General features: G+C 43.2%; 9 protein-coding genes and 2 long non-coding RNA genes across 28 annotated transcripts; 6 read left to right on the forward strand and 5 right to left on the reverse strand.

Annotated features, from left to right (window-relative positions):
• Nucleotides 1-73,053: 73,053 nt before the first annotated feature.
• PTEN (phosphatase and tensin homolog) lies at nucleotides 73,054-121,574 on the reverse strand. Its single transcript, XM_013955762.2, has 9 exons — nucleotides 121,444-121,574; nucleotides 105,779-105,863; nucleotides 102,184-102,228; nucleotides 97,087-97,130; nucleotides 93,427-93,665; nucleotides 88,246-88,387; nucleotides 85,863-86,029; nucleotides 77,539-77,763; nucleotides 73,054-76,634 (listed from the first exon to the last, which is right to left on the reverse strand). Exons 1-9 carry the CDS (start codon nucleotides 121,520-121,522, stop codon nucleotides 76,449-76,451), a joined length of 1,212 nt encoding a protein of 403 aa, XP_013811216.1. The 5' UTR covers nucleotides 121,523-121,574; the 3' UTR covers nucleotides 73,054-76,448.
• Nucleotides 121,575-123,836: 2,262 nt separating this feature from the next.
• On the reverse strand, nucleotides 123,837-132,661 carry LOC136992448 (uncharacterized). Its single transcript, XR_010884682.1, has 2 exons — nucleotides 132,229-132,661; nucleotides 123,837-124,333 (listed from the first exon to the last, which is right to left on the reverse strand). It is a non-coding gene; the product is annotated as an uncharacterized lncRNA (long non-coding RNA).
• A 10-nt stretch (nucleotides 132,662-132,671) lies between these two features.
• On the forward strand, nucleotides 132,672-152,878 carry ATAD1 (ATPase family AAA domain containing 1). Of its 3 annotated transcripts, XM_067299649.1 has the most exons (11): nucleotides 132,672-132,760; nucleotides 133,866-133,894; nucleotides 135,929-136,104; nucleotides 137,814-137,912; nucleotides 138,221-138,341; nucleotides 139,928-140,128; nucleotides 141,277-141,383; nucleotides 144,709-144,798; nucleotides 146,893-146,943; nucleotides 149,881-150,017; nucleotides 150,570-152,878. In XM_067299649.1, exons 3-11 carry the CDS (start codon nucleotides 135,943-135,945, stop codon nucleotides 150,688-150,690), a joined length of 1,089 nt encoding a protein of 362 aa, XP_067155750.1. In that variant the 5' UTR covers nucleotides 132,672-132,760; nucleotides 133,866-133,894; nucleotides 135,929-135,942; the 3' UTR covers nucleotides 150,691-152,878. The 3 variants fall into 3 exon arrangements, with proteins under 3 accessions (XP_067155750.1, XP_067155749.1, XP_067155751.1); XM_067299648.1 differs by lacking the exon at nucleotides 133,866-133,894; XM_067299650.1 differs by lacking the exon at nucleotides 133,866-133,894 and having other exon boundaries at nucleotides 132,693-132,754.
• Nucleotides 152,879-154,437: 1,559 nt separating this feature from the next.
• PAPSS2 (3'-phosphoadenosine 5'-phosphosulfate synthase 2) lies at nucleotides 154,438-190,746 on the reverse strand. Its single transcript, XM_067299647.1, has 12 exons — nucleotides 190,668-190,746; nucleotides 171,966-172,071; nucleotides 169,514-169,749; nucleotides 168,640-168,778; nucleotides 168,247-168,365; nucleotides 168,012-168,125; nucleotides 167,447-167,558; nucleotides 162,884-163,089; nucleotides 161,220-161,355; nucleotides 158,568-158,836; nucleotides 157,253-157,482; nucleotides 154,438-156,693 (listed from the first exon to the last, which is right to left on the reverse strand). The coding sequence occupies exons 1-12, from the start codon at nucleotides 190,686-190,688 to the stop codon at nucleotides 156,552-156,554; spliced, it is 1,830 nt and encodes a 609-aa protein (XP_067155748.1). The 5' UTR covers nucleotides 190,689-190,746; the 3' UTR covers nucleotides 154,438-156,551.
• Nucleotides 190,747-204,790: 14,044 nt separating this feature from the next.
• Nucleotides 204,791-227,604, reverse strand: MINPP1 (multiple inositol-polyphosphate phosphatase 1). Its single transcript, XM_067299584.1, has 5 exons — nucleotides 227,061-227,604; nucleotides 226,558-226,746; nucleotides 225,560-225,657; nucleotides 223,597-223,730; nucleotides 204,791-208,765 (listed from the first exon to the last, which is right to left on the reverse strand). Exons 1-5 carry the CDS (start codon nucleotides 227,602-227,604, stop codon nucleotides 208,366-208,368), a joined length of 1,365 nt encoding a protein of 454 aa, XP_067155685.1. The 3' UTR covers nucleotides 204,791-208,365.
• A 29,346-nt stretch (nucleotides 227,605-256,950) lies between these two features.
• SGMS1 (sphingomyelin synthase 1) lies at nucleotides 256,951-352,622 on the forward strand. 15 transcript variants are annotated; one of them, XM_067299653.1, is made up of 8 exons: nucleotides 256,951-257,026; nucleotides 284,857-284,975; nucleotides 306,237-306,300; nucleotides 336,711-337,542; nucleotides 343,545-343,662; nucleotides 347,224-347,377; nucleotides 348,036-348,202; nucleotides 350,107-352,622. In XM_067299653.1, the coding sequence occupies exons 4-8, from the start codon at nucleotides 336,920-336,922 to the stop codon at nucleotides 350,284-350,286; spliced, it is 1,242 nt and encodes a 413-aa protein (XP_067155754.1). In that variant the 5' UTR covers nucleotides 256,951-257,026; nucleotides 284,857-284,975; nucleotides 306,237-306,300; nucleotides 336,711-336,919; the 3' UTR covers nucleotides 350,287-352,622. The 15 variants fall into 15 exon arrangements, with proteins under 15 accessions (XP_067155754.1, XP_013803679.1, XP_067155757.1 ...); XM_013948225.2 differs by lacking the exon at nucleotides 256,951-257,026 and adding an exon at nucleotides 282,425-282,504; XM_067299656.1 differs by lacking the exon at nucleotides 256,951-257,026 and adding an exon at nucleotides 312,115-312,210 and having other exon boundaries at nucleotides 284,585-284,975.
• Nucleotides 352,623-355,197: 2,575 nt separating this feature from the next.
• LOC106489061 (uncharacterized) lies at nucleotides 355,198-361,937 on the forward strand. The gene is made up of 3 exons (XR_001293333.2): nucleotides 355,198-355,234; nucleotides 358,258-358,336; nucleotides 361,911-361,937. It is a non-coding gene; the product is annotated as an uncharacterized lncRNA (long non-coding RNA).
• Nucleotides 361,938-364,319: 2,382 nt separating this feature from the next.
• Nucleotides 364,320-390,185, forward strand: LOC106489032 (putative neutral ceramidase C). The gene is made up of 21 exons (XM_067299489.1): nucleotides 364,320-364,507; nucleotides 366,062-366,208; nucleotides 368,927-369,036; nucleotides 369,560-369,709; nucleotides 370,271-370,447; nucleotides 370,896-371,023; nucleotides 371,627-371,704; nucleotides 373,997-374,117; nucleotides 375,589-375,714; nucleotides 376,100-376,186; nucleotides 377,823-377,927; nucleotides 378,074-378,155; nucleotides 378,664-378,779; nucleotides 380,510-380,604; nucleotides 381,382-381,421; nucleotides 382,194-382,289; nucleotides 383,242-383,337; nucleotides 383,998-384,147; nucleotides 385,098-385,157; nucleotides 385,914-386,002; nucleotides 389,743-390,185. Exons 2-21 carry the CDS (start codon nucleotides 366,076-366,078, stop codon nucleotides 389,930-389,932), a joined length of 2,229 nt encoding a protein of 742 aa, XP_067155590.1. The 5' UTR covers nucleotides 364,320-364,507; nucleotides 366,062-366,075; the 3' UTR covers nucleotides 389,933-390,185.
• A 6,614-nt stretch (nucleotides 390,186-396,799) lies between these two features.
• Nucleotides 396,800-430,733, reverse strand: A1CF (APOBEC1 complementation factor). The gene is made up of 12 exons (XM_013948207.2): nucleotides 430,655-430,733; nucleotides 422,808-422,951; nucleotides 418,994-419,128; nucleotides 417,755-417,885; nucleotides 416,071-416,309; nucleotides 412,893-413,057; nucleotides 409,572-409,669; nucleotides 408,398-408,668; nucleotides 405,946-406,154; nucleotides 403,141-403,277; nucleotides 402,267-402,400; nucleotides 396,800-399,857 (listed from the first exon to the last, which is right to left on the reverse strand). Exons 2-12 carry the CDS (start codon nucleotides 422,904-422,906, stop codon nucleotides 399,706-399,708), a joined length of 1,770 nt encoding a protein of 589 aa, XP_013803661.2. The 5' UTR covers nucleotides 422,907-422,951; nucleotides 430,655-430,733; the 3' UTR covers nucleotides 396,800-399,705.
• Nucleotides 430,734-465,615: 34,882 nt separating this feature from the next.
• On the forward strand, nucleotides 465,616-953,187 carry PRKG1 (protein kinase cGMP-dependent 1). 2 transcript variants are annotated; one of them, XM_067299666.1, is made up of 18 exons: nucleotides 465,616-465,899; nucleotides 534,306-534,472; nucleotides 647,935-648,048; nucleotides 747,716-747,821; nucleotides 782,178-782,241; nucleotides 812,994-813,071; nucleotides 818,373-818,467; nucleotides 862,791-862,856; nucleotides 873,905-873,979; nucleotides 915,011-915,107; nucleotides 931,021-931,160; nucleotides 934,981-935,070; nucleotides 937,850-937,991; nucleotides 941,164-941,327; nucleotides 942,354-942,476; nucleotides 942,575-942,637; nucleotides 943,730-943,796; nucleotides 948,639-953,187. In XM_067299666.1, the coding sequence occupies exons 1-18, from the start codon at nucleotides 465,634-465,636 to the stop codon at nucleotides 948,735-948,737; spliced, it is 2,016 nt and encodes a 671-aa protein (XP_067155767.1). In that variant the 5' UTR covers nucleotides 465,616-465,633; the 3' UTR covers nucleotides 948,738-953,187. The 2 variants fall into 2 exon arrangements, with proteins under 2 accessions (XP_067155767.1, XP_067155766.1); XM_067299665.1 differs by lacking the exon at nucleotides 465,616-465,899 and adding an exon at nucleotides 502,179-502,528.
• Nucleotides 953,188-955,199: 2,012 nt separating this feature from the next.
• DKK1 (dickkopf WNT signaling pathway inhibitor 1) lies at nucleotides 955,200-956,610 on the forward strand. The gene is made up of 4 exons (XM_067299490.1): nucleotides 955,200-955,397; nucleotides 955,496-955,655; nucleotides 955,741-955,851; nucleotides 955,969-956,610. The coding sequence occupies exons 1-4, from the start codon at nucleotides 955,200-955,202 to the stop codon at nucleotides 956,217-956,219; spliced, it is 720 nt and encodes a 239-aa protein (XP_067155591.1). The 3' UTR covers nucleotides 956,220-956,610.
• The last annotated feature ends 10,063 nt before the right edge of the window (nucleotides 956,611-966,673 follow it).

The raw sequence follows: 966,673 nt of genomic DNA on the forward strand, positions 1-966,673 counted from the left end.
TCTGGAGGTAATTTTTGTGGATGAAAATCCCAAGGCATGTTCATTGATGCAATGCAAACACAGAGGGCATCATGTTGGGCTGCTCCACCCTGGCCTAGCGCAACTAGTAATTTTTGAAGCAATATGATATTTAAATCATATACTAGTGAGAAAAACAAAGACGTAACACTGTACAGCACACACAGATTTTCTGCATGCGCCTGCAAGCACAGATGACCAAAATGTACATCTAAAACTCAAGAGCATTAAAGAAATCTCTTCTAGGAAAGGGATCAGAGGGTTAATTTTAGCTCTCTCTTGCTCACTTACTTTTTTCTTTGAATAATGAAATTAGTTGTTCCATAGTCTCTTGAAGACCGAGCTTAGTCTTCTTGCAGAACAATACACGCTGTGCTCTTGATGTGAATGCACTTATGGTGAACTTTGAGCTACACATCTGCTATAGAGAAGTAACTCTTATTCCCAGTTGACCATTTCTAGCAAAAGATTCAGGCTTCATCCATGCCTTAGCATATTTTTATTAGCTGTATTTTAGCCTGACAGGCAGAATGGATGGATAGAAACTATTTATAAACCTCATTAAAAAGCACCAGCAAACTTATTACTTTCACTGGATGAATGGGAACCGGAGATGAGCTTTGCAAAAAGTGAATGTTCGACTAATCTGCAGCCCATTATTAGCAAAGCCCCTTAAATCTGTGCATTAACTTCCCAGTCGTGGCTGCAGATGTGCAGAGAGGCTCCACAAGGCACTTCCTCAGGCTACTTTTGGTTTGTGTTTCTGCCTCGGCGCTGAATTCATGAGAAGGGCTGGGAGTCAATTGCCAGAAGTCATTGCTAGTGCTCTGTCTTTGGGGAACAACTTTTCCTTTCTGGGCTAGCTCCCTTGTGGGCACTGTGTTTTCTGGCTTCCTTCCAAATCCCTGCTCGAATTTTGCTGGAGCAGAGCGGTGGCTCGTGAGTCTGACGGGGGACTAGGATAGCGCTGTCTCACTGCCAATGTGACTTTTCTCTTCCCTACAGTCACACACACTCTAAGTTGATTTTAAGTGATTTGTGATAAAACCAATCCTGCAGATTCCCCTCAAGACAGCAGATTTGCACACTTCAAGATCCCATGTTCCTGGGGACGAATGCTTCCCAGGATGCGAGGAGATATTTACATTTCCTAGCTCCTAGCAGCAATGTCTTCAAACACCAACTGAAGGTTGAATGCAGCTAACAAGGAGCATCTGAATCAGAGCACATGTAGGGCTAGGAAAGCCTGTAGGCATTTCATTGCATCATAAAGCATCACAGAAGGGAAATTTGGGGGTCTGATTCTGCTACTCATGTGAATTCTTCCTAATCTCACTGTTAGACCCAGGATCACAGGATGAAACCCTTTGTGGGGACCAGTGCAAGGAAAAATACCTCCTGCCATGCACCCATCACTCTCCATAGGGACATAACTGTCACAGAAATAAATTCTGCCTATTTTTGCCCACAACTGATTTTGGACGGTTTAAATACAGCATAAAATTACCCCAACATGCAGGTTTCCCCCCCTTTGAAACTTCAGGTCCTTGAAGGACTGGCCTTTTGTAGAGTTAAACAAGCATGTTGCTGGAGGACCCTGGCCTGACTCCAGTCAGTATTTCCACAACAGGAGCGATGCTGTTTGTGCCATACTCACCCATGCAAACTGCTGAGGTGCCACACTGCTATTTACATCCTCCGCTTTAACGCTAGGCAGCGTCTGCTGCGCCCTGGCTGTGCTTTGCACCGTTGGCATCATCGGTGCTGTTTAGCAGCACCCCAATCCAGCACAGGGGTTCTGCCTTGCTCTGTGCCAGCACGGGAGCTTGTGAAGCACATGCAATCTCGGAGCACCCACAGCAACACACAGGGTCACAAGTCCAGACCCCGAGGTGAAGGAGGAGGGGGCCCTCTCCCTTTTTATTTCTTTTATTACAGCAGTTCGTCTAATCCCTCCTCAGTAACAGTCACATTGACAGATGGCTCTGCAGGCTGCTGAAATGAAACTGCGGGAGCAGTATCACCTCTCGGGCACTGCTGAGACTTCAGATGCTACATTTCCTCCCTTTATTGGTGGTTAGAAAACCAAAAGACATTAACATCCAAGGAAAGACACAAATGGCAACCGGATGCATTGGCCTAACCTTAGCCCATGGTTGACAGGGGCTACAGGCACTTTGGCAGTCCAGCGCTTTGTGAAGGAGTCCTTTGGAATAGAAACCAGACTCCAAAGCCATAGAAAGGAGCTTTATTTTGGGGGTAAAGTTGCATTTCTATCAGTTTCTCTATGCCCAAATCTCCAGAATTTTATAAATCAGCAATGCTGCAAAAGGTAGGACCAGGATATGGGAAGGGGGTTTCAAATGCAAAAGCCAAAGCTGATTTTTGTGATGGCATCTCACTGGAGATCCTAGCTCCAAAATGGACACATGGTTTGATAGTTATTTTAGGCAGCTTTGGTGACATCAGCTTAAAGCACCACTGATCTTATATGTTTGGTGACAAAGCCGGAAAAGTCCCACATCATGGATGCTGCGTCACTGTAGGAGTGCACGGTCTGCATGGCTGGTGCACCTTATCCTCACACCAATTGATGCACCACTTTTTGGCTTGTAAATGGATTTAGTAGCTCCTTGTATGCCACCTAGTCCAGCAGCGTGGGGGTAAGACAGTCTGATAACACACCAGTACGCATGCTAGATGGAGAGAAAAGTAATTGTCATTAAGGAAACAGATCCCACTTTCACGCTTCTGCAGGGCGATACATACTGACAGTGTGTGTAGGGATGGAGGGAAGACTGTAAAGGAAAAATCCTTCAAACCTATTGATCTCATGCATGTCAGTTTAAAGTATTTCTTCTACGTGTTTTGGGTGCTGGCCTGTGCAGAGCTGAGTCTTTCCTTCTGAAAGGTGGTGCATTATGTTATTTATGTTATCCATGTTATCCATCACTGAAGTGGCTGAAACTGAACCCCACTCTCCAGGCCAGAGGGCTGTCACAGAGCGTATGTACAACAACCACAAAGCTGCTATTATTAAAAGTGCACTATTACTATTATTACTATTACTATTATTAGTAGGAATAATAGCAGTGGAATAATTACTATTAATAATAGCATCATGGCCAGTGGGCCAGTGTGGTTGACTCAACAGACGGATGATCCATGGCCTCCAAATGTCCTCTGACAGGTTCTCAGTGGGGACCTTCCTTGCACACCCTTTAAAGTCACTGGAGAAATGTGGTATTTGTCTGGAACAATTTCTGGATAAAAGAAGACTTAAAAGAAGCCTAAAGAAGAGAAGTCTCAGAGGGATCTTATCGCTCAGGTGAACATGGCAAACCACATCTCAGGCTGTCCAAGAGGGAAGTTAAGGCCCTAATGGAGACCCATGGAAGCTGTCAAACTGATCGGGACCTGGAGCACCCAGCCCACAAATAAATGGGAGGGACCTGAGATGAGGTGAACCCCTCCCCAATAACTTTTCTTGTTGAAGCCCACCACGGAGAAACAAGAAGGGCCGGAACCTTCCCCAACCTGCTGAACAAGGCTGTTGCTGGCCCATACTCCTGTGAGTAGTGTTACTCTAATCTGTGTTAAGAACCAGGTTTACCCCTGTTGCAAAGGTCCTTCCTGTGGAGCAGCATGGTTGCTTCTCAGTGGGATCTGTTTGCAGGCTTAACTTCAAGGTTTTCCACTGTCTCTCCACTGCTAGGTGCATTTACAAACAAAAAGAAGGCAGAATCTTCATGTAAGACTCGGTGCAATATCCCCTGCAGGAGTAGGAGCAGTTTCCGGAATAACAAGAAGCCTCCCATAAACTTCAGTTGTTTTGGGGTAGTTCTTCAAAAAGAGCTGGTATCTCCTTCAATGCCAAGTAGCACTCAGATGTTCCACCCATCTCCTCCAGTCACTCAAAGATCCATGGCTTTTGCTTGTGTTTTGGACAAGGTAAGGTGCTTGTTTCAGTAAACCATATTCCTTGGAAGACAGTCTTATTTGCCACCTTGTCCCTGCTGACTTGCATTGCTCATTTAGCCCAGAAATATTCGAATATCTTCCACTTTCCTCAGCTTTTCTCTGACATGGACAGAACTCCTGATGAGACTGGGAAAGCCACATGAAATGAAATGTGGCCACAGCATCCCTTGTTGCTTTTTAAGGTCACAGCTGGAAGTAAGACATTCACTTTGAAAAACAAAAAGAAATATTTAAAATTGAAGGGAAACCAAGCATCCTGATCTAACTTTGAAGCTATCTTTGCTTTGAGCAAGGAGCTAGACTGGAGACCTCCAGAGATTCCTTCCAGACTAAATCTATCATCTGTGATACTATAAAGCTATTGCTTGCCCTAACCCTAATGCAAAATAGTACATTTAAGAGAAGACGAAGAGTGCTGGCCCCGCATAAGCTCTCCCAGCTTCACCACCATGCATGCTGTATTGCCTTCATTCTCATTCTTTTCTCTCATGAATAGCAGAGCTATTAGTTTCAAAAGCTGAAGAGACCGAGAAAGTAAAATGATACTGTAGGAGCTCATATCTGTTAGAAACTGAAAATGCTGATATCGGCTGCACAGCCACAGACACTCCATTACTCAGAAGTCAGTGACTGAGGGCTATAGGAGCCAGTCATGAAGCAAGGAGAGCAACCACACGATGAGCAAGATGATGCTTGCAGAGTACAGCAACTGTGCTGTACTGACCTCTCCCTTGTGCTCCAGCAGGATCTAGTTCTCAAGCCAGATTCTCTTCTCCCACCTGTTAAAAAGCTGGAAGGAGAGGGGGAAAAAAAAAAAACCAAAAAATCCTTAAGCTGATAATGGGTTTGTCTGATGTATTTTCACCCACATATTTTGGTTTGTTTCATTTATTTATATAATAATGACCTGATGTGCACACAGAGAAGATGTAGCCACACCAGCTTGGATATCAACAGTGGTCCAGCTCTCAGGGTTTACCTAAACATTAATTTTGTCTTGAATGGCAGTTCTCTGACCAAGGCCAATTACTGTCATTATATCAGGTGCTATACAAACCAGTTAGTCTGGGAGCATGTTGAAATGGTGTTAGCTATGTTAAGCCAACAGATGAGAGGTTTCAAAGCCAGCGAGACCATTAGATCATATGGTTTTTCATGCCATCTCACAACCTTTAACATGAAAATAGACAAATTCTCATTCTTTCTCCTCCTTCTTCACATTTAGAGTCTCTGTTTAGAGTCACTGCCTGGGACAAGCAGGGCAATCTTTGTGTTTTGTTCTGTATAGGGATTGCCCCAGAAATCATTTTCACCTCGCAAGCTTCAGTGAGAGCATTTTGACCACTGCACTTTCAATTGCTCTTCTTGATGCTGGCAGCACCTCCAGTCACATCAGCATCCATCAACTGCTGTGGGAGGTGTTGTGCACAAAACAAGAAGAGATCTTCTTCAAGAAGAAGCCAGAAAGGGTCCAAGACCCTCCAGTTCTCATCCAAGGACCTAAATTTGACTGCACTGCGTGGAAATTAGTGAAGAAAGCAGATACACAGTATATTTCACTGTGCCAGAGAGAATCATCAGTTTGGTCCTCTGAAATCACTGACCATTGTATTTGCCCCAGTTACAGCAAGATGAGTGGCTTGTGTTCCTACCAAAAAGGCTCCCAGGCTTGACCTGAGGATGCCAAGAAATGGTGAAACTATTTGGCTGTTTGCTTCAGTATTTGATTAATCCCTGGGCCTTTTTTCTAATGTGGCTGTCTGGCTTCAACTTGAACCAGCGTGACTTGATATGCCTTTTTCTATTGCTTTGAAGAGCCCGTTGGTATACAATAACTTCCTCTTTAACACATGGAAAGGAAACCATTTCATAATCTTCTTTTGAGGAACAAAATAAGCCAACTATCCTGATCCTTTCCTTTTTATCCTGGATCATTACAATGGTGCTGCACCTGCCAGCAGGTTCCTGTAATCCACTGGGCTTGCATGAAAGCATGCACACACTTCTTTGTGGGACTCAGCTCCACCCAAAATGTTGGGAGCTGTAGCATGTGCCCTCAAAGGGGGAGACCTGAATTTGAAGGTCCGGATCTAAAGTGATTTGAACCCGTATTCTGTCGCTCACCCACCATCTGGCTCCACCTTTCCAGTCAAAAAAAATAAGAATTCACTGGGCTAGAAAAAGCAGATGAGAGAGGACTGTGTTAGGTTGTGGGAAGGAGCAGTGTGAGCGTCTTTTAAAGATCAAAGCATGACAGCTTGCCCCCCTTGTGAAAGGAAACTTGCTTAATGTTCAAGTTCAGCCAAGCTAATCCTGAGTTTTTGCCCCAGAGTCCTGGCCCTGCTCCTTTCCCTCAGTCCCAGCCATGCATCCCTGTCCCCGCCTTTGTGCCATCCGCCCCCAGGAGCTAAAACAAGCTCTACAACAAACGGTCCCTGTAGGACCATCTGTAAAGGAGTAGGACCATCCCTTTGGCAGCAGATTAGATGAGGTTAGCCCAGCTGCAGTGTCAAAACGCACGTGTAGGCACTGAAACCCAGGCATGAATCCCAGGCTGACGTCAGCTCGTGGAGACCAGGAGAACCCAGGCGTATGGGGTGAAGTGCTGAGCCTCCTTGAGCAGCTCTAGTTTAAGCAAAGAGACCTAGAGGGTCTTTTTCTCTAGTGGAAAAACCGCTGAAGCTTGCTGCCATGGAGAAGTGGAGTTATCACCAAACACGGAAATGTTTCCTTAACTGTTTACTAATATTTGGTGCTCCTTTTTGGGCTGTGTTCAAACTGAAATCTAATCACACGCGTCAGCGACTTCCTGTCCTCCTCCCTACCATTCGCTCCTGCACCCAGGGGAAAAATCAAGGATGGGAAGAGCTGGTGAGAGGCTAAGAGGGAATATAATTGTTATTTTCCTCTAGCTAAAGGGATTACACAGACCACGGGGACAGTCTCTGCTCTGAGGGACACAGCGAAAGCACCGGAGGCCCCAGCCCAAACTGCAACATGGAAAATCCCAGCTGAAACTAAGGAAACAGTCCTTCTCCATGCATGTGGTGCCTACCTGGAATCTCCATCCTTGAAGATTGCCCAGACTCACCTGGACAGAGCCCTGAGCAACCTGCTGTACCTGTGATGTTGGCCCTGCTGTGAACTGGGGTTGGACCAGAGACCCACAGGATGCCTCCAAGCAATGAATTTATGAAGTCTGTGACAATTTCTTCTACATGAAATAAGGCCTGATGGTCTAATTTATGCAAGGGGGAGCAGTGACAGGGTCATGGTAGAAAGGAATAGATGGGCTTTCCTTGTCCAGCCTCCTCAGGCCACCTAAGTCTGCACTGGGCTGGTTCTTAATGGAAAATAAGTAGAATATTACAATTGTCTCATTATTATGGGGATGTTTACAGCTGTCCCAGCCTGTGGGGGAGGGACGGGAGAGCCAGCCAGTTTGCAACTTCCGAAAGGTCAATGCGGCACAGCGGCTACCGTAACTCTTGGACTATATCAGGCATTGAATGGTCTGATGATTAGTCATCTCCAGCTTAGATAAGAACATTAAGCTGAGATATACATAATATTCTTTGCTAATAGCAATCATTATACCAAAACCAGGGCTTTTTGCACAGGCTTCACAGTCACTCATTTTAGTTGTGGGTTCTTTGGGGTTTGAGGTTTCTTTGGGACTAGTTGTAAATTATTAACATTATCCTATTTGGTTATAAACCAACGGCATTTTACTTCCCTGCTCTGCATGTAATCACAGAGCTGTGTTTAAGGAAAGGCATGAGACAAGTTAGATGGGAGTGGGAACAGAAGCTGCATGGAAGAAAGCCCAAAGAAAGAAGTAGCATCATTCAAACAGGTTAAGAGCCAATTAAAACCAACCCAAGCCATTTCCTGAAATGCAAGGCAAACTTGAACCATAGATCACTGGGCAAGCTTTGCCACTGCCCTTCCTAATTTTGAGTCAGCCACCATGAGAAGGGCTGCTCCTCTTGGTCTGGGCTCACAAGGAAACGGGAAAGGCTACCAACTTCACACGAGGATCTGGATTGAAGTTCAGATTCACCTGGCCATAGTTCCTTGGTCTTAACTAAAGCTTGTTGTTACTATACCACAGGTTCTCGGAGAGGCAGCACAGAGGCAGGTGCTGTGACGTTCACAGAGGCAGTTGCCCTTCTTGGAGATGCTGGTTGCACCTGGCAGAGACACCCCAAGTTATACCCTCTCCACATGTTGAAAAAGAAAGACATTACTAATTACAAGCAGCTTTGTTCTCCAGGCAACACAGTGTCTTCCACCATGATGAGCCTTGGTTCTTTTCCCCCTCCACGAGTGTAGGACAAATGTCTCAGATGTGTCAACCTTGTCCAAACCAGATGGAGGTGTTGAAAAAGACAACTACTCTCAGGAGACATTTAGTTATCTAAAATCATCCTCAAAACTTGCAGAGCCCCCAACTCCCTCCTAAGAACTTTGGGAAATGCCTGCAAATCCTTGTGTGCATGTTTAAAGCTGACTTCAGACAAGAAAGCCTGGCTCAGAGGTGTCACAGACACCTCCCTCCTCTCCTGAATTTAAAGCTTCCTTGTATATATTTAGGGAGATCAGGGACCTCAGACTGGGGCCTCCAGAGAGCTCTCCCCAGCCACAAAATGATCATCACGGTCTCCTGCAGTCCTCCCAGCATGTATTTCCTTGTTTGTGCCGTGCAGAATGACTTAGGAGCAAAAGTCCATCTGAGTAAGGCTGTTTCCCAGAGCCCTTGGTTTACACCTGTACTTTCAGTTACTCAAAGAGTTGATTTCAGCTTAAGTGTCCCATATCCCAGCTAAGCGTTTAAGTTAAGTTAAGGCTGGTTCAGAGTTTGTTGGCTTTATCAGCCTGTTTTGAAAGGCAATGGAAGAGCAAAGAGCTTCTGCTAGGAGTTGGTTGTTAAACATCATGGGGAAATTAGCTGCTTCCACCAGGCAGAAATTAGGCAAATTTCCTAGAAGAAAACTACATACCAGGAATACCTAGAAGGCTCCTGGGTGGAGGGTAGAGGACTTGTATTTTAGACACAGACACCTAATTCCCTGGCAAATTTAGTCAAAAATTTTCCATGGAAAACCTACTTAGCAGAGCCAACGATCAGTTTTTTTGCATGGGCCTAGAGGTATTTCAGCTTATCAGCTATTTTAAAGTATTGTATGGGGAGAGAAGAGCAAGATTTTAGCTACTGGGTGACCATAGGAATCAGGAAATAGCCTCAGCAGCTCAATACGACAGGCCAGTAAAGTGGGCAATACTAGTCACACTAGCATGTTTGTGAGCTGAGCCATGGGCTACACAGGAGCATGTGTTTCTCAGCCAGTTGATGCTAAAGGGAGCAGGACAAATATGTATGTTTTCTGAGAGTTATTCCTGAGAAACCTTTATATCAAAATGCAGAAACAACTAGAGGCACTGACTGCTGGCTTATGTACAGCGAGCTTGGATTTGAGTCCTGAGTCCAGAGGAAAAAATGGCTCCAACAAAACAAGCAAAGTGAAATTAATTCTGTTCAGGCATTGTTAAATAACCACCAACAGTACCACAAAACACACAGCAGTTTTGTTATTCAGGACCTTCTTACTCTGATTTGGCACACAAAAGACTTGAGCCCAAAGTTGACTGAGACCTCAGCGAAATACAGTCTTTTGTCATGCATAAAGCCAGAAAACTAGTACACAGAGCTGAAAAGACACTCACTAACTGATTTTAAGACTTCCATGGTAAAGACTGCCCCTCACATCTTAACAACCTTGAAAGAGTGGGGTGTCCATAAATCTACACTTGGATATTTCTCATCAGACACCTTTGACATGGCAGCAGCATCCGAACTTGCACAACATACAGGCCGCACAAAGTCTGTGATGCTGTATGTTAGCAAAGTCATCAAGAAGGGAAGCAGCATCCTGGGCTGCAGTAGAGGGAGCATGGCCAGCAGAGTGAGGGGATGGTTTTCCCTCTGCTCATCACTAGGGAGGTTGCTCCATCCAGATGTGGCCCCTAGCTCAGGACATGGAGACCCTGGTGAGGCCCCGCAGAGGCTGGAGTACCCAACCCATGAGGAGATGGGAGGAAGCTGGGCTTGTCGGGTCTGGTCATGGGGAGTCTGCAAGCAGCCCTTGACTGCAGGACGGGCAGGGACAGAGGGGATGGATGGGGCCAAACCCTTCTCGACAGCAATGGGCAACGTAATGAGGGGCAACAGCCACAGATCGCAGCCCAGGGGGTTCAGGCTGGACATGAGGAAACACTTTTTCCCTCGAAAAGGAAGCCACCCTGAGACAAGCAAAAAGTCAAAACTGCTGATTTTTTTTTTAATTTTAATTTTTAATTTTTTTCTTTTTTAATTCTTCGGTCCCCCCCGCCCCAAGGAAATATCCTGCAATATTTCCTTTCTGAAATCCAGAAGCATGGTGTGAAATAGACACTGCGGGATCCTTTGGAGCTGCTGTCTGCGATGGATGGGACTCTTGCCAGGCTGCTCACCCTAGAGCAGCTGAGACCTCATTTTTCCAGACACCATGCCAGCTGGTTCCCCGGCCCTTTGGATCACCAATTTCTTCAGGTCTGCAAGCTGGGCCACACACACCACCTGCCTCTGACACTGGGGAGCTGGGGGTCCCCCCACCTCCAGGTTTCAGTGCACACAGCACAATGGCATTACAGAGCCAGAAGGGCTGCCATAGCACCTCCCATTAGGACCTTGGGTCAAAATCTGGAGGGCCTGGCAACCCCCTGCCATGGACTGCAGCTGAGTGGGGTACCCACAGTCTTCAGGGTCCCTCTCTCCTGCTGGGACCCCTGAGGGTGGTGTGGGATTTGGGGAGGATTCTGGTGGAGATCCACCTCGCAGGCTGGCTGTGAAGCCACTTGCCATTCTAACAGAAGATCTGTAGACACTTTTTCCTTTCCAAAAATTGTTCCAATTTCAGAAATTTGATATTTTTATTTTTATTTTTTTATTTTTTTTGCATGGAAAAAGCTTCCACTGGAAAATTCATGATCAGCCCTAAATAATACCCTGAAACCAAACTGTACTAACACTGCCTCTGCTTGACCCAAAAGGAGAAAAGCAAGCCAGGGAATCCAACTCTGGTCCTGTGATCTGCACCCCATGCTGTGAACTGGCTCTGGATGTGATTTAGTTTGTCATTTTTTTGGATATCTTTACGTTGGATGCCTTCACTTTGTTGTTTGGAGTTTTTCTTTCTCACTACCAGTGACACTTCAGTGACTGCTTTCAGTTTAAACCAGAGCTTGTGTTGGGCAAGTATGCTGTCTTGCATTTCAGAAATAGTCTCTCACAACTTGAAAAGGAAAATGAAAAAAATATGGAATAAATTAGTCAGGACATTAACTCAGAACGAGGTGCATGTTCAGCTGGACAACAAATTAGCTCATGTCTTATGGTGACTCTTTCAGAGCCAATATTAATTATTTTATCTTGAAAAGAGTAAGAGCAGAGGGAGTCTTTCCTTCTGATGCCATAAATGAAAACCCGTCACTTTGACCCAGCTAAACTGAGGGGGGTTTTTTTAGACAGGTCACAAAGATCACAAGACTTCTCTGTCCCAGTTTGGGGCACAGCTGTTGAGTCTCAAGGCCCAGGTGAGTGGGTGTAGCAGGCATTAGAGCACCATTTGTTTCTATCAAGGGGGAGATGAATCCCACAGGAGGACACCATCAGGAGGAGCTTGTACCATTGTGCACTGAACATCTCCCTACTGGGGACTGTCTGTGTAATGCCATTTGGACAATGCATATCTGAAGAGGTCAGTCTGAGTGTGGAGTGTGGAACCAACTGACTTCTTGTTCATCCTACTTCAATCTCTGACCAGCATACCACCTTTTAGGACTGGTTAGTTTAAATAATAAGGGTCCATATAAACCAGGTTCTCCATGGGTGGTGCTGGCAGATAAGTTCTGAGTTTCTGAACTTCACCTCCTGCAAGCCTTTCTTCTGATTCCAGCATCAGAAGCATCTGTTTATTATAGCAAAACTGTAAAGTATTGCAAACATTGCGGTCTTGGGATGGCAGAAAGTTAAACAAGTTCCATGGCACAGAATCAAACTATTAACTGGGAAGTGCCACATTAGATCAGAAAGAAGCCGTCAACCACAAGCAGCCAACACAATGATTGTTGCTTGCTTGGTATTTTACAGGCGCATTACATTCATCTACTGAAGGACCTGAACTTAGCACCAGGATTTCTTCACTAAAACCTCCAGAGACAGCTCTCTTTCCCATAAATTCTCCAGCAGGCATGTGGCACTTCACAAAAAGCACTTACAAAATTGGCAGTAGCTGGAACCTCAAATTCCCTAGGTTCTAATGTGTGAACTCACAAAGTGGCAGAGAGCAGATGCTGGGTCCAGAGGCTTCTGTGGGCCAACACATTGCAGTAGGCAAAAGACATGCATCGTCCCAAAAGTCTTGTCAAATAATCATAAACCTCTGATCACAATCCTAGATGACCTCTGGAGGTCTCTAGTCCAACCTATTGCCCAAAGCCAAGCTAATTTTGAAGTTAGATCAGGGACAGACAATGTCTGTTCCTGGAGAAGAACATTCAAAATGGTGAAACAGAAACATAAATAAATTGCAAGTTGCTTTATTGTATCTATAACAAAGGCTTTCTTACCTTTTCTCATCCTATTTTAACTAAACCACAGACCATTTTTCTCAATGAGGCAGGGGGGTTTTTTTGTATCGAGGTCCCAAGTGTTAATTTCCATTAGAGTTCAACATTAGGCCTGTCAAAAGCAGGTTACCATCGTTCAGCCCCAGGTAGTTAAATCCAAAGACCTCCCATTCATGATCACCTCTTTTCATCAGTCTGTAAGAACCCAAGAAGAAGGACATGAAGCCTGGAAGATTTCTCACGCAAGCTGAAATCTGACTTTGCAGGTTTTGCAGAAGGTGCTTTCTTTGTCTGGTAGATATATTTGCCACCCACATGCCACCGATGCTTTGGGCTGTGAGTTTGCAGAGTTACCTACATGTGCAGCTTAAGTAAGTTTTGAAATATAGAAGACATGCAAGTCCCTTCAGAATCCAGATCTTGGGCTTTTCTGCTTTGTTTTTAAGATTAAAATTTAAAATATTTATTTGATTAGTCAAGAGTTAGCCTTCAGTCACGCTGAATACTATCTAATTTGGCATTCGTAGACTCACTTTGATCTGGCAAGGACATCCTTTTCTAAGGACAATACTGTTGCACAGATCTGCATCACAACCATCATTTTATTGATACGACCAAAATGGAGAAACTCCAAGTTGGGCTTGATGGGGGTAGGTTGCAGAAATCCACAGCAAACACAGGAGGTTCAGACAGGAGGCCATAAACCTGTTCCTGGATGAAATTCAAATGGCATAAAAGTCACTGAAAAACAACCAGTATTCTCCAAAAAGAAGGTTTTTTGGAAAACTTGCTTTGCGCTTTCCATTTTGCAGTGTTAGAGAATCCCTCTAGTCATTACTTAGGATGTCTTCTCAGGACCTGTCCTGCATCACCAATGTGTCTCTGAACACACTGGGGAAGCCCGAGGGCAGAGTCTGGCCTGGCATGATCACGGTGCTAACTCTGGCACATAACCAATTTGACTGTATGCATTTATCAGTGTTACCTTAACCCAGACCGCCTTAAAAGCTTGTGGGTAACAACCTCAGAACCACTAAGAGCTGCTGGGGACTGTCCATGTTTTCAGACCTAGATACCCAGCTATGTAACTACCCACAAGATACCGACACAGCCTTACCAGAAACTTCACTCCCTATTTACACTCCTAAAAGTAGTTGGTGGTTCCAGGACTCATCTGAAAACCTGACCTGAAAGAGGGTCAGGAGGTAAGAAGCCTGTTTCAAGTTTCCTTTTTCTATTTTTTTAAATAGTTCAGGTCTATAACCATTGGGCAGGTTCCCTTCTCTGCCTGCAAGATGAGCAGAGAACTGCATTTTGCAAGAGAGAATCATTGTTCTATTGGCATCAATATTTTTACTACAGCTGCCAGTTTTGATGGTTTTAGGTCTCTGGTTTAATAGCTTACAGCTCACTGTGTGCATCTCATGTTCTTGTTTATTCCTGGCTGAAATTAGCACCGAGTTGCTACAGAAATTGTTTACTTTGCTGTTGTCGATAGAAACTAAAGGTCAAATAATCAGAACTGAGACTGTGCATAAAACTCAGTATCTGTTTATATTTTGTATTAATAAGAATACTTGTTTGGCCAAGGAGGCTCCACTGAACAAATGAAGGAGGCCATGTACTTGAAAACTAAAGAAAAATTAGCATTGAGCCTCCCCCAGCAGAGAGCACATGGACGGGAGAGGCTGTCCCCAGTGGTCCTACATGGGACACAGCCAGGTACCTTGGAAAAGCCAACACTTCCTTGCAAGAGCCTCTCTTCCTCCTCACTACCCACAAAGAGACGGCTCCAATGTTGATAAAGAGCAACATCCAGCGAAGATGAGCCTCACACCACCTCGGCTCAGCTTGGAGAGCTGTGGCCAGATGACTAGGAGGCTCCATCCATAAGGACAGCACAAAGAGCAGCTGTAATGTCCGCACTGTGACCTGGAAACTGGGACACCACAGTAGCACAGAGATGGCAACAGGAAGGTGTGGGGGTGGGGGGCAACAAGCCAGGATATCTCCCCATTTCCCAAAACTGCTGGAGTGCAGGAAGGAGCGCAACGTGCAGCCACCTCTGTTGCTCCTCTTTGTCTTCACCTGAAGACCAGTCTCTGGCTGCTTCACCAACAGGGAAGTGGACAATCTTCTCTCCCTCTGAACCATCCTCCAAACCAGGCTGAGGGTAAGACAACGCTGCAGTCAGGAAGTCTGTTTGCAGGCATCTAGCCACCTTCTCCAGCCTGAGCCTGAGTTGAGTGGCAGGAGCAGTGAAAGATACAACCCACGGACACAGCCAGGGCTTGCCGTGGACGTGTTCAACCCACCCTAAAGCCTTTTGTTTCCATTTTACTTCTGTTTATGCCTAAGACAACTGGAGGAAAACTCACAGGGACATGCCTACTTGTGCTGCCATCACACCTCCCTGTTGCAGGAGAGAAGCACCAGCCTGTGACACACCTTGGGGCTCAGCCTGCACCCCCCCAGAAGCAGCATTTGGCTTGGCAGGGAAGCCTCAGGTGGCTCCATAGCCATAGTCACCTCGTAAACTCAACTGCATTGAACTAGATCCCTCTGCGTATGTTCAGCTCCCAGCCCTGCAAGACTGAATCTAGATCAGAGACATCTCTTGCAAGAAGAATGCATTTGGGGGCTTTAAAAATAATCGCATTTGGCACAACAACAAATGTCTGGCTTCCAAACTTCCGCATTACAAGAGTTTTAGATATACGGAGGAAGAGGTGTTTTGGGTTTTTTTTCTCTCCCATGGCAGATTCTAGTTTTAGCAGAGGCACTGTGCTTATGCACAAGTAAAGGCAACTCTAACAGCAAATGCACATTCAGCTTCTACTGAAATTGTTCAAGATCACAGAAAGCTAACATCCAATTAGAATGGCTATAGGTATCCCAACACTGTAAAAGTCATGGCTAGATGGGTACATAAGGAAAAGACAAACTAAAAGCACACTGAGGAAAAAAAATGGTTTGTAGTTAGAGCAATTTAAACTTAACAATTTTCCACTACTTTGCCCTGCTGGAACCATATCTCATCAGTGAGGTTGCAATGCTATGACTTGTTTCCTCACGCACAACAGAGATCTGGTCTCAGCTCTCTGATTCAAGATTTCCTAGCCCTGGCAAAATGCAGAGATGAACAGACACCCCCGTGTTTCCTTTGAGTGTAAGGTCTCTTAGAGAGGTGTTTCTAATACTCTCGGGTTTAAACCCGAGTTAGTCACCAGCAACTGAATTCTTCTGCAGCAAGGTTGTCAAAAGTGGCTGCAGTTTCTAGTTGCGATTGTGGACACTAGCCAGGGAACTGAAAATTTACTTTGATTGCTGGCAGCACCTCAGTTCCCATCTCCCAGCAATAAATTCATGTCCTCATTTTCCACCCCTCTTCCTTGGGAAGGAGCTAGAGGCAGGGAAGGAGAAGCATCTGTAGAGACAGAAAAGTCAAAAGAGGGTCATATTTTTTAGAAGTTTGGGCAATATTGCCCTGGAGAAAACAATTTTTTTCCATTCCTCCCCTACTGTGTCCACTCTCCTCCAGCCTATACCCCAGGCCCCAAACACTGCCCACCAAAGCATCCTCACTCCTTTTATGAGTTGGATTAAAAAAGGGGGGCTCTGGTATTATGGAAAATTCTTTGTGGCTTTCTGTGATGCTTAGATACTGACAAATAGAACTATATAATCAATAATTAAAGCCCACTTGTCTCTTTAGAGTGAAGTGCAGAGATTGTTTTCCAGAGACTTCATTAGCACTGGCAATGAGCAAACCAATATGTCTAAGATAAGGTCTAGCACAAAACTGGAATGGAACTTCGATCAAGTTTGAAAAAAGAGTGGCAATGTCTCATTTCTAAGTCATCTGCACAGTACCTCTGTGGGTTCAAAGGGGGCAAGGCTGCAACATACTTCAATAGCGTTATACAACTTCCGAGTCATTTGTATGGGGTTGTGAGTAATTCTGAAACCATCACCCCTGAAGTTGAGCCAAGTTGCAGTAAGTGAATCACTCAGAAAACTAAGACCCTTTTCTGTTGGCGAATAAGCTGCAAACACATTGTAAATTGAATGCATTTCTTTGCTTATTCAGCATTTTGGTATAAGCGGCTTTTATCTTGTCAATATTGCTTACTGGTTCAGTCATGAATGATTGCACGTTAGATATCTAGTATTCTTTTACTCAGAAATCTAATAACACAAGTTTTCTGAAACAGAATGCGTTTTTACACTTTCACGCAAATATTTTTTTTTCCATCCATCAATTTCTGAACTCTGGGCTTCATCATTACATGCTTAACTTGAACCAGGATGTAAAGCAGAAATCACTCATGCATGATGCCTTGCGCATTACGTCCGTCTTCACAAGGGAATGTCTCTTTGATTTCCTGTGTCAGAAGAACCTGAAAATGGCTGTATTGGCTCAAATCCGCTAAGCCCAGGATCCTGTCTTGAACTGTGGCCAAAAACCCAGGGAAGGGCATGAGAATAACACACAGGGAAATTTCACCTGAATACTCTTATTGCTTCTGGTAGGTTGCTGGTCAGGCATCTTCCGAAGTTAGATTGTTTGGGAAGTGTTTAGCAACCTTTGAAAAGTTTCTCTTCCTTGAACTTGTTCTGGCACCCTTTAAAACCATGAAAACTTGCCACGTGCCCAACATCATGTATCAGGGAGCCCTACAGGTGAACTACGTGTCCTGTGAAGAATCCCATCATCTTGTCTGTTCTGAACCTACCTTCATATGATATTAGCTTAATCTGATATGCTCTAATTTTTATATCAGAAGAGATCACATAGAGCCAAACAGTCCTGCCCTATGCAGTCACTCCTACAAAAGCCATTCCAGACCTCCCTCCATACAATCACAGTCAGGCTCAGACTGGTGGCACCCCACGTGGAGGTCTCTGATTTGACCTATCTCACAGCAGGGTCAACATGACAGCTACAGCAGGTTGCTCAGGGCCGTGTCCAGGCAAGTCTGGGCAATCCCCAAAGATGGAGATCCCCCATCACTTGAAGACCTGTCGCAGCTGGCTCTGCTTGCATGGGGAAGGACTGTTTCCTGAGGTCCAGCTGGCATTTCCCATGTTGCAGCTTGTGCCATGGTCTCTGGTGCTTTTGCTGTGCCCCTCTGAGCAGAGTCTGGCTCTGTTGTCTCTGTAACATCTTTGGGCAGTGGAGGATGCAGTTGGATCCCCCTTCATCTTCTTGCCTCCTGGCTGAACAAGCCCAGCTCCCGCAGCCTCTCCTCCTACACCCTGCCCTCCAACCCCCCTCACTTAATTTTCTTTACCACTTTTGGTGAAAGATATTATCAAAATCTTTTTAGAAACCCAAGGCAGACTGTGTTAGCAAATTTGCTTTTACCTGCTTGCCCAATAAGCCTGTTGAAAAGCTGCACAAAGCTTAGGAGATAGGCTTGTCCTTTCTCTCAGGTACAACTTGTTGCCTCTAATTCTTGCATTTGTGACAGTTTGCACTCATTTCCCTGGTGCAGGCTTCAGATTATCAGACTGGTAACTTCCCAGCTGTCTCTGGAAGCATTAAAAAAATCAGCACCACATGTGCCAGGCTCCAGCTCTGCTGTAGGGTCACCTCCAAGCTCCTTCAGGACCCACAGGCACCCAACCTGTGAGGAGATGGGAGAGAGCTGGGCTTGTTGGGTCTGGACACAGGGAGGCTGAGGGGATCTGAGACCAGCACCCAACTGCAGGGACGGAGGGGATGGACAGGGCCAAACCCTTCTCGGCAACAACAGGCACTATAATGAGGGGCAATGGCCACAGATCACAGCCCAGCAGGTTCAGGTTGGATGTGGGGAAACACTTTTTCCCCGGGAGGGGGAACAGCCCTGGGACAGTGACCGGGGAGGTGGGGGATCTCCATCCTGGGGGTTTCAGGGCTCAGTTGGGCAAAGCCCTGAGCCACCTGCTCTGGCTGGGAGGTTGGGGCTGCTTAGAGGGAAAGGCTGGACTGATCGCCTCGAGCAGCAGCTCTGCAACTCTGTGACTCTTGGCTTCCTGGTCTTGTTACTGCCCACTTTCCCTATTTGTTATGACTACTTCTGTGGTTGCTTTGATTCGAGACAGATATCCTGATGATTCCCCACAAAGTTTATATAGTCTGCAGGGGTGAAAAAAGTTCATTTAATTTTCCTGAGATGGCCTTATCTTTTCTGAATGTTCTTATTACACCCTGATCATGTCAGCCACACAGACGTCTGCTCCCGCTGCATTCAAATAAAGATTTACTATCAGTTTTGAGACCTCTGCCAATGGCTCATCAGACTTAGTTTTGGTCAGTGCATGTGGCTAATAATTGCCATGGCTTCTGCAAGGATCACTTTCTTTCCCCCCCTCCACCTTCCCTGCTTCCTTCAGCTTTTTAGCAAACTTCCTCTTTCTCCTATAGCTCCCCTTTAGAAATTGGATGCTATGGGATGCTGAGATGCTATGATATCTGCTGCAAGGCAGCTGACGGTGACACTTTGCAGGTTCTGTATGTCACTTGGGACCAGGGCAAGCATTGCTTCTCCTCCCTTTGGGTCCTTATTCCAGGAAGAAGCAACTGATGACCTCTAAACATTAAGATTCTGCACAAATCCCCAGCATGACATCCACAAGGTAGGTGAAGTTTCCAACTATCATTGCATTTCCTGCCCTCACAGACTCTCTGATGACACTCTGCATAGTGGTCAGTCACCCTCCTGGTCAAACAGCTGGTAACACCCACCCACAAAGACAGCATGTCTATTTGGCCTGGAAGGTCAAGGCTCAGGGATGCTGCGGTACTCAGTGATGAAGTTACTTCATTGATCTGATTCAATTTTAGGCTTTCCTCAACATACAGAACTACTCCTTGAATAGCAAAGTATGTATGTATAGGTGTGTATGTGTACAACCATATATTGAACTATGAGTCTGGCTGGTCCTTGAGATCCACCTGCTCAGTAACTCTTCTAAAAATTATTCATTTGTTGAAACAACCTTTGGGGAAAAAGCCACTGTGTCTCCCTGAAGCAATGCTATGGACCCCCAGGGACTTATGACTTAACACCACCTCAGTATGGATATGGCATCCAACAGCAGAGATTTATAAGTGCTAGGTTTTGCAAGAGGCCGAGGAGTCCTTTAATCAGCTCCACAGCGGAACGGAGATGAAACTTTCAAGCAGGATGTTCGCATGACCTGCGGCATCCAGGACGGTGCCACACCATAAATGAAACATCAGCCCTTGGTCCTTCCTAGGGCTCCCGGTTTCCCTGGACACAGCGTGGTCTTTCCATGTCTGGAAGTGGAAATCAGGAACAGAACACCTTCATGATGAGCATCTCCAGTCATCTTTCAAACATTACTTAAGAACTAAGGAACAAGCCTGGAGCTCCTAAAATCTGCAACGACAAAGAAATAATTTGGTTATCCTTTTCACAGAGGCAGCAAGACAGAATTATACCCTAGTTAGTGAGCTAAAATGCAAATACGATAAATACACTCACTGGGGTAGGATACCTTCTATTTTACATCAGAAGCAGTTTTGTCTCAATTCCTCAGAAAGCTATAAACCTGCTAGGACTAAAATAACTGAAACAACATCAATCCAGGGAGATTAGGCCTGTATTTTATAGCTAGTAGGCTGAAGTGGATACATTTCACATTCTAGTATCCAATATTGGACAGTAAAGCGTTCGTTGTAGAGTATATGGGTTTAACCACTCTATTATTGTGCTTTTTTGGAAACATGCCTGGGAATATACTGAGGTTCAGCAAATGGAAACTGAAATTCTGATACGTTTTTATTTATTAGCCATTGCTTCATGTTTAATGAAAGACATTTTCTCAAAGAGCCTTTTTTAAAACCCAAGTAAAAGCAAAAACAACACAGGAGTACCTATTCAAGTCGAGCTCAGCTCAAAATTTTTGAGGTCCCAGGACTTCCTGATATCACCAGCACTTTCAACAAGGACTCAGCTAACTCTTCCGTCAGGACAGTCACCAGCCACGTGCTCCAGTTTAAGAAACCCTGTCCCTCTTGGTGGGGCTCCCGTTCATTTTGTGACATCCTCTTTCCCTGGCCATAGAATCCTGCCTCCAGTCCCACCTGTCCTGCCTCAGGGGCTTGTACAGCTGGAGGAAAAGGAAGGATTCAGCTGGCTGTTTGTACTTCAAAGAGCCATTACAAGGATTTCTTAATTAACCTTACACCCCACTTAAAAAATCTATAACAACGTAAAAGTGCCAAGACTGTTCCCCATTGAAGGACAGCTGGTTTCCATAAGATACTGTTGCTTTTTCATGTATGAACATATGGATTGTGTTAACATTTTGGCAAATGGCAAGAAGCTACTAAACATTTCTTTCTATCACCTCCTTCTACTGACGCCAAAGTTGAGGAGGGTTTCTATGGGTCTGTTACCTTGGATAAGGACTATTTGCAGGTTTAATACTGAAAGTCAGGGACCTTGGGCCTGCCAGCATATTTCACGGACCCAAATCCTGCACTTCCCCTCTTGCACCTCAGTGTGATGGGAGTGTGCTCCCTGGGGACCACCAGCTTCCCTGGGAATTTGGCACCGGGAATGCCCTGGCAGGCCAACCCCAGGAGGGAGAGGGGCATCTGGAAATGGGTACGTTTCGCTATGACAAGTGATGTCTGGGAAAAAAGTTAAGGCAGGGTCTTTGGAAAATCAGTCAAAGCAATGCTCCAATTTTCGAGCCCAACAGTTTGTTCTCTAGGCCATGGTCTTCAGCGAGCCCAACAAGCTGTCATAATAAGTTTAGTCTGAGGTTTGACTACACTTTCGGGGATCGTTAGCTCACAACAGTAACAGGACCTGTTGCAACTAACATTAACGAGGCAGAGCTTGGCCGTCTGCTCCAACCGTCTTCACAGTGACCCTCTCACATTGCAAAAGAAGGGCCCAGAGCTTCAGCAGGACCTGACTGTACTTCAGTCTGTGGATAGGACCTCCCCAGGATGCTTTAATTACTTTTTTTAAATAATGCTTTGATGCTTATGTTGTCAATAAGTGAATTTTCATTCAGTTATAAGCACAGATTCCTATAGCAGACATCAATATACAATGATTTAGAGAGAGGAGAGCATGCTCTGAAATGTCACCATAAATAAATCTGCAAAGTTGCATACATATAAAAACTCAAAGTACAGAAACTTCATGCAGGGACTAATACTGCATAAAATTTACAAAATGAATAAATAAATGCCTTTTAATTTTAAAATGTTTTTCAATTCATATTTAAAAATAATTTTAAATACCTTTTATTTGTCTCTGTCATTTACAGCCTCTAAGGTTTGACCTGTTTCAGACTTTTCACAGCTAGCATGAAGAGTCATTGAGTAAACAGGATCCAAAGGGCTTTAAGGGCTTTTACGTTTTACTACTTTTTTGAGATCTCAACAGACAACAAAGGGTTTGAAGGTTACAGTTTAAAAGGAAGATGTTTCCAAGATGTCTAAAGGTGAATCAATGTGAACTTACTGGTCTTACGTCTCCCACCACTTGTTAATTCTCCTGCCTTCAGCTGCTTCCAGTACTGTTATTCTGTTTAAAAAAAAAAAAAGAAAAAAAATTTCCATATTCCTGGGCCACTGTCCTTGAGCGCTACATTACTACACACCCTGAATGTGTGAATGGATGGGTGGATGCTGCTGCCCACCTGAAGATGTTGGGCACTAAACTTGTCCCCGTGCAGCTCCTGTAGATAGTTCACCTTGCTGGCCTGCAAAAAAAAAAAAAAAAAAAACAGACAAACTCCCAGCATAGTGTTTGTTCAACCGCAACAATCTTTCACCAGCTCTTTGCATTTGTCCCAGAGAGAAAGTCACTTTTGCACCCACTGGCCTCCAGAGCAAGCTCCCTTTAAGGACCATACCACTGCCATGCCTGGAAAGCACTGGCACAGCTTACTGGTGGAGAAGAATGATGTGGGGCTGGAAATCTCTCCCCCGATACCTGCCTCAAAACCGAAGAAATTCTGTCCCAAGCCATCTTTCACTTGGGCTGGACTATGGGTTTCCATCCAGATCCCCATGGATAGAAATTGCAGCAGAAAGTCCTCACCACAACATACCTTCTGCAAGCAGCAAAAAATTAGTTTATTGACCCAAACTATGCATCCTTCTAGTTCTTTCCCAAGGAAAGTTTCTAGGAGAATTGCAAAGGAGTGTAAATAAAGTGATTTCTGTCTTTGAAGAAATTTGCAGAAGAAAGAAGATTATTCTTCCGCCTGCTCACTCTAAGTTTTTTAAAAGGGATACGACATGAGAGGTGAATTTTACAGTCAAAGAAAGAATAAAATTTGCTGAAAAAGAAACTGATTGGGTAAAAGAAAGGGCCTAAACTGATATTAGCTTACCTGAGAGTAAACAGAAAGCCTCCCTTCGAGTCAGTAATACATCTCCCAAAGCTTGTATAGAAGCCATATGGGAATAAGAAACTATTAAGTCAGTAACATAACAAGATTTCCATGTCAACCTATACCCATGAAAATTATGACTACGCATCTTACATTTTCTTCTCATCTCCATGCCTCATGAGAATGGATGCATTCATATCTGCATGATGTTTTCAAGCAACTGCTACAGGTTTGGGGGAACTTGCCCTGGAAATTTCTCACTGTGTTCCTTTGCATCAAGTGAGCTTTAATAGGAGCAGCAGGATTTGAGCACATCTGAAAAATTTGTTTCTACAGGGTTTTCCTGAGGGCAAGTGGGATCTGACTCAATTTTTAAGACATCAACACATTATCTTTCAGAGTGAGGGCCATCCTTTTGCAGGAATCAATGTTTGCTCCCACGACCTCTGCCAAACTCACAGGAGCAGGAGACAGCCCCTCAGCTCTGATGAAGAAGCCAAGATCATTAGAGACAGTGACCATTGCCCAGATGCACACAGCCCCTCAGTATTAGATGCTCCTGCCATTCACCAGTCATCTAGGTAAGGAAGTAGCAAGATCATTTCGCACTGAAGATAATTACAACCTATTTCTATGATCTCCAGGATACACATGATCCCTCAGGCAACCCAAGCAGGAACGCAAACACTCAGCTGGTCAACAGCCAGTGATGACACTGATGGACATGTCAGTGGGATGCATGGAAGCAGGTCCTGCAGACTCAGGAACAAAAACCAGTCTCTCCTTCCAGAGCCACTGCACAAGCTGCACTCCAGTGTCACCAGGGAAGACATGAATTTGCAAATGCTGAGCATGACCCACAGCACTGCCGCCATGAAAGGGAGCCAAAAGATCTCCATGAGACAGCCATAGAGCCAAACAAAGGAGAGGAAGGATAAGAGCAGTTGCTTCTCTCTGTGACATTACAGGAGATGCCAATTGTATGTAGACTGTCCTGAATGTCACTTTCCAGCACTTTGTTTTAGGTTTGAACAGACAGATAGGCACCAAAGAGAACTTCTTTGCATGAAAAGAATAGCCCAAACAGCTGGGTGAGACTCCACAGCAGATCCTGGAGATAGCAGCTTTACAACACCCTCCAAAGATGGATGCCCCAAGGAAAGCTTTGAGATGATCTTCCCCAGGGTAAACTCACACCAGCAGTCTCCAAAGGGGCCAAAGCCAGCACCTTGTGATCAGTGCCAGCTCCACGGTTGGAGGAAGCCTTCACCAGCTGCTCGAGCAAGAAATGCCAAATCTCAGACCTCACACTTCATCCAAAGTTTGGACAAGAGGCAGAAGTAGAATTTCTCAGGTACACGGTCCTCTCCAAGGCAGTAGCCAAGCCTGGGTCAGAAGCTGACATCACCATCTGCATGAACAGCACAAAGTCCTCAGGGAAGGCAGAAGAGCCAGCTCAGCAGAGAAAAGTGCTACTCAGCACAAAAGACCAAGTGACAGAGCATCCTGATTCAACAGGGGAGGAAGAGGACCTGGAACAGTGGTCGGGAGACTGGGGTGGGGAGGGGGGGTTGTCTTTTTTTACACTCCACTCACTAAGCCAGAGGAGAGAGGCTAGACCGCAGCCTTTACCAATACAGCAAGAGAAAATATTCCAGTCTCGCGCAACTGTGCACAACAACACCTTCATGAGAATTGCCACAAGGCACCCCTTCAGCAAGACCTCATTGCTCTTTTAAGCATGCTGGACAAGGGCTGCTATAAGCTTTTGAAATACAAATCCTTAAAAACATTTTCAGTCTTGATGCTATTTAGTGTGGCCCTTATTGCATGATAAACTAAACTAGAGAGTGGCATAATACATGACAAATATATGTCAATGAGGCAAGGAAACATAGAAAACATTCTGCCACAAATGTATTGACATAAAACTGTTGACTCCAGTTGAGCCCTGCAGATTTACACAGAGCAATGGTTTGGCCTCCTACACATAACTGTTTGGTCTTCATGCTTTTAACAAGCTTTTTGCACAAAATGAAAACAGAATTAGACCCGCAACATTTGAATATCGAATGCAGGAGCTCAGAGACCACCTCCATACAAAGAAACAGCTTGTTTCAATGTCAGAACCCCCTTGACAGGTAGGCAATCCTGCTGCAGTCCAGAGGAAAGTACTTATCTAGTAATGAACATTTTTGCTTCTATCGTGCAATTATTCCACCATTAGATTTTTGCATTTGATCGGCTGCTTGTTTTAGACGGCTTCACACCACACTTCTGATTGCCTGCAGTGCTTTGCACATTGTGGTTTGCTCTGTTACTGCACTAATGGGGCTGAAAGGGGCAGAATCACCCTGAAGCTGCATGTTTCTCTCTGTGAAAACTATTTCTTTAATCAAACTGATTATCTAAATTGAGGTCATGAGGTAGGTATGTTTGAGAATTATTTTGTATAATCAGGGCTGGGGAAAAGAAAATTCAGGGCTTGCTAGATCAGCAAGCTGTGACCTTGCTTCCAAAGTCAGCAGGCCACAGAAAGAAATTAGGTCCATCATGCAAAGTTAAACAAAAGACTGTTCCATTTAGGCAAGAAAAAATGACTACGTAAAACTAAAACAATGAGTAATGGAAACAAAACTTAAGACTTGTTGTACACTCTTCAGGTTCCCACATTTTACTGCATAAAACACATACATGGGGTAACGGTTTATGAGAAGGAAGAAATGCTTTCCATCTTCTGCTATTTATTGTGGAGTATTTTAAATATGATTTATTAAGAATACCTTGAAATCAGTAGGCTCGGATCCAGTTTCTCCCACAAGTCTGCAGAGAGCTGGCTGTGGCCTCCACCTCACTGAGAGCTACCTCCCATTTGCCTTGTGATGCTCCGGGCATCCCGGAGAACTGGGAAACCCTGCTCATTCTGGGGTGACACCAGCACTGAGGGACTGACAGGCCATCAGAGCACCCTGGCCCTGCTGGGAAGGGAGCCCAGGCAGGCTGCAAGCCAAGACAAACCTCCCCAGTGCAGCCAGGACCCTCCTGGGTTTCACATGCTGCTGAAGTTGAGGCCATTTTTCAGCCTGACACCATCAAAGGTGGCAGGTTTTTTTATTATTTATAGAGATAACATGCATCCTGTACATCGGGCCTCACTCCAGTTTACTCTGCAGACTGTACATTCAACATAAGCACCCCTTTTCTTCCCCTGAATTTTCTTCAGCTGATGCCACATAGAGCTCTAGCTCTTTAGAACAAGAAGTCCCTTGGCTTATGGACATGTAGTCTTCTTGACAGGATTTTTTGCCTTTCTATATTCCCTTTGGATGTGGTATCTATCTATCTCTGGAACATGCAACAGATTAGGACAGACACTGTTGCCTGGGGCGGTTGCCCACACTCGGTTTCTAAGAGGTCATTTTTAATGAAGAAAGTTCCTTTTGGATAGTTCTTGAGTAGAAACCAGATCTATATTTACTGAAAACAGGATAATACTCAACATTTCAGCCACTCGGCTAAGCAACGTGACAAAAAATTCAGAGGATAACCTAAAAAAATAGGAAAGTGAATCACTTCCAAGAGTGAAAGGAACAGGATAGTCTTGTTTCTGCAGGCAAAACCAGAACATCAGCCTTTAAACAAGAAAAAAAGGGAAATGCACCATAGGTAAAACACTAATGGCATCTCGCTTTTAGTGCATGCAGCAAGAAAACACTAAAAATAACAGAGGAGGGGAACTGGTCGTGGTTCTTGCTAGCTGGGCCAGTGTGACTCATTCTGCAATAAGGGAGAAGTACAAAACAGGAGGTTGATTGGTCAAGGCGTAACATATCTGTACCCACAGAGATCATCCCAGTCAAAGCTACGCAGATGCCTTGGACCTACATCCAACTTACTGAGGCACACAGGAGCCACTCAACAAAGAGGCACACCAAGAACAACTGCGCCATCGGGAAGACGGAGTCCAGCCAGGCTCTAACATGTCTTCATAATTTGACAGCCCAGCAAAAACATTCTGCAGATGGTCTGCTGGCTTTCCACCTCCATGACGAAGCCTTCAACTGAGCAGCCAGTTTTCAGCAAGCCTGAGAGCCTGCAGCTCAGAAAGATTCGTGTTACACACTGGAAAGTCAATGATCTGCAGCAGCCCCCTCAAGGAGTGCTCTCATGCATAGTCACACACAAGGCGATGCTGCTTGGCTTACAACAGCAGTTCTCACCACAGAAAATATGATAGGGCTCAAAGCTGCCAGAAAGGGGGCAGGAACACCAAGCTTGGTAAGAAGAGCAGGGACTTGCCCATTAGTAGAGCTGCTGAAAGATAGTGAAGGTCAGCCATACAGCTTTCCTTAGGTGCAACTGTGCCTTTGCTTTGGAAAACAAAAATGCCCTTTTTATTAACTGCTGGTAATAGCATCTCCAGCTGTAGTTTAAACACAAATTTGCAGGCAAAGTCTCAGTGGTCTCAACAAGACAAATTACCTAGACTCTCAAACCTCCAGGATTTTCTTCTACCCTGAGTTGAAAGGGAGAGGTAATACCCACAGATTCACGCACAAGCTTCATCCTTTCAGATTCTGTGATCTTTCTTCTGTCCTGCCACCAAAACAATGCATGTTTTTCTATGATTTCTAGAGCAGGTGAAATCTGAGATGGCATATACTGATCTTGACACATGTCCACATGCCTGATGTGGCAAGCTTCACTCCAGCCAGCAAAGCTGATGTTAACGTTGATGATATGTTTCCAGCTGTTAGTCTTTCTTTATTCTTCTATCAGTCACTTTTAATGAAAAGTTTAGACTTTTTTCTCTCTCACAGAATTTGTGAATGCCTCATATGGTCAAGAAATTGAGATTCTTTATAACCATAAACACTACGTATAGTTTCTGCTTGTTATAACTCTGTCCAGATGCTGGTACTCTGTGTGCCCATGGAAATTGGGAACTCTTCTCTTTTCAGCCTCTCCAAGAACCTCAGCACTCTGACTTGCAGTGGAAAAAAAAAAAGAATGGAAAGAATGCAAAGCAACTGCATACAGCTCATAGTATTTTATTTGTTCTGGATCTAGTGAAATGGAACCAGAGCTTTGATACAGAAAACAATAGATGCCTATTAATGACGTTGAAATGTTATTTTTCCTTGAACAGCACTCAGATTTTCCTCCTCCTCTTGCTCTGAGCAAGCAGTAGCCTCTGCATTTGGTCCAAGCAACAGTTGTCTTGTGTGGGAGAAACCCAGAGAGCCAAACAAGTGAGAGTAGAAATAAAAGCCAAAGCTAAAGATTTCTTTGGAAATGAAAGAAATCTTTCTCCCGACTTCAGCTCCCAAAATTTTGCAGGAGATAAAACCACAAGAGGCAGGGTTGTCTCTTTCATCTTCTGAGGAGAACAGGAATGAACTGCAAGGGGCTATCTACAGTAGCACAAGCACACCCATCTCCAAAGGTCCATATTCCCATCCGCTCCTCACAGTTGTGAGGGAGGCAATGAGCCAACCCTATACATAAAAAAGGACTCTCAAAGTTTAGTCTTACTGATTTCTTCTAATCTCTTGTGAAAACTCTGGCATCCAGCCCTTTTCTGAGAGCTTGGGCTAACTTCAAAACTGATGCCATACCTACATTGCAGAAGAGCTACAGAGGCAAGCCCTCACCCTTGGATTTATATATATGGCTGAACTCCAAAAGTGACCCACTGCCATGATGTGTGGTGATTCCCCAAGCTAGATGATAAATATCCACTGGATGATGGACAGGAGAGTCTGTCTGGTCTTCCCTTGAGTTCAGGGATAGCTGTTGACTGCTATACACAGTCCAGCTTACAAACATGCTATGAGGAAATTTCAGGAAGGTAGAAAGGATCAACTTTCATGCACCAAAGTCCAAACACACAAGGAGAGGAGAAAGAGGAATCCCTACCTGGAAAAGATGGTTGGAGGAAGGCAAGGGGATGTTCTCATTTTTCCCAAGCAAAAAAGTCGTCTTGTGTCTTTCCCAGGTTGATTCCCTCCTTCCCACACCCCTCCACCAAATCTTTCTATAAACTGGATGTTTGGCAGGATAAATGAGCAACAAATGCAGTTAACAAGGGAAGAAGGATCTGACTGACATTCAGAGAACTAAATCCTAGTTGGTTCTCTTCTGCAGTAGAAAGCAAGCAGAGGTCAATGCATTTGGGACAGCCACCTCCAATCCTTTCTCCTATACCTCAGCACTTCCTATGCAGAAATCTGGATACACTAGTGTGAAGGCCCTGAGAAGGTGAGAACACACGGAAACAGTTCACAGTCACCAAAGTGGCTTGGACATCTGCTGGGAAATGATAAAGAAAGGTGCAACAGTAGGCCTCAAACCCTCAGTCTGTTCCTCTCTTAATATTGTCTCAGGCTCTCAAACAAAGCAAATACTCACCAAGGAACTCTCAGGGACTAAGACTGCAATCAAATGAAAGGAACTAGCCTTCTTGAACTGATATAACATAGCAGTCCACACTTCTGGCGAAAGAGAAGTCAATGACCACTTGGTTGAAGCACAGTTTGGCCCCTACCCTGCTACCCTGCTCTTCAAAGGTGGAGGGGGGGAAGAGTTGTGAGATGTCAGTGTAAACTACAAACCACATGCTGGGCATGGTGCGGGGACAAATCCATAACCCAGAGGAAGCTCACGGCAATGTCACTGCCTTGGATGCATCCTTGTAGGTCAAGCCCTCCCCCAAGGTTTGGCAGCCCGTGGGTCCCAAATTTGCTGAGGCCCTAGAAGAACTTGTACTCAACTGTTGATTGTGTCTGGGGTGTTTTTGGTTTATTTTTAACCTCTTGGATAGGAAAGAGGCAGTATCTGCAGTCCAGCCAAGTGCATGTACATGACTCCTTCAAACCATCTCGGAACTTGAGAAGAAAAACAGATGAACACCACTTCTCCATGCAGGGAGCTCCCACAATGAAAAGAGAGGGGCTGGAGGCTGGATGATTCACTTGTAAAGACACACTTAAGCAGGATATGCTTAAAACAGAAAGAGAGAGAAGCAGGGTAGAAAAAGGGCACAGCAAGTCCAGCAGCAATCAGCTGCAACACCATTGTCTGTTAGGCAGGGTGAGGGGAATGATCAAAAGGGGTTTCCAAGAACCACAAGTCAGAAGACAAGTGAGACTTAGCTGGTTTCAAAATACACTGTCTTTCTCCACAACATCATTATTTTAAACATCACTTAGACAGGCAGAAACCACAATCATCTCAAAGCGTTTGAAATCTTACCTTGTGATAAACGGTAAATGTGAGAGAACAGTGAGTTTCTTTGCAGTTAACCACATTTAGTGTGTCTGGCAGACACCAAGGCTCAGGCATGCACAAATAAGATGCCACCCTGAGAGATGATCACAACCGGTCCAGGAGGCATTGCTGAAACAGTACAGAGAGATTTGCATGATTATAATGAGAAGCCTGCCAAGCCCACAGTGTGTAAAACATCTCTAAGAGATCTCTAAAGCTCTTCTAAACTGCATGCAGCACTTGGGGAATACTGGCTTCATTGCTGGAAGGGAAAATTCTCCTTTGCATCCAAGAAAATCAAGCAATCAAAGACCTATGTACTTTAGTGAGATCCTCCTGGATGTCTTTGTTCTGGTATGCCTGGAACTAGTAAGTGCTGGCATAATGAGATGTGTATCTTTTCATTAGGTGAGTCCCCTACTGATCATGTGAAGCAGAAATGGAGGCAGTAGAAAGATTGCCAAAGATAATCTTCTACTAAGCTGGTCGGAGCCAGGAGCACCTGATCCAGGACGAGCTGGGAGGAAGCTGGTCTTGCTGGGTCTGGGCCACGGGGAGGCTGGGAGGGTCTGCAAGCAGCCCCCAACTGTGGGATGGGCAGGTACAGAGGGGTTCCAACAGGTCTTTGGCTAGAAGTGAATCTGGCAAAATCTTGGGACAAAGTAGACAGTCACCCAGTGGAGATTTCCCACTAGGAGAAGAAGAAAGGAATTTATTTAATGCTTCTCTTTACTATTATAAGTATTAACAGCAGATGCAATGGCTGGATACATGGTTCCAAGGTTTTAAAACCCCTGTGTTCCAGTGGCTTTTATGTTATAGGTATAAACTATGTTCCACTTGCACAAACTTTGCTGCATACATTAACAAACTAAAAAGTAAAGTAAAGTTGAATTTTGTTTGTTTTACAGCACAATTCTTTGAAACAAAGCAAGAGAAATGCCCTTATGTTTCAGAAAAACAGTACACTTGGGAATCTTTGCTGAGTTTTCTCAACAGCAGAATGTATCTTCACAGATTCATATCCACAGTTTTTCCAGGTTTTCTATGGCCTTTTTTATCTACATCATTCAATATCCACAATCTGCCCTGTTTTTCTCAGTCTTCCATATATTCACTCTCAAGTGTGTTTACAGCTAGAAACCTGACGTTAAGAGTGAACTTGAAGAGTTCCACCTGTGCATGCTCTCACCAGCTGAATATTCAATACCTACTATAAAAAAGAGCTTTCTGTCTAGGTCCTATGTATATAGAAATTTTGTGCACACTGGTATTCTAAGGGACAAAGGAGGGCCCTTACCATAAATGCATCCCTTCCGTCTCTTGATGAAACAATACCTAGGCTAAGTTTTTCCCAGCTACTCAAAAATGACAAGTGCAGAGGTATTCAAAAGACCATACTCCAGCAAAATATGCTGTGCTTTGCAAACGCCACTGTTGTCTCCTTTGACCAGGTGTGAACCTAGATCATCTAATTATGGCATCCTTTTGCTTCATGCAAAGGTCATGATGGGTTATAGATCATACCTATCATATTGCTAGGTTATAACCCAAGCCCTGTAAATCTAGAGTAGACTGCCAGGCACAAACTTGCTGGAGAAACACACACTAAAAAACTGGGATGCCAGGCTGGGAAGCTGGAAGAGATTTACCTCAAAAATCTGAAGAGCTGCCAAAGGATTCTCCCCAACAGCTGTGACTGTGCTTTTCCTCTATTAATATTGCTTAAGCTGAATTCAAGGCAATTATGTGCTTTGTTTTCCAGTAAGGAGTGACTTCCCTGGAAGCTGATAGTTGTTGTGTGGTCTTTATTCCGGAAATCCCAAACCATGAGCTGCAGACCCTTCATTACAGATGTAACTTACATTGGCACAAATCCCTAATGCAAGTATGCTACTAACTCATCAACTCCAGGAAAATTCCCAAACTTCAGCACTCTGCTGATAAGGAATTTTGGATCGAAGAGCCCAATTCTAAAAATCAAATAAAGATGAAAAATCTGTACCTTCTCCATAATACTTTGAATAAAATACAGCTTAGCACATGAGGGGAGCTTGACACTGCCACTGAGCCCAGTTACTGAATTCTTTGCATGCGCATTGGTCTGTCAAGCTGTGGTTGCTAATGAAAACATGTGGCTCCAGTCCTTACTTTCAGTCCCCAAACTTCCAAATATTTGATAACACAGACATTTGAAAGGCAGTGTTTGTGATTCACTTTTTCCTCTCGCTCCTTTTCTTTTTTCAAACAAGAATTCACTAGATAAATAAGTTATGTTTACCTTCAAGAACCACCTTTCCACTACCAAAAAAAGGGTTGATGGGCAAGAAAGCAACCAACACTTTTTCTCTGTGACCTCCATCCAAGACCTGCTGACAGGCCCCTCCTGCTCTTCAGTCCTCTTGGCTCTGGTCACAAGATCAGTTTGCAGAGTCAGTGCCCATATCTCCAAAGCAAATTAGTACAGCTGAAACATCTGCGCAGCAAGACTGCGATAATAGATACTTCCTAGTAAGCTCAACATGCATTTCTCTTGCTGATTTCAGCCAAATTGGGATTTCACCCAAAAGCTTTCATTTGAGCAGGCTAATTTAAGCGGCATTGGCGGCAACTTGCTTGCTCAGGTTAGGGAGCAATTTTTGTAAAAGAGCAATAGGGATCTTTTGCAAAAAAGAAAAAAGTTATCACTGGCACATTTTTGGTTTTGCCAGTGATGATAGTAAAAATCATTACTTTCCTACAGCAGAGTGCTCTCTGCTATGAAAACTGAGGCCAAGAATCTCTCTGGGTGTAGATCCAGCCCTCCAACAGCTGTACTGCCTGCCCACAAAACACAGGACGAGTGTAGCACAAGTCATGCAGGACATACTGTGTTGATCATTGGTGTGATGTGCATGTAACACACCGGGGCCAGAGGACAAGATGTGCGCTATAACCTTGAGGTGTTCAGCATCACCATATCTAGCCTGACTGCTCCGTGGACCTCTGGACATGATCACAAGTGCAAGATGACCTCACCAGAAAGGGACCTGAGTGTCTCTATAGGTAATATCAGTCCCCTATGCACATTATAGGGACCTGCCTAGGGAACAGGAGCACAGGATGAGTCAAAACTGCCCCTTTCCCACCATGGGCTACTGCGTGGGGTGTTCACCTTGAAGCCCAGGATTCACTTCCCATCTCAGCTTATGGGACTCAAACACACAGTTTGCTCTAGCTGAGGAAACTATCTTGAAGCTAGTTGGACAAAGCTAGCTGTTCTTCCTGTTGAAGTGAGACATGCGCAGAAAAGAAAGACAAGATGTGCAGGGCCAAGAAAACAGAGCCTGGTTCTGCCATCCAAAGAGAAATTCCCATTTCTGCTCCAGGGAAGCTGCTTGCACATTTTGCATTCCTTTATCTTTGAGGGGAAAGCACAAAAGGCTGTAGGTTTAAAGAACACAGGAGCACAGGAGAAAAGGCAATGAAGCTGACTGGAGGGTTCCTACAGACTCAAGTGCCAAGCTGTTCTCTGCCGAGCCAAAAGAAGAACAAATCCCATCCATAGCCACCAAGTTAGAGTTTGACTTCCAGGAGATTTGGCAATGGGGGTGGGGAGATCTTGAAGGAAGTTCTCCAAAACAGCTCTTCTCCCAGCCCCGCTGAGTGTGAATCAGGGCATGGGGCTAACACCTACATTCTGTTGTCCAGTTTTTCCTGTGCACCATCCCAAGCCTCCACCTCCAACAGCTCCTCCGAATTTTGTGCAAACATGGGCACATTTCCATCCATCTGCCACACTTCTCGCTGAAGGAGGACTTCCCAGGAAGATGCTGAAGAATGGAACAATCCCTGCAGCTCAAACCTGTATCCTTATCCTGCCTTCAGCAGCAGTCAGTAACAGATACTTATTACTGAAGAACAGAGCAAGCATGTAGCTATATATCCCCAGAAAGCTCTACCAGAATCCATAAACTTGGAGCTCAAGTACTTCACTGAATTAGAGGTGGTATCAGCATAATTAGCAGCTTCCTATGCAGATTTTTTTTTTCCTTTAGTATATTCCTAGCAGATCTTTCTTCCATGGCTTCCATGGCATCCCATCTCTTTTTGAGCCCGTGTAAACCTGTAGCACCTTTGGCATCCTCTGGCAGAGAGTTCCACAGATTTACTCCACGCACCAGCCATGCCCTCTGTCAGCGCTGATCCCACCACTTGCTAGCTGCATTGGAGTATCTCTTGTGTTGTGAGAGTTGGTGAACATTTGTTCCATTTTTTTTCTGGGCTGAAAAATCCAAGATGGTTTAATTGTTCCTCAGCTGGAAACTGTTCCAGACGTCATCACTCCAGTTTTTTGTAATGAGGAAGTTTCTCCTTATGTCCAACATAAATGTCTCAAGCCACACCTTTGTCTCTTGTTATATTGTCTGGCACTACTGAGAAGAGATGGCTCCACCACCTTGTAAGTGCCCTTCAAGTTGCTGCAAGCTGCTCTTGGATTTCCCCTTTCTTGAACAGGGATGCCCAAGACTGGACACAGTATCCAGATGTGACCTCCTCAGCGTTGAATAGAGGAGGAAATAATTTCTTTCAATCTACTGTCCACACTGCTCTTAACATAGCCCAGGATGTGGTTTGCCTTTTCTGCTGTGAGAGAAGACATTGGGTCATATTCAACACAGCGTCTGCTATAACCCCAAGGTCCTTTCCAGGAGAGCTGCTCAGCCAGTTGGTTTCCAGCCTGCATCTGTGCATGGGGTTATTCCACCCCCAATACAGGACTTTGCACATCTCTTTGCTGAACTTCAGGAAGTTTCTGTTGGCCCAATCCCCAAGTTTCTCAAGGTCCCTCTGGACTGAAGCTCTGCTATTCTCAGCATCTCAGCCACTCCCCCTAGTTTTGCATTGTCCACAGAGTTGCTGAGGGTGCGCTCTGTCAAAGGGCTTGCGTGGGAGGCAGGGGGAAGAAGGCACATGGAACGAAAAAAAGGCCAGGAAATATTCAAGAGTCGAATTTTGTGGTAGAGAAGTTAGAAGTGCGGGTAGCACTGCCCAATGGGGCTGAAAAGGAAGGAAGCTCCATCAGACGTTTTCAGGCAGTACAGATAAAAGCAGGGTGGAGCACTGAAGCCCTGGGAACGCTCGTAACGAGGGTGCGGAGGTCCCACGGGGCGCTCCCATCAGCAGTACAAAAAGCTATCAGCTTCATATAAACTGCAGCAGACAAGACGCACACATGAACACATCCACCCCAGAGCAGGAAGCTGTACAACTGAATCATTTCTAATGCCGTTTCTTAAGGACTTCAAGGGAGAAACTCACATGCCAGTCTTTGAAACTCAGTAGTTTACACCAGTAATTTTGCCAGGTGGCATATAACGGTGCTATACAGGAGTGGTGTCTGCGGTACACTGTGTACAAGGCTGTCAGCAGCAATAATCAGACACAGTGTACTCAAGAAAAGCTTTTGAATATCAGCCAAGCAGGATTTATTCCAAACTCCTCATGCACCACTTGTAACCCTTCAATATACGTTGCTGCAAGGAAAAGTAAATCTCTCTCTCAGAACCAAAAATGGAAAGAATTAACACTTTTGTCTCACAAAAGAAACACAACATTACTTTACCTTCAGAAAACAGGTTGTAGTCACTGGCTACCTCCTAGGAGATTATATGGCATGCCTTTGCCCAGTTTCACATTTTCTGATACGGAAGCCCACGCTAGCAGCAGAAGTTTTAATGGGAGTCCATTAATGAGTTTTAATGGGAATCCACCCCATGAGTTTTCTGAGCGCAGAGAGCCAGCACAGCAACTCTATCCCCAGAGGTTTCAGGAGGGCAAAGACAGCACCACTGGCAGTAGCAACTCTCAAGGCAGAGCAGGCAGTCTTGTGTCTGCAGATTTTGAGAGAAGAGCAGGAAGGCCCCAAGCGACCAAAATATCAAGCCTGAAACATGCAGAAGTAGGTTAAGTTTAGGGGTATGGTTCAAAAGGGCTCCAAGCTTCCATGCAAAAGCTTAGGATCTCGCTATCTGAAGAGTATAATTGACATGTCAGAAGAGGTAAAGTCTGGGATGTTTTGTAGTTAACTTAGATATTATAAGGCTCCAAAATCCCAAAGGAATGGCTACTAGCAACCCAAGTCTCTCCCAAAGCAATGCAACTACTGGAGATCACTGCCAGGATCCTGGAAAAGAAGCTAGGGTATCAGATGAACATGGTCCCTGTTCCCAAAGGGCATGCCGGGTTTCTAGGGTTCATTCCTTTCTTCATGTACATTTCCTATGTCTCTGTAAGACAGCAGTTCCCGAGGTCAGGGAGAAGTTGGGAGTGTGACCAAGGTTCAGTTGCAGATGTGACCTACGCAACCAGAAATGAAGATGTTAGCCCAACAGCAAAACCAGCAACGGGACTGGCAAGGAATGTTTTTCCCTTTTCATAGCTTGCTCTCTGTCCCACAGCTTTTGTTTTTTTTAAATGTCAGCCATTCCAAAGCATAACACGGAAGATCTTTCCCCCCATTTAAAAACCATCTGTAGCCCCACCTCCAGTGCAGAAAGTTAAAATTTGGCAGGGAAACTGAGATAAGTTCCTTGGAGTAGCTCTCTGTGAAAGATCTGAGACCTCAAAGTTACATACCAAGTATCCTCAGCACATTTTGTACCTATTTTGTTTTAATACGCCTATAAACAAACTGCTCAAGAAAGCTTCTCAGCAATTATCTGGCCAAGTTAACTGCAAGCTGCGAGACCTAAAACTTGTGTATGTGGGCACTGTTTGGGCAGAGAAATTCAGGGTTGCCAAATCTCTCTGGAAGGCGTTGTGAGGAGATACAAGTATCTGCACAAAGCAAGCTTGCACAGACATTTTAGAGTCTCGTGTCCTTAGTCATACCATCAGAAGCAGATACAGCTTGTAATTCATAAAGGCAGAAAGTACCCAAAGCAGAAGTTCTAGCCAATATTTTCAGCAAACCCGACAGCGTGAATGTGCTTGCAGCTGTGAAGAAATGGGGTTCTGGGGTCCTTTTGGTTTCATTTTGGGTTGTTGGGTGGGTTTTTTTCGCTGTTTTCGTGCTTGCCCATATATCTTGCACAATCCAAAATAGAATTGTAAATTCATCAGCTGTTTTGTTCTGTGCAAGTAATTCGTTCAGCTCTATTCACAGCTTGACCTCATCCTGCAGTTAAACTCACATGCTTTGGTATGTTACGCCAGCATAGTCTAATTCCAGGGATCATAAAAATAATATTCCAAGTTTAATCCCAAAGAAAGGATTACTGGGGATCAAATCCATTATTTCACAATAAATCCCTTTTATGTCCTTTTTTTTTTTCCACCAGTGATCAAAGACAGTGGATTTCAGTTCTAAAACACTGCTGCTACACAACAGAAGAGATCCTTGCCCAAGGCACAGGGCTCAACTTTTGCTTTCATTTTTTGCACAGTATCAAAGGAGATTTATTTTTTTCCCCCTTGCCAAAAATAAAGTCTAGTCTAGATTCTCAGCTGCAGCTGAGAGCTCTGGGGGAGAAAGTAGCTACAGCTTATTTTTGCAGCTTCCTAATCTTGTAGGATAGTGTCTAATGTACTCAGTTGTCCACAGTCTGCCACCACCATTTCTTTGTTTGAGAATCTGTACCAAAGAGACATGTTTCATCTTCAGCAAGGGAAGATTCAGAGACCACCAGAGGGTTTTTTCTCTAAATATAAGGCCAGACTTCACTCACCTTTCCAAGTTTTTCCTTCCCGGATATTTCTGTAGTTCGCGGTATGACGCTAACTGCATGATACAAAAGCCTTTCACATCCCGCTTTCCAGGGTTTGGACGTTACAGAACTAATCTCTTGCCTGCATGTTTTCCATAGTGTTATTACAACATGAATGTAGTCATAAACCACAGAGCCCTAGACCTGCTGACCTTGCTGAAGGGAATAACAATGTTCCCTTGGCCAGAGGCAGCAACAGACGGGAAGGCCCCAGAATGTGAGGACTAACATGATCTGTAGCATAGGGCCTCCACCATGTGCTCCCCCCGTAGCATAGTTTATGGAAGACATAAATGGAAGCAAAACTGATACCAGCCTTGACCATTTGCTACATATAAATAGTATGAACTTAACTGGGTGAAACAGATTGTGCATCATCATTACTGTGAAGTCAGGCTCTTTATGGTTCCTCTGCTAACCGGACCGTATTTTTAGTCCTAATCTCAATCTGTTAGAATTAGCTCTGCTAAAGCGAACAGAATGATACAGGTCAGATCAATTATTGTGAAAAATTCAATTATGATAGTGCCATATGCAGCACTATAAAAAGAACGCAGCTGTACATATGGCTGACGAAAGCGACAGCAGTTAGCGGCATGAACGTTCACGACATTGCGATGTCCTTTAGTCCCTCATCTCTTTCTACATGGGCCACATTGAGAAGAGGAAAATTGCCTACACTTGTCCTTTTCTGAAAACTGCACAAGCTTTCAAATGTCCTTACCAAAAAAAACAAGAGTCATCTCCTGATGGAGGTTGCATAGAGCATTGAAAGCTTCTTTCAGGAGGTGGAGTCAACCTCACTTGTGTTATGAGAATTTCCAACAAAAAAATCAGGTTTGTCTGGCATTTCTGAAACGTAAGAACTGCTTTATTTCCCTATGGATGCTTATAATGATGGGGCTCTAATTCCTTGTGCCTGAACAGTCTCTTAATTATCAGTGACAGAGCACCTTACAGGGGTTAAGTCAAATGTAGCCACGAGCAGGTGTGGGTCTGACACTTGAAGATCTGAGCATGCAACGTAAGAACAGCAATTACGCGTGCGTTGGATTCATCCCTTTTCCCAGGAAGGGAGATGACTTTCTGCCTATTGCAGAAGCAGCGCTGAAGCAAAGCCTGCCAAACAGGACCTGAAAAACCCAACGGAGCGACCAACTTCCCACTCCACCCCCTGGGCTTGCAGGAAACAAGGAGATCCCACGCTTCCTGAGAAATCTTGGGAGACAAGAAAGAACTTACTGTATGCCGGTTAAAGGCCCAGCTCGCTAACACCTGGCTCCTGGCTCCCCTGACATTTTGTTCGCCTAGAGAAGTCCCCATGCCCAGCAGCAGTTTCAGCCCAAAAACTCAGGAAAAGCAGCTGTTACAGCACTGCCCGCAGCAACGCCTGCAAGGCCAAGGGAAGAGCACAAGGGCAAGATCATCCATCACCCCCCCTGCACAAGAGAGGAAGCGCAACTGGCACTCATCAAAACAGTGAAACCAGCTATGCAAAGTGCTGTCCTGGTGACAGAGGAAACCAGCCAGGGAAACAAAACAAAAAAAAAAGAAAAAAAAGAAAAAACTCTTTTATTCACCCTCTGTTCTCCACAGAGATGGTTTTGGTACTAATCATAGCCCAGGAGGTAAGCTGCTTCTAGAGAGAAAGGCAATTTCCCAGTGCTCCCTTTCAGTCTCTAATGAAATAGGAAGTGACCAGCGCAATCAAACAAAGCAACATACTCTGAGACTTTCCCACTAATTGAACACAAAAAAAAAAAAAAAAAAAAAATCAGTGGATTGAGGAGTGTTCAAAAATGTATCCAAAGGATGTGCTTACATGTCAAATGGCACTGGCATACTCATTCTGTACAAGCTTCCAGATGGTCCATTTTTTTAGCCTCTCTTTTTTTTTTTTTTTTTTTTGAAGTGGACAGCCTGAGGCACAGCAGGACCTCTCATTGCTTTATTTTAAATCAGAGAATATAAAAAAAAAATCTCCTATCCAAAATAAATTATTTTTGTAAAAATATAAAACAATTTCTGCAAATTTGTTTTTATTTTTCTACTCCTCCCCCCCCCAACCTTTTAGATAACACAGCTCAGTAGAGAGTTAAATGAATCTCTTTATGGTTGATAACCCTTATATTATAGTCACTGATTCCAGGATCCAAAGAAAAAAAAAGACCTAGGGGAAAAATAACCCAAAACAGGAAAAGAGCATGCAGATACAGTAGACATTTAAATGCTTTTTACTATTTCTTTTTTCCTCTTTCAAAACGTTGCTAGTCCCACAGGAGCATCCTCATGAGAACAGCCCTTCCTGAAGCTGAGAGCTCAGAGCTGAACAGGTGCAGGAGCAGAAGGGATGGAAGGACCTCCCCAAAGGCACTGTCCCCCAGCCTGGTGTGGAGGAGAGTTTGCAGCCCAGGAGTACAGACCAAAGGGTTTTACCCACAGCTTCTCACACATCCCTGTGTTTAAGCATTAAGTGCATAGATGCTGTAATGGGTCAGGCAAAAGAGATAGGGCTGGGCAAGCAGCAAGCTGAAAGCAGCTCCGCTCCTGGGGATCTGAAACGGCTTCATCCATGTGGGTTGCAGTGGAGGATGCCGGAAGATGTAAAGTCCTCTCCAGACACCCCTACTCTAAGCCATACTCCAGATCCCAGCCGTGACATCTGGGTGGCTCTTTCTCATATGCTGGATGTCTGCTCCAAGCCTCATCTCACACCAAGAATATATGGTTTTTGCAGCCCTCCAAGAAGGCCTTATGCTCACATGATTACAGAAGCTGTTAGGATAGGAACCTAGCAGCAGGTTTATTCACACCTGATCCTAATCAATATATCTTCTTTGAAAAAACGTTATCATTCATTTTTTCAGTTGTGGGGTACCAGTCCTATTTCCGCACACTAGTCTTCATCAGTGAGGCCATTTCATTTTTAAGATGTGATTAAAAGTCTCTAAAGAATCTAACAATATATTTCTATTTTGAGGAAAAAAGACTTACATAAATCTTAATAACTTTAAAATCACAGAGTTAAGCTGGAAGGGACCCCTGGATGTCTCCTGTCTGACCCCAGCTCACAGCAGGGCCAATGTCACAGCAGGTTGCTCAGGGCTGTGTCCAGGCAAGTCTGGGCAATCCCCAAGGATGGAGATCCCCCACTGCTCAGGGACCTATCCCAAAAAGCACCACTTGCACGGGGAAGGACTGTTTCCTGAGGTCCAGCCGGCATTTCCCCTGTTGCAGTTTGTGCTAGTGCCTCTGGTGCTTTAACTGTGCCCTTCTGAGCAGAGTCTAACCCCATCATCTCTGTAACCCTTTTGGGCACTGGAAGAAGCAGCTGGATCCTCCTTCACCTTCTCGTCTTTTGGCTGAATAAGCCCAGCTCTTGCAGCCTCTCCTTGTACGCCCTGGCCTCCAGCCCCACCATTGCCATGGTCCTGCATTGGACTCGCTCCAGTTGGTGGATGTCTCTCTTGCCCTCACTGGCTGAGAACAAGGCACTGTGTCCAGATGCAGCCTCACCAGGGCTGAGGGAAATGAACATTCCCCTCAATTTGCTGGCCACACATACTGGGCTGCACTGGTGAACATGGTTAGCCTTCTCCCTTCTTTGGGAGCTCACTGATGGAAGATGCTAAAAGGAGCGATTTGAGTCAATCAGAAACACAAAGCTACTCAGTCTTAAAAAATACTTGGATTTGAGTCAAACTATACAAGTTCTGAAAATTATTTTAGACTAAATTCTTCCTCAGGACATGATCTCCAAGGGTGAAAGCTTGGCCCCACTGAGGCCAAGAGTAGAACTCCTGCAGACCTCAGCAGGGCCTGGATCCCACCCAAAGCAAACATTTCAAGCCTGAGCCAAACTTCTTCAGCTGCAGACATTCACTTCTGTTATTTTTGTAGCCTTTTTGTCTCACAAAAGGGAACCTTCTACAGTGGCCATCCATGAGCCGTTGACAAGATGGAAGAGATTTAATTTGCAATTGAAAAAAAGTCTAAAAATGATTGTCAGTTAAAAACAGTATGTCTGTAACATGGTCTCCAAGCATGTTGATGTCATCTGGCCCGTGGAGAACTCCTACATAACTTGAACCATTCAGGGACTGGGATTGTGTTCTGTTCTATTTCTGCATAGCACCTAACCCTACAGGACCCTGCATCTGTTACAGGAGCCTTCTAGGGACCACGCTAAAAGCAATTATAAATACAAGCATTTTGATTTTAGCCTTGTTGACTTTCCTTTTGCCAGTATTGTTTGTCATTCCCAGCAGGCCAAAGGCACTTTTCCTCATGGGGAAAAGTGCAGTAACAATGACGTTGAAGTGCTCTCCGGTTTTACATTTGGAACAACAGCAACAAGTAAAACATGAACTCTCAGCTTTACAACAAATTTTGCAACTTTTGATAATTTGTTTTAAAGTCTGCACTCCTGAAAACCTGTAGTTACATTAGTCTCAATCCTCCCCACTGTCAGAAGGAAACATCTGGTCCACATGGCTACAGGGTACAGCTCTGAAACACGATCCTGCGCACGTTGGTAAAGCTGGAAAACAAAGAATACTCCATGCTGTAATAGTCTGGGGTTTCTGAGATTGCAGTGGGTTAGCCAGTTCATCACACGGCTAGCAGTGGGTTACGTACCAGCTCCATGACACATTTTATGAACCTGATCACAAGAGCAGAAGTTACAGCGGTGCGTCTGTCAGAGGAAAGGTTGGAACAATCCCTCCCAGGAAATCACCTACACCAGTGCTCTTCTGGTCATAATTTTATGCCCATTTCTTTTGCTCCTTATGTTTAAATGCCAAGAAATTAGGCTACAAGAAGTTTTACTCACCTGACAGCCACAGGATTAAGTAGACCAGATTAGACCTGAGTTCAGATCTCAACTCTCTACTGATACCCAGAAATTTTCACCATATGTTTTTAATTATGAAACCATTCTGAGCAGCAAGAAACACAATACACTTTGAAAGAAAGAAAATAAACTGGGTCTTCATGCTACCTTCATTTGCTCTCCACACGCTTTGACATTTTTATGTAACTGGAACAGGGACGCACCCTTCTCATTTCTATATGCCAAGTTGGTGAGCTGCCATGTTATTAGAGCCCGCAAATCTCTGGCTCCATCCAAGAAAGGAAGTCAGGCTCCAGCAAAGGCAAGCTGCATAGAACTTGCTCAAACATGCATATTTCAAGCGCACTGTCTTCTCCCATAGCCCAAAGGACATTGCAACACCATCCAGATACAGAGTCTCAGTGTAACATGCCAAAGTGGTTGCTTATATTAAGGTTAAGTCCAAGCCATTGAAGGCAGATGCGAATTTTAGATCTCAAGAAGTGCGGGGCTACTTGAACCTCCGGGATCTCCAGAGCTTTTGCCCCAGGACACAGAGGAACTTGAGCATCCATGACGTATTCATTACTCGCATTTTTCACTTGCATGCACAGATTGCCCATCAACAGCTCAGTAATAAGGACATTGAGTTAAAATCATTCCACCAATATCGTCCTGAACCTTCGACTCTTCTGTTGCAGCATGCATGAGGTTACAAGCACGCTTAAATGTCTGGGCTAGTGACAACTAGTAAGGGCTTAAAATTGTATTTGATGCTGGATATGCACCATTTCAGCATTTCTTGAATCCATTCACCCATTCCAATCACATCAGGGCAGGAGAACAGGGGAGCTGCACCTCTGAAACAAGACAGAAATATATTAATGATTACAGGAATCTCAATCAGTTCTTCTGAAACTCTTCTGGTTCTCCAGAAGAGATGAAGGCAACTCAGAATGGGGCAAGCTAGAAGGTAAGGCTCCTGAAGGCCTAAGGTTGTTCCTGTAGAAACAAGTCTAGGATGATCTAGATGCACAAGCTAAATCCTAGACTTGGAAGAGTTTTGACAGCAGTTTGGCATACCAGAAAAGGTCTTTGGGTTGCATTCACACACACATCAGGAAGGGTCTGATTTTCAGGGTACGTTGGTCATCTTGTATTGCTTTGAGGCCTCCCTCCCTCATTTGTCTTTCACAAGTTTAGCAGAACTTCTGAGAATATTTTACTGTAATACTCAGCATTTCCAGAGGGAGAACTCTGCAGGCAAATGACTTCTACATCACCCTCAAAGAATTAGTCCAAAGAGCCATATGATTTCTCCTTCCTCTATCTGTTCACCTCAGATCAACCCCTCATAACATGTTTTAAGAATTGCAGTCATCTGAGTCATTCGCAGGATATACACTACCCATGTAGCCACCTGAATACAGGAGCACCACCAGAGCCAAGCTTTATGCTACAGGAAGAACACGCTGTTTGCTCCGCTGCACGCCTTGCTCTATTGGTGGCTGCCATAAAAGCAGTTCTTTCTCCTATGGACACAAAAAGAAAAGGATAGAAGTTTTGTTAAAAAAAAAAAAAAAGAGTTAAAAACAAATAAATGTACCAAATAAATAGGGAGCTTTTGTAGAGCTGGTGGCTCAAAGCTGATTTCATCTGGGACCAAAGCCAAAACCAGAGACTTCTAACACTACCCAACTGCATCCTAAGCAAATTCAGAAAATCCCCATTCTCCACTCAAAAGGAAAATAGGCAGCTCCCCCAATCTCTAAGCACTAAACTTTACTTTGTAGCAACATAGGTCCTTCTTATTTTAGATACTCTTTCTCAAGTTATTGGCAGCTCAGAAGCAGATGATGTTTCTGGTGTGCAGCCTTGATGTACATGCCTTGATGCAAGCTTGCACTGGATCACAAAATGAGCTTGAGAAACAATGATACCATGAAAATGCTAGATAGCATTCGTAGAGGGAGCTGTCATCATCTCCCCCCCCCAAAAAAAGCTGGAAGTATGAGAACATGGAGACCACACTTGTTGCTTATGAAACCCTCATGCTGACTAGGGCAAGAGCAGGTCATAAATCTCCACAGCAGCTCCACACAAACTAGGAGACCAGGCTCCCTTCAGGAATACAAGGCCCAGAAGACCTGTGTGGTCAGTGCGTGCTCATGCGCTAACAAACTCTCACATCTCAATGAGTCATCGAATGATTGTTAAAAAGTCTCACTACCCTGGAAATAATATACCCATTTTCTTAATAAGCCTGTGATTTCAGGTAATTTTGCAGATTTTTCACAACAAAATGCTTTTCCTGGAAAATTTGGATTTATTACAACTGAAACTTTTCATAGGAGCATATAAGAATAAGCAGCACCTTGGCGCTTAAAAACTCTCTGCGGAATAAGGACATACAGATGTAAATTCCTGCTAATGAATCTGGATTTTCCGCCTTCAGTTTATTGACTGTTTTGGGATATAGCTCTCTCCTTCTCCCAGACTGAGATCCCCCTTCTTGAGGCTTGCGGTTACCCTTAGTTTATTGGGATTGGCAAGGTAACGTGACCTGGTGGTTAAAACATTCACTTAGAGGGATTTGCACATCGTGAGAGCTCTCTGACCACCATCGCTGATCAGAGAGCAGACGTTCCCAAACCCTTTTCACTGGTGACCCTACTTCCAGTTTCACTTCCAAGCTTGTGACACCCCACTTCCGCAGTCTCTCAGGCTCTGTTTTCATCTGGGAAACCTTTCACTTGGGAAACCACTCACACTCAACTGTTCTCTCTCTGCTCTTCTTGCTCTTTCACAGCACATTTTTCCCCTGATGATGAGCTTCACCCTCCGCCAAATAGCAGCCAGGTCTGAAATTCATCAGTAATCAGTTCTCACCGAACCTAGATTATAAATCACAAAATACTGAGTGTCACTTCACCCACTACTATGCATTTCTGATTCCATCTATGTACTTTTGCATTGTTTCTCAGTGTGATATTTATATATCACACAGCAAATTCAGCACTGCATCCTTAACATCCTAAGTGAAGGGCTCAGGAGCTCTTATTTCCACTTTTTTTTGCCAGGGCACAAATTTAATTTCAGGGGCTGTCCTTGTTGTGGTTTGAGATAGGGTCTTCAGTATGTTACATATGCAGATAATACTCAAGCTGTTCTCCAGTAAAATATTTATATCGAACCATCTTTGCTATATTGCTGTAAATTTAGGAACACAATTTACCATAATTCCCAGTTCAAGGGTCATTCTAGAACTGCACATGACTTTCTAGAGATAAGGCAATAACAACATGTGTGACCATACAGTAGATACAAGCCTGTTCATTGCACTGCAGGATTTTGTTATAGCAGCTTTACTTAGTAAAAAGTTGGATTTTTGCAAGTCAGTTCTTTCCTTTGAAGAGGGAAAGTTTTATCTGCATGACTATCAAATACAGAAGCCAGTAAAGTCCACGGAACTCTCTCATCATTGCACATGTGTTTCACCACCTCGCTAGATCACAATCTTAACTCATCTCACCTCACATCTTCATGTGCATCTGTTTTTTGAGATTGCCTAGGAAGCACGTTAATCAACGTTAAAGCAATGAAATGTATGCTCTAGATAACACCTCAGATACGTATGGTTAGTCTGGAAATAATTTTGTTCTTACAGTGTGAAAGAACTGTAAGTGTCTCAAAAAGACTTAGGCTCATAGTGGAGCTTCTGCTCTGCTCTCTGGAATAGAGAAGATGCAATAGGAAAGCATGCTTTCATCCTTGCAGCAGATGTTGACAGCCTCATTCAAATAGCTTCTCCATCCATATGCAACATCAAGCTGCTGTAAGAACAACTGATGTTCCCCATGCTAACTCTGATGCTGGAGCAGGGGTTGTCCTGCCTGATGGCACTCTGTAGCTCCCACGCTATGTTTGTGCTGGCCTAGACACCAGGCCATTTGTTGTTTCCCTGCATCAACAGGCAAATGTCACCCTCTCCTACAGTTTGCTAATCCCATTCAGACGGATGACAGCAAATTCCAGCCTGAGAGCCCCACGATGCACTTGGGCAACCTCACCATCAAATGAGGTCTTTGGTCCTGCCCCAAGGTCTGCTGTTTGTGCTGACTCTCAAATGATCTCACACAGGTTTTTTTCCTCTAGCAGCTTCACATGTAGACGTTTGTCAGATTTCAGCTTTGCTCCATCGCAGGCTCTGCAGCTCTTGCAAAAATCCACCTCTGCTACCCAGTCTGGACTGCTTCCACTTTACTGTCATCTTCCATCTCAAAGAATTCCTCAGCAGCTTCTGACACAATGTTCTCAATGTGCCCCCAAAACTCCTCAAACCATGTGGAGCAGGACTATTGCCAATATTAGACCAGCATTTTCCAGCCAGCTGATGAAAGCCTCTCTGGAGGGAGATCTTCCCTCTCTGGTGGCCTCTCCCAGGGGTTATGTGGTCCGTGCCTACCTTTTTGCTTTCTCTGCATCAGCTAGGACAGTTCAAGGTCTTCACCAGAGCATTTGCTCATCAGGGTGCTGTAGCTCTGCGGCTGTTCTCCCTCTTCACCAAGAGGTGGAAGCAGAGCCTCCTTACCCTCCAGTGCACAGGGCTTGCACTCACGCACATTTATTAGCTCGTAATTAGGCTCTCTCCATTTATATGCAACTGCAAATAATGTTTATCCCAAGCCAAAATGCTCAGACAAGACTCTTCAAGTCCTGATTTCTGCCTAAGCAATGCTGATGATTTTCCCTTGGCACTTGGGTAAACGATATTCTGATATTCCGTAATAGGAAGCAGTTCAGCAGCAACGACACAGTCCTCATCGTTCAAGACCTAGCCACTTACCCGTCTGGGTGAGGGAGATCGCTTCTGCGGCCGTTCCTAATGGCACCGCGGCACCCGTGATTTGCTCAAGTCTTTCTGAACGATCCAGGCAACTGTGCTAGCGGCGCACGAATGCGTAACTTGACCCCGTTACAGAGCCTGGGCTTGAGATCTCGCGGTGTGCAGAGCAACACTGTGAGCAGAGGAACTGGGGGATCAGAGCCCTACTCCCAAATGTACAACTCTGCATACAGGAGCAGAGTCAGTAATGCCCTGGAAAACGCTAGCTGCAAATTGAAGACTGAAAACAGCAATGCTTTTATAGGGTGCTGTACATGTTCCTTCTTTTATTCTACTCGCGCTCTCCAAACAATGAAGCCCTTGACTGAAATTATGGGGATATGGCAAGGTTATTCCCTGAGCATTAACTAAAATACAGATCTAATCAACTTTTTTCTAATTTGATTTGCAATAAATGATCTTGAAATGAATGCCTGCCTACCACAGGTATTCATCTGAGATGTCTGAAATTGCCGGTCACCCAAATAAAACGGGTGAATTCAAGAATCAAAACGGGAGCAGATGTGGCTCTTATCTGTGCAGCTTTACTTCTTGTCATTGCTTCACATTTTCACTTTACGTGCTTCATTTAACCCCCCCCCCGCCCCAAGCCAATTCCCACGCTACACAGAGCTGTTTTTCAGAGCTTTTATCACCTATCAGAGGAAGAGAGTGGGTCTGTTTTACTCAGCCTAGGAATTAACAGCACGCTATTACTATAAGCCTGCACACACCGTGGAGGCTGCAAAGTACAATTTTAAAAAACTAGAAGCTGCACTGAACATTCAAGTTGCAAAAGTTTCAGTTATGCAAGCGTACATTTCCTGGGTGTGAACATCTGACCCACAGTAAATTAGGTGGAGAAGGAAGTTAATAAATGAGCACAAGCAGTACAGTCGGAAAGTAAGTGGATTTGAAACTTTCTAAATAAAATCAGTCATTCAAACTGCTGTGCTTTGAGTCAGTCCACAGTGTCTCAGCTTTGCAGCTGTGCACAAATGCTTGCAATCACCTCTAGATGACAAAAAAATAAAAAATAAAAGCATACAATTTCCCTAGATCTTCGTGGAAGAGAAACACTTGTTGCAGGGAGGATTTCCTTGGACTCATTTCAAAATTCGGTGTCTATCACCTTAAAAAGAAAAATTGCCACTTACTGAGCTCCTGCTCCTCCATCTCCACAGCCCTTCATGGGACTTGCTCCAGCTTGTTGGTATTCCCTCTTGTACTGAGGGCTCCAAAGCAGTCGCAGCACGGAGATGGGGTCTCCCTAGTGCCGAGCAGCGGGAATGAGCCCTTCATTTGCCCTGCTGGCTCTGCCCTGGCCAGCAGAGCCCATGGCTGTGAGGGTGCGCTGCTGGCTCTGGGCCAGCTCACCATCCCCTGGGACCCACAGAGCCCTTCCAGCATTGCCCTCTCCATCCGCCGCTTTCCCATCCCTTTATTCCGCTCAGTGCTGCTGCTCCTTTTTAAGTGCATCCCACACCTCAAATTTGTCTTATGAGGATTTTCCATCTTTGCTCCCTCTCCTACAAATTGCCAGCGAACCATCCAGGATGGCAAGAACATCACGGTTTATCTTTACCACTAGGTAGAGTTTTTTCTGCCAAAGGCAAACTCTTTTTGGAAACATCCCAGTCAGGTTTAGACCTGCTACCCAGCATCAGGTTGGCTCCTGAAGAGAAAAATCCCGTCCGCACCCATGGCATAACCAAAGAAAAGGGCTAAGTCACTATATTTTAGCAAGGAATGCAATAATTCTCCAAACGGTACAGCATTTAGTATGGATTTTCTGCACATTTTGTTTTTTTCTGTATGCTGCTGTTCTTTTTTTTTTTTTGTCCCCTATTACAGCTACATTTGAAAGCTAAGACCTTACTTCCCCAAAATTTCCTCTGTGAGAAAATTGTTCAGAAGCCTGTCGACTCAAGTGGCAAACCACACTGGTACTTTGAGTGACTCAGTTTGATCCCTGTTATCGAATCCAGAAAAGAAACCACAGATCTCCATGGCCAAACTCTCTCAAGAAAAACTAAAAACAACCCAAGTAATAGGAACTCAGCATCCAAAAATAACCACAGGTCCATCATTAGAGGTTTAGTTGTTCTCAGGGAATTGTGCTTCAGCAAGGTCATATTGTGTCACTTTATGGGCAGGATTCGATTTTCCAAAGGGAGATCAGATTGAAGAAAGACCTCTAGACTCTTTAATCTATACCATATAAACCATAAACTTAAGTGCTGACAGTTATGCTTGTTGGTGTATTACCTGGGTGTGTTAAGCATTACATAGGAAGGCATGTTCTTCCCATGCAACTGGTGCATCCCTGGGGCAGGACCCAGGGTGGTGGCCCAGGGTCCCAGGCCAGTGTTGCCCCTGCTGTAGATGCAACGTCAGCCTTAAGACCTCCAAGGGTGCCTCCCTGCCTAAGATTTTCTATCATTCTACATTAAACTGTGTGCAAGCTCATGTCTTGGTAGGTACTGCACTTTTTTCAGAACAGACACAATCATTAAAGCTATGCTCTATCCAGTAATGCCTGTTCAATATCCATTTAAAGTTTATATGCCAGTGGGGCTTTTGCCTAGGCAATTTCCATTTGTAAGGTCAGCTGAGGCCATCTGTCCCACCCTACGTTTTTTTCACTCCCCATCTTCAGTGCTAATTTCAATCGCAACCCCCAGAAGCAACGACTCTGTCTGCTCAGCCCACCTATGACATTTCTCTCTCCATAGGTGGCAGGACCCAGCGGGACACCACAGTTTGCGATCCAACAGATTTCTCGAGTCGAGACAAGAGGCAGCTGCAGGATCGTATGGTACCTGTGGACGGCGGAGGGTTGCAGCCTCTACTTTGGTTCCCTGCCTTGCTGCAAATGTCAGCAGGCAACTCTAAGGCTGCTAACAGCTGTTGAATTCTGGCATTTTTTTTCTTTTTTCCTCCTCTCCTTTAAGAATAGCATCTGGTTGGCCTGTTCCCAAGCCTACGATTCAGCTTCGCAGCAGGCCACAGTAGTGGCAGTAGAATGAACCAGGCGGCTTCAGCAGGATTTATCCAAGTTCTGGATTACTTGGCCTTTCCAAACTCCATTTTCATTTTGTGTGTGTGCAGCCTCCTATTTACATGTCAACTTCCGTAGAGCATTTTTAATCAGTCCTTCCAAAATAACTGTTTGGCAGAGTAAAATAGAAAAAAAAGACATACGCACACATCAGCGCTAGGACGTAGGAATAAGTTGCACATTCAAACTGGAAATCTGAGCAGCAGATGGGGTAGCAGTCGCGCAGCCATTGTACCATGCGGAGCTGAACACAGTTCGGCAAACACCGGCACTGTAACAAAATCGTATTTCTGACACGGGACTGTGGCCAGTACTGGGAAAACCCATAAGCATGTAAGTTCATAAAAGCATGAAAGCAATACTGATGGTGTTTTTTCCCCACAAAGCAGCACAGATGTGTAACACAGATATCCACTCCACTTTACTGAACAACTCAGCCAGGAGGTTTTGGTCCACTTCAGAACACGGTTGTTCTCAAAGCTCCATAATTTGGAGGCTAGATAAGGCATGACTGATACTCCTGTATTTGCAACTCTCCTGGCCTCTTTCACTGGAAAACTTTTAGCACAGACTTCATGTTTCATACTAGACCATCAAAAAAAATCTATTTTTTTTTTAACGTAAAATAACGCATCTCCGAGAATCAGTCCAGGCAAGACCCTAGCTATGAGAATCACACCCACCAATTATTTCCACTTAGACGGATGTTCAGACTCATCAGCCAGCCAGTTTTTAATCCCTTTAATGAGTTCCATGTACATTTTTAGTTATCTGCTATTTGGGCCATCTTGCAGGACCAAGTATAATACCTTTACAGAAGTCAAACATATTTCATCTACACCAGACTCAAGGTTTAAAACTTGCAAATCAGGAGCAGAAAAGGTTTCACTAGATATTTTCCTATGGCCACCCACTGAGCAGTATTAATTACTTTATCCTCTTCTCTTCTGCAGCAGCAGGGTCCCCTCTCACGGCTGCCGGGGGCCTGCACACGCATGAAGGCTCAGGTTGTCTTCCTTCGGCTTCTCTGGGACCTTGCCCTTCATTTCAGTGCTGGATTTTGGTGACTCTCAACAGCTCTGAGAGCTCCTCAGCCTAAAACTTCTTCAGTGCTCTCAGGTGCTACTTACTTAAAGGTGATCTAAAAGCAGCTAGGCTTTCTCCTGGCTGTTTTTCATTCAAACAGTAATGCAGGAGGATGTGATTCATCACCCCTCCTCTCCCACCCCAGCTATGCTTGCATAAAGTCCCAAGAGCAATTCTTCTGATTTTAAGAACCTCTAATACCTTCCTGGTCAATTTATCCTGATGTAATTCATCTTCTAGGGTCTAACCCTGACTACATCTTAATCCATTTAATCCTTTCCTCCATGAAACAACTACCTACCTGATGGCTCAGATCTCCAAATTATGACAACAGAGAAGGGGAGAAGGTGGCATTTATCTTCTGGTTTTAACTCTGCTGGCCAGAAATGTCTTCTCATTTACTTCCTTGTCAGTTTTGAACAGCTCCTAACATCTCATTCATATTCATGGCTGTCAGTTTACTATTTCCATTTCTCACAGATTGTTTTGAGGTTTGGTTTAGTCTTAAATAGCTCTCTTGACTTCCCCTCTATGCCAGCTTGGCTTTTTAACCGGTGCAGACTTTCTAACTGGGCTACAGGGTTTGAAGCATCTGGCAAAACATCCTTGAGCAAGTCATGATAAAAGGAGACCAAGCAACAGCTAATTCCTACTTCTATGCCCAGTTTCACTTTGTCAAGCCGACACTTAATAGATTTCCTTTGCACTGGGAGATTTTCCAAGGTGGAATTATCATCTATAATATTTAGCGATTCCAAGAATATTTTATAACTCTGACAGCCTGCATCACCCTTAAGTCTGCCATGGTAAACAATCTTTTCCCTTTTCCTCTATTGCAGATGGCAATTTAGGCAGTCAGAGAGGTTTTGTGTTTGTTCTCTAGCATGAGCCAAACACCATTATTCCATTTTTTTTTCCTGGAAGGATGTTGACCTGCAATTTTTCCCTTCCTCTCCACATTTTCAGCAGCTTGGTGACAGATACCATTTGCAACAGGAAGGATCCTGGAGGCCAAGTGCCTTTCTAACCAGATCATAATCAGCAGTCTGACATCCCAGCAAAGCCATCCTACCTGATTTCAGCAACGTCATTTGTAGGCAGAATTGAGAAGCATTAATATGATGTAACTTCACAGCTGGCTTGTCATTGAGCAAAGGGTTGGACTAGAGACATCCAAAAGGTTCTTCTGACCTAAATTGTTTTCTGATCCTAAACTCAATCCTCTCTCCTCCACTATATACACCACTAAATTATTCCTTCATGTTCTTCAGTGCTTTAGTTTGTCTGCATGTCATGATGCCAAACAGAGGCATGCCATCCTCTTAGTCTCCTCCTTTGGAGATAGTTTCATGCAGTCATGTCCCACAGAAACCAGCCCAACATGTTTTTTCAGTAGAAGAGGAACTAAAGTCCCACAAACCCAGGCTCTCCTAGGAATATCTCCTGCCACAGAAGCTGTTTGCTTCAGTGAAGGGTTTGTCTTCCTCATGAGACAGGAAGGGTGTCCTCACCTACATGTTCTTCTTGAACTCTTTAATTGTCTAAAATCTGAGCAATATTCTGCAACGCTGCCATTGTCCAGCCGATAACCACCACACTTGAGTTCTGCATGTTTTTCAAACCTCACATACCACCCCCATCTACTAGAAACTCTTGTTCTGAGGATGCAGTCTAACTTCTCGGGAGGGACCTGCTCCTGTTTTCCGTTGTTGTCTCACAAGGATCCTGCTTTCTGCTCCTGGCGGCATGCCAGTGACATATATATATATATATATATATACTTCTCCACTGGTGATGTTCACCTACACCGTGGCACCCAAAGACAGGGGAACTATGAGATGCTGATACAGCTGATGAAAACCCCTACCCCCCCATCATTTTTGCACAGGCATAGCTGCAGAGATGGCAAAAAAGCAGAGGTAACCACCAGCAGCTCTGCATTAGGGGTAGACAGGAGCTGAGCTATGCGACTATCTGGGTGGGAGGGAGCAAGGCCTCACCAGCTGTCTCCAGTGGGAAGGTCTCCAGAAGGGAGCGGGTGAGCAAGGACGGCATACCATACCCCAAGAGGTGGGAGAGGGGAAAAAGCATTCCCAGTATAGCATAAAAGCATTTCTGCACCACCTTCCAGCATTAAACCCCTCAGGGGACGTTCCTTAGCTTCAGCGTCCAAGAACATTTCATTTCCTCCAGCTTCCCTCAGTATCCTGCTTGGCTTTCCCCATCCCTTCTTCCACCCACTTGTGGCCTGTAGGCAGGAAGGCTCTTACAGCCTTGAGCAGGAAAGAGGGATAAGTCTCAGCCAGGGTCCCAGCTCTGGCCACGGGGCAACACCCACAGACCTGCACCCCTCCAGCGCTCATGGGGAGCACGCCAGGGCTCCGGGTACTGTCAGAGTCAAGCTTTGCAGTTGCAAGAGCTGCTGCAGACACAGTAGCTGTAACTCCACCTCCTGCCAAGCAACTCACCCACTGCAAACCCCAAGTCCTGTGGGAACCGGTGGAAATACCACAACGGGGCCAGGCTGCATCACTGCACCAGAGCTTCAGCGAGTTCTGAATCACTGTTGTTCATCTCTGGGTCATACTGGGAACCAGGGGTACCTGATAACCTGTAAATGACAAACGAAGGCAAAGTAGCAGCTTTTCCAGGGGCTGTCCCATCATTTTTTCTGGAAACAAGAAATATCATCGCACGTGCCACCATTGCACCACAGAGTTGGTATAAACTCAACATGGACAGGTTTTTGTTGGCTTCACAGCATAGGAAATAGTTCACAGCCTGCTGATTAAAAACGTTTAAATGCATCTGGTTTCCTAGAGCTTTAAAGGGCCAAAGATCAGGGGGGAGGGTGGTTTTAAGGTACAAGAGATCATTTATATAGAAATCGCTGTCACACTTCAACAGTAAAGACAGGTAAATGTTTTGTGAATGGTGGCACAGGTGTTAGCTTTCCATGGCAGGAGAAACCAGTGATATTTCCTGCAAAACACAAATAATACAATAAATAGAATTATTAATAATAATAAATTCAAAGACTGCAGAAGCAGCAGTTGTAACTTTTTAATCAGGTGATAAGCTACAAGATATTTTATATTTTTATTATCTCACTCCCTTGTAGTGTGTTAGCAGGGGCCCATCAACAGCACGTTGGCCTGTGGTAGGCTCCATTGACTCTTGCAAGAAAAGCATTGATTTTCACCTCTAAATGAAGCATCTGGTCTGAAAGGAGCCCTGTAGCAGACAGCACAGAAAGATCACATTCCTGCCAGAAAAACTCACCTGTGCAGGAAATGAGAAGCTACTGCATCTAGCTAAATAGATGGGTCATGAGCACTCATTTGCAAAATGTAATTAATGCCAGCTCCATGCCACGGCTTCAAATTAGCTGTAGGATTTATGGTTTTAGAAATAACTTTGGTCTACACCTCGGAACCAAATGGGAAGTTCTTCCAAGAGGTTTTGCATGGCAATGAGATAGTTTCAGGGAAGCAGAAGTAGGTGTTAAGCGACTGTGTTCAATGCTACAACTCCTGAAGTTGTATTAGAGGAAAGTAAGGCAAGTATCGCTTGAGAGAACTGGTCCTGGATTTACGACTCGGGGGTGGAGGGGCATTAAACAAGTTATGCATAGGGGCTCGAAGAGGAGCCGTCCGAAAGGCAATCCAAATTTCAAACCGAGCAGAAGCATTCCTGAAACATTTAGCGGAGCAACGGGTTTGTTCTATTTATACGCCTGGGCACACACACCCACACACACATTGAGGCTTCAAGACGACGAGCAGACTACAGTCCAATTTGGCATTCAGTGAACTTTCAGGTTTGGGAAGGAAATTGCTGCTAATCAATTGCAGCAAAGGCATTGGCTGGAGGCCAGGAGAGGAGAGTCACTCTAATGGGCAAAGCAGATGTTGCTAAAGTCATTGCAGAAGTCAGACAGGCCCAGGGCCAAGGGTTAGCATTAGCGATGCTGATCTGGCCCCATGAATGGGGAAAGCAGAGGCGCTCGGCAGCGGAGCGAGGTGGAACGGCTGCCGTGGCTGTAGGCGGCTTTGGTCGGACCCATCGTCGCATCCAGTCTGGAAGGACTCGCTTCTTGGCGCAAGCATCCAGAATATTAGCTAAATCCCACATCAGTAGTATTTATCGCTAACTTCGTAAAGCCAGATTCTCCTGCTGCTCTGGACTGGCCTAATTTTATGGCCTTCGGCAGAGCCCTGCAGGTTTGCAGCCTCTGCTGACCTGCTCCTGTGTTTACAGTCCAAGACTTCTTAGTGTTGGATTTTTTCCTAAAAGCTAACACAAAGCCAAAAGAGGAGGAGCAAGGAGGAATGAAAGAGCCCGGATGTCTCCCCCCGTCCATGATTAAACTAGTCATTCCTTTCAGTCCTATTGTGTGACCAACGTGGACGTTTTTCCCCATTTTAGGAACACACGCATCAAGCTAAGAGCGGTAGGCTGCCTGTATGCCAGGGCTTAACGTTGCTTCATGATCTGTTGCAGGACACCATCTGGAAAGCCCCTTTTCTTACTGAAGGCATCACCCGTCCTCCCGCGGTCGGCAAAATCGTTGCTTTTTAACTCCACAGCCAAACGCTGGCCTTACTTAAGATCAGCCTAACGTGGGCTGACTCTACCCGGGGGGAATGTGAGTAACAGCCCCGGTTTAGCCTAACGCTGTCGCACGCCAATTAGGCCGGAGCTGTTCTGCAAGTCTGAACTCAGGTCCCGGCGTAAAACGCTACCCCTGAGCAATCGCTGTTCTAGGAAAAGGTGCAGTCCTTTCTATTATGCTTATGACAAAGACTGTCACGCTGCCCAGAACAACGCAGTCACAGCAAAAAGCTGCTCTGTAATGCAGAAGGGCTTTGCACAAAGTCGCCTCTTCAGCCTTAATGCTCTATCTTTGTTTAACATTAAAGCCATTAGAAGGAAAGTAGCGCAATAGAGAGGCAATACTGTAATTTGCACACACACACACACACAATAATATCCATTTTTCCTTGGTTTCTTCTTTGTCTCGTGACACACAGATAAAATTCAAGCTTTGAAGTAGGACTAACAAGCAGGGCTTGAAGTATACTGCATGGAGACTCGAAAGCATTAGTCGTTCAAACAAAACAAAACAAAACAAAAAATCACACCAAACCTAACAAAACTAAGGTCATGAATAGTTTAAAGATCACACAAAAGACAAAAAAAAAAAAAAAACATAAAAGTAACAGCCACAGCAGGAAAAAAAGAAAGAAAAAATCAGAATTTAGAAAAGGCTTCTATTTCCTTCTGCAACAGAGCACATTGCCCCATTGCAGCCCTTAATTATCATTAGATTTATAAAGATTAGGTTTGTTGTGTGGATTCACATTGGTCAGCAGATATGAGGGGGGGTTTTCTCCAAGAGAGTGGGCCAACGGGGTCAAACTTCTGCCTTTGGGTTAAACAGAGATTCCCCACCAAGGTCAGACAGCTCCAACTTCTTCCCTGCAATGATTTTGTCTTAAAATATGCAAGGAAGTCATTTAAAGGCAAACAAGCCATGGAAAAAATTAGCCTGTTGGAGAACTTGAGAGAACGACAACCGAAAACAGAAGTGAGGAACAGGGAACTTCTAGACCATAGCTGCAACACCACATTATTAAGGGAATTTTATTTTATTTTTTAAACAAGGGCGATAAGCAGCAGGTCATGATTATAGTAACATTTAGACATTTTCTTTTCCCAAATCCCTGCACAGGCTAGTTTGAACTCCTTGGAAAAAGAGGAAAAAATATATATATAATGCCACGGCGGGGACACGCAGAGACGTTTCGGTACGGACAATGCAGACTTTCACAAGCATGCACTAAACCACGCTCTTACTGTTTGAGTCGTCTCCGAAGCAGCTGTTAAAACATGCTGTAAGATATCAAAGCAGTTCTAATTAACTTCCTGTTTTAGTAGTACTTCAAAGTCTTTCTGAGCGATCGCAAACCAGAGTTTTTGTAGGGCAGTTTCTAAAGGAAAGCAGTCTTGGGCGCCTTCATCTCAGACCCTGAACGCATTTCAACTACTCCAAACGCTGCTTTTAGTTAAAAAGGAGGGGAAAAGCCTATATCCGTAGAACATTTCTAACACATGGCATCATCCAGCGGAGGAAAAGGAACCAGATTAAACCAGAGTCAATCTAAGCCTTCTCCAAACCATCACCTAGAAACGTATGAGAGAGTTTAACCCTTCTTAGTAACATTATTTTTGGTGTCGAACTCCAACTTACCCGCAACGGTTAAAGTGGTTTAAAAGCACATATACTGGGGTTTGCAGTACACTCACCGCAGCTGAATTTTCAACTGAGCTGACCTAGTACATGCTGCTGGCAAAAAAAGCACTAGCCAAATGGAGACCTTTTTCCAAGACTGGTGTCCCTTTCAACTTGCCACTGGGGAGGCCACATCTGGTTGCTCTGTCCAGATGTGTCCCCCAGCTCAGGAGGAACGTGGAGACCCTAGTGAGGCCCCATGGAGGCTGCCAAGCTGCTCAGGGCCTGGAGGACCAACCCATGAGGAGACGGGAGGGAGCTGGGCTTGTTGGGTCTGGCCATGGGGAGGCCAGGGAGGTCTGCAAGCAGCTCCCAACAGTGAGATGGGCAGGGACAGAGGGGACAGATGGGTCCAAACCCTTCTCAGCAGTGACATAACGAGAGGCAACAGCCACAGATTGCAGCCCAGGGAGGTTCAGGTTGGACGTGAGGAAACACTTCTTGCCCCAAGAACATCTAACATGGAGCAACTCACAACGCCCTGCAATAACAAGAGACCGTTGCTCATTTGGGGAGCACGTAGCACCCCACCACATCCTAAAAGTGGGTGACCCCCACCAAGGTGACACCTCAATGGCCAGGTAGAAAGGCACGAGGAGCCCCACTGCCAGGAGAAATCATTCACAGGAACCAGAGCAAAGGCTCGAGCCACCTCTAGCCTCAAGCCGCCAGCCCAAAAATACTTTAGGAATCAGCCAGTTTGCTGGTCCTTTGCTCGCTTAGGGCTTCCTTGGGTTCCTGAAGGATACCGGTTTTTGATCCACAACATATCTTTTTCAGTCTCAAGACACATGCTTCTGTGTTTATTTATCCATTTGTTTTGATCTTTTCTGGTCAGAGACATTTTCCCACATATTCAAGTCTGCTTCCACTCCAACACGCTGGACTCTCCATGATCATCCACTTAATGATACATTTTCTTAGCCTTAAATTGCAAGTAGAACGTTAATAACTTCCTCATGTATCTGTCTGAATCTTATTTGTTAAACCTCTCACAATCCCCATTACACACTATTAAGACCTACACACACATGAACCCTTGCCATGCTTTGTTTAATACTTTTTTTTTCCCAGAAAAAAAGCTGTCATGGCCAAAAATAGAACATTTTTCCATTCTGAAGAACAAGAAACATTCCTGGGAATTCAGACAAGTAGCGTTGGTCAAAAGATTTCTAACAGACACCAGTACAGTCTGCAACATCCCAAATTTGCTCTGATGTCCTCCGAGGCAGGAAAGTGTTTGGTAGCCCAGTTCCACCACCGCACAGAATAAAATCAGAAGCGGCGAGCCACTTGCTATGTCTTTCTCCATGAGAAAGTGTTGCTGATCTCCAGGGGGATTTTTTTTTGTTTGTTTAAAGAGGAAATGTCTCCAGAATAAGTCTGATGTAGTTTAGAGCACAAGCCTTATCCTGCCATCGCTATCCACAATAATCAACACTGATATTTTTAGCAAGGCCTACATTTCAGATTTCCTATTAGAAAACATGCAGTATTTGACATGACCACATGTATAAAAGTAATATATAACAGTGAATACATACAACGAAATACGTACAGTTGAGGAAAGGTTTGTACAAGGGGGAAGTTCTGATGATTTTAAATTTATTTAGGAAATTTTTCAGAGATCCTAATACTGAGGCAACATTACAAGGTTAGAAACTAAACTTAGTAGGTTAGCAGCTAATACCTCTTGCAGCATGTCAGCATACACAGAATTAGTTGCAACCCACTGAATTTGAATTTCACCGGGAAATTGTCTCAGCTTAATTGAATCTGCTTAGAAACATGGATTTTGGTTACATTGATGCAAATGGGGAGCTCCATTTTTAAAGGCATCTAGAGTAATTTAGGAGCCTCCAGGCTCTTTTTTGAAAGCAAAAGGCAGGAAGAATCCCAAGTTGCATTGACCTTCGCATATATTTAAATCCCTGGTTACCTCGAACCAGACTTGGACACTTGGAAATGTTACTGATGATTTCATTAATCAAATAAGGGTCACAAAACCTGAGCCAGCAGCAAATACCACACTGACAACTCAAGTGATTTGTATTTGAAGCAAAAAAACTCTAGTCCTTTGTTTGGCAGAACATCATTAACAAATAGCACAAATACCGTCTTTAAGAAAGCAAAGGATTTCCTGACAGTCGCAGGGATAAATGAACACATCCCTCTAATCCAAGACAGGCAGGGCATATTCGAGAAGTCCCTGATGCCCAGTTTTGATCACTCTCAAGTCTCCGGAGAGCAAGCAGGGAGAGCAAACCACCAGCCTTAAACTGAACGCCGTGACCTCTGTGTCCATCAAGCAGACGCGCATGGATAAGTCCCTGCGACTTCAAGCACCATCAGCTCCCTCCTAGCTGCCACGTTCAATTTAATTCCGGGCTAAACTCTTACCACATTGGTTTCCACCCATTTGCCAATGGAAACATCATTACACCTGCTTGTTCTTCCTGGTCCCTTAACGTTTGAACGGAATTTGGAATAAAGCCAGGATTATTGCCTTTCATGCGGGATCTTTTGGAGAGGTGAAAATACCCTCTTGATCCAGTCATACGTGGGGAATGGGGGAAAAAATCATTTCCTAATTCTAATAAATATACTTGTAGCCAGATTTTACAGCAAAGCCTAGAAGCTCGCTGCTGTTTAATTGAACAGGTGAGAAATCTTTCCAGCTCATGGCTTTTTTTTCTTTCTTTTTTTTTAATTGGAAAAGCACCGACTTGGCAAAGTTTTTCATGGGAAAACATTCCTTCCAATTGGTGACTCGTCATGCAAGGATACTGCCCACGATGGCGTAGGAGGAGGAGGAGAGGACCAGCTGTCTGGTGGTCAAAGCACTACGCTGGTCTATGGAGGAGAAAGTCCAGTTTAAATCTCTGTTGCGCCCAACTCAAGTCCAGAATTTGAACTCAAGACACCTTTATCCCAAGCACTATCATGCACAGGACGCTGCAACCTTAGCATCCATGAAAGGATGCTAAAACGTGGAAACTTCTCATAGTTTTTGTGGATTGTCCCAACATCAAAAATGGTGGGAGTTTTTAATCCACTAATTTTTCCATAGGATTCATGGCTTATTTAGTGTCTTGCAAAAAAACCCCCCAAAGTTATGTGGGTGTTATATTGTAAGAGCAGAGTTGGCCTATTATCTCTTCAACCTGGAATGCCTTTCCTTCCACTTATGTTACAAGCTTTGATTCTCATAAACAGTTGATACATGAATCCAAAATAGAGCCCAAAATCAGAACAATATGTTTAATATTAAAAATACCAGCTTTAGTATATGAAGTAATGTTAACACATCCTGGTGCAAAAGAATGAACCACAAGCTTTGTATTTGGGCACATTACCGGGAATCGAGCTTAAAAATATGTGGGTATATATATATGTGTGTGTGTGTGTGTGTGTGTGTGTGTATGTATATATATAGGTATGTACGTAGACGGATACAAGGATAAGCTACAAGGAGGAAGACAAAAAAGCCAAGAGAAAACCACCCATGAAGAGTAAATTCCCAGGGCATGCTGGGAGAGTGCACCATGCAAGGGGAGGTGAGAACTTTTTAATAACAGCAATTTGAAGTGGTTTCATTATTTGGCCTCTGCTGCTGCACCAAAACTGAAAAACCTTGTGCTGAACGGCAGCGTTCGCTGAGGAGAACCAGACTGTTCGTACATACGTTACGGATCAGCATGTGGTTTGCACTGATGGAGGTCCACCAGTATTGAATAAAGCCTCATGTTTTAGTAGAAGCTCCCACAATAAAACCCCTTAGAGTGAAGCCGCACATCTGCCACCTCCAGGGTGGGATGGCCCAATATCAGTATATTTAGAATAGAAAATCTTTCAAGAGATGTCTCACCTCAACCTGCGGTTATGGGCAGAGGCAGAAATCATTTCTGTTGCAGAGGACGGCAGATTAAAGGGTTACGGTTGTTTTTTTCCAACTTTAAAGAGGTAAGGATCAATACAAAGAGCATAAGAGCAGCCGCTGGCACATACATTGCTTTTATTTCTGCAAAGAAGAAGAGAAAAAGGGGAAATAAAAACAGACTTATAACATCCCAGCTGTACTGCAGCAGCTTTCCCACCTGTAGAGCGCACGGTGGGTCCAAAGCACTGCACGGTTAAACAGAAATCAGAGCAGGCACCACATCAGCTAGTGGTGAAAGACCACAGATGAGATAAAAATCAGCCTTCGACAATCAATGGAGCAAAACCTAAGACTGAGCTGCAACTGTGGCAAGACCGAAGCGTCTCAAGGCTGTAGCGTGGCTACGCCGGCGTTCGACGGGCTCCGCAGCGCCTTAACAGACCCGGAGCAGCGCTCGCAGGCTGCCTGGAGCCGAAAGGATGCCGTGAAACCCCCGCTGGGGCTTCAATGGGGCGCCGACAGCCGAGAGTGCAACTGGCCTCATTTAAGCGCGCTTCTGGGAGCAGGCAGGATTAATCATTTCCCAGCTGGAGGCGATGGGACACAATGCCTTTCGGAGCCAGGACGGCCGCAAGGGTAAAGAAACAGCCAAGCATCGCACCAGCCGGAGAGGAGCTGCATCCTACGGTGGAGATTCCTTCCAAGGAACGACTCATTGGGAATGAAAGCCTGGGTTACCTCCCAGCTGCGGTAAAGGCTTGAGAAAGAGGACAGGTCAGCCCCAGGCCTAGAGCGAGATTAAACAAAAGCATTATCGAGCACAAGCACTGCTAAACCATCCGATTATTCAAAACACTTATTTGAGAGCAACGGTCTCCCATTTAAACTGCTTGATGGGCTTCAATAAAAAAAAAAAAAGGAAGCATACACTCAAGATAGAAACCGATGATGACACTCTCGTGGTTTTAAATTCAACACGCCATCCAAATAGAAAAGAAGAAAAAAAATAAGTACTTTCCCGACAATAATAGTGAACAGACTCTACTGTGTCACCTGCTTTATGATAGGCGGTCTGGGCACAGGCGGTAACCCGTGTACCTATGACGGCCGAACACGCAGGACTCCTGCCATGCAAACCCCACGGGGCAAACCTTCTGCGCTCATCTCCTTACCAAGCTGTCATTACTCAGCCGCTAACTACAGGCACGAAGAGGACGGCCCAAAACTGCGTGATCTCTTGGGAAATGCAAACTCTGCAGGGGTCCAGTAGCCCCAGCTGCACATTAAGTGACAAGGCAAAATACAGTTGCAATGTGAATAACTCCTCAGGGATGGTTTTGCCATTGCATAAAACTTATGAGGTTTTACTTTCAAAAAAAAGGGGGGGGGTTGTGTGTTTTGGGGGGAGGGTTTTTTGTTTTGTTTGAGTGAAGTTCAGACCCGAAGGCTTTGGCCTGGAGAAGAGATGCCTTTGCCAGAGATCTACAAAATCACAAGTGACAGAAAGGAAGAGGAAGGATCGACGATTCCCCATCTCTTCCAAAACAAACACTAGGAGTGATCAACCAAAATCCAGAGTAAAACTGATTAAGGAGGTGCTTCTTCATCCAAGAGGTAATAAGACCTGTGAAACCTCCTTGCCAAAAGATGCAGAAGATGCCAAGAGGTCATACATCAGTTTGACAGGAAACTGGACCAGTGCTTCAAATTTAGTCTATCTGAGGTTACTAAATAGACAAAGCACTTCAGGCTCAGGAAGTCCCTGGCCACCAACTGTTTTTGGTTTACAGGCTAGTCTCATATACGTGTAACCCTCCTCTTACTCATCCCTGAACACCCATCTACAGCCACAGAGACAGGCCACCAAGCTAGATAAACCAAAAACCCAAACGGTTGTATGGTTAACACAGTCAAAATCAGAACTGATATTCTTACATTTTAAGCTTTACAGCAAGACACGGATTAAAAAAAAAAAAAAAAGACTAAGCAAGAAGTCACCACTGGGTTATTCAACTCTTTATTTCAAGTTTACCTTCTTACCCTTGCTTTGCTTAAAAGACTTCATATTTTTCAGAGGAGCCAGACGGCATTAATCAAATGTGCTATTGTGCAACTTTTTCCATCATCAAGTCGCATTTAATCCCTAAGGTCTCTTAATTCTTCCCCATTAAAAAAAAAAAAAAAAAGTGCTCTACGTGGAAAGACGCGAGAGAGGAATTGGACAGCACTTCACAAGCTGTGCTCTACATAACCATGCATGATTTTAAATAAATCACTCTGGCCTGACAAACAGATGTGCAAACAAACCAAACACCAATGATTTTGTCAGGAGGAAGTGACAAGTAGCAGCAGGCCCACTTCTACCATGAGTCACTTTTACTAGCAGCTCTACAGAGAGAAATCACCCAAAGCTGAAGGCATCAAGTGAGAACAGAGCATCAGGATGGAAACATGGAAGAAAGAGCAGGCACTTTGACTACCAATTTCTGAGTCTGAAGTTGGGTAAGACATAACCAGATCATGTACAACTGTCGCAGGAAGTGGAATGAGTTATAAATAACAAGTTCAGATATAGCCATAGATCAGATGCACTGGGCACAGTGCTTCATGGAAAAAAGGTCACGAACTTAGAAAAATGCACTCTTCCAAAGGTGGTCAAGTATCAAACCAAGAACATCAAGTTGCTGCTTGCTAACACATCAAACTATACCTTAGACATCTTAATGCTAACAGAGGTTACTTGATTACGGAAAGCACTTTGTGGACAGCTCAGACAGACTGTTGCCTTGTCCTGCTTGAGCATCTATTTTATTTTTTATCATGGTTGCAAGGATTACTGGCCAGTTCTTTTCTCTTATTAATCACTTTGTTTTCTTTAAAAATTCCCCCTCATTCTTCTGTTTGCCACATTGGCACCTTCTAACAAATCATTCCTTCCTCTTATTACAAAATCTCCTGCAGCCACTCCTGGACTTCCAACCATCTCCAAAAATCAAAGACTTCAGACTTCACTTTATCAGCCCCTGGCTATAGCTCTACAATTCATTCAGTACCTACCTCCCCTTTTGAGTCCAGCAAGGACCGTCACAAATGCCCCCGTGCTTCCACTCTGATGACAGCAACTGAACCCAATCCAGCTCTGCTACTCTGGGTCTCAGTCCCACACATTCAGATGTTACTGCTTTCCATCTGATGTTAAAGGAGGGAGAAGGTTGTCCCCTTGTCTTAAATGTGAGTAATTGCAACCCTTTTCTGAGCTCTCTTACTCCATCTCCTCTTTCCACTTATAAAAGGGAGCTAGTTTCTTTGATAACTATTACTTAGATCAAATACCTGCAGTTTCCTTAGCTGAGCCTTCTACTTTGGCTATATTGTCATCCCTTGTGCTGGCCAGAACTGCATTTTCTCTCCAGTCACTGAGACATATATCATCTTACTTGAGAAACCCAATGATTAAACACTAAATTTAAGAAAAAACTATTGTCAAGTTTCTCCCATTCATGTAATTTGAGCTGTCAGCCAATCTACTTCTCTCCTAGTCCTGCTGTTACGCAGAATCTCTGCTGCAGCATCTAGGTGAAGGTATAACTGATGATGTACCTTCATCTAGATGAAAGTACAGGGTCCCAAACTGCTCTCAGAAGACTGTCTTCTGCTTACTAGATCCCAAACTAATTTCCTTTCCCAGGCATCTTACTTCATAGAGCCCCTCTCTGGCCAATAAAAGTGGCTCCAGGCCTTATCCATCTCCCTGTGACACATCTTTCTCATTCCTCACTGACATCCAGCTGTGTGAGCACCTAGCAAAATAACCATTGCCAGGGAATGCTAATGCACACAATTACATCCACCCGTCCACCTCCTGATTTAGGCGAGAAGTGTCAGATCCTTAACAAATGGGTCCGACCTCCCCAGAGGAGCCTGAAGTTGTGCTCTGGCACTGCTCTGAACCAAAGTAATCAAGATTTCCTACTCCTAAGTTTATTCAGAGCGGAAAGGATGACAAGCCTGTAATGTAGGACCTTGCCCATTAGCAAGCACTGTGGACACACTAAACCTGAGTTTTATGTTCTTTTGCTTGACATCTTGGCTTTCCTCAAAACTAAACCTACAACAGGCACATCAGTCTAGAAGGGATTCCTCAAGTCCCTGAACTTAGACCCTTTCCCACTATGGAAAATTGTGAAAGATGTCTGGTTTATCAGGAAAACTGTAAAACCTGCTTCATATGACAGCAAGGGCTATCCAGTCCACCTCTGACCAGCAGCAGTACCTACAGCACATGGCACAGGAGAGACCAAGGACAAAGGCAAAGCTGATGGACCTGCAACAGCAAGGAGCAAGTATCCCAAGATAATAGCAAGGGGCCAATCCCATGCAATACAAGGCAATCCCCCCACCAAGAGTATCTACCAGAAAACTTTCTTCAACCCAAAGCCATTTTGATATTTAGAATAAAACACATTTTGGTATGAGGGTAGAGCAGAACTGAGAGAGGTGAAGGGGGAGTGGGGATGGAAACATCTCAGTCTTCAGAGGTTATCAGGACTTAGCCAGGCAAAGCCATATATACCTTGATCTAGTATTGATATTAGTCCTGCTCCAAACAGGAGGTTGAACTACAGACCCCTAAAGAACCTATCTAAACAACATTTCTATGATGCTACGAAATATCCACCTACAGGAATGCCATATTTTCTGAGAGCATTACACATCCTGCTTCTAGCTGCAGTTATCCTATGTTTGAGAAGGCAGAAAAACCTCAAGGCCAAAAATTTAACTAGGACCTGCAACCTTGACTCTGGTAGTCAAGCCATGCTATGCAAAGTATGCACCTGAGCAAGCAACCCCAGTTAGCCCACAGCTAACTGCAATGCAATTACACTGCAATGACTCTGGGATGGAAAGAGCCCACAGTATTTCCCACTGTCTGCAATCAAGTCCATCATGGGTTGGGACCCTCACAGAAGGCACTAATTAACACACAGGTCCTGACTTCCTGGCATGCTGCAGTTTGCAGTCATCCACAGGAAGGCAGAGGAGCCAGGCAGATTAACTGCAGACACATTAACCGTGTTGACAGTGCCCTCCATTCACAGTCAGTCCTTCCTAGCAAAGCAATGAGAACATGCTTCTCCCTCCTTGGTTAACGTAGCAACCACGAGCCATGGGGTGAGTGTTACCAGCAGGCTGCAGTGACTGGCATAAAGTAGTCCATACTTTCATCATCAGCATCAAATCTTCCTCCTCATATTGGGCAAGAGACATTCTGCAAACCTAAGATTTTATCAAGTGAGTAGGATTTTATTCTATGTGACTTGAACATAGGTTTGCCAGATGGAGTTGGACAGATGAAGAAGGTAATGCTTGTTCCTTGCAGCTTCTTGCTTCTTTGCTTCAACCTTCGGGGGAAGCAAGGGTGACCTCTGGAGCGCCAAAGCACATACCCAACAAGAATAGGACACACTGACTTCATCCTTGGGTGCCATCCATTCACCTGCTTCACAGGAGTACAAGTCAAGAAGCTGGCAGCTGCCAAACAGCCTCTGCTGGAAGAGAAACCTTGGATGGACTCAGAGCAGGAGATCGTTCACAAACTTCAGAAGAAAGCAGAGGTAAGTCACAGAGGAACAGTACACAACACCTGAACTCTTGGTCTCAAAGCTCAGTGTCTCCAGCATCATGAGGAGCAGAAGTAAAGGAGAAGCAGCAAAGTGGAAAGACGACACCCCATGACAAAACCAGTATAGGGTGCACCACGGTCATGCAGGAGGAAGGTTGGGGAGCCAGCCTTCGGAAAGGGACTGCACGGCAACCTCATGGGCCCAGGACCAACATCAGTCTGGAGCCATGCCAGTTGCCAAGCGAGAAAGGCAGATACCTCTCTAGGAATGTCTTTGCTCAGGATAAATCCACATAAGAGATGCTGGGGGCTGAGCTGGTCACAGGGCCTGGAGGGCATCTTCTCAGCACACTCAAGCAACAAAATCCAGAGCTTAAGCTCTCATCTTGTTTAACACTTAGGAAATGGCCACAGATCTGGGGTACAGAGGTGTCTCTGAGGCGAGATGAACAGCAGGAGTGCCATTTGGAAGAGGATACAACTTTCACACGGAGCACGAAGTTCAAAAGGAGGCCTTTGAAGAAGGCATCAGAAGCAAATGGCAAAGAACAGCTAGCAACATATCAAGAAACAATCAAGCAGCAAAGCATTCCCACTCAACTCGCGGAAAGCAACTAGCCAGGCAGCAGGTATGATCCCTCTTACATGCCACATGCTTAACAGGAAGAGAGGAGGGGATCATCTTTGAGAGACTCTACAAGGAAAAGCTTTCCAGGTTCATAAGGCAGGGCACAAGTATATGAGATATCAGTATGAATTCTTGGACAAAGCTTTTCCTTCCCTTTCACACATAAGAGCTCCAGGATGCTAACAGGAGATGCTAACAGGATGGACAGCCCCTTTGTGGTTCAAGTAATCCCAGTCTGGCAGAAGCATCTCCCTTCTCTTTACTACTTTCTTCCTTTTTCTTCGTTCCTCTTTGCCTTTTATTATTACTTAATATTTCTTAACTCAGTATTTCTCACTTGCTTTCAGCTCCTTCATTTTCCAGTGTGACAGCAGAGTTTATCCACATAGCTATGAGGCCCTCAGCCCTCTCAAACATGTCTCTGCTGCAAATGCGTTTACTTCGATGGCCAAACTGTAATCAGATCCAAGCATTATCACCTTATTGAGCCTTTAGACACTGAAAAATCATGGACCCAGGCTACTTTACTTGAGTTGTTTATGTGGATCCACACACACATATGAAAAGAAGAGCCAAGTCTTTCTCTAGGGCTAATATTCCAAGAATGGAAATAACATCCACTCACAAGCAAAAAGGAGAATGATCAGTCTTCTTCCACTGCTTCATGATCTTTACACACCTTTAACACAAACGATCCCCAAGCCAGTATCTCAAATTCACCTCCTTTTTGAGCTCAGCTCACCAGATGCCTCTCAGACACCTCTCATCAGCTGTTTTACTACCGTCTTAGCAAAAGTTTAGCAGAACTCTCTAAATATGCTCCATCGCTCCTTTTCTCTCACAAGTTCCCCGACTCCACTCATAAGATTTTTCTCCCATTACCAAATCCTGCCTCACATCAAAGACTTTGCTTTCTTATCCTCTGAAATCATTAATTTCCATTAAAAGAAATGTTCACTCATGCACATATTTCCATTACAGAATCCTTCCTATTTTCATCTCTGTCATTTTCCTTTTTCTAACCCACAACTGTCATGAGGGAAGGGGAAACTTTCTTCTCTGCTAATAACTGTCCACTTGCTCAAATTTCTTAACGTTTCTCACCTGCTTTCAAGCCCCTTCATCTTCCAAGCCTATATTATCCCTAGTTTGTTGAAGGCCAAAAGCCCACCTTTAAACCCTTTTCTACTCTGCCATAAGGAGAAGTTCAAACCATACAGACAGATTTGGCACAGGAAAACGTAGGCCAGGCTAGACTGCATTTAACTAACACAATTTTTTGTGCAGGTTGTTCAACACGAGTACGTGCGCACATCATTCCCATTAGGCGGTACAAATGCATGCTGGCTCTGTGCAGTGCATCAGCAGCTCATTGAGGCAAACATCTGCTGAACTTGCACAACCCTGACACTTTTCAGAACCATTCTTTTAAGACAAGCAACCTAAAAGTACTTCTCCTTGCTATGTCTTTGGACCGAAGCTTTTGTATACAAAAAAAAATGAAATAGGGAACAGACAGAAAAGAATTATCTAGGTCTTTGCTGCAATGAAGATACCAGTGGCTAAAAAGTTTGAAGAAAAGCAGAAGTCAAGGAAAAAAAAAAAAAAGATAATGAAACACCAAAAAAGCTCAACCAGGAAAAAAAATCTCAGAACACAGAGCGAGATGCCAAAAAGGCAAAAAACAAGTATTGATTTTTATTCCAGCAGATCCATCAGTTCAAAATAAATGTATTTTCTTGCCTGCCTAGCACACGATGTATTCAATTGCATGAAATAAGGACTTGAATTACCAAAGGAGGACAGCGGTGGGAAGAGGGGGGTGAGAAGAATCACAAGAAAAAGGTGGAAGCAGAGCTAGCACGCAATTCAAATTACATTTTCAAGAAAACATCATCTTGTAAAAATTGAGCCAGTTAACTATTTTACCTTACCTCCTTTTGTATCAATAGCCTCAGCCCAATTTAAACTGATTCGAGTCTGGAGAAACAACTTTGCCTAGATTCTCTATCGCTTCTTCCCTCCCCCTTCACTGCGCACATCCACACATATGATCAAAAACAAATTGCAACATTGGAAATACGCTCGTTTTACTGGCATATGCTGCTCATAACATGGTTACTGTAATTTCAAGAAGGATGCTCCATCAAACTAGGGCTTTCTCTCCGTATTGGCCACAAAGAGGCCCAAAAATGCCCTGAAAGTATTTAAGTTTCTTGCCATTTCACTTAGCTAAGTCACATTTTAGTCCCATTAGGGATAAAATATCCAGGGGTTTCAAACATGTTCCCTTGGATGTTCCCTCTGTTTTTATTTCAGCATTATTCCCAATCTGCCTTGGCTGGCATCAGTGAAAACACGGGCACCTCACGTGTCACGCCTGACACTGAAGCAATCTTCGTGTCACGCCAATGTTCCTCCTGAAGCTGGAGGAACCGCTTTGCTTTTGTCCCCATGCTGAAAACCAAGGAAAATAAGCCAAACTGAGACAAAAATTATTTCAGAGCTCTGGAGTTTGAAAAATACAACACAGCAAGTGGAACTACTGAAAGCTGGCTTTGATGGCCACTCTGCAGAGAAACAAGTGGTGGCCCGTCTGGTCTACAGAAACATCCTGATTAGCGTATGCCATTACTCATTTCATAACAAAAATGCCAACCAACTTCAAAGAAGTCCTTCCATAGAGTCTGCTACCAACATAACTCCTCCTAAAAAGAGCATAATTTGTAACTAAGACCAGTTTAAACAAGTCAAGCTAGTTATTGACAATCACTTTATGGCATCTGCATAAACGGAGCTGCTGTTTGCTACTGCCACTGGAGAAGAGGTGCTCACAAAGCCACCAGCATCGAAGCTCTCAACAGGACAGTCAGTAAGAGAAGACCAGAGGAATCACAGATGTAGAGATGGAGCACACAAGCGCCCTCCACACGTCACCTACCATGATCCTAGAGAGCTCAATTAGCACATGCGTTACAAGAGTGTTCATGTGTACAGCCATAACTGGAAAAAAATAACGTTGGTATTTCTCATAGAGAAGCTGCTAGCCATTGGAAAGTACTGGAGCATGCAACTTTTAGCTTCAACAGGACAAGAATATAAATCAAATACAATATTCCATTCACGTAGTAACAGCACTTCAAAAATCAACAAGCTATATCCACGGCAAAGCGGTAACGCAGCAGCGGCGAAGGGCAAGCACCTAGCAGAGGTCCCTAATGTTCAGCAGAATACTTGAAAATACAAGTTGGGAAGACGGCATAACGCATCTCTAAACTTTCAGCTTGCCATCACGGCACCTGCTAAGGGTTTTGTTCTGCACAGAGAACTGGTCTGACAATACACACAAAGGGAAATGCACAGAAAGATTATCCCTCTCTTTACACTAGAATCCCTCATATATATATATATATATATATGCATATATATATATATACACACACACACATGTGAGGAGAGATATGTGTATATATATATATCTCTCTCTCTACATACACTTTTTTTTTCCTCAAAGTAGCTACTCAACACATACTGAATGCTGTCCAGACTTTTCCTTAAAACTTCCATCCTTCCTTTCTAAACCTGCCCACTCCGCTCCCATTTTCTACATAAAAATATGTACCAAAGAAGCGTGCATTAACAGCCTAATACTGTGTTATTAAACCAGTATTAAGCACTTATCATTCACATAAGAGGACCAGATACAGCAGGGAAAAATTCCAACGCCTATAAACAGCAAAAACACTTTTCACTTCTCTTACCACAAAGAGGAGAAAGGCTCACAGTACCAAACATCTACCCAATACGTGAGTTAAAAGGCAGGTGTGTTTTTGAAGACCTTCAGTCAGATGTCATATAGATCCGAGGTTAAAACAAGGGTAAGGAAGATATCAAAATGAGAGTTATCTAAACTATTCAGAGTTCTGCTAAGTGACTTCCAAACACCTTCCAGGAACTCAAAAGTGTAGAAGAGCACCCTACTTTATCTCCACTTTTTCCAGAATCCCGGGAAATGCAGACGCTCTCCACTAAGGTCGCTATCAGTCTTTTCTTTCCTACAGGCTCAAACGGTAACCCTAATGCAGAAGGGAAAGACAACCTATTTCTTAAGTGCTACTATGAAATCTATCTTGAAAATAGAAGAGGAACAAAAGCAAACAGCTCCCCAGCCCCCCTGCTCCACTCCTCCCCAAAAAACCCTGGTACTTAACATGTGCAAAGCATGTTATTCCACCAGGGAAAAAAAGATATCTCATTGTCAATTTAAAGCTACTGGAGTTTTGAGTTTCAGAAAAGCCTTCTCAGTTTGATTAGCATTTCATTTTGCTGGAAATGTACCAGATTATATAAAAAAGGTAGGCAAAACACACTTTGGCAGGAATTTTCTTACTTGGAGACTAAAAATAATTTAGTTCCCCAGGAAATCAGAGTGCTGTCACAGTTAAAAAAAAAAAAAAAAAAACTTTTCAGAAGTCACTGCACACAATCTGCACTTCTAATGCCTACATTTGTTTAAAGCTTCTGAATATAAAAGGGTTTTAAACCACAGTTCTCTTAAAATATGCTTGTTACATACAAGGAGCTCCTTCCAGAGAAGCGTCCTTTGCTCTAACCGTCATGCTCAAAATTGCATTGCCGAAAAGCAAGATCAGCATCTGACCACTTTATGCTCAAAAATACTTCAATAAAACACCCACACAGTGACAAGAATGAGACTTTAATCAGTTTTAAGTGGAGTTTTAACACTAAGAGATAAAGGGTTGTTAAACACAATAACAAACGGACATCTGATTTGTATGAGGCATTATCCTGTACATGTCATACTTGGTTTTTGTGTATCCTCAGTGCATAGCATTACACACAGAGCCACTGTTGCACAGCACAATAGTATTTGAAGAGGCTGAATCAGAGTAAGGCTGCTTAACAGACTGATTTTTTTTTTTTTTCCTTTTAGTATCTATATATATATATGCTATATGAAAACAGACTGAAAATTTGAACTGGCAGAGAAAGGCAGCTCTGCCGAACGCTGCAGTTGGAGCCCCTTTTAGTGCACAGTTCCACCCCATCCATCTGCATGCATGACACTTTCTAACAGTATTTAAAAGGTAAACGAGGCACTTCGTGGCAACCACAGGCATCGTTAACATATTGCACACATTTGCTATGACTAAACATGGAACTTGCACACTAGCATCCTATTTTTTTTTTATTTTATTTTTTTTTGAAAGCTGAAACATTCGATGCTGCATGTAAACTCCACTTCAGTTTACAATGTGTGCCACAGGAAGGAATCCGGATGCTATTTATACAATTGCCCTTTAATAGCTGTGGCAAATATTTTGAGTGGGGCTACCAATGACTAGGGATGCTTCAGGGCCTGAACAGTAAGCTCTTACAGAAGTGATGCCTTCAAGTAGTTTCAGACATGTAAGCTGTTGCACATCCAAAAGTTTAAGCATACAGTCCAGAAACTCAAGGAGAGATTACCTACAGAATGCAGTTCAAGCTAATTATGAATACTGTCATAAATAAAGTTTTAATAAGGACTCAAAAACCTTTCAGTCATAGTAATTCTTGTCAACTTCTATGGGGGTGGTAACTGAAATAAAGTATAGGAGAGTATGTATAATATATATTTATATATATAATATATATATATATATAATGCCATTTTTCCATTTCCAATGACTACACCATAAAATGTAAGCAAGGCTTCTCAAAAACATCGAAACATTCAAAATCAAAACCCTCATTCCAACCTTCACATTCCAAAGGAAAAATAACAGTGCAAAAGCCCATCACGTCATTATTTCCAATCCGGCCCTCAGTGTTACATACTGGAACCTCTCCAATCAAATTTTCTTATCATGAGTCCAAAAGCGGGACACAGAACAGTGTCAATATCCAAGGATTTTTAAAGCATGAACATTTTTGTTTATTAGCCAACAACTTTCAACTGTTAAAAACAGACAGGGTGAAACATGATTCAAAGGGTACGAGTTAAGTGTCACGTCTCAAGGTAACCAACCACCTCCTGCTCGGCAATAACAATGGGAATAATGAGTGCTGGAACCAGCGATCTTGATCCGATATTAAAGATATTAAAGTCTAATTAAACCTACAAGTCAGAAAATATTTACCAGCTTGGTTAGAAGTTAGAGTCATGAATTTCGTGAGCAAAACTGACCAACAGATACCCCAAAAAAGCACTTTATACCTTTATTTACCAAGAGTAGTTAATGGAAATCCTGCCTTGTCTTATTCAAAATCTTACCATTAATGCTGTTGTACAGGGCTCTTATTGATTCCATACGCAGTTGTTATCTAGGTGAGAACACAGCTAATGAACTTTGATGTCAGCACCAATAAGTTAATTAAATGGGGGGGTTTACATCCTAAAGAAGTGTAAATTTGGGGACAGCTATTCGTGGTGTTCTTCAGAGCAAACAATTTTGTCAGCTACTTCACATTTATATACAACAGTAGTTGTACTCTGTTAAGTCATCTGCAGTCTGGGCATGTCAATTATATACTGAAAGTGAATCTCAAATCCCTACTCCTGGCTATATCCCTAGGAACAAATGATACAATATTGCCATTTTAGAAATTTAATTTGTTTTTTTTTTAATAGCAAACAATATATTTGGGACAAGTTCTGGTTTTAAAAAGTACACATCCTCGTTTCTGTGCAGTGTTGAGAACTTACTGCAACACTGGTTTCCTCTACACCATGTGTGATGTCTCTTTTTAAAACATTGTAGGTACTGAGTATTCAAGTAAAATTCCCTAACAGTTAATGACATTTTTAAAAAAGTGTGCAAAACTGCAAAACTCATTGTAATAGAATGTGTAAGGTCAAAGGGGTGGAACGGCTGACAGAGGTTTGATTGAATAAATGCATCATAAATCTTCAAAATAAACACTAACCTGGAGAATCTCCAATTGAAGTTTCCTGTGCACCATTACAAAATATTTTTATATTAATGAGAAAAAGCTTGCAAGGCAGCACATGAAGTATTCACAGCAGGAATATGATTGAAAAACTAATAATATAAATGTAAGATGTTGACTGATGTATGTACTAATAGCATCTGACTTTTAGCACTGGCCTTGATTACACAGGAGATGGAGCAGCCATTACAATTCGGAAAAAACAATTAATAAATCATTGTCAAATTTTGTAACAATTTGTTTAAAGCCCGTATTTTAGTTGATAGCCTCCACATTTGTATGGTTAAGTCATTGTTGCTGTGTTTGTGGGTTTTTTTTCTGTGACCCCAATAATTTTTATCCCTTCATTTGTGGGTCTTTAGGATGTTGCGAAGGTTCATTCCTGTACCCCTATACAGAATCACTCCCTCTAGCTGCCTTTTCTAGCACCATTACACTTAAAAAAAATAAAATGCACAAACAACAAGCAGTGACAGCGGCCAACTCTTCAATTGTCCAGGATGAATTACGGTAGCATGCTAAAGAAAGGTGCATGTAAAGAGCTGGACATGGTACAGAGGCCAAGCTCCAGCAGACTATATTCCTTTCTGAGCATTACTTTCCATCCCCCATCCAAAATACATGCATTAGAATGTAGTAAAACCTTCTAGAAACTTCTCTGAGCCAACTGCAGACTTTTCTGTTGCCACATTAAGTGCAAAAAAAGGGGCAGGATGTGAACCTGTATATTTGTATTTTTTTGAAACTTTGTTTGGTGACAGAACACAAAAGGAAAAATTCCTACGTATACACATTAGGTCTGTCTCCACTTTTATAAAACTGGAATAAAATGGGAAAGTGCCATCTTTATAGTTCCTAATTGAAGTTTTAATGTCCTTTTGACACAAAAAGGTATATACATATCAGAGCTACGTAACCTTTTTTTTTTTTCTCCAACTGGACAAGTGTCAAACCCTGTATATTTATAGGGCAAAACAAGATTGGTCAGGAGAGAATTGTTCCTATAATTGGTAATCTGACACTATGTCCTATTGCCATTTAAAAAGGTCCTTTTTTCAGTTTATTCAAGTTTGTCACTCTTCGTATGTGTGTGTTGTTTTTGTTTTTGTTTTTTTTTTTTTTATCTCCGATAGAAAAAATATTCAGACTTTTGTAATCTGTGTATGCTGATCTTCATCAAAAGGTTCATTCTCTGGATCAGAGTCAGTGGTGTCAGAGTATCTATAATGATCAGGTTCATTGTCACTAACATCTGGTGTTACAGAAGTTGAACTGCTAGCCTCTGGATTTGATGGCTCTTCTACTGTTTTTGTGAAAAATAGCTTCACCTAGGAAAGGAAAAAACAACATTTAAAAAGGGAACCTCAACATTAACTGAGCAGAGGTAACAATGCAATTTTGAACAGCACAGCTCCTTTTGCTACACTGAATCACTCAAGTGCTCCTCTCTCTACTCAGGAAAGGAGGTGCTCTTCAAAGGGTAGCCGCCCCTCTCCTCCACTCCCCGCAAAATAAAGAACAAATTGCAAAATGGCAGTTTTTCTAGGCCCAGCCGAAAGATTTTTTGCATATTTGCATCAACCATTTGTACTCTGAGTTATAGCATGTGTGTTCAGGTAATTATGACCATTACCTTCAAAGGAAAGAATATGGAAAACCTGCAGCGCTGCTGTGGACAAATGATATTTTATGAACAACCCAAAATTCCTTCTTGGTTTTTACTTTTTTTTGAAGCAGCACTGGCAAGGGCTCACACTCCTCAAAGCTAAACCCAGAGGTTATAGGAGGCTAGCACTGGGCAGTCCTTTAAAGCAGGTACCTCTTCAAATCAGCTGAGGAATTACTGTGTAAAGCCCACGGGGCGAATGGCAAAGCTTCCTGAAAGGCAATGCAGCTGGTATAGGACTGCTGGTATAGAGACCGCTACCCAGGTCTCTGGGTTTCCTGCCACTGGTCTCTAACGACTTTGATTAAGACACTCCATGGAAAAAAACAAAGCCTCTACTCCCAGCTTTCCACCGTCTTAACATAAGCACTCCAATACCATGTACTGACTGCCTGAAAAGCAAATAAACTTCAAGAGGTAGAACCTTTGCTAAATGGTGGAAAACTCATGTGAATTCAGTTTCTCCATATACAGCAGTTTCAAATGGTTCCTCCACAAGGCAAGACAGACAAGTCAGACAACTGCATGCAGCTTTTCAGCTTGGTTTACACATAATATATACTGACCTTGAAGTTTGGAGAGAAATATCTGTTGGCTTTGTCTTTATTTGCTTTGTCTAGATCATTTTTTGTTAATGTAAGGATTAAATATTCCTTATCATTATCTGAGCGCTCTGTACTGAAAATACCATCAAGTTCCTGATCTGCAACTAGACTTCCATTTTCTACTTTGTCTGAATTTTCATCCAGTCCTATGAAGAATGTATTTACCCAAAAGTGAAACATTTTGTCCTGGGGAAGGAAAAAACACAAAGAACAAGGTTGCTTTAGTATTCACTAATGGCATATTAATTTGACCAATATATCATTTGGTGAAAAACAAATCAGCAATATCAAATGAAACGTTTTTGGACAACAGTACATCACTGGTTACATTGCATGCAAAGACATTTTCACCAATTCTCCAAGACAATACACACAACTCTGCATTGATCAGACTAAATTTTAACCCATTAATCTTTCAGAAGTCACTCCTTATTAAAAGGTGCTTTTAAAACAATCAGACCTACAAAAAAGCAGATGACAGTAAATCAAACAAGTGTTAAATAGTAATTACAAGGCATAAAGAGATTTTTCTTGCATGTATCTTCCAAGCAGTAGCCAAACCTAATAGACAACTTCACAAACGAGCTTGGATGAGTAACATTTAGAGAACATCTTTCTCCTTGGCTTCCTGTATAAAAGGATGCTTTTTTATTTTGATATAGAAATAGTATTGAGCAAACAACCCAAAACACAGATCTGCTATCTTAGTGGACTCCTTGGTCTACAGCAGCAATTTCTAATGGTCAGATGCTTGCTGACAATTAAGAGAAAGTCAGACTCTGAAATTGTCTGTTGTTCTTCCACACACAATTAATTAGAAGCTTAAGGATACTGGCATTGGCGGTTTAAGAATATTCTCCTTAAGCGGAACTTGACAAGAGACAGTCAATAGCTATCTGGAAAGGTACAAGTTAGCTTATCTAATATAATACTGCCACATGCAGCCACACACAAAAAGGCAAAATACATGTTTTTAAGAAGTCAGTGGAGTGCTAGCTGATACCAGCCCGTACATCACATCCTTCATGACCACAAGAACCACTGTTGAATACTGTTGTGGGTGGCTGTCTTCGTATGTGCTGCTGAACCAGGAGCAATAAATGTTTTGCTGTTGGCTAGGCAATGGCTGAAGATTAGATGCTCAGGAACTTCACCTGTAAGCTCTCAGGTAAATAGCTGCATAGTATGTACTAAAGGTTCTTGTAATACTTCTCTATCATTTGCCACACTTGTCAGTCAAGCGTAGATGTTTCCAAGATCAACTACTATTAATAGGTTGGGTCTTGACTAGCACATTGAACCTTCTGTATCCGAAACTCACAGCTATATTTACTTCCTCTTTACAAATAAAGGTTTCTGGTTTGAGCCATTTGAGTTTTATGGCAAAAGATCCAAAATGCAAATAGTCCGTCTTCCCACAATAGTCAGTATCTCTACATTTTCCCTAAAGCTGGCAGGGAGAGGATGACACAAAGCTAGTACATACCAGAATTTAACATCCCTTGATGTTATACAGGAACAGAATGTGGACCAAACTCCATCCAAGCTAATTTAGGTACTGCGCTTACAAGCCAGTCAGATCTAATTCCAACTTTCTTATTGGAAAACCCACGACCTATCCAATCTTCCTAGCTATAAACCTCTGCTGGCAATTGAGAATATCAGAGATAGCACCGAAGTGGTTCTAATGCATATCACATTAGGATCCCTCCCTCTTGGAGGCAATTTTGCACCAGCAAAACATCACAACATTTTCCTGGGGCGTCGGGGCGAAGGAAAGAGGAGGGAAGCAAAGAGAAGGACTATTGCTTAAGTTGCATTCTTTTCCTCACAAATTAATAGAAGTCTGTAAGCACACAGACATATAGGGAATTCAAAAGTGTCTGATGAAACAACTTCTATATGTCTTCTCCCCCAAAGTTTAGTAGTCCCATTTTCAGTATTTTATGAAAGCATACAAAATAGATTCCAGCTGGCGTGTACTTCTATAAACACTAAAGGGAGAGCAACCTTTAAAAAAGTCCAAGGGAAAAGAAGGAAGTTAAATATCTGTCAGAAATACTTACGGTAGTCAAGCAGTTACCCACTCCAACACAGGCCTCATCAGTACCTTTGTGAATCAACAGTTAGTTTACCAGAACATGCTGTAAATGCAGTTGTCTTGGAATGCTAACAGATGTTTGCCACTGCCACCAAGTCCCTTCAAGTCATCATATCTACAGGAATCACCAGACTTGTCAGGAACAACCTGCTCATACACCTAGCACTCTCTTCTTCACTAACACTGCCCCAGAAACAATCTAAAAATGCACATCCTTGGGATTTGGAGGTAGAGCCTGAATGTCCTGGGCAAGAGGATTTACTCTTCTGTAACACTCCAGCTCCAACAAGTCACCAGCCTGTCTGCCAGGTATGACTTTAAACTCTTGCCTGATGAAGAAAGTGCAAGTAGGCAAAATCCCCATGAAGGAGTCTCCAAGGTTCTCCTACGCCCAGGAGATGGAGCCCCTAAAGACATACAGTTCTCAGAAGAGATGAGGTGACTCCTCCTGCTCAAGACAGAAGAGATGCTCAGGTCAAAACAGAGAAACAATGAAGGACATCAACCCTTCAGCTACAGAACAGGAACAACATGGTTTCCAGGTGCAATCTGTGATAAACAGGGAGAGAAGGGAAGCCTGAGATTGGTGTTTCCAGCACTCAACAGTTCTGTAAGCAGGCAGACATATCACCTGTAGCCTCACCACTGGTGGAGAGGCCATCATTCCAGCAAGGATTCAGAGAAGAAACTGAATTTCAGATCCCACCTCTTGTACCTATGGTGATGGTACTACTGAAGTCTTGCATCTTCTTCAGTACCAAATTGCAAAAGTAGCAATGCACTTTGGTGCTAGTCCTTAGTACCACAAATGATGCCTCCAGCGATGTCAGCAGAAGAGAGGATGAAGCTGATGAACACGCTGCAGCAGATGATTGATGGAAAAAACTGCAAAATGGCTTATATCAATAGTGCTGAAACAGCTTTGCAGGAAAACAGTGCCAAAGCAAACAAGGTCACTGGATGCAAACCAGTGCCAGTGGAGGCAGAAAGCATGGTGTTGTCATGCCTCAGCTTAAGCTTGGTCAGGTGGAGCAGAACAAGGAAGGATTTACTTGGCACTTAAGGGCCAACCTGAACTGAAACTGCATGGACTCAGCTTTACCAATATTGTCTAGAGAAGACAAGAAAAATGATGAACTTCTCACCAGACATCTTTTAACCTGTTTCCCTTGGGATAAATTTGCAGAGCTCTCCAGGCCTTGGAGCCAAACAATACACCTCAGCTAAGCTGGCCACTTATGCTCTTATCACCTTCCAGCTTTCTAAAGCATCGAGTTATTTTTCTTCCTTTTCAGCTATGCTAACTTAATTAGGCTAAAAAATTACGTTCTTGGGTACTGGAACATGGCATGGTCACAAAAACTGAGAGAAGACTTAGTCACGTTTTTGGAATTAGCTCTTAAAGCTGGTAACTGTGTCACTGCTTCCACTGAAAAACAAAGCCCATTCTTCCAAGTGAGAATTCAATCAGCTTTACCAAGCTTCAGCAAAAATGGCAGGCTCCAAGATATTCCATAGGAGACGATGAAGAAAGCTCTAGTACGGGCCAATCAGAGGAATTTTAAAAACCAAGGCAAGAATTGTACTTAGTTTTTACATGGAAAACTACTGAAGACCAGAGTATTGGACCAAGTACTCACAGCAACGCTACTTAATGAATCAGCTTCTGAGAATTAGTATTAGCTGGTGGCTTTTTTCTTTTTTTGAATGTTTTGCTTCACTTCCGGTTACACAGTAATCTGCCTTAAAAATCACAGATATATTTCTTTTCATAACCAAATCTATATCATACGATCTACACTGCAGTATCAGACACCTGAAACAAAAGCTGATTTAATTGTATTGTTCTGACATATAATACTTATCCCTACCTTGTACAGTTTTTCAGTTCTCAGACTGACAAAACAAAACAAAACAAAAACCCTTCACTCCAGAGCTGATACCTGCCTCTGACTTCAGCCTGAGATCCAAAACCAAGATCAGTTAAGCCATCAGTTAGGAGTTCCCACGTGCTTCCGAGAGTTTAATTTTGCAGAGAAACCTACAGGCACTCAATCACTTTGGAGCAACATCTAAGGGTTTTCGTCATGCTATCCAGTAATCAGAAGATGGAGATCAAGTTTCAACCTGTTCCAGGCCAGCCTTACAGCCTTCCCGTCACTACAGCTAATGGAACTTATTGTACCATTTTTAGCTCAACAAGTTAAGGTCTTCTGTCATTTTCAGAGTAAGTTCAATATTTGCTAAGCAGCAATCACCCAAAGTACCATTTCCCTATATAGCATAATTTCTCTTCTCATCTATACAGACTCAGAGACAAAATGGTATACCCAGCTGTCAGCAATGCTGTCAGCACTGCCTATACTAGATTCTGGGTATAAAACAGCAATGACTATTACAGAAAACCCACAACAGTGTTTCTTTCATATCAATACTGGGAGGGCTCAGCACTGTAACCCTCCTGAAAAAGGTCTCCTCTACCCTAAGGCTCCACAGGTAGGATCCCCCCTGCATTATTATTATTAAACAGACTCTTGCTGAGGCAAGTGACTTCAGGATACTCTGAAATCTTTTAAGATTATCTTGTCAACATCAATAACCAGAAGAAAAAGGCTTCAAGATAGGTACATGGATGCAAAACCCACATCAAATTATCACATTCTATCCATCAGAAATTTGACACGAAACTAGTAACTGTACCTGATTCTCAAGCCATTTTGTTCTCATTTGAGCAAGCACACAGAGTGAAAGGAAGCAGCTACATCACACTGAAGGATGTGCTTGCTCAGAAGGCCCAAGAATACAGCGAACAAATTTATTAGACAAGAGAAGACCAAAAGCTGTGGACTTACCAGCTGCTGCCATGTGGCACAAATTATCAGCCCCTTACCAACATCTGCTCACCAGCACTAATCATCCCTTGATGGAAGTCAGCTCTCACCAGCCACTGAATTTGCTTAAAGTTCTGCTACTAAATAAAACAGGACACTTGACTGCTTTAAATTTTACAATAAGCACCTAGCATTGCAGTGTCAAAGTCACTTGGCCATTCAAGTTTGTTTCATCCAAACTAATTTTATCCAAGAAAAGCTTCGTCAAAGCTGAAGAGGATCCTCCGTACTAGAGAGCTCTGCAGGCAATGCTACTGTTGTTTAAAGGACTAAAGAGTCTGAAAGTGAATACAGAAGGTGAGCCAATCCAGAATGCTTCAGCTGAGTTCAGTGGTATCAAACACCAGAAAAGACCCAGCAAGAGGACAAGGAAGTTACCTTTATCTCTGGAGATAAGATATAGCCTTTCTCCAGCCTGATGCCCAGAAGGGATCAAAAATTACAGTTCAATGTTATTTTCTTAATTAGATTTCTTATAGAAAGTTAAAATGCTGAGTAGTAGATATGTGAGGCCTCAACATACGTGCAAGAAAGCTTGTTCAGCTACCTATAGATCTGCTAAGAGAAAACTTTGGAAGAGCAAGAATCAGCAACAGGCAACAGACATGTAGTTCCAGCTTCCATAAACGTGTGAATAAGCCAGAATCTCAGAAAAAATACTGTTACTCCTACTAAGCTACTCCTCATAGCTTAGATGGTCACCCCAGAGAGGTGATCATCTTTAAGATGTGAGAAACCTCCACGGTGGAAGGCACTCTCTGTGGGTTCTGATTAAAGATAGTGCAGAGTGAGGTTATCTAGAAAAGAAACAGAGTTCGCTATGTGAGTCAGAGGGGGCATCACAGATGTGAAACACCTGTACAGATAAATGTGTTCAAATTTATGCCAGGACAGGTTTTCTGCCACAAATATTCACCCTTTGCCCTTTTCTCATCTCAAGTCCCTTTATTTAACAGGTTGTCAAAAAGATGGTGTGGAAGAAGTATCTCTGGTGCCAAAGCAAGTTTTCAGAGATAGAGTATTTCACTAATTCTCAACATTAACAACTCGGTAGTGGGCTCATAAAATTAACAACTAAGATGCTTACACCTGACAGGACCACAGACCCAGTCCCAAACGCCCTAGAATTTGCGTGTTTGCATTGACACCAGTGCTCCCAGAAATATTCTTACTAGACTTGTGTAACACCATATACCTACCTACTTTTGGCAAGGTTGAAGGCAATTAGGAATTTGATCCAACAGATTTTTGAAGCAGATTATCTAGGTGGCTTCTCCTAGCCTCACAGAAGACAGTATTTTTCTGTCTGGAGAAGGGAAAGTTTTTATCTCTCAGAAAAGCTTGCAGTTGTGCAAAGCACAGCTTCCACCATCTCAGCATTTCCTAGCCCCAGCTGTCCAAAAAGACTGAGAAAAGGAGCATCTCCACAAGATCTGAAATCCACAGACCAAAATAATTAGGGTACTTGAAAAAAACTAGGAAAAAAGGGATAAAGAACCTCAGCGAGTAAAATTAGGTTCCTTAAGGAACAAAACCTTGGCTAATACAACACTATGAAATGAAACTTCAGCACATTTACATGCTTTCCACAGACAATTCTACACAAATTTTTTGAAGCATTCTTAAAGACAGAATATATACTGCAAAAAACATACGTAGTGACAAAGAGGATTTGTGACAAAGAGTTTGTGCTAGCCCTGGAACTCAATGCTCTCCACAGAGGTAAAACAAATACAGGAGTTCATTGCTGGTGTTAAAGGGCTGAGATCCAGCATCAGAAATCTGTATTGACACTCAGAGCTCACTGGGAGGAAGGGCAGCAGAAAATTTCCTATGAAGTCTGTTCATAAACCGTGTATTACTGAAGACAGTAAAGAAATGACAAAATATCCAGTTAAGATAGGACAGAGACAGGATAAAACAGGACCTTGTCTCAGATGTTTGGGTTTTGTTTCATCTCCTCCCTACATCCCTCATGTCTAGCCCACAGTACTTATCTGGATGCTCTTGTAAAAGTCATTTCTCAAAACTGACTCACGTGCATGGAAGTTCTAAATTTAAACGACTTTACTGTCGACTTAAACTAGAATTCCTATTTTAAAAATGCTGTTTTACAGTTCTGTGTATTGCATAGCTGTATTGATCAACTAAGACATCTGATTTAACAGGCAGAAGAAGAAAATATTCCCACTGAGAAACTGTTCAACTTTCACAAGCACCAGCACATGACAAATGCACGCAATGGAAGAGTACATTTTCAGCCTCTGAAAATTTATCATTAAACTAGTCAACAATTTTGTAACTGAACAGGCTCACAAACCAAAGAGTGGGTACATATATATAGACACACATCTAGCAGGTACAACCTGCACGCATGGTTATAACAGATTGTATGACCTTCTCAGACACTTAGGTTTCTGTCTCCTAATCCATTACAGTGTTTTGTTATTTTTATGGTTTGCCTGTGCAGAAGACTTGCTCAATGAATAAGTTTTATAACATCCATTAAGTAGTGAACAACTATTTGTAATGATCAGAATTAAGTGAGAAATACAAAGGTAACATGTAAGTCAACATGGCTTCATCCTCAGCCTTCATTTAGGTAGGTGTGAACTAGCTTCACAAGCACCAGAATTAATGAAACCCAACGATGAGGCACTCATCTTCAAGAACTGATTGACTCCGATGCCAAAGTAAGTTCCAGATTCATTTCTTCCCCCACAACCAGGACACTGATAGAAGTCTCACTTCTGAGCAGATTCTCTAACTGCCTGTCAAGGCATTCCAGCTGGGGGAAATGCTACAATACGAACCCAGGAGATGGCTGAATAGAGTGCAAAGACATTTTCACAAAGTGCGTAGGAACTCAATTATCTCCAAGATTCAACCAAATTTGACAGATGGATAGAAATCAGCCAACAGCACACAGACATCAAGATCTTATGTGCCTGCTAAAACTTTAAGAAAATGTAGTGAAGAAAACATCTGGAGTTAACTTGCTCAGTATGCAAGTCTATTTTTAGGATGAGAATGTTTCTTCCTCAATTAGATTACTCACTACTACCCTAACTACTGCAGTACATATCTAGTATAATTTTTATCCAACATTTATACTTAAACTCACTGAATCTCAAAATATCCAGCTTTCATTTTGTGGCAAATTGCCTACTTGGGAAAACTAGGCATCAAAGAATTAAATACTGCGATCACACATCACCGAACAAATAACCAACATCCCAGTCCTGCATCAGGGCTGGCTTTACAGTACTTTTGAGAAGAGTGAGAAAACCAACCTTTTTCAACATCTTGTTCTGTTTGTGGAAGAATTCCACTTTGATATCACCGCATACCGGCAAAGGTTGAGGGAATTCAAAGTACATATACTTGTCTTCACGTCTTGAGGGTCCTGAAGGGGAGGTGAATATCTTTACCTTTAGTTGGTACACCACAAACTGAGGATCTGCATGGCAAAACAGAGCGTCACTTCACAAGAAGTTTCTTAAACTGTCAAAAACATAATATTAGTTTCAGAATCATAACCATCAGCTACAATATTTTAAAAGGTTAAAAAAAGATATATTAAGCATTAAGCACTGCAATGCATCAAGAAAAACTTCACTTAATGTTACTGGAAACAACATCACAGATAGCTGTGCTTTGTAACAATACTCTCAGCCTACCACCAGATTCCTAAAAAGTTGCTGCATCTTTTTAATACAGCTATATTAAGAAAATGACTATATAAAGCAACACTTCTTGACTTTTCCTTGCGTATTCCTCTCATCTCTATGCTATGGACATAACTGAGGGGTTTTGTTCTCCCTTTCTTCTCTTCTTCGCATTGCAGTGGGCGATCACGTCAGAACAACCCGATTTCTCCTCTTACACAAACAGAACCATTACACAAACGAAACAAGAACAAAATTTAACATTAATATACAAACCAACACTGACAGACTACACAGACACAGCCCATAAGCCTGTCCTATAAACCTCTACCACCAGGAGGAAAGAAAAAAAAAAGCGCCAGCCACAGTGTAACTTTCAGAATTAAATCTTCCGGCGTAACAGCTCAAGTCGTGAGGGTTTTCGTTGCAGCTTAAGCAGATTTTTTTTTATTTTTTTTGGAAACTACCAACAGAAACTAGCACGAAAGCCAGAAATATTACAGTTGGTTTTTCAAACGAGCGACCGATTAAAAGAAATCTTTCCGCATTTACTCCTAATTTTTCAGGTCTAGATGACACCCGCTGAACTCTATGCTAGACTGCAAAGCCGCTTAGAAAACCACCGCAGCAGAGCTGTGGAAGTCGATACCTAGCATACCCATACCACGCCGCTGAACAGCCTGCTCTATAAAGCTGTTACGTATCCCTCACAAATCCTCGGAGCTGCGAACCCCTGTCATCCCTTCTCTTTGCCCGAGAGACACGACTGCTCAGCCAGGGACTTTAAAACAGAAGGAAGGCGACAAGGAAGTAAGATTTAAACACGTCGCGTTGGTAAATTTACTGCCGACGCAGTCGACGCGCGGCGACTGCAGGTTATAAGAGACCATTGGTTTTGCATTTGGAAAGTCACTGAAAATTCCACAGAAATGTCAAATGTTACAGTGCTTAAGTGCTGAGCCACTTGGTAGTTATTTGATAAGCATGTGAAAAGCTGTAATATCTGCCTGTCCTAACATCCTACAGCTAACATGCTAACAGCACAGTCCGGACACACAAGTCAACGCTCATGCGAGTTAAATTCATACAGCATGTAGCTCGATTTCGCAAGTATATCACAGTTTATCCAAAACATTAAATAAGTGTTAACTGCAGAAATCTGTAGCCTCCACACCTCTGCCCTGGGGGCAGAGGTTTTTTGGCAGAGGCTCCTCCCTTCCTCCGCCTGTAAATACAGCTAGCCTGACAAGGTGCTCGACTGTTTCTTGTGTGTGTGTGTTACATGTTCAGGTACTGCCTCACAAAAAAAAAAAAAAGTGCAATTTTAACCAAAGCCACAGGAGGCACCGGAATTAATTACACACTGCAGCAGCGCCCACAGCAAAACCATAAAAAGTATTTTTCCGCAATAATAGAAAATGAGCACGCAGCGCTAGGCAGTTACTGCTTTGTAATGCAGTCCACAGAAGGACAGAGGCAAATACTTACTTGCGCTAATAAATGAGTTTCGAGGAATTTGCTGTTCCTTGCTAATACGCTGTATCAGCAAATTAATCATGTACATGTGTATGTACTACTTTATAAGCCTCTATCTAAAGAGAAGTTTATTCCAGAGGTAATTATGTATGTACCCAGTGGAACTGACTTTTTTTTTTTTTGAACCATCATGGGAAGAATGTCGTTACTGCATTTGTAAGTAACAAATATCCAAAAATACATATGGCATCGTTATCTTCAAACCATTAAATATTTCCCCATTTAAAACCGTAGTGAAACAGGCCTCAAGCTACTACCCCGGAAGGATGCAAGGGGATAGACCATAGCAACCCAGCAGATTTGGGAACCTGAAGTGTTTAAATAGGATTTTCTGCTCTATGTGCAGTTATTCGCATTGGGCAACGACGCGCCGCTCCAGGCGCAAGCGGTGGCGTAACCAAACGCAGGTTCAGATGCCCAAAACATTTCACCGTGAGAGCGAGCAGAGCGCCCAACAGCGTTCGGTACTTACTGCAAGTTCCGCCGCTGAACATGGGAATTGTTTCAAACATCATCTTGTGAAACAGCAGCGCCACTGGTCTGTAATCCAGGTGATTCTTTAACAGGTAGCTATAGTAATACACGTAGCGTCTCTGACTGGGGATCGTTACTCCCTAAACAAAGGGGAAAACAAGCTTCAACAGCAATCAAAACCATTTATTAGCAGTCACTAACACAGCTTCCACCCGCTAGCTCAGAACGTAGCTTGGCACCTTATTTAAAAAGGTTTACACGCACCGTGTAAAACCAGGCAACTACCAACCACGTCCCGATGGTGCAACAAGCAGAACGCCGATTTTTCATTTATTTTTGCGCGCATTTCCTTGCATCCATCTTACAAGCGACGAGGCAAGGAATGCAGGCTTCTCTCTTCCATGTCTTAAATATAAAGACCTCGGAGGCTTTGAGGGTCACGCAGAAGATGGTATCATGATACTGCTTTTGAGGGGTGGGGAGGGCCAGGGAAGGGGGTCAGAATCCCTCCAGCAGCATTTTTAGCAGCAGACCCCTTGCACATATTGTAATATTAAAGCACCGATGCCGGAATTACGTTTCTACGACATCTGAAATCAAAAGATTCCAGTTCTGTTTGCTAATATCACTGTAGCCAAGTGATACACTATTTTATATTAAAATATATATATATATAATATATATATTTATATATATATACTTCTGAAGTATTTTACAAAAAAATCCAGAGTGGCAAGTTGCATTAACATGCAGTCTGATAGGCCAAATTGTTATATGAAGGGCTTTTCAACTGAATTACAACTCTGAAGTAAACACTTGCCTTGAGAACATATAACCAAAGAACATTTTTATTACTGATTTTAAACCAATTTAAACTTCAAGGGAAGGAACAGTTTTAAAGCTCTCATAGATAATATTTTTGGGAGAAAGTGACAAAGTCGAAAAAAATCATTTTATCCCCTAGAAAATACGTTATATGGTTTATAGCAGCTCGTGCAATATATTTGCAGAGACAGTAGGTATACTTTTACATTAAAACAAAGTGTGAAATGGCAATAAACTGGAGATAGTGAAAGGTTTTCATATATAAATCTACAAACATGTTGGTCGCAAATCTAGAACACAGTATTTCTGTAAACTCTGTTCTAATATCTGCTTCACCTTACAGCAGCCATAAGCCCCGAGTGGCCAGAACACTTTTAATTCAGTAAGTATCAATTCGATATATGAGGAAAAAAAATTTAGTTGGATACCTTCTTGCACTTATTAAAAAAATGCTGATAATCACGTCTCCTTACCACTTCAACTGCTTCTAAATTACACAGAAGACTTTTCCCTATACGACTTGTACAACCAATTTCTTAAGTAGCCCTCCATGCTGACATTTTTTGGTTCAGGTGTCATCTCAGTAGTTATCAGACCTGTTTCTTAAGGGAGCTTTAAAGTTTTCTTTATTGGAGTCTAACTTTCACAGCTGAGACAATCTCAACCTCAGAGCAAGCAATCAGCCAATGCTGCCACCCACGATAGTCATATGGGTAGAGCCACATAGGTAGAGAAAGCCATATAGGTATATAGTCATACAGGTAGAGAAAACACTCTTCTCTGCCCATAGTTTCTCCATTCCAGAATGGACGTGCCACACAGATAAACCCCAGCAAACCTTACCAAGGGAACCAGGGTTGGGACCAGAATGAAGGGAAAACATTCACTTATGTGGCTACATAAAGGGACAGATGATCTCCAAAGCACAGCCAAAAGGGCAATTTTATCCCTCCAGCCATATAGTTTTTACTCCCAGGAGACAGAGCCTTTACATGGCAATCCCAAGCAGCCAGCCACACTAAAGTGGAATAGAAAGTTCTTCATTCTTCAAAGGTCTGATTTCAACGACCTTTTATAACAAGGTAATGCACTCCAAGAGGTGCAATTGAATCCTGACTTTTATTCAAGGAAGTATAAAGAACCGGAAAACAGTACAAGTGGTATTATGAACAACAAACATTTTTGGAAGTAGCATTCCCACATTCATATTGTTGAAGTGCCCAACTGTGAGAGCAACGCTAAAGCTGCAGCCTCAGATTAAGTTTACGGCATCAGGTTTAACAGGGATCGTCATCTGAGGATGTCCACCAAACAGGGATCAAAACCCATCAGCTCTGACACACCAGACACTGGATTTTGACCCATTTTGAGACCTCCTTGCAGAAAATAATTGGTTTTCATTTCCTGTTCAGCTACAGTTAATTGCTGCTATCACCACTATTAGGGGCCATTTCTAAAATACAGCACCACAAAGGTCTCGAATGGATCATCTCCAACTCAAGGACTTGAACGGTTATTCCCAGCTGATACCTTTCTTTGAGAAGCAGACCACAAGACACATTTCTCCTTCCAAGACTAACCCTCCACCATAAACCAATTCAAGGCAGCAGTGGGTATAAAGACCTTCTCCAGCCATAGAAAGGTATGTTGCCAGTCTTCGTCATCACAGTAGTATTTCACAGTGCCCATCTTAAGGAAAAAATGGGTGATAGCTAGCAATTTCAAACAGTGGAAGGAGTGACTTTTTAGAAGACTTTGGGGTTTTACTTTTTTTGGATTTACCTTTCCCCCAGCTCTGAAAACTGACTGAACAATTACAATTCTATACCAAATTTGAGAAAACAGTTTGTCTCCCTCCATTCAAAGAGAAAACAGAAACAAGTCCTATTCTACTGATGTGGTGGTGACTGATACTCGCAATATTTTAGCCAATACCTTCTAATCTTTCCCAGTCCCTTCTTCTGAAAAAGATAAAGTACTTGCATCGTTTTTTTGAGGGTTCCTCCTGCCTCTGAGAGAGTTACAGAAGTTGAAAAGAGGCAGTCGGGGGGGGTGGAAAAATCACTTTTTGGTCAAAAACAGACTTCTAGTCTCAGTTTGGAGAATGTCTTATTCCCCCACTACCTTCCTCAGGACATAGACAGTCGTACATTAAAAAACTATCCAGGAACTGTCAAGCCTAACGTACAACAACTCTCACTCGATGTTGCAAAGGCCTCTTCTCCCATCAGGCATTTGAGAAGTGCTTGCTATAGAAGTAGTCGAGGTTGTTCTCTTGACCAATTAGTCATACTTCCCCTTGCAATTAGGCTCACACTTCCTGCCTGCCTGGACTAAATCCTCCCGAGAATCAATTTGCTACGCACGTTAATGGCAATAGCGACGGAGCAGAATGGGCGCTTTAGTCGCACTATTCTGAGCAGCTACTCACAAGCTGTGCACCTTGAGCTTGCTTTAAACAAAGAAAGTTTTGGGATCTACTTAAATCCAGTTATCCTTAATCATGCCCATCTTGATCCAGCAACAAAGGCATCTACTTGTCTCTGGGTGCCTCCTTTACTATGCTTTCAGGAAGTCAGTGATATAAAGGTGTGGTAAAGTCAAATCGGAGAGCAGCACTTGAGATATAATACTGAAATATGGGCCAAAAGGAAAGAAAAAAAAACTTCCAGGATCTACACTGGAATACCTGTTTATAAATATTACTTTTAAGATCGCATAAATCACATACTGTCCATTGTCCAAATAAAGACTAACCAGGTTAAGTGGAGATGGAAGAGTCAACTCTTAAAGAAGAGACATTGAAACCAAAACAAAGTTGCTGGTTACAGACAGTATTTACAGTGAAGCTAAACAAGGCTCTCACTATTCCCGTTTACTAAATCCTCCGTTACCCCAAACACGCCGGAGGTACCACTGGGGTATTAGTGAACACCTAACCGACCATATCCTCAAAACACTCATGCAAAGAAATACTACCATCTTTACAAAAGGGAAACTGAGGCACAGAATGCTTCACCACATATTTGTTACGTGATTTTTGTGACATCTTTTCTAGCCTTTTAGAGGCTTTTTAATTTTTATCAGTGGCAGTAATCTACACTGTTTATTCATCACATAGCTCATGCCTATTCACTATCATGCACTCTCACAAAAACCCACTAAGTTTTGGTGGGAAACCTTGACATTGTCTCCTTTCCCATATCACACCATAATTACCTTCTATGCAGTGTACGGAACAGCTCCATCCTATAAAGAGAGCAAACTAAGAATTTATTTACTCCTAATGAATCAACAGCCAAATTCTAAAATTCCTTATATGATACTTCTACTCTCAAGAGCCTTCAAACCCCAAACTCTACTTATTAGAGGTCTACACACTGTGAAATTAATACTTTATGCAAATATTACAGGAACTCAGAGTGCTCTGTACCTGAACAGGCTGAAACTGGTCCTTGGGGATGATCTCCCTAGGCTGCTATAACAACGTATACAAAGAACTGATGGAAGATGAGCAGGGAAGCTTGCTGAAATGACCTTGAAAGGGACACCTTAATACATCCAGAGAGGACTTGAAATAAGGAAGTTTGGCTCCCATTAACAAGGCTTAATTGTGCCCAAAAGGTTCAACCTATAGTTACTGCTAAGTCTGTCCTTACTACCGACAAGGTCTTAATTGAAAGTTCTTGTAGCCATTAGCATCATTTCTCTGAAATGAGATCTTCCCATTTCTTCTCATGAGATGCAAGCACAAGAAATTAAACAGCAGCATCTCAGGAATCAGGCTCTGAGGCAGCCAATGTATGGGCTTAACTACCCTTTTACTGAAAAGGGGAATCCCATGACAGACTGGATATACTCTTCTGGAAGGGATATTCAGCTGTAACAAGCACCTAAATGACTAAGCATCTTGTAACAACACCACAGAAGTTAGAGAACCTGAGGATCTGAACAGCTCCTCCATTCAGGCAAAACAAAGTAGAACAATCCTCTTATTTGGGCTGAAAATGCTGAATGAGAAAGTTCACTCATCAACCACCCATTTGATGCAAAACAAAGCAGAATGCCCTTTAAAAGGCAGACCAGCATTTCTGGCTACATAAACTGTCCAGACCTTCTTGAACACAATATGGGAAAACACACACAATTTCAGTATTGCGACTAATTGCTACTGCTGCTTAAGAAAGCTTTTCAGTTTAGAAAAACTGCACTGATCCAATAATGTTAAAGCTAAATCAAACCATATATCACAACTCATGAAAGCATTTCTTAACGGGTTTGACCATTCAAATTCACCTCAACTACGAAAAGCACAACGACAGAGGCAGGAGAATGGAAGAACAGAAATACTCACCTTCTTGTCTCTGGTCCTTACTTCCCCATAGAAATCTAGGGCTTCTTGAGCCTTTAAAAACTTGCCTCGATGTAACAAATATGCACATATCATTACACCAGTTCGTCCCTTTCCAGCTTTACAGTGGATTGCTGCAACATGATTGTCATCCTCACTTAGCCATTGGTCAAGATCTTCACAAAAAGGTTTGATAAGCTCTAGCTGTGGTGGGTTATGGTCTTCAAAAGGGTACTGTGCAACTGCAATGGGAAGAAACAGTTTATCAAAATCTCAGAAGAGTATTTCAGCAAGCTCAACTAGACAGGTCAACTTTCTGACAAGCATGCAAAAAATTAACATTCTAAATAAAACCCATCTTATATATAGATATGTAAATGCTTTGAATCCATGGTTATTCAGCAACGCACTGCATATTAAATGCATCACAGACATTTCTCTAGTAATAAATAAGCAAGCATGCTGCTACATGAAGAGACTATTTTACACAGTGGTACTGAGTGGCATATGCTCCAAATCTTACATCATGAGTTTCTTGGAATTTAAGGGTGTATTGGCACAAAGAAAAGCCTTGTGCAAATACATTACTCTAGCAGTAATTGAGCTACTTGCTCAGAGAAAACAGGGCTAGACCTCACTCACTGATCAGACAACAGGAATTTCTCCGCAAAAATTCTGAGCGCAGTTGGCTCTACAATGGGGACAAACTCTCAAAATTTTCTCAAAGAAGTTTTGAAAAGAAACAGTAAATTTCATATTTAAAAAAATGGTAATCAGAAAAAGAATCTCATGTAAAGCACCTGTAGCACCTATGGATTTTAAATGTCAAGCCACCTAATGAAGTTGTCTTTTATATATATGCGCACACACACACAGTTTCCATCTAGAGATGTAAAGAATTTCAAGTTAGTACGCAAGAAATAAAAGAAAAATTCAAAAAAGGCAAAAAATAAGCAATAAGCAGACAGAAGCACCCAAAAACAAACCTCTGCCTGATACATCAAATAAAGTGCCAGTTAATGCCATGCCGATTGACAGTATTACATAAAGTTATACTGGTCTGCTTAGGGGAATTGCACTACACAAAGTACACGCCCCAATTCTTGACTGACAGACTTGGGATCTTATAAGATCCAGAACTTTTAAGTCTGGTCCATTTAAATATTCTCAGCTAGAAACACCATTTCCTTTTCTGGTCTAAAAATGAATACATTTCATTTTTTGGCAAGTGTTTGTATTTGTTTTGTAAGTACTACTCTCTTGTCATACACGCAAGGCTCCTTTTGATGAATCCCCAAGGACTTAAAAGAGCAGAAGTGAGAGATGAAGTTATGGAACTGCTAAATCACTGTAGCAGAAGTCTGAAGCCTTCTGGAGGAAACTGCAAGGACAGTTTATTCACTCACAGTACAGACCGTCCGCTTCATCTTCTAGGAGACCAAAAAGGGAAGCCTGATAGAGTGAACAATCTTCGTTAAAGAAGAATCAAAGCTTAACGAATATGAATATACACTAATAAATTCTTCCACATGGAAGATCCTAGGACTCCCAAAAAAGATCACTGCATGTCAAGTTACACAGACTTCACATTTTGCAATAGATGTGGAGAAAGGTGGACTTTACTTAGAAACTGCTCAGAAAATAAACCATTCAGGAGGTGCTCCAAATTTGTCTCTACCAGTTTGATTCTACCTTAATTACATCCAACAAGGTTGCTGTGAAGAAGAGACACAAAGCAGTCCTGGAAGAACAGCCTGAAAAATTCCAAGTAGCAATAGCTTGTTGAAGATGCCCTCCAACTCAAACCTTGCAGGACTTTCTGCAAAGAGTAAATGAGCCTGTAAAACGGGTCCCCTGCGATGATGCAGAAGGATTAAAAGTCAGGAAGCAATCTTGGGAAACGTTAAGCTGCATAGTCTTAAGCTTAGAGGAGACAGGCACTCCATGGATTAAGGTTCCTAACACTGAAGCATACAGCAAGGGGGAACTGCTCTGACTCCACGCTCCAAGCACCTAGAAACAGCAAGAAAAATCTCAAAGCACATAAGGGAAAAAAAAAAAAATTGTAGCAAAGCAGAGGCCAATTTCCAGCATGGAAGTACTTCAGAAACTAAACAAGCCTTAGTCAGAAAGCTACTGTCCAAAGAGAATGAAGACCTTTCAGTGTCTGGTTTTGAATTTGATGCAAGAATCTCCAGTTGAATACTGAACTACTATGGGGTTTCATGTTAAGCATACAAATGAGAAGTACCCTGGAAATTAATTCACTTCAGAAGATTTTAAGTACAACTGTTCTTCTGCTAAGGAAAGAGAAGTTCTGAGTCACATATTTGGTTATCTAAGGTAACTAATTTGGGGATGAAAAGGAAAAACGAAATATGTAGCTTCCTACAACTGTGTTGTCTTACACAGAGGAACTGTGAAAGGTTCTGTCAAAGAAACAGCATTTTGGGATGCAATTGACAGTGAAGGAATCTGAGCACCTCCGTAATAGAAAGCATAAATTAAAGCAAGCATACATTGTGGACATGATGTTAGAGGCTTGTCCTTTTCATTTACACCTCTTCTCCTCTTACACAAAGAATTGCTCAAGTAGATCTTAAAATACTTTTTTCTGGCTTGTGTGTATTGAGCAGGATTTCAGGACACTGCCATTCAACATCATAAGAGCGTATGAGGAGCAAAGATGACTTCAAAAATGAAAATTTCAGCCCCTCTATATTCAGACATTAAAGCAACCAATTACATTTTGGTCATGTTCTAAACAACCTCTTCAAAACCAGAAGGACTTAAAGGAGGGGGAAAAAAGAAAAAAAAAAAAGCCAAGCCCTTGCTATCACCTAGTATTAACCGGTAAGGCCAAAATTCATTCATCTCCTGTAATTACTCCAGAGTGTACGCACAAGTACTCCTTATCTACCCACCCATTTTAAAGCACGATGTGAAGAGGAACTACAAGCTTCCTATGCACAGAGATGTTCCTCTGCACAAAGAATAAAGGTAAGTCTGTACTTATTACCTGGGGAGTTAATACTGACAAAACAGGTTCCTCAGTCTCCACTCACCAAGGGTCTGATCAAAAGTCTCTCATCCACTTGATGGTCAGACAATGCAAAAGGACTAATTTCTAGGAGGCCCTAAAGGTTTCCCCACAGGTTCTGGTAGCTTTGCAAAGTGTCCAAGAACCAACTTCTCTCAAAGAGGGAATTTTTTTTTTTTTTAAAGCAACTGAAGACTTGTTCCAGATCTTCAAAAAACTTATATGAACAGTGACAGTGGCTTAGCAGCGTTGTCCATCTTTATTCCAACTGATACTACTTCATTAAAAAAGGGCTTTCCTCTAAACTTCACAGCTGAATTTTACAATAAGTTTGCCCATCAAATTAAACAAAGACCTCCATATAACCCATTCTGCAACAATTCTTGAAATCAGTAGATTTTTATTTGATAACCCTATTAGGCCTTGATCTAGTTAACTGCCAGGATCATACTTTTTAGAAAGCATCAAGAACAGCGCAAGTTTCTCTAATGAATCAGAAGTTATTTCACACCATTCCTCACTCCCAACTCTCCTACATTACTATGTAGCAGCTTTACTTATTCCTTCATTCAGAAATTGAGAAATTTAGAGATGAAAACACACACTAGACAATGCAAACATACCTCTGCAGTTAAATTTGGCGGTGTCATAATGTCTTTCAGCACATCTAAAAAGAAAAAAAATCAGATGAGAGTTCAAGACAAGTCTCTTAGGCACTTCTAACATCTGTCACACCTTGAAACATACAGATCAACATAAAAAAAATTCCCCATATTCCCATCACCCTTATGATTTAAAACTATGGCTACGAGTTACAGGCAGAAATCAAACTATTTTGCTGCAGATGCATTAAGCAGCTCAATGAAATATCAGTGATCCTACCGGAAAACAATTACTTACCCTATGATAACTGTGGTCCATCAGTATGTTTTAGTCAGTGTGGATCTCAATGTAGACATTAATGCAATACAATATAATTTTTAACAGAATAGTGTTACTCCTGCTGCCCAAGCAGAGTTATGCTCCCACAAAAGCACATAAAGAGTAGATGGCTGTGACCTTCATCCAATTGACTCTGAGCTCAAACCACATGTCAAGAGACCTCAAAGACAACATGGATCCCTACAGGTAACTAACAGGCATCACTGAGTAATATAATGAAGAATATCACTTGTATCAAACAGCGATTGTGATATTGTTCTCTCCAACGTGGCATATGTTCTTGAAATTAGGTCAACTCAAAACAAAAAAGCAAACAAAAGAAAAAAATCGGGCCAGTCAGCATGTTTCCTCCACACAGATTCTGGGAACAGGCACACTGCTGAAGACTCCAGAGTTGCAAAGTCTATCTTGCCACCCCGTAAGAGACTCACCGTAGCTAGCTAACAGCAAAGCAAAACACACTGTATTACTCATGTACAAGCTTCAGTAACCAGGTATAAAGATCAGTAGGGCTCCAATACAGCCAAAATGGCATGCTTTAAGGAAAATACCTAAATCAGGTGCTGGGAAGGTAGGGGGAAAGAAGCCAGGAACAGGAGGGACTCTGCAATCTTTGAGTTGCTCTCTGCAGGAAAGATGATGTGTCCCTACATGATGCAAGTGAAAATGCAGTTCAGAAAGGAAAAAGAGAATAATTCTTCCTCAAAACAATAGGACTCTAAATTGGAACAAAATGATTGGAAATCATTTCAATAGACAAAACATGTCTAGGTCTTCTGGCCCAGTTATAACCTACAATTGTCATAGGGTTGAAATACCAACAACAGTTTCAGGACTGGTACCAAGTTATCTTTTCTTAATATAGTATGTTATGACCGCAGTCTTTGGGGCCGTATAGGGCTTACTTGACACTTTCAGACATGCAAGCTTTTAGAAGTCTACTTTCATGACTGTTCCACGTAACTGGAGCCACACTTGCATTGCATCCAGCTTTGTCCAGACTCATACACTGGGGAAAGAAGCCGATCCTCTAGGATTGCTCGTGCGCTTTGTGCTTTCCTTTCTCTGAACTTCAGAGCTATCTCCAGTCTAGCCTTTGCTATGAAAAAGTCTGGCCAGAGTCAGTCTCTATAGCTCTGATCACATCGCTGACAATTTTTGTGGATCAGAAGTGATACAGCACAGGTTGAGCTAGCAGATGGAACTCAAAAATACCCCAAAAGCCACAACAAAAAAAGTACTTGTGCTTGAGTCTTCAAGAAGAAAGATTAGATAGAGTGCATACGCCCAAGATGTAGTCACCACACCTGGAAAAGCCATCAGCCATGCTGGGCAAAGGACTGCTATAAGCTAGTCAGCATTTGAACTTTGGAAGTTGAGCTGCTAGGAAGCAAAGCAGTTAACACAAAGCATCTTATCCAACTGTGCTCTTCAACAAAGTTCCCTTCTTCCTTCTAAAGAAGCAAGCAGTTCAAAGGAATGGTAAGAGATGAAACTCCTCAAAGCATAAAAATTCACATATGGGCAAAACAGCCTACAAATTTTAAAGTTTGAGAGAATAGCAACTAGGATACCATAAAGGATAAAAAAATAATAATTTTGTTGATACCAGGGATAGAAACTGAGCACAGAACACAGCCATACCACCCTTTAGGCCCTCATATGGGATCTGTACGCAACATGGGGCAAATGCAGAGCCCCAGACATTGCTGTACAAAATAGACTTAAATACTCCCATCTCATTACATAAAACACATGTATGCCTACATTAGAGATCCCACTGACACACAACTTTGGGTGATAAGCGTTTCCCTCATTTAGCATTTGAAAAGCATTTGTAATACAATTAGAACTGTAATACAATTAGATCTCCAAATGAAACTTGAACTCCCCCTCCCCCCCTCCAAAATTCTTGTAACCTGTGAGCAGGAATTATGGTAGCAAGTTTAAAGCAACTCAGATCTTAACTGCTGCCAGCTGGACGCCTTTCCGATTATAACCACAGTCTCACTGCTGGCAGGACTAAAGGCTACGGACAAGACAGCAGCCTGTGCCAAAGCCCAACCACATATACACAGATATACAAAATAAGCACACAAGAAAATCCTCGCTGTTCATTACAGGTCCTTCCTTTAACTACCTGACTGCATGAAAGACAAAGAAGTATACTTGAGAAAAATGGAGAAGCAGCAACTACAGTGGAGAAGACCACAATCTGGGGATGTGAGAGTCAGAAGATGAAAGTGAAAGACTGTGTTAAAATATAGAATATAGAGGAAGAGCAAAGGGTTCAAGGCACACATGACAAGAACGTAAATGAGGAACAAAATGAGATTACGTGCTCAAACATTCACTAGGAAGTTAAACGCCAAGATGTTAGGCTAAGGTGTTATTGACATCACTTAGGCATCAGTTGAGCAAGAAATGTCTCCAAATCCTTTTAGATGAAACTGCTCAGTACACACATTATTAGAAACTTCATATAAAAATGTTCCCTTAAGGGAACTCAAACACCACGCCAGCGTTTGATACAGTTCTGAACAATATACTCACATAACCCCCGCCCCACAAACGCCTACCTCCTCCTTTTAAACACAGAGAAGAACTCGATTATTTGCAAAAGATCGGCTTAATCTAAAGAGCTGCTGTTCTCTGAAGTACCTCAAGGCTGTAATTTCTTCCCGTCTCATGAGCAAACATTGCACCAATTCACCTAATGGCATTTATTTACCTAATGTGTACAAATTTTGCACACGTAAGGATAAAGAGGTAGCCTGGGCTCTCTAGCTGGAGATACAAAGTTTACAAGTCATGCTTTCCAACCTATGGAGTAACGATTTGAATCTTCACTTTTGAGTAATCCTTGTTTTGGGGAAGAAAAAAAAAACCCCACGCTTGAAAAGTATGTTTTCTCTTGTGAAAGTTTTCATCTGTGGGTTAATACAGACATTTCGGGAAGTTCCTCTCAAGACTGTATTAAGTTAGCCACAAGCAAAACTGATGCTGTAGAAGAGGGTGTTGCTTGCACTAACAACTGGAAAGAATAAATTGAGACTTTTACATAAAGAACTTGAAGACAAAACGCTTTGATACACCTGAACAAGGTCTTTGCGCAGTTGAAAAAATGTGCATCAACAACGCAAATAAGAAAAGCATTTGTCACATCACAGCTCTTTTCATTTAAAAACCCCAGAGCTGTATTGAACTCTTACTTTCTGATGGAGTCCAGAAGTCAGCACACAGTAACCTATTTGTTTTTGCTTCCCTGTTTTTACCTGTCGCCTTCTGAGCCAATTTCAAACGACAAGCTCAGTATCAAGCAGTTCAGCAATCTCTGATCTTGTAAGCGATATCAGAATCATACTTCACTGAAACCGGAGGCTGAACCCAGCCCTAAGAAGCAGGCGGAAATTAAGTTTTATCTCTGCTATTCCACATTATTCTCCCTAATCCAAGAACCACCTATAGAGAGGCTTTAGGGAAGGACTAGGACCAACAACGTTAGGTGTTAGACATTGTGGCTCTCTATCAGTGAGCTCCAGAAGACCTTAGAGGCGAAAGATATCCAGAAAGTGTTCTCCCTCGAGCTGCACACATAGGCAAAAGCAACCATCAGCTATTCCAGGAAATATTACTCTTTCCACCCAGGAATGCCACCAAGATATCATTTATTGAAAAGCTATATTAAAGAGCTTTCTGGATAGCTTCTAGGCTGGAGAAGGTAATTTTGTTATTGAGCCATATCAAAGTTGTCTAATTGCTTAATTTGAATGAATATTTTGGTTACAAATCCTTGTCTGTCCCATCCCACTCCAGCCTTCACAGACAACTTTAAAAATTTAAAACCAGACATCCATTTCTCAGTTTCTAGTATCACTTCACTTCAGCATCAGAAAACAGATTTGCTGATGCATGATTCTTTAACTTAGAGGCATATTTAAATACTTTTTTTTTTTTAAATCACAGATTACAGTGCAATACATTTCTTGTATTTCCATACTACAGTAATTTTTCTATTAATTGAAGATATTTAGGAATTAATTTATTTAAAAAGCCTTAACAGTTCAGAGAATCAAAAAATCTTACACTTAAGACTTTTTTGCAAAATGAGGGGTTAAAATAAAAAAAAAAGCAGAACCTATTCTTCAATATCAGCTGACATCACCAAACCATTAGGTACAAAAGAAGTTAGGCCAAGAAAATATATTAAGGCAACCAACGAACAAAAAGAATTTCCCTTTTATTTAACAAGAACAGTTTTTTGCATAACTGAATTTGCAGAGGGAAACATGACACTTATAAAAGCGGGAAACCATAAAGCTACTCATTGGTGCAACAGCTTATTCAAAGCAACAAATGAGGACAGCACAGAACAGAAGCAAAGGACCTGGGTACTGATACAGTTCTACAAAAAAAAAAAAAAATTACAAAAGAAACAGAAAATACTCATTTGGCAATTTCTTCACTGAAGACATTAATACATTCACAGAAAGCCTGCTGTGAATTACTTTTCACTTTTTCATCACATGGTACAAGCTCTAGATGGGCTGGATGCCAAGTCATTTAAAGGCGTTCAAGTAACATGAATATACGCCAGCATTTCATTTAACCTTACTCAGCTTCACTAAATGAAGTAACAGCGCTCTCAATCAGGCTTAATTGTTTTAAGAAATCTGCAAAACATCTCTAACTCCGCTTCAGTACAGGACCAAGCCACTTTCACTCGTAAGCTATTTTTAGAATTATTGTGGAAAGTGCATCTATAAGAACATACTTACAGATTGTATATCTTGTAATGGTTTTTATGCTTTGAATCCAAAAACCTTAAAAAGAAAAAAGAGAAATGAATACATTAATACACATTGCACTAGCGACCTTAATTCGCAGCATCATTAAAACATCATCCAACATCGGCAGTTTTGCCTCCCAAGTTCCAGCTGGCCCTGCAGTACCTCAAAGTCAAGGAGGCATCACGCTGCAAACCTTGCTGCTACAGACACGCCATTAGCATGAATAAGACTACTTATGCAACTGAGGAGACCAAGATCTGATCTGCAATTGAGATATTTACCGTATGCACCAATCTGGGCTGCTTTTATAAGAGATCTGCGCATCAATATATGAAGCTGAGGCAGGGCTGTTTATTTTTACAGCAGAAGGTCATCAATTCCATGAAGTATCTGTAAACAGTTACTTCCAATTTAATCATCTGTGCAAAATATTTTACCGCAGTGGTATTTCCGATGGAAAAAACGCTGTTAAAATTACTTATATATAACAGCAGTCAGTTAAAACAGCCACATCCATTTACTTTTAAAAAGAGGTTTTTAAGAGAGCCATTATTAGCCACTGAAATCTAAGCACGGTGCCAAACGATATTCTGGGTTCAAAAAGAACGAGCGAGACCACTCCACTTTTTCACACTTGCACTCGTGTCGTTTTTATGCCAACTTTGCAACAAAAACTTCCCATACAGAAGCCTCCGAGAGCCAAACTGCAAACATGATTCATCAAAATTGCCATGATTATATATGATGTGTCACCTGGCAATGTTCAAGAAGAAATAACATACAAATGTTTACACTTAACATCATCAACAGTGTGTATCTGCACATCAGCCAGAAGGAATTTAATTAGCCATGACAGAACATGCTGTTCGAATTGAAAAGAAACACTAGCTGCTAAAATCCTGGAAAGCTCAAGCAAAAACAAGCTCTGGTTATCAGTCATAATATTCCAGAAGAACCTAGAAGAACTTTGTGGTTAAATTGATGCGTTAAAATAAGAACAGATGTGAACGCTCCTCCTGCAGCCCTGAACACGAGACTCCAATTTCATCTGCAAAACTATTTCACAGCTACCACTGGCGCCCCTGTTGGCAGACCGAGAGAGATTAAGGAGCACGGGGGACATGGCAATTTATCCCAGGAGAAGTCCCCCACTTGTTTAAAGCGCGTTGAAGAGCTTCTGCCAACGATATCCGCAAAGCTAAGTATGAATTTTCACGCAAGCATTTCTCCGAGGACTAAATTCCACGCAAAACCTTTCAAAGTACAAGCAACAGAAGACAACCAGCAGGCAAGATTATACTTCTGATACAATATTACCAGCAAATTCATCCAGATAGCAGCTATTCAGGAAAAGTTCGCTGGCATATCCCCATGGCTCGGAACCAACAGCTCCAGATTTCAAACGCACTGAATTTCCGCACAAAAACCTCTTTGAAAAATCCCAGGCCAACAATAAAAAGACTACAGAAGCAGACGAGGACCTGCTGATTACTACAAACAGGCAGAATGCTGCACAATTTTGTTTTGTGCATTTTGGGGTTTTAAAATATGGGACAACATTTACACCGTTTTAGCATCCAGATCCCTATAGCCACTTAATTTACACCTCTTCGTATGTTCATTTGGTTGATGACACTCTTAGGCTATTGCTCAGAAAGACAGACGTTTCTTTTGACCAACACTGTGTTTATGGACAACTTGAAAATAATGGGTAGTAGTTCCCTTTCAAAAGCCCAATTTACACATTATATCACACACTTGACCAGGAAAACCAAGAAAACGTGTTTTCTTTCATACACGAGCAACTGAAATCGATACTTTGAACTGAGAAGGACCTTCAAAGACTACTGCATGTTATTATTAATTTGGTTAGGCTGATATAATAAATTAAAATTTCCCATCCAGGGCAAATCACAGGCTCCCTGCTTGGATTCTTCTCCTCTGAAGCGAACCTAGAAATCATTCTTGTTCCAACTCTCGTTCCAACAACGATGGAGTCCATCGGGGACCAATAATAGCAAATAGCAAATGCAGTGTCCAGGTCATTAATTGGGGGGGGGGGGGGGGGGGGAAATCGCTCTGACAGCCAGTAAAGAAAGTTGGGTAGATAATCTGAGTTCGTGGAAGTTTATTTTGTGCATAACCTGTTTCCAATGATACCAACCTTGCAGTCAGAAAACACAAGTTCATGACCTCATTAGCAGAGTGCCTACATCTCCACTGGGGTTGTCACAGTATCTACAGATTGCTAGGCTGGAGCTCACCAAGATGACCAGCTCTGGAAGTGACTTCTCTTTCCTGCAGCGTGACAAGGTCACTGCTGCAAAAGTGGTCAAATCCAGACTCTGACATTTTCGGTACTATTCATGGATAGCAAGCTTCGTCACGACGGTTAAATATGCAAAAATGAAACCCTCTCAGATTCATCTGAATCTATCTGCAGCTGCCTAAGGAAGTCACAGCCTCCAGATTACTTATTCTCAGTCGAAGGTTACAATTCCTCAAACTGTGGGAACCGAAGAGCGGTCTTAACTCAGTTCAGTACAAAGCTGGACGAAACTAATTGCCAGTATAATACAAGCACAGCTAATTCTGCCTGACGATGATGAGAGGCAAGTCTTTGCGGCATCTCAAATCGGGGAGCAGCATCTCCTTGCCCAGCTACAGCTTCTTCTAACATTACCGCATAATCACACCCCGACTGCAGCATCCCTCCATCCCCAAAACCAAGTCTCTCCGAGAGCTACTGAAGTTAAGACCTCTGAACGGCCAAGCTCTCAAAAGCCTCACAAGTGACTTAAAAACACAAACCCAGAACTTAGGATCCTCAAAAACACTAGCACTTGGCAGCTGCTTCCTCTCAGTATTTAATTTTTAATGGAATCCCTCATGCTACACGTTCCAGGTAGGATGTTAAGTAAACAAATTAGAACTATGCTCTTAAATTGCTCAGCACACCGCCCAAAGTCGTATCGCGTATATCAGAGTAGATAATTTGAGGTTAAAAACAAAACTGCAGGTTTTGACAAAATGTACTATAAAATGCTGCCAGCAGGAAGGAATTTCAGCTGTTTTTTCTCCTTTCCACAGTTTTTAAAACACAGCCAGCTGCAAAAGCCTTTATCTTAAGCCCCCTTTGCTACTTTAAAACCCAATTAACTTATTCAAGCACTTCATTTATCAACTGAATAAGAAAGGATATGGGCAAACATATATTCTGAAATCAGCTATCTAAGGAAACTCTCAATACTGTATGGAGAAGAGAGCCTCAGATCCACATCTTTCTAAAACCTAAAAACCTGCTGTTATTCCAATGTAATTGGCTGAGGTCAAAGTTTCACCTGGAAAAGCAGATTATATGAATTTGAAATCAACACAAACAGCAGCTGGGTCTAAAATCCTTGAAAATGCTATTTCTGTTGCTTCTAACAAGATAATAAGGCTATAAGGAATCAACTTTGCCATTTCTAAGAGTCAGATCACATCTTTCTTGGCAGTATGTAAATGAGTGCAGAAAAAGCTACCTAAGATTTAAATAAATAAGTTAAGAAAAAGTTAAGAAAAAGAAAAAATAAAGCCTTACCTTACTACATCATCGATGTTGTTCCGGTATACTCCTTCAAGCCTCTCCGCCGGAAAACCCATAGCAATTATGTTTGGATAAATATCTGAATATGCAAGTTAGGGAAACATTTGTAAAATAGGTGGAATTACTACAATAGTATAAAATGGACATCAATAAGATATGTTTATATACTCCTGTTCCAAAGTCAGAGCAACAGCTCAGAGCAACTCCCATATGCACTCAATTCAGCTTTATATACGAAGTAATAAGGGGACTTTTCAATAAAAGTCGAGAAAAAACTTGGGAAAGCACATCAGTAGGGCAACTTCTCAAAAACCAGTATTTTGACCATGGCTACTGTAATAGAAACCTCCTTGCAATTCAGGAACAGATAAGTTATTAGAAGTGTGTACTGTTGGACAGTCGATGCTAACATCAGTTAGGAAGGCAATCCGCCAGAGAAGTAAAATCAAATAGTCCACTGCTTATCTGATAAATACTGGTCTTCATCTACAGTTTCTGAACGACACGTTAAATCCAATGGGAATGTATTTTATTAAAGCCTTGTGTGACTGAATTGCAAAATGTTCCAAAATAAAAAGCTATGGAAAAGCCCCAGATGATCCCAAAAATATGTATGCCACACACAACAGCAAAACAAACAACAGATCTGTATTTCAGGCATGCAAGCCTTGGCAACGCTACACAAACAATAATGCTTTTACCAGTTTCCATGATTTCTACATACTGGACCATGATAGCAGCTGCTAAGGTAGCTCTGAATGCCCGAATGTATGACACTTCACTAAATGGGAATTTAGAGACTCTGAAAAGGATTTTATTTCAAAATACCCCAATCCCCTATTTCTGGCCAAAATTTCTAATTATTTATTCTGAACTACCTGTATTTCACACACCATAAAGCAATATAACCTGAGGTAAAGAACTTAGCAAAAGCACCTCTTTGCAAAAAGAAAAAAAAGGCCAAATAAGAAAATTAAAAGTTCAAGTCCCGAGCAGACGTGGCAAAGAACGCACAATTAATTCCCGGGCAATGATTAGTATTTATTTTCCCAGCAGTGTCATGATATACTGATTTTTTTTTTTTCAACAGAGCTCCCAAGAAGAAAACACTCCGTTGTAAAGATTATTAGAAAAAGGCAGTGTAGTGAAGCAGCTTCGCTGAAAAGCAAAACAGAAATGAAACTAGCAGCTTGGAAACAGGCTGTGCCCAACCGCATTAACATACTCCTCCTCAGCCTAAGTTTAGAAAGAATAAGAACAAAAGCGCAGCAGCGAGGGTGAAGTCGGCCCCGCCGCGAACAAGGGGGTTGCAACAGGACACGGCCAGAGGCGCCTTTTCAACCTAAACACGGTACGATCCCAAGCACGATTTTTAGTTTTACGATGAAAATATCAGCAACGTAACTGCATGCAGAGAGGTAATCATTAGGCTAGAGGAAACTGCAGCAGCTTCCAAGAGAGGAATATTCAAGTTATTTGTACGCAAAGAAAAACGTGAAGCAGGGTACACGCTACACTAACTACTTTGCTGTCCCACTGCAGAATTCCCATCAATCCATCCAAGTACTTATATCAAAGCAGCACGGACTAAGTTCAAGACCTCTGTATTTATATAGTTCATTAGCCAAAAGACTTAAGAAGGCAAAAAGTTTTTAAGAATTGGCTACACAGAATTACATTTTCTACCTAAAAACTGAATCTAGCATTTACGGTGTAGTAAACTGAGCATTAAACCGAGTATTAATGGACATTACTCTATTTGGACTAACCGAAAGACAATTTAGGCAGACGGTAATTAGAACAAAAGCTTTTCAGACATCCAAATATATGTAGTCACCTTAAATACAAATACTGCAAGGGGTTTTATGACTGGTTTCCAATTTACTCTGAACTTGCCCAAACCCTAAAAAAAGCTTATCTTGGGGAAAAAAAAAAACCCATTAAGTTGCTTAACTTTCAGAGCTTGCGATAATTTCAGATACTATCAAACCACATAAATCTTAAACTTTGAACTTCATTCTGAACATATTTCACTCTGCAAGCAGCCCACACCTTTTTGTCAAATTAGTAAAAGGTGCCATATAATTAGCTATGTATTTACTATTTTATCAGTTATTACTTGCCATAAGCATAAGAAACCAGTTATAAATCATGTACACCTGCTCTATGCCTATCACTTAACAGTGCATTACCTGACTTGCAGCTATCGCTCCCCTGTTCCTGATTTCCAAAGCCTGCATCTACTGCCAGTTTCAGAGTATTTGCTCAAAGGTACCTCCATCTGCGTCCTGCGCTCAGCAGCAAGGCTATAAAATTACCATAGCAAAATAATCCAATCTATTAGCCTGTTTTACACAGCGCTTCTCCACAAAGGGCAGGCATTTACGCTAGCAACACGGGTAAAATAAATTCATTTCGACACACCACATCGAAACCCAAGCCTTTGCACCAAAACAAAATCCAATTTTAACTGTAATTTCACCCATGACGCAGATGCCCAACCTTCACAAAATTACCACCTAACTCGCTCAATTTTGTATTTACAACAGCGAGCTCTACTACGCATTTTCCTCGCATATTTGAGACGGCAGCTTACGTTAAGGTGCTTTCCTTGTGCTGTTCGCTTTTAGTCTAAGACAGGCTAAGGAATGAGACACTTTCCAGGATTCCCAGCTGGTACAAGATGGAAACGAGGCAGGCAAACACCAGGCTAAGGGAACAGAGCATCTTAGCAACGGTATTTCCAGTTCGCAGGCTAACAGATTGGTCCAAACACCGAAGCCTCAAACACACGGGCAGAGAGAAAAACTTCTAAAAGAACCAGCGCAGTCTCACGCTTTCGGAAAGCGTGATCCCCTTCTGGCTCCGGCATCTCTTGTGACCCCTCTGCCTTCCCTCCCTCCTCGAGGGCGATATGCTTGCAGGGCATGCAAGCTGCACATGCATTTACTCTTTTGCATGGAAAAAAAACCAGCAAAATCTAATGCTGGAGCTTACCTGTGTGTCAGAAGCACAAGTCAAGTTTTTAATTCGTACCTAGCACTGCAAGAGAAGTTCAGAAAGTGCCAGTGGTAAAGCCAACAATTTTCAACTGGAAAAAGAGAGTACATATCAATCATACTGATTCAATAAAAATACCGCGTGTTCTGAGGTTTTGGAAGTTGAAGAAAACACGATTGTTTTTAAAACAGGCCAAGCAATTTCTCCTCCACCGAAATAAAAGCGTCCTGAAGTACCTTCCTGTATTATCTCAAAGCATTGCACTGGAATGCAATTCGCATGCCCCTGCTGACTCACTCTTCTGTCTGCACCAAGTCGGGCGTTAGAGGACACGGGGCCGCTGCAAGCAAGCGGTCCTCTTGCACAGCACGCGCGTGAACCCGCGGGTTTCGCTTGCACGGGACAAAAGAAAGTGACAGCTCTAGCAAATGCCTTCATATTGCCGGGGAAAGATCACTTTACAGCTTGCGAACACGCGCTTCCGACGAGCACGCTGAAGCAGCTCGTTGCTTGGAAAAACTTTGTTGGTTCGAACAGCTGAAGAATGCTGCCTGCAGTACGAAGCGCTGTAAGACGGAAGAACGGAGTGGAAGAACTGTTCCTGTTTGCACAGATGATCTTAATCTGTGAGCAGAAATAGCAGTTTCATCATTTAATCGTAAAAAAAAAATTGCCCTATAAACCAAACTCTTCCACCCTTTCCCCTCCCCACAAGAGATGCCCAAAAAATCAAGTGCCACATCTGTACCAGCTTGTTTTTTCCTAATGTAATGGAACAAAACACTCCCCCCTAGACACAGCCTGCGATTACTGCATAGAAGAGCATCGAGCAGATTGAGTTACGGGAGCAAACGTCCATGGACCATCCTCTTTAACAAGTTCTCCTATGATCGGGCACGCTCAGTGGTTCAGGGATGTTGCCCTTCTCACCCGAAGAAATTAAAAATGGATTTCCAAAACTGAGATTAAGATACTGCTCTTCACTACCAAGGCAAGATTTCTTACAAGGGAGCTGGGAGACTGGGCTTATGTTCAAAGCAAGAATTCTGAGTCATCATGAAATTGGTAATGATACTGATAATTTTAGAAACCTGGAAGAACTGATGATTTATCTATGTAACAAGCTCATTATCAATTCCAGACCTCGCTGGTTTGTTTTTAGGGACAGGGAAATGAAAACGGATAAAGCCTCAGCCATTTACTGGAGCAGTTCTACAACACTTTCAGGTTAACACGCAAGACAAAGTTAACCAAATCGTCATAAAGTATCAGGAATTTGAAGCGGACTTTCTAAAAAAACCACCATTGTTAACTGCCAAATCAGCTCTTTCTAAAGAACCCCATTTGCAGAAATGGTTTCACTCGCTTTTAAAACACTCATTCCTTTCTCAACCTTGTAAACACGAAAGTTGAGATTTTAGTTAATGATTATAATTAAAAAAAAAAACCTAGGCGCATTGATTCATAATACACAACAGCTGAACACTTAAATGCTGTCCTTTACTCAAGTTCATACTTCTTACTAACTACAAAACAGCATATTCAGCTTTCAACCGAATAAAAACTACAGTACGCTATACCCAAAGAAACTTATAAGGAAAGCACTCAACAGTTTGCTGTTTTAACAATCAAACACCACAATGAAAAAAAAAAAAAGACGCTTCTTCAACATTTAAGACATACCCAAGCAAATAATCCATACGCCACTTTAAGAACATCTCGTCTGTAATCTTGTTTGTAGATTTAACAAGATACCGTTCTTAATCCCCGAAATCATTCCCACATGCTAAAGATGATATTCTTTAAAGTTGCGATGAGAAAAACCCTGGATATTATGCAAATCAGCATTTAGGATCATTTTCAAAAATAGTTGTCTAGATATTCACATTATGCCAAGATCAAATTAAAGGATGCGCAGTACACGCTAATTTTTACTTTAACATATTTATGTAAACAAATGACTATTGTGTTGGTCCTTTAGGATGACTGATTTTTCGCACAAATTCGCTCTTTTCCCTAACAACAGAAGCATGCCAAAAAAACCATACTGAAATATTTCCCAATTCTTAAGTTCTTGAACAGCCACAAGAAAGCTGCAAAAATATACAGCTAAAGCCTTTCCTGTAATGAACAACATTCTCAATTAAAATCTGGAACTGGAGTCAACAGAATTTCTAAGTAACTTTATAAAGTCCCATTTCAAACAAGTATGCATTTAATCCCTTACCCTCACTCCACTCATGAAGGCAGCTATAAGAAAATAACAGAAATCAAATGACCTAATCTTCCTATAAGCATGCAAGAGCATGCTCCGCATAAGAATTTACATATAGATTTGCTTTTTAAACCAACGCTGAAGAGATTTTAAATTAAAGCACAAATAAAAAAACAACTTTCAAACCACTACTCCAAAGGCCTTTATAATCAAAGGCTGCAGGAAGATCTACCAGTCATTAGACCTCAGTTTTCTTTAAAAAGGAAATTTAAAACAAGCTGAATGTTCCAGGACCAGTGAATGATAGCCACTGTTTGAGTTATACTTTGAAGCTAGGACTCCTTTCTGCAAAATCTGAACCTGTCCCCTTCAAACATAAGGACAACAGTCTCATTTTTGTGACCTTCACAGTTTCCAGCTTCTGAATATGAACCTCGTTTAACAAAGAGCCCAGTTCAACTGGTGAATCTACAGGCTGAAAAAAGCTCCGAAACCTGCCAGCAATGCAAATTTTGGTTCCAGTCTAAGCAAGCAAGGTATATACTTATTATAATCTGCTTCTACTTGGCCCATTCCTCCTTTTGTGTGAAAACTGCTGTCGGTTTTGCTCCACTACGTAAGCCTTCAAATTCTTCACCCATCACCAGCCTTGGAGGAAATCAGCCTCTAGCATGGGGTGGTCAAGTTGTCAACCACTACCTAAACCCCCACTTGAGAGCAACGATGAAGAGCGGAGGAACAACATGACTTTGAAGTCTCCGAAAGTTGCTTTGTTCTCTCAATTTGTCCTCAATTTTCAGGAACTTTGACTTCAGTAACCATGCAATGTGGTCTAGCAGCACATCTGTCCTTAACAGCTATGAAATGTTAGCATGCTAACCTCAACCCTTTTAACTCTAGCTTAAACTAGTCCGTATAGCAACGGCAAGAAAAAATTGTTCTAGCTGTTCAACAGCTTGACAGCCTGAAGCTACAGAGAGAGTGTTACTAAAAGTGTCCACACTCCATCCTCAAACAGATTTAAGTGTCCTGACAAATGGCCAAACTCTTATTAGTGCCATTTTCTTGACAGCATCCCTATAAAATAAAGAGACATAGGAAAATATGCCCAGCCAAATCTAGAAAAGTTTCCTAGAATATACACTATTAGCCTGTACACACACATAGCTTATTTAAATAGGCTGTATTTCCATTAGGCAAGATGAAACATAAAATAAGTTTACTATTTTTCTATGACTCTGGATAATCAGGAAGTATAAAGGAAACGAACAGGAAGAAAGTTCTTCAGAGTAAAGGAGGATTTCTTGTAGCCAGCCAGCTGCACTTGCCAACTCTACCATCTGTGCCTTGAAGAACAAGAAAAAGGACCAACTCAGATGCGGCTGAGAGAAACATTTTACGATTTAGAAGAAATGTATTTAACCCCTTCACGCTCAGTATTGCAAGTATAACTTTTTTTTTAATTTTTCGGCTTGTAACATAAATACAGCAAGGTGGGAAGAAGCAAACGGGAAGATGCTAGAAGATGCTATTGCCATGTTGTCTCAAAAACCGGCTATATCCTCAGCTCAGTCCCATCCCATAACGGGGCTGCTGGATCCAGGTAAGCTGACCATATTGCACTTGGGAATTATTCCCAGAGCAACCGTCTCTCCCTTCAGCTCTGTAAAGTATATGAAATGTGTTCTGGGGCTCTCAGCCATATGGAGGCTTTATTATACAGCTAACAGGGTCAAGAAGATTGAAAAAAACATGATCCACATAGTGGGTAGGCACCAAATAAATTTGCAAAACATGGTATCAGCCATCACATAAACTTCACAGCATAAATACAAAAAACGATCAATAGAGAGAGAAGCAGGGAAAAGAATGTTTACTCCACTGAAGAACTTGTTCTGACAAAGACTGAGAAAAAGATGCATTAAACTTCCATTTCAACATGGTTTTGAATCGCAAATAAAGATAGTAAGACTTGCAGATAGTAAAGAAAACAAGCGTGTTGTGAAGAGCTACAAATCCCTCTAAAATAGTTGATGATGTTACAGGACAGAAAAAGAGCTGCCCTCCGCATTAAGAAAAAGCCAAGAATAAACAGCAGTGTAAAAAAGATGCAACAGCGCATGGCATTATTCAAATAAAATATGACAGACAGAACTCTCCAGGGCAAAAACCAAAAAGAGGGCATTAACTTCTTTCTTAATTCCAAGTCAGGTTTACAGCAATGAAAGGAAACATGTAGCAAGTTGCTACAACAATTTCCAGAAGTGAAAACGTGCAGCAATCCACTGAAGAACACTTTTTTTTTTTTTTTTTAATTTCTGCTCACCCTTCTGAAGAGGCTGCATCCCATCTCTTCGTACATACCCTGGCATCCTAACTAGCTAGGGCAAGAAAGCCACAGGAGGCAGAGAGCTGCACCAGTGGCAAAGGACAACCATAGGCAGTAGGCTGAACAGCCAGCTGTCCTCCAGGTAACACCTCTGCTTAGCATATCTTCTCAGTGGGTAGGTAACGCATAAAAGCGGCTCGACTTTCACATCTCAATTTGAGATGTTTAAACTGGCAAATTTGCCTATTTTAACCTACGAAGCAAATTCAACACGAACTCATTCAAGACGAAATATGGAATCTCCCCGGTGCACGTTCTCAGAATGCTGCCACACTTTGCAACATCTCCTTTAGAGAGGCACTGGTGTGTACTTAAGCATATCCTAACCTCAAACACCCACAGAAAAAATACAAGAATTTTATTCAGTGAAAGAATTCAGCGCAGAGAGTCACTACTTTGATATTTACTGACAGGAAGTGAAAAATGGCTCCGTGTCAACTTTATGAAAGTCTGAAAGGACATCCAAAACTTTCAGAGACAAGGGAATTTAAAATAGCTATCAGTCTGGAGGACAAATACGTTGCAGCAAAAAGCTCTGTGAAATGTTAAGTTAAAAAAAAAAAAAAGGATTTATATGAATTTGTCACCAGTAGAAACCTTACCTTCTCCCCCTCCCCCCCCCAGGAGAATATAAAAACAAGCAGCAATACAAGGGAGAGCCATCCTAATAAACTGTTTCTCAATCAGCCAGCCTTGAGTGGATTATATTCATTTAATTCTAATGAGATCTATTGTTTTCCTCCTCTAAATGTTAACACAAAAAGAAAAAAAAAGGACATTACCTCTCTAAGTCACCCACTCAAGAAATTAAAGAATAGAAAACACAACCAGTTCAATTCTATCCGCATACGTATCCAGGCAAGGCAACGAAGTAAGCACAGGCCTCAAAAAATTAATCATGCAATTAAAAGCTATTATACTACATCTACACAAAGGCAGAATTAAGTTTGTAAAGACATTTCTTAAGCACTTCACTACAAAAACCAAATATTAAGCAGTTTTCATGTCGGGGCTGTGAAGCTGGGGCTTCATCTTGAAAGGGAACAACGCCAGCATTTGCAATAATCATCATCCCAAACACACAGCAGTTGAGTTTAAATTTTTAGCTGCACAGCCAATTACCATTTGAATCACAGAGCCCACTACTTTCGCTACATTGCCTAAAAAAATCTTTATTAAGATAACCTAGATTTATGCAGTACGATACAGGGCTTAATTGCATGATTACGTACTTCTACTCTACAGAACTTCTTTCTAATGGCTTCACGGGCGAGACAGTAAGCGAGGCAGATGACTGCAGGAGCAAAGAGGATGCTAGCCTGAATTAGAAACTGGAACTAGGATTTGTTTATATCTGAAATATCAATCTGGATTAACATACGTTGAAAAGCTAATAGCAATCTCTGAATCCAAAGTAGAGTCATCTACCCAGACGGCATTCCTGTTTCAGAAGGGATCGTGCTCTACAGGGCCATGTATGGACATTCCCATGTTCTAGGATAATCCCCCTTCCTACAGCCTAGGAATCACCATCCCAGCAACTCACACGGATGCACAAACTTGCACAGCTTTAAGCCCGAAAATCTTCATAAGAATGACAGACTAAAAAGATCCCACACGTCAGACACATCCTGCAATCACTATTCACAACCCCATACTATAGCCCATTTACACGCCTAAAAAAGCTACGCAATAATTTAATAATTAATCTTCAGTACCCCTCCTGCATTAGGCAAAGTAAATAAACACAAATCATATGCAGCTCCTACTTCAAGATTACTAGTTGGGTACCCAATCTAGAAAAGGAGGGCTTTTAAAGGGAGTTAGTTATGACTAAGGGCAGCACCTGGGTCTGTAACGTCACTAAGAGATTTGATAGCTCACCTTGTCTATTCCCTCCCTTTTTTCCCGTTTGTTAGAACACAGCTATTGTCCCTTAAATCATTATACAAGAACCATTTTCTTGTTGAAACATGTTGTAATGGAACGGTCCAGCCTAAGGCACCGGAATTATAATTTGTCAGTTTACACAGTGTTAATATGGCAACAACATTAATTCATTAAAAATATAATTTCTTTTAAGAAACTATTCAGAAATTCACAACTGGCAAAAGCAGCTTTGTAGCCAGAAACTTAGCATATAAAATTTCAACTTAGCAGTTATTTTATTACTTTCTGAAGTTTAGTTTCAACATGGCTTTACATTTTTCAGCGTAAGGGTTTTCAAAACACATTATTTCAATAATATTATTACTAATGAATATGGTATCAGTTGCTTCCACTACAGCAAAGAAGATTTAGGTATCCAAACCATCCCACAAGGAGAAAAAGGCAAGATACAATCCCTTTGCTTTGGGGGGGGGGGGAGGGGGGGATTAGAAAATTCTCTACTCTCCTACACAGTGTTTTAATGCATCATTTAGCAAATACTAGCTCTCTCCACAGCAGTCACTGTACCTCAAAACCTTTTGGTAATAAAAAAAAGTTCTTAAGAGCCAACTAATCTTTCTGCATGTATTACACTGTGGCAATAAAAGCCATTTCAAGTGTTGCGTAAGCTCCACACTCAAGGCTATATTCTTTCCCTAAATACACTGTAAGCATCTCACGAAGTCAGTGGAAGTCGCATGCAATTATCTTGAGGACAGAAAGGCCCTTAACGACTAGCACAAGTTCCTAGAAAGATTCACTTTCAAAATTCATCAACCTTCTTCAAGGCTGAAGTTTAACCCGGTGTCAACACACGGCCAAGCAACTGCACCGAGGGCTAAACAACGGGCTTAACACGTAGGATTTTCACAAGTGCTCAACACCGACCTAACTGTCCTCACCGAATTCGCTAACCAGCATCAAAGATGATTTTTCAAGGGCCTCAAGTGACAACGCATCGTCAATGTTACGGTAAAAGAGTTAACGAAGACGTACTTTGATTTCTCCTTGAAAATCAGGGCGCTCACAAGCGGTATCTGTTCTAGTAAAACCTGGTCATCCTCGCACTTTATACGGCATTACCCTTTTAACAACGTTTAAAAGAAAAGCTTTGGGCGTTCTAAAAATTATACACGTAACTAAGCTTACAAATAGATATTGATAAAGATCAGCTTCAGTTGTGCATTTTTGTTTTTTTTCTTAAGGCCACTATTTGAGAAAATTTTCATAGGGTAGTCGCATTATCCCTACTCATTTCTCTCCTCAACTGGAAAGGAACATTTAGCCATCCCTTAACAGCAGAGCAACGTGAAACAGAGAATTAGTTTGCAGCTTCTGTTGATTTAGAAGTGTGCACAAGCAGTTATTTTTTAACTTCATGTTTAGCTTGTGCAAACAGTCTCCAGCAACGCCGCACATGGATTAACATTTTCTGATGATGCAAGATCAAGTAGTTCATTATGAAGCCTGAACTATGCGTAAGAAAGCGCAAAGAGACGAGCTACAGTTTGTCAAACATCTTTAAGCCCTTCTTCCAGCAATTACAGGAGAAAAACAGGGCGGAAAGGGGTTGGAGTTTCTTTGAATGGATGCAGAGAGGGTTGCACAGCAGAGCACTTGCTAGTAGGCTTTTCTGTGTGTAGGCTTCAGCTGTCAAACAATGCAGTCCACAAATATGCATGTACTACGGCAATATGTCAACGTGCTTTTTTTAGGATGTGAGGAAAACTAAGGGATCACCTGACCAGCCAGTCTCTAACCTCGAGAGAGAAAATGCATGAAAACAGTTGCATCTATCGACACCTTGCTTTCTCTACCCGGACATTTCAAATATCTTGATCCTTGGTAAGTACAGAAAGACTGATTTTCTTCAGGGTCAGGATAGGTCTACAGCAAGCAGGTAATCGAATCAAACTCTGAGAAGTCCCCAGTCAGCACTGTTTTACTGCCATGTATTTAAATAGATTTCTTCAATGAGTTCAGAGGAAAAAACTGACACTAACCTTCTTGTCCAAAACCCAAGACCTTCCCAGTCTCCCCAAGCAAAACAAGCCTGTCAGGCTCTTAACGTCCCAAAGTAACAAGGTTTATGCCTGAACGAAAAAATATTTTTCTACCAATAAAAAGCGCTGCCAGTTGGTTTCTTCTAGCTCATTCTAAACCTTTACCAAGCCCTCACTGTGCGTGTGTGCAAGAAAACCTTCTCTTACAAAACATTTCACTTCAATTTTAAAATGAAACTATGTATTTTAAACAAATGGCATTCCCAGCTCTAGCTCTATTTTTAAACTCGGTATGTACCTCATGCCTCTAATTCATTTTTGTTCCTGGAAGCTGAGCCATTTTGAGTGAAGTCACATAATTTAAAATTTCATTAAAAATGCAAAAAGCTTTAGGACTGCAAATAGCATAAAGCAGTATGGTATTTTAAGAAACGTCTGCTCACAACTTAAGCTTTCTCTACCTTTCATTATAGGAGACAAACGTATGCAAGATTTTTAAATATAATAGCATCCAGCATCTGATCTTTAATGAATATTACTGCAGTTTATACGACTATATAGGTCATGAGATATCGTGCTCCAACTGAACATCAGGGTAGGCCTGCTCTACCCTCTGCTAAGGCTAGATGGCCATTTTCATGCATAACAGAAGACCTGGAAATACGAGAGAAAGTTTAACCAAAGTTATAACGAGCACAAGAAACGATTATATGAATTTTTTTTATTTCACTTTAAGTAGTTAAGCCTCGCTTGCTAAATTCAGTTATGTATGGACATAAGACACATGCAATCAATGTAAGACTTGCATGCAAGTGTTTTCTCTTTACTGCTCCCTGCAGTGAAATGATCTACAACTGAGCTGCCTAACTTCAGAAATACCAGTCAAAGATCATAGTGCCTCAAAAAAACATAACGGTCATTGCATCATAAAGAAATGCAGACGTCTTAAAAGAAAGCCATTAATCCAAATTTCTCCTCATCCATTTGCAACAAAAGGTATCTAACATCATAAAAACGAAAGAGAAAACCAAATAAATCAGGAATAAATACAGCATCTCAAATAAACTATCAAAAAGCTGATTTAGATATCTCTAGCTTCAGAACCCTTTCCTCTTCTAATTTCTCTCTTTTTTTTTTTTTTAAACCAAGAGGTGCATAAAAAACACTGTCAGAGGGAAGATTTGATTAGAAAAAACTAACATCAATACATTTTTTTTTGTGATTAGTATATACAAATATTTTTATGTTGTACAGGCAAATCTACTGATTTTAAGAAGTCAGAATTTCTCATTCCTAAAATTCTGCATCACCCATGTAAGAAGAATTCTTAGTCAAGTCTTTAGGAACTGCGAGTCCCGTTCAGGAAAGCACGACCTACTCTACCATACATGCATCTGTGCTAGTTTTAAAAAGATTTGACATGGCCCAAAAGAAGAAAAAGAGAGAGACGTTCCAGCCCAGGTCCTCAAAGGATACTTTGGCACTCCAGTACCTAACTTAGCCTGCACTTTGGTGCTCAGATATTCCCTAAAATGCCTTGGGAGAACCAGCCATGACTGAAACGTAAAGACTACAAGTCTTTGTCCCCCTGCAATTCCAAGACATGAACCCTCCCTCAAAGATAGGCGTAAGAAAAGGCAGATCACACATCCCAATTCAAAGAGGAGTTTGGTGATCAGATACCTCACCTGGATTCACATCCTTACTCTAGCAGATTCACAGTAGGATTTGACTCTGCATCTCCTACAGTCCGAGTAACCGTCACTTACTGTTTTGGAAATGCCGCTAACTCTGATCTACTCCGTATAAAAATATTTACTGGAAGAAGAAATTCACACTTCCGTTTCCCACACCCCAGCTAAAAGGCCAAATCACTGGGCTATACAGTTCTGTCAGACTTTCTCCTTGGACAGAAGCAACCACCCTGAAATAACTAGCAATCTCTAACAGAGGATGCTCTGACAGATATGGAAAGCCAGGGGAGCAAAGCTTCAACAACAAAAATCTAGATGCAAGCTTGATTCGGTCTTAGAACTGTAAACTCCAGCACACAGCAAGAAACTTCTCTGAGAAATTAAACACCAGTTCTCCTATCATACACCAAACACCTTCCCAAAGAGCTCATTTAGGTTTCAATCTTTTCCTCTTTCTTCATCTAACATTGCATGGCTGGAAAGCTCAGCTCCAAGCTCAGTCCTCTGTCTACACATATTAGAAATAAGCAGGCTATTTTCCAAGAATTAGGTAGTAACTATTCCATCAAAACCATGCGAAAAGAGCATCTCCATGAAAAGCCTGCACAAAATGATAAAATATTAAACTTCCACTACTGTAGCAATGATGGCCTTCCAGTACAGCCATTATATCATCATGCATGCAGTGTCTTCATTCATTAATTATCTGTCCGAAATGTGCATCTATGAATAAAGAACACCGAAAAACAGCACCCAATGTGAGCATAAGCTTCTTCCAAAGGTGTTTCTGCAAGCATTAAATACATTTTTTTCCCCATAAATTTCATTACAGAATTGCAGCCAGCTACTGCTTTTAGGAAAATCAGCCTAAGTCCAGTTTTCAGTGACCTACTTCTAAGGCAAAACTCTAAGAATAAAATTAATGAGACAAAAAAGTTGAAAAAAGAAAACAATAAATTCTATTTGGCATATCGTTAAAAGCCTTGAGCAAGAAAATCCAGGATCAACTAAAATTCAGCAACTTTTTTGGCCAAGAGGCAGATAATAAGTGCAAGCAGATTACCAGTTAAAAAGATCCGAAGACCTGTCTGTGTCAAAAATCCCTCCTGACCAACCGCACATTTGGGCAAAGATATCTGAAACACAGCTCCACAACTGAAAAGCCAAAAACTAATCACTTTGTCACCACTTAACACTTTTTTTTAAGCCAGAAGTTCCCAACAAGCACTTTACTCAGAGAATCAAAAACCTAGCTCAGACTTCTCTTTTTAAGTCAGCAATAAGCTAAGCGCTGCATCGACCTAGGTCAGCGTCACAACCGTCCAAATCGTGGGCCAAAAAAGCGACCAAGTGAAAACATTTAAAATACAAGCCGAAAAGTATATTTTATCAATACCACAAACAGAGCACAAGAATTACACAGGGCTGCTACTTTTAGGCAAGCTCAGCAGTCACCTGCTAATGTCAAAAAGCTTCCAAGCTATTTTAAAGCCCCCAAAATTTTAGGCCAAGTCTCAGAGCAACAGCAGGAGCTCTACACCAGTTACAGCAGTTATTTGTTTTCCTCCTTGCCCAAGAATCTGACTGTATTTGTAGCGTTTGCTATGACACAAATGTACTCGCTCTGAAAAACAGTAAAGCCTACCCTGACCCTGTTGCAGAGCAGAAAGCACTCTCATTCTGTAGAGGAACATAAGTCTAGCTCTGAATACTACTGTCAATATTCATTTTTCCTAACAGTTTTAACTTTTAGGTGAGACTATCAGGCTCTTCTCTCACTTAATAACCTCTCAAACACAATAACGATCTTCTCCACCATGAAGAACGGGTATAGCCACAGCACTGCCCCCACGTACTCTTACCTCTGCAAGGCATTCAAAGCTAAACATCTCTCTGCTGCTGCTGCTGCAGCACATCTGTTCAAAAGGCCACCAAAACTATCCACTTCTAATGCTGCTTTATGTTTTGACTCATTAGTTCTAACTGCATACGAATTACATATTCCAGAATTACACTCCTCACCATCCTCTTCAGCAAGCCCTGATGCATTCTCGCTTGCAATACATGCTCATGCTTACAGCATCTGAGATTAGGCCAAAGCGCGGTTTACGCCTCATTTTAGCTAGCCGGGGAAGTAATTTTTTTTCCATTTAGGCGAACACTGATGAGCGCCGCTTCCTGCACCCGAGCACCTGGCTACACCTCGGCCGCGGCCGAGCGCTAGCTGCACCTCGCCGAACGCTCGTCCTCGCCACCCGCTAACGCGCCCGGGGGCCCGGCCCGCTCCCGCCTCACCGACAAAAGGCGGCGGCGGCGGCGGAGCGGCACCGGGAGCGCGTTAGGTAACCGCCGCGCAGGGTCTGATGCAATAGCTGTACGCGCACCGCCGGCGCTCGGGTGCCGTCTCCCGCCGGGCCGGGCACGGATACAGGTCAGGTCCAAGTCGAAGCCATCCTCCTGGTAGCGCCTTTTGTTCCTGCTGACGATCTCTTTGATGATGGCGGTCATGTCTGGGAGCCGGGGGCCGCTCCGGGACAGCGCGCAGAGGCCCGGCGGCGGCGGCGGGGCGCGGGGCCGGGCGGCGGCGGCGGGCCGGCGGGCGCCGGGCGGCCCCGGGCGCGGGGCCTGCTGCTGCCGCGGCTCAGCCCGAGGCCCCGCGGCGGGCGCCGGGGGCGCAGGCGGGCCCGCCTCCCCCCGCGACGGCGGCGGCAGCGGCAGCTCCCGGCGGCGGCGGCTGCCCCCTCCTCCTCCTCCTGCCGCCGCTGCGCCGAGCGGGGCGAGAGCGGCGGCGGCGGCCGAGCGCGGAGGGTTCGGAGTCGGGCCGAGTCCCTGAGGGTGCCGCCGCCGCCGCCGTCTTTGAGGCGAGCGCGGCGGAGGCGGAGAGAGCAGCTCTCCGGCGCTCCGGGCCCCAGCAATGGTGACAGCGGCGCGGGGCGCCCCCCCGGCCCGGCCCCGCTCCGCCCCGCTCCCCGCCCGGGGCGGCGGCGGCGGCGGACCCGGAGCCGCGCGGTGGGGCCGCGCAGCCGGGCGGGCGGGCGGGCGGGCGTTTTCCGGCGGGCGGGCGGCGGCGGCGGGCGGCGCAGCTCAGGGCGTGCGGGGCTCCGGCCCGGCCTGGCTCATCTCCCCCGGCCTCGTCCGCGCCCAGCAGCGCCGCGCGAGCGCTAGACTCCCATCATGGCTGCAGCTTCCGAGAGGGGAGGAAGCTCCCGCCCCGCCCCCTCCGCCGCCGCCTCCGCCGGCCCGAGAAAGTAGTCCCGCCACATCGCCGCCGCCGCCGCCCGCGGCCCCCGCCCGCCGCCGCGCGCCGCCCCGCCGCGCGCCCCGCCGCCGCCGCGCCTCGCCCCGCCCCGCCGCGCCGCCGCCCGCGCCCCCCGCGGCCCCGCCGGGGCGACGCCGCGGCGGGCGGAGGGATACGGGCAGCGCGGTGAGCGGCGCCGCGCCGAGCGGCGGTGCTGCGACGGGTCACGTGGGCGGCCCGCTGCGCTCGCGGCGCCCCCCCCCCCCCTCCCGCGGGCGGAAGTGGCCCGGCCGCTGAGGTGAGGGAGCGGCGCGGCGGCGCAGCGCCTCCCGCCGCGGGGGGAGCCCGCTGTGGGGGCGGCCCGGCCCGGCGGCCCGCGCGGAGGGGGCAGCGACGGCCTCGGCCTGGCTTCCCCAGCAGGGAGGCAAGGAGTCGGGCCGCTCCCGGCGCAGGCGGGAGAGCCGCGGCGGCGGCGCCCTCGCCCTCTGCGGCGGGGGCCGGCGGGGACGAGCCTCCTCGGCCCCGGCCCTCGAGGCCGCGGCCCGCGCCGCGAGGCGGGAGCCGGCGGGCGCGAGCGGCGCGTTGGTGCGAGGGGGCCGCGCTCGGCCCCGGGGGGGGCCCCGCTCCGGGCCTGCGCTTGCATCACCGCCGCCGGGGAGGGGAGGCTCGAGACGGAGCCGCTGGCGCCCCCCGCTCGCGGTTCAGAGCCAGCGCGGAGCGCGAGGGGGCCGCGTCGCGCCGCGTGGGAGCCCCGGCCCGGCGCGGCGACCGCCGAAAAGACCCGTTTGCTCCTCTGCCTGCGGCCGGCGCTCCGTGTAACTTACTGTGACACTAAAGCATCCGAGCTTGCTCGGGAGCTGCTGGCCTCCACCCGCAGCGGTAGTATGTGAGCACCTACTGCCCCCTGCAGCCACCGAGGTCCCAGGGGAGACGTTTTTGGCCAAGTGGTCTCGGCCACCTGCTGCACTTCATGCGGGGCTCTCGCATCGGCCACAGCCGCTGGGAACAGAGATTGCCCTTCTGGGCCACGCCAGCGGTCCAGCTAACTCAGTGTTACTTCTCCAATAGTGGCAATGCTGTTTTGGAAGAGGACGCAAGCTGGGGTGCTTTCTGTGGTCTGTCCCCTCGTACCTCCTCTGCATTTGCAGTTGTTGAATTAGGGCTGCCAGAGGGGACATCCCTGCTTATTTCCCATAGTATCTATTTGTGGACATGTTGTCTGTGAATTTGTCTCATCCCTTTTTGATGCTGTTTGTCTCCACCACCTCCAATGGCAGCAAGTTCTAGAAGCTCACTCCCTGCTGCGTAGTTTCTTTTATCCGTTTTAAACTGATCTGTTAGTTTCATTACAAGGCCTCTAGTTCTAGTACTGCAGGATTTGGTGAGTAAGCTGAGTAATACATTCAGCTTATCCACTACCTTGATGATTGGGTAAACCTCACTTGTAAGCACCCCACACACCCTGGGTGAACAAAATCAATTATCCTGACAGGTGAAAAGTGCTATCTCTAAATCTCTAAACCAGCTTTCACTGGAATGGGAAAATTCCTTTGCAACTTTTACAGATAAACACCATCACATAAGTTTCTTCACACTCTGATCTGAAAACTGCTTTATTAAGGAAGTGAGAATTGCCCGTGTCAATGATTTGCAGAACAGCGACCATCGAGTTGCCCATCCCAAGCTGGACTTCTGAGTATGAAAGCTGGCTGGAGCCTCAGCTAACTATCAGTTTCTCTATCATAGTTTGATATGGCTATGGCTTTTTCTTTTGTGCAGACAGGTGAAATGTTAGCCTGTTGAGGTAATACAAAACAACATCCTGGAAGGCAACTTAGAAGGTATGTATGACTTCAGATGAAGCATCAGGAATGCAAACTGCTGGAGATGGGCATCTGCCCCAAATACTGAGGGAACAGAGGAGAGCCTGCCAGATAATACCTTTGAAGAAACAGGGTCACTAGGTAGAAGCAAATTTGCCTTTCTCAGAAACACTGTCTTCACAACATTCTTTTGGTGGACAGTAAGTAACTTGAGGGATATTCCATGCAGATCAAAGATAACATACCTTTGAAGAAAGCCTGTTTAAAAGGAAGGAGAAAGCAGTCGTTAGTTTTATAAAGGAGTGATGGACATCTCCGAAAATCCACATGGAATAAAAATAGAAGAGAAAACACTCCCAGTATAACTAGAAAAGAGACGTTTTGGAAAGAACCGGCCTAATGGGAAGAGGAGAACCTGTGCATTCCTTTCCCCTCTCTCTATGGAAAACAGATTGTGTAAGCCAGACAGAAATCTCCCTAAAGAACAGATCCTGGTTCTAATTCATACCTGTGAGTCAAATGTTTCTGAGGCTGGCGGTGAAAGACACCTTGCCTGAGAAAGTTTGTATCTTGCTGCAACCATCAGACCACAGTAAAGACAGCACTCCCAGGAACAGAAGCAGGAAACTTTTAGATGGTTCACTTAAGTGTATTATCTAGGGAATGGCTATCAAATACATTTGAGCAGGAAACTCAACTCATAACGCCTCTCTTACATATTGGTTAGATACTATGGAAAATTTGTTGATAAGCAACACTGTCAACTAGGAAAGACTGGATAAAAAATACTCTCTATATGTATAAAAAGACAATAAATATAAATGTTTATATACATGTTAGACAATACTTTCTAAAACTGTTTCCTTTCTGAGGAACAGCAAACAAGAATTCATGTTTCAAATACTCCAAAGGATATGATAAATTCATTGTCTTGTTCAATCTTTAAATGACTTTTAAGAGAGGTGCTGAAATCTAGTTGCAGATGGTTAGAACAGGTAGAGGAACTGAAGCATGAAATTTTATGCTGTGCCTTAACAGGGTCAAAATAAATTGGAATGTAAGGTAAAAGGATCTCCTGAGTCACTGCAGCCTCCAGCCTTTGCAAATGCTGTATTATATAATTCCTTTCACAAATGTATCAAGTTTCATCTTAAGATCTTTTGCCACCATAATTCCCACTGAGAAGCTGTTCCCAGAACGTTCTTCTGATTTTCATGCTAAATATATTTGTGACTGGTTTATATCCATTTGTTCTTGTGCCAGTGTTGGCCTTAAATAGCTCTTACTCCATCATATTTACCCTTTGTGCATTTACAGACAGAAATGTCCATCTTAGCCTTTGTCTGACTGGGCTAAGCTAGCTCAGCTTTCCTAACTTTCCATTCTCCCTCATCTCAGTAGTGGCCTTCTGCTCCAGTTTCAGTTTTATACATTTCTCTTCAATATACATGACCAGAATGGCATGCAGTGTTCTAAATGGTATCTTGCCAGAGCCAAGGACAATGGTATTAATCCCATCCAAACTCTGCTAGAAACATTGCTCCTAAGACGTCTTAGGGCCCTGTTTTCCTATTCTCATGAATAGGAACTCATAGTTATTTTGGGATCAACTAGTGTGCGCAGTCACATCATAATGTTCTTTTCCAACCTACAAATGTATGAAATGAACCCAAGAAAAGACTTGATGGCAGCACCTGCTTTTAGACCCCAGACTCAGAGGTTTATCCATAGGCAAATATACGTGTGCTTAGCAAATCAAGACCATCTTTTAAAACATTTCCAAAGGTCCCGCAAGTGTAAAGTCTGTCCCTCTTTTTCTAACGTTCAACTACATGCCGTGTTGCTAGGAAGCTGATATGGTTCAGTTGAAACTCCTCTGGCTAGCTTCCTGAGTCCAAGTCAGAACAAGACCAAAAAGCAATCTGAGCAGAAAATATCCTATCATTGGCCATTGTGTCAGCAAGTCCTGGGATAGATTTTCATCAAGCTATGCGGTGACAATCTTTGTAATGACAACTGTTGCTGAAATCCCATTATCCAAACTGCATGACTATGCCAGGAATTAGTAGGAAAGGGAGAGAGAAAATAATTATGTCCGTGTTTAAATTGATGCTATGCCTCCACCTTGAACTCTGTCTACAGTTCAGGTCCCATTTTCAAAAGTGTAGAGTACATCTGAAGAAGATTCAATGAAGGGAAGCATGGATGACCAAAGCTACGGAACAGCTTTTCAGTGAGGAACCATGAAGTTTGGAACTTTTCATCCTGGCAAAGTTAGCTAGAGATCTATAAACCATAAGTTACTGAAGAGGTTGGACAAAGACTGATTTCTTTGACATGTCTTCCATATAAAATGTAGGGACACCTGATGAAATTAGCTGGCAACAGGTTCAAAACAGCCAAGAGAGGTAGTTAGTGACATGACATAAAGTTAAACTGTGGGACTCCGCTACAAAATGTCACGGATGCTAAAAGTTTACATGGGTTCAAGGGGAGACTAGACAGATTCATGAAAGAATTGGCTATAAAATACAGTACAACTTCTGGCTCAGAAAGTCTTTCATCAGTTCATGTTGCCAATTTCTAGATCTGTCCTTAACTAGGAAGCATAATGTATGATGCAAGGTTTCAGGGTCAGGTGGAACATACCTATCACCTGTAGCTTGTCTCTCCAACACCTTTGCATTTCCCTGACCCTGCCACCTGGAGTGCAGTCGCCCATGCTCTACATCACATTTAACTGCACACAACTCAGCTGATTTATTCCAGTAGCCAAGGGACGCCAAATGCTTGGGGAACTCTGACTCACTTCTCCCAGAAGAACTCTGTCTCGAGTACTTCGATAGAAGATGCACTTCCTACTCGTTTTGCCTCTCATCTGGGGATTCTCTTTACATAAACGGAGTCCTCAGGAATCTTACATTTCCAATTTCCTACAAATTTCTGGCTGCCTTCTGAGTGATGCAGCCAGTGGCAGCACTTCCACAAAGTGAGCCTATGCAGCTAGGAAGCTGTACAACTTTGATGAAGCCACTGAATTCAGTGGAACTACTAACATAAGTAAACTTGACTAGACACAAGTCTGTAGTATTGGGGTCTGGGTGGGAATTGGGTATCAGACCCTTTGTCAGTCTTCTGAGGTGTGTCTTTCCTTTCCCAAAGATTTGTCTTCCTTTACTGCTGGAAATACGTTTTTCCTATTTCAGACATTGAGATCCACAGTACCTGTGATATAGGAACTCGGAAGCACGAGAAACTCATGGGCAAGGACAGCAGCTGCCACAAAGACCTTTTCTTTTCCATATAAGCCCACGATTTCCAGTACCTTTCTCTTCCAGACAGACACTTTTACTAGAAGATACGAATTGAAAACTAAGGCCCAAATTGCACTACCACTGGAAACAAGTACACAGTTTGCACAGTTTGCCTGTTAGACTCTGGTGGCTCAGCACCAGGCTACTATAGCTTCTGACCAGCACAGTGTGTGGACAGCACGAGCTCACGTGTGTCAGCAGTGATGGCAAAGCAGCCCCTCCCCATGGTTAGCTCTATGCAAACATGGAAAGCTCCAGTAAGACGACCGGTCTTTCCTCACGGAGACTCTAGCAGGATCAGGTTTTAGAATTAGTAAAGCCTATGTTGAGCCTTCAAGAATGTAAAGATTATGAAACTGGCTGTGTATTTAGGAAAACAGGATGAAATTGGTATTTCTTGCCATTTTTTAATAAATATTTGTTCAAGAAATAACCATATTTCAACACTGTGAGAAATTAAGATCCAGTTTAAGCTATGCATACTGCACAGTAAAAAAACAGAAGTGTCAGCCTTACCTTTAAACTGACCCTGTCTGGCTTCTGAAAAATTGCATCTATCATAAAAAATATTGTAAGTATTTTTTAGCAGTGGATTTTTTTTGAAGGTTACTGCCACAGCTGTCAAATAGCAGTAACAAAATGTAGGTTTAAAGTTTTTTATTATTTGTGTGTGTGCTTGCATTTATCCTTAATTGCAACAAAACAGATGTCTTTTTTTTTTTTAAGAGTGGGAGAAAAAACAGAAGGGTCCTAAATATTTTCCAACAGCATTGGTAATTCAAACACAATAGCATTTTCCTAGTGCATGAAATGCAGACAGTAAAATGAATGTTTATCCTTTTTCTGTTTCAGAGGGGCCATTACAAAAACTAGTATAAGCCTCAAATTAATAACAAAAGCTGTCAGCATCACTAATTATATCTTGTTCATTTTATAAAGCATCAAAGGGAAACTGTTGACACATTCTACATAGATTTTAAAAAATGCCTAAAAATTATAATTTTATTTACCAATAAAGATTGGAGGAGCAGTAGAAAAAAGGAAGGCCTTCTGTAAATCAATAGGTGTATTTAGACATTGAGACATACTTATTCTTTGATTAAATACATTTTTTATTTGGAAGAGCTTTAAAAGCACCTAGAAGAAAAAGGGGGAACCTGCAATACTGCTAAAGAAACTAAAGTCATTTCCAAACACTTCTAAGCTTTTTTTTTTTTTAAATGTAGGTTATATTAATCCAATAAATGGAACCAAACCAAAACTGCCAGTAGAGTACCTTGGTAAAATCATAATTTTGAGAACCTAAGTATTTCTTGTGCATGGATTTAATGACAAAAACACCATGTCACTGGATTGTCATGAGTAGATCACATCCTATTTGGATCACTGGAGAAACTGTCTGTATTTCAACGCGAGCTAGATCAGGTGTAAGAAGGAAATTTGGCATCTATTTTTTTCCTTGAGAAGTAATGTTTAGTGGAATAGGTACAGTGAAGAAACTATAGATCAGAAGCAGCAGATCTGTTCCACAAGTTACTGTATCCAATAGCTACAAAAATTCTCAGCTGACTCATCTGTAGGGGAAGCATCTCCTGCTTGTGTATTCAAGGGATGATGTTTAATAATGTCCCGTCCCATAGTAAAATTAATGTTGCATAAGAAGTTAACCGCTCTTGAAAAGCAGGTTCCCAAGTGAGCTGTTTGATTTTTTTTAATCAAGCCCCTGGACAATATATAAATAACAAGTAAGAATAAAATAAAGTCATAAGGCTCTGTCTCAGAGAAAAGCTAAGTCTAAAATGCTGTAAAAATTCAGTGACATTGATGCAAGAGCATAAGGGTTGAAGAAAACAGCAGACAAGTTGCCAAGACATCTGAGTAATTACGTTCATTAGAGAGAACCCCCATTTTAACCTTTTTTGGACAATTTTCTGTTTTATTATGTATTGTTTGAAGTTACTATTTTCTTTTACAATGTAAGTTGAAAGTCCATTACCTCAACATCTTTTAGGAAACTACTGATTAATTCTTAATTTTAGATGATTTTCCTTCTGATGGATCCCAGTAGCATCTCAAATCAGCCAATTATTGTATTTTCCAAACTTGCCTTATTAGCCTTTGAAATGCTGCTGCTTCTCAGCTGGAACTCAGTTTGTTTATTCTTCTACAGCAATCATTTAAGAAAAAAAACTAAAAATATATTATCACAGTTATTAAACTGTGAGGTGCAGAGTATTTCTAGTTATCTATTAAGACCTGGCCAGTCCCTTGATTGGGGTTGTTCTACTTGCATACAACTGCTAAGTTAAAGGAAAGAACAGCTAAGCTTGCATTCTACATGTCATATAAGCTGGACCAAGCTCTGTGCTGGTGTCAGTATTTCAGGTAGGTTACTTAGAGCAAGCAGCCCCAGGCTGCGGGATGGGCAGGGACAGAGGGGACAGATGAGGCCAAACCCTTCTCGGCAGCGACAGATGACATAACAAGGGGGCAAAGCCACAGATCACAGCCCGGGAGGTTCAGGTTGGATGTAAGGCAACACTCTTTTCCCCAGAGAGAGAGCAGCCCTGGGACAGGTCACCACAGAGATGGGAGATCTCAGTCCTGGCGGTGTCCAGACTCAGGGGGCCAAGCCACAACCCTGACCTAGCACTGGTGACTCCTGCTGTGAGTAGAAGGTGGAGCAGGGACCTCCCAAGGTCCCTTCCAACCAACATTCCTACAATATTAAGATATACCTTTGCTATGACAGTTTTAAGACATCAGTGACACATACATAGTTTTCTTTCAAAACAAGATTCTGCTCTGGCTGAGGTATTCTGCCAGGTCTATGGCAGGAGCTTAGACTGATCCTTTGGAAAGAATATTTCCAAGAGACAGAAAAAAAAGCAAGCACTGGAGAAAAAAGCCATTTGCCTAAAGTCAGAAAAGGCAAGGACAGCCACATACAAGAGGACACAAAGTAACACACGTAAAGGAAAGGAAAAAAATAATCAGGACATATTAAGGAAAAACAGAAAAAAAAGACATAGAAAGTAATTAACCTGGAACCAACTGGAAACATATTACCAGGAATAAAAGGGAAGATCTACCATTGTAGCTTCTTAATGGATGAATGACATTACAGCATCTAAAATGGTTAGGTTACTTTCTCTGAAGCAGGGCATATTAACCTGACTGGAGTTCACAATGCCACAGACTTCCTTGCATATCCAAACTACCATGTTTAAAGCTCTCTCAGATGTCTCTACCCTGCACTAAAATGTTCCTCTAGTGCTAAAATTCCTCAGCACTTACTATTTAACTAATAGATCAATAGCTCTCCATAACCATTTTTTTCCTTTTCTGTAGATACTTTGTACTTCCTGCTTATTCATTAGTCAGTTTGAAAGCTATTTTTTTTCTGAATGATTCTGAAATTAAGTTGAGCTTCATCTTACTATTTTCCAAATATCTTGAAGCCATTTTTTCCAGATACAAGTAGATCTCAGACTTCAGGTGGTTTATCTACAGTGAGATAGTTCCACATTACAGAGACAGAGAAAGTAAGAACAGTTCAAGAACTGACCTATTTAATGTCTCATCTATCATTTTGCTTTGATGGGAATTAAGAATTACTGTTTCAAAGCATATTTCTTTATATCATGACCTGAGCTCATAATACCATTCTTCTCCACAAAGTAGGTGGATATTTAAGATTTTATTAAAAAAATACACAATTTTTCATACACATGTAAAACTATATATACAATGTGAATGTACATCACCTACATTGCCTGAAAATGTAATAAATATATATATATATACATATCTTATAGATATAAAAACCATTTTGCTGCAAGCCCATGTTTTCACAGCTGTTTATTTTCCTTAAAATAGTTTGGCATTGATAAGTCTTGTAGTTCTTGGTAGAACCATACTATGGCTTGAAATTTTAAGGAAAACACTTTGTGACTGAGAAACAATAAAATAAGAGCTTTTGTCATTGTGTTCATGTAATTTCAACTACTAAAAACAGCTTTGTATTACCATTGAAATTGATTATGCAGGCAGTATTAAATATGCATTTAAACAACAGGAAATATTTCCAGAAGATAAACAGGACCTTTCAATATTCATATTGTTTTAAATATCTTTTGGCCATGCCAACTGTTATGTTTGTGCATATGTAGAACTGGTCACTTAACAGTCATACTATAATTATGTGTGCAATGGTCACAACTTATTGTGTTATAGCGTCTTGGTGATTTGACACCTGTTGTGTTATGTGGCTTGGCACGTTAGGAGTTTATAAAAAGTTATGCTTGAGAAAGAGAAGGCTGGAACAAGACATCAGTATGATGGAAGAAAGACGATTTCTACTGGGTAGTCATACTTACTTGACAAAACATTATACTATAGTTTTATCTAAGAAGCATGGCCATTTTTTACTTGAGGTAAGACCTACTCGATAGTTATTACTAATATAATAAACACGTGTATTAAATCCTTTAACTTTTATTCTGCTTAACCTTAGTACTTAACCTGCTGGTGCAGCAAATGGAAACCAGACATTTTTCTTGATTTAGTTATTTTCTTAAATTCCTCTACTCATATTTATTAAATTAAAAACTTGAAACAATGAGAAATTATAGTCAGGATACCAGGGTAAAAAGAGAAACCTTCCATGGCCCAAGCCCACTGCTGTGATGACCAAGACATCAACTTGGTATCATGTGGGCTTTGGGGTTGTTTTTAGCAGACAAATGACAGCACGACTAGTGTAAACTAAAGTTTGAGGTAAGTTAGTCTAGGCTGGAGAACAGGCTGAACAGTAAGTCCAGAGAGTATAATACTCACTGCAAGGCGCAGAAAGGAGACGTGCAGGAGCTTGTCAAGCGGACGCTTCAGGAATGCCGCGAGCTGCAAGCCTGGCCTCATTGAAAGCCCCCCGTTTGAAACAGTGAAGAAAGATTGGGAGGGCAGCGCCAGACCGCTTCCCGGTGCTCCCTCCTCCGCCAGCCACCGGCCGCTTCCCCGCGCCTCGCCGGCCACCGATCTCCGTCCCTCCCCTGGGCCCGAGGCAAACGCCGTCGCCCGCGCCTGCCTTCCCCCAGGCCGCCGCATGGGCCGCTCGCCCGCAGCTCCTAGGCCGGCAGCCGGCTCCGCGCACGGTGTAGGAGCCGCGGGCCGCGCCGCTGAGGGGCCGTTAACGGCGCCCCAACCCACTCCCCCTCGCGGGCGGAACCTTCGTGCTGGGCCGCGGAAGCCGGGCGGAGGACGGAAGCGAGGGACGCGGCCGCCGCTGAGCGAGGCGCCGAGGGGCCAAGCTGCCGCCGACCGCCGCCTTCCTCCCGTCCGGCCGCCGGGACCCGCCGGCTCGCGCGTCCGTGTGAGAGAGCGGGCGCGGAGGGGGGTGGGGAGCAGGAGCTAGTGTCCGCCCGCCGCCTACCGGCCCCGGCTCCCGCTCCGGCACCTGCCAGGCCGCGGGAAGGTCACGGGCGGCGGGGCCGGCCCAGGCCGGCGCCCGCTTTCGCTTTCGCATCGCCGGCCGCCGCCGCGCGGCCCTGGCGTGTCGCTACCCCCGGCCTGCCCTCTCCTGGCGCGCGACCCTCTCCTTCCCCTGCCTGTAACGGCGGCGGCGCGAGCTTCCCCCGCCCCCCGGGCTGTAACGGCCGCGGCGCGAGCTCCCCCCCACACCCCGCGCTGTAACGGCCGCGGCGCGAGCTCCCCCCCACACCCCGCGCTGTAACGGCCGCGGCGCGAGCTCCCCCCCACACCCCGCGCTGTAACGGCCGCGGCGCGAGCTCCCCCCCACACCCCGCGCTGTAACGGCCGCGGCGCGAGCTTCCCCCCCCCCCCCCCCGGCCCCCAAGACTGTAACGGCCGCGGCGCGAGCTCCCCCCGGCTGTAACGGTTGCGGCGAGGCCCTTCCCCCCTCCCACTCCCCCCCCCCCCAGCCGCGCCGCGCCGCCCGGGGCGGCCGCGCTTGTCTCCCCCTGCCCCGGCCGTGCGGTCTCCGCCACCTCTGCGCGTCCTTGGCGCCGGGCGCCCCTCATCTCGGCGGCGGCGCCAGGCCTGCTCATCCGGGCGCGGGGCGCCGGCGGGAAGCGCGCGGAGGGGCGGCAGAAGCCGGTTCCCGTCAAGGCCCGACAGCCTCCAGCTGGCTGCGAGGCCGTAGCCGAAAGGGGCGTTTGCTCTTCTGCCACCTTCCTGCCCCTGCCCTGGCACCTGGCCTCCAGCCCAGGCCCCGGCCTGGCAGGCTGCAGGCCAGAGAACCGCAGGCACGAAACACGGGGAGAGGACCAGCACGCACCCTTTGGCGAGAGCGCCCTGGGATGGCGGAAGCACCCTGTAGTGTTCGTAGGTGCCAAAAAGGGTGGTCCCTCTCCTGCCCCTTCCCTTTTATCAGTTTGGGTGCTCATCAGACCCTTGGTGGCGTGATTCGTCTCACCAACCTTGCAGAAAAGTAATCCTTTTCTGGCTTTTTCCGCTAGGCTGGGGAGCTGAACTGGCTTGCCAAAAGGTGAGGGAGCATATTAAACAAGCACCGGAGCTGGCACAAGGGAAGCAGCGGGGAGTGCACAGTAGCAGCAGGGGTAGGATAGGGACAGCAAATGTTGTATCAGTTCAGTTCTCTTCTCTGATTCCACCCTTGGGTACTCTATAGCTAATGGAAGGGCGAGTATTCCAACCAGGACTTTTTCAGCTATTATCTGTACTTACAGACTTGAAAATAAAGCATTTACTCTTGCTTTTAAGTGTTCAAGGAGAGCCAAGAAATTCTTACAAGTTACCTAACTTCCCTCTAGTCACACTACAGGAACAGAAGAGGAACCAGCACAGCTTCTCCATTTTTTGTTCGAAGTGTTGGTATGCAGACAAGCAGAACTATATGAAAACAGCAACAATGAGCTATTCTAATGTATGATGAAAATGTAGTGGTAGCTGTACAGAACTGTAGTTTGGCATTCAGTTAACTGTCTTTGCCATTATTTCAGTGATCTATGTAGAGAAGAATGCTAAAATTAATTCATTGTAAACAACTTCAAAACATGTAGAAAGGCTTAAGAGTCTCTCTCTTCTATTAAAGCTTTTCTTACAATTAGCATTCAGGGCAAGGTTTGCAAAAGAAGTTTTTTTGAAGCTGTTTTCGTCAGTGAATATTTATCCCTTTTATTTTAACCAGTCAATTTTAAAAGATTATGCTGAATCAACTAGTTCTGGTTGGTTGCTTGGGCGCCTAAACGGAAAATTTTAACAAATTTCCAAGTAGAAACATTCCACAGAAACATTCTTAATGTACAGAAACATTCTTAATTTGTAAATTTTAAATACAGAACCAAAACTGTTTTAGCAGTCAATGGTGGAATATCATAGCAAGCTCTTGAAGTCTTTTGACAAACATTTAATGGTGCTCCTTCTAATTCCAGTCTGCTGAATCCCTTTAAATCAAATCTATGGCATGGCATTACTATTGCATTTATCTGAATATAGGGTCAACATAATATGACTGCCAGGCGAGAGAGAGGGAATTCAAGGATATTTTGGCTGTGGGTAGTCCAGCGTTTCCCTGGCTGACAGCTCAGTTTGGAGATCAGCCAGGGAATGTCTGAAGCTGCCAAAGGAATTGTCGCTGATTTTGTCCTTGCCACAGAAAAATCTGGCAGTGAATGAGTAGGGCTTTTGCGATTCTCAGACGGAGATCCTACCAGTTCAGTAGAAAGTAGACCGTCAAAAGAGGACTTCCATTTTTAATTCATTTTTGTATGTTTTATAAAGAGTTTTTCTTCACGTCCAGCAAGCTCCCTTAATTTGAAGGAGCTATACTTTCTGGTTTTGGCTCCTACAGTAGTCGGAGTTTTCCCTTGATAGCTGTGTGCCACATCCAGCATTTTCAATTTTCCAGGGATATTAATAGCTCAAAAGACTAGAGATATATTCTCTTAGATGCAGATTCCAACTCTTAACCTTGTCATACCCCAAAACAAGTCATAAATCTTTTTTGAATGTGGCACTTGGGTGCTTTTCTTTTAGGTTTCCTCTTAGGGAAAAGAATTCCATATTTACATAATGTAGTTGTCTTTGTCTCCATGACTTAGCATTGTGAAGTCAATAATAGTCCTAAAATTTCAGCCTTAATGGGAATATAAACTTGGCACTGAAATAAAATAATCTTTCTTAGTAAGGTATTGTAGAGCTGAAAGGAATGTAGATTTCTTGAGGGAAGACTGAAATCAGGACCTTTTTGAATTTATTCAATCGCAGAAGTAAGGCCTCAAAATATTACTGCCATTTGCTTTCCGCTTAAGAAAAATGGAAATGAAAGCACATCATCATATACTCGCTGCTGTGCATTTTAATCTTATCCAGTTTAATATTTTGGCATTGTGCTACTGTTGAGATCCTTCATGGTAAACTTTATGCCCGCTTTCTGCATGGAAAATAAGTTTTTATAAAACGGAGTTTAAATATAAGGCAGACATTTTATCAGTTTTAATGACTTTTTCTTTCTTTCTTTCTTTCTTTCTTTCATTCCATCCTGCATTTTTACATTTAGGATTGAGAGGCAAAATGGTACATGCCGAAGCATTTTCACGTCCCCTGAGTCGGAACGAAGTGGTCGGTTTAATTTTTCGTTTAACAATATTTGGTGCCGTAACGTATTTTACCATTAAGTGGATGGTAGATGCCATTGATCCAACCAGAAAGCAAAAAGTAGAAGCTCAGAAACAGGTAGGGTTTTAGTCATAAATATTTCTGTAAAATGCTATCTCATTAATTACTCTTTATACACAGAAATTTGTTAACTGAAAACTGGACTTGGAATAACCAGCAAAGGAATCAACAAAAGCATGTGGATGTGGAGAAATCAAAAAATGAGAGAGAGATGTTTTTTAGTAAATGTCAGGATCTACGCTTATTAGCATTTTCAGTACTTACATTTTATAATAAGTTGAAATGTCTAGCTTGCAGTGGTGAAAAACTGCTCAACTGCAGTGTGATGTTGCCCTGAAGTATCTGCAGGTGTGTGGTCCCCGTGTCTCTTCTGCTTCTGACAGCTTTGCTAAGCAGCAGTAGCATTAAATAATGCTCTCAGCAGTCTCTTGGATGCGTTTTAAAACCTTGAGCAGAAGCAACTTAATTCTGTGCTGCTTTTTCACAATTAGAGGTTAATGGCAAAAGCAGAGACTGTAGTTACTCGTGACAAAGAGGAACACTACTTTCCAGTTTCCTTTTTAAGAGTAGCATGCACCTTGCCTGCACCTTCCCCAGTAGAGGTCAAAATGCCCTGGAAAGAGGAGGGAAAAAAGTGAAAAGCCTCATCCCTTATATTGAACTAGAATGATTCATGGGAGTTAATGCTTTGAGAAAAAAGATGGGTGCATTTCAGAAAAAATGTTAAGTGTTTCCTTTGGAAAATGTTGAAACATTGCAACTTTTTTTCTGTTTTCTGGCTGACACAAATCAAACTTGATAGATTCAAGCAGCAGTTTTGAGCAACCTAACTCTGTTTTGGGGCGGAGGGGAGTTGTTTTTTAAATGAAATCCTTAGTTAAAAATTTGGCCCAGCTTGAAAGGTCAACTTTCACAATCTGTGCTAATGCCAACAGTTATATAAGAGATTGCAATATCCCAAAAGCATGTCAGACTTAACCACAAAAGTGAGTGTAAAGAGAAACTGAATTGTGAAAGTGTGTTGACACAACAAATGACTTTTCCTTTTAAATGGAGAGAAAGAAAGCACTGAATGCAGAGGAAAAAACTAACTTCTATGCATTATATTTATTCTTTTTTTCTTAAAAATATATGGATCTCTCCTTGACACAGTCTTTTTTAGAATAACACAAATGGGATTTTCCTTAAAAATGTGTTTATGTTATTTGCAGGGTTGTGAATGAAGATAATATAGAAATGTGAAGGATCTCTAGAGTTAACTGTAATGACAAGGTCCAGGCTTTCCATCTGAATACTATACAAAGTTTGTAGGAACTAATTGGCTTTAAGCATAATATATCTGTATCAGCTTTAGAAACTCTCACACAGCTTATGGAAGTGGTTCTGTACCGGATTTACCTATATGTTAGCCCTGTTCTGGACAGCAAACTTAGTGTTTTAATGTTTGTTTTGATTGCTTTTCAGGTCACAATATTTGACTTGTAGATTTGGGGGGATGAGGGGAGTTGGTATGACACTTATTTGATGGGAACTTAGACATGTGACTTAGTTTCACTCAAGTGACTAGTAAGTCATTAGGAAATAGCAGAGCCTTCTACTTAAGAATGATTTAAGCTGTTTTCAAATGTGACTTACTGAGAAGCTTATGTTTCTAACTTTCAGACTCAAGATAGCAGCTCTTTAAAAGCTAATTTTTGAATTAGCTAACCAATTTCTTCTCCTAATTTTCTTGTTTTGTTTTGTTTTGTTTTGTTTTCTTCCTCCAGGCTGAAAAGCTAATGAAGCAGATTGGAGTGAAAAATGTCAAGCTTACTGAATATGAAATGAGCATTGCTGCACATCTCGTAGACCCACTTAGTATGCATGTAAGAGGCTGTTCTCTCTACAGTTGTCCCTGTTTCCTATAAGAGCACTTCAGGCATGGAAGATCTTGGTTTTGACTTTGGATGGTTTTATTTGTCATACATATGTATATGTGTGAAAATATACAGAAAGTATTTCTGTCATTTGATACTAAAATTGCATCATTACAAACAGAGTGGGTTTTTTTAATCACTTAATTTGAGGCTTTACACTACTTCGAAGCTTTTTATGAGGCCTCCTTAAAAATCTGTGTATTTTTTTATTGGCAGGGACTATAAAGATCATTTCTAATACTGCTTTTCCATATCAGGTAACCTGGAGTGATATTGCCGGCTTGGATGATGTTATTACAGATTTGAAAGACACAGTCATTTTGCCCATCAAGAAGAAATATTTGTTTGAGAATTCCAGACTCTTACAACCACCAAAAGGTAGGAAGGAAATGTTACGGAGTTATGTATTGGTATTAAAAGAAAAAAAGTTATGATTACCTTAAAAAAAAAGGAAATGGGTTAACAGTTATCCAAAGTAACAGGTAGGACTGATTGCAAGGGAAAATCCTCAAGGTCATGGTCCTCTTCCCTTGGTAAAAAAGTAAAATTCTAGTGAATAAGTTTCATCTTAATAATGAAGCAATAATTGTTCTTCAGTTATTGAAGTTACATTTTGTTTGTTGCATTAATCTATGTAGTCCATGTTTTTAACTGGATTTTAATATTGGACTTTTTTCTTTTTATACCTAATCTTGCCCTTTGGCTCAGGTGAGCTGTAACTCTGTTGTACAAATTAGAAATATTTGTACGCTTTGTTGGTATTTCTATTGTGTCATTGAAACAAAAGTCATAAATATGAGCGCTCACTGTCAGCTAATCTTGCAGATATCTCTCTGTTCTAGTCCTAGAAATTCCAGTTGTTCAGGCAGACAGGGATATCAGTTTTATTCTGGAGATCCTTTGGCTTTCTCTGGAGTTTAGCTGGACAGTACTGAGGCAGGAAGGAAACTGGAGGGTGACATTAACTTTCCAATAGTAAAACAGAAGTTGGAGTATCTCTACTGGAATGCCATGTTTGCTGTATGTCATTGAAAACAAGCAGAAATTGAACCTAAATTGTTGGACAAAATGCCAGAGTTTATTGTTTTGCTGTGATCTTTGGAATTTTGTCTTCTGAAAATCCTCTGAATACTGTTAGTTACTACCTGTATCTATGACCATCTCTTCTTTGTTTCATGTACTAAATCAAATAACTGAAGCACTTTTGTAGTTGCTTTAGTTTTTCCAGGCTACTTTCTGTTTAAGTCACAGATTGAAACTATCTGGAAAATTACTTTAATGTCATGATCTAATAAGCTGAAGGAAAAAAAATATTATTTATTCATTTATTTTTAACCAGACTTTCCATGCAGAGCAAGGTTCCCAGTTTTATTAGTGTCTTACATCATGTGTTAATAGAAAGTCACTTCAGAGAGATTGTGTTGTTTGTGGTCATCAGTCACATTAAGAGAAAAAAAACCTCTAGTAATTCTCTGTTTCTGTCTTGTTTGAATTTTTTTTTCTTTAAATTGTTTTCTTTACATCTGTTAGAAAAGAACTAGTGTAAATTGTTTCAGCATGACAAGTTTGAAAAGAATATGAGATGTCATACTTTAAAAGTGGGTGGTTTATTTATGTGGGCTCCCTCTTTTTTCCTCTGGGATGTATTTTTTTAGCAAAGTTGAAACCGACTATAAAAAAGGCCTATCAAATGCTCATAGAAAATAAATAGGGATTTTTTCAATTTTATCTGAAGTTTACAGTCACAGAAATAGAGCAGTCATCTTTCAAACAAATGTCTCTCTTCGATTTGACTCTATCCATTTTTAGATATTCTTATTTTTATCTTATGATAAGGGTATCTTAAAAAACTCACATTAATGTGTTTGATTTGATGGAACACTGTGTACTTGTTTTCACATCTTTATACCAAAGCGTGTTTTGTGTACTGTGATGAGAGATCGTTAACACCATTGCTTTTTCAGGAGTACTTCTCTATGGCCCTCCTGGTTGTGGTAAAACACTGATCGCCAAAGCTACAGCAAAGGAAGCAGGTTGTCGATTTATTAATCTGCAGCCTTCGACGCTGACTGACAAATGGTATGGGGAGTCTCAAAAACTGGCTGCTGCTGTCTTCTCCCTTGCTATAAAGCTCCAACCGTCCATCATTTTTATTGATGAAATAGGTAAAAATCTATCTGCTTTGTAAGTAACTGTAACAAAGTAACATTAAACTGTAAGCTCAAGTTGATGGGTGTATTTATCTAGTGCCACCTGTTCTTTAAAAAGAATGATAATAGAACCAGGTTTAGTCATATAAATAGTATAGAAAAGCAGTGATGACAAAATAGGAAAAATAGTGTACTGCTTTTTAGTGTCAATGGAGGAAATTACAGTAGAAAGGTTGCTGCTTATTTTTGGTTGGGCTAAGCTGGTTCTTGCAGAAAGCTCTTCTTCTTTAAAGGTAACTATCTATTCAGAAAATTCATCGCCAAATATACTTCAACACTGAGTAGTTTTTGCCAAGAGGGAACGTAACAGAGAACAAAATGCGGGATTAGGAGAGCTCAGGAATGATAGTCTAATAAGACTGAAGAAATAGCAGGAAAACTTCAGTTAGGAAGACAGCAAAGGTGCCAGTTGTTCAGTGCATTTAGACTTGTCACATTACTGTTTAAGTTGCTGTGAACTTCAGTGAAAATTGCTCGTTGTCCCTTAGCACTGGCACTTCTTAGAATTAGTCGTGCAGTTTGCAGAAATAGAATGTGTCGAGCTTTTACCCTCTCCCCATTTTCAGTTTATGAAAAGGTTATTTTCTTAAGATGCTTTTTTCTTTCATACAGATATGAGAAATGTGGGTTTTTGCTGGCTGTTGGAATTTCTTTAGGCAACCACTAGCAAAGTTAGAGCTCTGCATAAGAGTGTAGAGTCTGCTTTATGTCAGTCCTGTTCAGGAGAACAGCAAGGTGCTTTGGTGTCTTCTAACTTGCCTTACGCTGACTGTTCAAACTCCATGAGCAATTAAGGTGAAAGCTGAATTTTCGATGAATTCAGGAAAGTGAAAATTTGAAGCCCTTGCAATAAACACAAGATTTGGGACAATTTCTTGTGATAGGTACCTACTTAAGTAATGTGACTGAAAAAAGTGTTTCAAAATGTAGTAAGATTCCACTTCCTTATCCTTTGTCATATATTTTTCATTTGTTGACAGTGTTTATTAAAAAAGTATTCATAAGAGACAGAATAACATAGGTCTGCACATGAGAACTAAAACGGTGTACAGTTTCTATGGCTTGATTGAAAATAAACTTATTTACCGAATCCTTTAATACAGATTCCTTCTTACGAAGTCGCTCAAGTTCTGACCATGAAGCTACGGCTATGATGAAAGCTCAGTTCATGAGTCTCTGGGATGGTCTGGACACCGATTATAATTGTCAGGTGAGTAGAAAGGACGACATGAAAAGTAACGTAATTCTTTTTTCTACGTCAGCATGCACTGCAGCATTTGGGAAAGGGTAGCATATTGCGTGTAGTAATTGCCAAGAGTTTGTCTCCCTGTTAATGTTAGTGATTACCAATGTATTATGGGAACGAGATGAATTATTGGATATTGTATCAATGGATCTTTCTGCTCTTGAGACTGTTTTTGGGGGGGGGTTTCTTGGGTGTTTTTGCTTGCTTTTTAATTTAAGAGGTACTCTTTTCAGAAGTCTCTTAAGTCTGAAGAATACAGCTGTAAACTTTCAGCTGCCAAAATTAGGAATTTTAAACTCTGAAAAAAAATCTTGTCAACAATATTTTTTCCAGGTGAAGTGAATCCTTGATTTCAGGAAGGGTATTGAAAGACCTGAGTATGTATCCTAGTTGCAGGGTTTTTTTCTCTTCCGAAAAGCAGTAGACTAGCAAATTTCCTTTATTTCAGTTAATTTGAAAGGGTAGGAAAGCTGATTTTAGCAAAAGACAAATTCTGCTAAACGGAGCTGTGCTTCAGTTCTGTATTCCTCCCTCTGCTTATCTTCCCCTTTCATTACCTCAATGGCAGTATTATATTTTGTGGGGAAAAAAAAATAGCTGCTGATGCTTAATAAAAAAACTCCACGAATGAGGCAATTGACTCCAATCTAGGGTAGAACAAAAATACCTCTTGGTATGTTTCTGAGCTCTCACCTGAAGCAGTCTTTTCTAAGGCCTTTAAAAAGGGTGTTCATTCTCCAAATTTTAAGCTTTCAGCCTTTTTCTGCAAGTGTCAAGCAGAAGCATGTTTTGGGGGGAGGGGGTGTTTTTTCTGGTTTGGGGGTTTTGTTTGTTTGTTCGTTCGTTCTCCTTGATTTTAAAACTGGATGGTTGGTCATAGTTATTTCGTTTCTACCTAGTATCTGTGAATGACTGCTACAGTAGTCTCTGAATTAAATTTGGTACCTGAGAAGTAAAAATCTGTTTCTGTGAATGAGTTCAGATCCTCTGATGTACATCAGTTCTTTATAAAATTTGCTTTTCCTGCTCTCTTCAGCTTGTACTAAATACTTTTTTTCAGTTGATTTGGGGACCAATTAGAAGACATTCAAGATAGGTGCATAAGGGCTTTAAATCTGAATGTTTGCTTACTGTTATTAGGAAGCTAAGGGTATGAACGCTTAACTGGAAGTTAAGATGATCTTGCGAGCACACAGTCCTTCCAGGATTTGAATGTGTTATCTTTTTTCCAATATAGCGACAACTTCTTGGAGCAAGTCAAACTGTTCATTCCATGCAGTAAGATGATATGTGGTTTTATCCAGCTCTTGAGTTCAGTATACTAAGCCTGAACAAGTCGTTGTTGTCCCTTACTCATATGTCTCTGCATAGCAGGCGGTCACTGGAGTAAATAAAATACAATGCTAAGGGTTGGCTGAAGGCACTGTGGTTTATTCAGGTTTCTTGGAGCGGGGGGGTGTTCAGCTGAAGAACTGAAGCTGTTTTGTTCCAATACCATATTTTTAGGCTCCTCCCTTAGATGCCATTGCTCTTCAGGAAGTGTTTTTTAAACAGCGGTTTTGACGTTTCTGTATTGTCTCATTTTTGACAGGCAGCTCATTCGACTCTTCTGTTAATTACAAATGTTCACTCGGGAGCTTTGGGTTGCTTGTTTGATTCTTGCCAAACAAATTTCTTTTGACTCAGGATTAAATTTGGCTTTTGTTACTGTGACAAGAATTCCAAATGTTAAGAGGAAATTGTAAATAAGTGTCGTAATGGATGTTATTTGTTCCTGTGTTGATTGCACCTGAAAAGTGTGTTCAGCTCTGTTGTCTGTGGGTGGGCTAAACCTGCCAAGGACACAATTTTGAGTCCAGAAGGAACTTCAGGCACGGTGCCTGGCAAAAAAGGCTGCGCCGCTTTGAGGGCCTGTTCAAGTCTGGAAGCGGTATATAGCTACATTCATTCCTTGGGGAGCCTGGGTTAGCAGAACCTGCAGACCGAGCCAGTTCTGGGCGGATTTCTCCTGAGTTCTGGGAAGGCTCCTCAGTTCCAGCAGTACAGAGGAAAAACATTTTGGATCCAACCCTGGCCCTGACACAGACCTCGGGGAAGCACAATATGGGTATAGTGATGTCTCTTTGCAAGAGGCAGCTCCGGCTCGGCCAAATCATTAGCATGTGTTCAACACCAGTCATTTGAGGCCCCGCAGGGAGCTTCTTCAGTGCATCTGCTGTTCGCCCCGGTACCTGCCTAGTTCCTCTATCTCCTTTGCCTTCAGTAAGGAAAAAGGAGAAGTAGGCTGAACATAAAGATTTCTTTAACTTCCCCAGAGACTGGCCTGTTACCCAGTTGATTCAGCAATCAAGGGAGCGCGGATGCAGCTTCAAACCATCTTTGCTGTCCCCTGCTTGATCTGTTGCGTGCAAGAGCGAAGAACTTGTGTGCGTGACTGCAACCAGAAGGAGCCTTGGTGGATTGCGGAGCCCTGGCTAAAAATGAGCCTTTGGGCTTGTTTGTGAAGCAATTTGCCACCATATAATTAGGCCTCTAGGTGGCAGAGTCACTCTGATCCAGGAGATGCAACCTGGCTTGGGCACAGGCTGCTGAAGCTGCTAGAGCCGGTTGCGGAGCAGTGATCCGAAACAAAAGAACAGAAGTGTGTCAGGAAGCTGTATTGATAGGGTATTAATTTCTCTGGCATTATTCATTTTCTTGACTGATTATTTACACTGTACATAACTTAAAATAACAAATAAGAACACAAGGCTGATGTGTACTAGAAATAAATTTGTTCTTAAACTAACAACTGGAATCCAGTCAGGTGAGGTAAATACTCTCCTTGTATTGAATTTGGCTTACACACGTCTAGTGCACTGCTGTTAAATCGCATCTTTTTTTAATATAGCACAGAAATGCAAAGTTTTTTCATACCTTAGCAAAACGTTTCCCTTCAAGGTCGTCCCATACTCAGTTCTCCGTAGGAACTAAACGGACATCACCAACACCTGTATAAAAAAAGTTTTGGGTTACTGCTTGTTGCTTGAACTTTGAAATTAGGCTCAGAAGGCTTCAGACTCGTGTGGTCTCTACCTGGGTGGTACTCTGTGGTACCAATACTTTCTTAAGCTGTCTGTTTAAATCCAGTTGCCGAAATCAGTACCAAGAAGCCTTATGTAACTTCTTTAAATGTTAACGTGCTTGATAAAGTTTGGAAGAGTCACACGTTTGTTTTTGAAACTCCAGTACAGTGATGTTTTTAAAATCTGGTTTCAGGCTAACTAGTTCTCTCTGTTGCTATATACAGGTAATAGTGATGGGAGCTACCAACCGTCCTCAGGATCTTGACTCTGCAATCATGAGAAGAATGCCGACTCGGTTTCACATCAACCAACCTGTAAGTCAGGCCCCCGTTGCTTAAACAATTTGGCTAGAGGTTGAGCACCTTATCAACCAGGAAACGTATGTCTCTGTTTCTCAGAGAAATAGAGATGGGGTACCGTTTTGATCTGTGTATAGGTTTTTTAGAAGTTTTTTTAGTATCAGGACCAATTCCATAGCAGTGTTTTAGAAAACAGCATATTAAAAAACACAGAAATTTGGAGGTTGTGGCACTGTGAAATTAAGGGGCAGCTCACTTCTCGTAGTCTGTGTGGGTGTCTTGCTAGTTATTTCAGCCCTTTGCAACTCACCTTCCCCATCAGTGCGCTTAAGATACTTGCCTTTTAAAGAGAGCTTAGTTTTAACTTAAAAATAACCACAAAAGCACACTAATTAATGCACGTACTTGCTTGTTGGGGACCGTGACACCTAGGTTGGATAGTATCAAAAAGCAGGTTTGTATTGACTACTGTTTATAGTTCCTGGATACCCAATATTTAGTTTTGAAGAAGAAAAGAGGGGAATGACATCTGCATCCCAAAGCTTACATTCTGCTCAAGCCCTTCTACAGTCGGGCGCAACAGTCAGTCTGGAAGACTGTTCTTGTACCCTTCAGGACTTATGCCAAATAGGCAGCAATTAATGTCTTTATCAGTTATGCCAGCTGTCCCAATGTTACTCCTTCTATAAATTTTGCTATTGTCATCCTTGTCAAAGTATTTTAATAGCATTTGCACGCTTAGTGCTATCACAAGACATTTTTGTATCAGTATTGTAAATAGTTCGGTAGTGTTTGTCAGTGTTCCCTTCTAGCTACTGAAATAACCTTGATTATTCGTGTTTTGCATGTTTTACTCCTTCACTATTGATTGTGCAGAAGAGTAGTCATGTTCCCAAATCTGTCTTGTGAGAACCGGTTGTCAGTCCTCATGGGCAGATACTTCCTGAAACAGCGTTTAAAACCTAGTAACTGCTTTTTTGAGCTGCCTCTTCCTAGGGTTGCATAAACCTTAACTCACCTTCAAGTTTTCCTTGAATTAGTAAGGGCAACGGCAGTTTATTTTGATACCTTCTCACATCTTTCTATCAAGAGCCATGAGCAGAAGGATGAACGATCTCCAGATATTCCACAGAACGTTATCACAGGGGTTGGTTCTCGAGTGCTAGAATTAAAACTGAAAGCGTATTACTTAGGGCGTGGATGTGCAACTTTTTATTCTGCTGTAGCCAGCTTGTCTCTTGTTCTTGTCCGTAATACTTCGTGATACAACCAGGCTTTGTTATGTCTCTCTTATGGAGGGCTAAGATCATTTGTATGTGCTCTGGGCTGAAAGCGTGAACACTTAGTGGTGTTGTAGAGTGGCTAAAGCCTTGACTCAGTTAACTGCAAGGCACATGGAAACGACAGCTAGAAGTGGTTTTTTGAGATGGAATATAGAGTGTTCAGCTACAAAGTATTTCTGTGAGTCTTGGGTGGGGGGTTCTTCTTAGGGAAAGTGAATTTTGGACAAGTTTGGTATTGGGAGAAACAAACAAATCACTTCACTACCTGTGTTTTACTTTGTTAGTGAGGATATGCTTAGGACTTAGTTGTTTCTTTTAATAACCTCATTACTGAGTGTGATTAATATTGCTTAAAATGTCCCCAGAATGATCTGTTGAATTAAATTTATTTTTTTAAGCAGGGCAGTTTATCCTTGTCACCTGATTTTGCAGAATATGTATTGAAAGCACCCCCTAGATGTAGGGAGTCAATCCTCTGTTAAAGATGATTGGGAAATTTCAGACAAAAGCTGCTATTGCTTAGGGCAACGGGAGACTAAATGTGTCAGTGCATTTTTTTTTTCTTTTCCTATCATTAATATAAATGCATATGCTCAAATGTTTAGTTTCATGTGCTCCTGGAATCAGAGTATCCTAGATCTGTTTCTGCTGAGTGATTTGCCTCGTGTACAATCAGATAGCTTTCCGTAGTGTGTATCCTCGTCTCCCGTTTGAGGGATCAGTCTGTCACTGAAATTTGACTGAAGGTCCACTCAGGGCAAAGTTGAGATAAATGTTACGTATGTTTATTTTTGTTCTTTAATAATTTAAATCTCTTTTGTTTAAGGCTCTGAAACAGAGAGAAGCAATCTTGAAGCTAATTTTGAAAAATGAAAATGTAAGTAGACTTCTTTTAATGATTAATCTGCTGAATTGCTGTGGTCATGAACACAAACTCTGGAGTTGTGGAAAACATGTTTTATAATTGTCTTTCTTGGAGCAAGGCATATATTATCTACCAGAGTATTTCTGATTAGAATTTAGGAATCTTTTGTGGTTTTAGGTGTGGCTTCAAATTAAAGCAGTAGAATTGTGTACTGGCTTAAGCACAAGCCTTGTATTAGAGCAATAGTAGTCTCGGATTTCTTGGTGAAACACTGTCTCTGAGGAAAATTACTTAATTTCTCTGTCTCCATTTCCCTGTTATATAACAAGATAATATATTTATCTCCCTAAAGATGCCAAAGATAATCATGTTTGGAAATCCCTTTGATCAGTGAAAGAAATTTCAAGCCATCATGAAGCATTCATTCAGGAAGAAGAGATGCTGAATTTTTTGAACTCTGTAGTCTGTTGGCTCTAGTTAAGAAAGGAAGAATAACATTTTTTGACAGCGCTGCTTTTGCCATTTTGATTCAAAGTTTGTATTTTCTTTAGAGGAAAAGTCCTTCCATGGTTGTGGCTACTAGTATTAGATGGTGTTTATATCGCAGTCTGTATTCCAAGATGTGGGGAAGGAGTAGATATGTGTGCAAGTGGTAGTATCTGTTGGCAGAATATGGAGCTTGTCCGGTATTATTGGACTTTTTGGGACCCAAACCCTGAGCCACAGAGGATTCTGCGGCTGAAGTTGTACAAAACTTAGCTGGTAGCACTAATTCTCATTAAGTTAATGTTGTAAAGTATTTGTTGATTGAGGTCCATCCTAAAGGTAAATATCTTTTATTAGTAAAACCAAGTTAAACCTTTAAGAGGCTTCATGTGAGCTGATCGTTTGTGAATGGCCAAGATATTGAGGAAATGATTTGGCAAATGGCCGTTTTTGGATTGTTTAAATAGCATGACTGGCAAAATGCTGGACACGGTATCAATTCTGGTTCTGCATCTAAATGCCAAAGGCATCCTGCAGGAAATACTGGCTTCTTTGCAGAAGATTGCAAACAACCTAAAAGTCCTCTTGCAAATGGTGATTTTAATTTCTTTTCAGGAGTTGTTAGGGAGGTGAGCCAAGTGATAGACTTTTTTATTGGCTCCCTGAATATCTGCACACAGCCAGCCCTTGCATACAAGTGAACGCTGTGGCTCCTTTGCCTTGGCAGCTGGGCCTTTGAGTTGCAGCACCTGGGCTGTGTGGCCTTGAACGGAGACACAAATCAGCTCCTGAATAAGGACTTAAAAAAAATGTGAGGGTTATGAAGCATCCAGCAGTGAATCACAGCAGCACAAAGTAACCTGTTTTAAAAAACAAATTAGCCTATATTGGTTATCCGATAGGAGGAGGAGTTGGATCTCTCAAGCCCAGCTCATTTTCAGCCAGAGTAACAAACTTTCTGGGAGGCTCCTTCCCATGATGGGTGTAGTCATGCCCTTGGTTTTCGCTCCCTGTCTTAAGATCTTGTTTCTCCTTTTCGCTCCAGGGGAAATCCTGGTTAATGCTTCGTATCCAAAGTGCCTGTTTTCTATGTTTATTTTTAGCCAGCTACATTGCTCCATTCAGTTCCTGATGACCTTCAGCCCCAGATTAGGCAATTACATGCAGATCGACAGTTGACCATCACTGGCTTTGGTATTTGTGTGCAGAACCATGCCGGCGTTGTTATAGCAAAGCACATCGAGACAGCGAGCCTGTAGTGTCTGTAGGAGAACGCTTCGGAGTAAGCCAGGGGCCAATTTTGCATGAATTTCCACACCTGGGGACTCAGATGACAAGCACCGGTCCAAGATCTGAGCGAACGTGACAGTATCACTCTAACCGTTGCCTTTCAAGAAAAGTGGGAGGGAAGGTGGGGAATTTGAAGAGTCCTCAGTGGATGTCAGCGCGTTTTCAGGTTCTCCCTGGGAGTCCACTGCTTAATTGAACTGATAGTTAGAAGGAATATGGATTACATACGGGGCTTTGCCTTTAGCACCAGTTAGCGAATTTCATGGAATAGATCCCTCTTAGAAGAAGTTCCCCCTCGCTTTCATTAGACTAGTTTGGCTTTAACTTTTTAAAAAAGGAAATACAGATGCCTTGGAAAATATACTGGAAAGAAGTGGATAAATGTTGGGTCCTGACTGGAGGTGTAGGCTCTTCTGGCTGCTTGTCTGAGTTCTGTCTCTGATCCAACGCATGGAGTTAAACGTGTTATTCTGCCCCTGAGTTCCCCATGTCCTGGTCTTATAAAATAGGCACAGTTGTTCAGTAACTCAGCAAAAAACTGTTCGGAGTTCTTGTTTTGCGCTTGAAAGGTGGCAACAGCAAAATGTGAATGTGACAGGAACTTCTTCCAGTCTTACTGCGTTACTGGTCAAAATAAGTGTTTATGAAAATAAAATGTACTCTTTCAAATAACGTTATTATGAAAAAAGGCCGTGGCTGTGAAAGGAGGCCCAACGGGCAGTGTACGTTGTTTACAGATCTAAAGACGCACTAGGGTCTAAAAGCCCTTAGCCAAAAAACGTTGCTGTTGCAGGAAACTTGTGTAGGCATTTGGAGAACTGGGTCATTATTTCTGTGATCCAGTTGTCCATCTAGTAGACACCCAAAACCTCGCAGGAACTTTGTAAGTGACAATACACCGATATGACAGTTTGCTTTCAATTGCCCGCTCATTTTTATCAGCTACAGTTTTATTAAATGAAGCATCAGTTTCATTGAATGAAGTGAACTACCTGGAGAGGTCAAAACACAAGACGATTAAATAATTTCCTTTTAGCTTTCAAAAAAAGGCAAGACTGAAAAAAAGTCTTAAGGCAGGTAAAAATATTTAGAGGCGATTTATATGGTGTACTCTAGTAGAATAGTGTAAATGACTTTAAAGTTATCATGTTCTTACCTTTTGTTTTTTGACAGGTGGACCGGCATGTCGATCTCCTAGAAGTTGCTAAAGAAACCGATGGCTTCTCAGGAAGCGACCTGAAAGAAATGTGCCGGGATGCAGCACTCCTTTGTGTCAGGGAATACGTTAATTCTGCCTGTGAAGAAGAGAAGTAGGTGTTTTCTTCTCTGTGTTGTGGTAGCTGAACAACAACTGTGAATGCTTTAGGTGCTGTGTATCGTGCAAGTATGAGTTTGTATCTTTTGATTTGAATTGCAAATTTAGGGTTGTTTTAAACATTGTGATTCACAAGTAGGTTCTCTTTTTTTTCTTCAGAAATTGCCGCTGTACAACAGAATATCAATAAGTTACCTTTATTCGTTCTGACTATGAAAATAAGATTATTTGTTCCCAAGTGACAAGTTTGAGATGACATGAACTAACAAGAGAGTTGTATTACTGAATTATATTATCAAGCTTAGATGCTGGAAGCACTCTTGTATGCATGTAACTTTATTTGCTGTAATGTTTCTCTGATTATCTCCCATTCTTGAAGGTCAACCGTATGCATGGATAGAGGCATGTGTTTCCAGTAACGCTGGCTCTCCATCAGAGTTGCTGTTGTCAAGGATTGCTTTTCATTGAATAGTCGTTACGCAGCACCTGACTCACTATTTTTCTTTTTTTCTTTTTTTTCTTTTTCTTTTTTTTCCCTCTTTTAAAGCCATGACGAAGATGAAATCCGGCCCGTGCAGCAGCAGGATCTACACAGGGCGATTGAAAAGATGAGAAAATCAAAGGATGCCACACTTCAGAATGTTTTGATGCACGTTAGTTTGGATTAAGATTGAAAAGGGCGTTTGCAGTTTCTGATGTGATTTAGTTTGTTGACTTCTGTAATCAGTTAGTAAAAACAGCGTAAGGGGGTGGGAGCGGGGGTGTTCTTTGAACAAGGGAGTTATGTTTCTGGAATTGTTTTTATACAACAGATTCTAAGTTATTGAAATTTAGTAATGTGCTATTAGAAACGTAACAGTAGATCACGAAGTGGAACAATTAGAGCCCAGACCAAGAGCAGCTGCCTGTGTTTTGTCCCATAATTGATGCACTGTGTAGCCTTAAAGCAGGTTCTGATGTGGTGCGTGGGTTCAGTGGGTCACCCGTGTGGAGGGGAGATGATCCGTTACCAGTTTGTGTATATATGTACAAGCGTGTGTGTATGTATGAAATGTATATATCCACACATTTTTTTATATATAGACATAATCTGTAGATAACTTGAGTATGGAAAATCTTTTCTACTTGCTGAATCAAACCAAATCGGAAGATGTATAGATTAAAGATTCATCTGCATTCAATTCACATTTACTTCTTCCTTTTAGCAGCAAATATGAAGATAGAAACTCTGCTTCTAGAATAATTTTCAGGCAAAATTGAAAGTATTACTGATTTTTCTTTCACATTACCACTTGAAGTCTGGTGCCATTTAGCGAAGATAGTAAACTACTGTAAAAACGTTTGAATACTCTTCATTTTGTATGAATCCTGCTATTTGAGGATATTTAATGCCTTTAATGCTATTTTTATATTTTTTTCCCCCTCTGATATTAGCAATTATAGAGTAGAATCTTAACTGCTCTTTCATTAAGCCCCACATATTATAAGCTCTCTGAAAAATTGTGGCTTTCTGATCTATTATGCATTGTAACGAGGGCTTGCTGCTATTTAATCTTCTCTAGAAGACCCACTGCAGCACTGTGGCATCGTACCATGAAGCGTCATGTGTGTAGTTTTGACTGAGGCAAGAGGATATGTTTTGTGCTGTATTGCTTTGTCACGTGCTCTGATTTGCAAAACTGAAGGGAACGGGTCTTGGACTTAAAAATGTAATTTAGCAATGTTATGCTGTTCTTGCCGGAAACAGTTTAATAAATTTATGTAAAATTATGTGATAAAGGCAAAGGGTTTAAAAAAAATGTAAGTGGCAAAGGTTTTTGCTAATGTTAGTCAATAGGTTGCTAATGTTAGTCAATAGGTTTTTATAATTTTTCTTCTCAATGCTATGGATTGTGGACTAATTTAACATAAATATGTAACAAGGATTCTCAGACCCTTAGAGATGGGATGCTCTGTCACCAATATCTTAGCTATAGAAGAAAGGTAGGCGTTGCAAGCAAGATACGGTGTAAAATGGGACAAGGTGCAAAGTAAAATAAAGACATCTTGAGCCAGCCGTCACGCAGTATCAGGTTCTGATGCCGATTTCCGCTAAGCTTATAGCCACAGGATAACTTCATAACTGGAGCCCCTTCCGTTTGCACGCAAGTTGTGTAATGTCCCTTACACAACGCGTTAGTTTGACTCACTTTAATCTCTCTGAGTACTGAACATGTGGTGTTGGGGGGATTTTAGGGGGGGAGGAAGGTTGTTTTGTTTTTTGTTCTTGCTTTAGAATTTCCCCGTATCAAAAAGTGAAGTAATTACATAAAGTAAGTACATATTGGTCTAACACAAGAACATAGGAAATTAGGCACAGCAAAAAAATACTCGGTCTGGGATATGGAACGCTAATCCCACAAGTCATGTTCGTTATAGGGGGAAAAAAAAAGTTGCATAATACTGCAAGTGCTAATAATTTGTATTCTTTCAACAGGGAGGAAGGGAAGGTGATTGAGTCTGTACAAAAACAACTGAAAGTAGTGAGAGAGCTTGAGAGTTCCTAAAGGAGAAGGAGCAGTGCTTTATAAAGAATAACGATCAGCAAAGCTTAGCTGTCGTTATGGTAGTGAACGATGAAAACGCAGCAGTTTCGGTAAACTCTAGAACATGTTTCCCCATTCCCTTGGTCCTGCGTGAGAGGAAGCTTTATGCTGCTGCCGCCTTTTTCTTTTTCCCACAATCGAATTGAACGACACACTGTATGACTACCTGTTACCACTTCAGAAAGTCAAAGTCAGTGCTAGCTCCGTGAGTCTGATCGAGTTCAAGGACTCGCTTTGAAATTAAACATGTGAATAGTGCTGCTTATTTCAACTTGGTTTCTCGAAAACGTTTAAATTATGCACGTGCCAGCTTGAGTACTTCAGCTACTCGGTTCATTTCGGCAGTGACCCCTTTTTCAGTTGCGGGTTTGACGTTGAAGTTCTCCCAGCGCGTCTCAGTAGCTGTCACACCTGAAAAATCCCAAGCTGCCGACTGGTGTCTCCCTCCTTTCTCAGGACGCTTGCTGCTAGGTAGAGATCTGGTGTAGGCATTTGAAGAATACCAGCTTCCTTGTCAGTCAGAGGGTCTCTAAACATGGCTTTGAGCAGATCTGAATGTCAAGCTCAGCCTGATGCATGGGAATAGGAAAAGAACCTAACTGCAGGTGCCAGGGGCATCATCTAGCCACCAGCTGAGCACTGATCTTTTTTTTAATGATGTGTTTCTCTAAGAACTGGCTGTTTCCATACTAGCTGTATCTTGCCCTTTTGTTGTGCCTCTCACTATAAATGCATTACTGGAGGCCTAAGAGACAAATTTGACGCTGAAAAAGCATAAAGAATTATTTGTAATTGTAAAGTTACTGCAGCTAAAGTGTAATTTTCACTATTCCATACTTGCCTGCTGCTGCTGGGGCTTTGGCGAGTTCTTGTCAAAACGAGGATCCTTACTGCAGCTTTGCTAGCCAGGCTGAGGAAGCTGCACGATTTATCGTGCAAGAACTCCACTGCCACCCTTAACTTCATTTCTGTGTCAGCCTGGCCCCGGTTCCTCGCTGTCTGAGTCTGCATTTAGTTCGAGTGGGAAAGGCTTGTGCAGAGAAGCGGTGGTGAGCGGTTCGCTCTCCCACAGACTTTGAGCCCGTTGCTCAAACCTGGTATTACTTTCACAGGGGTGGGGTGAGGCTGGTTCCAGTCCCAAGACCTGAGCGCTGAGGTGTAATACGCAGGGTGAAAAGGAGCCTTGGCGGGGTTTAAAAGTCGACTCTCCTGGCAGGAAAAGGCACAGACATGCCCAGTAAGCAAAGACTTTGTTTAGGACCTATTCAGTTGTAGCACTGTTAGACAGCGTGTACAGTACAGCCGGTACCTAACTTGTCCTTGGGCTGTAAAGCAGCTAATCTTGCCAGTCCGATACTGCAGCGCAAACAGAAACCTTTGGAATAGTCTTAAGTAACAGCTAAATGAATGAAGCGTTTTCTCTTTGGTTTTTGTCACTCCGTTTCTGTCACCTTTACAAGTTGTGTCCACATTTGAACTCTGCAAAATGCAGGGGGGTTTAACAGTATGTGAAACTGGTTTGGGCAGGGGTGTCCCATTCCCACACCGCCCCCCCTTCCCTCCGCGGTGCTTGGGAAACTGGGGCTGCGACCGCTGGGCAGTGACGGTGCGCTCACGGCGTGGAGGTGCTGCCGTGACGGTCCCCCTTGGGAGGTGCCTGCACCTCCACTGGCCACCTTCTCCAGGGCCACCAGCCGCCCCGAGAGAGGACCCTGCCCACCCTGCCCGAGCTCCTTGGAGTCTCACCACCGAAGCCATCATCACCTTCAAAAATAAGTCTGCGGTGGTACGAGGTTGTGCTTTTCAACAAAATCACAAAGTAAGAACTAGTTATACGTATAAATATTTATTTGTACTAAAAGTGAGTGTTTCGTAGCAGAGCATCAAGTTCAGAATATATTAAATCATGAGATGCATCAGTTGAGGTACAAATTCCAGTCTCATGTCTTTAATAAATACCCATAAAAAAAACTAGTCGATGTACTGTTTTAATCGGAGGTAATCAGCATACTACACTATTTCGAAAGGATAATACAACATTTATGTTTTGCTGTAACCACTTGGATTTACTGCATTTTCTTGAACCATTTGATTATTTTAAGATGAGAGGCAACAGCACTATTTCACTACTTTAAAAAATGGCAAATTTTAAGTTGGAGTATTGCTTTTGTCTTTCAGGTCCCTGCCAGAGGGGCTGAATATAAAAGGCACTATCGCTAGTACGCTTTCAGCTACTAACATTGTCTCTGCAGCTTTTTTGAGGTATAATACAGCTTTGGGCTCTGAACACTTAAAAATTACCCAAAAAACCCAGATGACATCATTGAAAAAATAAAACTCTTTTTGCAAAAATATTTCCAATTGCTTGCATAGTTTTGGACGCGGTACCATGGCCACAGCAAAACAGTTTCACTTGAGATGTAGCTCACTAGACTAAATGCCAAGTGGAAGCATGATTGCTTTTTACTTAATGTAGATCCAATTGTAATTAAAATTGAAATATAAGGAGAGGAGAACACTATTTCCAGTTCATTTAAAACACATTCTGACCGGTTCCGGGGCTAAAACAAAAAATGACAAGTATAAAAATCATGAATTCTCATTGTTGCAATAACTAACAAGTGCATAGCTGTTTCCCCCCCCCCCAACCGAAATATTACACCCGAGCGTCGCGGCCGCGGCGGCAGCACACCCCAACCGTGGCCCTGGGGAAGCCGCTGCCGCCTGCGCGTGGCCCGCTGAGGCACGGGACTGGGAAAGCAGGCGGAGCTGGGCTTTTCGCTCGAATCCCCAAACCTTCAGCACCACCTGGAAACGCGCCGGCCACTAATAGGCCTCAGCGTGATGTGCTGGGAGTGAGGCTGGGGAAGGGAGGGTCCAATCCTGCCCTTAGGTCAAGCTCTTCCTGCCAGGTGGGAGGAAACAAGTGAAACCACATAACAAACACTGCAATTTTTACTCGCTCACCGCGTGTTCCTGAGCTTTCTCAGAGATATCCTGGTCTTTAAGATGCCTCCCAGGACAGATTCCCACCTGCCGGCATGTCCGCCACGCTGCGAGCACAGGGATTGTCCCAGCAGCGTTCCCAGACCCCTCGCAGCCTCCCTCTGGTGCTTGCTGGGGCTGCTCTGCCTCGCAGAAAGCTGAACGTGGAGCATCAGTAAAGCTCAGTTCAGTCTCTCGACCGAAGAGGTCAAGCAGAAGGAAGTAAGGAAGAACAGCGAGCAATCAACTCAGCGGCAAAGAACCGGCAACAGCCAAGGCTGCTAAAAAGATCCCGTTAAAAAAGGATATTAAAAAAAAAATCCTGCTGCTCGTTAGCAAAAACCGCCTGAGGCACGACCTTGCGAGCAGAGCCTGGATCCAAGTTTTGAGGACCTGCTCCCCTCTCCCACCCTGACAGTGGCATCACCACAGCTTTCCCAGGCTCCGCTGGCGGCAGCCTGCCTCTCCGCCACGAGCAGCGCTCCTCGCTTCGGCAGCTGCTCCCCGTCTCTTCCGGCCGGCAGCGGGGGCCACAGCCGTCGAGGGGTAACAGCAAGTCACTTCTTCATTTCTGCTTCACAAAACAGGGGGGGGGACCTACTTTTAATCCCGCTGACGAGGTCCCAGCTCTGCACCAGGGACCGGTGCACGGGCACGAAACAATCCAACCGGCCAATCTGAATCCCGTGCGGGGTAATCGCTTTCCGGAGCCACGCTGTGCTGGGAACGAAGGGCCTGCTCCCTTTCTCTTCCAGTGCTCCAGGGAAGCTTCTCAGCAAGTTCAAGGGGAGAAAGATCAGGCTCAAAATATTTTTGATTAGTAAAAAAAACCCACTCTGACCTTGTTTGGAAAATCCTACAGTCAGAATATGGAAAATGCCAAGTAACTGATCTGTATCACAGGAAATCAATCAATCATTGCTCACTCTTAATACACACATTTCTAGGGAGAAGTAGTGTTAATTCTTTTTTTCCAGCGACTGGTAGTACTCAGTTAGGATTTTCCAAGCTTTAGGGGCCATGAAGCCGTCTGGTGGATTTTCACCTTCCCGAGCAAGTTTTCTCATGCGTGTCCCGGAGATGAAGTCAAATTCGTCGTGCCTAAGGCAAAACAGAGACAGGGATGAAATCAGTGCAATCTGCCTCACGCGTACCGAACCGAGGCTTTGCAAACGCAGCTCTTCTGCCATGCCAAGAACGCAGTCTGAAAACTCCTGGCCCCATTTCAGCGTTAACTCTGCAGGCCTGGTGGCACCAGTCTGCGACTTCACGTGTGAATTTACGATCGGCACAAAGCAGCAATGGGATCCTCAAAAGGAGCTGCTCTTTCAGGAGCTGGATTATACATAAAACACTTCTCCAGCAGCGAGAGGCTGTATTTCTACTGCCACTTATTCCCCAAAGAGTGTTTCTTATCCTCTCTGTTGGCTAAGACGGCATATCTTTAGTGCCATGTGATCAATCCTTTATCTGGTGCCAAGTCTTGGAAGGGAAAGTGGATGGATTTCACAGATAAGACTTCTTCTCTGATTTCTCTCACAGCCATTTTACCAGGAATACTGATTTTCCCTTTCCTCAGGTAAGCTGCAAGTCAGAAGCGATCTTAAACCAACGGCACTGCGTAGGAGAAAAGAAAAGTAGATGCTGCTGTCTGGGTTACCTTTGTGGGTCATAAAAATCCATAGCCTTTTTTACTTTATTGTAAGCAGCAACCCGGAAGGGAATGATTTCCACAGAAGTCAGGCCTGGTGCCATGCCGAGGACCTTCCCTCCCTGCGTGGGCTCGTAGAGGTCTTTCTTGGTCTCTGGGTGAGGCATGCCTGCAGGATCTCGGCCCACTATGTAGAAATTGGCCCCAGCAATCATGCGAGCCCGACAGTGCCACTGCACCTGCGGAGGAGAGACACAAAGAGCGCCGTTCACGTGCTGAGCGACAGTAGATCCACCTGGTGTAGGCTACAAAAGAGATCCTGGCAAAGTCAGCGCTCTCAGGTACAAGAGGGAAGACTCCTGCACCTGAGACATCTTCCACTACTCAGACCGTGTGTAACGTTGCAATTCTGCTAAGGACACATATTTCAGTGGAAACGCCGGGGAAGGGAACCGATCTTGTTCCATTTTTACAGTGAACTGAGGCAGTGATTTGCTCTCTCTGTCTCTGAACACACAAAGACGGTGCCCATCAGCCATCGAACCCCACTCGTGCAAAGGCAGGGTAGAACCGCCCGCACATCCCTCTTTTCTTCTACAGCCTGACGTATTTCTGCTTGCACCCACGGCCTCTGCTCAGCTTCACTCCCTTCTCCTTTTATTTGCTGCTTGCGCTGTGGTGGAGCAGAAATGTAGACAGCCCGTCTGAGGCAAATAACTCGCAGTCACCAAATCTCCCACCCCACCCCTCTGAGACGCTGTGAGAATAACACTATCATCTGTAGAACGGCTGTTTGAGAAATCTAACTCTGCGCTAGCTCATCTCCTTAGATCACTTGTTGCCAAATGGACCTAACACCACGTTCAGTTTTTATCAGTCAGTGAATAGCTGCAGTGAAACGAAGTGGCAGCGATGGGCTTGGGCTGCTTGCAAGGGAGGTTCTGAGTCAACTACTTTTGTCCCACCGGTTTAGGGATAGAAGGGAAACCACTGGGAGTAACCAAACCGATGAGCGTTCCTGCCCCACAGAGCAAACGGTCACAGGGGTAAAAACCTCTCTTTCCAGTCCCCTTTTCCCCAGCTTTCTGCACAGCTCGCAAAAGCAGGGCAGCTCGCTGAGCTGAGGTCTGCTGGGAGACGGCCGCTGAAGGAATCGAGGAGAGAGCTAACGGCAAGGCAACGACTAGCGACTCCCCGGCCTGCTGCTTTCTGGAGTTGCCCTGGGAACCTGGCAGCGATCCTCCCTGCAGACTGACTTCACTCCTTGAAAGCAGAAAGGTTTGAGAAGTGCCATCACACGGCGAGCAGCCGGACGCTACGTTACCTCTGTGGGGCCGGCGTAGAGCATGGGAGAGGGGAAGATGGCAACGATGGTCGACTTGGGGTCCAGAACGTGCTCCTCTAGCACCGCCGCATGCTGCTTCATCCGCCACTCCAGCGGGACGTCGTCGTCTTTGGTCCATCCCCCCAGGGGGTGCAGGAGAAGCACGGGGTTTTTATAACCCCTCTCCAAAAGCCGCCGCCGCGTGTCCTGCATGAGCAGGGCGTGCCCATTGTGCACGGGGTTACGCAGCTGAAATGCAAAGACAGCATCTAAAAAGGAAAGATTCAGAAGGTCACGGGCTGGCTCAGAGATTTAGACACTGCACTGAATGACAGTAGCTTCATTTACATACCATATACATTTTGACACGGTCATATGGCAGCAGATCCCTTGCATATCTTATCTTCACACGAAAGGGACCTTAAATACCTTAGGTGAGTGTCTGATATACGTGTGATGTCTATTAATCGCTCTGCAAAGTTTATTTCCATTGCACAGCTCTTCTCTGGGGCTGACAGCAGTCCCATCAGCTCTCCTACAGACAACATTCTTCAGATGTTACTGAGGGCAAATCTAAACCTGTATCAAGCTCCCTGACTTCTGAAGTGAGCTGTGACTTCTCCAAGCTCAGTGAGGTCTCGGGAAGGCCAAAGCCTTCTCCCTAACGTTGAGATGAAATGACTGTTGAGAGTGCTAGCATCTTTGCTGCAGACAGGTTTTCCTGGAGTTTTCCAGTGAGTAACGAGGTGGAGCTCCAATCCAAGAACACTGCTCCTTAACCAAAATGGTGTCCTGTGGTGAGAAGTTCCCATCTTCCACAGGGAAGATAGTCTAAGCCCAGGCAGAGGCTAAAAGACACTCAATGCAGAACTGACCACCGTGAGAGTGGGGGGAAAAACAGGGAAGTCACCTGAACTGGCAAAGCTGTTTCAAAGTTCCTTTGAAACTGCTCAGGAAATGCCACAGATGTTTTTATGAGCCCAAGGCTGAGCTGTCTGAGTCATTTTGGTCATCAAAATAAGTGAGCCAAGTGCACAGAGATGTCACTGCACGAGAGGCCACGAGCTCTGCAGTCCCTGAACTGGCAAACAGCATGAAGCTGCTCGGGTGGGCCAGGCAGGATCTGCAACGGAAGAAGGAGACCTCCTCTGCGAAAGAAAATCACATCTAAAATTGCCACGTGTGCGCGCCCTTGAGAAAGGTGAACAAAATCCCACAGCAGCACCGCACGGCAACTGCTTCGGCCTCGGAGGTGAGGGCCGAAAGAGTTAATGTCACACTTACCCCATGAAACTTAATAAGCCTTAATGTGTTGATACTGCAGGAACACTACAAAGCCCACACGCTGGCCTGTGTGCGGAGGTGAGAACTGAGCCAGGTGGAGTTGTCACGTGTAGCGGGAGATTTACTGACTCTAATTACACACTCTGATTTATAGAATTAGAGCTCACCAGATTGCACTTGTTTATTTAAAACCCTATTTTGTAGAAGGGCCTTTTAGCCGACACCAGGGCAGCCAGAGCTGTTTCCAAAGAGGCCTCTGGTAATCAGAAACATCAATTCATAAATAAGTGATTGACTTAATGGGGTAAACCGCTGAGTGTCTTTCAGCCTGCTCACTAATTGCTTCACGAGCAGACTGAAGGCAGGTCACGTTTAGAAACTCTTCTCTGGGTTTTTTAAACTCCCGCTTCAGAACAGAAAAGCAGATGCTGTTTCATACAGCAACATCACGCACAAGATAGCGCAGCAAGAAAAGTAAAATAGGAAGTTATTTTTAGGGTTAGTGAAAAGCCATCATCAGGTCAACTCTTCGGTCATCAGCAAGGCTACGTCTAACAACTCAGCCAGGGGATTTCTAGTGACCACAAAAACCCCAGGCTGCAATTCCCCGCAAAAGGCACCACCACAATCCTCAGTCACCACAAGGAGCCAGGACCAGCCTGCAAGGAGAGCAGCTGTGACAGCAAATCCGAGAGGAATTTTCCTCTGTGCTGCCCGGCCTGGCTTGGCTCTTCACCTATATTTACTTTCATGCACAAAGGCCAAGCAGATAGTGCCTCTATTTTAAGTGCTCTAGGTGTGGAAAGAGAGGATCTGACTCATCAGAGAGGACAGATGAGTCAACCTTCTCTTGGTCCTGTGGTTGGAAAAGCCCATTTCGGAACAGTCCGTCACAGGCACTGTTCTTAACTTGGGAACACCAGTTTTTGCGTTGTGCCCTGCTTCACTGCTGCTGTGCTCTCCACCTGTGTATCGCCGGTTCAGGAGCATACAAAACCATTCTAGCAAGTGCTGAGGGTTTGAGAGCAAGCCATGGCACACCACACATATTTCCTGGTGTCAGGAAAGATGACGGGAGGGCAGATTTTATCTAACTAGAGAGGCACAGGAAGTAGGAGAATAGTTGGAAAGCTTCAGAAACGCAGCAAGTACATCAGTCTGTCAGACAAGGCTGTGACGCATCGTGTGGCTCTAATTATGTAGCACAAATCACAACCCAGTCTTCCCAGGAGTTTGCCTTCACACTGTGAAGACAGAGCTGCACGGTCACAAAATAAAGGCATCAGTGGTAAGGTTTTCTGGTAAGAAGAGAAGTGTCATTAGGTGCTAACCCAGCTGAACTTGGTAACACAAAGGTAAGACACTTACCAGCATTCATTTCTCTAAACTTCTGCTTGAGATTCAGTGGCGTCAGGCGGTATTGGTCCAGTCCGTCGTTCCATTTGATCCTCTCCAGCACAAGGAGATCTCCACCAACCAGCCAATCTCCACTTTCCATCACCATCTGCAAATTATACGCACGTGCATTAGCGAGGGAATATTTCAGGACAGCAAAAAAATCTCCTCTCAGCTCATCTTTAATTTCCCAGTCTCCTTTGAAAAGCACTTTATTTAGGCATGAGTCTGCTTCTATGGTTATCATCCTTCTAGTTCAGCACACTGTAGGTGGAAAACATTAAAATGACAACGTGAAATGTATGTCGTGAGCCGTGCAGCCTGGTGTTGGAGGTGAAAGCAGCAGTGGGGACTGCCCTCTACTCCAACAAAGTTCGAAGAGTGCATGGCACTATGCAAGGCATGTTGCTGGAGCAACCCAAAACACTGGGTTCAGAGGATCCCTTCAAATAGCCTCCTGCCAAGTAATGATGATGGGGCCCCCGTTAGATTGCAAAACTGAGAACGTGATGTCCTTAACCTGGTGTTGGCTGCTGCCGAAGTTAACCCCCAGCAGCACAACCAAATATATGCTACAACCAAACCAGATAAAAACCAGCTCTGCTTTGCAACTCCCAGGATGCCCAAAGTGGATTTCAGGCACTGAGTCTACAATCATATGAAGTAAGACATCAGCTAATGGGGAAGGACCTGTCTGCCACAGGACCCGTCTGCTGGGTGCTGGACTCCACTCTGGAAGCCGGGTGTCTAGAAGTTACAGCACAAATTCTTTCTTCATCTAACACTTAGCTCTTGCACAGCCTTTCCACACAGTAAGCACTGATCTGGTAGTGTGGCCACCGCTGTCATCTGTCCACCCTTTATCCCCTCCTATGCTGGTTTTTACCCTGTTCAGGACAAACTAGAGTCATTACTCTGCACTGACCAGCTCAGGATCTTACCACAAGGCTTTATATTATGTGTGACAGCACAGCAAAGCAAATTGGAAGACTTGTGACACACACAAGTAGTCCTTATGTTTTCTTCAACATCAATGGTAGCATCAAACTTTCATGACTCATAAAATTAGCTGTTTCAGGAGAGCAACCACTGTTGAGCAGTTATTTTTAAGACAGTTATTTTAAGGTGGGGAAAAAGAATTAATATGGCTTTGGCTTTTTTAAAGCAGCTAGTTCAAGTCATTCAGTCTAAGCTGCAGCACATAAGCCTTTCACTTAGCAAGAGAAGATGTCCTTTGTACTGCAATAGAGAATAAGTGGGAAAAGATAAGCTATAAAAAAAAAAACACCATAAAAACATTTGGACATTGGTACAGTGAAGATAAAATGAATGAAAGGAGCAGCTCCTCTGTAGCGTGCTTATTTTCCCCTTCATCCATTCGCATTGCATTCACCATCTGACCGATGCTCTTGTCAGACAGTAAATACAGTGTCAACAACTGCAAGCCAAAAAAGTCCACCTCTCCTGCACACTTTGGAAGTGGTGGTTCTCAAAGAGCAGTTCTCAGCACTGGGTTCTCAGAGCAGACAGGACACCCGAGGCACTTTCCTGAAGAAGGTTCAATTCCTCAACCCCCTGTGGACATTTCTAACCCTCACCAGGTTTCTGAGGGCAGAAGGTGGCATGGACAAACCTACTTTGACATGTGGGTGTTTCACACAGGTGGTCCCCCAGATCCGGGCACAGCGCTCCTCCTTCCTGTGTTCAAAGTACTCGGGATTCTTAAGGATCGCAATCTTCCGCCCTTTGTAGGTGAGCGTAAATGCATTACATCCATCAAGGCGCTCTTTATCCTCCGTGGAAATGGGCAACACAATGGGGACGCTCAAGTTGATAACGCCATCTGGTAAGAGAGGGCCAGATTTTAACCTTCTCTAAAGACCTAAAGCATTGGAAATAACAGAGGTAAACGGCACTTCTGAAAGCGTTCTGACACTATTTTGGCCTGACTGCAAGACAGAGGTGGAAAGGGTTGAATGGGGCAGGGCACAGAGCACAGCTGATGTATCAAACGGGGGTTTTCGGTAGCATAAAATCTTTCCTTGGGGAATAAGAGGCCAAATTTTCCATGATTAGTTCAGGGATTCACCAGTCACAAAGTTATTCACTGCCCAATTTTCTTCTCACCACTAACAAATAATGATGTTAGTGGAGTAAGAAAGCTCCACATCTTAGCCCCAGAGATGCTTCCAAGACACTTGGAATATTTCATTATTCTCTGGACTCATTGGTTGCTACTGTTTATCTCCCAGAAACATTTGTTCTTTCCAATTAGCTTTTCTTAAGGTCTCTTTGAAAAACTGAAAAGCACTTGGAAAATATAATCATGGATATAATCCTCATCTCTTCCTCCAAGACAATAATCTCTGTTAAAACCATTCTGGCTTGATTTTCACCAGTGACCTCTCCCACAACAGAGAATATTCACTGCACTTTCCTGTCTGCACTCCTGAATTGCCTCTTCCAACAGGGGAGTAACAGTCATGTTTTGCTTTGTTTTCTTTTTTTCCTTGATGTTTTTATACTGTTACTTTTCTTAGCTTATCTCTGTGGAGTCCATTTTTAATTTATTTTGTGTGTGTGTAGAGTGAGTCTATATTTGCATGTGTAGTTTCTTGTTTCAGTGTTCTCTTTAAAAACCTTGAAGTCATGTTGCTTTTATTCCCCCATTTCCCACCCTGTGACTAAGATCTTCCCATTTCTCCTTGGACATCCCAATATCAATATACAATAATCAGTTTCTCCTATGGGTTTCCGATCATAAGCAAGAATGAACAAATCACTGATTCATTTTGCTCTGATCTGACTGAAATCATTTTGGACCCTTGAGATTCTTAATTTGATGAGTTTACTGTGAGGCAGATTTTTCCATTTTTATTAAGATGTTTATATTTACTTCCAATTCATGACTAGGTATCACTCATCTGCAAGAGAGCAATTTTCAAGCACCTTTACGAATAATCAGATACCTATGAGTATAGTCACGTCTGAGCCAATCAGGTAAAATATTCCTTAATTTTACTCCATCTCATAGTGCATTAATTTTACAAAAGTGTCATGAATCAAATCACAAAGGTCAGAATGCAATCATTATCGACTTTATATATTTAAGTAATATTAACCAGTAATCAGTCAATAAAGTCAGCATGGAAAAACATAGATTGTGTAGCCAACAAATGATGCTGAAGCTGAGGATCTCCATATTCCATTTCCAAATGCAATATGCAGAGTAACAATCCCTTCAGTGAAGGTGAATAGTTACAGAATTACACTACGAGGATTATTGTGAAGACCGGTCAATAGGACATGGGGTTAACCGATTGAATCATAAACAGGCAGCAGTTGTTTCTACTCTTAGAATTTTCATTATTGAAAAATGGCAAAAAAATTACTGTAGAGGAAAATTTCTAATTGTAGTAATTTCCACACAACCTCGAAAACAGTTATATACATACCAGCTAGGGAGGGATTCTTTCCTGGGAGAATACAAACACAGTTAAGATAATTAATTCTTGCAAACAACATTGACAGTAACAGGTCCAAGAATCAAAGCTGTTCGTTTAACACCTCAAGCAAACACCGCACGCTTGGAGGCAGGGTGTCTCCTTGCATGCCCTCACAACACATCCCAAACGTGAACCTCCACAGGATTCAGTACTTTCTCCATAAGCAGGCTTCGACAAAGGTACATGTAGCAGATCTGACAGGAAAGCCCAGTGCCCTCAGCATCTGCTGAAGCACCCACCAAGGGTGGAGGTTGGAAGACGTCCCTGGGGGGGCAGTAGAGGTATCACAGCCAAAACTCCAGCTTTCTCTTGAAACGTTCAACCAGTTGAATCAGGACTCTTGTTTTCTGACATAACCTGATACTTTTGCAGCACCATACTTCTCAGGGAGAAAGCAGGGAAGACAGTAGCTACACAGCCTCTGTTTACTGAGGTTGAGGGAGCAGCCCTGGGAGAGGTCACCAGGGAGGTGGGGGATCTCCATCCTGAGGGGGTTCAGGGCTCGGCTGGGCCAAGCCACGGCTGCCCTGACCCAGTGAGCAGGAGGTGGAGTAGGGACCCCCCAAGGTCCCTTCCACCAGCGCTGCAGTGATGATGCTATACTTGTGAAGCACCAATAGATTCAGTCCTACCGTGGGTCATTTCTGTCTGTATATGACATAAACATCATACAACAGCACAGACATTTCTTCTCCATGTCCATCATATTGAAGCACCTCACTGTGGACAGGAAGATGCCCATAAGGATAATTTTTTTTAATGTTCTTGTACCTAGCCACCTAATAGCAATACCACTGTGCGATTTACTGCTGAGAGCATGGAAAACGTCCATTCACCATCAGGTGACAGGAATGCTAACTTGTATTACCACAAGTAGGAGCTGATAGGTGCACTGCTCCACCAAAATGGATTGCAACCGTTCCAGACGCAGCTTGTTCCTGCTGAACTGCCTAACATCATCCACATTACTGAGGCGGAACGACTGGCCCACCGCCTTTGGAAAGATCGGTGTCAAACTTCTCTTTGGCAATGGGTCTCCAACTCAGTACCCACACTCAAGGTAACAGATGACACCAAACAGAAACTCTTCATGCTTTTTTAAGAGATAGAGCTGGTAGCTTGTCAAAGTAAATGAGCTGTTCACTTCCTGCCCAACATCACCCTGTGGGCCTAACGAAGCAGATCCTGAGTCTGGGGAGCTCTGTGGAGACACTGTGTACCTGGGGTAGATGTCAATGCCCTCTGCAGCAAACATCCTGTTCTGGAGGGTTATTGCACCAAAAGCTGGGGCCTGAGCTTTGTCCCTGACCATGCAGAGCTCTACAAATACTGACCAGTGGTATGAAGTATAGCTGCAGATCTGAGAGGAGCTGTGCTCAGTGAGCCAACAGGTTTGGGGGTCGTTTTGGAGGATATTATGAAGGTGGGCATACTGCCACATCTAGGGGAAAGGCTCCTTTCTGACCAGCTGCTGCAGATGCAAGACCTTGTCCCCTCTGCTCCCGGTTCTTGCTGAGCTTGGCACAGTCCCAATCCTGGTGAGCCTGATCCCCTCCCAACATACACATTTAGGGATGAGCCTCCAACGCAGAGCATGGAGCTCTGGGGCAACAGTCACGATGGGGCACCTCTCAAACCTTATCAGGCACAACAGACAACTCAAAGATGATAGATCTGGGTCTGATAACAAGGAAATGGACTTTTGAACACTGTTTGGACACTGGGAAGGTGGTAAAAAGGCTACCGTGTGTCAGAGAGCGTAGAAGCACTACAGAACACCACATACGGACAGGGCTACAGTCCAACAGCAAGCACTCCTGAGCTAAGCACTAGCTTTACGCACACTGCATAGTGTCTGAGTCCTAAACAATAGCAGCGAGCTACTTCTCTGTGTGAACACAGCAGAATCAGGATCCTGTAAAAGGAAGACAAGACTCACCACAGGGAGTCATTCACCAAGATCCCAAACCCCGAAGATTAGATACTGCTCTTAGGTCTACAGAGACCAACACATGCGGCCTCACTGTGTGCATGGCTTCAAAGTCACAGCGTCAACATCTACATTTGAGAAACGGGACAGAAATATCTATTGTTCCAGTCTCAGTTGTTCACTGTCATTGCTTGAATACTGTTTGCCACGGCCAGGGATGAAGAGACCTTTATTAAGTTGCTAGTAAATCTCTAAATCTGATTTATTTCAAGTTATGGCAATAAGTAAGCAGAAAAATAGGGGAAAAAAATGTTAAATCAGCCTCTGCTCCTGTTTCCAAGGTACAATTCCCCTCTTCTCCCACCAGAAATTCAGTCTGGCATCTCCCTGGTTATTTGGCTTTGGTTTTGCATCTGTATTTACTCTGGTATAACTGGGCATGAAAAGAGTTACATAATGGCTGCTCAAATGTTTGAACTGCACTGTGGCGGATATCTAATCTGTGACACAGTGCCTGGCCACAGCACAATGAACTTTGTCACCCTTCATACTCTTTAAAGCATTTTGGAGCATGGCTTCCTTACTCCTTCGGTCCTTTATGAGGCCTTGTAGTTAACTTTCAAGAGGAAAGAAGGATTAAAAAAAGGGTTGAGCATTAACCTTTTCCATACAACTGACTGCTAGAGCACAGTGATTTAAACGTCATGTATCACAACGTTTGTGGGCTCCCTGCCAGCGTCAACACAAAGTGAAGGGAATCGTACCATTCAGCAAGGTGCCAAAATGGATCACTTGCAAGTACTCTGCCTCGCGCATGAAGCCGGTCAGCGGAGTGGCCCAGCCTTCGCTCAGCACTTGCACCCACTGCAGATCCAGCTGCAAAACAAACCCAGACGGCACTCCCGTTACTAGGTGACACCTCAGAGATTTTTTTTTCTTCCCTTCCATTACAACAGCAGTCACTAAGCTGTTTCTTTTTTGCTTTAAAAATAATGCATTCATAAAGGGGGGGGGGGGGAAAATGCTTTGTTTTGTTTTGTTTTTAAGCTGGATCAGCTCTGGATCCTTTCATAGCACAACTGTTTGTGGGGCCACACTAACACAAGCAGGGAGATGGCTTGCTACAGCACAGGGCAGAGACAAGGCAGGAGAAAAGGGCTGAAGATCAGGACAATACTTTAGCTCTTCATAACACGCAACCACAGCCGTACAAGGATACAGCAACCAGAGGAATGGGACACCCTTTAAAACTGCCTGTATTGGAGCTTCTGTCCTCCAAACAGCAAAACAGTTATTGAATCGCGGTGCAGTATTCGCATGCAATGATACCTTAGTGATCTCTACAGATGGTAGTGTGTCTGCTTCAGCTCGGACAAAATCAAGTTTATTTTCAGGTACAAACAGCTCGAGAACATCCTTAATCGACGACTGCGGGACAATGTTCTAAAGGAGGAAGACAGACAGCAATCATAAGTAACACACTGGTTTTTAAACATACACCAAAAAGTTAGTATCTGAAATTAGGTTTACAAGGTGCCAGCAGTGGTGGTAAAAAATGACCTACTTGTGTTTGCAGGAGCTCCACAACCTGCTGAATACATTCAGACACTGATGAAACATTCGTTTTCAATACTAGTTCAGGAGATTCAGGCTTCTCATACTCTGAGTCAATCCCCGTGAATCCTATGGACAATTAAATCCAAACTAAATTTATTTAATGTAATACTCAGTGTCCTAGAGCTGACAACACTGCACAAACAGCCAGGAAGCATTCAGTCATACTGAGTACTGTAAGTGACACTTGGGGCAGTAAGATTAGGGAAACAGGATATTTTTGTGTGGTACAAACAGCCTTTATTAATCCACCTTCAGAACTTTTCTACCTGCAGAGCTGCAAAGATAAGCTATCTAACGCTCCTGAAAGCAAAAGGCAAAATAAGAGTTCGCTCTTCCATACCTTTGATCTCTCCAGCTCTTGCCTTTTTGTACAGCCCCTTCACATCTCTGCTTTCACAAATATTTAGAGGAGCATCTACAAAGATCTCAAAGAAAGGAAGTCCAGCCGCTTCGTGAATTTTCCGTGCATTTTGACGATCCTGTTAGAAGAAAGAAGAGAAATTGTAAGGGATTCCACAGTTCACGGGGCTGCCTATCAGACTTTGACTTGCAGCTAGCACCTTCCTCCTGCATGACACCCCCTGGAATTCAACATAGGTAAATTCCTCTCTGGTACAGAATTAGTAAGTTTAAACTCATTCTAATAAGAGCTTTTATCTCCCATCTCCCTTTCTACAACTTTGATCTGTTTCAGCTTTTTCATCTGAAACAGCAATAAAACATCTTCATTGAGTAGGACAGCAGAACTTTAGAATGTGAATAATTATATATCCTGTGTTAAAAAAAGAAGTGTTTGCATTAGCTTGATAATAGCAGCTACCTGGTATTCTCAGGAAGCATAAAAACATAATCAATATTCTTCAAATGGAGCATTTAAAGCACTATGAAAAGATATTGCTTTTATGCCTCTTCTCTGCCTCCTAGAGAGCTAATGGTAGGAGGCTCTTTAGTGAGATTTTAAACTGCATTTAGTTTTCAACCAATTCTGAATTTTTAATACATTTGAAAACAACAAGGTGATGCCAAACTGCACTCCAGAAACTTGTCCTGATGGTGTTTAGTTCTGTACAGCTGTGGTATGTTACAAAAGAATAGAGAAAAATTAAAAGGAGGGTCTGATATATGAATTCCTCTACATAAATACCTCTTTCCTAGGAAAAGTCATGAGATTAAGGCTGCCCAAAAAAGGTAAAAATACGATGGCATGAGTTTACCCTTGTAAAAGGAGAAATAAAGCTAGTTATGCAGACGAGCCCAGCATCAGCGAACAGCCTGGCCACCTCCGCAATGCGGCGGATGTTCTCTTCGCGGTCCCCAGCCGAGAAACCCAGATTTTTATTCAAGCCATGTCGAACGTTATCACCATCCAGGGAATAGCAGGGGATGCCATGAGAGACCAAGTACTCTTCCAGAGCAAAGCCAATGGTTGTCTTACCAGCTCCAGAAAGGCCTGTTGGAGACAGAAAAGTGAGACTCAGGTTAGAGTCCAAAAGACTGAAAATGACACTGTGAACCTAATCCCTCAAGGGACACTTGTAACAAAACTCCTATCTTAAGTTTCTTTATGAAAGAATGAGGTAAGGAAGTTGGAGTCATCTTTTTAGTGTACAGTTACTGCCCCAGAGCTCTGACCAACCCTTCTTTACTCAAAGGGTGGCATTAATGCCTTGAGAAAAGCTGGTATATCCTAGAATCTGGAGGGGTTCAAGTGAGCAGTGTTGCAAAAGTACATCCTGCTGGGCCGTGGTGGGACCAATAGGCACCAGTAAGTGGTGGGGAGCCTGAGGGGAGGTTGTTGCTTGTAAGTCTCTCAGCATCTTCCCCTTCCTCCCTCTGTTCCCTCTAGAGACAGCCAACTCCCCACCCAGAGCTTCCTGCCACGACTGCTTGGGGTGAGACAGGCTCCAGCAGCAGCAGTTGCCCCTCTTCATCCATGGACACCTCTTTCTGCACCATCTGCACCCACAGGTCCGTGCAGGCAGAAACAGGAGGGTGGCAGAGGCTAACAAGACATCTTCAGCCACCTGCTTCCCCTGCAGTCAACCTGTCCAGTCCAGTCAGCCAGAAAGTCAACAATAATAAATGAGGTGGCTGCTTCCCACCCCAGTTCCGTCCGCTTGTATGAAAAAAAATTCCTACTGGCTGCGCTGGGGAGAGGCAAGTGCACCTGAGGCATCAAACTCCTTTCTTTTGGGTGGGGATCCATGTGTTGAAAACTCCTTGAGATACAAGAGGCTCTCGAGTTAGCAGAGACACCACCTCCAAACAGCCTCCAACCACCTCCTGCCCATCTCAGGAAACACTTAGTCCTGGAGAAAATCCTACGGAGGTATCATCCTCTGCTCATCTGTTTTTATACCCTTTCTTTGGCACCTACTATTGATCACTGATGGAGACAGGACCTTGAGTTTGATGGGCTTTTGGTCTGATGCAGAACAGCCACATTTGTGCTGGACAGGAAAGCTGGTCGGACACAGATGCCTGCTGCTGTGCCTTTGATTTTCATAGCACAACAGACTAACAGATAGCTTTCCTGAGCTGGCAATCTAGAGTGTCCTTCTGTTTAGTCCATATAGCCCACGAAATGAAATGTCCTTCCAAATAGTCTCTTAAAATTAAACAGACAGAAAGTTGGGAGACAACTGTTTATTTTAAAGAATAATTATCAGCAAGAGAAATTCAAACCTTTCATACACAGGATCTCTGAGTGATACTTGAAAGAGAAAGAAATTGGTCTGGATAGATTTTTGGCTTCAGAAATGATGCTGAAACAGATTAAATGTTGGTTTTCTTCTAGTAAATAGAGAGCAGATCAAAGGAGAACTGTATTTTAATTCACCATTTAGCACATAAGCTGATACGAAGACAAATCAGAATGGCTCTCCAAGCCTTTCCAAGCATGTCTTTCAACATTTTCTGGGAGTCAAAGAAAAGTTACCAGTGTTTAACAAGCAGAGAAACAACTGTTTAAATATCAGTGGAGCAAAGGAAATGCAGTTGCCATTTTCACGAGCCCCTAATCACCAAATAATGAGTTTGTCTTTCAAAGCAAAAGAAGGGCAACGCATCAGAACACGCATCAGATGAGAAATAACACAGAAAACCCACAATGGGTCTACGCAATAAAACACTTGCGGCGCGACTCACTGTGTGAGCGTGTTTATTCTTAAGACAAGAAGACTGCCTTGTTTAGCAGCGCGCAAGGTCATTTTAAACACAGTAAATGTAGGTGTCGCAATAAACTTCCCATTCATACAGAATGAAAGTATTTGTGTACTGTTCTGGGCAATCGTGGGCAAGTTTCTCTGCCAGGGAACTAGCAAGCTGGATTCGAGGCAAGGCTTCCTCAGCCACGCACCTGGGAATGACCCTCAGGGCTTTTCAAGTGCACAGCCAAAGGACCCAGCCACCTGGAAGCCCCAATAACAGCTAAAATGTTAAACAGCTAACTGTTAAAAATGTTAGTTACGGGCAGCAGCTGCCAGGGAGAATATTTTGTCTCATAAACACGACACATCAGTATTTCCCATGTGAAAAAAATATTGTAATTTCCAGTTCATAGGGAACATTCTGACATTTCCTGCAAACCCCGAATCTCCACATCTAAACTTCTCTCCTCATCTTACTCATTTACGCAAGTGGGTTTCCCGTGGTAAGTGACAGTACCTGTTAACCAAACTGTGCAGCCTCGAAATCCACCTCTGGTACCGACGACTTGTCCTCTCTTACTTCTGCTGACGTGATGGGCTTGGTAAATCACATTGGTTGCTCTCTGATGCAAATAAACAAAAACAAAACAAAAAACCCACTTCTGTTACTTTGTTGCACTCTATACAAAAGAAAATTTTAGCAAGGATTAATATAAGAGAGAGAAAAATTCATTCAAAAAGCTATCGACGCAAACCTTAGCAGCAAACGCTGGCAATTTGTTAGAAAAGGGAAAATAACAAAGAAAGAGATTTGCCTTTGGCGTTAGCTGGATTTATTTTTGCACAATATGTCTTCGGGTTATTTTCTGAAGGCAGTTTTCAACTTTGACCTTCTCTTCCCAGCTCAAAGCCCACGTTGCAAAAATGCCTTCGCAAATCTTGCTGCTGCTACAGGTAGAAGAGACTCTCCTGCGAGCTGACAGCAAAGGTGCCTTCGCTTTGCTGGAGGAGGAGTGCTGTCAGGTGACTGATACACCCGCAGGCACACAGGGCAGGACATATAATCCAAGCGGAGATATAGACAGCACACTCCCTGCCTTTTCTACATTTTAAAATACAGGTAGGCTTGCATATTGTTTTAACTGCACTTGCAAAACGAAAGCAACTTAAGCCGCCTAGTCACTTGCCATGTTGAACGTAACGTTGCTACTAAGAAATGCAACCGTGTTCTCCGGGGAGGAAAATTTCACCTCATTTGTCGATCCCACATAAACGAGAACTGGGAACACAAAGCACCCACTCTTGTCACCGAGAGCGAAGGAAGCGTGACCTCCCCAAGGCTGTTTCAGCAGTGTCTTCCAGCCTGCCGGGGTTGTGCCTTGACTCCCTCTCCAGCTCCAGCCCACCCGGCTCCAACAAACACGGCTCCTGCCGCAGCGAGCTGCTGGCTGCGCTGCGCGGAGGGGACGGCAAGGCCAGGCAGAGACACCTGTGAGGTCACCTCCACGTCCCTTCATCTCTGTTCTGCTTCTTTAAACTTGTAAGACACGGTTGTCTCAAAGCCACAGGTCAGAAATATGGACCAACTGGACACGAGGCGCTGATGGAGGGTGGAGGGGACAGCAGACCGGAAAAGGAGTTGGAAGAAGCTGGAGCTGGCGAGGAGCGGGGAATACGAAGTAGGAGAGGAGCCCCCAGAGTCGGCCCAGCTGCCAAGGAGATGCAGGTTACGGAGGGTAGAAGGGAGGCCGGGAATGGGAAAGGCTGGGGCAAGAAACAGGGAACTGGTAGGCGGCCAGGAGTCACGGCCTCAGCTGACCACAGGACGAATGATGCCAGGATCTGGTGGGAGAAGACGGCGGAACGGGAAGCCGAGAAAATAACATGCAACTTGCACTCCTGAACTTCCTGACACAGGCGGGGGCCCCGGCGTGAAGCTGGACCGGCAGTCTGAATTTCGGCGCTCCCTGACATCTAACTGCCGTGCTGGCACAGCAGCTCCCCGCTTTCCCTGCTGGCCAGCGAGACACTGATTAAAACAGGCTTCCTTTTCCCTTCAGCTTTGATAACGTTACTTTAATAAAGACTTTTGGCATGCGAAATATTTACACGTTCCTTCTTAAGCAGGATTCAGGGCTCCAGCATACATCTCCTAATTTACCAGCACCGTAATTCGTACCCTCTAGTAAGCCCAGAGAGAGTCCGTACTGTCAAGGAGGGCCTTGCTCCTCCTCGCTATAACTCACCTCGCTGCCAACGTGTTATCAGGTCTCACTCAACCAATTGCACAAGCTGGCCTCGGGCATCTTTACTACCTTATTTCTTATACAGGTTGCGTTTCCAACGGAGCCAGCCAAAGGAAAAGTCTCAGGAGGGAGCCGGAGCAGACATATTTTCTTCCCAGCCAGATTCTGCACCATCGTGGGTTTATCCGCTTCGTGTCGTTGATGCAAAAGGGGGGGGTCTGTGATTTCCTATCATCTCCACCTCTTGCTATATAAAAGTATTTCTACATCTAAAGTCAAAGCAGGGAAGCGATTGTATTTTATTTGTCCAAGATTTTTTTTTTTATATATATATATATATATATATATATATATATAAAGAGGAATGGGAAAGACAATAAAGTAAAAGGTCATTTTTAAGTGTGTTAGCAAAATAACCTGATTTTTTTTTCCTTTGCTTGCTGGGCCATTAACGTTTTTCGGATTCAGCAAAGGAACAAGCGTTCATTAGAGAACTGGTACTTTGTATGCAACGGAGGGCTCTGCCTGCCCAGAAATCTGGGTGAAAAATCATTCCCAAACAGAAGGAAAAAAAAAAAAAATTGCCTTTCCTCTCCTGCTTTTATTATCATCTTTCTTCAGAAAGGTCAGCATCCTAACAGAGACCAACCCCCCACTGCAGATTTAGCTATTATATTCAGAATTTCATGCCCATTTTCCATGCAATTTCAACTAAATCTTCCAAAACCAGCCTCTTCTTTTATGTCTGCAAGCAAGAGGTGTAATTTTCCATTTGCAATTGCTTGTGGGCACATTAAACAGAAAGCCATTTTAAGAATGTTTTAACACACTGGTAAGAATATCTGTGTCCAAAGAATCATTAGCATAAATCTTGCCTCCAAGATTCACTGTAAGCAAGCCTAAAAGTCAGTCCCACTATTGTGAAACTTAGGCTGAAAATGCTCTGGGATGGAAAAATAATTCCTCCAGAATTACCACAATGTGATTGATTCCCATCCTTGAACTTGTGTCATCATCTTATGACTTGATGGGAAGTCCCAGACTAAAAAGGGTTTTAGGGCTACTGTCTCACCCATCTCGGGCGACACATTTATTCACTCTGGGACTCTCAGTTCCCATTTTCACTGCTGCAGCCAGCAGAGTGGATCCTGGACTTTGCCTTCCCCTTCCACAGTCATTTCAAAGGATAAAATCAATGATCTGGGTTTTTCCTGGGTTGCTGCTACGCGGGTTCAGTAGTTCTGCTTCTTTTTCCCTTTTTCAGGCAGCTCTTCCCTGCTGCTCGGGAAGGAGACCGCAAACATCTCTATATGACAAGTCCCAACACATCCGTGCTTCTGTACGGCGAAGTCCCAGTGCCGAATGGTTTCCCACCCCCAGGAAACACCTTCCTTCCCCGGAATAAGCTCTCACCCAGCATCACCTCTCAGAACGTCAGTACCAACACAGTACCGCTTTTCTCCAGCGCAAAGAAAGAGCCCTTTATAGACCTGAAGCCATTAGCTGGACAGCTGAGACACTGTCTGAAATACAAGACCCCAGTGTACGCTAACAGCGCTTGTCAAATCTCGCCACCCTACTGTGAGTTTTGCAACGTGCTGCGGTTTCCCTAAAGCCTCCGCTCCTCGAATCAAACGATCAGGAAAGCATCCCAACCTTACCCTGCAGAAAAAAAAACCTCTCCAGGCCTGATCCTTAGAGGAAAGTGGAGATGTGACTGAGCCGAACGCATCACAATGACTCAGAAAACAAAAGGCAAAGATAAACAGCTCAAGGTTTGGGAGGGGGGAGCAAGGGGAAGGTCAAATGTGCTGTTTTAACTTGCTGAGCTTGCAAATCTGAGACAGCACCACCAGTTTAATCTTCAGTGGTCCCCAGAGAGTCAGCCTTAAGCATCTGAAGCAGGACTAAAGGAACACATGCGGAAGATACAGCAGCCAGAATGATCCTTGCTCCCAAGATACAAAGGTGTGTTTTGCATGTTTTTCTGCTGATTAAGATCTGGCACCGTTCTGAAATTACACATTGACTGGCCAACGACCGTCGACAGAGCACAAGTAGTAAATTACTGCCCCAACTCACCCCGTTCTTACAGTTTGCCACTACTCAGACCTGCAGCAAAATCACCCCGGTGCATGAGGCTCAGCCGGTAACGACACAGTCCTCAAGTGCAAACGCTCCTTTTCCAACACGAGGAGCACGTATTTTGCAACATGCTCGCAAACCACAAGAGACGAGGCAGGTATTTCCGCACGGAGAAACGAAAGGCGCTGCTTCATCCTTTTCCCCCTGCTTCAGTGCCACAGCACACTTACTTCTTCACGGGCAGCTTTCTCAAGCGTTAATCTGCTGGATCTATCCCGCGTAGTGTCGACCACGATAGCGTCTCTTCCTGAGCAAGATTCAGGAACTAGCACATTCCTAGGAGGCTGACGTAACAGGACTATTATGTTAGAAGTACATGTCGGCGTACCATAAATCTGCGCTGTGCAAGCATCTTGGAGCTTTTTTTTTTTTCCCCTCTCTCATACTGGGCTCCTCTGGAGCTCAGGAAAACACCACCGAACGCATTTTTGAAATCCTGCAGCACTTTGAGACCTCTCCTACCTGCAGGGAAGTCCAGCTGGATACTAAATCCTTATGATTTTTTTTTTTTCTGTGTTCTCAGTAATCTCACTGTTAAAGAGGCAACACTTTTGCTGCATCACATATCTGAAACTCTTCCTAACCCCCAGTGCAACAGTTTGACACACGCAGTCTCAATTTCTTGTGGTCAGATATGCAGAAAACAAAAAAGGCGAAGAGAAACACAAGCATTTTTGCTGATGGATGGGCTGACAGCTTGTTCCAAACAGAACAGTTTGTTCACCAGGAAATACTGACTTCCTACCTAATCCTTCACAATCTCAGAAGTGGCTTGGGAAGCCAGCTCTGTAACGGGAGCAAACCGAGCGAAGCCAAAACAGTTAGCACCAAAAATAATCACGGACGGCCTGAGAACAAACCTTGGAGAGATTTCATCTAGAAGGAGCATACACTGTAAGACCGTTGCGATGCAGAGATAAGTGGTGCATGGGGTTTAATCAGACTCAAGGCTCTCCTGCTCTCTCAGTTTTAATCTTTTAACTGTGAACCAAACACAGACCGAGCCTGGGGACAAAGACCTCAAAATACTTTTAAAAGATAAGGGCTTCCAATCCTCATCGCAACAGAATCACGCCTGAATTTCAAGTCTCGCAGAGGGACAATTTAGGGGCACTAGCAAGCATTTCTTGCAGTAATCTAGATCGCAGAAGTGAGGTTTGGGAGAGGAGCTTCTTACTTCAGATTCAGCATAGCCTAAGAACAAGAAGTAAGGGATCTCTGAGGACACGGGATTTACCTGCTCTTGTTTACAGCAAACACTCAGGTATCCAAATAGGATTGCAACGAACCAAATTAGTAATGGTACCGCAGCACAAGCCAAAGCAAAGCACACCGAGCCAGCTGTGACAGACCTTGTCCTAGCAGCACCAACATCTCCAAACATGGCGCTAGTCAAGACCACCCTAGCAGGACAAGATGCTCCCCTGATTTTTGAAAGCAGGGTGCAGGCAGAGATTAGAAGCTTCTCCTTGGTGCTCCTCTTGAATAAACAGACGGGGCCTGAGACAAGAGAGTCCATCACAGCACAGATCTATTGGGAATCAAGAACTATCAGTGTCCTCTGCTCCTAGAGCCACCACTTCTCAATTCATGAGGGCTAAAGAAGTAATCTCAGCTCTCCTTAAGTATTTGCTTGTGAAATGGAGCGGTTGTGCTTGTCCACATAAACAGAAGGTTGCATGAGACCATCCAAATGAGAGGTGTTATCAGGAACCATCTTCTCTTCTCACCTGATACTGCAGAACCATATCTATGGGACCTTTCCCAACCAGATTTAACATTTGTTAGGAGCTGAACGACTGCACAATTAACAGAAAATGCACTAGACAAACATCTGGTTCATCATCATCCCAACTAATTACATGGATGATTTGGCATCTTTCATTAGAAATTCAAATACATATCAATTTCAACGCCCTCAATTGCACTGGACAGTTATCTCTGGACACAAGGCAATATTTCTTCCTGCCCCCACCTACCCATTTCTACCCACTCCTTTAGCCAGCACCCAAGGGGCTATATAACAAGCAGGACCATGGTGAGAACTACCGGTGTGTGCCACATGCTATGGCTGGCACAGCAAAGGGGCTGGAAAGGAATGAGAAGAGATGCAAGGTGAGCAGGACTGCCCGTCTAGCAGCAGCCCTCATGGGAGACTCAAGGGATCACATAAGCGCAGACGACCTCCTCAGGCCAATATTTGCTGAGATGTCCAGAGAACATGGAGCTCTCCTCCACTGTGGAGGAAAGAGTTGTCATTAGAAAGCACTGTTGGTCTTTGCAAAGACCAATAAGGTCTAAAACAATGCTCTTACCGTTCCTTTTAATTCCCCTCCTTTCTCCCACTACCCTTCATTGCGGGAGTAACTCTGTCTGCTGTATCTGGCATATCTGGCACAGGCTTGGTCCTGGAAAAAGTCCAAGAGGTAAGAACCACAACTCATGGCAGACTGCAGGACAATCTGTTCCAAAGAGGAACTCCCTCATGAAAATATATTACAAATCTGCCGAAGAACTATGCCAACAAAGAAATATTCTTGTAGTGCAGTGTTATTAAGAGCACATTAGTCACACATTTAGCTCACTTAACAGAAGGCTCAACCTTGTAAGAATACAGTTAACATCTGACTGGTGGCTGGCAGCATTCACTGCTCTGGGGAAACTCTGACCCTACAGGAAGGGTAGAGTCAGGACTCCCCCAACCACATTTTTATTTATAGGATTATCTTCCATCACTAGGAATAAAAGCATTTGTTTTTTCCAGTTGAGCAGTTAATATATTGCCCTATTTTGGTACTCCAGTCTTAGCCCTTTCAAATAGGAATAAGAGAGGCTTCAAAACATTTTCAGCCAATTGTATTGACAAATGATAAAACAGACTTTTGAAATGATTAAGCAAGCTTTCAAGTTTAAAGTCAAACACATGCTTAAATCTCCACAGACTGATCTAATTTATCTTTTAAAATCCCCTCCGAAATCCTGGCATCTTACTAAAGAGAGTCTTTTGTCATATCAGTTGAACGGGATGCATAAAAACTAAGTTTATGGGACTTTCATAGAAAATAAGTTTCTTCTACTTGGGCAATTCCCATGGCTGGTCTCGAAAATGGGCAAGTTGCCATCTCTGAGAAGAGAAAGCGTCCGTCTCCAACACGGGGAAAAAAGCTTTCTGCAGAACAGTCATTCGCTGCAGAATATTAAATGTATTATACTCGGAAGAAAAGGAGGAAGACAGTAAAGAGGTGGGTTTATTGTGGAAGGTCAACTCTACATTCATAGTCAAGTATGATGGAGAAACCATCTCTGAAGTCTCTGAAGTCCCAGTTAAGTTCTCAAAACCCTAAGCTTATAGGCTTTTCCCAAACTTCAGTGTAATTAGTTGAATGGGCTAAGACCATAAGTGCTTCAAAATCAAGGCCAGGGAAAATCCCCAAAGAGATGAAGTTACCCTGGAAACTTTGCCCGCTCCACCACAACATGGAGTAGGGCTTGCTGGTCCAGATGGGGAACGAGGAACAGGACTTTTCAAGCACCCAGACTTTCTGGTATTTGTCAGGAAGTCTCAGTCACCTCAAGGCACTCACACAGAGAGGGTCGAGTTGTGCAGCACCGCAGCAGATCTTCCCGTTTCCCTTGCGATTCTCCCTTCTCCGTCCTGCAGGCAGGACTCTTCTCCTCTCCCACCATTTGTATGGGAGCAGAGATCACGTTTGGACCGCCTGACACAGCCCTCTCCTCCATTCCCTTCCTGAAGGAGGATGGGGAGACTTGTCCCTGCTGTAGGATGGATTCATGCTTTTTTTTTTTAATTGACTTAGCAGAGTAATACAGCGACGTGTCACAAAAAATCCTGCACAGCAACGGGTTTCCTGAGCTCAAGTTGCCAGCGTTTGCTCACACCAGGCAGACCGCTGAACTGGGATCCCTTTCTTCATTCAGTGCTCTGAATAAACCAAAGCAGACCACACTTGCTCCTTGGCACACGCTGACTTTTACGCTTGTTCATTTTGGCATTACTACATCAGCCTCTTTCCTCTGCCAGTAACGTAACACAGAAGATCTTAAGGAGACTAGCAGAGACATCCTAGTTACCTGAAACAAGCAGTCTTTCAGCTTGGAGACAGACGGTTGGAAATGCCAAAGATTACTAACACACAAGGTTTTCAAGGTGGGGTTAGCTAATTTTTTTTTTAAACCCATAGGAATTTTTGAGCTCTTAGCAAGACCCTAATTTCAAGTGTAGCTAAAATATTCTTTGTTTTGGTACAAGTTTGAGAGTTTCAGGTTCCCAGAATCAAGCTCAATACAACCCTGAAAAAAAACCCAAAAAACCCCAAGCTCAACGTACAAGCTCATGTTCCAGTAACCTTGCAAATCAAAGACACAGATTTCTAAAATCAATATACAACTTCAAACCAGCGGGTTAAAACTGGGCATTAAGAACTGTTTTCCTGAAGTCGCCCAAGTCAAGTTTTTCTTTTTCCTTTGGAAAGATGATGTCGCTACTCTAATTTAATTAACACAGTAAAACTAGTGAGTCATCCTGGGCGCCTACATTTTCATGATGAATTTGAAAGTCGGGACAGATGTTATTTTAGAAAAAAGATTATTCTGTCCTCTTTCCAAAAACCACAACGGACAGCTGCATGCGTAACAAATATTTGACAAACAGAGCATCTTGTCGGCTACTGACAAATGTAACAAACGTAACGAGAAACCCTTCCATGTTTCCCCCGTTTTTTCGCTCAAAGCAATTCTCCTAAATTACCTCCCATAAATGAATCCATTTTGACAGTTTGGCTCATGCTCGTTTTACAAACAATAGGTTTTACGCTGAAAAAGGAGAACCACGTTGCTTTTGACGTCTGGGATCTGTTCCAAGGCTGTTTTGGATCATGCCAACAGACACCTGATGGTGCCGCAGGACTACTGACAACGCAAAAAATGGTTATCTTGCAAAAAGGAGGAACATAAATCGTGTTCCCACTGCAGTACTGGAAAGCGTTTGGATTGAACATCCATAGAAAATTCATTGAGCACGTCTGTTTAATCCCTGATAAAAGAGAAACAAAAGGAATTATGCAACCAGAAGATTGGCAACTAATTGTTAAAAACATACAGACGGTGTAGCCTGGTTAACTGCCAGCAGATCCAGGTCTCAGGGGCGCAGAGACATGATCGATAGCCAGTCTAGCTGCTTTGCACACTGTAACTGCAGCAGCGTGGGAAACGCTTCACCAGAATAAAACAGCACACTCCTGCTCCCCTACCAGGAAAAAGCACCAAGAGCACATGGCCAGGTTTCCCTATCTTCTTTCAGAGAAAGATATCAGGTTGTGAAAAAAGCAAACGAGGTACCAATCCCCCAGGTTTCAGGGGAAAATGGAAAGGAGGTCAAGGTATGTATACTGACCACACAGTAACTTTGGTATCTAAAAATTTCCAGGGAGGAATGAACTTGCATGTAATCTTGTTTTTTTTTTTCTTGGATATGAGATTTAGGAATTTAACTAATGGGTTGTGGCTTTCTGAGGTAAACAAACCACTGTAGACATCCTATCTCTTACCATGACTACGCAGGCACCCCGTCCCTTAGAACAAGCAAGATGGGACAACCAGACCTTTACAAGATCCCTGCATCAAGTATCATGTAAATAACTTGCAATACAATGTTAGGAGAACAAAAATTGAGCTAAATTTAGTTCAGTTACAAAAGACAAAGATATGAATTCTGTTGTTTGCTGTGCTCTCTTCTAAGCTTTAACCTTTGTTTCATTGTAGCCATCCCCAAGCTGAATTTGTCCCACAGTGGAGCAAATCTGAATTTCACATTTGAAGCTTTATAGTTATCCAAAGATCTGAATGACAGTGTCCAGGCATAGTATTTTTTTTTTCAAAGTCGCCTTAATTCCTTTGTCATCTTCCATTTGCAAAATGCTCCACTATGAAGGCAGACTGAAATCACACATTTCTGAGCCCCTAGCAGGTTTTGATCCTATGGACATGTAGTGAATAAATGACCCTCTTAGGATTGTACTCTCTCATCCCACCCACCCAAGTCTCCTGTGGCAGATGGGCCAGATGTAACATCAAGAGGACCAGGCCTGATCATCAGGGAACTACAGCAAAACTCATCATCTGCTCACCCTGAGGGTAGTCTAGCAAAACACAGTGAGCTGACATGCCAGAGCAATATTCTATTTTATCAAAATCATTTACTTTAAGAGCTCAAGAAATCAGTTCAAGAAGCATAAGAAAACACAAAATGTAGCAAGGGCTTTGGACTGTGATTAACTTATCTTTAAAAGCTGAATCAACACATTAGCAATGCTGTAAACACAAAATACGGTGAGCCACGTTCAGCAGTTTTATGTCCCCATTAGCTTCTCTGAATTTGCAATAGGTTTTTCAACTTGGAGGCCAATGTCTAACTGTGCATAAGACCACGCAGGTGAAGCACCAACTCCATCTACTGCTAAAGAAGAAAGCAGATTCTTTTTCCTCTCCCCAGACTAACGCAGGTTGAATTGAGCCTGTCTCAGCCCATCCATGTTACCTTGCGAGTGGATACATAAAGCCGCTGTGTCTGGCTCTGGACAGCAGCCACTTCTCTGCTCTCCTGAAAAGCGCTTGAGTGTGCCTTCACAAACCCATGTTCTGCTCCACACAGATCAAAGACAACTCCAATTCATATGGGGACAGGATACCTGTTGTTAGCAGGTCCATCATATCCCAACAGGAAAGAAATTTCCTAACTTTTTTGAGAAGCTCTAGCAATTTCATAAGCAGTGGGAGCTACAGAGGATCTACACTTCAAGAAGCTTCATCAGGTTTTCAAATATACATTTCACTAAAAGAACTAATCCTCTTGCTTCACCTCTCTTCTACAGGACAATGCTGGCAGCCTGCTGAAAGAATAAACCCTGACAGTGTCAGGACCCAACCCCTACTGTCACCAAAGCAGGAGATATTGCACAGTCCTCTTGCAAACACAGCCCTCTTCTGTAAGTTCGGCCACCACCCACCTCCTGTCCTGGATGTGCGAACTGAACTAAAAAATGTTAGATTTGCAATCTCCTCTGCAACCAAAGTTCTGCTCCCAGACACAAACCCAAGAGCTCAGTGTTGCGATCACTCACTGCTGCTCCCTCTCTCATTCAGCATCCAGGCTGGATGCGCAGTCCTCAATCTGACGTTTTGCAACCTACAATGCACTTGACTTTGCAATGTTATTTTATTTTTCAAAAATTAGATTGCTGTTTCGAGGCCTCCATCCCATGTCAGCAGGCAACAGGGGCTCTTTGCACCTCAGTGAATTTTTAAGGCACACAAAGGGCAAAAACACCTACAGGAAAGACTGAGGGAAACTCAGCCAGGAATCTCTGCCCGACACATGGTTCAACTGTGGAGATCCTCGCCACAGGAGGCAGTGCAAGTGAAGGGTCCACTTGGCTTGAAAAAATCATTAGATTGAATTCATGGAAGAAAAGTCCAAAAAGGACTAGTAAGAACAAAGACATGGTCTCTGGTATCTCAAGTCACAATCGGTGGAAGCTAGGACAATACACTGAAGGACTACCATCACATGGTAGCCTTAAAGTCTTCCCTTGTCCCCACTCATGGTTGCTGCTGGAGAGAGCAGCCTAGGCAGAATGGACCTTCCTGCTCACTCAGTACCTCCACAATCCCCACAGTATTTTTTTGGCCAAACAATGGCTTATTTTCACTGCACTGCCATTAAACGCGTCGCACTACACAACGAACTGCATGAGCTGGATTCCAAGTCAATGACTCACCCCCCCCCCCCTCAAGTTCGGGGACGCCAGGGTGAAGGTTTCCTGCCCAAAGTGTCCGTGCACACAAACCATACAAGTTGCAATACAGGCTTTTAACTGTGAGCATACCTGGGGTTTTCTAGATCCTTGCCTAAGTCAACATGAAGAATGACAGATTCTTCCTAAACAAGCAGCTATTCAATCTTTCACTCGCTCCTCCCTAAACCAAGTGTTGCCACAGGCCTTATTTATTATATGCTACTCAAAGGCTGGTTGAAGGACAGTTACCCATTTCCCCTTGGTGATTATTATTACCTGGTGCCTCAAAAAACTCTGTGCAAATTCTCAGTATCTCTCTGAGGGTGGAATTACCACTTTTACAGCTACAGTGGAGAAGAAGAGAGTAAGGCAAAGAAGGGTAGATGAAGTCTTGCGCTCCCACAATATTTAAGCCTTATAAAAATTACACACCTTCAAAGAGCAGCTTCCCTTGACTTTAGGCTGAGACAACAACATTTCTGCGTATCCATCCCCATGGTATCGGACAGGGAATCGAGCGGGCCTTGCAAGGACGAAGGCAAACCCCCACCAAAGGTTAAGTGACTCGTCTAGCATCATGCACAAGGCTGCTGGAAGAAGCACACATGCAACACAGCCCCCTACAGCAGTGGGCACCTCCTCTGATATGAGGCTTGTTTCTCTTTCTAGAGCCTCTGGCCACAAAAACAACAGATCTTCCTATCAAAAGGGCTGGGTAGGCCTGAAAAATGAGTCATTTCCCTCCTTCCCCCCCCCATATGCACTTTTTTGCACCACAATGCAAAGCTGAAAAAATAGTTTGATATCAAATAAAACATTTTGTTCTGCCAGAGGCTTATTTGCTTCCGTGAGGATCTCTCCAGGTCAAAAAGTCTTGAAAATGTAGGTACAAACGGTCATTTGCCAAAGAAGCACAATCTGGCACGCAGATGGCAAAACCCCCACATCTCAACAAACTCCAAAGCTCTGCATCTCAAAATAAAAGCCACATTGAAAAAAAGAAAGAACAAAGAAAAGTTAAGCAAACCAGCATCTTTCTCAAGCTCTGCTCTCCAAATAGGCAAAAACATTTTGGCACCTACCCAGCAGATAAAACTTTTGACACAAATAGTTATAACTGAGCCAAGCTATAAGTAAACAAAAAAGGACTGCTGTGCTAGGAAACATGAGGCACTAATAACCAGCCACCAGCCCTTTGGGCAAAATCCTAATTTTCCAGCATCCTATTTAGTGATGCATATTCCCACTGAATGCTCTGAACAGCTTTTTTTGCATCCCTCCTGTTGTTAATGATATACTCCAGGTAGATTTTCAATTAGAAATGATTAAACTGTAAGGTCATTAAGGAACTATTTCTCACTTCCTACAACTGTGGTTCAGAGCTAAAGCAAAGATAATCGTTATTCACTACACTCATGATAATAGTGAATTAATAAATAATAACCTGAATTACATGCCATTCTCTTAATGGACTTTTAAGATACAGAACTGTGACCAAAGTACAAGTTCAAGGCAAAGCATATCATTAGAGGCATTAACATGGGCCCTAAATGCCACTTATCTTTTGTGGGTATGTATGGCTACAAGTTTATCAAGAAACATCTGATTTCAGATATGAAAAGTCTTTCCATTCTTAAAGGTTATTTAAAGAAACCTCCCAAGATCAATATTGGTCCAGTAAAAAATGCAAGCTTGCAAGTGCTTCTATTTCTCCTGAAAACCCTTAGGAAAAACAAAATCCCCGCGGCCTAAATCTGAATTACTGCTTCAGTGCATACGTCTAGATAGTTTGGGCTCTTCAAAGATCTGTCACTGTCTTGTCTAAAATCAATGGTGTCTAATTGTAAGGGCTACCCAAGAATACAGATAGAAATCCATGCCTGAGTTATGGGTTCTGGCTAGACATGCTACTGGCCAACAACTTTTCCATGACTTAATCGGTACCACCCGAAAAACAGTCAAGGCCAGAGGCTCGATTTATCCATGAGTCAAGCAGCAGAACAGGAAACAACTCCTGAAACATGCCAATTCAAAGTGCTTCAACTCCAGTCTGGAGAAAGGATGGTTCAGTTTTCATGCTTATCCCATCTCAGCTACCTGCCCAGGTCGCTCCCACAGCTCTGCCAATCGCCGTTATCAAGCCCAGTGTTCAACTGCACTCGTAAAACAGAGGACCGGTCCCCTATGAGATGAAGAAAAGTCCCAAAGAGCCACTAGCCCTGTGCGAATAAGAGATATAAAGCAAAAAAAAGCGATAGTAAGAAAATAATACAAAAGATACCAGAAACACCAAACATGCAACTAGCAAGCAATCACCTTTTACTATCATGGTGCAATGAGTAAGGCACTGTATTTCACAACCACAAAATAAATCACTGCTGTAAACCCAAGATTTTTGAAAAATCTGGTATATCATGAGAATAACGGTCCTGAGAATTCAGCTAAGATCAAAACATGCCGATTCACTAAAATAACGGTTTTGACAGCTGCCGCGCTGTCTTCTGTGCACGCTTCACTGTGATGAGCTATCCATAACTCTTTTGAATATAAACATCCCTAAAGATGCTTTCGTCTTTTTCCTTATATTCAACGCAATAACAAAAAAGAAGCATGCGAGAGAGATGAACACGGAGGATATTTTTTAAAAAAACTCACTCGTTTTTTTATTTTACGTTGCTTTGGAGTTAAAATAGTGAAACTCTATATAAGCTATTGCACAGCTTGCAATATCACAGTCCGTCTGAACTCTGCCCCGTGGCTGCAGCCTTTTTAACATGAGAATACTTGCTAGACAAAGAAATTAAGCCTCTTCATATTTCTTCAGCACTGTCCTCTAATGCTGCGTGTTGTTTCTTTTTTTAAATAAAAAATTAAACACATCCAAAATATTTTTGCATGTTGATTTATTTGCCTTTGAATAAGCTCAAACAATTTGTGACTGCGCACGTGTCAGTGCTACACAATCAAAACCAAAAAATCAGAATTCGCAGCTTTGTGATCTGCTGGCCTGCTGAAATGGTATCTCCACGAAACAGAATTGTCCAATGTGCCCCACCACCCGCTTTCCTGGAGATATTGTTAGAATAGCTGATAGATCAAAGCTGTAACTTAACCCGAGAGAGGCGATTTCAGCACTGGGCTTTCGTTCTGCCCTAAGCGTCTGAAAGTATATCCAGAGAGATACTCACTCCAAAGCGCCAGCGAGGCGGGCATCCACCCCTTGCCAGAGGCACGACTCTCGCAACCAGGTCTTCTCCTCCCATGTCCCAGATGAGCATCCTAACCACCAGACTGTATATGGTTGGGTCTCTCCCACAAAGAAACACTTGTCAAATATCTTGATTTCATGAAATACTTTGACTAAGCGGCATTTTTTTACTAACCCATGCTTTGTTAAAACATTCGCAAGCGAGGGCTAGAGGCAAGCCATGCCAGCGAGGGGCCCGTCATTTAAGAACAGGGCTGTACCTATAGGTTTGTGCACACTGTACCATCTGTATTCTTCTGCTTGTTAAAAAATAAAAAAGACTGCTTGATGCTGAGAGGTAATGACCTGAGGAAATGCCAGTGACACCTCAGGTGTACGGAGAACAAGCTTGTATTTTGACGGTGGTAAAAGAACTACTCAGTAATGAATGCTTCACTGTGCAATAGTCCACATAATAAACAAGGGCAGGCCCACAGCTACATGTTACTCACAGCAATTATTTTAAAGTGTGCTCACTCCTGAGAGTACGATTTCACCATATGGGCACAGAAGATTTATGGAAGGAATGTTAAGCGTTATGGTCATCACTAAAGAGCATTCTTCTTAAAAGTCAGTGCTGAACCGTGTCAGAAATAAATACTTTCTGCTTTCAATAAGGTCTTTGAACTGAACGAGACTGTCTTCCATATATTGGATTTCATGCCTCTTATAATGCCATAAGCAGAACTAAAGGGAATATTTCCATACTAACTAGTAAAAGAGAGATTTCTGCATATCAAGCCTTGTGTCTTATTCGGAATTAAGGTACATTTTTAATTGTTAAGGACAATACATGCAGAAGTCTAAAATCTTAAGTTTTCTTCTTCATGTCTTACCATAGTTTACATTAATAAATGAGTGTTAAGGGAAAATATCCTCAAACTAGAGCTTTAGGGAACATTCAGGCTGAATTTGAGTTTTAAATCCTGGGCTTATAATCAGAAGCATCATCAAATTATACAGCCAACCCATCTCCTAGCAAATAGCATTACTGCACCTTTCAAAAGAGGGCAATTCTTAGGTAATCAATGTCACATACAAAATCCATTTTTGACAAATTCTCTGACACTGAATATCCTTGGAAATGTCCATTCTCCTTCAGGAGTGCATCACGCAAGCTTCACAAAACGTCGTCTGAAGGAAAAAGATTAATGCATCACCCAAACCAGGAAGAAATGGCAGAAACCAAGATTTTATGAGCAACAAGGATTGATGTTACTGGGAAAATGAAAAAAGGGGAGTAAGCGAGAGGCAAAAGGGTGAATTACTGTCTGCATCTCATCTTCATTTTCCAACTGGACCTGTCTTAGCTGTTCTGCTTTCCAAAGACATCATGAAAAACTCATCACCGTGTTAAAACTCCTCTGAGTTGCAATATTTAGGCCACTAGTTGCCAGGGCACATTTTGCTGTTGCCTGTTCTTTGTTAGGCAAAGTCTCCGATAAACTACAACCATCTCCGCTTTCCTCAACCACACTAGGTAATTTCACTGAGACGGAATCCAATCTGCCATGTGCGTATGAAAATTATCGCAAGTTAGTACGTAACTCCTCCTATCTTTCGCTGATTAAGGGGCCTTTATCAACGTGAAATGCATTACCCTATACCTGTAATCAACTTGAGATGTTTGAAACCTAGGGGCCACCGAATCCATGTTATGAGCCTGAACTTCAGCTTGCGCTTTCACAACACCACGCTTGCCACAGCAATATACTGGGAAAATCACCAATGGGATAATATTGCAGTTTCAGCACAATGAGTGAATCTTATAACCAGAAGCCCGAGTGAAATTGTGGGGTTTTTCATTCTGTAACACGCCGGGCAGATAGCCAGGTAAAAATACACCTACTACTGTCAACTAGATACCATCTGTTTTGACAGACATGGTACAAGGGTCATTTACAATCTTGTTTATAAAGGCCATTTCTCCAGCACAGGGCAGAGGCAAAGCACAGGCATTATTCTGGAAAGTTTAGTAGCACCTCTCTCCTGTCACAGAAATGAGCAGAATTCCAATACACAACTCACAAATTTCACCTCCCCTCCCACATTCCCTGAAACAATCCATAAACCAAAGTTTTCCCGTTTTCCAAGAAAACACAGCTCGGTGGTTTTGGTTACATTCCTATCTGAACAGATTAGCAGTGTATTATAAATACACTAAACCCCTTTGAAAAATGCTGCATTTACAAAGAGGTAAAAATCGACATGCAAAAGAAAACCTAGGGACTTATACCAAGATTTTTTTATGGTTCGGATTTAAACTAGAAAAATGTATGTGCAGTCAGATCAACTCGGACCTCAAACCCCAATTCCCAGAAATAATGCAGTGCAGCTGGTAAGTAGAAAACGATTCCTGTCCATGACTGTGTTGTGTAATTTCACTTTCTAACTGAATTCTGCTTTTTTTTTTTATTATTATTATTTTTTTAACTTCATGGGTTTTTTTTTTCTTTCCCCAGAAAACTAGCTCTGCTGCAAGGCTGAGAGCGCGAAGCATCGGTGGCCGTTTCGCCGACTTCTCCCTCCACGTGCTGCAGGCGGGATGCGGGCAGGCAAAACCCCGAAAGATCGGAGCGAAACAGTTGCTCCATCTCGCCGACTTAACCTTTGGCCTCACCTCAGAAGCGGCCAGGACGGCAGTTCTTTACAAGGATCAGTACGATTAGCAGTAAAGTCGACAGTTTAGCCTCCGCGCGGCAGCTCGGCTTGCAGACCACGTATGGACAGCGTGTTTGCCAAGCGCCTGAAGGAGGACATACAGCAAGGCCCTTGCCCCTTGGGACACAAATTGGAGAGCCAGGCACGGAGCGCTTATGGGACAGGATTTAAAAAAAAAAAAACTCATTGTTTTTACCAATGTGAAACGTCTCAAGGAGGCGCAAGGCACTTCAGCGACAGCGTTCACCTTCTTTTTCAGCACCCAAAACGTAGTTGCTCTAACGCCTTCTGACGCGCCTGGAGCTCCCAAGCGCAAGGAGCAGAGGGTTTCCCGAGCGCCAGGGGCGAGGGTTTGGTTGCAATCGCTCCCCCCAGCGTCAGGTGCTCGCCCCCAGCATGCGTCTACCGGCCACCACGAATGAAACCCGCAGGCGCCACGGCAAAACCTAGCGAGCTCTCGTTCGTGAGAGCCCGAAACGCCTCCCCAGCGCTGCACTGGCTCCAGACTTCGCGCCGAGCCTCCCGGCGCCGGCTGCACAACCGTTCGTCTTACGCGTACCCACGCGTTTCCCCGCTCGGGGAAAGGGGAGCGCGAAACACGCTTTGACGACGCCGCCGCCGCGAACGCCCTCGGGATCTGCAGAGCGGGAAGGCGGTCGACGTCCGGTCCTTCGGGGCTCGGCTCACCGCGTAACCCCATCTCCCGCCGCTTTCCGAGCAGCCAAGCTCCGTTACGGACCGATCGCCGCAGCGTGGTCACTGTCCGCACATGGCCTGGGGGATGCGAGGCGGTGGCTGCCGCCCCAGCGGGCTCCCCGCACCCCGCGACACCTGCCGGCCCTCCGAGCACCCCCAAAACCCCCCCCCCGAGACCCAGCCCGGCCCACGGGAGGCATCTGGCGGCGCGGCCGCCCCCAAAGCGCAGCCCGGGGCGTCGAAACGGCCTGGCCCGAGGCGGCGCTGCGCAGCCCGGGGCGGCCGCCTCAGAGGAGAGGAGCCGCCCCAGGGCAGAGGGGCGGCCCGCGGGAGAGGAGCCGCCCCGAGGGAGAGGGGCGGCCCGGGCCGCCGAGCCCTGCCGCCGCGGGTCCCCCCGGATAGAGCCCTACCGTCCTCTCGCTGCTCGACATGGTGCTGCGGGGCGGCGGGGCGGGCGGGCAAGCGCGGCTCCGGGGTCGGCGGCGGCCGGCGAGGCGCTATAAGGGCTCCGGAGACACGTAGCACGTCCCCGGACCGGCCCCTCTCGCCCTGAGCCCTCCTCCGTCTCCTCCTCCGTCTCCTCCCGCCGCCCTCTCCGCCCCGCCGCCGCGGCACGGCGGCCCCGCAGCCAGCGGGCCCGGCCCGGGCGCTCGGGGGTCACGGCCCCCCCTCAGGGGCCGGCGCCGCCCCACAGCGCCGCCGGCTTTCGGCTTCCCCGCAGCCCCCCGTGCCCGGGGGTCCCGCCGTGGGCCCTGGCGCCCCTCAGGGGCCGGCCACCCCCTGCAGCCCCTTGGCCACGGGGCCTGGCCCCCCACCCGGTGCCCCAGCCCCCCCCCGTACCCCCCTTGGGAGCACCAGCCGCCGGCACCTCGCGTTTCTGCCCCCGGGGCTGGGGGCCCAGGGTGAGGCCCGGCCGCCTGCTCCAGGGGGACGCGGCGCGCGAGGACGCTCGTGCGACAACAAAGCCGCGATTGTATCGGCTCCACGGGGTCATACAGCCAGCGCCGAGGCCAGCCCCGTGGGCCTTTAGCACTCGTTCTCATCTCGGGACCGCAGGGCCTCGGTCGCCCATCACGAAAGAGGCATTGAAACCTAGTCTGAACTGTTCGCCTCAAAGTCTCTTTGCGCACACCTCCGTATTACCTCTCCCTCGCATTTCTGTGTGCGAGAGAAGAAAAAACAGCAAGACAGCACTGTACCGTGCTTTGCACAGCACCTCAGATAAGGGAGCCATGGGGGCAGAGCTGCTAGAAATGGAGCACACCAAACATCTCCCTTGGGTAGAAAGGTCTATGGCAAAGTACAAGTCAAAGGGGAGGCCCACCGCCAACAGTAGCAGTCTTGTCTGACAGTTTTTATGGGTGAACTGGACTCATTAAGAGCCGTATAACTTCCCATTGCCCATATAAAAATGATAAATTAATCAGTTAATAGGCTGGGAGCTTGTTCTTCATAGTGCACGATGGCCATGACCTAGCTCATGAACCTTGCAAATCAGTCGATTAAAATAATTTCATGTGAACCTATAGCTTTCTCTTTTACTTTCCATATAAAGCAGCTGGGCATTTCTACTGTTAGATGGGGAGTTAACATCAGCTTTCAGCTCAACAGTATTTGCTATAAGGCACTGAAGTAAAGCAATGAAATAAAGATCTTAGATTCAGACTAAGCAATAACTCAATTCTCTATCTTGCATGTCTGAAGAATGAGTCACGGCACAGAAAGAGCATTTCAGACTCCTTCGAGTATCTTGTGACAGATGATAAAAACTTGTACTGCTGCACAAAACATCTAAGTGCTCTGACTTGTGGCCTTTAACGTGAAGTTAAGATGCAAATCTGAAATTCCCTGAAGCCTAGTTATTTATAAACTCAGGTTGACTGTTTGGGCCTCAGCCTACTAGTTTTGGCTCCGTTCATCAAACCCAGCCTTCATACAAGGATCCGGTACACAGCCTGGCTTCTTTACTGACTTGTCAGAGAGTTGTAGCCAGGGCACAGAAACAAAAGACCTATTTCACTGAAAGACTGCTGCTGCCCAAATAGGTGGTTGGCCCAGCTGTGCCTCTAGGGTAAAATTCATCTCCCCTCAGCGACCTGTCCTCTCTAGTAACCATGCTTCCCGCTCCCATCCAGGAACAACATGTACATTCAAGAGCAGGGGAAGCCAATGAGAAGGAACAGGATTCTACACAAAAAAGGTCAGTAACAGAAAGATCACTTCTGAAGGATAACGATACTGCCAAAACCAAACAGCTCTGTAGGCTAGCCCTCAATTGTTTGGTGAATTTGCTCCAAAAATTCTAAGAAGGTTGGAAAGAAATACACAGTGTCTACCAGCACATAAAATTCATCAGATGACTTGCAGAGGAAAGACACTAATGCCTTTTGGCTTTTTACACAGAAACTAATGCCTTCTGGCTTTTCACAAAATCCAAAACCCATGGAATTTTCCACTAGTAGAAAAGTTAAATCCTAGGATTTTGCTGACCTGGCAGATGGACTGATAAATTGGCAGGAAAGCATAAAGCATCCTTAGGATGACTTATGAACGAGCTATGAAGGAAGAAATGCACCCCATGGGTGTGCAGCTCTGCCTGTCATGGTCAGGGGCTCTTATCTGCCTCTGCTGAAACACAGCTTGATCCAGCATTACACTTGTCCTCTGATCACATCCCCCCATTTTCTGATCCCACCCATCCATCCACAAACCTAGCTAACTGCTGTGAGGACAGCTATGCAAACATTGCTATTTCTCCCTTTGGAGGAGATAATTCACTTCTGATCATATCCAGAAGAGCAAGGACCCTCCCTAGGTCTAGCATGCAGAGCCTGCTTTGGCAGTGGGAGTTGTGGGCATCTCCTGGAATTTGTTCATCACACAATCAACAGCAGCTATTCGTGTCTTTCACTGTAAAATACTCATGTCATCTTTGCCTTTCTTTCCTGTGGAGCTTAAAATGCTGGCATCCTGAATGAAGCCCCTAGACAGAAAAGGAGAAAGATGGTGGGATTTTGCAGAGCTCCTGACATAAATGGGAGAAGGACCCTTACAACAGAAAATGGGAGACTCTGGGAGGGGATAAAAGGAGAGACAGTGGAAGAAAGAGTTCCTCAAATGAAGTTCTGTTGGAGGAGGAATGGGGGTCAGCGTGGGGAAGGAGCAGGTAAAACATGGAGGTAAGGGAACGGGGCTGGGGGTTGGAAGGGTGGAAGAATGCAAGTAGCACCTATTCAACCAACTCCTGAAGCCACACAGCTATTAGTGTGATCATATATCAGCTGAACTAATCCCTCGTGTAATTCCAATTAAATCCACAGTATTACATTTGGGATTAACCTGGGTAAATAACAGCAGGCTCACATTTTAGCATCTTCCCTGCACGCATTTCTTCAAGTTGGTTTTTCAATTGTCCAGTTGTAATTAAGTTCCTGACGTAAAAACAATATAACATGGTTGGAAGAACACACAAACAGGCATGAACACAATATCCTTTGGAAAAGCACATCCTGGTACAATGGCACTGTTAAAGGAACTCCCCTGCAACCACTGCCTAGCCAGAACACAAACTATTCCTCTTCCCACGGAGGACATTGGGAGCAGGACATTTTACATGATTGAAAGTCAGGGAGTGCACAGCAAAATGGCACACGCTGCTAAGTTTTCCCTCAAGCATGGTGACATCCAAACATTAACGAAGGTTGCTTGGTCTTTCTAGCTTGTGCTCAGAGACAGTTTTATGCCTTGCCTGAATCAGATATCCAGAGGCAGGATCTCGTCTTTTATTTACACGTGGATTTGAGTAAATTTGTTAATGTGAGAGCTTTAAAACTGATCAAATCAATGCTGACTTGGCAGCAAAAGCATGTGAAATTTAAGAGAAAACACAGACGATTACAGATTAACCATAGTTTCACTTGCATTTATTGCTCTGCTGTGGAAGAGGACAGAAGAGCCAGTTATGATCTCTGATGAATTAATTACACATCTTAATTTTGGTAAGAATTATTTTTTTGAGGTGATAGTCTTCCTTCAGGTGGTAAAAACATTATTTAATATTCACCTTCTGAATGATATTTTTAAAATACACATATTTGCAGTCCTACCATATTACCTGTCTTTCCTATCTGCCTTCAGTAAAGAAAGAGGGAGTCCAAATAGAGTCCAAAGCAAGTGGAGAAATACATTTACTAAAGAAAAAAGAGCAATAAGAAGGGTTCTGTGCATAAGAGAGGGCAGAAACAGGGAATTTCGAAGAAACGAATGGTGTCAGGGTAGGGAAGAATATGCATACACTCCCCCATCCTAAAAGAGGCAAACTGCCTGCAAAGGCAGCAACAACATAGATCCTAGCGGCCTGAACCATCCTATACATGGTTTGCTGGATTATTTCAGATTTCCAAAGTGCTTCTGCAGTCACAGAACTGTGTAAAACCATTTTGTCCTGATATGCAATTAGTTTTAATGGGGACATTTACTTGGAAAATAAACAAAAAAAACAAAAAAAACCAGCTCTTTCTGCTTAAAAATGAACAAGTAGATAAGTAGGAAGATAGAAAAGTTGTGTTAGCTCATTACAGAAAAAGTAGCATCAGGTGCATGTAATAACTCCATGTTTCCCCTAGATATCTATCAGGAGACAAAACAAATCAATGACATCTGCATTTCTTGCATCATTTTTCACTTGCTTCATCAAAGATATCTCCCTTCTAGGAATTAAGTTAACTGCTTATAACCTGCCTGAGAATTTGCGCACATAAGAATTATTTTGTGCAAAAAAGATTTAAAGTTCTTTTTTTCTCCTCCATTTGCCCAAGCACAATACAGAAAATGATATGAACTTCTTTAATATGAACTTCCAATAATTAAAAGTATTTGGCTAATGCTTCAAGTTTTAATTTATGTACGCCTTTTCAAGGAAATAATCAATGAAACAGAATCAGAATTTCTAAGCAAAAAAAAAAAAAGCTTACCTCAAGAGAGATTTCAATTAGCAACACTCTAATTAATCTTCCTTAAAGAACTTCTCGGGCTATTTAACAAGCTGTTAAGAGCTTCAGCCTACCACAGCTAGTGAAAGAACCAGCACCACAGCAATGCAGACGGGAGGTCAAAAATCTCTCCAGATGGAGAAAAGGGCACTTGAGCAGCCTCCCTGCTTGGCAAAAGGCAGCCTCATGAATGATTTGGCAACATTCAGACCCTGTTACATGGGCAGGCTAAAGTATTAAAGGGAACATTTATATTTGTGGGTTTTCTCACTGCTTCTGCTTACAGAATCAGAGACTTTTGTTGTTTTCCTTACTGGGAGTGACAGAAGAAAGTTATTTACTGGGTATCTATCCTTGTGAACACCGAATAGGGATTATTCGGCACTCCCTTGGAAAGTTTATATTGCCCTGACACTCTGATCTCAAAGCAGCAATAAATCTCTAGACAAAGAACTCTCCTAGGAGCCCGTTGTGCAACCTACTGTTACACTAACAGGACCCACAGAGAGGAAAATCTATATATAACCCTACAGAACAGGCCAGGTATGTGACTGCCGGAGAGGCATTTGCTCCAGCCGTCTTCCTACTCAAAAATCTGCTACAGTCATCTTCCAAGTTGAAGAGCATAACCCACGAAGTTAGCCAAAAGTGACAATACTTAAGGGAATGTTTGCTTGTTCTTAACAAGTCCAGCATGACTGTTTCTTTCCCGACGTCCACGAAGAGACGCAACCCACGTCGACATGCCTAGCATAACAGGTTCACCGACAAGAATGAAATGTTTTGTCACTCACAGCCCCTGCCCACCTCCAGAATGGCTGAGATGGTAATTAAGCAGGCTACATCCTTTCTGCTCGCAGGACTGTAGTAACCCTGTATGGACCACAACCTTCTGGCAAGAGGCATGGAAAGAGATGGGCCTCTTTTACAGTATTCTCCCATATAAAGGCTATAAAGGGGGTCACTGTCCTTGACTTTGCATAACTAACCATATACTCTTCATTCCTTGCGTGAGTTCCCTTACCTTGCTGATATCTGCTTGGAAAAGCCATGCCCAAATTAACACTGCAACCTTGGGGAAGATGCCCAAAGATCAGTTGCAATGTTACTACTGACACCATTCCCTCTGCTGTATCCTCATGTTCCTCACGACTGTTTTGTACATTTGTGAAAGCAGAAGCAAAGGGTCGAGAAAATAGAAAAGGATCGCCAAGCCTGAATTTGCCTGCCATGAAAGTCAAGCATCCCCACATGCAGTGGGTTACATTAGCCAAATGAGCGATTCTCCATGCATTCAAACTACTCTGCTATTAGACTGTCTCTTCCCTGTTTTATTTGCTTTCCTAACATCAGGGAACCTGCAGATTAAGGCCTCACTAATTCAGTGGTTTGCTTAGTTTTTTAGCTGGCAAAGACACAAAAAATTGTCGTAGTCAGCATCATTCCTTCTGGGCTTCTCTAGGTTTGTTTAGATGACATGTCCCCTATGTGCTTAGCGAAGTGTCTGCAGCTCCATGCTCCCCAGTGAAGAATTGCCATGCCATTCATAGACATTTAGTGCTACAGTCAACTTAAGGCAAACTGGGAGGAAAGCACAATAAGTACGGCCTCGGTGAGGTGGTTTTGGTACCTGGTGAGACCCGTTAGCCTGGAAGCAGCGAGGAAAAGATCATGCCAAAGACAAACAGCATAAAGACAACTCTCAGGAGGGAGCACACAGGGGAAATCACTGGAGAAATGCAGAAGAAAGGCAGACTCAGGCTCACCAGCTTTGGATCCAAGAAAGAATGCAGACAACGAGGTCCCAAGGGGGGCTTACCACCCCAATTAATGGAGCTTCGTTCCATCGCCAAGAGTGTAACAAATCCTGCTCTTCAAATACTGAATGCATTAGAATGGTACCTTTCAAAAATAACATCTCCCAAATTAACACGCGTAATACCTTTGGCATCAACCCCATGATTTGTCATGCCCTTAGAGATACCAGCTCCGATACTGAACTGCCCCAACAGGCCGTTCCTGCTCATCTACCTCACCTTTCACCCATGGCTTTTAATAGACAGATTTTAATCCCATATATAAGCCAAGCCTGGATTTGCAGCCCTAAACCTCACTCACGAAACATCAAATCAGAAACAGTTTTAAAAACTACAAAATCAAAGTATGTCAGAATCGTGATCATAGGTACAGGCTTGTATGGCACTAGCTGCTTTCATAAGTAATTAGATCTTTTAAAGAAAGGTGGAAATGCTATTTTTCCTCCTCTTGTTCTATAATTCAAAAATACAGAATCATTGCCAACTTTCAGAAAGTTTTTCAAGATAAACAAAAGCTCAAGAAGTTATGACAAATCAGTCACAGAAACTTCCAGCATTAGCAACACCCATTGCTACTAAGGACTGCTACAGAGAGGCAGAAATTATATATTCAAAACCAGTTTGCCAAGATTTCACAATGGGAGAAATAAGCCTGAGCCGGAAAGGAAGCTTTGCACTGATGTAGGCCTTTGTATCTTTAAAACTTCAAAGCTCAGTTTCAACAAAGCAGCTTCTGGGATTTCCAGGACGGTTTTGAATTGCTGCTCCCTGGTGATGCACCCACCAGTGCCTGATCATCACCCTCTTACTTTCCTACATACTCTTTGGCCTGTAATCGACAGCTCTGAAGGTTCCCAGCGCAACTGGTCCAGACGTTGGGATGCCATCCACACACGGCAAACTGTACGTGGGAAATCTCCCCAGTCATTACGGAAACGGTGATAAAGAAAAAGTGTAGAAACACACAGCTGCTTCTTCCTTCCTCCTTTTTAAAGCAGGTACAAATGTTAGCTTTGTCCTTCCAGCACTGTTCAATACCCAGATCTCCAAACTCAGTTTGGACAGGAGCCTTTGTTTCTTCACACTGACCTCTTTATTCCTATTTCTCTTTTTCCTCTGTCTGTTTAAAACCCACAATGCCTCGGAGATTGCTCTACCAGTCCTACAGAGGTGAGAGGATTGGGTGATATAACCACGCGAGCCAAGGATTTCACATGAAAGAGCAGGCAATTCAGAACGTGCATTAAAGACCCAAACCATCATCCAACCAGGCTCTGAACCAAGATCCCAATGGCTCAACTGCGTTGTGACCCCCGCCTATGATGTCCCAACTTGGGCACTGGGTGATGTAGCAAGAAGCTACTAGGCAAATGCAGAATGAGAACTGGCAAGACTTTTACTTACTGGGAGACTACTGGCATTGCCTCATCTTTAGATGGGGTCTCAGCAAGACAAATATATACCTACTGGAGCTAGCACAACAGTCTACAAGATAAGGGGTATTTGTCCACAAAACAGCTGCAGAAATAGTCAACAGTTTGTGTCTAACTGATTTTCTACAACTGGTCACCAGGGCAGACAGTAAATCCAACCATGGAGGAGTTCAGCTGTGGGAAGTCTTCACTGCTGCTGTTTGTTCTGCTCATAGGAGTATGTTGTTTTCTCACCTTGAACAGTGATTTAGTAACAATCAACTTTATAAATCCATCTGGAGGCACGGCAAGGGTTGGTATCATTCTCTGATGTGTCATACTGCAGTAAAGATTTTTTTATTGTGTGTAATTTTCTGCCTCAGATCCATTGCCTCTGCCCTGCATGATCTCTTGTCCCCATCACAGACCTTGGCCTGTACCCCTCCCCTTGTCCCCTCCACCATGCTGCAATAAAGATCTCAGTTCCCCAAATTACCCCAAAGGCTCATTTTCACAGGTTCATTTGCCCCACTGACTGCTGCAATCTGGGAGCTTAGGTGAGGACACTACAAGCCACATATGTCCTCTTCTAAAAGCAAGTTAACACAGAGAAAGGCACAAGAAAGTCAGGCTGATATCTCCAGGGATAAAACCGTCACCAAAGTAGTCATAATTGATGAAGAGTCAGAGAGAGAGCTTAAAGAAAGGCCAAGCAAACCCAGCCTTTCTAGGGCCAGCTAGTGTTACAGCTGGGCAAGCACAGGCAGGTCAACCCTTATCACAACATTTTGAAGTGTACATGGGTTACCAGGCAGTCTGTCTAGCCATGAAGGACATACCTTTTGTAAGTTGGTGGCAATGTAAGTGACCACTCCTACAGGACACCATCCTAAAGAAGGCTTCTAAATTATTCTTTTGTGAGCCTTCAGGTTTGGGGAGGTTTATCTTAAGTTTCTAATTTTTAGAACTATTTAGAATTATTTTAACATTCTCTTAGAAAAACAATTGTTAACTATAGGAGAAAAAACTTTAACTTAAGAAATCAGTGTTTGTTGGGAAACATATTTTGGGTACTTACTGAAAAATAGGTGTTCTTAAACCAAAACAGTTTTATCCAAATACACATAACACACGGATTTTCTACAAGATAATTAGTGTCTTTCAAAATGCATATGGCATACAAGGAAATACCTGAAAAGACTGTTTCTTTCTTTCTTAGCTTTCTGTTCTTCCCATATCAAGTCACTAAGAAAACACCCAAGCCCACACTGCCAGCTGTGTTGCAGGAGTCTGTTGGTAAAGGGACAACAAATGATATTTCATCCCATTAACTGCAAACATCAAATGAATCACTGGAACAAAGAGAAGACACAAGCAAAGAGCCATAAGAACAAGCACCTCTTCAGCACCTTTAACTCAATGGAGTTGACCAAACAACCACATTGCTTCTGGCAGCTGTCACACTGGAGAAAAGACACCCTGAATGCTTTTTTTTTGTAGTGGCCAAACCCAACAGAATCAATATTATAGCAGGAAATTGTGTAACAGACTGAAGGTATCTCCTGAGCACACTATTACCGATTAACTCACCCCGCATCCAGGTGGAACGCCGACCAGAATAGCAGTTTGGCAGTTCACATCAGCTCCATTCTCTAAACAGAACATGCTGGGGTAGCAGAGGGCTGCTGCAATTAGAAGTCTTGTCTAGCGTGGCCCTAGAGTGAGCCCATACCTCCTCAAGGTACGCTTCAGTGATCTGTTCTCATTCAAGTTCACCTTTAAAAAGGCATTATAAGTAAAAAGACTACAATGCACTGAACCAAAGCAAAAACTATGAGGCATGTTCTGCTTGCTGGAAGGAGACAAAGAGAGACTTGATTAAATAGCAGCTTTAGTGCTCTTTGAGTTCAGTTTTAGTTAGGCTTCAGTAGAGCACCTTGCATGGAGTTACACTGCTGAACCAGCTGCTTGAGCCCTGTCATCAGTATAAAACAGGGAGACAGAGAGGGAAGTTGTGTGTATTTAAACAAGACACAGCTCTGTTACCTCTGTTTTGTTGCGCCAACATTACCTCTTCTGCATCCCTGGTCTCCTTCTATCCGAATTTCAGTAGGCACACGTGCAGATGTCAGCTCAAACCTCACCCCTTCTCCATCCAAGGCAATGGGAAGTAGTGTAGGTCATGGTGGACACTTCCATTCTCTCCCTATGCAAAGTTCACCTTCTACCATGCTTTTATGAAACATCTACATCCAAGTGGCCACTCAGACTTGAAGAACCTTTTCCCCTCCAGCGACCTTCTCTCACCCTGACTCCAACAACGCACCCAGCCACTTGATTTGCACAGCAAGTCAGCTGAGGCCCATAGTTCTTCTGTACCCACCCTGAGCTACTGTTTTACACTGTCGCCAGAGAAAAACGAGTTGTCAGACACTGATGATGCCTGGTGCCTCCCAGGTAACCTGGTCAGTCAGACAGAACTGCTTAGGAAGAACTTCAGGAGTTAAAGAAAAGCCTCTTTTGCCAAAATGGGTTAACAGCCCTCGAAATTTCAGCAGGATCATCAAACATCTGTTGACATTCATGCTACAGCAAACTAAGTGGCCCCGTTGACCATGATACAGTTAAAAACGATCTGAAACTCTCTATTGTCATAGGAGACGGAAACAATTTCTCATTTACTACGAAAGCTGTCTCCTCCTGTTTAGTTTTCCTATCCAAAGGCTACACATGACACTTTGAGGAATAGGTCACATGAGCCTATGAGGTTAATTTTGTCTTGTCTCATTCAGCTGGAAGCCTGTAGTTCACAGAGTAACCTCCAGTTTGGATTTTACCTCTAACTTGAGTCCCATGCCAAGAGCTGGTTTGCATCAGCAGATGTAATACCTTCTGAAAAAAACTAGCACAGCAATAGAGAACTTTAACTGATCAAGAACTCATTTGATTTACCATCTCTTCCCTCATTTACCAGGGAAGTAGGCCACGAGGCCAGAGGCACATGGGCACAGGATAGTCATGTCACGTCACGCTGGAGGTAACTTTCACTACTGATATGGTATGGAGAGGTTCTACAAGGAGAAAGCAAACACACTACCCAGAGATGGAAAAGGGGGAGTGGGAGATCCGCTGCAAGGTAACACACAAGTATCCATCTCACCTGAACTCAGGTCCAAAAGAAGAATGGTGCAGGTGGAAAGCGATTACATTCCGATATTACTTCTTCGGATAGTAAAAAGATCCCTGCAGAGCTTGGCTGTAAACCCAAATGTCCACGCTGGTTGACTAGGCAGATAGCCTGCATAGACGGCAGAGGAAAGACTTGCCATTCAGTACCACACGAAGGCCAGCGAGAGCCCTGTAATTCAGGAGTACGTGTAATGAAATGTGAACCCCAAAGGCATTCCTGTGAAGCCAAACCACAGTAGGATTTTGCATCTGCTTCACGCTTGAGAGGCCCAGAGGCACAAGGCCCCAGGCACTGGGCTCCATCCAGCAGGTCCTGGATCATCAGTGGAGGGGACATGCAGGCAAACGGACACATTTCCAACTCACGCATGCAGAATGTAACCAGTAACACACTGCCTAGGAGAGGGGATGTGCAGTTCTACACAAACCCATGCACAAGAAATGGTCTGTGAGAACTAGTGAAAGTGTTATCTAGCAGAAGATGGGAGCCAAAGCACAAAACCTCTGTGGCACCACAAAAACAGGCCTCAACCAAACCAGCAAATATAAAAGCCTCACTCGCATAATGATTAACCTTCCCCATAGGGAAACTAAGGGAAATACCTCTGCCAACAAGTGGGCCATTTGTAAGTCCTCATCTGGAAAACTGAGCACAATTGTAGTAATTTATGTTCCAAAGAACTGAAGTGAAACAAGAGCCAGTACACAGAAGAATTAATAAATCAGTCAGGTGAGAGGAGAGACCAAGAGAGATTGACCTATTAAACCTGGCAAGCAAAGACTGAAATGGGATATAAGGGCTGCCTCCAAACACATCAGGCAGGCAGGTAAGTATACATTGGAAAACAGAATTGGTATACAAAGGCCAGGTATAAAGTTAGGCTGGGAACCAAGAGACAAAGGTTTACAAAACTGCCTTTTGGCAGATATTCCAGGAACTAGCAGCTTAGGGTGTTTTTGTTTTGTTTTGTTTAAATCAATAGGTGGATATGGTTATGAAAGACATTCTGTAAAATGGTGGCTGCAGAGGACACGTGACAGCCTACGGTATCTCCTCCTCTGCAGTGTCATGACAATTGGGCAGCGTCTTCCAGAACAGCATGTTGCCTGACTAAGAGCCATTATACATTTCTGAAAGTTAAACAGTAATGCTTCACAAACACACATTAAATAACTACACCTAATTAAAAGCATTGAAATAAGTGAGCGCAACAGACTGGTTGGAGAGGATTAAGAGCCAGTCATTTCGGCTGTGCTTTAGCCAGAAGTACCTAATGTAAGAAGAAACAGGGATTACAGATAGGGCAGCTTGATTTTAATTTCCAGAAAAATACCAGAACAATTTCTCAAGTTATTTGTAGGCATGAAGAAGCCAACGATGAGATGAGTAATAGCTTGTGTGGACTGCCCAACACGCATCGTGATGCAAACAAGCCAGTCTTGTACTGTGACAGAAAGACTCCTAGCAACATGACTGAATTTTCAGTCTAGCATATACATATATTTATATATATATATATGCTATAAAAAATAAAAAAAAAATCTCTCTTTATAGTATTAGACTAGTTTGAAAAAACCCTGATGCAGCTTAATACGTATATACAATCTTCATTTTCCACCTAGGGAAGCAAATAAGGGAGGGGGGAGGTAAAAAAAGCCATACTGCTTTTACAAAAACATCAACTTAAGTGAGATTTGGAAGCAGGATCTAGTTTAGACCTGGCATATATTCCACAGTCAACTAAAAAAAAAAAAAACCCTCTTCAAAGACTTTATCAACATCAGAAACAAAGCAATTTAGAAATAAAGTTTTCTACTTACTAGACCACAAATCCTCATAAGTCAGGCAAAAACCAGCACTCAAAAGCTAAAACTGATACACAAGATTTGCTGAGTCTTCATGATGAAGCCGAGTTTGAAGACAGCAGCATACTGAAAGGACAAAATGCACATGTGCCCTCTTGGCGCAAGAGGGTCAGATCTCCCCTTCTGCACTACTAGCGTACAAAGAGGCTCCAGCTAAACAGAATTCCCATCGGACAAAGCAAAACAAAACAAACCCCCCCAAACCAAACAGACAAGAAGTTTAAAACAAAGAAACCACTTCTACCCCATACATATATACAAACCTTGAACTCGCCATCACATGGGTGATGAAAACTCGGCTGGGCTCTAGATGACAAATCCATAGGAGAAGGAAAGGTGGGGAAGATCTCTCCAGAAATATATTAAAACAAGGTTACAAGCTTTCCCTGGCTCACTAGCTCCTGATGTGCCAATTGCTGGCACCATACTTTGGTGGACTTGCCACTGCATATCGTTTGCATGTTTTATACCTCTTGCTTATTATCCATGACTGATTACCCTTCAAGGATGACAGAGGGCAAGAGAGACCTTCATTCTGATCCAGCAAGGTCTGTTCTTAGGACGGCCACGTTTGAAAGGACTCTGAGAATCGGGGGGAATTGTGCTCATTTAAAGTGTGAGCAAGGAATTCAACAGCTCAAAGATAAACCATGGTATCTTAGAGACAGTTCCCTCCTTTTCCCATGACTGTACAGGTATTTTTAACGTAGCAGCATCAATCCTTTTCTGCTTTAATCTGTCTCGGAGACCAATATATCTGAAAATGAAACAGCCTGTCATCAAAGATGGTGTCAAACTAGTCACAGCAGGCTTCTGAAAGTGCTACCTCCTCGGCACATGAATATACTGCAGGCAAAGCTTAATTTTTAAGTACAGGTAGAGAACTAACAAACTAAAGGCAACCAAGTAATTATTGGATGCTCAATAATGAGGACATATTGCTAAACACCTACAAGAAATGATAGGTTAGAAAGTATTGCATTATGCATGTTCCTAATTCTTCTTTAGAAATCAAAAACTTGAATCTTATTGAGAAATTGATAATGTTCAAGAAAATACTATTGCAATAGATTCTGGATTGCTCAGAAAGGTGTGTGTACCATTTATTCTACTTCAAAATGCACATAATTTCTGGAGGTTTTGCATACTATTGTTAGAGCTGTTAAAAGCTTGTCAGACAATGACTACTGTTTTTAAAATCAAGGCTCCTGGAAACACGAGTAAATTTTCACTCACCTCAAAAAAGTGAAAGTCTTGACCCAGTCAAGGTATTTTATATTAATTATCAAGCAATTTGAGAATTTAAAATAATCAGAGACACCAGTGCAAGTAATGGCAAGCTACTAAATATATTTTGAAGCAGAACACAGCCGTGATACTAAAGATCATGTCATTATTACTGTTCACAACAGTGAGATGAAGAAAATGTGCAACTTCTCACATTTCACAGCACTAAAAATTCAAAACAAGTTCACAAAATTCATCCTGTTAGGATTGTACCGTCACAAATTTGTATCACGTACCGTGATTAGACAGCTTGACGCTGACCAGCATTACAGCAACAGCACCCAGGCAGAGGAAAAATTAATTTGCCAGAGAGATCAGTTAAGCTTCAGACATTTAACAAAACAAAATACATATCAAATGCATTTATTGCCAGCACCCAAGAACACTGTCAGTATTTTTCATTGATGAAAATTTCCAGTTGCAGAAAGATTACAAATGCAGTCTCCAGTGGATGACCGAGATGAGGCATTTTGTCCAGAGCCATATGAACAAAGAGGAAAACATCATTTTCTTTGCAGGACTTTTTCAGGATATGGTAGCTTGCAACACCATGAGATGCGGCCACCTGTCCAAGCGCTGCTCACTGAGCTAGTGCCCAACTTTATGGAAGTATTCCTGTCTGTTTTGGTTTTTCTTTCCAGTACATATACAAATATATATATATATATACTCTTTTTTTTTTGTAAACAAGCAAGTCATACTAAAGTCACCTCCCAAGTGGTATGAATTAGTCACATTAATAATGTAACGCATGCCTAACACATATACATGTGCAAACACTTCTGTTGCTACAACTGTGCAAAGTTTCCACGTTCAGCCTTTAATTATGCCAGCTGAGTGAATCAGTGCATCCTTTAAATACAGATCAGAAACCAAATAGCACATTTTTCTTAAGTTAATTGGTGGTAGCCACTGAAGATATAGCTGTCATGCTGGATATATGACCGAACTGTACTCCAAAGCAAAATATTAAACCATCTCTGAAGAATCATCCCTGAAGTTCACTGCACAGATTTTATTTATAATACAATCAACCTGGTAACACAGAAGTAAATGATGCTTCACTACAGAAAAATGAACTATTTGGTTCTTCCAGCTCATCTGGCACACGATCAAAAAAGCGGTTAAAGGCAACGGATTCCTCCATGCAGAAGGAGGCCGTATTTTTTAACAAAGAAGATGGGTAATATCGTAATCTCACTGACAAACAAAAATCTTTCATTCATTTCCAACAGAGTCAGGATTTCATCCCTTATGTTCAAATCATGATCTTGTGAATGCAAGGTGACTCATTCCCAGAAAAAAAAGTTATTTGCTCAAAGGTGAATTTTCACAACCTTAGGTTTGCTATTTAACAAACTTAACTGTCTTTAAGCAAAGGTTCACTTCTTCATAACTTGCCTCCACTATTGTCCTACACTAATTTCTGTGACAGATGCTTATTATGGACTTTATGATCGTTTGACTTCATTTCAAGATAGAATCATGCAAAAAAAGGACACTTTTTATCACACAAAGCTGATATAAAATAGCAGTAAAAGCCATACGCTAGTGCTGACAGTTATCCTGAACTTATTTTCCTGCATATGTTTCAGTATCGATACTCCTCTCTATCCGTTTCATCAGTTTCAGAAAAGATCGGCAGCAATAGTTAAGCATTTCACTAAGACATTAATGCTAAAATAACCACCAGTTTTGATCTGCCTCCATAGAAGAAACAGGTCTAACCCCATGAAGAGGGTCGTCACAAGGATTTCACGTCACAACGACACCCTAAAAACCCAGTTTTTTTCCATTTCTGCTCAACTTCCAGGTACACAGACCCAAAACGTTTGTTTTATACAAGCAGTGTTTAAAAAAACGAAGTGACGGAAGCCTAAGCCCTCAAGAAAAATCAATTAGAGACTCAGTTTTATTTCTCAGCTTCAAATTAGTCCAGGTCTCTCTTTCCTTTTTTTGTTTGTGCAGCAGTTACGTTGCCAGTCTAATCTGCCTGAAGGTGAGGCTACAAGAACAAGTTACCCTAAAGCAAACAAGGGTATAAATGTTTATAGTGCATCAGACACACAGTGTAAGTGCTTATACCAGTCTTTCACCCCCTTCCCAATAAATGGGGCCAACTACCCCTCACCTTACGGGGCGAGCGCCAGAGCACTCATTCCAGGGTGCAAGTACACACTTCAAGAGCCACCAACACCGTAAACCACACCCTCGTTTGCTTTGGGACAACTTTTTTCCATTCCCTTTGGGACAAGGGAGGATTTTCATTTGACTTCCTGTATTTCAGATGTTTTTTGACAATTATCTTCCTTCTTCCCTCTTCTGCTACACTGCAGCTCTCTCTAAAATACTTGCTGTCTTTTAGGGGCAAGAAAACCTACTTTAAGTGCAGTTGCTGTAAAACACCAGTACTTGTATGCAATACGTTTCTTTAATACCAGCTTTGTTTCAAGAACAAGCTAGCACATCAACAGTCTAAGGCCTATGCAAGCGATACTATGTTCAGTGCCTTAAAGCTAGCAGAAGTCTTAGCTGGACAGTTACTACGATCTGAAACCTACCCTCATTCCGGGTTGGCCATAATCCTGCTCCAAGCAGGAGGCTGGACTGGAGATCTGCAGAGGTCCCTTCCAACCAGTGCTTCCAGGAAAACTGTTAGCACTTTAAGAGGACAAAGATAGTCAAAGCCACAACACAGCCTAACCTGAGTGCCCTGGCCCAAACTGTTAACATAAGAAATTGATAGTATCAAGGGAAAAGACACACCAGATAGCTCAGAGAACCGCAGCAACTCCCAGAGCGCCTTAAAGGAAGAGTAGCTGGGTTTTTTATTTTTTATTTATTTTTATTAAAGAGAGTTTACTTACCTCAGTGACTAACTTGCTATGTTGGATGAGTTGATGCCTGTAAGAATTTTAACTCCTTGACCCCTTTCAGGCAGATAATGTACATAGAAACATTGCAACTCCTCCTGCTTTAAATGCCCGAGACAAGAGATGTTCATGCAGTGCTGTCCAGGCAGAAGATGGGTAGCTGTGGGGAAGGAATATGTACCCTCTCCCTCCTCGACACTCGGGAAAGGGAGCAAAATTTCTTGCTCACAAGTTTGGATTATTTCATGCCTGCCCTAGGAGAACAAAAGCAAGCAAAACAGCCAGTGCAAAGCAACACTGAATCAGTCCAATCAACTTCGGCTCTGATAAAATGCAAGTTGCCTCAGCTCCTAAATCCATCTACTGCACATTCATAAGAGGAATGACCTATGAAATTACTTATTCTCACATGTAAACATACAGGCACGCTTTATCTTGCATCACATATATGTTACAAAGCAACAACCCTGTTACCGCATTTGCTTTTGTAATTCTGCTTAGGTAATATGCAAACAGTGCGCTTAACTAACGGAGACAACCAGATAAGTCATGACCGTCAAATCTGAAAGTTTAGAAAGTCAACGCAGCAGCAGCAAATCAAAAGTGCTTGTTCACAACATCTTTTGAACAGAACTGAGATCTATTTGCACCAAACCCACTCTATTTCATTTCCTCAAAGTTCATCAGTAGCAGTATTATTATTTTTTGGTAATTCACATTCTTCTTTGAAGTGGCAGTTTTGAAGGATATCCTTATAATAGTCCTTGAGGTCTGCATAAACAGAGATGGTTTTATTTGAGTGATGAAACGGCAGCAACTTTTCATTCAACAGCATCTGCACTTGATACTCTTCTTTAGAGGTTTTCACTTGATCACAGTGATAAAGTACAAATACCAGGTTTGCTGCATAAGGCACAATCCGGCCACTGCGAAATTTCCGATGCGTTTGTTTGACGTAATTGTTTGCCCTGAGAGGCTCGTCATCTTTGAAGAAGCCCATAAGAGCGAGCAGTGGCTGAAGTGTCTCTGCATGTCCAATTTGTACAATCACAGGTGAAGAAATGGGCTTTGAACTAAAAAAGACAAGAGCAAAGGATCAGGAAGAGCCCATGCTTCAAAACCAGCATGCCAATGTACTGCACAGAGGTCAGTGGCGAAAGCTTAAAGTAGTAGATTTTGAACTTGTTTTACTCTGATGCCCTATAAAAGCCTGCTTGGGAATTTCAGTACGTAACAGGCTTTTTAAAAGCATCCAAGTTAAAGAATCTGTAATACATGTTGCAATAAATATAGCTAGATACAAAGGAATATGGTAAACGAAAGCAAAGACCAGATTCACAGTATGCACCCATATACCCCGTGCATCTCTCAGACTTCCTGCGTGAACCCAATTACTTGTACTAGTCTCAGTTATGGGAAGAGCCAATAAACATGTTACAATTAATATACTGGTTTGGGATTAAACATAACATTTTTAAAAAATAGCATTGCCTCCTCCCGTCAGGAATTAAGGGCAGCAAATCTCCAAGCCAGTTGCAAGGCTCTGTTAAAACACAAACCAAATCAAGGCCTTCATCTTACATGACTGGACTTCTCTTCTGTTGCCAGCATCTGGGAAGGCATCAGGACACCCTGATAACTCATAACTCCCATAACTCAGATCCATTGCAAATACATAGAGTTATTCTCCCATCACGGGCTGTGTTTGGAAAATTCCCCAAGATTTTTACCAAATACGCACTATATAGATTTGCTTAATACAGAGCTATGACTAAAATATAACATAGCTGTTCGCAGAATTCAGAGTTGCGTTTAATCCGAGTTATTAGAGTCAATCGTTTTTTTTGGTTATTCCCTAGCAAAAGCAAAAAGCATCCGAGTAACAGAGCATAATGAATGATTAAGGGAGCTCATTCAGGACACAATCCTCTTCACAAAGAAAAATGACTTAATATTAAAACACATTTTTTCTCTAGCCTCTCTAAATACTTCAAATGACTTAGAAATTTTTTAAGTCATCTTAATAAGTTTCTGCTTAAACTAATCCAAGGTGTGGTGAAGAGAAGACCACAAACTGTCACCTTCTTCAACCTGGGAAGTTTTAAAGTTTTCAGCATTAATTTTACTAAACTGAGGATTACAAACTTTTTTCAAATGCTGTAATAAAGGATGGGTGACAATTCAGTTTTAAGAGGTAAATTAAGTCTAACCACAAACTTACCAGCACGTTAACGAACTACAGTAAACACTGCTACCCTCTGACATAACCACAACCACATGATTACCTGCACAGCAAACAAACTGTTGATTTAACATGCAGACTGCTTCCCTCCCTGGCACACCACCACCAGTGGAGAATTTCAAGGAGAGTTTTTCTTGCCTATCCCTACGACCACCAATACCTTGAACTGCATATGGTGCTAAAACAAGAATCACGTTTTGACAACAAAATACTGCCAGTTATTATTTTGTTTTAATAACATGGTGCATCTGTTTGAAAAGTACATTAGCACTATGCTTTCATACCAAAGGCTAGACTGAAACCAGCAATCCACCCAGTGGAGAAAACAGCTTTCCCTCTACAAATTACTAGTTCAAGTTATAAACACGGCTACTGGTATCACTGACTTCCTCTAATTAAGCCAATGATTCACATTGCTAACATGGCTTAAAAGCCAGACAGTTTGTTGGACAATAGATTACACATTATTCAACCAAAGGAAAGGTAACAGTTGGCTTGCTGCACGAGGAAGCAGCAGCCAAGAGGAATATCTGCCCCTTGCTCTAGAGAAGGAGGATGGCTTCTTGGCACCATCTCCAGATGGCTCTCTCAGGTCACTCCAGGATGTGTAAATACACAGTTGGCTTTTCCTGAGACAAAAAGGTGACGTTTAGCAACACCCCTGCTCACCACGGGCCAGTCAAGTCCACCCACAGATGAGGAGCATCTTGATTGGTCTGAAAAGGAGGCGTCTCCTCTGCTTGAACCTAAAGTCTGAAGCAACTGAAAAATGGTTAACTGAGGGACTTGCCTGTAGATTAAGAACTTTGTTCAGATAAACAGTATTTTAGTACGAGCACATGATGGGTTCTGTAGTACTGGCTCCATACAGACACAGTGTTTGTGCAGTTTGAAATACACCTTGCACAATCCTGCTTCCTGGGGAGCCTATAGACTTTTGACTGTTCTCCTTTGACATGTATGTGCATATACACACATTTTGCCCTTAGGCAAAACATCACTTGCAAAAACAAAACAAAAAAACAAGAAAACCCACCCCTCAAAACCCCCAGGAACCTGCATCTGTTTCCTGTTCAAAAAAAGCCAAAAGTAGTGTTACAACCACCAAAAGGTTCTGTATGGAGGATGTTACGTTTTTTTCACCCCATACCTTTGCTGCACCGAGAGGTATGCATTTACATCAAATGCATCACACTTCAGCCCCTCTTCCAGCTCCTCCAAAGTCAGAGATTTTGGCTGCATCTCTCCCCTCCTATTTATAATCTCCCCGCTCCGATTCCCTCATTTTAAAGTTGTAAAGCTTTTGGAGCCTTTGACTCCTTTTCCTTTCCCCTCCAATCTTTGTTCTCTCCTTATTCTTTCGATTGAATTCATTCCTACTCCTCCTTCCCCCCCCCCCCAAAGTTTTGGGAAGTCTTTTTAGGTTTGAGGATACATTCACATCTCTCCTGTAAATCAACAAATAGGAATAGCAGGTAAAAACAGATGCCTAGAGAAGAAGAGAAGATGACAACTAGAATGAGATACTCTTCTGGCCACCTAGTTTCCAGCTCAGAGATCTCCTAGGTCACACGTGGCTTCTTTGTACGGAGGAACTCTCAATGAATCTTTCCTCCACAAATTTGCCAAATCTCCCCTTGAATCCACGTAAGCTTCTAGTATTCACAACATCCTGCGGCAAGGAGTTTCACAGCTTCACACATTGCTTTCTAGCTAGCTCTTAATTTTTCTGTTTGAAGAGGCCACCTACAGTTTGATCTTTTTTACTCATAACTTCACCGTCATCTTCTCTCCAAGTTGATAAATCCTAACTTAGTCATTTCACGACTTTGCCACCCTTTTCCAGCTCAACTATATCCTTTTTAAGATCAGAGTATGGGAAATGCACAGAAATCAAGTCATTAAGCTATCTCTCAAATCCATACTACATCCATGATGCTGTCTGTTGTTTTCTTAAGTCACAGCTTTTTATATCTTTTCTAGTTTGCCTATAGAAGTTATTTCCGGAGAACTAGCATAACCTCGAAATTTCATTCCTGAGCAGTAATAGTTATCTCTGATTTTACTTGACACACTAAGATCACTTTTCCCATGCACATCGCTTCACGGATGTGTCCATCTGCAATTTTCACGCTGAGTCTCATAAGGTCTTTCTACAATTCACCCCGGTTGGAAGAATTTCCTTATCTTATCTGCCCTGAATAAATATGCTGCATTTGCATTGCCATTTAACTGCTCACCTCTTTCCATCAGTTACAATATGCTGAGCAGCCCAGATCCTTGCAGATCACCACCGGTGACCTGCCTCTGCTAGGAAGAACAACCAGTCCCACCCTCCATTTCCTATCTTTTTGTTCACTGTTTACGCACCTGCTGACCTTCCCCCTTAACCCAGGGCTGCTCGATTTCTTTTCATAAGGAAACCTGCTGAAAAAGTTTTGGAAATCTAGCAGACCGTATTACCCCAGATCACGCTATTTGTATGCTTGCTGATCCTTCTCAAGAGCTCCAAGAGATGCTTCCCTTTAAAAGATCCATACTAGCACTACCCTGGTATATCACATTCACTTATAAACTCAGAAATCAAATATCTGGCACCGGTGAGAAACCAAGGAACTTATAAATGGTAGTCTGAATTATTATTTCCACTAGATTGGCTGGTACAGACAACAGGCACAGATTTACCAGCCCCCACAAGCTTCTTGATTAAAACCACCACACACCTGCCGTTATTTCAGCTATTTCACTCAAGTTATTTTAGCACTCCAAGGTGAACATCACCCAGCGCTAGCAACCTATTACTCTTCATTCGGACCCAACCGCCCTTAAATCAGCCCTTATACATAGGCTTGCTTTCAAATGGGGTGATATTTAATCTTATCGTTTACTAAACGGGGAGCTAATGTCAATGTGCCACTGGAGCCTCCAAAAGAAGTGTTACATAGCACATAAGCATTATTCACTCCGCAGCCAGGTAGATTACATCCCACAAAAGTAAAAACAAAAGATAAAGAGATGTAAAGGGAAAGAAAGGATTTAGTATTTTGGCCATCGGTGCTGACTTTACAGCAAGATTTGGCTTTATTTTCCAGTTGATGCTAGCAGAAATTTTAGAATGGAAGTAAATCACACACACAAAAAAAAGATTAACTTAGTTAAGAGAGCAGCAAAACACGTGTTTCTGGAACGGAAGACATGTTATAGCATATACACACACAAGCTCTAAAGAACAAGGAAAGAAAACCTGAGTTTATTTCATCTTCTTTAGTCTTCTGAAATCCTAATGCCAAGAGGTCAAACCACTTTGGAGAAGGAAGAATGAAATCTCTCCCACTCACAGCTATCCCACCGTACTGTTTTCACAAGGATTAAGACTGTTTCCTTATATGATACACAGCCGAGTTTTTGCTAGTCTCCTTAACGCACTATGCTTGAAAACCTGCTTCGTTTCTCACCGATGCCAGATATTTGATTTCTAAGACCATTGAAGCACCCTCTGCTCAGTCTCTGCCCTCATCACTCTAGATTAAAGTTTCACATCATACAGTAATGACCATAAAAATTACCATCAAGGTTAAAACAGCAATAGCACCACTTTTAATTATGGAGAATTCGAGAAAGATTGCCTCCGCTGGGCATGGGCACAGGCAAAGGTTATTGTTGCTCAGACAATGCTGATAATTTCAAACCGGGAGCACATAACACAATCAACAGAATACTGATAAATTCAGAACAGTAGCACAGGCTAATAAAATATTAAACCGAAGGCCTGAAACTTCCACACTCAATCTTCTTTATGAAAGATTCATGACTCAGCATCACATAAGAGTGTCAGACAAAGTTCTCGACACCCTACTTGAGCAACTGCTAATGATATTTCAATTAACCTTTTTTTGTAGTAGTAGTAAGTGGCTAGGGAAAGCATACTGATCACTAAAAAGAAACCTCATTTCCAACCTAAAAGTGAGATGAAGAGACCATGCATAGAACTTCACCATAAAATATTAGCCGCTTGTCTGAAAATGATTGCTGGCTATTGGTTTCATATTTGTTTTGTGGGACACTTGGAAATGAGCAGAAGTGGTTGCCACTAGACAGAACACGCAACAGCAACAGAGTTCATTCAAGAGACTTGTGCATTTCAGCTGTAACCTTCTAAGAAAATCTGACCACAGCTAAAAATGGGGAAGTTATTTTGAACATTTCTCAGCACAACCCCCCAAAATTAAGTCTCATTGCGCAAAAGCAGCACTACAGAGAAGTGCAAGTTCTAGTCCTCCCTGATCGCTGCAGACTTGGCTTTAACCCTGAACCTTCTGCACCAGCACACCCATCTTCAACAGGGGATTTGTTCCTACCTTTTTAGGACTACTGATATATCACCTCAGATACGGAAGAAATCCACTTTCTTTGAACCAAAGTTTATTTCCTAAGCACTAAAATGACTTTCAGCTAGAGATAACCAAAACCTCAAGAGATAATGGGATAAAAAGAAACATATCCTACAGCAACACTTAACTGGTGAACCTTCAAACAGCACCTTCTCACTTAAGGTAAAAATCCCTTTGAGAACTTCAAAGAGGAGAAGTTTAACAACTGTTAAACAAAGTTTAGATCACATTGTCCTTTCTCGCTCTGATACGAGAGCCAGAAGAGAGGACTTAAAAACCTCCATTTTCAGCCATGGAATGAATACTCCTTCCCTCCCACCTCTCCCAGTGAAATATTTCTGGGAAAATGGACAGAGGAACCCCAGATCTACAAGGAAAAAGCAGGGGTCAAGGAACATGGTGTTACGAGGTGGGACTCGGAGCACAGTAGAAATATTGAACAGTGTTGCTGCTCACAGTGTGTTACCAGTGAGAAGAAAATAAATCTGCCAAATGGTATTAAGAACTCATGTGTCAAAAATTCTGCCTTAAATGGTAGAACGACAGAACCCAGTTGTGCTGACTAGTTTCCAGAATCAGTACCAGCACAACAGTACATTCCTACAAATACCGATAAGAAAAACATTTTCTTGCTTTCCAAACAAGGACATGGTAAAGGTGGACTTGGAAAGGTGATAAGAACATGCAAAACTCATTTGAAACCCTGATTAAAAGGCCACAGCTCTTATCCAGTCCCATGAGTTAATCACCCAAAGATACCTATATTTCTCTTTGTTTAACTTCTCAGCTGCAGTTTCAAATGCTCCCTTATGAATGAACCAGCCTCTTACATTCTTACAGACTTCAGAGAATTAAATACATCATGGTAGCAGCTTGGGCGCTGTTACTGTCGCGTGAAGGGAGGACAAGGGGTAATCATCTTTGCCTGCCAGAGCCCTCCTCAAAAGGGCTTTCACTGAGTCAGGTTCACAAAGTTGATCAACATAGACAATTTATTAAAGCGACAGATCAACAGGTTCAGGATTGCCAGTGATAAATGCACTTACTGCAACAAATTCTACTTTTTCTGAGCTCAAACTGATAATTAAGCGCTTTCAACAATGGTATTTTTCCCGGGGTAACGTCCGACGTTGTCAGAGGCGCAAACCTTACCAAAAAGGCGTCCCTGTTTTGGGGAGGAGAGAGGTCCAGGCCCGTCGACCTGTCCGTAGGTTGGTGTTCTCATCCTCCAAATGGAGGACCGTTTATGCACTGAATTTATACTCTTGGCGAGGTGGGGCTGAGTCAAACACTGTGGGATGTTTGGTCCTTGCCGAGCTCAGTAGAGGGTGTCAATGGCTGCTGGCCTTTATTTCCTTTTGCCCCTATCAACAACACGAGGCTGCAAGACTCCTACCTCACCCCAGGTGTCATTTTGGGTAGAGCAGTGGCAAGTGGCAAGACTCCACCTCGCCCTGGGCGTTGTCTCACCCCTCACCGGCATGGGCATCAGACCGCAAATCACCCTTCATATTCACTGTTTACCCCACGGCAGGGAGGATCACAGATAATCACAGACCATTATCCCACAGGCGCTGATGCTAAATGTTGAGCCATTCTTATAAGCTAGAAACAAATCATACCAAGAAGATCACTGCACTTGATCACCGCATTTGCCAAGCCCTAACTGCCCCAGGTAAGGTTACATACTGGTTAGACCAGTTCATTGGTGTATGTTAGTTGTCTAGGTATTCTTTTGCTTGTTTTTTAAGTCTTTAGATAAAAGGATATTGACTCTATAAAAATTGCTGAGCTATCTTTTCAGAGCAATTCTAAGTAAGCAAGTATTAGGCAATTAAATTGAGATTAACTACATTCTGGGAGGTTTGAAGGGCACAGACAATAATTTAAATGTCAAGTTCTAGGCAAATGCATAAAAATACACACCGTTCCAGAGGAAACCCCCTAAACTGACTGCCCAGGTATGTGGCAGAAGTCAGCAAACACACATGCACACTTCAGAAATCCAGACCCAGTTGTGCCAGTGAACTGAACGTGCTGCAAGGACCTCTAGAGAGTCACTAATTCCATCTCTTGGCTCTACTTGGTTTCCTCCAAAGTACTCTTAAATCATGTCAGAAGGCCAATCCTTGAAAGATGGAGCTATCAAAACAAACGTACAATATGGTATAAAGAAGTTCCTAGGTCAAGCTGTCTGAGACGTTTAAGTTTTATCAGTGAAAGTCATCTCTTTTCTCTGATTATCTGGAAACAAAGACATGACCTGCGTATTTTTTTAAGTGTACAAAAACTAACTTTATGGTCTATTAAACTGTAGAGCTGGCACTTTGTTCTGTGAATACAGAAACATCTTATTAGAGAGATCAGTTTACCCATTAGATGCACGTGGCCTGTTCTCCTCTCTGAACAGATATACTGGAAGTCAAACAACTCATTATCTTGGTAAATTATATATCGCTATGCCATTAGCAGATTAGCTGACAATCATCCAGTCCAGAAGCTTTCACTGGAGGCTTTTCCAAAACCCCCAAAAGCAAGGGAACACAGTGAGGACACCCCTGAAGTGGACCCATACAAAGCCACGCAGAGTCACCTGCACCTGTATGCCCTCCAGGACAGGGACCCTTTGGGGAATGCAGTACAGACACTTCTGATCTGGTTCTGCAAGGGCAACTTCATACCTTAAAGTTACCCCCCATAATACAGATCTGGCTGTAAAGTGCTCTGCATTTCAAATAATGTAAATCACATTTGAAACATTATGTTTACATATGATAGCCCAGGGTCTCCTTTTGAGTCGCTTTGCTGGTCGGTGGTTTACAACTCCCAGAAAGTGTCTTGAACCCGCTGACGCACCCAGAGAGCCAAGAACCTGCACTGTGGAAACACAGAACCCCAGCATTAACCAAGAAGTTTCGATAAAATAAATGACCAGAGGATTTTGATCTGAGCAAAGGTTTTTGTACAGCAATTATATCATTTCCTCTGAATACGTGGAAACCTTTTTGCTCTGCTCCCTTTGTACTTATTATAACAGGAAAGTTTTGAACAGTTAATTGTTTCTCGATCATACATGACTTCTTGAATGCTGAATCATAGTTTTGAAAGGAACGATTAGGACACAGTATTTACTACTGAACAGCTACATAAAGTTTATCAATTGTGTTGTGAACTGAACTGCACAGAGGAAAGCAAATTATGTAAAATAATAAAAGATAGCAATAAATTGGGAAGGGAGAATGTTTAAATTATGGCTTAGCCTAGTACAACTACAAAGCTCACCTTCACTTGATCTTGGAGTAAGTTCAAGTACAATTAGTCCTTTTTTTTTTTCTTTTTTTTTTAAAGTACTTAGAACCTGCACACTTTCAGAGAAAACCACCAAGTATTTTGCAATATGTATATGCAGCTAGTTTTGTATTTTGAATCATTAAGCCAAGTACTTTAAATACTGAGATGACTGCACAAAGAGCACCATCTCAATCCATCTAGTAAACCATTTGGCCAGCACAAATGAAAACAGATATTTTCATGTTCTCTTTCAAGAGCAAAAAGGGCAGAAGTACTAGATATTTAAAGCTAGAAGTCTAAAGTAGCTTAATGAACAGCAGATATCCTTAAAGTATGCCACAAGCAATTTTCAAACCTGCCCTTGCCCGATTATAAAAATGTAGTAACATTAACAGCTACATAAGATGAGCATCTTCCTATTGCATTAACTACCAAAACACCATTTCTCATCAATACCCACAGCAGTCCCACACCACAAACTTAGGTTCACCACAGATCTCACAAAAATCTGAAGCTGCAAAATGATGCACACAATCTCTTCTCTGAACAGCATAAAATCTCTTCTATGAACAGCATTAAATTGTTTCCCTACAGACCGATGCTCTATGCTGCAGTAACAGTAGCTTCCTTCTATAACTTCAACGATTTCCCCCTTCCTCAGTGCTCCAACTCTCCCAACCAGGCAAGAAGCCAGCGAGCTACGGGGTCGAGCTGGCAGTCTCAGCAGTCCCCTGCAACGCACAGAATAGATACTTCACCTGAAGAGGGATGGGGGCAGTCCATCAAGCCCACGTTTCTTTCCTCTGCTTTGCTGCTGATTCACATGATCCGTAGGTGCTCACTCGCTCAGACCCTCTAAGCCTACTGTGATGTTTGGCCAACAGATTCACAATTGTTAGGGCAATCAAGGAAGAAGGGAAGACAAGATTCGGATTTGGCTGTGTTATTCCTACAGTCTAGACCATCAGCACTATTTGGGGTGGCGGAGAGGGGGGAAAAAAATCACAATAGGTTATGGTCACTAACTGTCCACAAATTGCACAGCTCATATTGAAGCGAAAAACACATCAAACCTTTGAGGAATGCTCCAAAGCAATAGCAAAAAATTACTTATCTCATAATTACTATTTTGATGCTCTCCATCTATTTTAACACTTGTGGGGCTCCAAACACTGCTCTTCACTGGTGCTTCTGGAAGCCTCTGGTTCCAGACAAGGTCAACATGGATAGACCTACTCCGTTACCTTCCCAGTGGGCAGCAGCAAGGACAGGAGACATGCTGTGGCACACGGACGTGTCTCAAAGAACTCAAGCTTCTTCTTAGGTAAGGTGCTATTCACTGGTCGCTCCTCTACATCCTGCCATAACTAGCACTGCTTTGGGAAACTGGACACTCTCTATCCATTTAAACAAATGCTGACTGGTAAGAGCGGCCTTTCAAGGGTTCTTCCCTATTAGCACGATGCCAAGTGGACATGCATGCATGCATGGTCTTCTGGCAGTTTTACCAGCAGGGATGATTTCAGTAAGGTCTAGGTTCCAGGGGAAGAAACATCGGTTTGGGGAAGATGAGCTCCTCGTTAGCTTCTTTGCAACATAGTTACACAGCTTCACTGTATTCTGCCCATAATCATGGATCCTATTCCATAATTGCAGATCTTCTTCCATAACAGGAAGACTTGGATAAAAGTCAATTGTTTTGTCTTCACAAAAATAAAGTGCTCTATGGACTCAGGCAACTGCCCCAGTATGCCATTTCAGTAAAACAAATCACCTGGTTTAACACGATATTAAACTCTTCTTGATACCTTTTTTTTCTTTCTTGTAATTAAGAAACTTTTTACGTATAAGACAGTCCTGCTAGTGCAGCCTATGAGGCCCCCATCTTTCCCTAGAAATGTGACCACTACATTTACCACCAGACAGGCAAGAAGGTAGGGAGGACAGTGGTCCTGGAAGGCTCACTGCAACTATCATGAGGTCCCAAGGAAGAGATGCTTTTTACTCGAGAATTAACCTTTACTAGACACTTACATTTTATTGCTGCAGTGGATGCAGAAAGACAGGGTCCATGAGTGGGTGTGCTAACAGTAAGAGGTCACTAATACAACTATCGGTAAACTCAACGTCAGGCCCAGGTTCCTGAATACTGATACCAATACCTTTCTGTTGGTTCTCTGGATGTGGACTGATGACAAAAGCAAGCACAAAGTGAAAAACCCTTTCATAGCCTTCAAAAGCATCTTGCTGTACCGCAAGATCTACGTAGAAGAGGCTATTGGTACTTTAAATTAGCTATTTCCATCGGAATTGGTATGACGAGAGAGCGTACAAACAGAAATGCTCCCCTTTCTGCTTTTGGATAGCCCAATCTAAACCTTCCAAAAAGAAAGGAGAACCTGGACCAAAAATAAGGTTCTGTAAGTAAACTGTCCTTCTCAAGTTTCCAGAACAAAGCAGCCAATAACAAATCAATGTTAAACACAGCTAAACTGAAGCAACATTCTACTAAAAGACATTCCATCATCACAAAGGTTGATTTTCTGAATAATGAACTGCTGCAGAAGCATTTTACCCATTTCCTTAAAGCTGTGCTACACCATTAAAAAAAGAAAAAAGACATGCATGTACACACAAACGCATGACCAAACATTTTCTAGTGTTATAAACACGGTACACTTTTCATCTGCATGGCTTCTCATTCTCAGCTGTACTCTTAAATTACCAAGAGATCCAGGAGAAGTCTCTCCATAGATGACAAAGCATTAGTTGCACCTCCACTCTCTAGATCACAGGAGACGCAAGCTGTTCTAATCGATCGGCAGTGGCAGATACATTTATTTTTAAAATGCACCAGGTTATCCAAGTCAGATTATGCTCAGTCTTTAGTGCTTTAAGACTGCCATCTTACGTTGTGGGATGGACTAGCATGCTCTTCTTGTACAAGGCAAAACACTTTACAAGCTTTCATTTACTGCTTAGGAAGACACACATGTGAACACACTGCTCATGCAGTTCCAAACTTTGCAAGGCTTTTAGTGTCCCCGTTCTTTCCATAGGTGTATAAACTTGTTACCTGCTTCCCTCTGCAACTTACGAGCCGGACTTCTAGGCCTGGAGCCAAAAGACAGGATGAAATTATCTTGGTCCTTCAGTACCTTGCCTCCAACATCTGCTCTTCGCCAAGGAGCCCGCTCCACCTTGTAACTTAAGGACTGCTGAGCTAGTTCTCAATAACTCAGAAGTACAGATATGGATTTTTTTCAACTACTGTATATTTCTATTAAACTTACAGGGATATCTTATACACAGCTAAGACCCACAGCTTTCTGGCTAGGCTATATAATATAGGGATTGAAACCTGCAAGTCTGTCACTGCTCAAGCAGTAAAGACTAAAAGCAAACAAATTTGAAAATATCATTGTCCTCACCTGAGTCAAGCTACATTAAGAAGTTATTTTTCAGATTTCAGAAGGACAGAGGGGTTTTATGGCTCTTGCTTGCCTCTTTTAACCTTTTATTTCTGTTCTCACTCCCAGTTCTTATTTTCTGTATTCATTTTACTTACGCAGAGATAGACACAGCATATGACAGGGGCAATCACAGCAGTGCGCTTGACAGTCTGTTCACAGTTCGGTGTTAATGACCTGTGGCCTGATGTATTTTTTATTTAGCTCCCTAGCAGGCTGAAGAAAGGATGTAGTGAAGACCTTTATTTAAAAGATGATCTAACATAACCACAGCTTTGACTCCGCCACTGCTGAAACGAGGGGGATCACAGAATCCCAGACTGCCTCAAATTTCCAAAAACCCGAGTGACCATTTCACAGCACCATTTCTTAAGCTAACTTGGCTGCAGGAGGGGTTCCTATCACCAGCCATTTCTTCCTGCCCGCCCTTCATTCACAGCAACTCCTCCCCAAAGCCAAACTCAGTGTTTGCAAACACCAACTTTTAACCCATTCATGGCAAAACAAGCAGAGCTGTCTTTGTGCCGGCTGGCAGATGACCCATCAGATTCAGAAAGACCAGCGAACAGTGTTGCCACGTAATGCAGCAGTCCCGTATGCTCCTATCCTCAGCTCTCATTTCCAACTCCGTATGGCTCCTTCTCCACTGGAGCTGGATCAAGGAGCCAGTCTGGATGAAAGCCTTGAGAACAGGGACTGGGAGACACACGCTAGGTTAGTGGTAACTCACATTACACTCCAGCCTGATGTCCCATGCAGTCACACTGGTATTTGCTCAAAGCCCAAGGCAAAAATCAATAAGCAGATATGACGGGCAGAAGCTTAAATGCATGAAAAATGGACAAATTGAACTCCCATTTCTCTTATTAGCCCATTTACTATGCAGTATTTTGGCAGAAGATTTCAGTAAATGTTGACAAACTCATCCCAACCGATTTTGTTCCAAGCTCCCTGTAAACCTCAAAGGGCAAAAATTAAATGCATTTAATTTTGCACATATTGAGTTGATACTGTCAAAATTAGACTCAGTCTGATTTTCCAGGTGAACCCCAAAGGTAATTTTAAGATACACAGTGCTTACACGAGTGTTTGAGAATTACATTTTAACTGACTTAATACTTAGTTCTTATATCGCTGTTAATGTCTAAGTTAGATCCTCCTCACTCAGCAAACATTTTAAGGAGCACAACTTCTTTGATGTCCTCTCTGCTGCAAATAGCTAAAAATCAACTTTATGAATTACTCCCCTGATCCAAAATATGAATGCTACTTCTAATTTTAGTCTGCCAACTAAAAGGAAAACACTGTTTTTAAGCAGGTTACCAAGTTTAAAATAGTCATTCTAAGCAGCCTGGAGCATGAGTCATACTTTTGTTCCTGAAATTTAAAAATCTGTTAATATCAGTCTGCTGAGTGTTATGTAGAGCCACTTTAATATACTGAATATAAAAGTGAAGTCCCAAGGATGCTAGGAATGCACAGAGATCCACCGCATATAACTGATGTTTACGTATTAACATCAAAGCTGAATTTGCTGGTTATAAGTTAGCTGTCACTTTGTCAGACCTTCAGCCTTGAAGACACTTGGTTAAGTTATCTTCCAGTCTACTAATAGTTACTTGTAAGCCCTAAGGTCTTCCTACTGCTACGTTGTTTCTAAAACTACATTTTTGCTGCAGAAGAATAAGAAGGTGAAACTCAATATCCTAGGCAGTGTTCTTAAATCGGCTGTTCCCGAATTACTGATTTTGGATTCATGTAACAAGGCACTTGCAACAATTTCTGAACTGAAGTCTCCACGGTCTCCAGTTTTTAAAGGGAACTGAGTAGAATCACCTGAAGTTTGCCCTTCCTTAGTTACAGTGAAGAAGGCTGGTTTGCAATTACAGCTCAGGCCTCCTGGATTCTGCAACACGTAGTTCAGGTCTAGAGTCGCTAAGCGTTTGGATTAATCTGGAATGATTATTTTTCCAGGATCTCATCTCAGCACCTTTAGTCTGAACAGAGAGCTATAATAATGCAACAGACTCCAAACGAACACATGCAGAAAGAAGGCAAGATTTCTACATTTAAGTAATCAGATAATAGAATGCATCATGGGTTTTTTTTCACCCCCGAGTCTTCTGTTTTATCACAGAAGTTTTTAAAACAAGGGCATTTTAAACAAAAAATTGTTTTAACCCAACTGTCTCTCCTCCGTCTGACCAGAAAAAGAAAACCATTATCAGACACAGCACCTGGCTGCCCCTTGAAGGCCTTTGTGGATCAATAGGTTAAAACAGGGGAACGAACTAGCTGGGCACAAGAGCATCAATGGAGGAAAAAACATGTTCTTTAGAGTAATATTGCTCTATCAAGGGTTGGAGTCTCTCTATCACAAACTCTTCTAACCGAGCTCAATCATTCAGTTATCTTTGGAAGCGAAATGCTTAACTTCTACTCACATTAAATCCAACTCAAGATCAACCACAGAAAGCTTCCAGCCAAAGCTCGAAAGCTTTTTTATTTACCTTTTGCTCTCTTCCACCGCTTTGTCCAACTGCTGGAAGATATCCTGGAATAAATTGCAGCTGGAGCGACTATTGATGTCATAGCCATATCCTCTCTTCCAGTACTGCTTCAGGTCATTCAGATATTCCAGTACCTACAGGTACACAGTTCACAAGTTTTTATTATTGCACAGAGGAAAAGAAAAACACAACCTGGAGCAAGGACACTACGGCATGAAATCAACAATTCTTCAACAAAAAAATAAAGGTTCCAGCTCAAACAGCTTCTGCTATGTGCTGCATAAAAACAGACAGAAAAGATCAGGCCAAAGATCCACCAAGTTCAGCATCTTGTCTCTAACCATGCTCATAACCAGGCCTAGAGAAGAAACAACACGCGCATTTTCCCAGGCCCCAACAATTTTCAGGTTAGGGCTTTGAGCCCCAAGGTAGTTTTCTACAAACTCAGTAGACCTCAGTGGATTCTTTCCAACAAATTCATCCAATCTGCTCTTTGAACTCATATCAAGTTTTAGCATTCATAAAATCCTGCAGCTTGGCTACACGCTGTGTAAAAAGCGATCTGTCTGCTTGTTGTGAACCTGTCTCCTGCTAGCTTCATTTGGTACCCATTAGTTACAGTACGTGACAAAAAAGAACGAAACGATCACTATCCACCACTTCTGTATCATTTCTGATTCCATAATTGAAAACATTTTTCAAGGTCCAAGATCCTTAGCTTAGTTAGTCATTCTTCAAATGGAAGCAATGCCATACTCTTAATCACATTTTTGTCAAACTAACCTTTCTGAGATGTGAGAGACCAAAACTGCACACATCTCAAAAAGATGGAAGTGTACCTTGGATTTATACAACAGCACAGTGATGCTCTCTTTGTTGTTCTCCTTTTCTAACAATTCCTAGCATTAAAGGTTTTTTTGTTGTTGGTTAATTTTACTGTAACTGAGCTGACATTTTCATGGATCAATAGCACCAAAAATCTCACTCTTAAGGGGCACAATGGATCTCAGAGCCCACCACTTCATATGTGAAGTTTCAACTTCTAATCTCATATGCATCGCTTTAGTTTCCTACCCTGAACATCATCTGTCATTGTATTGCTGGGTCATTCAATCTCATAAGGTCCTTCTGCAAAGCTCCTCAGTTGCCCCATATCCTTAATACTCTGCATAACTTCATATAATCAGCAAACTTCCCCACCTCACTGCTAACCCCTTCCCCAAGTTATTTATGAATACTGAACAGCACAGGTCTCAGAAGACCTCCATGGTGGCCCTCCAGCACTTTGACAGGAGACCTTTAACTCCAATACCTACTCTTTAGTCAACCAAGCTTCCATAAAAGCCTCTGAGAGGTCTCACTGAACACAGTTTGGGAAGCCAAATAAACGAAAACATCCTTAATCCCTATCTCTCTTGAACCCTTCAAAGAACTCCAAGAGGTAAGGTACTTTTTAAACAAAGGAGAATCCAGTTTTATCCAGGTTCTACTACTTCTATGAACAGACTAGTTTTATTAACAAGCTAAGAGATCTGTTGGGCCCTGGAGCCTTTTTTAAAAGGAAAAGGGGGGGGGGGAGGCCTTAGAGGGCCTAGAGGACCTCATCTGCCATCCTCTAATCCTCAGGAATCAAGGCATTTTATCATATGAGACTATTATATGTGAAACAGAGCTGTCCAGGGCACTTCAGAAGTTACAGGAAAAGAAAGCATTATATGAGTTAAGCACAACAGTAAAAGGCCATTTTAATCAGGACAAATCAAGGCTACAGCAGTATTTAATTCTCTTGCTGTTTGATTAATCCAGAGCTCTTTGGAGACCAGACAAAGTGCTTCATTAGTTTGAAGAGTAACAGGCACAGAACGTAATAATTATTATTTGCACAGTTGGAAGTTGTACCTGAACACTAAGCCACCTTTTGAGTGCTTCTCAAATATCTCTCCCCATAACATTCAGCACCTACCTTGGCATCCTCTTCATTGAAGAGCGAACACCATGGGGAGGTCATATTTTTTATTGCCAACTCATACGAGCAGGTGAGAAAAGCCACTTGAATGAGATCTGCAATAAATCCAAGAAGCGTGCAAAAGATAAACAACTGCTACAGAACTAAGAACTTTCTAAATACCTCTCATCTTAGGGGAAAGTGGGGAGAATCTAATGATGAAAACAACCAGCGTGATCCAATAAATAATTGCTTGTCCAAAGGCTAAGCACTAAAAATAAACAGTTTTCAACAGAATTAGTGTGCACAACCCAAATTTTGGATTGCAAGCTTTTCACATTACATTGGTGCACAGAAAAAGAAAAATCATATAAAATGCTATGTATCTGCTGATGTGTGTGCTATAGATACTGATTTTTAATGCGTTTTTATCACCATAAAAGGCAGAAGAGTCAGTACAACCAAGACGTGTCTGCTCAGCGCAGACTTGTCTTTGATTACCACTACTCAGCCTCCACATTAAAGGGTTGAATATGAATAGCAGCGTGCTGCAGCTTCAGCTTTGCATCTTTAAGGGAACGCTTGTAACCAGAATCAAGAGCAGCACCAATTTCTGTGTTCCCCAACCACTTAACCTCAAGGTCACACACAAACACAGGGAAACCTGGCACTTCTCTTCTGGACAAGTGAAGTTACAACAAGGACGCAAAAGCTACGCATACTCTCCAAGACAGAATTTAAGAGTAACTTATTTATATGCTTCAACACAAAGGCAGCGTCCACGTCACTACAGTAAGAAAGACTCTTTCAACGGTCAGAAGAAAAACACGTTTAAGTAACAAGTATTCGTTATCACAACACCAATATACGCTTGCAACCTCGCTCATTTAATACCTTATGATTGTTTCTCTAATTTACTGCGCATTTTAAATTAACTCCGCATACCTACAAAGCGTCGAGGAAACTGTCGTCACGCAGAGGCAGAACAGAAGTAACCCGAAAGAGGCCGTCTTTACCTGCGTTTAACTCGTCCGCCGGCAAACACAAAACGCTGGCTACTTTTTCCAAAACCCGCCTCATCTCCGGACCCTTCTTGAAGGCGTCCACTTGATGCGTGGCCGTCTTGTTCTCTTCCACCAGGGCCACGAACTTCTGGCAGTGCTCGAAAAACCTCATTAAGGAGTCGTTAACCTCGATCTCCATTTCTGAAAGGGAGAAGTAAAGAAGCAAGTAAATAAATAAGAATTCTCAGTGACAAACCCTGCTTGCAAGGTTAAAAATGAAGGGGGGAAAGGGGAGAAGAGGGCCGTGCGGGGCCGGGCGGGGAAGAGGAGCTGCAGGACGGAGCCCCAGCCGGGGGGGAAAGGGGGGATTTGACTCGTTCCCCGCTCGGGGGCCCCAGCGCGCACCCAGCGGAGGGATATTAGGGGGCGGCCGGGCCCCCCCCAACCCCAACCCCGGCTGGGCCCCGCCCGGGGGAGGGGGGGGGCGCAGCGGGGCCCCCCGCCCGCGCTCTCACCGCCGTCGTCGCGGGGCAGCGGCGGGCCGAGGCCGCGGCGGAAGGCGGCGCCGCTCTGCAGGCAGCGGTGCTTGGAGCTGCTGGCCAGGGCGAGGCGGCGGCGGGCGGCGAAGAGCGCCGGGAAGCGGGCGGCCAGGCGGCGCGCCAGGTGCTCCATGTCGCGCTGGCCCCGCGGCGCCAGCTGCCCGTCGAAGCTCTCCTCGTACCACATGTGCCAGGCGGCCAGCGCGGCGGCGGCGGGGCAGGAGGCGGCGGCGCGGCGCAGCCGGCCGTGCAGCTCGCCCAGGCAGCGGATCTGCTTGGCCGTCGGGTAGCGGGTGCCGTGGCGGAGCAGGGCGCGCAGCTGCAGCGGCGCGCAAGCGGCGGGCGCCCGCGCCGCCGCCGCCGCCGGCCCCAGCGACAGCGGGTCCTGCACCAGGTGCGGGTTCACCTCCTCGTAGCGGCACTTGGTGCCGAAGTAGCCGCTCAGCGCCGCGCTGGCCGCCAGCGGCAGCAGCAACAGCAGCAGCGGCGGCAGGAGCCGCCCGGCGGCCCGCAGCGCCATGGCGGCAACTGCGCGGCGGGGCAGGAAGGGGCGGGGCGGAGCGGAGCGGGGCGGCGGCGGCGGCGGCGGCGGCGGCGGCAGAGGCTCCCTCAGGCCGCGCCCCTGTGGCTCAATCCCGCCTTTGTGGCGGGAGGCCGCGGCCTCGCCTCGGCCTCGCCGGGCAGGATGGGGCCCGCCGGGCCCCCTCCGCCGCCGCGGGGCCACGCGGGCCTAAAACGGCGCCCACCGCCCTTGCTCGGGGCCCGAGTGCACGTAGTGGCCCTGTCGTAAGGACACTGCGGGCCGGGCAGAGCGGTGGCCGGAAAGGGATGTCCCGTAGAAAGCTGCGAGCGCCCAGCGGGCTACGGAGCACCTCGGGCGCGAGTGAAAATAGAGGCAAAAAGCGTCTCCCCGTAGGCCGCTAAGGAAAGTGAACGGTCCGTGACAAAGCCAAGGAGTGCGATCAACAAAAACACTTCAAGTCTCAGTCCAAAAAGGACGAGGGCTTAGCTTTTGGCCCAGCACATGTCCTGCTGTGACCTGTGTCTTATATGCCCAGAGCTCTGGTACTTTTACCCTCCTTACCTTGGTGTGGATGTTACTTACTGCAGTTGAGAATTTTCACTGGATAAATTGTTTTTTCATGGTATATTGAGTCAACCGGTGAAATTTTGTTGGGAAGCGTTTTTCTGACTTGTCCCCCTACCTCATGGATAAGTGAAACAAAGTGTTGACGTAGTGACACACGAAGGGACAAACGGCTGGGGCAGGCGAAGACTTTAAAACCCAGAGAGAAAGGGGCAAGCGAAGGATAGGAGTAAGGAAGCGTTTTAAGCGTCTGGGCTAAGTCATGGCCTCTCGGTGTCCAACTGGGGGGATGTTTCTCGGTGATGCCGTGCAGGGCCGCTCAGCATGTTTCTCGGTGGCTTTGGAAGAAGAACTAGTGTAGCGCTGCGGAGCAGATTGTCACGTTGAAGAATTTGGCTGGACCAAGACTGGGTGACCCCTTTAGAGTGAAAGATTACTTCTCACCGAGCGTAATGGAGACTTTTAGGGTATATAGCAAAAACAGTTGACAGCGAGGCTTGTGGTCTGTGAGTTTTGCAGAGACTCGTCTTCCGAGGGGTCGGATTTGTGGTCACTTAAAACCTAGCAGGAAGTATGTCAGCTGTCAACAAGTTAACCTCACTTGAGCAGTAACGCGCCTAGCTGTTCTGGCTGGGCCTCTGTGTCCACTGCGTCTCCGCTGTCGCTCACAATACTTCATGGCCTGTTCATGTGAGTCTCGCACCGTGTGCTGCTTTTCTTACGCTTACTCCTGTGCTACAGGAGCTGAAAGAAGGACAAGCAACCCGATGGTGATTCAGAAGAGCAGCTCCCCAGTAATGTGGAACACCCACTGTGCTTCATTTTAATTGCTAGCACATTAAGCAGATAAGCAGACTCTTAATGCTCACATACACATTTCGCTGGTCATGGAAGTGCATTGCAAAGTGCCCAGGTTAAACACAGCTTGTGTGAGAGGGTGAGGCATAAAGGTTGTTATTATTAAAAACAAAAAACAAAAAAACCACTGTCTACTACATAACAGTGGTAATTCAAAATCAGCAGGACAAACAAAAATGTTCCAATCATTTGTCTGGGACAGCTCATTTTGATGTAAATGGTTCCTCAAAAATTATTCCTGGGAGCTTTCCAGTTTTACAAAGCTGGTCCAAATTTGTAAGTGAGCGTTTCAAGACTAGTGCAGTAATGTGCATTTCAGTTTGGAAAGAAGTCCAGAGGGAGAAAAATGCAAATGCTCCGTCATCTTTTCAGATTATCTTGTTCAGTTTATATTATACCTGTTTAACCAAAAGTCATTTCCATCATATCATCTTCTGTTACAAAACCGGCATGAAGCTATATACGGTACACTTTTCAGAAAATACTCTCTGAGGTTATTTTGAAACCTATTGTGGATATTTTATAAAATACCGGAAAAAAGTATAAATTCTCTCTCCTGCATCACTCTCCAGTGTAACAAGTCTGTAATTGGTTTTAGCTGGGAAGTGACTTTGCATATTACAGTGGTGTGCGTGTGAATTTGTGCATGTGAAACAGAAAAGGAGAATTCACAGAGTTTTTCTCTACGGCTCGCTTTTCTATAGGCTTTAGATTTTCAAAGGTTGACAATACCAGGTGGGAATTTAAAAGGTAATTAAATAAAAACTGATTCGTGATGGCAGTTTCCTTTTTGGAAATGGAGTTCTGTGTCATGAATTCACAGCGAAGACAGTTACATCCCACTGTGATCCTTTACTTGCTCCTATCGCATCCTTCTGGGAATATCGCCTTAAAATGTTCAGTTGTATATTTTGGCTGGCTTTCACATAATTTTTTCTATGTTTATATCTGAGGAGTGTTTGTTTTGTATTTGAGGAGTAACCTGTAATTTTCTCCCCTTCTTACTATGTTTTTTAAAGCACTGAGAGAAAGACCTGCTGTTATAACATGTTGCATATTTGATGAAGTCGAAGTCCACAGAGGCCCATTCTATTCCCTGGCATAGGTCATGCAGCTCTCTTGAAAAGCTGCCCATGGGCTCCCGAAGGAAACATCTGAGTGCTGATCTCTGTTGAAAATGTTGCATTATTTAAACGGCTGAATGTGAAGCTGAGCTCTCTTTAGAACCTCTGTGCAAAAGATTGCCACCTTTAGAAATAAAGAAAGACCAGGTGACTTGGACACATAGCGCCTACACAGAGTAAGTCCAGGTATGGGAACGTCATTGCTCAGGTCGCTCCAGGATGTGTCAAACAAACAGGCCAAGCAAGTTGGAATTTGGGTAGACCAGTTGGTCAAGCGCAGCCTGAACGTGGGTGCTGAAAATACTGCTTTTTCCTCCTTCAAAGCTTCACCTCATGCTACTATCTCATAGAGCATTATCTTCTTTCCTGAGAACACCTGCAGGTCATACTCTCATACTCATACACTCTGGACAAAGTATTTATATAGCAACCAAATTACCATTTTTACCCTCCAAAATTACTGTGAAGTCCCCTTTTGGTCCATGTTTTGTCTCTTTTATGGTGAAATAAGAAGCAAAAAATTGCAGTCATGCTTGTCTCAGATGGTTTTATAACCATATCAAATTGTTATCTTTTTTCTTCTCCTTTAGCTTTCTCACAGTGTTTCATTTCAGGTAAAAGTATGGTGATGCTTGTGGTTAGTTGTGAGGGTGGTTAAAAAGAACTGTTCAGAATAATTTCCTTATTTTTGCTTATTTTGTGGATTTGCCTTAGAAGCACATCAGTTTTCAAAACCAAACTTTTTGAAATGCAACTTAGAAAGTTAGTGTATTAACCTCTTCTGAAAACACTTTTTTCTTAGAAAGGCTTCTTGTTCCTCACTTTGATGGCCTTTAATTGCCATTAGTGGCAACATATTTCTTTAGCAGCCAAAGAACAGATGAAACATCTTTTAAGATGATCCCATTTGAGTATACTGTATTAGCTGGTCTTTTCAGGAATGAAGAAACTGGTTCCCTTGCCACTCTGAGCGGTCCCTCCAGATAATACAGAATTCACTGCCTGCAGTAGAAGCTGTTGAAGAACAATTCTGAGTTTCAGCTCTCCTTAAAGTGTTTTTAAAACCAACAATATTAATTACACAGTCCAGGGCGGAAAAAATATTGGCCTCTGATTTTTTGTTCTGCTTTCTTTCTCATGCAACCTCTCCTTTCATTTTCATTAATTTAGAGGAATGGATTTCCAAGCAAGGATTTCTTCCTTCTGGCTGCCAACTATTCCTGTTTGTCAGATGGCTAAGCATGGATTTCAGAAAGAAGCCAAGAGAAGCTGTTGTCAACCTTTGAGCTCCACAGTCCCAAAGTAATGGGAATGTAAGAAACAGGAGCAGTGCAGTAAGGACATACTAGCATCACCAATGGGTGTCATCTTCAAAACGAGGTCTTCATAGGCTTCAGCACAGCAAACCTTGAGCTCAGAGCAGAAAGATCTCTATTCATTTGGCGTTTCTTTATTTTCTCTCCTTACTTGTTTAAGTAATTGAACCATTGCAACTTTTGAAGGATAAAAGCAAAACCAACAAGAACCAAAAGCACAAGATCCAAAGCATGCTGCAAACAATCAAATTCTGTCTTATTCAAACAGATGAACCCTGGGGATGTGTTGTGGCTGGCTTTTGGTAATGGCTGAAGGCTGCAGGCTGGGACCCAGCTTAGATGCCAAAGCAGAGAGGCAGCCCAAATATGAAGATTTATATGAGATGTGCCACAGTTCTGGCTCTTGGCCTTGGCAGGAGCAGGGCAGGGTAAGGGTGAGCTGATGGTGAGTTTGATGCAGTGTAAAGTGGGTCAGAAAGATGAAGCGGTATGGTGGAGATTTAGAGCAGGCAAGTGGTGATGGCTTGGAGCAACTCAACCTGCCTCTGGGTCACATCTTCACACTTAGAGATGCCACATTGGCACATCAGCTTTGGAAGCTCCTTGTGCACTCTGTACTGTCAATGACAACTGAGCTACTTCTCTTTCTGCCATGAGAAGGATGACCCTCTTCCCTGTGAACTTCTCTGGCTCACATGCAGGTGCTTGTGTTTGTGCTCATCAAGCAATGAGCAGCTCATCATTCTGCCACTGCTGAGCGAGCTGGAGGTGTCTGGAAATCTTGGCCACTGATCCTCTGTCCCTTGGCATCAGGTCTCTGCCCTCAGGCATGAAGCCATGTCCACAGAGCAGTGCTCAATTCAGATGCATGTTTCTGTACTCTAAGTGCTATAACATAACTGTAATTTGAGGGCACCGCCTGATCGCCTCTGCTTCCTTTTGAAGCGTTGGCTCTTCAGAGGCACTTTCTGTTCTTTTGGGGAGTCCTTTGTCTGCTGTGTATGTGAATAGGGAGCAGAAACATGTTTGTCACTCATGTGAAAACTGATGGGGTTTTTTTAGCTGATGCCACATTTTGGTTAGCAATCTGAGAACTGGAAAAGGAATGACGCATGCACTGATGTATTATTGTTTTTCACAGAAAGGGTCGAATTCTGATCGCATCTTTTCTACTGTAATAGAGAGAGAGGGACCATCTCCTCATACTTTGGTTTGCTATTTAACTTTCATGTCATATGGGACTCGTAGCACTGCAACTTGTCAACAGCTGTCAGTGGGATGGAGGTCTGTGACTGGGCTGCATGTTCTGGGCATCGCCTTTCCTGTCCCTCCCTCCAATTGCCAAGGGTGGCTATTTTAGAGCTGCTCCCAGTATGATCTCCTTGAAGTTGGGATCAAAGTGTTTTACCAGGGCTCCCCAAGCCTGCTTTTCCATTGGTCTAGCTCGTTTGAATGGCCTATAATTAGGGTGGAGCCACCATCCTTGACCTTCATTAACCTTAAGTAGGGCTACATCTCCATAACTTTGCCTATGTCTCTATTCTTGTGGCCTTTTGCCATTCTGCCCTTGCAGTTAGCTGCCCAGCAACTGGGGTATCAGCCCAGTAGGTATCATGTAGGGGGAACACGGAGCTCTTTGAAACTCTGAGTGCCTGGGGTCATGGCTCAGGTCTCTCCCTTCTGGCAGTATATTGTTTAAACAGCTCGATCAGCGTGACCACGTTGTAACATGGCTGTATGTCATATGGCTTGTTCTCCCAGAAAATGTAGAGACCTTTGGGATCTTAGGTGGTTTGACCTCTTTGCAAGTAGAGTTTCTTGTCTTACATTGTGGTTTCACCCTGTGTAGGCAACTATATCAGCGTTACAACCTCATAATTATGTGGCTTGTCTTTCTGGAATATGTCAAGCCCTTTCAGATCTTGAGCAGCATGATCCCATCCATCAAACACACATGCAGCTCATAAAAGGTATTGGAGTTTGGAAAATGTGGAGATAAATTCAGAAACCTTCAAAATCCAGCAGAGCTGGATCCAGCAGAGCGAAATCCAGAGCTGGATTTTGCAAAGGATGTCAAAATAAATCTTTTTCCATATACATAAGCGGGGAAGAGAAACTACACCATGTGGATGTGCGATCAGTAAATCGAAAAGGTAAATTTCTGGGTTGTGTTTTCACCAAAGCAAAGGCAGAAACAAAACTGAAAGATCTTAATGTGCTCAAGGCAAGGTACTAGTTAGAATACTGAATACTGAAAGAACTGGCAAGTGTAATAAATAATCGAATGGCAAAGGTTTTTAGTAATTCTCTCTGGTTTTGGCCTTGGATGGCTGAGGAATCCTAAAAATAAATAAATAAATAAAATCAAAGAGAAAAGTTGGCAGGGCCTGAGAAGACCTGTTCCTCTGTCCTCTACAGTGAGTTCTCTGGCAAATTCTGAAGCAAAGAATAATTAAAGTATTTGCAAACTGGAATAACACAAAAAATCATTTTATGTACTTTATAGTTTTTATATGGTACCATATACAGTAATTATTAGTTAGGAAGGAGAAAATGAGGCTGGGTACAGGAGGCAGATTTATTGCTAAAACGGTAATAGTAGCACAAAGTAATAATACTAGTGGATTTTTCAAGGACTGGTCTTTGACCTGACCATATGTAATAGTTCTGTTGATGACACCAGTCCAAAAACAAAAGAAGACCATAATAATGAAGTTTGCTGATGGCACAAAGCTTGGCAGTGACACAAGTACTGAGGACAAGACAGTTGGAGATGGGCTGAAGTTTAACAGTGAAAGACTGTACTCTTGGAAGCTGATGACAAGTATTTCTGCTATAAACTCAGCAGCTCAAAATGAGAGAGGAGGAGAAAGACTTGAACAGCCCAGGTGATCTTCAGGCAGCTGTGAGCCATCTGTGCAGTGTGGCCATGTAATGACTAATATGAGTTTAAGTTAGGCCAGAGGAGGTGTTAGTAGTATAGATAGGGAAAGATTAATGCTATCCACAGCGGATATTGCTGCGATCACATCTGGACATCTGTATACAGTGTTGGCCATCCACAGTCATATTCATGCGTGTTCAGAAGTTGCACAGAAGTACTGCTGGGAGTGGCACACGTCTTGTAAAAAGCCACTGGGCATGAATAAATGTGGTCTGGAAGTTAGGAGATTTCTAATTTGGAAACGGTGGCTTTGGGAACAGCCTTCTAGGAGTGAGTGGAAATGACCTAGCTAACCTCAGGATAAATTTATCAAGCTCTGTGAAAGGAATGAGATGATTTTCTTGCTTGGGATGGCAGGCACTGAGCTCAGTGAGACAAGATCCTTCAGTTCTGTGTCCTGGTCTCCTAGTCTGCTTCCTACCAGAGAGGAAGCGGCTGGTTCAAGCCCGCAGTGCACTTTTACGGACAAGCTTCTTGTCCAAAACAACCTGGATTTTATCCTGAGAACACTGATAGTGGGACCTCCTCTGACCAGTGTTAGTCAGCCCTTTATGAAAGGAGTGATGGAAAGGCTTTGGAAGAGCTTTAGAAAAATTCAGTGTCAGGAGTCAGTATGAAACAAGTCCAACTGTACCACATGGCGTTCAAAGCCAGATCTCATTAAATCATTCAGTATGAAGAACTGGAGACACGGCAGTTTGCCAGTTTATTCGGCAGATGTACAGTCAGGGCTGCTTAGCAGCTTTCTAAAATTAGAACAGTCTTCTGAAGGCACATTTTCTCCATCATCAGCCCAACTTTTTAGTAGACTCAGTAAATAAAATGTTGTCCAATAACATTTTCGCCAAACCCCTATGATGTTGCTTTTAAGTTCCTTGACCCCTGCATTTTCTAGTGCTTCTTGTAAACTATCTTTCCTTACAGAAATGTTGAACACTTACATCATCATGTGAAAAATGTATGCCACATTAACTTTTACTTGCCAGTGGATGTAAAAGACTGTTTTACAGACATTTCCCAAAGCCTCCAAGGTGTTTGGAGGAAATTTAAATTCCACTCAAAACTTCTTTCTAATCTGGACTAGTTAATTTAGTCAGCCCAAATCCCGTAGCTTTTTTTTCCCCACAAGGAAAGGTAATAACTCACAGCTGTCTCACATTTCTTCTTCTCTGTGTGCTCTCCACTACCCTAATTTGAACTGAAGTTTAGCTTGCTTCTCATCCAGATTTCAGAGGTGCCAAGGCATTAGGAAGCCTCAGTTTATTTACTTGTTGATACACTCACAGAAGAGGAGAAGCAGCAAATAACCAGCATTACTTCCTAGATCACTTCAGAGCGAAAATGAAGACAGATACTTGTTCTACCCTCCACAAGGTCTGCAGCAATGTCAGAAGTACATCATGGTCACAGTGGCAAGGGCAGTCAGTAGATGTTGTTGATAAATCTGGTGGATGGTCTAAAAATTAAATAGTCCGAGCACCTAAGTTCACTTTCTTCCAGAGACGACCACATTAACAGGAGCATAGCCAGCAGGTCTTACGAAGTGATTTTTCCCCTTTTCTAGATACTGGTGAGACCTCATTTGGATACTGTGCCCAGGTTTTGGCCCTCCCAGAGACCTCCACAAACTGGAGAGGGATCCGCGAAGGCCACTAAGACTGTGGGACTGGAGCCCAGGGTGTACTGGGAGAGGCTGCTGGAGCTGGTGAGAAGAGCTGCCCTCCTTGGGAACATGGCACATCTTTCCAGAATATTTTGGGTGGGCCTTGAGCAAGTGAGCTCCTTTGGGGAGACTGTACATACTCTGGGTACTTCAACCTTGTGGTTCCACTGAAAGAATTACAAAACAACCTGGGAATTGTCATATGTCTACACCATGGGCTGCAAGATTTGGTTGAGCAGGCCTGTGCTGTCTCATTTCCTCCATCTCAGCCCTCTGCAGCTGTAGCAAAGGGAACCCTTGGGACAACAGCTCACGTCACTACTGTCTGTGAGGCCAGACACACTCACCACTGTCCCCTTGCTATGTGGATGGTCCTGGTGGCAGCTTCAAGACATGGGACAGAGCACTGTATGTGACTCGGGTGTTAATATAGAGGTTTTCATCATATGCATATTAAAATTAATTAAATTCATCCTTAGATTATTTCCTGCTTTTTCTCTCCCTTGCTGAGACTCAGTTAAGGAGGGGCAGGAGGATAAATGAAGATACACAGACATAGTCATTCAGGATCTCACAGAAAGTGAGGAATCCCTTTCCTCTCTGATTTTTGATGTCCATTTTCAGGTGTTCATGACTCTCTTAACCTTCCTTGCTCTTGGAAGTCTGATTACTGATTCATTGCAATATGCTTTCTTACCTCTTTAGATCCAGCTGTGAGGAGTTCTGAGCCTGCAGATCCCTGTTTGTAAATGTGAAGGTAACACCCATTTTAAACAAGAAGCCATTCTTGGGAAAAGGCTCTTTTTCTTTTACATTCCCCTCTTAGTAAATGTGTTTTATTCTAATGATTTCTTATGAACAGCATTTTGCTAGACTTTATGCCACTGTTAGTTAGTCCTCCCAAAAGGAGGATGCATGATCTCTAGGTACGAGAAAATCATCCTCTGAATTGCTAGAAAGAGAACAGAATTTTTGGTATCTGGAGAATAATAAATACATCTGCTGTGAGTTTTCTAAAAGCTCAGTGGCTTTCAGATTAACATTTCATTTTCATACAATCAAATCCAGGCTGAGGCTGGAGGCACCCCTGAGGGTCTCTGGTCTGACCCCAACTCACAGCAGGGCCAACATCACAGCTACAGCAGGTTGCTCAGGGCCGTGTCCAGGTGAGTCTGCGCAATCCCTGAGGATGGAGATCCTCCATCGCTTGGAGACCTGTCCCATTTGGCTCTGCTCACATGGGGAAGGACTCTTTCTTTCGGACCAGCAAGGATTTCCCATGTTACGTCTTGTGCTGTGGTCTCTGGCGCTTTCGCTGTGCCACTCTGAGCAGAATCTGGCCCTGTCGTCTCTGTAACCCCTTTGGGCAGCAGAAGATGCAGTTGGATTCCCCTTTGCCTTCTCGTCTCCCAGCTGAACCAGCGCAGGTCCTGCAGCCTCTCCTTCTATGCCCTGGCCTCCAGCCCCACTATAGTTGTGGCCCTGCACTGGACTTGCTCCAGTTAGTGGATGTTTCTGTTGTACTGGGGGCTGTACCCCCAATAATCTGCACTGAAGTCCACTGAGATGAACTGAAGGATATCGTCGGATTTGGTGGGTCTCATATTCAAATCAAGATCTGAACTTTCCTGAAAATGTGGACAAGATCCTAGCCTGTTGTTAAGCTCACCCATAGAAACTATAAATCTGTTTTCCAAGTTTGTGGTTTGTTTAGGTTAGTTTTTGCGTATTTAGCTGTTTTGATGTTTCCAGCTAAGCATGGGTTGCAAACAAATCATATAATCCGTAAGCATTTTTGGAAATGCTTTGCTCCATCCAAAACCAGGCTTTCCTTGCAAAGGAAAGATGTTGATTTGCTTTGCAGCTTTTCCCAGAGCTCAGCTGATCCTGACTGTGTTTCGGAATGTGGATTTCAATAATGTGAATGAACCAGCGTGCTGGTCATCAGGGTCTCTTTTTACCACGGTTAGCAGTTGCAACACAAAAGGAAAATGAACAGCATGAGGCATTCACGTTTAGTTAGCTGAGTCTTAGTCTTTTGTCTAGAAAATCCTTAACTTCCCCATTGAAACCCACTGTAACAAATTAAAAACTTTTGTCTGCTTTCCCATCAGAATTAGTTCACGTCAGTAATGCTTGTAGTTTGTATGTAGAAAAAGGAGTCGAAGGCTGGATTTACCCTTCATTAAGCTAGATTCATTTACCAGTCATTATACAGGGTTGAAAACTGCAACACTGTACAATAACAGTGCCTGGAGCATGGGCTGAGAGAGAAGGAGAGTAGAGAAATAGGGCTAACATCTCCTATTAAAAGAATGCTTTTTGAGTCCTGTGCAGAAAGGGTAGGAAATATGAAAGTCGTCTTACTTTGTTTATACATTTCTAAGGAATCCACTTACACTCGAAAGAAAAAAAAGGAAAAATTAATCTGGAAAGTGCTTGGGATATTTTACCTTTCTTCAAGCTCCCGTCTGCTTGTAGGGCTCATTCAGTGTCTTCAATTGCAACAACCTGTGCTATTTTCTGATCACTGAATCCAGTCCAGGCCTGGAGCAGTTTCCACAGCACCTTTCCCCTTATCTCAAGTGCCCAGTCTCTCGTCCAGGTACTTCTCACTTCACTTGTGGATTTAGATACAGAGTCCTAAACTATGTTTTGTACTTTCTGATGAAGTATTTCTTAAAATTACTGGAAAGACAATTATAAAGAGATCAGAACCAAACTGCCAGTAGCAACAGGTCATATACCAAGGGGAAATCGGCACAGATCACAGCCTGGGGGGGGTTCAGGTTGCATGTGAGGAAACCCTCCTTCCCCCAAAGTGGGAGCAGCCCTGGAACAGGTCACCAGAGAGGTGGGGGATCTCCGTCCTGGGGAGTTTCAGGGCTTAGCTGGTCCAAACCATGGTTGGTGATAGTCCAGCTGTGAGCCAGATCTTGGACCACAGACCCCCAGATGGCTTCTTCTACCAGTGTGCTGTGATATCGTGATATTCTTGATAAAAGGATATTAATGATTTCAGAAATTTTGCAGGTCTAGGTTGCTCTCCAAAGTGCCCTGTTTTGGAAGGGACTGGTGGAGCACTCTATTAGAGCCAATGAAAGGCTCTACAACCCTGTTATCACGAATGTCTTGCTTAAAATCCTCACAAGGGACCCTTGCCTGTGTGTTCCAGGGGAAACAGTGCAGTTGGGCATTACATCATGGGCTAGTGAAACACTGGTAGCCTTAACAATTTCCCTTTTTTCAAGATAAATGTAAGAACAGTGAAAGCTTCTTTTGAAGTGAAACAGGGGAAATTATTACTCAAATGACTCCAATTGCACACAAGGCAAGAATAACAATCCAGGAAAGCTTTTCTTTGTTATTTTTAACGTGGTTGGAGTAATGGGTCTTTGTGCATGCTCTTGCAAGAGAAAACAAGCTTTAAGTGGTGGATGGCTGCTTGATAACATGGTCAAACTTAAACATTTTTCTTCATCTTTTCTTCAGAGGTCTATAAATATTTTTCAAAGGTCTATGTCGTATTTTAATTAAAGCCAGTGAACTTTTGCTGGTCTGTTCAAAGTCAGGCTTTAGAGTTTCATAAACAGCAGAGTCCTGTTTTCCTTGGATTGATGCAAAGGTATAGTTTTAAGTCATTGCTTTTATGACTGATGAAATAATACTGTACAGAACAGGAGTTCTTATTTCTTTTGGCTTTGTTCACATTTACTTTGACTGAATGTGTCTTTGATTCATTCACTCGTGTTAGCCTGAAATCTTTTCTGTATGGCAGATTTCCCTTACTGGAATTCACATTCAAATTCAACATGTCAACAGCTCATGGCTGCATATTGATTTTGCGAAACCTTTTATTTAAAATGCCAGGATAATAATTTACTCTGCTTAAATATTTGCCACTGGTTCTCCTTTTGCTAAGGCAACTGACTGCACTTCTTTCAATATGGCTACAAAAACAGAGCTGTTGAAATTTGGCTAGATCTGATCCATAACATGAGTTGTGCAAAGTCTTAGAGATTAATATTCGTACTGAAAACCATCATCTGGCAGGTTTCAATATCTTTACTAAATAATATGATGTTATATGCATTCACTCCATTAACACCTATACCTTTGGGTGTGGCAGACTGTTCTTCAATAGACCCACAATCTGCCACTATAGAATAAATTTACTTGTGAACTGATTTAGTGTAGAAGGAAGTCTTACAGACATTTATCATATTGAAAGGAATTCCTTAATTTTTATGAAGAGAACAACCACCTGCAGTTATCATTCAGTAGCTTAAAATGCCAGTTGCATCCCTTCCTGATGCAGAAAATATAGGTCTATACTCAAGGTAAAGATATTTAATAATCACATGCTGCATTAACAGGACAGGAAAATTAATCCCATCCAATGTAAGGGTATAAATATCGTCAGCTGAATCAAGATGAAGGTGACACTTCCTTGCAAACATTTCATTCAGAGAGTGAGTCTATTTTTGGGAAATCATGAGGTTGGAATAAGGTTGAAATAAAAAAATGTGAACTTGATTTTGTTGCTAGCTGTAAAATATTCCCTTCTCCACAGGTAAGGTTGCAACTCGTTCCTTTTATAAAAACTCTGTTTTAGCTTTCCTGTAATTTTGGCCTGAAAAATTCCACCTAAATCTTGAGGTCAAAGGAGAACATCCTACTACACACAGACCTCGCCTGTTCATGCAGTGAAAGTTCACAGAACCGTCTCGTTTGAAATGTTGACTTCTGCCTCACTTTCATCACTCTTTAACTCAAAAAGAACCTTTAAACCTCTGCAAGGTAAAATTCAACAACATCATGCTTGGGTTATATTTTAAAATAAGTCAGCTGTACTCAGGCAAAGCTGTTGAGTATCTTGTGGATAATTTTTTTAATCAATTTTCTCTCTCTGTTGTCAGTGTATTTTTGCTCCGAGTTAAGTAAAACAGAACAAAACACTTGTGGTGTATGTGTTTCGAGATGCTGCCCAGGCTTTTCTGGTTATAGCAAAGCTGTAGGTGACGGCCGGAATATACTTTTGTAGCAATTGTAGCCATCCTAAATCTTTCAGCTAATGCACAAGTATGTTCTCATAAGTTGTTTATTTAATACGGAAACATGATGATTGCATTTGAAACTATCATGCTGTTGTAAGACTGATTTTGAGCCTGCATGAATTTTGTGTAAAAAACCCACACACACTTTGCAAAAGCTTTGAATATGTCAGCCAGGGTTTGAAATGTCCTCTCGGATAATTTTGCAGTGTAGATAGGTTTTATTTTGTTTTCCCTTCTGAAATCATTCCACCTTTAGCATTTGACTCATAAATGTATATTGGCATTTGGCTCCTGAAGATGCTGTGAGCAGGGCAGGCAGAATCAAGGAGCCCATTAAAGTATGTGTGGTCTGAACAAGGGCTAATTCATTACTGAGGATAACTTTGAACTGACACAGAAAGTCAGCACTTCTTCTTGGCTTAGGAAAGCCAGTTAATTCTTTCAGGACCTTAGAGCACGTTATTTTTAGCTGAAAATAATCACGGGCTATTAAACACAAAGAGAACCTGAGACGCAGAGAGGCCCTGAGGCATCGAGCACGACACCAGGAAAGTCTCACTATAGCAGTTTTGTACTCCTTAGGCACTGGAGAGACGTATAAGACTTCATGTCTGGCTCCATATGGCCATTCTTACGCAAACTAGACACACTTGTGTCACCCAGGGAAGGCAAATTATCCCTTTTAATTACCTTTTTTCAAACTAGTTGGAAACAAAAAAGGGAGGTATTTCTCGAAACAGAAAGAAAACAGGAGTCAGCAAAATTGCTCCAGTTCATTCCCTGTTCTCCATAGAAATGGCTATCTTACCTATAAACAGCTCTAATTTCCAGAAGGAGGAAAAAAGAAAAAGAAAAAGAAAAAGAAAAGCAGTTTTCTAAAGGTTATATGTAAAGTTTGGTGGCGAGCCCAGAAATCGCTGAGGGCAGCTGGACACATGACTACAGGACTAGTGCTGAAGTCCTCATATTGAACTGAAGGCATCTGCAAAACAGACCAACCCTGAAAAATGTGTGGTCATTGAGGGAGGAAATATTGCAGTTATGAGCCACATTTTCCGAGGAGATGAACTAAGACTGAATTGGGTGACTCAGCTGAGAGGGAGAATCACAGGTAGGGTAGGCTGACTTAGACCCTCGCAGGAATGCCTGGTCAGGCACAGATCTTCCCAAATCAGGAGTGTGGCACAAGGATGGGGCCTGAAGGACAAGTGACAGTAAATAGACTGATTAATCTCGAGATGTCTTTGGTATCTTCAATGGCAAAAAGTGGCTCTGAGCCATGGAGGATGTTGGCCAGTGTGGCATGAGAGCTGCCTCCTCAGAGCACAGCTCGTGTCTCTGGCAGAGGAGGATACAGAAACTGGCTCAGATGACTTCTGAGAAAGGTTTCAAGAGGCAGCAAAAGAAAAGAAAATGCACATCAAGCACTTAGGGAGGCTTCCTACCAAAGGCAAGGAAAAGATGCAGTTTTATTTGTACATTGTTTTGAAGGAAATGTTTGCAACGGTGAACTCTGACTCTGAATTACAGCACTATTTTCTGCTACACCTCTTGCAGAACAGCCCCTAAACATGAAGATAATAAAGCTATTGACATCTCAAAATCAGTGAGGTTCAAAATCAGCTAGAGAAGTGCCTTTATAAGGAAAAGAAACAAGCTTTTAAGTTGACATTGAGCCACCAATTGACATTAAGTCGACCATGTGACATTAAGTTGTTGAGCCGCCACTAAGCCATACAATGTTTTCCAACAGGAGAAGAAGTGTCTTTTGCTTTGTTTCCTGCTACCAAGCTGGTCGGGGCCTGAAGCACCCAACCCACAAGGAGATGAGAGGGAGCTGGGCCTGTCAGGTCTGGAAATAGGCCAGGTGGGTCCGTGAGCAGCCCCTGACTGTGGGACGGGCAGGGACAGAGGGGATGCACCTGGAAGGGGAGCAGCCCTGGGACAGGTCACCAGGGAGGTGGGGGATCTCCATGCTGGGGCATTTCGGGGCTCAGCTGGGCGAAGCCACAGCCACCCTGACCTAGTGCTGGTGACTCCTGTGAGCGGGAGGTGGAGTAGGGACCTCTCAAGGCTGCGGTGATGCTGTGATGCTATGAAAGAGACTGTTACACACATGGCTCTGGTCCAAATTTTAAATAGTCTAGAACGAACTGTGTGCCATCCTTGGATATTCTGCATGAATGTAAGTAATGCCGCTGCGACTGCAGCACATGGCCTGTCGCAATGCAACTTCACAAAAGACAAACAAGTTCACTCCAAACAGTCATCCTGTTTTTGCAAGTGCTATATCAAAAATACTCTGCGGTGACAGCTTTTCTACCAGAACTTACTGCAAATTTAAGTTCACGACATTTTTGGTTTGGGATGGGAGAAGGCTAGTGGGGACAGCAGTGTTCCTGGTCTCAGGTACAGCCCTGCGGCTGTTGCTTCCCTCCCTCGCCCTTGCAGCTGGTTGCTGTTGCACTACTAGGTGTCACTATTTCTACAGCTCAGTAAAGGAAGGAGTGCGTGAGCACGGCCCACAGCCATGCAAAGGCAGCTACGTTAGCCTGAGCTGTCCTGGAGACTCGCTGGGTTAATAGAAAGCAGTTCCCAGCTGTGTATTACGTTAGTGCCTTCTTGTAATTGCTCAAAGAGAATTTTAATAGCAGGGCCAAGTCCTCCTATTTCCTCACGTTGGTGTCACAAGTACTCTTTGATGGTCAGCACGGCAAGAGTTTTGTTTTAAATGCAAAATGAGCGCGAACACTCCCGGTTCTGAGGATATTGTCTTATAGTGCTCTGTGCTTTTACCATGCTGGACACAGAAGAAGGAAGCGTGAGGGAATAACGTCGACTGTAGCTGCTCCGTCAGCACCATCACCCGTGTGGCTGGCGAGCGTGCATGCACTGCTGTCCAGAGCTCATTGGCATCAAGCCCTCCCAAAGTCACTCGGAAAGAGCAATCCGCACCACTCACGAGCTCTGTGCCAGCAGCATTCAGCATATTTATCCCGCAGGGGGTTTTATCGCATTAACTGTGCATTTTCACCCAGGGCTTTAGCCTCTGCCCTCTTAGTCCCATATGCAATTAAAAGGAGTTTGCTCAATCAGCACATCTGCATTGCTGTAATTTTCTCTTTAAAAGTAACAGCACAAAGACAGCATTTGGGTTTATGCCACAAGCAGTCGATTCCTACCCAAAAGAGCATATTGCTGCCAGACAAGGAGACTTCAGCTGGTTACCAGTGCAGAGGCAGCAGCACAGGAAGGACATGCCCAGACCTGGTACTGCCACTGGTCCTTAGCCTGGGCTCAGCGCTGTCCTTGTACCACTTCCAGGTCTGCAGCCAGGTCCATGCAGCCGGGACTCTCCATGCCGTGCTCCAGCAAGTGGTACAGACATACCTATGGACTAAAACCAGAAAGCTGACTTTTTTTTAAGCTTCCTAGCTAGTAGCTTATTCCCCTACTGCAATGATTGCTAATTTTCTTGCATAAGGTATTTTTACACACAGAATAGGCTTGGTCTTGCAAACTGACCTTAGTGAAGGTCAGGAGGCAAAACCACCTTTTCTCTTTTGACTAAGTGAGAAGAAAAAGTGCACAACAAACCAGAGGCAGGATTTGGCTCGCTGGTGTTTTTGCATATAGTCGTTAGCAGGTCTTATGTGAAGACAAATGCTCTTTAATCAGCATCTTTTACTTTATTGCAATTAACTCTGTTATGCTAATATGGTCTTACTGATTAAAGACCCTAAGCTTCCCTCTAATAGTCCTGAATTACTGCTAGGATAATGAGATTTCCATTTCTAAATGTCTTGTGTGTTCCACCCAAATCACATCTGTATTCATGTACATATCGAATATGAATTATTCTCACAAAATTTACATCAAACATCCTTCCTACTTCAAAAATACCATGCCACACTTTGTTAAAAATAGCTTTCCCATGTTTTAACACTCAGCTTAATATTATTTTTATTAGCACTGTGTTATTACTGCTGTTTATTTAAACAGGCGTTGAAGGACGTTCTCAACTTTTTCTATACAAGGTTGGACTCTAAGTCGTGCGGGACAGTGGGTGAAGCAGGATGAGCCATTCACTGGCTCTTATTCATTGTGAATAAAGGTGAATTGGGTGGAGGTTATGGATAACCACGTCTTTCAATGCATTTGTTCCCTCAGCAGTATTCAGAATATGTGCGCAGGATCTATACGCCCATTAATTCTCACGTAAGTCCTGTTTTGATAGAGATCTGCTGGCCCTTTGGCGCGGGAGCAGAGGAGTGGCATGCCCAGCTGTTCTCGTAGTAGTTGTTCATCCACACAACCTTGGTTTTCCCCGCTATGAAATTACCCAGCTGTCTTTAAGCAAATGGCAATCCCCGATGTATGAGAAAAGTCCGTTTCAGACAAGCCATCACAAATGCAGGCCTCGTCCCATTTTTCCAGCCAGGTGTGCAACTGCTTACAGATACAGTTCAGCCCAGTCCATACTGTCCTGCCTTTGCTTTTGGTGGATCACCCTTGGGAGAAAGATAGGGATGCAATTTCCGTCTTGTCTAGTAGTTATCTTTGGCCCTCAGAAAGGCATGGTCCAAGGAACAGGCCGGTTACTGGGATCCAGGAGATAACAGTCCTATGAGTCTCATCTTCTCCTCTCCTCCTTGCCTTTATAAAGGGAAGAAACCAGCAGGAGAAATCTTATTTTCTTTACAGAATGAATATGGCATCTGTACATTATGAATAGCAGAGGCTATGCTGTAAAACGCTAGAAAAAATCCTAATTTGGCATTTTAAAATGATGGGGTTTGGCCAATGGAAAAAGACTACTGCTCTGTGATTTGTGGTGTCTAATACACCAAGGAGGCAAATGCTGTAGGTCTGAGATATCGCATCTGGTGACACAGAAGCCCTGAAATCAAATTGCTGCTGCAGAGTAATTCTCCTAGATGGTGACTGCAGAGAGACTCGAATGTGTCATGACAGCAATGTCACCGCAAAGTGAGTGCAGCAAAGAAAATGTTTGCCATGAGGTCTGACAGCAAAGTACCTGCACTTTTAGTAGCATTTGTTACAGCCGTGTGACAGCCCATTGCTCCTCATCCGTTCCCCAGCAAACGGTGCCAAGCTGCACGCTGGCCTTCCGGAGACGGAGGTGGGCAGCCCATTTATCATGAAGCATTTAAGGCACTCGCAGCTTATTTTAGGACCGGGTTTACCTGTTGACCTGAAATTTGGATGCTCTGTCATGATGCCATCTCCATGATCTACATTTTTATCCAGGCTTGGCAAACTTTATTGCAGCCTCTCGCTTTGCTGGCTCTCGGGTTACCTGGGTGTCACAGCACCGCTCCTTTCGCTCCAGACACCTTTCAGGAGCAAACACTTGCTTTGGCTGGCTTGAGAGGCTTCAGATATAACTTTGTTCCTGCTGTCTTGTTCTGAATCAAGAGAAAAAATCTTGCTCACTATGATTTATGCTATATTAAATGTTAAAAAGATAGTGGCCGTTATTAATGAAATTGGAGTCTTTCCTATCTGTAAGTTACCATAAAATTGGATCTGAGCTAATGTAATTTCAAGGAAATGTCATACATTGAGATCTTAGAGACCAGCAAGGGGCCAAACATGATATGTATCCTCTTTTACGGTCGTCACAATGTTAGTCCAATTTGCAGAACAAACACATTCAACCTTCAGCCCTTGAGCCGCGACCCGTGAATAATATCGATAATAGGATTGACACATCTGACCTGCGCTCTGGGACAAAACTCCCATTGAATTCCCTGGGAGCTGCCTTGGTTCCTGCATTCTTCCAGCAAAACATCAGCCCTGTCAAGTCCTCCCGAGGCTCGGGGTTGGGGGAGGTCTGAGCCGCAATGATATTTGAACCGATCTAGCAAACAAATTTGCTTTTCTTGGTTGCCTTTTCTTTATTTAGCAGAGGCACAAGAAACACTTTTTACAGTGATAAATTTTGTGGCTGCCTCAAAAGGGATTAGGAACTCTGCCATGCTTGGCAATAGCTAGTGGTTTGAGATGTGTCTGAGTTTTATATGGTTTATATGATTTTCTGGTCCTCTTGAAGCAATGTATATTACCCACACTTGAATTTTGGTTGTAAATCTTCAAGTTGCCAAAATATGCCATTAAAATGAGAACCTAAACATCAGCTGTTCCCCTCGCGTCCTCATTTCTCCCATACATAACAGCAGTGTCAGGTTATTGTGTCTGGAGGTTTTTACAGTAAAGACTGTATTTGCAATCAGACTGGAATAAAGTTTGGTGCTTGTCCAAAGTGTCCTCATGTAGATAACCTGGTGTCCTATAGATGCTGATGCATGGATGTTCTTACTGTTATTAGAGCGGCATTCAGCAGGAACAGGAATTATCTGTTCAAATGCAGATATTTTTCCTCCCTTAGACTGGCTTCAAAGGCAAGTGCTGCCCCTACAGGGAAGACTGAGAAAATCCGGTTTGAGAAAGAAACTTCTGCCTTCTTTGAGTGCTAGAAACATGAGAAGACACAATCCCAAAGTCATTTTGAAATGGGAATTCCAAAAATTATATGAAGCGAGAAATAAATACAGAGTGAAACCAGAAAAAGCCTCCGGGATCTGATCCTGTAAATGAACAGCAACAAGACCTGTCATTATGAGACTGCAAAACATCTGGGCAGAGCAAAAAATAACACAGCAGCTTGACTAGGAAGGAATAAAGGAAGATAATTTTTGTGCACAGGAAGGAGGAAAACAAGCAATGGGCCTTGCATTACTTTTTAGTTACAAAAACCCAGGCAGAAGAAGTCACAACTTCCCCTGCGTAGCCAAAAGGGAGGCGAGGTGGGTGTGCGAAGGGTCTGGGTGCTGCGGAGGGAGCCCCCACAGTGCTTCAAGTTGAGAACAGGGATGATGCCTCCAGATCGTCTTCTTAGCTGATGGCTAAGATAGCCGGCCTTGAGGGTATGTGTGGAGCTGAAATGATATGGCGTAGTGTGCTCAGAAGGAGCTATTCCTTGTACGTGCATCCTGGGACTAGGAACTTAATGAATATGGTGGGATGAAGCAGAGACTTCATGGCTTGTGCATCCTCAAACCCTGAGCACTAGCACTTTGCAAACTGCTGAAGCACGGTCACGATTAGCGTTCCTTTAAAGTAACTGTTACACCGCTCTGGTTGAAGAAATCTCTAGCTCCTCGTGTCTCCTGCCATGCTGCAAATTCAGCCTTAAGCACGGCATAGAGGCTTCCTCCTGTCCTCCTAAGAGCTTGGCACGCTGCTCCGAGAATAAACCTGCCGGCAAAATGATTATTAGTAATATCTGCAGGGTAGTTTTGTGCTCTGTTGAAAGCCGGGAGAGAAATTGCCGAGACTGCCCTCACGACTCACTGAGTCATCGCAGAGATGTAACTGTGCAGCTTTGCCCCTGAAATTCCACCTTTATCGTTTTTTCCGTCTGATCCAGATTGGGTTTTGTGAACTATATGATCTCCGTGGAGCGTCAGCATTTGTGCGTGCAAACCAGAAGCCTGCCTGAGCTATTAGATGTGACCAGTACTTGCATATCCTGTGGAGCAGAGGAAAAGCATTTTGATTTTTGTACTCAACCGGGAAACCGCTTGGGCACTTAGAGTAACATTTTCTTCTTTTTACTCCTATCTGAAGCCTGACTGAGGTCATTTAGTTTTAACCATTCTGAAATTAGTATCTGTTAAGCTGATATAAAGCCGCACGCTGGCAGGACCTGCCTGAGCACGCAGCCACCGTCCGCAGGGAGGAGGACAGGGCAGAGTGGGTCGGCTCTGCCCCAGGCTCAGCTGAGGCGGGCGAGTGCATGAGCTTATGGAAAAACATGATTTGCCCTTTTTGGGATGATGACAGGGTTTTACAAGGAAAGGGACTTTTTCGAATTGGTTTGCCCTGCGCCATGCAACACAGCAATGTTTTAAATCCACCTTTACATTCGTTTATAGCTTTGACCCACTGGTGTTAGGGGTCCCTGTAAAAATGCTGTTTGAATGAGCAATGCTGGCACCGCTGGAAGAATAAAAGGCTCCAGCATGTGAAGTGCAGCCTCTGTAAGAGTTTCAAAGAAAATCAGATCAAAACTCCTACCATAGCCAGCAAGAGCATAAAGATAACTGGCCCTGTAGAGCCCCCATCGTAACGACGCTGTTCCTAAAAGCTTGGGAGCCTCCGTCCTCAGGAAACACAACCGCTGCCTGAGGATGAAACGTCTTTCCCTAACAAGAGCAGCAAACCCACTTAGCAATGATGGAAGTAACAACCTAAAAAAAGGAGAATAACCTCCCTTGGTCGTCTTGTGCTGCAGAGTGGCGGTCCCAACCCCCTGCGGTCTCGGGATGCAGCTCCAAGCGGATGGATGGATGGATGGAGGGTACGGAAAATGTTTTGTACAGATCGACTGAAGAGAAGATACAGTAGTGCCCTTGAGCTCTCGTACTTGCCTGCTCCCTAAGCCTGAGGACACGTCTGATTCCCAAGATCCCGGGGACAGCAGTGGCTCCAGGTCTGGTCCAGCCTGGATACTCCACTTGCAAAGGAACAGGTAATATTAAATACAACATTCAAAACAAACAGCAGAATAGGTTTGCTACCTTCTCCCCTGCTGAAGCCAAAACCTATTTTTACATCAGCCATTGATCTGAGCTGGGCTTAAAGTGAATAAAGCACCACTGGGAGTTATTTAGGGCTTTTTTTTTTGGTATTGGAGATAATTGTGATGACTCTTATGTCTTGGCTGGCCTCACCAGGGAGCAGAGTGATGGAGTATGTGGGTTTGTCGGTGGAAGTGTGGCAACTTCATGCTGACGCTTGATTTTCCATGTGCAGGGTCGAGTAGGGGGTCTTCCCAGGTGTGCCTTACATTTCAAATTTTGAAGCATTTTCCCCCAAAGACGCATGCTGTTTTTAATTAGTAGCAATCATCCACTGAAGCCAGATTAATTAAAAAAATGAGTTTGTATATTTTTTCTAATGATCTGAAACAAGCAGGGGGAAAAGTCTGTAATCTTCCACTTATAATGCTGTTTGTCTGTAACAGATCACTGGATAATACCACTGCTGATCTGAGATAATGACACCAGCTCACCATTAATCATTCGATAGAATGACAAAATCGCTGAATTGGAATCTATCGCATCCTTTGGAAACACATATTTTGCTGTGCTTTAGCATTTTTACGGCAGTAAGAGCTCGCGACTATTCTGCAGCATCTTATAACCGTGGCATGTGAATGCAACGTGCCCTTTGTTTGACGACATTAATGGTGTATTTAATTCCTGTTTGTCGCTCTGCCGCTGCTACTGTTGCCTTTAATAACGTTTCCCACATCAGGGGACGTGGAGTACCCTGTGGGATCGTGCTACCTGCTGTACAAATTCAGAGCAACGACCATGCCTGCCGCTTACGTTTCTAAGGACTTTTAAATCGTCACAGTCCGTGCAACCCTGTCTAACCTGATGGTTCGCCTGAAGTTACTAATAAATGATGTCATACGACATCAAGTGATATCAAAATGATACTGTGAAGTCTCTGAGTAAATGAGTCGTTTAATGGCAGATGATGCAATGTATAAAGTCATTAAATAAATGGTGCAACCTAAGTAAATGATGCAACCTGATATCAAGTGACATCATAAATAAAGTCAGTGAGTAAATAATGTCATATGGTATCAAATGATGTCGTAAATGATGACACCGGGTAAATGGTCCTTGTAATACTCAAAAATGTACCTATGGTGAATTTTGTGGGGTGAAAACAGTGCAATTCCTAGGGCCACTTGTATGAACTGAGCTTTTAAGTTTAGCAAATTCAAACAGTGTCATCAATTAAACGAACACTCTCTTGGCACAGCGGTGTCACCCGGGAGGCAGAAAATAACCACAGCATGGGTAGAGGCCGAGCTGGCCCTGGGGGGCCCCTCGGTGCTTTGCTTTGCCCTGCCAAAAAGCCTTTGCTTCGCTGCTCTGCGCCTCCATGGGAGGGATCTGCTGGCTTGCAGGGCTCGCTGGCGCTCTGCTGTCCTCTGTGTGCAGCTCATGCTCTTGGAAGTATACAACCCCCCACACCATTTTTACATTTGAGATTAAAAAAAAATAATAATAATTTTTAAAACTTCCTGGAGGACAACTTGGTTCCCCCAGGATTTTTCTGCTTCTGCTGCTTGTTCCCTACTGGCAATCTTCATCTGCTCTTTGTGTCGCTGGCGTTCACGATGACCCATGTTGTGACACCAGAGCTGGTGACAACTCAGACATCAATGTTGCCATGCCCAGGGGGGGCCTATGACCCAGAGGTATATCAAATCCCTGTATGGGTATAGACGAAAGCAGACCTGTCTTTGAATTATCCCTACATGTGACCCCATTTCTTTCCTCTTGCACACGCATACCTGGCAGGCATTTGAAAATAAGCTTCTGAAAGCGCGACAAACAGAAGAAAAGTTTTCCTTAGGATTTTATTCGATATGTTTTATCTAAGTAAAACATTATTTAGAATTTCAAACAAATGAACTCTTTCAAAATTGATAACCCACTTAGCATGCTGAAGCTCTCCTCTTGAGGGAGACTGTGAGCTCCTGTCACCGCTGGAAAGTGCAAATATTCAGATCTCTCCTGTTTTACGGTCTCTCAGGTGGATGGTCACCCGATGTCCATGAGTACACAGCGCTAATAATACCTGCATGGAACAATGCCTCCAACCTTTAATTATGGTTTAAATAGCTTTGCTGCTTCTCTCTTATCATCACTTAATGAATCAACACCTATTCCTACAATCCCAAATGGAGACTCGGAGCTAACACACACATCATCTGCCTCCTGGCACATGGAGACTGAGACCTGGGGCCAGCGCGGAGTTCAAAATGCAGGCAGGAGAGTGGCGAGTGAAGCAGGAGGTCATCTCCTTCTGCTCACACGAGTGGGCAAGAACATCTCCAGTCCTCAGAGAGCCCCCCCTGAAATGATGTTCCTTGGTGCACAGTCTGCTGTCAGTGCAATCTCTCAGCTTCTTTCTTGTTCTTGGTGCTTTGGGAATGGTTATAGCCCTTGCAGGACAGGTTGCTTTCAGAAACGAAAGGATCAGCAGGATTAAGACCAGGCAGCAGCCTGGGATAGCTATTTCTAAGCCTCTCAGATGGCGCTTTGTAACTCCCAATAGAGAGGTCAGGCTCCCCGGGAATCAATTTGCACAGCCCTCAGGTTCATATTATTTGCTGGAAAATGTCCATGCCAGGGGAACAGCCCCAGAAAGGGGGAGGTTATTATATGATTACCCTTGGGGGAAGTATCGGTTACAACATTAATCCTATTACATCATTAGTAGGAGAGGGTCAAAAGAAATGGTAGTCAACTAGAAAACAGTGTCCTGCCGAAAAGCAGAAACCCCAGATAAGAACATACATGGCTTGATAGCATCACAGTGGCACAATAGGAGCAAATAAAAAGACACATTGCAGTGGGGATTATGAAGTCCTCCATAGGCTCAACTATCACAAGGAGGACACACCAGCACTCCCAACATGTCTTATCATCTCTGGTGGCCAGGTGGGTACGTGGTGTTTTGAGTGATGGCATGCCTTGGCATTACTTCCAACAGGTCACCTCTGCCTTTGCTCTGAATCTTCTGTATTTTCCAAAGCAGGCAGGAACACTTCACAGTTTCTGAAGGACAGATAAGAGCATCCTTTTTTAATATAGAAGATTAGTAGGCTTCATCTGTGCTAACTGTAGCCCTCAAAGAGACTCTGGGAAAGGAAGCCCGCATGGCTGGGAGGAACCAGCAGCTGTCTGACGTGAGCCCATTCCCAAAGGATGCAACTGAGAGACAGTCCTGAGCACATAAAGCCACCGGGACCCCTTTGCATCCACAACCACCTTCTCTGGATAGCGACCATATTGATCAGCCTCTGAAATGGCTGAAATTAGTTTTCTCTCTGCAACATCCCATGAAACCACTGCTTTTGTATGTATTGAAGGAGAAGCACATGTACCAAGGACTAGGGGAAAACAAAGCATCCCCATCTAGAAGCAAACTGACGGAGAAGAGGGCCTTGATTTAACATGTGCCTGAGAATGGGGCTCTCCTTCACCAACAGTGCTGCAGCTTTTGTGTGAGCTCCTTTGTGAGCCTTGTTTTCAGATGACACACTGTACTCCAAGGTAAGTGTGCAAGAGAGACTAGGCATGACTTTTTCCTGGGCTCACAGGGGAACTTAGCAGCAGAAATCCAGACAGCAGGAGAGCTGAAACACAGTGGCAAATGGTAATACAGTGGTGGAGAAGACAGCTAATTGCATCCTGACGTCGCGTGGCAAAGCCCAGGCTAGACTGTGAATGGGGATGGTGAACAGACCCGTTCTCCTTTCCCTCACCCCTTGAGCTAGAGCTGCAGGCAGAGCAGTGAGCCCAGAAAATGCCGTTGTCACCTTTGAGATGACTGTGGCAGAAAACTCTTCCTAGCCCGATCACACTCATGCAAGCCAACTCTGCAAAGCCTCAGTAAGAATCAGATTTTAAGCCTGGTCAACCTGGGGGAAAACAAAACAAAACAAAAAAAACAGAACTGAGCAGACTGTATTAAATCTACTTTGAAAAAATCCCTTCTTTGGGATGACACTGGTCAACTCATATAAGCAGTAGACACGCGGGTTGTCTTCAGTGACAAAAGCCAAGACAGAGCTACTGTATTAAAAGCATGGAGACCTGGGCTTTGGCAGGTCACATCACCTCTGAGGACGAGCAAGGGAATATGGTGTGCCCTTCTCCTGACCAAAAGACACCAGGAAGCCTGGCTGGGAGACGGTCTGGTGTTACACTAATGAACACTAGACTAACGTTTCCCTAAATCCTACGCCACAAAGGGAAGGTCCTCCCAGAAGACCAAGCAAGCGTGCTGGGGTGGGGATGGAGGAAAGCTGCTGCTAACAGACAGATGGAGAAGGACGCGTGTGGGCAGCACTGCAGGCAGGAGGGAGCAGGCGCACAGCCGGGCATCTGAGCAGGCAGACTTCTCCAGAGACAAAAGAAGTACTTGCATTTCTCTCCCTGATTGACCATGATGACATCCAGGAGATGCCAAACGAAGTGATGAAATAATGGCCAATATAATGCTCAGACTCTATTTTCCTACTCGGTTGAAAAAGATACAGTTATAACTAGCCCATGAGTGGGGAGGCACAGATAACAGGGTAGAAAACAGCTCTTGCACAAAATGACCGCTGTAGCTACTGGGTTGTAAATTGTTTGCCTGGGAGAAAAGTCAAATGAAGTCTCATGCTGAAGGATCCTGAGCTCTCGGAGGAGCACTGGATTTCCCCAGCTCCTCCCTTTCCCCAGCGACCTTCTTTTAGTCATCCTCTTCCATCTGCGTTTCCCTTCCTAACCGCTGGATGGTTTGCACAGGGTGAAGGCGATTGCCTGGATCTTGAGGTTGAACAATAATCATTCGCTGTTAATCAGCAATGATGAAAAGGTTTAGAAAGCTTCAGGTCATGGCAGAGCTCAAAGTTATTTTTTCACACAGGCTGTAAATGTGAGTTTTCCCTCTGAACAGTTAAACTATATTGTAAGAAACTGCAATATTTGGCATTTCTTTACAGAGGAACAGGACACCAGGCGGAGAGAAGCTCAATGTGGAAAAGCTGGAAGAGAGGGAAAAAGCTTTTTCACCTGCCTGAGAACATAAAGCAGTATTTATCCACACTTTATTTTGATTTCATGTGGACAATGTCTGCAAATCCCTCATGAACTGGGATAAGGTATCGATTTTTTTTAGACTTTTATACGTTCCCTTGCCAAGATCAGCGAAAAATGCCTCTTGCTTGATGCTAATGTAACATGCTGGCACATCCAGTACCTCCCTGGCGTTTTCATCCTCCTACTGACTGGGAGAGGGGTAGAAGAATGTGATGCTGCTCCACTATCTATGCAATCTATTGGCCAACTTAACCACCTTTGACAGATAACAAATGCCTGAAGTACAGGAAAAGTAATCACAACTTGCAGATCTTCTGCATGAACATGCTGGGGAGCAAATCTGCAAGAAACTGGGTTTTACTCATTTTAGTGTTCTGTTTGCCTCTTTGGTCACTGCAAAATGGTTTTGATCTATCTTTTGTGCAGGAAAAAAAACACCCAAACCCTTCTTTGTCCTATTAGCAAGGAGCAATTTTTGAAGTACAAGATTTGAAATGGGGTGTGAAGTACTAGAGTTCATTAAACTATTTTTTTTTCTACCTGTTTTGGACTAGTTGACCTCCAGATGTCCCATCCAACCTAAAATATTCTGTGATTTTCTTTTACCTAAGATTTTTCTAGTAGCAGCTGACTTCTCACATCTTCCAAAGATCTTGTTATAATGAAAAAGGTGAGTGGAAGCCAACTGCCTAGGAACAGCCCCATGAGAGTGGAATAAAAGCGGGCTGCAGAGTTGGCTCCAATACCAAAGTGTCTGGTCTTGTAAGTGGCAAGAGGAGGAAGCTAGTGATGTGTCCTGTTCCCTGGTATCTGGATTGCATTTTCCCTGCTATAAGGCAAGATTTCCCATGCGGTGTGTTGCAGATCAGCATCACCTTCAAAAGAATGAACAAGTCCAGTCTGGTTAAGCTCTGTTGCAATTTCAGCAGGATTTACTAGTAAGGTGCCTGGCACATCCCAGTATGAGAATTTCTTTTCCCTCAACTGCCTGGAATAAATTATTTATGTTGATGTCTGGTGCTTTTTTTTTTTTGGCTACTTACTCTCAAAAAAGCTTCAAGATAGCTCAATAATTTTAAGAAAAATATTGTGCTTTGCCATGTTAAAAAAATGGATGCTGTGAGAAAAAGCCTCTCCATTGTGTAGAGCAAGGCAGGAGGGGTGTCTGCAATCCTGATGTCTCCATGTGGCCAGGTGCCCCTCACCCAGGGGTCTTATCTCAGCCACCTGCCCCTTGCCCAGGGGTGTCACCCCCCACCCAGTGTCATCCTCTCACCCAAGTGCCACCCCTTGCCTAGGTGGGTGTCAGGCCCACATGTCACCCCTCACCCAGGGGTGTCTCCTTGCCAACCAGGAGCCACTGCTTGCCCAGGTGTGTGTCATCCCCACCTCCAAGTGCCACCCCTTGCCCAGGTGTCCTACCCCCCACCCAAGTGATACCGCCATAGTGTCACCCCATGCCCAGGGGTGTCACCCCCCCAACCAAGTGCCACCCCATCACCCAGCTGTCCCAGCTCCTACCCAAGTGTCACCTCCATGCAAGCGTCACTCTTGTCCAGGGATGTCACCTTCCACCCAGCTGTGTCACCAAGTGCAACCCCTTGCCCAGACGTGTCACCCCCCCACCCAAATGTCACCCCTCACCCAGGTGTCCCACCCCCCACCCAAGTGTTACTGCCGTACAAGTGCCACCCCTTGCCCAGGGGTGTCCCCCCACACACACCAAGTGCCACCCCTCACCCAGGTGTGTCACCCCTTGCCCAGGGCTGTCACCTCCGCAACCAAGTGCCACCCCTCACCCAGGTGCGCCACCCCGTGCCCACGGATGCCACCTCCCCGACCAGGTGCCACCCCTCGCCCAGGTGTCCCAGCTCCTACCCGCCAGTGCCACCCCTCGCCCACAGCTCCCCCCCGCGGCCCCGGCGCGGCCCGCGGCGCGCAGAAGATGGCCGCGCAGGATGACACGGCGGTCACGTGGGCGCGCGGTGCCCTCCGCCCCGCTCCGCTCCGCTCCGCTCCGCGCCCCGCCCGCCGCCGCCGCCGCCGCCGCCGCACGGGACACGGGGCCGCCGCTGCCGCCGCCACCGCTGCCGCCGCCGCCGCCGCCGCCGCCCAGGGGGATCCGCCCGGCAGGCGGCCGCGCCGACCCGCCGCGGGCCTCCGCGCAGCGCAGCGCAGCGCAGCCCGGTGAGCAGCGAGCCCCCGCCGCCGCCTCAGCGCAGGGCCGGGCGGCGGGGCCGGGGCGCAGGCCCGGGGGGCTGGGCGGCGTGACGGGGCGGCGGGCTGACATGTCGCGGCGGAGCCTGCGGGTCCCGTCCCCCAGCGCGGCCGCGGTGCCCTCAGCCCCCGGCGGGGGACCGGTGCCCTCAGCCGCGGGTGGGGGGGGGGGATCCGGCGGGACCGGTGCCGTCAGCGCCGGGGGCCCCTTCCCCTCGGGGACCGAGGCCCTGGAGGGTCCGGTCCCCTCAGCTGCCGGCAGGGCCGGGGGCCTTCTCGGCCCCCATGGAGCTCTGGGGGGGGGTCCGCTCCCGTGCTCCCTGCGAGGGATTTGGGGGGGATCCACTCCCGTGCTCCCTGTGAGGGATTTTGGGGGGGATCCGCTCCCCTCCTCCCTGCAAGGGATTTGGGGGGGGAATCCGCTCCCGTCCTCCCTGCGAGGGATTTGGGGGGCCAAGTCCCATCCTCCCTGTGAGGGATTTGGGGGGGATCCGCTCCTGTCCTCCCTGTGAGGGATTTGGGGGGGGATCCGCTCCCGTCCTCCCTGCGAGGGATTTGGGGGGCCAAGTCCCGTCCTCCCTGTGAGGGATTTGGGGGGGATCTGCTCCCCTCCTCACTGCAAGGGATTTGGGGGGGGATCTGCTCCCCTCTTCCCTGTGAGGGATTTGGGGGGGATCCGCACCCCTCCTCCCTGCAAGGTATTTGGGTCACCGCCGGCCCGGGGCCCCCTTTCCCTCAGGGACTGTGGCCTTGGGGGGGTCCTGTCCCCTCAGTCCTGGGGGGGTCTGGTCCCCCCAACCCAGGGACCCCTTCTGCTCAGCCTGGCCATGGCCCTGCGGGGTCGGGGTCCCTCAGCTGCAGCAGAGCCTGGGGGCTCCCATCCCCTCAGTTCTGGGGGCTCCAGGGGGGCCAGTCAGGGGTGGCTTGCTGGGAGAGTCGCCCTTCACGAAATTATGGTCCAGACGACCACAACGGCCGTCCACCCGCAGCCCCGTGCCTACCAGGGACGGTGGGGGTGACTGTAGAAAACACGTGGCAGGACCTGCATCTGCAGATGTCCTTTCTCCTCTGCTGTCCCTCCTCTGCCGTAAAACAGGTTGATCTCTCTTTTACGCAAAGCTCTAGGTGTCCACTGCGCCTTACCGTGCACGCACGTGAGCGGGAAGGAGATCCCTCTTGTAGAAAACGCGCGTCGAAGTAGGTCGGACCCGGCGTTACCAGCCCCTCTGCATCGCGCCTAAGGGCGCTTCCCCGTCTGTGAAGGGTGTCCTGGGTGAAGGGATGAGCAGGTAAAACTTGGCTGCAGTGCTAGGCTTGGCGATGTTTTCCTGAACCGAACTGCAGCAAACTGTTTTTTTTTGTGTGTGTGTGTGTAGGGAAGACTCTACAGAGCTAGAGTCGCTCGTGGTACAGCGCTGAAGTGAGAGCTCTGGGAGAGCTGAGGTGATCTGGGTATCTTGCAAGGTCAAAACGGCGTAAGGTGGAAGCAGAGCTAGCACACGCGTCTGAGGCAGGAGAAATTGAGAGGAAAACAAAACAAAAGACTTCAAGATTTGGAGTGGTGGTGTCAAGGCTGTCTCAAAGCCGTGAATCTGAGGTTCACTGGGTGGTGACAGCCTAAATGCGTCAGGGACCGAGAGATTTAATGGCAGAACTAATGCTGAGAGGCCTTGCCTTCATCAGTACCTTGGCAGGTAAATACTCTCCTTGTTTACTTGTGAAATTGCTTGCTGATTGAAGGGCTGGATTGTTTGGATATATTTTTTGGGGTGTATAATGTATGTGGCTGTCTGATTACTACTGTGTGCCTGCTAGACGCCCTATTTTGATCTAGCTTTCTAATTTATTCAGTCTTGTGTGAAAACCTCATTAAAGAAGGCCTGGTGCCTTCAGGGGCTCTCACTGTAAGTAAGCGAGGCGAGGGTGGGAGGAAAAAGAAAAGACTATTATTTGTAAAAATGGAGCTCTGCCATATTGACATGGTGCCGATGAAGCTTGCAGACACTGATTCACGCAGTCTCCCTTAGCAGGGCGGGGAATGGGATGTCAATGTTTCAAACCCACTGAATGTCCTGTTGTCAAACGGACCGGTATCAGCATCAGCGTGTCGCCGCGTGACAACAGCTTTCATAGAGATTGCTTCAAAATCTGTTCGGCCACTTCGGTTCTGTGGGGATGAAAATGATTTGCGTTAGCCTTCTTGCCAGTTTGCAAACTAGTGTAAAATTCAGGCGTGACTCCTCATAATTCAAGCCCGTGGAAGCTCTACCATCGATCCGGCTGGGTTTGAGCTTGGCTATATTTGTTGGGGGAAGGTATTTTGGTTTGAAAGAGCGCATACTTTCTGTTTTATTTCGTTAGGCTTTTGGTGGGCATTGAAATTGCTTCAGCTTTGGGAGCTTGCTTAGAGTTTGCAATGAGAATGCCATCAGCCCTGTTTGGTTGCAGGTATAAGATAAATGCTAGTTTTAAAATAATGATAGAAAATTCCCTAAATCTAGAGAGATTGCATTGATTTTCTGGGTGCGTGTGTGTAGAACAGAATTAAATTCAGCTCAGATGTCTTTAAACTGTGTTTGTAACAAACTTTGGCTCCCAAATCATTTATCATGCTTCTTTCATCTTTCACATATCAACCTAGCAACAATATATCTCTATGCGTTTAATTATTTTTTTAAGGAAAACTTACAACACTTATAAATTAATAAATGGAAGTCCTCCAATAATTTTTAGGACTTGGAGGTACTAATGAATATTCTGACTACTCGGGATTAGTGGTATCTTCAAAAGGCAGTAACTTCTTAATAGCTCCTTCTGTATGACTGTTCTCCATGTATATCATTGTTTCTCTAAACACTCTGAAAACTTTAATAGATGCTGCTTTTAATTAAATAATTATTGAGTTCTCTTTAACTGAGCATTTTGAGGTTGACTGCATGCATTATTGGTGATAGCAACTTAAAAATTCTTTCAGTTTTCTGGTCACTACCATACTGTGTTGATGTTCAAGACCGGTTAATTGGTGTGCTAAATATGGGTGGCCTGGGACTTGCTCAGATTTAATAGCAATTTAAGTCTGGCCGTAAGGAACAGTCGCTGAATTAAGACTTTTTAATTGGGGCCGCTGTACATCGTGTAAAATGCTCAGACAGAAATAATCCAGAACCTTTTTCTCCAATGTGTCAGATAAGGCCTGTTTGGAGGTTAAAAAAAAAGAAAAATCTGTGTAAAATCATCTAAAAACTAATGAGGGTAGTTGCATGTGCTTGTGAACACTGGTTCTGTGGAATCTGGCATTAGATCCTTCTCTTTGAAAAGCGCTGTGTGGTTCCCAGAGACGCACGTTGTGCAGTAAGGATTTTCAAGGCTTCACAGCGGGGTAGTCCAAACTGTTCTTTGCTGAAATAGAGCAGAGCACCTGAATGCTATTTTAGTCATAATTCAAGTGTAATACATCAAAAACAACTGTATGTAGAGAAATGCTCTGAAGTAGAGGTGAGGCCCAAAATGAGCTCAAAAACCTGCGTTTCTGATTCGAGAGTTTGAGTCTCGTGACTGGGCCCGCCTGAAAGAAATGGCTTAACACTGAGCCTCATGTAAACCATGAGCGTTTTTCAAAAGATTTCGGTGTCGTTGTAGCTCTCTTACGCCCAGGAAACCAACTCACAGTTTGGGGCAGGTGGTCCTCCAAAGGCTGATGTTCTGCATGACTTTTGTGCTATCAGCTTGGAAACTAATGAACCCACGTACATTGAGAACATAAAGTTAATAATTATTAAGTCCTCTTCCTTCTTTTTCCCCACCCAAAGTCAGGGGGAAATGTAGAAGAGCCTTCAGAAAGCATGAAACCTACTGGCTTTTGGTGGAGCTTTCGTCCTAAGTCTGCTTTATGCTTTTGAAATGTATCGGAGACAGTGTTTGGTGCTGGTTATATGTGCTTGGCTTTTGTTGATAAAAAGAATATCCATGTTAATAAACTACTAAGTATAACTAGTTTCCCTATGCCACATATAGTTTGCTAAAATAAGTGAATATTTAAATGTTTTTAGAACACTAGTCCGTACCGTTTGTGGTTTTATCAAGCGTTAATGTAGTTGGGGAAGAAATTCGTGAAGGTACCACCCCAGTTTTGTTCTGATAGTTCTTGGCCAAGAGTATGTAAGATAAAAGAGAGTCTGATTTTAGGAATGTATTGCTTGGCTTTTGAAGAAATGCAGCTTTTTCTGTTAACTTAGTGTTTTTATTATTCGTTATTAGTGTTTTTTTACAGCTCACTCATCCAAGTCAATAGATTTCTGTCTTCAAAGGAAAACACTCGTAAGTCTTGAACGTGAAAGCGTTTTCACTCACGTTAGGTTTCACTCGTGCGAGTTTGCTTCGCTTTAAACAAAAAATTCTTCCACCGCTTAACCATGACCCGAAAGCTGTTTTCACTCTGGGACTTCCCAGGGTGGCGCGCCTTCTGCCTCTTTGATTTTTAATCTCTTTGCTTTCACAGAGCTCAACGCAAAGCGTATTGCCACTTGGAAAAAAAGTCTTAAAGGAATCCCCGAAAGGCTGAACTCGAGTAGCTTTGGGGTTTTTAAGATAGGAAACAGCTATGTGAAAACTGGCAGCTTTCTGACTGAATTGGATGAGGCGCAGGAGCGCGATTGGAAAGCGGGATAGCAGAATTCCTCAGGTGTGGTGGTTGGACTGGCTTATTTCAGTGCGATATGCAATATTTCATCATCGTCGGCCCCTGGGACGGGGCTTGTAAAATTTAGCGCTCCCGTGAATATCAGCCCGTGTTGGCCTCTTACCTCTGAGGAACAGCGGTGAATCGAGTAGTGTTGCCTAAGTCTTCACCAGGGAAGAGGCAGGAGAAAACAGAAGTATAAAATGGCAGGGGAGACTGCGATTCCTGCCCGAAGAGCTGGAACAACATTATCTGAGATATATTGCATGCAAAATCCAGCAGTCTGTAAGGAGAGCTCGCCAAATAAAGCAGCTGCTTTCCCTCTTTGCTCTCTTGTTACATGCGAATGTAGCTCTGCAGCGTACCTGAAGAGCTTCTGTGGCCTTAGCTTCAGAAAGGGTTTTCAATATCTGCCGTCTTCTCCTGGCTAGTGCATCCTACACCTTCAATTTCCTTGAGTGGAAAAGAGCGCAACATTTTGGAACGTCTTACTGTTTTCCTTGTTTGTCCATTAGCGTATTAGCTTAGTTCTGTGTGTGTTGAATACCATTAAATGTCATTTGCATAGTTAATGTTTGGAGTGCTGAGATTTGTACTAATTGAATTTAAAACCTTGTACGTGGCTTTATTAAAATGGCAGATTTAGGCGATTGAAATGCTTTAGTGGGAGAATGTGTAAGCATTTGCAAATTTGTTCTTGTAAGTGGATCTGCCACTCCATTTGTGGTAGGTTCAACGGGAGACCCTAAACAGACAGATCAGGTTTCGATGGGGCTTTGCTATCTCTTTTTTTATTACGATGTGGTGACAGCTGGCAAAATCCAGTATGTTGGAAGTGTTCATGCTTAACATCTGTTCAGGGTCATTGTTGACCCTGAAGTGACATTAAATGCTACTGTAAAAATGGTAAGTGGGGAATACAGAATACAGAGCCTTTCTTTTAGGTCAAAATAAATTTCTTCTCCTCCTGCAGCCATAATTCTGGGTACTAGCAGAGACAGGGTAACTGTTAGGGCTGTTAGTCCTTAAACTCTGTTGTGCTTTCTTAAATATTCTGTGGCTGGATCTGATTTATGTTTGTTTTATGATATAAGACCTTTTGCCTCGGTCTGATACCCGATGGTAGTTGTAGAGGACGGTCTGCGTAAAACTCTTGGGTTTAATACTTCATCTTTATTCTCAATTACAGCAAAAGAACCGAGGTTTAAACAGACATAGAAACAGACCTTACCACCTACAGGAGGCCCTACCACTGCGCTTTTCATAAGGTAGAGAGTTAAAAAATTACCTTTGACTGAAAAGAAGTCATAAAGATTGTGTTCACTGGGTTTTCCTAGTAGTATACATCTGTGCCTTTCTAGATAGCACAGTGTTTTTAAAAAGCTTGTCTTGAAATAATTCTGTAAAATCTCTTGATACCGCTCTTTGACCTTCTGCCACTGAGTTGGCATTTTCTATGTTCTTCTGGCATGAGTTCTCCTGCTACTTTCAAGTAAAAATCTACCACACATTGAAAAGTTTGACTCTGCAGTTGAGAACTGTGCCAAGCTATAAAAGCCTTATTTGTCCACAGAATGGATTTTTGCTTGCTAGGAAGGCTTGGATAGTGCTTCAATAACTGCTTAGGAATTGCTTTGAATCTACATACTAATGAAACAGCTCCATATAAATCGAGCTATCGTTTCTGTTCCGCTGTGAGGTCTGTAATTTGTCTTCATTGCGGCCTCTGCTCTTCCAGACAGAGTTTTATGTAGTCAAACTGGAAAACTTTGTCAGGAAAGTTAATTTAAAACTATTTGAAAGATTTAAAAATGACTTCTGTAATGAAAAAGACCTTGAAAGTGACTTGAGGGTGATTCTTGAGGGTGAAAGTAGGCAGGGCGACGCTGGGATAGATCATATGTCAGGGAGAAGAGAGTACGAAGAACTTTGAATAAAGCAGGAATGGGGAGAGAAGGGTGAATGCAAGCAAGTGAAGGCCCCTACTGAAATAGTTACTTGATGGAATACGTTGTTCTGTGTTTCCATCAATACTTCTGGGATGCCAGGATATAGGTTTGATGGAAATGTGATTTTATGCAGTTTCAGTCATGATAGGAGAAACTTGGATTTGCCAAAAGCAATACTTAGTAATGAGCTAGTTTTTCTTATCTTCATGAAACAGTGCAAAAGCCTTATTAGGTAGTGATGAGCAATTATCCACAAATTAAAAAAAAGTCAGATATTGACTTTGTTTTCATGAATTTCCTGTTTCAGTTTTTCTACCTTTCTGCCTGTAAATAGATAGTTTATCAAAGGACACTATTTTTTTTAATGAGGCCTAAATTGTATGTATCAAATGTGGATTACTTGTATTCTGATACTTTGTTCAGAATTTATTTGGGAACATTTGCAAGAGAATGAGTAGCTGAATTGAGAAGACACAGACCCATCTAGCCCTATATCTTTTCTCCACCTGTGGCCAAAAGCAGACATTAAGGGAGGGCCATAAAATAGAGCAAGTGTTTATGATTGCTTCCCAGCATTCAGCCAGTTTTCTTACCAGACACTTCTTGAACCAGCTCTGTCATCTTTGTATTCAGTAACTCTTGGTGGAGTCCTCTTCCGTAAACTTTTCCAGTTTACCCATGTAAATGTGTAGCATCTATAATGTCCTTGAGACGGAATCCCGGTTAAATGCACTTTTTGTGAGGGGTACTTAAGATTGCTACCTAGCATGAGATAACATACGAAATAGTCTGGGATAATCTGAAAAGATAAACAACCTACGACTGATTAATATTGTTATCTTAGTCTATGTCCAATTTAGCTGTAGATATGCTAAAAGGAAATGAGATGACTAGAAAATATTAGAGGGTGGAAAGATTAGCTAGGGTTTCTCAGTGACAGAAGCTAGAAAGCCAGCTTAGTCATTACAAACTGGTCGATAGTTTTTTTAATCTCCTGTACAGTTGAGTAGCTTTAAATTATCCTGGTCTGATGCAAGTAAATACATTTGCTAATTTAAGTGTAAGTGGGTATGATTATGCTTACGAAGATCACAAAATTGCGGGAAGATTTAGGTTGGGAGTCTCTAGCCTAACCTCCTAGAGCAAGGCTAACTTCACGTTTTTTGAAAATCTCCAAGGATGGAGATCTGTTATGGTAAGAATCTAATTTGGGATTTGGGGAGGGGGGTGACTTCTGTGCACCCTGAGGTTCCCATCTCACGCATAGAGACTGTCAGCCCGGCAGGTTTCATCTGGTGTTTCCCAGTTCTTGTACTGGAGGAAGCAGTGAACAGTCAACCTGTCTGTGCCAGCCTGTGATTTTATAGACCCATGTTAAAGGCCCCCCCACCCCCAGTTGGGTCTTTTGCAGAGTGAAGAGTTTCAGACTGTTTAGCTGTTCCTTATATGGAAGATATTTTGTGCTTTCGGTCATCTGTTGCCCTTCCCTGAACCTTTTCTTGTTCTGTTTTGTATTTTTTGAGATGGGAGTGGAGGAGAGGGAAGAACCTGAGCTGCAGATGGTATTCACAACACAGGTGCACCAGATTCACGCAATAGAAAATGCTGTCACCTGTTCCGTTCTCTGTGCCTGTCCGATTGAGCTGATGTTTTCAAGGAACTATCGGTTACTCCTTGAGGATCTTAGTTCTGAATAGTGTTGGTTTAATCTTGTATTGGCATTTTCTCATAAGCGTCGCTTTACACCTGTCTACAGTGAATTTTGTTTGCTGTTTTATTGAGTGGCCACCTATCTTTAAAATGCTTTTGTGATTCTTCGCATTAGATCCTTTTCTTTGCTAATATTACGCAAAGTACTCAAGACATTAAATGTTTGCAGTGTATTATCCACCCTTTCTCCAGGCTGATCATGTTGAACAGGGCAGATACCTGCAGATCTCCATTGGCAGAGGTCTTTCTACCAAGAAAACCGACCATTTGTTCTTTACTGTTCTGTAATCTTTTTATCAATCATTTTTCTGTGCAAGGATCTTCCTTCTTATCTGTGGCTGCTTAGCTTGTTTAGGAGCCTTTGGTGACAAACCTTGTCAAATGCCATGAAGAAATAAATCCAAGTAGACTGTGTTAACCGTATCTCCTTTATCTGTACCTTTTATCCTTTGACTCCTTTGAAGAATTCCAGTACACTTAGAGACAGGATTCCCTTTACAAAAGCCATGTCAGAGTCTCAGTTTGGGGTTTTATTCGGTAATAATCTGAGAATCTTGTTTTCATGTTCAGGACATATGTTAGTGGTAAGAACTCTTCATCTTTTCATCCTGAGTTGCCTAAAAGCAGAATATATACCAAAACCCATGCAAAATTGGTGAGCATCTTATATTTTTTAGGTGAAAAATCTCCTTTCCTAATGCCTGCTGCGTTTTGTTTTGAGTTTTCGGTTTGTTCTTTCAAGCAGCTCCTCTAACAGCTGCATGTTGAAATTCAGTCTGTAAGGTGCTATGCCATGCTTCTGGATTAATTACTTATTTTTATGTGCAGATTTGATGGTAACCTGGACAGTGTTTGGACCTTCTACCTGAAGCCTTGCAAAACCTATCAAATGAAGAGGGCTTTGCCTGCCTAAAGAGTCTTTGTCTAGCTGAATTGCTCTCCACGCTTAAATGACATGCGATATTGCGTATGATCTTTGTATTCCCATAAAGGTGTCCCAAGAGCATTTTGAACGGCATTGGGTGCATGTTCCCATTTTTACTTGTGGCATTGCTCTGCCGTTGTGGAATTCTGTACAAGAACTCGAGCTTCCTGGGCATGGGTTCCCTTTAGTGCAGTGTGCTCGTGCTACTCGTGGCAGTCGGTATTAGGAGGGAGAAAGAGTTGCGAGGACATTAAAGGTCTGGCTGTTTTAAGGTGAAGAGGTCCAACATCTGTTCTTAGTGGATGCGGCAAAACTCGTCATGGAGAATTAAAAAGCCAAAACAGCGTGGTAATTTTGGAATCACAGCGGTTATTTACATTTGTTCCCCTGATTTCAGGAAAAATAAATTCTATAGTTTGGCTTTGCTGATTATCAGTATCATTAATAAACTATATCTGGACGCTTTAATGCACAAATAGGTTTGTAGAGGCAACTGGCTTACTCCGGAAAACATGTTTTATATTGTAGGAGAAGGACTAATTTCCCGTGGGATCTTCATGCAGGTAAAGCCTTTATATCTTTCATGCGTAAGGTGCTACTCTTGTAATTTCTATGTGTTTCTAACTGCGTTCTGCGTAGCCGGACTTCACAGGGTAAAGTGTGATTTCAAAATAGCTGGGTATACAAATGTACAATCCAATAAGTATACCCTGCTCCTTTTTGAATGTCAGAAAAATAACTGTGTCTTGTAGTCTTGGTTAGTCACATGTGGCTGGGACACACAGTTCAGTTCCGTCTCCCGCATGAGCTCATCGCATCCAAGCGAGCTTTCTGGGCTAAACTCATTCATGGCTGTAGTAACGCTGATTTTTTATTTATTTTTTTTCCCCTCTTCTCTTCCTCTTCCCGTTTTACGGCGTTAAACTGAGTCCCAGTAGGTCACGGACGGATCTTGCCATATATTTGCTGCCCTCGCTAGTGTTTTTTATAAAGTAGTGGTCGACTTTGCTTCTTTTGAAGTCTGTGCCGTGCGGAAGGCTGCTGGTGATCTCGGCACCGCTGAAGTGGAATAACTTTTGCGGTGAGCAGTTTGTGTCTGTTTGATGTGTTGCTGATTTTTTTTTTTTAAAAAGAAAAAATTGCGAGGTAGTTGTGGGACCCTAAGGCCAGATGCCATAGAGCTATTTGTGGTGCCTGATCTTAGTGTTGTACAATTAAAATATTGGTGCTGTTACAGTGATACTGCCTCAGCCTTGACTAGTCCATCTTCTCGGAAGGGATTTCAGAACTTACAAAGCCGGTTCCCAGTATCTTAGACAAAGTGTATGTGTGTATATATGCTTGTATTTGATGTGTAAGCGTATCCAAGATACAATTAAGCAGGAAATCAGTCTGTGATTTAGGGTCGGAGCTTGCAGACTCAAGGGGTTTGTGTGTGGAGCTTTGTGCCTTTCTTCCGTCCTCTTGACATTCCTCTTAATGCTGCTAATTTTCACCAAAACAGAAAACACGGACTTCAGCTAGAAGGAAGGAAGAGGCCAGTTATCTCTGCAGACACTACAAAGTGAGACGTTTTCAGTATATGCTCGTTGAAATGAATACGCCGACCTTTCTGTGTTTATAGTGTTAAAAATGGGGGGAGAATTAAAAGAATAAGAGAGAGAAAGGCAATGCATTTGTGTGCTTCTCCGGGGTCAGTATTATCCCCATTGGATTTGGGGGTTTGTTTCCTTTCAAGGACTCTTTAAAAAAAAAAAAATTGCTTTTTTAAATCTTCTCTGAAGATGTTTGCTAAACCGTTTTCATAAAACAGAGGTGGTCATCTTAAACCAAAGAGTTAATCGTTTATTTAAATTGAATTGCTGTGTGTTTCATAACACACACAGCTTACTTGTACCTTCCTCTTAAAAAAGAAAGATCCCAAGTCAAGCCCTTAGAAGGCAGATTGTCTTGTACGGTGAATGTTCTGCTTTTTTAAAAAAATTATTATTTGGTATTTTTATTGCTATGATTTACATTCGCAGGGTGAGGGCAGCACTGTTCCTCCAGTGGTGGTCTGAAGTGAGACCTCTCCGTAGACAAACATTAAAGTTAACTGTGCCAGGGGAAAAAAGAGCAGAGCTGTTCCCTTATCTGGAGCCATTCGCGGGTACTTAAAGCTGCGTGTTTAATTCATTCCTCAAGTGTAAGGATTGATATGCAATATGCATGCGATACAGCAATAAGTTGCTAAACGGGGTGTTCGATATAAGTATTCTCAGTGCGACACTGAAAGTATTCCTGAATTAAACCTGCTAGTCAAGGGGCTACTTGTCATCAAAGTCAGTGGAGGCACGCGCGAGGCTGAGAGGCGAAGCTCGAGTTGTACGGTTTCAAGTCACCTTGTAGAGCAGAGTTTCTGCCCGTCCTGGATTGATCCTCACGCCATTCCTCCATGTCTTCCACCTCTTCATGTTCCTTCAAGCTTTCTCGAGGGCCCCTTTAGACCTCTGCTGCCACCGCCGTGGCCCTGGGCTCATAGGTGTTCCTGGAGCTGATGTTCTTTGACAGTGTTAAAACAGAAAACAAAGTCTGCATCAGAAATGTAGGGTTTGTATCAATTTTTCTTTTTTTTTATATTAGATTTTATATCCAGTTTCACAGACAATGAGTCACTTTGTTTCCCTTTTTTTTTCCTGATTGAACCGCTCTTGCAACACGTGTCGATCTATCCTTAATTGTCCGTAGAAAGACCCACACCTACGTCCGTGTAGAGCAGAATCAAGGCCTGCGAAGGGCTGCTTCTCCCAGGAAACTCAGCGCGGCGCAACCGGCAGTGAGCAGCCTTAATTCTTGGCGAGGGGAGGTTGCCCTGGCACTTTGGGAAGCGTGAGCGCGGGGTGCCTCAGATACCAGCATGCAGCAGTCGGGCTCGGAAACCTTGTGTGGTTTACCAGCAGCGTGGGGGAAGCAGCCTTGAGTGACGGTGTAGTTCAGAAGTACAACGGATCCGCTTGTGAAAGCACATCGGTTGAAATGATTCATTAAACAAACAAACAAAAAAAAACCATGCTGGGGTGGTGGTGTTGGGGTGGGGGGGATCAGTGCTGTGTGGGGAATAGGTAAGATTTGCTAAAGAATTTCCCCGGCTCTTGCCTCCTGCCTGTCTGTGGGAGGCTGGAGTCGGGGATGAGCATTCCCGCAGGGCAGGGGAGGGAGAACTGGCTGTAATTACTGCCTGTAGAGGAATCTCCTCCTCTCCCTCGCTCCGCTCCGGAGGAGCTGATCAGATTCCAGCAGTTAAGGAGAATTAGCAGTTCCTTGGCTAGGGTAAAGCCTTGCAGATAGCATCTTGTGCAAGGGGAGCAGAACAGATCCCGTCTGGGGAAAATCAGCTACTCTTGACCTCCAGGTGTAGCTCGTTTTGTGGCCTGTAGTTGGGGGAAGGTGGATCCAAAAAACATGCTTTTGCCAGCTTTAAGATCAACTGAGCTGTAAAATCTGCAGTAAAGGTGTCTGCTGCTTACAAGCAGAATATGTTGTACTACTGATATTTAGGAACTGGTTCTTGCCGACTCTTAAATTTCCATACTTACATAGGGAACCGAAAGAGGACAGCTCAGAATCAAATTCTTTAGGGCTGGAGTTCCTCATCGTTGGGCTCCAAAACGGAAATGGGCAGGAGCATCTCTTTTCAAATGGGATTACGTTTAATCATGTAGTGATTTTGGTGTTTGTGATGCCAGTGCTCTTGTGATATTGTTACCGTTCTCCCTTTTGAACAAGGCATCGTGGAGAAACTTCAGGGGTGGGGTACGTGCGTCTAGGTCCTCTCTACTGACGCTAAGTCCTTGCTCCCAAGCGCTGGTTTTCCCTGTAGTCCCAACAGCACGTTTCCCCTTTGAGGAAGATGCAGCTCAATTTCCTGATCTTTTTTTTCCAGTTTTTCAGCAAAAAATATTACTGTGTTCAACTGGAATTTGTGCATATATTTCTGGAGCTCTTTTTTTTGTTTTTTCCCTGCCAATTTAATGTTTTGGGCCCTTTCCTAAAGCATTTGATTAGCTGTTAAAATTGGAAGAGGCTGCTTGGTATTTATTAAGTTAACGGAAAACTTGAGTAACGGACGCATGCAGACATTGTAAGAGATGGCGTCTCAGAAAGGGAAGTAAGTAAAAGCCAAGGTAATGTTTTCATTATTGACAAAACGTGCTTGGAAAGGATTATTCGTCCCTCACATCTGTGTAAATGCTGGCTTTCAGAGTCCCAGCTATTAGTATTTTTAATAGGAATAGAACATAGCGGGGAATTCCCCCCTCGATCCCCCGTCCCATACTTTAGTTTCTTCAAGGAAGTTACTAGGATTCCTAAAAAGCAGGTAAAGTCGATGTGCTCATGCAGGTCAAAAATAGGCTGCTAGTATTTCTGGCTTCTGTGGCCCGAGGCTTTTAAAATATCATTCATTTTAGCTGCTTAGGTAGCGAGCCAGTAACATGACGACTCTTCAATCCAGGATCCGAGCTTGCTGCGTTAGCCCTGCAGTTGTGTATTAGTCAGCCCTGTAGACGCAGTTTAGGAATGAAATGCCTTTGGGGTCTTTTTCTCACGCAGCTTTTCTTTGGAAATAGTCAAAGTTAAATTCGAGTCTTAACGTTTTTTGTGCGTTTGGTTTCATTAGTGTCAATTCTTCGAATTGCATTTTGCTTCTCAGAAGCGCGGTCTGCTTCCGAATGGCTGACTTTCTGAGGAGCACCAAATATACCACGCGCGAGCTTTAAAGTGCATCTTTCCTCGGTTGCTTTGGTAGTGGCCCTGCAGGGTCTCCTGTCCCACAAGGCTTGGTTTTGCCTTAAAGGCCGCTTAACAAATTGAGCACTCTCAAAAATAAACTTTGAAAGTAGGCTTTTTTTTAGTAAGCGGTTTCTAAATAAATAATTTAGAATGAAGAATTGTTTCCCCGCAGTTTGCAAAGTAATCATCTCTTAAATGCACAGGAGGAATGCTGGAACCATGCACAGATGCTTTCCAATATGCAGAAGAAACAAGATTAAAAAACAGTGACTGAAACGTGGCAGGGGTGTGGTCCACTAAACTCTTTTGCCAAGCGGATGGATTTTAGGTCAAGACAGAGGATAGAAAACCCTAAGGATCTGAAATGAATTTCTGCTGCGAACTCTAGCAACCGTTGAAAGTCAGAATAACTTTTGTGGTTAGCTGTTTCGGATCTTTGTGGAGGGGCTTTCCTAGGACTGAGCTGCACTTAAAATTTGTTGCATGGGAACTTGAGTTAGTTTATTTGTGGACATGCTGCCCTCCAACAGAAGAGATGCCCACTGTCCACCTTCCCTCGTCCTCCGCCCCCAAAAAGTCATCTGCTTCTTGTTAATGCACGTGTGTTAAGCCCACTTAAGAAGCACTAAGATTTAGATATCAGGCATCAGACTGAGGATGTACTCATTTTTAACACAGAATAGCTGGTGCCCATCAACCACTCCTGTACGCTGCTTTGTAGACCGTTTAAAGCATCTGTGTGCCCTTCGCTGGGTCGTTCTCACCGTATCTTTTTCTAACTTTACATTTTATGTGCAGTGAATTGCTGTCCAGTGCAAACGCAGCTTGAATTCATTGCCCTCAGCGGGGAGGCACGTGTGCAGGTCTCTCACTTTTGGTCACTGCAACAAAAGAATAAATCTGTCTTCCCAGGAGGCTCAAGCCAGCGTCACAGGAGAAAAGAGTTTCTGCTAAGTTTAGCATGTGTGACAGATGACAGTAAAACATCTTCGGGCGTTCAAGGTCTGTGGCTCCTCTGAGCACTGCGTATTGTCAAGAAACCTTACTGCTGAACTGTTATATTTTACAGATGCGAGGGAATAAACCACTGCCAGCACGCTGACAGCAGAGCCTCTCTTTGCTTTGCCTCCAGAGACCCAAGAAACAGGCAAGATTTGTGAAATTTAGGAGCAGGCGGCACCTCAGCCTCGTTACCTGGCTCCATCGCAGACCCAGCTGTGGAATTTAATACTCCAGGAGAGCGAGCGTGTATTGAATTACTATGTCATTACTGATATGATGGTGCTCTGATGAACAGATCTGTCTCTAGCTTTCTCCTGCCTCCCATTCATAACTATGGCACCAAAAGAATTAGCAACAGGGAACATGGAAGACAATTTTAATGTAAGAGCAGATACGCTGTCTCAGTTTTGCTCCACTTAACTCACTAGCTTTCAGTCCGTATGAGAGATTTGTGAGATGCATTTAGTAAGTTAAAAAAAGAAAACGGTTCCCTGTAGAAGAGGGGAGGAATTGCAGCAGAGCTTCAGGCTGTCAGAGGCTCTGCTTGTCATTCTGGGTCTGCGTCCCCTCACCATGAGCTGGCTGTCTAAGCTCAAAATTAGCTCTCAAGAAAACCCGCTTCAGGAAAGTGAGTGCTTGATATTGGCCAATTCTCTTTTTTCTTTCTTCCTCAGGCTTCCTTTCTTCCCCCCATGCAGAGCTTGCTGCCCAAGTCTAGCTACGTAGCCCCATTCATACTCATCTCCCTTTGCCCCTGCCCGTGCTTGGATAGTGTTTCATGGGCCAAACCAGAGGAGGATGGTGGGTATCCTTAGCTTGATCCCAGGACACAGTTGCTTTCAATCCCTTGTGCATAGTACGAAAGAGTAGGTATGAAACATACTGGTGAAGCGTTTCAGAAGGTGCCGAGCTCTCGCTTTGATGTGTCCCTGCGATGTACACCTGCAGTGATGTGAGAAGAAAAGTCCATTGAATCGCAGGGCATCATCGTGTGTAAGAAGACACCAGGCCAGTCACAGAGGATAACTCTGTGTACGGAAAAGTCGTGTGAGTTTGAGATAGAGGTCTGATCATGTGTTGCATCCTCCTGTACCTTCATCTCTTTCTCTGACCTTCGGATTCTCCCCAAAGCTGAAGTTTTGCTACCATCTTTGGCCCGCTTGTAATTTTTGTTATAAAAGAGCTTTCCTAGCTTCTTTTCATTTCCCATAGATTTCCTTGCTGAACCAGCACTCAAAAGTCACTTTAGCTCTGACAAGATATGCATCAAGCAGATACCTGCTTGAAAGCCACAGTGTCTTCCTCTTTCATCCCCAACGCAGCTTATTGAATCGTATTATTCCCCTATTATGCAAGAGTTAAAAAAAAGTGACATTTGCTCTAGTTCATAAGTATGGTGACATGCTCTTTGTCAGCAGCTTGTGACTGAGGGAAGCCACGTGTGAAGGTGACATCAGTGTGGCAGTGTAAATCTTGCAAACGTGACTCCAGAAATGCTGGATGTGAATCGAAGGCGTGCTAATTTAACCAACTGCAAAATGAAAATGTCTCGTTCTTGGTGTGTCCAAGCTTGGTGTGTCCAAGCTTGGTGTCAGCTGCTGTTTCCATGCCCTTCCTTCCTTTTTTCGTCCTGCATCAGGTGTTGTAGCCTAAAACTAAAATGCGTTACGCGGAGGAACGGGAAACAAGATAGCATGACATTTCCATTTTCATTACTGTTGCGCCAGCGCTTGCACTGCCATGAGAGACTTTATTGTGGTCAGCGTCAGAGCTGTGCAGACAGTTCATCACGCTACACGAAGTGAGCTGATGTGCATCTGCGCTCCGGCCTGTGATTAATTCGGACCCCAAATGCAGAAAAGGCGTTCGAAGGATGCAGAAGGCTGCTATAATTTCTCTGGGGGTAGTAGAGATCTCTTATTTTTAAAGATTCCAGGTTTCGCATGCTGCGTTTAAGCAAGCCAACTAATTTGGCACTTAATATGGCTACATAACTGTTTTTGTCCCTGGTGTAAAAAAAAAAAAAGCTTGACAGATAAGTCTGTTTGGTTTTACTGATACGTGGTGGTTTTGATTTGGTCCTGGACTTGTTAAATACTAAGCGATAACACGCTCTTTGACTTTTTAGAGCGAGACTGAAGTTATTTTGACCCAGGGTGTGTTTTTGGATAAAAGATAGGGTAATTTCTTCTACTCAATGTCAGGGTTATCATCAGGAACCCATAATAAACCTGCAAGTTTTTGCTTAGGTTCTTGAGCTTAGTCTAGTTTTCTTATATTTAGGTGTCGCACAAGGCTTGTTTTGAGGAACTATCCTGTAGCGTTGTAAGGCTGAAGTTAACCTCATGAAGGGTAAGCACCAAGTTGACCAAAGCTTTCCCCGACTTACTCTCTTTTGTCTTTTTCATATATTGGCTTGTCTTGGTTTCACTTCTTGCAGTTCCTGTTTGTCTGAGGTCTCTCACCACACTAGACAAATTCTAGTTTTGAAGGTAGTGTGAGTTAAGATCTTACTGCAAAGGTCCGTGCAGTTTTTGGTACCTTACAAAGAAGTGGCTTGTCAAACTGTAGGGCTTATTTTTCAGCATGTGTATTTTTGGTGATGTCCAAACTTGCTGTTTCATTGTTCTAATGCTGTGTAGGATCTCCTAGTATTTTTTTAATATAAAAGTAGGAGTGCATGCAAGTACGTAGTAGTATTTTACAGCAAACCTGCATCTAATGAAGTTACCCGAAGAGCAGAAAGAAAACGTTCATATCTACCAGATCACTGTTTAAGAGATGAGCCTTTTTTTCTGTTTATATTTGCTTAATTCTACGTTTTGAATGTAGCTTGAGATAAGTTCATCGATTAGTTAGACGGCTTATGAAGTAATGAACTGGCATACAACCACCTCGGTTGAGAATTCCCTGACAGAGTCACATAAAGAAACCACAACCCACGTAAATCATGTACCTGGGGCTCCGGGATAGGGAGCCTGCGGAGCCAAATAAGGAGAGAAAGAGCAGGAGGTTGCTGTGTCATACCGAAAAAATGCATTAATCAATTAGTAGTAGGGAACCAGCGTGGTGAGGCTGGAGATAACACTGTCTCTTTTTTCTATGTAGGTATCTTGGTCTTAGCAAGAGGCAGCACCCCATCTGATTTATGCTGTTGCTGCTCTGCTCATCCTAAAGCAGAGATCAGGAATCGAGTATGTGGAGGGCACGGCTCTAAATGAGAAGAGTTTCAAGCTGGAAAAGGAGGTTCTTTCTTGCTGCTTTTGAACTATAACGTTCTTGATATTGCCGTCCTCCAGCTCTATAGCCTCAAGACACTTAAATGGGGTTGTGCCGAACTGAGTGTTAAGCTTGAAAATTTCCACTGACAAATGTCGTCTCTGGTGTGACCCATGTGGTTAATTCCTCTGCTCTTCAAAGACCAGCCCTGATAACATGCTTTGTGCAGAGCTTTGTTTTTAAGGTGGATATGAATGTTGTAGCACTTCAGTGTTAGCAGATGATCTGCTGGTTAGCTGGATTTCACTATTGTAATTTAAATTGGGGACTGGACTGCGGGGAAACTCCCTTTGCTTTCATAGCTGTCCTCTTTAGCCCACTTGCTAGGGAAGATCCCGTAGAGAAGGATTTGCTCTCCCTTGCTGCAGCATGTAGTTTTTTTCTACAGATTAATACAATGTGGTCTGCTCTGGACCAAGTGAGCAAGAGTGAAATGACACCCCAGCTTTGTCTTCTGCTTGTCCTCACCCTTGCTATAACAACCGTATTTTGCATATTATTAAGAGCGCTACACTTCTGCTTTGCTGTCGTTTTGTTTTTGCAAAAGAGCTCTTTACAGCGCTAACGCCCGAAGGAAGAAAGTTTCTCGCAGTATCTGTAGGAGTCGTAGTTCTTTGCTGTGCAAATGCTGAAATCTGTGTATTGCTTTAATGTTTCTGGGAGCTAAAATATTTTTGGGTAAACAAAGCGTTTCACATACTCTATAAACTGCTTGCAGGCAACCCTTAGCCTCGAACTGGAACGCAGCCATTGTGAGCATTGCAGTGTGAACAAGGAGCTCTAACGCCGTCGGGAGCCGGGAGTGGGAGGCAGTGGGGCAACATGGAATATCTAAATGTTAATTTTGATCAGTGTATCGGATTCCAAACCAGTTATTTCACGAAGAGCTACTGACACCCATCACCAGATTTTTTTTTTTTTTCTGCAACAATTTACGGTTGTATTTCTCCCCAAAATAGGCACTGAGTATTGCTGTACGCTGAATAGGAGCATTTATGCTACAAAATGTACTTGAAGAGTGCTGGCTTGAAAACAACTTTAGCAGGTTCCGCTGTAGAAATATAGCCTAGAAGTGATAGCAGAAATGAATTCGGTAAGGCGATCTGGCAAGTATGGTTTAGCACCAAATACTTGGAGATAGCAGATGTGCATTCCCCCGCTATTAGACGTAGCGGCATTGTCATTCTTCATTTCGGGCAGTGCTATGAACGGCTCTGTAATCTGTTGGCAATGTTGCTGCTTTGTCCTTTTATTCTATAGGCTGCTTAAATCCTAAAGGGCATATGAAGTCCGCGTGCTTGTTCATTTGTTGAACTCTTGCTAGCAGCGTTAGAGGCTAAGGTGATTGGCTTTTGGGGATATTGAGATACTTTTGCTTTTCCAGAGCTGGTGCCTCTCATTCTAGACTTTTAGAGTGTGTTCTCATGAAAGAAGGGGTGAAGGAACTTTCTCTAAAAATCAGTTGTTCTGCTACCTTTGACACTTGAAAAGCTTAGTACAAAATCTTAGGAATCAAGGAGGAGCCCGTTTAGATGAAGTTTATTTCTGGAAGAGTTTCTCTTACAGGGGAGAGTCACCTTTCTGGTATTTGTTATTTCATGGTAAGAAAAAGTTCCTGAAACATCTCTCTGTGTTATTATAAAGGGGAAGAAAGGCTTAAGTGTTCTCAACCTGTGGATTGTAACCTGGCTTGTTTCTGTAGAGAAATGAGTGAGGAAAGCCAACAGCCCGTGACAACTTAAAAACCAGAGTAGCAGCTTAAACGTACCTGCTTGAATCTGTAAGTAGCCTGATGCAACTCTGCAGACCCAAAAAAGAGGGATTTTTTTTTTTCCCCCACCCTGTCTGGATCGTAGCTGCCCCGCTCGGCACGGGGACGGACGGGTGGCACTCTTTCCAGATATTGCTGTGCACGCAAAGAGTTTAAGTGGGATCAAGAGGAGGCTGAAAACTATTTGGATGAGAGATTCGCTGAGGGTTACTCAATGCCGGCTCAGGAAACTCCTGGAGCCGAAAATAGTCACGGCCTCAGAGAGGAAGAACCTTGTGCCAGGGCACGCTATTTAGCTCCTCTTACGCCTTGATCCAACTGATGGGGAACCGTCATGAGATTTTCTGTTGCATAGGGATAGCACGGAAATAAAAGCACTGAAGCTTGGGGTGACTGGATTCAAGGTTAGTAATAGTAGAGGCAAATGCCAAACTCACTTTGTGCCTGATATAGCACTGAAAGAAATCCCTGCAAAAAATAGCCACTGATCTCGGGGGCATTGGCTTCAGCCCAGAGGGGTTGCGAGAATGATACCTAAGTGGTTTTTCTAAGCTCTAGATCGCCTCAGATGGGAACTGCTCAGGAGAAAGAATCCATTGATTCATGTGGCATCGGTGATTTCCATTTCACAGTTTTGTTTTGTTTTTTTCTTTTGATTAAGTTTTCCTGGTCAGCAAGGTGAATTGAAAAGGAGGTTAAAATGGGATAGCTGCCCAACCATTGTGTGCATGGCAGCGTTTGCTATTCTGATACTAGTACAATTTTCTTGTAAATCTACCTTGTAGAAGAAGTAATGAATCATATTTAAATGGCTAATCCTTTTTTTTTTTTAATGCACATTTTTGCATAATCAAAAGATATTTAACTTCTGCAATAGTTTAAGGAAAGATGCTTGGACACTTTCTTGGTATTTTTGTCAAATGAGTGGAGAATTTTTTTTTTTTTTCCTTTTCGCTTCGGCGGAGGTCTTGCTGTGCGTCATGAAGCAGGTTGTTCATTAGTTTACATACAAAGCGTGAGTGATAAATGCAAAAAAGGGTCCTCAGGGGAACAGCAAGGCCAACTGCTGCCTACCTGAGACACGGGGCAGCGGACAAAGGAGACATTCAGCCACCAGCGGAGGATCATGTTCCAGAAGCAAATCTGTGAGCTAAAGCTCTTAACCCTGCTGGAATCCAAAAACCGCATAACAAAGATCTGTTTTTGTGCCCCACTTACTTCGCTTAACCTCTTCCAGTTCCACAGCTTGTAAATGACCTTCTCTCTCCACTCTGCCCATGCTGCCTTTGAGATCTGCACGTAACTTCAACAGCTTCCACCCTGGTCTCCTGCCCTTCTTGCCCTGCCATCATCACCACAACCCTGCAAGCATCATATTGTCCAATTAGTTAAATATCAAACTCATAGTACCTGTTCTCTGGTTAAAAGTTGAAACATTTAAGTATGAGAAATACAAGTTTTCAACTCTCCAGTCAGCAAAGGGTGCAGCTCTTTTTGCCAAACCAGTTATACTGATTCCTCTCTTTGTAAATAAATCCTGAATAGTAGGTGTTGCCACAAAATTCAGTAGAAACATTTAGCCCCTCTGCTATTTGGAGGCAAAAATGGTGCTTCCCTGCTTTGTATCAACTGTTATTTTTTAAAGACACTTGCAAAGATGGAATATGCTTAAGGCCTGTTATTTAAAAACACCTGCAAAATGGGAAGAGCTAAGTGTAAGCTGATGTGGTTTGTTCCGGAGTCAGTAAGCAACTTGTTAGGAAAGGTTTTTGGTGTGAAGTCATGTATTTAATCTACGTACGGTGTGAATTTTAAGCATGATGCTGTTTGCGTGTCAAGGCAAATCATCTCTATCTCGATGCCTTTAGCAGACCACGCTTGCCACGGTCTCAACCTGCATCCCGTAAAGGCAAAATAGATACTGATCAGTGGAAAATGATCCAAATCGGATGCCAAACACAGGTATGATTGCTCACATTAACCAATATAATCTACAGGAGTTGTTATCAGGGAGGGAAGACAGTAAACTGTAGTTGTGGTGTGATCCATGCCAAGAGCAGCAGCAGCTCTGGTCATACCCTGCATTCCTTATCTTTAAAACAGTCGTCTAATGAGCCCACAAGGTATGTTGTTCAAAAGGTCATGGACTACAGAGAAGGTTTATAATTTCCTAGCCATTTTTCAGGAAGAGGCATTTGACCATTTCCGAGTAGGTTTACCGATCACAGGTGGAAGGAACCCCAGACAGATTTGTCGGTCAACAGGGAGCATTTATTTCGGAAGCCAGTGTTGCAGTGGGTGGCATTTCATTCAAAAAGGTGTTATTAATGGTGTACCTTGAGTTGCTTGTCAAAGCTGAGGTTTTTCAAGAAAGCCCATGTAATGTACATAGGCTGGATGGGACTGCAAGTGGGAGCTGTATGTAGTGGAAACTTTCTTCCAAATATTGATCCCCAAAATGTGATCTCTCCAAATAATTGGACTTTTTATAACCTGGGGTAATTTTCTAGAGAGGTCCAATATGAATAAAGCATGAAGAATATCCTGAAAATTACCTAATTATGAGGTAGTTAGAGATGTTTCATTCTTATCTTTATTCCAACCTAGTAATTAGCTTGTTTTATGAGAATTAATTAATCTTATTTTTCTATCTTCAAAGTATTCTCAGGTTGATCTGGTAAGCTTTGAGCATCCCACTAGGACAAGTGAAAATATCAGTGTGCACCAAGTGACTTCTTGGCGTCCTGTTATCCATGTAGTTTAGAGATTTCCAAGAGTCAGTGGAGCAGTTTGCACCCTGAATGATATGGAGGCTCATAACAACGTAGTGGCCAGATTTGTGGAGAGAAGTCCGCCCTGGAAAGTGTTATTTGGAGGTAGGAACGATTACGTCGGGAGCAGGGAAAAGGACCTTCGCCACAAAAGGATGCTTTGGTTTTGTTCGCAGCCCTCTGTTCAGGGGACTTGGATGCTGTAAGAGCTGAACCAAGGTAGTCCAATGAATAGTCTTGCTAACTCACATCATTGCATTGCTGTCCCCGGACGTGGGGGCACAGTAGGGATAACTCTACAGTACTTTTAAGTCCCGTCAGGCAGCATGTTAGCAGTTTTGCTAACTTCTTTCCATTCAAGAAAGATCAAGGGGACGTTTCCGGGCTGCCTCCCTTAACGCTCCGTTGAGTACTGATTAAAGTGCAGTGTGGGTGGGTGGGAATTGCATGTAAATCTTCCTAAAATGGAAACGGGAACCAAAATGTTTGTTTATGTTTGTATTACCTTTTACAATTAAAGACAAAATTTAAAATGGTAGTTAGCCTGAAGTATAAAAGCAAAAGCTGGGGGGGGGGGGAAAAACCCACCCTATTATTTAATGGAGTGTTCCTCCACTGCAGATCTGTCTACTAATAAAGCAAATAAAGATTCTTCTTTTCTTCCATACCCTTTTATTGTGGAATGAATGCTACATTAAGATTAGCTGTATGGATTTATTGTCTCCACAAAAAGTGCAAAGGCAAACAACTGTAGATTAGGAGCCATTTACAAAATAGTACAGTGCTTAGCGTGTCTTTGGAAATGTTTTCTGTGTAAGCATTGCATCACAAATTTTACTGGCCTCCCACATTCAAGGAGTAAACTATGAGGAGGATTTAAAGGACAGTTAAACATTCTCTCAAAATCCCTTCCCTTGCCTTTAAAGCGATCAATTTGACGACTTTAATCCAAAAACAAAGTGGGTTGATGAACCTGTGCACTGATCTGTTTAGGCTGAATTTCTCCTGTGTATTTTCAGGAGTACTTTAGTGCGTGTGTGACAAATGAGAAGCAAACGTACCAGTGAAATGTGGAAACATGCTTGTCTTCCTGCGCTAGGGTATAAAACGAAAATAATGCTTTTATCGTTGAGATTGCTTTTCTAAATAGCAGTTGGTGACTACCAAAATCCAGCCTTTGCAGACGTTCCTGATCCTTACTGTTTATGTTGGATAAGTAAGTAAGGAGACAGCCCACTCGTTCTCCTTTTGCAGCACTGCTGCTTGCATACGCTTGTTAAGTGGGCAGAAAAAGAGGGAGAGCAGAGCCTTGAACTCCAAAGCTTCATGTCTGTGCTTTGCAGCTCCGGCTGACGTACAGGACGAGCAGACTTTTAGGTGTGCGCCCTTAGGTGTGGGATAGCAGCATTCACCTGAAAAATAATTGAATGTTAATGAACAGAATTATTTGCCCTTTCTGGAAATCCTGTAGGCTTCAGTGAGCTATAATCTGTTTAAATGTATTAATCACAGATGCAGCTTCAACTCTAAGCCTGTCCTAAGCTGGGGGCTCTGCTGGTGGCAAGACGTTGGATCAGATGCTGTAACAGGGTGCATGTATTGTGAATAAGCTAGAGATGCTCTTTACAATCTGGAGTGACCTTGAGGATAAAGGCAAGAGACATTATTTGGTGCTATTGAAAATGACTGTTCTTAACTATCTTGCGGTATATAGAACCAGGCGGGCAAGTAACTTCAGAAATTAATCTTCATAGCATCAAAACCATCAGAATTGCTTCTCAGCTGATGCTTTTGCATTAAAGAGATACTGTGAACATTAAAGCAAGTGCTATCACGGAGCTGAATGTTGTCGTGTTATATGCTAAAATAGAAGTGGCTTCTCTCATGCCATTACGACTTGCTATTGCTTAGCAACTCCAGAAACTGAACTACTTCCATAAAGATATTAAAATGTAGCTTTAGGATTCTGGGCTCTGAACTTACCCGCCTGTAACTCAACAGACCAGAAACCGTTGCTGGGAAAACAGAGAACAGTAGTTCTCTGGGGGAAGGAGTAGAGGATGGAGGAGTTTGGCATACAGGCCAATCAATTTAGGTAAGATGGACCTTTTTTTCTGAAAAATATATTAAAAATGTTACAGGTTTTCAAAAAAATGCTGTGAAGTGCTGTGTGTGCCACAAGCAGGCAGAAATGTAGGGATGAACGCCCATCACATCTTATCCAAACAGTTCTGTTAGCAGTGTAACTTCAGCAGTAAATGAAGTTAATTGTCAGTGTGAATTATTTCTACTTTCTTCCAACTGGCTCAGCCATAATTCAATATGTGGCGGAGAAGGTTTTCTTATAGGATATGCATAGCTTTACATTTGAGATGGAGAGGCTACAACCGGACAGTATCAAGCACCCCTGGAGCGCTTGCGGCGCCCTACAGCACCTGCTGATCCATGACTTGCTCGTTGAAAATTTGCGTCTGCGGTTCGGCACCTGTTTATGCTGTACAGTCTGTTCGGTCAGGTGGGATCAACGCTTTCTAGAAGAGCGGGCACGCAGGATTTGTACCCGTCCCTGCATCCGGCCAGAGAGCTGCAACAGGTTGGTGCGAGGCTTCGTGGGGATTCTTGCTGGCGCTACTCTTAGCAGATGCGTGACTCTTTGGGCTTTATAAAACTTGGCTGCTGAGCGAACGCCCGCGAGCAGGGAGTATTATGGGTTTGGAGGGCGGCTGTTGTTATGAGATGAGTGCAGTGCCGTTACTCATGGAAACGGGGCCTTCTTCTTCACTGAAGAAGTGCTAGTGGGTGTCATGGGATGAGTAACTTGTCTTACATTTAGTAAACATTAGCTCTACGCTCTTATTACTACACTCACACACCAAACTGGGCATGACAGCAGGACTGCTACTCTGTAACCACATGGCCAGCAAGTACGTGGTAGCTCCATCCTGAAAGCATTTTGCAGGGATGGACGAAAGCCATTTCACTTCCAGCCTGTTACAAAGAGAAGTACTCTGGCGGCACATCCGTGTGGCTTGTCCTCGCTGCCTGAGGCTGGGCTGGTGGGTGTGCGGTGGGCTGAGTGGCTGATGTTAGATTGTCATCTTCCCTGAAGCGCTTTAATGAAATATGCTTGAAGATGAAACAAGAATGTGGTGTAAAATCCAGATATGAATTCCCAAGTAATTGCAAACGTAACAAGAAAGAAGTTAAAGTAGAAGGAGATTTGAAATTAGCATGCTGCAGAGGGTTTGCTTTTTGGCAGCAGGTTATTTGGATTTGGTTCTGCTTCAGAAGGTAGAATTTAATTTTTCCCCACTCATATTTGAATGGAAATGTATGAATTGCAATTTTCTAACTAATGTGAATGGAAGGGGGAGGCCATCTGTTTTTCCTTACCTGAAAGCTTCTTTGAAATAGCCCTACCTTCCTTTTTGTCTGGCCCTCTCTCGGGGAGTCATAGTGAGGGCAAGTCGAACGGGAGGTGGCTCTCTTGGGAATCGCTCTCTCTTTCTCGTCTACCTTGAAAGCTGGAGGGCTGGATGAGGAGTGTATTCTTTCCCCAGCCATGTCGTTGGGCGGTTTGTCCACTGTTGCTGGCACTAATGTTTGATGGCTGTGCGAAAGTTTAATAGCAGAGCGATTCAAAGAAAGAAGCTTTTTGTCGGTGTGCTGCCTCTTGAGGATTTTGATTGAGTGCCTCTCGATTTTGTTTTTGCTTCAGTGCAAGTGCTTCCGCTATTGTAAATGATCTTGACCATCTTGAGCACCAGCAGAGAAGACTTTCAGCCTTCCTTCTTCGCTCGCCTGTGTCTGTTTATTTGCCATCAACACCTGTTGTCCCATTTGCCCATTTCAGAGCCTGGATGACCTTATCAGCTCCCTTCAAAGAGTATTTGGAGACTTCTTTAGCGTGTGTGCTCCATTTGGCACTTAACACTGCTGGATGTGTATCCCAAGAGTTGTCCTTCCTGCTTGTTCTTCTAGTTATAAAAAATGTGCTCTGGGAACTGTTGGAATTGCTGGAATTGGGTATTGCGTTCCTGCAAATTGCACCACTGCTTACTGTAATGTGCAGCATCCAAACCCAATATTCAAAGCCAAACATGTGAAAAACACTGGTATTGATGGCCTTGGAGAGTTTCCTCCCATGCAAGTAGCTGTAGCTCTTTTCCTTCAAAGCAGTTTTAGTAGTCTTTCAAAGCTCTAGATCAAAAGTCACACCAGGAGCTTCCACCCTTAAGTGGATTGATTTGTACTAGTTGCGTTCAGGTCTTGGAAAGATGCAAGCATGGCTGTAAGAAGATCCTACGTGTTGTTTGTGTCCCAGTATAGGGGTTGCATAGACATAGATAAACCCGCCCACCAGTTGGATCTGTGCTGTGCCTGAATGCTGATGCTGGTAGTAAACAGCTTCTGGTCTATGGCCCAAGCAAGTGCTCCTGGACCAAATCACCTGGTCACTGGCCTGTTCCTGACAGCTCCGTTTCCTACCTTGAGCTGGATGAACTGTTCTTGTGGTGACAGTCTCATCCAAACTACTCTTTCGTGGCACGGGCTGGGAGCTAGCTGCAGATAAAACGAGTGTGCGTGCAAGATAAACGTCTGCAGGAAGGCAGATAAGGTAAACATGCGTGCAGGGAACGTCAGATCTGCTCTCCACAGAGTGCCACAAATGGGATGCTGAAGCACCCCACACTCCCTTCAGATCTGATGAAAGCTGCTAACAGACCTTGTCTAGAGACAGGGATCTTTATTCCGTATTTCAGATTCCTTTGGGACATACTAATATTTGAAACGTAGTTCTCCATGTTTGTGCAATGCTTTACTATATCTGCCTGCTATTAGTATATCTTGACTTTTTCTTCCCGTTGTAATAACTGTAATATTTAATAGGGGGACTAAACAGTTGCCTTGCTTCTCAATACATGACTTTTTTTTTTTTTAATAGTGACCCTTATGACTACTTCAGAAGCAGCCAGCAGCAGGTCTCCTGAGCTTTGATTCTCATGGTCGTATTGGGCTTCTAACCTGATGAATCGAGTGCTCTGGGTAGGAAAGCAATTTCAGGTAAGTAAATAAATTTTACATTTTGAAAGGTTCACATACTATGAAAGTAGAGTGCCCTGTTTTTCAGTACTTTTTAAGTTGGCTGTGAGCTGATATTAAATGTGACCCAAATTTGGATAAATTCTTGTTTTGAACATGCACTTGCTGATAATGATTTTTTCGCTTTGCACGCACAGTTTCCTGCGTGCGTGCCAATGGCAGCATTCAACACTGACAGCAGTCAGTGGTCCTCGCTTGGGTATGTGTAGCAAACATCTGACTTCATGTCCTGCAGCTGCAGGGCGCTGTTTGTTTTGGCATCTGTACTGGCTGGTTTCTTTTTCATTCACAAACATGGCTTACTAGAGAATATGATGATTCCCTCCATTTTCTGTTAGCTTAGACATGGCTTATGCCAGCGCGGCACTCTCTTCATGCAAGAAAAAACGGTGCGGATAATGAAGCTCCAGCAGTAAGTTGTATGATCTTAGGGAGAGTCAACTGAAACATCACTTAGATCGGTTCCCTTCTCCTTCTTCCAGTTAAGGATAGCTAAGAGCAGGACTTCAGAAAATGTAGATTAGGCTAATTGCTCCAAAAAGACTACTTATAAGGAAATCTTTGCCCTTCTAGCTGTTGAAACCAGAATGATATATTGGGTAGACAACCAGACTGGCAGTTGGAATACCTGCTTTTTCTTCCCGGTTTTAGCTTTGACATAGATGAATGACCTGCAAAGAGAAAATAAATTGGGTGCATGCCCTTTCTTGCTGCTTGTGGTTATGTTTTTTCTTTCAATAATCCTTTGAAGCTGTGCAAGGAGTTGCTGAAAGGCATCTCTTAAGCCTCTGTAATGGTTTTGTTGGGTTTGATCCATGCCGGAAAGCTCCATGACTGATTCAAGAGTTAGAGGGGGAGATGTAAGAACTGGGAAATGAAAGCAGAACTATTGCGCAAAGAGATTTTGAGAAATAATGTATTTTAAAAACAGTTAATGGATTTGTTTTTTAATGTGTAACCTGAGTGATTAGCATATCGTATGAAGCAAGTCTTCGGTGCCCTCAGCTCTTAGTTGGAAAAGCTGCTTCCTTTTTCTCTAGACACTCTTGAAAATTGGTGAGGCTGAACTGGATGCTTTGGAGTGATTTCAGTGAGGGACAAAGCAGAAAAGCAACTTTCAGTGGTAATTTTTCCTGTAGGTGCCCTGACCAAACTTGTTTTCAGAAAGGTCTGTGTTAGTCCCTCTCCTTCTCTGTTTCCCTTTTTTTTCCTTGTAAAGCAGATGTCACATTACTTCATGCTTCTGAATGTTGTACAATTAAGATGTTTAACAGTGCCTCCACAGATACTGCAAGAAATCTGGTCAGTACTCAGAAATAATGAGAAAAATACTGTGACTAAACAGCAGATCGACGTTGCTGAAATGCAGAGAATTGATGGTTTTCTTTGTGTCTCACATAAAGTGAATCGTTATGGGCAGGGGTTAATTTTGCAGTTACTACTTTCTGAAAGCAAGAAGCTGTATGATAGTTGTTATGGACGAAACCATAATACCCCTGGTCATGTTTTCATCAAATATTCTTGGAAAAATTCCTGCCATTTTTTTTTTCCAGCTATATAAATATTAAGAGTGGAAGATACTCTTTTACCAGGCAATAGGAACTCCTGTCGCTGTATTGATTCATCTTTTGTTTCCTCTGGGTCTTGTGCACAGATGCTAAGAATAATGTAGTAATCTGTTACTTAAAGTTAAATGCAGATTTAATAGGTTGAACCTAAACAGGTGTAGTGCAAGAGAGGCAAGGCTTTCTTTGCTTTGTGCTAAATAAAAAAGTTTCAAACCAAATTCCGTTGTGTATGTGGCCTATCTTGAAGTTTGTGCTAAGAAATGACGTGCAGACCCCTAGAAATCTGGAACCTGTGTACTTTTTGTGTGGTTGTCCCAATATATGGCAGCGTATGTTCCAAACTGGTGGGGTCACAAAACACGCGGGTGATTTTTATTTTCACTTGTTGTTTAAATCTAAAATAATCTAGATAGCCTTTCATTATATAAATATGCACATCTTTCAGCTCGGCGCTATACTTGCTTGATATAGCTGCTTCCTGAATTTTCTGTTAATTTTAAACTGCAGAGTCTTTGAAAGAGGAAACCCTCGGTTACTTTTATATACCACTTAATGGTTCTGACCGCGGCAGCTCTCTTGACTGAGAGCAAAGCAAATGCACTGATTGCTCTATAACGAGAATATAACAGTAACTATTTAAAGCAGACATTGCAGCGTAAAGCAGTGGTTTATGACTGGAACTAAATTTCTGTATCTCTTGATAATTTGTGTTTAAATGTATTAGTACTACCTATTACTGCTAGCTATGCTTATACCTATGAAATGTAACTCCATGGGAACAGAGCCTCAAGGTATAATCCATCTTACTGAAAATATTTTTCCATAAATTGCTTGTTTAGAAATAAGAATATGTATGAATACAGCAAGGGCTTAAAATGGTTAAAATTCAATTCTAATACAGACTACTCGGTAGTTTAACAGGCACTGAGATTTTCAGTTATCAAATTTCCCACTTAAATGGGCAACAATTGGGTAGAAGAGACGTTTAGGAAAAAAAAACACGTGAAATATCAAACGCATGAGAGAGAGTCTGCATTAAAAGTGCTGTTTCTGGGTGTTGCACACATAAAAGTACTTCTGGGAAAATCATTAATCGTGCATGTAACTGACTGCAAATTTAGTGGCATTTCTGTGTCCTCTGTAGGATATTAGTTTGTTGCGAAGCTGACTTAACTAATCACCTCGCTGCCAGAAATGACTGATCGTGAAGTTGCCTCCGAGTTGCGGCATGATGTGGCAGGTTAAAGCCCGGGAAATTCTGCGTGAGCATTGCATTTATTCATCCTCTGCACACCACAGGCAACACGTTTTACAGCACTGCCCGCCAGAGCTGCTGCTGTTTTGGTTTTTTGTTTCTATCCCCACTCTCCGGGAAAGTTTGGGGATTGTTCTCCACTTTCCTTTGTGTGAAACGTAGAAAAAGGAGCTGCCCATTGTGTAATAAAAGCTGAAAGTCAATCTGGGGCCTGCAATGAATACTGGTTTTGGTTAGGCTGTATATGGTTATGATTATACATTAGGCTTTCTGAAATTAAATCGACTTCCCCGCTAATGTCCTCCCCAACTTTTTCCAGGCACACGTCAAAAATGTCCTGCAGATGTAGGAATGGCAAGTGAGTTTTGCAGGATCTACCTAGCTGCTTTAGGCACAAACACGACAGTCCGCAGGTTTTTTTAAAGGCGAGGGGAAGCTGATGAGCAAATCCGTGCAATCCTCAGTACCCAGGAACATGTGAATCCAGTCCGTGGACTGATCTGCTGCTGCTGCCTCCTCCCGTGTCGATACAGCAGTCTTGTACCCGGCAGGAAGCGAGGAGTCCAAGGAGAAAAGCAGTTGCTTAGTATCTTGGGCACTAATCCAGAATCGAAGATTTAGCTGCATTTTGGAGCAGCTATTATGTATTCCCCGCGTTCAGTTTGTTCTGGATTGATCACATTTGACTATCATAGATTCCCTAGCCATTGCTGCTTATTAAATAGCTTGGCTGAGTCTTGGTGGATGAGTATCATAAGACAGAAGATGAAGCCACCATAAGCAGGTGGCCATCAATAGTTTCGCTGTCATCTCGCAGCTCATTTTCCCTCAGGTATAGAGCTGCCTCCTTGGGCTTCCGTAAAAGGGAGCAGGGAATGACTGCTGTTTATGAAAACAGGCTGTACCTCCTGCTGATTAATCCTTAATCCAAAGAGTAAAGCTTTTCTGTATGCGTTTGTCCACCAAATTAGCGAATGACTGCTCCTGTGTCCTGGGGCTCTCCCTGAATTACTCGGAGATTGAATCATAGCTTCCAGGCCCAAGTAATAGGATTTCCCATAAGGGCTTGCTCATGAATTCTTGCGCGTGTTTAAACAGAAAACGGGCCTTCCCTCTTGCTTTGTATCTGAAGCACAACATGAATTTGTTCTTGGTTTGGGGTGGTGTCTTCTTAACACAACTTTTTCGACTTCCTTTGAAGGCAGGACAAACTTGGGGCTGCAGTGGCCGACTGCCTTGGAGCCACGCTGTTAGAGCTTCAGCTCTTACGTTACTAACAGCCTCGTGAAAATGCTGTTTGGTGCTGAAGTCATGTTGGAAGGCATTCAAAATGTGTTGTTTATTTGGTTTCCTGAGGAAAACATCGTCTTGCCGTGCCGCAATCGTGTTTCACTCTCCAGCAATGCATCGGAAAGTTAAAGGCTGCGAGCTGAGCCTCTTTTGAGGGGGTTGCTCTGAGTTTACGTCTGGTTTAAAGAAGCCATTTAGAAAACTTGTATTCGGGTGGTGTCGAAGCATTTGAAGAGTCTACACATCCTCTTGGTCTATAATCCAGGAGATATCGACTCTGTGTCTCCGACGGTGATGCATCTGTCTTTTGTGCTTCTTGGCAAGTTATATTATTAATTGGCCGTTTTCTCCCAACTTCAGTCATTAAATGTATCCGAAGACTGTGTTCCCTTGTTGAATTAGACAGCATTAAATAGCTCTACTAGTGGATAAGTGTTGACTAGTTTGTTCGTTGTTACAATGATAGACGTAGTTGTTTTTAATTACTCCATGGTTTTGCGGTTTTATTATTCCACAGCCGATACGGTTCCTGGAATTCTTGCACAAGATGCTTTCTTTCCGTTCTTTTGTTAAATGTGTTTCTCTCTTCACATAGATTTGTGTTTTTCAAGATGCTTTAAAACAAAAGGGGTTTTGGTTTTTGTCCTGTGTTCCCTCTCCCTCTGCTTTTTTATTTATTTATTTTTTATTTCCAATGAACAGTGGAAAGGCTGTCAGTGACTGTTGCAACAGGAGACTTGCGTGTGGTTTTTAGGAAGACAAAATGTGGTATCTAACGTATTTTTCCTGATGGTGATAAACATGCAACCAAGCCTGGGTAGAATATTTGGGATTAAAGCGCTGAGGGAGTTGATGGTCCTTACTGAGGATGCCTGCTCCATCACAGGAGTCCTCTGTCCCAAATGGTTAAATCACGTGTGCATCCAAGCTAAATCAAGGCATACTTAAATATCCTCTCGTCTAGAGCGCACTCCTCCCTTTTAGGTTCCTCCCTGCCCTTCTCTGGGTTGTGGGGCTCTTCATTTCGACTGTCCCAGGCATTGATGCATTGCTAAATTCCCCAAGCTTTACTAATAGTTTCTTGGAAAGCTCAAGTAAATACAGCCTTGGGAGCTCCCGGGGTTATACTGCACCTCTTGAAGGGAGAGTGACGGAAGAGGTAAAGAACATGCTTTGCCCAGGTGCTGTTTTTATTATTTGGGTATGTTAACTGTGCTTTCAGGGTCACTTCAGATGTTTCGTGAAAGTTGTCCTCGATCCAAATTAGGCTGATGACCTCCTCGGCCTGATACACCTGCTGGATGGCTGCCCCTTGCCAAAGATTTTTATGGTCTAAATCCATCAGTGTAACGGCACTGGGTAGCCCTTCCACAGTCCTGGTGTGTCCACTCCTACCACTCCAAAAATAACAACGCCGCATGAAAAGCATTGAAACGAAGCCAGCAGCAGGTGTGGAAACGAGCACCATAAAAAAATAAAAACAGGCGGAGGTAGACTAGCAGGTCTGGGCAGAGCGGCGAACATGGAAAACGTGCGTCTCTCCTAAAAGCCATTGCGACGCTGGGCTTGCCGTTTCTCCCGTTGACGGCTTTTTCGGCGTTTTCGTCTTTTGTGAAGTTTCTCAGGGGAGGCAGCTGCCAACCAAGAACGTGGAGGCACTGGCGCCAGTTTTGCGTTGCTTTCCAGTTGTTACTGATCCTGTTTAAAGTCCCCAAACCTAGCACTGAACGGAGGATCGAGTTCCCGGGGAGCGTTGCGATCATAAGCGCTACCCTACGTCGCAGAAATGATTTGAAACCTGGTGTGTAGTCCTCAAGCTGCCAGTTGTCTTTCGGCATCCTCGTTGTGCTTTTTCGTCGTTAAACACTTATTGCAAAGCTCAGATAAACCTGCCTGTCAGCAGTTAGGAGAATGTCTATTCCTGTCTCCAGCCGTTCCTTAATCACAGCGGTACGTGGCAGTTTAAAAGCCGGTTTACAAAGGAGATAAGGCAAGTAGCTAGTTATAGCTGCAGAATTTCTCTAAGGGGTTTTTCTCACACGCCAGCAATATTCAGCGTGAGGTTGCGCTTGCGACTTGTGAGCGTGCCGGCTTGCTCAACGCCAGCGCGTGATCTCTCCGTTCATATTCACTAAAGGACTAGTGCCACGGGCAGCTCTGTCTTTAAATCAGCGCTGGCTCCAAAGCGTCACCTGCCAGTTAGATCTTGGACTTGTCAGCGAGGTGGGAACATCGTGGAGCTGAGTTGGGTCCTTAAAATGAATTGACTTGCTCTGCTTTTAAATTGGCCGCACAGGTAAATTGCACGCGGTATCCTACAGGTATTTAGTCGCAAAATCGCGACTTGTGCAGGAAATAACACGGCTTTCTGCCCATACCCTCCTTTCCCCCCCGTGAGATTTTTCCCAAAACATTGGGGCAGGAGACAGATCGTATAATGGGATAGATAGATCCCTCACCAAATTTTATTAATTTTAGTGCTGTGTTAACATTATGAAATATAGGAGTGTAGCACAAGAGTGAAGAGCTAAAACTTTGGGGGCTGTAACCTGGCTAAATTCTGTAGGACTTAGTTTTGCAGGATATGTATGAGTATCGAACGGTACTTTAGTTCATATCTTACAGAGCTGAAGCTGTAGTCAGGAAAGTGATTTAATTGTGCACGTAGGGAGAAGCGCATTTTGTGTGCTCAATGTCACAACCTGAACGCACCGCTATTTGCCCGCTGAATTGCCCGGCGAAAAGGCAAAGGGGAGCAGCGGAGGAGCAGGTCGGTGTTTGTATTTCTCCGCTGCAGCGCGGTTTCTGGCACAACAGCATTCCTTTTGCTCGCGGCGTTTTCTGCATGTTTGTTTGCTTATCGGCGGCACGGGGACACGGTCACGCCGTGCTGGCACTGCTTGGCCTCAGTCCCTTATCGCTGTAGGCAACAGGGAGCTGAGGCAGGGGGTTGGTTTGGTTCAGGTAGCCGTTCTTATGCCAGCTGGGATACTCTGAAATAGGAGAAATGAGTGTTAGCTAGAGAGTTTTCTTGCATCGTTACAAGAGCCAAGAAGTGGCCAGAAAGCATCCTTTTTTCTTGCCTTTTCTTTCTTCTGGGTCATCTGCTGTCCCTCTCTCTATGGAGTAAAGGAGAGAGAGAGTTTTCTGCAAATTTTTCTTCTGCTGTAGGAAAAAATAAGCGTGGCAGAACTGGTAGATTCTCCTAATCGTCTCCTTCAGTCTCTGTAATAGCAGCAGGGAGACCTAGAGGTTAAGATGAAAATGTGAGTTCAGTTGCACTTAGAATAGAAAGAGCGCACAGTAATTCAGGATAAAGGGAATTTTCAAGGAAGAGTATAGAGTAACATAATGCAGCAACACCCTGCTATCCACTGCTTTTCTATCCATCGGTTTAGAGAACCGTTGCTCATCGTTTAATAGCCAGCTTTGCAAACTGCCTGATTACTCTGTTTCCCTCTCCTTCGCCCTTGCTTGCCTTTTTTGATCTCGCTGAGAAGCGGGCATTGGAGGAAGATGCTGGTGATGGTGAACATGTTGCCATTCAGAAAGAGGCAGCAAAGGCACTTGGACAAAGCGATCCCTTGTTGTAAAGAGATGAGCAAAGTCAGATCTCAAGCCGGTAGGCATTTGTCTCTTGATTCTTACTTTAAAATGCAGTCAGCATGGCCAGACACTGAAAAGTCAGTATTTCCCAAGTCCTTCCATGCCTCCCCGCTCTATTATGTTCATTCTTCCGGGAGAAATTGTTTCGCTATCTATCAGATTTTTAGCTGTTGAACTTTTGGGGAATGCATCCTGGATGGATGGCAGGGTGTGTCCCCTTCTGCTTTGAAACCTGGACAAAGCAATGGTCTGGAAAGCAGTGGACCGAAAAAGAAGGGAAGAGAGTAGTCAACAACCCAAGTGAGGGAAAGGGGGTAAACACTTGGTGTGACTTGCCGGAGGAATTGCCTTGGGCCAGGCAGCCTTGTTTCAGAGACCACATTCACATAATTAGCATTTTAAAAGCAAAGACTCTTTGGAAACCTGAAATTCGAGAACACAAGGCGGACTAAGTTCCTCAACATGTTGATTTAAAGCTCTCATTCTTTCTCAAATTGAGGCATTGCATCCTTACTTGCGTGTGATAGCCACATTATCGCCACAGCCAAAACTAATCAGTCCTTCCTATGTATTCTAGACATTGTCCAAAGCTGTGCAATAGGGATACCAAGCAGGGTGTCCCAAGGAAGAGCTTTATTTTCACCCCACAGCTCTTACAAGGTTGATGGAAAAACTTAGGAAATTGTTTCTTTAAATGAGCATGTATAAACGCTCCAGTAATTTTTCTTCAGCATTCTGCTAATTCGTGTTGGTGCAAAAAACAGTCACTGCAAAATGTACGTTAAATCCAGAGTTCTTTCTCTGCACATTTGTAACTCCATTGTTCATCAGTAAAATGCCAGTTGAGGGTTTTTTCTAATGTTTCTGCACCAAGTGTCTAGTTTTAGCTGGAAAAAATGCTTCTGTTCCATCAGGACTTGCTTCTCTGTGTTAATTTGGGGTTAGTGAAAATAGACATCTTCGAACAAACCTGTTTTGTCCTCCTGTGTCGGGAGAAGTTTGCAGTTTGAGGTGCTGAAAACTGGCAAAAATATGCATGCTGGCAGGAGTTTCAGTATCCAGCTCTGTCCCCTCGTGTATTGTGATCGCTAATAGCACAAGAAGTATTGGGTGTGCTGTTTGCAGGTGAAAAGAGGAAGCGGTCATGCGTGGAGCGTAGATGAGGTAAAGAAGTTGGTATGCGGTACGAGGTTAGCGAAGCTATAAAGCAGCGAGCTGTTACTCGTCCACATGCGGAGGTTTTTCTGTGTGCCTCCGTAGAGGTCAGTTTGCCAGTTCTGTATCCGGAAATAATAAATACAGATGACCAAGATCTCTTTTTAGAGAACCAGAAACACAAGCGTCTTGAGGTACATGTTCTACTTATTTTGCATGGAGCCTGCGGGCTCCAAATTCCTGTGTGCCGAGGCTGAATGTGAGATTCACAGCTCTTCCCCTCTGCACCGTTCCTCCCTGCTTCTGAGCTCAGGCACCTGCAGGTGACCGGTGGCTTTGGTCCTTCTCCTCCAGGACTTGCCGGGATCAGCCGCCAGCAGACCTGCAGCTTGCTGAGCTGCTCTTCGTAGCAAGCGAGAGCAGCGGTTCAGCGTGACAGTTAATGATACGTACTCACGGGGGGTGTCTTCTCCAACAGCGGCTGGTATGATGGGTAGCGAAATCCCTGGATGCAGGAGGAGCATCAAGATGGTGAGAAGGGTGGATGCTGGTTTGTGTCCCTGAGCAGTAAAGTCAAAGAAGTAAATGAATGAATGCTAGGAGTTGTTAATGAAGAGGTAAAGAAAATACAATAAGGTGCTGTAAAAAAAAAATTGATGATTCCCCTGTTTCTTGAATGCCCATTGGTCTTCCATCTCAAAAAAGAAGGCGGCTCAGCGGAGGATGGTGAAGGCGATCAAAGGCACGAAGCAGCTTTTGTATAAGAAACCACTAAATAAACTTTGACTCTTTTGCTCGGAGAAGAAATGATTGTGAGCGGAGGAATGCGATAGGAGGAATCCTATGAAAAGAGTGAGTAGACGATGACTGTTCCCAGGACCTCCCCATGCAAAAAACAGTGTCAGATAAAATTCAGGAGTGGCAAGCTTAAAATAAGGGTTCCTTCAGGTGGCGTGCAGAAACGCTGCAGGGCGTTGCACATACTCAAAGTTTGCAGGGGTTGGAAGGAGGCTGGCTAAAATCGAGCTGTGGCTGTTAAAGGCAGCACTTCCTGGCCCAGGAAAAGGGGATGAAAACAGTATTTTAGAAGAGGGCCTTCTATATTAAACTTGCAGCAGGCGTGTGAAATCTAACATAATTTTGTTAAGTACGTAATAAATGATTCTAGCCTGCTTTGCTGTTTTAAAATACCGTGTTGGATGCGTTTGTAATAACACGGGGGCAACAAGTTGGGGCAGCAGATTAGATGCGGCTTGGCTTCTGCATTGAATTTTCTGGCAGGTAGGTTAATGGAAAACGTTTGCCCGGTGTCGTTTGTGGCAAGTGGTTCTGGTGATAAAAAGTCAGTGTTTAAGAGCAGATTATAGCGGTGGTTGTTGTGGATAATTTGCTGTGTTACTTGGCTGAAGTTTTGCAATCTGTCGCTATTAGGAAATAGCGCTAAGAGCCGGGTACATCGAGGTGGCCGCTGGTGCGCGGGGTAGTGACCACGTTAGCGTGGTGTGTTGGACACCAACCTTTGGGTAGAATTGACGCTCTTGGAGTCAACAGGGCAGTTTAGAGGGTGACACTTTCTTACGCATTACGCTGCTTTTTGCTACGGAGAGTTGCTTTGCTTAAAAATCGTATGAAACGATTTTTTGGAGGCTTTCTGCTCTCTGCAACGCGTGGGTTTTAGGAGGCTTTAGAAGGTGAAGGAGGACGGAGGTGGAAGAACGTGCCTCAAATCAGAGGCGTTTTGGCAAGCTTAGAGAGAAACCGACGGTTGTAAAAAGTCGGGGAACCGTCAGCTTGGAGCAGATGTTTAAAAAAAAAAAAAGGCAGTGAACTGAAATATAGATGAGCGGGTGGTCAGATGGGATCCCACGTTGTGGGCACAAGTGGCAGCTTGCCGTGGTGCATCACTGAACAGCAATATTTTGAAAGTGGAGGGGGAAAAAAACCCAAAACGTTGCCAGTTTGCTAAAAAAATTTTCACTTCTGAACAGGCTGTATCCAAAGGCATGGCTTTGGTGACCCGTGCGATAAATTGGAGAGCAAATTCAACGTAATTTATCCCTGCCCTGATCTCCTCTATCTCTTGAGGTCTCCAATCACGTCTGCTGGTGTGAAGTAGCTGCTTTTGTGTTCGCTAGCAAGGTGGAAACTACTCACCTTTTTTGCTTCCTGTAAAAAAGAAAACAACAAAAATGATAAGTCTTAAGATAGTAAGGAGAGTATTTCTGAATGTACTTTGACTAAATTTACCATAAGGAACTGAAAAAGTGTAGAAGATGACGGTTGGGAGGCCGATGCTTATTACATAGTTGCCAGTAGATTTCTAGATAGTTTGATTTATAGATAAAGCTATTGCTTGCCTGTATTTCCGTAGCCATAAGTGGTTAGCAAACGGGATTTAAAAGCTAAAACTTTGATATAATTTAGAGACCTTTTTACTTTTTTTAAATCCCATCTGTTAAGTTCGGCGCTCGTGGCTAACAAGTCACGTGGCACCGCAAGAGCCAAGAGAAGTGACGCATCTTGGTCTCCCATGGTAACTTCTCCCTTTCCTTCGTTTTTAGCTTGTTGCTTTGCTACCGGATAGACTAACCGGACGGGGGGCTTAGATTTCCTTTGCTCGCGAGGGATGACAGTTAAGTTGCAGTATTTTCGCCACCTATTTGCAGAACGGCAACCTGCACTGGCTTTTTAGAAAACCCAAAGCACCTGTTTCTCCCCCCCCAACCCCCCCAAAAATGCCGCCCCGCTTAATTTTTGAACGTGCAGGAGGTATTTGGTGGTGGCTTTTGCTGTCCATTTGCCGTTCGGAAGATTCAAGCTGAATCTGAGAAACTTTTCGAAACCCCGAGGATATATCCTGCAAGCATCTGTTGGGTTCAGGGGGAAAATTCTCACCAAGGCTAAATTTGCAATTCAGGTCTTAAAGTTCACACGGGCTTTGCTGCTGGAAACTTGTTAGATGAAATGCTTTCATTTTCCCCTTTTTTTTTTTTCCTCCGTAGACTATTTTTAATCTCGGAATTGTTATGTGCGGGTACTGACTGCACCTTTAATTAGAAAGATCTGACTTAAATGCCTTCAGAGAAAGCTCTTCCTTTTGCATTCGGACGCGTCGGTATTATTTAGAATTCTTTTGTTTAATATATCACTTAAACTGATTTTTCTATTCTATGCCTCAATATCCACAGCTAACTGTATTATATTAAAACAGCAGCGGTCACCCGAAAGCTCTAGACTGCAAATCTGGTAGTTCCTCGCCTAATTTAAATAGCGCGGATAGTCTTTGCAGTCGTACGCGCAAAACTTTGAACCGCTTTTTGCGCGCTTATTCCAAATTCTTCTGGAGCCTTTCTGTAAGCGCTCGCAAGCGTACCTGGTACAAACCCTGGTTAAAAAAAAAAAAGAAAAAAGGAAAAAATCTGGCTAAATACATTCCTTTGCCCTGCAAATCAGGGGTTTGGAGTTTGGGGGAGGGAACAGCTTTCAGCAACCCAGCCTATTTCTGGAACCGAAAGCAAGGGCTGGTTTTTTTTTTTTACTCGCCTGCAGTTCACAGTCGCCGGCGGAGACGGCGCGGCGAAGTTTTGCGGCGTGGCAGCATTCGCGTTTGCCGTCGCCTCGGCTGTAAGCGAGCTTCCGAAATTTCCCTTTCCTTAGCGGAGGAATGAAACAGCACTTTGCCGAGTTCAGATACGAGCAGGTACCTAAGGGTGACTCACGTCGGTGCGCCCGAGCGGTTGCTCTCGGCGCCTCGGGACGCGCCGCGACCGTGCGCCTGGCTGGGGCGTTGCTGGGAGGGGAGGGAGGTAGAGACGTAGCTGTCGTCGCGACCAATTTGGGACTTCCTCGATTCGGGGCAGCCGAGCCGCCTGGTTGTTTGCACTTCGCAGGCGGCGAAGCAGTTATTTGTCACATCTGATGCGCAGCGTGCGCGGAGGCGCTCGTCTCTTTGCAAGTATTACAAGACCGCTCCGGTAGGTACGGGCTCAGCCTTTTTTTTTGCAGACGTGCCAAAGTAGGGTACGCCTCATTTTCTGCATGCTCAGAGCAGGTTTTTAATCCGGAGCGCTGCTGGTATTGTAGCGGGGCTGAATTGCCCTCTGTTACATTTTATTTGCAGTCTGGCGTGCTGACGTTGAGCTGTGTGTTTGCATCCCAAGCGCCGCATGGTTAAATACAAACAATAGCCTACTTGTGGCGGTGGTGGTGGTGGGGAAAAACCCGCTTCTGTAATTCCAGGAAAAAGGCGAGTCTATTTACAGCGGGAGTCAGCGAGAGTTTATTAAGTCATGCTTGACTCTTTTCCTGCATAATTACGATGATTTAATCGTGAGTTGCTTAGGCAGAATAATAATTTGGCCGTTATTTTCGTTACTAATTGCAGCAGCTTTGACCTCAAGGTGTAAAGAAATGCTATACCTTTCCGAGCGTGAAAGCGTGTGCAAGAACCGCTTGTACTGAGCGTGCGTTTGTGCGTGTCTGTGAGCGTGTCCAGGGAGAGAACGCCTGCATTTCCAAAAGACTTGTAACAAAACGGGTAAAAGCAGGGATTCATTTAGTAGAAACCTCTGGCAGTAGACATTGCAGCTGAGCCGGTTCAAAAAAAGCCTACATGCTATACGTGGTTTTTGTTCTCTGATTTGGGTAATAGTGTTGACCTTGAAAACACTGGTTGGGAACTGAAAGGGTTAAGGAGCTCTTCCCAAGCAGACTAGGCTTTTAAGGCGCTAGGGGAGAAGGAATTGTGCTACGGGAAAAGATCTGAACTTGCAATACGGCGAGCAAGTAAAGAACGGTGCGATACAAGTATGATATGGAAAAGTGAGGCAATGCAAATGATACGAAGCATATGCAGCTGGTGACTGTGGGTACTAAATGGAAACAAAAAACAAATGTAAAAGGAAAGGCCAGAAGTTTAAAGTCCTCCAATAAAGATTATTGAAACAAATAATAGAAAGTTCTCCGGTGAGGACAGAAAAACATACATATTTTCAGAGGCAGGAGGGTTAAGATCGTCTGGAGATGGGAATACTTGTGCGGACCTGGGTTCAGTGCCAGAGGGGTGCGACCCTATTACCAGTTCTTTATTACTTAAATCATTTTAAGTGCAGGATATTGAATATGTGTAGAAGATAATTGGATTATATCGTAATCTCGATAAGATTAAAAACTGTATCTGAGCTACCTAGCAGTCATTTGTTTTTCTTTTTGCCCACTGAAAGTCTAACTCATCTGTGCATTTCACTTCCAGTATTTCCTGTTCCTCACACTTTTTATCAGCAGTGTTTCATCAGCTGCCTTCAATGATTACTTTTACACACTAAATTGCTGTTTCTAACTGGTTAACAATACACTATTTTATCTACATTATCTTGCGCAAAATACAACTAAAAGAGTTAGAGCTGTAGGAGAGAAACAAAGTTGCCACTCGAGGAAACCAAAGGTTGTAACTGTAGCGAGGACAGTTGGAGCTGGAGGAAGCAGGCCTGGGTGATATGTGGCAAATTGAGTAATATGAGGTCTTTAAGTGGAGAACTGAATCTGAAATTGAGTAATATGGAGTCTTTAAGTGGAGAACTGAATATGAAATGTCACGAGCCGGTGACGCTTTTTTTGAGAAATTGCTTTAACTTGTCAGGGAGGTAACTTTTAACCGGCATTAGGTCTAATGACCTAGCCCCTGGGCTCGTTTAAAATTTTTACTGTTGCACTTTGTTAGTGCTGTTGATGATACAATACTTAAATTTTTGCTTTGTTGTGAAGGTCTTTGTCGGCGGTAGCTTTTTTTTTATTTTTGGAGCTGTAGGTACGTAGGTTTATGGATTAACGAAAAGGAAGGAGGAACCTTCCAAACAAATGAAACTGTCCTCAGCAATGAGATTACAGGTCATGACACAGAGGGAAGATGAGGCCTTAACAACAGCATGGATAGGAAATGGCTAAGGAAATGAGAATCTCTAGCTGCTGAGTTAAGCCTGTGTTAACATACTCTCTCCAAGGAGATTTGCCATGGTCCCGTCCCTTGTTTAGAAAACAGTGGAGCAAAGGGAAGTCCCTAGAGCGAAGGGGTCAGCTCGGTTAGCCCCCAGCGTTAGCCTGGCGTGAGATGGTTTCTTACGGTAACACGCGTTGGGCTAAGGTACAGGCTCAGAGAAGGGCCTGCCTCTGTGGGCATCTGGTGCTTGGAGCAGTTGTGAAATTGGGAATACTGTCTGATGCCTTTGGGTTTTCAGGATGTCCGAGTCATGGGTATACCGCTGCATCCTACCAGCCATTGCCATAGACGTGCCTGGGAGTAAGTCTGCATCGCCATCGTAGCTCAGTCCACCTACGAAATGACCAAGTAGAGATCCCTTAAGTAGCTTGCTTTTCTATAACAGCATTAGCCAAAAAATCTCCTTGGGAGGAGAAGTTTGGTTTCAGGTACTGTTTGCTTGGAGGTGGGTGGAGGGGAGGACACCGGAAACACAAAGCCTCTTTTGACCTTGCTTGTTCCAGCAGCATGAAAGCCCAGAAGCAAAAATAATTAACTGGGAAATAGCTATAAAACTCAGAAACCTGACCAGTTAATAAAACACAGTATAACCACCTTGCTGGGAAAGCAATGTGTTGGCTAGGAAACCTTCCTGTCATGGTGTTACACATTATAGATGACTGGCAGAAGTCCGATGACTGAGTTGTTTCCGTAATATCACATGTATAGTTGTTTGTCAGGCAACATGCAGCCATACAGAAGGACTTCCTTGCAGACAAATATTGCGGGAGATAAGCGTGTGGGAATGCAGACCTTCTTGTACCACCATCTCTGCCCACGCTTCTCCTGAAGGCTCCCACATACATCCTGTGCTGTCCCTGTGCCATTCCCCTTGCTCTTCCCTGTGCCCAGTTCAGAAGGACCTTGTAGATGGTCAAGGAAGAGAGAGCACAGGAGCCTCTGAATGTGAAAGGTAAAGGGCTGCCGGTCACCTTTTAGGGTAGTGAGAGGAGGAGAGGATTCCTTTATATCCCAATAGGCAGGGATGGTTTCCCGAGAGAGCAGTCTTTCTGCATTGTAGATCAAGGGAAAGGTAAGCTTCCCCTTGCAGGAGCATCACCTGTGATTGCTTTGCCTTCATGACTTAGAATAGGGTAGTTTCTATTTTGCAAGAAAACGCCTGCTCATGTAGCAGGTAGAACAAAACCAGAGGCAGCTATTATAATAATGAGCATGTCTGGCTCAAAGTGAAGAGTCTGTTGGGTTAGGAAGTATACAAAGATGTGTCATTCAGTTTGTGGGACTCCATCAGTGTGTGTGCTCCCTGTGAGCTTGTAGGGGTGAAGACAGAAGCTAAATCAAGGGCAAGTCACTTGGACCAATGGTAATTTGGAAGAAATGAGAACTAGGCTTTAGTACAGCCAAGAGCGCCAAAATTTTGAGACCCAGGAATGCTGCATCTCATTGCTTCTTTGGGCACAGTTGGCCAAGGAGTAAAGGTACTTGCTGACGTGGTCGGAATTAGCGGGGAAAGCCTTTTGGCAACAGCACCATGCTATCCACAAGTGAAGCTTGTCCTTTTAGGCAGCTGCCTCTCAGAAGGATTGCGGTTTGTTTTTTTGTTTGTTTATTGTTTTTTTCCTATTGTCCTCATAGCTATTCAAAACACACTCCTAGATTTCTGGATTCTTTGGGTAACACCTAAAGAATTACCTCTATGGGAAGGATAATAAAGAAAAACAAATCCGTTGTCCGGTAGATTTTCATCTTGTTCTACAGGCAACTGTGCTTCCACTGAGAAATCTTTAAAGGCTTTAAGAGAAAAGCGGTTGAAAACCACTGGACAATTGTTTTGCTTCCCCAGCTTCGGTCTGTCCTTATAGGCCCTGGGAACATAAGTCTGTAACTTGAAGCTTATCTTAAATGATTTGGCTGCCATCGGCGGTGTTTCACAACATTACCAGACTGACTCTAGAGCAATAATCAGTGGCGGGATTGGGGAGATTAGCCTCTCTTCTTCTACTAGTTCTAGTCCATGGCAAGACCTCATGTACTACTGCAATGAACATCTGCAGATAATACCAGCTGTGTAAAGAGTCTGTCCTAAAGGTGCTTCCATGAAAGTTGGCCAGCCTTGTCTGTAGGGCTTGTGCAAACCTGCTAAGGTTTTTATGTTCTTTTTTTGCTGGTGGAATGGAAGCAATGGGCCCGAGCAGGAAAATTGTTGCTGAAGCACAATAATATAGCTGTCACTGATGCATGAGGATGAAATGCAGGCTGGAGGAGAAGTTTTTCAGCACCCCAGGAACATTTGTGGAGAGTTTGGATACATGAAACAGCTCTGCAGGGACTGAGGGAGCCCATATAAGCCTGAACATTTTTACTTGGAGAAGTTTAATCCAGAACTCCTGGTGGAAGTGGGGAACGTCTATGTATTTCTGGTGTCCCACAGCCTTTGCCTGGAAAGGCAAAGCAATAGGGGCTTCTGCTCCCCACTGGGGGTTGTATTAGTGGTGAAGGATATGTATAGGAACCTGTGATTTTCCATGGCAACCCATGTCTCCTTCCTTTCTTACAGGCTTGCTTTCTTGCACAGTCGGATCAGAGTTTGTACTGGAAGCAATAAATTGCACCACAAGAAGTTAAACAGTGATTTAAGAAAAAAAAAAAATCCATGAAACTCAGAGCAGCTTTTTAAAATAGCACAGGCAGGAGAGAAAATGTGTTTGGATTATTTGGTCTCTTGGGGTTTGGGTCTTTTTTTTTTATTGGCCCTAAAAATACCCAGAGGTTAAATTTAGAATGCTTTGCCCCTAATAAACATTTGTCAGTAAATGTTCAGCGGTCGGTTGTCCTTTAGAACTGAAAGCCCTGGAAAGCAGTGATCCATTTTGGACACCGAAGATAAATTGAGTGAGCACAACTCCTTAGCATGGCGGCTCGGAGTGCAACGAATCTGGTCAGGTATTTGCTCTTACCTAATATTTTGTTAGAGAGGGGTGACGGCTGCACTCAAGGCTGGTATAAATGTTTACCTACTTCTGTTTAGGGGAGTCTATCAGGACCACTCAGAAAATATGTATGGGGAGAGAGGTCGTGGCTGTCTCAGCTGGAGCCCTCTGATATCTTTGGGGCAGGAGAGAGTCCAGGCTCCCTGTTGGCTGCCTAACTGTTTCCCCGAGCGTTTGGTTCGATATACATATACATGTGTGTATCTATATTTCCTTATATCTTCTTATATCTGTATTTTTTCTCTAATATCCTACAACTTCAGCAAAACATGGGTCATTATTTTGTTAGCAGCGACACTAGGGGCTGCCTTCATGGGTGGATCTAACAAACCAGCAACCTGCTGGACATCCCTGTGCCACTCTTTTTGCTTTGCAAAGCAGCTGCTATGTCTGAATGTCACATCCAGGCTGCTGGCATGTCATGGCTTGGACGCTTATTGCTATGCGACTCTTGTAGAAAAGCTGCTCTATTACAGTGTAAGGCAACTGGCTTTGCAAGCAGGTTACTGTATACAAAACCACCAAAGACTTTCAAGAGGGGCCTGACAGTGTCTTCTTTAATCAGTAAATAGCCCTGGGACCTGTTACACGGGACTCTTTAGAAACAGTCTGAACTGCTCCTTCGTTAAATATAGTTGGAAGTGCCTCGTGTATCAAAAAGATGAAACATAAACACAGAAGCTCAGTATTACCAGCTTGCATGCGGTAAAATATACTTCTGTTCCTGAAATCAATTCGTGGCAGTATTGCATATAAATATCAGTCCCTTTCTGAGACTTCCCCTGGTTGCCTCAAGCCTGAATTGGATGGCTTTCTAGTGGTGGTGACCACTAATAGTGGCTTTAAACAGCAAACGAATTGACCAAGAGTAACCAAGAACCGCCTGGTTATGAAGGACAGACTGCGTTCACTCTTTCCCAGGGGAGATGGGCACAGCAGAGGGGTGCTAGCGAGGAGGCTCACCTGGTCTGCAGCACCTGGAGCAGCACGCTCTTATTTGAGGGTGCTGTTCAGCTCCTTTCAGGAGAACTGAAATCCCTGATTTCACAAAGCACCCGTGCTGATGTGCATTGTAAAGAAGCAGTTGATAATGCTTTTATGGCAGTGAGGAAATGAGTTAGGCTGTAATTAGCATCCTCTCTTTTCCCTTACAAGTCCGGAGAGAATGCCGTAGTTATTTCTGTGTTTAGCCGGTTCTGCTTTATTGGTTTTAATTCAGTATGAAACAGTAGATTATACCTCCCAAGAGGAAAGCGCCATGTAAATGGGCTTTTGTGCGTGTTGAGAGTGCTACAAGTGACAAGAAACTAACTCCTTAATCTCAGTAGGACGAGCTGCTTTGATGTTCTCAGATGCTGGTCTAATTTTCATGTTCACAACTATGGGATTTCTAAAGACAACATTTTAGTTTATCTGAGAATATGCACCATCCTTAAGACCAGGAGATCGGTGGAGTGAATGTATATTGCTTCAGGGCTTTCTCTTTTGGATTTCATGCACTGTACTAAAATCTATCTTGGCAGTTAACAGAGGGATAGTCTCTAAAAACCTTCCCTAGCTTCAGTAGGAAACATGGCATTGCTGACAGTGATAGGAAGGCCCTACCAGAAGATGCAGCTTTGATCCAGCTTCAGAGTCAGCCCCGCTTTGAGCAGGGGCTTGGGCTGGCTGACCTCCAGAAGCCCCTTGCAACCTGGAGCTCTCTGCAGTGGACTCAATGACACAAGGCTAACATTGCAAAATAGCAGGGGCAAAAAGCCAGACTCGTGAATGGGCTTTAAATCTCTGTGAATAAACACAAGCAGCAAGTCTGTTTAAAAACTGTAGTGGTTTTTTGCTGGGGGAAGAGTTGGGAAGGGATCACAAGCGCTTTGGCCACAAACGTGACAGCTGGCGTGGTGTATCTCAGCTGTGCTCTCCTTCCCAGCCCCCAAAGTGCTTGATCTATTTGCAAAGAGAGGGAAAGGAGAAGGAGGCGTGCTAAACTAAGATCCAGTAAAGACCAGTGCGCTAACATTTGGATAAAAACGTGCTTTATCTTGACGTTTTGTACAAAAAGCCTGAATTCCCTATAGAAAGTTCCCTGTTCCTGAACTTCTCTTTAGGGTGAGATCTCAGCAGACAGGATCCACTTTCTACTTCCCTCAGTTAGTGAAAACCCCCACTGGCCTTTTTTTTTGCCAGACTACTTCAAGTTGTAGGAACAGGAAATGCTGGAGATTTCAAATAATTACTGCTTTATTTTTATATTTATCTCTTGGCCTTAAAGGCAAAGTTTTAAGGACTTCTGTTCTCTTATACCAGCAAATGAAGATTTTCAATAGTAAACCGGAAGGGTGTCCACATCTGAATCTTCTTGCTTTGTTATGAAAGAGAAGAATCTTCCTCCAGCTTTGGGAGGCGACACCAAGAGCATTCGTGGAGCTGGGGGTATTTTAAGGCATGGGTGAGGAAGCACGTTCATCAAAAGGTGCAGTTCAAAAAAAGGAAACGGGAAAGACCTGAGGGAGATGGAGGCCGTGAGAGAGATGTAAGGAATCGGGCGATACTGTTCAGGCTGGAGAAACTTCTTCAGAGTGCTCCGTCTGCGTCCCCAGCGTCTGACCCCTGTGTCGCCAGAGGAGGAAAAGACATGTTGAAAAAGCAGAGTTTGAGCCAAACTGTAGCAGAGGTGAGCTAGCAAGTACCGGAAACTGAATCTCAAACCCGAGAATGAGCTACAGCGTGTTGTCTCCTGCCGAGCTGGTGTGTGATCTGTCCACACGAGGATATTGTGGGTTTCTGACATGGGTGGCAGCTTAGACAGGACTGAGGTGCTTCTTTTGAACTCTTGTTTTTATTTGAGCTGTCTCTTAAATGATACCTTGGATGGGCAAGTCAACCGGCAAAACAATTTTATCTTAGTGTTGCGAGTGAATTGGCTGTAGTTTTGTTGAACCCCAGTAAGCCGAACATGCAGAAATGAGTGTAAACTACAAGGGTGGCAGTGTGTGCCAAACAGAAATAGCACGTCTTCTGGCAAAGCCAGGAGTATGTAGAAGACTTCCTAATTGGATGAATGCGGTATTCATCTGGAAACGTTCAACCTGGCTCTATCATCTGAGTCAATGTTTTGCATATAGCTGTAGAAAAATACCGATTTTATTTCTGTCTCATGTTCTCCCCTGCTTACGTCTTTCCTAGTGTAACTGAATAGCTACGGAAGGGCTCTATTTCTTTCTCATTCTCCTCTGTGTGTGTGTGTCTATATATACCCTGTGACGTTGCAGGAGTGTTTGCTTTGGAAGAAATTGATCCATCTGAGCCAAACTGAAACCAAACGTGCAAGATAAAAGCATTCCTTTTTTCTTCTCCTCCTCTTAGAGAGAAGGGGGGCCCGAAGAGTCACAGAAGATTATCGCCTGGAAAGGACAGTAAGCCTGCGAAGGTAAATGGCCTCTCTCTGTTTAACTAATTAAGAAACCCCCCCATGAAACTGAACTTAAGGGATTGCATAGGGGGCTATTCCATTTTTTTTATTGTGCTCAGTATAAATCAAAATTATTAATTTAGGTGAAAACTCTATCACTGTATAGACTGAGAGTAGGTCGTAGGGAATTTCACAAAACTAGACAGTTCATGTCTGGTTTAGGTACAAGTATTTTGGTATGTCTTAAGCTGCATTTGCTCCCAATATACTTGTGAGCTGCAGAAGAAAGAAACTCATGCATCATGTCCCAAGATTTTGTAAACTCACTATGTGAAGCTAAATGTCTAAATGAATGTTTAGGTGCTACGTTTTTGCAGAAGTGCAGGTCACCAAGCATCTCCGTCTCTAGCAGTAATATATAAGTGGACAGGGCAAGAAAGTGAGTCCATCTCTCTGGAAGGCCCAAACACGTACCTTTACTCTTTTTTTACTGTGTTAGATATTATAAACTCATTATAGAATTACTTTTTTTGTGAACTGTAATTGTAGGGCTAAAAGCTTTGAAAGTGACTTTGTTCAGACAAGGCGTAGCTAGTTTAACAGTCAGCGGAAGGGCTGCGGAAATCTTGTTCTGGAATAGGGCTCCCTGGCGTCGGTAGGGAAAAGACTGATCTTTTCTTATTTAGGAAATCTTGCTGTGCAACACGATAATATCCAAGTAATGCCATCCTTTGAGAGTCGTTAAGAAAGATCCCTACCAAAAAATGTGCGTTTCCTATGACTCCAATTTCCGAGAGCAAGGGAAGGATGGCAGTGTCCAAAATTGTATATATAAATCTACCTGCCCAGTCTGCACGCAATCAGCTCCAGTATTTCTGTGCTTGGATAATCCACCTGGGAATAATTGAGAGGCTACAGTTTATCAAGGAGAAAGATTCCCCTCTTCCCTATTTTGATCGTATGGAACTTTCAAGATCAGTGTTGAGTGCAGAATGGCACAATGCTTTGCCCTGTGGAAATATATGTGATCTGGTAAATGTTCTGAAAAAACACCGGTAGTCTTTGCTTAGTGATTGGTGGTTTAAAAAAAAAAAAAGAAGCACAAGTGTGAACAGAATAAATGCCAGCTGAAATATATGTGACATTTGCCAGGTGAGGGGTTTTTGACCATGTTTGACCATGGCTTGATTTAGCAATTGCTGTTCTATGTATGCTATGGTGTAGTTATACTTAAGCTTTTTTTCGGTATTGAGAGAACTACTAGAGAAACTACTAGTAATGCTATATATAGACTACAGACATATTCTTGGTCATTAAAATTAATCATATCAGTAAGAAGTCAAAATATGTCTGCCACTTGAAGAGTATTTACTTGCAAATCAAATCTGTGCACATTCAACTTTCTAAAATACATGACTCCTGAGAAGTTGGTTTACATCAAACCTCAACGGGTGTGAATGGATACCACATTTAAGCAGAACTCAAGATTTGCTGAAAAATACAGGCTCCTGCTTCTGCCCGGGGTGCACAATACCTCTGTGGTCAAAGCTGATGAGACTTTACTTCAATGGGAGCAGGATGAAGTTCTTTAAGGTCCCTGTTGAGGTTGGTGCTAAGCGTTGTAGTCAAAGGGACAAATTCTGGTGCTTATAGCGAAGTGTACATTTAAGAATTATCATGAATTGGGATGTCAGTGAATGCTGAATTCTTTGGGGGATACTTATGCTAGGAAGCAGAGTTTTAATGGTCTTGGTGGATGGTAATTTTTAATGCTCAGACAGAACTGATGCTTGCTTTTCCTGTAGGAATAAATTGGACTAGAGGAAATGACTGCCCTATCTGTGAGTGTGTTCACCAGAGGGAAAACTAACTAATAAAGTTTCCATTAGGGTGAAAACTAAATAGGAGCAACCACAGGTAACAAGGATAGTTGGTTTAGGAATCAGTGTGGTATTAATGAGTGCCTTCCCCATAGTTTTAACAAGCGTTAAGCAACCAGACTGGAATAGAAGAAGTGCTGATGTTTTATCGTTTTTGATGTGGTCTCTAATATTTTCCATGTCTGTAGGTCGCCACGTTTTGCTTCCTGTGATTATATCCTTTGCTTCTGCAGCAAAAGTAATGCTTCCTGCAGGAAGCGTTATACACTTACCTTGTAAGAAAGCCAACCTCCTGGGTCAGGAGCCCAAAGGCTGTGCTGAATAGCAGGCGCTTTGATCTTTGTCCTTTCTTGTTTCTCGTGTGCATCTTGCTTATAATGGCCAAGGTTATAAAAACAAGATCTAACAGGCCAGCACAAAAGTAGGAACTGGGACCTCTTTTTATCTCACTTTGGTCATTGATAGAAACATAAGAACAGTCAGATTGGGTTATACCAAAAAGAAAAAAGAAAAAAAAGACTGTGTCATGCCCGTGGTAGCATTGCTGTATGTTTGCTCTTTTTGGGGGAGGAGCGTAGATAAAGGGGCATATAAACATACTTCCCCAATCAGCTCTTCAAGCCTTTAGTGATTAACGGCTCGGACTTCCTGAGCATGAGACTTTCTTCTTTATTGGTCTGAATTCATCTGATCGCCCTTTGAACCCCGGTAAACCTTTGACATTTGCAATGTGCTATGGGAGGAAGTTGCATGAGGAGGATATGTATCATGAGTATGGGGTCACGCCGCTCGCCCAGCTGTAAAACGGCGATAACACTGGCCGCGCTGACACAGGATATTGAGGATGTAACGCCATGCGGTCTTAACAAAGAGCTTTTTATCGCTTCTGTTTTATTAGTGCCCTTGCCTTTGGGATGGAGGAAGTGGATATTTGCAGTCTTAATTTGCAGTATTCATCCGCAACGTGTTTATTGATGAGTCAAAGCATTGGATGGGCAGATATGTCTGAGTCGGTGCAGCTTAACCTTTAAGTGTTTGCCAGTACTTTCAGTCACCTAGGAAAAAGAGGGAGCGGGAGGCAGTGATTAATTAATAGCCGACTTGTGTTTCACCTTCAGAGTCTCCAAGTGAGGTACAAACCGTTCTTGGTTTGGTACCTGTGTGTACATTAATCCTATGAGAGAGAAGATGCTCGTTGCATGTCTGAACAGCGGGTGCAGGTTATATATTTGGGATAGTTAAACCTATGTATTCCGTCCTGGTGACGTGCCGCAAAAAATACATTGCAAATTAAGGAGTTGGATTTCTCTGATTTGTATTCTGTGTGACCTTTTTTGCATACAAATACGCAGGATGTAGAGAATGAATTGGTTCATCTTTGGCAGGAACAAGCCCCCTCCGAGCCCGAATGACCTGTTGTTGGCCCTTAACACAAAACACAATGACATGTTAACTCTTTATTTGCATCTTTTTTAAGCTGTTAATTTCGCTTGTACTGGAAAGTGTCGACTCCTTTTAGGCCTTTCAGGTTAATAAGCAGCTCGGATTCTCCTTTGAACAGCAAGAGATAGAGTCAATGGAGCATAAAGTTGGTATTTGCAGAATGGTGCATTGCTGCTGCAAAAGAATAGAGGAGATCTGAGGAAATATTCAAGTCTTTTGTGTCTCTGCCTCTCCTTTGCATAGAGGTCAGCATGAAGACTATTTCAAATCTCACTGTTTTAAAACAGGGATTGCTCAGCAGGCCTACAAGCAGGCAGTTCTGTGCTTTAATGAAGCGTCCTTTCAATACAAACTCCTTTATTTTCTGAAAGGAAATGCATTTGACTTGCAGTGCTCCGCAGAAGCACAAGCGTGGACCTTTTGGCTTCATTTGCCCACCTTTATGCATAATGACTTGCTGTATGTGGTCAGCTATATTTTAAATCAGTGAGGATATTTTCCTGAAAGCTTCTTTATTGCTCCTTGGATGGGCAGCAGAATCCGACATTGATCATTACAACAGTGTTGTAGCAAGATTTAGGGCAAATAACAATGAAACTCTCTCTTCTGTGCAAAAAGCAACAGGGTTCCCAATCTGTGTGCATCATTGCAGTATTTGGCAAGGAAACCGTCTGTTGCCTGCCTATAAACAGAGGCCTTTGAGCTGAAATTTCGTTTTTTAGGAAGAAGTATAACAAAAGGGACATTCTTACAATGTAACTTCTTTACCTAGAGGGTTTTGACACACTTGAGTAAAGAGTCTTCTCAGAGAAAAAGCTAAGTGGGTAAAGAAGAGAAGGGGCACTTCAGAAGCTGAGGATGCTCTACCTGGACACAGGCTGAAGTCGCGTGTGAATAAGTCCTTGCAGTGTGAAAAACATTCCCATGGGTGAGATGATGAGTCGAAAAGGTTGTTTTGTTTAATGTCTCTTTTAATGTAAGCTTCACTTTTTCTGGATTAAAATGTGACCACAGCAATCATAAATACCTGTTTTGAACTGAGTATCTCAGTGCACATCTCATTTTTGAAAGTGAATTGTAATAATGTGGTGCTCTACCCCTTTTTTTCTTTACTCTCCTCTCTAAAGAAGTGCTGGGAGTTGCATTCCACGGTGGAATTTGAGCTTCTAATAGCAGAGCCACCACTGAGAAAATCAATGCGTTGAACTGATGATCTAAAAAGAAACTGCAATGTTTAACTAGAAACAGCAGAAGGATGTACACACCCTGCAGCCGAGGGAAATATGTGTGACAAGCAAATTGACCGGTTTTGCGCATAAAGATGATTGCAGTTAGATGAAAGCTCTTGAGATTTAAGCTGTTTACCTGGCTGGGGCAACGCAAACGGTGTAGTTCTTCATCTACAGTGAAAGATCTGGTGTTGTGGAGGCCCTCCGCGATGGGCAGAGATCCCACTGGTACTTCTGCCATCCTCTTCGCAGCTTTCAGACGCAGCTAGCACACACCAATGAGCTGGTGTTTGATTCCTCAGAGCTGTTGCAATTTAGTGGAGTCCCGTGACTGCATGCAGGCTCAGATAAAGAAGGGGAGTGAACTGGGAGCTGCCCAGGACAGATCCTGGAGCCAAACAAAGCATCGAGAGGTTGCAAAACCAACGTGAGGTCAAAGTACAAACACATGTTCAAATATGACAACACAGCAAATTTCTTAATTCACTTCTGAAGGAGGAACAGGGGGAGTTTTTCATCTCGATTTCCAGAAGATACCTGTTTGCTAGTAGGCTGAAAATCATCATCTTAGCTAGAGATTTAAAATACACATTCCCTCTAGCACACACGTTCAAGGAAGCGATGCTCTAATAACCCTTTTTTTTTCTTTTTTTTTTCTTGGAAGAGTTTTGCTCAGGTGATTTGGTTAAACTTAGAAGCGAGATAGGCTTTTTATAGGAAAAGAAAGAAAAGTGTGGTTTCCTCCGGACATTACTCCATGAGTCATACATTGTATGACACAGCATTCCTCTCTGGAAACTTAATTGCTAGAGCTGAAGAGTGTTTCACAGTATTCCAGCAACCTTAAGGTAATTTTAGTGAAACTTCTTCAGTTTCAAAAGCAACTGTCCACTCCTAACTCTTTTGCAAAGAAGGAGTTGTAATGGCTCTTAATGCTATAATGTAGGTGAACTATATTTCAGGGTTTTTCCCTTTAAGCCGCTCTATAGGAACAATCAGAGATTTATCTTTCTGTCCACTGCACTTTTTTTTTTTTTTTTAAACTAATGGCTTATTTAAGATCGTATTATATTGAAAAGAAGCATAAACCCCAAATCTGGAAAGACAGTGCAGATCAGTGATAACAGAACAGCTTTATTTCGGAGATGAGAGATTTTTTACATCATTAATAAAAAAAAAAAAGCTTCATTTATGGATCATAAAGCAAATATGCTGAAAGGTCTCTAATCAAAACTTAAGGATGTCCTCAATTTTTTATTTTCTTTACGACGGAATTGCAGCTTAGGAGAAGTGGTTTAAAAAGCAGCTTGGAGCTGGAAGAAGCAATAAGCTTGAGGACATGGGATTTGTTGCCTTCACAGCATCTCTGGATGTGTGTAAGTCTGCAGATTGCACGGTGAATTTACTGTAAACTAGATAACTTGTTTGGGGGGGAGGATGTTAAAAAGTTGAAACCACAACAATAAATAGCAATTTGGAAGTGGTTATGCAACTTATTGTGATTTTAACTGCTAAGTGGAATAGAGGGTTTGATGCTTTTCAAGCAGAATTAAGTGCGGTGGTTAATGCTTCCTTTCAAATGAGCAGTCACATTGGAGTTGAGATCAAATAGCCTCACTCTGAAGGGAATGGGCTATTTATTTCAAATCTTTTAAAAAGTTATCCTTGAGCTGTTGATGAACGTAGTGTTTTAAAGTATTTTCAAGCAAACAGAGATCTGATTAGCCTTTTTATAGTTCTGTAGTGCATTTATTTTGATATGTTATTGGCCAGAATCAGATGATCTGAAGGGGGAAAACAAAAAAACGACAGAAAACAAACAAACCTTAAAACGTTCTTGGGATACTTTCTCAATGGGATATGTTTTTTGACTGGCATGTGGTTAATGCATGGATTTATATCGCTCACGTATATCCAGTCTGGTAGAAACGAAGGTGTTGATCCTCTAAATAAGCAATGGGTCTTTGAACTCTTATGCTCTTTTGCCTTGTGGTGATACTTGTCCTCGGTAGCCAGCAACCAAGCCAGCACACTTACCTCTGTGCTAAGCCCTGTACAAACAATTCCTCGAAAAGCAAGACTATAGCTTTTTTATTAAAGCTGTACTTTGAAAGAAGTGCCATTTGGTAATTTAAGGGGAGAGGAGTGCATTGCTTAAAATCACCACTTTTCTATTTCATGACATGTTTCTTGCTCCTTAGCAGCAGAGAAGATAAAGCTACTTTGTCTGTACTATTTACTTTTTTAATTTTATTTTTACTTGTCGCTTCTTATGTGAGTCGGGCATCCCAGGCTTTCCTTCCTCTTTTAACATGAAAATATTTTCGTATAGTTCAGCTTTTTGTTTCTTTTCTGCAGCTCTGTTGGAAGTAGTGTAGTGGCATATGAATGCAATACCTCCCTAAGAGCTGTCGTGGCTGAAAATTCCATATATTTCCTGTTGTGCTGCTTAATGGAACCCAAAACTTTGTGCAGTGATGACCAAAAAGTTAATACTGGGTTGATGTTTTCCTTCGTCTGTGTTGTGGTGCTTGGGCCTCGGAGCTGAGTTAGCTCAGTGATGTGGAGATGGGTTGTGTTCTTAGGCGCACTAGACCTTCTTCCTACCTTCAGTGCTGGATTTCATCTGGCAGTATGTCTTTTCTTTATTGATGTAGAAGGAAAAAAGTGATGCGGCTAATATAATTTAGTTCCTCTGACATTTGTTTTTAACATTTAGGCAGATTTAAGCTGTCAAGGCAAGTAAGACCTTTCCCCAGCGAGGCTTCTGGAAGGATGTTCTCGAGCCAGTGTATGCGCTGTTTGAATTAAATTCACAAGGAAGCGTTTGTGCTGAAGCTAGGTGGTGGCTGTTTGTTTGTAGAGCTAGCAAGTGACCTGAAATTTAGTGTCCTGTCACATAGCTCATATCCTGATTAAGAAAGAAGTAGCTAGGCTCAGCCATCGTCTCTCCTCTTTAGGCGTTTTTATGGTAATTGTCGTGCTCGTACTCGAGCACAGTGTGGGAAGGTAGAGATGAAGCAGAGCAACAGCAATTTAACCAAAATCAGTGCTCCCAGATACTCAGCCCTATGGAAAGAAAATGATGTAACCACTACTCGCTCTCTTCTAACTCTTTGCCTAAATATGTCCTGGCTGAGGTGTGTCCAAAAAAACCCCTTGCAAATACTCTGGGAAAATTCATTAAGTGTATTTCTCTTTATTTGTTTAAGGCTGTATGTGGTATTTAGTTGTATCTGCCTGGACACACGCAGTATTTAAATGCATAATGATTAAACATGTCGAAAAGGTGTTTCCAAAGCTCACTTTTAAATTACCTGTAATACTAGTCGAACTGTCCTCTCTTCTCCCTTCTCGCCCCACCTCACTCATGGGAAAACAGGGTTGTCTTTGTTACTGCCTTGAGGTCATTGAATCCATCATGGATCACTGGGAAAAGGAGTTGCAAAGATAAGATCTACTGGAGCAATAAAGAGCATTTTTGTCAAATATGAAGACATGTGAATGTCAGAGGTGAATTAATAAGTTGGCCACTGTCCTCACCAACCACATTCTGCTATCCCATTAGATGCATATTGGCTGAAAGTAGACACGGGTGACATCTGTGTAGTGAGGAATTCATGGCCTGTGGTGTGTCCTGTAATTAATCCTCTAATTCCTCATCTTTATGCTTAATGGGCAGAACTGACAGAATTGGTATCGACAGAACGGCATCTAAGAAATTCTTTAGGTAATGAATAATTACCAGTTCTACTCCAGAATCTCCTCAAGAAAGCAGGACAAGATTTGGCAAATGGATCTTTCAAGTGTTTTGGAGGTAATTTAATCAAAGACAGCTGAAAGAAGGAAAAAAAAAAAAAAGAGCGAGCTTGCCAGTGGCTCACTGTTGATCCACACTTTTAGTCTGTCTTCAGACTTAAAATAAAATTAACCGAGTTGGACATGACTCTTTGGCCTGCTGAAGATACAGCCTCACTGTTAAAAACCTTTCTAAAAAGAAGTATGAAAAATGAGATCTGATAGTTAGTTCACTTGAGCCAGGGTCTGCCAGCTCCCATATTAAAGGTGATCTGCAAGAAAAGAGGAGTGAACTTGCACTTTTTCTTTAATTCTTAAGAGCAAAACTATTTGAGAAAGGGTGGGAAAGAATAATGTTTTTACAACTTCCGTGTTAAAATCTCACTGGGATTTTTTTAAGGACCATTTAAATGTAATGATTTTTTTGTTGATTTTTAAAACAAAACAAAAGACTTTATTTTATTAATTCAAAGCATGGGAATTGGCCGGGCTCACTAAGACATTAAGATACTCGCTCTGTTCTCCTTGAATTGGCACTTGCAGAAGTACTATTTGACGTTCAGCATCCTTCATCAGAACCAGGAAGAGATATGATATTCCTGAAAATTAACTGAAGAAGCAAGAATGAAAAATTGGAAAGCAGTCACACTGACACTGCCTTTATTACATTACAAAGCAGCTGAAGGCCACATGTGAGAATTTCTCCCCCCAAAGCTGGGAATCTGGCTGGGAAAAGCTGGGAAATCCAGCCCCAGCTCACAGCAGGGCCAATGTTGCAGCTACAGCAGGTTGCTCAGGGTTGTGTCCAGGTGCGTCTGGGCAATCCCCAAGGATGGAGATCCCCCACTGCTTGCAGTACAGACTTGCCCCAGGTTGGCACTGCACACACACGGAAGGACTGTTTCTTTAGGGCTAACTGGGATTTTCCATGTTGCAGCTTGTGGCAAGGGCTCCGGTGCTAAGCACAGTCCATCCCCGTTGTCTCTGTAACCCCTTTGGGCAGTGGAAGATGCAGTTGGATCCCCCTTTGTCGTCTTGTCTCTGGGCTGAACCAGCCCAGCTCCTGCAGCCTCTCCTCGTATGCCCTGGCCTCCAGCCCCACCATCACCGTGGCCCTACACTGGCCTTGCTCCAGTTTGCAAACATCTCTCTTACTGTTAGGACCCCAAACTGGACACAGTGTCTACATGTGGCGGGTAGGGGGAAAAAATTACTTCCCTTGACCTGCTGGTTACACTCCAGCTAATGCAGCCGAGGATGTGGTTTGATCTAGTTATTGACTTACGGCCAACTTGTTCCCCAGGACCCCCCTGGTCCTTTTCTACAGAGCTCCTTGCCAGCAAGTCAGTCGTGTTACATCGTTACAGAGTAACATGGTAAGCTTAAAAACTTTCAGAATCTATGAGTTATTCTTAATGCCTTCTCTCGGCCTCTCTCCTTCCAAATATTTGAAGGTTAGTGACAAACCTATGGACTCTTTTGGCCTCCTTACTTTGTGGAGGAGCAGATCATAAACACATTATAGCATTTGATACCTGGCTATCTGGCTGTCTACAGATCTGTCAGGAGCAAGGATTGGTGGGCCATGCCAGAGGCATATATCTATGAAAAATACTACTCTTACTAAAAAATATTACTCTCCAGTATGACAACGTTAGTATGAAGGGATTTCCGGATGCAGCTTCTGAAAGTACTTCTACTCTGTAGTTCTTCAATGTGGTTCTGCAGATTCCTAGGTATTACTGGCAACAAGCGCTGTCTCTGGGATTGAGTTCAAAAAACCTGATGGTGCTTTTAGTTAATGCTGCTGTCTATTTTTTTTCCACATTATTTCATCCATGAAGTGAAAGCAGGCCACTTAATATGGCTCTGAATTCACTTCTGGACAATATCCCTTAGCTTACAGCTGCCAGAAGGTTGTGCACACTCTGCTCTCACGTAAGTCTGGATGGACATGGAGAACATTCTGCCAGTGCTGTTGCTCCCCTCGGTGTCTCCAAGCTGTGGCCTTGGTCTGCTCTGTATTGCATTTTGCACTGACTTATATGGAGGTGACAAGTCAGACAAAGTCATGTACCAAAAGGGGAGGGGATTTTACCAGAATCAGAGTCAATTTTGCATGTTGAATATATGAATATCAGTATGTATCTTCTGAAATCGTAGCGTTGGGGTTCCCTTCCTTGTTAAAGAAGAGCTCCTTTCCTGCCCCTAACACACCGAGCAGCTCTGAGCTGGATCTCACCGCCTTCCTGCAGTGAGCTGGCCAGTAGACATCCTTCAGTCCCCCTCTCGTGCTCGTCAGGGAAGCTCCACGCCTTCCTCTGCTGTTCAGCTTTTCCACTCCATTTTTATTGGCAGGATGTCATTAATGCGATAGTAATGTACATATTTATGTGTTTAGGAGAGGCCAGCTCATCCAGGGCTATATGTATCTAGTCCCTGGTGTGTTGTCCGGGATGAAGGTTAGGGAGGACAACGGTCTTAGAAACTTGCTGCTGGTTGCAGCCGTTTGACTCGCCTGGCACCCTGTGGGCTATGAAGGCAATCAAGTAAACTCGTGCTGGGGCTTTGCAACCAAAAACTTCATTATTGTTTTTGTTTGTTTGTTTTTATGTGGTGAAATATGAGCACTTTTTTTTAAAGGCAGAATTTAAGCCCTGATACCCGTATATTGAAAAATGAATCCTTCCTCTCAGCACTAACTCTTCCATTTCGTAGCATAGCGCTTTCTCCGTTCTTTCAAAAGCGATAGCAACGTGAGGCTTTCCTTTAGGTTATTGGACTAAATGCCAAAGAATCGCTAGTCTTGAATTTTGCTACTATAAAACATATATATATATATATATATATTTTTACATGTATCAATTTTTATTTTGCTGTTAAAAACCGGAGCAAGCTTGAAAGGTCCCCCCCCCACTGTAGGAAACGGTGGCAAACCTCAAACCTCCCGGACAGTTGACAGCTCCGTGTTGTATTCCTGTCTGGGGGGGGGGGGGGGGGGGGCTGCGCGTGGTAGGACCTTCCCCTGCAGATCTCAAAACTGTTTATTTTAAAAAAGAAAAAAAAAAGGGAAAAAAAGCCCTGCTTGGGCTGACTCGTGGCGCACCACGGTGAGCACCCGCGGCCGCTCGGGGGACGTGCGGCGGCCCTCCCCGGCCTTCGCGCTCTCTCGTTGCACCCGGGGAAGTCGCAGGCCCCCCCTCCAGCTGAACTGGCTTTCCCGGTCTCTCTCTCTCCTCCTCCTCCTCCTCCTCCTCCTCCTCCTCCTCCTCCTTCTCCTCCTCGCGGCGGCTGACGTACTCGGCGGGTGGCGAGGTGAGCAAACGCAGCTGGGGAAGACGCGGCCGGTGAGCGGCAGCGGCGGCGGCTCGGTCGCGCATCGCGCCCCACTAACCTTTCGGCGGGTTGTTTTTTGGAGCTTCCCGAGAGGGTGAAACTCCTCTTCTGGGCTCAAAAAGAGCGGAAAAAGGGACCGTCAGCAAGCCGGGCTCCGGCGCTGATAGCCCGGAGGAAGTTGAAAGGCAACTTTTAATTTGAAGGAAGTTGGGCTGCGACGCGGGCGAACAGCTCGGGCTCCAAAAGCCACCTCGAGCTGGTTAAAGGCCTCGTCCCCATCTCGCCCTTTTCTTGCCTTAAGTGTCACGTCTGGCTTGCGGGCAACAACCGAAAGGATTAAACAGTCGGCTGCTAATACCTGCCGCCTGACTTTTCACGAGCGAGGAGCTCTCGGGGTCTGGAGGACGCTGTTTCGGTTAAAAAGCGTGTTTAGATTTGGGCCAAGGGCCAGCGTCTGTGTGCTGGAAGGGACCGGAACACAATGAGATCTAAAATGCGATTTTTTTTTTTCCTGCTTTGGGCTATGTTATTTATTTTTTTTTTTTTAAGGCAGCGCTCAAACTTGTGGTTAGCCACCAAATAAAAGCCAGCTAGGCTGCCAGCGATAGGAAACTGCAGTCATCGCTCGTGTGAAAACGCAGGAGCAGGGAAGCAGCGCTGTAGTTTTAGGCTCTTTTCCTGTGATTTTTTAGCGGCTGGAAAGAGGGCGAGCCAGCTCCGTGCGACGGCGGCGCGCTCCGGACGCCGCCGTGTCAACTGCCTCGCAAAACCCCTGGATCCTTCGGTTGTAAAGGAAGGAGGCGCTGGTTGCACGGGCAAGCGGCGAGTCACGGGGCTTTGCTCTGGGAAACCACAGAAATCCCCTCAGTGAGCCGAATAACCTTTGGAAGCAGGAATATAACTTCATCCCTAAGCTGGGTCTTAAACAGATACACAGCCGAGCCTTTCCAGGGCCTGTATGGGATCCTGTTTGTGTGGTTTCGGACATGATCGCTTTTCCTTCTCATCTTACACCTCTTTTTGAACTTAATACTTCCATCTGTAAGCTTTCTATTAGATTTATAGTGATGAATTTAACTAAAATGTCACTAGACTTTTGCATAAAAACAAAAAAACAGTGCCTGGAGTGGTTGGTTTTGTGTGCGTGTGTGTGTATATATATATAGTATATAATTAAAATGTGTGTGTGTGTATATAATACTTGTGTATATATTTTTACCAGGATGGGGAGAGCAAGCTTTGATGGAAAAAAAGAGGGTTTTTTTCCTTCTTCTTCTTCTTTTTTAATTTTAAGTTCCTTCAGGTAAAAGCTGATACCGTGCCTACCTCATTTGTCAATCGATTTGCTTAAGCAGACTGAGAAAGGGAGGCGGATCATAACAAAACAAGTCTCTATCAAACAGCTGCTTACAGGCATTACCGGATAAATCATTAACGCAAGGTCCTGGTGCTTGTAAAGGCTGTTCAGGAGAAGTCTCTCCCCTGAAACTGCCTTTTTTTTTCCGGGAGGTAAGGAGCAAAGTTATTTACAGATTTCTCTTTAGCGGGTGGGTGTTTGCTGCTGGCGTGGCTTTTCGTGCTGGTCGATAAAGTAATGTAGTCCAGTGGATTTAAGCTGAAGAGAAACCTCCTCCCCTCTTGCCATGAGCAAAGAATAAAGCACCTCCTAAGAGAGTGTCTCCAGGATTAGGGGACAAGGAAGAGGAGGGGGAACTACAGTGTGCCAGACTTCTCCGGGTTGGATTAGCTCATGCGTTGCCTATCATGCTGGAGGAGCAGCAGGTGGGTAATGCTTTTATTACCCATGAGCAAAAAAAGTTTGCTCTAAAGCTGTGCGGTTATGGTGGAGGGGGGTTGGAAATCGGTGTTTCTGGCCCCGTTTGTTGAACTGACTTGAGGCCAAGCAAGGTTTTGAAAAAAACGCAAGCTGAGATGCGTGGGTTATCCGCAATCAGATAAGGCCGACGTGCTGTTCTGGGCTGTTGCTGTTGGGTGTAGTAAGGAACAGGTTCTTACAGCTAGCTGGCTGAGCTGTGTTGGAAAGGGGTGGTTGTACTGTAAGGTAGACACCCTTGGCAACAGGAGTTGCGTAGTAATTGATAAATCTCATCAGCTGCCTGTAAATACTGTCACTCGTTCATGAAGCTTGATTTTAAATGTATTTACGTTGTTATCAGAGGCTTTGTTTTCTGGAATCCGGTTGGACTGTGAGTCCAACTTGTTAGTTTGGGCCGTAAAAATCTGCTGTGCGTGTTGCCATGCTTAAATCCGCCCCAGAGTTTGTCCGACTTCTGTTTCTGGAGGCCTTTAGGGAACTGATTTCTCTGATGCCTTTGATGCTTCTCATCTGTAGAGTCCTGCCTGCGTATTCTTTAAAATTCATTCATCGCATTTGCAATGAGCTTACCTTGTCCAAGTAATCTGCAGTGTAGAAAGTATTTAGAAGGCATGTAAAAATACTTTATACGGAGAATGGCAAAAGTTGCTTCATTTCTGATGTTCACATCAGTTGTTTAAACGACAGAAAAAGGGCCTAGATCAAGGACTTAAGCTATCCAGTTGCCCAAGTCCAGGAGCATGGCTCTGAATGTCCAGCTAAACTCTAAGACTCACCAAATCAGCAAGTCAATTCAATTAAAAATAAATAAAGCCTCAAAAACTTGCTTCATACTGTTGCACATGGCTAGACACCTTGCACAGCCCGTGCTCTGGGTCCTATGTTTTCTTCAGCCTGCGAAGATTCAAACTGCTCTTGCTGCTCAAGAAAGTGCATGTTACGTCTAATATCAAGTGCATCGGCCACTGCTCGGTGACGGGACTGGATTCGAGCCTTTCCCCGAAAGATGTGGGTTCTAGCAGTTTATGTCAAAGGAGATCTCCGAATCGATGGTGTCTGAGGGAGCACTCTCAACTGCTCTATCAAACAGTAACCTTGCTTCACAGAAGAAAGGAATGGTCCCCCCGCTTCAAGTTAGCCCATGGCTGTAGGTGGGACCTGCAGCCCTACGCACCACTTCTCTTATGAGTGATTCTCCCATGGGTTAGCATGAACAGGTTCCTTCTTAGCCTGCTGTGGGCCAACTTCGAACTCAAGGCTGTGGGTCCCCATGCGAGTTGCTTCCAGCCGGACTAAAGTCCTTTGATTCCCTCTTCCCCATGTGTTCGCCTGTTCCCCTGCGAACTGAATCTCTTGCACCTCTGAATTAAGAGCTGGGCTTCTCTCTTTTGCCATTTTAGGGACAGGAGGTGCTGACTGGGACTTCATCCTGTTTACGTGAGCCACAGCGGGAGGACAAGAGGACGGCAGTCCTTTTGATAACCAGGTAGCCACGTTTACAGTATTCAGTAAGAGCCGTCTCAGCCATGAGACATAGGGGACAGGAGGAAGGAAGGCAGCCTAGTTCCCCCTTATCTCTCTCGAGACGCGTGTTCGGGGCAGTGTTTGAGAGCCTATCTGCTGCCCCTTGTGTGCTTGCCGTGGGCCTGGAGATGACTTTTGCCAGGAAAATTGGTCCGATGGAGTTCTTGGTTGTCTCCAGCTGTTCTCTGCAGCTGTCTGCCCGACCAGAAATGGGGTGTGGGGGGAAATGACTCGAGTTAAAAATAGAAATAAAGATTAGGAAACTCGAGGTATGGTGTCAACATAGAGCTCAGCTGCTCTAACAACTCGTTGCTGCCACCGCAAGGGGAAGGACTCCCTTTGGCTTGTGTGACCGCGCAGTGAGCTGATTCAACGGAGAAGGTAGTTTTGCCCAACGCGCTCGGACAAGCCCACAAGAGGAGGTGGGGATATAAGCCAGGAAACAAGGAGTTCAGGGTGCCTCTGATAAAAGGACCGTTTAACTCTGCTTGAACAGGTAACCCAAGTCCAGGTGTGCCGGGGCTGGAGCTGAATGCAGGTTGGCAGCTCAGATGCTTTGCATTAGCGTCAGCTGTCCTGCAGGCTCGGCTCAGGTTTAAAATCAGAGCTATGCCACTTGTGCTGCTGCTTTAGTTGGAGCTAGCTAGTTCAGGTTAGTCAACCTAACTTAAAAAAAAACAAAAAAACAAAAAAACATGGTTGTTGTTGTTGTTTTTTAAGTGATTCTGCAACAAAATTATATTGGGAGAAAATATTCTCTTGAAACATCCCTCTTCTCTCAAGTGCTCTAAGGAGAAGGTTTACTTTGCTGTTCAGATTGTTCACATTCTCATAGTTTATGGCGAAGGTTTATATGGGTAGTTGAAAAAACACGTCAAAAGTACTGGGCCCTTAATTTACTAAGTATCTTGCTTGGTTATAATATACAGACGCCTTTAAATGCGTGAACTGTCAGAACGCTAGTCGTTAGGCTATCCAAGGGTAAATGTATCATGTGCCGTGTAAACTGCATACTTTCGAGGCATTGCTTTTAGGAAGTGGCTGTTATATAGTGTTTTGTCAGCAACTCTTCACTCTGTGTTTATCCCTAGTCCCTCTAATTATCATTAGTCCTTGTGAGTTTGCCTGAATAGATTCTTCTGTAGCCTTCCTTAAAAGGAGGCCAAAAGCCAGATAAAGAAATTGTAATTTTCTTTGTTGAACGGTTTGTTTTCTGATGCTTTTTTGTTTGTTTGGGGATTTTTTTTTTTCCTTTGTTAGTCTTAAAACAGCTTGATTTCTCAAGCTGCTCTTTGGTGCAGATGAGTTCCTGTTGTTATAGCACTTCCAGCCACCTTTCAATATCCAATTAAATGTCCTGTTAAGTGACAAACTAAGAAGAAAATAGTCAGGGGCAATTCCAGATATATTTGGGAAGCTGGTTCCTAAAAATCAGTAGATGTGCTGTACTCCCTATGCAGGACATAGAAGAAAAACAGCATTTAGTTCAAGACAACTAAATAATGTTTAGTTATGTAATATTTAGCTCAAAAAACCTGTAATGTAGCACTTTCCCTTGGCAGATGATTTGAAGACAAACATCATGTCTTTTGTTCAAGAGGCCTTTTACATGTGGCAGTAAATATAAGCTTATCTAGAATTAGGTGGAATTTTGTATCAAGTCAAATTTTGCCTCTTTGTTTGTGTATGCAAATTGATATTCCTCTGTGTTTAAAAGTAAATTTAAGAATTAAAGTTGTTTTTTCAGCCACCAGACAAGAATCCTGAAGACAAGCAGCTAGTTTTCTTACCAGTTAAGTTTTAAAATGCTTCAAGATGCACTCTCACTTGGTACAAGGCTTTTAACCAAGAGTAAAAGTGCTTTGGTTCCTTTGATATATATATATATAATAACATTTTCTTGTAAATTAAAAAGATCAGCTTTTTCTTACTGAACCTTTAGCAGCGAAGCAGATTTTTCATTTGTAAGAAAGAGGGTATTGTTATACTTAGTTAATGTTTAAAATAAAATGTAAAGTCTAAGTGAGTTGAACCCAGTTTACTTACGGTGAGGAAGCTGATGCTTTGGAATTGGTGGGTATTGAACATCCAGGATGAGGAAGGACTTGCTGGGAAGAAGACCAGCTTAGTTTCAGTTTAGCTTTGGTTTCAATTTCCTAGTCTTCCTAGTTTTCGGGGTTTTGTTTCCTTACTGATTCTGTTTCTGTGTTTTGAAATTCTCTTTTGAGCCCAATCGCGTGCTTTTCTTTGGGGACATTGGTTCTGAGCTAGTCGCGCCCTACCTAAATCCACAGCAAAATGCTGGCATTGTTCAGCCCTCTGCGGGTGTTTATATGTAGCACAAAAATAAAGATCAGACTTAAGCAAACTCAAGGAAATTTTATTTTGGATTAGTACTGTTAAACACTGAAACGATGAAGAGCAAGTATTGCAAATACAAAATGAGAAATGAAGGAAACCTTGCAGCTGTATTGGAGCAACTTTCTTTGTCTTCACCCTTCTCCTTGCCGTTCCATGAAACGTAAGCAGTTTGCTAGAGACCATATTTTAGAAGAATGAAAAAGCTCTTCTAGGCTGCTGGAATAATCCAGTAAAACACTTTGTCCCTGCTTTGATAAATAAACCTCTAGCATTAAATGATAAAAATCTCTTCCCCATACAATAAAATTTTAACTGTTTAGCAAAGGAACTATTTGCAAACTTTTTCCAAGGATGCAGTGGCCTAGTTTTTTCAGTTTGAGAAGGAAAGGAGGGAAAAGAGTTGATCCAATAATTCTGGGTTCCTTAAACTAAAAGCACGAGGTTACTGAATTAGATTTATATGGGAGAAAAGCACCACAGGCTTAGACTTTTGTTAATGTTTAATGTTCGGTCTTCACGGGAATAATTGAGCCATTAGCGCAGGAGTAATCCCCTCAGCAGAGTTTATTTTGAGTGATTACGGAGCCCGCCGCGGTTTTCATTTCAATGCAGCCTGCGCTAATTGTAGAACAGGGCCATAATTTATTTACAGTCCTCAAGATCCTTTCGGGTTGATTCTCCTCCTTTCAAAAAACCCTTGAAAGGGGAGCAAGGAGGAGAAGATTGGTGGGGTTCATTGAGAAACTTCGCGCTGGGCTGCAAACTGCAGTTGTCTAAAATACTCTGTTTTGTTTTGTTGTGCTTCGTTGTTTTTTTTTTTAGTGTTGTGATTTGGCACTGGCCTAGTTTTAGCAGCCTCCCCGTTTCGTTAGAAGTCAGTTGACCTTTAATCTGGAGCGTGCGCCGCTCGGTCGGGGAAGGTCTGACGTACGGAGCTGAAACGAGCTGCGGAGGGTGAGGGAAAAGGGGGAGGCAATAGGGAGTGGATGCTACCGCTGGTTAGATGAGAGAAAAACTAAAAAGAGCTAGAGAGGGGGGGGAAAAAACACCTGCAGTTGTTCTCTAGGTTTCAGCTTTGGATGAATACCATTTTTCTTCCTGATTTTTGTTAGGTTCCAGAGTAATCCAGTTCGTCTACAATAGCTGCAGTGGGGACCTGTTGAGCGTTACAGTCCTGTATGGTGGGAGAGAGTAGTAAAAAAGGTAATTGGGAAATATTTTGGAACGCATCCTAATTTAGAAGATTAAAGGCTCTTTCAAGAGTGTGGGGTTTTCAAGTAGATACACAGCTTAGCTTGCGTGGCTGAACTTCGATGTGCCAGCCACCACTGTTTCGAAAGCCACTACGCGCTGCTCTTTGAACCAAATTTTGCAAACGCAAGGAGGGAAACAAGTTGTGCATCGTAAACACGAGTACTACAATACTGTTCGTCAATCAGCTGCCTGGAATTATGAAATAAATAAATGAAAGAGAGAGAAGGATGACAGCAATTTGGGGCAAATCATCTGTATGTAGCTATTGCTCTTTTCCCCAGGAAAATTTGCCAAAATAATGCTTTCATGTAGACAGGACTAAGTGCTAACGCTTGAAAGAAAGATATTGTATTCCAGTTCGTGCGCGTGCCAAAGTATTGGAAAAGAGATGAAGCAGACCGGTTTCAATAGGACAACTGATGCCGCTTTCATCTCTTCAAGCAGCTTTGCAGAGGTATCTGATGGAAGGATTATTTCAGCCACTCTGGCTTAATTATCCGACTGGTGCATGTCCTGCCTCTCCCACAAAAGGTTTTATATTTGGTGGAGAGGTGGAATAAAATCAGCTGAAATTTAACTCGGGGCTTGATTCTGCCTTTTGCCCATCTGGACTGACTAAAGGAGGTAGGGAGCAAAAGGATTTTTGCAGTTTTTGGGCAGCGTGGAAGTGAACGCAGCTATAAATGCGACAGTCGTTAATATAAAACTTTGGTGCCTGCTAAATGTCCCTGAAGTGCGTGCCCTCCGTTAGGGGACATAAGTCCCATTTTAGTGAATTATTTATGCTGATTCTACAATAACAGGGCCTGTTGCTGATGAAAGTGTACACATTTTTATTTTACATCTCTGCCTGGCCTAAACGTTTTATCTAAAAAAGAAAAGAGTGCCAGAAAGATGGTTACTTGGCAAAACTTGTGGCCTCTGGGGAGGACAAGAAATCCCCGTGACCCAACCTAGACGGATGGGAACGTGATATACTTCTGGTCTGCTGTAGCCGCTACCTTTTTGTGGTCCAAAATTGGCAAACTCCCCTTGCGTCTTAATTCATACGGTGCCGTGCTTGGCAGCCTTGCATTTTTGCAAGGTGCATTTTGTGTTTAAGTGATGATGAGATAGGTTGCATTGTGTACGTACAGCCGCTGTGAGCGGACCGGTATGGTTGGTGTGCTTTTGTTGGCCTGTGCTCAATGGAAAATACTGAATTGTTCTTGGGCTGTTGCTCCAAAGTCTTCCACGGTGTGCAATTGTGCGCAGGTGTTTTGAAGAGGCAGCTCCGAAGTGCTGTGCTCCTGCTTCGGTGGTGAATTACCCTTTACTCTGCCCGCGGGATTGCTGCTGGGCTCTGCGCTCTTGTACCCCTGCGTGGTTTATAACTTAGCTGCCGAAGAATGATTCAGGCTAGCATAGGTTTTTCTCAGGATCAAATTAAATGAGGTCCTTATATTGCTTCATTAATGACATGGAATAAAACCTATACCAAAACTTTTTTTTTTCTTTTGATGGTGTTACGGTACCACTAAGGGTGATCTGCGTATTTCACCAGGATTTCTGCTGCAGTACTGTCACCCCCATCTCCATGAAATTTTTGTGAACATAGGTATTTTCAGACCAAATGAAGGTTCTGGAGTGCCTCAGGACAGATGATAATATACTTGCTTTTAAAAGCAGATTTCGTATGTCTTTACACTCTGCAAAACTTTACACTTTGCAAATGCAGCTCCACCCCCACAATACCCACCCAAAACAAACCAAAAAAACCACAAACATTACTGTGACTGTTTAATATCTTTTGGTATGAAAACTTTATGGTGCCTGATCTTATCACTTCCAAAATTAATAGGGTTTTTTTTCATTAGGTAAGTCCGATCAGCGTTTTAAAATGTCTGTACTGCTAGCATGAGAAATACTGACAGTGCCAGAGGACTACTTGTGAATTTTCAAGATCTTTCAAGATCTTTCTACATGGAAGAGCATTTTGTAAGATCCCTCATTTAAAATCCCTTATTTTATCAGGTCTGTAAGATCTGGTAGATGTTCTTCTCACACACTAGGCCTATCTCAAGGGAACAAGTCAGAGCGTGGTTCAAGGAGCAGTCCTGTAGAGCGAGCCCACCTGAACGAGGGATCGTTAGATGAAGTTACGACTCCGTCAGGCTGGCCCTAATTTACTTTGTCCTCTTAAGATGTTCTCCTGACTCATCTGCTTTAAAACAGTATATGGGTTTCTGCAGTACAGTAATGCCCTGACCGCTGCGCTGATCCTCTGTGTGTTAGAGCCATCACCGTAACTATTATTCCTTTATTTCGTTTGCTTACCCAGGGATGCAGCGGTGATGCTACATACTGCTGGACCTCTGGAGCGAATGCGGCTGATGATGATTTACCTAAGGGAAAGGCTCGTTCCCGGCGAACCTTTTATACCGCGGGTTGATTTATAGGAATATTGCTTTCTCCAACGCGGCTGCTGCTTCGTTATCGATGTTGCTCCTCGTCCTTTGGATCAAGCTGCCGAGCTTCTGCGGCCCTTTCCAACCATTCTCTGCTCCTCTCCCATTCCTACCTGGCGACTTCTTTTCCCTTCCTGCAAGCTGACAGACTGGCGGCTTCGCAGCCGTTGCTGCTTCTCTTTTTGAGCCGCGCCGCCTTGGCATTAGTGCCTTGCTAAGCTGGATTTTGCCCGGCTGCTTTTAGAAAGCCACGGCATCCGCGTGACCGTGGGTCTTAATCCTTCCTCCCCTGCCTCTCATCTCCTTCGCTGCATTTTATCTGGGTTTATGCTTCTGGGGATAAAAGAGTAGCTTCTCCGGATTTCTCCAGTTCTTTCTGCCGCTATAGCTATGCAAGTCTTGTCCTCTTTACTGTGCGTTTACCTACTAACGTGTAACAGGAGGTCCCTGAAGCCTAGCCTTGTTTTTGCAGGCAAACAGCTCCACGATCCTTTGGGAGTGACGGGCAGCCATTAATTGAGCAAATGGTTAATTCCCCTGTCTGTTGTCGCACAGCTGGGAAGGAACGCTGATTTTTATTTTTATTTTTTCCAAGGGTGGAAGCAGCTTTTTCGGTTTCTGAACCGACTGAAATTATTTTAGCAATTAGATTGGTTTGGCGAGAGCCCCGCAGAGAGGAAAAGACGCTGCACGGGGCCAGCCGCAGGCAGCTAGAGTTATTAGCTCGATAAAGTGCATATGCCGTGACGTAGGCTGTAGGCTTACGTTATTGTGGAAAAGACACTGTCCGGCGCTGCGTGACGAGCCGTTAACTCTTGCTTCTAAATATATATAACGAAGGGGATCGCACGGACTTTAGAGGGTTTTATCCTGCAGTTCCAAGCCGAAAGCTTGCCTTGCCTTTCTGCGGTTAGAAGCAAACATTTAGGCTTTTACTAGAGCCTGTACGCTCGTACATGCTAGCGGCTGTAAAAGCACGTGCTGGTTGTAGCAGACTGGATCCGGTCGCGTTATCTCCTCCTGCGGCGCGAGAGCAGTATCACATGAATTACCTTCTCGAGATAGGTATCTGCGTTAGGTATTTTTAATTATTTCTAGTTGTGGGGTGTGAACAAACAGCAGATTGAGCTCTGATACGCTTGGCTTTGAGATACTTTGCAACAGTTTTGTGGGCTTTTTTTTTTTTTTTAATTTGGTCATGTAAAATATTATAAATAGTGTTATTTAAGTGCTGTATTTTAGCATCGCTTAATTTCCAGGGAATGAATGCAAGCTAGTCGTGCTTACCCAGTACTTAGAGTTGCAATTCTCCCGTTTGACTGGCATGGCTTACTTTTTAAAAGGATTTGATTGAAGCACCCGAACGCTACCAGTTCAGCATGTGAATCGGTTACACCATCAGCACTATAGAAATAGAAAGCCACTCTGACATGTTTGGTGTGGCAGATAATGGAGTCCCAGCCTGCGGAAGAAAGGATGGCTGGGAAAAACCCTACGTGATGGACTTCTAACTGGAATTGCTGGATGGCTGCTGCATTTCTCCATAAAGACGTTAGGAAGAAGTGATAGAGCCACATTTCCTATACCTCGATGTGTCACTAGAGGAAGAAAAACAGCAAAAAGGAGAGGGGATCGGATGTGTGCAGGAAGAACTTTCTTCTGAGGCTTATTAAAGTGTTCATAATTTCCAGAACAGTTAGATAACAAGCTATGAGTCCTTTTATTACCCATCTTTATTTGTGAACATATTTGGTCGTAACTTTGAAAATAAGCTGAGAGAAATATTCCAAACACTAAGCGCATGCCACGCTTTGAACCCACCGTGCTGCTTGCAAATAATTCTGCATATGGCCTTGGAAATGGGTTTGCTGTTATCTAGTAGTACACAGAGTTGTCATCTCTGGCTGTGTGGAAGCATGTTTTTAATGTTCTTTTGTGTTCTGAAAATATCTGACATTTGAAAAATGTTGAAAGCCCTAGAAACGCTGGGAACGCTCGCTTGACACACTCGGGAGGAAGTTTGTGCATACCGTTTTTAGGGGGCTCAATGTTGAGTTGTCACTGGAAGCGAGATTTAAGCAGGATTTGGGGTATTACTGTATAATCACGGAAGGGATGGAAGTCATAACCTTGCGATAGTCTTCCTTGGATCAGGAGCAGTTGAGTATGGATAGTCGATGACGTTAAGATCTGGTGACCAAGACGGAGACAAAACTGCTCAGTGTGCAGGGGGGAAATATCTTGGAAAATAGGGACCCCTAAATCAGGGAATAGAGCCAGTCCGAGTTGCTGTCCCTTTCCAGCACTTTTTGCTTTCAGTGGAAGAGATGTTGGGATCACAGTGGGGAAGAGAGATGTTTTGTCTCTCCAGCAGCATTGACCAGCTGGTCTTACATACCAGAAATGATGTTGCGTATTTGTTGTCTTCTCTCTTTCAGACCAGGGATCAGTATGTGCTATACGAAAACAAATTAATAAAGACAAAACTAAGGATTCTTCTGTTTTACCAGATTAACAACGTTAAAAATTAATAATGTCGATGGTATGCTTTTTGGGTAGGTTTGTGAATAGTGACAGCTGAAATGCAGAAATGAGCATCTTCCATGAAGATATCTAGATGCTTATATTTAAACTCTGGGGACTTTGAGGCTTTTTTGATCTAGCTCTGCTGTGCTGGACTTCAAAAATATTTGAAATAAAATATTTACATTGCTAATGAAATATGAAAATATGTTGTTCTAGGCTGGGTTTCTAAGGGCATAAACTCAATTTTATGTTGTTTTACATATAACTCAAGGAAGGGCAGTTTGGAGGAAGTAACTGTTGTGGTCTGGATGCTATCTAATGTATCTTCAAGAAGAAAACCAAGTATTAAAAAGTAAGACAATTGATTTAAGCCTTCAGTGCAGGGAGGCTATGTATTCATTGTAGTTTCTCTTGGTATTCTTTTTCCAAATCTGCATGGCTGGTTTTGTAAAATATGCTGGAATATGCATTTTAAAACTACATTAAGATCAGTCACAAGACTGTTCTCAGTTTCCCTAGGCAAAACTTCCCTTTTTGCTTTGATATATATATTTTTATTCTTGCTTCTACTTAGATTTCCAGAGGCTCACCACAAATCTGGCTCTCTAGCAGTGAATGACTTTTAGGCATTTAAAGGAGGCGAAACCTCCCCCTCCAAACACCTCGGCTCCATTAACCAACTTAAAAGATGGAGCGTATCTCAAGCATTTTCCTCCTTTTTACCTTTGTGTTTCCATACGTGTGCCCTACCCCATCCTCTCCCCATTTCCACATCTCGTGGAAAAATAGGATTTTTTTTTTCTTTCTGCCTGTGTTTTATCTGTTTTCCTGCTGAGGTCTTCTCTTGTCTCCGTATAAACACAACGAGGTTTGGATAGTTTTAGGAGGAAGGGAAGTATCGTCTTGTGCATTTTAGCAGCACGGCTAGCTGAGAGGTTTTGCAAGGACACCGAGATCTATTTCTAGCTCTGCCCCGTCTCTGGCTGACCCAGATCCCAAATTATAACTACACAGCCGCTCAGAATGGAGGAAAAAAAACGTGTTGGAGATGACTGCTGGAACCTCGCTGCCTTCCAAGTGGAGAACTCGGAAATGCTTAGCTACTTCTGCCTGGAAAATAGATGTTCAAGTTTTGAACACGGTTTGCCTTGTGGTGTCCATGGTGGTTTTATGGTAGTAAAGAAGGGACTTCTTAGTGGCGTGAGCGCTGTTGTAGAAGTCTTTGCTGAAGACCTGAGGGTCCTGTGGTGAAACCTGATTACCCGTGTGTAAGAAGCAATATAATTGTCTGTGACAATCTGTTAATGTCCTTGCGGGCTGAAATAGTTCAAAGGCTTTTTTTTCCCTCAAGAACAGCATTGCAAAAGTGAGTTCTTAGAAGTTAAATGTAGTTTGGTTGGTTGTTTTTCCTCCTGTGCAAATGAATTTTTTCGGGTATTATTAGTCACATCTTCCTTGCACGGAACTGAAAGTGAAAGCGTGTTTTGGGTTGAAAGGTGGGTTTCCTATGGTAGCCATTCAAAACTAATCTAATGTTGCCCCCGTTTGCATCGCAGGCATTACATTACTTTAGGACTTCTCTTAGGCATCAGGTTTGTGGCATACAATATAAAATCAGATTTACGCTTGGATTTCCCTTGCAATAGGTGGAAAGCACCCAGCTATTCCTGCCTCCAAAAACGTGGTGGCTGAGCATCTCGCGCTTGATTCAGTCTCATTCATTTGAGACGACTTCTCTTACGCTCTGCTGTCCCAAATAGTTGTTCACAAACTTAAACCAAAGCCGAGACGTCCCCGCTGCCACCCTGCACCCCGTCCCCTCCACCCCCAGCGCATTCAAAGCAGTATTTCCGTAGCTACAAAACAACAACCCAGCTTAGCAACTGTTTGGGTAAGAAGGTCGCTGGTCAGGTGAAACTTTGTCATGAATGTTTGCTGGTTTCCATAACTGCTTTGGAGAAGTAGAAAGAAGAAAGGGGAGGAAGAAAGTAGATCAAGGAGACTTAGGGCTACAAAGAAGCTGAGGAATGAGGCTTCCTTTAATCAGGTTTGGATGCAAAAGATGGCACTAAGACCTCGTGCAGAGTGTGTGTATGTATGTGTGTATATGTACAAACAACATATATATGTATTTTTGTAACAGATTTTAAGGTATTTGCTTGCAGTGTTTCTCCTCTAAAGATAAGTCGTCCAGTTCTTCTGGTTTAATGCGAGTACTTTCATTTTGAAATCCTCGGCGCTTAAATCTGATTCTGTGCATGGCTGGTAAGCAGATTCCCCTGCCTGCGGGTGGATTCTCTTTTATTTTTTTAAATCAAGCTGGGAAATATGTTTCTTTTTTTTTCTTCCCTTGGAATAATTTAGCAAAAATGGACCGCTCGGGGATTTACGTTGCGTAGAGGTGATTTTTTTCTCTTTCCGAAGCTGTGTAAGTAGCTACTCAAGGTATGTCAGACCTGCTTCACATTGCTTTTAGTCTCTCTTTTCCAACATGAGCTTTATAGTAGTAATTCCCACTGCTCTGACTTTGCATCTGTGCTGCTCTCCGTCTGGGCCTGACCTTGGAAACGCAGCTCAGCGAAACTTGTGCATCCAGCCTCAGAATTTGTGCGTACAGCACAAAACCACCTTTACTGTAACGTTTGGAAATGTCAGTGGCCTTGCGCTTCCCTGTGGTGCAGCCTCTTGCAAGGGGCAATCCATGCTGCAGGGGTAAAGCTATATCTCGAAGGGAAGGAAATAATTCCGGGTGTCTGGTCACCGAGGTGTTGGAGCATTATTGTGAATTATGAGAAAATGCCAGTGGAGGAAGCGACTGTCGCTGTGACTCAGCCCCTGTTGCTATGAACAGTTTGTGTTGTGCTGTACAAATGCAGAAGAAGAAGTCTCTACTTTCACCCAGAATATATATATAGATAGATAGATATAAAAAAAATTTGGGGAATTAACTTGGGAGTTGTTTTCTAAGGCGTTAAGACTTCCATCGTTATTGCAGCTGACTTTCTCCTCCGTACTTGTGTACACATACACATGGTCAGTCTCCATCTCTGTGTGTGTTTTTTAAGGGAGACAATTTCCTCTATTTTATCTCCAAGCTGGGCTTGTGCCTGGACCTTGCTCACTTTAACAATATTTTTGCTGATGGTTTTATCATCTGAACTTCTCTGGAGTGTTTGGGAATGATATGTGGTTTTGCTACTAAAATATATTTACTACTTTAGAAATACCAGCGAGAGGATCTGAGTATCTCCCTGCCTCCTGGTGAAGAGCTAGTTGCGGTTTCTGAAATGGCTGGTTATTTTACTGATTTCTATAGTGACTGTTGCCTTGGCAGCAAAGGTCCTCACTTGGAGAATAAAAGCAGTGTATAAACAGAAGAAAGGCAGGATTTGGTTTGAGCAAGCTGTGGTCTGGCTTTTCCTTTTACAACACTGTCCCTGCCCTTTTGTAAATATTATTGTCCCCTTTTTCCTACCTACTTCCTGCTAGGGCTTGCTTCATTCAGGCTTCAAAGTGCTTTTCTTGCAGGAACATCTTGTCTTTTAACCAAAGTGGTAGGTGCCCTCAGGTTCGGTCCTCAGACCCATCAGCAGCTAGACCGTCATCCCCTCGGAGCGATGAAGAAGAAAACAGGTCTCGATACATGAAGTTTGCTAGTGCTCTCCCTCAAATCCTTGTCTAACCTGCTGGCAGAACCTCTCTGTGGGTTATGGTGTCACAACCCTTGTGTGGGCTGACTGAAGTGGTGAAGGCACATATTTCGCTTACCAGAAGTCCCTGTCATTGAAGTGGAAAAGGATCTGAAAGTTTCGAGTTAGCGCTTTGATGGTCACTGGGGAAAAAAAAGATTGTGTAAATGTGCAAGACTTTACGGGAGTCTTTGCTGATGGTATTTTATCTTGCTCAGTCTTGTAGTGGATATTGTTAGACACTGGTTTTACACTGCGTCATTACTATTATAGTGCAATTAGTATTATTATGATAATTGCATTGTTATTTATAATTGGTTAGCAGATACTGTGTCCTTAATGAAGCAGATGCCCTACCTGCACGTCCTCTCTTTGGCTTTCATGGAGAGGAGAAGATCTGTTGTGGAAGTAATGGGGACAGCGAGGGCTGTTAGCCTCCCAAATTGCTCTGAAAGGGTCTGCAAACCTCACCTGGTCAAGCTTATAGGACTAACAGCTTGGTTATCCTTAAGAGGATGCATCCTTAAGAGGATGCAGGTGAGAGGAAGCATCGCTTTCCTCTCACCCTCCTCCCGTGAGCGTCAACTACTAAGTCTTTACAAGAGGTGCTCGATGGTGACTGACTCACTCGTGTTGTGATAACGATGGGCTGGGCTTCCCCAGATGCCGTGCTTACGCTATGAGAAATGCCATCCCTGGGAGCTGAGGCTTTCCACCTGTTAACTTGTTGCTCCTTGCCAATTAGGCTGCCGTAACGGTGTGTTCATCCGCAGAGGACAGGACCTGGATTTCAGAGAGGGATGGAAGTGTGCGAGTATGTGTGTGATGGGATTTCTCATTTTTAAAACCGTCAAAGTCCCTTAGGAGGGCTGCTTTTATGCACCACAAAAACAGGACCCAAGAGCAATCTTTGTTCCTCTCTAGGGTACCTTTTAAAGGCATTATTGACGATGAGTTTAAAAAATAAAGCCCATCCAAGCTTCTGAATTGACTGCTTTTTTTTCCCATTAGCCGTATTGCCAACTCCTGTAGTTCTACTGCAAAACACATTTGCTGCTTCTCATAAAGCTGCCAGAACAGGTATCATTGGCCTACAGTAGGATATTATGGATTTTGTGCCCATATCAAAATAGTATTTGTGGCTGACAATAGACTTTGGGTTTTCACTGCTGTGATAGTAAGCTCCACTTAGAGCTGACCTTAAGATCTCCTGGCTCATAACAACCTTATCATAAGGTAAATGACACCAGCCTCAGAAGCAGCAAGCGCCTGGACCACTCTAGTTTCAGCGAACATTAGCGTCCATTGTTTCCATTAGCGTTAGTTATGAATTTGAGGCCGAGTGGATTCGGGTGCTGTGTTTCATGGATCCTGATTTTCAGCCCAAGGACAAATGGAAAAGCGTCTGTGCGCTTTGTGAAAGAGAGATTTCCTTGAAATAGATACCGGTTTCCCGAGATGTGAATTACTGTTACATCACTTGAGACTGAAATCTTGTGGACATCATAAAGGGGATGAGGGTTTCCATCTCTTTAGTCTTCAGCAGGAGAGCGCGGCCCCGGGCATCAGCAAGCCACCCTGCCTGCTCCTGGAGCAAGGAAGCTCAAGGACAAGGTAGCCCCTAATGCACAGATTGAGGCCAGATGAGGAGCTGGATGCAAAGCGTCTTTCCAGTAACCGGTGGTGACGCCGAAGGCTCCCCGGCACGCAGTAAGATCCGGGATACATGCTTGAGTTTTGTAGTGCAGCTGTTACAAGCTCCAGTATTTTGGGTGCCCTCTAATAACGTTGTGATGACAGTGAGCACAATGGAGACTAGGGTGTTGGAGACTCAAGATACTGGACTTTGGAGAAAGTCTTGTAGGAGTTTATAATGTGGGTTAACATGCATAATTCAATTGATCCCTTTTTCCATGTTCAGCTCTGTGTAACTAAATACCAATTTGCTGAACGCAACTGGAATAATGAAGTGATCTGTAGCTAAAAAGCTTCCTCGGTACAGATAATCCCACTGAGAGAGGGAAGGGGGAAAAAAAGAGACCTATATCTTCTCTTCTGCTGTTTTAAAATAGCACTGATATTCACAAGGAAGAATATTTATCTTCATCCCTGTTTGCTCTATGTACGTAAATACGTGTGCGTGCATAGGCTATGCAACCAGTCGGAAGCGATGCTGCTTGCTTCCTCTGGCCAGGGCACAAGGTGAATCTCAAAAATACCTTCAGTCCTTCGTTCAGAGCTTTTCTTTTATTAATCATGAGAGTTTTTTATTGGCGTTCTCTGCCGCAGGGTCGCTGCCTCACGCTGAGGCATTTGCTGCTGATGTCCTGAAGTGCAGTGGGAGGCTCTGCTGAGCAACATCTGTGCATGTCTAAAGTTTTCCTGTAATTTTTGTATTTTTAGGTAACCAGCTTTTGTAAGCTTGCTATTTCTGTAATTAATTGAATGTAGAAATTTGCTATCTGGTTCTTTTTTTGGTATCACTTTCTTTTTTTTTTTTCCTACAGTTTCATTTTATAGCTGACCACAGGCTTTTATTTGAATTGCAATGGTATAACATGGAAGCAATAAAATTTATCTTGAAATGAGGCTAAACATCTGCTAGAGTTCTGTAAACCTAAATGCTTTGGTTTATTATCAGGACAGCCTGTTTGGGCCTCCACATTGGCTTTTACTTCACCCAGAAAGCATAGCTTTGCTTATATACATCATTTTTGTGTGCTGCTGATCTCTAGAAAAGCGTTCGGGCTGGTATGTAAGATTTTTTTGCTGTGCAAAACGAAAGCCAAGCTGTTACCGCTCAATAATTAGGTGCAATGCATTCAGCTCATACACCGGAGTGGAGCTGCAGGGATGGGGAAGAAGGTTTGCAACATTAATAACATTAAACTCTTGCTCTGTAGATCCTTGAATCCATTAGTCTTATTATTGTAAGGAGTTTGGGTACCGCTTAAGGACCAGAATGGCGTAGCAATGGAGAGATACAGATACAGAACAGGAAGGATCCCTTCAACAGCTGTTGAAGTAATGTGAATTTTGAAGTAATGTGTGCTAAAGGCTGTCTTAATAATCGGCTTGTTGTTTTTTTTCTTTTTCCTCACTAGAAAGAAGAATGCAAGCACGAATATGAAGTGAAGCGTTTCCTATGCTTTCCCCAGCGTGCGGATGTTCGAGACAGGGACTCATCGTCGGGCAAACAGGTTCCTCTGACAAGATGAAAAAGCCACGGAGGAGCTTGCTGCTGCCCTGGTGTCACAGCGGCTGCTGCCCGGTTTAAAATCCATGCCAGACTGTGCCCGGGTTGCCTGACGTGATGAAAGAAGTGGTGTTCTGGTCGCCCGAGGAGGTGACGAATTGGCTAACGGAGAATGCCATGCCTGAGTATTGCGAGCCGCTGAAGAGCTTCACCGGGCAGGATTTGATCAATCTAACGGAGGAGGATTTTCAGAAGTCACCTCTGTCGCGGGTGTCTTCCGACAGCGGGCAGCGGCTCTTGCACATGATTGAGACGCTGAAAATGGCTCACCACATCGAGGCTCACAAAAACGGGCACGTCAACGGGCACATCCGTGTCGGCACAAGCGACACCGCGCGTGAAAATGGCTTCAGCAGCAAAATGAAACTGAACGGGATGCCAAATGGGTATAAGAAGGAGATGATAAAGATCCCCATGCCAGAGCCGGAGCGCTCGCAGTATCCCATGGAATGGGGGAAGACTTTCCTGGCTTTTATTTATGCACTTTTTTGTTTCGTCTTTACCACGGTGACTATCTCAGTCGTTCACGAACGAGTGCCTCCCAAGGAGGTGCAGCCTCCCCTACCAGATGCATTTTTTGATCGCTTTGATCGGGTGCAATGGGCCTTTTCTATTTGTGAAATCAACGGCATGATCCTTGTAGGACTGTGGTTTGTTCAGTGGCTGCTCTTAAAATACAAGTAAGTAAGACTGTTTGAAAACTGAGGGCTGAGTTACACTTGTGATGGCTTTTGGGGGCTTGGATACTGGTTTACACGTTCACATCCAAGTAAAACGGTGCTTCTTGTGATCTCCCTCGTTTTGGTATCCCAAATTGAAATAGATACTACACCCTGGGCTCTGCAATTTGTGTGTTTTGCTAAGGCAGAATGGGAAAGAAGTTCAGTTCAACTGCTGCATGAGAAACTAATAGCTGTGGACTTGTTTGCCTGCAGAACTGAGCCCTGTTTAGCCACAAAAACCCGTGAATGTTCTTAACTCAGTTGACTGTCCGGTCTGTACATAGTGAGCACAGTTCATGCTGGTGTAACTTATCAGCTGCTAACTGACTTGAGATACATTTAGTGTCTCTGTATAGGCTTAATATAAAGATCTAATGTACAGTTATAATACTTGGGGAAAAAAAAAATCGACAGGCTGTGGTTTAGTCCTTGCAGTCATTTAGTCCTTGCACCCAAGCAGCTTTGAGTGGAAAGATTTGAAGTATACTTTCTGCTTGACATGAGATGGGACAGGCGCTGACAAACACAGAGTATGGTTCTGTCAAAAGCTAATCATAAAATAAGTAAAAATGCAGCTATGCAGTGAGTTTAGAGGGTCTCAGGGCTGTCTGGGTACCTGCTTTCACTCAGTCAAAATGGCAAAGTAGAGTTTGCCCGCCAGTGGAAGTCCCCTACCTCATCTTCTGCCAAGCAGATGTGCGTGTGGATGCTTAATTTAGTGTATCTGATGTGCTGCAAATCCCCACCTCAGGCTGCCTTGCGGTGAGTGATCTGATATAAAATCTGCTGCTGCCAAGACTCAATGACTGAAGTATTCAAAGTCGAGTGGCTTTAAGCAGTATGAGACAAGTAGCATGTCTTCTTTCCTTTCAGAGAACAGGCACAAGTGTACTTCCAAGCCAGAAGCATGCTATTAAATGTCTAGAGCTGGTCTGGAAAAGAGGGGTTGGAATAGTATTCACCAACTTCCGGAGGTACAGTCGGCTTGAAAAGAGAGAATTGCTAAGCTCTGGCAGGATAAACTTGTGCAACGCAGTTGTGGATTTCTATACGAATCTGTCAAATAAATAATCCACGCGATGCTGTGAACTTTTCATTCCTGAGAGCTAAATGGAACATCCTGGAGAGTTGGTTTTTGCTCCACGTGTTCTCAGTAATGCATTTCTGATGAGCACTTCCCATGCAGCAGGGTAAATTTATCTATGAAAAAGAAAAAAAAAAACAACATTATTTTATGAAATATAAAGGTCATTAATACATAAAGTGAGCGCTGGAAAAATAAATCAGTTCTGAGACGATGGTTTTATCATCTTTCCTATTGCTTTATACTAGTTGATGTATTTTATTAGCTGAAATTTTAAAACCATTGTACACTTTTATGGAGGTTGCACTCCTTAAAGGCAGGTTTCTAGAATGGTTAAGTTATTCCATCATTTATTTTTATTGTAGGACTCAAACTGTGAAATTGATTTTTATTTATTTATTTATTGTGTACACACATGCATAGGAGGAGGAAATTACTCTGGCTTGGCCTCTTGTTTTGTTTAGGGCTATAGGCTTCAGTATTAGACTCCTATGTCAGTAGCTGCAGCGCTGAGTGGTTCCTGTCCCCACTGCTCCAACTTGCCTGTGGTGAACTAGAGGGAATATTAACTTACTTGGCCTCTCTGAGCATAAATAAATGTTTTTTTTAAGACCAAGGGAGGTATCCAGAGAAGGTGACATGGGATCACTTTCAAAAATGGAATGTCAGGTTAACAAGGCAGTACGAGGGATCCAAACACCCTGTGATGGAGCTGAGCAGGGTCTTCAAATGTATTATAGCAGCATCCATAAAGTCCTTGGAGATCTCAAAGCAGTGAGAGATGGGTTGACTTGACAACAAAGAATTTGGCATCACTGATAGATGTAGAGATTCCCCCCCATCGCTGTGCTTTGACATGTTCTTTCTTACTTGCTTCAGGAGGAGACCTCTTTCTGGTGTAAGTGAAAGATGTTAGAGAGGCTTATCCATGGCTTTCAATTCCCAATATCAGCCCTGGAATAGCTGTTCTGTACTGGTCAGTCTGTGTACTGGTCACATAATGCTCTTGCGACCTTTCTTCTTGCTTATCAATGAACAGGGCTATCATCTATGGTTAGATCCCCGACCATTTGTTGCTTTTTCTCAGTGGGCTTCCCAATCCAAACTGAGATGTTTCCAGCAGGAATAGGAAACATGGACAGTGGAGGCCCCAAGAAACTCCTCGGAGGTGTGGTCGTGACGCCAAGATTTGTGGTGTGGGAAATAACTTTTAAAGCCTTCCTAAACTGGATTGGTGAGACTCTGATCGTGAATGTGTTTGCAAGAGCAAGGTTTTAGAAGCTGCTACCTCTTGTGTGTGACAGCATGGGTCAGATCCATCTTGCTGTTTTTAGTACAGGTTCAATAATGGGGGGAAGCGGACAGATGTTAGATATTCTTCATCTTCAGGACACGGATAGAAAAGGACCATCAGAAGGTTTTGAGCCTTACATCTGTCTAAGTCTGGTAGCCCTGTAAGAAGCAGAAAGGGAAAAATGGGAGAGGTGTTCACTAGAACAAGAACTCAGGGCTGTGACTTATTTGTGGCTTTGGATGGTGAATGACTAAGTGTTATGAAAAAGTAGAATCACTTTTGTGTCATGGGGGTTATCACCTCCCTTTGAAACTAATGCAAGAATAAAGAGAGTAAACGAGGCCAGCTGGACTTCCCTCACTTTTCTAACCTCTGATGGCTTTGGGATGGTCCATTCAAGATGTGAAGATAAGAAGTGAAGCTGGGTGATTGCTGGCCAGGGTGAAACCATCTCCTAGCCTAGTCGGATGACAGAGATACTGTTCACAGATGTCTCCAAGTGAAAGTTCATGATCACTGATGAACCAGAAACATTGCGTCTGAGCTGAACTGTAACCAGTGGCTGGGTTGAGCCTTCAGTGAAAGCAGGCTGCTTCCTGATTTCAGACTTTTTGAAATACTTTTCTTTGCCCAGCAGTGAAACGTCTATTGCTTGTCATATCAGATATGCTATTTAGCAATAATCTGATTTCACCCAATCTTAGCCTGCTATTCTCAGAAGTGGTGACGGATGATAGAGGTGTGCGTCATTCACGTTGCTGATCCCTAAGGCCTTCGTTGTCTCACCACTTAGTCCAGGGATTGCATGGTGATGTTGAATAGGACCTACCTGTTTTCTGTGACGTTTCAAAGTTGTGGTCTAAACAGAAGAGGGTGTTGGGTGTGTCTGTCCACAAAAGGACCTCACAAACAACGGTACGATGTTTCCCTTGACCCCTGTTGAGTTGAGCCTGGAAGAGTTTTGTTCTGTGCTGAACGTTTCAGGGGGATCCAGAAGTGTACGAATGCCTCTCTTCATTTGTTGTTGCTCTGTTAGTTCTACCAGAGCAATTTCACTCACGTCCTGTGCAATCTAGACTGTAGATAGTTTAAGGTTATCTTCGGTAAGAGAATAAGGTTTATGTCCTACCTGCTCTGCGAGCTTCCTCAAGACTGAAAGCTTCAGTGCTCAGCAGTTGGCTGGATGTGATGCAAGGAGAAAGGTTCCCACTTTCTTTGGTGCTTTTGTTTTCCACGTGAAGCACTGTCCGTGGCATTTGCGGTAGGTTGAGTTGGTTGGTTTAGAAAGGAGGAGCAGGGTGGGTGTGCGGGTCTTGGTTGGAGCATCCTTTGGGCCGGCTGAGCCTTTTTCACGCGGGAACGTAGGGAACTTGAGGAATTCAGGCAAGCTGCTGATCTGCGAGTACTGCTGATGCGCAGCGAAGTTTTCTGGGAAGCATTCCCAGATGTTTTTGGAGAAATACGGTGGTGGTTCTTGGCCGCGCTTGACGTTTGATTCAGCCTGCACGCTCACGGGATTGAAAAAACCCCACCGAACCTGTTAGGTGAGGACTGGATAGTGGTTATAAAGCCTGGTAGGTTGCCCTGGCCAGTAAGAAGCTTTGAGGACGTAACTGTTAGCTGAGATTGTGTGGCGATGTTGAATGGGACCTCATAATTTCAAGAAAAAAATCCTATTTTGAACTGAAAATTTGTGGCTTTTTACATCTTTATATATTACCATACAGACAGCACTTTGACACAGACTTTTCTAAGCTAAGTACACCAAGTACAACCAAGTAGTTCTGTAGGTTATGTTAATAAAAAGTGGCTGAAATGTTCAGTGCTAGCTAAAACACTACTGCTCCTTAGGTGTGGTGCTTCTCAATCTTTAATCCCCAACTCCTCTGTTGTCTTTTACAGCAGGTTATAAAGAGAAGCAACTTCATATATGGTTATAAAAGCCAGGCGCAGGTGTGAAATCTTTAATGGCTCACCCTTCCAGCAGAAAAATTTCCCATATGAAAAACAGATGAAAACCACTTCCCCAGGGGCATAGTGCCTTCAACTCCTACGTTTCAGTTCATGGAGCTACACTAATAAAGCATGATTTTTTTTTAATTCCCAGTTGTGTCCCTGTTTGCCCTGGGAAGGAGGAAGAAAAAAACTAAAAAAAACCCTGCTGTGTTTCAATAGTCGTGAGCACTCTGAAGTGTAACAAAATATATTTACACCATTCGTATGCTTCACTGTAATATTTGAAGCTTTTCTGATAAATTAAGACACCCAAAGCTGGTATTGATCCAGTGCTGCAAAGTCATCCTCCCATAAGAATGGGAGCACGACGATTTAATAACCCTGTCAAAAGCTATTAAAAAAGAAGGCCAGTTCTGAGCTTCAAAAGAGCTTCGGCTTGGTCGAGGCTGTTGGAAATACTACTTTTTTTAGAAGCGAAAGTTTCAAAATAGCAACAAATGGATGCCAGGAGTTGTACCCTTTGATGGTAGGGTAATCCTTGTATGTCCAAATGATCATTATTTGTGAATAATGATGCTTTAAAATCGAACAAAACCGACAGGATTCGTAACCACCAGGACGCGGTCGCTTAAATTCGTGAACGGTTGTAATTGGATCTGCCCTTGCTTTGGTAATGCTCTCGCGTTGCAGCGACTCTCTTTACTGAAAGCTAGGCAAACCCGGATAAACAGAGCTCCCATCCTGACAGATGGACGTGCCAGGAAATGTTTCATTGCTGTATTTTTTTCTTTCGGTACGTAGCAGGGAAACTCGGTTTTGGGGCTGGCTGTCATTGCTGAGTTGAAGTCGAAGCTTGTGCAGTTGCTGGTTTTGCAAAACTCTGCTTTGCGGTACCCCAAACTTGTATCGGGCCTCTCAACCTATTTCAGTGATTTATTGGCAGCCCTGAATGGACAAATCTGCTTGAAACTATGGCAGTGGCTTCCCATGAAAACGTCATGTTCTGCATCTAACGCAGCTCTAAACTGGTGTTTCTGAAGTTTCAATGCTGATGTGACTTATTTGCTTTTTTAAAAGCTATTCAAGAAAGATATGCTCATTGGAAAGAGGAGCCACTGTTCATTTCTGCTGAAGTTTTCTATAGAAGTAGTGTTTGTTCTCATTTGGGTCCTATAGAGCTATTGCTTCTAAAACAGCCTTTCGTAATTAATAAATGTGTGTTTTATCTTATAATGAAAATATTGTAACTTTATCTCCTTCCTTTAATACAAAATTAGTGACCGTTCTAAGCTAACTGAGGGGTGTGGGCCGTGAAATCCCTTCTGGTGTCTTCAACGCTAAATTTGCACAGACTCTCGTGATATAATCATTAAGCTTCCTGGAATCAACTTCATGAGTAATCTTAGTTGAGTTCTTTGTGCGTTTCTGACCTGCAAAGCGTGGGAAAATTTGTCAAGTAATTTGGTGTTCTTAGGTGTAAACTGATACACATGAATACATCAGAAGTCCTGAGTTTCTAAAGCACCCATAAGAGAAAAGTTACTAGCTCATGTGTTTTATTTACTTCTGTATATTTTGTTTGCATTGAATGACCTCTTTTTTTTTTTTTTTTTTTTTTCCTTCTAGGTCTATTATTAGCAGAAGATTCTTCTGTATAGTTGGCACACTATACCTATATCGGTGTATTACAATGTATGTAACTACACTCCCAGTACCAGGCATGCATTTCAACTGCTCTCCGAAGGTAAACTGCTTGCTGCCATTCCGTACTGTAATCTGAATGTTCTTCTGTTGTCTCACCGTTGCCAAAAGCTCCGAGCAGCACTTTCACAATAATTGTTACTAATTTCAAAATATCAATGGGGCATGACGGGGGCGTCCTTCTGCAGATCATCTGCTTTGCCTCTTGGTTGAGGTGTTGATTGCTTTTAGGCAGTGCAAACGCTCCCACCCATTTTGAAGGCCTGATCTATGCAATTTCTGTAGCATTTTTGTGTGACCACCTCTTTTCCGTCTCCACCAAACCAGCCTGAAGCAGTGCAGCCTACGGAGATGCCATATGGGACTTCATTTATTTCTAAACAATTCAGCGTGTTAAATCAGAGTATGATTTGTATTTGAAAATGACCCAGAAAGACTTTCCTTTCAGACCAGTTCAGCGTGAAGCTTTTTGTCCCCTTTGTTGCTGTTTGCCCCTCAGAGGTTAAAGCTTGGCATCTTCATCCAGTCTCTAGACCTGACTTGATCTCCCATGAGAAACCCTATCGCAGTTCCCCTGTGTCCTGCAGGTCGGTCTGAGGAGCGTGCATTGCACTCACGAGGTGTGCCTGCATATATATATATTTTTTTTGGAATGATGTCAGGGCAAGAACTTGCCACCTCCTCACCTAACAAGCAGTGACTCCTGTTTGTCGCACCCATAAAATGGGCTTGTGAAAGCCATCGCTGAAATAAAGTCACTAAGGCAGAGATGGTTTAGGCAAGACCCTTTTAGTCACTGTTGAATGGTAATTCATGTGGTCAGGACGGGGATGGGATGGGGACAGCGTTCTTACATCCGTCTCATGTAACTCAAGCATTTGTGTAAGCTCCTTGCTGTAATGTGCTGTTTGCGGTGGGGAAATGCAATTTGATCCTGACTAGAACGTATGTGATACGACACAGTGTGCCTATACTTGATGCAAGCGCGCTTTCTCCACTGCAGTTCATCTCCTGGCCCCTCCTGGGATTATCTGCGCTAACGTGATTTAAGCAGGAGAGCAAAAACAAGCAATTTCCATGAAACATCTATTGCACACGTAGCCCATAGGCTTTGTGTGCACAGTCAGAGGTTAGATGACTGGTAGCAAAAGCATTAAATCAAACTCCTGATTTGGTTTGATATATGTACTGGCGCTGTTTTGATGAGTAGTGCTGGAACATATAAATCTGCAGTGCAAACAGAGTTGCAATGCTTCAGTTCCTAGGGGAAATGGAGCCAGCAAATGCTTGACAATTTGGAGCGTTTGCCAAGCCACATGTGGCTTCTTAAGAGACTTAAGTCTTTTGTAAGGAGAAGCGAGTGGGAGGGAAATCAACATTGTATTTGATCAGTCGGCCATTATGAAATTAAAAAAACCCAGCACAGATATTTATGAACCTAAATGAGTTAATCTGCAGTTTTGGGATATTTACAGTGTTGGCACGTTGGCCTCATTACTCAAAGTAAAGGCAAGCCTACGTTGCCCTCTTCTATTTCCGTGATAAGTTTCTGCTACTAATAATAGCAAGTTTTTTTTTTTTTCTCGAAAGATATAAATATATTGGTGGGAAAAAATAGCTTCTCATCACCTTATTGAACTATATATTATTCTAAAGAGTGGGCATTTGGGAGCAATTTAATGTTTGAGAAGGAACTGTTAGCAAGAAATATTTAATTACTGCAAAGGAGACCACATAGATCTGTCCAAAAAGTACAATTCATGTTACTTAATTAAGAATAAGCTTTAAAAGAAAGGAATAACGTGCCTATAATGACTGGCCGGGTGATCTTTGTTTCCTTCTTACCGTTAAATGGTTCCTGTGGATTGTAAAACTTCTTAAAATGAGCTAAAGCGGCAGCAGGGATGTAGCTGAGGGCATTGATCCATTAGTTCTTCTTTCAGCTCAAACAATGTCTGGCTTCCTTTTGGGTCCAGGAGGTGCTTGATACGTCCCAGTTGTGCTTGTCCTACAGTGCCCAATTTTTTTTTTTGGTGGATCCATCTAATGCGCGGGCTCGTGTTAGAGCTGGGAGCAGCGAGAGCAAGGTCCACGAGCATCAGAGAGGAGGCAGAGGAGAGTTGTCCCAAGGAGGACTCCAGTTTGGCTTTCCGAAGGCTTTCCAAAAGGCAAATTGGGGTCCTTCAAATATCCAAATTGGAGGTAGTCTGGATCAACCCCATCAGGTGTTCAGGAAGGTCCCTATTGCTCATGGGGACTGTTGGAATTAAAGCCAGTCTGCTCACGTGTGTGTTTGGCGCCATGCTTGTGGAAATGCTATTTGAGCTTCTTTTCAAATGCAAAGTGGAAAGAATTTCTTCTTTTTTTAAATTTTTTTAAAGACTTTCCAAGGTGGTGGAGGGGGGTCTTAGAGTTTTGGGTAAGACATTCTCTCTTGTGCGTTAAATCTGGGTTTAGGCAGCTGGACGTGTGGATTGGGTAGCTCACCCGCTTTTCTGTTGGATTATCATCTGTAGGGTCTGCACTGTTATGAGCTGAATTTAATTAAGCTTCATTTATTTAGAGTGTGTTGCTTCTCTAACAGAAGGGAAAAACAGATGTTTAGAGAACATGAAAAAGAATTCTAATTATAACTGGAAATATTTTTAATTACTATTTTTGTGGAGTTGGGTTTTTTTTGAGACTGATATTCTAGAATTGGGAGAAAAGCAGATTTATTTTTCTGACCTTCACTGTATATCCGTGGCTTATAAAAACATCCCTCAATACAAAGATATAATGAATAATAATAAAAAAAAGTCTGAGCCCATTACCTCTTCTTGAAGATTCCTACTAAAATCATCCTGCTGCACTGCCACAAACATTAGCAAAGGCTGCCAGCAAAAACCTCTGCGAAAAATTATGCCTTTAAATGGCACCAGCAGTAAGTACTTAGAAATACCAGAGAAAACAATTTTTGCTCTGCTACCTGTTCTTCTATAACCATAGCACTCTGCGTGTAGCTGTTGACAGTATTTTGATACCGTTGGAACCACTTTTTTAATTTGGTACCACACTGAAAAGATAGCATGTTTATTACTGCAACTAAGAGTTTACACATATGTACATATGTACCAACATGCACATACATCTATGCACATACATTTGTTTAAATAAAATTGCCTATTCTCCTTCAATCTGTTTTGTGATCATAGCAAAAGTCAGAAGTCCCTCGATGTATTGTATTCGTAGGGAAGTTTTAATAATTTCCTTGATTCCCTGCCTTGGGGATGCTTCAAACAAAATGATACTTTAGGCAGATGGATGTAGGAGAAAAGTCTCCTGCTGTATTCATATGAAGACTTATCGCTATAATACATGCAAAGGATCAATCAAAAATAACTCGTGTCTCATTTCCTGTCTTTTTTCCTCTAGAAACATGTTGCTAACTTTTGGGAAAACTCATGGGATTTTACTGATTAAATTCTAATGTTTCAATGCAAAAGAGAATAAACCATCTCTCCAGTGATAGCGAAAAGACAGAGCTGCTCGCTAATGCCGTGCTTTAAACTCTGAATGGTTGGCTCTGACTTGTTACCGTGATTTTGTTTTACTCTTCCACTAGCTTTTTGGAGACTGGGAATCTCATCTGCGAAGGATAATGAAGTTGATTGCTGGCGGAGGATTGTCCATCACAGGATCCCACAACATGTGTGGTGACTATCTGTACAGCGGTCACACTGTCATATTAACGCTTACATACTTATTTATCAAAGAGTGTAAGTTCATTGCTGTTCTTGCTGAATGTCCTGTTGTATAAATTCCCTTCTCGTTCAAGAATTAGTGTTGTGCTGATCCATAAATACAATTCAAGTAAAAATGCAAACTTTTTCAATTAAATTATTAGGAATTCATTGACATGGCTTATAGATACAGAAAAGTTTGGAGACAGAGTAAAACACTTTACCATGTAGATATTGGAATTCTGCATTTTATTTCAAAAATATTTTGTTTAGAGTATAGTTCAAACCTGTTTTCTACCCTACCTGATGGACATTATTTTAACTAAGTATCTCCTAGTCTAGCGAGATATGGATGTCCTGCGAAATGCAGTGTTGCTGATTTTACAAAGATCAGGCCTTAGCATATGCATTTCTGTTGCATGAAAGGAAAGAAGAATCGATTGCCCTCTATGTAGAATCAATATTGAAGTACAAAGCAGTTACTTTTACAGACCAAGATATATTAAATCTTTGTTGGGCTTTTAAGTTGTTCATTAAGAGAGCGATACTAATTTTGTAATCTCAGCATTCCTGCTCTAAATCTTAGTGCTGACGTCACTGGATTGCAGTCTCCGTCCTCTACTAATTATAGCAATGGTCTTGAGCATTCGTAACGTTATGCTTTGAAGTCATCGCTGCTTGTGCTTCTTTGCAGATTCTCCACGGCGACTCTGGTGGTATCACTGGCTTTGCTGGACACTCAGCATGGTTGGGATGTTCTGCATCCTCCTTGCTCATGACCACTACACTGTGGACGTGGTGGTGGCTTACTACATCACTACACGACTTTTCTGGTGGTATCACACAATGGCCAACCAGCAAGTGAGTTTCTCCTAGTCTTTGGATCTTTTTGGCTCCACGCTTCTTGCTGTAGCATGGCAGTGGGTGAATATGCACATCTTGCCCAGAGCCTTTCCGCAGGAGTAACAGTGGACTCGCCAGTGTCCTGTGGCATGTCCCTCTCTTACTCCCTCATGTTGTGTTTGCGGGAAGAAGAGGAGACATCCGTTGAGCTCATCTTGCCTTTTGACCGCAAAAAAAATATCTGAAGGCTTACTGACAGGCACGCCTCTCTCCTTTGGCTGTGTAACTGCAATTTTTGAAGTCCCTCTGACTTTTGGCCAGTTGGCCGTTTTTGTGGTATTAGAGCCAGGCATTTAGGTGTGGTGGTTTCTTGTTTTGTTTTCTTAACTGGCTTTTCCTTGTATTCTGTGGCTTACACCCTTTAATTAGGTGACAACTGTCTTGAAGAATAGCCAGGCTGTTCTCACTAGAAATGATCCATTTGCTCAGTGTTTCAAAAGGACAATAAGTTCCCCTAACAGAGATAAATGTTTTCATTTTGGAGGACAGCAGAGTAGAATAAGCTGCTTCTGTTCTAAGGCCTGTGTCCGGGAAGACATGAAAAATTGGGTGATGCAGGAAATACTGAGAACAAGGAGCTGCCCAGGAGGAAACACAGCACGTGATGGGAGGTAGCAAAGCATGGTTGTTACAGTGTTGAAATACTCGCCCAGAGAGCAGGGGTAAATGATTCAGAGGTCTGATGAGGAAGTCTAAGTGAGGTCTCTTGTGATTCTTTGTTCTTACTTTCCTGCCGGTGAACTAGATCAATAAAAGATGAGTTTACATTGCTGAGAAAATGCACAATTCCATTATGCATGAAAAAGACTAGTGAGGTAAAAGAAACTTAAGACAGGATAATTTCTCCTCAGTCTGTAACAACAGATCAGAGCCCAAAATATTTTCTATGCAAAATGGAGAAGGCTGTTTTGCTTATCAATTGCATATGACTCCAGTTAATTACGTTGATAAAGTTTGATAGGAAGTTTGCAATTCATATCGTAGTGGTGCAGATTTTTTTAGTTCTTATCAATGTCTTCTAGTGACAATGTCATGTATTATTGCAAGGATTTTGATGCTACTTGGAGCAGTACACCACAGTGAAGCCCTTGCATCACCTGGGTGCTGTTGTGTATATCTACCACCAAATACTTAACTGAGATTTCAGTTCAATGTTCAGTCACAGTTTGGGAATCATTGTGTTTGATAGCAATCCATGCCCAAACTTTGTAACTGTTGTGGCTGACTTTGCTCCTGTGCTCTGTCGAAATGACGGTACTGAGAGCCTGTGTTTTGAAGTTGGAAGTTACTAAGTCATACTTACCTTAAATGCTAATGAGGGCTTGCTTCAGAAAAGCTCTTTGCGTTGTTGTATGGAAACGCATCTGTTGTGCTGTATGATGTGACTCAGATAAGATGGCTCAGCATTGCCTCCCTAAACCAGTAAGGCATTGGGAAATCTTGAGAAATAACGATTCCTGGATCCTTCCCTGATGCACATTTGTGTTCAACACTGCTATTCTCCTTCCTTGTCCTGCTCCATGTGCAGAGGGAGAGAGGTATGGCTGTGGCTTGTGTGTGGTCTTAAAATTCAAAGCCGAAGTCCCCCAGGTTTAAAATAGATTTATTTTACATACAAGTTTCTAAATGTGGAAATAAAGCTTGGTGTGCAGACCCCTTTCTGGGGGTTTTCATGGGCTAACACGATGCTGCTCTGCTCTGGCATTGAAAAAAATCTAAGCATTTAGAGATTTTTGGAAATCGCCTTAAGCAACATGTGTGGTTTTGGAAAGCCACTTATGGTTGCAAGCGACGTGCAGTGAAGTCGTGCGAGTAAGTAACGTGCTCTTTCTTAATTATTTTCTCCAATTATCTCTGTGCAGGTGCTAAAAGAAGCTTCCCAAACTAACCTCCTTGCAAGGGTCTGGTGGTACAAGCCCTTCCAGTACTTTGAAAAGAATGTTCAAGGAATTGTACCTCGCTCCTACCACTGGCACTTCCCCTGGCCGGTGCTCCACCGGGGTAGGCAAGCTAAATACAGCAGATTGGTGAACGACACATAACAGCGTGTCGATAAGACAAAATGTGGGGGGAAAGGACCTGTCCCAAGTGCTAAGAACTCCATGCGAGAAGATGCCATAACAAATGAACTGCTCCCTAACCCTTTCTTTTAACGGTTACCTTGACTTAACCTATTCAGTTACCTGGTAAGCACTGTGATCTTTTTTTCTCTCCAAAGGATCTGCGTTGGACAACAATAAAGAAAATTTAACTTATCATGCACTGTTATACATTTCTTGTTAATGGATTTGGGATTTGCATTACCCATCACCATGTTCCTTTGTATATGATGCGACAGCATAGATGAAAGCTTTTATATCATAAGTTCTGGTCTTTCCAGTCACGTCTGGGAATAAAGCATATTATTTTCTTGGGAAAACATACTTTTCATATCTCTTGCCCCAAAGATTGGGCTGTAAGCCATTTTCTAGCAAATGACTATATGAAGGTTTCTAAATACCTGCCTTGGGTAAAATTGAGAAATCTTTCTACCTGTTGCACCGAGATACAAATGAGATGATAGACACAGGAAGGTTTGGTAATCTCGATTTTGTAGAATCTGCAGTGGCTGTGTCAAAAAGTGCAAAAATAGAAAAAAAGAAAAAAAAAAGATGTAAAGTGATTTTCTAAGTATTTCCTAACTTTATTTTTCAAAATGTGTATGAAAATTAAATTTAAAAAGATTTTTACATGTCAGAGAATAGAGAGTTAAAATTTAAAAAAATATGCTTCTTGGGAGAGAGAGAGATTTGTCTATGTTTCTAGTGCCTTTCTTGTCTTGATTGTATGGTCAGTAGGCAGTCTTAAATGTTTTTATTTAAAATAAAGTATTCCATGAAAGCAGAATTATATATACTGTATAATTACTAATTTTTGCATTTATAGCTAAATTAAACTGGAAATTTGCTTATAATGTTGAAATTGCCATGTGTAGGGAAAAACCAAATAAAAAGGGTCAGATCTTGTTCACACATTGTGGGCAGGTCATTCTAAAATATATCACTTTATTGTCTACTTGGTAGCTGTATTTTAAAAAGAAAAACAGCCATGAATTCCTGTTTTTTAAGAATTTTACAAATGATCACTGAGTGAACTACGAATGGTTTCTCCATCCCGTACTGAAATGTTGTTGAAAAACAACAAAGATAATCTATTTCTTTAAAATATTTGTGCAGAAACTGCATGTAATTATAAGTTTCACTCCTACCATACATACTGTATGTCTGGGGAAGTATTCTATCCTACGTGCAGAACATGCCAATGTGCAGAACAAAATAGTTTTTTTAAGAATGAAGAAGAGAAAATATATATATAAATATATATATATCCATTCTGTATTTTACGTGAAGCAGAGTTATCTTCTGTAGGGTTTTTGTGTATTCACAAGGTGATATTTGTATTGTAAAACAAAAATGGTGAAGGAAAATAAAAAGGCTTTTAAAAAATGTAGTTTCCTTTATCTTTTTAATATTAATTTTAAATTTAAAGCTAGGTTTATTCTTCCAAACCTTGTTTTTAATTTTATGTGTTATTGCACTGTAGGCCATCAAAATTGGACTGTATGGAAACTGCATTGCTTTTGAATTGCTGTTCACGATTTGGCAAATCAGTGCCTTATTTGAAATAAATGCTATGCAATAGTTTCTGATCTTTAGAGATCTGGGAGAGGATCTGAGAAGCCTTCCTTGGAACCATCAACCAGGGCTTGAAAAATCTACCCCAAAACTGCTGGGAAGGAGCACGTTGCAAGCTAAGCGTCCATAACCCTGCTATCTATCAGTCTTATGATTTAAACTACAAAACCTGTCAAATTTCTGTGAGTACTTTCACTGCAAAATATCTTCTTCTTTTTTTTTTCCTGATGAGCTAAGTGCATGTCTACTTCTCTGCCGTGTTCCCCAGCCTTGGCCTAGGACATCCTTGAAGAATTGATCCAGTGTTACTTTTGCTGCTTTGCCTTGCTGTTGCCTGGGATGCTAAATAAGATTTATCTGTTTCTTATTAGTTCCCTTTTCTCCCTGGGAGGGTTGGGTTTTCTTTGCTTCCCTTGTTTCTTGGCAAAACTCCTTGCAACAGCATTTGCAGAGCTATTTGCAAATTTTGGGGCTTAGCTCTGCACGTTTGACATTAAGTTCCTGTTGGCAATACTGTCTTTGCAACTATACGGTAAAAAGTTCATTTAAAAAAAACAAAAACACATCCCAAAATGATTTCTTGAAAGAATTCACACTCCCAGACGTAAACGAATGAGTAGATTTTTCAAGACCTGGATCACGCACATCAAAAACCATTGACATAAGTAAATGTATGAATATATGCACATGACATTAAATGGAATCTGCTGAATTCTGCATTGTAGTGTCTGACTTACTGCATGAATTTTGCTAAACATGGTTTCATTTTTCACGGTAGAGCTGTGCTTTGTTAAAGCATGCTGTCTTGAGAAACGCTCTCTGGGCAAGCAGGAACATGGAGCCCAGTAACGTGGCATGGCTCTGGTTGCAGCATAGTCTGGAGCAGGGGACCAAGGGAATAGATATGAGACAAAATTGTTTTGCATCGGTGTTAACTACAGGCTGTGTTACTTCTGCTGCCTTTTCCTTCTCGTTCCATGTAAGTATCTCCTTAGCAGCACCAGTTCTTTTAAGATGAGTGATGGCTTGCGGTGAAGTTCACGCTGCAGGGATAGGTATGCAAAACGCAACTGCTCCTTTTGTAGCGTTTCACTAATGAATTGGGGAATCCCAAATTTCCCGTTGTCGAACGCTTCAGCTATGTTTCCCAGAAATTATTCAGATATGGTACATCTGTTCTGATTAATCTGCCTTCATTTTCTGAAGAAGTGTAGCAAGGAGGTGATGGTGTTCTCCTGGAGATCTTGAACGTGTATGCCCACCTTTGGGGCTTTGTATTTCTGGGGTGAGATCCCTGGCAGCTTCCTGGGGCAAGCCTGTTCCTGACTGGAGGCTGCACCACCACGTACGTCATCCCTTTGCTGTGGGGCACTGGCACAACGATGCTTTGCATGCATCTACTTTGGACAATGAAACCTGCTTGGACTCGCATGGACCTTTACCACTGATTCCTGTCGGAGAGGAGAGCACAGCAAAACAGTGCCAGTGTGGAGCAAGGACTGAAGCGCGCACATCTTTGTCCCCTTCATTTTAGGCATCCTCCACGTAAGTCAGCAAAAGAGTTAAACTCCTGTGCTGTGCTGGCTTGATAGAAGCAGACCTAAATCTTAACATGTTGTCAAATGCAAATTCCAGGAAGCTGGAATTTGAAGGAAGGATCTGCACCGGAAAAGGCTGGGAAAGGACAGCTTGAGATGGAGAGGAACCCCGGTAATTGTCAGAGTCCTGGGGGAACAGAAATCAAGATCTTTCCCAGAGGATGGACTTGAAAAGATGAGTGCCTGTATTGCTAAGACACATCTCTGTTCAGCTTTTAGTCCTTCCAGATGGGGAAAGTTTAAGACCCTTAAAATACAGGGGAGGAGATGGCAGATTTTTGAGTAGCACAGACCAAGCAAGGACAGTGATCCCTTCCCTTCTCTGTACTCTTCTGAAAACAGTACTGTTTGAGAACAAACTTTTCTCGTCTGGTTCAGCAAGTGTTGCTGGCAGGGGCCTAAGGCAGACAGATTTGCTGTCTTTCATGGTGCATTTGCAGGAAGATTTGTACCTTCCTTTTGAGCCATTTGTTAAAGGCTGCTTCCAGAGACAAGCTACCGGAATAGATGAAACCTTCATCTGATGTAGCATGGCATTCCCGTGCATCTTCTCTCTGCACGTTGTCTCTAGGCACATCTCTAGCAAGCTTTGGGAGCCAAGCAGGAATCCCCCAACTTGATTTCGGAAGGCTTTTGCCAGCATCTCTGACCCTGACAGCTGTCACTCTGGGCTTGCTAGCAATCAGTTGGTGTAAGCGTGGGTGAACCTAGAGCAGCCCACCTGGTTTATTTTCTGCCCAATTATTGCCCAGCAGGGCTCTAGCTACCAGCAAAAGCCACTGGTGTTAACTTGGCAAGGATCTACCCAGTTCCTCCAGTTCTGTGTTGTCATTTTTCCATCTTCAGGCCCAGGGAGCAATGAGGGTTTTTTTCTCTTGTGCCACAGCTCTTCCACTCAGGTGCTACTTGACTGTTCCTCAGATCAGGTGCTCTCTTAGTGCTGTTGGCATTCCAGGTAAGTGTTGTGCCCATGGGGCTGTGTGGGCTGCTGCCGTGAATGGTGAATGCACGTTTGAGCAGAAGATCCCTCCAGGGCCCAGGAATGTCTCTGATAAACTCCGTTTTGGGTGGAAATGAGAATGCTATTATCACCGAAGTGTTTGGTTTTGACCAAATGCTTCCGAATGTATTTGGCTGCCTTGGAAAGTTGGTGAAGGGCTCGGGGTGGGAGGTTAGCTTGGGAGAATGTGCTTCAGTCAGAATAGAGGATGGGTTGAAGCCAAAATAAACTGCTTTAGGGTTTCTTCCGATGTCTCCTACATTTTTAAGTACCTAAAATGCTGCCAGATGCTTTGGGAAGTCCCTGCCTCTGACTCCTCCTTGCGCCCTAGTCCTTTCTAGCTCCTCCAGTCCACTTTCGGTTCTCAGGACAGCTTTAAGAGTTAATTTTTCTTTTCTTTTTTCTGTTTTTAACCTCCTGGTATGTTTGTATCTGCTTGTGGACACAAGAGGGGAAGGCAAATTGGGGATACCTCTACCCCTATCATGGCCATAAATCACAGCTCTTCTGAGTGCTGTCGTCCTTTGGATCAATGAGGCAGATTCCTTTCAACCTTGGCATATTTGCTGTGTTTAAATAGGTTGCTCGCAAGTCTGACCTGCTCAGATGGCACCTTGCAAGGGTCGCTTCCTCCCCCAGGTACAGCAGTCCCAGATGGAGGTTTAGCAGCCCTAGGAGCACCCTCACCTGGTGAGGAAGAGCGCCTGCCAGAGCATGGGTGAGTGGGGAGACAGGTCTCTGTAGTGTGTGTGGCTAGTCCTTCATCTGAGACACGTGGTGGTCACCTGTGCTAACCTTGCACCTTGTCTCTTAAGTATTTTTAATAACGGGAACAGCTTCTCTGAGATCTTTTGCTAAAGCTGAAGAACAGAGCCCAGGGAGATCTGCTGAACACAGCCCCACAGCCTTGAAATGATGGACAGAGGAAAGAGCCTGTTTCTCTGCTCTCCTTCCCCCACAGAGAGACCAGTTTGCCCCAGAAATCTCCTCTGAAAGGGCAGCTGGGTGCCTGGATCTCGTGAGCTACTAGACACAGTCTGCTTACGATGTATGCCCATGGTCTGCCAGTTGCCTTTTCATGTCTCAGCTAGGAGAGCTCTTGTTTTCCTCAGCTTCATCATCTGATCAGAAAAACTGAACCCCTGTAGTCCAGAAACTGTCAGAAATCTTTTAACCAATTTTACTCTTGAAAGACTCGAGTCTAAGCAAGGATGACTCTCTTGAATACCACCCTCTGAGGATGGGGTGGTTCCTCCCTCTGGTTAATGCAATGGGGTCCAACCAATCTGGGATTGGCTTTCAACCACTTTATCATGATGGCTTCAACTTGCTTCAAGTGCTTTACTACGAGGTACCTTAGACTCCTGTAAAAATCAAAGCAATTCATCCAAACCCTGCTTTTTTTAGCACTTAATGATTTATTGTATCCTTTCATTTCCCTTTCCAGACTTAGGAAAATAACTGTAGAGTCAAAGGATCTCTTCTCTGGATTTACGTGCATGTTTGATGCCCTGGGTTACTTTTGGTTGATGTACTCTTTAACTTAATTAATAATTGCTTCTGCTGAGGCTTTACCACTGGTTGCTGCAGACACTGGTCATAACAACATAACCTTGCAGAGCATCACAGCACACTCAAAGCACTAAAATGTTGTTCTGCAAGTCATTAAAATAGTGAGAAATAGATTTCACTGCCTTTTACTTGGAACGTGCGGTACAAGGTGCAGGTTACCTCTGCAAACCTGCCAGCTGGTATTTTGAAGCTTAGCGGGAATTACTGTAATTGCTGATTTTCCTTTTCCCTGGGGAGAAAGATATGCTACCAGAACCGCTGCTTGCACAACTGTTTGTTTTTAGTTAATTTTGGTTCATCTCAGCTTCTTCCATGCAGAGCGGGTTGGGCATGAGCAGTATGAGCTGAGTCTGTAGTGCCTGCAGCCCATAGCGGAGAAGAGATTCATCTTTGCTGCCTGGCAGATTGCTTTTAGGCAGCGAGATGAGCCGCAGAAATGGGACTGCTCATGCAGCCCTCTGCTGGGTGATTCAGTCTCTGCTGTCGCTCCAAGGTGATTTTTTTTTTTCTTTGCTCTTCCACTTTGTATTTGATAGGCTTTTAGGCAAATCAAGTTGCAAAGGATGTCAGGAGGCCATCTATTGCTCTGCACTGATCTTTCTCTCTTTGCCTAGAACGTGCGACTCTGTAGCTTTGAGAAGTGTCAGATACTGTGATATTTTATTGTATTGTATTTTATTTTTTAATTTTTTTTTAGCAAGGGTGCCTTGAAATGTGTTTCCATGCTTTGCGTTTTGAAAGAGTGACGGAAACGCACCTCATGATTTTACCTTGCAGCCAGATAACCTTTCCTGGATTAAATCCAGGATGAAATTTTGACAGATTTTAACACTTGACCCAGTGCCTTCCTGATGATCCGGTTTGCGCTGCTGTTCAGTACAACAACAACGTGGGTGGTTTTCCATGTGTGCTCATCTGGGCCACCCACTGGTGTCATCTATATGTGGAAGGTGCTGGCTTGTCCGTGCCTAGTGATGTGATCCCTTTATAGCTGGGCTTCATTCAGTGTTTTAGCTAATGGAAAATCTTAGCCAGGTGAGGGGGAAATCAAGCACGATGCTTGAGTGTCGAAAGTAATAAATGTTATGTATGAAATGGGGAACTGATGTTTGGCTTTTTGCTGTTGTTTTAAATAACATCTGGCAAAATATTTTTCGCTTGTATTTATGGTGGCATCTGAGCCTTTAACCCACTTGCATTTAATCCGCAAATAGATTTAAGTCATAAGATCTTGAGAAGTTTAGGGTGTTCCTCATGTCTGAAAATTAACCAAGTATTAGACAGCAGCAAAAAGTTTTCCAGAAGTGCAGGAGGGTTGTTACTTATTCTACTTTCCAGAATAACTTTTGGATAGTGGTTGGTAGGTACCGCTTGCTGCTTCAGTTCAGATGCGACTGAGGAATAATATTGTGATAGAGAATAAAAGCGTGTTTTGGAGCACTGACTGTACTACAGTGATTTAGGAGGAAATGATTTAGAGGTGCTTATTAATTATTTGGGCCAAAAATGTGGATTGTGGTGATATGTTGTGCACGACATCTGAGTTTAGAAATCGTAATCGTAGAAATCGTTTGAGCTTTGCCTGCCTTTTTGAAAGCCCTTCTCCCATTTCAGCCTGGAGGTTTCGAAACTTTCTGCGTGTGTTCTCGGCTGGGTTTTCCAGCAGGAATGTCGCTGTTTATTAACACAAACAGCTCTCATCCCATTGCTGGGAGCAGTTTTCAGCTAGGCCACAGACCTCTTGTGGCACCCCGAGGAAGCCGCTCTCACGGCGTTTCTCCAACACGGTGCGCTGTCTCTGAACGAACCGTTTGCAAACACGAAAACACCGTGTCATAAAGAGATGTTGGCATCCGTCCTGGAAAATAGCTTCACACCCTGACTGGCTATTTAGCACATATGCGAGGACAGGTGCTTAAGGCTCTTGAAGGACGTCACGGTCAGCCCAGCTAGTGCTGTGACTACAACAGGTTTTTGTTACAGAGCTCTTTGTAGGCCTCCTCTTCCTTTTTTTTTTTTGCGTTCCTTTCTCTGTCTGTTATCACTTCTGTTCTTCTTTTGCTTCCCTGCTGAAGTTTTAAGTTTCAAATTTACTTGCAGAAAGGGGTCCTGGGCTTCGCTGACATACCTAGAGATGGGTTTAGCCATGTTTCCTCCTATTTCTTACAGCGCTTCCTGGAGCAAAGGAGCTGAAACAGAAGTAGCAGCAGGCCTACAGCCAACACGTCTGAAGGGAGAGTGAGCAAAGGTATTTTGCTGTCTCTTGTTTTTCCTTGGGAGGGCAGCCCTGAGACGAGACTAGGGAGAAATGTTTGTACCAGGTATTGGGTGGAGAGCGTAGCCTGGGTCCTGAGAGCACCTGTAATTAGGGATGTGAGATCTTGATGCAATCATGCTTATCTGCAGCAAAAAGACTCCTGTTGATTTTATTTCCTAGCAAAACCCACCTGCACCCTACTTAAATTGCTCGAGTCCAAATTCAGATAGCTCTTGTGGCCAGAGAAAGGTATTTCCATAGCAGGTAACTCTAAGCTGATACTCCTGCCAAATGCAGATCTGACAGCTTCTCCCAGCTAAAGGGTGGCAGATTTGATTTTACCAGAAGAACTAGAGGTTTCACAAAGCGATTTAAGGCAGCTGCACTAATACCATCTTGAACTGGCAACTATGCTCAAGTTTTTCTTAGAAATAGTTGAGGAGGTTTAAACTCAACTCAGATCTTGGTGAAAAATCTGAATTGCAGCACATGCTCCTGGAAACAGAAGATGCTCCAAAAGGAAATCACTGCATTTCTCAGGTATTAGACTAGAGAGCCCGAAAAAGATCTCGTGTTACTGCTTAGTACTTCGGGGTCTGTCTGGAGTTAGCTACTGCTCTGTGCCAGCCCAGTTGCAGCAAAAAGATGGGAGGAAAGAGGCCACCTAAACTGGCAGAACAACCATGGGAACTGTTCAACTTTTGGTAACCTATACACTGGCATTTGGACAACTTATGGTGAGTTGGGCTAGTTATTGGATTAGCTGGGCTTACTGAACATGCTCTCGGAAGCTGAGGATTTAGCCACAGAACTTGACTCTTTCCTGGACAGGAAGAATCTGCTGTTAATGAGGGAACTGGCTCTTCTCTGAGACTTGTGAGAACATCAGTATCAAGATTATATCATGGAAAACCCGCAGCAGTGTTGATGAAGGGGCTCTGGGGTCCTCTGCTTGGAGCAGGACTACCACCAGCAGTAGGTCAAGGCAGTCGTCGCCTTCTCTCTCGAGCCTTGAAACACTACATCCAGCGTGGGAGCAGTTTTGGTGGTCAACAGAGCGCAGGCAGTGCTGTCGTGGTGGAAAGAGGCTCTCCTGTTCCTCAGGCATGAACATCAATCTAGAGCAGAAGGACACACATCTACCTGGGGTGAAGAAAAAATCATCCAGAAGATGGGAATAGGCTCAGATGCTTTTAGGATGGCTTTGAGATGCTGAGCATAACATCCTGTAAAAAGCAAAGACAATATTGCCACCTGCAAATGCATCTCTCTGTGTGTTTATGCCTGGATGGGGTTGGACAGGGTCTTTCCAGATGATCAGGAAAGCTGGAGCAAGAGTGAGGTGGTGAATCATAGGGCTATACTCAAGCCTGGCCATGATTTCCTCCCACCACGTCCCCCCCAAATCCTACCCCAAATCTTAGCCCTTCAGCCAACACAGTTAAGTACTGCTGCGCAGAGCAGGCATTTGAGTGTTTTCACTGGGAAAGGTGGTGAAGAAAAGCCATGTGCTGTGGTCTGATAAGTCACTTCACAGCGTGTGTCCTTGTCAAAGCCCGAGCAGTTTTTCTGCTGACTACTCTGTGCAGAAACGTTATCTCCTGTTGTCAGGATCCTTCCGTATTCACGCAAAAAGGACTTTGTTCATTCTTTAATAAACAACTTTATGTAAGAAGCTTCACAATCACTTCCTCCTCCTCGTAGTCAGGATCACAGGCTTTGGTGAATGTTTTGGGTCCATGTGAATAACATACCCATATTGAGAGCTGATGCTTGCTTCATTTTTCTACTACAGGAACTGACCAGGGTTGAGAAATAGGCTTGAATCGAAGTATCTGTCCTCCAAATGCCAAGGTCTGCAGTGCACTTGGACTCGCAGACTTCGTGCAGGAGTGCGCCTGCCAAAGGCCTGCTGGAGAAGTGCTCATCACTGCAGGGTATCTGCAGTGACTTCCCAGATAAAATGATTTACTCCAAGAAAAATGCAGGGTTGATGCAGCTGCTTTCAGCGGTTGCAGAAATTCAGCCAGAAGTTCTGGCTTTGTAGAAGGTGGCACAAAATGTTCCAGTCTGATAAAGAAAAGACTGAGCAATGTAGTGCTTTTTTGCAAAAAGAAAAAGTCTATTCATTCCCTGTCCATCCTTTTAATACGCCCCAGCTGAGGCAAACAAAAAGTCAGCCAGATTATGCAGCAGATCTGTCCTCTTCCTGGCTCTGTGTATGTGGTGAGTTATACCAGCTGGTGGGTCTCTTCCGTACTCTTTATTATGAATTTAATTAACACAAAGGCAGAAAAATCTGTGTGAAGCTGCAGGAGGGTGAGAACAGGGTGATAAAGAAGAGCTTTCTGAAGACATTCAAAACCCCACACTTTATCCAGCGAGATGCATGAAGGATCTGAATTTTGCATGCAGAAAGCAGTGGCTGCTTCACCTGAAACACGGGGCAGAAACTGTTGGTAGAAAATGAAGTTTTAATTACAGTGCAAATGCTTGTGTGTTTTGGCTTTGGGCCATTCAAGCTGAGATGTCTCTGGCCTCCAAACCAAAATTCAATCAGGCATGTAAAAATCATGCTGTCAGGGTACTGTCCTGATGATAATAAACCACGTCAGAACAGAAGTGATCCTCTGCAGAAGGCTTTTATCCTCCTAGCTAAGCTAAGGTGTTCATTCCTTCAGTCCTCAGCCTTTGAAGCATTATTGTATAGTGAGAATCCAACTCGGATTTTTAACATATGAAACCTTTTGTGGTGGTTACGCTTGGGTAGAATGTGATGATCACAGCCTATTTCTGGTGGGGCCAAATCGTATCCTGGCCGGCCCCCAGAAGCTGCATGTCTGTATATGGTTTGGCCAAAAATGATAGCTGTGAGGAGTGTTACAGCCGTAGATGAATGCCCATGGTGTGATGACGAGCTGAATTCAGGCTAAGCCGCTCTTAGCCGCTGCTTGGAAGGAGCTGAGATGAAAGCAGCTATTAAAGCTGTAACAAGCAGCACTATGAGGCCGTGTGAAGTGTTGTAACAGGAGTCTGGAAATGAAACGGGAAGAACGGAAAAATACCCCAGGGCTGAACTGCAGCTCCAAACACGTTTCACGTTTCTGATAGACTTTCCTCCATTAAAATCAGGGCTCTTTAGCCTTCCGCATTTCACTGTAATTTTGTCTTCTCCAATGCATTCAGGTAAAGCCACTGAAGGCTTTGACCTACAAATTCAGTAATCCCATATCTAATCATAAGCAAGTACATTCGTAAGAGAAGCGTTTTCTTAGAAACCCCAGGGACTGTAGTTTACTTTCATAACCTTCTCTGGTGATGGCCTAACTGAAACTTTGAAAATCAGGAATGAGATTTGTAGATGTTGAAATGTTCTGCCTTAATTACCCAGGTGCTCTTTATGCTTTACAGCTGGAAATTTCACGCACAATTACCGGGCTCTCCCACTAGATATTCCTGTAGTTTTGTGCTGCTTTTGAAGGGAAATGCAATGTTGGCATTGCTTGGGCGTATTGGTTGGTTTGTTTTTGCTTTACTGATAGTTTTTTGGCTATATCCCTTGCAGTGAAGCAGGCAATAGTGAAGCACCACTGATGGAGCATTATGTTCTTCCGCACTGCAGTCCGTGAGAAGGTCTATGCTATAATGGATTCAGGACTGAAGAGAGGATCAGCAGAAAAGAAAGGGAAGCAAAGGGACAGAATGGAAAAATAAGTACTCTGCTTGTTTAGTCTCTCTTAGGACTTGCTTCAATTTGAGTTTTCTATGGAAAGAACACCTGGAAGGTGTCCAGCATGTACCTTCCTTATGGCATAACCACGTTGAACAGTCTTTTATAAGATCTTCCCCAAAATGTGTTCTGAAGTGGCATCACCCCCTCCCCGCAACAACAACAACTGGGTTGTCTATTGGTCTTTTCCGGAGTTATGGAGCTGCAGTGAGGACTTTTCTTAAGGTTTTTATGTTTTGTGAGGTGAGACTGGAAGGCCGAGCCATATCTACGCGAATTGTTTAAAATTCATTTTCTTAAAGATTCATTATGACCTAGCAAATATGCCACCCTTAAAAAGAGTCCTTGCTCTTCTTGCCAACATACAACGCATTCCTGTGTCCCATTGGTTCATCTCTGGCCCGGGGACACTCGCCTATCAGCAGTGTGATAGTCTGCTCGTGGTTTTGTCGAACACAGCTCTTCAGTTACCTCCAGGGCTGGTGCAGAATTTGGGGCAACCTTGCCGTTTTCGCTATTCATACAAAACCCCTAAGCTGAGTGGTACTGCTCAGAGGTTGCCTGCAATGGAAGAAAGTCCAGGTAGGTAACTATTGCTCTTTGCAATGGCTGGTGTGCTCTCCTTGGGCAAGGGGAGGGAAAGCAACGCATGCAACACCCATCCTACCCTTTGAGTCTCATACCTTCATAGCGTCGTGGCTGGGTATGGCTGCGTGGTACTCTGCATCGGGGTGAATCATTCCAAACTAAATTACAGCTGTGTGTCCAGGGTGAAAATATAAGATGCTTGTTAAGAAAGAAGAGAAACTCAGATAAAGCATGCTGGCTCTCTGCAGGGACAGATCAAGGAAAACTGGTCTGGTTAGCACATGTGACTGTGATTTCACACCCAGGTCAGGTTCTGGAGCAATTCAGCCACACTTCTGCTGCTCTTTGCCTGAGCTATTTGCTCAGAGGACAGAAGCGATGCTCAGTCAAGAGTTGAGTCCTACCCACTTCACTGAGAGCACAGTCCAAGTATGAGTTCTTGCATGCACTTGGAACGGGTCCAAGGCTCTTCTTGCTACTTCTCTGTGCAGAGCTGTTGAAAGGTACTGGGCTGATAAATACACAGCCATGCTCAGGGGTCAGCTCACATCCAGCACTGTGCCTGAGCCAGAACATGCTCCCTGGGACAGGCACGACACGCAGCCTGACATGGATCGGTGGACCCTGGGCTGGATTTAATAAACCTTGCTGGTCTTGAGCTGGCCTGCTGCAGAGCCATCAGGGTCTCTCCTGGACTCCTGGGTCCAGGTGTTTCCCCTAAGTAGGATATTCCCAACAGCGCAGAACTCCCCAGGGGTATTTTTCATCCCCTAAGGCAAAACAGATTGGTTTCAGCCAGTGGAAGGGGCACTAAGTTTCTTCAGTATCGCAGCAAGAAGATAACATATCGGAAAGTCTTACTTATTCCCACCAGCCAGTCCAAGAATTGCTGAGTCAAAAGGAGATACTGAATACAGCCTTGAAACAATAACTCAAATTCCATGTACTTGATGCTAGCTGGGATATTAACCCTTGAGTTTGGGGGTGCAAGAGAAATGGTGGCAAAAAGAGGAAGACCAAATCTCCCGTGATGATTGGCTAATGGAAAGCTGAGCATGACAGAAAATGTTGGAGGTGATCCCATCCTTAAATTCTCCCTGAAACACATGGGAGTTTGAGAAGCTGGGGGAAGAAACAGCATAGTGCTCACGGGGTCTTTCACCACCTCCCTCCCTCCCCAAGCAACGGCAAACAGCTACCATCCCAGGGATGGGATGGAATGGGACCTTTGGGTTTGGGAAGAGCAAACCATCAAAGCTTTTTGGGCAAAGCATGCTTTAGCAGCTGGTGAATTCATGCCTGATAGAACCAGCCTGTGGCTTGGCCAGAAAGCCAATGGAAAAAGCAAACGAGCTTAAAACCTGAGGGTATGTTCCCACGTTCAAGTTCACTTTCTAAAAAAATTTGGCAATCCTGGAGACTGACCTTCCACAGAGATTAGGAGACCTGGCCAGATAGGAAGAAGAGGCCAGCCCAAAGGCAGGTCGAGCTATGCTGAAGCCAAGAAGAGGGAGGAAGCCTTATTCCCAAACTCCTTGTGCACCACAACTGACCAGTGCAATCCCAGAAAGGTTATTTTAGAGAGACAGGCACTGTTCATCATCTAAAATAAATGTGTTGAAAAATCCTACTTCCCTTTTTGATAAAAATTATTGATCTGTTTCTTCTTATCTTGTGCAGTGCCTGACTCACAGGGCTACAGCAGCAATAAAGTCAGTTTTCAAGCTATGAGAGGTCCTTTAGACCTTAGGACATGCAAGGAAGCTCAGCTACAAACAGAATTGAACGTACTGAAGCCATACATCGTCCAGAATACGGAAATTTCTAATAAGCTGTGCTACAAGGTAAGTTTGCATAGGATTTCTTAGTACTGCTCTGATCCCAGCTCGCTGCAGGCCAACACTGCAGCCACAGCAGGTTGTTCAGGGCTGTGCTCAGGCAAGTCCGGACAATCCCTGAGGGTGGAGACCCCCCATCTCTTTAAAACAAGAACCCAAACCTTTGGAGGATGACACATATGTGGTTCAGTCATGGGCAGCAGTGTGCAGAGAAGTGGGATCTGCAGTAAGCTTTAGCTACTAGCACATCTAAGGATGCATGAAAGTGGCCAAAGCTATTTTAAAGGCTTATTTCTAACTTGGACAGATGCATGCAAGAAGGGCGAAAGGCATATCTTTGATATAAGTGCCAGTCCCACCAGGGAAACCTGAAATCCTTGATGCAAATCTAGGATGCCAGAGCAGGACAAAGAGGAGGTCACTGTTGTTTTTTCATACAGGGTAAAATAGTGTATTTCCCCATAGTCTTACTTTGAATAATTTTTTTTGTTAATCTTTTAAAGAGCAATAAACCTGTGTCTGAGGTGGAAGAATGGTATGCAAAAATCTAATCCAAGGAGCTCAGTGTTTGATGAAAAAAAGTTAGCATCTAAAAGCAGGGTCTTATCATGGAAATCTGTGATGCCCTTTGATTATAAATGGTTGCATTGTTCACAGCATGGATCCTGGTGGGTCCTCCAGCAATCTGTCTCCAAGTGTTTGAGCAGATGCAATATGCCTAGGAGGGACGGGTGCCTTTCTCTGGGCGCTTTGCTCCCAGCGCTGCTATGGTCCGGGGGAAATCAGGGATCTCACTGGGAGAAGTGTTAGAGTTTGTGTTGTATCACAGGCAATCCTGAGGAAGGGAGAAACATGCTGTGTTCCTAAAATTCGTGGGTTTGGGTTTTTATTATAATGATGGGACAAAAAAACCACAACCACTGTTTTTTTCCAGCTGGGTATATGTTTGTTTTGCACTGTGTTTCCTAAATTAATATCACCATCATCATAATAATTGTTGTTTTGCAATATTGCTCCAAGCATGAGCAGCAGAAATGCTATCAAGTCTCAGGCTGCAATATCCCTCTCAGCTGCTGTACAGGATCTGGTGGAAGACTTGGCTTTATTTAAAAGATTTGTGGACTTTACTTGTGTTATTTTTATTTGGATTTATTTATTTTATTTGTGGAATTTATTGAAAAGATTTCTTCAAAAGATTCAAGCAAAGTGTTCTCAGAAGCTTGGGTCTGCTAGTTCAGGCATTCTCCCCGTCCTATCAGGCCTCGCGACAGGGAGACATCATAGCTCACTGGAGATATATTTTTACTGTCTTAAGCAGATTTAAAAAAAAAAAAAAATCACTGTCACTGCTTTTCATTCTTATCACTGCATGCTGGCTGTTCTGCCACCCGCCCTGGGCAGCTCAGAAGAACGGGATGGAAGGTGATGACGCAAACCAGAGCCCAGCGAGTGCATGGGGCTCTTCAAGGGTGTGATCTGCGACTGCTCTGGGTGTGACGTGCCCAACGCCAGGCGGTTGTCCCCGCTGCCTGTCATATGTCCTCCTTTCTCTTTTCACAGTGTGTGCTCCCACCATGTGTGGAAGGTCCAAGTGCTCCTTATCCCGCCTGGAGGTGGTGCTCATCATTTTCCTGACGCTGATGACGGCGGTCACCCTGGTGCTGCTTGTCCTCCACTTTCTCCCCAGGGAAGAAGCCTCTGCTGAAGGCAAGCTGGGATGTTTCAATCCCTCCATCGCATCCTGCTCCAGTTGCTTGAAATCTAGAGGGTTTGTTGGGGTGGAGGGTGCTGCACAAGGAGGGCTGTGGAGGAGTGGAAGTATCTGATTTCTTCTTAAAGCAGCAGCGGCCAGAAACCTTTTCTGGGGTCGGAGATCCCAGGCTGCTGTCCGCTGTGCAAAGGCACTGGCACAGAAAGCCCTGCCTCAGAGACCGTACAGATAAATCGATACAGCAGGTAAAGGATGGACAGACAAAAAAGCAGATTGCATTGAAATGAGTCTTCCCCTCCCGCTGCCGCAGAGCAGAGATGAAGCAAAATCTGTCCCTCAGGGTCAGGCAATGTCCATCACCTGAGGATAACCATCCTGTACTGCAATAACAGCCAGAGTGGTGTCTTGTTCCTGAATCTCTCGAGGATCTGAGGGTTTTAAAATCTGATCCTTTTTTGCAGGAGGCAGCAAGGTTTCTATGAATCTGAATGTCACCCCAGTTACTCACCCTGCCCCGCTCAAGGGTGATGTGACGTATACATGGCATGCCCATGGGCCCAGCAGCTAGACCTATTAGTCCATTTTCACCTGAAGCAGCTTGCTTTTTCAGAAAGCTTAAAAATGTGTTTAATAAAATCAAAACAGGTTATGAAGCTCCCATCTGCAACCCAGAGAAATGAGAGAGCTCTTACCTAAGGGGCAGTTCTGCACTTTCTGTTCATTTCTAGTTGCAAGCTCATGTTGTCCTTGAGCAATGTGCCCGGTGCAGTAATTTAAATTAATGGGCTACAGGTAGAGGGTTCCTGGGTAACTGCTGAGCATTTGTAGTCTTCTCTGTGGGTGTGATGTGTGTGATCCTCTCGCACAATCACAACCTGTTGCTTCTGCTGGCTCTCGCGGCAGGAGCATGGTGGCCAAACAAGAGCATCTCTCCAGGCTGCATTTTGGAGGCCCTGGTGCAGGGTGGGTTAGAGTGGTCGCAAGGATGTTTGCTACCTTCTTTCCCTCTCCCTGCTCTGCGGAAGGGGATCCAGAGAGCCCCTTGCTCCGGGTACGATACCAAGGAACTTCCTAGCAGTTGCAATACCATCACAGCCCACGTACACCTCCAACCCCCTCACCTGGCACAGGGAAGTTGGGTGTTTGGAGCATCTTGCCCAGAGTAACCCTCAGTTCACTTCTAGTATGCCCAGAGATAAAAGCTCAAGGGAAGTTTTAGCTGTTTCCACCTGATAAGAGCTCTTTCCCAGAGCAAGGGCTTTCCCTTTGGCTTCTCCCAATGGATGGGAAATCGCCTCACACATCAGGAATGGTAACTTCCAAGTTCTTGATTTTGAGCTCAAATTGGATAGAGTTCACACTTTCCTCACGTTTCTGTGTTGGAACACGTAAAAGTTTTGCACAAGTGATTCCCCTCTCAGCTGTGAAGGGAAGAAGGGGTGAAACAGCAGTTTTAACAGATAACCCTGTTCATTTATGCCTATTTAAGTGAGAGAAATACCTGGGGCTTGTATGATCAGTCCGCAGCATACGTGAGAATTTCAGCTCTCCTCTGTTTTAAATAACAGCCTAAGAAAGGCCGTACTGGGAAAACGGAGCATCCCATTATCCCACTACCCTGTCTCTAAAAGCAGCCAGCAACAGATGACTAGGGAAGACTATCAGAACAGACAAAGCACATACAAATATTTTCCCACAGTGTTATCTCAGCCTCCGTTAATTTGTGGCTCTGGGACTTCCTGAGACAGAGAGAATTCCTTTTTAATTTTTTTTTATTTAATATCCCTTGGTGATTTTTCATCCATGACTTTCTCCAGATGCTTTGCCCATCCTGTAGAAGGACTTCCACACTTTCCTGATGGGTGGGAGGAGACACGGTTTCCTCTGGGAGGCCTTGTCTTTGCTGTTTATATGGAAGTTGCCTGGGGGCTTAGCTTTGCCTATCTCTGAAGTTGCACCAGCTCTGCTGTGCCCTTTTTTGAGACGAGGGCACCAACGCTGCACACAGGAAGTGTTGGATGCCCGAGGGATTTATACCGTGACATAAGGATGTGCCCTACTTTGTTCTCTAGTCCTTTCCTGATAGTTCCTGACATGCTCCCCGCTTTCTTTCACTGCTCTAAGCTGAAGTTTTCATGAAAACAGCTATTACACCACAGGATTTGTTTCCTGCATGGTAGTGGTGAGCTCAGACAATTTCATCTTCTGCAAAGTTAAGCTCATCTTCTCCCTGCAGTGAATCACTGTGCATTTTACACAGCCCAGTGGCTCTGTCCTGTGAGCTCCCTCTGCAAGTCTTCACGGCTGGCTTTGCTACCCTGCATACCTTAGCAGTGTCAGCAAACTTTGTCACGTTGTTGTGCAGTTGCATAGTGAAGTCCCTTCTAGGTCATTTATGACTGCGCCAAAGGGCACAGGATGTAGAGCTCCCCGTGTGATCCCACTCACTGTGAGCCAGGATGGTCCCCTCCTCTCCTCCGTTTCTTGTCCCTTACTGGGTTGTTCATCCATCCCAGGCTTCCCTCCTAACCCATCCTGTGTAGCTTCTGTAAGAGCCTTTGACGAGGGCCATTTGGAAGGTAGGTGATATCAGCTGGATGCCCTTGTCTACAGGCTTGCTGCGTCCTCCAGTAGGTTTGTTAGGCATGCTTTGCTTTTAAAAAAGTCGTGTTGTTCTGCTTGTTCATGTATCCACTAATCTGTTCTTACTATAGATTCCAGTCGACCAACATCAACTCAGAACCCGTCAACTGATGGCTCGGGAAACTACTTAATAGGCGTAGGTCGAGCTGACTGCACAGGGCCCGTTGCAGAAATTCCTTTGGTACGTATGGGGAATTGAGCGTGGGGGTCTGTGAAATACTGGTTTTCATCTTTGCATATTCTTTGCAGAACTTCTGGCTTAAAGACTGCCTTACCAAATAGTTGTCTTTAACTACTAGGTGAACTTTCTTGCAATCATAGGGCAAGACAGTTGCACCTCTGAGTTCAGACACTGCTACTGAATGGCTCAACCATCTGTTCATTGAAAGAGGATGCCATTCTGAATCTGGCAGCTCTACTGCGGCTTGGGTCACAAATGATAAAGTGTTTGTATGAATCAATTGCTACACAAGAAAAATGATAAAATCGTGGAGTATTTCTGCAGGACTGCCTTGCACTTAGAGGTTGACTGGTTTCTGTATATATTAAAAGCTATTAAAAAAGAACTAGCCTATGACCACACTTTCAATGGTTGGATATAATTCCCTTGATCCGCTGCTAAATCTACGTAGAAATACATGTACAAGTGAATATGTAGCTCAGTATTTTGGCCATATGAGCCTGATGGACCTCTTCCCTTCCAGATGGGTTATGCCAACCCTGACCAGGTGGGTGGTGGGCTTCTCACACGACTCTACAGCCGAGCTTTCATTGTGGCAGAGCCTGATAACTCCAAACGAGTAGTGTTCGTCAGCGCTGACATAGGAATGGTATCTCAGAGACTGAGGTTGGAGGTATGTGAATGGAAACAAGCAATCTGCGCGGTCTGACTTTATTCTATGTTGTCACTGGTATTAACGGTAGTGCTGCAGTCATTGCTTAACAATAACAAACATGCTAGCACATTGCCCAGTTTGCTTTGGCATCTCCTCACTCCAGAGACTTGAAGATGTGCTATGTCTATGCTGAGGAACTGTCTCTGCTACTGAGGCTACACTTTGACTGTGCTTTTTTTACTAGAAACCTTATCATGAATGCACGCGGCACTCAGTACCTGTGTAATTCTGGATTTCTAGCACCACCGAGGGAGGGAGAGAGAATGGAAGAGAAGTGGGGACTCACTGGGTGATATGGGATTGGCCGTAAGTTGGCCATCGGGCTCTTCACTTACAAGATTCAATTATTGTAAGGCTGTTACCAACTTGATACCAAAATCCACTAGTGTGGGAGTATCGGGGAGAAAGAGAAGAGTGGGGAGTCAGATGAGAGATTGTTTTTTTTAGCAAGGGCTGATACAAACCTCTGCAATTTTGGGGCATGAAAGAGGATTTGTAGGATTACCTCCTTCTTCTTAGGTGCTCAAGGAATTGAAGAGCAAGTATGGTGAGCTGTACCAACAGGACAATGTCATTCTCAGTGGCACCCACACGCATTCAGGGCCTGCTGGCTATTTCCAGTACACCCTCTTCTGGTTGACTAGCAAAGGACTAATCAAACCGTCCCTTCAGGCCATTGTGAAGGGCATTGTAAAGGTAGGTGTTTCTGCTTCAATGAAATGAGATCCTGTAAACATGGGGAAAGGCAACGGGGAGATGTCTTCATGACTAATGGAGCTTTCTGGGATATTCATCATAGCATCTCCAAATGCTATGATTTTAAAACACACTTAGAGACAGGTTTGTATTTACCAATGAAATCAGGTCAGCAAACAAAAGCCTTAAGTATTTTCTTAGAAAATGATGGTTCTAATTTATTTCAAAATCTTGATTTTTATGCTCATCACTTTCTAGAATTTTAGACTGTTAAAAAAGAAAAAAAAAATCTCCAAAATTAACATGATAAGATTGGAAATTGGGATGGAGGGAGAGAGAGATGGGGAGAGAGGGAACAGGTAGTTGTTCCAGATGATCTCATGTAGGCCTTACAACTGATTCTCTTTTCCACGCATGGGCTAATATTCCCTGCCTTCCTGTTTTTCAGAGCATTGATATAGCACATCAGAACATGAAGAAAGGAAGGCTTTTTATAAACAGAGGCACTGTAGAAAACAGTCAGATCAACAGAAGCCCTTACTCTTACCTCCAGAATCCAGCGTCAGAACGAAGCAGGTAAAGGTTCTTCCAACGGCAAAGAAACAGAGTTCTGAAAGGGGCTCTCTGATCAGGTCTGTAACCCAGCTATCTCAGAGCAGGTGTTTCTGGTCATCCATAGGATGATTCAAAATGTGGACCGCAAGAGGATGACGCTGTCACCATCCTGGGTGCTTGAGTGTCTGCTCCCTGCTAAAACAGGTTGTACGAAGGGGCCTGAGAGTTGTGGCTGGGTGAGCCTCCGGCTTCCTCCAAGCACGGGAGAGCATTGGTTAAGGGTCTGACCTTGTGCTTCATTAAAAAACGGAAGAAGATGTCATTAGAAGATGTTAGCATTTGAGTCGGGTGGCATTAAAATGCTATCCTTTGTGCATGAGGTTGTATTCAGAGAGAGGTCCACTTTCCGTCATCCAGAGGAGCAGTGCTTGATGTTAATGAAAGCTGTAACTCTTCCCTTCTATTCTGCAGATATTTTCAGATGCTCCTCTCAGGTCTGACTGCACTTTAGTAATAGCCTCTCTGTTTTCTTCCTCAACCGGTGGAGATTTAATGCGTCTGAGCAACACAGAGCAGGACTGCAACTGTGGTGCTTAACGGGATTTCCCTGCTTCGTTGTCCCAGGTATTCATCCAACACGGATAAAGAAATGGTGATCCTGAAGATGGTAGCTGCAAATGGACAGGAGTTGGGCCTTATCAGGTACTGACTAAAGAAATAACATATTTTTTTTCCCCAAATCCTAATGAACCAAAATACCCCAGAAACCACAAGAGGCAGGACACTTGGGCAAGTGGCCCTCAGGCTGTCCTGGTAATAACACTTTTGGGCTGTTATTTAGAATCTGTGCAAAGATGATAGAATAATTCAGGTTGGAAGGGATGTCTGGGAGTTTCTGGTCCAACTCCCTTTCTACAGTTCCTTTCTATACAATCTCTCCTTTTCAACAATCATTCTTTCTCATTGCTCCCAGCTAGTCACCAGAGGGTCTCTGGATGAAGAATAAGTTTATGGTGAGAGTCTATGAGTGCATAAAACAGGACAGCGTTCTTCATCTGCTCTGGGAGCTATAGCAGCATCTGGTCCATCTCTAGCTTTCTGCCCACTCCTGGCACATCTGCATAGGCCTCAGCTTACAAAAGAGTCTGGGGAAGATGGTCATATTTGTTCTTCCTTTGTAGGGTTGTAAAACCCGCCCTACACAGCTGGATGTTGGACATCTAAATCTCTTCTTGCTCAACAGTGTGGAAAAGGGGAGGAGGATCACACAGTCATAGCCAGTCAGAGGCTGGAAGCACCCCGGGGCTCTCTGGTCTGACCCCAGCTCACAGCAGGGGCCAACATCACACCTACAGCAGGTTGCCCAGGGTTGTACCCAGGAGAGTCTGGGCAATCTCTGAGGATGGAGAGTCCCCACTCCTCCAAGTCCTTTTCCAGGGTGGCACCACTTGCCTGGGGAAGGACTGTTTCCTTAGGGCCAGCTGGGATTTCCCTTGTTGCAGCTTGTGCTGGTGCCTCTGGTGCTTTTGCTGTGCCCCTCTAAGCAGAGCCTGCCTCTCTGTAACCCCTTTGGGCAGCAAAAGGTGCAGCTGGATCCCTCTTTGACTTCTCTTCTCTTGATCTCTTGATTATTTTCTTTTAATGCCTCATCCTTCATGCAACGCATGCCATTCCTGGTGTTGAACACTGTGTGCTGAGTTACCTTGTCCAAGAGGTAACGTTTATGACGCCTATCCTATCAGGAGATCTGAGCCTGAGTGTTTGGCTGTTCAAAGTTTAGAGCTCAAGGCCAGGCAAATGAAGTAACTCACAGTAACGAAGTCAACATTTTGATTTCCTCATTTAGAAATCACAAGTGAGGGTTATGACTGTGTTAAGAGGAACAGAAAGGTTTTTCTATGTAACTGTTTTTTCTCCTGATGTCACAGCTAAGGAAGTAAGGAAAAAAGCCAAGGATCTCTCTTGAGGCATAAGTGCTGTGGAAGGGAGACACAGCTGCCTGCATTCAGAGGACATAAGGGGCCATTACAGCTCCTTCTTCTACCAGCTGTCACACACAGCAGTTAACCAAGTGCTGTTTGATAACCTCTGCCCTTTTAAGGGTTGAGCAATTGCTGAGCAGCTGAAAAGGCAGGTTTGCACATGGAGGCAAGACCTTTTCAAGCTGCAGTGAGCTTCAGAGCACAGCAGTAATCTAAAATAGACCCAGCTGTCTAGTTAGCATATAAAGCAGGGCAAGCTGGTTTCCTTTGGGGAAGGGGATGACTAGCTGTGCATAGTGCTGAAGAACTCAGTAGCTCTGGTGAGGCAATGGAGCTTTATTACGGTGCAACAGAAATAGTGGTATCAACACAATGTTTGTGATCTTGAAGGCTGAGCCATGGTGCACTGGACATCCACTGGGGGCTTTACTGGCTGCTATGAGCTCCATAGTTTGTTGGTTTGGCACCTTTTTGTAAGACTGAAAGTGTTTCTTATTTACCCTGCTGACTTTCTTGTTTCTCTGAAGCAAGAAAATAAGAAACCTTCCAAACTGTAATTTATTTCCAGTTACTTGTGTTTAGGATACTCACATTGCCATTTTTCTTGTAATTGCATCTCTTTGCACACAATAGAAAGGGGGTCTGATCACCTCTCCCCAGGAGTCTTGCCTGCTCCCTCTCTCTCACCTGCTGGTTTCTTAGGATTTCCATGCAGAGTGTGAGAATTGGGAAGAGGTTCATGGGGTGGAACTGCCATGAAACACTGAAATAGCTCTTGGTGGCCCTGATTACTGCAGTGCCAAGCTCTTGTGATCCCAAGACGTGGGCCATCCTAGTTATGAGCCTTCCCAATTGGGAAGGGAGAGGATGGGACAAACTCTGGCCTTGCTAATCCAACCTTGGGTATCCACAGTCTGGGTTTTAGTCCACAAAATAACATTCTCATTAGTCAGTTGCAAACATATAGATGGAATAATATATTTCCTATATGTATCTTCTGATTTTGCTTTAGCTGGTTTGCAATCCATCCAGTCAGCATGAACAATACCAACCACCTAGTGAACAGTGACAACGTGGGCTATGCATCTTACTTGTTTGAACAGGAGAAGAACAAGGGGATGCTTCCGGGAGAGGTGGGAGTATTTTAAGACTATTAAAAATAATGGGAAAGAACATGCACCAGAACAGGTTGATTGGTACCTTTTGTGCACCAAAACAGGTTCTTTCAAACAATGAAATAGGACAGCAGGATAAATACAGCAAAAGGAGACAAAGATGCACTCTTTGCCTTATTTACTTTTTTCTGCCTCTAGCAAAGAGAAATTACAAGGTGTACTCATGGCTTTCCAAAATAATAGCCAGCTACATTTATTTAGATTTTTAAGGCAAGCCCAACTTATTTTGATTCAACTACTGAAAATAATAAAAACATTAGAAAGGCATGTGTGGCATAGCTGAGCCAAAGGGAATGCAATACTGTGTCAGTGTTGTAGGATCAAGGCTGTGGTCAACTTTGTTTCTTGCAGTCTCCCAAACAGTTTTGCCTTCTGGTCTTCATTTGTCCTGGGGGCACTTCCATCCTTGGAGAGCAAACACTGCTTCTTTAAAAAGCTTTATTTCCCCTGAAATGTGAATGTGGATATGAACCAACCTCATGGACGCTTTGAATCATGAGCTGATTAAGAGAGTGGCCTCTGCGTATCTCCAGCTTGGAAACTATTGCCCATTCCCATTTTAATATTCTGGGCAGAGGACCACATGCCATTCACACCAAAGATGGAAACTAAAGAAAGTTTACTCATTTTCTACTTGCAAACATTTCTTTTTATGGCAGATTATCTAAAAGCTTTTAACAAAAGTAGTGCATAGTTATGGGTACAAGTCAGTGCGAGCTGACATACACACAAAGTTAAGTATGTGTGGAAGTGTTTGCAGGTGTCAGTATTTAGCTGTCTAGCCTGGTGGGCACATTGCATCTAACAGCCTTACAGGAGAATGGCTAAAGAGCTGATAATGTATTTAAATAGCTGGTGTTGACGCATGGTATCTCTAAAATGAGAGCATCATCTGAGAGAGATGAATTCAACTAACACTCGGTGTATGTAACCAGCCTTGCTTTATAAGTACCGCTTGATGTTAACTCCTGCAGTCAGATGCAGCGGCTCTCACCCTCTAAATCTGTCATGGTGAAAGCCCGGCAGAAGGAAAATCATGTGCAAGGTGCTATGTTGACCCATTAGCATCTGGTCAGTAACGTTAGGAATTATGGACAAGAGTGAATTGCTGCTGCTGAGCTGGAAGAGGTAGAAGAAACATTGTCCAGAGACTAAAATGGTGTAAAGATCCCCTTTTGCCACCTGCAATGGCAGTTGCATCCAGTGCATCCTCTTCTCCCTGGCTTTTCCCCTGGGGCACTCCTAAATCCCAGCATCAAACCTCCCAGGCACTTAAGAAGTAAATATCAGTGTCCCATGCCAATCAGCTGGCTATAATATCAGTCTTGGCATTATGTTGCACATTTGTAACCCTTAGGGAAAGATGTAGGTGATGTTTGCAATCACTGCAAGGCACTGAAACCCATCTGTCTATGTCTTTATTTGACAGGGCTCTTTTGTTGCTGCTTTTGCATCCTCTAACCTGGGAGATGTGTCTCCCAATACCAAAGGCCCATTCTGCATAAACACAGGGGATTCATGCGATAACCCACAGAGCACCTGTCCTGTAGGTGGGGTAAGTATATATTCTTGATCTACATTAAGTTTTATTAAGGAGCAAATTCATGCTGGAGGTGCAAATATGGAGCCAGGTGGCGGACGATTCTGCAAGAAGAGGACATGAATAAATCACTTGTTTCTTGGCTGATTCGGGATACCCATTTCAGGAACTCACCGTGCCTTTTCCTAGCACACCCAGCTTTCTGGTTGTTCACCCCAAGTCCAAATAAAATCAGAGGTTAACGTAGTGACTTGGTGCCCAAAATTTTAGACAGCTCACAAAAAGTAATTAGTTCCCACATTATGAAAATCACTTGTGCACTCATCCACTGCACAGTCACTCTGCAGTTATGTTCTTTGTGTTAACAGATAACTGGAATTAAAAAAAAATTTCTTAACAGGCAAAGATGTGCATGGCCATGGGTCCTGGTACTGACATGTTTGACAGTACAAGAATTATAGGGCAAAATATCTACTTGAAAGCAAAGGTAAGTGATGTTTTTGCCTTAAGAGTATGCACGGATGTGGCTATTAAAAAAAAGGCAAAATTCATTTGAGCAAATTTTTGCATCTATTTTTGTGAATGTTTGTAGGCTTAAAGTACACTAAAATCCATATTTATATGCTAAAGAAGTTGCCTGATTTTTCAAAAAACGTGCACTTTTATTCAGATGTATGATCATAGGCCTGCAACTTTAAAATGTTGGTTTGTGGTTTTAATCTCTCTGCTCCTTATTGGTATAGAATATGGATATTGCTCCCTTATAATTTCCCTCTTCCATGCATGTATGTCAAAAGAGTCATGGTGGGAAAAATCGCAGGTGCTGAAGACTCCTAGAAGAGCTCAGAGATGCCATCACATACCACTTGTTGGCTGAGTTTGACATCGCACTCCTAAACTAATGCAAGTGTGAGCTAAAATGTGTTAGCTTAAACACCCATGAAAGATATTCATCCTACCACACTTGACTTTGCATTTATTCAGCTGGTGTGCTCCAGCCCGCTGGCTCACCTACACTTCTTTGGTCCTTCAGCCCAAAATTCACCAGTTCCCCTTCTGTGGATCTGCGTTACTTGAGGGTTGTCAGCAAGAGGACGTGTCTGGCACAGTTTCAGGGACAGCAGCTTGTAAGAACTGGAAGAGATCCAGTAAAGGAATAAGAGCAGAAGGCTTGATGATGGCCATTTCCTTTTGGTTGCCGTTTATAGATGTTTGCCCTAAAATCAATCCAGACTGATGGTGACTTGCAAGTCAAAGCTTGTCCTAGGGAAACTCTTGTCGCAGTCGACATCTCTTGCATTTGTATCAAATGGAGAGTGAAAACATTGCTGCCGTTTTAACACTCCAGATGTTTGGCTTTCAAATGCGATGTCCTCTATTTCTTCCTACAGTTAAAGGAAATGTTGCAAAACCTGTATGACTTTTGGCAACACTTTCTATGTACCAATTCTAGATATGTGTGTCAGAAAAATCATTCACTGAACAGCTGATGACCAAATTAGAATGACTTGGCTGTCATCCACATAGTAAATACATAGTAAAATCTGTGTGTTTGGAAGCACCGAATGCAATGAAGTATGTGTTTTCCCATAGAAAACATTTGTTTTGGTCAGTCTAAGATGTGAGAAATGCAGATACTCTAACATCTCCTGTAGTAGAGACAGTGGCTTTTCCTTTCATTTGAGCCATGAGTAATATGGATGAGGTCAAAAGGTTTCAAACAGCAAAATGTTGTCATCAAAGTGGAATAGATGCATGTTTTCGCTGTGAAAAGAAAGACAGAACTGCTCGCCAAAGAGTATCCTCTGTATGTTACTTGGGCGAGGGAGAGCTTGCAGGAATTGGGGCATACAAGATTTAGAGACAAGATGATAGAAACAAAGAAGCTTGGGAAATATGCTCTTGCTTTAACACCTGGAAGATGTCACTAGAAGATGTCAACAGAATAAGGAAATAATTCATGCAGCTGAATTCGCAACAGGGAGATAATCTCAGGAGAACTGAGGGCCTGATCTCTTCTTCCTCAAGGGTTTACACCCATTACAGAGATTATTCTACATTGGCAAGCTGCATTGCTTTGGTTTGCTGACTTTGACACTGCTTACTGTATGTATGTGCTTTAGGAGATGTACGCAACCGCTTCCCAGGAGATCACAGGACCTCTCAGCTCAGCACACCAGTGGGTGAACATGAGTGATGTCTCGGTGGAGTTAAACGCCACGCACACAGTAAGGGCAGGAGCTCCCATGGACACAGGCCTGGGACGGCTCACCGAGGAAGAAATGTTGTATTCTTATAGCAGGACTTGGCGCACTGAAGAGAACTGATTTTAAAATCTCTCTCTCTCTTTTTTTTTTTTTCCTTTTTAATTAAGGTTAAAACATGTAAACCAGCCTTAGGACACAGCTTTGCTGCCGGTACTATTGATGGAGTGGGGGCTTTCAATTTTACACAAGGTAATTTAGGGAAGAGATGTCAATAGGATTTCATACAAATGGGAAAGACATGAGGCATCCCCCAAATAAATTCAAACCCTCAGAGTCATTTTGAGAACATCAACAGCTGCTTGAAACACAGTCTCCAAAGGGATGTTTTTAGAAAGGTGTGATCTTATGATGCCCTTGCAAGTTTGTCTGTATTTGCCAAAAGCCATATAGACAAGGAAATGACCATGCTCTGAAGGAAGAAGAGTGCTGAACGGGGAGTGGGGAGGAGAAAGAACTGGCCTTGAGGCAGTCTTGGCAGTATCTGAGTAGCAAGAACAAATTGCAAAGTGTGGAGCTGATGGCGTTCATGTGGGCTAAATCTCAGCATTTCAAACCACCCTAGAAAAGGGAGATACCCAGAATCTGCTGAGAAATATCCTATTCTAGATAAGGAGGGAGCGGTTAATAAAGAAGATTTCTGCCCAGTAACTGCTGCGGGAGCTGATGGATCAGTGGATGAAGACGTTTTTCCCTTCAGGTGCAGTAGAAGGGGATCCATTCTGGGACAGCATCCGGGACCAGCTGCTGGGAGAGCCATCCAACGAAACACAAGCATGCCACGAACCCAAGCCAATCCTCTTTAGCACTGGAGAGGTGAGGATACACTGCTATGTGCCCTGAAAAGCACAGAGATTGCTGATCTGGACAAATACCTAAGATCAGGGAAAGCAAACGGTGCATGGAGCTCAGCATTCCTTCCTCGTAGTCTCAGGCTTCAGGACATCCTCTGCTGGGGCTCATGTCTTTGTATTTAATAGCTCTGGAAGGGCTTTTCTTCCATCCTACCCACACTTTCCTATCTTAATCCATGAGAGGACCTTTTTTTTTGTTGTATAACATGTTGGGCTGTGTGAGATGAGGTAGCTTGTTGCTGCGCCTTTTGGAAACACCAGGGACGGTATCAACTTACCCACATTCTCAGTGGTGTCTTCAAAGACCTCCACCAGACTATGACTTCCTTCGAGAAATGCCCTGTTGACTTCTCTGCTTTTCTGTTTAATTATGCAAGTGTCTGCCAGTTCTGTGAATTCTAACATGTATTAAGGCCAGATTTATTCATCTACAGTTAGACTCACAGCCAGACTGAGGCTGGAGACACCACTGGCTGGGGATCTCTGGTCCGACCCCTGCTCACAGCAGGGCCAATATCGCAGCTGCAGCGGGTTGCTCAGGGCCGTGTCTAGGAGAGTCTGGGCAATCCCCAAGGGTGGAGATACCCCACCATTCAGGGCTCTTTTCCAGGGCAACACTGCTCACATGGGGACCAACTGTTTCCTTAGGGCCAGCTGGGATTTCCCATGCTGCAGCTTGTGCCATGGTCTCTGGTGCTTTTGCTGTGACCCTTTACTGCAGAGCTGCTCCTGCCAATCAGTCCCAGCCTGTCCCCGTGCATAGGGCTGCTTTTTCCTGGGGCAGGACATGGCATTTGTCCTTGCTGAACTTTCCCAAAGTCCTACTTAGAATCTTAAAATGAAACTGATGCCACGTTTTCCACCTGCTATTCCTTTGGCTTCGAGGCAAATGTAATGTACTGCAGAGGGTAGGGCAGCAGGATCATGTCCAAGGTCCTTTAGAGCACTTAGGGAATGTCATCTGGATGAGACATCTCATTGTTATTCCTTTCATCAGTCTCTTTAAAAGCTTTCCTAGTGCTGTTTCATTTTCAATTGATTCCTTGGCTCATCTCGCTAAAGAGATACTCCAGTGTAGAGCCTCCTCCCACCCCAGCTTCTCCATCGAAGCTGGTGTTATTGAGAATAAATTACACTTTATTCTTCTGGCTGTATCACCTTTGAGCATCCTTTTATAGATGTTCTGGCAGGCCTACCAGCTTCTAGTCTGTTTGACAAAGTTTTATCGTTCATTTTATGCCCCTAATAAGTTGCTCCTCAAAATCTTTCTGCCTTTCTGTACTAGGATTTTGCATTTTGTTTGCCCGAGCCATGTCACTCTTGAGTTGCTGGTGGTCTTAATTTCCTTTTATCATCTTCCCATGCAGGTGGGGAGTTTCTACTCAGGAAGTTTCTGTTCCTAGGTGCTACACTGACCTTATTCACCTATTTTGCTTTAAGGTGCCCCTCCACCAGCACAAATGGTTTTGCCGCACCCATTGTACTTACACTTGTCTCTCCTTAATCTGTGTGTGATGACCAAACAACTTCTTGTACATGCAATATAGGAGGTAAAATGCGTTCTGACATGGCTGACTACTATGCAAAGTAGTTTTATTTGTCTGATTTAAGACTATAGAAAGGAAAATGCTTCAGCTATTTATCTTGCTATTATTCTATAAAAGTCATATCTACTTTTTCTTTTCATCTTAGATGACTTGGCCTCACCCATGGCATCCTGACGTGGTAGATGTTCAGCTTGCTACCATTGGGTCACTGGCAATTGTTGCTGTTCCTGGAGAGCTTACGTATGTATTTTTGGTCTTGTTCTATATATCACCTCTGGCATGTTTTCATTCAAACCCCATGCAGTACTTTTGCGTGTGGGTGCATAATTCAGTGTAGAAGGGGGTTAGGGGAGGTTAGGCTAAAAATTGTCCCCAGTATATGGTAGCTCTGCAAGCACTACACGTATATGTCCACTGCATATGGTCTCTTGTACACTATCTCCTCTGGGTACCTGGAGTTTCCCACTTTCTTCCTCATTTTATAAACTAGCTATGGCCAATCTATGAGTGAGATTGAAACGAGCTTCCTAAGTAATTTTAACTCTTCACTGCAGAATGCAGTTTCATTGAAATGAAAGGAACACGTTAACTTTGATTCTTCATGCCACAAATACTGGAATGATGAATTGCATTGGTCTTAATTTTTCATTGATGATAAAATGGTAAAAATCTGGATAGGTTAATGATTTATTTCTATCATCTTTTTTCTATCATCCTGAGTTTTGATTTCATAAAAAGCAATTATTATGTTTTGATGTTGCCAAACTAAACGTGTATGATCAGGAGGCAAGTGTTTCGCTGGCTCCAAATAAAAGACTTCTGCTCTATGAAAAATATTAAAGTTTTGGCTTTCATTCTGAATGACAAACACAAATCAAGAACTTGATTGTAATATACCCCAAGAAAGACTCAGATAAATATCCAGACTTTTGGACTTAAAACAATTGATTCCTTCTTTAACACCCCCTGTGTTCTCTGCTTTACTGGAGATTGACATTATTCCCTTACTACCTCTAGGACCATGTCTGGACGTAGACTACGGGAAGCTGTTAGAAGTGTAAGTAGTTGAGGAAGAAGTTTCTCAAGAGAGCAGTGTGTCTGGAACTTCTCATTTCTTGATTGTGCTGTTTTTTCTCTTGCCTCCTCCCATCTGGGATCCTGGGTCTCACATCTTACAGAGGTTTCTTTCTCACAATTACTTCATGCATATTTGTGCATGCACTTACTGACATGCAAGAAAGATGAATATCCTCCCCAAAAGAAGCAAACCTATCAGATTTCAATCTGTTAAGTCAACACAAATGAAATCAACTGAAATCCTGGCATAACTGATGCTAACAGAAGTTTTGTCTCTGAAGCCTCTGTGGTGGTGGGGTTTAGCTCCTACAACATGAGAACAACTGGAAAAAAATGGCACGTATATATATATTTTTTCTATTCAGCAGATTGATTTTATCTTATTTTCAGCTGCAGTCTGAATACCTTCTTAATTTTACCTGCTGTCCCCATAACTCACTGAGGCTATCTCACAACATATCATAGTGCTGTGGTTTTTAGGAGAATACAGATATTAGACTTTGAAAGAAACTGTATTCAATTTGTTGCATTTTCTGGAGTATGACATCATTTACCCTCTTTCTCTGTGGGGAGTCTCTTTGCTCTTTGACACTGAATGGAAATCAAAATGTTAATACAGGGCAAATTACATTTGAGGGCTATTTTCCTGAACGTCCGCCTCCAGGAACTTTGCGTTCTGCCCTGGTAAATAATAATACATAATTGGGAATTAAGCAGTTATTGCAAGAAGAGTTATTTATTTCCTTTCTCAGGAATTTGAGTCTCAGGGAACATCAGGAATGAATGTTGTAATTGCAGGCCTGTGCAATGTCTACACCCATTACATCGCCACCTATGAAGAATACCAGGTAAACAATTAAAATTGTCTATTGAATATGCTTGGTTGGGTTCAGATTTTACTATATGGGATGATACTGATGTGTAATTATGCACATGTGCAGTAGTTTTTCTTTGCCGCAAAAAGCTGAAAAAAGTCATGAGAATCTTTGGTAGAAATCCTGACGCCTGCTTGTTTATTCTGGCCTAGATGAAATAGCAAGTGCCAAAGTGGTTTCCTGACCATTGCTAGGGAGTAGTTCTGGATAGCTCAGTACGGAAATGGTCAGATATACCGACGGGAGCTCTTCTGGGTTCAGGTCTTTTCAGTGTTTCTTCTGATGACCTGGATGAATTAGAAATGATCTTCACAAGTTGGAGAAGTTGCCAAAAGAAAGGTTTGGAGATGTAAGATCATGAGGTGACTGTGAATCAGCACTGTCAGGCTGCTGTAGAAAAGGCAGAAATATAGCTTGCAAAACCCATGAAGTAGTTTTAAAGGTCCCAAAAGGACGTGGTAGATGCTGTGCTGTAAGGAGGACACGGACCATTGGATGGATCCCAAAGGTTCAGAAATCCTAGCCTGGGAGGGAAGATTGGAAGAACCGGGGTTGTTCAACCCTAGAAGTAGGAGAAGAGAAGTCCTACCTCATTAAAAATTTAAGGAAATAAAAAGCTGTCAGAAATGTAGGGGTGATAACTTGTCTTCCTTTTTTGTGGCGGATAGGAGAATGAAGAATGACCTTGAATGGCAGCAGCAATACTTAGGTGAGCTGTTAGGCTGTCTTCCAGGCAGTAAAGGGGTTGAGGTACTGGAAATGAATCTCCAGGGAGGTGTACATCTCTGTCACAGATGACTTTCAGAACTCGTTAAATAACCCCCTGCAGGTACAGTGCTCGTCTCGTCTTTGGCGAGTAGAATGAGCCATATAAACTGTTCAAGACTCCTTCAAACCCTCCTTTTCCAATTTTGTCCTTTTCTAGGTTCAAAGATATGAGGCAGCATCGACTATTTATGGGCCACACACTCTTTCAGCTTATATTCAGCTCTACAGAGGACTGGCAAGGGCTATTGCTACGGTAAACAAAACTTTCTGTATGCCACATGCTGCTAAACACTTTCAAATCCTGTAAAAGGTGACGGCTATACTTGTTCTTCAGTGAGGTTATACTATTGGTACACTTCTATTTCTTTTAAGTAGCCCCTTTGAGACATTCTCATAGTGTATGAAAATAATTCCTATAACGAGAACCTCACACCACTCGAAGTTCTGCAAATTTTGGTACAAAGTTTGGAATATAGGTACCTACAATGGTTGAGGCTTCCACATCACTAAATTTTAGTATGGCCTGACATTGCTGCTTTTCCACCAAGAGGAAAAAATCTGCTGCATTTCTACTGTACATGACAATATTTGTTACCATTGCATCTGTGGACCATGTGAATATGCGCAGCTGGAACATACCTTTGAGTGGGAGCTGCCTGCCGTAGGATATTTTAGCAGGTCGATTTGGGGGATCTCAACAACAGGGTAGTTTGTGTCCGGCCGGGATTGTTTCTGAACACGGATCACAAGCAGGGATCTTCTCACTGTGCTTTTACATTCCCTTTATTGCTCTTGTTGTTAAAGTCTGTTTAAGCCACGTACTTTGTTAAAGAGCCATAGCACTGGTATGATTCGTCACAGAGGTAGTTGACATCTATAGTTTCGTATCGTAAGCGCATCTTTCTTCTCCCAGAATACAGTTCAGGATTTGCCGAGTGGTCCAGAGCCCCCACTTTTCAATATAACTAGCCTGACCTTGGTGCCTGCTGTCAGTGCTGATAAGGCTCCGACGAACAAGACATTTGGGGATGTGCTACAAGAAGTGAGACAACAGTATCGAGTGGTGAGAGCTTCAAGGATACTTGCTAACTCCTGTTTAGGAAAACTTCCTTAAATTCTAACTCATCTTCCTAAAGAGCCTGTTTTCTAAAGGACTGTGGGGATCTCAAATCAGAAAGATATCATTGCTCTTAGTGGACTTATATCATTGTTGAAAAGGCAGATTTTTACATATAGAAGATGGACTACTTTGTAAAACCCCTGATTGTCTTAACCACTCTGCTGTCTATGCATATGTTGTGTGCTTTGCTTTTGGTATTTTCCACACATGAATAAGGTCAAAGAGTCCTCTTCAATTTTAAAAACTGTTTCAAAATGCTTCTCTACTTCCTCACTTTTTAGTAGTGAATCAAACTTATCCCTTGAACGTGAAGCTTGTGGATGAACAAGATTTACCTCCGACATATGGATAACCACACTAGTGACTTGATGAAGCATCAGTACTCTAAAGGCTCTGTTTCCACATAAAACTACAGTTGATGATTAAATAGGCAAATATCATACAACGATTTCTTTACAAGCAGAAATCAGGTCACCTTTGATGACTCTGGTATAGAATGTAAATGAGATGAAATGTCAGAAAGAGTTCACTGTTCTCAATACTTAATAATTTAGATAAGGTGTTCAGAGCAAGGGCTTTCATCTCATTGGCCTATCTGCAGGAGACAGGTAAGAAGAAGGCAGGGAGGTCTTGTATTCTTAAAATGTCACTTATTTCCTTCCCTCCTTTACACAGAAATGTGATACCATGGAGGTCATCTTGCAAGTAGGACAAGTGGAATGGCATAGTACAGCATACAAATTCAGGATATAAATTGTCCGTTCCTACTGCAACAAGTGAAATTATTAAAAAAAACAAAAACCAAAAAACTCTTATCAATGGCTTCTTAAAAGCATGTTTTTAATGTGCAAAATACCACTCAGTCTTTAAAACAAATCTTAATATTCCCACAGGGAGAAGTTGCTGAAGTAACTTTTGTAAGCGCAAACCCAAGGAACTCTGCGGAGAATGTGGTAAATATAATGCAACAATGCTGGAATTGGGGCTTTTATGGACTGGTTAATATTTAGTTACTGCCTCAGCCTTACATGTTTTAGTCTTTGACGTTCAGGTTTCAAAAGGAGTAAAATCGTTTGTTTCTAGTTCTTTTTTCTTTGCTGGCTGTTCAGAAGTTTCTTCCTTAAGCATGTGCTCTGGCAATTCACACCACCACAATGTTTTTGAAGCAAAGTCCTAATTTTGGGCGAGTGTCCATTTGTTAGAGATCGCTTTGTCTTGTATTGGACATATCAAATGCACTACACTGAAGTCAGATATGGATCATTCATGATCTCTTTGCACTGTTCAAGTTGAAGTCACCTGTGTAATGCATCAGTCTAGATACCTTTTCTCAGTATCCAGTGCCCTTTCGTAGGAACAAGGGTGGGCTCTAGTCTCCATCCTATCAGCCTGGTATATGATTTTAAAGAAACAAAGACAACGAGAAAAGTACAAAATTCACCCCGTCAAGTCATCTTGGATAGAAACTGATGGCAAATGCCTTACTTGCCCATGCTCTATTTAATGACCAGGTTCTTTACATGTTCTCTGTTTCATTTATAAATGTAAAGTTGTGCTTTGCAGGAAATATAAACATTTTTGCCAGTAACTACTGAATTTGCCAGTAAAACACACAGACGCATAGCCTGTTCTCCAGCTGTAAATGAAACACTAGAAAAGGAACATGCCTGTCCCTTCAGAGCTAGTGACTTCTCTTATTTTTATTCCAGACGGAACACAACTTCCTGACGGTAGAGAGATACATCAACATTTCAGGGAGCTGGCATGTGGTACATAATGATGCCTCCTGGGAGACCAGGTGAGTGACTTACAGTGCCCTTACCAGATTTCACCCTTTCACAAACTCCATGGAGTAATTTGAGTCTACCGCAACGTGCTTTCTCTCAGATCTCCAAACTGAAGGTTGGTCTTGCCCCTGGAGATGATGCTCTTTGTGGGGACAGATCAGTCTGCTTTTGTGTGGTTACCATGTCCAGACCATAGCACTCAGCCTTCTCCTCAGAAATAACTTTGGGAAAGGTAGAAGGGAGAGCAAGAATTAGAGAAGAAGCCATTCTGCGCTCGGCTTATCAAGCTAGTTAAGACTACAAATGCAAAGATGTTGCGTAACTATGAGGGATCACCTTACTCAGCACCGAGGTAATGCTGCAGAGTTCAAGATGCGTTGGAAATTTATGCAAGACCGATGAGTATGGCTGCCTCTTTTTTGTAGAATAGAGTCCAGGTCTAATAATTTGTGATCAGATAATTCATTTTGCAATGTGTTGCTTGCAAAGTGACTTTTAGCAGGTTAAAGTTTGTCTCAAGTCTAGTCAGCAGATCACAAGAAGTAGGAAGTTAGACCTTCGGTACCTCACTCTGTGGAGACATTATAAGAGGCAATTCTTGTCTTTTGTAATGACCGAAAGGAGCCACAAGCGATCTCTGTTACAAATGGAGAGATAACTTATCCACCTCTGTGGTTGCTTGGTTGTGGAGCTGGGAACTGGCTAACCACAGTCTAATTTGTTCATAGCCTGCATCCAGGCAGTACTTTGCTGTACGTTATAAAGTCTGTACTTTGCTGTACGTTGTAAAGTAGAAATGCTAGATATTTTAAAAGAAGTTCAGAAAGAAACAAGTTTAAGATTGGAGATGTCCGGCATAAGGAAAAATGTCCACTAAGTGGCAAAGCTAACATCACCTTTTGGAGTTACATCAGAAGTCAGTATATGCCATAGGAATACAAAGGGATCTTTTGTCAAGCCGTTCTTTTAGAAGTTATTCCATTGTTTGAATAAAAATGGACATTCACCTATCTGTAAGAGAATGGCCCCCTGAAAAACGTCTGTTTGGGGAATCTCCTGACCTTGCAATGTTCCAGCGCAAACAGATATCCTCAAAGATCAGCGAGGCAATGTTCCTGCTAGCTCAGATTCATCAGGAAGGTCTTTTTTTCTGAATTTATGACTAGCATTTGGTAGGGCATAATTCTCTCTGCCCAGATGCAACCAATTGCTCTCTAAATCTATTCTGGTAGCTAGAACTCCAGCATAAATCCACCGTCTCCCGTTGACACGCTCTAATAATGTAACACAATTAAATGTGGTTCAAGCAGGCTGCCTGTCTCCGTGCAATAAAAGCCAATGTACTTCTCTTCTGCCCTGGACACATTCCTGGCCTGTCCTAATGCAGTAGATTTATTCCTACCTGTACTTGGAGCTTTGCCTGTCTAAGTGTTTGGCCTTTATTTAACACTAGCGCTGTTTTACCTTGTCACTTTAATTGCACGCTTTTTGTCAAGTTTCCTACTTAAATAAGGTAGCGCTGGCATTTTATCCTCTGTATTCACATACCATAAGCTATACTTAGCCCTGCCTACAAAGATTTTCCAAAATCTTGGACAGAAACACTGAAAATTTTTAATGAAATGCCTCTCAAAAAGCTGAAGAATATAGAAAAGGGCAAAACTTTAGGGATGTGCTGCCATAAAAAATCTAGACATCCTATTTTTCTTCCTGAGAAATGTTGGACTTTGGATCTAGCCTGCTCTGCAAAGATGCTCGAGTACTTCTGCTGATAAGAAAGAGGAATTATTTTGCCTTTTCCTGTCTGAAGGGACTTATCAGAGGGCAAAGAAATTGCAGATGGCAATTGTTTCCCTTCTTGGTGCTCCGTGAATGCAGAAAACAATACGAGAAAGGGGAAATAGTTTTGTAAATAATGAAAACAAGGAACACTGACTTTGCAATATCAGTAATCAAGGTGATAGGCACGGGGAGCATCAAACATCCCTACCAGACATTAGTGAAGTCAGACTGTGGTTTTTTTATATTAGAAAAACTAAAATTTGCTCCCATTGACTTTGGTGGCATTGCAATAGGAGAGCAACACAAGTGAAGGCCTTATTCATTAGTTTAGTGTTACAAAGTGTTAAATAGCTTATAGACACATTTGCAAAATGCATGTTTTCAGGGGTCAAAAGATAGGAAGGTTTACTGAAGGAGGAGCTGCTTTCAGGGAATGAGATCTCTGTTATCTGTGCTTTGTCTTGCGTTCACCACTGCAACAGTGATAAGCTCCATTCAGGTTCTACTTTTGCTGGATGCTCTTTTGATGCTTACAGGGAGAAGTGTTTGAACCATCTTGTGCCTGGGGTGGAGGCGTGGGATGTACTCTGTAATAGCTTTCTTGTGACTATTTAGGAGGATGAACCTAGCTAGAGGAGAAGAATTTGCCTGGCCTGCCTTTAGCAAACAATCAATAGAGATAATGTGGAGTTAAATCCCTGTGAGCTCATTTTGCATGAAGCCTCTTCCCAGGTGGGATCTGAGCTATGTTCCAGTTCCCAAATCCCAGAGCAGGGTTCTTAGTTCACTGAGCTCTCATTAAGATTTCTTGGACCATTTATTTTTATTTAGAAAAAGAAAGCAAATAATGATGTTTTCTAAATATGTTATGGTTTCCCATTTCCCACCACGGGCCATGAACTTAATGAATCACTGCTGAGCTCTACAGTTGCAGCTGCTGCTGTGAACCAGAAATGTGCAAAGTTACAGAGCAGCGGTAGCACCTACTGAATGTCTGGTCTGGGTACAATTAGGGCATATCAAACAGTGCCTTTCACTGGCAGCATCAAAAAAAAAAAGAGCAAGTTAATCTTTTTTATCATCCCAAGAGGTGCTCTATGATGGCTGGCTGAAAAATCCCTCACCACCAGATGCTGGGATGTTTTTGTCTTTCTGTCTATAGCCTTGAGGTTGAGTAGAAGTGTTTGATCCCTCTCTGACCTGACGTTCCTTTCTAAAGTGAAGAAGATTTCTAACAATTTTTGTCATTGAAATAAATAAATTCCCACAGTGTTGTTTCAACTGGTTCTGTCTTCCAATAGACCTGAATATCATTTGGGGCCTGCTGGGGTGGAGAGATGGTAGGAAGTGTGTGCTGCTGTTTGTTGACCTCTTCAGAAAGCATCTGCCTTAGGTTTTTTTGTTGTTGTTGTTTTGGGGGATTTTTTTGCTCTCAGGCACTTCAACTTCCCAAAAACTTACTTAAAAGTTACCCAACGAGCCTATAAAAGAAAGTGAGAGTTTGGTAGGAAGGAAATGGCTGAAAATTTTGAGCTAAAAATTGACAGATTTTTCAGCAACCTTCAGCTATTTACATAATCTCTTGGTTCACCACTTCCACTTTTCAGGGAAGACTAAACTGATGAATATTACTCATGGGATAATGTTGTCTGGAGTTTATGATATGGAGTTGGTAACATGAGAATGCTTTTGTAGAAATATTTTCAATCGATAGAAATGACCAATGACTTGTTGTACAGTGTTTCCAGATATGTCTCAACCCTCCTGTGTTTTGTGTTGGTTTGTTGATTGCTGCTCTAATAGCCTGAATATATGAGAAAAGGTTAAAAAAAAAAAGAGCTCTTAAAATATACTGAACTTGAGTTAATTCATCTTGTTCCACCTAGATTAGTCAGTCTGAGCTCCTGAGCGAATAAAACAAATGAAAGTGGATTTTCTTGTTGACTCTAGTTTTCCATTTTTCTGTTAGATTTTATTGGACCAAAGGATCGGGTGGTCGGAGCAACGCGACAGTTGAATGGCATATCCCTAGTGCCACAGAGCCGGGCACCTACAGAATACGATACTTTGGGCACTACAAGACAACACCACTTTTCAAGCCAGCTGTCTTTTATCCATTTGAAGGCACATCTTCAGCATTCGAAATCATAAGTCTATAGGTGATTTCCTCCAGTAAAGGAATTTTTTCCTTTGAACAGTTCATTTGATATCTGTGATGTTCAAATCCACACTTGCGAGTTGTTCTTACAGTGTTTGTGACTACATATGTCATTTTTGTCCCTCAAGTGCTGCTGGTTGTCTGTTGCTGTGCAGTGCAGCTCTACTTTCTGTAAAGTTTTGACTTGTTCCTGCAGTTCAGCCTAAGTAGTTTGATATACTTTCATTCGAGTTGTTCTCATCCTGGACTGTTCTCCTTGCAGTTGATTCTTATGGTAATAAAAGATTAACTATTTTATTTTAGTCCTTAAACAAATGTTTATTGACTGTGAAGTTTCTCTCACAGAGAGAATTAGTGAATAATGGGAGCTAATCCAGACCATAAAATAGTCGACAAAATTGAGTACAGCCCATAAAACTGAGAAGAGCTGCTGAAGTCAGAAGACATCAAAAGAGAAGACTCCACAGTCAAGTGACTGAAAGGGCTGATTTCCTAGGCTGGAGAGGGGAAAAATAGGATAGATACTCATCAAAAAAGTTTAAAGATTATTTCTTTGATTAGTCTGTTTTAGGATATTTGGAGGATTCATTCTCTCAGTTTAAAACCATCTCAATCAATAGGAGCGTGTGTGTGAAATAGTGTTATATGAAGTGAATTGTGCATAGTTTTGCACGGGTTGGAGGAGAGTACCTGGAAGGATTATATGTGCTCGCTCTGCTCTTATGGTCTTCCTGGAGCATCTACCAGTGGCATGGTCCAGAGGCAGGATGCTGGGTGAGAAGGATCTCAGGGCTGACTTTGGCCACTCTTGTATCCTTGTGCTCTGCTCCTGACCAGCACTCCTGCTGCAGCAAAGAGCCTGACCAGGTAGCAGATGCTGTTTTACCCTCTAACTATCACTTTGGGACACCTCAAAAAGAAGAAAAGCATGCTTACCTGTGACAAAGGATATTTCAATAGGAGGGTGTCATGGGACAACAGGGGCCATAAGTAGGAAGGGGAGTTTGGGAGCAATCTCTTTGTGAAGGAGAGCCTGCAGCTGGTAGTGAGAGGTGGCTGATGTCCAGCTGGAGCAGGGCTGGATTTCCTCACAATGAGAAGTTTGTTTCAGGTGCTTCAGATGGAAATTGGTAAAAGCTGAACTTAAAGAGTTAAAGCTGCTATTTCCCTTGCTGCTGAAGCAGCTCTGAACAGACCTCAGTCTGCTTCACTTTAGCACTGGGAAGGTTGCAAGGTGGGCAAGCTCTGGCTGGATGAAGGGCTTTCTGGAGCTGGCAGCCAAAGCCTGGAGGGGGCTGCGATCACTTGTGTGCAGGTCACAGGAAGGGCTTGCAGTGCCCCTCAAACCCATGGGAAGGACCAAGGGAGGGTTTCATTGAAGCAGAGCATGTAGGTACTGTCAAAGAGGCAGAAGGACAGTCCCAAAAGCCATCAGCTGAAAGGATTTTGAGATGGAAAGCAGGTCACCAGGGTGGTGGGGGATCTCCATCCTGGGAGGCTTCAGGACCTGCCTGGATGAAGTCATAGCCACCCAGCCACCAGCACAGCCACCGTTAGTGCTGTTGACAGGTCCCTTCAGAGGTCCCTCCCGAGCTCCCTTGCAGCAGTGCTGCGGTGAGGCTGTGGTAAGCAGGGTCAGCTCCCCAGTGTCCAAGTCCCTTGCAAGCTCAGTAAGTCATAGATTTGGCGGCCACAGCAAAAAGAAAATATGGTTGTCAGTTCTGCTTTTAGGATTCTCATAGTGTCTTATGGCTAAACAATCGTAAATGTTTAATAAGATCCAACAGTGTATATTAATTTTGTATGTGATCTCTAATTCTTCAGAGAATCATTAGTCAGATAATTTTGTCTCTCTTTAAAATCAGTAGGAGAGAATGAATTATTCATTTAAAACCATCTTCAATCAGTCGCAGAGATCCCTCTCCTCAGGAGCTCGAGCAATCTCAATATTGAGTCAGGAAAGAGAGAGCTTTGGAGGAACAATACCGGGAATTAAATCCCTGAAGATGCTCTTAATATCCTTTTCTAGTAACTCGCCAGGCCAGCCTGTCCTCTCCGCTTTCGGTTGCAAAATTGCTCTGCCGGCAGCGGTGTCTGCAAGATAAGGGCAATTTGGCAGGCCCCTGTGCCAGCGCCTCCAGCTGAGCCTGCCACAGTGTGCGATGGGTTTGGTAAGTGCAGCAACACTCCCGTTGCAAAGTTTCTTCCAAACTTTCTCCTTCTTTGTACATCAGCTTTGCTCGGCTGACGCCTTCACGTGGGAGCCTGCTGGGGAAACCGCCTGGTGAAACGTGTTGCAGTGCCCTTAAGCAGGGCCTGACCGTCTTTATGAGACACGGTAGCAGCTCCTGGATAAGATTTATCTCCTAAAACTTGAGCATTTGATCCTAAAAGAGAATTTTTAGAAAACTGGCTTTTCTCACATGAGAACAAAGGAGGTGGTGAGAGCCAGAATTAGGCTATCTGGAGAGTCCTACAGCACATATGTGCAGGACAGTGCTGTTCCCCTTGCGAAAAATCCTGCGACTTCATAGCATGGTGTCACTGTAAAGAAGTTTGAAATGTAGATGCTAAGAAATGAGTCCAACCCAATTGATGGATGTAAAATAATGCAGCCAGGGCAGCATCTCTCTTGGATCATGGTCCTTAGCAGATTCTTAAGGAAGAGTAGGAACCTCAACTTTTCCCTAGCTTACCCTTCCAGTCCCCCAGTTTACAGACTTATTTGTGTATTTGTCACTGCTGGGCATGGGCTTTTTCAGGTTTTTGGGGTGGGTGGGTGGAGTTTTTTTGGAACCCTTTGTAATTTTTGGCTTCCCTAAAATTCAGCGGCTCTGAGTGCCGCAGTTTGAGAAACGGTATTGAGAAAAGTACTTCTTATTTGTTGTTTAATAGCACGGTGGATTTCATCTACTTTTCGCATGCAGTGAGTCCTTCCCTGTTGGCTGCCTTCACATCAGCAGCATTTAGTAGGGTTCTGTGATTGAATTCAGCAGCCGCTAGGTGCCACTGCAGTTTTACAGCAGAACAAGGTTGTCACTAAATAGAGTGAAAGCTTATAAAAATTTTCAAGAATTTAGGCAACCTGCCAGGTGTTAAATTTAGAATTACTCATCACAGTTGTTCTTGTCTCTCTAGAGCTGCTCTCCTTCAATGTATAGACATTTGTGCATTGTGTACGTGCTCAGAGGGCGCATGTAGGCTCCACCTTTTTTGTCGTGGTACATAAACTAATATGAACTTTAGAAAGTTACTTGGGAGGTGCATGCTTCTGCAGGCTGATCTTGGCTCGGCTGAGACACCTTGCAGAGTTTCTTTCAACGAGCTGCGTCTGCTCTGCCAAACTTAACCACGCTACGATTTTCCTCCTGCGCAACATCTCATCTGTCCAAAATTGCCGATAGTATTTGGTGCTGCAGAAGAGAGGTGCTAAATTAGGATCTGACCCAAGGCACTGGGGTAAAGGGGAGAATCTCTCTGCTATCTCTGGGCTTTGATGTAGGCTTTTAGGAGCTGTCTGATCCTGTGGTTGTCTGGTGTTGTTTGCATGTGTCCCACCAAGGATCTTTGTGTGCACCCTGAATTAAATGCCTGTTGCTACCCTTGCATGTCCACGGGCAACTGTCTGCTTTTCAACATCTTCATGACTGGGACTATATAGGCACAACATGGCTCTGCATCCCGTGAATGTCATTCTTCCGATGTTTCTCTTAAACAGCCCCAAATCTGGATGGGGAGAAGATGTGCAGTCCCCTTCTCCAGCAGGTACCTGGGGCCAAGCCAGGGCAAGACTAATGATGCAGGTGAATGTTCAAGGTGGCAGGGCATCTCTGGAGAGATTGGCCTGCCCAAGTGCCCCTGCAGAGGGGCTGGTGAGCAGGGGTTGTCTTAGCTCACCAAGGGCAGCTGACAAGGGGGAGCTGAGGAGATCTTGCAATTTCAGCCAAGCCCAGAAGTTTGGAGGGTGAAATAATTTCCAGCCCTTGATAGGAAGGAGCATCCCACAAGATACTCCTACAGCTGATATGGGGGTGGTGTGGGATGGGCGTCAGGGGAGATCTCTGTACAGCTGTGATGTGCACATCTGTTCCTCTCCAACATACCTTCCTTCCCCCTTAAGAAATGGGAGTGGGAGTCAGAGAGTAAGTTTGATACTGAGGACATATCCCCAGAGAGGGAAAGATCCTAAAAGGTCGGTTAATAAATGCTCCTTTCCCAGAAGTCAGCAGTGCTCTAAGTTGCAACGTTAGCAGGCCCGGGGCCAGGCTGACCCACAGGCAGCTAATGAACAGCAGTGATTTGTGGTTCCTGGCCTGAACCGCATACAGCAGGACATATGGAAAGTCATTTTTACCTTAAGCAGTGTCCCCAGCCCAGAGAGCTGGAGACCTGGCTTCGGTGCCCACGTCATGAACCCACTTTGCCCCAAATTGCACAGCCCCTGCCCAGCAGAAAGTGAAGGTAGGGTGGACAGGAAGAGGGAGAGTGTGACTTAAAAAAAAAAAAAAGATAGGATGTGATTTTTTGAAAAAAGGCAAACCCAGGTATGTGAATTCTGGGAGAGGAGATCTGATGGTCTATGGAAACCTTAGCTGGGCTGGCAGGGAAAGGGGGGTGCACAATCTCAAATATAAAATGACTCTCCTTGAAAGTCACTGCATTTGTAAGCTGGAGCCCTTATCCCATAGGCTTACAACAGGGAATTTGGTGGGACACAGGAAATATTTTCAGGATGGGATGTTTCAGCATCTATCTGGCTCCAAAGGTAGAATCGGTGTGTGATCTTCAGACACATTTTGTTCTCTGCACCTCATATGTGAGGCCTTGTGCTACAGAAACTTCCAGGGAAGGGCTGGATGGAGGAAGGAAGCAGGAAAATGCGGTTTTTGTATTTCCTGTCCTGTGAGCAGACAAACGTGTGGCCATCTGCAGAGCTTCTGGGCCATTGACCTCCTCATTGTTTAAGGCTCTAACATGTCTTAGTCTTGTTCATGGAGAATGGATATGGTTTTTGGCTGTGTCTTGCTATCCACTAGTGTCCATGTGTCTTGCTCCATGGGGAGCACATGTCTTTAAAAAGAGGGGAATAATATTTTTGAAGTTGGGTCATGGGTTTTAGAGTTCTGAAAATCATTCTTGCTCTCCAAAGTTTATCAACCAGCTGCTCTTGAGAAAAGAGGAAATTTCAGGTCTCTGAGAAATTGGAAGGGAAATTTAAAAAAAGAAGAAGAAAAGTGAATTCTCCCATTGCCCTGCTTTCAAACAAAACAAAAACAGGACATAAGGTAAGCCTAATGAGGTAAAATAATAGAGGTGGCAAAGCTGTTGTTCTTGTTAAAGCCCAGAATACTGCTGACCTCCTTATAAATCTGTGAAAATAATGTCAGGCTATTTTGGGAAAATCTCTTTTGGCCTGGCAGAGGCGCCTTTTGTTGAATGCTATGTGATATCAGTAGCAAAACACTAGATCTTCCCTCATCTCTTGGGTTCGGGAACTCTCTAGAGAGAGAGGCGCCAAAGGTGCAGAACCAGAACTAGCAGTTACTGTTCCTGGTTTTAAGGGTGGAAGCTGGAATTGCTATTGCTCGATTATTTGGCTATGAAGGCGTTACAGGTAACAGGTAGTTCTTCTCTTCCAGCTTCCTCCCAACCTTCCTCATCCTCTTCAAGCGACCAGGATTGTAGCTAGTTTACCCACTGGCTACCTGGTGACAGGCTCTTCCCATGTTAGGACCAACACCTCCCAGCCCTAAATCCTGTATTGCCCCTTCTGCCCCATCAACCACCTTATTTTTGTGCGTTCCTTCCTTGTTAGCCATAGGCTCCGGCAGCCACTCTCCACCAAGATGTTTTCTTTGGGATCATGTAAGGAACAAATATTGTTCCTGTTGTTTAGCATTCAGCAGAGCAGGGGGGTGGAAAAACTGGTGCTTTCCTAAGTGTTCAAGGCTGGCTAGCTCCGAAGCAAATGCTGTTATCTGAAGCACCGTGATGACCTGGAGAGTAACAATTTCCCACTCTTCGCCCTGATGGATCCTGCATACAAAAGGTACGGACGCTTTGCTTCGATGAAATGTGAATTGCCCGCGATGTGACTGCCATAGGAGGCAAAGCTGAGCAAACGGGCAGGCTCTTCTGAGATTTCCCAGCCGCCTCCGGCTTGTTCTTAAAACAGTTTCTACACTTTTTTCTTCTCCTCGCCTGTTTTCTGCCTGTTCATCCTCTTCTTTTCCAATAATCATTGAGCTGCTGAGCTTTTCTGCAAAGGCACGTGGTGTCAGGAGGATGCGTTCCTTAAAATTCAGGATATCATCTAGCTCCAACTGCAGGCCTCTTGACACTGCTTTCTAAGTAATCCTTGGGGGTTTTCCTGAAACTTGTGTCATTTCTATTGCAGCTTACTGGGACGCCTTCTACATTATGGTGGCTTCAATTTATATATGTTTAGGTGGTTCACAATTGCTGCTGCTGGAACTTTGAGAGGTCATGTTTCTTTTCAATCTTTGTGGAAAACGTCTGGAAGTACCACACAAATGTTACTGCTATAATAAAGTTATAGCAAATTTAATTCCTGGGGAGTGACAGAGACGAAGATAAACATTGGCCAAAGAGGTGATGAAAAAACCCAAACCCTTGATTTTTGACTTATGAGTGCAAAAGCATAAAAGTGTGTATTTTCTGCCGCATATGAGTGCCAGGTGTCATCAGAGTGCATGTTCAAAACAGTTTCAGCATTACTGGGCAGTTTGTGAACTTGTCTGTATGACCCCAAATCAATGCCAGCAGAGCAAAGTGTGCTCTTATTTACCATGCACGGGATGACCTCTCTAGATAAAACTTAGGATGGAAAAGGACTGAGCCATTCATGTTGGTTTAAAAAGTTTTAATGATATTTCAAAGTCCAGTTAATGCCCTTTGATTATTCTAGAATTACAAACTTGCTTCACAGAATTTAATCCAGGTTATAATTTCCTTGTAATGGATGATTAAGATGCCATTTTGACTTCATTTCACCTAAGCATATATGATTGTCCTCCAGTAAATGGATGGTGTGATTTTTACTACACTTCATAGTGTTAAAACTCTATACAAATATTGTACTAAGCGTACAAAAATAAGTGCTTCATGCACACACTTTTTAATACTGTTTCTTGCCCTTTTCTTTGACATCCTTCCGAACTTATATAAATAGCTGAAAAAGCAGACTATAGTTACTGAACATTGAAAGCGAGAAACGTTTTCTACCAAGAGTAATTTTGTTGTTGTTGCTGTTTGAGAGAGAAGCATGGATGTATATTATTCATTGGCAGTTTTCTCAAACGTGGCTTAAAACACATAGGTAGAAGAGAAAATAGAGCCAGAATACCGATAACACTCTTGCAACCCTGCAATCAGGGTTGTCATTTTTTTTTCTTTGGTGAATCGAGGTGTGCTGAATAGCAATGACAGAGGACAATAATACCTTTTGGCTCACCTGAACAAGACAGTTTATAAATAGAAATAAACCTCCATTAGCAGCAGTTACAGAGGGTCTGAAGTATCTAATTGGAGGTTATGCTCCGGCTATCTTAAAGGGACACTGTCCAAGGGAGCGACTGCAAACGATTCCTGTGCCTAACTTTGATTCCAAGGTCATTTTCCGCAACCAATATTACCACCTGAGAGCACTAACAAACTTTAATGGAAGAAACGGGTTGTGATCAGGCAAATTTTTGCAGGACCTCTTCGAAAGCCCTGATCTGCACAGGTATCCAAGTATCTGCTCTCTGAGAGCCACCCTGGCTTGTCTTGCAAGCCGGCAGCAAACTCGAAGCAAGGCGAATGAAATCAGCTATGATGCCCAGCGTTGGAGGATGACACAGGTAGGCAACCTATGGCCACGCAAGTGGGGCGGGGGGAAAGACAGCCACGGGGTTGTCCTTAGTGTAGAAAAGTCCCCTGGTTTCTGCTGGGCTGTAGTAATGCCAGCATGAGACACGAGAGAGCTCGAGCAGATCACAGAAAGCGAGGTACTCAAAATAAACAGCCAGGACATTAAAAACAACAGCAAATACCTTGACAGTGTCCGTTTAAGTTTCTCGTACATACTCTATTTAAGGAGCATGTGTACATGAGTACATCTAGGCAGAGAGAGAGAGAGAGAGAGATGCTACTACAAAGCTACAAAACACCTTTAACATATGTGTCTAATAGTACCACAAACTATACAGCTTATATGGTTTTGTTCCATTCCTACCAAAATCAAGTCAGCTGAAGTATGAGAATACTTAGTTCCTACTGGTCAACACCTTTTCATCGATCATCTTTTTCTTTTTTTTTGCAAAGCTTTCGGTACATGTGATAAAGCTCCACTTACAATAGCAAAACAGCTTTCACAGTGTCACATTACCCCATCTAGACCTGCTAACAAATTCGGGTCCAGATCTGTTCAAATCAATGGGCATCAACATCTAAACACTGAGGGGAAGTTGCTCTCGTGACATGCGGGGAAGAGGCTTGTTTTTGCTCTCCGACAGAGGAAAATGTAGACCTGAAATAATGTCGTGGAAGCAACACATGGGGATTCAGCTGTTCGTCTTACAGGCTGTAAACTCTCCTGGTTAATAAGTCTGTGGGGGTTTTCAGATCCAGACTGAGCGGATTCAAGTTTTCTTAGAGTGCATGCTCTATACAATTAAAATGTGTGCCCTGTAGTCACTGAACATTGGATTTCTTCTGTATCTGTAGGGCAGGGTTACTCCTAGGTCAATCCGATGGCTAAAATATAAGGATAATTCCCTGCTGCTGTTAAGCAAAGGATACTTTCAGTATCCCAAAAGACTACGAACCCAACACCAGCTACCAGAGGCCAGTGCTCTTCAGAGCAAGACCATTTACTGTTGACGTATGTGAGTTACCCCGGGGAACTTTCACGGATGTGAGTTCTCATGGGCTAATTAAGTAAAGAATTGGCCATAATAAATAGTGTTTTTCTGGTTCTTAACCTTGAAAGTCCTGAAGATTTTCCTGTCTTTGACTAAAAATTGGATGGGAGGGGAGAACGCACCATCCTTTGTTGTTTGGTGACCTATAGGTGCAGCCGGGAAGTAGCAAAGTAAGAGAGAAAACTCTGCTGAATGCCTGCCTTCTACTTGAAAAATCAAATTTGCATTAAAGAGTGTACAAACTAGCCTGTTAGGTTGGACTGACACATTTACGATAAAACTGTTTTCTTCCTTGGCCGTGCCAGCGTGAATTTAAAAAAAAGACATTTGAGATGCCTAACTGAGCCTGAGCATGTCCCCGGAGCGCTTGTGGCGTGAGGTTTGCAAAGGCAGTAAAAGGCAAGCTGGATATCTATGCACCAAGGGCCAAAGGGGCAACCTTAAATTTCTCTATTTGGATAGAGATACAGGCGAACAGAGAGAGAGCGGCGAGTGGGGGATTGCTAGAAACACTGCTTTCCTCCCAGGCTCTCGAATCGCAACCTGAATGGGACCTGTTCTGTTTTCAGCGTGGATTGTTGCTTGTAAACACACACACACACAATGGTATATATACCTGAGAACCACTTATCTTCTGGGATAATATTCTGCTTTTTAGTACGAAAATCTGATTTTTACTGATTTTTCTTAATTTTTCTTTTTTTTCCCCCCTAATGTTCTGTTACGAAACTAACAAACTAAAAGAATAAAACTCTGACTAAAATCTCGTTTTAGATGACAGATTAGTTAAAAATCATGAGAATTTTCCTGCCCATGCTCAATTGAAGGAAACTATTGATACAACACAGTATTAAAATGCCCCATAACCATCACTGCGTGTAGCTACTGCGAAGGCAGGGTAGGCTTCATAGGCGGCATAAGTCGCTAGATCTTGTCCCATCGTCACTGCTTGTTTGAGCTGGGTGGCTGTGACGGTCGCAGCTGCATTAGCAATGGTGTATCCTGCAGGAGAAAAGAGATACCAAAATGTAGGTTAGTGAAAAGATGCTCAAAGGCCACCTGACAGTCGGTTTTCGATAGGAAGACTTGTTGTCAACGGGAATAATACAGGGAACGATGAATTTGTCAATGGGTAGATGGGAATAATCTAATTAGATTGAATATCTCACTTTGGGCATGTTTTCCCTCCATGTTACAGGTAGTAAAATTAACAGCTGCAGCTGGAAAATTAATGCATTTTCTCACCTATTATTTGTTAAATATGTTACTTAAAACAAACAAACAAACAAACAACTCTTTCTGGAGCTTTTTTCCTCAGGTTTGGATTATCTCTGAACTAAGAGGGTGGTACTGGTGTTCTGTATACTATCTCCCACACATGGCCTGAGGAGGACAAGAAAATGTAAGTAATACAGAGCAAAATCTGAGCAGGTTTCATAGACAAGATGTTTGTGCAGCCGGGGAATATATGGCTCTGAGACCCTGTACAGCCCAAGTATGTGCAATTCTGGACAGCCACGTTAGAGAGGAGAGAAATGCCTCCTATGCAACACTGGGGAGAAAATATTTAGTAAAATGGAATTTTTCCCATCAGTTTTTAATGGAAAATGTGGTTTCAACACTTCAAAAATTTCCATGGGAAAATGTTAGCTTTGCTGATTTAAAATGAATCATTGGGAAAACAAACATCATTTCAGGCTGGGTTGTCTGAAAGCAGAATATAGGCTCGACCACAACATTTTGTTGTGAAAGACTCAAGAACTGAGAGGAAGCCCAGATATGGGAAGTGTAGCTGGGGTACCCATCCGCATCGCTGAACCAAGCTCCGCTGCCAAACTACATCTCCCAGGATCCAACTTTGCCAACCGACCAGCCAGACGGCCAAGCATCTGGGCTAATCCAAAATCAATCAGATCTGCGTGCCTCTTTCGTGGAAAATGGAGATATTGGGCAACACAGAAAGTATATTGCCTTATTGAAGTTGTTACCATGGGAAAAATAGGAGAAATTTGCTCTAACTTGACTATGATCACTCAGAGTAAAATATCTTCTTCACGTCAGCAAACTGAGATGCATCTCTTCAAATCAGAATTGAGAAATTGGTCATTTAAAGTGTAATATTTGGCACTATCATAACAGAAATGAGCTGCTACCTGTGTATGGCCTGAGATGTGCTGGGTCTCAGCTAGTGTTGACCAAGGACCAGTGTGTCTTGCAGGCAGAACTTTAATGCATGTCTATTTGTTGAGATTCCAAGACAAATAAATAAGGGTGGATGAAAGAAAAAGGAGAGATTATAATTAAGCAGTAAGTGGGGGCTGGATTCAATAGTGTCTCCATTTGGTTTCCATGCCACGGAAGCTAGCACAAGCCCAGACAAATTGATTTTTCTGTGGCTTTTGCGGACTTCTGTGGCAGGAAGCCGGCTAGATATTTTTTTTTTTAATCCATCCCTGAGACACTCCAAACAATTCAGTAGTACTGACTAATGCATTCCTCATGTGCAGTTTGGCATAAATTGTTCCCACTACATCAGAATAACCGTTGTGCCGGAGAGCACAGTAAATGTGATGCCTACAAGCTGGATTCCTGCTCCTGTCTTAGGTTTTCCATAATTTCCCTAGCTGTTTTGGGTAACTATAGGAGCTGTTTGGGGCATGAACTCCCAAACTGGAAATATTAGCCTTCCGGGGGGGTGGGAGAGAACTTGAATCAGAATCTGTATGTCATGGTTGTGTCATTTGTCTGGCAGGTGAAATCAAAAGTGTTGATAGGAAAGGAGCTGGGGATGGCGGGGGACGACAAGGTGACCATGACTCGATCAGCTCGTGGTGAAGAAGGTCTGCACCATCCTGAGCTGCTCTGGCTGGAGCAAAACCAGCAGGTTGAGAGACAGGGTTATTCCATTTGCTTGTCACTGGAGAGCCCACATCTGGATCCAGTGTCCAGTTTGGGGCCCCCACTACAAGAGGCATCTACAAACTGGAGAGAGTCCAGGGAAGGTGAGTCCCTGGAGCAGGTTGCCAAGTGGTGGGAGATCTCCACCATTGGGGATTGCCCAGACTCGCCCGGACACAGCCCTGAGCAACCTGCTGTAGGTGCAACGTTGGCCCTGCTGTGAGCTGGGGTTGGACTGGAGACCCCCCCAACTGGGGGTGCCTCCAGCCTGAGTTATTCTATAAGTGCACCATACTTTGGGAAGTCCTGGTGTGATTTGTTACTGTATAGACAATAAAGATGCCATACCCAGAAATAATATCAGCCAAGGTAAAGGCATGCAGAGGAGCACAGCCAGATGCTGCCTGCATCCGCGTGCAGTGAACGTAAACTGGTGAATTCTTGACAAACACAGCAAAGCACATAGGGAAAACCAAATTCCAGGAGATTATTGCTGTGTAGACCTTCGCATACCTGGAAAAGCAGGTGCTGCGGGAGGCACCTCTGTTCCTTCCGTGGGAATCCCCAGCGTCTGAAGGGCATATTCTGCTGCGTAGGTTTTGGCTTCATCAATATATGCACTGAGCTTGGGAGGTGTGAAGGGATGTCTGTGGAGAAAAGAAAATAGTAGCTTGTTTTCTTTCTTTCTTTCTTTTTTTTTTTTTTTTCCTTCCAGGACTTTCCTGCAAGTTATTTTTATCCAGCAACGGTGGTTTAAATAGTCTAGTCACGTCAGCCTTTGCGTGTAGTCTGTACGGTTGGTACGATACCACACACCAAATGGAAACATGAGTTAACTGTGTTGATGCATTAACAAAAATAGTCTCCTCGTAGCGGTCCGGTTTGTTTGCCGAGTTTATCAGCCCTGGCCCTCGTTTTGGACAAAACATCCTTTCAGACCATGCTGCCAAATATTACCATGCTCCAAACTGCCTTCTTAGTCCAAAAGAAAGTCTGCTGGATCCTGGGTCTTTTGATAAAGTACATACCAAACTGTTTTAGATCAGAAGTGTTTAGGAGCATATTTGGATCTTAAATACAAGCATGTGCCTACAAGCTGCTTCGTTTTTCCTAAAAGAACTAGTGCCTGTTTTGCTTTCCTACTGAAAAATCACCCCTTTGCCTGCTTGTTTCTGGCTTTACGTAGATTTTTTTGGACCATCAGTGAGAGAGCACAAAGCACGGCAGCCCTTGCTATCGGTCTTCTTTAGTTTATGGCTGTTCTTCTCCCTAATATCCGAAATAACTAAAAATACGACTGCGTGGTTGTATTCTTGGAGAGATGCTAGCTAAAATGACCTTTAAAAAAATTCCTAAAACCCACAGAAAAAATCCAACAGTTACGTACATGGCAGGGTTCTGGCTGGCAAGGGCAGGAATCGTGATTTTATATAGGAACAGCTGCCTTTGATCTTGGCCAATTGCAGAATGAAGCTGGTAAACAGGCTGTCCCCAATTATTTTTCTGGCAGATTTCTTCTAAGATCTAGAAGGGGAAAAAGGGATTCGCTTTGGTTAATTGCCGCACAGTCGCGCTCTCACCCAGCTCCAGCCCCCTGCACCATGATGTCTCATTCCCTCCAAAGGCTTTTCGGAGGTGTATTGGCAGCTTCCTAGCTTCAGCTAAGCCAAAAACAAATGGAGGACCTGGTAATTCGGTCCACTCTGAAATATAAGATTCATCTAGACGTCTTATACCTTAAAACGCCGTTTAATGCCTGAAGGTAATTATCACCCTGTTAAATCTGATGCCTTGGTCCATTTTGTCAATTAGCTGTTTTATTCTGTTATCGGCAGGATTTTCTTTGAGTTCTCATCAGTAAATCTATGCACTCCTTTTCAACAGTGTTAAAGCACTATGGTTGCATTCATCTGTTCTCTCATGCCTCTCTCTCCTTAGTGGGATATAGGGTATGAACTGTCCAACCAGTCTTAAAAAAAAGCTCTGTTTCTGTCCAATTAATTATACAGGCTTCAACAGGCGATTTCGGCTCCTAGTTTGAAAGAGAAACGCTGAACCGTTTTGCCCTCGGCCTAAGAACGGCTTATTCAGTGCTAATTGGGAAACATTGTACGGAAATGCTTTTGCTTCATCTTCCTTTCTTAACTCACTGGGTAGCTGGTGTCCCAAGCGGATTCGAATGTAGCTTGACTTTCCCACACCTCCCTAGCAGCGATGCTCGGGCCAGCTATTTTTCTAAATAGCTCCACCAAACTTGACCTTCAGAAGTCGTTGGGTTTCCCCAAATATTTTTCGGTGCCATAATGATTTACATTACAGTGGCGCAGGAAATCAAATTAGCACCCCAAAGTCAGACGAAAGACAAAAAAATTCTGGTTATCTGCTGGAACTGAAACAGCCCAGAGTAACTTGCGGTAGCTGCGGTGTTGGCCCTGCTGTGAGCGGGGGCTCGGACCAGAGCCCTCAAAGGGCACCTCCAGCCCGAATCTTTTTTGTGGATTACTTTATTTAAAGTTTTGCAAATGCTGGTTTTAATTTTTTTAATTATATCTGCACGAAAACTCCAATTTAAGCTTATCACTTCATAGAGTATGCAAACGAGTTCGTTAAATGTTGCCATACTCGAGAAATCTGTCCCCTGCTGTTCCAACTGCATTATAAGGAGGCTGATTTTAAAATGTTACGTCAACACTTAAATCCTCCATAAGACAGATCTATTTATTAGCATTGAGCATCCTCGCTAGGCAACGGGAACAAAATTAGGAGGGGGTCCTTCAAAGATGCTGTTGAAATGGTCTCAGTTTAGTGGACAGGAGAGGCTGACCAAGTTAGCAGATGTTAACGAGGCCATCATATTAATGAGGCTGTCATGTTAACGAGGCTGTCTCTTATGCGGCCAGGCAGATGGTAGTGCGAACCAGGCTGTAGCTGTCTAAGACCAGTGGACGCTGGACTCCTAGGAAAGTTGCACGAGCCCCTGTTTGGGGTAGGTGGGAGGTTTCATGTGTGTTTTATACTCTTTTATAATCCCACAGATCATTTCTAAAGAGTGGGAAAATAGAAAAAAAACTGAATTTCACCTGCCCTAAAGTGCTGCAGCAGCACCATTTCACCCCTCAGGTGTGCTGCTAAAATAGAATAAAAGGTTTGAGAAGCTTTGCAGGGGAAGAAAAAGGCAAATTTCCAGTTTTCAGGGGTGGGGGGAAAAGAGGGTTTTTTTCCTGAACATTTGGCAAACAAGATACTATGGCAATTTAAGCGTTAATACACAGAGATGTAATTCAAAATGCAGGGTGAAGTTAATTTCTAACGTGGCTTTGGGTGATTCGGGGGAAAGGAATTGCCATAAGACACAGATCCTCAGAACCTTGGGGAATTTATTCTGGATTTGTTCTGTTCAGTCCTCGGTTATCTGTTTGGATCCATCACGTATGGTCAACCACATCAAAGGTCTCATTGCGGAATCAGAGTTTCTGCATTTGCATGGATTGTACATTTAATCAACACCTCTTTTCCCACAATTGATTTTAAGACATGTCTGTGATTTCAATTCTTAGCATTACTGTTTCACGTGAAGTTACGGTATCTGTGGAATTCTGCTTTCCAACCAGACATGTGGCTTGCACTGAAATTACGGGAGTCAGCGAGAGGTGACACACTCAGATCTGAGGAGATGCTTTATTCCATGTTTTTTCTTTATTTATACTGCTTTGGAGTGATTGAGTGGAGGCAGCAAAGCTCTGTGCACTACCATGACAGGCTCTGATTTGGAAAATGGGTGGTTTTTTTTCTAGCAAAACCACTATTATTTTTCTTTTTATGTGCACTTTTTCCTCAGCAAAGACCTATATGATGCATCCTATTTATCAAATCCGTTTGGGGTGAGAATTTCTGTATTCCACAATGCTCTTAAGGAGCTATAGCCATAGTTAGAAGGACTTCACGTCTGTGGGTGTCTATGGAAACTCTCCCTCAATGGAGAGTGGATGCAGGCTGTTCTCCAGCCAGGCAAGTGGGTATTTTAAGATGCAACTAGCAGTCTTTTTTTTTTTTTTTTTCTCCCACATCACTCAAGATTTATGAATGGATATACTCATCAGCATCAAATTCAAGCAGCGGCTGTTTTTCTGCAAGCATTTTAGGAGAAGACAAAGTCTGGCCAGAACGTTTAGTCGATTCTTCATGAACATACCTGAGGAGCAAGTTTGATCCCTTGGGGTTTTAAAGTGACGTGGTTCATCGGCGTGAGCTCCATTCCTGGCAAGAGGTCGTAGAGTTTATCCTCTCCCCTCTTTTCTCCTTTGACCTGGTATCCGCGCCCCAGGCCCGTGTAAGCCAGGTAGCCGCGACCTCCTAGTCCTCTAACTCCCGCAGCCCCTACAGGTACATTCATGTAAATTTCTAGGAATGTAAGAAGGCATTAAACTGAATCAAATCACCGGAAAAATTACCCTGATTCTCGCTGTAATGGAAAAGTTAGCCCCACTCACTGATTTTTGGGAAGAAGATGGGCAGGAGGGCCAGCGGGCTCAAGGCCACGACGCTTGCAGGCTCTGCCAGGTGCCGGAAAGGGGAGTTCCCGGGGGGAATTCCCAGCGCGCCGCTTTGTAGGAAAGTCTGATTTATAAGCACAGTGCACGATTCCCTGCTGCACAGATGGTTTCCCTTAGAAAACTCTCTGCAGGTTGCAAGAGGCAGCAAATCAGGGCATTACGGCCAGGTGCAGCAGTGGACTGAAAGATGAAGCTTCACCTCCTATTGTATCGCTTCAGTCTTTAGTCCTGGAAGTGCTGTTGCTGGAATGAGCCAGACTCAGCGTTGTCGTCTTTGGGCTGAAATGCTTTAATTTGTGGAGTTTAGGGGGAAGCCCTGCTTCTTTGTTACCCAGTTTCCATCTTCTCTGTTCTGCTCAGTCAAGGTGAGGCATAACTTTCCATTTAGTTCATGCACAAATCACTTCTGATTTCAGGACACCCTTCTAACTGGATTTGTAGTTGAAAGGCAGAAAGGGGACAACTGATATTACAATGATTCCTACCCACTGGCATAATTCCAGTTTCCTGAGAAACTCAGAGTTTATACTTATGGGAACCCCCCCAACCCTTATGTGAACCAAGGTCATTTTTTTACACATTACGTTTCCATTTTAATTTTCAGGAGCACCGCTTGGAGCTTGAGGAGACTGTGAAGCAAGAGAGGGCTGGTGGGTTATCACATCTGCAGCTTTCCCAATGTAATCATAACGTGAGCTAGCCTCATCCACGCATGCAAAAACATGGGGGGCAGCAAGGCGAATTTCTGCTCTCCAGTTCCCTTCCTTCTTTGGGAAGGAGTAAAAATTGTCTGGTCCAGTCCTCATCAGCCCTCCTGGTGTGCAAGACAGGATTCGGAGTTTGCTGAGGGACCTGGCCGTGGGCTGGGGACACGAGCTGACTTTGCAGCAGGCGTCAGCTTTGGAAGGAAGCTCGGGGACAGATTACTTTTTGCTAGCCCCCAAATTTACTTCCACCCAGATTTAACTTGAGTGTGGGGATATGATTTGGTCGCAGGTGCAGTCACCCGGGATTGAAGGCAGAGTTTCAGTAACTTGCAGAAATGCTGTTTATTTTTCATAGACTGCTTATTACTTGATTATTTGTCAAAAAAAAGAGTCCCTCTCTCAGAGCACACAAGCAATTTCTTGATTTCAGTTCTGGTTCCCATTTACCAGGCCCTGCATCAGGGGCTAGGACTGCTTCGAGATAGCTGCAAAGGTGACCTCCCCGGGAAACACCATGATTTGGGGCTCAGAAAACACCAGGACTGGTAAAACTTTCCCTGTGGGCCTTAAAGTAAGGAGGAAATACAGCTGTGGGCTGTGCCAGTGTCTGGTTGAGGAAGTTGGCTCTGAAGGGGGAGAAAAATTGTTTTAATTGTTTTTTTCCCTGTTGGGGCAAAACCAGGAGGATTCCTACTTTATTTACCCTGGAGGGAGGGTGATTTGAAAGCTGTTTTGAGACAGCCGTCCAGCTCGCTCCCAGGATATGGTTATTTCTTTCATGCCCTGCTTAGCGTACTGGAAGACCACTGCATTTTTGGAAAGGGCAGATGCTAAAAATTGTTTTTTGTCCCTCTCTTGAAGGGACCCAGAGTTCAGGGCAATGACGACCAACAGTAAGTTGGACGATATCCTGGGGTCTTCACTGTTGACTTGAGACAGTGGTGGCTGGAGGGGTGGGAAGCAGCTCTCATGAGCTGAAAAGCTTGGGAGCACAGTCAAGCTCTTGTGTTTTACAGTGACAGATCCTGGAAGGGTGTGGGACACTGACGGCTGCTGATCTTTGGTGATGGGAACATGAGAGGATGTTTGCATGACATCCCTCACCCCTAAGAAAACATGAGAAAATGAAGTTTGCAGTCACCCTTTGAGGGGGACATGCCTCAGCCTGTCCAGCCGTCATCAGAAGAGGTGGCTGATGGTGTCACGCCCCAGGTGCTATTTTTAAAAAAGCATTAGTACCAGCTGCAGCGTTATGAATGGATACACCGATAAAAGCGAGAGAGATTAGTTCACACGTTTGCCCTCAAAATGAGCGAGGAAGCAGTCATCTAAAACCTGGGAGGTGTATTTTGATAGATTCCAGTATTGCCGTGACTAGAGTTACCTCGGACGGACGGGGGTCGGATAATGCTCCTGTTGGTCAGCCCCTTGCTGGCTGGGAAATGAAGGTTAGGGATAGCCGCGTAGGCCTGGGGTGCGTAGAAGACGGGAGCGCCAAGGTAGGCCGTGGCAGGATCGTACACGTGGCCAAACGCGTAGGTGTATTCTCCTTGCAACATGGTACCTCTTCCCCCGGTGCCCCGGGTGTATCTGACATAACTGTCTTTGTCGACGGGTTTGGCTAATGTCACTTCAATGGGGGAACCATCCAGCACCTTCACACCAGCACGTCGGGGAAAGAACGCGAGAGAGGTACAAATGTAAGGAAGTCTCCCAAAACGCACAAGGATTATCCTGCCTAGGGAAGCAACTGCCCTTCGTAGTTTGCTAACCGGACAGGCATAGCTGAAAGATTGAGAAAACCACCCCCAAAAAGCCCAAATTCTCCAGCCTACAGGTGGAAAAATACACTGTCTGGGTGAAGGTTTAACATGCTGAAAGCATCCAGCCTTCAAAGCAGACAGGGAGAGCCTAGTTAACCTAGTTACTACAGCTGTGAAGCCTTTAGAAAGACTTCACTTCCCTACAAAGTAGCCTATAAATCTACGAGATTATATATACTCCTATATCGAATAGCAGTAACACTAAAAATAGGATCAGGGTTAACACCTCTTTGGGAAAAGCTCTTGCACTGAAGCACCATGAATTACATGCAGTGTGAGAAAAGCTAAATACAGCAACCTCCTTGCAAATCTGCATCTGAATTCGAAGCAGATGTTTTGGGTTGACCTTGTTTGTCCCTGTTTACCATTCACATGCTTCCCTGTAAATGTTTTTGTTGGCAGACACCATACAAGTATGTGAGCACGAGCCAAGGGGACTCATAGCCCTGCATTTTCTATTCCTCGTTTCAGCATTGTTCTGTTTCATTTTGAGTGGTGAACTACAATCTGATTTGGGCAAAACATTTAGCCTGAATGCAAGTAGCAAGAAGCCACAAAGTGAACAGTCTGCGACCACCACACTAGCTGAAAACTGAATTCAGGAATATAAAGGCAATCTGCAAACAGAGAATAGGGCTATCACCTTCAGGTTTTTGTAAATAATAAGCCACGCAGCTTTATTTCAGCAGTATGCTGCATATAGGCTCTATGAATTAGCATTTACACCAGCTTTACCTTCCCATTCAAGGCTTTCATAGCTTCTACCGCATCTTCTCTTTTATTAAAGTGCACGAAGGCGTAGTCTCTAATTTTCTTTACTCTCTCCACTGCACCTACAGGAAAGGTTGGAATATTAGTTTTGAAATGGAGCATTCAGCAAAACCCCGTTCTGAATGAGCAGCTGTGTTGTGCTGTAAGCCTTGGAGAGCAAAGGGCAAGAAGGCAAGGGGACAGTGCCCTCTCCCCTCTCAAGATGTCTACATCATGGGAAAGGAAATACAATGGCTATAGGATTTTGAGCAAGACTAGAAATGTTTGGGAGTTCTTCTTTTTCACATCCATCCTCTACAGTTTTCCGTTCCCCTTGTCAGCTCCTCTTCTGCTTCTTGGAATTGCGATACTCAGTGCCAATATGAACAAGTGAGTTTGGCTCCAAAATGACCACATGAGCTCCTATTCCCTGTGGTCACAGGTTTTAGATCCCGACCTTTATTTTCTTCTCTAATATTTCATCTTTCCCACTCCTGTTGGTTGGGGAAGTGCATTGTTAACCAGCCCCGCCACTGAGACTTCTAACATCTGCAGACACATCCCTTAAAAATACGGCTAATGAATGCTGAATTACTCTTCTGCTGTCTTCTCTCCCCTTCACCACTGAACAGGCAAATTGTCCTATTGCTGCAAAAAGTACTTACTTAAGTAACTACAGAAGAAAAAAATATTTCTTTGGAGTTAGGAGGGAGTCATTAGGAGCTCCAGTGTGGTAAATGAAGTCTGTCCCAGCCTATTACCCGAACAACCTGCACGTCTTCAAAATGACACTGAAACAGTAAGTAGCACTTTGTTTCCTAGTAGGACAAGAGGGTGATTTTCTAAGCCTAAAGTTATGGGAGTTACATACTGATCTCTTGTTTACAAGTCCAAGCTTTAATGAACTCTCTGTGTCTTGAAAATCCCCTTCCTGCCTTCCTGAGAGCATTCTGTCTTATTGATCCTTGCTCACGCCTCAGTCTTGCTCTCTCTCATTTGTGCCTCTGTTAGAACGAAGCAATGTACTACGGCTCTTAGGTCATCTCCATGGAGAAAATGGTTGTGCGACATTACTGGGGGAATATTGTCCTCCTTAGCTACGTATGGAGAGCACAACCTTCCTGCTATCGGAGCAGAGCACGTACTAGCTAAAATTACAGGAGATGTCTTTTACAGACTTGCCCATTTTTGATGCTCTCTTTCAGCATCATACTGCTTCAGCAGCAATGTCTGGAGCCTATTTAAATACGTGGAAATTGCCAGGGATGAGCATTACACCAAGAACTCTAGGGAAGGAGGGCAGTGTTTTTCGCTGACAGAAGCGATACATGAGTCTACAGAAGTCGTCTGAGGAGGGGATAAGCAGCATCAAATTTGGCAGCAGATCTTTTAAAGGATGTCACTTCTTGTGCTATAGTTATACATGGGATGCATAAACAGCTGTCCTACTAGTGTGGTTATGGAGACTCTGGTGGTTTGAGATCCTTTGGGGCAGTTGCTCCGTAACGGGTGCCTCTAGATTTTAACTCTTATTTGGATAATTTTTTATTGAATGATTTGTTATTGTCAAAACAGTTTCTAAATTCACTGGGTCAAACGTACACTCGAGGCAAGTGTCACTGAAACACAGCACAAAGAACAACACAGATAATCAAGGGAGGACATGAATCATTTCAGATCTTTGCTGACATTTTTGATTGTAATCTCACTATAACTTAAATTGCATTTATTCTCCCAAAAGCTCGGCTTTTGCTTGTCATATGCACATTTTTAGAGCTGTTCCATTCTTTAAAGCATGGCAGAGCTCTAAAAAAGGCATTCCTGATTTAATCCACAATAAATAAAGATGTCTAGGAAAAAAAAGAAAGAGAAAGAGAGAGAGAGATGACAGTTTCCAGCACGAGACTGAATACCTGTGTCAGAAGTAAAATGATAAAGTGACAAAAAGGAAAACTGAAGATGATGTGGTTTGAAATCTTCCACTGTTGTGCTGGAAAATTGTTTTTAGGAGCAAACCAGATGACTGTTACAAAACTTTCAGATGGTTTTTAATTGTGTTTCTGAGGAGTGCAAGAAGTTCAATGTTCAGGAGTGAAACTGAATAAATAAAGGAGGAAGCAGTTAATATAGTGGGATGAAACATATTTAACTGAGCGGTAAAATGGGATCGCTAACAGCTTGAGGGTTGCTACAAGTATTAGCTGATAATGTTAGAGGGATAAAAAAGACTCATAAAGATATTTCTAACAGATCTCTGCATTGCTGCCTACTACAAAAAAAGAAATATATGCAGCAGAAATGAAAAGTTAGTGATGGAAAAATGAAGCTCTGTAGTGTATTTTAAAAAATTAATAGAAGGAAGTTAATAGAAATGAGATGAAAGATGATTTCACTTTGCCAAGCATAAGTTACTAATGCCTAACGGATTGTGTGGCTTGGAGAGCTGCAGAAATGGGTTATTTTTATTTTGTTGTTTTTGGTACAATTTTCTAAAGCCTGTGCAACTCGGAAGTGAAATCTCCTTTGAAAGCCAGCAGGATTTTTATTCCCAGCAAACCTACTTGCTTTTTGAAAATCTCACACTAAGTGCATGTAATATATGCCATGAAGGAATACCATCATATTCTGGATTAAATGATAAACACTGATTATTCACACGTTGACAGTAGAGCTTTTTTGGTATGAAAATGATAGAAGTCAACATATAGATAGATTAGATAAAAGATAAATGTAAAAAAAAAGCCAAACAGCAAATAAACAAACAAAAAACCCAGGGTGGTATCTTGGTCTCTTTGGCGTGCTCATTTTATGGGGCTTTTTTTCTTAGAATATGCTTTTTTAAGGTGTGTCTAGGGAAATTAAACGCTTCTCAGGAGCAAAATGGAAGCATTTGTATGAAACCACTATTTCTAACATTATCCCTTTTCACAGGAGAAAAATGCTGAAATCGACTGGCTGTTTCACAAGCTCTCTCTCTTTTTAAGAAAGGTACAAATTCACAGGTGAGATCATTCTTATGATAGAGGCCTCCCCATGCAGCATTTTGGACCTCTTCCAGTTGCCAGCCATCTAAAAAAGGTTAGTAGTGTTGCTAACTGGAAATTAAGCAGATAGAGGGATGATGTGTTGTGCATGTAGGGTGGGAGCATTCACTTTAATGACAAGTTTTGTGGCATTACACGTGAACATTTTATGGCAGAAAAGCTGTTATTTTTGTCTCTTCCTTTGGCATTTTACAAATGAAGAAAGATTTTCATTTGCAGTAGGAATACTTGTTTAGGAGCTACCGTGTCAATGGGTTCCTACCTTGTTTGATGTTGTTGAATTCCTTTTCGATGGTCTCCTCAGTAGTCGATAGCATGAGGTTCCTCACATAGAGAATTTTTACTGATGACATGGTGTCTTCATCCACCTCGACTTCTGGCTCTGCCCAGTCAACAGCGATTGGGTGTCCCCATAACTGGATCCTTCCTTTAAAGGCATCGGCATCATCAGTGTCAAATATACTTTGGTTCTTTTCACTTCTGCTCAGAGATTATTTTATACAGAGTATGAACATGCTGCGGTATTAGAGCAGTAGAATAGATCAATTCCACAAAAGGGACCGATATAAACCTTTCTAGTGCAAAGCACTGGCGTTTAGTTAAAGTATTTCCAAAAGCAGACGGTCACACTTTCAGTGTGCTCCTGCTAATACCTTAGATGCCTGCAGAAATGCAGTGTCCAGAAAGAAAAGAGAGAAAATATGGTACGATTCACTAATGTCTGCATTCCCTGGAGTGCTCTGTGAAGGGAAATACTTTAATGAACACAGTTCTCTTGTAAAAATCCCTGTTGCTTGCAAATGTTTCATTCCCCCGATAATTGGAAATGCATCCAGAAGTCCCAGCTGGACAAAGGAAATAAGGATTTGTCTGTGTGGAGTTGTATGCTCCCACTGGATAAAGTTGCAATGGAAATAGTAGAAATAGGGGAAGCAAAGGGTAATGAGGCATATCACAGGCGCAGGTGTGGAGGAGAAGCATATGGGCTCCCTGTACAGTAGATCAAGCTGTTGAGGAGCAGAGAATAAAAAGAGTAAATAAAAAGGTAGTTAAAAGCGATGTTGTGGTCAGATTATCATGCTGGCATCCGTAATCATTTGCATTTAGTCAATTAATCCATTAGGTAATTGATCAGGGATTTATTCCAGTGATTTTTCAATATGTAATGAAAACTGACTGCCAAGAACTTGTCTCAAAGATGTGCAAATTGCAGCGATGAGAGCAGGATGGAGGGTAAAGCAGAGGTACCTCTATCTAGTGAATTTTTTCACCTCCTGTCTTCTCCAGATGGCAATGATAAGTGTGTCTTCCTGTTTTTCTTCCCTATCCCTTCTGCACATCTTGGAGGGAGATCTTTCTCCCCTTTCCCTTCAAGAGCAGCTGAAGTCTGGTCATCCACTAATACCTGGAGACCTAAATTTCATGTGCTCTCTCCTGCTATGCATTCACCCAGTGTTATCAGTGGCCAGATTTTTCTCTGGCTATTTTAATTAGTCCAGCAGATAGTGCTTTGGAGGTGCAGTATGGACGGCTTTCTGTCTAAACAGCATAGTAAATGCTAGATGTTTCCTCCGAATAATGAGATACAACATATCTCCCTCTTCAGCAAAGTTCCCTCAAAGAGTAAAAAACCCTTTTTTCAATAACAGAAGCGAAAAGTTAAAAAACAAAATGGAAAGGGGCTGCTTTCTGCTAGGAAGGCTTGTGAATGAGCTGTGACTTGTGGAGCTAGATTGGGTTGATGTTTAACTTTCAGCAGTGCCCAGTCTGATTTGAGCTGTTAATGAAAAGAAATAGAAAGATGGCAGTTAATGCCAGCCAATTGAAAGGAAAGACCATTTTCAGTTCAATAGTGGAAATAACGACCTGGTTTTACTTGTAGCGAGGAACAACCAATTGTGTTGCCTGTACTACCATCTTGCTGAAATCCAGGTATCCTCCATCCCAAAGGTATTCTCTTATTAAAACAGGAGGCCGGACAAAGTTGCTGTAAAAAGCATGTTCCTTTTTGAGCATTTCTGCCTCTTCTACAAAGCTCCCTCAAAGAGCAGCTAGGTTCAGAGTCAAGGATGAATCCTGATAATGATCTTCAGTTTCAGATTCATCCAATACATCATCCGAAGACACATTCAGTCCTGGCTTGAAACCTCTTTCATGTTCCTCCCTTATGATTGCAACATCATAAGACTCTTTCCTCCGGTTCAGGCCTTTGAAATTCCCCAAACTGTTTACTGAGTTGTCCCTAAATTGGAAGTCTCTAGCACATTGCACATGTCTGTTCAGGGCTATGTGTTCTTTCCCATCTGCCTCACTGTCTTTGCTCGGGATTTTAAAAGTGCTCTGCTCCCTCAAGGCTACTGTTGTTAGCTGTAGCTGTGCCTGCTCTGTTCCTTTATTCTTGATACGGAGCCATGAAAAAGTTATGCTGAAGCACAGATTAAAATGAATGTGCTCCTATAATTAGGGAGATGCGAAACTGATGCAGAATGTAGAAGATACAGAACAAAAGGAAAAACAGTCGATGTAAAATATCCCACAATGGCTAAGCATATTCAGATGCATATCAGTGCTCAAAATCATGCTCTTTTTTGGCAGTAAGTAAAAGGTATTTAAATGACTCGTGATTTTTCACAGGCTATCATATAGAAAGAGTCAAAGAAAATAGGTGGGATGATGCATAATGAACAAATCTCAAAACAGAAAGTCAACTGAATTCTTGCATTGGCAAGTGAGCTGAGTTCAACAAAGCGATGAGGGTAATGCTGAGCCTGAGAAAAATGGTGAAATCACTCCAAATTCACTTAATGGTGAGTGACTTTTTCATCTAATACCTATTAACTTCTCCTTCTTTGTAATGGCCCTTTAGCACCGTTCCCCAGTGCTAAATGACATAGAGTCATTCTTTATATTGTTCAAATCCTAATGCAATTCCTCTTTAGAAGTCTTCTTTCTACATGGAAAATATCACTTTTCAGGAAAGTCCTCAGCACATTCTTAAGGTTGAATATGTTCTTAAATGCTTTCCTGAGTGATGCTCTCCAATAGGCTATATATAAAGCTATATTTTATTTATAACCCAGAATAACCATAGGATAATATAAGTCCTAGAATAGAGCTGTACAGACACATACAGCTAGATCCATCTAGCTATATTTTTAATAAATTCTTGCTCCTTAATGAAGTGAGCAGATAATGAGCACGGTGATAAATCAGGATCTGCAGAGAAGTGCCCATCCCGAACCCCAGAGCCACGGCATCTCCATCACCCAGTCTGGTGTATTGGGGTCACTCCAAGCATATTGTTAGCAACTGAGAGAAAATCCAGCAGCGTTTGTTTCTTGGGTACGTGGTTCCACTGGAGACTTCTGTCACACCACAAGCTGTAAGCATGCGACTAGTAAGATGAAGCCATTCCTACCACCCCAGGTCTCTGTACTAACCTGGTAACAATTTTCTCCTTGCCATTGCTGCTGCCCGATGACTTTCGTATTCCACAAAAGCAAAACCCCGGTTTTTCGTCTTATCAGCCGCACTAGGGTACACAATGACGTCCACGACTCCATCCGTGACTTTCTTCATTTCTGCTAAGATTTCCTCCCTCTTCTTCGTTTTGGGGATCCCCCCCACAAACAGACGGCAGTTGTCCACACTGGCACAGACCCCAAGGAGACGCCCATTCCTGCATATAAACAACATTTCTGGTTGTTTGTCCCCACCTTGTCCCCCAAAAAAGGTTCAAACACAAGCCCTCCTACTCCAGTGGTATATGTTACTTGGGACACTCAGGTCATTTTGCTCAATGTAAGGTGCTCAATCCAACATGAAGGCTGCCACTTGGCCAAATTTGATATCAAAGTAAGGCAGCATAGTTGAAATGAGGGCCTGGAGATTTGGGAGAAACCAAAGCCAAATTTTGCTTTAGCTTCCTGGAATTCTCTCTTCTGCTCTTTCCAAAACCAGCTGCTACCACCCAGCTGTACCTACCACCCACGAACACAGCAGTGACTCTGCTGTTGCTGTTAGTGTATGCCAAGATTCTCTGTATCCACCAGTGACTTGTAGCATCCCAGTCACCAGTGGGCCTCATGATTGAGGTTCTGGGGAAAGAAAGTAAGTCCTTCCATTTCTTCTTATCATGAGGAGAGAACATTTTGGAGCTTACTAATGCCAGCTGTTCTGCAGACCCCAAAGTAAAATTTTCCTTTCACACACACTTCCCTCACCTCCTTATAGCCTGAGTACCTCTTGAGGGGTCTTGAGAAGTTAAAAACTTCTTTAGAAGGGTCTTTGGAACAAGACAAGTAAGCAGAGGAGGTGGAGGCCTCTGACACAAATCATGTTTCCCAGCCCTCCTCATGTGCCTTGTGACCTGCTCATCCTTGTGGTTGCTAGTAGAGCTTCCCTAGTTCACAACCTATCCTTTTTGTGAAAAATGAAAAGCTTAAACTTGCCAGAATGGTTTGTCGCCAAACACTTTTGAGCAAAGAAATATACTCATCCTACTTTTACTGAAAAAAAAACCACCCTGAATGTGGTTGAAATCCAAACAAAACATATCGATAGACTCGTATGTTGTTGATTACTGGTTGTTTTGTTCCCAATTTTTAGTTACAAACATGAGTTTTTTTTCTATCCCTACCCACTGGGGAAAGTCATTGATTTACCGTTTTGTTTCATCCCATTTTTTTGCAATCACACTGTCTTCCAGAACATATCTGCAGTATAGCTCGTGTGAGGCCACTCACATGGCTACGAATACATCAACAGAAAACAGCCCAAAGTGAAACATAAAATAAGGTGTCAGTTAATTTGACCCACAGCAAAATATTTTTTTCCAATGTTCTGATAGATTTTTTTGTAAGGAAGAAATTTCCTGTAAAAGATATTGATTCTGGTGAAATAGTGGTTTCTCTTGACTGCATTTCCAGAGAAACTAACCATAATACATATTTGCCTATGTAGTAAGGAATAAAGGAGTGATTGCACAGAGGGAGTGATTTCCTTTTCAGTTTTGGATATCTAAATAACCTTTCTCTAGGTAACGGGAAAATACGGTATGTATAACAAAACAGATTAATGCATCATATAATTTAAGGCTGATGTGAAGGTGTTTGCCATGCTTACCTAATTTCATAATTATTGAGTTGCTTTATTGCATTCTTCGCCTCCTGTTTATTAGAGAAGGTTACAAAGGCATAGCCCCTATTGTTTCCATTAAAATCCATCATCATTCTCATTTCATAGATTTTGCCAATCTGGAAGTGAAAAGAAAAGTCATTCTAAAGGAAAGGTTTGTCAGCAAGGTGGGAGATATTTAAACAAAACTGGGTACTTCCTTGACTATATCACATCAGAGCTCTTTGAATATTTCCATATACAAAATAATCATCCAGTGCCTATTCTACCTTCACGCTGCTTTCTGACTCATCAACAAAGTCAAAATAAACAGAGGCAGCACATGCTTAAGTTATAAGGCAGGCAGTTAACACTTTAGCAAAGAAATGTTCCTCATACTAGTAAATAGGAGTTTGGCCACTGACTTCAGAAGCATCAAGATTTTTGATCTCCCTGCCTGAAGGAGTCTGCGCTCCAGTTTTGGAGCTGATGCAGCACACAGCAAAAAAAGCAATAAAAAACAGGACAACTAGATGCAACAGTAGGATTGCATGGTCTTTAGTGTCTGAACAGGATTGCTAACCCATTTTTTTTTTTAATGATTTCTCTCTAGCTTGTGCAAAACCCCAGAGTGACTGCATGTCTGTGCCTATTTGCTAGGTTAAGGGAGGCGTATTTTGTAGAGCTGAAGAATAATTTAGGGAGGAAGGCACCACTGGGTGTTTCTAGCACGACTTCTCGCTCTGCATAGGGCCAACTCCAGTCTTAGATTAGCCCCAGTCATGGTGAATGGATGGTGCAGGAGCTGTGTGCACTAGGAGAGAAACCTATCACTGCTCATCCCAAAAGTCAGTAGAGGAAATGTCCTCTGAGTCTTTTCCCTCTCTTAGAGAGCCTGGAGGCACAGTCCTTGCTCTGTTCAGTCTCCTGTCTCCTTCACTTCCAGACAGCAACAACATACAGCTCCAATCTGGAGCAGAAAATGTGACCTGAAACCACATCAGGGCTTGGAGCCAAGATGAATGGTTTCTTGCTGGGGAGGTGGGGACTCCTGGGTGGATAAGGGAAGGGGGGTGGAGGGGCTTCCACTGAACCAAGGGTAGCTTTGTACCTGCTGACTAAGGAAGGAACTAGTGTTTCAATAGATGGCTTTCCCAGTCTGGGCCAAATCACCTCCAATTCAGCCTGGAAGTGTAGCTTTGATAATCAGTATCCTCTGCAAAATGACTACCAGCCATAAAGACTTACTTTTTCACACAATGGTATAAGTTCATCTTCAAAGAGGTCTCTGGGCAGTTTCCCAATGAAGATCTCACACCCCCTCTCTGGCGGAGGGCCGTCCCAGCCAGGTGGTGGGCCTCCGTATTTTCTTTGCCCATTTTCCTGTTGTGGAGAAAAATTAAAGGATGGCTTAAAATATGCGGATTTTAAACGTGGATGTAATCAGTCTCTTGGCAAGGAACCCAGACTTTTGTCCAACTTGACATGACATATTAGACATACACCATTACCAGTGTGCTACCAGGCAAGCACTCTCCTTTCCCCTGTGGAGTAACTCTTTACAGACTCAAAATAGATGATATAGTGTATATTGGCTGCCCCACTGATGTATCTATACTGAAAGACCTCGGTATCCCTTTCAGTAGGACTGGTGATGTACTGGAAAAGGATTTGATTTGTACCTAGATAAGTTTTACTACAGAACATGGCATCAGTGCATTGAACAGGATGTTGTTTCAGCAACTCAATTTCTACTTCAGATGTCCAAGACAGAGACAGTCAAATACCTCCTTGAGAAATGTGGGTCTTCTTGGCTATGGGAGGTGAACCCTTGTGGAATGTGTATTAGTTTTGGGATGTATAATATTGCACTGGCAAAAATGTACAAATTGATTCTTCATCCAATAATAACATTGATTAGCAATGATATGTCTCATATTTTAGTAACTGATGGAGAGCTTCCTTCTGTATAGACTAAAGAAAAGATACTGGAAGAATCATGTTTGAAAGCAGAAAGACTATGTAAAAGGAGAAGGCATCTGGACCTCAGGCAGAGCTAACATAGGGGGAAAAACAGGGATGGAGGTCACAGGGGAAGAAATTAGGAGAGAGATGTGGACAGAATGAAAAGTGGAGGGACAGTGAGAATGGATAGGAGCTGCCTTGCAGGCCAGCCAGGGAGCCTGAGGCTTCATCGGTGGTAAGTGATACTGGAAAGGAGCACAGGCTTCTCACCACACTTGGAAAATGATGTTTTCACCAGCAATTGGACTTAGCAAAGAGTCAGCAACACCTGGCACAAGGCCTGGTGAGGACCTGGGCCTGGGGATTGTCATGGAGGGATGGTGCAGGGGAAGTGATGGGGTTGGGCAAGAGCTTGGAAGTGACAGTAGGAGAGCGACGAGCCTCTGGATGCATAGTGCTGCTTTTTCTGTGTTTCTTCTCACTGCATGCATGCTTTCTTGCACAGCAGAGGAGACACGAAGGAGAGAGCACAAGGCATTCAGCGGGATGGAGGAGACAACACCTGGAGTAGGAAGGTTGTGCCAGAGTCCTGGTTTGCATCAGATCATGAGGAGGTGCTCAGCACCCAAAGAGCCACGCCAGGGAGTGCAGGTCCCAAACCCAGGGCTGTGGTGAAGCCCTTTCTCTACCCATCTGGGATTTGAGAGGGAGCTCAGGAGGTGACAAGGTACAGGAAGAGGAGAAAGAAACAGCCCCTTGGAGGGGAGGGAGGAGGGCCATCAATGGGAAGAGGCGAGGGGCAGGAGAGCTCTCCCAGCAGGGACTGTCTGGGGAGTCATCCGGGATGATTCCTGCCTCCCCAGGAGGGTAGGGAGAAAGTCTTGGCCCTGAATAATACCCAAAGATGTGAGAACCAGCCAATATTTCCACCTTTGCCTACATTTTTGCTAGATGGATTCTCTCTCTTCTCCTCTCCTATTTTTTATCAACTTTTCTGTCTTTTCTTGTTTTCTTCTCACATTTTCTCTCATCTTTCTCTCTTTCTCTACTTTTTCTTTCTCTCTCTTTGCCCTCTTTCTCTCTCTTCTTCCTATTTGTCTTTCTCTCTTTCTCTCTAGCCTTCCTTTTCCTGCTGCGATGCCATATGACCAGAGGAGCTGGGAGTTTGCTCGTTTTTCTGTTTCTGTCCCCCACCTTCTGTCATCATTTCCCACTCTGGGAATATTCCAGGCAAATGAACAACTGACTTAATGAATGCTTGAATGACTTAAGCCTATAGCAAAGGCAGATCCTTGCAGAAACTAAGACTATAGCAAGAGCACATTCAATTTTCTTAAGCCTATACCTGGCCCTGAGTTATCCATGCTCATTCTTCATGTTATAAATGCTTTCAGCATAATGTTGGAGTCATAGGAATATTTGAATTTATGAAGGAACCCTCACAGGAAATCAGACTGGAAGATCATGAAGTTTCAGACTATTTTTCTGCCCCTAGGTTGGCTGAACTGAGCACATCAGAAGTGTGAGGTTTTCTGGCTGCCCCAAGAATTGTCCAGATGTCTTTCGATCCATTTGTTAGGTGAAGACAAAATGTCACCGTTGCGTCATGTGTTGTTGCAGTCAACTGTAATCTTCATTGGCACGTCAGCTGGAGGAAGGAGCTGGTCATTGGAAGAAATGCTGATTTCACATTTAATGGGCTGAAAAGGGCTAGGGGAGATCTACCATTCCACTTGTAAACCAAGGAAGATAAAAATCAATCAGTTAATTTTTTCATTCTGTCAATGTATGTGGGAGCTTGTGTGTGAAGAGACTCAGCAAAAAATAAAATCTTCTTTCTCTCTGCAGTGGCTTCATATGTGGCCTGAAGGCAGCATCTAAATGGTCTCATCTTCACAATCTGGCTGGAGGGAAGGAGGATCTATGTCATCCTCTTTGCAAAGACGAGTGACCCTGGTACATGTTAAGCAAGGAGATGTTTGGCTCAGCAATAAGTAGGCTGGAAAGAAAGCACAGAGAGATGGAAAAGGGAAACGAGGAGGACAAAAGAGAAAATGGTAAACTTAAAAGAACAGGAAAAAGTGGGGAGAAAGAAGAAAATCATGGTGTGTTTGTGGGGAAATATGTGACTCAGAAATGAGCTATTGCCAGATGTAGGCGGCTCTGAAAAACAAGATAAAGAATGCCCCAGCAAATATAAGACATAGAGAAGATATATCATCTCCTGTGTAAAGAATGGCAGAAAGGGTCTCAAGGGCATAAACCCAGTTGCTGGCCTAGTCCAAGGGTGCGCACAGGTTTAAGGGCTATGTGAAAATACTTTTTCCCAGGAGTCTCAATTTTTGCTTTGGGCTGTTGTGCCCCCTAGTGCCACATAAAGAAAGGCAAAGTTCAAGACAAGACAACAGCCTTCCTAAAATTTATTGTTTTCAATCACTGCTTCTTAGAGAATGCAAGGGCGGTCATACTATTGCCTCGTGCTTTTGAAAGATTAACTTGTTTAGGCTGTGCTTAACTAAGAAACACTTACTGAGATGGCTTTGGAGGGATCTTCCTGTTCTCCATCTGCCCTGACCAGAGGAGGGTCTCCACTCAGAGACCTTGAAGACCAGCCTGGGAGCAAACCTTTGGCTATTGGGCAGGTAAAGTACCTTTCTCATGTGTATTTGTGTATGTGTGTGTGTGCAGTATGAAATGCAGACCTGGCAGTCACGCATCAGGCTTCTTATGGCCAAGATTGGACCCAAGGTCTTCAGAAACTCTGAAGTGTTTAATGAACTTTCTCCGCTATATATCACTGCTGCCGTGACTTCCACATAGCAATCTCAACCCTTCCCAAGATTAAGCTGTGCTCAGTTTTCATTTCCTGCTTATTATAATCGCAGTGAGCAAAGAATTCCTGGAGGAATACCATCTGCTTTATAAAAGACAGCATCTATTACACATTTTTGTGTCATACATAGAGAGAGAGAGAGGAGAATCAGTGAGAAGCAAAGTTTCATGCATAGAGATTTGCTGCTCAAGCTCCTGGTGCAATGTATCGATTCAAGACGAAACCAGACACTGTGCAAAAAAGGACATGACCATGAGTTCCTACCTGGATCAAATTATATCCCGTTCGCTGAATTAATGCACGGAGGGCGGCTTCTTTCTGTGTGCCGGTCAATCCATCCCCGGATTTGTGATTTGATTCCATTGTGAGTGATTATCAGCAAAAAATCAGGTTAATTAGGGGTGCTCACTGCAATCAAATTTAAGATAAATTAAATAAATTAATACGGCTAGGAGCAGAAAGTCCACCCTTCTGAGAAAGTTAACAGGATCATTCTTCCTAAATCAATAATTTTGAGATTAAAAAAACTAAAAAATCCCACAGACTCTGTGGAGAAAACAAAATTATCCCCCTCTTACCTGTTGCATGAAAATAAATAGCGTTTAAACCCATGATTCAGTTTTGTACAGCACTCTAGTGTGATGCAGAGGGATACTGTAACACGTTTGTCCTTGTGTCTAAGGAGGGAGACACAGGTAAGATATCCAGTCTTGCACCAGCTACATGAGGACGGACTCCTTCATGCCACAGCATCCAGCTAATGCTGGATAGGGAATCTGGCATGAGCCATGGAGGGCACATTAGAAGAGACGGGGTCTGATTCGATCTGTTTCCAAAAAAATCAAGAACATGGGAGAACTTCAGATCTGTATCTACAGTCCGGGCTGGGACAGTCTTGGGTTCAGACCTTTCGATTCAGAACTGTAGTTTTAGGTCATATTTAATTACAGAACTTTTTTAAGTTTAGTTTTGGGGCTGAAAAAGCTGTAAAGACAAAATCTGAATCTGAACTGGGTCTCACACGCAGTTTTTGCTGCATGCTGAGCTTTGTCTTGGTGCATGCAAGTAGCATTTGCATGAGTACATATAGAAGTAGGTCTGCAGGTACAAAGATGAGCTTGAGGACTTGTGAAACCATTACTGACTGATGCTGAATACCAGCAAGAGCAAAACTATTGCGTGCTCTGAGGGCTCCTGCCCAGTTCATCCATCGAATTGCTTGCTCGGGTGCTTGTAGTTGGGGCATGTGCTGTGGGCAAGTAGGACCAAGAAACAAGTTTGAAAACCTTAGCACTGATACGCGTCCATCCTATCCAAAGTCAAAAGAAGCCTGAAAGAGGTGGAAGGGAGAAGAGAAGGTTTCTCAGTGGCAGATCTAGCTAAGCGCACCAATTATAAATTAAAACAACATTGCAAATACGCACACTTAGAAACTCCACAATATCATGCAATGATCAGTTCAGCTATGTGATATTCCTTATTCAACATGCTCTGAAGACACAACTTCACAGGGTGATCAAACCCTGCTTGTTTCTTTTTCCCTTTTGACGTGCATGATGTCTATGGCCTTCCCACTGCTCCTACCTTCCTCCTCTGTGCAAGACCCACTCCCTGCCGAAAGCCGCTGCTGCCCCATGTGCCATGTCACCGTATTAAAATGCAACATATCCTTGCGAGAGCATCATTTGGGCAGAAAAGCCGCTTGGCTTGGCTTGACCATCCCAAGCTGGAGGCTGCAAATCAACTCCTAGGCTTCGTAGGAGGAAACTGCTAAATTGTACCATCCAAAATTGTTATTATTGCCTTCAGTCTGAACCTGAGCTGAACCCCTGGTGTCAAAAAGCTCACTCCCTCTGGAGAAAACGTGGAGGCAGCAAAAAGCAGCCATAACTCCCAGGATCGCTTAGAGAGCAAACAGGGCCAAAAGGAAGGGTCTTCCCCAGGACATGAGGGGAAGGGCAAGGGTGGGAGGAAGGGAAAATCCGAAAGAACAGAGGAGGGAGAAGGGAAGGTGCAAAGGAGGGGTGGATTGCTGCAGTTGTGCTGTGAGCTAATACCAAATTTGTGGGGAGAGGGCTCCCCTCAATCCCTCAGTACAGCAGGCTTTTTGGAGTATATAACATGAGTTTTTCACATAAAGAAAAGCAGCTTAAGAAGTGCAATGTGTCTGACTACGGCTTCCGAGCATGCGCTGGTGCTATGGAAATCACAGAAATAACCTTTCCTAAGGACTGCCTGTTTAACACCAAAATCTTTTATTACCACACGCTGCTTTTGGGGTGCATTGAGGAACAGCTAAGGTTTGAGGTTGGCCACTTTGTATTTGGACAGCTCTTGCTCTGTGCTTCTGCATCTACGCATCCCGTAAAGACTCAAGTAGGTGCTTAAATTTAAGTGGAAGGATTATTCACAACGCTGAAAGTCAGACATGCGCTTAGGTCCTTGTAGCGTCGGGGTGTAACTCGGACCCTGCTACACTGTGCTCTGGAGGCTGCAACATAAATATTTGGAAGCAGAGACATCCCCGTAATGCCGTATAATAGAGTTATTTATTGCTCAGGTTTGCGGGACTCTTCTGATTTTTTTTTTTCCGTTGTGTTCCCAGGCTCTCCAGTGTTTTAATTGCTACCAATGCGCAGTGGCTGGGAGACGGACTGAGCAATGCAATAGGTCTCTCCCAACTTTAATTGCAAAACAAGTGTTTTCTGCAGCAGCTGGAGCCCAATCATTGTTTTGGTTTATTTTTTATAGAATCAGATATATATTTAAGAAAGTTTGATTTTTTTTTTTCTCTTTTCACATCCTTTGAATTAGAATACAGCTGGCTTCGGGGGTTTGTTTAACATCTGGGAAAATGTGGAGTGAATCCATGAGGAAATATATAATGTGCTTTGTAAGGGAGACTTGGAGGTTGCTCCCTGGTTGGCATATATCCAGTGCATGACCCAACTACGTGTTTTTCATCTGCTGCACCGAGGTCAGCGGCCAAGCTGCATCAACGCTCGCAGCATGATGAGGACCAGGAGGGGTTTTGCGTCGCTCCCCCAGCAGCACATTTCTGCGCCTGCCGACTCATCCAGAGCTCGGGTTCGGCACAATACGGGACAGGATTAGCAAACTGACTTGGAAAACCAAATTGGACGTTTTCCCAGGCTAATTAAAAAAGAAAGAAAAAAAAAAAAAGCTTAAAAGAGTGTGTTATATGCATTTGCTCCAAATCAGCTGATCAGCGGTTTCTCAAAGACGACAATTAAAAACAAAATTGGCTTTGGATCCTTCGGTCCTTCAGCCACTTCTGACGGCTTTATAAACAAGAAAACTTTCTGAAAGACATGGTTTTGGCTACTTAAGCGCATAAGCAAATGGCAGCCATAGACTGAAGGCCGTGTCCGCTGAGGGGTGCTACACGTTCACGTTGTCCGCAGCGAGTCCCTGGGGCTGCAAGCGAGCGACTTTGCGTGGGACTGGGTCTCCCCAGCTCCATACAGAGGGATCCTATACGTGCCTTGTATAGGAAAGTGCTGGTGTTGAGAAGGGAATTGTTTGAAGGATCTTCCCTAGAAAAGTGATTCACGCTGGTAGCCCTGGCTCTCCCGTCCTGTAGCAACGCCGTCGTTCAGGGGATGCAAGAGGAAAGGCTCGGCGAGGTGTTAATACTATATCTCTTACCCAGGCGGGGCAAATTTGGCCCCTTACGGTTTGTTTCTGCTGCGTCCTGATTTCAGCAGCAGCTTGGGAGATCAACCTGCACCACGTGGGTCGCTGCAGGTTTGCTTGGGCCCCCGTGAGTCTCCGTTAGGTGCTTTTATCCAGACTCAAGCGTGTCCTTACGCACCAAGGCCAGCACGGCTGTGGGGTGGAAAGAGATGGCTGTGCTACACAGATACCCGTTATATTCACGGAATTAGGTTTCATTACAGCCGGGCAAGCGAGCCAGTAACATTCCCAGGAGGTCATTCAAAGCTTTGAGCTGTTCCAGCGGCAGGAGGCTATATCCTGTCTCCGGTGCCAGGGGACCGTGCATAAAGACTGTCTCCTCTGCCCTGTGGCAGATACGTCGATGTCGCAGGCACAGGAGCAAGGACAAGGGCAGTCAGCCCGCCGCGCTGCTGCAGCCGCCCTCTTCCCAACACCAAGGTTACCCCAGGTGTCGATATTGCCTCCGTAACCGGAGCGCAGACGTAGACGTGTCGCCAGCCGGCAGATCTGCCCGCCGCGGGTGTCGCGTCCTCGTGCCCAAACGGGTTTCCATAGCAGCTGAGGTTTTCAGGTTGCTGCCTGTCCCGAGCAGTGACCTAGATAGAAAACTAGTGTAAAAGCCCTTTTCTTCCCCCCGTCACGCTGACTGTTTCATGCCACGCTTTCTGACGAGCCAGCCGGCTTAGCAGGCTCCTTTGAATATATTTGCATGCAGCACCGTAAATGCTCCGTGCCTCCTCCTCCAGGGAGGAATATCATATGCATCTTGAATGAAGGCATCCAGGAAGCCACGTTATTTCTAGCCAACATTTCAGCTGAGGAGATTTGCTTCGTGTTGAACAGCGAGCACAAACTTGTGGGGGTCAGGCATAGATGTGGACCATGCTTTTCCCAGACAGATGCATTTACAGGCAAAACAATATTCCTCTTCAGCTTCTGCCTTATTAGATAAGACCAGACAAGCTCTGCTGGTCTCCCTTCTTGTAAGACATCCTGCAAATTTTAGGCTGTTTCAGACCAAAATGTCTAGACATCTGCGTGCACCGGTGGAGAAGACATGTTCAAGTAATCTGCTAGAAATAACAGAGCAAGAACATTCAAGGTTGTGCAAGGTATTAATCAGAGTCACTGTGGAATCCAATGCTGAAGATTTCCGTGGATTTTTTTAAAAGCACCAGAGAAATTGGTTGTGGTATTCTCAGGTGGTGTATTAATGAAGGCCTGGCCTTAATCCTCCATCCTTGGAGATACTCAAAAGCCATCTGGACCTGGTCCTGGGCAACGTGCTCTAGGTGACCTTGCTTGAGCAGGGGGTTGGACTATGATCTCCAGAGGTCCCTTCCAACCTCAACTGTTCTGTAGTTCTGTAATCTGCGCCTAGCACTTGTGTCACATCACCTGAAAACCAGCTTCCACTCTGAGGTCGTGGACTGCTTATCCTCCGAACGACATCTAGTTCTGAATTTTCTGCCAGCACTGGGTTTTGAGATAGCACTCTGATGGGTGGCAGCCCCACCTGCCAAGCACTGAGCCTACCTAAGTGTAATTAATGTGGTGCCCGTGTTGCAAATCGAGTGATGATACGGTTTCGCCACTTTATCAGAAAACACCTCGCTCGGGAGCTGAATAAATGGTTACGTTTCTGCGACGGAAGGGGCTGGGCAGACACACCGCTTTTCCCCCCGCCGCCTCCGAATTTCAGCCGGCCTTGGCAGGCCGGTGAATGAGTAACAGAAATTCCCCAAGCGCCCAGGGATTTTCTGGCAGCCTTGCCTCCCCGAAAGCTGCTGGCTCTTCTCTCCACCTCTCCACTTCCCTGGTCCAGCTATAACTTGCCTTCCTTGACCTGATGAGGTCTAAACATCTTCTTCTACAGGGCGCTATTAATTTCCCACCTCTATTGCCCCAAATCCACACGTCAACCAGTGCATCAGGCCGCTTCTGGTGTGCAGACCCCAAGCTGTGGTGGGAGCTTTTATTTCCTAGGCTTGGGGATTTCATCCCGTTCCTCTTCCTCCACTCATTAGCCTCAATCCTTGCACTGGTGCCTATGTGCTGAGCTAATTATTTTTTTTTTTTGCAAGGATAACAGAGGAGAGCTGCTGCCACGGGACCTGGGGAAACATGATTACTTTCTCTCCTTCTTTGTTCCCTGAGTCATTAATCAATTAGCAAATACCTACTGACATGGGAAGGGGGAAAAAACTCCCCTTTCGTACCTGTCACTGGAAACCGTCAACAACTGTGGCAAGTTAAGGCAGTATTTTTAGCCCTATTTAAAACCAAAATAACTCAGCAGAAGCAATTGTCCTGCAACCCAGTCATTTTCAGGGGCTTGGCCCTGAGGTTGCTTGCTATTAATAATGAGCTTGATGTAAATAATTAAAAAAAAAACTAGTTACATTTTATTCAGGAGAAGTGTATATTGAAATTAGGATCTTCAGCAGTGCTAACTGCGTGGGTGCATTTCCTATGTTATGTTCATTTTTGACCGAATTTGAAGCAATGCCACTTATTTATCACGGATGCAGAACCAAGAACACCGTGCTATTACAAATGGAAAGTATTGTTTTTATTTTAAATAAGAGCATTGTTTAATTTGATTTTTTCCTCTCTTCAGCGAATGCTATCATTTCTTTTTAGGTTTCTATTCAAGCTCTAAAATGCTGAGAAGAGTAAGCGTACTTTATGTGCAACAAACCCCATACTGACAAAAACACCAAAGTTGCTAGGATGTTGTTTCACTTCTCTGCAACTACTTTGCTATGTGGTTTTTCTTGCTAATGGTATCTACCGCACACGGACTTTGATGCTCTCCTCCGTCTAGCCTGGGGCGAGATGAATCCGGGAGCTTTTATTCCACAAACGCGGTGGTTTTTGCTTCGCTCTGGGGTATGTGCTTGCAAAAGGAGGAATGTTTCCCAAGCTAAGGGATGTCTCCTAGGCCAGGCTATCCGCCGGCACGGCAATACGCCTCGCGCTACGACCGCCGGCAAAGCGGCCACTAGTTTTGCAGAGCGTTTTTCCAGCCTAGCCCTGCTGCTCCCTGGCTGCTTTTGCGCTCTGAGCTTGCCCGTTCGCAGCGCGCTGCGGAGAAACCTGGTTACTGTTTCCAGGAGCGAGATAACGAAACCCTGTTTATCCTGTGAGGATCAATACGCTCTCGCGTCTGAATGCATTGAGTCACTCGGACGCAGCTAAGGAAGGCCGTTTGGCAAAAGTACCCTCACCCCGTGCAACCACTCCTGGTGAAGAATAACAGCCTTTGAAAAGAGCAAATAAGTATATTCACCCTTTACTCTTAATAAATCAAATATAATAACTAGAGAAACCATTTCGCTTTAGGCTATCAGCTAGCATTTCACTGGCTCTGTTCTTTTCTCCCCCTACAGGCTCCAAGCAAGGTTCCCCGGGGAAGTATTCGGTTTACTCTTCCTATTCTTCCCCAAAACAGACTCTTTTCAAGGTTTGCCAGCTTCTTCCCAAGCGCCGCGAGACGCGCCAGCAGCCGTCTGCAGCAAGCTGCTCTTTGCTCGGGGGAGAAGTGCGGCAGGACGGGGTCCGATTTAAGCAGCACAACGAGAAAGCGCAATTCCTCTGCCTTCCCACTGCATCGGTTTTTTTTCTCCGTTCCGCCGGTCCCGGGGAAAGTGGGAACTTGGAGATATTTGCAGGGAAGGGGGATGCATTGGCTCGGAGCAATTACCTCCATCGCTCCAAAGCGCCGCAGGTGCGCAGCGTTTGCAGCGCGCGAGCCCTTCAAAAATAATTTTGGTGCTAAACGGGCGACTTTCCCCCCCCCCCCCACCGCAGCTTCTTTTTCTTTGGAAGCGGCTTCTCGCCTCCAAACGGCTCTTTGCTTGCACGCAGCCATATTACCAAACGCACAAGCAGGCCACAAAGGTCCTCCTCGGGAGGAGAGATGCTTACGGCTGAACCCAGCCTCTGTCCCCCCCCACCCCGAAAGTGCAGATTTTCAGGAGCAGCCTTTGAAATGCAGACCGGCCTTTTGCAAAGCGAAGGAACGGCAAGAAAACGGCTGAACTAGGTGAAAAGATCGCTAACGATTAGCCGTAGGAAGTTGCGCTTTAACAAATCAAGACCGAATTATTGCAAGGTAAATGCCCCCCCCGCCACACACGCACACACACCCTTCCCTCCCTTGGCCGACTTCATTTTTTAGCAAATGCACAGGTCAGCGCTGCCCGGCGAAGCAAAGCGCCAAAAAAAAGCTTCTGCCCGGGCAGAGGTTACCCCGAGGCCTTCAAGAAACTCTTATCTGCCCATCGGGCTCCCGACGCTTGCCTCTCGCTGGGGAAAGGAGGGCGATTCGAGCCGCTCCTTCCCCCTCCCGGCGCCCGCATCGGAGCGAAAAGCGGCCCCGCGGAGAAAGCCGAGCGGCGGCACCGTACCTGAGCAATTTGCGGGGGGGAGATCACCGCCCGGAAAACTTCTCCTTGATTATGGAGAATTTGCGACGTGTCACTCCGGTTATTCTCTAATCATCATATCAAACTCCAAAGGTTCAGCAGCCCCAGGTTGGGTTTACAGTCCCTGCGGGTTAAACGTTAACTCGCTCTATCTCCCGGCTCCCTGCAGGCCTTTGACCAGATAGCTGGGTCACCGCAGCTCAGACAGTACCTACACAAGCTGATTTTTTGGTAAATAAATACAAAGGACCCAAGTCAGGTTGCTGCTTAAAGACAATTTTGAAACGGGTGATTTGCTTCAGTGCCAAACACTTTTCTGGGTGATTCTTGCTGGCTTTGCTCTGCTAATAGACCGCCGGCAGAGGTCTTGGGGGAAGGACTGCAGCCTGGTGTTGGTCCTGGCTTCGGTATTAATTTTTAGCTTTCCCGAGGAAGGCCAAAAGTGTTCCTTTCTGCCCTGTCTCCTAAGGACACATCTCTCCCACCAGTGGCTTTAGCGTCCATAACCTGCAAACCATAAATGCTGAGACAGTTTAAGTGACAATTTAGTCAAGGAGTCATTATGAAAACCGCAGTTCGTTCTACTAGACGTGGCTATGCTGCTCAGATCCTTCAGCGGCTGACGCCAATTTTGGGCCAAGTGCCTTCGTGAAAGGGAGACTCGATTATGGAGCATAGCTCCTTCACAGCTCTGCAATGGGAAGATTTCGTTTCCCTGAGCAAACCCCTCCCTCTCTTTTCCCCCCAGTCTTATTCCAAGGGATCATCTCTGGTGAGCACCATCAAGCGACCAAGGAGGAGAGCGGAGGCTCTCCTGCAGGGAATATGTTGGTTGTACTCTTCAAATACCACAACCTCCTAAACGAAGAAGAAATCAAGGTCCCTTGCTGCTTGCTACTGCTTCTCTGAGAGCAAACCCGTCAGAAAAGAGACGGGCTGAGACTCTGTAACACATAAGCGCACCGTCTGGTTTCCCTGGTCGCAGCAGCCATGGAGCCAGACGACAGCCTTTCCCTTCGGTGCAGATTCAATTTTGCTCTCCGCTGTGTCAGAGAGCTGGAACAGACAGTGCTCCAGATCAGTCAAGCAGATACCAAATACACTTGTAGCGTGGAAAGCCAGTACTGGGGGAGGCTGTTGTACCTGGAAGAGTCTTCAAATAAATGTGACAACCAGGAGTCTCCTGCTATGGGATGCTTCCAGGTGAGGCAACTTCTGCTCATCCAGCTATTGCGGTCCTCATGGTATCACATGCTGCTCACATCTATAGATGCAACTGCTGAACTGACCATTGGTCTCTGCTAAAGTCCTTCTAGCTCCTGATAGCAATGAAATGCCTACTGGAGTACTTCTAACACAACATTCAAGTTCAATATCCCAACGTAAGGATCCGTCCCCACAATTGCATCCTGCTGTGAATATCTCTTACCTTGGTGTTAGACCATAACTTTACAACCTGTAGTAACTGCCAGATTTAACCAGTCCTAAAGATGTTCCCCAACGAATAGACTTTGCCTACGTGGATACTGAACTGCATTTAAAACGGTCTCGGGCTCAGTTTCGAGGCATTTTAAATGAATTGTTTACAATTAGGTGTTGCTGACGCTTCAGAATTGGAAAAGTGCCATATCGTTGTTTGTTTAGCTTTAAAAGCATTAGCTATTTCTGTGCGGTGGTTAGATAAGAGGGAGCCTTGCTCAACGTGAGCTGCATCTCATTTCGCGTTCAGCCCGACCGCTGGGCTAACACGCCTGCTGTCTCGCAGAGGCACTGTTGCATTTACCCACTTTTTGGCCCCAAAACTAAACTGGTGTCAATTAATTTTGATACGTGGAAAAAAAGTGAGGGTAAACTAAGGCCAGCTGGAATTATACCTAAACCTGGGAGCTGGGCAATTCTGTCTCGGCCTACAAAATCGGACGTGAAGACACACATCACAGTGGTACTTAGTGCGTAACGAAATGGAGGCTGCTGTTTCAGGCTGTTTGCAGGCAGACAGGGATTGCGTCCTGACGCGGACATTACAAAAAAACGGGATTGCTCCCAGGAAGATGCCTGCCCTCTGTTATCCACCCGTGAAAAAGTGAGATGATCTGAAATAATTTTGTGATCATATAAATGCTGCTGCCCTGCGATAGAGAGAGCGGCAAATCAGCTGCAAGAAGAGGAAGACTCATGCATCTGCACGTGACCATCAATAACATGAAGTCATGAGAAGGTCTCTCTGGGAGAGAGAGGAAAAAGTTGCTGGAGAGAGCAATATGATTTGTTCCCTGATAGCAGGTTACTGATGAGACTGATGGTACATGAGCATCCCTGGGAAATGCAATATATATAGGTCTGTCTGTGAGCATGGCGGGAGAAATCTGATGCCTGCTAAAAGCAAACAGTCCCTTTACAGACTTGGAATCGCTGCTTTGGAAAGATTTTTTTTTTTTTTCTCTCTGTGTATTTCCCTGATGACAGGGTTGTCTAATGCAAGAAATATCACCCAGCCATGCATAGCTGGCACACTGGCTCTGCAGAGAAAAAGCCATCTGCTCATTAGATGAAATGCATATGACAAGTTGTGTTACGTGTGTAAATAGAGAAGTTTGGGATGCAAGGCTGATTGCTGAGCCGGTGTAAACCAGGCAAGCGCCGCAGAAGATGGCCGTGGCAGGGAAAACCAGAGATGGCCCCATGCTCTGTCCTTGAGGGCACTCCGTTCAGTTTTCAGACAGTTGGAATTCGGTAAGTCTGTCGAGTTATTTTAAGCTAGCACAGTGCAAGGGGAATGACGGGCTTCGGCTCAAGGAGTTTGGTTTTAACTCCTTCAGGGAATGGCAAAATCATCCCTTCATCTGGGATGCAGAAGGGGGAATTGGCTAGATGTTCCCAGGCCTCCACGTTGCCCATATGTCATTTTGGCTGCACAGGGAAGGGGGAAGAGATTTCTAGACAGGTGTGCTGGGAAGGTCTGCAGGGAGGGTCCCACAACCCAAAGGAGCAGGCAGTAGCTTGGGCTGTTTTGGGGGGGTTTGTTCCCCTTTTAGGGGCACAGGATCCAGAATTGCAGTTTGAAAGGGTTTCTTAACCCCATTTTGGAGCAAAAAATGGCTGTGCTTCCACCAATTTGACCTGCATGTTTGGGGAAAGTCGGGTGACACATACAGGTACGGGAGGAACCATGCAAAGGCATTGAGATGCCAAAGGAATTGTGATTTTAGCCTAATTTTTGAAGGCCCTCAAGGCTGTGTGGGAATGGCAGCTATGACGTTTCTCCCCTCTATGCAGCCACAAATCTTTCTCTCTCTGGGACAGAGTGTTGCTCAGAAGATGAGATGTGACCTGTGTTTATCTTTCCTTGAAAGTCTCTTGAGAGGCATATTTAAGAAGCTCTGACAGTGGTAAGACAAAATTGTTTCTTCTTCCATCATCAGAAGTCGGTTGCCTTTTTGAGAATTCCCCTCTGCCTGGTGGAATTAGATGAAAGTACTTCCAACTAGAGAAAAGCAACGCTTGAATGAACATCTTCCCTTGTGCTATTTACTTACTGCCACGAAAATCCTAACGCAAGTCAGATGCTCCCGCTTCCCATGGAAGCGACTCAAGAAATTCCCTGGGATGAACAGGGAGGGGTTAATGACAAAATTATCATCTCGGCCGCGATGAGTCCTGCTGGCTGTAGCTGCCCATTAGCATAGTAATGAAGCCATTAAAAAATCTTTGATTTCGCAAGGAGCAGGGGTGCTCCGGGCAGGACCTCGTGTCTAGTCTCCCATTGGTTTCCACTTGCTTGCCCCCTCCTCGCTTCTCCAGCCTCTCGGTCAGGCAGCCCAGTGCTCTGCCGCAAAGGTGACAAAATGTTTGCACCCGGTTTTGCTGGGGACCGAGCTACCTGCTTTACTGCAGGGAAGGCTGATTTTGTGCAGTTAATTTTCAGAGCAGAATGGGGAGAACGGTTACGATATGCAGAGAGCATCGCTACATATCCGCCCACTTGAGGAACTTTCTGTGAATCAGTTTTAATTTAATTTGCCAGTAACTCTTGTAACCGATGCTAGCAGACATGAGGCCCAAAAGCCCAAACCCCAGACAGGTGGAAATAACCAACCTGCTCAGCTCTCCAAGGGGGATGCAGTGTTTCTTGGTATGCCAGCAGAAAATATCTCACGAATTCACTTATGCCCAAGACTCTGGTGTGCTCTGTGGACTAAGCAAGAAGGTTGGGAATTAGTGAGAGGATTAGCAGCTTTAAACAGAATTTTCTAAAGGGCTCAGGGGCGTCTTCTGCTCGTTTGAGTTTGTTCCTGCATTGTTCATGGCAATGGCCCAGCTTAGGCTTGCTCCCAAGTAGCCCAGCTTCCTCCATATCCACCCATGAAGATTCATATCCTGAGACAGCTAGCAGCTGATGAAGGGATTTGGTTACTAAAGCTCACCCAAAGTAAGAACAGGAGTCACGTGACAGCCAGCGCACACAAGGGAGCAACACTCCACGTGGGCCCCATTTCTCGTTCTCCCCTCTGAGCATCTGCTGACGCCCACTGTTGGAAATGGGATACTGGCACAGCACTGGCAGAGAGGGTAGGAGTGCAGGACGGTGGTGGGTGAGGAGCATGGGTGGTGGGACAAGGCTCCCCAGGCTGGTATGTGTGGACAGGGAACAGGTTTGGAAGTAGGGAGGATTTTAATTTAGCATCAGGCTTTTCTTGAACATTGCTGGGGAGGCTAAGTGGAGTAGTGGGATGAGAACCCAGGGAAATGTTGTGTTGAAAACCATCATGGCTTGGGACATTTTCTGCCTCATTTAAAAATGTAAGGGCTTGACATGCCACAGCGGGTGCATAATCCTTCCTCAGTAGGTTACTTTGCTTGGGCACCTTTTGACATGTACAAAGAGACTCCACAAGAAGGATAGACACAACTTTAAAGGGATAAAGCAAACATTTACTGGTTAATACATGCAGTGGATAACTGTGACTTGGGAGCTCCTAGGCCAAGCCTTAAGGTGCTCACCACCTGAGAAGTGCTTGCTGGCCAGTCATCGGCCAGGTGGGAAGGGTTTAGCCTCCATTGCTCCCTGGAAGGGGACCTCAAATACATCTCCAGATCTCTGTTTTTTCTCTTAGGATTTTATAGCTTTCCATGCTGGAGCTTCTTCTTTTGAATCCTTAAGCTGTGAGTGGGCCCATCTCAACCATATTCCTTCTGTCAGCTGGTTTGCTTTTCTTAGCTTGCACAGTCAGAGTCTATGGACCTTCTCACAGCTCTCCCTCACGGTTTTCTCAGGTGTTTGAGCCAAGGTTATGCAGCTGGGCCAGATCCACTCAGGGCCTTGGATCACAGGAACTGGGCCCTTAGGAGCTGGGCAGGTGAGGTGATTGCCAGGTGAGACCAGGCAAGACCTAGCTGGAGAGCCACCTGAGGCAGATTTGGGAGAACTAGATGTGAAGTGGTGATAAGACAAGGTGCCAGACCTAGCTAAGGGGTTTATTAGCTTTGGTGCAGGACCTGTAGGAGGGTGACTGCTCTGTGGTTGGTGGGTGCAGCAGGAAGGGAAGCAGAAGTCCTCCTGAGATGAGAAGGGATGCTTTTCAGAGGGAGATGTTGGTATAGGTGAGCTTTCTGAGGGGCTGGTTTGGCTTGGGCTGTTAGGGCCATAGTGGAATTTGGGGCCTTTGTATGCCTGTATGCCCAGAGGAGTAGGATGGTGCTGGAGGTGGCCCAAAACTAGAAGGTTTTTATTCCTGGATGTTGAGTGTGTTTTTCAGGTAACACAGTAATTCTTGTGCAGCCCTTTGTTGAGGACTAGAGTTTGAGAACTGTGAGACTCGGTCTTTGCTTTTGGCATGTGGAGCTGTGAATGTTGGCTGAGACTTGTAATTTAATGATTTCCTTTTTTAAACCTTGGAAGCTGATGTCAAAAGCTACCAAGCAGCTCAAACCCCAGAGCTCTACTCATCTACTCATGAGAGCAGAGCACCTCTCGGCACATCAGAAATGCTCATCTCGGCACCAAAGCAGTTAAAAACTGAGTATTCAAAATATGTCGCACAGCCTAGTATCTCCTGCAGCTCTCTCCTTTGGCTGCACAAAGGAGTGGTTGATCTCAGGGAATGAATGCAGTGTTGGGGTCTGAGATTTTTTTTTTAAAAGAAATCATTGGTAATTGGAAGCCCTGAGTAGCTAGCAAGGGAGAACTATCTGATCTAAAAGTAGAAGCTGCTTCTACAAACTTGTATTGTAATATGTAGGATATGTGCTCCAGGGAGAGGGTGAAAGATATTGCCCTTGTATTATGCCATATACAAATTACACTGTGTATATTATTATAGCAATGGCAATGAGGCAGAGCCTTGATATCTCAGCTGTGATACATTACTCCTGCGATGCTCACACACCTCTCATGTTATGTAATGCTGGAAATCTCTCCTGAGTCCTTGGTTTGGTGCTGGCAGAGGGGACATCTGGGGTTAGCCTGACTGCATTGAGCTCCAGGTGGGAAGAAATCTGTGCTCAGCAGCCCCTGGTGGGTGGTGTGACCGCCACAGGGGAGCGGTCTGCTGGACACGCAAGAAGAAATGAGCTATTGCTAGGAGGGTTTTGCATTTTCCCAAGTGTCAAGTGGACCACGTGTTCAGTAGGGCATTAGCTGGGGAGCGTTATCTATGCGCGTCTCTTAAAACTGCAAGTTACAGACTATATTAAACATCATTATAACTCATTACAGCTATATAAACATCATTGCACTCCTTTCCCCAGACTAAATCTACATAGCGTAATGCTACTGCAGTCTGTAATTATAAACAATTAGATTCAAGTCTTAACGATTTCAAAAACGGAGCCTGCATTTCAGCAGCCTACAGCATGTCTTGCTAGATTGCTTCTAGACTGTGAAGGAGTTTATATTGGAGACAGGGGAACAAATTTACCTATATATATAAATATACATATATAAATTGATCCCAGTTGGCGTCAGGTGGAAAACAAACTCTTGGATTGTTAAGACATGCCAAGTTTTGGGTTCTTTGTTGGGGAAAAGCAAGGGGGGGTCTTGTTAAAATACCTGCTTGTCCATCCAAAATGGAATAGCTCACGACATTAGTGCTGAGTACCAGAGACTTGGGATCAAACTTTTGTTTAAAAACTGGTGTAAAAGGAACTTGTGTTGTCATTTCTTAGGCTGGGGGGTCTTTAGTCTCTTGTGTTGCCACTTGTCCCTTGTTCTGGCTGAGAAGTTCTGGGTTTTAGCTGTGCTGTAGGGACACAGCAGTGATTTGCCAAGAGCACTTGCAGTGCTGGGAAAGTGTCAAATCAGGCTGCTGCCAAACAAAATAGAGTAAGTTACAGAAGCTGTGCATACGTGTGGCTTCAGGATAGAGCTGTGGTCATGAGATCTCTTTGGCTGATGATATTTTGATAGGAGCTCCATTTGTGCAAAGACACTGTCTGGATATTGATTAAATACTGACACTATTCTGGTTCATAAATGTTCTCCTCCTATTCCTCTGCTCTCAGATTGACGTCTCCTGTAATGTGGCGCGTCTGCCTGCTGCGATTACATTTTTCTACAGTCTTATGGGTTTTATGTGAGTGTTACTGACAGGGATCGCAAGAGAAAAGTATCGATGACACTACTGTAATTATCTCCTTGTTTCCTGATGTGACGTTAGCGTGAATAATCATAACACAGAAGCCAAGTTTTATGCTTGAGCTCAGGTAACTATATACTGCTGAACACATGAAATGCTCTTTTTTTAATTTGTTTGCTGAATATTAGTCTCTAAAATCCATGTCAGAAAGTAACTACAAAAATAAGTTCATGATGATGTAAGTTCATGATTAAAATGGGAGCTGGTGGTAATATCGGTTACAAAGACATCCCTGTCTCCTCGTCTTCAGAAGAGCCTGCTGGTGATGTCTTTCCTTTTAGCAAATAATGCTTCAAAAGGTGTTACTAGACCTAAATCCTTGGGAATTTAATTCAAGTTGCACTTAGCCATTTTTAGTTATGCTGAAAGTTTCATGCAGTTTCTTGATACCATTGATATGACCTCAGTCATCTTTGTTTTGGAAAAGCACAGCTTTATCACATAAAGTATATGGCATTATTATGGGCGAGTAGTAAAAAGTAATGATATCTTTTTTCATAAAACAATATGACCTCCACTTATGTAGGAGGATGTGAAGACAGATCTAGAAATTGTAGGTTTTGAGTTTCACTTCATGTTAGGTTTAAAAAAGTTCCTTTCTACAGCAATGCAAAATATTATGGATAAGTTGTCCTTCAGACTAAAATGAAGTTGGCTAGTTCATCGCTCTTGATGGCCATGGTTCTTAGGAAACGGAAGGAAACAACATTTATTTGAAAATAAAGCTTCTGAATACATGTTTTGCAGCCCAAATAGAAGAGCTCTGACAATAAAAATGAATGTCTAGGTGAATATTTCCATACCATGGGAGAGTAAGTACAGTTTAAATGTGTCTGTTATTTCTTGGTTATTTTTCACTGTTTCTCCCAGAGTAAATTGATGATAAAATTACTTGATGTGTAAATGGTTTTCTCTGAGCTTTGATTTCCCAACAAGCTCTTATTTCACCTTTAAGTATGTTCTAAAGTAATAAGATATTTTAACAGTAATAGAGTAGTTTACATTAAACATAAGTGAAAAGTAATAATTGGATTTACTCTATGAATCACTGACAATAAGTAATCTAATACTGTTAGGTCTCGTTTAAATAAATGTCTTAATAATTTTTGGCATATGAAATATTTAAGGCTCACTGTTAACATTCCAGTCTATAAAAAATGTATATATTTTTGTAAAAATTCTCTCCTGGCTGAAACTGAAGCTCATGAAACAAATAATTAGACGGAAAGGCCAGACACGGTTATTTTGCAGGACTTTTTTGTGGCTTGTGTGTGTGGGAGAAAGGTTTACTTTTTTGGTTTGGGACAAGCAAGGAAAGTGGCATGGAAAAGACAGGACTTGCACATTTATTAGTCTGTTTATTTTGGAAGGACACCCTGTACAAGGTTGCATGAACTCAACATGTTGCAGCGTGCATGTGCAGCTACAGCATGTAACCTCTTTTGATGGAGGAGAGACTTTTTTCCTGTTTTTTTTTTTTTCCATTTTGGAGAGATCATGAAACATGCTTGATGAATTAATGCTCTTCAATAGTATATTTGCCTTCCAGGGTACCTATGCACCTCAGAGCTCAGGCTTGCTGGTCATGGTTACTTCTCTAACACAGGTGTAACTTCAGCATCCTGATAACTCCTTCAGGTGCTTGTCTTATTCTGGGGGCTCAAATGAGGGCTGATCAGCCAAATTAAACAAGATAGCTTAAAATGGAGATTGCCAGATGTTATGAGCTAGAGTGAAGGAATATAGTTTGGTGCCTCCAAAGGAGCAGAATGGCAAGCACCTCTAAAGAGGGGAAAAAACACTTTGGGGAGGGGGGAATGTGCCATTGTATGATGGATTGGCACCTTCACAGTATCCATAGGAGCAGAAGACTTCTTTTTGTCCTTAAGTCTTTGCAGCTGTCTCAGGTTCCTCCTGTGAGTCTGTGTGATGGAGTAGCACATCTTCAGGCACAAACCTGCAGGAATCAGCTGTTGGGCTGGGGAATTGGCAATATTAACATCAGTGCAAAGCCTCATCTGATAAGGAAAAGAGGGTGGTGAATGGGAAATCCCCCTGCAGTTATACACAGGTGTGAGGAAGACTGTTGATGATGCTGTTCCCTCTTTCTGAAGGGAGAAAATGGTGAATTATGCACAACTATACATAAATTTAAGAGGGGATAGGAGAAAGTGGTGTTGGTCTTGGGATATAAGGCTGTTGGTAAGAGATGGTAATGTTTTGCATAAAATAGTAGGGAAGTCTAGGTATGAGAGATGGGAGTGATGAGACTTTTACCTTTCTTTGACCTTGGCAGAGCTTACACTCTTCTGCTGGGAGACCAGGGAGGAAAATGAGGTTTTCTGGATATCAGGTTGGTTAGGTTTTGCTTACAAGATCCAGAGTCTCTTGTCTCTTCTGGGCTTTGGTCATTCTCAGTCTGAGATGCTGCTTCCTTCCGTGTGGCTTTTGCTTTTTCTCCAATTGCTTTGCTTCAGGGACCGCTTCCTAACTCCTGTGTCGATTAGGTGAATGCAAGCATGCTGAATGTTTCCAAATTTGCCTTTAAAATAGGAGTCACCTTACGAAACGGGTACCAAACCACTATCAGCAATCTGAGAATGAATTCACTACTGTGTTATGCTTTGGTGTCCTGATTTGGTTTTGTAAGTCATTGTTTTCTTAATTTCTTGAGAAATAAGAAGAAAGAAAAGCACCGAGGCCAAACTGAGGAAAAATAAGCAAAAGCAGTCAGGAGCAGCACTTAACCTGACAGTGTGTTGTCTTATAGTCAGGAGGTGTGAGCCTGGCCCAGGTATTTCCCTGCAGAGAGGGGAAAACTGTTTGCTTGGCTATGTATTGGATAATCCCCAGCAAATTATGGGTGAGCTTAACCTAAGCATCAAGGTCCGCATGGGTCCATTAGCTAACAACGGGGAAAAAGAAGCAAGAAAGAAATGCTATGGAGAATCAGGAAGTAAAGCTTCCTTTGCATTGACACAGCTGCTCTGCTGGTGTTTTGAGGACTGGCCAGTTGTAATATTGCAGCTTCCCAAGGTAACTGTCACCTTTCCATCTTCTCTTGTAACTGTTTTTCCTTATGGTAGAGAAAAACGGATCAAGGACAAATTCTGCCGGTCCTGTTCAGGCAGAGGTGCCACTGGAGTAAGTCAGGACTGCATGGTCTGGTCCTTGCTGGACATCTATAGCCTGCACTGAATGGCCTTGGGGATGGATGAGAAGGAGGGAAAGGGGGAAATGGCAAAATGAGGTAAAAATTCCTGACTCAAAAGATATGAGAATTAACAGGTGAGTGACACATAATATTGGCATGAATGCAGTGCTGTTTCCTCAAAGCGGTAGAGAACTGTTCAGTCAAACATAAACTTCAAGCTCCATAGCTACAGTAATAATTATTCAGCTAAACCAAAGAGGGATCTCAATTTTTCTTTCTGTACAGAGTGTTTTATAGGCAATAATAAATGTCCCTGAAGCCATTCGTATGCCACTGTAGGATGAATGAAGTTCTGCAGCACCAGCCCTGCCTCTATTTACGTGCATACCTGCACTGATTTTATGAAAAATGGGGGTGTCTGGATGTTCTCAAGCTTAGCTTTTTGTCTTGTCTCAGGGCTACAGGGTTGCATCCTCTTCTGTCTCAGTCTTTTTTTGTGCTAGGGGTGTTGTGTGTGGAAAGAGGAGAGAACTGCCAGGAGGGACTCCAGCACCTACCTACTTCCTTTTCCATCCTGATTGTCACAGGCCTTCAGAGAGGTGGTGGAGAGACCTCTGACCTCATCCCTCCAAACATAGACATCTCAGTGGTGGGGAGGTAGATACCTACCTATGGACCAGCAGTTTTAAAGTGCTGATAGCTGGAGCTAGCACTGGTCAAGAACTATTTAAAAGAGAAAAATCACTTCTTAGTCTTGTTCTTGTTTGTTTTTTCTGTTCTATCCCCAGTGATTTATCAATTGGTTTGTTGCTCTGGCTGGTTGGTTTTGATTTTGGGTAGCCTTTTGCCTGAAGATGAAGGGTCCTACGAGCAGACAGATGAACTGGAGTTGGCCTTTGGGGTAGAAGACCTTGTTTGAGTCTAGGTAGGAAGTGGGAAGGCTTGTGTCTTCTTCAGCGCTCCACAGGAGGCTACAAAAATCAGTCCTGGTCCTAGTGAGGAGTCTTGGACCTTCCACCTGGTCTAAATGTGAGCTTCCTTGAGGGTTTGGGTTTGGATCCAGCCTGCAGAGGGAGGGTGAAATCGCAGCACTGCTGTTCAGCTGGGAAGTCGAGCTTTCCCCCAGCTCAGGTGGGTGGTTGGACTGGCCTTCTGCATTAGGCCAAACTTGAACAAAAAGGGGTCTGTGATGCAAGGTAGCAGTGTTTATTTCTGGATGTGTGACTACTAACCGCTAACAGAGTAAATATTTAATATAATAGAATGGAAAAATAGACTAACCTGAGTAGTTTAGACAGGCCTGTGTCACTTCAACACACATGTAAGGGTTTTTCCTTTGAAACAATTTATTTTTTCTTTAAATGAATCTGAGGCCATGTTAGCCTTAGGGGTGTCACAGTTTGCTTTGCAGTTTAAAATGAACTCTGCCAGCACCCTCCGTGAGGCTGCCCTGCATAATGAGGTATGGGGAATATATTCATTTTGAAGTGGTGTCTTAAACAAACCCTTTTCAGCTGCAGCCAAGTTTAAATCCTCAAATGTTTCCATGCCTAGAGAAATGGTGTTACTTTTAAATAAATAAAAACTGACAGCGCTGCTCCAGAATCTATTGCTTCTAAGCTGTGACCGAGAAATGGCAACCAACATCAGCTCCAATTCGAGTTAACTTTATATAATGCAACTTTTTTGTCATGCACTGCATTTGGTGAGTGGCGAAGATGAGGTGGTTTTTGAAGTGGTTTGGAATTTGTGGGTTTCACTAAGGCTAGTGAATTCAGTGAGGTCTAATAGTATACCTGAATCCCTACCCCAAAAATGTACTTGTTAATCCAGACCTTGGCCTCTCCAAAGCAAATGGCGCATTTCCAGCTCTGTTTTCCTAAAGCCTCTCTGGCACTGATAAACAGCTATTTGCTCCTGCCAGTAGGAGCACCAGTCGGGCAGCTCCCACCAGGGTAAGCTGATGTTGAAGCACAGTAAGCAAAGCAGGCAGAAGCACTGTCATAGGCAATGCTGGAGACCAGTTCTTCCTCCTGAAGTGGTTTTGGGAGATGCAGGCTCCTTCTTCCACTATAACACTTGACATCACTTCAGATTCCCATGGTGGAGGCAATGGTGTGGGAGCCCAAGCGGAATACAGTCATACTAGAAAATAAGGCGGAAGTTGCTTTTATGTGCGTTCCTGGTAGCTAAGGAAGTGCCTGCTTGAGTGGATGACTCATTAGCAACAGTTGTACTAGAACCACAACTATCTCTGCTACTGGCAAATGCATTTCAATTGTACAAGCTTCATTCTGGAGGAACTTGGTCCGGATATGGCCCTCAACCTTGTGCCCGGGGTTAGGACTTGGGAGAAGGTATGCCAGCAGGGGGGAACAGCTCACCTGTCCCACCTCAGGGCCCAAGGGTGACTTGAGCTGCTGCAGAAGATGGGTCATGCCCTGCTGCCATCCCTGCTCCCAGGGTAGCATCCAGGAATGGAGCAAAGTGGCCAGCCCTCAGAGGGTGCATTTTGCAAGTGATGTGAAGCAAAGTCTCAGTTCCCTCTGAACTGGTACATGAAAAGGCTAATAACTTATTCTTTCTTAAATTCAAAGTCATCTTCAACCATCCTGTGTCTGTTTCTGACTTGTATTCTAGCTTGTTTAGGGATTTTTAAGAAGAGTGATGCTCTGACTTCCAAGTCCCCTATTAAAAGTGATGACAAATCAATTGGCAGTAAGATTTCTAAAACAAGAGCTGGCTGGAAGCCTGTAGTTTTTTCCCTTTTCTTGGTGGGAAGAAAAGCTTCCAAAATATTTCTCACCATTCATCATGATGAAACCAGACTTAGAAAAATGTTTTCAGAGGAGGCAACCACCAGCAGGGCCATGTCGCCTGGACCTGGTGCTGGGGAGACATGGGTTTGTGTTTCCAGCCTGAGCAGTGCTGAAGAGCAATGTGAATGTGGCTCTCCTTCAGCTGTGGTACAAGCCCTGGCCACTTCACTTCTGGCTAGTCTTGCTGTGACCGGAGATGCCAGTCTGGACCTATGAAATAGCCTCCTCTGAAGCTTTGACTTTTCTTTGAGGAAGTTTTGGCTCTGCAGATTGTCCCTCTTGTTTCCCTGGGCCCCATGCCAACAGAAAAGTGTCTTATCAGACAGCTCCAGACTGGCTTTCTACTGGAGCTATAGCAAATGAGGTGTCAGCTCTACATAGCTGAAAGTCATGAAATGTTCACAATTAAGGCATGTCTTCCCAAATTTGTGACCCATCAAAATTTTTTTGACTTTCCAGCCACTTCTGCCCATTGCAAATGTAATCGCTGTAGATCATGCAGCATGCAGCAGTACAGAAAGGAGACATCACCCTTTAACCTTCATTTGCCCTATGTTGTCTGCAACTAGAATACCACCCTTCTTGGCAAACCTTCCTAGAAACATTTATGTAATATGCTGCTTTATTCTTGTCCCTGTGAAAGCAGCCAAACTTGTCACAAAACTTCTTACAGCTAGTAATTGCTGAAGTCTTTCCAGTCTTCACTAACAAATTACAATTTCAGAGATAAAATATAGCCCTGGGCATTGGGTAAAAGTGGCATGCTCCAGATATTTTAATGACTAATTTGTATGTCTGGGGGGAAAAAAATGTTCAGCTACCATGCGACTAAGCTACATATGTAAATTCTGAATTGTAAACAAATATTCTCTGTGGGACTATAAATTTTTGGCAGTTTACAAAGAAAGAGCTAAGTTTAAACAGGGATTCATTCAGCTGCTCTAGAAAGCAATCAAAATACCTCAGATGTCACAAGGGGGTGGATTTAGCTGTTCGTCCTCCCCGGCAGAGTATTATTGTTACTACTTGTTTGGTATGGCCCCTTCCTAAGTACGGAGTAATGCAATATTCTTTAGTGCCTTTCCTATGCATACTGAAATCCTACAAGTGCACTATTTTGGGCTTTTTTTATTTTTGGTCTATCAAAAGCAAATGACTTGTTTGGCAGTGCCAGTGAGCAAACAGAGTGGGAGGCGAAGAGCAACCGGGCAGGCTGGGGAGCAAGCAGCCTCCCGAGGAAGCACCCCATTACAGAGTCTAATGAGGTTTTATTTGATCCTTGAAGTGATGGTGTTGGAAGGAACCTCTGGAAGTGATAGGAGCCAACCCCTGCATGAAGCAAATGCAAGGTTTTGTCCCTTTTTCGTCGTCTGCTTGAATCAATTCTGCTATGAAAAGATCATAAATGGATCAAAACCGTGTTTGTAGGCAATTTGGTTTCCTCTGTAACCTTTCCAGGGATTTCCTGCTGCCTAAGCAATGTGCCTTTGAACAGGGGTGCCTTGTTTCTTGGGAATGGTGAAAGCGTTGGTGATCGATACCATGTAGTGTGTATAGCATTACTTCATAGCCTCTTTACATTTCCACCCACAGCCTATTTAAATGAATGTGGTGATACTCTGTTCAGCTGGGATTACTTTTTTTAATCTGAGAATATCAACAATAATCAGTATGTAGCCATACAGATGAACAAGTAGCTTGAAGGCTAAGCATATATATTTGTAAAAATTATTTCAGAGAAGAGAAAATCCTATGAAACTAAAAGAAAAATGTCAAGAACTGTTGGGGGACTAAGGATTTCTCTCTCTAGACAGAGAGGAGGGATAGGCCTAGACTTCAAATCACCAGGATATGCTAATATATAGGGCAAAATAAAATGATCCATCCCTGGTAGATGGGGAGGGTAAGTATAAGGTGTCTTAATCTACTTCTAAGAGTCTGAGATTACACATTTGATTTCTCCCACACAAGTAGTTAAGTCCTGGGCAGGGTTGCTGAAAGCAGTTGTGGAGTTGCAGTTGGTGTATGACTTGTCTTGGAAACCTCCAGCATTGGGCAGGTTGGTCCAGGAATAGGTGGCTCCTCTTTCCATTGAGAATAACTAGATGGTGCTGCTCAGCCTCTGAGCCCCTGCCAGGAAAGTGTGCCTGGACCGCCACCATGGATACATGAGCTACCCTGAGGATGTTCATGAATAGGAGGAAGAGAAGCCTGGGCCTTTCACAAGGCTGGAAAGCACTGGAGGAGATCACCTCCAGAGGCCCTTTCCAGTCCTATGCTTTGTGATTTCCAGTGGAGTTACTGGGAAAAGCTGATTGATCTGGGTAGGCCTGGGTTAGCCTCAAAATCATTAGACCCTTTCTGGATCTGTAATCAGAAGTTCACTCAAATGTTGAATAGTTTCCAGCACACCTCCACTTCAAAGCAGTCGCTGGAGAATGTCAAAGGAGATCTTGGGCATTTGGATGCTATAGTCCCTTGCCGTGATATGTGGAATAACTTTAAATTCAAAGCGTGGTCGTGGCCAACTCCGCTGACTTCATCCCGAAGTGTATTAGGCTTTGTTGCTACTCCTGGTGACGCGCATACGCTTTTATAATGTGTTAGTGCAGAGCCAAGACAGCCAGCGGCGTGCTACCACTCTTCTGGTTTACTCATCATCAAAAGAATTTAACTTGGTTCCACTTGCAAAATCTTGCCCTCAGGGCTACAGCTCGAGGATAGAGCTGAGTGGAAAACTTTGCTTTTTTGGTTCAGCCAGCAAACTAAAAAATATGTACTTCGGGTCAACCGAAATAATTGTGCGTATGCTGCTACCCCCCTGCCTTGTGGAATGAAGAAACCTGAAATTCCTTTTGGATCGTCTCAACTATTGGGTCTACTTCAAGATGAAACATTGCACTCTTATTTATCTTTAAAGGTGTTAATCAAGTTTAGCCAATATCAATTAATTAAATTTTTCTCCAATCTTTTATGAAGGTCTCCATGATGTGTCGTGGTAACCCAGTTTAACTTTTTTTTAAATGGATTGTTTCTGTGTGTTTAACAGCAGCCCTACTGGTTTTGGGGGAGAGACATTTTTGTGTCCTTTTTTTTTCTTTTGACAAATGAATGCTAATATCTAAACCCCATTTAAAGATGTTACTGCCCTTGCAACTGCACCATCACCAGTCCAGGAGGAATCACAGAATGATTTCTGGATCCAGGAATGGAATATCAAATCTGAGCTAAAAATGGCTGTAAAGTCAGAGTTCAAACACTATTGTTTCATTTTTATTTTTTTGTCACATCTTGGATGCAAACGGCATGTTCCTGGTCATTTGGGCTTATGCTGAGTTATAACTTGACCCTGGAGTCATGTTTTAATATTCTTTGGTTTGGTTTTTCTTAGGCCTGACTTAAATCTCTGCTCTGTAGAAAAACACATGTGAATTTAACTATGAAATAACCTCTTACTGCTATGAATTTATTTCCCTAGGCATTATCACTGGGCCCGAATAAGCAAGGGTGTGCAGTATGTCTTCTGTGTGTGAGAGAACTAAAGATGTCCTCAGATTTGCTGTTGTTTTCTGGGACAACTATAATGTTACTTTTTCTACAGGCTGTAATGTACCATCCTGTAATTAGCCCATGGCCCAACAGAAAGATGCTGGTATGAAAATCCTACCAGAATATTCAAAATCAGTGCTATTCCAAAATTATATTTAACGTTTAGTTGCTGGGACACATTTCAACATCGTTTTCATGTAACTACTGCTAGGACAACCTTATACTTGCTAACTTTTTTTGCGTTGCATATGCCAACTTTTGAAGACCTCTTCATTGCAAACGGAAGTACAGCAAGGGCATTTATCATAACGTTATATCAGCCTAAGGTGTCTGCAAGTTCAACTTTAAGAAGTGCCCTTCTTGTAAGGACCTAGTGGAACCCCTGGGAACTGCTCTGATTATCCTGGGTACAGTGTTGCCAAAGCTTAGACCTCTCCTTTTATTCTTCTTTTATTTATTTCTTTATTTTTCTCTCACTCTCTCCCCACATGAGCTTTATTTTCCTTTAGGCTCTTTGAGCTCTACAGAGCCAGCTTCCCTTGGACAAAGGGAATGCGTTTCCCTTTGGGTTCGACTCTCTGTTCCTCTCGCTCAACAAGCCTTTTCCCTTTTTTATTACCTTTTCTGGAATCCAAAACTAGTTCTGTTCCAGAAATAGCACAGATTGTTTTTAAGCAAGCAGCCTAATTCAGTTAATATAGGATAAAACTTCTAAGCTGTTGAATATGAAGTATATAAGAGTACAAAAAATGAATGTGTTTGTCTTGAAACTGCAGGAGATCCCCAGGGTTTATAAAAGTGGTCCTGCAGGAATGTCCTGAACCATAAAACAGGGGAAAATATTCAAGGTATTCAGTAATTCTACCTATTATTTATCAGTACTGAAGCTCTGTTTCGGTTCTGATCCCTGACTTCAGAGGTCTGTCATGCTGTATTTAACACTAGTTTGGCTCCCCTCAGGCCCTATGGAGATGCAACTAGCCCTTAATCCAAAAAAGTCACAATATTAATTACAGAAATAGGAAATCATAAGTACGGACAGCAAAGCGTTGCCAGTAATCAGGGTATAATGGGTTGTGCCAGGTAAGGCTACTTCTTACTTTCTTTTAAAATGACCCATTTCTAGCTGCTTATAAATTTGCCAGACTTAGGCTGGATGTTTTCCACCTAGCCTTAGGCTGACTTTTTTTTTTTCCTCCCCCTCTCCTCTCCTCTCCTCTGGAAGGATTTGACTTGAAGGGAAAAAAGCTTGAGAGGAGAAACTTTGTCCACTGTCAGCTGTGCTTATTGCCCTTTCATTCAGGGGCTGCATAGCAGCTCTCAGCTCTGGAATGAGTGGGGTGTAGAGAGGGTAGCTGACTCCTTAAACCTTAAAGGCTGGACCACAAAATATCCCGGACCACTGATTCGACCAACTTCTTGTTGGCTGGCATATGTCAGTGCTAAGGAGCCTGCTGAGATTTGTGTGTCATGCTCCCTTGTCCACCTAAGCTCTCTTCTCAAGTCTTTAAAGTATCGCTAGGACAGATGTGCAAGATGTGCTCAACAGCTGGATGGGGAAGAACAAGCTGCTTTTCACATGTTGCTAAAGAATGAAGCTTTGAGATGTGTCTTTTTGCAGGGAAACCAAAAAGAGAAACTTTTGAACGGTATACATGTGGCTGAGATTATTTTTATTTTGAGTTAGAGGTGCATTTTGGGGGGCTTCTCTGGTTAAGGGCTCCAAACTAAGGTTGAGAAGAGATAGAAGATCAGTGTTTAGGTGTGGAAGAAGCTGTAAAAACTTGGTAAACTGAAGAACACAGTGAGAATTATAATGTGGGATCTGAGATGCTGGTGTTGACTATACTTGTGGTGGCCCAAGGATATAGGGTGAAGTACTGTCTGTCTTTGGCCAGCTGAAAACTTCAGTCTGAAACAGAAATGGCAGATTTCAAAGCTAAATACAAGCTAAGAACAACTGTGTGGTGTTTCAGGCCATCTCTGAGAGGAAAGGCTTTTCTCACCTGGGGACTGAAGGGATGGTGCTGATGAGTGTGGGTCTGGGGAAGCGGGGGGGATAGAGAGAAAGGAAGGAGTGATCAAGTGATAGTCCCTAAGGTGGGGAGAGATCAAGTAGTCTATAGCTTTTGGAGTGTGGAGAAGTTAGCAGGGTTAGAGCAGTATTATAAAATACTGAGGGAATAATCTCTGCTGCATTTGTATGTTTTGTGCACAAGCAGAATTATGACATTAGGTTTTCCTACATGGACTTTCAGCGTACCATTGGGAAAGCACTGTCTTGACAGGTTGTATTTTGAGTTGATCTTGATGCCTGGAGACTCTCATAAGCAGTAAAGCAGCTATCTGAAATGAAGGCGTCGCAAGGAAGATGTGTGGTCGTGCCAGCATGGTTGTCTATGGAGCAGTGCTGTGAACTGGATCAGCTTGGTAGCTTTTCCCACCCTGTGTCCTGGCCTTCAGCTTTCTGCACTATCCTGCAAGGAAGAGATGTGGCAGAGTCTTGCTGTTCACTCTGTTTTCTCCAGATTAGCTTGCTTTTGGGTGAATGCAGGCAGGCATTCATACCTACCATCTTCACCAGGATTTGGTCTAGGTTTCCAGCAACACGGAGCTCTGCTGGGCACTGTGGCTGGTAGAGCTGGTGGCAGCCAGGTCTCCCCTCGCATGCAGGAAGGACTACCTATGCCAAGCTGTCAGCCTGCAGTGATAGGAATCAAGGTTTATGTCCAATTACAGCATTCTGATGGATGACTGTAAGACTGATTGCCTTAAGCGTTTGGGACTATGGAAAATGCACCTGGATTGCAACTAAAATGAGAGGCTTTAGACTTTAAAGGAATTTCAGCTGCATGTAAAATACTTCGAAAATATTAGGCCTTATTAGACTCTTAGTACGCAGTATTCTTCAGGTGATTTAGAGCTGTAAATCCTTATATAGAAAGAGTCCCAAGCATCAAGTCAAAAATCCTGACTAGGTTGAGGATTTCTCAGATTTCTTTAGCACAAGTGCCACTTAGTAACAAATCTCTTACAGTGTCATGGTCAGACAAGGGAGTAGAATTAGTTTAATGGGAATGCCACATGTGGGTGATATGTGCCCTCTACCCCACACCTGCATTTATGGCTACCAGGAAATTGCATAGTGGGAGGAAAAGAATAAAATGCCTATGAAGTTCTAAGGCTGATGCAAAATATAGCTGCTACTTGGACATCTTCGAGTGCAGGTATGTCCGTATTATTGTTTAAGTTTCAAACTGATATGAGATGGAATTTGTTATAATGCAGCTGTTTCAAGTATAAGGTGCCTCATATAATATGCCCACAACACTCACGATCTCAACATGCAGAATGACTTGAACAAAGCAAATTTTGTAGCCTTCAGTGCAGAAGAGCTTTGTGGAGGCCTCGTTCCTGGTGACAGTTTCAGTATGTCCCACTAGCAATGTGTGGTTGCTGAACACCACGTGGCAACAAGAGTGAAAAGGAGCGGTGACAGGAGCCCTAAATGAAAGCCTAGAGCAGTTGCAATTTCTTCCATGGTTTAAAATATGGAAAATGCTTGCAAAAGAACTGAAGTTAACTTTAGGCCAGTTCACTTGATCTGAGAGAAATTAATCACAGCCTTGTGTCTAATAGGCCCTGACCTCTGTGGAGAGGGGAGGAACCACTTCTATAGCCAACCTTGAATAGTCATCCAAACCTGGCTATGAAACTCCTTCCTAGGTGGGTCACCACAATCTTCCCCTGATACCTGCGGGGCCAGGTTTGGTAGGATGCACCAGGGTTCAGTACCGGCCAGGGGCTATTTTGCTTCTGGGACTAAGCCATTTCGCAATCAAGCCTTCTTGACTTGAGCTGCTGAGAGGTGGTGCAGGGCATCTCCTTCCTGCTGGCGTTTTCTGGTAGGAAAACGCTTGAGAAGACTTTACTAGCCCAGTAGATGAAAGGTAGGTTGTTAGGCTTTGTGGCCATAGTGCAAGTGGAGGTGGTCTTCTGCCTCAGTGTTCCCAGCTCTGGAGGACCAGGGTTTCTGAATGGCCAGAGCCCAGTCCTCAGAGGGAAAATATATGGGTGCAGGTTGTCTGAGGATGACCCTTGCAGGCAAGCACATCTGGTGAGGGGAAAACACCATTTCTAAAATGATACAGCTGGTTCCATCACCTTGGGCGTTTTCCCCCTTAATATATGTAGAAACACCAGCTGATCTAGATAGTAAACAGTGACTCTGAATAGCAATTCTCTGCTGTCCCTTTACTTTGAAAAGCGGAAAACACCATCTCTTAGCTGTTGAATAAGGTGGTTCATGGGAGCAAAGCGTGCTTATCTAGTTATTTTCAGGCTCTGATATAGGAAGTAGCTGATGCATAAAATGCTTAAAGGAAAAACAAATTCACCAGAGGAAAAATATTAATTAATACAAAGTGTCTGGTTCAGTTGGTTTTTCTCACTGCACTGAGCCGGTTTGTAGTACAGCATGAGCGGATCAGATGCTTTCTTAGTGTTAGGTATGACTTGCTAAATTTCTGAGTTTGCACCTCTAACAAAAAGCATAAAAAGGAGGTTATAAAACAGACGACGATGCCTCTAAAGGCAGTTTCTGTCGAAAGTATATGCCCGCTAAATGTAAGATATTTCAGTAGCAGTCTGTAGCATTGATAATGTTCTTATTTTTTGCAAATATACTTGCTAGATTAAAAAAATCGGTTCCCAAACTCTAATGTATTCCTGATCCATTTGTACCTAATGAGATGAACCTTCATGAATTTTTGACCTGTTCTAGCTAAATGCTTTATATATTCCCACTAAACTCAGTGAAGACTGAACTTCTATGTACTATAGTGCCTTTGTAGTCAGTATTTCTCAGATTTTTTTTTTTTTCCCCCCCACCCCTGAGTCAGTAGGAACATTTGTGCTGTGTCGTGTTCGGTGTTAATTCTCAGTCAAAAACAGTTTAATCATAAAAGAGCCCGTTTCTCAGCAAGATTTGATGAAAACTTGTGTCGAAGGAGTTCACAGGCAGCTAAGCATCTTTGTTCTTCAAACAGTTGTCTGGCCAGCGGTCTCTAAAAGCAAAGTGGAGAGAAGCTGAATGTGCAGTTGCTTGGGATTTTTGAAATGAAAATGTAGTTAGAAAGCACAGAGCCCTGAAGGGAAATGAGTTGCAAAACTGAGCTGAAAAGGAAAATTGATATTTGCTGTATTAATTTCTCACGGTTATTGAGATTTGCATTAACAACCACACTAGAAAGTGACATTATTATTGTTAAAATGATGTTGAAATGCAGAGACTAGCCAGCTACAGGATGTTCTCTGAGAATGCTACTTTGCTAAAAGAAAGTAAAATAAACAGTTGGTCTCCAGCATCTAAATATTGATACAAAGATGTAAAAGTTTGAAAGGCTTTCTGTTTCATAAACCAAAATGTGATGGGGAATGTCACAAGGCAGTAGTCACTCTCATGGTGTGAAATATTCTCAGCATCTTCATGACGTAGTTGAAACTCATAGTTTCCTAGAACAGCAGGTTGAGACCCAAGTAATAGGAGTTAACTACATCATCCAAGAGTCAGTCTGTAGTACCAAAGCAAGGAATGGTATCTTCTGGAGTCTAGAAATCATTCACTAATTAAAAGTCCACTGGAAGAGCGTCCCTGGGATAGAGCCCCCAGCAGTGGGGGATCTCCATCCTCAGGGATTGCTCAGACTTACCTGGACACAGCTCTGAGCAATCCACTGTAGCTGCAACGTTGGCCCTGCTGCGGGCTGGGGTTGGACTGGAGACCCCCACCCAAGGGTGCCTCCATCCTCAGCCTGGCTGTAGTTCATTAGGGAGGCTGTATTCTCATAATAAGTATTCTGGCGTTTTATTTTAAATTCTTGCCAGGTTTCTTTTCCTCAAGAAACACTTTGCATCAGGAAAATACGTAAGGTTTAAGAGGGTTGAGTGTTGCAGCATTAATGAATGAATTAGTCGGAAATGAATATTAATGAAATGCAGTGATTCATTCATTTCAATGGAGTAAGTTGGTTTTACTTCACCAGCAACAATGAGTGACTGCAAAGTCAGAAAGCCTTTATCTAACAGCAGCTCTCCCCTTCTGGTCATACTGGTTTTCCTCTTCTAAATTAAATGGCTAATTGAGTGTTTCCTGGAATTGCCGCATGCACCATTATTCAGCAGGATTTGTCACTTTATTAATGATTCAAACTGTTGTTTTTCTCCCAGAGAATGCAAGTCCCTGTAGTGGCCGTATCTCCTCCACTTGCCCTGGCAAAATGTGCAGTCCAGTTCAGATTGCCTCCATGAGAGGAGGTCCCTGCTTAAGATGTATCGCCCCAGTGAACAGAACAGCTTGCAGCCAGCTCCTTTCAGCTAATGCTCAACAGGATTCCCCTTTTAAAATAACCTTCAATTAATCTCAGTTGTATTCTTCCCCCCCCGGTATGCTTCAGACAACTAACTTGTCAGTCCCAATTATAATTGCGTGTCAATACAGGAGAATGATCTGGCAAATACAGAGCAAGATGTGTGTGTGTGGTGGGTTTGGGTTTTTTTTTTTCTTCTCACTTTTCCGTTTTGGCCCTTTTTAAGCATTAAAACCTTCAGACTTGCCATTAAATTCAGATGAAGTCCTGGGTGAGGCCAGTGGAGGCCACAGGGATGGTGGGGCTGGAGGTCTGAGTGTAGGAGGAGAGGCAGCAGGAGCTGGGCTGGTTCAGCTTGGATCCAAGAAGGTGAAGGGGGATCCAACTGCATCTTCTGCTGCCCAAAGGGGCTACAGAGATGACTGGGATGGATCTGCTCAAAGCACCAGAGCCTGTGCCACAAGATGCAACATGGGGAAATCCTGGCTGGCAATAAGTAATAAATTCCCTGGGTGCATGGTGTGTCCCTAGGGCAGGCCCATAAGCAGTGGGAGATCTCCATCCCTTGGGATTGCCCAGATTCACCCGGACATAGGCCTGAGCAGCCTGCTGTAGTGGTGATGTTGGCCCTGCTTTGAGCTGGGGTAGACCAGAGACCCCCAGGGTGTCTTCAGCCAGAGCCTGGCTGTGATTCCTTGGTATTTTCATGGTGTGGGTGGGTGATGCCAAACCAGAATGACTGTACATGTTACCACTTCAGAAAAGAAACTCCTGTCATGTTTGCAAGGTCAGAATAGTTCAAGACAAGAGTCATTTGTGGGAAAATAAACATGGATTTCAAGGTCATGTATGTAGGTCATTGCCTCCCCTACAGTCACTGGTTAAAACTTGTATACAAACTCCATAGACTCATTTTTGGCATAGGACCAGCTCACATTTGGTCTTGCCACCGCTGAACATTCCCTTTTTAGCAAAACAGACAATAGTTATTTTCTAGCAGCTTTGTCACCTTCCTAATTTTAAAGAGCGGCTCTTGACATCTAAAGCGAGTGTCTTATTCCTGTTTAGGTTTCCGTCATCATCTCTAGTGCTGTGTTCAAATGCAAAGGATTAGCAGACCTCAGAAAGGAAAAGATGGATTATACCTCAAAGTAGATTTCCACAAATACTCTAAGCAATAATTCAGCCTGTTTTGAGAGCTGATCAAATATAAACTTTGAGTGGTGTTCAGGAAGAGCTGCTTTCTGCAGTCATGCCTGGTGTCATTTTCCCAAGATAACCGTCAGTTGTCACGCTAAGCACCCTGGTTTTATTTTGGCGCTTGAGCATAATTCTGAGGAGTAGAAGGCTTTTTAGATTTGTCACAGATGAGATGCTGAGCATTTTACAGAAACGCTTCGTTCTCCAAATAGACCTTCAGTGGCTTAATGTATTTGTGGTTGGCCAGGTGGTTGTTAGCAGCTGTGTTGTGCCGCTGCAAGCTGCAGTCTGGCACGGACGCTACGAGGCACAACATGACTCGAAAAGCAGAAAGGAGGAAGATGCTTTATTCCGTAATTGCTGGTGAACTGCAGCATACTGGGAAATGATAAAATCTGGGCTTGGTGGTTTGGAAAACGAAGCTGTGAGTGCTGTGGTACGAGGTTCCCGCAAGAGAGTAGGTGACTTTGGAGCAGAGCTCTGCTCCGTGTCACAGGGATTTGGGTTTGGAAGTCACTTCTGCTCCTTTTGAGCTGCAACCCATGGCATGGCTGTCTAACACTACGCAGCTGTATTGGAAATCCTGGGTTCCTCTGGTCAGCTGCTGCTTTTGTTGTCTATCATACAGGCAAAATAAAGATTTTTTTTTTCCATTCCTCTCGTGTATTTGAAGGAGTTTCACTCCCTCCTCTCCCTGGGTTTGTTTTGTGGTCAGAGAAATCCCTGATAGTTGCCTGGACCCCAATATAAGCAGTATCAGCCCTGCATTAGGTGGTGACAGGTTTGGCTGTGTAAGGGGACTTCCTCTCTCAGATCTATGCCACCTCTCCCTTCTTGAAGGAGTTGTTCTCTGGGGGAAATCATGGGGGTCAGGGCCTATTTCATGCGGGAGTAAGTCCCTTCCCCCCCTCCCATAGAAGTGGTGCCATGTGGAACAGGGCTGCAAGCACTGGGGGGTCTCCATCCTCAGCGATTGTCCAGACTCACCTGGACGTGGCCCTGAACAACCTGCTGTAGCTGTGACATTGGCCCTGCTGTGAGCAGGGGTCACAACCGGCGATCTCCGCCCAAGGGTGCCACCAGGCTGTGACTTTAAGATTAGCTGCCTGTACTAACTTCCCCCAAAAAACCTTCAGGGCCCCTGTCTCTCTTGGATGATGTACTAATGGAAGGCAGTGAAATGGTTTAGGAATGATAGCTGGGCCCCTAAACAATCTTTGGTAATCCTCATGCTGGCAAGCAAAGAGGCAAACGAGTTTCTCTGCCTGATGTCATTTATGACCTGTTGTTTCTTTGACCTCAGAGGTTTTGCTTCGAAGAGTCCCCGATGTATTTAACCTGAGTAGACTTCTAGTCTGTATTAACACTGCTTCAGAAAAGAGACAAGAATTAGTGTGAGTGACTCTTCCCATGGCAATGGTTGGGAAATGAGGAGCTGTTCCCTAGAAGTAAATCAGAGGGTTGCCCATTGGTCTTGCAGCTACTGCCTTCCGACAGAAGGAAATGGAAACATGTGAGATCTTGAGCTGCACCTTGCTGCGAAAGCTGCACGTTTTGTGCCTGTAGCTGCTTCTGTCCCCTTGTAAAGGAGGATGTCCCAGGCCCCTTCAGGAGTACAGCGGTGCATTGAAACTCGTGTCCAAGGTGAAAGTACTTCCCCTGTGGAAGTGCTTTGACAGGGAAGCAGGAACTTAGGACCAAACGGCCCTTTCCATAAAACATTAATGTGTGGAAAATGGCTCCAAGAGCTCATCCAGGAACCCCCTGGTTAGTTCAAGAGACATGAAGGACATCCTAATTGCTAGACACAGTAATGTATTACAGGAAGTCGAAAGAATTGGGTCAGTTGTGTCATTTCCCATTAGGCGGCTGGAACAGTCATTTTTATTAAGAACTCAATTCTTCTTAACATGTTTCTCTCTCTGTCTCTGAAGAATGAGTTATCGGGATTTGAATGCCTGACATCCATAACGAATAGCAGCCTGAATTAAATATTTTCCATGTGTCAGAACCCCATTTCGCAGTAATAATGCCATTAGCAGGCAATATTGCTCACCCTGGGGAAATGCAGCCATCAAATATGGCAGCTCTTTTTTGGAGGGGATCACTTGCTCCTCTGCCCCGAAAAATAATAATCATAAAGGCGCTTTCGTTCCTGTGGTTTTGCGAGAACTAGAAAGCGCGCTGATAGGTCTCCTAGTATATAAATGTAATATTCTCAATCTTGAATTCCTACAGATCCTGAAGTCATTCCCATTCACTCCTGATGTGGTAACTCCCCATGTGTTCAACAACTTCAGCTTTGCCAAGGTTTGTCAGCAAGCAGAGTTGTAAACATGCTGTTTTGCACGTCTCCGAAAACATTCCCTAACAGGCTTTGTTCTTTCTTCTGTGAACGGTCTATCAGTGTTTTTCTGAGACGGGCTGATCCAATTGCTTCCTTCAGGCTCTGAAGAAGTTGGGAGATATTTCAGAGGCATCAACCACCAGGCCAGGTGAGGCTCTCAGAAGAGCTGAAATGCTCTGGAGGACAAGTTTTATTCAGTGGCAAAGCACCGTTATAATAAAGGCACTTAAAGTATGGAAAAGTCTGTTTGTAATTAATGAGACAATGGAAGATGATAAAAGAGGTTTTTATTTGGCAATCATCTATTTTTGGGGAGAGGAAAAAAAAAACATTTCTGTCAAACTGATTTTTTTTGATTCAGTTATGACTGAAAGCTCTCAACTCTTCTGCATGTTCATTGGGTGCTGGATTCACGTAGCCCCAACAGGTTTCACTTGTGTGGTTTTAATTTTTTTGACACCTTCAATATTAAAAAGAAAAGCATTTCCAGAAGTCTGTATACTGGCTAAAACGTATTCAGGTTCACAGGGAGAGTGAACACAGAGGAAAACAAGGCAGCTGGACATCACAGGTGTCTGCAAATTGAAAGGGAACATGGGTGAGAGCCCATGCAGTTGTACATATGTGTACAGAGACGATAGTTAATATTATTTATGTAATAACATGCCAAAACACAGTTTTATCCTGGGGCATCTGATTGGATAAAGCTCGAATGAAATCCTGACTATCCTTGAAGTTCCTGGATTTCTTTTTCCATTAATCCCTGGGATGCTATCGAGCAGTTGCAATGAGAACTCAGCAATAAGAGCATGCATCCAGAATGATCATTTCAATTTATCCAAATAATTCTTTTGGCTTTCTACTTTTCTTTAAGTTACTGTATTAAATTATGACATTGTGATGGTGGTAGTGGCATTTTAATTTGTATTAATACAAGAAGAAATTAAAATTATGGGACCATATATAAGGCCATTGCTGTGGTTCTGTGAGCTGATGAAATTTTGTAAGCCAAAATCCTAGGTATCAATGATCAGAATAGTTTTCTCAACTCGTAATTACATTGATGCCTAAAACATCATTCTGCTGGAAGTTGTGATGGATTTTCCTTAATGGGGGGGGAAAAAAAATCAATCTAGTTCTATGGAAATATTTGAGCAGCATTGCTAGATGCTTTACACAATCCAAAGGAACGAGGTGGGTTTTTTTTGCAGACTTTGGTAGCTTCATGACTTACAGCTCTAAGACATGCAGTGCCTGTATACCCAGATGCTGCTTTATGCCCAAAGCAAACGTGGGGACACTTCTTAATGGTGTCAGGCAACCAGTAAGTTTTTAGGAAGATCTGTGAGGAGCTTGCTGTGCAGGCTGCTCTGCAGCATTAGTTACTCTGGGTTTTGAAGAATGCAAATTTTTAACATAAATGTCTTTTAGTATTTCCCCACGCAACAAAACTTTGTTCGGATCCTTTCTACTCCACACTTAGTGTGGTGAGAAAGCCTCGTAGCTGCCTTTAAAAACCAGACACTGAGAAGGTGACAGTTTATTATATTATCTATTTTAACGGGGACTAAAACCATATTCACTCTCTGTTCTTTTGGCAGTGGCAGAAATATTGGAGATGGAAATAGCGCAAAGTTAATTCATCCTTGTAATCTTAAAATGCAGTCCCATAACAAGTCATCTCCTGTGTGAGAAGGAAGTGATTTAAAAAAAGGCAAGTAGTTCCTGGACTCTGTCTTAATTGATATTTGATGTGGTACCATCCTGCTTCTGGTACCGCACCTTGTTCCAGGAAGTGATTTGCCAAATAAAGCTAAAACAGTCAAGGTAGAATAGAAGTGCATGAACCAAAATGGAGCTGGAAGCTGCTGTAATGAAATAATTCACCGCCAGTGGAGCTGCTGGAGGTGACGTGCCCGTTGGTACCTACTCAGTGAACCTGAGATTGCTGTCCAGCGGACCTCACTCATGCATCAGCTCCCTCAAGCCTGGGACGTGGGAAACTGCTCGAGGTGTCTTGAGCTTCATTCGGCACTGAGGTGAGAGCCTGATTTCCACCAGCATCACACCAGTATCTTATGGCACTGTGCTCGGCAAGTGCACCGTTGCAGAAGACCTACCTGTAGGACATGCAGCCAAGCCTCTCCTGTAATTGTGCTGTACCGATGTCTCCACAGAGAGATCCCGCAGATAGAAATACTGAAATATCCACTGTCCCCGTGCCCTTTTAAAACAAAAATTCCTTAATGAATTCTTTAGTGTGATTTCCGGGCTTTATTAATGCTTTCCACCTTTAAATGGAAGTGTCCTGCTCACCATCTTAAAGACCTATGTCGTGCCAGATCTGTGTTGTCTGGTCTGTAAGGCAGCTGCCCCCTTTAGGGGATTGCAGCAAAAGTTTAACTGAATTTTTTTTTAAAGTACACAGTTTTGTCATTATTTAAATAGGCCATAAATTCTGATTTAGCACGAGGGCAAATGCTAAGCATTACTGACTTCATACGGCTCTGCGCTCCTCCAAAACACATAGATCAAACTTGAGGTCATAACGCTATTGTTGCAGAGGTCCATCGCTTGCAAAAGTGAGTTTAAAAGAGAAATGGGGGGGGGGGCGTGTGCAGGGAATTAGAGGACTTGGAATAAAAGCTGGGGTATTGATTTTATAAAATCCAGCATCACCTTTGATACTCTGTTAAAGTTACACTAACGGATTACTGGCATGGTTTCCAGCAGGATAATTACAGCCGCAGTCTGAGTAATGTCTGCATGCTTTTGTCTTGCAAAGTGATCTGCCTTTATTGCGAAGAGTTTGAATGAAAAATGAAGGCGCCGATTTCTTCCTGGTTCAATATCTGGCATATTTTACATATCTACTTTCTGTAAACTCTTTCCGTAGTGCTTCATAACAGAGAAGCCGCTTAGCGCCAAGAATAAGTTCTGGCGATACTTGCCAAAGGCAACAGTGTTACTTCCAAAAGCATATTACGTTCTGCCTCTTTTGTAAATAAAATGTTGTTGCTCTTGTTGTTCACCCACGGTTTGGAGTTCGTGTTGGAAATGAAGGGACTCGCTCGTTTGGGCCGCTCTGGGATCAATGTTTCTGGCAAACTGTTATCTGTTCTTATAGTTGGTCGCATGTTTGCTCTTTGCACATATATTGCATATGTTATAGTCCCTTAGGGCCTCGGAAGCTACATTTTTAAGAGCGCCAACAGAAAGCACCAATAATTATGCTACTGTGAAGTTCTTTGCCAACTTTTGTAGGAGGTACCTTGGCTACAAATGTGTGGGATTTTCTTGGTTTTTGTTTATTCCCCTATGGTTACCATTGGAAATAGTTGCTATTGGCATTATCAGAAAAATCAAATGTTACTCTCTGCTCCTGCTCAGAATAAATGAGACCGGCTGGGGTGGTCTTGTAGCCTGTTGACTACTTGGTGAATTTGCAGCATGTGGGACGGCAAAAGCCCACTTTTGGGTTTCACCCTCCCCGGGAACAAGGGCAGGAAAGTATCTGAGCTGGGGCTGGTGGCTGAAGCGGTGGTGTGACTGGACACCTTCTACCTGGACCCTTCAGGGTTCTGCTGCTGTAGAGATGTTTGGGGCTATCTCCACGGAGAGGAACCAGATGAGAAACATCTTGATGGCTATCTACTGGTGAACTGTCCCTTTTCAGGGACTTGCTGTGCTGCCTGACTGATGCTTGGGGGTCTCCTTGCACCGTTTTCAAAGCAGTAGGGTTATGCTGACACCAAAGCAAGGGATAGGCACATAACACTTCTCCCTGGGAAGATGGGGATAATGCTAAATCCTCTCTTCCTGCAAGGCTGCTGGCTGCGTTGCGCCAATCCCACTTGCCCTGAAAGGTTTCCAGTTAGAAGCCTTCAGGGCTGTCTAATTCCCTCCTTGATTTTTATGTCCATATATACAGGATGTCTGGAAGACTTCAGAGGGTTAAAGCCAATTTAGATGTCTGACTGTACTCAGCCCTTTAATTCTTCTTACTGTTGCTTCATTATAGGCTGCTTTTCATCTCTGTGCTTGTCTAAAGTGTCTGAAGACGCTTGTCTTTAGATAAAATACAGTTGCTTTAGGCTAAATCTAGATACTGTGCTGGTCATGTTCCTGGAAGGGCAAATGGACACGGAGGGTAACTTTAGCTCGAGTGTAAGGACAGAGGTGAGACTGCGATTTAACGGGCTTTGTGAATTGTTCTCTCTGCGGGTGCCCATGCTGAAGGTTACTCTTATCTGGGCTCCCCCAGAAGCTGACCTTGAAGCCGCAGCAGTTGCTAGTTGTAAAATTGGTAATGCTCTCCTTCGGTGGCTTGCTGTGGCTGTCAGTAAGCTCCCAGATTCAGTTCAATGTCTGTTCTTAGTGGCATGTATGTATATATAGCCCTTAATCTAGATCCAAAGTAGACCACTGACAGTGTTTTCCCTCCTGTAACTCCAAAACAACCAAAGCCGGATGGGATATTAATAATGATCACATGCTGGACTACTCATATACTTAAAACTTCTACTGAGGTTGCACAGGCAAGAAGGCAGGTTAGGACCTGCTTTTTCTATCTTGGCCTCAGCTCCAGAGATGATTTTTTTTTTTTTTAAAGCAAAACTATATGTATCAAAATAGAGGAAAAAACATAGGTAGTGGCTGTATATAGGGTCCAGTAATATAGTGGTGAAGGCGCTCTCAGCCTGGAGAGCCTTTACAGTACGTGGTGGTGATGATGAGATATTAGCTGTTTTCATTTGCAGACTTGCTGATTTCCCCCTCCCCAGAAATCAGGGGTTTGGGGCAATGTGGGTGATCCCAGGCACGGTGGGAAGGACCTTCCTCCCTGCAGGATAGCATGCTATGCCTCTGCCTCCTCCCACCTCAAGGGGGTCATCTTGATCTTTCTGGAAATTGAGTACAAGCACTGGGTTTTCTGTATCTAAAGGGCTTGTAGAAGGACACTTCTTCTGGTCTCACTCATGTAAGCACAGTTTCTGGGAGGAGATTTTTCATTCTTTTCCAATGTCATGTTTTATACAGCTAAAAAAGGACAAGAGACCATTTTGCTTCTATTTTCGCTTCCAAGTTGGACTGGAGTTTTAAACTAAGGCCGCTTGACCGATCTTTGTATGGTGTTTAAAGAAACTTCATAAGATTTGGATGGCACGTGATGTCCAGCCTTCTAAGTGAGCTTGGATGATAAAGCAGATGGTATGTTGCCAAGTTCAGCAGAGCTCTAGAAGCAGTCCATCACAGTGCGGTTGGTACGTCCCATAATAACAACGGCCTTGAACCCTTGTCACTGAAAGCCCTGGCAAAGCACCTTGTGTCTTAACTTTTTGCATCTCTCTTGATTTTGGTAATTGGAGCTCAGTGCATATTGTGCAATGATGCACAGGTATTCTTCTGTGCGAGAAGTTGTATTCATAACAGTAAGCAGTGTCGAACAACAGCTGAAGAGTCTATTAAATATGAGATATTATGTTTTATTTCTATCTGCAAGGCCACGTCTTCTTCCATGCTGGAAATTTTGATCTGCCAACGTTGTTCCTTTTGGTTTGCTTTGATTATAAAACACTTGGGAACCTGCACGCGAGCTGACTTGGTTCATTTTAGAATGGGAAACTAGCAGTTTTTCTACAATATGTATCTACTGCTGTTTCAAATTAAAGCTGTAATACATCTGTAGACAGTTCTGGTATGAAGATCTGATACTCTCAGGTGCTGCCTGGTTATCCTTGCTCCTTATATCATGGTGGTTTCGGCATTTATCCTGACTCCTGCTCTCTATTTGGGAGGCCAGGGCTTGTAGACAGTCCTTGAATGTGAATAACAAACAATGAATTTAAAAAATGACCCTGAAAAGCATTGTTTGATATTGGCAAAATCTGAATGCTTGGTTAATCTATGCTTTATACAAAATGTATGCATGTTTTTCTGGTGTGTTTCTTCTTCTAATTCCTTGACGGAAGTTACTTTCACAAAGGCCTTGAGGAGTATGGGAACTGCGCTCCTGTTTTTATAAATGAAGCATTCCTTGAGGAACAGTATTTTATCAGCCTATTTTATATTTTAGCAATATATCTCAGAGGGCCAGAGCATCAGCGCGCGTGTTGTTTGTAACAAGTCGTTCGCTGCAGCGTCCTCAAAGTGGCTTTGGCTTTGCTGGAGTTGGAGATGCAGTGAGCACACGTGTGTGCACGCGTGTGTGTTTTTGCCTTGTGCTACACGATCTTTTCCTACACGAGATGGCGCTCTTTGCCTTCCAATAAGGCAAAATGAAACATTTTCAGTAGCTTGCCCCCATGCACACCTTCATCGTGCTAGTTCCCACTTGCCTCCTTAGCCAGCCAGCTCGTCTCCTCCAGGGCTGCTCCTTGGATGAGGATGGGAACTGGGAACAACTCCGACCCTGGAGGTTTTCAACTGTATGCGAAAAGCTGTAGGGACAGATGTGAGTGTGGGAAAACACACTGCCACCTCCGACTAATGAAAAGAGAGGCTGCTAAATGATTTTTTCCCTTAACTTTAAGATGCTTTTGATGCACTCTCATCCTCCAAGAACACCTCAGGTGCTTTTCTTCCCCTCCTCACCCTGCCTGGGGGCAGGTCTGCCAGAGTCATCCCCCCCTTCCCAGCCTGCAGCAAGGGGCCCCTGCTCTCCTTCCTGGAAGCAACGGTGGTTTCAGATGGAAATGCGATATGGGAGCGGATGGTGCCCTTTGCCAGCCAGCATTAAAAATGCATGTGCAAGATGGGCTCTTCCAAATAAGTCCAGGAAAGGTGAATTCCTGCCACTGGCAAGCACCCAGGCTCCCTGCCCTCCCCAGCCGGCAGCCAATTTTCCCCCCACTCAGGGTCAGGGGGACCTGGTGGGGTGGGACGCAAGCTGTCGGCACTCTGGGATGTGGGGTGCCCTGGTGTGTGTAGGGGGACCAGGGTGCCTCAGTGGGGAGGGCTGTGGGGTGAGATGTAGAGTGCCCCAGAAGGGAGGGATGCGGGGATGGGCATGGGGTGCTCCTGGAGGGAGGGATGCGGGGTGGGATGGTGAGTGCCCTGATGGGGAGAGATGCAGGGTGGGGATGTTGGGTGCCCTGGCGAGGAGGGAGGTGGTGTATGCCTTGGGGAGGGATGCAGGATGCCAAAGGGAGGCATGAGGGTGCCGCAGCAGGCAGGGAGGAGGGATGGGATGAAGGGTGCCCCAGTGGGGTGGGACGGGGGTGCTCTGGTGGGCAGCGATGCAGGGTGCTAGGGAGGGAGGGAGGCCGGGGCTGGGCTCGGACCGGGGCGCAGGGACGGGGCGGGCGGGGGCGGGTGGTGGCTCCACGTGGCTCATTAGCAGAAGGCAATTTAATATTTATGAAGCGCTCTTGTTTGAATCCCAAGTCTTCGGCTCCAGTTACAAGGAGCTGCGTCACCCTCCGATCACATGGTAATTGTTGCTATTTCCAGGATCCCAGCCTCGCGGAGTGGCACAAAAGCTTTCTCCCCCTTTTTTTTTTTCTTTCCTCTCTTTTTTTTCCCCTTCATTCTTTCTTTTTTTTCCCCCCCTCTCTCCCCTCATTTCCCCGCTCCCTCGCTCCTTGCGGGTCACTCGCGGCCGGGCAGCGCGCAGGGAGGATGGAGCTGCCGCCTTGACCCGGGGCGGGCAGGAGCCACCCCCCCCGGCACACACTCACACACGCACACACACACACACACACACACGCACCGCCTCTCTCTCCGCGGGAGCGGATCTGCTCGCGATCGCGGCGCCTCTAATTGGTTTCTCAATGAAAAGCTAATCAGCGCTGCCCGGCACCAGCGCCGCGCTGCCTGCGCGCAACGGGACAGCGGAGAGGCCGGGGGGGAGGGAAGGAAGGAAAGGGGGGGGGGAGCGCCCCCAAAATGAGCGAGCTGGAAGGCGACTTCACCAAGCTGCTGCTGCTCAAGGAAGAGCGCATCAAGGAGCTGGAGCGGCGCTTGGGCGAGAAGGACGAGGAGATCCAGGAGCTGCGGCGGCGGCTGCACAAATGCCAGTCGGTGCTGCCGGCGCCCAGCCCGCACATCGGGCCCCGCACCACGCGGGCGCAGGGCATCTCCGCCGAGCCGCAGACCTACCGCTCCTTCCACGACCTGCGCCAGGCTTTCCGCAAATTCACCAAGGCCGAGAGGTAGGGCCCCGGCACCCCCCCTCCACCCCCCCCCCTTCCCCAACCCGTTCCTCCAGCAGGAGCAAAAAAACCCTCCCAAAGTTTCTCCCCGGGTGGGGAGGGGGGAGGCAGCGGCGCCGGGACACGGTCCCCCCCACCCCCCCCCAAATCCCACGGCCGCCGCGGCCACCGGAGAAGCGCTATCGATCGGGCCCGGGCTGAAAGCCCCGGCGGCCCGGAGGGAGAGGAAGCGCATTAGGGGGCTTTTAGCCGCTGCGAGCTATCGGATAACCCATTAAAGGCGGCCTGGCCCCCCCCCCCCCCCCCCCGTGCCCCCGCTCCCCCGGGGGATGCCCGTGGGAGAGCGGCGCGGAGGGGGCGGCCCAGCGGCCCGCTCCGCCCCGGGGCCCCGCTCCGCCGGCGCCGCTCCGCGCTCCGGCCCCGGGGAAAAGTTTGCAACCGGCCCGGGAGAAAAGTTGGTTTGCAGCCACCTTGAGAGCGAGCCTGGGCTCGGCCGCTTTTTCTCTCTTTTCGGCTTATTTCCAAGGGGGGGGGCAGCGCTGCTCTGCGCCCCCGTTATAGTGCAGGTGCTGCCGGCACTGCTGTCCCCCCCCCCCCCCAAAAAAAAAAGCGCACCCGGGCACCGCTTTGCTGACCCCCATCCGTGCAAAAATCTCCGGCGGCTCCGAAAAAACTAAAGCCGCCGCTCCTCCACCCCCATACTTTATCCTGGTGCTTTGCATTGCGTTACCCAGCGTCGAGCAGACAGCACCCACGGAGATTTTTTTGGGGGGGGGGGGGGGACGTAATTATTTGCGGGATCCTGGGCGCGCTGCCGAGCCCGAGGATCTGGGCTCTTTGAGCGTTTTGGAGCGTGTGACTCTCTCGCCTGAGTATATTCTGGGAAAAAAGTGGAAAGCAGCGCGCCTCCGTTTCCGTGGGGATTTCCTAGTGCGACAGAAAAGTTGTTGTCTGCGTGCAACCGCTTTGTGCGAGTTCGTTGCAACTGCAGTTTGTGGAAGTAAATGTCAGGCTTGTTTCAACAGTCGCTGCGCCTCTGGCGCTCCCAGAATAGGAGATACCCGAAGGTCTGGTTTCTTCTGCACGTAGTTATTTATTTTGGCAAAAAACATTCATAAATAATCCTTCTTTGCGTTTGCCTTTGGATTTGCACCTCTCTCCTGAATCCCCTCCCAAAATACCGCTTGCTGTCGCTCAAACCGAACGCCCGCTCTTTCCTTGACCGCCGTCCCCTGCCTTTTGTTGAACAAGATTATTTTGCCTGTAAAGATTAATGAAGAGCTGTTGAGTTTTGTTTTGTTTTGTTTTAATTTTCCTTAATTATCTGGATCGATCTGATGACGTCAACTACCATGCCCGGCAAGTTGTGCGACCGCCGCAGAGCAATTCATCCCTCCCTGGGTTAGCACGTCCCTTCGCGTCCCTCCGGCCTCGGTGAAGGCCAAACGTCGCGGCAGGAGGAGAACCTCAGATCCGGCCTTTCCCTGCCCGCCCCGCTGCCAGCGCTCTTTCTAAGGCTACGGTCAGCCCAAGCCTCGACCACCGTCATCTTCCCTTGCACCGAAGGGGACCCGCTGTCCGGCGACGGCCGGGTGACAAGGGCAGGAGCGTGGTGTCCCTCGCTCTGCCAGCAGAGCCCTGCAGCGGAGCAGAGCTGCTAACGGTTTGAGTTAGCGTTGACCCGTTGCCCGTAGGGTATGGAGTAACAGCAAGGTTTTCGGTGGCCAGCACACCCCGTTTTCACTTAGGAGTTAATAAACACGCTCGCGGCTCCAGCAAGCTTTATTCCTGGGCTGGCAGCGAAGCGCCGGAAAAAGCTGCTTCCTCGTGACGTTGCAAAGGGAGAAGGACCTTCGTTACTTGTTCCTGCAGCAGATGCATGTGATGTTTCAGAGGGACCTACGTACCTTGATGCTACAGGGCGAGCCTGCATCTGGTTTAGCATTTGCCGTCACCCTTCGGTCTCTGCCTGTAGCATCGCTTCCCGCTTCTTCCTCAGGTTCCTTGTGCCTGTCCTGGATCATTCCCATCCCGCGGAGTTGTTCCAATTTAGGGGAAAAAACCCACAGCGGGGCCTGTTTCCCTTCCCGATTGCCCTCCAGGCTGGCGCTTAATTCCCCGTGCATCTCCCTGCTCTGCCCGTGATGCATCCCGTGCAGTTTATCCATGGTTAACAGTCACCGTACGGTTTCCCACAACCTTTCCCATACCCCGGCCCGGCTCTCGGTAGCCGTGCCGATGGTAACCAAGCCAATTCGGGATTGCTCCGAGCTTTTTGTTAAGGTCTGTTTAATCCTCCTCCTGTCTCGTTGCGTTACAGCCGGCTCCTGCCTTGCGGAGGGAGCTTCGATCGGTTCGTCTTCCAAATAGCCTCAGGCCTGTGCTTTAGCAACAGATAACCTTGTCTAAACTGTTTATCCCGCAGGTCTTCAGGTCCGGGAGTGGTTTGGGAAGCATAAAACAGCCCTTTTCTCGAAAACCCAGGGACAACTTTCGTATCGTAAAAACCCAGTACGATATTTCAGCCCGTTTAGTGCATTGTTTGCAAATTGGGGTCAATGGAAACCTTTTTATCTAGGTATGCGGGTCTGGATCAGACTTTAAATGCTTTTTTCCCCCCCTCCCAAAGATATATTTACAATTATCTGCAATGCGTTTAATTCTGTTTGCGGCCAACTTGCCTGCAGCATATACTAACGCTTTTAAAAATCTCAGGGAGTCGACACTAGTAAATGACACCACAGAAACCCAAAAAGTAGCTAAATCCCAGCTGAAGGCAGAAGCAGCAAATACAGTTTTGTCTCCACATTGGGTCTGGCAAAATGTTGTGCGTGTTGTAACCTGTTTCTGTAATGTGTACTACATACGTGTAACACGTGTAGTATGTAGTGTTGGAGCCCTAAAGGCTTGCTGAGATCTGGAGAAAGCCACATAAAAATTGAAAGGCTTTGAAAGACGTGTTACTTTTCGTCTGCAAGCATGTTTTTATTCAGTTATTCTTTCAGGGAACTTAAATTTAACAGAAGAAAGGAAAGCATGTGCACGTAGACGGCCGCAGCCCTACAGCTATTCCGATATATAAATCAAAGCCTTTCAAAAGCGTCAGGACGCTGCGGCTTCACCAAGTGCCGAACGCGCGTGTGTATTTCTCAAATTGATGCTCTTCCCTGTTGTTTTGCTAATATTTTACCGTCGGCGTGGAGCTGCGTCGAGGCAAATTGCGCTCCTGACGATCCTTTCGGCTGCGTTCGCTCCGTGAGCTGTCGGGCGCTCGCGTCTGAGCACGACCAGCGTTCCGGGGCGCGCGTGGGTTCGGTGCCAGCGGATGCCACGTCGGGCGGCTGCTCGTCAAAAGCGGCGAGAGCAAAACAAGTCGAGCTGTTGTTTTTTTTCCGAGCACGCTAGCAGCCATCCACGCAGGGAACTAGATGACGGAGTAATCTTTGCTAACGCCTCGGGAAGCAGTTCCTAGTAAAGGGATTCCTAGTTGCTAAGCAAAACCTTTGCCGCAGCGCAAGCACGGCGAACGATAAACGGTGCAAAGCGTAACCGCCGAGGTGCGCTCAGAGCTGGGACTAACAGCCGGATAAATACCCCGGGGATTTGCAAAAGTGCCGAATTCCCGTAGCGAGGTGCTGTCGAAAACCCGAGGGGGTGCTAATCTCTGGGTTTGCAGCGCCTAAGCGGGGTCTGCGCCGCGCGAATCGTCGGCACGCGTGATAATCCGCGGCGTCTAAGTCGGCCTCTCGGTGACTTGCGCAAAATACGCTATTTAATTCGGAGGCGCAATGCCTAATCGCGGCTTAACGCGGCTTGTTGGAGCCGACGAGCGTTATTCCAACCGACGGAGCGCTATATTACTTTGGAAACTGCTAAATGCCTTGAAATAATCAATAAACGCGAGCGTATAGATAAGTATTAATGCGCTGGAGCCACCACTAAAAGTAAGTTGCGGCTCTATAAGCTGCTTTACGTGTGCAATTAGCTCCTTAACTTGGCAAATTTCTTTTGGACGACCCTGTCTGTGCATTTTTTTCTGCATCGCTTTCTATCTAAGGCCACGCTAGGGATCCGGAGTTAGCATCTTCTGAGGCACAACTGATCCTTTCCCAGTGCGTTCCCGATAACTCGTCATTATTGGATACGGCAGCTGACCCGGTCCTCAACTTTTCGAAGGGTTTTTCCCCTCTTTCCCGCTGTTTCGGAAAGCATTTGCCACAAGATGGCAGTGGGGTCTAACGTTTGGCGCGAGGTATCGGGGTGTGTTTTTTTGGTTTCGGCTTAGCAGTCCTTTTCCCGCGCCCGGCTAGACGTTGGCCCTAACGAACACCCGGTGCCGATGGCTAATTTTCCCACCTTCCGCCTCGTCTAACGCATCCCCTTCACTCTTCGCGGGAAGGCTGGATGTGGCCCCCCCCTCCCGGTCCCTCTTCGGCGAGGCTTTTCCGGGAACTCGGCTCCCGCCGGAGCGGCTGAGGTGCGTTGATTTAGACATGAGCTCATCATCTGCCGGCCGCTGAGGGATTATCGATCCCCCGTTCAGCCGCCGCGTGGCCGATAAATAAAATAAAAGCAAGCCAACGGCTTCACTCAGCTTTACCCGTGGCTGTGATCTCCCAAGGCCAGGGAATAAGCATTTTTCCTTATCTTTGAATATCAGGGACAAGTGCATAATGTGCTGTAAGGGGCAAAAAGCGACACTTATGCATTGCTTATGTTAAGGAAGGCCTTTAAACTAACGAAAGGAAAGGATCATTTGGGACCCCGGGTCATTTAGCACTTGATATAGCAGAGCAGTTACGCCTTAAATAGTAAGGATGCTTTTTTTTCTTTTTTTTTCTTTTTTTTCTTTTTTTGTCTGATGGCAAAATCACTCGAGAATTTACAAAAGTCATCTCAGCCTCCCAAATTCATGAATATCGCTCAGGCCGGCCCAGATCTTAGGCAGAAATAGGGAGACGGCAGGCAAATTTTCTCCTTACCGGTGCAGCGACAACCCACTGGATGTATAGAACCGGCGCACGTTTAATCTTTAAACAATGCTAAAAAATGTCTCTGTTCGCTCGTTTGTCCGTCGCTGATCCGCTCCCATCCGCTTCCGAAGCGCTGGCACAGCACATTCCTTGGATGCTTCGTTCCTGGGTGATCGACACCTAAAGATCATCGGGATTCCTTTATATCAGCATATTTAGGAAGATTTAAACGCTAAAGCTCCAGGTGTTCTTGCTGCTTGGTTAGTGCCCTTAGTGCTGTCCCAAAGAGAGGAGAAAACGTGGAGGAGGCAAATTTCACCCAACATCATTTAATTTGCAAATTGCCGGAAACCACCGTAAGGGGAATGATTGAAATCGGAGCCTGATTATTTGCTCGGCTCATCCTTTATCTGATTATCCGGGTAGAGTAACTTAGTCCATCGGATAAAATGGTTAAGGATATTAAGCCAGGTTTGGAGACGAGTAGGTTGTTGTACGAAGAGAGACGGCAGGGGGTCCTCAGGTCCCTCGAGAAGTCAGAGGTCGGCAAAATAAGCGGAAGGGTTTTAGACGGTGAGAGAGAGCGAGCGAGAAGCAAAGGTTTATCGTTAATCAATTGAAACCATTTCCCTGCTTTTAATTTTTAATGGGCTGACGCTCCTGCTCCCCTTCCTGGGGCGTCGCTTTTCCGAGGCTCGCCATGAAGACCCGGGGGGACGAGCGAGCGGCAACGCGGGGAAGTCCTGTTCCCAGCGGAGGTGGGACGTGGGGTGGCATCTATCTGCTGTGAGGCACGAGCCTCGGGACCAAGCCTGCTGCCAGCGTCCTTTTCCACCTTATTGCTCGTTTTCCGCTCGGCGCCGGGTGCCACGTTTGCAGCGCGTTAAAGCCGTTGCAGCCGGGCTTCGCCCTCCACCTCCCGCAGAAATAACGCAAGAAGAAGAAAACGATCCCTGGCCGCAGGGCGAATGGACAGGCAGGACGGCGGAAAAGCAAACCGGGCGACGCCGGGGTTTTCCTTTGGCGCGTTCTTAATAATAAAGCCGAGTATTCGAGGTTTTATTTATTACAGTGGGTCGCCAGCTCGCGTGTCGCAGCTCGTAGGCGCCGTCCTGTCGACCCCACGCTTTGCAGGGAGCGTCCCCGTGGAGAAGCAGGGCGATGGGAAGAGATCCCGCTGCCCGTCCCCTGCTTGCGCCGCGTCGTTCCCGCCGGCGTCGTCTCAAATTCTTTATTCCGACTATTTTTAAGCGACTCGAGTCACAAGGCTTTCGCCGCCTCCCTCGGGGGAACTCGGCCCCGGCCAAAGAGACTTTGCTGAAGTTGAGAGATTACAGTGCAATGAACCTTCTGCCAGGGGAGAATTTGCCTGGTTGCGTTATGAATCCCTGAAACTGTGATTACATATAAACCTTAAAAGTAGAGCCGTGCTTCGGGGCAGCGGTATGATAAACTGCTTCTTGCTCTCAAATCTTTGATGTGAACTCATTTAAAAGATTGAAAAAGGAGATGGTATCTAGCAAATGCGGTGCATTATTTCTCCACAATAGCTTTTGGATATCACGGAAGTTCACTTTAAGTCTGGAGAAGAAGAAGGCGGCCGTGTGTCTTGCTCATGGTTGCATTTTTAAAAGCAGTGCATAGATTTAGGCATATATGGTATTGTAAACTACTCAGCCACAGTAGATTTTTTTTTTTGGCTTTTTTTCAGTCACAGCGAGTGTCATTTTTGTTAGAACTTCAGACTTTAGTGTCACAAAGGTAACTCTATAGCAAAAATCCTCAGGGCAATAAAGCGTATCAAAGCAAAATGAGATTGAAAGGACTAAAATAACACGGTGCATCCCTCTTTGCAGTTTTACTAATGAAAAACTTCGGAAAAAAAGCCTTCCCAAGATATTCGTTCAGTTGCCCGTGGAGTTGGTGCAGGTCCTGGAAAATATCTAGCATAGCTTGGCAAGGGAGTTCTTAAAGAGCTTTACCCTCCGTCGTGACCTCCTGGCTGGAAAAGATGAGGGCTGCTTCGCCCTTTTTTACAGGGTTTTTCAACGTTTTGCTTGGGGATGTTCCTTAAGCATAGTTGTTCCATTAGTAATAAAACCATGCAGTCACAAGCGAAGTATGTGCGTGTGAAGGAGATGCTAAAAAAGACGGTGGAATGAAGGCTGAGCTCAAGAGAGCGTGTGTTTTAGCAGAAGCTGGGATGTTTCGGACCTAACTGTTGGCCCATTGGGATTCATGAGCCCAAACGGTGATGCTTGTGTTTCGGATCGAATTCACGTTTTGGGCATAGCCCAAGCAAACTGGCTGGCAAACTGTGCAGGATACCATCGGAGAGGGGGAGCAACCTCTCCTGTAGTGCTACCAAGTGTCGCAGAGGTGTCCGACGCAGTGCTTTGGCTCAGGTCTTGAAAGGTGGAAAGAAGAGGTGGTAGTCACATACCTGACTGAGAAGGAGAATTTCTGAGTCAGTGCCCAAATCTCTCCAGCTGATGCCACGACTTGTGGACTCTCCATCCTCAGGGATTGCCTGGTCTTACCAGGACGTGGCCTGGAGCAACCTGCTGTAGCTGCAACGTTGGCCGTGCTGTGAGGTGGAGCCAGACTGGAGACCCTCCAACCTGATCTTCCTGGGATTTCTGAGATGCCTGCGGCTTAGTGCTCCCAGGTGATAAGCTTGAAGTCAAATCTGCCGGGAAGGTGGTTGTGGTTGTAAGAGGTGACCCAGAGCTCCTGGTAAGAGGGTTGACCAAGGCTGTGGGCGTTGGGGAGAGCAGACATGCCTTGCAGCAGCAAAGGAACAATCTTGTGCTCAGTACAGGCTTGAGTGACTTCCTGGGAGCCTCTAATCGGGATTAGGTTTGCTGTCCCCCAATACCCTCTGCTGTAGTGTCTCCACCCGATTCAATTTTGATCACCAGTCGATATGCGACTGCATTCACGAGGCCTTCGTAGCTACTGAATTGCTTCTTTCTCTCTGCTCAGGATGGCTTTGAATAAATCACACAAAACTTGTGTTGAGGGAAAGTGTTTCCCTGTAGCACAAATGAACTGATTTAAATAGGGTCGGGCTAAGTAAAAACATTCACTTGAATCCATGTCTGCTCGCTTGTTAAAACTAGCTGTATAATAAAGATGCCCGTTGGCTTTTTGGGGGCATTTCACGATGCAGTCTAATGGATTCAGTTCCAGTAGAGTGGGCTAGGTATAACTTTTCGTTTGGTTTAAATGTCGATTCGAACAAGAAGTTAGGTATAGTCTTAAAATTCAGCCCATGTCTTTCTTTAAAGACGATGTGCCTTGAAGGGCACACCAAAGCAGCTAGGTTTGTGTTGCGTTTCCCTTCCCAGGAGATGCTTCTGTATCTCTGAAAGACTGAGAGTAGCTGCAGTTGTCCATTAAAAATGACAGGAGTGTTGTGTACTGTCATATATATTGGAGCAGGGCTGTCTATTCTCTTTAGGACTCAGAAACCCTTATATATCTTGCAAGGCGAATATACAAAGTGGAGCTTTAACAGAGACGCGTTATCAGTAGCATATACCGGTACAACACTATATCTAAGTGTTCCTGACCCAGGGTGACGAATGATTTGAGTTGGAGTAGGTACAAAATAAGAGCCAAAGATGTAACTAAGCTTAATTATAAAGAAAGGTTTACCACCTGTTTAACTTTTTAAACAAATTAATTTTATTTTGCACTCTGTTGGCATTTGCTTTCTTCATGTGTTTGTGGGTTTGAGACGTGTTGGCACATAGAACAGTATAAAAACATATGCCTGCAAGGTCCTCACAGCAGCAAACTAAGTGTAAGTCGATCGTGCGACTGTAAGATTCAAGCAGCATAAATTGTTATGTCCCGTAAATATTTAACGGGCACTTACATGCATTTATTTCAATTATTTTGGCAAGGTGTATGGGTGTCTTCTAACAAGGCCACGGAGCTGAGGGAGATGCTCGGGTGATGTGGTTGGCCACGCAGGGGTGGGTAGGGAGTATCATTGCAGGTCTGGATTTCTTTTTTTCCCCCCCCCCCCAAACTGTTTAACGCAGAAGAGAGCCCAGAAATGAATGTGTGAGAAAGACCAACGGCATTTGACAGGAGAAAGGCCAGACTCAGGCAGGCAGAACCATCTTAAGGATGAAAAGTAGGGGTTTAATTACCTGTCCAGACACTTTAAGAGAAAACAAAATACTGATATGTGAGGCCCAGAAAGTAACTGCGCAGGTGGGAATTAGTTTCAGGGTGTCAGTGTCTTACTTGTTTGGTTTTTTTGATATATGGCTTGCAGTGATGAAGTACAGTACAAGGCTGTGATTGAATCTAGAGAGAGCAAAAGGATGGAAATTTTGAGTTCTTTTTGCTCGTGTTTTGCTCTTGGTTTGAAGTTCCTCTAAAATCCTCCAAGATAAAAGTCACTGCTGGTATTTGCAATGACAAATCAGCATATAATTTCCATCGTAAAAATTCTGTTCAGTTGTTTATGATGGCAGATTTGGTTCTGAAACTTGTAATTTTACTTTCTGTTCATGTGTATACCTCTGATGTTTTCCTTATTTGATTTCTTTGAACTTTTTAATGCTTTGCGTACTGAGGATCGGCACAAGATTTGACTCTGTCTAATTTATCCTGCTGTATAGGAGAGGTAGGAAGCATAACTGGAAATAATTTATTGAGCAGGAAATATTTTGTGATCCCAAACCCTCTAAAAATGGCTTAAAGTGCATGCAGAATTTTGACTGTATGGTAGCTATCTTAGAACAGGTGTAATTATTGAGCTAAAATGCAATTAAAACAACTGGAATCAATGGGTATATTAGGAAGTTGTGCCTTAAGAAATGCGTCCTGAAGCATGGTTTCCAGTTTGGCTATTTTTAATGGTTTGAAGAAGTGCTCAGAAATGAGTATAGCGCAGAGAAAGAGATTTTTATGGTGCTTCAACTAAGGCTGGAAGGGGAGTTGCTAGACGGTGTATTACTTAAGAATACGTCTATTAAAAGAAAAAAAGAAAGCTAGAAGGAGTAAATAAGTCAAAGCTACACTCTTGTTAAAGGCCATGGCTTTGGGAGGCGCTTTGAAGCGATTCGAGAAACGTGCCCCGTTGGTTTCAAAGCATACTGATTGCTATTGCAGGCACTCTCGAAAGTCGAAAGAAAATAAATCTATGTGCTGGGAGAAATACTGTGGAAATACAGCGAGCGTGAGGCGCAGACAGATTAGATTTTGGAGTAATTTGGAAAGGTGGCTCTGCGAAAAGCCGTGAAGGAGCAAACGGCTCTAAAAATGTGAGCGGCTTGGATGGCTAACTCTATTTTATAAGGTTGCTCTGCTGTTATCGGAGGGCGGTTTTGTCCTCTGTCTGTAGGAACGCACCCAGAAGTTCAGAGCTCATGATCACGCCTTTAATAACAAAAATACGTGGTATTTGGGAAGCGGCTCCCAGCTGGGGTGGGTTTGTTCCTCCAGGACCAACCAGGATGAAGCACAGGCTGCAGCGCGTCGGGGAGATTTTTTTTGGTAAAATAGCTGGAAAGTAGCTTTAGTCTGGCAGACGCACGAGACAACTTTGGCGAGAACAAGGCTGTGTCTCTGAGGGTACTCCGAGGCGTTTTTGCTTTTCATCTCCCAGCATTTATCACTGTAGGGCAGTGGTGTCTGAGAAGATGACTGGAAGGAGGAAAACATAGATAAGTAACACGGCATGGCTCCTGTGAGGCTAATTCTGCATATGCTCGAGACATTGAGCATGTAGTGAAGAGCTGTAGTTGGAGCCACGAGGATTTTATTACTTAAAGGTATTTCATTGCCTGGCATTACCTTAAAGTCACATCTTGTAACTGGGTGCCGTTGGGTACACCGTTCCTGTCTTTGCTGCTGCACCACGCAGCACCATGCTGACTGCATCAGCGATGCCCATTTTTTGGAAAATAAGAAAAATGAGGTGTTAAATGCATGTAATTTGGGTGGAAGGTGATAAGCGCAGGAGAGTGGGATGAGCCAGCCTTGATGAACCTTTGCGAAGACTGTGCCAGAAAAGCAGCAAGCTATACTTCAACATCTAGAAATGTGCTGCCCACAGGATGACTCCAACCCACATCTGTTTAATGTGTCTTCTGATGCAGCCCTGAAGCTGCTGGGCTCTCTGAGATTGCCCCATCGCAGGCACAGCTCTCACTTCCCGTCTTGCTGAAGGGTGTTTTGAGATCGGGACTTTGGTCAAACGCTGTCATTAGGCCTGAATTCGTCATGCTAGTCCTCCCCTTCCTTGTCAGTGCTGGTGGTAGTGTCTGTGCCTTGCCATTTTGCGCGGTTGATGAATGCTTGAAGAGCGAAGAGGAGGATGGAGCTTCTGCTGCTGCAGAAGTCCTTGGGACTGTGAGGAAAGCGGAGGGAGCACAGCAGCGCTGAGTCAAGGCCTGCTCAGGACAGACCTAGTTGATCCAGACCAATCCATGCCTGGAGTGTTGCCTGGACCAGTGGCCACCTGAGCATTAAGAAAACAGAGATGCCCTGAACGTTTCTCCCCCAGAACTCAGTCTCTGCATGCAAGATCTGGGCTTGCTCTCTGCAGTCAAGAGAGAAGGTGCTGATTTGTGTAATTTGGCCACAAGCGTTCAGCGTGGACCTACAGGCTTCCTCTGTTGAAGGTGTCGAAAGTGTCCCAATGCATCAGCTGGTGCTGGGATGCCTCACTTGGGAACGGGCTTCATAAATCTTGCAGTGCAGGTGAAATACATTGGGCTAACCTCAAGCAGATCCTTCAGAGACGAGTGCCACTAATGTCTCCTTTCCCCTTGTGGTATCGCTGTGGAGGGAGAAGAGAGAGGAGAGTGGAAACCTCTCGCTGCACAGCTCTGGCCTGGTTTCCGTTGTCTCCCAGAGCGACGTTTTTTCCCCCCTTCTTTCTGCAGCTCCTTTTCTATTCTGCTCAGATGGAGCTGCTCCCCAAAGAGTTACCTGATCACGGAGTCTATAAATAGACGGCCGCTCTGCCAATGTCGGAAAAAAACAAAAAAGGACTGACAAGGTGGATAAAGCGTAACATTTACATTCTGCTGCAGTAGCCACCTTTGCCATTTTTAGATGAGCGCTGGAGGGCACGGAGAAGACTAACAGTGGTTTCTCCATAGGCTACCGAAGTCTAAATCCGTTTCACCTTCTGAGGGTCCTCGGCAAACACGGAGAGCGGACGGATTACGTGGCTGACGCTGTTGGCTTCAACGCTCGCTGCTTTTCTGGTTTACTGCTACTGTCGCGAGCCGGCGCGCTGTGTCCGTACAAATCCCCAGGCGACGGGAGAGAGAAACTCCTTCACCCTTGACTGTAATTCGGAAGATCATATAGAGTTTTCTTTTCTTCAGAGCCTTTTTTTTTTTTTTAATATAGAAAACAGAATTAGATCCAAGCAGAGCGTCACGGTTCAGCTTTCTCAATAACAGGCTGAGGTTTCCACAGCTGAGCGTGCTGAACTCGATACACCCCGTGCCTGTGTTTTGGAGGGTGCAGCGCGCTGTGTAGTGTTCGGTGCCTGGTTAAAAAAATAATGAGCTATTTAATGAATCAGAGCTGAAATCTATCTCCTATTCGGATGCGGACAAAACACAATCCCCTTGCTCTGTTGCTTATTCAAGTGAAATCCATGGATACCAGGGAATCGTGATACCTTAATGAGATTTTTCTATGAAGGTGGCTAGCCATAAAATGGGCACTTGAAAACATGCAAATGGCTGTATATTTTCCTTTTTTCCTCTTTTTTTTTTTTTCCTCTTCTAATTTGGTCTTTTATTAAGAATGTAGCAGTCATCCCGGAATTATCAGATTATCAATTTTTTCTTTAAAAAAGCAAACACTTTACTATTTGTCAAATACCAAACTACTTTGTAAGGACAAGAAGAAATCTTGGACTTTAAAAAAAATCTGTAGACTTTTAATTTTAGTTTCCTGTAAAGATAATATTGAGCAACGGTTAGCTAGAGAAGCACATCGTATACCCACAGTTTTCTAACACGCTTGTCTGAAGTTAGATTCCTTCCAAGCGGCCAGAACTCACCTGTTGAATAATACCAGGAGATCTTTCCTTTACTAATGTATAGAAGAGGGTTTGAAATAAGGGTTAGAAAATGGGCAAAAAAACAAGCTTTATGCCTTTGAGGTATGTTATATTTACTTAACCAGATGTGATTTATATGAAGATTTCCCCCATAACAAGGAACAGAATGTAAGGTGTTACAGTTTTGGAGAAACTGCCCTTAAAGCTGTCCACAGTTTCTTGTTCCATTTTGCTGCGTCTCCTTTTAGACCGTTGAATTTAGCCTGGTGGTCTGCAAAAAATTCAGATAAACGCAATAGTCTTTTGAAGAAAAGCCACTGGGTCAGGAAAAAAAAAAGTACTTGTGCATTTGAAAAGATAGCTTTTTACCTGAGATCTCATTACTTACTAACACATGTGTTATTCCTGTCATCTGGAAATTATTAGCCCATATTGGCAGATACGGCACTCTCATGCATGCATCATACTTGCCAAAAATGAAAGAAATGAATTCGGAATAGAGTTGTGTTTATTGTATAATAGACTGTATAGCAAAACTCTCCCGGGCTGGCTGCTTTTGTACAGTTACTCTAAAATATACGTTTCCTCATTACCTTGGCATCTAAGGATTGAAAAACCCTTAGATCTCCACTGTGTTGTTCAAAATCTACCTAGCATGTGGCCCTGCAGACCAAAGCAAGTTAAGGTGGTTCTCCAGGTCCATAAAAAGGTCCCGTGAATCCGATGGGCGCAGGGACAGAGCCGTCCAGCTTGGGCAAAAGAAAACCGGCACCAGCAATGAATCACAGCAACATACATATGGGTAATGGAAGAGGATAGTGAATAAATAAACGTACGATGATTGGATTCATTATGGCAAGTGTCAATAACGGTATATACTGGCTGTGGCTGGCTGATGACTTGTTACTTCTAGTAAATGGGAAAGCCTCAGAGTATTAAAACCTAATGTGAGGAAAAGAATTGAAACGAGAATGAAATACAGATTGTAAATAAGGACAAATAAAGGCCGTTCTCTGCTGCGACACAGGAAAACAAAATTTACATTTCAGACAAAATCTGCATCTCGGTTTTACTTGCAGGTATGAAAAATGCCTGGGGATGCGGCACTCAGATGCAGTCTGGAGTTAGACGGGTATTTGGCTGGGGGAATAATCGGGACTGTGGTTTAGATGTACCATTGGCACATGGTCTGGTAGGAGGTTCTGATGGGATTTCAGCCTAAATGAGGAAAAAAAGTTCCTGAGCTGGCTTTTATACGGAGATTTTTGACAGCTCTCTGTAGAGCATCCCCATGCGTTAGAGTCCTTTATTTCAGTAGGTTTGAAGTGAGTCTCTTTAGTGAGTCTCTCATTTTACAGATGAGGAATATGAATAACTTACCCATGGTACTGTATTAGCTAGTAGGAGAGTCAGGAAGAGACCTGAGGTTCTCAATCTGAGCCTTGTGCTCAACCTTTTTATGGATATAAGTGGGAATGGGTGCATCCAAAGCAGATCAGCAACACAAAGCCGGACAGGAAGGGAGACCCGTTTTCACGCTTGTCATCTTTAGATGATATTTTCCTCCACCCTTCTTCCCTCAAATTCCCCAGCAGTGCTGACTCTAGCGCTGCTTCGGTTTTGGGAATGTTCATCAAAACCACGAAGAAAAGAAAGGAAAAACGTTATCCTGCCTCTGAAAAATGCCGGGGCAGCTGCATCGTGAGCAACTGGCTGCGGTGTGGTTTCTTCCCCTCGCAAGCTGAGAATTCCCCGCGCTGCTAAGAAACCAATTACAGGAATAAGACAATACTATTGCTTTATCACCACGGGCAGGGGTGTACACACCAAGGCGAGTGTTGATTGATTTTTCACGCTCCATTAAGAAATCTGTCTCAAGGTGAAGGGTGAAATCTATATATTTTTCCTTTTGCTGCATAATACGTGGCTGGTGCATTAACGTAAGGTTTGGGCAGTAAGGCTCTGCCTGCCGGTAGCATATTGCTTAGTTTGATCTGCGATTTCATTATTGGATGCCCAGCTGAGGTAAAGGACTGGATTGTCTTTTTGGAAATGCAGAACAGGATAATTGCTTTCCTTTGCAGAAACTCTTGGGTTTTGCAGACGCTCATACGCTTTGCGTCTTCTGTAGGACTCTCTTCTCCATATAACTCTGCCCTGGTGGAGGAGAGGAAGAGCTATTCGGTGCAATATTTATCATCTGCTTGAAGCAAACAGCATTTCCAGCATGTACGTGCAGCGCACCCGACTTCCTACAGAAGCAAAACTGTGCGTTTGGGGGCAGCAGAGGGAAAAGCGCGTGGGAAAGGAAAGTGGAAATGGTGTCACAGGTCAGCTGAAGTACAGCTTTACAGTAGTTTTGGTGTCTGAGTAATCTCTTCGGATTCTGTGCAGTACAATCTGTCATAAAGGATCAGTGTTTAATAATTCAGTGCTGTCCTGGAGAAGCGAGTAAACTTTGCAGGTGATGACTGGAAAGGGTGGAATTGAACATGCAATGCTGTTAGCTTTTATAAAGCCTGTTCCCCACTGTCGTTATACGTCTGTTCAGAAAGAGCTGCAGCGGACGCTATCTGTACTAGAAATAGCAAAATCTGTCCTTTTAATCTTTCTGGATTTGCCAATATTTTCAAAGCAAGGTACAGCAGCCAACACGTGAAGGTCTAAGGAAGGAAGATAATCAGCTCATTGAAGAGATTGTATTTGTTACTGAGAGCAACTCCATTAGGGAGTGTAAAAACCAGTGTAGAACACTGGTTTCCATGCTTTTGCCATATGTGCTTGATGTGCCGCATGTGTTTTTGGGAAGGAATCTGATGACATGGGCACTTGCTCCTTCAGCGCGCAAAAGTGTTGTGACTTGCCCAACTATGGCCTGTATTAGTAATGAAATAATTGCATAAGATTTTCATGGATTTCCTAATGTGATCTTTCATGACTGATACATGCAGGCCTTCTGGCTTTCATTTCATGTCCCTTACTCCATCGAGATGATCAAGACACACCTCAGAAGAAAAACAACTCACCCAGGCTAAGTGGCATCATGTCAAGGTCATCACCTTGCCATCTGGGTGCATCTTAGCCCCTCAGCATGACACCTAGGGGTGCTACTGCCCTCGGGCTCCTTACCAAGACCTTTTATCTGGGGTGACATTGAATTTAAAGGTATGAAGGGCCAGGAGCATAGGACTTGTGATAAAAGTGAAGTTTGCATCTACTGTGCAGTAAATCAAGACCAGTTTCATGTAATAATCTGGGTGGTTAAAGCAAGAATTGATTTCAAACAGCATCCAGAAGATATTGAATTGTTTGTGTCCGTTCCACCCGGCTCCTTCTGGTGTATCTCAGTATGAGCTCTTGTACCTTTTAACTGTGTTGACCTATAACGTGCCATTACTACTCTGATAGAAGAGAACAGGTAGAGCTAATTTCCACCCTCCCTTATGTCTTGACTTCTGTATCACGGAGGCTCAGATCGATTTTCTTCCTTCTCTTTCATTCTGTTGCTTCTTATTAAGCAGATTAAAAATTAACTGTCTCCAAGAGGTTTGAAATCAAATCTAAATAAAGTGTGAAAATAGCAAAAAAACCCTACAAACATATTAGTTACTGTCCATTTTAATTACGTCATTAATCTCCCCAGCTAGTATTTCTTGGATCGCTTTTGCCCGAGCAAGCGTGTGAAGCAGTCAATTTTAGCTGCTTTTTTTTCCCCCACAATGATTTTTCTTCTGACCCCCGTCCTGGGTCTGTGATTCATTAGGAACTGGAAGCAGCAGTATTTGCGTGGGCGTTGGATTTACTCGTCATGCAATCATTTTCGCATTGTGAGGCATAATGCGATGCTGATAAAGTCCGTACATCTGTATTCCGTGCGAATTCCCGGAACGAAAAGTCTGCAGGATGGCGGGCTGACAGCATTTGTAAATTCAGTGTGTAACTTTCTTTTATGGAAAGCAACGTTACAATTACACTTGTATTCGCTTTCGAGCCGTTTTACGGCGCCCAAATGATGTCAGACGGCACAAGAATGAATGAAAATTGCTTTAGTTTTCATAAAGGGATATGTTAAAAGGCCAGCAAGGCCGGCTGTGATCATCAAGACTGATTTGTAGGAGATGGGCCATTAGGCTTTTCTGAGGTTTTGTTTTCCACTACTATATTTATGTCTTTAAAAGAGAGAAAGAAAAAAAAGCCTTCGAGCATGGTTTAAAAATTGCTAGTGATTGAGAAAGCACCACGATCCCTTGTAAATGCTTAAAAGATTAATTGCTCTAATTGCTCTCCCTTAAACGTTTGCTCCACATTTCAAGCCTGAACTGGTCGAACTTCACGGTCCTGCTACTAAAGCCTTACAGCCTTGCTTGCTGGATTAGCTGTCTATTCTCAGGCTTTTCTCGAGCACTTTATCGATGGCAGCTCATCCCTCTTAGCCCTCCCTTCATTGAGATAAAAACAGTGAGTTTCTGGAATAGGAGACATGCTTAACAAGTTCAAGTTCATAAGTTATACAATTTAGAACCATCTAATTTCATTACATCAATGCTAATGCTTTTTCCACCCAATTTGCAACCTCCTTAACAAAAACCGCTAAGCTGGTTTCATGAGATCTATTTTCCATATAGCCATATAGATTGGCATTCATTATATTGCCTTGATTTCTTTAGCAATTACATTCAGAATCTCTCGTCCCAAAGGATGTCCAGGATCAATGTCAAGCTGGCATAATTTATCTGTGCTATTCTGTTTGCCTTCCAAAAAAATATCTGTGAAACGTTTGCTTTCCCCTGGCCCTCCAAGGTGTTGCTCAGTATTTCAAAACTCACTGAAAATCAACAGCAGAGAAAACTTAGTGGCTCCCGGGTCCACCTTTTTTGAAAATGTCTGGATTTGCAGGTTTAAAAATGCCTAACAGCCAAAGTTGTTGCTTAGCATCATCATTAGCGTGGAACACGAGGTGTTAATGGCTTTGCCTGTAACACTACGTTTCTTCCAAAATACAGAAAAAGCCTAGAAGAATACTTGTTAAAGGATCATCCCTTCTACCTAACGTGAGGTCTAGCATATTCTTCCTCGTGTTGCATATGATACCTTGCAGCTAGAAGACTCTCTAGTACTGTCCGGTAATATTTAGCGACGCAGATGCTCTTTTGATGCTTTCGAGACCTCTAGCACAGAGCAGTGGGATTGCAGAGGTCCATAATAGCATGGCTCTTTTCTTTCTCGGCACCGACAGTGCATAAAGGGCCGATCGCTCTGTTTTGCAGTGTTTTAGCTGTCCGTAGCGCATGTCCCCCTCTGTTTAATCTGTTAAGGGACCAATGCATAAGATCTTTCTTTTTTCTTCTGAGTTTCCAGCAACCTGCCAGGTAATGATGTTTTGCCTGCATGGTCCTTCCTAAGTAAGCCATGACCATTGGGTTTAACAAGCCAGACGTGTGAATCTTCCTGCCTGCTTCGATTAATGGGAGCTTACGTGGAATTTGTGCAATTCCGCAATGTGCAATTCCAGGGTTTCTATCCAGGGTCTACTCTTGGTGGACAGGAGCTTCTCTTCTCTGTGGCTTGTGGTGTCTTGGCTAAGCGGTGTTAAGATTTTGATTTTAGTCTACAGAAGTCCTCCTTTCTTTATTTTAGCTCGTATATATATAATAGGTAGATCTCCTGTTTATCTCTTTAAATACATTATTTGCAGTTGCCCCACTGAGAACATAAGGGTTGCTTCTAGCTTGTGTGACTTCTTTTTTGGTCCTCTTGTCTCTGGTGGTTGCCCTTTTGTGACCACTTCCTTCTCCCTCCAGCTGCTCACGTTAGTAGAAGTTAGTTTTAAGTAGCATAGTTTAAGGGAGCAGTTGAGACACTATTTCAGACTTTGTGATGGAAGAATTTTGTATGAGTGTCTGTTCCCATCAGAAGCTGCTTGATCCTCACACTCCGCTAATGAAACCATTGAGGTAATGATTTCACAGTGTGTAGGAAACATTTTCCACTGACGTTACCTCAGTCTGGCCTTCGGACCCACACAATGATAATAGGATAATTATGACTTGATTTTGTGTGCTTAGACGTTGTTTTCATCATAGACAAATGTTCCCGAGAAAGTGAAATGTCATCCTATTACCGCCTGATCTTTAAAACCTTTGGGAGGTCTCTCATTTTTGCCTTTACAAACATCATTCTCACTTGTATACATTGCATAAAATAATTGCTCTGTTTATCAATGTGATGAAGTAGGTCCTGGCACACTAAAATACATGACAGTTTACTGTTCTTTTGCAAATAAAACTGAGCAGGAGGTTAAACACAGGTTTTTCTTTGTAAGTGTACTCCTGGTTTAAGAGAACTGAATGAAAATGCAAGCTTTAAATGAGAAAAGACGCAGGTTCATTTGGGGCTTGCACCTCTGGAATAAGATCAAGTGCGTGTGGATGAGTGTGAAAGTGGTACCACCTCGGCAGCTCTGATGGATTCGCCTTTCAGGAAGCCCTTATATAGCTATTTATAGGCTTGAAGACTTGAAGCTGGTAGCCTTCATGAAATTGTAACACCCCTTCCAGGTTATTGTATGGCCACAGCTGATAAACAGAGAAGTAGAGCAAAAAGACAAAATTTAGAAATCCCGGTGAACAGAAATAGTACGCGGAAAAGGGTTGGTATTACGGATTTTGAGGAAGCTGTTCAGAAGCGTATCTCTAGCTCTAAAAATGGCACGGCTGAGCTGAAAATAGTGGCTCGGCAGGAATTTTTGCATTCAAACTACAAAACGCTCCGGCGTAAGGCTCTGGCTCTGCACCTGAATGAGAAAACACGCAGTCACACTGCTGAGTATCAGGAGACGGACAGGGACAGAGAAGAGCCTTGAATAGGGGCGGAGGGAAGAAAAGGGTCACTGTGCGTTTTCCTGGGTATAAAGGGAAATAACTTGAAAGGGAGTCCGCGCTCTGAAAACCCAAATGACTTGCGGACTGATAGTAAAAGGTCTGGCAAAGCCAGGCTGATCTGTTCTGTCTTTTTGCACAGACAGTCTCTGCTAAATTTCTATTGCTTTCAGCTCCGATGAGCTTGGTAGAATAGTCAGTAGGGCAAGGGAAAAAAAAAAGGGTTCGGTACCACTGTGCAGAAGAACAAGCAATGGATTGGGTCTGGATAGAGCTTTAATTTAATTCAGATTTAACCCTGGGATTGGGTAGATGCTTTGCCATCACCTTCCTGACTATGAAATGTTAAGGGAGGAAAAGGAAAAGAGAGGAAAAAGAACAGATATAGTGGATGATATGCAGCAATATGGCATAAGCAACAGGTATGGAAGTATATCAGTATTATCCAGAGTCTTTGGCTGCTGCAAAGGACAAGGGCATCACGTACATCAGGGGCTGCCAGGTCAGGTTGTATTCTTAGCGCACACGTTACACCTCCCATAAAGGATTAAACACTGCTGTAACTGAGCAAGTCCAGTAAAAACTCAGTGGCAGGCTGGGATAAGAAAGAATATTCAAGTTACAAGTGAAGTCCTGCCTCACTTTAGTCGTAAATCTCACCGCTGTATTAATCGCATTCCCCAAATGCCATGGGCCTGATTTTCCAGGATGTGCCCTGGTGCAGTGGTTATTTATTTCAGTGAGGAGGGAGTTATATTTGTCTTGCAGAGGGCGAGATTGCATCAGAAGAGCTGAATAACGTTGGAGGCGAGTGCTGTGACTGACACCTCTGACCGTGCGTGTGTAGCTGGGGGATGGTGATGAGGAGGGACCATGGGAGGTTTTTGGTACCTACTGCACAAGCATAGCGGGTGGGAGCATTTTGAAACTCAGGCTAGGGTTATCAGGCAAGCCTTGATTACCAGAGATTAAACACACGTGGATTACTTCAGTGTTATCTTCCATAGGACAGCAAATATTTCATGATCGAGGTAATGAGAGACCCACATTTAGTGGCCTTGACTTCAGGTTATACGTCCCTGGAGATAAGCAATGCGGATCCTGCTGAAGGAGGTGAAATGCAGAGAGCGCCTCTTAGCTTAACGCTGGGAAGTGGTTAAAAATGTCAAAAATCCAGTTGCCAGGGAAAGGAGGGAGGTTGTTTCAGAAGGAAAAGCTCGAGGGCTGCACAGACCCAAAGCTTTCCCAGGAATGAAACATGCTTTCAGATTTGGGTCCCCACCCTCTGCTCTCATAAAAGGAGTCATAGACCAGAAATCTTTAAACACATGGTTTGAATAAGGTAAAGTACATAGCCAACGGGCCAAGCTATGCCCTCAGGTACATCTGGGTAACCACATTGCCCCCAGAGGAGCTCTACAGATGCAACCAGAGGTAGCAATTGGCCTGGGGGGACCAAGCGAGGATGAAAGGCTGCAGTGTTCAGACCCTGGTATTTTTAACAGTTAAACTTTGGGGAAGGATTCCTGGGTCAAAGCTGCCAAACCCCCAAAAACAACTGTTAGGTCGGGAGAAGCGGCTCCTGTGTACGGGCACACACAACTTGGCCACGTGAAATATTTTCCCATCGCTGGCAGGAAGAGCACAGCTCTTCGCAGCGGCTATAAATGGAGGAGACATCTGGATGGCTGCAACGTTCCCGACAACAGCAGCAGCAGCAAGAAACCCCAAGACAGAGAGCGAGAGGGAAGATTTATGAACAAATGTCTGTTTGGGCAGAAAAGCAGTGGTTGTTTTGGGGCTTTTACAACATAAATCTACTCAGTTGGAGTGACGGCGGGCACCTCGGAGCACCTGTGGAGCACAGGAGAAGGTGGCTGAGGTGACACCGCAGACAGACCTCTGTCGTCTTGATTTGAAGGCAGAGATGTTTGATCTACCGCTTTGCTTCATAGCTTGTTCTCATGGTCATTTGCCCTTCATGTGCAAAATAGGTGCCTTCATGTTTGAATTTGCCTGTCCTCCGGTTCTGGCTAACTGGTTCTTGTAACACCTTTGCTGCTTCAAAAGTGCTATTTAATCCTGAGCGTTTCTTCTCTGTGAAGGTGTCTCTATATTATTTCTCCATTTTGTTAGTTGTTTTCTACTCTGAGCTCCTGTTGAGCCACTTCGCTCTTGAGCTTTGTTGCATCCCCTGTCGCCTAGCTGTGGCCTCTCTTCCTCGTTCCTTAACAGATCTCTCTGCGCTGGGCTGCATGAAAGCAGGAGGTTCAGAGGGGGCCAACGATCCAGGCTGCCTGTGCCACTGGGGACATCTTGTCCCTCTTGCCACCGGGCAGTGGCGAGGGACAGCTCTGAGTCAGAGCCCAGCGTAAGGGCAGTCCGTACTGCAGTGTGTAGGCCACCACCCACGCGAAGGAGGAAAGTGGAAAGGCTCTTCCGAGCAGGAGGAGATAGGTCTGTCTCTTATGAGACCAGCCACCATCACGGCTATTTTGTGTCCCTGATAACACTAACAGCATGGCTTTCGGGCCATGGGGCAGAGGACCTGCCACGGTCTCCTTTTGCTCTTTTTTCTGTTTCTCAATCCGGAGAATGCCCACCTGAACCCTTCCACCCACTGAGATTTCTCACCAGCAGCTTGCTCAGGATAGGGGGGATGAGGTGATGCCGTGGATCCCGCTGGTGGCCGAGGTATAGGGGGAGAGCTGAGGTACGGGGAGTTGTGTCTCCTGCATCTCTGGCTTTTCTGGCAGCTTGCAGAGGGCAGCCAGTGGGACAGGCCAGCAGAGATGGTTTTAGGTAGGGATGGCTGAAGGGCTGCAGACGTGAGGGCTCAGAAACGGTTGTAGACATCTGGTCGGAGCAGGTGGCCTCCATGGCATGGTCAGGAGAAGGTGCTGCTGCCTCCCTGAAAGCCTCTCGAAGGGAAGGTATGGGGTGATCAGTGGGGGAAGTGCTTCTCCAGCCAACGGCTACATGAGGATGGCCAGCCCCTGCTCAGAGGCAGAATTAAGAGTGGTATCTGAGTATTTTGAGGGCCATACATCACTCTGTGGAGTGACTTTTGAAGAAAAGCCAATGCGTGGGAGGATATGCCTTTCCCTGTGCCCTAAGACAAGATCCTCCAGGATTCTGCAGTCCTGCTGGAGCATCACAAATCCACACACTGGCCCTGAACGCCAGACCTTACATTTAAGCTGAAAGAGGAGTAGGTTTGCCGGCAGGTGGCTGCTTCCATACATATTGCATATTGCTTCTGCGAAGAGCAGCTCTGTTTCTTCTGGAAAAGATATGGGGGGAAGAACAGGTCCCAATTTGTCTTAGTGGGCTAAGAGAGACGAGAAATAGCTCACCATCCTCCTATGACCTAGCAAGGGTTTTAGAGCAAGGTCAGGGCAGGAAAAAAAGGATAAAGCCTGGGCAGATGATATTCAACGTAGACACTTGCTTAGATGCTTCTGAAGGCCATTTCATGGCTAGATGGTCTTTCCCTACCTGGAAACCAGCACTTTGAGTACACAGTTTTTTGGAGCCGTTTTCTGGAAGTGAAAAGGTTTACAAAGACTGGAGGGGGGTGGACAGACGATATCTGCTGGTTTGTAATCTTGTCCCTTAAAATATATTGACCAGCCAAAAAAGAAGAAGTGCTTAGCAGGGAGATTTTTTTTTTTTTAATTTCCTTTGAACTCACTAGTGTCATCTATAAATCAACCACTGGACACAGGGAGATTTAATGCATGATTCTTTCTGGTGGCTAAATGCAACCCTTCCCATTTTCCTTCTTTAACTGCTGGGATAAAGCAGGCATGACTGTGGAGTTTGCCCTCATGGGACAGTGCTTGGCTTTGTCTGCCAAGTCCAATAACTGGCGTTGCCTCCTAATAATGACTCCTTTAAAAGAAATCTGAAGTATAAATAATTAATGCCTGTTAAATTATTCAGACTGGAAATACGCTCCATGAATTTAGCAAGCTGACCATGATAAGAATGAGCAATTACATTAGTTAACCCATAAAGCATGCAGATCCGCAGTTAGTTCACGTTTGAGGCTGCTTTATGTTTTTAGGAACAAGCATGAGCCACACTGGTATAAACTAAAGCTACAGCTAAAAAAAAAAAAAAAAAAACGGGTTAAACGATGTGGTTTAAATGCTCAGCAAACAAACTATATTCAAATGCGATTGGATTTATTTTCAAATGGCAAAGTGGTGCTTTTTTCTTTTGGAAAAAAAAAGAAAAACAGTTTTTTTTGTTTTTTTTTTTAAGCTTTAATCACTGTTCTCTGCAAGAACTTGAAGCTGTTTCAGAATGCTGTTAGCAGCGCGATGAAAGAAGTTATCCTCTAGATGCTCTGTCCCGGTCTCTGCAAATTTCTCCTGGTCTTTCTCCACGTGCTGCCGAATAGGTAGCAGGATAGTTTAAAAAAAAAAAAAAAAGGATTTTTTTTAACCTATTAGCATCATGGAGGAAATCTAATAATAATGTACATACCGACGGTCCAGTTCTGTGAATGCATGCAAGTAACTGCACGCCAGTAAAACCTGCACGATTTATTTGGAGATTGAGAGGCGATTCAGGTTAACAACTCTGGGACAGTTACTGAGATGTGTCTGTACACTAAAAGCCTTTTCAAGTAAAAAAGGAACATAATTTATTAGACAAAAAGGAAAACCGTTGCCTTAATTTGAAGCTCTGAATGCAGAGCTAAGAAGTTGATTTTAGAACTCAAAATGGGCATTGTCCAAATGCTTTGTCTACCTTATACTCGCCTGAAGATGATAAGGTCTAGCCTCAAAAAAACGGATCTTTTTCCCAAGCTGTACGAACTAACCAGATAAGTGTTTTACACGGTTATTCTATAGACTTTCCTATGGAAGTATGGACTCTCTGACTCTTCCTACTGAGAAATATAAGCAGATATATACGGATTTGGTTCTCTTTGTGTTTTTTTTGTTTTTTTTTTTGTTTTTTGCATAAAACTAAAGGCATCATATTGAAAAATGTGTTTATGACTCCTTATTTACTTGAGGAAGCCGTTGCATACCATATGCAGACCATACCGTGCTGCAAAAGCACAAGTAGAGATGTTGGGTGGACACAAAATGCATCACCTCCCTCTACCAGCCTAAGCCGGGACATGGTCTAACTTAGTCTCAGCCAGAATCTGGGCTGACCTTACTTTGCCTCCAAAGAATTGGGTTCTGGACCATTTCAGCCTGCAGATCAGTTTATTTCCCTCAATCACCTAATCCGTTTGTGGTTTTGATTTGCCTTTTTAAAGCTTTATTTACCCTGCCTCCTAAGCGTTCCTACGAAAATATAAGCGTTAGGGTTAAAAAAAAAAATCTATCTAAATCTTTTATTCTAGTGGGTCACCTGTATTGATTCTTTCCCCGTATTTTAGACCTCTGCACTCAGCATTTCTTGTTCTGCCGCCCAATCAATATCAATTCCTCCTGGAAATTACATTAGTGTTTTTAAATACGAGTTCACTTGCGAAGTTTAACTTTTCCTGTACATCTGAGAAGCTTTGGGAAGTTTTTCTTCTTTTTTTTTGAGATGATGGATTAATTGCAGTTGTGTGTGTGTGTGTGTATATATATATATATGTGTGTGTGTGTGTGTATATATATAATGGTATTATATATATAATATATAACATATATATATAATGGTATTAGCATAAGCTATTTTAATTTACTTGACTTTTCTGAGAGTTTAGTAGAAAATATTAAAAATTGAAAGTAAAAAAGGTTCAGACTTCTGAAAATTGAATCATTTAAGCATCTAAAGAAATGAGAATAAAAAGAGATTTGTGATATATATAGAAAATGAAATTGTATTCCTTTTTCAGATTGTTTAACATGTTAGGTCATGTTTAACAATTGCATTCTCACCTTAACGTTAAGCAACAGTTTTGCAGGTTTATAAGTCCCTGATTTTTATGCACGCGCTCAGGGTGGTTGCACGTCACCTTAGCGGCAACGCGTATTGGGTTTTGAGCCGAGCGCCAGGAATTGGCGTGAATCAAGGGGTCTCCTAATGGTTCCCTTGTAACAGCCGTCCTTGGATCTATTAGCAAATCAAATCATTGACTCAAACGCTGAAAAAAAATCATTGAATCCCTCTGCGTCTCTTTGTGGGAAGCGTCCTGAACCGTAGGAGGATCGAATACCTCTTAGTTGTTCAAAGCAGTTCATAGACAGGCTGTCAGTCTCCGTTGTATAGATCCCTTCCAGAAGGAGATGACTTAATGCTATAAGATACGTTACTGCTGGTAGGATTAAATCCATTAAACAGAAGTCTTGAGGGGATTCGTTAACGGGTGTTTGCCCTGCCCTCTGCAAGGGCAGAAGCGCTCGGTGCTGTACGAACATCCAGGCGGAGGACGGAGATTTTAGTGGTGTTGCTGGGGTGCACAACGAACCCCCTGTATAGGGATTTATATAAATGTGCCCCTTCACATGCTATACGCTCACTCCTTTAGAGTTATAGCAGCTAACTCGAGAAAAACTTGTAATACTAATCCTACGTGCCTGCTGAGAAAGGCAATAGCATCAATATGTTGATGGGAGTTTCAAGCTGCGTTGGAGCAATACTCCTGGCCTCCGTGGTCCTTTTTTTTCTTTAAATGCATGCGTATTTTTGCTTCTATATTTCCTTTCGATCGATTTTTTTGGTCGGTGATTCAACAAGTATTCGGCACGTTTGCAGCCGTACGCCTCGACCAGGGAGAGCTGGTCAGTAGAGGGCGGCATTAGACCTTGTGTTTTGCGTTTTCTCCTCTTAAAAGAAATTAGAATTAAATAACGGGTGTGTGTGGGGGGGAAGAATGTGGAGAATGCTGTGCCTGCCAGAGCTGCAGGCCATGTAAGGGAATATAGTGGGGCCAAATACCCACCGAGCAGGGAGGGGGCACGCAACGCTTCAAGCGATGTCACGCTGACATCGGGAGCTGAAAAGGGTCGTTTTACTGATAGTCACGGCTTTTAAGCAAGGAAAAAAAAAGGAAAAAAAGAAAGAAAATAGAAAATAAAAGGGTGTTTTAAAAAAAAAAACAAAACAGATGTTTGTGTATCCGTGAAGGAGCAGTGGGATTTTTCAGAACTGGTTCCCGAATTGGTTGAAAGAGGAAAAATAGGAAATACGCTGGCTTTCCGCATGCCATAATGTAGGTTTTCATGCTGCAGACCAGGATCAATCCTTTCTCCTCCAGCACCATGAGAATCATTTGCCTCATGCCTGATGCTTTCAAGATGAGCTTGCATACCAAGCTTGGGGCGTATGGATTGCATATAGAAGGATATGACAAAATAGCACCGTTAAGGTTTTACCTGAAATCGGGTCTTGCATAGAAGTGGACTATAAAAGGCTGCAGACTTTAGCTAAACGGTGGTTCCTGGAGCTGGGAGAAGCAGCCCCAAAGCGCACGTTGCCTTTGTAGGTTGATCGCTTGCGAAGGACTTTTTCTTATCTAGCTTTGAAGAAGTTCCCGGGAGTGGAGCCCCGGTTTGCCTGGTGGTGGAATTCATGCTGTTCTCCACCTGCATCAAAGAGCAAGAGACGGCGGGGAAGCAGCGCATGGGTGAACCTTCCCAGCATGTTTTAATGCGTGGTTTAATCGTGCGCTGTGGAGAGGGCTCTGGGTCGGAGCAAAACCCAGTTGGAGATGGAGCCAGAAGAGGGACCGCAGTCTCCCACATTGCCCACGGCTGGTGCCGGGGAGGCGCAGGAGCTTGAGTTTCAGCATCGTGGTGCAGCAAGGATGAGGACGGAGCTCGCGGCGCCTGGGTTCAGCCGCTAAGCTGGAAGGGGGAATTTTGCAAAGGTGAGAATAAAAGCGTTGTCTGTCCCCCGATTCGCCCGACGCAGCAGGGCGGTCAGTCCAAAGACACCGGCACCGCTCCGGGAATGAGGAGAACGCTGGTCTCCAATGAGCAGAGCAATCTGTGACAGAGGAAAACCGGGAGCATGAACGTTTTTACACACTCAGAGAGCTCACTGGGATGAGGCTTTCCCAAGCACAAATAAGAAATCGCCATAGAAGTCAGTGGAGCGCTGCAAAACCTTTGCGAAAGCCGACATGAGCCCCAGTTTGCAGCTTCTGCCTGGACGGTTCATGGACGCTGGTGCCTTGACGCCGGGTCCTCCGCGGGACAGAGCCATTAATGGTCACGGAACTCAGCTCCGAGTGCAAAGGTTTTCCAAACTGTTTTTTGGAAAAGAGGCTTCAGCAATACTAGAATTGTGGACATCAAGATTTCTAGGTCCTTAAGTGAAAATCTGACATTGCAGTAAAATATTTCTAGTTGCGCAGGACGTGTAGCTGTTAGAAAAAGACTTCATAACCAAGTCCCTCATGAATCTGTTTCTAAAAAAAGGCAGGCAACTGGTGTTTATCTTTAAGAAACACCAGTCTGTTGCCTAGTCACATAAAATACAGGTTTAAAATATACGTTTAGCGTTCACCGTTATAAATATTTGAAACATTCAAATAATATTTTTTAATAAGCACAGGGATTAATCTGATTACATAAAGAGACAGCATACCTGTTTACAACGCATTCGTCATAAAACGATGTTCACGCACTGGTTATTTTTATATTGGTCGCATAATACGTGTTTATTACTAATCCGATTTCAAATATAAATGAGTTGTTTTGAAGGCTGGACAAATCAGCACAACAGACCAGGCTAATTATGGTAGTTGAGTGGTACATTATTGGCAAGAGGAGATAAGAAACACCGCAGGGTCCAAAAGGCGATGAGAAGGAGCACCCAGGATTGCAGATGCTTGGGGCCGACAAGAGGTCTGATGCCGTTAAACGCAGGAAGGAATGGCACCATGCAGCTCTGAAATCAGGCCGGAGGAGCGAGCCGCTATGGATTCGAATAATTTTTTGGGGAAAAATAAGTCTCTTGCTGTTTGCACCTTTCTGGGTACTTTACTTTCCACCTTTCGCAGCCGGAGAACTGATTTAAAAAAATCAGCATGTTGCAGATGGCAGCAGAGGTTTGCGAAAGAGAAGGATGTAACTATACGGTAAGAGAAGACAAACATCAGTTTTGATCAACGTGAGCTTTTACCAGCGCACTGCTGAAAACCTGTGCAAAAAACACTGCGCAAAAATGTGCCATTAGAAGCTATTACGGCCAGCTGGGGTCCAAAAGAGTCGATTAAAAGACAAACTCAGAAATGATCTCACCCGGAAAAGGCTAGCGGGTGCAGATGAAGTCAGAACCATATGCATCAAGATGGGATTTGACCCCAGATGTCCTGATACCCTGAGCGCCTGGATCATGTAACCCAATAACGTCAGATCTATATTCTGCCCAACGCCTCTCTTAAGCAACTTAATACAAAGATGATATATAGCGTGTGTTAGGCAGTCGTAAGGTTGCTGGCTGTGCGGATGTCGCACGAAAGCTGCTTGTCCCTTGTCTCTGAAAAGGAGGTTCGTGAGACCTTCAGTGTATGTTGACCATTCGGTCAGCAGATGACATGCAGGGCTCTATATGGCATTTGGATTTTGTCTCCGTTGCGTGACCAGGCTGGATTATTTGTGTCCTCTGGCAGTCGCCCTGTGCCACTCGCTGCATGGGTTGGATAATGGATGAGTCACAGCGCTCTCCCGTCTCTTTACTGCGACCCGGAGATATCATATAGCAGAAGGAGGACCATACGTGGAATAGTGAAGATAAAACAATCCCAGAGCACTGGCCGTCCTGAGCGGTTACGCTCCAATTCCTGGCAGGGAAAGGATTTCTCCTGGCGCGAGATGAGAAGCGTGAGGGAGCAGGCCTGGCCCTCCCAGCTGTCTGGGCGTGAAGATCAGCAGCCTCGGATCCAATGTGCAGGTCCCACGTTCCTTCAAAAGTTGCAGCTTTCCCCGATCTCGTAGCTTTATTTGTGCGAGCCAACATGTATCCTCAAGCCTCTCAACTTCTGTCTGTTTTTCCAACTGTGTCAGCTGAGTTCAGTTTTTCTGCAAACTTTACCTCCTTTATACCCTTTGAGCATCATGGTTTCCAGAGTAGATCTGCTTCCTTACATTTAGGATAACTGGTCCCTGGGTTCATTTGCCAGTAGCTTTTGGCCGAAAGCAAAAGAAAACTACATTTCCAGCGTTCTCCTTGTTTAAATGCTGCCTTTGCTCCGCATAGTCAGTGCCCTGGGACTGTTGAGAAAAGCAGGGGCATAGGCAGTGTCTAATTGTAGTAACTGGAAAACCGCACTAAGTACTTATTTTGGCAGTTTTCGGAACAAGTTGTTGCTTAGCAGGAACCCAAAGAGACTTCTTAAGGCAGTTGGATCATTTTGAAGCCGCTTCTGGCTTAATCCAGCTCACAGGAGGATGTGCCCAAGCTTTGCTCCGAGCTGACCTAGCTGGGCAGTTCAGCCCTCTTTGGCAGATGGGAAAAAATAAACCGGTCGCTTGAGGTGCGTATGGATGGGAAGGCTCAGGATCAGGGATCACGGACCTAGCTCCACTCTAGACCTACCTGGAGATCTGCTTCCTATCTGCAGCTCCTCTTCTGTCTAGGGGTGGCACGGAGAATGGGTTCACTCTCTCCTGAAGTAAGCCCAGCCCCGAAGGTTTGGTTTGGGTGGACGATAGGAGAACGTGCTACCAGCAAACCTGTGGTGTCCCCTCCTACCCCGCAGAGCACCAAACGGGCACCAAAAGCGAAGGGGTGGGGAGACCTTCTGCCACCATGCGTGATCATCAGATGGGACAAGCTGTTAAAATCCAACTGTTGTTGAGACAGTGGGAGAAAAGGCATGGCTTACAAAGAAACCTTTCAAGTGAAGTGTGTCAGATGCTTTTTGGACTGCAGAAGACCTGTGGTTTCTATAGACACATAGGCAGGTTAGCTATGAATAGGGTCTTATTAGCAAGGGAGCGAAGCCAGAGGGAACTCCTACGGCTTGCTCTAATGGAAGGAAAAAGTAATAGGCTCTTGACAGGCTTGTTGAATGCGCATTCAACTTCCCGTTTTACATAGATATTGAGAATAGTTTATTGTCGTGCCATTTATATGCAAAACTCATGTTCCTCTCGTAAAGATGTCTGGTGCTCTTCTACCCTTTTGGCTCTGCAGCCCTGGCAGCGGGAACCACAGGTAGAGGCTTTCCTCCGGTCTGAGAAATAAGGGGAGGGTTATCTTTCACATAAGGACCTTGTCAGTGCACTATGACCTTGGTGCCTTTAATTTTGATGGGCAAAGGGCCCTCGAAGGACTACGGGAAACTTGCATCTTAATGTGATTGTGGCACGTGCATGCGTGTATGCTGGGGGCGGAGGGACTGAAACCGCTGCGTTATATAGATAATCCGGTGCTATTACACTGTTGTAATGTCTTGTCATTTTGCCTTGCATGACACAAGCATTCATTTTTGTGTTATTATGTATGCTTCTAATGCGATATAAAAAGCTAAGCATATTACCAATTACAGTGCAGCCCGCTATTATTTTTTTCTCATCTCTGCAGTGAGCATTTTTTTGTCAGTTAATAGATCTTGGGGTATTTTTCCTCATACACTGTCTACTCGGAATGATCCTTTTACTGGGAGGATTTCCTAAGGCAGGCTGCAGCGGTTGCATGTTCTTCACCAGAGCTGCTTCTCAGTGTTTCTTAGTGATAATGGGGAAAAAGAAAAGAATCTACATACTAAAGAAAAACCTTGAGATAATCCAGCCGAGGTGTTGATTTGACTTCACTTAGGAATCAGTGGAGTTTAAGAGAGAGCACACGCTGCGTGAGTGTATCTCCATCCCTTCAGTGGGGAAGAATAAATGGGTCTCGGGTCTCATTTTTAATTGAGTCTACATTCATCAATGCTGGATGCTCCAGAAAGGCCCCAAATGAGGCAAGTCCAACGTCATGAACAAATAGGGCTTCTTTGTCGGAGAGAAACGGGGCTGAAGCACTCCCCAAATACTGCTGATTCCTGCTCCTTGGGCTTGGCGAGGCAGCTCTCCGCGACGCAGTAGTTCTAGCTGCAGCGGTATCCTTGGCGGCTGAATTATTTGAGGACAGAAGAGAGGTTTGTCTCGGCTGCGAGACCCCAAGGAAAAGTCAGATGTGTTGGTGTTTCAGTAGGTGGCACTCCGTCCTCTGCGTCAGCGTGAGGGACGAGGTAGCATCCCACAGATGAGACACGGCGACTCTCACGGACGCGCTGCAAATCCAGTCAGTTACGGCACGCTTTTTGCAAGAGGTCAGCTTCTGTGCGTGCCGCTTTTCTGCATGCCCTTCTGTATTTTTAGCCTTCTTCACATCGTAAAGGTGGTGCTGTGAATAAGTGCATAGGGAACGTATCCTGCTTTGCAAGTGGCTCCGGTCCCAGCAGTGGCTAAAGTCACATGGGCACTATACCTGCCAATTCTTCCCCAACCTGCCCAAAGCTAAGACCAGCAGGGAAATAGGCTGCAAACATCCAAACAGTTCAACTTTCGCTTTCTCCCGCAGGCTGATCTGCTCCCGGAGATATTTTGGGAAAGGACTAAGCAATGGATTGCAATGGATTAAGGCGGGGGGGGGGGGGAAGGAAAAAAGCACTTCCAGGAGGAGGGAGATGTTTATGTATGTACTCAGTCATGCATCTCTAGCTTCTCCTTCCTGGCTGACTCCAGCAAGGTGACATTTGCCTGTCAGCGATCCGGCTTGCCACCTGAGTTTTGATTGGCGAGCACCGCGCGATGTTTTCGGCATAGGGAGCTTTCAGATGGGTTTTTAGCTTTGAAGATGGCAGCTGAGTGGGTGCATTTGGTGACAGATGATCCTTGAAAGGTTTAGAAGCAGAGCTATTAAAACCCAGAAGCTGCGCGCAGAGGAAATATTGTGAGTGTATGGGAACCTGCGCGGGGAGAGGAGAAGAAACATTGATGTTTAGCGGGGAAGCCTGTGATTCCCATCAGCAAGCAAGCCCTGGTGGCGTTTTGGGGCAGAGGTAAATCCATCTGTAGGTGGTTTTTTGTTTTTTGGGTTTTTTTTCCCCATCAATTCGCTGCTTACTGACATCTGGGCCGGGTGAGGCACAGTATTGCAGTGGTCCGACCAGCAAAAGGCTTTGGGACCCAGAGAAAGTTTCGCTCGCTGACTCCCTTAACGAACTGCAAGCAGGCTTCGTTTTGCCTTCCCCAAAGCAAGTCCGCCGTTGCATTCCTGCCATTCTTCCACGCAAAGCTTTTTCTTCTCGTTCGCGCGCTCGAGAAGACAAAGCAGCTGCTCCGAAAACCGATTATTTTATTTTTTAGTTGTTTTTTTTTTCACTGGGAAATTTAAGCTGAAAAAATGGGGTCATAGGATTTATTTTGATGGGTTTGGGGCAGTGGGAGCTTCGTTCTGCTGAGGTTGCAAGGCAGCCGGTACCCCGAAAGCCTGAAGTACGAGCTGCACAGGCAGCTGCGGTCCCCAAACACCCCTTGGCTGATGGTTTCTTCAGAAGAGCAGTAAACAACCCAAAATAGGCAACTGTCTGCAGCCTTCACAAGGCAGGACTCAGCTGACAGGTTGTAAAGACCTTTGGGCTTCCTCGGCCTCATCCTGAAGGTTTACGGCTGTTCACCATAGCCACAAATCTAAAACCATGCCGTAAAAAATCTCTCTTTGGATCTTGTAGGTCTTACGAGACCAGGAGAATCTGCTTTCCACCTGTAAATAAATATTTTCTTTAGCTCTAGTTAGTTGAATTCCACTTTTATTTCCCATAAAGCCAGCAGCAGCAATCTCAGGGATACACTAAACAGCAGATATGTGACTTTCTATAACCAGTGGGGAGAAATCCTTGTATGAGAGCATCCTAAGTATATGATGCCTCATAAAACACGTCAGCCCTGACAGCCTACCCCTCTGCGGAGCAGCATTTCTAATGTTTTTCTCCGGATCCTTTCTAATAGAAACTAAGTAATGTGGCTTTACCGCTCGTTATTAAGAAATTAGGCACAACAGTTTCCCCCCCAGGGTTGTCGCTCTTTTGAAGCCTGGGGGACTTCACTTAACCACCTTGTGGTCTTACTTGCGCAGAAGTTAATATCACTTCCGCAGGGAAGAAACCAATAAAACTTTAAGCGTGTTCGCTGGATGCTATTAAAATAGTTTTTTACCATTGATTTCTAGCCTGTAGGCAGCAGGAGTGCATCTATTTAATGCCACATTGCTTTAAAATGGAAATGTTCAGAAGATATTTGGTCCTTTTGCCCCTAGTGAGTTATGTAAGATGTAAATGGAGGAAGTACATGGCAAAAAAATGCCGTCTGAACTTAAAACGTGTTGTCAGCCCATGAAAAAGACCTGTGAACTTTGCTTTTGTGCCTAGCAAATGCATCAAGAAGACTTAAAACTGAAGCAATTTACATAAGCCAATTCTGTTTTTCACGCGCATCTTGAAAAATGCAGGAGGTACCAAATACGTGGAAGAACCTGCAAAGTCTCATGCAAGATTTATGAGAAGAATCCAGGCCCTTTCAAACAACAGCTTTGAATAAGGGGAGTAGTTGTAATTCCTCATCTGTTCTTTTTTTCTTTTTCTTTTTTTTAATTTTATAAAGACCATCTGCAGGTTGAAAGCTGGAACTTTGGACTCAGCCAAGTGCCAGTATGTAGCAATAGAAAGAAAGAAAAAAAAAAAGCAACTACAAAACCCATAAACGCTGTCTCTGTCTGGATCGCTCTCATTTCCAACTAATGCCCAAACTGGAGGTCTGGACAGCCCTGCTAACGGCAGGTACAAAGGTGCTGCTGCCACCCACCTCCAAAAAATGGATCCATCATGACATTCCTCCCCAAATCCAGCTCCCAGGAAGGGAGCTGAAACAGCAGCTCCGGCTGCCCTGAAAGCATCCAAGCACGCTGCTCCGGCGACTGAGCGCTGCGAAAGCTCTTGGTGGGGATTTTCACCCTGTGTCCGTGCCATATTATCAGGAAACCAAGCCCAACTATTCCTTTTGCCCACAGATCCCTCTTTGCGTCCTAGGGGGCCAAGCGCGGGAGCCCTATTTGTCACCGTGTGCATCACCGTCCCTTTTCTGTGCTGGGAGAAGGCAGGCAAGACGCAAGGAAACGGAGCCATTTGGCACTGAGGGCTCCGCTGATCTGGCTCGTTTGTTCCGTTTTGGGGTATTTTTGTGCCGCAACCCCGGAAACAGTATCGCATAGGTAGAACCAAAGTGTCGTGGTTTCTCGGCACATAGAAAATCCCAGTGCATGATGCGGTGTGCTCGTGGACTAAGAAAACCTTGATGTGTTTGGTACAGTAGAATTTAGCTTATACTTTTGTGTAGGTATATATATATATGTCTGTATATATATATGTATTGGGGCTACACAGAAAGTGCACCCATATTTTAACCTGCTTTTTCAGTGCTATGAGACCCATATGCACTGCCTCCAGATTTTTTCCAGCGAAGACACACTTGACCAATATTTACCTGAAAATCTAGGGGTTTGGAGGCCAAAGCTCAGGCTGAGCAGGAGCCATGCCTTTGCCGGGCGCTGGCTTGCGCATTCCCTCGTGGAAGACAAAAAAAAAAGGGCTGCAAAAAAAGTAAGCTCGCGATAAGCAGGGCGAGTTCTGTAGGAGCAAGTAGCACCCTTGATTCAAGCAGGTGGTGGGGAGGGAGAAGACGAGGGGACATCCCCGAAAGCGGGGTGCGCGGTGCTCAGCACCGGTTGCTGCGGCCTCCTCGCAGCGTGGGGGCCGCTTCGCCGCCCCCCCCCCCCGCAAAAGCGTGGAAGCAGAGGGGGTTGCAGACGCTGCCCTTGGCACAACCCCCCCCCCCCCCGGCTCCTTCCCCCCGAGCCCCCCGGCCCGCGGGGGACGCGCAGCCGCGGGCGGGCGCGGCTTGCCCGGGGCGGGCGGTCCCGGCGGGCCGCGGGTTCGCGCCCCGCTCGGCGCCCTCGGGGGGCCGCGGCGTGCGGGGCGCTGGGAGCCGGCGGCCCCCGGGGGGAAGGAGCGAGGCGCGGCGCGGCGAAAGTGCATCCTTGCGGACGCCCCTTCCTCCCTGCCTTGCCTGCCTCCTCCCCTCCCTCCCCCTCCGGGTGCGTGTGTGTGTGTGGTGTGTGTGTGTGGTGTGTGCATGTGTTGAGTGTGTGTGTGCGTGTGCATGTGTATATGTGTGTGTGTGTGTGTCTCGCTCTCTCTCCAGTCTAGCCTGACGCAGGCAGATCGAAATCACCCCTAACAACCCGGGCTCCGGAGCGCGGTGCCGCGGGGGAGGCGGCGGGGGTCCGGCTGCGGCGGTGCCGCCAGCGCCGCTGCCCCGGCGCGGAGCGGGCCCGGGGCCGCAGGCAGCGCCCCGGCGGCGGCGGCGGCGGCGCGGGGAAGTTGGCCCAAGTGCGGGGAGGCAGCGGGGGGGAAAGTTGCCGGGAGAGGCGAGGGGCGAGCCAGGCAGCGGCCGCGGCCAGGACCATGGGCACTTTGCGGGATTTACAGTACGCGCTGCAGGAGAAGATCGAGGAGCTGCGGCAGCGGGATGCGCTCATCGACGAGCTGGAGCTGGAGTTGGACCAGAAGGACGAACTGATCCAGAAGCTGCAAAACGAGCTGGACAAGTACCGCTCCGTGATCCGGCCCGCCACGCAGCAGGCGCAGCAGCAAAGCGCCGGCACCTTGCAGGGGGAGCAGAGGACCAAGAGGCAGGCGATTTCAGCCGAGCCCACCGCCTTTGACATCCAGGATCTCAGCCACGTCACCCTTCCCTTCTACCCCAAGAGCCCACAGTAAGCAGGGGTTAAGCCTCGGGGATCCATAGCGGCTGTCTTTGGGGAGCGGAGCGCTTCGCTGCCGCGTCTCCCCATCCGCTCGTCCAGGGGAGCCGCCGGCACCTTGCCGCTTGCCGCGGCCGCGCTGGCGCCCGGCGCTGCGCTGCGGTGCCCCCCGCTCGCCCGCCGTGCGTGCGGGGTGGCGGCGGGCAGGCTGTCCCCCCCCCCCCGGCCCCGCTGCCCCCCACCTGCGCGCTGCCCTTCCCCGCCGCATTGCTGCCGCCGTCCCCCGAGAGGGCGGCGCGGTGGCGCGGGGGGCGCTCGGCAGCCGCCCCGCCGCCCTCGCGGGGAGCCGCTGGCTGCCTCCCTGCGCCCGCTGCAGCCCCGGCGGAGGGGCCGCTCCCGTGACCCCCCCCCAGCCCCCCGCGGCTCCAGCAAGTTGCTGCTGCCTTCCCGGGGTGGGAAAGTTGCGAGTGTGCAGGTTGCGTTGCGGGGGGCGGCGGGAGGGGGCGGCCGCGCTCCCCCCCCGGCCCCGTGGGGCTCTGCCGGCGGGCGCCGGCGAAGCGCACGGCCTCGGCGGCAAGTTTGGGCAGAGGCCGGCGGGCGCCTTGGGGGGTTTCTGGTCGCGGGGGTTGGGGGGCTGCAGCCGTGCGGGAAGCGAAGGGAAGGGAGGAAGGCAGGGGCGCAAGGGATGCCGTCGGGGGCGATGCGAAGCCGAGGGGGCCAGGAAGCGGCAGGGAAACTTGTAGGCTGGCGTGGGGACAGCGAGAGAAGGAGGGGAGCGGGCTTCAGCGCCGGCTCTCCGTCAGCCTCCCCTCGCCGTGCCCGGCCTCCTCGCCGCACGAGGAGAGGTGTTTGCTCGGTGGGCAGCGGTCGTGGGGGTTGGTTGTTTTTTTTTTTGGGGGGGGGGGGCGCGAAGCCTGTAGCAGCGGCTTGCAGCACTGTCCTGGTGTGCTTGAGGCTTGGCAGAAAGGCGGCTCGAAGGGAAAGTTGTCGGCAGTGTCGCCTCCCAGCTCGAAACACGTCTGGGACGTGGTCTGTCCTTGTTTCACACTTGCCGCAGATTAGGCAAATCACAGCGATTTAATGGGGGAACGCGGGGACCTCGCCGGAGCCGCGTTGCCTCCCCCACCCAGCGCTTAATATCTTTTTGTTTGTTTGTTTTTTAACGACTAGCCAGTAAATTGTAAAGCATTTGGTTCAACCTTTTAACAACAAAAAAAGACTCTCCAGCGTTGAAATCCCTGCCTTTATGTCAAAACCCACTTTTTTTTTATCACGAGTGCGGGTCTCCCAAGCGGGTTTGGGGCCCCGCCGGGGTTACAGCTCCCCGCGGCCGTTGGCGGCCGTTGAACCTGCGAAGGGCTGTGGGGAGCAGCGGGCCGCCCGCTGCCGCCCGTCGCGACACGTGGCCGTGACGGGAAAGGGCATGGCAGGCGTGAAGGGGCTACATGGTGTTTTTTTCTCCTCAGAGATGACATCGTGGCGCAAACACCCGCCTCGCTTCGGGTTGGCGCGGGGGGGGGGGGGGGGAGGCGAGGCGAGGCCCCGGGGCGGCCCCGCTGCGGCCTGGCGGCCCCGGCCTCGCCCGGCCACTCCGCCATAGCGGGTCTCCGCCGTCTCCTGGCAACGGCCGCCCGCCCGCGGGGGGGGGGAGGGGAGGGGAGGGGGTGGCGGCGGCGGCGGCCGCCTGCCCTGCCCTTCCCTTCCCCTCCCGCCTCCCCCACCCAACCCGAGCGTCTCCGCAGATATTTTGCCCTTTTAAGGCGAATCGCCGCCGCTCCGAGTTCAAACGGCGGCGGGGAGAAAGTAGCGGGACCCAAAAAGTAGGAAACGCGCGGCCGCCCCCTGCCCCCTTCCCCCTCCCCGCGCGCCGCCGCCATTTCCCCGCGCGGCGGCGGCGCTTGGGCCGGGCCCAGGTGTGTGGCGGCGGCGGCGGGGCGGCCGTGGCGCCCCCCCAAACCCGCGGGGAGCCCCCCCTGCTCGGCTGGGGGAGACCCCCGGGCCCGCCGAGCCCCTGGGGCCTCTGCCTAGGCCGGGCCCGCGGATGCTGCTGGGCCCCTGATGGAAACGCGCCTCGTCTAGTCAGTGCTGAGGTACCGTTTTCCTCACCCTTTCGTAGGGCCGTACCCGCAGCGGGCGCCTAGCGCTGTTGGTGGAATAAGGCTGCCCACAGGAACAGGCACATTAATTTCCCTCGGTTAAAAACGCAGAAAATATTTTCATGAGTGACATAGGCCCCCGAGCGCCCCGTGCATAAACCGGCACCAACTCCACCGGGCGATTGCAGCCAGCGAGGCGTTGGGACGTTGCTTCCCCAACCGTTTGGCGCGAAGGAACCGGGAACAGCGGTGGATGGTGCCTGGTGATTTCGGAGGGAATACTAGCAAGTGTGGCAGTTCTTGCGTTTCAACTGGTGGATCGATCCGTCGATTCTCCTAGGGCTTGTGGAAATGCTTCAGCTCGAAGCAGAACAAATCTTGAAGCTCTGCTGTGTACAGTCAAATACGTAGGAAGCCTGTCAAAACTTTGAATTAACTTTTTTCCTAGCTGCAATTCTAATTCCTCCTTCCTCATGTTCCTTCTTCCAGTTTTATTTGGGGATAATGCACACCACTTGCCTGAAGCAGTGTTTAATATTGACTTTCCATGGTCAATACTATACATAACACTTTAAGTTAACTTACTGCTTCATACGATAATTGTTGAGGTGAGAACGATCACTTGTTTGCTGCATCAGTAATAAACTTGGCTCAAGCCAAATAGTTCAGTTTTCTAGAGTATTCGCTACCTTATAGATTAGTCATGTTATGGTGATGAGAAGCTCTCGGAGCTTCTCACCAAAGGGTGGATTCCCACCGAGATAATGCAAAGTCTTCTGGATGTAAATTGTTATCTCAGGTGCTTACTGAAATCTGTAAGTTACGGCGCTGATAAGTACTTATAATTTGAGCATCCAAATGGAGAGAACTGCTACTTAAAAGAAGGAGAAAAAAAATGTCAGCGATGTATTTTCTTATCTGGATTTCTTATAAAAAAAACGTAACCTGGATTAGCCAGACTTAGTGGTGCGGTACCTGGGAGCTTCTGGGTGTGGAAACACGGTTGGCTTAATTTGTTGGGATCATGAATGCCTAAATCATGCATTTTCTTCTACTTCTCTGCGTGAGACCCAAATATGGCTTGCATAGTGCTCCTGTGTGCTTGAAAGGAACCTCTTGTCTTGATTACATTAAAAATGTGACACAGAATCTTTAGGCTATTTTGATGTTGTATATAACCATTTATGGCAGCAATGGAGGGAAAGGCAGAGAGGATCTGGAAGCGTGGGTATATACTTAAAATAAGTTTCAGAGCGCACAGGACTTTATTTGCTGTTGCAGGGCTGGGCCCCTATAAATTTCACTATAAATTTATCTTGCTGATGTGAAGTTGCACTTTGGGTTCCCATGAGTTCATACCTAAAATATACGGAGGGACATGACTTGCCATTTTCTTCCGAGTTAAGAGACCAGTGAGAGAAGCCAGATATTTGCATCTTTATCAGGCTTTGTATTTGAGTGACTAGAAGGAAGTTGCCTGAAGTGAGAGTTGTTATTCCCCCCGCCAATGGAAATAACTTGCAAGAAGTGAGTGGAGAAAATGGCTAAAGACCTGAGAAAAGCTGGAGCGTTTTCCATGGTGGAAAAATGCCATGACTAATCCTTATCTCATCTTCATCTTCTGAAATTTGCTGCTCTGTTTGTTTTTCCGCACCTTTGACCTGTCACAGGGTATATTTTGGCTGCTAAGGGCCTGTTAGCATTAAGAAGACTGTGAGACCAAGTTTGCGCCAACAGTTAGCCCGGTTAAGATTTTGCAAAGCTGAGAACCCAAGAACAGCTTTTATAACCAGGAAACTGTAACTCTTTCTTTGCTTTTGTTGCTTTGCGTTTAGGATGGGAAAATACCCATGCCTTTAAAAAGAATGTTCCCTTTTGTGATTGACAACAGCTGTATCCCTTTTGTAGACTGTGTAATCAGCATATTTTGTGTTCCAGAAGGAAAAAATGTGCAGACATAACGTAAAACAGAGTAGACAGCTAATGAGTGTGAGGGATCTATAGGGCCCCGTCTTCTCTTGTCCGAGGCGGTGTATATTCTATCCTTGCCTCGAGTGAGATAAGGAATAATGCTTTGTCATTTATAGAAAATGTTGAGTAAGATGAAAAACGGCGTGTTTACATGAGTTAACAAACTTAAAAATGCTTCGAATGTGGATTTGGGAAATCTGCCAAAATCCCACAGATTCACTTTTTGGGAGGGGGAGGGGAAAGCATTCTGTGAGTCATATTTAAGAGTTTTTTTTTTTTTTTTTTTTTAACATATTTGGTTGCATAGCCGTGGGGGCAGTACAACATACATACAAGAGGTTTAACTAAATCCCTTCAACAGCTAAATTGCTTCTTTGAAGGCAGATGAGCACATCTTTTATGGACTAGAGGCATGTTTTTAAGTGATCACAATAGTAATGAAATGAAGTAGAAATATTTGAAAAAGCACTTCATATTTAGAGTATTTGCATAAATATCAGCAGATCATTTTATAAATGGTATCTATGCTGCAGTACCTAGGAGCCTCCCATTAATTAAAACTCACAACGTGTAGTGCTAAAAAAACCCCCTTTTCTTAAAACCCACACATTCCTATTTCAAAAATAATCTGGAGGATGGTTGCCAGCATAACTTAACCACTAGAAACTGAGATTGAGGGACCTATAACTGGGAACTGAGGCAGCCCTCCTGGAGTGATTGCTTCCTAAAATCTAGGGCAGAAGCTATGAGATTGGACAAGCAATGCTGGCCTCCTTAGTCGTATTACATTCTGGTTTTGGTGTCGTCGCAGAAAATAGCGTATCCAAAGCGGCATCGCATCATCACTCAGCAGTGCTGGATGCAAATGGGCAGGGAGGAGGGAGAAACCTTAAATTCTTTTTTTAGTGTGTGTGTATGTGTGTGTATATATAACTTAGTGTGATGTGTTATATATATAAATAACTTAGTGTGATGTGTCCAGCAAGCAATTAAAAGCATTTATCATTTGTTTGAGAGTAATTAACTGCTGTGGTTACTCCAGTGTTATGCAATATAATGTTAAGTTGATTTGACTGTCGTTCAGCACTGTTCTGCAGAATGATTTATGTGCCTGGAAAGCTCTGCTAATTCTTGATTGAACTCTGACAGCCGTTAATGTCAGCGGACTTCTACGGGCATGCAGGACTGCTGCTCCCAGGCTTTGCGTTGAGGGGTGGCGGGGCAGCGTCCCTCTGCCGGTAGGAAGGTCTGCGCCTGCCACGAGCTCTATAAGAAGCGAGAAAGGATGATGCGCTCGCTAATGTGAGCTGTGGCCCGGAGCAGCGCCTGGAGCAATGATATCCCTTAGGCCTCGTGGATCAGCTTGCGCTGATTAGCTTCCCGTTTGTCTTGTGGCTGTCGAGGGGAGGTTAGAGATACCAGAGCAACTTTCTCCCGCTGGTCGAGCGGCGTTTTGCCACTCACACCATATTGCTCTTTCTGTCTTTGGCTCCAGCTGGCTAATTTGAGATGCTGTGAAGGATAGCAGCTCCTGTACCGAGCCTTGCTGAGTCTGGATGTGTGGGGCCTGTCGCCTCCCCAGCGGCCCTGTCCTGAATTTCTTGAAGCTACGCCATTGGCCGAGGCGGCGTGACAGAGTTGCCTTGTGAACGGTCTCCTCTCTGACTCGCGAAACCATCTTGCACGCAGCAGATCGGAGAACGGGCCCCGTGGCATCCCCAGCCCCCGTTTTTATTGTGAAGGGTTACGTGCTTCCGGACAGAAGTTTTGCATAAAGTGTGTCGGGGATAGTGGAGGACGCAAGTCAGTCAAACGTTATTTTACTCTGTTTTGACAGGTCTGATTCGGCAGTGGTGGAGTACGGTGATGGTGCTAGATGGGGCTTTCCTCTGCGCGAGGCTATATGTGACTCATACCTTGGCGCCTGTGTCATTTAATGCATTGTAAAGTGGCATGTGTGAGATTGCTGATAGGTTTGCTCTTTGTGCAATTCAGCCTTCTCATCCTTTGATCAGGGACCGTGGTGAGGAATAGCTATATTTAGTTATTATGCAGAGGACAAAGATTTTTCTGTATTGGCAAGTACCGTTCTGGGTTGTCTCTGAAGTGTGTTTGTTTACGTACGGCATAAGAGTTGATCGATTAAGCTGTAATGACTAGAAGATGTTTCCTTCAGAGGAAGGGTCAAAAATAATTAGTTGGACAAGGCTATTAAAGCCGTGTCTTTGTTTTGTAACTTTGTCTGATTCTTGCCTAGACTAGTGATGGAAATATTAAACCGCAATTTCAGTTACTTTTAGCTGACTTAGAAGTATGCGTTTTTGTGGCTCCTATGAATTTCTGCTGCTTCTAGATACCAGTTTTAGCAGTGTAATATAATATAGCAAGTTGTTAAACAAAATTGCACTGAAGCTTTTATGCTGCTTATATGCAAAACAGAAGTTAAAGTATTCCACAAGCCTAACAAACAGCAGGGTAAAACAAGCTAACGATGCTTAACAACAGTTAATTTACAAACTGTTTTTTTAAATTATGATGCATAGCCACAGATTTGCTTTCTAGAGAATTAGCTTTTCTCCTCTTGTCTGTATTACGTGGCGAATGCTGTTGGTAGGGAGGTTTTAAGTACATCAGCAGGAAACAAGGTCCAAGACGTTTGGCAAGAACCCCACCGGAGTTCAGCAATTTTCCCGAAAGTGAATACGCTCCGGGCACGAATTCCTTCTCTCCGGACTTGCTGTGAAAGCTTTCGCATCTTGCGTTCCTAAATGTAACATGCGTCTTACATGGCAGAAATTAATAATAATAATAATAAAAAGCGTGCTAATGTTGGAAATGATGTAGAAGCACAAACCTATAGACTCCTCAGCTGCTAGCAGCAGCCTGTATTGGAGGCCCCTGGAGAAGGACTACTTGCCCTTAACTAAATACCGTCTCTCAGAGCACCAGATGCAGTGTATGAGTCAAAGGAAGAAATTGCTTAGGTGCGTGCTTTTACAAAGTTAGAAACACGGGGACTTGATAGGTAACGGTTTCTTTGCTTATCCGCTTTGGAACAGATATTGTGGGTTTCTAAGGTTTCGGAAATCAGGTAATATAAACCTTGCCTTAAGATAAGGGGTCCTTGCTGACTGGAAACTACATTTTAAACTGGAAGGGTTGGTGTTTTAAACGCCACATCATTCCTGATTTACTGTCATAAACGATGCTCTTTGCTCCCTGTTTTGCTGATGTTTCTTGCCTTTGGCTTTTCCTGATGCTAAAATACTCGCATTTGTAACTGTCTAAAGGATGAATGTTTGTATAGATGTTTTTCAACTGCTGTTTGCTTTTTCTTGGGGGTATGTGCAGGCAGAGAAGTCCATGCCATTCAGGTTGCGTAGCTTGTTTTTTTTGCTTTGAAGGGCTGGTAGAACAGGAAAAGAAAAATATTTACTACAGTGGAGCCTGCAGCTCCTTCCTATCAAATAATTCCTTTCTCCTTCTGTGAACATCTATAGAAAGTGGCACTATCTATAGAAAGGGGTTGGCTGCAAGTGTGAAAGTTGTTTGGGCATGTCCCGTATCTCCTGATGTACTAAATGTCTGAAATTGTGTTCAGGTCTTTTAGAAACACTGGTAAGCATCTACCTTGGAAGGTTTGGGTCGCGGAGATAGCTACAGTGTACTCGCGAAACGGCAAGCACAGGACTTACATTTTACAATGTTCATGCAGTCACTGGTTTCCTAGGAAACTAGTGCCTGAGCACATATAGCCAAACTTGAACGCTGGTGCATGGTTTCAAAGTATATCAGCAGAAAATGGGCTCCCAGACTTGAAAAATTGCAAAGTGGAGTTAGGATTCTTTGGACTGTACTTAGTGCTTGTTTGTTAGGAACAATCTTGAAGCAGAATATTGCTGAAAAAAGCCCCTAGTCCTACTGCAACTCTTTTTTTTTATTATTATTTTTTATTTTTTTGGTCTGGAGCCGTTTCCTTTTTCAAACTCCTTTTTTTGATTAGATTTGTGAGCATATTTGTTGGAGGTGTTTCCTGTTAAAACACACAAACTGTGTCAGGAAAGCCTTGGACCAGCTCTGCAATGTAGGCTGGAAGTAGATTGGAAAAACACCCTGCTGGGCCAGCTTATCTTGTTCAGTTATTTAATATTCTGGTGGTGGGTAATCTGAACAAATAGAAGAAATCACACTGTAGCTGTCTGAGGTGACTGAAAATGAAACTATAGTCTTGTAAATACTCACATATTTTTAGTTAAATGATATTTTAGGTTCAAGGCAAATAAGTAATGACAACTGTGTGTATGCATGTCTATATTTATCCATGCATACATGAGTATTACATTAACATAAATATACTATGAGACTGACTTTTATTAAAATGCAAAATGAGTCACTCTTAATATTGGTAGCATATATAGAATATTTTCCCAAACCGCCTGGACTCTGGGAATGTAAAAATGCTGTTGGCTTCTGCTGTTTGGCAGTCGGTGTAATTCAGACTCGGTAGCAAAAGAATAAATAACTGGTGACATGCAACAAAGGCTTTAGACGTTCATCGCATCCCTGCCCCTAACCCCCTGGTGTAACGTGGTCCCTAAGATCTGTTGGAGCTTATTACTTTTTAAACCGCCTATCTGATGGGAACTTTCTGCAAAAATCCACTGGGTGCGGGGAATTCATTAGTGCTTTTGTAGTCCTTGGGCTAAACAAAGAAAATAACTTCCTTGAGATGGGTAACATTTCTGAACAGATGAAATCAGTTGCTCTATGACTCAGACAACAGCCCATCAAGGCAATAGTCAGGTACTTAAGCTGTAGTTAAACCAAATGTAATGCAAATAATGCCATTAAATAAGCTTTTGTTGGTTTGAAACCTCATGGTCAGCCTCGTGTTGACCCATGGGAAGGTGATGGAGCATGAAATCCTGGATACTATTTCTGGACACGTGAAGGGCAGGAAGGTGACCAGGGTAGTCAGCATGGATTTGCAAAGGGGACATTGTGCTTAACCAGCCTGACAGCCCTCTGTGATGAGATGACTGGCTTGGTGGATGAGGGGAGAGCGGTGGATGTTATTTATCTTGACTTTAGTGAAGCTTTTGACACTGTCTCCAATAACATCCTCATAGACAGCTGGTGGAGAGCAGGATAGAGAAGTGGTCAGTGAGATGGACTGAAAACTGGCTGAACTGTTGGGCTCAGAGCATTGTGATGAGCAGCATGAAGTCCAGCTGGAGGTCATTCACTAGTGGTGTCCCCTAGGGGTTGATACGGGGGCCAATACTGTTTAATGTCCCCATTCATGACCTGGATGATGGGACTAAATGCACAAAACTGGGACGAGCGGCTGACACACCAGATGGTTGTGCTGCCATTCAGAGGCACCTTGACAGGCTGGAGAAATGGGCAGACAGGAACCTCATGAAGTTTGACAAGGCAAAGCCCAAAGTCCTGTCTCTGGGGAGGCATAACCCCATGTACCAGAACAGGCTGGGGCTGACCAGCTGGAAAGCAGCTTTGCAGAGAAGGACCTGAGGGTCCTTGTGGACAGCAAGTTGAACATGGGCCAGTAACACACCCTCATGGCAAATGCCAACAGTATCCTGGACTGCATGAGGAAGAGTGGTCAAAGGAGGTGATCCTTCCCCCCTAGTCAGCCCTGGTGAGGCCACACCTGGAGTGCTGTGTCCAGTTCTGGGTTCTTCAGGGCAAGAAAGACATGGACCTGCTGGAACGAGTTCTGCAAAGAGCTGCAGAGGTGAAGGGACTGCAGCATCCTCATGTGAGGAGAGCCTGAGAGAGCTGGGACTCTTTAGCCTGGAGAAGAGAAGGCTCAGGGGGATCTTGTCCATGTGTATAAATATCTGAAGGGAGGGTGTCAAGAGGATGGAGCCAGCCTCTTCTCAGTGGTGCCCAGCGACAGGATGAGAGGCAATGAGCACAGACTGAAACACAGGAAGTTTTGTTTGAACACAAGAAAATGCTTCTTCACTGTGAGGGTGGTCAAACACTGGAACAGGTTGCCCAGAGAGGCTGTGGAGTCTCCATCCCTGGACATATTCAAAACTCGACTGGGTATGGTCCTGGACAACCTGCTGTAGCTGACCCTGCCTGAGGAGGAAGGTCAGACCAGATGATCTCCAGAGGTCCCTGCCAACCTCAGCCATTCTGTGATTCTGAAACAATGATCATCTTAATAGCTGTAGAGACGCTTTGAAAATCAGGGCTCTTAAATCGGAGAAATTCCATTAATTAAAGGAAATGGAGGAGCACAGTGGAAGCAGTGTTCATCTGTTTGCCTTTAGTTTTCAGGGTTGTTTAAAGCAGTGTAATTCTAGACGGGCTTACACAGGAATTTCATAACAGTAGTGGAAACTCCGTCAAATTTGGGAGAAATGCATTTTTTTTTGACCTGCTTTTTGTAGTTTTTTTGAGACAAATATTTAGATAAATGATTTCGAGACATGATAAATGACACATGATTTTTTTGTTGTTGTTGTTTTTTAGCGGTGTAGCTCAATGTAGCTGTTATGGAGATCACACCTGCAGTAACAGCGGCTTGCTTTTTTCGTCTTGGCTAGGCAGAGCTGGGTACCTGCACGGGAGCCTGCAGAGAGGTGTGGAGCAGATGGGCTGTTCTTCCCAGCGGCAAGGAGTTTTGGTGAGAGGCTGGCAGGGACAGACAAGGCAGTAGGGTTTCCTTTGCTCTCTCCTCCTGCAGTGACAAGTGAGGGGGAAAAAAGGAATTGAGTGTTTGAGTGTCGTGAAGGTAGGGGCTGAGGAGGGAAAAGGAAACGGTGGTACTTTTCCAGCTTGCTGGATGCGCTGTCTGCTCCCTTCGTCTCTGCTTCCAGGTTCCCCCGTGTGTGCTGGGGTCCTCCTTGTCCCCTTCGCAGCGTGTGTCCTGGCTCGGTATTCCCAAAGCCCCCTGCCTTCCCGCTGCTGCTGCTCTTTTCTGCCCACCATGGCAGGGCAGGCTGCCCGTCCCAGGCAGAGGGCTCTGTGCGCCCTGTCGTCTCCTTCTCCGTTCTCTTCTTAGCCTTCCTTACTTAATCCCCTGGATCGCTCCTTCATTTCTATTCCTGCTCCTCCCTCCTCTCCAAGATTTTTTGCCCTTCCTACGGGCGTTTTGCCCTTTTCTTCCCTTTCCTACTCCAAAACTCTTCCTTCCCTGGACCTCTCCCATAGGGTCCAGACTCTACATCTCCCTAAAAAAAGCTGCCTTGTTCCCACTATACACTGGGAGACAGAGTTCCCAGTAGCTTTGGTATACAATAGTCATGGAGGCTCGGTGTTTTTTTTTTTCCCTCCTGACAATCCAGCTTTTCTAGCACGCCAGTTTGTACGAGATCAGCCTGCTCGCGCCTGATCAGATGTGACTTTTCCACGGGCCTCCTGTTACGGGTCAGCAGCAATTCCATCAAGTCGGCTGCCGAGGCCTTGCTTTGCTCAGCCCAAAGACAGATAACGCGCGTCCCCCCGCCCTAAAGAACTAACGCCGAAAAGGCCGCAAAGCGAAAGAGCGGCTGGCTCCGTGTCAGCGCCGTAAGTGATAATGGCATTGAGTTATATTGACAAAAACATCATGATATACGCAATGCGGTGGCAGTGTCATTCTGCAATTATTCGGGATGTCCCTGTGCTCTGTTTGATGAAGTGCTTCTCCGGCTCTGGGAGGCTGCGCATCGCCTTTTATTATTGCTTATCCTTATTGCGGTCATGCCTATGGACCAAGCAAGAATAAAGCCTCACTGTGGCAGGAAGCATACAGCCGTAAAACAGCGGGCTAGAGCTCCGTTAGAAATGGGGGGTGTGTGTGTATATATGTACCTTCATGCTGTGCATGGTGTATATGTGAGTGCTCAAATGGAACTATTTGTCTAAACTCGCTAGGTATTTAAAAACTGTTTGAATCAGAGTGTATTTCTTTTTTTCCTTATGCATCTTTGCATTTTTTTTTTAAATCCTATTAATAACAGGGCAGTTGCGTGGAGGGGAGAACTGGCCTCCTGTTCATCAGACACTTGATTGCTTCTTATTTTCCCAGTTGCAGTCTAGGTCTATGAGGCACATGAGAGAAATGGAGCGTGGAGAGGCACTGGCTTTTCTACATTAGCAGTATGCCCAAACACAGATGTACTCAGATACCGTGATAATGAGTATGGTAGGAGAGCTTAAATAAGGCGGATTCTTTGTTTTACCTCGATGTTAACTTGGTTCAGAGCATTGCTTGCAATTCGTGAGTGGAAGGCGCAGACTTTGACTTGCCGCTCGAAGTTAGCCTTGTCGCGGTGGGAATGTAACTGAACTTCTGCAGCGTCGCTGCTTTGGAGAAGGGACACAGGTGGTGCGGCTCGCGTTTTATTGCTTCTTAACCGAGTCTGACAGGGTACCTCATAGTTGCAGCTTGCATTGGCAGGAAGAGCTCACGTGGCCTTTTTTTGGCAACGGCGCAGTATCCTGTTGCGTGGCGGGTATTATATTGCGGCACAGCAGCCTTTCATTAGCGGAGTCGCAAGGGAATGCTAACTATCCATCTTACTTCCCTCTATTCATTTGCTAGATTTATTAATGTGCCTGCAGGAGGGCACGCACCGTCAAGGAGTGCTTTCTGCAGACATGGCCAACCTGAATACCATAGCACACAAGCCAGTAATCACAAATTCGGGTATGTTGTATGTACCGCCGCTGTTTGTTAGGTATCGGGCACTGGGGAAATGACATTTGGCTGTGTGTGGGGGCAGACCTGACCTCTGCTCCTGTTCTGCAAAACCAGCTGCTCTACCTTCTGCTTTGCAAGCGTTATTATTCTCTCATCAGCCACCATGGCAGGTACTTCACAAGCGTGTGTTGTCCACGACCAGGAACAAATGATCGCTTCCCTCCTAAATCCCAAAGCTCTCCACTTTCTTTTTTCCTCCAGACTGTGTACAAGAATGACTGTTACTGTTCTTTAGGCAAAGCAAGCTTGAAAGAATCATCATCAAGCAGATCTCGACTCTTTTTAATTTCATGCCATTAGTCTTGCACAGACACAGCATTTTTATTTATTTTTTTAATGGAAAGCCAAACCGAGCTCAAATAGGGAGCCATTAGCCTGATGTTTAGAGCCTCGCTTGGCATGTATAGACCCAAGTTGAGGTATTATCCCTGTATTTACAGATACAAGTGGAAAAGCTCCCACAGAGGATGAGGCAGTCCCATCGACATAGTGAGGATGAGTTCTTGGGAAACTTGGTTGAAACTGGGCAAAGCAGGGATATGAATCCATGTCACTCAAATAAGCAGAGGCTTTACCTCTACGATATGGAGGCTCTTTTTTTCTCTCCTTGGTTTTGACCAGAAATTCCATCCATGAGCTAGAGGACTTTTTCTTTTTTTCTATTGCACATTTAATCAAAATGAACCTGTCTCTAGTTCTTAAATTTTCACAAATTTTTTTCCAAAGCAAAAAGGCTTTGGAGGCAGTCTCTGGGCAGATTTTATAAATTGGAGGCACGTTATTTGATTGAGCTTGCTGGATCTGAGGGCCGCAAGAATTTTGCTTGGCTGCAAGGCTAGCGCTGAAGAGGGCAGCTGTTTAGATCTAGCCTAATAATCTTCCAGAGCGTTGTGGTAGCATTGCTAAATAGGCGCAAAATTAATGAATGCGTAAGAAAAATGTAAAGCATCTTAAATTTGCGTACTACTTGTATAGGGTTTGGAAGTGGAGGTTGAAACAACCTGATTTATCTACTGAAACAGAGCAGCAGTCTCGGGGTTATCAAGACAACTACACAGAACGTAGATGCTTGTATAATGTCCTGAGAAGGCAGGATCTTTAAAGGTATATAAAGTTTTAATAGTAGTTGGAGAAGCCTTGTAAGGCTTGGATTCTAGTTCCCAAGCTGCACTTGTTTTTTTCTCTCTAGGTTTATTGTTGGGAGACGACAGTGCCGTGTCTACCGTACCTATGCTGCTGCACAGGTTTTCTTCTTTCCACCAACATCTTCTGCTTCTTTTAAACCTTTCTTGTGCTCTGCACGCTTTCAGAAGACCCCACAGTCTGTTTTTTGTCTGTTTGTATTGGTGATACTGAGATTGCTCAGACACAGCCACCGAATGCCCCGATACCATTTTCTCAGGATTGCTCTGTAAGACTCAAGTGCACTTTTCTGCAGTACATATATTGAGACTAAAAGACAGCTACCGCATCAAATTAGTGTGAAAGCATTGGAAAAAAACTGTAGAATATTTTTTTTCCCCTGAGTAAAAAGCTATCCTTTTGCCCGTGGCATATGCTTTTTAAAAGTATATCTGTTATGCAGGAAGGAATTCTGAGGAGTTAAATCGGTCGTCTGCTTGTGCCTCTCTGCACTCATCTCAAGAGGTAAATCAGATGCCACACTGACAGACATCTATCTGTGTGGTAAGACTTTAGTTTAAGTGATCAGGGAGGAAAAAACTCATTCTGGGTAGCGAGATGCATGTGCAGTAGCTTTCAGTGCAAAGAAAAGTAGTTCTTTTCCACAGGCACTGCCACGGGTGCCCAGGTATGTGATCATTTAAAAAAAAAAAATGCTTTGGAGAGCTACAGTGCTATTTAAACAAGAATCTCAAAATGCTATTTTTTGTTGTTGTTGTTTACTGCTTGAAAAGGCTTTTGTTAGAAGCAGCCTCTGTTCAGAACGCAGGCCTTTGAAAACGTTTGCTGGTGTCCGTGTCTTGTTGAATGAAATAACTAATGTTTCCACTTTGATTATTAGAGGTTTGGTTCACAGCCAAGTGTATCTGAGCAGAGCTTCTTCGTGTAGAGGCTAAGGTTAAGGATCCATCCTACTGCGGGTGCTTCAGCCGAAAACTTCTTTCTGTCCGCAGGACTCGGGAGAGTGGTCACGGTCCCTTACAGCAGAGATTTGTTCTGGGGAACAAAAAGAAAAAGTAATAAGATGGTGATACTACAGCTGGTTCCTTACAACGGCTAAATATAGACAAAATAGCAAGTAGTAGGGGAAAAAAATGTTCGCTCTGTTAACTGGGCTATATTTAGGTGTCGGATAAACAGATTTCTGCTTTTGACCCTCCCCCTCACACCCCCAAAACAGCTTTCTGTGCTGTCTGCAAATGTCTTGGTTGTTCATGGCTTCTGTTCTTTGCAAAAAGAGTAGTTCTGACTGGTAAGGAAAAGAGATCTGTTACAGCTGAAAACCTAAAAAGATAAGCTTTTGTATATATGGTCCCTGTGCCCACTCTTGTTCTTGCTCTGCAGTCCTTCGTTATATTTACATCCATAGGATGTTCCAGTTTACAATACAGTTACTACTTAAAATACAAAAAAAAGCCCACTATGACTAAGGGGTATAGGCTAAATAATAAACAGCTTCTCCTATAGTTGCTGTATTTGATATCACTTATGAATTTTTACCTTGCAACAGGCTATTTTCGCAGCAGTACTGTCGGTAGCAATTGCATGGTTAGCTCTACTTGTTCGTCAGTGCATAAGTGGTTTTTTATTTTATTTCATTAAAAACAAATAGTGTAATATTCTGCCAGAAGAGATTAGGACAGGGAGTCCTCAGAGCTGCAACTGTTACTTTGTGTTTGAAGAAGAAGGTTTCATACGCCCACAATAAAACGCTTCTTGCAACCTTAGAGGTGGCCTTAGTGCAGTATGAAGTTATTTTATTAGTTTAATTTTTGCTTTTCGCAGACGTGCTTGTGTTGTTCATAACCTTTTTTTTTTCTTTTTTTTTTCTTTTCCTTCCTTCTAACTTACAAAAAGTTGGGCAGCCTGGATGTCCGATGTACTATCTTAGAGGGAGGAAATTCTGGCCAGCAGAACAAGCTTAGGTCTGTCCCAGCATTGCAGAATTTGATCTAGCTGGCTTTCAATGCTGACTAACCAGCACTTGTAAAGTCTTGATTTTTCTGTCCCAGAGGGTGTTAGCTATAATTCCTTTGTAAGGATAGGTACTTGGCGATTAGAAGTTAGGTTTCATAGCTAATTAAATTGCAAACTATGAGACTGGGTCTTTAACAAAAACATAGGCTATGTAAAATTCCAGTGTTCATTTATCCATCAAGCTCTTGATTGATAGGTATTGATTTCCTCCTCCTCCCCTAAGACAAACTTAGTTTCCATTTAAATAACAATACTTAATACAGATATTAATGACAGATTTGTTTAGTTTTTTTTTTCCCTACTAACCTGAGAGTAGACTAGAAGCTCTAAAACTGACTCCATTGCTGTTGGAGATCCCAGGAAGGTGAACAGCTGACAGTTTTGAGTAGTTAAAATTTGATCTGTTTTTTCTAGTCTAAAAGCTGTGCGGAGCCCAACTTGATTCTTGGAAAGGGTAGCTGGTCACTTGAGATTTCTGCTGCTTAACTTCCAGCTGGGTCTGTCCAAAAAATGAAATTAGAGCACCTGCAAGTAGTAATTCTGCCTGTCGCTCCTGTGTTTTCCATGACCTGGCAAGAGCCTCTACAGACTTCTCTTTACTGCTTGGGAGAGAAATCTGATAACTGTAGAGCTGAAACTCAGGGAGATATCTCCCTCAACGAGATTTTTGGTTGTATTCTTGTTCTTGGATGCTGCTTCGATAGCACAGGACCTGGCAGAAGTCCTCAACCCTTGGGCATTCACAGAACCTTGGAGACAGAGGTAGGAGAACATCAAGGATGAATTGTCATCAAAACTTTAATTCCCTGACCGGGGTCAGTTGAGAGATTTTTTTTTTTTTTTTTTTAAATTGTATTATGGTTTCAGTCAAAGCCAGTGGCAGCATTTAATGAGAAATGATGTAACTGAGATTGGTTTAGATGGATTTTCTATGTTTCCTCATTCATTTGCCTTATTTCTCAGGGTCCTGGAAGGGCCTTTTGCAGCACTAGCATCTCCTTAAGTGCTATTAGCTGCACAGTATAAGTGGTCTTATGCAGATGCCTCTGTGTATTTTTACTGTGGCAAAATCATCCGTATGGTTATGAGACTTGCTTATGTTGAAATTGTGCTTCATTGGGTAAAGATTAAAAGAAATTCTAGCTTCTGACAAAATCAAGAAAGACTTAAGATAATAAGCGTTGACAGCTTAATGTTGTTGAGTCGTTGTCTGACTTCCTCAATAATTAGTATGAAAATATTGATCATTGGGGCACAACTCAGTTATTGGAAGATGACAGAGGTATGGTTGAAGCCAAAAATATTTTGCCCCAAGGACCTGGGTTAAGCATGTTGAACTTTATTTAACCCACTCCTGCCACCTCCGTGTCCTTTGCAGTTTATTTTCTTGCCCACGAAATAATGCAAAGATTTCTCCTTACTAAAATACTCTGCAGCTGAACAGGATTTGTAACTGTGGCTTATCCAAACAACCTGTCTGAGTGTTAATGTTTCAAAAACAATTGTAGTAATTTAAAGAACAAACATTCGTTGTTTTATTTCCTTCAGCGCATGCAAAATTGTGTACATACCTCAACTGAGTTTGAAGGGGCAAAAAATATTCTGAATATTTTTTCTTCTGAAAGGGGCAATCTACAGCTGCTGAAAAGGATTAAGTATAGAAATAATCTGGTTTAATAATACAAAGATGTTGAAGCTCTGCAGACCGCATATGATTTACTTGACATTTATAAATAGAACAGCATTGTATCTTTATTGCAAAAAGACCCATAAAGTAGCATGCTGATTTATTGTTCACCATATATTGCAGTCTGTAGATTTTATTCCTTGACCAGAAAGGCAAATTGTCCAAGTAGGATTTGGACAGAATAGCACTGTACATACCAGCTTTCTCAGAGCGCTGCCAAAAAAATGCAGATACATATACTTAAAAGCAGCAGATGAAAACTGACGGGGTCAGACTAGTCTCTTGTCTTTGGTTTCAGCAAGAGTATTCATACGAATGTGTTACAGGCCCTTATCTAATCAGCGCAGGGTTTTATCAAGGACCAAGTAGTGACTTAGTCCAAGACAACCTGTCTGCACCTAATGCAAACCAGCACTGATGTGTTTTGGTATCACAAAACACGCTCAGGACTTGATGCTCGGATGCTCAGGACTTGACGAGCCGAGGCCCCAAAACAACGACTGGGGCCACAGGTCCAACTTCAAAGCTGCTTTCGACCTCTGGAGGTCTTTTCCAACCTGTGCTATTTCTTGATTCTGGGATTACTTATGCTTTTTGTTTGGATTTATTTTACAAAACTGTCAGATTCCATATTGCTGAAATGAGCTACAAGTTACCGTGGCTCGCACAGCACTTCTCCCTTCCCAGAAAGAAGTTATTTAACATGTTGAGCACCTTGTAAAATTTGTCACCAACTACTAAAACCATATGGTAAAGAGAAAGAAAAGCAGGGGAAGTCAAATCCTAACATCCCTTTTAGCATCAGTTTAGGAGCACTGTACCTAATATTTTTGACAGCATCTGTCTTTAAGGACTCTAGGATTAAAGATGAATAAATAACCGGTAATGTTACTATAAACAAGCAAGCAAAACCGAGTAGTTACTTTAGTTGCGAGAGGTGGATGTCCTGTGTTTCATAATGGACAAACGTCAAGAGTTGTCATTTTTAGAGTCTCATGGGGACGTCGGTGAAATCAAAGCGTATTTCCAAAGTTCTGGCTGTGTGTCATCGCTAGCTAAAAGAGTTTGTAGGTGAGCAGAGGAATTTCATTTAAGATAGGTGAATCTTGCACGGCACAGTGGGTGACCTACACAGTCGGTGGGTGAGTAAATAATCTGAAGTCCATTGAAAATAAAAGGCGTTTCAAACTTTCCATAAAAGAAGGCATACAAGTACCGGTCTCCGGACAAGCAAACAATAATATCTCTTTCTTTCAGATGCTGTGCTTAAAGATCGGCTGCTGTTTCTTGGTATTGTCATGGAGTTTTCTTTCTAGCTCTGGCTGCTCTTGCTGTCTGCTGGCAGAGGGGAGATAATAGGCTGAATTTAGATAAAAATACTGCAGTGAAAGTTGTGCTGTTTGTTCACTCACTCCAAAGATTTGTATGCTTTTGTTCTGTAAGCTCACTAAAGGGAGAGAAGGTACGTGCGTTTTGGGTTTTTTTTAGGAGTTTCAATGTCGGTTACTTTCATTTTTCATCAGTTTGACACATACAGGGGTTGATCTCTTTAAACACATTCTGCTCGTGAATATGTGATGTATTAATTTATAGACAAACAGCTTGTGTTTGCTTTTGACTTTGAGGCAAAGAAGTGCCAGGGCATCTTTAAAAAAATGCAGTTAAATGTCTTTGGTATTAAGTAATACTTCTTTAGGTCGGAGTTAAGCCGGATTTAAAATTATTTCTGCTTACTCCAGGAGTTCCTGTTTCCTGTAAACAAAAACCAGCTCTTTAGCATGCATACTTTTTGCTCTTGTTATCTCTCTCTTTCTACTTATTCATGTAAATATTTCCTAATTTTAGTGTGTGGATTTTGGGGGAGGGGGCCGACTTCAAAATATGGCAGGATTGTAGTGGTGCTGCTCAAAAGCAAAACAAACACTGTATTCAAAACCCCATACAATATTTGGGATGGAGGAAGCTGTAGCTGTCTCCCTTGAGAACCGCTTGTGCCGCATGTAAAAGACAATTGTTTCCTTTTCATAACTGTGATGCGCTGATTTACTGTTCCTGTGAGGGTGGGCTTTTTCCCTCCTTTTCCACCAAATCTAATACAAGTACCTCTGCTGCTTCCTTTTTCCTCTTCCACTCTTCTGCGTTAACCCCTGAGGGCTCTTCTGACTCTTTCTAACTCCTCTTCCAAGCCTGCTGTGTCTTCCTTCAGGCCTTTAGCTTCTGGCCTGCACCTCTAGCTTTCTGCTCAAGGAAGATGATCCAGAATAAATGCAATGGGAGCAACCATTTCCCATTTTGAAGATGGGGAGAGCAAGATGAAAGGAAAGGGTATTTGAAAGTAGAGTAAATATAGTAATGCAAGGAAAAGAAAATATGGGGTAAATTAGGCATGTGAGCTAACTTACTCTTTCGATCATATGATGCAGATAAATGTAATTTAATTCCGTGCCCTCTTCTGGCTTATCTTCTCTGTCACGGTTCTCAGCCTTGAGCCGTTTCCTTTCTCCTGGGCCCCTGTTTAGAGCCTTCCTCGAAATAAATGGTTTTCTGTGAAGTGCCTGGGCAGCAGACCGGCACTCTTCATAGTAATTTATGAGGAGCAGGGGCCCTGATAACTGCCCACAGCCATAGCATATGTTGCAAACTGGTACACAAACGGTTCAATCTACCATACATCACACTTCAGAAATGTTTTGGGAGAAACATATGCGGCTGAGTTCTGGTTGCCACTCTTGCAGGAATGTCGAAGCATGGGAAACAGATGGCCAAGTGTCATTGCCGTTTGTCCTCCTTGGGTTCCACCTGATATGACAAATTCTAGATCCAGAGCATCACTTATAATGGGGTGTTCGTTATCTGGGCCCTAATGCTTGAGATTGTGCGAGGTGGCCATCCCAGAGGCTTGAGGATTAAATCCTTAATCCTTCATACACCTTTTGAAACTGTCTTGCATTCCTCTCGGTAGGATTCAAGTCAACTCTTGATCCGTTCTTTAACGTGTGATTCTTTGCACTTTCAGATCTTGGTTGCTTTATGCATTCACACGTTTACCTACCAGCAAATCAGTATGCATCTGTCCCGTTTTCTGTGGCGCTTGTATTATCATAATCCACTTTCACCCATAGTCTTTGTTTTGGCAGTGTTTGAAAAGAGAATTCCCCACATCTGCTGATGTGACAGTGACAAACTGCAGCTACGCTTCATGCACCCTGTCTTTGAGAACAGAGCCTTGTTTCTGCAGAAACTGCCTAGTGATGGCAAATATGTATGCTTTCCATCACTCAAGGCTTAACAATGAATCTTGAACATTCCTGTTTTATTAAAGGGATTACTTTCTTGGCTTGCTACAGGAGATTAAACAGCAAGCTGTTCAATGCACCTTGCTGCCCATCCTCAAGAAGCAAGCAGTGCTCTTGGTTCTCTTTGAAATGGTCCAGTTTGTAAAGAGTAGAGATCTGTCAAGCTTTTGCTCGGGAATAACTCAATACCTTTCACACTAGGATTATGGCTTGCCCTCCTGCAAAGCTGCAATTCCAGCAGGTTACGGTTCTCTAAAACTTGCTCAAAGGAATCATTTTGCTGGTGAGCATGCTGTTCCTCAGCTTCACCTTGGCAGTAAGCTTGTGTTGCTCTAGCCTTCTTTTACCTTAATATGTGTCCATTTCTGTTGGCGTTCCCCGAATACAAGTGATGCCATGAAATGTCGGGTTGCTAGTGTGCTGGTTGTGCAAAAATATCTCGCCGTTTTTAAGAAATACGGTGTTTCTCCTGTCAATATCCTGTCAGGCTGAAATTCCTAGAAACCTTCAAATCCCCTAGAGGATGGTTATTTCAATCCAAGAAGGGCTATTTCCCAAAGCTTTTAAAATTGCATAGTCTTTTCCTTCCCTTCTTCTGATGTGATATTTGTCACTTATTCTTCAAAATTATTCTTTTGGATTCTTCCTTTCTTGCATTCCTACTTGGACTGTAACATGGCAACCCTCATTGCTAATTGAACTCTAGACTTGGGAATTTAATAGGATTGCCAGGAAAAATGATGTCACCTGTAAGTGTAACATGATCCTTGCACTCGTCTAATATTTGAAGAGATCCCTCTGCAGATGGCTGTAGAAGAAATAGCTGGATGGGGTGTCACAGATTTCAGGTATCCCTATAGTCTCTAAACAGTGTACGTGGGAATTTGGGAAGCTTCTCTGAATCTCCAGCATATCTCCTCTTGCCTTCTAATCGATCAGAGAACCTGAGACTTTATGGAGGCTCAGCCCTGAGGCTGCAAGTTTCCAAGCATAAGACCACATTGGCTTTTAAGGGAAATTTGCTTCTCTGGGATTAGTCACCTGATGCTGCTCTCGTGTTTGCTTTATAACTAGGCACTCTGGCCACGGCTGTGAGGTTACGGTCCCACCTGCAGCACGCCTCGATAAAGACAACACCTTAGTCCATCCCTCTGCTTCAGACCTGTGCGTAGTGTTTCTGTGTTGCTTTACGGACTAGATGGATTTTGCCTTTGGTTTCAAAGGCAGAAGTACAAATAATGGCCTGAGGTTCTTAATAGACTTACTAAAATGAGATTAGCACAAAAGTACATCTGAACAAAAAGCATCTTATATGAGGCAATTGCTGTCTGGGTATTCTTCAAAGCTCAGCAGGATAGAGACACTCAATACACATGCAGCGGGAATAAGAATTAGAAGATAATCCAAATATGACAATCTCTCCCTGATCTGACTTTGGCTGGATAGGAACCGTCAGTGGCACCTTCCTGCCAGGAGTCCCAGCCTTGCTGCTTTTCTTTCTGCTGCAGTTCTTCTTTCTCCGTTGAAACGTTATCAAGTGGTATGACTTGGTATTTAGGTTGTTGAGAGTTCGCCGTTGTTTGGCCGGAGGTGCTTGCCCAGCTAATTGGGTTTATTATTAGGCTAGACGTAGTCTGCGAGATGGTGGCTCTCACTACTTCATGCAGGGTTGCTGTTTTGCTGTATCCTGAAGTAGCCTTTCTGAAAGCAGATATATCAGCAGTACTTGCCTTTAAATCCCTCTGCCTTGCCCCGTGACTCTCAAGGGGAGAATGTTTTTTAGGTAATCCCATACATCTGCTTTCAAACACTTGTCTCAAAGCATGGCAGCTAGAGTCAGTCCTTTTACTGACTTTTAAAGAAGCAAGAAGTATTTCTCCCTGAAATCCTTAAGAATATTTTTTCAAAAACTGGGGATTCTTCCCATTGCAGGCTGCTGTTGTACATCTATAGCGTTTGAACCGGGGACTTTTCCAGGCAGCGCCAGTGTAGCAGAAGGACTAAAGCAACTTTTGTACTGACAGTAACATCCATCAGAAGGGTTGGCTGAATCAGATTGACTCTTGAATCTCTGATCTTCTTTCATAAGTCACATCTGTGAAATCACATCCTAAACTTACACTGGAGACAGCTTTATATTTACACTATCATGACACTGTTCTCTTCTGGTGCTCTTACGCCGAGGAGGAGCAAAGTGCTTTTGCAGAGCACATTCATTTTGCCTAGGCAACAGCACATTTAGAAAAGATCGCAAAATGTTTGTAGCCTCTCTAATCCAAGAGACAAGCATGAGCTGTCTCTGCTCAGAGGAGCTCTAATTGGATTTCTGCATCTATTTAAATTAGGTTATCATCCAGTTGGCAGATTTCCTGCTTATTCCACCAGGGCAAAGTCCATCTCCGTAACTGCTATCAGTAACTTTCTTCTCCAGGGCATCTGAATGCAGTTCTCTGTCCACAAGTTCATTTATCACTGTGAAGTGATGCAGACCTCAAAACAGGCTAATAAACTTTGGAGAACTGTTTTTAGGTGCCAGTTAGCTGGACTCCTTATACTTGCCTCCAGTCAGGGTTTACTGCTTGGGAGCTGCCAAGACTAGAAGTGTACGGGGATAATTGACTGACTGATGAAGAAACTCTTGCCTTAAAATAGATGTTTCTTTCTAAGATATATTATTGTGACCTTCAAGATGTGTTGTCTGTGTCTCCACTACTCGGTCTTCATAACCGAAGCCTGCTGGTGGAGGTGAACTGGAAGAGTTCAGATGGTCTCTGGAGCCCTTGGCATCGTGATGTATGGATGCTTTTCCCCCCCCCCCCCCTCTATTTTCCTTAGCTTGAAAAGTCTCCAGCTTGGTCATGCTGGATGTGTGCATCAAGCATGGCAACATGACAACACCTCTCAAAATAAAAAAGAAGTGTTTTTTTTTCTGCCAGGCCTGTGGCTGTCTCTTGGAGAGGTCCCATTCCTCCTTCACCATGACCTTACTATATATGTGATTTAGCCTATGATTAACTGGCCAAAGCTTATACGTCAGGGGACCGTTTGCTTCAGCTGATCAAGTCGCTGATATATCCTGTTCAAAGGTATCGGCAGTGGCTTCCCGATGTGGTTCGTGTGGGAGTTCCTCGGAGGTGCCCGATATTTCAAAGTAGGCAAATTCTGTTGGCGAGAGCCAACTTTTCCTTACTGAGCGTGCCAACGTTTCCAGTATCTAAAGCTGTTTTTTGTAGAATGCAAAATACTAGCCTAGAAAAAAGTGGTGAATTAAGATCCGTGGGGTGAGACACGTTAAAATACAAGAGTTAACAAAAAAAACAAAAAGCCCATCACTTGCTTACAGTATTTTTGTGCTGACAACATTTTTCAGCATAGGCGAAAGGAGAGTTTAACTTTTTTCTTAAATTATTTCACATAAATGTCGATGCTAAAATATAATCTAATGAGCAACAGGGTAAACGAACTGTTTTTTTTATTGATATATTTAGAAATCCTAAGTAGAGCTGCCTGTCAGCACATTCACTACGAAGCTCCTCTATTCTCACAGACTAGGAGTAGTATTTAAGTACAGGCGAGGTTTTAGGTTTAGATGAGGGCACAGTTGATTTCCCTGTTGCTTGTGTCTTTAATCAAAATGTCAGTTTAAAAAATTTCAGTGTACTGTTCTAAAGAACATATTCTTCCCCCAGCTACGAAGCAGCAGTCTGCGCTGAAGATGTTTAAGGTCCTGCTCAATTTTTTTTTTCCCCTCTTGGAATTTGAAGCCAAAAGCGCTGGGGGTTGCACGCTGTAAAAAAGGCAAGCACTGGATAGAAAATCATCAAGGATATTAAAAAGCCTTTCTTATTCAATCTGGGACTTGAACCCTACTCTATTTCCAGTTAATGGGATCAGAATAACTCTCAGGAGCTATATTTAAAACTCCCTTTAAGAAGCATTTAAAGCGGTTTTTATCCGTAGCCAAAATAAACGGATAACGTAGAGTCATCAGTTATTAATGACATTACAACCCAAACCAGACCCAGAATTTACTGAAAGGTCTAGGCTTTTCTACACTGTCCTGCTCCTAGGAGTATGCAAGCCTTAAAAGAGGATTCATTTATTTGTTTACGGGCTTAATGGTGTCAAGACATTACCCAGTACTACGTACTCGAGAAAGCCACAGTTTCTATTGCGTTGCTGTCATGCAAAAAATATATGCTGCCGTATTCTGCAAGCGTTTGTTATGCCGCTAGCCTTTAATACAAAATCTCCTGGAGCAGCGTGGGGGGAGCCCCCCCCCCACCTTTCTGTAGTGGCCTTTTTCCAAAAAGTACTTGTAAAAGCATAAACGTGAAATGGAGGTATGTCTCGGCACAGCTGAAAATTCGTAATGTTCTTTTTTAAAACTTTTTTTTTTTTTTTGGTTTTGCTGATTAACTAAAAGAGGGTAAAATAAGTCCCTAACTGGTAACTCCGATGGTTTGGTGTTAACCGGACTGGGAACTGATACGTTGAGGTCCTGCTGCGGAGCTGCATGCCGGTATACGTTCTATTCTCGCATAACGTTTTAAGTGCGCAAAGGCTTAAAACATAGTTAAGTGCTTTGAGAATATGAGTTTGGATGAGGAAAGAGCTTTCCCAAACCCTTTAGGAACTTGCAGCCTTTGCCAGTGCTGTTGAAATGGATGCTCCTTTATGAAATGGAGACATGCCTCAGTATAACTTAAAAAAAATCCTCTTTTTTTAAAACACATCTTTGGAATGTATGTGTATCCCACTGCTTTCTTTTCACACTGTCGCATTTCGTAGAGGAAAACGCTTGTAAATGTGACACGGCGTGGATTGTATTAATTTTCCGGACTCCTGCATTGCTTATCCTGGATCAGAGGCAGTAGTTTTCCCACGTTTCTTACTTACTGAAATTAGCTCAACGCAATGTGGAGGAGTAGCGATATGGAAGCTCCCCAAAAACGTAGCATTTCAGGATAAAGTTCTACAAATACGCTCGCTAGATTTAGTTGGTGGCGAGATGCAATGGATGCGCATTCAGTATATTTAATTTAATTTGTTTTTTTTTTGCAGCATTGATGAAATAGCACAAGGCAGATGCTGCTGATTGTAATAGCTCTGAGCGATGTTTACGATATCGGCAGATAACGAGCTCTTATCTCTGACGGAGCGGCGCTTTTACTGCTTTAAAGTTCAGCCCTGGCAGTAAGCGCCATGTGTCTACTTGGTCGAACTTCCGTAGATCTTTCCCTCCTAAATATAGTGCTTTAGGTCATTTGTAGCAGTTTGCCTACCCTTGATGGTTGAGACTCTAGGAAAAAAAAGTGTTTTTTCCTGCATGAGTATTGAGCATGAAAGTTTGTATTGAAAAGTGTTTTTTTTTTAAAAAAAAAGTAGTTCAGAGAGAGGAACAGCTAAAGAAATTCTTGTAGATTTTTTTCCTCTCTGCTGTTAAATGAATCCAATATGTACTTTTTTGCATAGACGTTTTCCCAGCCTTATTTGCCTGGTGCATAGCTTTCTGGTTTTGCTCCAGTGGGATATCTCCACAGCCTGGTAGTTTAAAGTGGTTTCAGTATGTAGCTGCAGTGTTACACTTGTGAACGCCAGGAAATTCAGATCCGTTCCCAAATATTCTGTTAGTGCTGCCTAATCTGAACACCAGTCTCTTTTTTTCTCAATCCACCTTTGTTAAATCAGCTATTCCCAGTAGTATATTCCTTGGAAAACCCTACTCGTGTAGCTACTGTAGCTTGCTTTTGACCTAAGGTTCGTGCAAGCCCCATTGCAAGCTGAAGCTCTACCAAGGCGGTACGTTGCAGAAACCTAAAGCCCTCCTTGAAACCTTCCCTAGATCTGTATTGCAGCAATCTTTCCATCTGCACGTATATTTTTTTCCCCTTTCGTTAAAGTCGGCAGGCTGATGTTGAAATAAGACCTTTTGGGATGGAGATTACCGCTTTGTTCTAATATTTATCGTATGTGCCTGAAGGTACAAATCTAGCATAGAGTGTGTGGGTTTTCCTTTTCCTTTTTTTTTTGTGTGTGTGTGCTTTGAGTTAAGAGCTTGAGATTACTATTAACTTTGCTGTTTATAAAACGTAAACTACAGACCGAGTAAGAGTCTGTAAAACAGGGTTTTGTATATGACTGCGTACACTGCAAACTACTGTAGCAGTAACTTTGCTTCTTATCTCGGGCTGCATAACACTTCCAACTGTTTTATTGCATCTGCTACAAAACGAGATTTTTTTATATTTGCTGCATTCATGCATATTTGAGTAGCCAGCAGATGTTAGCAACAGGGCTTTGAGCGGAACGCTGGGCCAGATTCTGCATTTCGCCGTGGCCGCAGCAATAAAGTAAACCTTAATCTGAGCCTTTTCTGGCACAGCTGCGATGCAGCTTCTGTGCCGAGCTCCTACCTGCCGATGTGGGAAATGCGGCTGAATTTTTGGGGGCGTTTTGCTGCTCGTGAGCTGTTCTGCTCGCTCGCTGGTGTAGTTAGCGGCCAACGCAGATCCACCGGGTCTGATTTGGCTGGAGGACTGGGCCAGCCTGCAGTAAAGGACTGGGAGGTGCATGTGTAATTTAACATGTATTTATGTGCTTTTCTTCTAGGGAGCATCTTTCTTGCAACCAGTAATATAGGTTTTTCTGAATTAGGGAAAGTTTTCTAGAAATAAGGTGTTTTTTGCATGTCTTATATGAATTAACTTGTACCTACTGTTGCCTTATTCGTTACCTTGATGGACTTAAATCGATTTGCGAAAAGATATGTTGGAGAGGATTGCGCCTTCTTTTTTTTTTTTTTTTGAATTGCGCATCGTGTCTCCATTGCACTTAATCATTAATTTCTCAGAAAAAATAGTGATGGTTTGCTGCCAGATTCCCTACCTCTGGAGAGTAAAGATGACAACTGCTTTCTTTTCTGAATGACCCTCTGCATTAGGAGCCATTCACTTCACCATTAAGTAAATATTCATGAAAACGCGCTCTTCTTGAAATAGGGTCCTTTGGAAAAAGTCTGTTCTGTTACAAAGAGTGTAGGTTTATTTTATTTGCAGGTCATCTCCATTAGAGCCTTGAACTGGAAAATACAAAATAAATACCCTTAAAAATTAAAAGGACCAACAAAACCACCGTATCTCGTTTAAATGACTTCTGATGGCGTGAGTGTGTACGTGACCTTTTCAATGCTTTTTGTATTGAAACGTAGACTCATGTATAAATGCGTTTGGGATAGATTCCATTTACCTGAAATATTTTTTGTGTGAATTACTGGAGGGAAACTGTTTAATAAAATCTAGAAGAAGCTGAAGGGCTGTGCCGTGCCAAGCACGTGGGAATGGTAATCTACACTGCGTGAATCATTTTGTGTTATTAGCCTGACGAATACCCTCTTCCATGGAACAATAGAGTTAATCTTACTGTAGCTATGACGATGTATTTTTAGTATCAACTAATTTTCAAATAGTTCAAGCTAAGCTTGTCTATTTTTTCTTTTTTTTTTTTTTTAAGACATGGAAAATTTACTGATGAAAAGGTTTTTAGCTTCAAACTACAAAGCCTGCTATGGTATGATGTGAATACGCTCGTAGACGTGGAGCTCGATTCACAAGGCGTTCGTTTCTGCAACGAGACACTGCTTATGGGCATCTGGAGGTGCTTTTATCTCCTGCCACTCTATTTGTATTTGAAGTCTCATTATTTAAGGACAGCTGGTTAAAGTAATACTTATCTTTTTTTTTTTTTTTTTTTTTCAGATGTGGCGGAGTTATTATCCAGACTATTCTATGGAGATATCTAATTTTAGGATGTTCGGTTTTGGCAGAGGAAGCATGTTATCGGTGTCGTGGCTGGCGTGCTTTTTGTCTTAATGGTTGTGTTCTCTCGTTGACCTTAAAAAGGGTTGAATGACTTAGTGGGCCCCTGAGCTTTAATCTCTGCAGGACCTCTGTGTTCGAGGAGCGAGGCTTTTTACGCTGTGAATCTCTTAGTTCAGAGGTCCTCTTAGAATAGAAGAATACTATTAAAGTCGCGAGTTCCCATAGTTTGCTCCTGTCATGCATGTTCTGCTGCTTTTCCCCCCAAATGAACTTCTGATGGATTTTTTTTTTTCTTAGCCTCCGTGCTGCTCCGTCTCCATCAAACAGGCCAAGTTTTCTGGATTCTTTCAAATTCTTCACTGTACTCGGTTCCTCCAAGAAAACCTTTTCTTGTTGTTGTTGGCCTCTAAATTAACAGAGGAGGTCTGACTTCAACCATCTCTGAATTCCCCCCAGTCTCTTGTGGATATTTTATGAACACTCTGCTTGAAAGACTGACCTTATTTTATCAAGGAGAAAGTCTCATTTTTGAGGCTCGGAATGAAAGAAACGGCTGAAACTGTAGCGCTGGTTGATACGGCTGATGTGAAAGCTTTTATTATGCCTTCTCCTTTGGCATGCAGTTGGAGTAATGCTAATAATTAGTGCCTTTGTTATGAGAGTTTTGGGGACCTGCGGGGGTGGCTAGGACTGAAAGAGCAGTATTTAGTCAAGTTGTAGCCTAGAAAGACCTCAGTCTTGCTGTAGCCCAGAAGAACCGGCAAGCGGGGAAAGCAGCTCAGCTGTCATCTAGTCACCCTTATGCATTACCAGCCTTTCATTACCCAAGGCGAGAACAGCATAGGCTTTTCTGGTGGCTTTTATTTGCTTGCAGTAGGGAATGGGAATGACGGATAAGATTTCACAAGAGCAAAGTGTTTTCATAGCAGTCTGATTTTTTTTTTTGTTTGTTTGTTTGTTTTCTTACAAACGGTACTGAAAAGTCTGGTCTGCTTCACGTCCTGCACTTCAGTTAGGTCAGCGCTGATGGACTTCACATCAAAGTCATATGTTTTGCTGAAATAACCCCAAAACAATCACAAACATAAAAGTTCTAAATGTTAAAGAATTAAGTCTGTGTTGTATATAACCTTGAGGTATACTTTAAACACTGTAACACAGACATCATATCCCTAAGGCTGACTTTTTTTTTTGGACTTCTGAAGCCCCAGCTTGGCTGTCTTTCAAGAGACCATGATCCACTAACATATCTTTTTTTTAAAGAACCTTTTTAAAATTTTCTATATATTATTTCAACAAGGTAAAACTCATTCTAGTGCCTAAGTTCTGCAGGTTGCAGTTGTCCACCTGGCCTCCCTTCACGTCAGCAATTTGTTCAGCCCACTGAAGTGGATCCGCAGAGTGAGAAGCTAAGTGCCAAGGAGCTGGTGTCCACTGTGGATGTGTTTCAGGGCTTTTGGTTTGGTCTAGGTCTAGTCTGATCCAATGGATTGAACACGTGCTAGTGGTTGAAGCCAAAAGCTGGGTGAGGGAGGATGACTGGGAGTTGTTCCTCAGACACGTTCCTAGTGTGCATCTACTTGTGTCTGCTGAGTGCAAACTAACTGGTGGCAAAGTCTTCTCCATGAGCTTATACAGTGAGGTGTTAGTGAAAACAAATCTTCCCAACTCTGTTAAAGGTTGGCTTACTCCTTGAATGCTCTTTGTGTGTTTTTTAATTTAGCTGCATATAACAATAGTTTGGGGTTTTTGTGCTGAATTATCATGGGACGGTACCTCTGGAAACCCCTTAAATACCACCTCCGGAAAGTAAAAGCCAAGCAAACTTATGGGGAGAAGGTTTATACATGTGTATTCCCACAGATTCAAAGTTTAAAAGGTATCAGAGATGGCTCAGTAGCAAACATATCACTTGGAAATGATTTCCCTTTTTAATTATCCTATTTAAGCCCTGGTTCGTATGCGTTTAGTGTCTTCAGCTGTTCATTTGCACAAAGTTGCTTTGGGAGGCTTTTTTAAAATATGTATCATAATGTTGTAGTTACGCTGCATTAGCAGATAGATTAGGTTGGACTTGATGGTCTGAAGGGAATATTCAAGCATTTGTTCAGCATATTGACTAGCGTATCAAGTCTTAGCAGTAGTACCTGAGTGTGACACAGCGTGTGGGGAGCACTGCAGTAGTACGAATTGGCAAAATCTCAGAAAAATTAGGAAAAAACACCTAAATGGTTTGGTTCTTCCTTTTGTAAGATCACACTTGCAGAGGCACTTCTGGAGAAAGCGGATTATGCTGCATATCCATTTGCATAAGGTCCTGGAGAATGCTGGAAGGTCACCTCAATTTTCTATTTTCAGAAACGACTGTTTCCCTCCTAAACTCTTCTAAGAGTGGAGAACTTTAGACTTTGAATGCAGTCACATTCAAAACCAAAACTGCTTGCATAATTTTGTGCATACAAGTAAAATGTTTTGAATTTTCCACTAATGAGCAATCAAAGGAATGAACGGTGGTGTTATTTCTGCAATGATGGTGTCCCCTCTGAATCTTATTGCCTTTGGAGTTTGTCTGATGCTGCATGTGAGGGCATTCTTTGAGTATCTCCTGCTTTTATATTCCCCAGTCTCTATCATTTAATAGAAGATACAATCAGCTAAGTAAAAGCTTTAAATTTCTTGTTTGTATTTCCTTTCAGTTCTGTATGTGGAAGATATTTCAAGTAGCTGTCTTAGTCTTTGAAGTTATCACAGACAGGAAACTCATAGCTGAAAGGATCTTGCAATCACATGGAATCTACTCTTGAATTCAAAACTTGGCCTATCTAAAACTTATTTACAATTAACACATAGGGTTTTTTTGTTGTTTAGTCCTTTGCAGTTGGAATTTTATCCATTTTCCATGGATTTCGGGGAAAAATTCCAGAGTTTTTGCAAGAAAATACTGGTGTGCTGGAACGGCGTGGTTGTGCTAAACCTCACATGCTACTAATGAGCTCAGCTGACGGACATGTGGATCAATCTTGCCTCTCTTCTTGTAGGTCCAAGGAACTAATAAAGGAAGCAATCCTTGACAACGACTTCATGAAGAATCTGGAACTGTCGCAGATCCAGGAGATTGTGGATTGTATGTATCCCGTGGAGTATGGCAAAGACAGCTGCATCATCAAAGAAGGAGATGTGGGGTCCCTGGTGTACGTCATGGAAGGTATGATTTAAAGTGCTACTATTTGATGTTGCTCTGTTTTGTTTTTCCACCACGTAGAGACTAAAACATGAAGGAAAAAAAATCACTTCAAAGAAAGAGATGAAGGACACTGTCTAAATGCATTTGTTGGGAAATTGCGTGGACTACTCTTGCCTGGAAAAATTCATGCTAGAATTGTCTATCTCCCTGTATACAGAAAGATGGTTAAAACTCTTAACTTAGCGCTGAGATCCATTAGAATAAACCTCCACCTGCGTATAATCCTTTGGCTTTGAGGTGATGGCTTGTTTTTAAATTAAAGATTTAAAAAGGAGAATGATGTTACAGAAATGGGAAATGAGGCTCGACTGTCTCATTGGACAAGGAGAATGTAATAATACCTCCCTACCTTATAAAACACTGAGAGTAAGCTGATAAATGTCAGTAAAGCATATTGGGATCTTTCCAGAAGCAGTGTATTGTGCAACTAAAAATAATATTTTTCTGCCCTGTGCAGGAAATGAGTAGTGTATGTAGTTTAGCCCACCTGATTTGTCACAGTTTGTGCTGTGTTAGGGTTTTATTTTCTCTTGGAAGAAGAGAAGAGTGAATGTTCTGTTTTGTTTTTTTTTGGGGGGGAGTCATCAGATTTCTGAATCTTAGGACCAGACCCTTAGAGATGTTGTCAGTGCGCTGCTTCTCCAAAATGTTAGCTATTTGCATTTTGTATCCTGTTTTTTCAAAGTTCCCTAAATCTCTCCATGTCTAATCAGGCATATTTTTTTATGTGTATATATGTGTGTGTGTGTGTGTGTGTAACTTTTTTTTTCATTTTTAAAGCAAGTATATGGTCTTCTGTAGGAATTTCTATGCTGGATCAAACCTCATGTCCATCTACTATAGCATCCCTTTTCTCTCAGTGGCTGGTGGTAACGAGTTCTGACACTAATGGCACTTTTAATTTAGCTAGCACAACCATCAAATTCTCAGTTTGATTTGGTGCAGTACAAATAGGTAGATGCTTTTACAGTCTCTTTTTGCTCCTTACAGGAGCTGTCTGGTAGACTCGCGAGCATTTTGACCATAAAAAAACATCTAAGAAGAACGGAGGTTTCCCTCTTGTCCGTGCCTTTTGAGCAAATATGGGAGAACGACGGATTATGTATAACTTGAGTGCGTGCATATGTATGTGTACGTGCAGAAAATAATTTCTTAAATTGTTCCTTTAAACAAGAGGATTTTCAAGGCAGTAAAGGATTCTTTTAAACATAGTTTCCTGCCAAACTCTTAATGCTGTATAGTTGCAAATGCTCTCTGCTGGTTTCCCAAAACAGCTTTAGTGTTCTGTCCTTTTAAGGTTAAGTCTTTTCTCAGGGCACAGATTTAATTCCTTTGGCTTTTAATATTTATACATTTTGCACATTCAAATGGTATTTTGCATTATGAAGTAGTTAGTGGGAGAATCCAAAGCAAATTGTGATATGTTTCTACCCCAGCGTTACATGGAACGATTTAGGTTTTGTAATCCTCTCTTTGAGTGCGGAAACTATTTTAATGAGGTGCAGTATCTGTCCTATCGCTCATAACAAACTGTTTTAAAACAATATTTGAATGGTACTTTTTTCACGGCAAAATGTGTTAGGATGTGAGGATTTTATTATGCAGTTCTGGTTCAGTTTTCCAAAACACTGCCAGTTCAGAGGCACGTCTGCCGTGTGGCTGGTTTCAGGCATTGCGTTCAACGTTGTCCCTTGACAAAACCTTGTAACAGCAGAGCACTTTCAAGATGCGCATGTACTTATCTCCTGTTAAGTGTCTTCACATCCTTTGGAGAGGTCTTTTAGGGGCTTTACAGACAGACCTCTTCCCAGTACAGTCTTGACAACCGAACATGGCTTGGTACTGGGATGACCCTTTATTTAATACGTCTGATGCTGTGCTGCTACTGTGACTATCCTAAATTTACCAGATGTTTCTAATTGTTGCTTGAAGCTCCAGCCCTCAGTTCTTGATCCCTGTCTCCTAAAACAACTAATGTCAAAGGCAGCCTCATGTCTTTGCTCTTCAGCTTATTCTTGTTCCTCCTGCAGCTTTCTCTGGAGGACAACAGGACTTGGCTCTCCCCCAGTCTCCTCCTTTGGTCTTATAACTTAATTTACGATTGTTTAGATAGCTCACTAAATATACAGATTGCTTTGCAAACAAAATTATGAAGAGTTTATAGTCTATGTTTAGACAAAATGCAATGAGTGGTAATGGAGCTGGAAGATGATGTTATCAATGGATTGGGTTATGGTTATGATGACAGGCTCATTTGTTCATTTTGGCTTATTATTCTGTATCTTCTCAGTTGCTCCAAAAAACAAACAAACAAAAAAAGAAAAAAAAAACTGGCTATAAACTCTATTCTTTACAAAGCTCTACTGGAAAAGCCTTTCTTAATGAATCTCCTAGTCAAATATCAATACTTTATTTTCTCAAAAATCACATAATCACTGCAAATATTTCTTCCATGGATTCTTTTTTCCTTCCTTGTTTGGCCTTATAAGCAATTTTTATTCATATTTATCAGGGTTATGTAGAGCATTTGATAATAGTTACTCATGCGTGTTTCTAATTTATGGTTCAACACTTGGATACAGCCTCTTGCCAGAAGTCTGAGTTCTGTATTGGTGATGTTTTCTTAGATTAAATTAAATCATAACTTCAGATGGATTTGAAAACATCCATCACTCTCACTGTTACTTTCCAGGCTATCTTTTATTATTATGGAGCCACAGTAATCTGTGTTTTGAATTTCCCCTTACCTCATAAGGCTTGTTAGATGTGAAGACTCTACGAATCTTGGTGAGACCTTTATAACTATGATCCTTTGGGACTTTGGTTCTTTCGCCAGGGATGTTAAAATATACATCTGTGTGACACTTGCTGAGTTCAGTGAATCTTAAAAGCTGGATAGTGACAATTGCTGAGCTCCAAACTCTTGCTGCTTCGCTGTGACTTGATTATGCTTTATGAAGGTAGTTCTCGGGCTTGCTCCAGTCCTTGGGGTGGGAATGGCCATGTATTGTACCTTATTGCACCTTAGCAAATGATGACACAAAGATTCAGGAAAGGTTCTAGCAGAAAGGTGATTTGCTACTGGCCAAAACTAGGTTTGCATGTAGAGTCATTTTTAGGCATGCACTTGCCCAGCCATTTCCACAATAGCAGGCTTGGCATCTGCAGAACTGTCCCCTCCTGTCATGGGCTATCATGCATGTGATGACTTAAACTTTGTCTTCTTTATCCTGTTATGGCATGCCTTGCATTAGTCTTCCTGCCCTCCTGTATTTCTCTTTATCATCAAAGGGCAGAGCACCAATGGTAGGAACAGATTGGACTCCAGAGATGAAAAATTGGCTAATACAGTGAAGTCTGAGAACGCAGGAAGACAATCTTTGACACATAATAGATGGAATAATGAAATGTATGAAACTGCAGGGCTGGGCGGGAAGAAATGAAACGCAATGTAGGAAAACAGATATTGGGGTATACTGGGAACTGAGTTTTAGATGAGGGAGAGAAGAAAATTGAGGGAAAGGTACTCAGAGTTGAAATGGTGAAATACTCGTAGAGGGAAACTGGAATGAGACAGTGTGTTCAGAGAGAGACTGTTCTTATCTGCGGTATGCCGGATAGAAGCAAGTGTGGAGTTCAAGAAACAGGGACATGCCTCTCATGTGCCATGGTTCAGCTGGATCAGGTTTTGTCCGATAGTCTCAAAAGGCAAGAAAATACCCAACAGATTGAGGGACTCAGCATCCAAACACTCTCTGGCCTGAGATGTGCTAATCTGGGAGCTCACTTTTTTATGGTGTTGGTATAGAATAGCTCTTAACGGACATAAGGCTATGGGAGAAGTTCTATTAGTCGTCTCCTGTGTTTTCTAAACCCAGTAATTGAAAATATGCTCTGTTCTTATTAGAATGTATATTGTTCTAAGGGAGGCTGAACAGATTTTTTTTGTCCTTAAAACTGAGGTTTTTTCGGAGTCAGAGAAGGTTATCTCCACTGGTCAATTGTATTCTGCTTCTAAAATTAGTCAACCGCCTCCAGTTTTCTTTGTTTAAGAAAAAAGTTTTTCCAAGCGCTAGTTTTGCAGGTTTGCATTGGTTGACTTAAAGCCTCCTTAGAACGTAACGTTTTTTTACAGTTTTCTAAAAGCACTTAAAAATGTGAAAACCTGAAAAGATCTCTCTCTGAGATGGGGGGAAAAGCAGCATTTTCATGCATTTAGATCTCTGCCGTGTTGACAGCTTTGAGTTATGTGTGGGTGTTACCTCTCACTAATGAGGATAAATGTGATATCCCACATCTAAAACCAAATGTTTCCTCTTGTGCTCCCTCTCCGTCTGAACCCATCAACTGCAGTATGTCATATTTGATGGTTGTATTGTGAAAGGAAAATATATCAGCAAAGCTGTAGATAAATCAGGTGATAATGTACAAGTTCTCAGCTCTCACGCGAATAGCAGTCATGCCATTATAAAGAGATGTTCTAATTCTTTTGGAAACTGTATTAATAGGTCTAAAGAGCACTACTTTAATGTTTGTTGCTATTTCCGTGTAGTGTAGAGAAATAATAGAGTGAGCAGGGTGAATAAAAAGGTTTATTAGTTGTCCTACTGTTAAAATACTTGAATTAACTTTTTTGCAAATTTTTTTTGTATTGGTGGTAGCTGCTGTAACATCCTCCTTTGACTGTTTGTTTTTCTGCAGATTAATAATGAGGTTATGCTTCTGCACCAGAATTTGAGAACATGAGCTGGAGAAGAATAACCCCATCTGGGCCCTAGTGCCGTAAGATGAAAAAGGAGGAATTGGCTTTAAGTGCCCATGTTGAGTAACAGCTAAACCTCCTAGAATCTCCCCAGCCTTTGTTTTAGTAATTTTTCCCTTTTTTTATATTTGCTTTCGCTTTGTCTTCAGTTGTGGAGGGTCCCCTTTTGCATTTAAAGGAGACTGTTTTCTACATCATTCTTCTGAATAGCTTCTTCAAAGCAATGAAACTTCTAATTGGGCCCTCCCATGGGACCATGTTTTCTTGGGAGTGTAGAGGCGTCTTGAAAGACTGTATTCCTAGAAAGTGCATGATTTGCCAGGATTTCAGACTCAGCATTGACAGGGGAAGACAAATAAAGTCTCTGTAGTCCTTTGAACTACAGAGAGAAATGCAAAAGGTCCTGGAGAAACCGCCATCAGAGGCGGCAGAGCTGTCTGGTCTCAGATGGATGAAATCCTCAGGACCTCAAAAGAACTCTTCAGTCTCTGAGGATCTTTGCTGTCGAATCAAAACCAAAGCAGGCATGCAGATACTATCTGTCTTCCTCAAGATATCGACTCACTGCTGCCTGCAGGTTCTCACAGCCTTTGCCCAAGTTTTGTGACACCATAAGATATTATCATCAATCTGTTGGCCAACCTGCTTGTGCATGTAATCGCTTCTGAAGGTGTCCTGAAGTGCCTCACCCTTTTTCCCTCCTTGTTGCTTTTGGCAACTGTGTGATTAAGTGTTTCTCTAGCTGGACAATGATCATGTTAGACTCTTGGATGGTATGAACTATTACCTGCATATTCTGCATTCAATCTGCCTTTGTCACCCTCCCTCTGACCCCTCTTTTGTCCCTTTTCTATGGACTACTCTCATAAGAATCTGATTTAATAGGACATAATTACTCTTCTAGCCCTAGGGTCTTCTGAGTCAGTTCCTTTTCATCTCAGCAAAAGGACTGAGTAGGACTGTTTTTTTGAAATGAAGGAAATGGAGATCTGAGACCCATTTTGGATTAAAGTAGGCTAAATGCCTTTGTTCCCTATGCAAGTCCAGAATAATGAAATGGGGGCAATAACGCTGCCACCTCAGTGGGGAGACTGTATCATGTCTCTTGACCTTCACCACATTTATTTTCATATTACAGTACATCCTGCTTGCAGGAGGTCCCGGGGTTTATTATGAACTGCTATAATTGCCTTTGCAAAGTCCAGATGTGTGATCTTCTCCTGGCCCTTTTGGTATTCACCAAAACTGTGAAGGTGGTAATCATTCATCTCAGAAATCTGTACAGATAATTTTTGTAGCTTCTTGGTGAGGGATGCTGTCTGGATCAGATATCAAAATCTCTCTAGTCCAGTCTGTCTAGTTTTTAGTTTGTTTACTCTCTGGGGCTAAGAGCAAATATGCAGTTTCTGGCTCAGTCAAGTCCAGAGTCATTAGCAGAGCTCTGTCTCTGCTGGAGTGTCTCAGGTTAGTCCCATGCTGTGAGATCATACTCTAAGAGATGGAGTTGACCCCCTACAGGTACGAATTTGCCTGGTAGCGTAGCACATGTTGTCATGTATGTCCAAATAATATCCTGCTAGACTTTCTCAAGATCTCTGACACTTCAGATGACCAGAAAGTTGCAGCCTTCTTGATGCTGGGCCAGACTATCTTCAGCGTTCTACCAAATATATTCCTGGTAGGGTCCTCCGTTTCCACTTTCCTGCATCTCCCAAGGATTTTTGGGAAAGTAATGATAGGTGCGCCTACCATAATCAGGTCTTTTCTAATGCTGTTAAGGCAATTCTGGTTATAAGACTTGTTCTGTCTTTCAGTAGGAGTGTTTTGTGTTTTGGAGCCTACCTCAGTCTCCAAACCTCTCCTAAAGGGGTTTGGATCTGTCTTGCTAAACAAATAGCAAAAAGTCTCATCTCATAGCACAGATGTTAGATGACTCTTGAGACTGGAGAGTGTTTACTCTGTGTCCGTAAGGAGCAGTGAGCAGGAAGGAATCAATTGCACATTTATGGTGAAGTGAGATTTTCTGCACAGCACGCCAACAAATCATTAGCCTGTGAAGAAGCTACCTTTCACAGGACTTTCCATTAGTTTCGTAAAAACATACTATGGCAGCAATTCCTGATTTGCCTATTAGGCAGATCACCTATTTAATGCTTTCTGCTTCTTTTTCTTCATCACCCTATTGTACAGTTGGTCAGGAGTGAGACCAGGGTTTTTCCTGCAATCAGAGATACTGTCCCTCCCTGGATTCTTGCAGCCTTCCCGGATTAGCTATTCAAATCTTCACTTTTCTGATGGAGATGAGTGGTTTACTGGTCATCTCTCCTCTGTTCCTCTGTCCTCTGGGAAACTTTCATGCTCTGATGGCTGATCCCTCCTCACATCACCCATCTCTGGTGAGACCATGAGGTATGAGGGCAAGACCCTATTGTAAGGTGCTCCGTGGTTAAGACGTTCTCTAGTATAGATGTCTTCACTCAAAAGATCACCCTGGCTGGTGAATAGTGGACTTTATTAGGACCTGCTGAAGAGACCAAAGGCAGAAATATTAGTTATCATTCCAGGTGAGCAAGACACCTCCTAGTATCTCTGAGACACGTTTCTGTACAGGTGATGTGTGCTACTGCCTGGAGTTGTGTGTGCATCTTCGCTTAAGCAATGTGCCGTTGCCCAGGCTTCCACGTAGAAAGTGGCCTTTGGTAGAGCCTTTCTGCAGTTGGTGCTTTTGTAGGACTTGAAGACTATCCCTCGGGCCACCCAGTTGCGTAAAAGAATATTCCTAGAGCTCCTTACAGTGTCAACTTACATATGGGCCAAAGGAGCCTTAAAATGTGCTATCTATATGGGTGTTTGCACCTGGCGCTGGCTCTCCTGTACCTCAGAGTCCTGGGGAAGAGCTTGTGGGGCAGAGGAGCGAAGGGGTAAGATCTCAGAATACTGGGTGGTGGTAAGTAACTTTCCTTTTTGTTACAGTTGCCTTTTTGTTCATATTTCTCTTAATTTCTGTGGAGCTGACTCCACCTCTCTCTTTGGAGATGCTCAGGTTTGTTTCTAATATTAAGTTGACACTTTGAGACTCTATTTCATGTCTAGTCTTCATATTTGCAAGAAATAGGTTTAATGCTATGTAGAGATGTGTTCAGCTTAAGATAACCGTTTTATTTTTGGTACTGTTTAGTAATTTCACTTGTATATCGCTCTACCCATAATTCCAATCATGCCCTTGGCTAGACATATGATTAAAAAAAAAAAATAACTTTGTGTGTATATTTATATAAACTGTGTCCTGATCCATTTGGAAATCCTAAGAGGATTTCATTATAAATGATACTAATACCCGGGAAGTGTATTTAGAGACTGGCAGCATAGGAACAATAAAAAAAAGACTTCTATAGCTTGGCAGTCGCACGCTTTTTTATTGATGCAGTGTGAAAACTTGCAGCTCTAGAAAATCACCATAACTTATACACTGAATCAAAGAAGCAACCGTACGTTTCCCGCAGCAGTCTCAGTCGTCTTCTAAATCTCCTTTGGCATTTAACTGAGGACTTCATGCATCTTAATAGTTTTTTTGTGCATTTTACATGTACAAAAAGCTGTCAGCATAAAATTGGAGCAGAAACCTGTTTGGTCTTTGTGAAGGTTTCTTAACTATCACTTATGGGAATCAGGCATTATTCCAGCTACTTCCATTTGGAATTACTACAATTGATGTTAAAATTTTTTTTTTCAAACCCCCCTTTTTTGCTGGAAGTAAAAATTTTGGTTATTTATTGGTAATAAATAATAAGTATTTATAACATAGTATTTTTACGCAAATAGGTAAAATGCAGACTTGTGTGGCTGCTAACCCTCTATCAAAATGGATTGGTTTTGGACTGTTAAGGCCTACCCTATACGAACACTGTTGGAAATATATAGAAACACCTAAAATAGTGTATCAAATTAACTTGTTTCTAGGAGTCTTCCAGATTATGGCACACCAAACATTCAGCTGCCCTGTTCACTTAGTCTACATGGTATTAGAGCGCCTTGTATGTAGCCAATCTTAAATCAGATTTATGCACCGTTGTTTTAAAATGTAGTGCAATACCAATGGAAATCTTACACCATTATAGATCTTGTTTTTTTTTTAATTTCACAGTATTTTAAAAGTTAACTCTTCTAAAGATAGTTATTTCCTCATACCAGTGACAGAGATGGATGAATAATTGAGTAATATGAAGATTTTTCTCATTATCACGGTGACAGTGTCTTGTAGGCAATGATTATGCTCCTGGGTTAGTTAGAGGTTGATATTTGTTCTGTACGAAGTAATTACTGTTTTAAAGCTACAGAACTAACTCTTAGCACTTTAAATAACAGCACAATAAGAACGATAGAGGTGTATTAACACAGTACTAAAATACTTCTTCAACGTGTTACACGATATTCTCATTACCCTTTCTCCTAAAAAAAAATAATTCCAATGAAATGGAAAGCCAGTATATATCTTTTCATTGTACTACTTTCATATGAGTCATTAGCAAGATTGCTGAATCGGAGCAAAACGGGGCTTAGAGAAGGAAAGATTATCGTGTTTTATAAGGACAGCAAGAGCATGCCCAAGTCCTGGCTTGTGTGACTATGAAAGGAAGTTTTATAGAAAGATCACAAGTACTAGAAGAAGAGCTTATGAAGCAGGAATGCAGTCGAGCGGCGTGCAGACAGGAGCAATGCAATGCTGTCCGTGCCCTCTTTCCCCCTTGGACAAGCCCAGGGAAATGCCGGCACTGCCTGCGAACGCCTGTCCCACTTGGCGTGTGGTCGTAAGGTGATTTCCATAACCGTGCGCAGAGCTTCTCGCTGGTTCATCTGAACAAGCTGCACTTAAGGGTGATTATTTGATTATTGCTTTGGATAAGTTGAAAGCTTTTTTGCTTCTTCCGAAGAAGAGGCTGAGGAAAGGGACTTTGCCAGCTTTGGCAGGGTGGTTGGTGACGGGGCCACTTGCAGCGACCTATGTCTCGGTCGTAGCTCCTTAGCACCCGGTTTCATCTTCCCGGCACTGATGGACATATGCCGAGAGGGCTTCCCTACTCTCCCTGCTGCTTGTAACAATTTAGGACCATCAGATAACTCATGTTGGAAGGGACCTTGGGAGGTTTCTTGTCCGACCTCCTGCTCAAAGCAGGGCCAGCTTGGGGGTCAGACCAGGTTACTCTGGGCTTTCTCCAGTTGGATCTTGAGAACCTCCAAGGATGGAGACTGCGTGACCTCCTGGGTCAACACCTGAGCTGTGGTTAGTTTAAGCCTATATATGTTTCTGGGGGAAACCACAATCAAATAGGAGCTAATGATTTTAGTTGTATCAAATACTTCCTCGTAGCTATTTAAAGAATTGAAAAAAAAAAAAAAATCAAGTTTCTTGAGGTATTGCCAAACTCCGATCAGCGGAAAGGAGGGACGGTACAGTATAATACCTTTATATGAGTTCTGTCAAGCACCCGAATAGTTATCTCATGTGTCTCCATCCTCTTTTGTGTTCTTCAGCTTGGGCTGTCAGCTCTAGCTTCCCCGTTAGATTCAGATGGGAGAAAACTCCTGACAGGTCCCTAAACTGTCTTTAAATTTAACTGTTAAGATGACCCAAAATTATTTTCACTTTAAAAGTGATGCCCAGCTTTCTCTGGGATCTGTTCATGTTCAGAGTTATTTACTACTCTGGCCATTTTGCTCATCGGATCTTGAACTTCTCAGAATCTTAAGTTCCCATTTTTCAGTGTAATATTGAACAAGGCTGGAGCAAATGCAGCACAAGTCCTCATTGCTAGGGAGGAGTATTCAGAATTTATCAAATAGATACAGTGTTCTGTAAAGGCATTCGTACAACCTGTTCCTTCTGCAGGCAGCCAGACATTTATTTTCCCCTCGTATTCCTGTTCAGGGGAAAAAAATGCATAGGGGTAACCTCTATAAAAAGGTTCCCAGTGTGTAAGAAACATAGTGAATGTATATTTTTCCTCATATCGGATCATGTTCTATTTATTTTTGTATTTCTGAGTGGTTATGCAAAGACCACTTCATCCGTAAGCAGGGTTTTATTTACAAAATGGTTAGATAAAGACTCATTCATTTTATTAAAAGCGGCTGAAAAGGGAGGCACAAATGTCTCTCTCGTCTCCCCCACAGTTCCCTGACTCCCTTTTACTGAAACGCCCACAACTGAAATGTAAAATAAAAGGACTTTTCATCAGAATAGTATACATTAAAGTGCCTGGATTTTGACCTTTGTTTCTGCCCATTAAAATACACGGCTATATAATTTAGTCTGTGCATGTAGATGGAAAGGCTCTGGTGTTAGCAATGCAAACTATTATTAAAGGAGCACTCGATGCAAAATGTTCTCTTTTGTTAGCTGGCATTTGCTTCAGTTGGGATCGCTTGTTTACTTTTAAAGCCCAAACCCCACTATCCAAGCCTCATGGCCTTTTATATACTGCTCTAGGATGTCTAAAGAGAGCTGGAAGTAAGCAGTTTGAGGATGAGGAAGGAGAGAAAGGTTTCCTGCTCGTTCTTTGCGCTGGAAAGTCAGGTCATCCCTACCTTGAGTGTTTTTTTTTTTTTTTTTTAAATAATCTGTAATGAAAAATAAGAAAGTGAAAACAGGAAAATTGAGAAAGAAAGGCACTTTTGGTCTCTTGAACTCTGAGGTCTCTAATACTTAATTGAAAAATGAGCTGAAATGGAGAGGGAAGAAGTCACGTTAAGCCGCCTTGGTGACCCTCTGCTGCCAGGGGAGCTGACTCAACTGCTTGGACTGACTCTCCAGTTCATATTCTGCACACACAACGTGGTCACAGGGTACGCAAGGCCACTTAGGGCCACTTCCTGGGGTAAAGCATTGCAAACACCGTTGCTTTTAGCTCTTCAGTGATGCTGGTTGTTCTGGCTTTGCTGCGAGTGGTAGCTTGCGATCACCACTATTGCCCTGCTGCAGTGGATAGAGGAGGAGGGGGTAAAATGGGGAAACCCGACAGCAATTCCTCCCTAAATCAGGGAGACGAGAATTTAAAATTTATCCATGTTCCTTAAATGCTTCACCTTGGTTGAGCATCTTTATCCTGGGGAAATTCAGACTAGATTCCTCTCACCCCTCAGATCGATGGAGAAACTCCCACTGATTTGTATGGTCAAGGCTCCTTGCAGACCAGAAGTGAGACATGGCACAATCTGAGAAGAAGTAAAATGAAAGGGAATAAAGTCAGTGAGATGCGGGGATTTTGGATTGCATTCTTCAGCAAAGTGTTTTTTTTCTTTTCTGTTTTAATGTGTTTGTTCCAATCTCCAACTTCTGTGTAACCCTCACAGATCAGACTTGGAAAACTGAGAATTTTCTTTGTAGAAACAAATCTTTTTGAGATATCAGAATGTCAGATCAACGTTTGCACTGTGTTCTTCTAAAATAACAAACTACAACATATCCCCACAGCTGCTATTCCTAGCACATCTTGTCACAGATGATAATTAAATGCAATCTGAATATATAGGAATTACGATCGAAAAGCCAATAAAACAAGATGTTTGCCATCCTTGTGCTAAGTACTTCATACCCCCTTTGTTCTGACTGAAAGCAGCTATTTTGTGCAATGACTAGAACATGAAATAACGCTGTGCATGCTTTATCACATTAAAAGTAAAAGCAGCAGCTGATGTGTGAGACGATGCAGACTTTGAAAAGCCATAATCCTGTTGTAGTCACGCAGTTGGGTCCTTCCAGTAGAGATCCACAAGGGACTGTTTATCTTTGCCTAAATGATAGAAACCCTTGTCTTGAAGTAGGAGGAAACTTGAAAATTCTTTTTTGCCTGGGTTTATTTATTTTTTTGGTAATGACTTGGCTTTAGAGGCTTCGAGTTAACCGTATTTTGGGTGGTCTTTTGCTCCCGAGCTGCTTCCACCTCTTATCTGGATCTGTCACTGCTCTCTGGGGAGGATGGAGATGTCTAGTAGCATGTAAAAAAAACAGCTTTGTTCATAAGTAGCTGGAATCCATGGAAAATATCTCTTGGACATTCAAGTGTGGGTGTTTTATACTTAAATGGGCCTTTTCAGGGCGCGCAGCCCAAAACATTGTGTTCTTTGCTGTGTCCTCTTGTGGCAGGTCTTCCCATTTGCAAAGCAAGTCAAATGGTTGTATTGATAAATGGTCTTAATTAGGAAGTAGGGAACTGCCAGTGCCAAAGCCCTGCTAACTCCATCAGTGTAAACTCGTGACTAATGCCGGAGTTTTTGTGCGGACCTGCTATTCCTGGGGCTCACGGAGTGTTTTTCCACCCCCAAACCTGGTAGTTCAAGTGATCCACTGAAGTGTAGAGTAGTCTATGGGGTAGACACTCCACCGTGGCTGAGAAACTTTCACTTCCCAGTATAGACCTTTTAGAGCTGTGTGGTCCAAATGCCCCAAAACGACAACCATCTCCAGACATTTCCTTTAAACAGTGGTTTCCTGTGTTGAAATTGGGACTGAACTACATTCGTGGAAGGTTTTGCCGAGGAATGTGTTTATTCCCAGCCAGTACAAGATAAGAGAAGGACGCATCCTTGGTAATGCTCCCTTGGAGGGAACAGCAGGGCCTCCTGAGCTGCATGATGAATGGAAAGAAAGGAAGTTTATTTTCTGCTTTTAATCATCGGGTCCTGCTTGTTATCATTTGTCGGCTAAAATAGCTTCTCGCTACATTGTTTTCCTTCTGGGAAAATTCAAGCCTTTTTCGCAGACCTGGTTTAGCTGAAAGCATCTGCGAACAGTGCAGAACTAACCTTGCTCGTAACCACCTCTCAGTGCAAGACTAGTAAATAAATTATATGCTGATCAGACGGTTCATGATCGTGAAGAAATGGAAGCATTTTGGTTCACTTAGGTGCTTTTGGTAATGGATGGAAAGACAGAGGTGCTGGGGAGAGCTGAGAGGTCCCAGAAGGTCCCCTAGCTGCTTTGGCCCTTTAAATTTGAACACTAATTTCAGCTTTCCAGCTTACTTTTGTAAAATAAATGTCTTGCTTAACTGTTAAAATAAGCAGGACTGTCTTTTCCTGTTGGAATCGTGGTGGGAGGAGGTTGGGGAGTCATAGAGCCAAAGCTGCATTGTCAGTCTTATTTATTTGGGTGCAAGTTTGGAGGATTTGGGGCCTCAAAGAGCATCCTTAGCAGCATCTATTTACTGATATTGAGCAAAACTTAGCACATCCTTTCGGGTTGGTAATTGTGTGTCACACCAGCAGGATCAGAAGAACAAGGGTGTTGGCGCCTCTCGGCCCCTCTGCAGGCACATGGGACCTCTGCCACGTTTGTTCTAGGTTTGGGGGGGGCTCATTTTGGGGCAAGTGGGCTTTCTTTCCTCTGCAGGTGGTAATATTTGTCACCAAAAGGTTTTTTGGTTTTTCTTTTTGTTTTGTTTTTGCTAGATCTTGCAAGATATCTGCTCATTTCTGAGCTGGAAGTTTGCACTGATCTTTTTCTGCTGTGATTCTTAGCGGTCGCTGTCCCTGCGTTGTTTATAAGATAACCCCCCAAAAGTCTTACTCTTCTGCTCCCCCCCAAAGGTAGCCTAAAGCTAGCCCTGACAATACCACTCTTATTTCTCACCGGATTGCTCTAAGAATTGCTGTTCTTGTTTTCTTAATACTGTATTTGAGCGATTATTGTATATTAGCATGCGGAGCCAGGTCCTCGGGTAACATCAACTAGCAAAGTACCATCTGGTGGTGAACTGATGGCCATCTCCATACTCTAGGAGTCTGGTCCCATATTCTGCGCTGGCTTTTGATGTTATTTGCAGTAGTAAGATGATCAAGTTAAATGTTCTCTTAACGTTTCGTGCTCAAATAACGGAGCTAGAAAGAGAAATGAAAGCTTATAGCAAAGCAAAACAGAAAACGCTCATAGCAAACTAAAGCTAATGGAAAAAAATGGTGCTGTAGAATAGCGTATTTATGCGGAGACGTTCAGAAATGACTTTTTTTCCACTGCTAGTCAGTAAGAAATAGAATTTATTAAGTTAAGCAACAAGATTAATGGCATTCCTTAAGTGAATAATGTCAAAACTGGTTAAGGGTTAAAAACTCTCACTGGGCTGCTGTTAACCTTAAGTAAATGACAAGACTGATGTATTTTAAAGCGCAGTTTAATTTTCCAATTCTTATGACAAAGAATTGGCGTTTAGTATGCGTTTTCCATAAATACTGCGTTGTATTGCAGCAGAGGAAAAGTCGTAGCGAAGGCTTATTTCTCTGCCTTACGATTCGTTATACACGGCATTCACAATATTATGCAGATCAGTTGTCAAACTGCGGGATATCTGGGTTGAAGAATCGCTCCCATTTGAGAACAGAAATTAGTCAGTCTTTCCCTCTCATATGTTACAAAAGAGGGATTTTTTAAGAGCTCCGTAAGGAGCAGAAAGAAGCGTCACATATAAAAGCTTGCCGTTAATAACTACGTTCCACGTCAGCACTGCGGTGATCATAAATCTCAGCCTTAAGTTTTCCTCCAGTCCTGTCAAAGACTTATTTAGGCTGGCATGTGTTTGAATTACCTGGGCGTTTTGATCGCAGAAGGAGCAGCTTCAGCGAATACTCCGATTTAGGTTCAGACATGGATTTTTTTTGTCTCTAAGTTTTAAGTACCGATCTAGGTCGTTTTGCCTCCTCGTCTTGTTGGCAGGGCTGTTTGCTGCGTGCTTTGCAAACTTTACTCTCGGGAAATGCAACCCGCTTTAGCCAAGCCGTCAGCCTCGCGGAGTTTCCTAAGCCGGAAGAAATCCAGCTTTTTGCAGCGCAAAAAAAACCCCACAGTGGGAAACGCAAAACGAGGTCTCGCCCCCTTCGCTGCGGAGGGGACTTTGCCTTAGCTGGATCCGTTTGGAAAGCTTGCTGCGCGTGGTATTTTCAAAATGCATGCCCGCAGGTACTTATCGAGAAGGGTGCTAAATCTTTCCTGGGAATAACTTCCTGAGGTCTGTAACGATTGAAGGACTCGGTTATGCCGACAACAAAAAGTTGCGAATGTGCCGCTGTAAATCCATCAAACCAATCCCCTTATTACAAAGGGTTATTTAAATATATATGTATATATTTACAGTTTTCATATGAAGCCACCTCTAATGCAACATTTTGCAAATCCATTTGATCTGACAGTCTGAGACTCGTACCGTGGCTTTCTAACGTAAGTGCAGCAAATTGAATTAAACCCCCACTATGATTCAACTAGCAAACGACTATTCCTAAATTACCCTCCTCTTCCCCCCCCCCCCCACCCCGAAGTAACAGCGTCTAGAGCAATGAATGCCGGTGTAGAGAGGTGTTATGGCACCTGAATGACAGGAAAAAAAAGCGTGAAGCCTGTTTGCTGCCTCCTCGGTTCACAGTTTTCTTCCTCAAATAGAGGAAGAGCAGCTGGGGTTCAGTAGGGGGGTCACCATGCTCCCGGTTTTGCTGTTGCAAAGTGGTCAATGGGGGGTTTCACAGATCAATATTTGGGTATTCTCGCCAGAATCTCCTCACTTCTGCAAATAACAAAATCAGGAAAGGAGGGGGGAAAGAAAAAAGAACTACGCAAAGCCGTGATAGCGATTTCAAAAATGATCACAGAAGGGGAAATTTCGTTACGTAAACCAGGGCAGGCTAAAAAAGGCACAACCATAGCTCGCTTGTCACTTCTCAAATTCATAACTAATGCATGCGAACGCTAAGTGTTGACTTCTTACATCCCATGCGGGTGGAGGGGTTAGGCGCTAGCTGGCTAATACTAGCGCGCTTCGGGATAAGGTGGCAGTTTCTACGAAGTATGTGTGTTTTATTTAGGCCACCCGCTTGCCTTATGAACAGAAATAAGATTTGCCCCTGCTACCGCAGCGAAATTTTTGAGAGCGGAGAACAAGCTCGGTTCCACCTTGTCTGCTGCAGCCTCAGCAGCAAAGCTGGAGTCCAGTTGTAGCTAGTGATGCCGGAGCTGGGGAAAATGCTGCTTTACATTGGGCGAGAGGAGACTGAATTTGTACTTAATTCTGGCAGTTAAGAACAAAATCTTGGGACGTGTAACCTCAGCACGCTGATGATACATGAGTCCTCATATTTTCCTCATATAATCTTCATATTCCTATTCCTGGGAGTGCTCACGCTTCACGGTATAGCACTTGAAAGAGAGAGCCCTAGGCAAAACGTGCAGTTTGTTTTCCTAAACTACCTTTTTAAGAAATGCTGTACACAACATAATATATATTAAGTGATTGGGTGATTGAAATGGTGAAAGTTGGTGTCAGCAAATGCAAAGAAACAGCTCTAGTAGATAAACTCAGTGGATGGGATTTAAATTAGCGGTCACACTTGGGAATGAAAGGTTGGAGTCGTCGTTGAATGTTCCCTGGTTACGCCGACTTGGTGTCCAGCAGTTGAGCAAAAAAGCAAACAGCACGTTTGCCTTTATTAAGAAAGGAGTTGAAAGCAAACCAGAAGACACTGTCACCCCACTATAGAGCATCATGGTTTGTCTCTGTGTTAAGTGCTTTGTGCAATGCTAATCCCCTGTCAAAGAGGTATGGTAAAACTGCAAAATGTACAGAGAAAGGGATGCTCGGACATAGGGATTAGTTTCTATATGAGAAGAGACTAGCAGACTAGGAAAGAGGCAATGGAAGAGCAGGAGTGAGGCAGAACGTATTGACGGACCAGCTGAAATAGGGACGAGGGATGCAAATCCACCGTCAGGCAGATGGTGATCAGGGCCAGACACGTGATGGAAACATTTATGCTAACTGCTGCTCAAAAGCAATAAGAAGAGGAATGAAAGTTTTCTACAAAAGTCCTACCAATTCTGTGTTTTACACTCGAGAGAACCTCAGTCATGAACTTCGTACACAAATTTCCATTAGGCAATTTTTTAATGAGGTGTAAAAGCACTTTTTTCTACATCCAGTATGTGTATGTTTTTACGGAAATAAGCATTCTGGAAAATTGTGATTTTTATTCATTTGGCTTAATTGTCTCCTAAGGTATTCGTTTCACTATTTGTGCTATGTGCAGAATGTTTCAAACATATCGTGGTGTCTTCTAGACTGTGTAATTGCTCATCAGTGAATGTCCTTCTTGATCTCAGATTTGAGTGTAGCCTTCTGAAAAAGGCAACACAGAAGTGTAATGCATTTGGTCTGCTGGTGGCAGATTAATAGCCATTATGCTTCTTTAGAGAAGTGTTTTACTGACCTTTTTACCCTCTCTTTTTCCTCCTGTTAAGCCTAGTGTATACCAAATAAACTTGACTAAAGCACGCTGGGAGCAGGCAAGAACAGAACTGTTCAATGCCTAAACTTAATCTCAGGGTATAATGAGGAAAAAAGTTAGCTTTCCTGATGGCAGATGATTGCTGCTGTGCTAAAATGCTATTGCTGATCTCCACAGACTGCTCTGATTTCTAGCATCATTCTGTCATACCTTCAGGAATGGAAGCTATGAAAATGCCCTGTTTTTCCTGGTGACGTTGGAGCTCTCAATGTCATGAAGTCAAACAGACTAGAATAGGAAGAAAAGAAGACTGAGTTGATCTTCTAGAACTGTTGCTACCATGTGTCACAGTTTCAGTGGTTTAATTGACAGTTTTCTGACCATACTGAAGGGAGTGTTGCTTGCCAGAAGACCATGACTTTTATCTGCTTTACAGTTCAACCTAAAAGAAACTTCTGCTCTTTGAGTGCTTAACACCTGCCAGTTCTGTGATAGATGAGTATGCACCTACTTTATTCCATCTGGAGACTCTGGCATAAAGTTTTGGTGGGGTGCTGTATTCGCTTAGTCTATCTTGGTGCTTCCTTGAGGCCGGGATGAGTGGACAACCCTAGCTCCTCCTCAGTGCTTTCTATCACAGAAAGAATGTTTTTCCCCTTTTTCTTCCTCCAGTAAGGAGAACAGAGCTCTTCAGCTTGCTGCCTTCAGTCTATACTGGTGAAGAACTTGAGAAAAATTGCGACTCCTGGGTTGTTAACAAAAAACATGACGGCTTAAGCACCACGCCTGAGTTTTCTCATTACTTATTTTGCCATGGAGAAGGATGTACAGATGGAGCATCTGTCTGCAAGCCTTAACTCATCTGAAAAGGGAAGCTGAGTAGTTTCTCTTCTGGCACATATAGGAATAAGCTAAAAGTCCTTATAGTATGAGTCTGGAGACCTACCTCTGGTGCTCTTGATGCAGCTCTTGATAGTCAATCATTTCCACACCCCAGGGCACACATCTCTCTGAATGACTAATGATGCAGCAAAAACAGGAGGAAAGAACTAGGGAAACAAGGAATCTTCCCTACGTAGAAATGTACCAAAATATGGATGGTGCATCAAGCATATGAAGCACTTTGTGGCCACTTGTGGCTTTAGCAGACATGAATCCTTGAGAAGGAGCTTTCTTGCCCTATGACTAGGCTTTCTGTATATGCACAGAAGTTTCCAGGGAGCATCAATCTGATTGTGTAGGTGCAATACACCCTGGCTTTGTGTGTGTGTGTGTGTGTGTGTGTGTGTGTGTAGCGTGGGCTCACTCTGAGCGTGCATGCCAACTCTTTTGGCTGCTTCTTCCCTTTTCTGAGGAGCACCTGGGAAAGAAGGTAGCTTGGAGCAAGCTGCTGCCTTCAGTTCTCCCCAAAGCCTGTTCCTCAAGCTTGTTTTACAGTTGGCTGTGGGAAATGATGCACCTCGTGGACGTGTTGGCAGTCCCGCTGCCATATGGTACTTGACGAAAGGCAGGGCAGTCAGCCCTGGTGTGCCAAGAAATGGCCCATGTATTATGTGAGAACATCCAAAGCCTTTGCCTTTTAGGAGCAAGAATTCAGTTGTCATTATAAAATAGCATTTTGCAATCAGCAAAAGGAGCTGACCTCTGGTGGGACACATAAACGACACCAACAGAGATTGCTGCAAGGCAACCCAGGCCCTAATCCCACAACAGATGTGTTTACTCTCCGCGTCTGAGCAAACTCTAAGGCATAAGAGGATTACAAATATTCTGAAAGCTAAAATGATATCAGAAGCACAAATCTGCCCCAGACGGTGTTGGCATCTTGACTTAAGAAACTGTATACGTAAAGGATGGCTGTCTTCACCAATAGCTGAAAAGCCAGTCACTTCGTTTGAATTGCCATAGTAGTAGCAGTGTAACTTGTCAGGTGTTGTGCTCGAGCAGATCAGAAGAGATTTAGAAATGCTCGTCAGTACAAAGGAGGAATCTGAAGGAATAGTCTCTCTCAACAGAAAAGATTCACAGGCTCATCCATATCTAACAAATTTATGCCAACTGGAGTTCAGTGCATATCATAGCGCCTGTTACACTTAGAATACTTGAAAGAGTTTTCTGTTCCTTTGAAGTCCATCTAATAGCTTTCTGTAATACAAAGTAACACTTCTAATATGCCACTGGACAGAAATGGTTGACAGCATCCTTGTTTTCAAAAGTATTATCCGTCAATGTGAGACTCACTTGGGAGTAAAACCTTGTTTTTTCTGCGTTTAAGGGCCGTTTGCTGAAGAAAACTCAAGTATCCACCTCTTGTCTTCCATATTTTTCTGAGGGAATAGGAATTTTTAGTGGTGGTAGGTTCAGCTGAGGGATTCTCCATATTAAAAGCCTTGACAATGGAGTCACAGGCCACATCATAAAAGCATGCTAAGTAAATCTGGATTTTCATTTGACTTGCACAGTGCCTATGAAAAGTGCAACCTTCTTGTCCCCTCTTGTCCCAAAGTTTCCCTCTGTCCTCTAGATAGAGAGGCATAAAGCTCCAGACCATTTCAGCATAACAAATATCTGGCTGGACTTCAGCAGTACTAATATTTTATCTTCTGTGGCCTACTGATCTCTGTCTTTGATATCCACATTTTTTTTTCTCAGCCACCCTTCTAAATGACTTCCTGATAATAGTTATCTGCAAGTTTTCCACATAGGCCCTGTCAGGTAATTTCTCTTGATCTCATGTTGTACTCCAGACTTCTTGGTGTAATGGAGACTTTCAGTCTGAGCTTGTAAATGACTGTCCCCTTATGCTAATAAAAATACTAAATGTAGAATTTATTTTTTTTAGATGGTAAAACTAGTTATTTCTTGAAATGCTGGATTTATATACAAAACTGTATCAGTGCTTGACTTGACGTCCGACTTGGTGTTTTATTAATGAGCTCTTTAATATGAAGGATACTGACTACACTTTAAGGGCCAGGTCCTTCAGGCTCCTTCTCGCAATGTCTGCTCTGCCGATGCTAAAATCCGCAGGTATTTTAGGGAGCAGTTTGCGGTATCCATGAATCCCTGGGCTTGCGGTGCAGGCAGTTGGATTTGATATGCTAAAAATTCTGCTCGATAGTCTTGCTCTGCTTGTGCTTCCTGCAATACTTAATGGAGGTTTTTAGGCAGGCTACCCTGCCTGTCAGTTGGATTCGTACAAGCATTTAAGTCTGCTTGCTGCTTGCAATATTTGTACTCCTGATGCAGATGTAGAAGTTTTTCTCAGCACCGAAGAGGTAGGTACTGTTGGAGCTTTGTAGTATATTTTGGACCAAGTTTTCAAACTTAGATGACTCATGTTGGGGTGCTTAAATATCTGCATAAGCACTGTAAGGCTCCTGGCCTCTCTCTCTAGCTCAAAAAGAATTAATTGCCATGCCCAGATCATTCAGGTATTTCACAGAGGGCACTTTATAGTACTTCAGATAAATGCCGGGATGAATATCTGGCTATCTTGGCTGCATTATGTCTGACTGTCTCCTGTAAATAGTTTGTCTCTACCTTCTCCTGTTCACCTTCAACAGAAGCTTTTCAATGTGTGCACCTAGAGCAATGACTCAAAACTACCTGATTGGGCTGCCCCATCGTCCAAAAATGTATCACCCCAGATTTAGGGTGTTGCCTTCACTCCTATCATCCTTTTGCCTTTCTTTCTCCCACAACAGCCTCCCGGTCAGCTCCAAAACTCTCAGGTCCTTCCCAGTTTTCTTGCCCTTGCTCGGTGATGTTTACCAAGCTAAAGCATAATTCTTGTAGCGTTGGAGCTGCCGGATAACATTATTGACAAGTTTTAACAAAGAATTTACAGGAGTGCTTAATGCTTTCTATTCTCTTCCTCGTGTAACAGTTCCCCCTTTAGCCGCTGTTGCTAAGCGGCCTTAAGAATTTGCATTTCAAGGCAGTCTTAATTTAAAGCACAGCCTCAGCAAATGGCATTCCATAACCTAAAGCTGGAAGAGAGTTGAAACAATTGCTAGTACAGTCAGTGTATTAATCATGACAACGAATGATTTAGGCAGCTACGCGAACCAGAGGAATCCATTTTATAAGATGTGCACAAGCCTCCCATCAGCTATCTAGCAGAGGTTAATAATGCTGAAAATGATTTTGAGTCGCAGCCAATACGGCTAAGGTTTTAGGAGGGGCGGTGGGGGAGAAGAAGGCAATGCTAGCTACAGAGAAGGACAGTTTAAGTTTGTCTTTCAAAAGATATTGATTCTTGCAGTGTGGGAGCCTAGAGGATGATATAATTCCAGGTGGGACGTGTCCTTTAAGTGAATGGGAAAAACAAGATTAGTAAACAGATAAAGCAATTGAGAAAAGTGGCAATGGAGAGAAAGGCCGGGTCTCATTGAATACTGCAACTGAATAGCAAAATGGTATTGTTAGTAAAGTCACTGTACCTATTTTAGTCAAAAAGGAAGGCAAGAGAGGTTTTTTTGTTAAATCAGCTGATATAGCTGGAAAAATTGGAGGAGCCTGGGATTTGAGGATCTGTCTTTGGATCATGTAGATGTCCTGTCTCAGCATTGGGGTAAATAGGCAAAATAACAAACATGCACAAAAATATGTGAGTAAATACCAAGCAGGATGATGGAGTAGGACTCGATGGTATAATCAAGCTAGTCGTGCACTGGCAAGTGAGTTAAAAGCCAAGTCTCCAAGGCTGAGTACAGTGTGATTCAACAGAATGGCAAGGGTGCCGTAAATCTAAAGGTTTACGTGATGTAGATCTAGGGTCTGGCCAGCACCAACAGCCCGATGTGCCCAGAAAGTATTGTACTTTCTTGGAGAACCGGGGGAATTACATTTAATCTAAAAAGGAACAAAACAAAACCCAGCTGTCTTGGTTGGGAGAAGAAGAAATTCATTTTTAGAAGGAAAGCAGTTCCATGCACAGAGTTGGATTAATACAGTCAGGTTATAAGTATTCAAAGCATCTGTTCGGAGTGATCTGCAGAGCAAGAATTAGTCAATGGCAACCTTTGTGAAGAATTCTGAATGAACATACATTGGGCAATTTCGTAATCTTTTCATCAGTAATTCAGGTAGAACCATCCAATTTGTTTTGTTATGCATTATTAACTGAACCCTACCTAAGAACGGAGTGGCTGAATATTTTATTGTACTTTTAGGCTTCTTTTTGCTCAGAAATAATGTTTTCTCCGGCGGCCTCGCACTCTGTTATCTTGGCTTCCTTTTATGCTTGATAGACTGTATGCCAAGTCTATGTTTATAGTACATTTGGGTGCTGGTACACCCATCTGACAATGTAAATCAGCTCTTTACGAGAGCAAGCGTTGCGGGGAGCAGCGAGGGCTGCATGAATGTTTGCGTGCTCTGCAGGAATCGCATAAAAGCCATGTAGAAATAAGCCTCGGGCTTGTCATTCACTTCTGTTCACCTCTTTTCATTACCTAGCCTAATCTGCTGCGACTGGAGGGCTATGATAGCTCTCGGTGCTGGATTTAAAAGCAAACGGGGCCAAGGATAATGGGGTGGGAAGGACCTGGGGTGGGACTACTTGGAGGCCTCACGTTCCTCACACCATCCCTTTGGCTGTATGAAACCTCCTTCCAAAGCTGATGTTGCCTTTGTTTTGCCTGAGATGGGGGAAGGTCCTCCCACCTCAGGGACCCTCTCATCCCCCTGCCTGGCCCCTGAGTAGCATGACCATGGTGAGTCGCCTTGGGTTGAGCAGGTGCTGCTAAGGGGGACCTCAAGGGCACCTGCACATCTGCAACTTGGAAGTCTGGTTGAAAGGTGGTAATGACCAGAGCGCTCCTCTCACTTGATCCAAAGGACATGCGCGAGAAACCAAGGCAACTCCTTTGTTTAATGCATTTCTTCTTCATCCTTCCTTCTTGCATTTCTTCCTGTCTCATGGAGTCTGGATTTGTACAGACAGCTGTTTGTGGGGTTTGATGGGCAATAGCTCCACGGGAGCTGCAGATCCCGGTTTTGTATGGCAAATGAGTAGATGGCAGCTTCTGGTTCACTCTTTTGATGTAATAACAAATCTCATAATTTCTGTTTCAAGAACAACTGCTGAGATCACTTTGCTCCCGTTATTTCCGACCATGTACTCCATCCCCACATCAGATGAAATATGTTTGCCCATCGGACCCGTTTTCCTTTGTCCAAAACCACTTCTGCTTCTTCCATTCATTACCACTTTGTGTTTTTGAGTGTGTGAAGAAACAACCATTTCATTTAGTGTGGGGAAAATGCAGATGCAGAAAGGCATTTTTTTCTTCTTCCGGCTATTTGAAGGTGATATAGGAGATTGGCTTTGAAAATATTGGAAGGCTTAAAAAAATGTCTACATCTTTCATGTGTAAGAAATAAAACCTGTCTCTGACCTTTTAAGTAACTTTATTTGCTTTTTGGAGGGTACTTTAAAGAAAAAGAGACCAAGATTTAAGAGGAATTTTCTAATAAAGTAGCTGATGAGGTGCGAATGTTGCATTCTTAAGCAAAAATAAATCGTGCATAGACATAAAAATCTTTAGACCTGAAAAGCTCTCAAAACCAGCTCCAAAAAAAGTATGTATTGCTGGGTCATTGTTCCTGAATGTCCGATAAAGTCAGCCAATCTTGACTTTGTCTTTTTGACCACAACAGCAATGTCACTCCTGTGATTCATCCTGGCTTCTCTAACATTTCTGGCTAGCATTTGGATGTTTTATTTTCTCCAGGCATCAAGGTAATTTGTAGAGGTGTTTAATAGCTGATTCAGAGTTGAGTTGGCAGCAATTTCATCCTTTCGGATGATGTTCAGAATTGCTCTGTTTGTGGCCTTTCCAAAAACAAAAACAAAAAAAAAAAGGAAAAAAAATCTTGTAGCAAGCTGGAACCATATGTTTATGAGTTCATGTTTTTAAGTGGGTTTGTGTATTTAATATGATCTAGCAGGAAATTTGTACTTTGCTTATGTGTGATGGAGATAAAGCATGAAGCCTGTTATTAGGCTTTTTATTATGTTTTTTGGAAGATGCTCATATCCAGTTTTCTCAGAAAACACAGGATTTTACTTATCGTGCATATTAGCAGAAGCATCAGCTCTTCCTGCCAGGAGAGAGGCAGTTTGAGCTCTCTGCAGAGTGGGCTGTAGTGCTGGCAAATGGTTGGACATGATGCTGGAGATCACTTTCAGTTGTAGGTCCCCAAGGAGGAGCAGAGTAAGTTGAGTTAATGTTGCTTGTCACATACTGAAATACTTATCACCTCTTTAATGTATATTGCTCTTAAATAAACATGACTTTCAAGACATCACCTTCAGTAAATTATTGGCTACAAAATATATAGTGATGTGAAGAAACAAGGTACAAATGCCTACCAAACAGAGCTTCCCAGAACCCCAAAAAGGGAAAGAGTTTGAGTTTCCCGAAATCACTTCAATGCATGTCTTCCATGGGAAAGTTAGTGCCCAGCATGTGCAACAGCAAAATCGAGCATCACTGTCCTCTACTGCGGTTCTGCGTGCATCAGTGCGGTTAAATGCATTGCATCATACTTGCAATGTTTGTGTTCTCTTGTGGCTATCACAATATGTACGTACTGCTCAAGGCCAGAGCATGTTATCTTTTTTGTTGTTGTCATTATTTTAATATATTGGTATTAGGGAGCTTAAGGTCTTTTGAGATTGTTCCAAAACGGGTTCTGTTTTTTTGCATTTTTTTATTATCATTTTTTTAAACCTTGGATGTTTTTTTTTATCTTGGATCATACTCCAGGACATCCAAGGAATTGTGAGATAATCTCCCTGGGTGTTTTTCAGAGCTTGCTTTCGCATTGCTAAATTATTCTGTAATGATGGAGCAGGTCCAGAGATGCAACACGATCTTCAGTGGAAAGCTGCAGTCTATTGCCATGGCAGTTCTTACTGCTAGTGACAGGGTAGGGAGAAAGATCCTGTGAGTGCACGTTCATGATCTGATGACATCTCAGGTATGTTTCTCTGCCGTTCTCTGAGCAGGTGACCTGACATTTGGGGTGGATCAGAGCAAGATGGGTAGGACTGAATCTTTCCCAACTTGAGGGGTGACCCCGTCGAGTGCTACAACTTAGGCTACTGAAGGTATTTTCCTGCAGTACAGGCCTACAAGACTGGAGGAACAGAACTGGTGGTGACCTCAGCAAGGAGTGAAACTAAGCAATTAAGATTTGACATTAGGTTTTGGTTCCTTAAGGGAAAACAAAGCCAGTACAGTGTGAGGTCATCAGAGATGTTGGTATATTGAGTTTATCAGCAGTGTTGGTCGGCTGAAAAATGTTGGCTTCCTCAGGAATGAAATTCAAGTCTGTCTATAAGAACGAAGCAAGGAACTCTCTTATCTCTTTGTATTATGAATTTCATTTCAATTTTTCTTCCACTTCTCTGACTTACCAGAAATCTTGATGGAGCCAGGAATTACTTTCTGTCACCTGAAGTCATGCTAGGATGCTTGTGCCGCGTGGCTTTTGGTGAGCTGAAGGGCGAGTGTGGATTTTGGATCATCTTCGCGCTACTGTGAATAACACCTCGCATGTTTAAGTCTTATATTTCACACGCTATTTGTGAAACCTCGAAGGTTTGAAACTTTGAGGGAAAGGTAGGCGAGGAGCTCTCCGTCCTTTCCTCCTCCCAGCCATTTCGGACACAAGTTACTGCAGTCCCTGAAGCAGACGCCGGCTGGTGTTAGCATGCAAGTGCAGCAGCCGTGGCTGGAAATTGATATGTTCTTCACTTCTCGGAGCGCTCGAGACAATGACCTCATCAAGCTTCAGGAGGATGAACGAGGCCCTGTGAAGGCAGATGGGGCTGCTATTCCCAAATTGCATTTTCCCTCGGAAAGAAACTCTCAGATGGTTCTGATAACCCCTAAGCGGGGAGGAGTAGAAAGCCAACCAGATGGAGAAATTCCTGCAATGCTGATGTGAAACTCACCAATTCTGGCTTATTTTGTTTGAGGAAAAACGATAGCTTGCCTTGCTAAACATCTAAAGTATTCCTAATGAGAGAAAATTTGTGTACAGGTGCACAGAATGTCTGTGTATATGCGCCCAGAAACAGAGTTTTCCAACTTGGATAAACTCTAAGAGAGGGAATATGCGATATGTCTTATGTTTCACCCTCATACTGGCAATCTGATGAAGTTTTATATTAAGTATTGAGTTCCGGATAATCTTATAAAGCAGGTTTATTGAAAATTCTGACATAACGCTTTGCTCGGTCTTGAACTAGGTTGCCCAGTTATTTTTCTATCCTGGCACCTCTTTTAATCATTTTTTGCTGTAATTTGGTATCCGCGTGTTGGATTTCATTGTTCTTGCACCGAGCTGCTGGTATTTGCATTTGAATTATTTCCCTGGGTCTGCCCAAACTTTAATTTTCCATTTCGCCATTCTTTCGCCGTTCGAGATAATCGAATGAATAAAAGATGAAAAGTTGTTGGCTCTGTTTTTCGGCTGCAAATACTGCATTGCTAAAACTTCCAGAGGAAAGGTTGGCTGTGTTTGTGCACCGTTATTTATATTTCCCGAGTAACTCCAGAGTCACAGAGATGACATTGCAAGGCAGAAGGTAATGGCCAGTGCTGAGGACAGCGGGGAGGACATAAAACAGATTACAGATTTTGGGGCAAAGATCATCTTTCTGCCTGCATATCTGACTGCTCCGCTGAACAGCGGGTGTCGTGTTGCATAAAGGTCTGACTCAAATAGCCTCCGTTTCCCTAGGATGTTTTAGGGCGTTCGAGTGATACAAGCCTTTTTTTTCCCCAATAACGATGCTGCCAAACTTTGAGGAAGAAAGTGGAGTACAATTTTTGTAGCGCTGACTGCAAGCGTATGTTGTGGACTACAGTCATCTTGAGAGCTTCATTCGGGAGCCGGACGGACAAAATAGGTACTTTGGTAACCTATAGGAGACCTGCTTGTTTAATTAGGGAAAGAGACTGCTGGACGTCTTAACTAAGAATGAGCCACGGTGGAAAAGTAGGATATCTGTTCCCATTCGTAGGTGTTGGTTTTGTGCTCAGGCTTTGCCAGGTCCATGGTTCAGTTAACTTACAGGGAAGTAGTTTAACACCTCGGTAAAAATTCAGCACAGCGGGCAGTAATTTGATTTGGGTAAGTAATAGGAATACGTTCTCCGATGACCAGCATGGCCATTTGGCAGGTTAGAAGCATTTAGGGAGATGTATGAATAAAGCCATTACTACTTGCGTGCTTTTTTTTATTATTCAAAGTAGCTTGCTGGTTGCCTTCCCCAAGTAAATGTGTGTATTGATTCAATAACCTCCTATATAAGTCCGTCTTTCCCAGGAACTGGAGTTATGGATGTACTTGTTACAGTCTTACTCTTTTTATGTTAAGCATTTTAGAGGTTATGTCGTCTTCCAACTCTTTGTTCCGTCGAGGTAATGTTTGCTAATTTAGCAGTGAAATATGACTGTGAACGTCTAAGAGCAGCAGCTTGCAGCGGAGTGACGCTGGAGGTAACGCTGCCTGTTGCCCTTTCTAAATTTAATGCACGTAGTTGTGTCCACTGCAAGCGACAGCAGCTACAAATAGAGACGCAGTGTATCCTGACTAGGAGTAATTGTAAGTTTTAGACCCTTAGTTTCTGGATTTCCCATTGTTATTTTTTGCAATTTTTTTCTTTAAAATTAGTATTGTATCCGTGTATTTTTTGCTTATTCTTCCAAAGGATCATTTTTTATAGGATCTGGATTTTTTTTTTGGAAAGGTGTTTGTGTGCGGTATAGGTTGGGCACATTTTATTCTGGCTGGTGGAAAGAAGAAGGGGTCGAAGTGGTGTATCTTTATTATAGCCTCTAGGGAGTAGGGCCTGACTCGGAGCGGGACTGTCGCCAGCTAGGTCGGGGCTCCCCAGCCTGTTGCTTCCCAACCTCTACGGAGACATGGGGTTATTTCACCGTAAGACCATGGCACTTAAAAGCATAGACAGCGTCTGTACTTACCTTGGATGTGAAGTTGAGAGATCCATGATCCACATCGAATGGTAGTCATGTTTTTGGATTGTTTTTGTTCCCCCCCCCACAGGAATTAAATGAGTGCCCTTTGCTTAAGGACAGTTTTCCGCAGGACCTAAAATCTTCTCCCCATCGGCTCTAGCTAAGTACTGTTTGCACTTGAAGTCAGGACCATTTATACAAAGTTAATACTTTCCAACGTGATTAAAAAGTAAACAGTTGAATAGTGCTCTGCAAACTGATGAAGAAGAAGAAAGCAGGATGGTTTAAACCAGCTTTGTTTATGCTCCTAAGTTACTTTGGATGCGTATTCGCTACTGGCTACACTTTTCAAATCTAATTGCTGTTTTCCTGCTGAAGCAGCTGATGATGAGGTTTGCATGTTTAGTTTAAAGAAAACATGAAGAAATACTTGCTCAACCTTTTTTTTTTTTAAATTTTATTTTCTGTCCTCACAATTTGGGCCGTGATCAAGAAGCAGGTTGAGTAACGGGGTTGGGGTTGTGCTAATAAGTGCATTAACCTCGCTTCTGCTTGTTGTGATGTTGTCCTTCACCGTTGTAAGGCAGCTAAGTGATGCCCTCTGATACTGAAATGCAGCCAACTTGGACGCGTCTTCAGTTTGAGAGGAGCCGAAGAGTGGCGGTTGTACGTTGGAGTTAATGTATGATAAAATTAATACGGCCTGCCATGTTCTTGGGAATAAGGGTCCTTGTCCTTGCCTCTTCCATGAACGATCAGCTTGGCGGTGCTTGAACTACTTGAGAGACATTGGTTACACTAGGGTTTTCTGGCAGAGAGTTCATTTTCATGGCAGTCTGCACAAGGGAGCTGCTTAATTTTCCCTCTTTGAAAGCAATCTGCACTTGATGCCTTTTATTGCAAAAAAGAGAGCAACCCATAGTGGAGAACGAGGGTATGGTTGCAGTGATAATGCGAGGCGGGAAGGACTTTTTCAGGAATTGGCAAATCCTTCTATTTTTCCTTTTAAATTGAATAAAACAGGGGAGGCCCCCTACAAGATGTTCTGGGTTCCCTGGCAGTTGTTATAGTAGCAGTGACCATCCCGGAGTCTTAACATTTCTTCAAATAAACAATTAACTCCAGCAAATTAACTCAAATTGTGATTTATCAGAGCAGCAGAGAAAGCTGTTATTGAATAATCCTGAAATCAAATTTTTCAGCATCCTGCATAATCCTTGCAGTGGCACTTTCTCAGTTTATTTGCTTCTTTACGGGAGGCACCAAAAATGCTTGTCGTTTTCTGAGGAAAAAGCGTTTTCTTCTTTTTCTTACCCAGCGGTATATGCGTTAGCGTCTGAGGTCATCAGTCGCTCCTCTTCTTGTCGCCTTGTTGAGACGAATGTTTTTTAGAGAGAGGCTTCAGATTTCCTTATGTTAAATTTTGACCGGGCTAATTCGCTCCTCCTCAGGATGTCTTGTGCTGTGCCTTCTGCCTTCGGAGGGAAATAAATGGCATGCGAGCCAGTATAGTTTACCGCAAGCAGTAATACGCGGGCAGCTTAGGAGCAGCCCCAAAATCCTGCCCGTCATTTGTGACACTGGCCCTTATGGGATGTGCAGAGGTAGCAGGGAGGTGCCTGATTTTAGAGGTCCTTGTGAAAGTGCCACCAAGCATGGACAGCACAGCTCTGCTTTATTAAAATAACTGCTTCAGATTTACAATGGGGATGGCTTATGTATTTTTTCTTGTTCTCAATTGTGTATTTTGGAAGTACATAGAGGTAAGGAAGCAATTGTGTTTGCAACGGCGGCATTGACACCTGGAAAGGTGTTCGCATGTGACTTGAGGTGCATGTGTTTCAGAAGGAAGACTGGAAAGGAGAAGAGAAACACAGCAGCGCTTTTGTAAGCTTGCCTTTCACTTTTCCATGAACTTGTGGCTTCCTGTTTTATTTTCTTGCCATTTTTTTGTCCGTCTTCTCCGTCCTTTGCCCTCATGTTTTTCTCTCTTTGACCTCTTTTGACGATGGCTGCTAAGAAAGTCCCTTTTTGTTAGCAGCTCTCCTGTAGAAGGTACAGGAGCCAGGAGTTGCCCAGAGAGGTTGTGGAGGCTCCATCCTTGCAGATATTCAAAAGCCATCTGGACACAGTCCTGGGCAACGTGCTCTAGGTGACCCTGCTTGAGCAGGGGGCTTGGACTAGATGCTCTCCAGAGGTCCCTTCCAACCTCAACCATTCTGTGATTCTGTGAGAAGAGCAAGCGTCCAACCTGAAACTTGCCATCAGCTCCACAGCACCAAGGGTAGTGGTTTCTCAGTCTCTTCTTACATGGCAAAATGTTCTTGCTGTATTTACATGGTCATGCTTCTTCTTCACCCAGCAGTTACCTGAGAGTGCTAGGATGTTGCCTTTGCTGAGGCAACATCCAAATGAAGGAAACCAGGTTTAGGAAGCTTCAGATTGCTGGTGATGAAAGGAGAAGATGGTCAGAAAGCGAATCGTGTCCAAAAAGCCGGTTTCATCAAAAATGCTGAACTGTGGGAAAAATGAGCAATGGGCCAGGAGGGGACTTTAGAAAAGGATGACCATGAAACATGTTGGCCATGGAGGAGAGAGCGGTGATGGAGCCAAAAAAGCAAAGCCACTGGTGTTATTTTTGCTAACAGTATTGAGGCAGGATCAGCGCGGACCCTCGGGAAGGCATTTTGCCCGGGATATAAAGCCGGTGACGAAGGGGCAGCTCTGGCAGACGTACAGATGGACAGGCAACACGCAACTCGGATGCCTCGCTCCCTAATTCCTGCGACCTTTTGGACTAAGCAGCCAAACCGCCTGCCAAACCGACGTTTCCCAGTGCCTCGCAACCTGTTTGACCAGGCGAGGAGTATTTATTACGGGATCGATCGGGGAGCGCTCAGGCAGGAACAGGGTCTGCACTGATTGCGGATTTGCAATTAATCTATTAGTTTATGCAGGAAAAATGAGGGGGAGGAACTGGTGCGAGGCGGGCTGCTCCGTCACTCCTCCTGCAAAGCCGATCTTTAGTCCAGAACCGTGGCGTAATTTTTTTTTCTAGCGTGGCTTCTTATTACCCTCCTATTAGTCCATACAATAAATTGCTGGTAGGCAAAATAATAATGCAAAAATGAGACAGCTCTTCTGTTAAAAAGAATCACAGGGTTTCATCTTCATGCCGCTCGAAAAGCCGTTAGAGGAATTTGAAGTGCGCTAATTGTGGCAGTTAAAGTTACAACTGTAGCTGGATTGCGCCGAATGGAGTTTCTTTTAATTTCCTTTATACTCCTCTCCGAGGATTAAATTGCACAAGAATTATGAGGTTTGCAAGCGGTGTTTTACTTTAGAGTTTCCTTCTTATTTTTCTGTCTTGGAGTTCTGTTAGTCTTTTTTCCTTTGCGTGGGCAAAGCTTTGAGCGCAAGGCCTGGAAATTGTGTGCTTTCTAGCACCACCTTGTTCCTGGGTTAGAGAGCGCTGAACCGTATTTTTTCGGTAGAAGCAGTCGAAAGAGTCGCTTACTTTTGGTTCATACAGCACTTCCAGGGATAAATATTAAAATATTTCCCTTTTTGTTCCCTATTGCAAGGAAATCCGTAAAATGCGTGTTTTGGAGCGTTGTTTTCTGGAGTAAACTAATCCGTAGCTGTAAAATAATACAAGGCTGTTAAGGTGCTATTTCAGGAGAAAATGGAGCTTGCTCCAGGCTATCTACTTTGGACGCTTACATCTTCCTCTGCCACAAAGTGCTTTCTTTTCGCAGTTGCCTACGTTGGCAGCCTATGTTAACGTAAGAGTGATTACAGAAGGCACTTAGGAGTCTATTAAATGGCCGCTCTTAATGAGCTTGAAAAGAAAAATGGATTTTACATTGCAAAAAAGTTTAAAAGGTAATAGCGCGAACGATGTCTGCGGAGGTGATCGTCTTCTCCAAATCAAGTTGCAGGGCCTCTTCCGCCGTATGCAAGATGCATGAGCCGTGAGCGCGGAGGTCAAGAAAGCACAAGGTAAAAATAATGGGGTCTTCACGTTGCCCTGCTCCCTCTCTGGGTCCTGCACGGAGGACCTTGCAGCGACAAGCTCGGCTTGTGTATTCAACCACTGCATATTGCCGGCATGATAAATTTTATCTTCGACTACTCAGCAAAGCTGCCTGTTTGTGGTGGGAACGGTGTGCGGTGGGGGGTTACGCTAACATGAGAGGCGGGATAGGAAATGTGTAATAACTGTCTCAAAAGCAGCAGACGTTTTTGCTCTTCCTCCACCCACAACACACATTTTTCTTTTTGTCATTTCATGGTTGCAAAATAGCAGCCACCGATGGATTTGCAAGTTCAAGGGATCTGCAGGTCTCCAGACCTTGAGGGGCTGCAGGTCTCTAGACCTTGAGGGGCTCAGGAGTATGCAAGAGGCAAATGTCCATCTGCAAAAGCTCTTGATGAGATCTTCATCCAAGATGAGGTGCAACAAACTGGGTTCTGTAATAGTGTATTAGCTATTTGAAGAAGGGGGACTCCAAAGTAGTTAAATCTTACCCTGTGCTGTTGCAGTGTCGATGGTAGTGACTCCATAGCAAGTGTTGTACCTCACCTTAAGTATAAGCAATGTTTTTTTTTATGAGCAAGTGCAAATTTGGGCTTTTGCCAAGTGCAAATAATGCGTCTCGCATCCTGTACAACTTTATTTTTAATTTTTTTCTTATTGCATTTCTCCAGCGGGCTGGGCCCACATACCCTGTGCTCACTTTTGGCGTTCTTCCTTCTTCACCTCCTTGTCTTTTTGATCGCTTAAATTGCTGAGTCGTTGCTACAGTTTAGGAGCTCCGCTTCCCCTGTCTGGGCCCGTATCCCAAGCGAATACACAAAATACCAAACTCTCGGTCATTTTGGAGCGAGTTTGTCTTTGCCTCCTGTTTGGACAGTCTGGTTCAACCTGTCCTAAATCCGTTCCAGTTTGTATAAATATTTGTTAGCGCCACAGGCAGGCCTCTGCTCCAATTCACTAAAATCTTCCATCTTGCTAATATATATATATATATATATATATATATATATATATATCGCTGTTACTGTGCTGCGGCTTTCTTTGCACTTTGCTTTCAACTTGCATGGAAATAAATCTGTATTATTTATTTATTTATTTATTTATTTATTTTTAAGCGAACCCTTTCAGGAAGAATTGAGTAGCTGGACCGAAAAAATGATGGAATCGGTATCCTGTTTGTTTTTTTTATTTCCCCCCTAATACAGCAAAGAATTACCTTTAAATCCTAAAGCTGATAAAATACACGAACTCTGAGAAGTGAAAAGCCCTGGCACTCGCTTTCGCGAGGAAATGCATACAAATGTACAGCTCGGCAGCCCTTGTGTTCGCAGCGCCTCTGCTTCAGGCTGTCCCAGGCCTCTTTAAAGGATTCCCCAAAGCTTTTATTGTGTGGAAACAATTTCTTTGGGTGTTGCTAAGCTTTGTGTTTTCAGCAAAAATTGAAATTGCTTTCTTTTTTTTCTGAAAAAGCTGAATTTCTATAGCGGAGGATTTTGAAAACGGTGAATAAAAGAATGCTCCACGATCTCTACATGGATTTTTTAATTTTTGGGGGGGAGTTATCAGGGTTAGCATGAAGGATTGGTTGAAAAATGACTTTCTGAGCCAGCCGAAATTAGAAATACCGTCTCCTATAAGGCCGGACAACTGTGTTTATTAAACATGAGCTGCGATTCTGAGATGTTGTGCTTCATGCAGTGTTCAATTACAAGAGGATCAAAGAAAGCCTCGAGACCAAAATTCTTATTTTTGTGCATGATATCCCCATTCCAAAAGAAAAAATATTGTAAGTACGGTCTGTTAAAACACACAACCAGTTTTTTGTACGTTGTTCCTGTTTAGGTCTAATTTCCAGCTAAATGTGTGTATTCTAAGATATCAAGAATCCCCCAAGTGAATCTCTTTCCCCAAATAATCTCATATAAAGGTCAGTTTAGGCCCTTACAGCACCGTTTTAAAGGATAACATGACCATACATTTTTGGCTAGTCTTTTAAAATAAATTTGAAGGCCTCTCCAAGCACATCATGAACCTAACATGTGAAAATATGTTCCAGGCTTCCCGGAGGATTTTGACTAATGTATTTTCACTGAAACGATCAAATTTTTTGGCCCAAGCCACAGCCGATATAAATCAGCATAACTTCACTGGCTTCAGCCAAGCCTCTCAAATTTATGCTGGTTGAGGATCCAGGCTATATGGAGAAAATTATTTCACTGAATTGACTACTTTGTCAAAAAGATGAACCAGAACCGTTTTTTACCACTTCTGAGCAAACGTACGTCCACGGCAATGAATAGGTTTTCATTCAACAGAACGCGATTAACTTGACTTGGCAGCTTCTGACAGAAATCAATTTATATATATATATATTTTGTTGTTGTTGTTGTAATCTGATACATTTTGAATTTCACTGAGACATTTCACGCACCTTTGTGTAGCAGGAACCGCTTACAGCAGCTAATTCCTTCAATTATATGTTTTCTCTTTGAATTTATGATCGGGGAGATGTAACTTGAGCATTTTTCTTTATAGCACCGCAGAACAATAAAAACAAGGTAATATATTAAAAAAGATTGAACTCCGGAAATTGATAAGGAAGTGCCGTGAATGTGAATAACCCAGGGATGTTGCAGCAGCGTTTGCACGCAGGTACATAGCGCAGGTCTATTTGCCCTTTTAAAAACATTTGGCTTTAAATAAACTCCGCGCTGCACAATTTAACAGTAGTGTTATTGTGCTTAAGCCTCCCAGGCAATGTGTATCCCTTAGTCTGAAATTCTTTGAATCAAATACCGTGTCGGTGCATCCACGTAAAATGGTATATAAGGAGACTTGATGCTTGAGAGGACCCCATGAATACCATTGAAACCAAAAGCATTGCAGTGGAAGAAAAATGTAACTTGAGTTAAATCTCTCTTCAGTGGTCTCTCTAACTTTTTTAGAGCTTTCCTGTAATGTTTAATATTCAGGATGGTTTTCATCTGATAATAAGTGGAGGAAAAAATTGGCTCTATCTTCATTTAGGTGCTGATAATTGTTAACAACAAGGTTATGTGCTGTGCTTTCTGCCATACCATTTATGTTGATGGAAGACATCAACAATAAATATATACTTTTTTTTAGCAGTATAAAAAAGCGCTGAGGAATTCTCACATATATCTCAACTCATATAAAAGAGTCATTTAAATTTATCTTGAATATACAGGTTAGAATGGCATATTTTCTCTCTGTGATTGAATTCCCAGCAGTCTACCTCCATTTACTTGCTGAAATAGAGAATTTTCATTCCTGTAGCGTGCATCAGTCCAGGCTTGATCCTGTCTTCATCAAGAGCAATAAGTAGGAGGGTAATGGAGACCCAGTTAGTGAAATGTCACAGGGGCATAAACTTCTTGCTCTGATCCTTACCCAGAAGAGCAGCTGACTTAAAGTGTTTTCTTTACACAGAGGGGAGACTGTAGTACATTTTTATTATTGGAAATTATTTGCTGTGGAAACTGATGAAAATGGTATTTTCGGTCTGGAAAAGCATATATGGCAATACTTTCTCTGCTTTGCAGAGAGCTCTGGATTATCTTGATTGCAAATTGTCCTGCGTGTTCTTATTAACGTGTTGTAATTCACTTCTTGAGCCATCATTTAGTGCTTAGCATTTAACTGCTTCTTCTGTTTGATTCTTAAATCTCTGCTCATTTTACCTCTTTCCTTACTCATGTATAAAAATTTTGGAGTCGCTGAGGCACTTGAGCCAAGCTCAGAGTATGGTGATACGTGAAATGGGTTTGCTCTAGTCGGTTTATGAAGATGCAAGAACTGGATATTTGTTTTACATATAGGCAAACCAAATGCAGGTGAAATGTGAGGTGGTCTTGACCCCTAATAGCTTCTCCGAGCTGTAAAACGCTCAGCGTTTCACAAGCAAAGACCTTACCGAAGAAGCTGAATTGAACCGGGTTCACTGCAGAATAGAAATGTTAAAGCGTAGAAGATGAAGCATCAGAAGGCTCAGGTGCATGTCCAGAAAGAGGCACCAAACAAATCTCGTCACTTGAGTTTCATTTGTTAAAGATTATGTGATGCTCTGGGAATTGTCCCGTTTACTATTCCTCCCGATATCATGTTAATTAAACTGGTAAATTGTCTGTTTTGAGGCTCCTTTTCTTCAGAAGGTCTGAACAGAAGTCACCATCTGCTACTAAATTAGTGCAGAAAAACAAGCCTCCCTCTGGTCTGAATCCCCTTCTGAGGCTCGAGGTCATTCTGGTAATTGCAGACATTGCCTGGGTAAATTTTATGTGACCATAACTTCAGCAAAATTCTTCCCAAACTCCTTGTCATTAGAAACGGAGGAGGTGGGAGAGGGAAAGCTGTTTGAACTTGGTCTTCCAGGGTGTTAAGTGGGGTCATAGAGTCCTTTCATGTAAGAAATTCAATTTCAAGCCGTAAGTAGAGGAGTAAACTGTTATTTTGGGAGCTGGACTTCTCAGGCAGCTGTAAAGCTTGGTCATCGTCCGCGTCTTAAGCGTTCGTGATGGAGTTTATTATGGTTTCCAGGAAGCTATGCTGCGATTTTGGTGATGTTAATCTTCAGCGCAACATGGTGAAGCCCATCTCAGCTTGGATTTTTACATTATTTTTAAATATTTCTTTTTTTCTGGTGACTTTCTCAGGGCCCCTTTGAGGGAAAAGTCAATCATCTTCCTCTCGGAGAGAAAATTAAACGATTGTTTGCCTTAATTGGCGCAAGCTCATAGCTGGCATGGAAAGTCCGCCTGACTCTACCCTCTGCATGAAGATTATTTTTGCTGCTCCTGTGCTGGAAAGCAACTGTGTAGCTGTCATCCAGTTATACTCCTACATGCTTCTATGAACTACTGTGCCAGCTGCCAAAACCCAACTTGCAGTTTTGATTGAATGCTATTTACTTGGCATCCAAATTGATATGGAAACAGGGCAGCAGCTAAAGTCGTGAAAACCAGGGAACAATTTCCGAGGGCAGGTGTTGGCAGCAGCCAGATGTGTGAAAGGGATGGTAGGTCCAGCTAGCAGTCTTCAGAAAGTAAAACAGTGAGATTTATAATATATAACCCATTTTGGTCAAAGTTTTAACCTCTTTTACAAGCAAAACCCAGTGCATGGTTGCATAAGGAGTCACCGTTGCACATTAGTAGATAAATAACCCAGCAGAGAGCAACTGTCGGGAGAAGTCTCCTGGTCTAGGAGAGAATAACAACTAATTGCTTATAAGACAGCTGTATAGTCAGTGTACAATACTGCTGTCGGAGATAGCGATGGATGAATGCAGCAAGTGTGCTTAGTGTGATGAATATGACACATTGTTTGCTCTTTTCTAATGATGTTTACGTATTAGCACTGGAGAATGGGTAGAAGCAATCCGTGGGAACCTTTGAGCAGTCCCTATCTTGGAAGCAAACGCTGCTGTTCTGCGGGATGTAGGAGAGGGAGCGAACAGTGGTTTGGGGTAATGACTGAGCATGCTGAGCTCAGCTCACAGAAGAAGAAAATCCACAGTAATTTAGAGATTTTCCTTCTTTCAAGGGTATGCGTGCATATTTCCTGTTTTGATTTTTCTGCTTTACATGTCACTTGATAACACTAAGAGCAGCTCATAACAACTGCTGAGTTTAGATTGCATTAAGGTTTACATAGAGAGGAAAAAAAAAAAAGATAGATTTTTCTCTAAGCCAGCTATAGAATGTCTCTTGCACAAAACTACCAGGATAGCTTGAGAAAATAGCATGTCTCTTAATTTCTCTGGTGTCTGTGATTTACTTATTCTTTGCACAAGAGAAAAGGAAAGGAATCCTTTCCTTTCTTCCCCCACCCCTAGCATGTATCCAGCCCTTATGGAGGAACTAGTCAGTTGAGAACGAAAGGAGGAGTAGCCAAGGAGATGCGAGGTAAGCTGTATCAACTCTTGAATTCACTTCCAAGCCCTGCTTTTGGGGCTTCTTGTTGCAGATATAACTGAGGCATTGACTGCTCAGGGACTCTGCATCCTGGGAGTTGTCCAAGGCTTGGCTGGTCAAAGCCATGTCTGCCTCCATCTAGTGTGATGTTTGTCCTGCTTCCAAAGAGAGGTTGGACTAGAGACCAGGAGAAGTTGACCATCACATCTGATCCTGAGATGCTTGCCTTTTCTGTCTCTAATTCTTCCACTATCAATGCCTTTCAGAGAGAGCAGATCTAAAAAGCCTTCCAGTGAGGCTTCATGTTTTGTTTTGGGTTTTTTTGTGTGTATGCTGCATCTTGAAATCCATGTCTACAGCTTCTTTAAAGCTTTTAATACTCAAAATCTTTAAAAGCTATTTTGTGCTATTTCATATTTCATGGGGTGAAGGAGACTGTAGTTCTGCTGAGAAAGCTGTTATTTGGGTAATTTGTAGGAACAGAAACGGTCTGCAGAGAAATTGTCTTTACCAAATTATCCTGGGAGATGTTCTAAGAGGCTTTTCCCAAGAGACCAACCATCTCAATTTTTCTTTTAATGTCAGTTCAGATTCTGAACGTAGTTGGTGTTCCTTCTGCGCAGAACGAGATGTTAGTAATCACGTTCCCGGTTATCTTCGTCTAAGAGGGACAAGAAAAGATCTGGCTTCCAAAAGCACTATTTTTAGATATTCAGCAGTATGCTTTGCAAAGCTGTTCACAAGGGGGGACATATTCATCCTTGAGATGAGTGAGCCCTTGTCAACCATCACTTCACCCAACAAGGGCGAGTTTTGGAGAAGTCCCAAGCGCCATGTGGGGCTGATATGGAGCAAGATAGACACAAGTTGGAGACTACCATCTTGGGCAAAACACCTGGCAAACAAAGGTCTACGCTTTCTGCTTCCTGCCCAAAATATGGCTTGTAAAGAAGACTAAATTTGCAAAATACAGTGTTCAAGGCAGGGACAAGGATAAAGCTCCTTACACATCAGTGATAAAGTAGCACGCTGGGGAGCGCTATAGATGCTGCGCAACAGTTACGATAGATCATGAAAAGTAAATGTGGATATATTCTATTCAAGATTTCTTGGGAATGTATTTGGTGATGCAGAAAAAAATTACTTTTAGCAGGGAGGAAGCTTTTTCCGTGTGTCATCTGTTGACATTTCTTCCAAAGTTTGGATACTGCTAATATCAGTTGTTTCCTATGGGAAAAAATTGAAACAAAACATGCCTGTTACACAAGAAAGAAAAACAAAGCACCCTTCAGAATGACCTCCTGTATTTCTTTGCTTGACATCCATGAAAATGATTAGTAGGAGAGTCCTAATCTCCAGAAAATAATACTCTAAAGCCTTGAAAATGTAACTTATTGCAGAACGAGATATTAATTCAGCATAATAGTTTGTGTGCCAGAAATCAAATATTCTACATGAGTTTTGTCCCTGGACTGGATTTACTGAGAACAAAGCATTAAAAAGCTCTGGTCCAAGCATTATCACACATTCAGAGAAAAATGCCTTTTATTCTGACCCTGTGCCTCCAAGGACCCCTTGTTTCAGTTCATTTTTAAGGTCACTGCTGTTATTTGATTTGCATTCACAGTCATAAATGCCATAAATTGTTTGATCAAAACCTTTCTTTTTGGTCTTCCCACCTGTTTTATATAATCTCAATTTGGTATTTTTGAAAAGCATGCCCAGACTGGTGTGTCTTGAACTAAAATAGTCTCACTCTGGAAGTCTTCAGAGATTCAGAATCTCAAAAGCAGCTCAAAGATGCATCTGATGCCCCCAGAGAAACAAACCCACAGATTTCGACAGAACGAATATTTTAAAAACCTGTTATATTTTATGTAGGGTTTGTGCCTTTTTACACAAAGGTTAAGAATTTTGATGCTGCTTTTTGCGTTGTGACAAAGGCATTTATGAATGTTTCTTGTTGATCTTCCCGTAAGCATTAATTTTACAGAAAAATGTGCTTTTGTGCAAACCTCTGAGAACAGGATTTAAAAATAATTAGTTTAATAAATTGCTTTGCTGTGAATGTTGCCTGAAATATTTTAAGGAAAAAAAAATGATTAGTTAAGAAAGGCTTCTCAAAGATTTGCAGTTGGAACACATTTGCTAACCGAAAGGAACTCTTTTCTTACCCACGTTCTGTAGCCAAAAAGCCTCGTTCTGAAACAAATCAATCACCGGAGACTCCAGTCTAGAAAATAATACAAATGCAATTTTAGAGAAAGAAAACGCGGTAAAACCAAGTGGCATAGCGTTGCTACCAGCCAGCAGGATAACCGAGAATAATAGGAATCGCCTGTGTTATTACAGAAATAAATGTAGAATTTAAAACAAGCTTCTCGATTTTGTTGGTTACGCAAGAAAAGAGAACGGCTGTAGACCCGTGCTACAAAACCAAAGGGTTGTGATATATTTAGGTGGTTCTGGCACTGTTTTTTCTCATCTTTTATATATGAAAAGACATGACTTGGCCCATGTTCTTCCAGAGGCCAGACCAGTGCCATACTCACGCTGAGAAAAGCGTTGTCCTACAGGTCGAGTGGAGCGAGGTTGCTTGCAGGCCAATGCGCCATTTAGCACATACGCCTGGAAAAATCTGGTCCATGAGGGTACTGGAGTTATTCCAAGTTATTTACTTTATTGCATCTACTTATTAATAACTTAATGAGCCTTTGAAGTTGATATATCCTGGTTTTAAGTACAAGTCATGCAGAGCAGCGTTGAGTTTGACAGGCTAAAATGAAAAATACAGCAGTGTTTTGACTATTACTTTGAGACATTATTGATAGCTTGATGCTTGATTTTGACTTTAAATACAAAATGGTATCTTTGAGGACTTTGCACGCGGAAGAGGATGCTTAATTCTCGCTACTGTTTTTATGATTTGTGACTTTTCTCCAGTGGGAGCTGGTTGAATGTGGGCACTGCTTATCCTCTGTCACGTCTCTCCGTTCCTTGCATTTTTTTATTGACTATTATTCCTATTAAAGAAGTCCATTGTGAATTATTTTCCTCTACTGATGATAAATGTATCATCTTAGTGGAAATTATCACTTTTCTGCATAGTCCCCGAATTACAGAAACGAGAAGGATCCACTCCTGTTGGATTAGAACAAACTGATGCTTTACTGATCTCTGATTTTTTTATTATTTTTTTTAAGTTGTGCAGCTTTGCGTATAAGCTGTTTGATGAAAAGCATTTGGAAAAATTCCAGGTAGAATAACATTTTAGAGATCTCTTTCTTAACTCAGCTGATGCTAGATCATTTTAAAAACTTGCCTCTCTTTTAAAAAAGCTTTGCTCACTAAATAAGGAGTTGGACGCTGAGTTAAGGCTCCTCTGAACTAACCCCAGCAGAAGACTTCCTCCTCCATGCCTATGTGTAAGGGACTAATCAGGTAAAATACTAACAGATGGCCAAATTCGTCAGGGATAGCTGCATACCTAAAGGTGGCCCAGGTGTTTTTCCTCACTTCACATTTACACCCAAGTTTAAGAAGGAAATTGGCTGCTGCAGAAGGAAATGCCTGGGAGCTGGAGATGGCTGGAAGTGCCTGCAACTTTGATGTTTAAGGTATTGGACTTGATTTGCAACTTGTAAACGGAGCTGGGTTAGCTAAGGTGGTTTCCACCATGCAGTGGCATAGCAAATATGACTGATCTGATTGCTAGAATTTCAGTATCTCCCTTCTCTAGACGGGAGTCTGCTAATAATGTTAATTAAGCGGGACTTCAATAGGGTTTTGTAGATGCTATTTTATTCTTGAGCTCTTTTTTTTTTTCCAATTTTTGAGGTTTTGGGGGTTTTGTTTGTTTTTTAGAATGGGTGGAAATGATGTACTTGTGCCTTCACATTTACCTTCTAGAATTCTTGTCTTCTTTTGGTTTCTTATAACTGTTTGGTAGGACACACATTTCTAAATCTTGCCTTCTTTCTTATAGCACACATGCAAGAATTTTTAGTTTAGAAGGAGTACTATATATGGAATCTCCTTACAAAAATGAAAAGAAAACCCAAACTGAAAATCCTTGTAGCCCATTTGGCTGCAAATCGTACTTTTTAAAACTACGGTAGAGCTCGGAATATTTTAAGGTCTGGATCCAAGGTAAGCACAGCAGTTACTCTATGAAACGATGTCTATACTATGTGTATATATATTTATACACACATATATACACACACACACATAATGTATACATCCTGGGGGTCACCTGGTGAGTCGTCGGCTGGTTTGCTGCCGCAGAGGAATATTAATGGCAGGCAGATGTTTTGCCCCCGCCGTACTTCTATATGTGGTTCAAAAGTTACACTTACATAGTTGCTGCTGGTTCCTTGAACCACCAGGAATGTGTTTTATACCGGTGCCAAAACTGGTTTCAAAGGCGCCAGTCTGCCCCGCTCGCAGTAATCAGATCGCGTGTTGTTCGTTGCCTTTGGCAATGACCCGCAGCCTTGCAGTAACATTTTTGATTGCCGTGAAAGGCTTTTCGATATTTTTGCTATAATCCACTCGTGACCTCTGCTTTATGGGTGTATGAAATGATATTTTTAAAATAAATGTGCTTTTTTTTTTTTTTTTTTTTTTTTAAATGCTCACCGGAGGCGCAGATGACATTGTCAGGTTTTTTAGGATTTGAGCAAGCGGTACAAAGAAGGAGAACTTTTTTTATTGGTAAAAGTTTCTTAGGCTGTAGTTATTTCTACACTTAGAGGAAAAAACATGTAATGAGTAATTAAAATCCCAGTTCAGCAGCTGGGTGCCACTCTCAGTGGAAAGTCTTCCACCTGGGACTGACTTGCTGGGGGAAGATGCAAGACGGATAAACTGGCTGTTTTCGTAGGAGTGATGTTGAGGCTGCTAATGCAATCTTAAAATTCCCGTATAAAATTAATTATGAAGAGAAGAAACAGGCACCGAGCAAGCAAAACGTTATTACTTTAAAGCTATTTCATTTCGTATTGATCATGGGAGTCTTTTCTGTCCTCGTTTTCTTCCTGATTCCCCCCCCCCCCCCGTTTGCGCTAAATACTGAGAAATCCAGGAAGATTCCCTCTGCTTAATCACTGTTTCTGCTGACAAGCCGAAGTTTTCTAGATTAAATCAAGCGTCATATTTAGTACTGCAATGGATGCAATGGAATTAAAGTACGTGGTTTTTCAATTGGATATTGCCGTATATGAGGATATCTCTCCTGGCTAGGTTAAACACCATAAGCGCCGCTAGAGCTTTATGCGGCCGTTCTGCTGTCAGTTAAACAATTTTCTCGGATGCAAAGAATACAGAATTTTAGGTTGCAAATGAGTTTTGCGGTATGTTCTGCCGTCGTCTTTCCGTGCGGCGCCCGGGCTCTGGTTAACAGCCCGTTTTCTGCTGAAATGCTACCCTTGCATTTATAGCGATTATGAGCTGGATACCTGCGTAGCTCAATTTTTGGCAGAATTTTTTTTCAGATTTTATTTATTTTATAACATTTTTAGGAATTTTAGGAATTTTTTCTTCCTTTGCCTGGAAGCCTTCAAGTAGAGAACGAGCACGTTGTAGTCGGAGGTTAGCTTTGAGATAGCCCGTTTGCCTTTATTTTAGCTTTGGCTTCTGTTGCAGTGAGATCCTTAATAAAACAATTTTATCAAGCAACGTAACACAGGCTCAGATTTTCATAAACGTTGACTGGTTTTTGGATGCCTGAAGGAGAAGCAGTTATCAACCAAGGCCGAAATATCTTGTTGGTTTAATAAATTGCCGAAACGCCTAAAGAAAGCTCTGTTTAGATATCCGTGTTTCCATTTTTCTATGCTTGAGCAAACACTTAGTTCGGTCCAAAAACATGTGGCGACTGGCAAATAGAGTGAGAAATGTTAGAGAAAAGCAGAGAGTGTTTATTTGTACGGTAGATGTGAATGTTTGCTACGGTTTGCTGGCTCCTCATCGTGTGCTTGCGTTGGGAGGGAATTTATATCCTCTCATCTTATTAAAAAATAATTAAATACAGTTTGCAAAAGGAACTGCTGAATTGTGTGCACTCCGTATTGTGTACCCGCTGCAATTTTTTAATATGCCTCAGTGGTTATAAGAATTGTGCATTGAAAGTAAACAGGTAAAAATGCCTGTTTTTGTAATGTCTTTTGCAGTTACATGTTGGTAATTCAAAGAGTCTTTAAAAAACCCTCTGGTTTCATTTGAGGCAAAAGAAATTCTGATTTACTGAATCCTTTTTTTTTTCCACTTGCAGGTTATGAAATAGCTTATTTGCTCAATCTGCTACCAAGGGGCATCCGCAGTTCTGGTAAACCAAATGCGTTAGCTCTGCTCACGCGCTAGCTTTTGCTTACAGCCAGGAGAATAGAAATTTGACAGGGAAATAATGTGCTTTAATGAAGTATTCATCACTTTCCCCCATTTTTCATCATTAAAACAGCCATTTCAATTTAGAAATGGACCTGAAAATTCATGAAATCGGCCATGCAGAACAGATGGTTTTCACTGCAGATGGAAGAAGAAGGAAAAAAAAAAAATCAAGCTGTTCATGAACAGCAGTCTATGTATTTTAAGCACTTGAGTGTTTTTTGGGAGGTATAATAGGTCAAGTTTGCTTTTTTTTTTTTTTTTAAATGGCAGAGGTTATTTGCCCAGACTAAGTGAAGAATTTTCTTTTTAACTTAGCTAAATGAAGTTTGTACTTAAAGTATTATGTTTGATTAAACACAGGGATGTGGCTTTTCAGTGGCGTCTGGGGTGGTTAAAAAGAATGTCTCAACATTATCATTTTTTTAGCTGGATACTTTTTGAAGGAAGGAAGGAGGGGGGTGTTTTTTATTGGTGGTATTTTTTTGTTGTTGTTTTTTAATCCTTTTCTACAACTGTAGCAATTCAGTTTCACCATGGGCTTGGTAGTTCTCTGCCATTTCTGGCTGCCAAGAGCCACTTGTTTGGAACCGCTTGGGAAGCAAATGCACGTGATGGCTTCAATGTATAATTCAGATTTCTCTGGCGTATCCTCATTCTCTGTATCCTACGTTGCCAGTTTGTTCGCAGATGCTTGGCCGGTCCATCTGAACAGAGATCTCCCTTTGGCAGCGCTGGCAACGGGAGAGCTCAGCCCTGTCTTTCCCACCTCTTTTGGGTTATGTTGGTGGTGGTTTCTTCACCTGAAGTTTTTTCCTAATTATCGTGGCCTTTTTTTGAGCCTCCTGTTTCTTTGTTGGCTGGAGTCAGAGTTGAGTTTGCTGTTCTGCTCGGACGCTCTCCAGGCACCCCGCTTTTCTGGATGAGGTTCTTGTGTGGTTTCCTACAGCTCTTCTGAAGGTGGGAGAACTGGTTGCAGTTACTCAGTGTCTCCATAAGATTGGCTTTAGTTAATACCCGTTTGTTCGTCATCGTGCTCGTGGTGGTTGTATTTATCAGGGTTGTGTAGGAGTTGGTATTTATATTGCTTTTCTTCTCATGGATCTCCTTTGACAAGTATGTCCCATCTGAACCGGTAAGGGGGTCTCGGAGCTGGAAGAATGAATAGATCCTATCACTCACGCTTGGGGTCTTTCCCTCCAGTAAGACTTGTTTGGGCAGTACCAATCTGTAATAGAGGTTTTGGGGAAGTTTTATGAAGCTTCAAATGTCACTTGTAGCTCTCAAAGCAAGGACTGCTCACATGAACTTTGCATTTTCGTTGAAGTGTATGTAACATTTTGTTAGCAATATAGCCAGCGCTGGCCATTGTTTGCTTTCCTGTGGATCTGAGCTTTTAGAGGTGGAGATTCCCTTTTGCGTCCCCATGTCTCTTCTGATGCAACACACACAACTGTGAGTGTGTGCAAGGGGGAAAACTTTGCATTGCAATTTTATTCTCTAAGATACCCCTTTGAGTCTCCAAAGGAATGTTTTTCTCACTTTTCTTAATAACCTTCCTGAGAATTGTTGACCAATTCCCCTTTCCTTTTAAAATTGTGAGATCTGGGAGGTGTGCTAGTGCGGGCTTGCCACATCGCACCCCCAGGTAACCTGATGTATCAATGTTGGTTTTCATGGGACCGCATCACCACAGCCAAGAGAGGATTTGGCTAGAGATGAGTTTACGCAAGAGAAAATCCTCTTTTTTGTGAGGGTTGCAGATCAGCTTCAGGCTTAAAAAGATTTAGGCAGTGCAGTGCTGTGGCCAGAGTGATTTAAAATGTTCCAACCGTGGTTAATTTTGAATCGAAAAAAATCTACGGAGGCACTTTATATTCTGTGTTCACCAGCTCCCAGAAGATTAAATATGTTTTTGTAGTATTCCAGACAGTGTGACCCTACTGGATTGTAAAATTCTGATAGGGAGCAATTTAACACAGTGATGCCCTCATTATGGGCCAGGCATATTTTTTGATTTATGAATACCGGTGTTTTGTTCTCCCATTGTCTCTGCAATATCAGCCGTGCTCCAGCCATGTTTGGAGAGCAGACACAAAGCGGTAGCTAATAAAGAAAGTTGACATGACGTCTAACTCTTTCAATAGAACCGAAGCAGCTCTCTGTGAAATTTGAAGACGTGTTTCATTTGCATTTTAAGGCAAGCCTGGCATCTATTTAACCTGTTAAAGCCAATTTTTCTTATGGTTCGTTAGACTTCCGTTTTTTCCGGCGGTGCTCCTGTGCGTCATGCTCTAAACCCAAGACACGTCAAAGGGTGCTTGCCCTGCTTTGACGCTTCCTTCTGCTGTAATGTCTCCCCGGCACGGTTCCCCTCCTCAAAGTCCTTGGAAAGAGGGAGGACCTGGGGCTTAGAAGAACCTTTGTGGTGGTTGCAAAGACTGTCTGGATGGGTCAAAACCCTTTGCAAGGACTAATGAAACTACAGATGGAGAAAACTGAGGCCTGGGCGTCCGTGCTGTGAGGTAGCCCAGTACCACCACTGAAGTCTTCTGCCCTCGCCCTGTGTTTTGAGACAGGGTAAGTTAATCTGATCTGCAGTGGAGAAGTGAATTTTTGTCAAACATTGAACTTTTCCATTCTCTTCATATTCAAAGCAAGCTGTTTAATACCAGAAGAAACTCTACTTAAAACATAAGACTAATAGCTTAACAAGTCAGCTTTCTCCACAAACAGAGATGAGATGGGTCTTCAGGTCCGGTCCAGAGCTGTGGTAGCTGTATTCAAGTAAAGGTAAAAACAATAAGGTGTGCTAACCACAGCAGAAGATCTTACAGTGGTATCGGATATCTTAGAGAATAGAGTTGCAACGCAAAGCTTTTTCCCATTGCACGTGAGAGAGTAATGATATTGGTGAAGTGTCAAATCAGAAACTTCCATTCTGTTGGCAGTAGTAAGGAGCCCTTTTTGTATTTTTGTTATTACACAAATAAGCCGGTGGCCTCCAGAACCGAGATATTGCACCCATATGTCAAATACCCCGTTTTTGAACTACTGAAGCAAAAGGCGTTGCCTCTTGACAGTCGTACAGTCGCAACCTTGCAAATTTTGATAAACTGATGTAGAGCAGATGCTGACAAAGCAAGAGTGCAGGCACTAAACCTCCGCCTCAGCTTGCTATCCTCACTCAAAATTGCCTAATATATTTCAATTATAGAAACAATAAATGAACCAGGTGGGCATGTTTATTCCCCTAGCTGCTGCTTTGCAACCCAGGCTTTTAGTCCTGAGAGCCTCCTTTGTACAAGAGGGAAATGCAGAACTGCTTGTTTTGCCGTTTTGTCTCACTGGCAGTGGAGAAAGCAAACACTCAAGTGGGAGAAGATCCATCCAGGTCAATATCGTGGTCACTAGTGATGCATTTTTACGTCTTGTGGGCTCCTGGAGATAATTGCTGTAGCTTTCTGCTCATTTATAATTAAACATCCTTGCTGGCCAAAGGAATTTTGAGGCTCATTAAAGTGCTTCAAGCCTAAGAGAGTTTGGGATGACAGACCCTTTCATCTATAGATAAGATTGGATACAGGAGAGTTTGAAATTTAGGGGGAGAAATAGCTCTTTCCCTCTACCAATGGTAGTAAGCAGCCTTAGACGTACTGTTGGTGAGAGGGAGTTAATCTGCTCCTCTGCCACCCTGAACCTGGGATGCAATTTGGTCACAAAGAGTTCACTTAAGATGAATAGAAAAAAGAAGAAAGCTAATCTAGCCTTCTCCGTGGAGTGAAAAGGAAATTTCAAAACAACAAAGCTTTTATTAAATCACTGACCTTTTGAAGGAACAGTGTTCATACATCTCATACGAAATGACTTTTTCTACCAAAAAAAACCCAAACAACCCTTAGTCTTCTAGGGTCCCCAGGATGTCTTTAAAAAGCTTGTTTGGCAACAATTTTCAGGGTTATTTGTGACCCTTTTAATAGAGGGACTCTAAGAATAAGCTGTAGGGAAAATCCTTACATCGATTCTGTCAGTGAGTAATGCTATGACTTCCCTAAGCGGGGACGTATTAATGTTATAGACTTTGGCCGAGATCTTCACCAGCAGCTAAACGAAAGCATTATTGAGTTAGTAGGACTGAACTTTCCTGAAGAAATGGCTGCTCAGTTGCAGACAGGGTGACAAATATTCTGTATTGGAGAGCACCAGTGCTAAGAACGTAATTATTTCTCCCAGCCTTTTGTAGGTCTAATATTTGCTTGAGCCCTACATTCCTACTGTCACCAGCCTCCAAACTGAGAACAAGCTTTTTGGGGTGGCACCAAAGTGAAAGGTTTAAAAAAGTCATTTGTTTGAGATGCATCTAAGTATCCTTGCCAGAAACTCCTTCCTAAGGAAGCAGAAGCCAAAATGAGGTGTTAACTCTGCTGGGAAGCCTAGAAGAGAGGGGTGATGATCTTTCACTACAGAAGAACCGGAGGAACAAATGTTTTCATGGTGAACATAAGAAAAGAGGTTTGGGTACCTAATGAATATCTTTGATGGGAAGCCTTTTTCCTAGGCTGTCTCATTTGTGCCATTTGCTAGAGGGCACCCGGTAGCACCTACCAGCTGAAACAGCTCCCATTTCCCATGACAGTAGCCCACAGGCTTGGTGAAAACCAGTCCCCAAATCGGAGATCCCAGTTCTTTCTTGCATGGTGTCTTTCTTGCATGCCTGTGAGCCAGATAGCTTCACCTTTTCCCTTGAACTCTGGACAAGCTCAAAAGGAAAATATGCTTTAATTCCCATAAAGCGAAGGGTTAAGTTCTTCATTACAAAATGGGAAGGAGAAGAGTAGAAAATAAGAAGTAAGTTTATATATACCTGAAACCAGCCTTTTATCTTTATTTTTTCTTCCTGTTGTCACTTCAGATTCCTTCAAGATATCACTTAGCCTGAGGGAGCTGTTTTCTGGCAGGGCCAGGTTTGGGTTTCTTCCTCCAAGATCTGTTTGATGATTATTGAGTCTTCTGCATGCAAATGAAAGTCAAAAGCATGGCCCAGGTCCCACGCCCTTCCTTCCCTCTTGCTAATAACGTTAGGGAAATGAATTGTATGAGCCACTCGGGCTGTGCCCGGGAATGTAAATGAAGCGATGCCCAAGGTTGGCTGGTATTTGAGCTCCTCGGCCATCCAGATAAGCTGATTTTTTTCATACAAGGCTCATCCTGCCGTCTGGGAACATAATTGGATTGCCTTCCCCTCTCCCTTCCCAGGGAGCAGAACTTGCGATATGAAGTTGCTTCCTGCTTTGAAAGAGCTGTGAACTTTTAGATTATGAGAAGAATTATCAATACGATATTCCAGGCAGTCTCGCAGTTTGAAACATGGCTCTGGGCTTCTGGGGAGCCCATGGGTGACATTAATAAAACATGACTGGGCCTTTGGGGCCTCGCTTTTCCCCCTTGCATTAGTTTCAGAGGCTTTGGTTGCGGCAGCATCTCATTGGAGAAACAGCGGGTCCTTTTGCAGCCCGCATTCGTTATTGGGAGCCTTTTGTTAGGAGATCCCAAGTCGGGACAGGTAGTCGGAGCCTGGGAGCAGTCCCCATGCGTCAAAGTGCTCTTCAGAGGATGTTTTCTGAGCCCTTTTCTGCAAAGCAGTGGAAAGGAGGCTGGCAATTAAAACCTTGGCTTAACCTGCGGTGTCAGTGAAAGCAGAACAGCAGGCTCCCGATTAGCATCTAGGGTTGAAGGACCTGATGGTACCTTTGACTCGAAGTATTAAATATTAATTATCGCTCCTGTTTGATCTGCAGGTATGGGGCGTTGCAAGGCCAGGATCCCTCCGTTTGGGCAAGCCTCTCGGTGCCGTTGCATCCCTGGTCTTGGCAGGTCGCCACAGTTAACTCGCTTTTCTTGCTTCCTGGGGAGGGAATTGGCTTCCGCGCCACAAATCCTGATGTCTCCGCTGAGCCAGCCAAGCGGCTGCAGGCAGGGGGGAAAAAGGAGCGAGTGCATCCCTTTGCCTAGACAAATCTCATTCGCCCCAAGCGATTTTCCCGCACATTGGAATATATGCGAGGTGATTGCTTTGGATTGTCTTCCTTTAAATTGTCCACGGTTCTTGTTTAGCAGTTAAGCTGGAAGTGAAAGCACTGAACTGCTGCAGGAAGGGAAGAAGCTGTTTCCACCCTGGCAAAAACCGAGGAATACAGCAAATCTTGCGAGAGAGCTTTTTCTCTGAGGATTTCCAGTCTTGTTTGTAGATCAAAGGAGCCTTGATATGCACTCGAACTTTTGGATGCTTATCTGTACAAAACTGAACATTTAAAACCTGTTGAGATTCTCAAAACCCTCGTTCGCAGGAAATATTTATTGATGTAACGAAGAAAAAAAACAAAAATCCCCCTGGAGTTTACTTGCCAAGTGACTCTTGTTTTCCAAAAGAAATGTTCCGCTGTAGAGAAAATGGGTCATGATAACGACTTTCAAACTAATGCAGGACTCTAATCTTCTTTTTAACCCCACATGGGTCTTCTAAGCCAATTACCTGTGTATTTCCCTTCTTTTATAAGCTTTGGTGACAGCTGGGTTAATGTAGAGCTGGGTAAGAGAAATTCATGCCATAGAGATGACTACTGAGCATAGAAATATGGCCACTTTCGCGGTTTTATCTCTAAAAATGTGCTGAGAGCAGCAAATAGTGAAGTGGGCTCTTGCCCAGCTGTATTCCCTTTTTATGATGGTCATAGATATCATCGTGTATTAGGGTTAGGAGATTCCCGCACGTTCCTAGGCGTTCCTCCCCGGGCTGCTCTTAGAAGCATCATGAATTTTAGATATTCATTGGAAAAGCCAAGTGGATGTAGTACCGATTTCACGCCGTACAGATGTCCTTTCCCCTTTAGCCTTAGGGCAACAGCGCAAAGCCTTGTGGGCTTCCTGACATCAGTCTCGGTGCCGCGGTATGATCCTGCTCCTCAGCCGCCTTCTGAAATGCCGAGGGAGTTAGGAACCTGCGGAGGGTGGAAATTTTGCAGGCAGTTTAGGTCTGCTTTTGATTTCCCCGCGCGAATAGTCTTCGTGCTCTGCCCCTGGGCCAATCTAACAGCCTTTATGCAGCATCCTTCAAGAGAAACAGGTCCTCCCGAATGCCGAGCTGCAGAGCGAAAGAGGTGGGTTTGCTCCTTGCTTTGATCCGAGCTGCGGCTGGGAACTGCGCAAGTGAAATTCTTAATTTCCCTGCTGCTCCCCCCGCAAAAAAAACAAGAAGAGGGAGCAGAGAGCAGCCTTGGACCGCTTGGGGATTTGAAGATATTAACAGGATATGAATTTCACGCCGGCAGCCAGCAGAAAGGGAGACAGAAGCATTAAAAGCTCTAGCTCGGCTTCTTCTCTCTGTTCGGCAAAATCTGCTTCACATTTAAAATTAGTCCCTAGAAACCTGTCTGTATTTATGTATATTGGAGACAAAGGCTCGAGGTCAAGGTTTTAGAGAGGTGTAAACGGTTTGGGAGCACGGGGCCCATTTTTAAGAGTGATTATGTGTGCCAATCATCTTCAAGGGTGTTGGGGCCAGTAAGCAGCAGCTCCTTGTGGGATTCCTCTCTGCCACAACGCCCGGAAAACATGCGACTCCTTCCTTGCTGGAGGACGATGGTTTGCTTTTCCTATTAGTGCTGGCGTGCCAGGGTTATTTTCCTGCGATCAAAGACCGCTCCGTGGTCATTAAGAAGCAAGTGCCTGCGTTTTGAGACATTTTAGGTTGACTACCTGGTGACGGGAGGGATCTTGGATTGCAAGCCGGGCTCTAGTGTGACTCTGGTCCGGAAGCCATACCGAACTAATATGAATGGTTTTCTCTTTCAGGATATACCTAGCAGGAATCAATTCTGTGAGATATTGGTGGAGCCCGTTGGATGTCCCTTTTGATATGAGCAGTAGGTCCACCCAAGACTTTGTCCATGGAGCTTAGTAGGTTTTATGCTGCTTGGCCTCCCTGCTCTTTAAAAGCTGTGTGTGGTAACACCAAGCAGTGAGTTAATGTTTTCTCCTAGTGCAATAGGATTTATGCCAAGCTTAGTTGCATGAATATGCACTTTGTTAGTTAAAGAAATAACGTGCAGCATCCTTGCTGATCTAATGTTGTAGACAGATGTTTCTTGTTTGCTCATGGAGAAAAAAGACATTCTGATTCAAGCACACATAAGAAAAGTCATCTGCAAAGGCCACGAGAAAGGTAGGCAATGAAGCGAGCAAAGGCAGAAGCAACATTTCTTTGGAGCAGACTTAACACGATGCCAGTGGCAGATAGCTCAAACATAAGCACGTATAATTTCTTTCTTATCGGGTATAATTTCTTTCTTATCATGAAGTTTTGGAAGCGCATTAACGCACCCTGGATAAGGCTGTGCCAGGAGGAGCCTGTGTGTGAGGATTTAGCTTTACACTGTTATGAATATGTATCGTCGCGAAGTCGGCTCCTTCTCACGAGGTTCACATGTTGGCAGCTCCCCAGGTGTCACGGTCTGGGTCGTTGGTTTTTTTTGCTCGAGTTGCTTGTGCTGTGCCTTTCTGGCTGCTGCAGTAATACTACCTTGCCTGAATTTTTGCTATGGAAAATAAATCAGGTCAGGTATTTGCTGCAAGGATGCCGAGCTGCTCTGTCCCGTTGCGATTTCGTTGTCTATTCTTGCCGTGAGTCTGTAGGTGCGCGCGGAGCAGAAACCCGAACTTAATATTCCTTCGCACATCAGCAGCTACGTGGCCTGGTTCAGGCCAAGATTTACGGCGTTATTACTGCCTGGATGCAGTTTCGTTGCCCAGCGTGTGCTCTAAGATATGTATCACAAATTGCACGACAGCTTCCCAATTTGCCGCGTGTCATCACTTTCCCAGCTCATTAAAGCCATTCTCTTAGCTTGAGATCCATCCAAATATATCGTGCCAGAAAACTTTGTCTCCGCACTTTGAAGCCTTACCAGCAACATGGGAGAAACGCTTATCGGATGAACTTGGAAATGTTGCTGGCAAACGCAGTAAGAGCCTTTGCAGGTGGAACTGGCTGCAGCAGAAGTGATCGCGGCTCCGAGGTGCTCCAGCTGGGAGCCTCACGCCGTCTCCCAGGTTAGAGGCTGCCTGGAAAGGTGCGTTGAGGGGTTTTTTTGCTTCATTTTGTGCGCTTGCTTTTTTTCAAGGTGGATCCAAACGTAAATAAACGTGGAAGAGCTGTAGCAAGGCAGAGCAGTTTTCTTGCTCTGACGTACAACCGTCCTGAAATTCAGGCTTCTCCATGTCGGTGGCTGATCAGATTCTAGCAGCTCATCACGTATAAAAGAGAACAACTCGTATGGATACGGTTTCCAGTTCTTTGCATGTTGATGCGTGATTTTTTTGTTCAGTTCAGTAAAGCAGAATAACAGGTATTTCTACAGCTGTTATATTTCTGGGAAGAAGCCGGATCACTAGCAACACTCCCCAAGCAGCAGATCGGCGCCTCGTTATCAACTGACTTCTGTTACTGTTTATTAGAGGAAAATACTTCTGCGATGGTGAGCCACGCTACGCGGAGGAGACCGCACCATGAATATTTAACCAAGCCTCCATTAGCGTCCGTGCGCAAATGCGTTTGTATGCTCGCGCACGCTCTGTAGCGGTGACAGCAGAGGGATGTATTTCGTCTTTCTCAAAGTAGTTTTCTTTCTCCGCAGGAGATAGTTTCTTGCAATGCGGATTGCGTTTCCGTCGATTCTCAGGCAAATCGGCTTCTGAAGGGAATTTTGTTGCTCTTGCAGTCTAACAGATATACAGTATTAAACGTTAGCACGCTCCGTAAGAAAAGCCTACTAAAATTGAGACTAAAAGGCAGACGCTATGTTACAGACAATAACTTGACAGTGTGAGTCCTGACGCCTTTAAGGAATTATTTATGTGCATTTGTGCTGATTTCCAGCAGATCAGACTCTAATTAAATTTTCCATTAATGTGCTTAAATTATTGCGAAAAGCTAATTAGTAAGCTTTTTTTATTGCGTGCAGCATGACTTAATAGCATCTCATTTGGCGTAAGGACCTGTATCAGTGAGGACTATGTTTACAACGTACGACATTATGATGATAACCATATAATCCTGTTTCAAGAAACTATTCATATGAAAAAAATGGAAAGCCTATATAGTGATTAAAAATAACTTTCCAGAGAATATATGAGACATTTGTGCTTGGAATTCCAGGAAAAGGATTTATTAAGTAAATGCACATAGGCTGCTTGAATACTTGCAATTATCTGTTTTTACCTCGTGTTTCTGTATGCGCTATTTTACCTTGTATTTGCAACTCAGATAGCAAAGCCTGTTGATAGGTTTTCGTTACCAAAAGTGCAGGAGTGCTAAAACCCATCCTTAAATCTTTGCTGCTGCTGCTGGGGGTGGAGATGAGCAAAGTCCAAGCTGTGTTGTTACGTGAAGCAGAGCATCTCTTTTTGCAGACGGGAGGGGGGAAAAGCCAGTTCAACTCGAGATGTTGCAGAGTCTTTCCATAGAACGTGTTCCCCTTTCCCAGTAGAATCAATTTGCGAGGAGTACCTCAATTTTGAGGCGATGTATAGAAATGCGTTGTCAATTCTGAGTCATATTGAATGTAATTGCTGCAACAAAGCTGGTGTTTAGCAAAGCGAATTCCCCGGGCAGGTTGCTGTTGTCAGACCTACTAAAGCTCATACGGTCCAATGAGGCTCACCAGTATTTTCTGGCCACCGGCAAGGCTGTGTCTGACTCACTCTATCAGCAAGGCGCTTCGCGATAGCGATGCGGGACTGTTAAACTTCACTTTGTGAAGGTACAGCCTTTTCGGAGATCTTTCATTTCCTAAAAGTGCTGCTGCGTAGAAATTTCTGCTTGAAAATGCGTTGGTGTTACAAAGCACATACGTTCGCGCTCGCCGGGTGCCGCTCTGCTTGCCTTCCCTATCAGCTGAATCGGTGGAGTTTCATGCATGCAGTTAAAGAAAAATTTGGGCCAGATAAACTAACATTGCAGGGTGGTGTTTTAAAATGACCGACAGATGCATTTGCAGGGATGTATTGTCCTCCTCGTATTTTTTGTTTCCTTTGAGTTGGGATTTTTGTTTGTATTCTTCAGCACAACTCCGAAGACAGTTTGGCAGGGATGATTTGAGACTTGGTAACAGTCGATTTTAAGGTTTTACTTTCTTAATGGAGTGATTTGCTCTGCATTTTTGGACCAGAGCTGATTTTTAGAGATGTTTAAGAGTGAAGCATGTGATTCCAAGGGGATTAAGAAGAGAGAAGCGCTAAGTTCATGTGAACTTCCAGTTGTGTAGTGGTGGCCACTTATAAAAAGTGGGAAGCCTTTGGGGCAGGAGGACGTGGCTGTGTTCAGCGTGCCTCTGGAAAGGCTGGGTGAAAATAAACTGCGCATTAAACAGGAAAGGCAGATCGGATGGGGCTGCAGAATGAGGATGAGGATGGAGCAGCTGCCTTGGAAGGCTCCTCAGTTTGGAAAGCAGAGATGCAATGAAGGTTTATAAAATCAAAGCTGTGACTGAAGCGGATGTGGAGCTCTTGGTCACCAGATTCATTAGTGCCTGGCGATGCTAGTAGGAAAATGGGTAAAAGATGGTGGTATTTCACATGGCAGGCAGTGAACTGCTGCAATCTGCTGTCACAGGAGGTGGAGGGGAAGGATGGTGCCAGCCCATGCCAGAAGGGTTTAGCCAAATTCACAGACAGCAGGTCCCAACACAGATACTAAAGCCAAGATAGGGATGTGCTCGCTAGCAGTCTTGTGCAACAGTTGTGGGTGCTGCTTTTTCCAAGGAACACGGACCACAAAATTGGCCAGGGTCCCGTATTTTTCTGAAATATCATTATTACTGAGCTAGATGGACCACTGGCCCATGGCCAAATGGGACGTTTCTGATGTCCTCATCGATACAGATCTAGGATCCTTGCAGATAGGTTCTGCCTAAGGTAGAATAGATCAGGCTCCGAGCGCTTTACAGGAGAGTTTCAAAGTAGCAAGTGAATAAATGAGCTGGTAGGTTTGGTAGCATACATACTCTTTAGAAATGAAGTCATTAAAAACTCTTTATTCAGGGGAAAAAAAGGGGAGGGGATAGGACAGAAGTTAATAAGAAAATTCAAAGAGCAATTTGAACAAGTGAAATCTCATTTAGGCAGGGCAGCCGGGCAGCCAGGGAAGAATCAAATCTATCTATGTTCCTGCAGACATGCTAGAAATCCAAAGAATTAGATGGATGAACAGAAATGCCTGGTTTTCACTGTAGACCTTGATATATAAAAGACCTCTCCAAGCTTGGTGACAGGTTGTAGGCTAATAGGAGAGACTGTGTTATACAGGACTGATGGAGTTGATTGTGCTGGTGGCAGAGTAAAGGCGGCTGAGACTCAAACAGGTAAATGTTCTCTGTATCAGCAAGTCACACCAAAGCCCAGATTTAAAAAAAATATATATCGGGACTATGCTGTGAAGCATTCAGCCATTACTAGTGTCAGTGGCTGTGCTATGCTGAGTGAGACCAGAGAGGTTGTAGAGGCAGAGAACAGAATAATAGTGGGAGGTTTCAGTTGCCCTCTGGGTAGATGTCACATTTGGAGCTAATCATAGCAACGTAGAATAACTTAGGTTGGAAAGGAACCTCTGGAGCCCTCTAGTCCAAAGATTGCTGCTCAAAGCAGGTCTACCTTCCACAGGAGGTAGGTTGTTCCGGGCCTTGTTGAGTTTTAATATCTCCAAGGATAGAGTCCCAAGGCAGGTTCCCCAAAGGATGGGCTCCAGTGTGGGACCTTCCCTGCTCTTCAGCTGCGGTCAACTTTGCAGTTTCATGAGAATCTCTGCTCAGCCTTGTGTTCTTGACCGTGTTTACAAATGCCCTGAAAAAAGGGGAGGAGAGTGGACAAAGTTTGCTAGTGATCCAGAGTTATTCAGAGCGGTAAAAATGAAGCCTTCTGCAAGGGGTTGCGGAAGATACTTAGCGACTTGGCAACCAAAACTTCATATCAATAAACACAACGTAATGCCCATGGGGAAAAGCAGCCTAGCCATATGTCTGTGACAGCAAGCTCCAAATTAGCTTTTGCCATGAAGAAAAGAGGCTTTGGAGAAAACACCAACTTAGTGTCAGGCTTCTGTAGAGAGGGAAGAGGACCCGTCTCCTTGCTTGTGCTCTGCTGCCGCAGCGGCTGGCCTTCACGCGTGCCCGCAAAGGTCAAGGCGATGACAGGGAGGAGATGGCACGTCACTGCTTGGAAACCACGAGGTCAGAGCACGCCGAGAGCAGCTGGAGCTGCGTAAATATGATTTATGAGAGCGTCGCTGGAGCGCTTGGGGGTTTTGCATACCAAAATGGAAACTGCCAGGACCTTTGCAACAGCCTAGCATTTGCAATCGTAGCTCCCTGCAGGCACTAAACATTCAAAGAGATGAGTTTTCTCAGGCACTGTGGTCTGTCTTATATGTTTCTGTGTTTACTAACAAGCAGTAAATTTTAGACGTGATTCCTGGAGTTTTTCCAATAGACTTTCTTATCTTCTGTTTTACCGAAACCTACTTTTTATCAGCATCTGTAAGAACATTTTGTTAAGCATTTGGGGAGGAATAATGCAAAACTAGATCTTTTTTTTTTTTTCTTAAAATCTCAACCTCTTAAAATCTGATTTCTGTTTTGGAGTCTTCTGGCAGTATGTGAATAGTGAGTGATTTCTACAGGCTGTTTTTTTTCTCCCTGTGGAGGTACCTGACCTCGGTTCCCAAATTTGCCGGTCAAGGCAGTTGCTAAAGTGTTTTAGCTGATTAATTAAATTCCTTGTGCTGCTGCTGGCTCAGGTCCTATAATGCCACAAAATGCATTGCAGGAATCCAGCCCTGTAAATAACAGTTATTAGGGACGGTAGCAAGCACGGTAATTACAGGAATGCTCTAAAGAACATTTGACTTGGCCATTCACAACTTGCAGGCTTGCTCCCGTCTGCTGGGCCCTGCAGCGTAATACCGAGTGGCTATTTAAAAGTCAGCAAGCGTAAGCGCAACAGGTTTCGATGTTAGCAACTTAATAAAACGAGGAATAGTTTACCTGTTTCTCCTGTTGCTATTTTGCCACTGCAGGCTCCGTTTCCACATCACCTTCCCCAGCGGCAGCCCTTAACCCATCCGTTCGTTCAAGCTTTTCCTGCAAAGACTTGCTTAAAAAGACCGCAGCAAAATTTTGCATGGTAACGTTTTTTGCCCCCAAAGGCTAACAGCTCTATTTTCTGCTTTACCCACGTGACTCTGTGTTTGCAGAATGAAGATGTTTGACTCGCTGCTTGGCGTTGCTGCGTCCTGACTTGATTCATTAGACTCTGGAGTCTAATGAATCATTCTGACTTTATCATAAATATGGAAGTTCTTCTGGGAGTTCATGGTCAAGTGTCACTTGGACGCTTCAAGACTGAGCGAATGAAGTGACTTTTACTTTTTCAAACACTGCATGTGAACTTCCCTCCGTTAGGAAAAGCTGCTTTTTTGGCTGCAATACAACACAGTCTATTCTGATTCGGTTTTGCTTGCACGATGTTAGTGCTGCTGCACAAATATTACCATAATAAAGCATACTTCCTAGTAATTAATACGCTTATAACATGAAAAGGGTTATAACAAAAAAAGCTACCACGATCTGTAAAGCACTCTCTGTATTTGTACATGTGGCTTCAAAGTATCGTATTATGTCTTAAATAAGATACAGGGCAGAAGAATCGTGAGCGTATTGCGGAGCTGCATATAAGGCTTTTGTCATTTGGGTAGTTTAAGAAAAGTATATTGCAAAGAAAATGTCAGGTTAATTGCCGTACATAATTATATTGTAGTGGAGAAAAGAATTTTAACAAGCCCATGAACTGAAGCTAACAATTTAGCTGGAGGAAGGTCTGATCTTTACGATTTGTTGAATAAATTTAATTTAATGTAAAATTTTACTCAGCTTATTAGAGATCTCATATTCAGAAAACTTTCCGTGGTCGGAAATGTAAAAAAGATGGAGATATTGCCGGCTTAAACAATGGAGAGGGTGATTTGTGCTCTGTTCAAGGAGAGCAGCTTGACAGCTTTTTGGTTGCAATAAAAGTAGATAAGATCCAACTGGTGCAGTTAATAGTGATTTTTTTTTTTTTTTTTAAGGAAGTCAGCCTTCTCTCTTTGTCTCACTAATGATCAATGCTGCTTAAATACAGTGATGGGAATGAGTAAAAAGGGCACATGCTGCATATTTTTTCCATCTGCAGCCTTAGGCGATGCTTCCCTGGCTGCTGAAGCCGATCCGCTGGCGGCTGCTGTATCCATCCTCTCTTGGCCGCACGTGTGTGGTCCTGCTCTTCCTCATGCCTTCTGCTCTCGGGAGATCCTTCTTGAGATCTTAATGAGACTGAGATATAACAGGGAAGGGGAAAAAAACAGAAAAGAAAAAGGGAAGAAAAAAAACCAGGGCGCATCTTGACAAAACTAGAAGGTCCTCTGGTTTGGGGGCAAAGCTAGATGTTTCAGGCCATGTGAAGTTGCAGCTACTCCTGATGACGTTTACATGAACGAATGTTTTGATTATTGCCCTAAATATCATGACATGCTATGATATGGTCATGCTTTTTTTGCACTATTAGGGTCACGCTGTGTAAAAAAAAAAAAAAAAAAAAAAAAAAAAAAAAGGGGGGGGGGGGTGGGAAAGGAGGTGTTGTTCAGGTCTCATGGGAAGGTGTTGGCTGTGGTGGGTCCTGACAGTGAAAGGGGCTGAGGTGCTGAATTGCTGCTGTGGGATGTGAGCTCTACCATGGTCTTTCCTGAGCTCTGGCTTTTGGAAAGTTGCACTGCGGGCTCTGTCGGGCTCTACAGCATCCTATTGCTGCTCTGCTATGTGGGATCTTGGAGAGAAAGGGCCACCACAGCGTTGCACTGCGTAGGTGTGCACAGCTTCTACTGAGAGCTGAGCATTTGGGGTATGGACTTGGCAGGTCAACAGACTTGCAAAGGTACCAAAAAGGATATTATAGGACAGTGAAAAATATCTTCAGATGATTTACTCTTAAAAACTGGCTTAAACCTATTTTTGGTGAAATAACATTTCAGGGTTAACCCCAGGCAAGGAGCAGTTATTGAACTCCAAAGCCAGTTTGCATGTAGAGTAGTGCAGGAGTACCTTACAGAGCCCAAAACACAAGAGTACCATTTGTGGTGTTATGAGGACCTCTGGGCACGTCAAATAGTTGAACTTTTTTGTTTTCCAGAGTTCTGGGGTTCAGATGATAGTTACCGCTTATTTTGCTCCCTTGGAGCACTTGGTGGAAAGCTTTCCAAAGATCCCCCTAACCACACTCCTGTGTGTCCTCCCCACGCTATTAATGACACTCGCAGAAGACGCTGCTGTTCTCTGCTCCTCTCTGGCATGCGCTGCCATTTCCATCTGCTCTGCCACGTTGAGACTGATTGCTCTCTACTCCTTAAGGGCTTTCTAACCATTTTTTTTGGCTATTCTCCTCTCCTGGTTGCCTGGTAGGTGTTGTGTGTGTTGGCACAATGTGCTCTGACTGTGTCCTGTGTTTCCTTCAAACGCCACCGATGAGCGAAAGCTTGAAAATCTCCATTGCTGAAGTCTTTCCATCTGACTTCCCAAATCTTTTGCAGATGCATAGTCGGCTCACCAAATGCCGTGGCAAATCGCTGGCTCTTAGAGCCACGTGGTTGGCAACGAAGTGATGTTTGTACTGAAAATTCGCAGTGTCGTCCGCCTTAAATCTTCACGCTCTTTGAGTTTAGTAAGGGCTGTGGCTCTCTCCTCTCCTCACCATTGCTCTTCATCCTGCAGCCGCTTCTGGGCTGTGTGGTGCCACTCAGCAGGGTGGCCAGTCTTCTCCTTGATGGTCTTCTGCTTTGGTGCAGAGTCTGGCAGAGGAGACGGGGAGCAGGATCTGCCCCTTGCAACAGCAGTGAGCTGTTCGGATCAGCTATGAAGTTCATCACCCCTGTCAGTGGCACAGCATGATCAGCAGAGTCCAAGTCTTTAAGGCATTTGCTGTCTATTTACGCTACAAGATTTATGTCACCCGTAAACTTCTTCAGACCGCAGCAAAACTAAACAGCAGTGGAGAGAATCGGCTCTGTTTCATACCAGCGGTCGTGATGAAACGCTGCGTTTTGTGGCGAGGAGATCCCCTAATACCTAAGGTTTAAATTGTTGCCCTCTTGTGCCTTAAGCTCTTCCCTCTCCAATAGCTTCAGTGAGTTTGCATTTTATGTGCTCTTGAATATGTTATAGTAATCTAAGCATCGCTCACTTCCTGAGCTGCTTCTCACCTTGTTCCCGGGAAATGAAGAAGAAGATGTTTTATATTTTGCAGTAACGTTTACTCCCTGTTGCTGAATTTGCGACAGGATCTTTCAAGGACCTGGCATTTTTGCTTGGTGGTTATTTATGTGCCTCTTTGTTTCAATTCTCCTTCTTGTGCATAATCTCTTCCTACCTTTTCTGATGTTTTGCAGAACAGTCAGTTTTTTCTTAATCACTGTCTCTGCTAAGACATCTCCTCTTTCAGCTGACTTTTATTATTATTTTCCCTCTGTTTCTCCTTCCTTCTCTGCTAAACTGCCCTTTCCCTTGGTTCTCTTCCATCTGTCCTTGACTTTTTTCCATTTAGTACTTCTCATGCCTCTTGCATTTGTGCTTATCGGTGCTCTGTAACTCTCAGACCGGTACTGCGAAATATTTCAGGACAGTAAAAGGTTTTGGGGCATGCTCAGGAGAATTATCAGTCTTCTCTAACCTTGTAATAAGACTGTTGGCAGCCCGGTCTCTACATTTGCAAGCCTGCTGTCGCTGGGCGAGTTGTGAAACTGCCATCCATTGTAGTGCAACGTGCTGCCCCTCCTACTTGATTGCATGTGATTGCAATTAATGCGTCGCTATTTAAGGAAAATGGATGGAGGTGCATATGGTCCTCCCATCCGGAATTGCATCGACTTATGATAACCTGCTGCAGTTAATTTGACCTGCGTGTAAATGGTAACTCTTATCTTATTGAAACAAAATTTCTGATTTCTCTGCTGTTGCATCTGAATCTACCCTGCAACGTCACTTCTGGATTTGGTTGCAAACGTCTTTGTTATGCTGAGAACCTCAGTGGCCTTCACTATGTTTTATTTTTAATGTTGAACACTTTGCTTTTAGGCATCGACTTCGCTGGTTAAAGGTCACCAGACTCCGATGAGCTGCATTTTTGTATTTGAATATATCATGAGGCTACTTTGACATCTGGGCAAATTATAGTGGTATATTGGTTCTGCAGTGCAGTTAAAGCACTTAGTGATGAGTATCTCCAGAGACTATTTAATTTTTTTTCATAATGAAAAGAGCCGAGCGGTTCTGCTAGTTCGCGACTAGAGCGCGTGAATAGAAGTTGAAATTTATTGGTATTTTGGCCTTGACTGTGCACAAGTTTGACCAAGGAACATTGCGCGGTTGAAGGTTTCCTCACGCTCGTATGGACTTGAATGCTAATAAGGCAACAGTACAAGGCAAGATGCTAAAAGATGATGTTACTGCCTAGTAACGGTAATTTGCTTTAGGGAAAAAGGAGAACAGCAGCAGAGAAAATTGCACGCTTACGTCCTCCAGTGAGGGTCGCATGTGGGGAGGATTTTTCATAGAATGTGCCGAAATAAGTGTTTGGTGTGCTAGGGGTGTTGCACACCTTTAGCTTCAATTTTGAAGTAAATAGGAACCTTACTTTGCGAATCGCCATTAAATGGCATTTCCCCCTGCTGTGATGTTTTACGGAAGGACCTAACCGTTTTCGCAACGCTAGGCAAAATAATAATACTTGGGAAAGGAGATCGTGCGACGAAGGGTAAAAAAAACCCATGCAGCCGTGAAGGAGAACCGATTCCTCTCTACAGTAGCAATATCTGAGGTTCCCTGTTGGCCAGCAAGGATCATATATTTTGCTGAGATTTTATAGTTAGGGGTACCTAGGGCTGGGAACATTTCTTTCAAATTTACTTCATTAGAGACTAAATAAATGAGCCTGAATAAAATGTCCCCAAACTATTATGCTTATCCCTCTTCTCTGTTTGTCTCTAATTAATGTTGTCCGAAAGCTAGTGCAGGACCAGCCGTTTGCACTTTCTAGGAGACATTGAAATTTCATAATCTGGTTCATTTCAAAAACGAATATGAGTTTAAAATTTCTCGGAAACTAATTTCTAGAAAAGAAGCTGTGCAGTTTATCTTTTTTTTGAGGCAATCTAGACTTAAATGATATATAATATATAGTACGCGCTCTTTCCTAAATGATGCAATAAAGATCCAAGAGCTCCATTTGGGAACATATTAAAACGAAACGCGTGGAGCTTTCTGATAAATTCAAAAGGGTTTAAAGTAGAACTTCCTCAAAAGCAACACTTTCATGCAGAAACGCACGGTCCTGATCAAAATCCAAAAGCAAACCCTTGCTGCGCTTGTCCTCCCTACCGTAGCCAGTCCCCTAGGCTGGAGGAAGCTGTTCCCGGTGGTGGTTATCCAGCAAGCCAAGCTTGGGGCCCCTCAAGGAAAATCCTGGAGGGCTAATGTGGGCAGTGCGTTGTTTTTTCCAGAGCTGTTTGGAGTGGGAAAAGCTGTTGGCTGGACAGTCCAGGTGTTTGGTTTGGGTTATCAGGGTCCCTGGGAAAAGCAGCAAATAGGTATATGATCAGGTCATGGAAATGCAGGTTGTCTCTTGACGTTGCAAAGAGAGCGAGCTCATTGCAGTTGGGTATGCTGCATTCTTGAAGATGTTCCCGTTGTGAAATATCAGCATTTTTCCAAAGGGGAACCAAAAGGGAAAACGTGACAATCTTCCAGCGTCTTCTCCAGCGCTCCCTGTAATGTCTCACTCAGGGATTTTAATAAGAAAGCAAGGTACCGCTTCCGATTCGGTGACCGAATCGGCAGACTTGCAAAACCACTCGCGACGTTTGCGAACGGCGACGTTTGCCGGGATGCTTGCTTAGCTTCAAGTTACCCAGCTCCTTCCCGAACGCCCGGGCACTTGTAATGTGTCTCGTAGTTATTTGCGGATCCTCCTGAAAAAAATACACATGACATGTTTTTGATTCTGGTCTGGATCTCATTTAGATGCCTCTTGCTCTGACTGTGAAGACGCCATCTGTTAGCAGGCTCTTTAATGCGCTTTAATAGGCTCTTTAACACACTTTTCCCTGCGCGTTCTTGGTCCCTCCATGACTCGATGAAGCCGTTGATCTCATCTGTCATCTCTTGAGCTACTCTGTCACTCGTCCTTACTGTTGCTCCGCCGTGGGGGAGGCAGACAGTTTCCTATATTATGGGAAAATCATGTTCAGCAATTGGAAGAAGAAAAAGCTTTTCTAAAAGACATGGTTTTTATCTTCTCTGGGAATCTGTTCTTCTTTTTTCTCCTGCGAGCGTGCATGGAGGAGGATGTTGTGCAGGGAATAAAAATTCAGCGGCTAACGGTTACGGTCACCGTTGCTTAAAGCACATTCGTTGTGGTCTTTTGCTGCGCGTGGCCTAACCGTCGAGGAGAAATGAGCTCTTGTTGCTCTTCTTGCCCATCTGTCCTTACTTTATCGTAGTGCTTCATCGCTCTTTCGGGCTGTTCTGCCACCCACCTGCTGTACTAATATCATATATATTAGTTCAGGCTCTTAAATGTTGGGAAGACCTATGGGGATGCAACCTAGCTGTTTGTGCAAGATGCTTTGCAAAAAATCCGGAGGTGTTGCATGGAAAGCATGCTCTAAGGTGCCATTTGGTCGCAAAATATTTATTCCACTGCTGACAGCTTGTCCCCTTCAAAGCCACAGCTGCTGTGCTTTGGGAAGTACCAGGGTGTCCGGGGACAGGTTTTCTCCAGGAAAGTCTATCAGTAACAAAACTATATAATAGGTTTTGTAGCGAGGCCAATGATGCTTTGATATTTGGCTGCCTTGTCTATACATATAGATAAGCTTAATGCATAGGTGCATTTCTGGAGGTGTTTTATTGCTTACGTTAAACGTTTGCTCGCGGTTTTGGAGGCTGCCCACTCGGTTTTTCGAGCAAGCGGGCCTGATTTTGTAAAGCTTTGGGGAGCAAGGGTGCTGTTTGCTGACGCTTTGCGTGTGCAGTCCCCGTTTGCTTCCCAGAGGAGATCCCAATGGTTGCTCCCGATCCTTCCCCCCTTTCCTGAGGGACATCTGAGGATCGGTAGCCTTTATGCAAGTACGCTCAGAGCTGGCAGATAAATGGCAGGGCTCCGTTTTGGGAATGTTTTCTTCCACCTGTATTCAATACATCTTTTTCATCAAGAAAATTAAACAAACCAGAGCTTCGCCGTAAAAACGCATCTAAATACACAATGCATCATCAGTGGGAAAGTAATCAAATCTCCCCGTACGGTAATCAAGTGTTCACACAGAAATGTAGCACTTCAGCAGCTCTGTGTGCGTGGTGCCAGGCAGTAGGACAGTGATGTATGTTTTAGGCAGATTAAAAAAAATATATATATATATATATATATATATATATATATATATATATATATAAAAGAGCTTAGCTGTGTGTTTTGTTTTGTTTTTATGAGCTAGGTGAGATATTTATTCCAGGAAAATCCAGAGAAAGCCTTCAGAAACATTGAGCGTATTTTTGCGGTAGATTGTAGGAACAACAGATTTTGGGGGGGGGGGAAGCCAATCAAAAGCTTTTTTTTTTTTATTTTTAATGGAGACTAGTAATGACTTCTGCAGCTTTGCACACAGACTGTCCTGATGCTTTAAAAAAAAAAAAAAAGAAAAAAGGCAGGATCTTCAGCACTTTGCTAGCCTCCCAAGCGTAGCGCCCCGAAACCACGCTGTGTCGTGTGTAATGGCGCTGACCTTCTTTTCCCAACAGGTCTGTGGAAGGGCAGAGTTTGCGTTCCCGGATGTAATATTCATTTTGTCCATTTAAATGGTGAAGTAGAACACAAAGCGAGAAGCACGAGTCTTCGGAAATGCTATTGAAAAAGGAGCTAGCTGCACTGGTTTGCTTAAGCAGTGACTAAGCTTTTTGGGCACCAAATTTTCAGAGGTGTTCAGTGGTTTGCAGTTGTAGGTGGCAACAAGAAGTTGCACGTCGTCTCAGAGGACCGAAGAGGAGCCTTTTTCCGCTGGATTTTTCCCAACCGTCTGGATTTCTAGTTGGAGATCAGTTTGCACCTCAAGGCATCTCAGCTCTTAGGAGGATACTTGATGAGCCTACCAACTACACGTGAAGTTGAAATATGGCAGGTTGTGGGGAAAAAATGATTTTTGCTTCCTTCTCCCTGGAGGAGAGTGGAAGCCGAGCTGCATCTTCCAGAAGAAGGTGGCTTTTTGGTGAAGAGGGTGTGTTTTGTTTGTTTTGTTTTTTGTTTTTCCCTAGGAAAAGGGAAGCACTGTTGTGTTGAGACTCTAGGGAAAGTTGGTCTCCTCCTGTTGGGAGGACACCTCCCTGCTCCCTGAGCTTGCCTGCTCCTCACCCTCCTTCTCAGGAGGTGGTCCAGGCTAGCAGAGCGAGGAGAGGAGAAGCTGGTGCTTCTTTGTGGTGAAAGATGTAGCATGAGAGAAAATACTGTATGCTGACCTTCCTTGTAACATCTACGCGTGGTTCTATCTCCTCCCTTTCTGTCTTCATAGCATTTACAGCATGCCCTCTGGTTTCCTCCCTGGACTTGCCATCTCATCAACTTGACCTTTGAATTCAAAGGAGTCCTAGGTAGCAGGATTGACTCTGTCCTGTCAAAAAGCAAGGCTGTATTGCAGACATTTCCTCGTGATGATCTGCATAAATGCACCTATACTTTATTCATCTCTATTCTGATTTTAATGATATCTTTATGCTGCGGTGTCTACGCACGAGGAAGTTGCTGTCGTCTTAGGGTGTCCGTCCTACCACCATCGGCGACGTTCCTCCCGGTCTGGATGCCGTTGTTTGCAGTCACGCTGGTCCTTGGACATCAGGCAGTGAGATCGCTAAAGCAATGCGCTTCATTAGCATTCTTGGTTCCTCTTAAACAGTTCTCCAGAGAGTTCTCAACCGTTTTATTTTTGTCAGCAGAAGAGCATGGGGAGAAAATCTTTTATTTTGTTCGTTCCCTCTGTTCTGTTTAACCAGCTAGATGGATGAGCATCTTTGGGAAAATTGTCTTTTAAAACAGAGCGTCTCTTCTTTTGGCCACTGTGAACCCCCAGGAGAACAGGTACGGTCAACCCAACGCGAGGTTCGCGTTGGGTATGGAATAGCTCTCTGGATGATTTGGACATCATCTTTACTTGATAGGATGTTGCAATATGCCACTCGTGCGTAGGGATGTCTTCTGGGCAATACCCTTCTTTGGATGGTGGCTACCGTCCATGGTGTCTCCATGACTGCCAAAACGTCCCGTCTCCTTCCCTCTTGTCCTCTCCATCCCCTGTGGTTGTAGGGACGTACTGAGAGGGTGCCTGCTTTTGTGTGCCTAAATTCAGCCTAGAACAAGCTATAAAACGACAATTTTCTGTTCTGTAGTTGTATAAAATGTGGTTTCTAAAATAATATAACTTTTACTGTAACTTCCTTCCCTTTCAAGTGGTCGCGGACATGTGGGTGGCAGAAATTTGGCTATCACCCTTTCTGATCACCCTGTTCCAACAGAAGGAAATATTTTTCCATTTTTGCTGTTCCTTTGAATTTTAAATATTTTAGGCAGAAACATTACATCCTTAGTTTCTGTCGGCAGATTAGGAAAAATAACCCTGAAGAGGAGCACAAGGGAAATACACTGTTCCCACTGGAAAATATTTTTGTAGTTCTGCCATTCCCTTTTGGAAAAGCAAGTGGGTGACGAGTCTGGGGATGATGATGGGAGAAAACGTTGCTTTTCTCTGGGCCACGTAGGACCAAATATATCCTCGTCTTAAACTTTAAATATATGCTCCAGACAGCTGTTGGGATGTGTTTTTACAAGACGCATGCTATGGATGAGTTCAGACAACATGATAAACGTAAAAATATGACAGGCTGGATTAAAAATGAATCAGGAATATATAATTTATTGATGAATTGCATCAGCACAGTGTGTATGCAGTATCCTCTTGAGTAGTATTTAGACTGTGCACGTGTGTAAGAACATATATGCCTGTTATTTCAAACCTGGTAAAAGCAGATGCAGCTTTAGGGGTTAACTACAATGTGAAAATATTGTGGTTATTTATGCATTAACTACATAATGTAACCATATAGTGTTTGATGCCTCCAAAGGAAAATTTCCTCGGTGTAATCACCTGGAGATGGAAACTTATGGCGTTTTCTATTCATCTGAAATAAGTGGATGATCCTTGCATTTCTACATGAGCTTTTTTGTCATAGGCACCATATAGTCTGGAAAAAACAAATCCGGTGAACTCAGATTCTTTTCTTCTACAGAGCAGATTTCCTTAAATGTTGGTGCAAAGATTTTTCTTCGTTTCATCTGTGCTTTTGAAAACCTGTGGAAGCTAAACCTTTGTGGTTTGTTTGTCTGCAAATGAATAGCGCGCGCGCGCTCTCTCTCTCTCTCTCTCTCTCTCTCTCTCTCTCTATATATATATATATATATATATATTTCTTTTTAAATTCTGTCTGGATTTCGTTCCCTGCACTTGTAGACAAAGATCCCTAAAAAAGTGAGATCTCGGTGAGAATTCTTTCCAAATAATAGCTACAATACATAAATTGTCATAAGAGCAAAGCCTCCCTGTATTTATAAATAATAAACAACCAGGAAAACCGAGAAGTTACTATATGATACTTTTGTATCTTTAGGAAAGTTGCTAGCAAGCGTTCTTCTATAATGCATATATATATTACAGAAATTGTAAAGTGTTTCCAATATTGAGGCTCAGGCTTATAGACTGAAACGTGCAACTTGAGCTGGTTGCACGTATTCAAGACACCCAGAGGCAGGAGCTTGCGGCTGGTTATTGCCCAAGGCTGGTTTTGTTGCGCTTCCCAAATGTTCCCTGGGTGAACGTCTTCGCTGTGCCATATTTTCTCCCTGCTAAATTTTATACACCTTGTCCAAAGGATTGCAATGCATGATTTTGCCTTATATGCACTGTATGCATTTGTATTATAATCTATATAATATATGCATATATAATACATTATTTTTGCAGATGAGCGGGCGTGCAGATGAACACTTTTCTGCACCTGAAACCATTCCCGTCTCATACAGATGACAGGTGACTCTATAGTTTTTCTGCCAAAGCTTTCAAATCCTTAGGGCCGCTTTGGCTATGGTGCAAGCTTGGGCTGGAGTGCACTGAGTGTGCTCAATTTTAAATCTTTTGCTGTGTGTCGTGGGCTGTCACAGAGATTGCCCTAATTTTCCAGTGACACTGAAAAGCATCAGTGCCGCAGTAATATTTTACTGTTTTTTTGACAGATTCAATTCATGCTTTTTTCATTCTGTAACAAGGGACTACTAGAAACCTGTCTAATTAATGCAAAAAATAGCTATTTCTGCTTAATGTTCCATAGATAAACCCAATGTGCCTCGACGTAGCTGTGCCCAGACCACGTAGATCCAATCATCCCTTTGGTGACTTTGGGGAGGGGTGCAGGAGAGAATCACTTGTGCGAGTTTGTCCAGAGAAACCAGCTTAATTCATTGCCTTCAACTGACGTCATTTAATAGATTTGGCTTAATTCGATTTTAATAAAACCAACCGTGCAATTTCCCCATCAATGCACAAGGATGATCTCTGCGATGCGACTTCAGCGTTGCAAAGACCTTGGCCCCCTTCTTCCCACGTGCTGCTGAGGCGTCTCCAGTGCTGATAGCTTGCACACCATGAGTCAGACCCCCAAAATACATTTAATTATTTTAAAAGCATCATAAATCAACTTTTAATAGGTCATATGATTTTTTTACTCCTTTTTTTTATACCCTGATATAAATGCACACGTCCTCATGTGTGACATTTAGCGTCTCTACATTTAAAGTTGCTGTTAAAGCATTTGTTTGTCCTCTGATGCAAGAGGCTGCTTGGTGTATTAGATGCTGGATATAAAATATGTGATTGCCCTAGCTTGGATCCATCAGCACGCTTTAGTAGCCTGTAAATCTACCCATGCTGTAGAAAGGAAGGATGCTTAGAGGTTAGGGACTTTTCTGGTCTTTGCAAATTCAGCTCTCACCACCTTGAGAGTTGCTCAAGGTAATCTTGAGCGGTTAGGTCTGGCCCTTGGTTCTCCACCGTATAATGGGATCTATAAAAATGCTGCTTCTGGAAAACGCTGGCTTTGTTTTGGAGGGTTTCTTGGTTTGCTTTATTCCCTCTCTGTTTTCATTGAGAATAACTTGAAAGCATCACTAAAAAGAGATTTGACATTTATGATTGGAGTGGAATAGAAATTTATGGTGGAAAGGTCTAAGAAAAGACAAGACTGTGGTCCTTTGAGAATTTCCCAGTGTTTTGTTTTTAAAGCAATGCTGCTTTATGAGTTTAAAAAAAAAAATCCCAAAATGTTAACAAGGTCAATATATTTCTAACAGAAATAATCAATTTTGGTGAAATTGCATTTTCCAACATCACCCTGAGAGGGTACTAAGCACCGACTTCCCAAAAGTTTTGCTCTCGGCAATAGTAGGAGCCCATGTTCTACTCTTGGCTGTGCTTCAAGCATCTTTATTTAAGCAATCTATGTGTGAGGGAGTAATTAGTTCCTTCGTACGGATCTGAGATGATGAAGTATGGAGATCAATGAATGGAAAAGCCTGGGGAGAACCTGCTGGTTTGGCTCCTGATGCAGGCGTCCCTTTCCCAAAAAGTCACCTTGAAGGGTAGAAGAGGGTCTCTTAACTGTGTCCCCAAAATTGCTGCCAAGTTTTCTTATTGAATGGAGCTGGGTAGAGTTATTGCTGCATTTACATATATGATCAATAGTGTTCTTGAAATGATAGTAAGGAGTAATCAATACACTTTTCTTTGGAAGACGCTAGTTGGAGTGCATGTTTGCTTTAAATGATTTTTTTGGAACAGGAAAAGTCCAGGGGATTTACGATAACCTCTATCGTTTTGATAACATTGAAATGTCCTGTTTATGGGAGGTCAAGAGCATCAAATTTAGGGGGCGGTTGACCCACTTTACTTCAATACTGTGGTATATTCAAATGCAAACTTCGAAGTTCTATGTCTTAGTAGGATATTAAATCTTCTCTATTTTAAATAGCATGAATTGATATCATCAAATTAAAGCATCTTTCTTCCTTGAAAGAACATATACCCACCTCTTCACAGGTTAACTAGAAAATTAAGCATTAAATAAAAAATAATATGTCTCAGTAGGAGAATTCCACATATTACTCGGATCCTGTGGAGACCGGTTTTCTTATCAATTGCTTTTTTCACGGTTTATTTGTTACCAGCGTTCATTAAAATGTCATTTTTAGAAGGTCTAACTGTGACTTAGCGATCGCTTAATTGATCACTCTAAATGCTTATATTAAATGGTAAATGGCAAAAGGCTTCTGGAGCACCTGAGTTAAAGCCTGAAATTTAGCACTGCCTGGGAAAAAGGTGGTTGGTGAAGTATTTGCTATGTGTTTTTTTGAATTTGTTATGAAAGTTTCTGAAGGAAGCTAATTATAACTTCCAGATCAACGGTGTGAATAACGGGTGCATCCAATTTTTCAAGGAGAAAATGAAAGCATTATTTTGGAGCAATTGATATCCATGACCGTGAAAGAGAATAGTTTTTCTTTCCAGTGGTTGAAATAGCTGGTATCAAAACTCTGTTGGGTCTCCTTAAGTTTTTGTTTCTGCATCTTAGGTTTTCATTTCTGCGTCTTGGCGATCAATAGTGCCTAGATGCCTTCTAGTTGGCCAACGTGAGGATCGATATATCTGAATATACGCGTGGTTAACCAGAGCGTCGTTTCGAAGCAAGTCTTGAATCCAAGCGTGCTGGGTTACCATCAAAATAACCTCTTTTGATCAAATCTAGTGGCAGAGCAAGAAATAAACATGTTTTTCTGAAACGCATCCACCGTCATTTGCACAGATAGATCGTTTTGCTCTACTCATAAGGTGTCTGCGGTTTAATTTTAACTGCCTGTAATTTTGCGGGCACGACTGGGACTGCTGCTGCCTTTTTTCTAACATCGTTTTCACTGGTAGCGTCAAATTTGTTGTTACATAGATTTTTGCAAAATGCAAATATCCTCCACTATTGATTTTCTTGAATCATTTGGAGGTTATACAAGAGACTGTGATTCTGCGCGTTTCCCATCTTTTTTTCCCCAAAACTTTTGCTTGCACTTAAATTTTTTGTTTCTGTTCCTCCTGATTTTCTTTGGGAAGTCTTCCCACGAGCACTTGATATAAAAAAGGGATTATAACTCCGCAGGTGGTAACACCTAGCAACTGCTTCCAGGTTGTTTGATAGCACCAAAACACCGCTGTTAGCTTTCGTCCAGGTATCTTTCTGGTTAAACACTTTTTTTCTGCCAGGGAGCAAAAAACCTGTTAGTTCAGTGCGAAAGGAAAACAAAAATATTACTTTTCGGAGGTAAAGCTCTACAGAGCAACATCTCCTGCTGGCTTTGCATCTGTTTGGAGTCCACCAGTAATTGAATTATTCTGATTTACGCTGCTGCGATTGAAATGAAGGCCAAGCAACTTTTGAAATGCAGCGAGTGGAACCTGAAAATGGGGTTTTCAGAAAACTGGCTCTCCTACCGTGGTAGGTTTTCACTTGGCCCCAAGAACTTTTTAAATCCGAGCTGTCCCCGAGGCCTGAAGATACGCTAAAATACGTATGGTTTTCGATGTGCAGAAGGACGCTGCAAGAATAACCGATCTTCTACCTTGAAAATTTTCACTTGCACATCAAATCCTGTGGCATCCACTAAACAAAACCGATGAAAATCTGAGCTTTGCTCTGTGCTAATCCACTCATTTTACAACTCCAGATGCTGGAGTGAACTTGCATTTTTTTTTTTTTTTTTTTTTTTGTTGCGATTTACTCTGCAGGAACGAGGAATTGAAGAACATACCTAGTCTGAAAAGGACGAATATAAGTTCAGCTCTCCAAAGTGACCTTTTCTCCTAAATATCCAAGTCTTGAGCCCTTTGAGCAAGACAACGTCCTCTGTCCCAGGGTGCTAAATCTTGCTGTTTGACCACAGCTTTGCTTTCTACGTACAAAAACACTGCGGATTTTTGCTGCTGATCCCTACTAATGTATTTCCTTCTCGACGCAGACGAGGAAAAGAAATCAGAGAGGAAGATTTCTCTTCCCGGATTTTTGGTGATCGTTAATGCAAACTGTTGTATCCCTTATGCAGTTGGGACTTGCTGGAGCAACTTCTGCATCCTTTGCTGTGGGAATACTCGCTTTTCCCAAAGAGGGATGGTGGTTTGGGGGGCTTACGCCACGTGGCCATCCGTCTGCTGGTGGTCCTGTCTATTTTAGCTGTTTGCACTGTTGCTTCAACACCCAGGGGTGTCGGAGGTGGCTTTGCAAAGTGTTATAATAGCTGCAGTGTTCAACCCTGTTCCTGCCCATCTGCTTGCTCGGGAAGGCTTTTAGCAGCAGCCTTGAAAACCTGCATACAAGCCGTACCGATCCGCTGGAAAATAAACAAAGCAAAAGGCAGAAACGCTCTTTAGCGCTATTTATTTTTGTTCTAAAGCTTGCTTAGGTATATACATAGCAGACCTTATGCAAGTCAGTCGCTAAAAAAAGTACTTCTTGGAAAGCTTTCGCTGTTATGTCACTGCTTCTGTAGGTGGGAAAAAGTCTGGGCTTAAATATGTGACTAGTTAACGAAGAATAAAGGCTTTTTTTCTGGTGAGACATACGCCTCGGGCTTGTCGTATCGAGGTAGCTTCCTTTTCCAAGTGTAACTTGCTGTTTGCCGTTGCTTTTTGAGGAAATGCAATGACCGGTTTCACGGGAAATGGATTTTTCTCCTCCGCTGCCCTCTCAAAGAGAGCAAGCCCCACGGGGCGCCGAGGAGTCCAGCGCCGGCGGTCTGTTGTAGCTGAGATTGGACAAGCTCATTAACCCAGTGTAATACAACCCCTCACAGGTATTATAAAATATAATGCTTTCTTTTTCTGTACATACATGTAGCTGCTCCTAAAGGCTCCTTTTCCACCCACAGCAATTTTGCTGCGCGTGGTTTGCAGAATGCACCTAATTATTTCCAGTACTTAAAACACCGGTGGTTTTGCTAATGATAAGGCAAACAGTTCAGAGAGCAAGGCGTCCCTTTCCTCCTCTTCTGGGAGATTATTCCCAGCCGGCCCCGAAAAGTGGCACGCTTCCCGGGAATCCCACAGGATGGAGCTGGGCGACCCCTTGGCGCTAACAGGAGCCGGGGAGGTAAATCACCCGCAGTCCTCGGAAATGCAGTTTTTCCAACTGTGCAGAGACCTGTTCCAATTTAGAAATTAAAAAAAAATAAGCGTTAACTCTTAAAATACTGAGAAAGGGCTCTCGCTGCGATGTCCCGTTCCCTCCTCCTCCTCGCAGCGGACCAGAGGACGCCCTATTTGCAACAGCAGAAAGCCCTCGTCGTTTTAGAGTTGCGTCACTTCCATGGCTCATGCTCTAATCCACCCCCTAAAGATGAAATTTAGGGATCTGATCACAAGCCCGTTGGGAGTGAGCCGGCTAGCGGTAACGTAATAAACATATTTGAGACTCCCCAGCTGAACCACTCTTGCTGCAAAGTACGGGAGATGCACCACAAGCGCAGATGGAAAACCGGGAACTTGCAAGTTTTGACCCCGGTTTGGGCTCCTAGAGCTGCAGACCCTATAGATGCATAGAGCCGAAAGGTCTTTTTTCTTTATTTGCTTTTCCCCTACTAAGCTACGGGATATGAGAATGGGAAAAGACACCTCTCAAGGTAATGTTACAAACGGAATTGTTTCAGGAAGTCTTTAAGTCCTTTCATAACCCAAGCTATGGTCTCCTGGCCTGGCAAAATTTTATTTTGAGACGGTTTTCCAAATGTTCAGCGTCAGAAAAATAACAGGATAATTCTTCCTGAAACGAGAGGGAATTGTAGCACGGGAAAAGCCTTTGATGTGGAATTTCAGCTTCAGGAGCCCAGCAGAATATAGCTGCATAAATCACATGTACGGGGCGGAAGGTTTTTCTTAACTATTTTGCTTTGGTTATTCTAAAACACATTTTGTATATATGTATCCTGGAAAAATGAAGGGATTTTTTCATTTGTGGCAGAAAATTTGGTCCTTTTTGTAATAGGAGCTCATGTTACTGGCCAAACACTGCCCTAAGTTTATCAGGTTTAGCAGCAGCAACATCAAATTCCTATTTACTTCTCTTTCTTTTAAGCAGCACTTCATTGGAAACAGAAGTTCTTGCAGGCACTGGTCTAGTTACTGAAAATCTGACATAAAAGAGAGAGGGGACTGTCCCTTCCCTAAGGAGTTGGCTTTCGATATTTTCCGCATCCAAGCCTTCAGCAGGGCTGATTTAATGCCTTTCCAGGTCGCCCTGCCGCGTGACGTCAGGAGGGATGTAAGGACAAATATGAATTTTTAATGGTGCTTGCACTCTGGGAGAGATGTTGTGAGTGCCAGTGTTTGTCTCTCCCTCTCTGCCTTCGCAGTAAATTTGCTTTTTTGTGGACAGGGCAAAAAAGATGAGGGATTCCCCCCCCCCCCCCCCCCCCGGACCCGTACAGAAGTGGAGTGTGTCACAGACTGAGTGTGATCTTTGGTACCCTTGGCACGTGCTGCCAGATCACAGGATCAGGGAGGACATCCAAGGTTTTGTATTCCCTTTCTTTTAGAAGTTGTGCTATCAAAGGTAATCGTTTTGTTATTTGTGTGATATCTAGTGCCTGATCTCTCCTTTTCCTCTGTAAGAGATCTCAGTGCTGATTGCAAGAAGCATCAAAGCTCGGGACTGATGCTTGCTAGCCAAAACCAGTGCTACTGTGGACAAGTTTTTTCCCCACAACGTGTTTTTTTTCCTCCTTCAAAGAGCAGATGGATACCCTCAGTCATAATTAACTTCATTTTCGAGCAGGAGAAATGTCTAAGCAAGAATGATATAAAGCAGCATCTCTTATAAGGAAGCACGGAGGGTTTGCTTCCTCCGGCTGGCAAAGAGTTAGGCATTGCAATGAAATAGTGCCTGAAAAACGGCAGTATCGTCCTCCGAGGATTCATTTCAATGCAAACTCTATTCCTTTAAATTTAGTGGACCGCCCTGTGTGGTTGTACGCTTTGCATGAGTTGGTCTCTGGTTTCAGTGCTTTTAAGACTTCAGGGGAGAAGCTGGACCTTAAAGTTGAGTACTTCAACGTAGGCAAGGTTGGGAGGGCATTCAAGCGTCCCCATTCGGTTTGTGGAGGGTATATTGTAGAAGCTCTTAAATTAAAACAGTTATTAACGGTTTATCGGTCGGAGAACTACCTCTTCCACCCTAAAGTCACCTCAGATACCAGCTGCTGGACAACTAGTTGGTCCCTAGAGATGGGAGCTGTTGCGAAATCAAGATACGGTTTTGCTGTTCTTTAAAATGTGAGAATAAGGGTGTTTGGATCTCTGTTTCCGTGATTCTTTTGCATGTCCAATATTAGCGTACTCTGGGTCTTCAGAGATTGCTCTGTTTTTAGAAGCAGCCGACCAATTTTGGTGTGACCCTGTGGGGCACTGCTTTCTTTACAAATCTCCGCCGTTGTTTCCTTTCCTAGGCAGTTTGTTACTGGCATGTGATAAATAAGCTAAGGCAGAACCTGCCCGGTTTTAGTATCCTCCCATTTACTGCTCCCAGTGATTGATTTACACTTTCCTTTCCTTATGTTTTCCCCTTTCCTCTGCTGTCACTAGGTAAATTACTATAACCCAATTTGGGGCTTTATTGAATCATAATCTTTTTAAGGAGCTAGGTAAGCCAGATGTTGAGATATATACCTTGGGTTGCATCGTAAAGCTTATAAATATCTGGAGAAAAAAGATCCGTCATCTTGGGTGAAAAATGTTTTTGTTTGCTTTAATAGATGGTAAAATTGCATTGAAAATCTTCCGGTAAAATGGCACAGGGAAAGGCTTCGTGCTTATTTGCAGATTTTTTTTGGAGTTCTTCCTCACCTGTTTTGATTTAATATGACATAGGATTCCTCAGTCCTTGCAAAACATCTTGAACTTGTATGCTCTCCGGAGTGCAATGGCTCTAACAAATGAGTCTCATGAATTTCCCTGCTGATGCAGTGTTTTCATCACCTCTGGGTTTTAATACCTGCCATCTGTCTCTGTGCTTGGCTCTGTGGTGCTCTAAAAAAAACCCCCAAAACAACAAAAAAACAACAACAAAAAAATCTGCACCCTTTTTTCATAACCCCAAAGCTGCTTTTTATTGTTATTACCATATTTATTAAGGCAAAAAACAGCATGGAAGACCCCCTGTTGTGCTACCCGCTGTACAGATAGCTCTGCACCCAGCACCTTGCAGGGCATCCCAGGAGGAGAAAAATATACGTAGCACTCATTTGCTCTAAGTTTTGACATCAAATGCCACGTAAACACCCTATAGCCCGGCAGTCGTTGGCTAGTATGTGTAGAGTCAACACCTATTGCAAGCAGCAATGGGAGATGTGACGTATATAATCTTGCACACGCGTGTGTGTACATGCAACAGTCTTTTAACATCCCAGCGTAGTAAGTAGGGCAAAGAGAGGATTTCTTTCTCTGTTGCAAACTCCAGCCCGCGTAGCCCATCTAATTCCACCCTCCAGCCGTTTCCTCGGCTACCAACACACAGCTGCAGTGATCAACGTGAAAATACCCGCGGGCCTGTCCCTCCTCAAAGTGGTGAAAATCTCCTAAGACGCGTGGATATAGGTGAGAAATGCTACAGCATAAATAGTTGATGAAGCAGATGGGCTCGGCTGACTCATCCACCAAGGGAGGAGGTGCAACGCCGGTGCAGCCGCTCTCCCTTTGCCGTTCATTCAAGGGGCAGGATATCAAGCGGGCGAGTGGAGTGCACAGATTGCCGTCGTTATGGGTGCGCTTGCATTTTCCTAAACTGTTTTGACTAAATAAGCCTTTGTGTGTGTATGTATATATATATATTTAAGGTAAAGAAAAACACTCTTAAACATTCTAGAAGTTGGAGGTGCAACAGATGGCAGTCATTTTTCCGGGCTTGTTTGGGGCTTCTCGCAAAATGACTAATGCGAACCTGTGTCAGCAGCTTATGCTCTGGGCGTTCTTGTGGAGGAATTTTGCTGCCATGCCCACGATTTGGAAGGAAATATTTCTCCTTTTCCCTCCCTAGCTTTTCTCCGGCACTTCCATCAGAGCCCGTTACTCGAGCGTTGAGATGTAGAGTATGGCCCTGGTGGTGGCACCTGTAGTTTGGTCAATCAGGATCTTGTTACAGTCCCCCCTCAGGCTAAGAGTTGGATCTCACTTTGATGCTTTGGATTTTATTTTCGTGGTAGTAGTTGATATCATCTCAGCACCATGGGCTTTTCTCCTTGGGAACTTTTCCTGCATACTTGGAGAAATGGCTTGCTCGGATCCGCATGGGATGGAGCAATGCCCTGGAAGAGGGCCCAGAGCAGGTGGATCGTAAGGACTTGTCCTGGGAAAGGTTTTTACCTGGATTTTCTCCAGGAGAGATGTAACAAAGTCTGCTCAAGATGACGCTTACCTAAGCTTTAATGAAAGTAACTGCCAGGTTTTTGTACGTCTGAGCTTTCTGTTTGGTGGCAGGGTGTGGATTGCCTTTAAACAGGTGATCAGTCAACATAAATATCCTCTTCAATGCTACATCTCATTATTTTTTGTCAGTCAGATCATATCCTGTTATGGAAGGACTAGGGATGTCTGCTAGCTTCCTTCAGCCTTGTGTCCTATTAGCCTTGCCGTTAATGAAAGAATTTGTTTTATTTTCAGGTTGGATGGAAAGATTCAATTTTGTGGCCTTTTTTTTTTTTGGCAGATATGAGTATCCAGTAACACGTACCTATTTGCTGCAAATATTCATCTAAAATTTCTCAGGCTGTTGTTCTTCTGAAGTGTGAATAGCCGTGTCGGGTCAGATCTTTAGTCTGATCCATCACTTTGATTCCAGCGGGGATGACACCATCTCAAAGAGGTGGTTTCCTCACGTTGAGGCTCATCCCTTGGGCTTCAAGGGTGATTTCCCCAAATGCAGGAGACCCGTCTGCAGGCTTGATGGCACTGAGGGTCTGTATTTGCACCCTTCTTGGCAAACCAAGAAGGACGTTGGGGGGATCCTTCAGGACCCGCTCGCCTTCCCTCATCCCATTGCACCTCTGGGCAAGGCAGTGCTGGGCACCATTCGTCAGCATCTTGGGTGAAATCACACATCTGGCTGGCTGTTGCCATGGCCTTTACTTTGGAAAGGTGAAGCTTCACCAAACTCTCTGCCCACCTTGGCTTGCGAGATGTTTGTTTGCCTACGTCCCTGAAAGACTTGGCTCGGCTAAACAGCAGGGACTGGCGCGGTTGTTGTCCTTTAAACTGAAGGGTTGCTCTTGTGTTTTGAGAATGCTTTTTCTTGTAAATGTAAAGTACCCCGGTGCTAGCTGAAGAACCAAACATCAGTTCCCAGGTAAATTATTTCTGCTCCCGAAATCTTCACAGTGGCCATTTGGCAGGCAATTAACCTTACAGTAGAATGCGCAGTATAACTGGCATCATGGGCGAGAATTGAAAATTGTAGAGCTTTCTAAATTGCCTCTTGGATCCGCGTCGTCTGCTCCTTCCCTGTTATGCCTCTTCGGCGCTGGCTCCTCAGCTGTCGTCATACAGCAGCTGGCGAAGGGATGCTTGACCCCCTTCTGCCCCAAAGACTTTGACATACGGGTCTCTTCCTTTTAAACCCTCAACGTACAGGCGAAGCGGGTCCTGGACCGTATCAAAGTGTGTAACGTGCCAGCTGTCACTGCTCAGCCGAAGAGAGGTTCCTGCTGCAAGCAACGCTGGGGATTTTGGATGCCTTCCAATTTAGGAGTGAGAAATGCTTAGTTTGAAACAGTGGGAGCTTTTTTTTTTTTTTTTTTTTTTTTGCATGCTTATCTGCTGTTATTACATGCTGCAAGAATACTTTTGGAGCAATCAGCTACGTTATCGTTTGCAGACATGAGTAATTCATGTAGAAGACTGTTAGGAAAGAGCATAGGCTTGGTATGCAGGAACACGTTCGGTTTGTTGCTGAAGCAGAAAACATAGGACAGAAGTCATGTAGTACCATCTAAAGCTAAACTCTTGAATTTTGTTCAATTACTTCAAGTTTTGAGCTCTCTTTTAGCTCTACTGTATAAAGGGATGAGATTCAGAGAGGGGATTTGTGCATGCTACATGCCCGTAGGATCTTCAAGTGCTGCCACCTGGATTATATGTTTTATTTTTTTTCAAGTTGAGAGGCTGACAAGGAAGTCCTATGTAGATCTGGAAAACCATTAATCTTGTTCTTGCATCCAGTCAAAAACTGCAGGGGCAACTTAACCTTGGGGATTTGGATTTGAATCTGAAGGCTCTCATTCTCCGAGCCTTGCAAAAAATCAAAGGTTTGAGACTAGCGAGTCTGGTTCAAGCGTGATTTTAGTTCAAAGCAATGAGTGGGAGTTGCACATGCTATAAAACCCTGCGAATATAGGGTGCATACTTTTAACAAGGAGTGCTTTGATAACTTATTCCATATGTCCTAAAGGAAATTCACCTCTTTAACTTTTTTTCTCCTTAAGTTTTGAATATATTGAATGTAGAACCTGTAGCATATTTAGCACTACATGAAAGAGCTGGAATACTGGATTAGATGCTTAAGTATGCATTAACAGTACAACTGGCTTCTCTATAGGGTGACTTGTGAGCCCTTGTCAAAATGACAAGAAACTTTCTAACGTGGTCTTGGATCGAGCCTGGGGTATAGGAGAGAAGATGGTCAATAAGTTGCAGGTCCTTCACTTTTGCTGCTGCTTCTCGAGTTTAACCTCTGTCTGATGTAGCTGGCATGTTCTTGGACTGTGGCCCTGTATATCTCCGAGTACGCTGTCTGTGTCCATTAAAAGCCTGCCTTAGATCTATATGCAGAGTGCATACGTCGTGCTTGAGTGCCGTGGATTTATTTTCATTAGGGGTCCCTGCAGGACTCATTTTTAGTCTTCAGTTCTTGTTGATCTGAATGTCACGTTTGCCCAAAGAGGTATTAAGCAGATGATGGATACATCATAACAACAATAACGAAGGAGCTGAACGCAGAAATGAAAGCATTTTCCCCAGCTGCCTTAGAGGTTCAGAAGTGGTTGGCACTGGATTAGTGAAATGATTAAGCCCAAGGCACATATCAAGCTGTTGGTCTCCTCCTAGGCTTACGTTTGGACGAGACTTTATTCAAATTGTTGGTAACAGCCAGATGACATTCAGGTGAGCTGGAGGTTTTCTCTAGTGAGAGAACTGAAATAGCAGCCGCGGTCCAAAGCAGAGATTTGTCAGGACTTGTGCGGTTGGAAGGGTTTCACTGTGGGCTGGATCTGAATGCAAGGGGTGAGAGATTAATTTGGAGCTGGGTACTCCAAAAGCAGCAAAGAAACAGGAGGACCTGACCATAAAAATGGAAAAACACCAGAGCCTGCCTAAGGAAAAAAGCAGGTTATTGGTTATTTTGGTTAAAATAGTGGCTGAAAAGGTTCCTAGAGATGTGAGCAAAGTAACCTTCTGGGGCAAGAGAGCCGTTCGAACCCCCATGCAGTCCGACCTTATCCCTGGAAAGCATTGGGTATATTCCTGGGAAACAAATAAGAGAATCAAAAGGATACTTGATTATGTACCATCAATATTTGGTGGCTATTCAGAAACCCAGTGGATCCTAAATATCGACTAAATACCCTGCTTGAAAGGGGTATGACGTACAAGCAACAGCCTTTCAGAAGTAAAACTCTCAACTGAATGACCAAAAATACTGAGCCTGAGTCATAAATAAGAGGCTGATTTTTATATGGTGCTTTGCATTTTTTGAAACACTTAACGAATGAAGCAGCGTTTTGGGAAGGGAGCTGGCATCTGCTGCTTTTATAAACTCATTGGGGTGGCTAGTGGAAAGATGACTTATTATGCTGTTGTCCGTCTTTGTAGAGACCATCACATGGCAGTGGTATTTGGTGTAATAGCTCGTTTTGCTGTAGCAGTGACAGTAAAATTCACTTTTGATGTGAAGAGTTTATTTCCTGACTCCATTTTCCTTGGCTTTAGCGTAGAAGACATCATTTTCTCTTTTTCTTCCTCTTCTGAATTTGTAGCCTCTTTGTAGGCTGTGACCTTGTTCTCTGTGTGCGCGTGAGGTCCATCTGTATTTTGAGTAAAATTGGTCTTTCCAACACAGCTTGCTTGAACTTGGGAGGTCATTAAACTTGCTGAACATCAGTTAAAACGTTTTATTGGATATAAAGAAGTTAGTTTGATATGCCATCAGCCTTAGCTGTAGAGAAAAACCAGCTGAAATGCATTACTCCTTTTAGCTTTGACTGGATCTGTTGGTTTTGAGATTTGTGACTGTATGGGACTTCCGGGCCATAAGCGTGTAATGGGAACGTCTGAAGAAGCCAGCAGTTGCTCTGCAGTCAATAAAAGCAGCCATCGAGGCAATGCTCTAATCGGAAAAAGAATGAGGAACTTTCAGATAATTGGAAGACTTCCTTAATTACCCTTTTTCCTTTGCTTTATTACAAGTTTGGAGGTTGGAGTACCCAGCTCTACTTAAAACAGGAGGCATCAGCTAACACAGGTTTTGTGAAGTCTCTGGCTGCCACTGGCTTTCCAAAACGCAGGAATGAAGCTGCAGTGGACTCATTTTCCATTAGCAAAATATAGTTACCTTTGGCAGATTGGGTCTACTTGTTGTTTTTTAAGCCATGCATCCCTGTGGACACTGGAGTGTTAACACTGGGTTTAAGCAGGCTATGGCAGATTGACGTTTAAAGTCTTTAAAGACAATATTTTAAACCTAACGACATATCGAGGCATCCTCTTGTCGCTGGAATGACACATTATGGTGGTGTAAGGCAAAAAGCGATGGTATGGACGCATTATTGAGTTTCCTTTTAAACTCATTTAAGGTATGTTGTGGTGGCACTGTCATCGGAGCCTTGATGGTCTGCAGAAATGCACAAGTGAAAGTTTGTATAAAGAAAGACTACCAAGTGTTAGATCAGTAGATATCTTTGTGAAAAAAAGAGTGAGTTTCTGTGAAAAAACAGTGAGTTTCTGTGTACACAGTGCCTGTAACGTCTCGGTGCAGATAATTTTGTAACATCTGCAGCAGGAAGTCCAAAATCGGCCCAAGCTTGCATACTACGTACTGCTGCCTTTTTTGGGACATTGTTGCCAGATATATTCCTCTCCTTCTGTTTAGGTTGTTTTTATTTAGCAGAAAATTACCTCCTTATGTCTTCCAGTTGAGTGTTTTAGAAAGGTACCCATCATCACCACCACCAGTGTTTGAAGATGAGGAAAATAAAATAAAAATCAAGGAATTGCTAACGAGGTGCAGAACTTAGAACAGCTTTTATTACGCAGACTTATTCTGTTTGATCAACACATCAATATATCCATTAAGTGAATTGCATTTGAAAGTTTAGCATTTTTATTTTTCTCCTCTCTTCAAAGAACAGAGAGAGGAGGAACAGTTACTCTGAATTAAGTTCTTGTCATCTATTTTATGAATCCCTCTTTAGAAGCAAGAGGAAGTCGTTATTCCTATATTCTGGGCAAAATCCTCCATTCTTTAGGTGCTCAAGTGTGGTCAGAATGAGTAGATGAGTTAGGCACACTATACTACTATTCAGCTATGAAGAAGAGGGGTGAAAAAGGAGGTTTTTGCTTCCTGGAAAAGCTGCAGTAACAAACCTTCAGTGAAAGAGTCAAGCTCACACTCTTGTTCCCCATTATCTTTCTGAACATTTAAGCATTTTTTTCCAGCCATCACTGCTCAGGATAAGACCCTTTTTTTTCCTATTCTTGACTCCTGATCCCAGCCCTCAAACTGGCTTTGGAAGAGGGCACAACCTGACAACCCTGTAGCTATTCAGTAATATGTGCCAGGGAGCTGAGCACTGGTAAATGTCCCAATATTGGCAGTGTACGCCAGTCTTGGAAGAAGAAGCCCTTGCAGGTTGCTCCAAGTTGGCTTTATTGTTAGTTTTCAAGATCAAAGAATACAGCTACTTAAAACATAGCATAGTAATAATGCAACCATAGTGCAAAAAGATAAACTTAAGAAGTGCTTTTATAAGGATGCACTTACAGATAGTCCTTTATTACTCTTTCAACTTCTGGCCTAGCTTCTGGCTCTTGATTTAAGCAGGCCTCTTTTATCTCATGAAGGTTTTCTTTGTCTAGAGGGAGGAAAGGGACACCGACTAGAATCATCCATATTCTTTGCTTCTTGGCTTCAGCCTGTGCGTGTCCTTTGCAGTGCTCTAGAACTGCCTTGGTAGGACCATACACATCTCATCAGGAGAAAAATTAAGTGTGCTGTCATCTTCCTAGGTTCGTAATTAGTCATCCCTTTCGAGTTCTGTACAAATATCGAGCAAGTCGCTGTGGTTGAAATTGAGTGAACTGTTAAATCTGCGTGACACCTTCTCCATCCCTCTGGATAGAGCTGTGATTTTTCCAGACTCCCTTCTCCGGGCTGCAGCTGCCCTTCCCTTTGTATGAATTCCTTATTAAGTACCAGCAAATGTGTTTTTCTTGACACTAACTCTCACTCTTCTTGGCAGACCCATGCACAGCAGACCTGAAGTTAGCCTATCTACAGTAGTGGCTTTCAACTTTTTTGATTTGCAGACACGTACACATTTTCTATTAGAAGTATCGACCCTTTATTATGACCTTAGTTTGCCGACAGCGGGCTTGCTCTTCTTGGTCACCTTCTGTTGACTGATTCCCTAAGGAGCCACGGACCATGGAGCTACAAAATTGCATTCATTTCTGGTACTGTCTTACTGTCAGAATAAACTTTTATCTGTCCCTTTATTTATGGCACCTGCCTCATACACTGAGCTTTCTCTCTTTACAAGTCGCATCAATCTCTGGAAGTACAATCATCCATTTTATCTCTGAGGACACTTTCTCCTCTGCTGTTTTCCCCTGGAAGACATCTAGGGCCTCAGTGCGATTTGAACGCAGGCTACCACCCACACTTCCCACCCGTTCCCACAGGGTCCTTCACCATGGCCATTAAACAGTGGTGGTCTTGTTGGGGTCATTACAGACTGTTATGAGAGTCACTATGGAACAGCTCACGATAGAGAGAAGAAAAGGTTTCTTCCCAGGATAGGGTAACATGCTTGGATCTATTAAATTAGCAGTTGTTATCAAACCACTCAAGTTTGCTAATAAATTGCTTGGTGGACTGAAGAGTGACAAATGACTTCCTATAAACAAAAACCAGCTGGATTTTCTCAGTGGATACTCCCTTCTCTATTTCTGGAGCTATTTGTAACCAGCAAGAAGAAGAAATGTCAGGATCTGCAGGCATTTTGGGTCTTGACCTGAATCCCACCAGTTTCATTACTGTAGAAATGTGAGAGAATAGGGAGACGTGGTAAATTATCATCACTCCATGCAGCCATCATCTCGGTAGGCTTAGCAGGCCTGAGACAGTTATGATGCTCACAGATTTCTTCAGGAAGATGAAAGATATTTTCTTTGATTAGAGCTCATGCCCAGAATCGTAGTTTTGCATCTAAGGAGTAAACATGACGTGGAAATTTTCTGCTGGACCCTTAGCTGCATGCCCTATGAAGGGTGTTAAAATCCAGCAAACGCAATCCAGGTCCAGTCCTTATTAGTCATTTGAAGGGGGGAGGGGGAAGTGAATGGGTCCAAATGGAGAAAATTGTAAGCACAGTGTTACTAGAATCCTATGTATTCTCTGAAAATATGGTTCTTGATTTGTGCATTATTGAAATCTGGGGTTTCCCTTTACTGTTCAGTGTGTGGCGTCATCCTCGTACCATCTGCCCTTCAGCAGATAACCTCGCTTTGTTTTTGTCTCAGTGATTTTTTTTCTTTCTTTCTTTTTCTTGAAAAGCCTTAGGAGAACTTCCCTGTGAAACCAAAGCAATCATGAGATTGATCCCGATGGTGCAATCGGGAGAAAAGAAGAATTGGGAGATCTCGGCTCGGTTCTCCCACGCGCTGCGTTGTGCCGTGAGAAATCTGTGTTTTGCTCATGCTGTGTCTTCTCAAGAGGTCTTGAAGGCCTTTGCCATGATTTGAGTTGCAAACGGCAAGGCGCTTGGAAGGATTTTGGAGATCTCTTTTTCTAATGGGATTAGAAGCAATATCAAGCGGTTCTGAGGAGGTACAGTCTGCTACTGAAGATGCCAAAATTGTTAGGGTGTCTACAAGCGATGTGTTATTCCACTGTCTTGATTTTTTTTCCTTAAAAACATGCCTGTTATTGATATGCCCAACAAAGTACTAGGGTTTTGTTCCTACCTACTTCCCTTTTCCCTTGCTGTTGTGCTGGCTGTTACTTATGTCCACCACTTATTTAGGAGAAACCAAGCAAAGGCTGATGTGCCTAAGCAAAGAAGTTTTTAAACAGAGCGAGTGCAAGATCCTACATGCTGTTTCCTACTTTCCACACGTGCAATTTTTCTGTGAGCTTTTTAAACACCGAAAGATCTTCCATCCAAGCCTGCTCTAGATGGGAGACCTGTATATTTAATACAGAATTTTAAAAATTGCAGCTGTATCTGCGAATTGCAGAAGATAGCAAGTCCTACCAAGTTGGACAATTAATTGAGAAGTTGGGATGTGTAGAATATTATTAATGGGTAGTCTAGTATACAAAACTAACCACAAGCGTGAATACTACTTCAATTATCACAACTTCTTTCTTGTTGTAATTGCATTTTGTAAGGAACTTATTCAAGATATTTAGGAAACGGGCTGTGTAACTGCAGTGGTATCTATTGCACCTGGCTACGCTTACACCTTTCTTCTAAGATGACAGCAAAAGCATTTCACCGCTGCAGCATATTTGATGCTACAGTGGAAGAAATATCACTTTGGGCAGTAAAATATGTAATGACCTATTAATGCTGGTTCTTCTTTGATGTATATTTTTATTTGCATATCTATTCTAACATATGCTCTGAACGCAAAATATTTACCTAACGAGCAGTTTCTGCAAACTGATCTTTGGAAAATTCTCCAAGCGAAAGAAGAAAAATGGAAACATAACTTTTAGCTTTCCTGTTGACTAAATGCACTTGATTGGCGAGCAGAAATAGCGTTTGCTAGGGAAGAACATCCCTAACTGTAAAAATTACTGCTTTCTGCCAGCATGAGCGCTCTTTGTGTAAAGCCTGTAGTTTTATTTTAGTAACGACACCAACTTCTTGGGAGGAAAAAAAATCTCTCTCAGCTTTCGGAAACATCTTAAATTAATCTCAATGAGTTTTTGGAGACCTGTTGCCATGTTGTATCTGACTCTGGTGTATACCTGAGGTAATTAAATGTGTATAAAATCACTGCAATGGTAGCTCGGACTCGTAACTAGCTTGTACTCTTCATTTTTTTACCTTTCTCTATGGCATGGTCTTTCAGCATTTACGGAAGGTTTTAAAGATGCTAGTTGAGGCTTAAGAAGCATGTGTAGTTTTTCTGGAACGACCCACCTATTTAAGGGCTGTGTGAGCAGCGGTTCTCTTCATTTTGCCTCTGTGCAGGATGTTGCCATGCAGCTGGAGTTATGTTTCTTAAGAAACCGCATTGGCAAATCGGAAGAGACAGGCTATTAATTGCAGTTGCTTCATCTGACATTTAGATGTTGAGTGATGGTACGTTTTGCCTTTGTTTTTTGCTGTCAGCAAGAGCAATTACATAGACTTAGTGACTGGCCAAAATGCAACTACCTGCCTCTTTGGAAAATCGCAGCTGCAGAATGTTAACGGGAATCGTCGTCAGCTCAAATTGGCCAGCTCTGGGTGAAGAAACCATTTCCATCTTGATATTCCTGCTCATGTTTCCATAGCTCTTCTAGATTTCTGCCTTGCAGACTCACTTAAAGGAAACGTTCTTTGGATAAAATGTTTGCGGTGGCTGATTTTTGTCTGTATGGTCCGAATTTTGCAGAGCTGAACCCCGTGGAAGGTATTTCCAAGAAACTCGTTCTCGTCCCGTTGCATTGTCTCTCTTATTTCTCTTTGGCCTGTTCATAAAGTTTTCAGGTCTGTTATGGACACAATGTTTCGCCCTTGTGTTTCAATAATAAGAGTTAGATACCTGGCAAATTTGATTCTTTCTCTCTCGAGAAACTAATGTTTACAAAGAGATTGATCTTCCAGCTAAACTTAATTTTTTCTGCCCTTCCCTGAATAAGGAAATGCAAAGCCTTTAGGGATCCTTTGCTTAAGGACAACTTAAAACAAAAAACCTCCCCAAAACTATGCATGAAGCCAAAAATTATGCTCGGATTCCCCACCATCACCACCACCTGTGGCAATAAATGACTAAATCCAGCATTTTCTTTCAGTCGACTTGAAAGTCTGTAGTATAATGTTAGCATCAGGATCAATTACTATGCAGATGTCAGTTAAGTCATGTCATATTAGGGAACACATGCTAACGACTACATTGCATCAACGCTAATGAGGGGCGACTGCAGAGCCGTCTTTTATAAAGTGCTGCTTTAGCGTGGTGCCTTGTGAGTGATTTGTAGCTGTCTGTGAGAGCAGGTACTCGTGTAGTCGCGTGTTCTTATCTGGTTTCTTTTATTTTGCCTTGCCTGAAATTGTTTCTAGGAGTTGGGAAGGGATCCCGGAATAACCAAGGGTTATTTTCTTCCAGAATGTTGCCTTCCGTAGAAGGTTGGCGTAGCTGCTCCTCATGTAGAAGACAGCATTGGTAGAGATGGTTCATAGCAGGGGGCCCAACTGACTGCAGGTGGGAACTTGGAGAGGGGAACTGGTCTCGGTTTTGGTGTTTCTTCTAGGCGTGCTGCCACGTACGGAGGCAGTTTGAGGTATAACACTGATTTGGGATGAGCCAAAGGGTTCTTTCACTGTTTTGCGTTGTGTGACAAAGTATATGGCTGTAAAATATGCTGTTATCAGGTTGTCCTGTGTTCTCGCTCATACATTCCCGAGCGAGGAAACTGTATAATTTCTGGATGGCAGAGCGGCAGTGTCAGATTTATAGTTATTCCCATTTAAACCAAGGTTGGCTTGTTGTGCCTGTATCTTCTGAGCTCACTTGCTGTGAATGCAAGACAGAGTTTTACTTTCTCAATTGCCTGTGAAAAGTAAATATTAAATCCTGGTGCTCAATTAAATTAGCATAACAAACTGTTAAAAGAACGTTATTAAGGTTATAGAGTCAAATGCTCAAGCATTAGGAAATCTTAATTCTGGGTTTTCTCAAATTCAGTTCAGTTGTCCTGTAGTGTAAATTTATTTCCAGTCAATGCTGAGTTGATGGGTCGTGTAGGACCCTGGCTCAACACCGCGCACAGGGTCAGTGCTGTCCATGAACCCAATTCAGTGCTCAATCTAGTCTGCGGAGCAGCATTAATATCTTCAGCTGTGTAGACTATCCATCTTACATGACGTGGCTGATGGTCTGGGCCTCCTAGATCCCCTCTGTAGACCTGTGACCCTTGGAGAAACATCTAGGAGCTGTAACTGTGTTATCGCTGTTACCCTGACAGAGGTAGAGGGAGCAGGGGCTCCTGTAACGATGCATGCTAGCGTCTTCCCGTTGCTCAGCTCTAGGCTCACCGCACATCCAAGTTTGACCCAGACTGTCCAGATTTCAGGTCAGGTTATGGGTTAGAGTGCAAGTCTCCAGGGTCATGGCTTGGCAGCAGGGTGGTTCCCCACCACAACACCAACCATGGGAAAAAGACGTGGGCTAAGATAGCTCTGCCAAGTCTACCCAACTCCCAAACCTCATCTCCCCAAGTCTTCCGGCTGATCTCCCTCCATCCAGTCTCAGTTCATTGGGTCTTATTGCCTACCTCTGAAGCGACCTGCAGGAGGTAGAAGCATCCTCAGCAGGGATGGATAGTGCTCAAGCCCTCCCTGTCCCTGAGCAGATCCATCACCCACCTTGAGGATCTGACCTACCTGAACGTGGCACTTGGTTTCCAGAGACTCCCTGACTTTTGTGGACTGAAATGGTTTGGTCTTTCCTAGGTCTTTCTGCCAGCCCAAAACCTATCGTGTCCCAAAAACTGAGGTTATACAACCTGTGGATTGTATCTCTCAGGTGCAATGGTGAAAACTGTAGGAACTTCTAGCTGCTTAAAAGTGAACTAAGAAAACAGTTTTGAGTCTTAAGGGAAAGAAGATATGCTCTTCTGCAAGACAACTCTCTTAACAAGAAATGGGCAAGTAAAAGAAATCAATTGAAAACTAAAACTGTGCATTGTGGTGTTTACAGAAATTCAGGTGCACTGAGTAACTACTTCTAGAGAGGATATACACAGGCAAACTGTTCATAAATATTTTGCAGGAATGGCTCCTACATTAATTTGTTCCCCTGTTAGCAACTTTGTTCCAATCCTCAGAAATTACTTGTAATAAATTGCTCATAATTGGTTCCTAAATGTGAGGAAATCATCAACTCTCAATTGCTGAATATTTTAAGTCATAAATTATGAGCGCAACGGTGCTACAGGTCTTGATTTTGTAACCCATACGTGTCCCCAGGGTTGCATGTTCAGCAGTAATAAAATATATTAAAAAAAGTATATTATTAAATTGAGCTCATTTAAATGCATCTGTTAAAAATGTTTGAGCAATTTTGTGATCAAGAACTAAGCTCGCAGGAGAAGTAAAACAAACTACTGCAAACCACGCGTGCTAGTCTGAAAGTATCTGCATCGGTGGGGTACATGTTCTTGATGCCGAGCATGAGTTTGCAGCTCTTGTTTTGTACTATAGTTTTGTACTATAGTTTTAATTATATTCTGAATTGCAGGGCCGAGCTTTTTCTGTACGTGTGTGGGGGGAAGATAAGAGTTGATGAAGCGAGAGCAGTAAATCTTCCGTGACTTCCTTTCGCTGCACGATTGTTCTGAAAAAGAGCAAATAGGAGGAGGACTTGTATCAAAATCCTTCAGCGTTCGGTGTGCAACAGTTGGTAGATTTTAATACAAACTTACTTTCAGTACTAAACCTTTTGGACAACTTCTTGTGTTGCTTTTTGCTCTCTTAACTCTTGTCTACTCTTGCCTTAAGTTGAATTTAATATAAAGGTGTATGTCACTATTAATAGATGTAATTGCTTAGAAAATATAACTGTTGATAGTGGAAACAGTGGAGCTTTCGCTGTTGAAATCCTTATGATAGTGTAAGCTTGTAGCAGTAAAGATTTTGCCTTCCATTAATGTGCTTTGAGCCTATGGAGGAAAATCTGAAACTTAGCGTATGGAATAAGGAAATGGTTTTCATGCAAAACCAGACGGTTTTTAATTTTGGTGCGAAGCAATTGTAGTTGTTTGAAGTTACTTGCCTGCACACCAATGGGGTTTATCACATGAATGTGTATAAGATTCAGATTCACTTCAATTTCAGAATTTCCCGAAGTCTGCTATCCCTAGCTGTGTATTCCAGCTTTTTCTCCTGCTTGCACCTGTCCAGTGCTTCAGGCGTATCAAACACTTCAAATGCAAAATGTAGAACGTAGCAAATTAAATACAGAGTTTCAGATCTCCTGAAGAGGGGAAAAGGATCCATCAGCGCTAAGTGAAATTTTTCCTGTCGGTCCTTCTGCATCCCGAATAGTGCTTGTACAGCAAGGACGAGGAGGAAGAGGGATGCTAGAGACGGAAAGATGCAATACTGTCACCTCAATATAACCAAATCTAGTGAAATCTAGTGAAGCCCAGACCCATTAAGGAAGATGCAAATCTTTCCACTTTTTTCCCCTCTCTACACTACAGGGATCCATTTATCTTCTTAATTGTATTTATTGGACATTTGAGCAGTTGTTTGCATCTTACTTTCTGTTAATCAACACATCAAGCAATTTAGCAAGTCTGGCCAGGAGCTGGGGTTCGCTGGACACCGGCTCAGGAGCCGCGCACGAGTGGGCTGGGATAGACTGTCATTTGTCTTAGTGACAGGGGCCGGGAATTAATGAATCGGTTCAAGGTAATGCTAATTCACTACTGTCCGAGGTCCAATTTTGGGCTTTTGCAGCTGCTGGGTCTCATGGGCAAGAGGCCTGAATGTATCCCACCTTGGCTATACTGGCAATATATGTGTCAGCAGGAATAAGTTAATGTGTTCTGCATATATAATACCTCTTGCCAGCAGTCTTCTTCCCAGGGTTATTACCACACGGGGTTTTTTGGCATGTGTATGTTATGCATGGTTGTAGCAGAAGGTGCTGTGTGTTCCCGCAGCCGGGATGCGGGGAGAAAGTGGCAGCAGAATGGGATGAAACTTCCTTTTTGCTGAGTGCTGAAAAATTAATATCTACAGTGGTTGGATCTCGCGCGGGGAAATTCGGAAGCGTCGTTTGTACTGTTAGCTTCCTCTGCTTGCCAGGCTGAGGAGGACGTTTCTTCCCCATCGGTTCTTCACATTCAGCCTGGTACAAAAGCCGCCTTAATTACAAAGTGAAGCAGTGCCGCCTGCTCCTCCTCCCTTCTTTTCCCTCTCCTCCTAAATTGGCAAATAAAAGCAGTTCATACAAATATAGCAAACGTTTCCCCACTACTGAAAAAAGCAGCAGGCACTGAAAAAAGCACTGTTATAATATTGTCCCTGTAAATTGCTAGATGATGTTTAACGTAATGATATGCTTGGACTGGTGCATCCGTGAATACGTTTCAGGTATGTACTCCTCCTGAGATGTGCGCTAGATGGACCATTCTTACAGGTTTCTATATTTGAATTTTTCCTGGCGTTTTTATCTCCCTTTTGAATCCTTGCCATCTCAAAGTATCCAAGCTGTCGCTGTAATGTTTCCTCTTGTGTTGGTCTGCTTTGGTGTATGATGTAGTGACAAAAGCGGGAAGTTTTAAAGGGGAAATAGTTCTGCTGAAAATGTTAATTTAAAGTATGCTGGAAATGATGAACCCCTCTCTTGCAACTCTTTGCTTCTAGTCTGTCTGGGAAATACTTCTTTTCCTATATTTACTGAGACTCGTGAAAGCAAATCAAAAGTTTTTCCTAGTACGAGGCACCTCTGACAGTTAGTTAAAGCACAGTCAGATACATAAAAACAAATCAACAGCAAGCTGGCAAGCAAAGTGCCAGCAGAAAGAATGAGATATTCTCCTTTTCTTAAGTGATAGACCTCAGATACATGAGAGTCTGCCTGACTTTTGAATTCCCAAAGATGTCTTGAAGTATCTTCCACCGATGGGTGAACATTGTCTCCAGAACTTTAGCTCTACCTCCCTGAGAAATGGGTCCAGCACGTGAGACGTGATCCTGAAATTACCCATAGCATCGTGTGGATGTGAAAGATATCCCAAACTCGGTCCCGAGCTGAACCCTTCCTGATCAGGCTTTGCTCAAATGGAGGTCAGGCAGGCAAATAGCTGCTGCTCTTCTGCTTCCCAAATGCAACGAGTTGAGTGGTCCTGGATTCCCCTCTTGCCTTGCCTTCATACTGCCGTGGCCAGGACTATGCCATATCTGCTAAATCCACCTTCTGCCATAGTGCTGCAGAAACTGGCTGTACTTTGATATCTCCTGCTTTTAAAACACCAAGAGGAAGGCTTGATGGCAATAAGCTACAGAGAGAAAAAGAACAGGGAAGTGGATAGGGAATGCTAGGATGTCCTTTGCTTTCTAGACAGACCAAGAAGAGCAAGTCTTAAGGTTTGGGCCCAAACCTGGGATGCTTAATCCTAGACCTTGGGCTCATCCATGGGGCATTGAGTGTCTGGAGCTATCATCAGTGTTTCCATGGGAAAGAGAAACCTATAGCTTTCTACCTGAGAGCAGATGTTGTTAGAGGAATGATTTCCCTTGTGGTCCCTGTTTGGGTGGAGGAACCGAGCATCTGAGCAACGTTATCCACCTTAGCTATCAGCTAATACCGCATGAATATCTGAGTGGTGTCCACAGGAAGAAGTGCCTATCAAGCAACATAATTAACACCGTCTCTCTGCCGTAGGCAATGGGCACCCCCATGGGCAAAGGCTAAGGGAAACGAAGGCATTTGCATGTTGTGGGAGTGTTCTCCAGACGACCCTTTCATTAATCCTAATCACAAAGATAGATTACACACTGAGGAGTAATTAGCCAGAGAGCTCCTTCCGCCTAGGCACCGTGTAGCTTTTTTTAATGGGAGTTAGGCAGCCGACCTCCTTGAAGGTGTTTTAGGCTCTTCACCTCCTCTACTCACGAGCTAGCAAGGGATTGCAGCCTCTGGTGATGGCTGTGGCAGCAGGAGAAGGCCTGTGGCTTGTCCTGCCTGCGATGCTCAGCTCTGCCTTTGTGCACACTCTCGTGGTAATCCGTAAGCACCTTTTTCCAGCTTAGTGCTGCCATTTGGGTTCATCCTCCTTGTCATACTGATGTGTGTCCTTGTCTGTAGTTTTTGGCACTATGTTACCTTATTGGTTGTGCGTAACGTCATCTGGTTGCTGCAGATGTCCAGCTCGTGCCTTGACTGGAGGCATTCTGCATCCAGGTGCCCGCGCAGAGGGCTACTTCTGTCGTCGGAGCACCCGCTTTCTGTGGCTGTGCTGTCAGAAGAGCCATATCTATATAAACTAGTGTGATTTGGTCAGATCTTCTGGATGCAAGGTGTTGTCCAAAGTGTTCATCAATAGCCTGCCTTCTTGTATTGATGTGCAAGGCTGCAAGGCTCCCTTTTCTTTTTGCTAGTTAGTCCATCGTGGTGAGAAGTTACAGTACTGCGCTGCCTACCTTTGTGTCCTTGGCTCTCCTCCCTTCAGCCTGTCCTTCCTGGACTTTGGTGGCCTCCACCAGGCACTGCGCTGTAGAAGCTGAATATAGCTGGGTCAAGCGATACGCTCTTCTAGTAGGATGCAGAGCAGGGATGGCTCACCTGGTTAACTGGCTTTAGGAGCCAGTAACATCTGCATTAGGTAGGAATCCTTTTCTAATTTGCATTGCAGAAGGTGAGTAGGGCTTATCTTATTACTATGTGTTATTGCCCAACAGAAGTTCTCAACTGTGACTGCTCTGAGGCAGCTTTATGCAATTTGCAATGGCTGAAGCTCAAGGATGGATGAACTATTTAAGGACCGTGGAATCCCCTTCTGTTTCAGAAAGGGAGCTCATGGTAGAGGAGGAGGTGTTTGTTCATGAGATCGTCAGATAGAGAGCTTGCCTCATCCAAAGCTCAATAAATTCAGCTACGATTTTACGGAGAACTGCTGTCCCACGCTGCCGTGGGTGAGTTTATAGCATGCTCACAGTATTTCTCCATGGGGTGGTTTGCACCGCTTTGACAAATACAATGCACTAGAGAAACCCATAAGCATCTTCTGTGTTTATGGGCCAGCAGTGTTGTACAAGATAGTTTTCCGTCCTCTTGCATTCAGTGTGACGTTATACACTTGTTATTAAAACTTTTCAGAAGTATCAGGGCAACTGTGGGTTGTAGGAGAAAGGCAACCACTTGGAGAAGCCGTGGAAAAGCACTTTATTCAAGCTGCTCAGTGGAAGAGCAACTGATATATCCTCTTGGGAAATAAATAGGAGTTAGTCTTTGAAAATGCAATGATATTCCTGTGAATAGGAATAAATGACCGCCCTCGCAGGAAAAACCTCTGTGGCAGTTCTGTGGTGGAACCCTCTTTTGCTTTTTCTCCTTCTCTCATCTGCCTCTGCAGTAGCGGAGCAAAAACCAGCACAAATTTGTGGCTGGTTTTGCATTTCTTTTGCTTTTTATCCAGAAGCTCTTGTCCATAACCTTTTCCATCTGTTCTTAACTAACTTTCTGTAATCTTAATCTTCAGCTGCACGCTAGATAGGCTTCAATATGAACTTCCTTTAAATTATATCTGTTCACCCAGCGCTCTTGGCACTCGGGCGTCTATTATGTAATAACTAAAACTCAGGTCTTCCAAGTCTTCTGAATTTCACAGCTGAAGGGCTTGCGGAGCTCTATTAAATGAGCCCTTCCCCAGGAAGGGATCTGGAGGAACAAGTGACACGAGTGGCGGATAAACAGTTAAGCTCCGGTTTCTAACAAATGCATCGCCGAACTTGGCTGAAATTAGTGAGAAATTTGAGACAGGGTGAGAAGGTCTAGGCACGAGTGTGTGCATCCAGGCCGGGAAGAAAAGCCTGGCTTTTCAGCTTGCACAAATGATGATATTTGGTCCTGGCTATCAGCCAACAGGGCCTCTGGGTTGCACTCCAGAAATGTCCCGGGAGAGAGGGGATTTTCCATACTGCTATTTCCACTCCTGAAGTCTTCCTGAGGTGTGTTATTTTGCATTTTAACAAAATACGGGAGGAATCTTTGGGAAGTGTTCTTGGAGCAAACGGTGACGTATTCCAAGCAAACCTCTGGTGCGACAACAGGGAAGCACTGAATGCAAATTTAGAGGAGTTGGGAAGTTGTTAGGCAGGAAGAAGTGGGAGGCCGGGCAGAGGAAAAGGACCCTAGTTGCCATCCTTGGAGCCCTAATGAAAGAAATGAATTGCTAAGGCTTCGCATCAGGTGCTCGAACTCCGGACTGGTGCGTGTTTAATGGCTTTCACCGCTAGTGCCGTATTTAAATACCTGTCCACGTTTGCAGGCTGTCGCTTTGGAACGTGGATATGAAAGCAAGCGCTTGCCGTGGGGAAAATAATTTCAAACATGCCAAGCCTCTTTTTCCTTTGGAAATCAAAACTCCCAGGGTGATTTTGTTTGCCTGCGGGCCGGCACTTGAAAAGTTTGCCTTTAAAATCGCCTTATGCTTATTATGTGCTGTTCGCGTGAATGAGAATACCGAAACTTTCTCCTGGCTTGCTACGGAAAGCTTCTTTCCTGGCACCAGGCAGCATGAAACTGCTAACTCTGAGCTGAAAAATTGTTTGTAGGCAGATCGTGAGATCAGTCTACTCCGTTTTCTGAAATTGTGTGCCCAGAGAAAGCAATATCAGATATATATATATTTCTAAATTATACAGTCAAGAGACTGACATCATAAAACAGAAGCAAAACGGGACTTGCCGGTCTATATTACCTCCATCAGTTAATGTCAGTGCACTGATTCTTGTTTCTCTGATGTCTACAGACAGTAATAAATCACATTTGACTGAGCCGAGTCAACATGCTGATTTGCAAACACAAAGTAGCAGCTAACAAAAGTACGCGTTTCAGGTTTTTAAAGTACAGCTATTGGATTAGCTTGAAGTATTGCAGCTGCAGAGTGCTGAGGCTTCGCAGTTTGAAAGTTCAGCGTATGCTTTATGCATGCAAAACTAATTAAAACACAATTCGCTCCTGTTTTCAGAAGCGACTTCAAATACATTTGACTGAAAAATTACATCCCTCTATACTACAAGGTGTTTCTTGTCTTTTAATTTTCCCATTTGTCAACTTGGGTTTTAAAAAAAAGCTTGTCCCACAAGGTAATATTTTTCTCTAGACAGTGATCTCCCAGAAAGCTTCGTATCTGCCTTTTATAAATAATTATTATTGATATTTCAAGTGGATGGTACTCAGCATTATATAAAAATATTTTCTGCTCATCCTCACAGCCCTTTTAGGTTATCTCTCTACATAGGAGAAGGAACATTAGGATAATGTTTATACAGCACGAGCAGCCCCTATTAATCCAACCTCCAGCTTCTAGGATTTCTGTCCTCAAAATGCTGTTAGCCTGAATCCTCAGCTCAATGTACGGCATGGTTTTTATATATCCACACTTCCTAGGTGGTCGCAATGTAGTGGGAACTGCAGAGCTACTCCAGAAGAGCCACCTTCTTCCAGCCTCTTGGTGTGGCTCAGAAGTCCTCAGCCATTGCATGAGCCGAGATAACTTCAGGGGTGCGAGTAGGACCTGGATGATAAATTCACCTCTTCTTTGTCTCAGGATAATGACTGTATTTCACATATTTGGTTTCTCACTCTTTCTTCCTGCTTTTTATTCTTTAAACCAAATGACCTATTAAAGTTCATAGCCCGTGTATTTTTTTTTTGCTCTTCCAAATTATTAACTTCTTTAGGTTCTCCAAAACAGCCTTTTTTTTCCTGTTTTTTGGGTGTCAGCTGCCTTCTGGAGGAAGGCATCCTGGGTGACTTCAGTATAACCTATATCTTTTCCCCGTTGCTCAGGGAGTGCTGATTTTTAGACTTGTGCTTGTATCATGGAGAAGGAAACTGCCTGTCAACTGACAAGCTCGAAACAGTCATGCAGGTTCAGGAGGGATGTTCATTTGCTGGATGAACCGCTAGTAAATTTTGGAAGCGGTGCTGGACAATACAAAAGCAAAATCCGTTAAACAAATGCAAGCTATTAGGTGTGTGTCCTCCACAAGCTCTTTTGAAATCTAAATGCTCCAGGCATGTGTGAGTCTCCGAGGAGTTGGTGGTTGGTTGCTATTGACAGTTTTTCATATTCTTGGTTCTCTTCTTGATTGCTCTGGATGTTTTTTGACACACTTGGCTTTTTTTTTTCCCCCACAAAATTTGTGCTGAGACAGTGATGCTCTTTTCCCCTCTCTCCCTAACAGCAAAGGTTGCAAACTGTTCTTGCTTCGTGCACAGGATGCTTTTAAGGTGTTAAATCAGTGTTAGGAGTCATTTCAGTGCAACATTAAAGTAAATAACAGCCTGAAAAGTGGCATTCATCTCCCCATGTGGTTGTGATACAGATGGTGGAAGGCAAGGAGCTCCCTAGTCCCCGCGCTGCTCATTTCTTTCCCTGTTTGCAGAACTGCGAGGTGTTCTGGCTCCTAGCAGAGAAACTCCGCTGCCCTGTCCCTTGGTGATTTGCTCCGATTGCGTATTTCCCAGTGTTGCATTGCCAACGATAGCCTCTTCCTTGGCTGCAGCTCTTCCCTCCCGCTAGCCTTGCTCCATTTAGAGAATCCAATTATTTTGTTTGCGGCGGCTGTTTCTTCCCCAGATCAGTGGAGAGTCTCTAGATCATTTTACTCTTTTCTGTAAAGTGATTTAATACCAGCTGGAGGTGCAACAAGGATATTCTCACCTGCCAAGATTTAAAACAGCTCCATTCATTACTGTACCCTTTTCCCTGATAGGGAAGCCTGGTGCATAGGGCTTAAATGAAATTAGTGCTGTACACCTCTCCTGGAGGCTAGCGCTAATGCGGCTTAAGGAGAAGTCCCATGACGTTACCTGCAAGGATCTAGCCTGCTTGGTAGGAGTACATTGCAACGGCAGCCCATTGCAATCGGGCAGATGAGAAGAGATTAGTCTACTGCATTAACCACCAGATATCCTTTTCTCGAGGTTTTGCCACAAAGTAGCGTTTTGGTTTTCCATGACTGTGGAGAAAGTTGAGTGTGTATCTGATTATTAGAAAGGGGTGCGAACCAGCTAAAATGAGATACGACCCAACTCTTTTGACCCAAACGAGACTATGGAGAAAGCTGAGTGTGCATCTGATAATTAGAAAAGGGTGCGAACAGGCCAAAATGAGACATGACCCAATTCGGTTGACCCAAGCAGTTCAGAAACTTAAGATACCTGATTGAAGTGCTTCATTTTGTTTTTAAGCTGGTTGGGAATAGAGCAATACATCTCTTGGTCGAGAATTAGTTTGATTAAATTGAAAAATATTTGTTTTCAAAAGAAATTGTTCATTTTTTGCCTGAAAAACTTGTAAGACTTGCAAGTACCTATTTTATCAATAGCACTTTGCTGTTGAAAGCACTACCAAGTAATTTATTGACCAACTATTCAAAAAATTCCTGTGCTGGGCAAGAAATGGAAAACAACAAAATGCCACTGGTTCTATTCATCTCAGAAGCCTGGGCTTATTGCAGATGTCAGCTGAAAACCATGATTTACTTGAGACCTTTTTCTGCTTCATCCAAGTGAGAATTTTGCTCATGACTCAGGATGTGGTCCAAGCTTTGCTTCCAGTTGCCAGGCCCATTAAGTCTGCGTAGTTCAATCTCGTCCCAGGTATTTATCAGTAAAACACGGTAAATTGGGGAGAGAAAGCCAGTGCGACAGCAGAACTAGTCTTTTCTTGCAGCAGTGACTACTACAGATAATTTTGGTCAATAAGGGTGTGAAAGCTTTGTGAGATTTACTTCATGTGAAGTTGCGCACTGAAGGCCCATCTCTCCTCACTCATGTGGTTTATTCTCTAGACGGGGTGTGTGTGTGTGTATATATATATTATTCTCTATGTATATGTATATATATGTATAGGGTCTGTGTGTGTGTGCGTATATATATATATTCTTTTCAGAAGAAAAACAGAGGAGATAACTGTGTGAGACCTTGAGCAGGTGCTGGCACTTTGCCTTTTTTTTAGGCCCCTACCTAACCTGAGAAGGAAAACTGTTACTTTTGTGCAGGACTGGAGCAGGTAAAATGTAAAATGCTCTGTAAAATGCTCTGCTCTTATTTTCTCTTTTTCCACCCGTCCACGAGGTTGAATTGATTTGCACTGAGAAGAAGAGGAAGAGTTTTCCAAGGGAGATACTAGTAGGGTCTCAGTTTGAAACTGGACGGGGACATAACTGTAATGCTAGCACAAAAGCAATATTGCATTTCCAAGTCACCCAAAGAGGAGTTGTGTTTTGTGCACGTGAAATCTATAGTTGCAGATATAGAATTGCTGTTAGGTGGCTTCTGAGCATTGTGTGGGTAAGGTGCCCTTAGCCACACTGCAAAGACAGTAGCAATGAAAATAGCAGAAATATATATATATTTTTCCCTCAGATGTGAAAATTTGGTTATTAATAGTAATAATATAGTTGTACAGAGGGTGTTGAACTATAAAGAGAGATTTTTTGCTCTTCTTCTTTCAATAGATAAAGGAAGAACGTAAGACTAAGATTATTCAAGTCAGAAGGGACCTCAGGAGATCTGTAGCCCAACCTCCTGCTCAAAGCAGGGCCAGCTCTAAGGTCAGACCAAGTTGCTCAGGGTTTATCCAGTTGGTTTTTGAAAACTTCCAAGGCTGGAGGCTGCACAAACATTACACTCTCAGACTGGAGACCTTACTGTTATTTACCACCAGTGATCACCAAACCACTAGGGAACTACAGAGGCGAAGGCAGATGCTCCAGGTTGGCTCCATCTCTCTCCTTGGCCAAGCGAGGGTTTGAAGGACCCAAACATACCTTCGTCTCCAGGTTTCCCACAGATAGCTGTTCCACCCAGTTCTCCTCTTTGCATTATTTCACATCCATACAAAGTAGCTGAGAGAGGTAGTGAAGCAGTACGGTCAAAATTTTTAATGATGCAAGACCATTTTACTGGCTAAAGCTGAGCTTAGAAAGCGCTATTGCAGTACTGTCAGAAAGAGGTGACGATTTCGAAGCGCTGGTCTCCTCCTAGCTTTTGCAGGATCTCTGCTGTGAAACTACTGGTTCAAGTCTTCTATTTTTGGACCGATTCACACTCAGTCTTCTCTAACCGCAGAGGAAGTGCATCTTCTCTGTTGGAAACGGACCTGAGTCCTCTGTTCTGTGTCTTTATATGGAGCCTAGACGTTTGGACGCTTTGCATCCTTCAGCTACCTCCATCAGTTAGGCCCCCAAAACTTGCAACTTGGGGACATTTTTTATTTTCCTAACTCCCTGGCCAGAATTGACCACAGCATATATGATCCCTGGCTGATGTCAAGGTACCTTGGAGCCCAGTGGACCTTCTCACTTGTCGAAGGTGTGTTTTAGCCCCCTAACGTGTCCACCAGTATCAGTGGCTGGAAGTGCTCCTACTGCAGGATTTCCCTTGAATAACGTTTTCTTTGCAAAGTGTAATTTCCAATAAGAGCTATAGTTGGTTGGCAGGCAGCTGAATTATATATACGGCGCTGAATAATTTTTAGAATATACATTGCATATATGTAATAGTGTGCATAATATTATCTGTACGTCCATTTTCATCAACTTAGCTTTTTTAATTATTTTTGGTGGATCTTCCACTTCTTTATGAAATGCCCGTTTCTAATTCTTTTCTTAAAATTATATCTGTTGCTTTACTGTTGCCTTTTTAGCATATGATTATTGCGAGTGAAAAGAGAGGAATGCTTTGGCTCTTCAAGGGGACTTCAACCTCTGGTTTTGTTCTGTTTAAGAGATTGCAGTGATTGTGTGTCCCACTGTCACATACCAAATGTGGCTTTCATTTTAATTAAAAGAGTTAATTAAAGTTGACTGGTCAGTTCCAGTGTTTTATAGGCTTAGGTTTCTATTTTTTTTTTTTATGTAACATTTTGAAATACTTCCAAAATATTTTGAAGAGCCAGGAAATGAAAGACAGCTCTAAAGAGCAAGGGAGGAGCACTGTAACTAGAAAATAAATTTGGATTGCATAATCCTACAGCTCGGTTAGGGCAGGTGAACAAAATACATCTTATCCCTTATTGAACTGCAAAGAAAATGTTTCAGTATTTTAAGAGAAACGAAGTTACCCGAGCGTCTTGGAAGGCTTTAAAAAAGGGAAAAAAAAAAAGGAAGTCAGGGTTTTTCGGCTCCTAAAATACGTCAGGAACAAAAGGGTTGTTATGGAAACCCTGAAGATAAGTGTAAAGTTTGCTCGTCTGCCGCTCCGTTTTTGGAGAACGGAGTCGGGGAAGTTCAGAGACGGTCACGAGCTTCGTGCCACCACGGTGGCCCCGGGACGAGCTCTGCCCAGTTGTCCCCTGCATCCTCCAAGCCACCGCTGGATCCCAAATCCCAGCCCTGCCACTTTTCCATTCCTCCCCTCTTCTCTAAAGCAGAAAACCCCGGGTTTGTCCTATTTTGGAAGGCGGCGTGTCATTTCTCCGAGAGCTTCAAAATACAGATGGAGCCCTGTTCGCACTTCCCACTCCACCTTCGGGTTGCCCGAGGGGCTGCTGTGGCCTATTTACTGAAGCCAACGCGCGCTTCGGAAAAGCAAGGATTGCGGAGAGAAATAGTCGAGCATCCTTGGATCCGGAGGGATCCCCAAATACCCCGACGGGGAAGCGCCGAAATCCGAGCGTGAGCTGGCTCGCGGCGCCTTCCCGCGCTGCACGAGTCTGCTGCGTGCAAGGCTAAATAAATAAATTAATACATGAACAAATTGCTTGCGCGGCGCATATATTTTCGCGGGGCGAGCTAGCTTCGGCCCGCTTCCCGCCTTTATTTCGTACGGAGGTTTGAAAAAATGGGACGGGGGCCGTTTTTGGTCTCCTGCAGCCAATCCTGTGAGCAATAAGGCGTCTGATCCGTTCTGCTCTTGCACGGGGCTCTCGGGGACGAGGAGGGTTTGCTGACGAATAACGTCAAAGCAAAGAGGCTTGTGGCCTTGCGAGGCACCTATGCGACCGCAGCACACGCTCTGTTAATGCTTCTCTCCTATTCCTGTCGGAGATACGTCTTAGACGAACATTTATCTGTGCTGATTCTTATTTCTTCCTTTTTTTGGTGGTGTATTTATTTTATTTTATTTTTTTAAACCATCCAAATAACTTCCAGGAATATCGTACGCAAGACGAAATTCCCCCTTGACTTGAATTCCAATTTTTTCCATTTTTCTCCCCCGCTGGCCGCTCAGCAGGTAAATGCCTCCTCGAGTCCTCGTTACGGCCGACTGACCCCCGATTTTTAAGACGGGCTTTTCTCTAGCGGCTTGTTTTGCGTCACTGGGTACAGCTCGGGCTCTTTATGCTTTGCTTAACCTTCCTTCCTCTCGCCTAGGGTTTAATTCTTGCTTTTAAAGCCCAGAGGAAGTTTCTTTATCCTTTTTTTCAGATGCGCTCAGTCCTCCAAGCATCTTTCTGCCCTTAGGCCGCTTTTCACGGCTTTCGGCGTTCGCCGCCTTTATTTCCCATCTCCGGTTTTAAAAACGTTTCCGTGATATAGAAGCTTGCATGCAGAGCTGCTCGTGTCTCCAGTAACCCTTTCTCAACAGTAAGTCTCGGTTTAAACCCAAGGAGCGTCACTGCTGTTCGCCGCTTCCAGGCTGACACTGCACAGTGCTGATTTACTGCTTCAAGGCCGGTGAGAAAACGGTAGCGATCTCCACGGTCGGCCTTGCAGGAACGTACTCCCGATGTGCTACAGCACTTCAGGCTGCCCGAGACTCACCAAATGTCCTTTGGCTTTGGAAACCACCATTTAATTATGATTATTTCTATCGTTCTTGTGGAAGAAAACAATAAGAAATAATCGTAACATATCCTTTGCGAAAAGGCGCAGCGAAACTCCCGCCACGTTGCTGGCGAGTCCTAACCAATGAGCGAGGTGGAGCAGCACCAGTTTGCTAGGTATTGGCCATTTTGGGACATCTCTTTGGACGGGTCCCCGCTGCTGTCGAAGCGGCTGCTCCGTCCTATCTGCTTAATCCTCCCAAATAAATCTGGGTGCTGCAAATCCTCCAAAATAACATTTATATAGGGCCAGGGAGCCCAACAGTTACCTCTTCTCCAGCGCCCCAAAAGAGTCATCCTAGACGACGTGCAGTCTTGGGGGAGGCTGGACCACTGGTGGGTCAAATCTGACTGCGCCCCTGGTTTATAAAAGGCTAAATAAGTGTGAATACGTACTTTTTAGAAGTATGTTATAGATGAGACTAATAGCGCTGCAGATCCTTAAGGCTGACCCGTGCTGACCACCAAAAAGCGCTGGTTTTAGTTCCCTATAGTTTGCAAAGCTTTAAGAGGCTGAGCTTTAAACTTCTGGTGCCGATGCCAGCTTTAAAGCAGAATCGTCTTGGAAAAACACCATCAGAAGTGGTTTAGCCTTTTTTCCAGGGAGATACCTAAGGAAAAAAAAAAAAATTTTTCTCCATATTCAGCACACTCTAGCAACGCTTTACTTGATGCTTAATGCTGCCATGTTTTGGAGCATGACTTAAAATTTGGCAAAACATGCTCTTTCTTTTTTTGTTGTTGTTTTTTTTTCCCCCTCCTCCTTACACAGTTCAAAACCTCTCCAAATTGGGGTGAGGGATAAGCATATCTAAAGCTGCCATTCCCACTTGGGGGTCGGAGCAGCTGCTTTTGCGGCGCGGGTTGCAAAAGGCCAAGCATTGCTGCACGGTCCTTTTTGTCGCTTGATAACTGTTGGCATTGCAGTATTAATGGCATCACTGTAAAGTAATTGGGGATGCACATTTCTTGACCCTGTTCTTTTTTCTCTTCTTTCCCTGACCTGCCCCTGCATTATTTTTTTTGCAAAGTCTGGGTTTCGAGCATCTGAAAGCTATGCTTGAAGCCGGTGATGTTGGAGCTTTGAATATGCAAAGGGCTATAGAGTGATAAGCATTGCTTAAAATCATCATCATAATTAATAAGAATAAAAAATTGAGTCTTGCATGTTGGACAGTCTACAGTGGGCGCTGAAGGCTGTGCCATAATGTATATATTGTGTGGTGAGGAGCGGATATTGAACCCAGGACCTCTGTTTTGTTATGTTCCTAATTTCTGCAATGTAGTGTTTTTTGTTTTTTTTTTTTAACTTACACATAGGTGTCATAAACAATTAAGCCCCCGTGGGAGAGCTAACCATAATTTTTTGGAGCTAAAAGCAGACCAGTAGCTTAAATATTGATAAAGCTGATGACTCTCCTCCATATCTTGTAGGCATTATCAGGATATACATTGGAAAATACAGAAGAGAACTAAGCCTCCCAGGCAATTCCCGTTTATACCCGGGAGGAAAAATAAAGAAGCTAGAAATGTTGCTGGCATATTACTAACATTAATGGATTTACGGGACGATACACAAAAGCGTATGCGAGTAAAACATGCTGCTGTATAGAATGGTGCATCTCTCGGCTCTTAGACGTCCTCCTAGATAGTCCTAGATCTTTAAAATTAAGAAAGTGGGGGACGGGTTTGTGGTTGTAAATCATTTCGGTTTTTCTTTGACTTGACTTTCCAGCCATGCCTCTAAGATGGGCCGAGAAAGTGGGAGCCGGTAATACACACAAGGATTTTGCCCATTACATAAATTACGTGCTGGCTGACAAATTCTTCAAGTTAATCTGTTTTCTCTTGCCGGGTGCAGAAGAAAATGACCATTTAATTATTGGAAGGGGGGGAAAAAATAAAAGTTATCTTACTAATTGAGAGCGCCGTATTAGTGCAATTTGGTTTATGGTTGGATTTATTTGAGGAACACGGAGGCAGTGCTGCCAAAGATGTTATTTAATGTTTAATTGGGACAGACTCGATGTGACAAAGAACCAAATGTTCTCATCAAAACAAAAATAGCCTGTGAGCTTTATCATTAGACAGGGCAAGCACATGGAGGCTTCTGGATGTGCAGTCAAAGCGGAGCCTGCTTTTCCTTCATTTGTCCCGTATTTTTACCTTTGCATGATTACAGTGACCCATATTTAACATCCCATCCTGAAGAGCCTTTTCCACATATGCAGTATTTCCAGGGATCACGTCATCTCCTGACTTGCAGCCTCGAGGTGAACCGTGGGAACTGTGGACAGTATTCTCATTTTTGCCGAGAAAAGCCAAGAGCAACTCAATGCAAGCCTATTTTAAGAAGTACTAAAAAAAAACAAAACAAAAAAAACAACAGAAAGAACCCTTTTGGATTTACTTTAATTGTTAATATTTATCACTGGGAAATTTGACACTCTGCAAACGCTGCAATTGGGGCATGCAGCAGCTTGTTGGGCACAACCCCATGCGTAACGCAAGCTATCATCAGTCCGGGTTTGAACCAACCCAAAAAATGAACGGGAAGGAAGGCAAGCTGTTTTGCAATACTGAGGTTTTTTTCTTTATTTTTTCCTGGATTGACTGTACACCTAGGTGAACGGCTTTTGCCTATGCGAAGGAATAAGGATAAGGCTTGAGCTCTCATTATCCGAGAGGATTGATGGAAAAAAATGAACAAGGACAAAAGAGGCTGCTGAGTCTCTGAAGACGAGGAATGACGGCGCAAAGCTTTCTACATAAAAATTTGTTTTGCCAAAGGTGGGGATGTTTTAAATAACCCAGCCTGGAAAAGAAGCAAAGAGCCTCAGGCTGAATGGGGATGTATGAGCATAAGCCAGAAACCAAATATTTCGAGTTACGCACACGGGAACTGATTTCTGGCAGTTATTTTTGCAGGAAGCAGCCTCCTGGCTTGTAGAGTTTCCTTCTGTTTTGCATCCTCGTGCTATTCGCCTTTTTGCATTTACCGTGAGAAAACTAAATCGGTGACGCGCTTTGAGTTAGAGAACCGATTCGTGAAACTTGGCTTTGCTGAAAGCCTACGTGAAAAGGCGGATGTGATACGGCCAGGGCCCGTTTCGCTCCTTGCGGAGCGGTGAATGCAATGACATATCGGTCCGATGATATTGGAGCGTGTTTTGTCCACGCAGGAATGGAGAAGAGTAGGGAAGCTGCAAATTTGTCTTCATCTCCATCAGTTGATCAGTATTACTGTGCTATATACTCTTATTTGCATGGGAGATAATATATTTTGCATGGCTCCCGGTCTTGGGGAGTTTATCGTTAGGTGTTTAATGTTCCGGCGGCTTTAATTAGGCAGCGCATAAATGGAATACTTTCTCCAGTATAATAAATAGTAATTAAACAGCACAGTTATTACCCTACCGTGCTAGAAGAGAAACGACCCGGCCATATCTCCTCACTTGCTGTAGTATCGGAGATCAAATACCTCCATCTTTGGAGTCCAGCCTTCCTCTTATAACTGGACTGTGGCCAAGCTTTGGTTCATGGGATAAACGCCTCCAAAATGCCGAGATGCTTAATTTCTAGCGAGAGGAAATAGCTCGGGCTCGTTTCACGTTCCGACTGCGCTGTTCTCCGGTTGCTGATTTATGGAGGCTTTCCTGAAACACCTAATTTCTGTCCTCTTCACGTTATTGCCTTCTTTCTGATTGTTTGCAGTAAAAACACGGCGGCGTTTATGATAGCTATTTCATCTGCGTGTAGCGACATTATATTTAAATTTGCAAAATAAGGAGCGGGCGCTGAAATCAAAACAGCATTTCATTAGCATAACTGGTAGAAGAAGCTTTTAAATTGCTGCGTATGAAATTCATATTTGTTACCTTTCAAAAAAACAGATTTTGGCTGTGTATTGGGAAATGAGATATGTGCATTGCGTTGTATTATACTTCTGGAAGAATCAGTTTTGTGGGGGTTTTTTCCCTGTGGAAAATGTTCTCCACAGTTTTGTATATCGTCCCTGCAGGATTTTCTTTAAACGTTTTTATTAGGCCTAAGAGTAGTTTGAATGTAAATGTTAAAGGAGCATTTAAATCATTGATTATAAAAAGTAACTGCTCAACTAAGAATCGCTATTAGTGAACACGTCAAATCGTGGCCTTTGAGCACTTTCCGTGTAGAAAATAGGTATTTAAATTCTGAATTCATCAAAACAAATGCTAATTTTCTGTTTGCGGACTAATGTCCCAACTCCACATCACTTGATTTCATGGGAATTTTCCATCCTTATCTTTCACTTAATGCTAATGGCTTTTCAGTTTTGCCATGAAACTGGAAGTATATTGAATTTGAGCAATTCTTGCCTACCCAAGGGTTCTCTAAAGCTTATGATTTTCCCCCAAGCTCTACAGCTTCTGCTTGAAAGTCAACGTGGATTTTACAAATACATACAAACCAAAATAACTTCTGACTTTTTTGAAGCACATCCTCTTTTCTGTAAGCAAAACTGGTTAGTTTGCCTTGATTTTGTTTTTGCTTTCTTGAGTGTGATCGGACGTGGTTTTGGCTGTATCCAAAATGGGAAATCTTTTCCATTGCTCTTTTTTAATTAGCATTTTATCTTCAGCACCAATCTGCTGCTTGCATATTGGTGGAAATGGCTGATGCAGTAACAGGACTGTGAAGATGGTAGCAGGGGTCCCTCAAAATCAGTTGGGCAACATCATGCCTGCTCTTTTCAGGCAGTAGATCTTGCTTCCACAGATCTTTGCAATAACCGGGCAGCACTTGCCATCAAGATATGGCAGTAATAGCTCAATTTTATAAACATAAAAAACTATATGGAGGTTATGAGTGTGTATGTACCATGAAGAGGGGTATGGAGATCCACCAGCCAGCTCGAGGAGAGGGCCTACCTTCACCACTGTTGCAGTTGCAACAGTAATAGCAATAGTAATAACAGTAATAGCAATAGGAGCTGAGCTATTATTTCTATATATTGCTCTTGGGAGCTCTTTCGAAGCCTAAGGCAGCCCTTTCTCGGTGATTTCCATCCCCAGCTTGCCTCAACCCTTGGATAGCACCCATGGATAACGAAGCCTTGACTTTCTAATTGTGAATGTGAGTGCGCCATGCAATTTTTTTTTTTTAATGCTGAAAGAGACCCTCAGCTATGAATAAAATCAGAATCTGGCTCCTTATTCTTAAATCTTCCCAGGAAAACTAATGGGACACGGGAAGGCATGCAGCTTTCTTATGAAGATGAATGGTGAGCATGAGTTGCTGTGGGAAGCAACGGGATGACGTCTGGAGCGGTGTGACAGAACCGCCCAGGCTTTCAAATAATGCCATCTGTGCGTTTTTGCACAGGTTTTGGGTGGAAACCAGTTGTGATCCCGTGAGCTGGATGTGAGGAAAACGCATTCACCTTGCCAATCTGTCTGCTTGCTGCAGAAATATCCCCCCTTGAGCTCCGCGGGAAACTCTGCAAGCGATTAGAAACAAAAAAATCTCCAAAATTCTCCAGGAGTCTGTAAAGCGTGTGAAGCAGCATTAGTGGTTACTTTTGCTGGTTCTTGAGATAAATATCTGGGGGTTTTGTGCTTTATATTAGATTGATACCACAATAAATGAATTTAACCCAGCAAAAATAATAGATTATCTGCTGACTTCATTTTAAAAGTTACTAGGAGTAGAATCCTTTTGAAGCTAGTGATATTGATAATGATCAATAGCCTGAGAATTAAATTTTTATTTTATTTTTTTTCTCTTTGGGCCCTAAGTATTGTATTCCATATTCCAGGATTTCGGCGATCACTTTGCCATAGGAATATTGGTGAATGTTTTCTTCGTGGGTATTTAGTACTAGGTGCTAACAGTGCATTATCGGTAACTAATATTAATACTAAATCTGATGGAAACCTTTGGAAGCCAAAGGAAAATGTCATTTTGCACACCTATGGGCATATGATTTTGCTGCACCCTAATAATGTTAAGAAAGGGATTTATTCCATTTGGATGTATTCCACATGGATTTATTCCATGGATTTATTCCACTGTGGCTACCCTCCCTGGCATCTCTCCCGTGGCGCGGCGAGGAGTTTGCACGAGAAAAATCTGCTTTTGCCTATTCACTGCTTTTCTATAAATAAAATGCTGTATATACAAAGCATCTGTGCAAGCTTTTTCTGTCTTGGCTGCATTAGGGGGTTTCAATTTCTCTCTTCCGACGTAACGCCGGCTGCGCAGCCTGGCACCGGGCCACTTTTCCGCACTTCTTGCCTTCCCCTTAGTGAATAACTGGGTTCGGGAGTCTCTCGGCGGCGTGCAAAAAGCAAAACCTCCCGGTGGCTCTGCTTGAATGCAATTTTTGGCGTCAGGGTGCCGCGGTGTACAGGATTTATCGATGCTTTCCTGCAAGTCGGAGGACGTTTGGAAGCACTAGCTACTTGTAATGGTTTTTATTCATCCCTGATTTAATATGCTGCCTCTGCATTCCTCTGGTTTTGATACAATCTTTGCAAAACCTCTGGAGTGGATGATTAATGTGTAGAAGTTTAGTCTACCTTAATGCAATACGTTCTTCTGTTCCCCTCAACTCCACATTGCCCTCGTTCTTTATGAAAATATTTGAGTGTTTCTGTCCCGTTTGACGTCTCTTATTTAGGTGCCTGGTGGAGGTATTGTGTATTAAGCTTTTTTAGTGCTCTCCAAGTTTGCTTTTTCTAATTGTTTAGGTGGTCTTAAGGCTGAGAAGAACCAGTCAGACGTTGTGCTCACTCTTGCAGAGCACTGTCCATAGAGGACAAGCCAGTAATCCCTAAGTTTTAGGGGATGACATAGCACTGAGCATTAGCAGGACCCCTTAATTACCTGCTCCCCAGTTTGGGGACAGGAGCAGCTTTTTAGTGGCTGAGAATATTTAGAATTTCCTTTCTCGTCCTGTTTTGTGACATCCTAAACGGTGGCTACAGGCATAATAACCTTGCGTTCCCCTGGCGCCTCTACTGCGCTCCTTTTTCGTGTTGCCACTTGCCTGTGCGCAAAGTAGGCGATGGAGCTGTTTGCATTTCGTTTCCCTCTCCTGGCCCTCTTTCCTCTGATGTCCTTTGAAAAGCATAAATTGGCCCGGAGCTGCTTTCTTTCCGTTCAACCTTTGCTTTTAAATACCCTTTATATGGCTCTTCTCTGCACTGTATTGGTAAGCAGATAAAACAGGCTTGCTCCGGTAAGGTGAGATGTTCAAAAAGAAAAGGTACAGCAAGATGCGACTTAAGTAATTTTCCTTTTGATAGTGGCTGCGTTATTCATGGATGAGTGTTCTCGGGAATTAGTTCCTCCGCGAAAATGAGCAAAATTACCCCGTGGTTTTCCTGCGTGGTGTTAAAGACCTAAATCTTCTTGGTTTTAGTACAAAAATTGGAGAAAACTTCTCCTGGAAGTGTAATATGTGAAACAAAGTTCACACTGAGCTTAGTGCACCGCTTTTGGACTCTATACTGATACGCAGCTAAGAAAATTCAAGAACTGAAAGCATATATAGGCAATAGTTGTTTTTAAGCTTTTTCTGAGTGTATATGGTCCTCCTTTTCATGATGTGTTTCTTTAATTTGTCTTCAAGTTGTGGGACTCTGGTATTTTTAGTCATAGTTTAATAGAGGCACTAAATTATAGAACGGGTCTGAGCAAAATTTCCTATTTAAAATGGTGTTTTTCTTTTTTTTTTTCTCGCAGATGGGAAGGTTGAAGTGACAAAAGAAGGTGTGAAGCTGTGCACCATGGGACCTGGCAAAGTATTTGGGGAGTTGGCCATCCTCTACAACTGCACCCGGACAGCAACTGTCAAAAGTAAGTTTATTTTTGAACTTACAGACTGAATTCCTTAGGATTTTAATATTAGGGTCCTTATTTCTAGGTAGCGTGCTGCATCAATGTGCATATATGAAACTATATTAAAATACTTCAGCTTTATTCATCTGCTGCTGTTTTTCCAAAGCCAGGCTATGGTGGTGTTGAACTGAGGGTTGCTACTTAGAAATGTATTTCATTTTTTGGATCTTGGCAGAGCTGCTCTTCAATCTCCCGGCTTGAAGATGTTTTGTTTCAGTTAATTTTCTGCTGTCAGTAGCCCTCAATACTGCTTTCCCCTGGAAGAGCTTAATCTCCCAGAAATGGTTGGAGGAACATTTTTCACGCACAATGAAATAAGAGTGAAGAGAGCTCATCCCTTTGGGCTCTTGTTTTTTCAACTTGGAAGACTTCGGTTTGATTCCTTGCCCTGCCATAGACTTTTTCTGGGTCCCAAGCAGCTTCTTCCAGGAAAAGAGAGAATGTCTACCAACGTTAGCCTGGAGAAGCTCATTAACCCTGTCATCAGTAAAAAAGGAGAGAGACTGAGGCTTTGCCCTAAAATACCTGAGGCATCTGCCCTAAAATACCTTTCTCTAGAGGGGAATGGGTCTGTCTTTGGTGATGGGTTTCCCTGGTTAAGTTAGGTTCTGCAAACATCTCTATTGGACTTCTGATGTCTCAGTTCTCCTTAAGTGAAACGGGGACTAGTAGCAGTTTCGAACATCTCAAGCGTGTTGGATGTCCATAAGCATTACAAATTGTCAAGAATTTGCCACCTGTGGATCCAGGCTGGGAGGGCAATGTAAGGGAGCTATACAGCCTGGCCACAGATTTTGGAAACTGGTATAGTTTTCCATGGAAGGTTGAAGCGTGGCTGAATTTGCCTTCAGTTTCCGTGTTGCACTCCTAATCTGCTGCATGCTCTCTGGCCATCCGTAGGGCTGGATCAGAAATGGTCTGGGTGGGTAGAAGTTTTCCCTGCGCCGTGACGGGTATATGATCCAGACGAGTATGTTGCTGAAGAATATCTGGTCCTTGTGAGTTGACCCTCTAAGAAGAACTCTTATGTATTTTTTCAGGACCAGTCAGTCTGTTTCCCCCCCCTAAACTGACTAAATGGGCAGAATCGGGGGAAAAAAAATGGATGGCTAAAAGTCTTTGGCACTTCTGTAACTACTGTCTTCTATGAATGTTGTGAGCAAAAGCACGGGTTACACAGTATGTGGAGGGAAGTCACATTACTGCATACAACAGAAATATATTTTCATTTAAATTCAGCTTCTAAAAAGTTGAGAATCGGGAGGCATGGTATCACAGTTCTTGACCTTGAGGTCAAGAGCTCCCAGTGACATCTTAAGCAGAGAGGTTTTATGGGAGATGATAAATACTTCTGTGGTTTGAAGACACTGTAGTGGAGGAGTTGGAAGGAAGCGGATGGGATAGATGATGAGAATAATACAGAGACACAAAAGTACTCTCAAAATGAGGCACAAGTCCCTGTTTGGAAGAAAGTCTTTTAAAAATATCCAATTAAAAAAATAGAAGTAAGAGGAGAAATAGGCAGAAATGTCAAGACAGGAAGAGATAATGAGATGTTCTTGCAAAGAACATGCAGTTCTCCATAATCCTAAAGAACTTGACTGAGGGACTCTGTTTTCACCGGTGTAAACTTTGTCTCTTTAAAAGCGCTGTTTAATGCAGGTTAGCCCCTGGCTAACCCATAGGCAGTTCATCGACAGCTCAGCTTATATTTCGGAGTAATCCGTAATCCCAGACACTGCAGTTTTAGTTAGGTGTGGCAAATGTGCACGTTGCACAGGTCATGCGTAGCCCCACCGAGGAGAGCCTGTGTGCAGGGCCACAGCACCGGAGACCTCAGGACTGCTTCCGCCACGGTGTATTGGACTGCTCTTTTACGAGACACTTGATGTCCCCTCCAGTTAGTCTGTTGGGGACTCAAGGCTGCGAATGGGAAGTAGGTATTGATTTACTCCATCCTGCCCATATCCCTGTAGAGGTATAGCCTGTGTTTCTGAGTAAAATTTTGGAGGATTGGTGGTGATGATGAATTCACATGAGCCTCAAGTTCATATTATGATACAGTTAAAGGAAGCAGGAAAGGAGAAGGGGAAGAGGGGAGATGCTGGAGTCCTAGGAAGAGAAATGAGAGTTCATTACAAGGTTTATTTTGGGAGAGGTAAACAACTGATAATTGTAATGAAAATAGACACCCAGTCGACCTTAATGCTGGAGGCGAAGGATGCATCAAGGGGCATCACCCGACTGTCATTTACAGAAACACTTTAAGGCAGGACTTCCCAATTTTCAGGAGATGGATTTCCACCACCTTTAGAGTGTCGGAATTTGCCCGCCAGTACTTCATTACCAGGACTTTAAGTATTTCTTTTTAAAAAATGAGGTGTCACCAAAGACTGATGGAAGGATGCGTTACGATACTGTGAAGCTCGACGGCACCTTTGGGCCATGCCGATGTGTCAGCCGCATTGACATTGCTTTGCTGCGTGTGTACTCTTGCTTTGGCTTTGTAAATAATGAAGTTTTTAGTGTTACAGCATTCGTCTACGCTGGCTCTTCAGCTGTTGCTCTCTCTGTAGCAGACTAAATTTAGGAAGATAAATCATTTTAGAAAGTACTTTGTCTTTTAAAAGTAATTTAAGAGAGTTTGAATTTTAATTATTCTTGTCTGACTCCTTCTTGGTTCATTTTGACCTCTTTTAATGAGAGACAACACAGGTCTTCTGGAAGCCTCTTCTGAGAGAATTATTACAATATTTTTGCAGCCTCTATTATTACGGTCTTATGTAAAAGCAGGAGGGGTCCAAGGGTCCGAGAAGAAACCACCGCCAGATACCTAAGGGTTCCCCTTGATCTTGGTGAGGAAGGTAGGGCCACATCTCATGAAGGGTGGCTTCATATTTAAGACAGCTACTAAAACGTTTTTGACGCCTAATTATTGGTTGCAAATTTTGAAGCTTTTGCTTTCCATTTCTAAATGTTACTGCAAGAAAGCTTTTTTTTTTTTTTCCATTTTCCCCCAGATGAAGCTTTTTCACTCTCTCGCTCCAAGTAAGTCCTTGCCACGGCTTTCTGCTGTTGCTCACACATCCGCTTCCATTACACATACTGCTAAGTGCAAATCAGCAGCTGGATTTTTCCCTGTATCTGTAGTTGATCCAGGGCTCGCAGATGGCCATATGGGAAAATCTGAGGCTGCTCACAGCTTGGAGGAGAATCGCAGACTTTTTATACCCCGATTCCAACAAATAATTTTATTCAGTGTCTTAGAATAAGGTAGAAAGTGACTTCACTTATTTCTTATTAAAGATGAATTATTGCACAGCTAAAATGCTGCCTTTAATCCTCTGGGAGAGCAGTATTCTCCAGATATGTCTGCTTACCCGCATATCCCAAATTGCTGTTGTCTTCTCTTTGAGGAAACAAGTTTAGTGCCTTAAAATAGTAAAAGCTGTAAACTCGGGTTTCAGATCACTCAGAAATCACATTGTTGGCTCAGAGTGTGATCCGAGAACTAAAAATATACTGGATTTAGGGTTTTTTTTAATATATGTATACTTCTGTTCAGGCTGGCTATTTTCTCCCTGCCACACATGCAGGTCGGTACTAGGCTAAAAGCTAGCGTGAATCTTTCCCGTACGCTGAGAGACCTAAGTAAGGAAAGCATTTTGTCCTGCTGCTTGCCCAGGAAACAGGATTTTCAAGTGTGTTATTGCAAGAACCTGAAGGAAGCAAAAAGATGCATAAAAACTTGGCAGTGATTTTGTATTGGTGTTAATGTAGCGTTAGTGGTATAGGGGACTATCTGGTAAGTCAGAAAAAAAAGAAGAAAAAGAAAAAAAAAAGAAAAAGAGACCCTCCGTGGAGAATTCAAGCTGTGTATATACAGCTTTTTAATTCAGCATTTGATAGCCCAGAAGATGCGTTTAGTAAATGAAAATTCATCCTGCACGTCATTACTAATGTGCAGTGGTTCTCAGTGCTTGTAAAGAATAACCTGATGAATATCATTGAGTATTATTATTGCAAGCAGTTTAGGGGAACGCTGTAATTTTGCGAAAGGAATGGATTCCAAAATTTAATTCCCTCGGCGGCAGAATTTGAATATAAAACCTGGCAAAAAAAGCCTCGATAAAATGCCGCCAGCCTCAGTGGAGTTATGCACAAGACGCCAGGCCATGTTTCCAGGGAAATAACACGAGTGGAAAAAAGAAAGCACAAACTGAAGCTGTTAAATTGCAACTTATACAGGTCTTTCTTTTCTTGTTAAAACTAAGAGTGTCTCCTCAAACGCTAGCACGAGAGTCGCTAAGCTGCTATGCCCGTCGGCACAGCTAATTGTGCAAAAGTCACTACCCTGCAGCATGTTTAAGGAAGTAGTTGGGCGGTGGCGTTGCCAAGCTTGGATGAGTTTGAATTTACCTCTTCTGTCTTCTTCTGTCTTCTTCTGTCTTCTTCTGTCTTCTTCTGTCTTCTTCTGTCTTCTTCTGTCTTCTTCTGTCTTCTTCTGTCTTCTTCTGTCTTCTTCTGTCTTCTTCTGTCTTCTTCTGTCTTCTTCTGTCTTCTTCTGTCTTCTTCTGTCTTCTTCTGTCTTCTTCTGTCTTCTTCTGTCTTCTTCTGTCTTCTTCTGTCTTCTTCTGTCTTCTTCTGTCTTCTTCTGTCTTCTTCTGTCTTCTTCTGTCTTCTTCTGTCTTCTTCTGTCTTCTTCTGTCTTCTTCTGTCTTCTTCTGTCTTCTTCTGTCTTCTTCTGTCTTCTTCTGTCTTCTTCTGTCTTCTTCTGTCTTCTTCTGTCTTCTTCTGTCTTCTTCTGTCTTCTTCTGTCTTCTTCTGTCTTCTTCTGTCTTCTTCTGTCTTCTTCTGTCTTCTTCTGTCTTCTTCTGTCTTCTTCTGCTGTCCTATGGAAATACCTCCCTAGCCTGCTAGCTGCCGCTGCAGAAAATACCATAGCTTTGCAAGCAGCTTCGTGACATTGATAATTGGCAAGGAGAAATAAGGCAAGAGAGCGCCGGCTGCCAATTAAAATTGCAGAGGCTCATTTCGAACCCTTAGGGAGCGATGCTGCCTCTGTGTATTCTGTTCTAACAATTACGGGTGTAAAGTTTGTTCAGATCTTAAACCAGTCGAACGCCGGCCAGAAGGCCAAAGTTAATTGTGGACATTCGGCCATTTGATTAAAATCTTTCTGATATGGCTTATTTATGAATGTTAAATTCATAAAACAGAGACGAGGTTGCAGCTCAGCCTGAAGCGCCTGGGTCCGTACGTTGGTGAGGGATACATGGGAATATCCTTGGAGAAAGCAATTTAAACTCTCCCTCCCGCTGCCTGCATTTCTCTTTGAGCGATCCTCACCTGTGGAACCGCAGCTCTCTGGACACTGATACTTCGATTAGATCAGCATTGCATGTTTAATGCAATTTTAATTAGAGTTTCTTGCCATATTGTGCCACATGGGCTGGCTGTAGGAGGAGGTGGTGGTGTGGTGGGACGTGACTTTTGCATGCTGGGGTCTGTCAAGGGTCAGTATATGGCCCATGAGCACAGTAGCAATCGGATTCCCCAGGAATCGGATCCATCCGTGGTGCTCATCTCTGCTCGCGGCTATGCCTTAACGACGCAACCAGGGCTCAAAACAGTAATCAAGCTGCTTCTTCCACCACCAGTATGTCCTGGAGACCACTTGCTGAATGCTACACGGCTAAGATAAAAATACTCTTGGTTCAAGGGCTGAAACGCCAATTAATGTTATTAATTAGGGTGATTTTATGATAAAGCAGTTCTGTATGGGCAGCCACCGGTGAGCATTGCCTGCGTGAAGATGCAGGGATTAAGCGGACCGTTACGCTTTTTCCAGGCGATGCAACAAGGTGGAATTTGATTATTCCTCCACGGGAAAGAGAGCAAGAGCGAAAGTGCTGCTGAGGACAAGGGACAAGACATAGCCGAACTCTTTTTTTTTTTTTTTTTTTTTTTTTTTTTTTTAAAACAGCGCCCGAGAGGGAGTCTAATCAAAGGGAGAATAGTTGGAGATGGGAAGAGCGAAATGAAAAATTCATGCAACACCTGGGCCCGCTGTCTACCCAAAACGCCTACAGGCTTATTGAACTTGATGGCAAAAATAGAAGAACCGGTTACGGAAACAGGGCGGGAAAAAAAAAAAAAAAAGAGGCAATACGGCATGATTTATCTTGCGGTGTGCTGATACCTTTTGATGATTTTTTTTTTTTTTGTAAGCAGCAAGCCGTATGGCGGCGTAATGTCCGCAGGAATGACCAACCGCAGGAAGTTTGGGTCCGGAGTTGGGCGCGATGTCTCATCCTGGCTGGTGGCATGCAGTAAAGGCTCTGCTTGGCACAGCCCTGGTGTAAAGTGAAACAGCATGATTTCGCGCTCCGATATATAGATATACGGCCTGTCTCAATAAAAATAAAGAGGTCCAGGTCCAGAAAGCAGGCCGTATATTTGACTTACACCTTCCGCAACAGTTGTTTCGGGTGCCGTAGCGGGCTGTTGGCTGCAGAAGGCCAAGAAAGCATCATCCCTTTGCACTACCTTTTTAATTTGGGAAATAGAAATAAAGCGACTGAGCCAAAGGAAATCCATTTGGATCTGATTGTGGTTAAGTGCTGAGTCTGTGCTTGGAACATGTTTCCTTCCAATGCAGTGGTGTGTATATATATATTTTTTTATCTTGATGCAATCCCATTGCCTGGTTCTCAAGTCACTGCATCAGCTGGAGCTGGGTGTTGCAGCGATGCTAAAACATAGTTTAGCCGCTGACCCTGTGCGCAAATGCTTTGGGGTTTTTGCTCGCTTTGACCTTTATTTTCATGATTATCGTCAATCGTGCAAACTGCAGCTGGTTTCGAGCAGTGCAACAAAGTTGGGTAAAATACCCCTAGTCAGGTATAATCAAAAATATATGGGGGGAAAAAAGGGGAAAGAGCCATGTTTCATGCTTGCGAGCGAGACTGATGCCGAGGGTCTCTTTGTAGAGGAAGAAGCTGGATGGAGGAAGCTCATTCCCTGGGCGATGAGGCCGAGAAAAGGCTGTTTGCACAAAAATCTTTAGAAGAGAAAGCTAACAGTCCTTTCCAAATGCACTTGCTTCGGGGAAATAGAAACACGAGACTGAAATTAAAAAAAAAAAAAGAAAGAAAGAAGACATTTATGAGAAAATGCAAGCTTTGGCAACGTTGCATTAGGTTCTCTAAAGGAATGCTTTCCCATTTTATTGAAAAACTGTGTTTATTAATTTCAAGGATATAGTGTATTTTGGTGACTGGTGTAGGAACAAGTGCGGTCGGGGCTAAAATAGCAGCACGTGAGGGCCTGGGGCTGCTGCCGTGTGGCTCACCAGTGTTATAAAGCACTGGCGCTGCCTTCAGGAATTTTCCATCTGGATTTTTCTTGGTTCGATTTTATCTATGATTATTAAAAACAAGAAATCCCTTGTTCTGCCTTTCTTCTCCTTGAAATGTTTTCCCAGCTGGGGTGCGCGGTTGTTGTCTTTGTGGTTGAGAAAACGGGCTCTTTATGTGTTTTAATTAGTGCTTTTAATTTAAAAAAATATATATATTTAATTTTTTGTTGTTATTACCTGTCTTTAACTTTATGCTTTGTTCAGTTTGCCTGCCATTGGCTGTTTTGGCATTTTCCAGCTTGTTTCAGGATTTAAAATTTTACATTTTAATTTTTTTTTCCCTTTAGAGTCTTTTCCACGGCTCTTTTGACTGGAATTGTTCATCCTTTTTAAATTTGTTTTAACTTAATTGTCTACCTTCCCTTTATTTCTATCAGACTTGGTTGGAATTAGCTTTCTCCTGGTGCTTACCTGCCTGCCCGGAGTTTTCCCCTTGGTCCTTTTAGTCGGTTTAATACTGCTATTGCTTGTATTCCATCGCTTGCAGGTGCTTCAGAGGCAAAACGTTGCTGTGAGCGGACTTTTTCCGCAGCGCTCCTTAGACCAGCGAGAAAGTAGCGATAAGTTTTGGTGCCGGTTGAGCCGTTTTGCTCAGCGAAGCCGTTGCAGTCTGTCTTGTGGGCAGGAGTGGAAGAGAGATGCCAAAGTTGTAGCTGTTATACTGGCGAAACATCTAAACCTTCTACAAAATCCAAGTTTGGTCAAGAACTTGAGGGCTAAGCAAGGTACTTAAGGGACTGATCTTAGATATGTGTTTAATAACTCTTAGGGCTTTAAGTGATGTTTAGTCCACGGTGACAAGTCTTTTGTTAACATTGTGGTTTGCTTCCTTTTTCTTACATACGTTACCCAAAGCGTTTTGGCCATCAGTGTTTCATTTGCATAGTCCAAGCCAGTTCCTGGTGGGTGTTTCAAGCTCTCACTGTATTTTAGCTCGGCCCCCGCTGGTGGTTAATCATGGGGCACTTAGCAATGTGTTGACGGCAGTCAACGGATGCAGCAGCATCCTAAACTTCAGCCTAAATGCATCTTCTAGTTTTTCCCCTCTTATTGATGTAGATGGTTTCCTAGTTAATTGTAGAATAGCTCCAAGGTTTTGGTCTGGGGTTGCTCACTGTCCGTAGCCCTCCCTTGAGCATGGATTTTTAGGCTTTCCAAAAGGCATTGGAGAACAGCGCCTCAAAAACTCGCAGCTCATTTGAGTTAGGAGATACCATCTACTAGGAATGGGGCTCCAAAACATTGGTGGCAGCTAAATTTTTCCAAAGGTGACAACTGCAGTCCTGGTTTTATTTCGTGATGGCTTTGGGCGCCTGGAGAAACGAAGGTTTGCAAAACGATGCAGCCCATTAAAACTCTTGAAGAGCATCGGTCAAATATTCTCGCAGTAGCAGCTTGGGAGGTTTGGAAATCACGTGCGGTTTTACGAAAGCCTTCCTATATGGTAAATTTGGAGTGAGTCAGGCCAAATGTAGGTGTCTACCGCCTGGCCACCCTCCAGAAAGGACCGAGTCTCCTGTAGGTCCTGAGCTGTATCTGCTGAGCCCCTGGATGATGTCTCAGAGAGACTGCAGAGCCTCAAAAGGCTTTAGACGCCCACGTTCAGGTAACCGAATATAGTCCTTGCAGTCTGGCATTATATCCCACTGTCTGCCACGTTCCCTTTACAGGGAATAACTCCCACCTCGTTCAGACACGTAAAATTATTTCAGACTCCGTAGTATGAAATCATTTTGTTATAGGAGAAAGCTTTCAGCGCCAGGCCGGGTTTCCAAACGATACAGACCTTTGTGCCAGTGCTCGTAATAAAATCATATTTATTGCCTGGTGCGGAAGAAGTACGATAATCATTCAGGGGAAATTAAGCGCTTGAGTTGTTTTTTTTGAAATACCCCCCCCCCCCCGAGAATGTTTTTGATGGTATTTTTCTTTCCGTTTTTAATTGCGTAGTCGGATAATCCGAAAAACCAGCACAGCCAAACACGCTCACGAGTGGATTATGACTTTCTCCGCGCAACCCCAGCTGTAAAACGACGACTTCACAAGAGCTTCATTTTCATCCCCTTTTATTTGCGTCTCTGAAAACATTATTGATGCGTGAAATGATGAGGCGAGAGCAGAGCTGATGCATGAGATGACCGAACGCTTTTCTTTTTCCCAGCCAACAAGAGACTCGCAATCAGCAGTGGTGTCTGCAGCATGTAGGTATTTTTTAAATTAGGAACACTTTCCGCCTCATTTAGTCTTTCTGCCCCAATGTTTTATGGTAAATCCTTTAGTTTCTTTAAGATTTCTGATTCTCTAATTAAAGTAACTACAGAAGAGTTAACATTTCCCAAAATTTTGGCCGTGTCTTCTAAAAGCAAGGGAAATGCTTCAGTACCAGGCTGCTTCAGGGTGGGCTATCTTTTAGCATAGTTTGCAAAAGAAAAGTGGTAAATAGAAAATATGAACTGTCCTTATTATTTTTTTTATTTATTCTGAGTGAAAATTATAGGGGGAATATGCCAATGCACCCTGGCTCCTAGGACAAGTATAAAAAAGAGCGATATCTCCTTTATTTTAGGTCTTTCCATGCAGGTAATGAGAGGCTTATCTGCTGGAAATGAAAAGCCTGGTTTTTCCCTACGTGTTTTCAGTAAAGCACCGTGACTTCGTAAACAATTAGCTTGAAACTGGCTTTCATGCTTCCCTGGAAACCTATTTATCAGTTTGATTTTCTTCCTCCTTCCCTTTGCACTTCATATTCTCTCACTAGCGCTACCCTTTAAAGAGCACATAAAGGATGCCCAGAGCGCATCCGTTGAAAGATCGGCACCGTTTTTTGCCTTATTTTCTTGCTTTACAAGGGGCAAAACGGACACAAGTAGCTTGTCCAGCTCAGTCTAAAGTTGCAACCCAGCTCTCCTATTTAGCACCTTTTCCAAACTGAAATCCGTGCTGGGCAATGAATAACAAATCTCAATGCAAGTGCTGAGGATTAGGACAAGCCTTCTTTTAAATGCTCCCCAAGCATAACGCAGCTAAATCCTGTTTCCTTATTTCGGGAAAGGCTGGAAGCCTGCAGCGGCAGAGGGAGATGTCGGACACAAGCAGGAATCACGCAGGAGGGATGGAAAGCAGCTTTTAGGGGGAAATCAGAAGCGGTTTTGCGGAGCTTGTTGTGACTGCCAAAGATGCTAAAAGTTGCCGATCGCGAGGAGGTGGCTTGTTCGGAAGGTGGCCTCCGCTCTCGTTTTTGTTGCATGGGTGTTTTAAGCGTGCGAGGCGTTGGTGTGGCAGATGGGTACGCCATGTGTTGCATTACAGAGTGTTTGAGGTTATATCTTAATATATGGAAAAACAAAATAGCGACTGAAAAACACACGTCTATCTACCACCCTGCCTACGTTGCTTGTACTTTTGGAGGGGGTTTTTTTGGTATCCGCCATCTGTGATTGCTGGTTTGCCTTTAGGAATTCCCAATGGGAGCCGGGTCTGTGTGTCCTATATATCCCCGTGCCCACTTAGGGGCTGATAGCCCAGCTCCCCAGCAGTTCCCAAAGCAAGCAGTCAAGCCAGCGGCATACAAATTGTTTGCAACCTGCTCTTCAGGGAATATAAACCACGTAAAAATAAATTCTTGAGCTAGCGCTTATGAACAGGCAAAAGCAGCTGCTATTCTTTTTTTCTTTTTCCTTTCCAGCTTTGCTGAATTATCAGATGAATAAGAGTAGCGGGGCAACAGTTCATCAAACCAAGAGAACTTTCCCCTTCTCTATAATGGACGCAAGGTAGAAGCTATTTATGGAGGAGGCACCTGACGGTGCATTCAGTATAGTGACAACCAGTGGTTGTGTCTCCTGAGACCTTGCGATCAGCTCAGGCTGTGTTTGAACAAAAATACGTTCGTTATTTGATGAGCCATGTTTATTCTTGATAGGACTGTGTTATTTTGATCGTTCTCACACTTTTATTGAGCCGTGCGATGTCTTGATTTCGTGGACCCGCTTAAAGTTAAAATACAGCTGTTTAGGGAAACTAGTGCTGCGTGTTAGCCAGCCTTCACCTACCACACCTTTGTGCTACTGCTGTGATTTAAAGTAGTCAATTTAGTCATTTCAAAAATAGTGAATAATGCTATACTTCAATTCCTAAAGAAGAAAAATTCTCTATCGTAGCTGGCTTACACTGAAAAATACTGTTTCTCACCAAATTCATTGTCTTCCCTGCAGTGACAAAACAACCAAAATCTTCTTTATTATATAATAATCATAAATCCATTTGCTAGTGGCAACTTAGCAAAATCGGGGGAAAAAAATTGCAAGTTTCCCGTGTGTTGGGATACCCCAGATGTAGTCTTTAGTGACCAAGATTTACTGAAGATTGTAATGCTGCAAAGAAGTCTGTAATTTACTTGCACTTATCCACTCTAAAGGCCTTGGGCAAAGACGGATATAATATTAGTTAAGTGCCAGTGTATAAAAGCACTTGGATACAAATTAAATCAACAAAAAAGCAGGTAGACCTTTTAAATAAAAGCAAGCAAACAGGTTCTCAGAACGGCAGATCTGAAAAAAACTCGTTACCTCTTCATGAATTGCATCTTCTCTCTAAAAGCAATCAGAACGGGAGTGTTTTTTTTTTGTCTTCAGACCGCAATAAAAACCGCCCAGACAGCGGACTTTGACAACTATATTTGCTTCTCCAAGTTATTTGCAAAAACCTTCGCTTTTGAGCTTAAATGCAATGGTTGGTTGAAGCGCGCATAACGAAGCTCTAGACTCTTCAGCCTCTATCCAATACCCAGGAGATGGAAATGAGATTAAAATAGACTATTATTTTAATCAACGGGAGGAAAACAGAGTATGCATGGAGGGCCAGACATATTTGGGTCGTTCTTCAGTTTTTCAGGGTATGTTGCAGCCTCCCTAAACAGCAACGTAAAGCACAGCTGCCACCGTAATGATGATTGCCGTGGCTTTTACTTTCATATGACATACACTGGACATCCTAAATCGTTGTTTTTATGGGACTTGAATTGAACTCAAGTCATTTGAAGTCAATTGAGCAGTTTGGCTAGTGTTTAAATCCAGAGACCTACACAAGGAAAAATCCCTGCTGTCTTCGAAGAAGTAGAATTGTCTTTATTTCTCCTGTTTTTTTTTCCCAGCTCTCTTATTACTCTTGTAGCTTATTTGCAATAGAGAACAGGCACGATGATTGACTAAAATTGCATAACGTGACCAGCTTGGATCTTATCTTTTTGTAGTTAGATTTTTTTATGTGCAAGGGACGGGGACGGATTTCTTTGTGATATAATATCAGTGCTGAGCAAGGCAACGGTTGGGAGTTTACCAAAATTGAGGTTAAGTGATTTCTGCCAAGGCAGGCCATCGAGCTGCGATACTTCTCCTGCAGTCAAACATGGAGTCACTCGGAGCAAAATTGCATTTCCTTAAAGAGAGACCATCTAGCTGATGCTCTCTAGATATTATGCCCCTGATGTGTAAGCATAAAAATAACATTTGTGAAACCGAGTGCTCTTACGGAAATAGTTTGAGTACCGGCAAGAAAGGCATGGAGAGTTACTCTGATAAGATGGTGCTTTGTATAAATGTTTGTTCGCAAGCCTTTGGTAGAGGAGCATTTCCATCTGTAGAAACCTCGAGAGCTTCTCAGCCTTCCTCACCTGTGTTGTAGGGCAGTCTGTCAAATCTCATTTGAACTTTATCTTTTTATCTGTTTTTTCAGTGTTCTCGCTAGTTTTTGAGATAACAAAATATAGCAGAAGAGGAGAAAATCCAGTGATCTAAAAGCAAGTGACGGTGAATTCTTAAAGGACGTATGCTGTGAACTCAATAGGATGCTGGATGGTTGGTGGTTTGATGCCTCCTTAGATGTGATGGGGATGAGTTAGAGAGAGGAATGCTGGTGAGGTGGAGAAAGCGGACCGGGTGACAGGAGATATTCAAGGAAGTGTTAGAAGTTGGCACTTTCCATGGCCACCATGTCTTCACGGCAGCAATGGCTGAGCTCGTCATATTGAGATGTCAGAATGCCTCGTATTATGTCAGTATTTGCCCAGATACACCACCAAGTGTCGGCAGCAGAGGCAGCACTGAGATGCAGCTCTTCCATCTTCCTGGCTCATTCCCTGCTCGCTAAAACACATTCTCCCTTTGACAAATGTTTAATACCTGATTAAATGCAGTAATCTCTATATGACAGCTCTCCTGAACCACTTTGGATTTTTTTCTTCTTTAAATTTCTTCCCTGCATTTTTGCTTGGCTTCTTCCAGTCTTTGTCCTTCATCCTTTTCATATAGTTCTGTGATTCTTTCTCACAGTCTTTGCAAGAGACCTGGAATATAGATTTATTGTTAGATATTCTCCGGGAAGAATCAAGTTTGCCTTGTTCTGTCGTCTTATAACGTCCTTGCTCAGAGATATCCAACATAAGTCAACACTCAAAGCGCGTCACATCTCTCAAAGCCCTGGCAGAAATCTAAACACAGATAGTTTTATAGATGTTACGCCAACGTTGCGAGCAGCGGCTCAGGTCAGGGATGAAGAAAAATCTTAATAGCGTCTCATTTTGCTTTTTGCATGCCTTTCCAAGCAATGATCCAAACTAAGAATGTGGTTTCCCTTTCTGACTTATTCCTCTGTTCTCGCTCAGGCACTTTTAAGCCTCCATGCATTTGCTCTGCCCTCTAAATAGGAGCTTAATTTTGCCTATTTTCTGTTGTGATGCATGCAGGCGTTATTTTGTATATATGCACACACTTGTACTCATATATGTATTTATATATATGTATGCACAAAACCATATGCACATAAACGGTCTCTCAGGCTACCGTTTTATCTGGGAGCCTTAGACACTACCATGATGCAAAGTGAGAAAATCCCAAATCAGTCTCACTAGAGGAGGAAGCCGATTATCTTCCTCTTTTTCTGAGAGAAGAGATAATCAAGAGTGACATTTTATAGCCTCGGTGTCCATGTGACAGGTTTGGCTCATAGGATCATGAAACCTTACCAACTGCTGAAAACCATCAATTGACCTAGCCAAATCCATAGCCTCGATGACGCATGGGAATCCAGAAAAGTGCACAGTACGAACAAAGTGGATAATATGTCAGGACTTGAAGGCGTTTAAAGGGATAAAGATATTCAAGTGATTGATCTGAAAAGTTTATTCTAATCCCTTGTTCTAAGAAGCAGCAATTTAGCACCCTGTTTTATTGCATGCCAAATATTTGTTTCAGGGAGTCCTTTGCTTGATGCACCTAGAGATCATCAGCTGTCACTTAGTGGGAGCTGTTCCGTTGCAAACCATTAGCTTGGCTGTTATGTCATCAGATAAGGAACTTTATTCTTTTCCCCCTTTTCTAATCATCCTTACCAATTTGTGCTACAGTCACTAAGGCTTATGAAGCAACCTGTGGCGTGCTCTAAGGTTGTTACTCTTCAATTAAAACGTTGCTGACTTAAATAGCAAGTATTCTCACGGGGATGTTGCATGGTTTCTGCTTAGCCCTCTGTGACGGACAGTTGAGTCTCATCTCCCGACTTTCCAATTTTAAAGTGCAGGAAGCTGATTATATTTAACTGCAGGGGTTCTGTAGCTTTATCCATACCTGTCAGCCGCGAGGAGTCGTCTTGTGTGCTAGGTATTCTTGAATCCTACTGAAAATGGTGCATGTTATTAAAATGGGGTCCTGTAGTATACATAAGGCCAGACTCCCATTTCCCTTGATGTGAGATAGCGCAAAGATGTATCTATAGGGGGAATTAAGGAAAGCTTAGCTGAATTAGGGGAGAGGTTGAAGGCTGCCATGCTTTGGACATAAACACTCTTTATCATAAACCACAGCATTTATGCTGTGAGGAGCTAACACCTCACTTTAGCAGCAGAGTCATACAAGTGTTGGAAGGGACCTCAGCGAACTCTTGTCCAGCCTCCTGCTTGAAGAGAGACTATTGTGGCAGCCGCAGCTTGGTAAAGACAAATCTTGAAACCCCCAGAGGATGGAGATCCTTCACCTCTCTGGTGACCTTTCCAGAGCTGCACCACCCTCTTGAGGAAGAAGTTTCTCTTCATGTCCAACCTGAACCTCACCGGCTTTTGGCTGTTGTCCCTTGTCATAAAAGTGTGGCAACCATATCTTTGTAACAGCCTTCGCAGTGGTTGTAGGATCAGTCCGTTCCTGCACCCGCTGATCGTGCTGCTCTCCCGGCAGGAGCATTGGCTTAAGGAGCTACGGCCGTTTCTTTGCGCCCCTGTCCACCTCCAGTTATTCAGGTACTCACCAATGTGTCCAGTGCCATGGGAACCGGGTTGGCAGCTAATCCAACCAGGTTAAATATACCCTCTCTCCACAAAACAAACCAACCCTTTAGGTTATTTTTAACCTAAATCTCCACTTAGCAATGCAGCTGCATAAACAGTTTTACTGGCACAACCGAAGGGTGGTGTGGGAGTGCGTGGGAACGGGAAGTATGGGAGAGAAGGAATGTGATAGGGACAGCTTTGGATAGCAATGGGGAAAAAAAAAGTTAAAAGTGCAAAAATCTTCTTTCTTCCTGCACAATGACGTTTGGGTAAGACTTAATGGGCTTCAAAGTGCTCTCTTTGCTCCAGACCTTTAGTAGCCTGAACTTTCCTGTTTCCGTGTGGGCCATGTTCTGAGCTGGTCCAGTTTACGCAGGGAGAAGATGAGGGCATCAGAGGATCTACAGTGCTTATGCTCAGTTGTACCGTGTTTCACATGGGATGGCATTTTGGTTTATTGGAGAGAAAATAAATATATCTGGGGTGAAGCACGCAGTTTCAGAGTGCTGAGTTCAGGTCTCCGCGTTGTCCCAGTCTTTTGATGTAATTTTGAATAAGCCTCCCTGGCCTTCAGTGCTGGTGCGCGTGAAACTGGGATATTATGACTTTCGGCTGTCTGCATTATTGACTGCGATTGTAAGCTTTCTGGGACGAGGACTGTTCCTGCGATAAACCAGGCACCGGTCTCGCTTGACGTTTCTAGACTATATTCTGATGCCAGTAATAATTATTTTTATGCAGTAGCTGATGGAAGTGTGTTATTGAGTAAAAACCTTATGTAGCTTTGTTGATGTGACATTGTGTCTCATTAGGACTTTTTTTGGTACGTATGACAATTATAATCGGATCATATAATTTAGTTACTAGCAAATTTAGGTCTTTAATTAGCTGGTGTTTTTCAATCTGCCATTAACGACTTCTGGAAACTGTGGACACTGAAGCGTTGGCAAATTTTACTCGTGATAATATGTAATCCAGTTAGCTTGTAATTAGGTAGTTATACTTGTCCCATAGTGTTTGTACTCACATATATTCATTACAACGAAACGTATACAGCCCATTACATGGCTGTTTTTAAGAATACGTTCAAAACTGAAATATTTTGAGTCTGAATATTTCAGAGGAGTCAATAGCAGACTTCAACGTTGATTTGGAAATTTTGTCATTGTCTAAATATTTGCTTGCTTCAGATTAACTCTAAAAGGTTTATGATATTTGCGGAAGCGTTGTCCCATTTCTAATTGCTGCTTGACAAATACTGTAATATCCGGGAAGACTTACCAACACCAATTCATTAGGAAGCAGCTGTAAACATACTGATCTGCTGCTGTATTGGACCTTTTTTTTGTGTGTGTGGTCTAAAAGAGATCCTTCTTCCTTCCCTGCTAAATCAAGGAAGATGACGATGGTGGTATTCAGGATTTGTTATTCAATTCCTCCTTCATTGATCCTATGCTCTTCTCTCCTTAATTACAGGCAAAGAAAAGGTTCCACCAGTAAGTGATGTTATCAAGAAGTGGTCAGGGAGATGCCCAGGCGTTGCTAAGCCCTTGTTTCTCTCTCGGTCTTAACGGAAGCATGCCAAGACATGAGTGGAAGCAGATTTTTCTCTAATTGGCCTTGTATGAATGCATTTGCTCCTGGGAAACAGGTGAAACTTTTTTAGGATATCCCTGAATCTTCATAGCGATGCACAGGGTAAGGGCAACCCTGAATTTAGAAGTAAGACTTAGGGATCTGCTTCCACTCTGGACTGTGCCGGTATAAATCAGTTAAAGCTTAAGGCCTCAAATCCATTAAAGACTGATGGATTTTCTTTCACTTCATGGGACTTCAGAGCACACCCAGAGTCATTTTTCTGCTGTATCTACTCATCCCTGTTAATTTTAAGGTCCCTATAAAATTATTAACGTGCCGCAAGACGCGCGTCAGATCTCGCGCCGGCGCTGCGGGCGTCTAGTGCTCGTATGGCAGCTTCGAGGAGTCTCGCCACCATTGCTGAGTATTTGCCGAGTTAAATGCTTTTCCCATAGACCGTGCTAGCGGCTAAAGCCGGCTGTCGCCGTTTGTAGCGATTTGCTGTTCCGTAGAGAAACGGGCTCACGAATGAGGAGGAGACGACTGCGTTTCCCGCGTGAGAATTAGCTTTTCCCTCTGTTGGAAAGGGATTGGGTTTGGAGAAACTCCTAAATCAGGAAAGGTCTGGGCCCATCGCGCCCCTGCCGCTGGCCACCGCGTCCCTGCCTTGGGCTTCGCATCGGCGCTAGCTGCGACGGATGCGCTTTTGCTGGTGGCCTGACTGTATTTTCCCTGAAAAAAACCTGAAAAATGCTCGCTTGTGGCCGGTTGCAGATGAGCTAGCGGCGTTGGGGTGGATTGGACAGATGCTGGAAGCCCCTACACTAAGGTTGGGAAAAGTCTCTTTTTCCGTGCTGGAAATCAGGGAGATGGTAAAGATGCAGAAACCTAATGCAGTTTTAACTCCTGTGATGGATATTATGGCTGAGGTTAGCAAGGAGGACAGTATCACAGGAGCTGAGATGTTTTGAAGTGAGAGACTTGGAGGAAACCATCTCATTTTTCCTACTCGTTTTGGAAATCCTCTCTTTCCTCAGTGTGCTATGTTATAGATGCTGTGGTCAGAAAGAACATTAAGAATATCATGAAACAGTGTGTAAGAATAGTCTTTATTTGCTTTTTATCTTTATTTGCTTTTAGTCTGATAAAGAGCACGTGTTGCCAGCTTTGACCTCTAATCTCTCTTCTTGAACAGCATAGGAGCAACACCCAATTAAGAAATAATTCCCGTATATATTAAAAAAAAAAAGATTTCACGTGGCTTTTTTTTTTTTTAATGTTATAAGGCCCCTGGTTTCTTGGCTCACTGGGGTCGCGTGTGTCATTGGCATCCTTGTATTTGCATAATTGCATGTGCAAAAAAAGGAAAAAAAAAACAAAAAAAACAAACCTAATCCCAAAGGCTTCTGCTACGGTTTTAAGATCAAAAGGACGTGCTCGTCGCGTTGTGCCCCCAAAGCGCTGCAGCTGCCCAACTCAGTTTCGTGGTTTTAGCTTTTTCTCGGGACTTACGCATTTCACAGGCCGATAGAAATGTTGCAAAAATACCGACGGATCGGTCTGGGTTTGAAGCTGGTTTCGTTTTGGAGAGTATTGCCCTGTAGTCTGCAACGTTATTCAAACTTGCCTTGCTCATCGTTTTCTAAAATTTTCTCTTTTACCTCTAGGAAATACAGGTTAAAGATATTCAAAATCAACCTCTTAGAACCCTCACAAAGAAAATTGCCTGTTTAGAGACCTTTTACTTGCATGAATTTTATTATAACATGGGGTTGTTTCTCAGCTCCTATAGCTTATTTTTCTCCAAATATTTGTCAATTCAAATTACGACCAATATTTCTTCAGTAATGCAAGATGCGACCTTTATTAACCACTGCAGAGATTGCAACTACTTAAAGACTAACAAGCTAATTAAGACCACATCTCGGGCTAAGATTCCTACTGCAAATCCATTAATTTTTTATGACTCTGATAAATTTCAGTAAAGCGGTAACTAATTTTTTTCCCCTCTGTATGGAAAGCATTTAATGAAGTACCGCTGTAAATTCGGAGTCCAAAGGGCTATGAATAATACTGCAGTTGGTTTAGCAAAAGTATAATAGTGTGAATAAAGCTTTTTAATAACACTATTTTCATATTCTAGGGAATGTACATTTAATGGAAAAGCAAAGATAGCACAAGCTGGGAAAGGGTACGGTTGGATTTACTTAACTCATCCTATAGCTCTACCGACACTATAGCTCTACTGACATTATAGCTCTGAATTACAACACCAGGCAAGGTGAGTTAGGATAGAGGAGACTTTCCTTACGTTTATATGTTATCAAAGCAGTCCCGTTAAATCGGGCCATTCTTCAAATATTCATGCCTTGAATAACACGGGTGAGATTTCAAGATGAAGCTGCGGGCAAAGATCCATTGGGAAAAGGCTTGTTCAGACCGTGTTTGCACTCTTTTTTTAAGCTATTTTGACTAGCATTCAAAGCTGATCATCGTGCACATGCAGTTAATCATTTCAGAATACCAGCAATTGCTGAACAGCTTTTGGTTTTGCATCTGTTTTTTTAAATAAAGTAAGTCTCATCGTGCCTCACGGCACGAGGCATTGGTCGCCTTCCAGGCGTAGACCTCCGTGCACCCTTGTTGAACTCCCCTGAGCTAGCGTATCTTGATTTCTGGTTTGCATGTAAAAGTTCACCTGTGGCGCGCAGCGATGGGGTCCTGAGCCGCCCTACGGTATCGCAGCAGTCCTCCTCTCCACCCCAAGGCTGCTGAAGTATTGATGAATTTGCGCCCCATCGCCACCTTAACCCGGTGTGTCCTGATGTTCTGCAGTGATGCCGATAAAATCTCGTAGGTGGTGCATCTTGGCAAGCAAGGGCCTGACGATCACGTCATAAAACCCATGCATTTATTTTGCGGTGAGCTTTGCGCTGGGTCTTGCTTCCTTTAAAAGGTGAAGCTGTGAGTGTGGTGCTCAAACTGGTATCTACCCATAGCCGGTGGTCATGCTAGATCCCTTCTGGAGAGTCGGCACCAAGTGTCCATCTCGTGCTTTTCTGGTTATCTTGGCCTTATGCTGGGGTCAGATCACGCACGCTTTGTAGTTTATATTGTATGCAACTTCATATTTTTTGTAGAAACATATATACGTACTCGTACCTAAATGCATGGATAACGTGTGACCATATCTTCTTGCCACTACAGGTCTAGCTGTGAATTTTTCTTTTTCCGATCGCAACTGCTTCTCCTAACTCTCTGAAAATACTGTTTTCGCAGCTGGATGTTGCAGTGGTCTGAACATTATCTGGCGACTAAGTCAGCGTTCTTATCTCGTACGGAAATATTTTATTATGTTCTTTAAACTGAAATTTTATTTACATTCATTTGTGAATGCTCGTATATAGTAGAAACGCGCTAACTCCCTGAAGCTCTGTCTGAAATGCCTGCACAAGGCAGCGGTGAAGATTTTACAGTCTATTTGTTTAAAAGTGATTTTTCCGTTCAGTTTTGTCACTAAGTCCTGCTGGCACTAAGTAGGTTTTTCTGAGTAACTGCTTGAAACGGCTCTGCAAAACCAGGTCTGTTGTGACTCATAATACAAAATATACCGCTACCAATTATTCCATTGCATATATGCAGTGTGTTTATTTAAAATATGATACATAATCAGAATATAAATCAGAATTTGTTTCTATACCTGCACGTCCTAATTAATCCACAGTTTTCACAATTTTTATTTTTTTAATTATACCAACTTCCTAGACCATAACAACAGTTGCTGGTATTTATTATGCAAGTGCATAATGAGTCCTTCATAATGAATTATTTTGATTTATTTTTGATTAAACGTTAAATATATACTAACTTTTTAAGAAGGGGATGTGCTTACGTACCCTCCATTGTTGTTTTGTGATCAAGCTCACCATTAAGAGTTATTTTGATATAGGATGTATATGTACGGTGGATAGAGTCACACCTGCTCAAAGCCTGAAATGAAGCTCGGATGCGAAGAAGAGGGAGCGGGATCCGATAAGGTCAAGGAAGCATATTACAGAAACACAAACTGCCTAGAAATCAAGTGAGATATCACTAAAGTAAGACTAACGTTAAGGGTTTTAGTGCGCTATTGCTAAGGAAAGCAAGACCAGGAAAAGGAACAGTGGTGATCGTATGAATGATTCCTTAACGGCCAAGATATAGTTGTCTGCAAGTGTTAAGTGCGTTTATGGTCGGCAGAGTAGCTTCTTAACACATCAACCTTCTGCCTATGCATGCGAATTGGTGTGCTTATTTTGATAGCCTGCTTGAATTTTTCCTACCTTGTTTGACACCTTTGAAAATGATTGAAGCGGTTCATTTGGGGATGACAAGCTAGGTATTTTTAGCGACTTTTGAAATAACTGCCGAGCGCAGAATAGACCACTGACAGCGATGCATAATGGAGCACGAACCCAACCTGACTTTCAAACCCCAGAGAGGTTTTGACATTTTTGTGTTGCTAATAGATAAGCCGTAAAATGAGAGCAGGGAGATGCAGCCGGCATGGGAGCTCGTGATGCTATTGTAAGAGATATTTTGCAGTGTGAGGGACCTTTCCTTTATTTATTTATATGTTTTACAGATTGCTTCAGCCAATTCTTTTTATTTGCCAGCGCGCCTGAAGGCCACTGGTTGATTTTTCACGCCGTGGCGAGTTCAGTTCATTTAGCTTACCGGTGTGGCTGGTGCTTGGGAGACAAGTTATAGCTAATATGATGGACCACAGCAGACTGAGAAGTGTTTTCATCTGTTACGATTGCACCAGCAGCAAGTTGTTCCATGCATATTAGATGTTTTAGCTATATGTGTTTATGAAGGTGACTTGATTTGAGGGGCATCAGATCCTTCAGCAAAACAGGTGTCTTCAAAGAAAAGGAGGTTGCTCTGACCGTATTTTGTGAAGATTTCCAAACTGCAAAAGCATCTTAGGTGGGAACTTGGTCTTTTTATTGACTCCCAGTATTATTTTTACCTGTCCTCCTGTTAGAGGTATATGTATGCAAAAGAAGGAACGGTAACTGGACAAGAGCAATTCAGTTTTTGTCAAAGTCAACCAGGAAATTTATTGAGCTCTGATCAATCGTGTGCAAATGGTACCCACGTAGCACGTCTGCTTTCCAAGAGACCGGGACTGTAGGGAGAAAGGAGTAGCCTGAATTAAGTGCTGCCTTAATATATAGTAGACAAGAAACTCAGATCCTGAATAGGAGCGTGGCTCTGAAATCTCTTTGGAGGCCAGCAGTCCTCCAGGAAATTCTTGTGGTGGAAAGCGTGAGCTCAGAGCATCTACCTCTGACCGTTGCGGTTCCTGGTGCATCTACTGGCCCCTATGGGAATGCGATTGATGAGCCACAGATGGATGTCTCTAGTGGGGCTTTGCACTAAATTAGCATAAACGAACCCAAAAACCCTCTACAGGCCAGAGTGCTTGTGCGGAAATATCATCCTTATGTTGCTGGTGGACGTTGCAGCTCTTCTCTGCTTGGCCACCCACAGGCGTCTCCTCATCTACCGGCTTGAGTTTGGCCCCTTGTCTGGATCAGGGATTTCAGCTTCATCACTCCTAGCGTTTTCTTTGGCATTTTCAGTATTCAGCTTCTTTGGGTGTATCCAAATGCATCCCTGGGCCTCCAGGGTATCCCGGTGAAGCCAGGAGTAACTGGAGAGGGGTGTCACCCGTATGCTATTAGCTCCTTATTAAATGCCTTTTTTTTTAATTAGTTTTAATAATTGCACTGAGAATATTCTCTTACAGAGCATGCGATTTAAAATACTGCTTGCTCAAAGGAGCTGTCTTTAATTAGTGTGAATAAATGCGCTTATACAAAACTGAATGCTTCCTTCTTAGATAGGACGTTTTGGGTTTGATTTGGTTTCTGTAGGCAGCTTGGGAAGATAAAGCATATACAGCAGGCTTTTGATGTCCCTATTTTGCTGAGAAGTCTGGTTGTATTTAGGGGTGTTCAAAGCTTGGAAGGTATCTTCAGGGTTTCTGAAACACAGCAAAAAACCCTCCAAATTCTAAAAAAGCTTCATTTGCCATAAAACAATTTCCTTTGGACAATGATTCCAAATTTTCATTTAATTAATTTAATTAATGAGCTTTTGTCCCTTCTTAAAATCATCTATACAGTGTTTTTATGATGTAGCTGTTTCACAAAGCTGTTCAAAGCTGTTTCACTAAGAACAATTATTCAAGTCGCTCCCAAGCTGAATATTTACAGATAAATTCAGCTTTAATGGTAGCTGCCTATCCACATCCCTTATGAGGCTTCGGAAATCTCATTTCTTGTATTTAGCGTGTTATCATGGAAAAACATGCTGGAGTTTCAGCTAATAGGAAAGGAGGCCCTGTGTATTCCCATCTGCTCTGATGAGCACCAAAACCTCATCTGCAGGAGAGCCTAAAGCAGTCGCACTGCAGGTTTATAAATTAAAAGTGATTTGTGGTTGATATTGTAAAGATGATGGATGAGATGGCGGAATGCTCATTAAAGACTCGTATTTAATACAAGTTTTAAAAAACACTCCAAACTGCCTTTTTTTTCCTTCCACTGGCCTCAAAATGTAGGCATAACCCCTTGGGATGGTCTTTATGTTCAAGGTGTTTCTGTGCAATAGCCCAGGGAAGAGAAATTATGATCCTGAAGTTAATGATTCTGCTTCAAAGCATATGCATGTAAAGGGAACTAATGATTTTTCTTTTAAGAAAAACTACAGTGTGGGGATTTCCAAACTTTTCAGAATTTCGCTTTTTAAGTTCACTGTTCTCTGACTTCTTTGCCTCGACTGCGTTCAACTACATATGGATATCATGGTCATGTTATAAGTAGTTTATTGTATACTTTTAGTAGCTAAAGTAACATCTTATCCATTCATCCCACATACCTGAACATATGGGAAAATGCCATCTAACCAAGCAAATTGGCCACAACAGAAGTATCTCCTCTTCCTCCTTATGTCAAATTAGCTGATAATACGACACTGGGTAGATGGAGGGTAATAGCTTGTGAAATAGATGCTTCCCTCTGGGACATGCTGCAAATCTACCTTGTCCTGCTTGCCTATATGCTATTGGAGAAGCGAATGACTTTTAAAACCATGCTATGTTGCTAGGGGGTTGTTCTTTTTGTTTTTACTCCCCCCCCCCTTTTTTTTAATGAAAGAAGTGCGATAGGAAAACTGAAACATATATTGTTGGGCAAGTATCTCCATGCCACTCATTCAAATGCCATGGACGATTGCAAATGAGTCAGTCCCTTACGTCAAAGACCTGCTTTAAAACGCAAAGGCAACTTTGCCATGGGCATATTACTCTCAAAGGAAACTTCACACTTTTTTTTTAATGCTGTAAGCACAGTTTTGCTTTAAAAAGCAAATCGTTCAAAAGCAAAGATGCCTAATGCGGAGAGCAAACTAATTCGCCGTCGTTTCACTACCTCCGTAATGTTCTAGTAGTTATATTGAAGAGCGACATTAATAAATCAAGGTCTGTTTTGCAGCACAAAATTACAAGTTGCAATTATATTTTTACTTGCAGTCATGCATTTTTTCCAAGAGAAAGGGCATTTGTGAAGCAACTGAATTCTGTCGGCAAACTTGTGCATCAAGTGTAATTGAAAACTGCTTTTATTTCTGTATGATTTCCAGACCGCGAGTAGTGTTTCAAGGAAAGCCAAAGAGTGAAATGCTGTTCCCGGTAAGGTTGGTTGGAAAACTCTTAACTCGTTTTGTCTTTCCTCTCCTGTTCTTCTCCTCCTGGTTTATTAGCAGCAGCCAGTTCCCATATCCCAGGGTATTAAAAGTATACTAGCCTTCCTGAGCGTGTTTTTCCAGTACGCGGCGAGGATGCGCCTAAACAAGCTGTTTTGTAGAGGAGCTAGTGGCCTGCTGGGATCAATTTGAAGGACATCTTCAGCTGCACACAGATGCTTCGTCTTTACAGAAGTGTCCTGTGTTGGGCTGGCTGGGAGCAGTTTGCATTTGGAGCAAAAGGCACAAGTTAATGCAAGCTATGAAGCTCCTCATTTACTTATTGCAGTTCAGCAAAGCCTGGGCTCGGGTATTTTCTGGCTCTACACTTGATTCCCATTCAGATGGTTGGATTCTCTAGTTTTTCCTCTACAAACGTTTGAGAGAATTTAATCCTTTTGGAACAGCGCTTCACGTGATGCGATTGCAAAGGCAAACCCTCCTGAGCATCCCTGATCGGGAGCTGGGGGAGCGTCTCTCCGTGGTCTCCTTCCACCTGCAAATTCATGGGAAGTCCCGTCTCGCCTGGAGAACATCAACAGCTCTTGTGTCACACTGAAGGCAGCAAGCTGCATGCAATATAACAGTATTTCCAAATGAAAACGGGCATAATAGGCAGGGAGGGGCTGGAGAGCATTTTATTAGAAGGCATGCGAATAGGGTAAAGGGGGAAGGGAGGACATCTCTATATTATTCTCTGTTTTCTTTGAATATTAAATACATTGCCACCCCATCTCCAAACTTCTCAGCTCACCTAAAAAAAAAAAATTGATTGGCCACCGCTCTGGAAAAAAAGGCAGCGTTTGTCCGTCACGCGTTTGACAGCCGTGATCACAAATGCAAAGCGAATGCAAAAGTAATTTTGCATTGCAGCCTCTGAACGCGCGAGATAGATGAAGGATGTCAGAAACATCGGCAGTGCCCGACTGATAGCAGGTTCTGTTTTTGCAAATATAACTGTCAGTTAGCAATGTCCACGGTGACGCACGCTGTATCTTAACATCAGCTTTTTCCGTTATTGGCTTATTGCTGCTGTTGAGGAAATAGTCGCAGCTGCCTGGCATGCCGTTCTCCATCAGAAACCCCTACGAGATGATGGCCTACACTTAAGTGTATATAGTGCTGGCAGTGTTGTTATTAAACTTATGCTGCATTTTAGGCAGGCTAAGAACTATGGGGGGAAAAAAAGGATAAAAAAAGATATATGAAAAGCGTAAGTAAAGGCTTCCCTAAATTTCTAATATGAAATATGAGGCAGAAGATGTGACCACTTGGAGAGAGGAGATGAATGAGAAATGATACGTCTGGATTGTAAAGGGTTTGTGACGTTCTGCGCCACGTTGTGAAATATTCTGAATTATCTGTGTGTTGTTTTTTTTTTTTTCCTCCTTCTCTTTTGATATAAATTGCCATTGGTTTTGGGGCGCTTGCAGGGCTCTGCGAGGACAGCTGAGCCATGAGTCTGCAGGAGGGGGCTGGCAGCAGCCGCGGTGGCGGGTCTCTGGGGACCTGCAGCAGGTCGTACGTGGAAGCGGCATCTGCTGCAGTGTCTCCTCGAGCGCTGGCTCCGGATCACAGCGTTGCTTCGGTTGCTCATCATCATTTGTGATGATTCATGACAGTGTTCGAGGAACGGCTTTGAGGCACGTGCCAGAAGACCATTACTTCCAACCCAACCAAGTATGCAGGACCCCCGCGAGTCTTCCTCTTGTTTTTAACAATGTGCCTCATCTTCTCCAGTTTGCAGGGAAAACGTACACGACTTCCAGTTTGTGATAGCAGTCAAAAAAATTTTGGCCGTGCTATTTCAGTATCCAGCCTACTTTTACTAAAGCTTGCTGTGGTGTCTATATTGCCTACGCTTCCAGCTGCTCTACAGCTGTATTTGGAGAGTGTTTAGCATACCACCCCGGGAAGGACGATGGTTCAAATCCTTACTCCACTGTTTTTAAATAACCAGTAACTGTACTGGTGTCCATGATAAGCACATCCATCTCCACAGCACGAATTGCATTTCTGCAAAACCGCTAGGAAGTTTTTGGTCTTGCTCTGAGGAGGAAGAGGAGCAGATGTCAGAACTTCCACGTTGCCCCAAATGACGTTCTCGCCCGTAACCTACAGTTGATGGTCTTGCAAAAGGGGAAGATGTCCTGCCGGGTGACAACTCACGAGAAAGAGAAAAAAGTAGGAAGGACAAAAATGTTAAATATTGTTTAATCCAGAAAAAAACCCAACAACCCTCAATCAGATCTCCAACGTAGAAGTTTGGCTTCAGAATAATGCTTTGTGATTACTTTTGGTTGATCAGGCTTTTGGGGGAACTGTCAAGGTTCACTAAAACATGCTTTTTGCATTATCGCACGCCGCTGGGAAGGGGCAGGCTAAGAAAACAAGCATATTTTAGGTGGTGGTGCACACTCGATGACTGACAACGATGCTTCGGAGAAGGGAACTGCAGCTAATTCTGGCCAAGGCTATAAGAGACCATCACTAGGAAAGAGAAAAGCAGTTTAAATGGACACTGATAAGGAGTTGAACAAAAAACAAAACAAAGTGAAGCAAGTCTGCAGACATTTTGCTTGGGATAGCAAATGCCTTTTCCCTTAAAAGTCCGGCGATTCATAAAGATTTCCCGCCGTGTTTTTAAAAAGAATAGAGCCTTGATCTTAAAATGCAATTTGCGGAGGTTAATATCGAGGGAATTGTTTGCTGGATGGTTCTTAAGCTGAACAATTATGTTATTATTAAATCCAACCACTTAATTAACTGATCAGCTATAATGTGTTATTCTTTCCAGTAGGGTGGCAGAAGTAGATGGCAGGTCAGCTGCTGAAAAACAAAAGGAGAAAAAAACCCTTTTACTCTTTGACTGTAAAGATGATGTCAACAAATTATTTCTGCATTTTTGTTTTTTTAAAAAAAAGTCTCATACTACTTTTAGCAATGCTTCTTATTTTCTAGGGGTGATTCCTTTTGTGCTTGTATTAGCAAATTAATTAGGAGAACTGTAAGACCTAGTGATGCAGCTTGTCGTAATTATGCCGAGGCGCTTAAAACATGCAAGCCTCCCCAAATTAATTGCAAAGCTGTTTCATATGCGGGTAGCCAGAATTAATCATTAGCCTAATAATTCCCTTTCCTACATTATTTCTTTGTTAAAAATGAGTAATTTTAATTGGATAATGAGGTGCTAGTATGAATCGTGAATTGTACATTACCCAAGCTGATGGAAAAAAGAGGGCTTATGCAAGTAGCATTACAGATGCTGTTACAAATGCCTCCACAGTGAACATTTTATTCTGATAAATTCTTAATTTATTTCCGGATCGCTTTTGTTGTCTAGAACCTTTACTGTGTGCCGTCATTTATCCATTTAATGTTCAAGTTATCTAGGTCTTATGAGCGGCGTAGATGGGGCTCAAACCCTTCGGTAAGAACCAGCGTGTAGTACTAGGTTTTTCAGCCCTTCTCTGGTGGCAGACAAATCTGAGCAATGGGTGCATGAAAGATTAGCGCCGAATGCTCAGCTTGCAAGAAGGCGGGAGCAATTTCATCCTTCTGGAAGGAAAGGAATGGTCTAGTCTCAAAAGCCTAGAAAGGCTTATTGGAGGGACAGTCGGAAATTTCCGAGTACGTGACGTTCAAATGGTTTTGAACCTTTTAATGAGGTTGTTAGGGATTTCCTTTTCAAAGAGAACAGAGCCCACTTTTCTGGTGAAAAGAATTTCCTCTCGTCAAGAAGGCACGGCAATGGGAAGATTACCGAGTGTGGTATTTCCCACCCTGGAGGAGAGTAATTTCTAGAAATAAGACTCCAGTAACGTATTGATCACCATTTAAAGCGTCTTTGTTTGCAAACAGTAACCATACTCTACTGTCTAACATCATAGCTTTCTTCCATTTTTACTAAAAGGTGTCGATTTGACAAATGATTTTTTCATAGGGTAAGTTGGATAGCTGGTTTTAAAGATAATACCCAACAAACTTGTAATGATGCACTACCGTTAGAATAGCTTTCTCGGAGCTGGAAATGGATTTCTTAGCTTAAAAAAAAAAAAAAAAAAAAAAAAAGGATTTTACAAGCCACTTATGGATTTCTCCGCAATGACTGCGGTCGTTCACCCCGCCGCAGAACAAGAGCGCTTGGCCTTGCCCAGACCGAACCCAAAAACCTTCTCGGGCAACTGCAACCACTGTGAATCCTCCTTTCCCGCTGTTCCATGTCCCGCTCCGATCGCTGCTGTTTCTCCCGCACGGCTCTTCTCATCTACCTGCCCTGACCTTCTCACCCCTCCCAGCTCCTCGTTACAGTAATTGCGCTCCTTTGAAGTTAATTAGAAATGAGTGAGCTAAGGGAATAATTATTTCCCCGGATCAAGGTGTATGCAGGTTAAATGCATGAGCGCGCTCTGGTAGGAATAATTGAAGAGGGATATTGACTTTCGAATCCCTTGCCAAATGCCTGTGTCTGATTTTTTGTAATTATTATTATTAATTCATTTTTTATAAAAGAATAGCCACAGTTCTTAGGGTGTCAGAGCAGATTGTGAGGATTAAGAAGCGTGGCTCTCAAAGACTTTATACTAAGAGTTGAATGGTTAAACGCATCTATATGGCTAAAATAAATAACAGCGTGTTCTTGTGATAGATTTCATAGGGTTGGAGAGTTTGGGGGATTGGTTTGGATACCCTTACCGAGCATTTTCAATAGATATTTTTCTACTTGGTGTCTTTAAGCAATGCACACTCATATTTTTGCTCTCAGACAAGTGCGGGGATATAATAAGCAAACTCAGCTGTCCCTCTTCGTGTGTTTACGCTTACAGAGCTAGTGAAATCATGTTATAATTGAAGTGTTTAGATCACTGGAACATTTGTGGGATGGACTAGTAAAAGCTTTGCATGATTAACCTGAAAAGTGATTTATTTTTTTTTTAATAGAAAGATAGATTTTTCCAAGCTGCTTTTGGGTTCTCAGAGTTAATGATGACTGCAATCATTCATCCTTGAAACCCAACGGTGTAGGCTGGATGCCCTGGAGAACTGGGCACGCCTTGCAGGTTCTCCAGGAACCACCCTGATCAAGGCAAAAATAAATAAGGAATATATTTACGGCTGTGGTAAATATCATTAACACAGCTGTGAAGGTTATAGGCTGGTAAACACTATATAGGTCTCATTATCTATTAGCAGCTGTCAACACATCAGGGCTCTCCCCAGCCCCATCACTTTTGTCGCGGGAAGTTTGGTGACTCTTCCCCTGGTCTGTTGAGTGCCTTCACATCATCTCCAATGCTAATCAGAAACAGAAGCTGTTAATTAACTATTTCCCCCATGTTTAATTAAAATATTTGCCCGGTGCCCATGAGCAAACTGTGAAGTCGGCATGAAGTAAAATACTCTTTCTCCTGTATCTCAGCTGGACACCTCACAATATTTGGAACCTTGTATTTCATATTTGCATGTAAATTGTCATCTGCTTGTTGCACAAACATGTGAGATTGTCCCCTCTTTCGTTGCCTGAGGGACGCCGCAACTTCATGAGCTGAGCTTAAACAAATTACCTGCACTTTTCTAGAAAAACTACTTCTGCTTTTCTTCAGAAGTCTTGGCAAATATGAAGAACCTCTTTAATGGAGACTTTCGTATGTATCCTTCTCCTGAAAAGAAGATATCCAGTAAAGCTAAGCCTGTGATTTGCTACCTGACAACTGCTCTTGTCTCCAACTGATTTTTTTCTATAAAATAACCCCAAGGGATCATGGTGTAGGTTTTCTCTCCCTCCTGGAAAGCATTGCCTAATGATCACAGGTTATTTCCCATCACGCTTGAAGCATGCAGCCGGTAATTACAACTGGAGTAGACCATACCTTCAGCAGCATCATTTCTCCCATTTCAGTCTCGGACTAAAATGCCGATTTGGCCTGATCCGTCATGACTTATGAGACCTTACAAGGTCATGCAGATACCAAATGTGGAGGACTGAGATGTCCTGCAGGCCTATCTGTCCTCCCTTCAGATCCGAGTTGAAGGGCTGACTGTGCTACTACTGTTCCTTCCTCATCCTGTGGTTTATTAAAATCACTAGTTATGTCTTAATACAGGAAAAAATATGCAAAAACCTAATAAGGACAGATATCAGTATACACCAGCCTCTAGTCTGTTTGCCAGAAACCTATTTTATTATCGTTTTCTACCTGATAATCAAGACTTCCGGTCACAACGGTTATTTGCAGGTCCTACGGGTTGAATCTAGTTGTCTCCTTGACTGACCGTATTTGTAACGATTGTTGCAAAACAATTAAAAAGGTTAATGGTAAGGTGAGTCAAGCCTTGTGACGGCGGGTCCTTCTCACGTCTTTCCTTGCAGGTTCTTCTGTGATGAGAACATGGGTATGTCTGTGCTCTTTCATGAGGCCCCAGTTGAGCGGACTGCAGTTAAGGATGCTAAAAACTGGAAAAAAGACATCAGTTTTAGGACCTGCAACAATCTGTCTTTCTACCAGGGCAGAGATTTCCCTATTGCACATTTTCTGTTTACTCTCATTGCAGATTTCTCGATGATGTATCTAATTAACCCTCCTCTTAGAAGATTTTCTTTTAACACTTACTGTCCTGTTTCAGGTGACGAGCTTATGGTGTTTACCCATTGCTTTTGTTATTTTTGAAAGCTCATCCCATCATGTTTAACCTCCATCACTTCTGTCTGACCGTCCTTCCTTTCTGTGTTTGAGATGCCTTTTCAGCATTTCTCCTCACTCTGTCAAGTATCTGTCTTTGTCTCCGTCTCTGAGATACCGTGCAACTGTCTCCTGTGCTCCTACATTGCAGTTCTCAGGAGTTTTGGCTTTTCTGAGGTCTGTTTAGCTCTCATGAGCCTCCAAATACTTGGGTTGCCTTGCAGAATTTTACGTGCAAGAGAAAAATCAAAATGCCTCACCAGCATTACATAGGCCACCTGGACATGAGGTCTAGATGCATCAGAATAAAGGTTTGCTCTGTGCTCACTTGCTTTTCCCCAGGAGGAACCAAAGGTCCTGCGAGAAATGCCCAAATCAACCTCCCATAGCCATTCTGGCAGGGCAAGATGCCAGGGAAGTTTAAATATTTACTACTTAAATGTTGTGCAACTTAGTTTTCCAGTCTTTTTGTGTCTTAATAAGACTGTTGAATTACAAGCGCTCTGGATTGCTGTTTTCGAGATTAATTTCAGTAATTTTTCTCCTCTTCACTGCTCTATTGCTGCTCTGTGTGGTTGTTATTGGTTTTTCTGAAAGAACAGTGGGAAGTATATCCATGGTTTATAAAGTTATAAATAAACCAAGAGGACAATAAAAGTTAAAATGAAGTCCCTAAAACTTTATTATGTGATCTTTTCTTTTCCATTAAAGGCACATTTTCTTATTGTATTACCCAAAATGATTATTTTGCAGGCAGCTGTGCACGCTCTCTCTTCTGAGTCTCTCATTTCATGCGCCGAACTCTGACATTTAAAATCCTTTGGAAATAATCTCAATTATTATATATGGTATGCCTGATTCGTTAGTTGTGTGACTTTATAAGGAGCACGAGAAATAATGGGCTATATAAATTACGTGACATGCAGCAAAGATAAACAGTAACTTAATTTCTGCGTTAATTCTCTTGACCGAAGTGATGTGCGTGGCAGTATAACCCCTACGAATTGTTTCATTTGGGAATGCGTATATGGAAAAAAATCTAGCTTGTTTCCGTGTATTCTGGACCCGTTTTGTCACCTGTGATGTCAACTGAGAACAATATTTGAGAAGTAATCCTAGGTGTAGAAAGACAGTACGTCTAGGAGAGCCGCTGCTGCTTGCACACATACCTATATTTCTGCTCCTAGCAGAAATATTAGTGGGTTATTTTGGAGTGTGCTAGGAAGAGTTCTTGAAGAAGCTTGCTATTTTTTCATTTTTGTGGGTTTGTTTTTTTTTCTTTTTTGATTTTAAGCGGTAATAGATGCATGCAGGGTCCCTCCTCGTTACTTATTAACTGAGGCCAAACTCTCCACTTCTTCAAATGTAGCGTTGTCTGAGTAATAAGGGTGGTGTTGGGCCCTTAATGACTGACAGTAAGACTGACTTGTCTATAAGACCCATAACTGACTTGTCAATAACTAAAATATCTAAAAAGAGGGTAAGGAGGCAAAAATGAAGGCGTTTCTGCTTCCAGTTATTTGACTCCAGTGGGCATCCTCATTGCTTAGCAGGAAATCACAGCAACTCTCTCTAGCTGCCTGTCGTCTTTTTGGAAACCACTCGGACAACAGCAGATCGAGAGATGGATCTGCACAGTGTTAAATTCTTTCAGGTTTTGTGAAAACAGCTAAAAGCAAGAAACTCCTATAAGCACGCCGTCAGAGAGGGAAGAAGTAACATGCATCACGCCGCATTAGTCACTTGAGCATCCAGACGTAGGCGTTGTTGCGATTGACCCACCGGTACAAAAAGCTTTGAGTGGGTCGTATGCAATACTACGCAGCAGAGAAGTCACTTAATCAATGTTTCGTTCCCCTGTGGGGTCTCTGGTGTCTAAAAAGGCAACCTCGGTGAAATACCGGCAAGCAGTCACAGGACACAAATACCTGGGCAAGAGAGCTTCATTTTTATGAACCCAAGCTTATTTTTGCTTTTAAGGTTCAGGTTTTTAAGCTTTTCAATATACCTAAGAGGAGACTGAATAGAAATATATATATATATATAGTAGAAGACAAGAACCCTATTTAAACGCAAACTCCAGGAGCGATGCCTTAAGAAAAAACAGAGAATGTGTTAAATGGAAATGTGCCAGGTTAGCAATCTTACTCTCCGCATGGTGGATTTAGCTATCTCCCTTCGCAGGTAGGATTTTCGGCGCATACGCTGTATGAATGAAAGGGTCTTTGCTTTTACAGTGTGAACAAGGTTATTGCAGGGAAATTTTCGGGGAAGACCCGGTGGGGCAGATTAGGGTGCTCATTTTAAGTGTGGGGGACTTGCGTGCAAATCCATAAGCGGGATGAGTATGAGTGATGGCATTACAACCCCGTTCTCATGCATCCCCACATGAATTCCCCAACGGCTGATGCTTCGTCTGTCAAATTTTAACTAGTTATCGTTTCCTTATGGAAAAAAAGTATCCTATCTCTAAACGTTTCCAAACGACTCGAGTGCAGAGTGACAAAGCGTTGATTACCGTCTTGCTAAAGATGGATATAGGTAAGAAAACGAGGAGCCGGCTAATGCGGTTCTAGCTCTTCTGGCCTTTATTTTGGGGCAGAACTGCCTCAAAGAAGGAGAAGGTGGGGAGTAGCTCCAGATGGACCCATGCTTGGGAGACCGGGCAGGAGAGGCAGCAACAGTTACAAGGGCTAGAGGGAAATACCAGAGATTTCACACGTGGTAGAATCGGGGCAAATCTAGAAAAATCGTTGAAGTTAAAGGACCATTTGAAAATGGATGGAGGAAGCCTAGAAGAAAGTGCCATGAATTTGATTTTGTGTCATCCCCCATTGAGGTTTCCTTAGCAAAGGGCAGAAAGTCCCAAGTGCCTAGAAATTATCAGATGAATTTGTCATGAGATGTACGTATTTGCTTAATATTCTTTTGTTCAGTTGAATATTTGGCCACCCAAAACACTGAGAACCCCTTTTTTTTCTGGTGGTGATTTCTAAAAAATCTTAACTGCAAGGCTATCTTAGATAACTTTGTTATCCGTTATGAATAATGTTTTAATAGTGAGCTATTGTTGAGTGTTACGTTGTAGTGAAATGCAGTGGAAACGTGGGGATTGCTCTTTTGAATATGAGGACTTGAAAGCACTTTTGAAGGGAGATAAGTATCATTGGCTTCATTTTACCCAAACAAACCTGTGAAGTCTAAGAGGTAGTTAGTTCCTTGAAGTTCACCTTCCAAGTCTGGAGCAGAGGTAGGAGAGAGGGGGAAAAAAAGAAGATGAGGATTTCTTTGTGGAAGCGTGATCAGCATTTTCATTTCCCAGGCCTCATAAAAGTATTGATAAAAACAGTATTGTTTGCAAGGTAAGTCTGCTACACAAAACAAATTGCCTGCAATAGAAAGGGCGCTATCCTAAAACAAACAAACAACAAAAATCCATATTAATCAGCTTCTGCTTTAATGTCTTTCGGTGCTGCTCATTTTTCATAAAATTGCCCGCAGAGCATATGAAAGGACTCCTTCTGTTGCTGAGGGTAAGGCCCAGGTTTGTATACCACATTGCAAGAAAGATGTGAGCTAATTTTGGCTGTTTTAGAGGCTCAGTGGTTTGGAGAGTAGCAGAAGTAGAAAGCGGGGCATGAAAATACCCTTCAAGTAAATAAAATGCCTTTATAATGGGGAAGGAACGATCTTATCTCAAAATTTGTGATAGACAAAACCAAATAAACAGCTTAAATCAGAGGAAGGAAGATTCAAGTTGGGCACCGGGAAAAACTTTCTAGTCTTAAGGATAATGAAATACTAGAACGAACTGCCTGGGTTTACCTAGTAGTGTCTATTATTGAATAAATATCTGTTGGGCATAGCAAGGTCTGGATTTCCATGGGAATGGCCATCGGCGTACAGGTACCTAATCTTTTGTAACCCTCCATCCCTGTTCTTATAGGATTTTCGTGTAATATTTTAAACCCTTTGCTTTCCCTTATCGCATCTCCCAAATCACAGAATAACACATAGTGAGGGTTATGCCTTTGCAAAGCAAACTGCTGTTGGAAGGACACGCGTGGGACAGTAGCCGACTTGGAAGCAGCGCGGAGCAAAACGTACCGACCTTGCAAGACCTGGGCATTGCCCAGTGGCAGCAACTGGTTCCCATTTTCAGGTGTAAAACCCTATTATTGCACCTGAAATCCATATGGGCCTCGGTTTTTATAGGTTATTCTGCTGAGGGAAAATGCACGTTTTGCCGTCTTTGCATCAGCAGGTCGAGCTGGAGTTAAGGGCTGCTGCTCTGGGAAGCTCTGATCATCGGTAGAGCAGCATCGCGTTTGGTAGCGTTAGCTTCATCAAGCTTCATCATCCACAACCTGAAAAGCTCGGAGGGGTCAAAACTCCTAAAGAGCTTTGATTTATCTTAGTGCTTTGTTAGTCTTCCCGAGAGGAGCAATTTCCAAAGGCCATTTAGGAGGTATCCGAGATGTGGGAATGGCGTCACCCAGCCTATTGCCGCCGCGCACGCGTGCCGTACAACACAACGTGCCAAATTTTATTCTCCATGGTCAACTTTCGTTTCCGCAGGCTCTCCTGGTGTGGCTTTCCAGTGAAATTTGGAGTGACGCCTTTTGCCTTTGGCAAACCCCCTCCTTCGTGCCTGTTGCTCGGTTTTGATAATGGCGAACTAATTTGGTAACGTTTGTACGGTATTTTGGCAATGTTCGTTATCACGCTTCCTAACGTCAGTAAAACGTGGGCTTGCGCTGATGGTATTAAACTTATTTTCGGTCTTCTTAAGTCTAGTTGTTTTCCAAAAAATGCTGCTGATACCTGCAGCTTACTCTAATAACTGATAGAGGAAAACAATGGGTTGTGAAATGCTACTTTTCCTCGTCTTAGTACCATTTTCTTCGTGGTCTGTGGAAGAAATCCTTCCACTTTTCTCCTTCACGTAGTACTTTGGGGTTTTTTCTGTCTTAAAAATAATTTCCACCTGGGTGCAAATGTGGTGCAAGAACGGCCACAGATAAATTTGCCAAGTTTTGAGTCGCTGGTAAGTCTTTAAGTGCATGCCATGCCCTAAGGGCAGAAAGACTCTTTGAAATGCAGAGAGCAACTGCGATTCCTTTAAAAACTAAAAATGAATACCAAAAGCAGAGTTTTCTACGTTCTGGATCCTGCCACTGCTGCTTCATGTTGATGCCGGTATAACGTCTTCCCGGCTTTGTTTGCACGTTCTGTTTTGCAGACCGAGGCGCAGGCACATACTCATCATCTAGCAGTTGTGTTAAGGTGAATAAATATCCATGGTATCAAGTCGTTAGCAACATTTCTGCATTGCACGCACAAAGTTTTGTTGCAAAAACGCTATTGGAATTGCAAAACAGAGAGCTCCGGAGTTGGAGAACATCTACTTCTCGTGCCTTTGGCCATCCCGGCTTTGACATCGTGTTTAATTAAATTATTATACATACTGGTTTTATTCCAACTTCTGGAATAAGGCAGGACACCTGAGAGAAAAAGTAATATGCAGCCACGTAATTAAGTATAGTGCCATGTTGCGTATTCGCCAAGGCACGCACGATGCATTTACGTTTTCCTTTGCAGTGCCGTGCTGCTTCACGTAGATTTTGTGCAATTACCCAGGTTTCGTTAAAAAAAATCAGGCCAGAATCGAAGCAGAAATTGCCATCGTATGGTAATCAAATTGGCTTCATCAGCAGCCGGTCCCTCGGACGGCCTCTTTAATGGATGGTGACTGACATACTGCGTTATTGCCAGCAGCAAAAAATACATTTACAGGGAGTGTTTTAATATTTCCTGAGAGCAAAGAAATGAAATATTTTTGCGTCTTTATGTGTGTGCTCTGGCATGTATAGGTAATCCCTTTCCGTACATAGTAGCCACTTTTGATCCACCCCCCTTAACCTTCCTCTCCCACCTATTTTCAGCTCAGTAATTGCCTTAATTCTTAGATATCGAACTTTTAAGCTCGTTCAAGCATTCATCACTGTTTTTCAAAGTTTACCACCATCATTTGGGCAGGGTTTTGGAGAGAGAGGGAGGTAAGGGAATATCTCAGAGACAAAGCTTCCTTCTTGCAAATACCGAGTCCTGGTGGTAAAGTGTGAGCCTGCCAAAAGGTTCAAAAGAATTAATTGCTAGGCTTTGTAAATTTGGAATACTAAATGAATTTTTCATTAACTTGGTCGGAGATTTTTTTTTTTTCTTCTGGATTGGAGCCGTATAATCTATTAGGATTATTTTTGAAGTATCTGTCTTCATCTCGTTTGCGATGACGTCTTCCTTGAAATGCTTGTGGCCATACCTTAATGGCTCATGAGGATAAGGAAGGGGATTACGCGTAAGAAAAGCGGGAATTGTAGGTATTAGTAATTATGCAATCGCAGCTTTTTCACACCTGAGCAAACATTAAAATAAGAGAAAGTGTGTTCACAAAGCTTGCTAATTTTCCAGTCGTGTTTAGTATGTTTTTTTCCCACTTATGCTAGATATCTCAGTGCAAGCCCTCATCTCTCAGATACTGGTACTATATTCCACGATAAAGTTATAATCTTGTGATTCTGCCATCAAAGTCTGTGGTTAAGGATATAACTGTGTTATTGGAAACTCTTTTCTTGCTCTTTTGTGCAGAAGAGAAAAGTTATGGACTGATGGGCTGGGAGGCATCTTAAATCACTCAATAATAATAATGCAAACCATGCAAGCGCCTAGTATTTAGTTAAATCAGCCCGTTGGCTAGGTATGATTTTGGTAGGCTGGCAAAGCCTAGCTGGTGCATGCCAACAAATCAAGAGTGATGGCTAGTTGAAGCACCAACGTGGCTGGTGGATGTGACCAGTGTTTCATGGCCTGGGACAAAGACGATTCTCCAACATGAGCTTCCACCTTGATGACCCGAAGAAAATACTGTGAGCATTCCAGCTCCTTAAATACATATTATAATAAGCCTTTTTGTTGAGTCAATTTATATAGAGATTGATCCCACTTGGCCGCATAATTACCTTGAAGAGCGAACAGTGTAGGTAAGAAATCATTATTAAAAATACAGAGAGAGGAGGAGGGAGATTTTCCGTTGCCCGGTTTTCAATTCCCGGTGAATCTGCTATAAGTGGCTTGATGCTTTGTGGTAGCTTAAAAATTTGTAGTTGTCACCTGTCTTTAGCTCTATATTTTGTTGTAATGACAACATGATTTGTACTTCCCGGTAAATGGAAGTAGCAATTTACTCTTCATGATAGGAAGGGGGGGAAAAAAAACACCACCAAACCAAAAGCAAAACAACCTTTTTATGAGTAACAGCCTTAAGTAGGTTTGTTTATCATAACTGGGTGTAATACTTCAGGCAGCTTTGACCAGCGACTCTAACGTATCGATTTTTAGATTTAGAAGGTAGCAATAGCCTTACCAAGCCCTATAGGGAGCAACAAGAAAATCCTCTCCTTACCTTTAGCGAGATTGTGGGAGGAAGGTATCTTTTTTAAGTGCCACCAGTACAGCCTAATGGGTGAAGCTTTGTGGCGGGTTCATTTTGTCATTAGTATTTGCAGGCAATTCTGTGATTTTAGAAACACATTTCGGTCATGCACACTCAAAAGTAACAGAATGAGAGACTTCCATTTCCACATAATGCTGATTTCACAGTAGCCTACATTTTAAAACCTATCAGAAGAAAATTGAGATACCCCACCTGCTGCTATATCGTAAGCAGAAGGAAAGATATCATTTACAGAGGAATACATATTCTTTTTTGTTGTTGTTTTTCCCCGCATCTTGTGCTTTGCTCATTTAAGGCTGTGATGAACTTCCCTGTGTGCGGGAGTTTTGCTTCCATGTGAAATAGCGTTGCTTATAAATTTCCATTTGCACTACCGTAATTTAACGTAGTGGAAAAAACTGATTGAAGCATTCTGTAGGCTTCTCCGTCATCATCTCTAGCGTTTTCATCGATTAATTTAATGCTGGCATTTTCCACCCAAAGAAATTTTATCAGTGTGATATGGAAGGGTTTTTGTATGAAATGCAACCTCTTGAAGTCAATGGAAACTTCCTTATTGGCTTCGGCGAGGCCAGGAGTTCACCTGTGACTATTTGAAAAGCATCAAGCCTTTTAGAAGATCACATAGATTATTCATAAGAAAGGTTAATGAGAGTAGATATTTAATCATTAAAGCAGATCCTAGGTTCCTGATCATCTTTATTGCAGTGGCATCAGTTTTATGTGAACGTAATACAGTGGAAGATAAACGTTTTCATCTTTGCGGTGAAGCAAGACTTGCAAATCAGGGTTCTTTTTGAGCTTGTAACATTAACATATATAGTTAAGAGAGAACATTTTCTGTTCTGCCTGTTCTTTTATACATTATTGAGCATTCTTGCCTCTTAGCGTACCATTTTTTTTGTCCAAATTCTGACCTTTACAGTCCAAATCTTTCATATTAATATATTCTGGGACTGGCCTGGAGAGAACATATGATTACGGTTGTCTGTGTGAGTCTTCCTCAACAGCACCAGCTGTGCCAGCACTTCAGAGGATTTCACGGATCCAAGCTGAGGCATTTCAGAAATTCCAGTATTGGTTTATCAATAGTCATTTTTAGACATAGATGATGTCAAGATATTATATGCCAAGTTATTTTGATTTTTGTTACTGGCATTTATTGACTAGCTTTTAAAATCAAGCAAGGATGTCTCAGCAGCTCTCAGCTACTGAATAGGAAGAAGGAGGAGAAAAATGCTGCCAGAAGATATGAATTGACCATATTGCTGTTATACTTAGTATCAGGTGAAGTCCTCTCCCTCTTGACTTCTACTGAGAACAAGGTTTTCATCCATTTCTTACATGGCAAATCTTATTTAATGATTCAGTTTTGGCATGGTAGCTGGCCATGGGTGATTCCTGGAAGTTTAGACACCTCACAGATTTGGTTCCCATTCTGTTATCAAAAAATGGGTAATTAGTGCCAACGGAACCTATTCTTAGCAGTTTCCCAAATCTGTACAAACTGCCACGCTGGCATGGCTGTTCTTTGCCGGCGTGATTCACATGAAATGTGTCTCTGGTTTCTCCGATGGAGTCCTGATTGTATCAACAAAAATTCACATATCCTTAAGAGCCAGCATTACCAATTCCTTTCTTCAGTGTCAACACATCTGTCAGCTTAGTCCAGTCTTTTACCCTTCTGATGGCAAAATTAATTGTGTGAGATCTTCTGCTCTGGAGAAGTGGAGGTGCTTAGACAAGCTATCAACCATGGAGGGCACACAACGGCACAGCTTTTAAAAATCAGCTGCTGGGCTTATTTATCATTGCTAATCAGGCTGTGATGTTCGTAGGCCTAGTAGTAGCGGAAGAGCTCATAAATCTTCCTGCAAAATGGAAACGTCTAAAATGCCAGGATGCCAGCAAACGCCAGCCGTATTTATCTTCATCTCGCTTCAGATGGGGCCTCCTTGCAAAAACACCCAGCTGAAAATTTCAGCCCATCAGCTTTAACAAGCCTCTTTTTAAAATACCATATCTGCTCAAGAGCCCTTCATTTTACTGGAAACTTGTATATGAATTTTTACTGTCGGTATATCCCAGCATTGCGTGCGGTTCAACAGGAAATATCTCGCACCCTGATGCCGTGGTAAGCTAATCTACTTAGAGAAGATGTTGGCACCAGCAAGTCTGTGTTTTGGTCTATCACCAGAAATTATGAGGCACGAGAAGAGAGAGTTCCTGCAGACATTTGCCTTCTGCTTTCTCTCAGCGCCTAAATTTGGATCTTTAGTTCCTACTTTGCTCCATTCCCACAGCACGGTGGGGCCAGAATATTGCCTAAACGGGTTAGAGATTCCAGCGGCGCGGCTCTGCGAGAGGCTGCTCTGATTTATGCTTGTGGTCTTGGAGAGCGGGCGGGTTCTGGCTTTTCTCAGGATGCAGATCCTCAACAGTTGCGGAAAGCAAGTGTGGAGTGATCAGGATGTACCTGGGGGTTGGGATGTCCCTTGGGCTGAGAAGAGGGCAGAGGAGGAATTGGCTTGGACGCTCTTCTGCGTGTGCTGTTGAGCCCAGGGAGGCCAACGGTGCTCCTCACCCTCCTACGGAGCCCTTATCCATGCGCAAAGCTGCTGCTTGTCCTTTCTCTAAGAAATCACTTAATGTCAGACTGGTGGGATGTTTCTTTCTATGCTTTTTTGTTCATCCTCAAATGACTTGGGACCGGGTGAACAACGTTTGGTGCCCTAGGAGAGAGCTCTCCTTCGTATTCGTCTAGGATGCATGTATTTGGAGGTTGAAGATGGATCCCTTGTTAGCAGATGGCTTATTTAGGGCAAATAACTACCCTGGAGAAGAAATAACTGTTGTTTAACAGCTAGAGAAATTGTGCTGATGAATTTGGCCCTACATAATTGCGTGCTCAAAGCATCTGTTTGGTGACGTATTATCAATTGATACTTACCTAATGCTTTATAAAGGCATTACTCTACACAGGAATACTTGCTTGCACCTCTTTCTTCAGGGTAGTAAGAATCTGAAATCACTTGAGAAAGTTTGTATTAATGCGAGTTGGCTAGAATAAATCACTTATCTTCAGATAAGCATCTAAAATTTTCATCAGTATCAAACTATTTGTGATTATTTATAGAAAACAAGCATTCATTAATTGTGATCATTTTGCAAGCTTCTGATTTGCAAGCTTCTGCTTTGTTTTGCTGTAAATTTAAAGCACCTGTTACTTGTTAAATACCTGTTGCTGGCTAACCTGATTTTTAAAATCTCACCTCATCTTGATGTGTGTATTAATATTTAACAGAAAAGAGGGACATACAACAGCCATGAAGATTAATTTCTGGCATGTTTAATGGGAATGAGAAGGTGTCAGGTAGAGGCAGTGTGGTCTGATTGTATTATCCAGCACTCTACTTAAAGATCCGTCAGCATTTTCTTATAAATTCTTAATTTTAGAGAATAAACTGGTTTGCCAAAATAAGAATGGTCTCAGATGAATGTAGCTATTTCAAATTAAGAGGAATATGGAATAAGCAAATACATGGCAACAACTGCTGAGACCTTTGCTGGGGCAGTTTAATGATACTCAGAAATTCTTTTGCGTCTGGAAAAAGAAACTTGGCAGATGGTGGTGTTTAACTCTTTGGAAAGTATGCATCTGTAAAAAATATATATATATATTTTTTCAACTGAGCCTAGCATGAAGCATAATGTCTGTTAAACAGAGCATAGTAAATTAACAAAAGGATTTTGGAATAAGGAATAGATATTGAATTCAGTTAGGCTCGGAAGAGAATACTGCACCCAAGTAGGGATTGCAGGAAGATGTTTAAATTTGAGGAACCTCATTGGCATTTGACCACGATACTTTGTCAAATTGCCACTCGTGCAAAGAGCTCCCCTGGCTTGAAGAAGTGCCACCTTTGAACTTTAATCACCGTATTTTGCTAGAATTTCGGTTTTCTCCTTTTCTAGGGAGAAGGCGGCATCGTTCCCGCTAATAAGATGCTGAGGAATTTCTTAAGTATGTAGCCACTGAAAAAATGCTATTTTGGAAGTTGCCAAAAATCTGCCTGTATGACCTAAGCCCTCAGAGATCTTCCATCTCCAACTCGGTGCACCAGCAGAAAACTAGCCCAGCATAAAAACACACACGCACACACACCCCCAAATAAAAAACCTTCCCCCCCTAAAATCCAAAGATCCCAAGGAGGCTGGATGTTCACATCTCCCAAAGACAGATTGTCCTAACTGACTGTGCGGGAGAGCTTTTATTCGCCCTCAAATATATAGGGAGCTGATGATACTCTTGTGGACGGGGAAGATGGTGTGAGATCAGTCCAGGTTAACTTGCTACTTGGAGCTGATAACAGTCAGGAAAAAGCTTGTAAATGCATTTAACCGTTCATATTTTTCAAGTCCTACATCTGTTTCTGGCATCAGGCGAAGCGGTTTAGTTGTTTAGAAAGAAGTCGAGTAGAAATGTCTCATCTGCATTTCACCATTGGCTTTCTGGGGAGGCTGTAGCAAGACGTCTAATTAGCAGGTCTTGGAAGGTTTTAATTTCCGAAGATTGCTTGATAAATTATTTATGCTTTCTGCATGCAAGCGGTATCAACCGAGAATTAAAGAATTATTTTAGATTAGTGAACAATGAAGCAATATTCACTCTGAACTACGGAAGATTGCTTGCAATTTACGGGAAGAAGCAGCCTGGGTGCGCCGGTGGAACTTGTAATATTCCTGTGGCATTACCAAAATTCATTTTTTCTTTGCTGTTTTCAACTTTTATGTGCAGGACACCTGCATTTGTATGACACACAGAATATCTTTTTTTAACCTTCTGTTTTTGAATATAAAACTTCACCTTGGAGTGCCTTATCAGGCCATAATATCTCTGCTTTTTGGACGTGGGCCCAGCTGCCGTAAATCCTGTGTCATAACCTGGGCTATATTTGAGGTCAATATTTTTTTTCATTTTTCAAAGAAGAAAGCAAGCATTAAATGCAAGAAAAGGATGCGAATGCTTTGAACCATGGGAAGGGGTGTCCTTTTTAGGGCAAAAATGCAATAATTGAGGAACAAGTTTTCCAGTTATCTCTGCAGTGACCGGTAGCTAAACAGTAGGATCCTTTCTGCTGCTTTCTCGCACTCTCGGCTCAGAAGACAACATTTATAAACAGAAACAGCTCATTGCAGCCAGACATCAGCCAGGGTCTGGAGCTCGTGTTTACATCTTTAGGAGCCCTGTACTTGGGTCATGGAAAGCATGCTTTTCTTTCATACCAACTTTGACAAAAGGGGAGCAAATAATAACAAAAATGCAATTTCTGCCTGACACGTGCAAGTCGGGGATGAAAGCCACGGGAAATACCGCAGCGTGCTTACGCTGGCCAGCAATAAATCAGTTTTTTTCCCCTCCAGCCCCAAGGTTTTAATAAAAAAACCTAATGTTAGCTCTCTTCAAATGCTGCTCTGATTGGACAAGCTCTGAGCACAAACTGTAAGAGGCAGCTGACTTGCTGAATTTTTTGAACGAGCTAAAACGTAAGTTTTGAATCTTTCCGTGCCTCTGCACATGGCTTCATTGCTGCCAAACCATCTCCCCCATTCGCCCTCTGGTTGAGGGCTCCTACTCCACCATTGAGCTTTGCTCTTCCCTCCCCAGAAGTTCAAGCACCACAAAAGCACCGAGCTGAAGCTCTCTTTCAGGAATTTAGTGGCCTCAATCCTGAGGAAGAGTTCGCCTAAAGCAACTTAACTCCTGGGTAAGAGCTTCCACAGCTGCACTTTCATTTATGTCCGTTGACTTGGCTGATGAACGAGTCTCCGTGTGTTTGAGTCCTCGGAGCACCCGATTCCTCTTCAGTCTTTGCTGTATGGAAATAGTCCCTTCTTGTCCGGTTTTTGCAGTGTTGGTTTGGTACAGGTTTCCTGGGCAAAGAGGAAGTCTCTTTGGAGATGTCTGCACTTTTTCCTCTCCTGAGTCCACTCATCTTAAGCCCTGCGCTTTGAGGTGTGATGTTCATGTGACAGATGAAAGCACCAGAAGGGTGGGAGAGCACCTGGGCATCTCAAAGGAAGACCCTTCAAGTAAGCTTTTGGGATAGAGGTGACCTTTCATACCGTTGGCTGTGTCACAGTCATTTTGCTGTAGGGGTAGTGTGAAATTGGAGATCGTGGGTTGTAGTCCCCAATGGAATGACGTCAGAGCTTGAACATTTAGAAAAGAGAGATCCACCTCCTGGTCATAAATCAGATAGACATGGAGATATTTTGTAGGTATTTTACAGGAAAAAAAAACCCTAAATGATAACATTTTTATTTCTTGAACAGAAATAGCTTGAAGTAGGAAAAAAAAACCCAAACCCAACGCTCTGTATTGAGTGAATTTCAATACAGAGACAATGACTATTTATATCAAGTTAACTTTAAGGCACGCTACAAAAAATTACAGGGTTCACTTTCATTATTGTTTCATATGGCAAAAGCTTAATTAATTGTAATATTAGAAAGGGACGCCTCAAATGCATACACCAAATCTCAGGATGCGGATGATGCATTTGTCGCGTATGAGTGGGCTTTGATTGCTTTTTGCATCTACGCAGCATCCCCGGTTGTACGCCACGTTCGAGCGCCGCGTGTGAATCAATCTGGCATTTTTCCTGTTTCAACGCGAACTTTCCTAGAGTAAACACATTACCCCTGGGCAACGTTTGTCACTGCAGGATGACATCGAGATTGGGCTACCTGTCAAGTGCTTTGACTTAATGCATGAGCGCAATCAACCTCATCTAGATGACGGGGCCTTTAACGCACAAATGATGCTGCCGAGAGGATCTCATGACTATTTGGTTTTTGCACGAGGCCATCATTTCCATTCAAAATGATGCAGAATGCCATTGTGTTTGACGGAGTCCAGTAAGAGCAAACGAGATGTTTCATATTCATTAAAAAGTGGCTTTGGAGAAGGCAATGATTGATTGAGGGCCAATTAAGTGACGGGGCTAGTGCGATAGCCCACAGCCTGCTGTGAATACTCAAGAAGGTGTCTCTTCTGGTTTTCTCTGCTTAGGGTGATAGAAATGGGTTGTTTACCCTTCTGATGATGGTTTTTTTCCAGAAATAGTAGTAAAATAAGGATTGCTTCTTTCAGTAAGCTGGTTGCAGTGAGTTAGCACAAGAAAACGCGCTGTTGCTGTTGAAGTCCTTGGTTGTCACAGTTATTACTGCATCTCGGTCTGGGTATTAGTGTTATCCCCATTTGTTCTTGGTGGGGTTTTTTTGGCTGCTATAAATAGCTGTTTTCAAGGGAAGCTTCATAACTTCTGTGCCGCTTGCATCTGCTGCTTTTTGTCCTTTGAAAGAGCCAAGCGCCCTTTAATGTTAAGGGAAGCCCGCTCAATTTACACGTGTGTCGGGGAGAGCAACAGATTTCCCTTGAAGTCGATGCACTTGAACTCAGAGTGAGCAACTGATGTCAAAGCTAAGGACTCTCCATGTGCATGCCACAAGGGTTGCATGGCCACGCTTGGAGGAAATCAATAGAAGATGAAAATAAGCGTTGCACAGGTGCAGATATTAATCTAAGCCAGTTCTCCATGGACTTGGATCAAGGAACTACCTTACTTTATGCAAGCCACTAAACTGCTAGCAATAGCGACAAGTGCCACATCAGAGGATCTGAGAGTCGGCGCCCTAGAAAACTCAGACTGGAGGTCCCCCGTGCCTTGCTAGTTAACCTCCATCCCAAAATCGTACTCAGAAGTCATTATATAAATACCCTGTTGCACTCAGGTTCAGCATGTAAAGCAAAGCCAGCAATAAGCCACAATAACCGCTTAACACTTAATGCATGTAATGGTTAAATAGCTGATCCTTTCATGCATATGAAAAACTTGGCGTACGCTTTCCCCGAAGAAAAATTGCCATTCTAATGAACTCTGGGAAAATACTTTCCGATGCCTGCATAAAATTCTACAAGTCTTATCTAAAGATACCCCACCGGCATGAATGTTTTTCTTTTTGCCTGGTAACACAGATATATATTTTCTGCACTTACATATGCAAAATTCCCCAAGAGGTATATATTTATTTTATCAGTTTTGCAGTATTTTTCGTGGAATAACAAGAACACCTTATTCTGTAGCTATTAAAAATACTTGAAAGTAGTTTAAAATATTAGCCTTTAGCGTGAAGGGTGCCTTTGGATTTAGAAGAAACTTGGATTTAAGAGCAGCAAAGATGATTTAGCTCTCTGGTTCCTAAAAAACAAAATGGTGAAGGGAGAGTATATTTTATGGTGAGGATCAGCAAAGGAGGAGTGTAGAGCTGCTGAGTGGGCAGACATGCATTTTCACAAAAAAAACTGAGTTTGGGAGTATAGGAGAATTATAGGAAAATTATTTCCTAAATAATTCCTGAACTGTTCTATGGGTTCCTCAGAGGGCAAGATGCCTTCTCATTTGGAAAGGATGGGTAAAATTTGGCTTTAACATCCATTTCTGTATCAAGATGGTGTAATTTGGGAGGTCACCTCCCTTACAGGTAGAACAGCAGAAAGGTGTGCACAGCGAGTGTGAACGTTTGGAAGAATCTTCAAATCTTTAAAAATCTTAACTGGTCTCTTCTAGCATTAGAAAGGCAATGGAGAAGAAAAGGAAAGGAAACTTTTTATTTCCGGTTTCTGCCAGTTAAATGTTTGAGCTTGGCCAGGTCTAAAAAAATGGCTTTTTGTAGCTATAGATTTACCTAATTTGCTCTTCGCATTTTTCTGTACGGCTGAAATAAAATAAGAACATGCACTAAAAATAAGTTTTTATTCCATAAACTCTGGGGAATATCTTTCTGAAGCACCAGAGGAATTTTCTAAACTATTGCAGTTTTCTTCAGATTTCAGAATAAAGCATAGTACTATAGGCTCAGCGAAAGCTTTGCTTTTGACCCAAATTGGTTTTGTCTTTTCATTTCTCAAATAGTCATTCTGTTTTGGGTCAATTCAAAGCAAATTTCACCCCCTAGGTATGTCTTAGCCACCCTGCTGTACACGTGATTGCCTTTGAGGGTTTTTTTTTTTTTCCAAACATCCAATGCTTCATAATTTATTTGCAGAGTCTTTTATTGAACATACCAGCTCTTGCTTCTAAGAATTCAGCCGGGGCATTGCCAACATATTTATTTAGTGTTCTTGTTGCACCTGGGGCGCCTAGCGTTTAGTTCGTTTGCGAGGATTTTAGATATTTCAAAAAAGTTGGTCTCGGCTCAAAAAGGCTCCTAAAGCATTCTTCCATCTTTCTACGTTTTCTGTAGTTCGTACCTAAAAGGTTTCCATTTTCCACTTTGCCACGTTCACAAACATTTTGCTTTCCAACTGGTAAAATATCTTTGCAGCATTAGTTCATCTCCCGGCTCCAGATCTTCTATGAAGATGCACAAGAAGTGGCTTTTGCCTTGTCTCATCGGTCTCCGGGTATTTCCTTTGGTTTCGTCTTACCATATTTCTTAGTTGCCTGCTTGTTTTGAACATCTTCTAGAGCTCCAAAACTCTTCTTTGAATAGCTCACATACTCTTTTTTTTTGACTCGGCAGCCTGTTTGCTTCATTTTGCTCTTCACTGCGGCAGGTCTGCTTCTTATCCTTTCTTTACAAGACAGCAGTCGGCATTGTAAGTGGTTCCCTTAAGTGTCTTGATGTCTTGGGTTGTTTCTCTTGTGTCCTGAGTTTATAAATACATGATCAACTTGATGGTTATCCAGCTCTAGTGCTCTTTTGTGTTTATGAGTTTTCTTATAAATTTTGGTGCTGTTCGTAATCCCCTTGCCAAATATGGCACAACTTGCGTAGTTTCATGGCCGTTATGTTTCATGAAACTTCTTACCCGCTCTAGCTTGCACCCACATTTTAATTTTTGTGCCGCCCCCAAGGACAATTTTGATGCAAGACCTGTTCAAAGTCTTCAGAGTTCTTCTTTTGTATCTTCTCCTGCTTCATCAGTGACAGTAGTCACAAGGTGAATATTCTTTAGTATTCTTAAAAATGTAAGGTTTCAACAGCTGCGCTTTTTCCGGGCTGAAGAAGACAACCTGTGTCCCTCCTACAATACAGCAGGTCAACGAATTGCTCCTTAGACTTTCCTTTGGGTCTTCAGGCCTCCAAGTCCTTATTATTGGCAAAATTACTGCTGTTATAAACTCTTAGTATCATGAGGGCACACAAAGTTTTGCTCTATGTTAAGGGCACGTGGTTCCTCTTGAGTGGGAGGTAACCAAGATCTCCATCAACACATTTCCTAAGCGTGACTGGTGTTCTTAGAGTGATTATGGGAATAATTAAATGTTACAGAAATTTCTATAGGATATTTTATAGTCAGTAGTTTTTTCACAAGTTGTGAAGAGCCTTCCTTTCAAAAACAGCAGAAAGAAAGTTTGTCTTTGTAGTATATTCCCAGCATTTCTTTAATAGTGGGAAAGAAAGTCAACTTCTTTAAGTAAAGACCTTCTCCAGTCTGGTGGCTTAGACATAGGATGTGGCCTGTAGGATCCAAATGCTATTCGTAACTTCTTTTTTTAATTCTAAAACTAAATATCCACGTTTCTTAATAAGTTTCTACCAAACTTTCCAAGGCTTTTACTAGAAGGATTTAGAATTTTCTTACAATTTTGAGTGGCTTAATGTTTATCTTTGTAGCTGCTCATTTTACTCTTCTCCAAGCATGATGTGTGTGACAGCTTAATATCTGTAATACCAAAACACTCTGAAGACCGAGGCAGCCGTCTGAGGAATCGGCATCATACAAATAAATGAGAAGAATGTTACTAATAACTATTTTATATCAACATTTCAGTTTATTCTCCTACAGAGCAGCAGCTTGCAAAAGATGGCTTGTGAATGCCGGGATTGTTAATGATCAGCGGTGTTTGCTTTTTCCATGTAATTAAAAATAACTGCATGTTCCATTGACTATAATAATACAGGCAATTGCCTGAATGTTTGTGCCGTTGTTGTTCAACCTTGAATGGCTGAAGAGCCAATTAGTCATCGCAGAGACTTGCAGAAAGCCACAAAACAATCACGGCCAGCATTCTGACGTTGCATTGATTAAATTGTCATCGTAACTCAAAGCAGCAATAAAAATATTGCGGAGCAGCGTCAAGATGAGGACGATTTTGTGTTTGCCTGAAATATCGGATGGCGTGCCATTTTCTTTCCTCATTTCTCCGGAAACGTGCTTTTCGTACCGTTCCCTGGGAAAAATGGAGGAGGTTGAGAGCTCCGATCGTTCTTCATGGTATGTTCTTTGCAAGTATTATCTGCTATAAAAGCAGTGCCTTGATTTGCAAGCTGGATTTGCAGTTTCCGTAATGATTAAAATTTAAGGTTCAACACGGAGCCAAGTAGAGTTCACAGTGACTAAGGTGGGGCTCGGGCAGCCAGCTTCTGATTTCATTTATTTTTCGGGAAATGCCAGCAAATTAGACCTAGCCTGGTCATATTTTTTCCTCTTCTGACATACAAAATCAGTGATTTCATGTCAAGGGGAGGCCAACTATAGGACAAGAAAGTTCAATAACGCAGTGGTTTTTGCCTTTGGACAAGGGCAGCATCTGCTTTCCGAAATGTGTTAGTACATCTGTACCAACTGTGGCGTGGGCTGTATTCGGATACAATATATCTTTATTTGAATGAAAAAATACCGTGACTTTTTAGAATGAGGTCAGGTCCTTGCTAAATGCTAAAGCCCGTCATTTGCTCTGCTTCCCTGAAAATTGCGTGGCTGGCAATGGTGAAAGGAGCACAGGGTATGTGAATTGTGATTTTTTTTTTTTTAATACGCGAACTGTGATTTTTATGGAATTGGGCCAGAATATTTCACCCGCTTATTTCTGCATCGAGCCAAAACTTCAGGATTGTTCATAAAAAGGTTCTTTGTGTATTAAACATCTACTATAAGGGGTTAGGAGTGTCTTTGCAAGGATCTCCTACAATGTGTGGCTCTCCAGCATGTTTTTTTTCTGGACTTTCTTCAAATAGTAAGGTAAAAAAAGTGATTTATGAAAGCCCATTGACTGTGTACCATATCTTTTTAAACTGCTATACAGCTAATTTTTAATTTTGTGGCAAATGACAGCAAGCAGGTTCCCAGTAGTGTTTAGGGCTCTGTTTCTATAAGCATTGCATCAGTCGCGTCTTCCCAGTAAAACGCCATGTCTTCCCGTACCCTTGAACAATATCCAGCGCGGCTGGGCATCGCTGTAGGGTTATAATTGCCCTAAGGACCTACAGCAATATTTCTCCAGTCTGTCTCACTGAGGTCCTCATTTTTCCTTTCCCGGTCAATAATACTTCATAATATATATAATTTTTCCTTTAGTGCCTAAAGTGTTCGAATATCCTCTGCTTTCAGCCACTTTCTGCTTGCCAGCCACTTCCCTGGGGACGGAGAATACATGAGTCTTCCAGGAGGTGGCCCAAAACAACGTTGAGGATGGTCAACGCTCTCTTCCTGCTAAGAAAACCCGTTGCAAGTCTCATTTGCTGCACGTTTAGGATGCAAACATCCACGTTAGGATGCTCTGACAGCATCCGAACTACTTCCTGGCACTCTTGTTTCGACCCAGTCACCTATCAGTCTTGCACAATTAATTGCTTTTGAGCAGAATTTAATTGCACCCCTCTGTTCGTGTATGAGCAAAACTGGCCTAAAGATCAGCAAGTATTGGGGATGGACAGAAGGAACATAAATGGAAAGTAGTGCCTACCATTTTTTTGATTAGAATACCTAGGACTTCTCAGGCACTATAATATTTTTTATGATGAAATATCCCAATGGTTTGGAGACTACTTCTATTTTTATTTTTTTAAAATACTCCATTTTTATATATTCTACATAGATAAAACGGAACAAAATGTATTCCCTGGCATAATTTTGTCATAAATAATGGTGGTAGATTCTCAGTCCGAGCAACACACTACTGCTATGTGTTGGCGTAAAGTTTTGTGTTGCTGGTATTTAATTATGTTTATGGAATACACTATATTAAGACTTAATTGGTATTAAGAAGTGCTGTTGTCTTTAATAGCTAAAGCTCAAGAGATCTATCAAAATATCTAGCGAAAGCATGTTCCTTGATCCTGGCTTTGGAAAAAAAATTGCTGATTTGCCTACGCTAATACTCCAAATCCAGCAAAGCCTGTTGTTCCTAAACACTGAATGCAAATTAATGAAATCAGGCAAATTACGCGGCACTGGATTGAGGCTGCATTTCGTAATACTTCTCATAACAAGTTGTTCTCCGTCAAAAATTTTGTTCCATGCATCAAACTTTGTCGAAGCCCGGTGTCATGGTTAGCTTGGACCCTTGTGGCGGTAATTTGGAGTTGGCACAACACTCATCCACTCTCCACAAATGAAAACTAAAAATAATAGTTTCCTTAAATCCCTTATGAGCGTTCCTTATTTTGCGACAGCCAAAATATTCACCCCTTTTAATAGGAGTTGATTGTTAGGTTATGGTGTTTTCTCTCTTCACCGTCCAGTTTTTCTCCTAAAATCTTTAAAAGCAATTACCCTGAACATTTGTGTTGCTATAACGACAAGATGCGGCTCTTGATGAGCTCTCGTTTTCTTAATGTTGTTAAAAAGTTGAGTTGCCATAACAACCGAAGGCATTTTTATTTTCAGGACCTGATAGCTTTGCTTTTCATCCATGCATGTAGATACCTGAGTGGTTTTGGCGTGTTGAACGCTTGCATGTATAAATATGCAATAGAAAGATGTACGTACGCGTTCAACGCGCCAAAAAATTCAGGTTGAGCTATTGCACCGGAATACGTGGGAGTGAATGTATTGATGTCTGTACGTCAAATATGGATTTAACAGTTAGTAGGAACGTGGAAACTTTCTGCGATCTGAAAATACCACCTGTCTTGGAGGAAAAAAAAAAAGTTATTACACGCCGGCATTTAGTGCTGTTGGCACTTACCTGCTCCAGCAGAAACGAGGACGGCCGAAACTGCTGCGCCGCGTTAAGCGTTGAAAAATGGTCCTTTTGGCCCCTTTTTTGAGCCTTTAGGACCAAAACCGCTTCTCCTCTTAGCTGCCTGAGCGCTATTCCTTGGTTGTTTTCTGCCCGAGAAATCTGCTCTCTGTTCAAGAAGGTGCAAAAATGTCGGGATTTTATTTTCTCACACCTACTTGTATTATTAATTATTTTAGTATAGCTCGCGAGCTTATGCAAATGGAAAAAGGGCCAGCATGGGTTGTCTCTGTTTAAAGAAGATGCAAAAATGTCGGGGTATTAGTATTTTCCAGCACCTACTTATATTATTTTAGTATACAAGGCGAGCTTATGGAAAAAGGGCCACTATGGGTTGTCCCTATCTAAAATCTTAAGGAATTCATAGATGGGAATTCAGCACAGGAAAAGTAGCAAGCAGATCCACGTGTTGGCGTTAGCGGGTGGCTTTTTCGGGGCGATCCGAAGCAGCGGGCGGCAAGTGAATGAATAAGGCAAAGAAAATGATCTTTTTTTTCAAGTGCTCGCGTCTAGCGTCGCGTTGGCGCGCCTGGGTTTTTGCGTCGCTTTTCCACCGCCTGCCCTCTCCTGCCATTTCTTGTTTTCGGGATGCCGAATCAAAGCGGGGGCTGTGGGATTGCTGCGGCGCGACCAGCGAAGGAGGGTCCGGGCTTTGGGTTTAACGGGCTGTCGCTTTTCATCACGGTTCATTTGGAAAATAGAAAAGAAATAGTGCGGGGTGATGGTCTGGGGCCGAATATTATTTATTTATTTATTTGTTTGTTTATTTTTCCTAGCGCCTGGCTTTACGCTGGAATTTCAGCCAGGTCCTGCAGCAGCCTGATCTGGGTATAAAAACAGCTGGAATTGGAAATGAAGCACCGATAAAATAGATGGAGCTCAACCCACTAAAAGAGCGCAGAGCTGTTTTATGATGTCTTTGGCTTAAAAAAAAAAAAAAAGGAAAAAAGAAAATTAAAAAAACTACATATTTATATGTGTGTATATATAAAAATATTCCTGCTGTAAATGGTGAAGCTAATACGGAGTGTCGTGTTGGCGTTGTGGTGTTGAGAGTCATGCTTTGCACAGTTGATCCTAGGAAGAAATTTGGATTAGAGCGCAATTCCCTACTTAATTTTTTAGGGGATATAGTACCCTTTCCACTGCATTTTTGCACTTCGGCAGGGTGGGAGCGATGGACATTTCCCCGAAAAGCCCAGTGTCATTCCTTGCCATTCCTGCTTCTTCATGTCCTGTTTTCTTCTGGGATGAGAACGGAGGAGTTTGCCTTTGCTCTTAAATGGCTAAATTAAAAAGGAGTTGAAGATCCTAGGTGCCGTTGTACATGTCTTCGACACCCAGGACGATCCGACTGCTGCAAGTTGTCCGTAATTGCAGTTGGGTTATGAATAAAATGCCTAACAAGTATTAAATAATAATAATGATAATGATGATTAATAATAATAATAATAACTCTACCTAACTCCTTGCTTGTCAAAAGAAAGGAAAGCCGGTTGTGGGATTCGGCACCTAGACTTGGTTGGCTTCGCTGCCCAGGTTGCATAAAGCCTGATGTTGGAAATCACAGCAAAAAATTTTCATCTTTATGCTCTGATTTTAAAGAAAGCGCTTAGTGTTTGGATAAAATATAATATAATATAATAAAACAGAAAAAAACCTAACTGTTGTTGCTGATGTTAGGAATTTGCATTAATTTGCAGAGAGCCCCAGTCTCTTGATTGCCCCGCGCTTGCCTGCGCTGGGCTCCATTTCCCAGCGAAAGAAAAACTAAGTCCTGGCTCAGAATATAGGTATGAAGCATATTAGTCTCTTTTATTAAAAGCGTGATTATTTGCAATGCTTTCAGGGAAGACAAGGTGTGTCATTCCTTAAAAAAGTATAGTGATAGATGCCATGAAGAAAACCCAAGGGAGAATAGCCCAATAAGCTTTTTCATCCTTCCCTGCAGTGTAAAAGCATGAAAAGTTGGGGAATGAGACAGGTTTTTAACTATTTTAAAGTTAATATGCTTAATTGACGGTGCAATTTAAAAACGCTGTGCTCATTAAAGCTTATGATTAGCGCTTATTACCTAAACCTAATTGCCTCAATCTTCTCCGTCTTTTCTCCATTTCCATTTTATTTCCCCATTAATTAGTCCATGTTTTGGGGTTTTTTTTAATTTATTAAAATAGTGATTTGGAACTGAGGGAGAACCGAGGCAGAGAGCATTGTTCGAATTGTCCCAAATCAAATGGGAATTCATCCAGAACCGGAATTTCCAAAGTCCCAGACCTGCCGTTACCATAATTTCATCCTGCCTCTAAAGCTCCATGGAGCAAGGAGGAGGGCGGCGTGCAAATGAAACCGAGTTCATCATACGTGCTCTCTCTCGAGGGCTGGTTTTTAGACTGCGTTTGCTGCTCTAAGTCATGCAAGAAAATCACAGAGCTCCGTGTATTTGCAGCTGGATGTGTTATGGACTCAGAAATTGCTGCTGCTTATTAAAATATTGGGATTGGAACGGAGATGGGCAATTGAAACGGCACGTGGATGCAGATGTAGGACCTGGGAGATTTTGTATTTGAGGTTTTTGGCTCCATAAAGTTATCTTTAGCTGCCTTGCCATTATGCTGCAGAGGCTGTTTCTGAGATTTACTGCATAGTACAAATTATTTTAGGCTTTCTTTTTTTTATTATTATTATTATTATTTGCTCTCCCCAGCCAGCCGTAGGAGCTGCCTAGAAGGAAATCGTTATGCACAGGTTTTCCGTTGCAAATACTGATACGCTTTGCGATGGTAAAATATTTCATGAAAATATTGTCTGGATTGCTGGCTGGTTGCCCCGTTTTTAAAGAACGTTTCTGAAATTATGTGGGGGCGGGAGTGCGGGGAGTTCATTGGGAACAACTTTTCAATGCAGGTTTTTTTTTCCTAAAAATCATTTTTTTTATCCAGCTCCACCAACAGCAAACTCAAGGGCCATGCTCTGTGATTTCATGATGATAACAGCCGATAACATTTATATAACCAAGTCATCTATTATCGTATTTTGTATTTTCCTGCCTCGTCTTCGTGCTGCTAACAGCTGTTCCAGCCCTTAGGAACATCTTTCAGGGTAGAGACAGGATAGTCACGTTTTTGCCACTGTGACTTTTTACATCATTTTTAACAGCCGCATGTTAAAAGTCAGGAATAAATGGCATGGATTTATAATCCCAATCTCCAAGATGTACAGCTTAAATAAATAAAGGTGAACAGCACAGCCCTGGTTCCCTGCATTTCTTGCATCTTCTCCCGTAGGGTAGCTGCAAGGTCCAACGCATCTCAGATAAGTAATGAGAAATTCTGCGCGTTGTCAGCCTGAATAAATGCAGAGTTATTTAGCGCAGGTGCTGCTGCAATTATGACGTATCGATAAAATTTGCGATGCGGTAGACCCGAAAGTCACGTTTCTGCTCGTCCAGAGTGTTGTTGTGGCATAAACGCCTGGAGCCATGACGTTAACCACCCAAGAATGAATGAAAAATTCCCACTTTGCCCTATCTATTCTGAAAGAGAATGTTTTCTCATAAAGAGACTCATTCCAAATTAAAATGTTTATGTTCTGTCACAGATAGCTGGCCTAACAAGTTGCGGGGAGCTAAAATAGGGGAGTAGCTATGACTTGCGGAGGAGTTAGAGGAGATGTTGCAGTGTCCCACCTTGGAGAACTTCCCTGGACCCAGTGATAGCTTTATGCTGTTTATTATTTATTTATGTATTTATGTTGATTAAAAAAAATTCCAAAATGCAAAAGAATGCTTGACTTAGTTTACTTGGAAGATGCTAAAATGAAGATATATTGGCCTCACGATACCTCCTGATTTGTTTAGGTTTTAAGAAAGGGGGAAGGAGGGCACTGAAATATCCTGTATCTAAATGACTAGCTCTACAAGCAGGGAACTTCTGCAGGGCAACGCCGTATTATTGACATTGTTCATTGCTGAATAGTAATTCTAAATAATAATTGCAACCTATTTTTTGGTAACACAGTTGTCAACGGCTAGTTGCATTTATCTCGGCTCGATTACAGATTTATCTTGCGTCTAGCTCTTTCCACGCTGCTGCCTGTGCCATCGGTCCTCGCTGCTGTGCACGCAGCACATTCAGGCGGCGCAGGACAGCGTGTGCATAATAAATTGGTTTTGGTGCCGGCCTTTTCCCGGTACTTTCTTGCTATTTTAGTTCGGCATTTGAAGGCAGATGAGTGGATGTATTGCACGGAAATTTCAGCTTGACTGAACTATCTGGTGCTTTGAGATCGCGCTCCTTGGGGAAGTGCCCGTCATTTAGAGGAGCCTGGTTTTGCTCCAGAATCAGTGGTTTTACAAGGCTTTTGTATAGACTTATGTTTAATTAAAAAACAAATTGTCGTGGCGCAAGGGAAGAGGCAGCCTGGATGGCTTGATGTGAAATAAAAAAGATCCCAGGACCATCGGATAATCCAGGTCAGAAGGGACCTTGGGAGGTCTCTAGCCCAATCTGGTCCTGAAACCATTGGAGCAGGCTCAACCCTGGACTGGGCTAAGCAAGACCTCTTAGCTCTTCCTTCCTTTCATAATTCAGTTTAAACATGCACATTTGGTTTTGTAGCATCTCTCATGCTGCCACAAACATGTAAATTAAACATATGTTCCTCTTTTTAGTTCTTTGCCGGAGCCCAGTCATGACAGTACTGAACAGTTTGCCAGTAGCAGTGGATTTGAAGGGACTGGCCTGCAGAAACTTTCTCTTAAAGGGTAGCAGAAAGAAGTGCCTTGGGAACCTTTTGATAAGGAAATTTGGGTTTTCTGAAAATATTTGTTCTCTTCTTTTCTCTGGAAAGTGCTTAGTCCGCGGTAATCAGCTTGCAGGTGGCTTGGTGAGCAATGTTATCTGAGCATTGCTGGGTTCCTGCATGCCATCGGGGCACTTCAGGGGCTGAAAAAGGCTGATTTATGCATCTTCCAATGAGCCATGGGATCAGCTTTCGCTGAAGAGGAGCTTTTACCCGAGGTTATTTCATTCTGCTGTCTCAAGCCCTCTTTATTGTGCAGCAACCAGGGGATCCAAGCTGCAAGCGTGTTGGTGGAGGCTCTACCTGTTTCTAGCGTTGGCGTGCTGCACTTCAGCACTCGTAAATTCAGATTGAAAAGTAAACTCTGCGTCGGCATGTCTGTATTTATGACTGCTCAAGGAGATAGTATGGATACAGCAGAGGGAGGAGTGCGATGGGCAGGTTTTTCTTTTTTTCCTTCTTTTTGGTGGCCAGAGGTTTGTTCTGAGATGTACTTCATTCCTCCACTAATCAAGTAGATGCGATTTTTGGCAACTGAAACATATTGTGCAAAGTTCAGTACCCCAAAGAACCTTTTTCCATGACTTGGGATTTCTAATCTGGTTCTAAACTGAAAAAAACCCTTCCCTCTCAATGAAATACCTTTCCCCATGGTGGTGGGGTTTTTCTAAGTTCACGTGATGCTTCCCTGTGAAGTGGTGGAAACAGAAAATACTAAATTTTCTTTGCGGTGTGACAAGACAGTAATTAAAAAAGATGGATCAGATACTTATCAATGGATTGTGATGGTGAACAAATTTATTGTAAGTAATACCATGGAAACAGTTTCTGCTTTCTGTTTCGTTCACTTAAGGTGAAGATATTCAAAAGCTGGTGCTATTCTGAAAGTTAGGTAGCGATATTTTATAACATAGGATCCAGACACTTAGACATCTATCACCAAATAAAGGCTCTTTATACCTGTGGGATGAGATTCTCTTTAGCTCTTTTCCTCTTCTAATGTCTGCGAGCTGATGGAGGGACTTAAGCATGGCAAAAGCATGGCTTGACTTTCTGTCTGCTTTTCCCATTACAAAGATCCTGGTTGGCACAGGTAAACCAATGAACCATTCAAATTTTTTTTTCCATTTTGCTGGAAATAATAATACAAAATAGTGCTACAAGATGTAGAATGCAGCTTCCTTCGAGAAGGTCGCCTTCATTAGAAGGAAAGTGGTGAACCTCACCCACCTCAGTCTGGGAGATGGGGGTTGATAAACCACCTGTAACAGCCACAGGGGAGCATCATGATGGAGGGAAGGTGATCGTAGGCTTCCTCACACGTCCTCCTCAGGACCAGGTTTATTTAGGATTTTCAGTGCTGACGTTAACATAAATATTGTGACTGTGCTGAAGGCAGAAGGGTGGGAGACATTGTCTATGTAATGGATGTAGTCCATCTCTGCATGGCTGCAGTAAGAGAAATTTATCTGGACAAAATGCAAGGGTTAATACCGAGAATTATTGGTTGGAAATGGGGAAAAAAAGGAGGAGGATGAGGGTGTATTAGTCAATCGTAGCATGAGTGCTAGGTACTAATGCGGTTACACCGTGAAAGAAAGGCATGAGAACCGGTGGGGCAGCAGGAGAAGTGCCACTGGGCATGGTTGAGATGCCACCTCGCCGGGAGCCCACCGGGGGCAGAGGAAGCTATGGATGAGGGAGGGAATGTGATGCTCGTTTTACGAGGACACCCTGAAAGCCTCAGCCTGCATAGTTTAGCAGAGTGGAAATCGGATAGTCTCTACGACCGCACCAGGGAGCTAACCACAAGGGAAGGAGAAGGCATCTTTGGCTGAAAAGCAGTGTTGGCAAAGGCACACATGGTGCACGCTGCCCTCAGATGAGATCAGTCTACAAGAGAAAGTTTTGTAACTTCAAGAGTAGTGCAATTCTTCCAATCGCAGTCGTAGGACATTAAGTTGAGTTATGTCAAAGTGAATTATTAGTTATTATTATAAATTACTCCTGAGAGCAACCAGAAGGTGCTTTCCAGACTAATGTAGACAGATGCTTGTCAACAAGGAAAGTTTCTGCCGGCAGTTTTTCAGCAGATGTTCTTTTTTCCGCAATGATTTATTTTAGTATAAACAATATAAAAGTCAAATTTAAAGTTTGCTGGGTAATATTATTTAAAACAATTTCAGATTCCCAGTTACAGTAAGTTGCAACTCCCTGCTGATTCTTGAGTCGTAATGCTTGAAAAATAACCCATATTGCTTTTAATAATTCAGTACCTTCTACTTCACTGCTTTTACATCAACTCTTAGAGTGACATTTGATACTCATTAGTCCTTTTTTTTTTTTATTAGACTATGCCAAGACTTTGACAATACGATGTCGGATGGGAATATGTTGTTTTTAATTGCATTTAGTTTTGGTGACAAAAAAAAAAACCACATCACTAAGCAAAGGTCAAAATGTTCCATTTGACCTCAAGCTGTTTTTCTTTTAACAATAGATTTTTTTTATTTGAAACTTTTTTTGCGTTTTAATTTACATGCCATATTAATTTTTAAACAAAATTTTTTTTTTTTATCGGTAGCTCTTAGATATGCCAGAATGTTACTTTAACCCCAAAGAAAGCTCTCATTAATCCAAGTGCTAGCGAGGGCGCCCTATTAGCTGTGTCCATATTGGTCAATCGAATCCAGCTCCATCAACTGTATCCTTTTTCCGAATGGGAAAGTCTTTTGCGTGTGAAGGGCTTTTTTTTTTTTTTTAATGAAGTCTACTTCTAAATGAGCAAGCTGCTTCCAAAGTTTTCCTGAAAATTTCTCCTGAAATCGTCATTTGAAGTGTGCGACTTCTTTATCAGTCACATTTTACGAATACCTGTGCTTTGTACGTAATAAATAGTAGAAGTTAGAAGTTCTAAGATGATGTAAAAATAGCTCTGTGTATTTGATACTTAATCTAATTTAAGTTGCTTTTGCTTGAAAGCCTGGTATTAGCTAGAAACTCCGTAACGTGCAACATTTTGTTTTCCTTTAATAGCTACAACCTCAAATATTGTATCTGATCAGTCGGAGGTAGCTGAAAGATGACCATTACTGTAGAGGACCTAAATTTGCTCTGTTGTTACCAAGCAAGAAAAAATTCCCACCTTGCCTGTTTGTGAAGAGGCTCCTGTTGAAATCTTTCCCGTAAACATAAATGTCTAAAGACACAAAATCCCCCACTTTTTTTTTTTCTTTAGTGCATAAATAATTTTAACAGTGAGGTCTTCAGTCAACTGACCCAGCGTTTGGTATCAAAACGTGCTCTTTCAGTGAGAGGTGAGGACTCATTTCTATGTCGTTATTTGTTAGCTATAATTTGCTGTTCTCCACAGCGAAGTCCATAGATGGCCAATGAGTTTTTTTCCCACCAGATTTGTCCATTCCCGTTCTAGCCTCCCTAGTGCATATTGGGAAGAGTAGCCCAGTCCGATTTATGGCGACCGGAAGTGGTTTGCACAGTTCCTTTAGTGTGGTGCAAGAGTAAGAAGTGGGCATCTCTTTGCACGTTTGTCTCCAAATAATGGCATTTCCCCCAAATCCGAGACAAAATTCCATAAGAACTCTGAGCGTATTAATATCAAATAGAATATGTTGACATTTTATATCCTAATACATTTATGATATAAATTAGGATGCAGTTGAGCAAATGTAGGGCCATGCATAATTCTATAATTTATTTTATCTCCAGTGACGGGGTTTCTTGCTTTAAAATTTATTACCTTAAATGTTTTCATTTAGACTTTTCGACTAAAAAGGCAGTGCTTGGGAGGAAGCGGGTACCTGGGTAGCAAACACCAGCATGAGTGGAGAGTGGAATTAGGAAATCCTCTTCAGAATTGGGGGCAGTGGCCTCCGACAACCCTCTGCAAACTCAATCCTGTTGCAAAGGGAGCTCCAAGAGAGGTCTGTGATCTAGCAGCTGCTGGCAACCTGTCGAGCGACAGCAAAGCTGGTTAAACAATAGTGTGTGAAGAGGAGAGATAAGGGGAGAATTATTTTTTTTAGGGCAAAATGAGTGAATGCTACCCAAAAGGAATGAAGTAAATAGGAACGTAGGCTTTTTACTGCCTGTCATGGTTTCCCCCTCCTGAGGTGTGCGCCAACGTAGATGCTCATGGCATCTTCTCGCGGCAGTGTCGTGCCCCTTCTTCCAACATCCCTCAACTTTTTCCAGCATCCCTCAACTTGGGCTATAACATGGTCGAGGATGTCATCTGCTTTCTAACCATGGTGTCTGTGATCCTCTTGGATCCGCCAAAAAGCCATCAAAGATGCACCAAAGCTCCTGTAAATACACCCAAGCGGGCCCTGATGTAGATAAGCTGGGGCAAGACAAGCTTTGCTTAAACGAAAGGAAACTTCTCATATCTACAGCTTTGGTTGCTGGGCAGTCCTGCCTTCGATTTATTTACACGTTTGCAGCAAGCAAGCAGGCAAAAACACCACTAGAAAAATCATGAAGTCAAAATGGTTTTCTGTTTTTATTTAGAGAAGATTGCATGTATTTCTGGATATTAGTAGGTGCGTACTCTGTTTGGACTTCAGTGACCAATTTCATTCCATATAGCCTTGAATGTCCACATTAATTTAGATGCTTTTGAATAGGAAAATACTTATTTGACCAAAACCTGAAAATAAAAGATGAAGACAACAGAGTAACCATTTGAAATTGCTGCTAGGAAAAGTAGGCCAATGTCGTATCTACCTTTTGTCCTTCTGAGGATTAATTTATTTATCCTCTGCACAAGAAAGATGCTGACTAACCCTGGATCTTTAGGATTTTATTATTTTCAGTGCAAAAATTTAATGAACACGCTTAAGATTATGGCAGAAAATTTTTGAAGTCTTAATAATTGCAACCTTGCACAGTAGTTAACATTTTTCTTCTTTTTTGGTGCTATGAAATTATAAGATATATGTGAAGCTTTCTTTTTTTTTTTTTTTTTTTTTTAAAAAAAAAACCTTTGTGGCTTGTGGTAAAGATTCAGGCCACAAAGGTGCGGGGGAGAAGGCACCACGTATTTACGAACTGCAAATTTTAGCCATGCAAGCATTTATATAACGACTGATTAATCATGACCATTATAATTTGCCTAATCCAGAACACTTGCATAAGCACGATCACTTCAGTATCTTTTACCTACACATTTAACTGAGCATTAGTGACATGGTATCTCTACTTCCACACTTCTCTCCTTGCTGATTTACAAGTTAAGCAGTAGCGTGCTCTTTTATGGGATTATAATGGAGCCCTTTAGATGGCAAATAAAAGTCATTTGGGCAATTACTGTCTAAGGGTTGCATATAAAAATGTGCAGAATAAAAGTCTGTTTGCTGATTCTCGCTATCATGGATTTACTCTTCTCTAGCATATGTATCTTCATTTATTTGACATTTGTTGAAATGATAGAACAAGCCTGGGCTGTATTTTCTTATCTTTGTTCTTATGCACTTCTCTCTCTGTCTGTATATATCCCCGTTAAAGAAAAAAATCCCAGTGTATAAAAAGTTTCATGTCAGTAGTTACATCCGAGCCATTTTGGGGTCATTTTTGCTCAGAAAGAATAGGGTAGATACATATTTTCTCTTTTCAGACGTTGGCACCGAAGAGTTTTCTGGTTCACTTAGAGCTGTCATCATCGTGCAAGAACAAAAATCTGCAGATATACTTTAATAATCAGAGTTTCTTAATGCGTTAGTTGTCTAAAGCAATCAATGTTGCAATCAAATAATGTTCTCGATAAAGCCTTGGCCAAGCAATTACTTTTAAATTATAGATATAAAAGAGGATTTCAGCAAGATATCCCTGACTAAAATCATAAACTTGGTAAGTCTGGAAATATAAGCTGTCAGTATTATTCCTGAGTAATTTCCCTTTAGCAAATATTGCTTCCAGGGTTGTGGGCCGCAGTAGTACATTTTTGTCTACTCTGCTGAGGAACGGTCACAGTTAACTGTTCTAATTAAGTTGCTGCCTCAAATGAGCATGTCCGACCCAACAGGGCAAGCTGCATTAACGATGAAAGATATATCAGTCTATTTTATGGATTTTTCTATTGATTTTTAGAAATTTTAGCCCCAGGAACCCCAGCTTTTGAGCACTCTGCTGCGTCTAGTCTTCTTGGCCCCCAAATCCTCTACTATGGGGAGCAGAAGTTTTGCAGGGGTGGCGTGATTCCCGTAGCCTTGCACGTGGGGTGGGAATAATTTCACCTGACTTTAGCTATCTTAAAATTAGACCTCAAAGCTAATCCTGAAGACTCCTTTGATGGCAATAGGATGGAGTTGGACACCTCCAGAGGATGACTCATGTCTCTTTTTTGTTTGTTTTTAGTTTTAATGTTTTTTTCCATGTATATAATTTGGAGAACCATTTTTTTTTATTAGTTATAATTCTTCGCTATGGTTCTTGTAAATCTGCTTAGAGTTCTGACCTTTTTTATCACTCCTGAATAATAGGATAATTCACTGAAGATAAACAGAATACAATGAAGTCGTCATCTAGAAGTGCTTATATAAAAAGCAGGAGTGGAAGGGGAAGCTCAACAAGTTTCACTTACATGATACAATTTCCTAGTAACTCACTTCACTGTGATTTTTACTATGAGAAACTCTCTAAAACTGCAGAGTAGATTGAATGCAATGTTTGTTTAATAAAGTGATAATCAGAGCCGCTCTGTTAAGAAAGATTGGACAGAGTCCCTGACGCCTACCCCTTGCTGATGAGAATAGTCCTTTTCTAATAAAAACTAGCCAATTGATCTTGTGGGGAAAGGTAAGGAATAGTATGCAAAGGCATCGGAAAAAGAGCATTTCCTGCCAGCCCTCAGCATTTTGTTCCCCTCTGTTAAGAAGACTTATTTCAGTCAACGTTGTCTTTTGATTAAAAAAACCCAAACTTTTGATTGACCCTTTCTGCATGAAAAATTCTGCTTCTAGATAATGCAGACCTTTTTCTGCAAAGACCCAAAATATGTAGACTCAACGACTGTGACTGTGTGTAGATGTCCCGTTACTCTCTGTGGTTCCCCTCCAAAATAGTCTTCACTGTGAATCCGGCTCTTGCCGATGCTGTTTTGACGTTGAACTGTCATATTTCTGTGGCTCATTTGTGTCTTCTTTGGGGAAAAGTGCACAAAAGGGGCAATGCAGAATGACAGGGACCTTCTTGGTGTTTCCCTCAGACTAATTTTTTGGAAGAAAGGAGCGTCCCGAGAATGAGGTGTTGAATTCCTCTCCAGGATCAGGGGGACATGGGCACGGAGAGACGTTAAATGAAATGGAGAGGGCCTCTGCATTGCCTCAGCATGGGGAAAAGTAGCTCAGCCAACTTGTGTGCCCTAAATATTCTGCATCTTGCACCACCCAGGAGGTAGATCGCATGGCTTTTTATCTCATGGCAGGAGGAGGTAAGGATTCAATGCGTCAAACTGTGTCCGACTTCCATCTCAGCGATTCAGTGAAAGTTTGAGTATGACTTAGTTCCCCATATTTGCAGAGTCCTATGAAATGCCATAGAAATCGCTGACCCGAAAGACATGCAGAGAGTGATCCGTGGACGAGACGCTAATCTCAGAATACTGAGCTAAAGCTTTGAGAGATTGAACTGATGATCTGGAAAACAGGCTCAGATTAAGAAATGTCAAGTTGGTATGACGTCTTAAAAGCAGAAGGATAAGAAAACTGAGATATTTGGTTGTAGCAGGAACAAGCTGGAAGCGGATTATTTTGGACTCCTTTTGACATGTGCTGTCAATGCAACATCACAAGATACGGAGGTATATATATGAGACACGAAGATTTATGTTGGAATGAAGGGCACGTAATTTTTGTGTTCATATATGGTCTGAGAATCAATATACAAAAAATGTGTGCCAAAATTAGCAATTCCTTGCCGAGTCACAAGAAGGGGACAGTGATGGCCCAAATTATATATCCTAAAATACCTCGAGTGAGGGAAATGAGAGTCATGAATATTTGTGTGCCATGATTTTTTGAGTTGTCCTCGCAGGGTGATGTGGCTCAAAGAGTGACCTAATCGTTGCACTACAGCAAGTAAGACATTTGGTGTTAGAGTGATCGGGTCATTAATGAGGGGAACAATTTTGTGGACTCCGAATGCATTCATAAATGCTTAAATCAGGAGAATTGAAGTGTGATACGGAAGGGAAAGTTCATTGAGATAATTCTATTTGCATCTTCAAGTGCAGAATAGGGAGAAAGCATAAAAAAATTAATAATGACCTTGTATTTCCTGATTTAGTTGCCCACAAAAGGGAAATCTTTTTTTTTAAAAAATGAAGAAGGGGTCCAAACTATTTTATTTTTAATTATTATTTTGGCATGCTTATTAATCTTTTCTAATACATTATTTCTGTTGACGTGGGACAGAATACGAATTTAAGCACTCTGCAAATAGTATTCAGATATCGTACATCAGAGAGTTCCCAGTCTAGGGCTTTGTACTTTACAGATGGATTTCAGAAAGTAGGCACCAAAAGTTTAATAGTCGTAGGCCTTATTTTTTCTTTGCTTTAATCACTGGTAATATAGCGTTGGTCAATCCCAGAGATGAAAGGTTCCTCGGTTATGTCAAGAAAGTCATTTTTTCCCCAGCTGGCAATATCATCTTGGGTGTTTTTGCTTTAGACTCCAAAGCACTAGGCTGGATCTTCTCTGGTCTCGAATTTTTTATAACTCGTGAATTAATGTTTTGACAGAGCACATATTTATTTTAATCTTTGTGTTTCCTTTTTACTTAGAAAATATGCCGGGACAGGGGAGGGAGTTTCAAAGGGTTGGATGAACTGGCTTGAGTGGATGGGTGCAAGTCTATGGCAGGCGTTTTAGGCTCTACACAGAGCGCGTGGACTGGTTTAAAGGAATCTGCATTAATATTAGATGATCTCTCTCCTTTCAGCTAATAAAACAGGGAAAATTCAGACTTAAGGTAATTGCTACTTAAACCGGTAAGCTGTGTGCAATGGCTAAGCACGCTTAAACGTGCAACATTGCCGGCCCGTAGGGTGTCAAACCTCGACGTTGCCTCCAAAGTAAAGACCCGGGTTGGTTTTTTGTTTGCCTGCTTTTGCTCTGTGATGTTAATTGGTCTTAGGAGAAGCAAATAAATCACTGAAATTGTAGGGTTGCCCTACTGTGCAAAGCACAGTTCGTAGAGGAGAGATAACATAGATAAATGCTGTGACTTGCTTTGCTTCAGGAAGTTTTTCAAAAGACCAATATTTCAGCATATATATATATATGTACTTGAACCAGAGAGGAGTTGAGAGAAGATGCTCTGGTCCAATTATTAAAGCTTATCGTAGCATGCACTGAAAACACCAAAAAGTAAAGTTGTGTGGGTATTAAAGGAAAATATTGTTTAGAGTTGGAATGAGATGTTTTTGTCGTGACGCCAATCACCGTCTTAATCTTATGTGTCCTCCAGTAATTCCCCAAATTCCTATTCTCACGGGCCAATTGACGCTTGGCAAAATTTGGCTTTGGCCTGTATTTCTGCCACGCCTATAGGATCCAAAAGACTTTGAAAGGTTTGAAAGGTTTAATTTTTTTGGTTGCCCTTTATTAGGCAAACCTATTTCTAGGTTTGATCTTGCATCACTGAAGTTACTGGTTCCTGGGATCTAAAATACTGTTTGTATAACTAGTGGCTTGAACCAGCCACCTCTCCTCCTTCCCTCCCATCCTGCCTCCTTTCAGCATTTACCCAATTTCCAAGTCTTTATTAAAAAAAAAAAAAAAAAGTCAGATGTAGTCAAGTATGGCAAATTGTTCACTTTTCAGTCTCGATACTGGAATATCTTATCATTTTTAACTCAGACTTGAGAGCAGTGATTGGTTTTAATTAAGATAAAAGAATTGCTCTGGTTTAAAGGAATGTGAAATTTGCTTCGGTATTTTGGGAATTCCTCACTTCATAGATGTAGGTGCATGTTGTTTTTTTTTCTTTTTTACCACTCTAAGAATCTTCTGTGTTACATTTTATTTCCTACCTACGTTGCCTCCTCACTGCCCCTATTAGTAGCCTGAGCTTGTTCTTCAATGAAAATGCAGTTTGTTAGGAAAAGAACTGGATATATAGGTCAAAAACATGGACATGAATTAATTTTAATAATTTAATAATTTAATAATCAAGCCTAATGATACTTGGAGTCAACATTTCTTAGACGCGGAAAACTTCCTAATGCATTTAAAGATGTCAGGTATCTCTTCCCGTGGTTAAAATGCTGCTGATTACGTGCCAAATATTGGGAAATAATAAATTGAAAACCATATTTTACCTAACGCCAGAATGGAAACTTCCATCCAGAAGGAAAAAGACTATTTTTTGGTTATTACCTTACTGCAATGTAACGAAGTAGGAATATATGTTTTCGGGAAGGAGAGATGCACCCTCAAATGTGTAGTAATACATATATACTAAATGTATAGTATATAATGCAAAGTGTTTGCTGTGCTCGGTAAATGTAGGATTTTTCTGATGATTTTAACGGGCCTGTTAATTATTACCTAATTTCAAACAGTTCAGTATTCGCCTAAATTAGTTTCCGTTTTAAATTTCAGTATCTCTTGGGTTTCTTTGCCTTAAATTATATAGAGCCGAAAATGGAGCACTGGTAGCTAATGGGACGTTTAGGGTCCCCTCTGGAGATCTGGAACTAGCATTTTTAATCCAAAGATGTATCCCATCCACATGCCAAACAGGTAGCGTGGATAATATTAACTATTCATGATGCAATATATTGAAACCGTCTTCATTAGTTTGAAAAAGCGTTTATTTTTGCTCCCAGTAGCATTTCTGCCATGGAAATGGTGCCAGCCTTTTGGGTAAGGTCCTGAACCAGCAAGCTTCAGGCAGATTTATGGGGTTTGTATAAATATAAATAAATAAGTGTGTATATATATATATACACACACACGGTAAGACTTCTTAATAATTTATCCACACATCAAGACTGACAGTGGCTGAGTTTATTTGGGTTGAAGCTGAGCATCCGGTATCTGTGGTGACTTTGGAGAGCATTAGAGATGTTCAGAATCTCAGCGGATTGTACCCTAGATGCAATCAACCTTTCCAAAGCTAACTACTTGACTTTTTCTTTTTTTTTTAATCAGAGAAAGATTTTTGCAATCTGAAAAACCCTTTTTCAAATCTGCATTGCTTGTAAAACATAATAGAGTAGAAATGTTACGGGAAATAGCTTTTTTGATCATCGTTGTAGAATTTCTTCATCTACGGACCGATCGGTAATGTGTAATCATAGCCATGTAAGCAGCCTGCTGAAATATCTTAATCTTGTTTTCCAGCAGGCCGGTATATGATAAATTTATTTTTGATGAAGCGTTAAGTATGGATTGCTTTATCCTGGCGGTGTTTTCTGCCTGTGTGCGGACTTAAATAAAAAAAAAAAAAAAAAAGCTCGGAAAGTTGCTAGACGACGAGTGAATAGCTTGTGTATCTGCATGCTAATAACAGGGAATAAGCAAGAGGTATTGGAAGCCTGGGTGTGTAATCATAGCTACGACTTAATTAGCATTACAGAGGCTGGCTGAGGTAATTTACATTCCTGGAAATTTGATATGGAAGGATGCGACTTGTTTGGGAGAGGGGAGGCGAGGAAGCAAGAAAGGACTCTACGTTGAGGCCAATTTTCACGTTACTTCCCTAATTTAGAGAGGCTTTGACCTGTCCAAAGGGATCCAGCAACATCCCCAACCTGCTTTGTGCAAAAGAGTCAGGAAGCCCACGTGCATCCTGAAAGTCGATGGTCATTGCTGAAGTATAAGCAGAGGACAAAATAAAAATACATGATTCCACAAAATAAATAAGAAATTTGGCATAAAGCCTATTTCTGCAGTTTGAATCCCCCAAAGCCGCGTTACTTGGACTAACTGTTGGAGAATTGTCTCTAAATAGCGTCACCCTGTCCCATAGATTTTTTTTCCCTGCATTTTAAGTGTTTTGCAATTTCTTTTCCTTTGTTTAGGAAAGGGAGAAAAAGAAAAAAACGATGTTAGCGCAGTCTGCACTTTGCATAAATGTTTAAAAATGTGGCATCGGCTCAAGTGCTTCGTTGCCGTTTCCAGCAGCGTTCAGACATCCAGGAACCAAAGCACCATTAAAAAAATCGATGGGACTTTGCTTCATAAGGAGCATTTGAAGGTGGGACTTAGGCGCCCAAGTCCATTAGACACATTTTCACATTTTCCTTACCGGGTTTCCTAAATACTTGGAAGCTGATTTAGGTGCTTAGGCAGAGTTTGACATTTTGATGCTGGTTCCCGCGCGTGGTAGGCATGATTTATTAGATGGGTATCCTGTTTTGAATGCAAACTACTCCTGGTGATCGGTGCCACGTCCACCTTAGAAACGGGAACGCCTAAATTACGCATTATTAAATGCTTCCCCCAAAAGGGAATAACCGAAAGGGCAAATCCTATAAGCTAAAATCCAGATTGCAACCACTTTCAGCCAAATGGGGCTCTCTCCGGCAATAAATAAACCCTATATGAACGCGGCCGGTAGTTAGCACATGATTTTTAGCTCTGCCTTTTGATGAAAGCGTGGATTCGGTAAGCTCAGCTTTGATCAATGAGTGATAAAATGGAGGTTTATAATGCTCCTGTCCTGACGTTTTAATCTTTGCTTTGTTCTAAAATTCCCATTAATTGTGAGCGTTCGGGAAAGACTGTTCAGACTCTCATAGCCTTGGGAACTCGATAGAAACCTCACAGATGAGGTATGGACGTGAACGCAGCGGTTGGGTTTTTTTTTTTTTTAGGCTCGTTCTGGGGTTAAATACTGCCGGCTTTTGCAATTTCAGACTAGATTACGACCGACAAGAGCTTCAGATAAATCCAAAAATAGATGCCGGTCCCGGTGAAGAATAGGAGATTAAGACCTTTCAGCAGCGGAGTGATTTTACTCGGTTCCCAAATTAGGTAGTCTATACTCTGCTCTCCAAGAGTAGCGATATGACCTTAGAGTCAATGTCTTATATATTTTTAAGAGGATTTGCATATTTGCTGACTTAAGGTTACCTTGAAAAATAGTCAGTTGGACTGTTGGCAAGAGAGCAGGTGAATTTGTACCAGCAGGTTTTTTTTTTCTTGTAGATATTGCTTCACTTATAGCATCTTTGTCACCAGCAGGCTGCGTAACTGGTGTTTATTTATTTTATCTTGTTTCCTGGCACCCTGACAAAATAACGGGAGCTCAGACATGCCGAGGTTTGACAGTCCTTCGGTTTGAGGCCATTATTCCTACGGGACTTTACGACACGATCTAACAAAGCCCCTTTCCTTATCCGTCCATCAATGCTGGGTCTTGCTTGGATTTACTGACAGAGAGGTCGACGTCGTCACTCCGCTACGTGAATGATGATCCCGAAAACCGGAGCCTCGAGCCTCAGGAGTGCAATTGCTCTAGTCTTTGCAACAATATTGTTGGCTAATGGGCCATGTTAAAAATATATATATGTGTATGTATATATATATATATATATATATATATCTGAAGCAATGCCAGAGCCCCGAACCCGTAGTTTTGCACAGTGGTAAGTTATGCATATCATTGCCGTGCGCTTTTAAAGCAATCAATCCCCAAACCGAAAGAGAGATTTCTCTGCAATATCGAGGCGCAGATGCATAATTCCTCCTCGTATCGTTGTGCTAGCGCCGCATGGAGCATCGCTGGCCTCCGTACAGCCCTCCTTGAAGTCACAGCTCTTATCTCGGGCAAGAAGAAAGCTGCAGCTTCCCGTATTTTCGGAGAGGCAACTCGAATGACTCTTTTGCTGTCGTAGATAAACTCTAACGAGTCCGGCTCTCTCCTAATGCCATATTCATGTCGCGGTATCTGGGCTGAAATGACTCGTTTTCAAGGAAGGCCTAATTTCCGTCGGTACAAGAATTACAGGTTGAAAACCCGGATTCGTTTCGCTGGCACAGATGGGTTTCGGCGCTTGACAGCGTTGTTGCCATTCTGGCCTCAGCTCAATATAATTAAACTTGCGTAATAATTACGTTCATTTAGTGTGCTAGTAACTGGATGGAATTTGACAGCCACTTAAAAAAAAGGTTGTTTTTTTTTAATAACATTCATAATATCTTAGGTTGTAATGCAAAGTGAAGCTACTTTGAAAGGATAAGCGGAGACACTAAGATCTTCCTCCAAGGAACAGAAGAAGCTGCACGTATCAGATCTAATAGCACGCGGGTTGCAAAAGGCAGATCCCTTTCAGATTTCAAACTACATTAGCCGTTGGTTAAAACGTTGGATTTTGAGGGTTTTGAAGTTTAGTAATGCCAGGTAGAAGTAGCAGTTTTGCAGCTAGTGCTTGGACGCGTCTTTTGGATGGCACTGTCGGTCATCTCGGGCACGAGTTTGCCTCACTTCTTGTCTTGTACGGAAGGGCCTCTTTGGAGATCACGGGGAAAAAAGTGTCATTCCCTTTCAACGGAGAAGGAGCCGCAAGGATTTTGATTGAGAAAGCTGCATTTCTTTTCGGTGGAGTCCTAAAATTGAATTTTAGGCAATGGGGCTGGCATCTTGCAGGCATCTTGCTGGCATCTTGCAGCGGGACTCGCGCCAGCGAGTTTCTGAACTGCTCTAAACTGTTGAGAATAAAAAATGTTTAACTACGTGTAAAATCTGTTATTCTTAGCTTAGATTAACTTTTTAAATTTGGAGGGGCTCAAGGGAAAATATTTATCACATGTAATACGTCGAACTTTGTTCAAGGCTCCTTTAGCCTGGCTGAAGAAATGCAATATAATAAATATAACCAAGTAGCTAAGGCGTGAATGAAGTTCAGATCCCTTTATTACAAATGACTGTCTTGCAGCCAGCCTATGGGCAAAAATGTTTCCAAAAGTAGGTTTGTCGCTGAATAGGTGCTAAAAGCCAGTCCTAAATGATTTTAATGATTAATGATTAATTAACTTAATGATATTAAGTCCCATTTGGCTTTGTCTTACAGTAAGCTTATGGCCGTGTAAAAAGTATGAAAAAGGGAAAATTGATACCAATATGTCCTTTTATAGACGGACTGCAGCTCATCTCTCAGTCTTCCATAACATGTTGCAGTTATACAGATTTACGGTCTTTTCTGAAGAGCTCGGGAAGGACTGAGAAGGAGCTCACGTACGGAAAGGATGGATGGGTCTAACACGGCATCAGTCATCCGTACGACTCTATGGTTCTCATAAAGTCTCTTGATTTTTATTTCTTTTAAACTAGAGTTGCTAAAAAAAACTATTTTTCAACGTTTAGGACAAAGGCAGTGTATGAAGAAGAAAACTGGTGTCGTCTTAAGGTGTAATTCTGGAGAAGGATCCTAAAGAATACTAAGCATACGCTCTTTTATAGTTTAATTTTTGCTGTTAACGACATCGATTTTCAAGGTTTCCATAAAGGCTTTGTGAGTCTATAAAGGATGTTTAAAAATATCACAGCATGGACTGTGGTATATCTTTCCAAGTCACACCTGGCGTTTTAAACTCTGGAGATGATGCTGAGTTATCTACTCAAGAAACTTCAGTTTTGGGATGAATCTTCCCTCCATTTCCAGTCCAATGCAGTATCTTGCCTACATTTCCTTCTTCTATCCTTTGACCTTTCCGTTCTTAAGTGAAAATGATTGTTTTGCAAAGCTCTGAGAAATGCAACACGTGGAAAACGCAGTTCTCCAAAGTTTTCACGTGTATCTGGTCGCTGGGGAAGAGGCTGGTGCCAGAAATACGGAGTTTTAGTTTTAAAAATGCAATTGCGTTTCTCTGTTGCTGGGACTACTTTTGCTAATCGCTGGTAGTTAAAAGTTATTTTCGTGAATATAAATCTTTAAACTGAACATGGTAGCAGTTAATATTAAAAAAACAAACAAACAAACTACATTTTAGAGGGTAAGTGCCTAAAGTCCAGCTAACTTAACCTGCTTAAAGTGAGCTCATGTCGTCTCTGCTGCTCACACGGCCAAAATCAGTAATTTTCTCGTCAGCAAAATTGCCTGTTGAATTAACTTCTTTGGACGCTCAGAGGCAGCGGACCCCGAAGCGTCTTGCGTCCCGAGATTTTTTTTGTCGTCGGTAAGCGAAACGGTATTTCCCATCTGACTCCGGTTGATCTCGGGGACAAGTTTCCGGGGAACTCAAGAGCGGCGATCCCGGAGCTGTGCGTTTCTCGGGCAAACTTCTGCCAAAAATGTATAAAAATAAAAAATAAAAAAGGGAAAAAAGCAAGGAGTGGGGAGACAGTACCACAAATCCTCCACGAGTGCAGCCCCAGAGATGGTTTCGCAGGGTTCAGTGGTGCTTTTAGGCGGTGTATATATAAAACTACCTATTTTTAGGTATTTCTAGGTGGCCTCCACTGGCTATTTCCCAAGCCCAGACCAAGCGATAAGATGCTCTCGGCCCCCTTTTTTCGTTGTCCCCTCTTTCTACCTGTCCTTGACTCTCAACCCGGCTACCGTGGTGGCTGCGGATAGTAAAAATCATATTCAGCATTTAAGGGATATTAGCAGATAAGGGTTGGCTGTGTGATATTTGGATAGTGGTTTCTAAATTAACTCATCGAAAACGCAAAGGGCAAAATTCAGGTGAAGTAGCGAGTGGCTTCTCCGGAGTGTTTTTCAACCTATGAATTTTATCAGGTCATTTAAGTTAAATTACTTTTGAAGGGCCAGAGTCTCTGTCCCTGAACTTAAGGGGCGTTTTACCATTCGGTCTCTGTTGCTCTCGTTAATTTGAAGCGGGGAAGTGCCATCGATAAAACAATTTATTTGATCAGAAACTCCGCAGGAAGCAAAGCGTCGCGTGCGGGTAGAAACGATCCATGCAGAAAACAGAATTAAGGAGCGAGCGAGTTTGGGAAATGAGCTTCGTGAAAGCTTTGGGCTCTCCAAATGATATTAGAATAGAGAGCATTTTTAATGACATATATATCAACATACGTGCTAACACTTCATATCCCTCATGCTGCTTTTGAGGGTCCTTTTAGCGGCGCCTGAGCTGTATCAGCTGGTGATGACGGTCTGCACTAGAGGAATAAAAATGGCCAAAATTGAAATCTGAAGCTTATTAAATTGGAAATACATTTTTGTGCCACATGTATGTGTGTGCACATATGCCAAAAACGTACTTAACAAACTATTCGCCCCTTTGCATTTTAATATTTAGACATGCTGGGTATTTTTAATAGTTTATTTCTTGCTGAGCTAGTGCAAGCCTGAGACCTAACAGCGCGTTGAAGGTGTTTTGGCATATTATATTCCATTCCTCAGACAACTGTGTATCTTTTGCTAAAAATAGAGCCCAGAAACATGAGAAATTTGGTTTTTCTGTGGTCTGGATGTGCTGCAGCTAGCAGGGAGAGCGCAAGCCAGACACGCACTGTGTCGCTACCCAAAAGGTTAGCAGTGCCTGTCCCATAATCATGTTTTTATGGCTGGATCGCAAAGCTCTGCCGATTTGAGAAAGTAATTACTTTAATGCACAGTTTCAAGCCTTTCCCACCGAAAGGGAACACGCATTGAGCTCAGAAAGTTAAAGTTCAGGCGAGAACCTTGCAAATTTGCAGGTTCAGGCCACGTTCTTCATTAAAATAAGCCTTTGCTCACCAGCGCCAGGGTTTCGCGGTGAGATTTTTTGGCTTGGGAAAGGGGTAGCATTGAAATAAAATATGGTGCAAACCAAATAGCAGCTAAATTACATAGTAAAATAGAAAGTCCCTTCTTAAGCAATATTGCGGATTTAAGGCAAAATATTCAATAGGTGTTTGCTTTTTGGATGTTTGGGAAGTTGTGATGCCATCGTAAAATACGCTGTAGTCACACCGCATATTTGTCCTGCCACGTGCTCATTTTTGTTCTTTTTTTTTCCTATTCCCCAGATTTAATAATCCAGATGTATTGATGTTGTGGCTTATTTACAATGGCTTTTGATTATGGCACACCCAAATAGCATTTTACCTTGTAATAGCCAACATTTGCGGTTGAACGACTATGTAGGTACCAGTGGTGGCGGCAATTAATATTCCAGAATCAGTGTTTTTAATTATATAGTTAGACCGATCTGGCCTTTTTGTTTAGAAGGCCAAAAAAATCGATACCTATTTATAATATAGGCAGCTGCGTAACTCTTTACACCTTAAAAATTAAGGAAAAGCTCCAAATCAAAAGAGGAAATCAGTTTGCAAAAGCGTTTAGCTGAAAGTGCTTAGTTTAAAGTCTGTGTACTAAAGATTTTACCCGTTTTGGCTTCAGAGGATCTCTATAGGACGACAAATGCCTATATACGAGTTTGGGGTATTGGGGAAAATTGGCCTTGCGTTCAACAGTCGTATGTTGTTGTAACCTCGTTTGCTTCTCTGCTCTTGGAAAGGAGGAGATATTTTGGGGCTAAGTATTTTGGCTCCGGGCTGCAAGGGGTGGTCTCGCCGGGAAACGCTAAAGCAATTCCGTGTCTCTTCGTCTTTAGGCTATTGCAATCGGTGGCCCAACTGCTGCAGGTTATTATAGCAAAAAGAAAAAAGAAGAACCCTCCGCTAGCAATAGCTTAGTGTATACACTGGGCTTTTTTACAATATAACCATCCAAAAAGAGAAAAAAAAAGAGAAAGAAAAGCTGCTGACAGTCCGTTGGAATAAGTACAGTAACAGAAATACACTCCGCTGAAAGTTTGGCAGGTCCTAATGGAAGCGGCCCCAATAAAAATAGACGGACTGTTTCTTTTAGTTTTCTGGGGGAAATATATACTCTCTCTATATATATATATAGTGTGTATATATATATACACACACACACTATAATACTCTGTGGGTGTTTCGTTTTTTGGGGGGGTTTTTTGTTTTTTTGCCTTTGGCACGTTGGTTCCTCATCTCATCTGTGCTCACAGTATTGAGTCCATCTGTTGCGAAATGAAGGGGAAGAAACGGCAATTAAAACAGCGGCGGTTGGATTGTGGTTTGCCTGGGATCCGCAATACCGGGAAACGTCTTTGCAATCGCGCAGAGTGTCTGGCCGGGATGCGGAGAGGGGTCCCTGCACCGTCCTGCTCTGCGGGTCGGTTATGACCACGCTTAAGCCAGGCTGTTTGTACTTTTGAGCCAAAATTGAGAGTTTCTCATTGTGAGGCGCTTATGAAAATAGGCGGCTGGGTGTTAAAAAGGAGGATGGATGAGGAGAAATAGATGCACAGGGGGAAAAAAAAAATAGCAATCCTATTTTTGTATGGGCCCTGAGCTGAGTATTATAATTTAGGATGGAGGACTTGAGATTGTGAAATGCTGTTCTGTGAAAAGATCAGCCCAGCGTTCTCTCAAAAAAAAGCCAAATTGAGCACTAGTGATTGAAAAAGAAAAGAGAGAGAGAACATCTGTCTGCCCCCATGTAAACCCATGATTTGCTAACATCTTGAATACCATCTACACTTCTGGGTTCCCCCATCTCAAAAACCCCTACAGTCAAACTGGAGGAGGTGGAAAGAAGCCTGTAGACTGTGGGTTACATCTTACCCGGGGAAAATGGGAAGATCATTTTCTTTCAGGTGCGGGAAAATAATCTAAACTAAACCAGCTCTTTGGTGCACCTCAAAAACTCCTGAGCCTTGTTCTGCTTGGGTTTAGGCTGGACTACGGAAAAGAGACGGAAACATCCATGCTGGTTAACTAGATGAAAATTGAGTTTCCATTCCTTTTCGGTCTAGGAGCTGCTTTCAGGACTTTTTCCTGAATTATGGGATTGAGGAATAGCATCCTGAGAGAGCCCGAAGATGTTTGCGGATGTCCTCTCCCTTGCTCAGGGCATAGCGCTGTTGCAAGGGCTTGCTAACCTCCCGTAGGCTCCTTGTGTTTCCATCTCCATATTTATACTTTTCAAGGAGGAATCTGTTTTAGCGCGGCAGCTGGTGCGGGCTAGAGTTTAGGTGGAAGCTAATCAGTGTTGGTACAGATGGGACTAAGAAAATACTCCTTAATTGGGATAACACCTAATGCAGTTGGCAGGCGTGCGTGTAATCAGCAGCCACCACTGTGAGGGGCAGAAATCATGTTTTAAAGCAGCTGTGTGAAACATAGGGATTTTTCAAGTAATTTTAAGTTTCGACCAGTTGTATGGGCTACACTTGGCCAAGGTAACAAGCTTGGTTATGTTTTTGTTTCTTTGGAAGGAGTGTAATATGCCTCCTATGTGTCTAATGAACGAGGTGAAACTGGAAAGAAATTAAAATTAAGTCCATAAGGAAATGGGGGAAAAGGAGAAAGGTCCCACAAGCCTTGAAAGATGGTTATTTGAATCAAAACCCGTAGTATGTTTGCATGCACCAAAAAATGTGAGGCTTTTCCTGCAAAGATATTAGAGTCCTGTCTTATAACTGTGGATGGAGGAACTGTGGTTCCATTTCTTCCACTTACATATTCTTTCTGAGTTTTTGCATCATGTTAAGGCCTGATATTTTGATAATAATTCTGTGTTTATACATATATATATTTTTTCAACATATGTATATATTTTTCACATCTTTACATTGATAATTGTCATCTGAAGAGAAGATTCACTGCGATTACTTAAGAGTAACCCCATAAGAATCGCTTTTGGAAGTCCGGCCAATTGACAGTTTCAGCAATTTTCTAAACGGATTCCAATAAAAGTCTTGTTAAATAAAGATTTTCACAATCGTAGAATACGGAGCTATGAACAAATCAATGCTAAACTCATCCAGAAGTGGATGCGGTTACTTGGAAAGGGTAGAACAGCCGTAGAGCGTCATTAGTTTTCCATCAGACCTGCTAACTAAACTAGAACTGGTGCAAGGGGGGACAAGTCCGGGGAAGGAGAAGACGTGAAGGAAGGAGCAGGACTTGCCTTGCTGCCACCAGCCCGCAGTTGCATCTGTTTAGACGCAACATGAGACTTCATCTGGAGATCTTTGCCTATCTAGGTGCTTATCGCTACTACTAACAAACAGTCAGCATCAGACATTGGAAATATTAGAAGAAGAAAGTTGGTCCAGGAAGATAACTATGCCTTGCCTTGCTTTGTTCTCAGAAGTAATATTTCAGTAGTAGATATCTTCTAAACAGGTTTTCAGTAGAATGAAGCAACTGAGCCAATTTTAAAGTCTGTCTGCTGAGCTTACATGGAGAAATTACTGATAATCAAGAAGGAGGTGGAAACTTGTCTGCTAGGAATGAATGTTTCTGAAACTGTAAAGACAAATGTATTTCTAGCAGTCCTGATGGCTGAGAGTTTTCACCTGCAGATGCTTGTTTGCAATTAATTCCGCAGAATCAAGGCTGAAAGAGGTCTAATACTGTCCAAAACAACAAATATGTAACACTGCTGATATTGATACCTTGTGAAATAATGGGAACGTCTCTATGAGATCCAGCTGATAAAGAATTAAAGGCTAGAAATATTTATAATGCCAATCAGTATGAATTAATGAAAAACAGATTTGGCCAGACATGCCAAATCTGCCTTCCTTCAGAAAGTTTTTTTTGCAGATACGGTGTGCTGAGGCTGTTTTAGGTTGTCTGGTTTGGTGCTGCACATCGTTTTGATTTCTGGCAGCTAGCACAAGGCAGAGTCAGTAACTCATATGTAGCACCTAGAGGGTTTCTTGATGAGAGAGAGCAATCCAGTTGAGGTTGTCGGAATGGGTCGGCTGCATAATGATCTGAAGAATGTAAAAACCTCTGGGGGTAAAATTTGCGGGTGACCGAAAGAATATTGGAATTTAGAGTATTAAAATATAAATGAGGACAGAGCAGTCACGTTGGTCTCTGGAGCAACCTGCATGGAAGACTAGCTGGAGGAGGGAGAAGATCGTCTGGGCATGCACAAGGACTGAATTTTAACTGCAGCAGTAGCAACTTTGTAATGAACTACCTGCTCGTGCTGAGATGAAAAGGAGGCATTGCTAGGCCCACTAAAAGCAAGTCACAAAATGTTTGGGTAAACTGATGGTCTATTCTGACCATCTTCTGGTTCAGGAAGGTATCACTGGTGACCTGTTGGGTTTAGATGGGATAAACTAGGTTATTCCCCCAGACAGCAGACAGACATTGCCATCTGATTGCCATCCTGGAGGCCGGGGGGGAACTCGGCACTGGGTAAGGGGACGGTGGAATGGAGACCTGGGGCCTCAGATAGCTGTGAGCATCTCCCTGTGGACCTCCAGGTCCACATTCCTCCCCGCTCCAGATTCCTCCTGCCACACTGACAACCCCCCTTCCACCTCCCCCCACACACTTTAATCTTGGAGCTGTATCTGATCCAGAAAGTAAAACAGGGTTGCCAGAGAGGATTTTTTGGTTGGATTTTGTGTGAAATGGCAAGGGGAAGCGGGAAAAGTAGTGCAGGATCACCATATAGCGCCTGTCTGCTGGGCTTTGTGGAGCTGCTCTTTGGGTGAGGTCGATGTTGTCTTCCTAGTGCAGATTTTCTGCATTTTCTCCATCTGAATCCGGCGTCAAGGAGAGCTAATGAAAAAGATGGAGAGGAGCCAGCAGGAAAGGTTGCCGCTAGTAGGAGTGGGGCCCTACACGGATGTTTTGATCTTCTCAATTATCATTATTTAAACATTAAGCAAAGGCAAACTTCATGAAAGGGAGAAATACAGCACTTTGGCGCAGGAGAATGCTGCTGGCTTGTGTATGTTCAAGTGTTCAGTGTCTCCTTGCAACGTGGAGGTCTGAGCTGCCTGTGGGGTGCAAGATATGGACTCACTATGGATTTTTACACCCAAAGCAGGATTTTCTTGTTGGTTCTCTGTTTCTTTTCCAAGAATCCCTAACATCTTTGTCTTTTTGACCATGGCTTAACAGTGAGCTGATAATTTACGAGTGTTGCACCATGACTTCTGCAAGGCAATTACTAATTTAGAGCTACTCTTGTCTATACGTTGTTAAGGCCAGCTTTCCCCAGGTGCTTTACTTGCATGCATCAGCACTGAAGCCAAACACGGTGTTATGGCTTGGCTACTCAGTATCCATCTGCAGTTCTTCTCAGTTCTTTTTAGTTTTTACCTCCAAAAAATTTTACACGATCGTCAAACTTTATCGCCTTCCCTTCACTCTCACCTTCCCTTTCATTTTCAGGTCATGTATGAATATGTTGCTGCAAAGCCCTCTGTCCTTGTCTTGTGCTTCTTATCTTTTAACTCTGGTGCAGAAGAAGATATTCCCTTTTATCCTATAACGGCTTAGCTTCTGGAGCCGTCTTTGGGAAGGGGCCATGTCAAAAGCTCCTTTGAAACTCAGATACACGTTCCCAGCTGGGTCACCCGTGTCCACCTGCTAGTTGGTTCCTGCAAAGGAGCCGGTGGATTGACGCCCTGCTCATACCCTCTGCACACCTCAATTTTCTAAAAGCTCCTGAGAATCCTCTAAAAAAATCTGCATCACTTTTACCACCCTCTATTCCTTGATTACAAAAGCTGCTCTGAACAATAGGCCACGTGCCAAAATTACTAGGTTGGCGGTTTGAACGGCCGGCGTTCACTTAAAATGCTAAGGAGCGCGTGAGCTGGCCGAGGCAATTTCTCACCATTCATCCGGTCTGTTTGCTCCAGATCTTTTCTGCTGACGCTTCAGTTTGAGGAAGTTTCTTGCACATGATTTCCGTTTGCGGTGACACGGCTGGGGAGGTCACTTAGCTCCTCGCAGCTGAACGGTGGTGCCAAGTCCTGATCTAGCTTTTCTGCTCTAACCTTGTCGTCTTTAAGTGCTTGCTTTAAACCTCAGTTATCGTTGGCCCTACAGATGCGCTGGAAAGCTTTCTACTTCTGCTGTCTTTGGAAATGGCTTTACCATCGACTTTTAGCTAGTAGTTCCTCCAAATCTCTGCTTGCCTGCCGTGCTGGGGTTTTGCATTTCTTTTGCTAGAGTTTACACTCTTCTCTTTAAAAAGAAGAAAAAAGAAGTATCCTTTTTGCTTCCGATATCTTTCTGCACTTTGCTGCTTAACCACGGGAGCTTTTTCTTGCTTTATTTAAAGCAAGCAAAGCTTTTGGGGATAGCTGGTATACATTTGCTTTGAAACTCTCATAGGTGCAATTAGACAATATTGGTGCCACCTCTATTTTCCCCACCACCACCCTTTTGGCTGCTCCTTTTAATTTCCTTTCAACACGTTTCCTTGCTTCTATGCAGTCTTCTCCTTTTGAGGCTAAAGGCACTGGAACAGTAGTTTTGCTTTGCCATTTTCCCCGGGGTGCTAAATTTGAGGACCCAGCGGCCACTTTAGGAGTGACTTCTCAGCAGGAACTTCTGAAATCAAACCCAAGTGCCCCAAGATTTTTTTTTTTTTCTCCTTCTGCGCATTCTCCGAATGGCTGTTTTAAGGAGATTTCAATGCTATCAAAACAGTTTTGACATTCACCTAGGTGAAGAAGAAGATCTGCAGTCTCCCGGTGGTCCTGCCTTTGCAGTTCCCTAGGTATTTTGTACTCTTACAGAGTCCTTTCTGACAAGTTTCTGAGGTGCTGCATGCCTTCGATTTAAAAGTCGGCATTGCAATTGGTGTCTGTTCATTTACAAATTTTCAAGGACTTGTATAGACAGTATATGCATTTGGTCTTAGTGCCATAACCTACTTTTGTGTGCTCTGTCTAAATGAAACATTCTTCACTGAGGTTTCTTAGATGCTCTTCCATATCTTTGGATATTCCCAACTTCTGTCCTATCTTTTTTTAGGCTACAGAGCTTTTAAGTCCCCATACCTAGAGAATATATAGCTCTTAACTAGATTCTCTTCCACTCCTATAAGCTTTCTTTTTTCTTTGTTTTAGAAAACTTGCCTATAAATTCTGATTTTCTGAGAATCAAAAACTTTTGACCGCTATTTCTGATCTCCGGTAAGGTCTGCAGTTTACAAGTTCATGAGGATAAATATCCCAAAATGAACACGAGTGCAATCTGTCTTCTAAATAGTTACTTTTTATAGTTTTTTTTAGCAGTGTAATTGCAGAAAATTGGCAAGCTATGAGGCTTGCAGAGAAAGCTATTTGGCTTTTTTGTTGGCATAGGAATTACCAAGGGTACATGATTATTCCCAGAATATTTACATTGCAGTTTGCCTGCATTGCTTCCTGTCAATCAAATCGTGCCCCGAACAAGTTTTGCACAAGGATCATTGGAAAAAAAATGGAAAGAAAATCAAGATACAAATTAAAAGCAACTACTCAAAACTCTCAGACCTCAATAAATGAGCTATAACTGCTTTCAACTCTTTTCCATCAAATAAACCTGTTCCGAATCCCCATTTTGAATATATGTAGCAAATTCACCTTTAATAAGCGTGCAAGCTCCTATCAGAAGGAGACAACAAAAATATGCCCTTGGTAAAAATTCAGAATGATAAAAATAGACATTAAGGATTACGTTCTCCTGGCCGAAATCACAGAGGCCAATAATATACATAGTGTATTCTGTTGATTAAGGCACGTTAAGGAATAACTGTGGTGAATTTAGTAAGCGTTATGGTTACTGCTGAAGTTCTTGCTGTTTCTCATCTCACTCTGATTTCCTTCTTCATTTTAGAGCACGCATGTTTGCAGAACACAACTTATTTCTCATTAAAGGCTTAATTCAGCAAATTTGTAATAATTTCAAGAGCAGCATCTGGCCCACAGGCCACAATTCAATCGATTACATGGACTCATAACTAGCTGTAAGCATGTAGCTAGTACTACTGAAATCACTAAGTCTACTTACTCATTCTCTTAATGTTTAGATGCACTTACGTGCTTCATTGGGTTGCGCCCAGTGTGCTCAGCATTTTGCAGACTCAAAACCTAGGGAGTAAACATCTCCTGTGAAGATATTTGAAAGATGAATATTATAGCCAGGTAATTGTGTGCTGGATCATCACGTACCATTTAATGTTAGTGTAGAAGTACTTGTGGTGATAAGTTTCGGAGTACAGCCAGGAAGAACTTATGCTTTTAATAAGGTTTAGCGATTTGTTGGATCTGGCTTTTGCGGAAATTTAAGAAGTGTGAGGTCTTCTCATTATTTAATAAGAAGTTCAAGCTCCAAAGCATTTATTGCGGGAGAAATATATACCTGGAACTGTTCCAGCCTCCTTGGCTGTATTGGCCAAATTGTTTGAATTGTTGGAATCGGGATGTAAAATTCCTTCCCTATAGACTAGGAAAGTAGCTGCTTCTTTAGCATCAGGTTCCTCCCTCTTTCATCTTTGGTCTTGAAAGCCGGGCAGATCCAGAAGTCCAACTTGGTTGTGAGGCTTGTAGTGAAGCGAGCACCCCGGGCTTGTCTCCGTCATATAAGCCGTGATCTGTCCTGCCACAATTTACCATAAGTTGTCCCAAGATCTGTGTAAGTGTGGTTTTCAGCTTGGTGGCCACCTTCACTTTTGTCCTTACTCCTTCACGCGCTCTCTTCGAACCTGCTGTGCTGTGGACCTCATGCCAAGCACAGATAACCCAGTCCAGCATTGATTTTTGTTATATGCCTCTGCACTCATTTGCTCACTCTGCTTTGTCTTTTTTTCTTAGCAGTAGAGCTCACCGCTGGCTCTTAAAAACGCAAAAAAACACAAAAAAGTTCTTTAATATTCAGTTTGAAGCATGATTTCTGATCACTAAAATGCTTCTCTAACTTCCGTACAGCAGAGTTGCTGGCTACAACTGTTGGTTTTAAGTTAGCAGCATTTTTCATCAAAGTCAAAATGATCTCTAATGATGATTCTACGTATCAGCAAGTGACTTTTATTTGATATATGTATTAATCAGCAGGCATTGAAGATGTATGCCCCTTTCAGGCTTCAGTAATGCATTGGAAACCATCCCTTTGCAGCATGTCTTGAAAGCCCACAAGTTTATCTAATGAAATACACAGTGTTATTTTCTCTGTATATATGTATTTAACAGCTTGGAAAATAGCTTCTCATGAATCATATTAAGTACTCTGTCATCGGAAGAAAATGAATGTCTACTTCTGTTCAGATAAAATGTTCTTGCCAGCTAGATCGGATGATTAGAGGAGCGAGATTTGAAAGCTCAGGGCAAGCATTAATATTTTTTGCATGCACTGATGCGATACTTTTTGGAGAAGAATTTAAGTGTTCTCCTCAAGGAAGGCTGGGGGTTCGTGATTCAGGCAACGATAGTGCCTTCAGTGTTGCAGAAGTAAAACAGTGGCATCGGGGTTAAGTTTGTCCTTTGTGTGCTGCTGGAGGGAGAGGAAAGTTAGCCCACCCAGTCATTCTGGGGAGATTGATGTCCCAGCGGAAGCAAATTGAGCAAAGAAAGAGAAATTGCACCTTCTTTGTGCGTGTCAGTTTGGCTGGGTACCCTGTGGCTGGGACTTTCTTTTCAAGCTTGCATGGCAGGTGGATAGTGCAAAGCAGAAAACCCAGTCTCTTTGACCCCAGGAGCTTTTGCAACAAATGATTCCGTAATTTCTTTAAAAAAAAACATATGTCCTGCAGGAAAATTCCTTACAGTTAGCTTGCTTAGTCTTTTCTATTTTTTCTGATAATAAGCAGCTCTATCTAAGCACGCTTCCCAGTGCCTGTATCTACATCAGCATTTTGGTTCAGAGCAGTAAGACAGTATGGAAGGGAATCCCCTGCTTGTCTGCGCTCACCAAGTGTTGGTTTGGTATTCAGAGTGGTTTCAGCATGCACCAGCGAGCTTCGTTTTGGTGGAAACTAACCTCCAGGAGCTCCAATCTGCATGTGCTCCAAGTGCTGGTGGATGCAGACCCATTCCTGCACCACCACAAGGACCTCCCATGTTTATTTAAAAAGTAGACTCCACAAGAAGGCTCTCAAACTGTTGGGAGTGCCTGCACCACCCTGAAGTGGCTCTTGTGCTGTCTGAATGGTCCAGTTCAATTTGCCACCCTCCTTTTTGACCCCTGCTCTGTTTGACTGTTGCTCCTTCCTCAGCCATCCGCCTTCCTCATGGTTTGAAATCCTTTCTCCATTTCTGTCTCCTCTACCTACCCATCTCTTACTGAATCCCTTATTTTTTTCAGTTCTTTTTAGTATTATCCCCTTCTTTGACTGTTGCCTTCTGCTGTGGCAACATCTCCCCTTCAGCCTTCACATGGGTAGGGGGCTGGCAGAGAACTTGTGCTTTGAGGGCAGGAAGAAGGGACAGAGGTGGTCTGGCTGTGAGGACTCTGCATGAGCCATGGGGTCTTGAGGGCCCATCATGTAGTTGGGGACTGAAATTCTCAGCTGTCTGACCTCAGGGTTTGAAGCAAAAGCCTTGGCACAGACCTGAAAGATGGTTTCTTCCAAAAAGGAGACTTGGAGTGGTGGAGGAGAAAGTCTCCCTTGTTGTATAATGAAGGATCCTCCAGGGCATAACCAGCCATCAGGGCCTGATGGTCCCTCAGCTACATCTCTTCCCCTACCCAGCCTCTGCTCTAACTTCTCCTAACGTACCACCAGACAAGCAGGCCACCTCTGTTGCCTTCCCCTTAGCTGCTTGGAGTTGTGCGCTCCCAATCAATCCACTCGCACCAGCATAGTGACTCCTACTGGGGCCTGCAGGAGAGGAAGCAAAAGTCTCGAAGCTTTGAATCACATGTGCAGGGACAACATTTAACCCGGTGGACCAGAATGACTCTAGTCCAAAGTAACCCCCCACCAAACTGCGCATGGTGGAGATGTGAGGAGCCTGAGTACCAACTGCTGTGATCAGCAGCTCTGGTCCGGTGACCCCATGTTAACTGCTATGGTGGGAGGCCAGTTGTTGCTGTCCATGCTTAGGAAAATAGCAGAATGGTAACATTTTGGGAAGTTGTCAGGGTTCTCTAAGGCAACGTGGTATCTCCTCCCTCCTGTCTTTCTCATCAAGTGAATAGGAGACCTTGTTCTCAAAAGCCATGGTGCTTAGTCCTTTTGTTTTGTAGGTGGTATTTTAAAAATTGCCCTTTTCCATTTCCCTAGCAAAGTTTTCCGGTATCAGATGTTACTGCAGTTGTTTGACTTTTGTTTTATTCAGGCTGTAGTTGTCCAATGTGCATCAGCCGTTTTCCAAATACGGAAGCAGCTACAGTCCCTTCCCAGAGATGGTGTCCTTTCAGGAATACGTAGGCATAGAAACTGAAGGGGAAGGCGAAGCAAACAAGCTACATCATGGCTGGGCATAAAGCCTTTGGCAATGCAATGGCCACGTAGCAGCAGAAATATCATCAAGTCGTGCAAGACACTTGTTTTTGAGGAAAAGGGTAGGGAGCGAATGATAGCAAGCATGAAAAGCTTTTGACAGCCCTGAAGGCAGAGCTCCTGTTGGCCCCCAGCATGGAGAGCAGTGCTACAAGGTTCTTGCCCTTCCCCTGGAGGATCAGTCTGTTGTCTGTTTTTAATGATGTAAGCTATGGGCTTTTCGCTATGTTCAGCACACTGTGGACAGCAATAAAAGACTTTCTGGAGAGCGAGCAGCTTGCTAATTGCTTGCATGGTTCTCTTCCAGCAGCTGGACCGAAGCTACCATCTCTTTTTGTACCAGCCAGCAAACAGCCAAGCACACGGTGCTAACTTTTGATTGCTTTTGACCTGTCTGGGTCTCCAGCAGCAAAGGGAAAAGGATGTGCAGTCTGCTTCTGATTTTCCCGGCCATTAGGTTGCACACGCAGCACTGCTGTGCTTGGGAGGAGGAGGAGGAGGAGGAGGAGAGCCATGCTGGAGACTCCCCTCCATCTCCTGGTTCTCGGAGGCCACCGCTCGTGCTGGGGAATACAGGGTGGACACAAGTGCGGAGGGCTAGGGAAAGCTTTTTGGATTTTGGATAATAAAAGTTTGGATATTCAGGAGGGTTTTATACTCATTTTGTAAAACATTCTGGTCTGAAAGAAGGGTGAGCTTGCCATCCCTGCAAGTGGTTTGGGCTAGAGTTAGGTGTTTATCTGCAGGTAATGGTTTGTGTAATAATTATATCCCAAAATATTAATGCTGGTGCTGAATAAAATTTAATACAAACTTCTGGATATGACTGCTTGTTAAACCTTTTTAAAGTAAATGCACTATTAAAACAGACAAGTGAGGGCTGAAGCAGCTCAAACAAATGAATTTTATGAATCTTGCTGGAAACAGCAGTATATTTCAGCGGCCGTATCTTCTTGGAGCAAAAAATGTCCGTTGTTTTGCTGTAGACGTCTTTAAATGGCTGGTTGTGTATTTTACTTTTGCCAGCTATTCCCCTTCGCAGAGCTAAAGCTGGTTACGGACTAACCCAAAACGTAGCGTCTGTCCTTGTCTTGCCAGTAGAAGCGAGGTTGCTCTTATATTTCTCAGTATGATAAGCGCGCCAGCGTTTGCTGTTTAATTAATGACAGTTATTAACGGCTTAACAGTATTTTCGGCTGTGGTATGAGGTGCGATCGAAACGAAAAAGCTGTAGCGCCCCGGAAATTTCTCTCTATCGTCAGTTTAGCTGATCGCGACATTTGCTGATCTCAATTTGCCCAGCTGCTACCCGTGGTCACGATTATTTTCTCGGCATGGGAAGATGTCCTGGGCCAGACCGAAGCTACCGAGAGCCCTCTCACCAGGTATGGCCAGCAGCAGAGGCTTAAGGTAGAGCATAATAGGGCAAACGTGTATGATAATTCCTCTTCATACTCTCCCAGGCTTCAAGAAGTGTCATTTTAAGGATTTTCCCAAGAGAGAGCCTCATATTTAATAGCCTTCAATGTATTTCTCTTCCATGAAACCTCTATGATCATCCCTTGAAGACACACAGACTTTTAATGTCCACAGCATCCTGCACGTACCTTAAATACAAACTGACCAGCATGCTGTCTTGTGTATTTTGAACCTGCCTTTCGCTATTTTCTTTTAACCCCATCCGGTTTGCAGAATCCTAGAAGAAGGGTTCAGGTTGGTGGGACCTCTGGAGGTCTTCAGTCCAACGTCCTTCTCGAAAGGTTGCTCCCGTGTTGGAAGAGGCAAGCAAAGAGTTGATAACATTTTCACTCAGTGCCTTGCCATCCTCCCATCCCTGCGTGCCCCTCCGCGGTCATCTCTTTTCCTTGCTGAAGCCGGGTGCGTGCACGAGGGAGCCCGTGCACCCACTCGCCTATCAAGAGATGTCATCCCTGTCCGTAATCTTGGGGAGAAAAGCTTGGAGGAAGCGACAGCAGCTCCGCTGGCTTGGCCTGCATTTCTCTCAAAGCTCTCTCCCGTTTCTTTGAAAGCCAAGAGGTTCTCACCTACCTGCTCCACGACTGTTTTATGAGATGTTTATTGGTGTACGGACACGGAGATTACGAATAGCTAGTTTACATTAGCTTGTGGTGTTATTGTATTTTTTTTTCGCCAGCCGAACGCTGTAGTTAGCATGCTCTTTTCATGGCTCAGCACTTAACAGCTTGAATGTGTCAGAATTAATGAGGGGGAGGAAGAAGCTGTAGTGACTGCAAGTGCGGGGAGGAAGATGTAAAGGAAGAGATAATACTTGAGTCATAGCTCAAAGTCGTAGCTCAGACGAGGAATTAGAGCCATGTTTTCTTGTCGTGTGATTCAGTTACTCCACAATACCTTTCTTTGGGGGTGCGTGTCGTGTCCCACAGCAAGGGTCTGTCTCTGGGTCTTCCGCACTTCTCCATGCAAATATCGTAGATACCTTCTGCATGGGGTGTCACTGGGCTTACTCTGTGCTTATCTGCTTCCCTTGTCACCACTGCAACAAAAACATGAGTTTTTCCAGACCTCCCGCCATCATAAAAATGCAAATTTTTCCAGACTCGGTCTGCAACTTGCCGCGTGGGGTTGGAGCAGAAGGAGTCAGTGGGAGGCAGTGTCTCCGCACCCTGGGTGTCTAGGAAGTGGGGAGAAGCATATGGAGTAGGAAAACCCCAGGAGAAGTCTGCAGCTTAAATGGAAACGGAAAAAAACCTGGCTGGGATTGCTTTTTTGGAGGCAATCAAAGGTGATGAATGGAGAGCGTGGAGAGTTTGAAGCCTTTCATATGTGATTTTGTATCATCCATATGACACCACTGCAAAAGCGAACGCAGTAAAAAAGAAAAAAAAAGGTAAATAGAAGTGATAGGTGACGGGACAAGTTTCTAAAAATGGTATTTGCTGTGGCAGCTTCCGTTTTGTTGAGGTTGCTGAAAATTCCTCGCGCGCCACAAAGATGGAATTTAACTTTGTGATTTTTGGAAACGTCATCGTTTGAATTCATGTTTAAAAGTGGACCGTTGTTGGCAGCTAGCAGTAATGCAGGAGTGAGATTTTTGTTAGAGGGTTTTGCTAAAATACGTGTCTGAAAATGGTGCAAAATAACATGCAGAGCTTCATTTGCTGATGCTGTACCTGGGGGAGTTCATATTCCCTTGAGCTGATTGATGTTTGGGTGAAACTCATGTGTGAACTTTAATTTAAATGGTCTTTTTTTACTAGGAAACAAATATCCTAATTGGAAAAGGAAAGGACCTACCTTGGAGCCTTCTGCTGTATCTCCGCGTGTTTATAATTTAGGAGTGAGAGAAGTGTAAATATCTCGAATGTTGGGAATATTTCCATTTTTACAATGTACTGCCAAGGCCCTTGCTAGATACTGAATTGTAGGCCTTGGCTGTCACACTTGATATGACACTTTTCAGGGAATAATTTATTCCATCGCTTAATATTATACAGTCTGTCTATGTGTAGCAATGCAAAAATTCATCCTTCCTTTATACGCGCGTCCTCTTGCTTAGTAGAATAAGATTGTTATCGGTTTAATTTGTTCCACTAATAGCACCGAGCAGCACAAAGTAATTCTTTGCATTCCTCTGCTTATATACGGACAACCCCGTTTGTGGGTTTTTCTTTGTATTTATATTTTTGCGTCGCTGTAGCAGCGTGCATTTTAAGTTTTAATAACAAAAGCCCCAGGGCACAGCTACGATGCTCATAAGGCAAATAAATGCTACATGCATGCGCTTGATCTGTACGTAAAAAGTAAGAATATATGACAAAAATCCTTCTATAAAACACGCAGCTGAGAAATAGCTCAAAGGCATAGCGGTGCCACCCTCCTTTTACAAAATTTGGAGCCAAACCTACTGTGGACATCGCTATGCAGATCTTAACTTTATGATGCATCCCAGGAGCGACAGTATTAAAAGGGAAGATGCAGGGAAACATCAACGGGACCCTGGGGATCCCATTAGTTCCTGCAGCAAACTCTATATACTGGCGCTGTAAAGAGGTTTTATGCATACCAGAGATGAGAAAGGTAGTGCACTGATTTTTCAGTACTTGTTAGCTAAAGAAAAAAAAAAAAAATCTGTACTCTAATTTCATAAACTTTTGCAGCTGTAATTAGAAGAATTTATTTATTTTTTTTAAATCAATAAAAGCATCTTGTCCAAAAAGTGTCCATTGCCTATTAGGCACCCCTATTGAAGGCGCAGATGGCACTTGCTCAATTCTGCTTGTTATTATTCATGAATAAAAGCATCCCGCGGTGCAGCATTATAAGTGAAGGTGTCTGGCTGTGTAAATGGATTTCCACATGGCTTCACGCTACTCTGCCCGGTTGAATGAGCTTTATAGGAAGTTGGCTGTGCTGGCTATTTTTTGCATTAAAAGGGCCCAAATAGCACCTAGAGCCGGGGAGGGGAAAAAAAAGGCAGTAAAATAATGGCTTAATGCTATTTAGAAAGTATCCCGAATTTCGTTATGTGCGAATAACTCTTAAAAAAAAATTTTTTTTTAAATTCTTCCTTACAAAATGGGTTTTGATAACTCCGAATGGAAAATGTGGACAAATTCTGGTTTTCGGTGTGGGCACTACCTTGTGGGATAACGGAGTAAGGAAAGGGCTAATGGCTATTCCGGAGGTGAAAAGATGGGCAAGTCTAGCTGGGAGACTATGAATTACGAGTCCGGAGACCCAGATCAAAGCTTTTTACAGTCATGGAGACACTTGACTTTTCCAATGAAATCGATACGTGATGCTTTATCGCTATGAAGAGCAATTATTGCTTTTAAAGTTCTTCGGTTTTCTTTTTTAGAAAAGGCCTTGCCTGTGCACTTATTATTTTTATTATTTTAACAAGCAGACATTGTGTGCTAGCCATATATCCTTAAAGCAGTATTTTCTTGCAAAGAGACTCTGAGCTCTCCGGTGCGTTTTCCAATCGTTTTCAAATACTTACAGTCACTATTTTAAATTGCTATTCAAGTAATCGTAGCAATATTCAATTGCTGCAATTGCTGTTACAATTTGCAGGCGCGTGTCCCTTCAGAATACCGCCTGCTCGCTTTAATCATTTCTTTAATCTTGGGCTCCCTAAGAACGATCAAACTAATTGGGAACTGGGGCGGCTCATCTTAAAAATTAATCCCAGGTCCTGCCCTGTTGGTTTTTATTTGCACGCCCGCTCGTTGCATTTGCTGTTTTACTAACTAGCTGAGCCCTTCCCAAGAGCGTTTTTTGGGGTGTAACGTTGAGATATGAAGTATAAGAGAGGTTCTCCGGGCAGAAAGTTGTGCAGCTTTTATAACTTTAAGAAACCAAGCAGCTTATGCTTGCAGAACATCTCCAGCCCCTTTCTTGGTAGCAGCACACCAGCTCCGTCCTTCCCGAATCCCAGATCCGCAGCACGGCCCCTGCTGTGCTGTAGGACATTGGTTTCCCTGCTGGGGAGCCCATCTGAGGTGCTTCATCTCTATTTTTTTCTGTTGCTTTTAAACGGTGCCCGGAGCTTGTTTCTTCATTTATCAATCGGTTCCCTTCTCAATTAGGGCGGTCTTAAGATATTTCCTTTAATTGGTTTTATTAATCTTTTTGTCGTTGTTCTTGGGGGCCCTTTAGGCAAATGAGCTAGAACTGATTTGTAGCTCCCTTTAAAATGAGAATATATTACTTTGCTCATTACTCTTAAGAAACAGGATTTCTCTTTAATGGTTTTATGTTCACGGCATGCCGATGAGATGATACTTGCCCGGCTGAATCTCACAGCCTGTGAGAAATTTGGGTTGTTTTCTCCTTTTTTCCTTCTAATAGTTCCAGGCGTTTTGCTTCAATGCCTCCTCAGAAGTTCACCGGCAGCAAGGAGTTCTCCCGTGTTGGCTGTGCTAAAAAGTTGTTTGAGCAACTCAATTTTAACCTTCTGCCCTGCATTAGACCCTCCTTGGGTTTCTCTTAGTCTCGCCAACACATACCACTCCCCGTTAAACTTAAAACGCTACTTGAAGGCATTTGGGGGGGTTTCAAATCGCTCTGAATAGATTCTTTATAAACTGCTTTAAGGAACTATTTCAGCTTTCATCTGTTGTACGAACATTTAATACCGTCCTAGATACAATTTCTTAAATACTTTGTGAGCATTTTGTTGTACGAGGAAAGTTTAATTAAAAACCTAGAAAAACTTCTGCATGGTAGTAATTTAGAAAGACTAGAACTATATTTATACAGAAGAGATGACTTAGGACATAATAACGGTTATGTAAAATAACGGTTTGTTTAAAGACAGCATGTTAGGATAGCTTCATTTTTCATAATAGAAATTATATGGACATGCTTTGAAATTCAAAGAGAAAAACCTGATGCAATGAAAGACTTGCATAATACAGAATTAAGCCTTGTCACAAGGTCTTACTAAGACCAAGAAGTTATGAGTCTTCAAAAGAGGACTGAGATATTTTTGGGGGGACACAGGAACATCCCTAGTTATGTTAGATAAAAACAAACAACGGCACATGCCCTCAGCCAAAACCAATGAATCTTAAATTGATAAAACACCCATGACGGGGTTATTCCAGGAGAAATCGTTAGGAGGCGTCTTGTACTTCTCCTTAAAGCGTTGGGTGGAGATGCTTTTTAGGGCAGAAGGTTGGATGAAACGGTTCACTGTTCTGGCCAAGAAAGTCCTGCGCTCCTACGTAGCGTGTAATAAGGATTATTGTACTCAGTGTTGGCCAATAGATCTTGTCAGATCTTAAGTATAAGGGTTTTCCAAGTTGTAAGCTGTATGATGAACGAGTAAGAATGAAATCCTCTCCTGTGAAGTCAATGAATGCTTGGCTTTAAGCTTTACAAGAGCCTCGGGGCTTCCGCGATTCGGTCATACTCGTTATCATTTCTTTATACATAGTCCACTGCCGCTCTGACACTGGATTTTCAGAAGCCAGGAGGGATCTCCCATATTAAAATATATATATATATATATATATATATATATATATATATATATAAAATAAAAGAGGCAAGACCTGCATGGGATTGACGCTGTGGGAATTTGAGGTGGGATTAGCAAAAGCTCTTCCCTCTGCATCAAAAATAGGACACCTGCCTGTATTACCGAGGAAGCGGTAGCAGATGGGAAAAGTCTTCCCTCGGTTTCCTTTGGACCCTCCGTGTATCCTTTCCTTCAAGGAGTAAGAGCCTAACGAATGAACCAGTCCCTCTTTTTTGCATTTAAATAGACCATTTTGTTGCCTCAGCAGCGCCCAGCAGCTTCAGCGGGAGAAGGGGTCAACCCAGCTGCCCAACGCAACGTACTGAAAACACCGTAAAACCCATGATGGCTTCTGTTAGTCTGCTCAAACATCAGCTGCGTTATTCTCTTTGCTGTTTTATCATTAAAGACGGACTGAAATGGTGATCGTAACGTCCACCAAGTCGTATCTACAGAATGACTGCAGTATTTCGTTAGCAGAGGAAACAACTGTACGGCTGTGCAATTAATAGGCTTCAACTGGTTTTTCTGAAAGCTCATTAGGAAACTTCATATCTTCCATGTAGTCTCTCTGTTACATAAAAAAACACTTGTTTTAATATGGTTTTTTGAGAGCCACTCTATCCTCCCCCTTTGACTTACAGCACTGCCAGCAGGGATCAGTTCAGGATTCTCCTTGCTTTTTCTATATATACCTATCCGGTTTTGTTCCTAACCATTTATCAGTCTCTTTTCTTAGTCGTGTCTGCTCTTTTCCAGGCTTATTTCATTCATCTACAAAATGCGTGCCGTTCTCGACAATATCCTGGGTCTCCATGATTTATTATAGAGAAAGCAAAACTATCTGGAGCAGCTTTCATTGAATCGCGCCCATCCTGCTGTGTTGCCACCTCACGTAATGCGAATGTATCCAGCATCACCGAAACCGGTGCTTAAATAGTGGCAAAACTCTTCTTTAAAAAGTATTGCGATGCTGGGGCTTCCCCATTGGTCTATTTGTTAACGTTTTAGCAACTTGGTGGTAAAAATCCACAGGTTTGAAATTGCAAAATGCGATTCGGGACCGGCTTGTACTTTAGAGGTGCGAACAGGGTGTAGTTTTGAGAAGAAGGAAGGGTTAATCTCCTGTGTAAACCGCTGATTATTTTATCGGGATCTACAATACGTGCAGGTGGGCCTCCAAAATCATCTGCCAGGAGACCTCAAAGATGGGTCAGAGCTGATGCGCCCAGGCTGGCTGGAGAGCAGTGTCCTCCTCTGAACTTTATAGTGATTTTTTTAGCTCTCTTCAAATGACGAATATTCCAGATATAGGGTGCGTCTTCCCTACAGTGAGTGGTGTTCCCGCGCTGTGCATGCCATATTCTTGAGCTTCTTCACGTTTCCTGCTTTAACTGAAAATAGGCATTGAACAAGCGCGTCGTGCATCCCGTATCTGTTGATATCGAATCTCCAGTTCTGCCTGGTGGCAGCTTGATTAACTCTTTGAGCGGAAACCTGCTGTAAAAATTCATCCGGCTCTGCCCCAAGAATGCAAAAAAGGGAAACGTCAGCAGCTTCTGCGGATTTTTTTCTTTTTTAATTTTGGAAATGTACTGCTTGATTTTAAACGGTAGCACAAACGACAGAGAAACCATCTTAGTTTAGCACATGGCTATAAACCCTGCTAGTTGTTGGCTGACCGGGGGAAAAACAACGCATATCCGTGTTTTCCGCTGTCTCTGCTTGAGCGTTGCAGATGTAAAATTACTCCTTCGCTCACGTGGTAGGAGGTGGCAAAATACTACCGTGGCGTTAAGTGAAAGGAAGGCTTGAAAAATTGATGGTATCAGGATGAACCCAGCTTTATGCTGCTGTTGGTAAAAACCCAAAACTCAGGTGTCCTGGAATAGAGAAACATCTTCTTGCCTGCTCCAGCTGTTGCGTGCAGCGTCTCCGCCTTGCTCCGTGCCGTATCCGGAAAAGGAGCCCGCTGGCGGTTCGCTTGTGATTCAGGATGTAATTGAACGTGGCCTTTCTGTTTATTTAAATATGCACGTATGCTTTCCATGCTTATTTTATAAAATATAAACTACGAAACACAAGGAACGGGGACTGAACGTGTTCTCTCTGGAAGTGCTTTTTTGCAATAATCCCCGTGAGAACTGAAAAAATACGAGACGCTGCTTAAGCGTATGGGAAAATTTGACTTCCAGTTGCTGCTGGAAAGACCCTAAGGCCACCAAGGTGCCACTGTTTATTTGCCTGAGGGTTTCCTAGGCAAATAAGCCAGCAGTCATTTGAATAAAATAGGCTAGAAGCAAAAAGGGAGGTCGTGAATTCTGCCCGCTGTGCAAGGCACTAAGAAGTTTCGGGTCCAATAAGACGTTCAGCTAGTGCCTAAGCCGGGAATGATTCGCTTGGTGAGCCTTGAAAAGCTGCAAAAAGCTTCAATGAGCAAATGAAAACGTGGAAAGCTGCTCAAATATTGCAGTACTCCTCGGCCAGGTGTTTAGGTTCATTTTGACATAATGCACCTCTTTGAGCAGTCGCCTCCTTGTAGCTCGACAGCGCTATAGCAAGTGTCCCCTAAAGCAAGAGAACTTAGCCTAGGAGAGGACGGACTTATCAGTAGCAGTTCATTAACACTTTAGCTCCAAGTCAGTTGTTTCTGTGATCTGCCCCATCAGGGCATGGATACAACATCTCGGCACAGGCTCTGCTGCTCTCCTATAAACTCTTTGATTCATAAAACTTATGCCGGAGTCAAATATTGTACTTAGTTGCATTAAAACATACCCTTACTTGGGCAGGAGGAAGACCATCAGAGATGATCGGAGCTGTTGAGTCCTTCAGGCTTGTGCTTCTGAACTGGAGTAATGACGTATATGCACTTATTTTTTTCCACTCTCCGGTTTTGACCCGTGAAATCCTGATTCCTTTGCTCTGATTCTCGCTCTTCTTTCCTGTTGGCGCAGGAGCGTTTTGCAACAGGCCGCACCAGCCCGGCTTTTGGTCTCGGTCCTTGCAACCCCAAGCTTTCATGTGGGCTTTCAGATTCAGACGAATCCGTTTCTCAAAGGAAATCTTGCCTGAAAGCGCAAGAAACCGTACTTTGGCTGAGGTTGATTTAAAAACAAAATACGAGCGGTAAAACGGAACGGTAACTGTAACGTTTCGGTTTGGAAAAGCGCAAAAGGGCCGATAAACTTTAACTGGGGAATGAACTAGCCATTTTGATTGCGATATGATATTTTGTATTATTGAATAGCCTTACGAAACTCCCATCACAGCTATACATACGCTGGGACGGTTGCGTCGCCCTTCAGAAACTTGGCCTCCACCGTCGCGAGATTTAACCTCGAAAATCCTTCAATCTCTGCTTTTAAATGAAGCTGAGTCGTCACCCCGACTATTCACCTGCCTTGCTTGTGCTCGGCAATATCGCGTGGGGGAAGACGGCTCTGATTAAATTCCCACCGTATTTGGCAAAGGGAGAACAATTTAGTAGTTCCAGCCAAGTCATTAAGTGGACGAGGCGGGTCGGGAACTACAGGGAGAAAGAAACTAGTGCGGATTTATTAATTTCTAACTTAGCTATTTTCTTAAAAAAATTTATTTTGAATTATGTGACACAATAGGAAGAAAAAAAAAGGTTAATTTAACTATTTGCTCTCTTCTGACCTTGCTCAACTGGTGGTGGCAGCTTAACAGCTCTGCTTTTGATATAGAGATTGTATGAAAGAAGTAGGTGAAAGCTTTAATTTTACACTGAAGAATGGATGTAATTGAAAAAAAAATAGTGCTAATGATCTGAAGACACTAAGGTGTGTACATGGTAAAAAATACCGTAGAAAAATATTTCCAATGAACTAGGATGACAGAAAGGTGTGGTCATGGTAGGGCACGCTGTTGGATATTTTAATCCAAAGGAAAAAAAGCATAAACTGTATTTCATTCATTATTTTCACATTCCCTGTATCAGCAGCAGCAAATGCAGGGTAAGGAGCTTTTCCTTCTTAGGTTTTTCCCCGTCCTGCCCAGTTGAATAACATTTGTGTCTTCTTCTAGAATAGAAGTCATCTAAAAGTCAATTAAAAAGCTTATTTTGCACAGGATAGTGACAGAAAAATAGAGATATTAGAGATATTAGCTGTCTCTTCTGAAAATATGTCATACTTTCCTATCAGTTTGATTATAAAACTAAAAGCAGGTCTCCAAAATAACTTGGAACAGCTCCTCACGCTTCTGTTTTGCAACGCAGAAGAGGCTTCAGATGATATAGGACCTTCATTTAGTTCTGCGATGCAATTTTAAGAAGAAAAAATTGAATTTGCACGTTCAAGGTTTTGCTTCCTGCGAATGTTGTTATGGATAAAAGAGCCCTCTTTAATCAGAGCGTTTGTGAACTAAAGGACTCGCAAATAAAAGCAAAGTAATTTTGTGAGTTTTATTCATGAGACTGTTTGTAAATATTTTTCTGAAATTCTTTCTTTTTTTCCTCATTTCTGTTTCCTGAAGAGAATTGGAATAGAGGGATGAAATTTATTGCAATTACTCCCTGAAAAAAACACGCCATTTCAGTAGTCTTTAGAGCAGTTTTGTCTACTTAAACTGTTTCTCTAAGGAGGAACCCCATTAGAAACATTAGGTATGAAAACATTCATAATTAATGCAAATGTCTAAGCCATATCTGAGTTGATATTTTGGAACATTTTGGATTCTGTGCTTTCAATCCGCAGGATACCGTTTACTTCTCTTTGCACGTTCTTCTGTAATTTATGCAATATTGACCTGTCACATTTGTTTTTACATACTTAGAGTAATGCCCTCACTTTTAAAATATTATGGTCTAATATATGGTGCAGCAGAGACGTGAAAACCAAAGTTGGAAAAAAAAAAAACAGTTCAAACCCTCAGAAATCAGTGCATATTCAATTATTAGGGTCTAACAGGATCCGGTTCTTGAAAACCTCCCGAGGTCAATGAGAACAGGCTGCCGTGACTTCTTTGCATCTCGGTGGCACAGTTGTTCTTGGGCGATATATCCAAAGCCCAGGTGCTATGGCAAAAACTTAGGATAAAGTCTGATACCTATTTTGGGTCGTTTCAGCGCGTGCTTAGTCCGTTATCCGGCAGGTTAAATTTTCGTCGAGGTTTTGAGGTGTTGTACCCATTTTCATGCTTTCTCCTGAAGACTCTGCAGTTCGCGACGGGTTTTTCAAATTTGCTAATTAAATTTTCCCCTTGTCTTCTTCCCTTTTTTTTTTTTCTCTTTTTTTCCCTCCAGCTCTCGTAAATGTGAAACTTTGGGCTATTGATCGGCAATGTTTTCAAACAATAATGATGAGGACAGGCCTTATCAAGCATACTGAGTATATGGAATTTTTAAAAAGGTAGGACACTTGTTTACTTTATAAAAAAAAAATACGGTAAAACTGCCGTCCCGCAGCGTTGACTTTTTTTGTGAGTGCGGTATTTGATTGCTTTCTTTTCGTCGCTTTTTATTTGCTGTTTAACCCTCTGTGAGCCACGTCCCACAGCAAGGAGGACGATCAGGAGTCGTTTTGCTGCTGTTTAGTCTCGTTCTCATGACAGGTTATTCATTTGCAAACCTCAGGCTGCGTAGAAAAGAAAAAAAACCCTTAACATGAATCATTCAAAACTTCCCTTATCACAGAAATACCCGTCAGAAAATAAACAACTCCCTAGGGAAAAACCTGATTTATAAAGTGATCTAGGAGCAAGTCCATTGGGAAGTGCATTTTTGTGCTTGCAATCAGAGGCAAGATGCAAGTTGCTAGTGAAACAAAAGCTATAGGTTTCTATAAGATCCAGGCTGGATGGCTAACCAGAGACACATGAAGTGAGGTCTCTCATTCCTTAAATCTGCGTTTAATCTCTTGAATTTGGTTCAGTTAGTGCTGCCATCTCAAATTATGATGAAGCTTCCTTATTGAAGCGATGTATAATATCCCAATGACTCAAGCACACCATAGCAGTAAAGAATCGGATATGTCTCACGTTAGCCAAAACAATACAAAATATCGAATACAGTAATATTCATATTTAATACCAAAAAATGATAATACAAAATAGCACAAAGCCAGAAATACCAAAACACCAGAAAACAAAACGCCCTGTCGCTGTGTCGAAAGCGTTCCAAAAAATCGTGCATCCAAACGTTAGCAAGCGTTGGCCTTCCCGCCCGTTGGTGAATTAAACCGAGAAATGAATATAAGATCCGTTCTGGGGGCGAGGGCTTCTGGCTCTCGTTCACAGCGGGAGCTATGCACGCGTTAAGCCCTTAAGCTTTGAGCTTTAATAGAGATTTTCTCAAAGGTTGTCCAGATTAATTTGGATGCGGGTTGCGCAGAGCCTGCCCGGCTTTAATTTTAAGGTCAACGGTGTGAGGAAGAAATGGAGAATAGTTTTCTCACCCTGTGCCTGAGCTTCTCGGTCGCAGCCTGTTACAGTGTGTCGAGCTGCGTATAAACACCCATTAGAAACGCTAAAAGCAAGGAGATACCTTTTTCTTTCAGTCGTGCAGCTTCAGTTTGGGAAAATGTTTCTTCATGGGCCACAATGGTGGCGCGGGCCAAGCTAGTTGCACGGTTTTCATTATAAAACAGCATTTTCCCCTTGTTTCCACCAATTTTTCCTCTGTATGTCAATAGCTATCTTAAGTGCAATATAAATTCCACTTTTCACGTTAATGACATATTAAATGCTCGTTCTTAAGGAAGCTTCCCTGCTCAATGCTTTTAAGGAAAAAAATGCATTAAATTTGAAATCAAGGGAGTGCATCAATTGTTGACCATCCTGTTGTTTTTTCTTTCTTTCCCTTATTAATAAGTGAACGAAAATGCTCCTGTTAAGAAATCAAGCATAATAGAGTTTTCTTATAAAGGCATAAATGGAACCTGTTCATAGAAAAGTCAGGGTGGTTGGAAAGCATTATTTTCTCTTTGCAGTGCTGTAAAAAGTTGCACTTCATAACCTTGTCATTGGTCACAAAAACGTAACAGTCACCCTCTCAATAACTTAGTTTCACCTACCAACAAAGCGTAATAGAAATATAGCTTTTGGGGGTGAAATGAAAGTATTCATCTTTTCTCATTCATCTTGCCGAAAGTAGTGGCGGTCTGATCCCTAGGATCGCCTCGGTTCCACATATTCGTTGTAAGAGTTGTTACCCCTTTGACCAGTATTTGTGGTCCTGCCAGATTTTTCCTTTGATGGAACACATTGATGATGCAGGTCAGCTCTTGTTATCTTAGTTTCATCCTTTTATGTCCGGAGAATGCATATCCCAGCCCTTTCTTCTGCATGCCGCAAAGAAAATGGAAAAAGCACATTGCCTAGTTTTGAGAAATCCAAGTCTACCCTCCCACCGGATAGTGTGCCAGAAGGCTGCGTCCTGGGTTGCTCCAAGGACTCTGTGCCGTTGCTGAGCGTGGTTTCTTTTCCTAGATTTTGATGGTGGCTCCTGGTGTTTTCTCTCCACCAAGGGTATGCTCATATGCTCTTTAGCCTCGATGGAGGAGGTTGGTAGGATTATCAGCTTCAACGAGGTTGATGACTGCCAGTGGTGTTTCTCCAGCCTGACAATCGCATGACATTCATGTATGTCCCGTTCGGAGATAAAACCAAATGTTTCTGAGGTCACCAAAAGACTTTCCGTCCATTAGTTTAGAAAATAATGCAGGCTATTTCCTCGACTTGAGAAGTGCAGAAGGAAACAATATTGGCCGAGGGGTTCTGGTACCCACTTAAGGCATCACAGTCCGCATGAACAATGTATCTGTAGTACATAGTTCACACAGGCTTATAGAAGTTGAGATAAATCTTTTGATTTATATAAATCAACTGCAGTACATTGGAGTGTGGAGCAAGTGAACATCCTCTTTTTCATAGTATAAAACTCATTGTATTTTGGTTTTGTTCACTGTTCTAATCTTATAAAGATATTTTTTTTTCTCAAACCTCTAATTAAATGAATCCGTTTAAGCAAGATCAGAATATTTTAGTCAAGGAGACAACTATTTATAAAAGGCTGCATTTGTTCGGGAAATAAAAGACTTGAAAAAGCTTTACCATGTAGCAGGTGGAATCGTTTCCTGCTAGATCATGAAAGTTTTGTGGAGGAATATGAATATCCGCTCTCCAAAAAGACCAGACTGTCTTGGAAGAGTAAATATTGTATTTTTTTTTTAACAAAAACTTTCTAAATATTGCATAAAAAGACGCCTAATGTTCCGGTCCATTGTGTAAACTCTAATTCATCCAAGATCCTGGAACAGATCAGCAGAACAAAAGATAAATATTCTGTGTAGCCCTAGAGGAAGGATCTAACTTTAGAATAGGAAGCTTAAAGGAAGTTATACACACACACACACACACAATCTTGAATTCTTATAAATAAAACTCCAGTAATGCTTATAGAGAGCAAAAAAGAAAATTAAACTTAAGATATCATGTTAGCCCAAACTCTAAACTTACAATTTGCAACACTAACATAAAGTTTAATTCTGCTGAAAAAATGCATGCTTGTTTTATCCTTTAACATTTTGCCATAGCGCTCTGGCTCGATCTTTAGTCTAGTCTACAGTTTTAGCTGAGGCCCCGTTGGCTTAAGTGGCAGGTTTTGATCTGACGAACCGTGGCAGAGTTGAGTTGATTATATCTCAGAAACAAGAGTTTATGCACTCATCGGTACAGGGAATTATAGCGGTAAACCACAGGTTTGATTGTGACAACACGTACTGAAATCAGTCAGCGCAAGCAGAATGATTATTTTAAGGGAGAACGTTTTGCTCTTCACAAAAGTCATTTATCAATGACAGGAAAGCAAATATAAAAAAAAAAGTGAAGCTTTATTAAATGACTCTGCCTTTGAAAGATTGCCCGCAGTTTCACATAAGATGTTTCCCAAAGGGCATCTCAGGATAAAATTACGGTGGATAGGAGTGGAAGCAAAGCTAAGAGAGTGCGGCAAAGTGAGGAGAGGCTTTTGAAAAGAGAGTTGAAAATTGATGCTGCGTTGGTGAAGTATGTGTCCTAAGATTGTTTCAGATGACTAAACCTGCAAAAAGGGCCTTGACATAAAGAAAACAACTCTTGCGGGGCGCTGAAGCATGGACAAAGTAAACCAATGGGATAGCAGAGAAAGAGGGAAAGGAAATTATTTGTATAAGGTAAATAAATGCATCTACTCTTAATACGAAGTTATCTGATCCCATATGTGGGAACAGCCATACTGGTGCAAGCCAGAAGCCCATCTAGTCCAGCATCCTTTTCATTCCTTCTCTCCCCAAATGGTGCTCGGGGCCAAAACGGAGGAGGCTGCTCCCACTAAGATGGGCGGGCAGACCAAGACTTTGAAGGCCAAGAGCTGTGTTGAAAAGTGCCCATATCCACAAGATCTGGACATCAGCCATCTTCAGGATTCCCCAATTTTCTGAGGCTTCAAAGACAGTCCAAAGAGTATCCTTAGGAGGAACAAGCTTGACTGTCGTGTCATGATCAGGTTGCCTCTGACCTCAGAGACCACCGCGAAGATGATAGTTACCCCACCTTGGTTTCATTGTTGTTCTTCAGGCCAACAAACACCAGATCAAACATGTGATCAGTAAACTGGGCTAGGGATATGGTGAGAAGAAAGCTTATGTCCAGGTTATGATCTGCTGAACGGAGCTAGCAAGACTGGAAACATCCAAAGAGCATCTACCAAGAGCTGTTTACAGATGAGACGATAAAACCTAGCAATCAGCTCACCTTCCTCTGCCATGCCCAAAAGTGACCATAATAACATGCCCGTGAAAGAGTTAAAACAGGGTGAGCTAGCAAATACATATTTTGGCTGTTTTGCGGCTGAACTGGCTTTCTGACTCCTGTCGGTGGAAAGCTCTAAATCTTTTCTTTCTTCTGAAATTCTCACATGTGGTATTTTTCAGCCCTCTATTTGCTGTTAGCATGACTAAAGCTCGGCGGATTGTGTGCCACCCACAATTTTACTCAGATTTGCAGAGCTGTCAAGTAGTATCTTACTTTGCCTCTTAAGATGCACTGGTTTTTGTATCACTTTATGCTCTATAAAACTGGACTGCTAAGAGAGTTAAGACTGGATGACTGATCTAAAGTCCAGCACATCTAATACAGTGGCAATTTTAGCTAGAAATGGATCTTGGTGCAAGCAGCTGAACTCTTTGTCCCAACTCAAGAGTGGGGTGCGGCTCTGGAGAGGGCACCTGAAGATGATGGGGTCTCTCTGAGAGCAGGCTTTTGTCTAACGTGTTCTTGGCTGAGGTCTACAGCCACCTTGAGTCCACAGTGAGCGTTAAAATTGCCTTTTTTTAATAACGGCTTGAAGTGAGCAAAATGATAGGCACGAGGGACTGTCAGGCAGGCAGAAAATCAACCCAACATCAATGCACTTAGTGGTTTGATGGTGTTAGAGGACTCCTCAGCGCGAAGGATTCATACTCAGATGCAACAAATCAAGGTCTTTTTATATGTAATATCCATTTCAGCTTTTGTGTGTTAAGGGAAGATGGAAATACAGCTTAGCCCTTGACTCTGCCGAGGTTTATGTGCTTGCTAAACTTAACGTACACTGAGTTACCTGGGGTTTATTACAGTGAGGAAGACTAAGCTGACTGAAGCGCGTTTGCAAGACCGAAATCTAGTCTTACTTTGTCTGCGTTTTGGTTCGATAAATGACGTGTTACAGCTAGCTTTGGTGCAGATGGGCATTTTAGAAAGTCCACCCCTAGCTTTGTGTTTCTCTGCTTAGATTTCTCAATGCTACAGCTGCAAATTGGAGTAGGCAACGAGCTGCGTCCGAGCCTGCAGCTCGTACAGACGGCAGAGAATCGGCACGTGCACGTCGGCAGGGCTCAGCTAATAGGCGCCGCGGTTAAAGTGAGCGAGAGCAGTGTTGAGACGGGAGCCTGGCTGAGGGCGACGCGCCGCAAGGAAGAGCGTTAATGAGTTACGGTAGCAGGGGAGCAACTGGGGCACCTGCGGGAGCGCAAACAGGAGAATAAATAAGATGTCAGGAAGGAATCTAGGCTTGGCATAATGGAAGAAAGAAGTAAAAGGCCCTCATATGTCTCTTGTCAGGCGCGGGAAGGATTTACAGAGAGGAGGTACATATTTTTTTAACGTGATGCTGAGTGTAAGGCTGCAGTTGGTGAAGATGCTCCGTGCAACCACAGGATCTCTCGGGAGGTCCTCTGCCTCTCCAAAGCTCATGCATAAAGTATGAAGACAAGCCGAGGAGGGAGTGGGATCTGCATCTGGTGGTATTTCAGGAGGCCAGCGTAGAAAGCGCTGTAGGTCTGATTTGGAAAATCACACGGAAGCGTGTCTGGCTTGTCTGTTGGTTTCTGCTGTAGCCCTTGAGCGCGGGACGCTTGAGGACATTGTGAAGGAAGTTTGTGTTTGCAAGCGGCTGAATGTAAGAGGGTGGTTTTCCCCGCGTCGCCGTGCACGGCCAGGCACTGAAGCAGAACTGAAATGATGCACCGAAGTATCAAACTGTCAGTTTTGTTCTGCCCTTTTGCAAGAAAAATAGCCTCTCTGATTTTTGTTTATTTATTTATTTTGCTGGTGAGAAGGCCAGGTTAAGATATTTTTTAAATAAATTTATACTAAGTGGTTTTAGTAGCTGTAATCTGGCTTCTGTAATCCCGTGTGAATGATATTATTGCATGTAAAATAGCTGGTGTAGATATTTTTTAAGTAATGGAAGTTTTCTGTTAATTATGTTTTTAAACTAAGGAAAATCTTCATTGGAGGCAGTAGACCACAAGGAAAGGGGAGGAAAAGGAGGAACTATAATGTTGCCCTCAAATCAAAGCAGGAGAAAGGGGGAGGAATCATTGAAACTTTACGTGGGAATATTTTAAACACGGGAGCTTAAAATAACCTGTCCCACCAACGGCAGTGAGGCGATTGAATACAGCAGACCCCAGACCGCCCTGGTCTTGGCATCCACCGTAATCGATATTTGGAGTAATGCGAACAGGAGTCAATCCATATCTCTGTTTAATATAGTGCTACTTGCATCGCTCTTGGCGCACCAAAGGGGAAATAGTGTTGCATCTAGATGAGGCACACTGCGCTTTCGCGTTTGCTACTACTGTTGATTGACAAAATCAGATTGTTTGTACACCAACATATCCGGGTGTTTACTCTGTTGCCTGATTATAGATTCTGCATCTGCTGCTAGGAATACCATTAATGCGGATTGATTTTCTTTTTCCGTGTTGCTCTGCATATGCTTACCTTCAGTCAAAGCATTCGCACTTAAGGGTTGATCTTTTTTTTATTGTTATTATTATTTTATTTCTGCAGGTGCCCACTACAGCTTTAGCGAGAGTGTAGTAAAAGAAAAGGGTTTTTCCCCGTTATTCTTGCCTTCGAGTGTGGCAGTTTAGCTTCCGATCTGCAAGCCGGCAGTAAATAATTTACAAAAGGCAGATGACAGGCAGCTACTTGGCTCCCCTGATGTCTACCTGGGGGGGCAATTTAGGGCTTTGCTAAAATGAAGAAGCGATATGTTGTGTAGAGAAGGGCTTGTTATGCAGAACAGTGGAGCAACCCCAGGCTGTGCAACCGAGGCCACGGGGGGTAGCTGGTAATAAGGCATCTGTGGGCATTAAGGATTTTGAGATGTTTGGCTTTCTTTGACCGCTCTTTTCTCATTCAGCCCGGAGTTTTCTTGGTGAGGCAAAATCTCATTTGCTAGTAGGATTGTTGTGCTTGTAAGACACAACATCTTTACATTTCGAAGGAAAACAACCCAGGAACCTTTTTCTTTTCTACCATGTGGGTTTTTTTCTTTCCATAAAAGTTACTGCATCAGTAAGGAAAGCAGCCTCAAAGATATGCTCATGATCTCAATACACACAAAATCTCATTTTGTTTCAGATCACTGGCTTCTCCTTTTAGATTTGTTTTTCTTAAGCAGTTACATGTCAACATGGTCCATGTGAAATCCATTTTGAAGGACAGTAGGTCCACAAGTAGCCTTTTGGGCTCTGCAGGCCTATTTGCATAGACAGAAGAGAAAAAGCCCACTCCTTCATCACCAGATGTTAAAATATAATTACGATGAAGCTTTGTAACACTGCGTAGAAAGAAGGAAGGACAGGTCATGTATAAAGACATATTGACAAGTGGTAAAAAGAAAGCAAAAAAAAATTCAACTGAGTCAGAAATCCTGCTTTGTAAGTTGGAAAAAGGATTTTTTTTTCAAAAGGAGAAGAAGAAGAAAAAAAAGCTGAGATTTAAAGAAATTTCATGATTCTGATCAGCCAAAATTCAGCCTTATTCCTTCGTTATATCACAAGCCTAACAGGTGCTGCCAGGAAGACCAATGGAATGTCTTGTTCTTTATTTTAAGACTAAATGAAGTCAAAACACTATCCAACAGCAAATCATAAGTGACTTTATGGCAGAGTTTTCCCAGAAGTAAATTTAAGGATGAGCTGTGCTTCTCTCTTTCTAAAAAATTCATGAAGATATCCATGTTAGGCGATAAGGGAAGCAAACTGGCCAAAGGGTTGGTGTCTGTACTGAAGGCAGACATGGCCAAACCAGACTGTCAAGGAACTAACTAAAGTCAAGCCACAGGCCACAGCTATCAATAAATTAGTCCAGTTTGTATGATCAGTTAATGAAAGATCTTTTCTGGATGTTGTTTTGTACACGTTATTTCAGGGTTATACAAAGGCCAGAGCTCTGGAGACCATAGTGTTTCTGGAGTATTTGTGCCCCCTGCTCAAACTAGCTGCTGATTGATCAAGCAAAGGGTCTTTAGATGAGATGGTGCGTGGGATTAAATCTTGGACTTCTGGACTTTTTCTCTTGGGTGGATTTTTGGTGTGGGTTTTTTTTTTTATTAATGTCCAAACCAATTTTTTTTAAGGTGAATGCTGTCTTTTTATTTGTCCCAGTTATTGTTTCTTACCGCGATGAGCATCATGTTTTGCCTTTGAACACATGTAGATTCTGGTCGCAGGTACAGATCAACCAGCGTGGAGTAATTCACTGGTAAATCAGGTATTATTATGGATTTGCACGGGTGCAAATAGGAACAGAATCCAGTCCTGTATCATTCCAGGGGTTCTTCAAGGCTATCGGGGTTGGCTACACGTCTTAACATCTTGCCTGTCTGGAGAAAGAAAACCCTTTCTAGTAGTTTTGGGTCAGGACCAAACCAGTTCTGTCTTGCTGTCTAACTATTAGCTGCTGTCATGATTCATGACACTTTCTGAACTTCAGAACAAACCAGACCGAGAAACAACTTACACATTTGTGTTGTCTGTGTCAACTAAGCAATCAGGCTCTTTACAATTTGATGCAAAACTTTAGGCATAGCTGCAGATTTACTGAGGTGTTAGAGTTTGTTTGAACTACTTTGTTAACCTAACCAAGTTAACATTTTATATTCATGTAACATTATGTGGGCATTGATGTATATACCAGGAGGATTGTTTTGAATTGTTAGCTAAAATGTAGAAAAGCATGGAGAGATTACAGTTTGTCATTTATGCTGCAAAGATGAAAGGAGATCAAACTATTATCCTTTAAGGTTATTTTATTCTGATCACATTATATTGTGACCTAAAATAAGACTCTGCAAAGGTAGCATGATCCCCAAAACAAGATCTACAGCCAATAGCTACTTGCAGAAGACCCTTGGATGGCTTCAGTAAGTTTTCCCTTACAAGTGGTGAGCTGAGGAGGCAGCCCAGAATAAGCAGGCGAGACTTGGTAGTTTGTTCTTTAATAAGTGCTATGTGACAATAATCTTTGGGCCTTTGATCTATCAGCTATTTAAACTGTCCAAGTAAGTTATTCATGCCCTAGCTGTGGCAGAATAGAGCTGAGCAGTGATACTTAGCATTGAAGTTGGATGAGTTGTGACCTGCAAAAGTTGAGACGCTTTGGAGGCTTTTGCTTCATTTCAAAATGACCAGTGGTGGAGCGGCACTTGTGACTTATAATGGATGGTTTAAGTAAACTTGCAAGAGACATTCTGCATAGCTGTAGAGAGATGAGAAAAGGCATGCTATGATCATGGAGACCAGAAGATATCCCTGATGTCACCATGGAAATTTGATATCCCTGGTACCTGGCTAAATTAGGTGGAACACAGGCAAAACTGCACAGGATGGCAGTTCAGCCCAACCTGAGCACAAAACCACTTGTGACTTCCCAGAGATATCCAACTATCCAGGGAAGCCAGACAGTCCCTATATGGGATTCCATACCAAAAGAATGGAGATAGAGGTCTAAAAGAGATAGGTAAAACACAAAAAGAAAGTTAAAAAAAAAAAAAACAAAGCTCCAAACCACCAAAAAAAACCCCACATCCAAACCGTGACAGCACTAAGATGAAGTGAACTATTTAAGAGGTATTTAAGTCAACAGGCAGCTGCTGATGCAGACGGATGCATCAAATGGTTCTGCCTTTTGGGAAATCTTGCAGATCGCTAAGGATGGCTGGTGGTGATGAAGTGGGAACTATAGAAAAGTAAAGGATAGACAAGTCATAAAAGCAGCAGGAGGATACGAGAGAAAATGCATAGTTAATGGTGTTAAGGGCAGTACAAGAGGGAAAAACTAATAGTCATAAAGTTCATCCCGCTCTAGGTTGTAGGTTGTAGGAATCACAGTACTGTCTAAAGAAAGAAAAATGAACTCAAAATGGCAAAAATATTCAAGCAACATATCTGTTCTGTATGATGGAATTCACCAGCTAATAGAATTAGTTCTTTTTGAATCAACAAGCCTAGATAGTTTGCGTTGAAGAATTTTTAAAGAGTGTTTGGGGAAGTTCTTTGGGTCGTTAATTCTGTTTTTAATGAATGTTAAAACAGCCAGGAGGTTCCAGAAGGAGAAGAGAGCATTGATGTGAGGCCAGCGTTGAATAGATGGGATGATATTGATCTTGGACAAAATACGTAACAGCTGAAATGGGATTCAGATCCTGAAAGAAGATGATAGGAATGTGAAAACCAGTGGGCTTGTGGGAAGTAGATGTTGGGAAATTATTTGGGGGTCTTTTATTGCGGAAACAAGTCTGGATGATAAATGCAGAAATATGAAGAAGTCCTTGGATGGGCAGTGAAAAAAAAAAAAGAAAAAGACATTAACAGGAGCTTTTGTGGTGTACTCTCTGCTGCTGCAAGATCTTGTGCCGTTCAGGTGTCCATAATTCAAGAGCGAATAGGTAGATTGGATAGAGTTGACAGAAGAGCCACGGGAATGGGAATGGGGTTGGAAAACATGACTTATACTGGTGTACACAAGGAGCTCAATGCATCTGCTCTAGCCTAGAGAGGGCGATGTAGTAAGAGTGTCACAGCCTACAGGAATCTACACAGGGAACCAAACTAGAATAAAAGGCTCTTAAAAAAGGTATGAGAGGTGGCCAGAGATCAAGGTAGGATAGAAATAAGCCTAGTGTTGTAACCCAGGTAATTCTTAAGTTTTGAAGCAATATGAAGAAGATTATGGTAGATTTTAGAATTCATTTCAAAATCAAGTTTTAGTATTTTTCTAAAACTTGCATTCTGCTTTAAGCAAGTAGTTCAGAGAAGCCCGATGTCCTGTGTTGCACAGGAAATCAGAGTGCATGACTTATTGTTTGGCTTCTACAATCTATTATTTATAGATTAAGTCTGTAATTTATAATTGAATTGATACGTGTTTTAGAATGATTTTTGCTTTCTTCGTTCTCCCTGGGTTGGTAGTCAAGTATTGATGTTAGTTTTAGAGTAGAGTCAGCACAGAAAACTCAGCCCTACTGTCTTTATTCAAGCAAAATGCAATGGCTTTTTCTCCTCCGCTTATAAAATGGTGCTGATACGATGTTATTTTTTACCCTGTCGTTTGATTCTTGGGCAAAATCACCCAAGACCAAGTTGTGCTCTCTGGTCCATGTCCAGACGAATGACCCAGGGACACGGGTATTTAACAAGTACCCTTATGGCAGCTGCAACTCTGCTTGCCCTTGGCCGAACGCCTTTCCCAGCTGCAGCCCAGGGCTGTCTGGTGCCAGGGCTTGAAGCTGGGGAGGAGAGGAACAGATTGGAGAGCAGGGAGCAAAGGGCTGAGCAGAACCTGTTCTGCAGAAGTTCACAGCCACAGTCAAGCAGAGTGAAAAAGCAAACTGCTGCAGAAGAAATCATTTAGAAAATCGCAGATGCTTCCTTGTTTGTCACGCTGACCACCTGCCCACGCGTAGTGTCTTTCGCCGATGGTCTGCCCAAGATGCCTGAATCGGGCGAAGCCTCCAGAACTCCCTGTAGGACCTCTCCTAAGAGATGGAAGCCTTTGGGTTCTTTGGAGTGGTCTGCAGCAAATTACTAATACATTAATCAATGGGTTAGAAATCAAAGTAAAAACAGGAACGCAGCAGTCTGGTTTTGACCTGACCGCTCTGAAGATCTCAGCAAGGTAGGCTCACCTCGCTTGGGTGAAAAATGAAGAAAACATGATATGCTTGAAAATCAGGGTCTGTTTTCCTAACCTCCTCTTTCAAGGACAAGCTCCCCCTGACCCATTTAACTCTCTTTGGCCTTGGTCCTCAAAGGCGGTTTTGGATCCCTTAGTTAGCGTGCAGCCTCTTGATCATCACAGCCATTTCAGAACTCATTCTTGTGTCTGACATTTCTCACAAAAAGCATTTATCCACCCATCCGACATGTTGTCACCACAGACAGTGCTTGTTCTTGTGTCTATTTTCATGCTCAGATTGCAGATAGCTACCTCCCAAAGCATCTTCCAGTCCCCTGTCCTCAAAGGAATCATACAGGAATTGATGCGCTCGGGAGAAGGATTTCAGCCATGCCTGGTAGGCTGCTTGGAAATACTTTGCTTTTTTGCCAGGCAAACTGAGATTGGCCTCCTCGGTGACAGCCCTTCCACATCTCCATGTTGCTGGAAATGCATTTGTAGGCTTTCACAAGTCAAACTTGACTTCCTTATGTCCTGTTAATGATCAGATAGTAACATATAGCAGCTCCTCCGGGAGGATTTTTTTTTATTACTGTTTTTTCAAATGAGTGAGTAACCTGGGGATTTCTTAACAGGAGGGTGCAGGCCGGTGGAGTTTAGCTTCTCTATCTGTTTTTTTTTTTTTTTCCTTTTCTAAGAAGAAATGCCTAAATTTCACCACAATGTATTAGACCACATATGGAAGCCCTCAGCTCCTTGTCTTGCAGAAGAATTGTGACTAGATAAGTTGTTCAAATGCCTTAAATTGCATTTAATTACATTGATGCTGGTGATGCAAATTTTACTTGCTCCAGTGAGGCAGAAAATATATTTTGCTCTCGTTTGCCCAAATGAGGCAACTTATCAGATACCTACATGGGACTGAACAGTCTATCAAGTTGCAGCCGTAAAACAAGGGGTATTGAAAACTAGGATGTAAAATCCTCTGCTTTCTTAAATTGGCCATTTTGTATGCAACTCGGCTTCCGGGTATCAGTATCAATCCATTATTGCTTTTTTCTTCTTCAGTCCAAAATGATAGTTCGATAGGCAGTGGAACAGTTGCGTTAAATGAATGCCAGTGCTTTTCACTGGTGCTGTTTTATTAACCATGGAATTCAATGGGAGGGAAATGTTCTCGCCGGTCCGTGCATGTGACCATTGGTGCTGACTGGGGGGAATCATGCCTTTAGGTTACATTTGTCAATCCTCTTGCCGCTGAATTACAGGATGTAGCATTCAAGTGATCAGCTTGCTCCAAATCACATTTTCAGCTTCGATTTATTTGCTAGGCTAACTCTCCTATTGGGACCATAGAGCAACCCGTTAATAACAAGACTAGCCATGGCTTGACATCCTGTGCTGCACAAATAACTCGTTATCAAGGGACATTACTAGTCGCTCACTGGGTGCTGGTCAGTTGGTGTAAAATCTACTTTTCTCCTTCTTATCCCGATGAAAAGACTGTTGGATTGGAGCATTCTCCATTCCTACTGACATCTTCGTCCTCCAGCTCTTCACCATGCCTCTGTCATGGCATGTGCCGATACTTTTCCCTCTTCGCAGAACTGTTAATGGTCTTGCGTTGGTAATTGCAAAACCAGTTGAGGTCTCTAGTGAAAATGAAACTTTCTTAGCTGACTCCAGATGAGGGGGAAAGCCCACGACGTTGCCATCCCCAGCCACAGAAGAGAGTGGGTGCAGAAGACTGACGAGGCCGTGCTGGTTACTCAGCCAGCATTGTGCAGCCCTCCTTAATAAAAATTGCAGTTTTCTTAACAGAAATGATACCCATCACCTTTGTTTCGCTTTCTAATAGACTTGTGGCATACAGTGTCTCCAGTTTTTAAATTAGAAAGCTGTTTTATTCAACCCACTTTTTTTTTTCTTGCAGTAATGAGCGCTTCCAAAAACCATTGACTTCTGAGTAGCGGGACATGTTTACTACGGCTTCCGATTTCAAATAAACAGCTTAGAAATGTAAACCACACTTTTTAAAAATTGACTATTGAAGGTAGCAGTGACTTTTGCAGCCTGCAGCCTTGGTGGAAAAATGGAAGGGTTCGTTTCTTCCTGAGCAATTAAAAACCTGATCTTTTCATTTCGGGGTTAGATATTTATCAAGACGAAGTACCCCAGCAAGAAGCAATTCTTCATATGGTGACCACCACATGTGAGGAAAATAGGTCAGGCAGGATCAGCTCTGTTGCCAAGGCAACTGCTTAATAGCCAGCGGAAAAGGCTAACTTGATGCATAAGTGCTGTTCTTTCACATGAGTTTTATTGTTAGGTCTTATTTTCACGATGACCTGATGTGGCGACTGAGATGAAGATAAGCAGTGGCCACCTTGCTAATCACCTGTAGCTGGGCATCGGGCTTGACTCGATAAGATTCCTGCAACTAGAGGAGCCTTTGTGCGAGAAAGATGCTGGAGACTTCAGACTACGTATTCAGAGTTACCGTGGGAAGATCTTTTCCTTTACTCCCAGAACTTGCAGAGTCGTTTTGATGAAGCTACAGCGAGAAGACCTTGGTGTGCAACGTTGCAGGAGAGAAACGTGAAGTAATTTTATTAACCAAGCTGTTGCATTGCACTGCCAAATTCCAGCTGCTTTAGGGAGATGGCGAGTGCTGCTTGCCGCCAGTCGCATCTGGTGCAGCAGTGAGTCCTAAGCATCAAGGCACGGCGTTAAAAGAAAATAGTCGCAACCTGGGAGAGAAATGAAAATATGAGTAAAAGTTCAAACCTTAAGGGGAAACTGCTCAATATTTATTGTTCCGTGATTCTGTCTCGCTCTGACTGGGTCATGGCCACACTTGCACGAGTCCCAAGAACTCCAAGTTGTGCATTAAGTTTGAGGGAAGATTTAAGACTTCTGGTGCTACTGAGATTTGGTTTGAAGAGTTCAGGTAGGAAATACAATGTCAGGAACCAGTTAGCAGTATATTAACTTGGAGTCTCTTTTTTTTTTTTTATGAAGTATTTGTTGAAGTCTAACTTTGCTGTAAAGCTTTTTTAATATCTAGTAAATGTTTTTGCAGTGCAAAGACCAAGTATTTTGCACAAGGCTCTAGGCTTAATGAAAACAGTCCTATGCTTGCCGTTTCTACTGGCACTGATCGTAGTAGTACCAGTCACAACTGAGAAGAAAGCTTCATCAACCAGGGTGGGCAAAAATGGAAGTCAGGTATTATTTCTTGGCATTACCTAATTGGCATTCCAGTGCTTGCTTTATTTTTTGTAAGTCAAAAAGATCCGATACGGGTTCACTAAGACAGGCATTTTCATAATTCTTACTTAAATACATTTAGACAGATATGAAGAAGAGATGCTTTTTGTCTTTGTTGGAAAAGGCTAGCTAGTACGTTTGAAAAGAACCTTGGTGGAAAAAAAAATCCCTTATGTTTCGGTAAGCAAACTTGCATATCAAAGAGTTTAGCCTTCATTTCATCTTTCCTTATGGATGGCTGACAATTATCACATTGCCCAGCTAACCCGGCTCTGGATGAGGAATGGACTGCTGTACAAATGGAAATTGCTGTGCCACTTCTCCCTGAGATCACTTTTTTCTTTTTTTTAATTCTTATTTGTTTCCCAGGCCATTTGGTAAACCTTTGCTTAAAATGTAGTTCAGCAAGAACAAAGAATTCTTTAAGAGTCTGATTAGCTGTCACTGCAGTTAACTCTTGATAAACACAAAAGCCTTACAAGGTGCTCCTTTGAATAAAGATCACGTAATCCTGTTTTGCTGATTGGAAATCCTTTGGGGATTAATACATGTCTCGGTATACTTTTGTTCAAGCAAAAATGAAATGGTGCTCACTGGCTCTTAGAAGCTTTGAAATAAGAGGAATTATTGCTTCCTCTGCAAATTGGAACTGTACATATTGGAACATAAAACGCATGAACCGGACTATATCCTTCTGACAGGGTGATTTTAATCTTCATTATTAATTTGGATAATACAGTTGTTGACTGCAAATAAACCCTGTTGTTGAATGCAAAATAAACCACCCTGAGCTGGAAAATACGGACAGGATCTTTGAATGAATCTTGGAGCAAAGCAAAACGCAGCAGCACCTCTTGTACCTCTGAGCTGTATTGGAGTTTAAAGGCCAAATGAAGAGGTAAAGAACTGGGCACGCTTTCAAAAGAGGAGCTCATTAAACCTCAGCTCTGAACTAGGCTGTCTGTTAGGAAGCATGCAGTAAGGCTCCCCTTTGATACTCTTTGGCAGGGCGCATCGCGTCTAATTTTGGATTTGACATTGCATAAAGATCCTGTAGCTTCTGCCAGAGACGTGGAGCCCGCTGCGTTGGAGACTGAGCCTCGCGGTGGAAGAAGCCGCTAGCTTGGTATTTGGGTGCAATTAGAGGTGTGAGGGGAATACTGTGATAATCTTGCTTTGTATTCGTGGGATAATGGCTCACAAGAAAAATAGATTCTTTTCTGTGTTTACACTGTGTCTCTGTAAGGCAGTTACTGTGAAGGACACTTTAAGTGTATTATCCCAGTGCAATCCATTCCTATTCCTTCATATCCTTCAAGCAACGCTGTATTTATTTGCCTTTCCCTTTCTTGTTGAGTTATGCCTACGGCTTGGCAAGCTTGTCAATAGTTAATCTGGCGGGTAAAAAGAAGAAAATTGACTGTAACAAATATTTGAAATACATCTTCTGTCAAGAAGATGGCTTAGGGAGCTTTTATTCTTTCTTTTCTCAAGGTAGCTTCTTCTGCTCCTTCCCTTGACATCCAAACAAAATAACCTCTTAGAACCACTGAAGGCTGGTGATGGAGCTAAGAGCACAGGCAGTATCTCAGGTTTTTCCCGAATTAATTTTTTCTATCATCGAGTTTATCTTTCACTGGTTTTAGTTATGTAGTACCTCTTAAGTCGTTAGCACTGGTTTCAGAGGAGGTGGCCAGCTGGCATGAGGTGCAGTAAAGAGCAGCCCATGAACGTGATTAACACTTAAACACCTCTGCTGTTTTGAGCTGGCTTAGTTTTTATTCCTCCTGCTCACATTAAAGTACTAACACAGGTATTGTATTTAGCTATTTTTCCTGAGTAAATTGCCATAGTGTTCTGATACGTGCCGGTAATATCGTCTTTGGAAATATCGGTATGATAGGGAATAGGATTTCTGGCCTGTGCTGTAGTAGCAACGGATTTCTAAATTTTATCTTATTTTCATAGTGTGAGCAGTGAGATTCTCATAATGTTCTGGGTGCTGGTTGTGTAGCATGATGAATGGTGGTGGCTCATAAAGCTTGTCCTGCTCCGTAGCTAGTTGTCTGGGATGTTTTCTGTACTTGGTCCTGGCTCGCGTGCTTCCAAACATTGTGTCTGTCCTCTGGGTTGTCTTCCGCTCTCTCTTCTGTAACTAGGAACAAGATGAGTAATATGATGGTTTTATTTGTCTGTTTAAATAACCCATAGTATGAATTTGTTCCGGTGGCTTCGTACGGTGATAGTGTGACAATAGTGTGCACATGCAAATGTGAAGATAGCTTTCCAAAAGGAAAACACACTGAATACGGCAAGTTTGGGGGGGTTCATTTATTTATTTATTTATTTATTTGTGGTATGCTTGAGCATTAGAAAGGTCACCGTGCATAAATACTGTGCACCGTGAAGATACTTCTTAAAGCGTATCTTCATTCAAGTCTCTGAGCATAGTACACATTTTCCACCTGCTAATTGTTGTGCTGTATATTAGCAGAGTACAAGAAAGATTACGTATAAAGCCCTTAACGTGATTAGAAAGAGCTGTTTAGATGTGTATCTCATTTATGATTTGTAATTGTCTTGAGGCTTGGCAATCTGCCTTATAGGTGCAAATAATAGTCCCCCTTCAAAATGGTTTAACCAGCTGAAGTATGAAGATACAGCAAGTATTGATCTAAAGATAGAAAAGTGTAATTAGTAGAAAATAAATTGGTAGAGAAAGTATCTGTTGGTCTACAAACCTCATTTAGAAGCTTGTAGTTTTACGTAGCATCCTGCTGAATAAAATTAACTTATTTGATCACTAACTCCCCACAGATTGTAGGTTTGGTAAATCAGTTATTTTGTCTTCCCTGCTCCTAGTTTATGGTGTCTCCCTTTGTGCTATAATATGTATAAAAATGTTCCCTAAGTGATGTGGGCTAATTTTCTAATGACTTTGTACTTATTGCTCTCGTCTGTGAGCCTGTGGATGCCTGCGGGAGAGGGTTTTTTGGCTAATGAGCTACCCAGACAAAAGAAAAGGCTATTAATGAACTAAGTTTTCTCCTTCATTGAATTAAAACTCTAAAATTCATGTCGATTTGAACAAAACAAAGAATCTGGCTCCTATTTGGGAGCTTCCAACTAAAGTGAGACAAAGGGTAAGCACAGGAGACGTTCATCAAACTAGAGAAAAAACAGAGACCTGCTTTTAGCCAAAAAACTTCTCACCTGGGTAGATCCAGATCTAGTTCTTTCCTCATGCTCAGGGTGACTTAAACCTGCTTCTCAGGGCAATGTCCTAACCATGGTGCTACCAGATACTCTGGTTGGGGTTTTCTTAGTCTGTCCTGATGAAGAGACTCCATGTGAAGAGATCCTCCAAAAGAAGTGCAAATCAATGTCTCCTGAGATGTGGTAAATGTGGGGTTTTTTTGTTTGGTTGGGTTTTTCCCCCTCAGGAAGAGGAGGGAATCGGATATGAGTCTTCCAAGTGCAGTGATAAGCTCTGTCATGCCTAGGTGCAAGGGGGGGCCTTTTCCATGCTTGTGTAGTCCAGGAGAAGAACTTCTGATCGAAACCATGCAGCAGACTGAGGTAGCAGTAATGAATAGTTTTTGAATGGCCAAAACTGCATTACTACATTTTAAAGAATATTTTACTTGGAGAAGTATGTATTCTTGGCTTTCCCGAGCAACTGTCAGTTAGGTTTAATCAAAGTGCTGGTTTGGTTTGGTTTTTAAAGTTGGAGCTTTTGTTTGTTGCTTGCACTTTGTTTCAGGATTTGTAGAAAAGCTTCCTGATCTAAGACAAGGTTTTTTTTTCCCCAGTAGCATCTTGATGCAGATGCGTAAAGATAAAACTCTTATAAGTGGGAATTTGGTCAGAAAATGATTACTCGGAATAAGAGTGAGAAGATGAAGGTACAAAGATATGTCAGGCTGGGGATAATAAATCATCTCTGGAGAGCCTGCCTGCTAGTAGAATGTGTATTAAAATATTCCTCTAGGCTAAATCATTTCAAACTATATGTGTTTAAACAGTTCTGCAAAGTATCTTCAACGTAGCAAGCTATCAGCACCATAACAAAATGGAGCACGTAAAATTTTCAGTCCTAAACAGTGTCTGGAGGCTTTTGCATTTGAATTGGAGCAGGCAGGGAGTGAAAACAGTTGCTTGAGGTTACGCACCAGAAGGCTGCTCAAGTCTAGAAAGGGACTTGGGTTTTCTGGACGTTAAGCCTTGTCCTATTGACCGGGACACGCTAGCTTGACTCTTTTGGTGAGCTTAATATCAATTCAGATGTAGGAGAAACGAAATTGAGACACGTGAGACGGGAAGGAGGGAGAAAAGGCGAGAAGGTGTGTATGGACAGCATTTTGGAAGAGAGAAGAAACAAATTATAGCAGCTCCATTGGCCTGGATTCAGGGAGACAGCTCTCCACAGCAAACTCAAGGATGGGTTTCATAGTCTTAAATATATGTTGAAGTTCTGTTCCAAGTGGGAATAGATTTTAAATGCTAACAGAGCCTCCTTTGATGCTCTGTGTTCATCAGGAAAGTAATCACATAGATAATTTGACTGTCTGGATAGGACTGCCGAACTTGAAATGGTATCTTTTTTGGTTTTTTTTTCAGGGAACCAATTCTAATTTCACATAGGTTCTTATTAATGTCAGTAGAAATTACACTTGTGTAACAGGGTAAAGTGCACTTCAGTCATGTTACTAATGGGAGTGTTTTTTCTTTGGTCACTCAAAAAAAGCTCAATAAATAGAGCCATTTGAGCACAGATCTATTAAGTGTTTTTATGTCCAGTCAGAGACTAGTCTTTTTTTTTTTTCCTGTGTCTAGTACATTTGCAAATCTTAATGATCATTTTATGCGTTTGTCCTCTACTTTCATGGGATGAATTTTTAATGCGCAGGCAGAAGGTGACAGTTTTATTGCTTTTATGAGCATCAGGAATGCATTCTAAATTCAATTATATACTGTCTCTGGAAACATCACACAACTGACTTCCCAATAAATACAGCTCATAGATTGCTGAAAAATAAGGAAGACAGTAATTTCCAGACTGACTTTAACAACGGGAATCAAGTAGCGTATTACATATGACATAGAAAAATACAAGGTTATGCATACTGCGAAGAATAATTTAAACTTCTTATAGACACTGATAAACCAGCATAATTATTGCTGGAAAAAGATCAAGGAGTTATTATGGCTCAAAATGAAGAGAAGCCCACAATATGCCTCAGCAGTTCACAACACAATTAGAAATATGTATTTTAAAGTGTAGAAAAAAGAAAGGGAATTATATGCCATGAAAATGATCTCACGGAACATGCTTATAGGAATTTTGGTGTTGAATTGTAGTTTAGACTAGGAAAAATCAAGCTGAGGCTAGACTGTCCTCAGGGAGACAGTGAAAACTTAACTTTTAATAATTTAGAATATTACAACTGTCTTCCTGGGAATTAATATTCTGTTAAGCTGCTAGCAAGGATGCTGAGGAGAACCAGTTGGCTGAAGCATGGTGCAAATCAGTAAGATAGTGACTTAAATAAGAAGACTCAAGTCCTAAACATCTCCTTGTTCCTCCATTGGAGTAAATCCTAGTTGTAATCCATGGCGGGGATTTACAGATGCTTTTATACATCCAAGCGAATGGGGCTTGGGCTCCAAATGCCATTACGAATTCAGGAGCTTTTGTTCCTCTGTTTTAGACGAACGAAATCTTTTACATCAGATTACAGCAGACAGGTTAATATAATGCTTCCATAAATTTCCACCTTTCATAAACAAACTGGTCTCAGATTGTCAAATAGTGAGACTTTCCAGCGGTGCTAAGGTGTTTAGCTCAGAGGGAATGTAATCATTCTTTTGCCATAACATATAATTGCATATTAATAATGTGAATACAGCAGTCATCCTCTGAGGCTTCCCATAATCTCGTTACAGGCTAAAAAAATTATTTGCAGTCACTTAAAATGCATCCCTTTTGGCTGACTGCCTTGAAAATAAGCTTGTCTCTTGCTGTACACTTTCAGAAAGCGAATAGCTCCCAGTAGTGCCCCGTCCCATGGATGAGCAGGCTATGGCAGGTACGCTGTTTCAGCACTACCAGATGTCTAAGCTACAACTGCAAAGTAACCATCTCCTTAAGCGCAACCTCTCCAGATCTGCCTTCCCTTTGCATTCACAGCTGCTGAGCTCAGTTACAACCTCCATAGACATGCGCCATGGATTTTTTTTCTTGGAGAAAGACCAAAGCATGTCTTTACAAAAGAAACCCAACCTTGTCTTGGAGGTTCCCAAATGAAGATGACTCTATCCATCATGAAGCTGTTCTAATGCTTTCCTTCCTGCTAGGAACCTGGAAATGAGAGTGGATCTCAATGTATCTGATTTCTAATTCCCATACCTAGCCTTTCTTCATCTGTAAGATGGAAAAGATCTTCACTATCTGACCTTTTTCCCACATCGGTAAAAATTACTCTGAATTCATATCAAATGATAAGCCCTCCTCCTCCTCCCCCTGTGGCTTAGGATAGTTGTTGTGGTCTCCTCTGAGCTCTTCCTAGTATTTTTAGCTTTTTTCTGATGCAGGGACAGGACACCGCATCTGCTGGGCTGTCCCAATCCTGCATGGAGTTTCAAGATTATTATTCTGCATTCGAGAACCGTTACTTCAATCATAGTGCCAAACTGAGCTTTTCTGGAGGAGGTTATCGGGGAGGACCAGGATATCCTGTTTTAAGTCGATGCTTGCATGCTTGCTTTGATGCTGTTGCCATAATCTGCATGCCTAATCCAAAAATGAGTCATTGCGTATTTGGAATATTAAAGTGCATTTTATTAGACATTAATCACCAGGAGGAGTAAATTGCCTCATCTGCAAATGTGAGGAATGATCATCAATAAATTGAAATGACATTGAATTAGAAATGGATTTATGGGAATTGCTTTCAGCAGCCATTGCTCACTTCTTTTAACTATATTTTGATACCTGTCAGTGAGTCAGTTTTTAATTAATCTTAAGTGTTTCCTTCTAAACATATATAGTGGTATTTTTAATCAAGAAGCCACATTGCCCTGAATAAGTCCACATACACTAAATCAACACATTTGCCTTTGTCAGCCAGGGCCAAAATCTTATCATGAAACCTTCTTTCTATGAAAAAGAAGTTGACTGGCATAAATTATATTTTTTAAATAATTTTTGATAGGTCCTAGATTAACGGGTTCATTAGTTCGACATTAATCTTAGGCAAATCAGTAGTTCTCAGGGTGACTTCTGCTCTTCCCAGTTCTTTGAAATTTGTCTAATTCTCTGAGAGCTCTTAAAGCGTGCAGAGAGTTTTTCAGCTGTCGTATTTATTTTATCATATAATTGTACAAGTATAATATGTAATCCAAAGAGTCCTAGACTTCTCTCATATGACCTATATTCAAGGAGGGGACATCACAGGAGTCAGGCTGTTGACTAATAGCAGAGGGAGCCCAGGACCCTGTATCTGGGGATGCCAATGATCCCTTTCCCTTTTCCCATAGCGTGATGTCCGCAGCGCTCTTTACTACGAGGACAGGCTCTGATCGTAGTTGGTCTCCCAGGACACTGCCATGGGCCCAAAGGACGTGCAAGGCACATCCTCTGTTACATTGTCCGGCCAGTGTGCTTCCAAATCCAACCTTGGGTATTGTTTACTCATAGATCTCATCTCCTGTCTGATATTCCTGGCTGAATGACAAAGTTTTCAGGAGACTGCCCATCACATAGATGCTTGTTGCATCTGCTGCAGCCCGAGTGGCTTCTCTATAAAACAATCTCTGCCAAATCACTGTAAAGCATGTACTTCCCATGGCTAAGTCTAGATTTTTCTCCCCTAACCCTTCATATTATGTTACAAGCTTGACAAACTATGACATCGTGTCTGTAGATCATGCGTTGCGTCTGCTGACCTCATGTGGTCAACCCCTGTGTAACTGAGGCAGCGTGCTTGCAAATCCACTGTTTGCAAGTGGAAATCTTGTAACAGATGGGCTTTAAGCATCCCGTTAGCTTCATGTGATCTTAAATCTGTATGTTTATAAGTAAGAGGAACCCCTTAAAGTCCCTCGGTATTCAAATCTCTCAACATATCATGAGAACAGGCATTCTGAGTGAGGCTCACCCAGTATCCTGTCTCTAATGGGACCTGGTTAAAAAAGTAGCAGTAGAAAAACAGAAAGCAAGAAAGCAGGGTAACAGAGTAATGTGCTTTCCTATTTGATAAATGAAGTTTATTCAGGAACCTAATTAGCAGAAGTGGCTCTTTTTGGGCAGTGTATTATACTAATGAGAATTTGTTATGAACAAGGTTGGAGTTTGGCACCGAGCAACATGATGCGTGAGATTCCAGGGGAAGCTGTCTGTGGGTTGCTATTAACTGATATTTACTGCACTCTGAACATATGTGTTTCTTAAATGGTGTAGAAACCTCCAAGCAGCTAAAAGAGCCATTGCTCTAAGGAGCTTTCAGTGTTGAGATGAAATTCGGCATATCATATGGCACAAGCTCCAAGGGTTAAGTGATTTCTTTACACTCCCACGGGGACACCCAAATGGGGATTTCCGAACTGAGACCAGAAGAGGAGCAAACATGTTTACTGTGATTGCGCAGCCATTTTATCGCTCTTCTGCAACATATGATAGGGAAAAGCTTTGGAAGTTCAACCATGGGCAAAGGATCATTGGGTATGAAGGCATTTTTCTTAAGTCTCTTAGCTCAGGATTGTAATATTTGTGTGCCTGTTGAGATGCGTTTTGGGGACAGAGAGGCAGGTATGTAATACACTGATACTGTGTAATCTGTTGATTAACAAATCATCAAGTGAGTTGATAGAAGTTAGTGAAGCTTTGTTGTTACAGTGGAGAAAAAAATAATGGAAAAATAGAACGGAGTCGCACATCTGTGGCCATTCAAGTGGAGAAAGAGGGATGCAACCTTCAGAGAGCAGGAGCAGTGCAGCTGAGCCGATCCGACGTGCGTTGGCTCGCGAACGGCCGCAAAATTTCCCGAGAGTTTGCCCTTCGGCATGAGTGGCCGTTGCGTGTATCAACTGAAGTGCTGCCAGTCTGCCTTACCGCTGGCCAAAAAGTGGTCCTCCCGTCCCCAAACCGTTTTGTAGCTGGCGGGCATCACAGATTGCAGGATGTCCACATGGGCTGCTGTGCCTGGACCTGTGCTCGCTCTGCCATTAATCCAGAGCAGAGATTTGGCTCCAGTTTAAGGGCTAAGCAGATCTGTTAATGTGATGCCATGCCCCCAACAAGCGTTTGGTATTAGCCAAAGTGTAGCGTTGCACTAGCAAAATCTGGGCCAGGTCTTAACACAGATGGGAGCCAACGTTGGGGTTAGAGCCCTTAGTTGTATGTGGCTGTTCTTCAAATACAGAGGAAGCAACAAGTAAAGATCGCTTGACAGTCGCTGAGCAGAATTTCGTTTGATACCTTAAACTGTCTCCTCGGTGTGTCTTTTAGTTTCTGATTTTTTCGCTGCCCGTTGTATGCCTTTCCTGTTTATAATATTTTTGAGATTATGTTTTTTTAAAGCAATTGAATTTTCCGATCTTATATTGAATCTCTCCAGTTTATTTGATTATTTCTTCAATACAATCCAAACCGTTTGAAAATCCTCCATGTTTAATTCATTTTTAGCTGCGTTCTATTTCCAGCACAAAACATGCTGCGGAGGTTTACTGTACGTATGAAATTTTTGACTCTTGAGATGTAAGGAGGGAAAAAAACAACTGTATTGCAAATTCGAAGATTAAATCCTTCTTCTGTTTTCTTCTAACTCAATAGCAGGACCTAAAGGTTTACTGGGGAAAGAGAACGGTGCAGAATTGTACCAATTTTTAAAAAAAAAAATGAGAAAGGGGGAGGCTGGGAGAGGTGGTGTTTTCCCCAGCCTAGTGCCCCGGTGGATTCATGGAAGCTGCTACTCAAGGGAGGTCCCCGCTATTTTTTGCAGCCCACCAGAAAGTGGAAGGTGCCCATGGCCTGGCCATTGCTCCCAGACCCCATGGTGGTGCACGGGAGACTCTTCCACCCAGATGCCCAGCCCTCATGTGGGCCATCAAAGGTGACGGCACTCCTCTACACAAGGACAATTGCGGGAGCTGTCCCAAGAGTCCCAATAAGAGCAGTTAGAAATAGGGAATTAAGACAGCCCACCATCTGGTAGCCATCAGAAGTTCACAAAGGATAAATGTCCTGAATTACAACCCCAAATCAATAACGCCTGTGACCGGCAAATGAGCGCTCTGCAGAGCGAATGACTTTTCTTAAAATAGGAAGGGACTGGCTGGCTGTGTATTTTTTGCCTCTGGCAAGTCTTGAAGTCAGCGCTGCTCTTCTGTCTCCAGCCAGGTATTAATTATTCAGAGCTGCTCTGTGGCTGTGCAGGTTACAACTTAGAGAGGAAGCTTCTCCTCTTAGCCCCCTTCAGTGTGTTTGGTTCAAAGCACCGAATTAGGCTTGGTAATATGTTATGGATGCCTTGCTGATACATGTGCAGGTTAGGCTTAGGCTGCGCTTCTCCAGGAAGGTCTGAAATGTCTCTCTCCAGTACTCAGGCCAATTTATGGTATTATTTTCAGTTTTAGGCTCATCCAGTTGCTTTAATTTTGCACCGTGAAGAGGAACAAGAGGTTTGTAGACTCTGCTGCCTCTTTTCGTAGCTTATTTCCCTCCATAGGGTCTAACTAAGTGGATTTCTGGAAGGCTCTTCTCAATGACAATCTACTGATCAAAAGTCCTTGTGCTTTGACTCGTCCCTCTGGCTAGGGGCGAATCATCTAAGACGCACTGATCCAGAGTGAGAAGTTCAAGATTGCCCCTGAAGCCAGTTGTGCTGTGTTTCGTTGCGTGCGGCTCTCAGTTACTCTGCCAGACTCAGGGTCACCCCTCCAAACCCATGACTTAGGTCTATGCTGGGAAGGTTTTCCATTTTATTCTTTTGCTGCAGTTGGAAAACTGTTCTGATTCATCCCAAAGTAATTAACCACCAAATATATATATGTAATTTTTTTTTTTTAATGCTCACTTTGTGAATCACATAGACTTAGTCGTTTGGCAACATCTGTGTCAGGGAGGACTTCTTTTTTTTCAAATTCAGAGTTGCTCACCTACCTTGCCGATGCCTTTTCTTTGGTGGGTTTGAAAGATGTTGTCTGGGAGGAGGCAACATGCTTCCGATTCCTCTTATCTTAAAAACATTCCCAGCATGATTTTGTGCTTTTTTTTTTCTCTCGTATATAATTATGAAGACCGAAAACTGCTGTAATCTTTTTAACATACTCATTTAGTGGCACCGTTTAAGAGAAAGTAGGCGGGAAGCAGCGTTAGAAGAGTGTAGCAGCAGTGAACATTGCACAGCAGATCCTGTGCTTTTGGAAATAGTACTGTCGGTGTCTTCATGAAAGAGATATTATTATGACAATTTGCTGCCAAGTGCAGGAGACATCTGTCAGAGACAAAACGCCTGGCTCGAATTGGTTTGGAAGATGCAAATATCTAATTTGGAGAAAGGCGACAAAGTGGACTGTGCATGCAAACACAACTTGTCACTTCTTTAAACTCTCATGTAACGTTGTCTGCAAAACACTAATCAATGTTTAAAGATCTCTTTTAAGGCACAGCTCAAGAAGCAGCCACAAGCATCTTTTTTCTTCTCGTTATGGCGCTTGCATCTTTTATGAGATAATGGTGTTCGTGATAGTTTGACTTTATTCCATTCCTGCTGTGATACATTTATTGTTCCAGTCAAAATTCGTAATAATAAGTAGTCAGGCTAGATGCATTTGCTTCAGGATTTTCCACAGAGCCAGAAGAATTAGGGGTTCATTTCCCACAGAATCCCTCAGAAAAAGTGTGGGAGGAAAAAAGCTTGATTAAAAAAAACCTCCTTGATGGTAAGCTGTCTTGAAGAGGGAATAACTACTAGGCATTGCAAGCCATGGAAAAATTAATTTTGACTAGATTGCAAATGCAGGATCGTAGAAATAAAACACACAGGGTGCAGTGGTGTGAGGCTTCTTGTGACAGGTATTGTCTTTTAATAGCCTGTAGAATAATTTTGGAGAAGACAGGGGAGCTGAGCGATACAGAAGCTTTCCTTTAGGTCTATAGTTACAATTTGATTTGCAAATATGAAGAAATAGCAACTGCTGCAGCAGGAAAAAAAACAACATAGTGTACTCGAAAGATAATACCAGGTATCATCTCTTCTGCAGCAAAGGCTTGTCTCTGTAGACCGCCACAAGAAGAGCACTGCTAGGCCTACGAGGCAATGCAAATCCTCTGCCGTGAACTGAGTAACCAAAAAATGTGCACGCTTAGAGTTGTTTGATATTTCCAAAGTTATCGTTCTTGAGCATTTACAGCTCTTTCCAAGCAACTGTCCTTCTCGAAATTATTAGAGAGTAGATACATATGCAATGGGTGAATGGGTTTCTCTGCCTGCTAACTTCTCTGCTTTTCTTTCATCTTGACAGCAACTTTTTCTTTTTTTTAATTGTGCAGTCTCCCCAGCGACTGCAAAATGAGATACAGTAGGAGGGCTGTCTTTGAGAATGGCCGCCCGTAAGGGAAAAATAGGGAGTGACAGATCTGGGGGAAAAAAGTGCTCCAGAATACCTGAGGAGCCTATTAAACACTCGCTGTCTGCAGACCAAAATAAGGTGTCAAACTGCATTAACTCACCTTGGGAAAAGTGGAGTCTGCTAGTACGTAGTGTCCATGCCGGTGCTTATTCGAAGGGAAATGACAAAGAAGGATTGGCGCAAATGGAAAAGGAACGATTGTTTCAGTTTGAGGACAGCATGTCATGGAAATTCAGATAAAAAGGAGGTCCTGCCTTCTTTCCCCCCTGAAGAGTCCTCTGGCACAGTCAGTGAGGTCCCGCATCTGCCGGGAGCTCCTCACAAATGGTCCATGTGCACATTTCCACTGAAACGGCTGCCGTTTTCCTGTTGTCAAGACCCTGGTTGTGTGTGGAAGATGAGAAAATGCTTATCCGTAGTCAATACACACCATGTAGTTAATAGATGGGCATCCCTCATGTGGATTCCCCACGTTGGCATCAGTGCTGGGTCCTCCTGCTGTCAGTGGACCACTTCATCCATCCATTGGTGTAGCTACTGTCCTCTCCTCACGGGAGGTGTAAGCTGTTTAGACCTAAAAGAGATGTGATCCTCCACACTTGCTTTTCTTCAGCCTCTTCATCGTTTGAAAAAGTCACTTCATCTACTTTCTGCATCTCTCTCACTTTCATATGTACAGCAGCCCTTAGGAGGTAAGGTCTATGTTATGGTTGACAGAGCTTTAAAACTGTAGATGCAACATATTCAGCCTCTCCGAGATGAGCAATTGCAAATGATTTTAATGCCTTGGTAGCTTTAGCCCAACAGACAGGTCATCTGCAGCAATTGTAGAGCAAATGTATTCTCGTTTCCAAAAAGTGGCATTATTTGAGCTGATTTCAAGGCCAGATGTAAGTGTAATTAATGTGAGTGTGAGAGAATGTCGCTCTCCATCTCTTTTCTTCTTTTTCTCTAATATTCTTTAAGCTAAGCAAAACGTCCAGGAAATTGCTTCAGGAAAACTAGCCTTGACTTATCAATTGCATTGGTAATAGAGTAGGTATCGAGCTTCTGGAGAACTGAATAAACCCTTTCTGACCTTATTTTCTGCCTCTTCTTTTTCATTCGGTGTCATAGGCACTACGTATGAAAAAAAAACAACTGTTTATCCTCCAAATAATACCTATTCATCTGACAGGAGAGAGAAATTGGTATTTCAGTGCAAAGCTTGCAACACAAAGCAACTGTATCGCTGAGCGTTTTTGCCTCTCTTGCACGGGGATTGCTATGCTGAGGAATCTAGCAACTGTATCAGCTTGAGGCCACCACCTGTAGTTGCTCCCTCCATTCAAAGGAGACTATCTAACCGTCTTCTCCAAAATCTTACTTTTTCTCCCCAGCAAGCCAGCATACTCTCCAGCCGCTGCACAGCGTCGGCATTGTGGCAGCCGATTACCCACCCGGCATCTCCAAGTGCTTCTTTTCCAGGTGCACCAGGTCACCCCTGGCTTAGCTCCACGGTGGCCTCGAATAGCAGTTTTGCTCGTGATCTTTAATTCAGCATGTAGCTTTTTTTACCAAAGTGCAAATGCACTTTTAAGCGCTGGGCAATGCAAAACGTAGAGCCAAGCCCACCTTTCCACAGCTGCTCTCTCCCTCCTGAATTAGGTTAGGATTTATTCCATAATCAGCCCCTTTTGCTCTATATGGCCGTGTTGACGCGGGAGCTACGTAGCTTCTCTGCAAGCAGTGCCAATGCACTCAGGATTTTTTTATTTTATTTTTTTCCTCCTGAAACTATCTTCTGGAAGATCCCACTTAAACCAATGACAACCAGCTCTCAGGATAGAGGTAATTTCTCCTTTGTGCAGTGGGAGTATGTGCCGTTCTCCAGTACACTATGTTCCAGTTTAAGAAGGCAAAGAGAAGACAAGGTAAAGGGTTTCACAGTAAATTATGCTTGTAAACTTTCAAGAGTTAGGCTCAAAACAATTCTCTCAGTTCCCTGGTTAAGGCTGTGATGCCGACGGAGCCAGCAGTTTCTGACGCAATTTGTTGACGAGTGGACAACTGCCAGTTCCAGAGCATCACCAGCTTGAGCTGTTCAAAATATAGTTTTGTGTCCTAAATCAAGTGTCAGATCCTACTAGGTACAATTTAACTGTAGCTCTTTGAGAGCAGAGAGGCAGTGCTTTAGGGCCACCCCAAATGGGGTAAAGAGAGGTCAAAAGCATTTAACGTTTTTTGATCATCTTTCCAATGTAGGGGTGCAAAAAAAAAAAAAATGTTTCGGGGAATGCAGACAGACTTAATTTCCTGCTATTTTGCTTTTTAAACTCTGCCTACCCGTCTGGCCTACAGCGGAGAACACTGGCAACACTCACATTTTATTATTGTGCCAAGCGGTAACAAAGGACGAAGGTTTTGTTTCGCGGTTAACCCATGAGGACTGTCCGCCGCTGTCTGCAGAGCTAAGTGACCACCCTTAATGAACATCCTTGAAAAGCTTAGGAAACACATCTTGAAACACACTTGGAAAGTCAACAGCTACATTTGTGTTGGATGGAGTACAGGAGGTGTCCGGGACCCTCCATCCGTGCATCCGTTTCGCTACCGATTGAATGATGCTACGTTCATGCATGTCAGAAGCTGGATACGTTCTCAGAGCGCTGGCATCCATGCTGCTGAGTATTTTTAGGGTCAAATCAAAGCCTTGGATTATTGAGGAGCGCTTGCTAGTTTAGGACAGGCATAGTCCCATGGGATGAATCAAAAGGTACGTGGTCACCTACGCATATCCGGCACTTTCATGCAGATGGTGATGGTAGCTAAGGATGGATGTTGCTTCTGCTCCAGTCCAGGAGCAGCTACAGGTGACAGGGGGACTGACATCTCTTGCTGCTTCTCACCTCCTTCAGAAGCATGGCTTTGCTTTTGCATTTGGGCTGCGATTCAACTCCAACATTTTTGCGCAGCTGGTTTTCCATATTTTGTCATCCCCTGTTTAACGTGTTGAGGACTACGTAAAAGTTCTAGCTTTCAAGTCAACAAGAAAAGCTGCTGTAAAAGACCTAAAGACAACAAGGAGTTCCCCGCAGTGCCCTCACAAGGAATAGGGACCGTTATTGAGTGCAAAATATTTTGTAGGTGAATAGTGTGGAATATAGCGGACAAAAGGTCGTCTCTTCTAGCCAGCTTGAGCAGCTCATAACCGGTACATCTAGTTCAGTTCTCCGTTCCAAGGTCAAAGAAAAGTCCAACCAGGCTTGGGACAGAGCGACTGGAGAAATTCAGATATCGCTGTTCATCCTGTTAGCCGTGACAGCTGTGAAATCGCCGTTCAGGCTGCTTATTTCAATCGCTGTTTGCGATAAAGCCTGGCGGTGTTATGGATTGGTAATAAAAATAAAAAAAGAAAAGAAGAAGAAGAGAGAGAAAAAGAATTGGGTTTATTGGCATTCACTTTTAAAATTCAATTTCTTTATGCAGTTTTTAACAAGGAAACAACTAACCGGGCAGAAATCGCTACAGGAGAGCTGTGACATCTTGTCAGTGGCAGCATCTCAGATGATGACCTTTCAGTCTAAAGGTCTGCAGCTCCTCCTACTTGGGCTTCATGGACTTAGATGTCCCTCTGGACCTGAAATGTCTCCTCCTGTGCTACCAGCACCAGCTTTATTCCATAACTCAGAAATTAGGTTCCCTTGATCCTGCTTTTCAGGCAAGGGGATGGAATAAATAGTGTCTTGATGAGACTGAGCCGTATTTTCTGTGAGTTCTTCCATCATAAGTAAAGAATATCTCCAAACTCAAACGTCTGCTGTTCTGTTTTATATCATTTCTCAGACTTCAATTTCACAAAATTGTAGAAAATAGAGAATATATATATATTTTTTGTCTGTTACCGTGCTGTAAAACCTTGAAATTCAATTTCTTTCTTTCGGGTCTTCTGCCCTCCTGTTTGACTTTCTAGTGTGTATTTTCCCGTTTGCAGCAATTTGCTCCTCAGATCTCGATTTTCATATGAGTTCAGGTACCCACGTGAAAACAGTCTTCAAAATACTGATCTTTGTATGCAAATCTTTAAATAATACAGCCAGATCTGGGAAAAATAAGAATCTATTTTAAGACCCTATTTAGTGTTGTCATGGAGAGAATAAGGGTATATTTTTATTTAACTGGAGTATCAAGCCAGCCACCCCATATTATGCTGTACATGTGAACATTTTTGCTAGTCTTGTTCTTCTCTCAGGGTTATCATCAGCTCAGCCTGAATTTATGACACTTTTTAGCAGGTCAATAAATGTCTTCTCTTTGCTATTTCATAAGGGCATTTATGGCCCTTCATAAACGGCCATAAATCCGTGACATTAATTTTGTAATTCTGTGATGTTATCTGGATGGTGCTTGTTTTGTCAACAGGTTGATTTTCTGATTATCCTCTCTATTGCTATGTTAAAACTCTGAATATTTCTCTTTAGGAAAATTTCCTAATTTGTTTAATATCCGAACTTTTCAATAGTATGATTTTGTAATTCTTGCATGTAATACATATAAGATATAATACCAGTAATCCATACATGCAATAGCTCACCTGCTATTTGTGCTATAATAATAATTTCTAAGAAAAAAAGGATGTTAGGGAGAGCCTGAATGATCACATTTTTCTGCACATAGTTGGCCAGTTCTGTCTTAATTATTAATTGATACATTAAATGAAAGTCATATTTATTAAATAATGGAGGCTTCCAGTTTTTATAATTCTGCTGTATCATAGCATACACTAGTTTTATGTTAATAAAAACAAATCCTGTTTTAACTGTGCTCACAGATGTTCCATTAGCATCCCCGGGGATTTCTTTTTGCAGGGAAGCTTAGGCACAGGCACACCCCCGTTCTTTGCTATCACACCTTCTGCAAAGTCTCCAGACCTCCTTTGCTTTTACAGTTGGGTTTTTCTCCGGGTGCAGCAGCAGCTGCTGAATTGTGCCCGGCCACCCAGGAACCATCTATAGCTCATGAAGCATTGCTGGAGTGGCCACCTGGCAGGCAAAGCTCCAGGATCCGCTCGCGGATTTGGTTTGGGGTTTTTAGCTCTCCAAAACCTGAATAACTTTCCCTATTTGTGTGTTACAAAGCAAAATGTGAAACCTCATCTGAGAGGGAAAATCTGATTTATTTGGGGTTGCTTTTACCCCTCTTCAAGGCAGTCCCACCATCACCCCCCACTTTGTGCCTGATAATCAATGCTCTCGAAATTAGGACAACACATCTGAGGACCTAAATTTAAATCTGGAGGCGTAAGCTTATGTTTACACCATGTAATGAAGTGTGATAAAGCAACTGCTGAGCGAGCTACTCCTGGAATAGACTCAATAGAGCTGCATCAGCTCAGTGCTACGTTTGGGCTAATATCTAATGCAGATACATTGCTAATTGGCCTATTGATAATAGGCATTTTTAATTAAAGCAGGTTCAGCACTGCTTTCCTGCCTTTGGAAAGTACATTGTGTCTATGTTGGCTCATTCAGCATCAGACCGAACCTTGAGTATGTTGAAGGAAGTCAAGCTTTTATGGAAAATAGAGAATAAGAAACCAAGTACGGGAGGTTAGCTAGTAGCTTAGAGGTCAGGGTGCTTATGTGAGATTTGAAGAGTCAAATTCAAAGCCCCATCCCTCCTGGCTCAAACTGAATTAAATCTCTGTCTGGTGTTTCCTGGATGAGCGTTGCTGCATCTCTCTTGCGTCTTGACCAGAAAGTCTAGCCTGGCCTGGGAAATCTTTGCCAAGGAAAGTCTATGAAAAAAAAAAAGTGAAAAAGTTGTCTTTCTGGCAAAAGAGAACAAGCCTTGGATGTAAAGCTCCCGATGGACTCTTCAATAATTCTAGCAATAGTTCAGCACTGTTTTCTTGATGCCCCCGTACCCTCTGCGGCTTTGTGTTCTGCATTTGCTATGTCTGCGTGTAGTTTCAAGCAGGTTTTTTATCTATTGCTTATTAGATCCGATCTCCTTTTTTTTTGTTTGTTTTTCTGCTGCGATGGAACTGGCACAGGGAAGTTTTGCACAATCCCATATGTGCCTGAACACGTTTGCAGCGCAGATGAATCCTAGTAAATCCTAAATTGATTCTTAGTTGCTTCCCAGCTTGAGGAAGGGTTCTCCAGGTGTTTATTGCAAGTGGTCTCCCACCATAACAAGTGAACACTTAAAAATATATCTTGGGTGGCACAAGAAGACAAGATTTCCATTATAGATGCTGCTTTTACGGTAGAAACTTAACAAGTCCTTAGCAACAAGGGCAATACGTGCATGAAATATATATGAAATAAGTACAGCTGGCTTTGTGAAATATATAGAGATACTCAGTAATCGAGGGTTCTCTTGTATTGCAGTGTTCCCACATTCCAGAGCCTTCCCGAGGAGATACTTAGTAAGCTTGCAGATGTCCTTGAAGAGGTAAGTGCTTTTAATTTTGACGTCTAATGAGTTCATAGTCTGGAAGCCTTCTGGTAGCAATATCCAGGCTCCTCTCAGAAATAACCACTTCTCAACTTTGCTCCCAATTACAGCTGACTGTTCTCGCACGTAGAGACAATGAGTGGAGAGATGTGAAAAATGACTCCGTTTGGCTGGGGGCTTACGTGTTTTTAATTGGATTTTGTTCCAGTTGGGAACTGGAACGATAGTTTCCTGCATTTTGCAGAAGGGAGACATTCTACCATGGTCCCCGCACTGGGGACCTGGCCTGAGGTCTTCTGCTGAGGAGCCTGATGGGCGGGCAGCTATGGAGGAGGCATATTTTGGTCTGGACGCATGTGGGAAACGATAGCTGTGTTGGGTTTTGTTATTTTAATGCTTTGACCAGCCCTAACGATGGGTTTCTGAGCTGTGTGTTGGGGAGAGGAGGACGTGGAAATATGGTCGCCTTTCAAATTTCGTGGGAAACTTATATTAGAGGGCAATATCACACTTGAAGGTGTGGGAATGGCTTTAAGGTAAGGGAACGGCTGCTCCCGTAAGAATTACAGCAGAGAAGGGCAAATGTAGCGTACGTCGAGATATTTGAAAGTCCTTACGGAGTTGTGCCATGTCTACCTGGTTATAAGCTATTATCTCATTAGTGTCAGGCTTCCAATAAGTCTTTATTAAAAAAAAGACTTGCGCTCTGAGTGAATGTGGAAAATGGATGTAAAATGACTGAATTATCTGGCAGGCAATTTGTCCACGTAGTTCGGAATTTATTCTCGCAGCGCTCCGTTCTGTACCTGAAGAATTGCATATTAGCAAATACTGCAGACACTGCTAATAAAACCTTTCAAAGTATAACCCATTATGATTTAACTGCATGAAATCTCTGTGTACAACAGTGTTTTATTGCCTCTCTTGTTACAGCAGGGTTTTTTCGCATATGCCTTGCCATCATGAGCTGCTCCTAATAACTATGTTTATAGAAAAATGTTAGTGTATAGTAGTAGCTACCACTTCTCTCATTGATTTTTAAGAAATGAAGCTGCTGGCATTTTTTTAAGTTGATTTTCAGGTCTGTCTTTTTTTTTTTTTGCCTTTTTATTTAAAGTACAGATAAAATGTAATCTGAACAAATCCCACATTTGTCATACAGAGTAGCTTCATAGATAAGCTTTCTTTCCTTTACTGCAACAGAAATGTTCACGTCTAGAGAAAAAAGCCTGTGTGAACTCAATATGCTACGAATTAAATCTGCGTATCGCAAAAACACACACCTCACCAGAAACAAATAGCTTAATTAGCTTGGATCACAGAAACAACTTTAATCTCCTTATCAAGAGTCAGGTAAAATGTATAAAGTCAATAAAACTTTTCCGGGCACCCTGAAAGTTTCAAGGGGGGAAAAAACAATTAAGAACATAGTTAAGTGCCTCGTTTCTACATCTATTTAAAAATAAGCCCTTGCCTTAAGACTGCTCTTGTTGATCTTAAACTAGCAAGATAATCCTCCCTGATTTTATCTTTACCTTGTGGTTTCTAAGAGAACTAGTACCAAGAAGCAGCTAAAGTGCAGAAATTAAGATGACTCCTCACTTGAAAATTAGGAGAAGCCCAAACTGCGTAACGATGACGTTGTATTACTGCTCTGCTAAGAGACGCTAGCGTCTTTTATAGTGGTTTAATTTCTCACTCTTCACTGCATGAGGACAATTCTGTGAATTTAGATGAGATGCTACGTTGCAAGAGCAGCTTATCGTCCCTAGTCTGTTTGGGGGGACCCGCTAGATGAGTCTTCCAAAATCAATTGCGTCAAAATATATGCCAAAATATATATTATTCACTGAGTTGTAAAATGTGATACATTAAAACCCATAAGAACATAAACTATAAAATCCCCTTACCATATATTTTGTGTTTAACACTATCAAGCATATTGAAACTAAAGTGACAATAGCTTTATTTTGTCCTGGCTGTTACTGTAACAAGGATTGAATTAAAGTGATTGCCTGGGCACAATTTGAGGCAGGGAATAATCTCTTAATGTCAAGATTTAAAACAGGTTTTCTTCTGAAACAATTCTGTGAATAGTTGCTGTGCTACATTTTTTTTAAAGCAGTTTCTAAAGCCCGTTAACTAAAACCCAGAAGCAAGAAAGCTGTTTTAATTGGCCTTTTCCCAATGCAAATGTGGCGACGGTCTTAGGACGATTAGGCAATGTCTGAGGACGGTGGGAAAAAAGGGCCCAAGTTTGTTAACGTGATTTCATTTTAAGAACTGATGGAAATGCTAAATTAACTTATTTAGCCCAGGTGGATTGAATGAGGATTAACGAAACCCTGGGGGATTTCCTTTTCCCTTGCAGTGGCTTCTGGCTTGTGTAAGATCATTCCCATCTCCGAAATTGCTCATGGTTCATACACAGGTGAGAGTAGAAACAAGGCAGTTGGCTCTGGTTTTAGCAGACCCAAACCTGAACCACTGGTTTTGTGTGTTTTTGCAAAGTCTTTTGAGATAAATCAAGATTTGCAGGTGCTTGGTCTGTGATTTACCCCATTTCCCCAACTGATCGCAAGAAGCCCCTGGCACAGCCCTTTTTGCAGTGCCCAAAGACCTGTTCTCTGTGTTGTTACATTAGATTATTTTCATTATGTTAATATTTTTTAGCATTACATAGATATTTGTTAATATCTAATGTATAACTGACTCTGTACTAACATTTCTCAACATGTTTGGTAACCGCTGCAATTACTTTCGGCGCCTTTGAAAGCTGAGCAGCCGTTTTAGTTCAGAGTTTGATTTAGTTTGGTTTTAATGCCATCTCTGTTGGAACAGCTCTTCCTGGCCGGAGATTTTTATTGCATTGTTTATTCTCGTGCTCGCCAAACATAATGCGCAAATCAACAAGTAATATGCTTCTGCAGCTCAAGACTTAATTCTTATTTTATTTGGGTTTTGTGAGGTTGGTGTCCTAAGGATATGAGGCTTGTGCAACCGCTCTGGCTGCCCCCCAAATTTTTTTTAATTGCTTGCCCAAAGCACATTTGACACACTGGAGAAAATGTCCGTGGTGCATCATAAACTCATCAAAATTTCTGGTTAGGGGGAGAATTAAATTGGTGGCCCCAGCATGGAGGAGGCTGCAGCAGGTGCCCATCACTTACCTGGCTTTTTGGCTCCTGGCCGGCCAATGCACGTGAACCAGTGGGGGAGGGAGACGCAGGGAGAAACGAACTCCTGTAGCCATTCAGGCTGATGGGCAAGCAAGGGTTAACACGATCATGATGCTCAAGGGATGAAGGACCCGTATTCCTCTGCGCCTGGAACAGTTTGTTTCGTCGGGTGGTGCATCTCATCTAGCTTTTGCCGCATATCTGGGGCTTGAGAAGCAACACGTATCACCGTAGCCTGGCAGACTTTTTAAAAAATCTTTGTAAAACTGCATGAAGCCTGTAGTGCACGCCATCATGCTAATCTGTGCCCAGCACGTGTCCGCGAGGTTGCAAAAGTCTACCGTGAGCCTGAGCGATGGCCAACGGTTGCCTAGAAATATGGTGGGATCTTCAGTCTGGTGCAGCAGTAACCAGTGAAAGCAGCCACCAGCCAAAAGCAATAGTTTCCTTCTTACATTCGTAGCGTTATCCCCAACATAATATATAAATATATATATATAATTATATATATATTCCATATAATGTATAATCCCTAGTTTTTCTTTCTCAGTGCCTGCTTTTGCATGGTTTTCTTCCCTTGAAAAAGTCCTTGCTGACCTCCCTCCGACACTTCAAATGTAGGACTGCTCCTTCCTAAAAAAAATCTGCAGCTCGGTTATTTTTGTCTCCGGTGTAGAAGCGCCGGATCGGTAGCGAAATAGTTCTGCTGTGCCATGTTTTTGTAAAGAAATTTGGCACGTTTGCGTTTAAAAATTGCAGGATTAATGTCGTTAGCAAGGAGAACGGTTAACGGGATGCGTCCCCTACTGCTTAGCATCACCGCGCGCCTTGCCCCTGCCACAAGGGCTGTACGTCTCGGACGTCTAAATACCTCTAGCAGTGGTATAAATATCCTTGCTCTGGATGAACACAGATCTCCCTCGGAAAAACGCTCTTTCTTGCACACTCTTTTTATTCATGGACTCTCTGGATAATTGCAGTTTCCTTGGATCGGAGAGGGGAATTTGTTTGAGAATTGAAAGATTTACCGTAGGTGATTAATAACCAAGATTAAAAGCCTTTTTTTAATTTTATTTTATAAAGCTGCAAAGCTTTATGAAAATGCAAAACCCTGACCTTTCTTTCCCCCTTTTTTGACGGCTTTGAAATAATTTATGGTTGCCTTTTCTGCATACAGAGTTTCCTGTTTTCTTAGAATTAAAAAAAAACAAAACAGTTGTGTAGTTTTTTTCCATCCTGCACCGCTAGTATGTTATATATCACTAAAATAAATGCATTTTCTGTAGTAAACAGTTCTTTTCTAAAAATATGCAGCCTTCGCCTTCTAGCGCTTTGTTATAGTGCAGACAGTTTGTAACAGATGGGAGTAAACTAATTTTTTTAGGAAACTGTAAAATGCATTCAAAGACCTGTAGAATGACGTGCTTAGGAGATTACTGCAACAGAGGTGCCGTGCAGGTACGTGGTAGTGAGTGTCAACATTTTGGGTCCCATCCTGTTCCCCAGCCCTCAGGCTGAAGGCCCCAAGGAGATGCCGAGATCCTGATCTGCTCTAGGAAGAACAGAGATTTTTGCCTGGCATGCAAAGAGGTGGAAAAGGTGATTTCTCTTCGCTCACGTGCCTGTATTTAGTTACTGGCTGTATGACACCCGAAGGTGATGGATAAAACTCTGTAAAGATGAGGACGCTCTGGCTAGTACCTGCTTTTCTTTATTTTCTTTGGGGCAAAAAATAATTTTCTTGGCTTCATGTCCATCCTGAGGTTGATTCATTCTCTTGGTTGTTTTTTTCCCCCCCTTTTCCCATATATCCTCCGTGTCAGGCAAATGTAAAGCTTATATCCCTGAAAGATTTATGTCTAAAATCAGTAGTTTGGGTAACACAACTTATAATTAAGTTTGCTTGACCTTCTCGCTTTTGAAACTGCTTCCAGTTGCTAATGATTTTGGCGAGTTATCCATTTGATCTGAAATTATTCAGTGCGGCCAGTGGCCCAGAGGGGATTTTATTTACTTTTTTTTTCCAACCGGAACTGCTAATCCTGTTTCAAAGAAGAAGATTGTTTTGCCCATATGTCAGGGATGGACTTCTGTTATCCCCCTGAATATATGTCCTGGTTTGCTTGAGTTACATATGGCTTTCAAAAACCTTATCGGACCTAACTGCAGACCTACCTAGCAGAGATTTGTTATAGTTTCCATATATATATATATACACATTATATACATAACATATATAAATACATATATATTCATTAACAAATTCCAGGTGTTAATTGCTGTAACCGTAGAGCCTGGCACATTCAGTTTGGCTTAGGAATGCATAAGGGCCCCAGGACTGCCATCCCCGTCGTGCTCCAAGTGGGCATTTGGGAACTTTTTGTCCCATAACCAGTTATTTTGGAACCGTCAGGCAAAAATGGTTAAAGAAAAACCTAAGTCAACTCCGTTACTGGTAGTTGACCTTCCTTTCCAGGTCCTGATGATGGACTGTGAGCTTAAAGTTGCCTTTCCTAGTTCAGCTTCAAAAGCTGGCTTGGTCAAACGTGCCGTGTTTTGGCAGTCCGTGTGCTAAGAAGCAAACCTTCCTCCTTTCTCCACCTTGCAATTAGTATGGAACAGAAATCCTTATGCTGCCGTTGTTTAATTAGCGTGGTCTAAATATAGTCCTCCTTCTGTGAAGAATTGCATGGCAAGAGCGATTAGAACAGGGAAAATATATATATTGCTCTGTACTTGTCTCATGTTAGATTTTCACATGAGGTTCATGGAAATGAGATTTGTTTATCCAGGTATTCTGGGAGAAAAGTGTCTGGGGGTCTACTGGAAAAAAAAAAAATCATTGCACAAAAAAATGCAGTTGGAAAAAACAATGTACAGGAGTACAAGAAAGTGCTCCGTTACAGTGTCGAGATGAATTGAGCAGAAGAGTGTCCTTGTCTTACGCGTATGACAGACCTTTTCTGGCCATTAAACGTATGGAGTATGGCTTCTATGGATGATAATCTAATTGGAAAACGGAGCCCCTGATCAACTTTCAGTTTTTATCCAAGTATAAAATGCAGCTAAGTGTGTGTGCTTGAAAGTAATTTTAAAGGATGTTAGGGAAAAATTGCTGTAACACTTGCATTGGGATAAAAGGCATCATTTTGATAGTTTGGGGGGTTTTTTTAATCTTTCTCCTCATTTTCTTTAGTCTGTTGTGTGCGCTGACCTTTTAAAGGCAATTACAAATAAGCCTGTGCTTAGGTATCACAGCAGAAGAATGGGCTCATATAGATATTCCCTGGTCCACGCAGATAGTTGTCAGGAATCCAATCATCTATATCCATCTTATAATTAACATTCTGTGATTTCCTTATGCTCCTACAACAGCAGAAACCAAGAAATGTTTGTGGGTTGTGGAGGAGACTTGGGAGCATCCATCGAGATTGCTAAAGAGCCAGAACCTCCTTGATGCACAAGCAGCTGGATGCTGAGAGAGCATTTGGGAGAAGTTTCCTATATATTTGCCCCGGTTTTGCTCTTCCCAGCACATCCACTCGCGCCAGATGTTGGAGAGGACACAGAGCTGGGCAAACCCTTGGCCTGATGCAGCATGGCCCGTTCTTAGGTCTACCATACAGCGTTCATTGATATATGGAGTAACGTTTCTGAAGGTTTGGGGATGGGACGCTGTAATTTAACAATAATGGAACTTTACAGCATCGCTATTACCCAAGTTAAGCCTAATTTAAACAACGTTATGGCTATGCCAAGTCCTTCCTAGGAGTAACGTGCAAGTGCTTAAAAATTAATGCCCGATGAAGTAGTTTGCGAGCGAAATCAAAATTTCGCCAGGCGAATGGCTCAGACCCGCTCTAACTAGAGCATCATCTCGTATTTGAATTTGCGGCTCCGTTCCGTCCTCTGAAAGGATGCGCGGGACAAGTTGTCTGCCACATAGAAAACGGGCAGGCGAGCTGCCTACGTCGCTTGACGCTGCCACCCAGCTGAAGAAAAAATGCCTGTGATTATTCCGACGATTTCCATAGCCACTGCACCCCAGCGGAAAAGAAAAGCAGAGGAGCGCGGTGAGCCCGGGTGGCTGCTGGGCACTCCTGTCCTCCGCTCCGTTGGGAGTTGGTCCCCGCGATGCACCCCGCTGCGCCGGCTCCCTGCGACCAGAAAGCGAGCAAATAAAATCTCGCGTGAATAAGCAGGTGAATACGGCGAAAAGTTCATCCGATGCACGTGCTTGAGAAAAGAAAGGGTGCTGCTGTTTGGAGTGAAGGTGCTGCAAAGTCAAGCTGTAGCTGATTCCCTGACTGTCTACCCCCGCTTTCACCAGGGCTGGTGGGTGGGTGATTCATCCTTACAATCCTCACATCCCTTTACAATTGGGGAACTACGCTATCTTTTCGACTTACTTGATGAACTGAGTTTTCAGATCTCTCAAGAACCAGACTGCGTTGAGTTTGAAACTCCCAGTTGCTTCAGAGGACTCTTTTCAGGAGGCTTTTCATGCAGGGCTGGTTTCCTCCAGAGACGGCAGGAATTTATTATTATTTAATTAACCATCAGAAGTTCTGCTGCCCTTTTCACCGGGCTTATTTTGTAAACCGCAAACACAGGTTCTGGTTTTCCAGTGCAAATTGGGAAATCCATTGAAGTCAGGGCAAAGTTTCTGAGGAACCCTGCTGCAGAATCGTATCTCCTGTGGCCCCTGGGAGCGCGCACGTGAGCACGTGCATCTACGTATTTGCAAAGAGACTGTAAATTGAGGCAAGAATCCCCAAAGCCATGCAGAAGGCTAGGAGTTTGGGTTTCTAAAGAGATGCTGCCGTCAGTGTTAATGCAACGCGGCAGCTTGCTGTGCTGTTCCGGAGCATGGTCCCGTAGTTTGTATAATTGTCTTTGCAGGGAGCCGACTATTTAAATGGATCAAGAACGACGCATAGCTTCACTATGGGGGCAGGTTTCCCACGTACAGAAGCTATAGACTGCTATTTTGCAGCAAATATTTGCATGCAATAGCATGCAAAGTTAAGGGCGCGATAGCCACTTTATAGATGCCTTTGGAGACAACACCGGCACTTTGCAGCTCTCCCGAGGGTGTGGCTCCGTCGGAGGCACCCGGAGCCCAGCCGTAAAAATCTCGAAATATATCCTTGCCTTTGAATTCCCACAGAATTCGGCAAAGAAAACAGAGCTTTGGAAATCCCTTTGGAGAAATAGCATGCTCCGAAAAAACTGTTCCTCCAAAGGGAGCCTCCTGCTGTAAGCCTGAATTTTCGAGTGCGTTGTTCGTATCGGGAAACTTTTCCGGACGCTGCAAGAAAGAGTTTTGTCTTTGCCTGTTTCTCAAGTGTCTTCTCAGTATTTTTCCACTTTCGGTAATAAGAGGTCGAGTGGACTTTAAATCCGTTCTGTGATAATTCCCTGATACGATGCTGATTTATAAAACCGCCGCTCTCGAGATCACCACGTTCAGGTTGTGCAGCTTTATGGGCGTACATGCTTGCTGTTTGACGGGCTTGGATTAAAACCGGCTGTGGCCTATCTAGAATATATTTTTGCGTTATCTGGAAACACATTCTTCAGCCTATCACAGCTATTAAAGAAACAAAAAATGTAAAATTGCTTTTTATGGTTAATCTTAGATGATTTCCAGCGGGTCATAGATATGACAAAAGGATTTAAGTAAATCCGTAACTGAGCACTTGCACTTGCAGGTTTGCAGACTCTCCTTGGGAAATAAGCAAGGTGACTGCGAATTTTTCACCGACTATGGGACAAGGGGGAGGTCACAAAATGAAACTCATAAGATCCAAGTAAATGTCTCCTCCGTGAGCAGGCCATGCACATAATTTTCGCATATTTATTACCTTACTTTTTGCAGTTTTAAGCTGCGTGTGCACTCCGGCAAGCTTGTCTGCCAAGGACCCACAGCGGGTTTGTGTGAAGAGAGGAGGTACAATAAACATCGTCTGGTTGGTATCATGAAATAAGCCTTAAAAAAAGTACAGATTTCTTCTAGCTAGCTAGCATCATCATTATTTTATAAGTTACACCTTTCAGGGTTGTACCTTCAAAAGCAGACGGTGTCCTGAGATTTAGACCATGGCCATGCGTGCTCTGCATGAGCCAAAATGCTGTGTCCGCAGTCGTATTCTTGGTGGAAAACAGTTCTTTTAACAATAACAGTGCAGTAGTCGTGCTTGTTTTTCAACGTTTTCTTTGGTTTAGGCAGAACACATAGGGATTCTGGTTTCCTCTGTGTTTTATAGAGCCCTTGGGGCCAATGGGTTGGTGTTCTCCTTTCACTTCTCATGTTGACCATCTTGTTTCTGTTTTCTTACACTCCTGTAGTAGATGGGTTTTCTTCGCGGTTGCTAGAGAGGCGTTTGATAACGCCTATTCCACGCTGCTTAGAAAGAAAGGTGGATTAGTCCTAATGACCAGACAGGCAGCATTTGGTAGATCTGTTTCTCGAGGAAGAAGCAGCAGCAGAAAAGGAGAAGGGTTGTGACAAAGTAGAAGCAGTAGTACGTGGTAAAGAGAAAGTCAAGACCTTGCTTGGTAGGAATTTGGTGATTTTTGCACATATTGTGGTAGAGCCCTTGCTCCTTCCATGTAAGTAGGAGACGAAGGCCAGAAAACTCTTTTCTGTCATAATTCATAACTCAGGTACAGGTTGCTACTTGTATATCTGATGATTTCCAAAAAGAGCAAAACACATTAGGTCTTATAATACAGCCCTAGGGTTTGTGCATACCGAAACAGGCTGGAATGGGTTCAGCTCTATCCTACTTCCCATCGCTGTTGCTGCATATCAGTTTTGACACCGGTCAAAAAGGGACCGGCTTTTACCAGGTTTGACTGAGGCTTAGTTGAGGCCAAATCAGGGAGGGTCAAGGAGATGCTAAGCAGATGTGTCAAATCTCATGCATTCAGCCCCAAATTTGTGCTCGCACAAAACAGTGGGTTTCAGGTGCCAGCTCTTCATGTACCTGTGTTGTATCTCCGTCTCTTCCCCTCCATGGATGCACCAGCTGGTGCTGGCTGGCTCGATCTGTGCCATGCTAACCCGCTCTGTTGGATACACAAGGACTTTGAGTGGAGGAGCTGCTCACCAGCTGATGTGGCTGGTGCTCAGAGTCACCTAGATCTTCTCTCTCTCCAGATGCAGCTTAGAGCCAAAGTTGTTGCCCTCCATGTGACATTAGCAAAGGATCTGGCCCACGGGGGCCTCATGGTGAGAGGCTAGTTGAGAAAGCTAACTGAATGACCTCCGTATTCTTGTGGTCGCAGACCAAGTGGTACTTGTTTTCTGATATAAAATGCAGTGGAAGAGTTAGTTTTACTCTGTCTGCCGCTAGCTTTTGCCATATTTCAGCTAAATGCAGGATTGCCCCAATCTTCCCTTCTTCTGATTTTGCTGTGCTGAAGTCAGTGGAGCAAGCAGAGGAATTGCAGTTGCCTTCTGCTGCAGCAACCTGCACACGCTGCGCAATTCTCATTTGCAGATTTATGGGGCCACAAACTATGCCCATGACATCTGCCCATGCCCTAGTTATTTATCCCGAGACTAAAATGATGATACACTTTTTGTGACATGACAAGTGGCTGTGTGTCTTGCAGAGAGTGTTGGGTCAGAACCGAAGCTCTAAGACTTCAGGGACTGTCAGTAAAAACAGTAGCAGGGACAAACTGCGATTTTTCAAGTTATGCATGTTTTCAGAAAAGGATCATTCTGAAATATTTAAAAATGTAAAGCTCTCAGGTAGAGGCAGAGTAACCTGTTTCTTAAATCTTCAAAAAAGGAGTTTGGGGTTTTCAGATAAATTTTTGCTGCTCCCAGATATAAATCCCCTTTGGCTGTTACTCAGGCACTGTAAAACCTAATCCCGTTGGGCCATACTGTTTTGACAGAGTGAAATGTTGGGAAATGAGGTAAGAGGTGCAAGATAGGAGCTTGAAACACTCCGTTTACTGCGACTTATAACGCTTGCGGCTTACTTGGAAATTCAAGTTTGCCCTCCCTTTGGATTGGTATCTTCCTTTCTTCACATTGACTCTGTTGGCCACATCCCAACCTGCTCACGTTCAATGGGAGAAATAACTCTGGTGCTAGGGTTTAACTTGGCTTCACATTTTATTTTAAAAGTTTTGTATGGCCCTAATCATAATCTTTTATCGGAGATGGATGAATACACTCATGTTCTCATCCAGGTTCTCCTGCCCATTTTCTGCCTCCTGGTTCTTTGTGCCACACTAGTGGAAGGGTAGTTGGTGGGAACCTTTGCCCGACTGGGAAAGACAAAGGAATTAAGCCTAACTTAATTTCTTTAACTGCCAGGGATGGAGGATGAGGCCACTTGGCCATCACTTGTTACCCAGGCTGGGGATGGATGGAGGGTTTTTGCCACCTTTTTCTCCTAAGGAGCAACAGCCTGGAGGCCAGATGAACCGATAGCACAACTTCAGAGCAGCCTTGAGGCTCCCCTTAACTTAAATACTCTGCAGAGCTTTGGGGCTATTCTTTTGATAATAGTGTAATAAATGGTGCTTATTTGAAACAGCAAATGAAGAGCATGGTTTGGTCAAAGCTCCTGCTAGTTTCTTCTTTCACAACCCCAGTCTGCCCATTCTGATGTGTTGAAGGGGCTCTACAGGTCTGGCTGTGCTGGCTTGGTGTGAGTTGGGGTTGGGGGGTCATTTGGTAAGCTTCTGTCAAGTGCTTTATGCAAGGGTCAGAATTCAAGCTCTCCAGTTGTCTAAGGTTTTAAATGGAACCAGAAAATCTAGCTTAGAAATTAAAAAATATATATATTCTAGAATTAAATTTGCTTCTAGTGATGATAGTATCATCAGCAAAGAGTGGTACTATCTTGCTCCAACGTGACAGGCAGACTACAGATTTGTATAGCAAATTCACCCCTTAAAAAAAATAAAATGCCGTGACTATGGATTTCAAGATAAAACAAAGCTGTGTAAGATTAATGAACTACACCTAGGAAAAAGGCAGTTAACACCCCCAAGTTTCCGTTTCCACACAAGCATCTCTAACCATCTGGGTTGCCTCCTGCCCCCTAAGCTCAGGACCAACAGAAGGAGCACCTGAGGGCCTGGTATCAGAGCCCAACTATTGGGTCTAATTTAGAGCAAATGCCTTAATGTCCTCCTCCGGAGACTGGAGGTTGTTGTGGGCCACGGGAACTGCTCAGCCCCTTCAGACAAACTCCAGACCTGTCTGGGCAAAGTCTCGCTGAAGGCTGCTGATGTCAAGGTGGAGCTTGGAGGACTGACGTGCTCAATTCACTGCACTGAGCGCTGCGGAGCAGTCCTTACTTTGCATGTTAGTTTAAAAAGCTTAGGTAGTCGTAGGCAATAGTAGCAGGTTTGTCATTTTGATTTACTACTGGGCCTTCATTATCCGTAAAGAATAATCCCGGTTTATAGTGTACCTATATTTCACTGAGAAATTTCCATCACATTGACCTTATCTTTTGTCCCAGTGAGAACAAATTGGCATTTCTTGAGATCTGATTAATGTTTTAATCCATAGACGCCAGGGGTGAAAACAAGTGAGAAGTGCCAATGCCTGTGTTTCTTGTCTGTTGAGAAGACCTCCTGTGAGTTTATTTTCATAGCACTTTCCAAAAATACCTATGTTTTTACCCACACATCACTAGATAAATGAATAAATCAATGCATGCACGCATAAGCTTCATTTTGTGGTAATGAGCTTTGCCTGACTCGCTTCTTTTTTTTGTTTTCAAGAACCGAAGAAATAAAAATCCAACCTTATGCTGCTTTGAAAATGTTACATGGTTTCAAATCTCTGCCTCCAAATGGCCCGAAGCAGGAAAAATGTGAATAGTTTTTTAACAAAGCTCCTTTTATCTGTAAAGCACAGACAGTGCTCTTTTTATCTATAAAAGCAGAAAAATATAATTAGCAATTATATTAAAAACAAATATTAATTAACCTGATGGGCGTTTTCCCTTTGATTCCAACTTAGTTCCCTGGTAGTTTCTTCTATAACATTGTCCACACTGACACCTACTGGTACTTTCAATAGCCTGGCTCGCAGGCTGCATCTTCACGAACAGCTCATGCGATGGAAATTAGGGAAATTAGGAAAATCGAGAGGACAGTAGCTGTGTTCTTGGAGATACTGATGGCCACCCAAGGAAAAGCTCCCCACCACCAAGCCAGGCTTTGAACTCCTGCTCCCTTGTCTGTGCTGCGACATCGATCTTGAGTCTTAATGCAATATCTAAAGAAAAGACTATGGCAACAGAGCCACTGTGTTAAATCTCAGCTTCTTGTTAAGAAGATCAAGCATAAAAACTGGGTAGATACCCACTTCCACAAAGCTTGGTGACTTGTGAAAATGCACCAGAGCTGGTGGGTGTTTCCTTCCTCTGAGAGTTTATTTTCCTTGGGAAATAAACTTCCTTGTGTTCATTTGAGTAGCTTTCATTTTCGCACTGATAATGCCTGTGTATTATTAAACATTCAATTAAGGTCTTGGAGATGCATTTGAAATAACTTCTTATTTCCTACTGGTGGTGTGGTATTTGCAGTATCTCGCTGTTGTAATAACAGTAATTGAAAAGTGTCTTTATGATAGCAGAAATCCATTTCATCCTTAATCCATGAAGTGGTAGAGGCATTGGATATCTTAGTAGATAACCCCAAGACTAGGCAGCTGGAGGAAGGAAGAAAAGCACCAGAAATGGAGTTACTGATGTGGTAAAATTGAAATGGCCTCATTTCCATACTTCACAGAATGCAGCAAAACAGCATTCGAGATAAGTTTTATTATTTACATTTTTAATATGTTGTGGGTTGGTGTTCTTGTTAATAGGGAATTGCTAGCGAAGCTTCCCAAAGTGACGTTTCCTGCTTCTGGAGGGGTCAGATCCTGTCCGCTAGATCCAGCTCCGGAGGGCACAGAAAATCCCATGGCGGATTGCTTCCCCACTCGTTGGGTTTTTCTCATTCTGCTCCTAGATGAGAAGCCTGTTTCTTAATTGCCGTGTGCTTCATCCTTCAACCTGCATCCACCAAAACCCTCTCCCAACCTCCAGCATTAGGATGGAAGTGTAGGAGCTGCAAGAAGGAAAAATGAAGTACGTGCCGAGCATCCACATTCCCTAAATGATTTGGGTACCAGAGGAACCCTTGGGTGTGTTTTCAATCCCGGGCAGCCCTGAGGTGGCAGCCTGGGAGCTTCTCCCCGAGTTGGAGAAGGAGCTCAGCCTATGTCTCTCGAAAGGCAGAAAGCTGTGTATTTGTAGAGTTGCGATGTTACCGGCTAGTCCTTTCATCCAGCAAATTCCTACCAAATACAGAGGCTGGATGATGAAGTAAGCAATGGTCAGTAAGACAGATTTTTTTTTTTTTAACAGAGTGTTTCTCAGCCACTGGAACCGATTGCGTAGAAACGTGATGGATTCTCGTCCCATGCAGCCTTTTTTTTCAAAAGCAAAGCTTTTTGGTTGAGCAGTTGATGGGCTAGATGAAGGGAGGTTTTTGTTTTGGCCTTTTTTTTAAACAAAAACGCTGAGGATTAGGTGATTCAGATGGTTCTTTCTGGCCCTAGAAAGGTATGAAATTCAAAAACTTGTTCCTAATCTTCAAAGCTTTCAGGGAGCTAAGCACAGCTTAGAGCATTTGCCTTTCATTCCCAATCCTCGGGCATTATGGAAATAAGGGCACGGCGTTGTATTTGAGCGTAGTACACAGAAGCTTTCTGGGATGTGGCTTCAGACCCTGGAGTGATAGACCTGGGATGAAACTCCTCATCGCAAAACATTGCCATCATCATTTTGGACTAGGCATAACTCAGGCTTGCTCCAGTACGTGATAAGGGAAAGGGTGCATTTGTCTTAAAGGCTTAAGAAATTCCTGCCTGACAAGTAACTCCTAGAATTGCTTATAAAAGCAAAAGGAAACGGCCAGCGTCTCCTTGCCTGCGTGGTTAAAGCAGGAATAGCGGGTGGGAATTGCTGCTGTGGTTTCCAGTTGATTTGGGCTTTGTTTTGTGGCCTTGCTGGCTTGCTGTAGGATTGTGCAAAGAAAGCTTTCAAGGGGGTTTCGCTAGGTTTTGCTCGGCTAAATAAATACCCCTGGTCGTTAAAGCAGGGTTCAGTTAAGTATTTTAAAACTATGAAATCCAAAGGTCCTGATCTTTTTAGCGTTGGAACCAAGTCAGGGTTCAAATACTCTCTGGTATAATTTGAAGCAACCTAATAGCTTTTTTAGGATGATAAGGCGTAAGGAATTGGGACTGATGCAATTTAATCCAGTGGTGCCATGTCCTCAATTGCTTCGTCACGCTAGCTCCGAGGGATTTGGAAAGGGTAAGGGTAAAGCCTGGTCGTGTAGTACGTACACACCTAGACCTCCAGCTGGGGTCGGTGGGGTGCACAACAAGGCAGGCAGTGATCTGAAGGGATTTGCAGGTGGAAATATTAATCATATTAGGAAGTACCTGGCTGGCATGGGAGGCAAACTCACACTGTTCTCATTAAAAAAAGGGACAGAACATATTGCAAACATGAGAGAAGATGAAAAAGCAAGGCATTTTTCTGCAGGTGATTTTTATGCTGGATTACCTTCAGTTAGATCTCAGAGGTGCACGGACAAGAAGAAGAAAATCCCGCTTTGCCATGCGCAAATGTTCGTCGTTCTTGGCGTTAGGCAGCAGATGCGAAGTTGAGGGTCAGAGCGCACTGAATCCCGTTAGCGTCTCCCCATAGCCTCCTCCTAGCTGCAGCAAAGAGCACTTTGATCCCCTCGCGCGAGGTCTTTGCTTCTTCGTCGGCAGCGTGCAGCTTTGATAACAGATGTCGAGCGTGAGAAACGAAATACGAGCTGCTGTCGTGACTCCATACGCTTGGGGGCTGTGACGTGTCCGGGCTGCTTCGCTTTTCCTGCTTGCGTTTCCCACGGTTAGGTCAGAATTCACAGCTGCCGTGTCGGGAGGGCTCCTCATCTCAGCACAGCTGGCGGCGTGTTTGGGTATCGCCGAGAAGGGGAGAAGCCCTCCCCGAAAGCCACGTGCTTAAAACTCGGCTCCCTGCTCAGCCACCGGCGTCTTGGGAATTACTGTTTAGTCTGTCTTCAGTTCCTCATCTCAAAAGTGGTGGTAGTCGCCCTTTCCTCATGCACAGAGATGCTGAGAAGATACGGACGTTAAAGATGACGAGGTGCAGACTCTACAAGGCCATATAAATACCCAGGATAGCTAGAACTTGACACTTGGTTTATTGATAGCTCCAGTTCTACCAGAAAATCCCCAACTTCTGGCTTTTGGCAAGACCTCACATGCAGGACTTGTTGAGTGCTGGAGTAGTCTGAGTGTAACCAACCAATCGCAGCCTGAGACTGAATCATTTTGGGAGGCGTCGTTAGGCTTGACGCATCCTTTGAGAACAAGTTCACCCATAAATAGTTTTCTTACAATGCAGATGGGCTTAGCTCTCGTGGAGAAAAGGCATGAAGGGATCTTTTGCAGTAGGTCCAAGTCCTTCAGCTACCCTTCCAACAATCAACATTGCAGTTTGTGCCGAAAAATAAGGCTCCTGAATATCTCAAAATTAATATAAAACGAAAATAACTGTCTATTTTGGCAATTCGGAGGGAAGATAAGTGCAAAAATAGCTCATTGCTGGGAAAACTTATGATAATAGTGCGGAGGAAAATGCTGACGTCTTAATTCAGGACATCGGTGGAACAGATGTGCTCTTCTCTTTCCGTTCTCCTCCCTTTCTGGTTTTTGTGAGCCATAGAGACTGGGAAATCTAAATAACACGCCTGTTTTTACCAGCACATAGTTGTATGATATGTTCTGTTACTAACAGTGAAGGTTTTCCTTGGCTGCTCAGAAGAAGTGGTGTTTATTAAGCATCATTTTGGGTGATCCTGTCTCTGTTCCAAGGAACCAGAGTCGATCCAATGCTCGTGCACTTGGAAATCCAAACTGTAACTTCCCAAAGGCACAAAAGTTAGGATTTTTCTGTGCTTTGGAGTTCCAAAAGCTAGTTAAGTAACCTCTGGATCAATTTGCTGCCCTTGCCTGTTAAGGAAATAGTCAGCTGTCCATTAGCAGTGCCAAAAACCTGACCTAGATTATATTTCCCAGTGTTGTTCTGTTTTTCTTTTCAGGACTGATACTGCGATATACTCAAAAAGCTGTTTGAAAGCACACAGTAGATCCAGTTGAGTATTTATATGACTAGTTATTGCATGAGGGATTGATTGAGACGTTACTGCTGCAGGGTTAATTCTTTACGTGCTCATATCTGTTGGTAATCTAAACTTTTATCGCCTTCTTAGGTCGAAGGATGATTTTATTTTAGTGTCGTGTTCCACTGCTAGGCAGACAAAAGCCTGGAATAAGTTGTAGGCGGTGGGATGGTCTGGGAAATTTTCTGTGTGATGACTTCCTAGCTCTTTTCTGCTAGGCACGGCGAGAATTGCCGAAGCCTTCCATTTGTCACCCCGTGAAGTAGTTGTATTTGTGGAAACCTGGAAATTTCTCAGCGTTCGTGGACCGGATCGCATATTTTGCCAGGTAGCTCTGTGAATTTTGGAGGAGTGAAGTATGGACTGAGAATATAAATTGGAAAGCAAAAATCCTTCATATTGGCACAGACATAAAATTATTCCGTTTGCTGTTATCAGGGAAAGAATATTCTTCTGGCAAAATTTTCACCAACAGTAACAGCTACAGACTTCTGTTTTGGGGGGAGGAAATATTTTTAGGTTGAAATATGTTTTTTATGTTAATCTGGCACGTCCTGCTGTCAGGAGGAAAGTTGCATCCCGGTTTAGGGTGCTTTGCTCAAATCAAGCAGCTTCTGTTTCCATCGAGAAAATTTCTTATTGCTATTTAAAATAATGGAGCTTTCTGCTTTATCAATATCGGTGCACACTGAGAATAAAAGTTCACCGGTAACTGCTTCAAAGAATGTATTTTAGACCTACATTTTACCTGTTTCAGTAAAATCATGTTGAGACTAGCTAATCAAATGCTTTTCATGATTTTGCTGTGAGTTTGTAGCTCTTACTGGCAGCATATGGAAAGGTAGCCTCTCTTCTTTGATTCAGACCTCTGAAAGCAAATATAGTTCATTGCAGGTTACTTGAAGAGCGGCTGAGTGGATTCAGTTAAAATGCTTTTTTATTCGCCATAATAGACTAGAAAATTAGTTTTGTTCCTCGTGGCCATGCAAGTAGCTTGTCTGAATAAGCATACCAAATTTGTTACAAATTAAGAAAAATATCTGAAACAAATATGTTGATTTACATTGTTTACTTCAAAATTCATTTTTGCAAGGCATTGATTGCCTTTTTTAAATAGTTATGGAACCGATCTAAGGATTTGTGGAGGAAAATTAGTGTTCCATACACATTCTTCCATTATAAAGAGAAAAACAAATCAGAGGGATTCAAGAGAGCAGGGGGAAAGAGCATCCACTTTTCTTGCGTTTCAATGAAATTTAATTAAAAATCCATACCCTTATAAAAAATTGCTTGCCATTTGAGAGAAATGTTATAGTGCAGTGACACAGCGTATTATGAACCATTTGTTACTGATTGTATTTTCTCAAAGCAAAGACTCAAGGTCTGCATGGTGTCCTATTGACTAGGGAGACCTTTTGGTCTCTCTGCATTAAAAAAAAACACCCCAAACCATTCCCTTCTCTGCCGGTTAAATAGGAGTGCATTGCTTTTTCACTGCTGGGAAGCTATTTTGGCAAAAAGTCTACTGAAATGAAGCAATTTGAGCAATAGTCACAGCAAGGTGTTAGTGTTTGGAGTAGACCCGAAATACCATTGAAATACCGGTTGTTTGGATACAGATTTCAATCCCACAGAAGCTTATATTCAAAATTAAGCATGGGCAGCTGGTCTTAGGCATGAAGTTAAGTCCTTCTTTCTCATGTTAACGCTTTTTGGCTTGCTGTGTATATATGTGTGTATATATATATTTTTATATATTTTATATATATATATACACACACATATATACATATATTTTTTACTTATTGATTTTACTGTTCACTGATTTTTAGTCGGGTTAACTGATGAATTAATTCCACTCTGTTGCCCAGGTATTTCTAATTACTTATCGCTCAGTTAATTCTCCACGTTTCACCTCGATTACGTGTGAATCGGTTATTCTCTTAGCCAGCAGGCCCCGTATTGATTTTTCTCCCCCGGTTCATTGCCTGCTTGATTTGTAGCCTAATGTCACTATCAACTTTCACCCAAGTAATTTGCTGTCTCTCCCATTATCACTGCCATCGTTCAGGGTAATAAATCCTCTTTTTTTCCGTATCGGTTCCTCTCTCACCTTCCTGAGCAACCCTCTTTTCCGGCTCTCTTCTTCCACTTGCCCTTAGCCTGTCCCTGTCTGCTGTTCTCGCCTGCTTGTATTACCTCTTTGCTCTCTTAATCCTTGAACTCTCTCTGCTTGAATCCTCCCTCTTTGTCTTGGGCATTTGTCTTGGCTTTTTTTCCTCTTCCTCCCCATCTGGATCTCGTTGAGCTTTAAACCTCTGCCTCTGCAACATTCTCTCCGTCTTCGATTTCTCTTCCTTTTGAAACTCTCGTGTCTTCTCAGAAAATCCTCCCCTCCATTAATCTACTTTTATTTCTCTCTTCGTGTTCCTTTGCGTCCCAGGAAATGAAGCTCTCCCCCGCTGACGGGACTTCTGCAGTTGATCTCTTATGGTGGCCTCTCGTGATACCAAATAAATGTGTGGTGGCAGGGCTGAGCTTCCTTTTCTGATATCCTCATCCTTCCTTTCTTGCTTTCTCATTCTTGGAGCATCTGGTCCTTCTCCAAGAGCATCAGGATTTCTAATTCTTATTTTGTCACACTGCCAACTACTTTGTCTCCTCCTTCTCCTATTACATTTTCATGTCGATCTTTGGTATGTATCTCTTCAGGTGGATACCCACTTTCTGTGGCTATGTGTCAGAAAATTAGCACTTCTACTATCTATCTATTAGCTTCTACTAGCTCCTACAAGCTTTCTTCCAAAAAGGAGGTCAAGCCCGAGGCAGCGGCTTGGTCACCTTTTTTAATCCATGCCCTATCTATTCCAATTCTTGCAGCTTGTCATCAAGCTCTGGGAATATCTGGGCAGGAGAGACAACGTGAGGCTAAGGGGTCATGAAGGCATTGCCTCCTCTAACAGCTGGTGATGGCATTTTGAGACCTGATCTGTTTTTCGGGTAGAAAGAGAGAAACAGATGTGCCAGAGCAGCATGGAGAAAAAGTCGCTGTGAGGTGGTTGCCTCTGAGGCTATCTGCAACTTAGAAAACCTGATAGTTTTCAAAAAACGATTGTCAGACTGCATTACCCTAACGATATGGACGTAGCTAGAATTAAAACATGGTTTCTAATGCTTTGTGTCTACTTAGAGCAAATTAGGGCAGGAAATTTGTTTAATGGTAATGCACTAAACTGATGCATTTTTTAGAGTCTCTTTCCTCCTCTGTCTCCCTTAACAGTGCGCAGGGCATATAAGAATCAAAGCTGTATCTAAAGTCTTTTTTTATGAACACATTACAGTTAAACCCTAATGGACTCAGCCAGCCCAAATCCCCTGGCTCACAGTCCGTAGATGTCCTGCTTGATTCCTCGACATCCTTTAGTCTCGGAGGTGGCTGTAAACAACTCTATGAAGCCAAACAAATCTTCATCTGCTCAGGGCATCTTCTACTATTCAGCCAGTCCCAAGGGAGTAGGACTTGACTTTATTTATTTAAAGAGTCCCTTAGCGTGCTCAGTACTGCTCAGAACTGGCTTTTTGAGAGTGGGCTGCTGGGAAGGAAACTTGAAGTGACTGTAGGACTTGAACACTTGTCTCCTGCCTAAGAAATAGCTATATTGATGTCAAATCAGCCGGTTACAATAAAAAAAAGAGAGTTGAGCAAACCTTACGATTACACGGGAGAGAGCAAAGAAACCTCCTCTTCACTGATCTTAAGGACTATAGAAGAGAGAAGAAGGTTCAGTGGCAGGTTGTTGATTTAAAAGAGGCACTAGGAGCACCATATCACCCACCCCTTTGGGTGGTGAGGAAGATGGGGATGGAAGAGGTCATGGCTTTAGAATGGGAAAAGCAAAGGGCTAAAAGCTCTTTCCATCATCTGCACATCTCTTCAGTTTTGCACCCAGCAACCTGGGCCAACCTTCACCAAATATGGTCCCTTGTCCCTTTCTTTTGCCATTTATACATCCTTGAAAATTGCATTTGATGAGCACTGGGTTGAAGTCCAGTGAAACCTAGGGATGAAGATGATAAAATCAAACCTAAAAAGACAATGTTGCGTTTTCAGTATGACTAGAAGATGATCTCGTTGGAGTTTGTGCCTACCTTGTGCACTTTCTCGTTTGCTTTAGCGGACTTCTTCAATGAGGCATGTCTCTTTAGTGACAGACCTAATAAATCTTGTTTGAGTATGTGTCCTACAAAAGCTGCAAGTGGTCCTACTTGCCCACCATTTGTAGCCAGGAGGAAAGCTGTGCCAGGGTTGGATGTTCTGTTGTTATAACCTTAACTTTTATGGTGTAAATGGACTCAGAACTGATGAGCTGTGCTTCATGGGCCTGAAAATACCAGAGCTGTGGCACTTCTTTTTATTTCCAAGTGAGAAGAGAACGATCAGGAAGCTCCTGAATGATCGCAACCATAATGACGTATTTACGTGAGAACGCAAATGTTTTGAATTCATGGCGAAAATTCAGGGCCTGCAGTTTCACCCGAGAGGTGTTCAGAGCTGGAAGTCACAGTGTGGAGATGATCTTTTGTTCTTTGAGTATGTTCAGTCACTTGAGTTTCACTTCCACTTGGACTGTTTCCATTTTTATGACCTTATTTCCATCATCCATCTGGCCTTGTCCATAGTAATGTTGCTGGCTACAGCCCAGAAGCTAATTTGGGAGAGGGCTGGTTCCAGCTCAGTTTGGAGATATTTTGCATGACAGTGAGACACTGAAATTAGAGGAAAGGTTTTGAGAAAGAGGAAGAAAAGGAAGAGTATTAACCTTAGCCGTGGGTACCCCCATCCTGTGGCTCGTACTCCCCTCCCTGCTGGCTCGCCTGGTAACATGCTGAAATCTAAAATTGCAGAACAGTAGTGCCAAACCCCAAAAGAAACAAACAGGGAATTAAAGTAATCTTTTAACCAAAGAACTTTAAATTAGGAACATTTATCATATCTTGAGATTTTAGAAACAGCGGCGGATTGCTGTTTTATTCATTTCTTTGCATGCCCAGTGGATTCAATTGCGAGTTGCAGTTTGCATTTGCTTTAACTAAGCATAATTGTTGGATATGCCTCTCACGCTGCTGCTGTACTCCATGTTATATTCCTTTCATTTGGAGAAATTAATATAATCAAGTTCTTAAAGGCATGCATTATTTCTTGGGTATTAGGTGAGCCACCAATCCTTTTTAGTCTCAGGCAAAGATATTTCTTAGCATACTGTTTGCTGCTTATTGTTGGAATTGTGACTAGTTATTTTGCAGCATTTTAACTTTGCTTTTTTCTGGATAACAAATGAACTGTTATCAGATTCCCACCTCGTAGCTCAGAAGGACGCTAGGACAACTGCAGTGGAGGACAGGTAAACCCACCGTTTGAAATGTGTATTATTCCAGTCGCTTCTAAAGCTTGGACTGGAACACCCACACACGATTAGTCCCATGAGGTGCGTTAAGACTGTTGTTGTTCAGGAAATTGCTTGTGCGAGAATCAGAAGCAAACTGTCCACTGCAGAAGACATCACATTTAGAAAAGACACGCAGATTATGAAAAATGTGATGAGTATGTTGTTTTCCCATCACTGCTGGAGTCCATTAGAAAGCCGCAGTGAATCAGTGCAGGAAAAGGGAAATGTATGCCGCAAAGCCTTACCGACACGAGAGTCCCCTACGATTGCTACAAAACAGTTTTGACTTTGATGTATATATTCAAACTTCTCTTGAGTATCAAGGCTAGTTTTCTTTTTAAGAAAGAAAAGTAAGTTTGTAATCCTTTACAAAGAGAGGAAAACTTGCTGCGGAATAAATACAACTCAGAAAAAGCCAGCTGAATCAGAAGAGGAGGTTGCAACCCCAAGTTGCCATTGTTTCATACACAGGTTTCCAGCTGAAGTTCACGAACATTTGGGGTGATGGAAGAGTGCTAATAGTTTTGCATATGAATTTAAGTCAGGACACCTTACCATGGGCCAGTCTGCACCTCCTTGTCTCCCAAGACAGGCAGAGGTCAGCAGATCTGCTCAGCGACATCCTCCCAGTGCTCCGTAGGGTTTCTCCTTCCTCCCCCGCCTTTCCAGCCCTGCGCTCCATGATGAGGTTGCATTAACAGGCATGAGTTAACCTTCAGCTCCCCATCGGCCACACGTCTTTTTTATATTTAACTTTCCCACTTGTTTTGGTGGCGAATATACTGCATAAAGTTAAGCTCTTGTTTGGAGGGACATTGAGCAATCCTGAACGTAAAAAATCAGACCCACCAGCTGCATTTCGATTTATAATCTTAAGTAGGCAAAAGACTACAATATGATAGTTTTGCTCCTCAGATTTTTCAGGGAGCACCATATTTAGATGTTTCCTGAGTAGAACACAGTAAAATCGGAGAAACAAAATCTTATATGATTCCTAAGGAACCGAATACAGAAGATAGTTATTATCCTGAACTTGCTTTTGCAGAGCTGGCCAGAAAATAAACATTTGTGTTAATTTTGTTAGCACTGCTGTTGTCATTTCAGAATTGAAAAAATATTTGGGGCAGAAAGTACAGAACAGAAGCAAAAGTATTTTGAAAGCTGCCTGTGTTTAGAGTTTTGATGATTGCCCCGTAACTATTTTTTTAAACCACCAGCAAAATAACATATTCAGCTCTATAAAAACTACACCTTGGGGTAGATGGATTATGCATTCCGAACCGTCATCAAAACCATGTTATCCTCACTGGTTATGTGGTGCAAACCTGTGGCTCGTTAATAGAGCATTTGGCTGCAGAGTGAGAAAGTCGTGCTTTCAAAGCTACCTTTGTGTTTCTGTTCCCCTTACGTGACCTTTTAAAGGATTTTGGCCTCTCCGTTCCGCAGCTGACACGGGTTACGTAGGATTCCAAACATCAAATCTATTTTCCGCCTCTTTAAAACGTTCTGAATATAAATGCAGAAGTCAAAGGAATCCAGCTGGAGAAACATGAGGTATGCTGAAGAAGTTTGCTTAACCATTCGGTTGAGTCTCCAGAGTCAAGGTTTCTCCTGGAAACTTGTGTCAACACTTGGTCAGGCTTTAAAGCTTCTCACTCTTTGATGGTGGTCAGCAACAGAAGCTTTGATTGAGGTTGGTGGTGACAAAATAGGATCGGTTCATCCTTTATGATGACCTTCTCCCAGGTATTCATAGTTGTAAGACCAGACAGACCCGGTGGGCAAGATGAGTCCCCTGACGTGTTGTAGAGGAGGACTTGACAGCACTGTGTTCACCACTGGCCTGAAGGGCCCGAGGTGTGCCAAAACCCGGGCATTTGATGCTCCTGTGGTCAGCACGGCTGCCGACAAACCCAGTGGTACAGCGATGTTCGGGACACATCTGGGCACTTGTGGATGCATTCCCTATTTAAGCCACTCTGCTCTGGCTGTTCACACAGGACAAGGTTTGGGCCCTTTGAGCTTAGCATGGGGAAGTAAGAAAGATTATTTTCCCTCTAATTAGTGGAATAGTTTGAGTTTATTAGCTGTAAGTCGTTTCCGTACACAAAGGAGGGTTGTGATAGAAACCGCTTTGCAAAGGGCAAGATGCGGAAAATCAGACTGCAGATTCTCTGATCTCCTGCTAGCCACGGTGTTACCATTGCAAACGAGAAGGAGAACACGGACAAAGCAAACTCAGTGTGTGGTGCTACGCCGGCTTAACTGTTAATGGAAGAAATTAATTGCATAAAATTCCGTCTTTTCTCAGGGGCGTGATAGTGTGTGATCACGGAGCCAACCCAACGCATGTTTAGCACATGATCAGACAAGCACTTTCATTTGGGGCTAGTTTCAGTGGGAGGTTTTTCTTGGTAAGGACTTGCAGTTCCAGTCTTAGAGACCACAGTGACTCCAAGGAAGTTGTTGTCAAAATTTGGCACTGCTTGTTGTCACAGAAAATACCTTGCTGTTTCTAATTTTGTCGATGTTCAGAGCGAGATTAGTCTCATACAAATCCGATTGCTTCTCAAGAGAGTTTTAATTACAGAGGGTGTTACTCTGCTCAAGGCTGGGGCGGTACGCTGGTGTTCTGCACAGGACAGAGTAGTTCATAAAACAGACTAATATTTACATTTTCGGAGCACAAACTGGCTTGATCCTGGGATGCGCTATGCCTATGCGAGGTCTTTTGCTTGGTACGTTGAGCACATCAGAGAAGCTAGCTGATGTCTCAGCAGATCAAGCCCCATGAGCAAATGCTTCCTCCCTGTGCTAGGATTTTTGCTGCATCCATGTCAATACAAAAAAGGGGGTGGAAAAAAAGAGATTTCCATAAAAGTTTCTGTTACTGGACAAGCTGGGTATCTCCAGGAGAGAGGCACTTGTCATACTGATGGGCCATGAAGGACTTTGAAGAGGGGAACAGGCTCTAGGACTTGTGTTAATTCAGGTTGTAGAAGATTGTAGGTTTATGAAAGGCTCAAGCTTCTCTGTTTACTGGGGTTGATTCTTACCTAAATATATGTGAAGACCATTTAGACACTGGGTACCACAAGCTTTGGAGTAAGATCTGGCCCTGATGAGTAATGTTGTTGCATAGAAACTAGACTTAGTTTTTTTTTTTTTTTAGCCTTTATGTCTGTTCTGTCATTTTTCTAAGGCGAAATAGCAGTTTGGAATGACAATAACAATTAGTGTGGAGCTCTTGCTGTTTGATAGCTAGATTTGTGTTTCGGGTACCTTGAATATACATTCTATCTACATATAGTTGGAAAGCGCTGAACAGCTTCTGTTTGTCTGTCTTAGCATGGCTTTTCTAAGAAATTTGATTTCTGTGGTTACACGCCACTGCTGCAAATTTAATCTCTCTCTCCACTTTCAACCGTACTCTAGATGTGCTTAGGATTTCATCCTGGCTATTAAACATCAAAGTAGTTCGTCATGGTGGTGACGTGGATAGTAACGGAGAGTTTAAGAACGGGAGTTCTTAAAGGGTTGTCCAGACTGACTACAGCTCCCATATGAGAGATATAACCCTTTCCGAAATTATTTAGTTGAACTCAAGGATCTCTTTAATCACCAAGGAAAAGAAATTTTTACCCTTTTTTTTTTTGGTGAATTTAGTGGAAATATGAGTTTGTGAATATAATGCAGAGGCTTTGAGTTGGAGTTCAGCCTCCCTGAAAAGATTCAGGAATCCTGAAAATCGAAGTCCTGTGCTCATTGCTTCTCTCATTACCACGGAATAACAGTATTTATATGCTTACAGGAGTTCAGCCACGTATGGAACACAAACTAAAATCAAAGCCACAAGAATTAATGGAAAAATCTGTTTTTTGGGTTTTTTTTTTTTTTTTTTGGAGTGGAACTGTTCATCTTTCACTTCTCATGCATTGCACAAGCAAAAAAAAAAAGTGGAAAAATTGAGATACTAGGGTTTTATCACTCATTTTCTCTAGGAAGAAACCTATTATTATAGCACTTGAATATCTGGTCGTTCGGTTGCCTTGCGTTCTGCTGAGGCTCGCTATGGCCATCCCTGCGCTGCTGAGGAGACGGCAGTCTCCTCTTAAAGGTTTGATAAGGCAAATTTCCGGATTACATAGGAAAGCAGGGTGTCAGGAGTCCTGGGGCAGATCCATATGGGCTGGGGAGTGTGCTGTGCGAGTCGGGCAGATCCTTTCCTTCCAAGTACCTTAAGTGCCCAGGGTTCGTCCGTAAAACAGCAGCCTGGTTAATGTGACGAATGCTCCAAATTTTGTAGCATTTCTAATGCACTGAAATGAGCCTTTATGCTTATAAAATATACATTTGTGGCTTGCTAGTATATGACTGTTATCAACATTGCCGTTTCCTCGAGCGCCGACTCTCTCGCCAAACTGCGACCCAGATGACTTAGCTTATAACTATTTTTTTGCCCGCGCTTGCAAGACCTTTGTAGCTATTAGCTTTTCTGCCAGGTCATCTCAGCCTCGACAGGTTGTACAACTGTATTTTTGCAGCCTGTGTTTCTCTTTGGGTTTTTTTTTCCACTCCATTTTTACGCTGGACTTCAGCGCTGGAGAGAAGAAAATATAAGAATAGTTAATATAGACCGGTCAGCTCTTCCAGAGTGGCATTAATTTCTGTCTTGCTTTAATTCTGCTGTGGGCTGGAGTACCTTCTGTGTCTTTTATATATATACTCAAAAACGTATTTCAGTGAATTATTTCTGAGATATTAAATTAGCTTTCATCACTGAACTTTTGTATTGCCTCTGAAAATACAGTGTTCTTGGTACAGCTCTCATCTCAGTCCATTTAATTTTGTAAATGCAGGTCCAGAAGAAGTGGTGGGGTCAGCCTTAGGCTAGCAGAGACACAAGTACCTCTTTAACCTGCTTGCTTTATTGCCTCTCTTTTTTTGCAATTTTAATTCAAATATTATTGCTTCTGCATGTGCCGCCACTGTGGCTTGCAGGATTATTGTTATTCTCGCATTGTTCTTGGCCTGGTTTTCTGTAAGCGAGATGGAGTTCGTGGTGCTAAAAGAGCGTATGTGAATCAGCTATACCATGAATATATGCGACATATTTGCCTAAAGGCTTGCTTCGGATGATGTTGTATAATGCCGCCATATGTATCCGAGAACAGTTTGTTGCCTTTAACTTGTCTGGATAGAGATAAGAGGTATCGTAATTGTTTTTATTTGCATGTGTCATAAGGGAGCTTGGCACGCTACGTACCTTACAGAGTGCTTTCAGTCTAAATGGACAGAAATAATTCTGTTAGACGGGCGAAGCACACGGATGAGTTGGTTTGTGTTAGGGAAGGAAGACTGAAGACGAAGAGCGAGAGCGTTGTTAGAGAATGGGAAAAGACAGGTTGAATCAAGCAAAAAGAAGTGAGGTGAGATGGAATTAACAGTGAAAGAAATGGGCAAAAAATAAGGAAAGAGGGAGACATGGACCACAGGAAGGGCGTGGAGAGAGATGCCAAAGAGGAGGTCAAATGCGTGAATGGGAATAGAAGGAAGGACTTTAAGGCTTTGATCTGAGTGTTGGGAGAAGGAGATGACTGACCTGCAGTATTTGGAATGAGAGTCCAGAAAAAAAATGATACAGTAGTCAAGGGATGCTAAAGTAAGGGAGAACTTGAGGCTCTTCAAGGCTCGAGATTTGTTCCCCTCCCATATACTGATTTTATGGGAGCCTAGATGGGAAGACTGATTGATGGGAACCAGATCAGGCAGTAAGACTGGGAATCTCACCGGTAAGTGGTTGATGTAGCTGTAATTGGTGACTGAGAGGGGAGGAACAGGGGTGTGTGGTTAGAGGTTTATTGGCAGAGAGAGGCATCGCGATCAATAAGAACCATTAGATTATCTGTTGCAGTTTGTTTGCACTCCCTGAGCTCCCAAAACATCCCCCGAGTGCTGCCCGGCTGAAAATATTTTCTCGAGTTAGGTGAAAAGCTCTTAAAAAATCATTTTTCGATCAAAGTGGTTAGCGGTTCTGATTGCCCGGCCCAACCAACAGCAACTACCTGCTGAGAAAGATGACACCTACACTGATGTTCTTGCTTTGTTTTGTCCAAGCATCGGTTTGGTAAGGAATATGTGCAATGGATTTAGGTTACCAGTAGTAAAGTTGGGAAGTTTTTTGACCAATATTTTCAATCATTAGTGAGAATTACAGATTTTGAGGTGCCTGCTTGATGGCACTTGAAAGGACCTGACCCCAACACCTTATAAAATCAATCCTTCTCAAGGAGTCTCGATGTGGATGTTCAAAAAAGTGCATCCTCAAAATCTGCTACCTAGAGCGTCCCACGTAAGAGCTAGAACTGTGAGGATGTGTCCACAGAGGTCCATGCTCACCTCCAGGCTTTTGTTCCTGGAGTATTTAGGAAAAACACTGCAGTTATCAGCTGCATTGGAGCCCAGTAGGAATCAGGGCTAGGCCCAAGTTGGTCTTCCAGATTCAGCTTCTCTGGTCCCTTTTCGAAGATTGACATTCAGTATTTGTTATTCTGATAGGGGACCTTTTTTTTTTCTTTTTTTAAGTCATTAATCTTTTGGAGACTCTGAAGAATATTATTTACTAGCATTCTCTTTTGACATTCTGAGTTTGTTTTTTGAGAATTTTTAGTACTGTGCAAACATCCACAAACTAAGTGTGTATGTGTGTGTGTATAAAGGGAATATATAAAATAACCTACTAAATTTCACATTACAGTTCACTTTGATATATTTTATTTTTCTATGACATTTATTTTACATTAATATCACCCAAGTCCAGTGCTCCCAAAGCCAAGAGTTGTTTTCTTTTCAGATACATTAGATATTTTACACAAACCTTTACGTATTTATTTTCGTGTTGGAGTCTGTAATCAGCCTTCAAGGGGCACCAAAAAGGTTGAGTGTAAAAGAAGAAAAAATACAGCCCAATAAAATGCCCTTGGAAAAAAAGGAAAAAAAAAGTCTAAAGCTTAGCCAAATTCTAGGATTCTGATTAATTCCTCTTTCTTAGCTCCAGATCCGTCCTACTGTTGTTTATACATACTTGGGGATTAAAAGAGCTTTCTGGGGCTTTGTGCTTATTGTGGCTTCAAAAAAACACGCGGGCTAGAGCCTTATTCATATTACCAGGGGAAGGTTTCGGTAGGAAGCTCTTCAAGCAGAGCACGTTTGAAGAAAATGCCATTGTTTTGCGGGCTAAATATGAATGTAGAATTTTTCTTTAGAACATATTGGTTTTTATTTCGTTGGTGGTGTGTCTGTGGGTATTGATTTTGATGATGGTGTAATACAAGGGATGGAGCTAGCCCATTAGGATGCATGCTTTGATAAGATACGACAGAAATTTAGCAATGAGTATTCCAGAAAATAAGACAAAAAAAGGCAGACTAATACTTAAGCTACCTTGACAACAGGAAAAGAGTGAAAATAATCTGCGTTTGAATGCTGGAGAACAGAACATATACCAAAACAATGGGAAAAAAAAACTGAAAAGAGCTATTTCTACAATAGATTTATTATTGTAATTTCAGTTCGTGTACTGTATTCTCTGCTGAAAATGCCTGTGTCTGGTTTACTCAGTATAAATGGATTTAGGCTGTGAGGACGATTCATCTGGGCAAAAGCTGGCACTGGCAAAGTAACAAGAAAAATGGGCAAGCTGGAAAGGGATTCTTTTTAATTATTATTTTCCTTGACACAGGGCAATTTTTAAATCTTGACCAACATCAGACTTGGAGGCAATTCATTCAGGGTTATGTTTCCGGAAGCGTTATCTTGCAAAACTGCCAAACTATAAGCTTTTTTATTAATTTTTCTTTTTTTTTTTTTTTTTCCACAGACACACTACGAAAGCGGAGAGTATATTATAAGACAAGGTGCTCGAGGGGACACTTTCTTCATAATCAGCAAAGGGAAGGTGAGTTGACACCTGCTTTAAGGAAAATGTGGTGATGATGATGATGATGTGCTCTTGAAATTTGGTGCCAGCCAATACTTTCTCGCCCCCTGACCCAGAGTGTTGCAACACTTGACATTTAATTAAACTTCTTGCTGCTCTATCAGTAGGGCTTGAAGGGGGAAAAAAAAGAAAATAGATCTCATGCTGTTATACACATGTGCTCACAGTGAACGCTTTGGGGCTTGATAACAGTTATGAAGCCTCTTGGTGAATGACCAAAAAATTCCGTGCTTTCTCCCTTGATTATTGAAACGGGGTGGATATTCCTATCTTCGTTCCCTGAGACACGGCTACGTTATTACGGAATGCTTCGTCTGCCTAGCTGCTAAGCACAAAGCCAAAAAGGAGAGCAGAAATGCCTGCTCGCCAAGTCCATGGGTACCTTGCTCTCTCTTCCACGCCAGAACAGCTCTACTCAGCCCAGGGTAACAGCAGACTCGCTTGGTGGCATAAAGAAAGTCTCCTGGCTTAATACTTTTACTCAAATAATAGGAATGCAGAGAAGCCTGAGCTTTCTCTTTGGGGGAAAAAAAGGAAAAAAAGGTCCAAGTTTCTGTTCCACTGCTCACTGGGAAGATATGCTTTTTGACCACTTTTTTAACCTCTTTTCCCATAGAATCCTGATGGGATTTTGTAGATCAATTTTTTTTTTTCTTCCACTAGAAATTCTTTATTAGCTAATGCTATTATGCCTGGCAAATATTTGGCGTCTTTCCACGTAGCGGGACGCGGATGTTCAAGGGAATACACAGTGATTTCCCCCTAGGGATGGGATGTGATCATAAAAAGTAAACACAACGGGATAAATAGGCTTGAAAGTAGGCCAGTGCCAGCCTCCTGATTCATGGATCTGACATTTGCACCGAGTCACATATTAGCGTAGGCCTCGTGTAATTAAAGATAACAAAAAGCTCCTGGCATTCATCGAGGGAGAGTGTGGGCGTTGCGTGCCCATTCCCAACCTGGGGATTGCACATGTATTGGATTGTTTCCCAAGGCTGTTGTCAGCCATCAGGTACTAAAACTAGCTTTTCGCCTTCATCTTCCACTCTCTAGCTCTGAAAGCAAGTTTTCATCAAAAGAAAAAAAAGGGGTATTTTTCAGGTAAATCAGATCATCATGGGCAGGTTTCTGAAATGAATGTAATTATGGACTCTGCAGGTATTATTAGCACTGAAGGAGCTCCTAAGCCTGATCCTTCTCTTTCATTTTCTGCTCTTCACTGTTAAGTTTGATGGTATTCTCTCATGCTCTTTCAGTTCCCTCCACTCAGAAGTAATATTTCCTGTTCTCCCAGAATAAGGTCAACCATGACCCACGCTTCAAAATCCTTTCTAGGGCAGATCATTTTTAGTGGGTGGTAGTCCATCCTCTGTGCTTAAGAGGATGTCTGTAATCCATGATTTCCAACTTTGCCGGTCACTGAGCAAGCAAAGTGATCACCTGAGTTAGGAAGTTGTCATCAATGCACTCCAGAAGCCTGCTAGCTTGCTTGTGCCCCACTGTGTTGTCCCTCCAGCAGATATTGGGGTAGTTCAAGTCCCCCTTGAGGACCAGGGCCAACAAACATGAGGCTTCTTCCAGTTGCTTGAAGAAGGCCTCATCTGCTTCTTCTTCCTGAGCCAGGTGGTCTGTAGTAGACACCCACCACAACATCGCCTACATTGGTCTGCCCTCTAATCCTCATCCATCCGCTCTCAGGTGCCTCATCGTCCATCCCCCCTATGCATTCCCGCTGATCTCTCGCATAAAGGGCAAGCCCCCTCCTCGCCCTCCTGGCCTGTCCTTCCGAAAGAGCCTGTATCCATCCCTGGTAGCACTCCAGTCATGTGAGCTATCCCACCACATCTCCAAGATCCCAGTGAGATCATAGCCTTGTACCTGCACACAGACCTCTAATTGCTCACGGCTGTTTGCCGTGCTGCCTGTTTAAGCATACAGGCATGTCAGAGGAACACCCAGCATGCTGATTTCCAAGAAAAAAGGGTGAAAGCTTCCTCCATAAGGCTATTCTGCGGTCACTTCCTAATTTGTGCGCATATGCTTGAGGTGGGCCCCCTTCAGCCCTGTTCTGTTTATTAGGAGGTCTCTCTTATCCATGTCACCCTGCACCCTTTGCTTGCCAACCCAGTCCACTACTTCCTCACTTGGCCGTGGGTCATCATCTCCCACCCCCGTCATTGCTGGTTTAAAGTGCTCCTCACCAGACTGGTAGTCAGTTGGCAAAGCTGCTTTTGACCCGCTTGGTCAGGTGGATCCCATCTCTTCCTAGAATTCCTCCATCCTCAGAGAGGTTGTAAAAGCCAAATCCCTGTTGTAAACACCTACTTGCGCAACCTGTTGTGGACACGCATGATCCATCCAGTCCTCCTCTAGACCTTCCCCCTCACTGGCAGGATGGAGATGAAAACCACCTGGGCCCCATGCCCTTGACCATGGCTCCAGAGCCCTGTAGCCACGCTTGATACACTCCAGGTCTTCCCTAGCCAGAAATTCCCCCAGGGACTAAGTTGAATTCTGCATAAGCTTCTCTTGCAACCTTACTGATTTGCAAAAGAGGTATCAGTGAATGATAAAGGATGGAAGGAATGGGAGACTACTTAATTTAACGCACGTATTGAGACGCAGGAGCTGCACAGTGTATGTAAGAACAACTCTGTGATAAGGGTACGGCACAAGCCAGGAGGAATAGAGCCCCAGCACTGAACCATTGAATAAATGAATCCGCGTATGCTGTCTGGGCTTTCTGAAGCAGTGTCACATCATGTCCCATTCTAAAACCTGACCCAGGCAGCTTAATAAGCCAGACAAATTTCTGGCTCTGGCTCATGTATCTGGGACCTCACGTGTCCCTTCTGCATTCAGCAGCTTCATGTGAGTATTATCACAGTGAAAGCTACTTTTGAAAGCTCTCTCCTGCCTTTTGTGTCAGAGCTGCTCCAGTGACAATACTTGAATCAAGCGAACAGAGATGATTTTTAAACTTCCTAGCTCATCACTTCTCTCGGAAATGGTTAGAACAACTTTTTTCCCCGTTTTCTTTCAGCCCGTGCGTGCTTCCTGGATATTTCGTGTAGTAACAGAACCAATTTAAGCTTTTCCCCTCTGTCTTCTCCAACTCCAGCCATAGCACTTGATCCCACTCCTGTGCTTCTTTGGTTGTTTGGGGGCACGTGGCTACCAGTTTAACACATGCAGGTTCACTTATCTGTGTCTGCTTGGGATCGGCAAAAACAGCTACTCTTGCAAAATTGGAAAGGCGCATGCAAGAGCAGGAGCTGTCTGAGGTGGTTTTAACACTGAAAAAAAAAAAATGCTTGGGGAATCTGGCCTTACAGTTCTCCTCTATTTATTATAGTCTAATTCCTCAAGTCCCACTGAATAGAAATCAAAGTTTGTTCGAAACAAGCTGCGTACAGAAATCCGTTGAATAAAACATTGGATGAAAACAGTTTGATCCCCTCTGCTTGCTAAATGCTGCTGCTCTGTGCCTGCTCAGTATCTCTTCTTTGCAGAGAGATTGTGTGTCATGCTGTGTCATTGTACACCGTTTTCCCTTTAAAAGCAGTGGTTTGTCACCAGTTTAATACGAGATCGTGCGGGTTCTTTGCTGGTGCCATGGCTATTAAAATATGTCATCGCTTTGAACCACGTAGAAATTACGTTCCCGTAATCCCTTGGCATTTGTTTTTTAGGATCAGCAGAGGTCATAGAGAAAGAGCTAAAAAAGCGTATTAAGTTTTCCTTTGTTTGTCCAAGGATTTTTTTTTTTTTTTTTCCTTCAGCTACAAATCTTCCTGGCTCATCTGTTACGCTTTCCCTACTCTCATCTGATCTTTGATGAGTCACTGCAGATGTTAAATCTAGTATATTGTAGACTGAGTGCTCATTAATGACTCAAACCCACTGTTTTCGCCATCCGTGAAAGAGTGGAGAAGGTGCAGGGCGCAATTGTAAATTCAGTGGTAAAATTAAACTAGATTGTCTCTAAATCATAAATAAAGTGTCTGATGCCCCTGATTTTGGCTTTGAGAATTTGCATACAGACAATCTCTGATTAAAGCAGACAAACAGCCTGAAATGGAAATGGAGTTGAGAGATTATTCCTTTGTACACGGAGATACCTCCAGAGGGTCGCTCACCCCGCTTACTTTAGCTTTGGATGACTCACCTTTGGAAATGCCCATCCATGTCCACTGACTGTAGAGGGAGCCTGGACAACTAGATTTAGAGGTGACTAATGTTAGGGGAGATGATACCCACCATGCACTGATTGCGGGGGGCTGTGTTTCACCTGCCTTCTTGTATGCAGGACATATGAGTTGCCTCTGGGAAGAGTTAGCTGAAAAGGAAGAAACATTTCCCATATGAGGGCCCTTGGGTCAACAACACTCATCGTTCATGGAGACTTTTGAATCCGTAGTAACCAATGGAGCATGTCATGCCACGTCTCAGCAACCAGTCCCCAGCAGGGGCTTTGTCACTACGTGGCTGCTAGGACTTGCATCCCATAGTGGTTCTGGACAGACCACCAAAGGCAAACTGGAGCCACTTACTAAGATAATGCAAAGTAGTAGGGTCTTCAGAAGATCAAGTACTATTTTTCTTCTGAAATGTAAAGTAAAATGTTATTTTCCTTTAAACGTTCATGTAAATGCTTGATTTTTGCTCCAGCTATCATTATCTTTTCACTGAATTCAGGAGAGGGACCACTAAAAAAGAGAAGGAGGCATCCTTTATCCTGTAATGTTCCAAATTGTTTCATTTCATTTATGTTTAAATGTAGACTTTTTTTCTATCCCTTAAGTGAACTTAACAACACAAGAAATCATGTGCAGCTAAGCTAACAGAAGCCTATGCCATGTGTCTGTCTTATACACATAAAATATTTGGAATCTCTTTCTGCTGTTGACTCCATATGGGCAATGACTGTGCTTGTGCAGCCAGCTCCATGTTTAGAGCTTAAAATATTCAAAAAATAGGAGTATAGCACTTTTGCAAGAGTGGTAGGTATCTGAGTGGAAAATAATTATTCGTTTTCTTGAATGGTTTGAGGCTGGCTTATGGAGAATTAGTAACTGGCTGCTGATGCTGAGGGAGGAGCGCAGGCCAGGAGAGTTATGTGGCTCCCGGGGAGGAACACAGACCAGTGCATTTTCTGGGAGATCCAGGAGATGATTAATCCCTCTCTGAACAAGCAGATTTTATGAATTAATTGAAAGTTTTTTAAATGCTGGGGGGGTTTTGGCTTTTCAACAGGTGAATGTTACTCGTGAAGACTCCCCCAGTGAAGATCCAGTCTTTCTCCGCACTTTAGGGAAAGGAGATTGGTTTGGAGAAAAAGCCCTTCAAGGGTAAGTGCTCCTTATAATGTCGCTCTTCTGCTGAGATATTTTTGCAAGGAGTTGTTCTGCTGTCCTCAGGGGGCTTGTGCAGTTTGGAAATAGGTTAGAATTGCATTGCAAGCGCTTTTACCAGCTGTGTTTTGTGCATTGTCACTTTGTGCTGCGCGTTGCATTGAGATTGGACCTTAATGGGGAAATAAGATTCAGTTTGCAATTGCATGGTCAAATATAGATCCCCTCAGCCCGTTTGTGGACATAATAAAACAGCTTATCTTTGCATTGTCTTCCCTGACCATGCATCTGAGGACCTGAAATGTTTGACGCTTTCAACGTAGGTCTGTTTGACATGTAGGGTAAGGACCTAATCATGGTCTTCTAGATGGAGTAGACAGCTGAAGGCAGGGTGGTGATGGTGGTGGTGTTTTTAATTGTGGTATCATATCTTTGGGGGGTTGGCGGAGGGGGTAGTTAAAAGCGAGCGACCCATTTTTTACAATCACCTTGCTTAGGAGATGACTTCGGTGAACGAGAAGAATAGAACCTGTAAATCCATATTAATCAGGTGATTATTATAAAAGCATACTTTATTTCCATAGGGAGGATTACGAATATGAATAGTAGGACATGTGCTTTAGGACATGCTTTAGGAATTTGGGGCCCCCGTTAATCTTAAAGGACAACCACTTGGTCCCGCTCTGGGTGCTTCTCTCTGCATACGACCCATGGGGCATCTCTTTGGCGCTGTGATAATGCGTTCAGGCACTCATAAATCAGTCTTCTTCCAGAAAGAAGACACCAAAACGTTTAGAGCCCAAATTTTGTCCTACTTCTGGCAGCCAGGGAGTCCAGCACAAGCAGTCAAGCGCACAAAACTCTTGAGCCTCACCTCTGCAAATCCAATACTGTGGTTATTAAAATAAGTATCCTTGGTTTGGTTACTTTTTTAATGCTAAGGGAGAGGAGAATTACATTTTTAATTTTTTTCCCCACAAATGTATAAACTAGAAGCACTTGCTTTTTTGTCAAGAACGGGGATTCTCACAGAAACTTGACTCTGAGAGCTGGTACATTAAGAGAAGCACCAAATATCTTGAGACATCCAGTGCAGTGCTGAGAGCAGGCAATAGAGTGCCAAACAAATCGTCTTTTGAAGAAGATCAGATATGGGAAATTAAAGGCATTTCGTACTTTGCATCCCTAAACAGTTCTAGCAATGCACGATGCCCCAGCGAGCAGAATTCCTCAGCATTTCAAATACAGTTCTTCTGGCTCAGCCTGAAATTGCTTAATTTACAATAAGTACTTAATCTGCATATATTTGAATATAACGCCCATAATAGCTTTACTCTTCTGAAATTAAACCAAAACGTAACAATAATTGGTAGCGTCTTCCCAGTTTACAAGGAACGCCTAGTATTTTTTGATTTAAAGACAGCCTATCTGAAATACTATACATCCAGTTTCTGATCAGTTATTCTGCGGCTAGATTTTAATTTAATACTGTGCAAATGTGCTGTTGTAAAGCATTGCTTGATGAATTACTAACACATGAGTATCTTCTAGGATATCACTGCCCAGCAGTCATGGTAAACCTTCGGGATGTTTCTACTGTGTATATAAAATTCACTTATGACTGACAGTTTAAGATAAACTTGAGGAAATTTTTAATCTATTTTCTTTTTCATCCATGGATAATTTTTCAAAACTTTCCTGGGATTTGTTTAGCCGTAGCTTCGTTACATACTGTTAAAACATACTCAGTAGCAAATGTGTTAAAAACAAAACGGAATATAATTTTGTGATTTCGTACATGTAGGAGGCAGTAACAACTCTAAGGCATTTTTTCTGACAATGTAAAGTAATAGTCGCAGTTTTCACTCTGCATATTGCTGCACAGCAGGAGTACGGATCCCAAGTATCTTGTATGCTCTCCTAGAAACATTTAAACTGACACGGAAATCCAGCGCTGATATACATTATTTTGTTTTTCTCGCTTGCGCCAGACGGCACTCGTTATTTCGCAGAATCCCATTCCACACTGGCAGGAACAAAACAAGTCATGAAATTATCAGCCATGTTATTTTAGAGGAATTACTTAAGGCTCCCCAGGATTACATGGTTCTCTTACCTTCCTGTCTAATTGAATCGGAGACAGCAGATGTATAATTAACAGTATAACAATATATAATTCAGAATGTATTCGCAATCAGTTATTTTGCTGTGCTCTTTTTTAATTGGAAAAAAAAATATGAAACCATTTACGGCAATTATTTCTAGCAACGGGGAAAGGAGGGAATTCATTTAAATCGGCAAAGGAAAGCCGGGGAAATAACTCAATGCGACTTGGCGGCTAATGTGTATTTTAATAAAACCGGCTTATAATTACGCATTCTGTTGGGCTCTGGAGTGTTTTTAATGCAGTTACCACCAGAGGTAGCTAGTTCAATGTGACCAAGATGTATATTGGTGAGGTTAAAAAAAACCAAAAGGTTTCCTAAAACAAAGTTTTGTTTCTAAAGCACCATCGTTTGCTCGTTTGTCCATGTAATCTATCTTTGAAAATAATGAAATGGCTTGTTTTCTTTTTTTTCCCCCGCTCCCACACTTTAGAGTTTATTATCTTCAATTGAGTTGATTTATAAATCCACGCAGACGTTCGTTTTGCTGTTGATAGGTTTTTGTGATTTGGCTAAGCCAAAGAGAAACGTACTTTCACTTGACGGCGAGCGATAACGGAGCACCGTGACAGCTGGTTTGAGGAGATGATTTCTTGGCAACGGGTTTTAATTATTTTAAGGCATGCATATGGAAAAAGCCGTGAGGATGTGGAAAGCCTTCCCGCCCCCGTGTCTGCATTCGCCGAGGATTGGCTCTCAGATGACACCTACTGGTTGCTACCTCCACGGGCAGCTCTCGGTTGGAGTAGATAGCCCTGTTGAAAGGGTTCTTTCTCATTCGTAAAGAGTAAAATGTGGTTTTCTTAGATGTGTCCACAGAGTGAGGAAGAAAGGCAGCTCTTTGGGTCATGCGTTGGGTAGAAACCCAGATCTTGGGGTTCCTGGGTCAGCCTCTGAGAGCAGCATCCTGCTAATGCATAGGGCCTTGGTGTCCACCGGCTTGGGTGTCCACACCGCGCTGTGAATGCTACACGTCCCTACCACGCAGCAGTTTTCTTGGCCTGTTTCCTTGTCCTTCTCCGTCTTGAAAAAGAGACTGCAGACTCTTCAAGGATGCACTTGTCTCTTGCTAAATGGGAATGTAGTTGGGGCTCTTGGCTGGTCTCTAGAGAAGGAACATCCCAAAATAAAAAATAATGATTGAGATCTAATCTTCATACATCAGTCAAACTGGGTTTGCTTTTGCTTTTCAGGTTTTAGGGAGAAGGCTGGGTTGAGAAACTGGTGACAATTACAGTTTGAGCTCCTTTTCCTACTCTGGCAGATGAATTTGTTTTGTTGCCCTCAAGATCGTCTGAAAATGAGTATGGTAGTGCTAGTCTCTCAAGGGCCCACCAGCACCTCCTACATTCAAAAAAACGCATGCTATTTCCCATTTATATCTCCACCTCCAGAAGCTCCTGCTCAGTTATATTCCCAGCATACCAGAAACCATCTGTCCTCTAATTCCCCAAAATCTCTTTGCTGTGTTTTGCATATATTAGGACCCCAAAATCCTTGGTATGTTTTGTGCACTGGTAATTTGCAGGAACGATAAAGCAATGTATATCTGTATGTGTAGCAGTGCCAAAAGAAAATCTATTTTCCGACCACCCCAAAAATGTATATCGTATTTCCGCCCTCACTTAAACTAGTGCAAACTGCTGTGATGAATTTTGTCTTCAGACTTGGCATGTGCAGAGGCAGCTGTCTGTAAAAAGGAGAGGTGGGATAAGGAAAAAGTGGCTTGGAAAGTAAGAAATAATGCGTATGGAAATGTTAGTGTTCCTTTAAATCAGAAATGCAGCTGACAATGTCTTAGCTTTATTTTTTTCCTAAATTAATGCAAAGACTAAATATAATCCCTAAAAAAAAATTGAAAGGTCTAGTAGCTGATAGTTAGGACAAGAATGAGCCATCAATAGGACATTAGAGTATTGGCAATGCTATTGATTTGTTTAATATTTTTTTAATGTTGTTGTTTTCTCTTGCTGTGGCCAGGGTTATGAATCTGCTTCCAGCAAAAATCATTTTTATTTAATGGGTATAAATACGATAGGAGGTGCGGAGGTCCCAACAATATATTCCTGGTCCTTAGCCTTGCTGTAATTCTAATGTCATTTCTGTGTAATTGCAATGTTGGTTCTTCTAAACTGACCTTTACGCTACTTCGTTTCCCAGATAAGATGCTAAGAATTTGTGTTTCCTTCAAAAACTTAAATGTCAAAAACCTGGAAGGTTGTTTAAGTGACCCACCGTTGTGCCCCGCTGTCTTATTTGTTGCCCTTTCTATCTTTCTTATTTCCTACCTGCTGCTTGTCTGTGCTTCCAGAAATTCTTGCCCCTAAGCGCCCGGCTTCCTGACCTACGTGCCTTGTTGCCAGCCTTCCCTAACGACTTTTGAAGGACTACGAGGATTTATTTAGTCTGCTTACAGCTTGGTGGGAGAACGAGGCTGGTTCTTAAAGCTTGGAAAAGAGCTGATTTGCACAGTGAAACTGCTTTGCATGCTGCCTTTTTCAAATTCCCTTTGCCTTCCCCCCCTTCTCCTTTTTTCTCCCCCCTTCTCCTTTTTTCTCCCCCCTTCTCCTTTTCCATTCCCCACTCAGTGCCCCGCACAGCTCACAGTGTACTTGGCTCTCCTGGAAAGGAAAAGTGCAGGCTGGAGTGGTTCTTTTATCGTTTTATTCTCTTTTTTTTTTTTTTTTTTTTTGGGTAAAATGGAGGCTCCTGTTCAGACTAATCTTCACTCTCTCGGCAAAGCAGGGTGTTTTTCACACTCCCTTGCTGTCAAAAGTTTCCTATTTTCCCCCCCATTTGACACGTGCATTTCTGCTGATTCCAAGTCACCTGTTGGGACATACGTAACGAGTTTTAATTTACTAAATGCACTGTCATTTCTCTCAGCCCTCGCCATGCCTGAGCCGTTGGGTGCAGCAAAGCCGTTTGAATGTCCTGGAGTGAATTTATCATTGAATGGAAGTGTAATGTCTCGTCTTAGTTGGACAGCTTGCTCACGATCCTAAAAATCTTAGCATCTGCTGACCCATTAACCTGCCTGTCCTGAACTTCCTCCGCGAGGGAGAAAGGGATGGAGGCTGGGAAACGCTTTTTGCTCGGGGAAATTTCCTGGCAGCAAGAACGAGGCGGTGTCAGGAGCAAACACGCGTCCCATCTCAGATGGCGTTGTTGGACAGTATGGCTTGGTTTCTAGTTTGCAAAGAGAAAGTATTAATATTTCTGAGTTTTCCCGTGGCACGCGCTGAGCTGCACACTGATTGCTTCCACGGATCTGCACTGCCCTGCTCTCTGAGTTTTGGCTTTGGAGTGTTTACAGCTAAAACAGTTTCCTTCACTAAATTATGGATTTAAGCTACTGGAGCTTGGCTGCCTGCATAAAAGGCATCTGTGTGTTTTAGTCACAGCAGAACGTGAGAATGATTCGTCATCTCCTGGGGATATTCGCTGGTTGAAACATAAATATTACAAGAAGAAACTGTGATTCTGGCTCGTGAACAGAGCACTCCCTCTGAAGTCCCTCTGCTTTGTAGCTCTCTACCAGAAACGGTCTTAAGGCGATGACCACAGGTTTTTAGGAGCCTTCCTTGGCAAAACCGAGCTCCTCTGGTTCCCTGTGGTTCCCCAAGGGGTTTGGAAAGACCTGACTGCTCTCATGGTACCCACTCTTCTTCTTCCCAGCTGCTAATTGTCATTGAAGGGCAGCCCCAGCTACAAATCCATCAGTCGTTTGCGGTGGGATTTTCCCTTGGGAGCAATCAGTGCATTTGTGAAACAGCTGTCAACCCCCTGAGGGACCGCGTGGTTCTGGGAAAACGGCAAAATTATGATGTAAAAAAAAGTCGTGGGGATCGGTGGTTGGAAAGGGAAAGCATCTCGCTGGAGCTGGTGGTGGGAAGAGATTCGCAATTCCCATTCGTTTCTCAATTCCCAAGACACTGAGAAAAGGCAAGAAGCCATAGGGTACAGGATCAGCTCGGGAAAATGTAATTTTCCAGCCAGGAGCCCTCTTAGGATGACATTCCCCCCTGTGCTCGGCATCGCTTGGAGAGAAGAAAAATAAGGTCTCATCCGAAGCGTCTTAGAAGCAAAGCAGCACTTTGAATGGTGATACACAAGTGAATGAAATTAAAGATAAGAGGATTTTCACTTTGTGTTATGTCAGAAGTTGGGAAGAAGATGGGAACTCTTTGTCACCCTTGTTGCTGAATAAGGGGACCGTTTTAATTTATAATTTTGCCACCCTTTGGTGGGCTTTGTAGCCCTCCTTACCTTCAGCACTGGCAACATAGCGTGAGTAACTCACAGATTGCCTACATCTGGCGTACGGTCTCTAGAGACGGACAGGAAGTTTTGCCGTCCGTTCTGTTAGCTTTTCTGCATTTATTACAAATGTTGGCAGTCTTCAGACATATTTCAGCCACTACAACCTTCTTTGCTGTTTTATCCTTCTGCTAGTTAGGTAGATAAGCGCACGTATCGTATCAAGAGAGACGTGGAAAATGAGACTAGGGAATGCGTGCTGATGGTTTTTGATAATGTAGGAGATTGGGGGTGTCAAAATGCTCAGAAAACAGCTGCAAAATTCTTGGAGAGGAGCACCGTTTCATGCAGGACAGCGTGCAACTGTTTAACCCAAGACGTAGGCAACGTCCCAAGCTTTCAAAGGGTTTCAAGAACCTCCTGGCAAACTCTGGAAACAAAAACCCCTCGAAGGCTTTGGACTGTAAGAGCTCTAAAGCACAGACAGCCGAAAGCGAGGAGGCAAGGTGACACCTGGAAAGCGTCACCATATGCTTCGCCGTGGTGTAGCCTTTCTTCCTCCAGGCATCTGGCCGCGGTTAACGTCAGGAGAATTGGCTATGGGGACCTTTGGTCTGGTTGATCTTAAAAGTGCGCACCACGCCGTTAGTTCAATATTACCAAAATGAGCAGCTGTCTCCACTGTGAGTGGAGACAGGCTTTTCCAGACTGGCTTCTGGTGTTGGCGTGCCCCGGTCTCAAAGTCCTCAAATAGCGAAATGCCCTTGCTTAGATAAAGTTATTTCGTGTATTGATATCCAAGAAGATGCTCCCGTTGCAAAGGGAATTACGAAACCTTCGGGGCCTTTGCGATTCATGTTGTTTCGTTATTGCAAATAAATATTGGTTGCTGAGATAGTTGCCCCACTTCTGCAAATAGAAATCCTTTGCTATTTCTATTCTTCATAAAATACGACCCTGGATTACGTCGGCTCTTGCAGGAGTTTGCTCTGGGCGTCTTCTGTTTGTAGCCCAAAGCTCCTTAATGCTCCGGGAAGCTTTCTGGCAGGCGAGAGGCTCTCAGTTAAGGGACTCATCCAAAGCCTTTTAAAATGAACTGGAAGGTTCACGGTGTTTTTTCTTAGGCAGTTACAAAAATGTAGATCTGCATTTGTTACCTAGAAAAAATAAGTTTGTTCCTTTTAAATCTGTCTTGACTTCAGCAAACATTATACAAAGAAATGTGGGGGGAAGAAAAGGAGAGAGAGAAACAGAACAACACATATTGCTTTTAAAAGCATCCTTCCATCCATCTCGCCCAGCATCCTCTCTTTGACACCAGCTGGTGACAAATACCTAAGGAAGAGGGGGAGCATGAGCAAGACCAGGAATATTCTCCCAATGTTTAGTGGTCTGGTGCTGAGGAACGTCCAGGACCAGAGCTGGTGGCTTTATTTTTTACCACCCTTGACAGTTTTTTGGTTCACTTTTCAAGTTCATGCAAACATTTTTATCATCCGCAACCTTCTGTGACAATTAGTTCCACAGTTTAACTGCGCAGGATGTGAAGAAATGCCTTTTGTTTGCTTTGGCCGAGCCATCTGCTCCTTTCCCGAGATGCCTCCCTGTTCTTGAATGTGCAATCGGCTGTTTGATTTGCAGATAGCTCGAGAGTCTGTTGTCTGCGGCTACAGATGTGGCAACAAGCTAACTCGTGTGCAGTTTTTACAAGCTAAATAATAATTTATTTTTGTTTAATGGTGTTTACGGTTTGTGGCATCCTAAGCAATTTCATAAGCCCTCTTCAACTTGGCCTCACTTTTTCTTTAACACGAGGTAGTCCTTTTAGATAAAAATATTCTGGAGCTACAGATAATGGACTGCAGCATTGTTCTGCGTCGTTGACAAGCAGCTATTCATACACCGGTGGTGCAGAAAGCTAATAACATCACGGTCGAACCCCGTCACTTAACATCCCTATTGCCCTCTGAAAGCCGGGAAAGCTTTCCAGATGTGGGCCACCTAGGAAGGTATAGGAGATGTGCTCCTTCAGGCCTGCATATACTAAGGGCTACTTCAGGACACGAACGACACAGCAAGCAGAGCAGTTGCAAAATCATCTGACTCGGGTGAGTTAGGAGAATGGGAGTAATGCATGAGATTTTTGGTACCCTGTTCTGGCAACCTTGCTTTTGGTTTGGAGGCAATTTTTGGTGGTGTGGTATTTTCTAAACGTGACCGACCCTGGATATTTTATGCCAACTATTTTTCCTAAAGGGAGCTAGCTTGGAAGCAATGATGGCTTGCCAGTGTCTTCTCCCTGCTGTGGTAATAAAGATGTTTTAAAATATGCCATCCGAATTTCAAAAATATCACTTTTGGTCGTGTATTACTTGCTGGAAACCTGTCTTGTGGACTTTAGTGGTTAGAGGTGTTAGAAATGATACCCAGAAAGTCTCTCTCAGCGTCTCTGTTTAGATGATCACCTAAAAAGCTCAAGCAGGGCTGGATTTGAGCAGTGAGACCGTGAATCGGGGCTTTTCGACTGCTTGATTTCCCATTGTCAACTACCTCGCTTCAAAATTTCTCGAGTTTTGGTGCAATTGACTGCGAAATCAGCCGTAGCCTTATTTCATAATAAAGCCGAATGAAAAAAAAAAAAAAAAGTTGCGGTTGAACAGCAGTAAACATTGCGTTTGGAAGGGAAAACGAATGATTATATACTTTAGCAGGATCGGTGAGCGCCAGCACTGGACTCTTTTGTGTCTTAGCAATTGTCTGCCGTCGGTGCTGAATTTTGAGCAGCCGCTTTGCATTTCGGAAGCGTGTTTACATCAAATCCATAATCATGAAAATACCTCAGCAACAGAAGGATGAGAGGCAATCATATTAATAGAAGGTTTGTGCATAAAATCTGCATGTTAGTAGTCTAAAAAAAAAAAGAAAAAAAAAGAAAAAGAAAACAAATGACCGGCTTTTTATTTACTCTATCAAACAGAAAAATTCTTTTGAAAAATGACCATTAGGAGATGATTAGTAGTAAATTCAAAATGTCTCGTTTACTGCTCTGCTTCTAACAAAAGTATATAAATGAAGTTGTTTCCATTTCCACAGCAAAGTCATGCTTGGAGCCAACGTCATGCCTCAAATGAAGTTAATAAATAATCGGGTTGTTTGGGGCTTTAAAGATAATAATCATTAGTTTATAAGAACTCACTTTATTAATAGTTCTGGCTTTTTTACAGCTGACAGAGACCCTGGGAACGAAAACTCTGCATTTGCCTTGCTTTGAGGATACAGTCCCACAGTCCCAGTCGGAGCACCTCCTACTGAGTTTAAAATATATATAACACTGGGCAACACGATTTTGCCAGATGGAGGAAAGCAGAATTACAAGGGCTTTTATTGTTATGGAGATATTTGCTTACCCTTATTGCGGTGGATGTCTCTGAACATTTTTCTCATTTCTTTTTGCCTTACCCCTGTTTTGGAACTTGAAAGAAAGCTTATTGCTGAAATAGGAAATAGCACCAACGCTGAGGCGTTAGGTTGTTGCTGTTGTAACTCTCTTAAAATCGTTTCTGAAAGTTTCATTCGCTGAAAATTGATTATTTTTTTTTCCGGCAAGCAGGCATAGGAACCCCGTGCCGTGATGCCATGCCTAGTCGTTGCGTGAGCCCTATAAAGCAGCACCATGATGTAGAATGTTTAATATTCAGCCTCGTGATTCAAGAAGAATATAACGTTCCTTACAGAAGCACATTGAAACAATTCCAGCTCTCAAAATACAAAATCAAAGGTCTTAATGGCTTTAATTCTGAACATTGAGCAATTTAAATACAAGGCGTAGGCCATTTAAATTATCTGGAGAATTAAACACAATCAGCATTGAATCCGTGATATAGTATAATAATATTAGACCCCCACCTTTGGAAGAACAAATGGGTACAAGTTTGGATTTAATACATATTTCTGATGATCTGTTATTTTCTTTGTCTTCCTATTTTTCTGTCAAGTATGATGAACAATTCTTAATCACTTTTTGATGTAATTTATGTTGTTCAGGATATTCCATGGGGAGAAAAAGGAATCTTTACAGTTACAGACTTGTCATTTTTAAGATTACTTTTCTGTAACTCGCCTGTAAGTATGTGTAGTCCTTGAACAACCTGGTTCCCTTTCTAAACTCTCCTGTAGGTCAGGATCACAACCCTAAAACTTTTCAGCATCAGGCACTGGCTAGAGATTATCTCCTAAATACGATGAACCTGGAATCCAGTTAACTTTGGTTTTGCTTTATGAGGATAAAAAAAGGAAATACGGTCTAGCAGCTCTAGAACTAAGTAAATTTTAACTTAATGGACGTCAGATGGATTATTGCAACACCAAGAAACAGTCTGTGGCCGTTCAGATCTATGGTGACTTCACGGAAGGCTGCACGTCCCACCACGTTTTGCTTTGGGGTCGGTGGCCCGTAGGTCTTCCTATGGTTTCCAGAGAGCAAAGCTGTTGCAGGGGATGATTCATGCCGTGCTGAAACAGAGCGCCAGTCATCCCCCTCGAGATGCCAGACCGTCTCCGTAACACGTAGGCAGCTGGCCCGGACACGATGCCCAACTTTTAGTAGGCTAATGGAGGTCAACCATCTCTGAAGCATTGACTTTATTTCCCACGGGACAAAAAAAAAAAGCCTCTGAGCGGCTGCTACCAGTGGAAAGCCTGGCGACGAGTATCTATTTTCCAGATTTTGTGTGACGTCTGTCCAACTATTAAGTAATGTAGTTAACAGCTGTGGGCACGCTTAAAATTAAGCATGAAATATTTATCAGACGGGAGCTGGCAAAGCTATCTGTGTGAAAGCTTATTTCGTTCTATTTCATTAGGAACTTTACTATATTTAAAGACCATTTTGAGGTCGCCCTTTTCAAGTAATGCTCATTTAAAATGGTAATAAAAGATCGAAACAGGAATGCCCCCTTCGGCAGCCCTTCGTTTAAGAATAGGTCTGGGCCTGGATTACTCAGTTGGGCTTTTCTGTTTGCTTGCTTGCTTGGTTGGTTTGGGGAATATGTGTGGCGATGGGCTATAATCTTGCTCTGTGGCAGAGTTAGAGAGGTATAATGTCATTTGTACCCAAAACGTGTCGGCGCTGCGTTTGCAAAGCGCGGAGCCGGGAACGTGATATCCACCCTCCTGCAAAGCTGCGACGGGTTGCACAAAGCGGTGGGCAGCCTGCAGCGGCGTCTTTGCAAAAGATTGAGCAGACGATCGAACCGAGAGTCGTGGCTTGCGGTGTCGACCCTTTATTAGCCAAAAAAAATAGAGTCAAGTTTGGGGCCATGTTCATTTTGCCAGAATTGATCCCGCTTTTTTGCTGAGAGGCGGGAGACCTGAGTTTGCCCCGGCGCTTCTCATGCAAAACCTAATGAAGCAAGATAACTGTTTCCTCCTGCTACGTGTATTCGGCTGCATCGCCTGCCCCGTGGCCCTGCCGATATCCCGGGGGCTGCAGGACCCGTTTATTTCTCATCAGATCTCTGCCCACCAGCAGCAGCGCCGATGCATCCCAAAAGGAGCCGCGGAGGCGGCAGGCAGTCCCGGATGGCCAAGGCACGGGAAGCCGCTGCAAGCAAACGGGAGAGCTGGGTAACTCTGCAAACGCACGCGTGAACCCAGGCTCTGCGAGAGCTGGGGGGCAAAAGCAAATATTTAAGGGGCTTTGCACATTGCATCGTAATACTAGAGAATAATGTTCATCGAGGCGTGCAACAAAAAATGCTCTTTCGGCTGTTGCTTTTGTTTAAGGAAGCAATTCCTTTTTTTCGAACGCATTGGGCATTAGCGGTTTGTTCATTTTATGCCCCGGAGATGTTTTCTGCTGCAGAGCCAGCATCGCGCTGTTCGTGGCATGGGAGAATGATAGGTAAACAGCTGAAAACTGCTGCCGAAAACACAGCGTGTATTTATGCAGGTGCCGCGTCCTGCAGAGAAAATAAAATAAAAAAAAAAAAAAAAGAGCATTTGGAGCTAATAAACCGAAAAAAGAAATCATTTCCAGGTAGGCACGTGATGATGTCTGCCTGGGTTAACTATCCCACTCTGTCACCGTGAAAAATGTGTGTGCGTTGTCATCTGCAAAGAAGCTTTGAATGGGTAGTAGCATCCTGATACCTAATGTGGTAACGATAACTAATTTGGTAATGACCCTGTATTTATTACACCTACTTTTTTGGTTCAAAGGGCGACTTTTGGCTTTTCAGTCAGCTTTTGGATTGCAAACGAGGTTGTCGTCAGCTGTACCAACAATTTGAAGCGCTCTTGGACACCCTGCAAGCTCACGATTTCAAACGAAGTCCAAATACCCGTGTGACCCGAACGTGTCGCCTGTGTTGGCAACGTCATAATCTCCACAAAAAAGGCCAGGAGTTGAGATTATCATGCCCACTCTTGGTGAAAAGGGTATTAGAGTCAGCCCAGAAGTACCTCTGGGTTGGGTGACAGTCCAAGACCGCCAGCCCAGATCTCTTAAGCTTTGCTTTTCCATTCTTCATCTTCCCCCCAAGCGTGAACTATTCCTATTTCTTGACGCTCATCAGTCTCCCGGACTCCCGCGTTGAAATTAATGCTTGTCGTTAGCATTTTAGATCTCAGACTAGATCATTCCTCCCTTTAGCATCTTTGCAGCAGGGCTGTTCACGCTGGTGATGTAAAATCAAGCCCTAAAGGCTCCACTTGCAGTTACGGCTCCACTTTCAGCTACGGCCTCTGAACATGAAATAAGCTGCATTAACTGTGAATGCAAACGATACAGTTAAGCTTCTAAGTACTCGATGCCTTCAAGTAAATACAAGTTGTTCCTGCGTGTGCCTGACGCCCATTTGACAGCAGCAAGGCTCTAAAAGGGAAGCTGGAACCAGTGTAGCTACTGGGACCTTGGAGGCTGCCTGGAAATATCATCCGCAGTGTTTTAACGTTTAAAAATAAATAGATTGTATTCTCGCTAAACAAAGTCAGGTTTTATTTTAAGCAAACAAGAAACCCGAGCATAGCTTTCCAAACGCGTTGCAGCGCTCTTGTTACAGCATCAGAACCTCGTCTGCAAAGCTCATTATGTTTGGCTAGCATAATAAATGCTTAAAAACAGACTTTTTTTTTTTGATTAAGAGAGTGTATTATTTTTCTTTAATGTTGATGTAAATGCCCAGCTGAGGGGTCTGTTTACTTAACGCAAAAGATTCGGGTTGTTAAACGCAGCATTATTGAGGAATGCTCCTTATCTCTATGTGCTTAATGACCTACTCGGATTTTACTAGGATAAATCATATTAGCAGCAGCCCTTAGAAACATTCGCGTGGCATTTCCATTTTTAAGCTGCATTTACATTTGCTCTTTCAGACCTGGTTTTATTTACCGGGGAATGGACTATAACCATGTGGATGGCATGAAACAGGACATTAACCAGCCTGTCCCGGGCATGGAAGCTGTGCTGCCAAGTTCGGCTCTAACCTTCATAACCAAAATAGTGCAAAAACCTGCTAACAGGACTTAAAGGAAGGTTTATTACACTCCACAGCGCCCTGGTAGACAACGGTTTTGAGCAGTTATCTTTTTGATTTCTGCGAGGCGTCTACCCAGATTAGGAAAAATACCTTCTGCAATAAAGGCTGCGTCATGCACGTTTTAATGAGGTGTGAAGAACGGGAGTGATACAAAAAGCCCCAAATTATAGGAGAGCTGCAAAAGCGATTACTGCTCCTTGTTGATATTCGGAGCGGCTCAGGTACAAATGAACTTAAAATCACAGCCTGTCTTTAGCTAATTGTGCTGTTTTGATTAAAATGAATAGGAAGAGACTGCGTATTTATCTGATGACTTTTAAGGAGGAAATATTTAAGGGGGATGGTGGGCACTTCTGTGAGATTCAACTTTTATGCAGGATTTTAGAGAAGTATTTATGTAGTATTAATGCTTATCACAGGGTTACTCCTATGCCAAATATTATAAAAGTGGAAGCTGCCCAAATTAAATGGGCCTGGTTTTATCCATCCATCCATCGAGACCCTCTGATGGATGAGGAAGCCTTAGACAGCTTTCTTCAGTACTTCAGGCTGCCTAAATGATGAAGGTGAACGAGGACACCGGTCTCAGCGTTGGGATTAATCTTTTGTTTCTAGCCCTTTACGTGATGGACTAGACCATGCCGCCTCTCTCGCCGCTGAATTGTCTGCCCTGTTGAAACCTAGACATCAGGTTGGCTCCGCTATTAGGCGTTTGGCTGGTTGAGAGCTGAGGATGTCCCAGGGCTGTCAGCACATCTCAGCTTGCGCTGCGAGCCTGGACGTAAAAAGAGAAAACTTCTTCTCATGGGGGAGGAAGAAAATAACGGGTTGATCGGTTGCATCGTCTGTTGTTTTGCATTTAGGACTGCTTTGGAATAAGAAGTCAAAATGCTTCATTAGATGAGACTGGCAGGAAAATTTGGTTTCATAAGGACTAAAGCAGGGATAAGAGCCAGGGTTAGGCTTGTCTCCTCCAAAACTCTTCTCCGTTAGGTGCTGGCAAGCGTTGAGGCTTCCCACAAAGGGAGGAGGCCGGGATGCGGCGGGGATGTGCTCAGCCCTGGGTGCTGCAGCGGTGCTGGGAGCCAGGCAGGGAAGCGGATCAGGGCACCCCAGGGTGAGCCAGACCTGACAGGCTCCGCTCAAATCCACGACGCGTTGCCAAAGATGCATCGGTCCATCTTCCTGCAGCCCTCGTTCTGTTGGTTCTTGCCCCAGAAAGGCTGCTCACGAGGCACGCTTTCCGCATTGCCCCCAGCCGTCTTGTCTCGTTGAACCCTGGCCACCGCACCTCCCGGCCAGACCTTTTCATTACTGCCAAGACGTCTCCTTTGCTCCGCGTGGGCCAGTCTTCAGTGCAGGGGTTGCTTCTCTGCAGATCAAAGGCTCCGTACCTTCTCTCTCTTCTTGTCCTTCTCTAATCACAAGGTCCTCATCCCCAAATCCATTTGCTCTTGTGCTGCCAAACTGCTCTGGCAGAAATCCTGCGGCCAGGCTGATTTCCTCTAATTACGATTATCGTCTTCTCAGTCCTGCCATCTCTCTAACTAAATAACGCAGTCCCAGCTGTCTTTTCATTCCCTGACAGGCATCCGTCAAGCTTGCTACTCCATTTTCCATCCAATATCTCACTGTTTTTCTCCTAAAAAAAAAATGACAAGCCGTAATTCTCCTGACTTGCTCTCCCATGTCCCACTGACAACTCTGTCCTCCTCCTTCTCGCCTGATCTTCTCTTCTAACCTGCCAAGTCATCTTTGTGGTCCCTCTCTTGTCCCTTCTCTGATCTGTGTCTTGCTTTATCCCTTCCCTTTGTTTCTTGCTCTCTCTTAGATCTTATCCCACCCCAGGCAAACATGCTTTGCTCTCCCCTGTTTTAGAGATATGCCTTCTTCCCCACCTACTGCCTCTTCTTCCTTTCTTCTGGTCGCTGATAGCGTTTAGTATATTGAAAGCTGCTGGGATTTCTTCTCTTCCACTGTTACGGAATCATCAAATCATGACTTAGGTCGGAAGGGATTTCCAGATATCATCTAGTCCAACCCCTGGCTCAAAACAGGTCTAATTAGATCAGGCTGCTCATGGCCATGTCAAAATGCATGTCCATGCATAATCCTAAATGCATGGATTTTTTCTTCCTTTTCCTTTCCTCTCTTCAGCTTCTACTCTGTGAACTCCGATGTAAGTCTTCTAGTAAGCCACTCTGAGCATTCGTAATCCAAACCCAGGACCAGCAACCAGTTTTTCTCCTTTTTGAATTGTCATTTAAATTCAGAGCTGTCAAACATTATCTTCTCTTGGCACCTATGACTTTCTTCTTATTATATGCTGTGGAGAATCCATATCTGTTCTTCAGCTTTCTGTGCAGGGATTCACAGTGGTTGTTCCCTGGTTCTCATCTTTTTCTCTCTTTACTGTAACTTCACTTAATCATCTCTGTACTGATGCCTTATAGCTCATTTCCGAATTCATCTCCCTTACAAACAGGAATCTCAGCTGTTTCTTTGATATCTTGTATAGACTGACTGCCAGTGCGACTACAATAAAATATGTAGTCTTCCCCACTAATTTCTTCTTTTCTGCACAGTGGTACCAATCTGCCTGTTCCCCATGTCTCTAGGGTGGATTTCATCTTCATTTTCTTCCAGACCCCACCTCCAAGCTGTCTAAACCTGCAAGTTTCCTATATGGAAGTTCTCCAGGACACCTTCATAGCTGTTCATATGGCACATTCTCCAGAGTGTTCCCTGTGTCTTTCATTATTCCAAAGTTGTTCCAAAGATATTGCACCTACTCATTCGGAGCGCTGCTGCAGTTATTGTTGTCCTACATCCTTGGTTTGACCAGGCTACCCTTTTCTTTGGGTCCTGTCACCTCTCATGCAAACTCCTTGAATCAAGTGCAAACCCTTTGTCTTTACTTTCATGGTCTGTCTCCATCTGCCTGTCATCTCTCACATGATGACTCTCTCCTGTAGTCACTAACGATGCCAACCTCCAGTGCCCATTTATTACACACTCCAAAAAAAGTATCTTAGTGCTTCTTTCTGATATCCCCCAGCTTGGGAGGAGTTCCATGTAATCATCCACGAAGCTAGCCAGGCTTGAGTCCTCCATGAGCTCTTCTTTACCGCAGTCTGTGCGAAATTATTTCCTAGCGGTAGAGTCCCAGTGACGGGCTGAGACTGCCTCTTGTCACTCTGAACAGTTGTACGGCATTTTCTTCTGTTCCTCTGCAGCCATCTGGTTTCTCTTGGCCTAGAGCTGGAGAGCAGACCTCTGCAGAGGTTTGCCCAGCCCCTAGCACGCCAGTGTCCTGAGTCTCGACCACAGCTTCAGGGCTCCGATCGAGTGCTGATTACGAAATCCTCGGGAAGGCTTGGAAGTGCGGTGGGGTCTTCCACAGTGAAAGAGTGTTTTGCATGCCCAGCTGCGACATGATTAGGATGCCTCTTGAGCACCACTCTGAGATGCTCTCCTCTCTCTGAGAAGTACTATCAGACATAATAAATTGTTACTGCCATAATTAGGAAATACACAAGTCTTCACCGTTAGAACCTCTAGAAAGTGCTAATTTGATTGCAGTAATGAACTTGCCATGTTTATTCCCTCAGATATATGCCTGTTACTGAGGTCTCCGTAGGCTTTAGCTTTTTCGAGGTATAAATTGGTTGTGACCAGCTTAAAGATGTTAATGATGCTCTCAGGAGTTGTGCTGCCAGTGGAACGTCAATCATCAGAAGTACAACAACCTGATGAGGGAATATTGGGCTGCATCCACTGGACTCGGGGCAGCTGTTTTCAGTGGTTTGAGAGCGCTTACATTTAAAAAAAAAAAAAAAAGCTTATTTATAAGATGAGCAGGTTTCTAAGCTGAAGAACTAGGACGCATTTGCTGTATGCAAAGGCTCATAGAGGAATATGGAGAAAAGTTTGCTGTTGCCACTTGAGATTAAAAGATCACTGCAAAAAGCAGTGACACAAAAGAGGGGAATAAATCTGGTTGTTGAAGCACAGCGGATAGCTATGGAAGGACATGAGTATCTTCTGCGTGCTGCCTCTTAGGTCTCCTGGCCAGGTGAAGAGACACATCTGTTTTTGCTGTATCCTGAGCGTGCCAACTAGCTGCAGAGCTTTGGTATCCCCAATATCCAGAGTACTCTTCCTGCCCCCATGCCACCTCTCTCCCACTCAGACAGGACGCTAAGGCCATGGCTAGCCTTCATTTCATTTTATTCTTAGGTTTGTTCAGGCTGAAACAAATGTTATATGTTCATATGCCAGAACTTCCCTAATGAAGTAATTTCACTGCAACAGCTAAAGGGGCTGGCAGAGCTTTAAATTCCTGTAATTTTTATATTACTATCAAATTCAATTTTTTTCCCAGCCTCTGGGCTTTGTAAAATCAAGTTCTTGATTTCCAAAGTCTAAGGCTATAAAATGCACATCTTTAAGGCACTTGCTAAATTCCATTATTTCCTCGATCATATTATAATTAAGTGAAAAAGTGTTTTCAGTTGTGGAACGGAGAAGTTGGAACAGTTTAGAATATTTTTTGCCATGATCTTACAAAGATGATAATGGCTATTACAGCAGGTTAATCATCCTAGCAGGTTAATCATCCTAGGTGCAATTTTATTTTCCTGCTCCATACTATAATTTTAGATACAAAATGTTTGGGAACTTCACAAAGAAGTTGTCTTGAACTATGCAATAATATGAGCCTTCTACTTTTCTTCTTTCAAACAAAGAGAGACCGCAGAGTAGTGAAAAGAACAGAAACTTGGCAAGAGGGGCTAAGCATTGGATAAAGAGAGAGGGATGATGGTTTCATTGGCTTGACTTCTGAATGTGGGATTTAAATCCATTTTATATTTTTCTAGTGTATTCTTTCAAAAGTATTATCTGTAGCGACATCCAAAAGAAGTTGTTCAAATTTCTTCCAAATAAAGCCATCCATCCTGTTGGGTAACTTCAGCATGTAGAGGTTCAGTTGAAGGTGGCTCTGCCTGACGGATCAGTCATGACCACCTTATGATAATCTAGGTAAAAATACGCAAAATATATTAGTATATGGATAAGCTCACTTTTCATTCTTACATCTGTGTGCTGAACCCCTGAATGAGTTTTGCACCAGGCTGGGAGAGAGATGTTGCCAAGTAAGTAGTTGAACTTCTTTTGGCATGTGCTTTTCACCACGATGCCTCCTGTACAAGAGTAATACTTGCACAATACTTCAATGTGTGCAAGAGACTGCTCCGTGAGCGGATGTCATGTTTGCTCCTATGGCGCTCCATGCTGATAGCTGTCCCAAAGGACCACTGTCTTAAAAATGTATGTCCACTGTACGAAAGACATAAGCAACTACGAGTAGGCTGGGTCACATGTGACACAGAAAAGACGCAAATTAAGTCAGGGAGAGGGAAACCTTGAAAGTTCCTTGCCAAGGCATTAATTTCCTAGACTGAAGGCTCCTTCATATCAAGCTAGTGTGCAGCCTCAGTCTAGACCCAACTCCTCTGTGTGCTTGATTGCAGAAGTGACCAGATGTGTCTTCTAATCTCTACACCAAAAGGACAGTAATTAAGCAGTTGCAAATAGGAAGATAAAACTTGATGGAAGTATATGGAAGCTGAAAGGACCGTATGCATCAGTGCAGAAGTAGCCTGAAACTAGTTTGCAGAAAGTTTGCACCAGCTTTTATGCAGAAGTTGTGGAGTAAATCGTTGTTCCATCATCTGGAGTCTGCAGATAACTGGGTTGCAGCATTTTTTACCTGCTGCATCTAATGGCGAAGGCTTCCCGATGATTTTGATATCTTGACCTTGGACATTTTGCAGTTTCCTCCAGGAATGACTAAGACTACAGAAAGTGATGGAATGAATTTTGAACTCAATATTATTCTGCTCTGAAGCCAATATCTTCTATTACCATAGGTTAATGTAGTACTTCTAAAGTAAAGATGACTCTAGTTGTGACTTTCTCTCCTATCTCACATCTAAAATCCTCATCTGAAGTGCTCTTAGTGCTCAGCCTTCAAGATTTGTCTGAATATATTTGCTTTAAGGAAAACTGAGAGGGTGGCATAAAAAGCCTGTAACTCAGTCACTTGTCCCTTTTTCCTCCACATTTTGTTCCTATTACTCATGTGACCTACCACAATTTTTAAAAGTTCTTAGTGTTAAAACATATTTTAGTCCATAGAGGAGTTTTGTCACTGTTGGTGACAAAAAAAGTGTATTTTGTATTGCATGATTCTTAAAAATTAGCTGAGTTTATTGGAGAAGGGGGGGAATCTCATACAGGAAATGTTGGCTGGAGATAGAAAAGTCACAGAAACGTTGGCTAGAAAGGAACTCTGAAGGTCTCTGCTGCAGCCTCCTGCATGAAGTGGGACCATCACAAATGCTAGAGCAGTCTTGGAGCATCCAAAGATGGAAAGTCCATCATCTCTTGACCTAATGCACTGCTGTACAACCCTCTAAATGAGAAGGTTTTTCCTAAATTCTTCACAATCTCCAACCTGAACTTCCTAAACCACAAATTGTAGCTGCTGCCTCTTATTTTACCCCTTGATTTATTATTATTCTGCTACTGCAAAGAAGAGTTTGACTCCATTTTCCCATCTTTTTGAACTGAATTACATTTAGTTGTTTGTATTACAGCTTTCTATTCCCCTGTTTGTAATCTTAAAACAGACAACCTATAAATATATTTCTGATTAGAGTGCACTTAAATAAAAAACAAATTGGCTACGAATATTTTTCATCATAGCAAGCAGCTATGGCATAATCATCCCATAAATACTGTGTTAAAAGACTCTTGTAGAAGGGCATTTTTATACTGTTTCTAACTATATGATCGTATTATTTCTTAGGAAGTACATTATCATGTAATATCCTCTTCTAATATCTGATTCTCTGTATGCAATGGAGAAGATATGAAGGTATTTTTTGTGGGTGAGAGATGTCTCCTCTCATAAGCTGCCATTCTGTTTGAATGGACATGTTAAGCTTTATGTCTATATTCAAATAATGGAAAATGTTGCCAATTTCAGGTCAGCACCTTTAATAATTTGCTTTATATCTCTTACCGTAAGAAATAATATTGAAGGTATATGAGAACATGGGATTATTGCACAACATGTGCAGCACTACTCTCTCAAAAGAGATAATGTAGTGCTTATTGCATGCTGGCTAAATTATGTTTATATAGTATACAAGATACAATGGATTAGTATATCCTGGAAATAAAAAGTCCTCCCCAACAAAAATCCAGTATGAATTTTTATACCTCTCATTTTAACGGTCGAGCGGAGGGGAACGTATGCTTGTTTTTGTATAGAAAAGATGCCAAACACACAGTGAGGTAGTTGGGGTTAATGCCTTCAGCACTTTTTACATGGTGGTATGTAAAGCAGCAAAGAGGAGCCAAACTTCAGCTTTTTCATAAAGAAGCTTTTTTTTTTAACTCTTCCTTCTTCACACCGGTTCACATATGCCAATATTCCCTGTTTTAGAGAAAAAGCAGAGTGCTGGATGGTGGCACTCAGGACCAGGGCAGGCCTGGACAGCAGAGATTTCCCCCAGTCTCTGAAATAATTAAGGAATTATAATAGCAGTGCAATAGCATGTGCTATAAGTACATCATATTATATGTAGTTAAAGGACATGACACACGATGTTTTTATGATTTGGATCCTTTAAGTCAAATTCATGCTTAAGGTGGCGCATTGAAGCCTTTACTGATGTTATTGGGTCTACCATCGACACCTCGCTGCTATTTCGATTGAAAATATCGAGAAGTTAGGGTGCAAAAAATCAAGTGTTTTGAAAGGACAAGTCGGGCAGTGAGGCTGCTAACATTTAAAAAATATATATATTGTCTGTGCAACTTTTAATTTTGTTTTGGGTTGGTTTTTTTTTGCTTGAAGCAGAAGAATTGCCCTGGAAAAAACGCCAGCACATGTAATTTAAACCAACCAGTATGGCATTTACCAGGGATTATTGTAGCTATTTACTTCAAAAAGCTATTGAGCCCTGTCTTTCATTGTAATGGGAATGGGAATGAATGTAATCCGCCTGCCTTTCACTGGGGGTCTGCAAGAGCGGAGAGGTCAATCTGTATGAATCACAAAAATACGTGTGGATCTTAAAAACCACATCACGTGTTCCCTCCGGATTCATTCCTGGAGGGATCTTCCTGCTAAGCAGGGCATCTCGGAGGAACACAAACCAGTTTAGCAAATGTTTTATAGTTATTAACCTTCTAGCCTTGTTTCTTCTTTATTCCTTTTTTGGATGGGAAAATATTTTTTTTCCTCCTGCGGAGATTCTGAATTAAAGATAATGGAAGGGAATTATTTTAATTGTCCGAAACCTTAATTTAGTACGGAGACACAGCTGATGACGGTTTTATTGCCTATATTTGCATAGTAAAATGGCTACAATGTTTCGAATTCTTTGTGCTTTAATGCCGTACTTTCCAAAATTAGCCCATCTCCTTTGCTTTTCAAACCAAAGAGGATATTTGAATGCATACGATGAAGTGCCCTCGCATTCCTAAAAAGACACAAAGGGAAAGCAGTCGTGTCGGCTTGAAAAATGTTGCTTGGACCAAAAAAGAGAGCTGCCGTGTTGAGGGAATTAGTCAACATATGTGCCAGCAACCGCATGGGACTCAGCATGAATTCGTGTCCTTAAGCCACTGTGCCAACGGAGCGAGACTTTGCAGTCCCCAAAGTCATTTAGTATGTTCAAAGTCAGCGTGAAACCTTTACATTTCCGATTTAGCTAGAATAATTAAAAAAAAAAAAGGCGAATTTCTCAGAGGTTTTTTTCACGAGCGCCAGATCTAAGTTTATAGTGGGAGACATTAAAATGGCATAAAATTATGGTGTTTATTAATCTCCGTGGGCATAGCTTATTGGTATATTTTGGATATTTTTTGCTTTTCAGTGTAAATATTTTCAAACAGGGTGAAAGGGAAGGTAGATGCAGTAAAGAACACTTAGGAATGCATTAAATAAACAACATTTACAAGTCATCATTCTTGGTACAGGGAAAGTTTTATAGGTAGCCTTTCCTTCTACCCTGTCTGAAAATACTCTCAAAGTGTTTTTCCCGTGCATCCAATATACTGCATTTCATGATGGTCATTGGCATATATTTTATCTCATTCCCTCCTTATTAACATATAATACATCTGATTTATAAGATTTCTGTGTGCTCTGAGTCCTGGGAGCAGGAGCGTGGTCTTATCTGGTACTCCGACCAAAAAACCAAAGTGAACCACCCACTTGATAGGAAGCACGTTATTCATATGCACATTAAGAATAAATGTGTTATGTTTGATGCTGAACTTGATAATGCTTTGCTAAAATGCGTTTCCTAGGAGCACTGCAGAATCTGGCTAGTTACTGCCCTGATTGTGTGTCAACATTCCTTTCCGACTTAATTTGTGGTGTTTTATGGCCTTTATACGACGCTGTCTGCGGTAGATCAGGACAATTTTGTTATGCTTTCGTCGGCTGTTTTCCTTCTCTTGAGTCCTCCATGCACTGGTGGGTTTCAAACCTTCGTATTGACTTTGTCCAATTTTGGCAGCAAAACAGGTAAGGTATAAGTGGGTTCCTACACTTGTTCCAAGAACAAAATGCACAAATCCATTGGAAACCAGGTTTCATTACATAGGTGGATCATGGAACAACATGTCTTCCCTGAGTCCAGAAGTGCATAGAGGGATGGTCACTGGTGCTTACAGCTTTGAGCTGTAGGGACATCACGTGGCTCATCCGTAGGTTACTATCCCAGGTAACTTTCCCAGTGATCTTCTGATCATACAGAATGGGAGAAGCAGCTGTTGCATTGCTTTTCCAATTTTCTTTTGAAAAATTACAAGCTGTTTTGTGCATATCTTTCTTCGTGTCGTAGCCAGAGCAAGAACGCGCAAGAACTTTGTCTCTTTTCTGCTTCAGTGGGTCCCATCTTTGCAAGCGTTAGGTCTATTCTGATGGCAGTTTTGTCTGAATAAGCTCTGAAGAGTCAGACACGTAATTAATTCCTGTACCTTTATTCAAATAAAATGTCTTCCTAGCCTTAAATAGCTTGAAAACCAGGAAAAACTAAACAGAAACCCCAAGTTCTTGATCTGATTGTTTAATTCTGCATAAGTTAATCAGAAGAGCATCTGTTTTCTTTAGCTAGACTTTGATCTCAGGTTATTCATGCTATTTAACTGGACAAAATTCTGTTCATTAATATGTTTTGAAAGCTAATTGATTTACTAATAATACGACTTTGTTTCCTCCAAAGTCTTTGATCCTTTAACAAGGTTAAAATATCAATATATCCCAAAGTGAAGTAATTGTGTGAGAGAGGAATCCTTTTTTATATTCCTTGTTTGCATCCAATCTCTAGTGCCTTGTTAGATAATATGCTAAAGTCCTTCATGAAGAAAATGGGTCAAACACCACTTCATGAGGCTCAGTATGCCAAATTCTCTTGCTGCTGTTCTGCAAATTACTTTTTTTTAAAGTAATGTCTGCAAAATTTTGCAGTTTGCCACTTTTTATTTCCTTTTCAAAATGCTTTCAAAAGAGCTGTGTAGTGTTATCAATTAAAAAAAATGTAAAAAGAATTAAAAAGTAATAATAATAATACACACCCACATTTGTGTGCATATATAGACACAGACACAGTCTACTTCATACATATAAAAGAACTCATACTGTTCAAAACATTAAAATTTGATGCCTACTCTGTTCAGTTGCAACACTGGTTGCTGCTGTGAAGACTACTTATTCTGAGTAAATCTGTATGCAAATAAAAGGTTTCCTCTTAAAAAGGGGAAGTTTCTTTGTCATTTGGCTTTGTCTAGCTCTATATTATCAGATCAAGGATGGCTGATATGTACCTTAAGCAAAGCAGGACTGCAAGGCTGTTGTTTGTAGAACTCCTCCGATTTGCACCAAATTTAAATGAGTTGTCCTTGCATATGATAATTAACATTTAGTATGCCTTAAAACACTCTTGTCAACCCCTTGCTGTTGGGATTCTAATGTAAAGTGTGTGGTAGCATAAAAGTGCATTTTAAAGACGGCTTTTTTTTAAAAAAAAAGGTCACTTTATACCTCTGGCTTGCTTCACATAGCGAATATTATTAGTTACTTGCTAATGAGACACTAATAGAATGAGTCAGAGTAAATTGCAAGAAAAAAAATGGTTTAAATCATTAATAGATTTAGCAAATAAGTTCATTTTGATGTCCTAGTATCAGCTTTACTTACTCAGATTCCACTTTAATCTTCCTTTTTATCCATATTAAAGTTAAGCCACATTTTACCTCCAAAAATATTTTGATGTTAATCCCTATAAAAGACCACCTTTGTCTTTCTGGTCTTCCAAATCTAGTATTCTAAGCCATGGAAATATTTTAAATGGACTTCTCTATGAGACACAGGGCATGTTCCTAACAAATTAGGTCCACTAAAAATTGTGAGACCATCCCAGAGATGGTGACCTCTGAGGGTTGTTGCCGTTTCAGTAGTGGGGAGCACACTCCTTGAGGTATCTCAACAGCTCCAACCATTATTGACTGACCCCACTGTGTCACACGTGGCAAAATACAGGGAGTTTTGGGGGCTGCGTCTTTGTCCAGGGGTCTACCAGCTGCAGTGCAAGAGTGAAGAGTGTTGTATGATGAATTTGGGTCGCATAAGAAAAGTTGGTATGTCCCAACAAGGCGTCTAGATCTAGGAATGGGACCTGGTTGCACAGGAACGTTGAATAGAGCCAGGGTTGCAGCCCTGCGTCCTGCCCGCTTTGTGCTGGGAGAAATCACAAGACGGATTTCCAAGACATTCAACATCTGGGAGAAATGGGAAGAAGTTGATTTTTTTCCCCACCGTGGCTCCATGCAGATGAGGGAAGACCAGTGAAAGGTGTGAGGTGAAAGTAAAAGATTCAAAAAGGAATAAAAAAGCTGAAAAGAGGAAAGAAAAGAAACATTGCAAGCCCAAATAGGGACAGTCTGTCTAACCTTTGCTATACAGCAAGAGTAAGGGACAGTTCAGTCATGCGTACACACTCCACACACAAAACCCTCTAGATATGTTATTTGCAAGACTTTAGAAATTGGTAGTTGTAAATGTGAGAGTAAATTTTGTTGTAGCAGCTGCTTACAAGGTATGCAATTTGACTTTTACACAGTTGGCTCATGTTGCCTGCACAGTCAAGCTGAGATGTCACTCCTGCGGTGGCTGCTTCCAAGTGAACAACAAAAAAAAGAACTCATAAAAAATTGTTTTCTGACTCTTTTGTCACTGTTTGACCCCGAAATGATTGATATATAATTAGCTCCAGAAGGAATTTGTTTCCATTTGCTTAGAGGACTTTCACTGTTAGCTGTCACGGTCAACAAATAGCACATCGTCTTTGGAGCTGGGACAAGAATTAATGATAAAGAAGGAGGCAACAGCAGTTATTTCAATAAAGAAAAACCTGGAATGATGTGGCTAGTAAGAAATGCAAAAGCCTGTAGCAGTACAAATCTCCCTTTTAAAACATATTAAAACAAGCATTTCTGTGAAGAAAATGAAAAGATTTTGAGTGAGTAGGTTTTTGTTCTTTAGGGCCTCAAGGTAGCATAACATACACATTAATATTAATGAAATCCTTGTGTAGATACAGGCAGCGTTAGCATTTTCCGTAGAAGTTAGACTGGAAATAGTCCATTCTCGGGCCATAGGATCTATTCGGAGTTGAGCTAGGTCGCAAGGTTGCTCTGTGTAGGTGAGAGGACAGTAGGAGAAGTTTTGCGCAGATTGCTTGCATCCTTGGTCACAGGAGCTGATGCAACGAAGAGCCCATTTGCTGCGTCACTCTATAGCATCGGAGTCCTGTAGTCATCGTGTGAGGTATTCAGTGCTAAATGTGGCTGCAAGGAAGTCAAAAATCCCTGGCCCTACCACAAACCCGTGCAACCTCCACACCGATGGTGGAAGTCCTACAGTATTTATAAACCGAAACGGCTGAGAAAAACCTTTAAGGCAGCGGATAGGTATACAATTGCCATGTCATGATGAATGAATGGGAGTATTTTAGTGTCTTTAAGAACAAGGGTACCTGTTTCGTGTTGCTCCATGGCTCTGTAGGTTGCAGGGGAAAGGAGAAAGGAGGGAATGAACCGACCATGCTGGAACTGCCATCGCTGAAGACCTGCCTCCATGAAAAGCCATCTGTTAAAAATAAGGTTGAATTACTCTAATTTCATCCAGAAAACTGTTGTTGTGAATAGACCTGAGCTCAAAGGAAGGAAAGGAAATGAAGTTTTGCTGTGTACCTTCTTGTGGTCTTCTAAAAGGGTTTTAAGACCTCTAGGATCAGTCAGCTGGATACCCTGCAGAAGACATGCTGTAGACACTCAGCTTCTTACACCTCCTAACGATCTGTGCTTTATTTATACTTCAGATAGAGTTAGCGAAGCAGTAAGTCATTGGCGTGCACTGAAGGATTCCCGGTAGGATGGAAGCAAATCCAACCATGACGAGATCAGTGTAATTACAACATTTTAAGCTAGATAACATTCCAGGCGCAACTTAATAGCTAAGGATAAAGATGTTTATCTCTTTTTTTTTTTTCTTCACCCATAAAAGACTGTTTACAAGAATGATTTCAGCTGACCATCTATCTGAATATCTGTAAAATACCTCTTAAATGCCTTGTCTTAGCTGTTCTGCCTTTTTCATTGGATTTCCCTTCCCAGCCAGATGGATTCCCCCAGGGACAGCAGAAAGTGGAGAGTTTGTGTGAGAGTTTGTCTGCCTTTTCTCTAGGAAAAGGCAGAGCAGAGCCTGCTGCAGATAATAGTCTACAAGCACCTCACTTTCAAGCTTTTTTATATATCTCTGATGCTGCCAATAATATCCTTTTCTCCAAGACTAAAAAAAGCTTCCTGAAATTAATAGAGAGAGGGAACATCTCTTTTTTCCAAATGCTTCATCCTGTCTGCATGCGCTTCAGCATCAGTAATCGATGTTTTGTACCTTCAGGTGTTAGCACCTAGGTGAACGTCTGAGGGGTTGTATTGCTTCTCTATAGGTTTATAAATAGACATCCCAAGCTCACCTACAGCATTCCGGGGTGCAGTGCTACTTTTTCAAAAATTAGACTTTGGTTCTACATATGACTCATATCTAATTCACTAGCAGATATGTAACGATGAGAAAGGGCAAAGAAAATGTTTTTTCGCGTGAATTTTGACAACTGTTATTTAGCGTAAAATAATGCAGTATGTTTTCGTGCATCTTCAGCGACATACTACTAATATTTAGCTTTCCTATGCATTTAGTGAACACATTGACTTTAATGTACATAAAACGCTACTGAAGGATTTGGATCAAGTTTTCTTTTAATAAGATAGCGCTGGTACAGAGATTTAAAAAAAAACCCTCTATTTGAATTCTTTGCAGAAAACAGCCTGTTTTCTTATCTCTGTTTCAGTAATGAGAAGTGAAGAGAGAGCTGTCAAGACCTATTTTCTTACAGTTGCTTAGCTTTGGTGATTTTTCATGGGACCTGAGAATTCTTATCAACTGTTTTTCTTCCTCACTGTCTACGTGTTTCTGCTGTGTGATATCATGTGAAATAGGCCTTGGTTTCTCAGCCTGATATTTTTAAAGCTTCAGAATATGGGCCAAGGACTCTAAGTAAAGCCAGAACCTCTGTTCAAAAGCATTCTGACATCTGCAAACACACGTACAGAAAAAGGTGAATTAAAGCCATTAATAAATATTGAAGTGTAACTTATTGGTTGCAAGCACAAATCCATATGATAATGTCGTTGCATGGATTTTTTGCAGAAAAGCTAGATGTTTTTCAGAAAGCATCTTTGGATCAAAAAGTTTGAAAAACATCGATTTAGAGCAGCCCTTGCTTTGCCTATGTAAGCTGAATTGGAAACTCTGCTTGAAGGATGCATGTGAAATTTTAATCATCTGTGAAGACAATAATTTTCTTCAGGAGTTTTTAATCTGAAATTTTGCTATGTCAGGAATGCATCAAACTTTCCCATCTTTAGAAAATTAGCTGAGCAGGAATTGCATTCCTGTACAGGCACTGAGTCCTAGACTGCTGTTATCAAATGCAGTCTGTATAATTTAACTGAAGATTTCATTTCTATAAATCATGTTTTGGGGCTTGGCATCGATATGATTGCTGCAGGCAAAATGAAAGTTGTAGGTAGATTCAAAAATCTCATTATTCAATTCTTACTTAGTCATTTATGCAGGGCTTGCATTTTGTGTTTATAAAAGAAAACGTAGTAGTGTGTAGTAAAAGAGTACTAAGTCATCCTTGTGATAGTCATTTTATAAAGCTTTATAAGAGTTATGAAAAATGATACCTATAAATTACGGGCAGCCCGTTTAAAATGTGGCTCTGCTCAGCAGTGGCTTGCTGACATTTAAACTAAATAATGATGGCAGTGAAGAAAGCCCAGATAATCTTTCTGTTAATGCTGAGTAACACAAAAGGCTTTCTGCTTCTTGTTCTGTAGATCTGTAACTTATTGCTGAACCAGTGGGAATTAAAACACCTAGATATGGCAATGAACCATAAGCAAACAGTGAAAACCCTCACCATTTTCTGTGTTAGTTAGTTAATGTTTTGTTTTTAATGGGATTTATGCCCAAATTCTGAATCTTATCTAAATTTTATCCCTTTCCAGCTCTGGATAGATACGGTTTCCTCCATATATATTAAGGTAAAACACAATAAAGTTAAGTAGATTAAATGGTTGGAAGCCAACCTTCTTTAACGTCCTTAATCATTTTATTTAAGGTTCACATGCCTTGTTCACCCAACCATTTTTTTTAACCTTTTCTTCTCTAATCAAATTTAAATAAGAGATTGCCCACTTTAACTCTTCAGGTGGTTTAATGCTGATCTAGATTCCTGGTTCCCCCATCAGAGGAGAAGCTTGGACTCACCCTGGTTGTGCAAGTCGTTCAGCCCGCAAAGTACTTGGATTTCCGGTTCCCGTTCAGGTCCATCTATCATTTCGAGTTCAAATCTGATTTGCAGATGGCACACGTACTGGGACATGTCCACCCCACCAAAAGGGTGGTCTTAACGCAGTTTATTTAGAGCCATCGAGTGCGCTAGGGCAGTAGCATGGGACTGTGGCATGCAGAGGACTATATTCCAGATGCAGCTGATGATAGTCCTATAAATTGCATGAGAAAAGTGGGGCTGAGAAGACGGAAAGAAGCTGCAATATTATAATGGCAATAGCTTCACACAACGGACGTGTGAAGGAAGGGAATAAATTTGTGCCCGCTCATACTTAATGATACAAGTAACTCTACTATTTCCCATTTTAAACAACCTAGGATTCATGCGTGATGATGTTGAGATGCATCACAATTTGTTTTTTAATTCTGTCTTTGGCTGAGACATATTATTAACATGAGAAAGGAAAGGGTAAGTTTTTTGGAAGGGTATAATGGTTTTAAACTGTGGCTCTAATACGCGGGGTAATTGCTTAGGTTTTTATTGTGTGTTGCACTGAGCTGGCTGATGCATCTTCCATCTTGACGCTCTGGTATTCGTCAACGCGTGGCTGATAAAACAAGCCCTCGGAGCAATCAGATCCATCTTTTCAAGTGGGTATACGTTCATCCAGAACGAGACCGACCGTTCTGCAGCCTGCCCGAACGCCGTGTTAAAAAGCGATGGGATAACAAGATGCCATTGAGCAAGCAGCCTGCCCCAAAATACCTGAGCTGGCTCAAATTTCTTTCGTGCAAAGCGTCCCGTTCCCACAAGCGTTTTTGCGTGGTCCCGCAAGCACTCGCTCAGGGAAGCGTTTGGCACGCAAGCGGGAAAAGCCATCGCCGGCGGGAAGGAAGCTGCCGGCAGCTCGCGGTCGGCGCGTCGGGGACCGAAGGAATCCTCCTGCTGCATATGGCAAGGGCTCAGGCTGCCATTGCTTTCATCTCATGTCGAAGTAATAGCAATATTCATCAACAAGACATTGTCTGCAGGACGCAAGGCCACAGAAGAAAATCCATCACTTTCCTCCCGGGAAGATGATAGGTGACAACCCTAATTGCTCTCTTAACACTTTTATCATACTCCCAGCAACATAATTTCCTGTAGGTCGAATAAGTGTCACCCCCACTGGTGCCAGAAACTAATTCATTTCTTTTCACGTCGATTCAATTCCTTGGATAGGATTTTTAAAATGACACAGAGGAGCTGTTCACTTGCAGTATTTCTAATTCTCCTAGAAATGTTGGTTGTAAAACTTAATGTTATTAAAAAAAGGGTCGTTTTTATCAGTGTAATATACTTCTAGCAGTTGTAATTTTCTAAGTTAATAAATATGACGGATTATTCCTTTTGTAAGAATGTGTTTATCAGAGCTCATTTTGATACGTTTTCTTTCAGCTCTTGCAGTCTACAGCCACTGTACAGAACAGACTCATTGAGAGTCAAACGCACTGTATCTTGGATGCTTGCTCTGTGACTCCTCATTTTGATTTGGATTTAGTAATGAATATAAGATCTGAAAAATCCTGTATTAGGGATATGTCACATCCTATGTGTGTGACATAATGTTTAAGAGCAGGGATCTTTACTGGCTGAAGATCAGGCTGATTTTTTATTTTCAGCAACAAGTCTTACTTGCTATAGTGGTACTTGGAATTTTATCTTTTCTAATCTAATTTCTTGAATTTTGTCTTTAAAGACTGTAAAAGAGATGTTCAGTGGAATACTTAAATTGATGTTTTCAAAAATAATCTATGTGTTCTGCTTATCACAGAAGAATAGACTAGCTCAGATCAAAGGGACCTCTGGAGATCGCCTGGATCAATCTCCTGCTCAGAGCAGAGCCAACTTCTATTTTCTTCATGAAACTGTTTTGTGGCATCAAGTCTGATGCCACATCAAGACCTGGGGGATTTTTGTTTGTTATTATCGACAGTGAAATTTTGATTTTTTACTGAATCAAGAGTAGGGATTAGACATGAGGTTCTTGGTATAGCGGGTAGTGCTGACTGTAGGCCAAGATGGAGGATGAAGGTGAAGGTGTAGAAATTATTACAAATGAAAGGTAATCCAAGCTTTTAAAAAGTAGTGGATTCCCACTTAGAGAACTTCCAGTCTCAGTTCAGATCGTTCTAGTTTCTGAAATTGCATGTGTAAATCCAATCAAGTCAGAAGTGCTGTCATAACCGGGAAAAACATAGGGACTATGTTGAAAGACACAGTCAGAAGCGATTCAGGTAGCTACAAGCTGGAAAACTTCAATTCAATATCATGCAAATCTTTAATTATCTTTTCCTTCAAAATTTCTTCCAAAGGCTTGGAGGAAAATGCAACACGTTGTGTCCGTGCAGGAGAACTGACCTTTTAACATCAAAGAAACCACAGCAGATATTGCCTATCTGAGCTTGAAACAAGATTTTTTGTGGCTCCACATGCAGATGTAGAAATGAAGCGATTAAGAGATGAATGGAAAAACTGTAAAATCAGTATAGATCAGGTAGCACGGAAAGTTATCGTGCTGGCGTTAAATCTAGTGGAATTTCTTAAGCGTAGGTCCTAAGCCTGATTCTGTTTAATATCATCATTTGACGGCATTGGCTCAGATCAAGATGTTGTACAGAAAGAACTGGGTCACTTGCGTCTGAAGAGATGATGTACTTCAAGACAGGCAGCACTAATTTTGGCTGTAACTTGGAAACTCGTCAATATGTAGAAAGAGATTTGAGTCCCAATCTTGACTGCAAGAATGAGGATGAACCACCAGTTTGGTGGAGCTGTGAAAACGGCACATATTGTTCTAGGAGATGCTAAGGGAGGTGTATCCGAAAGGAAGAGGGCAATATTTGTTCCATTGTACAAAGCCCTGGTGAGATGTAGTCTGGACTGTTCCAAACAACTAAGGATGCTTATGTTCATGAGATATGAACTCAAACTGGAAGAGGTACAAAAAAAGGGCAAGAGAATAAGAGATCTTCTCTTAAGAAGAAGGATTAGGAGACCTTGATTTGCCTAACACAGTGACATAAAATCTGAGAAGTCTTTATTTTTTGAATGTAAATATATATATAGGGAAAGAATGCTTATTTTAACTTCAGTACAGTTTTGGTCCAGGAACAAATAGGTTTAAGCTTGCTGTGAATAAATTTAGACTGGGAAACAGAAAAAGATTCCTAACCATTAGAGAAATAAGTTCTGGAAGAGCTTCAGTGGCTTTGCTGGCAAAATTGATTTTAATTTGATTCTGTAAATTTGTGAAAGATATTATATGGCATTATATGGCAGGAAAATGACCCACCAAAATAACTTAGTTTCCATGGGATTCCAAAAGTTCCCACGAGATCCAGATAATGTTCCAGATCCAGAAACCGGAATCCCAGACTGTGATACTGTTTCCCAGCTCTGGTGGGAATCTGTATTCAGCATGAACTCCACAGACCCTGGAAGGGAAAGTGATTTAGAGTCTGAGTTTGAGGTCCAATTCTGTGGACTAACTGAGGCAATAAATATGGATATATCTACGTTCTTTGACAGTATAAGAGTTCTTATATTACTATCACTTAATATAGTAAAAAGAGAGAAGGTGATCTCAAAATCAAATTAAATTAGGAGATCTTGATTTGTCCAACACAGTGAAATAAAAGCTGACAATTTTTTTATTTTATTATTTTATTTTTGAGCATCAGGGAACTTTTCCACCAAAAGAGTATAAGATGTAAAAAAATCGTGATATACAATTCAAAAACCTCTAGTGTGAGTAAGAACAACAAAAGGAAAGATTTAGAAGGCAGCGGCCTGATGTCTCTCATCTCAGCTAAGTGAATATGAAAACTAGAATGAAAATTAATTTATAGCATGCCTGGAAGTATAGGTTTCTAGGCAAAAAGAAAAAAAACAGGCCAAGGCAGGATATTTCCTGAAGGCAATGGCAGTCACGCACGAATTAATATCAGGTGTAAGCAAGCCAATAATCTTATCCTTCCTTTCTGTGTGTTGGAGAGTGCTTAGATATCATGTCCTCTGCCGGTAAGGCTTGAGCGTGAACTCACCAGGACAAGTGGAGATCTTCACTAGCTGCAAAGCACTATGCGTGTTTCTAGTGCAATACAGCTTTCAGCCGTGGATAATAATTTTCTGCTGGAATAGATTTAGAAAAAGAAATACAGCCACCTCCACAGTAATTATTGTTATCTACGAAAATGTAGGATGATGAGGCAAATGAAGGTCTGCTTCTCGTGTAGAAGCATGATGAAGTATCGCCGTAGAGGCAGAAGTTACGTTTTTCCACTAACAGAAGCCTGCAATAATGTTGATCTGCAGTGAAGTTGTGGTTATGAGTTGGAAAGGAATGCCGGGAATATCAGCAGCTTTGGGGTTATGTTTGTTTTAAGCTGTGATTTATTCTGCTGCTCCTGCTTGAAGTACTGCCTCCAAACAGCTTTCCGCCTCCTCGCCTAGGCTTGGCGTAGATGAAGCGTGAAATCTCATTTGGCTTCTTCAGTGCTTTACCAAAGTTTTTAGTTTATTTTCAGGCTACAGCAAATCACTTTTTTCAGATTTCTCACTTTCTAAGACTGTAATATGCTGCGCTCCAGACATTGCGTAATTGTTTGGGTTTCTTTAAGTATATATATAAGTGATATAGCATAATCAAGCTGTTTATAGCAACACTTTTAAAGATGTACCATATCCTTCTCTTTGTTACTAGTAAGATTGTTCGTTAAAGGTCAACGAATACTTTCTAAGGAGTCAAAAATAGCTTTCTTGTGAAAATGCCTTTCACAGGCAGAACATCTCATTTGTTCCCTGCTTTTTGCTTCTGTATGATGCATGTTTTAAGCAGTTAATTGTGCTGTTTTGTAGTAGAAATACAGACCTTTCCATAGCTTGGAAGGTTATGCGATTACTCAGTGGCTACTTTTTACCTTCTCTTTTCCATCCTGGCCATATGTTCACACCATTTCCCTTACTACCCTCATACCAGTGATTACTAGCTATGGAGTGGATTGCATTGATTCAACTGAAAACTAAGCCTTAAAAAAATTTGATTTGTCTTAGCTTTAAGGTGATCACAGACCCACATTCTTAGACAGACTATAAGATCTGCTCCATCATTCGGTGCACAGAAATGAGAAAATAAGGCGAAAGGAAATGTATAGTTTCACATCTTTATTGATGATAAACTGGACCCATAATTTTCCCTTCCTTGCTACTACCACTATAAAATAACACACAGAACAAGAAATTGAGTACTGAAACGAAAATACGACCCCATCAGCTTGTCAGCACAGCAGACTGTGATATGCCATAGGGATACTCAAGTCAGCTTTACGTGAGTTAACCTCACCATGAGAATCAGTCTAGCTGTGGCAATCTCGCAGCGTAATCTAATTTAGTCGCTGTAACTCTTCTGTGTGCTGCCAGTACTCACTCCAGCCTGCTTAAAGTTAGCTCGAGTGACTCTCTAAAACGTGGAGTGGTGCCCGAATTAAAACATAAGTTGCCTGAAAAGCTCAGACTTGCAGAGGTTCTGAATCAGAGCTAATTGCATCAGTGGGAAGCTCTGAGAAATTTTTTGAGGATACCCATTTCTCACGGGCCTCCTGCTAGCTAGTCTGGAAGACATCTGTGAAACATCACTTTAGGAGATGTGTAAAGGCTACTGAAGAACGGGCCGCAGCGAGTCTCTTCTGTTGCTCTTCCTGCAGCAATGCATCAAGGCATTTGCATCAGCAGGTGCCGATATGGTCCTCTGTGGTCATTAACTGTTGCTCTTCCAGATATTAATTTCATTCTTCTACTTCAAAATGAAGGTTTTTAGCACGTTCTGCTATTGTTCAAAGTGCTTTTGTCCTCGTTATCAGTTTGACATTTCATGCAGCTAATATGAGAAAGGGTTCACTGTGATTAGCCAAACAAAACTCATTCTACTGAGTCTACCATTTCTCTGGCCACCTTTCTGGGATATGACACAAGAGCTTTGGTATGCACCATGGGATCATCTGCAAGGCTGCAGAGATTGCTTCAGGTGCAAACTGGTGAGCACCTGCCTGATTTTGGTGAATATTAGAAGCAGAAGGTGCAAGAGACACAGGTGATATCTGGTTGGCACATCCAGCAGCTTTCTCCCTATGAAATTTGGTGAAGATCACAAAAGCTGCCATTTGGCTAATGCTCCCACCACAGCACTGGTCTGCCTGGCTTTAGGTATTGAGAGCCTGAGCAACTTATATCCCACAAAACCAGGAAAGAAAGAACTTAACAAACTGGAAGTTATCCATGCTTAACTTTTTGCTTTAAACCCCGTCAGGGAGCAGTAAGAAGAGGCTGCTCCGCAAGGGAGGATGAGCTGGGAGCCAAGGGTGACCCCAGCAGGGGCAATGCCCTCACCAATGGGGCACAGTCCCACAGCATCTGAGCTGGGCAGGCAGAGCCAGGTGCTGGTAAGAGGCTCCACTGAGTGTCCCAGGCCCAGCAAAGGGATGTACCAGGTCTGGGGTCCAGCCAGGAGCAGCAGGAGATGGGGCCAGACACAGGGCTGGAGACAGGGCTACAACATCAGGCAAGGTCCATCCAGGAGATGGGTCTGGAGATAGGGCTGGAGGCAAGCTATCTACAGTATAGATCCAAGGTCCATCCAAGAGACAAAGACAGAGATGAGATGAAAGACAAGACAAGTCTCTACCTACAACAGAGCTCAGGCAAGTACTGATGGTCCAAGGCTGAGCTGAAGTGGGACTCCTGGGCCATGGGCAGGGGTGTGGGTGGAGGTCCCAGGTGAGGCCAATCAAGGTGATTAAGGCCTGTTGGTGCCCTCAGGGCCATCAGTGAGAGCAGCTGGGTAGTGTATGAGGAAGTCAAAAGATTGGGGGGGGGCAACAGAGAGATGTAGTGGATTTGGTCTGGAGAAGTGATGAGCAGGTCTGCATGAATGAGTAACATGGGGAGGCAGGTAAGAGGGCACCTAGCCTCCCTGGGGTGGGGAGGGGGATTCAGGTCTGCTGGTGTAGAGACTTGGGCAGAGGTAGAGCATGAAGAGGCAGAAAAAAGGATGGTGTGGATTCCCTGTCTAAGGAGGGATTGCAGCGACCTCCTGCAACACAGAGGAAAAGGAATTGGTGTGTAGGAAGCTTGGAGGTGGGGGCTGGCAGTGGTGGCCAAGGACACACAGTAGGGGAAAAAATAGCTTCTCCAGCTTGCCATCTAGATCCTGCATCTGATATCTGTGAAGGAGAAGCCATAATCTTGTTACAACTTCCTCGCCCTTCCCTCCTCTGCAGTGCTTAGGAGTTTAAAAAGGATGCTGTTTAAAGCATGTTTCTTTTTTAAAAAAACTGCTAGTTCAGAAGAAATCCTTAAAACTTTCCTCAACTGAAAAAGCCTTCTATCACACGCAGATAGAACAGATATCTTTGCTGTGAGATGTGGTTTTAATAGACCTATGAGTTGCTTATGACAAAGAGTATTTGTCCCAGTACTCTCAATGTGCAAAGAAGCCAAGCTTAAAAAAATAATAATAACAATCATAGAAATACTTGAAAGGGAGGGGAAAAAAAATCCAGCTATTTAAGGATCTCAACCTGTAAGTAGTTACTCGGTTGTTTCCATCACTGTGGAATCTTGCTGAAGAATTTCCTGTGTTAATGTATGGTTTTGAGGCATAACTATAATGGTAGCACTGCTAGTAGGGTACAAATGCTGGCACGTTACCCTAAGAGTGGCACAATTAGGGATAATATGATCCCTGCCTCTGCAGAGACCACAAGGGTGCTGCTTTATGAACATGCCAGCACAGTAAACAAGTTAGGCTAAATTGAAGCAGTGCCGTTAACTCTTAAAGAGAGGACCTACGAGCCAGACACCAGTTTTGTTATTGATGAGACTAATTACTTGCTGTTTAATCTAAGGAGCCTCGTTTACGCTCCCTCTGCGTTGGTTTACCCGCCTATAAAATATGTGCAAAAATATTACTGTAGACCTTAGCTGCTTGTGAGATTTGATTATGAAAATGTGAAACTCCTGCCTGTATTTTAAAATGATGTGTTATGCAAGTGCAATGTTGATGCTGTTACCAGGTAATAGATGTATCTCATTACTTTAAGTCTCAAATCATGGTTTGATTTGATTTTCATGTAGCTGTTTTCATAAATATACCTTTAAATGAGGAAATAGTAGCTTACTGTTCAGGGAGAGTGCGAGTGCATTGAATTAGTTGTGGTAGAGGTCGTATTATTTTGTGAGCAATTTGCAATTATCAATTCTAGATTAAATATGGTGAGAATATAGTGCAAGTGATAACTCTTTATTAATACTGTTCCCCACGTGGTTCATAATTCTTTCATATTGTTGCAGTGAAGATTACTTTGAATAGGGGAGTTAGGGTAAGAACCTGATTATGCTTCTCTGCAAGGGGAAAAGTCTTCCTGCTGACTGTCAAAATAGTAGGTACTATGAGATTTATGTCAGCTCCTTGGTAATCAAGTGGTAGCAAGAACCTTTTTCTCTCCTTTCAGATCACGAGGAGCACATACCCTTCTCTTCTCAGCATAGTTTTCGGCTGGCACAATCCCCTCTTGGTTTCCTGAATTGCTGGCTGCTTTAAATAGTGTATATAAAAGCTAAGGTGGCTAGTAGAAGCTGATCTAAATCTCTGTAGGATGTTTTGTTAATACTTCTTGCCCCCTATAGTTTCCCATTTGCTTCTAAGTCCTGTAAGGATTTGGTACTGAGCCACCTCACGAAGCCCTGCCAAGACAAGTGCGTTTGTCTAGAGATGAGGGAGAGGAGACTTTAACTAAAATGTGCCTTTCTGGAGTACTTTTGGAGGCAAGCAGCAGAAGGTGGTGTAGAAGCAGAGGGCTGGACTCCTTGGAGGTCAAAGACGCCTGTCAAGGCAAGGTTCATATCCTCTCCGCGGCACCGCGGGGTTTGTTTGTGAACGGGTCTAGATACTGGGTTTTGTTGAGAAGCTTTGTAGGAACTAGCTTGAATTAATTCCAGCTATTGAAGGACCTCAGGCAAACTATCCTGCTGAGGATGCAGGAGTTAATTGCTGCTGAAGACAGGTGGTGATGATCAGAAGTGATGATTTGGCCCGTGGAGGTTCCTCTTCTTCTCCATTGGCAGTAGAAGGCTTTTCTTGTGATAGTGCTTCTGCTTTAATTTTTACCATTTTTAGCAGTATTTACCTGCGTTATGTCTCCTAACGTGGACAAAGATGGTCTAGCAATGTAACTAAGACTCCCCTTTTTTGCACTCATTAATTCAGCAGCTTGTTTACGTCAGATCTGTGATGCCAGAAAAAGCCAACGATGGCCATCTCTAATGTAGTGACCTCTGTCTGTAGATCCGGGGGTTCACGAAGTAAATTAAAGCATTATTCTCATTTTAATGTAGGAATTGGATATTGGTGGTGAAATAACTTCTTCAAGGTGGTGCTGTAGCCAATGGCAAAGCTGATGAGTGAACACTCGCAGAGTTGTTTCATCAAATAAATGCAATGATTACAAAATTGGAGCTTTCTTTTTTTTTTTTTAATTAGAGCCTTTATGTTATATGCCCAAATATATGACCCTTTATGTAAAAATCCTATTGTGGAATCTTTCCTAAGGCAGCACTTTCCAGTTGGAGCCACTGGAAGTGCAATGAAATTTTGGCAACAGAAATTTCCCCTTAATTTTAGAAACAAAACAAGTGCTAATTATATGCTATATAATTACAATATGCTATATTATATGCTATATAATTACATAATACAAGTTATTAGAAAAGGTTGGTACTTTTTTCCCAGCCTGTTTGGAGAGTTCTACAGTTTACATTTATTGAATAATGAAAAAAATATATATATTTTTTAAACAGTGTTGTCTGAATGAATTCAAGTGTTGTTCTGTAAGAAATGTTTTCCTTTCCCTGTAGCCATATAACCGAAATTGCAGGGTAGTGTATGTGGTAGCGTATGCATGTTTTGATTCATACCTTCAAATTGTGGTACTTTGAAGCAAAGCCTCTTTGCTATCATATTTCTTTGCTTTTATGGAAGCTGTGGATTTTTTTTTAATGCCTTTTCCTGTAGCAACAATGTGGATTTTGTTAGATTTAAAAATAATAATAATAACTCATTTCAAGTGAAGCTTTTTTCCAAGTTGTGTATGTTATTAGCTGGTTTCTCTATTTGGACATATGCTGATTTAACAATTGAGGGTACCATAAAATCAACCCCTAATTCTTGGTTCCATGTAGGTAAGGTGATAATTTCATTTATACGAATAGTCCCGATCTTTCAGATAATACTACTTGCAGGCACCACCTCTTGTAATCAGAGTGTGTTTCTCAGCAAAGTGATGACCATCCTACTTGAATTGCCTTCAAGACTGCCAACGGGCTAATGCCTTGCCTACAAAGTCACTGCAAACTCGGCTGCTGTACCTAAAAATCTGCAGGGATCACTTTTTTTTTAGATGAATTCATTTAGGAGTCTTAGAGTGACATTGCCAAAATGTAAATTTAGTAATTTTATTTTTTGCTTTCCCCTCTCTATCTAAAAATGATGATAACCCATTCTTATTTGAGAAGGTTACAGAAGGATCTTGACCATCCACCTAGCGTAGGTGGGTCAGAACTTGGCCTTGAGTGTTTCTTAACGTGGTATTCTCAATGAGCTTGATTTGAGGTATCTAGGAGAGCACATGTCCAAAATAAGTGAAAGAAAAAACAATCTTATGGGGAAAAAAAATCAGTTAGCAACTACCATTTAGCGGTAACAGCTCAAAAATACCAGCTCCATCTCCCCTTAAATTTCGTTGATGGTTCCCTGATTACGCTCCCATTTTCTAAATTGGAGGTAAAAATTATCTGTACTGGGTATTCTGAGAAGGGGTGTCCAAATTTGGTCTTATTAAGGGGGGGGGGGGGGAAGCCTAGCTCTTTTAAGGAGAGGGTATTGCCCACCCACAACCTCAAAATGCCTCTCATATGGGTTTTGCCCTGAATTTACCTGGGCCTGACACAACGCCAGTCACAGCAAGAGAGGCTCGGCTGTAAACTCGATACTTCCCGTGCTAGCGTACTCACACCTAATAATAAATGCTATTTTGTGCAGACAGCCCGGGCGTCTGGCGGGGGAAGTATTGATCCCCAAAGCCGTGCAAACATAGTGCTAAGTTTGCGCCGTTTTGCGTTCGTGCTCGGGAAATAATATAAAGCAGCGCTTACTGAAGTTGTGACAGCAAATTTCAAGCAAATACATAGTATATATGGTTATTATGGTTATAGGGGTATATATGGTATTTTGTTGAATTAAACCTTCCAAGATGTAGTTTCTATTTATTTGAAGAATTACATTGACATTATTAAGGGGTGTGGTGGGATAGGACCTATGAGACCCAGTGCCGGAGCAAGACTCGGCTGAATTAGGGGATGTGGAATGGCAATAAAGCTAAAAATAAAAATAAAAATAACAAAAAAGTAGCAGTGATCTCAAAGGTTTAAAAAAAAATCAAAGCTAAATTTTTACCATCTGAGTAAATAGAATCAGGGGTGGAAGCTGACAAATGACCTTTTGCTTAATCAAAGCTCCCTGTATTTTACACATTCATATTTTCAAACACCGCATTATAAGGACAGTGTGATCAATAAGCTTTTATCAGAAGGCTTTCTTGGAAATGTTTTTTAAAAAAAAAAACTTATTAATTTCAGTTGTTGACAGCTTATCAGAAACAAAATTGTTGAAACGTATATATGGTGAACTGTCTGGCAAATTATAACCGTGAAATTCTTCTGCTGTTAAATAACGTAGTCATAAGTTTATACTGATGTAAGATATATTTTTTTGAATGGCTTTTAGGAATTTGGCTATTTCCCCCCCCCCCCCCCTTTTAGAATTTTTGGAGCTGGTAGAGAGGTTTCCCGTGCTCTTTAGGATAAAAAGTCACCCCGAGAGTTGCCGGACGTTGGAGTCCGCGTCCAACGCAGGGCTCACAAGCGCCAGCCTAAGTAAGTGCTATTGTAAAAGACCCCCCGCTAGGTGGTTTTTTTTGCGGACAGGCACGTTTCGGCGGGGAGCGCGCCAGCGGCGAGCGCGTGAAAGACGTCCTTCTCCGCGGCTCCAAAACACCCTCTGCTCGCGTTTCCCAGGGATGCGCCGCGGAAACCCCCCGAGCAGCTGCGACCTTTGGCGAGTTTTACGTTCGAGGGGCTGTAAAACGCCAGAGCTCGTCCCCGGGGACGAATAAAGGAACGGGCTCAGAGGAAACGGCAGGTTTCCCAGGGGGAAATGGTGCAGGCGATCGTTGCCGATGGATTCTTCGGACAGGGAAGGTGACTCTTCGGACGACGAGCGCTGGTTCTCGGGAAGCAGCGACGAGTACTCTGGCGACGAAGGCGGGAAAGTAGCGGAGTCAGTGCTTGCGAGCAATCCTTTGAAATGCCAGATGGTTGGGTTTTAGGCGATTCGCTGCGGCTAAGGGCTGGCTTTCTGAATATTACCCTTACCACGCTTATTAACGTCTTGTTTTGCATTAAATATAACTGAGGTCAGTGGCTAGATCATCTGCGTGTCTCGATATGTTTGCAAATCTGTGGGCAAACGCTAACTATAGGCAGAGGCTGAGCGTGTCATGTATTTCACAGCCGGCACTCCGAAAGGAGAAGCGTTTCTATCGGGCTCTAACTACATCGACTGTTCTTTCCCGCGCGGAGCTTTCCCGCCCGGCTTCTGGCTCGTGAAATCGATTCTCCCTGGGCAGCTGCCTCCGGCGCTGGTGATAACGGGGCGCTTGCCCCGCGGCGGTTAAGCAGCGCGGACTGTGGTTAGCGGCGCTGAGACGGCACTAAATCAGCCTTTCCTCCCCGGCGCTGGTTGCTCGGGACCTTAATGCTTTTTTGACGTACTGCTAATGGCACCTCTTCCTTCTCTGGTGGGACAGTTGTGCTCCGAAGTCGTGCAGGCAGGAGCAAGCGCAGTGTGATTTTGTTTACGGGAGAGGGTCATTCCTCAGCAGCAGAGTGGACTTCTGTGATTTTTTTTTCCCCCTTTTTTGCACAGATTTCTACTTGTGCAAAGCATTAAGAAAGGTCTGAATCGCGTGTCTTTCTGCGTCTATAAGAGCCCATACAGCTCTGGAGTTTGTGTTTGCACTAAATCAAATATCCTTAGAAAATTGCATTCATTCTACATTAATGTCATGCTGATTTAAAAACTTATATATAGGAAGTACACTATCCATGCATTTTAATCTCCAGTATTAAGAGTTATTTAAAACACTTGAACTGAAGCCATAAACGCCTCTATTTTACTTGTCTATGATCTGAAAATGGCAATAAAGGTAAACCGTCTCTTTGTGACGGAACAGCATCTGAGATGATAGAATGTGTATGTTAAGGTTTTTAAATGGAGTCGCTGAACCACCGAAAACTTGAAATTCTTGCTTATTAACGTATTAATATGCTGGCAAAAGTGGACACAGCAACTTAATGGAATTTTGGATATTATAATTTTGTGTTCTATACCAAAGTTTCAAATATTAGTAGATAGAGGTATACTGCTGTTGGGCAGCTACTTTCTATTTCCTTTAAATTATCATGATTTTATTGTCTTTGATAAATTAGCACTATTATGTAGTTGTTCAAGATAGGTGCAATTACAGCATTCACGTGTAGGCTTGAATATTAATGTTTTCCATCTATTTTTCTGCTTCTTCTGTTTTAAAGAGAATTTTACCTAATAAATTTAGGTCCCTATTTTTTGAACCAAGGTAGGGAGAGTGCATGTGCATGTATGAGTGAGCACAGCGATGCAACCATATTCCTCCTTTAAACCCTCCAATTTTTAAACAGTGTAACTACTTTTTCTAATAGCACTTTAAAATGCTATTTTATGCTTCACTGGAAACGTACAGTAATTCTCGAGTCTAAATGAATTAGATGTGTCTGAAAGAGGTGGATCTATTTTGCCTGTAATGCATTTACAGTTCATAAGTGGAAAGATTTTCAGCGCATTTGAATAAAACACACTATTATGTTGATAACTCTGTTTCGGTGCCCGTAGTAAGGAACCAGACTGCCTAAAACAGGTAAGACATATGGGCTGATATGTGTTTGAATGTCTTATTTCTGTTTTTTTTTCCCCTGCCACTCGTATATGTTTTTTAACTGTTGTATGCTTAAAGCTTGTATGGATAATGGGCATCTGTCAAAGTAGCTGGGAAACCCGTAATCTTATTCTGGAACTGTCTTAATAATGATGTATAGTTTGAAGCATAAAGACAGTGATGAGAATAATATCGCTTGCCTAAGAAATATATTTTTCTTCCAGGGAGGATGTCAGAACAGCCAATGTCATCGCGGCTGAAGCGGTAACTTGTCTCGTCATAGACAGAGAGTAAGTACATAACTTTCCTATCTTGTAAAAGGTGTGAGCTGGAGATACTCAATCCCACGGTTTCTTTTTTAAACTAGAGACTTTGATTGTTTTCTGTGGAGATGTCACTTAATTTTGAGTAATAGGTTCGCAGTATATTATATGTGTCCTTGATGAGTCGGAGAGATGGCCCCACTAAATCAATAAGATGAAATTCAGTAAAGACAAATGCAGGAAATTAGGAAGCAGCGCACAAAGGCAGAATGGAGATAGATGGGGAGATAGCATTACCATGGAAAAGGATCCGGGTGTTACAGTGGAACACGGTTTGAGTGCAAGTCAGCAAAATGTCACGGAGGAAATAAATCTTCCTGGGAAAAGGAAGAAGAGCAACATGTTGTTCTATTCCAGATGGGGTTGGAGAGCCCTCACTTGAAGCTCTATGCTTGAGGAAGGTAGAAGAGATCAGAAAAGTAAAATAATTACTTTCCTTTTCAATGCAGTACGGAAATGTTGGAGGAATTGGGCATTTCTAATCCAGAAAAGCATCTGTGCTCCAGAAAAGTGTTGCAAAGTCAGCTGTTATCTGTGACCATTGCGAATGGGATTTAAAAAAACAAAACAAAACAACCCACTAACTTCACTTGGGAAGTTCAGCATGATTATTAGGATGTTTTTTGAATTGTGAAGGCAGTGAAACACTGGAATAGGCCATCGAGAGATGCTGAGAAATCTTCCGCCTTCACACAGGAAAGTGTTAGCTGTATGTGTTCTTGCTACTCGGTGAAGAGTTCCTGATTTTCTTGTTTTAGATTTGGGGTGTTTTTGCTTTTTGGCCTCCCCCCCCATGAAAATACCAGCTCAGAGTTTAGTAGTAATCAAAAAAACAAATTGAATGTTAGGAATTCTTTGGAAAAAAATAGCAAAATAAATCCATGGTTTGGCAGTGTTTTGCATGCCGGGGGCTGTTCTGGTTCCCTCAACCCAAAAGCAATTGTATTATACCTAGAAATTGTTAAAAAGAGTGTCTTGAAAAAGAATGATAGGAAAAGGGAACGTCTTCCATTTGAAGAACGGCTAAGTAGGTGAGGGCTCCTTAGCCTGCCAAAGAGATCATAAAAGGGAGTATAGTATAGATCTGGAAGTGTTCAGAAGGAGATCAGAGAAGTTAATGGGAAGGAGATCCACATCTAGGACCTACCTCGGGATTAGGAAGTCTGAAGGGCCTAGGAGAACGTCCAAGGCAGCAGATACCATAAAGGCTTGCTCCATTCTTGTACTCTTCCCCGAGCATCTCCTATCAAGGCAGGGCACCACCAAAGGTAGGACAGTGGGTTGGCTGGAGCTTTGGTCTGGCCCTCCAAGGTCATTTTTATATTCTGAGGAGACGAACAAGAGCTGCTTAGACCCGTATCCTTTAGGGAAGGTCTAGGTACACTCGATTCTGCTTTCATACAGGAGTTTTGGATTAAATTATCTCTTGAGATTTCTTCCATTCCTTCATTTCTAAAAATCTAAAATTCTGCGATGCCAAAACTGAAGGAATAATATTCTTGGAGAAGCCATGATGTGCCAGCTAGGTTCTGATCAGCTGAAGATGTTTGTGGTCTCTCTGTTGTAAACAGATGGTGAACTTCAGGGCACTTGGCTAAGTGGCTTTTTTGCAACAAGTGACATAATGAGATATTTTAGCAAATACTAATTTGGAGAAATATAAAGCAACAAGTAACTCCGCACTTTTTTCTCACCAGCTCTGTAAGGGAGGTTTATGTTTCTGCACTGTAAGCATTAAAAAATCCAAATAACTGTAGTAATTGCAGAGTTATTCCTTCCTGATTGCTTTACCAACTGTTTCTTTGCTTAAGGTGCCTTTTTCTCTGTAATGCCCTTGAAATAGTAAGGAAGCACAAGTTAAATTTAACTTGCGAAGCGGTAGTTAATCCACAGCGTATTCCAGAGATTCTGGTAATGCTCTGCAATTAGTAGCAAAGTAATTATAGTGCAAGACAAGTAATGCTATTTATAGTATTATTTACAGTTCAAGAAAGGCTGTCCAGTGTCCTGACCCATCCTGACTTTCTTGTCGTACCTCTTATCTTCTTTTAGATTATTATTTTACAGGTGTGTGGATAAGTGCAGAAGCTCATTTTAATACAGTGAAAACTTATTAGGATTTCTCTAAGTTTGGTAAAAGTGCAAATACTATTCTGCTAATGAGGAAAAAAAAAATCCTTTTTACATCCAGATACACTGAATATTAAAGCATACAGTTTGTTATGGGGGTCACAGTAAATATCCCCATCAAATTATACACAAGGCATCAATGGAAAGGGGAGATCGGCTTTCCCTATGGTCAGAAGCTGTTACTGTGCCCTCGGTGCAGAACGAGTAGTGAGGCTTGTCACTAAGGTTGCCTAATATTTTTCTACTGCAAGCTGAGCTTAGTCGCGTTCTCAAAGCAGCAATTTTCATGCTCTACGTGTGCCCGAATCCGAAGCATTTCAGCGATACTGATTTTTTTGCAATTTCCAGCGACATGTTGCGGGATATAGTTTTCTTAATGTTCAAACACATCCTGCATCCGTTTCTCTGAGAAACTCTAAAATTTCGATCGTGTTGAAGAGGGGGTTAAAATTAGCTGTTCAAATTATCTCGTCATCAGAATAGACTCCTCTGACTTCCTTTTTTATTATTATTTTTTATTTTGAAAAACCAAAAGTCTTCCCAGGACAGCCAAAAAGTATTGCTCAGAATTGCTTTGAGTGTGTGCCCCACTGCAGGGGCTAACCAGCGCCATGGCCTAGCCCCATAGCGGCCCTTATCTTCAGCAGTCATCTAATAGCTACAAAATACCTTTGAGCCTCTAGTTAACATTTTAAAGCTTTCACCTTTTTATGTATTCCGTAGAGGTGGAGGTTTAGTCTCTGGATTTATGACCAAATGTAGGGTCGTTTCAGCTGCTGGAGAGTTTTGAGGGTAATAACGCAGGAAACTTTCTGTACCAGGATGAGTGCTAAAGCCAGGCCAACAAGCAAGCTCTGAAAAGAGTCAGTTTTGAAATTGGAGGTGGCTTAAGCTTAGGAAAAACGATGGGGTTTGCATAAAATCGTTCTGCAATTTAAAAAAATAAATGTTGAAGTGTTGCACGAGTGAAGTGATGGGGTTGAAAATACCATGAGAAAGGGCAAATGGCAGAATATGGTGGATCTTTAACAAACTTCCGCAGTGTCTGTGCTGCTTTCCTTTTTAATTTCCTTTAATTTCCTTTTAGCCATTCTGTTCCAAACTAAACCTTTGGCTTGAAAATGCATCCATTCCTGAACACTTGTTTTTGCTAAGGAAAATTCCTTTATTTATAAGGACGACGTGGACATCCTTTTCATTTTGCAACTATGTTTTTAAGTTCCTTTAACTTAATAACGAATTTGGGTGGGATTTATGGGATAGGATCCGTAACACTCTCGGGCTTCCCCCGGTTTGGTAGTAGTCTCCACCATGCAGAAGGTGAAGCCAAGCCAGTAACCCGGTTCTAACCAAGCCGTACCGGAAACTTCAACCGACTTGACTATGACTTCATGTCAGACTGTTTCATTTAAATCCCTTGAAATACTGTTGACTACTATTGTTCATGGACAACAATTAATTCCACCATATCAACAAGGAAGTCGCTGGTATCAAAAGCTCTTGAGAAGTCATTAAAATTAAACAGATATAATTGACTTACTGGGCCCAACAATGAAGAAACTACGGGATCGATGCTGAACTTTTGATTCAGTTGCTCTTTTAAATCAGATGTCTTAGAACTATTTCGTATAGTCTCCACACCTTATTTTCTGAAATTAGTATCTTCGGAACTGTGTAATCAGTGGAGGCCAGTATATGGACAATAAGTCGCCTGATAGAGTTCAGGGAGGAGAGAAATTAGGCTGTGTTGCAACCGGAGATGATTCTGGTGTTCGTATTTATTTATTTATTGGAAGATGTGATAGAGAAAAAGAAGCGGGTGCACATGCATTGCAGGTGTTGCAGATACCACCAAAGAGAGAGAATGTGGAGGGGAGATGCCTTCATAAGGATCATGACTCTTGGAAGGTAGTGGTCATGAAGAGGGGGAAGATGCAAGGTAGCAGAGGGAAAATTTGCATAGAGGAGTAGGTTTGGTATGCTGGAGAATGATCAAAAGTGATAGGCATTTACAGAAGATGAGAAAGCAAGGAAAAACATGTAATTTCTGGAGAAAAGGAAAGGCAATACAGTGGAAAGGGCCAAGAACTGGGATCGGTGAAGCAATTCAGGCTGTGACTGAATAAAGAAGGGAGGTTTCGCAGTCATTATGACAAATCCTGCAAGGAATCCGTTGCAAAGCCGGGGATTCTGTGAGGAGCCAGAACAGGCAGCCTGGGAACAGCCGCGCACAGGGAATCTGAGGCTTGCCCGGAAAATGCAAGGGCATTTTGTTTGTCGGGAATAAAGATGCAAAATTTGCTCCTGGGTAAAGATAATATGATAGAAGAGCAACCGTACCTGAAACGCAGCTATTGAACACAGCTGGAGGCAAAAATGAGGTTAAAAAGGTAATTGAGTAACATTTGCTAGGGATTTAATAGACTGGTACCTAATACAGAGGAGGCATCAAGCATGGATGTTTGTTTTGGGTCAAAATCACTTTGCAGATGATAGTAAGAGTGTTGTAGTAGTGAAGGGAGTTTGCTGTGGCTGTGTTTAGATAGGAATAGCATAATCCATAAAGCTTTTGTAGAGAAAGAGATTTCTGGAATTGTGTAAATGACTAAATTTCCAGGTCTAAAGAGGAAAATAACTGCATTCATCCCAGATATCCCTGAATACGATAGCATACACTGAGCCATTGAAACAACAGAGTTGGTCAGAGTAAGCTTTGACATGTAATGAATACGCTGTCACAGGTTGTTTTTTGGTAGGCAGTGATAAGCTGGCCCTGGAAAATAACCTTGGATCAAGTGATAACATTTTGATTTAGCTTCAATTTTGAAAGTAGATCTGTAACTGTGACTCTCGATATTGAAAATAGAGCAGTGAGAAATTAAAGGACCTCTTCGGGGAAATGGGCTGGACTAGGGTCCCTAGGATTCTTCCTATCTAACGGGCTGAAATCTGGTTTGCGAGAAAGGTGACGTATTTAGGAAATGACTTGCAGGGAATTCATTTATAATCAAAGAGTTTGTCTTCTGGGAAGAGCTGAAGCGGATGAGCTAGTTAGCTTCGGGTTGATGTCCCACCAATATTTAGCTAACCCAGACACAGAAAAAGCAGTGAGTTCCCAAAGAAGTATTTCCAGCATTATTATTATAGAGGTATTTCCTGCATTAGTGCCGTTGCACAAGCTCTTGGGATGACTGCATTGCAGTGCCATCTCATTTTAATGCTGTCATTTGAGGTTCCATTAATCCCAAAGGGGAAAAAAAACAAGACTCATAAAATTAGCTCAAAAAGTTCAGTAGACGGGTTGGCCATTTGAATGCTCTATTTCAATTAAAAAGAGGAACCCGTAAAATACTTTGGTCATCTCCCTTGGCATCCGGCATAGAAATCCATCCAAGTAAAGCAAAGGCCATGTGAATGAGTAAATAAAATCTGTATATGATTCTTGGGAGTTGTAAAACTAGGCAATAAAGTTTTCTGGCCATTTCAATGAATTTGTACAACCTTTTAGATACTTGGGAAACCAGAAAGCTTCTTGCAGGAATATAGTTTTCTTTTGATCAAAGATACAGTCCAGGTAAACATACTAGTATTTTATAGTGGTTCGTAGTTGTCAGATGTCCTTTACTTTTTATTTATTTTATTTTTTTAATCTCCCCAAGAGAAAATTCTGACTTCTTTGGAATTCATAAGGTTTTCTGTGTTTATGATCTGGTAAGACCTTATGTGGAACAAATTGGAAATGGTTGCTAGTTTAGGATGCTCTGTTGTGATACTGCAGCAATTCTTCCTCTAGGAAGAAGCTAGTTGTAGGAAGTGGATGAAGTTGTTGACTTTGTGCTTCAAGCGTTGGCCACGGCACGGCTTGCATTAGTGATTTTTTTCAGGCTCCCTGGAGGGGTGGTTAGATTTGGTGTAGAGGTACAGTGAACTGCTTGGGGAAAACCTACTATGACCATAGGCTGAATTTGATGGCTTGATCCTACTGGAAATTTTTTATTTAAAAAAAAAATTCTGATTTAAAAAAAAATTGTGTAGATCCTAGTAGGAGAACCCTGAGCACTTGTTTGGTAATTCAATTTGAATAAACAAATGCGTAGGCTACTTGCAGCCACTTTGTATGTAGATAAAACAGGAAGAAAACACTCAAAACTCATTCTTCAAATTTTGATCGTTATTGGTGCCCTGAAAGAGAAGTCTGTGCAACTTAATTTTTTTTTTTAACATGTACCCATGGAGCCTGAAGAAAGTATTTATAAAGAGTTCATGGAGTGTTTTGAACTCTAAGGCTATTTGCATTGTAATTGATGCTTCAGATTCATCTTTTATTTATACCTGCTTTTTTTCCACCTCTATATAATTTAATTACGTTTATAACAATATTGCACAGGAGCGCTGAGATTTCCTAGGTTTAAACACTGAGTGCTGGTAGGACAAAATTGCCTAGTGGAAATGTTAGAGAAAGAAGCTGAAGAGCCAATAAAACCTGAGGCACAGCTGCTCCTGAATTGACCGAATAAGGGCCAGCTTTTAAATATTTTTGCTATTTCTAAAGATTCAGCCAGAAGTCTTGTGAGGACATACCAGGTGCTGCACAGATTTTAAGGAGGTTTTAAACCTTTTGGGTATTTTTCAGATAGTTTTGACTTGCTTGCGGATCCCATTAGCAAAGGAAAACTGAGAGCACACGTGTGGTTTTCTTGCTAAAAAGCTGGAGGGAGAGAGAGTACTTTGACTTTATTTATTTATTTTTTTTCTCTGAATCTGGAAGCCTTATTTTAGTTTGCAGTGCAGGAAAGGTTGCTATATCGACCCTTTTGGCAACAGAAAGCAGAGCAAAATAAAATAAAGACGGCATTATCCTAGCATGACTGACTCTATACAAGCTGAACGTTTTCTTGGGAGATTTTCATTTTTGCTGTTTTAGTGTTTTTTCCCAATTGGGGTGAAGTTTATCCATGGAGAAAATTGGTTATGAGGAGAAAATGGAAACAATGAGGAGGGAGGACTACGAGGAGGAAAAACTGAGCAGTTTTCCGCCGAGATTTGTGGCGGAAATTGTGACCAAGATGATGCATCAACAACGAGCTGAGAATAGACAAGAAAAAAGTTACTTCAGTGAACTTCAAAATCCTGCCCGGTCCTGAGCCTTAATTAAGATATGTTTAAATATAACCTTAAAGCTATTAGACACTCTCCTATTTTTTGTTTTTTTCTTATTTCACCATATAATGTTTAATTATACAGAGATTTATTCACATTGCCAAAAATTGGAATGTTTAACCCCACCATATTTTCCTACCCACATTAAAGTCGATCAAGACCTGCTGTTTCAGCAAGACATTTTAAGCCTTGGGCTGTGTTTCAGAGCACAACAGGATGGTTAGAGTACTACACCGTCTTGCTTACGTGCTTAAATAAGCTTGTGGTGCAAGTGAACATTCGTAGCTTCATCTCACTTTCTTATGATGGCTTTCTTTTAATGGTTTTGGCTAGAACCTATGGCCCAAATGACATACATTTGGCCCCAAAAATATGGCATATGCCGTGCTGTGGGAAGTATTCTTCCAGACAAGTCTGGCAGACTTGGCAGGCCTCATACAGGTGATGCTGACAGTCATGGTGATCATGCAGGGCTAGATTGTGGATGGGTCTTGGTGGGTCTCCAGTTCTTGATCCTTTGAATCTTCCATCTAGAGCCCTGTAGAAGTAACTGAATTCTGTAAATCTCCACTGAGAACAGTAAGGATCAATGAGGTGAATGTCAACCAACAGACTTGGTTGCTGTATTTTGCCTAGATTCCTTTTTTTTGGGGGGGGGGGGCATTGCTGTTTCTTTGGAAAAAAGCAACATCCTTGATGTGTCCAACAGCAGCGCAGAGATTCTCTTATTTCAAGTGTGCTGCTGAATAAGACATTTTGCGTCGAAAAGATCCTATAGTTAATAGCACATCTTAATCTTGAAAATTACAGCCTGCTGAGCCCCTACCATGCTTTTAAAAAAAAAAAAAAATCCTAACAAAATTTCCATGGCAGAGCAAAGGAGCCTTTGCCTTTTCCTCTTAATTAATGAGGTCCTATTTCTTTCCCCATGCTGCATAAATGACTTCTTGGATCGTATAATTTAAAATATTATGGATTAAACAAAGAGGAAAAATGGGGGGATTTGTGTGGGTAGAGGATGTTTTCAGAGCTGGGATGACTGTAACTATGCAAGAGGGCTGTGCTGGAAAGGCCCTGTTATAGCAAGTTATAGCCTGCTCATCTCGCTAAGAGCTGAAGTTTGAGGCTTTTCAGTAAATAGGTTTTTAATCTGCCCATGTATGGTGCTCTATCCTATATAACGTTGTATGACCATAGACCAAATGCTTTAGGGAAAAGTGATTAACCTACCCTGTATTTTCCTCATCTGCTGAATAGCTTTAATCCTGTTTCATCCTATAAGTCTTTTTTTTTTGAGAGAGGACCATATTTAATATTCTGTTATTGTTCTTAAATCCGTAAGTATGACCCTAAATGTTTGGTTTATTTTTCAATTAATAGCCATTTCATTACTTGAGCTCTATTTTTAACTCAAGAGTGTTGTGACCATCCATAAGATGGAGGAACTGCAGGTCTTTCATTTGTGGATCTGTCACCGTAAGACAGAGGGAGAAGAGTCCTGATTAGCCAAGAGGTGGTAGTTTATAAGTTTGTCCTAGCTCTTTTCTCATTTTGCAAATAGCTCTCTCTTTTAAAGAAATAAATAAAGTCTGTGGGTGACAGACACACTGGGAATAATGGAAATAGTGGGGGAAGTATGCTCTTCACGTGGAATTTTTATATAGTAATATATATGATTTTCAGTTGTATGTATTGAGTGGACCTGTTTAATTTTTTTCTTTTTTATTTCTTATTTCGTCTCTGGTACTGTATAATATCCCCAACAAAGATATAACAGTTGCACTTGTTTTTAGTTTTACCATTACACTTTTTAAATTTTTGCCTGCTGCCGCGGGACGACCGACTGGCTTACGGTCCCGGACTGTGTGGGTTTCGTGTGGCGCCAGGGAGGGGGAGGGGAGATTTGCTGTGTGACTCCACAGCTTGTCTCAGAGACCAAAATTTACTGCGGAAGCGGCAATGGTACAAAGCAACAATTCTTGTTAACAGAAGCTCAACTCAACTAGAATAGTTATGTCTAATTACACTAAAAGTTGTGCTAACAGTAACTACTCAGTAAACGGAAGAAGATAGCTAATTTATACTAACTGTAACTACCCAAACGAATGAAGTAGGCAAACCGATTCTGACTGACCTCACCCGCGCGTTGCCTCAGCGCCCAACGTACCCTCAGCCCCAGGGAAGTAACTGCGGGAGGGCGTCCCCGTCCCGAGGGGCTCCCCGAGCTGGCAGACCCGCTGTCACCCGCGAAGAGCCCCAGACGGCCTCCGGGGCCAACCTGTTCCTACCTTTCGGGGGAAGGTGGAGGTGGAGTCGCCAGGCCGGTTGCAGTTCTCTTCACGCAGGCGCAGCCCCTGGCTCTTGGCTGCTGCAGGCTTCAACTCTCCTCTGTCCTTCTAATGACCATCGCACCCACGGTCGTGGGGTGGGGGTGGCCGAACACCCCCAAGGGCAGGCTAGCTGCCTCGCGCACCCTTCAGCACTGAAGGGAGGAGTTTGAGTGACTGTGAATGACCGCTTGACTCTTGCAGTGGTGGTCCCAAGGAGAGATCCCATAGCTGGGGTAAGAAGGAGTTAATTCCAGTCTGCAATGGGGCCCCAGCCATGAAAACAGGTGTTATGCCTCAGGGTCCTGGTGAGGAGGAGACAGTCCTGACCACAGCAACTAACCCTGCCCCAGCAGTGAGAGGAGGCTTCTGTTTCTCAAGGTCCTGGGGCCCAAGCAGGCCTTATCTCCAAGTCTTGACATCCTCCCTTTTGGAGTGTGAAACACAGAAATCCAGGCTGCTCGTAACTGGCACCAAATGTGTATTGGGGGGGGGGGGGGAGCTGGGAGCATCCCCCCACACCTACATTTCTTAGTTGAGTAAACAGTTTAAGGTAGAAACTTATTGGGTCCACTTGTTTGTGTCACTCATGATATAAAAAGATATTCCAGTCCTTTTTCCGATACGACTGAGGCCTTCACATCTCTCCTGGGACAGAGGATGGTGTTAGGGGACTGCTCGAGATGCTCTCCGCGTGTACAGAAGAGAGCTCGGCATTGGGTGTCTCGGGTGCTCCTAACGTTTCACCCTGCCTTACACCCCGTTAAACTGAATTAAATCCAAATTTCCTCTTTAGTGTCATCAAGCAGTTCGGCTTAGGACAAAACACCTGCCTTTCTGCCCTTGCTTTTCTTCTCCTTCTGCTTTCTTGGGGTTCCCCCCCCCTTTCCATTTTATTCCTGCTCACTCTGGTTTTGGCTGCTGTTTCTCATGCTGAGGAAAAACTGAGATACAGAAGTGAGGATCCCCCTTGCTTAGAAAACGGGGGGATTTCTTGTGGTTTTTGGCCTGGAGATAGGGCTGTGGTGGTGGCCCTGCTCCTCGCCACCGTGGGCCTTTCCAGCAATGTTCACAGTTTGAGATTTCCTCCAGAACTTGTATTTCCACTGTTGGAGGGAGGGAAGACTTTAGCGGTGATTTCACTGAGCTCAGACCCTAAAAAAGCTGGAGAAATAAGATTGGATTGCCTTGTTATTCCATTTTCACCTTTTCTTAAACATGCCTGAGGCCAGGTTTCCAATACGTGCCCCGCTGTGGCCCAGGTTCAGGTGGTCTTAGCTGTCCCATGGTCGTCAAGGGCAGGCCATGGTTGCTGCTGAAGACCCTGACTTTGCTTTCTTGGCTCCCAAATGGAAATTGTCTTTTTTTGTTAAAAAACCTCTACCTTTATTTTCACAGCTCCTTCAAACATCTGATTGGCGGTCTAGATGACGTTTCCAATAAAGCCTATGAAGATGCCGAAGCAAAAGCAAAGTAAGTGTCAGCTCGTTGCATTCAGCGTAAACTTGTAACCTCATTTTGCTTTCTGCGGTCTGTGTTTGTTGACAGCAAATCACAGTAACTTCAAAAAGATATTTTTTTCCCCTCAACATAATGGTGTAAAATAGCGTAAGTAGTAGTGAATTAAGCTCTTGTTCTGATTTTTTTTCACCCTGGAGGAACCTCTTTCTACCAGTCTTGCGCTCTCTGTGCTTGTGGAAGGAGCAGAAGGAGCCTGGTCTGATGTTGGTGGCTGGAGGCAGGTGCTCCCAACATCTCTCTTGATCGTACTACTCGAGTCCAGCAAAGCATTGGATTTTAAAAATTGGTCACAAAATAGTTACCTTGAAATGTTGCAAGGTGAGAAGTAGGAGAATTTTAAAGCTCAAGTAGTGAAGGAAATTGTTTTATATGATTTGCATCTTTAAAGAGCTTTGATCTTTCAGAAACATTTTACAAAGTAGGGACATCCTCCAAGAAGAAGAATGGGAAATTGAGCTGTGTCATTTCTGAATGCATGCTATGGTTATTTCGATGTGAAGCAATACATTCATCTAAAATCCTAGCTGCAAATATATGTTCCTTTGAGAAGTGAGCTATAGTGTATTGCAATTTTAGAATATATCAAAAATCCCTTCATAATTCATTCTTGGTCTACAATTTTTTTTTATATATAGAAAGATTTTGGTATGTTTACACTCTGATTCTATACTAGCAATATAACTTTTCAAGAGGAACATGATAGAGTGATGCTGAATTGAATATAAACATGTGATTCAAAGCCAGTGATAATTTAAAAGAAAACTGAAGCTGCTGTATATAAAAATAATCTTTTTATTTATTTTTATTTTTACTGCTACATTAAAGAAAGGGAGAGGGTTAAATGTTTTCTCAGGAAGTGCGACAGGGTTATTCAGTGGTCTTCAGTGGTCTAAATTTAAATTTGCTCTTAAGTTATACATAGTAACTTCTCATTAAACTAGAAAGGTTTGAAATAGCATATAACAAAGGTATTTGGCACCTCTGTGGAGAGAAAATGAGAAGGGCCTAAATGGTTATTTAATTAAAATCAATTTTTTTGTTAGTTTCAGAAAGTAAATTTGCATCCCAAGAAACTCTTTCTGGTACAAGACTTTGCAGTATTGCAAAGTACCAGCAAATTGGGAGACTATTTTCTTTTTTTAATCGTCTTTGAACGATATTTAAAATTTTTAATAATGCTTTAATTTAAGATACTATATGGCACCCTAGGGTTCCATTTTTATTTAGGATAATATTTCCCTGCCCCTAATAAAACATGCAAGGTTTCTTTTCAAATACTTAAGTTCCCTAAAATAGCTGTTGACTGACTTAAAAAGGCAGGGGACCAGCGGCCTATTTTACCATCCCAGAAAATAGGTATTTGGGGCACAAAACGCAGTTAAATGGACACAGTCTTATAATGGCTGATACCTAGCTACTAGAACCAGCTAAAATCGTGACATTTTAATGCTTATATAAAGCACTTCATAAAGTGTCAGAAAATTAACCTAAGCGATTCCAGAGACATGATCACAAATAGCCCAGGCACGTGCTATGATTTTTTTTATTACTATTTTTTTTAGGCTTACTGTTTGGGTTATTTAGATTTTCAACAAAATAAAATGGAAGAAAATGTTGGTAATGAAATTGGGTTTTTTGTTTTTAGTAATAATATTATATTATTATACTTAGATGCTCTGTGCGATTACACCACAGTCCCTTAGCACCCAGCCAAGTTTGCAAATAAAGCTTGCCATATCCCATTTCATAGTCTGTCTTCTCACATTTATAGTTTTTAGCTGTCTTATTAATCGAGTATCATGCAGTAATCTATTGTCACAGGCCACGTTTGTGTACACAGACGATATTGGAAATGCAAGATAGCTTTGTGACTTTTAGGGAGGACCTTTCAGGACACATTGTCCACCTGGCTCATTTTGCCTTAACTCCAAAGAAACCTCCCTTGGCTTTGTAACATGTCTTTTAGGAGATTGCAGCCTTGGCCGTATTTTGGATAAACTCCTTATTTTAGTAACCAGCAGGCCAATGTTGGCTGTAACGTTTTTGAGCTTTTATCTTCAGTGTTCCTCTTCTTTTTCTTCTAATGCCAAGGCTTTCATACAAATGGAAGGGCAAAGTGAAGGCTTCCTGGTGATACAGAAATTGTTGCTCCAAAGAGCGGTTTGAGTAAATTTTTTTTTAATAGCGATGGTTTAAAAGTCAGAGGTCTGTGCTCGAACCCTGTCACTCGATGCTGTAGGTGACAATGGCGCTATTGCCCTTTGCATGTTGACATTTTGACTTTGAAAAAGCAGAAGGGCTCGGTGCTGCCCACCCTGAAAAGCATCGTGAAAGGAATGCTCTTTCAAAAGCTGTGGCATTTATTAGTCAAATACCATATTCATGTTTGCCTGACTTCTTGAAAGCAGATGCATGCCTGGAAAAAAGATGAATAGAATAGCAAAAATTACCAAGTTACTTTGAGAGTGAAGTGGGATGTATTGTAAGCTGCTCCGTAACGTCTTATCACTCAGTAGTTGCTGCTTCAGTATCTGACAAGATAAAACTCCTCTGGGAGAAAAATAGACTTTGGAAAAAGTCTAACCTGGATTTGTTTTCATGCTGCTGTTAATTAGCTTCAGCTAATTGTTCTTCATGAGCTTATCATTTCCAAGGGGAAGTTGGTGAAAGGGAAGAACTTGTCATATAAAGCATATTCAGGTTCAGTAAAGTGCTCGGCTTTACAAAACTGAAATCACATAATAGTTCCCCCCCACACCCACCCCTTTTGCTTCCTTGTAGCTAGCGTCTCATTTTCTGGGCTTGTATGGCAGATAACAAAAAAAAAAAAAAAAAAACTTCTTTGAATGGATAGAACTTTTCAATATAAACTTATCTCAACAGCTATCAGGTGGATCGAGACGATCCCTTGAAAGGTCAGAAATTCAGCAAGCATAATCATGCATAATAAAGTCTTTGAATTATATCTTTTGTATTTATTAGTGGCCAAGCCTGCTCTTGATCGATCTGGTAGTCAAATTTTTGTTTTGCTCTAATCTCTGTGCTAGAGCAACACTGCAGCCATAGAGCTGATGGAAAGGGTTGGTCCCAGAATGAACTTGGTTTTGCCGAACCTCCTGCAGAGACCGTTTAGGCTATCCCAAATGACTTGCAGGAAAGCAGATAGAGCGCTTGCTCTGTGGTGGGTGGAAACTTCTTAGTCTGGTAGTGGTGCTTCTGCAGGGCATACCTGGAAGGGTGCTAGGCAGAAGTTATGGGTTAAGAAGTTAAGTTCCACATCTCCTGGGGGGTAAGTTGATCTTTCCATGTGACCAACACAAGACTAAATGAGGTGTCATGGAGGGGTTTAAGGCTTTCCCTTGCCTTTCACCCTGGTCTTAGGCATCTGCATCCTGGCTGTGACAATTGTGGGTGTCTCCCTGCTCCACATGGATTCTGTCCTAAATGTCTGGTGCTTGGACTGCACAGGCAGCCTAGGCGCTTGACACAAGGTTGTGTAAGTGCTCTGGTGGGAAGGTGCCCAGAAGTCACTGCCAAGCAGGCCTCTGAGGAAGTTGTGTTCTTTAATGGATTTGGCCTTACCTCAAGAAGACATCTCCATCTAGGAAAGCGATTCTGTGCTTAGGCTGCTGAACTCGGTGAAAGTTAGAAAAGTCTCTTATGTGCGCAAGCAGGATTATCTTTCATGTTGTTTGAGTTTTTTTAAATTCACAGGACTGTAAAAATTTGGCTTTCATCTAAATGGAAGAACCATTTATCCTCACTGGAACCATTTATCCTCCTCATTCCTTATGGAAGAACCCTTTTTTTAATCCTCATGATTACAGAGAACATCTTTATAATATGAGCTTTAAATGCCTTAGCACCAGAACCTCTTTGCTTGTTTCCCTCTAATGTCTTATTAGTATCATATTTTGGAGACACTTTTTCATGTTTTCTGCAGGTGTGGGGTTGGCAGTTCTGCTTACGTACATTCTTGTGTTAAATCTCTTAAGTTAGAAATCATAAAGACATCTTCAGTAAAACAGTAGGTAATCAGTGTTCTACTTGGATATTTTCAAGTAAGTTAACTAATTCATCAACTAATTAATATTACAGTTGCATCCTTTCCAGCATAAAGGTGAAACAAAGATGCAAGCATTTAACTTGGCTCACTTTCCAAAAAAAGAAGCAATTTCAGAAGAACAACACTTCTGTCCCAGTGCCAGGCTCAGGTTCAGCATATGCTGCCTGTTATTCAGTGCAGAAAGCAAATATCTAAAGAAGATAACCTTTATATGTGTAGATTAGTTCCAGGTGGATCCACTACTGAAACCCTCAGAAATCCAAGAGGGAAACAGGTGGTTTCTAATGCAGTTATTGATGCCAAGTGAGAATACTTTGGAGAACACTGTTAACTCTGTGCGTGCTAATTGCTTCTGCTGGGGTCCTTCCCCATTCGAAGGACTCCTGAAGTTAATCCCCGTGTGCCACCTTACCCCATAACATGGTCACCAGAGGAGGTCCCCTCTATCTTGGTGCCACCTTTATCTGACGTGACCGTAGCAAGGGAGAGCCCTCTGCCATGGCACATAGACAAGGATGGCGACAAGGTGTCACCCCACTGGCAAGCCAGGAAAATTAGCAGCTGCCTGGGCTTTACCTGGCCAGACAGAGTGTCTGCGTGGATGACCAGGTTCCCTGCGCTCGTTTTCTCCTGTCACATACAGAATTATCCGCTGAGGTTCATCTGCTATGGCAGTGGGGCTTGAAATTAATACCCTACTGAATGTAGGCACTGGTGTCTTAATGCGATTGCTCGAGACTCTCTGCAGACTTAGGCTATTTTGATTGCTTTCTTCACTTTTCTTCGTTCTAGCTGTTTTGCAGCCCTGGGGACCTGTGGCGTTATACTCAAAGCTGAAATTGTCTCCTTTTCATACGACTTGAGGAGGCAGGGATCTTTGTGTAGATGTTCAATGCTCCTTCCTTTCTTAGAAGCTTTGGCCTCAGACTCTCTTCGTCTTTACTTGATCAGTGTTTTAATACAGGACCTTGGAATAGCTCCATCCAAATGTTTTATTTTATTGGCCAGAGGAGTCACTTCTGTCATTTTACCCCTCTTCCTTCACTAAATTTATTCATAACAAAGCATCCTTCTAATAGTTTATTGACTTAGGTTTTGTTGCTATTACTATTTGTTCTGTTTTTAGATGCATATTTTCCTTTCTACGTTTCTTCCCCCCCCTTCCATTTTGACTTTAAAAGTAGAATTGACTTTATTCTAATACGAATGATATAAATACAGCTTTACGGTTTGAGTAAACGGGATGGTATGGTGCCCCTTCTGTTGTCCTTTCATTGGCTGCTTACGAAACAGTAATATGTGCCAAGATACCTTCTAGTACTAGTATTTTCTCCAATGCCAGTTTAGGAAAACTTTTGGACTCATGGAGATAGGCACATGCTTGTGCCTGGCTGAACTGACACTTGCTCCTTATGTCTTATGTGACTGGTAGCTGGTGTTCAGATGCCATCTACTGTTTAAGACATTCCCTGTGCTGCCTCTGAAGTATTACATTTTGCAAGATGAACTCTTTGTATCCCCAAATCCATCTCGTATCTCCCTGGCCAACATGTGAAAAAGAGAAAGTAGTTTCAAGTGTCTTCTGTTGCTCCTCAGGGGTGTTCCTTGGAAGGCTGCTACTGGATCTCTATGTATTTCATTCCTATACAGCTTTTTTCTTTTTCTTGGTGAGCTTTCCTTCTGAGAGTTTGCTTTTTTAGGTGGAAATAGTCTCTGAAAGATGAATGTTTATTGCACGTGGATAAGATCGTATTACTACAGATCAATGGGAATGGCTTAGTAGAGCAAAAATGCTGGTGACAAGGACCTGGCATCTAAAGTACATGCGTTTTGGTGGGGTTTTCCTCTGGATTGCCTTGAGTCTGGTTCCATGGACTGAAGGTTAGATAGTGCTTGGAGCACACCAGATCAGCTCCTGAAGCGCATCTTCTGGTTTAGGATCGCCTGAAAGCAGACTGGTGCTCTTGTGCCACCTCTGAGACATGAGCCAAAGGGCTTGAGAGGGAACAGCCAGGGGACTTGCTGCAAAAGCATGCTCTTGGTCTGGGTTAAAATGTATCTTAACGTACCTTGTGTGTAAAGACTGCTTTTGATTAATCATGAAACTGCAGTATTTGAAGGCTGTTGGCAGTGATCTGGTCACCTTTATTGGTATGCCGGTATTGCAGACATCTGGTCTTTGCTGGTTTAGGAGTGCCAGGGTTCAAGTTCTGGCCAGCTTCTCTATAAAGGCTGGATTTGGCCCTAATGGTCTTCGGTGCACAAAAACGTGCCGTGACCCATGGCAGACTCTGGCTTATCTTCATGCAAACACCTGTTTTGGTGAGACGGGCGAGCTTTGCATGCAGATACTGTATCTGCAAGCGCAGTGGTGCACGGTGTTTGACGATACAACCAGTGCACGGATTTTGGATGGATGTTGTCCAGTTCATTTCATTTACTAAGTACAACTGTGTATTAGGAAAGGATTATTTTGGTTTTGTTTTGCTTCCTTTTAGGAAAATGAGCCAAGCAAGATTTATTTTAATCCTTGCCAAAAGTGAAATTTTCAGAGCTCCAAACTGGGAGTGACCAATTAAAGAGAGAGCTTTTGCTGAAATACCTCGCTGACCCGTAGACTACACTTAGATCAGAAATTTTTCTGCAGGAGAAAATATTTTCTGGCTTACAGCGTTACAGAAGTCTGGACAGCATGAGGAGCTGTAAGAATTGGCTCCGTCTCCCTTTGTGTCCATTGTTTTCTGAATTAGCGAGCATATGGGAACTAGCTTTTATCTTGGCTATATGCTGTGCCAGAATGGGAAGGGGGGGGGGAAAAAAAAGGTTGTGGAACATGCTAAAAGAGAGGAGGAAAAATATTGCTAATGCTATGAAAAAGCAGAGGTTGCAGTCTTTTGTTTTTTTTTTCCTTAAGCTGTGCAAGCAATTGAAGTAATTCCCCTGCTCAATTAGTGTTGTGAAGAAATCAGAAGTGAGCCCAGCATATTATGTGCCTTTCATACACTTTTAAACTTGTATGAGTTTAAATATCCTGCCGTTTTGGAAGAAAGCACCAAGAGCGTAGCTTTGACTTTAGACAGTGTTATTTGACCACTGGTACGTGACACTTTCTTCTTTCTGTTGGAGAATTTTGCATATAACAGAGCCTGGCCTTAAATCACTTTAATTTCATACTGAAGCCGTCTGTAGTTTGTATCCATGTCTAACCATCAAATTTTCCCAGTTGCTGGAATAAATAGGTGTTTACTTAGCAAACAGGTTCTCGGGAATCATTTAACATCTGGTATGGCGTTCCTGAATAAAGCTAGTGGAGACTGCTAAATTGTGACTTTTTTTTTGAAGGTAAAGTGCTATTTACTCTAAGACTTGCATTACTCCTGCGGATCTCTACACTGGGTGCACTTTATGGCTGCTTTCCTCTGGAGAAAATGCACTGCGTAATGCACTCTGTAGCTCACAAGGGGTATATTAAATTAGCTTTTAAAAGCAGGTCATTTTTATTTAAGTAATAATCTATATGCTTTTTCTCTTCCAAACCCAACCTTTAGACATAATCATGAGCTGTGTCAGGTGTCAGCTTGGAACACCAGCAAAAAAAAAAAAAAGTGCTTTTGAAGCAGGCAGCTATTACAATATTTTGCTGCATTTGTTTTATAAAATTAGAGCCTGTACTGGCTCAGAGATGATGAAATAAAAATGCAGCAGAAAGCTTTCGGAAGATTGAGTGCCGTTCCAGAGAAAACAGAAAAATGTTGCTGTGACTGCAGGTACTGGCTCAGCAGTTCCCGTCGTGCATGTTAGCACTTGATGGAGGTGCAGATCTGCATATTAGAAATATTAACCGTGCTCTTGGCATTTATCTAAATTTTTTTCTGAGATTGCCGAGAATACTTTACTAAACCCAGTATGGTCACCTACAGCTTTGTATAGCACAGTCGTGGTAGCTTTTAAACAGGAAATTTTGGCATAATTTGGCATCCGTGAGGAATGGAGAGGCGAAGGTTGTATTAAAACACTTTTGCCAGGTTTCTTGGTCTGGATGTTTGGCATTCAATGCATTTGAGGGCTGTCCCAAAGACCATATAAACAGCTCTGTAATTACTATGTCACTAGAATATGGGCTAGTTGGGTCCCACTTGCATCAGAAGGACTTTAGGTGACATGTAGGCACTTGAACAGAGTCAACTCAGTGGTACTTCTGTCCTGATTTTGGAAAAGCTGGCAATAGTTGGGGGTTGATCTGTTGCTTTTCTGGTTCTGGACTTACTTGCTAGACCAGGTGTCTCCAGTTGTAGCTGACCAACTCTTTTAAGAGCCTTCAGGAGGGTTGTACGGGCTCCAGCATGGGCAGCAACGTCAGAGGAAGAGATGGGGGAGCCCCATCTCCCCGGTGCTGACTTCCCTTAGCAGAGCTGGAAAAGGTGTTGCCAGGGAAAAGAAACGAGTTTCTTCCTGTTCACCTTTAAAATATATATATATAAATTTTAAAAAAAGAAAAGTGAGGATGAGATGTGATGGGAGTAGCTACAGGCACAAAGTTCTGAATTTTTGGTGCACGCAGTTGTGGGAAAAGAGAGGGAAAAGAGCTAAGTGGCGGGTCCGTGTTTCAAAGATGAGTGAAAATAAATAAATATAATATATTATAAAAATATAAATGTTTTTCCCCTGGGAAAATTGGTAAGCGTAGTACCCAAAAAAGCACATAGCAAATTCAATTGACCCCTGCGCAGTAATTGTGTCAAATTCGAAGATGAAATTCAATCGCTGAACTGTGAAATGGAAGAAATTTAATCCTGCTATAAGTGAAAAGCTGAATAAGGCCTTAACTTCAAATTTACCGCCGACACCTCTGTCGCGCTAGCAGCTGAGACGCCAAAGCAAAGTGTTTTTATTTTCCCTTCCTCGCTGTTTAAAAAAAAAACAAAAGCATAATCATTTTTCCTAAAAGTTCAAACTAATTTCCAGATAAAGCTTACGGTCTTTTCCCTATACTTTGCCGCTAATTGCAGTCCACAAAAAACAAATTTTTGATCACATCTAATGCTGATTAATACCTGATATAAGCAATATTGGACTGTGGTGGCACCTTTATTGCAGGTTGCCAAAAGTCTTTAACGGTAAGACTCTCTTACCTTACGATTTCTGTTAATTTGGCCAAATCTGAAGCGCCTTAATCAAAGTCTGATCTTCCTCGTTATTTTGGAGGTTAATATAAAACTAGCCGGAGGATTGTAATACGGCTATTGTAATTAAATCTGTGATGCCAGTTAAAAGGACATTATTCATAGCTGTATTTACAATACACTTCAGTAATGGGAGCGAGGTGTTTCTAGCTCTGTCTGCTCAGTGTACCATCACATGCAAACACATTTACGCTCCACCTTTGTGGTCTCTTAAGCTCTGTTGCCTCATTTTCAGGTGTGATTTTTATGGTCACCATACCGAACGCATCAAACAACGTAATTTCTCGATAACGAAACAAGGGATTTAGTCTGATACGGTCTCGATTAAAGCACGCTCCCAAACGCGTTTCAGGAATTGCAATTGCAGATGCGTTCCTAAGCGAGGGAGGTTTGCTCAGATGTTTCCTAATCCTTTACGCTTCTCGAGGATGCTTGCTAATAAAGGTGCATTTCTTGCATGCTGAGATTTTAATGGATTGCTGTGCCTTATTTCATTTTGGAGACCGTTTCTGTGCCTAAGTGGTATCATTCATCTTTGGCCAAATGTGTTCTTATTACTTTACATTCCTTGAGGAGCCAGTCATAAGAAATGCGCTGGCAGTATGCCTGTGACTCCTTTTACATGTAGGAAACAGGCAGTCGCTCCCCAGAAATGCTGTTTGCACAGAAAAGGTAACTTTTTCTATGCTTTGAAACACTAGCCATCTCTCTAAAACCTCCACAGCTTCACAGCTCGCTTTCTGATTTCATACACTTAGGGGAAATTGGTGTGTTAAGTTGATCTCTTTAAGATGGGAAAGCTGGTGGTTGATCCCATTATCACCTCCACGGCTTGCAAATAGGCTGTTTTAATAATTAGGTGATAATGGAAGTGTTATAGTTTGTATTTGGGTCAGGTTTTGACACGAAAATGTTTATTAAACATTGAGATGGGCTTAGTCAAGGCATTACCTACTGCTTGCGTAAGGTAGCGCAGCAACGAGAAAATAAAGCTCCAAAGTTCACATCTCAGGGAAAAAAAGTCTTGCATGCAAATTATTGCTGTTTCAAATGCTAAATGTTGCAGCTGACATTTTTAAAAAAAAGGAGTTGCTTTCATCTTTTACGGTTGCTGTGTTTGCAAAGGGTAAAGTCCTCCGAGAGATTGCCAGCGAAGCCTTGCGGTGGTCATCGCCTGTGCTCGGCTCCTCGCAAAGCCCCCTCTAAAATTAATTATCATCAAATATTCCTCTGGCAGTCAATGGAAACAAATCCCTGGTAACCTCAGATCTCTTCATGTGGACTTGTTAAGCCCAGAAGCAAAATTACAGGTGTTTTCTCTTGTTTCTGCACGAGTCTCAAGCTTTTTGTTTAAAGCAGCCGGGTTTTTGTCATTGCCTTGTTACTCAGGACAGCTACCATCTATTACTCCTCTCCTGGAAAACCTGAATATTTTTTTCCCTTTCTAGAAATAGAAGGTAGAAAGGCTGGAAACCAGTGGTCCTAGACCTTCATTTTCCTAATGTGTCGCATAAAGGTTGGTAACAGTTTCAGATATGGACGTGTCTAGACCTAGGGATCCCTTGCGTGCAAGGTCATTTTATAGCAAGTCTCTTTGAATGACCTCCAGTGTTCTGCAATATTGCTTTGGACGTGGCATGTGCGTGGCAGGGGGGAAATCCTGTTCCAACGTTTGCTTGACCTGCAACATCTCCTATGCCATTTAGTAGAGGAGTCTAACCTTTAAAAAAAGGCTGAGCTTTAGGTGTGCCGGGGGCCGTATCGCTCAAGAAGTCAACAGTAGCCACTAAAAATAAGTTGTCCTTTTGCTTCAGTGGACATTGGGTGTCACATTTTGCCTTAAGAAAAAAAAAAAAATTTACCCGAGCTATTTTCAAGTTTGCTTAATCTTGCCCAACTTTTCTAGCATATGAAATGCTTAGAAAATGAACATTTTTAGTAGCGGGTGCCACTCCTGCTGTGGGGGTTCAGGACAGGCTTGTTTGTGTCACCCCTTACGTAAAAAGCAAAATGAGGATGATCAGGAGCCAAAGTAGAGGAATTCCTAGAATGAAACTTTGGGGTACCATGAGGGTAGTTGGTGATGGAAAGCCCTTGTAGTATGTCGGTGAAGGCTGCAGTGAGAAAGCGCCTTGTAAACCTCTGCTTAACGCTTAAATTTGGGGGTCCCTATGCTGACCTCCAGAGCTTCTGGCTGTGAGTCAGTAAGAAATTTGGTTACATGGGTGTTCAGTGCCATTGAAGTTAATTTTATCTGAAGTGTTTATTTTGCTTAAAAAATAAATACCAGTGGGATATTTGTATATGGGTGCAAATATGCTTGCTTGAAACTTGAACTCTTTAGAAAAAAAGGCTACATGAATTCAAATGTTTAACAGGTTATTTTAGCACTGGCTTTTTAGAATTATTCAGAACTTGAAATAATTTATTACAACATTACTGTCTCTCTTCCACTTTCAAAAATCTTGTTTATTATGCGAAGGATTCTAGTATCATGACGGCAGTTCTCAGTGGCAATCAAATTGCTAATTTTCCTGAAGTCCTGCATCTTTAATAAACCACCTCATCTAGATTTGTAAAGCTAGTTCTGTTCCAAAAAAAAAAAACATCCAGTAATACATTGAAAATATATTTGGTTCTTCAAAACCATGAAGAAAGCCTGCTCTTTGTTCAGCAAATGTCTTTTACAATAGGTTGGGGACCTGGGTTTGGAATGGTCCTTTAGCTGCCGTTGCCAAAGCCATTAATATTTTAGATAAGTATAAATACAGCCAGGCCAGGGGCATGCAGAAGGCTTTGTTCGCTTGGGTCGGCAGATGGCCACAGCTGTCTCCTGCGTAGGCCACCTGGCCAGGCTTTCATGTGAAGCTGTCAGGGGTCAGAGGAGCAGGATGCGGGCTATGGCTCAGCTTGCGTTGATCTTTGATAGCTGGGAGCTCATCACCAGGTCTGGGAAAGGCTGCTCCATGGATCTAGTGGCGGTGAGGAGTTTTGGCCTTTCCTTGGTCTGTCCATCATCTGCAAGGTCCTTTTGCAAGACCTCATCGCTGGTAGTCCTATGGGGTAGCAATGGTCCCTGCTCCACGTTGCACCCTGCTCCACTGTGCACCAGGCTCTGGTGTTGCACAGGGAGGCTGGAGACCAAGCGCGAGGACTTTGAGGTCAGAAGGGTGCAGGGCTTTTTAGTAGTGATAATTATACAGAAGTCCAAAAGAGCACTTTGACTTTAAATCCTGGAACAATTTTGCAGGCCTGTGGGGTATTTAAAAAAATGAGCAAACCCATGTAGCAGTACTTAAAATATTGAATACACAGACCAGGTTGTGCTTTCTCAAGCAGTCCTTCAGGGAAGAGCTTCGTTCTCTGGGCCAAGACCCATTTAAAACGATAAAATCCACCTTACAAGGCCCTAAACCTCCCTCTAAATTACCGATTTATTGCCCCATTCCTGCAATGCATAGCTCTGGCTTCACTCTGCAAGAATCGATCGTAATTTGGGGCGCTCTGAGAATTCGGGATCAGGCCTTCGGTTGAGGAGCAACTATTTTGTTTGTTCAGAAAATGAATGTTGTGAACGAGCTTCAGGAATAAAATGGTCTAATCTAGGAAACGATTCAATTTCAGAGAGCAGTATCGGTCTTTTAATAGTCAGCGCTCATTGATTGCAGCCTCTGAAAATTTATATTCACTGTGTTTAGTTGATAAGGTGTAGCATTATCTGGCTTTTCTATTAGAGCGTTTCTCATACCCAGTGCCTCTTTTTCATATTTATACATCTAATAAAACATAACGCTGTCAGCTTAGCTGTGCATTTGGATTTTGCTCTTTAGTCCCAGTTTCTATGGGAACCCCGGTTGGTACGGCAGTAGAGAATAAAAAAATGAAGAGAGTTCTTCAGAGACGTAACTCCGTCTCTGTGCGCAATTCCCAGGATTACGTAGCATCCACAAACCACCAGAGTAGTCGCGTGGGAGCCAAATTAGCTGGGAAGGGGGAAACTGAGGCAACTTAAACGTGAGAAAGTTAAGGGTAATTGAGCTTCCTGATGGAAGCAGGGCTTGGGGGAAAGAGGGAATCCTGCTTCCAGGAATATTTTTATTGGCTGGTTTTATACTTTTTCGCTTTGAAAATACGTGGCCAATACCTAAAAGTTAGGTTTACATTTTCTGATCAGGGAATAACTATGACTTACTGTTGCTTTTTTAGGGCTGTTTTATGGACAGGGCTCCACCACACCAAAAAGATTCTGCATTTGGTATAGTTCGTGAGTTGAAAACATGTTACATTTGTATATGGTTACAGAGGTTTTATGAAGAAACATATATTCTAGTTAACATATTACAGTAAATCATTTAGTATCCACCGCTTCAGTAGTTGTCCAGGTGAGCAATGCAGATTAGCTGAAATAATTAGCAGGAAATAATGAGCAAAACCTCCTAAGGACATGTCTTGCAGTGCCACAGTGCGTCAATGAGTTCCTTAGGAGACGCTTGCGTTTCTAACCGACTGGGAAGAATGTGAACGTAACGTTTTTGAATGCATAGGGTATGGTTTTCAGTGTTTGTCATACCATCCTTGCAGTAATTTCCCATTTCCCGCTTGCCCTGAGGAGTGCCTGCCTCCACACTCCTCAGTGGGCATCAAACAAAATGTGCCAACAGCCGAGGCTGAAGCCTGTGATTCAAAATTGCTTTTTTTTATATGCTTTTTGCTGTCTTTCCTTTGCACTGTGTATTTCATAATTTGGAGCCATAGGCTTTCCTATGCTCTGACCTGAGCAGGTTAATACTGCAATCGCGTTGCGATAACCCTTCTCTTGACATCTCTTCTCGCTTCTGCCTTCCTTGAAGTTGGTTTGGGATGGTATTGTTGGTTTATGATTAGTAAGTTGTAGTATTAGATGAGGAAATGTCGTGGCTTCTCCTGCTCCTGCTGTGTGAATGTGTTGAGTTGGAAGGAACAGGGTGGTTAAAAACCTTTGACTGTTCAGTAGTGTTGAACAGCACCACGAACAGCCTTGGGCAAGTTGCTTTTCTCGGACCCGTGGCTTCCTGAACTGAAAAACAAAATGTAGCCTTTCAGATCTACTGACGAAAGTACTACATCAGAAACTGATATTGTTACGCATCTCTGTCGCCCCACACTACAACTTCAAGGTGTGTCTCAGCATCTCTTTTCAGAGCTCCTTGAAATGTTTATTCCTCTGTGCTTCATGGTCACTTCATCTTTGCAGCAAAGTGATATAAAAATTACTTTTTCAAATAGTTGTCAAGCGTCGAGTGCCTGACTTCTCAACACAGCATCTAGAAATAGCTTCTTACCTGTGCCAGGAAGCTGGCTAAGCGTGCCTCCCTTTTCAGGCATCCTTATACAGTCAGTGTTACCTCCCCATTTATATATGGTTGCTATCTGTTGGCCATGAAATTGCCTGTGCGGTTTCTATCTTCATTAAAAAGATGGGAGGGCGTAAGAGGTGGTCACACTCTTGCTCAAACTGATTTTTTTTTCCTTTCTTGCAATATGAGGGAGTGCATTCTCTCCTTTTCCAGACTGCATTCATCCTGGGTAAATCCATATCCTGGTCTGTGACTTCTCCTGACTATACGGGCATGCCTTTCTGTCCTTGGCAATGAGGTGCTCTGCAGCCCTCATCACCTCCCAGTTGGTCCTTCTGCTGCTGCCTAGCTGCACAGATCCTCATGGTGGGAGAGTATCAAGTCATGGCTCAGCTGAGCAGGGTCCAAAAGGTTCTCACTCTTACCACCCCCACTGAAGGGTTTGGACCTCTCCATTAGTTTACAGGGTGGAATTGGCAGTCTATGTTGACAGCTCCAGAAAAGCTTGTTATAGTCAGGCCAGTTGCAACAAGTTTGGTTACTCTGTCTAGGTTTACACTTCTCAAAACTGTACTGCCTGGGTAACAAGTGGGTCAGTAGGAACAGAGGCCTTTTTGATTGGTGATGACCTTTTGGGGCTTGAGAAACTGGAGAAGGAGGTGCATCACAGCAAGAGGAGCTTGCTGGTATATGATGTGGTGTAGGACAATCTCAGGGATCTTGGAGGGGCTCTACTGCTGGATGAAGACAACTTTCAGCTGATAAGATTGACAAATCTGACCTACCACTGTGCTATTCATAGCATAACAGCTCCAATATGTAGGTGGCAGTGAACAGGTGGTCAGAAGAAGAGGTCTTCTGTGTAGCAGACATTCTCACTGTGGACTTTGAGGACCCAGGCATTAAGTTTAGTCCCGTAGCTGTGAGAATTCCTGAAATGAGATACGGACTCCAATTCAAATGCCAGGCAGGGATTCCTAGGTCAGGCACCCCCCTCCTTCCTTAATAACCACAGGGTCTCTTGCTCCAGCCCACACAGGAAGAGCTGAAGGAAGAATGCAGCAACGATCTTGAACCTCTGAACTTGAATTCAGAAAGGTCATCTGCTGTGCACTGACTTTAGCTACTAGACACCGAACCTTTTGGTTTGCAGGGGAAACATAATCTGTCTGGTTCGTTAGTACAGACTCCCACTCGCATCCGAGTGTGGGGACACGGGAGCCTGAGGCTTCCTGTCTGTGTTCTCACCGCTTGTCCCCAAAGCTAAGGAAAGGCAGACAGAGCTGCCTGTCTTCTGGTGTCCTTAGACTTTTTTGGTTCCCCCACCCCATGACTTGTATTTGAGGTTGTCCTAAGTAGGCAGCCGGCGTTTATTAGCGCTCTAGGGGAGTATTCGGAACATACCAGGATGCTTTCAAGAACATAAAAGCTGAAGGAAACTACTCTGAACTGCTTACCTTCCCTGAGGAGACAGGCATTTTGACAGGCCTCTTACCCCTGGATTCAGGTGTAACAGGGAACGGCTGTAAAAACTAAGGGCATTGCCAGGATTAAATGAAAAATGTCACAGGACTCATGGTTTGAAGCCCCTGTAGCACAGTGATGCCTGGAGTGATCCAGCATGAAACAACACAAGCCCAAAGAAGGTATAATGGGAAACACTGAGCTATCAGAACAAGATTAATTTGAGAATATTATCTATTCAAGAAGATGTGACCACAGAAGTGGCCTACACTTCAGTTGCTGGAGAGAAGTGAGTGGTGGTGGTACATAAGCCTGATGTTTGAGGGCCGACATTGTTAGGTCCTAGATGCCTCTCATGAAATGGTTTAGGCATAAATGCCTATCATGAAGGAACGACTCTGGCGCATGTTTTACTGCTTTTTGGGAAGCAAAGAGGTGGGGAGGGGAGCTACATTTGGTTACCTGTTACCTTTGGTGTTACCTTCGTGAGCACTGTGGCCCATCGTGCGGACAATATTCAGGTAAGCCGTTCTTTAAAGGGGGATGCATTTACTGCGTCGCAGACCTCATCAAGTTTATCCGTCTCCCAGGGAAGGAAGAAGCAGGGAAGGGAAGTGCACGGCGGAGGGAGAGCGCAAGGCGTTTAGTTGCAGCATGGGAGAAATGAGTGAGGCTCACTGCAGGTCAATGGCACGTCGGCCGCTCCTCGTGGGCGAGATTTGCTTCCGCGGCCACTCTTGCTGAGCAGGAGCGAATGCAGCTGGTGTCAAAAACGATGGGAGAAAAGCCTTTCTCACAGTCTTTCGGCTGAAATGGTGCTGTCCTTCCTTGCGTCCCTGGAGGAGGAATTTCACCGCAGCGTTGGTACAGCTTGGAGCCCCAGTGGCCTTGGAAATGCCGTGACTGCTGTGCAAAGGGCTATTACAGCAATTCCAGGTCTTGCATGGGCTGTTTGTAAAAGATTAAAACCTACCAGGGAGAAAATATATATATTTTTTTATATCCTAACACAACAAAACACTAATATCTATTTAAAATCAGATTTTATTTTACTCTGCTAGATGCAGGCATTCATAATTCCCTTGTGTCATTTAGAAAAAGGAGGTCTGACCTTGACTGGGTTGCCTGTTATTAATCAGGAGTCAGCTGCGTTTTTACCCCGAAGAGCCTTATAGTAAAACTTCACGGCTGTGCTTGTTCAACGCGTGGCTGAGTTCAGCCCTTTTCTAATTCATTTTCCATTCTGCGTCGCAGCAATAGCAGCTAATTCCAAACCACCACTGCTAATTCCAGGAAACGAAGAAGTCATTAAGGCTCTTTGGGGAGTTTCAAGTGACAACGTAGCCATTAGTAGAGGGGAAGTGTAGGAAGATGATCTTTATCAGAAACCGAGTGTTTGGCTATATAGTTATAACCTGAAAGTGCCTATTTACCTTTTGGCTAAGTATTATTTTTTGTTACATTAAAAAATAAGTGTTGTTAGGTCTCTTCACGTTCTTGGTGAGCAGTGGTTATAATTTTGCAGTTCAGTAAAGATGTTGAAGGAGGAAAAAAATCTACTGCTTAAAGGAAGTGCGTGTTCCTCTCTGAGATATGGATCCAACTTTGGCGTGTTTTTTTTTGTGTATAGGGTGACCAATATTGGATGCGTGTTTGCAGTGCAGAGTTGTGACAAAAAAAAAAATCATTGCTGTGACCTGGGGCTTTGTGTCATATCATGAAATAGAGATGATCGTTCTTGTGTGACTGGTTAGCTTTCTGTTGGGGAAAAAAACAGCTCTGGGCATCTCCGTGCCACAAAGATATGTGCGAGTTTAACTCCAAAACCTTGGATTTATGACAGTGCTGTAAATGGTGGCCCAGTCCTCCTTTCATTTGGGCTGAGGGGGATGCTAAGCTAGGTTTCCTGCTCCTGAAGCCCTTGCTGTGGACGAGTCCATAGCAGATGCAGCTGCAAGAGCTCCTTTCCTCCACCCCAGGCAGGAGGGGAGAGTGGCCAGAGCAGAAAGCTGGAGGGAGGCGTTTTTCTGTGCTCTGCCTGGACCCACGCAGGGGTTCAGAGAGTCATGACTGGCTGGTAAGATATACTATTTTTGCTGCTGCGTCTGCTCTGCGTGGCTTAGGCCATCAACAGGGCTGTCGAAGGTGGGGAGAGGCTATAACAAAACGGCTTTCATTCGAAATAATCCCCTTTATCGTAAGCTACCGTTGCAGGTCTTGTGCTCATTTCGTGCACTGAAAAAGGTGCCTGTCTGATTTTTCTATCTGATGGCAAGGCCATTTAATTCGCTGTCTGCTACTTCAGTGCCTGGCTGACCTTGCCTAGGGATGCTTCTCGCGCCGCCGAAATCAGCAGCCACGTCCACCCTCCCACGTACTCCAGATACCAGGACCACTTTGACGTGTGAAACTCCCTTCCTTCATGTAACACCTTTGTGATAGCTACTGCTAACCCTCATGAGGTTCAGCATAGGTGGGAAGGGCTGTGAAAAGCTGCCCAAATCTTGGACTGTTGTTACCAGCTCGTCTGTCTTCCATCAAGAAATCTCAGAAGGTGATACAGATGCCTTAGGAGGTGTTTGAGCCTCAAATTGCTGAGAGAGTATTCAAGGGAAATATCACTATGTGCTTGCCCTGCTTTTTCCCTGTGCGTCCTCTTGGTCATTCTTAAGAGCAGAGTATTGAGCAAAATGGACCTTGGACTGGGTCCCAGACATCTGTTCTTAAATAAGTTTCAGACTATATCTTCATTTTATAAATAAGGAAACGGATATGGAGAGATGAAGCAAATTAGCAGAAGTCAAAAAAGAAAAGCCAAGGCAGACCCGGAGCTGGCACCTTCCTTTTCCACATCTTCAGTCCAAAAATATAGATGTAATTGGCAGAGGAGGAGACGGAGTGGGAGAAGTTTCACCTGCATAATTACTTTCTGCTTTAGTGAACTAACATAGGATCATTATGGCAACAAGCAAGCAACTTTTTGCCTTTCTGTTTTTAATTGTGAAATAATTAGTCTGTAAAACTTAGGTACTTAAATATGGAGAATTCCTTATAGCAGACCACATTCATCACTACTCCGGATTTTGAACATGTAAATACTTTCAAAAAAATCGATTATCCTGTGGAAGTAGTGTCTCCCTTTCTTAAGTAAATCTTGAAAATGCCAAATTGTAGGGGTGGACCTAAAGTCAGAATGCAGCAGGTTTTCAAAAGTATGGTTTTATCACTGCCCGCCTGAGTTTGGCCCACACAGAAGCCAAGAAGTGATGAACTCTGTTCACTTAATGCATAACCCCTTTTTTGATCAGTAAGAAGATAAGTGTCTTTATTGGATTAGACCAGGGCTCCACTTACAGCATCCCCAGCAATGCTCAAAGCTGCGTGCAAGAGGAAGAGCAAAAATAGGGAGTATGGATATACATCATACCCCCCCCAAGTACCCTCTGAACCTTCAGCCATCCTTGCTGTAGGGTTTTCTTTTAGTTCAGAGTCCTGGTTTCGTCATTATTCATGTAGAAGCTTGTCCCTACCTTATTGCCCTTCTCTGAATAGTTCATGTTACTGCTATACTGCTTTCAGTATATAGGTGGACTAGAGCTGTGTGTTGTACTAGAGGTGCGGGAGTACAGTAGATTTGTACAAAGGCAGGTTGTCTTCTGATCCTTTCCCAGTAATCCCTGACATTCAGGTTGTCTTTTTGACTGTCACTGAGCAGTGAGCTGACACTTTCAGCCATCTATCACAAATTTTGGAGCCTGCTCCTGAGTGGGTCCGACCATCTCAGAGCCCATCTTTTGATATTAGAAGTTTCAATTACTTTTTCTACATTTATCAGTTTATCTGTATTTCATTTCTTCTGACATTTCATTAGCAAGTTGCTGAATCTCCTAATGTCCTGCTGCAGTTCTTTGCAGTTAGCCCTGTGTTTTTGTTTGGTTGTGGGGTTTTTTTGTTTTAATCTGAATAATTAATGTCAACAGAAAACCTTGTCATTTTGCTATTGAACCTTTTGCCAGGCTGGTTTTGAATCCAATCCAGGGCACAGCACCCTGCAGGATCTCTGGTGACTGCCCCCATTCTGACACTGACCTCCACTCTCTGAAGCGGTTATTTATCCATGAGAAGACCTTTCCTTTTATCTCCTGGCAGCTTAGTCGCTTTAATTGCCTTGCTGAGGAACCTTATGAGATGACTTTGGAAATCAAATACACTGTCAAGTGTCCTGACTTTATCTACGACCCCTTCAATAACTCCAATAGGTTTGTGAGGCATACGTCCCTTTTATGAAAGAGAGCATATCAGCTTTGCTCCTGTATCCACTAATTCTACTCTTTATTTTAGTTTTCATGTTACAATCCATAATTTCCCAGGTCACCTCTGCAAGCCTTAATTTTTTTTTTATACCAGTTTGCCTACTGGGAAACCAGTGTGCATGTTAGCCAGTCAGCGCATTGGTACCCTCAACACATTTGTGCTACCTCCAGGGTAGGTATCTAGGGAGCCTAAGGTGACCTTGGAGTGCTGCAGGTAATGCAGGGAGCAGAGGTAGAGGTGTGCTGGGGGTATTTTTAGGGTATATGGTACACAATGATAACGAGGAATATTGTAGTGGGGGGAAACACGGGAAAGATGAGGATGCTCTGATAACTCGGAAGAATTGATGTTGATAAATTGTGATCATGGTTGATGCTCTTCAGTAAAGCAGCCTCAAGGAGACAGAGAAAAGTGAGGAATAAAATTGTAGGAGAACAGCAATATTTTGTGAAAATCCTGACCTTGATTTGTAAAGCTACGCTGCTAATAGACCTAAATACAAATTGAAGTCTGAGTATACAAGAATGTCTCCTGAAGGCAAGATCTTGCTAAAGCTCTTTTAAGCATATAGGTCTGTGGCAATGAGCTGAAGTGTTGCTTATGGAAACATGGGATATTTCTGCCCTCCAGTGGAAGTATGGGAAAGTACTTTTCAGGAGTTGTCAGTGCTGGAAAATTCGTGGGAGCCCACGAAGGGATGTTAAGGAGCTTCCTGAAAACGCATTGCTTTTGACTCATTGTTCCCTAAATTATTGTCAGGACTCAACAATGCCAATCATGTTCAACTCATGGGGTGCCATGAGCCCATCTCCTAAATGAACTGAGTGCGTGGGAGGTGGGTTAGGAAATATTTCCAAGGTCTGACCAGTTGCTGAGCCGCTGTGACTTCAGGAGTTTTCTGCCTGCCAGCTTCCTGGCGTTCCCAAAAGGAGACAACTTGCATCCCTTTTCAGGCGAAGGGATCATCTGCAGTAGAAAAAACTTGGGTGTTTGGGTGGCTTGTTTGGTTTTGTTTGTTTGTTTTTTTCCCCCCTAATTAGCACATGATAATATTCAAATGTCGACAGAGCACTTCACAATTTTCACATGTGGTGAACTGAGCATTTGCATCAGTGAAGAAGTGAAAACTACACTTTTCTCCCACGTTAGTCACCATGTGCTAAATGATGTTTGATAAGAAACTTCCTTTTATCTAGTCAAGACAAGTCTTAAGATTGCACAGCTACTCTGTTTCCTTGTAGAACAAAAACAGACTTCCAGATCAGGTGCCAGGCACTGTGAAACACAACTGTCATTTCTTTTAATGCTCTACAAGAAGGGTCTTGCATGTCTCAATTTATTCCTGTCTGCTTATATACGGTAAATTGGAAGTGCCAATATAAGAATGGGTGCAACAAGTTGGACAAAAGATCTAGCTCGCTCAGTCCTGTCTCTGACTGTGGCTAACAGCAGATTTCCAGGAAAGAGAATAAGAGCCAAACAGATGCTTATTGATTTGTGGTCCACCAGTCTCCAGCGATTTGGGACTGAAGGACGCCCTGCAGCAGAGGCACTGTCTGTATGTTTAATGGGCCATAGTGATTTTTTTTTTCCCCTTGCATCTGCTTAGTCACTGTTTGACCCCACAAAAAATGTTAGTGTCCACATCTTCCCGCATCAAGGCATGGTGTGACTTACTTCCAAATTGTGTCTCCTTTTGTTTGTTTTGCTTCTGCTACCAGCTAGTTCTGTCTGATGCCTCCTAGTTCTTTTATGGGCAGAGACAATGAACAGTTACTTGCTTTTTGTTCTTTCCAGGGAACGCGCACATTTTAGACCTTTCTGATCCTCCATGAGTTGTCTTTTTCCCAAGAGGAAGCACCCAGTCGCTGCTGCGATAGAAAACGTTACAGACCTTTGGTCTTTCTTGTTACACTTCTCAGTACCTTTCCCAGTTCTACCATATCGTTGTGTTTTTGAGATGGGAGGGGAGGGGGAATATGAATCAGTTGTACGGTTCATGTTGCAATATGTGCAACTGCATATAGTCTTTAATATCTGGGTGCACCATAGATGCATGTGAGGGTTCTGTGTTATTTTTCATTCCTTTTCTAATAACTTCTACTCATTTTGATTTGATTTTTGACCATTACTGAGTATTGAGCCAATATTTTCATGGAACTATCCACTCCAAGATCTCATTTCTAGGTGGTGGACAACTCATAGCTGAATATGGCATATATAAGACTAGCAATTTTTTTTTCCTGATATGTATCACTGCATTTCAGTGGAATTTCAAGTAAATTTATTATCTTGTCACTCAGTATCATTAAATCCTTTTGCAACTTTTCCACCTTGTGCTTTTGTCCACTGTGTTCGTTAATTAAATAGCCTCAACAAATGTTGTCATTTAACTTATTGCCCCTTTTTATAGATCATCTATAAAGATGTTGAACAGAAGAGGTTTGAGGACTGGCCTCCATCCATTAGGAAAACTGGCCATTTATTACCATCCTCTGTTTCCTATTTTTAACTTTTTTTTTTTTTAATCAATGCAAAGACCTTTCCTCTTATCTCATGACAGCTTCATTTCTTTAACAGCCTTGTCAAATGCCTTTTGGAAATCCAGGCCAACTATATCAACCAGATCTCTCTTGCCCATGTGCATGCTGACTCCTTCAAAGAACTCCAGTAGATTTGTGAGGCATGTTGGCTGTTCCCCAGATAAGTCATATTTATCCATGCATCAACTAATTCTGTTAGTACAGATGTTAGGTTTACTAGTGTACGGTGCTCTGGATCACATCAAGAAGCCACTTCCATCCCTCTGAGAGCAGAGATGGTTACAAAGCACACTTAGTAGTTCACCTTGAGTTCATTGAGAACTTCTGGATGAATACCATCCGGTCCTGGAGGTTTCTTAATGTTCACTGTGTCAACTCGTGTCCCCTACTGACACTTCAGTTGGAGGTCGTTACTCAGGTGATTCCCCTGTGAAGAAAGACTGGTATGAGGATGTCCCCAATCTTCCATGTTGAACCCAGGGGTAAAAAGTGCACTTAGTTTTCTTTACATAGCTTTGTTCTCAGTGTGCTCTTTCTATATGGCATGATTGTCTGTAGACCCTACAGCCTCTCTGTCATGCTCCTTGCTGCTGCTGTGATTGAGAAGAATTTATTATTTGTTTTTATGTCTTTTGAAGTTCTTTCTTTTTTTTTTTCCTGCCTTATGGTGGTTTTCCCTTCAACCAGACAGAGTTTAATTCTTTGCTTTCTTTTTTCTTCTTTGATTTGTTTAGAACAGCTTCATATTTGAAAGATGCCTTCTTGCTTTTAATATACTAACTTACCCTTCTGTTCAGCCACACCAACTTCCTTTTAACCTATCCTAGGTCCGTGTTCAATAGATGATACATTGGCTGTATGCTTCCAGATGCCTGTGTGCTACTACTGAGATTCTCTCTCCTAATTGGCTCTTTTAGCTACTCTTTGAATTCCTCTTTTTAAAAATTTTTTAGTGCAAGAGTAGTAGATGCTGTTTGTGGGATGACACACATACAATTGCTTTGGATTTCTTTATTTCTCTGGATTCTCTTTAAATGGACCATTCGTTCCTATGCTTTTTTCCCATCCTGTCCTTGACCTTCGCCAGATACTGGCATCTGTTAGTTGTGTACAGTTTTAAGCTCCAGGACAAACTTTCTGCCTCTGCAGAGCCTCTCCCACCTGGTACCAAAAGCAGGACTTTTCACCTTTAGCAGCAGAGCCACAACCAGCCATACACACAACACTGAAGACCATGTAGTGGATGAGACATTTGGATGGGATTCAGTTGTCTAAACGTGGTCATCTCATGCTATTTTAGACAACCTGGATTATTCTACCTGCTGTCCATCTGGTTCTCCATGAGAGTGTGGACTTTGATAGTTTCTGTGCCATTTCTGCTAGGCCCATGAAAATTACTCTTAATACTGTAGGACTTCAGAAATGAGAATAGATACCTGAGTTAATTAACGATCAGTCTTCCAATAATGGGAGCCTCATGGTGGTGGGACCAAATCTGCACTTTGTCCTTGCAGTTGGGAGTGCTCTTTCTTCTTTTTCTCACACCTTCAAGCCCTTTTCAATGTCTCCCAGATTGTTTGTTTCTGACCCCAAAGCTCTTTCCATGATGCAGCTCCCCAGATGGACCTTCTGTTGGCTCTGTAGAGCCCTTGGCAATGGTGAGAGCGAGCTCTCCCAGAGCCAGCGTTATTTTGCGGGAAGCGCTGAGCAACATGTTGCAGCATGTTTTCCAGGTTCATGTGGCATTGCACAACTGCTAGAGAAAACCAGTGACTGGCTTGAAGGACCCTAGGATCCATCTTTTATATCCCACAGGGCCCAAGACATTGATTTTTCTTTTGAAAGTGATGCTCAGAGCAAGGATGCAAAATCTTAAAGGATCAGTCAGACTAAAAGAGGGTTTAACAGAGGATAATATTAGGACAGGGTTGGCTGTATGGAACCTAGTTTTGCTGATGTCTTCCCACAGTTTCATCTGTCTGCCAGAATAAACAAGCGGAACAAAAAGCTCGCTTTATATGCGCACGTACTTGCTTTGTAAGGAAAAGTCTGCTTCCTGCCTGCTCCCGCTTTTCCAGTAGGATCTTATATAATGTTCCCTCCTCTCCGCCTTACCCAAATATGCCACCTTTTGTTTTTCAAAGCCAATTAGGAAGTGATCCACGCCGGAAGGGACAGCTTCAGCAGCGATGCCAGCATGGCTTGCAGCGCTCTGACGTTTGCAAAATAAATCGAAGCTTGACGTTTTTGCTGTAACGCTTTGGGAGGTTTTCTTCCATGACCCCGGTGCAATTAATAGTTCCCACTGGGCATTTTGGGGAAGCCACAGATTTCTGTCAAGAGCAGCAGAGTGTCATTCACCCATCTGCTGCAGCAACATCTACAGGTCCTGTCAAACACTGGGCTCTGCTCGAGAGCCTGGAGTAGGCTACAGAAATGTCTCCTGGCAGCCCTGGAAGAGCAGCTCGTTCAGTGGAGGTTGACCTCTACTTCTTAGCAGTCGCCAAGCTGGAGACCGTGTAGTGAGTGAATTCTTCCTGGAGAACTAAGGCAGTTTAAAAAAGAAATGAGTTAATACAGCTCGCTGGGCAAAAACACAACCATGCGTCGTTATTTGAAACCCGGGGGACTTGAACAAGTGTGCAGTTAATAACAAACATGGTAAGTTGGACACATAAATATGTCCAGCATCAGCAATATATCGATCCGTTCCCCTCATTCTTTTAAAAAAAAACTAGAGACAGAAAGAAGGCAATCAAGCCTTTTTAATCTGAGTATTGCTGTTGCCATGGTGAGCATTTACTTATGCAAGCAATGCAGTCCTACATTAAGGCTAGAGGCAAAAGGACCATCAAGCTTTTACGTGTGTAGATGAACAGATCTGGAGTTCGTGGTTTCTAATTAGCAGTTTGCAATACACTTATTAGATCGCGAGGTTTTGTAAAGCAGAACGGCAGTGGAAAGAATTAACTGCGATTTGAGCAGTTTGATGCCGTAACTGGACTTTATTTTCCTTGCGGTTGCATATGACTCGGTGAGGAGGCACTTGCTGGTGTTGCAGTGTGGGCATGGCTCTTCCCCGTTGTCCGACCAGTTGCATTAAAGTAGCTGTTCTGCTCCGTGAGACGTGGTGGCACGCTTGGACCGAGTTTGTTGGGTGGGATTGGTTGATATTTGGGTTGTGAACAAGGTGTGTGTATATATATATGGGACCGAAATCTCTGGCGGAAGAGCCTTGTCCCTGGGGCTGAGCATTTCGTGACTGATCGAAACGGTGGGGTCGCAACATGGACCACTGTACTCAGGCATTAATGCTAAGCGATGAGTCCGCTCTTGGCCGTCAAGGATCCGTATTTCCATGGGGGGTGAACAACACTGAGGACAACAGAAGAGATCAAATATAGGTATTTCCTCTAAAGAAAATCAGAAAGGCTAGAGGAAAAACCCGTCATGCCTTATCGTCCAAATATATGTTCTTGTCTACAGCTACAAACTGTGAAATCAAGGAACAGCGGAGAGAATAGAGGGAAGTTAGCGGATTGCCTCCTTGCCTTCTGTAATATTTCTTTTTTCTTCTAAATTATTCAAGGGCAGCTATCACCAGGGACAAGCAAGCACGCAGCTAACCACGGGAGCTTTATTTTTCACTGATTTCATATTATTTTAATAGTTAGGCTTTGAGTGCTCCAATAGAACTAAGTGTCACTGAGTGCATCCAAACTGTAGCTAATTTAGCTGGTGAATTTGGGGAGTTTCGGTCTGAATTTTGTCTCGGTAGTGACCCATGATTTAGGAACAGTGGAATAGGAATGGATTCAGCAGCTCGAAAAAACTTATTGGCAAAAAGTCCCTGGCAGTTCTTCAAGGAACCGCACTTGGTTCAGGCCACACCAGCTTGTAAGGGCGACTGTTGGACGTTGAGCCGCAACCCAGCAGGATGCATCTAGTAATTTATCCAAAAAGACTGCTTATTCATACAAGTGTTAGCACGCGAGGAAACGTGCCAAGAGGACCATTAAGGCGTAATACTGCCGGTTGCTGTAATAGCAAAGCTAAAAAAGCCCAGCAAAGTGCGTTGTGCTCTCCGTTTATCCTCACTAAACGGAGAGCAGCTTTCTCTTTGCAACGTAGGTAGCTTGGAGCACGACGCGTGTTTCATGGCCCTCTGATCTAACCCCGCGCTTCGGTTGCAACGAGCACAGCTGTGGATCGAAAATCCAACGGCTTTCCAGGGATTTGGGATGGGGCGGCTGGGATGCGAAGCGCTCAGTGGAGTCCAGTGAGCTAAAACATGTAATAGCTGCCTTTTGTCTGCTGGGTGCAGTGTTTCGTTTGAAGAGCATTGAACACTCATTGGTTTAAAAAAGTATGTTTTTAATATAAATTTTATATCAACTTTTCATATCAAGTCGATATCAGGTCGATATCAAAGTGATATCAGTCGATATCAAAGTCATATCAAGTCGATATCAGTCGATATCAAAGTGATATCAGTCGATATCAAAGTCATATCAAGTCGATATCAGTCGATATCAAAGTGATATCAGTCGATATCAAAGTCATATCAGTCGATATCAAAGTGATATCAGTCGATATCAAAGTCATATCAGTCGATATCAGTCATATCAGTCGATATCAAAGTCATATCAAGTCGATATCAAAGTCATATCAAGTCGATATCAGTCGATATCAAAGTGATATCAGTCGATATCAAAGTCATATCAAGTCAATATCAGTCGATATCAAAGTGATATCAGTCGATATCAAAGTCATATCAAGTCGATATCAGTCGATATCAAAGTCATATCAGTCGATATCAAAGTCATATCAAGTCGATATCAAAGTCATATCAAGTTGATATCAGTGATATCAGTCGATATCAAAGTCATATCAAGTCGATATCAAAGTGATATCAGTCGATATCAAAGTCATATCAGTCGATATCAAAGTCATATCAGTCGATATCAAAGTCATATCGTCGATATCAGTCGATATCAAAGTGATATCAGTCGATATCAAAGTCATATCAAAGTGATATCAGTCGATATCAAAGTCATATCAGTCGATATCAAAGTCATATCAAGTTGATATCAAAGTGATATCAGTCGATATCAAAGTCATATCAAGTCGATATCAAAGTCATATCAAGTCGATATCAGTCGATATCAAAGTGATATCAGTCGATATCAAAGTCATATCAAGTCAATATCAGTCGATATCAAAGTGATATCAGTCGATATCAAAGTCATATCAAGTCGATATCAGTCGATATCAAAGTCATATCAGTCGATATCAAAGTCATATCAAGTCGATATCAAAGTCATATCAAGTTGATATCAGTGATATCAGTCGATATCAAAGTCATATCAAGTCGATATCAAAGTCATATCAGTCGATATCAAAGTCATATCAGTCGATATCAAAGTCATATCAAGTCGATATCAGTCGATATCAAAGTGATATCAGTCGATATCAAAGTGATATCAGTCGATATCAAAGTCATATCAAAGTGATATCAGTCGATATCAAAGTCATATCAGTCGATATCAAAGTCATATCAAGTTGATATCAAAGTGATATCAGTCGATATCAAAGTCATATCAAGTCGATATCAAAGTGATATCAGTCGATATCAAAGTCATATCAAGTCGATATCAAAGTCATATCAGTCGATATCAAAGTCATATCAAGTCGATATCAGTCGATATCAAAGTCATATCAGTCGATATCAAAGTCATATCAAGTCGATATCAAAGTCATATCAGTCGATATCAAAGTCATATCAAGTCGATATCAGTCGATATCAAAGTCATATCAGTCGATATCAAAGTCATATCAAGTCGATATCAGTCGATATCAGTCGATATCAAAGTGATATCAGTCGATATCAAAGTCATATCAAGTCGATATCAGTCGGTATCAAAGTCATATCAGTCGATATCAAAGTCATATCAAGTCGATATCAGTCGATATCAAAGTGATATCAGTCGATATCAGTCGATATCAAAGTCATATCAGTCGATATCAGTCATATCAAGTCAATATCAAAGTGATATCAGTCGATATCAAAGTCATATCAAGTCGATATTAAATCGATATCAAGTCGATATCAAAGTCATATCAGTCGATATCAGTCATATCAAGTCGATATCAAAGTCATATCAGGCGATATCAAAGTCATATCAAGTCGATATCAGTCGATATCAAGTCATATCAAAGTCATATCAGTCGATATCAAAGTCATATCAAGTCGATATCAGTGTCATCAGTCAATATCAAGTCGATATCAAAGTCATATCAAGTCGATATTAAATCGATATCAAGTCGATATCAAAGTCATATCAAGTCGATATCAAAGTCATATCAAGTCGATATCAGTCGATATCAGTCGATATCAAAGTGATATCAGTCGATATCAAAGTCATATCAAGTCGATATCAGTCGATATCAAAGTCATATCAGTCGATATCAAAGTCATATCAAAGTCATATCAGTCGATATCAAAGTCATATCAAGTCGATATCAGTCGATATCAAAGTCATATCAGTCGATATCAGTCATATCAAGTCAATATCAAAGTGATATCAGTCGATATCAAAGTCATATCAAGTCGATATTAAATCGATATCAAGTCGATATCAAAGTCATATCAGTCGATATCAGTCATATCAAGTCGATATCAAAGTCATATCAGGCGATATCAAAGTCATATCAAGTCGATATCAGTCGATATCAAAGTCATATCAAGTCATATCAAAGTCATATCAGTCGATATCAAAGTCATATCAAGTCGATATCAGTGTCATCAGTCAATATCAAGTCGATATCAAAGTCATATCAAGTCGATATTAAATCGATATCAAGTCGATATTAAATCGATATCAAGTCGATATCAAAGTCATATCAAGTCGATATCAGTCGATATCAAGTCGAGATCAAAGTCATATCAAGTCGAGATCAAAGTTGAGATCAGTCGATATCAGTCATATCAAGTCGATATCAAAGTCATATCAAGTCGATATCAAATCAAGTCGATATCAAGTCATATCAAAGTCATATCAAGTCGATATCAAAGTTGATATCAAGTCAATATCAAAGTCGATATCAGTTGATATCAAAGTCATATCAAGTTGATATCAAGTCGATATCAAGTCGATATCAAAGTTGATATCAGTCTATCAGTCGATATCAAACTCGATATCAAAGTCGATATCAAGTCGATATCAGTTAATATCAAGTCGATATCAAAGTCGATATCAGTCTATCAGTTGATATCAAGTCGATATCAAATATATTATTGAGATATATGCAGGAGGAGGTTAATAAATCCGTGTCTTTCCAATGAGGCAAGAGCGGTGCCCATTGCCACCTGTTATCATGTAGGCTCATCCTCTCCATTTACTACTTCTCCTGCAAGGAAAACTAGCTGGGATTTTTTTTTTTCCCCTAATGAAAACGCTGACTCGTCAAAAAAGGAAATGCTTTACAGAAATACATGATTTCCACAAAGGTTTATCTGGGAGGGAAAAAAAAAAGATAAATATTATTTTGAAATGATCTTTCATTTCTTGCTTTATGCCAGTTGTATTGAAACGAAACTCGAATGTCAAGATCAGAGTGCGGTGTTTGAGTCGCAAGGAAAAATTATTTGCTTTTCCTTAGCGTTTTGTTGCGTGGTTGTCGTCGTTGTCTGGTTTGGAATAGGAAAAGGTTTTTTCATGTTCTCCTTTTCCACCAAGTTAAAAGTGAGGTTTCCACCTGCGTGTAATCCAGGGTGTCCACACACCTCTGGGTTTAGTCCCTCTCTGCTGAGCCCCGACACGGATACAATCCGGTGGCAGTGAGGCAGCTTCTTTGGTCTCGAGCTAGCAACAGCCCGAGTTTAAAAAAATAAATAAATAAAAATTAAAAATAAAACCTCCTTGAGCAATATCTTTTAATACTGTGCAGAGCAGGAAACGACACCAGGGGAAGGAATCCTCCACATCCTTCCCCCTTCCCACCCCCTTTTTTAATTAAAATGGATTAAAGTATAGTTTTGGTAAGTATATAGCGTAGTGTCTCTTGTTTGAACTATTTCAGGACATTCGCGGTGCTAGGCAGATAACCCAAGTGCAAATAGTATTTTAACCAAAGCTGGAACCAGGACGTCTCGCGCTGGGACACTGGAAGATAATCTTGCTCGGAGCATCAGGCTGTTTCACGAGAACGTAAAGGAGAAACGCTTGAATTTGGAAAAATAAAATACGTATGGCTGAGGCATGGCGCTAGAGCTGTGTATTTAATTGCTCAGTGGTGCCCAGGCAGATCTTCTGGGGCAGGGGTAGGACAGCATCAGTTCAGGAAAGCATTTACAAAGCGGTCCAAATCTGAGTTTTTCACACCAAACCATCGAGGAAGGCTGCCTCCCGCTGCCGCTTCAGCTTCGGAGAGCAGAATTTGGCCCTGGATGCACAACGACTGCTTGATATTGGTGGTAAAAAAGCAGCTGGAGGACTTGGGCGACCCAGACTGGGCGCAATTTTGGCACCGCGGCGCGCGATATTGCACGCTTGCTCCGTCAGCGCCCAGTGCCAGGGGCCGAATTAGCGAAGGCGAATTGGGCACCTGCATGGTGACAGCAGAGCGAGGCATCTGCAAATGGACATTTAAACCAGTTGAAAAGAGAATATTGCAAAAAGAGAGCGCTGGAATCCTGCCGCTCCCCTGGGTTTAGGCATCAAATCAAGAGAGCTGCGTTCTGGTGCCTTCTGTGAGCCTGAGCTTCATGAAAGCGTTTCCTGCAGAGAGGTGCTGAAATCGTCTCTTTGGACGCAAGACATCTGGCTCGTCCTTTTCCTTTGAAACATGGGCAGAGGAGGAGGTCCCGGTTTTGACTGCAAATCACTGCGGCTGCTCGGCTTTCCGCTGCCTGAGCACACCTACCAGATCCTCCTCCGGGGATGGAGATAAAAGGAAGCTTAACGTGCCGCTGCCAAAAAAGATGAGATATTAGGCATTCAAAAGCTTAGTGCAATCCAGGCAGAAGGACCTGGGTCATGAAGGAAGCATCTGGGTCGCGTAGGGCAGCGCTCACCTTGGCACCTCGGTAATTTTATTGGCAAAAGTCAGCTGCTCTAATGCTTTTTTGGGGGTGTTTTGGTCCCAACCTCCTTTTGATGTTCAGTAGAAAACAGATTTACCATGCCCATCCCTAGGGACAGGTTGGAGATAGGAGAGTATGGATCAGATCCGTTGTGTATCCGCTCTACAGCTGATCCATGCATGCGCTGTCAGTCCGTCGTGTTCAGAGCACGCTAGATTGACTTTTTGCCCCAAATGAGAACCTTGCTGAAGGTCTTCGCGTGCTCAGCGAGCTTGTCCCAAATTTCCATTCCGCAGCAGCCACTGGAGCTATTGCTCCAGCCTGTCCTCAGACACCCCAGACCAATGCCCCAGACCTTCACGTCTCTCATGGGCGTGATCCAGACAGGGAAAAAAGGCTACGTTTGGAAAACTGGTAGCTGTATGCAACCAGTTTCATCCATGCTTTTATACCGTGAGCAGAGATTTGCCGGGGATTTGTATTAGCAGGTATTTTGCAGTAAGAACGGTCCAGCTTTGTTGTTTTTATGATTGTTTAACAGAAAAATTGTCATGAGGCTCGATGGTGCGGAAACGCTGTTCATGCGTAATCTTTGGTTCAGCACAGTAATGGAAAAAAAATCACGTGTGGTTCGTTGACCAAAAATTTTACTCGTTTCCGGCATGCGAGCAGATAGAATTGTGCAATAGCATGATAATGGAGTGCAGCAATCAAAATGCACTCGCATACGTACAAAATTCTTGCATCTGCTTGGATCAGAGAGGGTTTTTTTTCTTTTTTCTGAGCCATTTGATTGTGAGCATAGATACATGGACAGTATCATGCATCTTAAAGGGAGCAGTGCATTTCCCCTAGTTATAAGAGGACAAATTCCCACTGCAAGCTTCTGATAAACTCTGCAGCATTGTGAAATTTGGGGATGGTTTTGTTTTTTATTCCTAATAAAATTGCTCACCACGCATCGTATGTTCAGCTAAGCTCCCGCTGCTGTGCTCATGCTGTAGCTAGACAGCAGGTACAGAACCTAGTAGGCATAACGTGTTTAATAAGGTATCGCCTTCTTTTGTCGTATTTAGGAATTTGACAATATTAGCTTGGACGGTAAGACTTTTTAAAGAGAAGGTTTTTCTGAAATGCGTTAACTGACTGTATTTGAGTGCCTTCAACTGCATTTCTCGGCGAGACTGCTCTCGGTGCAGTAGCTGGTCCTCAGAGCCCCGTAATGCCAACAGATTTGCTTAACTATTAAAACAGCTCACAACGAGCAAAGCTTGTTATAACGGCATAATGCTATGTTCACGTTGCATATAATTCTAATTGCAAAGTCATGTGTTTTTAACAGAGAGGGGAGGGGGAGAAAAGCATTGCTCTGTTAGTTTTTTAACTTTATGTTTTCAATTTCAGATCTCCTTCCCCTTCCAGAGGAAGTTAGAGATGCCATAGCTTTAATGTCCGTTTTAGCTGCCACTCAAATGTTCACTTTCTGTAAGAAAATCTAAACCAGGAGGTATGCTATTTCTCCTGATTTGAAAAGCGTTAAAGGCAAGTACCCTGGAAGTTAAAGTGCTGGTAGGTCAAAGGGAAATTCGCAGCCCCGACAACATTAACTTGAAAAGAAAAGATAAGCTTTCTTTTCAATGCAATTGTCTGCGCGGCTGTAGCTTTCAATTGCATAATTGCCACTAGCCCATTGCTTTAAGGAATCCAAATGAAATCCCTCTGATTTGGATTTTCAGTGGAAGGTAAAAAGGTAAAAGGAAGTGGTAGCAGCTAAATCGGGAATTAAAGCCACTGCACTGCTGACCTCAGAAGGATGGTCTGGAAGAAGGAGACCTGAACCAAAGCAAAGCTCTGTTATTATTTATCATACTTTTCCCCTATATCTATCTATCTATAGTAATATGTAGCTAGATAGATATACAGCTTTAAAATTTTTCATGTTGTTTATAATTTAAAAAAAAAAAGTTAAGAGTGGGAGATCAAGATGCTGGGTTTTTTCTTTGCTCTTCCTTGGTGGGGTGCAGCAAATCCTGGTCTGCAAGTAAATCCGTGCTCTAAAAGGTAAATTCCCCCCTAGGAACGGGTTAACGTTAGTATAGCAAACGCCGTGCAGAAAATATTTATGTCCATCCTAGCATATATCCCCGGTCCTGGGGATCACGGTCGTCTTGTGCCAGCACTTTTACCCAACAGCTTGGTGTCTTGTCGGTCTTCCTGCTGTCAGTATAAATGGCGATGTCCGAGTCTGATTTTGTGATTCTGTATTTGTGAACAAGCTAATAAATTCATGTGATGTGACGGGGCTTAACATGAATTTGGCTTTTGTGTACCGTTATGTGATTGACAGTAAAACAGGTAAAGAGATGGTCTTTTTCTTGACGTTTTTATTCTCGCTGATTGGCAACATTTATCCGAAAGGGATGTTTTTGAAAGTAAAGGTGCGTTTCTGTGGCATGAGAGAGACGGACATCTGGTACCTGGAGGAAGAACCACAAAACCTAGGCATTTCCTATGCAGAGAGCCTGTCCTTAGGAAATATTAATTCTCTGCTATCGCTGCCTGCTCTACCTAACAGTAATTTTGGGCCGAGCACCTTCTTTTTAGTTAATAAGCCGGTGGAGAGAGCTCTGCAACCTGCAGGATGAAATCCTTAGAGGACAATATTACTGCCTTCCCCACCGGTGCTTCTGGTTCGTATCTTTGGTTATTTCTTTTTGCTGCGACGGTCTGTCAAGGGTCATCTCTCCATCCAAAGCACGTGCTCGCTCAAATGGACCGGTATCTCGAGCAAACGCTAGAAAAGAAGCGCGCTTCACCCATGGGGTGGGGATCTCTGAGAGGATGAGTGACAACACATCATGAAGAAATACGGGTTTGCTGTCAATGCCTCTCCAGAATTTGCTTTCAGGCATTTCCAGGCTCTGGATCTTGCTGGTTGGGTAAAATACACTGTCGATCTGCCATGCTTCTGTCTGTCGCCTGCATGTGGCTAAGAGCAAGGTGACTTATCTTCCGAGTCCCCCACAAACAGGGTGTAGTTGAAGGTAAGGATCTCATGGGGCACTGACATGAGGTGTTTTTTTCTTTTGCTTCTTCCCTGCATTGCTTTCGCGTCTGAATACTCCTCGTTGCGTGAACTCGATCCACATCTCTTGCTCCTTTTCGTTTTCATGTTTAGCATTGCCTCTCTGTTAACTGAAGAGCATACGCAAATCCGATCCAGAAATTTTTCCATGATTCAGGGTGCAAGGCAGCTGAACAGCAGCTGGGCATCATAAGCAGGCCCAGGTTGTTCATCTACCGTGTCTAGACTATGCATGTCCAGGTGTATAGCAAAAATAGTGACAAAATTGAAATTTGATGCCATTTTTGCCTTCATTTATCATCGTTTTTTTTTTTTAATTCAGCATCAGCTGAAACTGTGCTAAAAAGTTATTGCTTAAGAATTAGAAGAGGATGGACTGAGACGAAATTTCCGTTTCATTAAGTGGGCACTGAAAAGCTGTTTGCTTTTGTGTTTTTTTTTTTTTTCCCACCCCGTTTGTGGCTGTTAGATTCGTTGCCTGTGTGACTTCTTGCAAGCTGGGCCTCATCATCGCCATCCAGCTACTGCGATTCAGTTTATTTTACTCTTTGCAGAGACTCAATTTTTCTGTTTGCAGAAGTGCATTGTCCCCCAGGTGGGTGCTACAGTGATCCGGCCAGCCAACAAAATGGAATATAAGGCCAACAAAATTGCTGTTAAATAGCTAGGGTTTGTCACAGAGGAAGGCTCGGAAATTCTGTTTTTGTCAGCCCAAAATTGTTATGTTTGTTATTATCAGGGAGTTGATCGTTGGTTCCCATTTGGTTACAATTTACGTCTAGTTGGCAGCATACAGGTGGAAAGAAGCCAAGTTTTGCATCAAGATGAGTGTTTGGTAACAGATGTCTAATGTTTCCCAACACATTTAGTTCATGTGATAGGAATCATGAGCTAGTTTAGGGAAGCCGAGCAGTTGGGTAATTACAAACCTTTGCTCATGTCGTTTTCTCATTTCTTCTTTTTTAGCTGCCTCGTTAAGGTGGTTCTGATTTTTGTATCTATAATTTGGGAATTACAGCTTGAAACGTGTTTCGGCGTAATAACTGTCCTATGAAGCAATCATTTATTTAAATAGTTGGGAAGTTCCAGCAGCGTGTGCAAAAGCCACATGTCTTCCTCACCCACCCTGCATAGCAGGAATTGTCCAAATGCCTAGAGCGTGCTTCAAGAGCTGCTCCTTCAAAGTGACGGGACATGTGTACAGCGGTATTTCCTCGCGGTCCCCTGGATAACTCTGGTTTCTCATATGGGACTGCTATCCATCCTAAGGACGATGCAAACCCAGCTCATTTTAATTACTGATTCACTGAGCGTATTTATTTTATTTTGAGGGAAAGAAAGAAATTGTGGTTCCAAGCCCCATATCTCCCATAGCAAGGAGCTGATGCTTGTTAGGACAAGCTAGAGTTACGGAAAGGCCGTCGTGTTTAATGAGATTTCTATAGATCTCTGTCATTCGGCTTTGCAAAAACCTTGGAGAAGGTTTCTCTTCTTGGAGAAGAGCTTGTGGGATTCTGCAGGATGCTCATGTTTGACCTAGAGCTAAACTTTTCCTCCGTCTCCCTGTCAGCGCCTGAAGTCACCTGTGGAGGAGATACCTGCCTTGATGGAAACACAAGGGGAATCTCTCCTATTAGCTGCCATAGTGAACTGCTAGCTTTGGTAGGGGTGGTTAGGGTTGCTCAGATAGGGATGGTCTAGTAGGATCAGTTATAAAAGCAAAAAAATGTTTGCATTAAGCAAAGAAGTCCTGTTAGAGTGCAGTGGGAGTTGACACCTTGCTTCCCTCAAGCTCTTGTGAAAATCTTGGCCTTATTTTTAAAAGCTCTTTACTAAGGGAGGAGAGTAGGTGTTTTGCAAGGATCCTTGAGTTACAAAGCACGGACCTTTTGTTGTTCTTTCCTATTTGAATCACTTAATGGTTTGAAAAGTTCTGTGTCTGTTCTTTTTTGCATTTTATGCCAAAATATTGCAGGAAGGGCTCTTTCCAAATTATATCTAATCCAGCTAGAGTCAGACAATCCCAGAAATGGCAGTATGGCAAGTTTGTCTGAGATTTGCTGAGCGGCTCCAGAATTTCTCTGGATTCAAATACGAGCCTGATCCTCATTCCCTTCTCTGGGTACTGAATGAAGCCTCAGAACTTGCTTGAGGTGCCTTCCTAATATGCCTCTTGCATATCAATCTAGGAACCTAAAACACTAATATTTTAATTCACCAACTCTTCCAGAAGTCAAAAGAATCATTGTTTGTTTGAAAAATCTCAGAGCACCGGTATACGGCTGCATGTCTGGAATATAACTCCTTTCTCATCGGGCTGCTAAGCACCAGGTGGGAAAGGACTCTGGCAGCTGAAAAGCTAGACCCATGAGAAATATGCCCTGAACGGACACACACATTCTTCCCACAGAGGGCTAAGTTACTTCCATATTGACAGCGTGTCAGCTTGCACAAGCGAAGTTGTGGCAAACTCGTCTCCACCATCCATCCTATCTCGGTTCTGTTCCCAGGGAATAGCCCAGGTGTCCTCTGCAGCTCAGTCAGTCTCCTTAACCTGTCCCAGAACCGAACATATTCCTATAGACATACCGACTTTAATTGTTAAACTTTTGTATTTCTTCAGATTGCTCTCCTCATCCCTTGAAAGGATGCCTTTGATTTTGGAGAGCGATGCTGGAATTAAATGAACGTGTTGCAGGACTGATTCTCACCTATAGCATAGATGATGAAGTTAAGACATACCGTATCTTTTTCACTAGAAGTCAGTAGAAAGACCGTCTTGGCTGCAGCATGTTTCCTGGCCGCCTGTTTTCAGTTGCAGAATGAAACCGAGAAGAACAAGGAGCACGCTTTCCAAGATCTCAATAGCTTCTGTGTAGAGAGTGCCCCACAAATTAAGCAAGCTGCATAAAAGTCCATGAAGTTGGATTCATATTCTGAATTTCAGGCTGGTGATCATGACCTGATTTCTGACTCATGGAATAACTTGCGATTATTTGCACTTTGGTATTTTTATTTAAGCGACTTAAGAGATTTATTCTTAGGCTTTCCAGGGCTGAGATGTGTAACTCCTGTTAGTTGTATTGCTCACGCTGACTCTAAAATTAAAGTGCACCATCCTCCCGTTCACCTTCAGATAAATCTAACTTGACTGAAAGTAATCCTCAAGATTTAGGAGCTTTGAGAATTTACAGGTGTGGTCTTTGACAGAATTTGGCCGTAAATTGTGTGCCTTTAGACAATAATGATCTTGTTCTTTTATTGCAATTTGATTTGAAAGTGGACTTTGATCTTCATAGCTGGGAACAAAACAATACAGATGTGACGGTTGTTATCAAGCATATGATAGGCTTGCATGCGTTTTATACTCATTTTTGTTTCACTATATATTTTACGGATTTCTTTTGTTTCTAAGACGCCTGTTGCGTAGCGTCTGGAGAACTGAATCCAATTTGTTTTACAGGCTTCATTGCACTTGTATGTACTAACTACACATAACCAGTCTATCTGAGAATTAGCCAGAAGATTTCCAAAAAACCCAGTCAAAGTAACGCTGTAGTCACTTTTTTTAATAAAATATTAAATTCACAGATTTTTGCCCAAGACAGGCCCACTTTAAAAGCCATCAGCTTTCAGCTTCTTTGGCTCGACGCACAAAACCTGAAGATCTTTTGGCCGCAGCAGGACATCAAGGCTTTTTAGAAGAATTGGTAGCTCTTCCAGGAGTTGAGAGTAGCACCCCGTTTGCCTTTCCAGTACCCTGGCATGTTTTATCTGGTTTTGTCCCCTCATGTCGCATGCTATGAACTCTACGCAATTTTTGTAGGACTCTGCAGACATTCAGGATAAGAGGTATCATAGGAGAGTTTTTTTTCCCCGTCTTTCTTGTATGTCTTTGGAAACCCAAGCCGTTCTGACATACTGGCATTTGGCATCTCTCACCCCCTGTTTGCTGGGAAGGGGGATGCAATCCCTTGCGGCTAATGCCGAGCTTTTTGACTCGAAGGTTTCCATCAGTTGTTTCACCACTGAAGTGAAGTTTTCCGTATTGGGATCTCGGCTTTCGAGCAATTATAAATCATTAGACGTATTTAAATGGTCAGGAAAGCCAAAGATAAATCACACGCTGTGTATGTATTTAGCATGAACGTTAGACCCGTCTCATTGCGCTGTCATCCCTGAAATGATGTGCCTTTTGTGGTTTAGAAGGGAACTTGTAAATGTGCCTTTCATTTCACAGTTTTGTTTTTCCCGGTTACCAGTTTAATATGCATCTCATGATTAGTATAAAATGATCAATAAGCAGCTGTGTCGCCCAAGGTCGTTCCAAGTTCAAAGCAGGCGCAGTGGCGATTAGTTTCCAAAATCGGATGCAGTCAGACCGCTGTGGCCACAGGAGCAAGGTCACTGTGAGGATCTGGTGGCAGTATAAATAATAAAGCAAAGCTTCGCTCATTTGGCATCAGTACCCCCAGATAAGAGCGCGCTTTATTGCTTTGTCTTTTGGGCGTTCTTATGGGACCTTTCGCCTTTCTCAACACCTCTTTTTGGTTTTTTTTTTACCCTCAAATTGCTTTTTTTTCTCTTCTCTCTCAATGTCATTTTGTTTTTCAATAAAGAAGGTGGTTTGAAGGGAATAAGTCACTAAATCAATTTCATTCCATTACTGAATTAGATTATTAGATACAGAGGCAGGCGTGACAGCTTAGATCCATTAAAAAGATAGATAGGTGGATGTGTGTATGTGATCATTGCTAATGCTATGATATTTTATCTTTACTGTAGCATAAACTGGGCTTAAACGAAGCACGTGATGCTCGGGTGAAATAGCACATTATGGTTACAGTTAATGGCGAAGCCTTATGGATAAAATTAAATATTGAAAATTGTGCGCTTCCAAGCCAATTCCCCCTTTACACCGTGCATGCCTTTTTCCATAACCCTGTCAATGTTGTTTTTTTTTTTCCCCTCCCCGTACAAGTCCATATCACCAACGGCCAAAGGTTGTACATGCACAGGGGCTTCTCTCTGGCAGCTGAATGTCAAACTTTATTGAGTGGGTGGATCCTGCTCATCCATTTCCCTTCTGAGCCTTTCTAAAAATACCATGAACCTTGACAAGGAGATATTTTGGAGGAATCATATTCATGAGTGTGTTCATGGGAAGCTTATTTTGGCAGGCTTGCATGTGTCAGATTTGCATGCTTCCATAGTTAAGGGCTTGGCGAACTTCTGTCACAAGCCAGTTGCACATGGGCTAAAGAGGGAGCATCTGGATTTTGGGACCTACTGGGTTGGAATTTCTCCTCCAAGTGAGTTTATAGCAGGAAAAGAAGCGAAGATATTCTTATAGGAATGTTAATATGTGACTGAAGTCATTCATTTCAGGCATTTGCACACCAGCCCTCAGCTTATCGGATCTGATTTCATAAAACCTGGCTGTGATTTCTCTCCAGGGACCTTAATGATCTTGCCACTTTCAATAAACATTTATAGAAACTACTGCCAGCCTGTGGATAAGAGAAACTTTTGGGAGAGACTTTGTCTTCCAAAAAATACTAAAAGACAAAACAGACCACCCACTCTTCACAAAGAAGATCAATAGAAAATGTCAAAATGTAGCATTCGCTTGGTAGCTGGAGCTGAATTGCAGTACCAGACATTTGCACTGTAGGCGTGCAGTAGGTACGTTCGCTTTTCTCCCTTTGAAAAAAAGTGCAAATTGGAGTTATGCTATAACTGGGACCAGCAAAACTGGGAGTGTGACTAAAAGCAAACTGTAAGAGATAAGATGGAAATTAAGCAGGTAAACGCTGTTCCACGCTCATGCCATTCGGGTACAGTATTGCGCAGTACTCATGTTTGCACCTCTAAGAAATTTCCATTTTTTCGCATAAAAAAATCCAGATATGAAGCCGAAGCTGCCTTCTTCGCCAACCTGAAACTGTCTGATTTCAACATCATTGACACCCTTGGAGTTGGAGGGTTTGGACGAGTTGAACTGGTAGGTAACCTTTTTTTTTTCCTTTGAAGTTTGTGTAATGTCCTGGGAATGAGTACTATGTTACCAGTCTTTTCGTTTGTCTTCATTATTATACCTGAATTACTGGAAGAGAAGTATGTGACAGGCTTATAATTTTACTGATAGTTGAAGAAAGTTGTATTACATTTCCGGGAAAATAAAAATATATGAATAAACACGCTGCAGTAATCCTAAAGAATGTATGTTACTAGGTTGAGAGAGGAACATCTTCTCTCTCCAAGTGGTCTTCTACTGAAGCAGAACCTTTTTATGACATTGATTGCCTTTTAACAAGAACCCGAAGAGTTGTGGTGGTGTTGAGTGATGAGATTGAAAAAGCAGCCTAAAATCTTAATTAGCCAAAACTGCAGTAACGGTCCACTGTCTGCTGTAAGCAGTTCCTAATTCGGGTCTAGAGATCGATCTCCCGATCTCCTACTTGATTATGAAGAAAACTGTAGATTACGTGTCTGAATTATAATACTGGTTCACAGAAAGATACTTCTTGTTTGCAGAATTTTAAAGAAAGCACGAAATCTCAGCTTGCTTTTTGCTCCGCTTGGGTTTAGAGCCGTGTAGTTTTTTTTATTATTAAAACAAGGGCTGAGCAGGAAGAGCCGGAAAAGATAGCCGTTATGCGACCCATTTGTAATATCGTGTGAATATGAAAGCTTAAAATAGAAAGAGGGAGTTTAGTTTACATCACTGCGCTGAGCAAGGAGGCATTTCTGATACCGGACACCAGTACAGTATGTGAGGAACCCCTTTAAGTTCGGGGGCAGAAAAGTAAACAGAGTTACTGCTGCCATCACAAAAGTTAGAGGAAATCCCCGCTCCCTAACAGTACGGAAGCCAAAAGCACCTTTTTGCATTATCCCCTTAGCGCTGGGAACTTGAAAACCAGCAAAATAAGTGGTTTGATCATTGCTTGTGACGTGAAGGGTGAATTCTGTCTTTAAACGGCAACTTGTTTCTGCCTTTTCCTATTCGGAGGTTATTTAAAAACATGCAGAGCAGACCAGTGAGGACTTTGATCCCTTCCCGTTGTTTTATTTTTTTTCCCGTTAGCAGCTGGTGTTTTGGAAGATAGTCACGAGAGCTCAGCCATAGCCTGGGAAGGTGTCCTTCCTCCGCTCCTTCTATGGTCAGTGGAGAAAGAGGGTCTCCTGCCGAGGATGCTCGAGAGCAAGAGTCTAATTTGGGATGCACTAAATCAATTGGGTTGCATTACTGAAGGCAACGAGTCCTCTAGCTCCAGCTGCTTCCCAAGTTAATGTGGAAGCTATATGGTGTTAACAAGAACCATATCCGTGGATGAAACCTTGGCCAGGTCTGAGGAACAGCACAGATGGACACGTTCTGTCATTTGAGGGTATCAGATGACAGGTAGAAATATGTAAATCTTAGGAGACTTAAAAATTTTAGAAGCCTGCAGGAAGTGTTGGATATTACCTCAGATGGCAGAAAAGTCTTCATCATCTTGTAGGGGGTTGTCTTCAGCGGTGAGTTTAGGAGGTTCCAAGCAGGAGAATGCTGGTTAAGATCATTTTCTGGGTAAATCGTGAGTATAGTGGTGAATCAGATGAGGAACCTTTTGCCTTCTAGTTAGCTTAAACCACTTCCCATATTGATTTCCTGCTGTCGATTTGTTTGTTGGTGACATCAAAGTTGCTTGTGCTGTATGGTTACAATTATTCCCGTTGCTGGGCCAGGAAGAAATGATCCTGCCAAGCAGAGGAGGAGGTGATGGGAATAGAAGTGTTTTCTCTTGGGAAAGGTGTTTCGATAATCAGCGGGAACTAGATCGGGAATAGCGGAAAAATGCAGAAAAAGGTCATGGCTTGCTGGTATAATCTACAAAAGGACTTTTTCAGCTACTGCGCCTAAAGTGAGCCTGCTAAAACCATGCGCTTAGTTCAGAATTGACGGCAGAGCTAAGTATGCGGGGAAGATCTTATGTGTCAAATTTAAATAACCAGGATTTTTTGTTACTTAGGAAAAAAGGTTGCATTATGTCAGTAAATAGGCGTATCTTTCTGCTCAAGAGGCTGTAGTGGTTCTTAACTGATACCAGATTACACACAGAAGGATAAAAGATATTTTAAAGTTTAACTTCACATTCTTGATTTTATTACTTTCCTTTACCACCAGGGAAAACTATGTTAATATTCTCTAGTCTTTAACATTTTAAAAAAGCTAAGTACCTTTCAGAGTTGCCATCTCAGCGCTGAGTATTGGCAAGCGAAATTGTTATTAAAGCAAAAGGACTGTTTTCATCAAAACGGAGTATAGGATTGCTACCTCTTGCTTCTATCCTCTTTAGAAAAACATATTTTGTAATTTCAGGCTAAAAATGAACTGATGCAATATGTATCCGAGGAACGGACTCTTTTATTACCTTACTGTATTATGGCAGCTCGCTAGTACATGGCAATGTTGAAATTTGTTCCTGAAAAAAAATCTAGTTCTTGCACTTTTCTCAAGTAAAAACAATCAAATAAGCAAAGTGCATTGCAAAGAGAAGACTGTTTATAGCTTAACCTTAGCTTCCATGCGCAAGCTAGCTCAGCGCCCCAGCGCGTCTTCGTACCCTTCAAGAGGGCAACTGGTGGTGTCTGGTTAGAAACTGGAACGTCTAGGATTTAGTCTGGGTCTTGCTGGCCAAGGATAAATAATGCTCCCGTTTGCCTGTGTTTTAATTTTCAGATGTGGTTTGTTTAAATGTGAGATGGTATTCCGGACACCTCTGTGAATACTGGTTGTTTTGAGAGGTCGTCCCTTGGATGAATTTAAATGCAGGTACATGTCTCTTGGGCGAGACGGTTATTTAAATAACTTTCTGTTCTATGGATATTACACATCTTTTTGTCTTGGTTTTGCTCCTGTGACAAAAAGCTTACGCATACAGTGTGGTGACAAATCTTAGTTAGTGCATGTCTTAATGGGACCTTTCCTAAGTAGTTTTATTTTCTGACTGTGTCAAAAGAAATTTTCAACAGGTTTGTGTTTGCTCAATTTTTTATGGCTAGCTGATGCCCCTTATATCGTATCTTGTCATTATGGATGTTGTTCTTCATCTTTAACTGGACCTCCTCTGTAGTTAGCTGGAGCAGACTGCTGTTGAAGGGATAAAACAGATGACTTGTCATGTTTTCATATGGTGACCAGCTATGCAATTATAACAAAAGTGGCATTTTTCAGTCGGGCACGAACCACACTAAGTCCTTGCACCTCTGTCAAAATGCCGGCTGCCAAGTCTTCCTTCTTTCTTCCCTGACTGTGTTGCAGTTAGCTATGAAAACGTTAAACTGGCATGAAAATAAGCAAAAAGTAGTTTTCCCATGTGCCACCCCTGGAAAAGGGTGCGCGTAGTCATCTTTGGACAGCTTCTCAACACTTCACTCCCTGAATACGCTGTCCAGTTTCTGTAGCTTCAAAAGCATGTTTATAAAAACGAGAAGTGGCCTGAGCTAGATAAAATAAATGCGTTTGTTCACTTACAGGGCGAGCAGTGTGACCCCAATCCTCAACATTTAGCAAGTAAACAGACGGGCTGGAGCAGACCGCAGTCTGCCCCGGGACAGACGGTGCTACATTCCTAGAACCACCCTCATAAATTGCTGCAGAGTCTGCCAAGTAGGTGCAGGCTACTCCAGGACGTGTCTCCCTGTGCCTGCTCTCCAGCTCTCGGACACCTCCCTTAGCATGGGAGAAAGCAAATAAGATGCCTAGACTTCTCGGTTTGAATAACTGAAGTAGCCACAATTTTTTGCTCAGTAGCTTCTTCACTGGCACTCATCGGAGTGGTAGCTGAGCATCTTCAAAGGATGCTCCCACGTGTGCTCTCATGCTGCATGAAGGGCAGCTCCCTGAATAGACGGGTATAGTACTGACTCGTATGAAGTCTATTAACATATATATACATATATAAAACAGTTTTTTTCCTGAAAAATATTTATACAGCTGTCTAATGTTGTGAAGAGACCCTTGTCCATAGGAGCAGAAGGAACAGAGGCAAAAGGCTTGGGACTGCACGTTGCTACGACTTCAGCCTGCCCTTTCCCAGGCAGATTGACTGCAGGCTGAGCAGGTGGTAGGAGCCTCCACTTACTTTACCTTCATTTTGGTAGCTAGCATTTGATCTTCAGAATCTGTAGTCGTGCTGCTTCGCTGGGTTCCTTCCTGCCGAGCCTCCATAATACGTTATGATAGTGAATGAATGTATCATCTCAAGTTCATATCCTTCAGAACACCCTTTTGCAGAGGACAGAGGTGCTGGTCAGGTGTCCCAGGGCTTCATAAATCATCTCTTCTCAACTTTATTGCTCTTGTCTTTGTCCTTTTGTTTGCTTTTAATTTAAACTCCTCTGCCTCTAATCATCTGCCCCAGGTCAGGCATTTTGATTTAAATGAAGATTACTTTAGACAGCTCTGAAACGAATGTAACGGAGTATCTGGACATACAGGGTTAGATTCATTATGGCTGCGTAATCAGTTCATGAAAACGATGGCTGAGCACAGGCAGGCTCAAATTCAGCGCCGTGCCTCAACACACACCGTTGTTATATTGATTCACACAGTTATCATTTCCAATAATCACTCCGAGCCGGGGCAATGAGAAAAGAAGATTTTAAATTCCCCCAGCTTTTACAGAATTGCAAAAATAATACTTCTTCACCCTCCCCGTCACCAGCTTGTTTGAGACTCTATTTCAGCTGAACATCTTTGTTCACTTTTTGGGCCAGTCAAATATTCAGATAGGCCAGTCAAAACCAATTGACTTTTCCTCCATCTCCGCACATATGCAAGTTAGGAGGGAGCTATTCATTGTGCGCGGCTGTGGGTAACATATGGCCAAGGACATCCTGAAGGCAACAATATCCATAGGCAGATTAAGGACATTTAGCCCTTACTCGACAAAATATTTAATCGTAAGTTTTAATGTTCAGCAGGTTTGCGGAAGTCAGTGACACTTAAAGCACATATTTCGAGCATATGTTCATTAAACATAGGTCTGGGAGGGCCCGAAGCTGATCATCCGTTCCATTTTCAAGGCACAAAGCAGAATCAAAGAGACACAAATATTTCTGACCATTTTTCCCTTAATCTCTTGTTGAAAGCCTTTAGCGATGCAGGTTCCCAGTGCAATTTATTCCAGGGCTTACCTGTTCTTAACTTGCAAGAAAGGTTTTCCTACTATTTAACATCTTCCCATGCTGTAGCCTGTCATTTCTTGTCCTTCTTGTTCCAAGAGGACTTGGTGGCAGTTTATTGCATTCTCCTGCAGTAAGATTTATGTATTTGAAGATCATTATCACATTAACCTGTAGTACTTTATTCTTTAGGGAAAGTAAATTTATTTTTGAGCTTTCCACGCAATTCACGCTTTCTAGGCCTGGCGATCATTCTTGCTTCTTCATCTCCAGGTGGTTCTTGTCTCTTTTGAGCAATGCCTCAAACAAGGCACGTTGAGCTAACTGGAGTGGTCAGGTAGAGCAGAAAAATGGCAACTGAGCGTCGTGTTTTGCCTTTACCCTTACTGAATTGTGCCCTTTCTATCTCGAGTCATCGCTTCAATTTGTAAAGATCAGGTTGAATTTCCTTGCTCTTCGCAGAAGTGCTCGTAGCCCTCTCCGGCTTGATATTGATTGATGGTGCAAAGTTAATAACCTTCTCCTTACTCCATCAGGCAAGCTGTTAATAAGAGTATTTAATGGTGCCGTATTCTAGACAGACCCCTGTGAAATGCCACTTGTAACGTCCTTTCAGCTTCCTGGTGACCACTAAAAACTAAACTCCTTGGCAATGTGGAGACTAATATGGACATAAGCTTAAAAACGAAGCCTTTGCTTCGGCCGCGTTTCACCGGGGCTCTAGAAGGCCTATTTTCAATGGTCAACGTGGGATTTTTCATTTTCATTCATGTTTTAAGAGGAATCTGACCACGGATTGTAAAGTGCAATGAAATTTATTGTAGCCTCCAGCCCTTTTTGTAAACAAAATCATTAGCGAATTAATTAGATGGCAAGGAAGGAAAAAAAAAAGTAATTGTCTTCCAATAGACCAGCAGATGCATAAATCAGACATTTATTAGTGGAAATTTCCAACTGCATAGCTATCATTTTGTTCCATCCGTTGTAAAGTTTTTTTTATTAGACAGATCAGTCGTCTTCTCTTTGAAATTGCTTAATTTTTATTTTGAAATTGTGAAGAATCCTTTGGCCTCCTTCCTTTTGAAAGAACGGGCGTTTCTTAATTATTATAGGGAATTAAAATGAGAATATCAGTGATTTTATATATAGGCCCACAGGTTGTTTTCAAGGAATTAGTGAGTTTTTTCCATTTGGTTTAATAGGTATTAGCTATATAACCCCTCTTCTGGCTTTTACTTTATACTGGAATGATTTTATGCGCGAAGCAGTTTACATTCCTCACTTGTTTTTAGCCTTTTCCTTCTAGACATTTTTGAAAAATAATATTTACCTCTGGCATTTATGGAAAGACACAAACTTTTATACACTTCCTAATGCCCTTGCTTATGAAAAAAAAACATAGTTGCGCATGTTGGCAAACACTGGATATAAATTTTCCGTACAGTATTCAGAGCGTAGAATTAAAGATTTTTTAGCAAAGTTCAGGATTTGATTAAGCAGCTTTAATTAATGGTTAAGTAGATGAGGTTTTCTAAGGAACTGTGTATTTTTTTTAGCATATATGTATGTATAATTTTGCAAGGTATTTTTCTGTAGAGTCCCTTAGCATTCACACTGTGCCGTGTGCCAGGCTACGATATTTAGTGCCCTCCCAAATAGTTTTCGCATTTAATTGAATCTAGCCTTGTTCAATCCTAATAAAATAAGGGTGGCAGCAGGGGCATTTCGGAGGCAAGCGATATTATTAGGGGGCAAGCTGTTTCGTTCTGGAGGAGCGTAGATATATCGAGTGCTCGGACCACGCTGGGCGGCTTTGCCTGGGGGGAGAAACTTGCTGCTTGGTCCGTGCAGCCGGTCAGCTGTTGGGATTAAGAGAGCTCAGCTTGCGTTCTCGTTAGCCCGTCTAAGTGCTGCGCTCGGCGACAGCTGCCGCTATTTTTGTTGATTCGGGTGCATATATCTGGGAAACCACTGGAAGTTTAAAAAAAAAAGAAAGAAAAGAAAAAAAAACCTTGCACGTACCCAGCAAGCAAAAGCATTCGTACTTCTGGATGCTCTCTGGAATCGGTTATTTTTTAACGTGATACAAAGGCATGCCCATCTTTTTTTCACAATAGCACTGATTCCTGGCTCCGTCTTGTCCACAATTTACAGATGTTAGCTAGCAAAGGTCCGTTCGAAAAGCGTCTGAACTACCGTCTCTATCTTTTGGGGTTGAGGTGTCACCATGGCCACACAGCAAATTCAACGGGAGACAAGAGCAATAAGAACCTTGTCTGTGAGCAGTGTACCCGAGCTCTCAAGAAACGCTTCTGTCCTGCTCCTAAAAGATAGCCATTACTGAGGGTTTAGGAAAAAAGCCACATCTCCAGAGTAAACTAAATATATATATTTTTTTTATTTGCACAAACTCCGCTTGCTGGGTGTTCTCATTTAGCTAGGAGCCAGGCCAACCACCTTGAGGATTAGCAGAAAACGCGAAAGCTCCTGCGCAAGGAGGTTTCTTTGCACACCCAGAAGCTTCACGTTCAAATGTTTCTGTTATATCTATCAGTGACAAGAAATTTGGGGCTCTCAAAGCTGCCAGCATCGTTCAAATCACAGCCTTTATTTCAAAAATGAAAGGAAAAATGGATTATAAATGTAAAACGTGTTCAGCTCTGCTCCCGTGCCCATGGTCTGCTGCTCTTCTGTGTCTGTAAGGGAGCCCACCATGAGCTGGGCTGCATCAGGGCAGTGGTGCCCCCGACCACCGCTGCTCTGAGTCCCCTTGGCTTTAAGGCTTTGCACAGGGTAAGGCAGTGGAAAATATTATCTGCAGCAGCTCCTTAGAGAACAAGTACAGTGCTGCCTCCTAGGGCTTTTTGGAGAACGCACAGCTCTGCAAGAGCTGTCATCCACAGGCGTAACATCTACAGTGACGGGGAACTCAGAGCGTCAGTAGAGGTTCTTCACCATCACTTCCTAGGAGGAGATGACGCACGTAGGAGATAAGTGCAGTCCAAATAGTATAGCCTCCATCTAAATCCTGACTATGACAAAGTGGAGGAGACTCGAGGCTGCTTTGGCTTGCTGCAGGCATGTCACTTAATCTTCACTGAAAAAAAAATCCTTCTTTATCAGGATTGTTCTACTTTTTTTTAATGTTTCTAAAGGGCAACTTGCGTTTTAGCAGCTCAGTTCTCATCGGAGTTACACAGAAATTGCTACCGTTGTGGACTTTTTATATAAAGTAATGAATATGAGCACATAAATATGTAGCAAATAAATATACTTAGAGCAAGACAGACAGAGAAAGAATAAGAAACACACAGATACAACCGTTTACTCTTTTTTCCATCGGGGGCTGGATTTGCTCTCATAAATACCCATTTTCCCAAAAGTGTGAAAAAGCACGAAGGTCAAAACATATTTATTTGCATGTGAATTATAGCAGTGTTTAAAAAAAGAAAGAAAAATCAGACCTTGAAAGTACTGTGTGTTTTGGAAGTGGCAGCAGTTTGTACGTCATAAAGCAAAGCGACATTTTTGGAGTGGTTCCAACATTTTTGTGAAAGCTGTGTGAGCCCAGCAGAAGCCAGCTGAGGTCTAATGAAACTCAGAAGAACAAGAGAGGTTGGATCCTTTCTCCTCTCCCCTGTGCCAGCATCTTGTCCTGATTTTGTACAGTTGCTGTTCTGCTGAACCCACTACTGAGACATCTTCACCCCCTGCAATAGTGGATTTTTTTTTACTGAGACTCAGTATTTTCTCACTGCTGAGACGCAGTATTTTCTTACTGCTAAAACGTTAAAAGTCATCCCGTGAATTCAAAATTATTGGCAGCCCAACGAAGCCCCCTTCACTGCTGTGTCCTCACGTCCTCTTTGGAGGACCGTCTCGCTTGGGTGTATTTTCAGTTCGTGATCCATCTGGTTGGGCTCACTCGGGACTAGCTCTGTCACGATGACCCAGGCTGCCAAGCAGACGCTGGTGGCATGGGACCGGGCCATCACGCTGGAGCACGGTATCCGCAGGTTGTCCTCCTCTCCCTCTGGCTGCTTCATGCCGGGGCAGGCAGGACTGCGGCGAGCGATGGCTCATCATTTCCACCGGCTGACTCATGGACCCCAGGGTTCCCTGTCCACGAGGGCACCATTACTCATCGCTCCTGCCCGAGTAGACTTTTATGCCTGTCTCCTTGCCTTGTTTGGTTTCATTTGTTGGGGTTTTTTTTCCCCTGTGATGATTCTTCAAAATTGTTCTTAGTTTTTTCTTTAAAGCTTTCCATAAGTTTTTTCCTCCCTCTCTCCAAAGAACATAGGAATATAGTGCGGGGTCCAGGTAGCTGCCTAGTGAGTGTCCAGAGCAAGTAGATGAAGATGGGAGAGGGGGAAGCAATGACCACGCAGTTGATGGCACCCTCCAGGCACGTGGAGAGAGGACAGCTCCAGGGTCCAGCACAGACGAAAGCTCCTCTCTAATTTGTGTCCACCCTGGACATTTCGAGGGTTTCTTGCTTCCAAGGTCTGGATGGGTTTCACACACGGAGGGTAGGAATAACCTCCTCTTCATCAGCTTGGCAATCGCTATGAGCTTGTGGGATGGGAAGGGTCTAAAAGATGGAGGAATCTGACCCTCCCAGAGTAGCCCTGTCTAGGTAATATCTTGTGATTAAAAATGCAGCCATGACTCCAAATCTGTGCATGATAGCCCATCACCATGGTATTTGGGCCAGTATATATTTGCAAAATAGATGCAACTGTTTCTTTTTTCATTGTGCTTTGCTTTTACAAATGCCTGGTTTAATTATAGACGAGGTTTCTGCTGATTTTGTGTCGCTGGGAAGCAGATCGTTGCCTGGATGAGAATCCTGCAGAAACTACCCAGTCTAATGAATTTTATCTCTTTCTGGTTTTGTGCATCGCCTCTTTAGGGTGGTGTTTGGGCACAGGCTTTACTTAACTCCTCTCTCTATTGCATTTTCTTATCTTTCGGATAGAAAACATGCTCCTGTTCCACGACTGAAAGGGATTATATGGAAATCTCCTTCAGAGTTTCGTTCCTAACAGAGGGCAACAGCTCATTCAGATTTACTTGGAGTGAGTCAGACCACAGGAGAGTCAGCAGTACCTACAGGTTTACCAGGGTTCGCTGTTTTGGGGATTATTGCACTAGAAAGGAAGGCAAGGGCCCGCAGCCTGGAGCATGCAGGAAGCTGTCTAGACTGCTCTGGTAGGAGGGTTGTTGTTCAGCTTGATTTGCATTTTGCAATTTAGCCTCTGTGTGCCAGAGCACTGTGACAGGATAGAAACGTAATGGAAGGCTTAAATACATATAGGAAAGTGGAGAGAAAGGGAGGGAGGAGTATATTCAGTGCCATAAATTTTATTTATCATTTTTCCCCACCATTGAGCCTTTCAGTGAATTTGCAGCTTCAATATCCTCATTGATTAAATCACCATTTTCAGCAGAACGTGGACATCTACAGCAGACTCGATGCTTGCTCGTACCATCAGTGCACTGAATCTCTGAGAAAGAGGGATTTTTGGAGTTTTTTGCACTCAAGAAAGGCAATGATTATGTAAGGAAGCCGTGAAGGTAGGAAAGAAGGAAAGGGAAGTGGCCAGAAATTGGTTTAACTTGCAAAGAACTTGATAGAGAGATGGAGGCTGGTTGTTGTCCCACGTAGACCCTCTTAGCGGTTCTCCTGGCCTTGGAGAGAAGCGACTGAAACCCAAGGCTCCAGCAGGTCTCCAGCAAATCGATAATCCTGGGGCCTTGGAAATTTAAGATGTCACTTTGTATAGTTTTGAGTCGAAGCTGGTCTAGTGAACTTCTCGCACTGGAGGACTGCACGCTTTCCCTCTCTACAGCATTTAGGAGATTTTTGTGGTGGCTTGGTTTGGAAGGCTGAACTTCCTGCCCGACGTATCCAGCTTCTCCGCAGCTGAGATTCGCAGTCTCTGTGGCTTTTGCGGCTTTGTGTGCTCTTTTTTTTGTGGCATTTAGAGGATAGGGTGTTCTCATCAGCCCATTCTCATTTTCTCAATATTATTATTTTTTTTTCTTTAAAGTAAAACGTCCCCGTGACTCCTGGATTTTTCTTATATTTTTGAAACAACATTTCAAAATAAACTAAAACTTGAATAATGTACAAAATAATTAGAGTCTGAATTAATTAGTAGGATAGCAAAATGAGATCGGGGTTAGAAATGTTCTTTTTCTATTTACTATCATGGGTAGAATGACCTGGATTTTCCCAGCTTTACATCATGAAAATAGTCGTCGTTATTAGCCCCATTTGGCAGTCTTGGTAGAAACACCAGAGCAAGAGGAGGCAAGTAGACTCACCAGGCATGTTGAAGAAGGAGGGGAAGCTTGCAGGATTTATTTTTCCAGAGATGTACAAATAGCAGTGAATTTGCTCGGAAAAACACATAGAAAAATAATCCAAAGGGAAAGTGATCCAAAGTTTTGTACCTCACCTGCATGTTTTGGTGTATCAGCACATTTAATACAAATTAATCCCCCAGTGCTCTCAAACCCTGGCAAATCCTCTGCATTATGAAGCAGACTGGGAACGTGAGTGGAAATTTTATCTAAATTCTCCTGTGGCATTAGGTCAAAGTCTTGCATTGGCTAATTGTAACCTCTCGTTTGTTCTATATTTAAACATTTGTGGCAGTGATAGCATTATCAAATAGAAATGCTGCCTTTTATTTTCTCTCGTGTTAACTTCCTTTTGTATACTTATTTTGAAGCTGTACAAGTAAGTATAGGAAAGCAGGTTACTTCCTCAGGCTCTTCATCATGTGCCCAGGCATCCCTAAAAAAAAAAAAAAAAAAAAAAAAGTTAAAAATAAAAAATCCTTTGTAATGAAAGACAAAAAAATTGAACAAATAGTCACAATCTACGATATTAAAATGACATACCAGAAATGGAAGAACAGGGATTTATTCACATTACGCTTCATTATATAATTTTGGAAGTTAGTGATCTGAGAATTCACCAGGTTGTTAGGTTTATTTTTGTCATTGACGTAAAGATAGGCAGCAGTAGCATTAGTGAAATATGGATTTGTGTTTCAAGTATGTTTAGAAGTGCTGAATGCCACTTAAAAAAAAAATGGTTCACGGTCAAATTGACTGAGAAGTGCTCAAGTTTGCTAGTGGAGCTACCTCCTTCAGCTGGAGAGCAGAGTTTGCTGAGGACAAGTGGTATGTGGCCAGGTCGCATCCTGCCCTGGCGCTCAGGGCACGGTCAGGCACACGTTTTGGCCCAGAGGTTGCTCCCAGGTCTCCCAGTTTCAGGGTAAGTGGCAGGAACTGGACAGCCCTGGTTGCATCTTGCTCCTGTAGGTCCTCCTTCTCCTCCTCTAGGAATTGCTCGTAGCAATTTGTTTATTCACTCAAATACAGCTAGAACACAGGGAAAAGCTAAGAGTGGAGCAGGCCAATAAATATATGTGAAGTCATACCAAACCTTCATCTTTTCTTGCAAGCTTTGGTAAATTCTGCTCGGCCCCATTACCACCATGTCTGGGTTGGGGCAGATGGTCTACAGACTTCAGTTTTTCCCTCTTCCTGAAAACATATATTTCAGAGCCTTCCCCAAACAACTCGCCCAACCCAAGCTAGAACCTGAAAGTTTTGGTGCTAAGATCTTCTGGTCTTAAGCTGAGATTTGGGGAGAGTAAATTGTCAGACACATTGGAAGTGGGTAGCTGAATAGCTGCCCACTGTTTCTTCAAGGACTTTGATATGACCTTGGATTTTTTTTTACCTTTGCTGTTATTTCGTTCCCTGTTCATCACTTCTCTCCCTGCTCCCCTGAAACAGCCTGGTATGAGTTAGATCAATTACATCAAACTGATATGTCATTTATTCCAAACAAAACCAAAAAAAACCCAACCCCAACTCCAAACCAAAAACATTTTTATCACTTTCAGTCTGCAATAAATGCAAAATCTGGTTTGAGCTGGTCAGCTAACATAGCAGAACAGCAGCATGTTCAGTGAAGCAACTGGGGAGCTCTGCGGGATGGATGAGGAGAAATGTTTTTCTTTATTTTAGGTGGCTTCTTTAGGTCTTTGTACCCTCTCTCCCCAAAGATTAAATGGCAAACACAGGCTTCATGCAAAGATAATAATTGAAAGTCTCAGTGTGAAATGCGGGATAGTTCCTCTGGAAAAAAATTTTTCATGTGGGGTTAGAAATGCTTGCAGCTGTGGGGAAAATGAGATGCCACAAATCAGAGGACAGACATCACACAGAAACTCCAAGTGGTTTTAAAAGAAAAGTCCAAGACGTAAAGTGGCAGCTACAACCACCCTAAGAGCAAACACGTATTTGCTGCTATGCAAGGACAGGTAACCACTTTTGTTGCAAGGGATGGGAGTGCTCGGGTATTTCTGCACAGCGGTATTATGCCAAGAGCAAAGAATACAAGCCAGCAAATCTCTGGATGCTTCTATGAAAGTAGTAGCAGAACGTTGGTAAAATTGACATCTCCACAGATGTTTTGAGAAGGACGAGAGTAATCTGAGGAAGTTCAGTTCATCTTCAGATTTTCCTGACTTTATTAAATTCACCAACCTTAAACTGTGTTGTACAAAGTGCATGCCATGAAATTCTGCAGCTTCTTTCTAAAAGGCAGTGAGCAGACATGATTTATGGTTGGTAACACATGAACTATAATGTCTGTGTTTTGGGTCATTATGGATGAAACCTCTGAAGTAGCATTAATAAATCAAAACATTTAGAATGAAATATTTGGCCGTAGAAAAGTGGATTCTCATTTATTAGTGTGTATTGCTCAATCCCTTGTAGTGGTGTTGAGAATTGGTTTGGCATGTCGTTTGACCGGCTGAGAATCTGACTTTTGGTTTTGATTTCTTTAAACCGTATGTGTCTTTGTGGGTTAGAGAGGACATTTCAGTACCAGTTTGATTTCTGGCAGAGGCTTCATGGGCTGAACTACTATGTGAACAAAACAAATGCAGAGGAAACTGGTCAAGGTTATGGTTGCAAGGACAGCCTAGGAAAAGTTTTGAAGATGCCATGTCTAATATCAGCCCACATTTCTGTTATCAAGAAAATACAAAAATATTACATTAAAATGCAGTTGTATGAATGTTATCTCCTAATCTAAAAGGCAAGCTGGATTTCTGATTTGGTCTAACGTTTTAAAGCTGCTCTTGGGCATAACAACAGATGAGCAGGTTGTCTGCTGGCTGAAGCTGGAAGTAAAAGCCAGGTTCCTACAAGAAAAACAGAATTTTTTCTCTCTCATTCAGTGGTAACTAGTAAGGGATGGCCAAGTTGGAAAGGATGGATACATTAATTTCCAACAGCTGAAATGAATGTATGCTTTGGTTGCAATCTGAAGCATGTGCCAGGGGAGCTGACAGATAGTAGTACAAATATATTCCTTTTGCCTGTTCTGGTACTGTGTGTGTGCGCAGTGCGGGACTGCAGAGCTGCACGATATCAAGTCAACTTGAAACTGTAGTAATGAGTGGAGAAAGGAGGAGACAGAGCAGTTTCCACCTATTCATTCTGCCATTCCTGAAGGCATCTTCAATGCCATGAAAGATGTTCATCTCCAGGAGGCAGGTGGATATTCTGCACCCAGCTTTTTGCTCTTTGACAAATGGACACTGGTGTCAGCTGTTGGAATAGGAAGTCAATAAAGACTTAAGATGAAAGACTTGAGACTTTCAGGAGCTTGGGTGGATCCAAAGCAATCCCATACTTCAACTCAGGAGATGAAATAATCTCCATCTTTTAGCTCACAGTCTTCCTAGAAAGCAAGTTTCTCCTCGAGCTGCAGAACCAGATGAGCCTGGTTTCCCATGGATTTGTGTATTTTGTTCCCAAGTCTCTTGCCCATGCAATATATTCACTTCCCCCCCCCCATCACCAACCCCATCTCTGCTATGATCCACGTGACAGGAAGGGACTGCAATGTTTCCACTGCTCATACCCAGCCTGAGCACCTGTCTTCTGCAAAAGGGGACATTTAACACCTCCGTTCCTTCCTTGCCAGCACTCCTTGGGATCTCTCTCCTCTGCCCAGCAATCAGTCTTAACCAATTTGCAGGATTAGAAGTGTCTTTGAGATTTGTGCCTGCCTTTCAGCCCTGCCTGGAAATGCTCTAAGGTTCAGAAGTTACTAGGGTAACACTGGCAAGCAAGCAGGTGGATCGCTTCAACCTCATCTCAGGAAACCAGGCTAAAAATAGGTTCCTGAGGCTCAAGGTTAAAAATAATGATGTGACAAAGCAGTGCCGTGAAAAAGGCAGCTTTGAAAGCATTCAAGGACTGCATTTCCCTGCCAGCGTCGGTGCATATGTTACTAGTTATAGAGAAAGGCTTTATGCAAGTTGAATCTAGCAACATCTTACGCGAGAGTCATGCTGATGGTTGGGTTTTCCCTTTGACACGGTGAGTTTTAGAGATAGTTTTTCGATTTGATGGCATACTGTAGCAGCCCACATGCCAACCGTGCGTGATGCAGCAATATGTGAAACGTTTAGAAATCTGGTTCATACCAAACCCACCCATATTTGGGTATTGCACCATATTTGAATTGGCTTTCTATGAAAGAAATTTGGTTTTGGGGGTTTTTTTTTTCAGTTTTCTTGTGGTGGGGAGACTACTTGGCGCCCATGCCGAACATTATGTTAAAAATTGTCACAGCTTGCGGGGGGGGAGATATGCCCTGCTTCTAACTGATGGGTTTGCCTGCTTTATCCAAGGTCCAGTTGAAAAGTGAAGAATCGAAAACATTTGCCATGAAGATCTTGAAGAAACGGCACATAGTGGACACGAGACAGCAGGAGCACATACGGTCAGAGAAGCAGATAATGCAGAGCGCTCACTCGGACTTCATCGTGAGGTACTGTCCCTTCAGCCTACACGCTCATTCCCCCAGGGAAGCAAAGTATAGAAAAATCTCAGTATTTAAAACCACATTGCAGTGAAAATGGTATAGGAATAGTCCCTGCGTCACTACAGAAACATTTTAGCTGTAGCTTCCCAGTAAGCGACTGCTAATACGGCACCGTAGGATGGAGTCTTCTCCAGGCCAACATGAGATTACTCTGCCCATAGCGAATGGGGGATTTCTGCCCATGCTACCAGTGTGACACCAAGCCTAAATTAAAGCTGGGACTTAACTTATTTCCTCGGGATTTATGCCATGCTAACATGGCTGCGTGGCTCCTGCTTCTGAGCACACACGTAACCAGCCTGGAGCATGGGCAGAGCTTGCCGATGTCTGTGTGCAATGCTCCGTGTAGACGTGCCCTCCGGGACTCAGCATTAACTTGGCTCAATATTGAATTTCCTCTGTTGCAAATGGCCTCGGAAAGGCAGGGCTTGCTCTTTCTAAATCAGGAGCCATCATGCAAATAAAGATTCAGCTGTATTCAGCGCTTTTCTTTATGGCGTACTAGCTAGATCCAGTTCACTGTCCCTTAACTCTTCGTGCGTAAATGCTCTAAAACCATATTCCTCTGCAGAACTTAAGGAGATGCAACTTTTCAATGTGTAAAAACGGGCGCCAGTCACTTTTGTTTGCTTTTACTGTAATAGCCAAATTCTCTGACACTTAAAGAATTATGAATATTTGTCAACAGGATGAAGAGATGATCCTTTACGTGTTTTAGATTAGAATAAGAGTGTTAAACGATTGGGACCTGTGATAGGCAGCCTCTCGCCGAACAGGAGCTATCTCAAATGAGGCCTCTTGTCTAAGCCGGTCACCAAGGCTTCCTCCACAGCCAGTGCAGAGCAGAGGGAACCTCACAAGGGTGATTCATCCCACCCTAAAATAGATGACCAAGGCACTTGGCTTTTGCTGGAGATCATTTCTGCTCCCAGGAAGCTCCAGAGATACTTTGTTAGCACAGGATGGAAACCAGTCAGCTTCTTCCTTCAGAGCACTTGGGAACATCTCCACCATCCCAGCTCTGCCCAGCAGCGAGGTGCCGCTCTCCTCAGAGCCCTCAAAAATGGGTCCCAAACTGAGTTTGGGACCAGCAGGTCTCCCTAGCTCTTGCTCAGCCTCAGTCCTGCCGGCTTTAAGCCAGCTCCACACAGAGCAATGCTGTGAAGCTCCCCAGTGCCTTTCGCTGTAGCCATCCTGGCAAAGAAGTCTCCTCTGCAGCTCAGGTTTTACTCTGCCAAAGGCTATTTTTCCTCAACTGAAGTGGAGCAGTAAAGCAAAAGACTATATGAGTGCTTTTTATCACCAGCTGAGCTGGTTGTTACTTTTGAAGCATTTATTTCATCTTCACGTTTGATTCATTTGCCACAACTGTTGCTGGCTGGAGTAAACAGGATGACGCTGTACGTGGCTTCAATTTCCTTTACACGTTGATGATTTTTATTATCTGATTCACAAACATGCCCCCATTACCTAGGCTCGAGCCAAATATTCCTTGCAAACTGTTTCAGCATATAGATATTTTTTCTGAAGTTTGATTTGGATCGATAGGCTAATTTAATGGAAGGTGAAGTGCGGGGCCAGCCAACAGCAGGGACTTTTTGACACAATTTCAAGAATATCCACTTTCAAATAAAGAGCGTGAAGCTGCAGACTTTTGTAAATGACTGATCTTTGTAGCTAATAAAATAAATACATGTCACTATACTGTCCTCATTCCCAATGTTTATCCTTCAATAATCAAGTAAGAAAAAAATTATACTAGTGCAGAGTGCTGAGAAACAAAGCACTGAAACAGGACAACAGTGACTGGATGATCTTGGGAAGTGATCTGAAATTTTTTTTCCTGCTCTGAACTGAGCTCAAAAGTGGAAAAGAAGACAAGAGGAGAGGGTGAGGGAAGAACTTTCTCCAATGCTTTATGTGCTGGTTTCCATCAAAACCCAGTCATGATTCAGGGCATCCTTCCCCGGGCTGTAGCGCAGAGGACTTCAGCAAGGCTGAGTGGTCTGGCACAAGCAGTCTGGCCTGACGGTGATTCCAAAGCAAAACTAATTCTGGAAAAAGCAGAAAATAAAAGTATTATCATAAAAGCATGAAAAATCCTTGAGCAATAGTTCAGTTTGATTGCTAAAAGTACATTAAACCAGGCAAAAGAAACAGAAGATGCCAAGCGTCACTAAAAAAAACCTTAGTCATAGATAAACTAATAGCTTTCCAGAACAAATGCTATACCTGAATTTGATAAAGAGCCAAATAGGTGTTGAGGCAAGGATGTCTGCGTTGTAGATGTAGGTCGTGAAATGTTATCATAAGTGAAGATCTTCTCAATATGAAGTTGTATGGGAGCCAAGTGGTAACTGCCGGTATGTTTTGCCATATACCTTAAGTTAATATTTAACTGAGTGCCTTCAAAAGGAATCAAATCCTACTGTTTTTTTCCCTGGTCTATCATACAGCCCTATGAAAGATATGAATAAGTGGATTTCTCGCTGGCTTTGAAGAGCTAGAATCTGCAAAAACACCTGTTTTAATTGATATAATGTTACAATGTCAGCCTTTTAGTTTTTAGCTCTGGAGATTTCCATGCATCACGCAATTTCTCCGTAACAGGGTATGCCTCAGAATCCCTTATTGCTGCAGAACTGTGCTGAGGAATTCAGATTTTTAAAATTAATTTCTAAACAGTGCAGCTGCAAAGAAACCCTTACCATATCTGGATATAGCGTGCCTGCTTCTTCAGGGAGCCTCAAATGATACCTCTCCGTGTAACTGTGAGGTAGAAGCATTCATCTGAATCTGAAACGCAAATGGACTGATATCAATTTAATATTGACAGCATCACTTTCTGTACGGGTCTCACAGTCGCAGAGTGTCTGGAGGATTTCCCTTCCCTTCCAAAGCAAAACTCCAGCCCTCCCCTAACGTCTTTCCTCCCCTCTTCTCATATCCTCCTGCAAATCTTTGAAATACTGCTCCTCCTAACCTCAGTTGCAACTTTAAAACAAAAGAACTTTGGGGGGGAAAAAATGGTTCAATATTAAAATTCAAGAAAGCAGCTAGTACTGAATGCCCTATTTTAATTTTCATAGTTGCATTTGTTTCATGTGTCAGGGGCTGGCACAGAGCAGGGATTTTACCACATAATTTAGATCACAGCTGAGAAATAGCATGGATTCATAAACCCTGGCCCATCTATCTATCTTTTTAGGCAAATTTTCCTACCTAGTCAGTCCCTGGAAGGAAAAGGAAGGGTGCTTTTAGTTACCTAAATGTTAGGAGATTCTTTTTAAACTCTCTGAAGTATATTAGCAAATCAGTTAATTTTGAGTTCTTAAGTGAATCACAAATCGGGTGGCGTTCCTTTGAACTGATTAAATGAAAAGATGACTGGGGATCTACCGCTGGACTCCACAGCTTGAAGAATAAAATGATATGGATGTCATAAAAAATGGTATGAAAACTTCTCTGGAAAGCCAAATACCAAGTTATGCAGTTAGAAATGGCAGACTTTATATTTAGTGTCCAGAGTAGTGATGACCTCAGCTTTTGTTGTCTGCGATGTGCTCCACCATTCAAATACCAAACTTCTGCTGCTGAAGTATTTCCCACAGGATATTAAGGACTGAAGAGAGATTGAAATGATACCCATAAATGTAGCAGTGGCTCTGAAAGGTTCACCTTAGTCTTGTGGCACTGCTTGGGATGAAGCGCGTGGTCTGCAAGAAGGTGGGACCGTTCACTGCATTTTCTTGTTTGCCAACAACAGGCTCTACAGGACGTTCAAGGACAGCAAGTATTTGTACATGCTGATGGAAGCCTGTCTAGGTGGAGAGCTCTGGACAATTCTCAGGGACAGGTAAGTTTTAAGAAACTATTGTGTGGAAAATGTGGAGTATTTTCCAATATGCCTTCAGATAACTTAAGACCATTATCTTCCACAGGCAAAACCACGCTATGTTTGATTTAAGATCCTAGTAAGATTGGGAAATCATCTTTTCCTATACAGTTGACTAGAGACCAAGTGAATCTAGTTATGACTGAGAATACCCTAAGGACTGATTTAAGTCACATCTAGTATGTACAAGGCTTTATACAAGTGGAGTCATATTTCAGGGTATTTTGTCATGGTCTCTCTGAAAACTGTCAAAGAATGCCAGAAAAAGTACGGTGGGGGTAGTGATGATAGTCATATGATGAATTGCATCTATGATGTATCTTTGACGGTCCTTTCTCTGTCTCATCATCTCTAAAGATTATCAGAAGCTCTCAGTACCCTTAAATTGCTAGCGGTGTATTTTAATGGTAACGTTTTCCAGGCATGGGATGCAGCTGTCGCCAGTGCTCATGCTACAATTCCTGCTTTTGGGGAGTCTGGCTGGAGACTCAGGCACCTAATATAAAAATGTGGGACTTGGATGATGCAGGCTCTGGGCACCATGGGTGAAGGCAGAGTGTGGCCCTACGTTGGTGCATGCGGTGATACCAGACAGGCGGTGCCTGCAATGTGGAGTCAGGTCTCCATGCGTTCTTGCAAGACACACTGAGGAGATGGAGTCCTTCCGGTGCTGAACCTATGTGAACATTAATGAGTGTTCACAGTGGAGATGAAATCCATGGGAAAGTGCATTTTCAACATAAAAAGCGCAGTGTTGTTCTAAGCCCTCTGAAAAATCAGCACATCCCATCCCAAGCTGCACACCCCCAAGAAAGGCTTGCTTTCTTCATCTCAAAGTTCGTTCCTCTGTTCCCCCTCTGTAACTGTGATTGCTATCATATCACAGAGGCGTTGTATGCTTAAACTTAATATTTGTGAAGCAGTCAGGTAGTGATGAAGGCCAGAGGAAATTTTGGGAGGTAGTCAGTAGTTCAGAGTCTGGGAAGCATGTAGTAAACAAGGCTTAGGGCCACGCACGGAAGTGGGAGACAGTTGTCACACGTAGACCCGCAAGAAGCGTCATTCAGTTGCGGCACAAAATGAGAGAAGTGCAATGGAAAAAAACAGTATGAAATCATGTAATTAAAGACTGCACCATAATGCACGGGCAACTGTGGTTCTGGTATTTCCTCTCTTTTGAGGGCTTGAGCTGGCAGGGTTTCGGTTTTGCACGTGTAGAGAGGAAGAAGAACGAATGTGGGTTGTGTGAGTGTACATGATATGTGCACGTAGCACAACTTTGGTGCAGGAAACTGTGATAAATCATATATAGCTATATGATAGCATCATACTTGGAACATAACTTCATATAACTGAAAAAAATGTGAAAGAAGTGCATTAGAAAGATCGCTCAGAAAGCAAATACAATTTTTTTCATTATCTAGAACAAATGGTTTTGATTCTTCCTATTCCTAAAAACATGCCTTCTGTGGACCATTAAAATTAGGACAGTAGCAAAGTTACCGGGTGTCAGAAAGTATTCCTTTTTCATTTTCTGTTTCAGAGCCTGATCCTTTAATCTTTACATCTCTCGCCTTTAAATTGTGGTTCTGCTGCCACCTAGTTTAGAAGCGCTTTTGTCCGCCTTGCAGCAAGCAGAGCTCTACCGTTCCACCGTCAAACTCGGAGCGTAAGCTCAAGGCGGGTAGTGGCATGTGGTTTCCTTCTGGAAGCATGTTGCAAATGGAAAATAAAATGAGGATACAACAATGCAGTTTGTGCTGAATTTGAAATTAACACTTCAAATTCCAGCAACTGTTATTTTTTGCCTTTTGTCTCAGTTACGAGCACTGGTCTCAGAGTTCTTGATCTCCACAATAGGTGGGGATCAAAATGTATGTATGACCCAAAACCCAAAGGCTTATAATAAAAAATCACCTTTTGCTTGCAAGGTACTTATCTGTAAATCATTACCTGTATGATGCAATTATAAAATACAACTTAACATATTTTAGATATGAATGTTTGACATGAATGTGGATTGAAGGCAAAGATGCTAACACCCAAAATGGAAATGTGGTTGCTTTTAGGTATAAAAGCAAGTTCAGTAGTGGGCATTTTCCAGGTATTAGAATGATTCTACTGAACTGTATAGATATTGTAACAATAGGATAAAATCAAGTAAGGGAAGAGATTGGACTGGTGTTACTATATGGCTTTAGGCTGCTAATAAGAGAAAAAAAATTGTGAACATAATGATTTGGTTGGCAGCTAACAAGTAGCTATCTAGTGCACACCTGGCTATCTGGCATTCTCCTAATTGTGCTGATTTATAGAGACGTCCTTTTGCCATTTGATTAAAGCATAAAGGTAGCATCCACACACAGATGCTTTCCTTCTTCATTTCCTTAAAATTTTTAACTTGCTTTGAGCTTCGTGTGCTGACAGCTGTCCTGCAGTACGATTTCTTTTAGCAGCTTGTGGGTTGCTGCAGTGAAGCATATTCTTTTGACACCACGATGTCAGTCGTTGGAAAATTTGGCTTTATGGAAAAGCCATTTGGAAATGTGATTTTATGTTAGGACTTGATCTGGGAGGGAGAATGTGGCAGAACAGTCCCTAGAGGTAAAAGAAATGCTTGACTTAACTCTGGGTAGAATGGCTAGCACCTTGCCAAATTGAGCCCTAGCGATGCGTAGTGATGGCTCAGTCCTGTATAAACTAATCGCTTTGTCCTCTTTCCCTTTCTCGTGTTACGTAGAGGTTCGTTTGAAGATTCGACGACCAGATTTTATACCGCGTGCGTGGTCGAAGCTTTTGCCTATTTGCATTCCAAAGGAATCATCTATAGGGACCTCAAGCCAGAAAACCTCATTCTGGATCATCGAGGTTATGCCAAACTGGTAAGAGCCTATAGTGTCTTCCTTTACTCCAAAAGCAAAAACAAAAAACCCCAAAACATTTCTGGCTTTCTTCTGGTACAGGACACCTCGTATTAGGGGTAGAGGAGAACATAGGATTAACCATCAAGGGTCAGAAACAAAGTCCACCCAGCCAAGGGTCCTGTTTCTGCCGGTGGCTGGTGGTAGGAGTTGAGTTAAGAGCAGGGCAAGCATGTTGTCACCCATCATCAGGATATTCTCCTGGCCTCCAGCAGACTGTGCTGGTTTAGCTGAGCTGTAAAACACTATTTCTGGCTAAAGCTTGGCGTTCAGAGCTACAATCCTGGTGACTGGTAAAAACAAATTTGCAGAGTACTGGTGTTTCTGAGTAGGTTCTGTTCCACACATAAAAAAAACATGATTCTTAATGGAAATATTAATCATGACATTGTCATGGCAAGAAATATTATTATTAATTGCTTTGGATCGTCAGACCGTGCTGCTAAATTGTAGCTGATACAGCTTCTTGCTTTAGTAGGGGGATTCAATTTTGATTTGTCTTAGCTTTTGGTGATGTTGTAATGTCTAAAGCTATAACTTCTCATGGAAGAGGTTATGTATGTGCCTGAGCGCCATAGTTTCAAATAAAGCCAATGTTCACTGGAGTTCACTGGAGCACCTCACACACTGGCAGTTACCTATAACAGTTTGCAGTATCATGTCTGAAGAGTGGGAGAGAAAAGTAAGAGAACACCATTTTTTCAAGAGGCTCTGCTTGCTCTTTTCATTCCAGTTTTGAATTCTTTACGTTACCTATCATGCCAATTGTGCGTAATCAAATTATATCGATGCCATGCTTATTGCAGTCCTGGGCAAATACACTGGCAGTCGGATGTAAAACAACTCTGTGAAGCTGGATTTTCAGTTTTGGGCTCGTTCTTTAGTGGATGTAATAGCACTTATGCATTTTAACTGCCTTCTCTTAAGAGCCTTCTACCAAGCACCTCTTAAGAGCATTTTACCAAGGCTGTTAAAAGCATAGCTGCCATTAGGGATGTGCCTCTGAACACTGGAGTCTCAAGGACATCCATTCCTAAACACATGCACTGCAAGGAAGAGATTGCAGCTTATTTTTTTCAGTTTTAACAGCCCAGTGAGTCCTTGCCTGGGCCTTGCCTTGCATAGGCACTCATGGGAAGGTGATGCTACTAGGCAACATTATGCTTTAATAGTAAAGGCCACTTCTGCGTTAACATTGCAAACGCACCTGACTGATCTGTGGAAACTCCTATGAGATGACTGCTTAAGGTTCTGGCTAAACTAGTCTTCTCAGAAGGTCGTGGTGCTTCTCAGTGTTGTCCTCCTGCAGCATCCACCTCTTCAAACCAGGATGGCGGAATCTCTGCAAGACCTTCACCCCCACAAATGCCAGGTTGCTTTGACAGAGGGCTAAGTAACCTGGCTCAACTCCTATTCCCTGAATATTATGAACCCAAAATGTTGATATTACTGCAAAGCAACCAACATGTGGCCTTCTCCTGCTGCATGTCTTCGTGAAGGACAAGGTAGTTGGAGATCAAGCAGGATAATGTACATGGCTGTACTCTATTGTAAGAGCTTAGAAAGTGGCAGTGGGGTTTTTGCACTGTGCACTGGCCACTCCTTGATGACTGCTATGTCCGGGCTTAAATGGCCACAGGCATCTTGCCACCCTGTGGTGATGTGTTGCATCTTAATATTGCATCAGAAGGCTTCTTGAGGGTTTGTAAGTAAAGCCACAGCAAAAATGTTCATGCTAGGAGTGTTTCCATGGGTTTCACTTTATTGTGCTATTCACTCGTATTATTCTTTTGCGTCAAGAATCAATGTAGATGTGCCCTGCACATAAGGCATGCACCAGATGTCTGGGGATTGCAAAAATCTCCCTGAACCTGTGGAGAAAGGGAGAAAAAAGGACTTCTCTTGGTGGGAGGTGCTGTCTCACCCCCTTTTGGGGAATCACCCTTATTAACTGGTGGTGATGTGGGCACTTGGGAAGCCTTTTCTACATCAGTGAAGGATGGGGCAATACAACCCTAAAAGGAGGGCTGTTTCCAAGAGGCACTGATGGTCTTCTGCATTCCCACCCCCCCTGAGAGTCACCAAGGGCCAGCATCTCTGCCTCTGGGATGAGGGACTCTTCCCTATCTGTGGGAAGAGAAACTCAGGAGCAGCAACAGCAGCCAGAGCAGTAGGTCAGACCATTTTGGTGTGCTGCCACTTCACTGCGTGCATGCAACCAATGAGCACCATCAGAGGCCTTTATGGCCAGGCAGCAAAGAAGTGTACCGCCAAGTGTCACTAGTCAGAGTTTATCCTCCACAGCATTTCTCTAAGGCTGGTGGGGTCCAGCAAGGTGTCAGATGAGAAAAGTGGATTGGTTGCAGGGCTGTCCTTCTCCCAGCCCCCAGGAGGGTCCGAACTAGAGTCTCCACCTTTCCCATCATCAACCCCCAGCTCCTAAGATGTTTTGATCTCACTGGCAGTTTAGGGGAGACTGCACAGTGTGGCGCAAGAGAAGTATCACAGATACCACAGCATGATCAACCCTAATCCTTTGGGGATTGCATCCATTTAGGACTGCAGTACTGATGTTTTGCCCGTCCCTAGTGCAGGAAGGTGTAGGAGTGTTTCACAGCCATCAGGGGACAGCAGAGTGTGCTGCAGACCACAGCTATGGGCAAGCAGAGCCCTGAGGACAGGGGAGGGCAGAGCAGTTGATGGACTGAGCTGAGTTTCAACAAGAGGAGGAGAATCGGCGTGAGCGCTGACGCTGATCTTTTGTTCTGAAGTCAATGCACTAAGCAGAATAGTTCATTCAATAGTTCAGGTAAAGATGGGGAGTTAAAAAAAAAAAATCAAAACAAGCTGAGCTGTGAGTGATATAAAGCTGCATCTACCAAGAAATGTTCAGAGCGTTGTATTTTGTTCTTCTTACCTCAAGAGAATCTCCATTTTGTATTACGAAGGATAAATTGGCAAAAAAAGGTCACTGCAGATGTCTGCTTTCCGAACAACCCACAATGCTTTAGTTATGATAATATTCCCACGAGGAAATCTGTTTTCTGCTTTGCTTCGCTTTAAGAAAAACAGAGCCCCATGGCTGAAATTGCCTTTCTTTCTGTGCCGTGATGGAATTCTGTTCCTTTCACAGGTCGATTTTGGCTTTGCAAAGAAAATAGGATTTGGAAAGAAAACATGGACTTTTTGTGGAACTCCAGAGTACGTAGCCCCAGAGATCATCCTGAACAAAGGTCACGACATTTCAGCAGACTACTGGTCACTGGGAATCTTAATGTATGAACTCTTGACTGGCAGGTATGGGCATTGGAGCCGGCGCGGCTGATAAAAAGAGCAGAATATTTCTGCCATTGTCACTCTGATTAGAAGCCCAGGAGATTCAGAGTGGGTGCTTGCTATAGTGGCACAGAGAAGCCTAAACACTGTACTGTTGAACCAAATAATTTTTTTTTTTTCCTTTTTAACCGTAGCTTCCGTATGGATCCCTCAAATGGCAAGGCATTGCTAGGCTTTTTAGGAAATGCTGTAAAATGACACCAAAACCCCACCCTCGTTTTTGGCTCCTGTAGCTGCCGCTGAGCTGAACGTGGTGGGGAAAGGGTTTGCAATTCCATCAGGGTGGTGCGAGTGTAGTGGGGTCTTGCACCTCTGGAAGAGAGGTGGTAGGTCTGACACGGTGGAGACTTGAGTCGCTATATCCATCCCTTCTGTTATTTAGTTTAGACACAAGGCTTGCCACCTTAAACGCTCTTCTTGCCTATGCTTCTTAAGCACTTATGCAGTTCTCGGTTCTCTTATATATTGGGCACATGCATGACAGTGTAGCCTGAAGCAAGCAAACCCTACTCTCCGCGTTTAGGAGCTGTTTATTTGTATACTGTTGTATACTGTTCTTCACTCAACTTCCCTCTCTTCTGTTAAACCAAGGGAAACCTAATTAATCCCCAACAACAATGTGTCACAGCATCAAATAGAAAATAAGCCAGCGAGCAGAGCTCAGACCCTTGTTCCTCAGGCTGGCAGGACTTGGGGCGTTATGGAAACAAAGCTTTTAGCCTGTGCTGCCTGGAGAACATGACTTTCCTCTTTGATACTTCCTTTCCACCAGCTGGGAAAACATCCCTTAAATCCAGGGAGTATCAGAGCTCCATGGCCAAAAAATGGTTAAGGTCATAGGAGGCAAAACATTTCTAGTTGTCATCTACCTTTTCTCATTTCTCACACGATAGGGAACTATGGTTCGGTTTGGTTTGGTTTTTGTAACAGTCTTTAATGCTATTTTAAAGATGAGCTTTAATCTTTTTCTTTCTCTCTCCTCTGAAGTCCACCTTTCTCAGGCCCAGACCCCATGAAGACCTACAACATCATATTAAGGGGAATTGACATGATTGAATTTCCAAAGAAGATTGCCAAAAATGCTGCTAATTTAATTAAAAAACTATGCAGGTAAATGCATGAAATGTAATCAGCTTTATCTTAGGCACAGAGAAATGAGTCCCTCAGAATGATTAAAAAAGTAACCAGTTTTGTTGTTCCTTTTACAGGGACAATCCATCAGAAAGATTAGGGAACTTGAAAAATGGAGTAAAAGATATCCAAAAGCACAAGTAAGTGTCTTCACCAACCATCCATCATTTTAACCCACAGAAACATTCATTTCAAACACTTTAATTTTCTGTGAGAATCAGTTTTCTTGAATTCTTTTGGCCTGTCCCTTCTTTTGTGCTTTAGACTTTAATTTGCATCAGATTTCCCCCCCCCCCCCAGTATTTTGGTATATATTCTAGCCCTACCTGTGAGCAAAATGCGTTGCACATTGAATAAGACCTTTACGCTTGGATTACTATAATGCAGAAGATCATTTGGAAACAATCCAACTAGGCCACTGCCTTTTTGCACTTTTTTTGGTTTGCAGAACCACTTTCCAAGATTTTCCTATATTTCCCTCCCCCCTAGACAAACTTTCTTGCTACCTATAAGGTTAGTCCTCCATCCCTTCTGGTCTGATGGTACAGAGTTCTTAAGTGACATTTTATAAGCTCTATTTTTCTGCAGGAATTGATTCACAAGAGCAGCTTTCACACTGCTTGAGAGGAATGAGTTCAGGGCACATCCTGGTAGCAGGTTATCTCAACCTCAGCAGGTTTTCTCATCTCATCCATGCTGGTCCTTCTCTGCTGTCATCCCCAAAGCAATACAAATGTGCTGGATGGACATTTGGGGGTGGATGGGTTTGAAGGCCCAACTCGCGGCTCACCCACCTGCCTGAGCTGCCAAAGCCCAAGCAGACCCAAGGCACCCAAATGGAGAGGAGGACATCCCTGTGCAGGTCCTTAGCTCGAAATCTCATATGAAGACGGTATATAAAGGGTCTCAGTTGAGAGGGATCAACCCTACAGGAAGCAAACAGCAGCTGCCAGGACACCTGCAGTGAAGAACGGTGTTCTTCTGAGCATGTGTAATTTATACATGCCATTATATCGCTGCTGGGTTGCTCCACATGCTTCATTTTCAGCTTAAAAAAAGCATATATAAAGATGACAGGAAAAATTATTAACACTAATTAGACAATTTTGAAGAACGTAACTGCAGGAGTTAAAACCTACAGCTTAAGCAACCTAAATTTCATTATGTGCTACAATTATATCTTGGCCATAGGTCTAACTTCCTGATCTGTTTTCTTATTCTCTCCCTTCTAGATGGTTTGAAGGCTTTAACTGGGAAGGGTTACGAAAAGGGACACTGACACCTCCTATAATACCCAGTGTAAGTTTACTACTTATTTTCTCTTTCTCTGCCAGTAAGTTTCTTTAACATGAATTTTGTGAAGTTCCAGCACTAATACGCTGTAGGTAAGTGGGTACAAGCATGGCCTGTATTTCTTTTGAAGATGCTTGTCAAAGGAAAAAAGAAATCAAAGCCCAATGACAAAGTCAGTTTAGAAGTTTAGAGGCATTTTCATGTATACTTTGTCTCCTGGTAGTCTCTTCAAGGGGAAGGAGGTTTGGGGGCATGACTGTGAAGAAGTGCTCTTCCCAGCAGGAGAAGTGGGAAAGGGTCTCCCACTACTACCTATTTGGTGCTTTTTCACCTGCTCCACTTGTTTCTTCCTCTGCTTTTCACATTTCAGCAGAGAGCTGCTACTTTCACCCCTTTTCTCTGATGTGTCCTCTTTCTTTCTCCTCGTTCTTCTTTTTCTTGGTGGGGCAAGTGGGATTTGTATGCCTCCTCCCTTTTCCTTTCTCACTAACCTTTCCCCTTGTCTTTTCTTTTGTGCTTTTTACCCTTTTCTCCTGCATCCGTGTCCTACATGAAAAGCTCTGTTACCGACTAGTTTATGTTTAACTGGGAGCAGACTCCGAGAGACAGCGCTACTCATTTTCCTTTACACCAAAGCTCTTCCTTTGATGTCTTTGTGAGCTCTTCACCCATAGAGCCAGCTGCAAAGGGAAACCAAACAGGATTAGCTGATAGAAATTACCTTGGCCCCTTCTGTTCTGCAGCCTCCCCTCCTTGTTTCGGCTTAATCCCTTTCCCTTCATGCCTCTCCTGCGGGATCATCAAGAGAACGACATTTGCAATCGCATTTCATTGTGCCCCTTTGCTCAGTCCACTCATGGTCCTGTGCCTCCTGCAGCAGTAGCACGCAGGGCTCCAGGGCTAAATCCTCCGGCACCAAGTTTTCTTCACAGCGATGAAAGAGCAAGAGGGTTTTGTGTCTCCCTCTCTCCCTGTGGCATGCGTCGTTAAGTCAGACAATGAAATCAAGTTTACTCCTTTACTTCCCGTTTCAATTCCTGGTTTACCTGTGCTATGTGCAGGATGTCAGTGTAGCCTGAAAATGTCCAGATGTGTCTTCCTTATTGTTCTTAGTGGATTTTTAGTTTAGTAAGAGCGTATCCAATGCTTTTACCTAATATCAAGTCAAGTTTGATCTGAGTTCTTTTATAGTCACTGGTGGATGATAGCTGTAGTTGTCTCTTCAACCAAGTAGTCACCTCCTGAAGATTGCTGCTACGCCAGATGTTCCTGCACCCTAAACGCACGCATTCTCCTTTGCGTGCTCATCTGTGCGTCCATGCACAACGTGGATATTGAAACATTAGCCCTGCTAGTCTGCTGTGGAGGACTAAGTGAAGGATTAAGTACAGTACCCCCTCAGTTCCTCCCAGCTGTGAGATTCAACCCTGCCAAGCATTCATGCTAGCTGAGCTATATTCTGACTTTTATTTTTGCATGCTCACCAGTATCTTTAGAGTTTCTGCTGTTATTTCCTAAAACTTTTGGGGCTTCAGCTTAAGGCTTACATTCTGGCCAGCCTCTTGAACCCATTTGTTCTTTTTTTTTACTGGACTGACCTCCTTGCTTGATATATGGGACTGTGACATCAACCATCATTTACAGTGGCATGTTTTTGCATCACAGACAGCCATAAGTAGTGTCTTTTATTGCTGGGGAGAGGGTTACACTACTACCAAGCACCCTGCATGTCTAACCCTCAGACAGAACAACAGGCAGCAGTGACTTCAACAATATCTACTCTCCAAGTGCATGAATTCCTCCATGATATACCAAGCTGGCATGTTGCTCCACCATCAGACGCTGTCTCTGTTCCTTTGGCATTACCTGCAGGGACCATTCCCCAGCCAGTTATGCAGGGCTTGGGAAATCACATTCTCTCTGCTTTTTCATTTAGGCCCAATGCAGTGTCAGGAAAGGGTCGTGTCAGCACCCAGTCCGCTTTGCTGGCATTATTTCTTGGCCTTATCAGGGTGTGTGTTCCTGGGTCCAGTGACTTCCCACCAGGAAACATGTCTGTGATTGCCCCCAAGAGAGTGAGCTGCTGCCATCCATTCAGCCAGTCCACCAACACCAAGCCAGCCCACTGCTTGAAGTAGATGGGAGCAGTCTTCCCTCTTCAAAGGCCTCGGTCTTTCCTCCAGGACAGCTTCTTCTCAATGCTGACAACCATACGTTGCCCTAAGCCCAATTCAACGCAACTAATTCTTTGCTGGATCTCTTAGGACTAATGTCTTCTCTAGGCGTGCTGTTAAGATCTTCTCTGAAACATCCCTACATTAGCTAGTGAACCTTCTTGACAGTTTTTCAACCCCACAACCTTGTTTTCTGCAGCCTACTCAGTTGCTTTGGCAAAAGTTCAACTGTCAATAAGGGACATATCTGAAAACTGACCAAAAAATACTTAACTCTGGGAGAAAAAATCCGTTTCTTCTTCAGTCAGTCCACTTCTCTGTGTGAGTTGGAAAGGAGCCAGCAGGGTTAAACATACAGACTAGCTGTTTTTTTTAAGAGAACAGTCTTTCACAGCTCTTCAATTCACATCAGTGGTTACATGGTACTACTGGTGAGGCAATCAAAAGCTACTTCTTGGCTCTTGTTCCACAGGATTTTAGGATAGATCTCAATTCCGTCCTACCAGAAGGACAGCCTGCTTCTGGACATTGCTTCAGGGAAGCAACTGAGCCTTGATACTGCAGCTTAAATCTGTGATGTCCTGCAAAGACACTCCTACTCCTAGTGTCTCTTCCTAAAGAAGTGCAGTCTTGGATCTTGGCTCTTTCCTTTGAGGAAGATATGCAGATCTCTGTGCCATAATTCCTCACAAGCCCATAGGCCAATAAGCAACCAGGCAGCTGATACAGGTGTTTGCACTTTACCCTCTTGGATGGAGAGGGGATGAATCTGTAGTGTCCCTTCCTGTCTGGGGTGGGCTTTGAGAGGGGCATTTCTTCCAATGTCTCTGACTGGGAAGGAGTGCAGGCCACGTATTGGTGACCTGGACCTCAGAGCTGTGGGGAATTGTGGACATTAGCATCACAAAACATCAGCCAGCATGGTGACACCTGATCCAACTTTTTTCCCTAAATTGTATTTCTTTTGAGGAACCCTCTCCTACATATTAGCCATTGGGCACACTCAGCTTTTTTATTTTGTGAGGTGGTTTTGCATTTTCAAATGCAATCAGTTTCCCAAAGCAGGACTCATTTCCAGTAAGGGCTCATCTAACCTAGAGCTCAATCAACAAAGATGCCCCAAGAGTTGACACCAGCAGAGCAGCCTTGTGGAGCTCTGCCAATGCTTTTACCGAGTACAGTCCACTTACCAAGGAACCATCATTTCTGAGATGTTTTCGACAAGAAGCTGCCGCTCGTGTGCATCCACCCTGGGAATGGACATACCAACAGCTGCATCTGTTTTACTTTGATACCTGTTGGCTTGTATGTTTATTCCCAACCCTCCTGCTTCCGGGGGGCAAGCTCGCGTATGGATTTCCTAGTTGAGAGATGCCCTCCAGCCCTGTGTCACTGCACATGGGAGTGGAGGAAAGTGAGCTTGGAGCACACCCTAACCTCCAGCTGAGGTGAAGGTTCTCCAATTTATCAGTGCCACCACCAACACAGTAAACAGAAAAAAAACAACTCAGAGAAAATGAATTATAGTATTCAGTACCAAGTGAAGCATCTCATCATTCCATTAAGCTTTTACATGCTTTTTCAAACTGAGTTGAGTATTTAAGGTTCTTAATTTTCACTAAGATGTTTTAAGGAGCAGATAAATGCTGATGCAGCTGAGTAGCAAATTCAGAGTTGAATTCTGACTCTTATTTGATCAAATAGCCTTCTCCCAAGGCTTGTAGCAGCATCCAGCATCAAATACGTCTCCTGAACTGGGGACTGGTTCACAAACTTATTGGAGGACAAGCTGGACTCTGGCAATAAGTTCTCCAACAGCTACACAAGGGACGTGAAACTATTACAACGTGTGCCAAGTGTTTCCTTAAACAGCATTCCTGTGGGAAGTGCAGTCCTCCCCAAATCTGCACTGGCGACCTTGAGGTACTGCTGAAGGTACTAACTTTACTCTAGTAAGACACAGATTATTTTTGCCTGGAGGAGCTGCTGGTCTATTTTTGTATTGCTTCAGTTTTTAAAATTACATTGACTCTATCAGGATCCCAGCATAAGAAAGTTTTAATTATTGTCATAAAGCAGAAAAATTAAATTATCTAATTAGAGTAGGTTTTAAGTTACGCTATTCCCCCCCCCAAAAAAAAAAAAGAGAGAGAAAGGTACTTAGCCTTCATAATCCTATTAGATGGCTGAAACTCAGACTTTCTGCTTCACTGGGAGCATTCATATTTGGTTCTGTTATAGTTCAGGGCAAACTCATTTGTGTCAAAATTCGTAATTGGAAATTCAGATGCATCCTAGGAATATCAATTTCTCTCAGTTTGCAGGCTCTGCAGGCAATCTCAAAGCCACCGGAGGCCGAGCTCGCGGCCTCAAAATCAGGATCCTGGAGCCACAACTTGAAATCCTGAGCTTTAGGAGAGAGAGAGCCCTGGAAGAAGGCAGGGGTTTTTCTACCAACCAACTGGGTAGGAAAGTTCTTGAGCCAGAGATCCTAGAGGGCCTGGATCCTCGGTAGCGGTACTAGGGAACCAGCTAGGATTTTGTGGCAAGTCCTCCTGGGACTGAGCAGAAAATTGTTGAATGCAAGACTTGGGTATTCTGTAGAGGTCCAAAATCGAGCTTGCGCAACGAGCCAAGTCAGCCACCCAACCTTGTAACTCTGTTCTTTCGACAGGTTGCATCTCCGACAGACACAAGCAATTTCGACAGCTTCCCTGAGGACAATGAGGAACCACCCCCTGATGACAACTCAGGATGGGACATAGATTTTTAATGTATTTCTTTTACCTGCTTCTGCCTTGCTGAAGACAGCTTCCGGGGACGTGGCTGCCAGCAGAACTGAAAGAATTGGGGAGGATTAGTGCTCGGGGTCACCATGATGCCTTGATTGATGCTGCTACAGTAACTACAGTGGCATTAGGACTTCTTGCTTAGATGACAATAGTGCTCTTCATGTTTTATGTTCAAACTTAAAATAGCAGTTGACATGGTGGTCCTGACGCAAAGCCTTTCACCAGTAAAGAAATACGTTTTCTATCACTGCAACGATCTTGCTATGCTCTAATTATAAAAGTTGAAAGATACATAGTGTAAGATGCACTTAATTCTAGCTGCAAGGTACTGGCTTTTATCAGTAGGATCAATAATAATTTATTAAGTACTGTAGCGAAGCGCAGTACAGGATTTGGGCTACTCCCACACGTCAAGCTCTGTAGGTCTTCTACTGTAGGCCAGGGTAGAAACAAAGGAGGACCACAAAAACACCGGTCAAGGAGTTCGTGTCAAAAGCAGTGGTAAGGTTTGTCCTTTTTCTTTCCGAGCAGTATTCATGACGAGATTGAATGTTACCGTTCCTCTTTCTTTTTGAGAATTTTTTTTTAACCTGACGTAACAAAGCACAACTGCTATAGATTCTGTTAAGAACTGTTAAGGCAGATATGGGTCGCTTCTCACGTACACCTGAGAACATAGTGTAACACAAGGCTTTTTTGTTTTTCTTCCTTTCTTTTTGGTACAAATACATAATTGCATGAAAAGAATCATAAAATTATCCATTTTACATATAAAATAGCGCTTAAATAATGGTCCTATAATAAAGCGACAGCAGCCAACTGGTCTTACTGATTAGCTATTAGACATGAAACTAAGCTTAACTTTTACCTTTTTAGAACCCAAAGGGAAAATATAAGACCCATAATGTACTTTATAGGTGCTATGTACATCCTTCGTCTGTGAATATACCTATTCAGTCAATGACCATTTCAGAAATATGTAGCAAGAAGCATCATTTTCCATCGCGTTCTAAGAACAGAAAACTTTAAGTCTCCATTTTTGCATCTCTTCCACATTTATTTCAAAGCCAATTTTTTTTTAAATAAGACGTATGGTACGGGGCCAGCGTGCTGGCTCTGTCTGGAAGATTGCACGTCAAAACGTAATTCTAATGCCGCACCAGAGTAAGTCAGAAGATACTCCACGGGAAAGTCAGTGGAATTAAAAGGAAAATTGATACTAGCTCAACGCAAACATGTTGCGTTTGGGTGAGATTACTGCTTTACCTATCTCCAAAGTACCAAGTCCTCAGTGACCGTGCTTAGGCACGGTGATGGCTAGAGCTGAGGCACCTCATATTAAAAAAAACCCTAAAAATAAAGAAGAGCTGGGAAAGTAACACTATTACACCTGCGCTTTCCTCTCACTTCCACGGCTTTTCTGCAAGAGCGGCTCCTTTGCTTTAGTGAAGTCTCTTCTGATTTACCCCGAAGTAACCAAAAAATCCTGTCCTCTATGCCTACTTGGCAGGCGTACCCGCGGCTAAAGGTTTATCCCGTCATTCCTACACGAAGCCCGAGCTCTCGGACTCTGTACCGACTCTGCCGAAACCTGCTTGCATCCGTGCCCGCCCCAAGCTTGGCAGATGCTGCCCCGTTTGATCGCAGAGTTGCCAAGAGCTGTTGGAGACAACGGAAGTCGAAAGACCAACTTCTGCTAGTCGCGATGGGTTATCTGCTGTTCCGATTACGACTGTGAATTATCCCTTACGTTTCAGTAGCTCCTGGGAATTGTCGGTTTTTATGGTGCGTGTGTCCCCATACACAAGTAATTTCATTGCAGGAGTATTTTTCCAAAGGACGAGAGTCCAGGCTTTGACCTTGTTCCCCTGAGCAGGAGTTTTACCTTAAAAAGGGGAGTGCTAAGAAAACACACGCGTCAACGGTAAAAAAATATATATATATATTTCTCTGATGCTAATTCCCAACACTTTCCCATTTTCACAGTGCAAGCGACTTGTGTAGTCTTAATAGAGCATATTAAAAAGATACTTTTCCCCACTTCTTTGACAGTCTCAACAGTATCTAAAGTTTGCCGAAGAGCTCAGTTATTGCAGACCCCCTTTAAAAAGAGTCTGTTTCACTGAATTTTCTTCATGCTTTAATAGGCGAGGGAGTTAGCGTCTTCAGCGCGGTAACTTCAGGTTATTCCTGCTATTCATTAATCGCGTGTGGCATTGTACTAACATCTGTTTGCCTCGAAAACCATAGGGAAAAGGCAGTAGCTACGTCTACCGGGAATTACTTGCATAGAATAAATACACGCTTGGTTTTAAACGTTTATCGTAAGGATTGAAAACCCTGCCTGAAAGCAAACCCTAAATACTAGGGCTAAAATAACCGCTAGGCGTCCTACCAAACGAACAGTCGCTTGACTGTGTCAAAGCCGAATTCTGCATTCGTGTCCCCCTCTTTCTTCACTCAATGACGTGGCTACGTTGCACGAGAAAACTTGTCGCACTGGTTGCCGTTGCGCAGAAGACTATAAAGAGGAGTTTGTCTCAATTCTAGGTAATACAATATTTAGCACTTGAGATTCAGTTATCCGTCGAGCGAGGACTTGCCACGGGAAAAGAGCATCACGATGTTTTTCGGGGGAGAACTGAAAACATTGCAGGAAGAATGTTTTAGAAAATGGGCTGAGGAGTTGTTTTCTTTCTGCCTATCAGTTTTTCCTTGTGCCACATACAATAATACCTGAACCGTGTGGCATGCACTGTATTGAATATAAATTTATTTTGCTATCGGACACCTCACTCAACTTTCATCACCTTTACTAAGCATACGTTAAACATAATTAGCATATGTATATTAATAATATACGTCTTCATTTATGAGTAATATATTTGAGTTGCATTATATATATATATATATATATATATTCACAACAACTGATTGCCTCTGTGTTTCCACATACTGTCTTTTCTTCTTTGTCTCCTTTTTTAATATATGGGACGACGGTGTATTTACATAAGGGCAAATCAGCTACCATATTTAAAACAAATGTGTTAAGATTGGTGTCATAAGATACAGATGATCTGTAGCTTCTTACAGTGCTGCATTATCCATAGTAAACTCTTATTTAACAGCAGGACCACAAGCAAATATTTATGTAAATAGATATTTTCGTGTTGATATTTTGTGGTACACATATAACTTTTTATTTAGAGTTCCATGGCATTATTACTTCCTTTTCTTATTTGTAATGTAATGTTTTTAGATCAAAGTAGACTTGAATTAATGTCATAATTGTCAGTATTATTAAACTTTACGTCAACTGTACTGTTACTCATCTGTCCCATGGTTTTAGAACATGACTAGCTATCTGGCATTGTTGCAAGTGCCTTAAATTCATGGCATCCTATAAAAAAAATACAAATTTGGTGTTATGCTGCATGACAAAGACAAACACACCTCAAAATGTTGTCCTTTCTTAGCTTGCTGCGTTTTACAGTTCTTTCTGCTACCGATTTCTAAGCCTTTATTATATAATATTGATGAATTACAGAAATGATGAAGTTGTTCTCTTATTTCTGTTCAATGTACCAGAGCTGTGTATCTGTTAATGAGATACAGAGTCATTTCTGTGAAATGTATAAATGTATGTGCGGGTCAAATTAATATATGACATACTATCAGTCTGTATACAGGTATTCCTGTTTTGCTAAGCTGTGCAGATTTGAACTAATAGTGCAGTAACGGTCCAACATATCACGTTTTCTAAACTTCATTGCAAACGGTCCGCCCCGAGAACGGATTTGGCGATCGGGCGTCCTCGCGGCCAAGCAAAACCGCGTTTGGACCGCGACAAAAATAAACCATTACAAAAAAAAGCAAAGCTGCATCGTGTTTGCACCACTCAACAAAACAGGATCCGTGCTTTCCATGAGTTCTTCTATATGCAAGTCCTTACGGAGGCGAGTTCTCGGCCCACCCAAAAGCTCCCCGTCGAAAACGTTACCGCTTTTGCTTCCTCCGCAGCTGCCCGCGGCATAAAACGGAGCGCCGAGACTCGGAACGGTTTCGGGCTTTAGCGGCAAAGGGAAACGTCATTCGGAGTTGCCTGTCCTGCCGGTCGATGCTGGTTTTACACTGGTCATTGATTTTGTATTCTTATATATTCTTCTTTCCCCCCCTCCCCCGTCCTCTCCCCACCGCGGATTCTACGTAAAAGGGTTTTTGTCTGTCGGAAGACGTCCGTCGTCGAATGGTCGCTGACCAGTTGCACTCTTTTGATGTAGACTTAAGAACCTGTTTTCTTTGTTTTTTGGGGTTCCCCCCCCCCCCGTAAATTTAACTGCTTTGGTTTCGCTCTGTATTTTCCCCGCAGCTGTAATTGCCGAGTGCCTGTTGTATACTTTATAGAGTTGAAATAAAAATAATTACTTTTGAGCACCGTTTTGGGGCGTTCCTTCCCCGCTGGAATTCAAGCGCGGGAGAATCCTGCGTCCGTGGTTTGGCGTTTTAAAGCCCATTTTGTGTTCTGTTTCGCGGTCCCTTGCGGCCAAAATTATTTGACGGATGCGCTAAATAGCGGGCGGCTATTTAAATCGCACCGTAGTCAAGGCTGAGGGTCCGTGCTTCAGCGCGATGGAGAAGACACCTAGGAGAGGGGACACTGGAGGAGCTGCTGAAGAAGACGAGAACATTTCCTTCCAGTTGGCAAATAAACTTGATAACTGCCTAAATAGGAGCGGGGAAACATCACCAAATGATATTTTCGGGGGGTTTTTTGGGTCACCCCACCAGGCCATACCTCCTGCATGATGCTCCAGCACCCCCAGCAACTCACCCCCACCTCATTAAAGACATTAGTGCCCTGGGTATGGCTTGGCATGGCCCGGCTCTGATCCCATCACAGCAGAAGTCAACAGCAGTGTTAGGCTTTAAGGAAAAAATAAAGTCACATGATAGCAGAAGATGCCAGGCTGCAGCATCACCACCTGATTTTTTTTATTTTTTTTCCTTTCCCCAAGCTCCAGTTTCAAACACAAATTATTTGCTCTCTCACTGTTACGCACAGCAAATATCAGCAATGTCTCTTGGGTTTTTCTTTTCCCCCCCCTCCCTTTTTTTTTTTAAAGAAACATGCTGCCCCAATGAAAAGACGTCAGAAAAAATATATATACTTTTTCGAGGTGGAGGCTGTAGCCTCTTAAGGCTACTTTTTCCACCCACCCCCTCTCCCTCCTGCCGCACCGGATGACATCTGTGCAAGGCTCCTGCCTGGGGACACCCGTGAGCCCCGGTACGGCCCCGCTAGCTGCTGGGCACATTTTGCTCCCCTTTTTCCCCCCCAAAAAAAACCATCAGTGCTATAACATACTGTTACTCATCCTCAGTGCATGAGTTCTGGCCAAAACGGGTGCACGCAGCTAAAAAATATATACATATATTGTAACACCTAGCTAGTTTGCTATGGCTGACACTTAAGACGGGGAAGGATTTGGCCTCAGCTCTTTGAGGCACACGCACACATATATATACACATTATATATATATGCATATATATATATTTATACACGTATATGTGTGTGCACAGTGGCACACGGGGGCCCCGGGAAGGCTCCGCTGCAGCCCCGGTCGCGGCCGCCAGGGGGCGCCGCAGTGCCGGCGGCGCCGCACCGCGCTGCCCCGACGGGGAGGGGGGAGCGCCGGGGGGGGGGCAGCGGCCCCTCGACACCCCGGGGGGGGGGTCAGACGGGTCGTGCTCGCGGGGGCTCTCCCCCTTCCTCCCCCCCCCCGGGCTGCAACCCCCCCCCCACACACACACACACACACACCGCGGGCCGGGGGTGCGGAGCGGCGCCCCCCCCCCCGCCCCTTCCTGCAAAGCTGCGCTGGCGCCAGGAAGGGAGCCCCCGGGGGGGGGGGGGGGAGGGGGGGTTGCAGACTTGTACGAGACCAAAGGCCCAACCGTGCCACCGGGAAGGCGGCGGGTGGGAGACGGGCAGGCGCTCGGCTCCCCACGGCGGCTCCAAGGCGCGGGGTTGGGGGCTGCATGGGGCGAGCACACACACACACCCCCCCTCCCCTTCCCCCCCCCCCGTCGGGAATGGGGTCGGGCTGGAGACGGCGGGGCCGCGGCAGCATCTGGCGGCGGCCGCGGCGAGCGCCGCGCTCGCCCTTGCGAAATCCCCTCCCGGGCCGGCGGCCAATGCCTGAGCCCTCGGGGGGGGGGGGGGGGGGCAGCGGCACGGCCCCCCCCCACCCCAACCCCCGGGGGCCCTTTGAAATCCCATCCGCGGCCGCGGTGCCCTCCTCCCTGAGGGGCGGGAGCAGGCGGCGGCCCCGGGGGTATAAAGGCGGCGGCGGCGGGGAGCGCAGGTAGCCGCGACTCCGCGGAGCTGCTGCGCGGCCGCGACGGGGCGGTGAGGGGCGGGGAGGGAGGGTGGGAAGGGAGGATGCGGGCGCTGCTGGCGCTGCTGGCGGCGCTGAGCTGCGCGGCCCCGGCGGGGCGGGCGGCGGCGGCGGCTCCCGGCGGCGCCCTCAGCTCCAACGCCATCAAGGGCCCCCCCGGGGGCGCCGCGGCCAGCGCCGCCCCGGCCCACGCGGCGCCCTTCGACGGCAGCAACAAGCCGCCGCCGGCCGCCACCCGGCAGGTAGGTTCCCCCCCCACACACCCCACCCGCGGACCCGTCGCGGGACCCCCCGCGGCCGGCTCCGCGCTGACCCACCCCCCTCCGTCCCCCCCCCGCAGCCCTTCCCCTGCGCCGAGGACGAGGACTGCGGCCCCGACGAGTACTGCGGCGGGGCGGCCCGTGGCGGCGGCGGCGCCCCGCTCTGCCTCGCCTGCCGCCGGCGCCGCAAGCGCTGCCTGCGCGACGCCATGTGCTGCCCGGGCACGGCCTGCAGCAACGGTGAGGGGCGGCGGGCACCGGCGGGAGGGTTTCTGGGGGGGGGGGGGCGTGTTTGGGGCTCCCGTGGCTCACGGCCTCCCCGCAGGCATCTGCGCGCCCCCCGAGCCCCAGCCCGGCGCCGGCGAGCTGGACGAGACCGACGCCGAGGCGCTGCCCCGACGGACGCCCGCGCCTGCCTGGCTCCCTGCTGCCAAAGGTAAGCGACGGGGGGGGGCCACCAGGGTGGGGAAAGAGGGTCTGGAGTCCGTCCCCCCCTCGACGGCCGGGCCAGGCTCACCCGGCGGCGCCCCCGCTTCTCCCCCCCCCCATGCAGGTGAGGAAGGGGACTTCTGCCTGCGCTCGTCGGACTGCGCCGCCGGCCTCTGCTGCGCCCGCCACTTCTGGTCCAAGATCTGCAAGCCCGTCCTGCAGGAAGGCCAGGTGTGCACCAAGCACCGACGGAAAGGCTCCCACGGCCTGGAGATCTTCCAGCGGTGCCACTGCGCCGAGGGGCTCGCCTGTCGCCTGCAGCGGGACCACGGCGCCAGCAACTCCTCCCGCCTGCACACCTGCCAGCGGCACTGACCCCGCCGGCGACGCTTCCCAACCCGCCTCGATGGGACGCACGGACGGACGGACTCTGGCAGCGCCGGCCCGGCCGTGCCGGGGCTGGCGGCACGCGGGATGTGCCTGGCTGGAGCTTACCCGGCGCGCTCCTCCTCCTGGTGCTGGAGCTGGAGCGGAAGGTTGTTTCTCTAGGGAACTACTTTGAAGCGACTAATTGCAGTACGTTACTGTGTTGTGAATACTCAAGGTGGCACTTAACTGTATATATGCCAGAACTTCTAACGATTATTCTAAGGGTGCTGCCTTGTGCTCTTCAAGCTATGACTGTGACTTTGTACACACTGGGTTTTTATCTTATTGCAGTGGACGGACCTTCTGTTTGCAAGTGAATAAACGGTTCTTAAATAAGCTGAGCCGGCGTGCTGTCTCGCAGGCGCCACACTGAGATGTAGGCAGGTAGCCAACACGGTGTTGCAGTAGCCCCGTATCGCAAGTCCTTGCCCCTCGCTAGGGCTGCGAGTGGCAGGAAGACGTGGCCCCCACTCGTGGATGAACCCTGAAATGCAGTGGGAAATATTTTGCCCAGAGAGGGAGGGGGAACTACCTTGCCTTGGTTGTCCCTCAGCCCTGCCGGCAGCTATAGGACGTGCGCATGAAGCCTTCCTGCAAAAAAAAAAAAATGCCAAGAGGAGGCAAGCTTTTCCTATAAATCCTGTTGGGAAACTCTAGCTAAATCCTAGGGGCAGGAGACAGGGCTCGTTGCCCGCTAACCGTGGGAAAAGCCGTTATTATCGTTCAGCTGCTTTGGGGAATTACGATGTGCTGTGATAGCCAGAAGTCAGTGATAACCTCCGACCTGGCTGACCCCAAACACTAGGTCATACCGGTGCTCGGTCTCTGTTGCCGCAGCTGAAAGCCCTCGCAGGAGGGATGCACACGTCAAAAGGGTGCTTGGAGGCAGCGTTGCTGGCTGCAAAAACCAGCTCCGCCGTGCTGCCGGCTCGGTTCCCGCGTGCATTTGGCTGGCACCACGCAGAGTGAAGCGTGGGGTGGCAAAACCAGCCAGCCCAGGACCCGAGCTGCCCTCGGCCCGTTTTCCCCCCTCCAGCAATAGCTGCCCTACGGGAAGATGCATTTTCCCCACCCCTCTGAGATGGGGGCGTCCCTGCAGCCCTCTCCCCATGGGCACTGCAGAGCCCAGCAGGTGCTGGGAGGTCCCCACTGCAGCGGGTGCACCGGGTGCCCCCTGGGTGGCCACCTGCCTTCGGGGCTAGGTAGACACCTATGTCACGTGCCCATTTGTGCAGCTAATGACACTTGCGGCTGGCTGGAGCACTTTGGCCTATGATCGACTTGGATCTCAGCGGCTTTTCATCTGGGTGGTCAGACACTTTCACATGAGCGGGAATAGATGGGTCTTACATGCAGCCAAACCTGCTTGCTGCACTTCTGCTTCTGTTTCTAGGTCTGGGGAGCACCAGGTGCCTCCCAGGGTAAGGTCCAGGCTGAGGAGGGCCATAGGGCCAAATCTCATCATGCTTGATCAACAGGGAGCTGCTTCTGTCCTCTTAGAGCACTACTAGTCTGTGGAGTGCATGCTCTTACACACACGCACACTGCCGTAGGAGGCATTTCTTGCCCCATGGGAGATGAAATCCCTTCCATTGGCCTCTCGGAGAGCAGCATTTCTCACAAGGCATGTTGGGTGAGGGACAGATGGCCCACACCACCCTTGAGATGGGTGCTCTGCCCCTCTGAAGGGCAGACAGCAATAAAACATCTTGCTGCCTTGTTTTTAAGAGTTGAGGCAAGTGTGAAGGAAAGTTCTCCTGGACTTAATCCCCCACCACCACCACCACCCTGTGGACGAGGTGGTCTGAGAGCGCACACTGCCAGGAAACTTCAAGGTCTTAGAGCAGCCAAGGTGGACAAGTTGCAGCACTTCCTGGCCCCACAGACCTTGCTCGTGGACTTCAGGCTGGGCTGGCAAAGGCTCATCAGAAGCCTGCTATGGAGTCACGTCTCTCTTAAAACCCTTAGTCTGGGTTGGCTCAGCTCCTTCTAGTCCCAAGCCTGTGTTCCCATCTGCCCTCTTTGTGGGAAGAGCTCCAGTTCAGGAGCTGGCTGGCTGGCTCTGCGGTGGCAGTTCAGCAGCATGTGGGGCCAAACGTGGGCTGGTTGGACCGACTGCAGCAGTCTGGTGAGCAGAGAGGCCTCGAGGTGGCCGTCAATGCAACAGTGGGCGCTAGCGCATGGTAAAGACTATTTCTTGATTCAGTGGGTTTGCCATCTGCTGCTTTCAGAGCCTTCTCCTTTTCGTGATGAATTGGACGGGCGGAGAGCTGGAAGCACGACTTTCCTCCACCTCCGCCTAATTAGATGAAGAGGGCTAAGGGTGCTTTAACTACTGATACTGTCCTCCTACTATTGTGAGCAGCAGATTGAGCCTTGTCACTGGCTGTAAATTTGCCAGGCACCTCCTGTATCTTCTTCAGCTGGCAGCTTCAGTGGAGGAGAAAAACATTGCTCCAACAGATTTGTCACTTGTCAGCTTTCTTGCAGTCTGTGGGAGATGTCTGGCCTCCAGAAGCTACGTGAGAGTCTTCCCTATGCAAATCAAAATTGCACCATTGCTTTGTTCCAAGTCAAAATTTGCCTGCAAACTGGCACATCCATCTGCTCCTAGCGGAGCAGCACTTCATTAAGCACAAGGGTCACCTTAGGTGCGCCGTGTCCCATTCACATGGATGTTCCAGAAACGCTACCACCTTAGGTGATGCTTGCGCACCTTTCTTTTAAAGGCAATCCGATTTCTAGCATTTCAGCTGTTAATGCCTCCAGTTAGAGACCCGTGGGACCGCCCTGGAGCATGGGATTACTGAATATTAACTCCCAGGGGTTAATTTTAACTCAAACTGCAGCATGCTCCCTCCTCTCTCAGACCAAGAAGTAGCTCTTGCTGAACTTCTTGCTCAGCCAATATGGCACTCTCCCTTTCCAGGGTGGACCAAAACAGCTTTGACATCTTTGAACATAGTTAATGTCTGGTATTACCTGTGCCTGATCCAGGAAAGCTATGCTCATGGTACTTGAAGTGCCCATTACACATCTTTTTGGTTTAGACTGGCATTTTATCAAATCTTGCTCACATGCTGATTTTTATTTATTATTATTATTTTAAAACATCCTCCTTATTGGTGTTTGGCTGTCCTTCTCCAGCTCAAGATGCTGTGGTACTTTCTGATCTGAGCAGTCGCTTTTGGCATTTGTGGTATTTTCTCTAGGTGTTGATAACACCTTCTGAAGTCAGTTTTAACTGCCACTTGAGCATGTCCTGCCTCCTCTTCCCTGCAACGTGTGCTAGGTTAGACACAGAGTCCAGTATCTTCAAACCTGGTGCTTAAGTTTGATCCTTAAAACTGTTTCAGCACCTGAATAGCTGACCTTCTTAAGAACCTTGCAGTGACACCTGGCACTATGCAGCACTTAAGATACCTTAATAAAGTGACTCTCTTCAGTCTGAAAAACACTGACCTTGGTATCTTTTCTTTTGTTGTTAATACATTCTTGGTGTCCTCTTTTGTTTCAGGCAGTTTGGTCATCTCCATACCTGTCTGTTCGCTAATGACTTCAGGGTTTTTAGCCTAGGGAGGAAAGATCTGTGATGGGACTCGAGACCCGTCTTGCTGCATGAAGCAGGATCTGCGTCTTGACTTTCTGCGGTGTCTTCTGTGTCTTGACTTTCTCCTCAGCCCCAAAGAAAGAGCATTTGAACGGCCCTTCCTCCGTGGGAGAAGCAGTTCAGGTCACTGCTGGCCACCTGATGCAGGTCATTCCTGAGCTATCGCAACCTACTTGCATTTGTTCCCATTCTTTTTCCTAGTGGTAAGTGAAGCCAACTTAGAGAAGACATGTGCTTTTTGCTCTCCCCCAGAGAGACACGTCTGTAATACGGTGGTTTGGTACTTCCTAGAACCTGGATTTAATAATGTCCCTTAGAAAAAAAATAAGACAAAAATGCCCCTGGTCAGTTTGTTAAGACTTAAAAACATTTTCTTAAAGAATAGATTTTTCAGTCTTCCTTGGCCCCATTCTTTACCGTCTAGGACAACTACTCTGCAGCGTTGTGTGCTGGTCTGCCACTAGTACTTGAAACTCAAATAAAGCTTAGGTAGCCTGAGAAGTCAAAACGTTCATTCCACCCCAGCAAGATCCAGGAATCACTCTTATCTTCCTCTGTCCCGTGGATACATCCTGCAAAACCTCCGACAGTGGTTTTAAAGTGCAGGTGTACTAAGACCATCTCCAGTGGGTGCAACGGGGCCAATATAGATGAACTAAGCAAACTATCTTACCATGGGGTGCTCCTTTTTTGAGAAAGGCCTGATTTAACATTTGGACCTTAGAAAGAGGAAGGAGAGTATGGGACATTGAACATATACTAATCAGACTGCAAAAAGATTGGATGCGGCAATCCCTTAACTTGGAGCTTGCTGTTGTATCTAGATTTGGATAGCAAGCTCAGATCCAAAGACAGAGAACGTGGTCAGTAAAGAGAAACACATTGAGCACTGTGTTTCAAGGTACTACGCACGATTTGATAACACTTGTACTAAAAGGTGTCTCAGGATGTGCTTCCTCAGACCCCTCTCCACTCTAATCGCATTATTCATTGGAAAAAAAAAAAGGGAAAAAAAACCATATTCTGAGTAGCTAGTGCTAATAAAATAAGCACGCTTTGGTGGGGAAGGAGGTTTAGCACTGCCGGACAGCTTGTTTACTCACTGTTCCTGGTCATACTGCTGAAAGAGCAAGCTAACAACAAAGTTATATAAAGTTAAATAATGTTATTTATAACAATAAAAATGGAGCATTGTAAAGCAGCCTCTTCTAATGACTAGTTGCTGGCAGCACAGCTTTATAACCTTTTACGAATATAACTGTCCTCCTTAGTCGCTCCTTCAAATTAAGTTCTATATCAAGATGCAGCACAGCTGCTTATTATCAGACTGTGGAAGGGCGACTTAAGCTCTGGCAAAGCTTAAATAAGCATGATCCTATCGTTCCTGTTACATGCATGGTACGGCACTAAGCAGAGCGTTCGGATATAGCCCTTGCCCAGCTGAACCTCCAAACTGGGTGTCTCGGCCTTGGAGACGCAGGAAAGGAACTGGCAACATCCTTGTAGAAGCATAACCATTCCAGGACCTCATGGATCTAAGGAGGTCCAGGATAAGAAAAGAGTGCATACCTTGCACGTGTGTTTAGGCCATAATGCTCAAATAAGAGTGAAATGGGAGTTTTCTGAAAGAGCTGAAGATTTGGAGTACCTATAAGACTCCAAGTGCTGTACTTTAAGTCATACGCTTAATTAAACATTTTGCTCGGTCGAACCTAGACTCTTAGCACCTTCCCAGCTCAAATCCTTGCAGGGGGTGACTTAGACTCTCACCATCTAGCAATAAGCTAGGTGGTAAAATTGATCCTGTTCTCATTAAATTTTCTACTTCGCTCCCCAGAGCACCCAGACAGTTAGTGATACATATTTCCCGTTTTTTAGATAAGCTTAGTAGTGCTAAAACACTCAACAGGTGTGATTTTGTTTAAAGCATGAAGTTTTTTTAAGACTATAGGAAATACCACCCCAAGTCAGCCCCATGGGCCATGTAGACCAGCATTGGCTACAACAGCAGCAGTAGGAGACAGTGTGTAAGGAGTCTGCATGAGCCTGACCGTCATCTGTGGTCCACTCCCTCAGCTACCATCCTGACAGCTACAATTACGATATTACAGATTTTTTTCCCTTCCATGCCTGTTTATGGGGCAATTTTCCATTAATTTGCCTACTTGCTTAGTTTTGCAAAGCCCTTCCTGACACTTAACCATACCTTGTTAGACACCTTGTAGAGGGCAAATACTGTTTTCTTCACATCTGCTTTCTAAGTTCTTTGAGAAACTTGTTTCATCTTAAGTTGTAGTACAAGAAGCTTCCCATGTTGCCAAAGCATTAAAATATATAGCGATATACTAGCAATTAGACCCAGGGCCTCCTATTGCAACAGAAATTCATTCGTTACAGCAACTTTATGTGCTTTATGTGCTAAAGCATGGCAGAATATTTTCAAAAATTGCTTCTTTTGCTCTTTTTTTGTTTTTGTTTTTAATCCAGAAGCACTACCACCATCTCTAATAGCTACCTCCAGCTCTGCAGCAGGCTCCTGCGCAACATGCAACTGAAAATGCTTGTTAAAATGCTTAATGGAAACACTCACTGGACCCCCCCCATAGCGTAAGAAAGGGCTGCAAAGCAGCACACTCCCAACAGGACTCGGACTCCCCCGCAGACAGCAGGGTGAGAAAGGTTTCTGCTTCATGCTCCTCTCCCTCCATCCAGAGCACACTCACGCTTCAAAGCCGTGAAAGCACTGAACTGAGAAAGCAGGTGAAAAACCTTATGGATGTAAGGCAATACAGAGAGCTTTTTTGGTTTGTTTTTCCTCGTTTTTGGAGTTTTTTTTTTTCCCCAGTAGTGCAACCACCTGCTTAAGCTGTCCTTTATTCTAATTCTTTCAGCTGAGGTTTTGTTGAATTAAACCTTGATCTCACCACCACCCTTGAAGGTGTGGGGGGGGAAGAAAGACCCATACGAGTGGCCTAGCATCTAATTACTCCTCGCCTATGAAAGGCAGAGGTGTAATGGCATTAAAGGTATTGTTTCCTCCCTGTCGTGCAGGCGGCTGTGCTTCTTTAAACAAATACGCTACATCGCCGGTAATCCAAAAAAGTGATGTTTATTACTACTTTTACAATATACTATTTCTTGCACTTTTTTTGTTGTTGTTGTTGTTTCCACCGTGCGCGACTTGTGTCCCCAATTAACAACTTAAGGGTGGGCGAGGATGGCTGAGAAACTTAAGGAGGGCGCTTCTTGGCAGACCTGCTAATCTGTCCATCAGCGAGGGAGGGGATCCATTAGCAGGTGATTCGGGGGAGTAATAAGTCCATCAGCATGCAAATCGGCCCAGAGGATGAAAGGGCAGGCTGGGGGATGAGACCCGCAGCTGGGCCCCGATGGGGGTGTTAAGCCTCACCACCCTCCCACCCCTGCAAATCCCAGCTCTGAAGAGCCGGTTGAGTCGAGGGAAGCGGGAGTCGGGGGCTGGAGCAGGGGTGTGTAGTGGGGAAGGAGTCGCTGGGGTTTTTGCATAAGAAAGTCGTGCCTCAACCGGCCCACCGGATTGCGTTGGAAGGAATCAACAAGCAAAGCGAGCCAGCGGCTTGCAAAGACTTTGCTAAGGAGCTTCCCAAAGCGACGAAACCCTTCCTGGATAAAATGGGGGGGGGCCCCTTTGAAATAACCGGGAAGCAACGCCTGGGAATAAATATTGTGATAGAGGGAGGTGATAGATGGTGTCCCAGAAGGATTGGAGCTGGGACGTTTGCTGTTGGGCTCTCCTTACCTCCTTTTTCAGAAGACTTAGAAATAGCACGGGGACACGGGGTGGATCGGGGAGGCCGCTCTGTAGCTGGCCGTGAAACGTTGCCGGATGATATGGCGATGCCGAGTGACTCAAAAAGGAGATGATATAGCAGAATTGTGAAAAATAAAGGGTAGGACGGGCTCCCACGCAAGGGGAAAGTTTAGCCTGCTTTTATCAGCTTAAAAATGGATGGATAAGGGAGGATAGAAGAGAGGTCTATGCAATTGCCACAAGATGAAAACGCATAAATCAAGTCACAAGGGCGCTAGGCAAATTCACAGAAGACAGAGGTTCGGGTGCAGTTACCGGCTTAGGAAATCTCTAAATGCCGATTATTGGCAGTGGGAAGGACGGTGCTGTAAGTGTCTGATGTTTAAAACCTGCCTCCTCGAGGATCTGCTGCTGGTTCTTCGGGACAGAGGTCCTCAGGCTGCGAGTACGTGGGTGTCAGACCCACAGGGAAGCGTTGGTCTATTTTGGGGGTTTAAATTAAACCTTATTTAAAAATATGTAATTGGTTCAAGATGCTGATTTTGAGGAAAAAAATAGGTGATTGTGTAAAAGAGCTCCGTCACCGGGAGCAGAGCCCTGGCAAGCAAACAGTGGCTTCGAGGCCTGTTTTGTCTCCCAGCTCTAATCCTGGTTTCCTTTTGGAAATGACCTCTGGAAATGTAAATCTGATGTGAGCAGCACAGCCCCCATCTGTATCTGTAATGCACAAGGGACATCCGAGCTGCACAGAGGACTTCTTGTAGCAAGTCATCCATCCGACCACTTTTGCCTTATGGTGGATGAGCTTTAAATATTTCTTTTTCTTTGTTTTTATTTTCCAATTTCACTGTGCACCTCTTAATATCCCTGGTCAGGGTTTTTACGAGATACTGACTTAAAATATGCCGACTCCATAGTAAATTACTAACGAATGGAATGCCTTTATGTGCTAAAACACAGAAGAATATGTACAAAAATTGGTTCGTTTGCTCTTTTTCAATCCTGAGGGCCAATTCACCACAGAGAAACAAGTATTTCTATATTGTTTTGAGCTTGCACTTCAACATACATTCTCTATCTTAGCAATAGTACACCACTGATTCACAGTGCTGTTCCGTAGTTTTATAGCCAACCTGGTGGTGTACAAGTTGCACTTTAAAATGAAAACTTCACAATATAATAAGACCTTAGAAAATCCTGAACAGGTAGGGACCTCTAGTTAAGATTTCTTTTTTCCAAGTAAATGGTTTCACACAAGGAAAAGTAAATCAAAACTATAATTCATTTAAAGGCTTACACATTTGGGGAGCATCTTGCAATTTATTCTGCAGCAGAATGGAAAGGGAAGAGTATAAAAGGTCCCGTTACAGTCAGTTTTTTTTAGAAGTAGTGGTGTGTGTGGAGCCTCACTTGACTTCTTGTCTAACGAAAAGCAGTTTTTTTGCACCCGCTGCCAATTTGAGGTCTTCTGGTCTCCTGGCGCAGCTTGGGAAGGTTCACACAAACGGCAAGCAATTTCTCAGCTTTTGAGAGCGCACTGTGGTCAACTGGGGTGTGGGCTAGGTAGGAGAAAAGGGAAATGCAAATTGAGCTCATTTCCATCACAAATGTCTGTCCAGGCCCTTTACTCGGGCTCCCTTGTTCCCTCTTTAACTTGTATGTTAGCAGGTTTGCTGGTTTTAGATGGGCCCAAACTGCTGGTCCTCCCAATGGGTTGACTGCCACTGATCCTCCTGTGCTATCCCGGTTTTCTCTCCCAGACATCGCTGCTCTTGAAACATGTTAGTGAGGATTTTAGCTGCCTTAGCCAGAAGGAATGCCTGACCATAAATGATCATCTAAGAAGAGAAATTTCTTTTGGCCGCAGCCCAGCTTGCACAAGGGGATGACTGATGGCCAAGATACCGAACAAGCCAGGTTCTTTTCCCCTATTTGGATACTTGTTTTTTACATACCACAACCTTGGGTTGCCTTCAGAGGGGAGGTGAGGGAAGAGCCTTAAGCTGCGTTCAGACAGGACTTTATTCCACTCCTATCCACAGGACAATCCTATCTCACTAGCTCTGTACAGATTTCAGGCTGAAGCCCAAATGTTTGGTGCAGATATTTGATTCTAGGTGTAGCTTTTTAACTTTTTTAAGACTCTCGGAGATGGGGGGCATACACAGCTTTTGCTCAGGGACCAATGCTGAGGCAACAGCAATAACAGCTCAGAAAGTGCTTGTGTTCAGCATCTTCGTAGACTGTTTGGGAAGGCAGTACCCAGGCCCAGCCCGAGAGACTTCTGCACACCCCAGCTGTCTGTCCCGGGGCTGACGAGGGGCCAGCCCTCTCTTGCATGGTCAATGTTCTCACCCAAACGCAGCATGCCTCCAGAGCACTTGAGTACATTTTTACGGAAGACTCTTATTCATGCAAGATGTAATCTTGGCTTCCTCTTGTCAAGAAAAGGCAGAATTATGAGAAATACCAAGATATTTTGTCCAGTCTCATGGACTTCCAACTTGCCCTTTGCAAGTTGTGCATGGCAGATGTGGAAGCAGATATTGTTCCTTCTACCACATGAAAGCTGGCCATCATTTGGGTGATCTCTACTGTAATTTCTACTTCTAGCAGAGCAATAGAGGGCTAATCCCATTCCTGATTTGGTTGCCTTTCATCCCAGCAGTCTAATATTTCCATTAGACAGCAAGGAGCACTGGTCAATAAAAGCTGCTGTCAGCCTATTTGTCTGAGCAACTGAAAACCAATAGGAGTGTGAAAGGGAAGCCCTGGCGACCCAACTTAATCATGTGTTTTTATCCTTGTCATGGCATTTTATATTTTCTTTGGAGTTGTAATTTTGCTTTTGTGGTTTTATTTTTTGTACCTTCAAAATCACAGTTCAATAAAATGTCAATTTTTAATTTTTTTTATTAGTATTGTCTGGCCTACTGCTCAGATACTACTTTAACAATCACTTTGTTATTCAAAGAGAGGAAGTCCTCTGGAGCTAGAAAG

The sequence above is a fragment of the Apteryx mantelli genome, chromosome 7 (genome assembly GCF_036417845.1).
Source record: "Apteryx mantelli isolate bAptMan1 chromosome 7, bAptMan1.hap1, whole genome shotgun sequence".
In the NCBI taxonomy this organism is placed as follows: Eukaryota; Metazoa; Chordata; class Aves; order Apterygiformes; family Apterygidae; genus Apteryx; species Apteryx mantelli.

Excerpts from the sequence above, each read along its gene's own strand:
- PTEN (XM_013955762.2), bottom strand. The coding sequence starts at position 121,522 with ATGACCGCCATCATCAAAGAGATCGTCAGCAGGAACAAAAGGCGCTAC. Across the intron at positions 93,666-97,086 it reads CGCCAAATTTAACTGCAGAG|TTGCACAGTACCCTTTTGAA; the intron begins GTATGTTTGCAT and ends TTCCCATTGCAG. Across the intron at positions 88,388-93,426 it reads TAAGGACCAGAGACAAGAAG|GGAGTAACGATCCCCAGTCA; the intron begins GTGAGTATTTCT and ends CCCTTTGTTTAG.
- ATAD1 (XM_067299649.1), top strand. The coding sequence starts at position 135,943 with ATGGTACATGCCGAAGCATTTTCACGTCCCCTGAGTCGGAACGAAGTG. Across the intron at positions 137,913-138,220 it reads TAGACCCACTTAGTATGCAT|GTAACCTGGAGTGATATTGC; the intron begins GTAAGAGGCTGT and ends TTTCCATATCAG. Across the intron at positions 138,342-139,927 it reads ACTCTTACAACCACCAAAAG|GAGTACTTCTCTATGGCCCT; the intron begins GTAGGAAGGAAA and ends TTGCTTTTTCAG.
- PAPSS2 (XM_067299647.1), bottom strand. The coding sequence starts at position 190,688 with ATGTCGAGCAGCGAGAGGACG. Across the intron at positions 168,779-169,513 it reads TTATTTCTCCTTTTACAAGG|GATCGTCAAAATGCACGGAA; the intron begins GTAAACTCATGC and ends TTCTTCTAACAG. Across the intron at positions 156,694-157,252 it reads GATTTTTATGACCCACAAAG|GCACGACGAATTTGACTTCA; the intron begins GTAACCCAGACA and ends GTTTTGCCTTAG.
- MINPP1 (XM_067299584.1), bottom strand. The coding sequence starts at position 227,604 with ATGGCGCTGCGGGCCGCCGGGCGGCTCCTGCCGCCGCTGCTGCTGTTG. Across the intron at positions 226,747-227,060 it reads GCTGCCCCGCGACGACGGCG|AAATGGAGATCGAGGTTAAC; the intron begins GTGAGAGCGCGG and ends TCTCCCTTTCAG. Across the intron at positions 225,658-226,557 it reads GGCGGACGAGTTAAACGCAG|ATCTCATTCAAGTGGCTTTT; the intron begins GTAAAGACGGCC and ends GATTTATTGCAG.
- SGMS1 (XM_067299653.1), top strand. The coding sequence starts at position 336,920 with ATGAAAGAAGTGGTGTTCTGGTCGCCCGAGGAGGTGACGAATTGGCTA. Across the intron at positions 337,543-343,544 it reads TGGCTGCTCTTAAAATACAA|GTCTATTATTAGCAGAAGAT; the intron begins GTAAGTAAGACT and ends TTTTCCTTCTAG. Across the intron at positions 348,203-350,106 it reads ACACAATGGCCAACCAGCAA|GTGCTAAAAGAAGCTTCCCA; the intron begins GTGAGTTTCTCC and ends ATCTCTGTGCAG.
- LOC106489032 (XM_067299489.1), top strand. The coding sequence starts at position 366,076 with ATGTGTGGAAGGTCCAAGTGCTCCTTATCCCGCCTGGAGGTGGTGCTC. Across the intron at positions 371,024-371,626 it reads CCAGCGTCAGAACGAAGCAG|GTATTCATCCAACACGGATA; the intron begins GTAAAGGTTCTT and ends TCGTTGTCCCAG. Across the intron at positions 380,605-381,381 it reads GCTGTTCCTGGAGAGCTTAC|GACCATGTCTGGACGTAGAC; the intron begins GTATGTATTTTT and ends TACTACCTCTAG.
- A1CF (XM_013948207.2), bottom strand. The coding sequence starts at position 422,906 with ATGGAATCAAATCACAAATCCGGGGATGGATTGACCGGCACACAGAAA. Across the intron at positions 419,129-422,807 it reads CGGGATATAATTTGATCCAG|GAAAATGGGCAAAGAAAATA; the intron begins GTAGGAACTCAT and ends TCTCCACAACAG. Across the intron at positions 416,310-417,754 it reads CTCAATAATTATGAAATTAG|GAATGGGCGTCTCCTTGGGG; the intron begins GTAAGCATGGCA and ends GTTTATATGCAG.
- PRKG1 (XM_067299665.1), top strand. The coding sequence starts at position 502,218 with ATGGGCACTTTGCGGGATTTACAGTACGCGCTGCAGGAGAAGATCGAG. Across the intron at positions 818,468-862,790 it reads GGAGAAAAAGCCCTTCAAGG|GGAGGATGTCAGAACAGCCA; the intron begins GTAAGTGCTCCT and ends TTTTTCTTCCAG. Across the intron at positions 862,857-873,904 it reads TGTCTCGTCATAGACAGAGA|CTCCTTCAAACATCTGATTG; the intron begins GTAAGTACATAA and ends TTATTTTCACAG.
- DKK1 (XM_067299490.1), top strand. The coding sequence starts at position 955,200 with ATGCGGGCGCTGCTGGCGCTGCTGGCGGCGCTGAGCTGCGCGGCCCCG. Across the intron at positions 955,656-955,740 it reads GGGCACGGCCTGCAGCAACG|GCATCTGCGCGCCCCCCGAG; the intron begins GTGAGGGGCGGC and ends GCCTCCCCGCAG. Across the intron at positions 955,852-955,968 it reads CTGGCTCCCTGCTGCCAAAG|GTGAGGAAGGGGACTTCTGC; the intron begins GTAAGCGACGGG and ends CCCCCCATGCAG.